The 1,073,031-nt window shown below is 41.1% G+C and overlaps 5 protein-coding genes and 2 long non-coding RNA genes across 18 annotated transcripts; 2 read left to right on the top strand and 5 right to left on the bottom strand.

Annotated features, from left to right (window-relative positions):
• Positions 1 to 35,764: 35,764 nt before the first annotated feature.
• INSIG1 (insulin induced gene 1) lies at positions 35,765 to 44,459 on the bottom strand. Its single transcript, XM_048951325.1, has 5 exons — positions 43,989 to 44,459; positions 42,392 to 42,516; positions 41,422 to 41,588; positions 40,881 to 40,980; positions 35,765 to 38,084 (listed from the first exon to the last, which is right to left on the bottom strand). Exons 1-5 carry the CDS (start codon positions 44,308 to 44,310, stop codon positions 38,055 to 38,057), a joined length of 744 nt encoding a protein of 247 aa, XP_048807282.1. The 5' UTR covers positions 44,311 to 44,459; the 3' UTR covers positions 35,765 to 38,054.
• A 7,921-nt stretch (positions 44,460 to 52,380) lies between these two features.
• On the top strand, positions 52,381 to 82,352 carry LOC125696286 (uncharacterized). 2 transcript variants are annotated; one of them, XR_007378265.1, is made up of 4 exons: positions 52,381 to 52,489; positions 53,632 to 53,772; positions 69,009 to 69,126; positions 76,474 to 82,352. It is a non-coding gene; the product is annotated as an uncharacterized LOC125696286 (long non-coding RNA). The 2 variants fall into 2 exon arrangements; XR_007378264.1 differs by lacking the exons at positions 52,381 to 52,489; positions 53,632 to 53,772 and having other exon boundaries at positions 61,044 to 69,126; positions 76,474 to 76,727; positions 77,457 to 82,352.
• Positions 82,353 to 149,786: 67,434 nt separating this feature from the next.
• Positions 149,787 to 153,900, bottom strand: HTR5A (5-hydroxytryptamine receptor 5A). The gene is made up of 2 exons (XM_048951031.1): positions 153,163 to 153,900; positions 149,787 to 152,603 (listed from the first exon to the last, which is right to left on the bottom strand). Exons 1-2 carry the CDS (start codon positions 153,898 to 153,900, stop codon positions 152,271 to 152,273), a joined length of 1,071 nt encoding a protein of 356 aa, XP_048806988.1. The 3' UTR covers positions 149,787 to 152,270.
• Positions 153,901 to 173,664: 19,764 nt separating this feature from the next.
• PAXIP1 (PAX interacting protein 1) lies at positions 173,665 to 207,410 on the top strand. Of its 2 annotated transcripts, none has more exons than XM_048951239.1 (21): positions 173,665 to 173,901; positions 177,107 to 177,241; positions 179,428 to 179,471; positions 183,988 to 184,051; positions 184,858 to 184,971; positions 187,988 to 188,632; positions 191,336 to 192,050; positions 192,743 to 192,837; positions 193,771 to 193,866; positions 194,370 to 194,507; positions 195,457 to 195,578; positions 196,147 to 196,331; positions 196,464 to 196,507; positions 198,313 to 198,380; positions 198,751 to 198,853; positions 201,121 to 201,289; positions 202,841 to 202,941; positions 204,092 to 204,226; positions 204,310 to 204,385; positions 204,905 to 204,969; positions 205,414 to 207,410. In XM_048951239.1, the coding sequence occupies exons 1-21, from the start codon at positions 173,815 to 173,817 to the stop codon at positions 205,423 to 205,425; spliced, it is 3,213 nt and encodes a 1,070-aa protein (XP_048807196.1). In that variant the 5' UTR covers positions 173,665 to 173,814; the 3' UTR covers positions 205,426 to 207,410. The 2 variants fall into 2 exon arrangements, with proteins under 2 accessions (XP_048807196.1, XP_048807194.1); XM_048951237.1 differs by lacking the exon at positions 173,665 to 173,901 and adding an exon at positions 174,240 to 174,345.
• A 22,266-nt stretch (positions 207,411 to 229,676) lies between these two features.
• Positions 229,677 to 719,372, bottom strand: DPP6 (dipeptidyl peptidase like 6). 9 transcript variants are annotated; one of them, XM_048951964.1, is made up of 28 exons: positions 718,918 to 719,106; positions 605,760 to 605,829; positions 460,237 to 460,321; positions 386,259 to 386,373; positions 379,591 to 379,689; positions 358,617 to 358,711; positions 355,865 to 355,939; positions 337,264 to 337,316; positions 324,784 to 324,865; positions 308,707 to 308,827; positions 279,684 to 279,838; positions 278,647 to 278,744; positions 274,145 to 274,268; positions 273,567 to 273,605; positions 267,769 to 267,876; positions 267,064 to 267,155; positions 265,551 to 265,598; positions 263,328 to 263,446; positions 247,611 to 247,658; positions 243,050 to 243,148; positions 240,680 to 240,749; positions 238,647 to 238,841; positions 237,769 to 237,823; positions 236,816 to 236,921; positions 236,089 to 236,147; positions 233,328 to 233,400; positions 233,155 to 233,228; positions 229,677 to 231,892 (listed from the first exon to the last, which is right to left on the bottom strand). In XM_048951964.1, exons 2-28 carry the CDS (start codon positions 605,810 to 605,812, stop codon positions 231,746 to 231,748), a joined length of 2,487 nt encoding a protein of 828 aa, XP_048807921.1. In that variant the 5' UTR covers positions 605,813 to 605,829; positions 718,918 to 719,106; the 3' UTR covers positions 229,677 to 231,745. The 9 variants fall into 9 exon arrangements, with proteins under 9 accessions (XP_048807921.1, XP_048807920.1, XP_048807913.1 ...); XM_048951963.1 differs by lacking the exons at positions 460,237 to 460,321; positions 605,760 to 605,829 and having other exon boundaries at positions 718,918 to 719,372; XM_048951956.1 differs by lacking the exons at positions 460,237 to 460,321; positions 605,760 to 605,829; positions 718,918 to 719,106 and adding an exon at positions 593,636 to 594,318.
• A 206,704-nt stretch (positions 719,373 to 926,076) lies between these two features.
• On the bottom strand, positions 926,077 to 983,730 carry LOC125696191 (uncharacterized). Its single transcript, XR_007378223.1, has 3 exons — positions 983,511 to 983,730; positions 957,484 to 957,596; positions 926,077 to 928,363 (listed from the first exon to the last, which is right to left on the bottom strand). It is a non-coding gene; the product is annotated as an uncharacterized LOC125696191 (long non-coding RNA).
• Positions 983,731 to 1,024,061: 40,331 nt separating this feature from the next.
• On the bottom strand, positions 1,024,062 to 1,070,497 carry ACTR3B (actin related protein 3B). 2 transcript variants are annotated; one of them, XM_048951521.1, is made up of 12 exons: positions 1,070,434 to 1,070,497; positions 1,042,958 to 1,043,013; positions 1,040,997 to 1,041,121; positions 1,039,863 to 1,039,973; positions 1,038,140 to 1,038,235; positions 1,037,882 to 1,037,989; positions 1,036,391 to 1,036,534; positions 1,035,670 to 1,035,843; positions 1,034,015 to 1,034,107; positions 1,026,075 to 1,026,200; positions 1,025,560 to 1,025,643; positions 1,024,062 to 1,025,018 (listed from the first exon to the last, which is right to left on the bottom strand). In XM_048951521.1, exons 3-12 carry the CDS (start codon positions 1,041,066 to 1,041,068, stop codon positions 1,024,923 to 1,024,925), a joined length of 1,104 nt encoding a protein of 367 aa, XP_048807478.1. In that variant the 5' UTR covers positions 1,041,069 to 1,041,121; positions 1,042,958 to 1,043,013; positions 1,070,434 to 1,070,497; the 3' UTR covers positions 1,024,062 to 1,024,922. The 2 variants fall into 2 exon arrangements, with proteins under 2 accessions (XP_048807478.1, XP_048807476.1); XM_048951519.1 differs by lacking the exon at positions 1,070,434 to 1,070,497 and adding an exon at positions 1,050,074 to 1,050,266.
• Between the last annotated feature and the right edge of the window lie 2,534 nt (positions 1,070,498 to 1,073,031).

The following is a 1,073,031-nucleotide window of genomic DNA, read 5'->3' as shown; positions in this document are numbered from 1 at the left end:
GTTAATCCGCGCAGACACAACAGCTCGTGTTGTGACGGCGGGACTTGGGCAACTCTACACCGAGCCGGGCTCGGCAGGGACCTGGGCTGCCCCACGCGGACTGGAATTCTTCGGACTGTTCCGGATTTACACCCCGGCGTGGGCCCGGCCGTCAGAAAGCCACCGCGCTAATGAACCGGGTGCTCGCCCCCAACTCCACCCGGCATCACGTCTGCTGCTGTCTCGAAGGCGATTTTCCAGCTGTTTCGGGAATATCGGCCCGCGGACACTCGCACACATACACACACGATTCGTTTTCTTTTTTCTTTTTTCTTTTTTCTTTTTTTTTTTTTTTTTTTCCCCCCGTGATTTCCAATGGAAAAAAAATTAATAATAAAGTTGCTGCAGGGGATTCTCTTCCCGTTTGGAAGGCAGGATTCAGGCTGGGTGCGGAGGTGGAGAATGCTCGTTCTCTTTCTGCTCCGTGGAAAAAGTTTCTCGGAAAGTCGGCCGAGAATTGCCCGTCGGGTCTCTCCCCGCCCGCTGCTGGGGCGGCCGGCACCGACCCCCCCCGGGAGCCCTCGGGGTCTGGCGGCTGCGGGCGGGGCAGAGGAGAGCGAGCGGCGCGAGGGGTGTGCGGTGTGCGGCCGTGTGTGTGCACGGGGGGGAGGAGATGGAGTGGGAGCCGTCGTTTCCTCCCTCCCTCCCTCCCTCCCTCCCTCCCTCCCTCCCTCCCCTCCCTCCCTCCCTCCCTCCCGCTCCCTCTCCTCTCCCTCCCTCTCCCTCTCCCTCTCCCTCCCTCTCCCTCTCCCTCTCCCTCTCCTCTCCCTCTCCCTCTCCCTCTCCCTCTCCCTCTCCCTCTCCTTCTCTCCTTCTCCTTCACCTTCTCCTTCTCCTTCTCCTTCTCCTTCTCCTTCTCCTTCTCCTTCTCCTTCTCCTTCTCCTTCTCCTTCTCCTCCTTCTCCTTCTCCTTCTCCTTCTCCTTCTCCTTCTCCTCCTCCTCCCTCCTCCTCCTCCTCCTCCTCCTCCTCCTCTCCTCTCCTCTCCTCTCCTCTCCTCTCCTCTCCTCTCCTCTCCTCTCCTCTCCTCTCCTCTCCTCTCCTCTCCTCTCCTCTCCTCTCCTCTCCTCTCCTCTCCTCTCCTCTCCTCTCCTCTCCTCTCCTCTCCTCTCCTCTCCTCTCCTCTCCTCTCTCTCCTCTTCCTCTCCTCTCCTCTTCCCTCCTTCCCCTTCTCATCCCATTCCCCTTCCCATTTCCCTTTCTATTCCCATTCCCACTTCCCTTTCTATTCCCATTCCCATCCCCATCTTCTCCATCCCATCCCTCTCCCATCTCCCCTCTCAGCAGCTCCATTCCCCCATTCCCCCATCGCCGTCCCACCCCGGCAGCGCTCCGCGGGGCGGCGCTGGGAGCGGTGGCGTTGCGGTGCCGCGGTGCCAGCTCAGCGATCAGAGAGGCTCTGCTCCGCTGCACCTCTCCCGGCTCACAATGCCGGGCCCTGCAAGTTTAAAAAAAAGAAAAAAAGAAAAAAAAGAAAAAAAAACCAAAACTCAGAAACTTCAAAGCCAGGTTGTGGGTCTGAAAAGGATGAATCCTGCCGGGGTGGGTCTGCCACGCCGGAGGGGTAGCAGGGAACACAACGGTTTTTGCCCTGAGCTGCACACCCTGAGGTGGGCACCTCCGTAATCGGTAGCTTTGTCCGCAGGGTTTATGTTGTCTGTCTGGGGCCGCTTCTCTAAACCGCTGTGTAAATTGAAAGCTCCCCCCCCCCCCCACCGCCTCCCACCCTTCCCAGCTCACTACCTTTTTTAATTAAAGCTTTTAACTCTCCGGTGTTTACTGTCTTATGTAAAGTATCTAAACAAACAGCTTCAGGAGAACACAAACACCAAAGGGAAGCTGGGCCCCCATTCTTACCCCTTTATTGTTCCCCCCCCCCCCCCAAAAAAAACCAAAACAAAACCAAAAAAAACCGTGCATCTCTCTGCATGTCATAGCTACAGTTCCAAAAGGAAATTGCTTTTATTTGTAAAGGAGGCTTTAAAAAGCAGTGACATGAAGGGGAAAAGCTCCTTAAGGAGGAAGGTCACGGGGTTAGGGGAGAGATTAAAGGAACGATCCCTCCACCTCACAGGCAGAGCAGTGTGGAGGCTGCTTGGCCCTGGGGGGGAGATGCTGGGGGCTGGCGTTGGACTCTGAGCCGTGCCGGGTCCCACACGGGCACCTCACAGCTGTCCAGGAAGGGAGAGGATGGTGGGAAATGATATTTCTTGTGTGCACCTCAAATCCGCCCCCCTCCCCCCCAGTGCTGAAGGAAATACCCCCATGATATCTGGGGAAGGGGAGGGCTGAGATCCCTCAGAGCTCTGAGGGATCCAGAGGATTATGGGATGCTCTGTGCCCGTGGAGATGGAGTCATGTAGGAGTCTGGCCCCGACCCTCCTATCAGTTCTCCTGCATCTAAGTGCCAACATTGGTGCCGCCCATGCTGCTGGGGCACTGCCAGCACAGGGAAGTGGCTGTGACATTTCCCCATCCATGGGTCTGTCCCAAAGCGGACACATGGCTGCAACCTCCAGCGCCAGGCAGCCATAGCTGTCCCATGCCCCACATTCACCCCCAGATCTTTCCCAGAGCTGCATCGATCGTGGCCCTTCAGAGCCCCCCGGGAGTCCCCTGGGGCCGAGTGACATTTGTGACATTTGTAACACAAGGAGCTGGAACGATCCAGCCTCAGCTTGGCACTTCCACTCCCCGTATCCTCCTCCGGAGTGAGGCAGCAGCGTTGTCCTTGATATTTGGAGAAGGGCTGCGTCGGGGAGGCTGCTCCTAAATATGTGCATTTAGATTGTCCGAGGGAATTGCTGACATTCGCCCGCTTTGTTTTCGGGCGCTATTAGTGTCACTCAGCACACCTCCATCTGCACGCTGGGCAGCCAATGCCCGGCTGTGCCCGCCAGAGGTGCTGCTCAGCGCTCATCCTGCAGATAAATAAATCCGCACCGTTCCTCACAGCCTGTGCCCTGAGAGCATCCTTCGTGCTCTCGGCTCACCTGCCAGGGAGCAACACGTCCTGTTCGTGTTACATCGTGTTTATGGACACTCATTGAACACCAGCCTCCTCGCTTCCCGGGCTGGGGAAAGGCTCTGTGTCCCGGTGCTGAGCCCCTGAGCTGGGAGCTCATCCTTCCTTCCTTTTCTGCATCGCTGCTTTTATATAAAACAGAACGACGGAGCATAAAGCCCGGCACACACAACTGGCTGGGAACTGACTGGGCGTCGTAGATACACACCGTGGTCATAAATATTCATGGAGGTACAGTCGGCTGCGGTGGGGGGCTCACGGCAATGTAAATAATGCTGTATATACTGAGCTGCTGCGAGCTGTGCTGTGCGTGGGAAGAGCGTGTCATCATGAAATCAATGTTATGAATCCGTTACAGTGCGAGGGGTGGCATGGCAGTGCCCAACAGTGGGAGCGTAGGGGTGCTGCTGGGCTGTGAGTGGGGACAGGGGAAGGGTGATCCCCCTCCCTGTGCCACCAGAGACGTGATGGAGAAATGTGGGTGCAGGTGGCAGAAATGAGAAGGAATGAGACAGAAATGTGTTTTGCTGGATGCTATGCAGTGTTAGATGTAGCGGTGGCCCTGGTTGACTATTTGGGGTGGGAGAGGGAAGACTTTCTGATAATGAATGGGTTTAGGTGGGAACTGATGCTGCACACAATGATGTCAAGCATCTCTTCAGAAGAATTATTTTTGTAAGTGCTTTCAGCTTTCTAAATGTCTGTGTGTCAGCCCGTGGTACTAACCAGCACTGCCAAAGCTCCTAGGGCATGCAACCTGATGGAGCTGTAGGTGTCCATGCTTTTGGATGTCCCTTCCAACTCAAACAACTCTATGATTCTGTGACGTGGATGTCTTGTGCTTTTCTCCTGGGTAAAGGAGGCTTCATGAAGCCAAGAAAAATTTCTGGGTTGAAATCCACCCCTTCCAACAGGCTTCCCAGCGTCTGTGTGTGAACCACCCAACCCTTCTCTTCACTGTCTGCAGTGGAGTGATGCCTCCCAGCCAAGCACTGCCCTTCCCAGCCCCATCTTTGCTGAGTCATGCTGGGAGCCCTGCAGCACAGCAGCCTCTGCCCCACAGCACTCCCCACGGTCAATGATCAAAGGTCTTTTGTAAAGTGGATAAAGTGGATCACAACTCATTCTCTTATTGTTCAAGAAAAAACTGATGGTGCTGCAAAAGAGTCTTCTTGTTTATGGGCCTTTCAGAAGTCCATAGGACGAGAAGTGCTGTGTGTACCTTAATGCAGAGACATAGCACAGGAGGTGGGGTTATACATGGATGTGACTGTGGGCATATTCCTAAAATTGTTCTCAGTCCATAGACTATTGCAAAGCAGTTCAGCATTTCACATTTTGACCCACAGTGCTGGAGGTATGAGTTCTGTTAGTGCTGCTCTACTCTGAATGGCATGAATATCATTCATGTTTTTGGACATATTTGCTTACAGCTTTCTCCTTGCAGGTTTGCCCCAGACAGATAATTAGCAATCCTTGCAGAACTTCTCCTTGTGCAGAGTCTGTGTTTGTGAGCTCAGGAGTATTGCAACCCATGGAACTCCATGCAGAGGCTGCTGGTTGAGCAGGAGGGCAAAAGAGATGCGTTGGCTGTGTTATCAGATGTGATGGGTGACCAAGTTTGTGGCCAGGCTGCTTTGTGAATAAGCGGGCTGGAGAGGTGAGAGTTAGGCTTCCACCACAGACCTCAGTGCAGACATGAACCTTCTGTGTCCCCATCCCCTGCTGCAGGACAGCATCCCCTGCCCACCACCAGCAAAACCAGACGGAGTGAGCAGGGGACACAGAGTGTCTGAGTTCTGCAAAAAAAGTCCTGAAAATGAACACTAAATATCCCTGCAGCACTGCCAGAGTCAGCTCAGTTATTTAGGCCATTGGTGCCTTTGGGAAGGCGGTGATGATGATGGCGGTGATGATTAGAGCGATGACGACAGTGATGATAATAATGATGATGAAGATGATTAGGGTGATGACGACAGTGATGATGACGATGACAGAGATGATGATGACAGTTGCTCATTGGAGAGGTCAATGGGATGTGCACAGTGTGACCTCTAAGTGCCACACTCAGCTCTGTGGACAACAGCATTTGTTTGCCTGCTTCTCATACTAGCAATCTGCGCACTACACAGAAACACCTTTAACATCTCTAAAAACACATTTTAGTGGCCTGGTACTTGACCTCACCATTATTTTCAATTAATTAGACTATCAGGCACTGTTTCTGTCCCAGAGGTTTGTGTGGCTGCACACCTGGTGCTGTACTGTGCACAGAGCAGTGTGGTTTGCTTGAGCTTTTCGGTGGGCTGACTAAACCATGCAGCTTAGCATTAATGTGGCCTATAAGTATTCTTCAATACGATGCAAATAAGTACAATCAGATGATTTTTACTGATTTATTTTTGCATCCTTTCCTATTCTGATTAATGGACTGGAAGGTGTGGGAGAGGAAAATAGCGAAGTGCAAAGGCCAGTGGTGTGTTGTGCTTCATGCAAATTTCCCTTTTGGAACTAATGACTGTGTCATGCAGAGGAAGGATCTGGAGCAAAAGTCTTGTGAGGAGCAGCTGAGGCAACTGGGATTGTTCAGTTTGGAGAAGAGGAGGCTGATCTCTCTGTACAGTTCCCTGAGACTGTGGTGAGGTGGAGGTGGGTCTCATCACCCAGGTAACAGCAATAGCATAGGAGGGAATGGCCCTAAATTGCCCCAGGGGAGGGTCAAGTTGGATATCAGGAAGAATTTATTCTCAGAAAGAGTGGTGATGCAGTGGCACCGGCTGCTCAGGGAGGTGGTGCAGACACTGTCCCTGGAGGTGTTCCAGAACTGTGGAGCTGTGGCACTGAGGGATGTGGTTTAGTGGATATGATGGAGATGAGTTGCAGTTGGAATAGGTGATCTTAGTGATTCTATGATTTCAAATGGCAAAATCTATGCCAAAAGAGGAAAAAAAAAAGATGTGTTTTGTGTGACATGTGGTTTGGGTAGGGCAGCACAGTGCTGCTGTGGGTTTCCTTGATCATTGTGCACATCAACAGAGGTGGGATCTATGAGTTCCCATGCCCTGATCTCCCATCATAGAGAAACAAAGTGACAGGGACTTTGCTCCAGCACAGTGGTTGATTTGAAAAATTATTTCAGGCAGGTAATTTATCAGTTTTAGTTACTCTTTAATCTCCCTGATAGGCATGGCATGGAGGAATCCTTTCCGAATGGGGGAGCTGGTTTGAAGAGACCCAAGAAGGCTGGGAGAGCTGGAGAGAGGCAGGGATGAATGGTGTAGTAGGATAGAGGGATGAAGAGAGTGGTGGAAAGAGGGATGCGGGGATGAAAGAAGGATTGGAAAGAGGGATAGAGGAAGGGTGTAGGATAGAGGGGTGGAAAGAGGAATACATGGAGTGATAGAGGGATGAAAGAAAGGATGTGAAGATGGAGAGAAAGATGGGTAGAGATGGAGGGAAGGATGGTGGGATGTAGGGGAGATAGAAAGATGGAGGAAAGGACGGAAGAAATAATGGAAAGAGGGATTGAGGAAGCATGGAGGGAAGCGACAGCTTTTTTTGCCATGCCACATAGCCTGGCCCTGCTCTGCATCCCGGTTCTGCTGCCCACAGCCAACACCTCCTTTTGTAACTTGACAAAACTCAAGGCTATTCTTTTGTTTCACAGACACCTGCCCAGATAAGAGCTCCTCCTGTCTTCATTTCCATAAACACAAGAACATATATTTTTTTCCTATTCAAGGCATTTGAATAATTTCCCTTCAGTCATAGATACATGCACGTTCTAGCTCAAGGTGTGTATTGCTTTTTATCCCGTAGGTATCATTCTGGTTTTATTACACATTAAGTTGAGTCCAAACTTCTGCTTGCTTGGGTACAAGGAAAAGCACTCCAGTTAATTCCCAACAATATAATGTGCTACTGGGAACCTGAGTTGTGTCTATAAGCTCCTAAGAAAATTAACCCAGGCTTTCCACTTGAGACTTGATTGGTTTTAAATCAAAATCACAAACCAACTATAGGCAGGTTAATGACAACTAGAAGAAAAAAATTGCACCGATGAGCCCAAAAGGCCCCAAGGTACATTAACCACAAGACTCATTTTTTCCAATCTTCAGCAATGCAAACTCTCAAGGAAAACCTTTCCAGTGCCTAAAATATACAATTCAAATAGGATTGCTTTCGTTCTTACTCATGGCACAAAAGAAATTTACACTGGCATCTTCCAAGGCAGAATAGCTTCAAATCTTTCATGTAAATTGCTGTAGCTGGAGGGTTGTAGACCTGCTCTGAGCAGCCAAAGCTATGAGAAACCTCAAAGACAGGCTGCTGTGTCTCGCCAAAGGAAAACACCCAGTTGCAATGATGCTGCTAGGGAGATTTGTGCTGGATCATGTGAGGAAGTGGCATATTTCCACCATGGAGTCAGTCACGTTTCTGCACAGCAAGGCACAGTGACTTGGGCTGCGTTGTTCATGTAGGAATGGATATGGACTTTCCCTTTTGGTTAAGACAAGAAAGGAGGTTCTGTTCCTTCCAGCATCCCAGGGGCTTCTTGCAAATTGCATGTCTTTACTCAAAGACAGAGATATGAGCTAGGTGCAAGGGATCAGAATCCTCTTTTTTATCCTTTCCATCAGTTGTTCCACCTGCTTGGGCACCCAAGGTATCCCCTAGGGCTCTCTGAGGAGCTGAGCATCCTCTCCCCCAGGTTTGGGCAGGCTTTGTCCCACAATACCCACTCCATGAGCCCTCAGCCAGGAGCCGGGTGCTGGAAATAGGCTTCTATTCAGGCAAATGTTTTGATCTGGGGATGATTTGCTGGTGCAGTGACACACTCCTACTTCTCCATGGCAATGGGATGGTCTGTAATCAACCAAATGTTTTCACATTCATTTTTCTAGCATGAGGAGAATGAACATGGAAATGATGGATGAAGTGATGGAAAGACCAGGAAAAGAAGGAAAAAACTCAACTTCCTTAACTCACCACCACTTCTAATGGGAGATGACAAGACAGCAGTGCCATAATTAAAACAGTGCCTCATCCAAGGCCAGGCTGATGGCTGGGTGGGGATTTTAATCCCAACATTAATTTACATAGGAGTCTGCTTGGAAAAACCCGTGGAGCACCTGAGCAATTTGGCTGGAAACAGGAATAGGTTTTCCCTCTCAGTTCAATCAGTTGGGTACAAACATCAAACTGGTAAATCCAAGTAAATGATTCCTGATAGTGGTGGGGCAGGAGACTGATGTCAGAACCTCTAAAGCATCTTATTTCTAATATGAAGCTCCAAAGCGACCCATCATGCCTTAACTCATTCCTTCCATGCCTTTTCTGTTGTTGTTTCCCAATAGCTTTCCCTCTGTGTTGAGAATTCTACAGAGAGACCTCATGTCCTTGTGACAGACACAGCCTGGCTTTGGGCTGCAGGCTTTTTTCTTTATCTTTATTTTTTTGGCAATTTCTCCATTGGCTGCCCGAGGCAGGAGAGTTTTGCTTCCCCAGGAAGAGGCCTTGCCAGGCGTGCTCCCCTGCCTCATACTGCTCTAATTACCAGCACAGGGACATGCAGGTGAGGAGGCACAAATGGGGTCAGTTCCTCCTGAAAAATAACCCTAAAACTAAAAAAAAATTATAGATCAGATCTGAAACCACCAGGCCAAGAGGTGGGAGGGCAGTGGGATGAGTGCAGCATGCCTGTTGCTGCTGGCCCTAGGGCAATACCTGAGCCCCAAAGTGGGATCAAGGGCACCGTGGGATATGGGCACGAGCTGGGGGCTGCTGCAGCTATCCAGGACCTGCCTGGATTAACAGGTGCATCCATTAACAGATGCACCCAGAAACAGCAAGGTAATGGCTCAGTTCACAGGTATGCTGACGTTCCCAGGAGAAGTGGGTGCTGGATGCCTCTACAGATTGTGTCCCCAGGAAGCTCTGCCCTGAGTTCTTCTCTTGCCTTACTTTACTTACCAAAACCAGGAAGGCTTCCTGTTCACAGAGTCGTACAACCATAGAGTTATAGAATCACAGAATCATAAAGGTTGAAAAAGACTACTAAGACCATCAAGTCCAACCCCAGCCCATCCCACCATGCCCACTGACCATGTCACTCAGAGCCAAATCTCCATGGCTCTTGAACACCTCCAGGGATGCTGGCTCCCCCAACTCCCTGGGCAGCCTGTGCCAGTGCTCTATCACTCTTTCTGAGAATAATGTTTTTCCTAAAATCCAACCAGATGAGAAAAGGATGCACTGAGTTTTGATTTCCAACCCTGCTGAGGGAGAAGAAATAAAGCAGATGAAAATGCAGTTGGGATGGCAGAACCAGCAGTGTTCCACTGGTCCATCACTGTTTGCTCAGGCCTGAGGGGATGATGCCCTGGTGCTTTCCTTCCAGGTCTCATAGCAAGGAGAAACTCTTCATTGCATTTATTTGGAGGAGTTAATAACTTCAGATGGGAAAGGACAGAGCAGGACACAGAAATTGGGAGATCACACGAGGTCACTTTGTCTTGACAGGCTGTGGCCAATTCCTGAGCTCTATCTTTATCCAAAGACCTAGAAACCGTGCCAGCATCATTGCCATGTGTAACCCTCTACAAAAAGCTCTCATTCTACTGCTGTTGGCTTAGTGAGGACGAACGCAGGTCCAGCCCCAGCTCCAGCAAGGTACAAACTGGAGCTTCTACAGGTATCTCCCTGCAGGATGCACTGCTGAAGGGAAGTAGGGGACAGGTCTCCTTGTCTTTTGCAGACAGGATCTGGGTTTTTGCTCTAGTTCCTGAGCATGACTGGCTGCTCCCATGCCCACTCCATCCCTGGTGGGATGCTCTCAGCAGGGTGATGGATGCTGAGTCAGGGCGGCCGATGGCATCTGTGACCTGAAAAGCAGCATGGCAACAACATGGGCACTTCCGTGGTGACAGATTTGAAGGATCCTGCATTGTCAGAGCTGAGCTGATGAGAATTAATTGCTGTCAGCGCGGGATCTAAGACCCAGCCTGGCTGCTGCTCCCAGCCTTCGCCATTTGAGCAGCCTGCACCCGCTCCGCCAAGTTGGCAAGTGCTCGGTGAACAGATGCTCGGGAAAATTGGATCATTTACAACGTGTTTACAAATACTTGCTGCTGGCCCACTTCCAAGTTTAACATCCTCAGCACTTGGAGAAAACACGCGGGTCTGTACCCAGCCGTGTCCTCCGGTGCTCGCTGGTGGGACTTGCGAGCTCTTGCCCTGTCCATGCGCACAGGGGGAGCAGTGTACCCTGTTCAGCCTGGATGGGACACAGAGGAGGGAGCAGATCTGATGCAGGACAAAGCTGCTGCCATGCAGTGTCACGGGGCTGCACGGCTGGAACTTCCCATGGGGAAAAAGAAGGGTGGGTATGGCTCAGACCAAAGAATGGGCGAGGAATTTGAGTGGATTTCTGGATGTCTATCCATATGCCAGCACCTCTGATGACAGCCAACTTGCAAATTCAACAGCAGCAGATTTGGGGAGCACAAAGACTTTGGCTTATAGCTGAAGTAGATACTGCTTAGGAAGACTGGTGATGGTAAAGGCAAAGGCTGCTGCTTTCTTCCCTGGATGTGTACAACTTCCTGAGCCAGAACAAGCACCTCTTAGATTAGGTCATCTCATGGTCAGTGATGCTGATAAAAGTAGATGTTGCATGGAGATGTGACAGGGGAGATTCAGGTTGGATGTCAGGAAGAGATTCTGCACCAGAGTGTGGTAGGCATGGAACAGGCTCCCCAGGGCAGTGTGCACAGCCCTGAGCTGCCAGAGATCAAGGGGTGTTTGGGCACCACTCTCAGACATAGGGTCTGGTTTTTGAGTGGTGCTGTGTGGAGCCAGAGTTTGGAGTCAATGATCCATAAGGGTCCCTTCAAATTGGGATATTTTATAATTCCGTGATTCTGGGTGTGCACATTTCGAATACTTCAAAATAAAACATCCCACTATGAGAGCAACTTTCTGATCCTTCTTTCTTCCAAAGGTCCATTCATTGAGTCCCCAAAATATTGCTCTGAAATGAAGAGCTAATGTGATTGAAGGGCTTTGGGGGTGATCACCACACCATGCCTCTGGCCCTACTGTTCACTTATAGCTGTTTGCTCCAGCTTTGCTTTCCATATGCTGAGTGAGCACGGCAGCCCCTGCTCCGGCAGAGCATCCTCCCAGATCTTACAATTCCTTCTTTAATACAGAAACAAGGGAAGAGGAAGGTATTTGGCTGTGCATCCCCTGCTGGCCTTTACACTGCTGTGGCAGCGACGGCAGAGGGAGCACGTGCTGCTGCCGGCTAGGCACGGAGTTTTTTACCTAGATGTGACTGTTAATTTTAATTTCCTAGCAGCAGCAGGTTAGCCTGGCCCCTCCACCCCCCGGTGATGTTTGCTGATTGGCACAGTGAGCCTGGAGCCATCGCAGCGGCAAGGAAGGGCTTTGCCTCATTGGTGTGAGATCAAATCCTGCAGCCTGGCTGCAGTTTGCTCCCAAGTCAGAGACTTGGAGATATCGATTGGGACTGGTGAAGAGATGCGTGCAGGAGAAAGAGCACAAGATTTGGGGATTTAAAAATGGTATAATTGGATTCCTGAATTAAATACAGCCAGCAGGAAGGCTGGCAGCAGCATTCATGTAGGGGCAAGATTTCTAAACCTTAGCTGCTTGCATGGGTAAGGTGGGACCATTGGGAACGTCTTCGCCGCTGTGCCCAAAGGAAAGCATAGATTCCACCTGTGTGGTGTTAGGATGGATTTTCCTGCAGCATCATAGCATAGGCCAGATTGGGACTGGATGCTCTTTAATTGAATCTTCTGTGGTTCTTCAATCCTCTTTCTGAAGGATGAGTGGTGGCTTGTGGTCTCCAAGGGTGCCTCATAGCTGCACTTGCAAATACGCTGCTTCCAGCCACTGAAAATTCGTATTTTTAAATATTTATAGCATTGTAAGTTATAATCCCTTTTGTCTCTTACATTACAACTTGGAGGCGCAGGCTTGCCATATGTCTCTCTACATCTAGATGTCACAAAACATATGCCCACACAGCATGGAGGCCAGCAGTTCTGTAGGATGATCCCTTCCCTCTATCTGTTCAGTGCTGGGTTCCGTGACACCGGTACATGAGATGCAGGGTGACGTCAGTACCGGAGATGCAGAGTGACATCGGTATTGGAGATGCATGGTCTCTTTGCTCTGAGTCCCAAGTTAGTATTCCCTTGGCTAGAAATGCAGCTACAAGTGGCACTGACCTGCCTCAGGGGGCTCACCTTAAACACAGAGCTTCAGGACAAGGTAGGGACCAACCTGGTACAACTCATACCCTAAAATCCCACTTTCTTCCCCAAGGCCCCAGGGATGAGCATCTTCAGCATCCCAGTCCACATCATGGGCTCTCCATAACATTATCCAACTACAGGTATAAACTATGAGCTGCTAAACTGCATGTTTGTTATCCTGTAAACATATTCGTCTTTTACATGCATTTAAATATTTGGAGAGACCTGGGAGTCCCAAAGCAACAACAAGCCCATGCTTTGCAAATCACTACTTGTAGTTTTCAGGTATGAAAGCCTCCCCAGAGGGTTCCCACTCCCCAGCTGCCTCTGGACAGCTGATGCTCTGGCTGTGTTTCCATGGAAACAGAAGATGGATGGGTGAAAAAAGGAGGGAAAAGTTCTCATACTCCCTCAGTGGCATTTCCCAGCTCAGAAAGTGGGTTTGCCCCAGGTGCTGAGGTGGTGACCAGACCTGCAGTGGCACATGACCCAATGTCCCATGGTGGAACATGACTCAGTGCCCCATGGTGGGTCACCTCTGCTGCCTGTTGCCTTCGGAAGACCAGCATGGGGCTAGAGGCTTTAATGGCATTTCTTGTGGTGGCTTTGCTACTTCAGAGTGGGCAATGTGGTTAAAGGGAAGAGGTTCCTAAAAGTTGGGGCAGGGCAGAGACTGTCTCTGGGCATGAGCTGTGATATTAAGGCACAGCCCAAGCACATAACGATGCTCCTTTCCCTCAACCTGCTGCTACAAAGCTTTATTAGCAAACACCCACAAAGGGTTTGTTGCCCTCAGCCCTCTCCCTGACATGAGGTCCCTCCCGGCAAGTGGGGCTGGTGCAGAGCTCCCAACCCAGATTGAGACATCAAACCCAAGGTGCACTGCAGCCGGCTCAAAGCAAACCCGAAATTACACGTGCTGCAGGGAGAGATGACAGCACTGCTATGAAGATCAAGGGTTTATGGAGATGGGGAGGCCAGATCTCTCGCTGGCATCCTGATAGATTATGTGACACATCAGGTGTCAGGGTATCTCCTATTCCTAAGAGGGGCGCATTTGCAGGGCTGACATGTCGGCCCAGGCAAGGAGCAAATCATTAAGTTACATCCCAGCACGAGACAGGCAGAGGCAGCTCACTGAGGTTTACATAGCCTCAGGTGAACTGTACGACAGGAAAATATACATTTGATGTGAGGTTAGGCATTCTGGAACATGAAATAATCATCAGGATGGCTGTTTATTATCGAGTTGGTTGAGAGGTGCTGTCATATAGTGCAGGATCCTGGCTCATGATGGTGACTTCTCAATATATATGACACACACGTCCATACGCACACACACACACATATATACACACACATACTGAAGGTATTAGCATTTAAACTGTAGTGTGTATGTATATATGCATTATATTTAGAGATATGGCTTTTAGGGACATGGTTATTAGGCATGGTGGTGATGGGTTGGTGGTTAGATTAGATTATCTTGGCTGTCTTTTCTTAATGATTCTATGATATATATATATATTTATACGTGCATAACCTGGGGCTTCTAAAAATTTATCCTTTGCTGTAGTTATTTGGATTCACAGAATAATAAAATCACAAAATGAATATGATGGGAAAGACCACTAAGTCCATCTAGTCCATCCATCAACCCCTTACCACGTCCACTAACAATGTCCTTCAGTGTAGCATTTACCTTTATAAGGGGATTCACCCATGCCTTTTCCATCCATGGTGGGTGGCTTTTGCATATTTGGGCTGTCTACCCCTACACCATTTCTCTTCTTCCATCTACAGACTTTTTCCTATGGGATAGGATAAGGAATTTTAAGGAGAAAATCCCATGAATTCCCAGCAAGACAAACATCTCAGCAAACATAACCTTGAGCTCTGTGCAGATCGGCAGGGTCATGGGGGAAGAATTAAGATCTCACTTCAACACGCTGATGATTACTGAGCCACGAGCTCTGTTCCCATCCACGGTACTGCAGCACATATGGTGAGCCCAGACACACGCTGCTCCGGCCCCGTGACATCCGGCAGCACAAGGGCACACGTCACACAGCAAATATCAGCTCTGATCTGGCTCCAGGGCTTTTTTTCCAGGTATTTTTCAGTGTGGGAAGGGTTTCTTTAAAGCTATGTCTTGAGTGAGATGAAAATAAAATTAACTCTAGGAGGGGATGAGCTGATTGCTGCGGAATAGCAAAAGGCTGGAGGTTTTTAGGTGATGCGGGGGATGGGCTGGCAGTAGGGTTGCCGTAGGATGCTGGGGATGGTAGGAGGGCACTTGTGTGCTGCTGGGCTGCAGAAACACCTCTAGAGTTGGGAGAAGTGATAACAGCCCCACTGCTCCCAGTGAATGACCACTGAATCAACGTGATGCCTTGGATCCTGTGTCTGTGGGATCATCGCCTGCCATGAAATCAAATGCATTCAGGAACTAATGCCCTCACCTCTACAATCTTGCAGATACTCTTCTTTAGGGGATGTTCAGCCAAACCGAGGCTGGGGAACAGCACAGTGCTGTAGCTGCTGCCAGCATGCAGACTTCACTATTGATATATTCAGCTTCCTCCTTCATGGAATCAGAGGATCTCAGAATATCCCGATTTGGAAGGGACACACAGGGATCGAGTCAAACTCCTTCATTATTGTAAGCCTAGTTATAATCATATAGAAGAAAGCAATACCATGGATTATATTTTCCCCTTCCTTTCTCCCTGTGAATGCCAGTGCCACGGGGTCTTCTGCCTCCTTGACCATGCCCAAAGAAAATCCCCTCAATTTGCTGGACAAGACCTATCTCCAGGACAACGGTCCTCATGCTGTGACCCTGAATTCATAGCCACTCTCCTCCACCAGCAGACAGGAGCTGCCTCCATTTCCACCCAGGAATCCACTTGTCTCCAGCTTGCGATGCTTTAAGCGTTTGTTTCCAAGTGAACAGGATTATAATCATTGCAAAGAAAAAACTTAAATAAATAACCATCTGAAATATTCCAGCAAACACACCCACTGCTCAGCTCCATTCTTCGTTTTTCAGAAGTGGATTTAATTCTGCAGTCTACCTGGATAAAATGAGTTGGCCCCAATTTCACTGTCAGAGCATTAGGAGGAGATTTCATTACTCTAATTTAGCATGAAAATACACTTAAATAGCATTTTCATTTTCCCCTTTTACAGTATTAAGTAACTGCAAGTATCTTTTCAAGAGCAATTGCCCACAGCTTTTTGCGCAAACACTCTCTTCACAAAAGTCTCATGATGATTTAGGAGAAGCAATAGGGGAAAAAATTGTTCCATTGGCAGAAGACAGGAGAAATCTGGTGTAATATCCACTACTGTCTTATTTATCCTGTGGCTAATTACAGCGATAATCTGTTTTATAAGGGAGGCATTTCAATGTCAAATTTCATACAAGAGATTAACTCAGTGAGAGGGAAGCAGCCATTTTAGGGAAGTGGTGTGATAGGACAAGGGGTTTCGCGCTAGGGGGGGAAGATTTAGATTGGATACAAGGAAAAGGATTACCCTTACCCTACAGGAAGGATAGTGAAGCACTGGTACAGTGGCACTCAAGGTTGGGCTGGATGGGATTCTGAGCACCTGATGGAGCTGTGGGTGTCTCTGTTCACTGCAGGGGAGTTGGACCAGATGCCCTTTAAGGGTCCATTCCAACTCAAATAATTCTGTGATTCCATGTTCACTGCCCATGTGGGACATCCCTGCTCCAGGCATGGGAAATCCAAGGGATAAGGAATTTGTGTTTTCAAGAGTCCAACTGAACAGAATTCCAGGAAAGACAAACTCTTGTGCAACCTCCCCTTGACAAGCCATCACTGCTCCATAGGGTGAGCGCCCTGCCCTCTCCTCCTTGCACAACGCACTGCTGTGGCTCATGAGTATCTCTGCTCTCCTCCTAAAAATAAAGCCCTGAGCACAAAGGATGAGCCTCCTGCCAGCAGTCTGGCACTGGGCAGAGCGTGGTGTTGACAAGCATGGAGAGTTTTGTCCTTGCAGGTCACACCCTTGAGGGCTGCAGACAGCACTGGGACATGGAACTCCCCATGCCACAACCCCTCCTCCTCAGTGTCCATGTCCCCATGGAGGTGACATGGGATAGAAGAACTACCACCCCAAAAGCCAGCACATAGGAATGTCCCAAGGACAAGACCTCTTGGAAAGGTAGCTCTTATCACTGTCAGCTCAACACATTAGTGAAAGGGCTGAAAGCATTTACAGGTAGTACACGATTTGTATCAGAAGTGTGTCAGTGGTCCCAGTCACCATTTGTCCCTTGTTATATCAGAGAAAAAACCTAAACCAATAGCAGACAACAACAACAAAATAGAGAGAGAGAGAGAGAGAGAGAGAAAGAGGAAGAAATGTCAAGATTTCTCTTTACTCTTGATCATCACACAAGCAAAGTATCACTAAAACACAGTTCCTTAGAGAGTCCCCTCTCAGCAGTCCTCTCCCTTTCTGTCCCACCTTATGTGGTTCCCAAGGCAAGGGCCTAAGAGCTTACATACAAAGCCCTAAAAGAGAGCAGCTTTGAGGCTGACTCCAGCTGTCAGGATTTCTGCCCTGTCTCAGAAAAAGAAAAGTAGAAAATCTGTCATAAAGTGCTTACAGGTTATCCTTATGGAGTTCAGGCATAAGCCGGGTGTGTTTATTAAGCCCATAGCCTGGCAGAGGGAAGGTGCCTGTATGAATTGCAATACAGTACACTTCAAAAGATTGGTTTGAAACTTTCCCTTGGCTTAGTGCGCTGTTGGATGCAGGGATAAAGCACCCTGTGCTTCTCATGGTGAGCTGCTGGTCACTGCAATGGGCACTGGGGAATAAGATGCTTTTGTGTCTGCATGTGATTGTCTCCATCCAGATCTGAATAGGTCATGGAATGGTTTGGATTGGAGGAAACCCTAAAGCTTATCCAGTGCCAACCTCAAGGCAGCTCTTCCTGGGCTCTGTAGCTGTGCTGATGGGACCAAGGCTGAAGTCAGCTGTTCGCATTTGAGTTCCTGGTGATCCCTGGTGTTCACCAATTATTCCCATGACCACATCCCATTCCGTGTAACCTTCTCCTCCTAGCAAGGAGCATTCCCAGCTCAGCAGCTCCACACTGGAAGCAGGGCCATGGCTCCAGAGCTGCCCCATTTCCCCCCCCCATATCCCTTCCCCATCCATACCCAGAGACACTGCTAGGAGGTCGAAGCCAGGAGCCAGCCTTTCCTAGCAGAAAAATCTCCTCGTTTATTTACGCTTTCTTCCTGCTGATCTCTGAAAACCATATGAAGTTATTTGCTTCAGCAACCTGACAGCAGCCCCCAGGCTAAACTTTTGATCCGCCAGTTTGCTGCCACCTTCACAAAGCGCGGCGGTGCTGAGGCAAGCGGCAGCCAGAGGAGGTGGCCCCATGCTGCTGCACGTCTCCCTGCCCTGAACATCTCCTCTGCAGCAAGGGATGCTTTACAGCACATGTCCCCATCCCACATCACAAGGCCTTTCAGAAATTCACAATGATTGCCCTAAAACTGATACAGCTGTTTCGGTATTTACACCTCTGGCACTGCTAATGCAAGGCACAGAGGGAAGGAGATCTCTTTAGGAGCCTGTGAGCTAAGGAGGCCCAGTGCTGGATAGCCCATATCTCCCATCCCATCTTCTGTGCACATGGATTGCCATGGCACTCATGTAGCTTCTACAAACAGGTGTAGTAAGAACACAAGCACAGGCTGAAGTGTACTGATAGGATAAAGAGTAAAGGCTGTAAGCAAAAAGAGTGCAGATGTAGATTAAACATTGGGAAGAAATTCTTCAGAGTGAGGGGAGGCACTGGTACAGGCTGCCCAAAGGAGCTGAGGGTCCATCCCTGGAGGTGCTCAAGGACAGGTTGGATGGAGCCCTGGGCAGTGTGGTCTGCTGGGAGGTGTCTCTGTCCATGGCAAGGATCTGATGGGCTTTGAGGTCCCTTCCAATCCAAACTGTGCTGTGATTCTATGCACCACACTCTTTGTACCATAAATGAGCAGTATGAACTGTCTAGCTGATATATATGTGAAACCACAGGTAGGATGCATACAGCGAAATAACAAAAAGCACATCAATTGTCCTGATGATATTGAGGGATGGCATCAGAGAGATAAAAGTTAAGGATCGTCTTCTACTCTGGACCAATTATCAGTCTCTCTTCATCGTATGGATCCTTACCAGCAGCTGGCTCCTGCCCACAACCTGCCTGAGGGAAATGTTTAAGAGCCCTGCAATCCAAGAGATGTGCAGGGAGCAGTGATGTATGTAGGAATAGAGCAGGAGATCATATAAAAATCCATGGCATTGAGGAACCTTGCCCACCATGGTTAAAAGCTCTTGTGTGTGAGGAAGATGTGAGTGTCTGTACTTTAGATACCATAGAACCATGGAACAGTTTGAGTTGGAAGAAACCTTCAAGATCATCCATTGCAATCACATGGAGGCTGCTCTTCCTGGGCTCTATAGCTGTGCTGGTGGGTCCGAGGCTGAAGTCCCATAACACTAGAGTCCTGCTTTTGGGTTGGGCTGTGGTATGTTTGACAGAAGTGAGCATTCTCACAGTCCCTCTGGAGAACTGTAAAACTGATTCTCCTGTCCAGAGCTATGCAAGAAAATCTGTAAATCAAGAAGTTACTCCAGGCAAGATTTAAAAAGCTCTAATTGCTTGTTGGATTTACGACAAAAGTGCCACGAGAGACAAACTGATTTCAGTACTTCACCAACATAATTGAGAAAAAAATTATTTTTCTTCCTGCAATAAGTCATCATCATTTAAGGTCTAGTGTTCAGACTTTTCCTATTAATATTGCAGCACTCTATGTGCTTATAACTGGTAACCAAAAGTCCTTGAAGATCAGAAAAGCATAAGGTTTTTGCACAGTGAGCTTAAAAAACAGCTGCAAATAGAGGTTATCATTTGGGATGTTGCTGTGAAGCACAATGGGAGGCAGCCCTGGCCATACCCTGTTCTCACCACCTTGCAATTTGGACTGAGGCTATTGAAAGCCAGTGGGTTTCAGGGGTTGGTCCAAAATGTTTTGTAAATGTCATTTTAATGCTCTGTACAGCTCCTACTGATGTGCATCAGCTCCTGTGGTTGGTTGGATGGAAGAGGAAGTTGAGGGGTGGAAGATGAAGGTGACGGATGGAAGAGAAGAGTGAAGGGTGGAGGGTGAAGGATGGAAGAGGAAGGTGAAGAGTGGAAGAGGAGGGTGAAGGATGGAAGAGGTGGGAGGTGGATGGGAGAGAAGTGCGAAGAGTGAAAGATGGAAGAGAAAGGTGGTAGAAGAGGAAGATGAAGGGTCAAATAGGAAGGTGTTGGATGGAACAGGAGAGTGGAGGGTGGAAGAAGAGGGGGTAGGGTAGAAGAGGTGAGTGATGGATGGAAGAGGTGGGTGATGGGTGGAAGGGGAAGGTGAAGAGAAGAAGAGGAAGGTGATGGATGGAAGGGGAAGATAAAGGGTGGAAGAAGAGGATGATGGGTGGAAGAGCAGCTGTCTCAGCTGCTTGTGGGCACACTGTTCTAGAAACACGAAAGAAGTCTTCATACCTCACAGCCGCAAAGCAAGATTTCCTGGTGGATACAAAATAATGCTGTAAGCCCAAACATGAAGAAAGTTTAGTTTGAAAGGCCAGAATCTCACAGGGCTCTGTTCCAAAGCTTCAAACAATTAAAGTATCTGGTGCTGGTTTACGGTAGCTGTAAGAATTCTGCACAGCGTAATGCTAACTGGGGGAATATTGACTTTCAGTATACTGGCAGCTTCCAATTTAAACTAGTATTTTGAATCAAGAATCTTAAAAGAGTTCTACTACCAGCTTTTATGATAATACTTCTCCCTGATGGTATGGTATATTTCCCCAAGTTGCCACTAGAAGTAAAACTAAGAATAAAAGCACTTTTTTAATCTTTGCACTTTATATTAAAAAATGACTCTCAATAAACAGCTTCCAGGATCACTTCTGACATTAAACATTGATTTCTATGTCTGTTATAAACCTCCAAGAATTGCCTCAGGCACTTGTAATAATCTAAGCATTAGATCGCAGCACTTTCACTATCTAATTATTACCTGCTTTAATACAAGCTGTACTTCAAAAATATTTGAAAAAAGAAAGAAAGAAAGAAATTATCTTAAAAACGATCCATCCCCCTGTAATTCCACTGCTGTCAGCCAAATACGGTGCCAACAAGGGGAGTGCAAGTCAGACCACCCAGAAACACAGCCTCCATGGAAAACCATTGTGATTTATACAGAAATGTCAGGATCTTCTTCTTTCTGAACAGGGAAAATCCTCTCCCCGTCTCCCTCATTTCCAGAACGAATAACAGCTGGCTTCACCCTGTCCTATTTACAAAACATGCCTTATTGCTGAACTTGAGGTTAATGTAGCAAAGTGTGCTGCATGAACCTCCCGTGCCCAAGGCTAGGTCCTGCTGGTTTTCATTTTAAAGCCATCATTTATTTTCACATTTGCTCCCAGTACACTGCTTTCCAGAGTTGAAAGCTGGGAACATTCTTCTCTGATTCAATTCAAGGAGGCTGGTGGGATGTACCCAGGTGTGGGGAGGACATGGAAGGCTTCTGACATGCTCTGTATTTAGGGTGCCAAGTGCAGCTGCTTCCATGATTCAAGTGCTTGGTTTGGCTTTACAGTTCCAGAAATTAAAGAAAAATGAAAGACTTGGGAAAGTAAATCATAGAATCAGAGAATTGCAGAGTGGTTTCTGTTGGAAGGGACAGCAGCACCCATCTGGATCCAACCCCTGACATGAGCAAGGACACCTTCCATCACACCAGACTTCCCAGGGGCCTTATCCAGCCTGGCCCTGCGCACCTCCAGGGATGGAGCATCCACAGTGTCTCTGGACAGCTTGTGCCAATGCAAAAATATTTGCATTACCATTAGCTGCACTCTGAGAGCTGCAGACCCCAGCGGCTGTGGGCCGTTTGCAATCCGGTTGATCTGATGAAACTGATACTTCTTCCCATAAACATTGCTTCATTTCAGTGCTTCGTAAGGAATGGTGGTAACATGAAACAGTGCTGTCAATAGAGTGGGAAGATTTCAAGCTCTCCTTAAGTACAGAACTGTGACAACCTGTGTGCTCCCAGTGCGTCACCGCACACTCTGCATGCAGTGCTCAACGGGATTTGCACGCTGTTTATTGGCAGCAGAATGCAATGTGATGATCAGAAAATGTCTCCTGGTGGAAGGCATCAGATTAAAGAGAGATGAAAGATTTAAGGAAGGTTTAAGAGAAATATTACAGAAAAATCGGAAGGTCATGATGGAGGAAAACCATCCTATTCCCACCCTACCTGCAGGGCTGCAATGCTATTACAAAGGAAATTGTGCTGCCCCTCGCTCTCATGGCTGTGCATTGGGAGTGGTGTAGGGGTCAGCAGTGCCACCTGTCCCACTGACTCTGGCTGCAGCAGGGTTTCTTGCATGGGAAAGAGGGAGAAGCATTATAAACCAGATTTTTGTCTCTTTGCACAAGGACAATTTGCAATAAAGCCTGTGGCTAACACAAAATGATTGCAGGCTTGCACCAGCACGAATGAGGTCAGAAACCAGCCTGTGGCAAACGGCACTGAGAAACCTGGCTGAGAAACAAGGAACGTGACATCCTCCAGCCCCTAAATGATGGCAGGACGATGACACCATGGCCTCCAGCATTGTGGGTCAGGCTGCTGAGCATCGCAGTGCAGGGACGGAGCGCACAGAGCCGCGCAGCGCTCGCCGGCACCGTGTGCTAATTACAGCCGTCTGCTCCACCAGCTCAGCTTCAACTGCTTGCAGAGCGTCTGCGGCCAGGTTGGGATTTCCTCAAATTGATTTGTAATTTGAGGTTACTCAATTAATTTTTTATTCTTTTTCTTTCTTTTTTTTTTATTTCTCTCCCGCTCACCCGTGTGCCGCGAGCGCTCGCTCCCCGTGCCCCGGCACAGCCGTATCTCCCACCCTCACCACACTCCAGGAGCACGTTTCAAAGAAGCAGCATGGAAGAAATTCAAACTTTTTCCTTTTCTGGGCCACACAAGCCTTGCCCAAGGCACTCTTCATAGAAAAATTAGGCTGCTGCACGATTCATCGGCGGGGTGCACAACTTAAATATAATTTTCTCTTGTCCCAGATACACAGTCCCAGCCTGATTCCCCCATCCCTTCTCCTGCAGTCAGCGGGGAGCAGCTCCAGGGTGGGGATTTCCCCCTCACCACAGGGTCTGACCTCCCCCCTGCTATGAATACCTGTGCTGGGGACATCCAAACTTTGGTTCTTCCTATCATTTCCCATTCGGTTCTGAACTATGGAGAGGTTTTCTTTGGCAGTGGGTGAGATGGGCTTCATGGAGAGCTGGACCCTCCTGCAAGGTGCTATGGACCCCTCGCTGCTGATGCCCAGCATTGGACATAGTTGTTCAACACCTCAATTTCTGTTGGTGAGGATATTCGGAGCACCACAACTCTCCAAACATTCCTTCCCCATACTGTTAGGACCCCAAACATTCCAAATAGCCCAGAAAATATACTGGGACACTGCCTGCCCACTCAGACATGGACCTGGAGGGTGCTTGTCATCTACACACTTCAGTGCCAACACATTGCTGATCCTGCAGGATTTTCATGGCAAAGGTGGATTTGGGAGTTTTTAACTCCTCATGGTTGTGGTACCCAAATACAAGATGCATTGCCTACAGAAGCAGGGAGGAGGAAAAGGCAAAAAGGAGGAGGAGGAGGAGGAGGTTTTTCCTAGCAGAGCCTTGAGATTTTAAATCAGAGCGACCTCACTGGCTTCAGAGAGTACCTTCTAATTTCCAAGCATATGCTCAAGAATATAATCAGGCTGGCAAATCTCTGCTGACAGCAATGCTGAGTGCCAGCTTCCCTCCACAAGCAACAAAGTGGGTCTCCAACAGCCCAGAACTCCACTGCCTCACTGCCTCAGTCCTGGAGATACATTTTGGAAGCAGAACTGGAAATCAAGGAGTGACAGCACAGCAACTGCCCCTATGGAAGGAGGTGGGGTCAGCTGCTACCCTAAGGGCCCAGTGATCCCAGTGCTCTTCTGAGCATGCAGCTGGAGGCCCAATGAATGAGGGTAGGTTTAGATTAGACATTAGGAAGAAATTCTTTACTCTCCAGGGGGGAGGCACTGGCACAAACTGCCCAGAGAAGCTCTGGGTTCATCTGGAGGAGGCTCAGACAAGGTTGGATGGGGCTTTGGGCAAACCATGGGTTGGAAGTGTAGTGAAAGAAAACCACAGTATCAATAAATCGCCAAGGTGGGTTTTGGAAAAGTCAAAGAAGTTCTACTCTCTGCAGAGATCCAGGGGTTAAGGACCACTTGTATGGAGCCAACGTTCACCTGGCTGGTTGGTCACAGTGAGGAGCATCCCCTGGATCTTGGAGGTTGGCATTGGCTGTGAGCTGAGGGAGCAGAGGGATGGAATGCTGGCAGCAGGACTGGGCAACTTTATGGGTTACACCTCAGTATGTCACAGCTCCACGGGTCACACATCTATGGACACCTCAGCAGCTCTGCTGCCTTCTGGAAGGGTGAACTTTGTATTCTTTTGACTTTGAGCTGTGCACCCCAGAGTGTCTGCAGGTTGGAATGGGTGCAGCACTGGTGGGATGCGTGCTGCATTGGAGAGGGCTCAGCATGGAGTTGCATGGGGTGGATGCTGCATTGCTGGTAGGTCTATGTAGCACTGCACGGCGTGGAAAGCTACACTGTTTGGTGAGGGTACAACATTGCATGGGGTGAGTGCAGTATTGGTGGGCTCAGTGCAACATTACTGGGGTGGCTCATGCTTTGCTGGCGTGGGTGCAGCATTGCTCAGGATGGATAGAGCATTGCTCAGGGTGGATGCAGCAAGGCTTATCTTGAGTACAACCCAGCTTTGTGCACCTGCAGCTGAGCCACCAACAGGTGCCAGCATGCAGTACAGCTGCTCTCCTGGGTGCTTTAGCAACATGTCCCCCATCCACTGCAACCCATGCACAGCAGCAGGGCACCACACATTCCCTACATACCCACTGCAGAGGGAAATGGAAGTTGCTTTTGTCTGGCAGGGGTCAGACAGAGCCGGTTTGTTCGATAAAGCTTTAACGCTCTCTGAACACGCAGAAAAGCTCAACCCCGGGGCCCTTTGACAATCTCCATTGTTTTGCAGCTAAAAAAAAAAAAAAAAAGAAAAGAAAAGAAAAAAAAAAAAGAAAGAAAGAAAGAAAGAAAGAAAAAAGGAAAAGGAAAAAAAGAAAGCAAAAAAGAAAGGCTGATTCGGTTTAAAACACCAAGTTCATGGCATTTCAAAGGGAGATGATACACGGCGTGTGGATTTGTGTGACACGGGGAGATAAAGCCGGGAATAAAGTGCCAGGCAGGGCGCTGCTCTCGGGGATGAGCCCGGTATGCTGCCATCTGACTCCTTTAAAAGGTTTCGTCTCTGCCATGAGCTGCACACCAACTCTTGGACAACGGGGGCAAAGTCTGAAAGAGGAGATGGTGTGGAAAGATGGGAGAGAGAGCGGTGCTTGGCCGTAATGCCCAACGTGCATGCCCGTGTGCGCGGTCCGCTCCATCCACATGCACCTCATTGCCTGCAAAACACACGGCAACGTGATGCACCAGTGGGCAAGCACGGCTGGGAACGGGAACCCTCAGAATGGTTTGTTTACACAACAAAATAACAACAGGAGTAAAATCACAGGTTTTATCGATAGAACGATAGGAGCCGGCGAGGAGATGGGTTGATGGGTTATTTCATTTCTTGAACGCGCCATCGCCAAAATAAATAACCCAGGGAGGACGGCAGCAGCCAGCGAGCTGCCCGTGGGTTTGGCTGCGTGCAGTTTCTCTTCGAAGGCTGCGGGCGTGCACCGTCCTCGGCACCCAGAGAGGTGAGCGAGGAGCGGTGGCTCCGTGCGCTCCGGGCAGCGCTGCGCGGCGGCGGCTCCGCTCGGCTGTGCTGCGCCCGAGGGGCGGGCGGTGTTTTGGGCGTCGGGAATACGCGGCTTCTTTTCTTCTTTTTATTTCCTTTGTTCTTTTTTTTTTTTTCTTTCCCCTTTCTTCTTCTTTTTTTCCCCCCTCTTTTTCCTTTTTTTTTTTTCTTTCCCTTTTTCCTCCTTTTTTAATTTTTTTTTTACCTTTTCCCTTTTTTTTTATTGCTTATTTCTTTTTCTTTTTTTTTTCTTTTTTTTCCCCTGTCTTTATTTTCTGCTTTTTTCCCCCCCGTTTTTCCTTTCCCCCTCCCTTTTTTTCTTCTTTCTCCCCTTTCCCCCCCCTTTTCCCCTTCCCCCTCTTTTTTTCCTATTTATTTTTTTCCTTCCTATTTTCTTTTTCCTTCCCTCTCCCCCCCCTTTTTTTCCCCTTTATTTTTTTTTTCATTCTTTCCTCTTATTTTTAATTATTTTCTTTCTCTTTTAACAAATCCGACTTCGGCCGGGATAAAACACCGAAAGCCCCCGCGGGAGAGACGGACGGACGCAGCCTTCGCGAACGCCTCTTGCCCCCTGGCGTCCCCTCACTGCAAGGACAGCCGGGGCCGGGGGGGCCCGAGAGATGCGGGATGTGAACGCGACTTTCGGCCGCCTCCGTTTCCCACTGCCTCTTTCCCCTCCAAAACTCAGCCAACAAAACCCCAAAGGGACACAAGAGACACCCTCCTCCTCCTCCTCGACAAAACGTGTTTCTCCTCCCCATCCTCAAAGCATCTTTTAAAAATGAAGCTCCTGCCTGCTTCCTCAAAGGGAGATGGGGAGCAAAGAAGGAAGGGAAAAAAAAAGACCAAAAAGAAAAAAAAAAAAAAAAAAAAAAAAAAAAGGAAAGAAAAGAGAGAAAAGCAATAAATTTAAATAGTTGGTTGCTAGGAAGGGATGGCGGAGACTGATTTGGCATTTCCATCCTGCTTTGCACGGTCTCGGTTTCAGCTGGCAGCGCAGGAGGTATGCGGCTGCCTCCATTAAATCTGTTCTCATTGCAGCCTGACAAGGTTTTAAGAAAGGTTCCTAATGACCGATGCGGGCTGGCACCTCGGCCGAGTTTTGTAATTAAACGTTACCGAGCAGCGGCAGGAACCGGGGATAAATGTCAGGGCTTATATTTTTCTTTCTTCTTCTTCTTTCTTTTTTTTTTTCTTACGATTTTCGGAGGAGAGGCGGCTGTGCCACAGGGAAACTGCCAAAATCATGTACGGGAGTACGGCAATAAAAATAACTCCCCCAGCGAGCCAAGCAAACGGCAGCTGCATAACACAGTGCTGAGCATCTCCCAAAGCCCCCAAATGCTGCAGTGAGTGACTGCGGTGAGGCACTCGTTAGCCAAAAAAATATAACTACATACATATATAAATATACACTAACTGGGGTGATAAATTCACTGTAGGGGGGGGGGAAATACAAAAGAAAGAAACAGGAAAAGAAAATGTCCCGGCTGCACACCGTGCGGGGGAAGGGAAGGCAGGCGGTGCCCGGCGGTACCCGGCTGTGCCCGTATCCCCCGGCCCGGCCCGCCTCGGGCCGCACACAGCCGCTCCTCCCGCTTCTTCTCACTCCCTCGTTTGTTTGATGGATTTTATTTCTGGTTGTCGTTTTTCTTTTGCTTCCTTTCTCTCTTTCTTTTTCTTTCCTTTTTCTTTCCTTTTTCTTTCCTTTTTCTTTCCTTTTTCTTTCTTTTCCTTCCTTCCTTCCTTCCTTCCTTCCTTCCTTCCTTCCTTCCTTCCTTCCTTCCTTCCTTCCTTCCTTCCTTCCTTCCTTCCTTCCTTCCTTCCTTCCTTCCTTCCTTCCTTCCTTCCTTCCTTCCTTCCTTCCTTCCTTCCTTCCTTCCTTCCTTCCTTCCTTCCTTCCTTCCTTCCTTCCTTCCTTCCTTCCTTCCTTCCTTCCTTCCTTCCTTCCTTCCTTCCTTCCTTCCTTCCTTCCTTCCTTTTCTCTCTTTCTCTCTCTTTCTCTCTCTCTCTTTTCCTTTCCCTTATTCCCTTCCTTCTTTCCATTTATTTTCCCTCTCCCTCCTTCCTTTTCTTCTCTCACTCTCTTCCTTTACCATTTTCTCTATTTTCTCTATTTTCTTTTTTTCCCCTTTTTGTTTCTATTTTCTCTACTTCTCCCTTCCCTTCCCTTCCCTTCCCTTCCCTTCCCTTCCCTTCCCTTCCCTTCCCTTCCCTTCCCTTCCCTTCCCTTCCCTTCCCTTCCCTTCCCTTCCCTTCCCTTCCCTTCCCTTCCCTTCCCTTCCCTTCCCTTCCCTTCCCTTCCCTTCCCTTCCCTTCCCTTCCCTTCCCTTCCCTTCCCTTCCCTTCCCTTCCCTTCCCTCCCGGATCAGAGCCGCTCCCACCTGCACTCCCTTCTCTGAGCCGCCCCCTATTGCCCAAGGTGCCACCATTACACGGGGCAGAAGGACGGCTCCATCCGATCCCACATTTCAACCATTTCATCAATCCATTCCATACGCCCAAAGTTTACCGGGGGGGTGGGGGGGGGGGGTGGTGTTCCAAACTGCGGACTTCGAAGTTAATTCTTCATATCCTGTCTCACAAATACTGAACTGCCCACCGCGATCCTGTGCCCTAACTTGCCTGCACAGCCGGGCGCGCTCTGCTCTCCCTGCGCCGATACAGCCCCGCTCCGCGCCTGCGGACGGCCGGGACGTGCCGATAGCAGCGGAACCCGGAGCGCGGAGCGCGGCCCCGCGGAGCAGGGCATCGCATTACCCGATTAGAGACGTGTTTATTTAAAGGACGGGATCGTTTACGGGGAGAGGTTTCCTCACGTCTGTTAGATGAAACGCGTTTACAGTAACTCCGGCGGTTATACAGTGCCGCCTCGTAGGGGAGGCTTTCATGAAACACGAATTGCAGAGTGAAAAAAGTTGTGGACACCCGCACGATGCAACCAGCCCCGGCCTCGGGCTGTTTGTCTATTTTATTTTATTTTATTTTATTTTATTTTATTTTATTTTATTTTATTTTATCTTATCTTATCTTATCTTATCTTATCTTATCTTATTTTTTAATCTTATTTTATCTTATTTTTATTTTACTGTACCTATTTTGCATTATCTTATTTTATTGTACTTCATTCCATTTCATTCCATTTCCTTATTCATTTCTTTATTCAATTTCTCTAATTTCTTTTTTTTACCGTTTTTTTAAAATCATTTTATTTACGTTTTTTTTTTTTACCCTTTCCTGTCTTTTTTTTTCTTTTTTCTTTTTTCTTTTTTCTTTTTTCTTTTTTCTTTTTTCTTTTTTCCTTTTTCTTTCTTTTTTCTTCTTTCATCTTTCTTCTTTCTTCTTTTTTCTTTTTCTCTTTTTTCTTTTTTTTCTTCTTTCTTTCTTTCTTTCTTTCTTTCTTTCTTTCTTTCTTTCTTTCTTTCTTTCTTTCTTTCTTTCTTTCTTTCTTTCCTTCTTTCCTTCTTTCCTTCTTTCCTTCTTTCCTTCTTTCCTTCTTTCCTTCTTTCCTTCTTTCCTTCTTTCCTTCTTTCCTTCTTTCCTTCTTCCTTTCCCATTTCATTTCTTCCTTTATGCCATTCTTATTACTCCTTTCCATCCAAGAACCACCCCCAGCCCAGGGCCGCTCGCTCCCATTGCCGCTCAGTAGGACAGAAGATGCGCACCCACATCCCCTTTCCCTCGGGGCCGCCCATGCGGAAGATCCGGCACAGCGGCCGCTGCCACCTCCGCGGGAGTGGAAGCTGCTCAGAGACAGGCCAGCGTCCTGCCCGGGGAGGCACAAAGTCCTTTAATTCCGTAGCAGGCTTAGTGTGGCTTGCAGATTTATTATTATTATCTTTTCATACACATTTTATTTTTACTTCCATTTTAATGTTTTAAAATTTTTAGTTGCATTCATTTTATTTCATTTTATTTAATCTCATCTCATTTCATTTTATGTCATAGTTTTATGGATGCTTTTCCTTAGCCTCCCCCTCAGGTTTTCTTCTTCTCCCTTCCTCCCTCTCCTTCTCCCTCTCCTTCTCCCTCTCCTCCCTCTCCTTCTCCCTTCCCTTCCCTTCCCTTCCCTTCCCTTCCCTTCCCTTCCCTTCCCTTCCCTTCCCTTCCCTTCCCTTCCCTTCCCTTCCCTTCCCTTCCCTTCCCTTCCCTTCCCTTCCCTTCCCTTCCCTTCCCTTCCCTTCCCTTCCCTCCCCTTCCCTTCAGCAGTGCCATGCACTCCCAGATATCCCAGCACAGAAATACCCAAATATTTCCTTGTATCCCCCCACAAAACACAGTTTCCCTCTGCAGAGCACACATCTGTCTTCTTTTTGGACCAACGAGGCTCAAGCAGAAAACAAATTTTCCTTTTTGCTTTGCCTATTAGATATAATTTAACATAGAACGCCTGTTATAATTACTGATTATACAAGGGGTCCCTTGTATTTCCAAGGTACTAACAGGATTATCTAACAAGGACAAGACTTCAAATGAAGCAGAAATATCGCAGAAAAATTCATTGCTCTGCATTTGGGACAGAGAAATGGGGTGAGTTTGGGGTGGGGGACAGAATGAGTGGGAGTTCATACTCAGTGCTGCTCCCCTATGTAAAACTGCCTTTATCACAAAAGAGCATTTACAAATTATCTGGGGGGAAAAAAAATAAAAAATAAAAAATAAAAACCCAACAAAACACACAGACGTACAAAAAAAAACCCAAACCAAACCAAAACAAAAAACAACCCACATAACAAAGATTGTTAAAGAAAGACCTTATGTTTTTCTTGCTTAGGAACACAGGGAGCAGGAATGTCCCCAAGCTGAGTCCCGACTTGCAGAGATGCTCTGTCTTCTGTGCATCCTTCCCTCCTTCCCTCCCATTTTTCCATTCTCCCATTCCTTCTGTCCATCGATCTTTGCAATTCATCCATTCATCCTTTCCATCCTTCCATTCTCTCCATCCCTTCTATCTGTCCATTCCCATCCCTTCTGTTCATCTATCCATCCTTTCCATCCATCCATCCATCCATCCATCCATCCATCCATCCATCCATCCATCCATCCATCCATCCATCCCCTTCATCCCTTTTGTCTTTCCACCCTTCCATTCCATCTGTCCATTCCTTCTCCCTATCCATCCCTTCCATCTCTCCATCCCTTTTTTCCTCCTAAAGCTCTCACGCTTTAGGCCTGACAGAAAGCAAATCCTTTTAATGAGTCAAATAATTTTGGACACAAGAAATTTCCCCCTCTCCTTTGTAATTAGAGCTGGCCGCATGTCTAAAATGATCTGCTTTCCAGGGGAAAACAATAATTGAATTGTTGGGAATCTCCTGAGCTTTGCTGGGCTCCAGGAAGGCTGCGAAGGAAGCTGAGCTGCTCTCTCGTTAGTGCTTGTGATGAGAGTGAGACACCCCAGAATTCAATTACGCGGCTCCTCCAGGAACCGCTATAATTATAACGTCAAGTTGTTTTTTAAAATTTCATAATTATGTTTCAGAATCCTTGCATGCATGTTTGGGACCCTGGTGGGGCTGGAGGTAGCCTCCCACTGCATGTCACCTGGTGCCTGGGTGCCCTTTGCCCCCAGCCTCATCCCTTGTGACCACATCATGGATATTGAGACCTTCTCTGTGTCACTGCCCTTTGCTGGACATCACTTCTGAGAGCTGTCAGAGCGTTCTGTGCCTGCACTAGGGCCACATCCCCATTGTAAGGTCTGTTCAGCCCTTCAGAATTCACTGCTGGCAGAACTGGTTCCCATGCATAGATGTTCTAGAGGGAAATTGGGAAGAATTGCATGCTCTGGTTCCCTTGTCCTGTGCCTAGCTGGATGCAGAGGTCGGCCCCAGGGCTGGGGGCACCTATGGCTGCATCGAGCTGGGAATACATCTGGCTGCTCCAAGATAGGCAAACATCTGGTTGCACTGAGATGGGCATATGCCTGGCTGCACTGACCTGTGTGTGGGTTTCTGGGGAAGAAACTGCTCCTGAGAGGGAGAGAGGAGGATGAAAGAAAGGGAAAGATAACCAGAGAGCAAGAAGACAAAAGCTCAGGGACATGATTTAGCAGAGGGTTGTTAGAGTTAGGGTAGTATGGTTCGGTTGCGGTTGGATATGATGATCTTTAAGGTCTTTTCCAACCTGAGCAATTCTATGATTCTAAGATCAAATGGAGGATAGGTGGAAGAACTGTTAGCTGTTTCTCCAAAGGAATTCATTCAGCTCCCTATGCTCAAGCAAAGAGCCACTGTGTCTCAGGCACAAAGCAGGTAGCAGATGTTCTGCACTCCCACCCCATGACCATGGCCAAGGTTACCCCAAGCAGGCAGAGCATAGGGATGAATCCCAGCAAGACTCATCAGAACCAAGACACCAAATTACCTTGTTTGACAGTACACCAAGCACTCAGCCCAGCTTCCCCTGACCTGGACCCACATGCAGGGGCTTTACAGGTCCACCTCATTGCTTGCTGAGGTGCAGGGGATGATGAGCACATCCCAGCCCTTGCAGGTCAGGGCCCGTATCATTGCTGTGGCACTGGGATTGCAGAGAGGAATATGCGATGAGTGCTGGCTGCAGGCTGGGAATAGGCTCATTTCTTGTTCTCTCAGACAAGCAATTAGAGTTGTCTCCTGAAGCAGTTCCCACCCAGCAAGGAGTTCCAAAATATGAAAATTCTTTCCTTTCATATTATTTTCCAGATGTTCACTCTTCGCTTCCCTTTATTAGTGCTTCCTTTGCCAGGGTGACTCATTTAACAATTAGTTTAAGCACTGACTGTAGCATCTGTTACAGATATTACCTGTGCCTCTAAGGCAAAGTTTCTTACCTTCATTTTTTACCCATCTCTCCTTTCCTTCCAGACCTTTAATAACATGTAAAAATATCTTTAAATTAATAGGAAACTGATTTCTCAACCAGGTCAACAGATGGCTCATTTGGACCTGCCTTCAATTAAGCAGGTGGAGCATGCCCAAGGAGCAGGCAGTCAAATGCAGCTGTTCTTTCCCCAAGTCCCATTGCAGATCTGGTGGGATCTCCCGCGTGATGCTGCTCACTCCATCAGCCTCATAGCTCAGTGCTCAGACTTCACTTACCTGGCTCCTGGTGGTGGGAGTGATGATGCAGGGATATTTGTACATTGCTGGCTTTGGGATACCCTGATATGGGGTGATGGTGGGACTCAAAACTTAATCCTCATACTATCTTGGACATCTCACATCCCATGTATAGCCTTCAGCTGCTGCTCTTAGAGGCCATGCGTCTCCTGCGCCAAATTTTCAGCTTCACTGGAATGCCTTCAATAACTTGGGGTGTGAAATATTATGGTAGATGTCTGTGTTTCTCGGCTGGGACCCATCAGGAGAATTACTACTCCACAGGTTGTATTTTTAAGTTTCCGTTGAGTAAGGACTAACTTGTACCATAGTAAAGGTCTCATCCCAGTTGAATAAAGGCAAAGTAAAAATGAAGCCAAGACTTCGGGATGTGCCGTGATGAAACAATAAATCTGATAAAAACAAAGGAAAGTCACAAGGACTGACTATCCTGTGAGATACCATCACTATCAGTAGTAGACCACTTGGACCCTTTTTCAACAACCATAATCAAACCAAAATATTTCAATATGTTAACAAATGTTCAAGTTGACCCAGACTTCCTGCTCTTGTTTTCACATAAAAAAGTAAGGGGCTGGAGTTGTTTTACTGCCTTCAGTGTCAGATCCACAGCCAGCTCTGATGGAGGACTTCAGTTGGCACTGGAAGACACAATCAGTAGAAGGAAGACCTCCTTTATCCTCAGGAAATTCTAGGTAAAAGGAACCTGTATGCCAGCCTGCAATGATGAGGAGCAATGTCAGCCCACAGAGCCTTGCACTATGGGTCTCCTCCAAGCTGTGAAGCAAGAGGTAGTTCAAAACCCTCCAGACACACTGCTGGCAGACAAGAAAGTTTGCTCCTCAAGGTGCAATACTTGTCTTGCTATCACAAAAGGAGTGACCTTTTCCAGTGATCCTGCTCCTAAATGACCTCAGCTCTTAATGCAACATCTTTGTGTCCATGCCCAAGGTTTGGGAATCTTCCCCTGTCCCCAGAGAGCCCTTGCTAAACCCTGCATACCCCAGAAATTCCTTCGTGACTGCAGGAAAGGCTGTAGGTACAGCTGGGCATGTCCCAGTTGGCTGCAGGCCTTTCTGCGTTACAGGATATATTGGCCCTGTCCAAGCTGTGGTTGTTTCAAGCCATCTGATCTATAGTTTTCATGTCCCTCTTGGCTAAGCTGTAATTCAAAATGCAGCCAGAAAAGCTGCCAGGCCTCTTGCCCTGAAGAACTGCATGGTCACATCCCAACAACATACATTTCTGCATGAACATCTCAGCAAACCATCACAGGCCTGTTTACAGGACGTGATGCTGTCTCCCTTCAAATCCAGTTCATCGTATTTTAATTCTGGAGCAACGACTTCAAGGGAACACGAAAAGGATGAAATTTTGTGCATTAGCATCCAGTTAACAGACATATACCACCCACAGACACATGCACATACATATGTATAATGTGTGTTTATAGATGTGTATATATATATATATTCTTTTAAATCAAAACCAACCCAGATAGACACTGGGAAGGGGAAGCCTGCCCTGCTCAGCCCCAAGTCATGCCAGACTGGCTCAGGAGAAACAGGGTAGGTGTGCTCAACTTCTGTATAAAAATACTTATTTGTAACAGGTGTTTTAGTTACTACAGGAAACACAGTAAGTTGGTGTAATTTCTATAGCACTCATCTGATGTTTAACATAATAACACTCCGAAACTTCCTAAATAGGCAGGGACAGCTTACTGCAAAAGAAAACATTTGCAGCTGGATGAAAACTTCATTGAGCAGAACTCATGTCAGCTCTGATCCTGGAGGACTTCTTGGGTAGTAATGTGGGATTTATAGAAATGATCCCATCTACTCTGAGTTCTCTTCAGAAGTTAGTAAGACTGGGCTAGCAGCACCATTACAGCCTACAGGCTTTCTTAACACGCAGTTATGCAATAAAACTGCAGTCCTTACCTCTGTTATTAATCTGTCATCATAATCTGCACTTACAGCCTCTGAAAATAGAACATCACAGTAAGATTCAGGGACAGGGAAAGGACTACAGTGCTGGTGTGGGGAAGCTCACATACTTCATCAGCCAAAGAAATCCCCACCACCTTTAGAAAACCATTCTGGGCTTTTAGCTGAAGGGCTGTGGTCACAAACACCTTTCAAGTTTCCAAGATCAGAGTCCTTAATGATCTCTGTTTCAGAGGCATGTTTTTGTTCAATTAGTCCAGCATGTAATGCTTTGTTCTCCAGAATTTTGGAGCTACTCTGATGTGCAGCAAGACTACTGAGACTTCATTTCATTATTCATCTCAATATGTTCCTGTTGCATTCAGAGAACAGTCTATGGGCCCTCCTGTGGCTAATTTAGCACCTGCAAATCCCCATGCTTTAAGCCAAAGGCTGAATAACCCACAGAATGAGTGCACAGAAACTATGCTACCCACAGGTCAAATCACACTTTCTGGGAAAACTAATATGGATTTTACTTCTCTTTTCTCTCCTTTAGGAACATCGTGACCCTCCCCATCTCAAGAGGAAGCCATGGGTGATGTCCTAGCTGTCCAAGATAAGGAGAACACCAGGTCTTTTTGTGTATCTTTTCATTCCTTCTAACAAAACCTGAGCAGAGTGAGGGAAAGCAATGCACCTGGAGGACTGGGGCCATCCTCAGCCTGGAGCTGTTAACCACTACTGAGCTGGCATGGAGCACACACTCAAGCTGAACAGAATACAGGCTGTCTGAGCCAACGCAGCTTAAGCAGCTCCTAGCTAAAAATGCTCAAGTTCAGCCAGCACTGCACTGAAGCAGATGAAGACAGATCACAAAGCCATTCAACTACTTCTACTAAGAACAGCAGCTTCTAGAAGCCCAAGATATACATTTAAGTACAGTAAAACTGAAGGCTTTTTGTTGAAGTTTGCAAGCTGCTATCATGTCTAATTCACACAGCATTTAGCAATTCATCACTGTAGATAACCAGGCACACCAGGAAGCAGTATGTTTACCCTACACTGTCTGTATTTTGTTTCAATTATGAACGTTGCTATCTTGGAAAACAATGGCAATAGTGTTCTCCTCCCCAAGTCACATAGCAGTAACACATACTTATGCCACTTTCTTGGCAAAATAGCAAGACTTGCTCTTAAACTTTATTAACCCAGGCTGGAAACCCTTCTAGAAGTTAATCTTCCTGTGTTCAGCTTAGAATTATTATTATTTTTTTTAAATACCACTGAGTATGCATGACTGAATATTAGTTATGCAACCATAACAACTGTCCTTTTCAAGAAAGATTCCTGCATAATGTGAATACAGAGAATCCAAGGCAAACATGACTTGATCATAAAACTTTAATAGTAAAAAAAGTGTAAAACCAAACATACTGCTGAAAACTTATTTGTAAGAATGAGAATTTAAGTGTTCAAATTCGGAATAGTGCAAATTTTCTTCACTCCCCTCTCGTCACTTCCAAACTTAAATCACTTTGGTTCAGATACTTAAAAGTATTGGCAAGAAATGAACTTCTGATTCACATTTTTTTTGGCTACGGTATTTGTAACACAGATTTAGCTTGTCTTTGCAAATAAATACTTTGTTTTCTATCAATTACATGCAAAGAGCACAGTCATCTTTACTTACATCTGGTTTTATAGTTTTGAAAAATGGTCTCTTAAGACTGTTACAAAACTGTCTTTCCAGCAGGCAGCATATTTCTTGATATCTGAGCTGACCCAGTCTCAATCCAAGGACCTGATCTCTTCAAGTGGTTCTACAAAAATGTGATTATTGGGGTTTTAAGTGTTTGAGGAAGGATAGAAGGATCTGATGCCAGTGAAAATTACTCTTAATTTACACCAAGCAAGATTAGAATTGGGGTCTGTTTTGTAATACGCCTTTGTACAAAACTCTTCCTATAAAAAAGCACAAGCAGCAGCTACAGCATTCCCTTTGAAGAGTGAGAACAGCCAGAATGCTGCTACCTTGACTCAACATCTTTTTGGATGGGCTGCTCTTTAACAGATGTCTCTATTTATATCTGAAGCCATGTAAGATTAGAAATGAACACAACACAATAATTGTAGAATACAAAAAGGCAAATGCATAAAAGTTTACAAGTACACCATAACCACAAAACTGGAGTATTTCTAAAAATTTGGGTTTGATGAAAAGTACAACAGAACTAGTTAAATAAATTATTGCTCCATTTGACTCCATGCAGCATTGAAATGAACTCAGAACCCTTTTCTCTTTAATCTGTCATAAGAAATGATCACTATTGAAGAGAATATGAGGCTCAGATTTTTACTGTACATTGCACTTCGATTTTAAGACCTAATACTTGCTATTTAGGTCCACTGTGGTCTAAGCTATCAAACAAATACATTGTGCTCACAGAACTAAGTATTAAGAAACACCAAATGTTTAATGTAGTGACGTAAGCACTTTTTTGTTGTTTTTGCTTTTTTTTTTTCTATACAAGGCAATCACAGATTGCAAGTTCCATAGGGTTGTGATAAAAATAAGCAGTGATCTCTTAAAAACTGAGTAAGTGAGCTGTTTGCTACTCTTCACACAGTATATATCACATTTTATATCACATTTTAGGCCTGCTTTTGTTTCCAAACGCTTCAGTCAAAGCCCTGACTCAAACACATGCAAGATCACACACAGCCTGGGAGGAAACTCCAGCCTCCCCAGGAGCTGGGGCACACGCTCAATGGCCACAAATACCTGCACCACACATAACTTTCAGTCACACCAGACATTTAAGGTACCTGAAGACTGACTTTGGTGAGACAATGAAACTTGAGCCTAATTTTAAGTTGGAATAATCACACACATTTAAGTTCTTACTAAATTAGGGCCAAAACTAAATATGCTCAAGTCTGCTTGCTTGTGAAGCAAGCAACCTTTCAGTCACAATTTCTTGTGAAAGTTCACCTTGGAATAAGATTGTCTCCAGTGTTCACCTATGATACAAGTAATTTATAAATTCAGAACCAGGTGACAGTCTTTCATCCCTCTGACTCCTCCAAAGACAAACTCAATGCAGCATTACAAGTAAGGGCATGATTCCTTCATAAGACTCCTAAAAGCATTAGTGCAATGCCTCTAATTGGTTTTGATCACTCTTACTTTTAAATAACCCTATATTTTTATAAGATTTGGATAAATACTATTCCTATTAAACCATACTTCTTCATTGTTAAGCACCATCGATCTACTTCCTTTGGGCACTGATACAGGAGCTTGTAATTAAATTTCAGTTTCAAGGCTTTGAAAATACGGCAGCTGCTTCAATAACTTACATTGGATTCTAATACTTGGAAAACTGCCACTTAGCCTGAACTCTTGTATTCAACTTGGTGTTAAACTCTTCCAGAGAACAGCCATATGCAAATGCTTATGCAGTAAATCAGGGTAAGATTTCAAGATAAGCAGTTAATTTCACTTGGCTATTCTAAGAGTGGATTAATAATTTTTTTTTTTCCCCCCACAAGTCATTTGTGCAGTGAGCCCATAAAGAGATTATTTTTTTGCTAAATAATCTTCAATTTAAAACAGGAACACATCTTCTTAATGTTGCTCTCACACTGGCACCACGCTCTCTCCTCCGAGGATTTAGTCATTGTGTGGTTTCTCTGGAATACCCTATGAATATAAAAAAAATAGCCAAAAGTATGTTAGATTTTAATACCACATGAGAACTTGACTATATTATGCAGTATTTTCTATGACTAAATAGTCAACTAGCTTCATTTAGGCTGACAGTGACCTAGCACACATGACTTCCTATAAGAGCCCAGTGAGGACATGCTCCTCAACTGAAGACAAAACAGAAGTCACTATGGTTCTGTTCAGTCTCAATTCATTCATCTGATAAAAATCAGTGGGACTGTATTAAGACTTCACTGGCAATCCTCCCCACCTCAATTTATTTTTCAGCAGGAAATGCACAGCACTTACTTACTAGACATTAGTTTCAATTTTAAGGGCTCTCCTTTAAACTGTCCTCAAAAGTTACGGGATTTTCCAAGCAAAGCCTGGTATCAGATAGACCTGCTCATTCCTTTTCCAGTATGAAATCCTGTAATAACATCAGTGTAAGACAACATTTAACCAGCTTTTACTTAAAGCTTATGGCAAGTTTTTCCTCATACTATTTCCAACACAGAAATAGCCATAAGTGTTGAACGGGTTCACAGTTCTGCAAGCTCAAGCACTAGCAAACAATAGTTACTCTTGAGGTGGGTGTTTTAAATACCACTCTAGTTTACAGGACACTAAGACTGATGGTTACAACTCAAGATGTTGCCTCATTACCAGAAATGTTTGCTTTTTTTTTTTTTAATATTGAAATACTTCAAACCACTGTCAGCACCATTCCAATTTCCCCAATTCAGCAAAAGACAGACAGGAGAAGCAAGGCAACTCTACTCCATTAAGATACTTTCCAAAGGTGCTGCTTCCTACTCTACATACACCCAGCACACTTCTGTTCTTTGATTCACAACAGTCAAATGCAGCCCAACAGCTCAGTGACTACAGTAGAATATATTTAAAGCGACCCTTCCTTCAGGTTTAGTTGGAAGTGGTAATACTGCACCTTCTTGCCACCCTTACAGTGGCATCAATCTGGTTTCCTCAGCTTTTAGGTCATTTCTATAGAAGGACCTAACAGACTGAGTTCTGCTTCTCTGTTTTGAAGTGGTATTCTCCAAGCTCCTACCACCATAACCATTCTCATGAAGTTGCTGGGCTTCCCAAACTTTTTCCAGATTAAGTAATGGTAACAAAACTCATGAGAAGATGCTTCCAGATAACCAAAATAGAATGCTTTGCCTTGCCAGCTTCCCTCCTTTGAAAGGAGGGTGACAAGTTGGACAGAGAAGCTGCAGGCAGAAGTCAGTCTGATTTCAACTACATTCAGTGAAATGCCAGGTGAACAAGGCAGGAATGAAGGAATAAAGGAAAAAAAGAAATCTTATGTGCTTGAATTTAGTTTCTTCTTCATTGAGACTCCCTTCTCTTCCCAGCCTAAAAAGCACAGCAACTGGAAACGCTGCATATACCATTACAATATACAGAATTATAGCACAGAGCTGACTGCAGAATTTTAAGACTGTGTGCAATAAGCAAGGACTAAATTTGCTTTTCACACCAGGTGACAAAGTTTATATTTTATTTATCAAATTCTACCTCCCCACCTGTACTTAGTCCTAAGGAAACAGAGCAAGACCAGATAGTGTGAACTGCTGTGATTTGAAAGAATATCAGAGTAAAAACTGAAGACTGTGGCTGGGGTCCTGGGAAATCTAACTTGGGATCAAGCCAGCAGGAAATAACTTTTAGAACAACACTATTAAGAACAGAAGTAGATGTCGTCCGTCTGTGTCCCCCTCCCCCCCCCCTTTTTTTTTATAGGAAACAGACTTTTGTACAAGAGGTAACTTAATTTAACGTAACTGAGAATCAATATCAGAGAAATTAAACAGTTAACATGGCTTTTCTTCCCCCCCCCACCTTGTCTGTAAATCAGTCCAGCTACAGCATCAAGTTCTGACTGGTCACTTTAGAGGTACGCTAGCATCTGTCTGTTGAGTTAGAAAGGTTAGACAGAAGGGATTCAAAGCCTGTTTAAGGCAAGGCAGGCAGCTTTAGACTAACTTATCTGTGGTTCAGTCCTAGAAAGTGGCTTCTCCCTTTACTAAACAAAGACTGGTATTTTAGTAAAGTCTATAAAGGCCGTTCCTTCAGTGGAAATTAAAGGCACCCAAGGCACAACAGCCTTTGAACCGGAATACTTGAATATTTTCCAGAATAAAGAAATCATGTAGCAAAAGAAACAAATAAGATCAACAAACTATTAATTATTTAACAACCAGGCTGAAAGCTGATGTACAATCAGGTTTACTGTTAAGTGCACTACAAGGGAATAATTAGTTAAGAATCTAGCAGGTAAGACCTACTTACACTGTATTATACCATTTGCGGAGTGATATTTGAACCACGTATAAAATGACCAGAAAGAGCATATTTAATTCCAGAGTGGTGGAATTTAATGCTTTATGAGGATATATTTCCTCCACAAAAGAAAAATGCTTTAGTGAATGTTTAATTAGAGCAAGCCCATCTGCCTCTCAGCTTTTTAGCTACCTTAGACATTATGTCAATTGCTAATAGAAAGGGAGTAGTTAAGATGCTGATCAGATCTGCTACACAGATGCAGTTCTTATTTAGGCTGCTGCTGGAAAAAAGTTTTCATATAGAAAGGTAATTCCTACTCTACTGGCAACACAGGTTATGTTTACATTTCAGCTCTTTTGAAGACACCTATTCATCTCTCAATCTGTGAGTCACACCCTTAGAGGCATAGTTTGTTCTTGGACTGTGAATGACAGAAGTTATTTGGACTGTTAAAGGAAATGCTAATTACACAATAATTACCATAGCCAGTTGGCGTCCTATGTTTCCTACAGTCACACCTCCTGAGAAAAATATACATGGAAGCCAAGAACGGATGTACAGAAAATCTGGGGATGTGTACCTAATAAACAAGAAGTAGTAAGTTAAAGACAAGGCATTATCATCTTCTTATGTACTGTTAACAAGATGCTATCAATTCTCCCCCCAGACACAGCAGAGAAACACAGGAGAAGAAATAGCAAGACCGAATTAAATCTGTTAACTTGAGAGTCTTAAAAAACAAAGTCCAGCATTTCTTTCACCTGAGAGCAAGTTAATGACAGACCAAGTCAGGAGAAGTTGAGTTGTTGAGATGTATGCTGAAATAACAGCTCAGTTTGAAAGTCACCTCCCTCCCCACTCAGTGTTCAATCTAATAATTTAGAACATGACAATTAACTGCTTTAGACATAGAAAACACTTCGTTATAAGAACACGCCAAGAATGTTAATAAGTAGCTTCCAATACATGCGCACTGATTTTTATTACAAGAGTTGAAATACTATTTTAAAGTGTAACTTACTGATAAACACCATTATATACAAGGAACTGGGTTATCAGAGTTGCTACAAATGCTATTGTAATTCCAAGTCCGAGGCCACTTCTTGAACGATCAAATGTCCACCAAAGACCCAGTGATAAGGCTGCAAGAGTCAGGGATAGCTGGACGTTGTTGGCAAAATCTAGTTTCTGGATAGAGATGTTAAGGACAATTCTTTCAAGTCTGCTAACATCCTACTCAAATGGAAAGCAAGTGTGATTTTACATTTCTAGATACACTACATTAAGAATCTAGTTCTCACACCTGCTGAGCAATTACTCCCCTTGTTGCCTTTATACTTGCTCAGTGTTACAGAAGCCAATGTGACTGGAGTGCATCTAAAGAATACACCATATAGTAATACATTTAACTTCCACGGATTTTCCTTTTTTATCTGAAGTAACCAAGCTACTCCTTCCTAATTTAAAGTTTTCTGCACAAGTCATAAGCATTCAACACACACACAAAAAAAACATTCTTACTGAATAACTTAGTGCATCTCCCACCCCTGGAGGCATTCAAGGCCAGGCTGGATGTGGCTCTGGGCAGTTTGGTCTGGTGGTTGGTGACCCTGCACGTAGCAGTGAGGTTAAAACTAGATGAGCATTGCGGTCCTTTTCCACCCAGGCCATTCTATGATGCTGTGATCTCACTAGTTACTTACATTAACTATTAAATACAGACAGCACACAGATTAACTCGTGTTGTTTTTACCTTGTTGCACTGAGTTACACCAGACACAGAATGATGTCTGGCCTTCTCCCATCCCAGAACCCCATAACTTCTTCAAAGTTAACAGTGGTGAAGTATTGTAGAGCAACCATTGCACTGTACTGCATGTTTCTGCAGTCCAAAGTTGCCCCCTGGCATTATCATTACCTTTGTAACTCCCTCAGGTGAGCTCAGGGCAATACAAACAACATGTCAAGCAACAAAAACTAGGTAAGGATACAGCACTTGCGTGATTAATGCCAACAAAAACTGCTATGCAGCGCATCACGCTCGCCCACTCTCTTTTGAACTTGTGTGGTTCCCCAAGGTGGCTGTCAATGCAGGGGTACAGCAGGCCAACAACAGCTGCAAGAGAAGCAAGACAATATATTAACCATTATACACTGATTATTTAAATACATTAAACATTAGCTTGTCAAATAAGTGTTTGGCTAAGCATTATTAGTAGTGACACAAGTAGTACAGTACTGTAAGCCTGGCAAAGAAAAGACAATTAACAACCCTTCATATACACTTCAGGAATGAAAAAATAAAAGCCTCAGACTTTATAAAGAGATGTTCCATTTAAACCCTTAGAGCAGAGATGTATGTAGTGCAATATTAAGGTATCTCACTTCAAGCTCTTTTTCTTCCATAAGCATGAATCATTTCTCACTGAGTAAACACTTGCCCTGCTCCAATAAAACAAAATCAAATAGCTTAATTACAGAGATGAATAGAATGTATCTTTACTGTTTGTGCAGGATATCTCCTTTTATTAATGTATTGCCTGTGAATCAGGCCCTGAATTACTATTTATGTAGACTAAGATGTTGCTTGGCAGAACTGCTTCCCTTTCTGCTGGGCTCTAACTCAGCCTATGATCCCAATCCATCCCACATGAGTTTTGGTATCTAACAGAAGCAGGGTGGAATCTCAGGAAGGAGCTGCCATCAGCCACAGCCTGTGACATATCTACCCACCCTCTTAGCCAGGCAGGGTTTTACCCTCAAATTGCCTTTTCAGTTGAGAAATGGTGGCAGAAGGAAGAAGAGAGGCTACCATGAGCTTAGTTGTATGTTTTAGAATAACAAAACTTGTCCCTGCTAGCAGCTCCATGTGTTGACAGAAGGCTCGAATGAGGCACCCAGTCTCATGTTATGTGTTTCCTCCACTCTGCTCCCCTCAATCTTTGATTCCTAAAAGAAACAGCTTCCCTGTGCAGGAGAATATGAGACATATAGTAGGGCATAAGGCAGTAGAGCTAATACTTCAAGTTTTGTTTCTTGATGCTAGTCACAGGACTTTCACCTTGAGATAGCAGCTAATAGCCAGAGCTTAATGCAAGCACGATAAGACTACTAGAAAACTATCTTATGACAATCTTTACTACACAGCTTATCACTCATGCAAGCATATCATTCATACTTTCAGCAGGGGCACAAACAGCACCACCAAAAGATAAACAAGGCACGCAAGGCTCGCTGAAGCACTTCTAGCGCCAAGATGACGGCGCTCTGACGCCCCGCGCTTCCACCCCAGCTCCCCGCACCCCGTCCCGGCTGCCCGCACACAACGCAGCCCCGCGCCCGCAGCCCCGCACGTGACTTCCTTGTTGTCGGCCCGGCCCGTGGCCTGTTGGCGGCGGCAGCCAATGAGAAGCGCCGTCCGCGCCTCACCAGTTCAGCAGCAGCCAATGGCGGCGCGAGGGGCGGTGGCGGGACGGGCGCGGGGAGCCCCGCGGCGGCTGCGGGCAGCGCGATCCGCGATCCGACCGAGGGGCGTCACGGAGAGCGGGATGGGGCGGGGGGTGTCGGGAGGGGTCGCATGGCACTCACCTGCCGCAGTCCCGCAGCACGGCGGCACCCACCAGGCGGAGGAGAAGAGCGTGGCGATGACCTCGTCGGGAAACAGCGTGACGTTGCGCTGGATCTGCAGCAGGTTCAGCACCAGCGCCATGAAGGCGCCCACCACGAAGAGCACGACGCTGCGCTGCACCAGGTGCTGCCTCCACGTCGTGCCGTCCCGCATCGCACGTCCCGCGCTGGGCGATGGGCTCCGCATGGCGCCCGCCTTGGGGGCCGCTTCCCCGGGCCGCGCCGCGTGCCGCGCACGGGCCGCGCAGGAGCAGCTCCAGGCGCCGCTCTCCAGCCGGGGCATCTGCCCGGCCGCGCTCCGGAGATAGCGGGGACGGCCGGCGGCGCAGGTGACGGCCGCAGAGCCGGGCTGCACCGCCCCCTCCCCGCTACCGCCTCTCACCTCAGCCCCTAAAGAAGGCGCAGGCCGCCACCGCGCTCGCCGCCCGCTCCCGGCGTAAGGTTTATAACCGCCGGCGGCCGCCGTCACGTCACCCGCCGCCAACCTACCGGCGGCAGCGCCTGGCCCGCCGGCGCTCCGCCCCTCCCCTCACGCCGCGCCGAGGGCGGGACCGGGTGCGAGCGCCGAGCGCGGGAGTCGCGCGCCGGCCCCGGCCGCCCGCCCAGCGCTGGGGTGAGGCGGCGCGGCCAATGGCGGGCGGGCGGCTGATATGACGTGCGGGACACACCACGCGCCCGCCCCCCCTCGCTCCCCTCCCGACCGCCCGCCGGGTGACGGCCGCAGCGCCGAGCGGCCAATGGAGGGCGGGGCGGGGCGAGAACGCGGGGAGTGTTGCTGGACGGGCTGTGGATCCGCGCTGCACCACCCAAACCCGAACCGGTGTCTGAGGTCACTGTCCCAGCACTCCCTGTGAGGAGCTGTGAGGCAAGGCTGTCTCTGCTCAGCCTGCTCCGCTCTGCGCCCAAGCAAACCCAGGGACATCTGCTGCTCCTCACACCCCTCGCCCTGCATACCCTTCACCATCTTGGACATGCTGTGACAGTTTTATGTCTGTCCATTGCAGCACGCAAAACAGCACACGGCGTGCGGTGGTGACTGATGGTGATGGTGGCAGTGGTTGTGGTCCTTGCAGGCTCGCCTGCACCTCCACGCTGGGTTGTCCCTCAGGAGGTGGCACCTGCCCCTGTGTGGTGTCTCCTGAAGGACAAAGGATGGGCACTCCTCTGTAGAATCCTAGAATCATTAAGGTTGGATAAGACCTCTAAGATCATCAAGTCCAACCATCATCCTATTCCCACCGTGCCCACTAAACCGTGGCCTTCAGTGCCACACCTCCACACGTCTAAAATGGCCGTGCAAGGAGATCCTGCCAAAGCCAGGGCGGATCATGCGCTCAAGGCCGTGGGGTGCCCAGGTGGCTCTGAGCATCTGTTACGTTTCCGCACTGAGAACTTGAACAGCTGCTGCCCCAGCAGTGCCAAAGCCTGGGCCAGGGTGCACCCAGCCCAGCACAGTGTCACTGAAATGCAGCTAAGTGCAGGTCCACCCTCTGCAGGGGTCTGGCTGAGCAGAGACAGTTGTCTAGATGCTCTACGTGATACCCTGTCTAGCACTAGAAAATGTCTGCTTAGCTGCACGGTTTCTTTTTTCAGATGTCATTTCTCCAGGACACATTGGGACTAGTGTGTTGGTACAGTAAGAATAACTGTGTTTCTTGTTTATTTAGCTGGCCTCACTGGAGCCAGCAGGGCTTCTTTTTCACACGAGGCATGTCCTGCTTGCAGTTGGAAAGAGCACAGGACCTGGTGCCTTCCTGAGCGATGACACTGAGGATTTAAGAATATCTTTGCAGTTGCTGTAGGAGCAAAGGGCGGAATGATGGTCTGCATTCAACTTGGTTGTACTTAATCAGTATGTTCAGTGTAACTAATGTCAGTAAAACATATGGAAAGAAACAGGTCTTCTGTATATAGTAAAGTGAAAAATCAACCTAGGATATAGTTATTCTTCTAATCTCTTATGAATTCCTGGTGGTGTGCAAAGAGTTAGGATAACTGAGCACACTGCATAGGGCAACTTTGGACTAGATACTTGACTTTGGGATGGATGAATTGTTAGTGTCACTGCTGGATGGGGCAGAAAAGCCAAATGTCTTGTTAATAGTGACCAGCTTTGAATAAGCCCAGATCTGCCTCCTGGATTTTACTGCTGGACTGTCATATATGTGTTCTGTGTACGTGGCATTGTAAATGTTCAGTTTCTATTTTTGTTTTATTGCAATAGTATATTGAAGCAGCTTTTTTCTTTTTCTTTTTTTTTTTTTTTTTTTATGAAGGGGAAGGTAAATGAAAATATCAATAAATAGAAAAAATCTTCCATTTCAAAGATGTCACTTTACTGTTCACTGCTTCTAGATTAACTGTAATGTTGATTAAGCAGTGACTGAAGAGCTGTCCTCTGCATAAACACTGCTGGTTTGGCTTTGTCATAGTGAAGTGGAACACATGGACGCTCTGCCACGTATGCCAACAAAATGTGGATGTGCCCATGAATTGAGAGTTTCTGTTTGCATCTTGGAAGAAGATGCCTTTTCCATCTCCCTGCCTCACCACGCATTCCGGTGTCAGAGTACATAGTTCTGCTTGTTTCTTATTCTTGTAAGTTACTCACATTGCAATTGTGTTTTGCATTGCACCACTCATTTCCTTTTCTTCATTTTTTTTCCCCCTGAACAAATGGTCATTAATTGCAGTAAATTTAAATGATTTTTTTTTTTTTAACTTTATTGTCAGCATTTTATGATTTCCTCTGCAGAAACATTTGATTTGTTCCAGGAAATCACATGCAGATACAGTGCTTCCCTTCACAGCAACCAGATACATGTTTTGAATTGACACAGGCAGTTTATCCACATTCCTGGACTGCTAAGCACTACTTTCAGCAACTCTGAGGACTAGAACTCATTCCCTGGGAAATTTTCTTTCCTGATGAATCTTCAAGATTTACCAGCAGGACTGCAGATCTGACATAAAACAACCCGTCTTTGTAAGAAATCTCTTTCTGGAGTTGACCTCAGGGAAACAAGCACTAAATCATCCTTGCTTGTGCTACATCTCTACTTCATTTGAAAATATAACTTTCTGTATTTCTGTATTCATTTTTCCCCCCTGAGCCCTACCTGTATCCTCAGTGCCTGTGCAGAGTTCAGATTCCCTTGTGTTGCATCTGTTGGTTTTCTCTCCTGAAAGAACCTGTTAAGCATTTTTTAATGCTGTGTTTTCCTTTCCTTGTGCCTATGTCTCCCTTCTCCTTCCCATAACATATTTTCTTACCTTTTTTTTTCTTGTATAACAGAATATGGTGGTGCCCTTTTTTTCCCTAGGCTTCTTTCAGTTGGCAGAGACCAACTTCTGATATGGTAAAACTTGTGGCAGTTTCTCTATGACCAATGGCAGCAATGTGAATGTTCACCAATTGAGAAATTGGCCTCAGTCATGTGTTTCCTGAAATCATCTGCTTAGAATAAAGGTTAAATGCCCCATCATATTCGTGTTGTTTTATACTCATTATGGTTTGGATTTCCTTTTAGAATCCTAAAAAGGGTTTGGCCTCAGAAAGCTTTGATTGCTGCCTGAAATTTTATGCTGAACAGTTATTTCTGGAAAGAAGTGCTCATGTGTCTCTGTGAGATTAATGACAGTTATTTTTATCTCATTCCTGAGCAAAGACAGCAGAATCTGCAAGTGCTCAGCATCACTACTCGTTACATAAATAATTTCACCTGTTCTTTCCTGCCTTCTGTATTAAACTTTGACATTCTGAAATGTGACAAAATGAGTTTCACAAAGGCTGTTTCCTGGGCCTCTTAGGCAGGAAACCTCATGTGGGATACTGGGGCGTTTTGCATTCCTCTCTATTCACACTGAGTCGAAAACTGAGCTGACTGCTGAGAGAAGGCAGTGGCAGAGAACCACAGAAATGATCAGTTTCCCTGCTGCTGAACAAGACCTAATACTGCTCTCCCTCTGCTTCACTAGAGACTTTGGAATTTTATTCACCTTTCAGGCTTTCTCCTATTGATAGAGAGAAAAGGGGCTTTCCCGGTCATAACCTAAACCTTAATCTCCTGTGTCTCCATAAGAGGATTTAGTGACGTGCTTTGTTTGATTCCTGATGCCAACTTTATGCACAATAGTTCAAAAAATCTCTTGTCATGAGTCGCAGTATATCAGACTGAATTCTTTGCTTTTGTTTTCAGTGCAGTGGTGTGAATTCTCTGGAGCCTTCACTGAAGCCTGTATGTTGCATGATGCTTCCTCGGAGATCACAGTACCATAGAAAGGTGGATGCAGAATTCTGTAGTGTGATTTTGTGAAGTTTTGTAAGTCCATAAGTTGTGCAGGATCTCATTAAAAGCTAAAAGGAGAAGTACAGAGAGTGATTACATGGTACAATAAGCAGTATGCAAAAAGGACAGGCTCCCAACAAAACAAGCCCTAGCCAGAACACTTCAGGCGTGTAAAACAAAGGGGTTAAAACAGAGTGTGTTGGTGGTTAGTATGTAATAATTTGAGTCATCCACAGTGAGTTGAATGTAAAAATGTTGCTGCTAGTCTATAATCTAGGGTGACAAACGGAAGTTGGAGTCTTAGCATGGAAATTAAACCCTAACAAAGCTATTTCTTTCTGCAGTTAATAATATCGTGCAGGGCATATGACAAATGAAGTTTTTTTCTGTTGTTTAGTTGCAGACAATTCTCTAGCTGCTTTCCTACCAAAGCAAAACAGAAAGAACAATTATATGGAGGCTGCAGTCTTCAAGTGTCTATAAATTCATGTAGCAGCTATCATATAATTAGCTAATCAGCATCCCACATACAGCTGTGGGGAGTGACTCACTCTCAATGAACCTCTGTCCTGACACAAAGACAGTGTCTTTGTCTCAGCTGCAACTTCATTCATTGCCATCATTCTGTGTAGTTCTGTAGCAGCTAGTTCAGTCAGTCCAGACTTCACATTCAAGACAGTGATTTGATCTAAACTTCATTAGGAAAAAAGTACTTTTTGTTGTTGTGTTGGCAACAAATTGCTTCTTTGATGACATTAGTAGGTTTGTGAGGTTGGCCAGCTTTTTATAATAGTAGTCCAAGTCATGGTAGTCTAAAATATAGGTGACATAAATAACATATGTGCCGCTAAAAAACTCAGCAAAGCAGAAGACACATCGTCTTTTCTATAGATTATTGTTGATGGAAACATTGCTTGCCTGCAGAAGAAACTGCAAAAGTACATTTCTATATCTGATGCTCATAAATCATCATGAAGGGGCTTCTCTGTACGTGGAGGGGCTGTCGTGGTCACTAGCTCAAATATTTTTCACTTCTTTAGTGGTTTGGATCTCATGCATTCCCTCATTGAATGAAATGATAATTTCCACAAAGTTTGTAATGTGAAATAAGTTCCCCTGACAGCCTTCTTCTTGTGGTACATATTTCCAGCACTTTTTATCCTTTCATAATAGAAATCTTCCCACTTTTGTCAAGTGCCTGGGGAAGATGCTTCTTGAATGCATATGATAGCTAGTAGGGTTACCATGAATCCACCACAAAGGAGCTACTCCCCCACTACATGTTTAATCCTTAAATTTCCTCATGGTACAGCAGGGGAGACGTGTAGTGACACTCTCTCCTGTAGTTATACAGTTGTAATGAGTAGTTACAGAGGAGAAGAAGGATCCTTGCAGCATCTTCATTTTCCAAACTCTTCTCAGTGTGTCAAACAGAATGACTGTTCTTCTCTGGGAGAACTAGCTGTAGCCTTGGTGTCTGATGAGATAGGTAAGACCTAAATCCGATGAGCTCTTTTCTGCTCTGCCTCTTCCTTGCCTGGCCATACTGTAGCAATAACTATAAATAGCAGAGCTGTAGCTACCAGGAATAGACTCAGTATCACACACCATGGTTACATCTCTCCATCTTTATTTTCCTTAAGCTCTTGGAACACAGTGGTTGGGAGTTCTAGAGCCATTGATATCATGTGGAAAACACTTTTGTCTAGAGCTCTCTATGTAGTATGGCTCTGCCCAATTCATATTGCTTAAAAAAAAATGCTTAGGGGCATAGGTAGTTCACTTGTAGGACTCCTTATAACTACCTGAAAGTGGTCAGAGGACCATTTTGAAAGTGTGACTATGTAGAGCTAATTTCACCATGAAGCACAAGCTATTGTTTGATTTGTTCTCCCATCACTTTGTAGACTCATATTCAGAGAACAGTCTCAGCTGTGAACAGACCATTGGGAAAAACTTTGCAGTATACACTACAGTAAGTGTGATGAAGCACTGGCACAGGCTGCCCAGAGAGGTGGTGGATGCCCTGTCCCTGGTGACACCCAAGGTCAGACTGGATGGGGCTCTGAGCACCTGATGGAGCTGTGGGTGTCCCTGTTCATTGCAGGGGAGTTGGACCAGATGGCCTTTAATGGTTCCATCCAACACAAATGATTCTGTGATACAGCCAGGAAAACCAGTGCACAGCAAAGATATCAGAAGGAGAACTTGTGTACACATGATTGCATGGTGTGATATGGAAATGTGGTGTCTACACTGCATCTTGATTAGCTGTCCAGACATTGCCACTTTCAGGCAAAATCTCAAGATTCCCATTTCATGATGACATCAGCAGTGCTCCTCATTGCAGTTCACTGTACTGAGGTGGTAGGAATTTTTGGATTGCCAAACTGAACTTTAAAGAAGCACCGCATGTGGGAGGCCTAAAACTTTCCCTGGGGCAATAGCTTAGAAATTGCTGAAGCCAGGATGTGCTGAAAAATGTGTTTCTTTAGAGCCAAACCCTTCAGCTTTTACTCATGAAGAAACACTTTAATTGTAATAATGAGATCAGGCCACTTGCATGTAAAATCAAAGGCATAATTATGAGCTAAGTTGGTTATATGCTAATATAGGTCTTGCTATTTTTCTATGGGTGATTCTTATACAACTGCTTCAAACACGCCATAGTACATTTTAATTTTTTTTACAGGTATTGCTAACAGAGTCATCTTAAATCAAATACTAGGTTAAGATTCTGCAAACTGCAGCTTGTTATTGGTCTGAGCTGCACGCTGCCAGCTTCACTTACTGTATTCTTCGGGCTTGCTGGATTTGAAAATCCAGGAGAGCAGACTGTGGTGTAGGAACATGCACTGTACTCACTCAGCCTGCTCAGAGCAACCCACTTCATAGAGGTGCCTCTGCTCAAGCCCACGTTCAGTTGCCTTCGCAGGCAGCGGAAGGAAATAGTTCTTTGATGGATCTCTGTCTGAGCAGGCCTGGGAGGTGCCTGCTTCTCTCTGACTGCAGCAAAAGCTTTTACTTTCTGCACCCAGAAGTAAATTCTAAAGTAGTCTAGATTGAAGCTTCGAGGTCAGAGAGCAGCTGTATGTTTATACCTTGCTATAATGCAGTACAGTCAGAAGGTCCAGCAACCACCCAGATTTCAGTCTGGTCAGGTTGGTTTGTGAGTTGCCTCACAGTGTCAGGGCTTGGTGGCATTAGTAAAGATGAGATTGATACCTTCATTGCAGAGGTTCAGAAATTGTGATTGCAAAAAGACCTCCTGACAAACAGGCATTAACTGCAATATCTGCAATGTTACTTGTTTCTTACGTCCCACATATGGTGAGGGAGAAACAAACAAGGAATTAAGAATGATACCTCAATCTGGGGAAACAGGAGACATAAGCACAAAATTTCTGAAGATAAAATGGTTTTATATTCCATCTTAGATGCTAAAATGGTTTTGCATCCATCTTAGAAGCTATCAGTCTTCTCATCAGCCAATCTTGGCATCTGTTGAACTGCATACGTATTTACTCTTCCCAGATTCACTAAAGGAATCTCAGTTAGAAAAATGAAGCAGGCATCTATCTCCTGCTTTTGAATTATTAGCACAAAGATTTGTTGTTACAAAGAGAACTTGCCCCTCTTTTTTAAGATTAGAAATTCTGCTGGCTTTGCTGTTTTGTGGTTAGCTGGTTGCTTGTGTCTGTGTGTGGAAATCTTTGTTCTCGTGGTGTTGTTTCTCTGGAATGCTATGAGCAGTTGTTTTTGTTTGCTCATACTTGGGTGGAGCTAACTATCTAATTGGGTAAATATTTGCAATGTTATGCTTGCATGCACAGAAGACAAAGAGGGCCTGATTCCTACTGACACAAATGGCCTTTTACACTGGCCTGGCAATGTAAAGGCCATAAAATTGATAACTATGAGCCCACTTCTTGTGGTCACACCATGTAAAGTGGATTTAATATAAATAATTGTCCTGCTCATATTTATTTCCCATTTCAGATGGACTGGTATTTTTTGGATGGGAGGCCTTCTGGTTACAGCCACAAAGGAGGAAACTGTTCCGTGCATTGACTTTGTGTTCAGAAGTGCACAACTTCTCCTAGCCTTAGTAGGACTTGGAGCTTGGCGCTGCTGAAAAGCAAGGCATGTGTTTACCAGCCTGTCTTCCCACATGTGAGTTTTCCACGAATGTTTCCCAAGTGAACGTTAAGGCCAGATAAATGAGTCCGAATACCTGAAGCTGCTTTGAAAATTAGAATTTGCTGGTGCTCATGAAAGGCATGATTATATAAGTGATAAATATGGTGTTTCAACCGTACCAGGTGTCTGCTACATGTGTTATTATAAGCAAATCTACAAAGTTCACTGTAAAGATCTAAGATCTACACACTTATGAAGAGATCACAGTGAACACTTAGGACTGATCTACTGTTAACAGATAATTGAGTCTTTCTTTGTACAGGCGTTAATAAAACTGCTTGTGACATAAGGAATAGTGAAACTGAGCTCCACAGCTGACGTGCTGTATAAACCTGACCTCGCTCAGCTTCTGCATAGCTGCAGCTATAAAAGCCTGGAGCTTACTACAAACTGATTTATCCTGCCTAGTCTTGAAAGAATTGCAAAGTCTCCAGGTGCCATTGCTTCATACATGCCTTATGGGGACAATACAAAATGTACTTAGTGCCTTTCTTTAGATCTAATAAAAAACTTTAATATATGAAGGTTTCATTTTATTAAAAATTCTTTTTCTTGTTTGAAATTCTTGCTCACTTATTTGCTTCAAGGTTCAGCTATTTATTCTTGTCTTTAAGAAATAAATAGGAATAATTTAGAGTTTGAACTCCACAGAGCCAAACTGTGATGCTTTTACACTGGATGATATCTTACTGGGTTCATTGTAATTATTCTGCAGAGTCCCTCAGGCTAAGTAAACTTCCCAGGCTGCTTTAAGACTTTTATCATCACACTGTAGCCATTCTTCCTTGTCCTTTACTGTAGGTCCTCAATTTTTGTCTGTCTTATAAAAAATGTGTTGAACCCCAGATTGTTCAAGCATTTATTGATGGAAAGTCTTCCTTACTGGTATCCATGCAGACTTATTCCTGTTGCCTGCCATTCCCCTGTTCCCAGTCTCTGTGTATGCATTCTGTAAAGCATCATGGGGTCTTAGGGACATGATTTAGTGGGCATGGTTGTAATGTATTGATGGTTGGATTTCATGATCTTAGTGGCCTTTTCCAACCTTGATGATTTTATGATTCTGTGATTCTATGACTTGAGACAGATAAAACAGGTTGTTTTGTTGCTTGCAGGTGTATCCTTTCTCTGATCTAGTTCACTTCTCCATACTCCAATGCTGCGTTGGTTGGGATAGGAGCTGCAGAGGACCCTGAAGTTCATTGTGCTGGAGAAGACTCCTCATAGAGCTGGAGCTGTTTTGTCTTCTGTGTTTGGTAAGAATGTCTCACTGTGTTAACCACCAAGCCATGTCACAAATGTGGTGCTGAATAGTTTCCTATGAGCTCACATCTTTCCACTGACAGTAAACACTAACTTTTCTGGCTTTTGGGATCTTTGTAAGCTCCTTTGTAGATACTTGTAAACACATGTTGAGTTTTTCCCTCAGTCAGGTATAAGTGGAATTTATAAAAAGGCACATATTTCTGTTTTATGATTGCTGCATTAATCCTGAACACATCTAGAACTTTATCACTGAGTTACCTTCATGCAGTTGTAAAACCAGGTTAAGATTAATCAGAATATTGAAAGTTGTGAGTAGGGAAGCAAATACCAGACAAGGCAGCAATATTTTTTCATTAAAAAAGGAGGCTAAAAATGATACCAGTTCTCTTCCCCCACGTGATACTTGTTGAAGTACAAATATATATAAACCATCTTCCTCGTGACTTTGAGATTAGTATTACTAATCCTGTTTCTCTGAAGTGTTTTTCCTGCTTCTTGTAAGCAAACAGACTGTAGCTATAGGACAGCAGCACCTAATCCTCACCTTCTGTCAGCCACCCACGGAAACGTGTTCCTTCTTCAGGTCTTACCTTTTCCCTGGGTGCTGCAATTAATCACGTTGGTGAGGTGCGTGTGAGTGGCCAATGACATTTCCCTCTGTCCTTCAAACTCTTATCCCATCATCACTGTGTTTTCTGAATATTTCTGTCTGTTTTTGCCAGCAGATTTGGGCATATCTTTCTAGCTCTGTTTATGTTTGTTTCATTGGCACTGCTGTGATTTCTCATCTGACCTGGGTGAGCAGAATTTGCCATGTTGTTTGGTTTTGGGGTATTACCAAAGACTCATTTAGTGGCAAAGGTGCTTTCAAGATATTGTGAAAAGAGTGTGTCCCTTTCTGCTTCAGCTCACCTATCTGCACCTGCCAAAGCTGAGTCTTGCCTATTTACAAGATAAACTTTGTCACGAGTATCTGATATTTGAACTGGCAGCAATCAGAAATGTCTGACTGCTCCATGACTTTCTCCATGAGCAAAAGTTAAATTTATACCTGAATTTTGTAGCACACGTTTAAAGTCCACAGCCTAATTTGCTGAGAGAGGTCATTAACTTTGTGTTGTATTAGGAAATACTCTTTACCAATTCATTTCAATGCAAAAGAAAACAAAACGGATTTGTTCCAAAAGATTCATTCATGAAAAAATTGAGTTGAATGAAAAAGGAAATGTACAGTATTTTTTTAAAAAATGTATCTGGTATGAGTGCTTCAGACTAGACTGTGCATTTTACAGATAGCTACTAATTGCACTGATCATTGAGATGTGTGATAAACACTGTAAGAGTTATTGGCATATCTGTAATGTTTCCTTCTGCATAATATATCTGCACTCTCCATAGAAATAATGCCTACTGCTGTTTCATGTTCAAGATGAAATATGTCCATCAATATATTTCCCAGGGGAAAAGAGAGAACAAGGGCAGGGAGAAGGTTGCTCTGCAAATACACTCCTTATGAGGAGCAAAGTTGCAGGGGAGCTTGTCTGTAGCTCTTCCCAAGCAGTGGAGCGTGTCATTGCTTTTGCAATAAACCTTTCTTCAGGAACAGATAGAAAACAACTGAAAAACAATTAAAAACTTAATTTGATGTAATACTGTCCATAAAACAACTTTACTCAAGACTTTTTGAAAGACTGCTGTTCAGTGTGAAAAAAGACTGCCAGAAGTCCAAGGAGAACAGAGAATATTTATGACAGGAGAAATACAATTCCACTTTTACCCTGGAGGAATGGCTTGGTGAGATGTAATGCTTAACCCAAGCGTGAGGAAAATAATTTGGACCTACAATCTAGGTAATGATGTTCAACAAAACTGTTACAAAGACTTCTTTACTGCCCAAATGATACCCAACAGAATGAATGGCTTGGGAGCCTGTGGTGACCTAACCCACAGCTGCAGAGTTGGTCAGTCCTATCTTTGGAAAAGCTTGGATCGGTACCGAGATATGAAATGTTTAGTTCACATTTTTTACACAGATTTGTTTCCTTTAGCAAAAATCTTGTTTGACTTATCTCGTGTTTTTCTTTACAACACCTAGCAACGTCAGGAACAACACTTTATGCTACACTGGATCTGTTTAGAACAGATCCACTGACTCAACTAGTCAGAGGAACAAAAGGCAAAATGTTGTTCTTTATTCCAATCTAACACATGTAAAAATCACCTTTCTGGGCCCACAGTCCCATATAGGTGTCAACACATGATTACAGAACAAAAGAAAATACAGCAAACCTTAATATGTATGCTTGGATTAGCTATCTAACAGTGCTGCTAGTGACCTAATCTGCTTCTAGCTGCATTTAATTTTTTTTTTCCCCCAAACTGCCTTAGCCATAGCTGTTTCAGACTGATTTCCTGATAGCTTTCCTCCTTTAGTAATGCCACTTGATACTTAGACTGTTGGGAAGACTGAAATGGGGAAGATGCAAAACTGGCTAAAATTCACTTTCCTCACAATGTGTCAAATTATGCTGGATATACTGTTCTTCTGTAACCCCATCACATAGCATCTCTTTGCTTTTTAAACCAGCAAACAATAACTCGTGCCTTAAACAAGCTACTTCATTATCTTTTTGTTCTTTTTCTTAATGAACTTTGGTTATCACTGGTACTCATTAAAACATTTTCCTTGCAGCTCAAAAACTGAATGGACACTTTGTAGTCAGTTGTCTATAATTCCACTATGGAAATCAATTCTCTGTTACCTATGCGTGGGTTGCCTGGGTTATGTATTAACCAGGCTGGGATGTGGTGACCTCTGTTTGCATACTATGTGAAAACTTGACTTCAGACCAGGAGGCTGCATTGACTGAAGTAGAGGGGTGCAGGAACATCTGTCACATCCATGGCTCCAGGCAGCAGGCTGCCTTCATCACAGAGCTTTGAGCTTCCATGTATTTCTGGCTGTTGGCTCCAGCAAAACGTCCTACTTTTTCACCATCAGCAGCAAACATGGGTTGCCTGAGCATTACTTGTATTTACTTTAAGTTGGTAGAAGATGGGGAGTTTAGGTCTTAATGCAGACTGTCAGTTCAAATGTTTAGATGTCATCAACTTTTAATGATTTTTACTCATGTATTGTCTCCGTATCTTGTACTGGAAATAGTGCAGTCAGCAGGAACATGTGATCAACCCTCTGTACTCAGCACTGGTGAGGCTGCATGTTGAGTGTTGGGTTCAGTTTTGGGCCCCTCACTACAAGAAGGCATTGAGGCCCTGGAGTGTGTCCAGAGAAGTGTATTGGAGCTGAGAGGGGACAGGAGCATAAGTCTGAGGGGGAGATGCTGGGGGAACTGGGATGATTCAGTCTGGAGAAGAGGAGGTTCAGCGGAGACCTTATTGCCTTCTATAGCTCCCTGAAAGGAGGTTGTGGTGAGGTGAGGGTTGGCCTCCACTCCCAGGTAACTGATAGGATGAGAGGGAGTGGCCATAAGTTGTGCCAGGAGAGGTTCAGGTTGGATATTAGAAAATATTTCTTTTCAGAAAGAGTGGTGATGCAGTGGCACAGGCTGCCCAGGGAGGTGATGGAGTCACTGTCCCTCGAGGTGTTCCAGAACCATGGAGATGTGGCACTGAGGGATATGGTCAGTGGGCATGGTTAGGATGGGCTGATGGCTGGACTAGATGATCTTAGAGCTCTTTTCCAACCTATGATTTTCTGATCTCCTCCATTTTCAGGAATATTTGTGCTAGCAGCTTTTTGAATTTCAGACTCCTCCAAATTCCTGTGCCTCTTTGGGAAGGCAGTGCTGTCTGCACCACTTGGGAGTGCTTGCTGCCTTGCAGAACCAAGTCCCAGGGGTTCAATCCTGTACACTTTGTGTCTTTGGCCATTGACCTCGATGTGACAATTTGAATCCCGAGGTCACAGAATTGTTTCTCCCATTGAATTACTGCTCCTGGCTTTTAGGATATTTCCCCATGCTCTTGCACATCCAAAAACTGTTTATTTCCCCATGTGTGCTTCTGGCAACCCATATTCCTAGATGACTTATTTTAGCAGGAGTCAGATGCTTACAACAGTGAGAGGTTCGTACTGGTTCTTTCTGGTTTAGAGAGCTGACACTAGTGTAATGAGGCAGCAGCAACAGCTCAAGCCCTGGCTGAGCTGGCTTCTGTCCTTCAGGAACCACCCCCCAGCAGTGTGTCCCCAAGGGGATGGAGTCCCACAGATGTGTGTCTGTGGACAGAACTGACCCCAAGGCTGGCCAGCAAGCACAGCCAGTGATGGGAGAGGAGAGCTGCTATGTTTAACTTAATGGTGGAGGAACAAGGATACACCTTTCACAGCTTAGTCTGGTACTGAATCACATTAAGGCATGCTTTCCTCTGTAGTTTTATCTTACTCAGCTAAAAGTTGTAAGGGTGTGACAGATCAGCAGAGGTCAGGTGAGACTGCATGGAAAGGGAGGAGTTGCTCTCGTTTAGGTGTTTTTCCCCCCTCCCCTCCCCCCATACCAAATAGACAGCACTTTTAATAGCTAGACTCACCTGTGCTTTTTTAATAATAGGTTGCTAGAGTGCTCAGCTTGTTCAGTAATTACAGCCAGCACCAAAGTCATAACGTGGAGCGTGGGGTGAGGTCTTAATGAATATCGTTGCTTGCCTCCAAGTACAGCTCTGTGCAGCTTCTGAGCGCATGGCTTCCTCTGGGATGTGCTGTTATCAGGTAGCACAGGGTGAGTATGTGGCAGCTGGGGACAGTAAGTGTTCAGGTGGCTCTATTGGATCATGGCAGTTGTGCAGGTTCAGGAAATCAGAACTCGATCTTTATTAGTCACTTTTAACATCTGAGAGCTCAGTGTGTTTCTGTATTGAAGCTGATATACCCAGCAACGTGCTGAGGCAGTGATTTTTATCACTCACAGGGAAAAAAAGCCGAGTACTGACTTAGCAACATCCAAACCTGCAGAACCTAAGCAATTTTTTTGTTTTTTTTACGATCCGAGGACAGTCTTGTTCTCACTTGGCACCAAATAGACACAGATGATGAGACTGTAACATATAACACACAGAAGAATTTCTTCTAGCTCTCTTCAACAGATTCTGACTTCTGCAACCTACAACAGTACGTTGTTTTCAAAGGTGGAGAAAGGGATAGAGCAAATTACTGGAAGGAAACCTATTGCATATGAAGCCATTTCTGCTCATAAAGTTGCTAAACCTCGGGTTGCCTGAAGTTTGGAAAGTGGAAGGGCAAACTGAAACCTCTGTTTGGTCTGGGCTGGCTGTGTTCTGCAGTCTGCATAGCGCCCACGTTCTCTGGACACCGTGAGTAGTTGCTTAAGATTAAAATCATAGACAGTGGCTGTTCCCAGGCTGTCCCACAGTCAGTAACCAATAATAAAAAATATTTAGTGAAAGAAAAAGTTCGGGTAAATGTTATTTGAGAATGTGAACAACAGGAAGGAAAAAAAGGTGGAAATTCAGAGGGAAAAATGACAAGCAATAGAAAATATGTATTTTTCAAGATCTACAGTGGAGTGAGAATGTTCCCTGGGGTGGAATACTATTTGGTTTTAAAAGTAGACTGAGTAGGAGGCTGGAAAATGCTATGCTAGAAAGGATCCCACGTTTTCATCTGTTGACCCACTAACCTTTTCTTTACAACATCTGTTATCAGGAGTGCTTTGCAAAGTTTTTGTTTGTTTTTCTTTTTTGTTTCATCAGAAATTGTTCTACACAGATCTGACTTGTCTGTTTTCCCAGCAGAGATATGCCAGGACATCCAGAGTCATAGGGATTACCCAATATTTGCCTGTGTTGGCAGTAAATACTGGCAGTAGGGAACTCCCTTTTTGGCCGTGTAGGTTGCTCTCGTCATATCTTCCAGTTTGAGAATTGCAGTAGAGGTAGAGAATAGCTACAGAGATCCAGAAAAAAGAACCCTGAGGCATTAAGTTCCACTCTTACACCAGTGTTAATCTGAAGTGGATCTCATTACATGGCTCTAATTTTAAAGAATTATACCTGAAATGGAAACATTAGAGATACTATGGATAGGCAGTGTGCTCTCTGCTCTGCTAAATGGATTTACTGTGCTAATTCTGATGGAATTTCACTTCAGCAGATAATCAGAATTACTGATAGAAGAGTTCAGAGTAAGTAGGAGAAAGTACAGCAGTTAATTACAGTGATGTTAAAAATAGATTATGTGGGAATGAGAATGCTTTCCAGTAGATGAAAGTGTGAAAGTCAGAACATGGTGCACAGCTTTTCACCTCCAAGTATAAAAGTCACCAAGAAATGTCCCATTGCCTCACCAAGGATGGGTGTTACCTACACGGAAGTGGCTGCTTTGCCATCAGAGTGGCTGCCTCCCAGCTGGTGATTCCTTCCAGAAAAAGACTCAGGAAACAATCCAGGAAAGCTTTCCCTCTATTTGGTGTATGCACTATGTAATTGGAAGGTTGTGATCACAAAAGCATAGAATCATAAAACGGTTTGTGTTGGAAGGGATCTCAACGATCATCCAGTTCCAACACCTGCCATGGGCAGAGTTGCCACCCACTGAACCAGAAATTAGATGAGGCTGCCCAGGCCCCATCCATCCTGGCCTTGAGCACCTGCAGGGATGGGGCATCCACAGCTTCTCCGGGCAGCTCTTGTACCAGCACCTCACTCTGTAGGTGCTGAATGTAGTCATATACCTACACAAAATAAGGAAGATGAACTCCTTGAAGGGGCTAATTTAGAACTGGCCTCCTGGTAATCTTTTAGCTGGAGTAACTACATAGATTGGAAGAGTTGAGAAAGGCATCGGGCTTTGTACTTCTGACTGTCATTGCAAAGCAGCCAGAAATAAAGAGTGGAACGAGAAGCGTTTAACTGCAATGTCTGAAGGCTTCAATTATCAATGAAGCTAACCTGATAGCTCTGGTGCTCCCGTGGTTCATGATGAGAGAATGAGGAACCTCCAGAGCCCTGGAACACTGTTCTGTGCCAATCTCAGAGCTGCCTTCAGCTCCGTGCTTGGTAATCTGTTAGCGATTCCAAAGCTGTTCTCCTTCTCTTTCTTAACACTTCAAAGGAGAAAGAATTCAGCATTTTCCCATTCTGTGCTGTGGCTGTGGCACAGACATATGTCTTGTACCTTGCAGCTAATGTGTACCTTGCACTGTCACAGGGTGCAAGAAAGATAAATACCCACTGATAACCATAGCATCTTCTTTTTTAAACCTCCTAAGTGCTCTGCTGACACAGTCCCACCTTTCACCTGCTTGGCTGCAAACACTCAGTCCCCCATATGTGCATGCATTGCCCCACCAGCCAGCAGCTGGTCCAGCCCCAGCTACCTTTTGTCTTTCTGTTTTAAATCTCAGTCTGTTTTTGAGGATGAAAAATTATCCTCTGCTTCAATTTCCTCTTGCTGGTGCTGGAATTAATTGTTAGTTGCATTCCTTGTGGGGAATGTAATGAAAATATGACTATAATATACTTATAGTGTGATTTGTGGTTACCAGTGGAAATATTTAATGATCTTTTTGTACACATGGAATAATTGCTTCTTCTGTATCACAATAATGGACTGCAATACAATTACACTCTTGTTCTTCTTCGTATAAGAAATAAGCACATGAGTGGAACAGAATCTGAAAAGCAGAATGCCCCTCATATCTCTCCAATATCCATCTGCTCACTGGAGATTCTGCACTCTTTTGAATAACACAGACTCTTATAATCAACGTGATTGTGCAGCTTTAAGATAAACAATTCATAAGATAGCTAAAGTTCATTTTCATAACAAAACTAGGCATTAAGGAGTCATTCCTGAGGCTTTCCCTAAAGGTAAAGGCTCAGAGGAATGCAATACATTGCAGATAAATCCTCCTCATATAAAGCAATATATCCTCAGTTGCACGGAGATGAGCAACACTCACTTTCTCTAACAAACTTCTGCTGTGAGCTGCCTCTGAACAAGGTGTTCCTGCCTTATGAGAGCTCATTGCCCATATGTTAAACCACAGACTTTTCATTTTTTCATTTGGCAGGAGAAGGAAGGGGTTAAAAGGCAAGGAGCAATCATGTGCTGGCTTTAGGAAAAAGCAAGTTGTGCAGAAAGTTGATGAGAAGTGAAAATCGCTGAGGAAGTGATTTTTTAGGGAAGGAAATGTGATGTTTGCAGACAGGAGCACTCAGTCTCCTTCTCCTGCTGTGGAGTGTGGGTGAGAGCAGTCCCATGGGCGGGCCTGGTAGGGCTGGAGATGTTATTCTGTGCCACAGAGATGGAAAAAGGATCAGAGAAAGGGTCCCAGGTGTAGAAAGGAAGGACGGAATGCGCCCCAATGTTGGATTCCTTGGCACAACATTTGCTAGTGCAACCCTACTGAGCTGCCAAGCACCATGACTTGCACGTATGTCACCCCTCTGGCACAATTACAGCTGTGTGACTCATTCTAAGGCATCCTCAGAGCAAGGATTGTGGAGAACACTTCTTCAATTTGGGGAATGGCTGAAGATAGAATGGAGTGCAGTTAGCACATCAATTAAAAAGCAGCTGGCAACACACAGTACAACAAACAGAGGGTAAGTTAAGCTGTCACCTTACAGTAAGCTGGTGGTCAGAGAGCCCTTTGATGCCAACCTTCCACCCTTTCAGCGTTTGGTGAGAGCGATGTATCAGCCATGAGGCGTTTGCACTGCCCTGCTGCTGGGACCCATCACTCTAACAGGTTTAGTGGCCGACATTTTTGTGTTGCTATGTTGCTGTGATGCATTGCTTTATGACTTTTAAGCTGCAGTTGTGCATTTCTTCATAAAATATTGACTTCAAGCCTGGGACAGTTCTCTTAAAACAGGAGATGTGGATGCTGCCTCAGCCTGCCTTGTGCCATTCAGCACTGGCTGGATCTGGGCAAGCAGGCAGTGCTGCAAACCAGGAGCAGCAGTGCTTTGTTCCCATCCCACGCTGGTACAAGTGACTATGTAGGTCAGTGAGCAGGGATGAATCATGTCATGTGGCCTGTACAAATGCAGAACCATGTTCTTTGTGTAGAGACACATGCGGATTCCTAGGGAGAGCTGCTGGGGGCTGGGGCTCACAGGGTGTTCTCCATCTAAGTGCATAGCATGAAGAGAGTTGCAGAATGGTTTGGTTGGATGGGACCTCAATGCCCATCCAGTGCCAACCCCTGTTTTGGGCAAGGCTGCCTCTCCACAGAATACATTGCCCAAAACCCCCTCTGGCCTAGCCTGATGTGTGGCCCTACGAGTCTCTTGCCAGGGGCAGATAGAAAGCAGGATCTGCTCCCAAACAACATAAGCACTCTTCTTAAGTGCTTTTTCCCTGTTAATTGCTTTATAACCAGTTATGATTACCCAGTAATGATTCCTGGGTCTAATGATAGGAAGTATTCATTAGCACATGGGCAAGGGAGCAGTTCCCCAGAGCACATGCATTTAGCAAAGGGGAATATTTGAGACTTGCAAGTTTCCAGAACAGGAAACTGAAATTTTAGGATCTAATACAGCAACCAATTCTCCATTACCATCAGCTGCCACAGTCTAGAGGAAGACACAGAGGGAATCAAGTATGCATAATGCAAACTCACATAATTATAACACTATCAACCTGACTTTAGCCACTTGGCTTGGAAACAATTGCCCCCAAATATTGGCCTTTGACTGTAGAAAAGAAATACTCTCGGGAGAAACTTTCATTTAGATAGCAAATTAGAGGCATAAATTAAAAAAGAAAAGCAAATCACTTAGAAAGTAGCTACCCCTGGTGTAATGCAACGAATATCAGCAAGCTCTGCTTCAGGGCTGAGAATGCTGTGTGCTAAATCAGCATCAAAATGGAGCATGGGGGGCTACTGTCGTGTTGATGGTTTTCCTAGAATGATCTAAGTCTAAAACCTCTGAAATTAACAGTCAAATAAACAGAAAAGGGCACAGAAGGTGCTTCCAATCTGTTCTTAAAACACAAAATCGAAGTCATGCCTTTAAGCACGCCCTTCCTCCCGTGTGATGCTGGCCAGACAGATGGACTTACACTGCACTTCCAGATCAATGCATTTAAAGAGTCCAAAATCAGGAGGTTTTACAAAAAAGTAGCCAGCCTCTGCCTGACCTCAACAACTAAGTGTTGTCCAGTTGTCTGTAGCTCAAGCATTGCGAGCACCTTTTCTAGTCCAAGTAACAGGAGGATGATTTGTGGGACTGCAGGCAATTATTCCAGTCTTCAGTTTCAAGATGCTGTTGACTTTTACCTCTGACACACTGGAAAGATTGAAGTGTTTCACAATAGCAGCGTCCCAGGAAAACATTTCTCAGTCAGACTGATGGGGACACCCATTCCAAGAGGAGAAGATGTTCAATTGTGTAAATGCAGAGAAAATGAGGAAAAGAAAGGTATTGTCTGCCATTATTATTAGCTGAAGACCCAGAAGAATTTCTGCAGATGGCAGATAGCATTGCCAGTTTCCAGAACCTAGTGGCTTTTCTTCAGATTTGTTTTGTCTTCGGGGAAACGTGCAACATTTAGCAATTAGATGTTGATCCAACTATGAAACAAGGTCAAGGGAATCTTTTACAGTATTACAGCTATTTTTTCTCCCTAACAAACTGATTTTAGAGAGTATGTCTGTGCGCCTTGTGCTGTGGCAACAGTGGGGGAAAAAGTTTATCACTGCAAAGTTCACAGCTTAAAATGCAGAAAAAGCCTTTACCAGATCCCAGAGAAATAGGGGATGTGGATAACGGTGGGGCTTCCCAGAGAGCCCAGGCAGTAGGGGAGAGGTGCTGCTCTTGCTTCATGAATTCCTAATAATTTCACTGGGATTCTGCAGATAAACTTCCTGCTTGAGTTCATCCTCCCAAAGACAGAAGGCTGCTGGTGGTGATACTCTGCAACTTAGGGATGTTTTTGTTACGCCTTACTCCTGCATGGTTTCATAGATTAGGCAGTACAGTCAGTGACTGAGAGCTCTTCTTTTACACTGCTACTTCATTTCATATAATCTCACTTAGAATCATAGAATCATGGAGTAGGAAAAGACCACTAAGATCACCCAGTCCAACCATCGACCCATCCCCACCATGCCACTAAACCACGTCCCTCAGTGCCACATCTCCATTGTTCTGGAGTACACCCAGGGTTGGGGACTCCACCACCTCCCTGGCAGCCTGTGCCACTGCATCACCACTCTTTGGCAGAATAAATTGTTCCTAATATCCAGCCTGGACCTCCCCTGAAGCAACTTGAGGCCATTACCTCTTGTCACACTCGACCATTCTTCTTTCCTTTGCACAACAATAATAATAGTAGTATAATGATAGTAATAATAATAATAATAAAAAATCCCATTTCCCTGCTGTCAAGAAGGATGCAAGACTTAAACATATGTCCACCACACTGCAATAAAAATTGATTTGAACTGAGCTGAAAGCCGATAAGTAATAAGGATTTGTTGGCTTGCATCGGTTTTTGTCTGACAGCAACAGAAGATAGCATCAAGCAGCATGTGCTGAAATACACTGTTACAAACTGCATTGGAGGAAAAATGAAGTGGTGGTCAGTGAGGGTGCACCTAGGACCCTGCAGATTGGGATGGGGCTGGGATGCCTGCAGGGCAGGGATGGAAAGGAAGGGTGGAAACGGAGAGAAACTGAGAGCTGAGGAGAAAGGTGAACTTCTGCCTACATCTCCAGCCTCCTGCCCACGCACTGGGAGCCCTGCAGAACCACAAGGCATGTTGGCATGGGCAAAGCCCAAGGATTTGAACCGAGGAACCATATTCTGTTGTCAGCAGCTTTTCTTTGGACTCAGGAACTCCGCAGTGAGTTTTGCAATCTGATTCTGCAGGGAGAAGCTCACTTTGGTAGGTCAGGGGTGGGCTCCTCAAGGGCCTGAAGATGTCACATCATGCCATGTCCAACACTGCTGAAGTCCACATCTGGATCAGGTTTTAGCTCCCACAGAAGATAAAAAAACAGTAAACGCTTTGAGCTCTGCAGTCACAGATTTCTTCCCCCCCTGTTACCACAACATAAGGCACATTTGCATGTTCTCTAAAACTAGGTATTTAGGAATTAGAGAGAAAAAAAAAACAAAATAGAAAGGAAAACCCCATGATCTCCCCAGTGCTGTGGTGATGTTCTGAGCCCAGCACATATGATAACAATGCATATCTTCCAGTCAACTTGTTCTCTCTCCCCGTGCCCACACTGCGTCCAAGGGGAATGTCCTGTATGTGGTGGATGAGTGCTCTATGGTCCCATATGTGTGCTGGATTGGGCTACATCTCATCTATGCAGCTGGATGGGAGCTGCATTTATGGAAGCTTCTCCATCCTCTTCCCACAGGAAGCAGGGACAACAGCTGTGGCAAAAGGGTAAAGCCATGTTAATCTTGGGTTTATGATTGCTTTTTATTTTCTGTTCTCTCTGCACACCAAAGCTCATAAAAATGCTATGGGAATCCGTGTATTATCTTGGAAATGGAGTGTTGGATCAACCCCTGAATTGTCTTATTGTGTTCAAGACCATGGCCAACAAACCAATGGCTTCCTCAGCGCTCAGCTGCTGTCATTCCTGTGATCACAGCCTGCATCATCCTGTCCTTGGATTTATCTCATTGCTCCCCAGCTGTGCTGTGTGTGGCTGTGTCCCATCACACTTGTTCTTTGTGGAGCAACCTCCTGGGAGCCTTCCTTATGTACATCTTGGGGAACCACCAGACTACCGCTGCCCAGAGGTAGACTTTCTGGTGGAACAGCGTAGAACAATACAATCACTAAATCATTAAGTCTGAAAAAGATCTCTAAGATTATCTAGTCCAACCATCAGCCCATTGCCACCATGCCCATTATCCATGTCCCTCAGTGCCACCACGTCCTTGGGCAGCATATTCTAGTGCATTACCACTCTTCCAGAGAAGAGTTTTTTCCTAATATCCAAATGGAACCTCCCCAGATGCAACTTAAGGCCATTACTTCTTATTCTAGTTTGTTGAACACTTTTTTTTTTTTTAAACACTTTAAAAACACTTCTGTGAAGATCTGAGTTATCTTTTGTGGTCTGTTGGAGCCCTCTGCCTTGGTTTTGCTCGTTCCCATGTTTGCTTCATTTTTGCAGTTGGACATACATCAGTTTATTAACAAACTCATATGGACAACTTAGCATTCAGGAGCTGATGTTGCTGATTCTTTCCTAATTTTTACAAAAGTAGCCAATGTGGTTTTGTAATCTTAAGCATCTGTTCCAGATGGCTTGGCTGGCTCAGTTAATACTATATTACAAATGTGTGTAGTGTTTTTTCTAATGTACAGAGACTTGATCAACTGGAGTCATGGCAAAAAATCTCAGCACAGAAATGCCTTAGGAGCATATTCTCTTTTAAAGCAAATGTAATATGGACTAATATTGATGAGACTGCTCTGTACCAATGAAGGTCAGGAGAAGGATTTTGTGCTGGCAGCAGTGATGCGCTCGGGAAGACAAGGAAGCTGTCAGACAAACTGTGTTCTAAAAGGTGCTGGTTACCAAGTGGAATTTCACCAGTTTGGGCAAGTGTTGGGCTGGGCTCCTCCAGGACACAGTCTTGCAGTGTGGCCCAAGTATTTTCTTTTTGCCTTTCCAGAGTGAAGTGTTTGGTTTTTTTTTTCTGGGTGAGTTCCCATTTCAGCTCTTAACAATTTCAAGTGGCACAAAGCAAAGTGTCAAATAAAACTGGAATGTTTCTGTGCGTCACAGTCCAAATTTTGAATAACAAACTCCAACACAAAAACCTTACCCCATCTCAGCATCCTCGCCCCAGCTCAACGTCCTCACCCCATCTCAGCATCCTCATCCAGACTCAGTATCCTCACCCCAGTGTGCCCACAGCCATCACTGCTCCCGCTGGGAGCTGGAAGCTGCTCCGTGCTGCCTGCTCATTTGTCCTATTCTCTGGGCTTGGCAGGTGGCATTTTTGCTCAGTGATTCATTCCCTGGCATATGCATTTATCTGGGCTGACATTTTAATCATGCAAATAAGGATCTCCTTAATGAAGAAAAAAATTAATTTCACAACTGTTGCTACAAACACAGTGACAGTCCTGCTAATGTCATTACATTCATAATACAATCAGTGGCTTTTCCATAATTACTATAAACTGGTGCACTTAGCAGCAGAGTAAAGGTTACACAAAGAGCTGCACGACTCCTCTTGTTCACTCTGGTTTTATCAAGAATGTTTGGCACTCCTCTTATGCCCCTTTGAAATCTTTTGGTTATCGCTGCCTCATTGCTTGTACTGCAGATGGCTTTGCCTTTGTCGGAGGCACAGACAAAATAAGTGGCACAGAGACAACTCCTCCATGACCTTTATTGCTCCTTGTCTTTCAGATCCCAGCGTGCAGAGTAAACAAGGTGACTCATTCTCTTCTGGTAAATAGCTGCCTCCCAAGGTTTTGCTGCTGACAGGATTTTTTGTTTTTTTAACTGCACCCAAAGAGCAGAGGGATGTGAGCTATGAACCACATAGGTAAACTCTGCCTCTGAGTCCTTATAGGCTCAGTAGCCATAAGGAGAAAAAGCATTTTATAGTCAAAAAGCAGTGAGGATAAATGATTTCCTAATGGGAAAGTGCCTTCTCTCTTCCCTTTTTCCTTAGAGATGCTGTGGGTGAGACCTTAATCCCAGAGACTGGAGGGATTGGAACCAATTGCAAACAGTGTCCATCAGCCTCAAGTGTTTTAGGGCTGGGATTTCACCTTCTTGTTTGAAAACTTATTCCAAAATCAAGCTATCGCTGTTAAGATTGGGGCCACTTTTCACAGACATTTGAGGTTGTTCCTTTAAGGTACAGTATCTAAAAGGGGGCAATAAGAAAGAAGGGGACAGACTCTTTAGCAGGGTCTGTTGTGGTAGGACAAGGGGAAATGGTTTCAAATTATTAAAAGGGAGACTTAGATTGGATATAAGGAAAATGTTTTTTATGAAAAGGGTGGTGAAACAGTGGAACAGGTTGCCCAGAGAGACTGTGGGTGTCCCATCCATGGAGACATTCAAGGTCAGGCTGGATGGTGTTCTGAGCACCTGGTGGAGCTGTAGGTGTGTCCCTGTTCATCGCAGGGGAGTTAGACTAGATGACCTTTAAAGGTTCCTTCCAACTCAAAAGATTCTATGACACTGTTTTATGACACTTCACATGGTAATGTCAGCCTTTCTCTTTCATTTTCACCAGAATGGGAAGAGTTCTCCTGGTGGCAGAAATGCAGGATATACATTGTTCATCTGGCAGAGCTGTCAGGGACTGCAAGTTTGCTGCAAGACCTTTGGAATTTCACAACAGCAAAAGAAAAGTAAGAGAAAACTAAGAGAAGGGAGAAAAAGCACAAAAGGAGGGAAAGAATGAGAGGATATTGCTGGGGAGGTTCTGCTTGTTGGTGGGAAATTTAGAAGCTCTTCCTGGACCACTTTGGCTATCTCTACACTTACTGAGGACATAATATATTTAATTGATGTACCTAAGTTGGAGAAGAGCTGGTGTAAATCATAGAATCATAGAATGATTGAGTTTGGAAAAGACCATTGAGATCGTCAGGTCCAACCACGGCCCACCACCCTGCCCACTAACCATATCCCTAAGATGTAGCATTGCAGCTGCATGGGACAGGTGGAACCTGCATCCTCAGCAGCAGCCCTTGCTGTATCTGACCATGGAGTTTGCATGAGCTTGGTAACAGCTCCATGGAAGAAAAATCCCTGTATGTGCCCATGCTGAGCATGTTCCATGTAGGTTTCTCCTGCTGGGAGAAGGAGCTGGGGCTGGATCACAAGGAGGACAGAAGGGGCTGTCAGGGATGTTCAGAACAGGAGGGAAAGATATTAGGCACTGAGAGGTGGCACTTGGTCGGTCAGCCAGGTGAGGGCATACAACCAGCAGCCATCTGCAGCCTGATGATGAATGCACGTGGGCCAACAGTTGTGCATTCATTGTTCATCTTGCTTGTAATGGACGCACTTTTTGTAAGAGGGAAAAATCTATAAAACACTGCTGTTCAGCACAGATGGTCACTGTCACTGCCTCACTGCCCTGAGAAGATGCATAAACCTGCACTTCAAAAAGATTTTTCCAGTGACACTGTAAAGGCTCAGAATCAGAGGTAAGGCCACAGTGCTGCCCTGCAAGATCTTTTTGTGTCTATCAAAGCGACACCCAAGCCAGGCTATGAAGCCTGTGTTAGTCCTCAGGGCATTTTCTTTGCCATGTTCCTATCCAAGGAACCTGCAGCCCTGGTGGGAGGTTGCACTCCATGTAATAACCAAATGAGTGCTTCGTTTGGCTTCCAAGAACTTGGAATATGCTGTGTCAGTGAGGGATCCCTTGGGGATCCTTTCCCATAGTTTCTTGCTGGTTTGTGAATTGATTTGGGGGTTTTGGGATCAGATATAGGAAACACAGCTGTAGCTTACAGCCCCATCAGCAGGGTCAGCTTCCCTGGCTGGAGGATAGGAGGCAGCAGGGAGAGCACCCATGCACAGAGCAGTGCTTTATGTGCAGTCCCCACAGCCACAGGCACGTTGTAAGCTTTGGGTCCTACCATGAACCACCAGATACAACTTCCTGTGGAGTCAGTGGGAATTCGCCAGCATGAGGAGCACAATGTGATGGAAACAGGAGACACTGCGAGTTCACAGGGGACTTGAATTAAAAGTTTGTTAGGACATAGTCTATATTAGTTAACCACATTCAGATAATCATTTTCCAGGCATTCAAGGCCAGGTTGGATGGGGCCCTGGGCAGCCTCATCTGGTACCAGATCTGGAGGTTGGTGGCCCTGCCTGTGGCAGGGGGTTGGAACTTGATGATCCTTGGGGTCCTTTCCAACTCAATCCATTCTATGATTCTATGATTCTAATCATGATCCAAGTACCTAGTAATTTCCATGACAGCAACGTGATCAATGTCTGGCACATGTTGGTATCCAGCCTTTGTGTTAGTAAGAAATCTGTGTCTGGGTTTCAAAAGCATGTTTCCAAACCTTTACTTGGAGTGGTCTGAATAGAAGTAAATGTGCTTCCATAGAGCACATTAAAAACATACAGAAGATGTTTATGTCCAAGCTTGAGCCGCTGGTCTCACTTCCAGGATCCCTGCTTACAAGCCCTGCTGTGTGCTCATGGCAGTGCTGGTCACAAGTGCAGCAAGCAGAGGTGAGTGATGTGGAGTTATTAACAGAACATTTGGCCTTGGGAATCGAAATCAGCGTGTGAGCAGTCAGAGCAGGGTCTGCTTCTGCCTCCCTCCCTCCCCTCCCTCCGCCTGCAAGGACAAGAAAGCTGTTAGCTGGTGCGTCACCTGCAGCCAATAAAAGTGACATTTCTTGGGCACATCACGCAGGGGAGGCTGAGATGTTTTGATCCATCTTAGGCAAGACTGATGGCAATTTAGAGATGTTTCTGTCTGTGCTGAGATGGCTGACGGACGGAAAAACTGCCAGTGAAGAAACAGCCTTGTACCAGGAGTTTTGCTGAAAGAGACAGAATCTGATTTTTAGTTAACTCGGCGTCAGAATGGAAAACCCAAATGCTTACTTGCAAGAGTTGTTGGGTTTTTTTTTGGTTTTTTTTGTTGATTTTTTTTTTTTAACGCACAGAATAATATTAGGAATTGATTTGAAACCTAGAGGACCTTCAGTCCATTGTCATTCTGACCTATCAGCTTTAAATCCAGATATTTATTGTTCTATAAATATGCAAAATATTGCTAATTCTAGCATTTGATGTAATTTAATATTTTAACACATCGATTAAATAAATGAAAAACAATATATATATTCTAGCTACAGACATTCCTGTGTCGTGTCAAACTGCTTGGAAAGCACAGCCATCCCAGTGCAGGCGCATGGGTCAGCAGCTGGCTGCAGCTTTGCATTCCCCATCCTCTCTTCTTGGTCTTTTTCCCTCTTCCAATCCTCCTCTGTGGATGGAAAACCAGCATTGTGAGCCTCTGAAATTCAAAGGAGACCTTAGAACTGGACAACCTCTCCCTTCTGGAGCCCACGCTGCCCAGGGTGCATTTCGTTTCATTCAGAAACAGTTCTGTGAGACTGCAGTAGCAAAGAGCCAACACTAGATAGCATTTCATGTTTGTTTTGAGGAAGAAAAGCCTTTTGTTCTCCTACTGTAGATTCAGAAAGAACTGAAGCATGTTTTAAATGTGATGAATTGTTAATATTTTCTGGTGATCTGTGCAATATCTCCTATATATTCAAAACAGCAGGCAACAAATCTCTCTTTTTCTATTGTTTTCTGTTGTTGTTGACATCACTGCATCTTTACAGAACCGAGCTGAGTTTATGAAGTGCCTCATGCCATTTTGCCTCTAGGTGCTGATGTAAGAGGCTTATGTTTGATCTTTGCGTAGGCATGTTCCTGATCCTATTAACATTGCATGTGAAATCCCCACCAGGCTGGGATCTAACCCCTTCTGTATGTAGGTACCACAAGCACTAACAGATAAGCAGTGAAGGAATAGTTCTCATGACATACAGGACAACAGAAAACAGGACATGGCATACACTGCCTCTCTGGGCAACCTGTTGCAGCTCTTCATACCTTTTTTTGTAAAATACTTCTTAAATCCAATCAAAATCTCCTCTCTTTCAGTTTGAAACCATTTCCCCTTGTGCTGTCACAACGGATCCTGCTCAGCAGTCTGTCCCAGACTGAAAGGCCACGATCAGGTCTTCCCAGAGTTAGGAGATTGAGGTTCTGCTGTCCTTAAAAGATGGAGCTTGAAGTTCCTTTTGTATGGGTTTGTACATTTCTCATCAGCCTTGCTGCCCCGGGACCTCATTTTTCAGAGTTGCTGTGGATATGTAGCACATTCACTGGACCCTGGGGGTGCTTTAGAACTGCCAAGAAACCATTGCTCTACCTGGTGCTCACACTGTGCGTGCAGGAAAACCACAGGGATGGGAGTGGAGCAACAGAGGAACCAGCTGCTCCCTGAGGAACAGCCAGCCCCAACTGATCTGCTGGGAGGGAGATTGCCTGCAGACCTTCATCTTAGTGGCCCTCCTCTGGACTTGTTCCAAGAGCTCAGCATCTTTCTTGTACTGGGGTCCCCAGGCCTGGACGCAGTACTCCAAAGAGCCAAGCAGAGGGGGACAATCACCTCCCTCTCCCTGCTGGCCAGCCCTTTTTTAATGCAGCCCAGATCTCAGTTGGCCTTCTGGGCTGCAAGCGCACACTGCTGGCTCTTGTCCAGCTTCTTGTCCACCAGGACCCTCAATTCCTTCTCTGCAGGGCTGCTGGCAAGGAGATCTTTGCCCAGTCTGCATAAACACCTGGGATTGCCCCGACCCAAGTGCAGCACCCTGCACTTGGCCTTATTGAACCTCATTAGGTTCACATGGGTCCGCTTCTCCAGCCTGTCTAGATCCCTCTGGATGGCTTCCCTTAAAATATACATTTTGTGTATTGCACACAAAGAGGTGCTTGATGCTCTCTGTGCTGTAACTCCTGAAATGCAGCATGCTGTAGAAAACAGCTTCAGTTTTGGACAAAGGATGCTCCCTTCCCTCCTTACAAAGCACCACAGAGTAACCCTGTGGCTGAAAGCAACACAGACTTGGAATTGATTCCTAAATATGCTTTTAGGGGTAGCAAAGCCACAGCCTCAGGATGAGCGATAGTAAAATGATTACTCTTAACTCAGAATCCGTTCAGATTTGGGATTGCTACAGAAAGGTGGACATTTGAGAGCTCTCTGTGCTGCTGTTTTACATCAGGTGTGTATGAAGTTGTCACACACAGCTGAGGAAATCTCTCACCTATTTGAGAGAGATGTTTTGTGCTATTTGTGTGAGCTGCAGTTTGCATGGTAGAGCAAAAAATGCAATTCTGATGATCACTTAGCCCCCTGGTCTATTTGTAGAGCAGGGTCTTCCCCTGTTGAATGCAACTACAGCCAGTATTACTTCTTGTGCTAAGCCTATATTGCACTGAACATGTTACCCTTTGGTTTTCACAGAATCATAAAATGATTAAGGTTGGATAAGACCTCTAGGATCATCTAATCCAACTATCAACCCCCTCCATCATGCCCACTGAACTCTGTGCCACATCTCCATGGGTCTGGAAGACTTCCAGGGATGGTGACCCCTCCACCCCCTGGGCAGCTGTGCCAGTGCATCACCACTCTTTCACAGAATAACTTTTCCTAACATCCAACCTGAACCTCCTAGAGGCCATTACCTCTCACCCTACCATAAAGCATATGGTATTGTAAACAAAACTTTATTGTTTTTCTTCTTCATTTTGCATTTAAGAAAACAAGGAGGAAAACATACAAAAGGGGGCAGCTGCTGAGGCAGACTTGAATTCCCCCCAAATACCCAAATGGCTCTGTAGCCAAGCATCCCTGCGCAGGCAGCCACACTGGGATCAGATGTCATTCATCTTTTACATCTTCTGCCTAAGGACAGAACTATAGGACAACTTTTTCTTCCAATTAAGGTCCCAAATTTGAAATTGCAAGTAATTTTTCCATCTCGTAGCACATTCTCAAGTAGAAGATGAAAATATCGGGGAAGGGGGAAAAATCTCCATTTTTCTTGGTCAAATGAAAACTTATTAACAAAAGGCTGTAAGTAAGGAGAAAGTTGTTTGGGCTACTTTGACATGTGTCTTTGCAGGATTTTATTTGCTGCAATTAGCTTTTACAGGCTTCTGACTTACTCATTCCTTTTGCTTCCTTATCACATTTATCACATTTAATAGACTCGAGGTAAAATAAGCTCACTTATTCGCTTATAGTAAAACCATAGCCGTACCCAAAGCTAAAGAAAATGGGAACATACTGCTGAACTGTAGGGGGTAATGTTGCTACACATACTCTGCCTGCCAGCTGCAAGAGGTAGATAAAGCTATTGGCTGTGTCATTATGTGACAAACTGGATCTCTGTGGAAAGAATAAGAGCGTACTGTTACTCCTAGCAGCCTCCTCCCTCCTTCCTTTCAGTGTCTCATTTGCAAACTGTGGCACTTTGTTTCTTCAGATCTTGCACCAATACCTGTGCACTTACCTTAGGAAAAGCAATGCTGGACTTCCAGATGTGACCCAGGCAATGCACAGAGTGCACTGAGTCCTGGCTCTCTCAAGGACAGCTTTCTCTAGTGGTCTCACAGCCTTGACTGCACTCTTACTACTGCAAAGCAAAGCGCAGTGATGGGTGCTGGAGCTCAGATTCTTCTCAGGAACACAAATACCTGTTCAGAGAGCTGTACGGGAAAGTAATGGTAATTGGCAATGGCAAAAAAGCCCTGGTGCAGTCTGTCTGATATGGCAGGCCCAGGATGCCCAGGAATTGGGTTTTCACCACCTCTTCATGCAGCATCTGACACACTGGGGCTCTTAGGTCTGATCACAGCATAGCTGATGTGGGCAAAATAAAGCTGCTCTTAAGGCAGACTGACTGACAGACTTGTCATGATGAAAGTACACGTATTTGAAATATTATGGCTGTGTTCTTGGAAACCCTAACTAGGATAAGCTATTTCCTTGAATTCATGGGGTAAAAATAGAACCTGCTTTCAGACAGTGGATTTGACAGCTGTGAGGATATAGTATAGGCGTCTCCAAAAGCATGATACAGTTTTTTGCTTTGTACACCAAATAATAATAGGATTTGTTGTGGAAAGAAGGGAGGACGAGATTTGAATTCCTAGGTACAAGGGGAAGAGCGTGGTGGGGGATTACAGCTCAGTGGAACTAACAAAAACCATCGGCCATGCTTCTCACTTCAAGCTACAACACTACTTTCTCATGTTCTGCATGGATCCAATGACTGTCACCTTGCTGCTCACTGGGGCTCCTTGAAAATCACAGAATCACAGAATCATGGAATGGCCAGGGGTGAAAAGGACCACAATGCTCATCCAGTTTCAATCCCCCTGCTGTGTGCAGGGTTGCCAACCACCAGACCAGGCTGCCCAGAGCCACATCCAGCCTGGCCTTGAATGCCTCCAGGGATGTGAAATGCGGTGCTGTTTTGCTGAGCCTGAAGTGCTTTGCCTTTCTTCGTGGACAAGTGTTTGAATAGATTCATAGAATGACTTGTGTTGGAGTGGACCTTAAAGATCATGTAGCTCCAACCCCTCACCATGGGCAGGTTACTCCCATGGCATACTCCCATTGCAGGCTGCAGAAACAGGTGGTGGCATTGCTTCTCACTCCTCAGAAAACCACCCAGAGATGATCCCATCCTTTGGTAGCTTGCTTGAGTGGCCAATCACCTTCCCCAAGAAAAAGCTGTGATGTGCATTTTAGTGGAAATGGTCTGCCCTTAACTTCCAGCCATCGGTTCTGATTTAGTCTGAGGGCTTCCTTCCTTTGAGGGTATTTGTGCTCTGGGTTCACATCACTTTGTAGGCTTTTCGATGACGTCGAACAGATGGAGCTTCTCAGTTCTTGTACTACTTAGGTATCTTACTCATTTCTCAAATCTTTCTCTGTTTGTTTTTTAAACTTCATGTCAAAAATGTTGCCAGTGAAAACTGCATTCAGTATTTTAGTTTTCGTACTCAGTCTCACCGTTGTTACATATATACAGGTAACAGCTCTCTGTTAATGTTACTTTTAATTTTCAGATGTCTTTTTCCATCTCCCTTTTCATGAGTATTTTTTTTCTACATTACAGAATCACAGAATGGCCAGGGTTGGAAGGGACCTCAAGGATCATGAATCTCCAACTCCCTGCCACATGCAGGGCCACCAACCTCCCCATTTAACACCAGACCAGGCTGCCCAAGGCCCCATCCAACCTGGCCTTGAACACCTCCAGGGACAGAGCATCCACAGCTCCCTGGGCAGCTGTTCCAGCACCTCACCACTCTCTCTGTAAAGAACTTCTCCATTGTTTAAGGAAAAACAGCATTGAGCTATTTACACATGGTAAGTTCTTAGATCTTTTCCAAGATGCAGATTTATAGGACAGAACCACCTACTCTTTAGATTTGCCCTCACAGCTGTGTTCCAATCCTTATGTATTTGGTTTTATTTATTTTTATTTATATAAACTTTGTTCTGTGTAAAAAGATAAAGCTTGCCAAGAAATCCTGACACATCTATATGGTACTGCAAGTGCTGCTGCATTCTTCTGACTTCTGCACCAACCATCCTTCTTGTCCCTCTTGATAATCAGATGATCCTCTGAATTTATGAACTGAGAAGTACTGGCAACAATCAGAGTGCTTTCCTAGAGAATATTTCTTTTTTTTTGTGAACTTACAAGTTGAGCTGACAGAGGTCAACTGAATGCACTGCAGTTGCCCTTTAAAATATTTGGCACCATCACATACTATGCTTTTACTAAAACTTTTCATTAAGAAAATGATACAGCATATTAAGTAGATTATAAACTATGTGTCTAATCTCAAAAAGTAAGTTAATCTTTTCAATTAGGAGTTATTAGCTAATTTTTGGGCTTTGTATACCTTTGCCCAAGACTTATAAATATATTTACAAAAAAAAAAAAAAATAGAGTTACAGTTACAAAATATTGGTGAAAAATATCCAGATGATAGAGTGATTGTTGGCATGGTGATAGCCTGGACATATCATTTATGTAGCATGGCCTTACTCAATATTTGGAACATAATAAAAGAAAATCTGTGATTTTAGTGTTGAAGTATGTACATCATGCTGACAAGACAATGGACTGGATCCTGGAGAAGATGGATTCCTGAAAACTGGAGAGAATTCATGGAGCCATTAGTGAATCTGTAGGTAATACAAGTGTTTCAAGTGAGACTCAGAAATTACGTAGGTGTCCAAATCCAAAACCGTGATTCTGACTGCCCTCCTCAGCATTTGGGTAAAGAGCATTTTTGTGTCTTCTAAAGTTGTTTACTATTTTACTTTAAACCTCGCTGTCCTGAGGTGAGAACAGGAGAATGACTGTTGGGCAAAGCATCACCCAGGCCTGTATCCCATCTCCAGTGCTGGCCAACAGCAAATGCCTGAGAGAGCAGGACAAGTGGTGATATTTCCCAAAAAACACCTTGCTATGACTCTGGACCTTCCTAAGCTGAAGGAGTGATTTTGTGCCAAATGACCTGTATGGGATTCTTCTGCCACACTTGTGTCTGCTGGCCCTTGGGAACGCCTGGTACCCACCTCATCCTCTGACCAACCCCAGCTTAATAACCTGCTGCACAAATAATGACCTTCTCATACCCTGCTGTCTGCTCATGCACACCCCTGCCGTGGGTTACCACTCATCACTGACCTCAGCCTGGACATGCAACATTGACTGCAACCCTCTGGCTACAACCACCCAACCAATTCTTTGTCTGCCTTGCACAAGTCCAGATAAACAACATCAGCTGCCCTTCCTTTGTCCACCAATGCCATCACTCCATCATAGAAGGCGTGTCAGAAGTGGGAACATCTAACATCAGCAGGATGGGGCTTTTCACAACATCTCTAAGCGATTCCTTTTGCAATGTGTCTGATAAAGGAACTAGCAGTTGTGCAACATCTTGCTGATTGATGAGCAGAGCAGAGCAGAACATGGAACATATCACATGGGGTGTTGCCCTTCTGTATCTTGTTTTATGATAAGGAACAATCTGCGTAGTTCTACAGAAAGCCAAACGTGCTTATCTTTGGGGTGATGCTCAAGGCTGTGCATCTTGAATCAGGTTCTGTGTCAGGTTCTGGATCTTGCTGCACAGATAGCTATGTATTCACGCAGAACATGCACAGAGTACAATTAATTTTCTTTTTTTATTTACTCATATCATTATCAAAATACCTCAGAACCTCTGTCAAAAACACAGAGTTTGTAGTTCTTGCTGCTGCATATACAGAGATGACGTAATTTGCCAGCAGCTTGTGGTTTCAGATTAAGAAGAACTGATATGCAGATGAGCAAATACAAAGAAACAGCTTTAGCAAATGCCTAGGTAAAACAGAGCCAGAGACTACTTACAAATGCTGCCCTCCTCCCCATGCAGAAGAACCCTCCACTCCACTTCATTTGCAGAGCCAGCTGAAGTTGCTAAGAAACAATGCTCTTACCCAGCATGTGCCTTGCTCAGAGCACCATCAGTGAGGACAAGGTGATGACAGCTTTGACATGCAATATTCGCAGCTGTGGTGCAGAAGGAATGCAGTGTTGACACCCAAGAGAGCTCGTGGCTCACCATGCTGGGATGAATCCTGGCCTGCCCACAGACCTGAAGCACATGGGAAGATGCTGTGCTCCCTTCTGCTTTCTTATTCCATGCTGCTGCAATGGCCACATCTCCCACTTGTAATGCTAAGACCTTCCCTTAAGGGTAGCACAAAACAACAAGTTCCTCTACACTCACTTCCATTCCCTTCTTGCCTTTCCGTTCCTCTGCTTCTCCAAAGAAAACTGCAAGTCTTCACATTCCTTCATGAGACATCAGTCACCCCATGGTGACTGATCATTAGGTGACCTCATCATTAGACTTTGTTTTCAATCTGTGCTGCCTCTGATCCAAGGCTGTAAGTTGATGTTAGACACCTGGAACTATGGTCAAGCAAGGAGCCTGGAGCTGCCAACCAAAAACAATGAATTTTATTACGGCGTGTGACCACTTACTGATGGTCCCCTCCAGCAAAGTCCTGTTTTTTTTTTCTTTCCCACCTGTATTTTGGGTTGATCCTAATGCTATCCTGAAGCCCCAAACCAATAGGCATTTGTCCTGGAAATGTCAGTGTTCAGTGTCTTTGCTCTCTGTAATAACTGTGACCTGTGCATAGCTCTGAAGTCAGATCTCCTCCCATAGGATGTAGAGAATCTTCACTTCATCCCTTGACAGGGTACCCAATGGTGGCAATCCCATAAATCCTTCCTTCATCCTCCAGGAAGGGACCCTACTGCCAAATGAAAAACCTGCGGTGAGGTGTCACATATGGGCGTCTCCATGGGAGTCGTAGCTCCTGTTTCTGTCAATAGATTCAATCAACAGAGCAATGTGTGTGCTGGCTTGCTTCAGAGTGGACTGCAATGCTCCCCAGAGCCCACTGACTCCAGACAGTGCTGACATGTAAGTTTAGGTGTCTTAATTTGCAGTGTGAATCATATCCACAGCAGCGCTTCTGCTGTGATCTTCTGGCCGTAGTTATTCATCCTCGCCCACCTGCTAGATAAAACAGCAGTGTTTTTGTAGATTTAAATATATGCTGGTAGATTCTCAGTTGTTTATTTTAAATAATACATTACATCCAGATCTGGAGCGATTCTAAGCTAGCAAGTATCCCTCTAAATCAAGTGGCACTTCCTGGATATCTTTAAACACCCAGAAGTGCCAGGCCATGACAGAAGATAAAGATAAGCTACAAACTTTTTCTGGTGAGCTGCAGCACTGTGGTCTCCAGCAGCTGAGCTTACCATGGGCTGACCCCTTTCTCATCATGATTTGCTCTTGTGCTTGTTCTTCATTAACATCTTTCGTAAACCTTTTGATTTGTTGAAAGCGATCATTTGTTTTCAGGCTGGGAGCACTGCTAGATGTGGCCAATAGTGGAGCAGTGCTTCAGAGCTCTTCTAACTTGCAAAGTCCAGATGATGGATGTAATCAGCAGCACCCCACAAGACTGTAGGGGTACTCAGGTGCCTTCCATCCACCTGAAAGGAACAGCTGGAATGAAGGGGCTATTTTAAATCAGGCCTTCCAATGCTCTTTGTTCTTCTTTCAGTGGTGCTGTTCTGCACAGGGCATGGCCAGTGAGCAGGGTAGGTGGCTGGACCAGACAGCTGGTGTAATACTGTATCTTTCATGGGCTGACAGTATTTTCACAGCCTTGCTGAAGGTGGAGGGAGATAGTTTGTCATTTCTGTGACTACTTCTGGAGCTGACGAGGAGATTAACCTGTAACAAAGCTTTGTTTTGATGGACCAATACTGTGGTTAAATAAATCTATTGCAAGTTGCTTGGGCTGATGAAGTTGCCTTGTGATTAGATTAACTGCTGATTAGATTTTGATGGGACCTGGAAAGAGTGTGAGTTGTAGGGTGCATTTTAAAAACACTGTGCAAGGAATTAATTCTCTGTTCTCACTCTTCTATTCTGTTCTATCCTAGCCCTTAATTCTCTATTCTTTGCTTTAAAAACCTGCCCTAATGACTGCATAGTGAATTGATTAACAGGCTAATGCTTATTCTTATTCACATAAAGAGTGGTACTGTGTTGGTTTTCTCAACATGAGGAGACAACCGCACCCTTGCAGGGTGTGTGTACAAGTCTTAAGGCATGCTTTACCTGCCAGGTGAGCCTGCAAACCTCATCTGACAGATAACAGCATCAGCAGTACCAGTGAAAAGAGACAAAATGGCCAAAGTACGAAGAAATGATGGGCACAAACATTCAGCAGCTCTGCGGTCTTGTGTGGGAGGAAATCTTCCAGAGGGCTGAAGCTGTGTGAGTGACATATACATGACACAAGCAGTCTTAAAATCAGCTTTTCTGGTCCAGAAGACCAGAGTGGCTGGGTTTGCTCTCAGAAAGTGTTGCTGCATTGTAGGAGTGGTTTCACATAGATGCATGGGAGGATGGACCTTGGGGAACACAGAAGCAGAGGCCAGCTGCAGCACTGAAATCTGATGCAGCAGTTAATAAATCAGTAACTTTCTCCACCAGTGACTAGAACACCAAGGTGGAGATAGGGCCAAGGCAGAGCTTTCCTACCCTCAATCCCACACCCTCTTCTGTTTCCCCTGCCTACATCAAAGGGAGCAAAACTTGGTTTCTCTCTAGCTCAGCCTGGCTCCATCCCTTGCAGCCTTGGCTGCATCCCAGCAGGACGAGCATTGCACTGTCTGCATAAGAACCAGAGGCTGGATGGAAGGCACGAGCGATTCCCTTTCATCAAATGATGAATGGTGGCTGTCACTGCCTCCATCGATAGCAGCTCTCTGTAGCTGTCAGACATGCACCATTTTGTAAACCTGATCGTGTTTACATTAGCAGTGTTTTATGAGCCTCATCACATTGCAATGTAAATATTTCTGCAGCAGCTGCTCCCTGAGGAGTGACGTGGTGGGTTGGTGGTGAACAAACACCAGCCACAGACTTCAGTACATGCACATCCTCCAGGAAGGAGCCAGAAAACACAAGTGCACCAGAAATTAGATGAAGAAGCTTGAAGTCTTTGGTAAGAAATTTCAGCCATCTCGAATGTTAGAATAGGCAGAGGTTTCATACTAGTCTATCTTTTCTCTTATGAAAATAGCACGTCACTTAGAAAAGGAGGCTGGCCATCTGGCTATGAGATTTTGTCTGAGACGCTTCACTTGCATGTTGATCATGAAGCACTGAGCTTGTGTCACCTGCTGTACAGGTATGACTATCCTGCTATGACATATTCGACTTCCACTGCAATTAGTTTTTGCACGCACCTCTCCTTTGGGTGTGACGGTGGGGTTTGTAATGGGGAGCAGCCTTGGTACAGACACTCTCTGGTGTCCTCTCCAGCACGATGCTGGCACACCAAGGGAAAAAGCAAAATGAGCATTCAGAGCAAATCCTAGTTTGGCCATCATGAGAAACGGAGCAAAACTCCAAGTCTAATATATAAAATTTTTATTTTCACTTTGTTTAAAGCATGAAAGCATAGCAATGATAGCTTTCTGAGTGGCAAAACCCCAGCTGGTATCTGAAACCTAATGGCTGTAATTCAGATGTAGATATTTCTCCTCAGAGATCAGAAAAAATCCTCTCCTAGCCATATAATATAAAGGGAGACAAATGATATTGTTTGCTGAGAGTCTGAACCAGGTCCATGGCATTACTCTGGGAGATCCTGACAACATGATGCACCATCTACAGAGACTATCCTACATGATGGTAGCAATTACATCAAATTGTCTCCCCAATCTAGACCCCAAACATAGTTTACTATTTTTTATTTTTTTTTATTTTTGCAAATGAAGAACAAAATGCTGTGTTAAAGATTATGTTTCCTATATTCCAACGAGAAATGATGTGAACATCTACCAAGCATAGGGTAAGTCTTGGTCTCCCTCTAGTGATGGACCTACCAACAGCAATGATCAACCCAGCTGCAGCCTCACACTTACATCCTTTGCCTCCATCACTGGCTTCATGATGTGGTTGGTGGCCAAGGGTAGCTCTAACCCTTCTCAAGACCAGCCAAAATCTCACAAAGATACTTCCTGATGTAGCATGTGTGATGATGGCTGATGATGCAACCTACAACGCAAGGCTCGATGCATTCTGGCTTACAACTGTGCTTATATTTTGTATGTGGATTGCTAATCTGTGCAGGACTAGGAGACGTGAGCTTGTACCTCCCATTGCTGGAGAGATGTCATGTAAGAAGCCCACCACTGCACCCCGTAGCACTTTCCACCTCACAGAAAGGCAAAGATAACCAAGATACACACAGAGGTGTGTGGCCCTTCAGCAAGACAAGGGGGCACAGCTAAACTACCAGTGCTCCTCCTCTCTGGACATACCCACCTCTGATAGTGACTGCTGGAGGAACTGAAGGTCCTGAAGTTGCCATGGAACCACCTGGGTAGGAGCCCCTGCAGACTGAACTGACATGGTGCATCTATGAGGCTCAGAGTACCCAGAGCATCTCTGGTGCTGGGTTGTGAAGTAGCTCAGCACACACCCCTGTGAAATCCATAAGGATGCAGTTGAAGACTTTGGGCCATGTGTTGCAGGCTAATTTCTTTGGTAACTGTGATCTGGTTGTGCAAGGGCTGCATGGGCTTGATGGTATCAGCCCTAATACCTACTAAATTCTAGAGCAAATCTTTTAGGGTTGTCTCTTCTAGTGCTTCCAATTTTCATTCAGAGCTTTGTTGTAGGATATGATTAAAATGAGAAAGTTTCTGGAGGTCTTGCTCTTTAGAGGGATAAGCAAGGGGAAGATGCTTTGAGCAATACATCAATATTGCCTAGAGTGATGATTTAAAAAATAAGCAAGTGATATTGTTTAAATGCATGATTTAATTTTCTCTCTATGTATTTTATTTATTAATTATTTTGGCTAAGGAATTTCCTAGTGGAAAAGTATCCATAAAGTTGGTAGTAACACCTGGATGCCCACCTTGACATGGATATGATCTTGCACTTAAACGACTTCAGGTCAGGAACAGAGAGAGAGTGCTGTATAATTGAAAGGGATGTTATCATTTGGAAAATTAACAAAATAAATGATGACATTTTTATGCACTAGTTCTTCTGTTTCCCTGCCATGCAACTGACTCACTATGGCAGTAACTTTTTTTTTTCTTCACTGCCTTTTCTTCTGTTGGGCTGCTAAGTGGGAGAACATTTGAAAACAAGCAATTCCTGAACTCTTAGTTTTTATATACTAAGATTTTGACATATTCAGACCTTTGTCATGGCTCTAAATAGACCTCAAATGCTACATCTTAAAATCCATTGGAATTGCTAAAGGCACTGATGGTACAAATTGATAAAAGCCCAGAGTTAAACGTCTCATTCATAAAGTCAAAATTATTCCAAGTAAAGACAGCACTCAGGACGTGTTTTAGGAGTTCATGAACTGAACGCTCATCTTTGTCGGATGGCCTACCACATTCCTTCCTCTTCATTTCTTCTGAAGAGAAGCAGATCAAAGGGGGTGTCCCATACCTCAAATTACCTCTTCTGTATCCAGTGGGCTGAAATACTGAAAGAAGAAAGGGTGTTATGGCAGACAGGATCCTCAGACAGAGGACGGTGCCTTCTTTACCAACCAAACTGCCTTAGCTGTAGTTATTCCAATAAGCTTCTTGTATGTGCCTTTAACTGCTCCTGGCTTTTACAGAAAGAACTGGAAAAGAAGTATTAGGTTTTACAAAGAGGGTCAAGCAGTTCTGCATCAGAATGACACCAAGGACTTTCTAGACCCTTCACGATGAGGCACATTAAGTATGGAGCAAGTGAAAAGGTGGTGAGGAACAATAAAGCTCTCAAGTAGATAGACATAATCCAGCAACCTCAAAGGTCACAGCTATGGGAGCACTGCTGTTGAGATATTGAGATGTGTGAGAGATTTGAACACGGGTCATTTGAGTTAGGAAAATGCCTGATGTTCTTGGGATGTGATTTTAAGCCTGAAAAACCCCTTTAACAACCATCCTGTTGAAACAAAGAATATTTTTCCTTACACAGCCTTGCTTTTGTACTTAAAGCTATTATCCTCAGAAATATCTCAATTTTGTATTGATCTATTTTCTGCCTAAATCTCCCAGATCCAGCAAAAGGGAGAAGAAAGCCTGGCTGATGCCCTCTTCTAGTACAGCTTCGCCAATCTTCAGAGCAAGATGGGAATGAAAATAGAGAAAACCCCAAGGACAACCCTGGGGGGTTGATTTGGTGCTGACCTAATGGCGCTGAACACAAGTGCTGATGAAAGAGGTGCTGGATCCAAATAAACCATTGGTGAAATGTAAAGGATGTGTGAGCACCCAGTACTTCATCACTGTTAGCACTGCAGTATGGAGGTGTGAGTGAAGGCCCACAGCCTTCTACTGAGCTATGAACACAGTCGTAAACAGGGACTCAACCTCCAGCTGCTGCAGTTGGGTCTTTCTGCCAGGAAAAGTCAGTGTGACTGTGGATGAGCCACTGAATGAAAGGCAGTTTTGGTGTTTGTGTGCTTGTTCAGATACTAACTCACTGCCATATATGCTCAGCAGAATTTTGAACTTCGAGTTCCTAAGAGGTATGTGAAACCTTCCCAAGCACATTAATTTATTCACATACTTTTTCTGAGTTTATTAGAGGAATTAAAGAGAAAGATGATACCATGGCCAGAAGGACCAAAGGGGAGGATGAAGCGGCTGATAATCCCATCAGGAGCATATTAGACATATTTCATTAACGGTCAGATAATTAAAGGGGAAGATGTGAGACACAAATTCAGTCCATGTTTGATCAGAAGCTATGAATTTTGCTCTTTGATCCTGATAAAAGGTAAAGAAAAACAGTTTAAGAAAAGAATGGAGGCATATCCCTATTAACATCAAATATGAGACCCCTGTTATGGTAAGGAAAGGAAGTGTAGATGGCAAAGATCAAAGGTGTATTCTGTAGAAACAAATGCTGTGTTACATAAACTTTGCTTTTTCAAAGTGGTGATTTCAGTTTTGCAGAATCCTTTTGAGAAACACACCAGAAAGTTTGGAATTTTTGTGGGCTAGAAACTGGTAGGGATTGAAAATAAAAATGCAAGAAGGTGCATTCTGGAAAGATGGTATTTGAAAAGATGGTCAGAAAATTGCTTTTTCTTCTACAGGAGCTTGGAGCTGCATAATAAAAATTCAAATACTGAAACTTTTTTTGCTTGAAAACCATGTAGCCAGTGGGGCAAACCTCCAGACATTTCACACCTTGACACTGCTGGCGGGCAGCTGCACTCTTGCAGACACACAGGGTTGGAGCCAGTCTTGTTTCCAGGCTGGGGTTAGGTCACTGACACGAAGCTCAGAGATGTGCAGCCCTGCAGCCCCACTGCAGCTGTACTGTGGGCAGTGGGCATTTGGTGCCAACTGCATCTATGCGCCCTGCAGAACACAAAATAAATGCTGTTTGTTGGTATGGACACCTTCTGTCTCTTGTTCAGGACTCCCACAACTTTCCATTGGTCTGTGCTGTCTTTATGTTATGTAAATGCCAATTCTGGCTTTTAGTAGTCTTTAGCTCAGAGCTACAACAAACTCACACTGATCTAATAATGAATTGCAAGCTTAATAATGTAAGAAACTAGGGGCTTAAGTCAGTCTCCAGAGTTTAATAAGGCTGCTAAATAAGAAAGTGTTATTTATGTATTACAGTGCTAATAGCTTAAAATGTTGGTGTGAACTGAATAGCAAGAAATTGAGCCAGCAAAGGTTTTTTCTGCTGTTATCAAATTGCTTGTGAAATTATTTTCCATACACAGAGGATGAAAGTATGGAGTGTAGATTTCTCTTATACTTCTGTAGCTCTATGGACTTCACAACAGTTGCTTTGGATTTTGTCATTCACACACGTTTGTTGATCCAGTTTGGTAGGTTGGGGAAGGTGGGGAAGGCTGGGAATGCTGGCTGCACTCTTGCTAATGCAGCATAGTGTGCAAGGTGCACTATTTGCTAGAAGGGAGCATTGCTGACTCATATTAAACTTGTGTCCATCACAACAACTACTTACTGTTCTGCAAGGCTGCTTTCCAGACTGCTCACACCAATGTTTTCATGGTAGAGTACTGGCTGGAGAAGTGATGAGTGACTATTTCAGATGATAAAGAACATCTGCTTCCATTTTATTTCTAGGTGAACACTTGACTGCCAAGAAGCTCAGATCTGAGCTTGAATCCAGACTTCTTACATGTTGCTTTCTTTCTTCAGTAGCTCTAACGCTGTGAGCAAGTAAGAAGAAGGATTAGAAGTTAAGGTTGAGAAGAGAGTTTGAAATTATGATGCAACACATGGTGAAAGTACTACCAAACAGATCTGCAAAGGTTTTTAAACAACACTTGTGATGCTTGAAAAATCTCTTGTAACAGAATTCATCATTCTTGGTGTGTTCCTGGGAGACAGACAGGTGAGAACTGAAATCAGCGTGTTCTGTGTCCAAAGAGAAACGCTACAGAAATAGAAAAGAGTAATAAGCAGTCATTTAAAATGTGCTGCTAAATCCTAAAGCATATTCCTCCACAGAGTAAGACAGAATGAAGCAGAAGTGAGGAGGTTTTAGACAGTCTGGCGACCTGCAGGAAAAAAATAAGAGGGGAATTAACCCAGCAGTCTCAAATTAAATACAGGTAATATGGCTGCCACAGGGACAGTGCCTACAACAAAACCAGAATATCCCAAGGGCTCCATTTTTCCAATTATCTTTGATATCTTTTTGGTACAGTAACTGCTTATACATTTCCACTAAGATGATCAGAGAGCTGGAGCACCTCTCCTATGAAGAAAAGTTGAGGGAACTGGGCTTGTTTAGCTTGGAGAAGAGAAGGCTCCAGGAAGACCTCATTGTGGCCTTCCAGTACTTGAAGTGAGAGCATAAACAGGAGGGGGAATGGCTGTTTAAGAGATAGCGACAGGACAAGGGGGAATGGTTTTAAACTAAGATAGGGGAGGTTGAGGTTAGATATTAGGAGGAAGTTTTTCACACAGGGTGGTGACGCACTGGCACAGGTTGCCCAAGGAGGCTGTGGATGCCCCATCCATGGAGGCATTCAAGGCCAGGCTGGATGTGGCTCTGGGCAGCCTGGTCTGGTAGTTGGTGACCCTGCACATAGCAGGGGTTGGAACTAGATGAGCATTGTGATCCCTTTCAACCCAAGTTGTTCTATGATTCTATGATTTCCGTAACATCTGTAATTCAGATCTGTCATTCAGCCTTAGCTACAGTAGGCAAAGCTGCTTCTTTTCGCAATAAAACTGATAAACTAGGTTTTACATAATGTTTTTTTGAGGTGAGAAGTTATGATGTAATATCTATTTTCCAGAATATCTACCAAATAGTCTGAAGTTGCATTGCAATAGATACAACAGGTAATCAACAGGTCCTCTGTAAAATGACATTAAGCCTCAGAGACAGAATATGTTGCAATTATAAAGCCAACACGCAGGCATCACTTTTCTCATCTGCATCATTAAAATTAAATTAGAAGCAACACATCAGACATAACAGATCATATTTTGTTTTGAATTATCTTAGTTCTTGGGGCTTAATCATCTCTAGAGAGAAAAAGTCTCAGACCCACCAAGCTTAATCATAGAGTCAGTCATAGAATGGCTTAATTTGGAGGGGATCTTCAGGATTGTCCATTTCTAGCCACTTGCTGTGGGCTGGTTGCCACCCACCAGCTCAGGTTGCCCAGGGCCCCATCCAACCTGGCCTTGTGGACCTCCAGGGATGAGGCACCCACAGCTCTCTGTGCAAAGGTGTCAGTATCTCACCACCCTCTAAGTAAAGAATTTCTTCCTAACATCTAACCTAAATCTCCCCTCTTTTAGTTTAAAGCCATTGCCCCTTGTCTTATCACTATCAGACCACATAAAATGTCGGTCCTCCTCCTGTTTGTAAGCTCTCTTCAAGTACTGGAAGGTGGCACTCGGGAGATACTTCTGGTCCAGGTCACTGACTGCACATCTAGGGTCATAACCCTGTGCTCTTTTCCTTCTACAGCAAAATCAGGTAATCTGTGATCTTGTAAAAGTAACAAGAATGGACACACATGCATTTCTCTTCATGAACTTGAAGTCATTGGCTACTCAACATGTGTGTGTTCATGCTTTAATATCAAGCAGCCTCCCTGTCCAAGCAGAGCACTCAAGAAACAGAAATGTCTGCTTTCTGAAAAATGCAATATCTTCAGTTGAAGAATTAAGAAAGCAGAGGATGATTTAGACCAATGTTCACTGGCTGTACAACTCATGGCTTGGCCCAGAAAGAACTTCAATTAAGGCTGATTGCAGAAGTTGAAATGGAGACAGTGAAAAAAAAAAAAACCAAAAAAAACCCACAAAAAAAAACAAGAGAACCAAAGGGAAATTAAAATGAAAATGAACCTCTAAGGGGCTAGATTAAATAACTGTGAAACCATTAAAGAGATAAAGGAATCTAGGAGAAGGCATTTACAAAAGAATTTGGGGAAACTGTTGGACCTGGATGTTCAATGGAGTGTCACAGCAGAGCCCCAAAAAGCATGAGGGTACATTGCACCTCAGCACCAAGCTGTGGATAAACACCCTGCCCTGGTTTATACCTGCCCTGAGCTGAAGGTGAACATCCAGGCACATATCTAAAAAACAAACTGAAAACATCCAAGTGCACAAATCATAAAATCGTAGAACCATTTGAATGGGAAGGCACCTTTGTAGGCCATCTAGTTTAACTCCCCTGCCCTGAACAGGGCATCTACAGCTTGATCAGGTACACAGCTGCTATGTGAAGAGGGGACTGCTCAAGAACCTGCACCCCTGTGACCCTCAGCCCCACCATGCAATTGCAGCCACACTTGATATGTCTTTGGGTCCTTTTCCCTTGGCCAGCAGGGTGTCCAGCTGGGGATGCAGGATACAGGGGCACAGAGGGATGGATGCTTACCCGGAGAAAGACTGACATGTTTGCAATAAGCTTTCATGATGTTTGCTTTATTCTTTTAATGGCAAGTTATGAGCCAGGACTTTGCAAGCACTCTTGATAACCACGGTGGTTTGACTGCACTGAGCCCAAGTACTTATCATACCATGTTGGTATGTTTAAAAAAATGCTTCCAAAACATTTTTTTTTTCAACTTTGAAATTCATCTTTACTAAAAGGCATCCAAAAATTAGAAGTTGATTATGTATATTTTTCATCATTAGAAATGATTTTGGAATATGGAGGAAAATGAAAAATAAATGAGTGTATAGACTTGATAAGACACCAGAGTGTGGGGCAATACAGGTTTGTTACAGATAAAACTTAAAGAAGTTATTTCATTGACAAAGACTTTTTCTGACTCCAGTTGTGTTCTTAATAAGGTGTTGTTTTCCAGTCCTCATTTTATTGGTCCCTCTCTGTTCACTTGTGCCATATTCATGCTTACGTAGCACTGCACTTCTGCTTTCCTTTCCTACTTTATGTCAGTCTGAAATTCTCTCCATCATTTTTATTGTGTACAGTAGACATAGGTTCTCCAGTTTGCCCTCCAGGTTCAAAGCATTGCTGAGATCAGAGCAATGTCCCGTTTTTTTTCCCTTTCTTGCAATCGGAAAATAAGAATTTTTTAGATTTGGGCTTTTTTAAAGAACTATTTGTCCTCTTGGTCCTTCCTTGGAAACAGGTGCTTGTGTCCTCTTGAACTTGATGCCAAAACATTTCCACTGATGGTCATGGAAATATTTATGAGCTGGTTGGAATGTCACCTCCATGCCAGCCATCTCCAGAAAGTGTCCAGCTCATGAGGATGATGAAGCACACTCAGACTGTACATTTTCACTTCCCTGGCTTTCATTCATCCTCTGAATCACGGAATCATAGAATGGTTTGGCTTGGAAGAGATCTTTAAGATCATCTAGTCCCAACCCTCTTGCTACAGGCAGGGTTGGAACACTTCTCTAGCTCACGTTGCTCACAGCCCCATCCAGCCTGGCTTTGAATGCCTCCAGAGAGGGCATATCCTCAACTTCTCCGGGCAACCTATCCAGTATCTCACCACCTTCACAGTAAATAATTTCTTCCTAATATCTAGTCTAAATCTACCTTCTTCCAGTTTAAAGCCATTCTTCCTCATCCTGTTACTGCATGCCTTTATAAGTTGTCCCTTCCCAGCTTTCCTGTAGCCCCCCTTCAGGTACTGGAAGGCCACTATGAGATCCCCCCAAAGCCTTCTCTTTGTGATGAAGAGCCCCAGCTCTAGCTGTATTGCGAGCCCCAGAACTGGACACTCCAGGTAGGGTTTCATGAGAGCAAAGTAAGTAGAGGGGCAGAATCATCTCCCTCAACCTGCTGTTGATGCTGGTACTTGATGCAACCCAGGATGGCCTTCTAGCCTCTGAGTGTATGTTGCCAGCTCATGTAGAGTCTTTCATCAACCAACACCCCCAAATCCTTCTCCTCCGGGCTACTCTCAGGCCTAGCCTGTATATGTGCTTGTGACTGCTACAACCCAGTTGCAGGATATTGCATTTGGCCTTGCTGAACTTCATGAGGTTGGAATGGCCCCACCTCTCAAGTCTTTTCAGGTTCCTTTGAATGGCATCCCTTCCTTCTAGCGTGGCAACTGCACCACTCAGTGTGGTGTCATCTGCAAACTTGCTGGGGGTGTGCTCCATCCCGCTTCTGTGTTGCCTACAAAGATGTTAAATAACACTGATCCCTGAGGAGTGCCACTTGTCACCAGACTCCACTTGGACACTGAGCCATTGACTGCAAAGCTCTGAGTGTGGCACTCCCAGTATCTGGGTGTTAACACCCAGCTGCCGCTGCTCAGTCATGAAGCAGCTCCTTCGTAGTGACTTGTGCTTCCCATTTTCCCTCTACCCAAAGTTCAACTCACCGTGGTGTTGTACTTCCTGCTTCACACTAGTCTTCAATCAAGCCAGGAATTATAGGTTTCAGCAGAGATATTTATGTCTGCTCCAGCTTTCTGAGAAGGCAGTGTTTTTTGTTCTCCTTCAGAGCTTTATGAGCCTTTCCTAACTGGTCTCTTACCACGCTAGTCACATTATTACACTGGAAGCTCTTTTCTCCATCCCACTGCACGGAGAAGCTGAGTCAAGGGAATTATTTGCACCAATCTTAGTATATAATTAAATTTAGAATTCCTATTTTTTGCAGCCCATCCAATAAATACTGTAACGTTCAAGTATTAATCTACCATTTGGTCTCAAGTATTTTATTAACTGAGCTTTATTGCTTGAAGTAAGAGGCTTAGCTCATGCACATAGGCTATTGTATGCAGGGCAAGAAGTCAGGGATGCTATCCTTCACAGGACAGTCATTGCATCCCCACAGATGTGCTCAGATGTTACAGGCGTGTTTTTAAGGCTTTGGCTCTTCTCAGTAGCTTCAAAGTGTCTGGACTCCCCTGGAACCCATGGCCCCTGTCCATCTGCCCTAGCTCCAACACATCTCCTGTTTCTGCATTGTTGTCTTCTCCTCCATTAACTTTCTTCAGATGGATAGCTCACATATCATTCATTAAGTTTTCTCTTACCTTTCTCCCATCCCACACTGTTCAGGGAACTGTCTGCCTTGCTATTCATCCTACATCAATAAATTCAGCACTGCTGTTTGACCTTTAAGACAACTCCTTTGTTAGTTACCATCGCCCTTTCGCATCCACGTCCTGCTGCACTGATAACAACCCAAGCACCTGACGAATGCAGTGTTGGCACGCTTCAGTTCACCGGTGAGGATTAAGCCATAATTTCTATGACGGTGCAAGATATGTAGGAATCAACACCTGCTGGAGTTGATTAACCTCTGGCACAAATGTGTAATCAATCACAGAAGCTGTAAGTGTAGGCCATTGCCATCATAGCAAGCCCTGTTTCCCAGCCTGGGGAGTCTGCCTTATCCTCTCCTGACTGTTTTGGGGTGAATGGTGAAAGAGTGGTCATCGATGCCATCTAACTATAGATAGTAGAATTGGGTGCTGTTGCTATTTTCTACTTCTTCCATTTAGTTCTCAGCAGTCAGATACGCAGAGCAATTACCTCATACATTGCTTATTCTGAAGGTTTAGGGCTCATTTGGCTCTCACTGCATCTATACTGCCATACAACCCTCTTTGCAGGAGAAAGTACCACAAAGAACAGCCAGCCAATAGGAAAAGCAGCTTAGGAAAGCTACAAAATGCCTGGAAAGCATTGGTTGTAATGCTCAAAGATGAATAAGCAGAAATAGGTTATTTTTCCAGTTTGCATCTCTAGGACTTCTGAATACCACTTATCCACCTCCTGCCAGTTATCTAAATTTTGCTAACTGGATCCTGACTAGCTCACCAGCTCATTTCCTTCTCTTTTCCCAAGACAGTGGACACAGCCCCAAGCTGCCAGAGGTCAAGGAGCATCTGGACACTGATCTCAGACACAGGGTATGATTTTTGGGTGGTGCTGAGTGGAGTCAGGAGTTGGACTCAATGATCCTTATGGGTCCCTTTCAACTTGGGATATTCTATGATTCTATCTTTATTTTTTTTTTGTCCCAAACAGGAAATGCACTTTAATTCTGTTTTTTTTTTTGTTTTTTTGTTTTTTTTTTTAATTAAAAATGTAAAGGTGAGGTAAATCAAGTCTTCAGCTACCAATGATGCAAACAGTTCCAAGCATCTCCAGGAAGGGTTCATGCTGGGCACCATCCTGGAGCAATGACCAGCTACTGCTTCATATTACAAGGGACACATCACATCAACAAACCTGAAGCAATTCCAGAAGTGTCAGCTCCTGGATTACTCTTTTCTGGTCATCTCCACAGCTATTTTGCTGCACAGGATGAGAGATGTTTTCATTAAAAGCACAAGTTTCCCCTCAGCCACTTGAGTTTTGGCTTGCTTGGTTGCCTTCAAGCATGAAAATTAAAGCTAAATTAGAAAAGCAACAGCCAGTGTAAATAGTCTCATGTCTCTAATTAAAGTTGTTTTGATCAATCTTCTGCTGAGCACTTGTTTTAAAACATTTCTGTCTTATTTTTAAAGATTAGAAAACATGACTTTTACAAGCCATGTGCTGCTGCAGACTGTATTTATGCTGTTTTGCTCCTCGTGGTTTTGCCCACACTGGCTTCTTGGGTATAATTAATGGAGCTGACTACCATGTAAGTGTAACTTAAATTCAGTGTCTCATTTCATGCAGAGAAAAGGAAATAATTATATAACAAGGGATAGCTAGCACCACAAATCTCATGCAGAGATTAGAGAAGAAGTAACGATGACCTGACTGTTCAATAGATGGCATTGGCCTGGAGCCATGTCAGCCTGCTTTCAGCCATACAAATGCAACGCTTGCATACAAGATCTTGTGCTTCTCTGTTGGCCAAAAAAAAAAAGTAGCTAAGCTTCTCCTTCAAGAGCCAACAGGACTGGAAGAGAAAGTGTAAAGCTAGACACACTGCATCAGCAATGCTTTCTTAATCATTGCCATCTAATTATTGGCAAGATGCAGTGCAGTTACCATATGTGATAACTTGGGGAAGCTATTTATGAATTCTTACTGATGTCACAGTGTTGCTACATCATTTTTTAAAATTCCCTCTCAAATGAGCTCCCAGTGTAGCTGCTGGCAATAATGTTTTGGACTCCCTGATGGGACACTGAGAGGTGCTGTGGCCATGTTAGCCAACAGCACTGATGGATTCTCATCCCTGCATGCCCCAGGAAGGCTCCCCAGTGATAAATGTTGACTGAGGGATAGAAAATTCTGCGTGAATATTCCTGATACCCAGAGACACCGCCACATCTTGGTGTCACAGTCTTCGATATCCCTGAATTTCCAGAGCTTCCCATCTTCCATTCCCTTCTCCAACACCACACCACCTCATCGTCCCCAGGGAACTGAGGGACTGGATGCAGCTTTTTGTCACCAAACACAGAGTTTTTCTCATCACGTCTCACTCCCAGAGTACATTTGCCCATCGCAATTCTAACGAGGGCTGGCACCTCTCTGTCATTGCTGGCGCCAGGCATTGTGCTGGCTCTGCTGATGTGATCCAGCATCCCTGAACCAGAGCTGTAGGCCAGTTCATTACTGCTTAATGCTCTCCCCAAACCTCTTACAGTGAGCAGTGTCTCTGCCCAGGGTGGAACTAATGTCATTTTTCATCCCTGTGAACACCGTTAGCAGCTGAGCAAAAAATGTCAGTTTTAATTACAACCCTTTTACACATATCTCTCCCATTTTAAATTGGAGACCATCATCACATGGGGCTCACGCGTTCCTGTTAAAGAAACAGCCATAACTCTTGCCAAGAGGAGTAAATCTCTCAGGAACACCTGCTTGTGCCTCTTCTCAAAGCAAATAACAGCGATCAATGACATTTAAAACATGAGATTTTTTTTTTAATCATTTCAACCTTGCTAAATAGATGCTCTAGTAAATCTGGCATTTCCCTCACATACTGCTCTGGTAATCCCTGTTTGCTTTTTATTTCCACATGTATTGGTGGAAATACACTGTGGTCTCTTGACGACCACAATGAACAAAACTGGCATGAAACTAACAAAGAGATTTCTCTGGAGAAAGCACTCTAATAGGCATTATCCAAATTCCATTTCTGCTCCTTAAAAGCCAACTGTGATGCAAGATTTCAGCTGCTTGTTTTTTCCTTGATCCTCTAGACAGCCATCCATTTACTTCTCAGCACTTGTTTCCATCTCTTAGAGTATACAATACTTCTCTTCTTCCTATTTACCTTTTGGTATTCCTTTGGGTGCCATCAGTTGGCAAAAATGGGCTGTGGAGGATCTCATCCTACGCTTCTTTGCTGCATCACTGAAGATGAGTTGCATGGGATGGCTGGTGGTGACACATTAACTGCTTTGTTCACTTGTTTGTCTTTATGCATCATCCAGCTTCTTTCTTTTGGACCTCTGACTACTCTAATTAGGAGAAAATGTAGTTAGATCAATCCTGACTGCTTTTGTGGTATCAGCTTTAACGTGGCCAACTGTACAGGTTAGTAGAAGAGGAAGGTGAGCTGTGATTCTCCCCTGCACTTCTCATGGCTTTTTAAGACTGTCTGGTGGTTACAGCATGGAAGATGAATATGGGATATTACACTCAAACACAGGCATTCCCGGTGCTGGGGATCAGGTTAGGTATAAATGCTTATACTATACACCAAAATTCAACACGAATGAAATATAAATGTCCCATTTTAATTGCTTTTAATAAATAACTTGTAAAAAGACACCATCTTCTTCCAGATTAACGTGATTTCTGAACATTTTGAAGCAGAAAGGAGTTGAGTTGGTCTGTGTAAAACAAATGCGCTGTTAGCCGATATCCTGAGATACCAAGCAGTGATTGTTTCTTTCTTCCATCAGAAAATAGATGAGGAAAATCTTTGTTAACCTGTGAAATGGGAAACATCCTGCTGGATACGCTGTGAGAAACAGCACAGTGAACCAGTGCAAAGTGGAGTCCCATTGGCTCAGTCTTGCTGGAGCCTGAGGGAGTAACCTGGGGAATATTCTATAAAGAGCTGATGGAAGAGTTTCTTTTTAAATTGAATGCTCATGGAGAGCAGAAAACCTGCTAGAATTTGGTTACAGCAGAGGTCTGAGAACAGAAGTAGTCTTCTCTCTTAGCTAATAGTTGCTGGGTCTGAAAATCTCCATCCTACTTGTCTGTTTCCCTTGGAATAAAGTTCAGCTTTACTGGCAGTTAAAGCCTCAGGAACCAGAAGCGTCATTGCAGTGGGCTATGGGGACCACAGCCAACCTCTGGCAATGCTTATGGAGCCTCAGGAGCCAGCTCAGTGCTGGTGGTGGCTATCTACGTCTGAGGGCAAAGTATTGCTTTCCCACTGAGAGGAAAATCTCACCCTGAAACCAAGTACGCTGTGATGGGGCCCCGCTAACAACTCACAATCATTTCTTCAAGGCAGAAAGTTCTCTTCCAGCATCACTTTCCCCGTTAATTGGATGACCTCTGCGACTCAGCACTGGGCTGCGATTCAGGAAAAGGTCAGGCCTTTTTCACTGCTGCTCTTCCCAATTAACTTTTTGGTGTACTCAGGCACAGGCTTCCTGCCCTTCAAGTGTGGAAGCTGCTCAGCATGCCATCGAGCTCGGAGGAGCGCGAGGGCTAAGTGATCCTCCTGGGAGGCACCTGACCTGACTGCTAACTCCAGTTTCACATGGTAGAACAAGAAACGTCCTCTATTTTCTGCCATAGAGATGGGGAAGAGCTGCAGTGGAGCAGCAATATGAGTTAATAGGGATTTTCTTTTATCAGCTGCAGCTTCATCTTTCCCCAGTCCCACTATCTGCTTGGCTGAATCCATGATGTAGGAGTCGCTGTGCTCTGTAGGACAAAGCCCTGCCTCCAATAGTGCCAGAATGTGCCAGCAGAGACATAACCATTTTGGATTGAAATCCTATAAATAATTGTGCAACTAGTCTGTATTGGTTTCCTATGCTACGCATAGGTGCTGCTTATCCCCACTCCTCCTTGGTCACGTTTCAGGAATTTCTGCAGATGAAAAAGACTTGCAGGTAACTGATTTCTTCTGAACTTGGGGGAAAAAAAAATGATTGCCAGAGAGGAGAAAATTGCATTGTGGACCTGTGCCAAGGTACAAGTGCAATGTGTGCTCAGATCATATCAAGTGCCTGCAAAGTCACATGGCAGAAAGCCTTTTAAATGCCAACAAGATGCGAATAAAACCCACTGAAGCGCAAAAAGTTTTGATTCAAGCTCACATTATCTCTTATACCAACAAATCAACTGTGGCACAAAGCTAAAAGGACTCTGGAAGCTCTGGTACTCATGCATCTAGCTCCTCTACAGCTCTCATGGAGATGCTCATCCTTACCTTGAGGGAAGGGAATCCTATGCCATGCTCATGGCTGAGTCACTTCCTGCTTTGAAGGTTTGCATGTTCCAAAGTGTTTAGTTGAAGTTTAGTTGATGCTGTACGTGCTGTACTTGAGGTGGAGCGCCATCTACAGAGATAGATGATAAGCCTCATTTCTAAGCATCTGCTCCATCTGGTTTAGCACCCTCCAAGACCAACACGTGGTCACTGAATGAGAATGGGTACAAACCCAGTTTTATTTTTTACCAAATTCACTCTATTTCCCATCGTCACTCCCTGGGCACCCTGAAGTCTCTTCAGTGCAGAAAAGGTGGATCAAAATTGTGATGTTGAATGACTGGGCAAGAGCAGCCAGGGCTGGAAATCCAAAGTAGGCATCCACTGTCCTGCAAGTGCTTCACTCTGCACCCCTGGGAGCCCCGTTGGGTGGCTTGGTGTTGCACTGTCAGCATCATGCCCAGGTTTGAGGTCATTCCCTTGCCGATTCCCTCAGGACTGTGATAGTGAAACATCTCCCTGCACAGATCAGCCTTCATCTGGAGATAAAAACCCAGCAAGGCTTTTGACACAATAAAAACATTAAGACATAACACTCTGCTAATCACCTGCTAAAATTCTGATTTCAAAAGCACCTCCTAATACGTGGGAATGTTGTAACCTTAAAGCCAGTGGGGATCCATAGCTAAAGATTGCTGTTATCAGTAGGGCATCTGTCATTGCTTAATTAAGATGCAAATCATAGCTGTCTCTACAGCAACATATTCTGCTTTCTGTGTCAATGAAATACAAACACAGCTGGACCTGCTCAATTGAACTAGGTAGACACTAAAGAGAAAATGTTGGGGCTGGCTACAGATGCTGGCACAGCACCCTGTGATTTAAAAAAAAAAAAGACCACCCAACCAAACAAACAAAAAAACCAAACCCAGAAGTGCTTAAAATGTCACTGTTAATCAAGGCAAAAAATATATAGGTGGGCTGGGCACTGTGTTTGACAGTGGTGGGGACAACCCTGCTCCTTGCTCCAGGCAATGCACATGGCTTACCTAGCTTGTAGGGGCCTAATTAATGGGGGAGGTAAATAATTATTTGAGCTACAAAGCTGCTTATGAAATGTGCCTTTAGGAAGGAAGCAAATCCTGCAGCAGATCAATCCTCAGTCCTTGGAGCTGGGCTAGTGGGAAATGCCAGCATCTGTGGCTGTGGTGCAGAAACTTGCTGGAAAAAGGGCTTTTCCTCACCACCAGCATTCACAATGCTCTTTTAAGACCCTAGTTTTTTCCTACCCATCTCTTGTCAAACCAGACCTGTTGCCTGCTTTTTGTTAGTAGTTTGAAGGTGTCAGCGCTGATAGCTGTGAGCCCAACTCATGACATAACCCCAGCACTCCTGCTGCTGCTGCTTCTTGCAGTTTGGATGCTCCCTTGCCTATCCTGCCTCGCTTTCTCTGCACCTAGTGGTAACAGCAACATCCTAGGGAGAAAGCCTATGTTGCTTCAGTGCTCTATGGGGAAACTGAGGCATGAGAGCGCTCATATTTGTGCTCAGTTGAGCAGCTTCTGCTGAAGGCAGAAACAAGGCAGTAGAGTCTGCATGCAACAGTGGTTGCTGACAGCCTGCCCGCCTCGGCAAGCCCCTGGGAGAACAGGCTCAGCTCATTGCTGGATGCAGGCTGCTGTGAGATCCTCTGCACTTCTGTCTGCTCCCCACTGCTCTCTGGCTGCTGCTGGGTCAAGGTAACTGCATTCTCCATTTAATGTCAGAAACCTGTTCCTGCAAATGCATAATTTGCAGGAACAATAATAATGAGATACAGTACACATGTATCAGCACGTGCTTTGAAGGTCTGTGGTGTTTTAACAATATGTGCAATTGCCTTCAGTGAAAGATTTTTGTTTGGAAATCCAGCATTTGCTTGTTTTGAGTTGTTTTGCTTTGCTTCATTTTTGCCACCAGCCCAGACTCATTATGCAGTCTCTGGAAGCTTCTGCTCTGGAGGAAGCCAGACTAAATCGCCCAATTTGCCCAGTTGCAGGTTGCCTTGGCATTCTTCTTCCAGGTCTTACTCTCAGCTTGGGACCTGATGAGCAGTTCCTACTTGTAACCAGTCCTTCCTCCTTGCTCTTGCTCTCCAATCCAAAATTCTGTAAGTCTGTTTCTAATTCATGGGCGATTCACCAGATATATCTGAACATGCACTGTTAGGGTTTGTTATGATGTCAGACAGTGAACAGATAACCACAGCTGCTCTTGGCATTGTAAAACATATCTAGTTCTATAAGCAGAGGGACCACTGTTTTTTCTTTCCCTACACAGCTACATTTTCCAAATGCAGACAGGAGAGAACAGCAGATTCAAAGGCAAATCTTGGTGCGCTGTGCCATTGGGCAGCGTTAGCGCAGAATCCAGTGAGCAAAATCCACAGAAGGAACCATGTCCATCTCCGGCACAAAAGCCCTTGCCAAAGAGCTGTTGGGCCAAACCCTGTGCTCCCAGCCTGGATGAAAACAATAGAAGGAAGCTCTAAGGAGAGAAGTGCTTCCACCGAGCTCCCTGGATGCGCCATGCTGCAGAAAGCACGTCCAAACCCACCCAAATGGCTGCTCCTTTCCTGGGCTGGAGTTCGGTGACAGTGGCACCCAGGGATGTCAGCGCTCACAATTTGCAGGTCACAGTGACTTACAGACCTGATTTGGGCAGGATTGGCTCGAAATCCTGTAGCAGCAGGAATCAGTCATCCCATCAGCTGCAGCACACAGCAGCCAGCTCGCTGCAAAGGGCTGCAGCTCCACTTATACCTGTGCCTTTCTCACATCGCTTCTCTGATTCCCTTTGCCATTCCAGCTGTTCCATACCATCTGCATGATCTCTGTCCAGACTACTAATGAGTGCCTTGTTAGAGCAATAATTGGCTTCTTATTTAGAAGACTCATAACAATTATGGCGGAAGTACATTATCAGCCATAGGGCATCATCTATTTTAAACTGCCGTACGCAGGGACCACGGTTTATGTGCTTTGATGTGATTTCTATTTCTTTTGTCAAAGCAATTATGTGCATTTGACTGTATACTGCTATTGTTGAAGCCTTTTATGCAAGAGTTAGCTGTACACGGAGCGATTTATAAATGGCAACTCAGAGAACAGGCAGCAGCACAATGGGACCAGCAATTGGGCTTAACCAGAAAGGGAACAGAATACAGGAATTCAATGTGCTCCTAGGAAATTATCTGCTTTCACTCTCATGATGGATTACGTTGTCAAGCAGTTGTATAATATTCAAGGAAATATCAATAACTTGCTGAGATTCTGTACTCCAAATGCCAGCAGTTCGACTTTGCAGCGTGCTGATGGAGTGCACGGCTGGATGATAACCAAGCTGGGGGTTTGAGAAATGCATGGGGTCAGGAATGATTTTCTGCTGCTCCCTGCATGGATCATTGCTTTCTGCAGTTATTTCAGTAGGTAACAGGAGCTCTGGCTTTGTAAACTCATGCAAAGTGTTTCTGTGAACTCATCTCCACCTGAATAACCCGGATGGTGCATGGTGCACAGGATGGTGCCATCAGCTCTCTTCTCTAACTCACTTGGTTAACAAAGCATCAGGAGCATTACAAACATTGACAGTTGTATCAAAGCAGAGCCACACCTGCTTTTGAAAAGGATGTGGGAAGGAGAGGATGGCGTTTCTGGGACATTTTTCTTCTTTAATTACAGTACACACGGTTTCCCAAAGTATTAGAAGATTGGCATGCCTTAGGTTTTGACTACTGAGATAAAAACTTACAGAAGTTACCTGATGGGAAGTGGCAAACATCAAATTTCTGGCAAGTTGGCAGCATGCGTGTCTAAAGAGGAAATGCCCCAAATGTGAGGGCTGCTCTGAAAGTAATGCCTCCTATTTTATGATGTTGGCTCATGACATAAAAGGTGAGTGTTGCTGGTATGGAAGTAGAGTCCAATCCTTCCCCACCAATATTCCATTCTGTTTTGTTGCTGTGTGACAAATGGCAGCAGAGGGGCAGTCTGACACAATGGTGTCTGACACAGATGTGCAAAGGAATGCCACTGATGCAGAAAAATGGAACCCATTGACATCAGCTGACATTGCCAAGTGAAAGACAAGCCATGTTCTGGATGGCCATGCAGATTTTTATGAGTGCAGTATGCAGGATCTTGTTCATTGCTGGTGGATATGCATAGCGAATGGTGGTGATTATGTTGAAAAATAGTATTTTGCAGTCAAGAATTTGTTCTATCAGATAGTATTGTGGTTCCCTTTTATCTGCTGCAGTTACCATGGAAACAAATAGGAGGCATTACTTTTGGAGCAACCCAGGTAATTACTGAATCTGAATTTTAGAATCCAGAACAAAAATTGCTTTGGGTTACATCTTCTGAGAGCAGTGTCTTCAGCTATTTTTCTTCCAATTCGCTTGTCTCATCCATGTACATCTTTAGATCAAAATTTAATGGTATTTACAGAACCTGCAACAATTTTTATTCCTACACAAGGAAGAACAAAGAACGAGGCTGACCTTTCAGTTAGGTGATGTTTCTTCGGTTTGCTGTCATCGCTGTCGCCATGACTTTGCTGCTCCTTGTGTTTTCTGTGCAAGGACACACACCTGGACAGCAGGAGCTCTGCACTTGCCAGTTTTTGCACACCTAGGACAATCTTCTGCAGTGGGTCCAGCATCCTCCATAGGCATTGGACTCCTGGTGTGTGCACTTTTACAGCAAAGCATTCTGGTTTCCAGGGAGACAAACATCAGCCCAAACCAGACAGTATCTCCCACTGGCAGGAGGGCAGGACATGAGTTGTCAGGGCTTATTCCAATCATCCCAGACAATCACAGCTGGGTTAAAACATCAGTTTGCAAGCATTTCAATTTCCACCAGAAAAAAAAATTGGCCCAAAGGGAAATTTTTGGGTGGGTCTTGTTTTGGACTCCGGGTGACATGGATGATTTACTGCCATCTACCTGGACAGTACTAGAAAGGGGCTCAGGGCTGAATGGGACCATCAGATACTGCTGTGTGACACTCCAATAAAATTAACGTGGGGAAATAATTAATTTACAAAGCTTTGGCTCACCAGTGAATCTCCCACTTGCAGTCCAGAACAAAAATGAATATCAGTTTCCTGTTTTCTTTTGTAAAACCTGCTTTAAGCCTCCAGTTCCCTTCTAATTTCTCAGAATCATTCAAACTTCATTACCTTCCCCATGGCACTGGGAACTGGAATTTCTCCATGCTTACTGCAATGCCGATTACCAATGCACATCCCCCTAAAAGTACCAACTGCATTCCCCTGAAAGCACCATTACTAGGAGCTGCTCATTTTGAAAGAACAAATGCTATATTAAAGGTAATTAAATTAAAATGGAACTTAATGTATAGAACTAGTGGTAGGAGAGATGAAGAATGGGTGCCTTGATTATATCTGATGGAGCATTTGGCAGCACATCCAAACTTTCACTTTTTCACTTGCTTAATATACTCCTGCCCAGTTAACAGCATAGGAAGCAGAATGTTGATTAGTTTCAGTGTATTTCAGCAAGCTTACGAGTGCAGTTTGTGCATGTGGTTTTGGTCTTGTTTTTCCTAAGAAAAGAGATTCTGACAGAATAATTTTTTTGTGTCCTCCTGGGAGCTAGGTTTGGCTCCTGAGTTCTGCACAGACAAAGTATGCGAGGTAACGGCCTTAAATTACACCAGGGGAGGCACAGGTTGGATATTAGGAAAAATTTCTTCTCAGAAAGAGTGGTAATGCGTTGGTACAGGCTGGCCAGGGAGGTGGTGGAGTCATCATCACTGCAGCTGTTCAAGAAGAAGGTTGATGTCATACTGAGTGACATGGCTTAGTGGGTATAGGGGAACTTCCATCTCATGACCTGAACTGATGATTGAGCACCTGGTGGCTGGCCTAGGAAGCACAGATGCAAGCAATTCACCCGCTTGACTGGAAGGAGTGGACACAGGATCCACCCCTCTCTGGGCTCACTCAAGAGCTTGCCTCAAGAGAGAGAACTGGGTGAAGACCGCTTCCTGAGATGGAGTGTTCTATAAACAGGGACCCTCATGGCCAGTTGGGTGAGTCAACTTCCCCCCCCCTCCCCTGTATATGGTTGTTGGTAATTCTAACGGTGCTTTACTTTGTATTGCAAAGAATGTAGTTAGAAACAATCTCACTGCTTCCAAAGACCAACGGTGAGCATGGTGGGGATGGGTTTGTAGTTTGACTAGATGATCTTAGTGGTCTTTTCCAGCCTTAATGATTCTATGATTCTTAGAACTTGGCTCTTTTCTTTCCCCTGAGTTAACATTTCCCCTGGGTATTGATTGTATACCTGGAAGAGACATTCCTATGTTAAGATCTCTTTGGCCAGGGAAGAGGATTTTTCTAGTCAAAAGGAAAAACAACTGCAGATAACTTCATCTACACTCCTTTTGAGAGCTTTTTGCCTGGTCCAACAGCAGATGAAGCTGCTTACCAAGATTTGGAGGAGGTAAAGCAGCTCTTGCTCAATGGGGATGGGCTCCAGGCAGGACCAGGGTGTGGAATCTTGGACCAGAGTGCCTAGCATCCAGCTCTGGGGTATCTGGTAATGCTTGGGATGCTGTCTTTAGTGCATCTCCCCAAAAGCAGCCTGATGAGGAGGTATTTTTAGGGCTGGTTCTGGCAGAAGGAGCTACGCACACTCTGTGTGCCTTGGCAGAATCCAGCCAGGATTCAGGAGTTTCCCAGTATTTGTACCACTTGTAACTATTCACAAATCAAAAGCCTTTTTGTAGGAAATAATATTCTCACCTCTGGGTCTTCAATTACTCTCCAATAATTTTCTCTACTCCTAGTGGTTAGGGAAAAAGACTTCGAAAGTGTTTCTGCTTTTTCCTCTTCCATTTGGATCTCATGAAATCTCAAAGCACAGAAGATTCCTCTCTGCTTCATTGCAAACAGCTTTACAACCTTGTGCATGTCCCACCCCGGTTAGTTATTTCTGGCAAGGCATTTCTGTTGTCTTTGCATGGTCCTCCAGAGGAGTTGTCCTGCTGAGTACGGTGCCAGGGTGCTGCTGTGTAACGAGATGAAACACATTTGGTCACTCATCTCCCTGTTTCTATGCTTTTGTGAAGATGAGGACACAGTTGCTGGACCACAACTGGACAATCACACAGTATCCATATGGGAAAGCATTGATGGTGGAAGTACCTTGCAGACCTCTGCATCTCCACGGAGTGCCCACCGCCTACCTGAGGCTGGGGAGTATGCCTGTGTTGTTAAGGCTGCATTTAGTTGTTCATTTACTCCAAACTTCATTTTTTCTGCTTTCCTGTATTAGAAGACAGAAAAAATGGTCTCTTTGCACCAGCTGTGAAAATTGTTGTCTCACTATCCAGTGACTTAGCAAATAAGACCGCTTAGAGTAACTTGTCCTCCTGGCGTGAATAGTTATCAAGTTACTATAAAACAGCATTGCTGTTGCTGTCTCCTGGGGATCCCCAGCCTCTGTAGGCATGATAATGACATGTTCCTTTTGCTTGCCTCTGGCACAGCATTGCATCCTCTGAACATCCTATTACTTCGGTGTTCCCTCAGGGAAGAAGGCAGCAGCTGCTCATCTCAGCTTGCCCAGGGAGCCTCCATGCTCCCAGGTGAGCTACTGAGGCCTAATAAATAAGATAGCAGCCTCCAGGGTCCTTATTTCGTTTCATTCCTCTGCTCCATTCTCTGATTTTGCTCCTTTTTCCTCTCCAGCCTTCGTAAAATTGTAGAATATCCCAAGTTGGAAGGGATCCGTAAGGATCATCAAGTCCCACTCCTGGGTCTACACAGCACCATCCAAAAATCAGACCATATGATCAGAGCATTGTCCAAACTCTCTTTGAACTCCGGCAGTTCAGGGCTGTGCCCACTACCCTGGGCAACCTGTTCTGTGCCCACAGTGACCTGACAGGATTGCAAACTCCTGTTCACAGCACAGACTGTTCAAATAGGTGCTGCAGGGTTCCATTTTTCTGTGACAGAGATCCAGAGAGGACTTCCTAATGTCTTGAAGATCATTTACTTTCCTTATGAGGAAAGGCATGTTGTGCTTTCTGTAAGTATGTTGAGATCCCTCATGAAAGGAGGTAGACTTCTTGCTGATATTCTTAATAAACAGGAACTTTCTTACGTGCTCCAATTCACAACAGTGTGTGCCAGTTCATTCTCCTGCCAACGTGACCTGGCCAGTTATACACCTTTCCTCTTTCCCACCTATCTTACACTTTTGCATATACAGGCAGCTATACCAGCAGCTCGTTTTTCCAGGCTGATCAAGCCCATCTCCTTCCATTTCCTTTTGATGGATGCCTCCCAGCTTCTCCAGTTATCCTAGTAAGCTTCAATGATCCCTTCTGGCTGAGCTGGCCTTTCACTTGACCATTTGCCATTACTGCTGGGGCAACTTGCAGATGAGGGATACCAATAATCATGTATAATACTTGTGCCACAGAGACCTTTCCCAATCCAAGGAATTGAATACCTGCCTCATCCTGGCCCTGAAATTATGTTTGTCATTTCCCAGCTGCATTATGCTGATCACTGTCCCATCACCTGGAACTTCTCAGTCATTTCCAGGTGATAAGCCATATGTTTATATCACAAGGCTGTGTGGATATTTAGTTCCCCTAAAAAAATTACATTGCATTTTGTACCAGTGAATTTCTTCTCTTTCCTCATATTGCAGTCCTCAGAATCATGTGCTGGTTCTGCTGTTATTTCACCCCACCTCTGTACTGACACTGCCTCTAAATTATGCCATCAGCAGATTTTGTCAGATATTTTCTGCGCCTAAGTAATTAATAAAAATGTTGGTCTCAAGGCTGATTCTTGAGGAAATCTATTAGTAATTTCCCTCCAGCCTGATCCTCAACCCTTGCAGTAGTATGTGTTTCCATCTCCACACCCACTCTGCAGTTCATCCATCTTCCACTCTCCCCATCTCAGCTGATCTCCCAGATGGTGTTTAATCAAATACTTTCTTCAAGCCAGCATGGATGAGCTCCACTGCACATCTATAAAATCAATTATGTCCCTGATCTTACTTTGAAATTTTCATAATGTTTGTTATATCATTTATCACCATTATACTCTTATTCCAAATCTGATCTGAAATTTCACCTGTTTTTATGTACAGGCATAAGAGTCTGCCATTTCACTCCTCATTTTCTGTCTGCTTTGTGTTTCCTGTTCTCCCATTAAATGAAGGCTTCCAAGAGAAGGGTAGGTGTGGCACTGAGGGATGTGGTTAATGATGGGTCAGCTGTTGGACTTGGTGACCTTAGTGATCTTTTCCAACCTTTATGATTCCTGGAAGGGCATGTGGAACTCAGAAAGGGTAGTGGGTCCTTCCAGCTGTGAGATGTGAAAATACTGAGTGCAATGTCTGCCTCCACTGCTGTGTTTCTGCTCTTATTTCTTATCTCCTTTTGGCCTACAGACAAAATCACTGCTACCTTACTGACACCAAAGCAGGAGGCAAGCACTTGTTTTGCAGTTTTGTGTCCATGCTTCTCATTATCTTGCATGACTGGCAATTTTTGCTTTTACCATTTGACTTCAGAGATAACATTTTTCTTCACTATCAGCTCTTTATGTCACTCCTTGCTCTCTCTTTCTGCTCATTTTCATTGCTGTTCCTGAGGTGTCAGGAGCTCTTTTCCACATGTATTTCTCCTGTCTGGTGGGACAGATTGTTGTCTCTCCTGCGCACAGGGCAAGGAGAACTTTCACCACATTTACGGGAAGGAATTCTTTCCACCTTTAATATACCAAAATGTGTTCTTGGAATAGTGCAGTCTTCTCTTGGTCTACCTTTCCATTTCATTTGATTGACCTATATTTAGAGGTGTTCAACACATTGTTTAAGTTTCTATATTATCAATGCCATCATATTCTTCCTTCGTTTCTTCCCTGTTTCTGTGTCACATTTCTGATTACTGTGCAACAGCTTCAGGTAATAACTCAATGCTATAAGGAATCTCACTCCTAGAGGATAAAATCTTATAATACCTTATCTTTTCTAGTTAATGTCTTGTAAAGGTAATTGAAACCAGGTTTTCTAACTTATATATTTAAATTTTTATGCTTTCATCTTAGGAGAAATACAAAATCTAGCTATTAGAAGTTATTTCTCAAAGTCCGATATTTTCAGCATTGATTCCCAACAACCCTGTGTATCCACAATAACTTCAGAGATATATCCATGTGTCTGGGTCGTCTTCCTTGGAGGAAGCGAGAAAGAAATGGGTGTCGATTCTTCAAATTTTGTTTAGATTTTGTTTGGCCTCTTTCTCTTTTAGTATGCTGAGATATTTGAGCAGTACTCCAAATACATGTTGCCCCTTTGAGAAAGGAGAGAACTTGGATCTGTTTTTATTGATCAGGTGGATCCTGTTGCCCATTTGAGCATCACGCTGTTCCAACAGAAACTGTCCTGGTTGCACCTCAGCAGTAATTTGCAGTGGTCATCCAGAACTGCCTCCAGCTTTTCCTTTACGATTCCTTAATTCCAGTTTAATGTAGGATTATCCCACTGATGTCATTTTCCTTTGCAAAGGAAGTTGCAGAGACAGTGGATTGTATTGGAGCGGTGACTGTTTGTCCAGAAAAATAGTGGTTGTTCAATCAACACTGCAGGATGAGATGGGACTTGGGTCACTAATGAAGATGCTGATATTCAAGTGTCTACATGTCAGCACTTTGTGAGCACTGTGGCTGAACTCCCATTATGGTCAACAGACCCTGGAAAGCTTTTTGTCTCCCACTATGGTGGACATCCAGGTGGGATTCGGGACACTACCAGAGATATCTAGAGGTTTTGGCAGTGCCTGGTCTCCAGTGAGAGGTGGACCTTTCATGTAAATCTGCACCGTTCGAATCTCACAAAAGACGGCACCGGGTGCTTGTATAAAACAGCTGAAATCCTTCTGTACCTGTGTTCAGCTGAATATCCCCTGAAAGCCTCCCAGATGTGAAGGTCTTTGATTTGCACTATGAATGGACCAGCAGCACATTGCATCTGGAGCTTAGCGTGAAGTTTCTGGTGGCACGTGTTGATTTTGATATGCTCTGGCTGAAGCACAGGTGGGAAAGCAACAGCAGTTACTCCCCAGGTGTCCTGAAGCTTTCTGGCCTTCCAGATCTCCACTGCAGGCAACGCTGGCAGGAGAACAAATGGGTATAAAATGACCACAAATGCATTTAACCTGGAAATGAATAGGAAGTTTATAATTATCAAACCATAATGTTCCCACAACGTTCCCGCAGGACCAGTGCCAAATGCTTTGGAGATAGATTAGTTTATTAAAGCAATCTGAAAACAAGGTTGCTATGATACTGAAGTAGGATCCTCACGGTGTGGGAAGGCTCTTTGTTTCTACAAAGTGTTTCTACAAAGTGGGATGTACAGGGATTGTAGGGCAGTCTGGGTCAAAGTTGTATCTTTGACTCAGAAAGGGTGAAAATGGTCTGGGATTCCTTGGTTTATCTGGTGAGATTAATTTTGTTTGGTAATTTCTCCTTGGGATTTTGAAAATTTGTCTGCTTTATGAATTAGAAAAAAAACCTTATCTGAGATGACAGCCAGTCTATGCTAGAGAAATTCAAATATTCACTTCATTTTAGATATAACCTCAAAGAAAAATAGTAGAATCATGGGTTTTGGAAAGGACCTTTAAGATCATCTAATTACAGGCAGGGACACCTCCCTCTCGACCAGGTTGCTCACAGCCCCATCCAGCCTGGCCTTGAATGCTTCCAGGGAGAGGCATCCACAGCCTGACTGGGCAACCAGGTCAGTGTCTCACCACCCTCACAGTAAGAAGTTTCTTCCTAATATCTAGTCTAAATCTACCCTTGTGCAGTTTAAAACCATTTCGCCTCATCCAGTCACTACCTGCCCTTATAAAATATCTCTCCCCAGCTTTCTGATGGGGGAACTGTGATATTGCAGTTCTTTCTCTGCATACAGAGTATCTTGCTGACAAAGCAGTAATTTGACTTGCATATCAATTGATACTTCTCTGCTCCACCAAGCAAAACATGCTATTGTATATTAAAAATGCATAAGTTAGGATGAGTTCCTTTTGCTGCTCACAGAACTTGCAAATGTTTCATGATCTCTCAGCAAAACTTGAGAATGCTTTGCTTCAAGTGGCTGCAGTGGAAAGGGCGTTTTGAAGGATGCCATCGTTGCTGTTGTCTTTGATTTTACTGTCTGAAAGTAGAGCTCGTTCAGATGAGCATGGAATTAAAGCTGAAAAAATGAACGTATATTCTTGAAAAGATTCTAGGAAAATATGACTTTTACTGCCAATGTAAAGATGTGAATAGAAAATGCTTCAGTAGCCTTTGCTATTCTTGTCCTTAAATGGATTTAACTACAGATTTCAATATTTCTTTCATGTCTTGTTCATTATATAGCTCTATGAGACCATTCCTTTCTGGTTTCTGTAGTATCATAGCCCACATCATCACAGCACCAGAGGAACTTGCAGATGTAAAAAGCATTAACTGTTAGTAACCTCTTCTCCTTGCAAAATTCTTAAGATGTAGCTGGCAATATTGTACCTGATGCTTCTGCAGTGGAATGCACCTGGCTTTTCTGTAAAAGTTAGTAGCAAAAGATAGTCAGTGCCTTTAGGATGAGTCCAGATAAACAGCAATCCTGCAGTTAGCACAGAAATGGACTTAATACCTTCTGATACGGAGATACTGACCAAAAATGAAAGTGTTCATTTTCTGCATTTATAAAGAAACTCTCAAAAATCAACTAAAAGTTATCAACATCTCAGAAAAGCAAAATCCAGTATCTCCTGCTTAACGTTGTTTGTTTGTTTGTTTTTGGTCAGAATCTCCTATTTCTGTAGTCTTTGTGGCTCAGTTCTGGCACTCCTTGAAGCTTAGGACCCATCTAGAAATTACAGCAGATGTGTTTTCAGAGACAACTTATGTTGGGCATCCCAAATACCTTGTCCAGCATCTCCTAGTGTGGCAGCACAAGTTATGGACCCTACCTTGGCTGGCAGGAATCCTGCCAGAGTGGCTCCTTTAGAAAGATACACGTGTGAATGGGTACTCTAGATGTAGTGGCTGAATCTACTGGAAGCAAGGAGGCATCACAGAAGGAGCTAAAATTACAGTAGTATGGGGAAAAAAAATAACCCATAGAAGTATACATAAAGATGTGCTAGTTGGAAAATGAAAGAGGGCAGGATAAAAAGTGATGGGAGGGCTTGTGAAAGGCATCAAAGTTAATGATAAATCCTTTTTGAAAAACTTGAAGACAGAAGGCCTATCAAAGAGTTGTAAAAATGTGCAGTGAAATGTGCACTCAGTCAAGGCCAGTGCAGAAAAGCTAAATTAAATTTTTTCATCTATGTTCACTTTCTATTATCTTGGAGGTCTCTTTTACATGGATCTCATCAGAGACTTCATCCCAATTTGAAATGCTGGTAGAAGAGTATTCTGAAGAAATCTGTAAAATGATGAATAGCAAACGCCCAGGACCCAGATAATGTTTGCCCAGAGAGGTGGTGGATGCCCCGTCCCTGGAGACACCCAAGGTCAGGCTAGATGGGGCTCTGAGCGCCTGGTGGAGCTGAAGGTGCCCCTGCTCATTGCAGGGAGTTGGGCTAGGTGGTATTCAGGGCCCTTCCAATTCAGATGACTCTGTGATTCTGTGATATTCAAGCAGGACCTGGGCAGGATGCCAAGAATGAAACAGATGAACAGCCACCAGAACTGTAGTCTCCTCTTGAAACGTATCTCATTATTAGAAAAGCGAGCGCTGATTAATTTAGTACCAATTGCTCCAAAGACGGTTGTGGAGGGCAATGCAGTCTTTAATCTGCATGATGAAGCTTAATAGAAATGCAGTTCCTTAAAGCCCCATGCCGGATGTGCCCTGAAGGGCAAGTACGTCACCTGCATGTCCCCTTCGGTGCCACCTGCAGACCACAGTCCTCATTCTAGTTGAAAAGAGCTCAGTTCTCTCAATGGTCTTGATACCAAGGGCTCCATGAAGCCTCTACCTGCCTGGCTCACCGTCTGCTTCCCTGTGCTGCATGCTGTGCCAGCATCCGCCTGGCACCATCCCTCCTCCCACTGCTCCTCACCTCGCACGTGGATGCTTTCCACCTCGGTGCCAGGGAAGCACTGAGCCAGGAGAAGTTCACTTCGTTTTGGGGCTGTAGCCAGCAGGAATACTTCTGTGAGATGTGTTTTAATTGGGAAGGGTAAACAAGCAACGGGGGGTGCGATCAGCATCAATATTTCCAAGGAAGTATTTTGAGGGGCTGAAAAATCATGTATTATATGCTGTAATAGAGATCCTTTAGAAAAATGTTGATTAGCTTTGGAGTATTAGCGAAGCAGAAAATTGGCTTGGAATATGATTGTTAGCAGCTACCTCGAGAGCTTTATCCATTTATATCACTGTGTTCTTTTCAAATGAGCCGAGGGATTAGCTTACACTGACAGACTGAGGACACATCAAATTCCATTTAAGAAGAAGCAGAGGAATTTTTTGGTGTCTTAAAAATGGCCTTTCTTATTAACTTGGCTGTTCCCAGTGCACAGTTTCCTGGAACTGCATATATATGGCTGTTCCCCACCACCACTTTTTCCCTCAGGAAAACATTATTTCTGTTTTACTGGAATGCTGTATTTAAGTGGTAGGATCTGCACATCCCCACCATGACTTAGACAGGACTTTTTTCACTCTGTATCCAGGGAACTGTGATGGGAAGACTGAGAGCTCCTTCTTCCTGTGCCATTCATTCTCATATAAGCTTTGACTCTTTGCTCTATGCCTAGTTTCTTTAAGAAATTGACGTTAGCTGTGCTTGCCTGTTTTAAAGGGAAACATAAAGTCTGTAACTTGATTTTTGGATTAAAATGCCTTGGTCAACTCAACCTTTCTCATGAAGACCAATGGCTCCACAGTGTGGCAGATACAACACAGTTCCTATGGGAATCCTCATCCCTTCCAGTGTGAGAAATCCCCAGCGATGCATGTGTTGAGGCAATTGGGATGACTGTGTTCTGGGAATTATGCTTGTGAGATTTTCTAGTGTGAATCCTGTTATCAAATCATCAGTCTACCCATAACTGTATAGAGCAGTTTTCACCAGCTGATAATTTAAAATACGTGGACCTGTTGGAGCACATCCAGAGGAGGGCTGCAAAAATGAGCCCAGGGATGGAAAACCTTTCCTACAAGGATAGGCTGAGAGAGCTGGGGCTGTGCAGCCTGGAAAAGGGAAGGCTCTGGGGAGACCTGAGAGCAGCCTGTCAGCATCTAAAGGGGCTGTAAGAAAGGAGGGGACAGACTCTTTAGCAGGGTCTGTGGTGAGGGGGGGGGGGGGAAGTGGTTTCAAACTAGAGAGGGGACATTTAGATTAGGTTGGTAAGAAAGCAGTTTTTTATGATAACGGCAGTGAAGCACTGGCACAAGTGGCCCAGAGAGGTGGTGGATGCCCCATCTCTGGAGACACTCAAGGTCAGACTGGACAGGGCTCTGAGCATCTGGTGGAGCTGTAGTTGTCCCTGTTCATTGCAGGGGAGTTGGACTGGGTGGTCTTTCAGGGTCTATTCCAACTCAAACAATGCTATGATTCCATTATGCAGTCCTATTTAAGGAACTGCTTAGCTGATTGCATCTCGGATGGCCATAAATACAAAACTGTATGCATCTCAAATGCTTTGCTGTCATTTTCCTCTCTGAATCTTCATTCCTTCTCAGGACCTGCCATATTCCTCTATTCTTCATCTGTGGGAAGCATAATTAAAATTCATTTGTTGACTCATTGACATTTTCCCCATTGACCTAGAAGTTTTAACAGCCAAGAGATGACAATATCTGTGTGCATGTGAAAAAGGCTGATCAGTAATCAGAGCAGTGCATAGAATATGCAAGTAACTTCTGAAAATAGCAGGGGGAGGCTCACTGTCTTTTCACATGGGCTGAATTGTAAACTTCATGTGGCTTGGTTTTGGGGATGCAAACAAAAAAATTGCCTTCTGAGAGAAGGGTAGCGCTTGTTATTGTAGTAGCTGGGTTAAACAAGACCAGTGTTGAGCTGTGCAGGTCTAGCAAGCCATTCTGTGTCATGGTATCTGTATCTGTACTATGTGTATCTTACAGAATTGTCAGTGCCTTGTCAGTGTTTCCCAGTGAAGGAACCTTCTTCAGAAAACTGAGTTGTGGCAAATGACAAAGAGCAAGGGGACTGGTGGCTTGCAATGTGCTATGACAGATGCATTTGCAGGAATTGATTAATATAGGAACACCCAAGGTGGTAACTTCCACCTGGAAGCAACTTTAAAATAATCAATCTGGGAGCCCTGTCAGATGGCCCAATAGACTTTAAGAGGGAGGAGAAGAGCACTTATGGAGTGCAGGAGAGGTTTGAGGAGATGATAATTACTCATCTGTGTTACGATATGTGAGGTCTGAACAGCTGGATTCAGGTCTAAGCATCCAAAAGCTGTAAGAAAAACTAAGCTGCAATCATCCCAGTTGCAGTTCTGTTTGCATATATCCACCTATTATAAACAGAAGCTTTTGTATCTAATTGGTAATATCTCACAGTCCATCTCTAAGCAAAATCAGAATTATTTTCCTATTTGCTTCTCTTTATGCTTATTTATACAGAATTTCATTTGCCATTCTGTTTCTCAGACACCTAGTGGCACAAAATGCTTTGGCAGTTCTTCACGGTTTACTCATAGCTGCTAGCCTGAATTTCTCATCCTAATTATTGACCTACGTTGCCTTTCTGAGATTTTATTGATTTTATTACATATATCCAAAGCAGTTCGGATGTGGCAGATCTGAAGAAGTAAAACAGGTCAATTAATCATCTATGCTGACCCAAAAGGAAAACAAAACATCTCAGCCATAAAGTCCTGCACCTGACCTCTGATGCTCTCTAGTTTTGTGCTTAAGTTTCAGTAGCTCTTGATGTGAGCAAGCTATCTGTGCTCGACACATGGATCTTAGCAAATAATATGAAGGAATATGAACTCTAGCTTGAACAGAAGTAAAAAATCTTTTCTTACACTTGAAATTGTTTCAACAAACTCTGTGTGCAGTTTTACTCCCAAAGGGGGGGGGGAATTAAAAAAAAAAAAAATAAATGTGTAGTCTATGTGATGGAGAATGCAGCCACATACTTGGGTCACCACTTGCTTTCCTGGCTGGTGGATTGCTGGAGCTACCTGAAAGCCCACTTGTAAGAAGAATAGTGTTTTCCATGTCAAGTCACTGGATGGGGATTGTGAAGAACTCATCAACAGCCCTGCATTTGACTTCCAGTTTGATTTTTTTGGACTGCAGTCTCTACCTGCCAACTGGGAATTGCCTTTGTGAAGTGCACATCAGGATCAGCTTCTGCATTGAATCTATGAGGAAACACGACAGGAAACAGCTGCAGGTGGCTTGGTCGGTCTGGATGGGTGATTTTTCCCATGGTCACCTCATCAGAACTGGATCCAATCCTGATAAAATAGAAATGATATAGTCAGACTGCTCCCTTTCCTCTTTTCTCTGGATATATTGCAACACATTTTTATTCTTGATGAACTGCATATCTTCCTTCTGCCTCCCCAGATGTGTTCATTTCCTACCTACAAATCTCTAGTTTTTCTTTTAGAAGAAAAATTGTGTTCCATAGGATTTTTTCCTTGCACATCTATCTTAATCTATAGCTGCCTACAACATGAACTATTCCTGCTGTACTTCTCTGAACTCTTAGATTGAATTCTGCTGTCTAATCATGGCTGTCCCAGTTCAATTGCTGTCTGCTACTCTGGCTGCATCTCTTGATTATTGCTGCACTGAGATCATGCATGATGTTTTTGCTTTTTCACCTAATGGTTGGGAAAAGCATTGTTTTCTCTTCTGTCAGGGCTTATATCCTGCTTAGCATTTGCCCATCACTCCTCTGTTCTAGGAAATATTATATGAATCTTCCTCTCCTGTGTAGTTTCTTCTGCCTGAGCACCAGAGATGTCTGAGTCACAACAGATCTATGATAAAATTTTTGGTTTCTCTGCTCTTCTCCTTTGTGGAATGTGTATTATTGCAGTTGATAAATACACACTCCTCTCCAGACACAAGCAGTTTGACATTTGAACAATGAAATGTGTTCCCTTGGTCATTTCCTAAACAATTTCCATGATGAAACTGTCAGCTCTTAGCCTCTGCTACCTCCAAGCCAATGGCAACCTTGTGCAATTTCTGCAAGGTAATATGTTTTGAAAAGCTTTCCTTTACTCTCCACCATTCAAACTTCTTCTGATCTGAATAGAGAACTGATGTTATTTCTCATCCACTGTCCTTACGTGCATAATGGCAGTTATTGCCAGGCCCTATTCCACCCCACTCACTCCAGCATCTCATGTTTCTGAGGTCCTTTGGGACTCTCTCTTCTGCTGCATAATCAGGGCACTCTGTATCCCTGAAGTCTGCCCCATCCCAGTGATTGATGTTTACTATGTACAGGCATAGGATGTGGGCAGAGTTTGGGCAATAGATCTAGAGATTGTAATCCCTACAAAGAGCAAAACCAGCCCAAGAGCTGTGGATCTGCACAGTCACCCACGCAGCACTATTAGTACTTCTCCACCAAGCAATGGCTGAGTCCTTTGAAAATGGTCTTAATTTTGTGTCCTCAAAGATCTTCTGCTATGGAGAACAATGATCCCTCTCTGAAAGAATACAGGCACAGAGGTATTTAATGTAGGGGCTGCATATGCCATGTACAGATGTGGGTCATAGGGCTTGAAGGAATTTCAAGAAAATACATCTTTCCCACTGCAGCGAAAATGCTTATGAATTCCTGGCATCCATCTCCAAAGGCTTCTAAAGGCAGAGGTTCCCCTTCAGGATGCATTGCCCTGGAGCATTGCTTTCGCCAGCTTCTTGCTCTGCCAGAGACAAGGAGAGCTGATTGTTATCTCCCTGGCATTCCAAGTTGCACTTGAAAATTGTTGCTGGTTTTGGACAGCCCTACATTTTGGAACAGTTTTGTGTGGTTTTCCAGTGCCTCTCCATAAGGTGTTGGGCTCAGCTGGTGTGCACGCTGCTCTGTTTCCCCACGGCTGAGTATTTCAGGCCACTTCATGGCACACAGATATTGAAGGTAGCACCCCAATGCTCCAGGGGATGTTTGGATCTTCCTGCAGCTCCTGCTCTGTGGGCTGCTGCCTGTCAAAAAAAAAAAAGCAAAAAAAAAAAAAAAAGCTTTATTTTCTCCTTCATCCCAGCTTGCCAGGAACTTCGTTGCACTTTCAAATCTGTCTCTGGAAACTCACTGGAGAAATGAGCAAATTCTGTGATCCTTCAAGTGTTGACAAAATAAAGGCTGCTGGGAAGATATCAGAGATTGTGTAACAACAAAAACCCAAAGACAATCAGGGAATCGTAGAACCATTAAGGTTGGAAAAGAACCACTAAGATAATCTAGTCCAACCATTGACCCATCACCACCTGTGTTCCCAGGTGCTGACTATGAGAGCTTTGGCAGCTGTCTGTTTCTTCAAAGGGTGAAAGATGCTGAACTCTGTGGAATTGCCTTCAGAAAGCCCAGTGACCAGCAGAGAAGATGAGTTGTGCTGTTATCTCAGCAGGGGCATCAACTGCATTGCTATAGAGATAATGAATGTGTCACGAACTGCAGGGCTAAGGCAGACAACTGTGCTCCTCTGCCATTTGAAGGTACCACTTCTCTCTGGTTTTCTCTCCCTGTCTGTTGCTTATTTAGTTTAATATTGTTGGACAGAGAGAGAGCACAGGGTGAGATGATGGAACTTCCTCACTGAGGAACTCTGTGAGATCCTCCCTAAAATTGCTTTCTCTTCCTAAGTGCCTGTGAGAAATGCATGGAGGTGACTTACCTCCTAATACTTCACTTTGTCTTGGTGCTGCAGGCACTGATAAAACCAGGAGGCAGATATATGATAGCAGCGCTTTTTCATTTGAGGATGTGCTGTGCTAATCAAAGTGCCTTTCCTGCAAGTAAATTTTGCCCTCTGTGATGTCACCAGTTTGCAAAGTGGTCAGCCATGCTAGGTGGAAAGTAAGGGGGACACAGGCAGGATTCACCACTGTGAATATGGGACTTCTCTTCCCTTTCTTTAAATAAAGGATCCAATCATCCATGCTGTGCTGCAGCTGTGGGCTGAAAGGTGCTGGCTGAGCAACTGCAACAAAAGGACCAAGGCCACTCTCAGCTAAGGGCCCAATGAGCTGGGAGGGAACAGAATTAGGACAGCTGACTTAAACTGTCTGAAAGGATATTCCAAGCCAAATGATATCATGTGGAAGGAGTTTAGAAGGGGGTGGGAGTTCATCTCTCTTTCTCTTCTTTTGCTTGGGGGATTAGCTGGGCATCATTTGGAGGTTGGTGTATGCATACACAGTCATAACCATTATCGTTTTCCTTTTCTCTATCTTAGTAAATAGTTTTATCTCAATCTGCAAGTTTTACTTTTTTCTTTCTGGTTCTCTCCCCCATTTCCAGTTCACTGGAAAGGGGGAGGAGTGAGTGGGAGACTGTGTGGTGCTTTGCCATCTGCTGGGTTAAGCCACTTTGAAAGGGACTATCAGCATGGTCATCACAGCCAGGTGGGTAAATGGAAGAGGTTGGATGGATATCCAAGGTCAGGCTGGTTGGGGCTCTGAGCACCCATTCAAGCTATAGCTGTCCCTGTTCACTGCAGAGAAGTTGGACTAGATGACCTTTAAAGGTCCCTTTCAACTCAAAGAATTCTGTGATTCTATGATAATCATTTATCAAAAGCGACTTATTCCAACTTGTTCTACATTTGAGTTACATAGAATTATAGAATCATAGAATGGCCTGAGTTGAAAAGGACCACAGTGCTCATCCAGTTCCAACCCCCTGCTGTGTGCAGGTCGCCAACCAGCAGACCAGGCTGCCCAGAGCCACATCCAGCCTGGTCTTGAATGCCTCCAGGGATGGGGCATCCACAGCCTCCTTGGGCAACCTGTTCCAATGCGTCACCACCCTGTGTGAAAAACTTCCTCCTAATATCTAACCTAAACCTCCCCTGTCTCAGTTTAAAACCATTCCCCCTTGTTCTATCACATTGCAGATGATTTACAAAAACAACAAAGAAAAAAACAACTCAATGCACTGAAGTTTATTTCTGTGCAGAAAATCTCAGGTTTATCTGTGATAAATTCCAATTCCAGAGATGCTCTACTTGCCTTATCTTGGCCTGTCTGCTGCAGAGCTGAGTGCAGCTCCGAACTCAACATAGGTGCTTATTTTCACAAAGGAAAACAGCCATCCTCATGGTTGGAGGATAACTGGCTATCTGGATCATGTTCACAGGAATGGGGATATCTCCCTTTATTATCCACTACTCCGGCACCGCTGAGTTTCCTTGTAGAGGGTTGCTAAGCCATGCAGCAGTGCCAAAGGGCGATCCATGTGGATGAATTCGGACACAGAGTCGAGGCATTTTTATAACTCACATCTTTTGTTTTTCTCCTCACAGAAGGAATTACCAGAATGGTGAGCAGCTGTGAATAAAATGAGAAATAATTGGGGAGTGGGTGGAAATCTCACAAAACAAATGGAGGCAAATTTTGAAGCAGAAGTGAGCCACGGGCGCTGCAGGGCTCTGCTCTGGAGCCCTCGTTTTCTGCTTTCTCCCTTCTTTGGGGGCTGGAATGAGTCCAAGTGGCAGAACAGCAAAGCAGAATGTCATTACTCGGTCTTGTATTTATTTGCCTCCTGCCACCAATTGCAGGAAACTGTAAACAGTGATTATGTTTTTCAGACATGTACGAAACTCGCACAGCAAGGTTTCAGCTCTTCATTTTATCATCTGTGAGAGGAACTGTTTACAGAAGTCACTGTGACCCAACACATTTCCTACCAGAGCTGAATGGAAAGTTTACCATTGACTTTAGGGCAGCAGAACTGAGCCAAGAAACACAAGTTTTGGGTACAATGCTTAACAGTGAATAAAGTTTCACTGATTTTGAAGTGACCTGGGTTAGAATGTAGGATGTTCTACTCTAGATCTAAACCATGCCTACTCAACGGATACATTTATTTTTGTTGTTCTTGTCAATTGCTTCTGTTGCTTAACCATTTATTTAATTGAAATGATATTTCCTTCTCTTATTCCTCTTTGTGGGCATAAAAAACTTGATGTTCCTGATGTTCCCTGATGTTCCCTGGGGCAGTTGATAGGGCAGTTTGAGGGGAATACAGTAAGCCAAAAGCAGGTCGTATGAAGGTAAAAAGTCCAAGAAGACCAGGTTTGGGATGCAAGGTATGGGATGTTCCTCAAGTGGTGTGACAGTGAGAGGGGTAGCACGGGCTGCCTGCTCTGTGTGTGGCTTGGCATCATGGAGAGCCCTTTCTGTGCTGGACAGCTTACAGGAACACAGGGTTATGAGCTTACCTTGCTTTTAAATCCTAACAAAGTGGGAATGAGGAAGAATTTGAAAACAAAACAAATAAACATAGAAAGACAGCAAAGTTTGACTTTATTCGACACATATTTTTGCTAGCCTGGAGCCTTAATAGCCCCCGCTGTGTTCAGTGGCCATTTCTCTATTTAGGTAAAATCTAAATAGCAGTGAGCTATTTAGTGGTGACTCATTACTATTGCCCTATTTTTCTAAGGCTGCCTTGTACTCATACACCTGAAGTCCTCCTTTCCTATATCATGTAAATATATAGCAATCTTGCTGGGAGCTTTGATAAGATCTTTGCAGAAGAGAGCTGGCTCTCTGAGCACAGCAGCAGCGGCTTTATGCACTGAAATGGCTCCTCTTTTATTTCTACTTATTCCTGGTAAACTGCAATCAAACTTTCATGGGGTTTTAGGGATAATTACTATTATTACTAGAAAGCACATCTGTCCCAGTGAAGGATTTGTCAGAGCTTAGTTAGATTCTTGGAACACTCCATGTTCTTAGAGGAATCTGAACTCACCAAAAAGAGTGAAGGAGCACAGGGCTGAGGGCAGAGTGGTTTGGGGTCAATGTCAGGATTTCAGGAAGTTTTCAATAGGATGTTTCTCTGTGATTTGTAAGAAAAGTGTACTATTGGAAAGGGAACGTGCTTTGGGGAGGGCTGTCAGATGAACCTGGTGCATCTGGTGCCATGAGGTTATGATTTTACAGGCAAGTAAAAACACTGCATGTAAGCTCTCTCTGGTCAACTGCACTACCTTGGGCCTTGTCAGTATGTCCTCAGACAGAGTTATCCTTAGCACTGGTAAAGAGTAAATGCCCAGTTTTCTGAGTGGATGGCAATTTTCACACCGCTCATGGACCTCGTGCTCAGAATCTGTGGGATCTGGTGTTCAAAAATGGCAGAATTGGTCAGGAAAAAAGGAGCATAGGATAAAGGGGCAGTGGTGGCTGATGCCAAACCACTGGTATTATGGGGTATGTCTCACCACTGAGTGCCTGGGCTGGTAAATTCGTCATCACTAAGAAGACAGCAAGTCATGCAGCAGAAAAGAGCATAAAAATATGCACAGAGAGATGAGTAGAGAACACTATTAAATTAAACAGAGAAGTCAAATAGGGAGGAGAGAACCAAGCCTTGTCCCCAGACCTACTGGGAGAGGATTTTGGCCCATGGGGAGTGGGAAAAGGTTTCTTTGCTACGCTTGGATGAACTTTCATCTCTTTCTTATTTATACTCAGCTCAAGATTTTCCCCTAAGCATAACAGGATTATGCCTCAGCCTTCATGTGATCCTACAAATCAACATTCAGTCCCACCTGGAGTAGCTGTAGGAAGGGTAGTGTGAGAGGCTATCTACATTTTTCAAAAGAAAGCAGGTAATTTTGGATACTAAATCCCATCCTGCATTCTTTCCACTGCAACTTGCAGTGCAGATGATCATAGATAAGTAACGAAATCAGTATTCTTCACTTGCTACTCAGCAAACCCATACACTATGAATTTTGGAACAAGAGCTTAGTGGCCAGTATGCCTTTGCTGACAATAAAAGTACTGAAAAATTCTGTATTATCTTGAAGTTTTGCCTTTCACCTTTGTGATTCCATTGATCCCAAGGCTGCTAAGGTATGAGTGGAAAAAATCCATCCAATTAATTCTTAAAAGGGCACTGAATATTCCCAGGCAGAAGCCAGCTCAACAAAGCCATGCCTGCAGTGCCATCAATACTGAAAACTTGTTTTGAGAGTGGATTTCTTTCCCCCATTAAAATACCAAGACATGACATTAAGTGCACATAGGAAATTAAAAGCATTGATGAGCTAACGGTTTTGCTGTGTGCCTTTGGTCCCTGACCTTTATTTCACTGCAATTTGGACATTCCAAACATGTATCTCTTATAAGGGATGGCACACAAATGATGATACATTCCTCAATATACATCACATAGTTCTAAAATCATGGTCCGTTGTAGTTGGTGAGGCCAATGAAACATTTAATAAGTGCAACTTTATTTTACTTTCTGGTTTCTTTACAAAGGAGCAGAGGATCAGTTCTTCTTGTTGAGGGACCAGAAATCAGGGGGTACCCTAAATTTGGAGATGGGTTTTCTTTTCCTATTTCCATCTGGCTTGTTCCCTTACCATGCTAATTCTAAAGCAAGAAAAATGCCGCAGAGGCAATGAAGTGAACATATGTGCATGGTTATAAAGTGGCTGATGTTATTGCCTTTCTCTTAACAGCTTTACATAGATTTTTTTGTAGTATTTGAAATACAGTGACTTAATTCACAGGAATGTTCATAGGCACAGAGCATTCTAGAATAGAGGTATAAATATTTAGAAATTGTTGGCTTAAATGGGTAAATGTAAGCATTTCCATGGGAAATCCAGTTTCTATGAGGACATGACTGGATAGGTTTCTCTGCCACTCAAGGACGAGGGCTAGGAGGATGAGGGCATCTTCCTGCAAGGGAGACAGGGCAGGAGGAGGACGGGGACTGACTCTAGTCTTGATCTTCCCAGGCAGCGTCCTATGAAATTGCTCTGCAGATACAGGACAGAAAGACTACATCAGTGCTTCACAGATTGCCCTCTCCATGAGCAACATATTTGGGTTTAGAAGCCCAGGATTGTCTTCTATAGCATAACCAATGTCCTGAAAACACTTGCCTTAAAGGACAGAGTGATCGTAAGGCTTCTTCCCACGTGATGAGAGAACCTGTTCTTCATTGACCTCAGTCCTCTGCACTGCTCCTATGGCATTGCACTGACCTTCTTTTGGGTGAAATCCAACATTCTTTCTGGGCTGAGGCCATCAGTAACCATCCAGAGCCATTCTAGCAGCAATGTGGCTATAGAGCACTGGAAAAAAGCTGTGCAGTGGACTGAGCTGCAATTCTGGGTAAGAAGTAGCTGCAAAATAATGTCAAATTGGTACGGTATCATTTGTGACACATTTCAATCTACAAACAGAAAAGGAGAGAAATTCTTCAAATAAACTATTTAATCAATTATTCATCCAGCTTTAATCTACTCAATCAATCAGAAGTCCTCCAGCACCACAGGGCATAAACAGGCTCATCTTTTTCATACAGAGGATAACTTCTGGTCAGTACCTTGCACCCGCATCCAACATCTGGGGCTGTGAGATGAACTCGTGCACTTGGCTGAAACAGTGCTTTTCTAAAGCACGTGTCAGTCATCCCATATCGAGGACAAAGCTATTTTCTCCTTTCTTATTGTATTTCTACACAGTTACAGCCTTAGACACGTCAGCACCTGTTGACAGATCTGCAATTTGGTAACACTAGCTTAACCTCCAGGGATGTGCCAGCACAGTCCAATTAAGCATGAAAGTGAGAGAAGAGGTTTCTCATTCTTACCTTTCTGCAAGTCCCAAATTATTCCTTGTGCTTAGGCTCTGCATTCAGGATCACCCTGAGCTCTTGTTTTGCAAGGAGTCTGTATATATTCTTCCCTATCACAGCAACCATGCACTGCTTCATCATTTGCAGTGTTATTCATGTCCCACAGTGAACTTTCCAGAGCTTACTGGAGAGCAGCAGTTCACAGTTGCTCCAGTTGGAAATATTTTCTGTTTTTCATTAGAGGCTGAACATAGAGGACTGAAGCCATCTCGGTTACCCCAATTCATGTAGCACGTTTGGTATGATAAATTACCTAAACTATCCCTACTATGGCTTATCTCCAAGGCTATGCCTGCTCCCTGTTGGGTTGGGCTCATGGAGTATTACACCTGCAAAGTGCATTTACTGTGAACAGTTCTACAGGGATGTATTTTATGCAGGCTTAGGAAAACCATGTCCCTGGAAAAGCCATTTTTGCTATGCTGCCCACAGGCAGAGTGCTACTGATGGGGCTGCAGAGGGTGCAATCATGGGCTGCCTGCAGGGACTGCGATGAAGGTATGACCAGGTTTTATTTTTGGTGCTGTACCTGGCATCATCAGGGCAGCTGCAGCAGCACAGGTCTGGAGGCAGCTTCTGCCTGCTCAGCCTTCTCTCCACGGAGCCCAGGGGCACGCTGTGATCCTGCTCTTTACCTGTGCATTAGCGTGGGTATTGCAGCTGTTTGTGACAACACAGCTTTAGCTGGAGATCCTCAGAGATATCCTGATTGTGCCCAGGCTCCACAGGTCTGACTCATTCTTGAGTCAATCAAGGGGACAGGAAGCTAATGGGCTCTCCTGAGCACAGCCATGGGTTTGTTGCTCATTGGGATGCTCATGAAGCAAGGTCAGTGGAGGAAAGCAGTCTGTGGCATTACTGATTTGTTTGAATGGGGACACTGGAACAGCCTTCCTATGGAACTGGTCATGGCACCAAGCTTGTTCAAGAAGCATCTGAACAATGCTCTTGGAGATGTGATCTGGTTTTTGGGTGATCCCATGTGGAGCCAGAGTTGAACTCCATGATCCTTATGTGTCCAACAATTCAGAATATTCCGTGATTCTATGATTCTAGGACTACCGTGCCTTATTATGCAGGGAAGTGTTTTGCAAGCTCCAAATTGCAAACAGGCAAACTAAAACAGAGGAAAGGCTGACTGGACATGGTGGCTGAAGCACAGAGGTGTGTCTTCATGACTGTAACCCTATTAGTGACAGATTGGCAGTGAATCAGATCAGTGCAGTCATGCCTATGAGCTGTCTCATAGTGCAGTCTGAGAGTTCAGTGCAGTCTGAGAGCTGCCAGCATAGCCCATGAGCTTGAGGCAAAAATCAGAGCTCAGAGTTTGGCTTGGACATTTTCTTACAGTTACTGCAAAAAGCACGAGGAATATGAGTTGGAGCTGTGCCACAGCTCAGTGGAGGTTTTCCACTCCCTTGGTGCCAGAAGCGCTGCTGCTCATGGTCTGCACAACTCCCAGGCCCTGACCAGAATTTCTTCATGGGCAACGTGGAAAAAATTGTATTTCAACTTGAACCCATTATTTCATTTGTAGTTGCACTTAAATGAAATCTTTGTTATAGAGACATGAAGAGCCTTGCCTACTGGTAACAGATGGAGTTAGCTTCTCCACTCCCTTTCACTGGTACAGATCAACAGTTAGTATATTAAAGTTGGTGAATTCACACCATACCAAACCAGTGCAAAGCAGAAGGCAATCACATTCCTGTATTCAAGTAACGTTGCATTTTGCCTTTCCTCTTATTGCAAACGCTATCCCACATCAAAGATACGTTTTCCCCTGCTTCTAAGCTCACTCAGTCATTTGAGATTTGCTTCTCACAACCAAAAAATTTATTAACCTCTTAGATTTTCAGATGCAGCATTTCAAGCTGTTCCTGAAAAATCAGAATTAAAGATCTTACAAAATATCTTGAATTTCTACTTTCTGTTGTTGCTTACCCTGCCAAATAAAATAGCAAAGCAAGATGTGATTCTCCACAGTAAATAGAGAAAAAAGTCATTGTTTGGTACATGATGTGTTCATAGCAACAAAGCCACCGCCTCCCTTTATTGCTCTTAAGCATTTCTAAAAAAAAATTAATTTTAGTGCAGCTTTCCCTTATCTAGAAACTAGATGAAAAGGAAAGGAGAGACAGATCACTAAGTGCAACAGTCAAAATAATGGGGAAAAGTATTAAACCAAAGAATGGCGTGTGTTGCAAGGAATCTCAAAGATCATCTACTTCCAACTCCATGCCATGGGCTGATTTCCACCTACCAGATCAGGCTGTCCAGGGCCCCATCCAGCCTGGCCTTGAGCACCTCCAGGGATGGGGCATCCCCAGCTTCTCTACATCTGGAGCAGGTTTTGTTAGAGTCATGTATGAGGTTTGGAGCCTGACTGATCTGCTGCAGCCAGCTGAGATTCAGCCATTGCTTTCAGCAGGTTCTTTTGGTGGCTCAGTCAGCAGATGCTCCCAGAGCATCCTTTCTCTTGGCCACTTTCTTGTCATGAGAAACACAGTGCAGCTGTCAGAGTGCCCAGGCAGTGTATCATTGCCTAAAAATCATGCAGCCTAAAGCATCAAAGGAAGCTGATCGCGGACACTCGCAGAATCACAGATTGGTTGAGGTTGGAAGGGATCTCTGGAGGTCCTCTGGTGTCTAACAGGGCCACTAGGGCAGGTTGTCCAAGGAATGAGGTCCAGCAGAGTAGTGGTGATTAAAAAAAATTCAGACATATTTTTCAGCCAAAGCTTAACTATAAGACCATAAAATCCATCTAACATTTACTGACCCTGACACACAAAGCAATGTCCTTTCTATCCTGTAGTTGTACTGAGAAGAAAATGACTACATTTTATCATTTGTACTTGGTGTTTTCATGCCAGTGCTGGCTTCTCTGAGGCCTCTTGGGGAAGCACAGTCCAGGCAAGACTTTGCTGGGAAGCTGCTCTGCATGTGGTGTGGTCTAAGTGGAGCATTCCCTTGGGAAGATGCAGAGGGTGAGGAGGGATGGGGAGAGAAAGGAAATCTGGGTAGAGATGGGGTGACTGGGGATTGAATCTTGGCTAACACTCCATGTTCCATAGCTGGCCCAACTCACTTAATAAAATAAAACCTTTAAGGGAAAGGGAGCCTTCTGCATGCCTTCAGAAAGGTCACCATTTTATGAAGAGGAACGAGCTGTACACATGTATTTGAAGGCTCCAATTCACAATATGTATTACAGGCTAAAAGACAGATCTGAGGGGGAAATCAGCTAGTGCTTCCAAAGAGATGTGAAGATCTGAGTGGTTACAGGACTCAAATGTATAACATCTAACATCATAACATCATAACTCTACAGATGTATTACAATGTATTTTGTTTTTGGAACTCGTTTTGGATTTGAAGCACATCCAGCTGTGCCCATGGTGGAAGGCACCCTGGGGTCTACACCTCGAGGCCCACAGCATCAGAGGTGGATGTTGCTGGTATGACAGAATCACAGAATCACAGAATCACCCGGGTTGGAAGGGACCCCAAGGATCATGTAGTTCCAACCCCCCTGCCTAGCAGGGCCACCAAACATACACATTCAGATCAGGTTGCCCAGGACCCCGTCCAACCTGGCCTTAAACACGTCCAAGGACGGGGCATCCACAACCTCCCTGGGCAGCCCGTTCCAGGGCCTAACCACTCTCCTAGTAAAGAACTTCCCCCTAACATCTAACCTAAATCTTCCCTCCTTCAACTTAAAACCATTTCCCCTAGTCCTGCTGTCAACAGATGGCAGCAAAGGGGCTGAATAATGCAATGGTTTCTGATATGGAAGTGCCCATGAAGCAAAAGAGTGGAACTGAATTCCTCCATGTGAAAAAAAATGGCACCCACTGACACTCATTGATACTTGCTGAACATTTATGGAGACCAAGCAGTGGATGTGAGCGCAGTGAGGAGGTGGGTGGTGTATTTCAGTAGGGGTGACAGTGACGTGAAAGGCAAGCCACGTTTCAGATGGCCATGCAGATTTTTACAAGTGTGACAAGCAGGCTTTTGTTCATTGCTGGTCAAAACGCACAGCTAATGGTGGTGACGATGTTTAAAAACAAAGGTTTGTAGCTGAGAATTTGTCATTATCTGTGAAAGAGCAAAACCCTCTGATGCAGCAGAACCGAGTTGCTCTAGGGATCCTCTGCCAGGGACTTCAAACACCCAGCAAATAAGCTGAAAACAAGAATTAGAGAACAGAGTTATCAAAAAGGATGATGCTGGCTTCTGCTTCATCTTTCTGAAAAGCCACAGGTGCAGACCTACAGCCCAGCACCTCACTCTTCCTATGTGGTTTAGAAGGGCCAGCAGCAGGCAGGATCCCATAAGGATCTCTGCAGGGCACAGGCAAGTGCTCAGTGGACTCAGGAAGAGAAAGTGTGGATGCTGCTCTCTGCTTTAGCTCTTTTCTTAAGGAGATAAGTGCTGCGTAATTCATGTCACTCTTGCACTTCAGCCATGCTTAGTTTTCAAAGGTACTGCATGTCTTTTATCTTTGTATTTTTAATAAAGAGTAAATGAAAAAAAAAAAAAAAGCAAAAAACACCCAATCCTTTCAGTCTCCGTCATTTTTATCTCCATTAGATGCATTACCTGATTACTTAACCCACATTCTCGGATTCATTTACTGTTATTTTCCCCCTGTTAGTCTAAAATCACTCAGTGACAACCCAGAAGATGAGCCCTAATCACCTCTCACAGTCCAGGCAGCTTAGTGATCTGTAGTTCAGATGAGATGGAACGAAATGGCCTTTTCATCTCCAGGTTTAGCACGAGCAACAGGCTCCTGCATGCTAGGATGATGATCTTCCACTACTGTGATGGTCTGTACCATCTCCATTCCCACTTTCCAGCTCCTCATGGACTTAGCAGCAGCTGAGCCCTATGAATGCAGAAACCAGAGATGGGTGGCATAGAGGTGCCATAGTTCAGGCAGATCCATGGGGGTTCCTCCCATCTCAGGCACCACAAAACTGCCTTGGGATTCATTGTACAGTGGGCAGAACCAGCACTCTTGGCTGAAACTGTTAGCAATTGCAATTTAAGGTCTGATTTTCACCAGCAGAAATCATTCTGTTTTCACCCCAGCTCCAGGCCTATGGCCATGGCCGTTACACCTCCTCCAGGGTGTTTTTGTGCCATTCAAGTGGTGCATGGGGAGGTACCAGTGCAAAGGCAATCTCCAGCCCTGGATTTGTGGCTGGGCATCAGCTGTGCGAGCGGCTGCGGTAGCTGAGCACACTGATTGCATGTCTGTAGGGGAAAATTCAAAGCTGTGAATCTCGTGCTTTTCATTTGGCTTCTTGTTCTACAAACGAAAAAGCCACAAAGTGGGAGAGGAACTAATCTGACTGCAAAAGTTGTTTCCCCTGATGGAAATATTATGCAGTAAAACATGCTTACCCGCTTTCCACAAACTCATCTTAACCATAACTCTTTCCCTCTGTCCTCTCGATGTGTTTATTTCTTATTCATCATTTCTTCAGAATCACTTCTCTGTTTGCTTGTCAGTCCTTCCACCCACCTTTACACTGCCTGTCCTGCCTATGATTAATTCCCTTTCATCCTTTTCTTTTTAGACTGAGCCTAATAAGACGTGGGATGGAGAAAACCTTCTGCTTCCCAGTGAAAAACTCCTCTTCCTCTCAGCCCTTGGGCTGCCAACAGTGGGGTGTTGAAGTTACAAAAACCCAGCTTGAAATGTATACACATGCTGAATTTCCTTGAAGATGTTTAATGATGCACAGAAGCATTCACGAGCCCATTCTATTAACTCCTCTGTAATTATTTTCTTGCAATTAAACACTTAAAAAAAAAAAAAAGACAGAAAAAGCAGGTAATCGCTACAAGTAAATGCATTTCTGGGAAGGGCTGAATAAGGAGTGGAAGTACCAGGCGTATTTCTGCTTCTGCAGTTTGTTTGTTCTTTGAATTCTTAGTTGTCACAAAATGCAGCAGTGAGTGAAAGGTTGTTTCCCATCTGTTCCTGGCTTCATGGTTCCTGCCTCGTGAGATCGTTTCCAGAAGAGCATTAGTTATACATTCCTACAGAGCAGTGCCAGTACTGTCTGCTAAAGCACGTACTGTGCAGCCACCGAGCGTTCACAGCCATGATGCCTCTTCTGTTTTCTTCACGCACTGAAGACATTCACCAAATATGATCACTGGTACTGCTAGGCAATAGTTGTCAGGCCTAAGCATCAGTTGATGAGTGAAACAGTCTTTGGAATGAGTGGTGACAACTGTAACTCAAAACCCTAACCCTGCATCCAGGTGGGTGCTAGAAGGTATAATTATTTATGGCAGCCGTTAGATGTCAGTGCAAAATAGTGACAGGAGCTGCTTTTTAAGCAGAGATCTACTCTTCCATACTTGGAGCAAGACGTGGGCTGTGATTAACAGAACGATGCACAGATGACTGGGGCTTTTTAGTTCTCTCCTTTTCTTCCAGTTTAGAGCTATAAGGGTTTTCGCAGCCTTTTCCTTGTGCAGAGCTGGTCAGAATAAATGTAATTCAGCATGGATATTAGGAAGAACTTCTTCTCAGAAAGAGTGGTGATGCAGTGGCACAGACTGCCCAGGGAGGTGGTGCAGTCACCATCCCTGGACAGTTCAAGAACTGTGGAGATGTGGCACTGAGGGACGTGGTCAGTGGGCATGGTAGGGGTGGGTTGGGCTTGGGGATCTTAGTGGTCTTTTCCAGCCTTAACAACTCTGTGATTCTACAATTCTGTGATGATAGTATATTCAGATCCCTGTGATATATGATGGCATGCAATACTACCTTTTGGATGTAGCTTCATTAATCCAGACCCACAGCTTGTGCTACGAGTAACAGGAAAGATGCAGGGCTGAAAAGCAGTTTTCAGAAGAAGAGCTGTTGTCAAAGCAATTTCACTGCCCATAGCTGCATTTCTGATCTCAAGACCCTGACGGGAGCATGAAAGAGTGATGCTGAGTATTTGGAACAACTTGAAAGCACGCTCCAAAAAAACATGAAGATCCTTGCAGAGCTGGTCCTGAAACTGGAGAGGCTGCACCTTTGGAGAAAAGCCCTTTCCTACTGCCAGTGTAACACAGCTGGCCAACTGTGGCCCAGCAGTTGGGCTGCTTATCACATTGGCTTTGCACTCAGTTGCAGTGGTATGTTTGATAGAAATGATGCAATTACAGAGTGGCTGAGGTTGGAGGTTAGAAAAGACCTTAAAGATCACTGAGCTCCAATCCCTTTGCCGTGGGCAAGACTGTCAAACACCGGATCGGTCTGCCCAGGGCCCCATCCAACCTGGCCTTGAGCACCTCCAGGGTTGGGACATTCACAGCTCTCTGAGCAGCCTGTGCCTGGGTCTCACTGCTCTCTAAGTAATTTCTTCCTAACATGTAACCTAAATCTCCCCTCCCTTAGTTTAAAGCCATTTTCCCTTGTCTTATCACTGTCAGACCATGTAAAAAGTTGGTCCCCCTCTAGCTCATAAGCTCCATGATAAAGCCATACTTCTAATATTAAATCACATCTTATGCTCTGGAAACGTGAAAACTTGATGGTCTCTCACTTCGTTCTCATAATGAAAAAAGAGAAGGCTCTTCTTCAAAAAATAAAGATATATGTTTATACATATACATATATATGTCTTCTGATACCCTTTTGCAAGGTGCTTGGGTCAGGAAGGGGCTCAGTGCCATTCAGAAAGGTGGAGGACCATGACAGGTGATGACACTGACAGTCTGCAAGGCCTCATGCTGCTGAGCAATGCTGTACTCTGCTTACAGCTGTATGGAGTGCTGCACACTCCATTGCATCTTTGCATCTTTGCAATATGCTTTTCATTTTACTAAAACATATTGTGAGGAATTTTAGTGGTTTAAAAATAGTCATCCTGATGAAATTTGTAATAAGAGCTGCATGTATTTCATCTGAATGCATTTCCTGCACAACTGAGCACATTGTGTACTTTCTGATAGAGCTACAAAATGTTTGGCTCTCAGTAAACACCTCTCTAAAAAAAAATGCAGAATTAACTGTTTGTTTAAGGAGGCCACAGCCAGCATCCAGATCTGCCCTTTCTGTGCATAACACTCAGAGTTTCTAAAACCCCAGAGCTTCAGAATCTGCTAAATGCAGATTAAAATTTAAGAAGACGAAATAGCTGCAATCAAAATTGATAAACATTTCTTGTTGTACACCAGTTAATTTTATAAACTGCTGTACTTGTGTTCAGTGACACTGGGTGAAGTGGCCCATTGTGAACCATGTGCTGAATAAATGATGGTCCTTGATTCAGAGTGTTTATGTGCTGCTGCTTTTGATTTTAAATCTCATTATTTTTAAGTCACTACTGCAGTTTTTGATTACTCAAGGTAATCACTCAATTTTAATTACTCAAGGTTGTGAATGGTGATAAATGTATCTGCAGGAGAACCCACCATTGGTAACACAGTTCCTTTTACTTCCCTCCCTCCCTGCCTCCCTCCCTTCTAGGATAGGATAGGATAGGATAGGATAGGATAGGATAGGATAGGATAGGATAGGATAGGATAGGATAGAGTAGTTGGGACCTATAAAGATCATCTAGTCCAACTAGTCCAACTTTCTGACCACCTCTGAGCATTTTTGCTCACTCAGTTCTTAAAATATAGCTTTTTTTGTGGAGTTTTTCCCAACCTATTCACTTTTCAGCTTCACCTATTGTTCACAAACCATTGTTACTCTTCACTAGAAATAGTTACGGGTTCAGGACATGTTTGGAGTTGCATTAAAAGGCTATTCAAATCCTCCAGCTTTTTCCTCCAGAAATTTCTTTTCTCTGTGTACTGACCAGGTCCCACATCCCTCATTGCTGCAGCCTGCGTTAGGTAAAGATGTTTTCCAACCTAAAACAGAGAGGAAGAAACTCCTTTAAGAGCAGCCTGTACACACACAGCACATCCTGGGGACAGCCACTAGGAGCTGGGGCTGCCTTCTGCCCACCTCCATGCAGCTGGAAGGGGATGGGGTCTTCATCACAGCCATATGGGTGATGACTTCTTCAGCAAGAGTTGGTGCTAACAGAATTTGTTTGGGGAAAAATAAAAATGAAGCAGTTCTACCTGATCAACTCTTCCAAGGTCTTAACAGGGGAAGGTTGCTGCCAGAATTCTAGAAGCTCTTGGCCAACTCTCTCATAGGGTTTGAATTTTGGGTGGTAATGTGCAGAGCCAGCAGTTGGACTCAATGATCTTTGTAGGTCCCTTCCAACTCGGGATATTCTGTGATTCTGTAACTATATAAACCCCCTGAATCTTCAAAAAACACATTAGCTGTACATTACATGTATTGCTTGTAGATGTATAGCTATTGAGAACTGGGTTGTAGGTGAGCGTGAAACCAAATCTTGACTGTTATCTGTGCAAAAATGGCAGAGTGTGGCAAACATTGCTTCTTCTGCAGTAGGCACATGTTGAGAGGGATTTTTGCATATTCTTTTGGGAACTTTACTCATGTATTCATGATTTTTCTCATAAGAAAAGCAGTCAGAACTAGCTTAAGTGTTATTATTTTTTAATCAGATATTTTCTTGCAGGACTGTCTAATATCCAAAGAATTGCCATGGGAAGTTGGTGTTGCTACAGCTATTATTTAAGTTACACAAGAAAATAATGCAGCATCACCCTAAATCTGTCCCTTTCCCATTTCTGCTCATGCAGTTGCTGTTTTTCCTTTGTCCCAGAGTAGCTGCAGTGTCTCAGGGCAGGAAGGCTGCCGAGCTCAGGGATAAGCCCAGGGAGGTTGCAATAGGGATGGTGGAAGGCTTGCTTTCCACTGGAGGAACGTCAAGGTCTCTGGCTGTGGCAGTGATTCCCATTTGCAGGAGGGAGACTTTTTATAAGACAGAATAAACCTTATTAGGAGTTAGAGGTTTAATCAGCACCTTTAATGTGAAGTGATGTTACAGACAATTAAGCAGGAGCTTGTACTCATAAAAGCAAATGTGAGATTACTCAGGAGTGCCAGCAGTCTGGGAGGAGATTTGCAGAGCACGGTATTGGAAGGAACATAAGTGGGTGACAATAAGCAGTGGAGGTAGCAAAGAAAGGTTTAATGCGCTCTGCAACCCCATGGGCATCGAGACTGGGGTTTGAGGCCAAGGGCTGGCTGAACAGGATGCAATGAAATTCTTCATGGTTGCTGGTTTGCTTCAGTTACCAGCAGAAAAGTGCTCTTGATATCCTTCTGCACAACCATAATGGCAGCAGGGATGGATGGCTGTGCCTCTCCTTTTGCTGTGCAGCTAGAATTCCTTGCAGGACCTCTAATTCGTATACTGCTAAAACAAAAAGAGGTGGTGGGGAAGACAGCAGAGTCAGATTGATTTTTTTAAGGAGAATTGTGAGCTAGTCAAGGCAGAGCACAAAATGGAAGGCGTCACAGACCTGAATGTGGCATGGAGATTTAAAGCCCAGAAACTGTGCCAAAGAGATAAAACCAGATCTCTGTCAAGAGGTGTCAGTTTTCCTGCAAACACAGAACAGTCAGACAGCACATCTACATGAATTAGAGCCCATCTGCAAATCTCTCATTTTGGAATAGTGAAGCAGCTCTGAAGAGTGGCCCAGAGCCTCCTATAGGAAATCTCCCATGACACAAGGGAAGGCAGTGATATACTGGCTGACCTGGAATTTGCTGACAGATGTGAAAGGCAGCACAAAAGGTGAAAATTCATCATCAGAAGGGTCCCAGTGTGAGCCAGAAGCTTGGCAATGCAGTGGGGTTGTTCACTGAGTGGTACAGGCATGGCATTTACAGCAGTTCTAAGGACTGAAGAAGACTTTAAGTATGAAAGAACCCAACTTTGAGTGAGAAAGGACCTCCGGCAATCAAAAGTTAGGTCAGGTTTCCTGCAGCCTCTCCCCATTCTCATTCAGGCAACATACGGCTTCACAAACTGTGATGGAAACACAGCAAGACAAGTTTCTTTCCACTTTCTTTGACTTTCTTAACAAAGCAATGGGTTGGGAGATCCCATACAGCTGGGTTTAATATGCATGAGGACAAAAGCGATCCTCAGCTGGCTCATGATATTACTGAGTCTCAGAAAAAGTCATAAATTCTACCTGCAATTACAGGGAAATTAGTGATTATGGGAAAAAAAATAAGGAAGGCTGTTCAGTTAACTGTAGAAACAGTGTAAAAAATTGGCAAGAAAAAAGGCTACTGTAACCTGAATACCAAGGATAAATTTGTTTAAAATTAAAATTAGTCCTTCAGTCTGAGAAACAAGGGCAATAAGCGGAAGAAGCTGATGTAGGACATTGAACATCACCTCTCCTTGTCTGGTTTCCATCTGGGCAGCTTAGCCAGAGTTTGGCAGAAAAATCTTATAATTATGTTTTGATGGCAATGGTGTGCCTGGATCATACGGATCACTTCTGAGTTCAGTCACAGATGGGACTGAGGTGCCACCACCACAAACAAGGTGACCAGTGGGCAAGATCATGAATCAAGGATCCTCAGTGGGTGGCCCCAGAGGCATTTCCATCTGGAATTGGGAGATGCTCCCCTACCCCAACACAAACACCACTGTGCTCAGTACAAGTTCTACCCCAGTGGTTCAGCCAAAAAGTGGTACTGGGGACAAACAGATGGCAGCAAAGGAAAAGTCTCTTTTTACGTTTCTTATCCTCTGACACAAACATATGGCTCCCTGGAGGCTTTAACAGGTTCATTTTTGTTTTTCTGCGTTAGGACTTAAGCATTGCAAGTGGAAATGAATCTGGAGGAAGGGGGGAATCTGTCTTCAGAGCAGAACAAAGCCTGTGGCACTTAGAGATGATGGCTCTCAGTCTGTGCATTGTCCCTGGCACATTTGGGGAGCTGACAGAGAAAGCATTACATGGCATGCCTATTGAATTTCAAATAAGTGTAAAGCATCTAGATCCCTCTCAATTTATTCATTGAAAATATCTTCTACCTTTTCTACATATTGAGCCTACTACAAATTCTGGTAATATCAGTGCTAGCTGGAAGTAACTATATTTGCCTGTTGGGTGCTTTGATGTGCAGGATTTGAATGCTTTGGAGGGGATTGAATAAGTGTCACAACATGAAAAAGCAGCACAGATACACCTGACAGAATCAACTGAGAGGAATGCAAATAGAAATTCTGATAGAGAAATAACAGTGACACCTGGAGAGTCATAGATACAGTAGGTAAAATCCAAAAGTGGGGAACTGAGCATGAGAAACCAACCTTCTTGTTTTAACTGATGAGACTGTTATTGCTTTGGTTGATTTCAGCTGTAATGAGTATTTTCAGCCCTTTTCAATTCATGCATATTTCTGTACATATTGAAAGACCACATGTACCTGTTTGTCTCCCTTGGGCTTGTTTCTTGCAACTGGACACACACAAACATTCACAGCTGAAAGCACCCTCCATCTTTTTATTGAATATAAGCTTGAAATTTGGCTTGCTTTCCACAATTAAGTTTTGCTCCTTTTAATGAATCCTTAATTCTCCTGAGAACATTTCAATTTGGAATCCCAAGGTTCAAACAGACATCCATCTGCAGAGCTCCAGACATGAATACCTGTAGCTGCTTTATATTATTTATACACGTCACTTACATGGGAGTTCTTTCTATTTGCCATGACGATCTTCAACTGAAGAACGCTGCATAGAAGCAGTAATGGGCATTACTTTCTATCTTGTTCTGAGGCTTATGCACTTTCCATGGCTATCAAGGCATCCCTCCTGTTAAAAAAAGGATTTAGCAAATAACTATGTGCTAAAAGAGCAATTTAGAAGAGATGAGATTCTGAACTGGCAGGATTATTCTGAGGCTTAAAAAGTATTATTTAAAACGTACTTGGTTAAAATGATGGATATTCAGTACTATGAAGCATCCCCCAGCAAATGTGATCCAAAGTTTTTGGGTTTTTTTTGTAAAAGCTTTTCACAATAGGCAGAGCCTGCCTCTGTATCTTCAGTTGCTTGTTTCAGATTGCCTGCAGACTGTGAACAAAGTGGCTACAGCATGTGAAAACCCACACACTCCTTACTACAGAGGATTTCAATCCTTTTCTGTCATGAGACAGCTGCTACTACGAGCAGTGCTGGACAAGAAATTACAGCCCTCAAGAAAGGAGTGGGATTTGAGGACAAGCTGAGTGAAATGTGCAGAGTGATCTCACTTTGACATACTTATCCAACTTCTGATTGTGTTGTGAGGACTGATGGGACTTGTCTGAGGGGCTGGTGCAAGTGCTGTGGGTTATCCTGTTACCCAGGGAGATGGTCTCAGACAGTCCCTCCTTTAGAGCCAAGGCTTCTTCTCACGCAACAGGCAAGCAGGGTGTGAGCAATACTGGCCCTTTCTACTCTGTACATTGGAGCTTGAGTACAGAAAAAGCCAACACTTAAAGAAAATGGTACTATCGTAGAATCATAGAATTGTTTGAGTTAGAAGGGACCCTTAAAGGTCACCTAGTCCAACACTACAATGAACAGGGATGTCTACAGGATGTCAGCCAAATAAACATCTGTATGTTCCACCAGATCAAGGCTTGTGCACAAAGAACTGAAGATACACAAGCAAGCCAGGATGAAAAGTCACAGCTTGCTGAAGAATAGAGATTTCCCAGTCAATGGAGCCAGGCAACAATCATGAAGGAGCACAACCTTTGTGAGATTGTTCTCAGCCAAACTGGCCATTCCTCTGCCCTCCTGCTGTGCAGAGCTGCTCATCCCAGTGCTCCCTGTGAGGAACCAGCTTGCAAAGAAAGGCTGCCCATCCTGTTCTCTAGGGACACAGGAGCTGAATGCTGCCAGTTTCAGCATGTTCTTAAGACACAGTATGCATTGTGTGGCCTCACGTGAAGGCAGCCCATGCAGAAGATGTTTCCCTCCTAGAGGGGAGGCATGGAAAAATGCTGGAGCCTTGTTCTGGGAGCAGAGCTGTGCACTGGCTTTGTGCTATTCTATTCCACACATTTCTCATCTCAAAAGGAGGCATAATAAACTTGTCTTAAAACAGACGAGCGTTTAGGAGAATGAGAAGGGGGAATTGCTTCTCTCCCTCCTCAGATAACAAATTTGATTGCTGATGTGAAAAAGTCTGTTTTGTAAAAGCAGAGCGCAGCTGAGAAACATCAGACATCTTGAAAGGCAGCAGATTTCTCTGAAGGGCCTCTTCTGCCTTTGTCAGCACTGGGGTTTGGACTGGAGACCCCAGCACTCTGCTCTGGTTGGTATTGCTTGGACATATGTTAAAATGGACTTGTTTAGTCATTTTATGTTTTATATTTTCACATAAGTCTGATAACATCGCAGTAACTGTTATGCCCCTGGAATTGTTGATGTGAGATGGGAATAATGGACACATGCTGTATTTTGTCACATCCCACCCACTGGCCACATCCTGAGCAGACAGGTCAAAGAACACAGGTGAGCTGGGCAAGAAGGGTCAGAAGACGCAGGGAGGAGCCTGGAGGAGAAGAAGGAAGGATGAGACTAGAGCAAGATGTGACATTTATCCTGCTGGTTTCTCTGTCACCATGCCTGTCCTAAAGGCAGCACCAAGGTCACAGGGTGCACCTTGCTGTATCTCTGTGGACAAACCGAGGTGCACGAATTCCTTCAAGGCACTGTGCTTTGTATCAACAGCAATCTCCCATATCTGCACTCAGTTCCTTTCTGTCCTCTGCAGACCTTTCCCTCTGAGGACAGCCAGCCCTAATTAATGCACTTCTGGCTTCTTCGCAGGGTTTTGCCATTTACCTAAAGCACTTCAGTGGTAGTCAGAAAGGTCAGATAAAAAAAGAAAAGAGTGAGGTTTTGCAATGTGTCTTAACTCCAGTATTGTTGCAAACTGTTACTGAGCCTGGCTGTGTGTTCAGGACCCTCTCTGTCTATGTGGTATCAGCTCAACTGCCCAACTTTGGGTGATGCAGACTAGCAGCCTACCTTAGGTGGCTCACATGAGTAGTCTTGGTGTTGCATAAATGTCTTGGTGTTATAATTTTAGTCCAACTAGCAACATTCTACATCTTACATTGTTGCTTACTGCTGCTTGATAGTTTCTGACCATGCTATTTGAGGAAGAAGAAATGTTTTTCATTAATAAGTATAACTTTAAGGAAAAGACAACTAAAACATACTCCAGACTATCATTCAGTCTATGGTTTTTCTGAGATGGGTTTTGAAATCCGAATGGATTCCAAAAAGCAAATGCAATGATTTGGAGGAAAAGCACAGCTCACCTGTTGTACTCAGAGGGATAGTGCAGGCGGTGCTCTGGAGTTGATGGTTCTCCTAATGGGAGAGCTCCTTTCTTGCTTCTACCAGTTTACTGGAACAGGAAAACAGTCATGGAAATATTGTTCAGAAAATAACTCATTGCTTAACTGCAGTAAGTGATCCTTTTGCAGAGATAAAGTAAAAATGAGAGACTTTTCAATATCCGATGTGTCAATTTTCATCAGTGCTTCCTAGGTGCAAGCTAAGAGCTATCGTGATCGTCTCATGCCTTAAGAAAAAGGGAAAATGCAACAGAAAATGCAGTGAAATAATTTTCTAGGCACTTTATTATTCTTAAAAATAATTAGAGGTCTCCACCTGGACCAATTTTTTGTAGGACAATGACATAAGAGATTGCTGCTGGATATTTCCAGGTAGCCCTGTGTATCTGTAAAATTCATGCTTTTTCAAGGAAGCTTTGGGAATATAGCACACGTTCATCTTAACTTTATTTCTCCTTTAAACAAAATGAATTATTTCAGATCAAAATACTTTCTTGCTCTCAAAAAAACTTCCAAGTGTGGCTTATGATTTCTTTTAAAGCATTTGCAATTTATTTAATAAGCAGTAAATAAGTGATGCATACCATCTTCATCTCTCTTCTGACAGAGCGACAACTTCTGCCAGCCTTCTAGACTCTCCCTGCATGGCAGATGAAGCCACCAGCCATATTCCCAGGCACATCCCAAGCAACTGGGCAGGTCCATCATCAAGGTGTGGGCCAGCAGTGGAGGATAACTATGGTTGCAGACCTCAAAGTATGATGTCTGGAAATTATTCCTTTCTTCCAAACATCCTCTTTATTATTTTATCTTTAGCTGCCTTCTAAAGGCCCTTATTTATTCACAGCCCCTCTTCTGCAAAGGTCATAAGGGACCAAACCTGTGGATGCCTGACTGGCATGGCTGGGACATGGCCATTGCAGCAGGAGAGGATATCCATAGAGCTGAGCACAGCCCAGCACTATGGAGCTCCAGGAGCATCTCAGATACATTCATAGGTTCCATTCCAGTATCAGGAGGTAATTACAGGGGAAAAAAGTGGTCCCTGTTACATTAGTGGATGGTTTCTATTTTTCTAAGTCAACTATTGAGCTAACATGCCAGTTTCCATCTGTAATCTAGACAGTGGCTGACTACCACAGAGGTACAGCTTAATGCAGCCCAACAGGCATCCTTTCGAGTGATTTATGGGGAGAGCAGCCAAGGCATAGTGATTAATTGGTCTAAGTGGAAAGAGAGCTGTAAACAAATCTCTTTGGCTCCTACTCAGCAAGAAGCACTCTCAGACTTCTTAGGGTTTTTTTAATTATTATTTTTAGATCATTTTCTTAATTAGAGCCAAATGGTAGCAGCAATCTGAACTCTGACATTCAGGTTTTAGATTAGGATTGATCACCTCTGTAACATTCCCACTAAGACGATGAACAATTTGTGCATCACTGAGGGTCTGCTCTGGCTCTGGCATTACATCTCTGGGGTAAGTAAGATCCTGGGATCTGCAGGTCTTCAATACCTCTATTCAAAAGGCCAAGCACTGTCCAAATCCAAACATCAGTGCAATGCAGGCTTCTCCTTTTGCCATTGAGAAGCCTGCAAGCCCTTTTGAATCCTGTAATGCCTCACTGTAGTATTCTCACAGCTTATCATCAGCCAGCAGGATCAAGCAAGTGGTTTATTGCAGGTTTATTTTGATTAGCAGGCTAGGAGTCCAAGGCTGCATTAATGTTAATGTGAGCATCTCATTGATTCAGGACTGTCATCTTTAAGCATGAGGAAGAGTGAGCATCAAAACCACTGGTATTTAAGAGAACTCAAATCCAAATACAAGCTGAAGCTGAAGAAACAATCTTCAGTCTCTAAGAGACTTCTGAGATCAATTAACAAGTTCCCCTCTTATTGTAATTTCTGTAGGATTCATCAGTATCCTCAGCCCTTATACCTGTCATGATCTGAATCTTAGAAAAAACAAATATTTGCCTCATGTAAGGGTAAAGTGCTTGGTTATCTCTTTCCACAATTAACCATCCTAACAAACCTTGGCTTTCTCTTAGGTGATACTACTTTATTTTGGTCCCTGTTGAGGAGGATCCCTATCATCAGACTGTCCACAAGAGAGCACCTATAGAAGTTTAGAGATTTTGGAGAAATTCAAGAAATTTATCTGTTTCCTCTTTAGGATGCTTTGAAAATAAAAGCATAACTGTTCAAATCCATCCAAGTTCTATATTTGCTTTGTTGTTATTTGAAAATCTAATAAGTGGGCTCATAGCAATTTCCTAGTGTTCCCGCTACCACTGCTTACGTTTTTGTTTCTACTCATTTAGCCTCAGAAACCAGTGAACCGTTCCGACAGCTCTGACTGCAATTTCTCATCTTCTTGTGTCAGAGCCTTCTGGGGTTTGCAGCCAGGAGCTGATTCCAAAGAAGACCAGCGCAGCACCGCATCAAGGATCTCACCGGTTTTCTACCATTTGCTGTGATCATATGGCAGGCCACCTGTCTGTGGGTGGGTGGGTGAGTGACCCCGCCAGGCCATCCGCCCATGGAGATTTTCATCCCATAAACTGGCATTTGCCCACTGTCCCCGAGGCTGCTTGGATGGATACAGACCAACTCCCACGTGTTTTCATCGAATCATGCCTCCAGGGCAAATCCTTGGCAACCTTCACAGACCCCTTTTCTATCCCAGCTCGCTCTTCTTTTTTCACTTTTGAAGGCATTTCAGCTAAGTAGGTTTGAAAAGAATGCACAGAACAACATGCAGAGTGATGACCCCAGAACAGCCTGTGGAGTAGGAGAAAAAAAAGATACAGAAATGTCTGAGCACAAGAGGTTTCCACCCTTCTACTCTCTTCTCAGCATGTACCTGTTGTAAATCCTTTTGTACCTGCATCATAGGAGCACCAAGATGCCCCAGCTGGCATCACAGCCCTTTTGCAGGAAGGATCGTACGACAAGTAGTGAAAGAGTAAATGAGATGGTGAATGTACAGAGATTAAAGACAACATCCACGCTGTCTTCTGTCTTCTTCAGGGCTCAGTGCAGCAGAGATGACAAGTCTTTGGAGGGATGAGGATGAGGGATGGAGCAGAAAAGAACGGTTCATGTGAACTTTGATGTCAGTAGAAGAATTGACAGGAAATCAATGTTACACGTGAGCCTTATTTGCACTGCCTATGGAGGGCAGAAAGGAGTAAGCCCTTGAGTACTTTCAGGATGAACACTTTTGACAGAAGACTGCAGGTTCTTGGAACTTCAACCAGCTCCATTGCCTCTAAACTCAAAAACGTGTGTAACAGCTGCAGTTGCCTGTTGAAACCACAGGAGCCATCACTTGAAAAAGCATCAATATTTTTGCCTTTGGACATCTAAGTTCTCACTTACAAAGAATGGCCAGTAGCCTTTATATTGCATAAAGCTCACCTGACAGAGTGCTTTCTCATGCCTGAGATGTTCTTGGTGTTATTCCTGGCTATCGGAGTTATCGCTCCCTTCAGGCAGCAGCACTGAGGTGCCACGAGACCCAAAAAACTGCTGGCAAAGAGGCCATGAAGCTTGGCTTTTCCCAGAAGTGCCAATCAAATGGCCAACTGGAGGAGATGTTTAAGTTGTAAGCAGAACTCTTCTCTCTTCATTAGCTTCCCTGTGGTGAGTTTGACATCCACATAATGCACCCACACACTACCAAACAGATTCCACGTAACTTGTGCTTTTTTTTTTTTCTTTCTGAAAGAATGAAAAGAAGGGAAAAAAGAGGCTTTTGTATCTTTTCTCCTTTAAATACTTGTGAGACGTGTAGCTACAAGAATTCTCCAGATGATCCCTGAAGGCAATAACAAAAAGGAGACAATAAACATTTTCACTCTGTTAAAAAAAATAGTTTTCATTAATTCCAAGAATACTGGAAGTCAGAGTACAAGATATATCCGTAGTTCCCACACACAGTCAGACACTGGAACAATAGATTTAATTGCAGTAGAGAGTATGAATGTGAATAAATAAAGTTATCTGTCATATTACAGTCAAAATGACTTGCTTGTCCCTGCAAGATTTTCAGTCCTGTTAGTCTAACGCTGAAGACTTAAAAAAACCCAAAACAACACAAATAAACACAACCACAAACAAAACTTTCATTCAGGTATTTTCAACAGGATTAGACTAAAACCAACCAATTCTAGCTCTGTAGTGATGAGCCACTGAAAATCAGAGTAGATTCCGCAGGTTACAGAACAGGAAATGAAGAATTCAGCTTTGCAAATGACTTGTTTTAGCAAGGATTGGCTTCGTTGCTCAGAATAGAGTTTGAAACACAGAAGATGCTTTGTTTTTTAGCCAGTTGCCCATCAAGGGGAGATGAGGCACTGGCACAGACTGCCTATGGGTGCCCCATCCCTGGACGTCCTCAAAGCCAGCCTGGATGGAGCTGTGAGCAACCTGGTCTGATGAAAAGTGTCCCTCCCATTGCAGGAGGTGGAACAGGATGAGCTTCAAGGTCCGTTCCTACCCAAACCATTCAGTTTTCTACAATTCAATTACATTTGAGAACATATGGACTACTACACAAAAACAGCGAGTTTGCAGATAGCAAACAGGGACCTTTAGTGGATTGTCCCATTGAAAGAGGATCGATGGTGGTCTCATCCAGAATTCCTCTGAATTGTGAAAGCTAAGGTGGCACAGAGAGGATAGAGTATGGCTGCCATCTTCGCTCCTGCCTTAGTGGTTCTCCTGGCCAGGTTACAGAGTATGTGATACATACTTATCACTGTATATAGGCACATATATATTCACTCCTTAAAAAACAGCTCAGGCCTCAGTGGACTGAACAGTGACAAATGCTGCATCCACATTTTAAAGAGGTTGGGCGTAATGCCAGAAATCATGGTCTGTTAGGGCTTATACCTTATCAAACATGCAAAATGATTGGTGTTATAATAAGAAGTAAATTACCAAAACAATTGGAAGGTCATGAGCTCCTAATTTCAGCTCAACAACATAGCTGCAGAAGTGAGCATCTGAATTTTGGCAACATCACTGAACATTCCAGTAAGACCTGTCCAAGCTGTGACTTAAAGAACCTGAGACACAAAGCACAGCAGTTAAAATATTTTCCTAAAATAAAACCACACGCGGAAGCCAGAAGGGTTAAACAATGGTAAAGGATAACCCTAGGTACCACAAGCTGCTGTAGTGGCTGCTGTCCTATTAGTTCCACAACACAGCTGTGGTGACAGATGTTGCCAGCTGCATGATTTGGAGACGTGGCCCATTTGAGGAGGACAAGTTCCTTTGGAAGTCTGAGAGGCCCCAGAGAAAGAAAAGCCAGGTTCACACGTGGTCAGCAATCATGGTACAGTGGCATAAATTGTTTTTCTCAGCCCACACACTAATTGTTCCTTTGGCCCGGGGGCCAAAACTGACCTTCTACACATCTCCTTTTTTAATGTGTGAGAAAAGAACCGAAAGAGAGAAGAGAATGGGGAAGAATCTCTACCAGACTCCTAGATTTGTCCAGTCATCAAAGAGAAAAAAAATGTAAATTAATTTTCTGTACTTCTCTGGGTTTTAAATTAATTTGTACTCCGGGTGAAATTAATCTCTCCTCCTTATAAAAGTCTTCATATTTAATGTTTAAATGTGAGCTGGTGTCTGTAGACTTCTTTCATATTCAGGGCAAAAACTTCTATTTTTAACAATACCTCACTCCTTTTGAATGGAGAGTTAGGCAACAAGATGCTCCAGAAAATACTGCTCAGTGATGGCCATGGTCTTCACCTTCTGGTCTTGTTTCTGAGCTGTCTATAGCAGCCTACCTACAGCCCTTTGTGCATAATGAAGAGCATTTTGTTCTGAGTGATCACAGCAATTGCCAAAACTTTTTGCTAATCACCTCTGGAAAAAGTTCATGAAATGTTTTATCTCTATAAATCACATCAATTTATGCAGCAGATAAACGCAACAAGCTAACAGAATGTTCCGAGTGAAAATCAGCTTCCCTTTGGCTTGCCTTTCCTTTTATCCTTGATCAGAGAGAGGCTTTTTATACTGAGAGAGATTTTTGTTCTTCATACGTTTGCACAAAGAGTCTTCCTAGACAGGAGAAAGAAAAACAAAATGAAACACTGTGTGTATCCGTTTGTGCAATGTATGTCTTGTAGGAAAATTATGCACTTGGGGTGATGTTTTCTGGTGCACGTGGGCTGATCACTGTGCCCAGAAAGGACACTTTCCTGGGTGTATTCAGACAGTGCTGTCTGCTTAGGTCAGTGGGTCTGATGTTGTTCAGAGAGCTGCTTTAAGAGTAGTAGAGAGGAAGAAAGGAAAGTATTTGCACAAAGCCAAGCATCCAAGTGCTAAACACCTTGAACACACTGCTCATTTCTCAGCATCCCACACAGCTGCAGCATACTTGTTGAAGGGCAGAGTGCACTTCGCTTTCAGCCTCAGTGCTGAGGCGTGGGTCATCAGGTTATTGGGGTGCTTCATTACCTTTCAGATAAAAGAAGCCTAAATATCTTGCCGTCTCCAAGGACCGCGTCTGGGAACAATAAAGGAGATATTGCTCTTTGGGAGGAAATTAAAACTAATCAGTCTCTGCTTGCCCTGCGCTACCACCTCCAGCAGATCTGAGAGCACTCAGCTCCTAACCTCACTGAGCTGAGCTGGGCACAGAGGAACTGCTCCAACATGGGGCTGTACTATGGGGCCCATCTTTCAGGAACTGCTCCATAGGTCACCATGGGTGGCAGTTTCCCCAGCCCTCCTGCCCCACAGCAGCCCCTCTCCATGGGCTGCAGCTCCAGCCAGAGTCCTGCTCCCATGGGGGATCTCCATGGGCCGTACCTCCTCTACTGCTGCACCATGGGGTCCTCCATGGCTGCACATAGAGATCTGCTCTGTATGGTGCCCATGGGTGCAGGGGAACAGTCTGCCCCTCCATGGCTCAGTTCTGCCCAGCACTGGGTCCCTTTCGGGGCATCTGGAGCTGTCTCTGATATGGGGCAGCTCCCCACTCCCAAAACCTTGCCATGTCATCCCTATACCACAGGGGGTGCGAGCCTCCCTGTGAGGGTATCCCAAAAGGAACAAATGCCACAGCAGTGCTAGCTTAGGTGCAGATGAGATATTTCATTTTGTTCCTGAAAGAAACAGGCTCCCTGCAGGTGGGTAACTGCTGCCTTGGAGACAGGTAGAAATACAGCGACAGCACAGAGGGTGGGAGCTGGTCTGAGAAGCAACAGTGGATCTGCTGTCAAATAGGTTTTGTTCAAGAGTTATTTGCTGTGTTCTGCATTCAAATACCAACTATGCTGGGGTCTCCAAAGGAATTTCAAGGTTTTGTGCTGTTTGTAACCTTGTCTGGAGGCCTAAACATTCACTTCAATAAGAAATAGCCTTGACTTTCATTTTGGTTGGCCACTATTAACACTGTATGAAATAGCCCAAAGGCATCAGCCAGGGTAATATGCTATGAATTCCCCTTAATGCCAACGTTTGTGCTGCTAAACAGTGGGAAGCAGAGCAGCGTGGCTATGCATTGCCTCTGCCTCCTCTTAAAAACTCTACAAAAATCTGAATCATTTTACACTGCAAACTTGCAGTTTCCTTCTCCACTCCCATTCTAGATATTAAGCAATCCCCTGTGCCAGTGCTGCCTCGCACTTCACATCTGCTGCTCCCCTCCTGTCTGTTTAATATTCACCCCAAGCATGAGCACCCTGCCTTAATGCACCTGCAGTCATTGGCAGTGGGTGAGCAGCTGAGGAGAGAGAAAAATTACAGCCCTGCACCTCCTGACACCGCGTGAGGGGCTCCATATGCTCTGTGCTCACTGGAAGATCTGAGACTGGCATTGCATCACAATTGTTCTTCCCACTTTTGAAAGCAAGTCTGCATCTAAAGCGTGGCACGACGCGACCATCAGCTTGGTGCAGGGCTCTGCTTTTCCCCTTTAAGACTGGTTGCATAGAGCATGGGGAATCTGTAGGGCAGGATAGAAGGCTCCGTGAGGGCATCATGGGGTGATTATATTAATTTTCATGAAAGTCTATGTGCTGCAAGCTCTTCTGGGGTGGAAATAGCTCTGTTTGTTCCAGACAGCCCATGTGTGAAAGGCTCACTGATGTCCAGAGCTTCTCTTCTTCCTCCCCCTCCCATCCCTCTGACCAACAGGTTACTTTGATGACAGAGATTTCCACCTTCCACAGCCAGCTCATGGACTGGGCAGGACATATGCCCAAGTGATACAGTAAGCATTCCATCTCCAACAAAGGGGCTGGAGAATTGTTATCCTGCAGTTAGGGGTGCAGGAATGTTCCCCTTCATTTCCAGAGCAAACCTCTCGGAGCTGCTCCCAGCCTCATGTGGGCATTGCAGAGCTGCTTCTCCCACTGATGGAGGTGCTGGTCCAGCTGAGGGACTACAGTGGTGACTGGGGGATGTGGAGAAAGGGCCCATCTGTCTCGCTTTTGGGATGGTTAGGGGAAGCCTTGGACATGCCCAGCATGGGAAGTTGCACTGAGGCTGCACAGCTGATTCTGGCTGCATGCAGGAGAAGCAGTGAGATCCAATGAACTGAAATTGCAGCCTCCCCTGCAGCAACCAGCTTAAAATCCATTCCTGGATGCAGACCATGCACAGGCAGTAAATACACCTATATGTTCTGAATAGATCAACCTGTTCAGCTCCTTCTGTACTGCCCCTGACCTACTTGCAGCCTCATTTTCCAGTACAAGTGAGGTCATATTTACACCTTTTCCAATCTATGAGCAATTAGCAAATATTGGGCAGTTTGAACCACACATTGATTTCTTCTTCACTTTTTCATGGAACTATTGAGTGTCACCAAGCCAGGTTCATTACCAAGGGATGAATACTTAATATCACCATTTGCAATGAACCACGTGTTGCAGTCTAAGAAAGACATCAACATGATTTATTTTAATTATATTTATTTCCTGTAATTTTTTATTCATTGAGTCCTTCATCAGCTATTCCACATTTTTGCCAAGGATCAATTTCCAGCTGTAAATCAGTAACAGCATTAGCCTCATGAATACTTGGCTCTCTCCATCTGCCCTTTTAAAGCACCGGCACAACTTCAGCTCTCATCCAAACCTCTGCACTCAGGTGTTAGTGAAAATAACAGCTATTTAAATAGCTCTTTGGCCACCTCCTTTAAAGCCAAGGCCTATTCTGGCAGGTTGGTGATGTTCGACGTACTGCAGTGGGGACATAGATCTTGCCAGAGGTGTTTTAACCCAGTGCTCCACATGGAGCATCTGTGGCAGCCACGTTATGATCCCTGTGAGTCTGCTACCTGTTCTGTGGGTACAGTAATGGATACAAGGGGAATACGGTGACGTGCCCCTCATGCACAAAGTAGCCCAAATCACTACTTTACAACAATCACTTTGACACTTTGTCAGTTGCACCACACTGCAGTGACTGCTGGAACTAATAGCCATTAATTACCTTTGTCAGCTGACATTTCCTTAATTGTCCACAACTTTGCTTCCGTGAACTCACCAGTTTGAGCTGTCAGCACCAGTTTAAAGGCTGCAGCTCTCAGGAAAAATCTTTAGGAAAAATCCAGGTGAGTTAATGGAAAGTGAAGTCACCTGGCTGTGTGGGATGGGTGCACATCCTAGTGTCACCTGCCTTCATTGAGGATTGTAGCAGGAAGGTGCTCAGCCAGCTGCTATTTAATTCAATGGAATTCTTTTATGTCCTTTCCCTAAAATACCCAGAAATGGGGCAGCGTGCTGCCTGGAGAGCTGCTGCTCCCTGGACCTTGACCAGAGGCACATTGAGCAGGCAGCACGCAGCACTGCATGGCTGCTGCATCCAGCAGCTCCATGCAGATGTTTGTCGAGCTGTCAGGGCACCAAGAGGGAAATGAATTAATCGGAGGTGCAGAAGGTTAGTTAAATCTTTTCTGGAAGTACTATACAGCCATTAAAATTGCATAGGAAAGTCAATAATAATGGGTAATAAAGTTCTTCTGAGAAATTAAATAGGAGCCCGATTTTTAATGCAGCTTGGCATTCAAAGCAGAGTGTTCCACATCCCAGTACATGATAAACATTTACTAATTAATCCCCACAAACCCTCAGCGAGGTAGATCTCTTCACACCACTGACTCTGTTTAATAAATGGGAACAAGAAGGTACAAGACACATCCTTTGAAGCTGGGGTTATGTATGTCTTTAAACATGGTCTGGGTCCCCAGGAGCCTGCTCAGCACATGTATCTGAACAGCTTTTTGTGAAAAGCCTCAGAGCTGGGATCAGAAGTCAAGGTTTCTTTATGCTCCTTCACATGCCCTGATCACAGCCACGTGTTTTGATGTGAATCTTCAGCACAGTCTCTGAAATACTGATATTTTTCTTGTGTTATCACATTACATTGCAGGAATGGTATTTAGAAGAAAAGCCAATGGACTTAAGCCTCAAGCTGTAGGAATTGGCCCACAATGAAGCCACTAATTATGTGCAGAACCAGAGGAACAAGACTCAGGACCAGCTGGAAGCTGCTATTTGCAGAAGATCAGTAAGGATTGTATGGGATGTGGGCTGTCACATAGATGTGGATGCAGATGTGGATGGAACACCTCTCCTATGAGGACAGGCTGAGAGAGCTGGGGCTGTGCAGCCTGGAGAAGGCTCTGGGGAGACCTGAGAGCGGCCTGTCTGTATCTAAAGGGGAGCTGTAAAAAAGAAGGGGACAGACCCTTTAGCAGGGTCTGTGGTGAGAGAACAAGGGGAAATGATTTTAAACAAATAGAGAAGAGATTTAGATTGGATATACGGAAGATTTTTACAATAAGGGTCGTGAAGCACTGGCACAGGGTGCCCAGAGATATGGAGGATTCCCCGGCTTGGAGACATTCAAGGACAGGCTGGACAGGGCTCTGAGCATCTGATAGAGCTGTAGGTGTCCCTGTTCATTGCAGGCAGTTTGATTACATGGCCTTTAAGGATCACTTCCAACTCAAACAATTTCATGATTCTGTGATAGTTTTAGAAGTCTATGGATTGTATTTTGGAGGAGTGTTGTTCAAAGCAAATAGTCTATCTTCTGCTTACAGGCTTTACTGAAAACTACTGTGTAGCTCCCACTACCTCAGCTGAATATGGCTGGATAAGGAAGTACTCTTCCAGCTCATTTCTGGATGAACAGCCCTTCACACAACAAAAGCACTTCAGTTCCCTTAAGTCTGCATTGGTGATGAGCTGTCCAGAGAAAGCAGTGTAACTTTTATACCTTCACAAGAATAGCAGCTCAAGAGTTTATCACAATTTTTGATACACCAGAGAGATCACTGCCTTACCTCATGTAATAAAGAACTGAAATAGTCTTTTACTAGCTGTGGGGAGGTTGGTCCCTGCTTAGTGCAGAGCAAGGACTATTTCAGGGAATTAGAAGATTGTTCCCATCCTGCCCATCTTCTTTAATTAATTAACATTAAAGCTATGGTTTTACAAGATAAGACACTGGGTAAAACTCCAATTCAGTTGAATTCATTGAGTTGTCCACTGCCTTCAGTGAGGGTAAGGTTTTACCTAGTATTTTGATCAGACTTTTATAAAGTAGTGTTGAAAAGGATCTCAAGGGCCACCTTATCTCTCCTCTTGCTTGGAGGCAGATCAGCTGCATCTGTGTCACTCCTGATGGATGTTTGGCCCTGAAAGGGCTGCAAGGCTTGGTAGCACCTTGAGCTCTGCTTCCATTTGTACCTGTCTCAAGATGTGAAAAGAAAAAGGGATTTTTTTTTTAACAATTCTAACAGGATTTTTGACTGGTTTAAAGAACCAGTGACAATTTTAACTTCTGATGTCTCATGATCCACTAAGGATAAGAACTAATCCTATCCATCACGAGGGAACTTTCCCATGATTAATAGACATTTTTCCCTTTCATCTCTTCTTCTTGAAAGATCTGACACCAAATCATGTCATTCCAGTTCCAATCTGATTTCAGTGGCTGCCCCTAAAGAAGTGATAGTTAAAAATAATGCTGTTTTTTATCTAGAGGCCTGTCAATCTTTCAGCAGCACCGTACAAAGTGCATAATTCTAATTCTAGTAGTGAAATGCCAACAACAGTGTGGGCAACAAGGGAAGGCATGGAGGCCACAGAGCAACCAGGCAGAATAACTGTCGAGGGGTAAAAGAATTATTCAAGTCTGGGCCTTACAGCAGAGCACATCTATGGGTTGGTTCTGCTTTCAGAATGAAACTGTGCCCATCATTAACTGCCTTGTGTCTGCAGTCCAGTGCCCGTGGAAATTAAATGGGGTCTTTGCTTTGACTCAAGTGAACCTGAATCACACTCATAAATAGAAATACATGGCTCCACATAGATGGGAAATCTGAAATACTCACCTTGTATCCCCTGCAACGACAGGAAACCTGCCGCACATCTGCTCAAAATACATCTGTGATTTAGAATGGCAAACACGGACACAGTTTAACATTCACAGCCCAGGAACGCCTGGGGTTTTGGAAAGTAAAAGTCTGAAGCAGATGCTTATCAGTTAGGCAATGAGACAGGTGGATTTCCCATGCATTATTTCTCATTCCAGTGTATACCATGCACTAAGCTTTCACAATAAATATTTTTTTAAAAAACCTGCTACAAGGAACAGAATAGCAAACAGCACGATCTGTTGTTGATGTGAAAAAGGGCATTGTGGTTGGGATTCTGCTTTTAACCCTTCAACGAGGACATTATCTCTCAAACACAAACACTTGACAATCTCTACCAGTGAAAGCTATGACAGTCTGTTCAACCAAGCCAGGAACATTAAGTTTCATCCATAGTCACCAACTGCCCTGACACTGAAGGCTCCCAGCTTTGCACATGGGACAAAGCTGATTAATGCTCCAGGAGACCAGCAGTGGGCCACACCAGAGTTTCAAATGGGAACCTTTCCCAGAAGCCATCACTGCCACCTCAATGTCCCGAGAGCATCACTGTGAAGGGAGGAGGAAAGCAGTGGGGCACTGAAGACAGAACTCTTTGCTGCTAGCCAGAGAAACCTTTGCATGCTGCTTCATGAAAAATAGCAACTGCATAGGAATGGGGACCATTGCTGGGACATAACTATGGGGAAGCATCCTTAGCATCACTGCAGTGTTTGTGGTTCTCAGCTTCCTCGGGAGTTTGTTAAGTTCCACTGAGAGCTGACAATAGCCTCGTGGGGCAGAGAAAGCTTCTCTTGCTCAGTGCTGTCTAAAGAATAGGTTCCGGAAGGCATTGTTGTAGTTTTTGTTGAAAGCAGTGTAAATGAGGGGATTAAAAAAGGAATTGGAATAGCCTAGCCATAGAAAAATACTCTTCCAAATGGGTGGGATGTCGCAGGAGCAGAGTGGGCTGATGAGCTCCGTGATGAAGAAGGGAATCCAGCAGAGCACAAAAACTCCAATGAGGATGCCCACCATGAGGGCAGCTCTCCTCTCCTTCTGCTCTCTCCACGTGTCTCCGTCTGTCTGGAACGTAACCGTGGCGTGCCGGACAGTGAAGACCATCTGTGGCTGCTGGGCAGCTTCCTTTATCTGCCAAAGACAAACACAAGTCACACTGTATGTGTCTCGGACGGCTGATCCTGCACAGTGGGTATGCAGCCAAGGCACGGGGAAATGCAAGCCATCTACGTCATGCTCAGGTTGGAGTGAGGCTGGGGCTGTGATCCTCTTGTGGGTGACCTGAGCCAATAGGGACATATGTGTGCATAGAATTGCTCACATATCACAAGAAGATTATTTCCCTGCTTATGATTGGATCAGCAAAAGAGGCACACAACCACAAGCCATGCACACAAGTCTTGCTTTCTCCAAACACATCAAGAGCTCTTAATAAGGAAGGTGGGACAGTTAAAATACTTCTCCTTTCCCCTTAAGAAACCTTTACAGTGCACAATCATCATTCTCAGGATCAACTGACACAACCCAGGAAGGTTTTGCATGGGTAAATGCAGACCCTTCTCAAATTCCATTTGCTCACCAGCTGATCCTCCCAGCTGTGTTGGGATCCCATTCCTTCACACCCTGGGTGCAGCTCAGCCCTGTTGCTCCTAAGAGCTCCCTAGAGCAAAATACAAGCCAGGTGACCTACCTCCAGGGCTTCTGGTGAGACGGGGGTGATGGAGTTGCTCTTCCGAGATCCGATGCGAAACTTGGCCGCCCTGTAGATCTTCCAGTAGACAAACAGCACCACACAGAGGGGCAGGTAGAAGGCCCCGAAGGTGGAGAAGATGGTGTAGGAAGGCTCCTGGCTTACCTGGCATTCCTCACTGTCCTCCGAGTAAGTCTCTCCCCAGCCAAAGAGCAGCGGGGCCAGGGAGATGAAGGCAGAGAGCGCCCAGATAAGCACGATCATGATGTTGGAGATTCGGCGCCGGGTGCGCAGCGTGTACTCCAGGTGCCGGGTGATGGACCAGTAGCGGTCGAGGGCGATGGCAGTGACGTTCCAGATGCTGGCAGTGCAGCACAGAACGTCAAAGGAGATCCACACTTGACAAAGCGAGCGACCCAGCCGCCACCGCCGCCCCGATAATTCGTGCACCAAGCTCAGGGGCATGACGAGGGCCGCCACCATCACGTCGGAGATGGCCATGGATGCCACCAGGTTGTGGGGCACCCGATGAAACGTGCGCACACGGAAGATGGTGGCCAGGACCAAGCCGTTCCACAGGAAAGTGGCCACCACCAGCATGGCCAGGAGAGTGAGGACAAGCACGCTGAAGACGGAGAGCTGCGCCCTGCCGCCCTCCAGCCCGCCGGATGACCCACTCCGGTTACTGGCATCCGGCGTCGCACCGCCGAGGCAGCTGATGTTGAGCTGGCGGTCCATGCCACTGCTCTGGGCGCCGGGACTCTTCGGTGCTCGGTGCTATCGCGAGCGCGCAGAGCCCCCGGCCGCCCCTCGCCGCTCCGCGCTGCCCTTCGCCGGGGTCTTCATCCCCGGGAGGAACAGCCGTGCGTCAGCAGCCGCAGGCTGACGGCAACCCCCCGGCCCCGCGCCCGCCCCGGCGGCGGCAGCGGCGGCGGCGGCGGCGGCGGCGGAGCGGCGGCTCCGCGGGCGCGGCAGCTCCGCGGCTCCCCCCGGCGGAGCGGATCAGGGCGGCGCGGAGCAGCGCGGAGCTGATCGGGGCGGCGCTGCCGACGGGCGCGGAGCGGCGGCGAAGGAGCCGGCGGCGGGCAGGTGAGTGCCCCGGGCCGGGTGCTTAGTCATGGCACGGCGCCGGTGTCGCCTCGCCATCGGAGCCGGGCGGCGCGGGTAGCCGAGCCGGGATGCGCGATGCGGGATGCGGTTTTGTCTCCGCCGGGGCCGCTGGGGGGTGGGGGTTCCCCGCGGTGGGGCGTAGGGTGGATAGCAAAGGGAGAAAGTTAGCGTGCGTGTTGCATTGTACACAGGTCCTTCTGAAAATCTGCTGGGGAATGTCATGGCAATGTTACAGCTTTCATATAATCTGTATGAACCACCAGCTGGTCGTTCTGCTTGTCTGTGTCGAGGGATTATTTCTTTGAGAACTTCTGCTCTGGCGTTTCCTAACTTGTTAGCAATTGGCGAGCCCTTCCTTAGCGGTAATCTCTCCCTTTGCTATTGCTATTGACTAGTGCATGGGCATTTCACCTGCCTGAGATGAGAAACGGGATTCTGGGCCTCGGAGCAGAAAGCAGAATAGGGATGCACCGAGCAGGTTTCTTGCGCACCAGCTCCATGCAGGATCCAGCCTGGGCAGCTCTCGGCAGGGCTGTGCCTGCGTGGGTACACTGCTGCTCCGGACTGCCCCACTGAGGGCTTCAAAGGGCTTCCAGGTAGGAGCTGCTGTCACCGGGCATGGGCACATGCCTGGGACATGAGCAGGTGCCAACACACAGCACCTGCTGCCTGCATTGGCAGGACAGCCCTGTGGGAAGAGTGTTAGGAAATGGGGGCAGTGGCACTTGCTGGTGAACTGCACTTTCAGAGAGTCGGGAGAGAAAACCCAAATGAAGGTGATGCTGTGAGGTGTACCCTGTGCGTGCTGTGCTGTGTGTTTAAAGGCAGCCTCACAGACAGCCCCTAAATGGGGTTGGGAATGCAGTGCAGGGAAAGCCCCGAGTCCAGTGAGAGTTCTGAAGGCGGTCACCTTGTTTTGGTGGAAGGGGGATCTGCCCATACAGATTCATGCTGTGTTGTGACATTTGTCCTCAGAGCCAGGAAAGAGGAGCTGGTCTGATTTAGTTGTTAGAAGGGATGTAACCTTAGGGATTGTAACATGATTTCTGAAGTATACTGCCATCTTCTTGGGGGAGAGATTGTTTTTTTGTCTTTCGTACACATGAATACTGACAATTTGGAATGGCTAGTTTCTGTACTTACGATTCAGAGGACAGATGAGGTTTGTGTGCTTTCATAAAAGCCTCCTGATTTAAAATTCCGGGTTTGCAAGGTGCCAGATGTCCTTGACTATCATTCAACTGATCAGAACACTTAGCAACTGCTGGCAGAGAGGTTTTTGTAGTGTGGGTCCTTCCTGGAGAATCAGATGAAGCCCATAATTCACAGAATTATCCACAAATTATAGAAAATATGTTGTTATTCTTTGCTTCAGGAACAAATACAAAAATTACATTTAAAGGGAAATGGAAATTAAAATGTATTAAATCTGAAGAAGTAAAACTACATTATGTTCTAATGACAAAATTATTCATGTTTTCATGATCTCACTTACTGAACTTTTAAAAATATGTATTAGCAGATTCTGGAGTTGAATGAGTTGGTTGAGTATTAATTGAAAATAGAAATTGGAGACAAATACATACAAATATATATGTATGTATAGAATTTATATAGAAATGCAGAATTCCTCACTTGGGATGGAAGAACCCTATGCTGCCCTTTGCAGCAGGACCTGGGTAGCTTCCTGGGTGAGAAATAGCAGCCTGCATCTGGGCAAAGGTGCTACGGAGAAGAGTGTAGCCCACAGGTCAGGGGATGTAATCATTCCAACTTCTTGGAATATTGTGTCCAGTTTGGTTTTCCTCTGTAAACAGTGCTGACAAACTGGAAGAAATCCAATGGAAGGTCATCACAATGATGAGTGGACTGGTTTCTGGTATATAAGGAGGGGGACAGTTGAGTTTTTCCACTCTAAAAAGAGAAGATAAAGGGAAGAATCTTAGTGCTGTCTCCAGCTGCTTTATGTGAGGGTGTAGAGAAGGGGGAGGCAAACTCTTCTTGGAGGTACATATGGGACAGAATGCATTAGATGCAAGTTGAAATATTAGATATTCCAATGAGAAATTAGGAAACAAATGTTCACCTGGACAGCGGACAAGATTTGAAATGAGTCCAGAGAGGCAGTGAAATCCCCATCCTTGGTTATATTCAAAATCCATCTGGACAAGACTGGGAGGACATTTGCACTTTGAAGAGGGCCATTCTTTAATGGGAGTTGGACTGAGTGTTCTCCAGTGGTCCTTCCCACCCTGGGGGATCCCACAGCTCTGATTCTGTAATCCTTAGGTAACGTGGCTTAACGTCCCAGATGCTGGAAAGTGACTGAATGTTGTTATTATTAAAGACCAATTGCTGTTTGCTTTAAGCACATTAATTTCCTCAGAATGTTGTTATTTATAATGTGAGTGAGGGTTTGGGATCTGTAGCAATTTGGTAGTGTTTGTGGAATAATCTCATCCATGAAACTCTTGAGAAAAAGATCTAGGCTGCAAAATCAGGATTGTGTCACAGCTTCACAGATGATGCTGGGGAATTAAAAGTGACACTGGTTCATTAGAATTAGTGGTTTCCCTCCAGTAGAGAGCATTAAATGCTGTTTGTAACCAGATACCATATCATAGAATCACAGAATGGCTTGGGATGGGATGGACCTGAAAAATCATCTAGTTCCAATCTCCCTGCTTTTGGCAGAGTTGCCAACCACTATGCCCAGAAACCCATCAAACCTGGCCTTGAATGCCTCTAGGGACGGGGCATCCAGAACTTCTCTGGGCAACCTGTGCTGGTTCACTCACAGTGCCAGTGAGTGAAGAATTTCTTCCTAACCCCTAACCTAAACCTCCCCTCTTCCAGTTTAAGTCCATTCCCCTTGACCTTATGCTATCTACTTGTGCAAAATTTGGTTCCCCTCGGGCTTGTAAGCTCCTTTCAAGTACTGGAAGATTTGTGCTGCAAAGCCTATTGCTATGTGAATGTCCAGCTAGTTCCTTCTTGTGGGGATGGGGTGAGTAGACTTATACTGTCAACCTGTACACGGATCTCTTGAACCTTTGCACTCAAAACAGGCAGAAAAGTGAAAGGAAATGACCCTGACAGGTGTTTTTTTCCTGAGCAAACCTGATGAATAAAGGAGAACTTAAGGCTATGGGGGAGGTGGTGCTGCTGGGTTGAGCTTTAAAGGAATATGTGTACTCAATTCATGTATACACCAGCACTGAAAGCTCTGCTCAGTTCCCAGCCATGCTGCTCAGTAAGTGTGCAGCCTGTCAGCACAATTTGTAAAACTCAGGTAGTCACCAATTAAATTTCATTTAACGTTCCACATTTCCAGCTTGCTCATTTTACACCCAGACATGCTTTCTGAACACACTAGCACACCACCCACTCCTTTCCTGTAAAGGCAAAACTTTCAAAACGTAAAATACCCCAAATGTGAGGCTGTTCTCACACCCTCACAGCCTATCCACACTTCTGATTATCACTCCAGTCTTTCCAAAACTAAGATCTTCAGGCATGTGTTGTGATAGACTTGTGATGCCCCACTTCTGGCTTGGTTTGGATTTCAGTGCCCTGTAGTGATAGGAAGGCAGTTTTGGGAGTGAGAGCAGGCTGTATTACTATTTTAATTGCCAAGAGTTGTTCTGGGTAGCTCTCTCTTTTGCTGAAGCTGTTTAGGAATGAGATATTTAGGGGAACACATTTACCCAAGCATTTGCAACGGTTAAGTGCCACAGCAACTGAAATATGAAGTCATTCTTTTTCTTCCAGTAAGCTGAAGTTACATTCTGCAGAGTGGAGCAGTTCCAGGCTGAGAAGCTGACAGGACACTTCAGGGTTGTAGAAGTACCCTGAGGTACTTCTCAGGGCAGGAAGAAGAAGGACCTCAGTGCTCCAATTCCCAGTGTCCCAGGGCCTGACCCCTTTGCTCAGTTGGGCTTTTCTGCTGCAGATGCTCAGGAAGAACACTGAAAAGTCTGATGCAGAAAATAGTAAATTGAAGTCCTTTTGTCTTTTTCTTTGTATGGCTGGAAAACTGTTCTGATTCAGCCTCTCATGGCAGGTTTAATTTATTTTAGGTCATGCAAGCCTTCCTTTAGGAATTATCACCATTTGTATGAGTTCAGTGACATATCTAAAGTTTAATTTTTGCAGTAAGAACAAAGCAGAACAAGAAAAGACTGTTAAAAGAACAGCCTCTATCAGGTGTACCTCTATCACCTTCACCTAAGTCATCTCATGTAGTCTGCTTGTATGTGTCTTGAGTTTGTTCGCGATCTATTACATGGGTAGCCTGAAGGGAGGATGGACACAGTATCCAAGATACCATGTTTTTCTCAGTAAGTGTTCTGATCATCAGGAGTGTTTACTAACCTTCTACCGAGTGTGCGTTAACTCCTGTTGGAATTCATAGTCACAGAAACATAGAATGGCCTAGGCCAGAAGGGACCTCAAAGATCACCAAGCTCTAACCCCTGCCACATGCAGGGCCACCAACCTCCACATTCAATACCAGACCAGGCTGCCCAGGGCCCCATCCAACCTGGCCTTGAACTCCTCCAGGGACGGGGCATCCACAGCCTCTCTGGGCAGCTGTTCCAGCACCTCACCACTCTCTCTGTAAAGAACTTCCCTCTATTTTAATACACATAATTAATATAATTAATCCTTGGCTTTTGCTTAGGAAAATAATCTGTATTCATAGTCAAAGATGGAGCAGAACTTCACAAATTCTTATGGGTAGCTCCGGCATCATTCACTGCCACCGTTAGGGTTGTACTCCATGTAAATAAATGAAATATAAATATTTTATCCCTCCTTTCGTACCTTCAGGGACAACATTAATCATCTGTGTAATTTCAGGGGAATCCGTGGAGTTGCTAAGTGTCAGATTGGCTTTAAGTCAAAGGTACTTTGCAGTGAGCAGTTGTGACAGCGATGCAATAACTCGGGGCCTGCCTCAGGGGCTGCTGCCCTCACAAGGCATCCACAGCTCTCATGTGTTGCTCTGTTGCTAGCAAATACTTAACACGTATATACACCTGCATCTGTAATATTCTGTTCCTGTGGTCAGTCCCTGGGAGCTGTGCCTCTCTCCTGCCTCTGATAGAGTTATTTTCTGCAGGTTGCGGATCACTGTTGAAAATTACCCGTATTTCTGATTATTTTTTTTTAAGTCTAAGAATGTCAAAGTATATTATGCTTCTAGGAGCACACAGTATCCTGTGGGTCTATCAATCTTCTAGAATAGCAGGTCTGTAGAAAAATAATAAGAAACTGTGTGTGAAGTCTAGGTAACTCCAACTTATTACATGAGCTCTGGCAATCAAAGCTGCCAGTGCAAACTCTCAGGGCTCTGCCAGGCTGACAGATGGCACGATGACAGGGAATGGATGGGTCTCTAGAACTCAATTATCATTGCAGTTCAGGCTTTTTTCCTTATGCCAAGTTGTGGAAGAGATTTGTTTATCCTGAGCGTTATGCATTTTGGCAGATAATTTGCATAGGTGTGAAGCTACAGAAAGGCTGTGATAGTGTTAGCCTGAACATGGCTTTTCCTGTTGTGTGCTGTTTTCCAGGCTACTTTCCTGCTTCCTTGAGAAAGATGGGTTTCTGAACATTTATGTAAGTAAATCTATCCATAGCCTGGAAATGTTCTTTCAGAACTCCAGAGACAAAATACCTTAAGATTCATTTGCAACAGTAAGAACAGAAATCACTCAAATAGGTTTCCAGAACAGCACTTTTTCAACTATTTTTTTCTAAATGCCTCCTTTCTTCCCTATTGTGTTTCACTTGACCCCTTGGCAGCATGTAGCCAAGCTCAGATCTTCCTTGATTTGATACCTTATCTCCAAACCATCATTATCTTTAGCATTCACGACTGATTTTGTTACCTTAACAACTTAGCTGCGTGTGCAAAAATGAAACCACAAAAGCCAGCCATCAAATAATATATTCAGTGGGCGATTCTCTCCTCTTTTTCCACCTTATAGCCCAATTTATTTATTTGCCACTGGTTTTTGCCTTCTCTCCTTTTCCTCTGAGCAGCCACATCCTTCTCACTTACACGGCATGGAAAGCATTGGTTGTTCAGATTTTCTCAGGATATTGCTGATGGCTGTCTCAGGTTCACATGCCTCTTCCTTCCAGCTGTGGAGTGCTTTCCTCCTCCTGATTTTTCACCACACTTATCACAGGCAAATAACAGCAAACCTTTCCAGCTATTTGAGCAGACCACAGTTTTTAAAGGACCTCGAATGTTAGTTTGGTTCCTTCTGCTTCAGCAGGCACCTGATGAGCAGTGTCTTATTGTTACAGCTGTAAAATTCTCCGAACCCACAGGATGGAAGCAATTGTATAAATGTGTCTCTATTTTTTTTTTCTTTGCAAGGATTTTTAACAGCAGCATCATTACTTTTGACAGCCAGTATTCATTGCTTTGACAGCAAAATGCTGTCAGATCCTTCTTAATTGCATGGCAATGTGTTTTATTACAAAATAGCTGATATTTTTGTTGTGGATGTCTGCTGGTCTGCTCTGTGCTGCAGAGGTGCTGAGCTGCAGCACCTACTGCTCAGCAGGTGTCAACAGTGGGTCTGATCTCAGCTACTAAAGGAGCCAAAAATGTGACTTCCCTACAGAATTTTAAAGCAAATTTAGTCCGAATCTTCCATTCTGGTGCCATGAAGTTCTTTCAGAGTCTTGTGCAATCACACTTCATAGGATGTCTTCATTAAAGAAGGTGTTACCATCTGCACAAAAGATGGTTCACAAATTACTTAAAAAGATGAGCCTTATTTTGGAAACAAATAAGTCTTGCTGTGTTTTGTAAAAGAACTTTTCATCTGCCCTGATACCTCTTCAGAGCCGGTGTCCTTCCTCCTCCACATACTTCTCTGTCTTTGCTTCACTTGTACTCTAATGCCTCTCCTTTATTTTGTTCCACATTGAGCACAAGAATAGTTAACATGGTCAGCTTTTAAACATCACTACTAGCAACTGACTTGGCATGTAGGTATAAATGACATTTTGTAATCACAACCACTAATTGAATAGAAAAAAGAAAACGGGGAAAAAAATAAAAACAGTTAAGATGTTGATGTTTTAGAGCCCAACACTCACATGTAACGGCTCTAATTGCTCAGCCCTGGCTCCCAGCACTGCCTCAGCCTCGCAGAGCTGCCCACACACGTGTGCTCCCCATCCCTCCTTCCTGGGCTGACCTCCAGCCACCAGAGCTCTGTCCTTGTGCCACTGTCCCTTCTGCAGCACAGCCAGTCTTGGTGGCTGTCTGTAGTGGAGTTATGGCTTGGTACACAGTGGGGAAGAGTCACAAAGACAAATGGTCTCTGCCACAGGTCATGTTCTCCATCTCCATAAGGCTTTCTTGCAGCTTTCCTGTTTTTATGACAGCTGTGATTCTAAGGATCCATAAATCCCAGTGTCCTTGCCTTAGACAATCCCTGCTGCCCAGTGAGAGGCATGCCCCATTAAACATTGCATTACAGCATCAAATTAATACCGAGTGGTACGGAAGATCATCATGGGTTTTGAAGAACCACAAGGAATTAATTAAGATGCTTCTTGCAAACAATGAATGATAAATATCAGCTGGACAGGTGAGCGTTAGTGCAAGGATTTGGCCTGTGTGAATAGAGTTAGCTATGAAGGTGTCTAGCATTCATTCTACAAATTTATTGCAGCTGTTTTCTGTGAGCATCAGCAAAATAGTTGAAGAAATAGATTTCCTTAACTGACCCATACATCTGGCAGTATCTCCTCCATTGATTTTGGGGAGAATTATTATTTTAAAATGAGTTAATAAAACTCAAATGTATAAATCCTATCCATCTAAATCCTCTGTAACACTTATAACATCTCAAGACCCCTATCCTTCACCCTTTCAGAATCAGGATAGACATGGGTGAGTTTGTGCTGTACAAAAAGCAAGACCAGTCTGTGAGACACATCCCACAGGCAATTAAGTTGGCCTATTAGGAAAAATCACCCTCTATAAATTGAGATGCAGCAAGTTATGACATATATGGGGCCCTGGGCAGCCTGGTTTAGCATTAAACGTGGAGGTTGGTGGCCCTGCATGTGGCAGGGGGGTTGGAGATTCATGATCCTTGAGGTCCCTACCAACCCTGGCCATTCTGTGATTCTGTGATTCTGTGATATGCTTCTGCTCTTGTCAGCTTAGTGTAAAGCGGGTTAGATTCGCTTTCTTATATTGCTGTCTTCCTTTCTTTGTACCGAAGCAGAACAGAAGAATCCACACCAAACCAGTGAGGGGAATGTAACCCTCTGATATTTACTGAGTTGTTTGTGAGCACGACTCCACACCTAAAGCAAGAGAGAGCTCTTCTGGGGAGGGTGTATCCTGTAATGGATCTCAATGTTTGCATTGATTAGGTCCCAGTTTGGTGATTTTATCATTTGGTCATTGTGAGCATGGTGTGAATCAAAATTATAAGCACATACATGCAAAGCATAACATATGTGGAGCACTGTTGTAGTTGAACCAGACAGCCGTTCGCTGCTTCCTTTCCAGTGGGATGGAGGAGGAAATTGGAAAAATGGTAGAACTCAGAGGTTAGGATATAGACAGTTTAATAGGATGGAAAAAAGAATGGAAAATAATAATAATAATAGTAACAATAAAAGAAGACAGACAACAAGCGATATACAACACAGTTTCTCACGACTCGCTGCCTGATGCCCAGCCAGTCTCCAAGCAGGAGCAGCCCCCAGGCCAGCTCTCTGCAGTGTTATTGCTCAGCATTACGCCTCATGGCATGGGACATGCCTTTGGCCAGTCTGGGCCAGCTGTCCTGGTTCTGTCCCCTCCAGGTGCACTCCCAGCTCCCTGCTGGAAGGGTAGCACAAGAATCAGGAAAGTGTTTGAGCCAGTGTAAGCGCCGCTCAGTAAGAACTTAAATATGGGTGCACAATCAAAATTGGTCTCATCCTAAATCCAAAACACAGCACCACACCACACCAGCTACTAGGAATAAAATTAACTCTGTCCTACCCAAAACCAGGACAAGTGTTAGCCATTGTAACATGCCCGCTGTCCCTCTTTATATGGACTTATTTCGGAACGCGTGCTCATTGAAGATGGTGTTTAATTTCATACGAGCACTTTAGTCCCACAAAATAAGCAGGATTTAAGAATATACTGAGAGCTAAGAAGGTGATTTCTGAATTTGACTCTGAGACAAAGCTTGGGAAAACTGTCACGAAGTACAGGAGGCAAAAAGATTACACTGCATAGAAATGAACTATGGAAAAATCCCTTCCCTTGTAGGCAAAAAGAAATCTATTCAAATTCCTCAGTAGGACTGTAAGCAGTGCAAAGGAAAAGACTACTACACATTTACAATAAGTTAAATCAACTGACGGCTATCCTTCCACAGAGAAAAATAATGTAATTGTAATTGCGAGCAGCAAAGTGGTTCAGCCTAATAGTTAAACATCAGTAAGCACCAGTAGTGTGTCTAATAAAATGCAGATCTCATTATCTGTTTGTTATGTGCATCGTGAGATAAGTGTTCGCGTTGAAAAGTATAAAAATTTGATTTAATTCACTGACATTTTGGATACAACAGGGTCAGGTCGGTCTTGTAACAAAGAACAGCTTGGGGCATATGGAAAGGAGTGTAATTGAAGATAAGGCTCTAGCAAGATGAGTGGAAAATGTAATAGAGTTCAAGGATACATTAAACAAATGTATCCTGGCCTTCGCACTGTAATCACCTACATGTGCTGTAAGGCAAACAGCGAATGTAATTGATACCCCGAGGAAGATCATTTCAGCTTTGGTGCCTTCTGCCTCATGTCACAGTTTCTGCCATTTGAAAGACTGAGAATTCAGACTTGGCAAGTTTTGGGTCCCTGAGGCTGCTCTAATTTATACAGGGAACTCAGCAAGCTCTAAATAAACCCTGAGAAGTTTGCAGCGGCTTCTTTAAACATTAAACCTGTGTCTGCTGCAGTGTCATAGACTTAAACTGACCAACACTGACCAGAATATGTCAGGAAAGGGAAAGATGGTCCTTTAGGAATATTTTTTGAGACCTAACGAGTTCAGGCTCTGGTATGCCAAAATCAAAAAGGGCAGATTCTTCTCACAGTAGCTTCCTGGGGAGTTCCATGTGATCATGTTATCTTGCACAGAGCATGGCAGTTATCCCTTTTCCCCAGTTTCTGGGCAGTTTTAACCATATCTGTCAGGGCTGTAGAGGAATCGGGGATATTCCAGAGGTGACAAACATCATTAGGTATGGAAGGAGCCATGCTGTGAACTTAATCCTTGCCAGTTCACAGAGGAATTGGGCCTTGAGACATGAATCCATTGGAGGCCTTCTTGGTGCAGAGAACTATTTGTTTGCACTCAGGGAGCTTCAGCATATCATAGAGCATATCTTTCAAATAGCCAAAACATTTTGGGATTCAAAGAGCCTTTATTTTCCTGAAAGCCTCCTGGAAGTGAAAAGGAGAGTTAGAGCCAGGGCTGGCCTGGAGTCCAAGCAATATGGCTGCATTTGCATTTAGCTCAGTGGGGAGAAGTCTTGCTCAGCGGGGAGAAGTCTTGACAGTGAGACCCATTTCCTTAGATTCCAGTTCCTGGCTATTACAGAGTAGCTGAGATTATTAAATTTTTTTGTTTGTTTGTTTTGTTTTGTATTGAAGAATGGCAGATAATTGGGGACCTAAGCAGTGCATGTGTTATTCCTAATGTTTTCCACTTGGCATACTAAAAAGACAGAGAGTCCTAGATATCAATCTCTAATTAATTAAGCTGGCAATGAGGTCATGTTAAAATTATTGATCAGCTAAGAACAGCAGTGTATTCTTCATCTCAGTGTCTTTGTATCAAGATTCTCTTGATACTCTTTTGGGAAGTTCCACTTTAACTAATTACTCAGGATATTCAGTTCACACAAGGACTATTTTTGATAAAACTTAAGGATAAAATATAATTAAATTTAATTAATCAGAAGAGCTGATGAGAAGAACTACTGGTCTCTTCTTCCAATCTCAGGATTATGTGAATGCACGGTTTTGTTTCAACTCTAAATGCTACCAGAAGGCCATCAGAACATATTTTTCAGAAATGTTGGTTCATTTCTTTTGAAAATACAGAAGTAATGAAAATCAGGTTCCCTCCACAGAAAATATCGTAGTAATGATCATAGAATCATTAAGTTTGTAAAAGGCCTCTAAGATCATCTAGACCAACCCATCCCCGCCATGTGTCTCGCTCCAATTTATTAGGAGGGAGATGAGGTTCTTTTAATATCTGTATACCCGGTGTGAGATTAAGAAACAACGGTTCATATGTTGTTCCATCCAGTTTATTACCAAACCTAATCAGGGAGACGGGGAAGGGAAGGAGGGCGATAGAAAAGATGGAAAAGAAGCAGGAGTTGCGTAAAGCAGGGAGAGTCACCAGCAGGATCCAGCAGTGTCCCGTTGCACGGCGTTTGAAGGTCCCAGGCAGACGCAGCAGGGGGACGGGGTGAGAAGCAGCGTGGCCGGCCTTGGGCAGCAGGCAGGTAGACGAGGAAGGCGAGGAGCCAATTCTTGAAGCAGCAACAGCGGTCAGGCAGCAGGCTCAGGAGAGTTCGACAGCATGCAAGAATCACCTCAATCTTCAGGAATCCCTCTACCCTCGTGGTTTTCAGTTCCTCTTTTATCCTCCTTGTTCTCCTGCCTAAGTGACCAGGATGGGCCTCGAGCAAGAGTCATTGAGTACCCTCTAAGATGGCCCATCATCCTGAGATAGGTCCACACAAAGGAGCACTTCACAGCTATTTAGCTGCAGTTCATCTCGCTCTCGTTGCCCCTGGCCTTGTCCATCTGTGTCCTTAAGACAGAGGTTTTCAGGTCCTTGCTCGGGACTTGTCTGGACTTGAACAAGTCCATCTGTATTCCCAACAAACTTTGAGACACAGACGTTGACAGAGTAATATCTTGCACCATGCCCGCTGACCGTGTCTCTCAGTGCCACATCTCCACACGGTGTTTCTTGAACACCTTCAGAGAAGTGGTGATGTCCCATCCTTGGAAACATTCAGGTCAGGAATTAACTTTCCATTAGTTTTAGCATGGATCCCAAGCCTATGTGTGAATTTCTCAGGCTTGTGTGACTAGTGCCCTCTGCCTCCCCCTCCATGAACCCCGAATTAATGCCTGCACCGTGCCAATGCTGAGGCACTAACTGAGTCAGGGAAATGACCTGCTGAAAAAAACAACCATTTCTATTAGGCTGTTCTCAGCAACATCAGTGTGGGCCATCCCTGGGGCACTGCAACTTCTGTGTGAGCACGATGCAGAAAAAGTGCAGAGGCATAAATAAGTGACTTAAAGTGACATTGATAAATAACATTGATTTAAATCAATGACATCGATGTAGGAATCGAGTGCACCCTCAGCAAGTTTGCTGATGACACCAAGCTGAGCGGTGTGGTCGACACGGTTGAAGGAAGGGATGCCATTCAGAGGGACCTCGAGAGGCTAGAAAGGTGGGCCCGGGTGAACCTGATGAGGTTCAACACGGCAAAGTGCAAAGTTTTGCACTTGGGCCGGAGGAATCCCAGGCATCCATACAGGCTGGAAGGAGCGGTCCTTGAAAGCAGCCCTGTGGAGAAGGACCTGGGGGTCCTGATAGATGAAAAACTGAACATGAGTCAACAGTGTGCTCTTGCGGCTCGGAGGGCAAATGGTATCCTTGGGTCCATCAAAAGAGGGGTGGCCAGCAGGGACAGGGAGGTGATTGTCCCCCTCTACTCTGCTCTTGTGAGGCCCCATCTGGAATACTGTGTCCAAGTGTGGAGCCCGCAGTACAAGAAAGACAGGGAGCTGTTGGAGAGGGTCCAGAGGAAAGCCATGAAGATGATCAGGGGACTGGAGCACCTCCCCTATGAGGACAGGCTGAGGGAGCTGGGCTTGTTCAGCCTGGAGAAAAGAAGGCTGCGGGGTGACCTCATGGCAGCCTTTCAGTACCTAAAGGGAGCCTACAAACAGGAGGGGAATCAACCCTTTGAAAGGGTTGATGCATTTAGGATGAGGGGAAATGGTTTTAAGTTGAGGGAGGGGAGATTTAGGTCAGACATCAGGGGGAAATTCTTTACCCAGAGAGTGGTGAGGTGCTGGAACAGCTGCCCAGAGAGGCTGTGGATGCCCCGTCCCTGGAGGAGTTCAAGGCCAGGTTGGATGGGGCCCTGGGCAGCCTGGTTTAGCATTAAATGTGGAGGTTGGTGGCCCTGCATGTGGCAGGGGGTTGGAGATTCATCATCCTTAAGGTCCCTTCCAACCCTGGCCATTCTGTGATTCTGTGATTCTGTGACTGGGACCAGGGGACATTTTGAAGCAGTTTAATTCAACTTAAGTGATATTGCAGGCTTCAAGCATGCCCTGTGTTGTGTGATGCTGTGTTACAGTGGGAGGGGAGACAAAAATTCCCACAGCTTGTTTTGATCTGAGAGCAGGAGTGACTTTAGACAAGTGTAACTGGTGCAATTACATTGCATACCACCCTGCTGGCAATGCAATGCTTTGATAAAGGCATACTCAGCTGCAGCTCAGGGTTATTTTTTTTATCTTTGCAACGTGACATGATACATCTCATTCAACTTTCCCCATGGACTAATATGCCAGATAATCTCCTTGCCAGGCAACAGAAAGCCATGTATATCCTTTAATATTGTCTCACCTCTGATTTTAAAAACGCCCTTACGTTACATGTGTTAACAAGAGCACTCTCCTCCCCTACCCATTCATGCACTGCAATAGTAAAGGCATACCTTATCACTTGCCATTTGCAAAACATTTTGTAACTATTCCATTAAAAAAAGAAAACTGTCAAGCAAGTGACAACACAGCCTCAGTGCAGCTCTGGAACTTGAGGAGAATCAAAAATAAAATGATCAGATCCAGATAAGCCTTTTAGGATTAGGTGTTGTAATACAGTTAAAAACAAAGTTTTTAATTATAAATCCTGTTTGCCTTTACAAGTAGTTCCACTGAAGTAAAGAGGCAACATGCATTTTTTAAGCTTAAGTGGAGCCCTCTGTGTGTTTTGTATGTTTTGGTTTAGATATAAAACCTGATTCTTATTCATGTTAAGAAATGTATATGGTGATAAGGCTGGAAGCCTGCTCTATATGACATTTCAAAACCTTTCCAGATACACTGAAACTAACAGCATTCTGTAAAAAAAAAAAAAAAAAAAAAAAGGGTAATTTGTGGAGATATATTTTCTTGGGAAAGTAACATCTAAAGAGCCAGCTGGTACCAAGTGAGTATGTATTATTGACGCAGGCCTGGGGAAAGCTTCTGCTCACTGGAGTAAAACAAATACACAATTTAATTTAAGCTCTGAATTTAATTCACTGCAAGAAAAAAAATCAAAATGTAGCTTTTTTTTCACAAGTAATTATGCTTCAGTATGATACTGTAGGTGAATATACATTTTTCATAATAATCATCAATACTCATTTGTGCAAGCAAATAATGCACTTATGTAAGCAAAGCCTAATTGCCTGCACAAACCTTGTCATATTGGTTGGCTTTTCCTATGTGCAAGCAACACTTATTGCAAAGGAAACGTGATTCTACAGCTTTTGTGAGAATATGATCATAAAGTTTTATGCACAGACCTGGCATTGTTAAGGCATTAGGCACTGTGCTTGGTGTTTTTAGATCATCGGTGTTCAGATCATTGTGGGCTCTGCAATGTGCAAAAACTCTACCAGTCTATCCACCGGAGTAATTAAGCTCAGGTATCAGTTTGTATTACAGCATTATTGGTCCCTGTGATTGGTTACTCCCATGGAATTACAGTGTTGTGAGGCATCAGAAGTCAATTGTACTTTAACAGAGTCCAATCTTGATGTTTCTTGGGTAGATCAAGGTTTTGCTATGAGCTAAGTGCCTCTGAAAAGGTTAAATTCCCTTGGATTGGTCTTATCCCTCTGTGCTGTGGTCAGACCTATGTTCATTCAACATTCAGCATATTCATTCAGTATTCAACAACAGCTGCTTGGCTTCACACACGAACACACCACCACATGGCTCAGCATCCCATGTTGTGTGATTCACACATGTCCAGCAATGTGACAGGGAGATCCTGCTAACCCTTCTGAATGAGGATGAAATGAATGGGTAGAATGAACACTGTTAGAGAAAAATACATCATTATGGATCCAAGAGAAACGTGAGAGCAGCTGCTGAATGTCCCCAGGTCCAACCAGTAGCGAGACCGAGATTTATTCTCATCAGCTACTTTTATCCCCATGCACCCCTACTCTCCCACTCCTGTTCCTCTCTAAACCTACACCTTGCTACAACTGAGCAGGCTAGCCTGTTGATTTGACTTAACTCTGTGTGCTGTCCAGTAAGCAGAACCTAAAGGTTAATTTTGTTAAATACAGGGGTTGTTTTCCATGTTTAATATCATATGTTGGCTTCTAAACTAGATCACAGATATGATGCAGAAACATGAATTATTCATTTTTGTTAGCAGTCAAATTATTAGAAATTAAATAACTTCTTGACAGACAATTCATTAAATACATAAAGAAGAAAAAAAGTGTTCATTAATTTTATTTTCCATGGACACATTATAGCCTTCCAGTACATAAAGGGGGCCTGAAAGAAAGCTGGAGAAAGACTCTACTGGGGAATACAGTGATAGGACAAGGGATAATGGCCTTAAGCTAAAAGAGGGGAGATACAGGCTAGATGTTAAGAAGAAATTCTTTATTTAAAGGGCTGGGAGGCTCTGGCACAGGCTGCCCAGAGAAGCTGTGGATATCCCATCCTTGGAGATGCTCAAGGCCAGTTTGGATGGGGCCATGGACAGCCTGATCTGGTTGGAGATGTCCCTGACCATGGTGGGGTTGGAACTGGATGATCTTAAGGTCCCTTCCAATCCAAACCATTCTATAATTCTAGAATTTTTAGTTGATAATTAAAGAGAATAATTTGTGCATTTCTACAGTAGTTATTTCTATAGTAGTTTTTTCTCTTGTGTATGATTGTCTTGAAGCCAGCAAAACTGTGGATAAAAATATATATATACTTACGTAGTATCACGGCTTAGATTATATTACTACTTAGATTCATATCACTGATGATAATACAGCACCTTATATAACCAGAAGTCCAGTACTGAGATTTACCGAACAACTTCTCAGCAGCCCCTAAAACTTTTAGATATCTAAAATAGAACATTCGGAGGATGCAGGCATCCAATGTCCATATCTATCTGTGCTTCAGTGGAAAAGTTCTTTTTAACTCATTTAGGAAGAGAAGGAAAGACTTGAATGTATGTCTCTCACATCCCAGATAAGGGCTTCACCTTTATTTTTGTTTTCTGGGATCAAATTTATAAAGCAGATTTATTTTTTTTAAGCTATTTTGATCAATTCTTAATCTCTGTTCCTACAGATGGAAATATTTTTGTTGCTGTTATTACAATTAGTCAAAATAACAATTCTGTTTAAGCCTGGCACCATTTAATGGGTATCATTTTGCAAAAAAAAAACCAAACAAACAAACAAAAAAAAACACCAACAAGATTTTGCAGCGAATTTCAGTGTTCTAACACCGTAGCATTGCTAGTGTCATAGAATCATACAATATCCCAAATTCAAAGGGTCCCACAAGAATCACCATCTCAACTCTTGGCTCCACACCAGACAATCCAAAACTCAAACTCTATGACTAAGAGTGTAATCCAAACCCTTCTTGAACTTTGAGAGTTTGGGAACCTGACCGCTGTCCCAGGGAGTCTGTTCCACAACCAACAACCCTCTGGTGAGGTCTGATATTTTGTAGAGAATTTTCAAATTAGTAGGATTTTAAATACCATGTTTACCTCATAGTCTTCGCATTTGATCAGTTGAACAAACAGAAGATCTAAAGGGACACAACCTGATGCTGAGATGAAGTTTTAGGAAAGGATTTTATTCTTACAAACCACATTCAAAGCACTGTTTGTTTGCCTTATGCCTCTTTACCAGTATTCAGTGCCTGATTGGAAATGTTTGCAATCTGATTGAAGAATCTGATGAAGAGCTAAAAATAATGTGGATATGGTTCCAAAGGATAGGAACACCAGGGGAACTCATTATAGTAACAAAGAAAATAGGCTGCGGAGAGGAATCACTTTGGTTTTCTTTGTGCAGAATGGGTAGATGCAACGGCATATAAAATTAGATATGAAGAAAGTACTCATGTGAAAAGGGGCAATTTAGCAATCACACTGAGAAGAAAATGAAGCCAAGTAATGAATGACATCATGAAGAGAAAATAATTCAGAGAAAAATATGAAACAAAAAACCTAAAACCAGATATATTTAAGCAAGAAAAGAGGTGAGAATTAGATGATTAGGGAGGCACCGAAATCCAAATGGAAAGAAAATTCAATAAGCAATGGTTTTAATGATAGCTGATAGATCAAAAAGAACACGGAAAAATATTTCTCTCTAAGTGAAAGGATTATTGTGGTCAAAGTGATTCCAATTTAGTGGGAAGAAGAAAATGGATCAAAAATAGAGTTGGAAAGAATGAAAATTACACGACAAAGAAAGTAAGGTCTGGATTTAGGGGTCCTGGATGGCATCTTTATTTAAAAGCAGAAAGTAGGAAGGTGTTCTTGAAAGACAGTCCAGGAAATACTTGGAGCATAAGAATAACAGGAGTCAGTTACTAGGGAAGATAAAAAGTGAGAATATGAATTGTTGTGTGGAGGAGACAGACTGAGACGCAAGACCAGATAGTTATTTCTACATTTTTTCTGTACTACAAAAGAAGTGTATTGTATAGAAGTGTAATGACTTTGCACCTTAGTTTGCACCGAAATATTAAATTGTAGTCAGGGAGCTAAAACAATAAAACCTACAAGGGTAAGGTCTCCTTCTTGAACAGGAAAAGAACTGGTTAGAGCAGACTTTAATAGGTTGGGTGTTTCTTCCTTGGCTGGAGTAGAAAGGGACAGACGTCATGGAGAAGAATCTGGGGCATGAGTTTTATGAGGAGGGGCTGAAGGAACTGGGATTGTTCAGTCTGGAGAAGAGGAAGCAGACAGCAGAGCTTATCGCTTTCTACAACTCTGAAAAGAGGTTGCGGCTGGGTGAGGTTGGCCTCATCTCACAGGTAGCAGCAGTAGGATTAGGTGTAATGGCTTTTAAGTTGTGTCAGGGGAGGTTTGGGTTGGATATCAGGAAGAATTTCTTCTCAGAAAGAGGGGTGATGCAGTGGCACAGGCTGCCCAGGGAGGTGGTGCGGTCACCGTCCCTGGAAGTTCAGAACATGGAGATGTGGCACTGAGGGACGTGGGCAGTGGGCATGGTGGCATGGGTTGATGGTTGGATGAGATGTTCCTAGAGGTCTTTTCCAACCTTAATGATTCTGTGATTCTACGTGAAGATTCAGGAGACCAGAAGAAAGGCAAATGAAGTATCTTCCTTGAAAAAGGAGAAGTCAGAAACTTGTATACTGTACATTTCACTTCAGCCGCTAGAAAAATAATGGATAAATAATAAATTACTTGTAAACAGATGATTAGTTTCTACTTGGTAAGGATAAATCGGGTTCAACAAATCTAATTTCACCTAAGAAAGGCCTTGTAGTTAGGAGAGCCAATAGCTGTCCAGTAGCCTTATTTCAGCAAAACTTTTGAGGGAAAAGGACTCATTTTGGTAACATTCAGTACGTTCATTAATAAGTTGGATGTTGGGATACATGCTGTGCCTATCGGATTTGCACAGACTCCCAGCTGGAAGGGCTGACAGGTAAATTCAGGGAAGGACTTGACTATGGAATGGATTTGACAAGTTGAAATAACGGCTTGGAGCTGGAAAGTGTTGTTATGCGGTGCATGCAGCGTGGCTGCAGCCAGGACTGCTCCGCCAAGAGGCCCCCGAATCCTGCCATCCTGCCTCTGGCAAAGCCAGCAGCGGGGAACGGCCGAACGCGTCTGAGTCTGAGCAGCCGCGGAGGTGAGCGGGAAGTGCCGGGCGGGGCCGAGGCGGTGGGGCGGGGTCCGGGCGGCAGAGGGGCGGGGCCGGAGGGCGCCGCTCTCCCCTCCCCTCCCCCCTCGCCGCGCCTGCTCGCTAATGGGCGGGTCCGGGTATCCCCGCTGCCCGCCTCTGTCGTTTCGGGAGGAACCATTGCTTTCCGCGCGTGGGGGGGGAGCCGGGCCCGGCTGCCGGCCCTTACTTCTTTTCGGAGACGGAGTGATGAGCGGAGATCGCAGCCGCTGAGCGGGAGCAGGGGTCGTTCCGCGGCAGCGGAGGTGGCAGTTCGGAGGGGGGAGCCGCTCGGGGCCGGCGGCTCTGCCCACCTCTCTCGTGCCACCCCCGCGTCCCGGAGCGGGATGGTGCGTCCCGCAGCGCGCGCCTTGCTCGCGCGGTTCGGCGGCACGGCGGGGGAGGGGACGGGGGGACCCGGGCCCCGCGGTTCTGCTTGGCGGGCAGCGGGAGGAGCGAGGCGGCGGAGAGACGCGCCGTGCGGGCGGCCGGCACCATGTCGGCGGACGAGGAAGAGCTGAAAGTCCCGGAGGAGATGTTCAAAGACGTCAAGTTCTTCACGGTGGGAGACATCGACCCGAAGGTACCGCCTCGGCCGCCCCTCGGGCTCCTTCCCGCCGCGCGCGTCCCCACACCCCCCGCTGGGGTGGGGGGGGGGCAGGGCGGGATCGTCCGCCTCCGCGCAAACGCTGCCCCGCGAGCCTCAGAGCGCGCAGAGCTGGAGGGGGAACGCGGCCGCGTCCTCTCAGGGGCCGCGCGGGGAGCGCCGCGGTAACCGCCGCTCCTTCGCCGCCCGCCCGCCATGGGAGCCGGGCGGCCGCGGCGCGCAGGCCCCGTGCAGCCTTGCGAGCGGAGGAGGGGCGGGAGAAGGGACTTCCTGTGAGAGACGGGGCCGGAGGCTGACCCCGGCTGCGGGAAGCGGGGCTGCTGCTCGTTGAGGCGCTGAGGAGAGGCTGAGGGCCGCGGGGCCCAGCCCCACACCGCGTCTGTCTGTCTGTCTATGTGTCTGTCTTGGTTCCTTTGCCAGGTGCGAGAGTTGGGTCTTTGTTCCGTGTAGGTCGGTGTCCTGGCATGCACTGAGCCTGAGGGGCAGTTCCAGGAGCACCGCTGACCTGTGAGATGGGTTCTGTAGGTTATGTGTGAACCGCAGCCTTGATATGCAGTCAGACCTTAACCTTAAACTATTTGGAAATGGTGTGGGGATAACAACTCAAATCCTGTGGCTGCAACAGCACTGTATGAAGAGGAGTGCAAAACGCAGCAAGATGCCTGTTACTGTAAAAATAACGGCCCCAAAGGCACGCTGCTAGGTTTGTGTTGACATAGCAGTATTGCCAGACAGGGAGTAAACAAGCAACCACTTGGGCAAGTTTTATTTTCACATAAAGTTTTATCCTTCGTAGCAATGTCATTGTTACAAGGCTTGATTTGCTCTGGATCAAGTATACAAAATGCTCATCTACCTGTGGTTGAGCTTCACATAGACTCCAAAGCTTAAAAAAGCTTCACATAGATTTATACTATACCATAGTACCATAATACTAGGTTGAATTTGAAAAGCAGTTCATTTCTTCATCCTTTGGGCACGAGCGCACTTAGATCAGCTTGTTTCCAAATGTTTTCACTGAAGACCAGTTACCTTAATAAATATTGAAACAGGCCTAGCACAAGTGAGCAACCTAATCAAAACAAATCCAAGAGTTAGAAAGGAAACATCATACAGTCGTGTGAAAGCTGCATACCCACTACCTGTTAAAGCATATGCGACATAAACTAGGATGGAAACAAAAGTCTGGAATCGTGCCTGACTGTTCTTTGGCAAATGAGGGAGAATTAGGCTGCTGGCACTCGAATTTGAATCCATTCCATTGGGATGTGCGCTTGGCTGTTCTCACCTTACAGGAGGTGATGACTAGATGTCAGTTATTATTGTTTTTTTAGGTGCCTTTATTGCTTTCGTAAATGTGTAAACCCAAACTGTCAAGCTTTGGTAACTTTGGTTAAAATCAGTATTTCATGCAGAAAGAAGGTGATGCAACGTAGCATGACGACTTTAAGCAGGGTATTTGGTGTCTGGTTATCTCTTATTTTAATAGTATTTTTTTAGTATCCATTGCCTTATTTCAGAGATTTAAACTCTCCTTTTGTTTCTTCTAACACAGCTTTTAGTGGGAATGATTTAAATTTTTCATGCCTGTAAAATTAAATTTCATTTAGTGGATTTAAGCTTGCACCTGAAGCACAGGATTTTTATAGTAACCATTTTAGGGCTTTTCAGGATTTTATTTGCTAGTTAAATGGGGATGTGTGTCCATCCGTCTGTCCCTCTGTACAGGGAAAAATGTCTGGGTCACTGCTTCTCTGTCACTGCTTTAGCTGAAGAAGTCACATGCTCTGGGAGGAGTTTTGAAGCTGACATAGGCTACCCTAGGAAAACTTTTCTTCATACTGCTTTAATGCTGTGAAATCATCATCTCTTCACCACGTTAGACTTACAGCCTGGTACTGGTGTAACTTCCTGCACCAGCAAACTCTTTGCATTGACTCTTTGTTACAAAACTAAAAGAAACAAAAGTCTTCTTACTTTATTAGCTGTAACTTTTTCCTCATGCTGTCAGATTTGGATGCTTGGCTTTGATTACAGTTTCTCCTCTCTTTAGCCTTCCCATAAATAGACAGTTGAAGGGAACATGTAACTCGCAGAGCTGTGCGATGGGCTGATCTGTGTCTGCTGTGGTGCTCATGCCAGTTTGGTTCTGAAAAACCATTACAAAGTCCAACTATTCATTTCCAAATAATATAAGGAAAAAGGAGGAGTGATCTTCATTGGCGTTTTAAGCATTTAAATTTTAGAACTCAGTTTTTTTGAATGCTTTTCTCCTATTCCCCTCCACACCCTCTGCCTTCTGCGTTACCTTTATGTTGAAGTGAGTCTTATTTCTTGACTCCCATTTTTTTATGAGCAGGGCTAGAGAGAATGGTGAAGTCTTAAACAGACATTTTCCATATTGGCCTTGCAAACAAGGAGTAAGATACACTTTGAGTTGTGAGGGCTTTTTGTGATCACTGAAGGCAGAGTAATGGAATTAAAAATTTCTGCTTTAGCTCTTTAAAGGAGTAACTTAGAGGGCATATGTCCTTCTGCTTTTTATTTTCTTTTATGTTTTTTCTTTGTTTTATCAAAATCATCTTTAGTCCTCCATCAATTCAATTCTCAATACAGCTCTTTGTTAGAACCTCCACTTCTCAGGACAGTGGTTATGACTTATTTTGCTTTTAGGGCCTTCTCATGTCCAAATGGTGTTGGGTTTTTTTCTTCTTTTTTTTTCTTTTTCCACCTGCTTTTCTGTAGCTTTCATAGCTACACATTGAGTTAGGTTGCTTTTCTTTTCTTTGTGCCAAGTGTATTCAGAGGCTTCTGAAGCTAACATATGGAAAATCAAATGCTGAGGAGAGAGAGTTCCTAGTCTGCCTAAGAAAAAAACAGTTCTTGAGGACTGTATGTTTTGGAAAAATGTTGAAACATTCCAAATTTCTGCCCCAGTCTGAAGTATTTTGGAAGTAAAACTTCAACTTGAATCATCAAAACGCAGCAGAGTCGCAAGCCTTAGGAAATCAGGACTTAAATGGGTTGCGTTTGCCAAAAAAAGAGTGCTATCTATTTCTACAGGGCAACCAAGAGAGAAAGTTGAACTCGTTCCCTTGATGTGCTGCAGTTCTTTCGTTACTGTTTTTCTCAAATGAAAGGTAATAATTTTTCACTTCTTTCCCTTCTCTTTTGGGTTTAGGTTATTCAGCTTCTGAAAGCTGGGAAAGCAAAGGAAGTCTCTTACAATGCGCTGGCCTCGCATATTATTTCAGAAGATGGAGACCATCCAGAGGTTGGAGAATCTCGTGAAGTTTTTGATCTCCCTGTGGTAAAGGTGGGTGACTCCTCCACTATATTGTCTGACATAGCTATTGGGTTATGGTAACAGAAAATACCAGTGTTTAGATGATGTCTGAATGAAACTTACCTTTGTCTTACCTTTTAGTCTCATTTCAGGTTTTTTTTCCTGAGTTGTGAACTTTTACAATTCTGTTCCCTCCTTTTCTTTTGTGGTTGTTCTGTATCTGGTGATCTGTTGATGGGTTTTCTTTTGTGTGTGTTCTCTTTCTGAAATTCTTCCTTCATTCATCTATCTGTGGGACGTTGCACTGTTCAATTTTACTTAGGAACTTTCCCGTCAGGAACATTTCCAATAAGTTTCTGGCAATGGAAAACCTCAGCATAAAGCTGTAGAGATTGAGATTGGTTTTTTCCTTGTTTGTTTTCAAACATGTACTTGGCAAGGTGCAGAATCACAGGATCATTAAGGTTGGAAAAGAGCACTAAGATAATTTAGTGCAACCATCAACCTGTCCCCGCCATACCACCAAACCACGTCCCTCAGTGCCACATCTGCCCTTTCCTTGGACACCTCCAGGGATTGTAACTCCACCACATCCCTGGGCAGCCTGTTCCAATGCATTATCCCTCTTTCAGAGAAGCAATTTTTTCTAATATCCAACCTGAATTTCTCTTGACAATGATTTTGTGGATTCTACATACGTGTATGGTGCTAATTTTCAACAAAATAAACTTTAGAAAGTTAGACTTCTTTCCCATATTAATTTTTTGAAGTCTTTGACTTTTTTCTTTCTTACAATGAAATTGTCAGTATTTTGTTACCCTCTTGCGATATGGGTTTCTTTTTCCAGTGAAAGTTTCCAGGCTTCATGTTTGAAAATGTGAGCTTGTTGTTCTGCAGTTCATGAGCAATGAGAACAAATAATTATTATTTCTCTGCCAGTGATTTTGGATTATTCTTTTCATATAGTTGCAAGCAGCAGTACTGAATTCTGGTGGCTTATAGAGTGAGAGTTCATCTGGCAGTGGAGAAGTACGAGTTGGCAAATTCCAAAAAATAAAGGGTGCTTAGCACAAGGCCTTATGGTTTTAGATGGGAGTAATAATTAATTTTAAGCTTAGTTCTTGTTTTTAGTTTCTGCCTTTCATGAAGTGTTTAGTGACATTGTTTCAGTCTTGAAAAACAAGAAGACTGCAGCCATTTTCATGGGATGGAAAGGCATCATTGTCCTAGCAGTACTTTCTGCTATTGGCTGCCTTTCAGTTAAATAATTTAATTTTCTTTTTAAGTACTACTGACTAAACTTTCTGTCATTTGCCAAACAGCAGGCCTCTCAGTGATGTTGCTTAGTTGGACCTGAAAACATTGCAGCATGTTCTGTAATCAGGAAGATTAGACTTCGTGTTAAGGGAATGAAACTTGGAGGCAAAGGTAGCTTGCTGCAGAAAGAAAAGGAATTGAGAGTAAAGAAGAGAAAAATTGGAGGGAGAGAAATCTCTCAATTTTTATTTATTTATTTATTTTGCAAACAGTAGAACTGGAAAAAACCAACAACCAACTTCTCTGTCTTTTTCTAAATGAGAGAGAACAGTACGAATAGGGACACCACAAACAGTTACAGTATGTGTGTGAGTAGATGTATACTGGGGGAGAGGAGAGCGTGGGGAGCAAAAAAGTCATATAAATGGGATGGTACTCCTTCCTTCTTCCTTACACTTTGTGTCAGGGCCACTGTCCTACATGGCCTCTATTTGCCGTTTCCTTCTCTCTCTTTGAGCCATTCTGTTGCTGTGTGCCATTGGTTAGGGTCTATCACCTGTGTGCTTAGCATCCAGCATTATGATGTGTGTATACACCCCTTTCTGTGTAAGGTTATGCTTCCCAACTCCTTGGTTAAAATGTAAGGTAGGGAATTGAGATTTTAGAACTGCGTGCATGAGTAAATACTGTAAATAGCATTCAAAGAATAATGGAATTAAAAGACAAAGGAGTCTTATTCCCATATTGCTGTATAATCTTTGAGAACTTTATCTATTAACTTACCAATCAGTCAGAACATTTTTTTGGTAAAGCCCTAAGTAAATGTCTGTGAAACACTTAAGCTTTAAAGCTGGGAGATGGCTATTGAAACTAGATACACTACAGAGTTGGTCACTAACTTGCACTTCACTCATGCAGTATGAGTTTGGTTTTTCCACCTCACAATTTTTGTTTTTCAGCCTTCCTGGGTGATCCTGTCTGTTCGCTGTGGAGCTCTCCTTCCGTATCCTTTAAGTTAAAATGTGATGAAATGCTGTAGGAAACATCTTAAATGCATTTCACATGCGTTGAGTGAATGAATATTGTTACATGTATGTACATCTTACATTTTTGAAATAACAGTGTATATTTTGCTTGTTAAGCAAAGTGTGCTTAGAGCTTCTTTGTCTTGCTTTACTTTTCCTCTCCCTTTGGCTATTGTGGATAAGTACTTAATAAGCACTTGCAGGAAATTTGTTATCAAATAGACCAAACATTTTAGCTTGATGTTGATCATTAACTGAGGATCTGGGAGCAATGCTGGAATGCCATAAGGGGACAAATGTTGGGTCAGTGGAATAGCCTATTTTTATGGCTTTTTCAAGAGCCAAAGTTAAGGAAGAAATAAACACACAATACCTCATGTTCATAGTCTTAGTAATAGTGCTTTGTTAACTTGTCATGATAACACTCCTATTATTGCTTAGCTTGACTCTGTCTTTTTTTGACTTTGTCTTTTGTTGTGGTTTATGTTGGCTAGATTTATGTTTCTTAACTTATTTGGAGCGTGTATTCTTGCATGTGGACAGTGCATTCTGTTTTATTATTTATTACTGTTTTATCTCTATTTATTTTCCTCTGTTTTTCTTTGGATCCTAGGAATGATGAGAATGACTGTTATTATAGGCTGAAATTCATGCTTTTTTTCTCAGCCCATTCATAATAGGGATTATGTTTATGCAAAGACTGAAGCAGAGCAGTACATTTCAGTACAGATACCAGCAGATGATTGCAATGAACAGCAGGACTAAGGAGGAAGGCTGTCAGGCATGAGATCTCATTTTGGAAGGATAGCAGGTGGTAGTGTTCATAATGGAGAACAAGAGGTGGTAGAAGCCAGAGTCCAGGTGTTCATATTAGAAATTTCAGGTCTTAATGTGCTTCAGCGATACAGAATTCCAATTTTATATCTCATATTTCAAAATAGGTGCCCTTGCATCTATTTGTGTGTCTGGGCTGTTTTGAAGATGCCTTGTATATCTTCTACCAGGAGAATTCAGTTCAGGGAGTGAGCTGTGGAAGGAAAAGAGAATAAAAAGACATGATATATTGAGGTACTTAAAGCTGTTTTGATTGTAATAATGAACATGTCAAATAGAATTCTCGAGTTAGTATGAAACGTTTGCTGTAGTCCTGGACTATCTTCTGATCTAAGGAGAATTTTTCTTTAGTGATTTCACTTCCGAAGGTAAATGATGCACCAAACGTGATGTGGCAAAACCCAAAATACTTCTATACTCAAATCAGCTGCTGTTGTGGCATCTAGGTTGGTGATTTTTTTTTTTTTTTTTTGTATTTTGTACTGGAAATAACGTGTTTATCAGCTTATCGTTATCAGGAAGGGAGTTTAGATCACACTGATGTAATGTGTAGGGCTGGTTGGAAAAAAGAAAGTGTAAAATAACTTGGAGTTAGTTATATTTTCAAAGTTGTGTAATAGAGCATTATATTGCTGGTGTTTTTCTCTCCCATAGAGAAGTTGACTGTTAGGCAATAGGTTTTCTGTCTGAAACCGTATGTTTTCAAAAGGATGCTTTAAGTTCTGATTTTATTACAAACCCAAAAGAGAAATCAACAGATAAAATGGACTGGTGCAGTCTATAACTAAATTGTAGCAAAAAGTGTGGGAATGTAGGCCTGAATGGCAATTGCTTAGGAAGTCTTTATTGTGGTTATATAAGAGCAGCCAAATGAAACGGCAGGTCTCAGGAGGATCGTATTCTTGAGTTGCATGGAAGAAAGCTTTGTACACCTGTCAGCAATAAATGTGTACTTGGACATTTACTTTTATTCCTTCTAGCCCTTAGAACCTGGTGTTTTTGGATTTTATTCAGAGCTCACTAAAATGGGTTGTTAAGTCTTAACATTGTTCTGTTTCAGTCTCTTTATGACTTCTACTGCTGTGGCATCCGGCCTTTCATCAGGGTTTTAGGTACTACAATAAGGAAAAAATGTTGTAGTTAATAGTAAACTTAACTTTTTTTTCCCAGTTGATTGGTTTGGATTTCTTTTTAGTTAAGGCTTTGAGATTCAACTTTTTTTGCCTTTATTTATATTTGTGTTGAAATACTCAATATACTGTATTTACTGAAGCAAGTCCTAGGAATACCTTTTGACAGTTAAATAAATGGATCTAGGAAGAGTCTTAAATATTTTGTTTACAGTCCCATTTTGGTGCTTGATAGGCTTTTGACTATATAAAAAAATTTTAATGCGGAATAAACACAGTAATTTTTCTTTTTCCTTATGAATACATTTTAACATTCTGCTGTGGAAGTTGTTTTCCACCAGAGGGGACTTCAGAAGGCAAGGTGTTCTGAGCACTACTAACTGATGTCAACAAAATCTGACTATCCTGCAGTCAGAAGGAAGGAACAAAAAAAAGGCATGTGGAAGCAGCCTTCCTGAAGGAGAAGATGAGAGTTCTGCGTGTGAAAAGCTACAGTTACGATACCAGAAAGGGGGTGGTGATTTCTTTCTGACTTTTCTCGATAGCAGCAAATGCAGTAGTGATGAAGAAGGTTGTTTTTGGTTGCTTTTTTTTTTTTTTTTTTTTGTGGTCTTGTGTATGTGTGATGAAAGGGAGTCAGAGCATTTCTGAATGTTTGTTGCTGAAGAAAAGAGATGTGAGCTTTGTCGCATCACTCTCGTTCTTTCAGAATGTTGTTCTACTGCTGCTAACTTATAAGACAGTGTATTTCACTCCTGTTCTTTAGAGAGTGCGAGCTGGGGTCAAACTGATGGACATCTTGGAAGTGATGTATTGAGCTGTTGCTGCTCTGTGTGCTAGGAGCAGATGCCAAAGCAAAGAGTGGACAACTGCACTGTTAAAAGATGCAGTACTGACTCTCTGCATTAGATGAAATACTGAGCAACACTGTGAAATTTAGGATGCTCCTTGGACTTGTATTTCTTGGAGTACTCTGGATAATGGCAGTAAATCTGCTCTTAAGTTTTAATGTACCCTAGGCTTTGTTGTCAGTTTTCTCTGTGTTGTCTCTTCTGTCTCAGAATTTTAACTATTGCTGTGCTTCAGCAGTAGGAGGAAAATAATTTTGTTTGATGACAAAAGTCTAGTTATTTACTTGCTCTGTGACACACTGCACGTTTGTTTTTGTAATCTGTTTTTCCAAAGAATTATGTATGTACTTTAAAACCATATAAAAGTGTGGAAAAGACAGGGAGGCCATAAAATCAGCCCATCATTTTTCCACATTGCTTCTGTCAAACCATTATCTCTCCTATTTCATGAGTCCTGACCCTCCCTCCCCCCCACCAAATGGAGACTTAATTCATAGTCTTCCCAGTCACCTTACAGCAGTGATGCAATGTATTGCTGAAGTTTAACTTCATTACCTGCCGCTTTATAGCCCCATGTTGATTTATTTGAGCCACTCTGACCAGGGAGAACAAACGACTTTTCATTTGGCAGCCTTTTATGGACTTGAAGATGTCTTCTTAACTTCTTAAGCCTATCAGTTCTGGTTCTTTCAGTTTCCTCTCATAAGTCTTATTTACTTGCTCTGTAAGAAGTTCTTGTTGCTGTTTTTGCTTGCTGTTCCATTTATCCATTTCTCTGATGCCTCTGAAAACAAATATACATTGCTGTCAGAGATCTTGTTGAGTGTTGAAAGTATGGTGGAAAACTTTACATTAATTTCAGGCTGTGTTTCTGTTTTTACATCCTAATGTGATGTTTTCTCTGTTTGTCAGTCACAGTGATGCCTGGATATATTTTTCCTTCAGAATCTGTTGCCTGGCTAACTTTCTGTCCTATTTTGTACCTTGGTATGGAAAAAATAGCTGTAGAAAAATCTGATACTTGCTTATACTGATCTGTCTGCTTCTGTTTTCAGATCATCTCTGTAGTACTTAGTTTGATTTGTTATTTTTCTTGATAGGAGTTGATATGCTTGCTGCTCAGCACCTTTTGTGGACTTGATAACCACGTTGTGTATTAGGAGAACATGTTTCTACTTTTCCAGTCTTTGAGAATTTGAAATGGCAGGATAGGTTCCAAAAGATGCCTTCAACCCCCCAAAAAACTGTTATTTTATGGAATTTATTGCACACTGTATTCATCCTGTTTTGTCTTTTGCTGACTGTAACAAAACTTTCTTTGGAATCTCACTTCTAAGTATGGAAGATAAGTATTCAATGATAATGGAAGAAAGCTCTGATAAACACTCAACTCCTGTGTGCTTTATTTCCTGAGCTGAGCATCTTAGGATAGAATTGAGGGGGCTGTTCTTGGGAATGTTTGTGATACTACCATAATTGGTCATAATGTTAAAGATGTCCTTATCCATTTTATGCCTTTCTTTCCTTTTTTTTCTTCTTTCTGCTATATGCAACTTGAATTGTAAACAAATCACATGCTTTTAAAAGTAAAGCTGGAGAGTACTATGCACATTGCTTTATTTCCTTCTAATATCCCTCAGGAAACTCATTTATTTACATCCTTGACAACTGCTATCCAGTGTTAATGGCTTCTCTCCAGAATCGTGTCAGACCTTTTTTGGAGTTACTGCCTGTCTCTCTCAGGTAAGAGGTGAACCATGTTTCAGTGTACAGAGTGTGTGTGATGCTTCAATTTTCAATGGAGATATCAGTATTTCTGTTGTAATGTGACTTCTTGTGTGCGTGTGTGAATTAGCACCTTAAAAAGGTTTTTCGCCTGGAAATAGTTTTCCACTGAAAACGAAGTAATGGGCATTTGAAACTGAACATTCAGTTAGTAATTGATCCTGTATTCAGTACTGTGATGATTCTAAAATGAAGAGTACAGTATAAAATCCTTGTTCCTATTTTTCTGTTCAGGCATTAGCACAAAATATTCAGGCAACCTGATACACGAGCTTTGCACTGGAAGCTTAATAAGGATGCCAGTGAGTAAATTAAGTGGAAGTGGCTTCAGTAGCCTGTGATCATACGCAGCTCTGTAGCTTAAACACACACGGCTTGTCAGAGCTGAACATCAGCGTTAGAAATAAACCTTTGTTTATGTAGGCTGTTAATTTGGGGTCTACTTGTTAATAAGCTTAAAAAATTCACCGAAGATAATGAATAAATCCTGTTTGCTTGATCACTAACGTTTACTTACTGTGAAAGGCGATATGCTAGCACTCTGTGTTAAAGAACTTCCTCCCCTGTACAGGCTAAAATGTTTGTTTAATGTCTTTTTCTATCACTTCTTTTCCTCTGTGATTTTCATGATACTTTGGTATTTAATAGAGACAGGTGGGTATACTAGCCAGATTTGTAAATGGGGATGGCAAGAATTGTACTGAAGTTCCTCAAGAAGAGGGCATCTGGTTACGCAGAGCTAAAAGGCTTCTTTACCTTCTTAGGTTTCATCTGAAGACCGAAATACGCTGTGGGCTTTGATTACTTTTTATGGTGGGAATTGCCAGCTGAACCTGAATAAGAAGTGTACTCACTTGATTGTGCCTGAGCCAAAAGGGGTAAGAGTTTATTACATGTACAGTTCTTCCTCTTGTTGCTCTCGTTCGCTTTTGAATAATGACAAATTTTACTTCACCCTGAAGTTAAGATCCTTCAGCTTGTGTGTCACACTTAAGCAGCTAAATTCAACGGTTATGCACTGCTGTTAATCAGTTGGTCTTTATTTTCTGCATGGTTTTAAGCCTCATTAATCTGAAATATGTCCAATTTCATACTGTCGTTGCTATCTCTGATTGAATAAATCGTATTATTCTTTATTTTGTTTGTCCTAATCTAATTTGACATATAATCATTAGTGATGATGACTTGTATATTTGTAGCTAAAATCAGTGGACAAAAAAAAAAGATACAAGTTGGAAAATTGAGTAAAATACCCTTAGATGTTATGCCCTGAAAAGAATACAGTGTGGAAAGAGGAACAGATTTCCCACTTTTTTGAAATACAACTCTCAAAGGCCCACAGCACTTTCCTCTTAAAAAGGACTAAGCAATATGCAGCATTCCTGCACAAGTTCTGATCGACAAAGTAGTTATGCTTCCAATCACTCCCTTGTAGGAAATGAAATGTTTTTATGCAGCTGGAGAAGCTGAATCAGAAAGATTAGGTAGCTGGCTAAAGGCAGTGCTGAGCCCATCAGAATAGCATTCTGTACTGCGATGGCTTTGGTTAGAATAGTTCTGCTGAAACTTTCTGAAGTGTTCAGATAATCGTCTTCCTGAAAAAGAAAGAACACTTGTAATTGATTTAGTGCATTTGTTCAGAGCCTAAAAATACTGAGAAGAAATTGAGGCTCACTTAACAAAAATGTGTTTGTAGATTTTTCTGGTTAACGTAGTGGATGAAGGGAGTTTTTACTGTAATTTTCTGCATTATATTTTTTATCCTTTAGTAACATGAGAACGTTTTCTTCATCGCTTTTAAAATTCTATTCTGATCAGTGAGAGAGGCTACGTGGGTTAGTTATTTGTGAGCAACTCTAAGATCTATATAATATCTCCTTACGTTAATATGTAATGCTTTGTCAAGTTAAATTTTACATAAATTTAATATATTATTGTTCCACCAAGAACTTTTTTAGTATTTCAAAGTTAATATAAACTATCTGAAGAGGAAAAACATGTAGCTATTGAGATGGCTTTTAACCTCTACATGCAATATGTAGGAAAGTGCTTTAGAAAAATCATGGGGTGACAGTGGGAGAAGGGAAAATAGCTTACACAGTATGGGTAATGCTTGCTTTTTTTCCCCCCTGTTTCGTTAAAACTCTTAAAAGAGCTTTTAGGGTTTATTTTCATAGAATCATAGAATGGCCTGAGTTGAAAAGGACCACAATGCTCATCCAGTTCCATCCCCCTGCTGTGTGCAGGGTCACCAACCAGCAGACCAGGCTGCCCAGAGCCACATCCAGCCTGGCCTTGAATGCCTGCAGGGATGGGGCATCCACAGCCTCCTTGGGCAACCTGTTCCAATGTGTCACCACCCTGTGTGAAAAACTTCCTCCTAATATCTAACCTAAACCTCCCCTGTCTCAGTTTAAAACCATTCCCCCTTGTTCTATCACTGTTCCTCCCCCCCTTCCCCAACATGTAAATGGTTTTTTACATTATTTTGGTCAAGTCAGAGACTTTTTTTCTTCTGTGGATGCTAAAAGGATATATTGAACAACATCTTAGTTGTCTTTTCCATTGCAGTAATATGGAATTCTTGATTAAAGAGCATTAGTAATTAAAATTCAATGGCAATGATATGCACTTAAGTGTTACCTTAAATCATAAGCCTTTTAGAATAAGGGCACTGTCTTAAATTTACCACTTGAACAGAAGAAAACACACTAACATTTCATATCTTTAGGACAACATAATTACCTTGCTTTGCTTCTGCAATGAATGAATAGAGGCAAACGTATGGGATGATTATTTAAAACACATCTAGGCCTGCTGCTCTGACATGCACTACAAGGGAAACTGCAGTAGCTGGTAATGAATAGTTTTGCCGCCAGTGAAAGCTTGAATGATTGCTTTGTCTAGACATGAGATGATAAAACAAGGTTCTTAATAATTCTCACCACAAAAAAAAAAATAGAACAAAAACTTCTATCTGCAAATAAATTGTTTCATCTGTAATCTCTTTATTGGGTATGAATGACAGTTTCATTGTAGGAAATAACTCTAGAGAATCATTAGATGAAATTAATTTCCTCTGTATGCCCTGATTGTTAATTTATGTTGTCTGACATATGAAGAAAATCCCAGTTTAATCATTTTTAAATATTAGATTCTGAAATCAGTTTCAAATCTCATACTAAACATTTTTTTTTCCACTATTTTGATATTTGTGAGAAGCTCCTATCAGAGAGAACTTTTGAACGCAGAGAAAATTCATTCCGTGTGTACACTGAGTTAGTTAAGAACATAATGGTGAAATCATAGGGAGGAATAAAACGTTCTACTTTGCCAAGTTCATAAACTTCCATTGAAATTTATTTAGCTAATACATGGACAGAAAAATAGCTTTCAAGATGAGGACCACATTACAGTTTGCAACTTCTGAGAAGGTGTATGAAAAGTAGCCTTCCTTTTTCTGACCTGTATACGTGTTAAAATTCATCCTTTCAAAGATTTGTGTCTACTTTATTGTGCCTTATCTCTCGTTCTGAGAAGAAATTTTTCCTAATATCTAACCTGAACCTCCTCTGGTGCAACTTAAGGCAGTTACCTCTTCTACTTAATGATGTTCTGCAGGTGGAGACTTGATCATCTGCATATTTGCATTCCTAGTCAACTATATTTTTTTGAGTTGGAAGCTGTGGTTAAGCTCAGTGTTCTATTTTGTTCTGTTGGTTCTGACAGAGAGCAATTTCTGTGATTGCTGTCTCTTGCAATCTGCCTTTCCATACTCTATCCCAGCCTCACCAAAAGTAACTTGTTTTTTTTTTTGGTTGTGTTTTTTTTTTTCTTTTTGTCTTTCAGTGAAATGTTCTCATCCTTTTATTTTTTCCTTTTTTTTCTTCCTAGGAGAAATATGAATGTGCTTGTAAGCATGACAGCATTAAAATTGTGACACCAGAGTGGGTATTGGATTCTATAGCTGATAAAGCTAAAAAAGAAGAGACTCCGTATCATCCTCGTTTAATTATATATGAGGAAGAAGAGGAGGAGGAGGAGGAAGAGGAGGAAGAAGCAGAAAATGAAGAGCAGGATTCTCAAAATGAAGCTAGTACTGATGAAAAGTTATCAAGCCCAGCATCTTCGCGAGAAGGATCACCTTTGGGTGATCAAGGCTTTTCACCAAAATCTACTACTGCTGATAAGGCAAAAGGGGAACTGATGTTTGATGATTCTTCAGATTCTTCTCCAGAAAAGCAGGAGAGGAATTTGAATTGGACACCAGCTGAAGTTCCGCAGGCATCCACAGCAAAGCGTAGATTGCCCCAAGGGAAAGACTCTGGGTTAATTAATTTGTGTGCCAATGTCCCACCAGTGCCAGGTAATATCTTGCCTCCAGACATGAGAGGCAACTTAATGGCTTCGGTACAAGGTGCCCAAAGTTCTGACCGACAGGAAATGATGGCTGCGTGGAGTCCAGCAGTGCGGACGTTGAGGAATATTACTAATAGTGCTGATATTCAGCAGATTAATAGACCATCAAATGTAGCACATGTAAGTGTTGGATTTCTTGTTTATAAGATACACGACTTGTTATTAAGAACTAACATTTCCAGGAACTTTCCTTTTATTGTTCTCTAATAGTACGAAGAATTAAATTTGTTACTTAGAAGTTGTTGCCAAATCAGTAACCTCCCCATAATAATTATCTTCATTCCTAGCAGGTTCACAGAAGTAAGAATATGTGTGGAAAAAGAGTTGAGAGCAAAGCTATGTTTAACTATGGCTTGGTTTAGAGTTTCCCAGTATTTCAGTATTGGGGAAAATAAAAGGTTCATTAATTTCAAATTATTTGCCTAGTTCAAAAACCCTGATTTCAAACCCTTTGAGCTTCTTATTCAGTGCAAGGAATTATTAGTGGTATAAACACATAGAAGTGTAAAATAGATTGTTCTTCCAGTAGGTTCAGTTCTAGACTGTTCTGCTGGGCATCATTAAGTTGTTACGCAGCATAGTCAGGATTATGATGCAGAAGTCCTAATTTACAACTTCTTTTGACACTCAGTTGAAATAATTGTAGCTTTTGTGTTGAAATTATTTTTAGAAGGGAAGAAAAAATGAGTGAGCATGCACTGAAATAACTTGCAGCATTGAAATCTTGTTTGTGGGAAGGGAATGTGGAAAAAGCAGGTGCTGCTAAATGTTAGGCATAGCTTTAATTATGCTGATGAATTAATATTGAGGTGTTTGTCTGAAAGTCAGCTTTCAAAGGTGCCTGAATAATATACAACCTTATAGGTGGTACTCAAAAAAAACACTAGAGGCATTCAGAAACATTGGTTCTTTGTTGCCTATATGAGAAGGAAGTGCTAGCTTCCTTGTAAGACTTAAATTCCTCCTCTCAGTGCCTTGAACTGTTGAAGGACTGAGATTTCTGGGTGAGGAATGAGCAGTTGCCAAAATTCTGGTAGGGTGGCCAGTGCTTTCACGTCTAAATACAACATTGTCTACAACATGGTCATTATACCATATAATATGCTGTTTTGTGGCCTAATATCAGAGTGTTTCTGCATAACTAGTACTGATGCAGATACAAGGCAGTTGGTGGTATTGTGATTTGGTTAGCCCTTGTTCTGTTCTGCAAGTCTGTAAGCTTGGAGATGGGCTGTGGTGTACAAGGACTGTTTTCAGGTACCGTGCTTGGCTGCTGTATGAATTAAGGAGCTAGCTCCAGTACTTGGAGGAAGTCTGTGCTTTTGAGAATTGTGAAACTGCCTCACAGGGGGCAGATCCTTCTGGTACCCCTGAATACTAGTTCTGCAGTTTTTCATAGAACTTCCCTTTGACTAGGTTAAGTAATCCTCCATCTAGGTTAAGTCTCCTTCCAGAACTTTGGGGGTGGCAGAGTGCAGGAACAAGCTACCTCTTTCTCTGAGATACTCAGATCCTACCTGAATGCTTTCCTATGCATCCTACTGTAGGGAACCTATCCTATGTTAGCATGGGCTTGGACTAGATCATCTCCAGAGGTTCCTTCTAGCCCCTACAGTTCTGTGATTCTGAGATATTCAGGGTCATGGATGGGTTTGGCATTACGGTGCACAGCCTTTGGAAGTTGAACCAGAGATTTCTAGTGAATGGCAAGATCCATAGCTACAGAACACCTTATTAATAAGGAGTTATGTGAATATAGCCCAAGTGGTTTCCTCCCTTCATTTTGACATATCTGTCCCAAAGCTCCTGTAATTTTGACTTTTGTGGTACTTCTTGTGGAGTTTCCTAATGCCAAACCACACAGAAATTCTTTCTGTATCTGTTAATTTTTACTTATTGAATACTTAGTGTCTGTGGTGCTGTCCAGAGCTTCGTGTGGTGGGTGGTGTGCTGGTAATCATAATTGTAATGTGTGCTATACCAACAACCTAACACTGCATGTGTGAAGCCTGAGGTGTTCTGGAGTGCACTGTAAAAGCACTTGAGTCATCTCTGCTAAAGAGTTGATATCTAGAGGGATAGGAGACTGTAGGAATGTAGTTTCCTATTGCTCTGATTTTTAATAGCAGACTTTAGTAAGAATTTGCCCAGTTTTGTCGTTGCTAACATTTCCTCTTGCTGACTTGTTTCCACTCTGTTAATTACAGATCTAAAAATGAAATTCCAATTTACTTCAGCACTTTGTATCGACTGAAAATCTTTTTTTTCCTCAAAAAAACTATGAGTGCTGAGAAAATCCATGTTTCTCTTTGTATTTTGGGACACATTTTTTTTTAAACGTAGCTGAATATTTCTGCACTGGATCAAGAGAACAAAGGCTTGCACTAAACTCCCATGTTTCAAACAGTGCTAATTAATGGCAGCTTTATTAATGATTTTGAAGTAAAAGAAGATCTATGGAGCTACACTTTGAACTTAATGGGCCAACGGGATTGTGAATTGAGTCCTACAGTTGGTTGAGTTGATGAGTGTAATTACTGATACCTAATTAACCGTCATAATGCATAGTATCAAGAATATGGGGATGGGTTTCAATCTTCAATTTTGCTGAAATGTGTTCTGTGTTTTATTAGGGGCAGAGTATAGATCCACATTTCTCTGTGTGTTAGTCCTATCTTTTCACTTTGAGAAAAGGATTTTTGTTTAGCTTAGTATGTATTTAAGATTATTTCCTTTTAAGAGAGCTTTTTCCCAGTCGTCGTTTAAATATTTTAAAAATTGAATGACAACAAAAAGATCACAAAACTAATCTTTGTTTTCTAGATATTGCAATCACTTTCAGCACCTACAAAAAGTTTAGAACAGCAAGTAAATCATAGCCAACAGGGACATCCAAACGCAGTGCTGTTTAGTCAAGTGAAACTAACACCAGAGACACATTTGTTGCAGCAGACACATCAAGCACAGCAGCAACAACAGCACCATCCTCTTTTACATCTTCAACCTCAGCAACTTATGCAGTTACAGCAGCAGCAGCAACCCCAGATCTCCCAGCAGTCTTTCCAGCAGCAACAGACTCATCAGTTCTCGCAACAGCAACAAGTTCATCAGCAGCACCAGTTTGCACAACAGCAGCTTCAGTTTCCTCAGCAGCAGTTACATGCTCAACAACAGCTACACCGTCCTCAGCAGCAGCTTCAGTTCCAACAGCAGCATGCTTTGCAACAGCAACTTCATCAGTTGCAGCAGCAGCAGCTACAGCAGCAACAGCTGCAGCAGCTTCAGCAGCAGAACCTTCAGCAACAGCAGCTACAGCATCAGCAGCAACAAATTCAGCAGCAGCAATTGCAACAGCAGCACTTACAGAGATTACACCAACAGCATCAGCAACAGCAAATGCAGAATCAGGCAACGCAGCACTTAACTCAGACATCCCAAGCACTACAGCATCAAGCTGTAACCCAGCAGCAGCACCATCAGCAGCAACAGACACAACTGCAGCAGCAGCCACTTTTTGGGCACGATCCATCAGTGGAGAGTTAGTAACATCACCTTCTGGTTCTGGAAAGAAATGGCTAATGGCATGATGGAATTTGGGTTAGAATATTTAAAAAAAAAAAAAAAAAAAAAAAAAAAAAGTAGCTCTGTGTTGCAGTATGGGATTGTAAGGCTTAAACTCTGTTTGTGGCTCAGGACCTGTTTTGGTAATTTTCATGCTAACATTTAAATTCTAACTAAGGATGTCCAGAAACCTGAAAAGCAAGAGAGTCCTGAAAACTTATTATTTTCTAATCTATGCTAGAGGCATGAAGTACATAAATTATGCTGTGAGAAGAACATGGGCCTGTGCATACTGTTCTTTCCTTTGAAAGAGGGGAGTGGGGAGGCTTTCAAAGAGGGTAACAACTGGAAAGATAGCTTGAATTTTGGAAATGCCAGCTCCAAACTAATGAGGAGTCAGTATCAGATAAAATTGTTACAGCTGGTTTTGAATTCTGCTCATGCCAGTGGAACTGAAAACTTTTTAATTGTTTTAGTTGATCATAGATCTGTGTATTTCTCTCAGCATCGATTTTTGCATCCTGCTTTTTATAAGACTTTCCTTCAGAGTTGAATATAGTTTCTAACTTGATAATAGTGAAGATTAAAGTAATGAATGTGTTCTGAGATGAACTCTGCAGACCTTTAAGTGTTTAATTTTCTGTTCTTTTATGTGCCAAACTATTCCAGTTCCAGAAGATTATTTCCTACTGGGTTGTGTCTTTGCAATTGCTGATTACCCAGAACAGATGTCTGATAAACAGCTGTTAGCAACCTGGAAACGGGTAAGATTCTGCTGTATTTCCAAAGAACTATTATAACCTTGCTCTCAGTAACTGAATTCTAGAACGAATAATTGGAAATATTTTGGCACTATGCACTTTTAAGTATCATTTGGTTTAATGTTTATGTTATAATTTAGATGAATATCAGCCTATTTCAGCAAACCAAAAAAAGTAAATGCTTTACACGCGGTGTCTGTCTGAATTGGGTTTTTACTCACAGCATTAGCTCAGTTAGAGCATTAACTGTTTCCCAGCTGTTCATACTTTTAATTAGACAGCTGTAGAGCAGCAAATGTAATATAGTATTGCACTCTAACTTAATTGAATACAATTTTTTTGCATATAATTTTGGCACTTAGTAAGCTGTGAGGTATCCACTTGGGTGAATAAGATGAAGGAATAGTGTTTCTATTTTTTGCCAACTTCTATTTTTCAGAAAAATCTGATTGTATCCTTTCCTAAATGAGAGGACTTTGATGTTCTTCAGAAACTTCTGATGGATTTTGTAGTTGAATTTTCCCAACAATTTTACATAATCAAGTAAGCTGTTGACATTTTTAACAGCACTTGTGTTTATTGCTGAGATAGAATTGAATGGTTTGTGAAAAATTGTAGAGTAGTTATAATGCAAAAATAAAAAATGAGGTTATTTTTGTTAATATATAATAATAATAATAATTATTATTATTATTTTGCATCTTAAAAAGTTAAATTTTTTATAGTTCATTGAAAAGGTACATATTTAATTTTATTTTCTCCTTTTTTTTTCCCCCCCAAAATTCTGAAACTAGTCAGCGAACTTTTTTGGGGGGGAGGGGTGACTCTTCAGTGAAATAGTTCAGTCTCCTAAACACTAGACTTCATTTCAGGCTGTTTGTTTCCTAGGGTAACTTTCAAACTGTTAGGTAACTTCTTGTTTTGTTGTTTTCCCAGATCATTCAGGCACATGGTGGGACTGTGGACCCTACACTTACAAGCAGGTGTACACATCTTCTGTGTGAAAGCCAAGTCAGTAACATGTATGCTCAGGTAAGCGAGTGAATAACATGTATTACTGAGTTAAAGCATGGCATGGATTGAAAGGAACTTTAAATTAATTCCAGCCCCTGTGCTGTGGGTAGGGTTGCCACCCACTAGATTAAGTTGCCCAGAATCCCACCCAACCTGGTCTTGAATGCCTCTGGGGATGGGGCATCCATAACCTCTCTGGACAACCTGAAATGCCTGCTTTTATTCCCTTAATGAAAAGGTAGGGGGGTTTCAGTATGTACTTCATGCTTTAAGTGTAAAATAAGTTTCCCATGGTACACTTTCTTTTTGTTTTTTCAATCATTTGTTGCTTGTAATGTGGCAGAGTTTAATAATGCATATGGTAGTTTATTTCTGAGAACACTGAGTAAGATCCTGTGAGAAACAGGGTCATGAAAACGCTCAGAACAACAGTCACTAAGATTGAAGATTTATATTGTAGAAGAAGAATAAAATAAAGATGTGTTTCAGTTTTTAAAATTTGTTCATGCATATCTTCATAGGCTTTGAGAGAAAGGAAGAGATGTATTACAGCACACTGGCTGAACTCAATTTTAAAGAAGAAGAAAATGGTACCACCTCATCGAGCCCTTCATTTTCCAGTGGCATTTCCACCAGGAGGAAAGCCATGCTCTCAGCATGTAAGAAGAAAAAGCTTTCCTTGTAATGAAGCAAGCATTCTTTAATGAGCTTTATGAAATTGTAGCTAGAAAGTGCTTAGTCAAAGCAAAATGCATGTTTCTTATGTCATACAACTACAAACTTATCATAATCTCAGTTTTATGTTAATATGGAGCATACTACCATGTGATTCAGAGTGCTTTGCACATCTTGCTGGACTCTGAGAGCTAAATATTTAGGAGTTATGTTTTGTATCCTCTTAGAAGGAGGAAAGGTGCAAATATAACATGAGTTATTCGTAATAACATGACAGGAATCCAGACCTCTTATGTCTTTAGTGACAGTGCATCCAACACTTTGTTTCTTTTACAACAAAACTGCAATTTTTCCTTTTTAAATAAAAGAATGGCAAAAATGAAAACTGGGCAAGAAAAGTGCGTAAAAAGTATATTAGGATATTATCTAATGATAACAAGGGTAAGAGAGAGAATTAAAATTTGCTTTGTATGATCAGCTGATACTGCTTATTCAGTTTCATGGCAGAGTAGAGCTGAGAGTTGAGGAGATTTTTTTCGAAGGGAAAGTAGGGTAAATAAGTAAAAAATTTTGTCTTCAACATTATAACAGCAGCAGGAGAAAGAGGTAAAATGTGTGAGAAGAAATCTGGACATGAGCTTTTTTTGTAGTAACGGTGTAGGAAAAATGTAGTAAATGACAAAAAGCTGACCAAGGTTATGAAAATAATTTTTCTTGAGTCGTAGCTAGTGCTAGAAGCCTGTAATTTTTACGTATAAGCAGATTGGTTTTTAACTGTATGCTACAAGCCATATTTTGAGTGCCTACATCCCATAGCTAAGGTGTATGTTGCATTAAAATGTTTAAAAAGTTACTAAAACGGAAATATTTTCAACAGGGATGTTTCATAAGTACCTTCTACTTTCAGTTATTTGTCTTTCTATCTGTACGTAGATAATCTCTGTGACAGGATTTGTCGATAGTGACAGAGATGACCTCAAACTAATGGCATACCTAGCAGGTGCCAAATACACAGGCTATCTATGTCGCAGCAACACAGTTCTCATCTGTAAAGAGTAAGTGCTTTATCTCCAAAGCCCTCGCATCCTCGGTTGCTTCTTGCCACTTGATGTGTTTCTAAATGTGAAGTACTCATTGCATCTCACTACGAATGTTTAATCATTTTCGTGGTTTGAAAGCATTAAACTTTGTGATGTTGCTTCTTGAAGGAAATCACTGCATGCTTCTATCTTAAATTTGGCCTGAAAACTGGCAAAAGAGAAATCATTTCTTGTGCTGGTTTAGATTATTTTTGCAAGTGATCTTGTAAACTGTTGTATTGTCAGTAAGTAAAATATATTGGGGCTGGGGGTGAGGATGGAATGATAGTTTTTAAAGTGCTGGAGAAGAGAAAACTGAGTTAAATCCAGTTCTGGCCTGATGGCATTTGGGGCAGAAATTCTTCTCTAATTAACATTGCTTGTTCCAGCATGTAGAGCAAAAGTATTTTTTGAGAGTGCCTACTCTATTACAATTAAAATTGATGATAGGCAAAGAAATAAATACTGATATAGAAGTTTATTAGTATAAATGCTATTTATCTGTTTTAATAAAACCTTTTTTCTTCGTCTCTGGAACAATAAGACCCAGTGGCTTGAAGTATGAGAAAGCCAAAGAATGGAGAATACCATGTGTAAATGCACAGTGGCTATGTGACATACTGCTGGGGAACTTTGAAGCTTTACGGCAGATACAGCACAGTCGATACACAGTGTTCAGTCTTCAAGATCCACTTTCTCCCAGTCAACATTTAGTTCTAAACCTGCTGGGTAAGTTTGCCAAAATTCTATGATCTGTAGCATTTGTTGATGTAAACGTGTTTAATCAAGAGAAGCATCTTTATTCCTGCCATAAGTAATTTTGTGATGGATTCACTTTCTGTGGTGTTCTTCATTTCATAGATGCTTGGAGAGTCCCATTAAAGGTATCACCAGAGCTTCTAATGGTACGTTGAGTTGTACAGCTGTTTTTGTTAGATTGCTGCATTGCGTTTGTAACATCTGAGCATGTGTGCATATGGTGTGAGGAAAGATGCCAGAAGAACCCACACAAACTATCCTGGTGGCACTTGCTTTTAGTTGTCTGTTTGCATAAATCTTAAAAATAATCTTTGGCAGAACTACGAAACTGCAGTGTATTATATAAAATTGCTACTTCAGAAATATTGTGGCCTGGTTCTTCATTCTTTGTTTTTACGTAAGGCCTTTAGAAGAGGCTTTGTATTTTGGAGTCAGGACCTAGCACAATCTGAAAACAGGCCACATAGGAATTTTTAAAGCAGAGCACCTGAAATCTCTAAGAACTTTGTTATAATCATTACTAAATTTTAAATAGGTTAGGTAATGCAAATTATGGGGTGGAAGTACTTTGTACCCTGTCTAAAAACTGAAGCTGTGGGCACGTGTACCTAATAATTCCAAAAAATACAATGTGATTTCAAAAAGCGAAAGTGTAAGAGACATTAAGGAAACTAAGAATGCACCATTAAAAATAAAGTTTTTTCATGGAGTGGACTCTGATGTATGTAAAATATGACAGGTATAAATTGCTGTCCACGCCACAGCTCTTCTAAACTGTTTACTTGCTCTGAACATGTGGAATACTGCTTTGGTTTTAGCCTTCTGAAAGTTTTCGTGCTGTAATTTCTTTCCATTTGAGATTTATGCTTGATAACTGTTTTCACTGTGCCTGTCTTGACGTAGGTAATTCCTAGTTTGAGCTAATGAGCTTTCAGTTCATTTGTACCACAAATGACTGTCAGATAACATTTCATATTACACAAAAATACTTCAACTCAGCCTTTGTATTCTGGATTGTGTACCGCAGTCCATTTGTGAAGTCTTCCAAAGACAGGTGCTTAATAATTGTAATAACTTAATTATTACCCAGACCCAATTTAAAATATTAGTACAACTTGTTGACTCATTACGTTTCAGCTTTAGAAGTAGCCACTACTTCTGTATCTCTTACTGTGACCTTAACTTCAAAACAGTCTTATACTTGCAGTCCCCTCTGAAGTGGTGCTGTAATCCATTAGGAATCTGTTGGGTTTTGTTTTTTGTTTTTGTTTTTTAAGTTTGTGAATTTAATGCTTTCTCCTTGAAGAGATTAACTTTCAGGTGTAGATTTGAAAGTTAAATGTTTGTCACGCTTTCTGTCAGTGAGAACTTTCAGGTTAGTTGTGCCAGGGAGAGTCTGAAAGCTGTTCTTCACTTCTTCAGGGCAAATTCTCTAGTGGCTAATTTAGATTTAATCTAGAGGAGACTGAAGTTTTTGTGAAATGACTGCCCAAGCATCTACTGGAGCTTCTTTTTCTCTAATCAGGGTACTTGAGTTTCTACAATGCAGTTGCCACTATTTTCTATTGACACAGAATTACTAAAAGGCTCCTGCAGTCTTCACCTATTTTACAAAGGAACAGGTTTTTTGGTCTCTTTCTCATTTAATTCTTTGAGTTTTCCAGTAATAACCATCCTCATTATCTAAATGGAACAACAAAAAAAATTGTTTTTTCTTTCTATTTTACTTAAATGGTTGTGTAACTTTGTGGAGAAGCTTTAGTTAATGCTCAGCTGTGCTCTTCAGCTTTGTAAGCAGTCAGTGCTTCACTACACACTTGATAGCCTGTCCTTCTCATCTCTGTGTTTGAAGTATAGTCTCAGAATACTGTTGTACAATTCTCCTGTTTCAGAACAGAAATTGAGTTCCCTGCTCAGTTCAGATGTAAACATATAGATGGTCTAATTTCAGGGTGTGAGGTTGCCTTTGAAACCAAAGCAAAATGAATCCAGTCTTCAGCCATCTTCCAAAAGAGCCAGGTAAGAACAATGAGTGCCAATAGTCCTTAATTTTCTTTGCCATGTAACTGTGAACTGCTTGTCATTCTGGTTCCATCCCGTGCCCCGCTAATCGAAATAACTAGCAGCATTTCTTGCATACTAGCTGTTCAAAAGGCAGAAATAGAATAATAGCTGAGGAGCAGAATAGTAAGAGAGCTGGAAGAGAACAGAATTAGGAGAAAATACTCTGTTCTCAGCATTATAATTTTTTTTATCTAGAAGATTGATCCTGCCTAATTCTTGTTTGTATTTTCATTCCTAAAAGTTGCAGGAGTGTGCTTGTCTCTTTTGGAAATAATACGACGTTGCACCCAAACTTACATTCTGCTGTATTTCATGTATTCTGTAGGATTGAAGACCTACCACCTCCTACTAAAAAGCTTACCCCAGAGTTGACGCCAATGGTGCTCTTCACAGGATTTGAACCTATGCAAGTTCAACAGTACATTAAGGTGACTTTTGCATCTTGCAAACTGTGTGGAAGCATTTGTGTTCTTCTTTTGTAAGACTTGATTAGCCTGTGTTTAGTGTGTAAAAACTGATACTTGCTGCAAGTGAGATTAGAATGTAGATTTATGTGAAATTTGTTTTGTTTGATAACTTTCCTGCTTAAGTTTACTTCATGCCTCTCTGCTACCTTTTTGTTCTCTATGGTTGTTTTAAAAGACAAGAGCCTTTCATGTTCTGTGGTGGGTTTTTTTATTTGTTCTGTTTGTTTGTTTTAAATCAGCAAACTTCACAACCAAACTTAGGTGAGCAAAGTAATGATTACTGTACAGGATAGGACCCAGACTTCTTCTCATATAACACCACATGCTTCAGAGGAAGTTGATGGCAGAGCTGATGGCACACTTATGATCATATGTTCCCATGTATTGTTCTGTTCTCATAAATTGCTCCCAAAGCTTAATGATGTAAAAATCCAATCATTCCTTGAACTGTAACGATCTCTAAGCATTAGTTCAAAAATAGTTTTTCATTTGTAATTTGTCATATGTTGGCTGAAATCTGAGACACAGAGGTGGTGGTTTTTTTTTTTTTTGTTTGTTTGTTTTTAACTACTGGCCCCAGTAGGGCATGAAATATCTTGCTGCTTTTACCAGCTCCAAATAATCAAGTAAGGACTAATTCTATGTTTTTCTATTCTATGTTTCTTAGAAATACGTGTCACTTAAGCACACCCCAAGTATCCTAGTTTCTTCTTGATTGTACCTAAAGTATTTTTCAGGTAGCTGGAATTTTGAGTTTTTTCCATTACACTGTTTTCATGTGAAGCTTGATAGAACATACTTTGGAACATAAATGATTTTTCAGTTATCCATCTCAACAAAGTTCCAGTGCCAACTCCCCATCCTGTCATGTTGGTACCAAGTTGTCTATATAAAGAAATTTCATTAGAGCTATGGCTCACAAATACACTGAATAAATTTTTGGCCTTAGGGCTTGTGATGTTGAAGCCAAATGTTGCAGTGATAATACCATTAAAAGTGTCAGTGTTTGAATACCTTCCTGAGGCTAGAGACCTCCCATCTTCTTGAACTGGAGAGTTAGTCTTTTTTTTTTTTCCTGTGCACCTAAATGGCTCCTTGAAGATCAGAATGCAAGTCTTGTAAGGTACTCACAGGCATGCAGTGTTTGAGGTGAGCATATATTATGAATGAAAACAACAGCTTTTGCATTTCAGAGTGTACAAGTTTAGTATTCACAGTGTGTTTTTGCATATCTCAAAGGAGTTTAGCAGTAGAGAGATGCAGTGTATTGGATAATACTTTTGTGTATCATCTTGATGCAAGCTGTCAAAATAAGCCAGTGCAGTACAGAAAAGCTTAAAACATTGTCCCTGTCTAACTTGTTTGTTACTATCAGAGCAGTACAGAGGGATGCCAGACTAATGCATGCAGTAAGCCTTCTTGCTTTGTTGATGTCTGATGACTGATGTAATACAAACGCTCCCGTATGTTAAATTTTAATGCCTAAAAATACTGTGGTTTTGTTGATTCTTTTTAAATTTGTACAAAATACTTGTGCTGTAAAAATCAAAAATCTGTGGTGCATGGATAGTGAAGCTGTCCAGATACTTTCAAATGTTGTAATTGTTTAAATTCTTATCAGAGGAAGCACTCTTTATAAATGATTCCTATGCTGAATGGTTGTTAGTGGTGTGTATCTTAGCTGAGATGTCAACTCTGAGGTAGTTTGGGTTTGGTAGTTCAAACTTAGGAAAAAATGATAGTTACTCAGTATCCTCTCAAATAGGTATGGAACTGATGTATGTAAAATATAGGTGGTTTTCATATAAAGAAATTTTGTCTTCTATGAATAATTGAGTAGCAAAATTAGGTTTACCAAAATTATGATGGATGTCATACATTTTGTGGATGAAAAGAGCAAAATTATTTCATTTTCTGCCTATAAAAAACCCCACAAAATTGACTTATATACAGAAATAATCAACAGATACAAAAGTAAAGTTTCAGCACATAGCTCTCATTCTAGCTAGATGTAATTAATGTCTGCAAATAGCTGGATCTTCCATGTCTGTAAATTCTATTCATTAATCACCCTTAGTAAATGAATTCCTGTAATACAGAAATCTCTTACGTTTGCTATTTCATGAAGAGCTCAGTTTTGTTTGATGGCAATGTTGTGATTCCATGTTCTGTTCGTTCCAATTTCTAAGGACTGTTCCATTCTGATTTGTTTTTATTATAACTTTCAGAAACTGTATATTCTTGGAGGTGAAGTAGCAGAATCTGCCCAGAAATGCACCCACCTAATTGCCAGTAAAGTGACCCGCACTGTCAAGTTCCTGACTGCAATTTCTGTAGTCAAGCACATAGTAACTCCAGAGTGGTTAGAAGAGTGTTTCAAATGCCAGAAGTTTGTTGGTAAGCTATGATGCTATCAGTTTATAATAAAAAACTTAAGGTTGTTTGATTTCAGTGTGTGAAGATGGCCTTCAGATTTAAAAAGTCCTTTCTTTGTGAGATTCTGAATTGTAATACCTCTTGAAGATTCTCTGTAGGCTTCCATTTTGAATGCAGAGGTTTTTAAGTTCGTAGCAAATCTGACCATCTTAGTTCATAACTCCCAGAGGATTACTTGCTAAGTTCAAACAGTTACACTAGCAAACAGTTCATATTTCACTTAAGGTAGAAGGTTATGTTGGTATTGTTAAAGCTGTCCCAGGACTGTTTTTATTAAGTTTTCTTACAATAGAACACTTTGTTACACTTAATTTTCATTTGATTTAATCTTTCCGTTAAGTGAAATATAAAAGAAGTTTGTGTTAGTGTGGTTAAAATAGTTGGATGTTGGCAAGTGATCTGTCTGTGATGCAGCTACTTACAGTTCTCACCTCTGAGTAGTTTTAAAGTCTTGGATGATTTTAATTTCATTAGTTCTAAAATAAAAGCTGTGAAGAAGTAAGGAATGGGTGGCGCTGTGTACAAGAATTCATTTAAATAATTAAAATCATTTAATTTAGTGCTGTAGCAGTGTTGTAATTATCAGCTTTCTTTTTACACTTTTTTTAGACAGCGGAAAAGAACAAAATAGTTTATTTGAAAAGGATGCTGGATCTGAGGAAAATCTTGAAGGCTGATTTGTTTTATTACTGTTTTGTGCTTTTCATGTAGTTTGTTTGGAAGGAGCAAGCGTATAACATTGCTGCCTCACAATCACCAACATTTAAGTCTGTGGATAATTAACCAATAAACCACAAAGATTTTGTTAATCTGAAGACAGCAACTCTTGATTCAGCATCAGTGAACTGAGAAATCAATCCACTTGAAAGCTATTAGAAAATAAATAAGGTCTGGGGGTTTACAAGGATGACTTAAATACTTGTCTACTGATATTTAGTAGGTTTGTGGAAAATGAGTTGCCTTTGCTTTTGTACTAAAATTACGATGGAAAATGTGGCAACTCTTTAGAAAAATTGCAGGTTGTCCCTGGGAAGACCAATTTTTTCTTACTGTAAAATTGTTTTTGCTCTTTGAACCAGATTGTTTTGAATTGAATCTCATTTTGAAATATGCTTAACATAACTTTTTGTGGAATGGTGAAGGTAAGATTGAAATCCCATCCCAAGCTTAAAAAAGGCAATTAAAAACAATCAGCTGAATAACAGGAAAAAGGGAAATAGAAAAAGGGAAATGGAAAGTTTTTTCTTTTAAGGCTGCATGAGGGCTTGAAGACAGTTTTTGGGCAAGTAGAAAAGGGGGCTGTGTAACTGTGTGTTGCTAGATAAACAAGTGTGAAACTGTTTCATTTTCCAAGTAATTGTGGGTCATCCTAATGAAGGGATACTATAATCACATTGAAATTACTGTGTTAGCATTTAGAGTCATTCAGCCACTAACGTTTTCTAATTGGCTTAGATGTTAGGCTATGATGATGTTACAGTCTTTCGTGTATTGTGTTTATTACTCTTTCAGATGAGCAGAACTTTGTGCTGAGGGATGCTGAAGCTGAGGTGCTTTTCTGCTTCAGTTTGGAAGAGTCCCTGAAGAGAGCACAAGTAGCTCCGCTGTTCAAGGTGGGCACTTTTAAGAACATTTAAATGCTGGGAGCTTTTCAGTTGAATTCTTTCAGCACTGAGACCACAGCTTTTGCAGTTCAGAACAGTAGGGCAGACAAGCACGTAACAGACATTTATATGTATTTTTATATATGTATAACAAATTATTTACATAGAGAGAGGTTTGACTTTATGCATGTTTCCTGCTTAAGTATTGATGGGATGGATCTGAGCCTTCTGAGTGACTGAATCCTGTGGATGGAGGGAAAAAAATAATCTGTTCAGGGTATAAAACAGTATTTGTTCCTCTTGAAATGCTACTTATGGAAGGGGCGATTTCTTTTTCTTTTTCCTCCAAATGCTCTAGTGGTTAAAGCACATCTCCAGAAAAATGAGTCATAATGGATGTACACTTCAGCCTGATTCTCCTTGAGGACTGCACTTAGCACCAGGTCCTTTGCTGGCATGGTGCAAGATGGTTTTTCTGCCTCTGACTGAAATTATACTGCTGTGCAGAGAGTTTTGAAGATTCAAGTTGCTAGTGATTCTTTACCCTAGCAGAATTAGAGTCTTTTTCTTGAGACAAACCACCTAAAAAGTGTATTTTCACAACCTGTAATGAATAAGCATCTGTTTTCTATTAAATCTGAATAGTACATTTCGGTCAGTTTTGCACTCCTAGCTGATAAACAAAGCTGATCTAGTTGGTGATCTGTATCACTCTGTATCACACAGGATGATTTTTGCTGGGGAGTAATGTATGTATTAATATTAAATAATATGTATATGTATAATATGTATTAATATTAAATAAATATTGTGATATTTATTTAAAAGATGAAAGCTTTAATTCGAATAAATCAGGTTTTTGGAGCCCCTTAGGCATACTTGTGCTTGAAGAAGCAAGGAGCGTTGTTCTTAGTAAATTGCAGTTGTTTCTTTTCTTTGTTTAAGAAGTGGTCATTTCAGGTTTGTCCCTCTAGGGAAAGCAGATGAGCAGTAATTAAAGACAACTCATCAGCTGTTGAATTTGTTGCTATAGGCCACTGTAAGCTGTTTACAAGCAGCCAATGATTGCATCAGAATTCATCCATAAAGAAACACGGCTATGTTTCAGACACAGGTTAACAAAATAACATTTCTTGTTACTCTTTTTTTCTCTTCTTAGGGGAAGTATTTTTATATTACACCTGGAATTTGTCCCAGTCTTTCTACCATGAAAGCTATTGTGGAATGCGCAGGAGGAAAAGTGTTATCTAAACAGCCTTCATTTCGAAAACTCATGGAGCATAAGCAGAACAAAGTGTGTACAGTGTTGCCTTCTGAAATTTACTGGTAATATCTTATTGTGTTACTCTGAGCTTACAGTTGCTTTCTTTGATTTAGAGTTTGCCGGAGATAATCTTGATTTCCTGTGAAAATGACCTTCACCTGTGTCGAGAGTATTTTGCTAGAGGCATAGGTATGTATGCACTGTCAATGTGATTTGAACAGCATGGGTGTAAAATAATAACAGTAAAAATCAATGCAAGTACAGATACCTGTTGAAGATGTCAGATACTGGGAGAGGGGTGCGTGGACGATCCTGCAGGTCATAGAGGAGTCTGACCCATCTCATTCCTAGGTGCTTCTAATAAGCTCTTTTCCGGCCAGGTCACCACAAATCTCTGCAAGTGTAGTCTTGAACTTGGGGCTGCATGATGCACGATTGTCAAGTTAAAGACCTGAGGTTTTTCTCTTTAGCTGTTTTTCAGCATGGAGCCTAGAAACATGACGTGTTTATCAGTGAAACCATACATTCTGAAGCTTGGTAGCATGAAGTGTGTGGCTAAAAGTAGGGCACTGGTAGTGATGGGGCCATATTCCCTTATTCCTTTGCATGAAGAGCAGAAAGGTACTGAATGGCTCCTCCTGATGTGCCTGCTGAAAGAGAAGTGTCATGGTAAGGGTGTAACTGTATACATGTTTTTGATATTTCCAGATGTCCACAATGCTGAATTTGTCCTCACTGGAGTACTTACCCAAACACTGGATTATGAGTCATATCCTTTTTGTGTGAAAGCTCTCAGCTGCTCAAGGAAAATGCTTAGAAGTTTTTCTTAATTAGGAACTAACTACTTAAAGTTTTTATAGGATGTGTAATGTTTACTTGATAAGAGCACAGCTTAGCGCCCAGACACCTGGTTTAAATTCCAACTGGGGTTACTTTTTGATAGCAGATAGTGGAGGTGGGATGCAGAGTTGTCAGAAAGTATCAATAGTAGAATAGTAGCAACAAGGGAAAATAAGTGTCAGTAAGGAAAGTACCTGCACAGGTGAATTGTAGTTGACAGAAATAGCTTCTACTAAGGCAGAGTATAAATTTTATTTGGTAAATGCATTGTAGGGCTGGGCAGGGTACTGCATCTTTATGGGTGTGCTTCATACTTGCAAAAGTTCTGTTTTACAGTCATTTCTTAAAAGTTGTTCTTTCTTAACAGACGTACATATAAATTTACTTGAAGGAATAGTAAAATGCCTTAGTGCTTCGGAGTCCTTGGAGCATTAAATCCAGCTATTCAGCCATTGTACAAAGTAACTAAAACTTCCTGTGGACACTGTTTTCCAGCTGTTTGCCTAGGGATGAAGAGCAGTTTAAAGCAGGGAAGCAAAAATAAACTGCATCATTTTTAGGATGTGTAATTTTATTATGAGGAAACATAATTTACTATGTTTTGTATTATACTCCCATTTTAAAAGATCCCACTTTAGGTATCACAATTAGCCAGTTTTTAAGCATTTTAACGTTAATGATGGTACTTCAGCCAAAAGTGTAACTTGGGTGTAAAAATAAAAGGGCTTGCTGTCTATTAAATTATGGATGTTGAAGATGAAAATGTTTTGTACTTTATTTTTATTTCTTATACTCTATTTTCTTTTATATTGATATTTTGCCCACATTTTAAATAAATGTACTTTTAAATGTTTTACTCTATATTTTAGTGGTGGTTCATTTTTTTTAATGCTGTGCAACAGTGGCACTCTGGTAAGAGTAAATTACTCAAATCTTTTTCCAAACGATGTAAAATTATTTTGAACTTATTTTTATTAGGTATGTTTTAATATATAAAAATCCCATTGCTTTAAAGGGGAAATTGTTAAAAATTTATAGATGTGTTTTTACTGAAGAAAAGAAAAAGCTTGAAGGAAGGAGAAAGCCTAACCCTACATAGTATGCTGTTGTGATAAGTTTTGTTTGTATAGTGAGTTTTACTAAATAAATATTAAAAACCAGTCTTCAAAATATATTCAGTTGTTCTTCCTGACTCACACACAGTTTTAATAAATGTGACTTTACATTTTTTTAGTTCAGATTCTGGTAGATGGAAATTGTCCTAAAAATGTTTATCAGCAAGCCATTAAACTCTAGTGGGAGAGTGCAGATATTCACTTGTCTGCGTGGTGTTGGATGCATCATGGCAGCTTGTGAACCATTTGGAAAATAATTCAAGGTGGAAGACAAAGCCTACTGAAAACAATGGCTTATCATGCTGTTTCTTCTAGTGTTTTGTATTTCTATGCAGAACTGTTTTACAGGGAAGGTTTTTCAGTCTCGTTAAAGAGAGGTAAGCAGCTTTTTTTAGCTTATGCAAAGCTGTCTGCAGAGAAGTTATTAATTTCAAATCTCCTTTGTGCTGTGGCATAGAATGTAAATCCACCTGATATTTGACCATTATTTCTGTTGCTTTTTTTTTTCCCCATGCCTCAGTTCAACAAGATGCTTAAGCAAATGGCAAATTCAAGCTGTAAGAACACAGTAAATTTCAAGACGAGTGAAGTCCCATAGAGGTCAGTACTGTGCTTGTTGCCTTGGTGCTGGCTCTGGGTTCCTCAGCTATTATGATTTATTCTTGTATTCACCATTTGTTTTTTAAGTAATGAGGAGTTACGTGATGTTAAGAGGAATTCCTGCCAGCCTGACCTTTGGTAAGGTGACAAAGTGTAGTAAATAGATTAAGGTGTTTTTAGATCACAGAATCATAGAATACCTCAAGTTGCAAGGGACCCATGAGGATCACTGATTCCAGCCTGTGGTTCCACACAAGACCACCCACAATCCAAGCCCTATTTCTGAGGGTGTTGTCCAAACTCCCCTTGAACTCTGGCAGCTTGGGGCAGTGACCACTGCCCTGGGCCCCCTATTGCAGAGCCTGATCACCCCCTGGTGAAGAACCTTCTCCCAATCCCCACCTGACCTTCCTCTGTTGCAGCTTTGTGTTGTTCTATCAAGTTCTGTCACTGTCAGCAGAGACCTGAGATCAGCACCTGCCCCTCCGCTTTATGGCAGTGCTGTAGGCTGCCATGAGGCCTTCCTCTCAGCCTCCTTCTCTCTGGGTTGAACAAAATAAACAACTTCAGAGGCTAAAATATGGTATGGGGTGGGAGAAAATAGTACTTTTCTCCAAATGCCATTCATTGCTTAGAACAGAGCTATGTGCTTTTTTTTTGTGAGTGCTGTTCAGTTGTCCATAATAAACTTCATTATGAGATTAAGGAAAAAAAAATTCCTAAATGTGGAGATCTGGAAGTTGATAGCATGTTTTTACACCTTTAAAACTAGTTTAAGAAAAAATAAAGGAGTTATTTTTTGGTTAATGGGCTTTCTTAATGGCTTAAATTGTTCAGGCACACAGACCTACCTGGTGTGCCTTCCCTTTACTATCAGTGGAGTGGCAGCATTGCTCTAAAACCTGACTTAAAGACGCCTGCACAGAGCACATCTCTTAGGAATTTAGCAAGCTTGTTTAGTTATCTATGCTTTCTAAAGAGCACTAAAAATAGACAAGATGAATCCTACCATAAAGATGTACTGCATACTTTTTTAGTGGAGAGAAAGGTACGCTTTTTTTCTTCAAATACATTTCAGAATGTGTAATATTGAACTAACCCAGATCTGTGCTATTCTCTGTATGGCTTCAGGCTTTCTTCATTATACTGGTTACCAGCACACAGAAAGTATCTTGTTGCCTTTTCCTTTAAAAAGCAGCTGTTGTAGCTTTTGAACTTTTCAAAATACTGTGATACATGAGAGCTTCTTACCTTGAATAAATACTTTTTACTTATCAAGGATTCAGTATATCTTTTGAATATCTTGCAAATGATGGATTGCCTTATGAAGTGTAGAACCCGATTTCAAAAAGCAACGTGTGTAGAGTAGGTGTCACTGTTTAATGGAATCAAACACAAGACAGGAATTTGTACCACCAAGGTCTAGAAGCTAACAAGACCTACTAAGACAAGTCTTGGCAGAGCAAAGCTGTTTATGGAGGGGAGGAGAGGGAGAAAGAAACCAGGTTCAAATGTGTTGGCAGTTTGTGTCCTGGCTGCTAGATTCAGTTATTCGTTTGGCTCTTGGTAATGGTTCTCACCTTTTTCAGGATTAACCTCCACGTTTTCTATAACCAAGCAGTGCTGAGGGTATGTTACACCTTTGCCAAAGACTGTTCTAGTTAAGAGAGGTGCGAATGCAATAGCGTCTGAAAGGTGAATTTCCTTTGTATGAGAACTATCCAAAATGCTGTCAGATATTGCATAGAGAAGCTTGAAGAAAAGCAAATGCAATCATCTAACAAATGAACCCTGTGGGAAGCATGAGTGGTAACGCATCTGTTTCATCATCAATGGAGACAGTGTGTTTATTTAGCCAACATACAAGTATGACTGATTTGATTAACCTTTCAATTAGAGTAGAAAACAGAACCTGCCAAGAAATAGTCTTTCAAGATCCACAGGAGCTGTCCAGAGCCAACTGGCTTGCACAGATGTTACTGTGTGTGTGTGATTAGCGGTAGGGAAAGGATTTGATGAAGTTTTCTGATACTAGATTGTTGTTATGAGCTTGCTTTTCTGTAGTGAAAGATTATAATACTTAAGTGTCCTATTTGATCCTGGCTCCTGTACTTCTCAGGAAGATAAAAAAAGCTTTCCCTTTGTTAATTAGTTGTCTGGAGAAATGTTATGTTCACATTATAAATTTTCTGGTAGAAAATCTGGCTTGATGTTTTAGTTATTTGAAGGTAAATAAATGTGAAATGTAATCTTGATAGCAGAACTGTTTCACTAGTAAAAGACTTAATGGTTGTTAGGAGGACTTGGTCTCCACTCATAGCCCTGCAACTTTCATGGCCGTTAGTTGTAAAGAACTGTAGAACAGAGTAGTGAAATTGAGGTTGGGAGACACCTCTGGAGGTGCAGTCAGGGTTTCTGTACCTCGAAGGATGGAGATTCCATGATTTCTGTTGTCACCCTATTTCTGTGTTTTGCCTCCTTCCATTTGATTAGATTCACCCATATTGGCCTTAAGGTTGATTCCTGGGAAGGATGCTCATTGCTGGCTGCTGCCTCCTATTGCTTGTTGCAGCACTTTGAGTCCAGTAATCCAACGAGTTACCTACTTTATCTGCCTACTTCTCACACTTGGACTGTGCTGACAGTATGAGAAACAGTATTGAAAACTGAACCTGAAACAGATGACAGCCTGTGTTCATCCTGTGTCTGTGCAGATTCAATTGAGGAAAAAGGTTCTGGGTACCTTGGCCTTCTTTGTGTCTTTCATCTCTAGGTCCCTAGCCATGTTAAGCTGCACACTTTCTTCTTTTACATTTCCTTTTTTACCACTGATGCTTTTACAGAAGCATTTCGTGCCACCTTTCACATCTCTGGATAGTTTCAACCCAGGATGAGCTACTCTTGAATAAAATATTAGCTGCACAGCTCAAGATGTGTAAAACATCTGAGCAGAACAGATGAGCACTGGGATGGATTGTTTAGCAAGGTTGCAGAACTTTAATCTTTGTGCAGCTGTACTATTAAAAATGCATCAAATATCTTCGAAGAGCAATTTAGTTAGTTTATCCTACCTCAAGGCAAAAGAGTAGACAAGAAGACAGGTCTGTTGATGTTTACTTTATGTTCAAAAATCACGTTGCTTTACAGAGTGCTCGGAGGTGAAGCTAATGTGTGTTTGGTGAGTTACCCTTTTTATGGATTAAGTTCAGAGAGCAGTATGCTGTGGGTGTGGTGAGGCAGAACTAAAGCACGGGTTAGCTAAATTCAAAGTTCTTGACAGCTAGTCAAAGCCCATTCCCTTGGACTTTTTTCTTCCTGCCCTGTGCTGCCTGCAGGAAAAGTTACGTAAACATCAAAGCAACAGAGCTGAGGAATGGCTGTAGAAGAAACAAGGAAAGATACAACCTGCAGGCTGACTGCACAGAGAGCAAACTTTACAAGTGACTCTAGTGTTTAAGAGGAGTACATTTTTGTAAAATCATTAATGGAATAGCAGTAATGAATGCGATTGTGTTAATAATGGTGTTGCACGTGCTATCTCTAGCTGCGGGGCTACCTCCAAAATGATTGTACTTGCTACAGTTCATTCTGCAGGAGCAGTGTAGGATATAGGCACTTCTTGTTGCTTAGTCTTCAGAATCTGATTTCATTGAAGGAAAGATACATTCTGGTTGTCTGAGCCTTAGTGGTACTGCGATGATGTGTAAGGTTGTGGAGTAACAGTTCTGACACAAGAAGCATCTACCCAACCCGCTGTGTTCTGATGGTCACAATACATCTGATGCCAGCACCCTTAGCTTGCTGTCTGTGCAGTCTCTTGGAAGTCACATCTTTGGAATGTGGTTTGATGAGGAGCAGGTTAAGCTATCTCTAGGTAAGCAGATTAGGAAAGTACCACTTCCTATTGCTTATAAGGCTGCTCCAGTATCTCCTGGAAATGCAGTGGGCCTATCTCTAGGGAAAGGCACGCTTGATGAGCTTCTTAGTGGGATGTAGGAGCTTTCCCTGGAGAAAGCCAGGGAGAGAGAGACTGTCTGAGCCCTTGGGAGACTCTCAAAGCTCTGCCAAGGGAATTCTAACTTACACTTGTGAAGAGTGAGCAAAGCTTGGGAAAACGTTCCTATCCTTAGCAGTATAGTAAATGTTATTGGTCCTTAGGCAGTGCTTTGTCAGAAGGCTACACAGCTGTGTCTGCTAGGGATAAAGCATGATAGTCGGGGGCACTCATGAGCAGACACAGCTTTCCATGTGCCTGCAAAGGGTATTTCCTCATAGCAAGGAGCTGGTGGAGTGAATCTGGAGGAAGCTATGGCGATGGCTGGAGCACCCCTTCTATGAAGAAAGGTGGAGGGAGTTGGCCTTCGTCAGCCTGAGGAGAGAAGGCTCCAGGGAGACTTCATTATAACTTTCCAGTGCTTAGAGCTTATAGGCATGAGGGAGAATGACTTTTTACTTGGTCTGATAGTGATAGGACCAGGGGAATGGTTTTAAACTAAACGAGGAGAGATTTAGGTTTGATATTAGGAGGAAATAGTTTATTTAGAGGGTAGTGAGGCAACTGTGCCCATAGCAGGGAGTTGGAACTGGATGATCTTCAAGATCTCTTCCAACCTGAGGCATTCTGTGAATAAATTCTGTGCCTGCTGCCTCTGATCAGTAACTCCTGCAGGTGCTGTTTGCAGCATGAACAGCAGCTCTCATTTCTGCCTGCTGTTTTCAGTTTTTCCATGCCTCAGGTGAGCATAGGGGTGTAGCATGGTTTAAGATAGGAAATAAAGTACTTTGCTCCCAAGCAAGTTACCAGGAGTTTCTGTGCAGCCTGGAGAAGCAACTCAAGGTGAGTCCCTGTGTGCTTGCAGCACAGAACACCTGTCAGCAGCAACTCTTTGACTCTATCTCCTGGTCAGCCATGACAAGAGGTTTTTTATTGCAGGCTCTATTTCTACTTCCATGGAGCAGACAATAAAATAAAGTCTACTTAGTAAAAATCAGTGTATCTATCTCTCAGTCTTGGAGGCGGGTTAAGTAGAAGAAAACAGCACAACAGAACGAGACTTTATACAGTATAAAGTATATTAGGGCTACATGAAACACCAAGCTCTGTTGGCTGGCAGATGAGTTAATGCAGCAAGTGTCCCAGTATGTTTTGTGATGGCCATGAGGACCGAGTCCCATTGTCAGCCCAGTGATGGAGAAGCCCAGCAATGCAGCAATCCCAACAATGGAACAACCCAGCGATGGAGAAGACCAGTGATGGAAAAGCACAGTAACGGAGCAGTTGAGAGCCTGGTGTAGGCACAGGGCTGCTGTTCTTGTTCCAGTGCTAATTACAAGATGCAAAGATAACCCCAAGTAAAGGTGGAGGCTTCACACTCATTCTTCCAGGCAGTGAATAAAAATATGCCCTCTCTCCAAAGATGATGTTGGGATTTGGTAAGGCTAGGAGCTTTAGGGAGCTGACATTATTAAATTATTCCATTTAAATTGGAGCATTTTGCAAGAAACTGTCAATTTTGTTGAAACTAGATTGGGGCTTTATGAGTAGGAAGGCAAAATGAATTATTAACATACCAAATAGTGAACTAATTGGAATGAAACTCATTGAGGAAACAAAGTTGGAGCAAGACATTTTATACCACTGCGTTCAGTCATGGGGTGTGGGGGTGAAATGGAAAGGGAATTCAAGTTCCTAGCTGTACAGCAGCACTGCTGGATTACTGCAGAAATGCTGCAGAATGCTTGCAGCTTACCTAAACCCTGAATAACCTAGGCTGATCTGCTTGTCAAATTCCTGCAATTTCTGGCTTTATTGCTTCTATGCCTGGTGCTGCTTTGCTTTACTTCTCTATGGCGAATATAGTGATAAATTACCAGTTAGCACGTGTTCCAGGGGCTTTGTTGTTATTTACTGCTTGCAGCTCCTTGATGCATCTCCTCCTGCACAGTCATTACCAGACCCTTGTGAAAGCAGGAGGTGATGACAGAAAGGGGCAAAGAGCATCATGGAGGAGGCTTCACACGCCTCGGTGCTGCTTCAGGATGCTGGGACTCATCACAGGCAGGAGAGAAGTGTTAGTTCCATGGACATGCAAGGAGAGGGATGCTCCTGCAGAAATGCCCCAACTATAAAGGCAGCACCGAATCACAGAATCACATTAGAAAAGGTTGGAAAGGCCAAAAAGAACATCCAGTCCAAATACCAACCCATGCCTGTGACTGCTCAAAACCATGTCATCCATGGATACAAGAGGGCTTTCCTTTAGGACAGTTGGAAACAAAGCACTTGGTGCGACCAGACCAAGCAGCAGAGCATTGCCTTGGAGCAGCTGCTCACACCACATTGTTTTGTTTGCTGATGTCCTTGGGCTCTGCCACCTGGCAGAATGCTGAGTTCCTGGTGCTCGCCTCCTGCTTTGCATTGGGATCAAACTGAAAGCTGGTGAGATGCAAGCTGGTTACAAACATGCTCATTAACAGAGATTTATTGCTTCCATATACACCATCACAACTTTAGATATGCCAGATGCTTGTTGGACGCAAGCGTCCCTGCTCTAAGAATGCAGTTATTTATATTTAAAGCTAACAAGCATTAAATATTGATATATCACTGTGTATTTAACAAGCTACCCAATCGTATGCCAAGTCTCCCAAAGACACAACTTTGTCTCTTGTGTTTTGCTCACCAGTTGTATGGTGGAACTGGCTGTGATCCTGATGCCCTGAAATGGGTGGCCCTAGTAGAATAGAAGGCCCTGGTGGTTCTGCCAACCCCAACCAGCCTGGATTCTGTGATACAACTCCTACAACTCCATTTGGAACTGGATGGTCCCTTCCAGCACAAGTCATCCTATTTTTCTGTGACTATGAACCCAGATTAGGAGTCCATGCAATTCCTACAAGGTGAGGGGTTGGCACTGCAGGTGAGGATACGAGTGCTGCTATGCTTTCTAGGTATCATGCCAAGAGAAAGGAGAGCTTTGGGTTTTTGACCCTGAGCATGGAGCTGTCACTGTTGGGCTGTGAGCTGTTCATAGCATGAAGGAAGCACAATTCACTGCTGTAACTTAGTTCTTCAGAAATAAAACCTGTTGTATCCTGGGTATTAAATGCCTAATCAAATCATGTTTACTGCTCAGCACTACACTGCTAATTTGCTTTGATTTAGAATTTAAAAAGATAATTGCAGATGTGTGTCTGCGTAGGTTTCTGTGAAAAGGCTTTCCTCTGTTTAATAAGCAGCCTATTAATATGGACTGCAGTAATTTGTCTTTTCTCTTCCAGTGTGATTGATTTGAATCCCTCCTTCAGAGGGGGAGATGGAGATGAGGAGCTGTGGTGTGCTCAGCCCCAAAGCTTGAGGTTCCCCTTGGGGGAACAGTGAGGATGCTCAAAAATCAGCATTGAAGACCACTGTGCATGGTCAGGTTCTGTGGAAGCAACTCAGCACGTGATTCAAGAAGGGAGTAAGGGGAAATCGCCAAGGGCATAACAGGAATATGTTCTTACCTTGCTCCTTGACCAGACCAAATCAAATGAGTAACAGGCCTGTTCTAGAATATGGCAGCACCTAGTGTGCCACAGAGGTTGTTGAGGAAGGTGTAAAGCACTGCTTCCATCTTCTAGAATCAGCTTCATAAAGTGTGAGGAAGAATGTATGGAAATTCATAGAGTCATAGAAAGGTTTGGGTTGGAAGGGACTTTAAATCCCATCCAGACCCAACCCCTGCATCATGGGCAGAGTTGCTGCCCACTGGATGAGGTTGCCCATGGTCCCATCCCACCTGGCCTCAAACACTTAGAACACAATTAGTTCATGGATTTTCTCCCTCTGATCCTGCTTGCAAAAAGACAGGAATTGGCTCTTGTGGTCTTCAGGAATGGGAATTTTGTCTAGAGATACAGTCCTTGTAATCATTAGGTAGTCATTAATCATTGCACTGAAGTGGCTTACAGTGACAAGCTGTTCTGGAATACTGAGCGAAAAACAACCCCTAAGGCATTGCAGGAGAAATCTCACCAACCCAGAGCTGTCTCCAGGGCTACTAATCACAGGCATGGAAGAGGGTGCTGAACTCCAGGTCCTCTGTACTAGCTGCAGGAGGGCTGCAGCCCACCTCATTGACCCACACCGAGCTCCTCCCACATCCAGTTTTACAGCAGCCTTTGCTGTCTCTGACATAGCTAGATAGACATTTAACAGCCTGGGCTGTGCAGTGCTGCAGCCAGCAAGGGCAATGCCCAGTCCCCAAGTGGCACAGCTTGTTCACCATCTGTATGGATTACATCTAAAAATTGAGATGCTTGTGCAGGGGGAGCAGCAAGTGAAGCAGATTTTGCATAGTGACAGGATGCGCTGCATGCATCCCATCAGTGCCTAATGCTGCATTTCTGAGGATGTGGAAAACTATATCTAATAATACACCTTATGTAAAATAAACAGTGCTCCTGTCTACGTCTTGTCACACGGCTCACACCTTAAAATATACAAGTGCAATGAAAAAACATTAGAAATGTTTCTATGACTCAATGCAGTAATAATTGCACCTTTTTTTTTTTTTTTTCATGAAGGTATTGCCTTGAATTCTGCAGTCATGTCAAGGCTTCTGTAAAGCATTACTCAAAGCTTGAAACAGCTTTTTTGCAACTAAGTGCTGATATCCACAAGGAATAGGGAGGGCCTCCTAATAGAGTACAGCCATGAAATGAAAACAGAAGAGAAGGAAAATAAAAGGAGTTGCAATAGAGAGCGGGGGTTACTCCAACAACAAAATAAACTTCCACAGCAATGAGCACCTCTGCTATGACAAAGAGGGAACCTTTCCCAGAGAGCTGATAGGAAAGTCAGGTTTTTGTCTTTTATAAGTTAGTTGTTTGTCCTGTGTGTGCTTGTACAATAAATAAGGGTACAAAGGTTAGGATTAGTAAGATTACAGCAACAGAAAGATAATCAAAATAAATGGAAACGCTCACCGGTGTTGTAGGCTTGCAGTAAATTCCAAAAACAGGGATCTCCAGAAAGAGATCCTCCTTCAGTTCCAGTCAGCCCTTAAATGGGGTCTAGGAGAGGTGCAGCCAGGCTCCACCCCTTCCTGGTAGCACAGGTGTATTGCCTTCACCTGTGCTCCCAGGGCTGACTCATTGCTTGCCTCAGGTGGTCAATCAGAGTTTCAGGCTGTGATCAGCAGTTCCCATACAGTGCCAAACCCCAGGCAATACCCTGAGACACTGCACCCCGGGGGCACCACGTTTGCTCGCTTTGATTCGAGTTTTGGGGACAGTTTTTGATTCCTTGAAACTTCTGGCTATCCAACTCCACGCCCAGCTGGCTTCTTCTTACGTAAAGAAATGCAAAAGCACGTTGTGTTGATGCAACCTGCGGGATAAACTGAAAGATGCTGCCTGCGGAGGATCTTATCCCTATCGGTCCTCGGCTCCGCTCCTCGCGGCCTCTGCTGCCATCTGCCGCCGCGCTGAGACCCAGTACGGGAGCGCTTCCATCGGCTGCCCATTCCAGCAGAGTTTTCCTGTTTAAACCCCGAGTGATGGCACTTTTAGGTAAAAACTAATGTCATCTCTCTGTTCACTGAGAGAAAGAGATGGTTTCTAGAGCAGAGATCAGCACACCTGCTTTCTGGGGACCTCCAATGTGTAACTCCACAGCTGTGCTGCATAGGACATCTCAGGACATAACTCTATGCAAGCAACTGCTTTCAACTTGTATCTCCTTAAAGGAGATGGTGCCCTAATGGCTGGAATTTGTCAGGGCTGGGAAAAGAAGGAGAACAGAAAGAAAAAATGACACATGCACCTGCACAGAATGCTTGATCTCTCCAGCAGTAAAGCCACACTCCAATTTCCCTTTCCTTCCTTTTCCCTTTCCTTCTTCCTCCTGTGATTTCCCTTCCCTTCCCTTCCCTTCCCTTCCCTTCCCTTCCCTTCCCTTCCCTTCCCTTCCCTTCCCTTCCCTCCCCATCATTGGGACATGCTCCCTGTATCCCCCCGAGGTGCCTCAGCCATCAGGGCTGTGTTTGTAAGGCTAAAAGCTGCCCATGTCCTGCATTGCATGCAGCTCCCCTATTGTAACAGCAGTGGTCAAAAGAGAAATCTATCTGCACAGCAAAGAGGGGGAGAGCAGTCGGCAGCCTCAGCCCACATGCTGAAAGAGAAATAGTGAGAGGCTGGGCAGCCTCAGGCTGCATATTTCAGAGCTGACAAGCTGGAAGACTTGGCTTCCTTCAAACCTGCCTGCTCTCCCCGGTGAGCAATGGTAATAGGATCGAGGCAGGGGATCAGACACGAAGGCAGGCTGAAGGTTACCGAGTGCTGGGCCCTGGAGAAGTGCTCTTTTTAAAGTCTGCCCAACACTTGGCAAGCGCATCTTAAAAAAACTTTACGTGACCTTGAAGGGATGGGACTGAAGGCACATCAATCTGTGGGAGGAGGAGACTTCTGGCTCTGCAAAGCTGCTGAGGGCAAAGCCTTTCAGCTTGGTGTTGCAGCTCTTGTCCCAAAGTTTTTTTATGGCTTTTATGAGTGTGCACTGTTTCACTCATCAGGAAAACACAGTAGATTTGGGATGGTTATTCCGCAAGGATCAGCTGACACAGAAGTGACAGTTTTAGTGTTAGAAAACTACTCTATAGGCAATGAATGTGGACAGCCAGAAGAACATGGCTGGGAAAGCTGGTGCTGCTTCCTGAGGGTTGTGGTGGGATCTCTTGCAGTGTCTGTCCTGTAGGTAAAACCTCTGAGCCTGATGCAATGTTCCCTCCCTATCTACACTTTTGTTGGGGAGATATGTGGTGGGATCAGTGTTTCAGAGAAGCTGAACTTACCTTGTATTATTTCATTGGGCTGCAGACCAAGCTGAACTTTGCTGAAGTGGTTGGTAACTATGCCTATGGCAGGAGATTGGAACTAAATGGTTTTTGAGGTCTCTTCCAACCCAAGCCACTCTACGATTCTATGAATGTTTCCCCTGGAATACTAATGCAGAGTGATAAAAGTTCATGGTGCAAAGCTCTTCAGTCACATTTTCTGACTATGTGCAATTTTGTTGCAGAGATTCAAGAAAATGACGTCCAAAAATCGGTGATAAATTTGTAGACTTTGAAGATTTAAGTGATGAGAATTGTATAATTTGATACGTATCCATTACTTGATTAAAATTGAGAAAAATAATTGAGAAAAATAATTCCAAGTGTCTCCTAAATCTAAAATGAGGTTTGCTTTCAAATGAAACATTTGGTGTGATTCAGTACCTAGCGAGGGTTGGTCTTCAATGCTGTGACAGCATCATACTCCCAAAGGTTCCATAAAAATGAACTGAAGCCAATCAAGGAGTTCGGTCTGCCAGCAGCCACCGGCTCCTGTGTGGGGGATTTTCAGCCATCAAGCCCTAATCCTTTCCTAAAAAGCAGCCATTGCCATTGGATGGTTGCTCTCTGTAGGCTTCATGAAGGTCTTTCTTCCTGTCGGAATGGTGTCCTGACTGTACTGGGAGATGTGTACAGTATAAAGTAAAGTTCTACCCTGTGGCATTTTCTTGTTACTGATGGGAAGAGTTTTGTCTAATGCTAGTACAGAGAAATGCCAGTTGCAGCTCAGTGAACATATGCTAAGTAAGCAATTTCATTAGCTAGTAGTCAGTCTACAGTATAATTTGATTAGTTTGATGTGCATCATTACCTCTTCTTTCATTTACAGGGGAATTATAAATTTCACTTGGATGCATATTTTTTCTCTACCTTTTCTATTCATAATCTCTCCTTGCTGTTTCTTTTTCCATTGCTGTTTCTCCCCAAGTGCAGGTGAGCTTTGAATTGATTCTTCCTCCCTTAGCTGCTGGATGAAGATTTCTTGAGCAGAGAGTGCTTGTGGCTGTCATGTGGTTGCTTCCTCCATACCAGGGCTTTTCTTACTGACGATGCTCATGGACTGTATCCATCCATTCACCAGTTCAACCAGCCATCCAGCTATTCACCAGCCCATCCATCCATCCATCCATCCATTCATCCATCCATCCATCCATCCACACACCCACCCCTCCACCCATTGCTTCCTCCATCTTCTCTACCCCCTTTCTCCAAGCCCCTGCTCACATCTCTTCATTCTTTTCATCCATTTTTTTCCCTTTGCCAGCCACTGAATGCTTCTGGGGGTTCCTTTCTAGGCTATGTGCTGCCTCATCTAATGTCAAACAGGATGAGATCTCCCACTGAGAAAGCAGAGACAGGTTGACTGGTGGTGTTTTACCTCTCCCCGAATCTGCTTTTGTTGGCTTTTTAAAGCCATTCATACACTGTTAGTATGAAATTGTGTTTGCCATAACTTATTTCTGGAGATTTTCTATTGTACTCTCTGTGCTGGCAATTAATTATTGAGGCAGCTTATTTACGGGCAGCGCTTACTTTCTTCTAGCAGCTCCAATGAGTTGTGAATAGCAACATTTTTTGTTGCTGGTGTTGAGAGGTGGATATATTCTCTTTCAGAGCAAGACTGTAATTTAAGCAGTAACTCAAAGAGAGTCAGCCTTGGTTATAAACAAGTCAGGAATTCAGCCTTTAAAATCACATGTATTGGCCAGTAACCTTGGGCTTGATTGTTTCTTTTTGTTTGTTTGTTTTCTTTTTTCAACTTTTGTTTATGCTTCACATAAAAGCAAAGCTTGTTCTCAGCTCTTCCCATGCTTCAGGGCTTTAATCTCAATAACTCTGGAGCATTTTGCTGGGCCATTAGCAACCTGGTGGATGTGGTTCCCTCTTCATCGCTCCCGTGAGGGATGCACATGCAGTGGCGCACTCAGTATCACCAGTTCATTTGCCTCCTTAATGCACGTGAAGAGCTTTGCAATTGAATGTGTCCAGATTCAGGACTGATCCTCCCACCTTTTTGTCAGCCCAGTCTACCTTTATTTATGCACAGATACTTAGAGAATCAAAGAATTATTAGAGGTTGGAAAGACCACTAAAATTATTAAGTCCAAACCCAACCCATCCCAACCATGCCCACTGACCATGTTCCCCAGTGCCACATCTCCATGGTTCTTGAACACCTCCAGGGACAGTGACTGCACCACCTCCCTGGCCAGCCTGTGCCACTTCATTAACACTCTCAGAAGGATTTTTCCCTAATATCCAACCTGGACCTCCTCTGGTGCAATTTAAGGCCAATATCTCTCATCCTATCTCTTCTCTCCTCCCCACCTCTCTCGTCAAAGGGTTTCCCTCTGACTGCAATGAACAAGCCAGGGTTACCCTGCACTTAACAGGAGATCTGCAACAGGAAGATGCTAAAACACTCTAGCAGTCAATTAGCTCAAATCCATCAAAGCCTGATTAAAATAAGCAGAAAGGTTTTTCCTTCCTCTGCAGCAGAAGAAACCCTCTTACACAGAAAGTGCTTCTCTTAATTACTACTCAGCAAATCCTCAGTGAGACAAAGACTCAGCATCGCAGCTTAATTCCTCTCTACTGTAATAACGCTTTCATTCCATAAGTGCACAAGGAAGATAATATGTGGGCTTTGGTTTTTCTTCTTTCATTTATATTGCAAACGTCCTTCATTCAGTAATGGAATTGCAGAAGATGTAGTCAGAACAATAAGAAGACATTGGTACAGCAACTAGAGATTGTGTACTGCCATGATCTTTGTGGGATGGGGGAGTTCGGGCTGAGATTGCAGATCCAACTGTAATCGTATTGGAATCCTATTGGAAAGTGCCATGGCTGGCAGCAGCATGTAGCAATAATAGCAGAGGTCATATATTAGATAAACAACTAATGCCTTATGGTGAAATTTGGGCAGGATTTGGTTCTGATCAGAAAGAAAGAGTCAGAGAGGTTCACTCAGAAGGTGCTAAGCCCCTGAAATGCTGGTGGGCACTCATGAAAAGATGCCAAGGGATTTTTAGGAGTCAGATGTGACCTTCAGCTGGGATTAGTGCAAGCAAGTGAAGGGAACATTGGAAGTGGCAGGAGGCAGAGTAGCAAGAAGCATAGAATCATTAAGGTTAGAAAAGAACACTAAGATCATCAAGTCCAGCTGCCAACCCATCACCACCATGCCCAACTAAGCATGTCCCAGGGCTGTCCTGTGCTTCCCTTCAGTCTCTTGGAGAATGCAAAGATTTGGAGGACATTTTCATGGCATTCCTCCAGCTGCCTGCTAGGCCATGAAGTAGCAGTTTGAAATGTGGTGCCGATGGGGTTTTCCAGATAACAGTCAGGCAAATCCAGTCCCCAAACAGAGAGATGGGGTAACATGAGCATCCTCAAAGTCCCAGCCTGGAGGTCAGCAGTCCCCTCTCCATACTGGTATTCTCTTCTCTTGCGTGAAGCAGAGTGGCTCCTAGGAGGCTGACTGTGTGGTGTTTGCTGAATTCAGCTCCATGAGTTACTTAGCCTTTCTGATAAAACAGAAACAAACAAACCACATTCTGCTGGCTGGAGCAATCAAAATGTTGGCTCCTGCATAAAGGAATGAGGACTGAAGTCTTCCCCACCATTCTGAAGTCCTTCTACACCCAGCTGTAGCCACATCCACCTATGTGTGATGGTCAGAATTGAGGACAGCCAGCACTGAATTTTGCACAGGGACACTGCTGGTGTGAAACCCACAGTCACAGCACCAATGCCATGGGAGATGCATGCTTGTGCCATAAAGGATTGCAAGGCAATGGCAGCCAGTATGGCCATGTAAGGCTGGGAATGATTCAGAAGGATAGAAACAACTGCTTGGTTGCTCTTCCATATCCTCACTAGCCCAGATCAAGAATAAGTTTCTGAAATGATTATCCTTCTGATCTCCACTCACCATGCTGGTTTTCATCAAGGAGAGGTCTCGGGGCACACATGGAACATGTCCCACATCCATTGCAAATAGAGATGCAAACACAAAATGCCTGCAGTGTTGCAAAGAGAAAACCCAGCTGTGGCTGTCAGCTCCTGTCTCAATGTCACAGGCTGAGATTTGTTCCAAGCACAGGCTCACCTTGAAACTCTCATGCAAATGAGAGAATTAACGGTGTGGAAAAAGCAAAGAGCATGAATGACCCTGTGATCTGTTTTATCCAGTTTTGTTCAGAGGCATTTTGGTTAGCCATGAATGTGACAAAGTTGATCTCATCCTCCAGGAGGGAGCAGGCTGCTGAAGCCTGATATTGGCTCCCCAGAGAGCTGCCCACACGCATCTCCTCCATGGTGCTGCTTTCAAACATTGAGGCTGCAAAGAGTTAATGGACTCATAGCTGAAATAATGTCTAATTGGCTTTCTCTGTGGACTCTCCTCTCCTCTCCTCTCCTCTCCTCTCCTCTCCTCTCCTCTCCTCTCCTCTCCTCTCCTCTCCTCTCCTCTCCTCTCCTCTCCTCTCCTCTCCTCTCCTCTCCTCTCCTCTCCTCTCCTCTCCTTTCCTTTTCCTCTTTTTCTTACTGCAGTCCTGCCGTTTGAAAAACACAGAGAGGAAGAAAATAAGCAGAGAAATAAGAACCCCATGGCAGCAGTTTTCATGTCTTTTCCTTTTCTCTCAGTTCTAGACATGGTATCTTTTCAACACTTAATTCTTCTAAATGCCTAATTATGTCTCATACAACACAGTGATTCAAGCTGTGAAACACTCTTTAGCTCCCAGAAGAGCACCTTCTTCCATTGCTTCCAAAGCTAGGCAAAGCTGTTTTGTTTGAGGGGGAGGATTGCCCCAAGTCTGAGCCTTAGCTCCCACTTGAACCTGAGCTGGCTGAGCTGTGCTTCCTGTCCCTAGGAAGATGTCCTTAAGGCCTCTTGGGCCACATCTTTGTGTTCCACCTCTTCAGGTTATTGGAAGGGCAGTGTGGAACAAGGAGAAGACACCAGTCATATATTTGGCTCTTGGCCTTGGAGAAGCAGGATGGCACAAGGGGCAGAGCCAGTCCCTGTGCAACATTTTGGGATCTCTTGTCTGCAGGAATGGAGGCATGAGCTGTTCAGAGCTTTGGGAGCAGAGAGATCCCACAGGGAACAAATCCAGGGCTGAAACAACACATAAGAAAAGGCAAAGCTGATATTCACCATTCTTCTCAACAACCTCTATGCACAGCTAAATGTCCCACTTCCTTATTTAACTGCTCCTGGGGGCTTCATCAGCCATTTGAGGGACTTTGTTCTTACATGAATTGATTCATTTCCACTTCTGGACTGTGATCTTCTGGGCCATGACACAACAGGACCAAGTTACTGTGGATCTTAACCTGGTGTTTATTCAAATGAAAGAATTGTGCTCAAATCCATGTCTATATATATATATTTCTTCTATTATTCCTACTCCTGAAGACAACATTTACATTGGGAAACTGTGCTAACAAAGCAAACAACTGCAGCCCGTTGGGACTGGAGTTGCCGAATGCAGCTCATCACAGCAGCAGGGACACTTACCCACATAACCCAGAACAACCAAGCTGTTAAACAAACATAATCCAACAGTAATGGATGGTTTTGGTATGCTTTAAGGAGCTGAGTGCTCATCTGCTCCAGCTGGCTGTGTGCAGGGAGGTGTTGGGCTGAGGACAGACAGGGGCTTGCCTCTTCTCCCTCCCTCTATATATTGTTGCAGTGAAGCTGCCAGGGGTGTATGGAGAAAAGCTGCTGTTTATATCACTCTGCAAAGTGAGAAAGTTACGCGATTTAAAAGCAGACATCCTCCATATGTTCATCTACTGATGAAAGCCTGGGAATTGCTTGTCTGTATTTTAGGAAGGACACCGTATTTCTAGCAGCAAGCCTTCCATGTTTATGTTTCCTTGATCACAGCTAGACCCCACGCATATGCACCGAATTTACTGAGCATTTGCAGTAAAGACAGTGCTGAGAATCCCCTGCTCAGAATTGTGAGATCTGAGCTACGTGGCAGGGAGAGCATGGGGCAGGTGCAACCAAACATACTGCTGATGTTTGTGCAGGTGATCAGTACTGAGGAGACGTGGGTTTATTATTCCATCGTAATGGAAAGAGCAGAGGTGCGATCACTTTTCTTTCCAGTGATTCTCCCTTGCTTCTGCTCAGCACTGCGGTCCTTGCTTATGGAACATCACAATGTGCAGCACTGCATCAGGAAGCCTTTCTCAAGGTATGTCCACTCATTTGGCACTGACTGAAGTGCCTCTCCTGCAGCTCACTGGGGCACAATACCACTGCTGTAGCCTTTGGGAACATCCACGATGCTCTTTGGTCTATGCTGGGGTGCCTACAACCATATGAATAGTCCTTTAAAGTAGCATGCTCAAAAGGTTTGTCTTTCTCTGTCAAAATGCTGCCTTTCTCTTGTAAACATTGTGCATCCTTTCTCAGTGTTATGATAACCTTCAGAGCCACCTTTGGAGAAAGAGTTAAAGCACCTCAGTGTCAATGGTTTGGCTGTGGAGATGTGAGCAGCGACTATTCCCACCCTGAATGTCCTCTTGTCCTGCTTTGTAGGTAAGTGAATCAGTCACTGGAAATGAGATCTGAAGACCAACATCCACTGGTCCAGTGGTACTGGATTTATCACGGCTGTATCAAGAGATCATTTCCAGAGCCTGTTTGAAGAAAACACCTGTTCCCAAAAGGCTTGGGAAACACTTCTACTGAGCAAAAATCCTCAAAAGGTTGATGAGCTTCACTGGTTCACAAATAGTTTGTTAGCTTAATAAAGGAGAAAAAAATCCTTCTGCAGTTCGTGCCTGAGCACCACTTACATCTCAATTATTCCCACGTGGCGTCACTGCGTGTGACATTATGAGCTAAGGCATCCTGCATGTCTTCCTCAGCACAGCCTTAAGAGCAATGTTCATCTCTAGTAATGTCATTTCTTTGGTCAACTCAGCAGCTCGCTGAGGTGATGCTCGCTGCCCTCATACTGGAGTGTCCGCTAACGAGGCCAAGTGTTTTATTCATTAAGGGCAGGGAAATCTGGAGCTTTATTCAAGAGGCCCTGGTGGGAAATTTGCATGAAAATTTCATGCTGCTCTCTTGCAGGAGCCCTGCCTGGCAGCAGGTGTCCTTCCCCGCTGGGCTGCCCTTCCGCCTGCTGCAGAGCTCTAATAGAGGTGGAACATGTAAAGCTTTTCTGTTTCCTTTTGTTTTGCTCCGTTTTGCAAAATTCATGGGGCCAGGAAGCTGTCATCTATTTAGAGAAATAGAGGGACCTTGGGGACCTGGGATGCCTTCAGACAGATCTGACCATGTTTAAACACCTACAGGATAGCAGGTTCCCAGTTCTCAAGCGATGGATTAAATCAAGATGGTCTAGTAGGTCTCTAGTGTCTGGAAACGAAAATAAATTTGGGTTTAATTTACAAAGTTTTGATCAAATCCTCAAATGGGATTTGCTGAAGTTCAACATTTTATCTAATCTTGTCCTGCTCGCTTCGTGTGTGAATCATTGCAGGACATGGTTAGTGGGCATGGTGATGATGTGCTGCTAATCAGACTAGATGACCTTCGTGCTCTTTTCCAACCTTAATGAACCTGGGGTTCCTGTGCTGCATTTCATGCTCAGGAAAAGTCCCCACGGACCCATGGAGACTTGCTTCCCTTTTCTGTTTCCTCATCAAGCTCTTCATGTGGCACCTTTGCTGTCTCATATAGTTCAGCTCAGCCTTCCATTTCAACAGTGGAAAAATGTATTGGCCCATAAATTAGGAATGGTCATAGAATCATTAAGGTTGGAAAGAGCAATAAGATCAGCTAGTGCAACCCACACCTGTGACTGCTCTAGAGCACGTCATTCACTGTAACACCTACCCTTTTCTTGAGCATCTCCAGAGACAGTGGCTCCACCACCTCCTGGGCAACCATGTGCATTATTGCTCTTTCTGAGAAGAAATTTCTCCTAATATCCAATCTGATCCTCCTCTGGTGTAACTTAAGGCCATTACTTTAAGAATCAGCAGAGCAGTGCATGATCATTGTGATGGAATCAGTGATTGTGATTGAAACTTGTCTTCAGCATGCAAATACCACTAGGAGATGGAGGGGAAGGCCATGATGGCTTCTTCATCACTGAGGGATGGCTTCAGATGATGGTTCATCAGTGGAGGGAAAATCAAACCAGCGGGCTTCATCATTTCAGCAAATGCAGCTTGTATCATGCATGAAATACAAAATTAAGAATATAACTTTTGGGATTGGCAGCAGCCCCTTAGAGTGAACACTGCAATGGAAACCCCTCCCAGGAATGCAGGGGTCCAGGAGTGGGAATGAGCACTGCCCTGGGCTGCCTGCACACCTCTGTGCATGGGGCACTGGGGCTGTTTCAGAGAGAGAAGAAATTTTTCCTCTTGCTTTTGGTGCTCCCAACTGCCCCAGGGACACAGCTAGCAACTGCACTGCTGCAGCTCTCGAGTAATGGATACCTCCTGAAATTGCACCTTGCAAGCTGCTGACTCGTTCCTGCAATGAGCTCCTGAATAATTGAAGCAATATTTGTGGGTTTAGCACTGAAGTACTAACAGCTGCGGTATGTTTTGATATTTATGAAGCCCAATAAATTATGGATTAGGCAGCGCAGCGAGCCCAGCTTGATACTTAGTGCTGCCAGAGTGCCAGTGCTGGTGGTGCGCAGTTCCCCCCGTTCTCTTCCATCGTGTAGCTGGGTAGGACTGGTGTCTATAACTGGGCTTCAAAGAGCTTACTCACAGGTTGAAGTTCCAATCCCAAGAGCTGGCAGTGTGTTTTGAATTGCTCCTCACTACACAGATTTTATAAAGATAAACTGAGGCTGTATTTCAGGTCCTGGGACATTGCAGAGGTGGAGATGTCCATTTCCTTGACAACGGAGGATGCAGAATTAATAGCAAGATTGAAGCTGGAAATAACATAGAACCCAATCTTGCTTTCAAAGTGTTCCATGGGTAAATATCAGCCACCTTCTCCAGGATGCCTCATGCAGCATACAAGCTTTTCTTTGTCATTTATGAGATTAAACTCCGTGCTCGGCTTTTTATCACCCAGGCAAATTTTGTTTCATGCATGAGAATGTTTTTGCTTTGCAAATGATCCAGACACAATCCAGATATCCCCCATCGGCACAGGCTGCACGCTGGGAAGGGATGGGAAGCAAGGAAATAACTGCTTGAAGCAGCAGATGGCATCCTACTCCTCAGAAGCTTTCCCATCTCTGTGGAAGTACAATAAATTCAGACTACAAGCGTGTGTGCTCTGGTCACAGTTGCACAAAGGGATTTGGTAGAAAACTGTAGGCTTGCTTAGTTTCTCAAAAATCATTTGTCTTTAATACTTTCTTTGCTTGCTTTCCCTCCCTGCTTGGATGAGAGGAGGTGCCATGTCTCGCTTCTCACCCTTGTGCTTGCTCCCATTGCTTTCAGAATGTTTTTTTCCCCTCTTTACCCAGAGAACCAGAGGTTGCAGATCGCTTTGGAGGAGTTCAGACTGAGGTTCTGTCTCTGTTGTACTTCTGCACAATGAGCTGCCTGAAGTCTGCCACTGCAGTAAGCGAGAAAAATTTCCCCTATCCCAAAAGCCTTGCAATTTATGCAACTGTGAGAATCACAGCAGCAAAACCAGAAGTCTGCTGGATCACAGGAAAATCCTGTGTGGTGGACAAGGCTTTAATGTAAGGTTTTCAGGGTTTCTGCCCACAACAAAATGTCTCTTAAAGAAGTGATGCCCTTTGCACAGAGCAGATAAAGATGAAAAATATGCACACACTGCTGGTTTAGGTTTCCACTCAAAGCTGGGATGTTGCTTGCTTCTTTCCCTCTCAAAAGCATAACTAGATTTCCTACCATGCTAACCAGATGTGTAACCCCCCTCTTTGGGGCTGAAATAGGTGGAGAATGCCAGAAGATAGCGAAGATCAAAACATTTCCACATGCACGCTTGCCTGGTAGCCCAAGGATGCAACATTACGACTAAAATGCAGGTGGAATGGTGTCAGGATTGGGATTCAAGCCTGAGGAATTGCTCCTATCCGTTTTCCAGGAGAAATATTACTTTGGAGATAGAGCGCAGCCAAAGTAATCTTCTTGTGGCAAGGGAAAGGGTGTTATAGAATCACACAGTGGTTTGGGTCAGAAGGCACCTCTGGGGGTCACCTGAGCAGGTTGGAGCAGCACATGGAGCACACCCAGAAGCCATCTGACTGTTTCTAAGGAAGAAGTCTGTATTTTCTGTTAGGTGGGGGACTTGGCTGACCACATCCAGCCCTCTGTGGTGCTTGGTGCTACAAGGACAACCACCAGTGCCATCCCTTGCCCATGCTGATTTCTGTGCTCAGCAGAGGCCTGTAGTAGACAACCCCAGCACAAAGTGATGGTCTTTCTATTGTTCTGTTGGCATTAAAAAGATTCTAAATTAAGAACTCCCCGTCTCCATTGGAGAGGTGAGAGGAGGACTGGATGAACCAATGCCCCATGGGATCTGACCCTACCCTCCCCACCTCCTGCATCTAATAGTCTTGCAAGGGGAGCCCAGGGAGGGCAGCAGCCCTATGTCCTCTCTACTGTGGCTGCTTTCTAAAGAGGAGGGGCAGAAATTCTCTTCCAAAATCTGGCAGCAGGAGAGCTCCTAGAAAAGGACAAAGCAACAAGCAGAACGCTGGCCAAGCATGAATTTTCTGTCAAAATAAAGAACTGAATCTGGTTGTGACTAATTGGGAGAACTAATCAAGCTTCTTTTTATATTTGTTTCCTCAGTATGCCAGGGGATGGCTGGGTTTGTTTTCAGATTGTAACCAGGCTGAATTGGGAAAAGAGAAAGGTGAAGAGGGAAGAAGATGCAGTCCCCTGAGCTCTGCTGGAAGCCTTCGAGCTGGAGCCTGAACAGGGAAAGGAAAATACAGATTGTTAAGTAGGTGGTGTGAGGCAATGATTAAGGAGTCTGTAACTAACATTGTGTGCATTTTTTTTTTTCTTTAATACATATATATATATGTTTTTTTTTGCCTTTTCTTATTCTTTATCAAATAGAAAGCAGGTATGAAGTCCAGGTAAGGAGAACTAAAAGTGAGGGCATTTATTCGGGGCAAACAGGAAAGAGTCCTCATCCCCACCCTCTTTGAGGCACACCTGGCAGATATTCTACAGCCCCAAGGAGGGCAGATGTGCCCTTGGACCATGCATGTAACACAGAAAGATCCAGTGACTTCACTGACATGCTGAGTGCACTTCAAAGGGACAACATAAGCCAGAGAGCAAAAGCCATAGGAGAGCACCTCTCCTGGTACCAGCACAGCCCCCTGTGGGCTCCAGCACCAATAACTTTCCCTTGGATTCCCACATTAGATGCTCATTTCTCCCCATGGGTAGCAGCAGCCTCCACCGGTCTTGCAGTAAGCATCCCATGCATCCTTTCTCCTTCACTCACGCTCTTCCTTCCCAAAATTCAGATGCAGCTTTGTCTTGGCATGAGTGTACGAACAGAACTCGGATGGGTTTGTTTGCTCCATGCCTGAACCCACAGACAATTACAATCATGGCTGACTGCCTAGCTTTGTTAATTAGCTGCCAGCAATGGCTCATTTTTCCCTCTGTGGTTTCCTCCTGAATTAGTAGGGCACTGCTCATTAGCTCTACCCTGCTTTGGGATGCTACAGTTGAACATGATGGCAGCCAGAAATGCCAGCTGAGGGTATGAGCTTGATTTGTTTGGACAATTAAAAAAATATTAGTTACATTTAGGTAATAAAGCCAAATATTAGCAAAGCTATTTTGTACGAGTGCAATCTGCCTGCCCTGTGCCACTACTAAAGCTTCTCGTTTCTGGGTTTGCTGGCAACAAAGATTAAAATGTCTACTATAGTTCATTGATGGCTTGGTATCTGCTAACAGGCTTGTTTTCATTCAGCTGACCTGCATCTGGAGTTTGGGTTCAATTCAACCAGGAACTGCACTTCCAGCCTCTCAACACTGACTTAAGTACTTTAAATAACAGAAGTAGCAACCGGGGTGGTAAAATAATGTTTTATTCCATGAATGAACAAACACTACCATGCCACATCCTAAAGTTCTTTCTACAAAAGATCGTGGACGGAGCAGATTGTTAACATTTCTCAGGTCAAGTTCATTTTGAGGCCACTGAGCCTGTTCAGTGTAGCAAAATCTGGACACGCAGCATTCTTATTGTCTATTTGGCATTCTGCCGGATAAAGCAGGTTTATACCGCAGTTCTTGTTCACACAATGGCGATGCACTGTAAATTAAAGAGGATAATCAAACCAAACTAAGTAACTTCTGTGGTTTATCAGTATATATATATTTTTTTATATATTTTTTTTTTATGATGGTCAAAGTACAACCAACATTCAAAGCTTAAAATAATGGCAACTAAAAAGACACGCTAAAGAACACCAATGGAGACATCATCATTGCTGTCAGGATGTGAGCTTACCCACAGTACTATGTAAAAAGTAGAAACCGGCATTGACATTCAAGCTGTCAAAACAAGAAAAGAAATTACATTAATTGTTATATTTCCAAGCCAGTACTCCTAAAGAGTCCTGATCAGCAAAGAAGAGTTATCGCATGCATGCTGAACACAAGACTAATATTGGGTCGGGGACCTGACAAATAACTGACTTACACTCCTTTATATACAACAAAATGAAATATACAGTATTAATACTGGCTGTACATTTGGTCAGAGTATTTTACAAGGAGAGACACTAGCCAAAATTCTTATCAGGTGGGAAAATGGCAATGGATGAGCGTTGATTTTCTTTCTGAGAGTTACAACATTTTCACAAGAAGTTTTAAAACTTGCTTTGCACCGCAATGTAGAAATGATATTTTAAAGGAAAAGATGTTCCTAATTTTTTTTTTTAAATCTAGTATGCCTGGCAAAGCTCATGCGAGCAGAAGAGAGAACCAAATGCTAATCATCGACCTGGAATAAAACTAAGCCACAGACAGCATGTGCAATAAAACTGAGCATACTGGTTCTGTTTAAATGGCCCTATGAGATGATCTGCAAAGTATCTGCCACAAATCCTTGCTGCCAAAACCTAACCGAGCCTTCTCCCAACAGGCTGCCAACCAGAAATAAAAAACAAAACAAAAGAAGTTATGACCATCACATATTTTTGTTCAGTACTGTAAACGTGTCTCAATGTTAAGCTGATTCAGGCTGTTTATGTGTGTATTTTTCAAGGCTGCCACAGAAAATGCTCGATCTTGTGAGTAAGGGTTATGCCAGGAACATAAGACTGAGGGTTCCCTTGTTGAGTGTAACAGATTTTCTAATGGCTGGTTACCCTGACCCTCATTGCTTCTCCAGACCTCTAAGGTCTAAAGAGGATTGGTTAATTCCTCATATAGTTTTCTCATCCAGAACAAGCTGAGAAGCTAATAAGGTAAGCATGAGACCAAATGAAAACAGAAGTAAAAGCTATAAAAAATTCAGAAATAATTACAGGAAAGTAAACATCAGTGTAACTATAGTGACACTTCATACAACTGAATTTGTATGTCCTTTAGCAATGCTAAACCTTCTAATCATGGGAAAGAGCAGGCAAATATGCATGAATCAGTGTCCTTTAAAATAACTGTGCTATAATCTTTTCTGTGTATTAGGTTAGATTTTCTTTGACAAAGTGTGATGCTAACTATAGGAACGTAATACAAATGATGGATGTCAGGGCTGCTGCTTGATTGCTTGAATGCAAAGGGACATCACATCTTCCAGTCCTCAAAGTGGTTTCATGGGGTGTTCCTTCAAATCCAACGTTTTGCCACTTTCACACCAGAAGTCACTTTGTGGCAAAGTAAAAGGAGAGAAAAAGGAAAAAAATGGAGAAAAGAAAAAGATGTTGGTCGTGATGAGTTAATTTCAGACAGCAGTTTCTGCTGAGTTCACCATGCTTAATGTTCTTCCATCTAGGAAGGAGTTGCTGTCAAGTAAAGCAGAGGAGCTGCTTTCAGTTGTCTTTAAATACATGCTAACAACATAACATCTCTTTCTTCAGGAAAATGATCCAGTTGCATATTGTTAGAGGGATCTGCCTTGTGCTTAGCACAGACACAAGGGGTTAATCATCGTCCTCCTCCTCTTTCAGTGGAGCTATTGGGAGTTTGTCCTGAACTTGGAAACACGATGCAAAGAAGTTGACAATGGAGTTGTACAAATGCTGCTCTAACGCTGGATTGCTGAAATAATGGCTTTCATCAGGGTAAATCTGCAAAGAAGCAAGGAAATACACAGTGAAAAGCTTGACGTGTTGGAACTGAGCACTCAGCCCATTGGTCGCCCTGTGTCTTCCCATGGATGCCACAAGGCCCAGGTTAATTCAGTGCACTGAGAGCACGCCTGAACCAAAAGGAACGTTTTTTGTAGGTGGGCATTGCATTTAATTTTGTTCTGAACAAGTTCAAGAGAAACAGAACCAAACCACCCAGTAAGAAGTCAGTAACCTCTGCACACGGTGAAGGAAAGCAAGAGTCATCACTGTTGGTCTAGAGTGGGGTACTGAGTGGAAGGCAATGTGCCTGCTGGACTGAATCCTTACAGGTAGGACTGAGGGCTCCCGCAGCTGCTCTGAGTGCTTCTATCCACAGTGTAAATCCTTGATCTCTCCCACTTGCTCCTCAATAAATCCTTAAGGAGCACCTACCCTATGGCTGCCTTCAAACTCCAAAGCACCAATACTTCTTCACTGGGAATGTGCACTGAACCCTTAGTCCTCTTAGCAGCCATCAAATCCCTTCCAGGCCCATAGCCCCAATGTCTGTGTTCCTACTGCCTTTGGAATCTGATGGAGCTCATGTGAAACTGCAGAAATGCAGCCAGAGGGAGCTGGTATTCAGTAGATGAAATGTTAGTAGGCTTTGGGCACTGCAATAAAACCATCTATACTTCAAGCTGCAGTCCCTGCCATGGTAGCTCTGACTGCTGGCACTCTCCTGGCTGTGGCTCTGTAGGTAGCAGAGAACAGGGACCATCTCTATTGTCTGTGGATGGGCTTCTTTTAGAAGCTGTTGCATCACTGGCACAGATACAGGCAGTTCAGCAAATCAGAGCTGTAACTCAGCAGAAAGAGGGGCTTTTCTGACCAGTGTGTGTCACACAGGGATGCCAGATCTGAGAAACATTTATCCCCCTAACTTTTCCAGCTGATTCAATTTAGAGCCCTTTGTATCTGTAATTCATCCTGATTTCAGCCTGCTGTTCCCACTGAAAGATAGCAGCCATCAACTCCTTAGAGACACTCCTTGCAAAATCTAATTTACTGTAATTCAATAACTGTCCAACAACTGTCCAAAGCAAAACAGTGATATCAAGTTAGCACATGAACACATGGGAACACATTATAAGCAGATTCTGTTTCTACTGCCAGGCTGTATTTGCAAGTGGCTTTTCGAAGCTTGTTTCGTAACAGCAGTTTGAGTTCAGACTGGGAAATAACTGTTCAAATATGAAAAAAGGAAACACATACTGTACCTGCAAGCTGTAATTAGCCTTTGCCTTAATTAGGTGTGTGATAAGGTCCGCAGTATGCTGAAAATGGATTTTTTCTGTAGAAACAGATTACAATCATTAAAGAGGCAAATTTAATTAAGAAAAATCAAAGCCATCTCAAATACATAACGAACTCAAGTGATGGGCTAACTTACCGTCAGCAGTAGCATGAATGATCAAAAATGTCTGTTCCTTCAGTAATGAGACTCTGTGTTCTAATCTGGTGATCTGTGAAGGTAGAGGTTGCAATAAGATTAAAACTCTTGCAAGAAATTAGCAATTCATATGGGGGGAGCAGAAGCACTTAATTCCATTTGGTGCTCCCTCACATGGATAACAAGCAGACACCAGCACAGCATATTCTCTCAGCCACTTGCATCACTCCAGAGGTAAAACAGACTTCCACTGCTCCTTCCACGCTCTGCACTAGCAGCAGGAAGAGGTCAGAGACCCTCATCTATTTTAATACTTTAATGTTCAGCAAAAGCCTCAACTGTAGAACACGTGGAAAAAGTCCAAGGGAATATTCCAAAGTGAATAAAATGCACTGACAAAAAGAAGCCTAACTGCACGTGCTAAAGCAGGTTCAGTGAGCTGCAGTAACTTTGGTACGGTTTGAAAGATGGCACTGATGAGCTTAGGTGGACCAAAGGAGGTTCTTAAGTATTTACTGCTGTGAATCTTTAGTCTCCAGCCAACTCCCAAATGCACAAAGGACCTACTAGTTGGAGTGACTGCAAATACTACAGCCTCTGTGGACTCAGCGAGTATTTACTAATTTTGCAAGAGCTGACTCTGATCATCCTGATATCCTTGAACTTAACTCTCATCCTCTCAGCCATGATATCCAAGTTTCTTGACAGTGCATGCATGTACCCTGCACTCTGTTCTCCTTCCTATTACCCTGATTGATGCTTCTTCAGTTGCACCTTGCCATGGGACAATACAGGCTTTTTGGGGTCTACACCTGGTCTCTATTGATATGATTTTGATAAACTTCACGGGTGGTTCACAGAATAGGAGCAATTCTTATTCCTTAAGCAATCTGTGGTCCAACTGCATAATGTAGATGTGTATCAGTTAGGAGCCGTGCCTGGAGGAGTGCAATGCCCTGCAGTGAGCTCAAGCTGTTGTCTAGCAGATAATCCCAAATCACAGGATCATAGAATGGTTCAGGTTGGAAAGCACCTTGAAGTCCATGCAGTTTCACCTGCCTGTCATGGGCAGGGACACCTCCCACTAGAGTAGGTTGTGCAAAACCCCATACAACCTGGTCCTTAACACCTTCAGGAATGGGGCACCCAGTTTCTCTGGGTAGCCTATGTCAGTGTCTCACTGCCCTCATTGTGAAGACTTTTTTCCTAACGCTCAATCTAAATCCACCCTCTTTCAGCTTAATGCAATTACCCCTTGTCCTATCACTACATGCCCTTATAAAGAGTTCCTCCCCAGCTTTCCTGTACGCCCCTTTAGGTACTGAAAGTTGCAATGAAGTCTCCCGAAAGCCTTCTCCTCTCCAGGCTGAACAACCCCAGCTCTCTCAGCCTATCCCCACTGGGGAGGTGCTCCAGCCCTCAGAGCATCCTTGTAGCCTCCTCTGGACCTTCTTAACAGAACCATGTCCTTCTTGTACTGAGGGCTCCAGAGCTGAATGCAAGCACAAAACAGGAGAGAATCACTGGTCTCCATTTGGACACAGAGCCACTGACTACAATTCTTTGAGTGCAACCATCCAGCCAATTCCTTATGCACTGGGTCCATCACAACTGTATCTCTCCAATTTAGAGACAAGGATGTAATGCAAAATGATGTCAAACGCTTTGTACAAGTCAGGCAGATTGTGTCAGTTGCTCTTCCCTTTTCCACCAACACTATCACCACATTGCAGAAAGCCAGCAAATTTGTCAGGCACAATTTGCCCTCAGAGAAGTCATGCTGGTTGTTCCCAGTCAACTCTGTTTTGGTGCATTAAAACAGTTTCGAGTAGGATCTGCTCCATGATCTTGCTGGCATAGAGGTGAGACTGACTGGCTTGTAGCTCCCCAAGTCTTTTTTCTCTTTATAAAAATGGGAGTTGTGTTTCCTCTTTTGGCCAGGATCTCCCTGTTCATCCATCCTTACCTCCTGGCATTTTTGCCTGACTTCCTTTTGTTGGGATGCTCCTGAGCTCCTGAGGAGGTGATCTTTGAGCATAAACCAGTTTGTTTGGCTCCACTTCCCTTCAGTGCTTTATCCTAGGTCACTCAACCAAGAAGAACCCTGAAGAGGCCCAAGTCTGCTCTTTGATAAGGCCAACTTTTCAACACACAAAGAACAAGTGGCAATTCAAAGTTCTAATTTCTATTAAATTTCTTATTTCAATATTTTTGCTTGCTTTCACTGCTACTGATCTGCCTTTAAATTCCTAAAAGAACAAAAAGAATTTAACATGAACTAGAGATCGTCCATGCAAAATCTGAGAGACAATGAACTCAGAATCTAGATAGCCATGAAAAAGCTTCCACTGCAAGGCTCAGGGAGCTATCTGCCTCACGAAAATGGGCCAAAATTTATGTCTTAGAGGGTAACAAAGTGATAAGATCATTGGGATGAACTTGGATGGAGGTTGTGACTATATGGCTACATCTGAGTTTCTAAGCCTCAGTTCTTTCAATAGGTTAAATTGAAATATCTATATTTACCCAATGTAGAGAGGTGGACATGAAGACTAATCAATAAAAAAAAAGAGTAACCATTATTACTTATGAAGATGACAAGGCTGTAAGTAGACTTAATGATACCTTTCTGCCTCTTAAGTACAGAGAGTTTTATTGGTCAGTCTGTTGCGTGTTCTTGTTCCTTTCCCAGGAGAGAACACAAGGAGGAAGAGTTAAAACCCCTTTCACATTTTATGAGATGCAGTGTCCATGCACTTACCTCATACACTCTGTTATCAATCCCATACAAACCCAAGTATCTTTCAGAAAATGCTGAAGCTTGAAAAGAAATAAAGAAAGCATTCAGTCATATTTGAGTACACTGGCACTTCTAAGCCAAATACTACAGATGCTAAAAAAGTGCTTATTTTCTACTAAAGCTTTAATAGATTTATTTCTAAAAGTTTTAGAAAATACAATCAGGATATGGACTATACCACAGGCTTTCATCATCACTATGTCTATCAGTAGCAGAAGAACTATTTTTTATTTACTTACTGCAACTGAGATACAAGAGGAGGAGTGTCACGTTTGTCCCTTTCGTAAGCAGCTGACTCCATCAACTACAAGCTCCTGTTGCTCTCAGGGATAACTGCAGTGTTTAATACCCCTGGCTTTCTGATTTCACTTAGTGCAAAGGGAAGTGGTGACCCTGAGAGGAAGGACCACTGTGTGCATGGGGTATCATCAGGAGAGAACCAGGGGGATCACCACCACAGGATGGGCACTGCATTGCAGCTCCCATGGAGGGATGTATCAGGCAAGAAGGAATAATGTTCAATACAGGTTGGTGGTAGAGGTTGGATGGTAAAAGTAGTTTATAGTCTTTACAGCTAGCTGAGAAAACTATCAGGATCTTGGGAAAGAAAGAGAAGAACACTGCGTAAGGGTAGGACAGACACATCATCTGCAGAGAGGCAGCCTGTGGGCTCCAGGATAATGTTTACCATAGAGTTTGAAGTCTGTCAGTGGGGAAAGAGCAGCTCCACATGCAAACACCTGGTTTTCTTCGCCAGCTGGAAGCATGTAAGTGCTCAGGTAGCCACCATAGTCCTAGAACACAAACAGGAGAGGGACATCAGCAGTCATGCAGTGACATATTGATGCTTTTGGGTATAGAACAGGGCACTAGAGACCTTGCAGGAGCTTCTTGGCAGTTACAGAGCCCTCAGCACCTGGTCCTGGAGAAGGAGGGTACAAGGGACCACAGCCATGGCTGAGGAGGAGCTCTGCACTTGCTGCACTCTCCTGAATCAGAAGGGTTGTGTGCCCCTGAGCCTGCCCCTTCTTAACGCACTACACGGCTGTAGGTCTGCTCTCCAAAATATCATCTCAGCACCTCCTTTTTTAAAATGGACATCATAATTTTGGTGTCTGCTGTCAGTTTGTTAACAATTCCCCACAGAGATGCTGCTGTAAGTGCAGCTCTCACCGCTCACTCTAAGCCCGTATCTCCCACAACAAACAGTTTCTACTCGCAGTCCCGTGCTCATTTCAAATTGTGTGTACTTTGCAATTGCTGTTTCCCAGCCGGGCACACGCTGGGATGTGAGTCAGCTCAGAGGTCAGAACTGCTGTTGAACATTTGTACAATTCGAGCCAGGTCTGCCCACACACCCACAGGCCTTAAGGGATGCAAGGAAAATGAAAGTTTGCAAGGGAAAAAGTAACTAATGTTGGCAGCATTTTTCTGGCAAGTTGTCACCTTCTGCACCCAGAAGTTAATTTACACACATTGACGAATGTACTGATAAAACAAAAGCTTTCATCAGCAGCATCTCTGAGCAAGAAGCAGCCTATGTCAAAAATAAATAATAACAAAAACCATAATCATTTAGCTCAGCTGCTTAACCTCATCAGCCAACCACAGCAGTGCAGAGGAATAAGAGCAAAAAGTTACCTTTCCAAACACACCAACTCGCATTTTATCGATGTAATGCTCTTTCAGCATTGTCCTAGAATATGAGGGGAGAAACTATGAATTAAAAACACTTTTCCCTTCGACACTGCAGAGCCCTGCCTCTGAAAGGCATAATAAAGCTGTTTCTATTGCACTACGCTGGTGGTGTTTTTAGTGTGATTGTGCTCAGAGTAAATCTAACAATATGACAGGACTTGATATTTAGGATTTCACACTTAAAAAAAAGTCTGTAAAAAAGTGTGAAGTTTTAAAGAGGCACATTTTCTCCCACTGCGAGTCCAGCGAAAAATTAATCTAGGAGCTGATATTCCAGCTTGTTTGCAGCTGTATGACTGTACAGAGCTAAAAATAAACAGGCTTTGAACATGTGACACAGATAAGTGTGCTCTAATTTAGCTCTTTAAGTTCGTTCTCCTCCATCTGCACAGGCTGGCACGAGCTCCCTCTCTCACATGCCATTGCTTGATCACAGCCACGGGATTACATTGTCCTTCCTTCCTGCTCTACCCTACATACCGCCGAAGGAAGCAGGACTAATGCCAGCCTTGGAGTAATTATTAGTAATTAATTAAGTTCACAGAATCATAGAATGGCTTGGGTTGGAGGCATCTTAAAGACCATGCAGCTCCAAGCCCCTGCCTTGAGAAGAGGCATTCTCACCATATCAGGCTGCCCAAAGTCCCATCCAACCTGGTGTGGAGCATCTCCAGGGATGGGACATCCACAACCTCTTTGGGCAGCCTGTGCCACTGCCTCCCCGCCCTCTGAGTAAAGAATTTCCTCCTAACATCTAATCTAAACCTCCCCTCTTTTAGTTTAAGTTCTTCAAGACGCTCTTCAAGAACAGTGTGATTCACCGGACAGCTTCCAGCTGGTCCTTCTCTTCCAAAAGGCCCAGCCTCCTCTTAACCTCGTGCAATAGTTTAGTGCCTTGGAAGCCGCTCCCACGGCCGTCAAACTTCAGCACGATGGCGTTGTGCAAGCTGACCATCACGCTCTCCCACGTCACCTCAAACCTCTCCGTTACGATCTGGTTGCCTGGCGTCCCATCCCTGAAACACAAACAGGCATCAGGAAAAGGAACAGTGCTTCAAGAAACAAAGGCAACATCACTAAATGGGAGCCCAAAGCTCTTCCCAGGGCTATGGGCTTGCTGTGGGAATGGGATGTGATGTGATGTAGAAGTCAGTGGAGTTTTCCTCACTAACACCTGGATCTACTTCTCTACCATCTCTGGCTCCAATCTGTCTCCGTTTCTCTACCACTCCCAAAGACAGGGTATTTCTGGTGGAGGATTTGCTGTAAGGAGCCTGGCTTAGCATGCTGCTAAGACACACTGGTTGAAACCTGCAGCTATTCATCCTCTCTTGCTTCAGTGGCAAGTGTTTAAGTTTCATCTACCACCCCAGTTCACCCAACGCAGATACCCCTCTCCCATCAGCTTCTTGGGTGGCTGCAGGTGGAGCTGTCAGTCATGTCTGTCACCTCCCACTGAGGCAAGTGAAGAAGGTAAGAACACTTCTAGAAGTGGTAAAACCAAGAGCACAGAAACGCCCAGGTTGACCCAAGGAAAGTGGAATACATGGGCAAGACTCCCTTCACAACCTTCTGCTCAGAATCTGCACAAGGGCACTGCCTCAAGAAATACTGAGCCACTTCTGGAAGACAGCCCAGAAAAAACAAGAGATGATGGTAATGAGAAATAATATTTTAGGTTGGGATTACTGTAGAGCTGCAGGCACTTCCCCCAATTCTTGTCTTTTCTGGGGGGTTCTTGGGAACATCACTCAACTCACTGCAGGTTTTTAACATGCATGTGTCTCCTATTCATTTGCATTTATTCAGGCAAGACCCAGGCACATTCAGCTTCAGAGACAGCCTAATCAAGTGCTGTTAGCTTGATGAGCACCAATCTTCCTCAAGCACTTATCTAATGAAGTACATTTTCTCTGCAGTATTTCTGTGATGTAGTGGCATGCTTATTGCAGTGTTTTCGTCCTTCATGGAAGGAAGTGCTGCATGGTTTTCAGGCACACAGCTACCTCTCTCACTCTTACGTGGGGCTTCTCTGCTGCAGGGCATCCCCTGGCAGGGAGCAAGTGATGCAGCAGGATGCAGCAGGCCAGGAAGGTGTCTCCAAGGTCAGTCAGTTCCCTCCCCAGGATTCTTCCAAATTTCCAGAAAAAACACAGCTCTGCATATTATTATTACTAAATGTTGCATAAAGAGATACCCATCTGCTATGGAGATACCCATCTCCAGGAAGAAATTCTACCTGCCTAATATAAATACAAAAATTGTACAGATCTTCCAAAGGTGCTAAGAAGGAAAGCAGGATGCTCCCCTTCTTACAGTGTCTCAGCAGGCATAGCTCCTGCTTTGGATGGAAACAAGTCTCTCCTTTGCCTGAGGCTTGCTGAAATACAAACCATGCAAACCCATGGAGAGCTGAGATCCTTGATGCTGGATCTCCTGCTTGCCCAGGTCAGCCACTCTCAGCCCTTCTCAAAGAAGCACTCAGCACACTCTGCTCAGTGGCACAGAGTTAGGGCCCTATTTCTCACTGAACCAGGTGTGCACCTTAATGCCAGGATAGAAAGACTATGTCCATCTTTTCTTTCTCCCAGTGTTTCTGCTCCCCAGATAACTGAATTGGGAGTTTATTTGCAACAACTGCAAAAAACCCTACAATGCATGTAGGACTCGACTAGGGAATCCTCCTGGGAAGTGAAATCCTTGGCCCAAACATATGAGAGAAGAAACCCATGTCCAACCTTGCCCTACTCTCATGTGAGGCATTTGGAAGGGAAATTGTGCCATATCTTGAAAGATGAAACTTCCACACTGCCATAATAATGTGAAGAGAAACAAAAGAAGAGTGAAAACTTACACCACTAAAAGCAAGGGATAGTGCGCCATGTCTGAAAACGTTGCTGGCTTTAGGATCTGCATTGGTAATTCTAGGCAAGAAAACAACAAATGACAGCGTGTCTTTAGTGTAGGAAAACCAACATAATGATAGTACATATTTCTGGTGTTTTGGCTACTTATGAACAGGAACAACACAGCATTTCATCAGACATGCTGGTAAATAACACCTTAGGAACACAGCTGCTGTCAATGAAAAGACCATATTATAGTAGCTGAGGTGACAAGAAATGTAAATTGAGAGAAGAGAGTGTGTTGTTCAGTCATGCATCCCTTTTACAGCATTCAATTAACATCTGGCAATAGCTATAATTTTCCTTCTCGGCAGCTGTATGAGTGACACAGCCAGAAATCAATACTTCAGGGCAGCAGAGGAGGGAGGAAAGAGACAAGGAGGATGATAATTTAAGACCCAATTAAGTGTGGTGTGTTGGGGGGGGAGAATGGGATCTTTTCTGCTGTAGTGGTGTGAAGACTGGTAGAGAAACATCTGCTTTAATCCTGATTTTCAGGGGCCCTAAATGGTACTCTAAAACAGCAGGTAACTGTGCTGAAGGCTGCACGGTATGGCTGGTTCCAAACCAACAAAAGTGGAAAATGTCCAAGGTCCCCAAGCATGGGGACTCTCACCACAGCTCCTTTAACTACTTTCGATGGCCTGGTATTGACAGCTGAATGCTCCCATCTGAATGCCATCCACATCAACGAGAGCACATTTATATTTAAAATGTTAACTACAATCCAGATTAGCAAAGGCCCGGCAATTAAATCGGTATTAGGAGCATTTTCAATAGATTAATACACACATTAGCTGCTTGGTTTAAGTAGATGGCTTTGCAATCATTGTCTGACACTCCACCTAATTAGTTATTCCATCTGAATGCTAATGGACTGCAAATTGGATCAATGGCCCAGGGACAGCCCAAAAGGCCATCACTTGACTTTAAATATAAATAAGCACCACTTGCAGAGTTCCCAGGGCTGTTCAGCCCAAGGCCACGGAGACATAGGGAGGACATGGAAACAGCCCACTTGTATTTATTACATATATTTGGTTAAATGGGCAGAATCCAGTGTCAGTGATACCTGCCGGTAAGACACTGAGCGTCAGCCTGAGTTATTCACCATCAGCTGACACCACCACAAGTGAGCTGGCTGATGGAGGGGATAGGTATCATCTTTTTGACTGTCTCCTTCTGCTGCATGTGAGGCTTACAAGTGTTATGTTATGCACCCCTAACACCGGCAAGCAGAACATTTTGGAGCCATTATTATCCTTTTCAAATGCCTTTCAGCCTTTGCTTCACACTTTTTTTTTTTTAAACACCTGCTAATGATTTAAATCAGTAACCTGCCATCAGTCACACCTCCCTGCCTTCATTTCATATGCCCTGAGAGGTGTGCTGCTTTTTGGCACGGGAAATGCCAAAATCCAAACGCGTCATTTGAATCCAGGATCTGTGTTTGTTTTAGAGTTACTGCCATACACACAAACTAGGGCTCTGGCGTGCAACATCACAACGCTGAATATGCGGATTTTCCATGTATTCCATCTGCTTACAACCAGAGCAGATGCTTATTAGGTTGGTCCAGGTGCAGCTCTAGAGGCAGGCAGAGAATGCCTACACTTTACCTATTTGCCACTAGGTTTTCTTTCCTTCTGTCCAGATACAGATTCACAGGGAAAAGAATTACACAAATGGTGCAAACAACGTGCCAGGCACTGACATAAACTGCTCCGTTTTTTTCTTTTCTTTACTCCAGATGAAATCTCTTTGCTTTTGTTGAAAAGCTTTTTTTTTTTTCTTTTTTTTTCTTTTTTTTTTCCAGCCCTGTCAAATGATACGGCTTTCTCAAAAGACTCCTGAATGACTCCAAGGGGCAGTCAGGTTCATTCACTGTGGTTCAATATCGTACAAATGAAAGGCAGTCCCAGCTGTAGCCAGCAAGCACATACACTATCCCACTTCACACCCATCTCAGATAATAAACCACTTGAGCTATGGCAAATGCCCCGAACAATGGGAGCACCACACTGTGTCAATTCTCAGAGAGGATTTTCATCTGCAAAGAAAACTGTCAAAGGAGAAAAGAAAAACTCAGCACCACCCAATCCAATCATTTTGCTTTTCTTTAGCTGCATTCTCATCCAATCCTGTCTCAGTAATAACTTCCTTGTGAAGCACATCCTAAGAGAGTGCTTTGCTAACTGTGTGAGTAAATCGAGAGCCAGAGTCATTTTTCCTCCTGCCAGTCTAGGCAAGATGACTGTATCATTCTGCAGCAATAGTTGTTAAAAAGAAAAATAAGATAGAGGAAAAGTGCTACTTACTGTAATCATCTATCTTGATTTCCATGTATTCTACTTTAGGCATTTGCCTGTCATTTACAGCCAGTTGCACATTTTCATTTACCTCCAGCTCAAAAATTTCTGAAAGAAGAAGGATTAAGATCAAAAAAACTTCCAATATTGCTTGTGAAAATGCAGATTAACATTTTATAGCCACCTTAATATCTGTAACACAGCTTTCCTAATGGGAGTGTGACCATCTGTGTTGAGACCTGGCTATGAGCCCCAGTCAGATGTCTACACGAAAATCTAAGGGTCAGATGAAGAGGCTCTCAAGTCTGTGGCCAAGCTCCGTATAACAAAACAGAGAAAGGGAGGAGACTTTAGAGTGCTTCAGGACAAGGTTGTGGTGCTACTCATGAGAAAGTCAATTGAAAGGAAAACCACGGGGAGAGAGATCACAGAAACATCAGGTCTGAGAGCAGTACCGGTTTGCAAACTTCTTTAGAGTTTGTTACTCTGCTTTTCAGTCCCACTGATGTTGGTGAGGCTGCTTGTACAGATAACAACGAACCACAAAGTCTGCTTTTCTCTAAGATAAAAAGCTTCTTTGGAATGTCCCTCTATCTTAAAAGCAATCACTTGTATCCTCTAACAGAGAAAGAGGAAGAAAAAGTTTACAACAGTTTCAGCAATTGTTTATTTTTCTTGTTTCTCTTATTCAAGAATTGTCTGGGATGGGAATAGAGGATTCCTTACTTCTTCCTTTAAGTCTCATAAAGGAATTAACCTTTATAGCTCACATCCTGGCCCTTGAGGACCTCTTAGAAAAAGTGACTACCTCTAGCAACAGAAAGAACAAGTCCTCCTCAGTTGGTAAGGAAATATGGCCCATCCTGAGGGAATATTTCCATGTGTGATGATGAGGCTCCTGAGCCCCATGGGGAGGGATTCCAAGATGGTGAGATCCTGGCTTTGGATTTCAGTCATGGGAACATGCTGCAGTGCTTGGCCCCTTGGTCTCGGGCCAGGATTGGACTGGGGGACCCAGAGCATCACTTCTGCACTGTGGGCCCAGAGAAGGCTTTGCACCAAATTATGAGTTTAGCTGATTGTACCTTCCCTTTAGAGACACACCAATAGACAGATGTGTAAGCCTAACTCTTCCAGTAATACTTAGCTGATGATCATGCTGTCATTGCCCACCTCTGCTGAAAAGGCAGGCACACCACAAAAACATGCCTTCCCACATCTTTCAGCAAGACCCTATTGGTTCCCAGACTATTTACCCTGCTTCTGAAAAGCCTGTCTCATCCCTATTGAAATCACATTCCCTACAAAACTGCCAAAGCAACAGCCTATTACATTTAGTTAAATATTAAGATTCTCATTTAATTACGGCACACACAAGTAGCTTTATCAGCAGAAAGGGGCCTGCCACGTAGGGGAATTTAGTCAAGCCATTTTATTTGTTCACATAATTGCATCTTTAGAAAGCCAAGACGACTATGGAGGAAATAAAAAGATTGGCATATCTCCTAAAGGACTTTCTTTTCTGCTTTAGGACCACAGGGAGATTGAGTCTGTAGAGTACAAATGGTCATTGCTTAATTAAATGTAAGCACACTATAATATTCGGAGCGACGCACTATTATCAGATTATCGCAGAATACAGAGGCAAACTCCCTCTATAGAGTAATGCGCTCATATTAAATGAGCAAATTCAGTAATGTGTGCAACTGTCAGTTGCTCTTTTTTCAGAAGAAGAAGAATGAGGGAGAAAGGGAAGCAAGGGAAATGCTAATCATATGCAGAAAATCATGAATTTCAGCAGGTGCTGTGTTCAGGGCACAACTAGATCAAGCTTTCTATGTAATACGCACTACTGAGTACCATCAGAATCAAACTAATTTCAGTATGTCTTGTGTTCCTTTTTTAAGACCTTCATTTCCTTTATTTTTTTTTCGTTTTACATAGCATTTATCGTTTTAATCTCCCAAAAGTTATTTGTAAAACTATTCAGGAGCCTGCAACACAGTTCATGAGAGCACAGTCCTGTATGCACTATTAGAGTCAGCCCTCTCCACGTCTACTGTAAAATGAAAGCATTGTTTTTAAGGAGAAAAACCACAAAGATAAAAATGGATGGAGAGCAGGAAGACATGGCAGCAGAAGGGACTGGATATTCTGAACTTGCACAGATGAGATCTGTGAATCCAGGCTCAGGCACCCAGGTAAGCTGCTACTCTGCCTTTCACTCCCACTGATGTTGGTGAGGCTGCTTGTACAGATAACAAAAAATCACAAAGTCTACCTTCCTTTAAGATAAAAAGCTTCTTTGGAATGTCCCTCTATCTTAAAAGCAATCACTTGCATTCTCTAACAGAGAAAGAGGAAGAAAAAAATGAACAACAGTCAAACAATTTTGCATAAATGACTTCTGAACAGCTCACAAGGCTTGAAGGTTGCCTCAATGGTAGCGTGTCAGCCATCAGCAAGGAGCCTGCCTAGCTGCAAGACAGCTCTAAAATCCCACTGCTACTACCCTGTGCAAAGACTGAGATACGAGCAGCCACTGGTGCAGAGAGATTAAAATGTTTGCAGTTTGCTATTTGCTGCCTGTTGTGACTCCGAAAAAAAAAGCAATTCTTGTATCTTTGTCAACCAGGACAATTACACATGCCAACTTTTGCTATTTATGGCAGAAGCATTTTCACAAGGGATAAAACCTGTTAAAAATAAAATAATAATCCCTGTGCATTTGGCTGTGCCTGGGCGACTTTGGGTATAGAGGCACTCCAGGCTTTTACCTGGAAATTTCAGAGCAGAGAGGAAACAGAGACATGAAGAAATGCTAGACCAATGCTAGTCATGTAAGCACTTGGCAGCAGACAGTCCAGTGGAGCAGCATATTGCTTTAACCTAACTTCTTCCAGAATGCTGCTAAGTTTTGTGCATGTATTTTTTTCTGCAAAGGAACATCTGAATTTGAACAGATTAATTGAAAATAATGGCAGGATAAATTAGAGTTAAGTGTACATACATCTCCTTAATTACCTCAGATGCTTCTGGCACTGCATGGAACACTATTGAGCACTTCTATTTTAACTGCAAAGATTACAGTGTGTCACAAATCTGGTTTTAAATGTGATTAAAAAAAAAATCAATCAGAATTTAGGGTTGCACTCTGTACTTGCTGTTCACAAGTCCAACTTTTCTAGGTGGGATCAGGGCTCAAAATGCGTGTTGCCAACAGGAACTGAGAAAACGAGCCATAAAATCACATATGACTCAGGGTAGATCTTATGTTTTCTTTCCTACACATCCTAGTGTCATAGGAATCCATCCTCTGACACTTTCCACCTTCAATGGGAAACAAAACAGCACAGATTTTCACAAAAAACATTTGATTTGGGGGTGAAACACTCTGTTTTGCTCTGTTCCTTTGAAGACACAGCAGCAGGGAGTTGTTCTAAGTGTGGCTAAGCTAAACTGATGGCTAATAAACTGCTACCAGCCCCACATAGAACTACAGGAATAAAGCAGGTGCTTATTATTTGTATTATGTCTGAAGGCCCTAATAGCAGGTTAAAGCTGGGCTAAATGCTACATTAAAGTGGTAGGAAAGGGTCTCTCATCAAAACAACAGGAGCAGATAAATGTTGGTTTCAGGTAAGACTGACTCATCTCCTGCTGTGAGGCTCATGGAGGCTCATAAGAAACAGAAGGGAAGACATCTGGGTGTCCCTGCCATGCTGACTTGGGGTAAAAAAAAAATGGACAAAAAAGAAGGGAGAAAAAGCAGGTCCAGAGGAGGGCCACTAAAATGATCAGAGGGATGGAGCACCTCTCCTGTGAAGAAAGATTGAGGGAACTGGGCTTGTTTAGCTTGGAGAAGAGAAGGCTCCAGGGAGATCTCATTGTGGCCTTCCAGTACTTGAAGGGAGCGTATAAAAGGGAGGGGGAATGGCTGTTTATGAGGGTGGATAGTGATAGGACAAGGGGGAATGGTCTTAAACTGAGACAGGGGAGGTTTAGGTTGGATATTAGGAAGAAGTTTTTCACACAGAGGTGGTGACGCACTGGCATAGGTTGCCCAAGGAGGCTGTGGATGCCCCATCCCTGCAGGCATTCAAGGCCAGGCTGGATGTGGCTCTGGGCAGCCTGGTCTGGTAGTTGGTGACCCTGCACACAGCAGGGGGTTGGAACTGGATGAGCATTGTGGTCCTTTTCAACCCAGGCCATTCTACAATTCTGAGATTCCATGTGAAATTTGAACTGTGCATTTTTTGGGAAGGCTGATAACAAATGACATTTGCAAATCATCATCCTCATACCCCCAAGTGCAATATTCCTAGAACAGCATTGTATTCAGAAGGATTTCAGAGATGTATCTACATCCATGGGAACCCAAACAGAGAATTTTAACTGCAGGCTGGAACATGGGAGAGTTAGAACTTAGGGTCTGGCCCCCTGAGAAGATCTGCCTTTAGATGGTGCCCTCACTCCCTCTTTTCATGAATATACCAAAGAGCAGCTAGACCTTACTGTCCTGCCTGGCTATACTTCACTGCAGAAACGCAAGGCATAAATCCAGTCTTACTCTGTGCATCGGTCGTGCTGTGAACAGTCACCATCGGAACCCGGGGACCTTGAAAAGAAGAAGGAAACAAGGTGGTTAAACAGCTACCCATGCACGCACATATCCCTGTGAACCAGGTTTTGAATTCCATGGAGCTGCAGCCTCCCGAGGATTGCTTTCCATGCAAGAGTAATCTACAAAGCAAATCATCCAGGTATTAGAAAGAATCTATGAATAAATGACAGTGTTGTAGACTTGAAGACATGCGAGGTTTCAAAGCTTTTTCCCAACGGACCACTAAATGCATCTTTCCCTAATTTGTAAACATTATAATTAGCACAAACACAATCAAATCACTTGCTTTTTAAATTATTCTAATGACACACAGACATCACAGCACAAAGTATTTATGTTTTATATGCCATGGATAACTGTTGCTGTTTTGTAAACTTTTTTTTTTTTTTAAAGAATTAAACACCAGATTTACTTCTACACTGGAAAAAAAAAAAACCCCACATTTGCTGTCTGAAAATGCAGCTTTTGGGTACCTGAAATCAGTGTTATAAAAAAGAGGATTATCATTGCTATGCAATCCACATGAGTGAAGAAAAGAACTCACTGTCACAGGATGTGACAGATTTTAGGATGCTGCAGGATGATGTAGCACAGTGGTCTGGGTTCAGCTTCTAGTTCAGGAAGACACCAAGGGGCTGACTGATAGAAAAATGAGGTGGTCACTGGAATCGGGTTCATTTTGTAGCTGGCCAGCTTCTTACCCTCCTTTTTCTTTTCAAGTATCATCTGCCTGCTGCTTTTGGAGACAGGACCAAAAGGAACTTTGGTCTGACCCAGTGCAGCCATTCTTTGGTTATACCATATTTGCTTACAACTTTTCTAATGGGATTGACTGCTCTGGAAGGAAGAAGACCCTCAAAGAGCTCAAAGCTAGGTCTTGTCTTTTTTTGTTTTCCTTTCCCATCAAGATGTAGCAAAGCTGTCTGTGTAGGGACAGCAGAAATTGAAGCTGGCTCTAAGAAAACTGTTGGAGAAAATGCTGTTAGAAATGCTGGTTCCTACTTTCTTGGGACGTTGACACTTTTATGTCCTGGGGAACCCTGCAGTTGGACTGGAGTTTTTTTTTTAATGAAAAAAGATAGGCCCTTTTACACTTCAAAATTAAGAGTTTTCAAAATTAAGCCTCTTTGGTATTGATAAAATTTATACTCCTTGGGATTCAGACCTCTTTAAGATGCCTTGAGTCGTTCAGCCTACAAACCATGACTGCTGCTCATGTGCACCAGCCACCTGGGTACTTCTTGCCAACAGAAACCTCTCACAATATGAGAGTGCGTCCCCAGAACTCTGAAAATGGCAACAAAAGTGGGTTGATGTGAGCACCCAAACCAGTTTGATAAGTTGCAGACAGGAAAAAAGGCTTCAGGGCGGTGTAAGGCCAATGGCTTTCCTAGTGCTGCCCAGTAACTATACCCCATTGAGTGAAATATGGCTTCAGAAGTATTTAATGTGGTCCTCACCTATACAGAAAAGAGAAACATCAAATTTTATTTACTGTTAAGCTGACCGATGCAGCAGGTCTGACATTGGTTTTGTAGCCACTGAGAAACGTCTTCTCTAACAGAGATTCTTTTATCTGCATCATCTTAAAATGCAGCCAAGTCAGTATAAATCACACAGAAAAATAGTGCTTTACTCACTGAGATTTAGCTGAATTTACCTTTCTACTACTGATACACATTGACATGCTGACCGTATTTATGTATAAATCTGCCCTGCTTTTTTTACTGCATTCCCAGAAGCCAGCCTGTTGGAAATGGAACAAACCTACTGAACAATTCATCGTGGGCACGATAAAATCATCAATGAAAACAAAAGAATTCCTCCCAAATTATTTCAATCAGAGCTAGAGCAGTCCTTTATTTAACAGAAAAATGCCTAAAAACAGGAAAGAGATAGAGAGAGAAACACAACACGTGTCATCATTTGATTTTCTAATACATTTTTCCTTTATTTTCCCCATGTTAGCACTGGGAAAGCAATCAGAAACTAAGAAAGAAAAAAGTCAATACGCAGTTTACAAAACCCATGTATTATACATTGTGTTTAGTTCTCTCTCACTACCTCACTATCATCTTCCCAAATAAATATTTTAAAGTGAAGTCTCATACAAAGATACTCAGTTTGAGTCAATGTCAAAGAAAGCATCTTAAACTATGCATTAATTTCCTTGAAAAAGTAGACTTCTGAGTTGCTCTATTTATCCTTTACAAGAAAAGAGGTAAAATGATAAAGACAGAAATGTACAGAATGCAGGATTGTGTGAAAGATTAGTCTCAGTACAAAATATTGCCAATGATGACATTCCAGTTAATCAATACATTTTGCTTGTGAATAATTTGAAAGTCATTAAGAAGAGGAATCACTCCCCCTTTTTTTTTCATCTTTAGGGATTGGTGGTAACTACCCATTTTAATGCCAACTTTTAAACTGCTACATCCCAGTTACACGCCATACTGTGTCTCCTCATATGTGTACACCAAGCATCTTACAACACGTGCATACTGAGTGCATAATGCCCAAGGAAGGAAACAAACTTGAAATTAGAAAGTGTATACTCCTTAGCCTTCCATACTTCATTTTTAAAACCCTTAATGGTGTGACAGTCCCATTACACATGCCATCTGCTAAATGCCAGCCACTATCATTTGCAGCTGTGCGAGTGAAACCTAATTTACTTGCTGGGAGCTGACAGCAGTGGCACAAGGCCACCCCTGCCCCACCACTCCTCAGTGCTCAGCCCTTCCAGATCTAGATGGAACCCTGAGCCTGGCACATTCTACTGCCCAATAATGCTGCACAAGGCTCCACTTACAGGAATTTACAATTCTTTTCAGCTAAAAATTTAAAAACTTTGACTTTTGTCATTATCTGTGTTAGAAAAAAATGTTACTATCATTATCTACGCTTGAAGTAAATTAAGCCGTATCGCTGTAATGACAAGGGCAAATACATCATCAAGGAGGTACTACTCCTTTCTGAATGTGCACAGAAAGTCTGTGCCTCAGTAATTTGGCAAGGAAAAGCATTGCCTATGGCTCATCATCAATTTTTAAGTGGTTCTTGCTATTATTTTCAAAAGAGTTCTGCTTGAACACTATCAGAAAGAAACAACTCTGTACATATTTAGGTAACCAGGTACAGATTTTCAGAATAAAAACTGAATTACAACTTTGAACAAAGCACTCAACTGACATTTGTTCTGCAATACTTTAAAGAGAATATTCTAAAGTATTCCTGATATTTTCATGGTCTAAATAGCTATATTATCAACACGAAGTAGTAATTATAAAAAGAATATTATGTAAAATTGCAAAAAAAAAAAAAGTAATCAAAATTATTTAAGTGTTTAGAAAGTGGAAAAAAGATGAATTGTCTAAATTGTCTTATTCTCCTCATTCATATTCTCAAAGGCTTCAGTATGGAAGATAATTTCAGACCAGAAGCTAAATTCAGTGTGTAAACAATGAAAATTCAAATACTCTCTGCCAGCACCAGCAGAGTATCTCTTAAACACTGATGAATGATTTAAAAGAGCAGCTGCAAGCAATGGGAGCTGAGTGGGTCTGGCTCTGCACGAGTGAGATAATTGGCAACAGCCATCTCTGTGTACAGATTCCAGATCTCTTTATTTGCTAATCCATGAATTATTTATATGTGCTGCATAAAGTTCATATGTTGGGGTGATAATATCACCCTAATAAATAAAGACATGGGGAATTCATTGAGCCACTGCTTATAATTAAAATATTTTCCCATCTACAATATTTTCCAGCTTATGCTAAAGACAGATGTTCGTGCTGCTTGCTTTGGCAACCTTATGGACACAAACATCAAACAGATTTGTGCTGCTATTCACCCTCCTCAAGGCATTTCATCTTTTAATCTAATCTTTACTTCCTCAAATGTAACTTGTCTTGTAAAATAATCAATACAGTCTTATTGTCAGGAAACATGAAGAACAGCACAAACTGCATGGAAGGTACAGCTGGTGTCTGCTCTGTCACTTCCGTGATAGATTTCATGCGTGCTTTGCGTACAGCAGAAACAAGGCTGATTCTGCTGAGACAGTTTCAGTTAGCTGTGTCTAGAGGGCAAATATGCAAGAGGTTAATTATATTGCACAAAATAGCTTTGATGAGTCTTTGAAAAGGTTGCTTGAGTGCCTAAGTGTGGTCAGGAGCAGGGTCAGTTCCATGGGCATCTATATATGCCTATCTATAGGCATACGGGATTGACACTAACCCACCCAACCTGCTCCATTACATTGTCCCTCCTGTGACCGCTGGGACACAGAAGGATACAGGACTGAAAAAGCTCTCCCTTGCTTCTCCAGGCAATAGCATGTTATAAAAATACTGATAAATGTCCTGTAAATATAGCTATATTTTCTTTGATGTAATTGCTGCTGGTACTTCACTCTTCCAAAAGAAGCTGTCCTCTAACTTCAGGCTCTGTTGGCTGTCACTCCAGTTTACACCTCTGTGGTTTTGTGCCCAAAAGCTGTTTTCTAGTAATCACAAGTATTCCCTCTGCAGTCGTAACAGTCACATCTCCCTAATGTCCTCATTCCATTGGATAAAATAGATTATTTTAGCTCCCTTTTGTAGTACAAATTCCTCCTATCCTTTAATCTAAGAGCATTTCACTTTCAGTTCATCCTTCCTAAACACAAATGACCAGGACTCCACTCCCTGCTGTAGAGGATGTCTTAAGCTGTATTAAGTCCTTAATACAGCAGAATTGCCAGTTGCTTGGTTCTTTGGAAAAATTTTTGCTTAATCCATCCCAAAAGTTCATCTGTCTTTTCCACGGCCACAGCTGGTAGGTGCTTTGAAGACATTCAGTGATGAGCACTGCATGCCCAGGCACCCATCCACTCTTAAAGCTTCAAGCATACGAGACAAAGTCATCACGTGCTTAATCCTGCTTTTTGTACTATCAATTTCCCCTTTCTAGGTCTGTAAGACAGCCAACTCCTCCAGTATTTCTTTCTGCCTTCTGATGATGCTTATCAGCTTTGTAGTCTAATTCCATTAGCTGAGTCCAGCTTTGGGTTCCCAGGCTGTCATGGAAAAATCTCTGTAAGGTCATTCCCAAGACCAGCTCCTAATGAACCTGCTGCTGATCCCCAATTAGCCTTATATTTCTCTTTATCTTAATCTACTGCCTTATTTCATTTAGGCAATCCTTGACCTTCCCTGACAATTCTTAAACTAATCCTCACCCTCTCCCTCTTAATTAATATCATCCAATGAGGCATCACATCCTGGCAGATGAGTGAAAACATGCTCTTCCTTTCATGAGATGGTGGCCAAGTTTTTCAAAAGACAATGTAACAACACATGTGGACGGTTTCAAGGTGTAATAAGGAAAGCCGATGATGTTCAATAAATGCTGCAGATACATTTACCCATTGTAGTGACTTAGAATCAGATAAAAAAAATGAAATGTGCTAGGAAAATTTGCTTGCTGACTCCCTGAACCTCATAGCGCACCATGAATGTGTATCTGCAGAGATGGAAAGATAGAACCACTCCAGCTCACACAGGGATCACTGTCTTGCCCAAAGGTACTAGTGTTTTGTCCTAGTTCAGATCTCCAGTCATAGGAATGAATCTGAACAGAGAGATTTCCATACCCAACTTCCTTTCTTTTCTCCAATTACTGCTGTATATCCTGACATTTCTAATTGAATCCCTCATTAATGTGACACCCGTCAATTCAATTTGAATTCAGATTTTCTCCAGTCTTTGAGATGAAAGTGCTGTCACTATGCTTTAAATATATTTAAGTCTCTTATAGGATTATTATATGCTAATCTGAAGAAAAATAACATACATAGAGGAATACTGCCTGTATTACCTGTCCACTTTGGAAAGCCTCTGGATATCTCAGGCTGCCCAGGAAGGCTGTGCACTCTATATCCTTGGAGGCTTCCAAGATCAAACTGGGTAAAGCCCTGAGCATACAGTTCTGGCTTCTGTTCTAACACTGCTTTGAACAGGAGATTGGACCAGAGATCTCCTCAGATGCTTTCTAATCTGAATTTTCCTATGATCTTGTGGTTCTGTGATTAACAAGTATACAAATAGCAGTACTATCACAATGGAGAGACTGCAACCATGTGCTCACCACATCTCCCAGAGCCGCATCCCTGGCAGAGCAGTAGAAGGGCAGGAAGAGCCTCACAGTCCCTGCCAGTCCTCCCAGCTGCTCTAATAGAGACGTTGATATATCCAAGGGAAAAGGGTATCTCCTCGCAACTGCATCATGAGAGGAAATATATTCTTAGCACTGCTTACAATCCACAAACCTCACTTCTTATTTTATTTGTATATTTTTAATACTGTATAATGTGATTTAGGTAACTTTAATTTATCCTTCTTCTAATTAATTTTTTTCTTGCATACATATGGCTTCCTAGGAAGTTAAGTAATAGTTAATATTTGATATTAACGCTTTACAAGAACAAAAACAACACTGCCTCTCATTGTCCCATTATTAAGCTATTATTCTCCTCCCGTGTGTTCTCAAGTTTTAATATATCCTCAAACGTACTGACTGCATTAATAAAGCCTTAAGTATCATGCAAACAGGAGACAAAAACAGCAATAAACCCTACAGCTGGTCCAGCTGACCAGCGAGGTGAAAGAAGCAGTTTTCCTTAAAGGAAGCTTTAAATCTTGCAGGATGGTAACATCTGTACAATCCACTACAGAGTAATGAGTTCAACCAGGGTTGCTCATATAGCTGGAAATGATGCACCCTTGTTTCAGCATGCAGGGTGCCTGAGTTGTGAAGCTCCATTATTCCCAGCATCAGAGGAAGCCTCTTGTCATGGACATTTATCTCCTATGAGTAGAGTTCAAATAAAAATTTGTACTGTATGGACTGACCAGATGACAGGAACCCTGGCTGTAAGCGGATGTTGGATCACCTGCTTCTGGACAACATCAGGCAGCTCACTTACAGTGAGAGTCAACATCTAAACAGGATCAAAGCAAAAAAGCAAAAAAAAGGTAATGCTTCGCAGAATGAAGTGATTTAAAAGGGCACAGGAATTTCATTCCCCCCCCTTTTTTTTTTTTCCATGCAAGGGAAATTACAGATGTTACTGTTCATTTTTTGTTAAATGTTCATGCATATTTCTTTTCACTTGCTCCCTGTCACTGAGTACACAGCTTCAAAGATGTTTAGCAATACAGTATTATATCAATTCCCAGCTTGTAGCAGCGGGGTTGGAACTATGTGATCTTAAAAGTCCTTTCCAACACAAACATTCTATGAGTCTATGATTCAACACATAAACGAACGGTCTACTAAAAGGAAGATGTAAGATGATGGGAACATCCAGAAAAGATACCATTGTAATTAATCTCAGACTAATATCTAGGTTGTAAAGAGCCAACAGAAAAGAAATTCTTTAAATTTTAAACTGCTAATAGTATCCTCTCTTTTCCCAGACGAAAAGCTCTTATGATAGCTCCTATTTGTGTAGAAAAGATTTTTCATGCCAGCCTGCTGTGTTAATACTGCAAAAGCGTTCAAGAGAGGGAGAGAATCCCCCGCTGTGCCTCACCCCTGGGACTCCTGACCCCTGTCCCATGCACAAAGGCACTGAGACACCAGAGCCAACCTTAGCTGCTAAGTGGGAACGGGAGTCAAGTGAATGCAAATGAGAATTATATAGTAATTATAATATAAATAGGGTCCGCAGATTAAGTCTGTGCATGCTTTCAAAGAGCAGAAACTAATTTAGGCTTCATAACCCTCAGGAAAAGTTCCAAGAGGTCACATTTTGCCTTGAAGCACTAATTACAACCTCCTGCTACTGGGTATACAAAAAGTCAAGCATCGCTGTAATCATCGCTGCATGGGAAACCACTCTGGTCACAGCAGATAACAGTCACCCAGTGACACAGTATGTGAGCAGCAGCCAGGATTGCCTCACAGGCATGGCCAATGTGCTCCTTGAATGACTGCAGTGTGGGAAACCCACACTTGTGCCATTGGGTCATACCCAGAAAAATGTAACCATGTTCCGCTCCTCCTAACAGTGCATCTAATGTGGGCTCTCTACCCCTAACCAAACACTCCAGAGTAAGCCAACAACATCTCAAATGATCCAGAAAATCAGCCATTCCATGACATGCAGGTAAGGCAATTCCCACCCACAATGCTTGTGCAGCCATCTAACAAAACAGTGTAACAGCTTCTAGAGCCGATTCCTGCATAAAAATAAATATACATACATCAACTGAATTAATATGAAGTTTTCATTCAGTTAGGACTGTGGACCCAGCTTGGAATGCATCTGCTTGTGATACAGGTGGGAAAAGCCCCAAACACGTATGGAGAATGGAGAGGCCGCTTTCAGGAGTAGCACTGATTTTCTCTTCAGACTTGGTGGACATAAAGCGTTACGGTCCTCTATGACTTACTGATGAAAATTACTACAAGGCGCTTATAAAGGGTCATTGCATTTAACAGCAAGACAAGCTGGGGCACAGAGAGGCATGATCAGTTGGGGATGCAGGTGAGAACCACTCCCTCAGAGCCTGGGAGTGATTGCTTCTAAAATTGGCTGTCAGAGGATGGCCATACTGAAGTGCTGCCAGATGGTTCACACTCCATTAGTAAAATCTGAGCATCAACCTTTTGTATTTGTTTAAACCCAAATGTGTTTCTTTATCCATAAGCTCTAAACTCAGTTAATGAAAGTCCTGTATCAGCATTAGTAGTTATTTCAGCACCTAATTAAGTCTCTTTAGCCTGCTTCAATGACATCAGTTATTACAATTCTTGCCAAAGCTCACTTGAAATGCCAAGTGCCGGCCTCCTTCGCAGGATCAATAGCACTTAGAAAGCTTTTACTTGAATTTCAGCAAACAGTGCTTCAGAGATGCTTTATCTTCACCATGATGAGCAGTTTTATGACGTTACTGGTTGACGGTCAACCCACACACTTCACAAATTTTGCCAAGCAGCAGGCTTGCCACATAACTAAGTTTAAACGAGCAATGAATGGAGGCATTTTTTCTCTGTACATTTAATGCTGGTTATCTGGAGAGGCTAAATAAGAGTTTTGTGTCTTTCTCTCACAAGAAGAAATCATTGAATGCCATGCTTGTCTCCAAAGACACTGAGTGATGAGGTGGCAAAGGTGGCGGCTGCTCTTGCAGCATCCTCTGCCATCACTGTGAGATTTAAGAGCATTCAGCACCTGAGAGGGCTGGGCCCTTGCTTATTAAGGCCTGTGATGTAATTACAGACCAGTTATTGAACTGCTGTTGAGATGAAACTGCATAGGGCTGTGAACTAACTGCGAAAGTGTGCATCCACACCTTGTTAACTCTTCACTCAGGTATGATTTCATAAACATTACTGATGAGAGTATGATAGGTCACATTTCTATGTGATGTGCAAGGCAACACATTAGCAACATGGCTTGTTTTTGTAGATGAAACACTGCTTTATGAACTTGCTCCGTGGAATGGCAGACCTTCCATGCTGATGTATAGTTCTCTAGTCATCTGCTTGAGATTACTATAAAGCATCCTCATCTCCTGTTTTTTCACTGATTTCAAGTGATGGTGGGTCTGGCCCATACAACACAGGTTAAAAGGTCTGATTAAATGAAGGAAATGAGAAAGATGTAGAAAAAGGCTCATTACCCTCCTGCCTGCAGGCATGAGCCAACCGCTTATTGTGGAGACTGGGCAGACACATCCCTGATGAGTATGTTATTGGAAAAATCCTGCAGACAGTAATTATGCACCTTCCACTGAAGAACACTGGCTGTGGAGCTAGACCTACTTCTAATCTGTTCCAGTAGCCAACGGTGCTTTCCCTGGGAGCGCTGCCTTGCAACATGGGAAAGGAAATGAGGGTTGTGATACTCAACTTGAGATGCGGCCATAGGCAAACCACTAATTCTTGCTCCCCGTTTGGTGAAAGCATGAAAATGATCGTATGGGGGAAGGTTGCAAAGGGACTTTTGTGTGTCTTTCCACAATTTAAATACAACTGTGACTGCTGCATTTATTTTACCAATGATAAAATTTATATTTCTTCCTCCCTGTATCTGAGAAATCTCAATATACAATCATCTTGAGACATTAAATATTAAGCTCTTCATGTTCAAAGTGACATAAATATATACAGTACTGCCAATAATGTCTCTGCACTGATCTCACGGCCTCTAATATAAATGGAGTAAGTGAAGCAAAATCTGATTTGATTCATGACTCAAGATGAAAGATGAATATCACAATCTTCTTTACCAATGCAAAAATAATTCAGATACCTTTATTCAGAAAGCAAGTCCCTCGCAGTAGAAGTATCTCTGCCTTTGTGATGAATATTCCAGAAAGAGGAGTTGTCTGCTAAAACTAGTATTTTTTGTGGATACCCATGATTAAAAATCATATATCCAAGATTTTATGAGGCTTTCAAGCCAAGTGCATTCCAAAAACTCAGCATTATAGAGTATTACAAAAGTGCAGATTAAACTGCTTATGTTGATAAGAAGACGGGTAAAACAAAATGTTATTTTGTTACCATGGAACTCATCGAACAATCGAAGAACTTTATCAGTTTAATTTAGCTTTTCTCTGGGACACATTCAAGCCTGGCTAAATCAACTGATAATCCCATGACAGAAGAAAATAATAGGAGTTTTTCCAAAACACACATCTTCAAAAAACCAAAGTCTTTATCCAGCCATGGCATCTAAGAAGATGTACAATACCAAAAACAACATACAGAATTATATATTTGCTCACAACTTCAGAAATATTTTTAAAAATCCCTGGACTGAACTATGCCAGTGGTGATGGTGCTAGACACTGGCATTTCAGCTGGCTGAGCTTATCTCATACTGCACAGCCCTTGGCTATGCAGCACACAAGTTTTCCCATTTTTCTGGCCTCCTCCAGGCTCCTTTAAAAGTTGTTCTCCCAGGAGTGCTGGGTTTTAGTAAAAAAATGACAATATTAAAAGAGTAATGAGGCATCAGAAAAGGTTGCTGAGAGAAGCTGTGGAAGCCCAAAAGATGGAGTTACTCAAGGCCAGGTTGGATGTGGCTCCGGTCAGCCTGATCTGGTGGGGGGGTCAACAGCCCATGGCAGAGGAATTGGAACTTTAATGTCCCTTCCAATCTAAGCCATCCTATGATTCCATGAATGCAGAAGAGATGCTAGTTAGCAGTCTATAACTGGATTTAGCATTGCACAGATCAAGGATGCGTCGATTTCTGAACCTTGGCCCTGACAAGTGTAAATACTAAGCTGATGCATTCTGCTAAAGAACTCTTCACTGTAAATCAATGATTGAATTGAATCTCTTTTTTAAACTTAGTCCCACCTACACAAAAATTTTCTGTGTGTGTGGAATCCTCCAGAAGTATAACATTTCAAACTTGTGCCATCTGCGGGGGCAGTAGCTTGTCTTGCAACCACATGAGAGGGCAGAAAAATCTATATTAGTAAAATGATTCCACAGCATGGTTTTAGATATGCCTGGAAGAAGGAGACCTATCCTCCGATAAATCCCTTCCCCATTTGTCATTTTGGGCATATTATTGAGCACAGCTCAGGTACAACATATCATTTTGGTCTACACTTGCAAAATTGCCTGCTCAGAAAGGTAGAAATGATTTCACTCCTGCTACCTGTGATTACTGATCTACAGCATCTAAGCCACACTACTGATATTACTAGAGAGGGCCTTCAAAGGAGGTGGTTAATACTGGAACATTATTAGGAGAGCCTATTTTGCTTTCTTCAAAGAGACAAACAGCTTCAGCACCAGTCGACCTGCACAACACTGGCAGTAAAGACTACCAGGCAAACACAGGTTCCAGCAGAGATACTCTTTGAAGAGCTCAACAGACTACAGCAGTGCTGAAGTGTCTTGAATCAGAGCACTCATACTATTTCTGGAAAAACAAGGGATGTGAGACGCGTAGGAAGAAAATAGTGTTCTCTGTTCTAAGATACACTGTTATTTCTTCTCAAACTGATAGGTGATTTTTCCCAATCTTGTCAATAAAAAGATGATACACAGCACAGTGGCAAAGGCACTTGTGTATCACCAGACCACGCCATGCATGAATAGTTTCCCCTCAGTCCTTCTTACAGTCCTCTCCCTTCTGTGTAACTACCAATTTTCTTTGTGTCATCCCTAAAAATGATTATTCCCTTCCTGAAAAGGCATGATTATGGAGAACCTTAATTAGCAGGCTGGTAGGTATTCCATGAACAACACACACCCCTATCATTTTCATCACATATTAAATGGCATTAATTGCAGTAATGTATGCATGTGCCAAAGATCTTCCTCACCATTCCTTTTGTCTCAAAGCTAGCAGGCATTAACCCTTCATTGGGAACCTCATGACTCTCTAATTACAGTGAGGATACAGCTGCCTGCGTGCAATAGCAGGGACTTGAACTCCAGGATCCAGAAAAACCCTTGTTAGTTCTGTGTGTTGAAGCCAAAATCTCAATGGCTTCAAACAGACTATTTAGAAGAACGAACACACTGGAACCAAACTGCTCCAGAGAGCGTTAGGGTACAAAGTAGCCTGCAACAAAAGTGGCTGCACATCCTTTCTTCCCCCATGAACGCAGTACTAACATTGAAGTTTTAATAGTGCTGGGGAGTGAGGGAAGGAGTCACTGAAGATGAGGAGCACCAATTTAAAATGGAAACACTAAAACAGCGCAGAGCTGATTACAGTGATAGTTTTGGTGAAGCTTTATTCTTGCTAAAGAGAAAGAGTTATCACCAAAAAATGGGCTTAAGGGCATTACTGGCTACGTGTCATTCAGCTTTGTACTTTATATGCCCAAACCTCACCAAATGAACAGGAATACTTTGCTTTCCAGAGCCGAAACTCAAGAATTCTTACCTTTTTCTCTACGTAATTGAATTTTACATCATATTCCAGAAAAGAAAACCCCATCCTCAATGAAATTTAAGTATAAAAGTGCCCAAAGCAGATTTTCCTCCTTTATTTCAGAGACTCATTGGCAGAAGCTGTGCCAGTTTATAAGAGGAGAGAGAAGGACAAGCCCATATTTTACGATGAAAAGGACAGTAGGAGTGACCTTGCTCCAGCACACATTGCTTTTTTGACAGTGTCTAGAGGAGATAATCTAAGAGCAGTCTGCAAAGCATCGCGTTTCCTTAGGTCCTACTACAGTAATTCAATCATGAGCATATAAAATTAGATGAGAAACAAGGTAACTAGCCTTCTGGGACTGAATGATTGCAACAGGGGTTGCCTACTGACAGTAAGCATTACACTGTTTTCCTGAAAGAGAGGTTACCTTTCATTATGGCATATTTTTCCCATTTCAGCCTGTGCCAGATAGCACTGCTGGACAGCAAAAATAAGAAATTTACATGCTGCATCTAAGGTACCAAAGCAGTGAGTAGAATTCCTGACCTTCGGGATCCACGAGCAGTGCCAGACCCTTTTTGTACTTTAGCTTGTTTTGCCTTTGAATAGCTGTTTCTCCTTTCCCCTTAAATGAAGTGCCCTTCATTTAAGCATCATAGAATACCTTATAAACACACTGATTAATCAATTCTTATAAAACTATTTTAAAGAGTTTAACATAAGTCACAGCTGCTTCTGCATCTCTAAACGCCTTGAAGTTTTCAACGAAAGATCACAAAGCGAGTTATTAAAGCAAGATAGAGTGAAACTGAAGTATGGAGGAGGTTAAGTCTCTAAATCAGCCCAGGAATTGTTTTCTAGACGTAGAAAACTTCATATAAATATTTGCCCATGAAACATACATTCAGACAAATGAGAAAATTTGATTTACTGGTTAGAGTAAAAACATGGGATAGCTATTTTCAGTAAGTCTGCTTTTCAGACAAAAGTGATGATTTCCCTCACCAGACCCACTGTAACATGATGGAAAGCACAGCAATGATAGCAGGGTAACAAATTCCCAGGTTACAGAAAGTGAGGACAAGCCTAAATGCAGCTGCCATAGATACAGAAACAAAGAAAAAAACGCTACTTACCCTTGGAAGACCTCAGATAAACAGGGATCCCCAGCAAGATACCCCTGCCTCCAATACCAACCCTTCAATGAGGTCTGGGAAAGGGTGGATCCTGGCTCCACCCCTTCTAGTCACTCAGCTGCACTGCATGCACCTGAGCTCCCCTGGGTTGGCCCTGCCTTCCCACCAGGTGCTTAATTACTGTTTCAAGACCTGTCTTAGCATTTCCACTACACTCACGTGAGCTACAACAGGTACTAAAGTTGGTTAACTTTGCTGTAGATGTGCACGTAGCAGATACTTGATGTTGAACTGATCCTGAATGAAATGTGTTGAGAAGAAACACTCCTGTAAACTGCTTGAAAGTAAGAAATTGACAAACCTCACACTCCCAGTTATGTAATGAAGTAATGACTTCACCAAGTTTAATGGACTGGTACTTTTATAAAATCATTGAAAAGGTAAACTTTCAGGATCTCTGTTTTCTTGCATAAGTGTATTTTGCAAAGTTAACTGAATGAAGACACTGACAGTAGCCCCACAGTACAAACCATGCTGTATTGGCATTGCACTGAGAGCAGAGTTTGACAATTTAGACTTGTATAATTAACATTCACACAAAATACATTCAGCAGATGTAAACAGATCTAACTCTAATAACCTGATAATAGAGTTACTGTTTGCAGCAGCTGAGGATCCATCCTACAGTTCATTATGGAACAACAGTATCTTGTGTACCTGGATTAATGTACATACTAATAAAACTCATTAATCTCTTTAGGTACCATTGCAAGGCTTTTGTAAATGAGATATAATGCAATACAAACACATCCCCCCACAACTGTTGATAAGACCCTTTAGAAACTTAATACTGTTATTCACAAGTGCTTCTAATTACAGCAAAACAATTATTTTGGTGAAAGGAAATGGACACTGTTCCTAGGAGCTACTGGCAATTTTCCTGAAATAAAAACAAGAAGAAAAACATACGGGTCTTTTGTTGTCAAGAGATAAACTTCATAAACGTAATAACATTCACTGCAGCACTGAGTATTTAGTGGGAAATGGCATTCCTCCACGTATGGCTGCCATGCCTATAGATTCACAGATTTGCAGGTGGTCTGTTAGGTTAATTAGGCCACTGCACCAAAGCTACTTCATTACACTGTATCACCAAGTGCTTTTTACTCTACCTATAAACGTCTCACAAAAGAAAGTCCATCTATACTTTTTGGTGTAAAGCGCATTTTAGAGTTAAGGTGTCAGGAACTTGTTCTCCATTGCCCATGGTTGATCCCACCTCTTCGGTTTCTCTCTCACAAATTTTCTAATGTTTTATCTCCACTTGTCTTATTTTAACTTAAGGATGCTTGGACTGGTTAAAGGGACTTACCTTTGACTTGAGTAGGAAGATGTGCACAGAAACAGGTTGCACACATCTGCCTTATCATTTAAAAACAACAGCAAACCAAAACACATAAAAGAAAAAACATTAAGAGTAAACTTTCAAAAGTGAAGTCATTCAGGTACTCACGGCCAGACTTTCAAAATTACCCGCAAGTACATTGGATATCTGAAGATCGCCATGTCTAAATCCTATCCTTAGGCACAACAACCACAAAACCAATTCCCACGTACCTTCACATGTCAGTAGGAAGTATTCCAGGTTGTGACTGAAAGATGCACTGAAATAGGTACAGTTTTCAATCAGATCACAAGACAGACACTGCCTGTTGAAGTTTCCATTTGTGCTTGCACTGGAAAAAAAGTTAATATAATTCTGTGAAGGTCACTGAGCAAATGTTATCTGGAAGCAACATTATTTGAATCTCACTTTACTATGGAGCAAGAACATAAATATAATGTGCCCAACATTAGCAAGAGACAAAGCATTTCCATTTGGCTGAGTTTAAATAGCAGTAATGGCTTTTTTTTTTGCTTGAATGGACAGTGTTTAAATGGATAATGATGTCTATCTCTGCAAGGTCAGGTGGGTATGTAGGATTGTGTAGTTTTTAAAATAAAATCACAGTTGCAATTCCACAAGAGGAAGCTATAATTTAGTCAATGAAAGCATGAAAGTAAAAAGGAGCAGTGTTTTCACACCAACTCATTTTATAGCAGGCAATAAAGACCTGGAACTGCTTTCTTGAAGTTTCTTACTGGTTGCCTCACTGGTTTGATTTGCTAGCAGCTCCCTTTGGGGCTGAAGGTATTTTCAGGAATTTAAATAGTTGTGTTATCATGTCCAAGTGGAAAAAAAAAACCACCGCTTTGCAGAGTCTGTTTTTGTTGAAGGTAATGTGGCCTGTGCATATGGTCAGAAAGGTTTTGTGGGAGTCTACTGTTGGTTGAAGAATGAATTACAGATCATTAGTAAATATTATTAAATACAATTTTGTACTGCTACAGCATTTTGCAACCTCACAGTGCTTCTTTCCAGTATTCCTGTGAGGCAGGTGACTGATTTTGCTGCCTTTTCAAGGTAGAAAGAGACGAAGCTGACAACTTGTTTAGGGCCACCGAAGACTCAACTGAGAAGCTCTGGGGATCTTGTTTAGGCTGAGATCATGTTTCTGGCTTTCAAATCATTCTGCTTAGAATCTATTAAATCAGATCCAAAATAGGAAACAAAGAACACCCAACAAAACCAGATTATCATTTGATACAAGCTGCCTTATCTCAACTGCTCGGTTAATGAACATAGGCCAAGGATGCTTCTGAGCTGACTCCTTTGGACAAGGACGAGAGAATCAAACTATCCAGAAAAGAAAATCAAATGCTTAAGGAGAGGCCAGTTTCATTGGGTAATGAATGTAAGGTTGAGGACATTCACATTTTGTGCACCTCTTTCCTCATAACCAGTGTGGGAAACGAAATTAGGGAGGCTTCTTGAGCAGCAGTACCTGGACTCAGTTGACTCTCTTTCCACCTTTCATTAGAAATTAACAGTTGATATGGCTTTTTTTTTTTTTTTTTTGCTTCACCTTTTTTCTTTAAGAAAATAAACACTGAGAGTTGAACTACTCTCAGAAAAGTGTGGAACAGGCATAGATGTTACAGAAGGAAAACATGACTGAATTGCAGATAATATGGTTTGCTCCAGTCTCTTTCCCATTGAGGAAAAAAAAAGGTATGAAGTCATGTCAGAAAGGGCAAATGTACTGAGAGTCCCTTATCAAACAATGCTATCACCAGTTCTGCCCTTCATTACAAACACTGAGAAAAATAAAGAAGAAAATAAAAGAAAATAATTATTGCCAAATGGTTATAATCTGAATTCGATTTTCCTCTTCTATAATCTATTTCTGCAATAATTCTTGATAGCTATACTACCTATAGCTGGCCATAAAATAACCTTTTGCTCACTGTGCTGTTCCTTGAGGACACTGAAGTCATCTGGAATTGCAAAAAAATAAATTAAAAAAAAAAAATCAAACAAAAACAACCCACAAACACCTGTAAACATAACATCCTGCTTTTCCTTTTCAATTTCCTGAACAGGTGAGGTGCTATTAAACTCTAATGAAAATTGCAGTCTGGAAGAATAGAAACAATTCATATGTGTGGTTTATGCAATTCTGGAATCTTCCACGCGTTAAGCAGCTCTGTTGGAAAGTTGTACGACAGGTTATCAATCGTCAGACTGATTTTAAATTTTCAAGAAAATGAGAAAATTGCTAAATTTCAGACATTTCCAGATGTCTGTCATTCCGCTCACTGTCATTACACTGCTCTGTGCCAGTGATACACTGCAAGGTGCTGCGATGCTATTAAGGACAATCAGATGAGTGACAGTTTCTACTGCAGTCTCTTATGTAATGACTCACGCTCAGTATGTGAAGTTAACAAGCTACAGACCTGTACAAATGCCGCCTTCTTGGCAAATCTTCTGTGCTGAGGAAATAACTTTAAAACAAACAACGACAACAACAAAAAAGACATATGAATTATTAGTAGGGTGTTTACAAGTATCACATATAACATCTTCATTCACAAAGTCATTTGACTGATTGCACAAAGTTTGGGACTTGGACTACTGATGATCAAAAAAGGATCAAGTGATGAAGGTTAACAACCTTTCCATTTTTTCATCAAGGTCTATGGTGCAAAATTACCTTTGAGCAAATTTTCTTATTCTCTGAAACCAGTTTTTAACTTTATTTTTATTCTTTTCCCAGTGAGCCAACCGGGATCTGATGCAAAATGCACTGAAATATCCTCTTCGAAAAAGGGAATCAAACTTTCAGGAAGGATAAGTGAAGAATGCTTCATTGCCCAATTTTTGTGCTGAGATTGTGGTCAAGGCTTTTTCTGCTTAAATACTGAACTCACTGATCTGCAGTGAGGCAGTTTCTGTTCACCTTGAACGTGCTGATGCTGCTGGTGGCCAACATGCGGGGTCCAGAATGATGCTCCACATACACTTCATGTCAATACTGAAACATCACAGGGGCAAATGCAGTGCCCATGTGGAGAACACATCAGATAGGACATTCAGCCCTGCTGATCTTTTTCCAATAAGCTGCACTTGCCTCATAGTATATTTTGATAGCTTAAGTTGTGCGTGGTATTTTCCACTTGAGTGGACTGTGAAAAAACAAGTAAGAGCTTTGCTGCGAGTTTGCTACTCCGCTCTGCTAAGTCACAATGACCATTTTCTCATAGTGAAGTTATTAGTGAGTGCATCCAACACCTTGAAGGAGCCTTATGCTGTGTTCTTAATGATCATTCAAAGGTCATCATATTACAGAGACATTAGTCAGATGTTTCAATGACCTTACAAAACCAAGTCAATCTTCTAACTAAGGCTTTGCATGCAAAGGATTCTATATGGCATTTTGAGTCCAGAAAAGCTTCCAAATATTTTCTTTCCATGTATTTTCAGAAAGTCTGTCTAATCTATTCTTAAAAAGAAAATACTACAGAATTTATTTTACAGGCATAAATGACAATGTGTGTGTGTGTCTGTGTGTGTGAGTGTGTATTCTAACTAAACACTATTCCTATAATGCAATGATATATCTAAAGGTCAATAAAGTACTCTATCTAAAATTGTGTAGGAGGTCAATGAAAATACTCTTCCTTGCTTCAGAGCTTAACATCTGAAGTTGCTGTAGGGGAAATGATTCCTCTATAGAAATTTATCCTGCATTTGACAGCCACAGAAAGAACGGGACAGAGAAAACAAATCTAAGACAAACTCTATGCAACACTGCAGGAGATTAAACCAAAGCAGAGACAAACAGAGGCTGCTGTCTTATCTCCATCTCCTGTGCTCAGACATTTCAGATGCATGTATTTCACTGTAACTAAACCAACAGCCCAGTGCTAAGCAGGGGATGACTGAATTGTCACACCAATATTTACTTACATTTTATGCCTCTTTTCATCATAGGCCAATATCTTTGTCACATCCCAGTCGCCAGACGTGATAGACTCCAAGTTATCGCTGCTGCTGTTGGGCTGCCAGAAATAGAAGAGAATTCAATGTCTTTATTCTTAAAAGAAGCTATCTAAGCAAAGCTTCTCTTTATGTTTCTGTTCTGATGAAGAAAGCTCTTTACACTCTGGTACCTGTTCAGGGCTACCAAGCACCTGCAATTTCCACCAGCTCCCCCCCCTTCCCATATTTCTGAGAATAGACAGTTATGGAAATAAATAACAGAGTCAAAATCGTCTTAACTATAACTCTTCTAGAGATAACAGGATAAATTCAGTATAGAACTGCTTCATATCCCTTCCTCTAATCTGGCGTATCCACAAGCTTCAGATTAATCCTTTATGGCAGTGCAGGGATTTACTTATTTACACTAAGAAGGCATTAAAAAACAAAATGAAACAAAGCAAAGCAAAGCAATGATACTGTCTGAAATGAGAAAGTTGGTAAACTTTTTTATCCTAAGTATCTCAGTCAGAAATTGGTATTATTTTATGCACAACCACTGAATACTTTCCTTTCTGCACAAGTCCAACGTTCTATCTTTGCACCACCTGGTCTCTCTGGTCTGAGCACAGATATTACTTTTACTGCTTCCTGCTGCAGGTGCACACAAGGCAGCAGCAGCGAGCCATTCACCTGTGATGATGACATGGCAACGTGGTAGAACTTCCCGCGTCCTCCCTGGGGATGGGCTCTCACAAAGAAAAACTTCCGACCTTCCTTGGAAAAAATCGGCTCTTCATTCTGTAAATGGCAGAATTAAGGATTATGTTACCACTAAATTGAGCCATGCTGCAGAACCCTGTGAGATTAATTTAGAGTGAAGCAGAGAATGGCCTTTAACAGCAACCCGAGGCAAGTGGAAAACCCAGTGAAAACTGGAGAACGTTTTGGAAATGACTGTGTCTGTGGTCTCGGGAAGCTGACACCTTCCAGCTGGGGGAAGACGGGGAGCTGAGCAGGAAGGAAGGGCCCTTGGGTGTAAAGTCAACTCCCATTTGCACAGCCAAAAGTGCATACATACAGCTGACTGCTCGCGGCCGCTGGCATCAGGCCTTCAGCAATGATGTGAAGCTTGTTGGCACAAGTATGTCAAACTTTGTTTACTCCACTGGAAGAACTGATCTGTTCCTGTCTTTGAGGAAACACAGCTAACAGCATACTAGAGCAGCTGTCACCTTTTCCTGCTCACTTACAGTTATTTATTTCACTGAAGTATTTATGAGGGGAAGGATATTCTTGCCAAACTGCCTTTGACACAGAGCTCCCAGGTGAAGGTGATGATTGACTTTTATTGGGTGACTGGAACATTCAACCTGGGATAGAAGTGACCCAGTGTGAGGAACTCAAACCACACATAAGGCAAGTGAGCAGTTCCTGGAAGAGTCTTTGTTTTCCTTTTTGTAGAGGAACTCCAAGGCACGTGGGACATCTCCAGTGCAAGAGATGGTTGAACAGCAGGTTACAAAGGAGGGCAGAAGGATGGCCATTAAGGCGGCACAGTAGCTCTGTACGAAGGGAATGGGCTGGTTGAAGCTCCTTTGCATGTTGAATAGATGGGACTAACACACGAGCTGAACCTCTGCTGAACTTTTCCTGGGGACCAGCTGAGCCCTGCCTGCACTGACCCATCTTTGTGGCTCCTTTGTGGCAACATGGTTGATAATGTTGAGCCTTTTCTGGTTCAACGTTTACCAAATCTCTGCTTTCTGCTTTGGCTCTACACTGAACCAGAACTTCACTGCACAGGCTGATGCAAATGCACATGGCAAATATAAGTGTTTTTATTTATCATGAAGTTCTTACTGTGTATTAATTTGCTACCATCTCTTCACTGATTAATTATTTTCCACTATTTCTTGGTTTTAACAACACTGTGCTTGGTGTTCAAACTGCTTGCTTTTCTTATTTTCTAGTGCTAAGAATTTCATTATATTTTAAAATATTCCCATTTACAGCTCATTGAATGAAATAATGGTATCATTTGTTTCTGACGTTGTACTGAAACTTGAAATATGAAACAACATTATTTCCAAATGTCTTGAACGACAGAAGAAAACTCCTTGAAAAACAACATGGGCAAATCTACTGCTTCACCAGAACAGAGATACATGCCAGAGATTTCACCCCATGTTTCTCTATCTGTGCCTCCTGCATTATATATTCCAGCAACATGTTTTTGCCAGTGAGAGCAGGCTTTGCACAGATTCATCCGAGGTTTGCTTAGATTTCATCACTTCATCAGGCTTTGTTTAAGGTTATGACAGAGACAGTGACTTATCCTGGATGGCAAACTGGGGGCTATCTGGAAGGGAGCTTGCCTTGAGCTGCAGCTGATACGATTTGTGTGGGTCAAACACCACCACACTGCAGCTCCACAGGAAGCATTTTCCAGCTGGTCCATCTGTGCTTCTTTGTGCAATATCCTCTCTGCTTCCTGCTCCTCCGGAGTACAGTGCTTAATGTGCTTTTGGAGAGATTCTTTGAAATCCTGCTTAAGTTTTGGTCTGCTGTGTGTTATTGATTGTGAATAATACTTCTTTGAGAACTTTTTCTGGTTTGCCTTCAATTTTAAAAAAGGAAAGCAGTCTATCAGAATCACCCAGTCCTCTGCAATCACTCCACTGATTGCTTTTCCCTTTCTCAGAAGTCTCCTACTTTGTCTTAATGATGCACCTTTGCCTGCCTTTGTAACATCAGATCACTTATGGGGTGGTTTCATGAAAAGCTTTTTGCACGGTGAAAGTCAGTCTTGCTTATAAGCTTCTGTGAGCTCTGCTTTTATTTTAAAGAACTTCATTTCATTCTGCCTATTAACGAGGTGCAAGAGAATCATTACTGGGCTACTCTGCTGGTGGAATTAAAACAAGGGAGCTGTAAAGGAAAAATGCTGTGAGATTTTCTACATCTCCACCTTTTGACAGAGCGTAAGTCTTCTCAAACAGAGGTGACCTGAAACACTAGGGGGACAGGAGGACTGCAAAGGCAAACAGAGCCCAAAGGAGCTGTTTTCAGGGGAGGTCAGGCAGCCCATGCAGGCACTTTTGGATGTGGTATGTCTATAAACTATTTTGTGGCAATCTCCTGGTTCCATTGACATCGTTGTCAAAACCCACAGCTTTGTGTAAAGGTGGAATTGCACCCTGATTTATAATTAAATTTATTCAGCACAATTTCACGATTAAATAAATAATCCAATTTAAATGCCATAAAGTTTATCTACGCCTGGTGCTGTAGAAAATTCTCCTTTGCTGTCTCCTTGTCTTTATATGGCCATCATAATCATTATATGGAAATGGCTTCTTTACAAAAACACAAACAAAACTTTTTACAGCTGTAATTGTTTCAGAGAATTTGTATATCTAAGCAAAGGTATGAAAGAAGGTGAGTTTGGCTTTTACACTCAGCAGAGAACTTGAAGGTACATAAATAAAAGCAGCAAAATCTTCCAAAATCACAGAATCACAGAATTGTAGGGGTTGGAAGGGACCTCCATAGATCATTGAGTCCAACCCCCCTGCCAAAGCAGGGTATCCCTAGGTATCTTTGGTGAACTTGTACCGATTCTTTTTCATCAAAAAGGCTTGAAATCCCTGGCTTGAAAATCATCTGATGAGGAGTTACAGGCATTTTATAGAAGACTATGTGTATTTCCCATCGCACTTTGAGTAATTAATCCTGTTTTTTAGCTACAATGAAAGCAATATTGCTATTGGCCTGTGTTGGAGAGAGGTCTCCAAAGTTTTGGGGTAGAATTCATTCACGCACTGAAGCCCATAATGGAACACAGGACCATTTACCATGACCTTCCCTATTTAGATTATTGAATGTCACGGAGTTACCAAAGAGTTACAGTGAAAAGAAAAAAAGAATAAAAAATAAAATCCACGAGTTATGTGCCCTAAGTCAACAGTCCCAGCACTTCAGACAGCTGACAAAAAGTCAACTACATTACCCTTGGAGATTTGCTCATGCCCATTTTTAGTATCTTCTGTTATTTCACTGTTTTTCTCTCCCCCAGTCAAGTGTGAAGTCTGTCTCTATTCTAGGAAGATCTAGGAAGGTAAACTTGAAGTAAAAGGTAAAGTCACCGTACGGTTTTTAAATGATGTGCCTGGAGTACTGTGAAGTAGTATTTTAAGGAATGATGCAAACATCTATATTCTTTGATTTAGGTATGTTTGGGCTAATTCTCAGTTGGTCTGGCCAATGGAACACGCTGATGTCTTCTTCAGGTTGGGCTGAATCATGCTCAAGGTCCATTGACAATGCCCACACTGCTGGCAGAACCTGCTGACTACAGCACTGAATTGCATCCTTGGCCCATATGTATATTGAAATATATCAACCAAGGACTCTTCCTTCTGAGCTGAGTCACACTTCTGGTCTCCTTCAGAGGCTGCCGAATGTGTGATTCATCTTCTTCTTAAAGAGTTGACATTTTCACATTATTCTCATACTCCGACACCCATGGCATGAAAATTACTTTTCAATTTTTTAGACTAATGTGCCACAGAGTAAAAAGTAAATACAGAAAATGCAATTATTCCAGTAACCATATGCTCAGTCAAAACTGGATTTTAAGTCATTTTCTTGTTAGAAATATAGGTGAAAAAGCTCTGTATTTCTTCAGACTCTTAAAAAGCTTTTGAAGAACAATCTCAAAAGCATCCACAGATGCTAGAGTTATCTTCGTTCAGTAATGAAATGCTTGACTCAATTGGTTATAATAAACATACTTTTCTGACCTCAGATTAGGTATATGATGTTTGCAGTAATACAAACTAATTCCTTGGAATAGGCAGGTTAGAAATTGGCAATTCTTTTAACAGTTATTCAGGACAAAACACCATTATTAATGTTTGTACGTTTAATAGGTAAACGACTAAGAAGCATAGCAGTGTAAAGCACAAGTTCTTCTAATACACTGCTCTGGGTTTCAGGAGAATGGAGGATCCAGTTAATAGCAAGGAAAGGACTAAAATTCTTCTCAGATTTATAAAATAAAATAACTCTTTGAAATATATATTTTTTTTTAATTAACAAAAGATACAAAATACGGTCAATTTATTTTTCTCATGACTTGTCTTTGAAGATTTTGTTATCTATTTAAGCTAACACAGGTGGTGTAAACACAAAGAATACTTTGGCAGCATTTTCATTCTACACCTGAGTACAGCAAAAGATTACTTGGAATACTTGGAGCACAAAATCTATTTCCTCTGTAAAATCAATTTTAATCTGGATCAGACTGGAAGACAGACACTGGAACAGAGAAAAACACTGCTCTTGCTGTGAACTGATGTATGGCTGTTTCTATAGGTTCTTGAACCCTTTGAGCAAGCTGCTACAAAAATGGGATATACTTTAAATCCGAAAATACAAAGCAAGTTCTTTTTGTGACATGCTCCTCCCTGTCTGGCATTCACATATTCCATGAAAACAGTTCTTTGTTGTGGCTGAGATCGTATCAGCAGCATCTCTCTAAAGAACAGCTTAATCAAATCTGAGATCCCTTCATAAACTACCTGCTGGGGAAGTGTTACACATGACCTAGAGATTTACATGCTGAAAATCAACGGTATATAAATCTATAAGCAGGTGTTAAAAAAAATCTGAAAAAAAAGAAAAATTCCATTAATAAAAAATCTTTTGGGGTTTTAAATTTACTATATATATACATACCTATTGAATTTATAGGGATTTACTTTCATCTTAGTGTTATTTCATTTGAAGGATGGCAGCACCTATCACTATACAAAGCAGTAGTATGAGACAAAAGTGAGAGCATCAGAAGAATTATGTGAAATGAATGTGAGTTAAAACAGGATATTACACTCCACCACACAGTTTTTCCTCATTTTGGGATTCATGTAAGCCAGCAGTGTTTCAGCTGCCCTACAGACAATTTAATTCCATTTTTCACCTTTTTTACATTTCTGCTAACAGCTGCAGAGTAACAGATAATTTTGTCAGATTTAGCTTAAATGACTTGAAATCCTATCTACATGATTTTGATTGGAAATGGACATAGGCTCTTTTAATTAAATGCTGTTTTCAGCCGTAGACTTCTTTCCAGTCTAGAAGACCAGAAAACAACCACCACAGTGCTTCAAATAACTGTCAGTCTCAGAGCAGGATTTGAAGGACTACCTCTGAGGTTGCTCCACGAATGGGTGGATTACCATTAACATCAGCTTTTCGTCTCTTAAACCTCAGTAAATCTTAGGCTGAGAACTCTGTGCACACTAGAGAAGGTGACAGCTGAAGCACATGATGCCTTCTTATTACTGGGGAACTGTTTTATATAACACAAACCATGGCATCTTATCTTTCTTATTTCTGGAAATCAGTTTTTTCCCCTTGGTAGGACAAGAAAAAAAGAAAAAAAAAACTTGCCAAAAGTTTGACCAGAAAGAGAAGATCACCATTACCTGTCTGTGCAGCCAACCTTCACTTTCATCTTCGTGTTTCTAAAACAAAGCAAGATCATTAAAGAAACATTCCTGGCATGTATTACATGTTTCTTATCAGCGCAAAGCTGTAGTTGGACTGAATCTGAAAAGTTGTGCAGAAGAACAAAAATGCACAAGTCACATTATTCCCCAAAGAAACAGAATTTGTCAGTAACAAACAAAGGTTGAAACAAAGGTTTTAAGAAAAGACTCTGTACTATGCTCTGTGCATAGCATATCTAAAGCATAGAGACAGATACGCTCCACTGCATATCTATCTCTCTTCTCTGCTACAGATATTTCTACTACAGAAATATCCTTGTTGGTTTAAAAGATGGGATGAGGTAATAGTTATGCATACATTTACATTAGTATATCTACTGGAGGTATTAATTAACTACAAGTAACTACATAATTTATAATATATTAGTAACATTGTTTATATTCTCTGTCTGGCTAAATAAATATGCACCAGTGGACATGTCCCCAGGTGAGATGGCTGGAACACTTTCTCCTCAGGTGCAGGTGGCCAAGGACCTCCAGGCTCTTCTCCCTACCTTGGTGCAGACGCCCGTGGTCGCATCGCACAGCGTCAGGATGGAGAAGTTCTGGGCCCTGTTCAGCCAGTTCACTGCCACCTTGGTGCTGGTAGCCCACTTTACCATGGTGATGTAATAGTCCCTGAAAACACAGAGGTTTCTGGTTATTAAAATGGCGAATCTGGATGTTTCTGGGCCTCCTTATGTATGGATTTCAACCCCTGACAATGACATTTTTAGGGCTGTGCAGGTGTTTTATCTGCCACTTCTGAAAGTCATTTTCAAAGATCCACAGGCAGAGATAAAGAACTTTTCAAGCTATTTAGTCTTCCAAGAAGGACTGAAATGCCTAGAGCTACAAATTAATGCACCGAGGGAAAAGAAATTGCAAACATTTGCCACTCTCAAACCCATCATCACCAACAGTAGGGTTCTTTATGCTTATGAAGAGTTAACAATGTCCCTGATACACAACACCATATGTATTGAATCAGAAGAACAAGAGCAGGACGGACATGGTTTAGAAAGGTGCCAAAAAGGAGTCAGTAGAGATGTGAAACTTTACATCACCAAAAATATCATCCCATACTCTCTTGGCCATTCTCTGTGGTTGGACATATACAGGTTCTAGTAATATCCACAGTAAATCACCACTGTTGGCTGCACAGTCCTGTAAGCAATATCTTGCCCAAGAAAACATAGCAAAATTGAGCAATATGCAATATTGACCAATGCAATCCACTTAGGCTGGAGTGGGCTTTAAAATCCAGGGTCACAAATAAATATCCTGATGGTCACCTTCCAAGAGCTGCTCACAGATGTGCACTTCTGCACTACTCCATTTTCAGGGTAAAGCTCTTGCTGGGCTGACAAAGCTTTAGTATACCAATGGGCTGTGCAGACCAAAGACACCCTTAACAACTTCTCACAGCACACAGTCTATAAAAATTTATTAGTTCATTTGTTTGCTATAAAATATGTATAAGGAATTGTTGCTCCCTTTGGAATTAATGTGCTGTGTCACTGGAGAGTACTTTGCGTTCTGGCAAGCACTCCTGCATATACTGAAGATAAAGGGCAAAAGCAACAAAGACACGCTTCTCTAGCAAAATAACAAGTTGGGAATTGATTTTGTAGTTTTCTGAAACATTTAGTGCCTGAATTCGGCTGGGGATAAATAACAAAAGACCTCAGCAACAGCATCCACCACACTGGGAGGAAAGATACTTCCAGGTGAGAAAACAGCAGTCTGAAAATTCAGTGCTTGAAATAAAATCGTAATTTTACGCTCTATCAGCAAGAGAGCATAGGCCCTAAGAAGGAAAGAAAGGCATTGATGCAAAATTAAACTGTAAAACCACCTCTTCTTCCTCTTCACAATGAACTGAGCAGATTCAGTCACCCTGAAAAGGAAGGTGAATTCAGTACATGTCGTGGCTCAGCGTATTTTTTTTTTCATAAATCCAATTCAAAGTTAGAAACACATATATTAAATTTCTTTGTCATTGCTTGAACACAGGAGCCACAGTTCTTGCTCAGGAACTTTAAATTATTATTTTAAGTTATGTATATATCTTCTCTATCACCCTGGAGATGGCATGGAGACCCAATTTCTGTCTGTAGCCTCTGTGAAGCCTGCAGACACCCAGCAAGCAGACAACAGCACGTACTTGTAGAGTACTTGTTATTCTAGTCTCAGAGTCTTTAATTTACTTCTCCTTACATCTCTTCTGTAGGACAACTAAATTTTATGTCTCCCATTTTGTAGAGGAAAAGGAGACAATAAGGTGTGATTCATCTCAGCTAATTGTAAACATCTGCACTTTGAGAGCTGCCCTTGTTGGGCAGCCAATGGAGGGGAGTGGGGCATTTCTCAGGCTCTGTCTGACCCAGTCAGGATTTTATAGGAGCTGAGGGAAGGAGAATGTATTTCTTATGTCTTCTGCACTCAGGGGAGTGCTTCATCTGCCATCTGAGATGCCAGTGTGATTTGAGAAATACATTGGACTGCAGTCTGGTTCCCATCACCTGCTGATGTAGCAGTTCACTGTTGCGGGTCCAATGCCTTTCATCAAAATTAAAGTGCCATTTAGACATTAAGCAGTAAACCTTTTTTTTTTTTTTTCTGTTTTTCTGCAACTTTTTTTCCTTTCATTCACTTTCTTCTCACAGCAAAGCATGGAATTGCAGAAAATTTGGCAAAAAGACTTTGAAATGATATTCTATTGCTTCCAAATATGCTTCCTATCATCAACTTATTTTTTTTCCTGACAAACATTCCGATTCTGTGGAACATTTTTGATTTCCTTTAATTCTAAAGCAAAACAAATGGAGTATTATCTCCTCTTTATTTTCAATTGTATTAACTGTACCAAAACACTTTGCTCCAGATACAAAGAACACCCAGACTCGCTGCTTTGTCCATGTGTGAATACACTGTGCATGCTAAAATACTCCAGATCCTTATCCTTATCATCATCATTCTCCCCTGAATTTCTGATGCTCTTTTCTGTAACTGTCTGTACGGTGCACCCCTCATGTCTCTTCATGAAACATTATCACATTAATCACCTCATTCTGGAAAACATATGCATAATTAAAATGTATTCCTCTTTCTTCAGCAGCACTAATAATGTGCTCCGGGGATGGAAATCACCATGGTTTGGATGAAATTTAAAGCACTAATTGATCATGACATTTTGCATCATTTTACAATACTGATTGAAACCCAGTAAATTACAGCCACCCATAGCCACATAGCACTAATTTATTAGTGACGCGGAGCCTGCAGCCTTCAACTCATTACTGTAATTAAAACACTTCTGAGTATACCTATGAACAAAAAAATGACGTTGTCCAGGAGCAGCAATTCTGGTGCTGTGATTTGGGTACTGTGAGCTGGGAATGCAGCCTGCAGACCTGAAGCTGTTGGTTTGAAAGGCAAACACGGCAATGCCCATTTGATTTGTTTACAGGTCATACAACTGCTGTTGCATAATTGGATTTGAATTGAAGCCATTCAAAATGATTCAGTGAAAACCTGTTCTGAGGTTGACATTAATTTCCTAACAGGAAGAAAGGTAACTTCCTCCATAAGTGATTGCACTGGTTTAGCATCCTTTCATCAGATGACTACACAGCGTGTGCACAACAAGGCAGAGACCTTATGTACCTATCATTTATAGGACTAGAGGTAATGGCCTTAAATTGCACCAGGAGAGGTTTGAGTTGGATAATAGGAAAAATTTATTCTCAAGAGCAGCCAGGCATTGGCACAGGCTGCCCGGGGAGGTGGTGGAGTCACCATCCCTGGAGGTGCTCAAGAAACATGCAGATGTGGCACTGAGGAACGTGGTCAGTGGCCATGCTGGGGGTGGCTGATGATCTTAGTGGCCTTTTTCAAACTTAATGGCTCTATGATTCTATGATCATGCATAATGGGGGCACCTTTCCCTGCCTTCACAGTGGGCCTGCTCCATTAAATCTGTGCTATACCTATATGTCTGTTGGCACTGGGACTGCCCATCCAGCAGCCTAATTTAGCAATCAGTCAAGAAAGATGAAGTGTGATTGGGTGCTGTTACTTGAGTAAGTGATATGCTGGGAATGAAAACCTTGTTGCATCATGTCTGACATGCACAGAAAGCATCATGGTGCTGGGCAGAGGGGTCACTGCAGGTACCAGAAGTAGAAGCAGAATTCTTCTGCAGGATGTCATGCTGTAAAGCTATTTCAAGGGTGTACAGCAAAGCTGCTGAAATCCAGAAATGGCTCTAATCCCCAAGCTTTGCAAGGAAGTGTGCCAGGCATCGACTAAAGCTGCTTCTTTCCCAAAGGCAGGCTGGAACAACGTGATGCACCTTTCAAGTGCTCACAGACTACAGACGTAGCACCACTTTTGGCCATAGGCTGAAGTTCAAGCCAAATTTCCAGCTCTTGCTGAATGCAAACAGGTCAGAGCACTTGCTTAGATAGAAATGTGTGGCTAAGTGCTTGGCTGAACTGCAGGCCAACTTCTCAAATATACTTACCCTGAAAGCAGCAAAGAGTTTTACTTTCTATTTTTTTAATGAAGACGGGGCAATGTATTTGCAGAATGCCCTTCTGATTTCATTCCCATGCTTGACTCACAAAGCAGTGAACTCATGATTTCTGTATTCATGTTTGTGCTTCATGGTGTCCCATACAGTACACAGACAAGTGTCCCTATTCAATGCCAATGACTAGATGTGAAATGAAAATGTTGTTACGGATTTTGCAACATCCTGCTCAGTGCTCTAAAAATAAGCCTACTCTGAAGTTACACTGGGTCACAGTGATTTTGAGTAAAAAATGAACAGTGCTCAAGAAAAACATGGAAGAAGAAAAAATATATGAAAACTTTTAACTAGATTTACCCAAAGTGAAACTTGACAGTAGTGGCAGGAAAAGTTACTGTAAAATGACCTCAAAAAAGTCAGGGTCTGATATAAAGCCCTAACAGAATCAGATTGGGCATACCAGTACAAGGAAGCACATACCTCAGTCTCTGATCATCTGGGGGAATCATCTCTAGATCATGGGTAGGTCCATTCAGACCAATCACATGCAAAGAAATAGTTGGATTTTCCATTCCAGCCTGGATTTCAAAATAAAATGAAGTAAAAATAGAGTAATTACTACAACTTACACAACACAGAATGGTTTTGATTTATGATGTGCCCACGGACTGTAAAATGTGCTCTCCTGGTTAAGGTTATGGATGGGTACCGCAGTCATTCATGGGGAAGGCACAACTAATGTGGTTTATCACAGAGGTGTGGAAAGCTCATTAGGCAGAATCAAGGGGAAATTCTACATAGCACATCTCTATCTTTTGTAGAAGATGTTGTTTTACATGGTGACTAGAACTAATTTTTTCTTTTCTTTTTATAAGACAGACTATTGGGATAATGGTAAATGTTGTAATACATGGATTTATTCCTTCATTGTAGGAAACCTACTGAGTCAGCTACTTTCCATAAAACCTGCATATATGTATCTCTCCTATTTGATTATGGCTCAGTTAGGACCCATCTGTGAGTTCTGAGGAACTCAGTACACAAAGCAAGAAATGGCAAGAGACGACAGTGCTGCAGAGTACACGTCCTGGAAACTGCAGAGAAATCCAAACAACAAATTTTCCTTCTTGTTTCTTTTCTCAGAAGTGCCATGAACCCAAATGTTTTAAGGACTGCTGTAAGCTTTTAGATATTGTCAACTCCTATCTAGAACACAAGCACAATTGCAGGCACAAAGCAAGAACTGAAACATTTTATTTTCATTACATTAGGAATGAATAATACTTTGATCAGAAAACTGCAATTTTAATAATACAGCTAAAGAAAAATACAGACTTAATTCACTGGGGAGCAGCTGACTTTTCTTTAGATCTGTTTATTTTCATTGCTTATGAGTATGTCCAATCATACTGTCTCCTATCTGAGCCTACCAAGAAAAAATAAAAACAACATGAGTTTGCTGTTTGTTTGTTTGTTTTTAACAGAACAACAGAACTGCTTGTTTTATTTTCCCTTACCTTTGGATAATGGTATGTTTTAACAGTAGGGTAAAGACTGCCAGTGTATACTGGGATCTCCATGGCGGGGACTCTGGAAGCATTAATTGTTGCATATGCTAACCTGGTGCCATCAGGAGACCACCAATGAGCAATATGAGTCTTCAAGATCTCCTCTAATTAAAAAAAAAGAAAGGAAAAGAGGGAGAGAGGGAAAAAAAAAGACTATTAGATGTGAATTGCTAGTTAGCAATAAATGAAAACCATGTAGATACGAAAATCCCAGTCTAATCACAGCACAGGGAGAATGTCACAGGAATATCAATTAAAAATGCTCATTAAATTATGCTGTATACACAAATGAACACGATTGATTACAATTACTCAGAATATATCAGTTATTAAGCATAATTACGTTGCTCAAGAAATATCAACTTATTCATACTAGTACACACACTCATGATAGAATACAAAGCCTGACTGCTCCTGCCCTGTGTCTTGTGCTCACGTATATGAACATAAGCAATTTGACAGTAGCAAAAGCTGGGCTCCTTTGGGAATACTGCACTGATTTACTTCTCCATAAAGAGTTCACAAAGTCATGCTTGACTTATATCAGTGGATTCAAGCAGCCTTCGTACTTAGGTTAAAGCACATCACCTGAAATTTGAATCTTCCTAATCTCTGCTGCCAGCTGGGAATTAACAGAAATGGTGATTTTCTGTAAGTTAAGCAATATTGGAGTTTTGTAACACTTAGTGAGACACCAGGCTTAGAGGTTGCCATCTTGAATATTATCCCTGCTTCATTTTTAAAAACATTTTTGCAAAGCAATGTTTCATACGCAGCCAGGGTCAGACGTGTGGCTGTTAGTGACAAAATGCTTGGAGAGATGACGATGTAAGTATGTCAGAGCTCAAGTATGTAAGTGGAAAGCAAGACTGCAGATATGTACACAGATCAGGAGAACTCCTTGAGAGTAGCCCTGCGGAGAGGAGCTTAGAGGTCCTGGTCGATGCAAACCTTAACATGAGCCAGCAGTGCGAGCCTGGAGCCCAGAAGGCCAATGGTATCCTGGGCTGCATCAGAAAAGGGGTGGCAGTAGGGAGAGGGAAGGGATTGCTCTCCTCTGCTCTGATAAGGCACCAGCTGGAATAGTGCACCCAGGCCTGGGGTTCCCAGCACTGGAAAGATGTTAGGAGTTGGCACAGGCTGCCCAGAGGGGTTTCAGATGCCCCAACCTTGGAGGTGTCCAAGGCCAGATTAGATGGGGCCCTGGACAACCTGAGCTAGTATTTCATCCAGTGGCTGGCAACACCCACCCGTGGCAGGGTGATGGTCCTCGAGATCCCTTCCAACCCAAGCCATTCTATGATTCTATGATGAATGGATGATTGCAATCCGAAGAAATTATTTTGAAGTCTGGCAGAACCTAATTCTCATTAAACATCAATTCAAAGACCTTTTAATTGCTAATACTTTCTCTTATCATTTAATATGCTTCATTGCAAAGATGACTTCAACTTAGATAGCCAGAAAAGCTATAAATTCACTCTGCCCAAAGTGTCTTCAACTACCAACAAGTGGAAGACACTAACTTGGCTTTCTAAACCTACCATTTTGCAAAAGGCAATATCGTAATTCATTTTCATTTAAAGGCTTAATATCATAAAAGTCATTCCTGTTCAAACTGGAACAGAAGGGCTTGCATACGCTGTACAGATTGATGGGCAGGAAGACAGATGCCATTACTTTAATGTGAGAATGAAGACTTAAACAGGCTTCAGAGTGTTTCTGAACTTTCACCACTGATACTCAACTACTGAGATCAAGCAGCTCCACCCGCTGTTGTTATTGTGGTCGTTCAAAAAATGAATGAGAATCTTTAGAGTTTGGACCCACCATGTTAGTATAACACTCTGTGATGACTCTTTGTTTCAACCAAAATGCCCACTTGGTCTGAAGAGTAGGAATTCACCAGATAGTGTATTTCAAAGGAAAAAATCTTGCATCTATCCTTGGAGAACAGATGGGCCATGAGACATGTCAGAGATCAAACGGAGTAACCTTTGTTACTCCAGACTTGGATTTGTCTTGAGAAAGTGCTCAAGATAACACTAGGAAAAGTGCAAGGGAAAATCACTCTCAAGAGCTATGCTTCTACAAGTAACAAACTACTTAATCAGTACATAATGGGAATATCTATGAGAAGCTTCAGGAAGATGTCTTGAAAGTTGCAAATATCACATGGGAAAGTGTATCTCTGGCAGATTTCTTTTGCTGCATTGTCCCGCCTATTATTTAAAAGATGCTGCTCTTGACTTTTTATTGCTACATCATTAAAGACATAATTAAAAGTATAAATGAAGAGGAAAAATGGATGGCAGATGAATCTTTGGCATTTTAACATTAATTAACAAACTTTTTCTCAGGGACCTCAGACTTAAGGAAGCAGTTCTACTGAAGGCCACATGCCAAAAAAGGTTTCAGTGCCAAAAAAAGATTTTGTGTTCCTTTGTTAATCAGATTTAATGGCGTGTGTGAACCTTTGCCTTGATAGAAAGTCGGGACCCTGCCATTATTAGAGAGATCAGTTAGTTTTAGCAAACCAGAGAGCGTTCTATTGAAATACAAAATGTACTTCTGCCAGAAAGTTTCAGCTGAAAGCAGACTAATTTGCAGTAGTTTGCAGACTACATATTTTTGAGGACGCTTAATTCTTTGCACTTGTATTTACCACACAGTCTGAAAATCAGCTGCATATAGTACATCTCCTAGTTAAAAATTTATAGTAATAATTGGTCAAAACCGGCTCTCTTCCTCAAGGCTTGCATCACTAGTTGCTATACGATGCAGGCATGCTGTGAGTGAGGGGTGGAGATTCCTCAGTCAGTTGCCAGTTCCTCTGTGCTACACAGCTGTGCATGTCCAGGTTCATACACAGCACCTGAAGCAAGTCAATGCTTACTCCATGTTACCTCATTCATCCTCAAACCATTCAGAGACAGCTGGCCTGTAAGTGGTGAATCCTTGGACACCACATACTAGTCAGCTTGTGATCTAGAGAAATGCAGAAACACAATCAAACAGTTCAACTTGAGGAATGTCTGGCTGCAGCTGAAGAAGGTGGCAGTCCAAATGGGTTAAAAGTTGCAGCACATACCTTTGGTATTGAAATTTGAAGAGCATCTAGAGAGGATTGGGCTGTTCATGTCAGGGATGGCATCCCTATAGAAGAACATGTTCCCTGATAGATGCTTTCTTGCTCATCTTCAGAATGAGCAAGAGGAACAGTCCATTGCTACGTTTCTTGGCTGGCAAGTAGCAACTCTATGATCATTGTGGTCCTTTTCAACCCAAGACATTCTATGATTCGATGATTCTATGATTTAGGTTCACATGATATCTATCCCTCTGTACTCAGCTCTGGTGAGGCCACAACTCAAGAACTGTCTGAAGTTTCAGTTTTGGGCCTCTCACTACAAGAAGACACAGAGACTCTGAAGTGTGTCCAGAGAAGGGCAGCGAAGTTGTGAGGAGTCTGGAACATAAGTCTGATGGGGAGAGGCTGAGGGAACTGGGATTGATTAGTCTGGAGAAGAGGACGTTCAGGGAAGACCTTACTGCTCTCTACAGCTCCCTAAAAGGAGACTGTGGTGAGGTGGGGGTTGGCATCTTCTCCTGCATAACTAGTGATAGGACTAGAGGGAATGACCTCAAGTTGCACCAGGGGAGATTCAGATTGGATAGTAGGAAAAGTTTCATCTCTGAATGAGTGGTCAGGCATTGGAATAGGCTGCCCAGGGAGGTGGTGGAGTCACCAACCCTGGAGGTGTTCAAGGAACGTTTGGATGCTGTGTTGATGGATATGATTTAGTGAGAACTATTGGCGATCAGTGGATGGTTGGTCTGGGTGACCTTGGGGGTCTTTTCCAACCTTGGAGATTCTATGATTCTAACTAGCCCAGAAAGTGTATAAAAGGGAAGGAAGCATCTGCCTGCTTGAAGATTTGAAGTTATGTCAACAGTTCTTGTTAAGACCAATGAAACTGGAGACTTGTATGTTGTTTCAGGTAATACATTTCTCAAAGAAGGGCCTTGAGCATCAGGGCTTTATCTCTGGAACCTCAGTGGTAACCAGCAGATTCTGGATAAAACCTGTTTTGTGAACAACATTTGGAAATCCAAATAGGTGGTTATACTGTTATATAACATAATCTGCCACTGAGATATTGATACAGATATTTACATAACAAATCTGCTTCTCAGGCTTGTATAGAGTTCTCAGTTAGATGAGCTCTTTGTTACTAAGTGCACATCAATGCTATTGTCACAGGGGCCAATAAATGTACTTTTTCAAGCATTTCTAAAAATCTATTTCCACATTCTCTGTCAGTCCTGAGTCATACTATTGATTAATGCCATTCTGTTAAGTTCTGGCTGTTAGTGAAAGAATGAAGCTTTTACCAACGGCTGAGTGGGAAATCCATTGGCATAACAGGAGGTTCTTCCAATTTACGAAGACATTATGAATGATTTGCAGTTTGCAAGTGTGAGCTAAATGAAATGGAGACTTGCAAAAGGCAAGGACGCTTGGCCAGCCCAGTCCTCTGACAGATCTGTCATTTCCATAAAATGAATAAATGCAGAGTCAGAAGAAAAACTGGAGTAATAAAGGAATAGTTTTCAAGTGGAAAATGCATTTGTTTTCTGTTGTCATGGTCAACAGAAACTGAGATTATTAGCTGTATAATTTACCCACTGAGGCTATAGCTATCATAAGCATCAACAGTTCAGTTTCCATGGAAGACAAGAACAGCTGCAGTAAGTACCTAGATCAAATACTTTCCTTTGGCTGCCCACATGCTTCTGTTTTGTAAGGCAGAACCTCACCAATGTGAGCCTCTCCACAACAATCCTCTGGATGCATTCATGCACACCTGTCCACATTATCACCTCCATCGAAAGTATGGTAGTAGGTCTGCTCATACAATCCCTGCAGTGTCATAGAAAGCCCTTCTAGAAGGGCGAGCAAGTTGGTGCAAGGCTGGTCCTAATGCCTCTTCAACAATTGACTGCTAACATCTCCCAGTATCCAGGAAAAGAAACGTATAATGAAAACAAAGAAACAAACCTTGTCTCTTCAAAGAAAAAATGCCTCCCTCATAGATCTGTGCTACAGGCAAACAAGAGATCTTTGGGATATCTAAGTGGTTGTCCACTCTTGGTAAAGCCCCTTTTGTTAGACAGACAAGCTGTGGCTAAAAACTGCAGTGTCATTAATTTCCAAAAAGAAACCTCAGTTACTGGGGAGGTGTCCTTGGAGACTAAGCAGAAAGGCTTTTTAACTGCACCTGGAAAACAGAGACTGCATTTCTAGAGGTCAAAAGAAGGGTAGAGGCATTTAAGATACTTTACTTATTAAATAAATCAATTTCTTTCAAATAATTAAAATCCGCTTCTTGTTCCAAACATTGCACATTTTTGGGAATCAACACAATATTCTTAACGTTGTACGTTGTCTTTGTGACAAAAAAGATGAAAAATAGTTTGATTCTGCTGCAAGCAAATGTGTACACAAGCAGACACAAACACGTTCAAGCATATCTAGTTTGATGTCAATAGGCCCACTAATTCCAGAGAATTTTAATTTTTACTTAAAGGACTAGACAAGGTTTTGTCTTACAGAGGGAACATACCCGTGTTTGTAACTCATTGCTGATGGTTTAAAGCACAGTGACTCCAGCAAGCAGAATCAATGGTTTTGTTTGTGCAATTTGGAGTAGATGATGCTCAGATTGTTAAGCATTTGGTGTGCTGATGGCATTTTAGTCTTTTTTTAAAAAGCTGTTAATAAGAAGGAATCTTAAGCAAAATGAAATTAAAGTCTAACATAAAGGCCAAGGCTTATGCTGGGGAAAAAGCTCAAAGGAATTTGTCAGTAGGAAGCATCAAAAGAAGATGAGAGGAAGAGAGATCAGAGAAGCAAAAGGGGGTCTAGGAAAGGAGAACAAAAAGACTTCTGAGATAGCAAAACCCCAAGGGTTCCCAGAGAAACATCAAATAAATACAAATGCTTATTTGACAGCTAGCATCTGTTTTAAAATCAATTACTAGATCATCTCAAATCACCAACCACCTGCCAAATCGATTACTATTGTATAGTTTGAAAGCTAGTATTTTTGCCTAGTTAGGGGAAACACTTTGCTCGTATTGGCCTTCACTGACGTGTTTCAGGGAGGCTTTCAAGGACCACCTTGCCATCTTTCATACACGTGCAAAGTATATTTTCTCTCAGTTGGTGTAATGTAGAACCAAAGAATCATAGAATTGTCTGAGTTGAAGGGGACCCTTAAAGGCCATCTGATACAACGAACAAGGACACCTACAGCTCCATCAGGTGCTCAGAGCCCCATCCAGCCTGACCTTGAATATATCTAAGGATGGGGCATCCACTTCTCTCTGTGCAATCTGCTTCGGTGCTTCACCACACTTATTGTAAAAAAAAAATTCCTTACATCCAGTGTAAATCTCCCCTCTTTCAGTTTGAAACCATTTTCCAATGTCCTATCACAACAGACCTTGCTAAAGACTTCCTAAAGACTCTGTTCCTTCTGTCTTAGAGGCCCCGTGTAGCTCTACATTGCCTTCCATTAATCGGTATAAAATGAGAGTAAAAGTAGTTAAATGTATGAAAATCGCTTTCTTATATAATTCTGCTTTACATTAGTTTTATATCCAATCTACATTTTCCTATGTTGACATATTTTGATGCTTATGTCAGCAATACCCCTGCAGTACTCCTGATTTCAATGGAACGAATCTTTTCAAGCTGCATAATTGCGTCAGGTGAAAAAAACATTTTTCAGGATCACTAAAGAATTCTGTGCCATTTGGAAAAAGGTAGAGACACTAAAAAAATAAATAGATGAGCAAGGAAAAAGAGAGAATACTCCATTCTCAGCCAGATCCCATGATTCCTGTATGCCAACAATGAATGTTCTCAAGGTGTTTTGTCACTGTAACAGAGATCCTTAAGGAAAACTGAGTGCAATGCTCAACCCAATGACTCCAAATTCCTTCTCAAAACACACAGCCTCTTCTTCTGTGAGCAGCAAGCTTATGAAGAATAAAATATTACTTGCTTCTGAGGGATTTGAAGACATGCTTTAAAGAATGTATTTTAAACACAAAATCCTTGATCCAAAAGCAATCACCACCTGATGGCAGCAGCATCACACAGTCGAGGTGCTCCCATGTGTTCAGCAGCTGAGAGAACGTGGCAGCCCCTCATGTCAGGGAAAGGAGCCCATGCATAGGGAAGGTGTGGGCTGTGAGTGTCATTAGTTTCCCCTTAGTCATGCAGTTTAATTGCTTGAACACATGTTGTTTTCTGCTCATGCAGTCTTGCAGCCCCATGTTCCTTTCAGAAGAACATCATGGTGAGATGCCAGCATTTTCCCCTGGTTAGTTAGGCAGCATCCCAATGTAAGATGCTATCTGCCTTCAAGGACTTGCTGTGCTGCAGATGAAGCATGGAACAAGTACTGGCCTTTCATTTTTAAGCAAACAGAAAGGAAGCTGTAGGACATACAGAGCTCTCAGTTGTGCACTTCGAAGATGGAGCACAGGGAGTTCTGAGGGTTTGGCTTGTGCTTTCTGCCTCTGTGTCTGAAAGACGAGGCCTGAAGAGAAACTCATTTCTTAAGCTGGGCACTGAGGACAATGCCATACGACCCTCCAGTCTAGCCACTTCTCCTATGTGGGTCCCAGGGCTACTGCACATCCTGAACCAGACTCGAGCTTGACCAACATGTCAACCTCACCAAATCTGAAGACAAATAGGCCGTGGTTCACAAACTACTGTGCACACAGAAAGTGCCAGTACAGTGTCACCTTCGGATGCTCTCTGAGGCCCTGAAAGAATAACATGGGGATGAAGAGCAAACAGCACCCAGTAGAGCCAGGGTGACTATAGCAGAGAAAGCCCTGCCTGACAGCCTGGCCAAATTCTGATCACATTAATCCAGGCTTCTTAGCACAGCAATTCACCAGCAATCCCCTCCTGAACAGGGAGGGTGTTGAGCTGTTGGAGTGGATTTAGAGGAGGGCCATGAAGATGATCAAAGGGCTGGAGCACTCATCATATGGAGAAAGGTTGAGAGAGCTGAGCTTGCTTAGCTGGAGAAGAGAAGGCTCTGGGGAAATCTTATTGCAGCCTTCTAGTAGTTGAAGGGAGCTTATAAGCAGGAAAGGGATTGACTTTTTAGACTGTATGGAAGTGACAGGACAAGAGGGAGTAGATTTAAACCTAAACAAGGGGAGATTCAGATTAGGTGTTAGGAAGAAATATTTTACTGAGAGGGCAGCACTGGCACAGGCTGCCCAGAGAGCTGTGGGTGCCCCATCTCTGCAGGTGCTCAATTCCAGCTTGGATGGGGCCCTGGGCAGCCTGAGCTGGTGGGTGGCAACCAGCCCACAGCAGGGGCTTGGAACTGGCTGACTGCTAAGGTCCTCTCCAATGTAAGCTGTTCTATGATTCTGTATGATTTCTGAGGACAAACTTTAGGACATCTTTCCCCAAGGAGTGTGATTAAGACCAGCTCAGGGCAGGAGGCTGCTGACAGACTGAATAGGCTTTCTGAGGCTGCTCTTCTCAGCCACACCAAAAGTACCAGTTTCATGCTGCTGCTTTGTTCTTTTTTTTTTTTTTTTTTTCTTTTTTTTTTTTTTCCCCAGACCATTGATTCTTCTAATTTGTTGTGTTTTCTTCACCAAAAAATCCTGTAGTTGCTATATGAGTCAGGGCACTGGGGTGTTGTTAACAATGTTATTGACAAGAAGTTGCCAGATCTTTGCTGTCTGAGTGTTACAAAACACCAGAGGTATGGATTACAGATCTGGCTCTGCTCTTTGGTAGCGCTCTACGGCTCCTACCAGAGTGCATAAAGGTCAAGTGCAATAAGTAAGAAATCATGAAAGTTTAAAGTCCTCCTCATTCATACGAATGGATTTGTTGAAAAAATAAAAAAAAAGTCAGAAAGTCCAAAAAAGAAAATAAAAACCCAAAAAACAAGCAACCCACCAAACAAAACAGATACACACAAGTGATGCCATCATTAGCAACCCTCAGCTGTTTGCTTTCAAAACCACGAAGGATTCCTGCTCACAATAGCTCCTTATAGTTAGCAGGTTTCCTGGTATCAGTGAGTCCCAGACACCTGTAAAAGCCTCTCGATCCATTCTGTCTATGCTGGCATGCAGACATTTCATGGAAGCAGGCAAATCTGTAATTCATCAGGATGCCCAGTGATAATGAAAACGGGGACTGAATTAAGAAAGTAGAAGCATTACTTAGAGATCACATAGTCAGATATTCCTAACACTCACTCCAAAGAGCAAACGCATCTCAAAAAGCTCTCTGCAGTATGCCATTAATGCATGATAATGATGTATGTTTCCATCACTTGGTGTAGGCATACCCCCCAGTCTTTATCAGCTCACCATGAAAGCTTGTTAGCTAGAGGCTCTAAAGCTGTAGTAAAACCTGTAGTAACTTTTGCTGGCAAAAGTCTTCTGGGTCATTCGCACTGCAGCTCATTGCTGAGGGTAGATGTTCATTGCAAGGTCGCATCATAGCTTCTCAACTTCTAAGGGGTTTGACAAGACAGAATTCCTGTTGCCCAATTGACGTGATGCAGTGAGGCTCCTTACTGTCAAGTCTTGTTTTTTTTTTTTCTCCCTGCCACTTAGCAGGCTGCTATGGCTGGAAATACAATTTGCTTATCTGTGCAATGCAGTGAGACAAATCAAGGCTTTCATTATACGCTGAATATTGCTCTATTCAAACCTGCTCAAGCAGCTTTCACTGCACCTTTCTTTTAAATTAAAAGTAACATATTCTTACCAGCTAATCTGTGGGCTTATGACAGCAGGAAGATGGACAGCCAACACTGACACAAGGGATCAATTTCAATAGCTACAGACATATCAAGAAAGTTAGTGATCACAAAACCCTCTGAATCTATCAAAAATTCATTAGATGATTGCAATAGTTCAAGAACACAAGTGTCCCAAAGCAATCTCTTTTAACTTTTCATAAAGAAATACACTAGAAAGGAAGACTGAAGAACCTGACATTGCTATTAAAGAACTTGATTCTTCAGCCTCATGAATGCCTATCAGCACCTGCACCAGTCATCTTTCATGTGAATTAACTGCATGATTTATTCACTGTAAGCAGCACCTGCTAATCACCTAACACGAGTGCTAATAAACCTTTAGTACTGCAGCATAAGGCTCTACGGTCTAAAACAGGGACTGTACCACATGAACTGCATTTAGTTTAGCTTCAATTTTTTTACCCAATGTAAACTGCTACCAACATTGAAAAGCCATTAAAAACCCACTCAGAGTTTATGTTGCCCTGCTATGGCAAGATTCCCAGAGGTTTCAACCTGAACAGTGATTCAGGAACTGGCTAACTGAAAGACTTAGCTGAACAGTGACTCAGAGGATGAATCTGATTTTACTGTGCTGTATAATTAGAGGAACTACTGAGATCAATAGAATTACCCAAGAATAATCAAAATGAGAGCAGGATAAAAACGGAAGCAGAATTAGCTTATAGCATTATTTCAGTAAAAAGCACTCTTATTAAATAACAGAAACATTTATTATTAATAAAGGTAATGGCATATAATAAAGTTATACCACAGATGGATCAGAGTGGTCTGACTGTGTTTGTCAGTGGTGGCATTTGCATGTGCAAGCAGGAAACACCAAAAAATACTATTGAAGAGCGAGAACCAGAGTGACAAACCCTTTTCATTTACTATGCACAAGTCCCAACATCATCAGTTGTAAAATCACACAAAACAGTTGATACGCACTTGAATAAGGAAAATGTGCTGATTTTTATTATCCTTTGCTAAAACAGTGTATGTAATCATCTCAATCATATGTAGCAGAAACTGCAGAAAACACAAATTGTTGAATAACCAGTGAAACTATTTGTGGTTGTGAAGGCACCATGAGGACGAGAACAGGTTGGTTTTGACCACACTCAGTGTGTGTATGCAAGAATCCTGGCACTGTAATCTCCTAGACCATGTAGCCCCCATCTCCAAAGCCTTTTGTGGGCACCCACAAGCCTGGCCCTTCATGATGCTGTCAAAATCAGAAATCACTTGGATGTATTGCTGTGTGATGGTGTTGTGCATGTAGCAAGCAGTAAGAAGACTGAAGAAAAAAAATAGAAAGGAAAGAAAAGAATGGGGTAGGGAGGCTGAGAAACAGTATGACCCTCTTCCACTTGAGGAGAAGGCATTAACAAATTTTGTTAATTGTTGTTTGTCTGTGAACTTACTGTAAGTTCTGTTCCTCCTACATACAAGCCTTGAGGGATCACCACTATTGAATCAGATAAGCAAACAGAAGAAACAAATATACCTGCATGACAGCATCAACTCATTGAGAGCTCTTTCATCTCTACAATGAGAAAATACAACTTTATCTCAGTCATTCTGAACTGAAGACTACTATGCAGTAATTTTAAACCCATTCAACTACCACACAGTAGTAAAGAAAAACTTACATATAGGCCTTCCTTAGACCTCTTGGAATTAGTCCACTTCTCTGTAGGCAGCTGCAGATCTACTGTTAAGTCCAGGCAATACACAGAAGACAGTTGCAGCTGCTGTGGGCACAGGTGATGGTCCCAGCATAGAGCCTGGGGAGAGGGCACTGAGCCTGTGTGACTGTCATCAATACTTGCAGCCCAGAAACTCCCATAGGTGACTGAGGAAGTAAACAAAACCCAAGGTTTTGTGTATGTCCAGAAATTGGCCAAAAAGCATTAAGGGATGGCCAAAAGTACTGAAGGATGTCTTACTCACAACACAGTGCCTGGTGGCCTTTCTTGATCCTTCCTATGATCACCTATCACTTATCACTGCAGCTTCAGGTAGGAGCTTTGTGGACCAAGAGCCAGCCATCCTGTACACTCAGCACCGCCGTGCCAGCAGAGCAGTGTCTAAAGCAACCCTACAGGATGGTTTTGTAGAAGTTATTTGAAAGAAAAACAGGACCTCATTATTAAGTCCAACACACAGGACAGCCAAGTGGGCAACGACGTCCAGCTCATCTCATCCACTGTGCTGGGCTCAGTGATGAAGTCCGAGTAACTGCCTTACTCATTCAAACTGGGATTTTCCAATGGAGATAAATGTATGAAACATATTCTAGGAAATTTCAAAGGTGTTTTGCTATATTTCCTATTACAGGCACTATGCCTACATATTTTCATATTTACTAACGTTTTTATTTTTGAATTTATGAAAAAATTAATTTCCTTAGAGAGTCTAAAGTTTGGGTCTCTAACAACTGCTGGTTTTACTTTAAAGCTACAATAATTTGTCTTCTAATGAGAATTGTAATTGGATAGTGACTTAAACACCAGATGAGGTTCATACTGGCAGTGAAATTACAGAGGTTAGTTCTTTTTTTTTCTTTTTATTGTATTGATTTGATTTTTTCTATTGCCTCTGATATCCTGCCTCTCATAGCTATACAGTGATTTCATTATTTTCAAATTTTTAGTTTTGACATAAGCCCATCCATACCAGTACATACCAAAATGCATACAGAAATACACATATGAACACACACGCAGCTATGCATAAGAAATGTAACAGTAAAAACAAATTGCCTACATAATTGGATCTAAAAATGGTAGAAAATAAGTTATTTAAAACAATGCCATAGAAAGGCAATTAAGAATTTTAAGAAGCAAAAAACCAACCTGATTAATTAACTGCAAATTATAAGTATTACTTTGAACTGCTTTGTACAGAATAGTATCAAATTACTAATTATCCCTGCCCGCTTTGTTCAAAGATCATGAATGTGCATTTTAATTTACACTGGAGTAAGCTAAGTATAGTGAGAGCCAGCGTGTAGAATTCTGCAGAAATCACTTGGGACGAAGGGAAATTCCCCCATTACCATACAAATGACATGCACAGAGTTACAAATGACACGCATCACATCCAGCTCCTATTGTTCCTTAGGATGTAGCAGATAAATACCAGAAATTATAAGAAAGCCTGTAACCTAAAGGATAATAAACGTAACCCATACCCCACAAATCACCATCTACCAAAGGTAATTTTGTCTGCTGTTTTTCACTGATTAAGGGTGACTCTGAAAAAAATACCCTCCCCCCTTTCTCTCTTTATCTGTTGCAATGGCAGGTTAGAGGTTCTGTTTTTATCTACCTAAGAGCTCGTGATATCTAACGTAGACTAATCTTCATTTCCAAAGCCCTTCACAGCCACCTTTACCCTTAAACACTTCCTATTTAGTATCAAGGACAGTTCCCACATAAAAATGACTCATTATAGAAGCTGCTTTGCCAGTATATTTCGACCGTGACATTCACAATGTTAGCAGTGCTGCCGTGCAGAGATTGCAGCTGACCAATATCCTCACTACTCCTTGCAGCCATCTGGGAATGGGACAGTTTCTGTGGGGTGTTTGCTTAGCTCTAGGCACAGCAAGGCAAGCAACTTAGCAAGTACTTTCTCATGGCCAGGTTCTAAAACATATATTCTGTAATGTCTTAAAACATTTGAATGGCAAACATCATCAGACTGCAAAGAAATTACCATCATCCTTGCGGAGTAGGATAAGAACTGCTGAGCTGTACTCCTTGGCCCTCTGTTTATCTCATAAAACACTTATTTTATAAATCATGTTATTCCTGGACAATTTGGATGCCAATTTTAACGTTTATTATCCTCTTCTTTCTCAGGCTTTGTTGGATGTCTTTCATCTGCTCCCTGTGATTTTCCCCCAGAAGATTCAGCAGCTCAGGGCTGGCTGACTGTCCCCTTCCACTGATGGCTTATGGCTATGGTGTTTCCAAAGGTGGGAACACTGACCCACTCCATGGGGACAGGTACAAGCGTGTGGGAATATCCATCACAGACCAAGGCTGTGATTTACTCCTTGGGCACCCTCAGAGTGATCATTCCCTCCAACTCCTGCAGATAACAAGCTTCAGAGTATACATTTATGTTATCAGCACATCAGATGGAAGGTTTCATCTTCACAAGGCTTATCAGTACTCTGCTAATACATGAAAAAAAGCATAGTTACATCACGGGACAGACCTCAATTATTTTTCAGTTTGAAGAGCATTTCTTGGAAGGGGGCTAACAGGAAGTTTGGTTTCTATTTTGCAGATCTCCATTTCCTAAGTGGAAAAGGGAGCACGATATACTGCAATGAAAACAACCGCCTGGTTGCCTAATTGCCTGTAAATTATCTCTCTGTGCCTTGTGTGCTCAGAGAGTTGGCTCAGTGCAATTTTAAGTCCAAAATGATAGGTGGTGTAAATATTTAGAGATAAATACTAAGGATCCATTTTTTTTCCATTGTAATTTGAAGAAATGTAGCAGTGCTGTGCTTGCCCGCTAAGGATTTATGTGTTCAGAGGAGCCAAATTCACTCAGTTTATACCTGTGAATTCACAACATGATTCGCTATTTTCCAATTGAAACAAAAAATAGACACTTACTCAGGAAAACTGTGCAGCCAAACAACTGCTTTATTCTTTCTTTCCTTTTTCAAGTGGCCAGCACATTGCATGCTGCTTCCACTCGGCAACCTATAAACTTAAATTGAGGTTAAGTCATACAGGAGAATTGACTCCTCAGGCATATTTTGTTTGCTATGCGGTACACAAAGGGCTAATTTCTCCTCCAAATCCTTCTCAGTTGCACTTTCAGATGCATACTTTCTGCAAGAGGAGAAGTCCAAATCAATCTAAGGACTGAGATGGCCAGGAGCAATCTGTAGATGCCCGAGGAACGTTACTTTGCTGGAATCAAAGCCAAATGCTTTGTGATCTCCTGTTTACTGATAAGCACTGCCGTGGACTTGCATTTGTAATGTCTGTTCTGTCTAAGCAAACAGTTCATTCAGGAGATCATCAGTTCTTGGATGGGAACAGAAAGGTTGGTTGGCTGGTTTAAGATGCTTAACTAGGAGTAATAATTGGGCTTTCAGCAACCAACCAACCATCACACTGCCACTACTACCTGGAGACCCTGCTTCAGACCACGCAATTTGTTATTTGCCACCTCACCTCCTTCTCAGGATCTCCTATAGGCCCAGGTACATTCTCCAAGTTAGAAGCCCAGAGGCATTGCTTCTTCTATGCCACACACTCTCCACACTTCCTGAAGCTTCCTTTCAGGCTGAGGTGCCAGTCAGAAGTGTTGTGCTGCACAATCTCCTCATTAAAAATAATCCTGGCCTTCTGTAATGAGTAGATCATGTACTACAACACTTCCAAGTGGTAGCTCACACCAGAAGAAGATTGCTATTATGTCTGCCTTTCTGTCAAACGACTCCCACCACTCATCTGGCACCACATGCTCTCTGGTAATGGAACCAGAAAAACACCATGAAAGTTCTCTCTTCTTCTCACTTTCAGAATTGTTTTTCTTTCTTGCATCATTTTGGAGCTCACTAAAGTGGAAACAGATTCCTTCAGGTTGTCACCCCTGATACAATCTGGGGATTTACAGACCTTTGAAAACCCTGCAGCAGCTTTGTGCCAAGCCTCTGCAGTGCAGTACAACCCTGAAGAACTTCAGGACACAGCTCTCCATCCTGTCCTGTTCTCAAGGTTTCAAGACTGCTTGTGATACACCAGAACAACACATAACAAGCTCTAAGTTAGGATGGGTCAGTTCAATAATCAAATGAACTTTAATTTTTCTAATGAGGTATTGAATCTTTTAAGTAATCTCTGTGCACACAGTCTAAAGTAGAGACTGGGAAATCAAAACAAATGCAATAAATACAGTGATCTCCAGATAATTCCTAATGAGTAAGATTTATTTCACTGTCTGTTTTCAGACTGTTGCCTTCAATTTTAGAAGTACAATAGTTTGAAAACATAATGTTTTGCTTTTAGGAGCTGTTTTCCTTCAGTTCAGTTTCTGACCACTTTCTCAAATCTTTAATCTGCCTACCTTGAATGCCTCCTTTAAAAAACTGCTTTTGATCTACTTTGATTCAGTAGCAACTGATGCTGATTTTTCCCCCCCCCCCCGCTATTGTCGTTAAATCAAATACAAGGCAATGACTCAATTTCAAAGGAAAGCAAAACTAATGTAGGAGGCAAATGCTTGTGAGTCATACGAGTAGAAAGGGAAGGCCTGAAGTGATTTGTTCCTATATTTGGGGTGATTTGAGAGTCAGGTGCGAGGCTGTCATCCCCTCTACGGTGCAGAACAGAAGTAGTAACACAGCAGAGCTGGGGCAGCTTAAACAATATGCATTTGTCTTCCTGTTCATAGGATGCCCCCTGGGTTGGAAAGCCTCCTCCCCATGCTGAAATCCTCAGGGCTCACCTGACCTTCCTGCTGATGACCCCCTCCAGATGCTTCTCTCCAACTCCACCTTGTCACCATACCTGCCCAGGACCAGGCAGAGAACAACCAGATCTGGGTTTTTGTGACAGCTACACCATGCCTTTCATTTGACATCCAGGGCCCAAGGTGAGGCTCTCACCTCAGCTTTGTGTCCTAATTTCTCTGAGCTCATCTAAAATCAGGTCAATAACTGTGCCTCAGTTTGCCTGATTCCAGAAAGATGATAATAACTCAAGTTCTACCAGAATATAATGAGAAGTTTTATTAATTGATGATTGTAAAAGGCATTAAGATCAAGACAGAATAATTGCCTCTGTGAAGGTCATAATTAGATGTACCAAAAAATACATCAGAGCATTCTCTGCAATGCTTATCTCATTTTATCCTTGTACTTCAGCTACAAGGAGTGTGGGCGCTAAGAGCTGTGCTTATAAGCACTTTGCTACACTGACACCCGAACACACACATGCAAGTGATGTTGAACAAAAGAGAAATAGAGAAAGGGTCACATGGCACCAAAATAGAAGAAAGACATCTTGCAGTGAAGCACCTCTGGGCAAAGACACGTGTCAGGGTAGTCCTACCAGGATATCCAGGTATGGATAGGTTAGATATTAGGAGAAATTTCTTCTCAAAAAGAGAGATAATGCAGTGGCACAGGCTGCCCAGGGAGGAGCTGGAGTCCCATGGAGGTGTTCCAGAACTGTGGAGATGTGGCACTGAGGGATGTGGTCAGTGAGCACAGTGGGGGTGGGCTTACAGCTGGACTTGATGATCTCCATGGTCTTTTCCAACCTTAACGATTCTAAGATTCTATGTGCTGGCTCTCCCTGCCTGCATGTCAGCTCAGGGTCAACACTAATCTGATCCAGGCAGGGATTGTGAAAAGCTCATCCGACTCAGGCTGTGAAACCATGCCCTTGGATCCTAATAACATCTACAGTGACCAGTTGTTGTGCCAGGGAGAATTAAAATCAAAAGTTGGAGGGGGGGGCGGGGTAAGAATAAGCTGACACACATTCATGAATCCCAAATCCTGCTTTAGGGAGAACTGGAAGACTTTGCATTTTAAAAATTATTATTTATCTCTCTAGCACATTCTAAAAAGTTCTCCATGAGACACTAAGGGCCATATTTATGAACGTGATAGCACTGGGAACTATCCCAGGATTATTAAAAGGATTTGAGAAAAAATCAAAATGCGTGTAGAAACTTTGGAGAAATTTTCAAAAAGACATGCAATGTAATGATGGATTTTTATGTTCACAGAGACTTCTAAAAGAACTCATTTTAAACATTTTTCTTTAATCTTTAAAGCTCTTTTCTGCACTCTGCTCGCTTTTTATTTTCCACTGAATATTTGATGCAACAGTTGTAGTTCTGAATTAAAGTTCAGGTTAAAAAAAACCACCCAAACAACCCACCAAAGAACCAACCATACACACTAATCAAAAGCAAAAATGGCATTTCATCTCGCATTGCTTCTCCTTTTGAATCAGGATGCTATTTGCATACTACATCTTCTCAGCAAATCATGCAGATTTGTGAGTGCAGCACTCTAACCACATCATCTCCATGAGAAAGCTCTGGATACTCACATCACATGGAGGCAATGTAACTTCCACTTTCCTGCAAAGGGCTAAGGAGATGAGTTTTGCCCAATTTCCTCCTTCATTACATCTTACATGATTTTTTTTTATTATTATAATTTTTTTTTTGCAGGTGACAATTACAGTCCTTTGAGTTTCTGCTTTCCATTTCCTCTATAAATTTAATAGAGTATTGTTGGGTTTATTTTTCAAATAAACTCTGAAACATTTCCAAGGAGATTAAGCCCTGTTATATAAGGGCTTTTCTTTTAGCTAATGCAATATTGTATGCTTCTCTATTCTCTAATGAAGTTTGGAAGCCCACTCTGCACTTATTCCTTTTTATCAACACATGTTCCCATGCCCTTCTGCATTAACTCCTTCCCTGCGAGACAGATCCTCCTTCCTCCAATCCTTGTTGCTCTTATTACACCAACAGAATCAGAGAAGAAGAAAAAAAGAAGAAAATAAATAAATTGATCAAAAACCAGCATAAGAATAATGCAAGGAGCACAAAGAAGAAAGAAACAGGAGTATTTACTTAGGGAAAAGAACTGTAAAACATTCAGCCTGGAAGGGGATTACAGATGCATAAGAAAATATGATCTACGAGAGATTTAACAGCTATACTGAGCAATACCTTTATAAGCCACAGTGCAAAGTTAACTTATAATCCTCATTTTGAATGTTTGTTACAACTTCTTTTTAAAATATGTACGTAGGTAGACTGAACCTGAAGTATGATATAAACCTTTTATTAAAGGTTAAAAATTGTTAATACATCTCAGACTGGAATGTAACTACTAGCAGATCCCAGCAGAAAGGTGTCATTCTCTGTTCCCAAGCATTGTAGATTTAAGGCTTAAATGGCTACATTCAAAAATGCAATGCTGTAAAATTAAGTAGAAACACTCAAAAAAATCCAAGCAAAATCTTGGAGTAATACTCAGAAGTTTAAGGAACATGGTTAGAGGTATCAATTTCTGCTCAATCATACAATTTTCCTAGAATCTAAAATGTAAGTTAGAGTGCTATGCATGCTAAATGAGATTGAAATGCTTGAATTTCACATCCACTTCTCTGACCCGCCTGTTCCCTACATGAATTAAGAGAAATTTTTTGTTAATAGACTGGAATTCAAGTACACTGAGTGGCAGTAGTTGCCCTTTGCTGTGCCATCAGCACCAGGTGAGCCAGAAAGATGTTTTTGTGGGGTAACTTACACCCAGCTGTGCAACAGTCAAGGAATCCTAGCTATGTCACAGAAAATGCTACTTCAGAACCATGCAATGCCTCCACACTCATTAAAAGCTCAAAAATCCTTTAAAGGTGAGAGTTTTTCAAAACTGACAGCCAAATTATTCCTTTATAAGCAGCATTTTAAATAATTGTAAATAAATAATAATATTTAGCTCTTAGCAGCAGTTCATGGGGCTGCTCTGTTTGATGTCACTCAAAACAGCAGACCAAACTTTTCTTGTGTAGATACGACGGGTAAGAACTTCATGTTCTTAAAGCTTCTGAAGGTTGGGGAATGGGGCACAACAAATTTTCAGTAATTGTCACAAAAAAAAGTCTCAGCAAAACTGCCTGGCATGCAAACAACAGCTGGCCAAGATGGCAGCACAAGCTGGCTGAAAGCTGGATCACTCAGCACCAGGAGCAGTGGTTTGGTGGGCACTGTGGTGATGGGCTGATGGTTGGACTTGATGATCCTGGAGTCTTCAATCTTAATGATTCTGTGATTCTAAGTCTTCCTGTGCTACTGTAAGGAACCTGCTCTAGCAAGTGGGGTTGGGTTTGCTTATCTCTAGAGGTCCCTTCCAAGCCCAGTGAGTCATACAGCGCCTGTAGGCAGCCACTTAACACCAGCACACACCAGTCAAGGTGAACCTGGTCACTTGTATTTTGCTACTTTCTTAAGAGGATCTTTACAATTTTTTGCTTTTCCTCCTCTTTTTCTCTTGCTAATCATGATCACTCAGCGACATAAACTAATAGAGAGCACAATATAATCCCTGGATGCTTTATCTTCTTGTAACTATGGTATGCCAATCACTATAAAGACCTGCCCTTGCTCTTCAGTTCTCCTGATGCAGGTATATCTGCTTCCTCTGGTGATTGGTATGAACACAATGGTCACCACTGGGCTTAATCTGCAAAATGTTGCACTGTAACATCCATGTCCTCACGTGCAAGAGGCCCCTGATATCTGCCCGAAGGAGAGCTGGCAGCCTGAAACACACCTAAAACTGTTCAGTTTTCTCAATGGTAGCACCCAAGTGTGTTGGCTATCATTTCTCACGTAGCATCGAGCACATAGATAGCAATGCTGGAGATTGCTTTCCAAGCACAAAGATTTAAGCTCCTGCCTGTTCTGCCAGAGGAAACAGCTGAGCTCAGCTCTGTGGGGCACTGTTCAGTCTAATCCTCCTCACATGAGTTCACCCTTTCATCCTCGGGTCGCTGCCTCCCTGCTTGCAGACCCGCTCCAACCTGTGGCTGCTTCCAGCTCACATTAGAAGCAGGCCTTGCAGTTTTTTTAAAAAGCACGCTTCATTTCATCGATTTCATTTCCCCATTAGAAGAGCTGATGGATGGGAATTATGAGCAGATGACCAACTGCTGTCATTATTTCTGATATTCTTTTGATTTTGCTACATTTATGCAACAATGGATAGGTCAAGCCTCTAGTGAGGCTCACATTTCTCGGCAGAATTTTCATTCTCTTCATGTAGCTTTCACTTTTTCTAATTTAGACAGAGTACATTTATTTTTGCTTTTTACATTTTTTTTTTCTTCTGGCACATACTCCTTATTCAGGCCAAAGATCAGTGAGATAAAGAGATAGCTATTTAAACTTCTTACAGGTTTTCCACTGGCCCCTGAACTTCCATAAGCAAGAATTCTTCCACTGTGGTGGATCGAGTGCATCAAGAAGGAAAAAAAAAAACAGCCAAAAAACACACAGAAATTTACTTTTTAGGTCAAATTGGTGGAATTATGTACTAATAAAATTTCTAAAGCAATCCTTCAGTTTCGGCCGTACTTATTTCTGCCATTTTAATCACTTCGTGAATGCAGCACTTTAAGATCTGTAGAGCCTTTAAGGCTGGAAAAGACTTCTAAGATCATCTAGGCCAACCATCAGTCCAACATCACCATACCACTGACCACGTCCCTCAGTGCCACATATAAATATATAAATGTTTCTTGATCACCTCCTGGGGTGATGACTCCACCACCTCCCTGGGCAGCTAAGATTGTTTTCTTTAAGATAAGTTTTTAAACAACAACAAAAACAACATCATAGAGATTATTGAGAGAAGAAAACCACTGATTTCCCTTAGGGAATTAATGAGGTAAATGTAAATTTGCCATGATAAAGAGCTCACAGTAACTCTGTGAATCTAAGAGCCACAATGTGTACAAAAAAAAAAAAAAACAAGCTCTCAAAATTGGGAGAGTTCTTAAGTGCTGTGTAACATTCAGACTTTTTCTAGGAATAATGACAATTCAAGCTTTTTTTTTTTTGCAACTCTGATAGTGGTCACAGAGCATGAACATTACAGCACAGCCATAGTGAAGATTGGCATCACTACTGTGAGCTTCCACGCAATTAATCCAGACTTCAGACTTAGCACAGCATATGTCAAAATATATTCTGCAATATTTAAACTGCAGAAATTATAGATTAGTTCCTCAAAATGAGAGTATAATCTGAAAACGGGGACAAAGTATTTCTCCTAAGGCTACTGTAAATGGCTCTGATGCATATAAACAGAACTCACATACAAGTAGAAGCTCCTAACAGTTGTGTTGTACAACCCAATACATGTCTTAGATATATTTGACTCAGTGATGCAGAATTTGCTGGATATCTGTAAGAACAGATCTGTAAATACCAGGTGCTACTTTCATACTGATCTGCATATTTCAGTTGTCAGTTTTTCATTTCCATTCACATACTCAAGCAAGGCAGTAGCTAATCAGGTTTAATTTGGCTGCAAACTGGGTAGCTTTTTTCTCTCGCATAAGATGAATAAGAGACAAATACGTGCTCGACAAAGCAACAGTAAAATAGCAGAACAGAAAGGAGATTCTACTACAACAGCTGGGTTAAATTTTGTGGGAAGCTTCAAATCTCAACTAAATCTGCAGAGATCAGAAGACTCACTATGGATTTAAACTACTGTAACCAAACTGCTCTCACATGTTCCATGTAGACTGCAAATCTAGCTCAGGAAGAGATTCATATTAATTTCATGATTACTTTAATCACACTCAAGGAGACCTGTTGCAACTCGAAAGAATGATTAAGATTAAAATACTGGCAACCACAGCATATGACACTTTCTTCTTGCTATATACATATAGAAATCATCTAATAATAAAAGCCTAGCCAAAATAAACAATTAAATAAAAAAGAAAAAAAAAATCAGAACAACAATGAATGAATTGCAAGGCATTGCATGGAACTGGAAGAAGCTACCTGAAATATTATGAAGGTGGATCTGATTTATTGGAAATCTCCACTCTGACAATGACTAGACTGGCATTAGATACAGGAGGACAGTAACTCATTGTAGAAAGGACAATTCTCTTTTCCCTTATTGGCTGGAGGTGAGCTCACACCAAGGTACTGCCTTCAGCATTCTATCACCCATAGCCATCAAGCAGGATGTGTTGAAGGGAAAAATCTACGCTCAGCTTAGCGACAGACTTTGTGGGCTCTAAATTTCAGTAAAGCATGCAACACATGATCATGGTGCCAAGAGAAGTCTGGGGGCTCAAAGCTCTTCCCGAAAAAACAGCATGTTAAATAGGGCATCTGAGAAGGGAAAGCACATGCTTCTTCAGTGCAAGCACCAACAGTCTCACTCCCTGACACCCTGGACTTGGAGCATTGGCAGCTACTGACTGACAGGCGAAATCAGGACAGCCACCTGGCTTCCTTCCACTGCACCAAGGAGATCACTGACCTCAGTAAATAATATTCTGTTTTCCTCCCAAAAGTCATCCTGAAGCCAGAATGATGGTGATCCAAAAATTAGAGGATGACAGGTGTTGGGTTTGGCTGGCAATCTCCTTCTAAACAACCTTCTGCAGAAAGGGAAGGTTAAAGCCTGGGCTAGAGCTGGCATGGCTTATTGCAGTGAGGCAATGGATTTTGAAGCCTGTCCAGAGAACGGCACATTTAAAAGTTTTCAGGAGCATGCTGACTTCTAGGCAGGCGTTCTCAATGTGCATTGTAAATGGTTCAATTTTCTCTGACCTTAACCAACTGAGAAGGGCCAGGAGCCCATCCCCAGTGATGCAAGCCACGTGAAAGGGAAACTCCACCAATACTAGAAGATCATGGAACTTCTACTAAGCCTTTCATTGTATGGCCAGCTGAAATTTAAGCCTTTTGCCTTCTTTTTAAACATAGATAAGGCAAAACATTGCTGCGTACAGCTGACCTTCTTTGAAATAACTGTAAATAATTCTGTTACAAACACATGGCTGAGGTGTAAAGCTGCCCTTCATTTTTATTTGCCCACAACAGAAAAGGACAGATCATGCAAATTAGCATGCAAATAAACGTACACTAAAAAAAAAAAAAAAAGTCACATTTTCAATGCTAAAGCTAAAGAATGGCCAACTGGGAACTGCATGGATGAAGTGTTATGCAACAGCTGCATGCACTTAATAGGCAATGCTGAACGATGCACAACATGCAGAAAGAAACTTTCTATTTTAATATAGCGATGTCACTGAAACAACAACTGGGTCTCCTGCCCTACCTGAAGAGGCACAGAGCCAAGGGTAAAAATTCCACGTCTTCCTCATAAGCCATAAATATAATCTGCACATTCCTGAGGAAAACTCAAGGATTTTTGGACTTAGGGTACACTGTGAAGGCATCTCCAAGTGCTCTTTGTTATCCTTTGCTCCATAATGGAAAAAATGCAGAGCTACACATTTACCCACTTCCATGGAAAACATTACTTGACTGAAAATACGTTAACTGTTAAAAATAAACAGATGAGAATTGCCATTCACTGCCCTACTGGTTCTTCATGTGCAGCGTCCAAGAGGAGTCACAGAATCAAGGAGGCTTAAAAAGACCATTAAGATCATCCAGTTCAACTATGAACCATCACCACCGTGCCCAATAAACCATATCCTTATGCACCACAGCTACATGTCTCTTGCAAACCTCCATGGATAGTGACTCCACCACTTCCTTGAGCAGTCATCTGCTTCATTAACAGTCCTATCCAGGAGGGCCCTTTTGACTGTCTGGAGTCCTGCCTTGAGCATCCTTCTGGCGAGAGATCACTCTATCCAGGAGATCTTAAAGCGTTCAGTGATGACTCAGCCTAACTTTTACCTCCCCGTAAGCCTTGGAGCAGTTAATTACTGGGAAAGGCTGAACCTACACAGTGAGATGTTACACTACCTCATCTCTTCTGATGACACCAAACAGGAATTTTTGTAGTTACTAGCATTCAGCCTAATTATGAATGCCCCTTCCCAATCTGTCCAATCATCAGTTACTGTTTTCAAGCACTAAAGGTTTAGAGTTCTCACATTATACAATGAAGAATCAAGCAAACAGATGAATTAGGCAGAGGGCAATGCTTCAGCAGACATATCTAGCATTTACCCAGCGTTAAGGCCATTTCCAGACTTCCAGGATTAATGCTTCTGACCAGAAGAAATATATCTACTTCAGTTGCTTGAAATACTATAAGCATAAAAGATACTGCTCAAGAGAAATGCTATTTGTTTTGGCAGCTGTTACCAGGCGCTGCACCTCTGAGACCAGCCATACAGGTTCTAAATATACACTCTGATTTTTCTGAGATGCTGATTAAATTATGGAAAAGATTTTTCTTTATTACTGCATTCTCTTTTCTCTCTTTGCAAAGTCTAGGAAAGGAACAGAAGCACTATTAGCGTGAAATCAGCCAGCAGCTTTGGCTCTGTCATTCCCATAAGCACAAGGGGAGTTTCAGGGAAGTGCAAGGGAGGGGAAATTGGAAGTCTTTTACTAGATCTTGCAGCAAAAAATTCTGCAGTTTCATTGTCTTAATGATGATGACATCCTGGCCTCCCCCACCAGGTGTCACTACAAAGTCATTTAAGAGGATCTGTTGGTGATAAAGCAAGATGCGGGTGGAATGAAGATTAATAAGGCATGCGACTCAGAGCTGGAAAAAGAGTCTCTTCTCACTCCTCCTCTCGCTCCCCAGCCAAAAATAAAGCAGAGCAACACCACTGTGCATTAAGCTCAACAGAGCAGAGTATCAATTTTAGATGTCGGATACGTATAACTCATATTGCATAAGAGTTTTAAATGAGAGCCACGTGAGCCATTCAGATGTGCTCCTCCAGCGTGAGACTGAGGAGACCAGATGAGATGTCACAGCTACCAGGTCAGTACTGGTCTGGAAAAGGGTCCTTGCTTTGTGGTAATCTTCAGGGACTTGCAGAACAAACCCTTACCACGACAGGGAAAGGAGGTGAGGGATTAACTTGTGCGTAACTCTTCCTTTTACAAGCAAAGTCCCTAAACCACAAACAAAACAAGTCCTTCAGATCAGGTTGCAAAATGGTTTATATGGTACTGCTTTTATGTCTAAGGGCACAAGAAATAAGCAGCACCCTCCGTTTCGCAGTCTGCACACAGGATCAGCTCATCTGTGGGTAAAAATCCATCCTCCCCCTCCCACCCATGGAAGGAACACATGGAACGTGCCTGCTGCTCCACTCCCCTGTGACTTCCATGCAGCAGAATGCAACATCAGAGTCGTGTCTGTGAATGCAAACTTGCTGAAAAGAGGTCAAACCAGGACTTCAGAGCAGAGCAGCCAGGGAAGGTCCTTGTCCTGCCCAGCAGAGCCATGTACATGGAGCCTGAAACAGGCTCAGGCAGGGTTCAGCGCTCCCCAGGATTCAGCCAGAAGTGAAAAACCCTCTTTGTGCATGCTATCCGTTTAAATGCTGAGCTGGTTTCAGCCACAGCACTTTAAGTTCTCTCTTATGGGATCTCACAATATTTTAGCACAGGCATCTATCAGGCAAAACTCTGAAAATGTTAAGTCAGTCTACATGCAAACACTGTCAATGCTTATTTCAGTAATAAAAGCCATGTTTAATCTATGCTTTCATGTTTCAGTAATCTATGTATCAATCTACAGCCTTCCAGCTAAATATACTAAGTAGATTAAGCTCTGATTGATTCAAAATGTTTTTCACTATATTATCAAAAGTCTACAGATCAGCATAAATACCATGAGGAATTTTTTTTTTCCCCTTTGGCAGATTTACAAAAGCAGAGCTTAACTTGAATTGAAATGAACTCCTGCATTTTTACAGGGCAAAAAAAGCCTGTCAAACCTCCTCTAGCTCTGCTTTACTTCCAGACCCGGTAAAGACCTGTGATTAATAGCACAGAGCATCTATTCTGTTGTGCCAAAAGCAACACTGTTATGAAGAGGAGTGTTTCCCCTGTACCCACCATTTATCTCGGCCATTGGGAGACACCCCAAAGACTGTTGCATTGCTGGGGCTGCAATCTGCCCACGGTGCAGGCAGCTCTACAAAATGGGGGAGTAGGAGTGTTGGTGATACGCTTTTAAAGATGACAGTAAAAATACTGCAAGTGGCTTCCTCAAGACTGAAAATACCAACATTTTTATTTCTGTAATGTATGCAGGAAAAGTGATAAGCAGGTCACGAACCCGCCAGGTGCTCCAGTGAAGCTCAGCTGCCATTGCTGGCAGTGGTGAACTTCAGCAACAAAAAGAGCATAGAGCAACATGCCCAACTCGCTGTGATCTTGTTTCAGCGGCTCTTTGCAGACTATCTGCTGGAGGTGGCCGCACAGATGGAACAAGATCCCTACATATGCTCAGCATCCACCCCGGGAGCTTGCTGAGACAGTAGTGGTGCAAGCAGACGTGGGTTTGAGCATCCCAGCTCAACTAGTAAGGTGGAGGAGACATTTCCAAACATCACTAGGAATGGAGGGAGGTGAAAAGTAGCTCTGGGATGGTAAATTTTGATCCTAGCTCAGATTTCAAGAAACTCCACTCAGCTGAATTTGAATTTAAAGATTCTGGTTCTTTCCCCCACCCTTCAAAGATGAAGCACCCAAGAAAAGGGGAGAATTTGGTTAAATAAAGTTGCTGGTAACTGTGTAACAGCAGAGCGTCCCAGCTGCTGGAAGGGTAATGCTTCAGCCTTTCTAATGTTAATGCCTGAACTCTCACAGACTCCTTACCCACTCACCACTCTGCCATATCCAATTCATTCTGGGATCGTTCTCCATCCATCAATGCATTCAGAGAACTGACACTTGGATGCTGCAAACCCATCTGATCCTGCCTCCCCACAGCTTGTTCACACATCTGCCTCAGTACTGATCCTACATCCAGCTTCACCTCCAAGTGATGTAGAGCAAGGGAAGGAGCTCAGCTTACAAGAGCCACCTTTGGATTTGAGTGGCACTCTATCACCTGAAAACATGTATTTCAGATTTTCCTAGGGGTCCCTCTTTATCTTGCTTGATAAGTAAAAGAAGTTTTCATTTTAACATCAGCCCTATGTTCTTGGGCTCAAAGTGACATTTCCAAAGGGATGTTATAACCCAATTTCTGTTAAAATGTACTCCAAGTGAACAACAAGATCAGAGGTCTTATTGCATACACAGTACTCAGAAAGGTTACAGAACCTGGCTTGGTATATCCACAGACTGTATTTGGTTCCTTTATCATCCCAGTATATTAATATACAGTTAACGAGTAAGTTCATTATAAAGGACAAATCTGAAAGTCAATGTCTGCCAAGAAATTGCCCGAGCAATCCAGTAATTGAATAAAAACACATGTCAGCAAAACACAAGTGTCACCACGGGCTTCGAGCTCACTATTGTGACAAACTTCTCCTGTCAGCATGCTGCTGCGTGCAAGGCTCTATCAGAAGACCTTGTGTACCAAGTGATGTTTTGCAGCAAAAGACAGCTACCAACACGCACACTTGACCTACAGAGTCAAACCAGCCTGTCCAGTTCTGTTCTGTCCTGTTCGCAACTTCTTAGCCACTCCTCTGGTTACAAAGAACTTCACAAGGGGAATATTTGCTCGTCAGTGTTCTGCAGTGCAACATAAACATGAACTTAAACACCAAAAGTAATCCAAACGGGTATCAGATTCCTACCAATGTGTTCGATGAGTTTGGGGCCATGCCCGCTGCCCTGGGCAGCCCGTTCCATGCTCCCCACACTCTGGGGCACAATCTTTCCCTCACCCCCAGCTGCCCCTCCCCTGACAGCGCCATGATATTCCTTCAGGCCCCGTGGTTGCCCCTCTGCTCCCTGTGAGAAGCTGCAGCTGCCATGAGCCCTCCCCTCAGCCTGCTCTGCCCCCAGTGAATCCTGGGCTCTCAGCCACTCTTCATATATCTTCCCCTCTGGACCCTTCCAGCAATGACCCTCTGCCCCACCAGGTCCATTTTCAAGGGAAGGAACCCAATTACTGAGAGAACCTGGCTTTCAGAAAATTGTCAGCTGTCAAGAGCTGAGTAGCTTCTAAGGCATGCATAGAGCTGTGGCAAACAACCGATCAAGTAAAATTGTCTCCTAGCTTCTTCCCTTAAAATAGAAGCAAGTTCCCCTCCATGTTTCTGTCCTTTCCAGTGACTTGAAAACTGTCACATCTCTGAGTGATTGCAGGTGCCACTAAATAATGAACCAGCTCTGTTCATTAATGCTTCGTGATTTATTACTTTTGGACTAAGGGAAAGAAAAACAGCCTGAACAACAAAACAGGATTCTGACATCACTTGACATTATTTCCAGTCCAGCACTTCAGACAACTGTTAGAACAGCAAATTTTTAGCAAATGTCCACCAGTCCCCAGAAATGTAGCAATGAACACCTAATTTCAGACAGTTCTGCCAAGAGTGTAGAGTGTAAAAAACTCATAACTAACTGCCATCCTAGATGTTGTGTCCTACCTTCATATAGCCAGTCGCTGAGCCCATTGAAAATAACACCTTCTTTTCCTGAGGAGACCACTCGAATGGCTTGTTTCCCCACATGGGCACAGTAATAGATGTTATTCTCAAAGATAAAAATCTGATTTGAAAGGAAAAAGAAAAAGAGAAGAGCATTAAGCAGTGGCTCCATTTTAAGACATTGCATTTAACTTTTACAATAATTGGTAATAAAGGAAAAAAAAAATAATCACATATCACATTTTTATAGCATTTTCATCCAAAAAAGATTTTCACAGCTTGCTTCCAATGTCATCAACTACTGGAAATATGCTAATTTATAGCAAACTAAGCCCTGGTCCTCCAACACAAGCTTTATTTTTCTTGGTCCTGTCCTCATTTCAGAAATTGAAGAGTGCCATGAGAAGGCACGAAATGAGGTACACTACCTCTCCAGATTTTGAAGAAGTGCTTCAGGACACAGAGTTGATGGCGACTAAACTGATTACTGGAAAATGCTTCTTGCATATTTCCATTAAGACTTACTGCTACCAGATCATTTTTGGGAATCAGACTGTTCATTTAGGTGTTTAAGAGATGATGAGTGAGCCAAACTTTAGCCAGCCATTTAAATATACATATCTCTCTATATATTTATATATATTGGTCTATGGCATCATCTGGTTAGGTGCTTAAATGTCACCATTGACACAGAGATCCTCTCCTTCCTCCCCTCAAAGTGAACCACAGCCTAGTCTTATTTGGAAAAAATTTCTGAGATCCACTCAGGCTGCAGAGATGTACTGAACAGAGTACCAGGCAATCCATACAGACTAAAAGACAAAACTGTTAATAGAGTTCAGCAGACATTTACAGATGAGTTTATAGAAGGTTGGGCTATTGGAACAAATCTTAGGTATCTATAGCACAATACGAGAATGCAATTTCTCATGCTGCACTCATGAAAGGATAGAATTGAGAAAAAGTATTTGCTTTCAGCTTCTGTTTCACGTCCTACTGTGGTATGTGTTTCAACTAAAGATGAGCTGGAAAGATACCAGAAGAAAGTATAGGACCTAATGTAGTTTTGACAGTTGTTACAGCAAGTTTACCTAAGGATGAAAAGTCTGACTGCAACTGGAACTTGCTTTTTGCCCTTCTAGTCTACAAGGGCTTCTAAACTAAGGAGAGGCCATTAATATGTTTTTGAAAGAAAAAAAATACACTGTGGAAGATTCATTCCTGCCTGCATTTTCAGTAAGCAGAGAATCCAGACTGAAGACCCCTAGTAGGGAATTCAATGTGTTAGCTAGCTTGTACATGGGAGGGCTGCCAAAACATAAGGAAAAAAAACAAAATTAAAAAAAAAAAAAATAATCAGGAAAATCACTGTGGACAAAATATGAGGTTGTTTTTCAAAGCCTATAGGGAAAAAAAAAAAAGAATAGAAACTGATGAATATTATTAGCAGTATGGGGTGGCAATGGGGATAAAAACAGTGCTGGGACACAATAGCCTTAGTGTTGTGGACCATTCTTCTCTGCACCTCCTCCTGACACAGCCAAGGCTCTGCACTCCCTGCTGTGTATCTTCAATTTGCACAACAGACACCCTGTATTGTCCACAATCCATTGGTGGCATTTGTTGGTAAAAGGGAAGACTGGTCAGACTGGGACCTGAGAAACCTGTTCTCAGCAATGCACAATGCCCTAAAGGATGCTATCCCCAAACTGCAGGACAATCCCAAATCTCTACATCAACACGTGCGATGGGTGTTTGGGCAACCTCTTATGCAACAGGTGCACAGCCAGGTGGAGTTATTCAAGTGATGCAGCCCATTTCTTGCCCGGCTTCTCCCAGCAAATGAAGGCTTTGCAATATTTTGTACTGTCTTAAATGTTAAATGAGTCTACAGGAAAAATAAATAAGGCAGAATGACAATCTGCCTCTGCCCTGTGCTTTGTAAAGCACTGCAATGTTTTCTGTCTTCACTGTTTTGTCTTTCAAAGCATCACTGCACTAGTCAGGCTGCATAGCGTATCTGGTAGCTGCAATGGAAAATAATAAAGTGCACTGACTTCAAACCATCTCCCGTGTAATTCAGAGCCAAACTGCAGCACCTCATAGAGAATTTAAAATTATCCTCCTAACTACAGTGCCTTGTACCCTAAAAATGTCAAGCATAATCAAGATAAAAAAATAACTGAAGCAGCAGACGGAAGATTTCTATGTAATGTATCTTATAAATTAAGAAAAAGCTTTTGAAATTCCGTTATTCATCAAAAAGAGATGTCTCTGGATTACTTCACTTTCTGGTCTACAGATATTAGATTTTTTTTTTTTTTTTAACCTCTTCATAATATTTTCTACTGTTTACATTTTGTGACATCAAAGTAGCGCTTCCTATCAAGCAATCAGAATCCTTTGAGCTCATTAGAGAATAATAAATCTGTGCAATTAAAAAAAATCCATGGACATCATTTCCACATTATTTTATGCTTACTTTATGTAGCAATCTTAAATAATAAAAGAAAGGACAACAGAAGGGGTCAAGCTGAGTTTTGTGTGCCTTCCTGTACAGAAGATGAAGAGCATAATAATTTTCATGTGCCTTCTCTTCTGGTGTGTGTATTTGAGAACGATTTTATCCCCAAGATCCTTGCAATGTCTATGCCTTTTCTGATGGACAGCACATGATATCCAGCACTGAGTGCAACAAATGGCATGGGAAATAAAGCTGGGCAATGTCAGGGGGAGATCCCCACGTTGAGCACTGTGCAGGTTTGTTATTACATTTTACATTTACATTTATGTTATTACACTGTGCCCATTAAATGTTATTACATTTCACAGCCTCCAAAAAATAAGATATTTTGAAAGAAGTAAGAAGAACACAAACATCCACACATCGATTGAAGAAACCGTAACCGTTAACCCTGTAAAATACACAAGTCATAAGCTAAACAAGATGAAAGCATGAGACAGAAAAGAGGTAAAAAAAAAAAAAATGTATTTTTTGCCTTCAATTTTTCTTTTCCAAGTATCACAGAAACCAACAACCTGATCTGAATGTGTATGTTTGGTGGCCCTGCTAGGCAGGGGGGTTGGAACTACATGATCCTTGGGGTCCCTTCCAACCCGGGTGATTCTGTGATTCTGTAAAACCTAAAAGAATGCTGTTTGAAAATGGATAAAAAGACTTCCTCCTATTGAAATCAGAATTAGCGTGACTCTCTGGGGTGTAATGGCAGACTCCCTTCTCTTCCTTCTGGATGTTATAATAGGGCTCAAGAAATGAAATATTTCTTCACAGTGATAACTAGAGGGCCCTGGGGGACTGAGATAAAGACTTTTTTTAAAAAAACTTACTTGCTCACTCTCAGGATAATAAACCCATGGGGATTTTGCTGTTGCCCTTGTGGGGCTCAGGATATCACCCAGCATTTTCAGCATAAGCCACTATGCCCTCAGCCTCAGGTATCAACACATCACTAGTTCCTGTGAACCGGGAAGAAATCTCTGCCTGATCACAATTTGTACTAGAACTGATTACTGCAAGCCATTAGTTTTACAAAACTAATATTAAAGAAGAAAGTACTATGCAGTTTGGACCACATGCCTAAGATGGAAGGAGATCTTTTAGTCAAAGATTAGGCGTTTATCCAGTAAAATAAATGTATACTAAGCTAATGCAAAGTAAACTCAATCATCTTACAACACACAAGATCCATCACAATGCTGACTAATCCATGTCAAACTTCATTTGCAACTATTTAAAGGCTGACTATTCTGAACTGAAAGATACTATACTTTCTTTTACAGTTATTTCACTCCCCCTTCCTTACAGCCAAACAGGTGAGAACTTCTCATTTCCTCAAAGACCATGGGAAAATAAATTAACACACATTAATCTGTGCTTTTCATGCTTTGATTTACTCTCCAAATTTCAGGAAGAATTCCGAGTTCTCTTGCCAACTAAATGAATGACATCTTTAAAATTTAGCATCACCAAATATGAAGTTAATGTCTGGATGCTTATTACCTTACACATTGGAGAAGTGTGAATACTTCCTACATGCCAGAGGGCAGCCTTCCCACTGCAAGGTCAGCCCACAGGAGACTAGTTAACATGAAAAGTTTGTCTATTTAGCATTGAGAGTTTGGTGAATAAGACCCAGCCTCATGTATAGACAGGCACAAAAGGTTTGAACATGTATTAAATTCCAAGTCAGCCCAATTGCAGTCTGAAAGAGCAACGGTCTCAAAATAGAAGCCTCAATTAATAGTGGAACACAGCTTTAAATCAACATCTACTTTCTCCTCATCTAACATAATGCACTCCATTTTCTTCCATTTTTTAATATTAAAGCCTTATTTCATTTTTATTGTGATTTTTGCAGCTGTTGGTTTTTTCCATTTACAGAAGTCTTCAAATAAGCTGGCAAGCCAGTTTACCTGAGGGAGTATTCTAGCAGAATAAATGAAATAGCAGATTCATTTTAGAATTCTGTCTCTCAGAAACACATTTAATTTTGCAAAATCAGTAAAGATATCTATGTAAAAGTAATTATCCATGGACTTCTCTGTTCTAGATGCTGAACAAATGCACAGAAAAAGATCATCCCTACCCCAACAGCATATTTTCGTAGACTGGTAAGCCTAGAATGGAGATAATAGTCTTCACTGAACATGTGGAGGAAAAAAAAAAAAAAAGAAAAGAAAAGAAAAGCAGGGACACTGAAGACAAGACTCACAGGTACCCAGAGCCATTTTAAGCCCCTCACAGCGTCTAAAACATTCTGTAGTATCATGCAGAATGCAGGAGAAACCTCTACTGTCCTGGAAAAGCATCTAGAGCCCACATATATTCAATACTATTCATCTGAATTGCTCTAGAAACCTATGTATATGAAGACAAATGCAGTTTTTAGTGTCACATAAGTGCACCAGCAAAACCATGAGTCACATTTGAGCTGCCTGAGCTCTATTCCAATGCATGAACCATAAGATCATCCGTGCTATAATTATAATTTTACATCAGGTAGACTATTATAAGCTTGTGAAGACTGAGAGACAAAAGATCCCAATTGCTCCTTGTCCTGTAATGAACTGCATGTCATACTGATCAAATTACTTGCAGAGCCACGGTCAGCTTCAACATGATACTGAACTCATAATGTTCCCTTCTGCACAGGCGGAGCCACAGCTGCTACAAAATTCCTTTTGCTGAAATAACAAAGAAAAATGGCTCTTTACGTATCTTGCTCTGTGTATATGCCAATGCATGCAGGTTGGCATCAATCCTACCTCACCTTGGTGGTGACCTTCTGTCAGTGTGTGGCTCCAAAGGCGTGAGCCAAACTGTCCTAGATACCAATGAAGAATTGCCTAACTCTATGGACTGCTCATTCTCTGGCAGCTTTTACGGCTTTCAGGTTGCTTCCATGTCCAAATAAGTCAATCAAAGCAGTCTATACAGTTTAGGTATCTACTGCTTCTACCGACCATAGACAGCCAAAAGTAAGTATCAGGTATCTTCATCTACTCAAGATATGGTCCACTAGCTCTCTGTTACTTGCAGTCCTAATCATGTCCAAGTCACACTGTTTCTCCTTCACATGGTTTCCTCTACTTAAATGCCAGTCACATCACTTCTTAAGAAGCAGGCACTGATTTCTTCAAACAAGCCTAACATGAATCTATGTGGGTAAATGAAGGTGATCACTTGAGGCAGATTTCTGTGTGGCTAGTCAATCCTTCAATAGAACTGGACCACCAAATTCCCTCAAACGAGGATTCTACCACCTGAAACCACTCTAGGCACAATTTAAGGTTCTTACTCCTTTACATCAACTAATTCTTCAGCCAGGTGTACATATGAAAAGTCCTACAGTGCCATCAAGGGCATTTTAAACTTCTTCATGTAAGGTGCTCTGTTAATTTTTAAAAGCTTCCATTTATTTTTTGGGTGAATACAGCCAGATAAAATTTCATGTTTTGAACTGAACTAAATATTAACTACCTTACACTTGCACGGTGTTACACATCACACAGGTCTGAAATCCAGGTCTGAAAACAAGACAGCTTTAGCCTCTTGATGCGTCCAGGAAGAAAATATCACCTCTTTGTTTATATACTAAATAACTGGCTGCGGGCAGTAACAAAGCCACAGCGTGCAAGCAGTATCATGGAGCTGTCAGGTCATGGACACAAGTAATTTGGAGCATTATCAAGCTCCTGAAAATGCGCACCCAGGGAGATCTCTCCCTCCATCTCAGTTTCTACGCTCCCTCTACTTCCATTCAAATATTTTGAAGATGGCCCCTCTCAAACCAGTTCTGTTTTGCCATTGCCATGTGACATCCGGAAGCTGAGGACTGTGAAAATGAAACACTGTCAAGAGAAAGATTCCCTTGCTGCTTCCCTCAACTCGTCCTTACTACACAGAATTAGCATGCCCATCTGTGTCCACGCAGCATCTTGAATCAGATATGATCATCATGTTCTCACTTTGGGATATCATGGAAATCTGACAAGCACTGCACTGAAAAGGTCTTGGCATTTTGCAATGATAATTCTTACACCAACTCATGCAGAAAAATGCATGATCAATGCAAAAATCAAATGCAAAAATCTAAAGCTTGTTACTGATTGATTATGCATTATTCAATGAATGATGATTATCTGAATGTGAAAAAATGCATAAATGGAAGCTAGTTGAACATCAAAGTTCATATTTATCATAAGTGTTGTTCTTAATGCATATGATATGATTACACCAACTCATCAGTTCTTCAAAAAAAGAGTAATAAAAGCATAAACTGTTCCTCAACAGTAAGCTTATATAAAAAGAGAGAGTATTTTAATTAGACTTCTAACACCAGCTATTTAAACAGAAAAGCTTGATAGCAATTGGGATAAAAATAGTGAGTCAAAACATTTTTATTCTCCTGCATCACAGAGTTCAATTTTGCAGGTTTGGAAAGAGACATACAGCAATGATGATGGAGAAGTGAAAGAAAGTTTTTAAAGTTGATTCTTTTTTCACAAAACCAAAATGCCATCATTAAGATTGACAATGAATGAATGAAACTATTCTATTTAATCAACATATTGCAGAGAAAGAAATTCTGATAAATTATTGACAGGGAAGGCTACAGGTTCAATTTTTCATTTAAGGGTTTAGCTTTGCTGTAATTCAAAGTAAGAAGATAACTGATTCCCAGGGCAAGGATTTAGAGGACACGCTTTCTGAACGTATGCACCACACAGATAACGTTTACTTTGGACAAGGGTAAAATGTACTTATCTTCTTCCTAGAAGAGGCCAAAGGTGGCACTTACAGAGTGAAGCGAGGACTATTCCAGTATTAGAAATATTCTGCAGGAAGGCTTTCAAGACTGAGAAGCTGAAAACAGCTGAGAAGACCACTAAGACCAGAGAATACAGTAGTACAGATTGACACCCATAAGAACAGTGCTGGTTCATAGACATTTCAGGAGCAGTATTTTTGACTCAGAGATCAAAGGCTCCGTGTCTAATACAAGTAGTGTAAGAGAGTAACTGAATGGAGATTTGTGTTATTAAAAAAACAAACAAACAAAAAAAACAACAACAAAAAAAGGAAATGCAATCAGTTACGCAAAGGAAAACCACCAGAATTACTGCAACAGAAAACTGCTGCACATAGTTGCTTTGATTACACATTTAGCAAAGGAAGTGCAGAGAGTTACCACCCGTGAACTGTGCAAAACTCCCTTGTAAAATAAGCGTTAAGACCCTAATTCTGCTGTCATTGCCCACAACCAGCAAAGAGACTAAGAAGTCAGAGGGATGTTTTTCCATTCCTCACGTCCTCAGACAAAGTATTTTTTATTTCTGCAGGCAGTGACTAGGTCCCAGCTGTCCCAAGGGCAACCAGGAGATGTAACAGCTTGCACAAGGGTGTAAAGGCTTTGCTTCTTCAGCCTCTAGAGCTATTCTGTTGTCACCGGAGGATCCTGTGAACAGCATTCTGTAGACCTTTTCCACTAGAGATACTAAGGTATCCTTTGGAAAGAAGAAGAGTTTGTAAGATCCTGTAGTTCTTATGGTCTCTAGAGCTACTCTAAGCTGGCGTGCTAAATGAAGTCCCATTCAACAAACTATGGGAGCAATGAGTGAATCACATTTCATTTTTTTTCTTTTTAAACTGGACACGGATTTTTGTCTCAATTCTTTCAGCTTAAGTTCTTAACTACATTAATATTCTTCTCAGGTTTCTACAAGCCTCTTCACGTTTTCGACACTGCATCATTACAAACACCATCTATTTCCATTTATATTTCGTGAGCACGCTAGTCAATAACATGTAGAGATTCTAATTACACCTAGAATCTGCTAGAGTCTGGCCAAATGAGCAATTATAGCTTGGAAGATTAAAATAGATGTTTTAAGAAAAATATGCTGCCCTATTTTCTGTTCTTCGGGGAAGAAAGAGCATTTATTTCACACTGACAAAGAGAACCATGTCCGCTTGGAATTCTTTGCCCTGGATTCTAATGGGGTTATTTTAATTTATGACTGCCTTGTTGTATTAAAGTATGTATCAGTAAATGTACCATTCGGTATGGAACTCAGATTCTGCTTTTAAGTTCTCCTTGATGGATTATCTTGTATTCTGTAAACTAATACCACTGATGGTTATGTGGGGCATTGCTATAAATTAGATTATTTAATAAGAGATGATACAGCGTATAATTTTAACTATTTTACTCTGTTATAGAATGACTATCTGGCTGAGAGCAGCACACGAATTACTTGTCAGCATAAAGAAAACTTGCAACTGGGTTCCTCCAAGAACACAACATCCTTACACAGTGAGCAATGCAGTGCAATATGCTTCTTCCATACAATGTTTAGTATGGTATAAAACCCATCAGCATTTATTCCAGGAGCTGAGCAGCAAGTACCAGAAGGCCTAACGGAACTGTGCTAAAGGCTTTTTCATGCCTCAAACAAATGCCTGGGGAAGGTGAGATCACCAGTGCAAACAAAGGTGAGCTGCTCCACAGTGCAAGTAGATTAGGCAGTGCAAACTAAGAGACTGCTTCTGCTGTCCTGAAGTATAGCATTTAAACATACTGTTACTTATGACTGCTTCTTTATAAAACAAAAGGAAACTTATAACTTCAGTGGATTGCATCTACAAATCACAGCCAGCAGGATGCCAGAAACACTAATGCTCTGACTCAAGCAAAGTAAAGGAACATCAACATTTCAGATAGCAAGGAGGGAACTGTTTTCAGTGGAACGGACCCTAATGTGTTTTACTATCAAATTTTGTGCCTTTGTGACACTGCAGTAGCATAGAATGAGCTACAGTAACATAATAGAAGAGAACTCGGTACTTGTACTATAGTGCATCAAGATGGTGAATTGCTCTGTGACTAAAAAAAAAAAAAAGCAGCAGCAAAATACTCTAAGTTAGCATAGCAGATCCATCAATATGTGCATTTTTGTTAGCTATATCCTTGTATGTATGTGTGTGCCCACAATAATTAATGTTTTAATCCTGTAAATTCACTGGGAAGGAGGACTGTATGTTGTCATCTTCATATTGTAATTAAAACAGAAAACACAGTAATGGCTATGAAGTCATGGAAGAAGTCTGTGGCAGTGGCAACCTCCAGGGGAAATGCCCTCAGTACTAAGTCACTGTATGGCTCTCACATTTAGATGGAAAAAAAAGTAGATTTTTCTTTGATTCATTGGTAGAACTTCTATGGCAAATCATCTATTTATTCTTTTTCTTTCAGATACTTCACATCCACCAAGTGGCTGATATGTTATCTAAAGTACCCATAACTTCTTCCAGTAATGACTACTGAAGCATCTTCTCTCGACACTGGTGAAAATACAGCACTGAGAATGTTGAAATGGAAAGGGACAGCAGAGCTCACAGTGAGGATGCAAAACATTCCCTTCATGAATGAGGACCGCATGTTAAACTTACTGATGTCAGAGAAAGCAAGAAGCACGTGTAGTAATGAAAAATAATACACCACATGATCAAAGAGCAAAGCATCAAAAGGAAAAAAAACCAAACCAACACAACACCTTTTCAGTGATATCCACTATGAAAAAAAAAAAAGGGAAAGGGAATTTCCAACTGTAGCAACTTGCCCCCATATTTAGAATATACACATATCTGACTGCAGATTTCATAAAGATTTTGACACTGGGAAAGGGGATGAAGCGAAGGTTTTCTGAAATTCTTGCTTTTCCCAGAATTCAGGAACTATGCATAAAGCTGTCCTCTAACTGTGAATCGGGCAGACGCAGGGATTAGAAAGGAAGGAACATTTTCTTCCTTGCAGCTGAGATAACCAAGCCAAAATTATTACATATAGCAGACCACAGTTAAATATTGATTCAGATACCATTGTAAAAATAAAAAGTGAGAGAAGTCCAGCTTAAAAACAACACTGTAAAAAAACTGTGAAATAACAGTTGAAACAAATAGACCCGCAGCAGTTATTAGTTCAAAGGCTCAACTAGATTAGAAAAACAACAGATGACTCAGTACCTCCCATAGAAATCCTCCTCACTTGTGATCTGTGCAGATATTCTGCCAAGCACTAAGCTGGCATGAATTCATGCAGGGAACAACCTGCTAATTAAAGGAGTCAGGCCACTTCAGTTCCAGGTGCCATCACTTAACCTGCATTTTGCATCTAGATATCCTAGGGAACAAGACATTGTGCTAGGTGTTGAAGTTTCTTGATAACAAAAGGCAAAGCTGATTCATTGTGACCCTGTATGGCAGGACCTATCATTCGATGTTTTATATACAAATGAACTCCAGTATTTCTCTAAACGGCACTGCTTTGTTTTTTTCTTCTTTCTTTCCTTTTTGACAGCAATACTTATAACAACAACCTCTTTAACCATCATTAGCATTCACTGTTTGAGGGCACCTGGCAAAGACCTAAGGTGGCAGAGGCTGAAAGATTTGTTCCTCTTTTTCTTTGACATTTGCATTTTAGTGAAATGGAGATTTCTTACTGCACCTGCTGTGATACCTAAGTTTTACTGCTTTAGAACAAATTATACACTTGATTGCTGCACAATCTGCAAGCATAAAAGGTAGTTCCTGCTTCAGAGGAGTCGACATCAGAAGATTTATTGGCTCTGAATGCCAGAGGAACCCATTTTGACCATACTCTGAGTTCACCATAAATGCAAGGGCATACAAAAAAATCCTGCAATTAAATGCAATTATGATCCTCTTCCTGCACATCTTAGGAAGTATAAAAAGACAGTGGAAACAGCAAAAGATTGAACACCCAGGAGAACCTCAAACATGTTTTTCTTTGCTGAAAGATAAATACTGGGATACGAGAGATTTTTGGAGTTGTAGCTCCTGCCTCTAAAGCTATGAAGAACTGCTATCCCCCACATCTGATGTGTCACTGATCATTTGTCTCCATCAGACTGTTACAGGGAATTATAGGAAGGAAAACAGCATCACAGCAGAAAGTCTTCTGCCTCTGACAGTTGGAGTGTAACCATTTCCATGAACGGTACTGTAGCGTTGGCAATGCAGGTAAACACTCACTGTGCACTGTTAGAATAGTCCTACTGCTTGTGCCATCCTTATGACAACAGTGCCCATGTACACCCCCAGCTTGTCCTTGAGGCAAACATTCTGAACTTAGATGTGCTCATTTTGGAGTAACTTAGACAAAAGCATCCTGAAAACCTCAGGGTTTGGGATTCTTTGCACACTTCAGCTACAGACATGCACTAGAAGGTCTTGCTCCCAAAGCATTTCCTGCCTTCAGGCAAACCAGCAAAGGAAATTTCTGCACTGTGTTGATTTTTTTGTGGATAAATAGAGAACCCAAGTCTGTCTTTCTCACACGTTCTATGAGAACTGATTTCAGACTGATAGCAACTCTAATATGCATAGACAGTACTGAGGGAAATACAGTATGGAAACCTTGTGTGACCCCTCTGCATGTATGCAGAAACTCATTCTAAAAATGTAAAAATGCAAAGCTATAAAGCATGAAAGCATTAAAATAATCCAGTAAGATCAATCAACAAAAGCTCTTTGCTTATCTTTTTTTTTTCTTTTTTTTTTTTTTCCCTGGTGGTATTGAAACTCCAAAAGGAGAAAAGTATGATTTCTGTTGGGTCACAAATATCAAGATAAGAGAAGAAATCCAAGATAAGCATACATGGAACAGGGCAAGGGAGGAGCACAACATGTTTTTTGCAGTCTTATCACGACATCAAGATCCTTATAGTGCTGCAAAGTATCATGCTTTGATGCTGCTTGAGAGAAATACAGCATACACACTGAAAATCACCTAGGAACGTGCTGAAGGTCATGGGATTGATGCCATTGCATACTGAGGGCTTTGGACTGTTGATTGTACCTTGTTAACAATGAATTTTTTTTCCAATACCTTGAATAGACAATTTCATGCACAAAAAATTGCACTGCTGCTTAAATTTAACTGTGCTTTTCACTCTGCAAAGGCATAAATGATGTTTAATGTGGTGGGACAAAAGAGAAGAAGCAGCCCATTAATAAGTGCCATACTTAGAGAATGTTTGAACTGAAGTTGGTGGCTCCCCTTCCATACTCAGAAGGTCAGTACAGGTAAAGGCACGATCCTTCCATCAACCTTGTCAGACTTCTATTTTTTTAAGACATGGGCTGAAAGCTGAGAAAGACAAAAGCAATTTTTTGAGATGCCAGAAGTGAGGGCTTTTCTGCATTTTGATTTCCTGACATTGATTTTCTCAGTTCCAATATCTGCTGCTATTTATGTAGATCTGTCAGAACGTATGGCATTCTGCAGGCTATTGAGAAGTCAAGAACCATGCTCTGGTGAGTTTATAATCCAAAAATTGGCATATAATTTAATGAGTAAAGACAAAAGAAAACAAGATAAATAGAAAATTGCTCCTGGGAAAATTCCACTGTTTATTCTAAACTGAAAAGAATGCAAATTATTCAGATTGTTCAGTTGCAGATCTGTTTTCATGAATCATTAGGCAAGCAAGCAAGAACGAGGTCAGACACGGTGACCAAAAGTTCTCCTTGGAAGGATGAAACAACGGAAATAAAAAGCTGCAGGGCTAAACTCTCCCAGCCTTCCTCCCCTTTGCAACAGCAAAGAAGGAATCAAGAGATTTTGACAGGAAAGTATTCTGTTTTCTGAAAACTGGGATATCTTCAAGGTGATGAAAATCCATCCAACCCTTGCTCCCGTCTTTCCTGGGACTCAACGTGTTTTGTTCTGACTGAAGGAGTCAACACATAGGTGGAAATAACACCTTGGGAACTCTCTCTCCTCTTACAACACAACCCAGCAAACATTTACACTTGAAAGACTGCTGCTTTTCTTTGCATTAGCACTCTATGCTGTCCCTGCAGAAGGAGAAATTAACTTCACTTGGAATTATATTCAGAGTAACCCAATCAGTCTCGAAATATAGAAGACTGAGTATTTATATTCTCTTTATCTCATTTGTAATGCTTGCAGTTTTGTTTTTTTTTCTTTAAAGAGAAGCTTCTTTGGCAATCCTCTGCTGATAATTGGCTGTGAGTAGATTAGATGTGCGTGTGAAAGCCACCTTATTTTATAAACTACACTCATAGTTTTATTTCAGGGTGAATAACTGGTGAGGAAAAGATCAAAAGGCATACATGTTAACGTGGTAACACTTAAAACTACTAATTAGGGTCTCTTCTCCATTCTGATTGGCAAAGCAGGAATAGGGAATGCTGCTGAATGATAGGCCAACAGATATACATATTTAGAAGCCTGAAACAGAAACATCCAGAAGAAACCCACAGTTGCACAATGTTTCCAGACTCGTAGGAGTGCTTCAGATTACTTTAAAAAAGACTGCATGTAGCCCAAAGAAGGGATATTTACCAAACTTTATGTATTAGGGAATTGAGATAATACCGTATTCTTAATAAAAAATGGTGGAGAGTGAGATCAGTTATTTCAGTATAAGAAGATGAAGCTGGGAGTTAAAAAACTTTATTTTTCTGAACTATATAGATAATATTTTCTTTTATATATAGAATCATAGAATGGTTTGGACTGGAAGAGACATGTAATTCATCCATTTGGATATATTTTCTTTCTGTACAGAAAGATTCCTTTGATAGAGGAGTCAACAGAGTAAGTAGATTGGTTGTCTTATCTTCGGCATGAAAAAAGTGAAATCTTCTTTCTAAGATGAAAATCAAGTATATCCACTCAGCTTGGTAGAACTAACATAAACATGAATCAGTGTTGTGCTGTGACTGGAGGCACTGAAGCACATAAGTTCACAGCAAAAGTACACTAAAAAAAAAAAAGGGAGCTGCCCTTATGAACTTGAAAAAACTAGTAAAACAGCTCAGGACTGTCTTTCCATTAGCAGAGATAGCTTTTATTATATTATGTGTATGTTTATGTTGTGAAGCTCAGTTTCTTGGACTTAAAGCAAGAAAACAGTAAAAAACAAAAAACAACTCTCTGGATGCTTAACATCATGCGTTATCAGCTGATCATACATTATCAGTAACCAGCAGCCCAAAGATACGAACTTGCTGGTGTTCACAAATGAGTATGAGAGTTTGGTCAAATATCAAATCCCAATCTCTTGTGAATTAGCACAAACTGCTCAACAGGGATCTGTCAGGCAGCAGAAGAAGGAAGGTAAAATGGCACATATTAGAGGACAAAACTTGGGTATGTATGTGTGTGAGATGAGGAAAAATAAGCTTGTGAGAAGTCAATATGCAGAGATGCAAAAATTGCCTCATCTATTCCTGTGAGATTTGAGGTCAATAACTCACTTCAACCTCATTTTCTTGATGGAGAAAGGGAGAGACACCTTCTTGTTCCTGCACCTGTTCTTTTTCTTCCAACATGGTTTAGAGACTTGCAGTGACAACTGTTGTTTCTTAAGTCACAACTTTGAAAATAACATAGCTAAGGACACAAATAAAGAAATCCCTGAAAAAAAGCACTGGGAAGAGGAGAAATATACTAGATTCTTTAGCTGTTCTAAAGCTCCTATTTGTTTTTACTTTTGGGGGGGAATAAGAATACTTCTTATTGGATTTATATCAGGAAACGAAGCATAGGAATGTAGCCAGCTGTGAAAAATAGGCAAACCCAAAGATAACAGTAGCCGAGAGAAAGAAAACAAATTGGAGATTTCAGAACTGCTACATCAGGCTTCATGAAATACAAAAGATATCTGACAATTTGTGTTTTTTTTGGCTTTTTTTTTTTTTTTAAAGGCATACTCTGAAAACTTCCTTCAACACCGCAATGCGATGGAAAGTACAGCAATGATAGCACAGTAGCAAGGCCCTGTGCTGCAGCAAATGAGGAGTTGCTCAAATACAACATCAACGGGCTCAGAAATAAAGGTAAGATGCAGCTTACCCTTGGAAAGCCTCAGGTACACAGGGACCTCCAGCAAGACACCCTCACCTCTGCTGCCAACCCTTAAATGAGGTCTGGGAAGGGATGGAGCCAGGATCCACCCCTTCTGGTCACTCCAGTGCACTGCACACACCTGAGCTCCCTGGGTCGGCCCAGCCTTCAACCAGATGCTCAATCACTGGTTCAAGCCATGACTTAGCATTTCTGTTACAAACACAATTCTACTTCAGTCTATTCTGCAGACAATTACAGAGCAAATTAAGAGCACACCTGTTCTAGATTTGAAATATTCCTAGTGCCAAGTTTGCACATCTGGAGACATCCTTGTGAAGCAGTGATATACTCACTAGCTCCTATGTTCTATTATAAATCTGTCCTGTGCCCAACAATAGGAGAAGCAAGTGCTTCCTCTCAAAGGATTTTCATAAAATCTTCTTTATTTGCATTTTTAGACACAATTACTTTGCTGCACATTTATACACTTGGCAATTATATAAATAATTTACATGATAAAACAACTCCACAAAGATAACAGTAGCTACCACATGGGTTTTGGGAATCTAGTCATGAGCTGATTATTCTCTTTATTTCAAATCAATAGCACTATAGTGTCTAAATTCATTTGCACACTTGTTCTTTTTCTTACCAGCTGTTGCCCTTTTGGACCCCAACCAGCATACTGAAGCTTTGCATTGCTGACCTCAGGGGGATACAAATTCTGGGGATCCCTGCAAAAGAAAAAAACAAAATTTCAACTTCAGGAATGTCCTCGTGTAAGCTGGTGCACGCTCTCCTTTGGAAATCCACCATGTTTCATTAGGCATCTTTCAGCCAGAGTCATCTCACATTTTGTGCCCAAATTCAGCATATGTCTTATCATATGATAAGAACTATACCAGTACCAAGCACTGGTAAGATCAAACTTTTACCTGACAAGCTATGTTTTCCATTAATATGATGTTAAAAACATTAGTTTTACCATTGATTTCCCTAAGCCTTAAGAATTAGTCAAGGGATGGTAAACACAGTAATTGTATACACTGATGGTATCTAATAAGGATAAACAATAATCACGTATTTGAAACATAATGCCACAAGAAAAAATATAATTTCTTCTTCATCATCTCACAGCTTTCCTGCCTAATAATTTTCCTTTGTACATGATGGCAAGCATGTTTTGCAGCTGTATAACAACTGATATGAAGTCTGGCTTTGAAGGCAAAATCTCCTGCTAATACAAAAAATCTCTATCTTTTAGAAAATAAAATACTTTTCCTGTTCTTTCATCTATTACCTTTATTTTGTAGCTGAACAACAGTGAGATGTAGCAAATGCAATATAGAAAAAGGAATGGTTTTTTTTTTTTCCCCGTAAATGTCAGAGTAGCATAATGTCATTTCATCATATCACAGAAGGCAAAACTTCCAGTATATTGATGGTATTTATACTCAGTAAAAATAAGTACATTTTATATTCTGAAGTCACATTACTAAAACTGTGTATTGTAATGTTCAACAAATAAATGCACTAAAAAAGTCAGTATACAGTACGTCTCATTAGCAGAATTCTAACATGGCAATCTGAGGCTAACATTGCCCAAAAATGAGAAAAGAGCCAAAGCCTGCCTAGCCTCCTAGCAAAAGACTGCTCTGCAGCATTTGTTACTTAAATAAAGGCAATTTTTTACGGATTAAATTTTCAAAACAGAACAAAACTGAAAGCAATAATTAGACACTAACAAAATTCTTTTCGTTGCCTGGACTATGAGCAATGCAGTGCCATGGCTATGTTCCAGTTCTGCCTATGCAGAACAGATCTCCCATGGCTGTACCTTCCCATTGCACCATGGATGCATGTCCAATAGCACCAGCAACAGGAGAACTTAGGAATGCATTTTACAGTCTTTCAAATGGGAAAAGTGTTTTTCCTGTGTGCTCCAGTTTAAAGCCAACTACAATCAGAGTAGACCCTAAATGAGATGAGATACCGATGTACACAGAGTCCATTTCCATAACGGATCTGGTTGGAATAGCAACTTTTGCACTGCTGCTAGAGAGTGGTTATAAACTATAACCCACATTGTCTCTGTGAAGAGGCCCTTGGAGCTGACTGAACAATGAAGTGCTCATGATGACAGGTCTGATGTAGAAGTGGAGAGATGAGTGGTTTGTTGAGGCACTGACCCTTCAAGTCAATGTGCATCACCCAGATGGCTTCTGGTTCTACTGGCAAAGTGTCACTCAGCACTGATGCTGGTGGGATATAATTACGCCTTTTCTTGTGATGATTTTCAATTATAAGTAAGTCTTTGTGGGCAGCTTGAAGTCACTTTTGTAAGATAAATGACTGTCATACTGAACTCCTACTAATAACAGCCAGAAAAGTCCCATTCCCACAAGAGGAACAGCCTTACAAGTTCTGTATCTTTTCAGGTTTGTATGCATCAGCTACTTAAACTTCAAGTCAGCTGTTCCTGTTAAGACTCAATTTCTTTGGTTAGCTACTTTGATTATCCCAACAGACAGTAATATCTGAATGCAGGAGAGAGAAAACTAGTGAATCAAATAAAAACCTCTCATGGGAGAAAAACAGTCATTTACTATTTGACAAATAAATTATCTATTTGTTGGTGGTTTGTTTGCTTGCTTGTTTTCACCTACAGTAAGAAGAGGAGCAAGATACTATAAACAGCATAAATAGAGAGGGAAATATCATCGCCAAACAAACAGATAAGACAAATTGTAAGAATTGAAACCTGTAATGCTTCAAATAACTCAGGTGGAGCTCAGCGACAGACATACCAATTACATTCTGTAAATCAGACCAGAGCCCAGACAAGTCCCATCATGATGCTCACTGCATCATGCTCTAGAAGAGGAAGACTCTAATGCAATGAGAAAAGCTGTATAAACTGGCTTTGGTGGCTGATAAGGTGAAAGACAAGGCAGAAGGTAAAAGCCCTCCATTTGGTTTACCAGGAAAAAGCTCTGCTGCAGACATGAAAAGCAGACATTTTCCCTTTCTCTGAGGAAAAATATCATTACATCTGTCGAATTAGTTCCTACGCTGCTCAGAATGGCTGGTAAATTTCTCTTGTAGCCTAATCTTGCTTATTTGCAGCTTGATAAATGTGCAGATAGAAAGGCTGACTGATGGAATTGCATATTGTGTGAAGGTGCCTGATTTACAAATTGAGCTACACTAAACTTCCTCTACATCGAATGCTCTTACACATTCAGTGTATAAGAGCAGGCATGCTGAAGTCATGATGTAGACCACTGCAGGGAGGTATTAGCTAGGAAGCTATCCTTGTACTCTGAACTATTCTTTTCCACCATGGGATAATAAAAGCAGTTTAAGATCCTAGTTTCCTGCAGAAATGCTCCTGACAATTGGACATGTTCTTCTAGTTCTCTTCTCTTAGAAAGAAGAGAATCCTCTTCCCAAGAGAACCACTATTCACTCCTTGCGGAAAACTTGAGCATCCCACCAAAAGGCCTGAGAAGACATCCCTCTTTGTCAGCCATGATCTAGAAGGCTTTGGAGAAACTGGAACATCACGTGCTCTGTATTAGCAGTGACCAGGTGAGACCAGACTGTCTGTAAGCCTTAAAATGGCATAAAGTTAAGCTCACCTACTGGTAAACTCTACCATGAAAGAGTAGATTCCTACATGCTTACATGAGCTACATGGGTGCTTAAACATGAAATCCCTCCATGGGCAGCCCCAAACAACTCCATTACAAATCCACTCCATCAGCTACAGCAGGAGTACTTGCCTACACAGCCTCTATAGTGGGATGGCCATAGCCTGTTACCGCTCCCTCCAGGGAAGCTGTTCATGATCCACAAACTGAAACACACATTTGGAGAGCAGAAAATCAAGCTGTTGCATTGCCTACTACATCAAACACACCTCAGCTTATCTCATCCTATTCTGGACATTCTCCTTGTTATTCTCCTTCTTAATGAAGCCTGAAGGGTCTCAGACCAAATGCACACCAAAAAGTCAGGGGCACTCGCCCATTGTCCAAGCACTGCATACGTGGAGTCTCATGATGGCCTAACCAGCCACCTCCTTCTGGGAGCTATATTACTACTGAAAAGCAATGGCTTTTCACAGCTACAGCCTTCCTCTAAAACATTCTGCTTAAAATTCTTCTATATATATGTTCTTGAATCAATCACAATTACAGGGCAACACAGCCTCTCCGAAGAGCCAATGCTTCTCACAGACTCTCATCATTAGGTCTTGTTTGGACCCAAGCCTTCCCCTGTGAGCTCATTTGTGCCTTGGAAATGGGTTGTTCTGAAGTCAGCCTGTATATCTACTATTACAGGTTCACATGAAGAAATAGGTTCACTGCATCTTTACACCACTTTCAGTGTTTCCTTGTGGAAAAGCACTCTATTTTTTCCCAGCCAAAGTAATGGCAAGGCAAGGGCTTGTTAAAGGGTTGCTCTTATTTATTTCATCTCTTAAGATGATTGATTTTAAAGCCTGGGAAAGAAGGGAAAAGTAACATTGTTTTAGGCCAGACAGAGGATGGAGTGGGTGCTGTATAAACTCTTCCACATTCAGATGACATTGTCTGGAACAGAGGCTGTTAAGCTGTTCCAGGAACAGGAATTATTTCAGCACAATGTTCACAAAAGATTATTGAACTAGTAAACAGAGAAATTTACTCATTTCTTTAAATGAGTACTCATTTCTCAAAAAGTCTTAACAAGAAACGTTCCTGAATGTAATTAGCATGCCATCTACCAAGTCATTTTTTTCCTTGTAATTCAGATCAAAACATCTATGTAGAATAACAAATCAAACAGTCATATCAGCTTGCCTGTTTTTGACCTTAAGCAATACTGTGATTAATGAAGAACTGGTTTTAAAGAGATTGCATTCTTTAAGCTGAATTTTTTCAGTCTGTGTGTTCCCTCTTTTTCCTGTTCTGAAGAGCATTTTCCCTCACCAGCACTGAGTCTTGCTCTGAGCACAACCATGACAAATGGTACTATAACAATGGCTTCAAAAGCAGCTTAAAACAAAATAAAATGTCCCAATAACTCAGTCAGAAGCTCCTTGGATTTCAAGAATTCTTCAAGGAAAATATTCTAGAGAACCAGACTGAAGAAGACTGGAAGTTAAAAAAATCACTCAAAATCTGGGCTATGGTATGGATGTTCTTCCTTGGTACTGCTTGAATAATGTTTCAGCTTGATTTCCAATACAGAACAACAGTATTTGCATGGAATTTCTTTGCATACACTGCTGATGTGAACAAAAATGCAACGATTTCCACCGAACAGCACTGCCATATGTCTAAATATATGTGAGCTAAATATATGAGCTGGAGTGAGTTCCTGAGAAAAACTCTGAGCCCTCTTGGTTAACTGTGACATAACTTCAGAGAATAAAGAAAGCATTTGAAAACTGCACTGTCATAGGAAAATAAGTTGAAGAAAAAATAGGGAAGGCAGGAATACTCTTCCAGTTATTTTCATCAAACCATCACTGAATATCTTGATAGACAACAGCCATAAGCACATCAGCTCAGCTCACTGTAAATTTTTTTTCATGGTTAGCTATTAAAAAAAAAAAAAAGCTATCCATCCTAATTATCTGTCTTAGCACTAGAAGTTGGTGTCTTCACATTGACTTTTAATAGCATAAAACCAGACAGCAGCTTAAATAGATTTCTTTTTCTCTGCGAAGAGGAAGAGAAAAAACAGCAAAAAGAAGAAATTTGGAAAGGTTATAAAGAACTGGAAACTTCATATTTAAGAACTGTTGGTGAATTAAAAAAAGAAGTAGACTCGAGGATATTTGCAAAAAGAAATTAAAGGGAGTAGAACACATGTTCATAAATGAACAAAGAACCATAGATTCTCCAACCAGAGGTTGGAGAAAGAGAGGAAGACTTCCAAGAAGCAAGAATGCCATTTCTCATGGAGCAAGAAGGCATTCTTAAATAATTAAATGACTTGTTTACTTCAGTATTCACCAAGGAGAAAAGGAGACAGGTGTCATTAAGAAAATTGCTTCCCAGGAGATACACAGTCTTACAGAGACTCTCAGCAAGAGGAAAACACAATACAGATGGGAATCAAAGACTTACCAGAACAGATAATCAAGAAATTAAACTATGAGAAAATGCAACTAAAGGAATCATCCTGGAATTCTAACACAAGTGCTTTAACAGATGGAAAAAGCTCTTCCATGCATGTAGGTTTATCCACTATTAAAGATTTAATGCATGTAGGCACAGATATTCTTTTTTTTTTTTTTTACAGCACTTTTCAGTGAATTGAAGTTGGAAGAAGCAATAGAAGCAATCTGAATCAACTAACTTCAAACACTGATCCACATCTTATCATTTAACAAGTCTTAAAACAGCTTAGCTCACCCAGCGTTTTGTCCAGGATGAAGGAATTCCATGGAGTTAGAGCATACAAGATGAAAAGCAAGGGAATCTAAAACATATTTGGCTCTGATTTAGCAATCTAGTCAGATACAGCAGAGAATAGGAGCTGAGAGATCTGTCTAATTATAGCCTGCCATTGTTTGTAAAGCACCCGTGTATGTAATTTTTGGTACTAGACTTGTGAAATATTGTACAGTACAATATCACTTTAAAAATCAACCACACGCCATAAAGGGAGCCACAAACTTCCTCTGGGAATTAAATAAACTTAAGGCATTGGCTTGTATTTCCAGTGAAGATCTAATCCAATCTAATCTAATCCATGCTGGAGGACAGCAAACCACTCATCGAAATCTCTAGGCTTACCCGAGCACACAAAGAATGGAAATGGCCCTTAGATGTTGGTAACAACGTTCTTAAAATTATGATATTTTCACATTCCAAACATTTCCAAATCCAGCTGAGTTTCTCACTAGTGAAGCCTGGTTTCTGTATTGAGTGACCCTGCACAATTTATTTAAGAATAGAATTTAATAGGAATCCTACTTCCATTTTCAGGGAATGCTGCCTCAGATAAATATTATGGCAGACTTTGTTTCAAATCCTTCTTCTTTATTCCTCTTTTTTGGTTTTCCAATGAACAATAAACTGTTGACCTTTTCTCTAATATCAGGAAGTTGGACTTTTCCCTGCCAAACTGCTAACATGTGCACCTAACTATTAATTACTCAAGATTTTATTTCTTTTTCCTTCAGTTTCTCCAGCCATTACTCTCATTCTTAATACCAAATCCTCCCATCAGGGGACTGCTCCTTTTTATTATCGCTATGTATGGTTTCTAAGGTGTCCACCCACATCACAACTAACTCTGGAAAAGAGAAGCATGTGGTAAAGAATTGCTTTGCCTACACAGAGGAGGAACATTTCAAATTAAAAATGCTGAGCAGTGACCAACATGGGCGAACAAATGGCAAATTCCCAGTGGAAATGATATGGTTTTGAGCTGCTGAAGTGATTTTCCTCCCACTGGCACAGGCTACAACAGTCTTCAACGCTGAGCTGCTCTCGACCTGCCACCACTTGGAAGTGAGTGATGTTCAAATAAAGGCTTTGCTTAATGAAATGCTGGAGCTTTCTTATTAAAAAGGTACAAAACGAATTTCCAAGCAAGAAGCACATGTATTTAACTGCTGTTCAAGGACTGTCCTTCAGTGTCTAATTCATATGATTAAAAAAGCAAGGAACCCAACTGATCCATCAGGACTTGAGCCAAATTCCAGTAAATTCAAAGATTCCTATTTGCTCCAGCGGATTTAAGGTCAGGCTCCACAATCAAAACACCAATATAACTTGTCCAGTCTTCTGTTGTCAAAAACAATGGGATAAGCATATCTGATCATGAGTATGTTGTTATTCATAGCCTGGCACAAGAATCACCACACAATGAAGCAAAGGTTCCTGGATTTGCCATAGAAAGCTCTTCAAAAAATGATACAAACAATGGACTGTAATTGGAAAACAGAGAGTAAGGAGGAGATGCAACATTAGCAGATTATTCACAAACTGCATAAAGCATTTGCTTTTGAGTTGTTTTAAAAAAATTTGTAGTATTATTTGTTTTCACATATCTCTTATAAGAGCTAGTTTCAATCCCCTATGTCATTGTTAGGGGAAGAATGCACCTCATACAGTAAAATCTAATTAGCTGAAAACAGACTCTATTAATTACCATGCTTTTTTATCTTAAAATAAAATATGGGCTCTAGTACAAATTTATAAAAGTTAAAGAGTGAAATCGTGCAGCACTTCTACAGTAATTACTGCGTATCACCACTGTGGGGTAAGCAATATTTCTCTCCCTGCTTCGCAGATGGAGACACAGAAGCACAGGAAGACTCTTGTTGTGCAATGATATTGGAATGCTAAAAGGAAGGGGCATTATAGAACAAAACAGACTTGGTCATACTGGAAGTTGTCTCCGGCATGGCCAGTTCTCTGAATGGTTTTCTATCTTTTCCTATAAATAGGAAAATAAGAGCACGTGTGAGGAAAATTTGGCCGCCTTTCAAAATGCTTAACAGTACTGTATAAATTCTTATTAAACTTTCTTGAATGGGCCTTAATTTCTTCCCTGGCTATAGCTTGTATAAAAGGATTGGACAGGAACATTAGTGAGAGCTCTGCAGAAATCTGCAGCCATTGCTTTGAAAATGGGCTGAGTTCTTCCTCCTGTTACAGCTTGGGTGATCTCCAGTGCACATTTCCTACTGCACTCATGGGACTTCTCTTCAAGTTAATGGAAATTCAGTGTGGGGAGCAGTGCAATAATTTACAGTGCTTTAAAGTGTACATGGGAAGAGCTGAACCAAACTCTACAATTGCTCCTATGATGCATTCATCACATTCTTCTGATAATGCGATACAAATTTGGGAAGGAGTGCAAATCATTGTGGTGATGGGTTAATAGTTGGACTAGATGATCTTAGTAGTCTTATCCAACCTTAATGGAGTTTATGATTCTAATTAATCCTTTGCAGAAGTAGCTATTCACAATTTCCTCCTCCACGTATAAAATCACTGAGGAGTGGGAATAACTGCAAACGTCTCTTTGATCCCTATAAGCAGATATGCAGGCTCCCATTGGTGTGCACTGTCTGGATGTGCTAACATTGTACTGAGACTTCATTTGAGGGGTCAGTTCTAATCCCTGCCACTCAGCACAGCTGTGCTCAGTGGGCAATGGTAAGTGCAGAATGAGCTGAGGGCTAGGAGGTCTAAGGAAATGCACAAGTTTTATGCTGGTCTCTGTGTTGAGAAATGCAAACACAACATACGTGTTTTTTTCATTTTTTTTTCTTCTCTCTCCCCCTTTTTTTTTTTTTTTTTTTTAATTGTATTACTTTTGGCTGCATCCAGAAGTTAAATACAGAGGTACCCTGAGGGATACAAAGCTAGCTCTTGCCTAGAACCTGCAGTGCCAGATCAAGTTGTAGTGGGAAGTGACCTTAATACTGGTAAGGGAAATCCTGAAGCAGGGTTAGGGGAACAGTCCAATGAGCCAAACAAGAAAACTCTGAACAAACCAAGCCTTTTCCCTAGTCCAGCACAGGTTGTGAATGACTAGTACCATCCACTACTACTGGACTTTGTAGGACCACTGTATGTAAAACCCACAGGAGCATAAAATAATTTTTGGTTGCTGGATTTCACAAGCATGTTGCTGGCTTGTGCCTACATCATATTAGGTAACATATTTGTTTCCTAAGTTACTTGAAATAATATGAAATAGTTTCTATTATTTATCTCTGCTCTTTCCCTGCACCTCACATGTGAGCTGCCTATTGCATATTTAAGCGTGGGGATGCAATGGCAATAACTATAAACTACAACTCAACAGCAATTACAATGCAGCAAGTACAAGTTTGGGGTTATGAGAGGAGCTTTGCAAAAGGGTTTATCAAGCAGACAGCTGTAAGCAGTTATCAGCGGGTATCTAAGCCAGACAGAAACAGAGGGGATGATACATCTCGCCTGTGCCAGGGAGGATGAAAATAGAGAAGAGCCTTGTTCCACTAGATGGCACCCGGGGCCAGCATCACATTTTTGAGCGAGCAGTAAAAGGAAAACCGGTGCCATGCAGGGAAGCAGAAATGAACCTAACTCCTCTCCGTGCCCCGAGTCCTCTGCAAATAAAATGGGAATGCAGATCTTGGCTTGTTCTCCCTGTGAAATATGAAAACCTCAGGCCACAATAAACAAACAAACAAATCCAGAAGCACAAGCTGTACGAGTTTCTAACTGAATCTATGAATTTGTGAGAAGGCTGGGATTACAAAAAACAACACTAACAACAACAGCAACAACAACAACAAACAACCATATATAATAGAATCACAGAATCATAAAGTTGGAAAAGACCTCCAAGATCATCAAGTTCAATCATCAACACATTCCCACCATGACCACTAACCAATGTCCCTCAGCACCACATCTCCATGATTCCTGAACACCTCTAAGCATGATGACTCCAGCACTTCCCTAGGCAACCTGTGCCAGTACTTCACCAAATCCACACAGAATCCCTGCAGGTTTATTTGCTCCCTCTTCTACCCCAGCCTTTTTTTTATTTTCAGGTAAGATCCTCAGTGTACATGTCACTGGCATATACTAGTTGTCTGTAGAGAGCTAAACTGTGCTACTCCTCCTTATATGAGGAGTTCTTCACTTCCACAGCAACTCTTATAGGAAAATGTTACAGTCCCACACCCTTTATATCCACATATGAGATGAGGATGTACTCAGATCGGCCATCACACTTACAGAACACTCAGACACAGCCTGAATCTGGAGAGTCTGCAGAACATGGAAGAATTAGAAATTTCCCTTTATAAAGCAACTTCGGCTTACAGATTAATTTCAGGTTATTTTAAAAGTGATGTTTAAGATTAGATTAATTCACCTCCTTAATAGTTAGCCTCAGCAGAGATACACCTTCTGTTATCAGCCAGAGGAGGTCAAGGATGCTTGCCTGGATTATGAATTTTGTTGTCACTGGAGAACCTGAGGCATCAAACTAAACTGCACTTTGTGCTTTGTCAGTGCATTGGGTCCTGACCTAATGCTCTTCACTCCCACCCATCCATCAGACAATGTCCCTGTATTAAATATGATATATGCACTGAAGACGTTTTCATGTCTTCATCCGACAGAGGCTCTACTTCCCTTGTAGGAGTTGATCACCTGCTACATCATCTCCACTCATTACACCTGCCCTCTCTCTTTTGTAGAATCCTAAAATATATCTAGGATTTGTCCAGATGAGTGATAAAAGCCCATGTTTCATGCAAATGCTAGTAAGCCATGCATCTCAATTCTATCCTGTGCTACAATCATATAGAAGATTAATGCAATTGTTACTATGTGATGTTTGCAATGGCTGCATGCATATCTACAGCCCAAACTGCTTTCTAAACCACACCTTTCGCAACATAAAACACTGAAATCCTTCCACCTCTCTTCCTGCCTGCTCCAACACTGCTTCATGCAAGGCTCTATAATCCACATCCCTGCAGGTTTCCAAAACTCAACCAGTTGAAATTCTGAGCAACCTGCTTTGAACTGGATGTTGGACTTCATGAGATCCTTTCCAACCTGAATTGCATGGTGATTCTATGATCGCCCTGTGTATAGAACTGGTGCACTTTTTAAAACTTCACAGGTTTTGTCAGCTATTAGAAGGATCCAAAGCATCTGCTACCAGTGTAGCCATCATGTATAGAAATGAAAATCCAGTGAATAAGCAAAGTGAATACTGAAATTATATTTCAGCACGGTTATATTGCTACTTTTTATCATTCCCACACAGCTATCACCAGTGCAATACTTAAAACACACAATCTGGCATCAGATTCACAGCTTTTAGCCCTGTATTCACTGACAGTGATTTGAGGAATTTAGTTTATGCATTTCCATGGATGCTACAGAAATATCACTTTGAAATGCCAGGAATCATTATATGCCTATATGTGTCACGTTGATATGATGGAATCCCACTCCTAACCACTTGGGTTAGTCCTTAAATAACAAGGACAAGAAAAAAACACACAAACAAAACAGGTATATTTTAAGGGATAATCAGATAGGAACTATGGGATAAACTCTAGCCAAATAAGAGGTGAGCTGCAGGGAGGTGGCGGTTATCTACAATGCCATGGAAATAGAGATGATTAAGAGGGATTTTAAAAACTGCCTCTGATCAATGATGAAGAAGGATCTCCTCAAGCTAGCTGATACCTATGTTAGTCATACTCAACCAACTTGATCAGCTTGTATAACAAAACGATCAGCCTGGTGGATGAGAAGGGAGCTGTGAATATTATCTTCCTTGACTTCAGTAAGGCCTTTGACACTGTACCCCATAAAACCCATAGTGAGAAGATGTTGAAGTGTGGGCTGGATGAGCAGACAGTGAGGTGGATCAAAAACTGGCTAAACTGCCCAGCCCAGAGTAGTGGTCAGTGGCACAAAGTCTAGTTAGAGGCCAGAAATGCATGGAGTACCCCAGGGATCACTGTTGGGTCCGGTCCTGTTTGACATCTTCATTCCTTATCTGGATGATGGGATAGTGTGACCACTCAGTAGAAATTCAGAAATGCTTTGTAAAGCCTACTGTTCGTCTGCACACTCTCTGAAAAGACATACCGAAAAACCCAAAGGCTTATGACTTTGGTGTAACTTTGAGTGCAGTGGGATCCTGTGAACACACAGTGGCTCTATTTGCTCTCTGCTGCGATGCTAGTGAGAAAATTTGTGTACAGGGAATCTTCTGAGAGATGTAAACTGAAGGGCGATGCCTCAGTTGTGGCTAAATTTAAGGAAGTGACATCCTTGGATAGATCCTCCAACAGTGCTTTGGTGAGTGGCCAGCCATGGCTCCCAGTCAGATGCCAACACATCTACGTTCTGGCCAAAACCTTGACAACCAGAATATGAAATTCATGCAGTCTGATGTTCCAGGGAGGATGAGTACTTCTGCTTCCAGACTATGTCATCTTTTGTACAACACACAGCACCACAGCTGCTGCAGCTCAATGCCAAACCTCTGCAAAGGGCTGTCATAGGGAAACCACTGGGCATGATACACATTATTTTGCAGAATTCTTAATGGATGAATTTTAATATGAAAACATCGAATAATTGCTTACCCGTGAGGAATTTTGCTGAGGACATAATGTGCCGCATACGAATGCCGATACATCTACAAAATGAAATCAAGAAATAGAAGAGAAAAAAAAAAACAAACAGATTAGTAATTGTCAACTCTATTAATGGGGCTCTTTTCCTGAAAATAGACAAATAAATAAATACAGGAAACCCATCATTCATGGCTGGGGAGCAGTTATTCAACGTCTGCAGTAGAAAAGAACAATGCGTTCATTCACCTAATACTGCTGTGTGTTCTTTCTGTCTTGCACTTCATTACAGTTTGGCAAATGGTATACATCCAGATGCTCAGTGTCGTTACCATGACTACCGGGTCTCTGATTGAACTGGGGGCACATGCTCTCCGTGCAGGCTAAATATAGAACAGTCATTAATGAGGACACCTTGGTCAGCTGGAGACAATCTCTCATTATAACTAAACACAACAGGGACATAATGTGTGTTTCGCTTCTTTAGTCCTGCGTTAATAAAACTGGGAGTGACAGTGGGTGATCTCTGAGCAGGTTGTGGGACCGCAGTCAGCCAGCAAATGAAAGCTTATTGACTCTGGACACAGAACTGACCTCACGTTTGCTTGGCCTGCTAAGATGCTAAGCTGCATCTTCATATCAATTTACACTCTCCAGGCTTCGGGGAGGAGCTCATCAGTTTGTACGGCACCATCTCAGTAGGGAGAGTTTATTACTTATTTCATAAGTGGCAAATAATGACACCAGAGTCAAGGTCGGTGCTTTAAGAATTAGTACAGTATTTTTCTCTAGTGAAGACAATTTTATTTATTTAATTTTATTTATTTATTTTACTTATGCTAAGAAACCATGAGATGTTCTGGATGGTGCTGTAAGCCTCAGCAGCGATCATCCCAGGCACACTGCATCGCAGACAAGTGTGCAGGACTTCCTATAACTCTCATGCACAGTGGTATCTATTTCTGGGGAGCTTAACAGAGAGGCAGAGAAACACCTGGTATATCATTCTGTAGATATTAAAGCCAACTTCTCTGCTACGATTTAAATCTTTACATTACTGCATAACCCCTCCTGGAAAATAAAATGATACATAAAAATCTACCACAGACTGTAGAAGTGGCAACAGAGACTGACACCAGAGTGATGTGAATCCTTCTCAGCAATTCATTCATTTCCTTACAAGGATCAAGTTTCATCCCAAAATCAAATCCTTTTTTTAGGCATGCTGATACATAAAGTCACTCCTAACAAGGTCAGTCTCTGACGCGCTGGTATCAGGGAAGATCTAGGAGCACAGATGAATTCACTGCAAGATAGCATTGATTTTAGTACACATCCTTTTCAGATTCACCTGTTGCAGATAGCATCAAATAAATTGCCATTATCTCATCTACAGCTAATCACACCAAAGCCAAACAGCTCCTGAAGCTTATACTACTGAAAATGGAGACCTCAGTGATGCCTGTGGCCTTAGGTTTCATTTCAGCCTTGGTGAAATTCTACAACTACTACAATTCCTTAAAGAGAATGCACTGGAGGTGTAGATTTGTCTGTAGAACTAGAAAACATGATTTAGAGGGAATTGGTTTAGTGGGCGCAGTGGTGAGGAGTCAACAATTGGACTAGATGATTTTAGTGGTCTTTTCCAATCCTAATGACTCTATGAAAGCCATAAAGGGTCAAATGATGAAATACTGGTATGATCTGCACGTTTTTTTGCCAAGTTTAAAATAGTTTTATAGGTATGACAAGATACATTTGTGTTCATTGCTTTCCTGATGTGCAACAGTATGTTGCCAATAAATACTGATAACATACAGTAACCTGGCAGTAGGATGAAGAAAACAGTATAAACATATAAAAAGTGGGCTGGGCAAGGAGAACCAGAAGTCAGCTTCCAAAATAAGTATGAACAGAAAGCTTCAGGACAAAATGGAGAAATGTGGCAGGCCAGAGGGAAAAGAAACAGCCAGGGAATTTGTGAGAAGGTCATTTGCTGATGTTCCCACTTGTGGTATAGAGTCCCCACAGCCATGCTGGAGGGCTTAAAGCTGTCTCAGAGCCATTAATGCAGATCAAGGTAAAAGATTTATTACTTAGAACCAGGAGGAACTCCATGTCTTGGATGTCCTTCTAAAAACTGAAATAGATGCTTTCCTCTTAAGATACACAAACCTAATGGAATTATTTTAACTTTTTTTCAGATGATGACTATATCTGCTTAATATCTCAACTAAAATATCTGCTAAGTTCAATTATTCATTTATCAGTAAGAGAATCCCACGCTAGGGAAAAGCGTAGGATCAGCATCCCTCTGAAAACCAAAGTCTCAGCGACTGGGTAGCTCTTGAAAGTTCTTATTTATTTCATATAACTTGTCTGGTTTTGAGGTTTAACCAACAAAAATAGCAGTGTTAACTCTTTACATTCTTCCTGTCTATTAAGGGGTGAGGTACGAGTTCACTGCACTGATTTGACTATCTTAGCCCTAATTTTGGCTGCGTCCCAGAAGCACACAGCTCCTCTCAGTAGAGGGGCACATTCAAAGGCAGCAGAGTTTCTGGCAGTGTTTTGCTCTGTGCCAAGTTGTTCCGCCAGCATAAGTCAGAATAGGTTTGAGATTGCTCTAAAGGGCTCTAGGTATTATAAAAACTGGGTCACAAAAAGTTCTATGCCAGCGGTGATCAGTGAGTACTGTAGAGAAGTCATTATACTAAAACCACAGTGCCAGAAGCACTCTCCCACTGGGTGTCTCAGCCCAGGTCACAGCACACATCTTGCCTACTTTCAAGTCTACATTACCTGCTGCAACATGTGCATGTTTTTACTGAAATCACAAGGGGTCTAAGAGATGGCTCTGTTTTCCTCTCTCAAATGCAGAAAAGTGCAGGACTGATTATATATGAAAACATTTTTTGTTGTGAAGCCACTGACCTCCTTCTTATACAATCAGCAAAAGAAACCTGGACCTGACCATAAGACAGTGGGAATGCAAATGTTGCAGCACGTACAGCAGCAGAGTGGAGTCCTCTTTTTTCCTCACCACCAAATTCCAAAACAACACATAAACTGTGGGTCCTGCAAGCAACAGAAACAAACTGGAAGACGTAATTTCTGTTGTACATCACAGCAAAGTATGATGTGGATGGTAATGGCTCCTTGAAATCCCCTGTATGTTCTCCAAGGATACAGATTCTAGTCCAGCAGAGCTTATTCAACAGAAAGTAGAAATTATTTAATACAATGGATTTAGACTCTTTCATTCACTGTGACTGTTCATTCAAATTGTAATTAATAGCTCTTGCTCATGTCCCGAAATGACTGCAGCAGCACTTGATGTAAGCCCAAAAAGACAGAGAAGGCTCTGTTACCCCTCACATCTCACCTGCTTTGTCACATGGCACAGCCTAGACACAGGGTCTTTACCTTCATTAACTTCTTTTTAAAAGTTTGACATTTTCATCACCATTTCCAACCTGGCACAGCCTGCGCAACTATAAAGCATTTGGGAAAGTTTTTAGGTGGAAATTTGGGATTATTATATATATGTATATATATATATATATATTTAAAGAAGTAAACTGTGAAATCTATTTCCATCATACGAAAAGGATATGCTATCTGATGAGGACATTCCACCAGCATCAGAAAAAGAGGAAGAGTTTAGTTTACACTTCCATCTTCTGTGCTGGTTTCTGTCATACACTGTGGGCTGATGCTCTGCTAGCAACAGCAATCTGCATTCATTGAAAGGCTTTTCTTTATGTCTGCATGACAAGGTGCTGAATCAATGCAAACAGGAGACACGTGCAGGCATGAAAAGGCCTGCTCACAAAGATGGTTAGAGGCAAAGAAGGGGAGACTCAGATGAAAATTCCCCACGTCAGCCCAACTATTCCATCTTACAACACGTTGCTCTATCAAAACAATTAATTTAGGGTCTCCTCTCTCAGCATATTGAAGAGTTTGCTGATAAAGCTCAGAGGGACCGGTTGTCATGATCTCATGATTATTAGTTACGTGATAAATACAGAAACAAAACATGTTTTCCATCCTTTTTCATCCATAGAGCCAACTGGTTTTTCATGTCCTACTACTGCTCAGCTCAAATTATTACCTAGAAAACTCACAAAATGTATAATTAAGATTTTTAAAGGGAACAGTCACAGAGCAGGCTAGAAATATAAAGTGTATTATAATGCAGTTCAAAGGATTAATATCAAATTTCTAGTAATTTGTGTTTTCTTCGTGTTTTGAAATCAAATATTGCATCCAAAATGTCATCACAGCACCCTTAAAAATTATCTCAAGTCATCAGAAATGATACTGTACAACAGTTGCCTGAAGTGTGAGCACAGCAAGAAAACATTTTAACATAATTCATCATAAATCCCTCAGTAGTTATAGGGGTAAAAGGAACCACTTTTCATTCTGTAACAATAAAGTATATCTCCAAGTAATAGATCCCCTCAGGACGCTTAACTGACCCAAATTGTCCTTACAATCTATTCCCTTTCATGAACTGCAGCAAGACGTAAGTGGCTGGCGAAATGGGAACCGCCAGATCCATTAGAAGAGTTTCCTACAAGACATCTCTCAGAAGACATTTGCTGTAAGTAGATTATGCAGTCCTTTTTCCTACTTGTCCTATGAGCAGGAAATCCCCCAAATGCACATATGGGAATCAGCCCAGTTGAATAATCCCAACTATGTGACACAGCTGTGTACTACACCTTTCTAAACTGCTCTGGAACCCTATAAACCTGCAATTCATGCTGTGATGCAAGTTATACAGGTGAAAGCAGGTTTGGCATTTGTCCCTTAATATTTATGCTGTATTTCTTCATGGCATTCTGTGGAGAATTGAAGGATGTCACTTACTTGCTCTGAGAATTCTCTGTAATTTTGATGGAAGTTAACATTAAAGATTGAATTTGCGCTTAGTGAGTCACCCTTTGCCTTCATAAAAATCCTTCATGATGCCACTGGTTTTGTTGGGTCTGAGCAGTCTGAAAACTGATGGACCCATCTGTTCTGTTAAGAAGAAATCTTTCATTTCCCCTAATAGGTTGGACTTGCCCTCCAAATGGCTGAAAAGAAAAACCAAGCCCTACAGCTGAGCACTAACTTCTCAGCAATGATTTGTTCAAGTTACAATCTTTCAGAAATACATTCAGGTGAAATTACATTTCTCTTGATTCTCCCATGTATTTGTGATTCAGAGCACAAAGGGCTCCCTCTTGTTAAGTCATAGCTTGTGGGCAGGGAGGTAACAGCCTTTTCTTTTTCTTTTTTTCTCCTGGTGGAGACAGATTGGTCATCATTATTCTCTCTGTTAATAGGCACTCCACAATAACCAACTTTGAATTAGGCTCTGAAAAACCACAGTACCTATTCCTTTTGTGTCACTATCATGAAAAAAAAAATCATAAATCCACACCTGTATTTTGTACCCTAGACCTGATTATTTGTCAGAACCAAACAACTCAATAAAGCCATATAATTTGAGATCTTTTCAACATTCTCACCTTCCAAATTCATCGTGACACTGACCTACTTTGGTTTTGTCTGAAACAGCAAACTCTCTTATATTGTATTAGACTGTATTATCCCTTTATACTTTATCCCTTCCCAAGCAACGTACCTCTAGCACTCACAAGCTGCGTGCCAGCCTGTTAATACAGTCTTCCAAGGAGCACTGCCCATTTCACTTTGTGCCTCAAATAAATTAGGGATACCATGATGAAATGGCATCCTCAAGTGTTTCCTGCGCATCAGTTCAGCTGCCAGCCAAACGACCCACAGCTGTTCCCAACACCTGATTTAGAATGCTCTTACCCCTTCCCAACACCCCATCCAGATGATCAGCCCCACATGCAGTGTGGTCACAGCTGTGGGAACTGCCCATTGTCAGCATTGTGCCACACCAGGGAGGTCTGAGGAACTTGGGTAAGAGCACAGACAGGGGAAATAGGTCTAGGAAGGAAGGGCATTTAGAAGAATGGGTCTCTGGGGTCAATAGGCATACAGAGCATTTGGCAGATGGTTGCCTTTGCTATAATTGTCTCTCTTCCACAGAAACTAAAAGCACCAAGATCTATACCTGGTGAATGCAGGCATTATAGTGGAGAAAAGGTATGGAAATCCTTTCTGTTGGGAGGATCTCAATGCAGCAGCTTATTTGTGCTTGTATAAAATGATGCTGCCCACACCTAGCAACCCATGTCTCAAGGAGAACTAAGCAGTCAAAGTTTCATCTCTGTGACATCACTGTGAACAAGGCACTGCTCCACTGCTACTCAATGACATATAAAATCAAGAAGCAGCAATTAGGTATCTCCAGAACTAGAAAGAAATTTTAGCAGTTGCTTTGGAAGAAGAGAATGACATCGTCTGCATAAGGGATGGAGAGTGAAAGAACAGGAGAGATCATCAGGAAAAACGTTTGCATGGCTCTATTTTTTAAAATCTTTCAGTGATTCATTCAGTTTTCTCTGAGGCTGCAGATTAAATCATTTCAACATGAGTTTGAAGGAGCCTAAGGCTGTAAGTTTGTCCTTGCTGTGTGCAGGATGATTGGAGCAGCTCTGCAGCCGTGTGGTACTGTGGATGGCCAGCACTCCTGCCACCCATGCCAGAAAGGCTTCCCTGGAGCAGAAGTGATCTCACATCAAAATGACATCAGGAAGGGATAGCGTATTCATGCCACAGGGTCTAGTTTTTCAGAAGCATTTGTCACCCAAACTCAAGCCATTTATAACAGTGTTATGTTCTGCAGGCAACATGTGCAGTTAACACGTAAATCTCTCCCACAGATGCATGGGGTGTGTGTGTTGGGACTAGCTAATTTTCCAGCTCTTGGCCCAAAGCTCTCTGAACCAGCTAAACCAAAGAATTGCTGCTTCACAAATAGTATCATCTCCAGCGTGCAAGATAATCACAAAGTATGATGGCTGCATCCACTTCAGAAATAGATGGACTGCAGTGCTGTAGGTTAATGCTGCTGCTTCACACTCTACAAACTGATTATCTCTCTGTTATTTCATAATAATAATTCTTGATTAAAAGATATCCATCTGAATTACATGTATAAGAGCTTTATTCTGATGATGATGCCAAAAAGGAATTTTGATGCCAGCTTTAGTATTTATGCTTCTGTGACATGGTAGAGATAAAGTAAATGCTCTTTTTGTTACAAATACAGCTCCAGAATCAACTTAGGCTCCAGGTATTAACATACAACTCATGTGCCAGATCTCGCCCCTAGGAGAACGTTAATCCAATCTGCCAACTGCTGCTGCACTCTAATACAGCTCTGCCCTGCCAAGCAATTACAAAAACCTCCTTTTGCTCCCAAGCCACCTGTCCCTCACAGTGCTTTACTGGCACCAGCAGCACAAGCAGCCTCTTGCAGTCACTGGCTTAAAGGATGACTGCTCCATTTTCTACTGGTAAACAAAATGGCAGCTACAAAACACTCCACAGTGTTTTTTGCACCAGCGTTGTGCACTTGTTGCTGCTCTGCACCAGGATATCAGGGAGCATTTCCAATCAATTTTTAAGAACTATGTGAATAATGAACTCATTTTGTTTTTGATCTTTTTAAAAACTTCTATCTATATTCACACAACATGGTTCCTTCTCCTGCTTTACAATATGTTAGTGAAAGACTGGATGCACGTTCTCCAAACACTGCACTTGCTTATTCTGAAGTCCTGTTCAGAAACTTGGAAGTGAGAATAAAATTACTGAGAACAAAGTTAGTACATTGATTATGACATACTATACAATAATTCCATCTAAGGAAAAGAATAAAGGGAAAAACAAATAACTTGGCATTATTACCTAATAAGTGTAAGAGTACAAAAGTAGCCTACAACCACATAAAATTTTTAGAAGGAAACAATTTTCCAAAACTGAAGAAACATAAATCCTTCAAGTCTGTACAGTGCCCCACAAACCTGCAACTGTGCTCCTCTTGAAATATCACTGGTCATAATACTGATCAGCACTAGGTTAGACCTAGAGTCTATTCAATTTGCTGCCTTGTCTTTGAAAGTAGCTCAGTGCAGGTTCAGAAAGAAGACTGTAACTAGCATACATGTGGTCATCCTTCCCTATAACATTTCCTCAAGCTCTTGGCAGCTTGGAGCTGCTGTTTTCACAGCTGTCTTCCTTGAGGGCTGTCTTTGACATTGAATTTTCTAGTCATATGCTTTTGCACCTACAACCTCATGTAGCAACACCCTCTTCCAGACAACTGCTCCAAAAGCATGGTTGGGGTGTGGTTCCTCTAATCATCCTCTGGTGTTCATTTTAGCCTACACCCTTCAGAAGCCTACATCCTAGCCTTCAGGCCTACATCCTACAGAAGAGTACTTCCAAAGGCAGCCCAGGGAAGCTAATGAAGCTGGAGAGTTTGTGTTGTTCACATCTATATTTACATCACTGACTCTCATCTTTATTGACTTTGGAGGTGCAAGTTGGGGGGCCGAAGGACAGTATGGTAAATCAATGCTTATAAGGAAACATTAGATACTGTCTTCTTTAAATGAAACATTTCTTGAGTTGGGCAGGCTGAATGTGGGGAGTCTCTAAAAAACTTCTCTCTGTGGTGTATACAATCCAAATTATGCAGCTTTGTAGCAATTACATGAAAACCAAGCCAGGAAAATGGGCTGCGTATTTAATATATCTAATTAATTTATTCACTTTTCAATAATTCAATTTAGGTATCGAGCATCCCATGTTCTTTTATTAAAATTTTCTCCTAGCATATCAAAATTTCTTTCTTACTCTAGCAATTGTGAGGGTGAATACTACAAAGAAGTTAGCACTTTCTCTGAAAGCTTTCATGACATTAATCAGCTCGGGACAGTCTTAGAAGACTCAAAGAAAGGAATCCAAGACAAGAAAGATTTGACCTTCAAATGTCGCTAGAGAGCAGAAGGGAATGAGCACTGAAGTGGTTGTGAAAGGAGAACAAAAAGCATTGAGATATATGCCAGGAACTTTGGTCCAAAAAAGCTCTCTCTTTTAAGCAAAAGATTCGTTTTCCAGTTCCATATGAGATCAGAAGACTCTGAGCTGTATCTGGATGCATGCGTAGGTTTAATTCACCAAAGGCAACATTTCTATTTTCTGAGATAAGGAAAATAAACTGGTATCACGTAAGAGACCTCTAGCAGCAGGGTATTTTGTGTGTCATCCTTGGCATCTGCAGACATCTTCAGAGGGGTCAATGGATGGTGGCAATGGTGGGTTGATGGGTATCCCTTCAGAAAGTGAGGGAAGAGGCAGAAAGAAGTACAGAGCATCTCCAGTTCCTTGTGTGCTGCGCATCTGTTCACAGCAAACGCTCGACCGGTACTTTTCCACACCTGCACACAAAAGTCTGAGGATTCTTGAACTTAAAGACTTAAAAAGCCCTAGAATTCACTTCCATTTCTAGGAAAATGCTGTTCTTACTCTTTTTTTTTTTTTTTTTTTTTTTAATTCTTTATTTTTTTCTTTCATGTCGAGGGTAGAAGAAAAACGCATAGAAATTCCCTGTTCCAAATCTGGGTCGTTAGCTGCCCAAGGAGGAATTATAATGATAGGTTTTAACATGGCTCCGATATAAAACGGAGTTCTGCAGGCAGTTAAAGAGATAAAAGGCACTTGTTCAGCATAAACACAAAGCTGGATTGAGGCATGTAACAGCTAAAAAGGAAAACATCTCCATCAGGAGATTTGCATTTCTGAATATAGAGACTTCACTGGGGTGCCATGCATAGCAAAATCTGGTTTTCCAGAAGAGGGCACTAAATATATTTTCATTGATCTAAAATAAATAAATAAGAGAGATCAGAAATTAGAAGAAATAGATCATAAACTCCTGCAGGCCGGGACTGCTTCCTATGTCCTTGCACAGACATCAGAATTAAATTATTCCTGATTTTTGAATTCTAATGCCATTTTCCCATTTTGTATCCTATTCCTAACCTATCTTCTTCCTTAACATTTTAAAACAGCTATCTATAATTATCACAATGCAGTGTAAGTTGGATTCATCCCTTAAAACTTAGGAAGCAAAATTATGCTACAAATAGGAACTCACCCTTCTCTAATTCTAAAGCTCCTAGATGTTGCAGGGAACCTAGCTCTTTATTAAGATCTATTTTTTCAGTAAGTTTTATGTAGCTGTATCTATTTCATTCCTGATAAAGCATGGAAGGCTCCCCCATCTTTCACTCCGATGGTTTCCAATACAAGCACAAGAAAGAAAACGGCAGTCATATATCTGCAGTCTATCTGAGTTTGACTATCTAGGAGACCTTGTACACTTATGTTATCTGTGTTTTATTCAAAAATAAATTTCAGGCTATTTTTAAGGTGCTTTGTGAATTTTGTTAGAACATTATTCTCTGCTAGTCCGTCTGTTCAAGTTAGATCATCTATACACTCAGAATAGACTAGACAACTAGAATGAAAAATGTAAGATTGTTCCAACACAGAAAAAGGTTGTTTTTTTATTGTGTTGTTTTGCCTTGATTTTTTTTGCCTTGATTTTTTAAAATTTTCCCTTATCTGCTTGATGAAAATCTCATTTACCAAAGAAAATATTTAGAGAGGAAGACTGCTGATAGCTGATAGCGACACATAACACGCCTATGTACTCTTGCATGACAGGATAATTATTTCAGATTTTTGATATTTTTCTGTTCTTCCCTGGAACAGTGCACTTGCTTTCCAGTTCACTGACATGCATCTGTGTCTGAATAAATGTAGGATACAATTTGTTGGCCTCTGCTACATGAGCATCACTTAGTTTGAGGTATTATTTTGTACTCAGTCACATCTGCGCAATTTGTATTGAAGTCTGCCATCATAAATCACGAGGCTTAAAAGTCAGTCCTAACTCCATGCGTTTGTTAGAAGAGAAGCAGTAGTTTAATCCTTTGTTTCTAGTAGGAAGTAGTTAAAGCTCCGATGGCATGATCAAAGATCAAAGGATCATTAAAGCTGGCAACACTACTAAGATGTGTCCAGTTGTCAATCCATGGAACAGCTGAAGCCACCACACTGAGATTTTAACGCTCTCCATTCCTTGCAGTCAGTATTTTGTGGTCATAATCCCATTAAACAACACTAGCTAGAATAGACTCAGTAAGAAACCAATATTTAGTGCAATTTTACTGAAACCACTGCTAAACAGGGGGCATATATTAGAAAAACTGGAATGTGGGGGCTGGGGATTGTACTGGGAGGTTTGTCTGTCATTTATGACAAACACACCACATCATATTTTATGAATGTATTAAGATGATCATTTCATATACCCCACAAGTAACCATAGTGGCTACTCGTGAGAAGCACAAAACCCCACCTTCTACCTTCAAAATTGAGATGATTCTGATCCTACAGTATCTCCTGAGGATGATGCAGAGAGAACCAGTCCTACAGTTAAGTGAAAACATTCTTTCCCTGGATAATAAGCACAAGAGGCCTCCATCCACTCATTTTTCTTTTTACAATGACAAGTTCTTAATTCCTCTTGTCCCTACTGTGTAAGGAACTCAACTACCAGAAGGTCCTTGCAATTCATGTAGGACTGCCCAGCCCCTATCTACCTCCTTATTTTAGCTGTGTTTCTTTTCTTGACTTTTCTCGGCTATACCATGTCAAAGCAGAAGGATTGTTTTTAAGAGCAAAGAACCATTCCTTGGGGTCCCTTCCAACCCGGGTGATTCTGTGATTCTGTGATTTAGGCCTCAGAAAGGAACACATTTTCTGCTGGAGCTTTGTAGGGATTTGAAATGAACCACAAGTTTCCTCCAAAACTAATAAGAAAGAAGCTTGACCATTCTTCTTCCCCTGTGTTAGTCCAAAACTGGTGCTGACCACTACTAACATGAAATGTTGGTTACTCTGTGGTTTCTCCTGAAAGAAGATGCAGGATTAAAGCTCTCACTAATTGGCATTCCATCATTCTTTGCCTGCATCCAAAAGTTTCTATTCCACGCACACCAAATAAGAGAAGTTGCAGAGTAATCACTGCAGGAAGAACAAATAATCTCACCACGTGATGATATGTTTACTCAATTACAATGTGTATCCACCCTCCTATGGTGAGAATTTATAATTTTTGAAGCATGTGCAGCAGAGAAAAACAAAAGATTTGTGATTGCAATCGCTCAGCAGTCAAAGACACAAATGAGGACACCTGAGCAGACACTGTTTGCACAACTCTCCAATAGTTCTAAAAATCCATAAATCCCTCCAGAGCTGTGTGGCAAACCTCCCAGTCCCTTTCTGCTATGGAAGACAATAAAATACTAATTAGGCTGAACCAATTGCTGATAGCAACACACAACAGAAGAACTTGATACATCGGTATGTTTGACAGAGATATTGCTACCTGAACACAGGCATCCCCAGGAAAGTGTCCCAGTTATTCAGGTTTTATTTCCAGCTGTGGTTTATTTAATCCAAGGTGATTGCGCAGCACAGTGTTTTGGGTGAGCTGCACACATCCAGGTCTGACAGTGCAGAAAAGTAAATGGAAATGGAGAAATGATCTTCAGTCAACCTTCTGCAATGCCTTTGAAAATGTTCTTTTGTCTATCCTGTTGCTATTCAGCCCACACTGAAAACGACAGTTTAGGGAATTTATTCGTGGTGGTTTTGAGATTTGAAAAGATAAGGAGTCTTTCACAAAGGGTATTTTAAGAAGAACAGATTCATAATTAAAAGAAATGACAACACACTCTCCATTTAACATAAATGAATGCTTCCAAATTTTCTCAAACAGCTGCTGCTTAAGCTTCAAATCCAAACTAAACCATCACCCAGAAAATTAACCTCAGTTGTGTTCTTGAGACTTTCTTGTTAATACAACACTTCTAGACACACAACTCTTAGCTTTTGTTATGTAAATGAAGCTGGAGCACTTCTTATCATGGTCACTACAAACAGGACAAAAAATGCACTGTTAGACAAGGATATTTGCTGTACTGATCTTGGCTTCTGAAGTAATGTGACTCAAAACAGGACAGAATTACAGAGCTGTAGGGTTTGGAAGAAACGTCTAGAGATCACCCAGTCCAACCCCTGCTAAAGCGGTTCCATGCACAGGAAAGTCTCCAGAGAGGTCCTGGATATCTCCGGAGAAGGAGGAGACTCTGCAACCTCTCTGGAAAGCCTGTTCCAGCACTCTGTCACTCTCACAGTAAATAGCTTCTTCCCTGTGTTAGTATGGAACTTCCTATTTTCCAGTTTCTGCCCACTGCCCCTTGTTCTACTGTGATGAGATCCCCTCTCAGCCTTTCCTCTGCACAGCCCCAGGTCTCTCAGCCTTTCCTGATAACGGAGATGCTCCAGGTCCTTAACCATTTTTGCATCCCTCCACTGGACTCTATTCCAGAGTGCTCCTGGTGTGGCCTCACCAGGGCAGAGTAGAGGGGAAGGATCACCTTCCTCCATCTGCTGGCTGCATCGCTTGATGTACCCTAATATACCATTGGCCTTCTTAGCCACAAGGGCGCACTGCTGGCTCATGGCCAGCCTGCCGCTCACCAGGACACCCAGGTCCTTCTTCACAGAGCTCCTTTCCAGCAGGTCAGCCCCTAACCTGTACAGGTGTATGTGGTTATTCCTCCCCAGGTGCTGGACTCTACACTTTCAGGTCTGGCTCTCCAGGATCACCTGGCGAAAACTCCACATTGGCATGCTCATAAAAATGGCATGCTTTCAGAAGTTGTGAGCATTTAATTGAAATATTAAATAATATCTGAAAGGTATTAGTAATATTTATTCTATAGGAATCAGCTGAAGATATCATTTTTATGAAAGGACTGAAGGTTTAGCAAATCATAATAGGTTCAATGAGTCCAGTAGTTCCACTAATTCACTAAGAACTTATTGACCACAGCCCTCCAGTGAATCAAAAAAAGATACTTTGCCTGAAGATGTGCACAAGAATACACATGCACAGATTGAACAATAGAAGAACATTTTAACTAATAAAAGTTTTACATTTCTAGGACTGATTTTTTTCCTTCTTTTTATGTAAGAACAGCAGCAACAGATTTTATGCTACTAATGGCAAACATTCTCTCGAGTAAACAGAGTTACAGCGCATTAAGCTTGGAAATGCCAATGACTCGGGAAACTAGATTTAGCCACCAGCCTTCGATAATGTTCAGCACCTCCAGTATATTGTGCAGCTTTGCAATTGAGAAGGAGCCTTTTGGTTTATGAGCAACAAAGATTCAACGCTGCATGTATATGAAAAAAGAGTATAAAAATGAAAATTATAAGCTTTTCTAATCAAAACTCTCTGAAAACTTAGTTTACACAGTTATCAAAAATGTTATAAACTGCTAAAACAGCTGACTTGATTTTAGGGAGCTACTCTAACTGCTCACTTTACCTAGTACAAACACTGTACACTATCACTGCTTCTGAAAACGAAGTTGGGTTGGAATGGTAAATAAATTTGAATTACATTTATTGCCACAGAAGGAAAACAAGTGTAAACAGATCTATTTCTAGTACTGGTAAACGTTTCAATTAAGTAATAAATTTTCAGAGCTAAAATATTAGTATTACTGTTGATAACTATGACAGTATCTAATTTTCGGAGGCATATTTATCATAATAATAGTGCTCACCTAACTCAAAGGATGTTTGGAGAAGTCATTAATATTTATGCCTATTAGTGTTTTGGAAATAACAAGTATTATATTATTTTAATTTTTACATGCTTAATTAAAGCAATGATGAGGCTGTAATTGGAGTGACAACCACAAAGCCTGCTCATTCTACATAACAACCACATTTGGACAAATAATAAAAAATATAACAGCTATAATAATATCCTGCATTTGAAAAATAACTGTTTTTTAGTCCTTCATTTACTCAGTACAAAATCTAGGGTTTGAGATAGGTCTTCTGAGGTCTCCTTGGTGTCACCTCTCTCAGCTCCTCTGCCTTCTCTCATCCTTCAGTTGTTCTTCCAAAACCCATCCAAATTCTCCATCCAAGCAAAGCCCTCTTTAATGAAGCAAAATTCAGTTATGTCTTAAATCCTCAGCAGGATACTTGCCTGAATCTCTGCCTAAAGGACCAACCAAAAAGCAACACCATCAATCAAGTCATCGTGTAAGTCATCGTGGCACCCATGGCAACAGGCAGGATGGAAGGAAATACGAAGCTCATCACAGAAACTATTCTAAGAAAAATGCAGTTGGACCTTCTTTAATTATAATGATGATTAATTCTTTGCAGCTTTCAGCATTATAAAAATGCATTCCTTTAACTTGAAAATAGGTAATAGCGTCTGTTGTATCAGCTATGAAAGTCTTGAAGCCCTAATTGTTGTTGTTCAGAAGACTTAGCAATTTGCTGTGAATTAATCAGCCAGGATTTCTTGTACGTAATTGCTCTCAACGACTTTGCACACAGTAACAGACTGGTAAATTGGAAAAGAAGAATGAACAGCTTTAAGAAGAATGTTGGCCACTTTAATTCCTCTCCTGCACTCTGACGACTGCTATTCATAACAAAGCCAATTAAATATTCTCTATTTAAAGTCTCACCATGTCACTCCAGAAAATCACTTTTCTTCTCGTTTACTTTTCTCTGCTACTTTTATCACCATTACACAACACACAAATCACACTACCACAGAAATCTACTCAAGCACACGCCTGGTGGCTTTCTCCTGGCACCAGGTTCCAGCTAGTACAGCTGTGGCCCACTCTAATAGGATGCTATGGCTTCTAATCATATCTCTAATAGGATGCTATGGCCCAATTTACTTATGTGGAATTACTGAGCAATGTGGGTGCAGACCCCCTATGTATTTTGGCAAATGACAATTTGAAATCAGTTTCCCCATGGGTGCATTTATTCCCCAGTTCTTCCCCAGAATTTTACCCTGTGGTTTCATTTGCAGCCTGCAGCTTGTTTTAGTGTAAGGAAACAAGAACAAGACAACGATTTGTCTTGTTTTAAAGACAAAGAAGCCTGGCATCTTCCCCTATGATCTTTCAAAAGAAATCTGTGGTCAGGGTGGGAAAAGCTCCCTATTAGTACAAGGCTTAGGCAGAATACTGCTGCCTGAAAGACTGAAGTTCCAGAAATAGAAACAATGGAAAAATGAGCTGAGCAGCCTGGCTGGCCACAGTGCACCCACAGCAGCCCTACAGCTATGTGCTGAGCAACCTCCTCATACCAGGGCTGCTCTGAAAGTAATGCTTCCTACTTTACGATGTTGGCACATGATGTCACAGACAGATGCTGATGGTATGGCAGTAAAGTCTGAACACGCTTGACAGTATTCCATTACATTTTGTTGCTGGGTGACAGATGGCAGCAGAAGGGAGGTCTGACACAATTGTGTCTGACATGGAAGTGCCTATGAAGCAAAGATGTGGAACCAAATTCCTCCATGTGGAAAAAATGGCACCCACTGACATTCATCAATGCTTGCTGAACATTTATGGAGACCAAACAGTGGATGTCAGCACAGTGAGGTGGTGAGTGGTACATTTCAGCAGTGGTAACAGCAGTGTGAAAGAAGAGCCATGTTCCAGTCAGCCATGAACAGCTGTCCCAACACAAAATGAAGAGCATCTCGATCAGCTGATCAATACGGACTGGGTGGTGACTATGTTGAAGAAGAGTGTTTTGCAGCTGAGAATTTGCTCTATCAAACACTGTTATTGTACTCTTGGCAGCTGTTGTAGTTCCCATGGAAATAAACAGCAACTTATGTATTATGTATATTAAGATATCACGCATTCATGTAGATGCAGTAAATGTGTAAAAATAATTACAGTATCCCATCACCACTATTTCTATCACAAATCCAAAAGGAAACATCATACAAGCCTCTACAAAGAAACCTAACTCTATCCCAGACAAAAACATGGCACACTTATACTCACAAGCATACAAAAGGTAGCACACAGTCCTTGTAAGTAGAGAAAAATAAAGCAATATTTTCAGACATCTATTAAAAAAAAACCATACACAATAGGCTCAAGAAGTTTCTTTTTGAAAGTATTTGTAGAATTAAACTTCAAAGAAATGTCCTTTGACAACATATTTCCTGAAATTTCCTTCTGACTTTGCAACAAGGACAACTGCCCAAGGCTTTGCTAATCAATTTCTTGTGCTGTTGAAAACAGCTTAATGTGAATTTTGGCCAAGAATGTATTTTGAAACATAGAAAATGTGAAAAGCTTGATCACTATTATATAGCCACTGTCTGCATATCAAGACAGAAGAGGGATGAGTAAATAATTTAGCAGTGATTGCAACTTTAATAAATACAAATAACTACCCAATATGGCTTACTAACCCTCTATAAGTACACTTCTTCACAAGCATGGATCTTAAAGCGGGAAAAAAAAGAAAGATTTTCTCATTTAGTTTTGTTTCAGAAAAGTGTTTTGGGAATTCTTGCTATCAGAAACTCACATATGAACCCCTGAGGAATTTTCTGTGTTTTTGCACATAGTACACATCTAGTCACATCCTGAAATCTTCCCAAACTTTCCCTTTCCACCTTGGGCTTTCCTTTCCCAAGGAAGGGTTTATGAGTTATTCTTGAATTTTACATTACAGTTTTATTTGACCTTTTCCTAGCAGCAGGCATTGTTCTCCAAACCATTACACTACTGTGAGTCAGGAATAACCCCAATGATGACAGCAGAGAAATCAGATGGGCAACAGGATGACAAACTCTACTACCCAAGGACCCACAAATTTCCTTTGGTTAGCAGCTCAAACCAGATTTATTGTATGGAAAAGGACTTGCAGTTGCTGGTGAATGAATTATTTTCATTTTGAGGAATTGGTGCATTCCTAAATTATGGAAACAGAATGTATGGGGCTTACAGTTTATCCAAGTGATACAACATAGCCATCATTCAAATTCTTTCAGATCTTACACCAGCAGTATTTTAAAAGAAAATAAATATTATTCATGCCTAAGAACTGCTTTCCTTGCGCCTGGTGCTTTAGTTATTTAAAAATGACTCATTATACTTTTCTCTTTTGAAGTTTGGTAGAAAAGAATTACCCTAATCTAAAACTCAGAAGTAACCCAATGGTGATTTCTTACAAATGATTTATACCAAAACCTCCGAAGAAAAGGATTTATAATGGAAGTGATAGCTCAGCCCTAACTGCAGTACTGGGAACAGTGACACGATAATTAATGCATTATTTCAGTTGTGGGAGACACTGACAGTTGCTTTTTGTTCTTGGGAAGAAATTTATAGCGTGACTGAAAAAAAAATTACACAGAAGAGGAATAGAAATCCTTGTAGCAAAGACATGTCCTTACAACTCTCCTCCCAGAGCTTATAAAATTCGGGCAATGACAGTGTTTCCTCCGTGCTGTAATTTATACCTTTCTCCTCTACTAGATGGCAGTGTGACATGCTTTCAGAATATCCAAGTGAGAGGTTTTCTTTCTTTGTTTCATTAGAAGCAATTAATTTAAAATACCATTTTACTGGCATAGATTTGTGAAAAAAAAAAAAAAAAAATCTGGAAAAGAAAAAAAAAGTGAGGCTACCAGTGACTTTGTGCTCCAAAATCACATCTATTTACTTACTGGTTCAACATCAAAAGCAAAAAGTGCATATTCCCGGTCAGGTGACACTTCATATCGAACGGCCTTCAAGGAAACCTAGAAAATAAACCAGACATTGAAATTATTTTTTTTATTTTCAATTTTTGAGCTGTCCTTATATAGATGAAGATTACTGCCAGACTAAGCATCTTGAAAAACATTTTGTATCTCTTTAAAGCAAACAAACAACAACAAAAAAAAACACCAGAAAATTTATGCAGGCAAATGTATGTTTCCGTAAGAGAAAAGATAACCACACTACAACACAGACCAGACAGCTTCCTCAGGAAAGTTCTCCTTCCAAATCCATTGCACAGAGGTTGGTGGACAGCAGGTAGAGGAAAAAATGTGGTAAACAACTTAATTCCCTCATTCCCTGCAGTCACTGGCCGCAGTGCTGGAGGTAGCAAGCAGTAAATACCCATCAGAACAAATTAATAGTAAGAAGACACCACTGCCTATCCCAGTATTCCACTGAGGAATCCTAATGCCGTTTTCCCCAGTCAAGAAAGTTTTTGGTATAGTGTGGTGATTCAGTTTTCCTTGTGCATCCTGATCTGAACTCTGTAAAAAGCTGCACTGTGAGTCTTGCTAACGAGAATAGATGCCAGAATATCTCGGACTTGTCATGAATTCTCCCTGCTGCACTTCTCTTTTGTGTAGTGCAGACATCCCTTCTCCTTTCCACTGTGCTTCACAACATACAGTGCCAATACACACGGCACCAGAGAGAGTTGCTGCCAATACAACACTCATCCACTGTCTTTTAAAGCTCTTAAATCCTGTCCCCTCACCTAATAAACTGGCTTCAAGTCATTGAGATATTCTCTGGTAGCAGAATGGGAGGAGGAAGTTGGACTTAAGGGAAATGTACAGCATCCCATGAAAAGAGACCCAGCATCAGCAGAGTGGAAGGGGCATGAGGTGGGAAAACAGCAGCGAGGACCAACGGGCCACTGTGGTTCAGCACGTCTTGTTTGCTGATATATTACTGACACAGAGAAAGGAAAACACTCCAAGGCAGCAGAAGTTATTCTGACCTGAGGCTGGCAAGGAAGAGGACAAATACAATGTGACAGAAAGAGGTATTACAGCAGCTCTTACTAGAACTTTTGGGATGAATGCGGAGGTGATGTTGTGCAGATTTGTTTGTCTAGAGGACAGAGGAGCAGGGGTAGAGCAGGCAGCAGGAAAGCTGTAACACTGAAGAGTAGGGTTATCTTGTAACACTGCACTTTTCTTGTGATTGGTAAAAATTAAAAATGAGAGGAATAAAAGAGAGAAGAAATAGAATTAGCCCGACTACAGCAGACCTTCTTGTTAGTGGAGTGAACCCATGGAGAAAAGGCAATACATAACAGAAGAATCACCATTACATCAAACTGGAGAAAGTCAGAGATCAACAGATCCTGGTTCTAGTCAGCATATTGCACTGATTCGTTTTATCTAGGATGGGTATATTTTACAACATTCATCTGTGCTGCCCTACTGGCCCTAGGTTACTGACACTTCATGTCGTGGTCTGTTAGGTTGACAAAAAAATGAAAGAAAAAAAGAACAGAACAGCAGAAGAAAGGGGTTATACTCTGTTTAAAGAAAAAGAAAGAAAAAAAAAAAAGATTGCTTGCATGGTGTAGCAAAAGTTAAATGGCAGGATGTGAAGTTTAAGGTTGAGTCCTGCAGTAATAATTCAGTGATGAATTCCTTGTCTCATTAAAATAAAATACTGTACTCTAGCCTACACTCTAACTCTACTCTATATGAGTCATGTACTCAGGTTTACTGCATAATAAGCTCAACCTAGAATCCAGTGTTAAAATTTTCTTGTTCATTTAGTTCTATTTTTTGAGACCAAGTCAAGTCTGCAGTTTTCTGGAGACCTTGGGTCATTGATAGTCTGTTAGCTATTCTGTACTTCTGGACTTTTGCAATGATATTACACAAAAACCAAACCAAACCAAACAATGAACAAACCTCCAATCTGACTAAAATTGGAAGGAAGTGATGCAATTTTACCAGAACAACATGATTTATATCTCACAGCTGGAACAAACATAAGAATATTTAACCTCAGGAATTCGTTTTTTAAAGGATATTTTGCAAACACTCTGACATTTAATCTTCTAGCACAAAGCTGACTTCATCTGCTACACAAAAATGATGCTTCCTTTTTATAAATGATGCACTGTTTTAACTGTGAATTTATTTTATTTCCATTCATTTTCATAAGAGTCTACTAAATTCTTTCCCCAGTAATTTCTTGGGGTTTCTGCCATATGCAACCCATTACTACTCATCATCGCTACTCATTAACAACACTGAAATCACATTACAAACATTAGGCAAGAAAAATCAGTAAATCCACAAGTTAAAAAATAAGCATTTAAATGGAGTAATGTGGAGAATGCTACCAACAGACAGTAAATAGAATCAATTGTTTTTTTTCTATTAAGCATGCAAAGACCAGAATTATGTAGCTTCCAATTATATGTCATATGCAAGACTAACTTCAAATATCTATATGATACTTTCCTGTAGTATAAAAGAAACTGAGCTTGCAGTATAATAATGAAAACTGGAGCTGAATTTCAAATTATTGGCTGCTGCTTAGCTCACAGCATTACCAGCGTATTGTTTCTCCTTGACAACGCAGAGTTGAAACCCAAGTCATTCTCTGTTTTTCTGATCCAACTGCAAGAAAACTGAAATTATGCTCATTATAGAAAATACTTACAATTTTTTTGTTTTCTATTAATACTGTTGAATTGTTAGTTTCAACATTCCTCAGAATCACTGTGCCATTCTGGTTTCGATAAATGAATTCATTATCTGCAAGGAGAAAAAGAAAATATCATTAAGGAAGTCTGATATTGTCTGTCTGTGTGGAACCCAACAATGCACTTGATTCAAAAGGACTGCTGGGAGCCTTCCTGTAAAGAGCATAGATTTTCTAATTCAGCCACTGCTTTAACATTAAGGTGGCTTGGAGGATAGCCATCAAACTGTTTGTCATATTGTCATATTATTAGTGTAGAAAAACAAGGTCAGAAAACATTCCTTGCACTGAAAGGTTTCCAAGATCCTTAATATATATTACATCAGATGCCTGGAAAGTCCCTGAAGGCTAAAGGCAACTTACTTTTTGACACAGCATATTTTTGAAGCTACTTTTGTACAGATCTTCTGACTCTGCTGCTTGTCCTAATACCAGAAGGAGATTCATGGGAAGAAATGTCTATTTTCACATGCAACATGACAAACCACCTTACTCTTGTTGCACTTTGGGACTACCTCAGCACCCAGGATGTCTGCACAAGGCCAAGAATCCTGCAGCAGGAGTAGCTCAGGCAGTCTCCAGCTCTCAAGAGCTCAAAACCTACTACAGAAAGGCTGGGATGGGCATGTGAAAGAGACTCCAAATGAGAGTTGGGTGGCAGGTCGAAGGTTCAGGATGAAAAAACATTACAACAATAGGGGGCAGTGATCTTGTCAGATGTCATAAACTGAAGTTCATGTCTGATATGTGCTTGCATGCACTGCCCCACAGATAAAAGATGAAACCGAAGTCACAAGCATGTTGTCATGAAAGGATTCAGCAGTTCTTCCAGACACAGAAGTAGGGTTACTGCTTTTTTAGCAACCTAGCTAAACTAACATAGAGAACTGATGGGTCCTACCCAACATCTGCCTTTGGCTTCAAGTAGGGAAACCATCCCTCGCTGTGTCTGCCTCAGGGTGATGTCATGGTGCATCCCACAAGTCTTAGGGACAGATGAATGATTAAACATAACCCATGGGTTGTCCAGAGATGAGTCAAAGGTGGCATGTTCCTTCCTTACCCATATGTCAGACTTCTTATCAATTTCAAACTCATGATGACCAGTCATTATCCATCTCTGTAAACTACTTTGTATGTGCAGATGTAAAGTTTCTGCACAGTACTTATTCATAAGAAAACAGTCACCACCTACACATCACTGGTTTACAACAACAACAACAACAACAACAAAAAGAAAAAATCTATTTTGCGAATAAGGTGAAGCAAATTCTTTGGGGGCAAAGTCCTGATTGTATTTTCAATCTGTAAATGTACTGACGGAAGAACTAGGACAGACATCCAAAAAGTTGTAAGCATGGAGAACATAAGTACGCAATGCTAATTTCCTGCCTCTTCCAAAATAAATATTAGGAGGCATTAAATGATGCCACCCAGTGACAGGTTCAACACAAATACAAGGGATTATTTCTTCACACAGAAGGTAATCAAGTGGTGGACATTGTGGTCCCAGAGTAAAGCAGTTGTCAGGAATTAGAAAAATGGATGAAAAATCCAGGAAAGATTATAAGCCTTGAGGGGAGAAACTTTTTGTAAAGTCCCTGAATCTCAGAATCATAGAATTGCTTGGGTTGGAAAAGACCTTAAAGATCATCAAGTCCAACCACAACCCAACCATACTACGCTAACTCTACCAACCCTTGCTAAATCATGTCCCTGAGCACCACATCCAAATGGTTTTTAAACACATCCAGGGATGGTGACTCAACCACCTCCCTGGGGAGCCTATTCCAGTGCTTAACAACCCTTTCTGAAAAGAAGATTTTCCTAATATCCAACCTAAACTTACCCTGGTGCAAATTAAGGCCATTTCCCCTCAACCTGGCACCAGTGAGAAGAGACCAACCCCCTCTCGCTGTAAGCACCTTTCAGGTATTGGAAGAGAGCAGTAAGGTCTGCCCTCAGCCTCCTTTTCCCCAAACTAAACAGCCCCAGTTCCTTCAGTCTCTCCTCATAGGGCACATTCTCCAAGCCCTTCAACCAGCCTTGCAGCCTTTCTTTGGACCTGCTCCAGCACCTCAATGTCCTTTCTGTACGGAAGTGCCCAAAACTGAACACAGTACTGGAGATGAAGCCTCAAAAGTGCTGAGTACAGGGGCAGAATTACTTCCCTAATCCTGCTCACCACAACTCCTGATACAAGCCAGGATGCCACTGGCCTTCTTGGCCACCTGGGCACATATTCAGCTGATTGTCCGTCAGTACACCAAGGTCCCTTTCCATCAGGCAGCTTTCCAGCCACTCCTCCCCAAGCCTGTAGGATTGCCTGGGGTTACTGTGAGCAAAATGCAGGACCTGACACTTGGCCCTATTGAAACTCCTACAGTTTGCCTTGGCCCATCGATCCAGTCTGTCCAGGTCCCTCTGTAGTGCCCTTCTCCCGTCAGGCAGATCAACACTGCCTCCCAACTTGGTGTTGTCTGCAAACTTACTGAGAGTGCACTCAATCCCCTCATCAAGATCGTTAATGAAGATGTTAAATAGAAGCTGTCCTAGTACTGAGCTCTGGGGGGCACCGCTCATGACCGGCAGCCACCTGGATTTAACTCCATTGAATGAGAGATTTGTGGTGACCAGAAGCATATTCCAAATTACTGCCATGAGAAATGATGTACTCTTAAAAATCTTTCCTAAGCATCTGCTTGTGTCCCCAGCCAGACACCAGCACAGATGATGTCTGGGGTCTGATCCAGCACTGCTTATTTACAACTTCAACTTCCAGCTTCTGTGATAGGTCATGAAGAAAAACTTTTGTGCCAACAATTTTTTGCAGTATTTCAATAAAATATATTAATACACTCTACGTATATTTCTCGTTTATACACGTATTCTTAGGCCATTAAGGCTGAAGCATCATTTGTTAAGAGAGGAAAACATATAGTCCAAATTTGTATTCTCAGGTATCCTTGAAAAATGGAATAACTAAGCTCATTATCAAGCATTCTGAGAAAGATTACCGTTTTAATAATCATCCTATGTCAGCAACAGCAGTTGTTTTCCAATTACATTTTAAATTCTAGGTAGGAAAAAAGCTCATTTTAAATACAGCCAGTAAAGCATCTGGATAATTGTAATACTGTCAGAATACCTCTTAATTGCAGGAAAACCTGGCCATGAATGCTTGCCCTCAGCTCTAAGTTCAAGACACAAGAGAAGCATCTTGTTAAGCCAATGAGTCAGTGGCCTGTTAATACCTTGTGATTTTTTCTTGAGCATCACTTGATCTGATGGAAATTACATTACTGCTCCCAGTTACGTCGCTACCACACTTCTATTCCTCCCTAAGATCCTGCTTGGAGATACTGCAAAAAGTAACACTTCCATAATGTGTGAAACTTCAAGATCATTACATGGAAGCTACTATAGAGTTGGAATCAGGAAGTGAAAGGCCTTTTTGTTATTTCTTAAAGTGTAATGAGCTTAAAATCAGCCACTAATCTGCTGCACATACTTCTGATACGAATAGGGAAGAAGAAATGAAGCAGTGCAGATTTGTTAGGGCAGTAAATCTTGCTGTTATATTCAATATGAGCCATCAACGCAGTGTCTGAATTAATGAACAGAAAAATCACTCTGCTTAAAAGAGGAACAAATTGCTCTGCATTATACTCCAAGCAAAACACTGTGAGGTTTAGCTGGTCTGTAAGTTGCACTATCTTATCTTATTATCAATTAACAATATTCTTGGAATATTGTCTTGAAATGTGTGATTTGTTCCACTGAAGAAGCATTTATTTATATGGAACATATCTCAATCAAAGACAAAAAGCAATGCAGTAATCTCTGTCAGTAATGAATTCTGTCCAGCAAGCTGATGAGTATTTGCAGCCTGATTTATAGCTGTCGCCATAGCTGACAAAGGTCATCGGCGCATCTCATTTTTTATACCTGCTTTTCTTTGGGGCTGGTGTTCAATGTAAATGATGCTGAAAATCTTAACTTTCAGGCATAAAGCCATTTATTCCATTAGATAATTGATTTCTTCAACAGCAGAGGTCATGCCACTGGCTCCCCCTCCTCTCTTAACTTCCAGGAACCTGTTTGCCTGGTAGAATCCAGACTTTAGGCACAACATACAGTCACACTTGCAAAAGTGACCGATTACAGAAAGTAGTGATTATTTGAAATAATGAAGCAGCCTTGCTGCTATGCAGTCAGTGTGAGCTTCAGCAATTTCTCTCTTTCTTTTTTCTTTTTTCTTTTTTTTTTTTTTTCTTTGCAATGGTAAATGGAACAAATGCAAGTAGGAAGCTCCAGACTGATGACGAATTTGCAGTGTCAGAGTTTCCCAGACTCTTCGCAGACAGCTTTCTTAAATTTGGGCAGGTAAAGTGAATGCAGAGAAAACAAACTAAATGCCAGGAGCTCCTGCCCCATGCAATTGTTGAACTTGTGCTGCCTCCTCTCATTTAGGGTAAAACAAGATAAAAACACTGGCATTAATGGCCTCAGTTGTGTCAGGGAAGGTTGAGATTGGACATTAGTAAGAACTCCTTCATGGAGATGTGGCCATGCATTGGAACAGTCTGCCTAGGAGAGGGCGGAATCCCCATCTCTGGAAGTATTTGAAATGTGTGGACGTGACATTAAGGAATATTTAGAGATGAGACTTGTGAAATCTAGTTGATAACTGGAATTGATGATCTTGAAGGTGTTTTCCAACCTAGATGATTCCATGATTCTATTGTTTTTTTTTTAAGGGAAGAATGTATTAGGTCTCCAATTTTGAAGGCTGTTTTTGCTTTTCCAGGCATGAAAAGCTCTTCATTCCTTCCTAGGGTTTTCCTATTCAGAAAAGCAGAGGGACTCTGGGAGCCTGCACACTGGTGCTGCTACATTGCCAGACCTGCAAGTGCCAGCTGCAATACAGGAGAAAGATCACAAGGCCCTCAACTTGTCAGCTCTACAAGCCAAGGTAGCCTAAACAGCCACCTATACACTGGAACATCATCAAGAGAGCAAGAAGGTATTTATTATTTCCCAAAACATAAAAAAAAAAGAGTATCAAAATTCATGGACAAACATTTACTGACTAATAAACTGGCAGATATTGAAGGAAATGGGCAGGATAATTATTTATCACTTGTAATCCAGTGCTTCTGTTGTCACAAAATCACAGAATATGTGAATGACAGAATCCATAGATGACTAAAATGGGTCAGGCTCAAGTCCAATGTAGCATCAGCTACTGCCATGATTAGAAACCCAAAGCTGGACTGCAGGATTACTTGGCTGATCCAGGTCTCCTATTCACATGGTCCAAACTGAGCACCAGACAGACAGCTCATCACAACAGACAGAAGGTCAAGGGACAATTTTACCTCCAAAAGGATGAGTTTCACTTCTGGCAGATGCAAGGAAGTTGAAGGAATTACATCTAGCTACAGATTTGCACTGCTCAAGTATATATGGCTATGGCTGTACAGCTTCTGCATTGAGACTCTGTAAGGACACATTTTCTGAGGAGAGAGACTGGTTTGTAAGGTAAAAGAATGGCAGACGTGCTTTTGAGGATAATTTTCATTATTTGTCAGAGAGCCTGAAAAGCAGAAATAATTCACTGATAAAAAATAGGGGGGGATAAGATAAGTATTTAATTCCAGTTCTGATAAAATACTCCTAAAGAAACTGCAACTTTTTTATCAGATTACTCGAGAAAGAAAAACGGGGAAAAAAAAAATCACATGCATCAACTTAGAAGGATCAGTTGGTGAAAGGCAGAAGGTAATATCAGGGTTGTTAGGAGACTCTAGTCATTCAGAGCCACAGATTCAGAGGAAAAGGCAACTTCTCAATTGTTTCAAGCATTGTAGATTTGGACATGAAAGATAACCAAGCGTGTCTCAGTCTGATGAAAGTCAGCATCAGGGAAATTACTGTTCTCAGCCTCTAAGATGAAGGGAGACTGGCGAATAAGGAAAACCTAAATCTTACAATTATTCTAAGCCATTTCAGAGAGATTAGCCTCTAGACAGCAGTGTGACCAGTAGGGCTGGAAACAAATTACACAGGGTCCAGAGGGCAGAGGGCAGGGATGAGGCAGCACTGCATTGGCCATCCGCATGGCTGTCACCATCATGGGGCAGCCCAGAATGGACCACGAGCTTTCAGTCATTTCTCACCTCTGCTGCTGTAGCAAGAGACTTTGCAATCCTTTCTAGTGGGACTGGAAAAGCTGAAAGAATCCTCAGAATTTTGCAAGTGGAAACACTATTCCACCTGGGGAGGCCAGCTGCTGCAGCTGGAAATGAGAGAAGAGCCCACTGTTTTCACCCTTTAACAGGAAGAAAGCACACAATAGGGTAGGATGGTGTTACAGACTGAGCTGGTGTTTTCAAACTGGCAGAAGTGTGTACTATAATCATATTCATTCATAAAAACATGTGAGGATGAGGAAGTGGAATTTAAATTATTTAAATAAATAAATATATAATAGAAAAGATAGAAGGGGAGGGGAGGGAAGGGAAAAGAAAGGAGGAAGGAGATGGGAAGGGGAAGGGAATAGGAAGGGGAGGGGAAGGGGAAAGGGAAGGGTAAAAGGAAGGGGAAGAAAAAAGGGGAAGAAAAGAGAAAAAAAAAAAAAAGAGAGAAAAGAAAAAAAACAAGGGAAAGGAAGGGAAAGGAAAGAAAAAGGAAATCCCACAACCGTCACCCCAGTACACACACACACTGGGGCCAAAGAGAAGTTTCTGGATGGAGAAAGTAAATCCAGACTACCCACAGCAGGCCTGCAGCATGCAGGAAGAAAATACCAGCTTGTAGTGATGCCTGACATTTGTAGGACCAAGGGTGGCTGCCAGTTTATGTTGAAATTCAGAAGGTTACTGTGGGAACAGCATCACAATAAAAGCAGGCACCCAGAAGCAGGCAGGGCAGTGGTGGGTGCTTGCTGCTTGGACTGCCACATTCCCACCCACAAATTCACCCGCAAGAGGATGAAGCAGCCGGTAAGTGCCAGGCAAAGCAAAAGGTTTATATCATCCAAACACTCCATGTGGGTACCTGGCATGAAAGGTAAGCTGTAAGAGGCTTAGGATTTCCTGGAAAAAAAGTGTTTTCTGTGTGACAAGTGAGAGCAGATAGGGCAAGTGGAGGTTGAACAGGTTGCTGAGCATTGCACCAAGGCCCTAAAAACATTTAATCCTGCCAGATGTAGCCAGCTACGTTCAGAGATCGATGTTCAGAGAGCCAGTGTGGTATGTTCCTTTCAAATAAACAGGCAGCAAATGCTGGGGTCATGCATGCTTCTTAACTGCTATAAAATCAAACTGCAGAGACTATAATGCAAAATAAAGGCAGTCAACCCCCCAGCAGAAGCCTACTTAGGTGTCCAGATAAACACAGTCCTAAATTCAGGTAGAAAAGAAGAATGTTATGATGACTCATTTAATACTATGACCTGTTGCTCTTCCAAGATACACTGTAGTGCCTCTATTTGTTATTTATCATAGGTACTCATAACTGGATCAAAATCCACTCCCCCAAGCACAAAGCAAGCCCATTTCTGTATTGAGCTGCTTACCAAAGAGAAAATGCAGAAGCACTTCCCATCCCCAGATGTTACAATAAACTGACTTTGGGAGAGCAGACACAGAGAGAGAGAGAGAGAGAGTGTATAGCATATGTGGTGATTATTAGGAATATTGGGAAGAATTTCTTCTCAGGAGTGGTGATGCAGTGGCACAGGCTGCACAGGGAGGTGGTGGAATCACCATCCCTGGAGGTGTGGCACAGAGGGACATGGTTAGTGCTATGGGATGAGTTGACTGTTGGACTACATGATCTTACTGGTCTTTTTCAAACTTACAGATTCTACGATTCAGTGGTTCTACGAATGGCAATGAAACCCCATCTCCATACCCTTGTTATGAGGATGGCCCTTAATACACCTTGGCACTTGCAACACAACACAGCCCTTCATAACCAGCCTGCTTTATTATGTCTTCCATCCACCTGCCCTCCACCAGCAGCTCCTGTTTGTTCAGCCTTGCTGAACCTCAGTGCAGAAATAAGTTACAATCTGTTGTATATTGTGATGCTGATGCAAGGGTGCAACAAGGGATGGAGAACAGCTTGCCTCTAACAACATCACTACAGCCTTTAATTCCAGGAGACAACAGAAATCCCATTTTTATCTTCCTGGCATGATGGATCATTATTCTTTTATTGTTTCCAGCATTTTATTTTTTTTAACGTGAGAAGTAGAAATAGGAACTTGAAATAGGTGATTTACCATAATTAAGCTAAATATGCTGTGTAACACACTGCACTGGTACATTAAGTAAGTACAACATGAAAGAATGTGTTTTATTATGCAAGAAATGGTTTTAATTGCTTATCACTTCAATACAGCTGTAGTTGGTGTAGCAATATAGTGCTCTGGCAGTAGTAGCCAGTAAAATAAAACACAATTATAACTCAGATAAATTCCCAAATCAAGGTGCATCTCTAGCAGGCTTGTAAATCATTTGTCAAAAGCTCAAAGAAGGCTGAGCCTTGGGAAAACTTAAGACTATAGAAATCCATAACACCAACCTGTTTCTCTTTTTTTTTTTTTCCTGTCTAATCTCAAATATATCACAACTCAACTCAAAGAAAGCTTATTCACTCTCATTGAAAGAATGCTGAGGAACCAAACCATAGGCCCAATCTGCACATCTTTGAAATTCCAGTCCCAAATATTAAACCAGCTACAATTCTGCAGCTCATTTGTGAGACTGAACTTCACTTCAAAGGCCCCAGTCTGGGAACTCTGTAGGCACACATCACAGCTCAGTGGCATAGATGTGAAAAGCTGAAGTGCATATGAGAAACAGAATGCATTTCAACTTCAAAAAGATTCTCTTCCCAGCTTCCATAACGCATGCATGGAAAAAGGAGAGAGAGACTGCCATTAAGAAAAAAAATGAATGAGAAATCCTCTAGAGTAAATGCATTTTGATTCCAGCCAGGGCAAATTATGTCGTCCCCGCCCCCCATCTAGTTCAACCATCAACCCGTCACCACAACCATGTTCACTAAACCAGATCTCAGTTCCACAAACCAGCACAGATCAAATGCAATTTAACTCCAAGCAACTAATTCCGAGGAAACAGATCCAGAACACCTTTACTCACACATTGTATAGGTTTCATAATCTCACTATGCATCAAAACAACAAAACAAAGTGCAGGCAATTGGCAGCATACAGAACATCCCAGCTTGTGCGGTGGCCAAAACGGGTGATATGCAGGCATTGAGTTTATCTGGAGTATGAGACCTCAAGAGCAACTGCTACTGTAGCTGCCAGCTGATGTGACAGCTGTCACCACCTCCTTGCTGGCACCTTTGCTCCAAGCACCCTTTAGAGCCGCAGCATCCCTTGCTGATCCCTCACTTCTTGGCCAACAGCAACCACTCTTATCTGCCTCATTTAGGTTGCCCTCACAGATGGGAGCATATAACCCTGTGTGTTACAAATGAATGGAATAAGCCATCTGACATTAAGAAAAAAAAAAGAAAAAGGAATCTATGAATAAATTTTCATTAGAATGTGAACTCACAGCTTGCTTTCTTAATTCCTCCATGCATTTCCTTGGATTCTTCTCTCTCCCCTGGCCCAATTACACTCCTTAGTGGCCAGAACAGAAAGAACACACAGAGTGGTTGTTTTTTTTTCTTCCTGTTACTATTATTATGCTCAGTGTTCTGACATTTCAATACCAGCTGAATGAGATCTTTGTGTATTAATAAGCATATTCACTACGTATACAGATCCCATTTACACCTCCTTATTCTGGATGGATGCTGAAGTCCAAGAACAGAAGGAGCGTGGCAGAGCTGTAGCCATTGCTTTGACTCCAGACCTCTGAAAATCAAGGAAAGACACTAAACCCAATGCCCTGCTCATTTTGGTTACTGCGTGATGGTCACAAGAGGGCACTGCATTACAAAGCTGATGTAAATGATTTCCGTAGATGCAAAAGGCTGTTAATGAATGTTTGGGTATGGTGTTGGCTGCAAATCCAGCAAGGAGCAGCACCTGAAGCCGAACAGACACTCAACTCAAAGGGACAGTTACTGAGAAGAGCAGTTTTTAATTAAACTGCTTTCAAATGAATTCCCAATGAGGAAATTAAATTCGTATCAGCCATGTATAAAGGCTTTCCCTGGACATCTCAAACCTGTTTGTCCACAGTAATTGGCCCAGCTCCCTGGACTGGCAGCCCAACATGAATCACAGAAGTGACACATCAGATTTCTTGTTCCACATTATTCTTGTTCTTATTCCTGTTCTCACCAAGGAACAAGTGTTGTGCAGTGCTCCTACCCTTAACTCCATCAGTCTTGAATCAGCAGTGTTTTGCAGCTAGGAGGGCAAGCTGATACAGACACTGAAACAGAAAAGATGAACACCTACACATCCATTTAAATTCAATGGATTAAATATGATTATACCAAAAGAAGAACTGGTCCTTTCCTGAATCCTAGACAATATTTTGTCTAAAAGTGTCTTTTCAGTGGGCCCTCAATGTGTTAATAACTCTCAGCAGATAGCTTTCAAACCAAACAATATCTTCTGTTCTTATTCAATGAAAAAACTGTCACCTCTTCATGTTTTTCCTTATTTTCTCAATTCTTACATCATTTCTATGCCATTCAGGGCAATCCTGCCTTTAACATGCATTTAAATGCTTCTCTTGTAGACTTTATGCTTCTTTGGACAGTGCCTATTCCCGCAACAATCTATCCCTTCTGGATAGAGCAATCAAAACACAGTGTTTTGATTAAGATGATAGTGTCCCTCAAACTGGTAAAAACATGCTATATTCAATATTGTTCTCTCCTGAATGTCATTCAATATTGTTTCCCTCAAAAAAATGATTGCAACAGAAAATTGATTATAAATCCTCTCCTGTTCTTCATACCCAGATCCATTTTGGATGGCAATTCTGTGTCCATTAAAAAAACAACAACAACAGAATCACAGAATCACCAGGGTTGGTAAAGATCTCCAAGATCATCTAGTGCAACCATTCACCTACCACCAATCATTTCAAAAAATTAAAACCAATTTTTAAGAAAAAGTTAGGAATACTACAATTGTTGGTATATAATTCTTCTTGTAAAACTATCTCCCCATACAAGACATTAAAAAAAGGGAAAGAAACAAAGACTAAAGGTGTGACTGGCATTCCCTGCTCCTGAACCCTGGAAACATGGTTATCCTAACTAAAATTAAGGCAAAGACCTGTAACATGTATGAGGGCTGTAAATAATAAGCTATGCTGATTATTAATTTAATAGGAGAATAGGACTGATAGTAAGCATTTACTAGGGTGGTAAAAAATTTAACTACATGAAATCTTTCTGGACACGTTTTCCAGGTTGAATTGGTGGATATTATACGTTTGTCCAAGCCTTGCTGACCTGAACAAACCCACATTTCTTCTCATCTCAGAAGAAAATGCTATGGTATATAGCAAGTGTACAACAAGGCCAACACTTCCAAGCAGCACCTGGACTGACTTGCTCTGCCTGAATGACCACACACTGAACATAGCTTCAGCAAGCCCAAAGTGTCTGTAAACTGCTGGGTTTATCACTCCAGCAACATGCAGTTGATTTTTCACAAGGTCCAGTGCATGCCAAAATAAATACCATTTAGGCAGCAGATCCAAACTTTTGCCCTTCATGGACAAATTGCTTTTGAGCTGAAGCTGATTTTTCCCTTCTTGGCACGAGCTTTTGAAACTCCTCACTGTTTTACTAGTCTTTGCATACTTTTACCATCCATTCCATTGTAAGCTGCCTTCCCCAGAAGGTGAGTGAGCTTTGAAGCCAACTGTCCTTATTTGGTGACTTACTGCAAACCTTAAGCACTGACAAATCACATACAAGACTGAAGCTGGGCCTTGAGGTGAAGTAGCAACACGAAAGCTTGGCACCATGCTCTGCTGGCAGGGCTGTGAAGGAGAGCTCCCTGCCCAGCCGTACTCAAATCTGGTAACACATTCAGCTCTTGCCATCAACCAAGCGTTTATTCTAGGAAATAGCTTCCTACTCTCTTCTTCCTTGCCTTTTATTTTCCTTCTTTCATTTCTATACCTTTGTTGGCTTACCTTGATTTCTTCTCTCTCCACTAAGTATGATATTAGAAGTGCCTTTTAAGAGGTGCTATAACCAGAGATTATTTCACAGCATGCAACAACTGTCTCAGAGGATCATCTTATTTTCTACCAGAGAGTCTTCTTCCTTGTTACTGACAATGAAGAGTTGCCAGCCAAATAACTAATACAAAGCTCTGAGACACATGCTGAAAGCCATGGTAGGTATATTTATTCCATGTTTTTACAGTTTTGTAGTCCCTCAGCGTGCTATAATTTGGCACAAGATCACAAATATCTATCACAGTGGAAAAGATTCTGCCTTTTCTTTAGGGTCAAACAAATTGAATGACCTGCAGCTCTTGGTACTTCTGTGCAATTCTTGTGTGTAGCCATGATCCTATTGTCTCGAAAATGAAGAATTAGAGATGGAAAGCATTCAAGAAACAAGGGTGACCCAGAATACTGATCTAAGGGCCAACAAGCAAAGCAAATGAGAACAAACTCCAAAGTGAGGAAAAGGAGACGGTTCTTCACGCAGCAGCCTAAGAAACCCCTTGATGAAGCATACAGGGATGCAGGAGGAACTGGAGGACACTTGGAAGTGATTTGGAAGAGAAATACACTTGGGCTTATCTCATAATAATAATAATAATAATGGATCTGATATTCCTCTGAGCTAAACAGTGCATAAATCTCACATCCCTGTGCATACACTTATTGCCACTGACAGAAACAGAATTTGGGGTTGGGCAAAACTTTGGTCTCTTCTGTTCTCAACTGAATTTTCACTGATGTGAGATTTGTATAGCTAAATTTTAAAACATAATTCTATTCCCTTGATCAATGATAATTATTTCACTCTGCATTTCTTTTAATGAATTATATATATAAGCCTGGTGTTATTTCTTCTAAGAATAAAAAAAGTACTGCTTCTTATAGAGTCAACAGCTTAATGCAGTCATGAGATCCAAACTCACTAGAGGCTTTCTTTCTTAGAGAAGTAAATCTTTGCATGTTGAAATTTCAATTACAAATATCTGATATAAATTTAATCACCACAATTTAATACAGCATTTCCCATCTCTAATTTGTGAAGTTATTGTTTCAGGGTATGTATTTATTTCATGTTCATTAAAAGGGGGCAAGTAGAAGAATACATACTACCCTAATTATCCTTTATAAGTACTCCATGTTCAACAAGCATCTAAGAGCAGTGGAGTGTGCTCATGGAAAGATCCTGAGTCAGGATAACGTGCTTTACTTGAAGTCAATACCTGCACCAAGGAATCAGACACAAAGAGCAACGCAATAAATGAAAAACTGCCTTGAGAAAGAGAAAAAAAGGAACCTTTTTGTCTCCTACAGAATATAGGGCTCAAAAGCTGGACTCTGTGGGTAGATTCCAGATCTCTGGAAATCAATGCTGAAGATGCAAGCTGTTTGTTGTTATCAGGATCAACTGTTTAACAAGAGGCTCAAACACAGGGAAGGGCTCTCCTTTCTTATCAGCCCTCTCTCTCTTGTGGTTATCCTGCAATGATGCAACTCATTTCTTTCCTCTTTTTTTTTTTCTAGATGCTCATCTCCTCAAGTCTCTATCCCAAAACATTTGCATTCTTACATCAGCATGATTACTAGGAAAACCCTCAGCAAATCCATGCAAACTCCCATTCTTGATCTTCCTTATCCGAAGCTCAAAACTGAATTCCCCACCTGTCTACTCAGATTTTCTCAGCAGTGCTGGATCTAAATGGAACACATTTCTTACATCCCCCCAAGGCAACCCTAATCAAGGCAAGGCACTGACAGATGCCTGGGTGAGGGAGATGATATTAGGAAGAACATTCCTCTCTGAAGGAGTTCATGGGCACTGGCACAGGCTGCCCAGGGAGGTGGTGGGGTCACTGTCCTTGGAGATGTTCCAGAACAGTGGAGATGTGGCACCATAGGACATGGTCAGTGGTCATGGTAGGAATGGGTTGGTGGTTGAAGATGATCTTAGTGGTCAATTTCAAATTTAACGATTCTATGATATCACCATCACCTGGGAGCTGTGTACAGGCTGCCTTACTTTTCTCCCTTCTCTTTCCCTTTTGTGCTAGAGACATCTAAAGGGACAAAGGAAAAAAAAAAAAAAAAGGAACAAAGCACCTTTATTTTACCTTTACTTTGCTACAACACCAACCACTTTCGCAGGCTTGTCGAAGGAAATTGCCATCACAGCAGTTTTCCTTCATCAGGGGCTGGGGCAGCTGGGAGCTTGGTGCCTGCTTTACAGGTATAAGCCATGGAAGCACATTTATCAGTGTCACACTGGACCCGCAGCTCTTCACCTGGAATTTTAACTAACACAAACCAGAAAAACACCTAATCCAGTTAAATCCCTGCAAAACCAGTGTGTCTCCTTTGGCAGTGAGTTCTGATTTCAAACCATTCTGAATAAGATGAAAAACCAGATCCTTTTTTAATTTGTCTCAAACTGTTAGCACACAGGCAGAGCTGGCATTTCTTTTCCTTCAGCCAGAGAAACACTGCTGATGCGAGCTGCATCTTCTAAAGTCCCCCAGCAGCTCCCTGTGGAAGAATGATGGAAGAATGATGCTTCTTCCCTATCTTTCCCTATCTTCCTATCTGCTGTTCTCTTTTTTTTTTTTTTTTTTTTTTTTTTTAAATCAAAATTCTCCCCCCTGTGAACTGGGTCCAGCTGCAGGAAGCACTGAAGTTTGCATATTTCTATCAGCCACCAGCCATGCAAAGCCCTGGTGCAGCATAAATCATGACAACGGGGGTGGCTTCCACCCAATCTCCGTGGATTTCTACCTCAAATCTGCAAACAAATTGAACACACACCAGAGCCCAAATGCTCCTGGTTCTCACACCTGTTGCAGCATCAAATTATTCCCCACAGATGCTCCTTGCTGGCAGACACCATCGTGGCAGGAAGCACCGCCTCGCTGCTGAGGTATTTTGAGAGAGAAGCACTAATTTGAGTGGAGCCAGGCATGAAAGGAAAACTGGAAATCTCTTTTTGCAAATGGATATAAAAAGTCTAGGAAGCGCTTGCTGATCCAACATGTGAAAGTGTGAGTGTTATATTGCTTGTGGGGAAGCCTATTTTTCCCTACTCTTTGAAAAATTATATCAATGAAAACAGAATTAGGCAGTTATGTAGAGTGGGCGTTAGCAGAGCTCTGACAAGAAGGAAAGTGAAGTGAAGAACATCTCCTGCATCCATCTTTTCCTCTTTAGCAGTTCCCTATAAAGTTACCCAAGCAAATGAATGCCTTTTCCAGCTAATTGTTTTAGACTATTAAGGCATTCTTATACAGGATAGGGCTCTTCTCATCATTTTCACAACCCCAGCCTCTGCTCCTCCTTGCACACCCCATTAATACATGGGGTTCTCCCTCATCCTCACTGCAGCCAAACCTTCTCCATCACTTGCTCCCTTACATCTCACTCCTCAAAGGTGACCTTCACACCACCAGTCCTGTCCATTTGTTGGCCTCTTCACTCAATCTGGTGTTATGCACAGCCATAACAAACACAAAGCTATTATGCTGAACATCTGAGATCGCTTTTCTTTTTTTTCTTTTTAAAATATTTTTTACATATTTTTACAGGCTGCCCAGAGAAACTGTGGGTTCCCCACCCCTGGAGGTGCTCAAGGCCAGGTTGGATGGGGCCCTGGGCAGCCTGATCTGGTGGGTGGCAACCAGCCCACAGCAAGGGGTTGGAACTGGATGGTCTTGAAGGCCCTTTCCAACCCAAGCTATTCTGTGATTCTATGATTTGATGATTTTTGCATAGGGGTGTTTAGGTTTTCATTAGGTAAAGCCATGTTTTGGTATTTCAAGAGGACTTTTGGCGCAGAGGTGCTGATGCTGAAAACCAGTGACACCCAAGGGAATGGTTGAGGAAACTGGTTACCTATGGAGTCTATCAACCTGAAAATTTTGACCTCCTCAAGACATCAAACTACTCAAAAACAAGCAAAAATCAAATTGACCATTACTGTGTCACTTCTGCTTTTATAGTGTGTGATATTTTTCACTATCAGGACTTTCCCCATTCTCAGCCTGCCAGCCACACATGCCCCACAGCACCCTAGTGCTTCAGTGAAGCTGGGCACAGCCACCCTTCTAAAGGCAAGTACAGAGCTGCTTCCCAGCTTGTTCCTGCAGACTGTATTAATTTTTAAGAGAGCTAAATTGATTTCTCATTTCATTCTCTCTAGCAGCAATGAACAAAATAGCTACATGGCAGAAATGCTCTCCTTCACGGTCTATAATAGTATGTTAAAAAGCCATTAATTCCAGGGTTTCTTGTCTTTAGCAAATAGGTTACTGTCACTGCTAAACTTAGGGAAGTGCCTAGCAGCAGCAAGGCAGGGAGCAAGGCAAACTCCCTCAGTGCTCTCAGAGTAGAGCATCTATTGAAAACCCTGAAGATGACGATCCAGAATGGGCTGTAAAATCAAAACTATGGATCAAGACATTTAACCTGCTCTGCTCTTCTTGTCTACTGGAGTAGTCTTGACAGAGCATGAACCTTAATCTGTTCTGTTTTAGCAACACAGGATGTCACTTCGTGAGGATATTCAGATTACAAATAGCACATGGAAACTTCCACTGCCACCAAAACAACCTCAAAGGTCACTGTGTGCCTACTTAACTGTTTCATACATTCACAAACCAAAGAAAAAGTCGTTCTAAACGTCATTCCTGACTAAATCTCCATGTAAGGGTGTGCTAACAGAATAGCCTCCTTCAGTCTTTCCCCCAGGTTTTCCTCTGGTCTACATGGCGTTTTCCTTCAGTGTCATGTCTCTGTGCCAGCACAAGGTCATCTGTATGGTTTCTCTGTGCTGTGGAGCTCAAAGATCAATGAAATCTTCAATGCCACGAACCACTGTGCTGTGCTCCAGGTAGCTTCTTGTATATTTCAGAAAATATTTCAAGAGTGACCAAAAAGCCAGAACATCCACACAAATATCACAAAAACAAATTGCCATGAGGTGGGAAATACGATGTTCAGCACACCAGAATTGGGAGTGTGATAAGTTTTCTTTGAGCCGTTAAGTTCAGTAAACCCATTCTCTCAAACCATTTCAACACACCATTAAAAATAATTGAAAGTAACTATTTAGTATCTCTGTTGAGCACAATGGGCAATGAAGCAAGTATTCCAAAAGAGTAACCTGGCTTTCTTTATGCTTCTTCCAAATTTACACTAACCAGTGAGCAGTTCACATTGATTTAACACAAGATAAGAGCTGGGGTGAGTGTGTGCCCCCAACTTGCAGCACCTGTGTTCAAGAGCACCTACAAACACCACACAAGACTGGAAATTGTTCACCTGGTGATCAAGGCTTTCCTTCTACTCCAGTCCATCTTTGCTAAGGAAAAGGCTCTGAGTTTGGTGACTCAGAAGTGCTTAAGATCACAGAGGAGCAGCCTGGAGAAGCCTATGCCCCAGCTAACCATGCTACAGCTCTAACAATGCTATGCTATTCTTCAGGGCTCTCAAAGCAGCATCTCAACACAACCCTTTTTCACAGTGAATAATATTTGCACTTATGAAGTTCTTAATATCTATGCAAAGCAAACTATAAATAATTCATTTATTCCACATGCATCTGCACCATTTGAAATGCATCAGTGCTTTTATCAATACAGTGGGACGAATTTACACTGCGCAGAATAGACTTGGGGGCATTTGGGCTCTCCATGAACTGTTGATTTGAGCATTATTATTAAAGGTAAACTGAAATAAATTACCTCAGTTACTGCAAGACATTTTTTTCAGCTTGGTAAATAAAACTTATTAGTTCTAGGTCATTAAATTAAATATTAGACTTAAAAAGAGCTTTGAGAGCTTATAATGCTCTCAAAAACATGCAGTAAAACATATGTGTCTCATTATCAAAGATAAAAGAAATGCTGTATTATATTTGGTTCTTAGTTATTAGTGCATTTTTCAAGAGGACTGATGCAAAGGCCCCGTTGCCATTCTCAGACACGAGCCAGGCACACAGACACTGTGGCTCCAGCTGAGGGGGCAGGTTTCCAAACAAGTAAATCATTTCCAAAAATGCCATTTAGAGCCTCTTGCTAAGCAATCTACTGTTCTCCTTCACATTAGAATAAATAATGTTTTCCCAGTTTTGCAGCTGCAGCAATTGGGCAGGGAGCAAAGATAGCAACGTTTGTCCTTCAGATGCCTGAGGGCATCCTTCAGCATCCCATGCCCCTTGCTGACCAATGTATTTTCATTTCATGCTTTATTCTGTTGTTTGGCTACAACATCTCTGCAAGGACTATCTCACCATGCTGAGCCAGTGTTTGGCACAAAGAAGATGCACTCTCAGTTGGATCCTGCAGCCTCCAAAGCACAGCCCCAAATCCTGACAGCAGTCACCACAACATACACTCTGTCTTGTACGACATCCACAGCAAGGCTGGAAATACAAGTAATGATAGCAGGCTGCATCCAATCAGTTGGGTGTACCCAGTGAATTCCAAGCTCCCATGACACTGGGGTTGGAACCTGGTGATCTTTAAGGTCCCGTAAGCTCCATGAGCCATTCTAAAATTCAATTGTATTATTATTTACAATACAATATTAATTGTAATAACCAATACTGCAATGGAAGCATAGTTATGTCAGATTTGAGACCAGTTCTCTCTTTTTTTTTTTTTAGCTCATTTGAAATCGGAGAAATGACAGTGCTATTGATCTGACACTCATTATTTCTACTTGCCCACCACGAATCAAAAAAATCCCTAAACATCAGCACATCCCATCAATTTCAGCAAGTTTTCAGAATAATTTAACGTGTCATCCTGTAAATAAATACTTTTCTGGGAAAGGAAGGAAACATAGATTTAAAGAGCTGAGAGAACTGAATTTTGCAGATGTCTGAGTGATGGTGGTACTGCGCAACATTGAATCATAGGAGGAGAAGGAAAACAAGGATAGAACACAGGTATCTATTTTTTTTTTGTTCAGATTCTCCACAAAACGTTGCTAGAATCACTCATTTTGTGGCACTTAAATAGGCAATTTTTCTGCTAAGCCATTTCAGCGCTCTTGCTGTACGGAGCTTTACTAGTCTGCTGTAGGCATTCTTTCATTTGCACTTAAACTGAGAATATGACACCAATGGGAAAGTGTGCTTAGGAATCAGGCTACTGCACTTTCATCTGGCTTATCAGAATTCTTGATCTAGATTTCACCACTTAGCCAGCTAGAGAGAACTGTGAAAAGCAACTATAACACAGGCAAGAAATTAATGTTGCAAAACAGCTATGGGTCCTTGGATAAAGGACTGCAGATTGCAGTCTTGTCTTCAAACACCAAATTACTTTTGTATACAGAATATTTATGGATTTACAAATAAATTTTCTAGTTATATTAAAATCAATATCAGTGGTATTAATAGCAAAGCAACAACACAAGTCCTTCAAAGATATCTAGGCAGTTTTGCTCAATACAACTTTATATTCTCTTCAACAGAAACAATATTTTAGTAACATCAGGGCAGGCAAAACTCACTGGAGTTAGAGTGCATGAGAGAAGGGAAATGGATTCAAATACATGTTAGGACTGGACTTTTAATGAAAGTGCATATGACATCAATATGTGAATGTAACTTGAAAAATACCTTTTATCAACAAAATAACACATGATTAGAGAGGAGAGGTTATACACAGCCCCATGGCAGTGTTCCATTCTCTCTGTTCCTGTAGAAGTTTCGTTCATTATAATTCCCTCATAGTCTATCAAATAACTAAAAAAAAGTAGCAGCAAACATCTCAATAAAAGCAGCTCTTCCTTTATTAGGACCATTAGGATGAGGGTGACTTGGGAATATGCTCATTCAACACAATCCTTCAGCACTCTCTCTTCTTTATGGGTATTATAAATGCTCCAAATGGGCGTAGTAGACAAGGAAAGCCAAACACAAGGAAGGAATTGATCCTGTTCCCTTATTAAATTCAAAGGAAAGACTAATAACTTCAGAGATAAAAGGAACCGGACTGGAACCTACATGAATGGCACACAATGGATCAGCTTATTCTTGCCGAAGCTTCTTCAGTTTGCAACTTCCAGCAGGAGCTGGATTCTTCGTCCCCTAAAGAGTTCAATTCCAGCAAGCACTACGTGTATTAATTCCAGCATTACTTGGTTTTCCTCTGACTAGAAAACACACAGCAGCATAAGACAAAAAGAGTACATGGTGTGTGTGCAAGTACCAGACCGGCTGCTGCTGGGCCACTGTTTTCCAGTTGCTTAGCAACACTTCACCTCCCTGCTGGAAAAGAGGTGTTTTGATGAGGGAATATAAAGAAAATGATTTGTTTATGGTGAAATAATGATTTTAACCACTTCTTCTAACCATCACCTATTGAATCCTAGGAGCTCTTAGGGACAAAGGCTGCAGCTGTCAATGCCTAGCTATGAGTCCACTGGAGATCTTCAAATGAAAAATGGGAAGAACACAGGGCAGTAGTTTTTGCATATGCGTATCTATAAACTGGGAGGAAAACTGGAATAGGAATTTGAGGACTGCATTTTTGGGGAACCTATTTTAGCTACCACTGTTGAATAGAAGGTTAGACAGATGACTGAGGCCCCTTCCAACCTCAACCACTATGTGATTCTATGATACATACGTGATTCTGTAATTTCAGGAGCAAAGAAGAGAATGGGGCAAACAAAAGAGGAAATACAAAGAGAGATCAGGGGACAAACTGGAGAATTATTTGTACCTCACTCACCAGTTATCCACTTAGCCTCTGGGTCATGAATTTTGAAATCAGCACTGAAGAGATCTTCCACTGTTATCTTCTTCTTCTGAGATAAGCTGTTATCTTCAACTGTAACACATTCAAAAACAGTTATTAATTCTACTTTGAAATGTATCTGAAAGTATAGTAAGTGAGTAATGCCGTATGATATTGCATTCAGAAATGGTCCGCATTAAGCTTTCTATCACTCATAAACCCCTTCGTATTTTTAATGCAGCAAAGAACCATTCAATAGTTCACAAACAGAAATCTCTTAGCTATTTATGTCTGGAATATCTCTGAGCTATCAGAGACCACTAAAAATTAACTCTGAACGATGGTTTGTTCCGCCAAAAGGTGTGTCAGTACAGATCACTTTCACCAAATTAAAAGAGAGACTCCAGTGCTCTTTTTTATTATTATTTTTTTTAAAGTCTGATTGACATTTCAATTACACTGCTTAATTTGATTTCCAGTGTACCAAGACGTATTAAGACAAGTTCTTCTGCATAATTTTATGAAAATAATAGGTCAGAGGAACTTCAGGAAACTGTCGCAGTTAGTTTCCACCATGGCGTAAGGTTCTATCATAGGGCACCCATGGATATTATGCAGAGTGAAGCAGGATGTCAGGGAACAGCTTGTTCAGGTGCTGCTTTCCAAATGCCACCTTGAAAGCATAAGAAAAGGCACAAATGAAACTGTGCTGGAGCTTTGGGAAAGGACAGGGTGGTAAGCTCTTACCATTCCTTCTTTCTCTGCAGCATCAGACTACATTAGCTGCCGAAGGTCTTACAGACTCTAGGGAAATCAACTCTTTATATGGGCAGTGATAGGACAAGAGGGAATAGTGGGGGAGGTTTAGATTAGAAGAAATTTATATTTGATAAGGGTAAATTTTTCACTGACAGGGCAGTAAGGCACTGGTACAAGCTGCCCAGAGTTTGTGGATGCCTCAACATAGAGGTGCTCAAGGCCAAGTTGGATGGGGCAGCCTCATTTGGTGCCTGATCTACTGGTTGGCAACTTTGCCTGTGGCAGGGGGCTGGAAGTGGATGATCTTTGAGATCCCTTTGAACCCAAGACATTCTATAATTCTATAGGTACTATGTTAACCTCAGTCATAGAGCTGGAGAAAAAAATAATACAAAATTTGATTAACCAGTGATCTTTTGGTGAAAAATTCAGATCTACTGACTTTTCGTCTAACACAGGGGCAAGTTGGAATGCTAATTAAGGATGCATGCTTCATTTCTCTGGCCCCAGCAGAAAGACAGCAGACAAAAGTACACTTTCAGGCTCTGAAGTTGTCCACCCTGTCCTGACTATCATACCCGAGGATAGCTTAGAGCATCTCAGCAAGTTGGTGGATACCACACTGCTGCAGAGTTATTGGAACTTCCTCAAGTCAGGGAAGCAGAGAATCAAGCATGTTGCCCACCACCTCTTTCGCCCTCGGATGTCTTCAGCCTCAGACCCATATGGCAGATGCCAACCAGGGCCTGCACAGCAGTGGTGCACACAACACAAGGACAGATGATTTGAGTGCCAGGTTAGAAACCCAGCAACCAAACAGCACACCTGCATGCTGAGAGAATTCGGTGAAAACAATGAATTTTTTTACTTCTGATTCAGTTTCAAAAGTGTGATGGGAAACGTGCTCTGGTCAGATTTTTTGGGTTCATCTATCAACACATCCTTTAAGTTAATGCACCCAAAAGGACATGGGCTGAACTGATGAAACCTCATTCATCAGGACACAAATGTAACAAGGATCCAAAACTCCAAAAAGCTCAGAACAAAACAGAAAAGGTCAGACCTCCTTGCCTGTTTTCCCTCTGTGATACCAATGCTGTTTTTTCCAAGCTTTCTTTTGGTTTCAGCAATGTTCTGAGACTGTCTGATGGATCAGGCAATCTCAGCCACCTTTCCTTCCATCAGCCCTGGGGCTCAGCTACAGGTCACTGTCCTGGGATACTCTGCACTGCAAGCTGACAGGTATGTCTTGCTTTGCAAATGTCCATCTCTTGGCAGCCCTGATCCAGCACTTCAGAAACTCCCACCCCACCTTGCTTTCCTGCTCAGTGCTTGGGCAGACCTGAGCCCTGTTCCACCCCAACAGAGCTCCCTGTATCACAGTGGATAAGCTTTAAAATACATGTTTTTGTTGGAAATTAATGTTTCTGTGTAATACTTATGAATTAAAAAAATGACACTTTTTCACATCTGGTTTCACATTGGATATTTACCTGCTCTTGCTAAGCAGCAAAAGCCATACAAAATTAAGTCCTTCTTAGCCTCGCTCTTCATAGAATGGAATTGCAGAATGACCTTGGTTGAAAAGGACCTCAAAGATCATCTAATTTCAACTCCCCCTGCCATGGGCAAGGCTGCCAACCACTACACCAGGCTGCCAGAGTCACATCCAACCTGGCCCTAATGTATCCATGGATGGGGTCTACAACCTCTCTGCGCAACCTGTTCCAGTAGAACAATATTAAAAAAAAAAACCAAACAACAAAATACCAACAGTATTTTCCTAAGCATAATGCCTAATGATATTTTGGTATAGATTTGTTAATCAAAACTTCTGTAATTTTGGGCCTTCTCTTCAGCTTTGATACGTGTGTGTGCACATGCATGTCTATAAACATTTGCACATGCTAATACAAATACACACATAATTGTTAGGATGAGACCCATACAGACGCCATATGCTGCAAGAAGTGAGCAACTGTCAATTAGGAAAGCTTCCATCCCACACTTTTATCACTTATATGAATAGCCTCACATTTTTCTAAGGTGGGTGGAATGGCAGGTCTCACACACACACAGCCTTTGGCATAGGCAACTGCATTATTAAATGCAAGCTTTCATCAGTTACTGCTTCTTTTAAGAATACTGTTCTAAAATATCAGAAGATATACAAATCATAAAACTGTTCAAGTTTTATTAGGATTTTATAATCCTAAGAATCCTCAGAATTAGCTAGCAGTACCGCACTCCCATTTTAAGCCAGCTGAATGCAAACAGTGCTCTTTCCAGTTTATGAGATAATCCTGAAGCAGGGTGAGTCCTGCCTCCCAGAAACCTTAACCAGTAGGGATTTCAGCCTTTCTGAAGCTGAATCCACAGCTGGAAGGTTTGAATTGATTTTACAGAAGAATCTTGCAGATATATATGAATCCTTTTTTTTCCCCCTAAATCATTAAATATCTTAATCAGCATCTGCTCTGCTAAACAAGCCTTGTCTGTTCCCCATTCTAACATTCACTCTTGCTTTTGCATGAGGCTGCTCTGATGTTCACATTATGGGCAAATGCCATCCTGATGATACCAGCTGGTGATCCAGCTAACCACTTTTCTTTGTCTGAGCATGGACTGCAAGCCTGTATATTGACTATATCCCAGGCCTGCTCTAAATTACTCTCTGTATGCACTGAATGATGCTCAGCATGTTTTAGAGCATCTCTGCATGACACGTGTTGGTGTTGTACTGTAAAACCAGCCTTCAAACCAAAAGGACATACTAAAAGAGCAATGGTTTCCCAGCCAGGGAGAAGGCCAAGATAGGTACAAGCATGAAATGCAGAGATAAAATGCAAATTATATTTGTACTAGCACAGTAGTGTCAGATTAGACTCCAATATTACCATCAGAAGAAAGACTTAAGTGTGAAGCATCCTCAAGAATTTCACTCTGCTCACGCCAGGCTGCACTATCCACTTGAGAGATGCAGAGAAGAGGATTTTTTTCCAACATCACTTTCACTGTTGGCAGCAGCTCCCAACATCCACAAATCTGCTATGCCTCCTTACTTCCATGTTCTGTCCTTCCCTTGGCTAACAGCTAAAATATCCATCACTGTATTTTCTGGAAACCCAAAGATAAACATTTCTCCATCCAATGAACTATTCTAGGGCAGGTAGATGCAGATTCTGCATCTCCTTTTGGACAGGCTTCTTTATCTTCCTCTCTCCTACCTTTCTGGTAGGAAGTGCTATCTGCAGTCAGCACTAGCAGTGACTGTGCTTGTGATGTTTGCCAAGCCAGCCTCAATGTCTCACTTAGCAGTGCCTGTGAAATGAGCCACTTGTTAACCCTGTGCCATCGCATGTCCTTATAACAAGCACCAGGGCCAGTGGCCCAAGGAAGACTGATTTCAGCTGCTGCCAAGCCACAGCAGCAACCTAAGCTATCAGATTTTACCCTTGGCAGAGCCTCACCATGAAGCAGTCTGTATCCATAATAAAAACAGAAGCAGTACTGAGCTCAGGGTTTTGTATTTGCATGCAGGGGACAGTTCAGAAACACCAACAAGGAATAAACCAACCCAAATTCCATTCTGCTATATCAGAAATCCCCAAAAATGTGGTTTGAAGTTTTGGCATATAAATTCACTTGGCACTTTGATCAGTTTTAAACAGAGACATTTTCAAAGGTGCTGCTTGGAACTCTTGCTAAATATGTGCTAATTAATATCTGGGTGATTTATTTCTATACACGTGTATACACAGAAATACAAAATGTCTGTGTATGTGCACATACCAAGAACACATAAATACACATGACTTTTACTTAGTTCTCAGTGCATGCACTTCACATTCCCAGTTCACATCATCTAAAATAGAAGCTAATCATAATAACTCAGAGTTACTTTTTCTTTTTTTTTTTTCCTAAGAGAACATTAACAACACGGCCTCAATGCTCAGTACACCTTTTCTGTATCACCACTTACCTGGACAATAGCACTGTAGTATCTACAGTCCAAACAGTCATTAATGGATATATAAAATACATAAATGTAAATCATGAGTCACCTCCTCTATGGAGGAAGAGGAGTAACGCTCAGGAGAAGTCCTAAATGAGGTCTATGGCAGAGGCCAGAACTGAAACCAGAGCTCCTAATCCTCATTAGATACTATTCTAACTGTCTGTACAGACATTCTTATTACAGGTGCTCACGTGGAAGGAATGACTTGTGACTCAGACTGTACTTAAGGTATTTGTGCTGTTCCCCACGTATCCACCTACATGGGATCTTGCTCTTTATGGAAGCTGTACCTGTGCTCTCATCTGTGCAGTGAGAGCCACTGAGAGCATCACGAAGTCCACAGGTAAGGGTTTAGGAATCTGTGCTTCAGCATGCATTTTTGAAAAGACAGGGATTCAACTTCCATAAAGTAGGAGGTAACGTTTCCGTAACTAATGGGTACCATTTATCACAGCAAGTAAGTGTTGCCCGATGTGAATACAGACCACAGGCCATGCCTTAAAATGCCTCAGAGATGAACTGCATGACCCAAAGGTGTTAATCTGAACTCTAGCAAAAGCAATTTAAAGAATGATTCTTAATTATGTTTAACCTTAATTAATTTAATCACTTAATTACTCTAGTGTGACCATGCGCTGCTTATGTTTACATTAACAAATTCTGGATAGCATGAAATAAACTGAACGTAGCATATCGTTAAGTAATCAAAAGGACACCTCAGTGATTGTTTCACTCATTTTCCAGTTAATTATGTGAAGTCCTGTGTTTCTCTGTTTGTCTCTCTCTCCTCTTACAGGACTATTGGATAAGAATGGTGTCAGGGAAGATGGGCCAGAACTGCATGTCAGTTCACATGCCACGAGTTCCTAGACATTTCTGCCTTGCAGTTCCCATCTCAATTTTCCTCTTAACCACCTTGATCTCTTCCATTTCCTGTAGTTTAATTTCTCCCTTGCTGCCTTTCATCTATTCCATCTGTGCTTGCATGTACTCATCCAACGAGGAGACCCTTTTCTTCTCCTACACACCCCTCTACAGGTGATCAACCTTATTCTATGTTTTGTAGCTCCTAACCCTTTCCAACACTGTGTTCTATGCTTTTCATCTCATTCATCTGTCCTTTTATATTTAGATTGCAAGCTTCTCAGAGCAGCAAAAGCACATTACTTCTGCTTAAGTCATAGAAATTTCAAGAGCTGTATAATACATAATAATCAATAATCATAATGATATCACATTAAGATTCAAAACTACAACCTCAACAGCTACTACAAGAGAAGTAATTCGTAAAGATTCCATGTACAGAACCGTGCTGAAGCTCCGTAACAAGATTAACTTAAAGAATTTCTTATAGGGAAGTTACTAATTATCTGCTGGAGTTATCTAGCATATACCTATCTGGAGTTGCTTTGTAAAGCTGAAACACCATGGTCTGATATGAAAGCCAGTGCAGTGAAAGGATTTAGGTGCCTACACATAGGTATTCAATGCCATGGTAGATGCTCCTAGGTATGCAGTGAATTGCTGGTTGCAGCTCCATGTGGGCATGGACTTCAGGAAGTGCCATGTCCTAACTGAGTGCCCCACATCAATGTCTCAGGTGCCCTCTACCTCTAAAACAACACTTGCAATCTGTGCTGAGGGAACCAAGTTTCTCATGCTGGTACCTTCAGCTCAGCAGTGGTCTTGATCTTTGAGTCAAAATGTAAAACTCTAAACCAATCTGTTTACAAATGGTATTGAACTCAGCATCTCACCAAGCTAAAGAACTCCAAGGATGATTCCTTAGATGCTGACTTTGCAGTCAGCTTGCAGTCCTTTTACTCTTGGAAGTGTAAAATTATAGAAGAAAACAGAATGAAAATGAGTTAAAGGTGATAAATACCTGGTGTCAGGAGTATAACAGAGGTGACAATCAGGGAGCAGATAACGAGAATAACAAGTAAGGCAATTGCAATTCCTTTCCAGTTTCTTTGTGGAGGATTACTCCCCACCAGCTCCTAGAAACATTAAAGGAAAGCAAATGTTTAGAAAAGGCACTGAAAGACAGAAACAAACTGCAGAAAGTGAAGAGCAAAGTATTCCTGCACAACCACAGCACGTGGCCATGGTCAGGCAAGCAGGTAAGCCAAGTACAGTTCATGATGTTGTAATACGTTGTGGTGTCAATATAATTCCTTCTAAAATCAGATGATGTGATAAACAAGTGCACTGTGCCCACAGGATGCTCAGGCATCGCCTGCCTACACAGATCTTGCTTACCAAAGGCCCATTTCCTACCTACCCTTATTAGGTCTGAACGAAGAGCTTTCCATTAACTTTCAGATGACTTTTAAAATAAGATACTAGGGAGGAATACAGGGAGATAAATAATTCACAGGGGCACATAGGGAGATAAAAATCCATGAGGATATCTCCATGGTGACCTTTTTTGCCTTCTGAGAAAACATCACATCCACTTAAACCACCTCTCCTTCATTCCTATGTTGTTAGGTCTAAGGACATGAAGACAGGTATCATGTCTAGCACACCCATTGTATTTACTCTCATCTTTTGCTGGATTTTCCCTTATCATTGCACACTGAAAGTGAATTCATTCATGCATGAAGCAGCTACAGTACGAAGCATCCATGCTCTCCACTTTCCTAGAAAGCTGACTTCCCTCCAGAGATCAGACCTCAGAGCCTGAACAACTCTAAAAGCTCAGCCTTCATGCTGACCTCTCTAATTGTCATGGTTTCTTGGTTTGTCATCAGTATGCTGATAGGTCCATAGGTCCCTTTGCCCACTTGTCAGGGAACCCAGCTGAACCAGGCTGAACCGTGACACTAATTTAGGATTCTTGCTTCATTTCCTAAATTATGAGGTATAATTTAATGATTTTCTAATACAAACATCCTGGTACCTGTTCAGAGCCTTTTCTTGCTCCCCTCCCTCTCCCCAAGGAACACAAAAAGCCTGTAATAGAGTAAGGGCTTCTGTGATCCAGAAAGCTTATTTTCAACTTGTTTAGCAACCTCTTCCCTCCTTGCTTTTTTCTCAAGTGTACTTGGCTTTTTATTTGAAATGCAAAGTAATTAGAAGGAACAAATTTATAGAGGAATCTGAAAAGTAGGTCAGGGTCCTTGAGAAACATAATTTTGCCACCAAGCAAACAGAATGTAAATACTTGCATTTTTATAGCATCTTCATCCTAGGTACCTTTACAAATATTAATCTCATCTTAGGACAGAACACCTTTACTGGGCAAGTATTTTGGACTCCATTTCAGAGTGCAAATAAACCCAGGAAAAAAATCCAGGTGTTGTTATAAAGGGGCAGAAATATTCTTCTTTCCACAGCAGGGCACGGAGTGACACAAGAAGATGATGGGAGAAATGGGGAAATGCAGCTGAAAAACCACAGTGCTTCTGTACAGCCACTGCAACCCCTGTCTGTGTCTGAAGGACATGCAGAGGGAAGTGCAGGCAGCTCTACAGGACTGATGGAAACACTCCCTGGAAAGAAACTAACCAGCTCCCCAAATGTAAGTTTTAAAGTTGAGAGAACTACTTCATGGGTTTGAATGAGACCTACAGACCCAGATCTACAAACCACAAAGTTTCCCCATTCATACATGTTCTCAAGCTTTCGATGCATTGATACTTCATTTAATCTGTTATCATATCAAAACTCCATTAATTCTTTAGTCATTATATCAATAGTGGAGCAAAAGCACAGCAACTAAAACTGGGAACTTCTAACACATCCTGAAAACTATTCACCAACAAAACTTTGGGGTTTAATACGCTGCAACGAAGCAGAAGGAATGTTTCCATTTTGCTTTCAAAACATCATCAGAAATTTTTCCCAAATAAAAAGCAAAGACGAGATAAATGACATTTCAAATGAAGGCAAACAGCTTTACTGGGGACAGGCCTGGACAGCAGCTTTGTTATTCTCAGTCACTTGCAGTCTCTTCCAATGGAATCACTTACAGGACATCAGAACACAATGCCATACAAACCAGCACCCATGTCTTGGGTCTTTCCTAGCTTTATTTCTCTTGATTCACAGAATCATAGAAAGACCAATAGGATCATCTAGTCCAACCATCAACCCATGCCTGTGACCACTTCAGCACAGTGCCACACCTCCACATTTCCTGAACACCTTGAGGGATGGTAACACCCCCACACACTGGGCAGCCTGTTCCAATGCATCATCACTCTTTCTGAGAATAATTTTTTCCAAATATCCAACCTGAACTTCCCCAGTGCAGCTTCAGGCCATTACCTCTTGTCATTTCAAAATATTCCAAAGGGATACTGTGACCACCTTTCACCTCCAAGATGTTACAGCCTTACTGTTCCCTAGCTCCCCATGTCTTTGGCTACAGGCTCCCATCCCTTAAAAAGGAGCACCTGCAAGCATACATCAGCTGTTGCTCAGGTAAGCTTCTGTGTGGGTTCCAGAAGCCAGGAATGTGTTTAATTAAGCCCTAGGCAGCCAAGGATTTAAGCAGATGAGAAGCACTCCTGAAGTGGCATCTCAAAGGGTTTGTTTCCAATGTGCAGCACAAAGGTCTAATTTGCCCATTACTGAAAGATTCTATATCCAAACTCAACAGTGAACTGCAGCTGTTAATTCTGAAGTTATTACTTTGTCTTCAATGCTGAAATCTGAGTATAAACCAAGTACACATAGTTTCTGCCCCAACAAAACAACCTACCTAAAACAGGATAGGAGATGTCAAAACAAAGCCAATCATCTATGTGAATCACCTGCCCTCTGCTTCTTAGGAAGAATTCACACAAAGCCTGTATGACCTCTGCAAGGAGGGAGTCTGTCAGCCTCTTTTTTCTCCTTCTTCCCTTATCCATTTCCACCCTCTTCTATCTCTTACATAAAACCTTAATTCCTTCTGGATTAGGGAAGTAAAACAGAAGTTACCACAGCTTTTAAAGTAAGCACCCACCATTGATGCTGCGTATTACAAACTGTAAATGTTATCACTCTCATCTTCATTTATGATTGAAAAATAACACTACCCACCTGTGAACCTGACTTTGAAGCCATAAATCCAGACAGATACAGTATTTTAAGACTCTAAAATATGGATTTGTGGTGACATATTTTCCTCCCTGTGAAAGAATCACTGCACTGACATGTTAGGGATGAAGGCAGGACGTGTTCTGATCCAAGATGCTGTCAACAAAATTATTTCTGGCATAGTTATTTGAAACCTGCCAAAAGTCTGCCTGCGTGGTGGCATTATTACAATAATAGCTTTCTGAGACAAGAATTCAGTCATCTTTGTTTTCAATAGCTATGTCAATGCTGTTCAATGAAAGAAGGACACTGCAGACATCATAGAATGAAAGAATCAGAGAATCACAGACTGGCTTGGGTTGAAAGGCACCTCAAAGATCACGAATCTCCAACCCCCCTCGCACATGCAGGGCTACCAACCTCCACATCTAATGCTAGACCAGGCTGCCCAGGGCCCCATCCAACCTGGCCTTGAACACCTCCAAGGATGGGGCATCCACAGCCTCTCTGGGCAGCCTGTGCCAGCACCTCACCACTCTCTCTGTAAAGAACTTCCCCCTGATATCCAAGCTAAATCTTCCCTCCTTCAACTTAAAACCATTTTCCTTTGTCCTGCCATTACCTACTCTTTTAACGGATTGACATTGCTTGGCAAGCACTGGTATTACCAAATAATGCTATACATCTTGGGCCAAAATCCCTAAAGTATCAAGAGCACCATAGAGGGCAGGTCATGGTGGCCTTTGAGTACTTTTCTACATGGAGTTGTCATTTCTGTCCTTAAAAAAAAGTAACTGAAAGTATGTGCTATCAGGTGTCATGCACCTACAGACCATTCAGAATACATAAAGTGATCTACATCTGCTGGAAATCTCAGTGGCATTGCTACATTTGCAGACAGGAGACTGAGTTCTCAGTTATGCCAGTGTAACTCAGAAAGGATACAATAAAATAAAATAAAAAGTAATTCTATGAAACAAAAGCCTGCCTAAGAACTTTACAGGCTTGGGGAAGGTTGGATGGGATTTATAGAAAACCTTTTGCATGGTTACCATGCCTGCCATTCTTGCAAGTGCTTTTGCAAGCTCTGCCTCTTGAACTTTCGATTTGCTTCCCTATTTTAACTAAATAACCCGAGCACAGCCCAAAATGCTACACTCAAACAGAGTAAAGAAAGAAATCTTGTTGTCACACAGTTAATTCAGGTGTGTTCTACCTACTATTTGTGCTTCATTATTCTGGATTATAACTTTTCCCTGAAGACACAGCATGGTGAGTACAACGTATGTGGCAAGCCAGCCCCCAAATTTCCAAGCACAGCCCAGAATAAATACACTGTTCAGGAAATAAACACTTTTGTCCCTGGCAATAACTCCTATGACCTTCAATGGAAAAATAATCTTGTCATTAATTAGCTCTTCATAACACAAAATTGCTGCAGATTTGACTGCTGAATAATACTACAAATAAGATGAAGAGTCTTTAGTCCGTATCAATAGATTATTAACCTTGCCTTGCAAAAACAAAATAGTAATTGCAGTGGTAACGGCAGCAAACTGTTAGCATAGAAGCGTTTACAGTGGGAGGTTTCCTGTTGTATTGCTGATTGATAACATACTCCCTCATGTCTGCGTCCTCTGCTGCTCTCCTGCCTTGAATTTAGGATGGAGGCTCTTCCTGGGCAGGAATAATTTTTGGTACCCTGCCTGGCAGATCGCAGACCTCAATCACTAAAGAACTTAGAGCACATCATAATACAGGTAAACAATAATAAGCAAATAACTGCATCTTTATCTCTGAATTCAAGCCAAATTGCTTTTGCTGGGGCTTTTTATTTCCTTTCCTCTCCTTCTCTACAGCAAACTCCACTGTTAAGATGCTAAAGGTGACATTTCAGAGACCTCAGTGAGAGGAAGAAAAACCCGGTCTGCTTTTACAAATGAGGCATGGCATGCATGTGGGCTTTCCTGCACAAGTCAACAGAATGATTAAGGGGGGTGAAAAATGACAACTGTTATGCCTTTCTTCACATTCCACTGATAAAGCTAAACACAGTGTTACTTCTAAAATTACCAAAAAAGTCTGTAAAAAAATCTAAATACAGTAGTATCTGGAATTCCTAGCTGTGCAGTTCCTGTAGAAATGGATATTTAATAACTTCCCATCATTTTTTATGAGTACTGTGATGAAATGATTTTGGATTCCCTCCAAACCTAACAGCACTGGAAGATTAATTTAGCATCTTTCAATCCTGAACTGGCATCTCACATGACTTTTGTACTCAAGCATAGTAATCACATCACAACACTCTCTTAGCATCTTACCATGCACAGATAAACAGATATTGCACAGATATGCACAAATATTACTACTCTAAGTATTCCCAATTTTCCCTAGTGCTTAGGGACAGGGACAAAGAGGTATTTCCAAAGTAAATTAGATTAGAAACCGTGAACTCTGAATCATAGAATCACAGAACGGTGTGGGTTGGAAGGGACCTTAAAGATCACCCACTTCCAACCCCCTGTCATGGGCTGGCTGCTCCCCACAAGATCAGGCTGTCCAGGGTCCCATCCAACCCGGCCTTGAGCACCTCCAGGGATGGAGCATCCACAGCTTCTCTCGGCAGTCTACGCCACTGCCTCACTGCCCTCTGATTAAGCAATGTTTTTCCTGGCATATAATCTAACTTTTCCCTCTTTTAGCTTAAAACCATTCCTCCTTGTCCTATCACTAACAGACAATGTAATAAGTCAGTTCCCTCCTGCTTACAGGCTTCCTTCAAGCACTGGAAAGCCATAATGTTGCCCTCCCAAAGCTTTCTCTTCTCCATGCTGAACAAGTCTAACTCTCTCAAACCTCTGCAATCCTGCCAGGAGCTCTTTCTCTAGGTGAGTTAACATCCAGCTTTGAACAAAGCTGGGATTGTTGCATGAAGCACAGCTCCAGCCAAGGACATGGCCATCTTCTGTGTGAAGCCTAGGAAAAAGGAGATGGCCATGGCTGCACGCATGCATGGCACACAACGTATGTCATTTGAGACACGTTCACTCAAGAATTGGGATGATTCTGCTTTAATACATTCTTATTAATCATCTTCATTCTCCAACTTCAGCTTGATTCACTCATCCACCATGTCCTAGATCCTTTTACAGCTCCTGGCACAGTGGGACTGCCAGTGCTCACAGGGGCACATAACTGCTACTGTAATTCAAAGCATAATTAAAGATTTATTCCCAATAGCAACAGACTTGATAAAATCAACAGCTTTTCTTTGACTTCATTTCACTGTTTGATATAAGTACTTATGTTCTGCTACTAAAACTGAACCAAACTATTTGCTAGGGTGAAATACCTGCTACGGCATCACCTCAAATTGGTTTGATGCTTAGGATTCTATTTCATAAGAATCTGTTGTTTCCATCAGATCCATGAAAAGACTTGGAAAGCCCAAATGCTGCAGATTATAATAGATATAAGACCCCATGTGCCACAGAGCTTACTTAACTTCAGTTTCGCCACCATAAAGCACTGAACACCTGGCTCCATCCAACCCAATCCAACCCAACATGCACACAAACCTCCAAACAGCTCATTCCCATACAAAGAACATCTGCAAAAGATGATGCTGCTAAGGCATGCTAGGATGCCGCTTTTCCACCTTATTTCTTGAACAATTAGTTTCAAGGAATGGGAAAATAAACCTCTCTGCAAGATTTGAAAGCTTTGAGAAACTCCCCTTTACTTCTCCCAGTTCCAAACAAATCACAGAATCACAGAATTATTAAGGTTGGAAAAGACCACTGAAATCAAGTTCAGCTGTCAAAACATCATATGGGTATCAAATGCCATGATGCTAATACTTGCTAACAGACAGTAACAGTTTTTAGAGAAACTCTATTTCAGAAAAATAGAATGTAACATTCAATTTCTGACTCTGAATACCAAGAAAGGATTTGTGATAAGGGAAGTGGTGAGGTGTTTAATCTCCCTGGGCAGAAAAACAGCATAAGAAATTGTTTAATATTTTACTAAATCCTAGACACTTTTTTTTTTTTTTTTTCCTATAATCCATTTTGTAAATAATTTGTTTGTAAGTGCTTCAGGAAAGAAAACATGAAGTGAACAAAATGTAATTCTTCAGTAATTTGTTTGGGAACAATGTGAGAATTGGCCATTAAGACAGCAGAGTTTTGTGGTCACCAAGCTGTGAGGGCAGCTGGGGCAGGAACACCAAAGCAATGGGAACAGCCGGGGGGAAGAAAATGGGTTTATCATTTCATTTTGCACTCTCCTGAGGTGTCCATCAAATTCAAGATGCAGAAATTGCACTGCGTGCTAAGAAAATAAAAACAACCTTGCAAGGTTACTTGGAAGCAAACCTGTGACAGTCTACCTATAATATGGATGCATGTGTGAATTAAAATAGGCAGGGACAATGGAAGGGTAGATTGGCCCACGTTGGCCAAAACATATGTGACTCTCATTAACAGTCAAAGCTTCATGCATATATGGGCAAATAAATAAAATAATTACAAACAAACAAACAAAAAAACAAAAAACAACCCCAAACCAACAAATACCAACCAAAAGAAAAAAGAATAAACATCCAGAAAGAAGAGAAGCACCTCAGTGCAACTGTTCATGCCACCTGCTGTCTTCAAGCAGAGGTTTAAATAAATCAGCTGCTTTTTAAGAGATCAAAACACCATCCTTTCATCATCACTTCCACTTCTGGAGGATGGTGGATTTTAGATGAGGTCCCTGGCCAACATCGTGTTGCAAGGTGATGGCTCCCAAAAGCCCTGCAGATGTGGGTGTGTTTGGTCAAAGCTGGTCAGACATAGGACCAACCTCTCATGTCCCATAATGGTGATGGGACAGGGACAGGGGTGAACGGACGGCGTGAGGTGACACCGCAGTGACAGCTCAGAACTCTTCTGGGGAAAAAAAAACATTTGATGAAAGCCCATAATAATGATACCTAAGCTTCCCTGGTGAGACGCAAAGCAAAATTCTTTTACTTACTGAACAAAGAAAAATGTCCAAACTTACAGGCAGCTGATGATAACATCTGATGGGCACACACTAAAACACTCAAACTTTAGTGAAGGAAATCACACATTTCTGTCCTACTGAGATATGCATTATACATAAAAGTCAAGTTCAGCAAATATATATAATAAATACACATCTCCCTTAAATAAGTCTGCAGTATCTCACAAGAAATAAACATTCCTTCCTGTTTTAAACCAGAACATATCCTTATTGAGGTTGACAACATTTTTAGTAGCATGCTGGAGTCCTTTCATGTTTTCCATATAGCATAAATTAATCACATTATGATGCCACATTCCTCAAGTGTCTGAATATCCTATAAAAATTAAAATATAGTGCAGGACATATATAAACTGCCAAGTCCAGATTTATTCTCAGTGCTAAAATTCAGATTATTTTTAGACTTTTTTAACAGAACTTTTATTTCAAGCCAAACCATCTTATCCACTGTAGAAGACCACTCTATCACATCACCTTTCCTAAATGCTCAGGCATACCTCAAATATTCTCAAATCAGAAGCCATTTCATGCATATCCTGATCTGATGGCCAGGAAGGCTTTTTTAAAAGAAGCCATAATTCGCCCTGGTTCTTGTCCAGTCCTTGCTTAGGAAAACTGCAGTTTGATGGATTATGGCTCTTCGAGGGTACTTGGGCTTTCAGCATGAAATGCCAGAGGACTGGCTCAGCACCAAGGGCTGCTGTCAGGCAAAGTGACACCAAGGTCTCTAGAGGTTTGTGAGTCTTAATGCTTCATCTATTTTAATTGATTTCTATTTTTACCAAGGCTCTCACAGCCCATTACAAGAAAACTTTGTTGTCATTTATTTTCATTTTCAAAACTTTCTGGGTGGCAGTAAACAAAACCAACAAACAGTAAGTCATCTTTTTCTTGGGAGAGCAAAGTGCCAACTTTCACAGCTTTACTTCCCATATAATGCTGCATTAGCAATGAAGTCTCCCCATATTGAGGCAAAGAGCTCACTGAGTACCTTGGTCTTCTCTATGCCTGCTGAAGCCAGCTCTCCTTTCTCTTTTATTAGAGGAGGTACATCCTCCTTTGTCTGATTCCAAATCCCTAAAACCAACCGATTACAGTATTTTTCACCCAGACCTACTTCTCAAGGGTCATTGCCATCCAGCAGCAAAGCAATTGCATTATCTTGATGATTTTCAATCTCCCTGCACAATTCATGCTAGCACCTTAACAGCACTGAACATGTAGTAGAGTTTTAAAGGACAGAAAAATCGCCCAAGCAAGCACAATGACCTTTGAGTGGATTTTCATTGCATCCACGCAAAAGTGCTTCAGAAAGAGATAAGGGAGAAGGTGAGTGCCTAAGAAGCAAGGAGTTTATTCTCTGCATCTCACCAGTCCCTTATTCCCCAGAAGAAGGATTTCCTTTCTGATCTTTAGAGATCGGAACAGGTTCAACAGTGAGAGAGCCATCTCCATATTGCTCCAAATTGCTGAGGATCTTCAGAACAACTTCTGATTAAATATCTCAAGAAGGTCCTCTATCTTCTCTGAAAGAGTGTGCTGGAAGGGGCTGCCCAGGGATGTGGTAGAGTCAATGTCTCTGGAGCTGCTCAAGAACTAGATGTTGTACTGAGGGGCATGGTTTAGTGTGGAAATATTGGCAACAGATGGACAGTTGGACCGGAAGACCTTGGAGGTCTTTTCTAACCTATGATTCTATGATCTTCATCTCCTTGCCCACTGCACTCACCTTGTGAGATTTAAGGACATCTTAAACACAAGCTATGGTACCAAAAACCCTTCCAATATGAATTTCCTCACCAACTACCCCAGCCAGCCCTCTCAGAACACCCTCTATGAGACTGTCAGTGTGAAACCAACCTCTCCTTACACCCTGCACAGGCCAATGTCCTCACTGATGTTCAGATCCTTAATTCTCTGTGGCTTTACCAGGAGTCAGGCATGGAAACGCTCCCAAGGATGTGAGTCGTGGTGCCTTTTTTCTCCTTCTCTGTGTTCAAAGATAAAACTCCTCTATCACTAACAATGGACTTTAGAAGTGATCAGATATGTAGCAGGAGGAGAAAACAAATGTTGGGGGCTGAGGCTGTGCTATTTTTAAAGAGAGATGAAAATTAATATAGGCAGCATCTTACTTACTGCCTGAAAAAAATATGTCCAGAGAAGAATGGGAACTCTACCAATTAACATACTCTCTACATATGCATCTCTTCAGTATCCAAAGTTACATCATTTTTCTTTGACACATACCATAAGGGAATGACAAAGTTAATGTACTGTATGTAGGTGCATTTTTAAAAATCAATTTAAAGGAATTCTGTCTGCTGCAAATTAGGCTCTGGCACTGGGGAAAACCATCAAACTCAAATTAACAAAAGGAACAAAAGAATTTAATTTAAAACTACAGTCTAATTGTACTGTCACTGTGGTGCACACACAAATACCAGCAAGGCGCATTTTTTGCATTTTATGATTACAAGAAAGCTATTATCAGTGAAAGATAACACTGAATCATAATTAAAAGCAGGACTCTCCTTCCTACTGGCCTGCACAGCTCAACATTTTCTGCAATACAATATAAAGTCATTATGGCTCAAAATCCCATTTATCAGCTCTCCTCACGTTCATCAGATCATGATCCCTCTAACTCCAGCTGCATACTCTTCTGTATACTCTGAAAAAGAAGGATTTGGCTTCTGAACTCCTGGTTTCCTATTCAGCAAAACGTTAGATGGCTTTGGTACAGCTGGACTCACATCTGCACAAAAGACCTCAATCAAAGTTTCAAGCTCATGCTAATATTGACTAACAGTTCCTCTAACTCCATGGTATTGCCTCCATAATGGTACTGCTGGAAACTGGGTCCCACAAGTTATCATAGAATCGTAGAACGCCTTAGGGTGGAAGGGAACTCAAAGATCATAGAGTCACAACCCTCAGCCAGAGGCAGGGACACCACCCACCAGATCCGGCAGCCCAGGGCCCCATCCAACATGGCTTTCAACACCTCCAGGGGAATTACGCACGTGGGCTCTTCATCGCCCTTTCTTTGACTTGCAGATTATGATCTCTTCTTCCCCTTACAATGACTATATACAGAGAATCCACTTTACGTGGTGAAGACACCAGCAGCATAGTGACCTTCATACTCAGTTACAACAAGAACACATCCTCCATGTTACACAGCACCATACAGTGTTTCCCAAAATTATCATGTCACAGACCTCATCCTTTTCTCATGTAACATTTGCTGTCACTAAATTCAGGAACAGAAAGCTGGCACCAAGGGCACTGAGATTTTGTGAAAAGTTCTGTGTCAAAGAAGTGACGAAAGGATGTGACAGCTGATCTGTGCTCCACACACTGGCTATTGTGCTGGCTGCCATCAAGCAGCAGCAGGACAGGCGGGTCATATGAGCTGGCCTTATTTTCCTTCCCCTTCATTGACATAAATGCCTCTGCATTTATCAGCAGTTCCTCTGGTCCATTGCTACCTCCCATCTTGTTGACGTAAAGAATCTCAGTTATTTAATGATGGGACAAATATTCAGCCGTTAGCAAATAAGGCCTTGAGGAAGAGAGAACGTGGCTGTTTTGCTGCTGGCATTTTACTCTCCTCCAGTGCTCCCCACACTGCTGACCCAGTCCTGCTCTGCCTTGTCTGTCCTTTCATAGGGTTTTTCTATCTCTTTCCAGCCAACCTCCACCTGTTAACAAATGAAGCAGTGTAACTACAGCCTTTTTGTCAGATCAGCCTGCTACATAGCATTTACTCCCTCCTCTCACAGCTGGTCTGAGCTACTAATGAAGGGAGCGCCAAGAGTTAGCCTTTTGGTTGCCAGGATAGAATACAATATCAAAGCTTATTACTTCACATAAAAAAGAAATAAAACGGAAAAAAAAAATACCATGGTACCATAACATTTCACCCTACAGACCCTCCTACTTAAGCTTTGCACAAGAAGCCAGTTCTCTTTTATTCATTAGTTTTCATTTCAAAGGAAATGAGAGACAAACTGTCCTTTAGCGAGCTGAGTGGAGCTGGACTTTTGTTCCCCTGATGGAACACACAGCCAAGGGCATGGCTGCAGCCCCTTCCAGGGGCAGAAGCAGTGGGAGCTCAGCACTACAGCTTCTTCTCCCATATGGCGAGAGACTCTGGCTGCTGTGAATAATTAATGAAAAATATTCCTGATCAGAGGAGCAAAAGCAGCAGAGGAACTGCAGAAGTAAAAGCCAGTGGCTTTCTTTTCCCTTGCCTTCCCTTCCCTTCTTTTCCCCCCTTTCTCCTTTCCTTTTCTTCCTTTTCTCTATTTTTTCCTCTTTTCCTCCCTTCCTCCCCTTTTTTTTTCTTTTCTTTAATTTCACCCCATTTCAGCTCACAGTGGAAAATTACACTCTTAAAGCTGAAGGCACACCCCACTGCCTTTCGTGCTCCTGCCAGCATTTCATCACAGTAGTTGGCAGTGGGATGCATCTGATATATCTGCCTGGGACCCCCGTGTCCCCAGTCTTCTCACTGGACACCTTGAACTACACTGCTTTTGAAGCATAGATCAAGTGCTGCAATACCTGCCCTCACACTCCTGGGACTCAAATGAGCTCATTTAAAACCAGGACTTATGGCAGTGACTGAAGCAGACATGCCCTCATTTACTTTTCAGTAGGAGGAGAAAGGAGGAGAAAAAAAGCTATGTGTTTTATGACTCCTCGTTAGCAAGAAATATCTTAAGGCTTTGCTTTAGTGCCCAAAGCGTTTTTGTTGTCCAAGAATTAAAGAAGACACTGCTTAATAAAGTCAGTATTCTGACTTTATAAAATGTTGCTATCATGGCCTCATAATGAAAAATGGAAAAGACAATTATTTTATGCTCTGTGAAAGATGCTATGACTCACATCAATAACATATCCCACTTTTCCCTTAATTTCCTTCCTAATTTCCTTTTTTTTTTTTTTTTTTTTTTTTTTCCTGTCTTTGACAGTATTCAGCATCCTCCACTGTGAGAGAGAAAAACTCTACTGGGGAAACTGGGGAATAGGCAAAAGTGCTGGCATCTGCTTGCTTCAGTAACATATGTATAGATTTTATATATATATTAGGTTTTATATAGACAAATACATGTATATGTATGCAAGGAGTAAGTGGAGTTCTACTTTTTCTCTGTGGTCTGGTAATGTAATTCCAGCAATGCTGGGAGTTCAGGAACAAGTGCCACTTGAGGCGATGTGCTTGGCACGAGCTCTGTGGCCACACAGCACATCCCCTTTGCAGGCTGAAGATAAAAAGTGTAAAATAATCAATCTTCCAAGGTCTTATCAAGCCCCCACGTAACAGACTGTAACACACAGTCATTTTCTAGAACAACAAAATTGTGTCTGGCACAGATGGAAAAGACAGCTTGAGGCTTGCATCAAATATCTTTGTGAAATTACAGGAGGCACTTCAACTTTGTAGTGCAACTTTTCATGAGGAATGAGGATGTGGGACTCATTGTCCCCCACAGGAATAAAAGATGTCTTGTCATAATCCTCATCCTTTGACAACAAGGCTTCTGAACCCACATGCCCACTACAGACAAGTCCACGAAACCTCTGCACTTGCATTCACATGGACTGCCCAAGGCCCTCCACGCTTTACATGCCTCACAATCACAAGGCAATTGATTTCCCATTTGTCTTAAGAATTCAAATTCCTAAAGGAGAAAATGCTTCTCTCAGAGAAAGACCTACACAGGAAAGCCTAGATGAAAGAAATGTTAGAAAAAACTTTATTTGTACAGAGTCTTCCATGCATATAAAAATTCAAGATCCTGATTCGGCAACACTGCTGTCACAGGTGGGAGAAGGATCAGGAGTGACAATGTTTGACCTGCCCAACGATGGGATTGTGCTTGGAATCAGCCTGGAAAAATGCTTGCTATGTCCATTAGGGATGGCATTTAAATTAGTCTAGATGGCACGCACTTCTTCTCATGCAACATTTAAGCTATGAGCTCAGTGTTGCGGAAATGGGGCAGACAGTTCTTCAGAATTCTAAGTGTCATGCATGTGGGCTGCAGAGAGTTTAAAAAACAGATACATAAGAGAAACGTGAGCATTAAGAAAATGAAAAGTCAGTAATTCCCAAAAAAGTCAAGAATGACTATTATAATTGTTTCTGTTTGTCTGCTTTTCTTACATTAAATAACTGCACAATGTGCCTTGGGGCGCTGTTGCTTTCTTCATCTAAAGACCATTTTAATACTGCTTAACACAAGCAGCTCCTCAAACCAGTAACTATATTTATTACCTCACTAAATCCTTTCGGTAGCAATTAAAAAACAGTACTGGCAGTTAATGCACACTACTGCTCCTTCCTGGTAGGATGCTCTCCTCCATCCACAGGGGAAAAAAAAAGGGGGGGATGGGCAATGATTTCCTCATATGCCCTTCAGGACTTCTCAGTTATGGGATGCCTTTCTATATTTGGGGACCATTTAAACTTGTGTTCTTGTTCCATGGTTCTCTGCAGGATGCAGAGCTTAAGCATTTCCTAGATATTCTTGCGTATAATTTACTAAAATAAACACCATCCCTGCAGGGAAAGACCCAAAGCACAACATATGTATCCATTACAGGGGCACCATTTTCCTTCTGGAGGATGTCTGCCCTATGCACAAGCCCGTGCATCACCACTTATCACCCAATACTGCTCACAATGCAAGGAGCTGAGCCTAACTGAACAGTGTCATAATTTCTAAACAAATCTGATCCTTAATCAGCACAATGATAGAATATCACGGGGTGATAAGATAGAATATTATGCTGGTGACTCAAGAGCATAAATTATATTTGATACAAACAGCATATTAGGCATCTCATAACACATCCTCAACGTGGCTGAATACATCCTGTGCTTTCCTGCTTCTCAGTCATCCTCGTAAGAAGAGAAGTGCAAAATCAAAAAACAAAAACGAAACCATCCTGCTATAGCACACTTCAGAAGATGAAAAACAAAGAGGTGTTTACAAGGTTGAGTCAGAAAAACAGAAAATCAAATTAAGTTTTGGTGTGATTGATACTGTAAGTTTAACTACTCCATTATACAAGGCAAAATGATGAAACAGTAATATGTTTTAGCTTGCATCTCAAGGGTGCTTATAAATAGTTAAACAACTACACAGAATTCATCAGTTTTTAGTGAAAAATTAAATTTCAACATTGCTATCTATAATATAATGACTTAACAAGTCAGGGTATAATTAATCTTGATATTAACTGCATACCCTAGTGGTCTGTGATTTATTAAGGGTTATTCATCTAACTTCTTGTAGGGGTATTACTTCATGTATATACAATCTAATAACTTCCTTTGCAGTAACAAGTGTTACTTCATAACAGTGAAATTAACATTTCTGGAAAAAAAAACATTCATCAATTGATCATATTCTGTTTTCACTTCCCTAATGGACTGGGAGAGTGATTAAAAATTAAAGCTGAAATACAGATCTTCATGCTGACTGCCTTTTTTGTTCTTCAGACCATGCTTCGCTTATTTCAAAATCACATTACATGCCTATAGTTTGACATACTTATAGCCCTCTTAAATGCACATCTATTCTGTGAGAAAAAAACATACCATATTGCTTTCACGGTACAGGCTCACCAAGAGGTTTAAATATTTCAACAAGCAGCTCAACTAACAAGATTCCTCCAGACCATGCTGTAACACATCACGGTCTGCAAACATCAGATCTACAAAACAACATAAAACTAAGTTATCTTCCTCCCCGTAAGGAACTCTAGCTACTGCAAGGCAGTGGTTACTATCCAGTGAGAGCAGCTGCCAAAGAAACAGCCCCTGAGATAGTCAGACAGGTACTTGTGTCTGAGGAATGTTCCCAGATTGAGCTAAATGGGAAAGCTCTGCACACACTCCCAGAGAGGTAAGGGGATGATTGGATAAATTGGCAATTACCAGATGAGAGGCTACAGCTTCTAAATACGATGGCACTGCCATTGAATGGGATGGGGAAGAGATATGGGCAACAGATGTCCACAGCAAATATATACATAATAAATAACGGAGAACTGACCAGGAGTGTCAACCACTGTGCTAGTACCTAGATGTTCAGTTTATCAGCAGACTCAACAGCAGTTGCTAAAAGTTCCAATTATAACTATGACCTCCCTGTGATAGAGACTGTCCAAGCATGACCGAAAGAGAGCTTCATTATAAGAAGCAATGTTGACCTCAAAGCTTCTGCTAAGCAAGTCACTGTTGACAACTTGAAGTGTTTTAATATCATTAGTGTATCTCCGAGGCAGTCAGCAGCTGAAAACCCTGACATTCCCTAACACTGTTAAAGCTCCTTCCATAACCTTGTTGTAGGGAAATGCATTCAGAGCCTCTGTCTACCACTACGTATTGACATAGTGTCAGAAAGCCAATTTGTTGATACGAATCAAATTCATGTGAATCTGGATGTATTTCAAGAAAGGCTGTCTTTCCTTTACCAAATTCCATCTCAAGATACCCCCTGGAACAGATTCACACTTAAAATTGCAGTAATCCAGCCATGGTAAAAACAAACAAAACAGTAAACAACAATTTCCACCAGATGTTTACCGGCTCAAATAAGATTGTTGCTTAGGGGTGAGAGATATCTCCGCTGCAGCAGGCTATGAGCTACCATATGGATGCAAAAGTTCAGAGCCACCAGCAGCATGAAAGCTGTATTTCTGGAGAGCAAGTCCTATGAGGAGCAGCTGAGTGCTACCCAACATTTCTAGAAAAGGCAGACATCTAACATGGCAGTGCAATGATAATACTCATTTATAATCAAATCAAAATTAATTCAGGCTTTTTTTCTTTCTTTTTTTTCTTCTTTTTTTTTTTTCTTTTTTTCTTTCAGGGATAATTTGGGGCAGAGAGAAAGTTTTGGGGAAAGAGAAGAAGGCTAGAGTTTGCAAATGTTCTTCTACCTGGTGGTACCTTGCAAACCCTAAACAGAAACAGCACAACTGGATCTCTCTCTTTCTTCTAAACCAGGTTCTAATAAGCCTGTATATTAAAATATGTTAATTTTACTCCACTGTGCTCAAAAGGTCATTTTCAATTGCCTGTTGGTTCAATAAAGAACATTGGTGTTCAGCACTTGCAAAAACACTCCTTTTTAAATAGACGCTTTCAGGCAGGTTTAGGTTACCCTGAATAGTCAACATCTGCAGATCCCCAGCAGGATTACATAGTCCTCCAGGGCAAGCTTCTATGTTGTCATACGTGCTGCATGCTGTGCTAACTGGAATCCTCACTGTAAAGACAGGCCTACAGTAACTGAACACAGCCTAATCTAGGTAATGGGACTTGGTTGCCCATGCCTCAACAAGTCCTTGACATGGCTTTGACTTTGCTATCAGCAAAACAAACCAATGTCAAGGGAAAGTCTTGAGTTTGATCCAAGAGCATCAGGTAGACAACCTGGTCTGAAGTAAAAAAAGAAGAAACTTTTCATATCCACGTCATACTGAGTGCACACTGTTCCCTCATGATTCTGGGATGAATGCTTTTCCAGAATAAATGCGGACTTTATTCCTAGAACAATCCATTAAATTCTTAAAGAAATGACAAAAATCTTGGAGATAAAAAAAAAAACAACAAAACAAGCTTTGTACTTCTCAGATACTGAATAGCCAGAACCCATACAGAACTGTTGAAGATCTGCCAACATTTTCAATGATTTTCAAAGTCGTAGTATTTTTACTTGCTTCAGAACTGCTGATATCTGCAAGCATGTCCTTCTAAATAATTTATTGGCATTTCTACATAAATTAGATACTTAAAGGTGAAGATGCCATGAACCTTGTGGAGGCTGAGTGCTCACTACATGGACTATAATCCATCAACCCAACAGATAGATTTCCAAACTGGCTCAAACCTCAGCAGGCTCACTGCTTGGAAGGAGTTCAAGGACTCCAGAGACTGCAGTATGTTGTTGAAATGTCACTTGTAGTAAAAGCACATTCTACACAGAAATAAATCACTGTGAAATAAGGTATAAAACTCAGATACTTATAAATTCTTCATTTAAATCACATGTTAGTTACTGCTTACAGAAATGAGCAATGCAAACAAAAACGTCTAGTTCAGCTAAAGACTATTATAAAGCACAGGATAGTTTATAAGGACGAGCCATTAACCAGAACACATATCTACATAAAGTTTAAACTCTGTTCCCCTCTTCCCTCCCCTCCAAAAAAAGATGTTTTTTCATACCTGAAACTCAAACTATGTGGCAAGCCCAAAAAATGAATAAAATAAATGGATGAGTATCAATTAAACCGGGAAATTTTCAATTGTAACAGAATTTGGAGATTGTTTTGGCATTCTATTCCTGTTTGTCCATGACAATAGATTAAAAATGTCTCGTTTCCCATTCCTGTTCAGTTACCACCAGAAAAAAAGTGTACTTGCTGCAAACTGTGAGTTTTTCCTTGCTCCATTCCTTTCAGTATTTGTTTCTGATTCTGAAAAATCAGCTCTTAGCACTACCAGATTACAGTCCTGAGGCCAAATGCAAAATAAAGGATCGTCTTCCTTCTGAGAAGAGATGCAGTAAATTATTTAATCAGAATTCAGTCACCATGGAGATTTAAATGATGCCTGACTTTCTACCTTGCTACTTGCCATTCCTAACATTGCCACCTGCTTAAGATGAGACACCCAGAGGAAATGAGGTTCTGCTCTCATATTTACAAACACCATTACTTTATCTTAATGACTAACATGCCCTGTTTAATAAAACCCTGGCAGCAACTTTATTACATCCTGCACTACTAATGATTTGGTAGTCACCTAATGCATTAATCCTGATTCATGGCTCACCTGGAATATTTATATAGCACAAAATGCTTAAGTGAAGGTCAGTTGCATACAAAGCCTCCAAGAACAAAAACAATCTCCTGTTACTTCTAAAAAGTAAGTTTTGTTATTTCAGTTTAATAAAGGAAGTGCAAACTGTGATAAGATCAAACAGAATGCAGTATATCACAGCTACAGCTAAGACAAACAAAACTCAGAAAACACAGCATAGCAAAACAGAAGATGCCCCACTTCTTACTTGCAGTAAATTACAATACCATTTTATGACCAGCTTGATTATGAGCTGGTAGTTCAAACACCTATTTCACTAAAATACACCACAATGGAAGTGTTTAGGGCTCTTAAACAATTTTTTAGAGAACTTCATAAATCAAAATAGCTCATCCAGTGGTACTTCACACACAGTTCTACGTGGTAGTTCAGACACGCAGTTCGATAATTGGATGTGTAATTAAAAGAAGAGTGAAAGGAAAATCTTCTCAACTGCCATTGTGCTCTCAGCAGGACATCACGCTTCCCACCACCCCTATGCATCTCATTCTCTTCACCCATTCCAGAGACTGTCAATAATTCTACACAGACGTGCCTGGTCTGCTCCTTTTCCCAGCAACATATACCTCACTGCAAACTGAGATCTATTGACTACTGTAGTGCTCTGCATCCACCCTGAATTAGAAGCATCTCAGTCCCAATTTAAAAATTCTTTGAGATGTATAAGCCCCAAAACAGATAGGAAATATCAGCCCTGCCTCCAGCAGCACTCATTTTATGCACTATTTCTGCACGTGGCATGTGGTTTCCTTCTGGAGCACTTCATCATGGGTTGCATGATGCTGTTGAGGCAGAAAGTTAGCTGTGAAATCTGGGGTTGGGGCGGAAGAATCTTGCACAGCTTGTCTTCTCTACATTTTGCCCTCTTTGCAGCTGTTTTTCGTTCCCTGGGCTCTGTGTAATGGGATGAATTACAGAACAGAAGGAACTGTTTAATCAATAATGTGTTTAATTGCTAAAAATTATTCCACAGCCACAAACTCACAGTCAAGAGACCACACTATTACTGAAGATGCATTATGAGGCCAAGGGAAAGAAAGAGTTTGGAGTGTCATTATCCAAACAATAATAAAATAATCCATAACATTGAAAATATGACCCAGTGAGAGCATAAGAACATAAAACAGCGCTGCCCCTAAAATGGAATCATATTGCTTTACAGATAATTCCACATAATGTGGTATAAAATGGCCGGCTGTATTTGCAGTTTAAGGTATGCAGACATTTATTATGTGCAGCCAGAATTTACTCTATCGCATCATGAATTCAAGGAAAAATGCAGTTTCCACCAGACTGAATTGCACCAACTGACCAGTGCACGTTGGGAAGAACACAGTGCATTGCTCCCAAGGGAAGGATCTATCTAGAAACATACGTGAGACCTTGAACATCTAGATTTTAGACATTGAGTCATACAGCAATGATTAAAATGAACTCACTGCTGTTCTGGTATTTTGTATGCAATGCTTCCTTGAACACTTACTCACTTTGTGATGAAGATATATGTAAACAGCTCAGGAAAATAATCTGCCTCAGCACTTCCATTATAATTAAACACAGTCACATGTTGGCAAAAGTAATGACCACCATCTGCTCGGATCCGCGGCTAGTGTGTCCTTCACCACAAATCACAAACCTCCACATGTTCAGCCAAACACCCATCCCCAGCTGATTCTCCTAAGTACCATATGAATCATCTGAATATGCAGTGTTTGTAACAGATGAGCGCTAATGCATTTGGCCTCTAAAAATGCCAGTCTGGTTTGGGATGCTTTAATGCTAATAATATTAAATACCTTTTAAAATATGTACTAAACAACTGAGGTTGCAAAGTGAGGTCTCAGGAATTAGAAAAAGCCAAAATTTACAATGCCTCTTTAGGTTCTAAGCATTTGGATGCCACATCATGCCCCAGCATCGTTTTGCCTATGGCCTTATCTCATTTATTTTGCCAAGTTTCTTTCACACTGTGGGTATGCTCAGTGCAGCTCTTTCCCTAATTAATTTCATCCTGTATAAATTTCACACTTTTTTACTTCTCAACAATCCTTGCAGTATGGACACAGTCTGTGGCATTCTCCAAAGCCTCAGAGTGTTGTTCACATAAGGAACTTGTCTTCCTAATATATTTTTTTAAGAAACTGAGAACTGCTATCCTTTTTTTACAAATTCAGAATCAACACTCAGACAGATGAATGTCCAAATCTGCTTCTAATTAGGGACACTTAACGTAACATTCACAATGCCCTTCTCAACATCACAACAAATCTTCAAGACAGCGACTCATTTTACTACACAACCCTGGCTTAATCTCTAAAGCAGTAAAACCCAGGAACTGAACAGAATAGGCCATCGAGTTCAAAAAAGTATGAATGACCATGTGGCCCAGAGCAGGGTCACAAAGATGATCAGAAGGCTGGAGCAACTCCCCTACAAAGACAGGCTGAGGGAGCTGGGCTTGTTCATCCTGGAGAAGAGAAGGCTGTGGGGTGACCTCACTGCAGCCTTCCAGTATCTAAAGAGAGCTTGCAAATAGGAGGAGTTGACTCTTCACAAGGGCAGATAACAGCAGGACAAGAGGAAATGGTTTTAAGTTGAGGGAGGGAAGATTTAGGTTGGATGTCAGGGGGAAATTCTTTACAGAGAGAGTGGTGAGGTGCTGGAACAGCTGCCCAGAGAGGCTGTGGATGCTCCATCCATGGAGGTGTTCAAGACCAGGTTGGATGGGGCCCTGGGCAGCCTGGTCTAGTATCAGATCTGAAGGTTGGTGGCCCTGCATTCAGCAGGGGGTTGGAGATTCATGATCCTTGAGGTCCCTTCCAATCCAAGCCATTCTGTGATTCTACAATTCTATGAATTAAGGACCATACAAGGATAACTGTATATACACCAGAGACATACTGTATTTGCATGGAGCTTGACTCTGATGATAATTTACAGGCAACTTCTAAATGGACACAAGTGATGAAAGGGAGTATCTATCTCATGTTCCTTCTTCTTTTCTCCCTTTTTTCCCTTTTTTTTTTTTTTTTTTTGGTAGGTCTTTGTGGACAGAGAAACATTTCTTGGTAGATCTTTCATGCATAGCAAAGGTAAAGTGTAATGGTGGCAAGTTTCAACATGGGAAATTCTGATTAGATCTAATGAAAAAAAAATCTTCACAATAGGACTGATAAAGCATGGGAATATGGGCCAGTCAGACTGTGCAATCTCCAGCCATGAAGAGTTTTAAATCTGGACTGGATGAGGCCACCAGCAACCTGATGTAGTGTGTCCTGCCCCTGCCTGGCACAGGCTTGGGCTAGGAAATTCCAGCCTAAGGTTTTCTGTTCTTATGTGATGTCTCCACACAGCTTATGCTGCTCAGGAAGATGCAGAGGCTTTTCCCCACCACACCATGGACATGTTCATCCTTAAAAATGAGAAGGACTCTTATGAAGCATGTTCCCTATCCACTTAATTTCAAAGATCCTGGTTACACAGTCACATTCATACATGGTAGGTTATTTATGCAAAATCCTTTCTAGGTGTCCCCTTGACTGAGTAAGCATCACAAAAAATGCTTATTCCTATTGAGATGTCACAGCTTGGCTGAGGTAATTAGATCATAATTATTGAAAACAGAAGTGAGCTATATTCTGCCTGACATTAGTAAATTCAAGGGAATGAAATACCTAGTTCCAAATTACAGTATCATTCATCTAGGCTTTTGATAGTTCTGAAAGACAGATGGTCTAGAAAATGGTTGCAATCATAATATGAATACAGTTTAGCTCCTAAGACATATAAAAACAGTAATATTTGGAGAAATATAATCACAGAATCACAGAATATCCTGAGTTGGAAGGGACCTTTAGGATCATCAAGTCTAACTCCTGACTCCATACAGGAATATCTAACATTAGCAACCTCCAAAAGTGAATGGGGCCTTCTGATTGGGTGGGTTTAGTGAAATACATTGGTAAAAATTCAGAGCACATTTCCTTCAGATATTCTTTACTTTCCAAGAGTAGCTTCCCCAAAGAAGCATGACCACAATTAACTGATTTATTATTATTAATAATGAATACATCAAGCTCAGACTCTCTGATGCCTGCTTAAAATAAGTCCCGTATGAGGTATCTTCTGGGGTATGGAAAACATAAGACCAACTTGTGTATCAGTAAATGGTGTTGAAAAGCTACCTCTTGTTGACTAAACAATGCCTATGATCTGATTCTGAGGCTAAAAGTACAGCTGCTCCTCAAAACAGGGTGGTCATGTTTGGATGGGTCATTTGGAACACTGTACCTCGAATTCTGCCTCTGGCTTTGCTGGCTGCTGGGGGCAGGGGAAAGGCAGATCTCCAGCCAGGGCTCAGGTGTGCATCCAGCCCTGCTATTTAACCCTACATTCACATATGTGCTGCAGGGAGGATGTGGATGAACATGTCTGCAAGATACATTTGCCATTCACAATAATAATGCTGACCTCATGTGTAGTCACGTATCTACTAAGGCTTTGTGCACTGTATACAATACAAAACATGGTTCTTCACATTCTTCAGCTGTTAACTGGATTTATGAACCAGCATCTCACGCAATAAATAATCAATAATAATTTATTGCATCTCATGCAATAAATAATAATAATAATAAAAAAATTAGTGCTCAAAGCAAGAATTCTGTACCATCTTCATTTTAAAAGAGAGGAGCTTCTGGAAGCACATACTACCTCAGAAAAAGTAAAACAAAGTAGTTTAATCCTGGCATGATTAATTATCCCCTTCATCTCATGAAATATTTCAGTTGTTCTGTATGTCATGGCCTGATCCTGTAGCCCTTTCTCTTCTAAGTTACAGTGTTTTTATCAAGGGGAAGAACAGCTGCAGGATTTGGTCCTGACCTCCACCCAATATTCTCCTCAACACACAACGCTGCATTCCGCCTGCTCAGAATTGCCAAGTCAGGAGATGGCATAGTGAAATGTAATACTGCTTTGGCAAATAAGGTTAAGTTACATTACTTCAGTTTTTCATTTGAAGAAAGCAGAGACTTTCTTTCTCCTGGACTTATTGGATTCAGCCTGTCACACACACCTAGAGCACAAGGGGCTGGGATGCATGGCGTCTGCGGAAGCATCCACCTGGCACATGCAGGTGGGATTGATCTGCTCATTCTGTAGATGTAATTGCAGTTGCACAGAAATTCTACTAAAACCAGTTATTTGACTGTAAATAAGATGACTAATTGCAAAAGATAGTTGCACATAAATTCCAGACTGCCATGTATGGCACAATGCTAACTGTCACATAAAAGAAAATGACATATTCTCATAACTCATTTTTCCATTTTTCCTAATTAAACGCAAAATATTTCATTATTCCAACAGCTCATATCAGTGAAAACGAAGGCTATTTCAGTTTAACTACCAAATGCAGCATGTTTCCCTGACTGTTAGTACATTGTGCAACAGAAGTCCTGAGCAGATGATTTTAGGAGAGGATCTGACCATGCCAAACATTGAGACCCCCACAGAAACTCCTAACTCAGACTCACTCACCATGCTTGTCAAAAGTCCTGTACAGACTTCTGCAGTGGTGCTATAGGTCCCAAAGTAATGACTGAAGGATTAGGTGATGTTGTTTTTTTAATTTATTTTATTTTTCTCTCAATGCTCTCTAAGTAAATAATCACAAACACTTCAAACAACACCACATTTTGTAAAATAATCATAGAATCACAGGATCATTAAGGTTGGAAAAGACCTCTATGGTCATCTAGCTCAGCCATCATCCCATGTCCACCTTGCCCACTGACCGCATCCCTCAGTGCCATATCTCACATTTCTTGAACACCTCCAGGGACGGTGACTCCACCACCTCCCAGGGCAGCCTGTGCCACTGCATCACCACTCTTTCTGACAAGAAATTCTTCCTAACATCCAACCTGAACCTCCCCTGGCAAAACTTCAGGCCATCCCCTCTCATCCTGTTATTATTACCTGGGAGAAGAGGCTAAACCCCACCTCATCAAGATCTCCCTTCATGCAGTTGTAGAGCATGGTGAGGTCTCTCTGAGCCTCCTCTTCTCCACACTGAACAACCCCAGCTCCCTCAGCCGCTCCCCATCAGACTTGTGCTCCAGACCCCTCACAGCTCCACTGCCCTTCTCTGGACACGCTCCTGGGCCTCAGTGTCTTTCATGTAGTGAGGAGCCCAAACTGAACACTGATAAAGATACTGCAAGTCAATGGTTTGTTAGTGATCTTTAATTGTCTCTGACTTATTCGTAGCCTTTTGCTAAAACCAACCAGCCTCAAGTTGCACAGGACTTATCTGGCAGAGGAAGATAAACCCAGACCTTTTGTGTCCCGAAGACACAAAATAATATATATATGTATACACACACACTCTTAATACTGAAAAAAAAGACTAACGGAAATTATGTATCCTTTGTTCTTATTTCAAAGCAATGAAACAAAAAATTCCTTTAAAATAAAATTATAGCATCAAAGAATCATGAAGGTTGGAAAGATCACTAAGATCATCTAGTTCAACCCACACCTGTGAGCACTCAAAACCATGACACCGAGTGCCACATTCACCCTTTTATTAAAAACCTTCAGGGATGGTGACTCCACCACTTCCCTAGGTCACCTATTCTTAGCATAAGACGTTCTTAGCATATTCTTAGTGCAAGATGTTCTGGTAGACACAACATAAAAAAATAACAATCCTACAACACCAGTAGACTGAAAGTCTAGCACAGAACGGATGTGTTTTAGTAGTAGAGTGGGAATTTGTAGTCAGTGCCTTTACCTGTATACATACGAGTTCTGCCACTCTGTGACAGACAACAGGATGCAAAATATTTCATTTTATTAATTGCTTAACATAAATGAAACAGCACAGCTTTTCCCATGTGGAAAAAGTAAGAGGGGAAAGAAAAGCACGCCAACATCAATAAAACATAATTTAAAGTGCAACATTTCTCAGCACTGGACATGAAAGAAATCCAATAAGAATGCTGTTGGTCAAACACCATTAGCTTGTCCTGACTGTAAGTCCTTCTTTATGCATGAGGATTTTGAAGTCTAATGAGTATGCACACAGCATCCCCACTGATTCACCGCCACAGGGAAGAGATTTGGCTGGGATTTCATCCAAAAATCTGCTAACAAAATAGCAAAATACAGGTATGGGAAAAGCTGTGCTGTGCACTAGGATTCAGACATCCCTCTGTAACAGAGCTATCCCATATGACTGTGGCTGTTTTCACTGCCTTGCTGCATGTGAACCCTCTCTAAAGCACACTTCTGACACTTTCCCATTAGGAATCATAGAATCATTAAGATTGGAAAAGATCACTACGATCATCTAGTCTAACCATCAAACAATCACCACAATATCCATTAAACCACAACCCTCAGTGCCACGTCTCCACATTTCTTGAACACCTCCCAGGATGGTGACTCCCCTGGGCAGCCTGTTCCAATGCATCACCACTCTTTTTGAAAAGAAATTTTTCCTAATATCTAACCTGAAATTCTCCCAGACCCAAGGAAAATACTCTGCAAGGGCTATTCCTTGTAAATCTCATGTACTGAGCTTCTCTGCTCTGCAAAGAAGACTCATAATGCCCAGACACCGTGGCCAAGAAAATAAGAACAAAACAGGAGCAGAAGCACCATTCTTCACCTTTTTTTGATAGCTGTGCACTGTCAATTCCTCAGTAATCAGGGAACAGGAGACAGACTCACACATACATCAAATTACCAGATTACTCCAAAAGCCATGAATATTTTCAAATAGAAAATCTAAAATGTATCATTATATTTCTAGATTACATGTTGCCAGTACATCCATTTCAAGGTTGTTTTTTTTTGTTGTTGTTGTTGTTCATTTGCCTGCTTGCTTTGAGGTGTACATCTAGTCATGTGCTTCCTGGAGTTCTTCAGTTAAGAGAAATACCAAATACTGAGAAAACTGTGATAAAATCTGTGCCTGACAGCTCCTTCTTCCTCTCATGTTTTGCAGGAGAAAGCCTGGTGAGGCCCTGAACTGCTGCTGCCAGAGCTCACTTAAACCTTGCGGAGATGCTGGAAGATGTACAGTGAGTGTCATCAGTGAGACAGAAAGCTGCGGTGTTTGCAGTAGCTGTATGTGGCCTGGATCTGAATGCAAAGGGTCAGGAACACAGACAACAGAGAACTGGTCAGGAACAGGCCACATAGACTGGTGAGAATATGAAATTTTACTCCCATTTCAGCTGAAAAATGGCATCTTTGTGAGCATATCTCAGCCTAGCAATGCATTCCTCAACACCAGAGACAAAATTTGGGATCGTTCGCCCATCTACTATGTGCAGGCACAGTAACCATCTTGAGACACTGGCTACCCTCAGAAATTCTGAAGTCAGAGCCAGTCTTTTCAGCAAAAAGATTCTCATCTCCTTTCATTTCCTGTGGTTTAAGGACTATCAGAACTGATAGCAGAACTGATAGGGCTACAGGACACAAACTTTAGATGTTATTTAAATATATCAGTTCAGTGGAAAACATGAGTAAGTCACAGCAACAACGTAAGCAGCTCTATCAGCCAGAAACATTTTATGCTTAAACCTTGAATTCTCTAGAGAAATCTTCAGGCTCAAAGAAGCAGAAAACTGCCGTATAATTCATCTTCATAATCCTGATGTGTGATTTTTATCACTGACATACTACTGCACTCCTGGCTTTTATTATATTTCAACTCTTGTTAGAGGTGTCCATTGGCCTTGTTGAGATATAATGCCATAAAATCACCTCTTCCTGTTTATTCTTTCTGTTGTCAGGATAGGATTCAATGGCACTGCCTCAGTGGAAGCTAAAAGCCGGACTTTGCATTTGTTCCAGCAATGCCAATCTATTACAATAGCACTGATTTCAGTGACAGTGTATGAAGTTAAATCTGGAGAGATCCATCTTTGGCACTGCAGGCCCTTCTCAACAGATAGCTGGAAACAAAGAGGGTGACCTGAAATAAGGCAGCTGTGCATTTCCCTTTTTTATACTATTCTGCAGATATCTGGTACTGACCACTGCCCAAGACAAGGCACTGGACCAGACAGATCCTCTGCCTGCCCTCTTAAGGTCATTCTTGTGTTTCTTTCGTAAAAAAATGCCCATTATTGCACTAAGCCTTCTTACTTAGTCAGTAGAATTATGCTTCAGAATCCATTTATTTACTCACATAAAATATTTTGATTCTCTTGTTTAAATGAATATTAGAAATAATGTACTGTTTAATACATTTTAAAAATCACCCAGCATTGACCAAACCATTTAATCTAACACAGTTAATTTGGAGTCAATATTATAATTAATTCCCTCCTTTATCTGTCTTTTGAAATAGCATAACAACATTGCATCAGTTCAGCCCCATGGGATTGCGTGGAACACTGCTACTTGAGTCCTACTTTCCCCTAGTAAGAAAGATTGATCAGCAAGGATTCTTGCTGTAAGGAATGCTCTATAGGAGCAGATCATGTCCAAAGGAAAAAAAAAGAAAAAAAAAAAGTTGTACAATGGCATTCATCTGATCTGATGTTCGACTGCATCTTTAAATCAGGCTAAGCTTTGCTTTAGGTTAGTCCTTAGGACTTGTCCTCCCCGCGTCTGTGTGGAATGCTGACATAGTCCCATGCTCATTGTGCTGGAAGGAGGCTCAGGATATGGACACTAATAGGAGAAACATCACACTCCTGCTGGCCCATATGAAGGAAGGGCTCAACCAGTGGTGCATAGCCACTCCGGTGCACAGTAGTGGTCACCCATGTCTCCAGTTGTACCACAGCAACCAGACACAGCCTCCCTCCCCCCACATGCTTACGAAGAAAAAAACCTCAGATTTACAAGACAGTGCCAGCAAGTACAGCAGGCCTACTAGAAGAACATGTAGTCACCAAGTCTGTCTCGTCTGCTAATGACCCAGAAGCTGAAGGGTTACCAAAAATCATGTGTACATTTAATAGATTTTCCCAACTACCGGTCAACCAGACGTGCGGCCAGAGGGAAGAGACATGGCAGAGAGATCCCAAACGCAGCCCACATCACAAAAAGACCAATAGCTACAGAAGTGAACACCTATCTGCAGAGAGATACTCAGCAAACGTAGGACTCCCTATAACAATCACTGCAAATATGTTACAGCTCATTATTTTTAAAATCTTTTCCAAAGAAGCATTTCCATTACCTGTCTCCCTCTTAACAGAGTGGCTTTGCTGTCCCACAGGGCCTCTGCAGATCAATGGAAAGCAGGACACGTTGGAGAAAGCTGATTCCCACCTTCCTATTCTCAGCCACCAGTTGGTTGACCATGATGCCAACCAGCATGTAAGCAAGTGATCAAGAAAGAGGTCAGAAGGCTCTAAATAAAGTAGTTAGAAACTCTATGCCTCCATAGAGAGATCAGAAGGATTTAATGATTTAAAACTTCCTTTCCAGGGTCTTTCAATTCCCATGACTTATTTAGTTTAATAAGAGCTGTGAGTATGCAGATTTACTCACCAGTATTGGCAAGCTCTTGGTATTTCCTTAATGATCCTATTTCTTCAGCTGTGGGATTATTAGAGTATTTCTTGGAAAAATAACCAAATAAAAGCCTTTAGCCCTTCACGGTGCAGGAAAACATGTTTTAAATGGCTCCTCAGTGACTCAGTGTTGTTCAAGATAACAGTTTTAAATTTCCTTAGTTTTCTTGGGCAGTTATCATGAACTTGTTGAGAACTCAAGTCATGATTCCTAAAAACTTGAAGTCAACACCTCTGCAAGGTTAAAGCCTTTCTCTTGCTTCATCCTACAGTAATCACGCACCGGTACCTGAAGCACTGAGGGTAGGCACTGCTCTGTTAGATGGGAATCACAAAAAATGCTAAGAAGTGAAAATAAAAAATAAGTGCAAAACTAGCAGATCCTGGGAGGGCTACTGTGATATACTGGTGTGCTGAACATGGTGCAAGGGACCGTGTTCAATCCATCTTTTGCCACAAGACATTTCTCCAATCCAGCCTATCAGCTGCAGTTCGTATGAGTCCTTTGGAAATGGTAACACACTTCCCAGAAGCACAAGCAGGACAAGGGCAAAATAAGTTTGTATCCAAATAACTTTCAGATTGTCTCTCCCCTATACTGCCTTTATAAGACCCCGTCTGGAGCACTGCATCCAGGCCTGGGACCCCCAGACCAAGGAGGATGTGGAGTCATTGGAGCCAGTCCAGAGGACGGCCACAAAGATGCTCAGAGGGCTGGAGCACCTCTCCTGTGAAGAAAGGTTGAGGGAGCTGAGCTTGTTTAGCTTGAAGAAGAGAAGGCTGCAGGTAGACCTCATTGAGGCCTTACATTACTTAAGCAGAAGGGAAAACTGCCTTTTTACATGATCTGATAGCAACAGGACAAGGAGGAATGCCTTTAAACTAAAAGAGGGAAGATTTACGTTACACGTTAGGAACAATTTCTTTACTCAGAGGGCAGTGAGACACTGAAACAAGTTAACTCAGAGAAGGCATGGATGCTACATCTCTGGAGGTGCACAAGGCCAGGTTGGATAGTGTCCGGGGGTTGGAACAGGGTAATCTTTAGGGTCCCTTCCAACTGAAATCATTCTATGATTCTATGATGTGGAGGCTTTGTGCTTAACATTGTGCTGCTGGCCAAGTCACACTCTCTTAATGCAAAAGACCAGCAGGAGTGACAAAATCACAATAGATCCCCAGTTAATACAGTTTGCTTCACTGCTTGTTGCTATATCTACACTGACAAAAGCCAACCGTGGGCTGGCACTGGGGAGCTGCTATGAAACTGGTCTTCATTAGGAAACAGACTCCCTTCCACCAGAAATTCCTGCTTGCATAGCACAGACATCTCTGCCAACATTTCCATCCTCCTTTAACAGATGCCCCTGTTACACATTTGCTTCTGCAGGTTTACTCATCAAAACAGCCCAAAGAAAAGTCTATGTGACTCGACTGTTAATCATTTTGTGTAATAAGAAAGAAAAACAAAACGATAACAAAAACTTCCACATTGTATTAATTTAACAATTTTTGGCAATTGCTGCTGCTATCCAGCTGAATTTAACAGCACAACAAGTTGTAGCAATACTGACAAATACACAGCATGCTAGTTATGAGAGTGTTAAAAACAATGACAACACGAACCCAAGCTCTCTCGGAAAATTACTGGGAATCTCATGGCTTTTTCATAACTAAGATCTCCCTTGTGTCTTACCAGCTCTAAATTTAAGATGCGCAGCAGCAGGCAGCAACAGCAGCAGGCAAAGACAGTTCTTCCCATGCCAGCCCCACCAACCTCAAGGAAGATGCACAGGAAGCAGAGAACAGTTAAGCCAGTTATCAGAACATGCCGTTTCAATGCAGAGCATCACTGCTACATTTTTTCCTGTAATTAATTTACACTTAGTTACCGAAATGTTGAGGGAACTGTGAGAAGAAAACTAGTGCCAGAATGGAGTTCTGGCTATCGTACTTGGCTATTAACATTCCTGAGATCAAAAGGAATCAAATTAAAAGCTGTAAACAACTAAAAAATACAAATATTTGACAAGAGTTTTTCTTTGAGCCACGTTTTAAATTCAGTTCCCACTCAATTGGGAAAGCCAAGCACAGGTAAGCCTGGATATAAGTAAAAAGCTATTTCACAATAATGATTTGGTATAAGAAAAATCTCTATGCTTAAAATAAAAAAAGAGAGCTTTGAGCCTTCCTGAACATACATCCATGCAGATCTCCCTGTGGTCATTTTTGGACATCTGGTCCTTCTAGTTTGCTTTCTGAACAAAATACAACATTTTCATCACTCCACATTTCTCTTTGGCCTATTTGCACTGCGTGTGATGACAAAATACAGGGGTTGGGAGCTCTGCATCCTTGTGACTGGATGCCCAGATGTACAGAGAAACAGCATATGCTTTGTCTTGTGCTAAAGAAAGAAGCTAGCAACATGCAAAAGGTAACTGGCCATCTTCCCACTGGGAAAGAGAAAGAAAGAAAATGCAGAATAAGGTAGCAGACATCTTTGTTTTCATGCTTCAGCTTTCAAGGTTCATCTGGGAAAACGAAAATGCAGCCAGTGGTTCACTTGAAGAAATACTTCCTTACACTTGAAAAAATATTCAAAAATATATGAACAAATGCATTAAATGTTACACTACCGAGGCACTGAAACTAACCCTTCTGCTGGGAACATGCTCATTTTGATGAAACAGTTAGAAAAGTTGTTTTATATTCAGTAGATCTGGATGTGAGGAAGACATTGGGCAACAGCAACAGATATACCTGGTGACCAAGGCCAACAACTCAGAAGTAGGTCAGGAAAATTTACTTTAGCAGTTCCAGAGCTGAGAACTGAAGTTGGCCCATGTGTCCCAGGTGAGTCTCTTTTTTCTCCACATAGCCAATTCCCTTTCCTAGTCCAATAAATATTTAATTGTTTATACAGCTGTAACAAGACTGAGAGAAACCCAGCCCAGAGCATCCAGCTGCTGAATGGCTGGCATGTTCCTTGTGGAGGTGGGAGAATGGCAAATAATGTAATTTCTGTGCAGTTTGCTCTTCTAGGCTCTACTTTTTTTTTTTTTTTTAAACCAGAATATTCATCACTTCTTCTTTTTTTAGTTTTTTTTTTTTGTTGTTTTTGCTTTTTGTTTTTGTTTTTGTTTTTTTTCCAATTAGATCCAAGAAAAAGAGTATGACTTCAAAAAGGAAAAAAAAAGGCAGAGGGAAAGAATTGTTTTTGTCAGACAGAATATTCCTGCCTGTTCACAATCACAAGTAAAATGTGTGGCACATCTTTGAGCCTTCTGCAGTCTCTCCAAACTGGTGAGATTCTCCTCATTTCTCCTATTTGGGAAGAAGACCCAGATGGTCCCTCCCTGCTGAGGACATTTCACAGCAGGCTCTGCACTCAGCCCAGCTGGGTTTGGCAGCACCACATTGTCCTTTCCAATGTAACCCAAGGTTAGTACAAGCGATGGGTTTGATCTCCGATTATCAAATCTTAACAAAAGGAACAAACCTAAGACCAAATAAAAAAAAAAAAGTTTAAACACAGAAAAACTTAGTGATGAACTCTGTTTTATCCAAGACTTCTAGGCAGGTTGCTCCTTCTTCACCCCAGTTGAGATAAGGCACTTTCTTACTCCTCTCCTTTTCACCTCACTTGCCTTTTTCAAATCTAGCCCAAGCTCACCCTTCTCAACCTGGTTAAATCTCCTCTCCAGAGCGTCCAAGGTGGCTATAAAAGCAGATGGCTCTACACTGTCTGATGTCCCTTGAAATACCAACCAGGAGGTGTGACACTACAGCTAACAGTTTTCTCTCCTATCCTCCTTCCCATTCTTGGCTATTTCGTTGTTAGCAAATTACATACTCAATGAAATCACTGCAATACCTAATCAACACATTGCATATATTATGTACTGCAATGTTTCTCCTGTCGTTCTCATCCATCAGTGAGCCACAAGCTGAAACAGCATAATTGCAGATAGTATGTTGTTTTCAGAAGTTGCTGAATACATTGAATTTAAAAGAGGATCTATGAAAGTTGAATGATTCCCAGGTCTACTGCAATGCTAAGTACCAGTTGCCCATTGCTAACTCAGCCATTTCAGCAATGAATGAATTTGGATATAGCACGAAATAGGAACTAAGTAGAGAGTTCCTACATGGAAGAAATTAAACAGTGATCTGTACAGACTCTACGTCTGCACCATGTGATGAAAAACTGTCTTATCTTGTGTGACAGCAAAAGGCAACGGACAAGGGCAACATTTATTGACCCAGCCATAGCTGTGACACAATTATCAGCAAGATGGTTCCAGCGAAAATGCGTGTGACAGACCATACTTCATTAGTCTGAAGTCTGTTTTACAAAGTGAGAGCAAAGTGCCCTGACTGAACAGATGCACTGCAGTAGCTGATTCATTTAATCTTATTTCAGTTGCAACAAACACAGTCATCTTTATGAGATAATACATTAATGAAACAGCCTCTACACAAGTACTGGTCCAAAGATAAAATAAGTGTATTTTTTCCAGATTTGTATTTCAAATAGATTTCCATGCAATAACTTTATTCAGCAGTAGGTGTATGACTGGGAGGGTAGGTGGATGTAGCGTTTAAGCTGATGTATATTCAAGACATCACAAAGAAGCATTTAAAATGCTATTTTAGCTTTAATCTTAGATACCTGACCCTGCAATAAGTTATTTTTTCTAACCTAGGACATCAGGTTATGAAGCTGCAGCTGAAATAACGATACAGAGGACAGCAGGAAACCTTTGCTAAAGACAAGCAATCTAAATACCTTTAAATTGTATGTGTGATGGAAAATCAAGGCAACTTTTCCTTGCCTCCTGCATTCTTACATGAAGCAGGCACAGGCCTGTAAAATTTCCAAAATGATTCTGAACTTGACTCTTTTTGGAGTATATTGCACACAAGCCAAGACAGACTACAGTGTTTTTTAAATTTCAAAGCTAGTAACTTCTTTCCAACTCCAAGTGTAGAACCATTTTTCATTTTTGCCTTGGAACTGCTGTAGAAATACAATAATGACCATTTGCACAGCAGTATGGATGTCACTGTCTGGGGAATGGAAGGAGCAGGACCAGATTCACAGTCCTACGGCCTTCCCATAAACTGCAGATGCATCTGGACAGCACGGGAAAACAAGAGAGCATACAGTCTTCAGTGGAAGAAAAAACACTTCATCTGGTATTTTCAAAATGCCAAAAGGAAATTAGCAACTAATGAAGTTGCAATTTGATAATCCCAGCTAAACAGGAACATTGAAACAGCGCGCCAAGAGAACTGCCATCCTTCCTGGCTCCGGCTCTTGCCTGGGGTAGCTCAGAGCATCTCCAGGGAAGTCTGAGCTGGTTTACATCAGCAGAGAATCTGAATATTATTAACATTTCCCTTCAGATGTTTCCTCCATTTTTAACATTATCTGTGTGCTTCAAAGGAAAGAAAAATCAGGCAACAGCCAAGCATCCTGTATTCTGCAACCTGGTGATGTGAAACCTAATATAAGACATGATCTGAATTAGGAAACCTGTCATTCACCCTGACTTGTCATAGATCACAGCTCCTTTACAGGCTTAAAACAGCTGAAAGAAATGTACTTCCACGTTATGCTGAACAGACCTCCATCAGTGAAAACCAGTCAGTGCTTTTGGGACTCTGGCTCCTGCAGGGAGTGGGCAGTGGAAGGGAGCCAGCTGGCACCGATGGAGCATGCTGCTGCTGTGAAGATAGCAAGGTTCCACCTGTCTTATCCTTAGGATTTGTGAGGATGCCCATTGTTTCTGCCAGCATTTGTTCAACTTATCCCACCAGGTTCTCTTGTTATGCCATTTGTTTTTAATGGGTGGTTCGAGCAAATGATTATCCCACAAAATATTTGAGTCAAAGGAACAGCAGATGAGAAGCCTAGGACAATTAGGAGCAAAAGGATACTTGGGTGTGAGCACCAAAAGATAAGCAAGCTTGTCTCAGATCTTCACACCTCCTTCTTCTTGCAACAGCAGAGGCAAATTGTTCTGCATTTTCTTAGAAGTCTATGGGATTTAGTCCTACCTAGCTTCTTGCTTTAGAATAGCATAAAACTTGCTTAGACTGTTCTTTCCTCCCCTCCCCTTTCCTTTCCCTTCCCTTTTTCCCTTTCCCTTTTCTTTGTTTTGAAGATAATCTGTTTGCTGCAGATTTTCAGCCTGTGTTGATTAATTTAGCAGTTAAGCCTCCTTTTGTTTTTCTTCTGAATTTTAAAGATGTGGACTGGATAGCCATGAATCAACGATGTTATCATGATTGTTTTTTATTCTAAGCAGTAGCCCATTGCTGATTTCCAGCACAGAATCACCAGTCAGTTTGATACAGTTCAGCTTTAATAGACTGAATCATTGCCTGCTTTGCTCTCTTACATAAAAGAAGAATCAGCCTCAGTAATCAGAGCTAAATCCCAACACTAGGAGGAAGAAAAAGCCAAGCAGCCCTCTCCTTCCTGGTGCCAAGAACCCCACATGTCCACTGAATAAAGACAGCACTGTTAAATGCCTCTAGCCTGCACCCAATAACCAAAGATCTCTTAATCTGCTCAAATATTTTACCAGCTCTTTGATGCCGACCATCAGAAGGAAGGCACACTTCCCCCCTGTTCTTTTACTATGGAGTGCTCTCTGAAACAACCATAGGAAATCTTACCTAACAGTTTCAGTCAGTTCGAATTTTATACCTTTTCTAATCCAAAAACTTTTAGGTCCAGGTTATTCCATGAGACACTTGTGTTTTTTTCATCTGATTTGATAAACTTCTTTTACTGATTATTTGAGATGGTAAAAAATGGCAGCTCTACCTTGCTCTCAAATCTACCTCTTTCCATCACTCTCTCTAATAGTTTTACCTCTAAATGACAGTTCTGCTGCATTTCAGCTACTTTGATATGATGGTGCTCACCTCCAAATGACAGGCAGTGTCAATTTGCATTATCAGCCTGGTGCACCACATTCTGTAGCAGAAGAAGCTTTGTGACTGTATTTCTCACACACGTTTCCAACTACCACCCTACTACTGCATAACATCCCAACCTTCAGGAGCAGGGCATGGGGAAGGACATAACCCACGCTGGGCTGATAAGGAAGCACCAATGCTCAATGGGATGGCCAGTTTGTAACGAAGGCATGTGTACTCAGAAGCCTTGCTCACTAGTTTCTGAAATCACTCACATGCAGCATTCAGAAAAAGAAAGGAAATGAAAGCTGTCTGTTTCAAAAATGTTGACAAGATGTTAGTGAAGGGACAATGTCAGCAGGACTTTGTTCCAGACATGAAAAGCTCAGCTGCTGCTGGCAAGGTGATTTGCTGGCATTCAGGAAGACGCACTAAGTTCTGCTCCTGGCCTGGGGGGGTCTTTTAAGTATTTTTATCACAGCCAGTTGTCATAAAATCTTAAGGAGAACCAGCCAGAATTCAGGCTTTGGTTGTGAGCTACAAGGAATTGACACCAGGCATAAAAAATGCAAATAAATCGAGTCCTATTTGCAGAGAAGCTGTAGGTTGGATTAACAGCACTGGCACATAACAAGCTGACATGAGAGCACTGATTCAAAAAACAAATAAACAAAAAAACCCCCCACAAAAACAGAAGCACAATCTCTGCCCTCTGAATAGGCAAATATCTGAATAGGCTTTTCATTTGCCCAGAGAAGCAATGCATGCTCCATTCCTGGAGGTGCTCAAGGCCAGGATGGATACGGCTCTGGGCAGCCTGATCTGCTGGTGGGCAACTAACCCATGATAGGGGCTGGAATTGCATGATCTTTGAAATCCCTTCCAAGTTAACCCATTCTATGATAACCATTCTAACCATTCTAACCCATTTCTAACCCCATTCTAACCCATCTGTCAAAGGAAATATCAGTATTTTGGCTTTCCATAATTACTCCAATCTGTAGAATGCCTAAAACAGAGATGCAATCATGTAACTGTTTCTGAGATGCAAGTAAATGTCAGGGAAGACAGAAGAATTTCTTAAACATTCAATGGCCAAAACCATTTAGGCATCTATCTGCTGAATATCAACGGACTGAGCAGCTCCTGAAGAGTACAACTAAGTGGGCAGATTTTAGATATGATCAAGTAACAAAGAAAAGGCCGCAGAGAAATACAGCTGTGAAAAATCAAAATGTTTTTAAAGCATGTTGAGCTCACCTCCTGGTTTCCACAGTAAAAGGAATGAGAGGTTCCTTCTCATCCTAAAAAGAGAACACACACCATAGCCTGAAAATCTGCCACTAAGGATCCATCACTATGCACTTCCAAAGTTTGTACATATCAGACAGGTTTCTCCATTGCACCATTGCTATAGAAGGCTCCAGTAAAAACTGAGTTAAGATTAAATAACATAAATATTTTTTCAATTTCTCCATAGAGGAACAAATTCTACTCTGCCTTTATTTATATGGCAGCATAAATCTTCACAGAGCCATATGCAGACGACGTAGTAGCTCATGTTATGAGATCATTTGGTAACTGACCATTAGTGCTACAATCTTTGGGCATCTTAGGGCAGAGCTAAGGGCCTAATTCAGGACTTCACGTTTTGGAGACATAGCTGAATGCTTCTACAGTTTTCCTGTCTGTGTGTAAGCAGAGTATGACTGTACATATCCACCAGGCCAAAATCCATTCATCCTCACTCCAAAGAGAAAGGGGATCACATCGAGGAAGTTGTTTTGATATCCTTCCTCTTGCCCTATAAACAGAAAAGCCTACCTCAACTTTTCATCTCTTATCCTCATGCGAGAGAAACTTTAGCAAAGAGATTCCAGTAGTTCTGTTGTAGACATCTAAACACCATGTTTCATCCAAATACGACTGGCAAGATTTGAAGATGTGATTGTCTTTTATAAGGCAACTGATACAATTTTGGCTGAAATAGAGGCAGGAAACGTCAGTCTTCGTACAGACTGGGACCTGCTGTTCTGAGCTTTGTTTAGTTATGTTAATCAGCTAAGAACTTGAGAGAAGGGCATCCGGAAGGGTAACCACGGGGAGAGGTGATAAGGCTCATTTCCTTATCAGTTGGACAGTAGGTGGAATAGAAAGAGTTTATCAAAAAGAAAGGCTTAGTAAAAGCTGTAATGCAATATTCAAAATGATTCAGTTGTGCCTATATTTGTAACATCCAGCAAAGTTGTGCATTTTAACTCAAACTTCCTCCCTCGAAGGAGTTTTGCACATCTCTCTTGAGAACAAGGCTCAGCCAAACACAGATAAAGCAGTTCCCCACAAGAAGTGCTGTCCTCTGAGGACTAGATTTTCTGTTCATTTCCAATTAAAAATACAGAATTATTGTGGTGCAAAATCACTGTTTGTTTTCACTTGCTTAACTCCAAGAGGGTGTTTGGTACATCAGAGAAAGCATATTACACTCCAAGGCTCCCATGTGCAGAACTCACTGGTGATGTGGCTGTCAAGAACAGTTTTCTGTGATGGCTTTAGAGATATTTTGGCAGCTTTTGCATTTGTTATTTTGTACAACCTGATTGCATCATGGTTCCGACAATCAGTTGGGGGAGGTTTGGAAGAACTGCTTAGAGGACTGAAGGGAGAGGATCAGGATGTGTTATTCTTCCAGTGGAACATAAAAAGCATCTTGCTGTATGAAGGTGGTGGAGGCAGGCTACACGTGATCAGAGCAAATGCAGTGATACATCACGAGCATGGGGCATTTTGAGTGGTAGCTCACTGTGCGGTGCTGAGAGTTTGGGTCTGTGTGCTTTCTATGTGGAATGCTCTGTAGATTGCCCTTATGGTCTTGGACATGGCACAAAGTTTTCCTGGTATAGGAATATTCTTAGAACAATCTGATGGAGAACAGCTAATGAATTTGTGCTAAAAGGGAGGAAAGGAGTTACCACCTGACAGAGCAGAGAATTACAGGTCTTACTCCTTTCAATCACATTAGTAAGTGGGTATATACTTGCTACTATCCCTACTTAAAATTCACCCTGTGTGTCCAGCTCTGATTTTATGTTGCTTTACAGAACCCGTGAGCTATTAAAGTCCATTTGCTCTGGGGATTTCATTATGTGAATATTTCAAAATGCATTTGTCAATGAACAGCAGAATCGCCGGTCTGCTCTTGGGGGTCAGTTCACACTGAATGTTTGTTGCGTTTCTACTGACAGCTAAATGACAATCCAGTGCAAGCAGAACTATCTGAAGTAATAGGAAACAAACCTATTTCTATGCTAATGTGTTTGAAATGCTATGCTTCTCTGATAATATCATCGTGTTGGAATCTATAAAATATCTATATAAGATCTGTTCTGTTGCTGTGTTAATAAACAAAAATTCATTATTCTAATTTTGCCCTTCATTCTCTGTAACCTTTGCAGAAAGAAAAAAAAAAAAAAGCTTGTAAATATCATCGATGATAAATTAGCAGAGAGAGCTAGACATATTTACATGGACATAGCCTTCATATCAGCACACTAATTACTGCAGGCAAATTTAGATTTCTCTTTAATCAGATTTTACAGGTAATTAGCAGTTAACTAAGATTAATTACAATTCATTTTATGTTAATGACATCTTTTGGTCACAGAAAGTTTACACAGTATTTTATTTGCCAGATGTGAAAGCTAATTCTTGCACAGACATATCAAGGTTATGCAAATACGTTTTTAGTTTATCACACAGCTCTTACTTGCCCTAAAAACATCGATTTGTATTGTGGGGCTATAGAGAACCATGCAAGATCTCCAGAAAGCCATTCAAAACTCTCATAAACCTCAAGAGGTTCCACCCAAGCAGACTTCAGCATTGTTCATTTGCAGTCAAAGAATTTATCAGATGGGTTAACTTTAGTATATTCAGGGTAAGGCCATACTTCTGTTTGCATGTCATGCTTCCCTGCAGCTAGATTTATGCAATTCTGCAGCCTTTCTTGCAATCCATCCCCCACTGCTAATGAATCCTTTGGCTACTGATGAGCTGCATGGCACTGTGGGGATTGGATCTGCCACACTTTCAGAGGAGATCAGCTAGCTAGTGGGCTCTCCAACTGCAGCTTAGCACTGCAGACCCTTCAGTCAAGGAATACCACAGCCACAGAGAAACAAGATTTTGAGATACACATCCCAGGAAATCCTGGGCGCACTGCCTAGGAGTTGCCTCCAGGATAGAATGGGGATCTCACGGAGCAACAAAGCAAGCTTGGAGAACTGTGGTTGTATCTGGTTCTGAGAAATATCACAGAAAGTGGAAGCAATTACTTTGCACCTTTGAAAAGGCTGTAACTATTGACCAGGAATCAGAGATTTTCTTGCCTCAGTTCCTACTTTGCTGGATCCATCATTCTGGTTTGCTTTCCTGTCTCTTGTCACATACGGGATAGCCTCATAAGGCCAGAGACTGACTCCAGTGATCTAGCTGGCTAAGCCACATTCTTATCCAAAGCTTAATCTCAAATTAAATCAGCCACTCATTTCTGTCCTCTACCAGATCACACTACAGAGATGGAGACCCCAGAGAATCATAGAACTAACAAGGTTGGAAAATACCTCCAAGATCATCCAGTCTAAGCATTCACCCACCATCAATATTTCCCCACTAAAACACGTCTGTCAGTACAATATGTAAGCATTTCTTGAACATCTCCAGGACGGTGATCCACCACCTCTCTGGACAGCCTGTTCCAGAGCTGACTGCTCTTTTGGAGAGGAAATGTTTCCTAACATCCAACTTCTCCTGGCACAACCTGAGGCCATTCTCTCTAGTTCTATTGCTAGTTATGCAGGAGAAGAGGCTGACTCGCACTTTGCCATAACCTCATTTCAGGGAGCTGTAGAAAGCAATCAGGAGACCCCTGCACCTCTCCCCCTCCCCTTTGCCATCTTACCACATGCCCTTCTGAAACCAGAGAAGTATCAGGACTTAATTCTTAGCCTCCAATTCCTGGAAGCAGAATATCTGAAATATCTGAATATTTTGGGTATACTTCACCTATTCAGAAGGTGTTTCAAATAAAAGATATAAGAGCAGCTAAAAGACAGCATCAACAAACAGCTCCCAGGAGAGCCACGCTGCCTCTGTGTAAATGGGAAGGCCTCCCTGGTCAGAGATCTCTGAGAAAGTGAAGGTCCTTCATAGAGCACTGATGGTACAGTTTCTCTCAGGCTCGATCTCATTCAGATCCCAACACACAGTGCTTCTGTTTTGGCCACCATTACGCCTTCGTAGTTATGGAAAGCAAGATTTGGGTAGAAGCAACACTGAATATGGGGACACAGCATCATGGTCAGACAGAGGAGGGAGGGGCAGGGAAACACTGAGCTGCTCTCCCCTCCCGAATCATGATATGTGCATAAATCTGGTCCTTGCACCTCACTGATGGCTGTTAATACTCCTGCCTAAATCTAAAAGGCTTACAAGTCATAATATAACCTCACATAAGAAAAAATGACGTGACAAATCAGTACAAAAAGTCCTTCCCCATTGACCTCTTCTCATCTACCTCTAGAAAATCAAAACAAGAAACAAACATCAGTGTATCAGCCAAAAATGAAAAAGTAGACATAAATTTGCCATGACTATTAAACATCGAGCTGTGGAGCACACTGAAAGCACTTAGCCAGAACGAGGAAACAAATCTGACAGAGAGGTGAATAACTGGCAGTATTTCATCACACACTTGAAGAAGGGAAGCAGAAACACACATAAAGTGTGTTCTCTGCAGTTACAGAAATCACAGAATGCATTCCAGATCTAAAAAGCAGAGTTTGAGGAATTATAGGGGCTCCATTATGACAACACAGAAAAATCTTTTTCCTCATATCAGTTTCCTTCTGCTCAAGCAGAAAGTCTCTTGCAAACATTTGCCCCAGATGCAAACTGAAATGCTGACAGCCCGTCAGAGTGGAAAGGCTGCTTAGCTAGCCTTTGTTGCAGTACGGCAACTAAAAGACAAAACCCACTGGCACCCTATTTTTGATTTCTCAAGATGAGTCACTTTAGGGTGAGATAATTTAACAATGCCCTGCACTGATAATCTGCTTTCATCTAGTCATTTCAATGCATTCTGTAAAACTTGGCGAAGTTTAATCTGCAGTACCTCCATGAACTAAAAGCTACTGGGTTCTTAGAGGAAAAAAGTGAGAGAAGGCCCAGGGTCAATAAGAGATTTCACCAGAGTTACACTAATAGTGATAACACTGGAAACAAGAACAGGAAGTCTGACAGTTTGATTTTCATACAGTTAATACCGGAAGAATATTCTTTCTGTATCTGTGTTGTGGAGGTGATCTGATCTCCTAATAAAACTGATAAAATTTGGAAAAAAATATGAAAATTAATTCCGCCTGCACATCATTCCATCTTTGCATTTTCACAGAATCAGAATCTTTAGAGTTGGAAGGGAACCTTAAAGGTCATCTAGTCCAACTCACCTACAATGAACAGGGACATCTACAGATAGGTAATTTTCCTGATTGGAACCTCTTGCTTACCAATCTCTAGATAAATAAAGATGAAAAATCACCATCACCATCTGGAACCAGAGCAGTCGCCCAAGTCCATGCAGAACCATGCAGCAACCATTTGACTGTGAGGTCTGTGAATAGCCCACAAGCTGGGGGTCCCACAAAGCTAGGTCAGACAGGTGTGATCAAGCACTACACAGCTCTGTGTCCATCTTGGAATAACATTCTTCTTCTCCCATTTAAGTGTGTGTAGAGGAGCGACTTTTCCCTTCCAGCACTCCTGTGCTTTTGTTTTTATTTAATCCCTTAGTATTAGGAGGGTACTTCTTTTCCTGTCCCTTTATCACACAACACAGTGATCCATGCAGCAGTATAGGGGTGAGCCAAGCGATGAGTAAACGTACCATCTCCACTCAAGAAAGCTGAGCTGTTGAGGCCAATATAGAAGGATCCATTGCCATTATTTCCACATGATTTCCCCTCGAGGACACAGACAGACCTGACATAATGTTTTTAATGGCCCCAATTATTCGGTCCCTTGAATCCTACTCTACAGGCCCTATTCCAATGTTCCTGCTGCTGCTGAGCAGCAATTATGCTATCATACTGTGGTTTCAAAGGAACTTTTTTTCACTGAATTTGCTGCAAGTGAGAAACTAAAGTAACAAGACTAGCAAAATGAAGTTGGGGCCTGTGATCAAATCAGTATGTTTGCACAGCATCTTGCACCAGCCCTGCTCAGGGCCTTTGAACATTACAGCACCATTAATATCAATGTTCCCTACAGACAGCAAGTTCATTAAATTCACTCAGGAAGTGAAGTAAGTTCAGTAGACAATGGAGAGACCAGAAGACCAATTAAATGAGACCTTATACATCATTCATGGAGGCTTCCACCAGAACTCAACAGAACAGTTTTGCTTCAAGAAGTTAAGCAAATCATTTATCAAGAGGAAATTAAAAATGAGACAACTTTCAATACTTACATATAACCAAGTAATTAAAAGTATTCTTGCAGGCTATATGGTACTTCAAAAGCTGAGGATACAGAACCAACTTTACCTCAAACAGCTAATGTACTTATACTACAGAATCTTTAAAATAAATAAGAATTCCTATAAGCAAGTTATATCTTTCTCCACAGAGGATTTCTTAATTCTTTTCCCTTTCAATATTCCTCCTTAACTACTTTTTGTTAAATTCTTTATTCTCTAAGATCTGAGATGTTTCAGTTTGTATTTCTCTAAATTGAATGCTGAAGCATATCAGGTCTGGCTCTTATCTGCTCTGCAGGCTTCTTATCTTCCGTCCAGTCCAGAGTGTAAATACTCTCCACAGCCACATTCCATTTTCTTTCACTGACTTAAATTGTGCCCTTATGATGCAATATTCAAATTCTTTCCCGGTATCTCCTTTGACAGAAATGCCTTCAGGAGCAGTCAAATTAATTTAGCTATTTCTCCTCTATTCTGACTCACCTGTCTCTATTATGAATCACTATATAACACCGCGTTAAGCTCTATACTTAGAATATGGTGTAAATATAGGAGGATTTGGAATACATTTCAATAACCAACTCATATCACCTATCAATATGAGGAATGAATCTGCAAATACATAGCTATCTATAAGGAGGAGTAAAATCCTGATTTTGCCTGTAAATTAGATGAGTAGAAAAGCAAGTGTGCAGTAGCTGTAAGAATCTAAGTCTGAATTACGTTCTGGAAGATATTGAGGATTCTCATCTTCCAGATGAATGTAATGGAGGTGCAACTTAAAATAATAAAACCACAGAATCATTAAGGTTGAAAAAGACCATCTAGTCCAATCATCAATGCATCAGCACCATACCACAAAAAAGACTTATTACACAGTAACTTGGATCATTGACTGTGGTGCTTGGCAGACTGCTGAGCCTTAATGACAATGCTAATCCACACCTCACCACCAGGCTTTTCACAAAATAGAAACAAAAAAGTAACACAGATTTCCATGCAGATACACAAGAACATGCACACATATACACACGTACAAACACAGAGAAAAACATCACCAAGATTCAAAGTTGAAGCTAGTTTTTTTTTTTCTCTATGCAATCCCACACAAGGAGATTTGTGATTTTGCTTTTTAAGAATGCATTACTTTCAAATAAGGTGTGAAGACAGTGATGTATGGAAATAGCCAGAACATTCACAGAAGTGAACGCTCACATTCATTAACTTGTATTAAAAACATTTACAAGAATACATCAAGTGCTTGACTCCTGATATTTTTGTGAGTTTTCAATGTATTCAGAAGCAGCTAAAAATCCCTACAGTGCTTTTTTAAGGCTACTACTCTCTGCAGGTAACTGCTTTAGCTGCTGTTTTCATGTAGCATAATCCTTAATGAAGACAGAACTGTCCATCGCATAACTTTTCTCTTATGATATAGTTCACTTTATAAACTTTCTTGATTCAGCATTTGGAATTAGTGCCAGTCCAACTTTCTGCAATCATTAATGAAAATATCAGGCTGGAATTTCCTTCCTCAGCAAGAATACACAGCAGGAAACTCTATGCAGCATGACTGAAAGTGATTAATAAGATTTCCTTAAAATAGGACACTGACAAAATTCTGTTAGCACTTTCAAACTCCAGTCAAGTAAAATCAATCTGCACAAAGCAACAAAGAGAACCTCAGGTTCTATATTAAGGATCAGAGTGATGCTCCCGCTGAGTGGGTCCCCTGTTTCCAGGTGTCACTAACACTTCTAACCTCAGAGAGATGCATATGTTCCCCACAGACAACTACCAGAAACACAGAGCAAGTGGAACTCTTTGATAGCAGAACATTTCAGAATAAAGAGCTGCCCCTTAGAGAGCAGACAGGATTCAATAAGAAATCCTGGCCCTACACGCACTAGTTTAAATCACTTAAACTGAATTAATACTTCAAATAATTTAGTAAGATCATTTGCTTCAACAAAAGTAGATACTGTAGGCTCACCAAAGGATTACTGCACTACATTTAGATTCTTAGGCCATCTGGATCATTTTGGTATGGATTTAATAATGAAAGGTAAGGACTAAACTGGGGTCAGAGATGTGCCCCCATTAATCTGCTTCCTGGAAAGGGAGCCTGTGTGTATTAATCTTTGTATATTAAGGTGAACAGTACTGTCATATAAGGTTATCAGGTGTGCTCTTGTTTGCCGTCAGTAAACTGGGATGAAATTTGATCCTTCCTAAATGCTGTTTTGCTTGATCAAGAGGTTTAATTCAGCAACTGGCAGTGACAAATGAAAACAGATTTAGTGAGAGATGGCTTTGGATAATCACAGATTCCTTTGCAGAAGAATAAAACAACAGCAGTTACAATTGAGAGCACTGCAAACAAGGAAGAAAAAAGGACTCATATAATATATGCTGGGGGGAAAGAAACAACAACAGAGATGCACAGTATCATCCTCACACACACCTAAGCACAGCCCCTTGCCTGGGGCCAGCACCTCAGCAACAGAATCCCACAGCACCACGGCAAGATCTTTTCTCTGCAATTGAAGAACAGCTTACAAAGAGCCCTCACACCCGGACAGAACCGTTAAACAAGAAATAAAGAAGCGGAAGAACACTGAAAATAGATGTCTCAGCTGTATAAAAGATACAGCAAAGTCCTGAGAACAAGTTTAAACAGCATTAACAAAACCCTCCACGCAGAAAATACAAACAAACCAGTGTATAACAGGTAGGCAGTAGGGAATTATATCTAGTATATCTGTAGTGCTGCATGTAAGGTACACACGTTTGTATACGGATACTTCAGGCACACACAATCCTGGCTCTTCACTGACATTTTAATTTTTACCTCTACACTTTATTTATGCTTCCTTCTGTGAAACAAATGCTTAAAATGGTTGCTTCCATTTCCATTATCCTTTCTCATCTTCTGCCTGATGCTTCTGTTGCAAGGTGGCCATGATAAACAGACAGTCTATGAAAATACTATATTCTGTATTGTGACATGTATTATAATGTCTTTCAGTGTCTAATTACAATTTTCAGTAAAGGGAGATCTGGGGATATTGTCAGTAGCCTGGACTCACTGCAGCTGCAATAAGGAGATGCAAAGTAGATTTCCTGCAGCCCTCCAAAAAAGAACAAAAACCTGGAATTCCTGGTCTTTCAAACATTAAAATAATGAAGAAAATGCAAATATTGATGTACCTATGCAGAAAATAAATGGTCTTTTACACTGAGTTTACGCAAACATTTAAAATATGGTTTGCCTTTCCTGCAGTAGATCATTTCCTTTGGGTTGCAGACAACAGGGAAATCTCATATGTAAGAATGCAGATCCTTCTAGCTCAAAAGGGATGTGGGATTTTAAAGCTTTGCTGCTGAGAATTTTATGGTTCTCTCTTCGGCACTTTATGTATAAAGGAGAGTTACAGAAAACAAAACATTTTTTTAAATGGGAAGTTATAGCATTGATAAACCAACAGCCAGCTAAATGTTAAGGTCTGATCCGTCATTATTACCTGAGTAATTCTTAATTAAAATATACCTCTTCTAGATTTAATGGACCCACATACACAAGTCAGGTGTGCAGGATTTGTCCATATATATCATACAACCAGTAACATAAAGATTCGAGGAAGTCATAACCACAATATCAACTTATACTTTATTCATTACAGATACATAATTAATATGTTTATGCAACTAGAAATGGAAAGAAGTCCAAAAGATATGGGTGAGAAGGAGGGCACAGGGGAGCTTTATGCTTAGTAAATGCATTGGTCTACAACTTAAATCATGTATATTTTTAACAAATCTTGAAAAATTAATCTTCCTGATGACACTGAAAAAGCTGGGAGTTCTTTAACTGCGTTTGGCAGAAATCACAAGTATTGCCATGCATACAGAGAACACGTATCCTCACTCCACCAAGCTTGATGGTAGCAATTCATTCTGATAACAACATTTCTTGTTGAAGGAAATAACATTTTTAATTGGAATTATGCCACACCTGGTATTAATCTTTGTTGTATTGTACCTAGCAGCAGCTTCTCACCCCTCTTTTCTCTCAGTACCTCCTGCTTCTGCCATCTCTTCCACCTGTTCATGTTGCCTTTCAGACAACGGCCCTTTGGGAGCTGGGTTTACTATTATTTGTGTTCATGCAGAGCACAATACAGCTCAAATTGTTTCTGGCCTTTGGGTAGTATTTCAGTGTTTTATTATTGCATATTAATATGGACATCTGTGTAGGATGAGAGTATCCTGGGTGCACTACAGAAATCAACAGAAACACAGATCCTCCCCTGTACCACATACGACTTTCAATTACACTTTGGCAGCCACCTTCCTGTGGGTATATAGAAACGTGGGTATACATGAACCATAGAGGAGCACCAGTGCCATTTGCAATAGTCTTTGCTCAGAGGCACATTTCTGCCATGCAGAGTCTCTGTGAAGACCATTCAGTACTGCATGAGCACAAACCCCCAGCCTGGCTGAAGCCAGCTACATGAAAACGGTCTGGGGCCACGAACTCTTCTGATGAGATAATCTGAGATTATCAACTTGCTGACTGTGGGCTGTGGGGAAATCCTGAATCTCTAGAAGCAAAGAGAATGGCACATTGACTTCTGCATACTCATTTGAAGGTCAAAGTCACCCTCTTCTAGGCAGTAAAACTTGGCCACAAGTTATAACTTTGTCATGTGGATGATAGAAGCAATGCTGATGTCTCAATAAAATTAGGTATTAAGAGAAACAAAAAGCTGTAATTGACTTAAAAAAAATGCATTGAAGCATGGAGTATTCAAGAGCCTATGACAAAAATAAAAATAAAAAGTAAAAAAAATAATCTAACAACAAGCCCTGGAAAAAATCTGTTACGAGAATGTGAGGCAGCGAGCAGACTGATAGAAGGAAACAAAGAAAATTATGTGAATTAAAGGAAGTTAAACGTTACCCCTGAGATGCTCAAGTGGCTATTATCTGTTTAGGGATTCCTGATTTGTCAGGCTTTAAGGCTGTTTCCCTATTCAGCGCTTCACTGGAATGAAAGCCATTACTTAAGTTAATACAGTACCAATCAGACAAAACCACACATACACACAGTTCCAACTGGAAGGCACTACCCTGTCTGGCACCCTTCAAGCAAACTGTGTTCTTTCAGGCTGAGATTTACAAAGCTGTTGAGCTCTTACTGCATGAGTCTTCTCGCTGATGCATCCGAGACAGAAAATTTTTCAGCTTCACACCCCATTTGTGCCAATAGATGCTATTCTCTGGGGAATTACTACAGGCACCCAAGACTGAGAGCCTACTTCCCAAGTTGCAGTATTCCTGTCACTAACCACAAGGAATTCTGAAGTTCTTTGGTTGCAGGACAAGTGGTAAAATCTACAGGAATACGGACGATTACAGCCAAACAGAACAACTTCAACAATGTTTTGCTTAGGACTTCAATCTTCACCTCCTAGACACTTCTTATACATTAATATTAGTTACATTTTGTAATGTAAAATAATTAAAATTTTTTAGTGCATAATTCTTAATGGCCAGCAGAATCAGGGAGGTGACTGCTATCTTCTACTCTGCACTTGTGAGGTCCCATCTGGAGCACTGCATCCAAACCTGGGGCCTCCAGCACAAGAAGGATGCGGAACTCTTGGAGCGGGTCCAGAGGAGGGCCACAAAGATGCTCAGAGGGCTGGAGCACCTCTCCTATGAAGACTGACTGAGAGCTAGGCTTGTCCTTCAAGGAGGACAGGAGGCGGACTGACTTTTTACATTGTCTGATAGCGGTAGGACAAGGGGGAAATGGTTTTAATCAAAAAGAAGGGAGATTTAGGTTAGATGTTAGGTTTTTTTATTTTTTATTTTTTATTTTTTTTACTCAGAAGGTGGTGAGACATTGGCACAGGCTGCCCAGAGAGCTGTGGATGTCCCATCCCTGGAGATGCTCAAGGCCAGGCTGGATGGAGCCCTGAGCAGCCTGACGTAATGGTTGGCAACCCCACAGCAGAGAGGGCTGGATTAGGTGATCTTTAAGGTCCCTTCCATCCTAAGTAATTCTATGATTCTGTGAATTTCTGTTTCTCAGTATCTACCTATGTACAGTTCATTGATTATGGTAGATCTGAAGGATACCACTGCTGAAAAGGGAGCATCATAGCTTTTCCACTGCACTCAAAATCATCAAGAAGCTTTCAGCTGTGGTCTGGACAGTCACAGCTTAAGTAACAAAAGTGGCCAAGGAAAAGGAAACAACCCAGTGAGTCGCTCAGCCAGCTGACAGGCCAACTACACAACACAAATGCCAAGTTCATTCTGTCTTTTTTCTAAGAAGAAGAATTTGAGATTTCTTTTTTTCCTACGTATCCACTAATTTTCATATTCGGACTCAATACTTTTGAATTCACTGCCCAGTCTGTCAAAGTTTTATGAAATCTGTTACCAGACTCCACAGTTACCAGCAAAGGTGAGCAGAAAGGTGAAGACATGGACAAAAAGTATGACTGGACAGATCCTTTCAAATCAAGTCTAGGAGTACTTTTGTCAATTAACAACTATTGGTCCGAATATGCAAAGACTTTGTCCTACATACTGAATGTATGTACTTTACAAAACGTGTAGTTTTAAGCATGAGCTAATCTTGCAAATAGCTTTCTTTTGATGTTAGTCATATTCCAATCTGTCGATCTGAATGAGTCTGGAATTTATTTGCTCATTCTCACTGTACTATTTTTTTTTCTTCATTTCCTGTTGCGTTCCTGAATTAAAAATAGTTCTGAAATTATGATCTTTGAAATAAGAGTAGCATCATTTTCATGATACTGCCTAGTTCCATGTGAGCAACTGAGACATTTCTCCTACATAAATTACAGTGAGGAAGCATGTTTTCTTGTTTTTTGGTTTTTTTTCCCCCCAATTATCACAATGCTTTGCTGAGCCATACAAAATAACTCCTCCTATCATCTTTACAAAATGTAAAAAAATTCCTCTTTTCAGGGGACTGCATAAAATAGCTCCTGGCTTTTGTTAGCTCACAACCCTTTAGCCTATTTCGCCTGCACTGTCTTGAGCGAACACATCTTAGATCATATGTGTGATGTTTTGCTCCTGACAAATATAAAAGATAAAAATCACTCTGTGTACCAGAAACTTGAACACGGAAAGAAAACCTACCAGTAATTATCTCAGGTTGACAAAACACTTTCTGTACATATCGAGCAGCTTTTTTCCATTTCTATGGAAGTTGAAATTGTGTCTATACATATTTTGCCAAGAAGCTTATCTTTAAAATTTAAGTCATTCATAAGTATATATAATTATTAGCTAGGATGACATATACAGAACTTGCTATGAAACAGTATAGTTGAGAGATACTGAAGAGAAGACAGGAAAGGCAAGTTATATAAAATCTTTAAAAGATTGTTAGCTGAAACGGCGTGCTAAGAAACCAAACATTGCTGAAATATTGTGATCTGCACGACTGCATGGAAGGCAAATAACATCAGATATTAGAAAGCACTGCAAGACACTTGGAAGAAATGAAAGGGATAACAGAAGGATTCTTGTTCCCAAATCTTAGATGTCACAGATTATTTTAAATGTCAAAGAATATCCTGCTTGCTTCTCTCTGGCACTCCAGAAACATGCAGGTCTTAACTCTACTATACATGTCAGCTGCCAACCCTCTGCAAGCACACTGGACAATGCAAGGTGTGAAAATGGCTCTACGGAGTTAGGCTTAAATAATTAAATGTCATTCATAATGCTGGCGGAAAAAAAATCACACCTGAAATTTGCAAGGACAATGAATAACTTGAGGTAATGAGTGCTTAGGCCAAAATCACATTGCTCAAAACATCAAGCTTTGTCTTAAGGTCGAAGTTTAAACACGTCTGACGTATTATCTGTCAATGGAGCCAAGTTACAGCTCCCAGAAATAAGGAAGGATTTATAGAATTATTAATTATCAGTTATTCAATTTCCAGCCTAGTTCCTACTAGAACAATCTTACAAAACTTTCTACTTATCTGTGTCTGTAGGCCCTGTCTTCTAATTACTTACCTAGAAAACTATGGATGTGATTTCTCTGCAATTTAAATATACTGTAGATCCGTAAAACAGATCATACAATTTAATAAGGGCTCCAATGACTACTGACAGCCCTGCTTATGAACCATCAGTAAAACTTTTCAACATTAAGCCTGGTCTGGTACAGTACAGATGTTAAGACAAGTTTTTAATGCATAACGGTGTTTTCAGGTTCATCATCCAAAGCGGCCGAAATGAGTGATGACTGTTTCATACCATTTGAAATAGAATACAATTGATCTTTCATCAGTGGTGTATGCACAAGCCACTGCAAGACTGTTCTATAGGAACTTCCAACTTCCTATTGTTAATTCAAGCAAATTCATGCTTGTGCAACAATGACTTCTCCTGCACAAGGCTGTTCAGCCAAACGTACCTACCTAGGTTCACCCAAGAGCCATTTTTCTGTTTACAGGTTTCACACTAAAGAACAGATATTTTCTAATACTAATATAATGCCAAACAAGCAGAAAGGGCTCCTTAAAATGATCTGAACTATGCGTACACACAAAAAAATTTGCAAAATGTCATTATAATAGAAGACAGTCATCAAGCATAGCTAGAAGTCTGATTACCAAAATACATGTCATGTCTTTGATGTACCTAAGCTAAAAATGGGAGGCTGAGAAGTATTTCCTTAGAATTATACAGGGAAGGACTCGTAATGGTTGCAGAAGAGAAAACTGCTTCCAAGGCACTAATTCCTGTGTATTTTCCAATATATACACAACAACACAATAACTGCAGATATAGAGTTTGCAGAAATCAAGAGTTTATCTCCTTTTTCTCAGGAGTAGATACTGCCCACGGAGAGAATGTCTCCTAAATTCACTCTCGTGAAGTGTTTGAGGAGAACATATGAAAGCAATGCAGCTACAAACAGGCCAGACAGTAGCATATGGAGTAGCAGCAGATGTGCAATTTGAGACTTTTGGAATAGCTGCTAGAATTCAGGCATGCTTCAAGCAAAACTGAGCCCAGAATTCTTTGCTAACAGACATTTGTAAGTTGATTGCAAGCATTTTTCCAGATTGATATGACTGGCATACTGTACTCAGGAGTGAAGCAAGAAGGAATGTTCATCAGATCTGTGCTGAACGAAGGTTAAAATACATCTTGATTTCAACTAGCTCTGCATCTATAAACTCCGGAATCCTCCCTTTTCATTTATTTTCACAATATGTCTTAGATATCACCTCTTTTTGAATAACTTGTACAGTAAATGAAAAATCTGGCTTATGGCTATATTCTGAAAAAAAAAAAGTCATCTAGAGAGGATTGCTAAGGAATAGAATTTTGCTAAAATATCATTGATCCACGGACTTCACTGAACATAAATTACGTGAGTTTTTAGCAAGTATGGTAAGTTCCTAGGAAAAGGAACAATAAGTCGCAGCAGAAATCATATCAAAAAAGATAGGAGTGTTTCTAGTAGTAGAGGTTAGCAGCCACAAACACCACTTACTTTGTATTTACGCTTTGAATAATTCTAGAATTTCAGAAGCCAAGTGTGCAGTTACTAGTTATATTATGTTACCTTCCTATTACTAAATAGTAAACTTCATTCTCAGAATTACAAACATATTTTCTTTGCTTTGATTTTACATAGTTTGGTTTTAAGATTTGGAGAATGTTACAACTGGAGCATTTATACCGACAGGTTATAACTGCAATTATCATAGAATCACCCAGGTTGGAAAAGACCTACAAGATCATCCAGTCCAACCTATCATCAATAGTTCTCATATCATGCTCTCTTTAACAAAGCAGTCCCAACAATGAAGCCATGTTTAATTTAATATGGGCTAGACAGCATCTGTTCACTTGCACAAGGAATGGGCCATTCACACGAATAGATAATCCACCAAGAGGTGAAGGGTCCAGTTCTTTCAGTGGACAGATCTGCACAAGGGCTCAAGAGCTGAAGAAATATGGATGCTTCCTACTGTTGCCACAAGCTTTTTCCATAAATTTCTCCAAGGAGATGTCCTACCACAATAATGATGGATGCCATTTCTATTCAGCTGGGGAATAGGTTCTCCACCCAGCCCTACAAAAACAGCTGAAACCTCAGAGGAAATTGAATATGCAAATACATTGGTCATTAACTTCAGTATTAAACAGAGCTTTGTAGTGCACACCATAATTCAATTTCTGGTGAAATCTCATTTTCACATGTTTCCTTTGCCTTATAGAAATATACTGGGATGATATTCCAGTTCTGCTGATTTAGCAGGTATAAGTGGTTGATTTATTATCACTTTGTCTACAGAAGAACAAACAGCAATCTCACAGATACCACAAAAGCCACTGGTGCAGCAGCACATGGGGTCTGGTCACACTCTTTCAGAAGCCTTACTTCTCGTACAAATAAACCTTGAAGTGTGGTACATAAAGAAGTGCGCTTTCAAGCTATGGAACCACAGAATTCGAGTCATCTCTCACAGATGGGCTTACACAATTGCACTTCATGTGAAAACCCCGACACTCCTAAGCACACATTTAGAGCAAAGTATTAGCAATTTAGTGACATTCTCGTCATGAATTAGCCTTAGTTGTAACAAGGATTCATCCCCATATACATCTAGCATTTAACATCTTATAGGGATTCCCTACCATTTCATTCGTGTTTTGAGATTTTTTTTTCCCAATAATAACTACAGTAAGAAACTGCAACACTACAGAAGCACAATTCAAAACAGATTTTCAGAAGAGAGTTCAGTACTTATATAGCACAAAGAGAGCATACTTAGAGAGGAGGAATAATGAAATCACTTGGTTCAAATTCCCCTCTGCATTGTGGTGCCAGAACTACTGCAGGCAATAAGCAATGCAGGCTCTCTTTTGTGCCACTGTTCAGCTGGCCTTGTTGAGCTGGATGTAGAACTTTGCTGTGAATGCAGAAATGGGAGAAGAGATTCTCTTTGTGTATTCTTCCCCTTGCAGAATCCCTTTCAGAAAATACTGATTTTCAAAAGTCACACATATTTAGATGAATGCATCATTCATTTTAGACTTTCCTATATGCTGCAATGTGCATGATATGTAATCATGCATGTTGGGAGCCTTAACAAATCCTAGAAAGAAAGTCACTTTTCTATTGTCTTCCCATTTCTTTCCATGTTGCTGTTTTTGCACATTCTCTTGTTTTGCACTTTGATCTTCTTCCCCTACATAAATGCAACCTCCTGCTAGCCAAATTTTGCCTTCTCCAAATGAAAAACGAAAATAAGAGACCTCCTTTTACCATTTTTCAATTTAAACTGCCTGATCTTCACAGCAGTGTCTGATAAGACACAACAAGGTTTTGATCTCTGACGCTTACAGCAGCATAAATAACACCAAAAATTCATTCTGTGTAATTTAAATGCTACTCAGTGCATGTCAGAGAGATACCTTTGTAGGTTGCCTCAAGATTTCTGATGTTCAGAATCAGGTCAATGAAATTTTGCATTCAAGGTTAATAAGAAAAATCCTGCATACTCATGTTGTACACTACCAAAAAACAATAAATACTGCCAAGTCCTAATGTTAGCACATCACATACAAGGCTGCTCTTAATAAAGCTAACAGCCCATAGGTATGACAAGAACTTCACAGAGTTCAAGCATTAAGTACTGCATTTTTCTGAGCCTACTTTCACAACAATTTGCAACACAGCTTATGACTTGAAAGGCACTCAGCGCTGCCCTAAGTCTGCTCCACTAAAGTCATCCATGTCTCCTACCCATCATGAAGTCTGCCACCAGCTCAGGCAGGATAGAGCCAAATGCTTTTGAAAATCTCACCCTTATTCAACAGTAACAGACAAAATCTACCTCAAAAAATGGCTAAAGTTCACAAGCAAGCATTAAGCTGGGAAATGTCAGATATAAGCCTCAACATCCACAAGCTGTAATTCAGTCCCTCATGCATATGCATCGTGCTAGAGTCTGATTGCATACCCTACATGCCTTCAGCTGCCTCACTCACTGCACCAAGGGGCTGGTGCTCACACATAACGAGGCTTCTTCAATATTTCACTTGATCCTCACCACTGTGTGCATGGCCTTATTGGCAGCACACAATCCCAACCTGCTTTAAAGGCAGTTATCAGTTTTCTCATAGCTGCTCCTACGGAGCTCATTATTAGAACACAGGACTGCTTCAGATACTCATCACTTCCTTTCCACAGCACCTCTGCATGGTGAAGAGGATATTATCCCCTTGCACAGATGGGGAGCCAACTCAATGATCAAGGTCAAATATTTTGCTAATTTAGGGTTTCCAATTTCAGATGCCTAAGTTCAGATAATTTTCAGACTAATTATCGTACACGCACATTGTTAGAGCATAGCTCTGCAATTCAGAAAAAAGAAAAAAATCAGATTCAGAATTCTACTGAGCAGTTGAACATGGCAAAAAAATAAAAGGGACAGATAAGAACAGGTGGACCTATGAAAAAAAAAACAACAGCTAAGCATTCCAGCATCCATATAAACACACAAGGTAGTTAAGGACCCAATGATAGCACTTTAACCTCTTCTGCCACCTGACCATCCTTCTCTTTCAGAGAAGGTATCTTCTGAGACCTTCAACTACTGGAGCCCTAGACAGTAAACTCCCTAGTATTACAATCAAAAATCACCCATAGCTTAGCCATAGTCCACCCATAATTAAAAATAAACAAACAGATAACCTGAAATACTAAAGACTGCTTTTCTGAAAACTTTTATATTAGACAGTTCGGCTATTTTTTCAAGTCTCCTATTATTTAACTGAAGTATTATTTGGTTGTTTCTTTGGACAGGAGAAGTATCTTTAAGGCGGGTCTGTATGTACATTTACACATGCATGGTTATATGCATTGCTTGATAATACACAGATCCAATGAAAACAGAAACAATATTTTGGGCACTGCTCCATATTGTGAACCTTTACAAAGTAGTCTAAGATAACCAAAAATAGATGGGTGTAGGTAATAAACATCCATTTAGAATTGAACTGTAAAGCCAATGAAAGACAACCATTTGGAATCCGTAGAGATGAAGCACTACCTTACTAAATTGGAAAGTATTTCTTGATAGTACAGTTTATGGCAGTCAACCAATTTATGGCAGCCAACGCTAGAGCCACAAGAAATAGGAAAGTCCACCTGAAGCATTTCAGGATAGAAGCTGTCTTTAGTTTGAGATACAGAATTGCCAGAAAGACATCAAGGAAACAGAGGATGGTGAGTATTTTTTAGTACTGATTTTTCCTTTTATCTTTTTGACACAAATCAGTACGCATCCTGAAATTCCTCTCGCTTCAGGAACAAATAAACACATCAAATTTTAAACCACCTGCAGTGGAAGTGAACTGTTCTTTACTCTAGAGATGAGGCATTTTTCAAGAACACTGTGCGAATCTGCTTTTTCTTTCCCAAGTCAATTATTTCTTTAACCATCAGGAGTTCAGTGAGAAAATAATGGCTCTCAAAGAGGAGAGACACTGCCCAGGATTTCTCTGGAAGCACCTTAGCCTTAAGGTAGTTATTTCTTGCTCTCAGGTTCACAGTTTAATGAATGCCAACATACAGAAGGATTCATTTGATGATTTCCATGGTGGCTTTACATTCACCATTATTGGAATGTGTTTTAGGAGCCCTTTCTTTAAACAGTTATCAAACCTCCAGGCCTTCGGACACCCAGCGTCGTCTGATCTTATTCAAAAGAGCAGAGACACGAGCAACTGAATGACTAAAACACTGTTAACAGTTTAAAAATCACTGAGCAATATAGGACATATCTATTCCTTGTAACAAACTGCCTGGAGCCAGGCTGACCCTGGCCAATAATCCCAACAGCAAAGAACAGCACTGCATCACATGCTCTTGCAGGTTGAAACTCAAGAGTGATTTCATGCTCTTATTAAGCTTCCTTTTCTGCCAAATGTGGGAAATGCAGTTTACCCACAGTGCTGAGATATCAGGAGGAATATTTTAAAAAGCAATTTGAAGACACAGAGCACAAAGAAAACACAAAGTATTATTTTGTGACTATTTACGAGATGAAAGAAATAGTTTAGCACCATGCATCTTTCTGTAAGGGAGCTCTGTTTAAACAGCATAAGCCTATAATTATTTTTCTTCACATTTGATAGTATTAATAAATATTTTAGAACATATTCTGTCCTGAGAGCTTGCAGTACCTGTCACGTTCAAATTAAAACATAAAAGAACACAAATATTCTATGATTAAAATGGTAACTTAGTTCCATTTTTTATACCATGGCTCCAAAAAAAAAAAACCAAAACAAAAACGAGACTCAACAGGATTGCATGGTTCTCTAAAGCCTGAGCAACTGCTGCCTTTGCATTCTTAATACTGACCAGCAGTCCTCCCTTGGATTCCTGAAATTAAATGCCATCATTGGACTATACAGCATTTCAAATGTGTTTCTTCCTATTTCGCTACCTTTTTTCAGCTGCTTTCAAAATAAAAGAGAGGGAAAATAAATGGCTAGCAAGTGCAGGAAGCGTTTAAGAAGCACTCTTTTTAATACACAAGAAAAGCGACCCTTCAAAGCCCATGCATAAGCACCTCCATAATTGGATGGATTTTCAAGAGCTCTGAGCATGCAGCAGTCCCCACTGAGACCAGCTCCTGGATGCTCGACAATTTATCACAACTCAACAGTTTCCCCTCAGGGTGTTATTTACAACTGTGTGGTAAACAGGAAGCTACAACATTTGAGACTGTCATTTTCGGCTGGACTTGTACACCGACGTCTATCAAGCTCCCCTGAAACATCCCCAAGTATTTCCACATGTCTTTTCCCCTGGTTTTTTTTTTTAAAGAAACAGGCCTAACTTAAACAGTCACTGCACACTTAGGACTCAAATGTCAGGACTGTACCGTGCTGCTAAATGTTACATGAACTAATGATTAATTTAGTCTTTTTTCTCATTGGGGTTTTACTTGTTTGTCAGTAAAAGACAGTAGATGATTGCCTGGCCAAAATATGCATTACATCCAGTTCTCTACTATCACCGAGCGGTAGGCAGCAGTTTAATTTACCAGCAATAATTTATTGCGTAGAATCAAAATTCTGCAAGCAACCTCTTCTCATCTGTTAATTTCAGCATCTCCTACAGCTATTTGATTTCCTTCCTGGCCTTTCGTGTTAACTGGTCACCTCCTGCCAGATCCCAGCTAGCACAGCAAGGCTCTGCAGCTTGCTCAGTGCTAATATAGAGGAGACTTCAGTGCCATCCACATCCATCTGCCCCTGTGGTGGCGTAGGTGACAGCAAATGCTGCATTATTAGTCTGCTGGCTTAAACAAATAGCTTGGCTTAATATGCATTTTTGTGTATTCTCTTCCCTCGCTGGACATGAAAGAAAATGGAATCTAACAATGGGTAATATTAGCAAGGACAATTAGAGCAAACGAGTACATCAATGCCACGCTTTTTCCAAGCAAAGGTTTCCACTTGGTTGATTTATTCTTGAGTTAGTTGTAATATCTGTGATGATAAAGAATATTAAAAAAGCTGTTCAACAGTCTTTTGGCTTGGAGCCACGGACTAATCTTCATTTGGTAATTGAAGGCTCATAAGATGGAAATAAACTCTATGGAAACTGTCAAGTCAATGAAAAGTAATGAAGTATAAACATCTGAGTGTCACCTAAATTCAGTCTCCTTACAACAACTGTCATCTCTTGTTTTATCATCAGTTGCAGCAATAAAACTAAATAAAAGTTATGCATTGCACCTGACAAGCAGTCAACCACATGTAAAAGCAGAGAGCACATTGTGAATGGCTTAAAGCAAAAAGCAAATTAACTCCTTTTTCCTCACAAAAACCATTTCTCCTTGACTGACAAAAAGCATTTACTCAAGAAATGGGCCAGTCAAAGAAAAATACATATAGTTCAGTAGATATGAGAGGGCGTGCTTCTGGCAACCCCTAAGTATTTGCAACCAAAAATATCAGAATCTGGATAGAACAGAATGAAGCATGATATGGAACACCATATGAAAGTTTATCATTGTTCCCTACAAAGGGACTCCCCAGGGAAAGAACACACTCATGCAGCATGCATTATGGTCTCATTAAGTGCTTTCCCAGACCTCCAGAACATATATTCTTCTCTGCAGTACTAAGCAGAACTCCTGTATTACAGCTGATGGTGCTGCAGCAACTTTGTTGGAGAAAGAATTCTTACTCAAACTTTGTTTTTACAGGTCAAGAGAAGGATCATAAAGAAGCTGTTTGAGAAACAAAAGCAAAGAGAAACAAGTTCTTGTTTCAGTGAGAGGACTCGAAGTAGTCTGAACATCTAGCATCCCACTAGGATCTATTTTAGATCATATTTTTAGCCTCAAGTACATGTTATTTCTCAGGTGTATTTTACGGACTGTTGAGTTAAAGACTTTCTATCTTTGCGTGCCAAAAACAGTATTTCCAGAATGTATTAGTACAGGAGTCAGCCAAGCTCTCTTTTCTTCAGTAAAGCAAGATAAGGAAGGGCTTTCCAATCCCACAGTTTTTGGGATATTAATTGGGAACTGAAAATAACTCTTCTTGTGTCACAAATCAGAACAAAACATTTCAATTTTCAGGTGTTTAAACCCACAAGAACAACAACAACAAAAAAGTAAGGAAGCATATTCTGGCTGCAGAAAATGTTTAGAACAATGAGCTTTCTTTGGTAATTCTCCATCTTCTCATATATGAGTTTACATCCTTTTTGACTGCCCAGGTTGATGCAGATACTCAAAATTTTTTAGTGTAGTTATTTAATTTTTTAAGCAAATTTACATTTGTGGTCCAACCATATTCAGTGCGGAGATTTGAAAGGTCTCTCACAATATTTAGAGTTAGGAGGTTCCGTGGAAATAGCTCTTCCTGGATGGACTACCTTTTACCACAAAAAACCAATACACCATAATTTCAAACACCTCTAACGTACAGAAAGGCCCTGTAGACTTGAACACTGAAGACTTTAAATCTGGGCTCAGGCTATGACACAGGCTGTGTGCTATCGATCACTGCAGTCTTTCTGGAACTCACACTGAAAAGCTAAAAAAAATTGCTCTCTTCTGGCATGAGAGGCAGTAGAACAATTGATTTACCGACCCAACCAGGTGCTAACTGATTGCCAAATAAGTTCTTAAATTTATAAGAAACTACAGGAATTTCTAGGAACCTACAGAAATGTCTAAGAAAAATACCAGCTATCATAGTGGCAGGAGACCTACAGTCCTGGTCTGCATGAGCATTCCAATCACTTCCCACCTCCAGGTCAGGAGAAGACTTGTGTGAACAGTATTTTGCCACATGCAAGAGGATGTGAGCTAACAGATGCTCCAATAAATCTTCTGAAGCAACTGATGAAGAGATCTGGTCCTGCAACCTTGGTCCAGAGTGCAACCATGGCCTCATTTATGTTGCGGTCCTAAGCTCAAAGTGCATTTCTGTAAGAGAAATTTGACTTCTTACAGAAATATTTTGCCCAGTAGCGTGAGAAACATGCAGAGAAGAGACACATAAAATATTCAGTTCTTTCTATGATAAAAGCCACATGAAAATGGAACAGGCTGTTTGGAATAAAATTGCTAGTTACAACTTCTTTGCATTTGCAGGTTTAAAGCCTCAGTTTGCTACAGGATACTGGGCAGTGTACCTAAGGGATATGCCCATCCTGAACTCTTTTGGCAGCCCTTTTATTCCTTTCTCTGCATGAAACTCCAGGGCCAAGACAAAAGTCGTGCACGGACTGGAGTCCAGTCTGCCTAATAAATACTGTTCCTTTTTGGTTGGCCTCCTCCCCTTACCAAGTATTTAAGGTGGAGGGAGAAGCACAGACAGTGGTATAGACCGAGAGAGGAGAAGAGCATGCTTAGATTCACTGCTACATCAATTTTAGAGGGCTGAGAACAGGATGAAATCAGCAACCCCAGGATAAAGAAAAGGGCAGTCTCTTTACTTAATATCAACCTTAAAATCTCAAAGATGTTGTAGGTAAAAAGGTAAATTTTCTTGGGTAAATAAACGGTAACTCCTTAATTTTTCCTGTTCCTTACATTCCCAAACTGTCCTTTGATTTACCCGCACAGTTTAAATTTGAGTGTCAGAATAAAACACGTAATCACAATATGATTTGCAACAGCAATGTCAAGCATCAATATAATCCATGTAAAGCCATATACTACACCTTACAAGGGACAGAACCCAGAAAAGAATTCAATTTTATGTAACTGAATGCTCCGCAGATTAATTTCACCAAGATTAATCTTAAAAAGTCATTACATTCAATAGATCAGTATTTTCAGCAGTGTTTGTAAATGGACTTTTACGTCAGACATACTGGGATATCAAAATATGAAAAAGAAGGCTGCTACTATTGTTAGATTCTACTAAACTATGAAGTGTCTGGATTGCTTCAGTAACAGAAACGTGGTTTAAATACAAATTTCCCATAACACAGTATCATAGAATGGCCAGGGCTGGAAGGAACCTCAAGGATCATCAAGCTCCAAGTCTCCTGCCACATGCAGGGCTGCCAACCTTCACATTTAATACAAGACCAGGTTGTCCAGGGCCCCATCCAACCTGGCCTTGAACACCTCCAGCCCCTCTGGGCAGCCTGTTCCTGCACCTCACCACTCTCTTGGTAAAGAACTTCCCTCTGATATCCAACCCAAATGTCCCCTCCTTCAACTTAAAACCATTTCCTCTTGTCCTGCTATTACCAACACTTTCAAAGAATTGGCTCCCCTCCTGTTTAGAGGCTCCCTTTAGGTTCTGGAAGGCTGCAATGAGGTCACCCCGCAGCAAACAGAAGGAGAAAATAATACTGACAACACTTAGGGCAGAAATTGAAATTTAACAAATATTTTAAAAATTGCTCCCACCTTGAGCAATTCCTGTAATCCGATGCCCCAGTGTCTCAAAATAATAAAGAACCTGAAGTTTTTGCTTACTACCTCCCTCAGGTTATGTCATCTCCAATGCAGTTAAGTTTTATACAGCTAGTAAATTACCTGTCTCTTCCTTCTCTCATTTTAATACGGGTTAATTGGCCACAACTTTTCCCTCTAAGTCCTTGAGTTTCTCTCTACAAGGAGTCACAAAATGCTGCATATACATTTAAAATTAACCTGTTTGCTCCTGGTCACAAAAATAGAAAGATCATAATGCGAGGTTATCAGTGTATTCAAGATTGGTTACAACTTAATGTAATGTGCATCAAATCCTACAGGTATATGAAGGTGAAACAGCATTCCCCTTTAAACTCTGCATGAAAAAGGTTGGTTGATGTGTAATTAAGCTAAATTAAAGACCCAAAACATACATCAAATAATATGCCACTGTATACATTCACCCCTCCCTTCCCTTCCCCCCTCAAATTAAATGTTTATTATGGTATCTCTTGGACAAGCTAAATTAGCAATAAGTTAATGTCTAAGTTGTGGATTCACTTCTGGAAATAATACACTACAACTAAGCCTTAAATAGCTGCTACAAACGTAAGTGAAGGTAATGGAGTCAAAAACTGCAGACTAATTGCTTCCGTTGAAGGCTTATTATCTCTCCAATTTCAAGCTCAGCAGCAGTTCAGCAGTAATACAAGCTACTTTTGTCAAGGCACTGTCAGCCTTCAGATGAAATTCACTTTTAGTTCTGTCTCTGTTAGTTTTATAAATAACAAAAACAGCCATTTGCTTTCCAGGCTGACAAAAGTAAGGAGGTAAGCAGAAGGGTTAATGAAAAACAAAACACAATATAACAACCAACAGTTGAGTCCTGAGACACAGAGAGTGCCTCGTTTTCTCTCCAGCCTTCCCTACCACAGCTGCTGGAGGAACCTGGAGACATGGCCAAGATGCAGGGCTGTTGAACACGAGAAGACCTCAAAATGGAGTCCTTGTTATGTGGCTGTGACCAGCCTTTACCCAGCAGGCTAGGACAAATCCCACTCTGAGATATGTTCTATCTGCAGTTTCCACCTGCAGTTCTGATCACAAAACCGTATCTCATACTACTAATAGCCATACTCTGCCAGACCGATGCCATGCATCATCCAGCACACAGGTTCTCTCTCACAAAAGCTTTACCTCTGCAGCAGCAAGGGCACTGTCAGGACACCCTGCTTCACCCATGGCTTATAGGCTTCAGCCTTGGCTCACAGCTTCAACCTGATTTTTGAGGAAGAGATCAAAGCCCACAGACCTTGAACTTCACCCTACTTCTCTCGCCCTTCTGCCTTCCTCTTCTGAAAGGTTTTGTTCTTATCCTCAACCACACATATCTCTGGCTTATCATTATCCCTTTACTCACTTTCCCATTTCATCTCTATGGGCTCCTAATTATACCACAGTATTCCTACTGAAGAAAAAAAACAAATTACTCCTTCTCGGAAAAGGTCTTTCTGCATTATGCAAGAGAGAGCTGATAGATCTGTACCTTACCTCAAAGTTGAAAACTGCTTCAAGTTCCCAAAATCTTAGAATCAGATGCAATCCCAAAATTCTTTGTATTTTCTCTCTTTCATTTACAAGTCTGCTTATAACTATTCAAAGTCCTGATAGGATGTACTTTTATTCTTGATCTCATCCTACTGAAATTCTTATTCATATCTGATGCTTCAGAATGAGTTTTAACTTTCAGGACTTCTCCTATGACTCTAAATATCAACGAGCTCATCTGTAATGGAAATGCTAAATCAGGGCTTGAATTGATTGAGCACCTGGTGGGAAGGCAGGGCGTACCCAGGGCAATGCACCTGAATGACCAGAAGGGTGGAGCCAGGACTCCCCACTTGCTGCAGCCTAGCACCTTCCTGCTCTGCTGTTATTTCTATGCTTTCCATCACGTTGTAGCATCTCCCTAACATCTCAAGTACTCACTTGTGCAGCCTGAGCTATACAATATCTCAGAACCTCACATCAGGAGATTGTGCTTTTCCTTTTGGTGTAAGATAACAGCAAACAGAAGCTGCTGACTGTCATCATGGCCCTAAGTCTAACACACCTGCTCAGAGCCATAAGGGAAGTCTGCAGCACAACAAGCACTAAATCCCATGCTCTGACCACTGTACCATCCCTCACAGCCACCTCCACATTCAGACTTGGCTCTTTCATCAGAAATTGATATTAACTCAGCCTTCCATTCTTGATCACTTTCCAATATAGTTCCCTCTCCAAAGTTATGTTCTAGAAAGGCTTTGAAAACTTGCCGAAAGTGCTCCCCTCCTTTCTCTCACTTTTGCAATCTGCTTCTCCCTATCTGAAGCAGCCCAGATTCACCCTTCTCCAAATCTATTTCACCTACTTAGATCTCACTTTAGAATCAGATGGAAGGACAGAAGACAGTATGAAAAAAAAAGAAAAATAGAAAGGATCAAAGACCAAAAGACTGGAATACAAAGCATACAGAATGAAGTACATACATAATAAATACTATTGTACTTTCCATCATTTAACAAAAACTACCCTTTTCTCACATCATCATCCAAAGTGACCACGATTCATAAGAATGTAATGCACTATAAAGTCATAAGGAAGCTGTATTAAAGGCATAAAAACTGAAAGCAAGTAAAAACATTGTTCATAAAATAACTGTAGCAAAGAATAACACTGATAATGGTCCACAACTGAACTGAGGCATGGAATGTTCTACAGTAAGAATTGGAAAAAAAAAAAAAAAAAAAAAAAAAAAAGTTTTTTCTTGTTGAGTTCAATCCCAGTCTCTAAGCTCTAGATAAATGAAACAACTTCAGAGAAAAAATTCTTCTGTCTTGACTGACAAGCAAAAGAAAGACTTAATAAGAAAGACTGCAACATAAGATATCATAGAACCACAGAATCATTTGATTTGGTAAGGACCCTTAAAGGTCATCTAGTTCAACTCCCCTGCAATAAACAGGGACATCTCTATGTCAGAAATTGAGAGAGCAGCACTCAACCAGTACTGACCCAAACACAAGTGGCTGAACAAATCCTACGGGCAATCTCCACTTGATCTCTCACACTGTAGCCACAGTTCAAAGTTTACACAATCTCAAGCATCCAAGGGAATGCTTCAATCCTCTGCTCACCATACCTACAGCTCAACACAAATCAATCTTGATGCATCCCAGGCCTTCCAGAAGAACTTCCATTTCAGGACTGAACACAAAAAAAGCTCTTACAGCCTCCTCCTTCTGAGATTCCACCATTATGCCAAACATGTCCCTTTCCATCTCTGTCTCCTTCTCCTTATTTCTCATTTGCCTGTGTTCCTCACAGAAAATTATCAGCTTGAAAAGACTGCCAATATGATGCAATTTCATGTTCTTGAATACAGGGTTCTCAGGAGCACAATTACGGAAATTTAATCTCTTGAGAAATAGAGCAGATATCATTAACAGAATGAAATACAAATGATCTCTAAAACTTCCTGAAGAAAACCTCTCTTGAATCTACAGTAAGATACGTAATTTACAAAATTGTTATCAGGAAACAACGGTATTGTTTCCTATCAACAAAATTATGTCTTAAAAAAATTATGCACTTCAACATCTAATACTAAACACTTCCATTTAACATCTCATACCAAACACTTCCATTAAAACAAACAAACAAAGAAAGCCCAACAACTTGGTTTTCCATGCAAGTCATGAGTTAGGTTTCTACTCTTTCTTTCCACTTTGCCAAATACCTTGTACAAGTGGACACTGCTCTGTGATTTGTGCACAGCTATAATAGTCAAAGCAAGAATACTGCAGCTAATCAGCAAGAAAGACCGATTCTCATGAGCAGAGACTCACCTTTGGGATACGACAGCTTTCAATTCTAGCCAAGAATGCAGGAATTTTGCTATCACAAGTCATTGAGATAATATGCTAAATTAGCTCATCTCCTTGGAGATTCACTCCCACCTGTTCAACAGCCCCAGGCCAAGCTCTTTCCTGCCCACTGTTGAATCTAGGTGGCACAGAGGTATGTCACAGTGCTCCTCAATTATTCTCCATGGATTTTATGCCACTGAGGTGCTGCAGTGGGGACTGTGACTGTGCCAACTAATAGCACCATAAATCAGAGCTCTCTTGTAATGCTTTTGGGGCTTGGTTTGCTTCTGAACACAAGCGTAGAACACAATATCTCAAACCCTTAATAAAACATATAGGATTCACCACTGGCTCTTTTTGGTTTAGCATATGCTGGAGATGCTACTGAAAAATGGAAGGGCAAAGTCTCTTCCCTATTTCAACAGATAAAATTCAGTTATAACATGCACCCAAACCTACGCTACAGCCTGCTTACAAAGTGGAGAGATCCTGCACTCTTTGGAGATGATTTCACATGATGTAAGGAGGCTTTAAATTCACAGAGAATCAGGATTGTTGCAGCCTTTCAATAAAGCCTGAACGAACCAAGACATTGGGCACCCAGATACACTGATTTGTTGGACAGACCTCAGATGAGTAAAGCAGATCCGAATCATAGAATGTCCTGGGTGGAAAAGGACCACAGTGATCATCTGGTTTCAACCCCCCTGCTATGCGCAGGGTCACACCAATCACCAGACCAGGCTGCCCAGAGCCACATCCAGCCTGGACTTGAATGCCTCCAGGGATGGGGCATCCACAACTTAAGTCTGAAATGACTTAAGTAATGCCTCACTGGCTTCCCTTTGGATGAAGCTAAATGAGAAGGCGCTGTTCAATCAGTAACTGACACCCACACTGGCTTAGAACTGGCTTGAAATAACTCCCTCTTGAAGATCTGTATAACACAAGCTTTTGGACCTCAGTAGCACTTCTCTCACCCTCATGGTTCCGCACAACTTCCTAATGTAAGCACAAACATATCTTTGAGTTTAATCTACTCTGGGAATGAAATGGCAGCACAGGACTTAGATCCCAATGGTTGGAGCTTTTTATGACCTTGAAGGAAGACAATGGCACACATAGGGATTGGACTGCCTTGGCTACCACAATTCCAGAATGACCTAAATTATATCTATCTATGGAAAAAGCCTGCACAGTGTACACTTCTTGTCCTATTTGGACAGGTTTTAGCATAGTATATTGGATACTCCAACTGTACTCACTTTGCAACGTACTAGAGGCTATTTCTGTGAAGTACAGAGTGGCAGGAGAACATTAGGAGCATGAAATATTCATCTCTCCATCCTCTTATCCCTGAGCCTGGTCTAGGTTTTCCAAGGCAAATATGTTCTCTCTCTATTTGAAAACATCTATCATTTGGATTTTCATCTGTTCTGTAAAGTTTAAAATTGATTATCTTAATGACAGTTAATAGCCAGAACTGTTCTATTGATCTGATGCTTCTCCTCCACAGAGCCCACTTCAATAACGGGCAGTCATTGAGCTATTTTGTCTCCTTACTTAATATTTGGCCTTGTACACAGAGTTGCATGCAAACAATCATCAACAGTCTGGGACATGAGCATATTTGGAGCAGGATATTGCTCCCTCCAAGTCTAGGACAGTTCTCTTCTATGTAGGAAAAGAAATGGGAACAGTCATTTATTCTGAGTGTTATTAACCAATCATCCCTTGAATACGTTTTTTTTATAAAAGGTGAATACACCATTGAAAGAAGGCCAGCTAACAGTTCCCAAGACTAAGACCAAGATTCATCAGTCCTCTCCAGCATGATCCTAAGACTATTAGTGCCTGCAGGGTTTTCTAGGGACTTCTGAGCACTTGGTAGAGCAGAAAGCCAAATGTAATCACTCACAATGCACTGCATCCATCTCCAACCATCTGAACAAGAAAACCTCAGCTGTGGCAAAAACATCAAAACACACAGAGGTGGCTGCATCCAACTTACGTCGAGCAAACAATCCTAATATGACTGCAGGAGACCCAATTACACGTCTTACAGGATGTTTTCTGCTTGTGATGCCCAAATGACTTAAAGTTCAGCGCCATGAAATTGAGCGGTATGGAGATAAATGATTAAAAAGCCAAACAGTTTAAATGGTTTGCAGGCAGGCAGTGTTGCTTATCAGGAGGAAACTACAGAAATGCTTTCAACTAACAAAGGGAAGAAAAGGATGCTTATTCCCTGGCTTCAAGCAGGTTACACAGTGCATTGCTTACCTCCACATCCTAATAATCTTTTAACTATCTCTATATTTGCAAATCTCAGAGCAGAGCCTTCATTTCTGCATGAACGCATGGCTCCAAATTAAATTTTAACTTATGCCCACAGCCCTTCTGCAGATGTTCAGATGTTCTTTAAACCTTCCCCACCCTGTTCCTATAGCATCTTTTTGCACTCAGTTTCTGCTTGGGTTAACATGGTAGGACACAACCAATGTGTCATTTGCCTGCCTTTGTATCCCAAGGATGTCACAGCGAGGGATACTGAAAAGGGATGGTCACAATTCCTCTATGACAGCAGCAGCTGCTTCTGAAGCCTCAGTCCTCTACAGACCAGCAGTTTGTGTTCAATTTTCTCTCAGCAACATTTTTCAATTTCTTGACCATTTTTATGCAAGAAAAGAACCTTGGCAATCCTTGAAACACAGAAGCTAATTTTCAGCTGGAAATAGAATTTGGATAGAGCCTTTTTTCAGTTATGAACTATTTCAAATAAAGTAAAGGTTCAGATCTGCGCTTGGTGTTAGAAGATAAAAGTGCACAGAAATCAATGGACACAGATTAGATTCAACATCCCACTGCAAAGCCCGTTTTACTAATAACATACTTTGAAAAGGAGAAAAAAATATAGGAGCGAGCAAAGTTGCTTGTAGACCCAAACATTAATATTCATCAATATCATTGATATTTATATATGCCTGATAGCTCTATTTCATGCTCATGCTGGGGCAGAGCTGAGAGAGTATGTACTTTCACACTATTTAAGAATACCATATGGATATAATTGCAACTCAATCACGTATAGAATACATTCAGTCAGCATTCTGAGTAATACTAGAGACCCATTCTGGGCATTTTGTACTTCACAGACGAAGAGTGAAGCAGCAAAGCAGTAGGAAGTCAGTAGTAAGATGGCATTTGGCAGGTAACACCACCTGCAATAAAAGCTGTGCTCCTTTATAAAGGGCAACCAACCCATGCTCCTTGAGTTACCAAACTTGACACTTTTACACAGTTTGAAGAAGCCTTCTTTGTTCAGCAGAGGCTGCCGTGCATCTCTCCCTCCCAGAAACAGCCAGATTGACTGCAAGGAGCAGCACATAGAAACACAGATCAGTATTCCAGAAGCTGTAGAGCATGGCAAAGATGAGATCAGTTCGTGCCATTGTTTCTTCACCCTCCATACCAAAGTTGTTTTCCCCTTGGTTCAACAGAATCTTTAAGTCTGCCTTGGCCATCAGTGAAATTTCACCATGCCAATGGAGAATTTATGATGCTGTTTGTGGTGTGAGGGTGCCCTAGGAATTCCCACGCTTTTCCTTTTGTTATTTCCCTAAAAAGATCAAGTCCAAAAACCACATACATATATAACCGATGTGCGAGGCTCTCAGCCCACAAAGTCAGGAGGAACTATTTTAAGAATTAATTTGCGCCCTGAGAGATCTGTTTAAATTATCCTCCTGTGCTGCCCTAACCAAAGATGAGAGCAGAGAACTTCCAGTGTTTGGGGAAGGACGAAGGGGGACGCGGATGCTCTGAGCACCCACAGGCAGTGGGAGGACACTGGGACTCCAGTGCAGCTTTGCTGTCCCTTGTGTCACCACCTCTAACCATATCTGCCATTTACAGCTGAGGATGTGTCACTTTTTTTTTTTCCCTGCTATTTCCTTTTTTTTTTTTTTTTTTTTTGACAGGGAAAGTTTAGACTTCAAGCTGTTTGGATTACATGCCATTAAATAGGAGTGCTCTCAAAAAAACTCAGCCCCAAGCAAACAGGCAAGGCGGAGGAAATTAAGTCTTTAACTTTGCTATCCCTATCGAAACACAAAGAGCACTGAATATAAGCCAGAAAAAGGACTAAAGGACTTCAGTTCAGATACGGTGTCAGCACTGCAGTTTTCCATCAGGTCCATGGGAGCTGTACCTTCTTATGGCCCTCCAACACTGACTGCATGCTGTACCCCGGGGCATCTCTCCAAGAAAACATCACCCCCCAAAAATCTCTGGAAGTGCTGCACAAAGTCAAGAGCCAAACCCCAGTTTTGCACTCTTCCATCCACCTGCAGAGTGACCACAACCCTCCTGCAGCAAGAAGGGGCCTCTGTCCCAGCACTCTGCCCCACACATGCACATAGGGACTGAGATATGGAGCAAAGCTCTGCAGCCCAAAGGAAGAGGTGCAGTCAGATAAAAATAGCACAATTCACCCCCCCTCCCCCCACCCAACCCTCCAAGCCTCCACGCACACCGACAGCAGACCTTGAGCTCAGATGCACAGCACTTTCCTCCTGCCACTGACTGGTGACTCAGTTGACAATTTCAGGAACGCACGCCAAAATAAAATCAAAATCAAAAATCACACAAGAAACACAGAGCTACGCAACACAGATCTATATTTGTTTGAAATCGAGGAAAAGAAGCATTACCTGATCCTGCTGCTGGGCTTGTTTCCCTGATGCATTTTGCTCCTTGGCTGTAGTCATGCTCACCTATTTGTGCCCACCGCAGTGGCAAACAGGATTGGAATGTATGTATGTGTGTGTGTGTGAGAGTGCGAGCTGGTCTGTGTGTGCTCAGACATACACACACACGCACAGTGGAGGGATGAGTAACTAGTCCATCACTTAATCACCAGCTGAGAAATTTCCCACCCCCGCAAAATAAAAAAAATAATAATAATAATAAAAAATTAAAAAAGCAAAAAAAAAAAAAAAAAAAAAAAAAAAAAGAAAATAAATAAAAATAGAAAATAATAGCAATAAAAAAAAACCCTCTAGTCTAGCTGCCTTCCCCCTTGAGCGTCTAAAAATCAAAAGCAGCAGCAGAAAGAGAGAGAGAGAAAAGGATGCTGTGGGGGGCTCCTTCAATTAGCAACAGCCTCTGCAATCGTCACAGAAACAATGATAACTGCTTGGCAACCGGAGACGGGCAGCCGGGAGGCAGAGCCGCGCTCCGCGCTCCGCACCTCCCCGCCGGCAGCCCCCGCGCTGCGCATGCCCCGCCGCCCCCGCGTCGTCCTGCGCGGAGAGCGGCGCTGCGGGAAGCCGGTGGGATGCTGAGAGCGGAGGTGCTCCCAGCCCCCTCTGCGAGTCCATAGTGGGATGGGGTCACTTCGGAAGTCTCTTCTTGCCGCCCTCACGCACGGAGTGTTTTCTGTTCTGCGCTCCCCAGCGCAGCAGAGCTCTTCTCACAAATAGACCTTCCCAACCCCTCCCGCCTGGCTGTCGTACCCGAGGCACACTTAGGTATTACCTCTGCCCACGCAACAACTTGGAGCGATGCGAAGGATGCTGTAAACGGGACAGGGACTGATGCGGTCCCACGCTCACCTCCACACCGGGTGCTCCGATGCTGCCGTGGTGCTGCTTTCCATCCCCGCACCCCCTGCATCCAGCCCTGCTCTGTGCTGCAGGACAAAGCTCAGTGTCCTCTTAGGAGTGATACTGGGATCTGTGCTGAGTCTGCAAATCACCAGCTAAGGAATATCAGGTTATTTATCCAGCAAGCGATTACGCCTCATTTGACCCCTAATGTTATATTGCTGGTAATGCTACCAGGTTGCATTAACCATGAATTCCACTGGATGTAATCCATGGCTTTGCTGGATGCCATCACTCCTTACACTCGGGATGAATTTGATGCTCAGCTGAGCTTTGCTAGAGCTCAGCTTCCAGCCACCACTAAGTATTCCTGTGTTTCCACTATCATATAGCACGCCAGTTCATGGAAACCATGACACAAAAAGTCTGCAACGTGTAATTGTGCTGGTAGGAAAGTGGACAACTTCACCTGGTCCCAGCTGCCAGCATCCAGGAACAGCTCATTAGAGGAGTGAATAGCACCTCTCGAGCAAGAAGCAGTAATTTACACTTAAATCTAACAGCTTGTGCCAAGCTCTTGCTGGGCTGTACTATGACGCAGCCCCAGCTTACACTGCAGTTTCATCTCTTTAGTCCCGGTAGTTTTAGTCACAATACACTGTAGATGTTTTTAGTGAGGTTATTTCCACTCAGGTATTTTTCCCCAGTTGTATGAATAGAATTGCTTTCAAGAGCAGCACAAGTAGATTGGTTTGAGTTTTTCAGTTGCTTTGGTCTGTTTTCCCACCTGTTGCGGGCAGTAATGGAGTTCTCGCTTTACTCCACACTTTTGCTATCTTTCTTCCCAAGAGGAATTCAAACAAAACAAAATTGTTTGGGTTTTGCACTTCCTCACTGTATGTCCTGGATATCTCTGCAGAATGGATCTTCTCACTGCATGAATCATTCTCTGTGTCCCTGACCCTCACTTAAACTACACTTTTACTGAAAAGATGTATAACTCTTTCTGTCTGTTAGCCACTGTCAGCCCTTGCACACCCTCTCCATGCAAATTCAATTCTTTTGCAGCCAGCAATGTAAGCTAGTTTTCACTAGCTCTGCAAATGGCCAGACCTACATTTTAAGGATTTTTGTGTTTTTTTTTTTTTTTCCTTGTTGTTGGGCACATAGCAAGTTAATTGTGCTAATTAGTCCAGCAGTTAGCTATACAAACGCATATGGCTTAACCTCATTACATAGGTGCATTACGACTGAGTGTTCCCACTGCACATCCAAATGTTTCGGCACATTTATTCCAATGTTACTGAAGCTCACTGGTCTCTCTGCATGGTGGTACCTCTCTGCTTTCCCTGTACAGAGGGTCTGATCCCTTCAGATGGCCACGAGTCATCTGCTGAGGTTGGCAGATCCCGATTCTCATCCTGTAATAGGGGAAGATTAATCTTTCATAAGATTCAGCCAAACAAAAAAGTTAGTACCCTACCACACAGTGTGGAGGTCACACTGCATGACCTCATCCTGCTGATGTGTGAGCAGATTACTCCATGCCTGTTAATGAAGGCTAGATATTAAGAAAAATTTCTTGTCATAAAGATTGATAATGCAGTGGCACAGGCTGCCCAGAGAGGTGGTGGAGTCATCCTCTCTAGAGGTGTTCAAGAACTGTAGAGATGTGGCATTGAGGAACAGTGGTCAGTGGGCATGGTAGGGATGGGCTGATGGTTGGACTAGATGATGGTGGTGTTTTCCAGCCTTAAAGTTTCTTGATTCTATGTTCCAAATGCCAGCTACAGTCACTCAAACAGCATCCCCATTCAACATCAGTCAGCTGCTCCAGCACTGTGGAAGGACAAACATTTCCCTCCCACCAGAAGAGGAACCTTTGACAGGTGGAAGGACCTGTTCTCAACTCTCCTGAGACCAGCAGGAACAGAACTGTGCTATGGGAGCATTCTCAGAACGCTCCCAGGAATTCTCGCAGGCCATCTTCATCACCCTCACCATCACTACCACAACCATTATGCCCTCTCATGCTCCAAGACTGTTGTGAGCCTTGTACGTTGCAAATGGAACATAATGCTGGTTCTTAGAGACAAACCAAACTAAAACTTTTAAAGTAATTGCTATGTGCTCCCATGCACTCTTGGTAGCTAAAACACAATAAGGATTGTGTCTGACCACCCATTACAGCAAAGTATGCTAGGGAAAGCAGCAGTTTGTTATTTTCTCCCCCAAATGGTTCAGATCAGTTTATTTAGGCCATCTTTGATCCACAAGTGGATGTTTCTGCTAACCATGAATGCAGAGCAGCCCCTTTGCAGAAGCAGGGATGGGAGTTGGTGCAGAGCATTCCCATCTCCTATGTGTTACAGAGGGCAGATCCAAGAGCAGCCTGTGCTCGCAGGGAGTCCACCAGCTGCACACATCTGTTGGAGGGAATAGAGACTGAGCAAAGACATTAATAAGCCTGCTACAGCAGCAGGTAGAGTTATTGGATGCAGAGCCCTTCTGCTCCTTTGAAACCTAGGGTTCTGGCTATATCACTCCAGGTTATTAATTCCCCCCTCATTACCACATCAAGGAAGTTGAAGCCAGTGGGCAGAATGGGTAGAAGTGAATCCTACTTGATTAACTAGACCTTCCTACAGCCTGCTAATGTTCTCCCCTCTCCAGACGAGGACCAGGTCCCAGATGAAGAGCTACATATCTGAACTTTTTAGTGGAGCTAACCCATTAGTACCTGCAGTGCTGTAATATGCTGCCTCCAGCAGAACACACCACATGATCTGCTTTTGTACATCCAGCCCCTCTGAGCTCCACACTCAGCACAGACCACTTCCCATTGGTTTGCTTTCAGCCCAGGGAGGACACACAGCCCAGGAAAGCACTCCGGCAATCTGTGGCAATACAAAAACATACTCCTAGGTAGGTTACAAAGGAAAAGTCCTAAAAGCTCTAGTTTTCAGGATACAGTATTTTGGAGGTAGCAGATGTTAGTGAGACAACTCAGTGAGAGAGACAGACTGCCAGCACAGACACCCACAGGGAGAAGGTGAGAGGAGCATGTAGAAATGTTGTAGGCATGGATTTTTAACATTCAGACATTTGAAAGGTGATTGATGTAGCTTGGGTCAACACAAATCCACAGAATACAAGGTGAACTGAGCTCAGCAGAAAACAGTGCTGCTTTCCAGCAGGGAGACAGCAGGATGGGGACATGAGCTCTCAGCAGTTCCTGCAGTAACTATCTGGAAAAAAGGTCCATGCCATTCATGAAAGCCAACTGTATCTTGAGCTGCATCAAAAGACACGTGGTCAGCAGGTCGAGGGAGGTGACCCTCTCCTTTCTTCTGCACTGTGAGACCTCACCTGGAGTAACTGCGTCCAGATGTGGAGTCCTCAGCACAGGAGAGACATGGACCTGTTGGAGCGCATCCAGAGGAGGGCCACAGAAATGATCCAAGGGATGGAACAACTCCCCTGTGAGGACAGGCTGGGAGAACTGGGTCTGTAAAGCCTGAAGAGGAGAAGGCTCTGGGGAGACCTGAGGGTGGCCTTTCTGTATTTAAAGGGGGCTGTAGGAAAGAAGGGGACAGACTCTTAAGCAGGGTTTGTTGTGAGAGGGCAAGGGGAAATGGTTTCAGACTCGAGGGGAGATTTAGACTGGATGTAAGGAAAAAGTTTTTTATGATAGGGACAGTGGAGCACTGGCACAGGCTGCCCAGAGAAGTGGTGGATTCTGCATCCCTGGAGATACTCAAGGTCAGGCTGGAAGGGGCTCTGAGCACCTGATGGAGCTGTAGGTTCAACTGCAAGGGAGTTGGACTTGATGAACTCTAAAGATCCCTTTCAAATTAAATGATTCTATGTTCTTCTTAAGAGCATGGCTAGAGAAATCCAATTAATCTCCAAGTCTGAGTTTATAAATTTGCAGCTTCCTTATTCTCCCACAGCTCCAACTTTTCTAGAGGATGTCAAAGAGTGGGGAATGAGAGGATGGTTCTGTACAATGCAGTCGATCCATAGTGTTATTATGGTTCTGCAGATGTGCCAAGCCACGCTGGTGACCAACTATTTGCAGTCCCAGTGAAAAAATATTGCCGACCAAAAAAGCAATGGCATATCCCCTATAGATCCTGCTGGAGATTAAGGTAAAACCATGGGAGGGTTGCATGGTTAAAAAAAACTCTCTGTATAGGATTTTATGCTTTTAGAGGCAATCTCAGAATTGTTAAGATTGGAAAAGATCTCTAAGATCATCTAGTCCAACCATTAGCCTACTGCCCACGTCCCTCAGTGCCACATCTCCACCGTTCTGGAACATCCCCAGGGACGGTGACTCCACCACCTCCGTGGGCAGCCTGTGCCACTGCATCACCACTCCTTCTGAGAAGAAATCTTTCCTAATATCCAACCTGAACCTGCTGCAACTTAAAGCCAATAACTCTCATCCTATCAGAAAAGCAGCAAGATATACTAACTGTTCATTCTGGAAGTCTCTGCTTTGTGTTTGTCTGAATAAGCTTCAGAGAAGGAGGTCTGAATTTTGTTTTGAAAGCACAGTTTGTTGATCTCTGCCACCCCTCTCATGTTGTCTCCAACATGTTTGTTCTACAAAAGAAGAATGACAAGTGAGTCTTTATGTCCAGGTGAATCTTTAAAGACTCCACTGAGTGGCTTAGGGACCCATTCAGATGATTTCCAATATTTCAAAGGTTTTCTGAGTGTGTTAGAGGCAATAAAAGACTACAAACACAGTTACAGATAAAAATACACCACATTTCCATTATCCATGACCAAGATCATTAAGAAAGCAATTTGATGTGGTATTCTCCCTTAACAGATCAAAACCAGTTTATCTAGTCATTGCCATCAATTAGACACATCAATGAATATCTGTTCCTACAAGGAGAGCACTTAAAAATGTTTCTACAAGCTTGAAAACTAGTTACCTGAGACAGTCTTCCTCTATTTGCAGCAGAAGACACAGAGACAAGGGGCATGGTAAGAACAACTCATGGGTCTATGGAACAGTCCCACGGTGTTGCCTCTACCTGTGCATTATAGGAGCTTCTCTCAGATGCATTTATTTTTTTATTTGAACATGGAAGTGTGGTTTAAATTAATTATAACAGGTTTATCTGCTGCACAGTATTCTGCTGTTTTCTGTTTCTTGCTGCTGCAGCAAGTTCCAGGATCTCTCAGTTCATGGTAAACAAATGAGACAGTGCTAGGAGGCAAGCTGTGAAGAAGTCTGCTCACTTGTGTGCAGCTTAGAGCTGTTTTGCATGGCACTTCCCTGCCTAAATTGGAGCATATCTCTGGGGAGCACGACCAGTACCTCTGCCCTACTCACTTCTGCATTATGTCTCCACTTTGCTTATCCCAAAGATCAAGCAGGTGTACCTAATGTCAGACTTTTCTACTTCAGTTGTTCAACAACGTTATTTCTGACCATACGTGGTCAATACGTATTTTTGAGCCAGCACATATATTTTAATACACCATTACAACTCCAAAGGCACATCATTCGCAGTACCATATTGGTTCAGCACTGTTACTGCTGCAAGGAATACGGACAGTATTGCTGGTTTTTCCCTTCCCCTCTCTCTGGTCCTGCTGGTGTGACCTTGGCAGCTGTAATGAACAGATGCCTCTTCCTTGCTTGTTTATCTGTGCAAGAGACTTCTGAGGTCTCAGCTTCTGTGCCAGCTGTGAGTTGTCTCTAAATTGTTTTTTCAGACTTTTCCTCCTCACAGTCTGTTCCCCGTGATCTCAGGGACTGATTTTCCATTTCCCCCTCTCCTGTTATTATTTGGGTGTAGCTGAGTCCCTTCCTCATTGCTTCAACATAAGTGCTTTTTGGCTGTTGTTTTGGAAGGGAGTGGGAGGATTTGTTTCTCTGCTCCCCATTTATATACATATATATCTATATATTACTCAATTTTGTCAAATAGCCACAATCTATATTTCATAACTAAAACATTCAAGTCAGGGAAACAGTAGATGTAGCACTGAGGAACATCATCAGTGGGCATGGTGATGATGGGCTAATGGTTGAATTAGATGATTTCAGTGGTCTTTTCCAACCTCAGTGATACTATGAAATGAAAAAGAAACCACTAGAGAAAACAGAGAATACAAAAGAATGTCCCCCAAGTTACCTGCAAAAAGACAGTCCACATTTCTAAACAGCTACAAACATATTATTCTATTTAGCAGACTACAGGTTGGAAAAGGGAGAGTCCTGTCTTCATTTTTAGCTACAATAATGATTTATAGGGTGTATAAATGAACTGCATATAAGATGATGACTGGTTTAAATGTAAATGTTGTGAAAGACGTCTTATGTAAGCACGTACAATTGCCTGAGAGATCCTTGTACATAAAAGCCAAAGCTGGAGCAAGTGGCTTTTTAAACATTTGCTTTATGAAGCACAATTTTCTTTGCAATGGTTGTTATTTTTCATTTAAGTTTCCATCAGCTTTAAACAAAAAGAAAAGGAAGAAAAAAAATACTTGAACTTACAACATGATCTGTATACTTTCAGTAATGGAATTCTGCAAAACATTGATGCTGTTAAGGAGATGGATGCATATAATATACATTCATTTCAGAAGTGTGGTATTTCATAGCTTCATAGAACGGCTTAGGTTGGAAGGGACCTTAAAGATCACTGAGCTCCATTCCCAAGCTGCAGGCTGGCTGCCACCCACCAGATCAGAGCCCAGGGTCCTATCCAACCTTACACTGATCATCTCCAGGGATGGGGCATCCACAGCTTCTCTGGGCAGCAGTGCTGGGGCTTCATCGCTCCTTCACTGAAGATTTTTTTCCTAACATCTAACCTAAATAACTCCTCCTTTAGTTTAAAGCCATTCCCTCCTTGTCCTGTCACTATCAGACTGTGCAAAAAGTCAGTCCTCCTCCTTCTTACAAGCTCCCTTCAAGTACTGGAAGGCCACAATGAGGTCTCCTCAGAACCTTCTCCAAGCTAAACAAGCCCAGCTCCCAGCCTATCCCCACAGGAGAGGTGCTCCAGCCCTCTGAGCATCCCTATGGCCCTCCTCTGGACCTGCTCCAGCAGCTCATGGTAGCTTCTCACAAATGTTCCTGAACAGCACCAAGAGGGTCAAAGACACGAGATGTGGCAACTGCAGCAGTATTTTCACTTAGGTGTGTATTTGCTGCCTCTCTGAAATGCTCCCTGTAGCTGGATGGCTTCCAGCACCCTTATTTGCTGGTAGGAACTGTGATGGCTACAAGCATTTATACATTGCCTTGATCGTATTTCAAGTGTTTCTAGATTTATTGGGATGAAACTTGTTCTGGTAAACATAGCACCCTGTGCTCACCCTTCGGAACTGAATGTCTCGCATGGTGCACATGCCAAAGGAGAGGATGGATAACAACATATATATATACCAGTATTCTGAAAGCCAACAGAAACACTCTGGGGAAAGCAGGCCACCTGGAAATGCCTACCCAGAATCCTGAACACAGAGGTAAGTTATGTCTTTATCACAAGGCTGAGGAAAAAAAGAGAAGGAAGAGGATGTTGTTGACTTACTGCTGGTACAGCCCCAGTAGTCCACTTGTTTTGAGGCAAACAGAAACCAGAGCAGTCCCTGCTCTGCTTTTTAGAAATTGACCAGCAGTTTCAATGTGCCACTTGGAACACCTTTGAGAAGCTTCATTTTCAGTGGATGAGAGCTGCCTTATGTAAACAGCGCTGTGCCCCTGCTTAACTGCCTCAGTGGGCTGCTCTTCAGTTCTGAGAATGCTCCGTGAAATCAGGCTCCCATCTCACCTGAAGCCAGATGACGCAAAAAAGAAAGTGGAAAATTTTCCACACCATGTACAATGTACAGCGTACAACACAGCTGCTGAATGCAGCTTTATGTAGCATAACTAAGCCAAGTATAGTAGCAGCAATGTCCTGCTCCCAACCATCTATTTGCCTTGCAAGTAACATAAGAAAATACATGCATGAAGGATGCACAGATCTATATATAATTTTCATTTTACTGAGAACTTGAGAACAGTTGAGCTCTGAGCACAGAATAAGACCACTAAAAGGGGATAAGGCATACTTTACCCATCATTGATAATGTTCATTAATTTGCAGAGACAGAGCAGGTATTCAGCTTTGCTGAATAACCCTGGCCAGGTAATGGCCCTTCAGGCACTCATGCACTGCTGGAGCTAATGCAAAATCTAGGAGCTAGAAAAAAAATGATGCAAGAATGCACATTTTACCCCCTGAAGATATATATTTCTTAAGAATCCATGCAAGTATGAAATCTGAGCTTGACAGTGAGAAAGTATCACAGCCAAGACCATGTACCTGTCACAAATAATTAATGCAGATCCCCTTCACATACCTCACAGATCTTTGTAATTACACATATATGATATGCCCACCATATTTATTTTAATACAAATCAGATACATCACCTTTGCAAGTACCACAAGCAATTGCCTAAACACATTGCAGTACAATAACAATACCAAACAAAGATATAAAAACTGAGTTCATTCTAGCTTCCAGGCATCAGCAAGGTCTTACATTAACCCAACCTATGGTCTAGTTGCAAGAGAGCAAAAGGAATTAAAAATCTGTTGCCTAAATGTCAGCAGTAGTAAGCAATAGCAAATCATAGAATCATTAAGGTTGAAAAAGACCACTAAGATCATCAAGTCCAACCACTGACCCGTTATCACATCACATGCTTGGTTGTGTACAGGCTTTGCTATAATCAGTATCTTCTGGAAAGCTCTGGGTCTGCATTTAGCTCAACCTGCAAAACATTTACAACTGCGATTGCATGAGGAGAGCTTATGAAGTCTCACCTCCATACAGGAACTCATATCGCAAAAGAGAAGATGCAACACCCATCACTGCACGCTCTGTAGAGCAGACCAGTCTTTTTAAATAAGATGAGGACATACCTGAGAACACTATAAGCACTTTATTGCAAATATTACCCAAAGACAGTCTTTTGGATGCATTTTCTAGGGATAATAAGGCAGCCTAAGGCCTATATTTACTCACTGAATCAGCAGTCTTTTCATTTCTCTTGTTCTCCTCCACAGATCAAGACTTCTGTCGCTGTAGGAAGTGGCTGCTGAGGAGGACATTTAGAGACTAAAAGAGCCCAGAATAGTGGAAATAGAAGTTGGCCAGTGGAAAAAAATCAATTCCATCTGTCTTAAAAAGTAATCCAGAACACTGAATTGCTGGTTTAACTAGCAATTTCACCTCATGTTGTAGTTTTGTGATATCAGAACAAGTAACAGCTTCTCCAAAAGGAGAAATACAAGAAGAAAGCATAATAGATTGATGGGAAAAGTACACACATTCATGTTTGCCAGTAAATCCGAGCTGCAGGAAAGGAAGGTGATTGTAAAAAGCTTTAATGGACAGGATGCCTCACTAATACTTTGCCTGATCGCTCTGCCTTTTCCAGTAGTCAAGGAAAAGTCAAACTAATAGAAAATCCTAACCAACTTATCAAGCTATTAACTATGTCCAGAAGTGAAGTCAAGAGGCAAGCTTTCCAAAACAAATTAATCTATTTTCAGAAGAGCTTATTCCCTTTATAGATACCAGAAACAGGCTGTATGTGATTGAAAATTACACCAGTAGCAGTATAGTCAGTTACAGTCTAGAAAGGAAGCTTTAATTCAGTATTTTCTTGAACCTGATTCCACTTCAGTTGTATTGACAGCAGAACAACATGGTCATGATGCAGTAGTTACCTTTTAGACATAAGGCTGCTGGCTTATCCTTGTGGTAATGATAGAAAGAAAACAAATAATTTATTTGCAGTCCATCTAGCATTACATTTTCATGTTTTCTTATCAACTGACCCATCAGGATGACACTGTTCATAATAATAATAATAAAAAACCTCTTTCATATATCTTTGCTAAATAAACTCTGCACTATCATTTCCTTTACCACAGCCATAATCTTTAACAGTGCCATTACAGTATTCCAAGTAGTTACGTTAAATATACCTTTCTAAAGATTTAATTTTATCCCTATTAAGAGTATGCCTTGTTAAACTTAACAGAAGTGGAGATAAACAGAGATGGTAGAATAAATCCTTCTCAAACACAAATGCCTTTGCTGAAGGAGCCCATCCTAGGTAACAGAACCCTTCCTCACTATGACCTTCCTTGCATGAGGAAGAAGGGGTAGTTGATTGACCTGGGAGGAATCTTTTTCAAGAAACAAAAGTTGTAAGTATCTTCATCAGATTTTACACTGTAAATGAGGCTTGAATTTCTATAATCAAAGACACTTGATTGCTTTAAAAGACTGGTACAGCTTCCATCCTGGCACAGACCTATGCATCTTCTTCTGCCAGGCACTAAAGCTCCTTGACATTACTCTACTTCTGTAAAGTGGATGTAAGTGGCACTGTAAGTGGCTGAAAGTGCAAGGCACATCAATTTTAAAACCTCCTTACACAGTCAGGGAAGTGCAATGCAGGCAGTATAAATGAAAATCCATTTATGTGAGCTGAAGTCAAATCTGAAAAGCTTCTATTCATGAAATAATCCCATGACACATGGACATACAATCAATACAGTCAGCAGCTATAGTCAGGGAATTCACTGGAATGACAATGTAAGAAAAATAATCTTTTCTTTATATGTGTATACATATTTATTTATTTATTACATGTTTGTATTTCAGCCGCACCCAGGAGCTGAACAACCCAGGGTTCTCCTGTGCTTTGGGATGGAGATGCTTCCAATAGAATTTACCTTGCTGAAAATAACTTACAGACTCAAGAAGAATATTCTGCCTGCCATATGCCCGGCACATGGCTGTTTACTCCTCAACAGCATCTTTGCTATTACTGAATTTTTCTGGCTAAGGTTTGATGCACCCTCCACCAAACCACACTGTGTTTCTACCTGTGGTTCTGGCCACTACTGGGTCCAGGACCTGAGATTTACCTGTATCTGACCCTGCAGCTCAGCATTATAGAAATGCAAAGCTGTAGTTTGTGTAAAGAATCAGAGCATAATGTAAAACACAGCACTTTATTCCTTTTGAGCAATGCACATCTGAACTGCCATTAATGAATGAGAATTTTGGTCCATCCACAGTGGGACATCATGGCATATTTACAGTCCAGAATCCATTACAGCTAATATTGCACTATTTACACCCATCTGGCATAAATCTAATATTGTTGTGATGGCTTTTCCATTTAATGTACTCTAGGAATGCTTTGCAAGCCAGTATCAATTATGTTTGGAAATAAACTGATGCTTTGGGTTAAACAAAATGAAAACATCCTTCCTCTGAGAAATGCAGTACTTTGTATCTGCAGCTATTTCAAGTGAATCTTATGTTTTATTCAATTAAGTACCACTGAAGATGACAATGATTCAGAAAATATTAAATGAAAATATTGATTCTGCACTAATAAAGTCGAATGAGCGAGGGACTCCTACCAATAACATGATCACAACACATCAAACTCACCTACAGCTTCAAAATAGCTCCTTAATTTTGCAGTAATTATTTAAAGATATTTTCAACTCAGAGAAGATTTTTTTCCTTGTATCCAACCTGAACCTGCCCTAGTGCCACTTAAGGCTGTTACCTCTCATCCTATCACTTACCTGGAAGCAGAGACTGACCCCCAACTCACTACAACCTCCTCTCAGGCAACTGCAGACAGCACTGAGTTCTCCCCTGAGCCTCCTCTTCTCTAGACTGAGCAACCCCAGCTCCCTCAGCTGCTCCCCATCATATTTGTGCTCCAGCCTCCTCACAGCTCCTTTGCCCTTCTCTGGACAAACATTTTTCATTCCATCCAAAGCACAGCTCTTGAAATGCCAGTTTCCCTTACAGATCTGGAGTCTTTCCAGCAGCATTCTTTATAATTACATTGATTATTAGCATCAATTTCCATTTCACTCTTCACCTCAGAAGAACAACAAATGTCTGCCAGCATTTACAAGGTATTCCAACAACAATTACTTTACCCACTGTGGAAACATAGACAATGTTTGGCTGAGGCAGGGCAGTTCCTCCCAGACTACATGATCCCCTAATGACAAGAGAGCCATCAGCTAAAGAATAGCACCAGCCAGCTTTTTCCAGGATTAGCTTGAACTACTGAGCCTTCACTCAGGTTCAAAACACACCTGCAAACCTAAGAGTGAAGACATGCATAATAAAAAGAATAGCTCATAGGTGCATGTTTGAAGAGGTTGTTAGAAGATCTAACTCCTCCAAATGGGAGAAGGGAGGGATGGAAGAGTAGAACACAGCTATGGCTCCATCCTCATATAACAGCACAACCAGTTCAGGGCAGCAAGATCCTAAACTTTTAAGAAAAACTCCAAAAACATCCAAGGTAGACAACAGGCAATGGAGCCTCCATACACCTTTTACCCCATACCAGAGACCCAGACAGACACCCTCCATAAAGCCAGACAGCCCGTCTTCCATTTGCCTCAGCAACAATCTTGAGGAAACAATGATGCATCAGTCTTCCTAAACGTCCTCCCACAGCGAGCCATGTGAGAAGCCTGAATTTCATTAAAAAGAGCAAACCATCAGTTTCTGCCCTTCATGAAACAAGGGAAAAACCAGACTACATTAACCAAAACCTCAAAACCCAGAAAAGAAATAAAGAGGCCAGAAAATATATTCCTTTAAACATAAAAAAGTCTGTACTCTTTTTTTTATTATTATTTTTTTTCATGGATTATTACTTCTTGAACATTCAGGTCTGACAGCACAGCTACTCATCCACCCAGACATTTAGCCAAGTTGGCAATACTTAGCTCTAACGACTTCAAAGCCTGAGGAAGCACAGAAACATTTCATGCATCAGATCTATTTAAGAACATATACAAAGCACTGCTCACAAGCCGTAAGAGAAACAATATTGTCCCAGCAATAAAACCATGGAATGGAAAGAAATCACAGATATATTGCCCATTTTCAAATTTCACATTTAAAATAAAACACAGTGAAAAGTGAACAAGATTTTGGTCATGCAGCTTTCATTGGAGAAAATGTAAAGATAAAAATAAGATAGCAATTTAACAGAGGATAATGAAATTATTCATTTTCTCCCTCTGCTTGAAGAAGCCCCTGGCCAAAAATGAAATCGAGCTGCTTTTCAACATGTAAAATTGTTGTGGGTTCTTTTTACCTCTGCTTACATCCTTATGTTTTTTTAATGTTATCTACTATCCAGTAGCACTAACTGTTGTGAGTGCATTCATCTGACAAATATGAAAATAAAATTGCCTAACAGGGATCCTGCAAGTCCAGCAACTTTACTGGTGAAGGCAGTTTTGAATGAAGGATGTCTGTACCAAAAGGCAAGATAAAAACACAGAAGACACTGCATTGCATCAAGATGAGTTGAGCACAAGCTTATGGTAATGACAGCCCGAATCAGCCACAGAATAAATGTAACCTGCTTCAAGGCACACACTTTCTAATATTAAGAGTCATTAATGTTCTTACAATACCTTTTTTTTGTTTTAAATGTACTTCTAAATGTTACCATGACAATTGTGAATGCTTTTTATTCATGTAATCACAGCAGTATGGAAGATACCTGACCAGAAAGTACAAGAGGGTGAATTAACTGGGTAGACAGCCGAATTAATTTTCAGAAAGTATAAGAAAACAGGAAGAATGCTTTGCTTTTGTCTTCATACTAATTGTTAAAATTTGTCTTGTAAAGTTTGAGACTCCTTCCTTAAATGTTTTACTGCTAATCAAAGCAATACCACTATGCTTAGTTTTCATACAAGTTTCCAGATTCTTCCCAAACACAGAACTCTTCTCTCAGCAGCTTCTCATGGCAGTGAGTTTCATGTGTGATAACGACATCATGGTGTTTGATTGGAACACAAACAGTGAAAATGTGAGGAGGGTGCAGTGAAGTGAGGGCTGGATTCTTGGTGGGACACTGGGCTCCATGGGTTGGATGTGACCCAGAGGCTGACAGCTGCCCAGTCCCATGTCTTGGTCTGATGTTCTCTCTGTGGGCTCCTTTACAAAAATAACACCAGCAGTTATCAATTTCTCTGTGTTAGAATTGTTCAAGCCTCACAATATACTCATCAGGCATCTCTGAGCACAGCCCTGAATGCAGCGTTCCCAATGAAACTGCAGAGCTTACTTATATAATTATATTTATATAATTACATTATAATTACCCTCTGTATTATCCTCTATCCCATTTTTTATACATTTTAACATCTTGTTTGCATTTTGTTAATTCCCTTTTCTCTGAACCCTGCTAAGCTCCTGGCCTCACTGATGTACTGTGGTGATGTAGCTCCAGAGGTGCACTGTCACCCAAGCAATTACTGTTGTCCATTATCAACTAATTTCCATTGTCTATAAAAAAAATCCAAGGTGACACTCTTCCTCTGCAGCTTTTGGCTGATCACCCCAAAGAGTATGCCATTAATAATTACTAGTTAAATACTAAAACAGATGAATTGCAAACACATTAGCAGCACTTCCACTATGAAGATTACACTAGAGGAGGAGATTATCACAGTGGCAGATCCCTGAAGGCTGAGCACTTGCAATTCCTATTTGCATTCCTGGAGAGTGAATGCAAGAGGGTTGTTTTGACACAGTAGAGTAACAACACAAAGAATTGCAATGGAGGCATGCATGGAAAGCAGACTCCCTCCACACTGTAAAACAGATCCTACATTGTCATGGTCTTAGTTCCAAATGCTATGAATAAAAACCTTACCTTCAAGAAACATTACAGCTTTATCTTTCTTCAAAAGAAGAGAAAATGCAAGGGGAAATAAGGCACTTAGCCAAAAAGCAGCAAAAGAGAGGGCCATCCCTCTAGGGCTACCCTGGGATGTGGCAGGGTTCATGCAACACCTTTATCAGTTAGAAAGAGGAGATGAGCAGAACATCACACCCAGGACCGGCTGCTGCCCATTGCTGTTGTTTCATCTCCAAATAAGCATGGGAACCCTTCTTAGGGAAGGAGTTCAGCACCGAGAAAAGTTGGAATTACAACATCCTATTTCCTATTTTTATCCTTCAGCTTTTGTTAAATATTTTGCTACATCATCACATCCAGTACTGCTTGAGACAGTGTGGTTTGCCATCCTTACTACTTACAAGGGCAATCATAACCACAGACAGAGCTGAGCTCCTTGAATATGGAACTGTGTCTCAAACGCAACTTCTGTCAATGGCAAACATAAGATTTTGCATGGATTAAAGCTTATCATGCATTGTGTTGAAAGGCTCTTCACAGTTCTATCCCTTATTGAACCTGACCTGTAACATGAAGCACATGAAGGACAACATTTTTTCCCTTCACCTCCACAATATTTTTAAGTCTACTACTCAAAACAAGGCATACATTGCATAAAGATTTGTAAGAGCCCTCCAAATGCTTGTAGATACTATTTAATGTATGCTTACTCTCAGTTTTCTTTTATCTCCCAGCAATGTTACTGATACTATTTATTCTTCCTAGCTATTTTTTAATCATTTTCAGGCGATAATGTGTGTTTATTAAGTAGATCAATATTTTGCAAGCTATGCTTTCAGGAAAGCCAGATAAATTATAGACTTTGCTTGACATTTGTCTCCCTGTGCAATAACACGTCTCAGAAACTCAAGTAAATTTACAAGCTAAGAACTCCCTTTTCCTGAGTCCAAGCAAACAATCCTCTATCATTGCTGGCAGAAACAAAATGTATTTCTCCCTTATCAGTTATATTGTTGTCAATGAACTGCATAAACACTGAATTCTTTTTTCACGCACTGCTTGTGCACAGAGACTGCATTAGCCCCTCTTTCTCTGGTCCTGTTGAGCCACTCCATCCTTGGAGATAGATCAGGAAACCTCTGCCAAAGCTTTCATCTCCACCTGTTGCTTCTGTCTGAGTGCTGAGATGAAACTCGTTTGGACCCAGTGCATCATCAACTTCTAACAGCTCCTAATCGCCAAACTATCTGCTCTGGCATAACCATAAAACCTTTTAGCATTCTGTGTTATCCCTGGGAAAACATATTTCTAGCCTCTGATGTAACCTTCAGTTTTTTCTCTTAATACCAATGGCAAAGACCTCATGCAGCTCTTTGCGATGACAGCCTCATCTATCATACCCTACTCGTGCCTCTTAACACCTATTTCACTCTGCACTGCTGCGCTGTTTCTGTGATATTTAAGGACATTGCTCCTGTTTATCTCTGTTCCAGTTACTGGTTACCCAGCCCAGCTTAATTTTTGTACGCCATTTTCTTATCTCACAGAAGATTTTTTGTGTGATTTTTTTTTTTCTCATAACATAGCTATGACAAACTGCACTGGGCAACAGACCTGAACATTTTTTTGGAAAAAAGGAAAGCAATAATCACAGATTCCCTCACTATCTTTATACATATGGAAGCACACATACATTTAAAAAAATATTGTTGGATATATTGCTGTTTACATTGATAATTTTAATTATTCAGGCCTCCAGCACATTGGGATGCTCGCAAAGGGAATGAGAGGAAATGATCTGAAACAAAAACCTGTGAGTCTTTACATCCAAATCTCTGAGCAGATGACATGTCTGATCACTGTGTTTGTCTGTTTGCAGAAGGGGACTGAAAGGCTGACAGGAAGGAACCTGATCTCAGCAGACTCATAGGGCCAGGTTGTCATTCATGTCAAGCTTCCTGCTGCATTACTCTTGCACACAGTGATGCGAGAGGGAGCTAAAATAAATGAAAATAAGGATGATGATGACACCTGTTATCTCCAAGGCCATCTTTCCAACAATTCAGCTTTTCCCTGGTGTATATTTTCCATATACTGTGCAGACCTTTCTAAGCCCCAGGCTATACTATCCGTCACAAGTGATCAGCTCAAATGCTCAATTGACTCCTTCAGCTTCCCCATTCTTAACTGAAGTTTTTCATAATTTTGCCCTTTTGTTCTATGTTTTCTCAGTTGAAACCTGTATCTGTAGGCAGCTCCATCCCTTGGGTTAAGCAGCCTATCCAGGCTCTCTGAATCTTGTCTCACAAAGCAGCTTTTCCTTCATCTTCTATACTCAAATATTAAAGCACACAGGTCATCAGCAACCAGCAGAGAAGAGAAATTCCCACGTCCCACTTGTATTTAATGTCTTCTTGAAGAGCCCAAAGTAGTGCTCCGCTTTCAGGGAGCAATATCCCATTGCAAACCTAGGTCTATTTTCCTTGTAATGGGCTTCTGACTGTCTTTTTTCCCCAGATTTTTATAAGCATATCTTCCTCCTCTACTTCACTCAAACATATTAACTCGTATTATTTAGAGATTAAATTAACTCCATTACTTGTGACTGTTCGTCACCTCCATATGCCTTTGTAGTCTTTACCTTCCTGCCTATTACTCACAGTTCCTCCCTTTATAGCTTTGCACACATGCACAAGTTCATTAACAGTTTACTCCCTCATCAGAATCATTAAACAAAGATGCTAAATGAGACCTGACCTAACACAGACAGCTGCAATGAGCAATTCCTTATAAAAAGAGTCTTTGCCATTTATCAAAAGCTTTGTGCTAACTTTCAGTGCTCTCTGAACTGTTTTCACACTGAGGCAGTTTCTTCAAGTTTTCAAATTTAGACTTGCCGCATTATTTCATAGAATTATAGAATTGTAGAATGGCTTGGGGTTGGAAGAGACCTCAAAGATCATTTAATTCCAGTCCTCCTGTCATGGGCCCCCTGAGACACATTGGTGAAGGAGGTCCATCCCACAAACCAAAGAGTTCTTCACAACATTAAACTGATCTCTGCAGATGCTCCTTCCAAATCGATAGGAAAAGCTCAATACATCTGCAGAGTCAGCAAGGGCATTCACCACCAGCAGCCATCCTCTCTCGTCCATCTCTCTGGAACCGAGGAGGTGATGTGTAGGGTACACAGCTCTGGGCTGTAGGAGGGTGTGAGTCAATTGGAGAGAATCCAGTCACAGATTTCCAAAAATACATTGAATCTGAGGAAAAATTTGAAAGAACTCGGATCATCTAATTTATAGAGGCAGAGAAGATGTAACCTCTCTCAGGAACTGCATGGATATAATTAGACTACGCCTTTGGACAAAAGAATGAACTAGATGACCTTTAGAGATCCTTTCCACTCTTGTTTTCTCTGAAGCTTTGATTGCATAGATCGCCTGCCAAATGTCCCTTACAGAAAGCTGCCTCTACAACCAAAAGCTCTGCAGCCCTAAGCTTTGGATTTCAGCCCCAAAATGTGCCCATGCCTGCCTTGGCCTTTCCTGTCCTTGGACCCTGTTGCCCAGGCAGAGGATGCTCATTCCCCCACCAAACGTGCATCATTTGTTTGTGACATCTACATCACACAAGGGGAACACTTCTGGAAGTCACGTCTGGTAGAAAAGGTCTGAGTGACACACCAAGAACAGGGAACAGTTTTCAAGAAATGTGGAGATGTGGCACTGAAGGACATGATTAATGGGCATAGTGGGGATGGGCTGATGGGTGGACTATATGATCTTAGATGTCTTCCCCAAATTTAATGATTCCATGACTCTAAGGTCTGTTTCTGCTAATAGAGAAAAAAAAATAATCCCTAATTATCTTTCTTTCACAAATAAAGCTATGCATCATTCTCCACTCTGTTATCACACTGCAAGCCAGATCCCACAGACTCTTCCTTGCCATGTTCCCAGCATGTGGATGAAGAAACATCTACCATGCTGCATCTACCCCCATCTCTAAAGCAGTTGCTTTTTATGTTCTCTTGGATTTCTGAATTTGCACAGTCTATTTACAAACATAAATGCTTTAACTATAATACGTCTGACATGTCACAATAATGCCCACGAGCCTCAGATCAAATCTGCTGCTTAATTACTTTGCACTCAGAGAACATGTTTTTTTGCTCTTCTTGGAGCAATGCTTCTAATTCCATTTGGGATCTCTGCTGCCCTTTCCATCTCCTCCTCTGCCTTTCCAAGGATGTCCATTGCTTCTTTTTCTCAGGTACAGCCTTGTCTGTGTGGGCTGCATACAGCCGTACAGATCTTATTTGGGAAGAGTTGTCAGCACAGGCATTTGGGGGGATTTGGTTTTAATCAGATGCTTTTTGTAACTTTATGTAGCTCTTCTATTTGATCATCCAAAGAGAGGAAATACCAATGTTTGCTTTACAGATCTCTGCTCAAGAGCAAGTTGTGCTATCCAGCCTAGGGAAGAGATGTACCTCTTGGTGAAACAAGCACAAAGAACCTTTTATTTGATCACAGAGATTCATCTAATCCCTTCACTTTATCCCTCTGCTCATTTACCTACAAATCGTTCTCTCCCCATCCTCCAGCTACAGCCTTTCATCTCCTCACAGCTCTCCTCCTGCCATGGCTCTTTGCTGAACCTCATCCCCAGGCATTCCCAGGCCACCTCATCCTTACACTTCACTTTTTCCCCAGCAGTTCAGCTCCTGCCCACCTGGAGAGCCCATTACTTCCTCCACTTCCTGCCCCTGGAAAGATAACAAGGATTTCAGCTTGCTACACAAACGTACATCCTGACACACGCTGCTGGCTGGTAATGACAGTATAGCTGCCTGCCACCACCAAAAGACAGAGGAGCATATACGCATAAAGAAACAAACAGAGCAATGTATTTTGCTGCTTCCTTTCCCACCTGCAACCAGGCTTGTTCAGCTCTGAGAGCCAGAGGGGCACCAGTAAAGGAGTCTGGATTTGCAATTACTGTTGCAGTGTCAGGTCTCATCCTGACTGTCACTGCTCCCCTATGCAAAAGCAGGGTTTGAGCAGCTCTGCCATCTACACTGCCCATTCATTCATGATGCTGAGGTCAATGGAGAGCAGGCCCTATGAAGTCAGGCTGGGCACTGCCTGTAAATGTTCAACCCCCTGCCAGAACCTACCTACATAAAAATCACCCTTAGTATCCAAATCACCATAGTATCCATACTATGATCACTGGCCTTGCCCCAGGCTATGTCTGTATCACATGTAAGTAACGTTTTCTGGAGTTGTTGTCTGGTTCTTATTAAAGGCTTGTAAATCTACATACAGCAATCTAAGAAGCAAAATGTGCCATCTGTATGCAATTCTACGTGGCTGCAAACCTGGCTCTTCTGCCCACCAGGCAGCACTCGGATGAAATGCTGTGAGCAATGCTCTGAGCAATAAGGCAGTAAATGAAGAGGCAGAGAATGGATTATCCAGTCCTCATTGTTCAGTACCCGAAACCTATTTGCTGGATTTTATTTTTTCCCCAGGAAAAATACTCCACTCTGTAAATCTCTGTAAGTTAAAGGAAATGAAACAAATAAAAGAACAAAACAAAGCCTTGAATATAGTGTGGCAATATCTTAGGTGAAATCATTTTGCAGAGCCTTTCAGAAATGAAGAAGAGGATTATAATGGATTATTCTACTACAAGCTCTTGATGTTTTGTGTAAAAGCTCTATTTTTTTTTCCGAGGAGATGTTTAATGCCAACTGCTGAAAATCTATAAAACTGATAGTACTTATAGGCTTTATGTGCTGCCTTGAAGGTGTGAGTGAAATTGCATGCAGAGGATAGACATTCAGCAGCAGTAGAATTCCTAACAGAAGAAACAGTATTAAAGTATTCCTATTCTGACTCTTACACTACAAATCCCAAGTGAAATCTTACTTTAATGGTTATGAAACTTGTGCAATAACCAAGCCAAAAGAAAGAGGATTATAAAGTAGAGGAAGAAAAATGCTGCTGTACCACTGAAGTGTCAATCATATCAAACAGTGGACTACACACAGAAGTATTCAACCCTGCAAATCCTGGAAAATATCATTACCCCTTGGAAAACTTCATTATCCCTTCGATCTGTCCAATATCTTTGCCTAGGGTGATCACCTATAGAGCGTAAGACTTTCCAACTGTACTGAAAGATACATTCACATCCAGAAATACAAACAGGGAAATGAAAGTACAGAAGGTTTTGCATTAACGGGAAAAGAAATCTCTTCTCCCCACCAGTAACTGAAAGTCTTTGTTTAAATGAAACCGTGCAATGCACCAAAAACTCTCCATGTTTGTGACACCTTCTACCCAAACCCAATCCTTGGGTCTCTCCATAGTCTGGAGCAAAAATGAGCCACACAGTGCATCTTCTGTTTTCCAAGGCAGCCTAAATGATCATTTAAAACAACATCCAGCTGATGCTAAGTGGTCAGAGCCTTTAAACACCCAGGGAACCACCGTTTTGCATGTAAAATAGCAAGAAACACAGCACCTGCTTTCTTTGTAACATCAGCTTGAGTGCTCTTCATTTAAAATCTCATCAGCATAATCATCTCTCTCAGAGAGAGAAATGTTGTGCCCAGTAATGACTTACGGGCACTAGAAGCCATTATCTTTGCTTCATTGTGACTGCAGTTGTCACTACATCAATTGCACAGACTGATTAAGTTATTCACATTATTAAGGTGCAACAGTCAACAATACAAACGATGCTCTTCAGATCCCAACAAAACCTCTCTTATGGATTCTATGCAAGTACTTGTCCTGTGAGGGGATAGAAGTAGTTTCCTGAGTTTGGGTTCTACATAAAAACTAAACATATGAACGGAGCAAAGAAAAATGTTACTTATAATCCTAAATATCATACCGTTCCCCAAAGTGACAAGATCAATATTGCAACTTGGCTCTTGCAACTGTGACAGATGGTGCTGTTAAAACACTGAGCACATCTTCTCAGAGAAAAAAAATCATAAGCGAGGACAATCTGTGTTGTCCTCATCCAGTTTGCATTTTATGTTACTAACAAACAGGAGAAAAAAAGTAGAAAACTTTTTGTAGTAGTTTTGCATTTCTCTTTCAAACATAACAAAACACTTAAAAGGACTGTTACATCTCTTTTGAAATAGGGAAGCGAGGGATGCTCGCAGCAACCTAAAGTCTGTCAGAAAAGAGTTTTCATTTTCTTCCCAACTGTGCTTTGCACTAATTTTACCAGGGCTCTTTCATTTTTAATAGATGCCTGTGCAAGAACTGATGAGGTTGGAAAGATTACTGACGTCTTTGCGAGCACTCTCTGCTGAGAACCTTTTGCAAAACGCACCTGAGGACAGCTTGGCTAAGAGTCAGTTATCTCTTGATCCTCTAGATATTCCAAATGAAGATTAGCTGAGATACTGAGGGTCAGCAATCACAAAGCTCATTCTGCTCCTCAAGATGAAAAAGCCGAGGCTGAAAGTCATCTTCAAGTACTTTGCCAACTGAGATTATTCACTGACAGAAAGGCTCCCATTCTTCTACCTATCAAGATGTCCAATTTGTTTTAATTACTTCCACTCATCCCCACCACCAGAGCTTAATTCTCCACTGCGAGTTTTTAGGAGGTGCAGCAATTGGCTCTATTTATTTATTTTCTAATTTAGATTACAGTGTTTAGAAGAAGAGGCATCAGAGAATAAATCAGGAGGAACTGTTTGTATTAATCATCATTTTGTGGAAGGTTTTCTGTGTAAATTTAGGCTTGACACTTTCATTTCTCACATACTTTTAAAATGATAACTTCTCAAAGCAAATTCTGTTCAATATGATCTCTTGCACTTCCAAGCAATTTGAGGCAGGTAGGTGACACAGAAATCATTTCTCTCTCTGCCCTCCCTCCATCCTGCCCCCTTTTTTTTTCCTCAAGGAGAATTAGCTGGAAAAGTAAGACATTTCCTTTCAAAAATCTTTGTATTGAAAACTGTTTATCTTCTGCAAGAAATTTCTACTCAGATCTTTGAGGCAAACTTTATGCAGAACTTTGACAATTAGTATCAGAAAATAAAAGTATTCATAGCATTACAGAACGGTTTGGATTAGAAGGAACCCTTAAGATCCTCTAATTCCAGCCCCTTGCTACAGGCAGGGACACCTCCCTCTACACCAGACTGCTCACAGCCCCATCCAGCCTGGCCTTGAATGCTTCCGGGGAGGAGACATCCACAGCCTCGCTGGACAATCTGTTCCAGTGTGTCAACACCCTCATGGTAAAGTATTCTTTTCTACTTATATCTGGCTCTCAGATGCAGCAGTCCCTGCTTTGTAGCTGTCTTCATTGCCCACTTTCTGTTGCTGAGGGCAAAGCCACTGTGTGTGCTTACAGTGAACATATTTTATATTGCCTCGTGGCTATGTACACCAGCAGCAGAGTGCAGTAACTAACTTCGGAGAAGTATAAAATCATAGAATCATTAAGGCTGGAAAAGACATCTATGATCATAAAGCCCAAGTACAACCCATCTCCACCATGCCCACCTGTCCCTCAGTGCCATCTCCACGGTTCTTGAACACCCCCAGGGACGGTGACTCCTCTACCTCCCAGGGCAGCCTATTCCAATGCCTTACCTCTCCAAGAAGAAATTCTTCCTAATATTCAACCTGGACCTCCCCTGGCACAACATGAGGCCATTCTCCCTCATCCTAATGCTGTAACCTGGAGATGAGACTTACCCCCACCACAAACTCCTTTCAGGAAGTTGCAGAGAGCGGTAAGGTCCCCCCTGAGTCTCCTCCAAACTAAAAAAAATCCCTTTCCCTGAAACTGGCCTTCTTCATCACAGCATGGTGTTTTGCCAGCCTTATGATGTTCATTTTCTCACCTCAAGTCAAGACAGCTCCACCAGAAGGCTTTAATATTGCCAGTGTGACCTAAGTGCAGTGTTTGTACAGATGAAGTTTATGGTAGGCAGGAGTAGGACGGCACACTGAAATAAATATTCTGCCATAGCATCTAGTGCAGATGCAGTTCTGTCAACACAGAGGCATCTCATAGATGCACTACTTCTGAAGCAACTGTCATAAGTAAGTGCATCTGATGCACTTACTTTCAGAAGCAACTGTAATATTATATGGAGGGTAGGTATGTATTACAATGTATGGTATAAGGTATCTTTATCTGTTTTTCTGTTAAGTTCACTGCTTCTACAGAAGAAGTGTTGCTTTACCAATGCTCCCAAAGGTAAAACGTGTTTAGGCAAGGCCACAGTCTAGATGTTGAGTTTTGAACACACAAACCACACAAAACCACTTCCCATCCCAAGGGTATGTACACTGTAGGGAGGTGAGCATCCTTACCAACTTTTGGAGGACAGTTTTTGTCTAGTTGCTTTGTATTTGAACTGCCAAGTGCTGCAAGCCCAGACAATTTAATTTACTATACACAGTTATTGTAGGTTTCTCTCTGTGACTCTATGAGTCAGTCCACTTATTCAGATTACTGCTGGATTGCACTGTCTCTGTGTTAAGGACAAGGGTGGAAGAATGGTGGCTAATCTTAGCCAGTGGGGAACTTCTGATGATGGAGCATGTTAAGGTGGTTTATTTTTGCCTGCAGTCTAAATCAAATGACGTATGCAGTTATTAATGAAAATTAATACTGGTAGAAGACAATTGGGAAGTGAGGTAAAGGAAGTAAAAAGGTGCTTTGGAAGAATCATGTCAGGTGGTTACAAGGAGAGATATATACTTATAGGGAACAAATAATTGTTGTTTAGATGTTGACAGGTAAGGCTAAGGAAAAGAAATAATAATAAATCCAAGTAATTTAATGGTAAAAATGCTACTGTGCTCCAGTGCTGCTGTGCACAATATAGTCAATCCTGATGGCCACATCTGGGAACAAATCAAATGTCTAACAGATCAGAATTTATCTTGTATCTATACATTTCTATTTTTGCTGAATTAAAAAAAAAAAAAGACAGAAAACCGAGAAAGATAGAACAGAGATTTTTAATGCTAAGAATAGATTGTAGAACAAGAATAAGCAAAAAATAGCTAAGGGAAAGTGAGAAAAGAATTACAAAAAGCTCAGTATTACACAAGCATTGCCTTCTGTAATTACAGGTGACTATGTCAACAAGTCATAGCAGCCACATTTTAAACACATTAACCTTGAAGTCAGATTCTGCTAGAAGCAGCAGAAATAGTGCTCTTGTTAAAATCCTTTCACTTGTCTAGGTAAATAGAGGGGAAAAGAACAGAACCAGAGCAGATGGGTGAGGGAGGTCAGAGACCTCCACCACTATCCAGTGGAGAAAAAGCTCTGCAGTGCCAGCAGTGATTTCCCTCCTCTTTGAGTGGTTTAAAGACTTCAACTATAGGGGATGGAATGTCTTGATAGGATAGGAGAGATGGAAGGGGCTTTCAAAGTCCAACTGCCTGACGACTTCAGGGCTAACCAAAAGCATAAGCGTATTAATAAGAATGTTAACCAAATGCCTCTTGAACAACAGCAGGTATGAGGCATCAGCCACCTCTCTAGGAAGCCTGTCTCAAGTGTCTGAACACCCTCACGCTAAAGAAATTTTTGCTGATGCTTAGTCTGAATATCTCCTGGTGCAGCTTTGTTGTCTTTCCCACACATTCTGTTGGAGTACGTTCAGAGAAGGTCAACCAAGTTGGTGAGGGGTCTGGAACAAGTCTTATGAGGAGGGCTGAGGGAACTGGGATTACTTAGTCTGGAGGCCATGGGAGACTTGTTACTCTCCACAGCTACCTGAAGCAAGGTTGTGGCAAGGTGAGGGTTGGTCTCTTCTCCCATGTAACTAGAAATAGGATGAGAGGGAATGGCCTCAAGTTGCATCAGCAAAGATTCAGGTTGGATGTTAGGAAAAACTTCTCTGAGTGTTCAGGTGTTAGAACGGGCTGCCCAGAGAGGTAATGTAGTCACAGTCCCTAGAGGTGTTCAAGAAATGTTTTGATGTTGTACTGAGGGATGTGGTTTAGAAGGAAATACTGGAAGGTGGATGGTTGGACTGGAGGAGATCTTGGAGATCTTGTCCAACCTTGGTGATTCTATGATTCTGCCATCAGTTCCCAGTGAGAAGACAGCTCCTTCTCTTTTCCCAGCTAGCAGAACGTATGAGATCAGGCCATATTCAGGCAAAACGACAAATGAAAGTGTTGTTCACACCTATGCATGCTTGTACTTTACAGGTCTACTGCAGATTACTGCTGAAGAAGGGCTGTTGGAGAGATGAGGATGAATTAACCAGAGCTACAAAGATGAGCAATAATCCAGTTCTTGCTGCATTGGACATATGAAGCCAAGAGGAAAGTTTGTTAGCAGTACCATGATGGTGGAAAAGGGGCAATCAAAAAGAATGAGAAGCTAAATGATTTAGTCAGAGAGCAGAGAAGCTAAACAGATTTCATTTATCTTTCCTTTTGGAAAGTGAAGGGGAAATAACCATCCCAAAGTGACATTTTACAGGCATTGAAACAGAGGCACTTGCAAAAACAGACGTATGGAGAAGAGAGGTGAAAAAATAGTTCAATAAATTAAAATGCAATAAATCACTCAGGCTGGCTGTATCTCTCCAAGAGTGGAGAAGAAATGAAGGTGAGACTGTTGAAAACATACATTTTAGTATGAAAGCCTTTGTACTGCAGCTCCAAAGCAGCAGGGCACAGCCAAAGTAATGCCTGTCTATTAAAAAGAACACCGAAGAGTGAGAGAGGGCTGGGAGCTCTGTGTTACACAGTCTTGCCCCAAAAACAAGGAAGGGTGGAGAGGTCACTGAGAGTAAAGGATGGGAAAAATCAATTCACAGCTTATTTTAAGAAGGCAGATATGGCCAAACCCACAAACCACTGTAGTATTTGGCAGAGCAATTGAGCCAAATAAGATGAGAAGGGGAAGCTGGGGGTCAAGCCACTAAATGCTTTACTTTTTCTCTGAACAGACATCACAGAAAAGCTGAAGAGGCAGTGGCGGACTTCCAAAAAGCCCTTCCAAAACACACTGTCCCTCAGGATGATATTTGGGAAATAACCCAGGGATGGAGAGGAATAGGCTTCTGTCACTGCTCACTTGGGAAAGAAAGCACAATATTAGATGTGTTTTTTTTTTTTTCTTGGCACAGTGTAGGATGATGGCAATGAGCCCTAAAAAGAAAGGGACTCGACTGACTGAAGCCATCCACACCTGAGCTCCCTGTGCAGCTTTCAAGTCCACAGCTCTCTGCCAATACAGTCAATGGGAGGCCTGGGGGAACCTGAGTCAGCAACCACACCATTTTCTCTTCTATAAAGAGAGCTGGAGTGACTGAGACAAATATACACACAGACAGGACTTTTGCTGGAATTTAGAATTCAGAGAGAGAAATCCCACACAAACTGACAACGCTCCTTTTAAGGTAGTTCTGAGCTTTTGTAATTTGTTTTTCCATTGCAAATACGTTCAAATCTATATAGACCATGCTGTTCTTACAGACCACATTAGCAGCACAACAGCATCCTCACTGTAGCTGTCCCCTGCTACGGAGGAATGTCATGTGAAGGTAATGGACTGACTGTTTAAAGGGACACAAGATGAGGACCAAATGTTCCTGAGCTCCTCAGTGCAGGATTAGCTCACTGCAGGAGTTTATCCTCCTCACCTCCTTACAGAAGAGCAGCAAGCAGGCTCGGCAGGGAAGAAGGACCAAAAGTGCCAGACTGCTAGAGTGCTTTCCTAGAGAGCTGTAATCTGCTCAGCCAGGGATGAAGCTCCAGGGGGACAGCAGAACCTTCTAACCTACTTTCAGATAGAAATTAAAATGCAGCAGCTGTTTCCCTGTGGAAGGCAGTGCTGTGAGCCAGCTCTTCACTCCATAGCTGAATCCTCCAGAGCAGGGGAAGGGACCGGCTTCTCTTGCAGAGGTCAGCCTGGCTCATAAGTTACCGAGCCTTCAGGCAAGCTGGTCAGCAGGCCACAAGAATCTTATTTACTTAAAGAATTAAAAAACATAAAAAAACCCAAAACAGAACAGAATGAGGATTTTCTCTGATTTACTCTTGGTTCCATCTGAAAAATCCTTTTTTTTTTCTGACCTTGTTTTCTTAAGATGGCCACAATCCTACCAACACAATAAATGTCCCACTGACCTCACTGTACATGATGAGGCTCTTTAACTGACAGAGGAAACCGAGGGACAGGGTCAGGCACCAGAACACCCTGCAGACACTAAACCATATCCAACACTGTCAAACCTCAAAGCAGACCGCACATCACAGCAACTATCTCAAATGTTTCCGTAGACATTTATCAGCTTCTTCTCCATCTCTAAACTTAGGATTCAGCCAAAGTAAGAAGGCAATAAGATTTTGAGACATGACTGCCTTGATATAGCTTCTCTCCTTAATTTGTAGGCAAACAATCCCTGCACTCCATTGGATTCTGGCTGCCACAACTATTAGATCAGCTAAATAGCTTGAAGGGGTCAGGCCAAACTCACAGATTAATTTAAATGGTAATCCAGGGCCTGTTTAACTTGAGGAGTGAAAATCATGAATCGCTTTCAGCAGTTTCAGTCCATCACTTTGGACCACCAAGATCAAGTACTCAGCTGGGACTTCAGGATGTGCAGCCTACATACTTCAGCAATGCAGAGCCACCCCTCACCTTCCCTGTGCTCTTAGGCATAGAATTATAGAATCAGAGAATTGAGTTGGAAGGGACCCTTAATGGTCACCTGGTCCAACTTCTCCGCAATGAACAGGGACACCTACAGCTCCATCAGGTGCTCAGAGCCCCATCCAGCCCGACCTTGAATGCCTCCAGGGATGGGGAATCTATCTCTCTGGGCAACCTGTGCCAGTGCCTCATCATACTTATTGTAAAAAAACTTCTCCCTTACATCCAACCTAAATCTGCCCTTTTTTAGCTTAAAACCATTTCCCCTAATCTGCTAAAGTGGAAGGACAACTGGACTGCTTTCTTTGTGCCTGGGGAATTCTCTGGTTGCCCCATATGCAATTATTTTGGGCCACATTTGCAATCCTCACGCCTTAGAAATTTGTACATAGGCACTGAGGATCAAGGGAATGGGAACTTCCAATACTTCTAATCTGCAATCAAGTCTGACTCACAGAAATCTATTTACAAAATCAAATACATTTCTCACACAAACACATACACAGTAATTTGCAAAACCTCAAACTGCTTGACGTTTGAAGCTAAGCTCAGTTCTACCAGTGCCAGGAGGAGTTTAGTCATACCAAGCATTGTGTGAGTGTATTTATAGGCAAGCATAAACAACTATGATTTATGATATGGTTATCATAAATGGGTATTTTTTCTTTTTTTTCACTCGGTATGCAGCTTCTAGGCATACCTTTTTATATATTGCAAAGATTGCTGTACTTTAATAGTTGACATTTTTTTATCATTCTTGCAACGATCCCAAAGCAATCTAAACCAACAAGAATGTCTCATATCACCACAACTCCTTGCAATTATTTCCATTTCAGTTCCTGGGGAAGCTAACAAGTGACCTGTGTAGAATGATATAACAGCAAAACTTGGATCAGAAATTTGGAGCTTTGGCTCTGAACTCTGATCTTACCATTAATTATAATGGCTCTCAAAACATTTCAACAATTTTTACTCATGTGGACAGAAAGGGGGAAAAATGCCCACAACATAAGAAATTGTAGTTTTTAACTAGTTCTCTTCTAATTATCCAGAGAAAGCTCCAGTGGGCAGGGGGACAAGCTTAAGAGACCCAGATTCATTTGTATTTTTTCACAATTACTGTGAGCAAACATGGATCAGTTTCCTTCCTGAACTACGAGTTAATGGCACTGCCTTGTTCAGCAAGCGTGTTGTTGGATTAACCCATCATGATAGACACATTGCTGCAGGTTATTAAGAACCACTGAACATCTGCACGCTAGGCCCAAGCTAAAATTATTCTTTGCCATAGTTGAAGTTATCTTGATTTATCAAAAACTATTTCTTGAAGCTTTTCCTCTGCAGAGCTCTTTCCTCAGCTCTGCAGATCTGCACTTATTCTGAAGTGAAATGATTGTATCCCACCAGCTCTTTTGAGCAGGGTAATTGGCAATTACTTATTTTTGACATATGAAGGAAATCTAGTAAAGCATAATTCAAATTCTGTTACCAGTGATGAACTCCTTTTGCTTAACAGTGCTCATCTCTGCATCCAATATCCCTGGCAGTTTTAATTCAAATCTCAGAAGTATTATGTGCAGCACATTGTTTCTTATCTGCAAGTTCCACGCTACAGAAATTCTTTTGTTGCATAACCTTGAATCCTTTTCCTATACTTTTTGAAACTCTGCTGGTTGAAGAGAAAACAGAACTGATTTTTATCTTCAGCCTATTTAGTTTCATGGCTGAAAGTTGCTATAACAAAGTGCATTCATTATCTCCTGCTCTTGTTATAAACAAATAGATCTAGCCATGCAAATTGCCAAACAGCAGCTAATCTTACTAAGATGATTTTTAATGAGTACGAACAAAAGTGCCCACAGATATGCCTGGTGAAGCTCTACCTAGAAACCAGAGTAATAGACTCATTACAAAAAGATTACACATTAGATATGCTGCTCCCTTAGTGAGCAAAATACGTGAGTGCAGATTAGCTGTGCACATTTAGAAAAAATAATTTTGCCAATGGCAAATAATACTTTGGGCCATTTGATGTAATGGATATGCAGCACATTATTGCATCTTAGCTGCGTCCAAGCCATGATGGATTATCCCAAGTATTAAATCATGCAGTGGCTGAATAACACCCATTAGTGGGTATTTCACTTTTGTAAAACCAAAGTTGATTTGAAGACTGTGTTAACTCCAGACAAAAAATTAAAATGAAGCCCATCTCTGATTAGTAAAAGAGTTTGCCTTATTTCTGAAGAAATTACAAAAACGATTTGAAAATACTGGAGGTTACATTGAATGGTTTGGGATTTTTCCCATGTTTCTTCAACTACAATTCTTAAAAGAAAGAAACATGGAAATCCAAATGACATTTAAAGGGGAAGTTTGGTACGTAAGCATAGAAAACTGTTCCTCCCAAAACTAGCTGAAGACAGGTAAGAAAACAAAGTGAAGACTTTGTCCGCAGTGCGATATGTAAAGAGGTATTTCCACTCCACAGAAATATCTGCCAAACTTTTAGAAGTGCATGCAGATGAAAATAACCTAATTTATTACAAAATAAAGTACCACTTTTCTGACATTACTGTTTATTGAGAGTATATGTACAATTTAATTATGTGGTGCTTGAAGTTATTGACCTGGTAGTTAAAACACCTGTTTTAAAAGTTCACTCAGTTATAAAGTATTGGGTTTTGTCATGATGTCAATCTTAAAGCTTACCGTTATCAGTGCAATAGAAAAGAAGCCATTCCTAATTAGATCTTCTTAATGTGATACTGTTCACACTGTTCACTATAGATTGCTTTTCTCTTTTCCTGCTATTTCTAAATGAGTTAGGTGAAGTTTCAAGCAGAGCTTGATTTCTACTGGCAAAGACACAGAGCCACTGCACAAAGGGTTTACAGAAACCTCCTTAGGCAGCTTTGTTGGATCAACTCAGTGTTAAGTTTCAGTACCATTAGCATTCAAGCCTGAAGCTTCCACTCTGATAGGTTTTGAAAGATTTGCAATATTCCACAAACCTGTGCAGAGTCTGAAAATTTTTCTTTAATGAACACAGACTGCACTACAGAGTCCATCTCTAAATCACATCCCTTATCACCATGTCCATATATCCCTTAACTAGCTCCAGGCATGGAGATTCCACCATCAGTCTGAGCAGCCCAATGCTTGACTACTCTCTCCATGAAGAAATTCTTCCCAATGCTCAACCTAAATCTCTCCTGGTACAACATGAGGCCATTGCCTCGCATTCTATCACTTACCACCAGAGGAAAGAGACCAACACCTCATCACTGCATTCTCCTTTCAGGTAGTTGTTGGTAGAGATAAGTTCTCTCCTTACGTTCATAAACCTCTTTTTTTCTTGTCCCCTCACCAGCTTCATTGCTCTTGTAACTTCGTATGTGCTCGAGTTACTTCATATCCTTCTAGTACTGGGGAAGCTGAAACTGAAGGTTTACTTGAGGTGAGGTATCACCAACACCTTACCAAGTAAAAGGGCACAGTGGCTTCCCTAATCCTGCTGCCCACACCATTCCTGATACAAACAAGGATGCCACTGGCCTTCTCGGCCACTGGAGCACATTGCTGGCTCCAGCAATGGACAGCCAAGGCACATGCCAACTGCTCAGACCAGAGCACGGGGGTAATGCTGTCAGTTCATACACCTCCTACCCATCTGGTATGAACAATGCACTTCCAGCAGCAACTGGAAAGAACCAGCTTTCCTAATGCCACTTAAATGAAGGCCTAACGGATTCGAAACAGATGTGAGACAAAACATGAACAGATTTTTTTCATTTAGATAGCTTTGCTCAGACTCAAATGCACAGACATACAAAAAGGATTAAATGTAGACCCAAACTCACTTCTGCCATGATCAGACACAAAAGCCAGTTTACTAAACACTGGCTTTGGGCAGGAGCCTTCCTTTACCAGTCCAGAATTAATAAGCACCTGTTTTTGCCTCATTAATGCTTATGTACCTCTAAATCAATGACACCATGATTTCCTCTCCTTAGCTTTCTGAGATCGATTTTTTCCTATAAAATCCACCTCTACTCTTTCATTTTTTAAAGTAAAAGCGTAGTGAAAAACTTTGCAGAGAGTTTTGTTATCATTTTTTCTTTCTGCATGGAAACTCCTGCTTTGCTGTCACACTGCAGACATACCACACATGGTGGGAACCAGGACCTGGAGGGAAGCTGCTGGCAAGTGGAGATCTATCACTTATCTACCAACACATAATAAAGTGAACTTAAATTCAGATTTCTACTGCATCTTCCGCATCATATTTGAACAGGTTGACCATTTAAAAATGGATATCATGATATAGAGGCCCTGCAGAGCAGTGCAACTGAAGACAAACTTCAACAAAAGCAAAGCACCACAGATTGATTTATCTGCTTTAGGTGAGCCAATCCACTGGAGCCCTCTAGCTTGCCCCACGTCGTTCAAATAGAAGTATTGATTAAACTGCAGCAGAAGCTGCTGTGCAAACACATCCTGGTGGTGTCCCAGCCTGTGAGAAAATTTGGAAGGGTTAAATGTGAAAACAGCATCTCTGTGCAGTTGCTAGGAGACGATGTCCTGCTGGTGGCATCACGCAACAGCCTGTGACAGCCTGTTCCAACCCAGCAGTCATCTGGTGAGTCACCGGTTGTGTGTACCATCACTGAGCATGGAGGCAACAGCTCCCACCCCACAAGGAAGTGCTTTCCATAGTAATTCAGCCCTTTCATGTCTTGTCTTGGATGAATGCATTTTATTAAATAAATAAGTTATCTAGTGTGGCTTGCAGCAGGCCTCAGTAAGCACTACAGAACAGAGCAAAGCTATAGAGATCAGCTTTTCTTATTAAAAAGGAGTAGAACTGATGCAGCTCTCATGGCTGGCTGAAGGAAACCTGCTTGGAATGTGAACGTTGGACCAAGCTGACTGGCAGCTGCTGGCATTTCTGGGCCAAAAATCATGAAATCAAAAAGCACAAAGGAATGCCAAGCAATACAGGAAGCCATAAAAACAAGTAACATATGGATTATTAATAGCAGTGCCTGGGCAATGTTAGAAAAAAAAAACAACTACAACCTTTTGAGATAGACTTCAATGTGAACACAGTTGTGGCTGGTCAGTAGAAGATGCACTGCCAGTTAGTTAGTCCTGTTAACTTGGAAATATTTGCTGCAGCATTAAAGTCCAGCTGAATGGCTGCAGGTTGTACTGCACCTAATGAAGCTGCCAGGAAAAAAGACGTTGAAGGAGGAGCTTAAAAAAATAAAATCACAATGTTTGTGACTGAAAGGAACGCACCATGAATCTCTGTATTTCGTCTCCGCTGTGCTTTAACACATTTGACAAACCACTTCTCTGTGCAGCTCTGTTCATCTGCATGACAAGGATATTGATGTTTCTTCTCACTTTCTTTGTCTGACCTTTTTAGATTATAAATTCTGCAGGGCCAGGACATTTCTTTATCATTAATATAATGTGCCAGAGCATTAAAAGCATTAATGGATTATATCTTCACTGCATTTCTTCTAATACTAAACACTAATAATAATCTCCTTTTTGGAAATGGAGAATCGGACACAGCTCAAATTAACTGATGTACCCAAGGTCATATAAGAAGACTGTAGCTGAGTCAAGGCACAGACTTGAAGTTTTGTCCTATACATCACAGAAAAATCATAGAAAACCATTGTGGAGGAATCTGAGAGAGGGTATCCTACTAGACACCTTACTGTCCTTCTAGAAAAATAACTAAGCACATTCTAGGTCATTCTGGAAAGATGATGCCCATGGTATCCCAAAAGATTTCCAAAAAATGGGATGTCCACAGTGCTGAAAGATGACCTTATCCTATGTTTGCTTAACTCTACTACTATTTACTAATGTCTGGTCTCAGTAATGCATTTCTGAAGCTGTACCCTTTGCCTGCCACCCTTTCACTGGTGCACCACAAAGCACTATTGAGTCTGATGCCTCCCTAGGCTGGACAAAACCATCTTTCCTGCCTCTACTGGCACAACCATTGCCACCATCTTGGTGGCCTCCTCTGGACTCACTCCACTGCTTTGATATCTTCCTTTTATAAGGACCTCCAAGTCAGACACAATACTTCACGTGAAGTCTCACAAGTGGTGAACAGATGGGAATGACTCTCCTCTGAAGAACTGTACAGGAAATGAAGACCATGGGGGAAAAAAAATCCATCCAGCATAACTAGGGCAATTTGTTGGATAATTAATCAACATTATTTTCATGAGAAACTGTGTTTTCAACACAATGAAAATGTTGTCAAGAGTTTTATCTCCTCTTTTAAAGCAAATGTGAATGTCAATACCAAATTCCTATAATAATTAAAGAACAGCTGGTTTACATAATGACAGTTAGGCTGCTTTATGTATGAGTGACTCGAACTACCCCGCAATACCCAGGTGATTTATATTACAGCCACTGGTTCTGTTGGTTCCAATAGAGAAAACAACACAGCATCACATAATTCTGTCAAGGAAAAGAAGGGAATATGCAGCTCAAGAGCTGCTTCTCCCTTGAGGCATTACAGTGGCAATTATAAATACATATTTTGGTTTCTACTTCAGAATATACTTAAATGTTTTGCTTCCTCACACACAAAACCAAAACAAGAAAAAAATTTAAGCACTTCTTCCTTAATAGAACAAGATAAATATGCTATCAGAGTATTTCTTTCTTAATAGTTTTGGCTCAAAATGATGCTTCCATTGCCAAATTACGTCAATAGGATTAGGCCCATTATGTCTCTCATGGTTCTGTTCTTCAGAGTTTATCTTCAATAAAATGTATTTAAAGTATATTTACCTGTCTCTGACGGGTGGTGTGAAGATAAATTCAGAAGTATTTCCATAGCACACTGAAAATATATTGGAAATTTTCAAAGCCATCTAGAGGATTTTGATGTACCATTCCCATTAATGTCACTGGGAAGTATATATCAGAAATTTGAGCTGTAAAGCACAGCAATAGATGAAGAATAATGAGGAACACAAAATTTAAGTATGACATGTAAGAAGATATACCTAAATTAGTTTTCCACATAGACATTTTTTATTAATAATTTTTATGTCCTTATATGGACCATAGGAAATGAAATCAGTAAAATGTGAATTACTTTTTCTAATTACCCTGTTAAAAAATAATCAAATTATTGTTGCAGATCAAATCTTATGATTGCCTCATTAATATTCTCTCTTCTCTTCAGGATGACCACGCTAATTTCTTGTTTTCATTAAATTAGAGGATTCTAGAACCAACCATAGAAATTGGTCTAATCAGTTGGTCTAATCTCCTTAACAATGACAGCAGACTGTATTTGGATGACTCTTCAATTTAAATCTTGATGGGATAACACTTCTAAAAAGATTAGATTTGTTCTTTTGAAAAGTCAGCCTGCTGTACCATGCTTTAAAATCAATTGGAGTTAAAATTTGTTTCGCACGAAGGAAAGCAGAGAAGAAAGAAGCAGCTAATGGCGGGGGGGGGGGGGGGGGAGAGTTTGCATAGGTTTCAATGTAGAAAGTGCGTGGGACAAGAAAGTTATACTTGGTGTAGGCTCTATTGAGTGATTCACCGGGGCAAGTATACAATGACCTTACTTCTTGAAGCAACAGTAATAGCTACAGAAATGCTTTCCTAACCACACACTGCCCACTGGTCCTGACTTTTCAGAGCTGCACAGCTCTCCCCATCATTCGTCCACTACTGTCATTCTACAATTGACCTACCTGAAATTTTAATTTAAAAAGCAAATGGATAGTTGCAATTGATTCTGTAAAACATCTCATTTCACATCAGCCTATTTAATCAGGAATCAAGCAAAGCAAAACATAAACCAGAAAACCTCTGAAGGGTCCAACACTATAATCCACATCCTGGCCTACAATAAATGACTTTTCAAACCTATTATGTGATGAGGACTAGTACACAATAGTCATTACTATTAAAGGACAGCAGTTGACAGAGTACAACTAAGTAAATCAAGTCCTTTATCTAACTTGCACCTCTGCATCACGTCTGGGTACATCAACTGTCCTAAATCTCCAAGAGCAGCTTAGACAGCTCTCTACTCCTCTTCTATTGACACACTCACATGCATATTCTCAAGAGGGACCAAAAGAGAACAGAAGGGGAAAAGCTTCTCTATGAGGATGCAATGCTGACCCCTCTCTGTTAAGAACACATAAAATCTTTGTTAGGACTCACAGCGTGGTTATATTCTACGTACCCCTGGATCTAAACCAGATTATCTCCTACAACTTCTCCCAACTACAGTACCTCCACACTCCATTCAATCTCAGCATAAACCTGCAGCTCTTGACATACAACCATATTTTCAGGGGGGGGAAAAAAAAAAAAAAGAAAAAAGGAGTACAGAGTAACATCAGACTGTAAGTGAAGCAAACAGACAATTCCAGTTGGGGAGTACCTCATGCCAAGTCTTCATCCATATAAGAAGACCACTTTTATTAAAACAGACATCCTTATTTGTGTAATCCACTGCCGTTTGAAATGAATATATTGTAGGCTATTAGTAAGGATCAATTAATATAGAAACAAGGTTCCCATTATATCAAGAAATAATTGAATTGTGGTATATTTTACTAAGTGCTTATATTCTAATTCAAAAAGTTTATGAAAGCCTGGATTTCCTCCAAAGCTGTTCATCCATCTGCACTCTCAATTCAAGAGAGATGAACAATTACGCTCTGATGATTTTTAACCAATGGATCCTCTGGAAATTCAGAAAAGCTCTAACATTTTAAGGTGAAGATGAAACAATCTTTAAAAAGAGGAAAAAACATTATTTATATATTTCACAAAAGTAGAAACAATCTGTTGCAGTTTGTTCAGGCGCATGTACCTCTAATCCTCTGAACACATATGCTCAAATGATTATGGTCTCATGATAAGAAAATTAGCCTCAGATGTTTGTGGCCCTTCAGATCCTGTGTATCCTTCTGGTGGAGAAGTGGGGATGTTGCTCTCCCTTTTTTCTGTTCTGTATATTTTTCAGTGGAAGGGAATTTAGGGAATCAGTTTAGATAAAGGCCACATTCACACATAAGCACTCAGATTATTATCAGTTGTTTTGTCTGGATAACGACTATAAATTCCATTTGTTCATACTGCAAATTTCAGAAGCCCAAAGTGTAATTTGGGTAATACATTGAAGCTTCCAGGTTAGATATTTAGGCTTTCATTGCTTTAATAAATTTGTCAACAGTACCAATTCTACATCGACATACGCAGCAATCACTCAGCAGCAATGTATTTTCAATGAGTTAGATGATAGCATCACAGTATGAATTGTCTTCAGATTTGTGAAGTAAAACAGGAAAAACAATGAGGTGAAGTGTACTAGCTCTTAATGTAGAACTACTGAATATATAATTCAGCATTTTACTGCTGGCATTATCTATGTAATGGGTTAGTGCACAAAATAGCCTACGAAATGCATTAGCAAACAAAAGCTATATAAAGACTCCTAGAACCAAAAGACGACTTATGAATAATTCATATTTCCATGCATTAGGACTCATCCAGATGAAAAACACAAAGTGCACTTAAATTGTCCCAAAGTAAATTCATAAATTATCTGAATAATTGTATACATTATCAATGCAATATTTCAGTAATTTTGAAGGATAAAGTTGCTTTCTCCGATGACTTTGAAGACAATTCGCAAGCTGGCTCATTTTATGCTGACAGTAATTGTTGTACAGCTGCCTGATTTAGGCAGAGAAAAAAAACAACAGGATGCACTGTGCAAATTACAACTAGAGAAATTCTGCTGGGCTACCTTTTGTGGTATCCCTTTTCTTTTTGACTCATTGACAGGAACAGTGCCAGCTTTTCAATTACCTTTCCAGAATAGACACTATTTTATTGGTAACTGTACTCAGGCAAAGCAAAATAAAATTACTTTTGATTTACGTAGTATTTAACATTAGATAAAGTAAACAAACATATATTCCATTAACTTAACATGGGAGATTTGAAGATTGCACTACAATTACAAGATTGCACTATAGTAGATGTCATATATTTCATGCTCAGAAATACAAAAGTTTTCACAAAGTTACAGAATGTATCAATTCTCAATGATGCATTGATTCATGACTGTACATGTTTTTGGTCCATTATTATTAATGAAATAATAAGAAACTACATGCCTGAGACTGCAAACACACAAACAGAAAACGTTTCATGTGTTCACAGCATTGGCTGTACACAGTGAATTTCAGAGCTGGTTTTCACTTCCACACTGAAACCCACCACTGCATTACCACCGGATAAACTAAGATTCAGTGGCCACAATTCATAGCACTGTTTCTGTGGTTTCTAAATGTTGCCAAGAAACCTCCAAGCAAAAGTTGTTCTGCAACAGTTCACAGCTGAATGACAGAGATATCAAGCCATCAACGTAAATGGAGGGTAATGGGGTGGACAACTGTAATCACCTGGTTTTAGCCTTACTGTGGATGTCACACACACTCTAGAAACATATATCAAGTGTCCCTACTTACGTTTACATAGCTGTTAGCTCTTGGAGAAAGTGGGTGTGAAGCATGACCCAAGGTTTGAATGGGGGGCAAAATTCTGGCATTTGTGTTTAAGTGATGAGCATTCAGCTAGTGTACAGCAAAGACAAAGAGGTGATGCATGACACACATCTTCCCACAAGCCTACAGAACTGCAATGCACTGCTGTACTTTTATGTAATCACTGTTGAACACAAATGTTTCATCAGGAAATATTGCCATTATCCTCAACTTCTTCTCTTCCTCAGGATTACAGCTGACTAATTACAGCAAAGTAATTTTGAATCAATTAAAACATTTCTCAATGCTTGTCATTTGACTGAGAGCAAGCTTCTTGACGAAGTAATGAGGAAAGGCATATACTAATCAGCCATTAACAGATAGGATGCTTAAACATCAATTCATCTTGCTCCAGAAAAGATTCTGTTCATCTTAATTTAGTGCCGCGGGCTCACAGGTTGAAAGCTGCTCAAAATGGTGTCTGTATCTCTATTCATCCAAGTTTCAGAGAGCACATTTTCTTTTGACAGCAAAATTAGATATTAGGAGGACATTTTTTACTCCAAGTCTGGTGAGGCCCAGGCCCAGGCTGCCCAGAGCTGCAAATTCCCCATCCCTGGAGATGCTCAAGGTCAGGTTGGATGAGGCTCTGGTCAGCCTGATCCAGTAGAGGTCAATCAGCCCATGGCAGGCAGAGGGAAACGAGTGATTTTTAAGATCCTTTCCAACCCAAGCCATTCTGTGATTCTATGACTTCTAATCTGTAGTCTTCAGGGAGTGGTATGTGATCTACATACCTTGTGATCAAAGGGTGGAACAAGCAGTACATCTAAGTTACCATGTAGAGAATCTACAAAACAATTTCCACATTAAATATTTGAACAAAATTTGTTTTGAGCAACAACCAAGTCTGGATTATTTTCAGAGCATAATCTTTGCCCTGATGGAGCATGGTACAAACTGATTCTGTTCCACCTGCTCCGAGCATTTGTAATTTGGTGAATCACCTCTGGTTTTGGCAAAGGATGGAGAACTGAGCACAGAGAGGAAGAGATCTGTGCACTCTCTGGATGTGGCCACTAGAAAGCAGAACGTGTAGAATGAGAAGATGAATGCTCTGTGCCGTTTCCAGCTGTATCTCATACTACAGTTTCTCACTATTCAGATAACAGGCATGGCTCTACTTTTTTTTTTCTCTTCTTTTTTTACCTAACATATCTAACACCTTCTTGCAGAGAATCCGCTGCAGAGAAAATGAACAATTTACAAATTATTAACAAAACCCTACCATCACTGCTCTTGCTTCTGACTGTGGACCCTGCAGAGCACCATCACATTCTCAAAAACGTAGGAAATGTGACTCAAAGAATTTCTCTTTTCAATCTGATTCTAAAACCTGTTTTTCTAAGGAAACAAAGCAAATGTGACCATGCTGCATGTGTGTCTGTCTCGCCTTTCTCCCTTTTGAGCTTGGGGCTTCACTTAAAAAATTTGACAAAGAAGTAAAGTTTAACAAACGCAGAGCTCCCATAAGTTCTATGGAAATGGACAGCCTGATAGAGAACACAGACAAGAGTTGACAACCATACAGAAAGAAACAATCAAGGATGAGCACAACGATCTTAGACTCATAGAATCAGTACAGTTGGAAAAGATCTCTGAGGTCATCTAGTCCAACCACCAATCCAACCCCATGCTGACTAAACCATATCCTTTATTGCCACATTTCCACAGGGAACACCTCCAGGGACAGTTACTCCACCACCCAGGGCAGCCTATGCCACTGCATCACCACTCTTTCTGACAAGAAATTCTTCCTAATACCCAACCTGAACCTCCCCTGGCACAACTTCAGGCCATTCCCTCTCATCCTATCTCTGTTACCTGGGAGCAGAGGCCAACCCTCACCTCATCACAACCTCCTTTCAGAGAGCTGTATGATAACATCTTCCCTGAGACTCCACTTCTCCAGATTGAAAAACCCCAGCTCCTTCAGCCACTCCTCATAAGACTTGTGCTCCAGACCCTTCAGAGCTCCACTGCCCTTCTCAGGACATCCTCTGTGGCCTCAATATCTTTCTTGGACCGAGAGAACAGGCACTGGAGAATCAGTCCCAGAGACCATCCACAGCAGTCAAGTCTCAGAAATTTCATCAGCAATAGAAATACAGCTTTTAAAAAAAACTTCATTTTCACACGGCTGCTCAGATACACAAAACTGCGTTAGGAAGATCCGTAATATTCCGTTGCAAATAAAATATGCACTTAACCTTTACAGAAGACATTTAATTTGCCTTCACTTTTTCTTTGTCGGTGAATCAGACTTCTAGTTAGCAGATCAGTTTTACAAATTACATAACCTGAGCAATTGCTTGGTACTTATTATAGAGTGCAGGAAACAAGTCACAGCTAGAGTAACTCTACAATATTTCAGTGAGATAATCAGCTGAGGGCTTTTATTTTTGTGACAAGTGCAGGATTCAGAAGGTAGTGGGATACTCTATGTTTGTAAAAATAAAGGCAGAATGCTAACTACAGGATATCAGTTCAAAGTAAAATACATTTTTAATTCTATGGTCAGGCTGGGGGTTCCCCAGCTAGTATTTACAGATACTCGGTAGTATCAGTAGATATAAATATCGTACATAAGCAAGTCAGAAGATTATGATGAATCCTAGAAGGCTTTTTTTCTTAAAAGCTCCATTTCTATTATTTTTATTAGTCATGCTATTATTAGAATTACTGCTCACTGCAGTGAATTTTCACTCCTCTATCAGCCACCCAGGTGGAAATAATAGCAAGCAGATGGTCTATTCCCTTTGGTATCCAAAGCTATTACAGAAATTTCTTTCGCCACAGTTCCTGAAATCCTGGTATCTTTCACGTCCTTGTAGAAAAGTTAGCCCCACCACACACAGCCATTCAACAGAGAATGTGCAGGATCTCCTGACATTATCATAACATTTTGGTCACCCAACAAGAAAAAGTGAGATCATTAGAACAGTCAAATTTTGCTTTGAGGCAGAGATTATTCAACGGTGCTTCACTGTCGTTGATCAATGCACAAACCCAATCCTATACTTCTCTATCCGAACACTTCTCCCTCCACCACAGATATTATCTGTCAAGAACGCTTGTGGGGTGTTAAAACATGATTGTAAGTATTTTTTTACACATTAGAATCAATTTGCAATTTAAACCTCAAAGCATCAGTGACAAAGGAGGACCTGGCTGTTCCCCTTGGCAGGGACAGCCCTTCTCACCTGCATCCCACAAAGCCAGAAGTGCACAATGCAACATATCCCAGGGAAGAGAACAGCAGCTTCTGTATGAAATTGTTGCACACTCCAGACAGCCCATCAGCCTCAGAATACATGCCTGGTGCAAGCAATCCCTAGCAATATTTTAAAGGTGCTTTTAAAGGGACCTACAGTCCACTGGTCTGCAAAAAAGGTCTGAAATTCTAAGACCATGCAAGGAAGTGGTGATGCCTGAAATACAATTCTAAACCAAATATGCTGAGAATTGGCTCAAACTAGCAACTACCTACTTTTCTTAATGATTAAGTTTTGCAAGAGCAAAACTAGGCAGAACTGCAACTCTGAAGGCAGCTGTCAGAAAAATGAAGCCTCAATGTGGATTTCAGTGAGACTGTAACTGAAGCAGGAGTTCTAAAATATTTATAGGACATTCAAAATTCACAAGTTATAGGACATCCAACCAATCTCATTGTCAAGCTCCCTGTAGAGCCAGCAGAGCATGCCTTCCATTTCATATATACACAGCAGATCTTTTATGAAAACGATTGAAGAATGAGGACTATAAATAATAACAATCATAATAAAGAGTTATTTTCTCCCTGCAGAAAAGGTATATATTTACCACAAGTGCTTAATAACACTCTTATCCAAATGCTATCTCATCTTCTACCCCAGCACCCAGAATCCCAAGCAGCTTCCCTTTATCTTTTCATCTTGATTTCCCTTGAACCTGGCTCAAGATCACGATGGAGAACAACTGGTCCTTTTTGATCCTAGTGATAAGAGTGGCTTGCACCTCCCAAGGACATGCAGCCTTAGGTCTGAAGCAGAATCCTGATGCTTTAGAGTGATATCTTCATAAGCACTTTGTGTGTATGGAGGAAGGTGCTGGCCCCTGAGCAAATGGAGTGCAGGGGTTCAAACCTACTGTGAAGAGCTTTGTAAGATCAGAACAATGATTTTTCTCTCCTGTAAGCAAAAAGCCTTCACCTGGATCACCTTCTCTTCCTTGTGAAGCTGAATTCTACCATACGCACAAAAGTCAGACAGCATTTCTTGGGATCAGGTCTCTGCTCACTTCAAGACCTGTGTCCCTGGTTATGAAGCTTTTTGTCCTCTCGTTCTGTGTCAGTCTACTGGCAATCCTGGCTGTCTAGGTCTACGGCCCTGCATATTTCTGGGCCATCTTGTGGCACTTTATTTGATAGATGACTTCATGCTGCTACAGTGTACCAACTGTGCATTGATATTGGGGCTGAGAAATACGCAGTGTAAAGAGAAAGAGGCATAGAGCAAGAGCTCCTATTATACAGCCGCACTGATCAGTGCAGGTGGGTATCCTTTACAGCCTTCTCATGGGCTGGTGGTTTCCACACTTCAATCATTCCTTCACAACGTGCACATTTCCACTTCAAAGCCTCAGCAGTATTGAAGAGAGGTTTTTCCAACCTATGCAGAGTTCATTTAAGTTAAGAGAGGTTCATCTTCCCCAAGTTTGTACTACTGGAAGGGCTTTATCTCCACTGTTCAAAGTTCTCCCTAAACACCTTTTGGTAAAGAGATATACCTCTTGTTCCTGAGAATGACTACTGCTCATGTACGTGCCCACACACAGAGCCATGCTTAACCTGACTGTGGCATACGTGGTGTTTGCACGCCTATGCATATGTAAAAGCACAGAATACAAAGATGTGAGGAATTTGCTTCTGAATTCTTTTGAATCCTGCTGTATAGCAAGAATTATCTATGTCAAACTGCTATTTGGTTTTTGAGCATGCCATTTCTTGGCCTTCTCTTCCATTTCTCTTGCCATGTGTTGATTTTGTGGGGGTAAAAGGAATTCTTTTGTGAGCAGTGGGCTCACAAATGAGGGGATTTTGCTGTTTATGTAAAGCTCTTCTGCAGAAAGCATCCTTCAGCAAGGGCTGGGCTGAGTCCCAGGCAGGCTGGGACTTCAGCTGAACTCCACTGCAAGGAGTCCAGTGGAGGGATTATGGCTGGTAAGTAAATAATGGACTTTGATACTATTTTGAGCCATGTACGAAAATTATCTGAGCGTACCAGGAGCTTATAAAATAAAAAAGCCTCTCACCAGGCACTTCAGAGATGTGGGAAAAAGAGACCTGTGAGACTTAAGAATTCAGTGAAAACCTATCTGCTAGTTAGGAGAGGAATCCTTAGATGACTGAGCCAAATGCTAAGTAATGCTGATGAATGGCACGAAGACTGAGCTAAGTGCAGTCTTATCATGTAATCTTAAGTCTTTCTGTAGTCCTATACATATTACTCATGGAAAGATAATGCAAGGAACACAAAGTAAGATATCCAGAATCACGGAACAATACATGAAGGAGCTTAACCTAGACAAGTAATGACTGTAAGTTTCAGCTGTGCTGTTTAGTTATATTAATAGGAAAAAAAAAAAAAAGATTTTTAGAAAATATTGGAAGCAAGGAGATTTGGAAGAAGTGGACTGAAGTTTTCTATGGGAAGAAGTCAGAAATCCAGCCAAGTTCCAAATCAGTGAATAAACATATCGATTAACTTAAAGCAAAATTACTTGATATTAGCAGTGAAGATTTTTGTTCGCCATGCCTTTATTAAAATAATTTAATAATACCATGATCAATTGCCTTAGAGATTTTAAGATAACTCTGTACAAGTTACATGGTAACGAAAGACTGGTTCTGTACCACAGTGGTGTTCCTTGGCACGGAACCTGCTTTACCTTAGCAGATGGCCTGAAACCTCTTCTGAATCTTAAAACATACCTTTGAGCTGAAGGAAAATGTGGAAAGTTTTCTCTCCAGTTGGGTTAGCTACCTGCTACTGCTCTCTTAAGCAATAATTCAGTTTGGATTTTAACAAATTCTCTTCCTCATACGTTTATTTTCTTTATTACTCATTGTTCGCATAGCCATGCGCTCATTTAGTATGTGTTACTGTAATGCATAAATCTGCCACATCATCTCTGCATTGCCTTTTACTGAGCACTGAAAGTTTAAAGTAGAATTGTATTTAGAGTTGTAATGCTCAGTTCTTTCGAAAAAAAATCTCTTATTTTGAATCTCTTGGTTCCAATTTCCCATCTAGAATCAACACAGCACTCTATCTCTGCATTATCTTAAATGCTAGAACATACTTAAATAGTGCAAAATAGAAATAGCTGCTGAAAATCCTGGCATAGGTATTGTGCCTCTTTGTTTCCTCTGTGGCACTTCTCCCCAGGAGGTGCAGTGCTGCCCCAGACTATTCTTGGTGCCTGACCTTGAGTTCTTGGGAGTTGCTGTGCCAACTTGCCCTGCGTGATGGGTTGTAAAAGCTCCGCACTGATGTTCCTGGTGATGTTCTGACCTGTACAAACTACACCACAAAGAATCACCTGGGCTGTGAGGCAGACAGTTGCTACTGAATCACAGAATCATAGCATCATAAAATGGCTTCGGTTGGGAGGGACCTCAAAGATCATCCAATTCCAAACCCCTACCACAGGCAGCCCAAGGTTCCATCCAGCCTGGTCTTGAATGCTCAGGGCTGGGGCATCCACAACCTCCTTGGGCAGCCTGTGCCAGTGCCTCAACACACACTAAGTGAACAACTCCCCCCTGATATCTAAATTTCCCCTCCTTTAGTTTAAAACCATTCTGCCTTGTCCTGTCACTATCTGCTCTTGTACAAAGATTTCCCTCCTGCTTATGAGCTCCCCTCAAGCACTAGAAGGGTGCAGTAAGGTATCTCCAGGACCTTCTCTTCTCCAAGATAAAAATGAGTCCTCCAAGCTAAAGTGAGCGCACCTCCCTCAGTCTGTCTCCATAGGAGAGGTGCTACAGCTCTCTGAGAATATTCATGGCTCTCCTCTGGACCAACTCCAACACCTCCATGCACTGAGGACCCTGGACTTGGACTTAGCACTCCAGATGGGGCTTCATGAGGGCAGAGCAGATGAGGACAAGCACCACCCTGACCTGCTCCCACCCCTCATTTGACACAGCTAGAACTCCTCTAATTCTGGGAGAGATACACGGTTTTTCTGAGAAATCATGTCTGCAAGATGAGGGTGCAGATGCCTGCCCTCCTCTGAGGGTTGTCTGACAATAACTGCTTGTGGTGTCCTGTGAAATTTCTAAATACCATGAAAGGGCTGAGCAATCATCACTGCTGTAGGTAGGATGAACAGATCACCTTCTCTGGATCTGTATCAGAGCACTGCACAGATACCAATTCTTCTCCTACTAAATCATTAGCCTTCCTGTTCAAGCACCACTGGTGCAAACAGGAGACAAGAAACTATTCTTTTTTTTTCCCATCAAGCTAAAATATAATATAGCCTGCAGAGCAATTAGATGAGATGCAATAATAGGCTTACAAAGGCACGCGCTTACTGCAGAGGCTGCTATTCATCCTCACTACATAGCACAAAAATTAGAAACCACATCTCATATTGTTTACCCTCCTCAGATCCTGAGAAATTCAAAAACCCGCTGGATCCTGCAAGTTAATGATGGAAAACAACCCCAAACAATCAGATCATTCAGACTACCTCTTTACCGATGCAAGACTGATCTCCTAAATCAATACTTCAGTGTTTCCTCTAGGTCAGTTTAAAATTTTCATATAATGGTAAAGGGATTTAGCTGCATCCCCTGGGAACTATTCTGTCACTGAAGAGATTTTACGAGCAGGAAGCTTTGCTTTATATTCAGCATGCGTTTTGCCATTTAAAATTTAATTCCTTAAATGTAAATTAAACCCCGTCTTGTTATGACAAATATTTTCTCTTTTTCCTCATGTTTACAACTTTCATAAATATGCAGACTGCCATCAACCTGCCTCTACATTACTCATCATTAAATCAAAGCATTTCATACATAGTTGAACATTCTTTCAAACACTAATTGTTCCAATCCTTTGATCATTTCCTCTCCCTCCACTTATAATCCTCTGAAACAGCACTGAAGGCAACAAATGCATTCTGAGCAGACAGCTAGACTGACAGGGCAAGGCAAATACGATTTCTGAGTTTGATAAAGATGGAAGAAAGGGCAATGAGATCTCTTCAAAATAATTTTATAAACATATTACCACAGAGCAGGATGGCAAAGTCATTTTCACCTTGTGCTGGCATGCAGGGGGCTGATAAGAATTGAGGTGCAGAGAGGCTGAGGAAGGATCACAGGTGCAGTTTGAACACTGCAGAGGGTATCACAGAATCCTTAAGGTTAGAAAAGACCTCTAAGATCATCTAGTCCAACCACCAACCCATCCCCAATATTGCCCACTGACCACATCCCTCAGTGCCACATCTCCATGGTTCTGAAACACCTCCAGAGATGGTGACTGCACCACCTCCCAGGGCAGCTTGTGCCACTGCATCACCACTCTTTTAGAGAAGAGATTGTTGCTAATATCCAACCCAGATCTCCCCTGGCACTTCAGGCAATTACCTCTCATCCTATCACTGTTACCTGGAGCACAGGCTGATCTCGACCTTTCCATAGCCTCCTTTCAGAGAGCTGTAGAGAGCAATGAGGTCTCCCCTGAGCCTCCTCTTCTCCAAACTGAACAACCCCAGTTCTCTCTGCTGCTTCCCATCACATTTGTGCTCCAGACCCTTCACAGTTCCATTGCCCTTCACTGGACACACTCCAGGGCCTCAATATATCTCTTGTAATGAGAGGCCCAACACTGAACACAGTTCTCGAGGTGAAGCCTCATCAATGCAAGTACATCTTCCATGGGCTGCAGCCAGCCCTGCAGTTCTCATGGTGAGGAGCCAGCAGTGAATGGCATTCCCCTGAGTGCTCAGTGACAGGGAGGCAGGAGCAGACTCAGAGCCCCGCAGCCCCAGTGACAAAAGAAAGAGCTTGAGAGCTTTTAATAATGAAGTGCATAGCGTTTCTCTCTCTGCAAAACCCCCCAGGAACCGTCTCTGGCTACTCAAACACAGTTCCAAAGCTAGAGATCAGAACAGATCAGTGGTTTTAGGCTGCTTATAAGAAGACATGTTAAAAATAATACCAGATCACAAAATCACAGAACCATAGAATCACAGAATGTCTGAGATCAGAAGGCATCTCTGGATCCATATGTTCCCACCCTTCCCCATCAGGACCACTCAGAGCTGAGTGCCCAGGCCCATACCAAGGCAGCTTTTGGACATCTCTTCACCACCTATCCAAGCAGAAAGGTTTATACACAGGCATGAGGCAATGGAACATGCTGCTCAGAGAGGTCGTGGATACCCCAACTCTGCAGGCATTCAAGGCCAGGTGGGATTTGGCCCTGGGCAACCAGACCTGGTAACTGGCAAACCTGCCCACAGCAGGGGGGCAGGAGCTCCATGTTCTTTAAGATCCCTTCCAACCTAAACAATGCTATGATCCTATGAGGGTCTGCCATTGAAGCTGAGAGCTGGTCTGACTGATCTTGAAACAAAGCGCTGACCTTGCCAAAAGAATAGTGATGACCTCTTTTTGGGTGGAGGTCCACAGCTTCTGTCAAAGTTGTACCTGGTACTCAGATACTGAGACCTAATTTAGGTCATTGCCCAGATTTAGTGCCATACACAAGATTGCTAAAGCAGACTACATAGGCTTTGAACCTACAGGGAACCACAAATGTGCTTAATGGATGCTTTATATGCAACTCCACCACAAAATCAAGTCCATAATCTGAAACAGTAAAAACAGACACACCTATAAACCTAAAACACATGTTCTGAGGGAAGCATGAAGCCTAAGGAGAATAGACTTGGAAACAAAGACCTCTATCATACATAGTCTCTAAAGTTTTTGCACATCAGCTTGTGTAACACCAAAATGGCTAAACCAATTAGTTATAAATCCACAAAATCTAGTTCATATTTTAGAGGTACAAAGTTGTTGAAAAAGAATCCATAAAGAATTTATGACTCATCACAAATCCTGTGATTTGAGGGGAGACATCCACGTGTCTTTCAGAAACCATCTCAGCTTCACTTTATTAGTTCAGTGCTTTAAAAATAAGCTGACTTTATCATAAATAATATATACCGTAACTATTGCATTTTCTGAGCAAACAACTGATTCTGGCAGAGCTGACAGGGAACATGACTGAAGCCAAGCATTGGATATCTCTGTGTCACATCTTTGCAGTATCTCTGCAAAGAACAAAGTGCCAAAGAACTTAATTCCACCCTAATGTAGCTCTTAGTCACAGTCATCCAACAGCATCCTTACAGCCCCAAGAGGGACTGCTCTTCAGTAAGAGAAGGAACATTCTCCCTAATCACTAGCTATACATAGCTCGAAACTACAGATAATTTTGAGGAGAGAAAAAAAACAAAAACATCTACTCATTGTCAATCAAGTTATTATTTGAAAGATTCTTAGTTTTCAGAAAAAGTTCCACAGAGGCAATAAATGCAGTGAAATGCAGGAAACAGCCACAAACCTTTTTCACTCCAGTAGTCCAGCAACAGCTTGCTCTAAGCATTATGGGGAAGCAAAAACAGTATAAAAGAAAGACTTCAAGAAATGCACATTACAATATTTCGTTTAGCTCAAATCCCAGCTTCACATCAGATGATCCTAAATACTACCATAGTGTTGACCTTCCAGGTAGGAGTCTGGCCATATTCCCAAAGGGAAAACCAAGTGTAAAGCTTCTTTGCTCATGAGGGATCAGCTCTGGATAAGGCCAAAGTCAAGATGTGAATACCACCTTGGGATAAATCTATGTACCTTCCACTGAGTCACTGCCTCTCTTTATTTCTAGAGAATTGGTATCTACGGGTTGAAGCTTTACTATTCTTATTTTAGCTCAGATATTCCCATACGTTAAATCAATAGAGACATTCAGAACAAACAGATACTTTGCATGATAGAGAACTTCTGATAGCAAAAATAGCTTTCCCAGACAGATGAGACTATCAACATATCAACAAAGAATTTTTTTCTCCCCTTCTTCCCGCCTCAGCCTCTGAGGCTGACTGAATTAAGCCCCCGAAATGCGCACTACCAGGTCTCCATCCACCTCCCTCATATCAAAATGCCCTCTTGGGCTTTCTAACCACACAAGGGGTGCCTGCTGGCATCACTCACCTCCAGCTGCTGTCCTTTTCTCTGGGCAGAAAATAGGAAAGGCATTTCCTTTTTACCAGTAATCAAGAACTAATCAGTGATCAAAAATTAATACTGACTTCAGAAGAATACAGGAGACTCCCTTCTTCCTTGTAGGTTTTAGAGCAGAACAGAGTCAACACACTAAAATGTTTTCCCTCTTGCCTCACACATGATTTATTTAGAAGCCAATAATAATAAAAGGAAATCGTAACAGGAGAAGAATTGCCATAAATAGGACAATGGCGTGTCTGGGGCAAGGTCAGAATGGATCCAGGAGTTGCTCAGTGAGTGAGATGACAACATAATTTTTCTCTGTTTATCGACCTGTGGTATAAGTGTCCAAAATGCATTGGAGAGGAAGGAAGTAGCCATCTTCCTGACCAGTCTTCCACCATATGATGTGCTCAGCCTAGGCTGGAGACCACTTTTATTTTCATCATAGGATGCGAGTGGTGGGCAGTAGGTGATCATCGTCCCTGAAGATATAAACCAATAAGTGGAAGCAAAAAAATTGTTTTGTTTACTGTCACCAGAAATTACTACTTTTATGGCTTTTACTGACCAAATTTGTGTAACTCTGCAAAATTCTGCATTTGCAGAGGCATTCTGAGCTATTTGCACTATTTCTCTAATGTGTATGTGTTTTTTTTTTATTATTTTATTTTTTGCCACAAGGACACTGTTCCATTAATTCTGTACCGTCTCTAAATGCAGCAATTATCCACCAAACAGATACTCTGCACCACACTTCAATGATACTCTCACCTTCCCATCCCCCAGCACTGTTGCTGGGCAAAGGAGGAGAAGTCACCGTTACCCTGTAAGGAGGCAGGGTCAAGAAAAGTCCCTGGTATAATCTCAGCAATTCTTAAAATTATAATAAAAAAGCAGTAATAGGCAATTATAGGCAAGCATTTGTTGAATGCGTTATTTGCCATTAGATTATACACAGTAGTTTGAATGAGCATATCCTATAAAACTTTCAGGTTAGATATTCAATTTATCACAGAGTGCACGCCAGATTAACCAGCTGTGGAGTTCCTTAGGTGCCAGGTTGGAGCAGGTTCATGTTTCCCTGCTTTCATAAAGTATTTCTTATATCGAAGACACATTAGTCCTTGGGTAACAAATGCTTGCCTTTCACCTGGAGAAGACAGACTGTAACGGGAGTTGAATAGGAGTGCCTATGCATGTACATTTATCTATGTGTTTCTTGATAGAGAGATGCCATTGGCTGCAAAATGGAATGGGCTGCTCATTGCTCAGAATTTTGAGGAAGTTGCAGCCATTAAGAGTCGCATCGCATCCTGGGCCCTGTTGTCCCATGAAACCCATGGGACCTCCACACTGCTCTAGGTGACAGGGAGGTATCATGTGAACAGTGTTAGCATCGGGATGATGGCAGGATGATCTGCCTCACCAGGCTCTCTAAGGGCATCCAAAACCATTGGTCACAACTGATTCAGCCTGCTGGCAATCTGTTCTCAGGCAGAGAAGTGCCCTAAATCCTGCTAGCAAAGTTGCATTTTCAATTCTTTAAATGGGAGCAAATGTAGCTTCTTCATAAAATGCTACTTCTGCTGACTGTAAATAAGTGGGCTGCTCCAAAAGTAATGCCTCCTATTTTATTACGTTGGGCCACAATGTCAGAGGTGGTGGCACAGTAGTAGAGGTTGAACCCTCCCACCAATATTGGCACATTTTGTTGCTCTGTGACAGATGGTTGCAGAGGGGGCAGCCTGACAGAATGACATCTGACATGAAAATGTGTATGAAACAAATGTGTGGCACTGAATTCCTCCGTGTAGAAAAAATGGCATCCTTCGACACTCATCAACACCTGCTGAGTGTTTATGGAGACCAAACAGTGGATATGAGCACAGTGAGGTGGTGGGTAGTGCATTTCAGCAGTGGAGACAGCGATTATGTCACCTCTGCTGGAGCAGACTTCATGAGCACAGCTTGCCAGCTCCTGTTCGTCTCTGTCAAAAATGTACAGCTAATGGTGGTGACTATATTGAAAAATGGTGTTTAATAGCTGAGAATTTACTCTATCAAATAGTATTATTGTGCTCTTTATAGCTGTTGTAGTTTCCATGGAAATTCATAGGAGGCATTACTTTTGTAGCAACCTACATAAATTACATTTCAGTTTCTCACCAATAACTACTTCTGGGAAGACAAAAAAAAGTTCAGTTTTCCCCTTTTTGCTGCTTCGATAGAAAGGTAAAAAGTTAGATCTGGCTTGAGATCTTACTCTCTTAAGCTCCTCAAGCTTCCAGTAGCGGTATATGGATCCTTCAACTTAATGAACTGCAAGATTCTAACAAGAAGGTCAACAAATCCTGTTGTTTATTTTTAAATGAATTAAAGGCCAAGTACTGGCTTCCTGTCATTGTTTTACTAATGCTTAGAAGCTCAGTCCCTAGTAACTAAACACATGTTGATGTAATCCATATAGTTACTTATAGACAGAGGAAAGGGAGAATGAGCTGAGCTCATAAGAGGTAAATAATACCAATTGCTCATACTGTCCCTGAAAAGAGCCAAATTCCACTGGTGTCCTCCCCTCTTCTTCACAATTTAAAAATAATTTAAGTCAATTCACAACACATTGCACCTCATTTAAATAAGCAGAATATTTGAAACTACGTAACTGCAAGCAGTGTAGCCAAGTCCCTGTGTCACATGGCTTGTTATATTAGATGCATCCACCCAGAAGACCCTCAGCATCTAGTTCTTGACCTATTGAAGGTGATGGAGTTTTGCCAATGACTTCAAGCAGACCAGGATTTCACTCTAGATACTTTGGATCTTGTAACTCATAAGGAAAATGCTGACTGGAAACGATAACATAAATTATATGCAGCATGCTGTCACTGCTAACAGTGACTACAAACAGCCATTAGCACAGCATCAGCAAGACTGACTTCAGAACAGGTACACAGCATGTTTTATCATGAAATGGGAACCACAGATAAAAAGTGATTTACAAAAGTGTGAAGACTTTAAACAAAGTTTTAAATGCCCATTTTTATTTCCTTGCTGACTCTTTCCCTTTCGCTTTACGTTGCTAGAGTATGTGAACTGGAGATTGATATTTTGAGAGCATTATTACATCTGTAAAATTCTTTTTTTAGAAATGCTGACCCTCTGCTAAGAGGTTGTGATGTCATCCCTGGTAGGACTGTAGTTCAAGCCAAAACTCAAAGTTAATAAACAAGCAGCCTTTCCTATATATTCTTACAACCTCCAAATGTCCGAACTTGCTAAGACAGCTGAAGCATGCCAAGCTGCACTTTCCCCCTAAGGACATTTCCCTGGCATTTCTTTCATGGGATCCTAGATAAGACAGGTGACTGAGGTGAGTACAGAGCCCACCAGAAGACCACCCTTAGACTCCAGATCTGTGCATGCTAAGTTTCAATAGCTTAGTTGTTGTTTTTGGGTTTTTTTTTTGTTTTGTTTTGTTTTTTTTTTAAAGCCATATTGGCTTGCAAAATCCTAATGTAAAAGCAGAAGCAGCATTGTAAAGAATGTTTACAATTTCATTCATCCTACCTTTTAATCTAAGGTTACAAACGCTTTCAGACTGGTTTATAAACCTCAGTTTGAACAATTAAATCAAGTAATTTAAGTCTTGGTCACCGAGACTTGTAAGAATGACTGAAGTCTATAATCTAGTTTACACTTAACAGCTTTACCACACTTGGAAGCCCAATAATGACCCTAGGGAATGAGCAGTGATAGATCACTTACACATGTAGTGAATTAAATAGTCCCTATTTGGAATCGAAACATCTGGTATTAATAGTTGTACGTAATTGGTAGCACTGCAAAAGTTATGAAAGGGGCAATACACAGCAATACCTGTACAATCCATATTTCTGAAGATTTAGAGTTTGTTTTTCCAACAGAAAAGACAAATCTCAAATAACTAAAACCTGCTTAAGGAATATAACACCTGTCTTTCCAGGGAAGTCCTCTGCAGTGCTAACTGTCAAGCCCAAGCACAGTCAAACCTAAGATTAATCCACTTGTGTTTGTAATTAACCTCAATCATCCTCAGTAGCAACACACATTACACACCCAGCAAAAGTGTCAGCGATCCCCCAAAAAGAACAATTGAATATTTTCAGTGTCATATAATGGAAAGTAATAAATGACTGATCCACATTTGCATGCAGTTGTTTGACATCTAAGAGTTTTCCTCGTTCATCTGCCCGAACACTTTCCAGGTGAATCCTTGTAGTATCTCTAGGCACAACCCATGGGTCTGGAGGGGCCTACCCAGGCACAGGGTAGGTGACTTGAAAGGGACACAAGAGTGTCCCTGGGTAAATCCATCCCCAAATGGAGAGACCAGGAGTGACATAAATCACTGTCGCTCCTCCTGGGTGGCTGCTCACCTGAGAATGAAGGATTCCCAGTGATGGAAACTGGACCCAGCAGAAACAGTAGAGTTGGAAGATGCTGCATCAAAACGTCTCCTTTCGCTTCCCTTCCTCCACTGACTAATCATAAAACCATAAAACAGTAGGAGAGAAGAAAGCAAAGGAAGGACCACAATCCCAGAAATCCTGACCCGTCTCTTGCCCTGTGCCAAGAGTAAACAGCTTCCCTTGCCCAATTCCCACCTCTATAACTTGAATTTTTGTGGGTCTCTTGTCCTTGCACCTCTCAGCCCACCATTCCTACCTGCCAGCACTAACCAGATCAGCATCAGGCAGGTCCCCACTGCTCAAGCCACAGGAGGGCTTCTCCGGCTGCGTTCCAGCAGGTGCCCATGGACTCGCTCCCCAACCACTCTGAGGGTCTACCGAAGACATTTGGCCTCTTCCCTCCTTCCCACTCTTCTTCCACTCGGTGCCTGCTGCAGAAGAAATACACCCTTGGAACTGGAGGGGGTGGAGGCTAATGGATGGACTTGGGTGCCTGTTAGTCTTTTAAGAGCTATTATAGGCAGCGGTAGAGAAGCCATCAAGAATCCCTGAGTAGTGTGCTTCCTTCCTAAATCCATCTCTGCTCACTCAAGTCTTGTGCCATCAGCTTTTACTATTTGCACGTGTCCTCGAGGACACTACAGGCAGAGCCCCTACAGACTATTCTGACAAAGTATAACCCAGAAGCATCAAGAAGGAAAGGCAAGGAAGCAACAACACTCTCCAAAAAAGTTTACAGTTGACCATATTGCTCACTAATGAAGATGCTGTGGAGAACAAATGGAATGTGTGGGGCCACAACAGCTGGAACTTGCATTCAGATCCTGCTCCTCAGCAATGAAATCACAGGCCATTGCCACCTGAGCAAGGGTGAAAGCATTTTTATCTAGAAGTCAGGATTAGAAGACTGGATAGGCACTCTGTTAATTGGTTGAAAGCATGTCAGCTTTGCTGCTTTTGGGGCTGAGGAAGGCACAGTAAGGCTACAAATATTCTATTTTAAAAGCTATTTGAAACTGCATTATTTTTATATTCCAGCCTCTATGGTTACAAACACAAATTGTCTAAAGCAATGCTTATGAAGAAATGCCTTTAAAAAGCAATGAGACAGAGAAATTTCTTCGGAATCAGTGCTTTTTATACCAATTTTCAGCCCAGAATACACAAATTATGAATCAGAGAAGTAACATTTCCTGATGGAAATAGCTTCAGTTCGAGGAGCTGCTCCTGAAGAGCGAGAATTGCTTTAACTCACAACCATAAGCACTTTTCAGAGTAAATTATAGGGATTTTTAACAGGCATATTTACTCCAAACATCCCCTTCAAACACTTGAGATGAAAGATCATAGCAGATTTTTATAACCATCACAATCTATTGGGCCAAAAATCCATAAAGAAATGGAGCTTAAATACTTACAGATAAGATGGATCACAATGTGGTGTGAGTAAATGTGTGCTCTAAACATTTCCTAAATCAAGGTTTACACCAGGAGTTCCGTGTCTTTGAAGTAGCCAGTATATATTTTTATATCAATTTTCATTGCTTTAGGGTTTTATAACTAACAAAACTTGGCACAGTGATCCCTTGGAATACGGCACAAGCATTAGCCAAATAGCTCTATCATTAACAAACACTACTAATGAGCTCTCAAGACTTCTCAGTGCTAAAGTTAAGTATGATATCCTTCAATCCTCGTGATAGCCCAGCATGCCCATTAAATATTGCAATCAGTAACCTTTTTCATAATGACTACTGGGAGATTATTTATTTATTTATTTTTAGGTAAATGAACTCCCAGTCAAATACAGAAGGATTGTTTATTGTTGCTGCTAATTTGTTTTCCTCATTTTTCCAATAGATTTGACTTTCTGTCCTTCATTAGCTAAGTTGGATGTACCTTCTGAAGGGTTTTGCTCCCAGCCATTCCACCAGCAGGGGTGGACAGCTGTTGAATGCTTCAGATCTGTCAGTCAGTGATAGACACCAGTGCTTTGGAGATCCATGTGAAACACAGGCCAGATCAAAAATCAACTGAAAATAGGGAGGCTTCTTACAGCAATCAAAGATTGCTGGAGAAACAGCAAAGTTTCCCTGACTCCAGCTGAAGGACATTCCATGTTGTGCGAAGATTGACACCTTTTGAGCAGCGCTACCTCTGAATGTATATAATATTTCAAAAAATATCTTGAAAGCCTTTTGTGTCCAATTTTTATGAATACCTTTTTAAAAGGGGAGTAGATAATTAACAGGATGAGTCAGATCCTTGAGCAGACATAAATCATCGTAGCTCCACTGGTTTCAATTTGTACTGCCCGTGAAAAAGGCTCTCTACACCTTTTTGTAATCACAGAGCGAATTCATCATCCCCAAATAATTAAGGATTTAATTTAATTATCTGTTAATCTCTTCATTTTATGACTGTATTCTAAAGGATGGCAAGAACTACAGAGAGCTATTGCAAAGGATGTTAATGATAAGTACAGGGCAAATCATCATTTTGATATAGCCATAAATATTGAGGAAGTTAATGCCGAGAGTTAAGTGGAGGAAGGGAGCATGTGCCATATCACAGACATATAACCTCCTACATAAATATATTATGGCTTATTATAAATGCACACACTGCACAATAAAAATAAAAAGACCTAGCTTTTATTTTAATCCCAACCGTAAAAGCCCTCTTCCAGATTTTGACATATTTCTATCCAGAATAACTTCAAGTGGGAAAAAGAAACAGCAGCATTCAAAACTGACATTTGCTTCTACAGAAATTTAATTTTGAACTATATTACCCTGAAATATCAGGTACCAAGCTGATGAAATAAGGAAAAGTACTTTAGGGAGAAGAGCAGAAAATGTGTCAATTAAAGGATGCTTAATAGCCTGGAGTTTAATAGCTGTTAGAAACAGGAGGTAAAGGACAAAGCGTTCAGCTGCACAACAAAATACACAACTGTACGCAAATAAAATCTTTCTATCCAAGAAGGACATTTTGTCCCTTAAAACTAAACTGCTTCCTGAGCCCATTTAAGAACCGTGCCTTGTGGTAATTATCTCATGTCACTTCCTATGATATAATACCTCCTTATGCTTAATGGATATGTTTTAATTTCTAAGGAAACTGTGCCTGGTTGCACAAATGAAACTTGCATGATGATTAAAATATAATTTTCACTCAGGCAATAACATTTGTCAATAAACAAAACCATAAATAGAGACATTACTTCTATTTCAAGACAGTCCTTAAAATGCAGAAAACCTCCACAACTCTACGTGCAGACTACAAATTGCTGCATACCACAGAGATCACTGCCTTCTCATCACGGATGGAATTTCATATAAAAGCTGCTTTAAAATACTCAAATCAATGCTACCAGGAAGCAAGTCAACAGAATTTCACATTGTGGATAATTCCCTCTCTTTAACTGCTAAATGCAAGACAATGTATGCAACTTCATCAGCTGATACCAGAGTCCTGAATTCTGAAAGCATCCAGGCAAATCTGTTGGAGCCTGTTGAAATGAACAGTGTTTGCTACTTAATTATCAGTGGGAAGAACCGACGCCAAACTTGTCATGAAAGCCTTCAAAGTTTGTGAGACACCAGAGGGATGCCTGCTTCACTTGTTGCACAAAATTAACTTTGTGTTTGGTAAAGAACGATCTGTTCCATTTCTCTGAGGTCTTATTTCTAACCTCTAGGACATGCAGATGTTTAAAAAGTAAATATGCCTTTCAATTATTATGTTATTCATTTGACCATCATACCGGACTTCAACGGAACGTGGACTTTAAGCACATTCCATATAGCTCAGCTTCACAATTTCATTTATCTCAGTTAAATTACAGCTTCAGGGGACGAGAGCTTTTTTCCTATGCACCCCCCCCCCCCTTTTTTCTTTTTTATTCACCCACCTATAAATGGCATTTTCAATGTTACTGAGGAAATCGGTTTATCTGAGCTTTCCCAAGGGTTTCTAAATGTACAAGTGTTGCTGCTTCAAATTCTCCATAACTTTTCTCAGAACTCATATTAACCTGAATGCTTAACACTTCTAAAGAGAAATATACAAAGATGCAACTCATCTGCAAAACCATAAAAATACAGTCAAAGCTGTACTGACAAGTCTGACCAAACAGCATGCATGCAGCAGGACAGCTTGCCCGCAAACACCATTATCTGCTTGTAATTTATGTTTCCCCATAGCAATCTTTCTAATAGACTAATGCATATTTTTCACTCACCCTCCATAATTTTTTAAATCTCTTCACTCTGGACAATTTGGATTTGTTCATCTCTGTTGTCTGTAGATCAAATATGTATCCTACGTGGCTGTAAGTATTTCTATAACCAGTCGGGTGCCTAAAACAGTACAGTGATGAATAGTCTTGAAAACAGAGGCACTCCCTGGCTTTTAATGCTGCTTCCAATAACCACACAGTTCACAGCTCAGCATAAAGTAACCAATAGCCGAACATGACATTAAAAAAAAATAAAATCCCTCCTTTGAGATCATAGAGGGAGAAGGCTTGATCCATCCAATACTTGATTTAGGTCAGTGAAAAAAGAGATGCTATTATGTCAGCCATCCAAGTTTAAGACGACTCGTAAGCTGACAGCCGTGGCACTTTAAAGCACTGTCATGATGAATCTTTACAATAGGATTGTCTTAATCCTATATTTAAGGAAATAAAAAGAAAGCTATTTAAAATATATGGAAATTATATGATATTACAAAACTGCAATCATAGGATATTACAGAGCAGTTGGCAATATGCTCCGACGTAATGGTGCTGAGAAACACATCGTGTGGTGTTTTCTAATTTATTTTTGTAGCTTCCTAACGATATAAGGCTTATATAGTTGTGTGAACGTGCACATCAGTCATTCTATCCAAATGATTTTTAACCCTTTCTCCCTTAAAAAAATAAAATGCCATTATGTAAGTTAGCAATCTCGAAGATGCTAGATTTTGAAAATCAATAGATGATACAATGGATTGAACAAATTCTTCTAAGGGAAATGAAGCCATGAGAGAATCCACAACAAATCCCAGAAGTGGAAAAATTTGATCTCAGCTCATGCTTACAGGGCTGCTGAAAGAAAGGAGCCATCTGGTTTTACTGTTCATACCACTGGCTTTATGTTCCCTTTTATAATTTTGTAACTTCAGGAAAAGAAAAAGTAAACAGAATTTGTGTGAAACATATCTCACTATTAAGATATAAAAATAGAGATCTGCATATCAAGTCCTGGAGAAAGTAACATTTCTTAGAGAACTATGATTTCTTATAGGCTGTTACAACTTCAAAGTTGACCTCCCCATCACATTAAGTCATCTCTACAGATGTGGCTACACAGAGGATATTCTTCATAAGTGTGACCTGGAACCAAAAGTCAGGTAGCATAACAACTGGGGTGTGCAGAAGTCATACAACAGATATTCTGAAATAGTTTTGCTTCAAGTACTCAGTACACATTGTGTGTGTACCCTATGCCCACGAAGAAAGGGTTACCACTATATTCTCATGTGAATTTTATTACTTTACATGTCACTTTCGTAGATACTTGGTGTTTAGTTCTTTATCTTTGTGTTGCAGCATTAGAGAAAAGTTATCCTCCCCTCCCAAAATACTGTGTGGTGTACTCTTGATCAAATTACACTACACATAAGGGCGCATTTTCTATTGCTGGCCAGTACTAATGCAGCCTCTATCAAACTGGGACTCTTTCTCATCAAGAAAAGATCTACACTGAAGTGCTGCAGGTCTGAAGCTATAAGCTTCTACTTGTGCAGCGTTTCTTTACTTATATTGTATAGCAAAATCATTATGGGGATGTGCATTTACCAGTAAATTCAGGACCTGACCCATGCTTTCCAGCAGCCACAAGAGGCTTCACCAAACGTACAGCTTCACTTCAAACATGCATACTAAGACTGGTTGACATAAGAGCAGATCAGTACTGTTTTCAGAGAAGACAAACTGCTCCTAGACACCTATGTGATCATTTTGCTTTCAGACTGTCAAAGTCCTAATGTTGTTACATTTGGAGCATTCTCATTAACAGAATCTCATCTGTTTAATAAAGAATAAAAGTGAGTCATGTCTTGGTTTTATAGTTTGTTATTTTCCATATCTCCTTATGTTTCCTATAAGCATTTCATTCCTCCCCTCAGGAATCAGCTTCTGAATTACCTAACGCTATTCCAAACTTTAAGTTTTCAGATCTGCCTTTCAGGTATTTTGAGAACACAGTTAATCTGCCTGCCATTGAAAAGAGTTATGAATATTTCAAACTCCTTAGTCTGAAATATTGTTAGGTTTGTTTATGGTTAGCTAGATTCAAGAGAATACCTAGAAACTTTTCTTGATGTCATGTGGTCCTAACAACTGAGGCATTAAATGCCTGCTGTTAAGCTAAACGCTGGCAAATGATGGCATAGGAACGAATGCACTAACTGTAGGTGCAGTTCAGGTTATAGTTGTATGACTTCTGCACATAGATGTGCATAGATGTGTCTCTAAAGAGAACGAGGCTGACAGCTCCATTCTAACACGTAAGAGCTGGGCCAGGGGAGAAAAGCAGCAAGATACTATCTTCTTTACGCACCACTAGACACTTGAAGCTGAAGTATCATACTAGACTCCAGCAGTATATAAAAGAAAATGCAATCATTCCTTAGACAGTTTCCTCAAAGAACAACAAGAACCTGCCTTACGTTTATTTATTCTCAAAAGGTTGACAAAAACTTCTGACATTACATACTGTAATGAGTGCAATTGCTCAGGACATCCCTTTTGCTTGATTTGCTCAGGGCATGTAAATAACATTGCATGTCCAGGCCAAGGTCAATCTGAACATGGCTCTATCTTGTGGCTTTCTTCTTCATGGCTCCATTGTTTTGGTTACAAGCCAGAAAAAAAATTTTACTTCTGAACTACATACATCTACTTCAAAATGCTTCCACACCAATTTATGGTCTTATTTCAAGTGCTTTTTATGGTCTTCCCCCATTGTAATCTGCTGAAAAGTGGATTTCAGCACATTTTTTACCATGATAAAATCCTAATTCATAAATAAACTAGAGTAGTTCATTCATTACTCTGACATCTTTTCCCTAAGTGTAAAAAGTGTGAAACTGTGGCTTAGTTACTCAAAGTTGCACATTGTGAACTGATTTCCATTCTGCAGGGGTTGCAGGAAAGAAGCCTTGAAAGCTGCACGTGCCCTGGGTGGAACAAAGCCCTCCACTACAGCCTACCATCACCACTAACTGATGTGAAACACCATTTGTTATACACTTTAAACTTTTTTCAAGCAGTGCCTTCATTAAACCCTGGTACGCAGATTGTACTCCAGTAGGAGGCATTTAATAGGATCTCCTTCCCTGCATTACATATGTTCTGCATTGTGTTTGCTTGAACTTAACAGGTTTGAGAGGAAAAAGCAACACTCACTTGTTACTCTGTGCCATCCTTAAGAAGACCAGAGAGTCTTTCTTCTCTTTACAATTACTCTTCAGACAAATAAAAACTGCCGCTATTACCTTCAGAGGAAAGGCATTGAACAATATCTGATTTTACACTATGTCAATTAATCTTCCATCCACAGTGCAATATGAATTCTCAGATCTGATCATACGTTCTTATAAAGGTAGTTTGAATTTATATCCTTTATTAGGTGTGCATTTCTACGCTGTGTTTACAGCATGCTGCTCTTTGTGGGAGAGTTTTTCTTTTCACTTTATGTTGTTCTCTGACATTGATCGGTGATACAACACTGTGCCTTGCAGTTTTCTGCTTTTCTTTATACATCCTGTGTAGATATAGATTGTTAGGAACAGTAACGGGCTTTTGTCCTGGTATTACTTCCATCAGAACTGCTTAACCAGCTAAAGTAAATTAGTCCATGACCATGGAAAGCAAAGGTTTATAAAATGAAACTTCAGCAAAGTAGATTTAAAGAAAATACACAACAAGTTATTTTCTACCCTAATGAAAATGAGATATGCTTGAAATAACCAAAAAATGAATTACAAAAATGCAGAAATATAAAGCAATTAGGACAAACAGAGATCTAATGACTTGAAAAGACGCTAGACCTGAAGGCAGGAAACGACAGGTACAAACAGAGGTCATGCAACTGTCCCCTCTAGGTGCTCCCACCTTGTTTAAAGGGCAAACCCTACTCAGAAAACAGTCACTGTCTCTGTTCAGTGAGTCTTTATTCAAAATCTGCACCAAGGTGATCAGTTAATGTTAATCCAGAGGGCATTTTGTGTGATCAGCCATTAGTGATGCAATCAACTCATATCATGGCCATCTACTGCTAACATATTTTAGTCATTATGAAGATGGATAACTTTTAGCTGCTCATTTGATGTAAGAAGCTCCTTAACCCACTCCTATAATCATCTTGACTCTGTTCAGTGTAATTATTGCCCAGATGATAAGGGAGACTAAAGAGAGGGGCAGACAGAAATATGTTCCCAAGTGCCTTAACTATTTCAGATCTTAATTCTTCAAACTTGCTATTCATACTAAAAATATTAGCTTAACCATCATGGATGGGACTCATTTGGCAAAATGCAGATGTCTGCCATGTAGAGGTCTTCATGTGAGCTAGTCTTCCTGGACTCCTTCTGATGGAGTTGATGGAGAGCAAATCAGCAGTCACTGTACCTTACACTATGCATCTAAACCTGGTCAGAAGAGACATGACCAGCAAGTACTGATATTGTTCTTTCAATTATGAACGGAGCAAGAGTGACTAGATTAGGTTTCCATCTCTCCTAGACTGATTAAACCTAATTCTACTTAATTCACAAGCCTTCTGAGCAATATTTCACCCCTGACAACATCCAGTGTTGCAATCATTACACTTTTTCTTTTTTTGCACTGAAGAGAACAGGGTTTATGCATGCATCTAGATGCACATGTGCACGTGAGCTCAGGAGGTGCATAAGTGCACATAGGGCTGGATATAACAGATACTGATATTCCCCAGGGAAGTACAATTCTTCGTTCTAGTTACTAGAAGAGCAGAAATGATGGCAGGTTCCCTCTGTCACTACACCTCCTAGCAATTGCCCAGCAAATAAGTTAGTAGTTGGTGAGAGCATTCATGGCACTTTCTAAATGTTTAATAGTTTATTACTCCCTTGAAACATCTGGTGTAAATCACTTCTGGAAACAGAGCTCTGGACTACAGGGAGTATTAGTTATTACAGCATTTGGATCAGGTAATTCCCATGATAAATTTTACAACAATTTAGATGGGCATTGGTCACAGAACCTGGTGAGAGACAATTTTATTATAGGAAAAGGACACCTTTCTCCTTCCAATGGAAAAGAATATTTACATATATATATATAGTTATTATATTAATTGTATATATATACAACTAAAATGCAGATTTTTCACAACATAGTCACTGCAAAGAAAGAAGGAGCACTGCATATCTGCATATTTCAGAAGTGAAAAGCTGGGTTCCCACTGGTCCTTCAGACACACAATGAAAAAGGGAACATTTTTTCAGAGTTGTTATCTGCAGATTTGGCAAATGTCTCTTTATGAGCTTAAGTAATGCATTATATGTACCAGTAAATGCAGTATTTAGTAGCATTACAATCCGTACTGTAGATGCCTGCAGGCTCCCTGATGATTCCCAGTGGTATTGTTGGTGTTTAAAGGGATGCAGGGAAAAAAAGAAAAAAAAAAGAGAAAAGACTACATTAAAACACAGAATCATAGAATCAAGGAGTCATTGACATTGGAAAAGATCAGTAAAATCACTTCCAACCACCCACCCATCTCCACCATGCCCACTAACCTCATTCTTCAGTGCCATCTGTAACATGCAGAAATATGCAAGAAGGCTACATTTCTTGAAACAATCAGGAAATCTGAGCATACCAAAGAGCCAGCACAAGCTATCATACAGGGAACCAATTTTCACTGAGTTACTGAACATCAGCCTTCTTTCCATACTGAATGTATGAATAAAGGCATCCCAAACTACCAGCTGTCACTGGAACATCGTCTGCAGTAACAGTGCCTGCTCTGAAACACAGTAACACAGTCAGAAGGTCAGGCTTTGCCCCCACATAAGGGCAGTCTGATTGAACATGAAGATCAGCTATATATGGTACCACACAGACAATTTTATAGCCATGTCATTTTCCCTAATTAAACCTCCAGATTCTGTTTAGGTGCTTCTCTGTAATGTTGTTCTTTGCTTATATATTCTTACAATGCCAAGCTATGAAAGATTGTATGGGTCATATAATCTTGTCATTGTTCTGCTCTCACATTAACATACTGATTCCAAACAGCATGGAACAAAAACATGTCATGACTGAAGTGCTGTAGTCAGATGTGAGGCTTTACAGGCATTTTAGAGATTAGCAGTGTGGCTAATTATTATTTCCTCTAAGTACCTCAATCTGGCTAAAGAAAAGCATCACACAAAACTGAATGATTAGCCTTTGGCAAACTGCCTCGGTTGGTTTTTTTGTTTGTTTGTTTAAGAACAGGCTTGTACAATTTGAGAAATTAAATGAGTCCCTTTAAAAAAAAAAAAAAAAACATAGGAAAGTTGATAACTTTCCCCTCTTAATTGTTATGAACTGAATAAGGCCTAAAAGCATCCAGTAGAAATACATTGGTTGTTCTTCCATTTGAGTTACTGCAGGATTCCTTGTTCCTCTGTGGCCTTTTAAAATATATGGAATGATAGAGAATGGCGTAAGAAAACACACACTTCCTTTTTTTGGTCTGTTTCTGTTCCCTTAAGTCACAGTGACAGAATGTCAAAGTGGTGCCTGCGCCAACGAGTTTCTCAGCAGGGACATATTCATCAGTGGTGATATTTGCTGCATGAAATTCCTCTGGATGAGTTTGTACCAATAAGGCACGGTGTCAACTGGAAAGGACACAAAACTGAATCACTGCCAGCTATACCACAAATGCAGTCATCCTTCCCATTGGATGCAAACCACTATGGAGAAAACTGAGGCCAATGCCACTCTCACATTTGACAGCCCAGAGCCATGGGAAGCTGGACATTAGGTGCAAGAGGCTCCTGGTGCACAGCTTTTGAAAGAGGAGCTCATTGCTCAGACAGAGCATATCATTGTGCCTCTTTTTCAGTTCACCTCTCACATCTGTGGGGCCTCTATTCTGGAATAAGCATTTACCAGAATCGCTTTTCTGCTTCACAATAGAAGCCAGTTGGACTGAACCCCATCTTTGGAGAGTATATCTGTGCAGGCCATTCTGAGCAGGGGAGCAGCATCCAACAGACTTTTTGTCTCACAAATGTCACTTGGAGAATTTTGTTGCATTAGCTGGATAGCCAAGTGTCTGATTTACACTGAACTGAATATTTTGACAGCATTTTTCACTGCAATAATTAAAGTAGCAGGAGATAGAGACCAAAATCATGCTCACTTGAAGAATTAAGGTACCAAGAAATAAAGGCCTAGAATCAAGATGGTCTCATCCAGAAAGTTCAGTCTCCATAGCAAGGCCATAGACCAATGGTTCTAGCACTGAAAGTGTCAAAACACATGTACAAAAGCCAGAGCCATACTTGGCAAAAATGTAACTCACACTGAGGAGCACAGAAAATTCAGTCTAGGAGAGGAGACAGAGAGGAGAAATTTATGAGGAGGGATGGAAGACAAGCCTGCAGCTGAAAGATACAGGATAAGAAAGATCATCTTAAAGTGCATCTGAGTAGATTGAAAGCCAGAGAAAAAAGAAACAGAGAATCTCAAAGAAAGAGTGATAAAGCAGCCTGGTGAGAAGGATACCAATAAGCAGAAGCTACAGGAGGGGGAGGCTGCTGAAAGGCAAAGAGAGATGCCAAGAGGAAAGATACCCAGCCCTGACAAAGTGAGGACAGACAGAAAGAAATGTTGATATCTGGGACAGAGCAGCTCCCAAAATAGAACACAATCTTCTCCCCTATTTAGAGTAGGAAACGGCAAATCCTCTTTTAACAACTTCCACCATTTCTTCTTTCCCTTCTTTCTGCTGCCTCCATCAAAACCTTCAACTGCTTGAAGACACGTTAGGCAAATTAAACAATATGCCAATACCCATGTGAATAAAAACCATCATCTGTGTGAGAAGTAACGCACACTTTAAAACTGCATTCACCTGCACACTGCTGTCAGCTTTTCCATGCAATCAGAGCTATCTCATTTGGGTTGAAGTGTTTGGGAAGGTCAGAGTTCAAAGAGCAACCCATTATCTTGAGAGGCCTGTTTGGGAAGAATTCTGTCTTCTTTGCCAAGACAGGTGATTTTTCTGAACTGATTTCTAAAAGGAATAAACCTTTAAGATATTCAATTACACTTTTGCATCCAGGTGTGGAATCCTTAGTACAGGAGAGACGTGGACCTGTTGGAGCACATTCAGAGGATGGCCACAAAAATATCCAAGGGATGGAACAGCTCCCGTGAGGACAGGCTGAGAGAGCTGGGGTTGTGCAGCCTGGAGAGGAGAAGGCTTTGGGGAGACCTGAGAGCAGCCTTTCAGTATGTAAAAAAGGGCTGTAAGAAAGGAGGGGACAGACTCTGAAGCAGGGTCTCTTGTGATAAGACAAGAGGAAATGGTTGCAAACTAAAGGAGGGAAGATTTAGACTGGATATAAGATTATTATTATTATTGTTATTTTTAATAATAGGGGCTGTGAGGCACTGGCACAGGTTTTTCAGAGAGGTGGTGGATGCTCCATCCCTGTATACACTCAAGGTCAGGCTGGACAGGACTCTGAGCACCTGATGGAGTTGTAGGTGTTTCCATTTGTTCATTGCAGGGGAGTTGGACCAGATGGCCTTTAAAAAGTCCCCTCAAACCATTCTACGATGATTCCGAACAGTCTGAGTTTTTGAAAATTGGATAACTCATTTGAGGAAGGTTACCACTGAAAGAAGCTCTCCAGACCCCAGATGAATGGGCTTGGCTACAAGGTAGCAAATTCCACCAAATTCATGCCATTATCATTAATGATGCTACTTTTCCAATTCCGGAGAACACAGGATGGCCCATGGCTCAGGAGAACCAGCAGTGAGATTATCTGAAAAGTTACTGGGTCTGTCAGAACAGTCAAGATGCTAAAAATAACAGTGTTTTATTCACATGGATAAATTTACTTAATTTCAACTCCCTTCATGGTGTTCAGCTACCAGCAAAAGGCTGGGATTCGCCCTCCTCCATGGACGTGCCCCATTGTCTTCACTCATTCACACCTGCTTCAGAAAGACCCCAGTGAGAAGGCATGGCTGAGGGGAAACTGAGGCACAGGGAACTACAGACAGAGGATGACAACAAGAGTGCAGAAGAATGATTCAGAATCCTTTCAGAACTGATTCTATGAGCACAAATTTAAAAACAGGTAATCTTTTCTACCCACGTGGATTTACCCTCTTGTTTCCTGAGGCTTTCCTCTACAGGTGTTCACTGCTCATATATAACTGATGAATGAGTTGGAAGTTGGATACATTTAGTAACTGATCTTTCAATTCACTTTTGGAATGTGTATAAACACATCTCATGTCAACCAGCTCACTGCCCTGTCAGTTACTTACGTATTTCACCTGACCACCCAATAAGGCCAAATACTTCAAACTATTTGCCACGGTGACAGAAAGAATTTGAGACCTCATTAGACATGCCAGACTACCATTTACCAGTCATACATCTTAAACATCCACTGTAGCTACCTCAGTTGATATCCCTCCCTTCTTGTTATCAACTGGGATTTTCCTCCCAGTTGATATAAAGCTCTTCCAACATTACTTGGTAGGTCTGGACATGCAAAAGAAGCTGGGAGATCTGCTTCTAGTTTGTTTTTATCTTGTTTGTATTTTGTTTTTAAACTAACACTTTTGCTGTAAGATGCTTTCCATGGTCATTAGGACTCTGCAGAATTAGGAGCAGCAGCAAATCTGTTGGGTTTGCGATTTCCAGGGTAAGTTCAGAGAAGATGCATTATAACCTTCCAGTGAGTTTTGCACAAAACAACTCCAGAAGATATTTACAGCAGAACTGAAGAAGACATTATACAGCAGTAGATACACCGTAATCCAGATACTTTGCAGCTTGATGATTTCAGCAGAGGAGAACAAAATTGTTTCAGTAAATATAATAAAATCTCTTACAATATCAAGTAATAATGAAGCAATTACTAAAGGCCATGACTGTAATTAAATAGCATGATTTATTTTATTGCCAGTGTCTCATTTTCTATTCAATTAGATGCAAACTTGGCCAAACTAACAGCCACCCTTATTTCTATATTAGAAATAATAGTAAAATACGTATAGAAACTTTGTTAGCCAAATTAGTCTGTTATTCACACAGTCCATGAAATTTGCAACTTTTCACACAAATATAACTATTGCACAACAACCTTCTCTGCAACAAGGTTAAAAGTAATTTTCAACACTTGCCTTGTATTTCTAGCTATATTTATTCTTTTTTTTTTTCAGTGCATGATTACTTTTCAGAATCCTACTTACTTGTCAAGTCCTCTAAGTTACATTTTCTTAATGAATCCCATATAGTACTGAAAATACATAGCAAAATCAGACTAATTTTTTTTCCACTTGCCTTTTTTTTTTTATTAAATGTTGAGATGGGGACTGTTTTCCATCTGACAAGGTATGAATACTGATTATTAGACTTTACTTCTTTATCATCCCTTACTTCTAGCGATTGTATTTCTGTTACTGCTGTTCAGGCTCCACCTCTAACTGCCATCTCTGTGCCTCTTTCTCTTTTTCCATTAAGCTTTACTTGCAGACATAATGGAGCTTTGCCCTTTGCTGCAAAGGTAATTTCTGGACATGAATTCACGTCCTAAGCTTCCCACTGAAGGCTGATAAGAAGTCAAAAAAATTTCCTATGCAGAAGAGCCTTAGTTATAATGGAAAATAACAAGAGAATCTGCATAATAAATTAATCTATTCTAAAACAGAAGTTTACAGCATTGCTTCTAATGTACAGACTGTCGTGGCTGGATCTCCATAGGAAAGATAGATGTGGCACCAGGAGACACGGTTAGTGGGCATGGTGGTAATGGGTCAACGGTTGGACATGATTATCTCAGCAGCCTCCACCAACATTAATCACTCTATGATTTTGCAATCTAAGTCCTGTACAGGAACCTGAACACTGGGCGTACAGTGGCACTGATAGCTAAGTGCATAAATTTAGTTCCTTCATCTTAGAATGAAAACTACTTGTTCCCTGTCTGGCCGCATGGGTAAAAGGGATTTATCTTCATATCTTCTCTATTCAAGCTGTTCAATTTGAGCCAGGTGTTTAACAAACTGACTGCAGTAGGGATTGGAATCCATCTCTCTCACCTGCCTGGTATGCACCTGAGCCCATAGACGATAAACCAGCAAACACAAGCATTAAGATGTGACTTCCTTCATATTTGAGCTCTGATTAAGGAAGAAAGGACTGTGCCTCACATCCCACAAACATGGCAAAAGGTGGCTACAAAAAGTTGGGGATGAAAGAAGAAGAAGCGAAGCAGCACTTCTGGCTTTAGACAGCAGATAAGTCAGTCCTGTAGGCTAGACAGAGCCAACGAACTCTACAGTGTGAGATACATAAACCACATAGCTCCAGACTGTCAAGGCTTCCCCTGCTCTGCCCAAGCCCAGCAGCAAGACTTCAGAGGGCCCTCTCAGACAGCTGTGCCTGCAACAGTTGGAAGTTATGATGCTTTACATTTCAGACTTGGGAGCTTACCCCAGTCTTCCTCGAGAATTGAGCCCGGAACTACTCACAAGTGGAATGGATGCCAAGTGAGGACCAAGTACCTTCTCTGAACAAACAGTTCCTTGCTTACTTGAACAGACAGCACTTTGGGTACTCAGCGAGCACAGAGATTTCCTACAGTCACTACAGATCAAACTGCCTAGGATCATGGTCCTGAGCAAACTTGTTACTTGCATCACGGCCCTGTGCTCTTTTTCCTGAAATACAATCTACTTATAATCTTACTGTTCAAAATATTTTCCAGATGGTCTCTCTGCATTAAAATAATGAAATTCAGTGTACCCAGAAATGCTGCAACCCTGAGATCCCAGGGAACTGTCAGCAGGGGAAAAAGAAAGTCAGCAGAGATCATAGAGTAAGAGAGCCAAAGATGTGAGACTATGAGAGGAGAGAGATAAGGAGGGAGCACCTGCAGGCAGGAGGAGGGCAGCCTTGCAGTTCTTGGGTTATCGTTCTCTGACTTGTCAGGGTGATCTTAATCAATTTCATCATTTATTTTATGAAATAAAGATATACCTCAATAGACTTTGTGTGCGTGAGGCATAGGGACTGAGCAGCCCCCAAACGCTGTGATACCCATACCCATCCAGACCAGACTGAGTGACTGCTGCAGATTGAGTGGCATTACATGGGTTTTAGTTACATCAAGTATTAGAACTCTTACAGCTATTACTCTAATCTATAGAAAAACTGCTATTTCAAACGTTTACTTCACTTAAACCAAAGTCTTTGAACCACTGCTTCTCAGCTAAACTGTGCAGACCTTCACAAACATCCATTAACTTGGGAAAAAGGGGAAGATGGCAAAGCTGAATTCCCCTCTGCTTTTCAACATCCACCTTGAGCAACAGGTTAAAACCAGTGCTGCAGGATCCAGAACAACTCAAGAATTGAAGTTTAGCAACTTCCAGCAAATTCCAGTGTGTTACCCTTCCATTTGTATCTGCATTGCAAATCATATTTACCAAGTGCTTCGAGTTTCTCTTTGGAAGAAGCTATTAATCTGACATAGGATTTTGCAGTATTTGGGCATTCAAGTTTCCACGTAGTTCTGACCTTCCTATTATTCTTCCTTTAGGAGATTTATACAGCATCCCTTCTTTGGAAAGATTATTAATTAGCATGCCAATAGGAAAAATGAAATTGCCTGCCATTTCCTATGTAAATGCTTCCCCATCTGTTCTGTTCTCATTTGCTCGGCACACATTCTTCCAAAGGTAGTTTCAGTTTTTATACTGCTCTTTGAAAATAGGACATTCTTTGTTGTGCAACTTAAATCTGTTAAATTGTGTTGCATTATGAAACGTGGCTCTATTCAAGTAACAAAGTTTCGTGCAGTCTTTCACAAGCGGATGCAATTTCTTCTAGTAAAGTTGGAGGCTGGCCTGTCCTTAGTATCTATGAATTCTGTCTAAATAATCAAGTTTTGATATTTTTGTCTCTAAATCTGCTGCCAATAACAATAATAAATTAAACAAAGGGGAAAAAGAAAACCCTGTCATTACTAATTAGAAACATCTTATAGCAGGACAGAAGTCTAGTGAGCTCAACTGAAGTTTCCATCTTGGGACAGTAATGCCATCCACAGCTATCTCTGCTTCACTTTGTAAAGATAATCATGTTCATACAGGTATAAAATAGGTATAAAATAATCTTATAGAAAGCAAAAAAAAAAAAAAAAGAAAAAAAAGTTAAGGATGATGTTCAGAACCCATTTTTAAAGGGTTGTTTTAGTAAATACACACACACACACTTTTTTTTTTTTTAAAGTGGCAGCTTCAACCATTCCTCAAAATTGCTTCAAGTAGGATTTGCTCCATGATCTTCCCAAGAACAGCACTGTGTCAAGGTGGAATGAGGTATATGGTGAGGACATAGATGTGAGATAAGCCCAGGTCCTGATAAAGTCTATCACCCATTTGCACAGGAGCAAAACAGTTGCTCTGACAATGAAGGTTGTGATGCAAAGAACACAGATGATTTTATCCCTGTGTGGAAAGGTGCCAACACCTTTTTTGAATCTGAGACTGCAATTTTCAGAATTGTATATTCAGATGTCCTTTGAAAAGCAGACATATTTCAGGGCCATGGCAAATGAGGAGCCAACCTAAGGACTGCAATAACCATTCTATTTAAAAGAAATAATTTTCAACTGAAACATTATCATAACTGTTTGTTAGTAGAGGGATCAGGATTTTAACTAGCTGATAGTTTTTCATTTTCCACTTGCAAATTATTAGTCTGATCCACACAATACGTTGCAGAAAGGTTCTGTGCTGTACCTTTGCTTTGGGTTTCCTCTTTTTTGAAAACTGTTCTCTCTTCATTTGTGCTCAACAAACTTTGGGACCACATTTCCCATTTATCTTCTGAATGTGTAATTTTAAAAAATAATTAGAAAAATACAGTTGACTTATTCATTAAAATAACACAGTAACATAAAAGAGACATACGCTGTTGTGGTTCTCCAACTGGGTGCCAGATGGCAATGCTAAGATTCAGACATACTCTGAGTTAGAGTGAGTTGGGAATACAGCATTTAAATAACTTTTTCTTTGCATGAAGAAAAACTATTTCCAGAATTTATTTTTTAATTTTTTATTTCTTTTCAATAAACCTTCACTACAGAAGACTAAATTTTGTTTTGGCAAAATGAATGCAAACATCTTCCTCCAGGTTAACTGCAGCCTGGTATGTGCTCATCCTGAGCTGCTGATAAACTGTACTTATCATATCTCAGCCCCCCTTTCCATTACAGACCTGGTTCTCATGTCAGTCTTGGCTGTGGTTGATGTGACCATAAGATCCCTCTAGAGTCACACACTGTGCACCAAGGAAGTACCCAGGTACAGGATGAAGCCTGGGGCCTCTGAACAGTACCTTCACTAATGCATCTGAATGGAATCAATGCAGCTATTATCATACACTACAGCAACCTGAAAGAAAACCGGCTTAAGGACACTGAAATATCTCCCTTCAGCCAAAAAATGTTTTGTAGGTCAAATCATTGATAGCAGAGATTCTGATTTACCCAGAAAGGTGTACATCACTGTGAAGAGAATGAGAAGGTTTTCCAATGTTTGTCTCTCCAGATAATGCCTTCCCGGCTGAAAAATTGCATAAATGGCAGAGTTTGATCCAGAAATGGGTGAAATTAAAACCATGACCTCGTTGTTCTTTATGAACTTAAATCTTACACAAAATAGGTACTTGAAAAGCACAAAGTGTATGAAATATGCACAAACCATAAAATATTTAAAAAACAGAAAATGAAACATAATTAAGTTTACATTATGACTGAGATTTCTCACAGACCCTACGCCCCTCAGCCAGCCAGCTTACCTTGTCTAGTATGTGGCTAAATTGGATAGCATGATAGTAAGTAGCCTAACTCAAATTTAAGTTTCCTAAATTACTGGACAAAGTAGTGGACTTGAACTGTTTTGTCATTACAGCCCAGAATGATCTTTTCATTTCCTAATAACAGACCAATGACCTCAAGGTTCACAGCCTGTTGCAGAATTCATGCACTGCTCTGATTGCCTTTCTCCTGCAAACATCTGTATTCACTCATAGGTAACATTCTCCTGTTCAAGACCTCATTCAAGCTTCCGTATAACTTCTTGCAAGGTCTGGTTTTCCACCCTGAAGAAAAAAGCTCTGTCAGCTCCCCATATGCAAACAATGGCGTGCCAAGTTTCTTCTCTGCACATTTACAATAAATGAACTTTCTGCTGCTACTTGTTACAATTCTCAGCAGTTTGCTAAGAAGCTCAACTCTCCTAGAGTGTTTAACCACTGCCATTTTCTCTTCTCCCCTCTACAACAGTTACTTTGAAGAAGAGCATCACAGAGTCTTGGTGAACTAGTAAACATTTCAAAAAGAGGCTCTGTATTTAAACTTCAGTCTCCCCACCAAAAGCAACACTTGAAACTTCATAGAATCATCACAGAATCATAGAATGGCTTGGGTTGGAAAGGTCCTCAAAGATCATCTAGTTCCAACCCCTGTCACTGGCAGGCTTGCCAGTTGCTTGATCAAGCACTAGTCCTTCAGTGAGGGGCTTCCTATTTAAACCTTCATGTATCACACTCACTCAACCCTACCTCACATTTCTCTCCATCAAAGCAAAGAAGAAAAGGCTTAGATCCTACAGTGCATGAATTATGTTTTCATAACACACTGATCAGAAATCGAGTCTGCATTTCTGGCACAATTTTGTTCTATGCATCCTTGATTTCCTCAAGTTCTCTATTTGCAGAATGAAGGAAGTCTGCGCACTTCCAAGCTGGCTGCAGACACAAAACACCACTGTGTTCACACTCAACATGACTGTGAACACGTGTTCAGTATGCACAGATGCACTGTGTTGGGGCACTACCCAAAAAGTTCCACTTTCCACCTCCAAATGCATGAACATTCAGTAGCTTTGGGCTCTGAAATCCTCTGTGCTATAAAGCAGTCTACTTTCAGCAGCTTGGTGTCAATACATAAAACAGTGAGACAGAGTTACCAAACTTCCTTTACTCTTATGTAAATAGAAACCAATTAGTCCTATTTGTCAAAGAACAAAAAACACAAGGAAATCTCAGATGTGCAGACAGACTCTCCAGAATATCTCCAGAATCACAGCAATGGCAATCACAATGCATCACTGCTGCGATCCAACCTGTTCAGCTCTGGTGAGATACAAGAGTAGCCCTGGAGGGAGAGATCAAATCTGTTCTGCTGCTGCGTCAGAATAAAGATATTATATGGCGTTATGTATCACCTGTTCTGCTCACTTTTTCCCTGAGTGGATACAGCAAAACATTCCAAGATAACGGGGTGGTTCAGTTTCACCTTTCCTTCATAACTCCACAGCGGCTTTGCAGAAGTAGGGAGTAAATCTGAATTCTGAATATTTTTAGATACATAAAAAGATAGCACCATGTAGTGGTTAATAAAAATGAGCATTTTGAACCTTATAGTTAAGTTTATGGTTGACTTTTTCTCTTCTCTTATCAAGCATCTGCATTTGGAGCAAAAGGCTGCACTTCCAGATGGGCACAGCTCAAGCACCACTGTGACTTCTACTCAAATGGCCTCAGGAACATATGTAAAAGAAATCAAAGGCCATTCAGACCTACACTGGAGACTTGAACAGCAAAATTGCAGACCTGAAAACTTCACCCGAATTAATGAATGCTTTCCATATAAGGGCATTTTTCAACAAGCTTAAGTGGATGGTTTGGCCACAGACGAGGTCAATTATCTTTAACTCACACATTACAGCAGCAGGTTGAAGAAACCAAGAAGATTGCCTTCTGCATGAAAAGTACAAGAGAGATTTGTTCATTAGCCACTGAATCTGTCCGATACTCCATAACAGAGCATTTCCTTGCTCCTTACATTCTTTAAGAGGCAAAGATTCTATTATTTAGCAGGCTGGTAGTTCTGCAGACAAGCTACTCATCCAAAAAATGCAATTACTTACAGAAGGGATAATTACCAATCCTGACAATTTTGGTCAGAGCCCTTTCTGGAAGCAGAACCCATGGACTAGCTATCATAAATGTCTACAGGAGAATCGCCAAGTTGGAAAAGATCTCTAAAATCATCTAGTCCTACTGTCCACCTACCACCAATATTCCCTTGCCATTAACTACTACCATTCAAAAATAAATAAACAATCACGCAGAGAAAGAGAGGAAAACAAAGGGGTGAAGAATGAACTGACCTCCCAAAGGCAGAGGCTGCAGGGGAAATGCCTTCTGCAACTCAAACTTCAGAGTCCTTTGAACCCCTTCTTGAAAAGAATGACAAACTGCATTCTGAGCATGCCTTTCACTCACGTCATTCTTGACAACTGCTTGGTAAATCTAGAGCTCAGTGTATTCCCTCAGAACTTCCCTTAGTTGCCACTAGATGTAGTCTTAACAGGTTGCTGAAAGTGTCAGTAAAAACAAGAGGAAAATGTAGTTTAGTGATGTTAAACAAATTAAAACTAGAAAGGATCTGAGAAAGACAGATTCTTTCTTCACTGTTTTAATATATATATTTTTTGTTAATTAACCATGGCTTGAAAATCATCTTGCTATTCATTCACTTCTCTCCAGGCAAAGCTGAACATGCAAGAGAGGCAGTGGATGGTGCAGAGCATAGCAGAAAACCAGTTACCACTTGCTAGGACAATGTAAGGGCCAAGTTGCACTGTAGTCAGTAACTCTCCATCATTCAGAGACATTTTTATAGCTAGAAAAATAGATCCAAAACAAGCCAAGCTACCCACTGTGACAAAACTAAGTTGAAACATGGGTAGCTCATTCTTATGCTTACATCTGTTACTTCCACTGGAGTCTGATCAGTACTTACTACTCTACCAAACAGGGCAGGAATAATGCTTTTCTGTCACATAACCCTAGGCAGAGTTGTGATTAGCAGTGTCTTCAGGATGCTGTCACATTCATTTCATTAACATGAAATAACAGTGCATCTTTCATTTGGAAGTGATGTTTCTTGCCTCAAGGGCTGTGAAGAAAACCTGAAATGTGTGAGCTTTTTGCTTAGCCAAGCAAAAAGCACTGAATTCCTCCTCCATGTATAGATGGCTGTGGAACAGCAGAGGAGCAGAGGGAAGAACAGCATCTCTTCTGGTGTCATCAACAGATTCTCAGCTATGATCTTTAAATAAACCCTGAACTGGGACAATCACTCATTAACTGTTTTCCTTTTGATGATTTTTACTTGAATACAGCAAATATAATTACCAAACAGTACCCAAACCTCTTCCAGTTTTTTCCTTTTCACCAAATGATCTATTTATTTTCAAATTTATTTATTTATTGTCAAAACTCACAGCTTCCACTACAATGACCTCCAGCACTATAAAGAACTCTGAATGCCAAGCCCCCTGCAATGCTAAAAATCAAAAAGGTAACAAATATTACACAACATTTAGGGTAGGATTGGGCTGGCAGACCAGTGCCTTAGTGGGGCCTGTGAGCCACATCTCTGAGGTCCCACTTCAGGCCATGAAGATGCAGTCAATGCAGCTAATGGAGTTTTGGGCACAGTTCAACTGATGAGGCATCTGCGTGTGATCTGAACTCTCCTGACTCCACTCATTTCATCAATTCCCTCCACTACCACAGGAGCTCAGCTGGCTGACTCACGTTAGGGGTCTTACAGTTTAGATCCCATCATTCAGGATAATTTCAGTTGCCAAAACACAGGCAATGGTGCCATGCAAACAAACCACAAGGTACCAGAAGGGTCCCTGACGCCTTGTTTTCCTGATATCCTATTCTATTCACTGAGACTGTTTAAATATTTTATGACATTCCTGATGCAAATATGAAAGTAGTAAAAACCTTGTTTGCTATTTATTTTTTTGCTTTACTATTTTTCAGTGCTCTTGGAGCAGTGGCCAAATGTTCTTTGCCAAGGTGAGGTAAAATCCAAACTTCCCTCAAAATTTTTGTTTGCTTTCACTGTGAAGCTGATTCCAGGGGAGGTCAACAGCAGAATTCACTGACTGGGGCAACAGCAAGGCATGTTGTTGTATTATTTTCTGGTACATTGGTTTGGGATTTGTACTATGCATTGCACTGTTTGCATTTTGTGTATCATCCGTGTAGTTTTGCTTGTATGAGATATAGAATTTTTATTATATAAAGCACTTTGTAAGTGATTTCCAAACTATCACCTGAAGCACATAACTCATTTGCCAGGCAATACTATGTGTTTTACAGTAAAAATATCAGAATCTGTCGGATTACAGTTTGCTGACAGGGATCTTTCAGCGACACACAGTTGTCAAAGATCCTCAGCTTTTGAAACTAGTCCTTTCCTAATCCTTACAGGAGAGAAAAAAAACACATCAAAATTCCTTGCTATTTCCTCACAAAATTGAGGAAAATAAGCTTTCTTAAAGATCTGGGTATCTATAAATACTGTTCTAAGTCAGAATTAGGTAATATGGTAATCACAGTGGTCAAGGATAATTTGTATAATGAAAGGTCACTGACTGACAGAACAGCCCTATCGAAGCACTGTAAGGAAAAGTATTTAGAGGTACAGATCTCACAGAACGATGAGGTTTTTATGTTCTGTTGTTTTAATCAAACTCCAGGTAATGCTCTAGTCAGATGCTGTTGTTCTTGAAACACTTGTTGATTATACAGATTTTATCTGGTTCAAACGACATTTCTGCCATCTCTCTGCTTTGTCTGGAGACATGCACAAGACTCGCCACTGCGTCACATGCAGATACACAACTCACAATCTTGAGCGTCTTGAAGCACATCATAGAATGGCTTGGATTAGAAGGGACCTCACAGATCATGAAGCTCCAAACTCCCTGCAGTAGGCAGGGCTGCCAGCCTCCATATCTAATTCTAGACCAGGCTGCCCAGAACCACAACCAACCTGGCCTTGAACAGCACCATGGAAGGGGCAACCACACCTCTCTGAGCATCCTTTACAATAGCATATTCAGTCATAGAAGTCATATTCAGTTCTAGAAGAAACAGCATAGTCAGTTACTATGTTTTTAGGTACACCCCGCTTTAACAGAGCTTGTTACTTCTGAAAAACAGACCTGCACTATCTTCCATTAAGCCTCAGAACCAGACCTTATTTTAGAAACTACTTGTTCTTATCTGTGCCTTGCGTTTTTGGCTTAATCAAGGGTTTCAAGATCAAGTACACTCATGAATAAAAAGACATCTCTTTCTTTCTAGTAATACTGGAAGGAAAAGTAAACACATAAAAATGAAAGAGAATGTAAGTTTCCCAGCAAAGAGGTTGATTTAACATTTACAGTCCAATTTCAGTGCCTGCTGCCTGTGTATTATTTTATTCTCCTGAGCAGTGCCTTATTTCTTGTGTAAGACTTCCAGACTAAGAAGCACATCCTGAATGGAAGTGGGCAGCAAACTCAAACCTCTGGTAAATGATAGGATCCTCGCTGAGTTCTACCTTATTACTGCTCTACAAACATAGCACTGTACCAGCCAATACACAGGAAATAACCTCAGCTGAAACCAGAACAGGAATATAGAAGATGGTGGCATCTCCTAAATCAGCAGTTATGTCGCAAAAATATATCCCATCTCTAGCAGCTCAAACAGCACGCATGGCTTTGGTTTGTTTCAGAGCTATAAGTCTGAAGAAGAACCCAGAAGAAAGTGCTATAGGATTTGTCAAAATAAAAAACACAAAAACACAGCCATGACCTTCAGAGTAGTGCTTTTGTACACAGTAAGAAACAAGACCGTGGAGCCCAAGAAGAAGAAATATCACTCAAAAGCAGTCAACTAGCTTCCACTTACTACAAGATTTTTTTTTATACATACTAAAGGACCAGAAATGTTACCAAAGTATTTTGTAAAACTATTATTCCCATTCAGTTTAATTATATGCCTAATATAATTGAGAAAAGTAGCTGTCTAGTTCTGGACTGTATGTGAAATACATTGGCTTTGTATGAGAAATTGTTAAATGATACTGATTTTTACCAAACCTCTCAGATATGTAAAATACTCTGAATGTAATTAGTAACTTAGATAATTTTTCTGTAAAGAAAGCTCAGTTCACATGCCAAAAGAATTAAGCTAAGTGTCTAACAGCTGAAAAGCAACTGAATCAAAATAGAGACAGTACAAACAAAAGGCTTGGTAGGAGATTATTTTTCCTTACGGTTCAATTGAGTTGGCAGCTCCTTATGAGTAGACAACTGAAATAACAGCTACTTCTTTTCAATCTCAGCCCTGATGAACAGCAATATTAGTTCCTTTTGGGATTTCAAGATTACTGTGAACAGACAGGTTGAGGACCTGAGGCTGTGATACAGCAAAGAGGTTCTGGTTCCGTGGTCTTCAACCAGCAGGAAATGTTCTCCAACCTGCCACGCTGTGAGCTGGGGTGTTTAGTTAGCAGCATGTGAGAAGCTTTTGAAAGTGAAAACTGATTCCTTCACATCTGGAAAATGCCTGGCACACTCCAGGGAACTACACAGTGATGCTGAAGTTACTGCAAAGGACAGTACGTTCCCTCCTCTCCTTTCTTCTACTGCACCAACAGAGAGTTGCCAATTCACTAATAGGATGCTGATCCTTACATCATGGCAATGTCACTTGTGCTGCTGCACCTTTTCCTGGGGTGGGGAGCAAAGTTTCTTCTAATAATAATACACTTCTAAACAGGAACAGGAGGTGGCCATTGTGTCAGATTCACTAGTTAGAACTGAGATAATTAATGAACTCAAATATCAGAGCTGGAAATCTCTCTTCAACTGATGAAGAAGCTCTCCACATTTCTTTAACCCTTATGGGATTGGGAAGCTGTTCACAGAGCCATAGCTCCTCTGCAGTTACCTAAATGTGGCTTCTGAGTCACAGACAGGGAAAAATGCTCAGAGACACAGGTGGGTACAGAGGGGTGCACACAGGGCTAGAACTCCCACAGCACATCCAGAAAATCTGTACCTGGTTACCGGGAGGAGGGAGAGAGGCTTGTTTAGAACACCTTTGTATAAAAAGATTGTACATCTTTTGCCCCATCCACATCATCACATGAAACACAGACATGGTCATATTTAGTTCAATCACAGAACAGAAACATCTATTAAGCATTTATTTCTCTAAAATATTACTGCTTAAATGACAGCAAAGGACTTAGACTCTATCTGTATTTTTCCTCTCAGTATGTTTTTAAATACCCGCCTTTATTAGGATTTAATGCAAGTTTAAAGAACTTTGCAAACTGAAATTCAAACACAATATTCCTTTCTGACCGTAAGGTCTGTAAATATGATTATATTCATGCTGAATCTTACGGTTTGCTATACAGCATGGGGGGGGCAACAGCTGTCACACTGTTTGGGACTTACAAAACAAGTTGACTTTGAGGTTATTTCTCATATACATAATTGGATCTAGAGCATTTCCTCTTATCTTTGAATAAACCCTCTGTACACTTCCAGGACCATTTGCATCTGTGCGCTGTGAAATGGATTTGATGCTTACATACCATTTTCGATGGAAAATCTCATGTCCTACTTTTCAGACATTTCTACAGGAGTGTAAAAAGAACATTCAGAGAATGCCTAAAGTCAACAGGATTAAGGACTGTCAAGAGTATTGCTTAGAAGGTATAAATCCTATCTATGTGCTGAAGATTTTACTGTACTTTCACGAGGATATTTGCACTGGCAGCTGGGGATGTCTCTAGGGCTTAGCCTTTTTCTCTCTTTAATGATAGCTAGGGAGTAAAATAAGTGCCAGTTGGGATAAGAAATTGAGCCCTTGCCTCCCCAGCTCTCTACTGCCAGTTTAACTGAATTCATTGCATAACCTTTAATCTGACATCCTTTATATGCACACTGCATTATTTTACTAACTCTTTACTTATCAGTGTGTACAAGCGCTGATGACTCGAACACCAGCACGATTACACCTCATGCTGCTCCCTGGGGAAGCCACCATGGAGCAGGGAAATCTGTGACTTGCAAAACATGGAGGCAGGCAGGGAACTTGGCTTCTGGGGATAGATGAAACAAAGGAGGCAACAGGCACAAGAAGAGCAAAGAAGTGTAGCACGTACAGAGGAAGAGTAAGCCCATAGTAAGCACAGCAGTGTAGGAGAAACAGGGAGAAACTAGGGAAAGATAGAAGAGATGCAAAAGTGAAGAGCAGCGAGGTGGTAAACAGAAGAACTGTCAGGCACAATTCGTGCTTTGACAAATTCCACACTGGCTTGAGTGCAGCACAAGCATATGAAGCAGATGATGCAGTTCACGCCCAAATTAAATTACAATCTGCACTTAGTTCACACACAAACACATCTGACATCAGCATGGGAAGTATCTCCTGCTCTTTGGTACTCCACAGCCTAACAAGAGCACGTAAGGAATTAGGACTCTCACTGAGATCAGCTAGAAAATAAAATAACAGACTACTCCTTTCAGCCACCAATGAATAAAAATATCTGGGAAAAAAAAAAAACCTCAAAAAATGAGAGCTCAGGAAAAGAGCTTTTCCAGGGTAAGTAGTTCTTAAAAAAAAAAAAAAAGTGCTATTGCACTCTTTGTATCTGTTGTAGCTTCCATGGAAATAGATCGGAGGCATTACTTCCCACGTATTAATGTGAAACAGGTCAATTGTAATTCTTACAATTTACTCAGTATTGAACAGCAATTTTCTACAGTAGATTGCGTATTGAATGTTTCTACCTCCATCCAGAAGGCCAGTTTCCTTGATGATGAGGAGTAATGCACCAGACAGTTACCAGATTGATGGAGCTATTAGGGGATGGAATAATAAGGAAGGATTGCATTGACTGGGCACCATTCAGGCTCTGAAAGAGTTTATAAAGTAGTACTGTGTTGTGGAAGAGCAGGAAAAGAAATACCAGAAGTGCAAATCTCTGCAGAATGAATTATTAGGAATAATAATATATATATTAGAAGAATATATTAGCAGAATATATTAGGAAGAATTTGGGGGAAGGAGGAGCTCATAAGCTTGCCAGTGCTTATGTCCAAATCAGAGAAAACATGAAAAGTCATTAAGAGAAATTCCAAGTCACAGAGTCCAATTCTTCAGGGCTGGGACCACCTGTCTGTCCTGTGCTTGTACAGAACCAAGCTCAATGAAGTCTTCATTAGAAAAAAAAAGAAAAAAGAAAAAGAAAAAAAAAGAATAACACTGTTTTAGTTGAAGGGAATTAAGGGGATGTATTTTGAGAATGTAGGTAAGTGGGCAATCACTTTGACTACTTTATTAAAGTAATATGCCCATGCATTATTTTTTCAGTCAGCCAAGACTGTTCTGTTCTAGAAACATCTGCATATAACCAAAGTCCAAACCCTGTGATTCCACAGTTACAAATTCAAATGGAGTAAATCCATTCTGGTAGACAAGTCAACTACAGATGCTGACACAGCGGGAGAAGAGTTTTGCAGAGCTCTGTATGTCATGCTGCAGTATGGCAGAGCAACCACACATATCTAGAAAGCAGATAGAAATACTGAGAAGCTCGGTATTCAGAACACCACGCAGAAGACCAGATACGGAGCAGGAGAAGATACATCTTCCTCTCAGCAGCTGCTCAGGGATGGCCCTGGTTCCTCTGCTTCACACACACACACACAAAAAAAGCACTTCATGCTTAAAATAGGTTGTCTGCACACGGTGAAGCCAGGCATTCATGTATTGCCTCCTGGACACACTTGCTTTTCCTATTCTGATATTCCAGTCATGTTATTGCAAGAAATACGGTAAGTCAGATTTTCTGCCGGTGCAAGTGAAGTTTTGTGCATTTTAGTTTCACATTCTTCGCACCTTTTAAGTTGAAGTAGACAAAATAATAAGCTATCAGCAATGGCAGGATTAAAACGGTGCATCATCATGCTCTCAATGTAATTATTTCATCAGACAGAGGGAGGCTAACTGAGCTGAAAGGTGTGCAGTGCATGAAGATGAGCTTATCACACAGTATTTCTATCACAATTTTACCCACATAAGTATCTGTTGGATGAGTTTCTAAGCCATCTTATCTGAAGTGGAACCTGATGTGGCTTGACATTTTTGCCTGCTGTTTGTTTCTCTTCCAGCAGGAATTCTTGCTTGGAATAATGACTCAGAATCCTTATGGGTCCCTTCCAACTCAGAACACTCTATGACTCTACACCAAGATTTTTATGAAATGTATTCCCTCATCACAGAACTACAAAGCTTGAAACATGGCTCTCTATATTAAGTATCAGCCATGATCTGTGTTTAGATACAGGCTCTTTTTATTGAGTTCACAGTCTAATCAGAAAGCAAATCCACCAGTTTATATCAGTGCTGCAACTATTTCAGCACCTTTAACTTAAAGTGTTACCAAAATATGGTCTAGAGGCGTCCTCTACAACGAGTGACACAACCTTAGTAACCAAACAAATTAATTTTCTTTTTTAAAAATCACTGCTCATATTTTAGAGGCACAAACCATTCACCTTGTCTAAAACACAATAAGTTTGTGTTAGAACTAATAATAACTTGCAAATCTGAACAAAGAAAACTCTTTTCCTCCTCTACCTTTCCTTTAGCTTTCACCTCTTAGTTTCTAATGGAAGGTATGACGGCAAGACTTGAACAGAAATAAATACATCACTGTGACCAAAGTGTCTCCAATTTGATGGGTATATTTTTTTTGACTAGGTGCAGATGGGGGAAAAAATGCTAACGCCTGCATTTATTTTGATCAATAGCACCAAGAAACCTTAGAAAATCCTTCCCTAATCTGCGCCTGCCCTTGAAAGAAGAAAATGCAATAAAGGAGGAAACACTTTCCTCTTTGAAGGAGCCATGAAATAATGTCTTTCATGACTCGTTCCACCAAAGGAGATTGTGACCTCAGTATCTCAGAGCCTGTTTTGGATATTTCAGATTACTTATTTCCTAATATGTAATGCAGATTTGGTCTACAAATATCTCCAAGACCCAAAAGTTTTAGTTAAAAAAAAAGCCCCAGAGCACCAAAATATGAAGGCTTTGTTTGTTTGTTTTCCTTCATTTGTTTTATAGTTTTGCTTATTTCTGGAAATAGGAATCTAAAAACTTAGCTGTGCACACTGAAGACAACCAAACATCTTTAAGTACCAAAATATAGATATTAAATCATGGCTAGTATTCAGCAAAATTACAGCACAAGTTTAACACAAACAGCTTAAATAATGTGGATTTCATGGGATGAAAGCCCACTTTCAGAAATGAGCAGTTTCCTTAATTAGATTTAAAATTACAAAGGTATGTTATAATCACATGTTATACCAAGCTCAAAATTGGCTTGGGAAAGACAGTATCAGAATTTGTGTGCTTATTGTCATAAATAACAACATGGAATACTTCCTGCAAGCTAAGAACTTCATCTGAACCATGGTGAGCATTCAGTACATCAGCAAATCAATCAGTGATACTAACAGAAGGCCCTTTTATAATGAGGCTTTATGGAGATTTCTGTTTAGTGATTTATATCTCAGTATCAAATTGTGACAAAAGCTCAGAGTTAAGACCCAGGCTTTAATGTATAAATAACTAAGGCTATTTCTCACAGCTACGCTTAAGTTCAGAAGAAATGATTGAGTGCATGACCCAAATCCATAGAGGCTGTTTTCTGTACTCTCAATCATTTGTCCTTCAAAGATATTAAATTTTATTTGTTAAAGTTTACTAGGGAGAGAATGAAAGGCCCTAATTTATTTCCACATTTTCAAGCTCGTATTTAACTTTCCAGAACATAATACAATTTCTGAAACGGAACGTATTTCAATTGAATCAGAATTTGCACCACACGAAGATCTATGTTGTATTATGGCTTTTTTTTCCTCTTACAAACAGAACTGTTAGAAGGCAATATTCCACAAACAGAATTAGTTTTATTTCTTTAAGATGTCTTTAAAAAAAAAAAAACCCTCGCTTTCTCCAAGGTTAGTCAATACTATAGCCTGCAGCTTGAAAGAAAACAAAGTCAGAGATAATTTCTTGCTTAATTTACAGATACAGTAAAACATTTCTGATCTGAAACAACTTTGGTTACTAACAATTTGGCTGTTTCACAGTATGCTAAATGTACCAGGTAACAATGATATATCTCTTCCAGAAAAATCTATAAGATTTAAGATGTTTTATCAATATTTTGCTATTTGTCTTTCTCCCTGACAATTACTAATAGTATATAATCTACTAAGAGCATAAATATGCTATAACATTCTTCAGATTTATCCTTGTAGCTCCCTTATATGCATACAAAGAAATAAAGAATGACTTCCACCCCTATTCTGAGTATAAAGCTGGATAAAATACTGCCTGTGACCTGAACACATTTCATCAGCCACAACCTGAGAGCGCTGATCATTCTCCAACACTCCTCACATGTCCTACTACAAAGGACAGATATCCAGCCAAAGACTGGGGAAAAAAGCAGCAAACCTCTACTGTCTCAGCACAAAACTGCCCTGCATCCAGGCTTAGCAAACACGAGTGCTCAGATCTGAGCATCTATTTTGCTGGTCTTCAAATATAACTTTTGTTACGTACTGTTATTTCCAAATTTCAAGCTGGCTGCATTTCTTTTTTTCTGCTCTCTTTGGCACAATTCTCACTTTAGTAAAGTCACCAGAATTGTTATCACTGATGTTACTAGGATCACGTTTCCATCCAGCACCTCTTGGTACCACGTGGCAAAATATCATCTCAAAACCTCAGTGTAAACCACCATCATTAAATAATTTCAGTCAATTTTAGTGCTAGGTGTAAAACTTTGTACTAAGCTATAGCAGTGTATCTAAATACTGCCTGTATTATAACACACAGTGGTTGCACTGTGGTCATCAGGAATCAAAAACTGTAGGTTTGCTGTATATTGAGTCTGAGATGCTGTCTGAGAACAAGCAGCAAAGAGTAAGCGAGGAGGAGCCTGACTTCTTTGCCAGAACACGTCTGAATAACTGCAAGGTGACCTAGACTAACAAAGAGTGGTAAGTGGAAGCTGCCTTGCTCAACGACTTGCTCTTACACAACATCCCTGATGATTCTAAGAATTCCTGAGTGGTGGACAATGAAAACAGCTGCCAAGTTTATCCAAGTACTACTGAGGAATATTGCCATTTCACAGTAGTTCACAATATATCACATCTGCCAGTTTTAACCATTCAGCAGTCTTTATCCTGCTACAGGAATATCGCAATTCATACATGATAAATCCACACGGTCTATTTTTACCACCTTATTATCCTCTATGGGATTATTAACAGGCAGGTCCTTTTCCCCTTGGGCTGTCAGTATGAGGTTGACTGGTCTACTACAGCCTCAAGAGTCTTCTTCCTTGTGGCTCACTCCCCAAGCATGCATGGACAATGCTAATTAATATAATTATTTTGAACTTGTTCATCTTTCACATGTTCCTAATAGTAGCTAGTTCCTATAGTACCTTTTCTTAACATCTTTTAGAGCACGTAACCTGCGGCAAGTTATTTTGTGTCTCAACTCAGTTTCCTCCCCTTCCAAATGCTTGTGCTATTCCTTGTGCTATTCCTTTGTCTTCCTAAGCTCCTTTTTCAAACAGTCCAACCTCTGAGAGCTGAACCTTGTGTAACTTGTTCCCCATGCTAAAAAAATTAAAATAAAAAAAAATCATCACTTTGCATGATTTTCCCCACGTTGCTAGCAGTTTGCCGGGTGCACATAGACCTGTAACCACAGAAATACATTCCACAAATCTGCCCCACAAGATTACACACATATATGGCAAAGAAAATTCAACTGATTTAATAAACTGGTCCAAAACAAGTTTCTTTGTTTCCCCTCCCCCCCCCCCCCCCCCCCCAGCAGGCAATCTCTATGCAGTTGCCAAATCCTTTGCAAGTCAAAAACATTACGAGTGAAAACCACAAGGAATGCACTGAAGAAGCTATAATTTGTGGCTTTCACAACTCATCCTTTACTTCAGTAATACAATTTAATATTATAGCAGGGAACAAACATAGAAGTCAAGTAGAATAGTATTTGGTGGAGAAGTAAAACAGAAAGAGTAAAAGAAAAACAGGCAATCTAATTGTTAGGCTATGCACTGAAGTCCTGTCCTACCTTTTCTCTATTCAGCTTCTATGGCTGTTGTCAATACAGCCATGTATAATTGCCAGTCTACTTGTTCGTTTGATCAAATCAGCAGTAATTTAGCCTGATTTCCAGGCAGCTGGAGGAATTTGGGCCCAGCTCTCCCATACACTGCTGTGGCAGCTGCATTTCATGGCTTACTGCAGCACACCTGCGGTAGGAATGCAGTCAGCCTGCTGCAGCACTAAAAAATACCATATTATGATGTGCTATTTGTAGCTGAGTTTGAACATCTTAATTACAAAGGAACTGGAATGAGAGATGTCACTGGACACAAAAAGAATGCTGTCATTTCAAATGTGAAGAACTCATTCCAAACTCTCAACATGGTGGCTTTCACAGTACCAGTATTACAGTATTACACTTAATATAAGGAAATCATCCCAGAATAGAAATTCAAATTTCACTGAGACAAAACATGAAAAATAACAGAACATGAATCATCTATGCAAAACCAACCTGATAATGGTTCAAAGGAGGAGTCTGTAGTAACTATGAACACCAAAGGTTGGTTCATTTCAACTGCTCCCCAGTCACAGAATTATTAAGGCTGGACGAGATCTCTAAGACCATCCAGCTGAACCATCAACCCAGCCCCAGCACACCCACTAACGACATTCCCCACTGCCACATGAGTCCTTTTCTTGACTACCTCCAGGTTTAGTAACTGCAAAACTTTCCTGGCCAGCTTGCTCCAATGCCTCACCACTCCGAGCAGAAATTTTTCCTAATATCCAATATGAACTTTGCCCAGTGCAATGTAAGGCCATTATCTCTCAACCTATCACTGGTATCTGGAAGAAGAGGCCAACCCCCCAGCTTGCTATAACCTCATTTCAGTAACACTGCAGGAAACAACAGCCTGATGTCAGTACTCTTTACCTTGCTTGGCCAATTCACATATTAACACGCTTTCAAGACTGCTTTTCCTCCACAGTGTTTTACTCAGACCAACAATAAATCCTTAAACACACAAAAGTAACAATCAGTTCAAAGAACAAATAACTGAGCTTCAATTTTCAAGCCAAAATATCCTGGGTAACAACTTTAAAAAAGAGGGGGGGGAGGGGATGGAACACCTGTAATTATTTTATGCAGCACGCATACAAAAGACCCTGAGGCAATTATTAATGAAAAAAAAGAAAATTAAAATGGCCAGAGTTCATTTCCCATGAAAAGCTCCCCTTCCCCTGAGATTCCAGTCAATTGCACCTCGCAGCCTATAGTATGAACTTTAATAACAGAGCCACTGGGGATTTCAACCCATTTGATCAGTTTAATAGAAAAAGTGATATGACACCTGTTTGTAATCACAGGGGCTTCCTTATGTAAGTCACTCATTCCATGAGACAGGCATGACCCCAGGCACTGTTCCAGTTTGTGTGGGACACCAGCACTACTACTGCTTATTCAGAGCCCGATCATCCATGAGACTTCACATCTCTGATTCTCAATGCATTCATTGCCATTAAACTTCCAGAAGAAACCCTCTACTGCTGCAACACAGTGGAAAGCATAGCAGTAATAGCTGAGTAGCAAGGTCCAGCAAGCAAGGCTTTGCTCAAATACAAGAGCTGTAGGCACAGAAACAAAAGAAAGAAGCTGCTTACCTTTAGAAGGCCTCAGATAGGCAGGGATCTCCAGCAAGACAGCCTTGCCTCCACAGCCAACCCTTAAATGAAGTCTGAGAAGGGATCCTGGCTCCACCACTTCCAGTCACTCAGGTGCACTGCACGCAGCTGAGCTTCCCTGGCCCTGCCTTCCCACCAGGTGCTCAATCACTGCTTCAAGCCCTGATTTAGCATTTCTGTTACAGCTGCACAAATACAGACTGTACACTTTCTGCTCCTCTATGCATTTCCAAAACACAAGACTTGAGCATAAATCTGAGAGAGAGCAGCTGAAGCCTGACTTAATGTTAATTATTTATCACCCCAAACTAAGTATCTGTAATGACAGTTCTTTGAACTCTACATCCTATGCAACATATGTAATTGTAACTGGCTTACAGAAGGAGGGCAGAAGAAGAAAGGTAGGTCTGAGCTCAGCAGAATGAAAACTGTCAAGTTACTAAGGTCTGTTTAAACAGAAATTAACCCAGCAGTTGCTATTCAAGAGCAGCTATTCCAAGTTACCTGATGTGTACACAGTCTTATTACTAATAAAATATCTCTCAATAAGAGCCTCTCACTTTGACAGTGTGCACACCATATCCACAAGGCAAAGGGCAGAAAAGTCAACAGAGATGTCCGCAGGTCTGATTAGACCTTAAAGACCCAAGAACAGAAGTCCAGACTGAGACCATTAATACCTGAACACCTTCTCCTTTATGCTGGTGTGCCATCCCTGATTATACTGACAAGAGCTTGCTGATGTAACGTATTCATGCAAGGTTGTCTGCACCTTTTAGCTGACAGGAAACTAAACTGATTCTGCCATTTCTTCTTTTCGTTTTTCCATCAATTTTTCACCAGTGTATGGTGGAATTTAAAAGAGTGACAAACTCATTTTGTATTTGTGTTGAAAACCTGATCAGCTGCAGTTTTGTTCACACACCACTACTGTCTAAATAGATTTGCCAGAGACTCAAATCCAGCTTGGGTGAGTAATGTACATTTTGAATGACCTTATACACTGCCAATCTTGAACAGCTACATTTTGTCTGATTTGAAAAAACTGCTATAAAGAGTTTACAGCCACAATTGTGACTTCTGGTTTCCCAGAGTGTTTTCTCAACAGCAAACATCATCATGATTAAAAGCTGGTAATTGTAAGGGGGAGAAATACTTTGAAACAATTTTATTTCCCTAATAGAGTTGAGGAAACACAACTGTATTAATCCTCAGTCTTATACCACAAGCACAGCCTCCTCTTTTTCCCAGCACATTTCTGAAACCATGAATAATACAGATCAATATTCATACAGAGTTTATCTCTAAATATTTCTACTTTTAATGTCAGTTACCCTGCCTGCTACAGATAGATAACTTTCTGACTGTTTTTTTTACAGCTCTTTCATCTCATCTTGCATGCTGACTTGGTCCCTACCTGCCTTTCAATTCCATCTTTATTTCTTTATTGCTTTTTTATTCTTTAAATGTAACCTTCAAAGCTGAGCTCTTTGTTTGTCTTAGCATCTTAGATTCACGTAGAAAGCAGTCAAAGTTTTAGAAGCCTATTTCACAGTCTCAACAGAGCTATTTGGAAATTTTCAGACATTTTCCTGAGAAAATTTTAATTTACTTTCATATTGCCCTCCATATATTGACAAACAGCCCCCAGTGATACCTGCTCTAAGAAAGGCTTAGGAATAAATGATGGCTTTATGAAGAATGAAAAACCTGATGGTAAGGACAATCATTAAGGCCATGACTTATCTTCCAGTAGCTTAACTGACCAGCAATCCCAACTCCCATGGTGGGAAATTCACTGCCAGTCTGATGGGCTGGGATGACCCAGCAACTCACATCCTAATAACCATGCTCAAACGAGAGACTTACATCACATTACTGTAGAAAACACAAGGCAACTTCTAGGCTTTCAGGCACAGAAAAACATACAACTTTAAGGTGAGCTCAATACAAAGCACTCTCTTGCAGGCTTCGCCTTGTACCTGCTCATGGGTGAAGCAATAAACGTCATGATGAACATGACAGATGAACCCAGGTTCTCTGTAGACTGGCCTGTGGGTAGAGATTTTAACACACAGGTCGTGATCTGGTAATGCCCAATAATTTAAGCCAGTTATTTAGTTCCAGTTCTTTGGTATTTGGCTGCCTTGCAGTTTGCAACTTATTTACTCTCCCTTTGATGAAGGGAAACCATATTATTTACCCTTTACAGGGTGGAAACCAAGGCAGCAATAAATGAAGTGTATTGCACTGACCAACAGTTACTTTAAAAAAAAACAACACACAGAAGTTGAGCACAAGGATGAATCTACTCGTAAGAGATTTCACTAGTACTTGTCAGCTCCCCCAGAGTATATCTCCTCACTTACATAAAGGAGAAGCATTTGAGCTGTAAGTCCCTTCTTGCAGGAAGAAGTCCTTAGCACAGCATGCTTTCAAGGCTCAGAACTTCCTCCCTCTCCTTGTTCATCTCAACTGGATGCCCTTCCAGCAGGAGCTCTGGAAGAGCCCTTATTGTGCACAATTGGTGGAAGGAGAGCAGAAATCTTACGCAGGACAGACATGCAAGGGGATAATGATTTTGTGTAGTTTTGATTTATGAACTAGTTGAGGTTATGTATGTATGATTATTTAATGTCACTGGCTGGTTGAGCAAATTTGTTACCTAATTCTGAGAGCTTAATGGTGCTGAATGGTCATTATGTTACTGTAGGCTTAATTGGTTGCTGGGTGGTCTATAGTTTTAATAGTTTTAGTATGGATGGAAGCTTTTTAGTGTTATGAAAGGAAATGGTTTATTGTTTCCCTTTTTTACGCATACTGTTTCAGCACTGACTATAAAATATGTCAGAACACGCTCTGAAATCTTCCCACAGTCTTTTTTGTTAGTGGTCATTTCATTTCCTTTAACTGTTCAGAAATATTCCAGCTCTGCCTAGGCATATTAAAAAAAAAAAAAAAAAAGGAATTTTGAATGTATTCATGTCATCAGAGCCTTTTACCATTTATATTTGGCTGGTAAAATTCGCACTGAACTGACTTAACAGAAAGGAGTATCAGTCCAGCCAACACTCTGCTCTCAATGGGTCCTAGGGTATATTCAGTACAAGTGAGGTGATGTGCCTGATGGGTTGACAACTATTTGATTTCTAATTTCCACATTTCTATTTAAGTGTGTGACTCAAACCTGTAATAATTCCACGATGACCCATGTCTCTGTGACATTTAAGGGACAGTCACTCCGACTGTGAATTATGTCAGAATAAATTGAGCTATTCGATTTATTCTACATCCAGGACTTCTTTACATAAATCCTGAGCTAATCTCCTTTTTGTCAGAAATTAGACCTGCAACTACGTGCCTGGAGAACATCAGTTTTTGCAGCAGTGGAAACTGGCTATTTGGAAGAAATCTTTTAGATGCAGAAAATACCTTCAAGAATATTTCTCTGTCAAAAATGAAAGCACAAGTGCATCTGATGCAGCATCCCTGCGGCTGATGATCACTGGTCCCCCATTTCTCAGAAACATCACCAGGTGACTTGCAGCAACTATAAAGAAGACTCATGTAGATGCGGATAATCAACTTCTTACCTGGTGAGTCATTATAGGAAATATGAGCTATTTTGTAACCCAGCACTTCTCTTATCACAGCCGTGACAATGATCATAGAATCACAGCATCACCAAGGTTGGAAAAGACTCACAGGATCACTCAGTCCAACCATCTACCCATCACCAATAGTTTTCACTAAACCCTCAACACAACGTCCAAATGTTCCTTGAACACCTCCAGGGTCAGTGACTCCACCACCTCCCTGGGCAGCCCATTCCTGTGCCTAAGATTGATGATAAGATTGCATAAGAAGTCCTCCAACCACTGCAGTGCTCAGAACAGTGTGGTGCCTCCTCTTCAGCTCTCCTCAAGGGATGGGCAATGCGAGTGCTCAAAAGCTCAGGTACTGTCACCATCTTTCCCAAGGCTGGCCTCTGCAGCACAGCAGGGATGACCAGGATGTGCACAGCTGAGAAGCTCAGTTTCTCTAAGAACCAAACCTCTTTGCAAACATCTCTATATTGGTTTTACACTGATCTACACCACTGCTCTTCCCCTCAGAAGGTCTCAGTTTGACGTGTGGCTCCTTATTAGCTAAAAGTCTTGTAAAAAAAACTTGAGCTAATACTGATGCTTTTTATTTTTGTGTGTGTCTCTTCATCTATTATTACACAACAATTACTATTAAGTATTCACCACTACTGCATTTGAAAGAAATCACTTTGCTACTGTAGATATCTTCTAAATTATCTGCTTCTCAGCGTAAGCCACTCATAACAGCAAAAAAAGTGCCAATGAATCTCAGTTCTGCCCCACTGAGGCTTCTTGGAAAGCACTGAAGTAGTTAATTTATATGGCCCTGCTAAAAATCAAAGTGCTTTAAACAAGAACATGATATAAACTCTCCTAAATGTAGGTATTTAATTGACTCTTACAAATTCCATTGCCCGCTCAGCTGGGATAAGTAATTATTTTTGATGGACGAGTAAAATGTCATTAGTATTTCCATCCTGCTAAAGCTGTAAGATTAGTCTTTGTGGCTGAGCTGATAAACTTCCATGGCAGTTCTGCAAGGCTGAATGAATAAATAAATGTACACTTTTAAAACTACAAACAGAGTCTAGCTTGATACCTACAACCACAACCCTTACAAGCAAAAGATATGAACCCTACAGAAATAGAGGCAACTACCTAGCTCAAAAGCTTGCTTGGTCTCTGCTATTTAATAAGGATCAGACATTTTCGGAAATGATACACAGGCATCCAGAAGCTGAAAAACATACCATGAGTAAACACATCAGGTCACATGTGCTGTGTACCTAACCCTAACTTCATTCCCATATGAATTTTGACCGCCATGAATCAGGCCTCCTTAAGATATGCCTCCACAACATATGTTATCTCCTGAAACACCTCTCCAACTTTTTCCTCAGTGAAGTATTCACTGCTCCAGGCGCCCAAACCCTAGTCCAGTCCACACACGTGGATATGGGATTCACTTGAACCATGTGCTACAGTGCATGAAAGGCTGATGAGAACAGACAGCAGAGGTCACTGGCAAGATGACTTCAGGAGAAATGTTTGAAGACTGCATTAGCCTTCCTAACTCTTCAAGACAAAGTCTCTTCAAAGGAAATCTTTGGTTTGAGGAATAAGCACCAGTTCTTAGGTTTACCCTGAGACATGAAAGAGAAGGAGTGTTACATTAGGGACAGCACAAAATAGTGGGGAGAACTGATGTCAGATGCCTGGATTTGATTACAGCAGGTGTACGTGCCGCTGTTGAGACACATCCTCCTGCAGCCTCCCACCATGCAGAAACCTGTTCTGTGCCTCAAACATTCCTACATCCTTCACTAGCATGGAGGAAAAATTAAATAAATGGTACAACCACTTCTGTGTTTACTGCATCACTGTGAAATATCATTTGCATGGCAAGGCAAGATGGGAGTCGTAATGCCTTTCCCCCCAGCTTTCTTATCCCTCCCACTGACATCCTACTCCACATTCCTTCTGTAAGGACTTGGTTTATGTTTCCTTACTGGAAAGATCACTTTTACTGCCAAAAAAATTTTTGCTGCATTTTAAGCTGAGTCTTATGCTCAAACCCACTCAACAAGTGTATGCTGGGGCACTGTTTAATAGCTAAATAAATGTACAGCCTGAAAGTAACTGACAAAAATATTCGTGACACATTCATCAGATGCAGCAAAGAATGAGAAGAAAATCTGCTTAGCAAAAAGGCTGGTCAGGATATGGCAGAACAGCACAGGTATTAACTAGATTATTTGGAAAGTATTTAAAACATCAAATGTGAAACATAATATTTGGGGAGAATATTTTAACAGTGTTTTTTAGCAGCTCCAACTTGAATGTACAGCAAAAAGAAAATAAAGCTGATCATCATCTTGTCACTAATAATTCTCTCTCTGTAACATCATCACACTGTAGCTTCTTACCCACTACAATACTATCCTACTAACTTAGAAACAAGCAGTGTCACGTGCTCACAAATCAATGTCCTAGCAGATAAAGCACAATATGGAGCACTAATGCTCAAAGGAGGAAATGAACCTTTCCTTTGCAGCCAGAAGGAATCTGGTTTCACATTTCCCTCTGGAGTGATACTTTGCTACTCCTAAAGCAGTGGAACAAACACAGAAACAGGCACAGAACCATCAGGGTTTTTCTGAAGGGCAAAAACTACTATTGTTTGTGCAGGCTTTCAAAGAGTGTTAGGCATGTGAACGGCTGCTGTGCTTCTAAGAAATCTCTCTTAAAACATTTTAAATCACTGTAAAGCATTATGAAGGGTTACACTGTCATTTAAAAGGAAGGTTTGTGAGGGACAGTGTAAATGCCACACATTAAATACATAGAAAAGAGGACCTAGGTATCTGTTAGGTTACTGGGTGACTAAAAAATAAAGGCACTGTTAAACAAAATGCAAGTTTCTTTGGTTTCTTCCTACCCAGAAATAAATCTGTGTTTGCATCACATCATAGATGCAACCCAAACAAGTGTGAATAAGTTCCAGCCTGCCTTTGAAAGCATATGTTCTCTCCCATCTTCATTGCATTTCCTAGAGCCATTAACTTTCATATTCCTTTCACCTTGTGAGTTCTCCAAACAACCACTCACACCCACATCTTTATTTTGACTCATCAAGGCAAAAACTCATTCAACCATATCTGACCCCAGGAATTTATCAGCTGGTAGAAGGCTGCAATTCAAGTCATGCTCATATGAACACAGCAGTATTTTATCTGACATCTTTTTCAGCAATCTATGCAAATGTATACATTGCTCTTTGGCTATCTTTTTTTTTTTTTTTTAACTTCACTGCAACCAAATACAGGAAACTATTACAGTGGCATCAAATGGCATGAACATATACAATCTAATAAATGTGCTGGAATCAGAAGCGTTCTGTCAACACTCAGTGCAAAAATTTTATGATGAAAACAACACTTCATCTATCACCAGAAACACATTCCTCTAAAGACACCAGTGCTTGGACTGGCTGATGGGCAGCCCTCCAAGCTTTGGCAAAGCACTGGAAAAAGAGACTATCAGTTCACCAGAACCATAAATCTAGAATGTCCAGTTTTTAAACCACTGACAAATTATCTCCGCAAAGGGACTAAATTTCTCAAATAGCGTTACTGCCCAAGGTCTGGTGTTGCAACTGGAAGAACCATAAGAAGAACCTCAAAATACTTGTTTGTTTTATGATATATTTCCAATTGTACCATGAGGAAGGAAAACAATACTAGAAAGCATCAAAGCACACAAATGATGGCAGGGGAAGGGAATTTAGCATGTTAAGTGTAGGGTCTCTCTCTTGCAGTGACATCCCTGTGAATGTATCCATCAGTGGAACCAGGATTAATGCCAATAACTGGCTCTAATAACAAGTAAAGACAGAAGGGCCAACAAGGTAAGGACAGTAAATGAGATTGGAAGGGAATAACAGCAAGATTTTCCCAAGTGACTGTCAAATATCTTAAAACAAACCCTCATGGGTGATTGAGTACAGAAACGGCTGTCAAGAGACTAATCATGGAATGTGATGCACTAAAGAGAAACAGTTCTATAGTCTACCTGAACAACAATGGATTTGGGGTGATTGGCACTCAGGAAGGACAGCCTGAGGTACAATAAATGGATCCAAGAAAATACCAGCTTAGTGCTCAGAAGTAGTCACAGATGTAAATCAAATGCTGAGAAATGCTTAGGAAAGAAATGGTGAACAAAACAGAAAAATAAATGACCACTATGTATTTATTTGAGTTATCCTCATCTTGAAGATGGTGTGCAGTTCCCTTGTAGCTCCCTGTCTCTAAATGGGCGTACAGACAGCATGAAGTCAAAAGCAAGAGGAGGTGACTGAAGTCAGGGATTGGCTTCCATATGAGGAATAGCCATACAAACTCAGACTCTTCAACCTAGAAAGGAATAAGAAGATAGGGGTCTATTAAAATGTGTGGAAAGGAGAAGGTTGGCAGGGAATGCTTGTTCATTCTATCTCCCAGTGCCATAACTATGCAATATCTGATAAAAACAGGTTGCCTAACAGGTTCCATGGATTCAAAGGTATTCATAGAAGAAAGTTTCATTTAGAATTACTAAATGCATGGAGAGCTCTGGCTCATGAAACTGCTGGAGGCTACAAAGGCATTTTGGGGGCCATCTAGAAGTATGCTTCTGAATCATGAATTTCATGATTAGTTATCAAAACAATCAAACAAGAAAAATCCATGTTAAGTAGCCAATGTATATTTTTTTAATGTTTGGTTACTCAGCCACTGAGATAAAATACACCGTGATCATATCTTGTAGAGAATCTAGATACTGAATCTTTTTGTACTCAGTCTGCAAAGATGAATACATTGCAATCAAGGTCGATCTGCAAACAGTTTGAAAGTAGACGAAAGGGCCAAGTTAATTGCATGCATTTCCTTAAGTTGAACTCGGCTCATTGAATCACCTCACTGAATACCACGGTACAGCATTCTCTATTTCCTGTTACTTTATTGCAGAAACTCAAACAGTCTGATGTACCGTTCTGATCATCCAGAAGACAGGCTGTTGGTAGATTTATTCATGTATTTACTTATTTATTCCTGCAGGAGAATAACCTGTTAGTTATATTCTAACGCTTTTAACTCAATTCATGCTTTATACTCGTTTTGGATTGCCACAGCAATCAACAGGTAATTCCAGAAGGATCCACATATGCATGACACATCCATGTGTTTCTTAAAATATCTGTTAGATCATGCTTAAGCTGTGAAAACCTGCCTTTCCAGCAGAAAGCACTCAGAGTTTTTATATCTTGCAGTATAACTGTGGTAACTCTCACTAGATTTATAAATCCAAGAATATTAAATCAGCAGCATCCTCGTTTACTTGTTTTTATTTTAGGATTTTGCTAGACACTGAATCACTGGAAAAATTATTTGCCTACTACACAAGAGTTACAGATCTCTGAAGGCATTCCAGGTCAGGCTGGATGTGGCTCTGGGCAGCCTGGTCTGGTGGTTGGTGACTTTGCACATAGCAGGGGGGTTCAAACTAGACAATGTTTGAGGTCCATTTCAATCCAGGCCATTCTATGATCTCTTTAATTCTGTTTACTGGAATTCACGGGGGAAACATTTTCTGTTTAGTTTTTACTCTGCTAGCCAAACAGTAAAACGGGACCTTTTCCAGTGAAGGAATCACTGGAGTACCCTGAAAGATTTCTCTGACTCATCCTCCTACTCCTGTGTTCCCATCTCAGCATAAAACACTGTGAGATATTCTGTCTTTAGCCAAAACTGGGAAAAGTTTAAAATAATGATTACCTCTGAAAGCAAACCTTTCAGAAAGTATCCTTAGGGTAGGGATGGTGTGCTTTGATGATAGAGAATGATGTTGATCAATGTAGGATCAATCGCTTGTATAGTTTAAAGAATCAGAATTTAGGTTAGCTGTTAGGAAGAAATTCTTTACTTAGAGAGTGGTGAGGCACTGGTACAAGTTGTGTAGAGAGCAGTGGAAGCCCCATCCTTGGAGTTATCCAAGGCCAAGATGAATGGGGCTCTGGGCAACCTAAGCTGGTGGTTGACAGCCCTGCCCATGGCAGGGGGTTCTAACTGGGTGATCTCTGCAGTCTCTTCCAACCTAAGCTATTCTATGATTTTGTGATAATTCACTGAGGATGCCACACACAGTGACTGACTCCACATGACCTTATCAGTACTGCATACACAAGTCTTGTTTCTGCACCTCTCTTCCAAGACAGCTCAAAACTCTTCTGAAGCACACAACACTGATTCTCATTTTCCCCCCAGTACATAGCATCCACTTTACATAAAATCGACAGAAACATACTGCTGAAGAAAGCCCAGGGGACTACCAAGTCCCTTCCCACACACAGACAGTTTCCCAACTACCAATGACAGATGTTTGTCTACTCTGTTCTGAATTCTTCCCTTCAGAAAAAATGCCTTCCATAATCGTGAACTTTCCCCTAAAATCTAAGCAAAATCTCTTTGTTGCAAATTAAGATTTCCCAGAGGAAACCTTTATCATTAAAAAGCAAACAAACAAACAAAGAAACCTTTTGCATAACTAAGACCGTTAGAATTATTTCTCTCTCCATTTTCTCTCTTTTTTTTTTTTCCTTCTCAAATCCTTCTGAGTTCACTTGGACTCTTTCCATTTTCCATATACTTCCCTCAAAATATTAGGGCTAATAGTCAATTTCAAGCTTCTCCAATACCAAATAGAGCAGAATAATTACCTCCTATAACTGAATACCACATATCTATCAATACATCCTGGTATGAGCTCTACTACTTCTGCAACTGCATGCATTTTGGATTTATATTTAACTTGTCATCCAATATATATAAGCCACAAAAACCCTTTTCTGCAGAGAGCTGCTTAGCCAATTATTTCCCTTTTTGTCGCAGTGTCATATGGCGTTCCTTCCTAACTACAATATTTAGTATTTGTTTTTATTGAATTTTATCTTATTGATTTCACACTGTCACTCAAATTTATCACAAACATCTGAAGTTCTAAGCTTGTCCTCTTCAAGAGTGCTTGCAATTATCAGTTTCGCAAGCTTTAATTGTATTCCTTCTTCCATTATCCAAAATGCTTACATAACAGTTATGTAGTTATAGTGCACTCTCCCTCCTCCTCATATTCATGCATCAGCATTTGTAAAAAGACTGCAAGCATAAGGAAATCTATAGTATTATATAATCACTGCAAATAAGAGCTTTTCTTTCAAACAAACAAACAAACAAACACAGAAAATTCCCCAGTTCAGAATTTGACTGATTCAAAGACAGGAAGCACTCCGTTCAGAAGTACTTCTAAAAGAAATGGCTGAACAGGATCCTTTGTAGTTTAAGAGTGCTCTTTACACTCTGGCACACCACTCCCAGGGGAAACAAGCAATTAAGCAGGGCACTTTCAAAGTCATAAATTCCAGACCAGCACTAACATTAAGTCCTGTTCTGCTTGGTAGCCAAACATCTGCATCAATGCAAATGAAAATGAGCTATCCAGCACAAGCAAACTGCCCATATAGATTGAATTATGAGCTTATATCTCAATCATTCAATGAAGTATGCTTAAAGAAGTGGTAGTTTATTTCTGATGTGCCTACTTTATTTTAACCCAGGACAATAACTCCTCACTCTTCCAATAGATATTTTCAGTTATCTGTGAAGAGAAATCACCATGTGCAAAATAGGTGTACTCATCAAATCAGTTCAGAAACAGTGGGTTTTCATTTCAAAGAAGAGTCAGGAAACGTGATGCGACCTGACAAAATTTTGAACTTTCACTTCAAAATATTACCAGGTGAATGTTCTGAATGTTTTTTTTCCTGAAGCTACTTAGCAGACTCAAATTCTACATCTTCTCTAATCAGAGACACAGACATCATCGTTGGATTCAAAACACCGTATCAGGCATGAAGTGAACATGATCTACCTCTTTACATCCCTTTAATGCATCTATGGTCTCATTAGATTCATGAAGTATTTATCTACACGCATCCCCAGAAGTAAGCGCTATTATTACCCTTTCACCACAATGAACACAAAGTCCAATAGACAAATAACTGCCCATCCATTCAGTAGAGCTCAGGATAGCGAGTCCCTGAACTGGTCAATCCCAGATCTGACCACAAGCCAGATAAGGAATATATTTTTGGGTGTAACTTCACATGAACACCCCATCCTGATTCAGCAAGCAGGCCTTGCACTGTCACAGCATACTTGAGCATCACTGGCAACATCGGCCCCAGCAGCTCCTATCGGCTGTACAGGCTTTTCTTGTGCTCACAGGTTTATCCATTGGCAGTTATTTCCTCCCAACTCTCAGCTGTTATTTCTTGCATGTTATCTCTGGATTAGGATCACAGGAAAAGTGCAGTAAGTCCTGATACTGCTAACTTAGCACAGCTTTGTTTGGAGTTACTCAAACAGCAGCAAAACTCAGCACACATTCCTGAGGCGGTAAAAGAGAATAATTCTAAAGTGTATCTATTATTCAAAAAATAGGCTTGAATAATTTGAATTTACACATTATTTTCCACTTTGAAAATCTCAATTTGTACAGTATGACACCTTAGGAAATTTAACTCAATTCTGACATATAATTTCACTTCAAAGACTGCAGCATCAGCATGGTGGAAAAACAGAAGTATTAAGAAAAAATGACTTTTGCAGTTGTCATTTGTCCTAACAAAGAAAACGGCTCACGATCCAGGTTTGGTCTAAAGGTCCTGCGATATTGGTGCTGTTCTGCATTCTTTTTGCCAAACTTCACGACATTAACTAGCTTCATATCTCTTCCCAACTCAATGATCAAAGTAAGTCATTTTGTCCAAGGTTCATGCTTGTCCAAAACTACGCTTGTTTAGGGTATGGCTGAGGCAGGAGGTGTAAATACCTGAAAAGTAAGCAACATGCAAAAAGGCAAAACCAACAAGTCACAGAGGAAGAAGATGCTGTGAGTCAGAACAGAGGCAAATAAGGGGCAAATTCGGTTTTGATTCAGTGATGTCAGTTACACCTTCAACATCACACGGAACAGAAAAGACAGAGAAGCAATGCCAATGAATCCACCTGAGCAGGAAGCAGTGAAAATCCACCAAGCCTCCAGCCCGTTCTGCTCCTTCCCTGCTCTCCACAAGACCTCAAACCTGCTCTGCTCAGCCTCATTCATGCTGAATTCCCTCCTCTCTGGAAGACAGCTCTCTGCTGATGGCAACAGCTGCTCGGTGAGCAAAATACAAGCAAGTTTTTCACCTTCTTCTCACAGATGTTACGCCATCTTTATCCAGCGTTACATGCTGCTCTGAGCCTTACCTGGTATGTCTTCCAGAGGCACCAGCAGCCTTGCTCATTCATAAGTAGAAAGAGTTTGCATGCTGGTTGGAGTCTTAGGCTATTATTATTGGCTTTAAATATTGCTGACCGTCGCAGCACATCAGAGTGTGAGCACCCACCCCAGCCTGCCTACCTGTTCCACTGGAGCTGCCTCCTCTACAAAGAAGTCTTCCATTGCTGCAGCTGCTCACGTCTGTGCGAGGAACCGGGGCGAGGGGCGGGGATGGGGGTGGAGGGGAATCCTGGAAACTGGCACAACCTAGATACACAGACTGGCAGAGCAACCAATGTTTAAAAAAAATCTTAATTAATTACACAGAATCCTGCAAAATTCTGAACTACTGAGCTGACTTCTTTTTTTTTAAGCGCTCATTACTCTGATGAGGCAGAAGGTACTTTCAAAGGCTTTTTTCTCTCTGCAGAGAAGCAAGCAAGGATGGAAGCCATCCTTTGAGGAAGATACACCACCAACAGTCAGCAATGCCTTGGCGAGAAGTTCAAACAACCCCTGAATGTGCTTTCTAGCAGTGATGGCAAATAAAAAGGCTCAGTTATTTAACCATTTCAGTGCTACGGTGGCTTTAGAAGAGTTGGGGAAAGCATGTGTCCATTCAGAGCAATGGCAGATAGGAAAAGCAGGATAGAGGCACCCTGAAAGAGTACACTGAATAGCTACAGGCTTTGCAAAGGATGATCTCATGTCAACAGTTCTGGCCCTGCAGAAGTCACATGAATTTGAGCAGCTCCAAAGAGAAAATTCCTGCCAGGACAACAGGTCAGGCACTGCCCTGCCTCCATCTGCAAAACCATAGCAGGCTGCACCCACGTGGCTGGGAAGCACCTTCTCCATGGCCTTACTGGCAGAATCCCATGCTGATTCATATAGGCCAAGATCAGACCTGCAGACATGGGTTAGAACAACTCTCCAGTCAATGCCTAGCCATGCAATGAAAAACTAGAGGTTTTCACAATCCACGTGGGAAGTGTGTAAAATAACCCAAGCAGCTGTAAAAAGCAGAAGAGGATTCCTAAGGTAATAAAAATATGTTCCCCGAAGAGCAAGGACTGGGAAAAAAAAATTATTAATTGAAAAGTAAGTGATGTGGGATGGAAAGCTGATGAAGGGGAAGTGCATTTAAGATCTTCACAGAAACAAAATGAGCTGGAATCTTTTTCAAGTTATCACATCACAGCACTCATCCTAGCAGTCATATAAGATTTTTTTTTTCTAATGTTAGTAGAGGAAATTGACTTTCAGACTTCAAGAAACCCCACAGTGAACTCCCTACAAGTTCCCTCAGGAATGTTTTTTTAAAAACTATGACAGTATAACCAGACACACAAAAAAAGAACCCTGTTGAGTTCATTACTAATGAAATGACCTTAAAAATCTATATTGCATCAAATGTTCTATGCACTAAAATACCACAGAAAAAAACAATATGTTATTATTTTATTCAATATTATCAAAAGCTGTCATTTTTATGGAACAACCCAGAGGTATAGGAAAGCATATTGCCATGAAAAATCAGCATTTGGTATTAAAACTGGGACTGTTTAGTTTGGGGAAAAGGAGGCTGAGGGGAGACCTTACTGCTCTCTTCCAATACCTGAAAGGTGCTTACAGCGAGAGCGGGGTTGGTCTCTTCTCACTGGTGACCGAATGAGGGGAAACGGCCCCATGTTGCACCAGGGTAAGTTTAGGTTGGATATCAGGAAACACTTATTTTCAGAAAGGGTTGTTAAGCACTGGAATAGGCTCCCCAGGGGGGTGGTTGAGTCACCATCCCTGGATGTGTTTAGAATCCGTTTGGATGTAGTGCTCAGGGACGTGATTTAGCAGAGGGTTGTTATAGTTAGGGTAGTACGGTTGGGCCATGGTTGGACTTGATGATGTTTAAGATCTTCATTGAATCTGAATTCTGCTTGAAATAAGAGTATTTTATAGAAAATTGTTTAGTCCTGACTACAAAATTTCCCCAGTTCATTATAAATATCTCCTGACAAGTATTTGCACTGCCAGGCTATGTCTTCCTGCCTCATTTTGAAACCTTCTCCTATCCTCACCTTTGTTTACCAGACACTGCTTACCCCTTTTGCAAGCAGATCAGAATGACACAATAAAGCTGTGAGCACTTTACCACACTGAACATCTCAAACTCAACCACCCTCTCAGCAAGGCGTATTTTTACTTCCTTTCTCCCACACCAGAGGTTTTCTCTGAATCCTCTTCACTGCACTGAATGGTCTTCTTGAAACAGAGATACTAGTCACTCGTGTAGATTTTAAATAAGGTTCCCAACAAGTCCAAACCTATCATAACTTCCTTCTTCTTACTGAAGGCTTCAGTGCACATGAATATGTTTGTATATCTGAATGCACAGGGAGCTTGTCCTTTACTTGATACCGAGAACCAAACCTTGCAAGACCAAGAACACTACATTTCCTCTGAAAATTAAATTGGATTGTGATACAGTCATTGACCACACTTGCAGTTCCCTGAGTGCCATGCAGGGTGGTGGTCCAGAGCCAGGCAACTCTCAGATGTTACATTACCAAACAAACAATGTCCCTGGGGGAATAAGGGCTGTAACTGATGAAACTTGATCCTGAGGAGATCATCATCTCAGCCTTTCCTCATCAGAGTTCTAGAAACTCCATCTTCTAATTTATTATAATGATTACGATTACTAATTTTCACTTTTCTCCCATCCTGACTTCGTATTTTCGTGTTTATAATCCCTTCTGCTCTAAGTATTTAAAATTCTCCTTTCACTTTTTCTTTAAAATGTGTATGTTTGAAAAGAAAAATCATAGTTTTCTTTCTATATTGTGGAGTCAGGTCATTTGGAGGAATGTTCCTGATAAGAATACACAGTGAAAGTTCAGCTTGCTATAATTAGGGTGTCTGAAAATTTCCTCAGCTTCAGTTCCTTCAATGGTTGTTGGGAATTGTGGATTCAACTGATATTCAACAACAACAGTAAGACTCTCTCAAAGTTGTTGGCTGGACTTTCTGTTTAGACATTGTCTTCTCTGATTTCTCTGTGAAATGATAAACAACTCCAGCCTTGCTTGAAGAAATTGCAAACTCTGGCCAACCTTAGAGAAGTCTAATCTTAAGAACGTACAGCCAGGACAGCTCAATCTTCCTGTGGTCCTACTCTGCACAGGTCAAATGATGGCCAAACTGTGTGTCTCACAGGCTGTCAAACATCTTGGCATGCATTCAGGAAATAAAAGCAGTAGTCTCTTTGTTATCCTGAACATAATTAGCAGTACAGGGTGATGAAAAGATGCTGGTAGCTTGAAACACTCTTGATTTTGCCCAACCTATAGCATGGAAAGGAAGAACATTTCCATTCCTCTTCTGAGCAATACTTCTTACTTTGCTTCCTTTTCCCAAATATTTGGATGAAAAATTTTATAATCATTTATTCTGAAAAAAATATCCTCAGTGATTGCTGATCTCTGCATTATAAACAGAGAATTTAGGATGGAGGACTATTTTTTAAAAATCCAAATAGCACAGCTCAGTTTTATTCCTTCTTTGATACCGTTCTTTTTTTATGTTGCTACAGTATGTGTGCACAATGTGAAAGGGAGGTTGCTATGGAAACTACTCATTATTTTTCAATAGTAGGCTAGCTACTTAAAAAAAAAAAAAACCTACATCTTTTTAATCCTTGGAGAGCCCTAATTTATCCCATACACAGACTTTCCCTCTTGACAGTTCCTTTAATATTCACTGCACTGCAGAGCACATTAATCTGAACATGTCTAACAAATCCACAACTTCTGAAATCAACTTTCCAGCAAAGTTGGATTCTAAAGAAAGTTTTGTGGGTTTTTTTTTTGGCTTGGCTTTTCCCTGCTTAAATTTCTCTGGCCAGCAAAACCAGAAGCAGATCTATGTAAGAGTCTCACTGATTAGAGAGTCACAAATAAATAAATGGATCCCTTACCTAAAATAAATGACAAGAGGGTTGACAGTGGTCAGAAGTGTTAGCCTGGAATTCGAGGTTAACTTCTTAAAGCACCACAGGATTCCCCACCCAACACAAATGATGTGCTTGGTCTCCTCTTCAGCCAAAGATACACAGAGCCTTTCCTATGTAACAGACTGAAGGTACTACTGATTCCCTCAAGCAAACCACATCACTACAGTTGGTGATAGCAGCCATGGAATTTTCCAGAAACCCAGACTGTCACCATGTTGCACTTCTTACTGTCTCTCTGCTCACACATCAAATTATTCCTTTGTTTTTCTTTAAAGAACCAAACGAAGTAACCATTAGTTATGAACCTTTTCCAAACCCCTCTCATTCTACACTATTAGATAAAGTATGACCTTGTTGTTTGCCATTCCAGTTTAAGAACGTCAGCTTTTGCCTATAAAGGGCTCCTAATAGGGACTAATCTCTCCCAGCTAAAATTGTAATCCCCAGAAGAATCTGACTTTTCCAAAATACTCATGCACTCCCCACGAGTCTGACTATCATCACATTACTGCAGAGTTCAGCTGTTTCAATGAAGTCAGTGACAGAACTCATCCAACAGCATCCACTTACCAACCAGATGAATCCTTTGCAGTTTAATAAAAGTAGGATTGATCTCACACGCTCATAGATTGTCATCTTAAGTACTTCAGAAATTACATTTTCTTTGTGTCATTGTGACTCCCTTTTTTTCACTGTGATGTTTTCTTCCTTAGGAGTTGTACCCTGTGATCCTTATGGGTCCCTTCCAACTTGGAATATTCTATGATTCTGTATAACTTTGCACACGTCATATGTGAAATCACATGTAAACCTAATCTCAATTCAGCCACAGATGACAGCAGCTACAGGTACAGATCCAGAACTAAGTATTCCTATACATAATCAACTTTCCTTCTGACAGTTTTAAAAGGAATCAGTGTTCTTATTTATGCCCTATGAGCTCTTATGCTCTGCCATTTAATCCAATTATGATTAAAAAAGGAAAACTCAGGAAAACTTCAGTGTTTTTTATATTTCAAAACATTTTTCTATTACTGTATGGCTCACGAGCATTATATTTCAGCATTAGATATCATAAGTAGCTCAGTCTCAGTAATGTTCCACACACACTTTGAAAAGTGTAAAACTTCAAATGCTTTACTGTCAGGTAAAAGGCAACCAACAGACTTCACACTGTCTCTAACCGTTCTGTCTTGTATTTAACCAGGGCAGGATGAAAAAGACAATTTGTTCCTCTTCTCAGTAATTGAAACTTATTCCTCCAAGTTTTTGTCCTTTTCCCAACCTCAGCTCAAAGAAAAAAAAAAAGAAAAAAATTCCCCACACTTCTTTCTGTATTGCAGTTTTGCTTTGCTGAACTCTGCTGTTATTTTAATGCTTACAAACAGACAGAATACGGCCTGCAATGATTTTCAAAAAATGGATTTATGAAACTTAAAACATGGTCCTCAAAGCTGCAAATGTATAGAACATAGATCATATATCAAAATGTATAGATCATAGAACAGCTCGGGTTGGAAAAGACCTCAAAGATTATCAAGTGCAACTGCAACCCAACCATACTACCCTAACTCTAACAGCCCACTGCTAAATCACGTCCCTGAGCACCCTAACAACTGAAATGAACTGAAGCATCAATAGTATGTTGGAGGTAGAAACCCAGAAATAACTACAAGAAATTTGCAAACAGATTTAAGAAACAAAGCTTAAGAAGAAACTGAGAACAGCTCAACTTGCCAAATGGGGAGGTAGGGGGATAAGAATTGATATGCCGACATCTTTAGAATTTCTCCTTCCCAGGTTCAGTAACTCTTTCCTGAGCCTTATTTCTCTGAACTGAAAGAACTTCTACTCAGCATACCCTGCCCTCTGCTGACTAAATGCCACTACTGCTATCTGTGCACACATTTGTTTTTTTGCCTACTTACACATACACTGCAATGACAAATGCAAGCAAAAGGCCATTCAGTAGCAAGCTCTAGATTTTGTTCATTCTCTTGTACAACCTCCATCAACAACACTGCTCTGAAACTTGTCACAATGGCACAATCAGAAATGTAAGCCTGATAATGGGAAGACTGTGAAATCAAGGTTTGTACATGATCCCTCGCATTAGCCTTTTTTCAGACCTTTTATTCAACAGCAATATTTAAAGCCATTTGCTAGATTACTTTCTCAACTAATTATAAGGTTAGCACAAAATGTATTTCTATCGGAATCATATCAACAGTATATGACGCCCTTCCATAGTGCAAAAATCTACCTTGTTATAACAAATATCCCTTCAACAACGCTAAGAATCAAAATCCCAGGCACATATAAAACCAGGCACATGTTCTTCCTCTTAATTTGAAAACTGAGTAGCTACCAGAATTTTCAGTACTATGAATCTTTTTTTCTGCAGATTGTTACAAGGCAACAAAGCCTGACACAGGGCTCGTCATGCTAGGATACATCTGGATGGGCAGTAGAAAAGCCAAGGAGAAGAACACAAAGCCCAGCTTTCACCCACGCCATGACCTGCTGGTTACTGACTGGGATCTGCATTGTGGAGGGGGAGGTGAGTGCCAAGTTGTGGAGAACTTCTGAATACAGGTTCCAGGTGACCCACAGAGCACTGGGCTGGGACGAAAAGGCTATGAAGATGGTGAAAGCTATGAAGATTTAAAAAAGATTTAAAATGGCATAGTGGCCAAATCCTGTCATCACTTCCCTGACCAGGACATACACCATACCTGTATGGCCACATGATTACACACAATTAAAGCAAAACTAGAACTAGCTCAGGAAAGGAAGAAAGGTAAGTTTTACCTTGTGCCACAAATCCCTTCTGTTCCCAGCTTAGCACCGGGACTGGAAGTTAACTCATCATTCAGATTGCTCCTCATGGCCATGACAGACCCCAGAAATAAAAGACTCCTAGCCCTCCTCCCCCCACCCTGGCACATGTATGGGTTAGGGAGAGAAAGGCATTACAGCTCAGCAGTGCCTCCTTGCTCCCCAGCTCTACCACATAAGCCAGACAGACTGCTTCTCTGCCCTCAGAGGATTCAGTGTGAAATGGAGACACCTATAGAGATCCAAATCCACCACAGCAGCACGAATCTACCTGCTCCTGCTCCAAGGATAGCTCTGGACAGCCTAAGGCAAAGAATGTGCAATATGCCAGAGCATGGCCATCGTAATAAATAAAGTGAATGCAAAGCAGCCACCCTCCCACCCTCCCCTTTCCCCCAAAAAGCAGTAAGAACAACAGAGCTTGAAGCACAATCAGGAAAATAATCACCAATCTAAGATATGTTTTATGCCTTGCTACTTTCTCACAGTCACAGGGCTACTGCTAATTAGAAGATACAATTCTCAGACAAAAGTGTGATTTTCAAGTTGATAGTGTCCTTAGAAAAGCTTTTGTGGCTCTCATTGCTATTCACAGCATTGCCAGTTGCTCTTGCTTACCCCAACACGGCAAAGCTCTTATGGGTGCTATTCTAAGCACGAGCTAAAACCAGCATGTTGCAATGATGGATACATGTTCCAGGTATATGTGGACACCTAGACTCTCAAAATAAATCAGTGTGACACCGAAGGGGCTCAGATCTGCTATGGAGCTGGAGAGATGTCATCAAGTAACAGGTGCCAGAGTATTAGCAGATGTGGGGTATACATTACTACAAGCACAGAGCAGTGGAGAGAAGCCAGAGCATGCTGCCAACCAAGTAGCCTTTAATATAAGCTTGAGCAATTGAGTTCAGTGTAGCTTTCTACATAAAGATGCCATAGCAGGAGCACAAATCATCCTTCCTAGCCAGGGAGATAGGCTCTGTCACCATTAAATGCCTTGTGAATAATGAAACATCAGGAGGCAACTCAAAAAGCAATCTTCTAAAATATTTTATGCGTCGCACCGATCTCCTAAATGTTAGGACCCAAATTGTACAGTAAAAGGGATAAAACAGCCCATGTAGACAGTAGTATAGGCCCTGAATTTGCAGTTGTCAGAGGCTGCAAAAACCTCATCTGTTCATGTAATCTGCTACAGCAGACAGCAGTGCTGTCTTGAAGAAAGGCTTCTGCTGCTGCAAGGATCATCAAATTGCTGATTTACTGAAGACATACTGAATGGCTTGGAGACACAGAGCACGTTCCTGTGCTGCTGACAATGTTGAGCTCTGTTCTTTGTTCTAAAGTACTGAAAAAGGAGGGGGAAACATGAAGAGAGAGTTTACTTGCAACTGTCTTATCACCAGTTCTGTCATTTGCTTTCTATTCTTGTTTTGCCTCGTCTGCTCCTGCCACAAATTTTCTGGCTGTGCTTGTAAGGCCTTTTACCTGTACATTGGCACCCAAGGGATGTAAGCCATGCACAGGGCTTACCTTCTGTCGCAGGGTTTCTGGAGGGCACAACCGGAGCGTTTGATGGAACACTATGATCTTCATTCCACTGACACATTCTGTTCACACTATTTTAATTGTGTTTTAGTGGTGTATAGCCAAGAAAAGGAGTGAATTTCAGGGCAGAAGGCAGACAGCTTTTTCCTTTCATTCCAGTCTCCGATACCAGGCATGGTTTTAGATCACCACACAGCCTGAAAAATGCATTACAATGCACAAGCATGCCAGCTTGGTAGCAAAGCCATTTGGATACAAAGCAATGGCACAGATCTATTCATTTCTTCTTTGCTTACTCTCTCTTTCTCAGTGTGTCTTTCCCCTCTTTTATCTTCCTTTCTTTTTCTTGAAACGCAGAGAACTTCTTTAACAGTTTGAAACCTATTCTGAGTTTTACACAATTCTCACCTGGGAGGCAAAAATCAAAATTTGGTCTGTATCAATCAGGAGAATCACAGAATGGCTTAGGTTGTAGAAAACCTTAAAGATCATCTAGGTCCAGGCCCTTGCCACAGACAGGGTTGCCCCCACCAAATCAGCACCTGTAGGGATGGGGCATCCACAACCTCTCTGAGCAGCTTGTGCCAATGCCTCACTGCTCTCTGAGTGAACAATTTCTTCCTAATATCCAATCTCAATCTTCCTTCATTTAATTTAAAGCCTTTCCCCTGCTCGTGGTTTCTCTCTCTGCTGCAGCATAAAATGTCAAAGCTTTTCTTCTTACTGCTATAATACATATAATAATACACTTCTTGCTTTGAATATTTTGGTATACTGGTATTGCTCTGCTTGGACACAAGCAGCCCCAGCTTCTCTCAGTTTGCTTAAGTGGTAGTTTAAATTGCAGGGGAAAACCCTGCTGCTCAATAAATTTGGATAGGATACAGGGGGAACTACTTCACTGTGTTCCAAAAAAATAAGAATTAGCCCACTTATGTCTCAAAAAGCAATGGAATACAGGCCAACCAGTTCATAGGTGGGAACGCAGGAGTGATGACTGTATTGTAAGGGTGGGAGGGCAGTGAAGTGGAATATCAGGGCTTGGGTGTGCAGGAACAGCAAAGCAATGAGTATTTTCTCCTCTTTTTACAAAAGGCCTGTATATCTTTTCCTTACCAGCAGTAGACTGCTGAACTGTAAAGCTCATTGCCCCAGGATGTTTATATGTTTTTATACAAACATTCTAGTGAGACAACCTCAGGCACAGTAATGTTCTTAGCCACAGGCTGCCAGAGGGACACGCAAGGGAGCCACATAGGGAGCTTGTTCTCATAATATCTTTTCTCTAGGCAACCACTATTGACAATTGTCAAAGAGATGGAAAACTAAACTATTTTGACCTTTGGTCTGATCCAGTCTGTCTGTTCTTCAGCTTTCTGCTACATTTTAGAGCAGCATTTCTTTGGTAACGCCAGGGTTTTTTTAGCAGCACAGTGCCTGAAAGTATAAAAGCAAATTATAAAGGGCCTTAAGAAGACTTAGAATTGTTTAATCTTCTGATTATCCTCAGCAAATCTCAGTCTGTGGAAGCTCAGGTTTACAGGTGCTGGGTGTCAGCAGTATTGATGCTGCACATCTTCCATTTCAGTGTTTAACTGCTATATTCCTCCCTGTTGTTGCATTGCTCAACTGAAAGACATTTGCTCCAACTGTTCCATGCAGCAGCAATAGAGGAATCAACCTACACTTTGCTCTGGTCCCTCCCCTCAGCCTGTGTTTGGGGTCTGTGCAATAGGAAAGCCCACTCATGTCCTGCCATATGACACGCCGTTGCGAAATTCAGATCACATGTTAGTGTTCCACATGTCTCCATTGCATGTTTCCAGCTGCAACAAGCAAGCAGAAAAGGGAAGGTTTTGGCAAAGCTCAGCCATGCTTAACATTCACTCCCAGGAGGGGAAGAAAGCTGTGCAGGACTGCACCAGGTGAAAAAAACAGGTATGCACTGCTGAAACTGCAAAACAAGCTCTGTGTCCCACTACCACCAGCTGATCAACATTGAGTCCAATTCTTCTGTGGAGAGTTCCATTGACTCAACCACTTAAAAGGAGGAAGTTCCCCACTACACAAATTGGTCTGCAAATCAGCAGTTGAGAACAACAGAATAACATCAAAGCACAGACAAGACATAATTCCATTAATAGTGTCTTAAATGCACCAGCTACAATCTAGGCTCCACTGAAACCGATCTCCCCTATGGCCCTCTCACAGAATGGGACTTAATGTCTACAGATAAAGATTACAGTGCACATGGCCAGCTGGTTTGTTTTAAGCTGCAATCCACTGTTTTCATCATGATCAACCCTTGTGGCTAGTCATGAGCAATTTCTGCTCCATGGCCCATAGCCCATCCCAAATTAGTGCACACAGCTCTCGGAGGCATGCAGAAGGGTTTGCTCTGTGAACAGACAGACTTAATAAGATTCTAGATATGAAACAAGTTATTTCAGGGATACCCGTGGTTTACATAATTTAAAGTGAAACTGGACAAACACAAGAATGTGTTGAGGAAAAAACCCTGCTCTGGAAGGACTGGAGATATCCTCCTTGGTTTCACCTCTCTTCTCATCACTTTAACTGTGTTAAGAACTTAATAGGAAACCACTGTGTCCAGTGGAATAAACTTAGGGCTATGCTATGAAGGCTTAAGTACATTTGAAAAGCATCAAAGTAAACCAGGAAAACCATATGGAGCTGCAAGTGCTGAGGACCTTCAGATATCCTTGGTGAAGCATCAGTTTTCTGCAAATCACCTTCTCCTGTTGCTACTGTGAAGAATTCAAGAATCTACAAATTTCAATTTGAGCAATCTCAAATCTCTCCATGTTATTTTATCACGTGCTTTCCTACTCTCTAAATAGAGACATTTGCCACTCCTTCTGCATCAGCAGTTGTTCCTACTGAAAGTTTATCTGCCTGCATTTCCAGTCTATTCCCTTTGTCCATTTGCCACTACTATCGTATTTTCCATCTGTTTTCTTTTCTTTCAGAATGCTGTTGAGTTTCACCATATACTTACAGAGTATTTTTGGGAAGAAAACTGGCAGTTCTTTTCCTTATTCATTCTTCACTCCCTTTTTCTTTCTTTTATTCTTAAATTTCATTTGGGATCTGCACACACAAGCCACGAGTCCACTGTTTTGGTGCCCAAAGTGCAGAAAGCCAGGTCACCTCCACAGAAATACTTAAATTCCAAAGCTCTGCAAATCTCACTTCTCTCATGTAACCAAACTTACATGTAAGCAAACCATTCTTATCGTTTGCAACAGGCTTTATCACAGTTTTAAAGAACAATTCATTCTAAAACCTTTGCTTCCTGACAGACACACACTGCCAGAGGAGAGCCTGTTTATTCAAACTTCAATAATATCATTGCACAGAATTTCCATTCGGATCATTCCAATAGGCAATAAACAGGCAATGTGCTAACTCCTAGGCAGCAAGAATTAACTTTAATTTAATAAAAAGTGATATAAATCTGTGAGAAATAAATTAAGAAATACTGTATATCTTCATAACCATTAATAGGAGACTGCAGCACACACTCTGTTCTAGCAAGTTCAGGTCCCTGGAGCAGTTCAGTTCCAGCAGCAGGTTCAGCAAGGTCAGCCAAGCAAACACAAAATTTTTGTATCTGACAGCCATAAGGAGCCCACAGTGAGGTTTGAACTGCCACAACTAAACTCCTAATAGGCAGCCAGTCAAAATAGCCTCTTATTAGACATGACTGCACCTACAGGAGTTGCTATTCAATCTCCACAGCTGCAGTAATTCCATTATAAACCCTTGTAGAAGCAAGAAAAGGCTTTTTTGTGACATTAAATGGCAAAGATAGGTAAAGAAGCAAGAAATGGAAGGGGCATTAGCACAGAGCTGTACTTACAAAGCACAAGTTTCTTCCCCTACCATATATCTTGATTGATAGAAAATTGTCCAGCCTCCTAGAAGAGGATCAACGCCTGAAAGCTGAAGCTAAACAAATACAGACAAATTCACATGAAAAAATGAAGCACAGTGATTAACCACTGTATAACTTAAACACCTGGATGTATTCTTTGTCACTGAGGTGTATTTGCAAAAACTTTCTCTGTGCATACTCAGCCCATGGCTAATGTAAGGTAGTTTGGATACATCAGGCAAGCAAGCAAGCTGCTCTTGTCTACATTAAACGTGCACTCCTGAGATAATGCAGCAAACTCCTGTTCTTCTGACATATGACCTGAGGATGTTTGGGGGAACTTTCAGTGCAACAAGTTCTTTGCTGGTTTAGAAGCCACACTCCAAACTGCAGTTTCATTCAACACAGCAGGATCAGACTCAGCGAATGTAAGTATGGCAAATAGGAAATACATCTACTTTATTTCTCCAAGTAGTTCAGAACTGTTCATTTGAGCATACAACACAACACCAAATTCTGCTCTGACGTCCATTCCATCACTTAGTGTTTCTGAATGCCAACTACAAGATACCTACAGGCCTTGAACAAAAGTGAACTTTTTATTCCAGTAAGATTTCTCAATAGCCTCAGGAACCTCACCCTTAGGAAGCTTTCTTGAGAACAGACCACAGTTCAGCCTTGTAGTCAAGTCTACATAAATACTTTTCCCAAAGACATTTACATTTTGAGTACACACGGAAATATTTTCTCATTCATAAATCTGCCTCTGTTTCATTTAATTTTCCTCAAAACACAGGAAAACTACTCCTTTCCAGGTACATGAAGTTTCATCTGCCTATAAGAATTTGGAAGCATATTTTTTGTCATATAAAGCAGTAAAAAGAAGAAATCCTGTGGTGCTGCATTTCTCTCTTAGCAGGAGGACTATGGTTTTCCATTAAATGCCAATGAACATGTCTTCCTGTTGACTCCTCCAGGATCTAAAACCCTATGGATCTCTGTTTTATTAAAAGTCTGAAAATCTTCCAAGTTTACATCAGCTCTGAAGTTCTGCCTAAAGTAACTCAGATGCGATATCCTACAGAGCAGCAAGATGAACAGGAGGCAGATTTCAATTAGCCTTTCTCAGGAATAAACCCAATGAAAACACAAAATGCAGACGTCTTTTGAAATGCTACAATAGAAATAAAATGCCTGCAATAACAACTAAAGTAATATAACATTATAGCAGAGCATGTATGAGATCAAGAATGATTATGAAAAAAATAGTTGTGCTTTATGTTTTGGGGGACACTGTTTCTTTCAGCTCAATTGTTTATTTTCCACTGTTGAGACTCCTGGAATTTTATCCTTGAATATCTATAAATAAACCCAAAACAATCTTGCCAGTTTTATGAGAACTGAAATTAAATTGCTTAAAAAAATAAGAAAAAATACATTTCATTTGGAAAATAGCTAAGTTTATCTAACTATCCCAGCACGAACCACATCCTCTCTGTGCCAAGTCCAGTAGAGAATCAACAGAAACATAGGTTCTACCAAAAATAATTTATTAATACATGATATAGAGACAGGCAGATGCATATAAACAGGGAACATATAGTAGAGATGTGTCAGAGTCAGTTCACCTAATTTCCTAATGAGAAAGTTGATATAATTTCCTAATTAGTCAGGTAGAAGTTACCATACTATATACTTTGCTATCAGAAAGTCGCTTTATTTCCAAGGCGTCCTGACAGCTATGATACAATAGACAATAGAAGAACCTATTTCCCAACTGTGAATGATTCAAAGAGAGAATTAAAACATATTCTCTTTTATTTTTCCTTTAATCCAGCGATCTCTAGTAACATTCTCTTGCTTCTGATCCAACGATAAACGACTGGGGGACTACATTTGCTGTCACACAATGTTTTTCTGCTTGTTTTTTTAAGGTGACATTGCTTTAGTAGACTACCAGGATGTAACAGAGACAATGTTGCTTGCTCCTGCACAACCCAAGGCAACCCAAGTGAGAGGAAAGGGTTCAAATCTGAAGGGCTCACACATTTAAAATCTGTCTACCCACAGAACCTAGCAGTTACCACAATAGAAGACACTCCTTTTTCCCACAGGTTTTGCTTTAAAACCAAGTATGGCACAATATTCAGGTCTACATTGAATTCACGAGGTCTGATGTAACCTTAACTTACCCTTCTTGTCCTTAAGCACACAGGGACCTCCAACTCAAAGACCTTTCACTCATGAGGGAATCAGAAAGCCAAAGAAAGGTATCTCAGGGCCCACACTGACACACACAGCCAAAAAGAAAAAACATGCAGTACACGAAGCACTGAGATAAAGGGACAGTTTCATGATGAATCAAGTGGACTGACACCCTGAACACACAATGATTTCCCTCTCATAAAGCCAGATCCTGTGATGCTGAGTTCTGCTAAGTGACAGCTACAGCATTTCTTCCTTTCCGAATGGCCACCTTGAGGACTTCAGATACCTGTAGAAATGCTGAGGATCAGCACTGTCACGGAGGTAAAGAAACTTGTGCCTTGGGCTGCCATTAAAACAGTCTCCTCATCAAGATATTCTGTATACATCAATATATGTTCCTCAATTTTCTGTCTGTAGAACAGCAATACACCCTTCCTCATGTTCAGCAGCTGACCTATGGAAACAAGTTCACTAAGATGTGAGACACATCCAAAATCTGTGACAGTAAATACTAAAAAAGAACCCATGAGGAAATGAATCATAGAATCACTGAATCACTCAGGTTGGAAAAGACCTTAAGGTCCCTCGAGTCCAACCATGACCTAACCATACTACCCTAACTAACAACCCTCTGCTAAATCATGTCCCTGAGCACCACATCCAAACGGATTTCAAACACATCCAGGGATGGTGACTCAACCACCGCTCTGGGGAGCCTATTCCAGTGCTTAACAACCCTTTCTGAAAAGAAGGTCTTCCTGATATCCAGCCTAAACTTACCCTGGTGCAACTTCAGGCCATTTCCCCTCGGTCCTGTCACCTGTCACCAGTGAGAACAGACCAACTCCTTCCCGCTGTAAGCACCTTTCAGGTATTTGAAGAGAGCAGCCTCCTTTTCCCCAGACTAAATAGCCCCAGTTCCTTCAGTCTCTCCTCATAGGGCACATTCTCCAAGCCCTTCAACCAGCCTTGCAGCCCTTCTTTGGACCTGCTCCATCACCTCAATGTTCTTTCTGTACTGAGGTGCAACAGCATCTTAAGAGAGTGCACAGATTAAAGCCTAGGGCCACACACTAAAAACAACAGGAAACAGAATATTGACGAGTTTTTCATCAACTCCCTGTGAACATGAGAAAAGGGGTCCTGTGCAAAGAAACAGAATGACATGGAATTATTAAATTAAAGACTAACAGAAGGCACAAAGGAAAACTAGAGTAACAAGTACAAGACAGAAGTGAATGAGAGGATTCACCAGTAACTTAAGGCTGTCATTACCTGCATTTTTGAGGGCCTGACATGGTGATGATTTCTCTAATGTGTTTGTAATACCATGCAGAGATATCCAAAGGAGCTCTGAACCACCTATACCAGTGTAGCTGTGTGAGTAATCAGTAGATAAATCAGTTCTGACTAATATGAATGAGCAGCAGATAACAGCTGGCACTGCACCAATGCAACACAGCACTTGCTGCAACGTTAGTTCTTCACCCAAAGTTCTGCATTGTGCATTGTGCCTTCTACACGTATTCCTGATGTGAGGCAAGCTCTTCCCTTGGGAACACATGGCCCTGTGGGGGCACTGATTCAGAGCCACTCTGTGTTTCATGGCATGTGAAATTCCAGCTCAAATAACCACGGAAATCCTGAGTGTTTGACATATACTAGCACTTTCAAACAGTATAAGCTGTACTGCTTGCTCTTTGTTTACTGTCTTGAGAAGTACAAAAAAAGGCAGGAGTTTCAGGGCTTCACAGTTCGTACATTTTGTTGAGTGAATCATTTCTATCACAATGTCTTTTAGCCCACGGCTTAGAAAAACCATCAAGAATAGAAAGCACAAGTAAGATTATAGTGCATAATAAGAATGCTCCATCTTCACAGCAGAGCAGAAACAACATTAGATGGCTTTTATTGCATAACCAAAATCTTCCAGAAAATCTGTCCAGTACTTTTAAAAGCTTCTAAAAAACTAAGTGCCATACGGCAATAGAAGCCAGCTGTCTAATTGCTGGCCCTTGTGTTTGCTGATTTATCTTAGATTGGTTTGGACTAGAAGGGATCATAGAGATGATCTTGTTCCAACCACCCTGCTATGGGCAAGGATAGCTCTCACTAAACAAGGTTGCTCAAAGCCCCATCCAGCCTGGCCTTGAACACTTCCAGGGAGGTGACATCCACAACCTTACTTATTTGCAGCACATACAGAATCACAGAATCACTCAGGTTGGAAAAGCCTTAAACATCATCAAGTCCAACCACAACCCAACCGTACTACCCTAACTCTAACAACCTTCTGCTAAATCATGTCCCTGAGCACCACATCCAAACGGATTTTAAACACATCCAGGGATGGTGACTCAACCACCCCCATGGGGAGCCTATTCCAGTGCTTAACAACCCTTTCTGTAAAGAAGGTTTTCCTGATATCCAGCCTGAACTTACCCTGGTGCAACTTAAGGCCATTTCCCCTCGTCCTGTCAGCTGTCACCAGTGAGAAGGTCCCTTTCCATCAGGCAGCTTTCACTTCCTTTGGCTTACACTTTCCTTTTGCTGCTGGGATAACTGGAGATCACCCATTCCCACAACACACCCACTGTCCTGTTAAGCCAAACCACTTCTTCACCTTACAATAAGTTGTCATCTGCATCCCTGGCCTCTAACTGCATGGATACAGCATCACCATCTCTCCCTCTTCAGTCATTTCAGAAAGTACTGCTTCTGCTGTTTCCCTCCTGCATGGCCCAGAAAGGGAGCAGGACCTTCTATCAGTGCTGGAATAATTGGCAAGAAATTTGCTGTATTAGAGTAGACTTGTTACACTAAGTATCTTCACACCTACGACTCTCATCATTTTATTTGAAAAAGTGGCTATATTCGTTTTAAACAAGCCTGTGTCACAGGTCAAGTTTAAAAAGTGCTCAGAGCCAGATGCAATGAAGGTCAGGGTTCCTTACAAGTCAGCCACTGTCATCACTACATTGTCAATATTTTGAGCCCACTGTAACCTTGAAAACATCAGTGTTAGGGAAAGAAGCTTAATGGGAATAGCCTGGTGTGTGTGGTACCACTTTCTTGTCCATTTTTCAGGCCTACCAGCTGCTGAGGAGCAGAGCCTTACATCCGAGAGCTATTCCTACTGAGTCACGTGGACGTGCTTGCCTCCCTTCCCCTCAGCTTCCTTTCCAGTTCACTTATCTCTCTTATGTTCACTGAGGTCAAGACAGAGCAGAGCCCTATAGAGGCTTCTGCCTTCATTACTGAGACAGATGAAGTTACCATGGACTAGGCTAACACGAGAAGGACTCTGGTAGACTACACAGAAAAGCTAGAGCAAAGAACTTCAGAGGAACAAGAACGCACAAATTTACAACAATGAGAGAAAGATAACCAGTCTAAATTATACTTGTCCACGCAGATCATCTGCAACTAAAAGCCATGTAAGATATACTATAAATAGTGCAGTGACAGATATTTTAAGAGTAGATCTTGAAAAGTAAAAATGTTTGGCTTGCTGGGGAGGTAGCTAGAATTCCATAAATATACCTGGCAAACCTATGCAGCAGTTCAGGGATTCGTTAACAAGCTTGACCAAGTAACTTTAAAAATGGAATCAGCCCTGGATAACACATTTTACTGCAGTATTTTTTCACAAATATTCTGTGTAATAATAACCTTTAACCCTTCACAAGATTATCCTAAAAGATATTTAGCCCGCATGATTAAAACTGAAGTTTCTGTCACCCAAATGGAGGAAAGGATTTCTCCACTGGTTCTATGGGAAAATACAATGGATTTTGTTGTAAAACAGGATAGCATGGTTTTTTCAGCTTCCAAAAACAAGCATACCATATAAACAGAGTTATTGAGATCCATCGTAAAGCCAGATATGACTTACCTTTGCCTAGTCTTACTGGAAGGCTCTTCCAACACTTCAAGGCTCAAGATCTTAGAAATCTCTAATTTCCAGTCTAAATGAATTTACGGCCAGATTACAGCCATCTGTTCTTATTCCAATACTATCCTTCATCTTAAAAAATTGTACTTTCCCTCTGGCAAAGGGCCCATTGACCTGAATAAATGAGAAGCAATGATTATTGAAGCTGAGGAAGAAAAATGCTGGGAATGCTTGGATCTGACAATGAAAGTTTCTCCTAGACAAATATTCTCTGGATGGAGAGGAGAGGTTCTTAATTTCCACCATTAGCAGCAAAGGGAAGAGACCAAGTCATCGAAAATTCTGATCTCCTGCTTTGATTAAGAGGATCCTTTAATTAAAAACAAACAAACTAACTAAAATGACTACAAAAAAAAAAAACAACCAAACCTAGCAACTGTTTGCCTCTTAGCAAGCACAGTCATTTCCGCTTGGGTTCTTTGAAGATTATGTCACTGCTATAAGGAATAAGTTTTGGGCTGTACCTTGCTGAAGAGCTCCAAGATCCCTTGGGAACAAAGTAAGCAATAACTATGGCAGTATTTATTCTAAGTCTTCCTCAGAAGGTTTAGCCACAAACTCTCAGCCAGGAATAAACAATTCAATTAAGAGTAGCAGCCACGTTTCCTCATTGTATCTTAGAAATTCTGAGCATCCAAAAAGATGTTAAAAGGCTGAGCTTCCAGTCTGCAGCCCATTCTCACTTTAGTAAGCCTCTGCCTATTATTCATGCAGGCAACAGGAGCAGAAAAAAATAAAATAAAAGTAGCAACATTGTTTGGAAAGTCATGGCCAGCATGTGTGAAAGGGGGAAGAAGGGGAGAGGAAAGGCAGCCCCTAATGCCCAACATTTATTTTGCAATGAGTCCATCAATCATTCCTCTTCTGTTTGCAGAAATGCCTTGAACAGAACACAATGGCCCTGCAACGGGTCATCACTCACAAGCATTTGATGAAAGTGGATTCAGTTTTTGCTTTATGACACAGCGTGCTAGAAGAGATGAGTTTTCTGGAGGAGATACAGATAGTACATGTAAAACTGATCTGCTGTTCTTTTCCAGTGCTGTCCAAGGCAGTGGGGTAAAGAAAAACAGAGAGTGGGGCTGCTGCCAAAATCAACTACACAGCTCTCATTATCACTGCTAGAGACTTTGATGCTTCTAACAATTCATCTACGTGGCACTGTGGCAAACTGGGAAAATCTTTGTTACATGTATGCTATCATTTATTAAGTTACTTTAAACATAAAGCCTTGTATTTCATTATTGTATCCTGCTGTTCGTATCTATCTCAGCAATCTCACCTTCCAACAATGCTCAGCAAACCTTTCATAAAGGCACTCAAAGCCCACTGATTGAGTCGTCTCACAGAAGCCTTGCTAATAACGTGCATTCAGAGTGCTTTTAATCATGTTGTAGAGTCAGGAAATTCTCATCTGTTGAACTCTACTGGAACACAGAGAAATTCTACGGCTCATCACCAATCAAAACCAGGTGAAAGGAATGCAGAACACTACTTTCAAATTAAATTACAGCTTTTTGGGTTGGACTGGCACAGTCGTCTTTAGCAAAATAGGAGCCTTCTGTGGAACTTCCAGAGCAAATTCAAACCTCTGATTCACACTGCTGCTCTCTGCATTTCATACTAAGTTGCACACTTAAAAAGCTGACTATGGCATTCTCACATGTCTTTCCACTCCACTTGCGTTGTGCTATCTGCCAGAAGCCCGCTTTCAGAAGAACTTCAGCTTAGAACAGACAGGAACACAGTTGTAACTCAAGGGATTTCACATATAGGTTTTCATGGTGAGATTAACTTGTTCTTAACCTTCTGTTTTTCTCTTTAGTGCTGGGGAGAATTTCTTTCTTGCTCCTCCCAAGAGAGAGCCATACAAAGTTGGACAATCTCTATAAGCATCCTGGTGTCTGTGGAAGACTGAAAGTCCTTCATAATCCAACAAGAGACAAGAGGGCTGATTTCTTCCCCTCTCCCCCTTCTCTAAAACCAGGTTTGCCCTTCCACCTGGAGAGGAACAGTTTATTGGGAAGCACATCATTTGCTATTGACTGAATTGTGGAAACAAAACAACACCCACAGAAATAATCCTTTTGGCCACACTTACACAACCTCTGAGTTTGCATCCTGTGAATGTGCTGAGCAACTTTCCTTTGCCATTCACAGGAAGAGAATTTCAACCCACACTGAGCTCCAATGCTTACTGACAGTGAATCTTTCTTTCTGTAACCATTCTTACCAGAAACCTGATCCAACCTCTTGCCATGAGAACTCCATTCTTGCAAACCAACATTGATAGACCGACACAGAGTCTATCAGAAAGACTGAATGCAAAAAGAAAGCGGTATAGAAAATGTGCTTTTCAATTACAGTGGAGCAGCCATACTTAATGGTGTAGGGTCAGGAAAGATGAAAACACAGTGTGAAAAGACACGTATCTACAATCATGTCACACAGTGTAGCAATGCAGACTGCACTGAATGGTGATACCATGGGAAGCTCCCATCCATATGTGAAGGCCTGAGGATATAAGGAGATTCTCTCTGAGTCCTTTTCCAAATGAATGCATCAACCCACATGCCTTAACTCACGCTTCTGTACAACCCTGTGATACAAGCACTATTCATCTAGGTAGAAGCAATACAAAAAGAGACATATTCTGATGTAGAAAGTGGGGACTGTTTTATAAGTGCTAGAATATGCTCTAAGTTTATTATCTACCATGCAAATATGTCACAATGAAAATTATGAGATTGCAGCTGTAACATTACATAATTGGTCACTAATTAAAAGCTTACAGAATACCAACCTAAAGACAAAGAACTGCAAAAGGAAATAGGATGAGAACGATACATGACTAGCTTTTGTCAAATATTTTGCAGTATATTCTAAATACAAGAGCAAATAACAAGAAAGAAAAAGTTATTATAGAAGAAAAATGTGGGAGCAATGGCTTCCAATGTCCTCTTTCTGGAGAAATCAGAATACTTCAGTAATGGCAGGACAAGGGTGGGAAAGACATTTCAGGAAAACAAACCTATGAGACAAAGAATCCTTTCACCCAGGCAACGGAGCACCTGCCCTCCTGTATGGAGTCAGTTCCTAGCTTAGGCTAAGTAGGATCAAAAGGAAAATGGAATATTTTATCTCAGCCACAAAAAAGAAATTTAGCAAAAAAAGTTTTAAGTAAAATTTCTTTTTTCCATACAAGGTAAGTCCTGATTCTGAACTGTAAACCAGATCTGTGCATAGCTTTCCTTTTTCTCCTTTCCCTCCCTTGTCTGGTTTTCATCCTTTTGCTGTTTTCTCTTGCTTTTGGAGTCTGTCTCACTGTTTCCCCCAGTGGCAAATTAAACAGAGGACACTGCCTGAAAATTCACATTCAGACTCTTCATCAGTGTATCACTGCAGTATCTGCTTTTGGGCAAGGAATTTATCTCAGTAAAGTTGTAACATGCTACAGGAGACAGAACAGCCCAGATAACACACACACAAGACAGAGGGTCTTTCACAACAGGAATAAAGAAACCTTAGAGATGGCTACTATAAATAACATTCTTCTACCCATCTTCCTTTCCATACTTTTTCCTGAGCAGCCTTTCCAACCAGCCCACAGACATGACTTTTAACCCAGACAACTCTTCTATCTATCTATCAAGAGCCCAACGTGCATGTTGATACTCCCCCAGGGCTAACCTTGCCACTTCATCACATTAGCTTACATTTCCATCTCTGACATGTTTTCCGTCAACCAACATCTGCTTTCTTTTATATGACACACAGCAGTTTAGCAGCCAAAGCACAACAGTATGATAACTGCTCATCCAGTATCATGTATCTTCTTATTATCTGCCACATTATCCTTATTTAATTGCATGCACTTTGGCTCAATCTGACATTTTCAAAACTACAGATGCTTATTAGCTTTTCTTAGCTAAAAGAAAAATGTGTATTATAGTGATTATCAGCTTCTGGAATTGCTTGTGAGACATTGTAATGAGAAAGACCTCTAGCTCACCGTAAACAAGCAAAATCAGGCCTGGATTGTTTATTCGCAATGTGGCCACAAATGTTGCCACTGTCAGAATTAATGACCACACTGCTAATTTTTAATAATCTCATGTTACTATGGGTTCTTTTCAGCCCAAAGCTTTAGATCAGAAGCAGTAATTATTTAATTCTTCACTACCACAAAGAAGACATGAATGAAGTCACGACCTTGGTTTCTTTATAGTATCCAACAGACGCAGTTCCTGCCCCACAGGGATACAGAACTATCTGAAATTCATTCAGCAGTCAGACCTAAGAATGGTAAGATCTCCCTAATAGCCATTCCAATGATTCATGCCACCTCAAACAGAAAGTTTAGGAATGTACTCAGAGATCAGTGAAATCTATTCCTTAAACAAGCCTCTTCCAAGTATGCAGAACTCAAACACAGAGAGCAAACAAGGCAGGCAAAATAGATTGTGCTCCTGTGATCCAAAACATTGGTTATGTCAGTCCTTATTAATTAGTCTTGTTTGCAATGAATCACTGTATGTGTTTTGACAAGTGCTATTTGTGCTACAGTTCACAGTAGAAGGAAGCAGCTATTCAGCATCCCCACCTTATTAGAGGCACCATTGTGAAACACTGCAATAACTCCAGTGTTTTCTGTAGATGCCCCCTCAGTATCTGGAATTACATATGCTAAAATAAAATAAAATCATGTAAAACAAAGAGACTGTCTGTGTCAATAAACTACTTGCATTCATTACGCCTAACATCAAGACCAGTAAAAGTGGAAATCTTTGCTTTGCTATAAACCATTTGTGTATCTATGGCAACAGCATTGTTGATTTCTACAGCAATTCTATCAACACTGTGATAGATGTCTTTTGTATACCACCTTTATTTTTCTGGCATCTAAAAGAAATAGGAAAAACAAAACCAAAGACAAACCACATTTTATATAGATTACCCAGAAACATGAGGAAGGATTTAGCAATAAATGACAAACAAATAAAGGATTCTACAGTCCCATGAAGCATAATCCCATGAACAATCTGTGCAAATCTCAGAGCTGTGTATGCAGTAAACTTATCTTAGGTCAATCACTTTCTTATGCAAGGGGTCAAGCACTACTTAAAGCAGATGTCAATATCCTCTTTTCTCTCTGCTCAAGGCTCCTTGTGTTCCTCTGGAGTATGAGATAACTTGACTCGCCTGCCCCAGGAAGAGTCCAGGAGAGACAAACAGCAAATGAGACTTGCATTTTGCAGTGCTAGAGGGCAGGTCAGTACAAAGCAGCTGGAGAGGAGTCATCTGAGCCTGTGCTGGGAGATCATCTTTTGGCACCAGAACAGAGATAAGGTTGCCCAGCAGACACCTGATAAACAGGGAATAAGAACTGGCTCACAGCATCCTGGCAGTGCAAACAAAACTGAGTTCTACTTCTGTGATGATGAACGGGCCAAGGGAGGGCTAGGGTGGAGGAGAGAGGAAATGCTGAGCTGTGCTTACAGTTCTTACAATTTCTGTTGCTGTTAAGGCACTGGGGAGTCTTGGGAGTAAGTGGGAAGAGCTGCAGACCCTAGAGCCACATCCCATACCATCCTACTAAAAGTAGCTATCAGATTGCTCGTCTACCCTGGCACAGATACCAATGTCTGTTCTGCTACTGACAACAGTCCACACTATTTCTTTTTCCAGAAGCTGGCCTTACAGACATAGGTCCTTTTTTTACTCCACAGTAGCCAGAGGCACTGCAGAACACTTGAGTTCATCTCTACAGACACAGCTCTACACAGCTAGGCTCTGCAAACCACTGGTTATACCCTTGAGAAGGGCAAACAAGCAGTAACAGGCCTCCTGCTGCTGCCCATATGCTGGGCATTATTACCTCTGCCAGAATGGCAGGAAAGCAGCAGGCATAGGGATCCTGCAGAAACCTGCTGCTGGCTTCACTCACCAAGTGTCTTCAGATCTACAGCTTGGAGACTGCAGTAACATCTGTAATTGCTCAGTCGCTGTGGGTTTCTTTTCTCCTCTAAATAAAATACTACAGCTACTTTCTTTCATGGAAAACTGGAGCTCGTTTCAATGAAAAAATAACAAACACAGACATACTTTTGTCATAAACACAATAAAATTAATGACTGTGGCATAAATAGAACTAAGGTTACTGGGCATCTCCCCCTGCAGCTTTCCCATTTCATTTGTCTCTGCATGTCCAAGATAGCAAGCTTGGAAAGAAATCTGCATTTGCTTTTGAGGTCTGCCTAGAATGAAATCTATTTGAAATGCTGGAGCTCATGATTTTGACAAATCTAGAAGGAACACCCTCATACCCCTGCCCAAGTATTACATAGTGAAAGTATTAAGATACTCCCATCCTTCCTTTTGGATGCTTTATATCATCTTTCTGTCAAAGAAAGCTTCCAAAACCTGGAACAGCTAGAAGAAAATATCAGAGATGTGAAATGTCTCATGAAAGCTCCTAATGATGGCTAGACACAAAACAGACTTAGATGTGCAAGACTTTGCAATTAGTGTGACACCTGTAAGGACATCTTTAGTGATAACTGAAACTATTTCTTAAAGACCGTAAAGCCCAGGATCAGAAATTGCAACGGCTCACAGGGCTGAACCACAGCAAGCTGTCAGTGCTGCTGAGCTGAGACACACCGTCTCTGAGGCAACATGTCATCTCAGTCTCAGATTTTCCAACTGCAAAGTGAAGATAATAACGTTAAATCCAGTTTCAAAAGGCACAGAGACAACACTTGGTAGAATAGTCTACGTAATAGCAGAGCTACACTAGCAAGCACCCTGCTTAGAGGAAAATAATTTACACTATGCAAGCACTAAGCAATTTGAAAATATGCTCAATGGAAATCTGCAAAGACTTCTCAGCAGAGATTCACAATATTGGCCTTTTTTAACACTACCACACATATTTGATTGTCTTTGCTTTAACCTACCACTTGCAACATGTGCCACTATCTCCCTCTTCTCATCTCTGTCTGGATCCACTTAGTTCCAGGGAACTTGCTATGTTACTCTTTGCTGTCATCTTTGGTAAGACATTCAAGCGCTATTTTAGCAAACTGAAGTATGGAAGATCTCTAACCTGAAGTGCTAAAAAGATGAGAAATAAACGTTGAACAGAGGAAATGAAAGTTTCTAAATGCTCTGCAGGTGGAACAGTTGTGGAGAGCTCTATATCTACTATCTAAATTTGGACTGCATCATGAACCAGTTTCAAAACAAACCGGATTTACAAACTTGTATCATCTACATGTACTGCATGTAAAGTACACAGATACACAGCTGAATATAAACACAAGAGTGTTTCAGAAAAGGCTGTTTTTCATTTTCCTTTACAAGAAAAGAGCCAAGCATTTCCATAGAAAAAAAAAGATTTGTTTCTCCCTTCTTTCCCCTATACTTCAATTTGGGACCACTACTAAATTATTGCTAAATTGCTACTTCAATTCGAGACCGTTGCTAAATCATTTTTTTTTCTGAGCTTTGAAAACAAGCATTGCTCCCTGATGGTGAAAGAGAGAGTTGCTAATTTTTCAGCAAGTCAATCAAACCTAAAGAAACCAATGAGGAATTTAAAGTAACTCTACCGTGTAGGTATGACTCTACCGTGTAGGTAAGGAAGTGATTGGTTGGTACTGTAGTATGAAAGCAAAGAGATGCCAAGAGCTCTGTAGGAACAGTGAGTGTAGTCAAGAGACACTGCCACCCCTCGGTCATGTAATGAAAATGCGCGTACATCACTGCAGCGTCCTGGGAATCGTTCCACTAATAATGCAAAAATCCCAGTAAAATCAACTTGAAGTTAGTGACTCTTCAAGGAAGAATTATTTGAAAGATGACTAGCATAAATTTATTACCCCACACGAATTTAAATGTTTTCATTTAAAGGTAAAAAATCTTCTGACTCCCAAAGAGTGTTTTTAAAGCTTGGATGAACACCCTAAGAACTACAACTGTTCTTGCCTTCTCTGAAAAAAAAACAAACATACAAAGGAATGGAGAGCAGCACACATTTTTGGCTCTTTTCACCTCATACCTTGGAAAGCCGTTTGGAAAACCACACCAGCTGCTCTGACTCTGAGCTCAGTGTCTTTATGCTGTGTTTGTCCCAATTTCTATTAACTCAAGAGAAATAACGTGAGCTATGCACTCTAAATGAGGCATCCCAACTTACTGAACAGTTCACTACTATCAGATAAATGATTCAACCTGTTGACACAATTAGTCAAGAATACTTCAAAATACATTATCTCTGACCTTTTTTTTTTTAGTGCACGCATCATCTTTGTCATCACAGCTAGCAAAGCTTGCAGTAGCTTTGCCTAATTTAACGCTAGTAACAAATATCGTAGCATGGTTTAATTATAAATATAGCTAACCTGTAAAATATAAATATCATATAACTTCCAAATCAGTGTCTACTAATGACTGAAAAGATATGTGATAAGCTTCCACGCAAATTAAAAAACACAAACAAACAAGCCAAAAAGCCCATACACACACACACACACACACACACACACACTTTTAAGGCTTATAACAATTTCTCTGTGGGGGAGTAGGTTGTAATTTTTATTAATTTCAAAAGATGAGCTTACAAAATGCCAGAAGGGCCCAACTTCATTTCCTTTGGAAAGACAAATCTTAGCCCTTCAAATCTTAATGGCTGCTGGTAATTGAGTTTAGCATTAAAATAAAAAGAAAAAAGCACCACATAAAGGCAGAACAAGGGACTCTTGCAGACTTAAACAACAGTGGTTTCTGTAAATAAACACAGTAGCTCACATCTATGGACAAGACTTATGGGTACCATTCAAACTATTTTAGAACAATGGTACGATTCCTGCAGTCCAGTCAAACTTTCCATTAAATCAAATCTCTCATCTCTTTGGGAAAGACAAAAACGCCTGTTGTCTGCTACTCGGCACTCAGACTTTCTGAAACACTGTCCTTGACACACATTTTCAGAAAGCAATACCTCTTTATATTAGACAAATAATGAATGGAAAATTAACACTTTCAATTACATGCATCAGCAAGTCTGACATACCAAGTTACAATTTTTTACACTAATAGCTGTAATACTCTCTTTCTCAGACTCATTCCATTAACAACTGATATTTGATATACTTAATCCTTAATTTATGCTAGCAGGAAACACAGTTTTACTGAAGCATTTCAAAATTATCACTGTTTATATCAGAATGGAAAAGCTTCTCAATGTGAATCAGTCTGAATAACCCATCTGAAAATTAGTAAAGTGTAATATATGATCAAATGTAGCTTTAAGCAAATGCAAGAAATTAAATTATTCAAAATTGAGTAATAGAAAGAATATCCACACTAATATGTTGTTCAGTAGGTTCAGCTGTTTTTATTTATGGTTTAATCTCCATTAAATCCAGTGGGAGTTTTGGCTAAGTAACTGACAGGTAAGAAAGCAGCATATGGGTTTTTATAGATGAAAGTTTTATGTTCCAGTGGAGAGTTTCATATTCTTAACACCTAACTTATCATACAAAATTTAATTCAAAAAGAACTTTCGTAATCATCATTTTATAGTCAGCGCCCTATAAAATAGATCGATATTCTGTGTGAGAGAAAAGTGCTGAATTTCATATGTACTTGATTAATGCATTATTATCATCCCAATAATTAAAAGGAGCAGAGTTATACACAATCAGCATGATACATCTTACTCAGCACCTCCTGGCAGTTGCCTGAAAAAATTAAACTCATTAATCACTGTGTTGCCAAAGAAGCTTGGAAAAAATGAAAAAGCTTTATTTTATGGGAACAAAATCTCAAGTCAACTTCTAGGATAAAATTCTTTCCACAGTATAATGTGGAACACATGAAGCTCATCAATGTAGAAGGCAAATAACGTTACCAAAATGCTTAACATTCTGGTACTACGTTACCATAGTAGGTTTTACATAGTCTTCAGAGACATCCCTCTTACCTAAATAAAGGTAGTGAAAAAGTACATCTATAGCTAAACAAAATAAAAATAATATCATAATTTCATCTACTGTTGTTGCAGTAATTAACTTCAGTATCAATACTGCCAGGATTTGCCATCAAAGCCAGCCAGGAAATGTTTTTTGTTGTTGGATTTTGTTTGTTTGTTTGTTTTGGGGGCGAGTTATTCATACAGGGCCTATGTAGTTCACCACTGATAACCTGGTTTTCTAATCAGACTAATGTTTAACTTTTGAAAAGCACAATTCTTAACACAGTTTTTGTTTATATGTCAGGTCCACTGTATATTTTTTCTCATACCTATGATTTGAAATACTGTAAAATCTAATGAAAATACTAAAGAATGATGTTGGCTTATACACTGCCATATTCCATACTGCAAAAACTAAGTTTTCATACCCACCTTCATGGTGCTGTAAAGTGAAGTTAGCATATGTCATACAATGAATATTTTTTATATTTATGTTTATCTTATATCACATTGTATTATTATAATTATCTTGTATGTATAATTACTGTTTCCTCTTTAATCACATGTAGGTTTTGTCTAGTATTTTTCCACCAGTGGTATTTTCAATAGACAAAATGCTTACTAACAGTACTGTGACCTTCAAGGCAAGATCTTATCTTTCGCACTGCATAAGGTTTTTGTTGGTGCTTAAACAAAGAGTACTGAATGCTGCACACACATTTCAGTGTGGAAAGTTGTCATCAGTAACACATAAAACAATCTCAGTCCTCTTCTGACTATTAATCACGCAACGTTAAGAACAGAGCAATGCAGTTCTCTGTTGTTTTGTTATTTTCAAGTGTGGCCAAGCAACAAAACTTTCTGCATTTCTAAGCTCTGAGTCGTTCTACTAAAGCAATCTTTAAGGATCAACAACGTGAATGTGCTATTATTATTTTTGTGTAAAACTGAAATCTGAAATTCAACCACCATAGAAAGAAACTTCCCATGCCATCTTGTTAAACCCTCTCCCATGATAAGCAACATCACATGCTCCTAGTACCCTGCACAAAGTGACTGCCTCTTTGCACTTCTCCCACAGTCCTTCCACAGTACCTGCCTTGCATTTCCCTTTCCCTTGGAGATTTCATGTTCGGTGAAACATGTAAACATGTTCGGTGTTTTACACCTGTCTGCTTCTTCAAGGGAAGAAGAAAATCCTGCTTGCTGCCACCGGGAGCGGGAGAGAAACCCTACTCTCTGCCGTGACCACACAGATGCCAGACCCAGCAGGTTCAGGACCACGGACAGCTCCCTCGCGGCGTGACCGGTCGAATTCAGCACTACGGGGCAGCTCCGTCGCGTTCAGCACCACGGACAGCCCCGTTCCCTGTCCCTTCCTTGCCCGTGTTTTCCTACGGGGAGCCCCGTTCCTGCAGCACACACTAAGGCCATGTCCACTCGCTTTGTCCCCTCTGCATCCTTCCGACCCAAAAGAACACCCAAGCCTAAGCTGCCCAAATTCTGCTGCACGGGAGTACTTTTGAACTGCCCAACCTGATCTACTGAACTTTCTCGGACATGTTGTCCCCTTAAAATGTAATCCGCAAGAGTTTCTCACATGTTTGTATGTCACTCCAAATCTGTTTCTGACCATCTTTTTTGCATTTCATGGTGGGGAACTCCTAGACAAGCACTTATCCCTGTACAGATCATATTACACAACAGTGCTCTCCAGTCACCTCCAAACCCATAGAGGGGAAAAAAAAAAAAAGAAAGAAAAAAAAAAAAAGAGGGGAAAAGAAAAAAAAAGGAAAAGCAACTCCCCACTCTCCTTTTACTCTGGTAGTAGTTTAATACTATTGTTCTAAATATTATTTGGGAGCCTGTCAGCAAAAATCACTCGCACATGCTAAACTGCATCCTTTCCTTCTCGGCTCAGCGCTTCTGGTGATCAGAGATGCAGGTCCAGACATCTGCTGTCTCCAAACTCAGGAAAGCAAAATTAAAACAGTCAAATAATGAGGAAAATGTGTCTGAGCCCAGCCCTGGCGGCAACACTCAGCTGGCTCACAGCGACACCTAGAGCCCAGCTTGTTGCCAGGAAGGACCCCACATCTCCTGCCACTCTGAGAAGGGCCACGATGGGTTCCCGTGCCCTGAAAATGACAGGTTTCACGCAGCCAGGGCCATGAAACAGTAGTGCCAAAAATATCACCAGTTAATGGCTAAATGCATTTTCCTATTACTTTCAGTGCTATCAGAGCAGCAATCATCCCTATGTGGTTAAGGCGTACCAGTCTTTTCACTGGTAAAAGTGCACTTGCTCTTCAGAGCACAAAAGTTTTAACAAAGGGGTGGGAAAGTGGTCAGACACTTAATGGACAAACCATGGAAGTTTCCCTTCAAGCACAGTTCTCTCCTCCCAGTGAGCCGCGGGTGCTACTTCAGCTTGAGGCAGTGCCTTTCCAGGGAATGCTTACACAGCCAGAGCTGGAGCTTGCCACAAAGTCCTGCTCATACAAGAAGAATTTGCAACCAATACAAACATTATTCCCAACTGTGGACATCTGCATCTCCTTCTGTGTGCTTCCATAGTGGCAAAACACCCCAAACATTTTCTGCAAACCTACCACCACATGAGCTACACCAGCTTTGGGGAGCCACCTGGAGTGACTGACGCCCGCACTTCCCCGCTCCCTAGAACCCCTTTACCCTCAGGGGAGAACTAGGTGCAACCGACCGGAGCAAGTTTAACTCCATCAGGCACAGCAGTGGCCTGAATGAGTCACTTGTTACTAAGGCAATATGCAGATGCACCCTTTGAAGTCTTTGCTCTTGAGGCAGAGCTGGAGGTGAAAGTGCACAGCCGAAGTTTGCTTCTTCCTCCGGGGGCTCATGTGGGGGCAGAGACAAGGGAAAGGGGAGAGCTCCAGAGATGGATAGGAAGGGGTTAAAAAGTTTCCCCGAAGCTAGGCTGCTGGAGGCGGGGGTAGGCTGATGGGAAAGGAGGGAGGGAGGGAGGAAGGAAGGAACTAGGTAGACTTCTGTCCTAGGAGAGTGATAAAGGGTAAAAAATGGAATAAATACTTAAAAAAAAAAAAAGGGGGGGGGGGGGGGGGGAAGGAAGAAAAAACAGGAAAGGAAAGAAGGAAAGTGTCAGCTTGCTGGGAAGGAGATGGCCGGAACTCGCTCTCACTGTTTTCAAATGCGCTGACCTCGTGGCCCCCAGCCCCACTTCGCACAAGGAAAAAGGGAACGGGGCAGCACAGGGAGGGTGAGCCCTGCTCTCGCCCCGTCCCATTCCATTCTCGGCACTTCAGGGGAAGAAGAGAAGCACAAAGACCGGCTTGGGAGAGAGGACACCTCAGCAAACCTAAAGGGGCACACACACACACACCCGATGGGGACACCCGAAACCGAACGGAGCCGACCGCGAGCGACTTGACGCTTACATCCTCCTCCTCGCAGTCACTTCGCGGCTGGTACTGGAAGCGGGGCCGGCTGCCTTCCTGTTGCAATGGACGTGGGGTCTTGCCGGCAGAGCCATCCTCCTCGCTGCACTGGGCGCCCAGGAGGTGACTGGCTTCGGGGGGGACGGGGAAGGAGCGGGAGGTGTTGATCTTCCCACTGAAGCGTTGGTATAGCGAAGCCATGAAGTCAATCCGCGGGAAGCGAGGGGGAGGGAGGGAAAGAGAGCCGCTTCTCCCTCTTTCTCTTCTTTTCCCCCTCCTCTCTTCCTTTTTGGCTACAGCATGCTACACGCAGGGGAGGCTCAGTCCCACATCGGTGGTAGAGAGAGTGCGGGCTCCTCCTTGGTGCCCGGAGAGATCGGGGGGATTGGGAGAGCAGGCAGAGGGGGAGCGCCGGGGGGGAGAGGAGAGAAATGAATAACAAAACGCAGTCGAGCCGAAACACCACAGGCCACGGGAATGCTGCACCATCCAGTGTTAGGAAAAAGAAAGAAAAGAAAGAAAAAAAAAAGAAAGAAAGAAAAAAAAAAGAGAGAGAGAGACAGAAAACCAAAACACTTCCAGACGTAACCCCGATAATGGCGCCTGAGTGGATCAGCGTTAAATATGCTTTGGGGGTGTGCGTGTGTGTTTGCAAAAGGAGGGGGGAAAAAAAAAAACCCACGGGAGGGGGGGCTGGCTGAATGGCTGGCTGTCAGCGGCTCCCCGGGCTCGGGTGGCAGAGCAGTCGCCTCCGAGGTCGCATACCAACAGTGTGCAAAGCGAGAGGCAGAGTGACAGCGTGTGTGAGACGAGTGGAAGAGGCTGGGAAGCCTCATTCAAAGCACGTTGTTCGGGGGAGGGAGGGCTCTTCTACAGACAGCTCCTTTTCGGCACCTGCCTTTTATTCTTCCTCTTTTTTTTTTTTTTTTTCTTTCCCGGGGAAACAACTTTAAAAAAAAAAAAAAAAAAAAAAGAGGGGGGGAGGGAGTGGAGAAGAAAAAAAGAGAAAACAACAGACACACCTGATGGTGAGGGAAAAGGAAAGGTGGGGAAGGTAAAGGGTGGGGAGGAGGGACCAGCAGCTGGAGGGAGCCGGGAGCACGGAGCCGCCGCTCGCAGGGAAAGGAGCAAGAGAAAGGAGAGCTAAGGCGCCTCGGTGCCCTCCCCTGCCCCGGGTCCGCCTCAAAGCCGTGCCCACAGGTCTCCGCCACCGGTCCCTTTCCCTTCGTCTCCTCTTTTTCCCCTGCCTCTGCACGGTGATTGGGAAAGGGAGGCTGCGAGTTTTTGGACGTTATTTTTGCCGCTTTAAAAAAAAAAAAAAAAAAAAATCCGGTAAATCTTATCTCCTACTATTTTTGTATTAATTCATTTATTTTTTGCTGCATTAAAACGTGCTTCAGCGCCCCTCTGTGGATATCTGCCCAAAGTGGCTCCCGGTAGGAGCGGCCGGAGATAAACAAGCGGTCCCGGCACCGGGGGCAGCCGGGCTGGGTTGAACTGCAGCTGGGACCGGGCGGGGGTCCGCCCGCAGCACGCCCCGGCCCCATCGCCATCCCTTTTGTCTCGGTCCGTGCACACTCAGGGCGGAGAGCAGCGGCCGCTCATCAACGCTCCCGAAGGAGAAAATGGTCGCGGGCTCGGATGGGCAGCGGGAAGTGGGCTGGAGGTGTCCAGCCGCTCCCCTGTATAGGGACACACGGGGACTATCCTTGTTGCTCCAGCATTAGGCTCCGGGGTTTCCATAGCAACAGATGCTTAGGTTGAAAGGAAAGTGGCAAGTGGCAGAGTTGCTGTCCCCTCTTCTTCTCCCACAGCAAAACCTTCCTCTTTGACCTCTGGGTTTGCCAGCGATATTCCCTTCCTCTTACGGGAAGCACATCTAGCGTAAGCTAGATCTTGCCCATTCCCATCCACTGATGTGAACAGTTCACATCAGTGAACTGTTTTGATTATACTTCAGCAAGCAGACTTGATGGGCTAAGATGTTTCTAACACTATCCTTACTTAAAGTTCTAGCTACTAAGAAAATATAATCTTTGAAATATACAATTTCTTCCATCATCTTACAATCGAACCACAACCAAGTAGATCCTACGTACAATATTCTGAAGTGTAGCTACCCCCACCCTCCCAATGATTTCAACAACTGTCTGATCAAAAATCTCTTTATATCCAAACAGTTTCATCTGCTGCTTTTTATTCGTGTCTTCAAAGTCAGAGATGAAAAGTCTTAACATTTAGATGAAAAGAGAGCCTTATCTCAGAGAGAGAAAACACAAACAAATGCTCTGTCCCCTTTCCGACGGAACTTGAAAGGAGGAATCATTTTGATCTTCAGAACTGAGATCCTGACATTTAATTAAAAAATGAGATGAACACACAATGCTCTGAAGTTCTAGCTTCTATGTCATAGCAACATGCATCCCAACAGAGGTAACTTTCCACTTGGCCCCTTCTTAGTTATGTTTCTGCTGCAAACTGACTACACACTAACACAAATACAGACAGAAATTTCCACTAAAGTTTATCTTGAACTGCATTAACAGTGGCTTTTTGACTATTTAAAATTGGTGACAGCTGGGAAAAAAAAAAAAAAAAGGAATAAGAGAAACAAATTAAAAGAAATAATATATTTTTAATTTTGAGGAAAAGTAGGACACGAGGGAATAATCAAAGAAAGCCACAAAAAGGCACTAAAGCACCAGGCAGAAAAACACCAAAGATTAAATGTCTGAATTAGAAGGTCTCAAAAAAAGCACAGAAAGAAAGGAGAACATTCTGCTCAAACCATGAAGGATCAGTTTAGCTCCAAATGCACTCTGCTTGTGCTTTTAATTCCTAAGATTCAAGATTTCACATAATCAGGTTTGTCTAGTCATGCACACACATATTGTGCATGTATGTGTATCCACAACTCATGGGAAAATTGTATTAAGGGAACATAAAACTGCAATGTCAAATACTTTAAAAGCTCAGTGAAAAACCACCATCCAAATGATCCTCATCCACCAAAAGCCCTGATCATGCAGCTTTGGGCTGTGATTCATTTGCCCTGAAATAAATAATCACAGCTATTTAAAGGTCTTCCCGATTCCAGCTCTCTTCTCCATGATAGACCACGGACAGCAGAAGCAAAGTCATGGCATGATAAGGTTCCCATTGGGAACTGCATCCCACGTTCCTGTAGCCCTGCGACAGTGAGTGACCCCACACAGAAGGGCTGAGCGAACAGTGAGACACAGAAATATCTTGAATAACCAACTCCCTGCAACAGGATCCGCCAGAACTGGTCTGCCAGAGACATTATCGAAAGCAGGAGGATTACTCTGAGTCATAGGGGACCAGATGATTTCATTAGGGACTGTGGAACCTGCTTGTGCACAAGCTATCTCAGGATGTAGCTCGTCCCCTATGAGCATGTATTGTGGTATTTGTCCACCTCTTGGGGGAGGACACAGCCTAGCATTCCTGAGTCACAGCTCTGTGCTGGAAGCCCTGTGCTCTGCTTGCAATTCCATGGTTAATTTGCTGTTTACCTGTGCAAAACCTGGAGCCCAGAGTCCTCCACAATGCCCTGGTTGTGTGACCAGACATTGTCTTAGAGTGTGCGCAGCGGCAAAGCATGGCAGACAGCATGATGCTAAAAAGAAAGCAAACACAACACAGAAGCACGGAGATAGAATGGTAAATGGCAATGAATTATCACTATATTAATAACTGTGGCTTCCTCACAGCAGAAAGTGAGTTTTAAGCACAGAGCAACTTGCATAGTGAAACACATTTAAAGAGGTGAAGTAGTTCAGAAATGCAAACCTAAGATCTGCATCCTTAAACAAGCATCTTACATGTAATAAAATCCTTTCCTTAGCTCCTGCAAACAGATAGAAATCTGTTCCCAAGACAGAAATCAAGGCATTTCAAAACCAACAGTGTTCTCAAGTGCCTCTTAGTTGTATATTTAATTCAGTATACAGAGTTCTGCAAGGAGGTTTCATTCCTAACTAGTGACATTTCCATCAAAATAAAGTGTGTTAGCTTAAGATATTTTCCTGGCAGTGGCAAAATAACTGTTTTACTGACATTTCTAAAGCACGCAGATAAAAATGACACTTTGTTTTTCCACCTTGTATAAATAAACAGCATCCCCACATTTGAGCAATGTTATTGAAGCACTTGCAAACACAGGTCAAACCCAGACCCTTCTGCCTTTAAAACTAGACATAAAAGATTTATTTTTGGACAAGACATCTCAGAACAGCACTGGCAAAGAAGCAATCGAGCAGTACATCTCTCGGATATATATTTGTTAAATTATGTCAGAGAATTCAGTGTTTGTGAGCAGTTATTCATGTTCCATTCTTCTGTTTTGACTAAGCGATTTATGTTTGCTTAAACTCTGAACTTGTCATTTAAATAACAGCACATTTGCTGCACAAAGAACTAAGCGTATTTCTGGTTTATATGGCAAGAGAAATGTGAGCAGCTGCTTAACAGAAAATTATTAACAGAAATTAATTTTTCCAATAGCTTAAGTACAGTTTTTATTATTTAAAATATGAGATTATCCTTTTTCAATTAACTTTTAAAGGAATGTTAGAAGGGTCTGATTATCTTTTCATATCTCTCCAGGAAGCTCCAAATTATTATTTGCTCTTGCAGTGACCACAGTTATCAGTACAGTTAATAGATATTTATTAACACAAGTGTAACACCCCTCTGAATTTTTTTATAATAGCAACTTTCAGGCACTACAGAAACAACACTTTAACACCTATTACTATTGTTAGCCAAGATAAACACTTCCAACTCCTGAATCTCTACTGGCCTCAGGCTTATGCCATCTATACATCTGTTGTCTGTTGTCATCTAAAGCCAGACACAAACCAAACCAGAACAGAAAGTCTCTTTGCTGTGACAAAATGCATCAATACAGCAGTCCCTGAGGATACACTTGATCGCTCATTTTGATCTAATGCTTGTGCTGGTGGAAGCATATAATTTTGTCAAGATAAGTGACAGTAGGGCTGCTGAAGACTGAGGGACATTATATACTGTGGAATTAGTATGCTGACTTAGTATGCTTACTTGCTTATATTGTTATTTGTGCCAGTAGCCTCTTGAAGTGAATTCTGTAGAAATGCAGCATTGGACAGCAAGTGAACCTGAGACATAAAAATGTGAACTTCTCTGGCATCACAGAGATTATTCTAAAAATTAATCCTCCTGTCCTTACAATTATAAGAAAGCAAAACAAAACAACCTAAAAACAAAAACAAAAAAAGCAACCCACCACCACCAACAACAACCCAACACCTAAACAAACACACAAGGCAGTTTGCCAGAGCAGAAAAAGGTAAGTGCTGGAAAAGCTTGCTTTCTGGGCATTTTGAGAATAACTCAGGGAGCAGATGAAGGCTCCTTCTGAGATAAGAAAACATTGATACTCAAGCACTGGGAATAATAGGCAAGATGGCTTAAAGGACACAAGGTTTTGGGAAGAAAACAGAGTAGAACAGGAAGAAAAGGCTGGTCAGGTAAAGAGACGGATCGAGGGTGAGCAGCGAAGAAAGAAAAGTGGAAGTACCAAGAAAAGGCATGAACACAGTAACATACCAAGGGGGATGAGAGAGAAAGGAGAGGATGACCACTGGAGTCAAAGAATAAGAGAAGAAATGGACCACAGCCGGCAGAGTTGCAAAGCACCAAGACGTCTGGAAAACTGAGATACGGGCTGCAGTGCTACAAGGTTAACTGGAACCATGTAATGAGAGGATTTTCAGAAGGGTTACCCTCTCAAGAGGATGCTTCCAACACCTGGAGGATGAACATTCTGCTCTGCAGCCAGAAGAGAGGTGATCTGATCCATCAGAATTCTTACTGCTCGCCTAGGCCTCACTGAATGAAACCAAGAACACACAGTTGAATATCAGCACGTTCTTCCTGGTGGTGTGAGCACGACTGTTCCCAAAGGAAATGGGTGAAAGTCCTAATGCTGAGAACATTTATAAATAGCCTGTACAAGGCATTAGAAAATGTGCTGTAAGGAATTATCCTGCCAGTTGGCAAAAGAATAGACCATATGACTGAACAGGTCTCTCGCATCCCTAGTTTTTATGATTTTGCAGGTGGTGCAGGGAAAGAAAAGGAAGAAAAAGAGATACAGAAGGGAGTGCTCAGGAACAACAGTTATGCTTTGCTGGCAGCAGGCATGAACAAGTAAAAGGTTCAGATGCACACATTTGAACAGCTGTACCGCACAGCGAGGTCTTGCCCATCACTAGACCTAATACTGCAACAAACATAAAGAGTAATTTGCACTGAAGACTTTCTTTTCTTAATGAATATTCTGTCTGTTGAAGCTTTGTCTGAGAAAAATTAGGATGAGATCCCAATTTCATGTCTTCAAGACAAGCCAGGAAGTTAAGCACTAAAGTTACAGATAAATACATTTTCCTTTGGGTGCCAAGAGCTGTTGGCAGCCAGGCAAGACTCAGCTAATGTTGCTGCACTGGTCACCATACACATTCTTCTCTGCTTTGCAACATGCCAGTATTTGATGTTTGAATCAGATATGCCATGACAACTACCAGCTTGCTTGATTAATACTGTCTCTCAAAGAGGCTATCAGTAAGAAAAGGAAATAAATTCAGTGTTAGAAAGGCAAAGAAGGCTGTTGAAAGCCTATCAAAATAACAACCATTTTGCACAAGTATCCCCTGGCGCTTCAATCACCTACTTCATATGGACTCTATACTGAGACGAGATAATGCTCAGCTACACATGTGAGGGAGATACACAAGTTTCCTGCTCCACCTTATATCCACGTACTGCATCCTCAATTGCTCACGTTGAGAGGAGCTGACAACATTCCTCTCTAATTCAGCACTATAAAAAGGAGTAGCAGACAGATACAGAATTTCTTTACCTTGGAGGAATTCTGTATTTCCACTTGAGCATTCAAAATCATAGAGGAACAGAAGAGATTTAACCAGTCAGCATTTCAAATACATGCCAGGACTTCTAAAGGAACAGACAAGACAAAAAGGTTTCATTTAAGGACCTCATCTTTACAATATAGATTTCCTTTAAGCAGAACTGTTACTCTTCGGACTAGCTGTCACTAAATTGACTGCTTTCTGGCTGGTTAGAAAAGAACAAGAACATAGACTGAATAAAAGCCCCGGGGGATGTAATGACACAATTTTAGGTTTTAGACTCTCGGAGCTAAAGGAAAGAACCCAGAGAGAAATATGAATACACAGAGAAGCAAGCATATGGAGAGAGATGGACATCACAGTCTAGCTACCAAGATAACAAAATATTCTTCCAATCCTATGTTTTCACCCTGGCCTATCAAGCATAAAGTTTTTTCCTCTAGTGTGACACAAAGTCACAGGTTGAAATATTCTCCATTTACAGTGTTGTACAAAGAGCACTGAAAACTCCATTCTGTGAGCATGTTGGGTGGTTTCTGGGAATAAATTCTGGATTGCACATCTTGAAATCTTCAGTTAAATTCAGTCCAGTTCCTATTTCCCTTCGGAATTGCATTCAGAGAAGAGCTTGTGTTCTCAGGGCAGTTTTCAGTGTACACAACTGCCTCCATAGGTATTTCATGATGTATTTGGACTGAACAGGAAAGCATCTAACGAGCCTGAGTCATCTGAAGCTAAATGGTCTGTAAGCAGGGACTTCATGGAACACTGTTTTGGATTTGCTGTTTAACGTCCCTTGAAACCACCTTAAAAATAAATAATTCCTTTTCAAATTTCACTCTAATTTACATTGGTTGATGTTTGTGATACTTCACTATTTGTATGTTCTTTCCTACCCATTCGTCTTCATAAACTGATTAGGACAAAAACGTTACTAGTTCATTTACGTTTTTCTAATTGAAAATATTCCAGTCATCCAATTCATCTGTCTGTCACTGTGATGCAGTGCCTAAATCAACTGAGGCTCTCTTGAAGGTTTAGTAATGCTTTAAGTCCACTGCCATTAGGTTACAGAAAATATAAAGGATTATCAATAGCTGTCCAAACACTGTATTCAGTTTTCAAGAGGTGGGTGGCACAATGACAAGAGTGGAATACTAACAGGACGTGAATAAAATACATTCTTGCTGATTTAACACAGGTTTATGTTGTGTAGTATCAACAGACAAGATAGTACCCAAAGAGAGGTTTTCATTTTAGACACCTTTTGGGATGTGCTTTAATTTAACTCATCAACATATGTGCTTCCCACTAACCTTACCACAGCTTTCAAAGTACATCAAACAGACACTGAGGTCAGCTTTGCAAAGGTATTTATTAACTCGAGGTACTGGAATACAATGGAATTACTGAAATCAGATAAATGATGGCATAATCAATACAAGCCACTGCTTTGGACAATTCCAGTGGACATTCACATTCATCTTCATGTATTTTCTGCACGTAGCTAAATTTAGGGGCATTTGATTGTTAGTTGTTAGTAAAGCCAGTGTAGATCTTATTAGCTTGCTAAGTAATGCTAGAAACAAGTAAACCCTTGAATCATGGCATGTGTGCTTTTAGTACTTCCTAACTTAGACATGGATCGATACATATATTTATTTGCATGTGCCAAGGAATCATAAAAGCATGCCAAGTGCACCAAATTAAAGCAGGTATGGTGTTCAATAATTTTACTGCAACGACAAAAGCAATTCAGTACTCTGCTAATCGAGAAAATACAGACTGCTTCATAATGATCTGAGCATAACTGTGGCAAAGGCAATCCTGTAAAATTTTGACTGCAACTGATATTTTCAGAAGTCTGAAAGAAGTCTGATTTGCTTTTCAATTCAAAAAAAAATCTAAAATGCTCTTCAAGTTATGCAAGAATACAGCAGCATTCAGAGCCTCTTGTTCCTCTCCACAAAGCAGACAAGCAGCAACAAGGCAGCTAAAAATGTCGCATCAGAGCTCCATAAAACAACCTTTGAGCCCATCACAATTTCTGCAGCGATGACATCAACAAGACTTCAGCAACACAGCACTGCAATCTTTAAGTGCACCAGAACTGAAAGCAATCGTTGAACAGAAAAAAGAAAAAGAGAAAAAAGAAAAAAAAAAAAGAAGAAGAAGCCACTGTGACTTAAGGCAGTAACAACTTCTGTTGGAAGTCCACTTGTTTGGTACACCTACAGGAACCTCCATCAGCAACATGCAGACAGAAACAGCAGCATCATTCATTTGCCATTTAAGGCTCTCCATAATCATAGAACGGTTGGACGAGTCCAACCATCGTGAAATTCTTCCTCATCAGCGCATATTCAATGATCTCAAATAAATAACCACACTAAAACCTCCTTCAATTTCATGAGACTGGGCAAAGCTTACCAATCTTCTGTGTGAATTGTTTATTCTAGCCATAATTCACCAACCTGAACATATCTTTGCTCATCTAGTAACTCAGTAAAACAGAATTCACTATTGATTCTGGGGATAATAAACTCCTTGAAAATACCCTTTACTGAGAAAAGAGAGCTTCCATCCAAAGGAACAAATTCTTACACTGGTATTTGCTTGGTATTTTTGGAAGCAGATGACACCTCCAAACAATTAGTGTGGCCTACTTGTGTCATCTGCACACATACAAGACCATCAGCACAGAGCACAAGTTGCAGCACATGATGACAAAGGCAGGCAACAACTTGTCAGAGGTGGAAACATTTGGTGGAAAACAGAGATGATGTATCCAGAAAGTGGGACAGTCACCCCAAAGAAGGCCAAAACTGTTTGGGCTGGAATATGCGACGTCATATTGTACATATAAAAATTTAAACGAGCTGGGATTTTACTGTCAAAGGCATCTTCCTCACCTTGAAAAACTCAGTGTTTTGTGTTAAAAATGAAAGAAAATATACAGAATGAGCTCAAATCTTTGCAATTTGCTGGTCTTTTAAGCCCAAGATAGTGTTACTTTTAGAACACTCATCAAGACCTATTTCTAAATAAACGACCAACAATTTCATCCTTGGCCTGCTTTTCCCAGGAAGCTGTAGAGAAGCAACGCTTTTTCTGTAATGCACCTGTGCCTACAGTTTACTGTACAGGGCCAAGAAGCATTCTAATGGCTGACTCCACTGGGATTCTTGCTCCAAGCCCCAGCTCCCCATAGAATCAGAGTCATTAAGGTTGGAAAGACCAATAAGATCATCTAGTCAACCTATATTTGTGACTGCTCTGGAACACATCCCTCACTGTGACTATCTATTGTTTTCTTGAGCCCCAACAGGGACAGTACTACGCCACCTCCCTGGGCAGCCTGTTCCAAATGCATTACCACTATTTCTGACAATAAATCTTCTGTAATATGCAACCATGTGCCACAAGCACTTTGAGACAGGCAATTCCCTAGCCAGGCCACCTAGTTTAACAGGCATGAGAAGCCACATGTTCTTCCACCTCACAAGCCTCACATGTGCCCCCAAATGTTTTAAAGTAGGTTTGTGGGTCAGTTGCAATGCAGGCTGCCAATACATCCCAGCTCAGAGCTGCAACCACAGTGAGAGAGGTCTGATGGCATTTCTCCACTTATTTTAGGAGCAGCCTAAGGCAAGTTTACAAAGCAATCTCTCATATGCTCTTCTATAACTGTTACTGGTAGTGCCTTTTATATATATATATATATAATCCTTATATCTTCACAGTGTGACTTCTAAACTGACAGTGGGCCTTTAAGATGAGATCACAGCCATTATTGCAAATAAGCTCCATCATGCATTATTTTTGTCTATTATCTACTTTAGATTAGAAATAGACATCATCTCTTTATATCCCTTTGGAGACTCACTGCTCTCAGACCCTGCCCTCTGCTGTTGTTTGACTTGTTTCTCATGTGAACACAATGCAGTCTGTTGCGTGCAAGACAGCCCAGATGGTACACTTCAAATGATGTGAATCTTCTATGGGAAGAGAGAGTGAAGAGGAAAAGAATGAAGTGAGGAAAGAACAGAGCATAACATACCAGTGATTTCTACTTTTAATATCAAGTATCTCAGAGAGAGGGTAAAAAGAGAAATAACCATTTTACTTAAAAATTAAATTACATTTTTCTTAATAATAGGATGAGAATATAATTTAAAAAATAAAAGCCTGGGTCACTTTCAACTCCCTAAAAATAAAACTGTGTTGTTTACAGTGGTTGTCAAGCGTGCTGTCTGAGTTTGATGCAGAAAACACACCAGTCCTGGTGGAAACTGCAGTGGTAAATAAGGAGCTGTGCCATCCTGCTAAGCCACAGCATTAGCAGAGACTGCACAAAGCAGCTCTGGGGCAGAGGGAGCACTCCCACCGCCACCTGTCTGTGCCCTCTGCCCTGCACACACCATTATAGTTGACATGAGAGCAAGCATCTTGATCTGTTTTCACTTAAGGCCCTTAAAGTGGAGACAACATCCATTAGGCCTACAGTAAACTTCTGAAATAAAACTCCTTGTTGGTGCTTTACCTTTGAGGACCAGTGGAGTTAAATGATTTGCTCATGCAAGTCTATACCAGGGGCACGAGAGTGCACAGACTTCATGCTACAGCCATTTATTGTATGAGGTAATGGTTCTCTTTTCTCTGAGCGCTAAGAAATCTAAGAAATTAAAAGAAGCATCAGGAGAGAGATGCTGGTTGCTAATTGTGGAAGCAATGGGCCCCAAACCTGCGCCATTCATCTGGTCCAGCACTGTGCCTGCTTAAAATACATAGCTAGTGGAAAAAAAGAAGAAAAAAAAAAAACTGGAATAATAGAAATTCAGAACAAAGCTAGTAAAACTTGACTGAGAGAGAGCATGCCTCCTCAGTCATTACAACAGATGTCACTGTTGGTGAGGAGAGCTCAAGTAATTTGTGTGGTTCGCAATGCTGATGCCTCTTAAAACACACGCAACTGCAGCCCTGAGAAAAAGCCCCAGCATGCTGGTTCCTCCTTCTGTAGGGCACTCAACATTATTTATTCCAGCACAACTGACAGAAAAGCCAGAGTTACTGCAGGTAAGGCGAATGCTTTATGCCCTACACAAAATCATCTGACAATCCAAGGAAAACTTTCCTGAGCCCCCTGCGCAGTTTCCAGTGTCATTAATTGGATTCAGTAGGAGCTTTACCTGAAAAAGGAGTGCAGGCTGTGATAATACCGGGCCGGGTCAGCCCAAAACATTAAAATGAATCGTAACCCTGAAATAAAGCATTAGGAAAAAAATCGTAAATACAGATCAGCATCGCCACTTGAGGGTGCTGCAGTAGTTCTTAAATATTAACTCAAGGATGTGCTACCGGGCAGGTGCTGTGCACTGAGTTACACAACAATCATCCACTTAATTACTTCCATGCAGGCACTTAGAAAATGCAGAGCTAAATTCACACAAAATGTAGGGTGTGGAACAGGAGATCTCACTCTAAAATTGAAGTCCTAAAAGTTTCCTGGCTAAAGTGATAGAGTTATCCTTAAAGAGAGTTGGAAAAAGCAAATTTAAGCAGAACAAGAGAACCTTCAATTACACAAGCACATGCTTTTCTAACTTCAAAAAAAATTCATTATGAATACGAATTCTCAGCTCTGTACACACATTTTCCTTTAATGTAGCAGAAAAGAATGTTTTCCAATGCATACCAATTGATTTTGCTATAAACTATTACAGGATCATAGGCTTTTTGAATAGTCTTCACTACAGGAAACGTACAGAACTAGTCTCTGTGGGAAATATATTGAATAGCCAGTAAAACACAAAGAGATACCAAAATACAATAGATAATGACTCAAAAAAAGCCACAGCAATCTAAAATGGAGAGTCTGAGTCAAACATTACTTAGGAGTCCTCCTGTTTTTTATTACTGTCCTTTTATCAGAAGAGCCATTTGCTCATGAGGATTTACAAACATGGGAGAAAAAAAAGAAGAGATAATAATGAAGTTGAAAGAGACTTATGAAATCCCTCTATTGGTGAAATATTTGTGAAATATGAAAGCACAGAGTCTGCACATAAAATGTGCTCTGGTTTGGAAAGCACATCCCTTCATCGGAGCCTTATTAGACACTGTAGAGAGCTGGTCAGGAACTATTTGATGATACCCTTGGAAAATGCTGAACAATTGAAGTTAAAACTGCTGCTGGAAAAAGGGCTGATTCAAAACAAAATTCCTAGTTCAAAAACATTCACAGAGGGGGGATTTATTACTTAGGGTTAGAAGATATAAGTGCAGAATTTCAAATGGAAAATAACACTGATTCATTTCTAGAAATGACTTTGAAATGCCAATGAAGGATAGCAAAATAAAGAAGCTAAAATAAATAACAAAAAACTGTTTCACTTGACACAAACTGATTTTATTGTGTCTTGCAGACATTCCCAAGATTGATTACCTATCCCAACTGCAGCTGCAAAGTTCCTGAAGTCTTGAAACCTGAGTCCCATTCAGGTCTAATCTCTCCATTGGGTATCAGCTAGAATGTGTTTGGATGAAAAGAAAATGATGGCTACCTGCAGCTTGGTCTAGAAATCAAAGTGTTGCAATCAGCAAAAAGAGTAAGAATGACCTGGTGCAGGAGTGAACCAGGACCAGGAAAGTACTAGGAATAGCATTACAGAACGAGAGCTACAGCCTCAGTCTTCTTCCATGTATTCTCCTTTGGTTACTGCTCAACAAGTCAATTCCCTCTGCCCCCCAGATCCAAAGCATGCCTCTCCGAGGGCGGTACCCAAATAGATAAGGAATGGTCTCCATTTTAAAAGAGGATTGCTCTACTCTCAATTAACATCTTTACCCACTGCATCCTCAGTACCTCATGCCTTGCTTTCACAGCAAAGGAAAACAAAGCAATAAAATGCAGGAGAATGCATCATGGAGAGGTATGCAAGAGCCAGAAATTCATTTTGCAAATGATGTGCTTCACTACACACTTCCTTGGCCTTAGCCTGCTAATACACTGGAGTATTTTGGCCCCTGTATTGTAGCAGTCAGCATCAAGAAAGAAAAAAAAAAAGAGAGAGAGAGAGAGAAAGATTGAGAGAAAGCAACTGCAGAAGCTTTACAGGAACAGCAACAAACCCTAAACTTATGTAGCAAAACATTGTTTTACTAGGGCATCTAAAATTAGAGGCAATATGTCAATATTCCCCTTCTTTATTGTGTTAGAAATAGGCAGACAGTCTTGACTTTAAATGTGTTTTTTTTTGTATAGCCTATTCATTCCTACAATGTATTGTTCAACTAGCTATTTTTAAACTGTACTTTGCAGACAGTGCCCTGATTATTCCTCTGGGAAGGGTAACCTTTTAAATATCTCTATAAACGCCTTTACCCATAATTAACATTAGCACAAGACTTACCTACTTGCCTATAGCAAGATCATAAACGTCAGATAAACTTCTCCAATGAATAAATACATGAGTAAATATATATATATACATACATACACACATGTATTATTTTTTTTTTTAATTTTTTTTCCCCTCTCCAAGTTAGAGAACTGCTGTGAGGACTTTTATAAAGGCAAAAATAGCAGAAGGTAGAATACCATCTTGGCCTCATTTAAAGCAAGAGTTGATCTCACACTGGTTTATACAGAGCTCCAGCCTGGCCTAAACACAAAAGAAGAATCAGCAACCAGGTCACAAGGAAGTGATTTGGCTGTTGGTTGTGCAGACTCTTGATTACAGACTCTCATCTACACAATGAATGAAATTATGCCGTCGGCCAAGTGACGTATTTGGCTCCTATAAACTTCAATCTGACCAGGATTAAATTTTGGACAAGCTACTTTGATTCTGTTTAAGTTACCCGGGGAGTAAAATACATGCAGACCAATCTCCATTTACCCCATAGGGGGCTGTGAAGATTAATGGTAGGAAGGCACCCAGATGCCAAGGACAGACATTTGTCCTGGTTACGTCTACATGTGAAAAATGATCAGTCTTCTGCACTGCAGAAGATGGTCTCAGTTACTTTAAGATACACATTCAAGATAAAGAGTTGTGAAATCAAAAACCAGAAGAGTTGAAACTATTAACAACTAACAAGTGACAAAAACATATTTCAGTGGGAAAAGGTCAGCATTAGAAGTGTGAGAAATTCTTTTACATTAGAATAGCTAATATCATTTTCTCGTAAGTCATGCATTTCCATAACTCCATTCTTTCTTTCAGTCATCTTATTTAGCAAGGATTTATGTCTTGATGGAAATAGCACTACAGAAAAGGCACATTTATTATGTCTGCCACAGCAGAATCTTTTCTATTAGATAAGTGTTAGGAGCACTTAATTTTTTTCAATAAATAATCTTATTATTTATTGCACACTCAAGTCTTATGTTTCATTCAGTTCCATTATACTCTAACTTGCTGGATAACTTTTCTAATTTTCCTTCTGTAAATAACTGGTAGCACAGCAGACGCCTGGAAGCACTCATGACAAATAACGAATGCCTGACACGTATTAAACCAACGTGGTTTTCTATGCACAAATGCTTTTCTAACATTCAAACCTTCACGTTGAAATATTCCATTCCAAAGAGTACGTGATTGCTTTGTGTCAGTGTACACAGGAGAGTCTGACAGCTGTGTAAACACTGAATTATGGCCTCCTGCAGCACACCCCAAACTTCTGCACAGAAGGATAGCAAATGTCCCAAAGCACCCACACTCCTACAAGCTACAGCATTTTCTGCATGGATCTACTCTATTTCTGTGCATCTTGTACAACAAGGGGACAACAAAGTGACTGTGTTATTTCTGCTCCATATTCTCCCTCCATGGCTCCACTAGAAGAGCAGGAATGCAACTCCTGTTGAGCTAATTAGCACAGGCAATTAGTAAGAGATTGTTAATGTCTCACCAAAACAGAAATAGAAAAAGATAAATAATTCCTCCCTTAAGATCTAAACCAGAAGAATAATTAACAGCTGGAGGGGAGGGGAAGCAAGAAGCCAGAAGGCACACATGACAGAACTGCAGTAAGCTACCCAGTTTTCGCAGGAAAACGTGTGTTTGTACACAGTGCTCTTTACTCAAGCGTGTGTTCTACATCAACAAAGTCCTCTGCTCAATACTTTCCTGTTTCTAGGTTTACTGGAGAGTTGAGAAAGCATGGAATGATTTGCACCCATTTCTTAAAATCACCCTACCAAGTCAGTGACAATCTTTCTGTCAGCAGCACTGAGCAAAGAGGAGTTGTGCAAGAAAGGGTAATTTATGAAGACCAGAATGGAAATAATGCACGTGCTGTGACTATTTATTTATTTAGATTTAAAATGATTAACAAATTTGCCTCTCTGTGGCTCTCAATGCCCTAACATCATTAAATACTCAACACAATTTCAACAGCTTTCAAGTAATCTGTTTCATAGAAACCCAGTCAGCCAGCCACTTGCTTCAGTGCAGGAGGAAGAAAAACTTAAGTCAGGTTCTTTAAATACAGGCTATTTCAGATCTGTGATTAGGAAGATAATGCAGATTCTTGGAGAAGAGACTGTAGTTGACTTCACTTTTAATTGGCACACAGGTCAGGTTTTCTGCTTATCTTAGCTCAATGTTTCAAGCGTGATCCTTGCAGTGAACCAACTCCAGGCAGACAGATCACAACTGGCATCCTTTGTACCACCCAGTGGAGTTCCTGGGCTGGCCATGCCAAACAAATGATTCCCTCTGAAACAACTGAAACACCAACATTGTCCAAAGGCGATTAGATATAAATACCTCCCTTTCAAAGCACAGGTAACACCTCTGTTAGTTCATCTGTCTGCTTGCTCACTGTACTCTCATGTTCTCTGCATTGCCACAGATAAAACCCAGCCAGCTCACTTTTACCCACACCCAGATTTGAGTGCAGAGAGAAGCTGACTACCAGCACTCCGGATTCACTTTGAAAATGACTGCAAGTGTGTCAGTGCTTATCTACACGTACTTATGCACACATTCATAAAACACTGGCATGACATGGCTGGAGTTTAAGTGCAGACAGGAGAAACACAAGGCTTCTGCCTGTGATGGTCCAAAGCTGGAAGTCAGGCTTGATGCAAAATTCATTCATAACAAAGGCAATCTTTGCATAGTTCTAAAGGATATTAAGACACCAGCTAGTGAAAGAAGAAGGACACTCTTGCAAAACCAGAAAATTAACCCCAGGCAGGTACTGGCTACAGAAGTGGAACATTTATGAGACACTATGTTCATTTCTGGAATTATTTACACCAGAAACATGATTTCTCAAATATATTTGTACAGAAAGAATAAGCACACCATGCTGCTTAAATGAGTATTTCACTCTCCTGATGCACTCCGAATTTTACCCATGACACACTTGCCTGTACATGTCTGTCATGACTGGCACAAATGGGTATCAGATATTTCAAAGCTTCACCAGTCATTTCATTAGCATACCACACTGCAGTAAAATATATGGCATATTACAGCTACAAAATACATTTTAATCTTTCAGAAACCTGCTTCTTGATGACCTATAAAAGAGAGGCTCAGAATAGTATTTCATTGCTCAGCTTCCCCGCCCTTATATATGCAAGCTGAGAAATGAGTCTGAATGAACTGACCATCTGCAGTAGGCAAATTTCTTCTACCTATTTGAAAAGCAAATATGCACCTAAAAAGCAATAGCCTATGATATATGCCAAAAGAGCAGAAGGATCCTGAAGCTAGGTGGCCTACTGATATATCAATGAATTAAACATGATCAGTGCTGCAAACTTGTACTAAGGGGCACTGTTCTGTCCCAGCTGGAATTACACTGCTTTCCCTTTAGGAAAGCAATGCAGAATACTAATGTGTTAAGAGGGATGCATGGAAGCAACTTTTGATAGCATTCACTTTACTCATTTCCTTGATGCAGACTTCCTCCTTATTTCTTACTGTCTCAAATTAGAGTAGCAACCTTCGCCTCCTTGGATTAGCACAGCGACTTATCACAGACATTTCATACCCACTGTTGCCATGATTAATTGAAATAGATTTGTCCCTTCTGTTTCATGTTAAGCTTCAGAGGTCAGTATGTACTAATTTAAGCTTCAGACAATCCTACTGGCATTGATTGGATCATGCATGGTACAAATGTAGCTTCATTTGCAGTTCTGTTTCCTGAAGCATTCCATGCACCTTTACATAGATCTCTGGTGATGTTCTAACAGGTACATAGCACTGAAAGTCATTCACAGCAGATGGTATTTTGCACTGTTGCTAGACTGTACTTGCCAGACACACAACAAATCACTGGCCTAAAAGCAGATAACAAGGGCAAAAATTAGGTAGTTTTGTAGAGCAGCAGAACTAGTGAAGAACAGTTTTCTGTAGAGATGTGTCTAATGACAAGATTCTCTAGCTTCTAGTAGCCTATCAGTTTCAACTGAAGCTTGTCCTGCAGATGAGACATTTCACAATTCCTTCTGTATAAGGTCTTTAGTGCTTGATAAGACAAAAATAAAAAATAAAAATAAAATCACACTGCAGTCTTTCTTCAAGGAGCTATGAATTGCATCTTTGCTCAACAGATTCCTATTTCCGAAGAAAACTTACAATATGGACCTCTATCCTCAGATGGCTTCGGAATGAGTCAGTTGGTTTTGACATTATTAGAATAGGGGGAATACACATAAGCACAATTGTACATGTCTATTTCCTTTGGAAATAGGAAGAAAAAGTAAGGGGAGAGAAAGCAAAAGTTGAGATCTTCAGCAAGGGGAAGTAAGCAAGCTTAAAACTTAGGAGCTCTGAAGGCACACTGGAAGGGCATCCTTCTCTCTACTGCCTACAGCAAGCCCAAGTTCCTCCCTAAGCCACCAGAACTGAATGCCTACAGCAAGGTGATCTAAATAATACTTGAGGTGGCAAATTTGGAAAGAAAAACTTCTGTGAACCTAGTAGCTCCCAAAAACACTCTACTCAATGAAGCCAGCAAGTTTGCTTTGAAGCATGATTGATGAGTTTTGATTGTCTCTGGATATGAGACATTGTATGACCTGCCCCTCAAGAGCTGTGTGGTAAAGCTCATTCTGAAGGACTTCAGGGAAAGTCCACTATGGTGAAGCATAGCTGACACAAAATTTCAAAAGTACAGACCTTTTGTGAGACTTTCTGACAGGGATCTGACACACCTTCATACACACATGTGAAGATTAAGATGTGGTGGTGGGTACTCTGTTTCAGCAAAAGGAGAATGCTACTTTTAGGCAAAGCAATTGCTACTTACATCAATTCAACATGCACAAAGCAAACAGTATATTACATATGGAAAAGCCATTGCTATTCCTGCACCTGTCACTACTGGAAGGCTGCCTAGCCCCACAACTCCAATTTTATTTCTACTAATGCTCCATCCCAAACTCAGCTGCAGCCAGTAGAGTTCCGTGCTAACATCAGCAGGGTAACTGGTAAGCAAGGACTGTTGCTATTTCCTGAAATATCTCAACATCTTGTCAAATACATGAACACAAGTAGGGAAACATCAACAGAGGTGGTGTTAAAAAGTATAAAAGAAAGAAAAAAAAAAAAAAAAAAAAAAAGAGGTTTATTTATTTTAGCACTGTTGGAGCAGAAACCCCCAACAACGATCAGAGTCTCAGTATGGAAGACAGCACAAATATGCAGTGGATGTTAATTCTAGCTCTGAAGAGCTTACAGTCTTCAGAAGGTAAGAAAAGCAACAGAGAGAACTAACACGAAGCCAGCAAAATCAGTCACAAAACTACAAGTAAAACTCTGTAATTCCCAATATCACTATGTCCTCTGCCCAGTTGGCCGCATTAGCTGCTAATCAAAGGAGTTTGACATTTTGGACACATTGAACATTCTGTAAGATCTCTGCAAGCTAAGCTGTGAGAAGCCCCAAGCAGAAAGCAAGCAGAATCACATCTCCAGAAACCAAAGTGATCAGCTTATTCTGCTGTGACTCTCCATGAATCTGCGGTAGGTTATTGCTCCTTAGTCCTTTACTTCTCTTTCACTGTCTTTTTTTTTCCCCCAAGTAGGTCACCTCATCTCCTGAAGTATGAAGCCGTAAGACTATGAAAACATAAAGGAGATTTATTTCCCTCTCTGTGTGTGATCTTCTTCACTGAAAGAAGTATGGGAATGACTACAAGGCTCATCATCAACTTCCAAGAACAGACAAATGCCTTTGTTATGCTTTTGTGGCATATCTTAAACACAGGCAGGATGAAACCCGCACCAGAGACAAAAGAACTCTTGCCATTAAGTTGCCCACTAAAACATCTGAATGTGGTCAAAAGGTGGTGAATAGTAAGACATTAATTTCATTTGAGAATTTTAATTCACTGGACTTAACATCAGGTCATCATTGTTTATTCTTTCTCCCTGTCTCAGATTTCTCCTTGCTCTTAAAAACACATTTATATTAAATTTATGGTTTACAAGCATCACAATTGAGAGCTCCTCACTAACATCTTAAAGGCTCTTAGTCACAATTTTTCACATATGATGCCTGATTATATTATAAGAAGTTGTTCCAGAGGAAGAAAATTCCTAACAAGTGAAAATGACAAAAATTTGACTCCTGCACATGCCTAAAACACAACCTTTGAAGGAAAAAAAAAAAAGCCTTTAAAAAAAAGTACTGTTGCTTTTCATTTATTATTTATTACCAATTATTATTATGTCTTCTGCTTTTTTCCTTTGTACTAACTCCATAGGTCTCAGTTTACACCATTAAAGGTGATGCCATTCAAAACAGATGCTTGTTCTTTAGAAATTTCTCCACATAATGCATGGCAAGATTGAAGAAACAGAATAAAACAGGGTTGCTTGCACTCAGACTGACTGCATAGCATTTAAAGTAAGGGAAAAGCTTAATAAGCCTATCAAGAGATAGATGCTGATTCTATACAGCACACACATGCTCAGATATGCAGATAAACAGAGTGCTCAACAGTCACGACCCTCATTCACAAGTGGCCATTTAAATAAACGTACAGTAATACCAGTGTTTCAATGCTATACAATATGCTTCTGACAACAGACTATATAGACTATAAAATATAAATCTAAATCCTTAAGGAATTCATTCTATAATTCTATATTCCTGATTTCTCTGAAAATAGTCTCCTCCTAGTAAGTAAGAAACAAAATGCTGTGAAATAGGAAGATCGCCCTAAAAAGTTAATGAACAAATTAAGACATTAAGAATCTGAAACTTTTACGATGTTGCTAATTCCGTTTTTCTCTAACACTAAAAGCCTACGAACTCCCTTACCAAAAGTATCAAAAATTTTGGATCCAGCATATTTCCTAGGAATTAACCATGCTACTACTGACTCCACTACCACCAAATACCTTCCATATCTTCATCTACGGACTCCTCTGCATGGGTACATTTTTCAACCAAATCCAGCCCTGCTTTCAGGGCATTCTTTATCATTGCTTTTGAGAAAATAGAGAACAAAACATTGAAAGCAAGAAAGCTCTTGGGATAACAAATCAATGACATCTGCAAGATGAATCAGGCATCTAGCTAAACTAAGATCTGACTCAAAGGAAATAGATTAGTGAGGGGTCTGCTGACCTGGAGCTTTGATCAGACCCTCAAGAAATTTTAAGCTGTTAAAAACATTTGTTATTAATGCCACATGACACAAATATGCAAATGTCATAATCTGGCCCGTTAATTTGGTGGTTTACAACCACTAATGAGTGGTTTTTCTACACTCTGAAAAAATTGGTGAAAAACAGCATTTACATTAGAGTAGCTGATAACACAGTACTGATACCAGGAATCCTATTCATGTTCTTACTTTATTATTTCATTAATTGGAAAAAAGGACTCATTCTTGTTTTGATTATATCAAGAATTGGAAAAGAGGTCTCTTCTCAGGGTTAGGAGAAAAGGTTAAGATTCCAGATGGGATTCATTTGACTAGAAGTAAATATCTGCAACTGAACAAGTCACTCCATTCAGAGTCAGTGGATAGCAACCAACTATAGTTAATAACACCAAGGACATTATTGCAATGATGTTAGCATCACCTCCTGCTGAAGTAGATACCTAAAAAGGCTGGGTACATCACTCCCGTAAGGCACCTTGATTTTCAAGGAAGCTCTGGCTTCCTAACTCTAGATGCAGATGTCTGTAGTGTAGACAAGTGAAGTCAAACAACACCAAACAAACTCTGTCTCAAAAAGTGACAGCCCTATGCCCTTGGTAACTGCCACTTCAGGTTGCTCACTTGTCTAGAGCCATTGGAAACACAGTATTTGAAGAACCAGATTTTTCACACAATTCAGCAGCTGCAACATACATTCCATCTACCCAGGAAAACCACAAGCAGGATCACTAAGAAAGAACACACTGAACAACTACTAAACTTTGATAAGACTTCATTTGACCTACAAGAGGAGTGAGCTTAATAGTGCTCCATCCATTAGCACTGCAGGCCAAGGCTGGTCAATAAAGGCTTTACGATGAAAGAATAACAACCACAGTAGGCATAATTTTTAGTGTTCTTTTAGACAATGACTAAATCAATACCAAGCACCAGCCTCAGAGTTTCCAGATAGAAACATGGTTAAGTCTTCCTTCTTCATATAGCTTCACTAACAGCATGCAGTAAAACATTCAAGCAGGCACAGAGGCCCTGCATTTCAATATAACAGAGAAGATTTTCCACTTCCAAATTGTCCTCTACAGTGCAAACAGGATGGATAGGTTAGTGTAAAGTATTCTACCTAAATACAGATTTCCTTCTGCACAATGCAATGTTTCTTTTGCAATATTTAGATGAATGCACAGTTATAAAACTCAGTACACCACAAATGCCTATTTTCAACACGTATCTTCATTGATTTCACACACACACACCAAAAAGCAATCACAAAAGGATCTCAAGCCAACAGTTTGCACTGGATTTTTTTTCTATAAACCAACTACAGAGTCCACTTTTAACTCAGTACTTTCTTAGTACTTGAACTGTATGGATAGAGATTTCTTTCATACCAACAAAAACCTACAGTGTACATTTATAGCTAAGATCTAGTTAAATAGGCTCCTTTTGTAATTAGCAGCCATGTTAGGTACTGGATTATCTCCTAACCTATGTCATACAGAAAAGAGTTCTTTGTAAGCCTCCACCGGAACACTCAATAGGTCACCAAAAACCTCTGTAGGGCAGCTGGGGTGACCAGGTCAAATGTAAGGTGACTACCCTGCACATGACTACATTTAATGAGTGCAATTCTGAATTCATCCTGCCCTGTGCCTGTCTGTGTCCCGAGTGGACAATAATACTATCCAATCTCACGAAAATACTATGAAGAAAAAGGTATTAAAGGCTGTTTCATGTGGCTATTACAGCAGCGTGGCCACAGATGAACAAGGCAGTGCTGAGAAAGCGTAGCCCCAAATAATCAGACATTTGGACAGCCTCCTGGGGAGAATTCAGGTAAATGAGGGGAGACTTGCAGCTTTAAGAAAGAAGGAAGCCACCACAGTGTTCAAAATAAAGGGAATGCTTTGGGTTTCACCTAAACTGAACCTAATCAGAACACTCTGCCCAACACTGACTTAACACAATTTCATGTAAGCCAGCATTAAAGCAAACCAAGTGTTGTTTCTTAACTGCGCGCATTAGCACTTCTGTAGTATGTATGAAAGCACCATGAAGCCACCACAAACACATAACAATACCAACAACTCACTCTTAAACATCTGCAAATCCTCTAGTTACAAGGAGGTCTGGTCCCAGTCCTATATCTGACTTGAGAGCATGAATGCTTTCTCCCATTAACTCACTTCTGAAACTGCTAGGCACAGGCCAATTGACTTCAGGGCTGTGAAAACTGCAAGGATCCTTAAAGAAAAATTACGACTTTGGTATGTGTGAAATGACTTGTCAGGGAATGCAAAAGGAAAGCAAACAAAGCTAGTCCCAGCCACAAAGGTGATGGAAAAGACAGAGTAAGACCACAGTTAGTGTTTTTCCCCTGAAAAAAAGCTGATTTCTAGTTTAATGCTCTTTCAGTAGATTAAGCTAATATGGAAAAAGCAATGAAGAGTGTCTGTATCCCAAAGCAGGTGCATGCACAGGCAAGCATCAAGGTAAAACACCCACTGGCAGGCCACTAAAAAATACTGTTTGATAGCATCTGCTACACTCAGCATCAAGCAAGTGGAGAAACCAAAATGAAATCTACAGTGACAGATAGATGTGGATACTTTCAGATGTGGATGTGTCCCCATGCATCACACCCTGATGAAAGAAGAGAGCTGTGAATTTAGGCTGCAGCTGGAAGAGCACACATTCTATGGGGTCACAGAGCAAGACAAAAATCATGCATACTTGAAAAGCAAGATGCACAAGATGGGGGGGGCTGGGAGTGAGAGGAAGAAGCCAGATGTGTGATTTTATACTCGGTTTGTGAGATTTCTCCAAACACAAACCAATGCTCAGCCAGCTGGTTTGTATTTTCATTGCATTTCCTACAGGCAGAAAACAGTGTCTGCTCACAAACTTCATTCATATTCTCCCTGTGTAAATGTTGTTTTTCAGCACAGCTATGATGGGCTTAATTTCACCTTTATTTCTTTAGAGGGTAAAGAATTACTGAAAAACTAAAAAAATACATTTCTTCTGCTTTGCCTTCAGACTGCAAATGACAGCAACATTCTGTGAAGAAACTGGTAATGCTGCAGTGATTTTTATCACTAGCACTTGTATCTCTTGGATATTAATGCACATTTGGAAAATTCTATAGTACCTCATTATTTATAAAATTTAACTGGCTTGAAAACTCTGCAAAGAGATGAATACCTCTCTATCAGGAGCTGAGCTCATTCCTTGTCTTACCCTGTAGTTTACATAAATGGACCTCTAAGATTCAGCTTGGAAAAGTGATGCATGCATTGCAGGCTGAACAGATCTATGCTTGCTATGTAATCAGCATCTACTTCATTATGACAGAAATACAGCTTTACTCCTGCACTCCAACGCAGAGTAAACAAATGAATGCATCATCTGTAACATCCTTCTCTCTGCATCATCACATATCACAGTTATGCTTGATTTTGGAATAAGCTGATACACACTGTTGTATATTAGAATTCAGACAGATCTTTAACTGGAGAAATAACAAAATGCAGTAAGGATCAGAATTAACTTTTGGAGAGAATAAGAAAATACACCAATTTGACTTAGGGAAATTTTGCATAGATGGAAGCTCTGCAGGAATGGATTCGATATTAAACTGACCTTAAACCAAATACGAGACAACAACATCATGCTTTTGTCAAGCACAAATACTAGGCTGCGACTATTGGAAAGAAAAAAAAAAAAAGAATTTACAATATACTTCCAATCCCAACTGCTTTTTAACAGCCAGTTATTGAGGATGTGGCAAAAGCTGCTGTGCCTGTGGTGGGCAAAGCAGATACTACCAGATACTCTTGGGAATGTACAACAGGGAAGGTCTTTATAAGTACAGGCAAGTGCTGCAGTATCAGTGAGGAATACTGCAAAACCGATCTCATTACAGTCAAACAAATGTGCCCCAAGAGTGACTGAGGTAGAGCTGGTCTTGGCTTGGAGCCAGGCAAATGAGCTAGATAAAGCCTAGTGATCTCTTTTAGCCCTATTTTTCCGTTTTGTTCTCGTCCATAGATTTTGTTTGGTGTTGTGTTGTTTTGGTTTTTTTTTTTTCATTTAGTTGCTTATTTCATTTTGCTTGTGGATGAACAAGAAAGAATACCCATAGTTTGGCTTTCAAGTTCTCTTGGGAGACTGCAGGGATGAAATGTAAAGGAAAATCTCACTGCTCTGTGGAAATTGTGTTTTGTAACAATACAAGTCTGCAAAAAACTTCTGAGCCTCAAAATGACCATATGCCAAAGCAAGTATCTTTAGGATGTTTGTAAATACAATACAAACATCTCTCAGTTGAGTATTCTCTGATTCTGTTCTTACTTCAGCAGGCAATACTGCTGATTTCAACAGTATTGTTCCTCCTGTTTTTCCACTATATTAAATAAGAACAGACCCATCCCTAAAGTAATAAAATGGATTTGGGATTTAAGATTTTAATGTTCTGGACATTTTTATTTTTTTTTTTTTTTTTTTTCAATTTACTACTGTCCTCCAACTTTCATTCATGCCTACAAAATGTTCATTTCACGGCAGTGGCACAAATGTATTTGTTTAAGACACTGCTTCTTTCCACAAGCACATAAAGATAGATGAAGCCCTGCAGAACCCTGCAGCTGGGGCTAGATTGATCTGTAACTCAGTCCCACAATTCTTAAATGCAGGCAACGTGAAAAACTCTTCAGCAAGCTGCTGAATGCAGGGGACTGTTTAAAAATCATAGAAGTGACTGAGTAGATTTATCTCCTAAGAAAATGCTCACACACTGAGACAACGTTCCTCAAAAGGCTGTATTTATCAGTCAGTTGCTGTGACTGCATCCTCTGGTGAGTTGCAATAGTAAGTATATAGGCGTAACAAACATCAACATCTGAGCTGTTTCTAGGCCTCATTCCACCTCTACAGACAAAATCCTTAATGATGTTCTCTACATCTCTATGCGGTAACGTATGTAAGGTATGTAATACTCTACAGATGGGATGAGATCTGAAGAAACGCTCACCTGAGTGTTATCCTACCAAATATTCTAACAACCTGCAAGATGAACTAAACTGATAATGCCCCAAAATTACATTCTACTAAAATTAGACATAATGATAAAATAGAAGAGATCTCCAGCTCCGTCATGAGCACCTAAGTGGGAACTTCTGTGGCACAAACTTCATTTTTGCAGACATAAAAGTTCTCCACCTTCTGGATGTTAAATTAGGATGTTGAAGATTTGACCAGAAAAATCATGAATGAAACCTGGCATCTGTACATCTCAGAGTACTCCCTCCTGAAGAAGACAAAATAAGGGCATACCTATTCAATATCATGAATACTGGACTGCCAAAGACAGCACTGCTGAGAATCTCTCTCCTTGAGCACCTCCAAGAGTAAAAGTCCTGGTATCCAAAAAGTTATCTCTGAACGCATTTGTAAGCTATTTTCCTCATTTGTCTTTTATAGAACAGGAATTTGTCTTTTATGAACTCAGGAAGAGTTCATTCTAATTCATAATCAAAATATAATATAGGTCCCCTGAAAATACATTGTTTAACCATGACAGATAACAGGTACTGGCAAACTGTGGAGAATATCAAATTGTGTCATTATTAATTTATTAGTTTTTTTTTTTGGTTGGCTGAACTCTTTCATGAAACAGAGGAAAGCTACATCCTCTCTGTCAAGCATGAATACATATAGCAGAAGAGTTTTTCAGGTGGAAAGGAGTTTCATTCCTTTCACTGCAAAGGAACTCTACCTGCCAAACTACACTTCTAATGCCTTACTAATAAATTAGTCATTACTGAGACATTTATTGTAAATAAACAGACAAACAAACAAGAATTTCTGATTTCTACAGTTGATGTAAGTGAAAGATCCTAGGAAAGAATTAAAAAGAAAATGCCTAGAAAAGAAGTAAGGCCATAAAACCTAGCATTTGGAAACCAATCTCAGCTCCAGAACTGGGGTTGACTGAGGATGCCACTGACACTTGCATGGATCATCAATCAAGATACAAACTGCAAAGGAAATGCTCATCTTCTCCTCCCTATGAAAGAATTCCTGCTGTTCCTCACCTCTTGCATGGCTGATGAAAGGCCATTTCAAGAGAACTGTTCCCCTGATTGTGCAGACTGTGCACAACTGAGAAGATATCTAATCAGCAAGACACAAGAGAAATCTTAAGGATCACCCTGCCTCAAATTTATAGCAATTCTCCAGGTCAGGTGTCAAATCCTCTGGCAATTAGCAGAATAAATTGGTTTGTTAATCACTTTGGAGGAACAAGCACCTAATTAATGGGGTGGTGTTGTGCATGCATGACTAAAGATATTCACATAATCACACAGCTAAAATGACCTTGTTTTGAATGACAGATCTACACAAAACAGCCTGCAGCAAGAGAATGCTGTTGACACATGGCCAACAAGTAAATCTGTTTAAGTACACAAGAACTATATGTTGCCTTAAGCATCATAAGTGGATCTGTGTGTACAGCTAAACCACAGCTTTGAAATAATTTCAAAGTAATAGTTACAAGAAGCTATTCAGAAAAGAATGTTTAAAAAGTGTTTAAAAGTGACAAGACAGTTTTGGTGGCATCAGTCAGAAGCTCATACCCCTTCTAGTGCATAAAAAACTGGGAAAACCTGTGCAGAACTAAAATTAGGAGAGAAAAACTATGGGTATAACAACCAATTAACTAAAATTGCCCACTGGTGAGGTATGAGAACTAGAGTTCTCCTTAAAATCACTCCACCATTTGCTTTAGGTAGGAGTTCAACATTTAATTGCATTACTTGTGACCTGAATGCAGGGCTCAGGGTATGCTCAAATTTTTCCAACAAACAGACCTGGAGCGTGTCCCTAGTTCAGAGCAGAACATTATGATCAGTGGATCACAGCCTCTTAACCGTGTATTGGTCTCAAAAATACTTTTCAGTATAACCACCACCACCAACAACAACAGGACAGGAACAAACAGGAACAAGCCTATGCAAAAGAAAAAAAAAAAGAAAAAGAATCCTTCAAGATTTCTTCAGGAGTCCCATACAAGCAGAGAGCAGAAAAGTGGTCTCTTCCCTGAAAGCATCCCAGTTTTATGCAAGGTAAGTGACAATGCACTCTGCAGGTAAAGTCTGCCTGCCAAAATAGACCAGAAACTCTGCTTGCTTCCCTATACACTTGTGCTATAAGGTAGCTCTGATTAGATTATCAGCTATCTATTTTGGGCCACTAAGTCTATGATTATTTCCATAATCTGAAATAGCACATCATCAGAAATAATTTTGTAAACTCATGTTGACATTACAGAAACTCAGATTGCTGTTCAATCAATATTTTGAGCATTAAAATAATTCCTAGGAGTCCTTGTGTTTATCTACCATATCAGTCACAGACTGTAGTATTTGCAAAACTGAGGGAAAGTATCAAGTCTATTTGATTAGTCAGAAGAGGCTGCTCTGAATTTCTGATGAGTTTCTCTGACTTAAATGAATTTAGATAACAGTTGCACTTAACAATCTTACTGCATTTTTTAATGAGTCCAAGGAAAATCCTCTAGGATGTGTCCACAGGACCAACATTCTTTAGCCTATGTAGGAGTAGATATTTCAAAAGCTTTTCAAAGAATTAGAAAGTTGTTTGGAAATGACTTTCCTTACGACATGCATTTAATTTCATTATGACAGCAGCTTGCCCTTAACATATTCCAGCTGTGAGTTAATTCAATGATTTTAATCTCCACCTCTGTTTTAAGGTTAAAAATCCTAACTACAGACATTCATCTATGAGGATTCTTACCTTGGACAAGCAGCTCAGATAATCTCATTTGACTAACCCCATCATACCAAGCTTGAGAGTGAAAGCAGTGCACGGTGGTGTCTCTGTGGTGAAAGAAGCTATCAGGAAAAGGGTCAGGAGAGAACTACTGCAGAGCAAACATCCACAAAAGGAAAAGCCAAAGTTCTTTCCCCTTCTTATCAGTGCACAGGTAGCAAAATGTAGGCATCTGCTCACAGCCTGACAATCCACCCTCAGCAGTCCTCACTGGCCCAGCACCCTTCCCCATGAAGAAGGAAAAAGCAGACAACAACAGCAAGCAAAAGTACAGAAGGCAGAAACAACTACTTTAAACACATGCTACGGAAATGTTAAAACCAAATTCAGTTTACAAAATAGCCCAACACTGCACTAGATCTGTTTTGTTAATCTGGTGGAAAAGAACTAATTTCCACACATTCATCTGAGTATCTCACCCAGAAACACGTGGCTCAAGACACATAATATTAGCACAGTATTAGTGCAGTATCTGTATCTTCTCAACTACACTGAGCACCAGAGTGGAAAGTGCCTCACCATCAAATTACTTCTCAGCCACTATGATTAACTGACTCACTGATGTTGACATTAGAGAAAAACGGCGTACAAAACAATTACCACATTTCAAATGGTTCATCACACATTGATTTTCCAACCCCAAACTTTAAAGTTGTTTTCTTTCTGACCTTCCACAGAAAAGAACAAAACAGAAAACGGGCACATCAAGGATCACCTTCTGCAGCACACTGGTCCTTCCAAGTACTTTCTCAGATTCTTTGAAGTCCAATTCCAATGGCTGAAATATGTACATATGTTATATTTACATAACATATGGCCTAGAAAACAAGTGAAAGAGCGAGAACACAAGCAGACTCCTTTCACATCTAAGCATAGTTTCCAAAGTTCATTGAGGAGTTCTTCTCAGATGTGTACATTTGCGTTTACTTTTTTCACGGATTGGGCCATAGAACACACATAGAACATAGGTTTTTTGATCCAATCTGACAGGGACATCAGTTCTAAGGCAACATGATGGCCAAACCAGGAATATTTCATAAAAATTGCATCTCTTCTAAGCAATAGCAAATGGTACAATGGATAAAGCCAACAAAAGGCAACAGCTGTCCCACTACTGCAAGTTGAGTATTTTGCCAGAAATGTAGTCACAGTATTTTGCAAAATAAGTCTCAGAGTACAGAGTCTAACATTGGACTCCTGTATTAGTAAGTCTTCCAAACCCCTTCAAAACTAACAGCTGTAGTACAAGGAAAGGAAGGACTAGGCAGTTCTGGCTCTGCACCCTTACACATTCACGAAAAGACTGATTTTTGTCTTCATGTATACATATAGACACAAATCCTTGAGAAAGCCGTAACGGTGAGCAACACGTTACAAATATAAAGAGGAATGCATGCTGCTAATATTTATTTTAATATATTTTCCAAAGCTATCTCAGCACATTTTTAAAAGGCCCATTTTATAAATGGGGAAGGCAGCTTAAAGCCTAAAGCCACAAATGTAATCCTAACATGATAAGCCATAAAAATGTTAATGAATAAATCTTGTGAAGGACAGAGGAAAATACATTCAATAGTGTGATAGTATCTGTGATGTTCCAATGCCAGATCACAAGTTAACAAAATCAGACCTTGTAAAGGGGTGATGGATCAAGTCTAGATCATTGTATATTATACTGAATAGAAAGCAAGTTGTGTTTTTTAAAAACAAAAGGAAAGAAGAAAACGTAACTTTAAGAAGTCTGGAGGACACCTCAATTGTGATGAGTTGTGAAAGTTCCTTAGCTGACTTTAAACAGATAAGGAAAATCTCCATTGCTAGACATAATGCTAGGGACATTCTGATATTGTATCTCTTGCTTCTTTATTTCTTCACTACATACTAGTTCTTTTATTATTAAATCACCTCATCAAGTAGATTCTCAGCAATCTGACATCTACATGAATCCACTATGCAAGCGTAGAGCAGCTGAATTAAGACAGCATTTGCAATTCATTCCATTGCTTGACTTCAAAAGCCTTAACCTGTTGATAGGGTGAAGAAGGGCATCTTCTTTCAAACCATTATTTGTAGCTCTCATTCAAAAAAGAGTTAGTAAGTTTAGCAAGAGGCCTGACCTGAACTATTGCAATCAAGTGAAACATTTTGCAAAAGTTTAAAACTGAGAAGATAATGAAGCCTTAAGAAAAAAATTGCTAATAACTGGTTATCCTCTGCAAGCATTCCTTGTGGTCAATCTCCTAGGGGAAAAAAAAAAGATAAATCCTGTTAATGTTCAAGTGTGAAAACAATACTGATGGACTTGCCATTATCCTCTGCAGCAAGCTGAGGTATGTTATGTGTAACCTATTTTAAGAGGAGAATAAACTAGATACATTTGAATGCAAATCCACTTTTTTTTTTACGCAAACTGTTAAATAGACCTTGTTTTGTTTTGTTTTGAATGCTTGTTGCAACTAAAACTGCACAAGTGTTAGCTTCTAAATATTAATGAGCAGAGGTAAGAAGAATTCCAAAACCTCACATTTCCCTTCTCAGACCTCTGCTCAGTAACACAGTAGATTTGGTTGGCAGGCTCACAGAATCAGATCAAATCTCCTACCTACACTGCATAAAGCATTGTCCCAGTAGTAACCCACTCTGCTGGTCTGATTTCAGTACAGAAGTACAGACAATTTAAGGCTGTACCAGCAGGCTCACGGTGAGATCAGGTCCAGATTGTCTTCCACAGCAACCCTGAAAGCCTGCATGTGTGCTAGGGAAGCTAACAGAAACGTGGGCATATGCCAAAACCCAAATTAGATCCAGTTTGTCTTGCTGGAAGATCTGGTAGTCCACAGATGAGTGAAAATTATTTTGGAGCCATAGCTACTTTCTCCAGGGAACACAGATAGGTCTGTTTGTTCCCACAGATCTGTACCACCCTCAAGCTGTAATATAATTTGAAAAGCTTGAACAGAAAGAGAACTGGACAAGAGGACGTCTGGACTACAATAATGCGTAAAAAAGCAAAAATAACTTTGTTTACAGTGTTTCTCAACAATTTTAGGCAATTCTAACAGAAGTTCAGAAAGAAATTAAAAGAAACAAGGCAGAAAATATTATTCTCCATACCACTTTGCAAGCTTTCAAATGTCTGAGTTCTTGTTTAGCTAAGTTTGCGAGGGTCTAAAAAGCGTAAGAGTACAGACAGCAAAGTGCTGCTCCTGGCAAGTGTATGATCTGTCAGAAAGTCATGGAGTCTGATTTCCCCATAAGGCAGCAACATTTCTTCTGTTTGCACATGCAAATTTCAATTGCAAAATGCATCATTTTTGCGAAAACCGATATTGCTTTTTGGCAAGGCATACATAAAATACAGGTACAATATAGGTATTGCTGTATGCACTCTAATAGCAGGCCTCTTCTGGAAGGAGCAGAATTTCTCCATCACCAAGAAGCCAATGAATCTAGCTTGAACACTTCTTTTTACTCCTGCCAGATGTTCTCAAAGAGCATGAAAGGTAGATGGGTTTAAATCCAGACTCAAGTTCTCCATAGTCTGAAGCAGATCAGAACATTATTAGTAGTTATGGAATGATACGACTCAGTCTGAATTAATATTTACTTAATTTGAATTAACACTTCCTTGTATATCAAGGATAATGTAGACAAAACATCACTTTCTGCCCAACTGTACTTTTTTATATTTTGCTAATGCTGTACCTAATACAGTATATAATAACCTGGAATTAATGAGAAGATACTCGAGGAGCTATTATCTTTTTCAAATTGCCGGTTGCAATTACATTTTAGAACTCTCCTAAAGATTTATTATGTTTCTGTGAAGTGTAGTTGTCATGTGGGGACTTTCATACTGGGTAAGAATTTTGAAAATATTATAAAATAGAAGTTTTTCTTCCCTCTGTGTATGCATGCTTGTATTTTGCTTTTACTTTACTCAGTCCAATTTACTAAGATATTACTATTCATTTTACTTCCAAGTAGCAAGCAGAAGCATCAATGAACATGCAATAAAAACATTCTCCAAAAAGCCAGGATTGCAAGTTTTGAAGAGCTGTAAGTCCAGTGCTATACTTTTCCAAATACTGCATCTAGCTAAGAATCACATGGTTTAAAAATTATTCACTTACACTGTTTTAATTTGCTTTTTGCTTTTGAAATGATCAAGATTTCTATTTGCGACCTCCTTTATAAGCATTATAGACTGAAAGTGCCTTTAAAAATATTGTAAATGAATAGACAATCTTCAATAAACATGACTTCATGATTGTGACTGAAAAATGGGAGAAAGTTTACCATGAACTTAAGCAGCATGAACAGACTTTGTTGACCATAAAGTACAAAGGTAATAATTGCCTCAACATCAGAGCACAAATATAACAAATATAGGGGGGTTGGAACTCAATGATCCTTGGGGTCTCTTCCAACCCAAGCCATTCTATGATTCTATGACAGCCAAGGCATAAACAAATATACATGTTTAATTTCATATTAATCTTCTTTCTATCTAGCATGTGTAAACCTATGTATAAACCACAAAGTAGTTTAGTCTACTGCCTCTGCAGTAGTTAAAAGATGTTGAATTTGTGATTTCTCTTCCATTCCTACCTGCAACAAGCTAAAGCCACCAAGTTCTTATTAAGGATTCTTAGTAAGATTGGGTGTGTGGAGAGAGTGCTTTTTAAATATATGTCTTGGACAAGGATTAAAAAATGGGAGATTTTGGAGAGATGTTGAAGGGCCTAAATTGCTTTTACAATCCTTTCTTCTGTATGCTGGCTAAAAGCTCCTTGAAGTTGAGGTGCTGATTTTATCATGTGTTTTCAGTACCACAACAAAATAGCAAGGTAAACTGAAAATTTGCCTGGCCTAAGGTATATTTATATTTATTTTTTTTACCTGACAGAGACGGTTTACCACCTGGCTCTACATGATGAAACTCAGAGCTATAACCAATAACTATTTAATTCAAAAGACATAAAAAGGCCTAGAAGCATGAAGGAGATCCCAAGGCTCCCCACCCAAAGATAAACATTTTAACCAGCTGGTACGTTACTCATGTGGTATCTCTTGGCCTATGAATCCCAAATTTCTTCCACTCCAGCATTTTAAAGAACAAAGGGAAATTGATTTGCTATATGTGGGAAGCAACACATAGGTCTGAAACACCCTCAGGCCCCTCAGAAGAGTCTCACATTTTATATATGTGAAAAATAACCACAATGTCCTGAGAAAAAAAGAACATATTTTCTCTATAAATTTCTCTACTATTAAACTGAAGGAGCAAACATGTTTTCCAGTAAGATTCGATGGAAGCCTGGTGAGCACACAGTGGCAGTACCTATTGGAACAGCCTTACTGGGAGTTGAATGCTCTTCCTCCTGACAGGCACAGACAGGAGACTGGCATCTTGAAAAACAGGGACAAACCTCAGACTGCAAAGACAAGCTGCCCACAGTTTTGGCAAACCAGGATTAAAATGATACTAAAGTCATGTAGGCATCCTTAGTTCTACGCTCTATCTGAGCCAAGGACTGTTCTTCTAGATTCACTTTCTTGACACTTCACCTTCAACCAGCTGAATCTTGGTTTTGCGTTGAACTCTCATTCCCCAGAATAAATATGTCACTATCACACTTTATCCCACAGTCTATGCATACGAAGGAGAATTAAAGAGTCAGGTTAATACAGAATTATTACTCAGGAGCCTTATGTAGAAAGTATACAGACATTGTGAAAACTTGTGAGATAGTCAACAGCAGAAGAATAGAAAGATGAATATCCAGAAAACAAAGATATGTAATAATGCATAACAATCTCAATGAATTAGTTTACTCTAGAAATTAAGTTTTCAATTCTCTCACACACTGTAGAATCATTTGTCTACAGCGTTGGCCTAACAACTATGAAACCAGGAGAGAACAAAGCAGATCTTGAAAGAAGTTTTGTGAAAGTACAAGGCAATCAGCATGTTTGTACATTCAATAACACACAGCATTTTTGCAAGCAATTCTCCTAGTAAAAAGTGAGTTCAGTTTTAAAAACTGGAAAGAAGAAACTAAGGCAGATAGATGAAGATTCAAATTTCTGATTGGCAACTGGAAAAAAACAATTTTCTACATAAAATCTTTGTGTAGGAAAGAAAAAAAAAAGATTAATCTATATTAAGAGCTAGCTATCAGGAACAAGAATGAGATCTTTTACAACTGCACTGCAGAAAAAATTGAAATCCTCTTGGGAGAGATTTGCCAGGAATACAGCCTCAAACCACCTACTCTAATGACTTCCTAGTAAGTACCAACATTCAAGGAAAAAGCAAAAAAAAAAAAAAAAAAAAAAAAAAAAAAGCCTGGAGAGAAATACCCTTCTTCATGTAGGCAGAACAAGGAAACAGAACAGAACAGTTGGTTGTTACTGACCAACTATTGCTGAGCAACACAGTGTTGAGCGGCCACAGTAATTAGGGCTTTACTGCAATCAGCTTGTAACTCGTAGGTATTAAAGCCTGAAATCAGAGGATAAATGCTTGGGATATTTGATTCTATTATATAGGAGAAATACTTGAATTGCAGCTGATTTTTGAGAAAGAGTTGTAAACAGCAAAGGCAAATGATCTGAAAGAGGAAAGCTTGTAACAGTAACAAGACGGAATAAGTACTGAAAACCAAGGTAAAAAGGAAACATGAAGCAAAACAGACATACAGGCTTTATACAGGAACATAAAGGATAAGGAAGGAAAGAAAAAAAAAAAAGCAGTCTTTATGTAAGGTATGCTGGAAAACATTTTGTTTTCCCACTATGACAATCACTGTGAGAAGAAAGAGTGCAATGCAAGCAGTGATTGAACACACAGCAATTTCCAATGAAAGGGAGCTCCACAACGTGACTTTAGCAAATCCAAAGGCTATCAATGTGCACACAGGAGAAAACTGCCAAGAACTCAGTGGTGGCAGGTATATTATTAGGTCAATGACCAATTCTGCTCCAGCACGACTGAGCAGCCAGCTGCAACGTTATCCGTACAACCCTGACAAGGCAGTAATAGCAGACCATAATGCTCGTGAGCAGGAGCTGATGAAAGACAATAAAGCCACTTTGAGGCCAGCAAGCAAATGCAAGATGTTGATAAAACAAGACAAAAACGAGAGATAAAGCTCACAGCAGCCAACATGAAGGAGAAACAACCACTGCTGGGAAGCACAAGTTACAGATTTAACCCCAGTACAACACAAGGAAATCCTTGTGACACAGGAGGCAGCACAGTCAACAGGCTTTATACTACATCACAATCAATGTATTTCAAGACTAAACCACAGCAAGCTAGAGCTAGAAGCAGAGTACCCCTTGCAGACCAGAGGGCCAGCGAAATTTCCTAGAATTATAGAACCATTTGAGTTGGAAAGGATCTTCAAAGGCCATGTAGTTCAACCCCTCTGCAATGACCAGCTTCCTCAGGTGCTCAGAGTCCTGTCCAGCCTGACCCTGAATGTCTCCAAGAACAGAAAATCCACCACATCTCTGGGCAATGCATTCCAGTGTTTCACTACACTAACTGTAAGATCTTTTTCCTTATATGAAGTTTAATCTCTCGTATTTCATTTTGAAACCGTTTCCCCTCGTTCTACCACAGGAGACACTGCTACCGTCCAGCCCCTTCTTTCTCATAGCTTTTCTTTAGACACTGAAAAGCCACTGTCATGACAGTCTTTAAAAAAGATCAGGGAAATGAAGAGAATTTCTGCACTCATTCAAATGACCACAGAACTGGTGAGCAACAGTAAAATAAAATAAAATAAAAAAATCATTTATGAAGACAGGGGACTGTCTTTAACTTGAACCACTTTATACAGAACCAAATGGGGAGGTGTCTGCTCACAGGTTACTGATCTGGTTTCTCTAATGCGGGGTATTTGGAGATGTTTAATGTAGTCTGTTGAAACAAAGAGTATCTGTTGTGCTAGATTCCGACAGGGAATTAAAGAAGATGCCACCAGAGCTGTGGTGAAACACAGAAGCACTGTGATGCTAGTTCTTCCTGTTTACCCATGGAGGAAGGCAGAACCAATTATCCTTTGCATTATTAGGATAAAGAGTCAGGACTCTGCTTGATCTCTTCAGAAGAGGCAACTGCAGTCTAACAGACAAATGACCACTCAGAAAAACAGCTAAAGAATTCCAAAGCCAGGAGGCATCCTACTGAAGTAAAGAAGCCAAGAACCAAAAGCCATCACAAACAGATGACCTGGATTGCTTCCAGCTCTGGAACAGCCACACAAAGGAAACAACATAAGCTGCAGCAGAAAATATACCATACTAGACAGTGATGAGACTTGCGAAGGGAAAGTGGTTGAGGAGATAATTAAGGAGTAAAGCCAGAGAAATGCATCAGAAGACATTTATCTTTGTTGTTTAGACAACAACAAAGTACTCTACAACACCAGTATTAACAGCAAATGAGCAATCAGCATTTAGCAGAGCACAAGGCACACGAAATCCAAATGGTTTGTTATGAACAGTCACATCCAAAAAATTTACTACAAATTACAACAAACTACTTACCACAAACTACTACAAACTAGCAACCATTGGCCCCAGTAAGTCAGCAAATGATGCCACAGAAGTCACAAGAATTACATAGGTCACTGCATGGGATGGCAGGGTGGGGCATAGGTAGTGTAGGATAAGTTTAGAGGAGGAGCAGAAACTTGGTCTGTTCATCTACAGACTATCAGTCAAAACTGCTCCATCAGGGTAAAAAAAACCTCCTTTAACCTAAGGCTTCTTTACTCTCAGGGCTCCAAAGACTTCTCACGTTATTTCCCAGCATGCGAAATGATTTTCACTCATGCAAACTGAGACCAAATTGCAACTCCTCTGTTGTGGCAGAGGGTTACTCCTCTTGCCCAGGGTGTTAATGACTGCCTCAAGCACAAAGCATATGAGAGGCAGGCTCAAAATGATAATGAGTTAAGTGATCAGCCAAAGGTATTAAATGCTAACATGATCCAGATGCACTGGATTAGCTTATTTTTGATAGACATGCACACTATTAAATATTAATACAACGTCTTAATATGTGAAATTCTCTCAATTTGTTTTGCATGCATTGATTTTCTGGAAATCTGAAAATATCAGCAAGGTTCAGTTGGCAGCAGTCTATTCTCTGGGGTTTATAACTATGCTTAGTTTCCAGGCAAGAGCTGGCATTTTCTGTAACATTATAAAAAGAAATTGGAAAAAAAAAAAAAAACACAACAACAAAACAACCCAGAACTTCAAGTGTGGCATCACATCCACACTGATTTTTTCTTGCCTAGAATGAAATTATTTATCGTCTCTTCACATTACTTGGAAGTACAGCACCTTCATCTTCGCAGCTTTCGTGCCCTGGAACAACTGTCTGAGCATTGCTACCTCTCTGTGTTTCCACAAACTCAACTCCTTCAAAGAGTCATGGCTGGGCCTCTTCTACTCCTGTTGCTGCCAGAACATCCACAGGGCTTTGTTGAGCCAACAGCTAATCTATTAAAAACTTAAATGCGCACATCCCATTGCATCACCTTCTGCTCCATCTGTGCGTTTCATTCACCTTTTGTCTTTCACTGTCAATCAGGAATCTCTTGTGCAACATGTTAATGTGGCTACCACAGCGAGTCCTTCTTCCCTGAGCAAAGCCCATGGATGCTCCTGGAATATGAATAATCACATCAAACCATCGATCCTCAGACCTCTCCAGGGTGTATTACTCTGCAGCTCCTGTTTCAGCCTTCGCCATTACTTATGATTAAAAGTCCCAACTCCGTTATTTAACTCTGTGAAGCATGCAGTTTGTATGAGGCAGTGCACAATTCAAGCCAAATCTCACAACTTGAAACACTTTGTGATACCAAAAAGAAAAGAGAGCCTCATAATTAATTCTGATTCCAAGCCCCAAAATGACATAGTTTAAAGCCATCTTAAATATACTCTTCACAGTGGGAAACAGAATAAACCAGCACAATAAACTAAATATGATCAACCCAGTTATTACCTCCTATTAGACAAGTGCTTAAAGGGATGAAAAGCATTGGTATTTTAATGCCCACGGGGCATTACTGAGACATTACCACAGAATCATCATAGAATGGCTTGGGTTGGAAGGGACCTCAAAGATCATCTATTTCCAACCCCTTCCACAGGCAGAGTTGATAACCACTAGAGACAAAGCACCAGTTCAGGGTGCCCAAGGCCCCATCCAATCTGGTCTTGAACACCTCTAGGGATGGGACATCCACAGCCTCTCTGGGCAGCAGTGCCAGTGTCTCACCATCCTCTCTGAAAACCCTCCTTCCTTCAGTTTAAAGCTATTTCCTGTCACCCTACGACTACCCATGTAAAAAGTTGATTTGCCTCCTTGGGAATGGCTCTGCTCTACTTTCAGCTTAATCCTAGGGGAAAGGAAAAGGAAAAAGGAAAAAGGAAAAAAAGCCTCTCATTTATCCTAAGGGCATTAGGTGATCAATCTAATTGATGTGCAGGTGATATATTAAATCTCAGGACTTCTGCTTCAGTGGTCTTCAGATCTCTCATGGAAGAGCATCAGTAAGAAATATGAGGAACGCTGTCAGGCAGTCCTTCCCTTAATAATAAAAGACTGTGCACATACACTAATTGCTGTGTGCTAAGCCAGTGTCTGATGACAGTGTCAGAAGGGCGAAGGGGAGGGGAATCCGAGCAAAGGATCCATCAAGCAAATAAACGACCTGCCGACTTCACATTGCCTAGTTTGGCATCCAAATCACCTCCTGCTTGAGGTTTAGAGCATCAGGCTCTGAGCAGCGGGTGATTTAAGCCTTCTCCTCAGAAATAGGGCCAGCACCCGCTTTCCTATTTCTCTATGTTCCTCAAGACCACCCATCTTCCACAAACCCAAAGCAGGCTATCAAACCGACCATAGATTTAGGTTGCTGCCAAGCCTACTGTAAATCACACCGGCTTCCAGCAAAATAACCCATCTGAGACCGTGAAGGAATGCATTGTCTCAAGTCAACATGAGACAATCAGCAATACTTGATCGATAGTTTACATTTGAAAGCATTCTTTTGGACACTGCCAGAAGCTGTTTGCTTTCGAATGGAAAGGCCCAGGAACGTTTCCTGGCTGAAGAGTGGTCTGGGAGCAAGCATTTTCAGCTTGTCACAGGAGGTTAGGAGATGATACCACTGTATCCTGTGATGGTAAGATGCAAGCTGGCGTATCCTTGCTTCCTCTTGTCCGGCTGATTTAAATTTGCAAGGCCTGGAAGACAGGAACAAGAGTTCCTGCTGAGATCCCTGAAGCCAGAAGCTGACACTTCAAAGAGAACACGTGTGTTCATCATGGTAGTTAACTGACCATCACTCCTTAGACAGCCCACCAGTACCAAAGGTCAGCACTCCCTGAGATCAACTGCTTTGCTATGTTTGAGTATCTGTATTTCTATCTGTCTTTATTTCCCAACTGTCTATCTTATCTCTTTATTTTCTTTTACTCTTTCAACTCATTGCCTAACGTTGTCTTAGAACTTTTGGCATAGAAATAACTCTTGTGCCAAAGTACTCTTGCCTGAAATACTTATTAATTGCTATTAGCGAATTAGCCAAATTCACCTCCAAATAGTGTTAGTTGTTAGAAAGCTCTCAATAAATTAATGTGTATTATTCCTCTAAGTCTTGGATGACTCCACCACAGTAGTGACCCCTGCTAACTAGGAGGCACAATTCAAGAGACGGAAAGATTCACCTCCCTCGAAACACACTGTGTGAGACAAGACAAACCCCTCTGACTCCACATAGTGTGTAGTTTCATTTATGTCATGTTTAAACATCTCAATATTGAGCTATGAATAAACAAAGCAGCTCTACACAAGGGATGGGAAAAGGGGAAAGAGGAATCAAAGTGTCTTTAGCTCTCCTCCCAAAGCACAAATTTGGAGGAGCAGGAGGGAAAGATGCTCATGAGGTGGAAAAAAACTCATCTGAACCTATTGCCCATGATCTGATTAAATCAATATTGTTATGATGGTTTGGTAGTTTGATTTTTTTAATGACAGCTTTCTAGTGGCAGCGATATCCAAACTAAAGGCCAAAGTGCAGCTTAAATTCATGCTATAAATGGGGTTTCCACTATGATGTCTCAAAATGCCCAAGCAGCAATTTATTCCCGCTGTCTAATTTGTTAGTCTGTGCAATTCACAAGGAGTCTATTGTTTTACACTAATAAGTGGATTGTTCCTATCAAGCTGCAGTTTCTTATCTTGTTAATCAATGCAATTCACGCTGACTCTTCACAGGGGTCAGCCATAACCAGAAAGTGGATTATTATCTATCAGCAAAGTCTCAGCTCTTGATTACTGACCTCATTATTCCATTCAGCACATTTAACTCGAAGGATAGAGTAACTTCACAGAACTACAGTAAACCAAGTTCAGAACATTTGTGTTATAAAACCCCAGGCATGCTGGACTTGGATATCTGTGTGCTAATAAGCCCTGAAATCTATTACAGGAGCCTTTGCTCAGTTGTACTTTATTAGCTATGGCTGATGAATGAATGGAGCATAGATGAATAGTCCCTTACAATAGTCCTAATTTAGAGGAATCTAGATAGCTTCTATTCCCAGCTTGCCTAAAAATGTCATGCAGTTCAGAGTCACAACTTCATTTTTATTGGCACTATTATTTTACAGTTGCAGAGGTAAAACCAAGTCAGTCACAATGTGGCCAATCTGCACTAAAAAAAAGATAACCAATAAAACTGAAAATATTGCACCGCCTCCTCAGCATAGACTTTGTTTTGCATGCTCTTGGAGCAAAATACAGCTGTAAAAGTCATTTTCATATTCAGTTGCAACCCTTGTGAGTACCTCCTAACCCAAACCCAGACTTCCATTATTAACAATAAATTTACATATCTTTGAAATTGACCGGGGAAATGATATAGAGATTTTAAGATGGGAGCGTAAGACTGTGCAAATCAAATGTTTGCTTCTTTCTTAATGCACTTTTTTTAGAAGGTATCTTTCACAACAGCAAAAACTTTTAACACCAACAAATCCATTTCCTAAGGAGACAAAATGGGTCTACTGCATTTTTTTTTCAGATATTCCTTTTCATACAAAGATCATGAAATCCAACCCCAGAGCAACATACTTCAGGAAAACATCTGTATGGATTAACACTGAACATCTCTTCTATATTGTATGCTCTAGAGAACAAAAAAGGCTTCTGCTAGATCCCTATTGGAAGCTTCTTGAAGGAGTAAGGTGTCAGGTAAGCAGCAGTATTAACAGCTTGCTCCCTGGCTTGCAAGAGGCACAGGGAGTGACAGCTTACAAAAGGTAAGGTTTGTCTTAACATTTGAAAGATTTAAAGTGATATGTGCAGTTTTTCTTACTGCTTAGGGGTCCATCATTTCAAAGCAGTACCCCAAATGAGACTGATCCTTGTGCTGACAGTCACTGGCACAAAACTTTGCACTTAAGCTGTCGGAGAATCACTGCAGAATTGAACACCGATGTAACTGTTAGGGTTTCTAATTTTTACCACAGCCATACCTACAAGGTCTCACCAAGCTCGTGATTCTATTGAGATCTTACAGAAAAGAATGAGAAACTGCCTCTTCTTCCTGAACAGTTTTCTTATGCGTAACTGTATGTGGGCCAATATCAATATGCATTCTATTATCTGCATTGATGCAAAGTCCTGAGGCAATAAATACTACTACTTCAGACCATTCCTATTTCTCCACCACTGCAGGGGAACGGGGATATAGAGGCTAACAACGATGTCGTGTTTTTTCCCCCTCAAAGTGACAGTGTAAATCGGGGTGCTCCAACCTTTTCAGGGCTGGTGACCAAATGTCAAGCTTAAGCCCCCTTCCTTGCAGTGCATGAGCTCACATGGTGCATGCAGGGGAATGGGGCAGTGCTTGGCTACTGGGATTCACAGATGCACTAGAATGAAACAAAGGCAGCAGGACAGAAATTGCCCTCCACATTACTGGAAGCAGCTGTTAGAACTGGAAATCAGGCTCAAAATTCATTCCCATTCAGTCTTATCCTAGGATCAGCTCTGATCTTGCTGCATTTGCTGCAGCACATGTTGTCAGCAAGACTGCAGAACATGTCACGTGTTGGTTTAAATTAAAAAAGAATGCTGTTGTTTCTGATGGGGACACCCCAGCAACTGCCTCAATTTCACTTAACATCCACAAGTTTGATTTCCAAGCTCCTTTCGTTTGTTGTCCCTATAAAGGTGATGCTACATATGATAGTACTCAAAACTAACACTGTTAACATTAGCAACATCTTCCGCTTCCAGAAAATCTCTGCAAGGACTGGTGAAAGCTGAAATGCTAAAAATTCTGTGAAAAAGAAGCAATTCACTGTTTTAGCAGTAAGCCAGTTGCAATCCTAGCAGAGATTTTCTTATCGTAATTAGATGAAGAAGTGGATCAGGTACAGTACAGTAATGCAAAGAAAGAACAGTTTATCTTCCCTCTGATCCAAAACCTGAGCAGGAGGTGGTTTATCCACAGTTCAGTGCTCAGTGTCTCCTAACCAACAAAGGGCACGAGGATAACCGTATAGTTTTCCAGACACCCTGGAAAACAGAAACGATTGTAGAAACAAATAAGTTGGGAGCTTTTGGCTGTTCACAGGAACATTTGCAGTCCTTCTTGGACTCCCCCTATTGCATGCTGATATTTTCTGCACTCCAGCTCTAGCCACCTCTGTCTCTCACTTCTTCTGTTTCAGATTTCACTTCACACCTGCCTCACTGCTTTCCTTTTAGCCAATTCCCAGCTGAGCAAGCAGAACCACAGTAAAACATCCCAGCAGCCATTATGGAAGTGCACTGTCCTCCTCTGTGTGCATAACACAAGCATTAAGAGTGTCTAAAATATGAATTGTGGACTCCTGACCTATTCCCTACAAATCTAACTCCCATAGACCACGTGGGTTTTGGGTAAGAGCTGCATGTTCTTTCTCTACAAAGCATCTAAGATGCCAGGGTAGTCTCCTTGGTTACTTGGTAATAAACATGATTTCGTTATTACTTGCTAATAAATGAAACTGATAATAATGAAGTTCTTCCCCAGAGACAAAATATCTGTTAAATCTACTAGGGGGGAAAAAAAAAAAAAGAAAAAAGGAAAAAAAAAAGATCAACCTCATTTTTAATATCTCCTTGTGTACAGGAAGACCTCCTTAATCAGCATGAAGCTTAAATGTGGTACTTGCTTAGCAGGAACACCTACAGAGGAACTGATGCTCAGCAAATTGTTTGAGATGGCCCTCTACTCTGGATAATTTTCCAAGAGATTACTCCATCATGCCTGAGGCTGAGAAGGAGAGCATTATAGGTACTAACAGGTACCTACATCCTCTTCATTACAAGCTGTGACATTCAGATCAATTTTCACACTGCATCACATCTCACTTAAAACTGCACTTGGGTTTCAAAGCCAACTCATTTCAGTATTCAGCTACATGGGGATATTAGCCAGCTACGAAAGAAAGAAATATCTGGCCACAGGTAAGTTAATGTTGCCCCACTGCATTAACTCTAATCTGGAATAAAATAAATTTTTTTCAGAAAAAAGATATTTATTCTGAAATGTAGAGCTGTGGAACAACAAGAGTATAATTAATCTTTTGCTTATTTTGCCTTTCATTTGAGAAAACAGAAGTTCTGGTAGCACTATTACCCTGTACTGCTAATGACTAACTGATGTGTTTTAGCATTCACCTTGTCTGGTTCCAAGGCATCTTCACTATTCACAAATATTGCAGGTCCTGTTTTTTTTTTTCCTTCTTGTGTTGAACTCCTTGTTTTATACGTGAAACACTCAGGAAATTGCAGGGTATCTATAGGTTCCACACCACACTACTCTTCACCGTACATACAGCATGAGATAGCCAGAACTGAGTCTGCATATATCACCACTTCTAATTTTGCCTTGCAAGCACAACTCGTAGTTCATTAAATAAATAAAAGTGCAGTTAAAAACAAATCTTTTTACCCACAAAGTTCCCTTCTCCCTTCATCAAGCCATCATTAGGCTCATCTAACACTACATCAACACTAAATGGAAGGGTTCTTTGTCCAAGCTCTTTGCTATGTGCTCCTTATTGACTTTAACGTCTTTCTCTGGCTCAGTGAATCAGATCAGCTCATTCAACCAGCAAATCCAGCAAAGGAGAAATAAGATTCGGTTTCTGCTCATTAATGAGCTGATCTCACTGGACATGAGATTAATAATGAGCAAAATAAAATACAGGTATGACAGCAGAGAGTGTAAGCATGGGAGATGGTTTTAGACTCACTTGTACTATAAAACACTGTGTTGAGCATGCAGCCATTCAAACTGCTCCTCAGGGACTGAAAACTTCACATGTGGGATGGAGGAGAGATGAAGTGAGAAGAACAGGAATGCACTGGGATGGGCCTCTAATAAAGAAGCAGCTGATCATTTGGGTATGGCACTCTCACCCTTGCCATTCCCTGTGCTGCGTCAAACACAAAATCAATACTTCAGGCAGTAATCTGAAGCAAAGACCATCAGGTTCTTCTGAAGGGAATGAGAACACCTTACGAGGGTATAAAAAACAGTAATTGAGGACAATGCAAAAAACATGTGCATGATAAAGCTGCTACTGCTTAGCACTCTTAGTAGGAACATCTTGCTGAGGAGATACAGTTCATACAGTGATCAGTTTTTACCTTGTTAAAAAAACCCAACACTTTCACATCTGGATATTGAAAAGTGGGAGGTCATAATGAAATAATGATAATGAAAGACAGAGGAGCCACCTCTCAACTTAAAATAGATACCTGGTAGATACCTGCTCACTTCATTTTATTTTCGGCCACACAAGATTTCAAATAGGCCTTGGCTAAGTGCTTGCTATCCATAAAGGAAAACCAAGACACTGAAGCAAATCACTCTGGAGAATGAAATACTTATTAAGGATTACTTAAAAAAGAAATACTTATTAATACTTGTTAAGGATGGGAATTATCTGATCAAATGTAGACAATGCAAACTTCTGAGCTAGCCTTCTCAACTCCCTTGACAGCCAACAGCATATGAGGCAGCATTCATCTCCTAATACAGATATCTAAAATAGGTCAGAAGAATTGTGCCCTAAACGTGCCAATTTCTTTTCACTGACTATATAGGAAGCCCAGAATAACAAACACAAAAGGAGACATTCACACTGTAGATGCCTAGATGAACCAAGTGAAATTAGTATCTCTACTACTGTCTGTATTATCACATCATATCACATCACATACTGTAGTGTGGCACATGTTGGCTCCATCATCTTTCCATGCCAACTGCAAATAATTGAGGGTATTGGAAGGATTCAGATACATTTTCATGGACATGGATACTTTTGTTCTTATCATTTTCTATGGAGATGTTTGTTGTTTACTAGTTAAAGATGACAAAGAAAATGTGAATTGAGATGATATTCCTAGAAAAGCTGTTTTTGCACTTGCTATAGCCCCTCTATGCTGCCTTACCTGGCAGATCACTCTTGAACCAAACTGTTCCTGTCTGGAGGAACAACCACGATAACTTAGCACATGCTAGATTTGCCTATGTGCTTAGCTTCAAGCCTCATAATCCCACTGAACTCATTTCAGATCACTCACAGATTTCAAATTGAGCACGCATCAGTGTCTGTAACACTCAGTCCAAAAAAGCACAGTCCTGAATTTAAGACCCTGGATTAGGGTTTGGGTTTTGATAGGTTATATGTCTCTTGCTCCAGTCATTTCTTTCCTTGGCAACTTAGCTTCCCTGTTAATGAATGGAAATGAATTAATTTACTCTCATTTTTAAAGCAGTTTTATCCCCAGGGACAAGAAACATCACAGAAATTAATATGCCTTTAAGAATGCATCTTTTCCGTTTCACTAAATGGTGTAAAATTAATTGTATCCAGTTAGAAGAAATGCATTTCTTCTAAACTAAATCTAAACTAAATTCCTCGCAGGAAGGATTTAAATGATTTTCAAAACTTGTTAGTCTGGTGACCTTTTGCTCACACAGCACATTTCAAAGTTGTTTCTAACATGTAATCAGCATAATGTAAGAACTCATATTAAAAAGGAATGAAGTTGAAAGAGATGTCTGAATTGCTGAAACCATAAAGGGAAGCTTGATGACCTTTTAGTCACTTCTGATGTAAAAAGAAACTCCAGATTTATGTTTCTCCCAAAAATGGGCAGTTTTTAATGAACACAGTACAAGGTTTGAGGAGTCTGGTTCAATGAAAATATGGAAATAAGTTGTCACTGACCCTGCTGGGGACAGGCTTTTATTAGAGAAGCACAGTGTCATGCCCTCAGGAGACCTGTGCCAGAGGACTCCAGGAATCGTTCTCTAATTTATATTTGAGATGACAGGCAGGAATTTCTGCACCACACTCTGCACAGAACCACCTGCTTCAACCACATCTGGATCTGACATCGGCTCTCTGCGCTCTTCCATCTTCCAGCACTCAACACAACAAGAGTAACTGCATTTGACATCTCTAAGCTCTTTCACTCAAGTGGTATCTGAACAGCGAGCAGATTAAAATGACTCTAGGACAGCATCTTCAGGTCAAAGCATTATTTAATCAGACCCCTAGAAGGAACAAAGTACATAGAGCAAAAGAGGGAAGTAGTAAAAAGAAATCCTGAGACTTACTCACTTTTATTTTCATTATTTCATCTTTTTCTTAGTACTGACATTCCTCTTGGTTTAGCTAACTAATTGCAGCTTGAAGCAGTCCTTGCTTCCAGTACACCCTTTGAACATTGCTCTTATGAATTTGCCCGTCCTTGCTTATACAAATCTGTCCAGCCTCTTCTACCACACTGAAACATCCTTCCTTCCTGGGTCAACCATAGAGCTTATGTTGTTGTAGGTATCTCCTTTACATCAGATTCCTTTGTAAGTAAGTTACCCTACATCAATTTATAATTTCAGTAAGCTAAGAAACAGCACTACTGACATTTCCCAGTTAGCAGACACATCTTTAAAGCTAGTGCTGTATTAAGCCACCTTAATGTATTAAGGTGGAACAATCCAGTACTCATCCTTCCCCCTTTCTGCTGGATCTGCTAGTCTGCCAGACTCTTAAGGCTGCTTTATACCTTTATACCTATAAACACTTTCTAACTTGCAAAAAGAAAATGATACCAGTTCTTTCCCCATATTTAACTTGTTCGGCAAAACACTTTGAAGTACAGTTCCAAAACAAAAAACAAAACAAAACAAAAAAAGGAAATAGTTGCAGATCTCTGGCAAATCACAGTAAATACTGTGATGGTGAAATAAAATAAATCAGAAGGATCTTTCTCTGAGCAGAGAACATTTCTTTCTCTGAGTAATGTCCAAAGCTTGAAAATGCAAATGCAAATATATAAATAAAAACATAATCAATCTTTTGTTCACTTAAATATTGGAACACACTCAAAATTCCCTTTTTTTTTTTTTTTTTTCCTCCCTGGAGAACCTTCCTTCACTCAGATGGAGTACACAAACAATGACAACGAGAGCAATGTCAGGGTGTTGCAACTTTCTCTTCTGCTTTTTCAGCTCTTATTTGCTCTAGGAAACTTGGACTGGCAGTCCTGAGTGCCCTGGTCTCCCATTCACAGTAGCAGCTCTGTAAACTTTGGTGAGGATGCTATGCCTTAATAACCTCTTAGGGCACTGTATTTCTGCTTTCCAAGTCCCAAGGGTCTCATTAGAGAATCTGCTAAATCAGGCTCATACAGTCTGTCATTAATTGTGGGATTTAATTAGTCTAAATTTCTGCTGATTCTCATTTAGGTAAGACTGAAGCTTGCTGAGTGGTTGCTGTTATGCTGTGCTTATCTTTTCCTCTGTCTTCTAAGTTTGTTTTTTGTTGTATGGTTTGATTTTACAGTACATCAAGGTCAAGGAATAAACACTCCTAGAGCAAAACCACACCTCAAGATGCAGTCATACTAGGAACATAGATAGATACTGAGTAATAATAAAACAGATTTAGTAGCAACACTAGAACATATCACAGAATCACAGAATTGCAAGGGTTGGAAGAGACTCAAGATCGAGTCCAACTCCCCTGTCAAAAGAGGTACCCTGCAATAGGTCACACAAGTATCCAGATGGGTCTCGAATGTCTTGAACTACAGAAAAAAGACACCACAGCCTCTCTGGGCAACCTGTTCCAGTGCTCCATCATACTTACCATTATGAAGTTCTTCAGCACATTAGTACCTTCCTATGTAAAAGTTGCAGGCCATTGTTCCTTGTACACTATCACAACACACCACTGAGAAGAGCCTGACATCATCCATTTGCCTCACACCTCCATTTAGATATTTATAAACATTTATCAGATTCCTCCTCCTCCTCCCCAGGCTGAACAGATCCAGGTTCATCAGCCCCTCCTCATTCAGGAGATGCTCCAGACACTTAAACACCTTTGTGACCCACCACTGGACTCTATCCAGAAGATCCTTTTGGTGAACTGGGGAGCCCAGAACTGGACACAGTAGTCTAAAAGTGGCTTCACCAAGGCAAAGTAGAGGGGGAGGATCACCCCCCCATGACCTGTCAGCCATGCTCTTTTTAATACAACTGAGGACACCCTTGGCTTCTTGGCCACAAGGGCACACTGCTGGCTCACGTCCAACCAGTGGACACCCATGTCCTTCTACTGCACACATCTGAACAGCCAGTGTTAGTATGGTACAATCAAATGAAATTATGATAAGGGAAAAAATGGTGTTCTTGTATTGAGACTCTCTGAAATGCAGCTATGGGAGATGTTTTTTTTACATTTGCAAACTGCTTTAAAAACAGAAACATACACCAGAAGACCCCCAAACCCATATCATCACTGAGAATACATCCAGTGAATCTGATACTTTGGAAATTACATATGCACTGGTGAGTTGCTGATCAAGCTTGTAGGTTTCTTAACTACATCACACTGGATGGATACTTGATAAAACACACTCCAGATATTTCTCTCGTTAGAATTTCTGTGATGTTATCTGTAGTAATAGCATGGCACAATCCAAGTACTGGTAAAAAAAAAAAGAGAATTCCCTCAGAGCTCTGCTACTGTAGCTGAATGTCTCACATCCCACCAGGGGACAGGGTCTTGCCATTACCAGCTCCTACTTCAGTACTTCACACACCACTACAGATCTGAGAAACCCTGTGAAAAGCTTTTTCTATTCTTATTCTAAACACAGCAAAAGAGTGATTACTCTTTGCCAAAAGGAAAAGACTGCAGCTGGTAAGGAAATTAAATTTACTCAAGATCTTCCAGTAATGCATTATAGCATAAATGATGGAGGGATAACAATCAAGACATGCATAAAAATGTCTCAGAGAGTGCTTTCAAAGTTCAGGGCTTTATCTAAAGGAGTAAAAATCTATCTAGTAACCATGTTTAGGCATTTTTTTTCCCATTTGGATGGGTTAATAAAAATGAAACGTATTAACTGCACAAATACAAAACTTGCTTTCTTAATTTATCACTCAGCTTTTTGAAACCCAATTAATGCTAGATCTTCCATCACTTCTTCCTTTTTAATTAAAGATTATAATCCCATAGACCAAGTCTTTGAGGGCAGCTCATATTTTGTTTTCTCCAGTGCAACTTACCCTTTACTGGGTCTAATTTCCCAAAAGTGCAGAGTCCCTCACCAAGAATCATTAAAATGTTACTTAACACTGGAAAAATAAATGCCTCCTCAAAAGATAATTTCTCCTGTAATTCTTGTTATCGACCTCACTATAGTGAAAAAAAAAGTTGTTTATCAGAACATAAAAGGAATAATCCCTCTCTTTCACTCTCTCTCTTTGGTTTTTGTTTTTTTTTTTTAAACCTTGATATGTTTGTCATTAGAATTTCAACTGTACCTTCATTAAAAAGCTCAACAGAAAATCCAAGTTACTTGGCTGTCTGTAGAGTCAAACAGATTTAAACTAAAAAAAAAAATTTTTTAAATGCTTATTGCTAACTGAATACTAGGTCTAATGTAGAGTAGTAGAATACAAACAGATATTCTAAGATCTGTGTAATTTGCTCAGAATTTTTCACCCTCTCTAAAATTGCTTTCAAGCACCTGGAATACATTGCTAAGCGCTACGAAGAAACTGTCCTATTTAACATATTAGAATTCAATTGGCTTCAGAGAAAAATGCATTTGTGAAGTATTTATGTACACAGAAGCATAACATTAACTGCGCTGTGGAGATGTTATCATTTACAGTCACTAAGTGCCTCAACTACAAATTAGAGCATAATTAATTTTAAATAGTCCTGTACTAAAACACAAAAGAAAGTAGATTAAGGGAAAAGCTTTAATAGATCCCATGGTAGAATTTTCTTTCTAGGACTGACACAATTGTTTGATCAATTTACTTTACAATGAAATATGGAACCAGGCTGTAGGGGAGAGCTGACCTTACACAATACAGGGCCTTCAGTGAGATTTAGGAACATGGATCTGCATTATTCCTAGATATGCCTGTGTCCCATCTCAAGGCCCTATATTACCTCCATCTGTACTGTCTTGCTTGCTGCCTTCCCCTTCCAACAGTAAATCCCCACTCCCTGCCATGCCTCAGATTCTCCATCTGTGATATTTCTGTACTTCCCTTGACAAAGTGTTCAAGTTTCAACAGTCGTAAGTCCACAGAAAAAGCAGCACATAGTGCAGCAGAAAGCACATGTGCTCTTCAGTTCAGCACTACTCATGGAGCAACAGGATCACCAAATCACAGAATCACAGAATGGCCAGGGTTGGAAGGGACCTCAAGGATCATGAATCTCCAACCCCCTGCCACATGCAGGGCCATCAACCTCCACGTTTAATGCTAAACCAGGCTGCCCAGGGCCCCATCCAACCTGGCCTTGAACACCTCCAAGGATGGGGCATCCACAACCTCTCTGGGCAGCTGTTCCAGTACCTCACCACTCTCTGGTTAAGAATTTCCCCCTGATGTCTGACCTAAATCTCCCCTCCCTCAACTTGAAACCATTTCCCCTCATCCTACACATATCTACCTTTTCAAAGAGTTGATTCCCCTCCTGTTTGTAGGCTTCCTTTAGGTATTGAAAGGCTGCCATGAGGTCACCCCGCAGCCTTCTTTTCTCCATGCTGAACAAGCCCAGCTCCCTCAGCCTGTCCTCATAGGGGAGGTGCTCCAGTCCCCTGATGCCTCAAGCCAGATGCTTTGCCATTGTTACTGCTATGCCTCCTCTCATGCACAACTGAAGTCATTAGCTTCTCTTTCACAGGGTTGCAAGTAATCAAAAATCATATGATAGCTGCTTTAGGGAAAGAGTCGGAAGACAAGCAGTTGTGGCAGAGCCCCAGACCCTGAAGCTGGACCAATGCAGATCCTAAGATGCACTGCATCACCGTTGGGTAAAACCTGCTATGGTATCCCACAAATACTCATGCCTCACTGTCCAACGAGTTCCAGAAGCAAGTTACTTGAGCAACTCAGCATTTACAGATTCAAAGCTTTGGCTTCAGATGAGGAAAATGAAGTCTGGCCAGAGTCTAACTGAATTTCAAATTTAATTCTTTCTTGTAGAATTTATTTTACATTATTTATGATGTACACCTCCTTTCTAAGATGTTCTTTACACATTTGTATAGAAACCCATTGCAAACTTGCAATTACAATCAAGAGATGATACTTTAAATGAAAAGAGTCATATTCCTTTTAAATGAAAATAATCATATTCCTTTCAAGTTCTTATGATTTGTTTTTCTCTGCTTGCTTACTAAGATACTAAAGAAAGTTTATGTTAGGTTATTAACTTTACAGGTTTTACGATTTCTCAGCATACTCAAATAAATTTAGTGGTACGAAGGAAGTGTTTTCTGTGCTATTCCAATGATACTATTCAGGTGACTTTAAAACAATACTCATTCATATTAAAAGTTTTTAAGTGCCCAGGTAAATTCTTGCAGTTAATAATTTAGTTGTTTTACATATTTAAAGATGTTTTTCTTTAATTAAGAAAAAAACAACAACATTCTTTTGAGATTTGTTTGTTTGTTAAAAAGAAGCTTTTATGACCCATCCCCAGTCTTATTTACTACATGCATTGGAAGGTGTACTTATAGTGGTAGAACAGTATGAATTTCATGGCAGTATTTAGGTGTTGCATGATTTCCCCAGTGATCCCTTTTCAATCACCATTCCCCCAAGAAATGCTTATCTGTGACTACAATAAAGTACATCAACAGCAACTTGCTGTTAACATTTTTCACTTCCTAATTAAGACAGACTTCCTGTAGCAATAGCTGCATGTTTAAAAAATGCAAAAAAAAAAAAAAAAAAAAAAAAAAAAATCAGTCTCTGTAAAGTATTCTGCTATTTTTGCAGGAAATTAAAAAGGACAAAAAAAATTAAAAATAGCCTTAATAAGTGATAAACAACTTAAACTGAAAGAAGGGATTACAACCCAATGCTCCAGCTGCCTGTAAAAAGCTGCCATCAGTAAACTACTTTCTGCAAACAGGTCCTGGTACAGTCTGTACTAAAATGAACAGAATGATTATATCATCTAGACCAATATTAATTCTGAAGAGAAATTGTGACTTTTGAATTATTAAGGAAGACTGTAATTGAAGTTTTCACTGTACCCATATCCTGAAGCCATATAAACGTCACAAAAAGACTGAGCATTTTGGCTTTGATTTAGAACAATTCTTAACCAACCAATCCAACTACTTCTTTTTTTTTAAAGCTAAGCATATGCCTAGTGTTCCCTGGCAAATCAGGCCTTAAACTCCACCCTCACTTTATGCATCTGTGATTACCATGTTTCTAAACAGAATCTAGGGTCATAAATTCCCAGGAAAAGATTTAGAGACCTCAACAGAATGTTTTGTCTGCAATGAGGGTAAAGTAGTACAAATTTATGCAAAAAGTGAATTTATATTCCATTTGCTGTACTGTGCCAACTCCCCAAGCAAACATTTGGTGCCCTTGTTCATTATAACTTTACACACTTCCCAAGTGCACTGCCTAACAGCAAACTGTTTTCTTGATAAGGACATGTTTATATTGAGATTCTCAGAGAAACTGCATGTAAATTTACTTTGTAGATGGATGAATTATGCCACATTAAATTCCTGAGAGGACAGTCCCACATGGAATTAAAAAAAGCTTTAATTTAATTTAGTTTAATCCACTTCATGAGTAAAATAAATAAAATTAAATGAAGGCTACTTTAATTCTGGGCAAGAATTCAGAATTGGCTTAAATAGCCAACTGACATCTAATTAGTTAATTAAGATAGACTTTGCTGAGGACCCCCACATGAATAAGCTTTGACAGTGTCCAAACAAAAAATAGGAGGAGGTGGTCTTGTTTAAAGGTTCTCTCTGGTCTGTAATACATCAGCATGACAGAAAGCAGAGTATTACCACTATGTTTCCAAACTGGTTGTTGAGTGGCTAATTGTGCCCACATTTTAAGAGATGTCTTCCTCACGAGGGGCAGGATATGATCTCTTCTTTCCAGTGCCAAGGGAATAGCACAAAGGTTCATCAAAGGGCGGGGGGGGGGAGGGTGGGAGGGAGGGCAGGTTGAGTATTAGGAAAAGGCACTTCACTGAGCAGGTGGTTGGTACAAGAAGCATTTGAACAACATTCTCAGAGATACGATTGTCCTTTGTGGAGCTAGGAGTTGGATTGGGTTATTCTTGGGGTCCCTTGCAATTCAGGATATTACATGATTTCACACCATTCTAATGGTATTTCTAAAGCATGCCTCTGAGCACTGCTTTGTACAAAGGTTTGTATCACAGTCACCTGATAGTTTCAGCTGAATCCCTGTGTGCTGGCACAGTGTTGTGAGCTATACCCCAATGCCAGTAGAGGCACTCATCAACCCAGTGCAGAGCAAAACATCCCTCAGCGCCCAGTCTCCGCACGGCGCGGCACCGTTCAGCACCACGGACAGCGCCTGCTCCACCAGCAGCTCAGCGCTCTCGGAGCCCAACCTCCGCTGGTTCCACTTCCAAACGTCCACCAAAGAACGATCGAACTCAAGCCTTGAGTTATTCCTCCCTTCTGTAACTAACGCTGGACGAGGAATTCTAACAACATTCCTTCTGGATGTGGAAACACCTTCCCAGTGTGTTCTGCTGCAAGTTAAATCTACTTGGAATTAAGTAGCTTTACTCTAATTTCTAAAGGTGCAATGCATGTGTGTATGGTGAACACAAACATTATTTCTTGATAAAAACAGTGAGCAAACGGCAGAGTGTTGACACTTTCGTGTAACTGCTGTGCTGGCCTTAAAATGGTGAAGACAGTAGTAAAACAGTGTGCAGAATCAGTGCTTTTCTAGATCGTCTATCATCCGAAGATGTCCAAATGCCTTAAAAGTAGCTCTTCAGCAAGCCTTACAGCACTTCTGTGTGACAGAGAAACATTAAATTGCCCATTTTCCAAATTGGTAAAAATAGATACAATTAAGTCAATTAGAGTTTTCTTAAATATTTTTCCCACCAAATTATAGCTACAACAGTGTAAATTCCTAGCAGAAATATTTTTCAAAGAAACAGTAAGACTTTTTCTTCCAAACAGCATCATACTGCATCCACATAAGCTGCATTCTGAACTGAGATACCACATCTACTCTTGGTGATGCCTCAGAATGCTCTAGCCTCCAAAACAGCCAGAATAGATACTTCTGTACGCTTGGCTGGCAGGAGAGTAAGGGGGAACAAAGTGTACTTGGAAAGGAGAAAGAACATAATCAAGCCAGTTCAGAGACAGATAGAAAACACAGATAAAGAAAGACGTGGCAAAAAGAAAAAAAGAAATTGAATACCTGATTCCAATATTACATTTCCCTTTCTGTACCATGAAATGGCCATCCCAATATTAAGTTTGTTCAAGTCTGCAATCTAAGACAGCATCACCTGCAGCTGCTGTTTTGGCACCAGCATCAGAACTTCACCTTTAGATAGATTCAAAAGATCAACATACTGCGAGCTTCCATCACTAATAAAATTATTTTTAAAAATCTTTAAAAAAATCCAAGCTCTCAAATAAAGCAATTTTTTGGTATAAGCTGCCCTATAATGGCTTGAAGCTTAATTGCTTTAACTTTTAGTAATGAATAATAGCCACCTATAAAGCCATCTGATTAGAGAGCACAGATTCCATTTGTTATAATTTAAAATCTTGTTCAATGTCTCTCACTTCATTTGTCATTTGGTTCAAAAATGCAGAGTCATTTATGAGAGTGATAATCAGGGTCATTTATAGGATCACTCCATCCTATTCACAGCTCTACAAGTATCTACTGTGCAGCGCCAGAGCAGGCTAGGTGAAAAGGGAACAGTTTATTTGCAACAAAAACATTCTTCTCCTTATCTGGGTCAGTTTGCTAATAACCAGGATTTTCTGTCATTACAACACAGAAGACTGCAGATAGCATGGCTAGCCAGGCACAGTTTTTATGTACTGCAGCTTTGAGATGAAGCACCGATTTTGTTTTAAAAAAGGCTCAGCACATCATTCTGAATAGAAGTTGGCAATCAAACTCCATGACAATTTTGTCTACAAAAATATTCAACTGTCTCCCCGGTTGCTAAATCCAGCACTCCAGATTCGATATTTATCAACTATGTTTTGCAACAATATATAACGAAGTACTCCCAGCAACATTGCTGAGTTAAAAAATAATAATAAACAGGAACACCTCAATGTAAAATCCAAATTTTCTCTTGGGGAAGTTCAGAGATTGTCTGCCTCTCTTCTTCATCAAAGCAGAGTTAAGATTATTACCTAGTAATGCACCATAACCCCGCAAAGGTAAGGAGAGACAAACTATGAGGAGGAGATGACTCTCTTTCCACAGTACACTTGTAGTGAGTCAAGGCCTGAAGGAAACGAGGGCAGGGTGAAAGCTAAATCTTCCATGCTAGGAACAAAATCAACCAGTTTAGGACTGCAGTTAAAACCTTTGCTAGTGATGCTTTCACAGTTATTTTAGACAATAATACAGAAACATGCAGTACATGCAAGGAGCAAAGATGCTTTAAGTGAAAAAACAAATAGCCCTTTGCAAATTCGCTCCAAAGAATTCATGCTTCAGCTCATCCTGCCACCAGCTAAAACACTTCGTAAGACTTTTAAGACAAACTTTGAGGTTTCTGCTTTGGAGGAAAGAGCAGGAAACTACAAGGCAACGTTATATGCGTAGCTCTTTTCCAAGTCAGTTTGGACCATTCTTGCAGATTACTGGTAGTTACCATGAGACATTAAGATCTCGTTGCACAAAGTCACACTTCTGAGAGGACACCCCACACTACCAGCCATGCATACCTGTTATGTATTAAGGATTACCTTAGTGATAGCATCTCTCTGGGAGCTGTTTGTCTAAAGCGAACAAAAATCTCAGCAAATTTGACAAGGCAAACAGGTACAGAATACACTGTACTTAGAACAAACGAACAGAGGTGGGACTGTGATCATGTGCAAGCTTAAATGCAGCTGGATATTTCAACAGCTCTGATATTCCTACACATGCAGGTTTGGGGTGATATTAGACTAGTCATGGGAATGTGGTACTCAAAGCAGCTGCCTGACCCAGATTCACTCCCAGTGGCTGACTACATGAATACAGGATGAATAGTGTCCAGTTTCACTTTTGGCAACATTTTTTCTTGGAGTTGGAGTTTGATGATCTTTAAGGTCTCTTCCAATTTAAGCCTCTTGAATGAAATGACACAACTGCATATGAAGTGCACAGAGAACTAAGATTGAAGTCGGTGGAACTGAAATTGGAGTCAATTTCAATACCCAATCACCACATGCAGCTAGACTTGTTTGAAAGCTTTGTCCACGAAGGAGTCTATTTGAAACCACTCCATAGTTGAAGCCAAGAACTTCAGTACTTGTCAACGTACTCAGTAATGAATGATTTTGAAAGTACATTTTTACAGAGATATTCACAACTGCAAAGGAGTAATTGTATTCTTAAGGGGAAAGCTGTAATGTCTCCTCTGAAATTATCTCAGATCCATCAGGGTGTCAAGACAAAGGAAACTACACAAAGCCATTGTAAACCTCAGACAGCAGATGTTTTTCCTTCTAAAGGCAGAGAAACAAAACACCTCTTAATATAATATGTTCCTATCCTGCAGACAGTTCCAGAGTCAATCCTTTTCATTTTATTTATGCAAATGACCTGACATAAGTCAATTTATGCTTGAAATATCATGCTGGATATTAAAGGAGTTGTTCATGGAGAGAGCCGTCTTGCACAACAGAATGGCTGTGATGGCAAAGAATGAATTAAGCATTAATACCTCATGTCTAAATAAGCTTTTTCAATCACCTCAATTTACAGTGTATTTCTGATGGTATTGATAGGTTGTAGACTAATGGGAAAGTCATGTATTAAAAGGCAAAACTAAGGTGACAAAAGGAAATAAAATCTCCATTTAGCAGAAAAAAAATAATAATTTTAATATTTGTTTTCCTTCCCAAGCAGTATAAACAAGGACTGGTGAAACTTCCCAGTAAACAAAATATCAGTTCCTATCAACCATCTTACTAAAACTGAAATAATTAATTTTTCACATACTACTTATACAACAAAAAAAGCAAACAACCATCAAAGATTACAAGCCAGGGATTTTTTTCTAGATATCTGATTTTGGCAGAGGTCTAATTCCTTGTTTTCTGAACAAAGCATTATCAAAATCATTACATTCTTCTATGAGGTTAATAGCACAAATGCAGAAAGCTTTAATAGTTGCTCTGAAATTTCTGTCTAGATTACACTATCAGAATTTTCTCATCAACTGAAATATTACCAGTTCATTAGTACATAGGATGTTGTTTGATCCAGTGAAAAAAAATTAATTGCTCTTCACCAATTGTGACAAATGTTGCTTAGATTCATAATAAAACCCAGATTCAGACATGAATAGAAGTAGCTATCCTGTGTGTCTTTTGAAATTTAGAATAAACCTGTTCTACAACTGTAGTTTAACTACCACTATATAGATTTACAGGCTCCTGTAATCTCTCACTGAACACCACATCTTCAGCAGATCAGTGACATCCTTATTATTTAATATAATGTAAAATATAGACAAGCAGTCCAACTTAGAAGAGCAACACCCCAGTTTTTACACTATTCTAGTATGCATGTATATCATGGGAACTTATGGCAAGCCAAAATCTGTATGAAGCTGAAGACAGCAGAATGGCCACAACTCAGCATGGCTTCTTATGGGCATTACCCTCATTAGCTTTTACATATATTTTTTTGTTTTAAATTTCATTTTTTTTAATGACCAGATCAGACAAAGTACCCACTGGCTAAATGTCACACTCTTATAGTCACAAGCAAAGGCCTTATACTTTCCATTTTATCACAGTTGTTTTACACACACTGTGGCCCCCAGCCACAGTTAAGAAATTTTTTAAGCCTTTCAATCCCATGCAGCTCTGGCAGGCAAACGAAGCAGCAATACTGAAACGTTACCACACTGCAATTAAAATGGACATCAAGGGCAACATACACTGGAAGATGAAAATCTTGTAGACGATGGGGCTCCAGTGACACGTTCATATAAAAGATTTACTATTCAGATTAACACACTGAATTGTGATGAGACACTTTGTATTTCATTACCATAGGTTAGTCCTTCCTCTCGTTCATAGTCAAATCTCTAGACTTGCTTTTTTTCCCCATGGCAGGACACATTTGCATTAACAACTTCTTAACTTGCGCCGTATCATAGCAATGTGGCATAGACTTCTCAGTTGGATTGTATGACACATCATTCCACTCCAGCACAGCATACACAGATCCACATCAGTATTCTTTTGCTTTTCATTCCAGACTGCCCTCGTTATAGCTGAGAATTGTTAGTGCCTTTGTTTTGTCTCATCATAAAGCTGTTTCTCTACTGAATCATCAATATCATTTTTACCTCCTCTCACACCTTCAGCATACTTTCCTACTGTGTGCAAACAAAATTTATAACCAACAATACCACCACCTTAGGACTTTGACTAACATCAATTTTCTCTGCCTCATGCTTTCCTGTCCTCGTATGGACACACACACATCATTTCAATGATGCTGCAGAATCCTGAATGGACTTTCTTGCTGATAGTGCTTTGTCTTACCTCATATCACAAAGCAGACCTCAGCACTTCCCCCTCACCTTTGTGGTGTCTTAATTCTTAAGACTAATAGCATTTACAACTAACCTCTCCAAAACTACTGCCCTATATACCACAGAACTGATACAGTTTGCTAGCATCCCTACAGAGAGACTGCTAAGAATGGAAAAACAGTAAAGCTGACATGGGAGTTAATTAATTAAGAACTAAAGAATAGGAATATAATGAAGGTTAGCCTGTATGGCTTTCTGGAAAACAGGCCTTTTCAAACAAGCTTGATTTCATTTCTTGATGAGATCACAGATTTCACTGATACAGCTAATGCTCTGGGTGTAATAGACTTAGATATCTGCAGATGCATGCAACTGTTTTAAGACATTCTATGATTGAATTCTGATAGTTTCCAGCCCCCATACTAAAATCTTTTCCAGCTATGCCTTTCACCAGCGTGGCTGCTATCACATGGTTGGAAAGGTCAAGATGTGTGGCCTCCACTGTCATATTACACATAACCTACCCCAACACACAGACACTTGCTGGTAACAAGCAATGAATTCTTAAGTAGGCAGGAAATGAATGCAACAAGTCCCAAGGAAAGACTTTATGGAAGAGGATGGTCTTTGTCAGCAAGACCCCAGCATGCTTTTGCCTTCTCACTCTCATTCTCTCATCATTCATTGCAAACTTCTGAACACAAAGATCTGGGTGTTGAAGTGTCCTGGCCAAGATGATTCAGAGCAGCTATGCTGGAAAAGTGATGTCAACTATTAAGACTGCATGTCAACATTTGGGTTGGTTTTTTTTTGTTTTTGGGGTTTTTTTGTTTGTTTGTTTTGTTGTTTTTTGTTTTTTTTTTTTTCTTTTTTAACTGTCATAAAGAACGAGTTTTCAGACAGATTCTTCGTATTTTCTGTAAGTCAGTTACTGATGTAGGGTAGTCTTTTGCTTCAGGATCTTGTCTACTTTGGCACTCAAACTTTAGAAGCTTATTATCTAGCTTTACTTGTATGGTATATATCTGAAAATATATGTGACTAGCCACAGTATAGTTTCTTCTTGACTTAGCAGGAAAAGGAATTACACACATGCACATACATCATGTACGTGATGTGCTAGTGTATTTTTGCTATTAATGGTCTCAGAAAAATTGAATCTTATGCCTGTACAGAATCATAAAATCATAAAGGTTGGAAAAGACTGCTGCGATCATCTAGTCCAGCTATCAACCAACCACCACCTCCACAACTACTAAACCAAGCCATTCAGTGCCACAACCGCTCTCTTCTTGAACACCTCCAGGTATACAGGTATATGCCAACAGTATAGAACATATGCAGTATACTAGAGGTGCCTATTATATAATTTCTATCAGAGCTCAAGCTTTGTGGGCTTGACACCACAGTACATCCCTCAGATATATTGATGGGAAAAATGTTCTTCGTCAACAGTGAACAACACTACTTCCAATCTAACTTCCCACATTTTTCCTCATGTTTACATTTGTATTTCAGCAATACCTCAGTACTTCTGTTACAAGTCTCTATATGTTTAGTCACATGAGAGAAAAAGTGACTTACAATGAGAAGCTCCAGAAGCAGAAAGCACAAGAGGTGAAACAGCTGAGTGGATGTAACAGCGTGACACATTTACAAGGCAGAGGAGAAATAACTGTTTTCACTGAACAGACAGTACATTTGCTTATTACACTCAGCTTTTGTGATCTGATGGACTCTACAGGCCTCAAGCAACATTCCTCCTCATATACCAAAGACAAAAATGCTGTGCTATGATTTTTTTCAGAAAGACAGAAACTAGACTCAGTATCCCCCAGTCCAGCATTTCCTATGCACTGCAAGTTCTCCATGTGCCTGTGCATGAATTCTCCAATTGCAGCATCCTTTGCATACGGACTCTGCCCACAAGCAGAGACTGCATGCATCCTGACTACACATTTAACTCGCTCTTTATTTCACTCCAGGAAAGCAGAGTTTAGCATCTGTGTTTCACACACAGCAATTCGCTTTCATGCTGCTTTCCAGGCAACGTTGCTAGCTCCCTGTAAAAGACAATGACAAAGAGCCCACTCCGGACAGGGCCTGTCCCACAGACACAACGCACACTTAAAACACATCTCAAACCAGAACTCTCCTCCAGCTCTTTCTCAGCTGGCCTTCTACTTTCAGCTCCTGCACGCAACATTTGTCACAGAACAAAAACATTCTTCAGAAAGACTGAATTCTGCCCTCTGGTATTTCTGAGCTGGAAAAATAAAACACACACGCAAACTTTTTTAATTCCAGTTACAAGGCCACTTGGGCACTAAAGCATTCCTGCCAAGCGATGTGTGATGTGGACTCTATCAGTCACCTCCAGAGAGCACTTGTGCAGTGTGACCACAAACTGCTTCCCAGCAATTACTCACACAGCTCGGGCTCTCCTCCTCCTCCAGCACGCAAAGGTTAGCAAGCAGGCAGTGTACGTTAGCATCCATCAATAACTATCAATTTAGGATAGATTCAAGCTGTGGCTGAAGATTGAAAGCTTCCCCATAACCAAATGCAAATTGCCCAAAGCCTTCCGGTCTTTCCATTGTTCTGCTTTTCTTTAGTCTCATCAATTTATGACATGTCTTCTTTAATATAGCAGGAAACAGAACTCAGAACAGCACCACAACCATCTTTCACTGTTCTGCAGATTAGCCCACTTTGTCTCAATGTTTTCTGTGATGTCACTCTTAACACGCAATGCTTCATAAGGTTAAAAGAAAAAAACAAAAAACAAACACAAACATTAAATACAAGAGGACTCTCCAGAAAACAGAGATTTGGTTGTACAGCTACAACTGCACAGAAAAGACAGGGTCTCTTCAGTGGAAACCAATGCAGCCACTCCTTGAAAATACTGTAAGATAATTTTGTGCCACTGAATTCAGCAGAAGTGGTGACAATCCTCCTCATGTATTTGATCTCTCCCTAAAAAATGCATGCTTTTTATTCTCGTTTTAACCCATCCAGAGGCCTGGAAGCTAACACAATTCTCACTGATGCTCTGTTACACCATGGAAAGCTGCTTCCTAGTACAGAGTGGGATTATTTTCTACTCTTCATTTGATAAATAATAACTCCTCATATCTACAATGGGACTATATCCCATTTCACGTGCTTTAGTGAATAGATGAATAGAGCACCTCTGAGTTCCCATAATTTTGAGCTTTCTTGCAAGGCTTTGGAGCATCAAGATTATTTTCTCCTATACTGAGTCAGAAATTTTTCTTTTACTGCTGATGCAGGCATAATGAACTCTTACTAATATTACAGAGAAATCCAAAAAGCCATTACATTTTATGAAAAATGTCTGCAATTTGTGCTTACAGCCAGCATCAAAGTTAAACACATGGTTAGGTGAGGGTTAGGGACAAATGCATGCATAATTTATGAAAGCAAACAGCCATTACTGGTAGTTCCATAGAATAAATAGTCCTTGGTAGACATAGTGCGTTTGAAGTATGCACATATTCACACTAGCAACGTGGAGCCAAAATGGTATTTATGGTGTACTCACAATCCACTCAATTCTTTACCAATTGAACCTGCCAGTGCAATACAGTGTGATATTCTGTTTCAGTTACTGGCAAGAGATACACTGCTTCAAACAGAGCGCCTGATAACTGGAGAGTGCAGAAGAGCTGATGACTGCACAGAGTCCACTAGGGATCTCGTTATGCCAATCTAATTAACCTGCAAAATGCTCAGCTAGCACTGTGCTCTGGACTTGCACACAGATGGAAAATGGGCTGTTCAACTACTGTGTGTGTGCAAGACAGACTTCTCATAACTCCCAAGTCATCAGAAACATTTAAGCATATGCTTACCGTTAACGTTAAACAGGTGCTCAAGTACGCTGCTGAACAGGGAACATAACAAGGAGCCTTTGGAGTATGTGCTTTTTGCTTTATTGCTGCTGTATACATACAGTTCTAATTCATTTATTTGGCTGCCCTCAGATACCACCAACAGCCTCCTACCTGCACCCCTCTTAAAATCTGAATAAGAAAACAGTGGAGATGCTCTCTTCATATAAACAAAACATAACTGTAAAACCCACGATCCTGGAATCCAAAAACAAGAAATGACATTTCATTTTTTGACTTTGATTCATACAAGAATGTCCAAGTCCAAACTAATACTACCTTCCCCAATAAAGTTCTTAACAAATTGTAAATCTAGATGTATATGGTTAAGGTAAATGGAAATAAAGGCACAGAGAATAACATAATCATCAGACACCATTGTATGAGTTTTCCTTCCCTGTAAACAAAAGTGAACAAAACAAATCAAGAAACAAACAAAAAGCCCTCACAAATAGTGAGATAAGGAAAGGTGCTGTCGTATTGATATGAAGTACAATTAATTTCTGCTCTTCCCAAAGCAATTCACATATCCTTCATGTGGACCACAGATATAATTTTAATGTAGTCAGTAAACTCAGAGCTCATGAGTAGTAACATTCCTGCATTACAATAATTTGCTTTACAAATGAGACATTCCTAAGAGGTACTTTCAGCCCCCTCAAAGCTGGATGAGAAGGCATATTTTTCACATCCTCGTAGACAAATGAAAAGAGCAATATAAGCTTTTTTGTAGGTTGCTTTAGTTATATACTGGAGAAGGACTACTCAATATTTACAGAAAACGTGCCAAGCTATCATTTCAATTTTTCTCCGTGGTTTTAATAACTTCACTCCTATATCATAAACAAATAGAAAGGTTTAATTTTCAGAATGTTTCCCAGTTCATCATAGTCAGTGAAAACCTAAACAAAAGTGCAGGCACGCAGCATGCCCTATGAAGCATCTCATGGGGAAACTTACGGGGTTCTCCATGGGGGACAACATAAAAAATGAGATAAAGAAAACCCTCAGAATGCTTTCCTCAACCTGCAGCATCCTTTGGGATAACTACCTTGCTCACCCTTTGTACTCTGTGCATCTTTATCACTCCCTTTGCCTTTGATTGTTATTTTTTCCCCTCTCCAGTACATTTCAGTTTACAACCTTTAAAAAAAGGTATTGAAAAACCCTAGTGACACAGAACACGGTGAGGTTTTGTGTTGAGATTCAGGTCTGAAGGCACTTGAATCTCAAACAAATTTCTTATTCAGTTCAGCACAGGTAGTAAACCCATTAAGTTCAGCAAAAGTTGTGCTTGAGTAAGTGCTGAATAATGACTACAGAATGAGGCCATCTAATGCGTGGCTGGAATTCATGCCAAGCCTAACCATCTCCACACACACCTGAGTTCACAAAATCTTCTAGCCAGTATTCTCTGTAGCTCCAGAGTGATATTCCACAATGCTCACCACTCTGCTTACCTGACAGTGCTTCATTTGGGCATGCAATAGCCAACAGTGCAGCTAATCCTACTGCCTCAAACAGCCAGTTCTCTCAAACATGCTTTGGTTGGACATTCGGATGTGTCTCAGAGCAACCTCTAAAGCCATTACTATGGTGGAAATAGTTCATATTTGTTAATAAAGACACCACCAAAGAGGCCTTATCACAGACAAAATCCTGAACTGATCACTGGACGTGCAATGGGTGTGCGATTCTTCTAACATTCCTTGTAAGAGTACAGACTGTGAACGACCTATGTACAATGGAGGGCAGAATTCAGATTCAGTAAGACATATAGTAATTATCCTCTCCACTGCTGCTGTTTCCAGGCTTTAATTTGACAATGAAGAAGAGAATACCATTGGACATACAGTTCTTACAGCAAACATTCTATTCTTGGAAATCACCTGCAAGACATAATTTTCTTCTCAATGCACAGCATAAGCATTACAGGTGCCCCACAAATTTCCAGGACCTTAATGATACCAAAAAGACAATTACTGCAAAAGCAGAAATGTAACATAACCTTGATAATCCATTCAAGGGCACATGGGACTCGGCAAATGCAGACTTTACAGAATCACAGAATTGTAGGGGTTGGAAGGGACCTCCAGAGATCATCGAGTCCAACCCCCCTGCCAAAGCAGGTTCCCTACAGTAGGTCGCACAGGTAGGCATCCAGGCAGGTCTTGAACATCTCCAGAGAAGGAGACTCCACCACCTCCCAGGGCAGCCTGTTCCAGTGCTCCGTCACCTCACTGTAAAGAAGTTCTTGCACACATTTGTGCAGAACCTCCTATGCTGCAGTTTCCAGCCATTTCCCCTTGTCCTGTCTCCACTCACCACTGAAAAGAGTCCGGCCTCGCCATTCTGCCCCCCACACCTTAGATATTTATAGACCTGGATCAGGTCCCCTCTCAGTCTCCTTTTCTCAAGGCTGAACAGACCCAGTTCACTCAGCCTTTCCTCATAGGAGAGATGCTCCAGGCCCTTCACCATCTTTGTGGCCCTCCGCTGGACTCTTTCCAAGAGATCCCTGTCTTTTTTGTACTGGGGAGCCCAGAACTGGACTTTACTTAGTACAATGTCCTTAAGACAGTAGCAAACCCACAGCATTTACAGATATACACATACTATAGCTGGGAACCAGTTATCAATGCATTGTCAGCATTGAAACTCTAATTATTTATATTTATTCTGTAAATTAGTTGGTTTTATTACTATTAATTATTTTATTCCCAACTGCAGCCTTTTTAAAATGACCAACATAGGAATCTACTGAACGCAATGCTCTATTGGGAGAGAATACCAAGGTTCCTAACTTACAGTATTATGCATTGGTGGATTACACAGGATTTACAGTACATGAAACAATTTAATAAATAGGCTTTGCTTGTTAATCTCACGTGAGTCAATGTTTAGTACAACAGCGTTCAACAACACACGTGCAAACAAACCCATCTAGAAAAACGACTGAATGTATTGAGTTTATGATGACATTAATCCATTTGGATTAAGTTCTCTTAAAGCCAGAGGTAGATTATAATGTTCTAAAGGACCTCTATAAACACGCAAGCCATACAACAAGCAATTCCCACAGCAAGATGGCTGAGATGGAGCTCCTTTGCTGCTGTACATGGGCTGCTGCACTGGGAGACCCAACACACTTCCACACAAGCATGCTGAGATTTGGAAAGAATAAAGCCCCAAACTTTAAGTTCACGTATCCCCAGATCCCACTGCAGATGGCTGGCAAGCCCTGGTGCAGAGCAGTGCTTGTCTTACATAACAGCAAAGACCCAACTGCATGTGTAAAGCCATTTGAGATGCTCTGAAATATCTATGACAATGCTTCAGCAACAGACTCAAGCCTCAGATACCAGCAGGGTAGATGTTTATGGCTCAGCCAGTACCCTCATCTTTTATAGTGCCAATGGAGAGAAATTGGCACTTGAGTAAAATTCCTCTGGTCCATTTGACACAACCACACGAAGATGGATGAATCATGCCCCAGACTCTACTGACTAATGCAATTATAAAGGGTGTCTAGGCTGATTACATTAGATACAGATGTCTTAGATGTATTGAATAAACCAACATTTAGTCAGAGGAATCCTATTTCCATCTTGTTCTAATGAAGAACCTCAAGAGCCTGAGAAACTACTGCACTCCCACAGAGATTGTTCCAGCAGTTAATCGCCTTCTCTATAAAAATGGGGCACTTTATTTTTCTAGTCCAAAATGTTCTGACTTCAACTTCCAGCTTTTGAGTCTTGTTCTGCCTTTCTCAGCTACATTAAATAGCCTGTTGCTATTAGAGTTCTAATACCAGTTAGAGTCATGCCCCTGCAGGATTCTTTACGATTTTTTAGCATGACCTTCCCCTTCATGTAGTTAAACCAATACCACTTGAGTGCAAAGTTCTGTGAAGAAATGCAACCTGTGGGATATACAGGAACGATGGTTGGTGCAAGGGAACATGAGGTGAATTATCTGGCATTTACAGACTCATTCCATAGCCAGGCTCTCTCCCTCCATTCCTTGCACAATGATGTATCTAAAGGCACACTCTGCATTAGGAGGGCTACATTCAGATCCCACTAGATATTTCCTCTTGGAGCTCTCTGCCATCCATTTAAAATGTGCCAACACTCTTAATTTCCATCAGATACTGACATGACATTTGAACATTCATAGTACATCTCTCAGCTTTTCCACTGGGCACAATGCAGCAATCTCAGTAACTCTTTTGGACTGTGCCCTCCACTGCATGTATCATCCCAACAAAAGAGGATGATTTTTCTCCTTTATGCTTGACCCAGAAAGAATACCAGACTGCTACAGACCTCAAAACATAACCTATCTCACACAAAGCAGCACAGCCAAATATCTTCTGCTGCAATTCTTGCTGTTGTTTAGCAGTTTCATTTCTACCTGACTTAAAACTTCACTTGGAGTCATGATAGCTCACCAGGGAACTGCTACAGTTCCTTGTTTTCAGCTCTGGAGGCCCCTTTTTCAGCCAAGATAGCAGACAGTTGATGGATAGTACACAAAATCTGGACAGCATTTGGTTTCTAACTCAAGTGGGATCTGAAGCAGAGGGAAGGAAAGAGTAGCAGGTAGACTGTGCTGGAACAGAAACTCCACCACTTACTTCAGGTGGGAGTTTCAAGAAAGATTAATCTCCGTGCAGCTTCTTTACCCCATGGTAAACCAGCTGCATTCTTGGCTGAGAAGCATTACACCATGTATGTTTCAGTGTGAAGTGATTGATCACTGCAAGCAATAAACCTCAGATAAAATACAGCAAATAAGGAAAGTTACAACGGGACATTGAACTCTTTTATTTATGGTTTTAATATGAATTTACTGCACTGCAGAGGCACCATGAAAACAAAAAGGGCAGGAGGAAAGCTGGATTTTCTGTTAGGCAGCACCAGTGTCCAGGAAGACACAGAAGGAACACACCAAGGACGGCAGCATAGCTCCATCTTCGTGCCACTTGTACCCTTGAAGTCTCTGATGCTTCAGGGATGCCAGCAGAGATTATGGGTGAAAACAGTCACCATGGGGCTTGCTTTTATTTGTTTTTATATAACCACTCAAGCTGCAGCTATCAGAGTCAGGATTTAAATGGCCAAACAAAACATAGAAGAATCTGGAGATTTAGATAAGTCTTCCCAATGAACCAAAGCAGTCTCTTCTGCCTCATTCTTTTTTTTTTTTCCCAACAAAGGAATAAAAGCAGCACATTCATCAGAGTTTCTGTTGGTAGTTTTCAATCATTAGGGCAGATGTTGCCTAGATTGAAATTCAGAACGAGTTTCATAGCCACATCCTTCTAACAGATAGCTGGCTACAGCAGAGTACTTGCTGCTCTGTCAACTAAAGACGCCAAAATAACAGCATGATCACATACAACAGATTAAATTTTGCATCACAAGACCCTATGAACTTCCACTGAGCTCATTTTCTCTGCTCACCAACATGCCTACAGTCAAAGGTAGTCGTTCCTCTTTATCTTCACTGTAGCTCTACCATTTTGTTCTTTGGCTCTGCATCAGCGTTGTACATAAGAGGAGAATATGACACTATGTTAAAGGTCTTTAAAAAGCTCTTCTTAATGGATTTTCTTGCAAATGCATTAAAAAAAAAGAAAAAAGAAGAAAAAAAAAAACTGTGTGCATGATGGATTATGACAGATAATCCTGGGGGAGACAAAGGCAAGAGTAGAATAAAACAAGTGCAAGTGCAGTTGGTATTATCATCCTTTAAATGACAACTGAATATGTGGAGGAATAACAGGAATATTTTAACAAAATAAATTACATAGCTGCACCTCCAGTTAGGATCACATGTAAGTGCATTAAATTAATCTCCAAAAGTGATGCACTTTTTTCTCCAAACCCTACTTGTTGCATATTAACTTGAAAGGGACTGTGAAAAACTCATGGGATATGTTGGTTGTTAGTGTAGGAAACCACCGTGTATTACTCACTCCCTACAGTATTTAATTAGAATTAAGAGAAATCTCATTGTAAGAGGGTGAACTATTTCGGTAAGCTACATTCCCTTGGCTCAAGTGATGAATGGGAAATAGTGCAGTAAAACAAAAGTAGGCACCTTTCCAGGTATGCATTGTTGTCTAAAAAGCCAAAACAAAGCTCTGATGAAATATTGTCACCAGGATAAAAACATTTATCTCAGTGTCACAAGACTGGCTTGGTTTTTGCTGGTCTAATTAGGTAATGAAGAAATCACAGGTGTAGTAACTTCATGAGCTATCACTGCACTTTAAAAGGGCCCAGTGGGTGGCCAGGGAGCAGCATGCCACATTACTGCTTGGTGTTACATCATTTTAAAAATGGAATAGCTCAGTTTAAGGAAGATTTCTAAAGAGAAGAAAATCAATACATAGTTAGAAGCTTGTCAAGATTCTAAGCAACAGCAAACTGCCAAACAGACAAAAAAAATAAATAAAAAGAAGAAAACAGGAATGGGCTTTGAATCTTCAATGATTTCTCAAGTTCTGATAGGCAATAGAGCAGTGCACAGCACAGAGCAGCCCCTGGGACTCCATACACATCCCTCCCCTACCTTCAGTGACTGCCATGTGCCTAGGAGAGGACACTCCCAACAGCAGGCTTAGACTTGACTGTGCCAGGGCTCTAACACTAGTTGTAACAAAGTGATAAATAGATAAAACAAAATATACTACTGTTTAATTTTTTTTTTAAATAAAACTTAATAAAAAGAGCAATGAAAGTACTAATCTTTACTTGCTAGAACTTTCATTGAAAGTACACCTGAGATTTGAGGATTAGTTCTTATCTTGAAGCTTGAAACCTTGCCAAATATTTTAAAGCTGAAATATTTACCTAAATCTAAGTCTTGTTAAATGAACTGCAGATCCAGTCACAACTACAGACCAGACCAGCATAGAAACCAGCTGTGTTTCAGGTGGCCCATAAAAAACATAGGCACGAATTAAAGAAATCATCTGTGTCAGTGTAACAGCTTCCCTGTCTCCAGATTTCATTGACAGTGCCCTTAAAAAGAGTTCTACAAAGGAAAACCTGCACTCAGGTCAGGGAAACCACCCTGTATCACACAGTATGAAAGAGATAATTGTGACATAGCAGCCTGGCAGCTGGATCCTGCCTTATTTGAACCAAAGGTAAAAACTATGGTCTCTGGAAGAAGGTTTTGTGCTGTGGACAGCCCCCAGCACACAGCTCTGCGTGCAGATCAATCATCCCTGCCTGTGCTCATCTCACAGAGGGGTGTGGATGCGGATCCATTTTGCTGACCAAAAACCCCAGCAGAAGCAGCACTGGGGAATCCCTGCCTGCTCACCATGCCTGACTTCAGAGACCAGCAAGGAAATGTGCGTGAGGGTTTTATCAATTACACAGGACACTGCCTATGTAAATTAGGTGAATCCTGTACTTTAAACACACAGTGCCATCTCAAGTGGTTAATTATTTCTTCTTAGTGGCATTGTACATCATCATCACCAACTACAATGACCTCTAGGATCAGCAACTTAAGCAAATAATGACCTCTGTTTCCCCATGTTACAAAAGTTGCAGCACCAGAAGCACTGCAATATTTCCAGGCATTTAAGAAGCATAATGAAAGGAATACGATACAATCACTCTGTGCAATTCTCCTAGAAAAACGTTTGCAGAAGTTCCCATTCAGTTCCCTTAGTTGAATTCACAGGTCATATAGCATTGCACCTTCCTCTTAAAAACGAATGCTAGAGAAAGCAGCATTATTGGATTTGGAAAAGGAGGCATATCCTCAAAAAGCCAGCAAAGCATTTTATAATTAAAGGATGGAGAATACTTTGGCCACCTCTTGAACACGTCAACCCAAAGCACAGGAGAGACAGATACAACCATTTGTATGACACACATCTCCCCTCAAACGGTGGGCAAAATCCAAGCACTTCTCTTGACAGAAGGAGGGGACAGGAGACCAACAGGTCCCCTCCACATCGAGGAAGTAGCTTTGGCAGTAAAGTGCCCTGCAGACAACCTACACCTCTGCTAACCCCCAGCTGTTGGAGCATACAGAGCACACCGCACCCCTGGTATCCCCAGCAGGTCAAGCTGGCGGGCAAAACACACCAATATATTTCCATCAGCACAAGATGGCAACCAGCACTTCCTCCGAGAGAGCAGCTGGCTTTTTATTGGTATTATTACTATCTTTTTTCCCCCCACCTCAAGGGAGGGAGCTGATTTAAAAGCATCCCGAGCAGGTTTCTTAAAAACCAACACCACAGTAAGCATTACCAATACTAATGCCAAATGAAACACGAAGCAAACCGCCCCCCACTTCCACATCCCCCAACACGCACACACACCACAGATATCAACTTATCGAAGTTGGCCATGCCAGAGTGTGGTACCGACCCACAGCCCCCTCTGCACCACAGCCCCTCCTAAGGAGGGACATCACCGCAGCCCCCCCCCCGAGCACCCCCCCCCCCAAGCAGTGGGCGCTGAGCAGAGATAGCCCCTCGCTGGATTCCTCCCCCCCCAACACAAAGGGGCCCCGCAACGACCGTGCAGAGGGCTGTGGGGGGTGTGGGAGCACCGAGCACGAGCAGGGACCCCACCGCTTACTTACAGTCATTGGAGGCGGCGGCAGCAGCCACTTACCATCATGTTCCCCTGCATTTTAGCGGTTTGAAACATTGCCTTTTCCTTCATTTTTGCTCTATGTGTGTATGTGCGTGCGCTGCTCTCCCAGAGTTACTTAATCCAGCGGCTGGATCACTTTAGCGAAGAATCAGCGTGCACTTGCGATGGCTTTTTAGTGTGGAGTGGAGGGAACTACGAGTAGCAGAGGGGGAGGATGCTGGCGTGCTTTTTCCCTTCCCCACCCTTTCATAAATTTTTCCTTGCCCGTTCCCCCCACCAAAAAATAAATGAATAAAACAGCTCCTATCGGATGGGAAGGAAGGAAGGATTGGGGGACAGCCAGGCTCAGATCCGCCTCTCCCCCCCCCAGCTTCAGCTCTTGCCCTGTGGGTGCCGGTGGGGCGGGCAGGAGAGAGCCGCACGCCCGCCCCTCGCTGTGGCCATGCCCGGGAGTGGGGGAGGGTCCCACCGAGCCCTCCACACCCCCGTTAAGATCCCGCTCGCAGACTGGAGGGGAGAAAATGATAAATAAAAAAGGAGACGGGTAAAGGGCGGAGGTGGGGGGAAGGAGCTGATGCTTTTTCTCACTTCCTTGGTCGTGCCCGGCTCGCTGCTTTCCCGACAGGTGCCCACGCGTTTTACAAACAGGAACCGGGGATGGGGTTGTAGAGGGGGAAGGAGGGGACCGGGGGATCGGAGCCGCTTCTCACAGCATTAACTGTTCAGCGGCTAAGGCCAAGCCACGGCTGATGCAGGGAGGGTGGGGAATGGAAGCACCGCGGGTTATAGCGGGGATAGCACTCCGCGTTCCTAAGACTGCGGCCCGGCCCCTCTGCAACTCCCTGCCCGGAGCCCCCCGGCGCAGTGTGGGGCTGGGGCGTTCCCGGCGAGCTGCCCCCGAGGCTGTACACGGGGCTGGAAAAGGCTACTAAGATGATTATCGGATCTTCGACCCATCACCACCGTGCCCAGTAAAAGATGTCCCTCAGTGCCACGGCTCCATGCTTCTTTAATACCTCTCCAGGGACAGGAACTCCATCACTTCCCTCGACAGCCTGCTCCAGTGCCTTACCACTCTTTCAGAGAAGAAATGCACGTGGAAGGATACAGCCCCCATGTTTGCAACCAAGCCTTGACCACACCCTTTATTCCTATTCAGTTTTCCTGTTGTTTTTCACCCATATGACCCCCTGTCCCCCCCCCAAGCTGCCCTGCTCAGCGGCCACTGGAAGATGTTCCCTTCCTGCCACCAATGTGGGAATAAGACTCTCAGTGTGGCTTTCCAGAGACAGCCATGCCACTCATCCCAAAGGCTCACACCTCAGCAGGTTCCTCAGTCAGGAACGTTCCTTCCTGAAGAGTTATTTTCTCTCTCCTTTTATTACATGTGTACAATTTGTTCAGAAATAATGATTGTCAGCTGCAGGAGAATTAGATGTCACAGAATGGCTTGGATTGTAAGGGACCTCAAGGATCATCAACATCCAACCCACCTGCCCCAGGCAGGACTGCCAACCTCCATATCTAATACTAGACAAGGCCAGAATGCCCATCGATTTCATGTGGGATGGACACAGCTGCTTATGAACTTGCACGCTCCAAAGAGAAGAAAAAAACTCTGACAAGGGAGGAAGTGATGTGCTTAAATAGCTGAGAAAGAAAACCAAGAACAAAAAGCAGAAGAAGCCAGAAACTCTCTTGTCATCCAAGGTTTAACCAAGACAAAGGCTGGAGTAAAAGCTCCACTTCTATTCATGGAGACTTTTGTTGTGCTCATCTGTAGTGCCTACAACTCCGGTCCTACACAGCATGTAACACTGTTTTCTCATGGGCAATGGTCATCCATTGGAAACAGAAAACCTGGGGATCAACCTGTGTGAGTTCTTCTGCAATAATGTCACCCTGCACTTGCAAGTCTCTATTATCTTCTCTGTTATCTTTATTTCAGAATTGCATACACCTGACACTGTGCATCTTGAGTAAGAAGCTCTTCATTTTGTTTCCCAAATTCTTGTCTCTTGTTTTCTTTTCTTCAATTTTTCTTTTATCAAGCAGCTCCTGTTGCATCTCAGTATTTTACCCTCAGGTGTTTTAATTATGTATGAATGCAGAACATTTGTTACCCACTTCACAGTTAGCAGTCCCATTTGCCTCTTGCTTTACTTTATATATCAATACAATTACTTACCATATATTGAACTCTGGCAATAGCATCTTTTGGATGTTTTCCCCTCAGCTTTGGCATGATGCAGTTACTGGGTTTGCCTGACTGTTTTCATTTAAATTACTCATTGTTGGCAAAACCACGGCAATTGCCTTGATTAAAATAACTTTGTTTAAAGTCAAGACTTCAAGCAAAAGGCTTAGTTTCACCTTTGACGCCATTCCGTTGCTGAGGAGTTTTTTTTTATTGTTATTATTATTATTAAACACCAACCAAGGTGTTTAATGCAGGAAGGACCTGAGATTTCTTCCACATTTCTGTAGGGAACATTTTTGACTTCTAATGATGCAGAAAGATAACCAATCACCCTACAACCAAAGACAATAATGGCTTATGGCGCTAAACTGTTTGCTGGTGGTCATCCTGAAATGAAGGCCAAAAATCCACCCCAGAGAACCTCAATATAAAACTAAAATGTTTCTTAAACACGTCAAGCTTTCTATTAGTGGACAACAGTCAGAATTCATGATTTCTGCATTTGTTGGTTTAAACTCAATGTACCTCCTTTGTCAGTAGAGTTACTTCTGATACAAACATATGGAAGTTCAGCTCAGACTCAGCTGGATCTCAACCTCAAGATCTTAAGTGAAATGACTGTACACTTATATATATGTATATGATACCAATGTATTTGCCAATCTATTTCTATCTAAGGTACATATTGGGACAAAAACCCTTGGGCTTCTTTTTATACCTGATCCAGGAATTTCCTCTGTATCTCAGGTACTTTGACAAAAACAAAATGCCATCTTCATGTGCCAACATTTCTATAGGTTATTTTGAGGAAATCTACTTTTCTTACCTCTATCACCGAATGCAATACATGAAAAAAAAAAAACTGCCTTATAGAAATTTTTTTCTTTGTAGGTTTCAGCACTCTGATGCAGACTTTCTTTATCTGAAAGGGAACACAGCCTACAATGCTTACATCCTATTGACAGTACTTTATTTAAAACCATGATAAGAGAGTGGGAGAATTTATTTTATCAAAGAAAACCCATTCATTGTATTTGATGCTGGCTCCCCTTCTCACTAGCCAAAACAAGTCTGGGAACAGTCCTTCTGAATAGAAGAATTAATTTCACACAATATTAGCTGGCTGCATAGCACACACTTTCTTTTATTCAGTATTTTTAAAGAAGTATTTTAAGGATATAAGACCGCAGAAAAATACAACAGCTGTTGAACTGAAAGTCCTTTCTGAGACTATCAGGACTTCACCATTTCTCCCTAAACTACGGTTACTTTTTCTTCTCCCCAATAAAAAACTTTATGTAATTTCAAAATATAACAAACAGCATTTTCTTCTCAGACCCATTTGTAAGAATTCAATCTCCTTCCTTTCAGCCTATCCATCAAGTCTGTGCTCAGGATTCTCTTCAGTCTCGTTTTGAGACTATGCTTTCTAAGATAATTCAAAGTCATGTTACAGCTCCACCAGTTCTTCCTGTCCCTTACATCCCAGCAGACTCAGGACACAGCACTGTGCATATTTATTCATTTTTTGGGGCCAGTCAGTTCAATTGAGCTCTAGGAAAGTCTATTTGCACTTTCTGCCACGCACCAATTTGCCATCAGAACACATTATGCAGAACTTGAAATTTTTACCTACTGTTAAATCTAAAATAACTCTAGAATTTCAGATAACCAACTTAGACACCGACAAGCTCTGAGCTAGTGTATTGTCACAGAAATGCTGAGAGGGAACCCAACCCAAATGCCTGTGATCAGAGGATCACTCTGGCTGGATCACTCTGACCTCCCAATCACCTTCTCAAGTAGGGTCATCTCTGATGTTAGCCCAGGTTGTTGAGGGCTTTATCAAGTCATATCTTGAAATCCTCCAGAAATGGCAACTGTACAGCCTCACTGGGCAACCCATTCCAATTGACTGTCCTCATGTGAAAGAAAAAACAGTGCTTATACTCCATCTGAACCTCTGTTGTTTCAGCATTGGCCTGTTGCCTCTCATCCTCCTGCCCTGCCTAACTGGGGAGAATCTGGTTCCACCTTCTTGATAACCTCCCTAATGGACTGGAAAGCTGCTTTCATGTTCCTCCAAACCCATCTCTTCATCATGCTGAACAAATCTGGCTCCCTCGGCCTCTCCTCAAGGGCTAAGACCCTCAGACTCCAACCACCTCAGTGTCTCTGCTGAACTTGCTCCAATTTGTCTGTCTTTTACTGAGAGCCCAGATCTGGACCAAGCGTCAAGGAAAGGAGATAATCACCAAACAAAACATCACCTGTAGTACTTGATTTGCTACTGATTAAAGCATACAAAGGAATGGGATTGCTGATACCTTAAGTAAAATGACTGAGTGTAAAACACTTGCAAACCTAATGGAAGCCAGGGACAGAATAGTAAATAGTTCAATAATGGTCCACACTAGTGGAGAGAGAATTACAGCAAGAAACCTCTTCTTTTCTTACTAAAGTGGACCATTTTTGAGCATTCTGCTAGCCAAGACATGCAGCATGTCTACTCTGAAAAACTTGTACTCAAACTATGCTGGAACCTTGCCCATGTATTTAAACAAAAACATGAGGACAGCTGTAGTGATTGCTCCTTCTTGCAAAGAAAATACATTAGAGAGACAGATAAAGCAATTATAATGTTAAATAAAGATTAAAAAAGTACTTCTGAGAATCCCTAATTCTTCAAGAAATTAGAATAATGACAGAACAGCTGCTGCTAAAAAGACAACATTCCCTACTTCTCACTGCATGAAGGTACTTAAGCCATCTCTGCTAACCCAAACAGGAGAGAAATAGCTGAAAATGGAGAAATTAAGTTATCTCAGACATTCTGAGGAAAAACGAATGCGATGGGAACCACTGAATTTCCAAATGATTTGTGGTGCTACTGCCAAAATTGTGCCAGATGGTGACATTCTCCACCCCTCCCCATGACCTCCACTTTACCTCTCTGGTTGAGGCCATTCACTTCTCCTTGTAGAAGCACAGCCTCATCCACTGAGATGCAGAACTAAGCAACTTCACGTCCCTGGGGACTTTGCAACAACATACCTGAAAAATGTTGCATTTGAGAAAAACTCACCAATGTGTTCCTATTACAGCAGTAAGAATGAATTTTCTCAAGGTATAGCTGGACAGTTTAGTTGGCATGTATTAACTCCATTCTGGGGGAAACAGTGATATTATTCAGACACTAAATGACCATGCACTAGTTTGACATCTAGCTCTTAGAAAGCAAGGTAATTCATTAGATTCACCAGGGATGTGACTTGAGACGCATCACCTCCAGACAGCTACCTGGAATGCAGTCAACTCCCCACTATCTGCAAGTGAATTATTCAGCTGCAAACAGACCATAACATTGCTACAAAGATCTCCAGCTTGTATTCCTGTAGTCCATGATAAACCACAGAGCTTACAGGCTCACATGGAGCGCTGCTTTCATGCTGTTACGCTGCCATCTCAAATACAGACAAGACCTTGGAGTGCAATTCATAAAATGGTATGAGATGGGAGATCTCACACTATGATCCACTGCACTAATGGATGTATAGAGTTACTTGCCCACACGTCCCAGATTATAACTTTATTAGTAGTAGAACTTAAGAATATTTCTCGGATTTTGAACTGAATACCATTCTTTGGTGCTGTCTAATATCTACATGCCTCAGACCTCTAGGAAGTACGCCTGTGGCATTAATACAGCACATAGAAAATGAAAGAGACTCAAATGAGTACATATGGACATATATGCCCATATGAAGCACATGAGGTTTCTTGCTAGGAGAGTGTATAGACCACACACTATACGTACAGCACAGCCTGGGCATAAGGCAACATGGACAGCTGCAGGCTAGGACAGTAGGATCCAGGACGGCTACTAAAAACTGTAATTCCCCTTTGAAGCTTCTCTTTCTTCACATTTCCAGCTTCTAAACTCCATGAATAAAAGCTAAAAATACACAGAATTCAAATAATTACTTTTTCATGAATGAAATCGACTGTTGAAGTTGCCAAGGGATTCAGAGAAGGAGGAAATGTATTCAGAATATAATTTCTTCATAATGAAATGGCCTATGAAATTTAAATATATGTGAATGCTAGGAAAATCTAGGCAGAATCATTAGACACATTAGTAACAATGAGAAAACATTAACATGAAGCAGTCTGAGATCTTGCTTTCCAGGCATATACTGCTTCTGGTTAAACAGAGATAGTACGTTTAACACTTTAAAAACCACAAGTTCCGTAGTAGAAATGATGTGCACCATATTCATATATTTTAGCAAGTATTTTCAGTATTAAATGGACTTTGAATTTCCAGTTAGACTTCATGAATTTCACTGTGTAAGCAACTGATCACACCGCTAAACTAAGAGTACGCTGTGCTACTCAGTTCTCCCAGAATAAGAAGGTGCTTCAAAGTTTAAAATATATACTAAATACATGGAAGGGTAACTAAGGCACACTTTGCTGAAAGCAATGTGTGCACTAAGATTTCTCATTAACACTGAATTGAAAACATTGACAGACTTGTGTTAAAAAGTAAAATTTTGTCATGCAATGGATTTCACCCTCTGGAGCGATTTTAATTTCACTGCCATTTTGACAGTTACATACTGTAATGAAAATTAAGTTGAGGATGCAAAAAGCATGAGCCCCTTCATTCAAGTGTTTACTGCTGACAGTGATTGCAGCCGAACTGGAAAGATATCAAAACCACAGTTCCTGCAAGACAAGAGAATCTCACATAATGTCAAGAAAATGCCAAGTCTTAAGATTCAAGCAAGTTCATCTCAATGAAACCCCCCCCAACGGCAAGGGACTTAGAACTAGATGATCTTTAAGTCCCTGCCAACCCAACCCAAGCCATTCTATGATTCCATTCTATGAAATGAATGGAAGTCCTGCAGTTGAATCTCACAGCTATGACCAGGTTCCAACCATAAAATTTCCTTGAACATGGAACACCATAAGTCAAGCTCACTATCAGTTAAATAATAATAATAATAATAAAATGAATAATAATAAAAAACAGTACAGTTCCCAATTTACCCAAGAATGAACATTCTTTTTAATAAATGACCTACTGACAGGTTATTGCTCAGAAGGCATCCTAGCTTTGGTATATGTTAAGAACAACAATGCTGCAGTCTTGTAGAGAAGACTTCTTATTTTTGTAAGTATCAGTACATTTCTATTTCTTTCATGAAACAGTATAGGATCTTATAGGTAGATAATTTAATGCTTGCCAACTCCCATTAATTTCTAGCTAAACTTTCTAGCCTGGGAGACATACTAAAACATTGTAATTTCAAATCAGGTGAGCCTATGTTTTGATTAGAGAGCCAATTTTTTTTCTTCCATTGTGATACAGATGATTAAATTTCTCTGCTAATTATCTGTATCACCTCATAACACTCCGTGCCTGATAAAAATATTTCAACAAAATAAAACTGCATCTAATTGCATTACTCCTTTTATGTGATGAGAGGTTGATATAAGCCTGTCAATTCAGTCTGAGTTCTCTTCACCTTGAGGATAATATTAGTGCATCCTACTGTTGGATGATATTCCTACCACATCTGCAGATATTTTTTTTGCTCTACTATTCAGTGGACTTTCAGTGGATTTTTACAATAGATGGCCGACTCTTGCAATAGAGGCACTGTAACACAATTTATTCTTCCTAGGTAAGCGAGGATGAAATTCTCAATTATTTCAGATTAGGTATGTAAATCCTAATATAATCCTAAAATAAGGGATACAATCCTACAAACAATGTCTACTTTCTGTTAATAAGCACAAGTTGCTAGGTTGGCATTGAAGTCAAGGACTTAGTTAATCTGTTCTGCTGATCACCTAACTGGTATTATTTGAGTCTGTAAATGTGTGGCATTTTATTACATTTCCAAAATGCTTGAGCAAACAGGGCCCTGACTTCTATTCAGTAATATAATAAATACATATATAAATACACAATTACTTTTTTTCCCCCCAGTATAATAGTAAGATGGATCCAGACTAAGAGATTGTCTCCAAATGCCCAAATCTTTCAGCACGGTCAATCTAATTGCTTTGGTAAGTTTTCAGCCTCAAGTCAGGGTACTTTGAAGGCAAATGATAACTAACATCATCACTTTATCTTCAATTAAAGATTGAGTGCTGCCTGCTATGGAACCAACACTTTAAACAGTTAAAGCAATGGGAGCTTTAGAGACTCTCTTTTTTTTTCTTGATGAGTTTACCAGCTGGGGAAGCACCACCAAAGTGCAAGCCTGCCTTAGCCATCATTTTCATTATGAGATATGGTCATAAGCTTCATTTTACTGGACACTAAAATAAATACATCTTCTCAGTTCGCTTCCTAATGCATGCTATCATTTAAATTAGGGGAAACAGTAAGTAAGGAAAAAAGAGATAATTGAAATAAATGAATGCCCATAAAGCACAAACACTGGAAGTTTCATTAGAAAAAAATTTTAAAAAGAAAAAATTATGACATCCTTGTTTTACAAAGACATGCTGATATGAAACAAGCTAAATTCACTAACTGTGAGAAGTCTCACAAATTTCAACTGTCAGAAACTTATCCAGAGAAGGTAAGTGGGAGCTTTATTGGCTCTCAGTCAACTTAGGTAGATACAATGTGTATAAAGAAATAACCAACCTTACCAAGTATTGTAGAGAAAGGAAGGAGAAAAAAAAAAGTGTCCCACTCAATGTTCTGTCCCACCCTCTCTGTAATTACCCCAGAGGAACTATGACCCAGGCAGCCCAACCACCTTCCAGGAGACCAACTTCCACACAAGAATGCTGAAGTTTCAACCATCCCTTCAGAGGAAAGGACTTCGTGCTTGGTGCGTGCTGACAGAAGATGGCATACAGTGGGATCTGATCACACATCCTTGCCCTGACAGCTCTTTCATACCTGGCACATGAGAGCACTATTTCAAACAGCTTTTTGTGTGCTATAGCCTCTAGCAAGCACATTTGCTTGCTGATCCCCACATCAAGAAGGCTGTGAAGACAGTTTCCCAAAGCAGCAGTGAGCAAGAGGTCTTGGCCAAGGTTGTTGGCAGAAGAAGACTTTGAGCTGTGAGCTCAGTACACAAGCAAAGGCCATGGCAAGGATGTGATGAAAAGCAGGAGGCTTGACTAGCATGCCATATGAAGGCTCTTGTGATTGCAATGGGCTTTCATTATCTATTTTGTTTTCTATGTCAGTCTTAGTTGTATTGTTGTTTTCTTTTCCTGAGGAATAGAGCTCAGTTGTTGGTGTGGCTAGAAGATATTTACGTATAATTTTTTGGCATAGCAAAATATAATTAGAAAATGTAAATATAACTTAACTCCATTAGTACACTGAACAATAAAAAGATCGCAACACAGGCTACTCTGTATCTCCAATAACTCATCATCCAAATTATACAGCACATCTACATTAGACCATCCTTTTCAACAAAATTAATCTTTCCTTGTCGTGGCTGAAAAACAAAACCGATTTATTAAATATCAGCACACAGCATAAATGACACTATGAATTTTGCAAGGGAAAACATTTTGTAATAGAGCTGATTAAAATCTTAACTTACAGAAAAGAATATATTTTTACGGTGAAATTTTCTGTAAGCCAGAATTCTAACTGAGTAACTTGGTTTTGAAATGCAGCTATTTTGCATCAGGGGAGTTCATATCCCACTGAATCCTTCCTATAGATCTGGCTCCTTAGATAAATGAATAATGTGACTTGTGAAGAAAAATCTTTACTAGAAACAAGGATGTGAAAATTTGATGCATGATTATAAGACAGCAAAAATCTTTTCTCTTCCACCTCTCTAAATACAACCTAAATATACAAGAGAAGAAATATTCTCAAAAGAAAACATGAATGTTTTTGTGGAAAGGAAATTCTGGCCATGAAAACCTTTACTTAGCAAGCTGCAAAAATTCCATCTTAAAATTATTTAGTTTGAAAATATTTGATTATGTATTTATTAAGCCACTGTTTTCCAGAGAAGCTGAGTCCTGTATGCCGTAGAGTCAGGAAAACATTACCCTGGTATTCACAAGGAAACACACAGGGCAAAAGGAATTAAGGCCAGTGGAAGATGTGGAGGCCTAAACCAGGACGTGAGTGGAACTTACACAGAATCACTGAATGGCTGAGGTGTAAATATCCTTTCAGAAATTTATAAATATTGGTAAGTTCCCATTCCCCCCTGAGCCTCCTCTTCTCCAGGCTGCACAGTCCCAGCTCTCAGCCTCTGCTCATAGGAAAGTTGCTCCAGTCTCTTCATCATCCCTGTGAACTTGTGTTGGACATTTTCCAGTACATCCATAGCTCTGTTCAGGTTTGAATCTGACTGCATGTTTGAATATAAAACTGAAATCATGGAAATTGCTGCTCTGCTCTCACAGTACTATGTAAGACTAGGGCCCCAAAGTCTTCTAGGTTCTCACATCTTCTCCACACAAATCTTCCAAGTCAGACACATGCAGATACCCTGAAGAGCCAAGGAGAGGAAGAACGTGGAAGTTTATATGACGAAAATGACCTTACTTTCTCATCATTTTACTGAGGCATAAAAGATATCTTCCTTCATCTGCTGCTGCAGTTAGAAGTGGTTTGAAATCCTAACCTTAGGGAGACACTTTTTTCCTCTCCTGTCTTCTATTCACTTCCACATAAATGCCTGCTGCCTCTTTGAAATTCAAGTGTTCGCTGTTTTCCCAGAATGCAGAGAAAACAAGTTCTGAAATGACAACAGGTCTTAAGAATCTGGGCCAAAGTCAGAGTGGAAAAATTGATTTAAATCCAGATGCTGGATGAAATTTGCAATTACTGTTGTTATGTAGTCATGCTCTCTCTTAAAATCACTGCCATTTTCTCTAATTAAAAAAAAAAAAAAAAAAAAGTGAGTGCTTTCTGGTACAAGAGAAGGAACTATTCCCTAATCAGCTGCAATATCAAGCCTATTTACGCCACTGTTCTAATACTACTTCTCTCTCTGTAAATAACATGAAATCAGAGCTGCTTGTGAGATAAGAGTTCTTTTAAGTTTGGGATCAGAATATAGATTTTGGTGATTCTCTCTTTTTTTTTTCCTGGCATTCCTTGGTCTGCTCTTGCCTGTACAATAAATACTCCATTTTCAGATGAATATGGTTCTGTGTCATCTATGAAATGTATAAATTAGATGTTAGCAGTTGCCATGGAATGCAAGAGAAATTATTTCCCTTCCTTTATAACTCCCACAGCTGCATTCCAATGCCATGGCTATTGTTTATGAAAATAAAAATGGAAGACTACTCAATGAGTTAATGCTCTAGCTGTGTAATACCTACAGAACTAAATTTAGAGCCTGGCTCTCATCCAAGTAAAATGGACATAGGCATTTCCTCTCCTTTCATGTGCATTACAAAACAGAAGTGGCTTTATATCATATATGATACACGCTACACAACCCCCCGACCTTTTCTATGCAGTGTGCTCATGAGCCAGGTCCCCTTCTCTTCAGTATGTGCCCACCTACTCCCAAGATATTTTGAATGACTTATCTTTGAAAATTATCATGCTTTTATATTTTCTTTCATTTTCCCAAATTTTTCCATCACTTTTCTGCCTTGTCTATCAAAAGTATGTTTAGTGAGCTGTTGCAAGGCTTGAGCTAACAACAAAGACCTTCACGTCATTATCTACCAAATAAATATTACAAGGGGACATTATAACAAAGAGAACATCTGCATGTTGCTCCACAGACAGCATAGTTCTAGACTCTAAAGTGAAAGGAACTAAAACACTGTAACATGTTTATGAATAGAGAAGCAATTAAGTAATAACACGCAAGTTTGCAAATCTTATTAATTACTCAGGATCGATGCAGCATAAAAAAGATGGTTCAATGAACATGTCTCATGCCTCCTAATATCACTCCATGGCCTCAGGCAGGACATAGACTAATTCTTGAAACATCTGTAAATGGATAAGTGACTTCAACAAGGCTGACTGCCAGGGAGCAGCTGAAGAAGAGCTGCTCCAAAGGCAGAATAAGCCAGGAGCTGAGGGAGATGGGGCATTGTCCCACAGCACCTGAACAGGGCCAGGGTGGTGACAGGTGACCTCCACAAGTCACAAATCGTGACAAAACCACAAATGGTGTGTCAGGTTCTAATCCATTCTGAGAGCTCCAGTAGAAGACTGGTCTGGAGATACTCTACTAATGCTGCAGATTCAGGGGTGTAACCAGGGTGGGCAGTCCACGCCAGGACAGCAGGAGACAGCAGTGGGCTCTGAGACAACCCAGCACAGGCAAATTTAAATGATGCTTGAACTTAAACGGTGCTGTTGGGCCATGGGCCAAGGTCCAAAATGAGGCTGTTCAGGGCAATTAAGGTTAATTAGTTTATTGACAGCACTGATATTAAGGCCAAAAACCTTTGAGGATCCAGATCTCAGCTTCTCTGCATGTCAGTCCATGGAAAAAAAAAAAATCAGATTCTATTCCAGGATTATCCTTAGAAAAGCATCATAAAAATTAATCAGACACCATAATTACAGGGGACCTTCTGCCTGCCTTAGACAGGCAACTGGTCTGATGAATAGCTTGGACTTACAGGTGGAAAGCTATAAATAAGAGATGTTGACATAAAAGCTAGAAAGCTTCCCCTGTGAAAAGCTAGAAAGCTCCCCCTCTTTGTCCTGCTACACAGCATCAACACAATTTGTGGTCCACACTCTGCAAGCCTGAGAACAGAAACCCATGCAACAGTCACAACAAACATTCAGAGGACTGCTTTCCCTGTCCCAGCAACAAAGCCACATTGCTTCCATTGCCTTTTAGGCCATGCACAATCAAACATGGTAGTGTTCAGGATTTATCCCAACAACATCAGTTACAGGCCAAAAGTTAAATTAACAGTCTACTGTCAATAAAAGAATTTCCCCCACAATAACACAACTGTTCAGCTCTTACCAACATGCTTTGTTCTTGCTTGTTTATTAAGAGGAAAGAACGTGACCCAAACATTCCCAAAATATGAAATTTCAGGGCATGTGGGATTCAGGACATTCAGCGTGGGATCTCCTCACAGCTTTACATTAATTGCTGGGAGAACTACCAACCTTTGACTTCACCTACAGAGACTCAGAAATCCAAGGCTGATGAGGTTTTCCACCTTTGCTGGTCAGAGCAATTCGTGGGTTCTCCATTGCATCAAACATCCTCTTAGTCCAACCTACCTGGCATTCAAATATTAAAAGTCTTCCTCCCAAACATAAGCAGCTGCACTCTCTCCTGCCTGCCATGGATGTGCTTGCCCCTGACATGAGCTATAGAGCCATGGGCACATTAATTTATCATATGCCTTTCACCACTGATCATTTGTTGCTTACCCCATTTTACTACGGACTTTAGCTCCAAAATGGATGGTGAAATAAATGGACAAATAAATCAGGCAGCCAGGAATATCTCCATTTCTATTACCTGATGCTCCATGATATGTCATCTTCCTCCTGCTCTCCAAATTTAGTCTTGACTGGTGGGCAGCACCAGATAATATTCAATCTCCATGCCTCTTTCAGGATAGCCATATATAAAACTATAATGACAAATAAGCAACCTGCCGGCTCTGCAAAATTATAATGCTATTGAAAGGAGCTTCATATGTCTGGAAAAGGTACATTTCACTACTGACTGGGAATCTGAGAAACTCTGCCTATAGTGTGGCACATACTGGTGAACAGGAAGCAGAGCATGCTTTGGGGTTATTTGTAGTGCCCTGATATTTACACTGCTATATTTGGGAGCCCAGGAGCCTGTCACTCACCAATAAGTATGGAGGAGACATCTCAGAAAAGTAAGCTCTGTGCTTCATCATCTTGTCAAGTTGAGGGCTTTCTACCTCACAGAAAATGCAGATCCTGACTCTGGCAACTGTGGGGAAACCAAGAAAACTACTGGGTTCTCTGGCTTCATTTTGATTTCATGATTTTTCACCATAACATTCCACAAGGACATGGACACAACTTCATAGCAAAAATATCAGAGCTTTTCCAGCAGCTCTCAGCATGGCCTTCTGGTTCATACACCTGTTGAGTGCTCCAAGAGCTGGAGGAGAGCAGCAAAGGGAACCTATAAATTGTCATCAGCTGCTTGTAACATATTGGCACTGCCACAGATAGCAACATCAGTGCCCTACTGTGCTGAATGGTGTTTCTTCAATACAGAAGAAATCTGGACACAGGGTCAGAACAAAGATCTTCTGAGCACTGTCCAGTCAGCCATTTTTTTTCTTTTTATAATTAATTTATGTTTGACATAACATTCATGGTAGTAAAACAAAACCCCGGCAGACCAAAAAATGACGAACAAGGTCAGAAATTCAAAGTGGCATGATGAGGCCAATAAACTTTCATTACAAGCCCATCCAAAAGAATAAAACAACAAATGAGAAATGACATTAAAAATGAGAAATCCTCAGCCAGAATGAGTGAGCACAACTCTGTTCAGGACAGACAATTTATACTGATTTACATTAGATGAGCATCTGGCCTCATATACCTTGTGATTCGTTGCAGGGAAAATTAGCTTTCTTGGGTATGGCATCATAACTCTGGGATATCACCACTGTGGAGCTGATCCCAAAATACAGCCCGTTGAAGACATGTATTTGCTACTACTTTTAAAAGCTACAAGACAAATAAGACCCCAAATCCCACTACACAATTAGGAATCGGATGCAGCATAGTCTCATGCCTTGGCTGTGAGTGGCTCCATCCATACTAAAGTGTTCAGTAAATACAGGACAGGCAGCAGGACTGGCAGAGAAAGAGCAGGAGCTGCAGCCCCTTGGGTGCCATTTACTGGCTGTGACTACAGCTTGCTGGAGACCCCAGCCCTTGCTGGAAACAAGCTGTCAGAGGGAAAAGAGAGGATCTGTTCATGCAGATGGCTCCTGTCAATCAGTTGTTAGTTTATTCTCAATGTTCAGAATTATTCCCACTGCAGAAAGTTTTCATGCAAAGGAAGAGTATTCAAAGATAGCACTCTATGCAGTCATTTTTAAGAGAAACAACTCTTAACAAAAAAGCATCTCACACAAAAGTGTCCAATGAAAGATGACACAGAAAATTACACACTCTTGAGGTAGAAATGGGTATGTGTTACATCACGTAATGTAAAACCACCTTGGGAATAACAAGCACATAACGTCTCTGGATGGTCATAAAGTCAGCCATGTAATTCTGCAATCCAGTAGAGGGCAAACTTAGTCTGTATTTTCTCAAAATGCACCTAAAACTGTCAGCAGCAGGTTTTCAGTCTTGTTTGTCTTTCATTTGACAACCTATCAAAATACATAGTTACCTACAGCACCAGAACTTACAAGATGAAACCGCATCAATTGTACCTACCATTCAGTGGGTCTTCAGCCAAATTGGTATTTATTATGAAGTCAACAAACCAACGAGGAACAATATACATTTTGAAATATTTTCCATTATTGTACTGTTTTAAGCCATTAATTCCAATACATAATTAATGAGTAATTATCAAACTGTGTTCTGGAGATTGCTCACTTCTGTAACAAAGAAATGAAGAACAGCCTCACTACTCCTATTAAAAATGTATCAGCACACCTGCTTCAAGGAATGCTGCTTTATTTTAGCTGTAGAAATGAAACACCCTCTTGCAACTTTAGGTTCTGCTGCATATTGAGGAAATCAAGGATTTGTTTCTTATTTTTTGGTTTCTTTCTTTTTTTTTGGGGGGGGGGGGGGGGGGGGAATTCTTTCTGAAAGAATCTCTCGTGTCTAGAATAAAATTACACTGCTGTTAATGGCCATGCACAGTGAGCACAGCAAGTCTTGCATGCTCCTGGCCAGATGAATTCAGTAGTCCAATTCCTGTTTTTAAAAGAATGATTCATGTGCATGTCCTCCTCACAGAAATGAAGGCTTCCAACCATCTGACAGACAGCCAAAAAGTTTGGAACCAGCTCAAACAACTCTCCTTATGACTAGTAAAGTTAGCACCATGTTGTTCCTGGTCCTATTGGAAACCTCAAAGAGATTGATGAGCCCCACCACCTTGCTACAAGCTTATGCCCACAAGAAATAGCATGAGGACAGTATCAGTCACAGAGACCAAAGGAAGAAGGGATGCTGCTCACTCTTTCTGTCACCCAGTACACTTTTGAGCAAGAGATACAGAGGCCAAGACAACTAATAATTCCTTACACAGGAACTTTTTATAGCGGTAGAGCCAAAAAAAAATGTACAAAAAAACCTAAGCAACAACAGTAGGGACCATATGTATGTGACAGTAGATCCTCAGGAAGGATCAACTGACCTTACTCCATGGCTCAAGACACTTGAACTTGCAAATCTGCCACTGGTTGATGGGTAACCTTGAGTAAAAGATCTTTACCATTGCTAACATGAGGCAAAACCATGATCTTTTTTAAAGCGCTTAGATGAAAAGCATCATCATGTCTGAGTATTGTCAGTATCAAATATCAGTACTAACTGTGAGCAGTTTTGGGCATTACAGCCTTCCTCTTGAAAAAAGCTGAGCAATCTGATGGACCAGAAAAGTGTTTATGTGCATGCTTTGGCCTACTGGGACTATTCCCATACTAAAAGTTCAGTACATGATTAAATATCTGACTGATCTGATACTTAGTGTGCTCAGTAGAATCCAGCTTCGTAGTGATTCTTGAGGAACCATCAATGCTATCCTCGCTTGGGAGATCCTTAGTTAGTCCAAGACCCAAGGGAGCCAACAATGGGATGCACATGTATAAATACGTACAAACACACTATTTACATTCAAATTCCCCTAGAGTACAGTTAATCAGGTTTGTGTAGGAAAGTACACCTGACAAGACTATTTCAACAGGAACAAACCAAAACATCTAGTTTCAGCTGTAAATGTCCTTTCAGCAAATCCATTTCAGCACCAGCCCAGCTGGTGCTCCTCCTAGCTCTAAATGAGCCATCCACCACTAATTAACCTCTCACATCACTGATCTTGTCAGGGATGCCAACCTGTCTCTCTGAATCTGCCACCCACTCCATCAGCATCTTAAACTGGCACCTCTAAGACCAATGTCCTCTTCTTTCCCCCCAGCCATTAGCAGCTGTGTGCACACAGTGCCTTGCCTCATGTCTCAGACAGAACAGACATGCTTCACTCACGTTTCACTTCATGTAGGCAGATTACAAAAGATGCAGCTCTAAGAGATGCAGCATTCGGTACTAAACCACTGGTGAATGCAGGTCTCAGCGTCATAAAAGGAAAGAACCAAGAAAAGGCCCTGTACAGGCAGTGGACACTGTCAGACAAACATCCTCTCAGGCCTACCGAGAGAAGGGCCAATCCTGAAACTTTCCAGTTAAGAGCACAGGAAACATTGGTCAGAGTTAAGATCCTCAGTGCCAGAAGTTGTACATCCAGTACAGCCAGTGGTGTGTTTCTTATGAAGAGAATTTAATTCCTCTAGTAATGTGAATTCCTAGAGACAATAGCCATTAAATAGTGCTAGTGGCTAGCTTTTATGCAACATCAAAGAGAAGAATATTTTTAATTTCATTTATGCACCATAAGATACCTTATGGAGCAGAAGAGAGATTCTTCTTTTTTTCTTTTCTTTTCTTTTTTTTTTTTTTTTGAGTCTGCTTAATCCTTCCCATCTCTCAAAACACTCAAGACAAGCATCTCAAACATGTTACACATATGTAGTTTGTGTCTGTGTGAAAAATTTGGCAAAGGAGCACATCCTGAGGAGCTAAGAACCTGTTTAATAATAGCTCCAGTTAGAAAAGACCCCAAAGTAGTAACATCAAAGAGCTTCTCAGAGGGACACGTGAAAGTTTTCTGTGAAGACCATCAACTCCATAATCACTGCAGCCTTTTCTGGCAATTAGCAGCAAAGCTGGCCTTCCCGCAGACATTCTATCAGCCCATCACCGGTGAACAGGACTCCTCATCAGACACCACACACCAAAGAACACCAAAGAACTGCTACACCATATCCTCTCTAGCCATCAGGATTCCACTGGCAAGCCCAAGAATAGCATTTCTCTAGGAATATCCATCTTATTTCTGATGTTGTATGAGATGAAATGGTCATCACAGCAGCAGCTCCCCAAAGTGCCACAGTAGCAAATAAGGGTGGTACAACCTGAGAACAGAGGAAGGGATGACAGGAGCCGAGACACAACCCTAACACACCGTTTTTATAGTCACTTTTCAAAAGTGACTTTTCCAGCATTAAGGGTCTAGGTATATTTCACTGTCAAGGATCTTAACATTTTAATACATTTATTTCATTTATGTACTTCAGAGCCACACTTGACAGCACAACGCTTTGCAAGAAGGCAAGCATGAGATGAATAAGACAGCGATTATAGTGAACTCTGGCTGTGAATTTAATTCTTGTTTGACACAGTCACACTCACTGAAAAGTCTGTGCCAGAGCTGCATGTTTAAGCAGGGCACTAAATCAATATTTACCATAATTTTGAAAGATATCTGAGCACAGCCTGAGAGCCAAGGAAACACTTGATGCATAGCCATCAATGAAATACAGGGCTCTCCAGCCTTCCAGATAATGAACTGCTCACAGAGCACTGGGTGACAAAGAAAGCTAAATCCACATTATCAATACCCAGAGCTGGGTAGTGCTGTTTCAGTCTTCCATGCCATGGTCTTTTCCAACTTTAAAGATTCTATGACTCTATGGAAGTAAGGAGAGAGGCTTCATTATGAGTTTATTGCCAGAACTAGGATGCTCTGGAAAAGTGCCAAACTCAATTTCTCATCAACACCAAACTCTGAAGGAAAAAGAAAAAAGCCCATTTCATTACAGAAAAGTTCTAATCACACCAGAGCATTTTAATTAAGCACTAAATACAAATATAACACAATGAATGGCAATGTGAACAGTGTTTTGACTGACAGTGTCACAGGTAAAACAAAACTAATCAAAACGGTAAAAATATTTCATATGTTTAAATGAAACAGCTGACATGATTCATTTACATTTTTCCTCTACTTAAAATTGTATCAAAGCTGAAACCAATTTGCCCCTTCAAAATGTGTCTACTTTGATTAAGATGAATTTCCTCATAGCTGTTAAATTTAAAATGTTTTTGATCATCTCTAATGAAGAGACCTCCTAAAGCCTAGAAACTGCTTGGAACAGAATAGAGAAGTATGTTAGATGAGAAACAGATATTTGAATAGATGCTAAACATGTGAAACAGCCATTTGATGATAGCATGCATCAGGAACACAATAAGAGAAAGGAATAACAGATGATAACAGGAATTTTTGTGAAATGTGTATGACTTCTTAACTAGCTTCAGAACAACCTGATGTCCCACCCCTGAAACATCACACTTTCTTTTCTACAGACCTCTTCCATTAGTGATACCCATGAATGTCACTTTTCTTCTTCTAAAGAGAAGAGTGTGAGAGCGTATAAGTGCAGGTGTATGCGATAGAGAAACTGTATTACATCTTTAGCTCTTATGCCCTGAAACACAGTGTGATGACTACAACAACAAATAATGAAGCTTTCACAATGCATGAAGATGGGGTAGAATGATTAAATACTCCGCCAAAGAGATAAGTGGTGTCTAAATGCACGGGTCCCTTCACTGTTCCCTTTGTGTCTACCCTAGATAAACTAAAAAAGAAAAAAGAAACCAGTGGCCTGCGAACGTGCCTGGGAAAAGAAAGCAACAGCCACAAGAGGCAAAAAATGCCACAGTGTTGATGCAGATAGTGAGAGAAAGCAATGTGTAAGCTTCCTACAGTACAGAACAGTGTTTTTTTATGCTTGAAACAAACTCTAAAACTTCCATCTCATCTTCTCCAAGTATCAATTCCCATTTTTGGTGCAGATTTGCTGCAGATCATTTCTCTTTTATTGAACTTTGGATAGAAATGTCTCTATTATTATCAAATATTTGTAGGGCCACAATACCAGTACAGGTGAAACAAATTCAGACGAGACCAGGTGCTGAGAACTATGAAGACAATGACACCGACACAGAGTCTGTTCCAGGAAGAGACAAGCTTGGCTCGTTCAGACTAGTAAAACAAAAGCTCAGAGGGGATAGGACTGCTGCCTATAAATACGTCAAGGAATAAAGCAAGAGAAGAAAGAGAGCTATTTAAGCTAAAGGACAACACTGGCACAAGAACAAATGGATATAAACTGTCCATGAACAAACTGGGACTGAAAATTAGAAGAATGTTTCAAAGCAATAGAGAATTGAAGCTCTTGAACAATGTCCCAGAGGAAGTAATGGTAGCAAATGACCTAATTTGTTCTAAGATGGATCAGTTTATTTGTTTGAAAGAGATTGTCTGGCAGAGGGTGGCCATGGAGGGGGCAGGCCTTAACCCCAAATGTCCTGTATAGACCTATGTTCCTAGGTAAACTGAAGTGTTACTTTCTCATTAAATGGTATATTAGGGTTTCTATATCCAGAAGGCCTTTTTTTTTTTTTTTTTCTGGGTGACTCCATCATGCAGTGGCACTGACAGACAAGCTAATTCCCAAACACCAAGAAAAGTTCCCTGCACTGAGCAGTTACATTTTAAGACACACAAACGACACAGCTCATTAGCAGAAAGTGGTATGGTGCTCAGATGCCCAGAAAGAATGAAATTGAGCTTGAAGACAAAGATAATTGAAGAGCACCACCCATGTGAAAGTGCTTGGCCTTCTGTAAGGGAAGAGCATCAAGGCTTTTCTTACAAGTTCTAATCTTAACATCTCCTCTTGCTTCATTTTTTATACACCAAGCTATCAGCAGATGAAATTGATGGATACTTGTGAAGTAAGGTGGTTCGTAAATTTCTGAGAGACGGAGATAAGCGGTACTTTGGAAGACAGGAGCTCTTCTTGATTACTCATTTTTGCCTGTTCATCACTTCCAGCTAGCTCAGAAGAAAGCTCTTCTCCTGCCTCTCTCTTTGGTGACATCTCCATTAGGTCGCTAGCCACATCCCTAGCTGCAGTCCTCAGCCTCAATAAGCAGTGATGCCTCAGTAAAGATGCATGTAGAAAGGCACAAATAGACCTATTCCATTAACTTCTCATCCCACCTACTAACAGGTGCTTATATCTTCTCTATTTTAAGGAATGCAAACGCACTACTGTAACTTGATATACTACTTCAAAAAACATATGTCCAATGAACTGAAATGTCTAATTTCCCAGTCTCCTTTACAACCTAAGGCATTTTCAATGTTAGGCAGGTCTACTGATACATCTTGGAAAGAAGGACTCTGCTCTTTCACACGTTCTGAAACACACAGTGCAGTCTTTCCCTTGGGGAAGGTTCTTCCTTCAAAGTATACATGTGAAGGATATAATCTTTCTTTTAGCCAACTGCCTACACCTAATGAAAAAGATAACCATCAATTTTAAAAGCACCACTAAACATCCCGTATCATCCTGGATCATTTGGAGAACAACCCCATCCTGATCTCAGAAAGGGATGGAACCTATTAAGACCTCACTATGAAGGTGACCTGGAGAAAAAGACTGATTTCCTTCTGTGCCTGTCAGAGTCCAGTAGTCAGTCCCAATCCTGTTAACCTTCCTTTGGGCACACAATGCCTTGACATCCTGTTCACTCACCAAATCAAACACTGTCTTAAGAATCAATCCACAGTGGTACACAAAGTTATGCAAAATACACAACTCAGGAATGCTTGGTTCGTTACCAGTTTGCATGCTTGTGTCTATGCAAGCAGACAAAATTAGCCACGGGATGACCTCCTGTCCTGAGGCCATGCAGCATGATCACATGCATGCAAGTCTGAAGTCCTTTGCTCCTTCAAAACAGGGAGCATATGCTGACAAGTCACCGTGAAGGTCTTTAGCCTCTGCTACAGTTGGAGCTGTGCCTGAACACTTCTGGGAATAGTGACAGATGAAAGTTGTGCCAACGGCTGTGTTAACAACCTAACAGCAAGAACAACCACATGCAGTTGTCAGGCCCTGGCCTGGCCCTGTTCAGTTCACTACCATCGACACCCTTGATACATCTGGAGTTTGCAGGGATTAAACGAGGTCTCTGTAGTCATATAGTGCCTTGGCAACAGAATGGGTAAGATTGACAATGATATTACAGCAATTCTATTTTATTGGAAAATCCCTCAGAAGACAAGGGAAATAGTTTCAATCTTTAAAGAGCCCGTTAAAGAGACTCACATCAGCTTCAGTAGACTTGTATTAAGCTCTACAGGCTCACAGACAGAGAAAGAAATGCCATGGGTCAGAAGCTGGTTAAAAATAAAACACTAAGAACACATGGCACATTTCAACATGGTGACAACAGGAAGAAGTTTTTGCCTTCAAGCATCTTTGTGGTCTCATCTGGACCCACTCAAACAGTTCCATATATATATATTATCGTGCCATATATATATATATATATATATATATTATCATGACTATTATCTTGTTTTTCCTCTTCCTTTTCTAGCTTAGTGAATAGTTTTCAACTCAACCCATGAACTCTGCTTTGTTGGTAGTTTTGTTTTTTTCTCTCCCCCAACCCACTGGGAGGGACAGAGGAGTGAGCAAACGACAGTGTGATGCTTAACTACCAGCTGGGTTAAACCACAGCATCACCACACTGCTTTTGACACAGCCCAGGACACGGTCAACATTCTGGACCAGTTTAAAAAAGAGACAAAGTTTCCAGAACCAAGCTCCAACTACTTCAAATATACACACACAAACAGATCAAATAGCTCAAAAGGCATACGGGATATATTTTCAATGTTATTGGTCACTGCAACTTCAAACAGCTACATTTAGATAATGCAAAAAAAGGATAAGTTGCTCTTCCACCTATTTTCAAGTAACATGGTGAATGAAATAGACAAAGTAGAGTTGCTATGCTAGGAACTGACCTGATCTACAAGTTCAACAATGCCAGGAGCCAAAAGACAGTAATACTCAAGACTGAAATTCTGATAAGAACTCACAAAAACATCAGAAACCAATTGCAGAAATTTGGAAGTGAAAACCAAAGAAATTAAAATTTCATTTTGATTCAAGTACTTGGACAATCTTTGATGTTTTGCTTTGGTGGGTATCAGACAAACTTCTTTGACGCAATTCTGCTCATCCAGAAACATCTTTTTTTCCTGGAACACAGTTGGAAGGTTACATCTTGAAATGCAACCCAAACATTGATTTTCCTGCTCACAATAACAAATCCCCCTTTTGGCAAAAAAAAAAAAAGGAAATGATTTATCTTTTGTTTTCATTAGGACCATGCCATAACCTCTCCTCCCTCTCTATGCATGGTACTGGACAATGGAGACACAGCAGCCAGCGTGCTCCTAGATTCCTGTGTTTTCCTTCAGTCTATTTACCTGCTGTTTCCACTTTCCAAATCAGGATCCCTTTCTGGCTAGTGCATTCATCCTGCAAGGTATCAAACACACCTTCTGCAAGAGATGCTCCACCAGCACCACAGTGCTGTAGAATCCAAAGTACGTAAAAAGGAAAGGATCATATGCTGCAGCCTGAAATCCATCTTACGATGGCTCAGACTAGTTATGAGGGCTAATGGAGGAAATGAGATATATGCCAACAACACCCTGAACCCAGGCGTCAATGTCAGATATTATTGACAGCAGAGAGAAAAGGTCATTTTCTGCAGTTCCATCTCAGCTGGTGATGAGCAACCCTGGAGAGGTTTTTCTCATCCTGAATCCAGTCCGTTTAGTGAACAGTTCACCCACAGAAGAAGTTTCTCTTCAATCAGAAGAAATGATTTGGCCCCCAGGCAAGCAACTGCATCAGAAAAACAACAGGATGCTTCAGTGTGTTCACCCTGCACGTTTTTGTTAACCACACAAAATGTTAATCTTTGTTTAAAGCTCAACTATGTGTCCACTTCCCTATTTTAATGTTTAACGTTTCTTTAACCCACAGTATTGGAGCATTAAGAAAAAAAATCAACACAAACAGCAAAAATTCCTAATGGACTCACTTTGCTGACAAAATGTCTTCTTGACGCAAGGTTTTGTTTTATCTTCATTTAAATGGCATCAATTTCCTTTTCTTTTTGGTAGCTAGAGGGGTGCTGAGGGAGCTCTTCGACATGACTGCCAAGATATCACAGCAGATGAGTTTGCCTGGTTATGTCCTCCCTGTGGAAGTCTGAATCCCACAGAAAGCATGTACAAAAAAATGATTCCAGATGGATGATTTTCTCCTATAACAACATTTTAAGTAATCAAAACAGCCAAAAAAAGAAGACGGATTCTAATTACTTTTACACAAATACTGTGTTTTTTCCTCTATGTATCTTGAATCTGACTGCAATTTTAAATTGATTTAAAGACAAGAGTTGCTGCAGTTTGCATAGAAAAAGCTTTCTTCCCCATCACTGTTTAGCTGCAGCTGTCGTTTCACCAGTCTTTCTTCAGAGTTTCACTATCCCTTTCTGTGCATTGTTTTGCAGCCTGATTCAGTTTTTTGACACCCACTATTTTCTCCATCTCTTGAAATGCTGTGCACCTCATTCAGGTCTCTTCACATCCATTCTTCTACTATTAATAGAAATGAATTTTCCTTAAGCTGTCTTTTGAATACATAGACTGTCACAGCACAAAGTAGGTTTGCACTTGTAATGTCAGTGTCGCCTGTCTTACTCCGTATTTTTACATTTTTTTGCCCCTCCACCATTTCAAAGGAATAAATTAACAAATCAAGGAATAAATTTCCATAAATTAATATGGAAAGCATAAAGTAGTGGAACTTTCTTGCAGACAGGGGTTAAAGGTGTCCAATTCAGCAGGTAAACATGCCGATTCCCAATCATGTTCATGCATTAAATACAGCCTCATGTCTGTACGTTACAGACTGGTGGCACACAACAGACAGTAATGGTGCTATCGAAGCTCTTAGGGCCCTGTATGAGAACTCTCAACACAAGAGAGTCTTTTATTCTTCCTGAAAAGCTGATCCTTTAAACTACTGTAGTAAAAGGAAGAATGGAACAAGGCAAAACTGAAATTTTAACTTTTGCATATTCAGACCAATGCTAATTAAGGCAAATTATAAAAGAGATGCTGCTAGGGATCTCAAGTCTAAATGTATTTGTGTCTAACTGTAACTACCAAAAAAGATGAGAGAGTTGATGCTGAGTTTTAATGAATGGACTTCTTTCTCAGAGTGAGACACCTGGCGTTGTGTACACAGAGCTTTTCGAAAAGCATTCATGGCAACCCAAATTTGGATCAACCTCACCTGATTTGGGGTCTTGTTATAACAGCCAATCTCTGAGAGTTGCATAATCCTTTTGCTGCTCTATATAGGCAGCCAGTGGAGTGAGCAGAGCACAGTGCTGTTTCAGTAATCCGTGCTGGTGAGGAGGCTTAAAGTTACAATCTGAAGTAGATTTGTTTTGTGTTGGATTTTTGGTTGTTTCTTTCCTGGACAAAAAACCATAATTCTTTTCAAGGTCAGACAAAATATGCTGCAATACTATAACTGGGAAGCAATAAAGGCATTTAGTGTATTATCAAGCCATCAAGCCTGCATTGTTTCTGGCAAACATGGCACACAGCTCCCCAGAGACGGGAATGTATGCATTTTCTTCTTCCTCTAAATGTGTGAGTCTCAAAGATTGCTATGCACCACTGATAGCTGGAATAACATTTATGAAGGAAGAGTCAAAATTAAAACTCTTTCATCTGTAGTAAACCACCACCACGTCACACAATCATGTAGTGGTACAGATTAGAAACTTAGTTATCTTACAAAGCATAGATCTATTTCAGTGTTTTCTTAATATAGCTTTAACATTACATCTTACCTGTGGATTTCATTGCATTTTCTTGCATCATATGTTGTAACCAATCCAAAGAATTTTGAAAGGTAATTAAAACAACACTAACCTAAATCCTGTGCTAAAGCTACTTGGGTTTTACTATTTAAAAAAAAACTGGGCAGAAGATTATCCTATAAACAGGATTGTAAAGAGACAGATCCCATTCCTTGGAGGCCCCCTAGAAGCAAGACAACTTTTCAAAGCATTTAAATGAGAGAAGTAAATTCCTGAACTGGAAAATGTGTTAAAATAAATCCTACCTGTTTAATGCTCTGTAGCTTTTCATGCATAAAATGCATTTGCAAAAGGAGTTGATATCGTATTTGTAACTTTCCAAAGTTTATACAAGCAATCACCATAGTTTTTGATAGAACTTGAAAGAAAAGATTGATTTCTTGTTTCTACTTTCTAAAAAGATCTATACATGCACACCTGTGCTCAGCACCACTCATGCTTGAATCTACACCTGAAAGGCTGCCATCAGCTCTGATGCTGAGAGGTTTAGCTTCCACTGAATTAAAGGGAGTGTGGAGGAGCCCTGGGTTCACCACCAATACAAACTCACAAAAGGTTCCTGGTCCAGCCCATCCATGACATGCAACTAGGTTATTAAAAGTGACAGGAAAATAAAGCTCACGTTTATCTTAACACACTGATTCTTGCTCACATCACTAATGCAGAGATGCTACCTTCCAAAACGTTTGTCAGAATGGAGCCTTAGACTTTGTGCCTACATACATTAACAATGGCATGGAGAGGACAAGGAGAAATTCCTTTGGAGTAACTCATATGAGAAAAATGCTCCCACACCAGCCCAGGCAGTGGGCATCCCTCTCTGACCTGCTCCACCTGCCTTTGCACTATGGAACGATTGTGTGCCAAAGCAAGCAGAGACATGTGCAGGATCTGGACATGGTGTCATATGACATAGAAGAGATGGAAACAGATGGTAGAAATGCAAAAGTAGATCTCTTGAGTCAAAACAATCCGAGCTTAAGCCAGGCTCAGACTGTTGTCACCAAAGGCGACATTTTCTCACTATGTCGCATGATGAATGCTTAGCTATACCAAGCCTACCCTGTCGCAGTGATACAGTCAGGAGCCTGGTGTCTGAATTTTTGCTTTTTTGTTTCGTTATTTTTTTAATGACACAGAGGTTCAGGGATGTGAGTGATAGCTGTGTACTAGAAATAGAAACAGAAATAATGATATTAAATTAGAATTGGTCCACTACAGATGGTTCTGCTGTTATAAAAGCTGACTGCTCTCAAATCAGCATTTGTTTACACATAAATTTAGAACACCATAATAAATTAGCACCCTCCCAACAAAAATGCACTCATCTAAGTGGTTCCTCTCTCCCCAGTGAATAATAGAAGGAAGAAAATGGTATTTTCCCTTCAAGGCATTCACAGCACACATTCAGCAGCAGAACAAACAGGGGAAGCAATGTAGATGCTTCCCAAACAACTTCCAAGTGCCAGTATTCACTCTGCACAAAGGCCTTGGATAAGGTCATAAGTTTGCAAATACCAGTTGGGAGTAAAACATGGTGTAATCAGCCTCCCAAATCTAAAACACATGCAGCTACATATTAAATAAAGTGGTTAAGCTTAAAGCTGATGTAAAAAAAAAAAGCAAGAAAGAAGAGAAGAAGACGTTAATGGATCTTGAGGAAAGAAAATGATATTTATAATAAAATAAAAACCATGATTGAAAATGAGAAGCTTCAGCACACTGACCAGGAAAGTGATTTGGAACTGGGAGATTAAGGATTTTTATTGTGAGAAAAAAAAAAATAAATCCCTAAATCTGTTAGTCCAATATGCAGCTGAAATGAAGGTGGCAAACAGAATGTGTGGTTGCTAGGGGAATGTAACATAAATCAAAATCACTATTATAATTGCTAGACACTGTAAGAAACTGATAAGACCTCTCTGGATATAATATATCTAGCCTTGGTTATCATATCGAGGAAAGCTCCCATGCTTTTTCAAAGAATGAAATGCAGAGGAAAACAAAGTGAATACAAAACTTGCAAAATCTAAATTACAAACTACAAGCAGATTTTGGATGAAAAACTCAAACAGCAAAAGACAACAGCTGACAGATGTGAGTCGGAAAGTTGGGTATTATTCATCAAAAAATTCTACTGAGGCTAGTCAGCCTCAAAGTTTGGTTATTTATTAAATTTTCACTTCTTGAATATCAATGAACTACACGAACAACTCCTACCCATCCTTGTATTTTATCCATCATCTCTCCAAGGTCAGCATAGAAGCTGTATAAAATTCTGAATCCATCCTGGTTGAAAGTAACTCAGTTCAGGAGCTAGTCACAACTCATTAGTAAACATTCCAAGTGAAACACAGTCTTACACATATTTGGCCACAAGCCTATTGCCTCAGTCCAATCTCCCTTCCAGCAGATGCCTACTGTCTTGAACAAAGAACATCTTACTGCCTCCATTACCAATTGCAGGCGGAGCTAGGGAGACTTCCTTACCTCCCACGAATAACATGAAGATGAAAGCATGAAGATCCTCTCTCTACAATGAAGCCACTAATTTTCATGAAGTTTGTTGAGCCTTTCATCAGATCTGGTTGACATTTGCCTAATTTGAACTAAGAAACTACTGAGGAGAAACGGGAGAAGCAAGCTTATGCTCGCACACGCATTGTGGCCACCTAACATCTCATTTCCCCATGAAACCGTAAGGAAGATTTTTCTATCTGAAAATTCCCTTGAGCAACCGTTTCCACTCAGACAGTAACAAAGAAGACAAGTTCCCAACATATACGCTACAGTAACTATGCTCAGTCAACACAGAATCCACCAACTCTGAGATCTGAATTAACATGCAGACCAGCATTACAAAACCCAGTCTCTTCTGCAATTTCAATTCATCAGTTCAAGCAGGAATGAACACGCTTTTTTTTTTTTCTCTCTAGATGGTTGGAAGCGACAAAGCAATTTAACAGCCTATGTTCTTCTAAAAAATTATCATGCTTTTTCTTTCCTGGGTGACTTCTGCTTCCCATGCTGACTGGCCTAATGCTGCTAAGAGTTATGGATTTATATTGCTCTTATTTTGTGACTTTATTTTTAAATTGCATTTTGACACATAATCTATCATGGGTCTACTCATGGGTCTTTAAGGAAGAAGTTCTGCCCATGTGCTTCCAACATCTAAGTAACAGAATGACAAACCTGAAAAGATACTGAACACTAAACAAGGATCCTTTGGGATGTCCATGCTCATTTTCAATCCTTTGAAAGGGTCTTAAGTCCTCTGGACAGGCCAACAAATACTTACTGACTTTTAAGGGCAAGCAAAACACCTCAGGAGAGGTTTTGTTCTGAATTTCAGTCCTAGTTTGGAACCATGTAAAGAAATCCAAAATCTGTGCACACTTGTAAGAAAATATTGTTCTCTTCATCAAGGCATCACTGATATTGACATCTCCCTGCTCCTTATGCATCCAGAAGCACTAAGCTTGACAGTGAGACTTGTCTCCTGAAAGAAAAAAGGGGAAAGGGCCATGCGTCTGAGTGCTAAAAGGCTAACCAGTGTCAAGGACCATTCATGGGTACAAGTGCTGAGAGCTTTATAATGTTAAATCGTTATCCACCACAGGCCTCTGCCAGTTAGCACTCTCCCCGTCAGCTCCTGGGTGTAGACTGGAAATTAACACAGGTGCTGATCCCTTGGCAAAAAGCAATTTGCATGCTTTTGGGGAGTTTCCAAGAGGTTAGCAATTGTGGCAAGCAATTTATGCCAGATGGCTTGAACATCTGAGAACTGTCCGAGGCACATTTAATCTACTGGAGTCAAGGCAGCCCATTAATCTACAGGAACAGAACTGTGCAGACCATTAGGCATAGGGACATTGTGTACCCTAAATCTGCTGTCTCTCCAGAAGGACCAGGCATTACAGAAGAGACTATATAGGGAAGCAGTGGTAGAGAAGGGCACACTGTGTCTCCACAAGCACATCATTGCTTGTACCTCCCTGCTTGGGAACACCAAGGACAATTAACTCAATCCCACTAACAATCCAAATGTTATTGTGGCAGATTATCAAGTAGTAATATGAAAAGTGCTGTGACAAGAGGAAGGCAACAAGTTGTACTGCAATGGCAAAGGGCTTCTAGTCAGCTACCAAACATACAGGTTTCAGGCCGTGCCAGGTAATTCAGTTCCCGCTTCTGTTGGCAGAAAACTAATGGACTTGGTCTAGATGAGAGCATTTGAGGTGACTGCCACTGTCTTCCCTAGCCCACCAAAGTAGACCTTCCGTGTGGACAGAGAATCAGACATGAATCCACACTTCTCCAGAGGATCAGCTGAAATCTGTTCTGTGCCATCAGGTGGATGCTTTCCCCATGGTGGGTATCCAGCTGGAGACAGTGCACAATAAGCACATGCAAATCTCTTGGCAGTCAGCTGTATAAGACCTCCCCTAACAAGCTGTTTTCAGCTTCTACATTAGGGTTCAAAGCATATGCACAACTGCAAAACAGTCTGATTGCTCCAAGCTACATCTTAGGTTATTTCTGAGCCCAGCAGCCACTACCAGAGACACACAGGTCATCCCTGTCATCCCCCAGGAACAGCTTTTAGAATCAAAAATACATCCAATAAAGACAAGTGGGGCTCCTACCACCCTTATCCATACAGTACCTACTGAAAGCAGACAGCAGTGTCTCCTCAAAATCAGGGATCTGCAAGCCTTCTTCCCCTTTCTTTCTTTGACCGTTCAAGAAAGTGAGCAAAGCATTCTGACTCTGACTCCACACTTTAGATATCGGTTGTTCAATCTGGGGGACCTCTCAGATCATTATGAACATCATCTAGTACAATCCGAAGAAAACCTCACTGCAATGCAAAGCAGGTCTGTGACAGGTATCTTCTCAAAAGATATTTGCCCTTTTGTCTGCAATGCCACTTTTTCCTCTGGTTCATCTCTATATTTCTTCCTTAATTGCAGAGGCTGTAAGGTGAGCTTTGGGAAATATACTGTCATTATTTAAAGATATCCCTGCTGTAACAAACGGCTTTCACGCTTCTGATTGCTAATTACAAGCAAACACTTTGATAGCTGTGGAAATCAGTTCACTCTCCTCCTACCTTTCAGGGCATTGCGTCAAACTTGTCACTATGTATGAAGGCACATCTTAATCCAGTTTGATCAAAACCAACAATGAATATGCTAAGAATAGACTGATGCAACTGAGCCTATGAAAGCTGAAATCATTTGCTTACTATTTGGGACTCTATTTTTATTTGAATTAATGAGTACAGTGCCATAAATACCTATATACCTCGAATTCTGTATTATGTGGGAAGCGCATCTGGGTTGCCAGGGTTGGGAAAGGAGCATTTTTGTTTTTTGCTGCCGTGACATTTCCATACTAACTCCAGGCCCCAGCCAAGACCCCATAGGAATGGCTTTCTCTCCCTGCTAACATGATTTTTGCTGCTGACTACTCAGGCTTAGAGGCATGTTACAGAGACTGTCAAAATCCAGGAATTGTAACCTGCTTTATTAACTGTATTAGACCTATTGCTGATAACAAATGATCAAGAGAGCAGAACTGACCCAATGAGCAAAATGGAGCACTGCTGTTGAAAGATTCACTGTAAGAAAACACACTTCCATTATTTAATTTGAATATTATTTAAACCATGCAATTGAGTGGTGTGTATTTAGAAGCCTGTCTTTTAGCTGGAATATGTTCTCTCGCCAAATATTGCTATAAATACGCTGTGCTGTATAATGTTTTTTATCTGATGGTGCATTCAGCTCCCTGGTTGTTACTGGTTTTGCATCTTCAGTTCAAATATGCTTTCCATCATCAATAATAAAAGTTTATTACTATTATTTTAATGTTTCTTGCATCTGCTTTTTTTTTGTTTTTTGTTTTTTTTGTTGTTGTTGTTGTTTTGTTTTGTTTTTTCCTTCCTGCAGAGGGAGATGTGCAGCTACATACATACTGAAACTGTTTTCTCAGAAGTGAAGTTCAGCACAAAGGAACTGCACAGGCTGAGAACCAAAGCAGGAGATGGATGGAGAGCTGCAAAGTCCCCAAGCAGCAGCTCTTGCTGTGGTGGGACTTATTTATTTATTTATTCGAAGTGCACCAACAGACTACTGCCTCATTCCTCAGTCTCAGCAGTTTTGGGATCCATATGTTCTTCACTGAGGTCTGGCGGAAGACTTCCACTGGAACAGATTTCCATCAGGAAAAGCCAGATTGTGGAAGCCAGCTCTGTTTACAAAGTGATCCTGACTTCGACAAAAATTTGGAGGAAAGAAATTCGGAGTTTTAATCTGCTCATCCAATTAAATCACAAGGGATGAAAAATCTGTACGTTACTCTGTTAGACTTCTGTGCATGGTGGGGGAATAGTTTCCTTCCATTCACATCTGTGTGCTTTGAGCAAGAGCCCTGCTAGAGAAAAAAAATTAGGATAGGTCAACAGTCAAGTGATGAGTGATGTCCCTGAAGGGTCAGCACTGGGACCAGTGCTCTTCGATATCTTCATCAATGACTGACAGTGGGATCAAGCTCCATTTGAAAGTGTCTGTTTACGATGGAGCAGTGCCAACATTTCTGCTGGTGTGCACAAGCACATTTCCACCAATCCCAGAAGCACTGACACAAGCAAAGAATTTGGCTACAAGTACATCTTGGGCAAACAAAAAATGGTAAAGGTGAGTACTACCGTTACTAGGGACCACTGGGCTGCCAGCATGGAGCGGAACTATCCTATCCATGTGAATCTGAGCACAGAGAGAAGCAAAGTCTTCACCTCAGACCAGAACCTAGCATCAAATCAAGCAGACTTCAGCAGTACTCTGCCCATTACTTACATTTTGTAACACCAATCTTCATATCTCCTGATTTTCTTGTACAAGCTGTACAATGCCAGTTAATTGCCTGTCCGACGCAGTCTCCTTAGCATATAAAATCTCCCCGTGTCTTCTTTTTTTCACCCCCTTCTGTAGTGCACCATGAAAGGAACTTTGAAATAGAATTACGGAAGCGAGTGGTAACCAAATAGGTCACAATTTGAGCCTTTTTGGACAGAGAGGGACAGGATGAAATTGATGACAAGGTGAATGCTTTCCTCTCATGAAAGGGAGATTTTTAAGACATTAAAGAAATTAATTCCACAATGAAAGTACTTTATTACATATATATACGCACACATATACACACACGTTATGTGAATTTTTGAAAAGTGATATTCAGCTACCTAACTTTACTAAATAAATGACCTAACTAAATAACCTACCAAATAAATGACTTTCTTCTCCTTTGAGAGGCTAAACCCTGTCTGGGAAAGGTCTCTCTCAGGGTGAGAACCCAAACCCCTCTGGTACCAAGACAGCAGTCAATGAGTTCTATACTGACGGTATGTTACATGGACAATATATAACTACTAGTGATTGGCAAAGATCTGAGTTAAAGAGCTGAAGAGAGTAAAGATAAGCATAGATAGGCATGGATTCTCATCTTGGAAATAAGCAAAGCTTCCACAGAAGAATGCTAAGTGTATCAGTACTCACCAAACTGCAGCCACAGAATATTCAGGCTCCATCCAGCCTGACCCTGAGTGCCTCCAGGGATGGTGCATCCACCACCTCTCTAGGCAACCTGTAAACTAGCAGCAAACTATTGCTGGTCATCAACTTATGAGTGAAGCTGTTGCTTAAATAAAGATGATGAACATCAAAGGTACATCACCGTAACCCACTTGTTCTTTCTCAACAGAGCATGTTATTAATTACTAAACAGTGTGGTTTTCCTACTCTGCTATGCTTCTGATTTTTATCTGAAGAAAGAGAAGGATTTACAGAAGCACTGTGACTGGTTAGACACCAAGACTGTTTAATGGCTTATATCACCTTTCTAAAAATCTAAAATTCATTTCAAGCCACAAGAAAGCAGGAAGATACATGTCAGCTTATGGAAAATTACACATGCATGTATTCTGAAATCCTGAAATGTCCCGTTTTTCCTTCAAGTAATGAAGGAAATGGTAAAAAAAATTAAAAAAAATAAAAAAGATGCTACAAAGAGCACAAAATGTCAAAATCTCATGATCAAAATATTTTAAGGAGTGACAGAGCGCCTGAATTATTATTAGTGCATGTCTGAGTCCAAGTAAAGAAAAACCTATGCTTGAAGGAGTAGGACTCAAAGCTTCACTCAAGACAGGCATCTCTGCTACCTCACCAGTAAACAGGGCCAATGAAGTGAGCTCATCTTTGAAAAGATGTCAAGGACATTCAGCAGAAAAAAAAACACCAAACTAAATAACATAACTTAAAACATGTGGGTGACTACACAGTCCTCTAATCCTCTACTCCAGCAAGGAAAAAGCGAAGGAGGGAGATTCTTCATGACTTTTGTTCAGGGCCTTGAACACATGAAGTAATTACACATCATGGAGGTGTTTTGCTCAACAGAAGCCAACTGAAGGAACTGGGATTTTTCATATATTGTGGTCATGGCATGCAGAAAGACATCAAATCTAATGCGAGAAAGCAGAACATGCCACAAAGTCTCTTTTGCAGAACTGGAAACTTGAGAATAATGATCAATCAGTGGTACTCTATATTCATCATCCAAAACAATTGATTATATGCACCTTTCTGAGAATTAAATACCTCAGAGTAAAATTCTGACATCTATTGAGCAGGAGCTTGCTGAAAACCAGCCCCAAACCTCCTGAAATTGCTCAGCACCAGCCCACATGAAAGGCTTAGAAATGAGATGTTCTGAATTCTGAACTTCTCCTTCCCTCAGGGCTGCATAGGAAACTCCCATCCACTTGGGATTCATACTGCACACTTCTCCCCTGGACACATCAGTTTTTATTTTTCCCTAGAGAGAAAGAGAAAGCTGGTGCCTTATTTTTTAAAGCATGTCTGAAAAAAAGAGCAACAAGAAAAACTGAGTCTCATCTCTGTTTTAGACATGTTCTTAACCTCTTTTCCAGTTCAATCCCTCAGCGATTTAGGTTGACATTTAGATATATTCTTCTTCCTAGATCCCCACTGTCCTTGTGTAGAAGGCCTTATGTACCTCAGTCCTACCAGACCCGGTGCTTATAAATTTCTAAGTACTGCTGAATTCACACAACTCATTCATGGTACAACTTATTTATTTCTACAGGCAGTGAAGCCGATAGCACTTGAGGATCCTGCCTTCAAAATCTCATCTCAGCACTATGGTACTGCATCTTCCCATTTTGCACATGGTCCCCTATTCTGAGTACATGAAAATAATAGTTATAAGTGTCATTCATTTATGTGAGCCAATTTAAAAATAATTCAAGGGGCAAAATTAATCAGGACAACAACATGTCCCTGAAACCATGCTCTAAGTGTTTTGCTTCCAAAGAAATAGATAGATAGGAGCAAGGGACTACTCACAAATCTGTTGTTTCTGATGGCAGTGGATAATCCCAACTTAAATAATTCAGAAACAATTTTGAAGGGTTACAGTTCTTGATGTATCCAGAAAGCTAACTTCTGAAATCAAAACAATCTAATACCTACATTTCCAGAGATACCTGCACATTAGATAAAAGCTGCAATGGCCAGTAGCCTTAAACTGCCTGAGTGTGAACACCTTCCTTCTGCCAGCAAGAAGGAAAAATAATTGAGCTGTTGATTTATTAATGTGATATGCTGAGCCCTGGAATAATTTCTTCTGCTCTCTCACAGACTGCAGAGAAGAATATCCAGGGAGGGCCATATAAGCTTCAAAATTACAAGTGTTTCAGGGGTGCATGACCAACATAGAGGCCTTCTGTCATGGTGTAACTGCATCAGCAGGCAAAAGAAGAGCCACTGTTGTCATATATTTCTACTTCACTAAGAACTTTCACGTGGTTCCCCACAGCATCCTTCTCTGTAAACTGGAAAGAGAACAGGCTGAGAGAGCTGGGGCTGTTCAGCTTGGAGAAGAGATACATCCCACAATGTAATCCCATCTCCCATGTAATGGCCATTGCTCATGAGAAGACAACAAAATGTTATCTTTTTATATGTACGTAACTAAATATCTTCAAAAACCCATTGCCATCGTTTCCCAGTTCCACTGTCCATAAAACCAGACTAACGCTAACTTAATGTAACTCAAGTCAATCTAACAACGATCAATAGCGATCTGAAGAAAATATCATCAGAGATTGTGAGGAGCTGAAACATTACAGCAAGCAAGTCCACAGAAATGTCCTAGCTGATAACTGCCTCTTCCTTCACTCCCAGTCTCCTATTCTGAGGATAATGCCAGTAAAACACAGTTTACTATATTCCAGGAGAGTTTTTAAAATAACTTTTCTTGTGCTCATACTTTCCCCCACGAAAGGATATTTCCCCTGCTGACTTTTACAGATTACACTGTCACTTCACTACAGAGCTATTTCTAAACAGAAGAATGTACCCTCTTTAAGAAGCAGAACTGGAGAAGAAAATTTCACTGTCATTACCCAAAGCTACTGAGCAGAGAAGGAGACTAAAAAGAGCTATCTTTCCCAAAAAAGCAATCTTCCAAATGTTTTCTTACCTAAATGTCACAATAATTTGGAATTGATTTGCTGAATACGAACAAACCAGGCTAAGATGCTATTATAATATCATTATTACAACAAGAGCTGTTAGCAGTACTGACAGTCTGGTTTTCCCTTAGGTATGTGCTGGATTGTCCAGCGAGTTTATGGCAACCTGATTAAAGGAGAGAAGTCACTATGCTGGCACTAAACACATGTTAGAGTCTTGGCCCTAATTCTGAACACTCAGACATCTTTACTTTTTAGAACTATGGGAGAGGGATCCCTCTGTGCCAAAAAAAGGAAAAAGAAAAAAAGAAAAAAGCATCAACAGAAAGCAGTGTATTTTTTAACACAAGCTAGCATTATTGATTAAATATATTTTGAGAAACATTTATAAAATAAGCCACGGCCTGGCACACAGCTGACCAGCTGATGTTTGTACTGTGTGCGCAAGGCTCCCAAAGGACCTTGCAGTCAAAGAAACCGACGTTGATATCACACTGAGAATTACAGGCAAAGCATGATTTAACCTTGCCTGCTTTATCTGCATCTGCCTTCCCCTCCACATAGAGATTCATAAATCTTCTGCGCACTGATATCAGATTTTTTGCAGCCCTAATTCCCTTGGTTCAAAAGGATTGGCTTGGGTAGTCCAACCTTTCAAAAAACAAAAATAAATAAAAATCTATCCTATTTCCCAATTCACACAGGCATTCTTTCTTGCTCCAAACAGGCTCTCAGCAACATCAAGATTGAAGCATACACATCAACCTAAGCCCCCTGCCACATTCACTCTGATCCAAATAACCCAAACTTTTCCAAAACTCCAATTCTTTGAAAATAAATCAATCATTTTGATCCGAGATCTTGTTATAGATAAAGTGACTTGAGGTACGCTGATCACACCGTAGTACTCAGCCCTTCATCCTGACTCAAAAGAAACTGCCTGGACCTTAGGAAATAGCAGGCAAGAATTTAATACTAGAATTATTTCCATCCTTTCTTATGCATACAGACAACACATAATAAAGTGGACAAGGCTACAAGTGACACACAATTTGAGACTAAGATAGCCAAGTTACTTATGCGAGGTACTTACAGAAGTACCAGGTATCTAAATTCCTGCTATTGTCAACAAAGACCTAGAAAAAAAGTTCATGGAATACAAGAAGGAAATGAAAGAGCAACTGTCCCACAGTGAGCTTACAGCAGGCTTCCCCACACAGACCATGCAGTTTTGACTATAATCACAGTTTAGGGAGTGATTAGCTGTATTCAGCTAAGTGAAGATAGCAAAATCACTTGAGATATCCCAAGACCTCCAAGATGTATTGCAGACACAACACAAGACCTGCTGGAAATTCACACCCTCATGGTACAGCATCCGGAAGGATAGTTGGCACATCTTGTGTAGCATCAGCAGAGCAAAATCCTGCCCCTAGATTACATTTGAACTGAAATTCCACACACAAACATTGGTGTAGTTGTTGTAACCTTCACCCGTTCGCTTTTCCTGGGAGACCGCAGCTTGGCCAATTACCGAGGTGACACCAATATGGTGAACAGCAAAATGGCGCTTTAATGGAACGAACACGTGCTTATATATGGAGGGGGAGGTCCTAACGCGTTACAACCCGAAGATGGCGCAAGCGCCTAATACAACATTTCCCCCTTCCCATGCCAAGAAAAGCCTTGCCCCGTTACAATACGCGATATGCTAAACCTGAACAACATATATCTTAGAATTTATCCCGCATCCTACAATATTCCAATTGCGTGTTGCAGCGCTAAATGATGGACAGTGGCCCTTATTATAAATTTGTCAATTTCACTCCCAGCTCAAGAAGGATGTCTCTGCCCAGTATAGATCCTGGAATCGGGGCTAGGGTAGGGGTAATGAAAACAGTCTTCTCTATAGAGCCATCTCTGCCTATGATTGAAAGCTCCACTCCTGCATCAGCCACTTTGGTAGGTACCTCACCCCCCACCCCGGCAAGCTTTTTCCATGTAAGAGTCGCAGGCCACTGCCGAGCCCAATCATTTTCCGCGATAACAGTAATGTCCGCACCAGAGTCCAATAAAGCTGTAAAAAACACCGTTCGGGGCCCCGACACTGGGAGCTCCAAATCAAATGTCATCATGACCTTAGTTAATGGTCGCTCGCCTAAGTCCATGGCTAATGCGGCTGTAGGCATGGCATCCGCGGCCCAGTTCAGGGAAACGGGAAGGAGCCCTGGGCCATTGGCACCCTCCCTCTCCCGTTTCCCTGCAGCATAACCTTGAACTTTCGACATTGGTGCACAACATGTCCGGGCCTGTCGCATAGTTGACACCTCTTCTCCTGACTCTGCAACCCGCCCTGGCCCACTCTCTTGGGACACTGTGCTTTACAGTGACCGCGCAGTCCACATTTAAAACAAGGGCCTTTATCCTTTTCTTCCCCAACCCGAGCAGCTGCCATCACCGCTGTCCTAACCGCCGAGCTAACCGAAGCAGCCATCCCTTGCATGGCCGTCACTAAACCCTCATTGGTTAGAGGTGCAACCTTCTGGTGATCTAATACATACTTGATGAGTTCTCCTGGGGTATTCAAGCTCCCTGGTGCTGCCCTGATAATTTGCTGAACATCCAGCAGCGATTTTTGTTTAAGGCAATCTATGACGACCAGAGGTTGAACCTCCTTGGGGAGGTCGGATCCTTCCACTGCGCGAATCAAACGATTCGCAAAGTCGGAAAATGACTCAGAGGGCCCCTGTTTGATATCTGTCCATGGAAACACAGGCTCTGCGACCCTAGCCACCGTTCGCAAGGCCTGAAGAGCTGCGGTTGTAAGGGCTGCCAACTCCCTTGCTCTAAGTGCTGTTGCTTGGCCCTCTGGGGACCCTACCATACCCTCCGCTAGGCCCTGGAGACGCGCAAGATTAGTCCTGTCATTCCTGCCCTGGCCATTCGCTGGATGGCGGTGGTCACGAGTGGCAGTGGCCACCACAACCTGAAGCAGCCTATTCCACTCATCATACCACAGGGTGTATTGTACAGGTTCAAGGATGACACGCATAAGATTGACCACATCATACGGCAGGAGGCTAGAAGCCATAAGAGCTTCTACTGCCGACATGGTCACAGGAGAGCACAGACCTTTACTTTTAACCAAATCCGCAAGGCGAGTAATTGCCTTGGAGTCCAGAGGGGTCCAAGCTGGACCCTCTGTTTTTACTACTACAGGGAGGGCAAATGCCGTAGTTGTCGGATCGTAAGCAGTTCGTAAATCCTCCCTCGCCCTAGCCCAGTCAGTGAGTGTAGGTGGGGCCCATGAGGCAGTCACTGCAGGATCCCGCCCTCCCTGGGTGAATCCCGAGGCTGCTCGCACCGGGACTCCACACCCACATCCTTCACAAGACGGAGTGGAACATTCCAGCCCCTTTTGGCAGCGGCCGCGGCAACAAACAGAGTCAGGCAGCCAGGAAGCACCGTCCCCGCTCTCACATTTCACCAGCCGCGCCGTACCCTCTCTGGCCAGCTCGCCCTCCCCCACTGCCCTCTTAACAGGTGTACAACAAGCTATGTTACATTCCTTCGCACCTCCCTCCCCCCCCCCCCCAATCCCTGAAGGGTTTCAACGAAGGATATAAACCCTGAGCTGGATAAGGAGGCGGGGATGAAGCCTCTCCGTCCTTGCGGTCCGACGATCCCTGCTGAACTTCCTCCCTTCTTGGTGTCGAAGCCGCCGCCTCGGGTGGGGCTGCGGGGACCGGCCCCGACTTGCCCTCCAGCAAACCTGCAGCAGAGACAAGACCTCCCCCCGTCCCCAGCCCTAACAGCTCCCTAGCTCGATCACTCGCCATTTTCTCCTCCCTCGCCATCTTAAACGCCCCCCAAATCAATCCCCACACCTTGAACTCTGCCGCCTTTTGGGTAGTCATTGCCCTCTTAGAGAGCGCGGCAGTGAACCCATCCCAATTAGCGGGATCGTATAAGTCAGAGGGAGATGCCAATAAGCCCTCCCCCTCCAGCAGCGAAAGAACCGCCGCAACCTCCTTCTTCGAAGGAACACGTCTTGCACAATAGGTTTTACATACGCGAAGAATCACCTTGATAACGGCTTCCATCGCCCCAGGCTAAGCGCGCGTCTAGCCTTCACCGGGCGCTTCCCCGAGCTTCTCGGGGGATCCTGGCTCTTTTTCCCGAGCCTCCCGCCTGACAAGGAGTAATGCGCACTCCTCCCCGTCCCCGGGCTTCCACTACTCCGCGGGTTTTATAACGTACCCGCTCCGCAGTGGGATCCTGCGCCGCTGGCAGAACAGCTGACTCACCCCCAGAAATCACGTCGGGGTCACCATTTGTTGTAACCTTCACCCGTTCGCTTTTCCTGGGAGACCGCAGCTTGGCCAATTACCGAGGTGACACCAATATGGTGAACAGCAAAATGGCGCTTTAATGGAACGAACACGTGCTTATATATGGAGGGGGAGGTCCTAACGCGTTACAACCCGAAGATGGCGCAAGCGCCTAATACAACATGTAGTAATCCATAAATGGAGTCCTATCCTTCAAAGATAACCTTACATTAACTGTCCAGTTAGAACAAAACACTGCAGTTTTGGAGGACTCGTGTAAATATCCCTGCATCCTTCTGATGGTATTTTTCCACCCTTTAATGGAACATATCTGTAGCAATATCAGATATACACTTGAGTATTATTTTACTTTTATTTTTATATTTCTTTAGTAAATGAAATCGGACAATACAGGAAATTTCATGCTTGGCATGAAATGCTCTTACAGTGATACTTAGGAGAGCTGTTACAGCACAGCTAACCATCTAGACAAAAGATGAACATTCCTTCTCATTTATACAACAGAAAAAAGCTGCCTTTTCAGTGATGCAACAACATATCCTTCCCAATCATCAAATAAATCCCCTTTTTTTATGGCAAACACAGTAACACTGACAAGCATATGCAGACTGGCTTCCATGCACCTCAAGGAGCAGCAGATTCCTTTTGTACAATACAAGATAAATCAGTGTCCTTGCTTTGATAATGTTTACATGCAATCATCGTACTTTAGTGTTTGGGTGCATCTGACTGCTTCAGCCTCTGCAAAGGATGGCAGTCGTCGTTGGTGTGAACAGCATTACAGTCTTTGTTAACTCGCTAAGACTGTGAACAAAGATGGTAAGACTCCTTTGTGATTTGCTAGATTTCCCCTAACTCTTCACAATGTCTGTTTCCAAATCATTAGAATATATAAGGAAGTGTCAGCTTTAGCTAAAATTTTGATTTTTTTTTCTTCTGGATGATCTCTACATCAAAACTCAAATGTAATAAATACAAGAAAGTGAGAAAAAAGGAGTTTTTAAGAAATAGTAAGATATTTGTGATGTCTCTACAAACTATATTTTAAATGCATGGAAGACCCATTTTTCTGCAATCATTAAAAACTTAAGCACTAGAAAATCCAGTTTTCCCTTACTGCGTCCTTCAATCAACTTCACACAGACTTGAAAAGCTTTAGGAGCAATTCTTCCAACAGCACACAAGAAATTTAGATATGTTTCTTCTGCTGACATCACCAATATTTAGATATAGACCTCCCTCCTGCAGTTACAATAAATGAACAAGCAAACAAATAAAATCTTGTCTCTTTCAGCTATCCTACATCAGCTGTAAACTGGAATTTTTCAGATGCAAAATGTATGCTGTAAAAAATAATGAAGCTATAGAAGGAGAGTACCTGAGAAAGGCCATTGGAGGTGACTTAAAGCTATATTTGACAGCAAAATATTGTATCTGAGGTATTTTGATCATCATACTATGATGGCGCTCAGCATTGATTACTTTCCATTAAAGTAATAAAAAAGCACTGAAGTTTTCTATTGGCTTGAGAAGGGGGAAGGGAGGAAAGGAGCCCAAATACTTGAAACACTGCCATGAATTTGAGGTTCCTAAACCAGTTTCTTTCCTCTCTCCATTCTTGGCTAACATTTTTACATGCTCTGCAATGACTACACGTGGCTCCAAATTTTAAGTGCAAGTTCTGAGCCATGGCTCAAAATACCTTCCCCATAGCTCACACTGTAGTGATCAAAAACCATCATTACCTTTTCAGAATAATATGTAAAGCTATCTGTGTTTCAGCCTGAGTCAGTCCTTCAGCATCCATGAGCTGGATAGATCACATCAGCTCTGCATTCAGGCCTGTTAACAATGTGAAGGTCCTTTATCTACAACACTCATAAAATGGTGAAGAAAAAGCTTCAAATTGTTATTACTACTTAAAGGAAATATATCAAGCTTTATTCACAAAAACTAAATTAATTTATTTGTGAAGTGGAATATTCAGAGTCCTCCTTGCTATGAAAAATCAGTAGGTGCACAGGAGATACAGGAAGGAAGCAAGAATAAACCCCAAGTAAAGGAGTGGAAGATGCTCTGCAGCCTTTGGGATTATCAAGATAACTCAAGTGATTAATGTGGAAACAAATAAGAAAATATGGAGATACAGAGCACACACAGAGAACCTGGGAAATCCAGGGGCAGCCCTGAGCTCAGTGGAAGATTCATAACAATAACAATTGTCTACACTTCCAGTGACTGAAAAACTTTGGCAGCCTCTCTGCTGGCAGACTAACTGTGCCACAGGGGGTCAAACGAGAGAACAGGAAGCACAGTATGTCAAGCAAAATGTGTTACAGTGCATGCTTTCATTGAGCTCCAGATACAACCATGATAACAAGCCTCATGACAATCAATGGGATCACACACAGAAATCAGTGCTGAAGAACAAGAATAAAACATCTGGAATAAAGTCCTTAGTTTGAGAGATAACCCTAAACCAGAGAGCAAATTTTAAAATGGATGTTCTTTGATGCAGGAAACAGTACTGTGCTTTCTGGATGCAAAGCCTCTAGTAAAATTGAATCCCAATAAGCAACCAGTGCTCCTAGGGAGTACACAATAGAAGGAACACTGAAGCAGGTCCCTGCAGCTGGACTTAACCTGAATGTGTTTCGTTTGAAAACCATCTGATCTTCGACTTCAGAGAACAGTTAAAGGAGTGGAAAAGGCTCCATGTGAGGTCGCTATCTAGCAAAATCTTACCTGAATAAGAAAACCAACGCTAAAAAGCTGCAAGTACAAGGATGTTGGGATGCTAAAGGGAAGTCCAAGAAGAGTCAAAAGCCTTAAAGCATAAATACATCAAGGTGGGGGGAGATGAGGAAGCGTATTATGTATCTGCTGCCTTGAGTAGCAGTAAATTAGCAGCTGTCTGCACACATCTGTCTGCCATAATTTACATCTCCTCCTAGAATTCCAATTTGAGATACCATCTGCAAATAAGCAAGCTATGTGACCTCGAAAGTTGATGTTCTGCTCCTTTTCAAGTTGCAGGCAGAGATAGGAGGAGACCAGCACCTGGCACATTCATTAGTCCCCAAACTTCCCTCTGGGGCTCTCACTGATGACGAGCCTTGCCCCTGCTGCAGCATATTTCATAATGTCCACTTGAAGTCATAACACCTAGAAAGTGCTGTATATGCTGTTTCTCCATACCCCACCATTTCATAATTTTAACAAGCTTCTCTTCAGATTTTAAACACAATGACATAAGGTGAACAGACAGAATGGGAATTCCACTCAGTGGGTCACAAAGTTGTTATCCTCCACCAAAGAGCTGGCAGATCATGCAAAGGAAATGCTCATTCATATTTTTGGCAACCCTGCTCATGGCAGGGGGTTGGAACTGGATGATCTTTGAGGTCCCTTCCAACCCAAGACATTCTGTGATTCTATGATTTTTTGCCAAAAGAAAAAAGGGAAAAACAAACAAACAAACAAACAAAAACTACCACAAAACGTGGGCATAAAGCTTTTAACCCAGTCTTGGTATGGAGCAGTTAGCACTGACTCCTTTGATTTCATTGTAGACACACAAGACCACTCCTATACAAGACTGTTAAATGCAGCCTGGCACATGTTTTCTTGATGACAGCAGTGTTTGGTCTCGAAAATCAACTAGAATCTATAATAAGGTGACCATACAAAAAATATGAAGCTAAAAACATTTGGTCAACAACCTAGCGGAAGTCAGGGCTTAATCCACAAATTGAGACATTTCCCTTGAACACTATCAAAAGCCTTTACACCAAACTTTGGCAGCACCATGAATTACAAATTAGACCTTCCTGTACCTAGGTAAAAGCATGCTTCTTTCTCAGAGCTGGCTGATATTCAAACCAGTTTAGTTTGATGACCAGCCCATTGGTCTTGGTACTGCAAATTAACAGCACCATTTTGACACAGTTTCTAGCTATCCATATACCTGAAAACATGATATCACACTAAGATTTTGCTTGAAGTTTCAAGTAACCAGTTCTAGTCAATAAAAAGTTAATACAAAATTGGTTTACAGTTATGTGACATTGGCACTTACACATTTGCCCTGTCCTACACCAGTTAAAAAGCCATTGCAGATTCCAGTTATAGCAGTCACAGCTCTGGCTGCTTTTTCAGAACACCAACTGTTAGTTAATTTTGTTAGCATAAACACCCAATAAAATTTTATGGTGTGTTCAGCTCTCATTAAAGATGAAAAACAGCAGCAGAGAGCAGCACCCACAAATAAACCTGGTGCAGGATAGCTCTGGTGTCACCGATCCCCGGAGCTCATTCAGATTCAGAGCTTGAGGCTGCTTGTGCCAAAGAGCACTGAAGAGATGGAGATCAAAACCCCCCACACTGCTGGAAGCCCCTCAAGCTCTGCACAGCCCTGCCATAATGCTTCTGGCAAGCATTTGTTGGTGAAAGGACCATCCTTCTCCAGATCCTTTCTGATGGTCTCTCCAGACCCTTAAAACAACAGCTGTTCAAGGTTAATTATACTCTTGCAGGTGCACACTTGCACAACACTACAACCAACCCTGCTCCTTTTACTCCCCATCACAAAAACAAAACAAAACAAAACAAACAAAAACAAGAGAAGTAATAGCAACGTTTAGTGCTGCAGGGACTCTTTCACAGGTTCAATCCCACCATTGCATTCTCTCCAGTTGGGGGAAATGTCACTCCTACCAGTAAATTTTTGATCCGCAGCCAATTTATAAAGTCAGTCTGGTCATCTCCCTTGGCCTTCATATCCTTCAGAGGAACACTTGGAGACTTACACTGAATTTTTCACCACCCCCCTGGCAAAATTTTCTGTTAATGGAAACTTTACAGGACAGCTGACTCTAGGATGGTCCAAGGAAGCTCTCCAAGGAATATCTCCGGAATTACTGACAAAATCATCAGGTGTACAGGAAGAACTGCAGACAAAGCAGATTTCACCGTTTGAAATAATGAGAGTTACAATCAAGAATTTCCCTCAGTCAATACTCATAAAATCCTTAATGCTTTGTTGCTTTAAAGTTTTAGAAGTTTCTGAAGTCTTTCCATTTACACCAACAGAAGCAGAAGATGTCTCAGTAACTCAGCACTTCCACCACACACTGTCAACTGAAATCTTACAGTTTACAAAAAAGAGAATGTGACAAAAACAGTTTCAAACACTTCCCCTGAAGTTCCCCAGCATTTTTTTTTTTCTTGATTTTCACACATTTCTCAGTTTTGTCAGGCTTTGCCTTCTGTTGCTGCTTTGTGAGAAATCCCCCACAAAAGATAAAGTAGTTGGAAGACCTCTGAAAACTGATAAAGCGTTGAATCAACACTACACAGTTCAACCCCACTGAAAAACAAATGCTACTCCAGGAGCAGCCAAACCAACTCCTAGAATCCTAGTGGGAAAGTCTACAGATTTCCTAAGTCAACATATTTCTCCCTCTCAACTGACCCTGGCTTTCCCCTGCCAACACCTACAGCGGGCAAAGGGCTAACATATTTTGTAGGGAGGGATATGCTTGTGGGATGCCACCAGCACATGCATTAATTGGCTCCTCAGTGGACAATGGCCAGTTTTGCCTTCTTTTTCCATATCAGAGAAACTCATTGTCAGGCTATCTTCTCTAACTCTTTTCGCTGAACTTAAGACCATTATTATGCTAAGTTTGTAAAGTTTGGTAGGTTATGCCCAGCATCTTAATTCACTCTCTGTGTAATTAAGGTGATTCTCCCCTTCTCGAAGATTTTTGCCTCTACTGTTAACTTAAATTCTAAGGTGACTGAAGGAAAAACTGTTTCTGTCTCCATAGGGTTAAAGCACCCAGCAGGATTAACTCCTGATCTTAGCTGGGGCTCTTATGCAATGCTATATTGGACTAGTCTAAAGACTGGTGTTCTGAGATGAAAATATGACTTCTTAAGGAACTGCCCTTTATGGAGAGCTGGATTTTGGAGACAGCTGACTGGTCATTCTATAAAACCCGAGCAACCATACCAGGCAACCATACTTTAATCCTTATCAGATGCAGAAGTCAACTTTGCATTCCAGTAGAGTATTAGATTGGACAAATCATAAATATTCTCCATAGTTGTGCTCATACATGATAACTTGCCACACACAGTAAAAACCAGTGTGCAAGTAAAATGTGGAAGAACTTGTTTCCACTTCAGCAGTAACACACAGGAGCTACAACAGCTTCCTTATCTGTATTCTCTGCATCCAGAAGTGCTAAGACACTACAGCTTTACTGCTTGCAAAATTTGGAGGTATTGATTCTCCACAATTAAAGCAAAATAAGTAAGTAGTAATTCAACTGAAATAAGTGAATTTCACATAGGGGCAAACGTTCATATAAAAGACAATTACATTCATCATGTGTAGAGGTGATGTCTTATTAAAGAACAGTTTAAAGAATAAGCTACTATAAAAAACAAACTCTTTCATATCATGTTTAAAGGGCATTACTGACATTTGACCACAACTGTACAAGCACTATGCTGCACCTTTAGATCAGGGCCACTCCTTGCAAATATCCTGTTTCGTAGGAACACCCCAAATCTACCATTTCTTTTTCTTACAGGTCAACATTGCTTTTCAAAATAATGGGAGAGAAAGCAGGGGTACAATCTGTACTTCCAGTTCAGCTTAGCTTGACATACTTCACTTTTACCAAGAATTTAAATTACTTCATTGAGTTGTTTTCCTATCTACTTTCTCACATACTGAAATTGATAATGAGTAAAATTGTCTCTCCTTTAAAAGAAAAAAACCCACAAAACTAAGAACAAAACAAAACCTCCATCCAAGTGATTTTCTGCTATCCTCAGGCATTCATTAGTGCTGATTAAAAATCACGTTATGGTTATTCAGGCAGATGTCCCAACCTCAATACTTTCATTCAATGAGCTTTTTTAAGGTGTAGGCATACTTTAAGCCAAGAGAGGAAGAGTGACTGCTTAGCATCTGTGATAGCATAAAATGTACCCTTTAAGACACAGCTAGAACAGACATGATGGAAATACACACTAGTTGTTCAGTTTTAACACTGTGTTGTTTCTTTTTACCATACAGTCTGAGTGATTCCTATCACTCCTGTTGGGAGAAGAAAAAAACACACATCTCCTACCCACCCACTGGGATCTGAATCAGGAATAAGTTAAAGCCTAGATCCATGAAAAGCTGTAAATGTCTAACAAAACATCACTGCCATGTAGGTAGCAAAATGAAAGCATTATCCTCAGAAGACACGCAGGCTCTTTCAGTACTCATTGCTGACATGTAGCTGGGGCTGTATTTGTTTATTGATGTACACCAAAGAAGTTGCACCCATATCTGATGGGACAACAGGAGACCTGACACAGAAGATGCACTCTGTGTCCAAGACAGCTCCACACAAAACAGCTTCCACAGATACATTCATTCAAAGGTACAGTCAGAGGGAAGTCAGAAGAGACGGAATCAGCAGCAGCAGCGTAATGCCAACCAACAATCTACAGATGAGGCTGCTGCAGGAAGCTGGGGGATTCTAACCTTACCCTGCAGATTGTACATAGCAGCTAACAGTCTGGCTGAATGCATTTTTGTACAAAGCAAAGAGATGGTGCATCCTTCTGTCCCCAGGAGGCATTGAGGCTTTCCATCTCCATCCCCTCTCTGGAGAACAAGCATTGGCCCATTTTCAGGAGGGCAGAGCATTCCTGCTGTGAAGCAGTCAGTCTCCTGATACCTACTGCAAAGGATAGGAGCTCGTAAGGCTCTGAATCCCCATCATCACTTAAAATGACACCAGATCCACAAATCCTGCTAGCTGGGATATCTCCTTGCTCACTGTACACAGACAGGCACCAACCCAGAAATTACTCCTTTCTAAAGAAAGAAATGACACCCAACGTTTTCTTTAGATTTGCCTCCCTCAAGATAGATGAAATTCGGTGTCTCAATTGGTAAATAATCTTATAGAAGAAGTGAAATTTGAGACAACTTCTGTGCCCCTCATTGGCTGGCACAGGGCTCCTCACTGCTGAATGAAAGCCAAGAGCCAGGAACTGCACTGTGCAGTGTTGAAGTGCCTGAACCCCCATATGGAGCTAGACCTCCTTAATTCCTTCAAGAAACCTGTCAAAAGGAGATAACTGGGAACTGACCCCCAAAGTTCTAAATAAGAGAACCATCTTTCCAGAAAATGCTTCTTCCTTAGAGATTAAGCCTCCTCCTAGCCCACACAAGAGGAGCGTCTGGCTTTGTGTAGACTCTCAGCAATGTAAGGCTCACTACCCCAGGCACCCAAACATGACAGAAACGTTCCCACAACAAAGCTTTTCATTATAGCATTGGGGCGAATCCATTTGCCTTCCTCCCACAAATTGTCTTAGGAAAGGCAAGGGGATTAGTCATAAGCAGGAAAAAAGAGCATTGGAAGCCGTATTTACACAAACTATTCCTCACTATAGGTCTCCAATCAACAAATTGCGATCTCTCAGTAGCAATCACAGATGGCTTAGAGATAGCTCTTGGTTAGAAACAGTTAAATGTGTTATATGGAAATGCCTATAAATATATATTTTAGTAGGCATGCATTACTACAATTTGGAATTATAGTCAGTTATTTACTTAAGGTCCTTAATAGTATCCCTCTTTTTATAATGTTGCCTCTGCTGCCCATTGCATCCGTGCAAAGCTGTAAATCTTGCAGAGGGAAGTTGGAGTCTGAGTTTATTGCCTAGTGAGACGAAAAATCAGCAAAGCCAGGAAGAGTGACCTTCCCCGGTGACTTGGCAATTGCTGCCCCTCAGATGACACACAGTGCCAATGTATTTTGGAGGGGAGAAGAGAAAAAACAACCAAAAAAACCCCACCTTATGTCATGAATAGAGAAAATAATGACAGAGCAATGTTTGCCTTGCAATGGCTTTCCAGCCCATAGCATTGGCACAACCCAATCCCTCTTATATATATATCCCAGCTCTCACATCGCTGCTGCTCTCCTACCAACAACTTTCACTTCTGAAAGTTTATTCTGCACTCATTCCTTTATTCCCTTCTCTCTCAATCTTCGAACAGTCTTCAGTGTATTTATACCCAAGTACTGAGTGAGCTAATGTGAAAGTGCAAGTAAAGGAGGTAAGGGCAGATTTCCCCTTGCCTCTTCTCCTGCTCAGCTATCAAATAGTTATTCTTCTCTATTAAGCAATCAACTTCCATGCCACTTGTAGAAAGTCAATGTTTGCAACACTTTTATTCTGTCAGTTTTGATTAAAACTGGCCAATGAGTTAAGAAGTTAGGAGATCAGGAAGGTCAGAAAAGTTCTGTTTGGTTGTTAATATCTGGTTTTCTGGGGGAAAAATAACATCTCACAAGCATTTCCATGCTTCAGAAGTCAGCGTCACAAAACACTCCTTCATTCTGCCTCTTTTCTAGTCTACTACATTGGGGTTTTTTTGTTTTGTTTTTCAGCTCTGTTTTATACAGTTCCATTTCTGAACTCTTCCTGGAATCAGTCGTGCATGGAGCTTTCTATGTTTTAATTAAAAACCTGAAACCATCAATCACGTCAGTCTTCTGACTTGAAAAAATATGTTTATTTCCAATGGAAAAACATACATTCCCTACAGCACCTGAAAATAACATGAGGACGCCTTCAAAACAATGACAAACGTATCAATTATCATGTGCTAAGAATATAACCATTTAAGCCCCATCTCTTCCTTGTGCATTAAAGCATTAGGTTAGCAGCTTGATAAAATGAATTATTACTGATACTCAATAACATTTGCTGTTCAACCCAAAACTCAAACAAAACCAAGATGTACAAAGAAGGGAGGCTCAGCTTTGAAATTACAGGCGAGATCCACAGAGGACCTCCAATTTCAGGCTCCCTGATTATGCAAAGTGCTCATGAATGGGTTTAACTTGAAATATATGATTAGTCATGGAGCTAAGTAAACAATTTCAGCAGACTCATCTGAACTATCTGCATACTTCCACAGCCCTCATCACACAGCATCTTTTAGTACTCCTGCAGATGCATGATTAATGGGCTTAATCCTTAAAAAAATCAGATTGATAAAAGGAGCAATGACCAAATTCATTCTACAGGAGATGTATGATATAAATCTGTGTGGCTAAGTCTGCAAACCTGCAGAACCAGGTACGCACTGACTAGGCACAAAGTTGCCAACCAGGTGAGCAGCAGCACTGGCATTTCAAACAGTAACATGACATCAAGCCTAGAAGATGGAACATGAACTCCGTGTGAAGTGATAAAATAAAAGAAGCTCACTGCACCATTTCCAGCAACCCATAAATTTTGCATTTCTTTAAGGCGCATCCCATTAGCCAACAGAGAAACATGCCTCGTGACAAAATGCAGTTTTTGAGATCCTTGGAGAAAAACAGGTAAATGAATAAATAAATAATACCCCATGAAACAGAACTACAAACACCAAAACACGCTTTGAAGAGTTGCAGAAGCAGCACCAACAGAAATGCCTACAAGAAGGCACAAACCCACACAACTCCCATTTAACAGCATAACACTGTCATATAGATAAATGCAAGGGCCATGTTCGTTAGTACCAGAAAAAACAACAGTGCAAATCTGACTGAAATCAGGTGTGAGGACCCAATTACATCTTGGTCGCATTCAGCTGAGTTCACAATCAGGTGCTTTATCCCAGCTCTTCATTTTTTCCAGCTGCCTAGCTAGGCAAACACACCGTGGCAAGAAGTGAACACAGCAGCTCTACCTGATCTGACACAACGCACCAGCACCAATCTCTATCTTCAAAGCATTTTAACCCGTTTGAAGCAGGAGCGCAAGTTCGGAGCGTTCCAGCACTTGGGACCGCATCTTTAGTCCCTATAAACCCGGTCATCATCTCCTCGAGCCACAACACCGAAGGGGTGCCAAGAAAGAAGGCTGAAGTTGGCAAAGTGCTGGGATGGAGGGAAGAGCAGGGGGTTGTCGCCCCGGTTTGGGGGGGAAACGCTCCCGGATACATGTTTAGGGACGAAAGAAAGGGGAGTCCGGGCAGCCCCGCTTACCTTGGGCCCCTTGCCGCTGGAGCAGCGCACGTTGTTGGACACCCCGGCCGTCTGGTTCATGCTGAGGCCGGGCAGGAAAGTTGTGCCGGGAGGGGTCGGAGAAGGCGGGCTGCCCCCGCAGCGGAACTTCGCCCCCGGGCTCGGGGCTGTGCGCGCCGGCTGCGCACCCGGCTTCCCCGCTTCGAAGCAAACCCTAAAACAACCCGCGGCCGCCGGCTCCGCTTCCTCCCCCGCCCTCCAAAGCAGAGGCGAGGCGAGCCCGGTCTGCCCGCCCCCCACGCTCCGGGGCCGCCGCGGCAGCGGGGAAGGAGGGGGGGAGGGAACGGCACCGCACGGTTCGGTTCGGCCCCGCTCCCCGGGGCGCGCTGTCCCGCAGCCCGGCCTCACCCAGCGCTCCCTCGCCGCAGCGCTCTCACTTCTCCGCCGTTTTTTTTTAATCCCCCCTCCCTTCCTCCAGCTTGGGAAATCGCGTTAAAAACCGCCAAGCCTTCCACTTGAGCTCGGTTCTTTCTTTTTTCTTTTCTGACCCCCCTCCTCCTCCAGTGCTTGGGGCAGTTAGAGCAGCTGTCTCCGGTGAAATGAAAGGGTGGCTGTGATGCGATGGAGAGATGTTTATTTACTCATAAGCCTCGGGATTTAGGTCTTAATATAATTTATATAATTCTTCTTCCAGGTACACCAGACAGAAATGGGGGCTATATGACCTGCCCCACTTTGCTGATGAGAAATGATTTGAAGTAAAACAAACAAAAAAACAAAACACAAAACAAAACAAAGCTAAATCCACAGCATGAATCATGACCAGATCCTAGAAACACAGAATGGACACGTAAGGACCATCAAGTCCAGCTGTCTGCAGGCTCTGTTTCCCCTCCTCCATTTAGCCCATGAGGGTGAGTGCTGCCTCCTCTGTCCTTGCAACAAAAACTTGCGTGAAAATCTGTTTGCAAAGTAAGGAAAAGCAGAGGAACAACAGAACAGAGTATAAGGAACCCTACCTCTGACTAAGAAAATCTGCCTAGCTATAATCATACACAGTTCATCTTATCAAACTGTGTAGTTATGGGTTTTTTTCCCCCCTTAGGATTTGACCTATCCAAAGAGATCAGTGAAGGCATTGCTATATGCTTTCGTAACACACTTTGAAGCCTTTAGATAAATGTTTCCCAGGTGTTGCTTCTGTCAGGGAAGCACTTGGGCTTTACAGCAGTGCCTCAGAGAATCAAGCGGTTGGGTTGCCAGAGCCAACACCACTTGGGAGAAGCCCAGCTCCTCCATTTATGAGGGATACATACACCACTACATGCTTCACTGGCTAAATTTGCATGCTGTGTGGCTAGGAGAGACCATCACGGAAGCTGACTTCAGAAGAAAGTGTAGTTAAAAGGTAAACTTGGTTGAAGCCACGAACCTTCAAGCTCTGGTATAGGAGAGAAGCCCCAGGGCCTCAGCATGTTGTCAACGTGCTCCCCCTTCAGCAGCAGGGCATGCAGTTTGGAGAACAGCAGATACTCAGTGTCTGGTTTGCTAAAATAAATGGGTCCCTCCCCAGAGAGAAACCACCTCTTCAGAGCAGGCTTCCTTTCCAAATTGCTCTTGTATTGTAGTGACAACGCTCTGCTCCTTGGTCTCTCAGTATCTGCTCCCCTCGCTTTATATCCCTCTGGTGGCTTTTACTTCTTGTTCCAGTTAGTAGTTGAAGTTTACTGCTCTGACTGCTTCCTTCAGTGGCTTTTCTGTCTTCCTAACCAAGATGTTATAAATCCAATTATAGACTTTAAGTTGCATATTTGATGGGCCCTGCTGACATTGTAGCCTCTCAGTAGTTTCTGCACTGAGACATGCAGTCATCCCCAGACTATTTGTAGTTGTACAAGGATGTGCAATGCTTTCCAAAATCAGAGATGGGCAAGAAAAAATGCCCGAAGAGATACATGGCAAAGCCTTATGACCACTGCATGCAACAGGTGAAAAATCTATTCTTTTGTCTTGCCTTCCAAGCCAAATTTTTCAGGGAAATAAAGGAAATACATATCTGTATATGTATATATAGGTGTATATGTGTGTATTTATCTGTTCCAGCTTATACCTTGCACAACAAACACTTTGTGTTACAAACTGATGGTGGGAGCTTCAGTCCAGGCTGTTTTAGCTCAGTTATGTCCTGAAGGAAACAAGGATATGAAAGATATCACCCCACTACCCTTCCCAAGCAGTAACCTCCTCTTCCCTCCACAGCCGGACTAGCAAAGCAGACAGAACTGTTTTCACTGTAGGGTACATTTTGTCTTATGCTCTGACAAGAATGAGCCAGGGAAAGCCTTCTGCTCTGTCTCATTTTTCCATTTAATGCCTGCACATGGTTCCACTTGCAGAAGTCCCCATTCTCTCCTAAAACCAAGACAGCACTGTACTTATAGCTTCCATTTGGGTTAGTAGCAAGAAAAGATTTGTTTTCAGAGCAGTTGATGTTTATTTACACTTGAAAAAACACTACTTAATGCATAGTGGAAGTTAAGCCTTTGAAATCTGTGAGAAGTTGTTTCAACTGCAAGTTCTGCCCGTTCCTACATATATCATCTTGGAGAAAAAAAAAATACGGCCACCATCTTCTGCCATCAGTGCCCTTTCTTCCCTGGGGAGGCCCCCATCTCTGCCCACACACTTGTGGCTCCCTGCAAGCAGGATATACCTATCCTACAGGTTCCAGCATCATTTGCCCGTTGCTTCAGCTAAGGCCCCCAAGTACTGTAGAAAAACAAATGTGAAATCATTAAAGGCTGTTCTCTATGCAAAAGTGTCTTTTATACATCTAAAAAAGAACAGATAATACCACAAACAGCGCAAAGTTTTAAAGTGCATATGAGAAGAGTGAGTGTTTTATAGATTAGTATTTGTAGACTGTTCAGTGAAGTGTGAAGGAACAACAATATGCTGTCATATAAGCTCCAGCATATAAGCATCCTTTGGCATTTTACACTTTGAAAAGGATTATACATAAGCTGAGCTGAGAAGAGTATTAAGAAGGAATCTCAGTCATACTTTTTGGGAGCACTTCGTAAAGAGAGTTAATCTGTCTTTGGAGCTGAGCAAGAGCTATACAAAATGGATACAGGGAAATACACACAATAATGACTTAATAAAAAAAAAAACAGCCAAAATTATGTCATAGAATTAAAGAATTTTAATGTGTTGAGAGTTCTTCAAATTCTTTAGATTCATATTTCAGAGATGAAGCCTACAAAATAAAAATAAGAGCTTTCCAGATTTATCCTTTCTCCAAAAATTGAGACTTTTGGAGAAACATCCAGTATCACAAATCTCACCATTAAACTGGGTGACTGCTGACCATTAAATGCAACCAGTTTCAAATTCCAGTTCAGACTGAGATAAGGCTGTATCTAAAATACACTCTCATTTATAAGTTATTTTTGTGAGTCCATTTTGATCTAAATTTGGGCTGTCTGGTGTGTGGTATCACTGCTCTGTGAACTTCAGGAGCGCTCAGGCTTTCACAATAACATGGCAAAGATACAATACTTCCTATTTCCTTCTCTGACATTTGCAACTGGAAGCTCCTCAAGGCAGACTAACACTTAATACCACTGCAGTTTTTGACATCACTTGTGACGTAACCAGAAGGCCACATCTATTTTGTATGAACTCGCACACAAAAGTCAAAGGGTTGCAGAGAACACGAAGAGTCACCTGGGCAGAGAAATGCGATTAAAAGCGTGGCTTAAGGAAAATACTTAGAAAGATGAGCAGTAAACATGCAGTGAATGCAGAGGAGAGCACAGGAGATGAGAAGGATGTGAAAATTGAGACCACGGAGTGCTAAGGAACACAGTTCTAAAAATCAATGCAAAGATGGATCAGGAATGAATGCAAAAAGCACAGCATGGGGAGGCTATAATTAGATGATTTAGTCATAGCCAGAAGCCTGACTGAGCTTTTTGAATCCACTGAAGTGGACACAGTTAATGCAGAGTTTGGCTTGATTGTTAGAGTTCTTCCCATGACAGCAGCTCAGAGGAGGCTCAAAACGTCTTTTAGTCCCTATTAAGGCAATACAGATAAAAACCTACCACTGCACACAGGTGACTCTTACCCCATGGAAAGAAATATACATTCAGACAAGGCTGAGCATCCCCTGCAGCAGTTGCACTTCTGGGAGCCCTGATGTGGGCTCAGCAAAACGCTGGAGAGAGGGAATAACCCCCAGCAGTGCTTGGTTCTATTCTGTCCAATCATGCCCTGCAGTGATATCACAAGCAAGCAGTCTCCAAGCTCACTTTCCTCTTACTGCAGCCAGCAGTGAAGGAACACAGTGATGGGAAAAATAAGTAATACTGAAGCAAACATTAAATCACCCCTAAACAGTGCCCAGCTATGTGGAAATCCAGGCTTTGTGAATAGGAAGGGATTATAGAATCACAGAATGGCCAGGGTTGGAAGGGACCTCAAGGATCACGAATCTCCAATCCCCCTGCCACATGCAGGGCCACCAACCTCCACGTTTAATGCTAAACCAGGCTGCCCAGGGCCCCATCCAACCTGGCCTTGAACACCTCCAAGGACGGGGCATCCACAACCTCTCTGGGCAGCTGTTCCAGTACCTCACCACTCTCTGGGTAAAGAATTTCCCCCTGATGTCCGACCTAAATCTCCCCTCCTTCAACTTAAAACCATTTCCCCTCGTCCTACACATATCAACCTTTTCAAAGAGTTGATTCCCCTCCTGTTTGTAGGCTCCCTTTAGGTATTGAAAGGCTGCCATGAGGTCACCCCGCAGCCTTCTTTTCTCCAGGCTGAACAAGCCCAGCTCCCTCAGCCTGTCCTCATAGGGGAGGACTGATTTAATGTTTGCTTCAGTATTCATAGAATTCATAAAATCACTAAGATTGGAAAAGACCACTAAGGTCATCTTGTCCATCTGTTGACCCACCCTCACCATGCCTAACCCATGCTCCTCAGTGCAACATCTCCATGCTTCTTGAACACCTCCAGGGACAATGACTACTTTCCTGTGTAGCATGTGCCAATGCTTCATCACTCTTTCTGAGCAAATATTTTTCCAAATATCCAATCCGTGGTGTTCAAGGATGCATCCAAATTCCCCAAAACCTTGATCATGAACAGTCTTCTCTCAGCAGACTAACAGGACACATTCACGCTGACTGTAACTTCAGGTAAATGTCAAGCTGATGCTGCCAGCACAGCACTCAACTTGATACGTTATTCTTCCCTCTAAAAGTACCGACTTCACACAACCAGAGCTAGCTCACAGCATCCCCACAGTTCCTTGAAGGCTGCATAGGTTGTAAATCCATTCCTGAAAGAAGTTGACCCAGTGAGAATCTGAGAAGTCAGAATGTGAGAGCCACAGATCTACACTTTTTTGGTATCATTCTCTCCTAGAGCACTCACAACAGTTCTCATGGTAACCAAGCCTGTCCCATCTCCTCAGTTACATTTCCCAGTTCTTCTTTCCTCTGTCCCATCGTTCCCCAAAGACACAATGGCAAAAGGGTGCTTATAAAACAAATAATTAACAGAACAGCAGCTGGGCTCCTCAGCTTACCCACAGTATTGTCCCACCTTTCCCTGCCTACTCAATTTGCCAGTGTAATTCAGAGGGAAGCAGTAGCTTGAGCCTAAGCATGGCATCTAGTATCCAAGCTGCATGACCTCTGGAGCAAAGACAGTGGCCTAGATTTGATATGATAAAAGGCTTCAATGTAACTGAAACACTCAGTTAGAAAACAGTTAATCTCAATTTTGTTTTTGTGGCTCTGACAGGCTCCTAAATTCAGTGAACTCAAGGGGTACCCAGAAAGCCCACATCTCCTATGAACCAGTCCAGCAAAGAAACCAGGGCTCATGTTACTAAATAGCACATACCCAGGATGGATGAACCTCATCTACAGAGTGCTGTTAAGAGCATTTTCATAGTACGTCTGTTTTCTGTCTCCTTCTGACTGCACTCTATTTTACATTACACAGCTGCTGGGTAAGCAGTCCTTTGGCCCGATACGTTAACACTCCCAGGTGGATGCACCCTAACTATTAGGAATGTTTTAAGAATGACATTATTAAGTAATAATTTACTCATCTCATTTAGTCTATGAGGTCTCCTTATGGAGGTATGTTATTTCTCAGTACCACTCTAGCTCTCACTCTAATTTATTTGTACTTAATGACCTTTCAAAGTCATCCCTCCACATAACTCTCCGGCTTAAGAATATAGATGGGATATTAAATCACATTGTGATATATCATGTTACAAAAATCTTGCATATTTCATACAGATTATAAACATAAGAAAGATCATCCAAAAAAACCCTACCATCAAATGTTTTTCAGGCTACGTGATGACTATTAATTTAATAAATGAATGGGAAATTTTCATTCAAATCTCACCTTTGCAGAAGAAGCACGCTGTGTAAAGCGGTTAAGAGTGATATGCATGCATTGAAAATGAATAGTGTTAATCTGGCTAAAGCACTACCCAGTTGCACTTGCTGCAAATGGGTAGGAGAGGGATTTCTGCAATGATGCCGTAATCCACAAGCCAGTGCAATACTTTGGCCATGCACATGGATGGCACATTCAAAGAGCAGCTCTGATTCTTGCACATATCACTACTTAGATATTTTGAAACTTCAAGTCACCTTTGACAACTATTACAAAAATCCACAAAACTGAAAAAAAAATAATGGTAGCAGGAATTCCAGTCCATTTATCTGGACTTCTCAGTTGCACTTCATCTCTCATGTTCTTCACTAGTAATCATTCAGAGATGAAGTAGCTGACACAGTATAGTGGCTGCAGTGTCTCTGTGAATCCTGAGCATCAGAGAAGGATAAGGAGATTTGTGTCCACCAAATCAGAATTTTTGTAAGATTGAACAGTCTTCCCATATCATCACATTAAGATTTTCCAGCCAAAAATATTAAGGTCCTGCCCACTCCCTATAAAAATGATTTGTAGTGAGAGTGAGAGAAAATCTATTGAGGTGAAAATGCAGTATTTTTCCAAGGGTCAGTTTTGATAAAAAATTCCCAAGCAGCCTTAGTTTCCATTTTTGTTCTCTGTGAACTGCTTTTTAGCGTGAAGAATGTGCAGTATGCACAATATCCTCAGGACAAGCAAAGCATTTGCCTAGATGTAAAAGGAATAGGAAAAAAAGAAAAAGAAAGAGAAGAAAAGGGGTAAAAAGATGCTTTAAGCCAAGATTCTTGAAAAGAGATGAGTTACTGTGAATGCTTCAGTTACTGGATGACCAGCCTGAAAGACCTTCCTCTTTTTCATAGAGCGTGGAAGCATGAGCTTCTACTCCATAAAAGCAGGTGCCTTTAACATAACTGTAATTAAACTCCTCCAAGTCAAATAGCTGCTTCTGTTGCATTTTAAGTCTTTATTTGGGCAACTTGCAGTGGAAATTAGAGTAGAGGACAAGCAAAATATGACCCATCAGCTGGTAGCATGCACCTCCTGTTTGTGAAATATATATTACCTATACCACAGCAGCCACCTCCATCTGGGCTGTCCCTTCTGATCCAAAGGGGCTTTACCTTTCCTTTCTCCTTCTGTTTTTGATTTTGAAGAGAATGTTCAGAAATGAAATTACCATTAATCCCTTCTAAGCCTGCATAATTTGCTGTAAAACTGTCATGTGAAAGTTTGTAGATTTTCTAGAATCAGTACTAGAAACCCTCTGTTAAGTCAACATGAAGATTATCTGGGAGCTACTTCCAAGACACTCTATTAAAAGTTCAAAACTTTACAAGAAGAGAAAAAGCAATTAAAAGTTGAAGCTCCAGTACTGGAAAACAATAATAGGATGTACAGAAACACAAATAACCTGGTGAAGCTTACATTAACCAAAGCTGCACAGAGACATTTAGACAGTACTACCTTTGCACGGTGTCTTTCCTAAGCAATGGAGGCTTTGTCATCTCAGTTTGGTACAGCTGTGACCGATGTGAGGTGAGCCTGTGTGGAAAATCCGTTGTCCCTCATTCTATTGCTGTGGGACGACCCAACCCGGTGGCTTCAGCTTTGGGCTGAAGCCCTAAGTTAAGGTTCTGTCCTCGCTGACACCGCCACAAGATCTAAAGAAGTAAAAAAGCCTAAAAACATTTTTCTAGAGAACACTGTAGCAGGCCTTTAAAAACCACACAACACTGAATTATCAAACTATCACATCGTGCTTGCAGATATTGCGATATTGCCCAGGAATCTCTCTCCCATCTTAAGTACTATTTCTTAAGTATTCTACCTTGCACTTTTGGTATAAAGTTACATTGTCTTACACATAATTTACCTTATAATTAACCCCCACACAGACAACATCTACAAAGCAGCAAGAAAAAAGTTATTGCTTACCCCTGAGGCTTGAAAAGGAAAACAATAACAGGAAGAACTCAGACAGGAGTTGCATATTGGCAACCATCAGTGAAACACTAAAGATTTAGCTAACATTAACTCTCTGCTTTGCAAAACAAGTCCATTTGGTGAAGAATAGTGATGACTGCTGCAACAGAAAATTCAGGAGTAAATGAGATGTATTAATTTTGTACAGAAAGAAGAAGCTTAAACAGTTCTCCCTTTCCCCTTCAACAGTGATCTATAGCTCAGTATAGGCAGCTCTAAAAGTTCACAGCTAGTTTCGGAATAGTTCAGGCATTGCTTGTGGAGGCAAGGCTTAGCTATACATCCTATGGATATAACACTCTATGCACCTTATGACTCCTATGTTCCCAATGAAGCCTGGTTTTAGCTGTGCATTAATTATGGTTTGAAGTTTGATGTAACAGAGCTGTAATCACATTCTCATCTCAGCCTCAGATCCCATCCCTCAGATTCATCTGACCAGTAGCTTGAACCTGAATCCCTCCTCCTCAGCCCTTCAGCTAAACTTACCATATCATCCCAATGCTTCCCACCTGTGGTCAGAAATCTCCTATGGAACATCTAACTCAACCAGGAACAGGTGTGTTGGCTGGCTCCAGCCTGTGGCCCTCTAAAAATCTGAGGTTGTAATAAGTCCTCTGATTGTTTATGCCTCAGGCACAAAATGTCAGTGCAGTAAGGTGACATCTTCTAGCACTCTGGGCTGCATCAGAGCTAATGGTTTCTGGTAAGCCTACAGCCAAGGCCTATCAGACATCTAAGGCAAAGTACTTTTGTAGAAGTACTCCCAAAGGACAAAACCTGAAAACAAAGCTGGTAACGTGCCCTACCTAGCAGGGCATTTCAATCTCCAAGTCTACTACAGTTTAGCTGGTTTAGTTGCTTTAAATGTTTGTGAGTTTTTGTTGTTGTTTGTTTTTTGTTGTTAGGATTTAGAGTGGTGGTTGTTGTTTAAGCAGGCTGTACTGTCTCGCCAGGTGTAGTCACCTGGCATTGCAGTATGGGAACAACTTTTATTTGCCTGGAAAAAAAATAAATATAAAAAAAAAAAGCAGTGCAACCCACAGCACATACATTCGTAAGAATTCATAAGCAATGAGAGAAAACTTTCGAGACAACAGATTATCCCTGTGTTGTGGGTGTCAAATGAAGCATCCATTGCTGTAGCAGTTACCAGATGAATTAAAGGCTTTGCTGTGCAAGCATTTGCCTTTTTTAAGTTTTCCTTCCCCTCCTGCATACTGTTTCTGGTGTCTTAATCAAAACATTTACAGAAATAAATTCTTCTGTATGGGCTTTTAGATAAATTGCAAATCTTATAGGAAAACAGAGAAAACTTGACAAGAACGCTCTTGGCTTAAATGGATCAATGCTTAACAGAGAGCTGCTTTGAACCATAGAGTCTGTCTAGGCTCTCCCCCCACACACCTCGTGTAAGAGATAAATGAAGCATAGTTTGCACTCTAATGCTCTATAGGAAGTCAGAAGAATTCACCGCAGTGTGATGAAAAAGCTTGCAATATGGATACTACCTAATTAATATTAAGGGGATGCTGTCCAGTCTTTTAAACTAAAAAGTAAGTGTAGCTTGTGTACTTAAAGTTGTAAAACCTCATAAGGAATGTGGTCTCTATTAATTACAGCCTGCTGGGAAGGGGAGGGGGACATTAAGTCAATGCTTTTAGTGATGAATTATTCAAAATGAAAAGGAATAAAAACAATTGACAGCAGCATTAGAGGCAAGCCCTACATATTAACCTTGCACTACACATTGGTGGTTCTATAGCAACGCATGCATACTCCTAATTTGTCAAATAGATTAAGCCACTGGGGTGCTCTTGCTGACATGTTACGTTTAGAATTAATCAGTGCAGGACTGATGAGGAGATACGTTATAAAGATGGTTGAAACAAGTGTAAAATTCTCATTTTCTTTTTTAAGAGTTAGGCAGAAATGACACTCAGCACTAAGGACTACAAGTACACACTTATTTGGAGCAAAAGAACTATATTCTAATTCTTGTTCTAAAATCACCGTGACCAATGTTACAATCTTTTGAAGAAAATATTTTGATAAAACATATACACGTAGAAATAACGTAAAGAAGAGATCAGGATTTCTATGTATTTCAGATGCAATCTAAAGAATATGGGTAGCATTCACAGACAGCATAAGTTTCAGGCTCCAAGACTATAAAAAGTGACACAGTACATAACATTTCTTCAGTGTTATCATCAGTAACAAAACTGCTTTAACAACATTTTGAAGTATTGGCTGCAATAGATAGAAACCCCTACCCACTCGACATTGCAGGCAACACCAAGGTCTTAAAAACAGACATCTTAAATAAACTCTAGAAATCATCCATCAAACTCATTATATATAAAATAAATACTGGTGGAAAAAAAGTGAATCCTACTGAAACAAAGCTGCTACATGAGTCTAACTATAAATTATCTTCTATTTTTTTCTCCATTTTCTCTCCACAGATGATTTTTAGCCTTCAAAAAAATAGTATATGTTTTTCAGGCTAATAAAATGTCTTCAAATTCCCTCACACACCAAGCTGCACAATCAACAATTAGTAGATGAAAAATGTGAAGAATATCATAGGAAAAAGCCTCATGAGCATAAAAGTAATGAAGACCAACATCTTAGGAATTGAGCTTTCTCATCTCCGAAATAGGACAAGCCTCAGCTGAAACATTTGTTCCAGTCGGCATGTTTGTAACAGCTGTCCTCAATTTAGGTTCTCTAGTAAGGGTTGGCTGCAGACTGTAGCCCTTTCCTTGGTGAGGATTTGCTGTAGTCTCCATCCCTCTTTTCCCAGGCTATTTTCACATCTTGCGTAATAACTCTGAGGTTCCTGATTTTCCATCCAATCTGATTTTAAACGGCCGCTACCTTCAAAAGTTTTTAGGGCATGTTTATGTACAGAGACATGCACACAAGCATGCGTGCATATAAATATATATATAAAGAGAGAGAGAGAGAGAGAGAGAATGTATGAATATATACAGTGCAGATATAAGTGTAGATACATTAAATTGAGATGAAGGATCAAGTACTTCTTTTGTCAATTTCTCATTTATTCTCAAGATGCAAATTCCTAATGGATGATAATGGTGTTGATATGGATTTATTGCGAGACTTGCAGTGGGTGACTTTAAGTGACTTTAAGTAATATTATAATATTACTTCTTCTAAGCCTGATGAAGTCCAACCCAATCTGACCTCCAGTGGCTAATTGAAATCTTTGCTCGCTCTCAGCCTTAGTTTTGGAGTTGCAGAGAGGGTAGGAAATTCAAATTGCCATTCATCTTCTGCTTGTTTATATGCTTCATATTAAAAAAAATTAATTGTTCAGACATTAAAACTAATCACTTTCAGCCGTTACCTGACTGTTCAAGTATGTTGTTTGGTATTTCTGTGAACTCAGTTTGACTGAATTGGACAGAATGTGGCAATTGAAAGGGTAGATCTTAATGCTGTAAATGTTTATTGAAGTACATAAAAGCAACTTAAGCTTACAGAGCAGTCTGATTTTAGGTCAAATTATGTAGTCAGAAATTAGGATGCTAAGACTTAAACAGAGAAATAGAAAGAATGAGTAGAAGATGTAGCCACTCCTTATCATAGATATATCTGTGTCAGCATAAAAATTGGAATTCAAGAGGTTTTTCTTGCTGGATTTGTGCTCTTGTCTTAAAAAGATGTAGATAGAAATACTGTTTGCATGTCTAATTGCAGTGGCTTTGCGTTCTCCTCCACTCTGATAAGAAGATGACACCATCTTAATGAAGTTCAGCAGGCTTGTTTTAATAAGGTCCTAGAAGTGGCAAACTAGAATTTTCTCCCCTCTAATTCTGTTTTCCTCGTGATTTTGAACTGGTTTGCCCTAATATTTTTTTTTAGCTTTTTTCTAATGGATAGATTTGCCTGACATCTGATTCTGCCCATTTGATAGAAACTTCGATCACCATCACATCTAATGTCTCCTTGTAATTTTTGATTTATTTATACTCAAATATGCTATTTTCCACAGTCTGAGAATGGAGACTATCAGGTCCAGAGAAAGCCCCAACACTCCTTGTCTTCTCATCTCATACTTGACATGAGGTATTTTGAACATTGAAACTCCCAATGCACGTGAAATTTTCTGTGAGGGGACAGTGAGAATAACTGCCTGGAGAACATGGAAGAGATCAGCTTTGTCCATATCTGACTCCCTAGGCACATCAATTGAGGCAAAAAAAATATGCATCAGAAACTGATTTCTTCAAAATTGTCTACAGCTGGTAGAGTGGTTGCCATCTTTCCATAATAACCGATTTCTAAAAGCACTTCACCAGGATCTGGCGGACCAAGGGTTGGCTGTCTTATATCATGGATAATCTGGGGCACATTTTCTGACCAAAAACTAATGGTGAACCTGAGGTGTGTGGGAGCTTTCTTTTTGGGTAGAAAGCTCTGGGTGGCACTCTCACTTGCTCTTGTAGCTTCTGCTTTGGCTTTTTGCACAAAGATCCTACAGACCAAAGAACATAACTTCTGTGTCTTTTGGTTTAGGAACCCAGGTGCAGAAAGAGAGAAGTACGAGGCCACTAGCTTGCTTGGCTGGTAAAAGTTTTGATGTGCTCAGAGGCGATTCTGGTGTCTTGTGGCTGCTGAATTATCCAGCACAGGGTATGTGTGATACATAAGCCTTGTCACTACTGCAGTAAATCCTTTGTAAGGCAGTATTGACCACTGCTGTGCTTCTCCAGGAAAGAACAGAGCTCAATCCGGCAATGAAGAAGGTAACGCATTAAGCACCTGACCTACAGAGAGAGCAGGATTTAAGAAATACGTCCATCTGCTGCATCTCCTCTGCTCTTTCAGACGCTTTCCTACTCTAGCTGTGAAATCCCTTCTAAGGCATTTGTTTTCCCCAGGCATTTCATGGGATAACAAGTTGATGGAAAACCAATTAGAAGTCCAAGAGCCAAGTGTTCAAACCCTCCACGGACCTAGTGGTCCAAACATGCTACCAGGCTGCTCCCACCTCGCAGGAGGACATCTCTGGCAGAACTAGAAATTGGACCTGGCCCAGCACTCTCCACCATGAGGACTGAGAGGAAGCTTGTTTTGGCAGAAGGAATTAGTGTCAGAGGTAGTAGATTCTGTCTCAAGACAGTGATTTTGGTGAAAAATACATCAGTATAGGACCACATTTGTTGGACTCCATCTCATCAGTATTTAGTGCTGATATAAAGAATCCTACTAATACAGAGCTGATGCGATCAATATATAGTCTTAATCCTTCCCTAAGATTCACACGAACATGTATGTGCTGACAGCTATAACTATACTTTGTTGGTAAAGTTAATATAACTGTTTTTTTGGTCATCTTTCTGTCACAGTGTAGCTCTGCTTGATTAAAGTGGCATTCATGCCCATAACATACAAGGATGATAATTACGTTTTACAGGTTATTAGTGTCTATGCTAAAAATAACAGTAGAGAAAGCAGGAAATGTGTTACATTGCAAATCTCTTTCCTGCTCCACATGTTACAAGTTGGCACATAATGTACTTTATTCCTAATTAAAAAATGGCAGGGCTTTTTTTTGCAGTGCTTCGTTATCCATTTGCAAAGAGGCATGGCCCCATCAGCCTTGTGATGAGATGCCACCAAATAAAATGATTATGGCAAAAAGCAATCTAGGGAGAAGCTATTATCTGGTTTTCTACAAAAAACTGTTTCTAGGCTTATTAGCTTGAATTACATAGTAGAAATTGAACTTAGGAAAGTTCATGCTATCCATTTTACAGCCTAACTGAAGGGCATTAAAGCTCCTTTAGAGAGATCAGAGCTAGTAGGCCAAGATCTTGAAGCACACAGTTTCTCAGCTGACTATAGTAAAAGGAGCTGTGCAGTTATAATAAAAAGAGTTACGTGGAAGTCATGGTGAAGTTTATTTCTCATCAAATTTGGTTAAAAAAAGAACAGCAAGTCTGAAAAGAGTCCTGCATATAATTGCAAGTGCCTTTACAAGCTGCTTATTTACAAGAACAACAGTAGCCCTTGCATGTGTAAATCTTGCCATAAAGAAATTGTACTATACACAATTTGACTGCACAGTGGTAAGCCTCCATATTCATAAATATGCATTAGGGCCAGGCTTCAGGTTAGAGAAATCTAATCCTGAAATGTCTTACTGAGCTCTGCAAAATTGTAAACTTTTGTTACCCAGACATTGCTTTGAAGTATTTTGACTGAATATGTACCTGGGGGTTCGCATGGGAATAGAACAAGAGGAAAATTTGTCCTGTTGGAATGATCCTACAGGAAGCACGGCTGCTATTGCAGTCATATTAGAAGGAATTGCTGTGACAATTTATTCTGAGGATTTAGGAAGTGCAGTAGAATTCTGATATCACGACCATCCAATATCAGCAGGTACTGAGATTTGAACAAAATTTAGAAAGTAATGCATCAATTCATTCAAGTTAGAACAGAAAAAGATTCAATCACAGGTACCTAGGCAGGAGTATTCATTTTCAAGGTATTCAGACAGGGATTAAAAAAAAAAAAAAAAAAATAGAAGGGGGACAGAATGCAGACAGAGAAGGTGATAGGAATATTTTGAGTCATTTTACCAGTTTGAGATTGAAACGTGATAGCAAAATAAACCAACCTACATGTGGAAGGATGTAGCACACAGAGCAACCTTAAGAAACAAGAAGAGTTATTCCTTCTTCCTTCATGGAATTCTGCTGGTTTATACCACAGTACTTGTTTTACCTTGGCTACTTTCTTCAGTCTCCTGTTTAGATCTGTGATTCAAAACTCTGGCATCCACCACCTCTCTGGGCAACCAGTATCTGTGCCTCACAGCTCTTATCATAAGACTTCTTCCTCATATCCTGTCTAAATCTCTCCTCTTTTAGTTTGCAACCATTTCCAATTGTCCTATCACGAGGGATCCTGCTAAAGAGTCCGTCCACTTCTTTCCTGCAGCCTCCCTGCAGAGGCTGTATCTAAAGATACAGAAAAGCCACTCTCAGGTCTCCCCCCAACCTTCACTTCTCCAGGCTCACCAGCCCCAGCTCTCTCAGCCTGTCCTTGTAGGAGAAGAATTCCATCTCTTGGATCATTTTTTGTGGTCCTCCTCTACATGCACTCCAACAGTCCACATCTTTCCTGTGCAGAGGACTCCACATCTGGATGTAGCACTCCAAGTGAGGTCTCACCAGCACAAAGGAGAGGGGAAGAATCACAGCAGCCGTGGACACAGAAACAAAGGAAAAAACCTGCTTGCCCTTGGAAGGCCTCAGGTAGGGAGGGATCCCCAGCAAGATACCCTTGCCTCCGCTGCCAACCCTTATATGAAGTCTAGGAAGGGCTGGATCCTGGCTCCACCCTTTCTGGTCACTCAGGTGCAGTGCATGCAGCTGAGCTCCCCTGGGTTGGCCCTGCCTTCCCACCAGGTGCTCAATCACTCCTTCAAGCCCTGACTTAGCATTTCCACTACAAACAGAAAGGCATGTGATCTCAAACCTCCCCAAGAAGTTTGAAGGAGACTCAAAAGGAGAAGGTTATTCATCCAGAAGAGCTGACAGAGCAAAGGAGATTGAGAGAAGGAATTTCATGTCTCAGATTACTCTGTCATTGGTCACAGTTCTGGATGTTGCTAGTTAAATCATAATTCTGGGCACGTGTGAAAGAAAGGCTCATTTCTTGTGCAGAAAGGTCTTCCACACAGAATATGCAGAGGACATGGAGGAGACAGTGCCCTAATCCTGAAAATCACCTTCATAAGAGGACATTTTGGAGGCCATTCCTTGTCTGTAACAGCTCATGTAGTGACAGTACTATATTATCAAGAGTACCACAACAGCAGTAAGTCAAAATACTTCATCCTATGAAGTGCTTTCGCTGATACTAACCTTGAGGTTGACATTAGATTTACAGTTCAATTCCCTTGGGTAATGATGCTGATTACATCCATGCTAAAAGAGTGAGTTCTATTCCGTCCCCTCTGTAGTAACACTTCAGTCAGGGCTGTCACAGGGAAAGCCTGTGACAAGTCCCTGAATAACTTTAGACATTCAGTAGCTAAAGGATAGAAGTCTCTTCACTGCTCCAGAGCAACTGACAGCTGAAGAAAGATGGTCAACTAAATTTTCTCATTTCCACACCACACCCTAGGATAGAGTGATTAAGCTGATTTATAGGGTTGGGATACCCAACAGCTTTTGTCTCCAGAATAATATCTACACAGCAGATATTCAACCCCATAATAAAATGAAACAGCCATCCTTCCATAGACAGTTATTACACACATGTAAAGAGAGGTATCCTAAATTGTCAATTTAAGTTACATTCACCTTTCACATGTGACTTGAGTTAAAAAACTGGGGCTCCGAATGAATGAATTTGCTAGACAGACAATATGGGGGTCATCTGGCTAGTAGTAGGTAACTCCAGTGGAACTGTGTAACTCTGAGGTAGACAGAGATTAAGACAGAATTAAGATTCAATCTCGGGGCTAAGATTTAGCTTTAGCACATACATGATGCTGTGAACTAGAGTGTAGTAGTATATACTAGTACATAGTATATGTACTATGAATGCACTATTTAGCATATACAATAAACAAGCCAGGCACCGAACCTTGGTCTTCAGTCCATATGACCCTGACTGAGCTATGTGAACTTGCTTAGGTCTCACTCCTTCTAGAGAAGACTGACCCCTGCACACTGTGTAGGACCTAGGTCTGGGGTTTTTGAAAGACTGTTTATGGGGAAAGGAGAAAGCAGCCTCCAAGCCATTGTCCTTGGAGAATACTGTCTTGGAACTGTTCTAAATTGTATGCAAGTGAAAGAGACAGTTAGAAACATCTATGGTAGAGCCAAGGAGACTGCCAGTGACCAAGTAGAGTGGAAAAATCAGCAGTCTGTTTGCACCCCTTATATGGGAAGTGTTGAAGCTATTGAAATGGATCCTGAAGAGGATCACGAAGATGATCAGAGCACTGGAGCACCTCTTCTATGACGAAAGATTGAGGGAGTTGGGATTGTTCAGTTTGAGGAAGAGAAGGTGAGACCTCATTACAATCTTCCAATATTTGAAAGGAGCTTACAAGCAGGAGTGGGACCAACCTCTTACGCAGGTAGATAATGATAGGAAAAGGGAGAATGGGTTTAAACTGGAAGAGAGGAGGTTTAGATTAGATGTTAGGAAACTGATCTTCACTCAGATGATGATGAGGCACTAGCACAGGCTGCCCAGAGAAGTTGTGCCCCATTCCTGGGGTGTTCAATGCCAAGTTGAGTGGGATCCTGGGCAGCCTGATCTAGTGGTTGGCAACCCTGCAGTTGGAACTAGATCATCTTTGAAGGTCCCTTCTGACCCAAGCCATTCTTTGGTTCTGTGGACTATTTGTCAGTAGCTATGAAACCTGAGATGCTGTAGTTAGGATATAAACTTAATCTGGGAGGTTACTGGATTGAGTGATTTCAGTGACTTTCTACAGAACACTCATTGTTTTAAGTGTTTAAGTTTCTTCTCCTATTGGATCTTAATGACTTATTCTGAGAAAAACATGGTGGCGTCTGAAATAACACAGCTATCAATGCAAACTCACAGTACTTCTCCTCAAATGCTTTGGCTGTCTGTATTTTAGGAGAGCCAGACAGCTTTCCCTGGGAACAGCCAACTATCACCATATGCTGTGTGGGTTCCCTGTTTCCGCTCCTCAAAGGATCTGACAGCTTGGCCTGGCCAGGAAAACAAAACAACGTACTTTACACACACAAAAAGAGGTTTTGAATATTTTGTTCAGGGTAGGAATAATTTAAAAAAAAAAAAAAAAAAAAAATAGGTCTTAAAAAGGAAAATACAACAGAGGAATTCTAGAGTTGCTTAAAATCTTAGATATTGGTGAATCCATTTTCCCCACTTTAGTTAGTGGAATTTCTCCCTTGGTTTCTACCCAGCTACAAAGGAGATTTGGCTACTGAGATATTGGCTTTTACAAAGAAACATGCTTAATCCCTTTCATTTAAGATTCAACCTTTCTGGACTGGAAATCTGCTTCTGACTAGCCATTTTCTAATGAAGAATATTTTTTTCCTGCTGTTCTGTAATGCTGAACACATTAAATTACAGTAGGGTTTTTTTGGGGGCACCACTCTCCTTCCTTAAAAAAAAAAAAAAAAGCTGTTAACTCCCACCAACTGATGCACATATCACCACAGGCATGATCCCACAACCCTTGTGCAAGCATCCTCTCAGTGACATCAATGAAAGCAGTACATGTGGAGAACCAAAAAGCTGTACCTTTTAATATCTGTATTACTAATATGAGAATTAGTGCTCTGGGTTTTATTAGACATCTTCATTCCTTTTAACTGCATCATCTGCTCTCCCAGAGGATATCATTCAGTTAGTTACTTGGCTGACATCAAAGCTGTTCTGAAAGTAGGGAGTTTTTAAGTACTGAATCTACAATGCCAACACTTCACTGAATTCCTGCTCTTCTGAAAAATGTATGCCTAAGATAAAAACACATGCACTGAGTGCAGTTGCCTTTTTTTTTTTTTTAAAAAAAAAAAAACAAACTTGGGTTGCAATGCCAGAGCTTCAGAACTGGATCAGCTGAAACTGTGCTGTTTGAGGAAGAACATGGAAATTATTTCTAGGGCCAGAAATAAGCCCACTCTCTGGTGTCAGCTTGAAATAAAAACCTGTTGGGAATTGAAGAGGTTCTAACTAGAGCCACCACAAGTACCTCTCCACTGTATTTCTTGGACCAAGATCCAGAATCCCACCCCGTGGTCACTCTATATTCAATCAGCCCCATTTATGCCCAGATCCTAGTTACTCCACAGCAGCTTACTCAAGCTCAGGGTCAAAAGGGAGCAAAATTAGCCTGAATGTTTTTATCTTTACTTCATCCACCCCAGCAGGATGGAGTTACCAGGGTTTTGCTGCTATTTGGAATATTCCAATCTATCAGGACTCTAGAGGATGGAGGTAACTACGGTGTCACAGTTAGTGATAAGCAACAGTTATAAACATTTCCACCATTAATAACAAGTATGAGCTAAGTAACACACAAATGCTTCTTCAACCACACATTCAGCATAGTATAATAATGTATAGATGTTCACAAAGCAGGTTACATACAATCTGATAAAGGATTAGAAATTTTATTTCTCCAATAAGCATATCACTCATGGTATTCTCTTCACCTTCTAAATTAAAATATTTAGGAAAATGAGTTCATTAGAAGTCTCTTAAAGTAAGTTTGTAATGTATTTTGCCTTGCATTTTTCTAAATACAATAAGGTACATCAAGGCTCCTGCACATACGATGTGCTAATGAATTCTCCTTTCATAATGTCTACATTAACAGATTGTTGTCCATATATCAGCAGCACTGAATTGGCCTTGTTCAGTCTATATAAAAATGTATGCATCTACTTTATGTATTCAAGACATGTTGAAGGGAATGATTTAAGTAGAGTGACTTTCATTTTGGAGAACAGGCAAGGTCTATGGAAAACAGACATCTAATTTTCTTATGAAGTTACAGCTGAGCTGCCTGGGGTTTCTCTTGCAATTTTGCCATCATGAAGTTGCATTAGAATTTGTTTTGCCAGGCAGTGTTCCTACAGCTCCAGTGAAGTTGATTTATGACCAATCAACTTCTACATGTTATAGCAGAAATATTAGCTAAGCTTCTTCAGTACATATCCACTCTCAGGCTTTCTGGTTTAGAACAAATTGATTTACTCTACAGTCTTACTTGGAGCAGGGTCTCTATTCACACTTTGCTACCCTTATCACACATAATCTAAAACCAAGAAGAAAAGACCTGTGCAGAAGTTCTAAGCACAAGGTATCTTGTCTAAAACTGAAGAAAAATGGTTAATTGGTTCCACAGTGTGAGTAAAGCTTACAACAAAAGAAATCCTTTTTTATTACTTTTTCCAGGAATCTGCATTTGCTATCTTTGTTTTGAGATCTTGTTGTGTGGCACCTGTAGCATTCTTCAGTTACCTTTACCTACAGGTGCAGCTTTCAGGTGCAGTAATTGTAAGGCTAATGAAAGAAATCAGACCATGACAGACAAGAGCAGAAAAAAAAAAAATAATTTGCCAGCATTTGGCACAGAGAACAGGGAGAACAAGCAGCATAAGGGAAGCTGCAGATAGACATACCTTCATGGATTTCCATCTGCTTCTGATGATGCCTAATTGACAGAGCTCCACTCCCAAGTAGGGGAAGGAGGAGACAAAATGAGATAAAACCAGGTGGAGAAGGCTCAGCTGCTATTCATTTCAATAATTATTGTCTCCCAGCATTAAGCTTTTCTATCTGTTGTTCTAGTAACAACTGTTGAAGATGTAAGAACACTGAAATCCAAGCTTTATCGTCTCACATTTCCCCAGCAATACACAGCTACTGTCTTTATAAGGTAGAATGGTAATTGGTAAAGCTGGGATAAGTGGTTTCCTAGGACACTAGGCAGGTTTGCACTGCTGTTTTGGCAAAAATAATGCCAGAAAGAGCATCAGCTCTTCACACCTTTCCTCTGGATCCAATGGCACTACACAGATTTTCTAGTCTTCGTGGACAAGGGCCCAAGGACAAACAAATGGAAAACCTGTAATTTCCATTGGGAAACTTTTTCCACAACAGTTATACAGCCACACCGATATAAAACACAATCATTTTTAAATCCTGCGAGTTCTGTTTTGTGTCTGTGTATTGCACATTGGCCCTTCCACAACAAGGATCTGAGCTGATACTAATCTCTTCCATGAGCTAGATGAGTGACTCTAAATGTCAACTGTGCTGCACCTCAAGGTGAGAGACTCTGATGCCTGTTGAGCCTTTTGTATCTATTGCACAGCGTACAAGCTGTACACTTGTTCAGCATTGTCTAAATGGATATATGAACCCTTGACTGTATGGCAACTCATTTTCTGCAATATGATTCAGGAACAGCTGATGTGCCTCCTCCTCCACTTCGACCAGGACCATCTCAACCCACTGCAACTCAGCTAGCACACTGGTGTCTGCAATCTGTACATTCATGCTATGTTAGCTCATGAGTCAATATGCACAGGTCACTCCAAATGTAATGCCTCCTCTTTATATCCATGAAAACTACAGTAGATACAAAGAGCACAATAACATTATTGCTAGTAGAGCAAATTCTCAGCTACAAAATACTATTTTTCAACATAGTCATCACCGTTAGCCAACTAGCATGGATAGACTCATTGAGACACGCTTCATTTCGTAACAGAATCACAGAATTGTAGGGGTTGTGCACTGCCATCTGAAATGTGGCTTATCCTTCTCACTGTCACCACTGCTGAAACTGACCACTCACTGTGCTCACATCCACTGTTTGATTTCCATAAACATTCATCAAGCATCAATGGTTGCAATTTTTCCCACATGGAGGAATTCAGTTCCACACCTCTGCTTCACAGGCACTTGCATGTACCATTGTATCAGAGTGTCCCTCTGCTGCCATCTGTCACATGGCAACAAAACATAATGGAATACTGGCCAGCAGATTCAGCCTCTACAACCATACCATCAACTCCTACTGTTGACACTGTGGGTAAACATCACAAAATAGGAGGCACTGCTTTTGGAGCAGCTCTCATAGCTCATTCATTTGCAATTTGGATGAATAAAGTAATTTTCGCTATGGCTAAGAAATTAAGCCCACTATCTTCAATTCTAGCTTTCTGGAAAAATCAAAGTATAGCCACAAAATCATCATCTTCACAACAGAAAGAGTAAAGATTAAAAGAGGGAGACTGAAAGTTGATGCTGTGAATTAACGGCATACAAATGTTTTATTCAGAAGACTTCCAGCAGCAGCACTGGAGGAGAAGCACGCTGCTCCTGCACAGGTGTTTAAAGATTATCCAGCATTTGGGCTGTGTCGACTCCATGTGAATAGCCATTGAAAGTGTTTTGTCTTTGATATATTAGAAGTAAAACTACCTGATCCAATGGTCTATAGCAACTTAAGGAAGTTAGCAGTAAGCCCTGAAAGAAGTGAATTCCAACTTAAGGGATCATTGCATTAACAATCCTTCTTACTTCAAAGAAGCTCTAAGATAAGTATTATAAAATCACGTATGTTGTACTTACTAGTTCCTGATGTTCTATTACTACGCCATTTGTATATTCAGAGTCTTCAGCACAGTATACCCCTGCACCTGTGGAGACCTTTAGATGTAGCTTTAGCCCACTTACACACATTGAGATTATACACTAAAGTTTCCCTGTCCGTCATGCATTAGTTATCTGAGCTTTTACCTACAGAGCCCCCACTTCTACAGATTTACTAAGCAAAGGGTATACTTTCCAGATGATAATTTACTTGTGGTGAAGTACTTAACTGTCTTATCTTAGTGGAGCACAGCTATTTTAGGACAGTTAGTAATTTTGTGGTTCAGCACTGTTGAGCTCTACACGCCCTTCATCTTTAATACATGGATTTTGCAATGCAAAGTGAAATTACTAAATAGGCCAGAGAGCAAGTGAATGTTCTGAGATCACAAGATAATAGTCCTTGCCCATTTCATCCATAAAAATCACCTCCAGAGATCTCAAGCTTAGACATTTTCCAGAGAAAATAAAGAATAAATAAATCAATTTTTAAGTACTTTTGAGGCACCTGGCATTCATTTTCTAAGAAAAAAAAAAAAAAAACAGACTGTTAAATCACATAACATACTCTGATATCTTTTAAAAAGAAGGAATGTATAATTCACAGAGCTAGAATTCAGATCTGAAACAAGATTTGCAGACAAGGAAAGTTACATTTATAAATCAAGCATTATTGCTCCGTACACCCCTTTCTCCCCCTGGTTCCCTATTGAAATTAAGAAATACAAGATCACTACAGCTTTCTGATCAGCATGGCTAAGTTAGTTGGCTGAGTGGCACGATGTGGAATCATGCTACATTAGAATATGGATCCTGAGAATCTATCTCAGCATTGGTCAAGTCCTGAAAACAGTGTCTACTCCACAGTGGACAGGTAGACCATCAACTTCCTCACATCTGTTCAAATTCTTTTCTCCCTTAGTTTAAAACTTTCCTGGTATCCAAACCACAGGAATTTCTTGGAGATGTTTCAGAAGCTTCAGACAGAACCATCTGAAAGACAAACTACAAGCCATCATGTGTTTATATTTGTTCATCTATTACCTTACTGATCTTCCTAATCAAGTCATATACCCACCATGTGTTTATCTTTTTCCATCAGTTTTACTTTTCACAGAGTACTGTCTGTTTCTCAGTGCATTTGGTAAATTGGTTAAATGTATTGCACTCAAATGCAGATAAAATGTGTTTGCATGTATGTGTGTATATATTTATTTCTAAAACGGAAGCAATGCCAGCATGGTTAAAGGACAGGATAAAGAAAGCAACAAACAAACAAAACAGTTTAAGCAGCTGAGTCCAAACATTTCTAGAAAAAGGGACACCCTTCAGAAATCTGCTAGGGTACTTTAAGGAATCTGCAATCATAGTACATTTTTCTCTGTCTTGGAGTTGAAGTAAAAAGACCTTAGATGGCAAATTGTTCACCTGAAATGAGGGAAGGTTGTACAGCTATTGACTAGATCAGAGAAACAGTTTCACTAAGAAAGTCTGTAGAAAGAGCAGAGTTCAGCACTGTGCAGGAATTCTTCCATCCACAGGGGACCCCAAGCCTCTCCAACCTTTGTGCTCCCAGGAGCTTGCAGCTTCCCTTTCCATCTGAAATATTGCTAAAGCTTGCCATCTGGTCTGGCATTGCCCTATGGTGATGTTATAGAATCATAAAGGCTGGAAAGACCACCAAGATTATGTAGTCCAACCACCAACCCATGCCTGTGACCACTTTAGACCACATCCCTTAGTGCCACATCTGTGTTTCTTGAACACCTTCAGGATTGGTGACTCCACCACCTACCTGGGCAGCCTGTGCCAATACTTCACTACTCTTTCTGAGACATTTTTCCTAATATCTAAACCTGAACTTCCTCTGGTACAACAAGGCCATTACCTCTCATTCTATCACTGTTACCAGGGAGAAGAGACCAACACCCACCCCTTTCACTACCACCTCTCAGGAAGCTGTAGAGAGGGATAAGGTCTCCTCTGAGCCTCCTCTTCTTCAGAAGAAAAATCCAGCCACAGGAGCCATCCCTTCTTCTCCAGCTACATGAGAACTGGCAAGTGTGAGCCCTGGCAGCTTTAAGAGTTGAAAGCTCTTACTGTTAGACTCCTCAGCTCTGGAAAGAAAGTGCCTTTAACAAAAACAGAAATCACGCCCTTCCTATTCAATATGAGCATGAAATTGTTGCATGATTAAAGTAACCTGCCAGCATGAAGTCCAGAGGGAATTTGCAGCTTCCTCCATAGCTGATTTTCAAATACAAATACTTTAAAAAGCAGTAATGTTGCTGTGTAACACTCAGATGATTTACAGTCTGAGTGACAAACACCTTGGGATTTAAAAAGTAATCTCTTACATTTCAATTTTTTCCACATCCCTCAGAAACTTCATGCACCACAGCTTAAGAGGTGGTACTAGCACCTGTGAAGGATATTCTGATGAAATGGCTACTGCAAACAAGTGTATTAACACAGCAGGTAAAATAGAGTGAACATAGCAAGATGCAAAACGACCCACTCAGCATTACCATATATATTTGCCCAGAGTAGAGCAACGTGTAAATAATATATAAGGAATGACTCCTTATAGCATCCTAGGGGAGGAACAGTGGTTACAACAGATCATCTTAATAGGACATAATGTCTAGCAGGTCTTGGAAAATTACTGCTGTAGAACTACCATACTCTGAAGATGTGCTTGCCTCTGATCCAACTTCTAGAGCTGTTTGGGTCACCCATAATATGCCTTTTGTGCAGTACTTATCTACAACTGTCTCATCTGATTTTTCACAGAAGCATCAAATTCCATTCAACACCAAAGCTCTCCCACTTGGAAAGTGTTCCTTCAGCTACCACCCTGTTTACCTTGCATGTAAGGAGAATTTAGCAAAATTGTGATCTGCTGTCTCCAGTGACCAGCAATAGAACCCAAGGAAATGGCATCGAGCTGTGACAAGGGAGTTTCAGACTGGATAGCAGGTAAAGATTTTTCACTGTAGGGTACTGGGCACAGGAACAGGATACCCAGGCCAGTGGTCATGGCACTGAGCTTGCCACAATTCAAGGAGCATTTGGATAGCGCTCTCAGACATCTGGGCTGATTTTTAGGTGGTATTGTGCGGAGCCAGAAGTTGTACTGAATGATCCTGATGGGTTTTTATAACTCAGGATAGTCTATGATGTGACTGGGATGCTGAGGGGAACAATGGAGAGTACATGAATGATTATTGCCAGCACCAGGTATGGAGAACTGGGGTTGTCATTCATTGCTTATGCACATGACCAGGAGAAAAACAAAACAAAACAGAAAAAAAAGGAAACAAAGACAGTTGGAGGACTGCTACTATTGGAGACAGTAGGCCATAAAACATTGAAAAAGACTGAGAAATAGTATCAGAAGCAGCCTAAGTGTTATGGAGGACGGGGAGGGAACAGAAACCTAATCACCTGGTAGAAAGCCAAGGTTGTCAGAGAATGCTCAGAGCCCATAAAATTGGGTAAAGAGCCAGCTAGAAAGATGGCTGGAGGAATATAAACTTGGGATTTATTGCTGTCATCAGCATTCTTAGATACTTGAAAGAAGGAAACCAGGGCTATCATAACATTATTAGGGAAGCATGAGGTACTGTCCTGGCTGTGATGCATAATGGCTTGGACCACTTGATTAGGAAAAACTCATTGTCTTCAGTAAAGTGAAGACAACTTTACCGAAGTGGTTTTTTTTGTTTTTTTTTTTTTTTTCTTCCTCTGAACCTCAGATGTATTTGGATATTGAAAGTGTGCATCACATTTTGAAAAGAGAGCTGTGAAAGAAGGTGAGGCAGCCAACAGCTGGGAATGCAGAATTTAATCAATGGAGAAAGCAGGTGAGAATAAAGAGCAAGCAAAATACCTGAAAGTCAGAGAGAGAAAAACAAGGGAGAACAAAGAGGAAAAGACAAAAAACATCTTGAAGAGGGAAAGATGGAGGAGCCTGGAGTTGTTTGCCAATTTGCCCCAATTCACCAATGTGGGTTTCAGTTCAGGAACTGAAATCAGACCTAAAAGAGCACAGGCAGATGTTTGCAGGAAATTCCTCCAAGGAATCTCCTCACTGTGAGGACATGAGATGATGTTTTGGGAGGAATCAAATGGAAGACAGAAGGGAACAAAGCACAAAGGACAGTGAGCAGATGAGAGAGAAGGTAACGGTGATTGAGCCAAAACTTTGTCCTCCACAGAGGAAAAGTGCCTGAAGCCACTCATTAGTAATGCAGACTATATAGTATGGAAAGTAACTGAGAGGGAGTTATAATCACCATAGAATCATAAATGACAAAACACACTCCTCCCGTGATCACATTAGCAGTTGAATCACTCAGCATCTCCATTAGCCCATACTGGGAGGAAAAAGAGAATGATTTTTTTTTTTTTAATTAAAAAAAAAAGCAATTCTTCTGAACAAGCATGAAAATCACAAACATCCCAGAAGAAAGATCCCGCACAGAACTCAATGCAGGTTAGTTGTACATCATTTTGTGTTAAGCATTGGACTTATTGTTGAGGGACCAACTTGTTGCTATTTTATATTTCCCAGTGGAATGATGTTTCTACACTGATTCCTTTCTCTTGACAGCTCTAGTAATATTCTAGATGCGAAAGGTAATAGCTTGTAAATTCTACTCAGAAAAAAACCCGTGCCTTTAGTTTAACATTCTGGAGAAGATATTTTTCTTCCATACAGACGTGTCTTTGTACTCACGTGTCTCTGTGTGGCACAGGCAACTGCAGAGGAAGGGGATATGAGAGCTTCCTTTTCTTTTCACAAGCAACAGAAAACATTTTGAGGTAGATGTCTGGGGAATTAAGCAAACAAGAACAGCCACCTGCTCTAGATCTTCTTGCAGCTGTGCAGCTGAAATCATGGTCTCTGTTTTTTTGCTCTCGTTGACAAACTAAGAACAGAAACGTCTTCATTTTTGTCTTATCTACCAAGCAAAGCCAGTGGCATTTTCTTCTCTGTGGCTGGCCCATGAAAACCTTAACAGTCTTAAGCCCTTTAGCCCTTATAATATTTTCAATTGCACACACGTAACGGGACTGGGGGAGAAAGATTCTTTCTATTTCTACAGCACCTGCAGGGATACAAAGGATGACATTTAGCATGAACAATTCCTATGACAATCCACAAATTTTACAAAGAGTGAAGAGATGGAGGGAATCAAGCCTGGAACCTAAAGCAAGCAACCTGCCTTACCCCCTGCTTCAGTCCTAGAAGAGATGCAATCAAGCTCAGTGGTTAGAGCCCACCTGTAATGTGAGCTATATTGTCTGTAATTCTACAAAGTGATGGAAAGTACAGCAATAACAGTGAAATGACACAATCCTCAGCTACAGCAAGTGAGAACAAGCCAAACACAACAGCCACAGAAACAAAGGAAGAAAAAACTGCTTACCTGTAAAAGGCGCAGGTAGGCAGGAATCTCTGGAAAAATACTCTCACCTCCACTGCCAACTCTTAAATGAGGTCTAGAAAGGGGTGGATCCTAGCTCCGGCCCTTCTGGTCACTCAGGTGCATTGCATGCAGCTGAGCTCCCTTGAGTTGGCCCTGTCTTCCCACCAGGTGCTCAATCAATGCTTCAGGTCATGACTTAGCATTTCTGCTACAATTGCCTAACAACATTTTCCAGCTTTTCTTCTTCTATGTGCCAATCCTTCATCACTGAAGGATGAAGTTGTTGTCCAGCATCTCTGTGTTTTCCCCTGGGGTATTATTTAGTTAGCACTGAAGTATCAATAGCCTGCATACACACATTAAAACAGGAGGACCAGGGAGATACTGGAGGGTACTGTGCTGTTTGGGCTTCAATTTCTGATTGCAGCAGCCCTCTGCAAACAGTAAAACACTATTCTTGCATCTCTGGTTTATGACCAACCAGGTAGGTATAGCAGCAGGTAATATCACCAAGTTTACAAGAACAAAGAATTTCACACAGTATGTATATATATATATATATATATATATATATATATATATATATATATGTATATACTATATGGTATAAAATAATTGGGACTAATTCTGCTTTTACAAGAGCCTAAACAAGTAACTGCAGAGGAGTTAGAATGAAAAAATGTCAGTGTTTAAATTCCATATACTCTCCTGTCTGAACTGCTCCTATGAGCCTCTTCCTCCATGCTCCCAGGCCTCGTCAGCCTCCAAGTTTTCACAGCCACCTGTTTTATGCTATTAAATTAAATGCTAATTTCCCTGAGGTCAACAGTGACTTCCTCTTTGTCTTTACAGCTTCCAGCATAATGGGACGCAGGCTCAATAAAGCTTTAAAGACACCACATAATGCAAAGTGCATATCAGTAGCAGTATCACATTTTTCAGTCTCCCTCTTGAGTAATTATTCAGTAAGAAAAAAGACAGGAAGAATAACTTGAAAGCCAGAAGGGATTCTGTGTGAACAACTTGTTAGATCTCGGTGTAATTTAAGTCCAGGGGATGGCTTTATATTAATTTATTTCAGGTTCAACAGCTTTGGTTGGACCAGAACTATTTTTTTTTTTTTTTTTGGGGGGGGGGGGGGAGGGGGAGGGGAATTTTCTTCTGATCAAAGGTTGCTTCTCTGTGCCTTTTGTACCTACTGTAAGTATTAGCAAGAACAAGCAGAAGCAAAGCCCTTCTGCAATCCAGAAGTACAGCAATTCTAAGTCAATCAGTTGTCAAAGAGCACATCTGCAAGGACAACATTAGGTGAGTGTGAGTGCAAACTACAGCAGTGAGTGAAAAATAAGCTAGTGAAAAATTCTAATATCAGTTTTCAGTGCGTACCAATGGGTCTGAATTTGTTCAAGAAGCACTGCATTGCAAATCAACATCAGACATATGGACTTCCTCGGGGGCTGTACAACACGTACCCATGTGCTTCTACAGACTTCTGCTGCCCCTGTATGACACTGGGGAATCACACTTGCAAGGCATGGGGCAGCAGCAGCACACAGACCTACAGATATGTGCACAAACCCTTCTGCTGTATAACGTGTAGCTTTCAGGTAAAAATGCACACTGGCAATAAGCGTCAAGTAGTGAATGGACACACACACACAAAAACCTGCAAAACAGAATGAGATTTTAGAAGAAAATCTGGGTGATCCACAGGCCATGTAGCCAGTAGGAGAAATAACAGATGGGCGAAGATAATCTTGGATTGGAGGATGAACACTGAAAATACAATGGAGTTACTTAAAATGAACTTGCAATCTGAAATGGTCCCCTCCAGAGCAATACAACCCCCTGTACTCTAACAGGGATTTAAGTCAGAAGCCATAAGAACCAATTCTTCCTGTAAGAGGGAGTAACAGAAAAAAACAAGAAATAGATCTTACTGATCCAGAGAAAGCATCTTGATCTTTTTAGAGTAATGCAATATGATATTAATATATAAAATAGACTGAATCACGGTTACTTGAGTCAGCAGTGGTCTAAATAGGTGTGAAATGAAGATCTGGGATATTCACATCACTGATCTGGGAAGCAACTACAGTTTCTGGAATCAAGCCACATTATCCAGTGTAGGGAATGTCCCAGGAAAGAGGCTCTTTGCACAGGCAGCGAGAAAACGAAGCGAGGGGCAATGGGCAGTGTGAGTAGCTGCTTCTTGGCTTTGTTGTAAGCTGTGTGTTTGCCTTGCTGCTTTTTTATCTTGCACTGCGTAAAGCGCACTCCCTGGAGAAATCAGGATTTACCCAGCAAGCTGAAGGAGCTCAGCTATTCAAGCTGCCTAATTACCAACTACGTCACAGCGGCTCATCTCAGCCCCCACGCGCAGGGATTATGCACCATGAGACCGCTAAATCTGGGTTCACTTTGAACATTTCACGGATAGCTACTAATCACAGGCACTCTGTTCTGAGCGAGATAGTTGGCAGGGTCACATCTAATCTGGGAAATCAGTGCATCCTGCGCAGTGCAGTCCTCCCTGGGTAAACACAGGACTTGTGGGTGAAGGCAGATAACCTGCATTTCCCCTGCTTGCTGGTGGCAGGTTTGTTTAAATCAGAGAATGTATTGTGCATAGAAACTCTGATGATCTGGGAGCGAATGGTAGGAGCGACAGGCCAGTGACCGGGTGGCACTGTAAGTTGAAGGCTTTGAATTTCATTCATTTAAATTCCCTTTCCAAGCAAGAGGAATGAGGCTTGCTGCCTGGAATTTTACTGCTGAAAGCAATCATTCAGTGTTGATCTTATTGTTGAAAATACGAATCTGCCAACTTCTGAGGATTTGATGCTGAAGAATGGCAGCAACTGATTCTGTGCAAGTTCCCCAGAAGGCGCAAATTCTCTTTTTGATTACATCGTTGCAGTACTTCCTGACTGAAAGCACAAAGCACCTTTCCTGGAATGTTAGTTACAGGATTTTTGGCTCTCTGTAGCCTCTCCAAATTATACTTTGCTACCTCCCCATCTCTCCCAGGAAACAAGTAATGAAAACAGCTGGAAAAAAAAAAACAAATTTCTGACCAAAAATGTGTTCTCAGATTTGAAATTTAATTTGGAGTCACGTAGAAGACATAAAGTCTGTGGTCTGTTTGCTTGTTTGGTTTAGTTCAGTTTTGTTTGGTTTGTTTAGTTTTCCCCTTAACACACAACAGTTTCAAATAATGTGCTAGTCCTTTATGAAATATGTTTTTCTTGAAAAGGTCAAGTAATTTTCACTAATCAACAATTACTTGTTTTCATTTTGTTACTTTAAATTGTATACTGGATTACACATTGTATTTTAAAAGCCAAAGCACTAACATAGGAAAATATTTGAGCATGTAGGAAAAATTATTCTATGTACATAATGAAAGTTGTCACTGAATAATAGATTCTTAAGCAAAAGGTGTTTTTTTTGTTTTTTTTTTTTTTACAAACCATCATGATAATATGAATTTCATGTCATGCCCATTACTTGATTCCCAAGTACATTACTGGCCAGTTCCAAACTGGCATCTTTGGCATCACTTTGTGTCGCATTTGACATTCTATAAAGTTTACGCAGTGAAAGAATCATGAATTCTGCTTGTTTCCAAAGGCAACATCCATCTTCATGTGTTGGGAACAGACACAATGAGCAAGAGCCTGCTCCAGCACTCAAAATACTCAAGGCAGAGGAGAAAAGGTTCAATTTGTTCTCTACTCAGCTAGTTTATAAAGCGTTTAACAAATCTCTTAGGGACTCAATTTCAAAAGAAATTAAGCATTGCTTCCTTTCCATGGCATCCATGCATACGAGGTGCCTAAAATGCTTTCAAGATTCAGGCCACAGCCTCTTCTTGCCTTATTCCCTGTTCCATGTGACACGTCTCTCCCCACAGGCTGGTAAGAGGACAACTGAGCTAACACCACTGATGCCTGGGCATTGCAGCAGTGTGATCTGTGCACACTTCTTCACATTCAGCCTCACTGAAAGTGTGAGCGGTGTCTGGGTTAAAACCTGGTCTTCTCAGTATCTCAGAAAAAAAATAAATAAATATATACATATATATATTTATATGTTTATGTTCCTCATCAACAGAGCAGTCCAGACAACGTTAAATATGCTGGATGTTGAACAGCCACCTTGCTGCAGAGCAGTAGCAAGTAGCTGATGCATCCATTGTGTCTGCACTCATGATTTCTTCTCCTGCAGAAGCCCATTGAGCAGTGCTCCACGAGCATCTCATTCAATGATTATCAAGCAGCAATATGAAATTTCCATCCTTGAAGATACTTGAAATACAGTAAGGCATGGCCCCATGATGAAGTCTCTTCTGGGATAAATTATTCCATGATTCTGTTTGCATTTTGAAGGCTTCTTGATCACCTCCTCACCTCTTGCTTTGACATTTTTTTAAAGAAGACCTTTATTCAAAGTCAGGTTTGATTTAATTTAATTTGACTGCTTTTATTAAGCATTCAAACATTAAGAAGACTCCTCACACAAGCATTTTGTTTTGGATCAAGTACAAGATTTTATTTAATGTGACATGAATTATTTGTTACTTTCCCATTCACAAAGGCTTTGGCTTTCAACTGAGTGAAATCTTCTCCTCTTTCCCACTGCTCCCTGTCCCATTTTTCTTTTTGGCCAATGAACTGAAAAAACAGATATTTTGCACAGATGTTTTAGTGCATCAAGAAGAAATGCCAAAAAGAGACTAAATTCTGCAAGTTTACATGGTTCTTTCACTCAAGAAGCTCTCTTGATTAACCTGATACCTCAATACATCTAACCTTGGCATTTCTTAAGGACCTGACACAGCTCTCCTGTACATCCCAGGGACTCACTGATGGATTTCTGACAGATCAGAGTCCTCTTTGTCTGCAGTGGTATTTCGGTGATGAGAAAGACCATTTGTGACTCAGTGCACTTTCCTTAGGCCACCTGACCATCCTGCAGATAGAGATCAGACTCCCCTTGACTTCAACAGTACAGTTTTACAGCCATAAACTGGTTGGAGAAAGGACCACAACAGCAGTATTTTTGCAGCCAGCCCAGGGATTCCCAAAGCTGTCACAAACTGACAAGAAAGCCTGGCAGGTTTCAAACAGGCATTTACCAACTCTGTGGCTTTTATCTCATTGTGAATACAAGAAAGAAACTTGGTGAGGTATGAAGCTCTGTAGGTGTAGGTCCTCTGTGCTCTAATAGATGTTCTCAATTTCCTAAGAAGAATATAAGCAAGACAGTGATGTAATTTACATCTCCAGTGACACAAAAGCTGCAATAGAAGATGCCCTGCAAGAGTGAGTATGTTTGGGTATATGGATAAGAGGTATTAGCTGATATGATATGCAAGCTTGTCTGGGTATATTTAGATCTTGAGGCTCTCATTCAGCAAAGCTGTTAATAAGGTGTCTTAACATCATGCTCCTGAGTAATTCTTCTGAATTACATAAGGAGCTGTCTCCTAGAGCTTGTTGAACACATAGCTTACATGAGCAGTGGTTGCACTAGATGATCTTAAGGGTCTTTTCCAACCTGAATGATTCTATGATCTTTGGTCTACGTTAAGGATCTTAATTAGAAAAGCACTTATTCAAGAGGTTCGTAGCTGAGCTGAGTGCGTGGTGGAAATCAGCCTATGAATCTACACCACCTTGTAGACAGACTTTAGGTTTAGATGTCCAGGTTTAGCTGTCTTGGGTAGAAGAGCGATACTTTTTGTCTTCAGAAACTTCTCTCAAGTTAATTAAAATAGCCTGAGGAGAGATATTTTCTGTGTACCAGCCCAGTAATTGCATTAGTGTCTTCCTGCATGCGCAATCTGAATGATTTTTCTCAATGTGATTTGAGGGTTTCACAAGCCTTGCTCTGAAAGCAGTGCCTCCTATTTTATTATGTCAGCCCATGATGTCAGAGATGAGTGTTGGTGTTATGACAGTAGAGGATGAACCTTCCCACCAGTATTCAGTTACATTTTATTGCCATGTGACAGATGGCAGCAGAGGAGCAGTCTGACAAAATGGCATCTGACATGGAAGTGCCTATGAAGCAAAGGTATGGAAACTGCTCATAGGATTAAAACGTTTGTGTGCTTTCAGAAGACAACAGATAAAGTTCTTCTGGGGCATCTTTACCTTACAGAAGATGAGAGGCAGCATAACTCCAGTGTCAAACATCAGGACATAAATGGACTGAGATTTATCAGTTATAACAGCACCTATGTAATTGCTTGAATTTCCATAAAATGGGCCCAGAGGAACTGCAAAATCACACTGCAAAGTCAACACTGACATTAGATAATAAAACAAGTATTCTGTACCAAGCTGCAATAAAATAATTTTACATTTATCATCCCACTTAATTGTAATGAGTCTAAAACTAATGAGCCTTACCTCTAAACTCCATTTAAGACAATAGTTAATTGCCTCATTTTAATAAATGTTGGCAGAATGGTGAGTATAACAATGACTGAACGCTCAATTACTACCTAGGCTAGAAAATGAAGATATAGTGTATTAATGATACAAGCAATCTGCAAAGCAATTATGATCTTGGAGGTAGAATAGGCAACTCTTAAAAATAGGATAATAAATGAACTTTCTGATCAAACATAAACTAAAAAGAGCTTTCAGAAGCAAGAAAGCTCATTGCCTGGGATTTTAGTTTGATTCATTTCTTCTTCCCCTCCTCTCTATCTGTGACGTGTTCAAAACCTGTCAAAAATAGTGTCAGGGGAACACAAGATCGACGAGTAAAGAGCAATACATTCATGCTGAACAGCTAGTGCTGTAAAGAAAGGATGTATTAAATGTGTTAGAGAGCTTAGCACTACTGCAGCACCAGTAAAGGAAAAGGATACACAGCAGACCTGGAAATTGAGGGTCAGAAATGAAGAGAGATGCAGTTGCTGAAAAAGCCCATGGGAAGGCAATGAACAAAATAAAACCTTGCTATACAAATGTTTTACACCTCAGAAACAGCTGTGTACTTCTAACTCTACAAAACTGGTGTGTGGAGATCCTGGTTCAATGACTGTGCTTCTAAATCACTGCTCTGCAAATGTCTTGCTGTCCCCAGTTTTTGTCTACCTGCATAGCAAGCTCTCTAGAGCAGAGCACACCTCTTTGTCAGTGATGTGTAACAATAGCTGTTGGTTCTTCAGGACATGGATGTGACTGCACCAAGGGCACCTCAGATGGAGGACCCTTCCCCAGCACGTTTCTCCTCAGTATTTCAAAATTATCTATGCCTGTGGGCAATGCTGTCCTCAGATGGCAGGGGGAGGTCATGGCACGGAGGGCACTAAGAATTGTTGGAGGGCACTGTATTTCTTCTCTATTACTCTTACCTGTGTATATTCTTTCTCAGAAACAATGCTATTGATTAATTATAAAAATGTTTACATGCATGGCATCAGGCACTGCGGAGCAAGTCTCATTTTTATACAATTTCTCCTTCATTCAAATCTTTGAGATGCATAATATTAGGATTCATCTCTATTTTGCCCTATTAAGAGAAATAAGGTTCTTCCAAAAGCATAATGATGGTTACTAGAGAAGGCCTTTAACGAATATGTTGTACAGAAACACTGTTCTATCTCTTCCTTTGATTTACAAATGATTTTATTCCCCAGCAGTGCAGACAACGTCCTGTTTGCATTCATTAGCAAAGCTGCTGCCTGAAGTCAGGACATCTTCTGATCTATTTTCTCTTTCTTTGACAAATCTCTTTTCTTGGCAGTTCGCAGCAGCAAATTTCCATTTTTGCATTTGCCTTTTTTGTTTTCTTGTTCCATGACTGATTGTTCTCTGTTTATCTATATTTAATCACATTCACTATTTGATATTGCTTCAGAGTCCAATTTCAAAGTCCATTATCATTTGTCGCTCTTTTGTGTAATTTACAAACCAGAAAACCTTTATTTCTCTGCTATTATACTCATTGTTAATATAAACAATAACAAAGCTCACATCCCACATCTGACTTCTGCAGAGTCTCTCATGATCGTTAATTTTTTTTTAAGAGATGGTTTCTAGAATTAGCTTAATTTTAAGCACTGCACTAATATCTCATGGCTCTATGATTCTGCCTTTCAGATGTTATTTTAATTGGAAACCAAGGAATTGGGTTAAAAGCTTTATGAATATCCTACCCAGTGTCATGCTCAGCTTCATTGCAGAAGCCTTTACACTGACAGTAAAACTCACCATGTTCTAACAAGCCAGTGGAGCATAACTCTTTTATGAAATCACATGGGTTTTTTCCTATGTATAGCTGCACCACATGCTTTGTGTCCTTCAGAAACGGATCCATCCTTTAAGCCAGTTCTATTCGGAGGTGACAGGGCCTTGTTTTCAGGTGGCACAAAGCTTTGGGGATTTCGTGTAGGATCAAAGGTGCAGCCTAAGCAGAGCGTGAAAGTCCTGGCAATCCTGGCAATGGCTGTGATTGCCTGCCCTTTTTATTTTTATTTTTATTTTTATTTTTATTTTTATTTTTATTTTTATTTTTATTTTTATTTTTATTTTTATTTTTATTTTTATTAGCATGGCTGCACACTGGAACTGCTTTTCTGAACAAATATTTTCAAGATGAGACTTTTCCCATTGCTTTACCTTCTCTGTTTTCTGAATCAGTGAGGGTATACATATCTAGATTAGAGCAGGGTGCTGTCCTTAACTGATCCTTGAAGCAATTTCTATTCAGCTGACTTTGACACCTGTTGAGCAAGGTGGGTGCGTGCTTTGACACTCCTGTAATCTTTTAATTTGAGAACTCACTTGGAAACAAAGCTTTTTCATCAGTAATTGCCTAAATCTTGTACATAGGAAGTTCTGTACTGACATGCTGTAAGGTTGACAGAGCACTGGAACAGGTGGCCCAGAGATGTAGTGGAGTCTCCTTTAAGGAGATATTCAAGAGTCGCCTGGATGCCTACCTGTGCAACCCATTGTAGGGTACCTGTTTCAGTAGAGGGGTTGGACTCCATGATCTCTTTAGGTTCATTCCATCTCCCACAGTTCTGTGATTCTGTGATTCTTGCCTGGTGAACTGACACACACAGGCACAGAGTTTGAGTGAGGCATGATTACTAAAGTACCAACTAACAACCTGCTTTCAGTGCTTATAACTTCACTGAACATCAGTTACCTGAATGCTGTAAGTTGGAATTTCTCCTGTGTAGCAGGGAGGTTCTTTTTAGGCTTTTAAAATATGGAGGAATCTTCATGCTGAACAAAACTTTCATTAGAAGTTCATAACAGAGACTGCAAAATCTGTCAGTCAGGAGGTATAGATTGACAGCAAGAATCTCTCATTACTTTAAACACTTGTAGTTACTGAAAGACACAAGAAGAGGCCTTAAATCCCTAAATAATTACAACTTCTGATGCTTTTTTCTTAAAACATCTTAATTTTTTTTAAAGCCCTGCTCTATCACCTATTATATCCCACCATACTTGTATCTCCAAATGTTTATAGGATATCAGTCAAGAATGAATTTCAGCCATGATTTTTCTTTTCCTAAAGGAGGGGTAGAAATTTTTGATATACAGAGCAGTGAGCAAAAATTGGGCAGCTATATCTGGAGGTGAAGTAGCCCTATCAATCTTATTAGCTGCTTTAACATCTCTGAAGATGGGAATTGATTCTTCGGCTCGTCTGTGTGGAGGGGAAGGTGAAGTGACTGAATGGGAATGGGTAACTTGGAAAAACCTTACAGTTTACAACTCTATAAAGAAAGTCCATTGTACAAAACGGTCTACTTAACAGAAAGGTGTAAAATCTTGAAAAGGGAAAGTAAAAGTCTCATGTTCGAGACATATTCTGCTTCACCTGATCTCTCCCAGCTCATACTGCAGAATTCAGTCTTATGCAGTCTATTTTATAGATAGAAATACCTAGATGGCTTCCCCATGCTCATAACAGGTCACCATCCAGAATCTTACATTCGTGCCCAGAAGAAAGGGATGATGTAAGGTGAGATATGGGAGCAACCCAGACTCAAAGATATGGAAGAGACAGATGTCACTTTAACCATTCTAAGAAGCTGAGTTAGCCTGGCTGTAAGCTGAGTCTTCTCCCCGTTTGACTCTCAGAAAGTATTCTATTTCAGAGGTTTTGACAACTTCCCAAGATGAGCTGCTGCAGTCAGCACTTTGTCCTAGAAAGGACAACAGTTAAACTGAATTTTGAAAGGGTTGAGAATTAACAAGAATCAATTTCTCAAACACTCATGGTACTTTATATTTCTGACAAAAGAACAGAATGCTGAATACATTGCTTAAGCCAGGCTAACGTCGCTCATAAATAGTAGTTGTTCTAAGGAAATAATCATAATCATGTCTCTGGCAACACATCTCTTGGAGTTTGCTTCAACCACGGTAGGATAAGAGATCATGGAAGCCTCTAAGGACTAAAAAACTTAAGAAAGAAAGAAAGAAAAAAGAATCTATCTATATATATATATATATATACTTCCACATAAATAGACTTTTTGTATTTCCAGAACAAAAATTTCAAAAAAGAAGGAGTCAGTTTTCTTTCCAAAGGACATGCTAAAAAGCATAGGCACAGGGTTGTCAGCTCTTCACTTTTTGCAGTGAAAGGTGATTTATCATGCAAGCAGCCTGAAATACACTTCTGGAGGCTATGTACTGCCACTTATTTTGGATGGTAGAAAGAATGATGTCATGAGCAACCATGAGAAAGAATGAAAGAATGAGTGCAACTACATTTTATTTCCCAAACTACTGCAGTGTTTCCCAGTGGTACTGGTAGGTGAGATAGCTGTAAGGTTCTGTCTCAACATCTTCAGGAGATTACTGTTCATTAGTACTAGTAGAGCAGTTTAGAGGCTGACAGCAGAACTGGAGGTTGAATGTCCAGGTGTTGATGGGCATTTATCCTAATTGTATTGTTATATTCCCCAAGCTATGTGACTTGACAAGACCATGAAAATGAGAGGGATCGTGCAAAATATCATCGTCATGCCTCCAGTCACTCCAGTGAAACACCTCCAAAATGGATTGGTAATCAGAGGCCCTGCTCTTAGAGCCTCATCTTGGCAGATCCAGCTCCCATGTTTGCTTTTAGAAACAAAGATTCATTTCCCCAACAAGGCTGAAAGCAATAAGGACTGAATTAGTCTCCAGATCAGCTGTGTTAATCCCTGTATAAAATTAAACTAAGTACCTCCAAAGAGGCTGTGATGTTATGCTGCCATGGATGTCAACTGAATTTCTAGATATATTTCAGAAGTGGAAGGTTTTGGCCTTTGCTCTGCTTTAACTCTTTCCCACACATTTCAGTCATCTGGATTTATTTATTTAGCGCTACTCAGGGCAGAGCCAAAATCTAACAAACTCATTTCCTCTATAGAGAGAAGGGCAATAGCTGCTCACTTTGTGGATGGTCAGAAAGCTGATCAAAATATTTTACAATGGCCAGAAGTTAGAAATATTAGATTACTGATTTTTAGTAAGTTATAATTCTAACTCACATCTTCTAGAACAAGGGCTGAAAGAGCAAGTAACATGCAGTACTCTGTATCACACAGTATCACTGTAATGAAAATATCCTCAGTGTTTACATTTTGGGGAAATGTTTTCTATTTCACATCATTTATATTGATTTTTACATTTGCAAAAAAGTGTGTTTGAGATTACACATAGTGCAAGCCATACATTTCTCCTGCTTTCATCGAGTGCCTTGTAATCGTTTTTAGAGAAAAGTGTTACTATATTCATCCTCTCTCACCTTTGTTATTGCATTGCTTCAGGGCCTCTTGCTCTCACCGCAGACTTTGCTGTGTACTTCAGCTCTCCAGATATAATTTTGCAGCATGAGAGATCTTTCTTCAATTTTCCTAGTTTCTTTCTTGCTTGATCTGTGGTTCGTTTCCTAAGATCTAAGTTAATTAGTCTTTGATCTTTTCTTCTTCCCACACAAACCACGTTTCTCTGATTTTAAAAACTAGTTTTGCTTCCAGAGCTGATCATAAGGGGCTACATGGAATGTGCAAACATCCCCATGGGAGGTGGGGAGAGCAAAGGGACCCTTCAGCCCTCAGATCAGGGCTGAGCTATAACGCTGCCCATGTCCCAAGTGGTACCTACCTGATCAGCAGAAATTTTGCTGCGTTCCTACGCACACACTGTGCTGGCTGTGCTAGATGTTGTGAGTTTCTGAATATCCACAAAAGCTTCATTAAACTCTGGCCAACCATTGCAAGTTCTGCTCCAGTCTATACTGAACTGACTTCAATATCTTTTTGACAGATGTTCACAGCCAGGCCAGCTAAGCCAGGCCACAGCCAGCTTTCGTGATTGTTTGGTTTCAGTCTTAATACCCTCCTCAGGCAGATTCAGAAGTAGGAGGGGAGCAGCAGAGATGAGATATGACATTACTAAGCAGAGTTCAGACAGTTGCCCAAGATAAAGCAAGCAATATTAGATAGATGCTTCCACACTCATTCCTGAATCATTTTGATAAGATTTTTTACCCAAAGAAGGGATGTTACCATAAGGACTAACAGAGTTATTGCCTGACCTTGAAACTTGTTTCACATAGCAGCTGGATGAGAGTATGGAAGAGGAAAAAGCTACTAATAGGATCTTCAGGGGAAAAACCCACAAGCCCAGGACAGACGTGTTGCATTCAATCAACACAGCCTGTGAGCCAAATTATGGTGCTAGCTTCAATGAGCTTAAGAGACAGAGGAAAAGTACAGAGGCTCAAGTGCATGACAGTTTGCAGGATTTCACTGTATGATACAGATAATTACAATTGCCCTTATGCTCAGCCACTTAACTGTAATTAATTCATAAAATAATTATCACAGTGCTACTCTAGTCAGATTTCACATTGAACTTCAATAGACAGTTCTCTGCTGCTGAATACTAAGAGCTAAAAACAATCAATATGAAATAACGACTGCCATAAATACTGGATGGGCCCGACTCACCTTACATAAGGGAAAGACTGGAAACAGAAAAAAGGATTGCTTCAGCACTGAGGAAGTATTGATTGAACACGGGGTGGTGAAGGGCTGTACTGAAGATGTGTCCTCCCTTCTTTGGATGAAAGATCTTCTGATCTTCTCTTTGGGCTTTACGTGCTGTGTGCTGTCAAGAGGTCCAACTTTCAGCTCATAATCTGAATGCTGGCTGCTCACAGCATGGGGAGACATTTGTTTTTTGTGGCTGCTTTAGTGTGTGTGGACAGATCTCTGTTGAGACCAATTATTTCACAGTGTGCAGACCTGCAAAGAGGAGAGTGCTCTCACTTCTCATGCCCACCGCCACTGGTGCAGCCCAGGCACAGGGCATGTGGAAACCACAGTGCACCATGTGCAAACTCATCTTCTGCCCAGACATTTTGTGTTCAAGGATGAGATTTTCCACACAAATATCTCTTACGGCTTCACAAAGCACCCATATGCCATGTAGTACCTCTTCATAAAAGATAACCATCAGATATCCCGTGTGCAGGTGACAGAATGATAAGCCATGCCTTGTGTCTCCACGTAACATACCTGCTGGTGAGAGCTGGGTGGAGATCCAAAATGAATGGAGCGTGCCTTTTTATCTTAAAGCTGCAGAAGATCACAAGACTCTTTCTCAGCCCATCAGTCAGGTGTAGATTTAGTCAAGCATCTTCCCTTTCTCCAAAGCCTTTTGGGAACAGACAGCACAGAAGTGAATGGAGAACCTTAAGGCAGAAACCCACCTCTTCTTGCTCTCCTATATGAAATCAAACTGTTTATTTCTAATCCCTTGATTCATTAATCAAGCAGTTGCTAGTTTAATTGCTTTCAGTAGTTAATCTGAAGTAGGACTTTCCTTTAAAACTTGGTTTCATTGCAAGTCTTCGTGAGACATTTGAGGTTTTTGGAACTCCAGGTCTTCTGCACCAAGAAAACCCTTATTTATCTTCAAGCTCATGGGCTCTTTTCAAATAATCCTAAAAGAGATATGTGAATCACCATTCTTTTTTTTCTATAAAAATGCCATTAATTCTAAACAACATATCAATCTTTCATATCAGTGTTTTATAATTCTTTATTATAGCTTATATTTTTGTGTGTTGTAGAGAGGATCACGAGTCTCAGAATCCTTATATAACTCATAAAGAACTTGGAAAGAGTAGTATCATGCTTTGTACACTGAGATTGTATTTATTGCCCTGCATTTCTTAGACAGGAAGGCACAGATAAACAATACTTAATATTTCCTCAATTTCATGTTTGAGCACTTGGATTAGTACAGTCTAGCTCTGGAAATCTGGGGCTCTTTAATCTATTAATTCAGTCCTAAATCTCCTCTGTAGGTACTTCATTTTGAGGTGTTTTTTTCCAATTTTGCAGCTGTAAAGAGTGATTTTGGTGTAGAAGTCTTCCAAAGCTGTGGTGAACTGTGAAGCAAGTTACACTTTTCTGTAAAACAGCTACTACTTTACTGTCTAGTCAAGGGTAGTTTATGGGCATAATAAGAGCAATTTCTCAATGTATTTTTCTCAGCTTTTGTTGCCTGTAATAAAAAGTTAAAATAGAATGAATAAAATATTGCAATAAGCCTTTGTAAATAAATCTTTCAAAAAACTATTAGAAGGCACTATTGAAAGAACAGAACTGCACACTAATTTTTGAATTATACATATGTGACAAATCATAGCAAAGTGACCATCTTCTGCAGTGAATGCTGACTTAATTCCCTGTGGGTTTGGACCTGCTGCCTGTTATCCCCTGGAGATCTCCTGCCTTCAAATAACCTTACTGCTTTAATCATTCCTAAGCATAAAGCCTGGAGCTCATTATCTCTGTCCAGGTATATTTTAGACCTGTTGCTTTCTGACAGTCTGTACAAAAATGCAGGTCTCGGGGGCATGTTCTTTGGCAACTGCTGTTGGAGGGGAACATCTTCTTTATATGGGCTGCACCCATGAGTACTGCACTTGTGTTATTAATGCTCTGGTATCCAGACCTCAAAATGACACCTACTTGGCTGTGCAAAATGTAAATCCAGCTTTACAGGATGGGTGCCTGGGGGCTGTGCTCCCACAGCAGCTGTAACTGGGTGAAGCCAGTGGGAAATGGCAGTTCTACCTACCAGCTCCCTGGTAGATGTCTGCAGGTGGAATTTCTAATGGGAACCAACTCTCCCCTGCTCTACTGGGAGCTGGATGTGTTCAGCTGGAGACAGCCTGAAGTGAGATCAGGTGATTGATAACTCAAAGAACTCTGCAGACCCTCAAGGGAGCTTAGGGTAAACTGCTTAAAGGGGGTCACCTGCCTTGGGTCCCCTCCGCTTGCAAATCCTCTGGGAGCACCACAAGCAGGCAAAGTGCCTGAGGACATCAGACTCACTCTCTGCATTTTTTCTTCCCATTCCTTGCCAGAGAAGAGAGCTTGAGCAGAGGGGAAAGCAGAGGAGAATTCCCCTGAATTTCCCAGTTCCGTGCCCCTGCTGCCTTTTGCCCTGCAGCAAAGGCTGCCCTTTGCTCAGCACTACAGCCATATGTCCAAGGGTAAGGGTAGGAGCAGGCTGTCCCTGGGCAGCTGGCCAGGTGACCAGATGGCCACACAAAGGCACTAAAGACTGTGAATCAACCACGGATTCAGAGGGCACAAGTCAAACAAGAGCATTTATTGGTCTGTTCAGCCTATACTCAGCCATCTGTGTTAACAAAGGAATGTCACTGTGATCCCCATCTAAGGGGCTTCTCCTTCTATCTGAAAGGAGAAATGCGTCCCATTCTGTGCTGTTCAGAAATAAGAGGCTCTCCTGTTCCTGAAATAGTAGTCTCTAAGGGAAACATCTTCTATTTCAGCATAGTGCGTTGTTTGTTTTCTTCTAAAAGCAATTAAATCAGACCAGACCATCACCTCCAGGGAGCTGGTGAAGTCACTGTCCCTGGAGGTGAACAAAAAATGTGTGATATGGTTCTTGGGGACATGGGTTTGTGGGCGTGGTGCTGGTAGGTTTATGGCTGGATTAGATTCAGAAGTCTTTTCCAACCTTAATGATTCTATGATTCTATGAAATCACTCTGAAGAACTTTAGATGTATCAGAGTCGCAGAAACACCAAGGTTGGAAAAGACCTACAAGATCATCCAGTCCAACCATCCACCTATCACCAAAAGTTCTTACTAAACCACGTCCCTCAATACAACATCCAAACTTTCCTTGAACACTTCCAGGGTTGGTGACTCCGCCACCTCCACAGGCAACCCATTCCAGTGCCTGACCACTCCTTCAAAGAAGGAACAGCAAAGCATTTATCAAAGTTCTTGACACTGACAAAGCCTGACAAAGAGCAGCAAATCCCTCTCTTGCAGGAATGGTTTGAAGGAGGGAAATACCCACTGATGTAAAAAAAAATCTGTGCAATGAGACCAGCACTGACTCCCATTAAGACTGATGATGACTCGCCTCTTATTTAAACAAGAAGCACTGAGTGCCTGGGAAGCCATCAGCAAGATTTTGCCTTCTCCTCTGTGTTTTTGTGGCCACTGGGCTACAAAGGTGCTAAATTCTGCTGTAGAGAATTTTTACTTCACAGGATAATTCACTGATCACTCATGAGAAATGAGTCCTTTTTGCTTCAGTGTGGTCAAATTTTCTTCTAAATTTGTTGTTTAAATTGGGGAAATTTCATTAAGATCCTTTCAGTAGAGAAAGCTATTTCCCATTTAATAGTGTTTTACTATTATCCTAATTCCAATTCTGCATTAGTCATACCCTGATTGTTTTAAAGGAAACTGGTATTTTGCTGGTATCTTACTACCTTCTTTTTCTGTTGTTTTCTCAGACTTCTTTTTGGAACCAATATTTGAGAATTTACAAGAGATAAATTAATATATTTTAAGATGCATAGCCAAAAGTAGCACTCACAGTTTCAGAAGAGTTTCAGTAATAAACCTGCCTAATTCCCAAGTATAAAGGAGGCTACAAAAATGATCCAAGGGATGGAACATCAATCCTGTGAGGACAGGCTGAGAGAGCTGAGGCTGTGCAGCCTGGAGAAGAGAAAGCTGTAGGGAGAGCTGATAGCAGCCTTTCAGTATCTAAAGGGGCTAAAAAAAGGGGGGGGGGGGGACAGACTCTAGCAGGGTCTGTGGTGGTAGAACAAGGGGAAATGGTTTCAAACCAGAGAGGGGAGATTTAGATTGAATATAAGGAGGAAGGAAATTATAATTATTATTATTTATTAATATTATAATTATGATAAGGGTAGTGAGACATCAACACAGGTTGCAGGATGAGGGCATCCATCCAAGGTCAGGCTGAATGGGGTGCTTCTGAGCATCTGATGAAGCTGTAGGTGTCCCTGTCTATTGCTGGGGAGTTGGACTAGATGACCTTTAAGGGTCCCTTCCAACAAACTGTTCTATGATTCTATGATTGTCTTCCAATAAATACTATCAATTTATAATTATTATGGGAACAGCAGTCTGAAGGAAAATGTTTCTTATCACCCCTCTAAACATTTATAGTATTAGAAAGTCTGGTGCTTAAACACATCATTAACTGTCCGTAGACAATTATTACAGTTTTGTTGCCAGACAGACACAGAAAAATGACGAAGGTCCTGGTCAAACTTCTGCTGTAATGCAACACTAATGCAGCACTTCCACGCGTTACCATCACTTGGAGATGAGCTGAATAGTTGGTGCTCAAACACCACCACAGATATACTTATTCCGTTGGGGACACATTCCCATAGCCCAGGATTGGTGCTCCAGATAAATCCTTTTACCAGTTAGACGGCAGGCAGTTCGCTAGCTGCAAAGCAGGTCATTGGTGTGTTTAAACCCATGGAGATGCCAATGCTGTGCTAGTAAGGCATTTCATGGGTGGGATCTCTTTCCCTTTGAAGCTGGGGAAGAGATTTGGCCCTGGGTTAAGCAGAATCGGCAGCTGCTCAGCTGTGGGATGCACAAAAAATTCCCACATAAATGGGGACCTACAATGGCCAAAAATGCAGGACCCCATGGTTAATGCTGAAGGAGGGAAACTGTCAAAATAATCTCATTTAGAAACACAAGGTGCCAAATCATTTGCTGTCTTGTTTCTTCATTTACAGTTTATAAAGGAAAACAAATGTCTCCATCAGGGCCTGTGCATAAGCACTGCCAACTCACTTGCTGTGTAAGCTTGGAGGAATCTGTCATCTCCTATGGACACTGATGTTTGAATCCTGGAGAGCAAGGACAAGAGCACAAATGGATCAGCAGTTCAAAACCACATGCCTTTGATTTACACAGAAGCTGGAGCAGAGCATGCAGCTCTAGGGGTTGCCCCAAGTCATAGAGGAGACAATGACTGAGACTCAACAACACTGCAGACTTCTGGTCAGCCTATGCCAGGAAATCTTCCACATTTTGGCTCTCCGAACAGCACCAGGTGGCTTGGCTGATCAAGCTTGGCCACTGATACAGGAAAGGAGCAGTGATGGCTCTGGGCCTTGGCTGGAAATGGAGAGCACCTTTTGCAGGATTCTGGCTCCTATAAGCTCCTCCACACTTCAGCCTTCCAAAGACAGCCAGCATGTGGCTGTCAGACCTTTAACAACCATCATACAGCAAGTGTAGGCCTAAATCCCACAGTACATTTTTATTCTGTGGGGAGAAAATAGGGAATGAATACCATGATATTTTTTCCACTGGCACTCTTTTCTTGTCAATTTATAGAAACATTATAGGAGGGGAGGGGTATGAGGCTAATGAATTTCATCCTGTTCAGTCATAAAGATTTATATCTGTGCCTCAGAGCTAATATTGACCAATCAAATGGCTTCCCAAATCCTTCCCATTCCATAAAATTTAATCATACCCTCATGACAGCTCAGGTATGAAATAACTTTTGATTTACTACTGTAGCAAAGTGATCAGTATTTTATGCTGATTTTTAACCATATTTCACACTGGAGAGTTGTTACATTAGAAAGCAGTAAAACAGTGCGTATCACACAATGATATCATACTTAGGCCCCAAACAGAATATCAAGGGATTATTGAATTTGTATCTAAAGAGGATATTTGTTAAATGTGTGGCCACTATAATTGGGAAACGTGTGTTATTTTCAGAAGTTTATTCTGCTAACACGTAGTTGGTGTTATTATGACCTTTTTGACTTTTATGCTATAAATTATGTTGTTCCATGTATTATTTTGCAACAACCATGTGGAAGGCTGAATATTGAGATGCGATTCCACTTTTGACTGTGGATATTACTGGAAGTTGCAGAGGATGTTGGTGTGGGTTGGCTTAGATGTATTTTTATCCTATCAGCAGAGCTAAGGTTGTAAAAATACATATTTAATTTTTTGTTTTAATTTTTTTTTTTTTTTTTTTTTTTTTTTTTTTTTGATAGTTCACCTTGTTTAAAAAATTGTTTCCTGTGCTAGGATTTAAAAACTGATGAAGTCAGCACTGGGAAGTTCTCTAGAAAGATCTCTAGATATGGCCTCTGGCTTAACAAGCAAGCTACAAGCACACAGTGTAATTTCCCTGAAGAATAAACATGATACTCGTAATCCCATCACCTGAAAATTCAAAGAGAAATCCTTTTCTAAAATATATGTGTACATGTATATGTGTTATATGATGCATTTGCTCTGGGGAGTTCTAATGGAGATATTCAGGGGAAAAGGTGATGGTATGTAGTTCAGCAACATTGCCACCACACCACTGCAACTCCAGTAACCTAATTTCCCTTTCATTACCCATGGAGTGGTATCTGAAAGATAGGCCTTGTGATACAGAGCCACATCAGAGCAGTTCTTGAAGGACTGCAACCTGTGGGAAACTCGCATAAGATCAGTTTGGGATGGGCAGCATCCCACGGGAGTGACACGACTTGGAAATACCACCTATGGTGTGCCTTTTTGTGCTATTGTTTTAGGTGTCTGAAATTTCACCTGTGATGATGTCTTCTATGAGGTGCACCCCAGAAGTGGGAGGTTTGATAAAAGGGTTGCATTTCATGCCAATATTCATTCTAGGCTGCTAGATACAAGACAGTTGCTATCAAAAGAAGACAAGTCCTTTGCAGACAGTCCTCAGTAATTTTTATCTTAAGAATTGCATTAACTACTCAAAGCTCTTGCAGGTAAGAATTTATCCATGTAACAGGTCGCAAATAAGGTTCACTTCAATTTTATGTGAGTTTCTGGGACCAGAAATTGATTGAGATCTCTCTTCCCAGCTCATTTCTGCTCTATACGAGAATGTATGAACACTCAAAAGGAAGATAATTTCCACCTGCAAATATCAAACCACTTTAAGGCCAGAACAACTAAAATAAGCAAGCTTATCGCAAGTCACAGTAGCCAGACTTAGGAAAAGAAGTCCAAATAAGGCAGAAAACTCTAGACAATGCAAACATTCAAAACACCTGTTCATAGACTGGCAATTCAAAATCCAAGGGTATACTTCCCAGGCTTTCAAACAACTATTTTTAATGTATTTACTTGATCATCACTGCTACATTTCAGGATTTACTTCACTGCATTGCTTTGAGCTGTGCTTTTCCAGTCATATGTTCAGGGTCTAAGTAACGTATTTTCACATCTCATTTTCAGCAGCTATTCAAAAAAAGAAAACCTACAAGTTTTTTTCGCCGATCACTTACAGACCTGGCATGAAGAAAATAGACGCACATATGCATACATTTATTATTTTATGATCACAGTTATTACTGGGTCTAAATTCCTGGGATGAAAAAGAAAGAAAAGGATTCTTGGATCATCAGGGAAAAGCTTGGGAACAGAGAGAGTTGACAATGGACTTCAGCAGCTTGCTACTCTCAGAATGGCTGCTGATTATGAGCTCACAAACTTGAGGCTTGTGGGAGCTCATCCATGAAGGGGGAATGTAAAACCTGCTTTTATGAGTTTTAGAACACTCATAACTTTATTAAGCTCCCCCTTCTGCTAGGAAAAGAAGTTTAATTGACCTTCAAGGATGAGGAATTATGTTTATTCCGAAGTGATTCATTTTTCTCTCCCATTGAAAGGATTCTTTTACTTTGTCTTTTCTTAAGACTCTATGAGCTGTTAGCATGGCACTGAAAAGAAGGAAGAAGAAAGCTGTCACCAAAGCCCTGACAAACCACTATTTTTTAAATTCTCCTTCCTCTCCACAGGTTTACACTAAGCCAATTTTTCCAGTGGTATGAAGGGATTAAGCTCTCCATTTGACTTTGACAGATAGTGAAAGCTAGGAACATCGTAAACATTTCACCATGACAAGCTCTATAATTAAAAACAAGTATTGCAAAATTAGAGGGTTTCAAGCATCAAGCAGCTTCAAATTATTTGTGAACATTCAGTTTTTAGAAATACTACCTTATGACAACCACAGCTCTTGTTAAGCTAGTGAGACGATCAGAAGATGAGGTCTGACCAACATGTCATTCTGGAAGGTTTTGTATCTTGAGCACATACCTGTACATTGTGCAATAAAAGATTCCCCAGAAGTCATGTTGATTTGATGGCTCTCTGCATGAGTTTCCCATATCCCAGAATTTATCTGTCAATTTTAAACAACAGTTTATGAAACGACACTTGAAGGGTTTCCTTCCTCTGGCTGAAGGTGGACTTCCAGGAGGGGGAGTAAATTTGGACAACAATTTAAATGAACAGTTTCTTTGTGTTTAAAATGTCTTTTCTTACGAATAATATTTTATTTCTGCATTTTTAATGTAAACCACTAACATTTGGAAATAAGTTCTCTGTTACAGTCAAGACCTTATAATGCCTTACATAAGCAGCAAGAAGAGACAACCTGTCTACAGAAGGACCTAGGGGCACTATCATGGACCAAAACATCTTGGTGCTGATGAAGCTGAGAAAAAATCCTGGAAGGAGAAGTTAACTCTGTTCCTAAATTTTCTATTATTTACCAGAAGACTTTAGATTACACACAGCGTAGCCTGATGCCAAATATCTCTGAGAAAACTGGAGTTCAGAAGTGATAAGCAGACATCACAGAAGGGTAGGTGCTGGAAGGCAGCAGTCCAACCCCTTGCTAAAGCAATTACCTACAGTAGGTCACGCAGGAAAACATCCAGGTGGGTGTTGAGTACTCCAAAGAATAACAAAGTTCTTCCTCATGGAAATTTCTTGCCTTCTAGTTTGTGTCCTGCTGCTAAAATGGTAAGGAAATGAATGGACAGTAAGTGGAGTGCAAAACACTGAAGCAAAGACAGAATTTACTAAAAACCTTGTAGCCAAAGACGGGGATGTTATATAATCACCGTCTCCTGGTTTCTTGGCTCCCTTTCTAGTTAACTAGCTTGTTTTGTCCCAGAGATTCAATTTCCTGTATACACAGTTTGTCTCATCACATTCACTTTCTTTTTAGTGGTGATAGAAAAGCCAAAAAAGCTTTTTTTTTTTTTTTTTTATTTTTATTTTTTAAGTTAGTCTAAGTCAGAGATTTAGAGTTCAATTCAAAACACTTGTCTTGGCAGCAGAAGAAATTGTGCAGAGTTTTGATTCAGTGGTTGTAAGGACCATATGTAGCTATCAAATTGTCATCTGGTTACTTCCTCTAGCAGCAGTTACTACTGAGAAAAGCAGACTTACCGGCCAAGACCTTTCTTAGAGTTTGGTACAGCTCATCAGCTCTTGCAAGCATTCTTTTCTGGATCAGGCTGGTCCCTGGCTCTCATTAGTTAACATAGACTCAGATGCGTTCAAATGTCACCTGTAATTCCTACAGCTAAGTTATTTCTAACATCCCAAAAATGAGCATAACAATTCCTGTCACCACATTCCTACTCTATGGAATAAGACCAGCATTTTATAAGATGTGCCTGAGAAAAGAATTTGTTCACAGTTTCATTCCCAGGGGTTTCTTTGGGATTTTCATAGACTTGTGGTGGTCTCCTCTGTCTTCAGCACTGGCCAACACAAAAAGCAGCCAGCTACATATATACTCTCCTATTAAGCCAAGATGTTCAAGAACTTCTATGGCTTCTCTGCTATATAATATAGGGTAGGTTCCACCTAAGCCAACGTTACATATTTACAATCTACAAATGAGAGAACCTGCCAAAGTGTTTTCCTCAGTTTGTGGAAAGAAACGCTTTAAAGTCATGTTTGTAGATGTATTTACAATGAGATTAACTGCATCTTAAATTCCCTAAAAATTCATGGAGTTCCCAATGATCACACAAGGAAGATCTCACCCAAGGAGATTGACAATTTCATAAGTCTATATTTTATATATATGGATTCTGGAACATTAATTAATCTTGTAACAATGAAACAGTAACGATGTCAACAAGCAAAGAACCCACAACTTAAGTTTTTTGGATTGCCACTTTTTTCTCTATAATGCACGGTGAAAATATTTCCTTTTTAAAATAATTTATTTTAGTCTAGAAATTCAGATGTATCCTGACCTATTGATACAACTGAAACGTTGCCAGTAGAATGCTTCTTGTATGATTAATAAAGAAAACAGAATTTGCTTTGATGTTTCTTTAGAATGTTTACTCTGCACTGTAAGGTGAAATGTGTTAACAGCATTAAGAAAAGAAAATGGAGGTTGCATTTGCAGGATCTAAATACCATCCCACCCTTGATGTTACAGTCTATTGGGATTTGAATAATATACTGGTATCTAACCTCTGTAAACGGATTGAATTTAAATTACTTGTACAAAAGATTCAAGGACATCACTTTTGTCCTTACTGCTATTCCCTCTTGCCCAACTGGTGTACAGAAGGTTAAGAAAACATTCCTACTTTTGAGATTGATTGAAACTATTTCCTAGAGGACAACACAATATTATAAGCAGAACTCTGAGATGATAGAGGAGAATGTGGAATAACAAGAACAACTTGCAAACTCATGCCAGTTTTTCCACTGCATAACATAAATGGCTCCTCAATTAGACAATTTGCTGTAGTATATAAATTGGCTTTATGGGTTCAGATATGTATTAATCTCAGTTTTCAGCATCTGTTTTCTGCACAGAAACTTGTCAACAGAGAGTTTGATAGCAAAAAATTCACTGGAATCATATCCAAAGGTAACACTCATATGGGAATCAAGTTTTCTGAACAGTACCTGGATGGTGATGGAAGTCTGGGTTAAAGAACTCTAACAAGTGCATCTCTGTCTGGATCATGTGAGAATCTCCAAGGATCAGTTCTTACATTACTTATTCTCTAGTAATGCATGAACACTACAACAAATGAATGGCACATAGCCATTGGCTTTCTTAAAATGCAAACATCTCCTATTTCAGTAGAAGAGTACGTAACAGAACAAAAGCCCCTTATGAGCTTTTCCAAATCTGCAAACCATGTTCCTACTGTCTATTTATGAGTATCTTACCTACATACAATTTGATCAATTTTTCAGTTGTTGACTCCATGAGGCAGTTACATTCTCCACCCACAGTATTAATCAACATGTTAAAATGTAAAAAATTGTTTATGCACAGCAATGTAGGACTGGGGACAGTCCAGAATTGCCAGCTATTGGACTCTGCACTGAGTGGCAAAAAGCTTTGTGTGAAAGGTGGTCAAGGAGGGCAGTCCGTCCCTTTGTCTCCAGTTAGTCCGTTGACTGAACTTTGGCCACTGAGTCATCACTGCAGCTGGGGATACAAATACATAGGGTATGCACACAGCTGCAGCCCTGATTTCCCACTGCACCACAGCCATTGCTGCAGGGCAAACATAAGTGTCTGCCCAGGACTTTTGTCTAGTCAACAAGCTAGAATAGTCCAGCTTCAGTGCAAATTTGGTTGTGCTGCCTCTTTCCAATAAGAAGGTAGCAAGCTTTCTCCCACCTCAGGTGCTCTGCTTGGAGACTAAAGATACATCAGGTAAATTCAAGTTTCAGTTCTGTCATTATCTGTGAATGGCCAGACCCCACTTTTAGCACAGCAGCTCCTGCAGAAGCAGATGCACAACTCTGCCCTCATCCCCATGCTGTAATACTGGCTGCTCAACAAACATTAAATAATCTCAGAGAAAATCCTCCTACACCCCCAGGAATTTTCCAAATGAGTGAAACATCACCAGGGCTGGATTCTGGCTGTATACTGACAAAGGCAGATAGTTCAGAGATAGTATGAATCTTTCCACAGCCAAAAGATAGCAAGAAGTGCTGTCTTGCTATGGTCATGCCAATCCTGCAAATTAACGCACTCATGTAAGTGCTCCAGATGGAGTAAGCTTCAGTATTTCTACCAATAGCACAATTCATGATTCTTGCACAGAGAAGCCCAAGGCTCTGCAGAGCCTCTCTACATAAACCTGAGCTAATTACACATTCCTGTATTGCTGCTTTCAGCGGACTCCAGGGACAGAGCTACACGTTTCAAGGCATGAAGTTCTGGGAAAGGCATTGGGTAGATGACACAAGTTTTACAAAGCCAGTCTCAAAAACCACTAGTCAGAACACTTTCGTTCATCCGATGTGTTCACAATGCTTTACAGACGACAGAGATATTTCAGATAGGGATATAACAAGAAAACTCTAACCAGGAAGTAACACCATGAGGAAGAGACGAAGGATAAGTTCAACACAGAAAAGTGCAAAGTTTTGCACGTGGGCCAGAGGAATCCCAGGCATCTGTAAAGGCTGGAAGGAGCGGTCCTTGAAAGCAGCCCTGTGGAGAAGGACCTGGGGGCCCTGATAGATGAAAAAGTTAATATGAGCCAACAGTGTGCTCTTGCGGCACGGAGGGCAAATGGTATCCTGGGGTCCATCAGCAGAGGGGTGGCCAGCAGGGACAGGGAGGTGATTGTCCCCCTCTACTCTGCTCTTGTGAGGCCCCATCTGGAATACTGTGTCCAAGTGTGGAGCCCGTAGTACAAGAAAGACAGGGAGCTGTTGGAGAGGGTCCAGAGGAGAGCCACGAAGATGATGCTCCAGGGGACTGGAGCACCTCCCCTATGAGGACAGGCTGAGGGAGAGCTGGGCTTGTTCAGCCTGGAGAAAAGAAGGCTGCGGGGTGACCTCATGGCAGCCTTTCAGTACCTAAAGGGAGCCTACAGAAGGGAGGGGAATCAACGCTTCAAAAGGGTTGATGCACGTAGGATGAGGGGAAATGGTTTTAAGTTGAGGGAGGGAAGATTTAGGTCGGACATCAGGGGGAAATTCTTTACCCAGAGAGTGGTGAGATGCTGGAACAGCTGCCCAGAGAGGTTGTGGATGCCCCGTCCCTGGAGGTGTTCAAGGCCAGGTTGGATGGGGCCCTGGGCAGCCTGGTTTAGCATTAAACGTGGAGGTTGGTGGCCCTGCATGTAGAAGGGGGTTGGAGATTTGTGATCCTTGAGGTCCCTTCCAACCCTGGCCATTCTGTGATTATACTTATTTAATCTTACTTCGTTTTCATTTAGCTGTTCCTCTTCCTTCTCTCTTTTGTATCTCCCTTATTTTATTCCACATATGAAGTTTTCACACATCTCTCCTAGACAGGGCTGTTTGTACCAACAGTTTATTGGCATTATTGCTTCACAGTATTAAGAGCTCCTTTACATCATGAAATTTTAATAAAGTGAAACATTAATTCTAGTGAAAAAAAAAATATGCAGGGAAAATGAATTGATCAGGACTGTCTGATAATCAATTTCCTCTGGTAAGCATACAAAATAATTATTCATCCAGACTCTTTAATTTGTTGTTTAATTTGCCTCCTCTGCTCATGCATTTTATAGACAATTCATCAAAATTTCCAAGCTACCACCAGAAATAAAATGGTATCTTCACAACAACACTGCATTCATATAGAGTTTGATTATTATCTGTAAAACATATATTAAAGTACTCCCCTTCTGAAAAATGTTCTTCAAAATCTTTAACCATGTCCACAAAATAAAGATTTCTCAGGCTGAGAGCATTCAATACTAACAGATTTTTAAAAACGACAGCATTAGTCAAATGAAGTAGTGGCTGTTTGGAAACAATGTCATGGTCTCTTTTGTAATGGGTGATTAAAATTTAGTGGTGGCACCAGCAAACAGAGGTTGATGATATCTGTGATCTGACCTCTGGTCATCATGCGACTGCCTTGGGAATCCCTCCCGAGAAAATAAACTAAAAACAAATCAATACCAATATCATTTTAATTATTAAACACCGGTTGATAGCAGAAGCATGTTAATTATTGAACCTTCAGAAAATGTTTGTGTCAGATCTGACGGTCTTGGTAAGGAATATGGTTCCTTATACCATCTGGCATTATATAATGCATAGAAGTATTATCATAGGTTTCAAACTAAAAGAGGGAAGACTTAGACGGGTTATAAGGAAGCTTTTTATAACAAGGGTGATGAAGTACTGGAACAGGTTGCCTAGAGGTGTGGTGGATGCCACCCATCATTCTTTGTTCATTGACATTCAAGTCAGGCTGGACTCTGGGCAGCCTGATCGAGCTGTAGAGGTTCACTGCACAGGAGTTGGACCAGATGGCCTTTAGGGATCCCTTCCAACTCAAACAGTTCTACAATACTATGGCCATCCGTGCCCCAGAGACCTTGCACATGTGGCGGAAGACCAGAGATAAAGCTAGTTCTAACTAAATGCAGATGCCCAAAGCAGGAGTACAGGCTGCAACATCCATTACAGTCATCAGTGAAGCAAGTGTAGATTTTAAAGTGCAAGTAATCTAAAAGGTCTAACTAAAATTACATGAGGGACATCCTAACAGTGTATATCCATTAATAGTACATTACAGTTTCCATTAACTGTAAGAGCGACTGGCTCAGATGGTAGCTTACACCCTGCAGACACCCCAAGCTAAGCAAGATGATCCTGAAGCAGATACAAGCCCAATGGAGCTACTGAGATGGCTGCAAGTCTTATCCCAGCACATCACAGAGAGAAGCCATGAGTTCCCTTGTTCATCATTGCAGCAGTTCCTAAAGAAAGCAGCAATTACAGTTAAAAGTAATTGCTACCTCTGCCGTACTGTCCAGGAAGATTAAGACATTTTCTGAATGGCTCATAATAAATGCCCAGGGGGATGACAGAGAATCAGTCTCAAAATCTGCGCTCAGACAGTAATGCTGGTTCCAGCTCTTCTTGGCTGGAAGTCAAAAGCCCCCTACCACACTCAGCCCTGAGGCAAAGTCCTGCCGAGGGTACCAGCCAGAGTGACACCCCAACAAAGCACCAAGCCTGGTACATCCCTCTGTAATGGAAAAATAGATGAATGACCCTGTACATCAGCCATCCTGACTGGAGAAAGGGATGTGTGGGGCTGCTTGCTTGCTTTTCTTAAAGAGCAATGCAATAATTACTCAAATAACACTTCTGGACTGCCTGGCCCCCAAGGAGCACTTCTGTACTATGAAAATAGAGTACAGAGAGAAAGCTGTGGAAAGTGACTCAAGCTAATAAATTCCTGCTGGGGGGAAGGAATTGGGCATTTGGCTCTGGGCATGCTGAGTTCGTGTTCAAGATTGATTGCTCCATTGATCCCCATACCAGGGAGCTTACTTATTTCCCTTCTGGCAAACATTAACTTTCTTTGCTTTCCTGTTACATTTGCTAATCCTAGAGGGAAATATTTTGCTGACTACAACCACATTTTTCATGCTAAGTTATACCACTTCCGTACAGATCTGGCTCTGCAAAATGATAAGTCCCCTCTGCCTTCTCCAAAAAGAAGTTGTGACGCAGGGAAGCTCTAAGATCTTCCACCTTCATGCTCATTGCAAATGAATTAAGGAAAATGAGCTATCCAGTTGGTGAACTTGCTAAGCAAATATCATTGCTCATGAGAAAAGCAGAAGTGGATGAACAAGTGGTTACTTTCATCTGAGAGAACAATTTGGAACTGAATATGCTATTTGACAACTGCTCAATGAGCTTGAAAATGTTAAACATAGATGGCTAAGAAGGGCATTTAAGCTTTTCCAAGGACTCTGCTCTTTAGTCAGCACCAGCACCTCTCACAGCATATTTAGTTAGATATATTTTCTAGCAGCTTCTTTCACAGCTATAACGTGATGGAAAGTACAGCAGTGAGAGCAGAGTAGCACAATCCTCAGCTACAGCAAATGAGAACAAGCCCAAATACAGCAGCCATAAACACAGAAAAAAAGAAAGAAACCAGAGAGCAAACCATAGTGTTTCCATAACATTTCTCTGACTGGTCACCGAGTACGATGAAGTTTGCAGACCAGTGTGGCCAAGTTAAGAGTGGATTAACACACTAGAGAGGTGCTAGAACTGACAGTAAAGCGGAGTAGCATTCTCTTAATCAGATGTAAATCCTATAGTTCTTCATAGCATAAGTAGTGCCATTAGGTTGTTAGAGTGAGAACCCGGCCTGAGCTTTCTGCTTTATTATTTAGTTTCTGAATGGGAAAAATCAATAAGAAAAAAATATTTATAACAGTCAAACTTGAAATTACAAAGACAACTTTGAATGGGATTTTTAGATGTATGTATATTCCCTATATATATATATATACACACACACACACCAAAGAAAATAGTAAGAGAAGGTCATCAACTTGTCTGCGTCCAGACAGCTTCAAAAAGATGTTGTGTTACTAGCAAAAAATATTTGATGCTATTTGATATTTCTCTAAATATTTTATTTAAAAATAAAGAATTTAGGGGTAAGGAAGAAAGAAAGAAAGAGAGAAATAGAGACTGGAAGAAAGAAAGAGAATGAAAGAAAAGCCAGCCAGTATGAGCAGGGTAAAATAAATGCTCTTTTGAAAAAGTATCAGGACAATTATTGATCTGTAACTTTGTTTTAAGGGTTGTTTTTTTTATTGTTTATTACTGGATTATTATTATTTTTAAGTTTGACCCATGGTTATGGCACAGATCATACTTAAATAATTTTGGCAAGATAATATTTGTGGCAAAGCAGCTGGTCGAGCTTCTCAAAACGTGCCCTTGTGTTTCAGTTTACCAATGAACACATGGGGTTCACCAAGGATAAATGAACAGAGGGCTCTGATGTTCAGATAGAAAAAAAAAAAAAAAAGATCTCCCTGCATGTACACCCCTGGGTGCCACTGAGAAAGACAACAAAACACTGCCAAGGACTTATGAACATTGCTGGTTTTGGAAGCATACAGGCAGCAGCTGCAAGCCTCCTAAATTATGTATGAGCAGTACAAGAACTTTCTCATTTGTAGCAGATGGAACCTTTAAAGGTCAACTCTCTCCTGAATCATCATCACCAAAACGTGTTTGCATGACTTCTTCATGATGACCTGTAAGGTGGAGATGCTAGGCCCTTGTAGTACTTATAGGTGACGTGACAAGTTTTCTCCTAATGCCTAACAGGAATTTCTTGTTACAATCTAATGTTGTGTTTGTTTATTTGTTTTTTTCTTCCCACATGCAAGGAACAGGGTGAGCAGTTTGTCCCCTTACTGCTTACTGTAAATTTTTTGCACTTCTGAAGGCTGTTACTGTCTCGCTGCTTTGACCAAAAAACTCCAGTTAACTCCTCAAAAATTCTAGAAGTGGTTCAACTTGTTGTTTGAGTTCCCTGGACAGAATGCAGTGGTAGAGCTGAATCTGTACTATTTCTGCAGTGTGTAGAAGATTGCTTGTGACACCACTCTTAGCCGTCCTAACACGATGACTATTTCCACAACCACATTTGCATTTGTGCTGGGGCCTACTCCTATCTCCAAAATATTACCACAGCACTGCTGCCCACCCCAGTACTCCTTAAGCAGTGATTTTGTGCTACCGATTGCCTCCACTCAAGTGGAACCAGTCTTTACTGAGCTACTGCAGCGGATGTATTTTATGAGTAAGTAATCTCCAGTAGCATCCCTTTGTGCATCGTACAGCCAAAAGTCCTTAGCACAAACTCTTGAAAGATGCACATTTGGGACTTTAGGGATTTTTTTTTTTTTTTTTAGTACTTAGTACTGTGACATGCTGAAATGACATTAGAAATTCACTAAAGTTACAACACCATCAACATCTGGGCACTGATATTTCCTCCAGACCATTTTCTCCATTTCAGAGCATGCAGGTGACTTTGACTTTGCAGCAGGGTCACGCATATGAAGTCTGTGGTGGATTACTTTAGTACCTTAGTTACCTCCACTGAGAAAGGGAGGACTGAACATGTTATCAGTCAGGTCTGCAATATAGGTTGCTTGCAACTAACCCATAGGGAGACCTAGGTATGTATTATCCTGAAATGAAACATTACTCACATTACATGTTACAGACAAAGCTGCCATCCCACTTGCTTGGGTGGACCTGGAGATACATTGCTCTGACACTTCAGTCACTAGAACTTCCCAGTTGCATTCATAAACACAGAAATTCAGAGATAATACGTCATCATCAACAACACAAAGTAAAGAAGTGATTTAAGTCTGATGGACTTTTACCAACTGAAAGTAAACAAGACTTTTGAAAAAAGATAAAACGCAATCCTTGTGGAACGATAAAAGTAATTCAGAAGTCACTTAGCCCTCTTAAATTTCAGTAGTAGTACAGATGAGTTTCCTCAGTTAAAGTGCTGTATAATCAATGAATATTAAGATGCTATAATTTCAAAATAAACAAGAGAGTTTGGCAAAGCAGATTCTGATAACAAAAAGAGTATAGATAGAAAGCTCACCCATATCCTGGGCTCACTTACAAAACTCCAGGAGAGGTGATCTCCAGATGAGATCCTTCCCCACTGGTAGCCAGCTCTTAAATAGGTCTAGGAGGGGTGCAGTCAGACTCCACCCTTCTGGCAGCACAGGTGAATTGCCTTCACCTGTGCTCCCCTGGCTGATTCATTGCTCGCCTCAGGTGATCAATCAGAGGTTCAGGCCGTGACTCAGCAGTTCCCATACAAGTGCTCATGCCTGTTGGCTGCTTTCCTATAAAACCACTTTAATCTCCTGAACAGCAGCATGCATGTTCCTGCACTCACATCACACACCAGGCTCCATGGGAGGAAGGGCAAAACCTTCTCCATTTCAAAGCTACTCTTAACCAGGATGTATCAGACTGTGCAAACCACCTGGGGGCTTTCCATCTATGATCAGTTGCTAGTAGGAAGCCAGTGCTCCTCTGATTCACGTACTCACACTTCAGAAAGGTTTTTGCCCAGCCCTGCCTGCAATCCACATGTCAATGGATGGTAGGATTAGGCTCCACTTAGTAATACTTTCTCTTATAGTTATACCTAGGAGATCTTGTTATGAATCAGATCTGCAAATACGTATCTTGCAGCTTAACACAGACATGTTGCTTTAAAAAACCAGTATTTCAGGTGTAAATGCTAAGTCAGTCATACGTGACCTCTAAGGCATTACCAAAGGAACAGCAATGAAGCATCATTGCGTTGCTATAGCAAACCAGCCAGGTCAGTGCAGAGGTGACTTATTCACACAGGTCTGTGCATTTCAGTTCACACAGTTCCTAACAAGACAGATAATATCATCACACTGGAGATCACTCTAAGTTAAAAAAGAAAAAAGAAAAAAAGAAAAAAGAAAAAAATTATAAAATTAGAAGTGGAGCTCTGAAAATCAAATCTGAATAATAATTATATAACAAGGTAGATTTGGGATGTATTCAAAGCTCGTAGAGAGAAAATAGGCAACAACAACTGACTTACTTTGCAAGAACAGGCAGGCTTTAGACTCAAAAGCTCTTTACTGGGTCAGAAATAAGTACACCAAACTTCAAAGGTGAGTGTGAGCTGAGAACAAAGGCATGAATTTAACTAGATTCTCTTAATCACTTAGAAAAAATAGTAGTGTTTGGTACCTTTGGGATGGAAGAAAGAATATTACAAAGCGAAAGGTGACACAGCAATATCTTCTACTGGAATGAGGTAGAGTTACAGAACAGAGAGGGAGAATTTATAGTTTATGGAATATGGATGGTTTAGTTGAGAAGCGAGATGTTGCGTGGCGATGAAAGGGAAGAATTATAACATGCCATAAATGCTTGTCTCTGTCGATGCTATGATTTTTTTTTCTTGAGAAATGTTTTTTGATTGTCATCTTTGGAAAGTATTTTGTAGCTTTCTCTTGAGGAGAGAAGACTAAGAGTGGAAATGGTGTGACTGTGTTACAAAAATTTTCTTCTACTAATAATTGAGTAGTTTTGTCCTTTTGCTTTGCCTATTCAAGTCCTTTCTGATTCACGGGGAGCTGTTTAATTTCATCCATAAAATTTCTGAGGGCATTGTGAAGCGGGTGAAGGAAATTACATTCTGGGAGAAGAAAATGTAGAATTCAGGGATGATAAGGTGCTGTTATATGGGGATATTTTTAAGATTGGGAACATGCTGACAGTTCTCATCTATGTTATTCAGGCATAACATGACTCCACCTTGTACATGTTGTGTGGCATTTTGCTTTTACTAATACGTTCAGTGATCTGAGTGCAGCTAAAGGCTTGTGAAGCAAGTTTCCAAGAAAATTTCAAAGTCAGTTTCATATTTTACTGACTTCTTTGAATGTTTTTACTGGCAAGAAGCTTCTTTAGACTGTTGAGATACTCATCAACACAGACATGGCAGCAATGAAAACTTAACAGCCCATTGTAGCGTCTTTGATATATTTTGAACAACTGCTGGTTTTGTACAGCTAGGTGTGCTGACCTGCACGTTTTTATATAGTGTAGGCTTTCAATTTCCATTTTTTATGCTGACATGATTTCTTGGACTTTGGTACTGCTAGAGCAGAGTTCAGGAGATAGTTTCATGGGGGACTAAAGTATTGGTTTCTATGATAGATTCTCTATGAGTTAATCCAAGTTTTCAGTTCAGCCAGTTAAAGATGCCATCTGTGTTTTCTCAGGTAAAATGCTGACTAAAGTTGGCTTCAAACTCTTAGGTGTTGAATGATGAAGCTGTCAGAGTGGAGTCACTTCAGGGCCTATAGTTGTTCACGTGGTCTGAAGGATTGTGTTGGTATTGACTGTGAAAAAGATCAACTTGGCAATATATTTGGGTCAGCCCAAAGCTTGATCTTTTTCTGACAGGTCCTCAGTGAATTCTGTAGGCTTGCAGGACAGACTGGTCTTGGTGCATGTCCTTTGGGACAAGGTTGATAGCAGCAAGGTGATTTCAGCTGTATCATCAACTTAATTTAACTTTGAGGCTGAGTGCATTTATTTTTAGCTGGAAGAAGGGCATATTTACCTAAAAGCTCTGCTAGTTTGTCTAGCGACGACAATAAACACAGAAAATTATTTTACCTTTCTCCACAAACCCTCCTTCCTTTAGTCAAGATCCAAAGATAATTCAGTATTTCTACAATATTGCAAAGGAGTGCCCTTCTCGCATGCTGTAGGAGCTGTCTGCTGTGGCCACAGCCTGGACCAGGATCCCTGAGCACTGCTTGGCCACACAAGGCAAGAGACACCTTAGAGGTGGTGGTCTCATCTCACCAGTCCCAGTTCAGCCACCACTGGTGCTGCATCTCCAATCACACTCAGGAGCTGTTGCTTCTCCTGTTTTTCTGTTTTTGTGTCTCCACCCAGCTCCTCCATGTTCCTGCAATGAGTGCATTTGAAGATGCTGTTAAGAAAACAAAAAGAGTTTAATCTAAAGCCCATTACAAATTACTGCATGCAAGCCAAGGGCACTGATTAAATATATCAAGAGGAGTGAGAGTGTGGATTTTTGGCAGCCATGTAATGAACTGTGATTAACAGTGCAGTCACTGCTCACAGAAGAATTATAGACTGGGGAAGGAAAAGAAAATGGAACTTTTGATAGCAAAGTAATTATTTAGATTCCACTATTTAGAGTGCTTAGGCAGACATAAAGGGGAAGCAGAGAACGAAAGGGGGAAAATGATGCAGGTGGAGGTGAATAACAAGAAAAGTGAGAGGCATGTCCACCAGCAATCGCTGGCACCTACCCAAGCACAATCAGACCATTAGGACATGAAGACAAAGAGAAAAGATGAGCTTTAGAAATAGCATGAGCCCTGAGTTATAGCAGTATTACAGAGAAATACAGGAATTGTTTTAGGGAGTGAGTAAAATATGTATAAATCAAGAAACTGGTGCTGGGAAGAGGACAAAAACTTGAAAGTAGAGAAACATTACACAGCATTGAAAGGCACAGGCAGAAAATAAAGTAAAACTGTGGGCAAGATTGCACTGTAATAAAGAGGAAAGAAACTATCTGGTATTATGATAGCTGAAGCATTAGGAAAAAGAAAAGAGCTGAATCCCGAATGCAAAAGCACTTAGGAAAATTGAGGATCTGATTAACACAGTGTTGCAACTTTTCTTTGAAATGGGAGGGAAACGCTGAATATTGAAAAACATATAGTTAGAGAGAGGTAGAAGTCCATGGCTATGGATTCTCGATCACAGTCAAGGGCAAAGCAGGGCTAGGAAGGGAAAAAAGCAAAAATTATACGCAACGACAACAGGGTTTTGTGCTACGTACTAAGCAGGAAATTACAGACAAAAATGCAGCTCTAGGAAAAACAGCAGCTGTACAACACAATGTGGTGATGAAACAATGCTTGTAACAACAAAAAGTCACTTGTGAGGAGAAATTGTATCCACAAAAACAAAGATGAAAATAAAGGGATGAACAATGTGGAAACAATTGAAGGTAGAAATATTTGGGTTAGAGAAAGGGTAACAATGGCACAGAACTCAGTGACAAATCACAAGCACAGCTTTCACAGTGTTTCCTTGCAGTTTGTATAAAAGAATTGCTTACAGCAGATGTTCTTCCCTGTACCTCTGTGAAGGCATGGATTTCTTTTAAGCCTGTTATTATTATTATTGCTGACATTATAGGAGGCTTAATGTCCTCAGCCATGGGTCATGCCTCCATCTGTGCTACAGACTGTACAAACAATCAGGGCAACTTTATGATTTATGGCCAGGCATGAGGAATAAAAGTTGATCAGCAGGTGAGGGAACATGTTCTGATAAATTCACAGTTCATTCAACAGTGCATTTCTTAGAAGCACAGTCACAGAATCCTTAAGTTTGGAAAAGACCACTAGGATCACCTAGCCCAACTACCAACCCACCACACCACCATGGCTGCTAAACCACATCCTCAGTAGCACATCTCCATGTTTCTTGAAATATTCTTGAAAAAAAGTCTGTGGTATGGACACTACAGTAGTTAGGTCTACATTTGGTACAACTACTGGACTGTTGAGTAAGGTATTTGTGTAGTATTTTCTTACATAGACCAACAGTTCCTGATGAGCGGAGATCCCATACAACTTACAGTTTCAAAGGGCTATGGATTGCTACTGAAATAAAGGACCTCATACCAGTTGTTTTTTGTGTTTTTTTTTTTTTAACTTAATGTTCACTCAGTGATATCTACAGAGGAAAACTAGTACGAAGCCACGAAAACTACTGCGCATTTAAAATATTTCTCAATGTAGCATTTAAGATCCTATCAAAACATCTTCAAAAGATTATATCCAACTTGCAAACAAGAAGCTAGATCAAGAAGCTAGATGACCTGATAGCAAAAACATACCAGAGTTCACAACATAATCATTAATTAAAGAGTCTGGGCAAGGATAGAGAAGGAATTTGAACAAGACAGTGGGCTGTACTCACAAAATTCTGCAGCATTCAAAGGCAGCACCTTTCTTCAGCAGAGAGTAAAGAAGATGAAGGACAGTGTGGGAGAAAATCTTAACACTGTATTAGGACTTGGCACTACTTTGGGCAAAAAGGGAGAAGCACAGAAGCAAAAACAACTGTTTTAGTCAAGGGGAGCAAGTAGATAACCCAGAAGGAGAGAGGTATGATGAGGAAGTAGACCAGAGATTTTGTTGATGTATCTTACAGTTCAATCTTTAACTTGTTTCCAAAACTTTAAGTATATGTAACTTAAGTAAAGATGACTTCTTTTCTTACATCTTGAATAGAACTACTACTGTATTAACACTTAATATAACTCACGAGAAGCCCTTAATTTCCTAAAAAACAGCAAATCTTTACATTGGGATGCCACCTTATCAAATACATCTTGTCAATACATATAAAGCACTCAGTCGTCAAGAAAGCAGGCTCCCATCTTCTCCAGAAGACAAAGAGCACGTCTCTGAGGAGCAGCACCAATCCCCGAAGTGAACAGAACTGAGGGGGATACCTCACTCCTTACATACTGAGTTCCAGAACACAGTCAATTCTCTCTGACACTGGTATAATTCATCTGGCCTCTCAAGCTCTTTCTGGCTTCAGGAAATTGCAGAATTTTTACAAAAAGTGAAATACAGATGTTATGTCACATTGAACCAGGTTAGGGAGAGCCTGAAATTAGTCTGTTGTCTTAACATTGAGTTTCACAATGTTAAAAATGTTTCCTGAGAGCTTTCGTTTTGATGGCTCGAGCTTATCATAAATGACTGGAAAAGGTTAAAAGTGCACTGCCAGACAAAGTCTTCACTAACAGAATAGCAATAGTCTGTTATTAGTGCCAAGGAACACAATTACTGCTCTTCCAACTTAAGACTTCTGCAACTTCTAACACCACACCCCTGCAGTGAGGCATTCAGATAAATCATTGCCATAGAGTTCCAGACAGTGCTCAGTACCCGACATGTAATCAAAGAAGAGGAAGCAGTCCATGTATTGCACTTAGGCCACGTTATCAGTTAGGAGACAGCTGTGACCACTGGGCACATTTAATTCTGTTCCACAGGTTGCTCATTCTTCAGAACTTCACAGCTAATGACAGACACAGAGGTGACTGGGACTCCATAAGACCAGCAGTTTCTATGCAAAAAGCACAAAGCATATTTTCAAGTAGGAAAACTGATAATCCTTTGGATTTAGTTAGTTAGGTTTGCAACATCATTTCAACACCACGACTCCCTGCCCCCCTAACTACAAGTTAAATTAGTGTTTTGACCTAATTTTCCTTAATAAATAGCTTTGCTTACACAAGAGCAATCTTGGTTTAAAAAAAAAAAAAAAGTTAGTGGAGGTTAAGGTCATGATATTCAGAGAAAAAGTGAGTTCAGAGGCTAATTTTAAGGGAAAAGGCAAAGTGTGAAGGAGGGTCTGTAAGTGAATTGCAATCCAACTTAAGAGCATTTTAACGAAAGGGAAGAAATAGTTGTGTACTGCTGCTAGTGTGCCAGCTTTTCATCTGATAGAAGAATTTGGTGAGTGTGTCTGTTCATTTCTTTGTTGTTTTTGTACTTGTCATCTCTGACCCAGATTCTCTGTATCAGCCCATGGATTCAGCTAAGTAAAGGCATCTGTAGCTAAGCGAGTTGCTGCAAGTTTCCTTTAGACTCATTGGATATCTAGCCAGTGGGAATAGAAGTGGGAGAAAATCATTGTTCTGAAATAGATAACTACAATAGATCAGAGGGCCTCCACTTTTAGCATAAGATTTTCTTTCCATTGACAACAAAGCATCCCACAGACGAAGATCTTCTTGAGAAGTATGCACGGGGAGAGCTATTTCAATTCTTCTGTGATACTACTTAGATCTTACAAAGTCATTTTTTCTCATGTGCCCTTCTTGTCTGGAGTCACCTCAAGTCAATAACAAAGAAAAAAAAAAAAAAAAGGAGATGAGAAACTGCAATCCCCAATGCAGATTTGCATGGGAAAGCCAGCTCCCTAAGGCAGACCAGCATGACCCGAGAGTAGTGAGTTTTCTTTAAAAGTAGAAAGTTGAAGCTTCTGGAGCTGTAAGTCAAAATTTCACTTCCAGGTCAGACATTCTTTCTTTCCTGCATTTGTGGACTCCAGAAAAACATGTCGTTGTGGCTGGGGAAAGAACTCAACAGGCCTCAGCATTCAGCCTGTCTTCAGAAGAGTTCCAAGCATTCATATATAGTAATAAGCATGAAAAACTAACACCAGTTCCACAATATTTTACATTATTCATGCTTCTTATCATCCATTCCACTTTGTACATTCATTTTTCACTTGCAGAGTGGAAAACTGAGCTTTGTTTTTTTATGCCCATTTAGCACACCAGGTTCTGTAGGACAGATGTCCCATGAAATGAAAGCAGAGCTCTTGCCATGCTTGGTTTGACCAGGACTCAGTCCGGAAGAAGAAAATCAACCCAGCTGTGTGCTTTGGGGCATGCTGGAGTTAAGCACATATATATTCACATAATCTGCACCTACTGCTGCTACATTCAAAAGCTTAATGCTTACCTCCTGTTCCTTGTTAATGTGGAAGACTTACTCCATTTCCAGCTGTCTCTCTCCACAGAGGATTCACTGCAGGTGTCTCGTAATTTAAGAACATAGGACTTGTTAATTTGAGTTAACTTAGGGGAGGCCAGAGCAACTGTGTCTTCCAATATTACTGCTGCATTGAGGAGGTGTGCCACCTAGCTGTGCACTGGATGAAGATACAAGTTGTATGGGTCCTGGCAGACTGTCTTGGCCACTATATCACACATAGATCTCCTACATAGCAAGGAAAATACTCAACTGCTCAATCAAAACTATAAGGGGAGCAGCATGAACAGCATCTGTGCTGTCCAACACGGGCTGTGGGAGAACATAAGCATGCAGCTGTTTCGTAGTCGCTGCCACTGCCATTAAGCTGTCCAGTTTACCCCCTTTTTTTGGTACATTTTATATTTCAGTGCACATGGGTTTTTTGTTTTGTTTCCAGATTGCAAAGAGCCAGCATTGTTTTTGCAGAGATTTCTGCACCTTTTTCATTTAGTCAGCTTTATGCTTCCAGATGCCCATTTCCTGCCTATGAACAAGCCAAGCAGGCCACTTCAAAATCAACAATGGCAGCTTAAGAATAATTGCATATTTCTAAGAGATGTACACAGGGTTAATCACAAGCTGACATCCCTCAATGGACACTACTCTGGAGGCTGCTTGGATTTCACATCTCCTGCTTGCAGAAGGTCACCAGAGTCTTGGCACAAAGCTAAAGCAGTGTTTGCACTGGGAACTTCTGTTTTTGACCCAGTGGTCCCTATGCTAAACCAAGTGCTAAGTCCACCATCTCTTCTTCCTCATCTCTAAAGTCATCTCTTGTCTTCCACTTTAAGAACTGTGAGACCCATAGGTGATGCAGGATTCTCTAAGCTGGCACGTGGCATTTGTTATTCCATAATGAAATTGCAAGCCCACCCTCTCCTCCAAAAGGCCTTCTCAGCCTCACTTTGAAATTTTGTCATTTACATATCCAAAAAAGTGCAAGAGTCCCCAAAGGAAATATATTTGTGTTACCAAATGTGGATGTTAACAATTTTCTCACGAGGCTTTGAAGATTTGTTACAGTCTCAGTTAGCAAGCGCTGACACATAATTAGAGTAAAAAACAATTAAATGAAAACTCAGCTGCTTTACATGAACTGATTTCCCAGTTTTACAATAGTTGTGCATTCGGGCCATAGCATCCCACGTGAGACCGAAAGGAGAAATAGCAGTAGGAATCACAAAATGAAAGACAAAATTTACATCTAAGATGGTGAAACCACAGTACAATCTGCTTAAGAAACTAATGGCACTATTTCTGAAATATTCTCCATCTGCTAGGTGTGTTGGTGCTTACAGTGTGCCAAGCAGAGCATGACAACTGGTTAACAAGGGAATCAGAGCTGGAACTCAAGCCCTGGGGAAGTTTCTTTTTTTTTTTTTTAGTGCTTGTAGTCTAAAATCTGTTTATCTGAACATCTGCTTCATTAAGAGATATTGTGAAGCTTTTCACAGCAACAACAAAGAGCTTCAGAAAGCATTTTGTATCTTTTTTCCCATGCCCATGTTCCAAACCCCATTCAGAACTTCTTCACTACCAATCTATGTCTCAATATGTGCTGTTGGCTCTCACTGTGTTACCCAATGAACAACGGCAATATTGTGCTCCAAGGAAGCATTATAGAAAGCAGACTGATGATTTCTGACTGTTTATAAAGTAACAAGCAATTTTACTGTTGTTTCTGTTGTTGTGAGAGACCTTTGACTGGAAGAAAGGGAAGATTTGCAAATAATCTGCAATTAACGAGATATTGTCAATGCCCTTGCTCAGAATCAAGTTGAAAAGGCTGAATTACAGACATGGTCGTGGAATTTTGTGCTCCACTGAAGAGCATCTGCAAGAGAGGCAGAATTTTAAGCCATCCCTCAATCAGGACTGGAAGTTCTACTTTTTCAATATTTCCCCCTTCCTCAGAGTCTTTGCTATTTCACAGATTCCTAGAAAAACTTGTATTGCACATCCCCCTTTGAGCTAGGCCTGCTAGCTTTGTACTCCTTACTTGTTATTCCAATCATTTTTCTTACTAATCTTGCTTATTGCTTAATTTGCCTTTGATTTTCTACTTGATGACCTCCTGCTCCATCCTTATATTGTGAAGCCTAGCCAATGATTGCAGTACTTTTAGGACAATACCATGGATCCTCAGTCTTTACACTGCTAGATTACTCAGTAACATTTTAATATAATATCCGGAGCAGCCAAAGTTGATTGCAGTCAAGGCTGCCCTCCCAAGAAAAAATAGAAATTTCCTAAGAAATCTCTAGGATTATCCAACAGAAGAGTGAACAGAGTGAACCAGACCCTGCAAAAAACAAGCACGCATGTTGGCAAAACAACACCCCAGATTTCATCTCCCTGTCATTATGCAGCACCTAACACACTGGGAGCCTGAATTTACGGCTGCGGTTTTTAAACGGTACAGAAGTACAAACATTCATCTAGACAGAAATGTAGATTTCAATGGTATTATTCACATATATTTAGAGGAGGAAGTCACAGAATCACAGAATTGTAGGGGTTGCTTATCTTTCAGCAGACATGACTTGCTGGAGTAAGATGAGTGAATGTTGCACTTTGCAGACCGATCATAAAAGAAAAGCAAGACATATCTTTAGCCAGCATTTACCAGCAACTTTTCCTTTAATAATACTTGGCAGAAACTCAGTTAGCCTCCCCATACTTTGGCACAGTTTGTGCTGTGATCTGCCAGACAGCCAAAAATTAAGTGGATACAGTGGTGTGGATACAGCCCCAATGTTTTCAAAACAGTGAGTACCAAGGGCAGTGAAGAGCCATTAATAAAAAATTAATAATTAATCAGCTGTGTTCCTACACAGTCATGGAGAAATGCTTGTGGCAGCGTTCAGCAATGCACTGATGAAGACAAGACATGAAAGAGCATCAGCCATTCCCTCATGCTTGCCTATCTCCCTTTGCTTTTTGTCAGAATCCTGCAACTAGGCAGAAGATAAAAATCAGGCAGCAGAGCTTAATAACAAGTCATCTAGCTATGAGAGCCAGATATTCAACTTGTTTATGCTCAAGAACTCTTCTGATAGTGATATGAGACAATGAGACAGATTGCTACAAATGAGAACCCAGACTGAAAGAAGACTGAGTCCCTCAAAATTTATTTAAAAATATATCAAAATTACTTACACTCCAAACTTGAAATTTCCCAACAAGTATTTTTGCGACCTGGAACTCAGTGCAATTTTCCAAATCTTCCTTATTAACAATAGATTTTTAAATAGTTTTTCCAGTTTTTGCCTGAGTCTGTCCTTTTCAACACCCACTTTCCATAATCTGTATATTTAACAAGCTGTAAAAAATGTATTCAGTGACACATTGGTCTACAGAAAAGGTCTCTCTAGCTGTGAACAAGTATCACCCATTCTATCAGTAGACATACTAGAGAACAAAATCCCCAATGCTTAAAGCAGCTTATCAGACAGCAAAGCTTTTTTTTTTTCCTCCCAATCAGAATTTTACGATAGTATTTGTTTTCTTGCCTACCGCTGCTTTTCACATCACAACTCAAATGAAACTATCTAAGCACTTAGTCCTTCCATCACCCCCTGCAAGGACATGAACAGGAAAGTCAATTGCAGAGCTTTGGATTTTTCCAGTGGCTTCACAAAATCTCACAAATGCTTTGCTAGCCTGTCTATCTCACGGAGATGTTCTGCTCCAGTGCCCATTCCTGCAGCGGAGCCAAATGCAGCAGAAGGCAAAATAGAGAGTAGAAAATAAGAGAAGAGAGTAGAGTATAGCATGAATAACAGTAAGAGCTTCCAAGCAGGAAATACTCCTAATTCATGGGATACTGCGCAAAGACTGGTGGAATTTAAACGTGGGTAGGATGTGAATGTAGATAGGAAAGACATGTCTGCAGGTGTTATATATTACTCTTCTTTCTGAAAGGTCCTTTTCCCAGAGCCCTGTAGGAGTAACTCCTACAAGTAATAGACATAAAAACATAAAACAATTTGAGTTGGCAGGGACCCTTAAAGGCCATCCCATGCAATGAACAGGGACACCTACAGCTCCATCAGGTGCTCAGAGCCCCTTATAGCCTGACCTTGAATATCTCCATGGATGGGGCATCCACCAGTTCTCTGGGCAAACTGTTCCAGTACCTCATCACACTTAGTGTAAGAAACCATTTTTTCCTTTACATCCAGTCAAAATTTCCCATCTTTTAGTTTGCAGCAATTTTCTCTTGTCATATCACACAGACCCTGCTTTCTTACAGTTCCCCTTTAGATACTGAAAGCAATCTCTTGGGTCTCCCTGAAGTCTTTTCTTCTCCACTCTGATCAGCCCCAGCTCTCAGCTTGTCAAGACCCCTTGCCTGAGGCAAGGCTGATATGTGAGGTCCCAGTGAGCAAAGAAGCCATGATGCTGTGTTACAGCCAAGGACAGCAAGATTATATCCTTTAATAAATTCTCATTAGCTAGAAATTTTCATCCATATCCTCATATCTTTGTTCCCAAAAATATCATTTGCTTTCATATACATGTCTTCTCTCTTCTACTGCATGGTCTGGCAAACAAGAAAAACATCTTTTAATGTGTCCTGAGAGTGACAGTACAGCTGCAAAGTCACTTGCAGAGGCCAGTGGTCTGGGGTGATGGCCAGGAGCCCCCTGGTGATACATCTGTATCACCTGTATCACCTCACAGCAGTCACTGCTAAGGCAGGAAAGTGCCCAGCTGGGTTTTTGTGGAGTTGATGCATCTAGCTGACAGGCAAAGCCAGCCTGTGGAGGGACTGCAGCTGGAGCAGCACTAGAGGAAAAGGAAGACATGAGATCCATGCTGGCAGCAGAATGCAGTAGGCAGGACTCCAACTGGCCATTTGCATTGCAAGGCTTCCTGAGCAAGAAAGGCAGCTTTGCATTTGCATGGACATCTGCTCTCTCTGTCCAAGGCCATAGGCATTTAATGAGCAATCTTCCTGAGTGGATATAGGTAAATATTTTTGTCACTAGGCTACAATTTTTCCAAAAGGAACTCTACAAAATAAGACCCATTCATAATGTCCTAATTTTCTCTATTTGTCCATGCTTTGTATCAACATAAGCATTGTTGCATGGCAGTCCAGCAATTTGTTCCTAGATATGACTTCAGGGTTTAAGTGGGGAAAAAAAAAAACAACAAACAGTCTCCTAAACCTATTATGGAAAGAATTGTTAACAGATATGACAAAAAGGAGCTGAAAAAAAAAAAAGAGAAATTAGTATTATTGATCCTGGAAGTTGTTCTTGGGATATACAGGAGCTGCTCTTTTGTTTCATATTGACAATCAAGCAAACAAAACTAAACGCAAAGCAGGAAAATCTGGGCATTTCATTCATTACCTTCAACAAAATATGTATATTGCCTAGAGGTACACTTGCCAAAAAGACTTCATTTCTCCTGATTTTTTCCTCTAACCTCATTCTTAGATAATCCAAATGTCAACAATTACTTGGTATTTGCTGAAGTGGTTGCAGGCTCAGTGTAATCACTGTGCTATGATGCATCACACACTGTAGCATAAGCCTTCTCAGCTGCAACACAATGGTGAGAATAATAAGTAATGGAAACCTGTTCACTGATGGACCTTTTAGTCATAGGATCATTATTAAGTTTGGAAATGACTACTTAGGTCTTCTAGTCCAACTAACAGCTCATCCTCACCATGCCCAATAATCATGTCCCTCAGTGCCATATCTACTCGTTTCTGGAACACCTCCTAGGATGATGACTCCAACAGCTCCCTGGACAGCCTGTTCCTATGCATTACCACTCTTTCTGAGAAGGATTTTTTCCTAATATCCAGTCTGAATCTTCCCTGGCACGACTTGAAACCATTACCTCTCATCCTATCAAATTGGTCTGGCTCTAGTCCCTTTAAGAAGGTAGGACAGTGTTTACCTTTGAGATTTGTGTTACTGGAAAAGTAGAATAACACTAGAAACCGCAAAATAACTTCTATTTGAGAAGATACTGACCTTAGCTAGCAATCCTCTTTTTAAGGCAGCACAATGTATCCTATTCAGAAATAAAATACTTTGTCCAGGATGAAATCCAAATTGCTTACCCTGCTCTTGAAGGATGTTTTAATCATTTCTGATTAAAAAATAAATATATTAAAATATGTCAGAGGGACTCAGTTTAAATAGAGGAATTATGTGCTTCAACTCATCTGTCCTCAAAAGCCCAAAAGACCATGGGAAGGAAAAAGCCAATATCCAATTGCAATAAGGACACAGCCAGAAAGGATCAATTTTAACCTAGAAAATTCTGAGCAAAAGCAAGAAACTAAGGCAAACTCCCTGGTATACAGAGAACACTGTGCACATCTTTTATCTTCTAACAGCCAAATAATACTGTATTCTGCTCCATGGGTTCTGAAGGTACTGTCTCCAGAAACAAAACTGGCACTAGCTATATACTTAGAAATAAAATACACAGAAAGGTATAACAGAGTTGTAAGTTGGAGGAAGCTGGTATGCAGAGCACCCTTAACAATAAGGACATGTAAGCTTTACAACAATTACAATTCTTCCCCTCCCAGCCTTCAAGCTGGAAGTATGGAAAGGGTACAAACTTACCATTCTGACAAAAAAAAACAAACAAAAGAAAAGGCACATCCTAAGCTGTGCAGTAAGGACAGGCTAGGGAAATAGTTGTGTGTTGTCTTAATCATATCACTGGCTCTTGCACAGTTCCCTACAACAAAACATTTGTGCTGTGACCATGCTAGTCCACATGGACAGTTTTGGCTCATTCTGGTAAATGTGGAACTGATATGACACTGAAAAACAAAACTAGAAAACAATTCCAAAGTCCCCATCCACCAAAATATTTTGAGTTGGACAAGACAAAGTACCATAAATACTCTAAATAGTCACATAACAGTAAGGGAATGAATTAAATGGCCCAGTAATCCACTCTGTCTGTAATCTTTGTAACTATGAGATATGTGACAGAAGGTTTCTAGAGCCAATAATATTCATAGACAATGTATCTTTCATCAGAATAGAAAGATAAAAAGGTGAAAGGTGTGCTAAACAAAAAAAAAACAACAAACCAATAGCTGCATTTACAAATCCATTCGTTCCAAATTTTTTTCCCAAGCATTTGGGTAAAAGTTACTCATGAGAAAAGGCTTTAAGAAATGTCTCAGGCAATGGAGAAACATGAAAAGCACTTTGCTGCTTCACTGAAATGCTTAACATAAAAGAAATTTAAACGTGATCATTTTTCAGCTGAACCGTTTTCGACTTTGTAATGAATAAAAATTTGGGTAAAGAAGAAGAAAGTCACTATATAAGAAAGTACTGCAATCAGAAACCTCGTATTCTGATGTAGTAGCCAAGGGCACTGGAAAGGCATATTTTTTGCAGCCTATGGCTACATTTCCCATTTATGTTAAGTTTGCTTGGCAAAACAAACAAACAAAAAAATGAAAGATGAGAACAAGTTATGTCATAAAGCATTTCCCTTGCTGGTAATGCCTGCGGGCTTAGATACCCAGATATGTTTGCTTACAAAAGTTACATGGTGTGTTCACTGGTGCAACCTGAATGCTGACTCATGCTTAGGAAGAACTGCATATCACATCTTTCAATAAAAAATAAGGATCCAGTCAGTTTAAGTCTCTCAGAGCTTTCATAGAATATACCAAATTGGAAGGGACCTGTAAAGACCATCGAGTGCAATTCTTAGTTGTTTCTTAATGACATCACACAAGGTCTAGATCTGGAGAGGATGGTTCCCCCAGCCCCAATGGCAGCAGCAATGAAGACAGACTGGTCCTCTAGGACTTGGCCCCTCTCTTCTTCCTACATCTCCTTTTGTTCTTGCAGTAGCGTTCTGGTGTGAATCTAGCCCAACTCCATGCCCAAAATGGCCCAGAATGGCAAAGAAGCCTGACTACCCTGACCCTGACTACCTTCACTCTGAAGATAAGACTTCAGTAGTTAGTAACTACTTGCTCCTTACAGACTCATCACTGAACTGCTCAGAAAAGTCAGAAACTAGGCACTGTAACAAATGTCAGCTTAGTCATGTTTCATTTCTTCTACTTAACAGGCCTGAGCATTATTTTTCTTACAATGAGGTAATTAAGAACATCTGTCATGTATTTGACTTCTAAGGTTATAGTCATTTGGTGAGACATTAAATGAAAACTGAAGTGATTCAGTGTTGTTGAATGAATATAATATTAATCCTCACTCAGCCTTTAATGAAACAAGCACATTCACTCACGTACACTCTTGCTCCCCCTGCTTGATTTTTCAAAATCTTTTCCTTACGCCAGTAGTTATTTTAATACAATAACAGCAGAATGCTTCTGCCTCTTTATAATACAGCTGCACAATCATTCCTTATCACCAACTTGCAAAGAAGGGACTTTTGTTTCCCAGAAAAACAATGTACTTCTCAATCAAGGCAGCCTGTTGTTAGTTATAGGTACAACACATAAGGAAAGGCTTCATGAAAAGTATCTGTGAGGTCTGTTTTCCACCCTTAGACCTAGAAATGAAATAGATCCCACATATCAGGTCAGGCTGGGTTTATGGGAAGCAATATTATTCAAGTGAACTGGGAGTCCATGATGCTTCTTTGCCAAAGACAAACACCAGAGAGGAGTATCAGGTCAGCAGCAATTCATTTGATGAAATCTATCAAAAAGATTGTCAGAAAACCATTTTCCTCACACTTCTATCCATTAAGGGAGAGCTGCATTTTTTCTTACTTCTCTGTCCCCTGTAATTTGCTATTACATTCTCTGAAAATTCCTCATGGGTTCATAAACTACAAACCACTAATAGTGCCATAGAATCATAGAACTTAGGACCTTAAAGATCATCAAGCTCCAGCACCCCTGCCGTGGGCAAGATTGCCTCCTATCAGTCCTGTCCAGGGCCCCTTCTAACATGACCTTGAACACCTCCCAGGGATGGGGCATGCACAGCTTCTCTGGGCAGCCTGATGTCACCTTGCCATCAAGATTACATTAAGGGCTTCAGTAACAATGCACCTCTTAAAATTCAGTGGCAACCTGCTGCCCATAGACCCTGGCAAATCAAAAGATTGTGTCTCCAGGATCAGAGAAAAGTGAAAAAATAGACTTGTTTTTCTTAAGTAGACATAAATCTGTACAGATCTCTTCACCTCCAGGGAATGGCTCTAGATTAAAAAGTTGAAATATATGCATTAAAAGCTAAAAAATCTTCGAGTAAACAAATAAGAATCTTCCATCCACCAAAGATGGATTCAGTCAGCTAAATGTAGCTATCTATCTGCACCTGAATGTCTTGAGCCACTCTAGTGCCGCAAAGGCAGCCTTTGCTGAGCCTCCTTCAAAATCAGGCGCCTACTTAGGATCGTTAATAGCACTTATCTGTAGGTGCCCATTTCTCTCATTGATTTAAAGGAAGCCCAGGATGACGCTGTGGGTGTCTAAAGCAATGCGAGATTAGATCTACTTGAAGTGAGTGGACACAACAAGGGTCAAAAAGCAGCTCCTTGTCCCACCCAAAGCAGTGTGTCATCCCCCAATCCTGCACAGAATTGAAGGCAACCAGGGGAGCGTTGCCGCATATTCCTCACCTGTAGAGTACATTCATGATTCATTCTTAGCTCAGTTATCTGCACAACACAATCTGCCCCCGGGCATAAACAAACAGGCTTGTCTCATTGGAGAACAATGGGAATGACAAATGCACACAAAGCCAAACCATCAGTCTGTCAACAGCCCTTCTGTAACAGTGTCAACATTTTAAGTATTCACCTTGGCTCCATTACAGAACATGTGCCTTTTTCTTTGTTATCTCAAACAAAACCAAACTAACTACATTTTTTTCATTTCCCAAAAATACTCTGTGGATTCAGGTGGTAAGTTTACTGCTTGTGTACAAATTGAAACAAACAGTTTGATATCCTCAGAAATAGTCCTGCATGGCTCCCGAGGCTATTGCTCAAAATACAACTGGATTAAAAAGAAAACCAAGCAGGAACATTCCCAAAGCGTGGGACTGCTGCTGAAGTTATTCTTAAACCCACAGGGCAGCAGAGATAGTCAGCCTATCAGGAATTATCCAGGGCTGTTGTTCTTCTCTCAGTTTGCACATCACAGCCAAATCCGTGCTGTTAGGTAGATGTTAGCTACTAATAGTTACTAATAACAAAGAGCTCAGCTGCAGCATTTAGCAGATAGTGCAAAGCAAGGGTCTCTTGAAGCTCTGTCCTCCAGCAGACGAGACAGACAGCTGACGTGACAAGGGCAAGAAAGCTGAATTAGTGCGCTGAGGGATGGGTTGTGCTGACTGCTCATCTTTCTTTTAACCAATTTTCCTATTTAACCAAAAGATCTCAAATGCAGCATAACAGGCTGCCTACTTGCTAGTGACATGCCATAAGAACTTCTCAGGCTCTTGGGTTAGCCCTGGAGGAATGAGAGACCTCTGAAAGGCTGTAGTGTCCTTCCTTCTCTTTCTGGGCAATCTTCTACATCCTCTGGGCTCTGATCCAGACCAACTGGAGATCAGTGTACAACTGTTCAACCAGTTTCTGCAAAAGGATCAAACAGCCAGGAAGGGAAGTCCACCCCCATCCCCATTATAGCCACCAAGTGATGTTATAGTAAACAAATGCTGGGTGCTTGCAAAGAGAAATACATGGGAGAAATTGCAATGCATCTGAGCAACTCACAGCCTATTCTTTATCTTACCTAAAGTAGAAATTAAGCATCGTTCTTGAAGTATTTTAAAGAGTGGAGAGCATTTGTTAGTGAAGTCACTGTCCAGCAGATAGTGGATCCTACAGAACCAAACCTGCTCTGTGCAAAGAGGCATGGTTAGGAGTGCCATCCGTATAGAACCTCAACAATTGCTGAGTCTGGCAGATGAGATATGGCCTGCTTCTTTTCTACCCATCTCCAGCTTATGCAGCCTATCCTCTAGTCTTTTTTACACCTACGAGAATAATGCAGCTTGTTAGGAAAATGAAATCTGTTGTACATTTTGTGTGTTGGATAAATTAACAGTCATGAGTCAGAGCAAAGTGTGGGACAGGTAAATCTGATAGAAGATGAAGTATGAAATGACTTTTTAGGAGCAGACATTTGTGTACCTGACCCACATAGAGAGAAAAGACATAAACAGTACTGCAGAGGTTTGTATGTACCAAATGGAAAAATTTTTATCTGCTGCTCTTGTTTATGATTTAAGCCCTTCAGTGCTCCACTCACGTGGCTGCATAAGAGTAACGGGGCCAGAGCTTCCACTAAGGCTCAGATTAGCTAGCTTTCCTTCCCTTGGCATCCTCTCCCATACCTAAAATCACAAGATTAGGACCTCAAAGTAAATGCTGGTTGCCTCAGGCATTTGAGAACCTATCTCAACAACTCTCCTGCCACTGGTCAGAAGGACCATGCAGTGCATCATGGCATGCAAAATCCAGTAGGATCTGTCCAGTCACAAGACACAGAAACAAAAGGCTGTTTTGTGGCTTTGGCTATGATTCTTTAATTAATCTACATACAATAACAGCAAAGGCTACTTTAATGATATAACGCAATAGAATGCACAGCAATGACAGCAGGGTAGCAAAGTCCTAGGCTGCAGCAAGTAAAGATATGCTCAAAAGCTGCAGCTGTGGATACAGAAACAAGGGGAAAAAAATCTGCTTACCCTTAGAAAGTCTCCACTAGGCAGATATTTCTAGCAAGACGCCCTTGCCTCCACTGCCAACCCTTAAATGAGGTCTAGAAAGGGGTGAATTCTCACTCCACCCCTTCTGGTTACTCAGGTGCATGCAGCTGAGCTCCCTTGGGTCGGCCCTGCCTTCCCACCAGGTGCTCAATCACTGCTTCAAGCCCTGACTTAGCATTTCACTACAATTACATTTAGCTATATTCAAATATATTTGCGATTAAACTGTATAACAGCAGTACTGGAGGTTGCAATCATTACATACTTTTCAGGTACAAAACTACTTCTCTATTTCTTTTCATAGCCCCTTGCACAGCACACATACATCCCTGTCTTCCTGGCATGGGCAAGGCATTTCTAAGTGGAACAAGAGCCAACTGGGAACCACAGGGCAGAATGCTTTAATTTACATTATTCAGTTGATCAGTGATGTAACTAGAACTGCTGTATGGATTTGTGGAATATTGCCTAGCTTTTGCCTGCATCCCTGGCTTGATTTCATGTGAGAAGGAGAGTGTGCAACAGCAGCAAAGTTGACTTATTTGTCAGAAACTTCTTAATAAAATTCAGAAAAGTTGTAACATATACAACAGGGAAGTACACTTGTATGTCAGATTCTGTTTGAAATTGGCCATATAGTGTATGAACTATACAGTGCAGCTATAAATTTCAAACATATACCTATGAGTGATTTTGAAGAAGTCATAGATCACTATGGAAGTTGCAAAGGGATCATTCTAACTTAACTGACTTGGGACCCCTCCTTGGCAATGTCAGTAGTGTGCTTTCCTTGCTTTTCAATGTAAAAAGACAGTTCTGCCTTCTATAGTCGGTGAAGGTAGTGCCCAAAATGTGATGGATGAGAATTAACTAGCTCATGGCAGTCGGATAACATAACACTTATTGATTTGACCTAAAAAAAAGACAAAGTGTATTAAACTTCAAAATAATGCTAAATAAGGATGGGCTTCACCAAATTAAATAATAGAATCATAGAATCACCAAGGTTGGAAAAGACCTAAAAGATCACCCAGTCCAACCGTCCACCTACCCCCAATAGCTCCCACTAAACCATGTCCCTCAACACAACATCCAGTCTTTCCTTGAACACCCCCAGGGTCGGTGATTCCACCACCTCCCTGGGCAGTCCATTCCAGTGCCTGACCACCCTTTCTGAAAAGTAATACTTCCTCATGTCCAGCCTGAATCTCCCCTGCCGTAGCTTGAAACCATTCCCCCTGGTCCTATCACTAATGACACGAGAGAAGAGGCCGACCCCCAGCTCACTACAACCTCCCTTCAGGAAGTTATAGAGAGCAATAAGGTCTCCCCTGAGCCTCCTCTTCTCCAGGCTGAACATTCCCAGCTCCTTCAGCCTCTCCTCATATGGCCTGTGTTCCAGACCCCTCACCAGCTTTGTTGCCCTCCTTTGAACACGTTCCATTCTTGGCCACCTGGGCACACTGTCGGCTCATGTTCAGCAGAGCATCAATCAATACCCCCAGGTCCATTTCCTCTACACAGTCCTCCAGCCACACCGCCCCAAGCCTGTAGCGTCACCTGGGGTTGTTGTGGCCGAAGTGCAGGACCCGGCCCTTGGCCTTGTTGAAACTCATCCCATTGGCTCCAGCCCAGCTCTCCAGCCTGTCCAGATCCCTCTGTAGGGCCTCGCTACCCCCAGGCAGAAAAACACTAGAAATAGAAAACACAACCTAGTAGCTCTCTAGTTGTAGAATAGTTAAAAGACATTGGCTTCTGGAAACCATCAGCTGTCAGTAGTGATATTCCCTTGGCTAGTTTGATCTCCAGCCAAGCTGGCTGGCTCGGTGATGTAGGAGTCATCATAAAACTCCTGCCCAGTTCAGAGAACTCACTTCCATCTGTACACAACTTCTATTGTGTTGTGTCCCTTTCGTTGCAGTATATTAGGGCTAACAACATGTTGGATGCGTGACACACCAAGAGCAAAGTTTCAGTTGTACTGTCCCGCCTGGAGAAGTGAAGGGGACCTTGCAGCCCCAGGTGAGTAGGGACTGCCCCTTGCAATGGCAGCCTGAAATTGCCTTTGCCTAGGAAATTTCTCAGTTGTACTGAGAAATCATGTTACCCCTTTGCCATCCATATTTATCCGTGATTCAGTTAGACAGGACCTTACTCCATATACTGGCTTCCCTCACTCAACCACACAGTTATTCTCAGATTATAACATTCACTATTGTTTTCTTTTTAACAGGCAGAATGTAACTGAAATTTTCATGGCCAGTGCCCCTGTTACAAGTTAGTTTTGCAGGTGGGATTGTGCTATTTCCCATCTTTACTTTTGCAGTACTTCTGTTAAAAAATATCTACACTTCAATTTCACACATTTAGGTGAAAAGTCCTAATGAATAATACATTTAAAAATGATTTTTACTTCAGTCTATTTTACTTAAAAATAGATGTGATGTTAGATATTAGTCTTTACTGACAGGATATAACTGTCCTACTCTGTCCTAATCTTTTGAAGTCAGATATGTGGGGAGTTTCTGATGGAATCAGAGCACTGATAATTACATAAGAGATTGTTTTCAAATGTTTTATTGCATTACTAATGTAAAAACGATGAGCAAATGCAGACTAATCTGAGAAGACATATGCAAAATACATGGTTTTCCACTGCCTGAAGTTAGATTTTCTTCTGCTGGCACTCTTATCCACCTTTTTAGCATATGAAAAATCTGCATTTTGGAAAGCTATGTTGTGAATCTCATTGAAAAAAAGTAATAATTCACAGACAGTTGTTCATCACCAATGGAAAAGTCAAGCTGAAGGGCACAGCCATCAAACACCAACTCATTAACTGGAAGTGCAGGAGGCTAGGAAGATCTTAGAAGCACTTTTTTTTTTTTTATTTTAACCATGGCATTTAGGTTACTACATTATATCTACTAATGACAGAAAATGACAGGAATGTAAAAGAAATTGAAGCATTCACTCTCATTCATTCCAGACCTTGTTAAATGACCGCGATGATGTCAGCATCTGTCTTCTGCAGGAACATTTCAAAGATTACCACTGTATAAGGAGGCTCTACCCAGCTGTCAGACAATGTCATCCTCCCTCTTCAAGCAGTTCCACTTCCTTACTCATGCATATAACTTTGGTTGACTACGGAAAGTTCTCTCCTTCTTGGGGTGACCATGAGATAGAAACCAGACAATCAGCCTGGATCATTTACCATCTGCAGAGCATTTGAATTGCAACTGTGTTGTCTGCTTTTATAGGATCATGTAGGTCAGATATTTAAAGATATTTATAGAGAGGTAAGAGAGGTACTTATCAGCATTTTCTAAATCACTTAGCACACTTAGAAATGAAAGAAAATTAGTCATCAAGGTGCTTTGTACACTCTATTCAATGCCATCATGTCAAAACACCTTTTAATAGCCAAACTGCATTTTGTCTTTGACATAGGAAAAAACAAAACAATAAAATAAAAAAATACATATATACTTTGTCTATGTGAGAAAAGGATAGCTCAGAGGTTATTTAAAATAACCAAGGCTTCTTGGTTCTGAATAGCTCTGCATATCAGGAGGAGGTAAACGGAGGGCAAACTTTTCATAGAAAGTTTTCCTTTAAAAAAGGAGCTAAACCTTTCAAGTTTCTCCAACCTTATAATCACACCAGGCAATAGATGTGGTCCTCCTTAGTCTCTTCCATGAAACTTTGCACTTCATTCATCTCATATGTCATCTCACTCACTTCCATTGCAGACCTTTTTCTGTGGAGGACAATTCTGTAATACAGCACAGCTGTTCCATTTCCTACTTTCCAATTTAAAAAAAAAAAAAAAAAAGAAAAAAAAGACAAGCCTCTCCTGGAACCACATCACAGACAAAACATAATAATTAGGAATAAAAAGGCCGTTGCCATTAGAAGCACCACCAGAACATCCTCCCCATCACATCCTTCCTATCACATAATAACCATTTTTCTTTGTGGTTTCCTCCCAGCAGCAAAACTATGGTTTAAAAGGGAAGATAAGTCTTTCCTGACACCTGAGATGACTAGAGATTATGGCTAAGTAAGAGATTAATAGGACATAAACATAATGTGCATGGAAAGTAGGTTAATTAAGTTTTTATTTGCTTTCTGTAATCAGCGATTTTGGATTAAAACTTTCTCTGGGGAAAAAAAAAAAAAAAAGGATTAAGAGGAGCATGTTATTTTTGCACTACTGAAACTATTAAGAAAAATAGTCACTGATTGTAATCAGCCCAATGAGATCTGTTCAATTCATGCTTGCCCTAACCACCACCAATAATGGCCAGTGTGACTGCTAAAGACAAGCAGCACTCATCTTGTGAAATTCTCTTCTATGGATTTTTATGAAACTTCTGCTTTTCTCTCTCACAAACTAGACACTACATACATTTCCTGCAACAATACGATGAAAAGAAAAAAAGGAAAGAGGAAAAATAAAATGAATAGATTCAAGCAAACTCACTGTGCCATTCCAGATAAACAAGCTTAAATGTAACATGTAGATGAGTCCTACTGAGACTTGCTTCCAGGTGATTAGCAATGATACAAAATCCTATAATCCTAAGCATGACAGGGAAGGGTGTAAATGATAGAGAGTTTGTGCTCAGTTCCTCTTCAGGGCTTCATTTCTACCTTTTGACTTTGCTGGTTCCTCCTCTGATGCAACCTACAGATCTGGGTATGCAAAGAGCAAAGCATGTAATCAAATCCATTATGTATTATTTGTTGGCAGCCTTTAAAGATGACTTAGCTTTCCTTGCCAGACATTTCCTAATTATTTTTCTACTGCTTTAAGGAGAGGCTGTGTTCTGCTTGTTTAGACTTTATTTTTTTTTTTTCCAGGCTGCACACACTTTGGCTTTTTAGACTGATATTTATCACTCTGTGTTTATCTTTTAAAAATAATCCATTCCCAATCCTTGTAGCTACTAATTCTTTCATCTTTTTTTTCCCCTTTGCTTCACTTGCCGTGTAATGCTACATGGTTTATATTCATTATTGTGTTATTATTTGCCTCAAATAATTCAAGCAGCAGTGCAAAACATATTTTTGACAGTTGAACAAAGGAAAGATGATAATCCAAGGAGCCTATCTGTAGAAAGTGCTATTAAACAAGAACAAGACTGTCTGTGCAATCTATCCTACCTGAAGATGCATGGTAAAAACTGGATATTATCACACTGATGAAGCCATCAGCAATGGGGAGTCATGGACTAGGTTGCTTTATCTGCTTATCAACTAGTTGGAAACTGCTACATTTCTGCTCTGGGCTCTGAAAAATAAAGATGAAGTCAGTGCAAATGCAGTGAATCCAACTGAAGAGAGACATCCCCACAGACTACAGGCTCACTGGGGCTGGATAATATCCCTGGAGCTCATTAAACGCAACTTTTACGCAATGGAGTTCATTAAACAAGCTTTGATTAACAGTAGAGTGGGTTGTGCGTACACAGTTCTCTTGTGTTCCAATACTTGACCACTCTCATGGTAACAAAAAGAAAAAAAAAGTGTTTTCTAACATTAAAATGGTATTTCATTTATTTCAATTTGTGAATATTGCCTCTTGTCCTGACACCGGGGCCACTGAGAATAATCTGGCTTCATCATCCACATTCTCTCCCTTCAGGTATAAACATTAAAGAAATGCTCCTCAGTCTCTTCATCACCAGGATAAGCAGTTTCAGCTCTTTCAGACTTTTCTCATGCTATTTCTCACCCTTCACTGTAGGTCACGCATAATAAAAAAAAAAAAAAAAAAAAAAAAATCATGCTTTGATGAACTGCATTACAGAAGTGTGAAATCAGGCCAGAAATGAGTTAAGCCTCATTCCTAATAGGAAAGACCCAGGGAAACACCAGTAATACAAGACAAATATGTTCTTTTGGACTATTTTGCTGAGAAGATAGATTAGTGGGTGCTGGAAAAGCCACAGATTCTATCTGAACATAGATGAAGCATTTCAAGAGCTGGATAATTACCTAAAGTGGTCAGCTATTGCATTTTTCTGTTTCCCACTGGAATGAAAAGTAAGCATGTATTCACTGCCAATTGGAACAGTAATCAATAGGTAATGGAGAAGTAATTTGTCTGATGGCATCTACTGGATGCCAGTCCTTCAGCACCTCTATTAATAAATGCCATGTATCCATGCCAAGACACCTGAGATGACATTGAGCTTTGAAGTCATAGTACTGACTATGAAATATTTCTAAGATGACATCTCAATCAGTCTCTATTGCCAGTTTTCATATGAGATTCCAGGTCAGATTTGCCTCTCATTTCCATTAGCTATACTTCACAGCAACTCCACTGGCTCCTGGAATTAATGTTGCTGAAGACAAGAGCTTAGCTGGTGTTTAAGTAACAGAGGTAAGTTTAATGTCTCTCACATTACTAGCAAGACTCTCAGGGTGAACAAGCATCTCTCTGTTGAAAGTAAATAACTCATCCTGAAAAAAATCAACATAGCTAGAACAATGTTCTTCAGAATGGACTGATCCTTAAAGTAGTTCATTCACTTTTTACATATAAGATAGGGGTCTGTTTTCCAGCCTGGATTCCGTTTAAACCACATGCATCTTCCAAGTGCAAAGTGATCTGGTCCAGTGGCAGTTCTGCAGTACTGCTGCCTCCAAAATCTCTCTCAAAACGCACAGATATACATCATGCCTATAAAGGGCTGAATATATTTTCATAACTCCAGTGAAGACTGATACTACAAGCTCACAGTGTAGACAAATGAGTGTGTTAAACTGCATGTGACAGCACCCATTAACAGACTGTTAGACAGCAAAATGTGATGCAATTCAAAGTGAAGTGAGCAGATATAGCACGTGTACCAGCGCATCTCCAGGGTCTCCAAGGAACTCTACTTCTATTCTATTTTGATTTGAAAATCAATTAGCTAATATGAATTCAGAAAAGCAAGAGAACTGCTAACTAGAGCTTTCCAAGAAACATTCTAACATGACCACCCTGGAGCTGAAAGCACAGGACATTTGCTTTGGTAGCCCTGAAGCTGAGAGGACCTGGACACATGCAGCAAAGTAATTTACTTATTTTCCACACACAGAAACATCATGTTTGTTTCTGAACAAGTGCTCCCTTATTCCAGAATAGTTTCATAACTGTTTTGAGATCGGATATAAAGAATATTAAAAGACCTTTAGTTGACAACTAATATATAACATAACTTGAGCTTTTTGAGTGAGCCAAGCACCTACAATAAAATGTCCATTCTTTCAGTTCAGTGAAACTTCTCTTTCATCAATGAGTGCAGGCACTGCACATTCCTGAAGATAAGACTACTTTTATTTCGTGCATATATTGTCAGCTGTCAACTCATTAAATTCCATGAGAAATGGAAAAGAATTGGGAAGTACTGACATTTGCCTAAGTCCTGCACCCAAGCCTCCAAGCAATGCTGGTGTTGTTCCCATCTGCTTGTTTACTTAAACAGGGAGCGGACTTTCACTCAATTTGGTAATAAGGAAAAAGAAAGAAAGGAGTTGCAGTGGAAGTGCAAGACAGCAGCATGAAAGTGAAGATCCCTGCAGATTCATATACATAATTTCCTGAACAGTTTTTTTTTTCCTGCTGGGGGACAAAAAAAAAAAAAAAAAAAAAAGGAAGATTTTAGAAACATTGAAGTTTTGTTTCCATGCTTCACAAATAAACTCTTCAATTTCTTACGTGAGGCATTTCACTTCAACAGCTTTCAAAATGAAGCTTTTAAGGTTTCATTTTGAAGCTACGCTTTCCACTCAAAAATAGATCTAAATTTAAAGATCAGAAGAAAAACAGAAGGCTTTTACAGCCTACTCAAATGAAGCAAAACATTTCAACACAAGTATGATGATTACAGTATAAATATGACAGATGCTCTGAAAGTAATGCCTCCTGTTTTATTATGTTTGTCCATGACAGAGGCAAATATTGGTGGTATGGCAGTATTTTGTTGCCATGCAACAGATAACAGCAGAGGGGCTGTTCAACAAAATGGTATCTAACTTGGCTTGGATTGAGGCTCTTCCAAGCTGAGCCATTCTAAGAGTCTATGACATGAAAGTGTAATAAAGCAAAAATGTGGAATTGAATTCCTCCATGCAGAAGAAATAGTACTTACTGACACTCATCAATACTTGCTGAATGTCTATAGAGATTAAACTGTGGATTTTAGCACAATGAGGCTGTGGATGGTACATTTCAGCAGTGATAACAGTGGGTCATCTCCACTAGTGCAGATTTTTATGAGCATGGTACGCAGGCTCTTGTCCATTGCTGGCAGAAGTGCATAGCTAATGGTGGTGACTGTGTCGGAAAAAAAATAAATAGTTGTGTAGCTGAGTAGTTGTTCTATCAAACAGCGTTATTGTGCCCATCGTATCTATTTGTAGTTACTGTAGAAAAATAAATATGAGGCATTCTTTCAGAGCAACATACACAGATTAACTTAGCCCCACTAAAAAACAATGAATCAAAAAAAGTAAACGAGGCTGTAGAAAAAGGTTTCCCTTTCCTTTTACTGGAAGGACCTAGATTGCTCAGGTTTTCAGTATGAAGGCATGGGAGCAACACCTCCCAGAACTAAGGTCATTCGAAAGCTGTTGTGTACAGTTTTGATTTCTACATAACACCTAGGGAGGCTTGCTGTTCCCAGGGGAGTAGAAAGCATTTTTGAAAGTGCCCTTTTTCCATCTTCATTTGCTTTAAAGCTCTTACAAGCATTTAAAATGCCTTTTTGAAGCTAAGAAAGAAGGTTGAGTTTGCATAGTGAGAAGGATTTACGTCAAGATTATCCCAGCCAACTCATCTGTAACCTGTTTCTTCGAGTAACCAAAAGATGGTGAATGCTAGTTTTGTAATTTCTTGTGTACCATTATCATAGGAATTGTTACAAGTCACTACATGCTAATCTAGTGGAATTTTTTTCTTTCCATTAAAAAAAAAAAAAAAAAAAAAAAAAAAAAAAAAAAAAGGAAGTACTCCAAGAAAGTGAATTCCTCACTTTCTGTTTTAACCATAAAGTTACAAGCAAGTAACCATATTTTGTTTGCCTGATTCCTTTCCACTCAAAAATGAAGAAATACATACTATCCTTTGTTAGGCATGTTTGTATATATTTAAAGCTTAAGGACTAGAAAGGAAGTGCATTTCTGACAAGGGCTGATCCCACTCAGCAATACAATATCCTGGTACATGAGGGCTTTTCCAAACAACTGTCTTGGGTGCTAACCAGACCTAAGATAAAGAGACAGGGAATTGATTTTCCAAGAACAGAGCAAAACAGATTGAACTACCTGCAAATTATTTAGATGCAATGAGCATTTTTATTGTCTCAGAAGGATTCAGATTTTAACATACTGGCAGTGAAACATGATAGCTGTACAAACAAAATATCCACAACTGTAAGAACATATCTACTTATGGCAAATGTCCATTGAGCCTTTTGCCTTTAGTATTACCTCAGCTGATGTTTAGTACATCGATTTATTACCCACTCAGAAAGCATTTTTGGCAACTTCCTCTTCTGTTGTCATCACATTATCCCTAAAACAGGAAAGCATCACTAAGAGTTGAAGTGCTTCAAAGAGGCACGTTATGACACGTTTTCACAAACTATAGACATCTAAGTAACTCATGTATTTAACTGCAACTAAGCAGAAAAGATATAGAAAAGTTTAGCAAGTTGGAGGAATTTCTCCCTTGCCTCACTTCGAAGAGAATGAATCCTGCACTGACAGATCCTATGAGAGCAGAAATGAAAAATGGGGAAGTGAAGACATTCTGTTCTTCTTTGGTCTTGTAGTTTCAGATGTTTGAAATATGATAGAGAACACAATATCATAAGCATATTGGATGACAGCCTTCCCACCAGCTGAATATAACTGAGTGGAGCATGTGATGTTGCACAGGAGATGGAACAAGAAGAATGCAACAACAAAAGGTAAAGAATATAAGTTCCTAGACTTATGTACAGAAATGCCAGATTTTGTTTCTTTATTCCTACTGTCACCTGTGGTTCTAATTCCCATATCTGTTTATACTGTGAGCTCTCCTCACTGGTGTGCACAATTGAACACAGACAAGCAAGAAGAGGTGGTGATCCTGCTCTAGGAATGCACTAACTGCAGTACTTCTGTGAGCACTGGAGTCTCACTTCCCATATTACCTTGCATACACTTGACTTGTACAAGACCTGACACAGATTTACATGGGGTTAGAGCATTGAAAAGGTCTGTCCTGTTTCCTCCCTTTCCCACATATCTTCAGTTTGGGATCTCTAATACCTAATAGAATGGAAGTTCAGATTGCAGACTTTATCTTACATGGGATAATTAAAGACCTCAGCTTGGTGCCCATTTCCACAAAATCTTTTCTAACTTCCTTATTCTTGCTATTTGTCACCTTTTATGAATTTAACTGAAACTGGGAAATGGATCACAAATTATTATGCACAGACACAGTTGTACGCCTTGTTATGAATCAGGAGAGCAATCTAAATAACAATAAGAAATAATAATAACAAATAAGAATCAGAGGAAGAATCCAAAGAAGAAAGTTTTCAGAGCAAGGAAAATTGGAAGAAGAAAGCAATCACAGTGATGTGAGACTCCTGTCACAACCCAATCAAATTGCAAAACAGTAGAGTAATACTGTTGGCTTGGTAAATCTGATAAATCCAAACTTGTTCTCTGTGACTAGGAGAAAGGATTGTAAAGAAAAATCAGACTTCAATTCTTGTTCCACTTAGGCGACGCGGATTATAAATAAGAGATGTATATTTTGCTAACTGCCTTGAAGATGCTTGGAGATTTTCCAAGTTTTCCAAGATTTTCCAAGAAGTCACAGAATCATAAAGAAAAGACCACTAAGATCATCTAGTCCAACCATCAACCCACCACACCACACTCACTAATCATGTCCCTTAGTGCCATATCTCCAGTTCTTGAACACCTCCTGAGAGGGTAACTCCACCACTTCCTAGGAAAACAATTGCTTAATATATGAATGAAGGACGTATAACATGAAATTCTTCTTAAGAAAACTAAGATTATAAACTCCAATATCCATAAAACCACACATAACCACCTCAAGAAGTTAAAAAAGCAAAAAAAGTCACATAATCGAAATGGCAATGAAAAAAAAAAGAAAAAAAAAAAAATCACAAAGTTCTTCCAAGCTTAGAGACTGAGCTGAGACATCCAGGAGTATTATGGATGCAAATAGTTTGAATAGGTCAGCAAAGTTCTTGTAGCAGTTGGACAGACCAATGCAATGGAAAAGGTGTTACAACAAAGGTAGGATGATAGAAAGCCTGGCATAACAGAAAGAAGCTATAAAGGAAGAAGATTGCTCACCTATATCAGAAGGTTCCAGGTTCACAGGGAAAGCGCCACCAAAGAGGGATCTGCAGAGAGAGATCCTTCCCCAGTAGCAGTCAGCCCTTAAATGAGGTCTAAGAGAGGTGCAGCCAGGCTCCACCATCTTCCAGTCACACAGCTCAATTGCCTTCACCTGTGCTTTCAGGGCTGACCGGATCCTTTCCCTTAATCAGTGATTCAGGCCGTGACTCAACAGTTCCCATACAGTCTTGAACAAGAAAACAGGCCTTGCATAGTACTGCCCTGAATGGCAACCTTTACACAGAAGAAGTTTTTGATCTTGCTATAGAAGAACACGATGACAAAATTTCAAAAGAAGTAGGACGTGAGAGAAAGCAGCACTGCAGCCTACATTACAAAAGGCATCAAGTACATTTCTAATGAACTGTGAACGAGTTGCTCCCTCAAATTTGTCATCATCGTTGCAATAATAATTCAGTTGTCCCACAATAGTTAGGATTCCTAGAGAAAGCATGAGTTCAGTGTGAATTATGATGACCAATGTGGAGCTCTCTGTGATAACAAGAAGTAACTCTAGCATGGAGAGGAGTGCATTCTTCTGAGGATTGCATAAATGTCAACTGTTCTGTCTACAAGCAAAGTCATAAGAACTTTTTTTTTAATTTGTAAGATCACAAAATAGTATTCTAAGAGGTGCAAAGAGATGTCCTATTTTATAATTGAAAATTTAAAAAATAATACATCACTGAAAGAAAATTCTGGTCCAGGAAAATGCCTGGTTAGCAGTGATATGGTCAAACTGAGAGCTGGAGTTTAAATTGGGTTAACAGACAGACACATCTGAACCTTCACCTGTTGCAGCTCATGCTGTGAAGCTGCTCTAATTATCAGATAATACTTCACCAGTTAGTCAAGAAAAATCTCTAGCCTGATCCAAAAATTCAGCGTTTATCTAAAAAGATGAACTCACAGATCATTTTTCTCCCAGGATCTGTAGTTACTCCCATTTACACCCACTGAAAGATTCCCACTGACTCACTGGCAGCAAAATAAAATGGGAATAAGAGCTCAGATTTAAAATGCCCATCATCTGTGAAGCTATGACTGTGACTGTTGGGCTGGAAGTTTCCTTTGCACACAGAGACAGTGGCTGGAGGGAAGCCAGAAAGAAGTCCTATCACCCAGCACCTTCAGATAGTGGTATTGCCACAGTGATTTACTGCTTGCAATCTGTAACAAGTGGAACTGGACACTAATTCTCAATTAACTTCATTTCCTCAATGTCACAGCAAAGGAAAGGAAGAAAGGGGAGGCTGGCAAAGGAATCAGTTAAAGAAGAAGAGCTCTTCTTAGGAAATACAAGAATAATTTATATTTTCCAATGATTACTTCCAATGATTATTTCCAGATTACTTTCCAGATTACTTCCAGAAAGAAGTACTTCCTTGTGAATCAATATTTAATGATACTAGCATTTCCAAACTGCATGTTTATTTTTCATAGAAACCATGAAAAAATCTCCAGAACTTTTAATCACTTCTCAGCAGAACCACACTTTAAAGCACAGGCTTGTTACATTTTGAAGAGTAAATACATGTTAAGACATTGACATTTCCCTCTGTACAGAAATTCCCTGATGCACATAGTTCTGCTTTGAAACATTTCTGCCCCTTGTTCCTCTACTCTTGCAAATGAAAATGAAAATGTGGACTCAACTTCTGCTTTTGTCATTGCTTCGTGTGATAAAATCAAACAGAGGAAACAAATAAACATATTTTATATCCAAAAAAGTTCACTTTACATTTCCTCTAACACACTCGCACAAAATCTGCTGCATGCCTACATGGAGTCATTCATGCAATACCTCAAAGGGAGGTAAATTTGATGTGGGAACTTTCAAGTGTTATTTTCAAAGTCAATCTCTGTTTTTTTTTTCGTGAAGGTACAGGCAAAAAATAAAAATCAGGGCGCTCTGATTCTTCACAACAAACCTCTGCAAAGACTTTTGCAGTGCATCTCTGCACTTAAGAATTCCCTGCCACCATGATAGGTTTATGCAGGTTTATGCTGTACTTTTTTCTAGTCTAGTGAAGCATATAATTTCAAGTGCGTCAGTAATCTTGCCGCCTAAATGAAGCTCATGCTAGAGTGTTTCTGAGAGCAGAATCAAGTGCTGAACATCTAGCAAAACAAAGTTCCAAGCAACATTAAGAGTATGCCTTACTTTCTTCCTGAGTAACTGCTCTGAGTTTTATGAGTTAGGAGATATACATTTTTTCTGGCAGCTACTCTCTCTTAGCAATCTCCTTCTCTTGAGAGTATGAAGAACTTGCACTTCAAAGGGATTCAAGCAGTTTAGATTATACCAAAGAGATCCATATGCCATATAGACCCTTTTTTATTTCTCTTGGCAGTTTGTCATGTAAAGCAGCCTTCATTTGGGTATTAGAATCGAGATAAGTTGTCCATGGAAAAGTTCAGACCTAGGGAGGACCTCTGCAATTTCATCTGGTCCAACCTCCTGCCCAAATGAAGCCTGCTTCAATTGAATGGAGTTGTTTATGGTCTAGTCCAGGTAGGTTTTGAATATCTTGAAGGATGGATAGTCTACAGCTCTCTCAGTCTCTGTACTAGTGTCTGGCCTAATGGAAATTTGTCTTCATGTTTCAGGTTGTGGCTATCCTAGGGCTTTTGCAATGAACTCAGTTCATCCAGTTAGCATCTTCCTTGCACTGGAAACTCGTACTCTGGGGATGGTACATTCATCCCCACCAGAAATTTAAAATGCTCAAAGAAATCATTCTCTGTCTTGCTTCCTTCCCTCACAGCCCCTGGTGGGCTAACACAAAGCTGTCTCACTGGTTATACCCATACACAATGCTTTCTTTCCATCTCACTGTCTGCAGTGTGCTTACATCTGAGCTCAGCCACCGAGCAGAAAAGTATCCCAAATTACCCAACATTTACTGTGTTGTGAGAACAGGCACAGAGCGAAAGGTGAGATGCTCTTGTGTAGCCATACTTTTCACCATACAATCATGGCCTCCTGATAAAAGGGGTGATCATTAGCTTTATCTACACAGAACCAGGTTTATCAAATTTCTGCTTTTCAAGGATTGGAGTGAAAATGAGCAGTTCCAAGCAGCAGCTGTTATATCTGTTCATACAGCTATTTCCAGTATCTTCAGGTCTGGACGTGGCTGAGTTATTGAAAAAAAAATAAAGAAGAAAACAAAGATATGAAATATCCTTCAAGCTCCATTTCAGAGAATGATTTCAAACACTCTGAACACAAATAGACTCTTTCTGAATTAATTCCTTATATTAATTTCTTCATATGAAAGATGCTCATGAAATGCTTGGATTTGTTCTGGGTTTTTTAAAACTATGATTTGTCTGCCAGTTCACTTTTCCAGAAATATATGGATTCAAAATAGCTTTGAAAAAATTAGATGATGGCCCACAACCTGATGAGTACAGCTGACTGCACATAAACAGCAAGATGTGAATGATTTACTTATGAATAGTAAGCTGAATAAGTGACCAATCTGTTTTCTGGGTGGAAGTAGTCATCCAGCAGGGAGGACAGGTCCTGAGATAAACCCCAAAAGTTCAGGTTTGGAGTACTAAGTCTTCAAAAGGGCCCACCTGAAATCAGTAGAAAGCCTTGATGTCTGCATCCTACCAGCCACACTATCAGCTTCCCTACACTTCTCTTAGAGCTAATCTCTTCTACTGCCCTACACAGATATCCTGGTTTCAGACAAAACAAAATTAATAGCACACCAATGTCTTGGCTGTCACTAACTGATGGAAGCACACCAGAACCAGGCCAGGCCACTCAGTGTGGAAGAGCTGCTGCCTTTTTAGTGTGGCTGGGTTGGATGGAGTAGAGCCAGGATGGTTGGCCTGAATTAGGCCCACAGTAATTCCACACCCTGTAATAACATGCAGAAGGCCATAACGCTGTGGGGAGCTGGGCTGGGAACAGCTGCTGCTCAGGGGTTGCTGGGCTAGGTTGGTAGGGGGTGAGACCTTGCATTGCTTTTGGGATGTCAGTCAGCAAGTAATTGCATTGTGTCCATACTGAGTGTTATCACTGCATTTTTATTTTGATTTTCCTGGGAGAATAAATCAATCTCCGTCCGTTGCCAAACTCCCTGATCTTCCAGGGAGGCACTTCTCATGAAGAAGAGGCAAAAAAATACAGAAGATGGACTTCAGATCTGTTCTCAGGTGGCAAGGTTAGTACATTTCTTAAACAACATAAATTTCCTTTCCTCTCAAGGACAATGGAACTTCAGAACACAGCAAACAAATTATTTTCAAATTTTTAAACGTGTGTAAATTTTATTTTCAATTGTGTGTAAATTTTAGCTAGAAATGTATCCCACAAAGCAATAAAGTGCTCTGTGTGAAATCTAGGCTATAGGAGAGAGAAGTATTCTCTTTACAAATAAAAAAAAAATCACATGATCGTGTGAAATATTCTTTGTCAGCTTTTTAAAAAAGGGTGCAGTGCTCTCTTTTATTATCAGCAGGGACATCTTGACTGCCGTTACTTGACAGGTCTGATAGAGGCTTGTCGATTCCATCTTCCAATTCCTTGAGGACCCTGGAATGAATCTCGTTGGGCCCAGGGGCATGCGCCAGGCTCCTCGCATGGCTTCAGGCTTGATCTTCTTCTATGATGAGAAAGACTTTGTCCCCTCAGTGCCTGATGGTGAAAACTGGTCACCTCAGTGTGAGGGATGAGTCCAGGTGACTCTACTGGGAGCCCTGACACTTCTCTTCATTTGATAGGTGTCTCATCCAGCCCTGGAACTAGCACAAGAGAAGGCTCCAGAAGCCCAGGCACTGGGGCCTGTAATTAAGGACACGTGCAAGTCAAGGGGAGGGCCCTTCACTCCACACCTGACACCTCACTGGCAGGCGCAACGCTGGATGCAAGAGCGGTGATCTCTCTCCATGCCCCCCATCCCTTTTGCACACTTTCCTCCTAAAGTTGCAGAGACAAGTTTTCCCAAAAGTTGTTACGGAACTCAAGGACTACTTTCGTCTCCCATAAAACTGGACAACTTACGTAAATATACGTGTGAGAGGGCCAACGCTCACGGGATAGCTATTCTACATAAATTTCCCATTAAAGTTGATGTTTATCTATGGACCGCGAGTGTTCTTTCACCTTCAGCCATGCCAGAGGAATTCAAAATCTCACTCATACCCAAACGCCAAACCCGATTTCTACATTACACACCAGAGAAAAATCTACAGTTTACTACTGAAGAAACAGAGGGAACAGACGAACAACTAGAGTTGGTTTAATCAGAGAAAAAGAAAGGCCTGTGCACTAACGGAGAGCTTAAAACGTGGACAGGAACGAAGGGGAAGGTACAGCAAATTAGGAAAAACAGGAAAAGGAGGTAATATCTGAAAGGTGGGTGGGGGCGGTGGGGGCGGCAGCCCGTGGTGACGTTCCCCGAGCAACGGGCTGTGTGACATCACAAGGCAACAGGCTGTGACAGCTCAGCCCTCACTGCGCTGGCTCAGTCTGGCTCGTTCCTGACCCTGCTGAGCAGCTCTGCGAGGCTTGGAGGTCGAGCAAGGTTTTGGCTGTGCTGTGCTGGGTCGCGCCTGGGGCTGATTGCAGCATCTCAGCGCCTGACCCCGCAGTATCGCATCCGTTTCCCTGGCCCTGCCTAGTGCAGGCAGCCAGGGCCCTACAGAGCGCACCCGCAGCAGCGGAGGTGAGTGGTGAGGGGGCACCGGTGTTCCTCAGGGCAGCCACGACGGCAGTATCGTGGGCTTGGTAGGGCTTCCTGCTGAGGGAATGCTGAGGACATTCACACGCTGGCACAGCGAGTGACTGTGATCTCTCTTCCTCCTGCAGAGTGCAACACCACCGCTGCAGCTCCGGTGAAGGAGGACAGCTTGACATCGTCAGTTCTCCCAGCCTGCTGCAGCGAGAAAACCATGGCCGCAGAAGAGGCATGGACATGTCCCGTCTGCCGCGATGAGCAACGGGACGTTGCACGTGTCATCCCGTGCAACCATACGTTCTGCCTCGGCTGCATCCACCGGTGGGCGAGACAGAGAGACAGCTGCCCACTGTGCAGGACGGCCATGCGGACCATCCAGGTCTCTGTGCGGGGAGACAACGAGTACGTGGAGTGCATCGTCTCCCCGCCCGCAGTGCCGGCGCCCGTTGGCTTCGGCACCACCACCGGCCCCAGCGGCACTGCGGCATCTCCTCCACCCTCTGCACCACCGGCCCCTGGGCCCATGGCCGCGGAGCCTGAGAGAGTGGGCGGCCTCCTGCCAGAAGTCTGGGCAGCACTTTTCCGGGAGAGAAGAAACATCCTCGACCCCGTGCTGCCCTGGCTGGAGCAGGAATTACGCCGCAACGGGGAGCTGCCGTGGTGGAAGATCAACTGGTGGAAGAGCATGATCCTGGCATTCCTGTGCCAGGCGGGGCCAGACCGGGACATCCTGGTGCAGTGCACAGAGCACGCCCTGGGGCCCAGCGCTGCACCGCTCATCGACGCTCTCGTCGCCACCATTGAGAGCCGGTGCAGCCAAGAGGCCCGGAGGCTGCTGGGTCTCGAAGACCCCAGCGCTGCCCAGGAGGAGGAGGACGGCTCCGTGGCCCCGTCCACTCCCACTGGCTCCTCACAGGGGACCGTTGCCCCCAGCGCCACGCCTTCCTGCAGCTGCGCGTGTCCCGACACCGAAGAGCTCCCCGGCACTTCCAACGGGGCCCTCGGCGGGGGTCCTGCGGAGCCGGGTCCTGAGGCAGCCGGTCCCGCTGACCAGGGCCGCAACCGCGGTCCCTCCACTCGCAGCCGGGGCAGGAAGTGCTCAGCTGGAAGGTCCCGGCGCCCCACAAAGAGGAGGGCCAGCAGCACCCAACGCGCTTCTCCGCCCGGCAAGAGGCGGCCCCCCCGGCGCCTCTAGCGGGGCTCACCTTATTTCCAATAAAAGATAAAAACCTAGATGCACGCGTTGTTCCTAGTGTCCTTCTTTCAAGATGGTTCCCCCTTCATGCACACGCCCCACCCGCGCTGTGCCACACGAGAGCCAGTGCTCTCAGCGCCCGGTGTGCATGTGCCACCATTAACCCTTCTCCTGGGCCCTGTGCAGGGCGTGAGCTGCCGAGTCACAGCAAGCAGGATCCTCTGAGCGGCAGTGAAGGCAGCCAAAGCACCGGCACGTAGAGGTCTTGTCCATAAAAGCCTGTCTATGCACTCACGAGGAACGCCTGTTAGATCCCAGTTCACGCGGCTTGCTTAATTGCAGCGCGTTTCACACTGCCACAGTCTTATCTCCAGATCTGTACCCGTGATGGGGACAGCAGGCCCACAGGCCCACCAGCCCAGAAAGTTGGGCAAAGGGGGAAAAGGAACAAACGGAATGAGAGGGGAAAAGCAGTGGCAGCGGTCTGAGGAAGAAAACAAACTTAGTTTACCAGTTATAACAGTGAACATACAAGTCAGTGGGGATTGGACCTAACACATCAAACAAATAAGTTTCAGAAGACCCGTGTTCTTTCTCTGACCCGCCAGGGACCAAAGAGAACTGCTCCCGTAACTTCCAGTCAGGTTTATCTTTCCCACTGACTGGAAAACAGAAACGGAACAGCAAAGTCTTCTGGGAGCTGTCGTACGTGTCTGAGACAGGTAAGCAGAACTGTTGACAGAACTGCAGCGTTAACTTTTTAACTCCCACAGCACTACGCGACGTCATCGTGTGGAATACCGAGAACAAAAACCATGGGATCACGACACACACACATGATAAACTGTGCAATACTGCTGCTAACCACACGGACAGGGGTCACGAGTAGGGGCTAGCAGTCACTGTCCTTCTTAATAAGCTGTTTAAAAAAGGGTGCAGTGCTCTCTTTTCTTATCAGCAGGAACATCTTGACTGCCATTACTTGACAGGTCTGATAGAGGCTTGTCAATTCCATCTTTCAATTCCCTGAGGATTCTGGAATGAATTGCATTGGGCCCAGGGGCATGCACCAGGCTCCTCGCATGGCCTCAGGCTTGATCTTCTTCTATGATGAGAAAGACTTTGTCCCCTCAGTGCCTGATGGTGAAAACTGGTCACCTCAGTGTGAGGGATGAGTCCAGGTGACTCTACTGGGAGCCCTGACACTTCTCTTCATTTGATAGGTGTCTCATCCAGCCCTGGAACTAGCACAAGAGTAGGCGCCAGAAGCCCAGGCACTGGGGCCTGTAATTAAGGACACGTGCAAGTCAAGGGGAGGGCCCTTCACTCCACACCTGACACCTCACTGGCAGGCGCGACGCTGGATGCAAGAGCGGTGATCTCTCTCCATGCCACCCATCCCTTTTGCACACTTTCCTCCTAAAGTTGCAAAAACAAGTTTTCCCAAAAGTTGTTACGGAACTCAAGGACTACTTTCGTCTCCCATAAAACAGCACAACTTACGTAAATATACTTGTGAGAGGGCCAACGCTCACGGGATAGCTATTCTACATAAATTTCCCATTAAAGTTGATGTTTATCTATGGACCGCGAGTGTTCTTTCACCTTCAGCCATGCCAGAGGAATTCAAAATCTCACTCATACCCAAACGCCAAACCCGATTTCTACATTACACACCAGAGAAAAATCTACAGTTTACTACTGAAGAAACAGAGGGAACAGACGAACAACTAGAGTTGGTTTAATCAGAGAAAAAGAAAGGCCTGTGCACTAACGGAGAGCTTAAAACGTGGACAGGAACGAAGGGGAAGGTACAGCAAATTAGGAAAAACAGGAAAAGGAGGTAATATCTGAAAGGTGGGTGGGGGCGGTGGGGGCGGCAGCCCGTGGTGACGTTCCCCGAGCAACGGGCTGTGTGACATCACAAGGCAACAGGCTGTGACAGCTCAGCCCTCACTGCGCTGGCTCAGTCTGGCTCGTTCCTGACCCTGCTGAGCAGCTCTGCGAGGCTTGGAGGTCGAGCAAGGTTTTGGCTGTGCTGTGCTGGGTCGCGCCTGGGGCTGCTTGCAGCATCTCAGCGCCTGACCCCGCAGTATCGCATCCGTTTCCCTGGCCCTGCCTAGTGCAGGCAGCCAGGGCCCTACAGAGCGCACCCGCAGCAGCGGAGGTGAGTGGTGAGGGGGCACCGGTGTTCCTCAGGGCAGCCACGACGGCAGTATCGTGGGCTTGGTAGGGCTTCCTGCTGAGGGAATGCTGAGGACATTCACACGCTGGCACAGCGAGTGACTGTGATCTCTCTTCCTCCTGCAGAGTGCAACACCACCGCTGCAGCTCCGGTGAAGGAGGACAGCTTGACATCGTCAGTTCTCCCAGCCTGCTGCAGCGAGAAAACCATGGCCGCAGAAGAGGCATGGACATGTCCCGTCTGCCGCGATGAGCAACGGGACGTTGCACGTGTCATCCCGTGCAACCATACGTTCTGCCTCGGCTGCATCCACCGGTGGGCGAGACAGAGAGACAGCTGCCCACTGTGCAGGACGGCCATGCGGACCATCCAGGTCTCTGTGCGGGGAGACAACGAGTACGTGGAGTGCATCGTCTCCCCGCCCGCAGTGCCGGCGCCCGTTGGCTTCGGCACCACCACCGGCCCCAGCGGCACTGCGGCATCTCCTCCACCCTCTGCACCACCGGCCCCTGGGCCCATGGCCGCGGAGCCTGAGAGAGTGGGCGGCCTCCTGCCAGAAGTCTGGGCAGCACTTTTCCGGGAGAGAAGAAACATCCTCGACCCCGTGCTGCCCTGGCTGGAGCAGGAATTACGCCGCAACGGGGAGCTGCCGTGGTGGAAGATCAACTGGTGGAAGAGCATGATCCTGGCATTCCTGTGCCAGGCGGGGCCAGACCGGGACATCCTGGTGCAGTGCACAGAGCACGCCCTGGGGCCCAGCGCTGCACCGCTCATCGACGCTCTCGTCGCCACCATTGAGAGCCGGTGCAGCCAAGAGGCCCGGAGGCTGCTGGGTCTCGAAGACCCCAGCGCTGCCCAGGAGGAGGAGGACGGCTCCGTGGCCCCGTCCACTCCCACTGGCTCCTCACAGGGGACCGTTGCCCCCAGCGCCGCGCCTTCCTGCAGCTGCGCGTGTCCCGACACCGAAGAGCTCCCCGGCACTTCCAACGGGGCCCTCGGCGGGGGTCCTGCGGAGCCGGGTCCTGAGGCAGCCGGTCCCGCTGACCAGGGCCGCAGCCGCGGTCCCTCCACTCGCAGCCGGGGCAGGAAGCGCTCAGCTGGAAGGTCCCGGCGCCCCACAAAGAGGAGGGCCAGCAGCGCCCAACGCGCTTCTCCGCCCGGCAAGAGGCGGCCCCCCCGGCGCCTCTAGCGGGGCTCACCTTATTTCCAATAAAAGATAAAAACCTAGATGCACGCGTTGTTCCTAGTGTCCTTCTTTCAAGATGGTTCCCCCTTCATGCACACGCCCCACCCGCGCTGTGCCACACGAGAGCCAGTGCTCTCAGCGCCCGGTGTGCATGTGCCACCATTAACCCTTCTCCTGGGCCCTGTGCAGGGCGTGAGCTGCCGAGTCACAGCAAGCAGGATCCTCTGAGCGGCAGTGAAGGCAGCCAAAGCACCGGCACGTAGAGGTCTTGTCCATAAAAGCCTGTCTATGCACTCACGAGGAACGCCTGTTAGATCCCAGTTCACGCGGCTTGCTTAATTGCAGCGCGTTTCACACTGCCACAGTCTTATCTCCAGATCTGTACCCGTGATGGGGACAGCAGGCCCACAGGCCCACCAGCCCAGAAAGTTGGGCAAAGGGGGAAAAGGAACAAACGGAATGAGAGGGGAAAAGCAGTGGCAGCGGTCTGAGGAAGAAAACAAACTTAGTTTACCAGTTATAACAGTGAACATACAAGTCAGTGGGGATTGGACCTAACACATCAAACAAATAAGTTTCAGAAGACCCGTGTTCTTTCTCTGACCCGCCAGGGACCAAAGAGAACTGCTCCCGTAACTTCCAGTCAGGTTTATCTTTCCCACTGACTGGAAAACAGAAACGGAACAGCAAAGTCTTCTGGGAGCTGTCGTACGTGTCTGAGACAGGTAAGCAGAACTGTTGACAGAACTGCAGCGTTAACTTTTTAACTCCCACAGCACTACGCGACGTCATCGTGTGGAATACCGAGAACAAAAACCATGGGATCACGACACACACACATGATAAACTGTGCAATACTGCTGCTAACCACACGGACAGGGGTCACGAGTAGGGGCTAGCAGTCACTGTCCTTCTTAATAAGCTGTTTAAAAAAGGGTGCAGTGCTCTCTTTTCTTATCAGCAGGAACATCTTGACTGCCATTACTTGACAGGTCTGATAGAGGCTTGTCAATTCCATCTTTCAATTCCCTGAGGATTCTGGAATGAATTGCATTGGGCCCAGGGGCATGCACCAGGCTCCTCGCATGGCCTCAGGCTTGATCTTCTTCTATGATGAGAAAGACTTTGTCCCCTCAGTGCCTGATGGTGAAAACTGGTCACCTCAGTGTGAGGGATGAGTCCAGGTGACTCTACTGGGAGCCCTGACACTTCTCTTCATTTGATAGGTGTCTCATCCAGCCCTGGAACTAGCACAAGAGTAGGCGCCAGAAGCCCAGGCACTGGGGCCTGTAATTAAGGACACGTGCAAGTCAAGGGGAGGGCCCTTCACTCCACACCTGACACCTCACTGGCAGGCGCGATGCTGGATGCAAGAGCGGTGATCTCTCTCCATGCCACCCATCCCTTTTGCACACTTTCCTCCTAAAGTTGCAAAAACAAGTTTTCCCAAAAGTTGTTACGGAACTCAAGGACTACTTTCGTCTCCCATAAAACAGCACAACTTACGTAAATATACTTGTGAGAGGGCCAACGCTCACGGGATAGCTATTCTACATAAATTTCCCATTAAAGTTGATGTTTATCTATGGACCGCGAGTGTTCTTTCACCTTCAGCCATGCCAGAGGAATTCAAAATCTCACTCATACCCAAACGCCAAACCCGATTTCTACATTACACACCAGAGAAAAATCTACAGTTTACTACTGAAGAAACAGAGGGAACAGACGAACAACTAGAGTTGGTTTAATCAGAGAAAAAGAAAGGCCTGTGCACTAACGGAGAGCTTAAAACGTGGACAGGAACGAAGGGGAAGGTACAGCAAATTAGGAAAAACAGGAAAAGGAGGTAATATCTGAAAGGTGGGTGGGGGCGGTGGGGGCGGCAGCCCGTGGTGACGTTCCCCGAGCAACGGGCTGTGTGACATCACAAGGCAACAGGCTGTGACAGCTCAGCCCTCACTGCGCTGGCTCAGTCTGGCTCGTTCCTGACCCTGCTGAGCAGCTCTGCGAGGCTTGGAGGTCGAGCAAGGTTTTGGCTGTGCTGTGCTGGGTCGCGCCTGGGGCTGCTTGCAGCATCTCAGCGCCTGACCCCGCAGTATCGCATCCGTTTCCCTGGCCCTGCCTAGTGCAGGCAGCCAGGGCCCTACAGAGCGCACCCGCAGCAGCGGAGGTGAGTGGTGAGGGGGCACCGGTGTTCCTCAGGGCAGCCACGACGGCAGTATCGTGGGCTTGGTAGGGCTTCCTGCTGAGGGAATGCTGAGGACATTCACACGCTGGCACAGCGAGTGACTGTGATCTCTCTTCCTCCTGCAGAGTGCAACACCACCGCTGCAGCTCCGGTGAAGGAGGACAGCTTGACATCGTCAGTTCTCCCAGCCTGCTGCAGCGAGAAAACCATGGCCGCAGAAGAGGCATGGACATGTCCCGTCTGCCGCGATGAGCAACGGGACGTTGCACGTGTCATCCCGTGCAACCATACGTTCTGCCTCGGCTGCATCCACCGGTGGGCGAGACAGAGAGACAGCTGCCCACTGTGCAGGACGGCCATGCGGACCATCCAGGTCTCTGTGCGGGGAGACAACGAGTACGTGGAGTGCATCGTCTCCCCGCCCGCAGTGCCGGCGCCCGTTGGCTTCGGCACCACCACCGGCCCCAGCGGCACTGCGGCATCTCCTCCACCCTCTGCACCACCGGCCCCTGGGCCCATGGCCGCAGAGCCTGAGAGAGTGGGCGGCCTCCTGCCAGAAGTCTGGGCAGCACTTTTCCGGGAGAGAAGAAACATCCTCGACCCCGTGCTGCCCTGGCTGGAGCAGGAATTACGCCGCAACGGGGAGCTGCCGTGGTGGAAGATCAACTGGTGGAAGAGCATGATCCTGGCATTCCTGTGCCAGGCGGGGCCAGACCGGGACATCCTGGTGCAGTGCACAGAGCACGCCCTGGGGCCCAGCGCTGCACCGCTCATCGACGCTCTCGTCGCCACCATTGAGAGCCGGTGCAGCCAAGAGGCCCGGAGGCTGCTGGGTCTCGAAGACCCCAGCGCTGCCCAGGAGGAGGAGGACGGCTCCGTGGCCCCGTCCACTCCCACTGGCTCCTCACAGGGGACCGTTGCCCCCAGCGCCGCGCCTTCCTGCAGCTGCGCGTGTCCCGACACTGAAGAGCTCCCCGGCACTTCCAACGGGGCCCTCGGCGGGGGTCCTGCGGAGCCGGGTCCTGAGGCAGCCGGTCCCGCTGACCAGGGCCGCAGCCGCGGTCCCTCCACTCGCAGCCGGGGCAGGAAGCGCTCAGCTGGAAGGTCCCGGCGCCCCACAAAGAGGAGGGCCAGCAGCGCCCAACGCGCTTCTCCACCCGGCAAGAGGCGGCCCCCCCGGCGCCTCTAGCGGGGCTCACCTTATTTCCAATAAAAGATAAAAACCTAGATGCACGCGTTGTTCCTAGTGTCCTTCTTTCAAGATGGTTCCCCCTTCATGCACACGCCCCACCCGCGCTGTGCCACACGAGAGCCAGTGCTCTCAGCGCCCGGTGTGCATGTGCCACCATTAACCCTTCTCCTGGGCCCTGTGCAGGGCGTGAGCTGCCGAGTCACAGCAAGCAGGATCCTCTGAGCGGCAGTGAAGGCAGCCAAAGCACCGGCACGTAGAGGTCTTGTCCATAAAAGCCTGTCTATGCACTCACGAGGAACGCCTGTTAGATCCCAGTTCACGCGGCTTGCTTAATTGCAGCGCGTTTCACACTGCCACAGTCTTATCTCCAGATCTGTACCCGTGATGGGGACAGCAGGCCCACAGGCCCACCAGCCCAGAAAGTTGGGCAAAGGGGGAAAAGGAACAAAAGGAATGAGAGGGGAAAAGCAGTGGCAGCGGTCTGAGGAAGTCTGAGCAAGAAAACAAACTTAGTTTACTCATTAGTTTACCCACACTTTGCCATGCGAGAGCCAATGCTCTCAGCACCCGATGTCCTGGAAATTTGAGAAGGCTCAGTGCTGCACATTCCTTCAGATGTTGCTCCAGTGCCCGTAGAACCAAAAAATTTGTTTACCCATTGGTATTCTTTATAATCAAAGACTATTAGGATGTTATAATCAGGAAATAAACAAGAGAGTTAGGCAAAGTAGACTGTGATAACAAAAGAGAATAAACGGAAGGCTTACCCTTATCCTGGGCTCACCCAGAAAACACGACCAGAGGCGATCTTTTGAAGAGATCCTTCCTCATTGGTAGCCAGCTCTTAAATAGGTTCTAGGAGGGGTGCAGTCAGGCTCCACCCCTTCCGGCAGCACAGCTGAATTGCTTTCAGCTGTGCTCCCCTGGCTGACTCAGTGCTCACCTCAGGTGATCAATCAGAGGTTCAGGCCCTGACTCAGCAGTTCCCATACATATTCCCTGATCTCCCCTCCTTTATTCAGCCAGAGAATGAACATGGTATCTCCTGTAGAAATTCTGAGAAACAGTAACAGTAAGGATAACCAACAAGCAATAATCAACCAGCATTTACCACGAGAGGCACAGGGCTAGGAACTGGAATAGTTTCAGCTATATTTTCCCTCCAGTGATTAAAGGCATGAATCATTCACTGACGTTTTCTTGGCCCATAGCTCACCTATGATATGTATTTCACAGAGAAGTCACAGAGATTAATCTTTTAGCATTAATAAACCCCCCCATGTGGAGGTTATGGGATTAGTTTTGGAGTCCTTTTATGATAAAGCTCCAAATGTGTGTGGAGGAGCATTGGGAGTTTATGTGTAAGTACATTTCTTCTCGCAGGCCAGGCCATTAATATGTATGTGTTTAAATACAGAGTTAACAGCCCATTTTTTAACCATATGCCTTGGAACCCTTTAGACAACAGTTCAAGGGAATTGCTGTACAACACCTGCACAACCACAGTAGTATGATTAACCTTGCCCTTGACTTTTCTAAATCTATTCTTCTTGCACAATGCAGGGATTACTGAAAAGCTATTTGCACAGGCAGTTGGGATTGTGTATCAACACACAGGTAAAATGATGTGGATCAGAAAAGCAAAGAGTGATACCCTCCCAAAAGAAGGAGTAAACGCATCAAATAACATGCATGTTGTGACCTGCATTCATCACCTCTGGGCTTTCCAAGTGGCTTGGATCCAGTATCAAAATAGCCTAAAATTTTTAATGCATCAGATCCAGAGGTTTCTCTCACTTCTGATTGCACACTGCATGGCTTTTTATAATTTCTGTTATATAAGGCAGTTCTTGCTGGCCAGCTCATCCATTCTGCCCCTCAGTTAAGATCACTCTGGGTCCTTCTGTGCAGCTGTGCAATGTGCAGCTTACTGCCAATTTACAGAACACCCATCCTCCTCCCTTGATGACCCAGGAATACAGAAGTGAAGTGTCTTAATGGTAGTATCGCATGGCCTCATGCCATGCATTTTTAATTTCTAAAATTGTCCTTGTTAGAATTTCAATGTTCTGAGAACAAATGTAAAACACTGGGAAAAAAAATGGATGAAAACATCTTTCCTAAGAAAAAACTATCATCCAATTCATAGTGCATCACACCAATCAATTACTGACATTTTCTCTGGCAACTAACATGGTTTCGTTACCACAGTGTCCAAATATCTGCTAATCATTGAGGATTTTTGGCTGCATATCACCCTAGAGATATAGTAGTGTGAAATATAAAGACTCGAGCTATTGATGGTTGATGAAAATGTTCATAAGCAATGCAAGCTCTCAGCGTGCGTGCTCAGATCTTGGAAAGCCTCAAGAGGATTATGAACTGCCACCATATCAGGATTTATGTTTGCCATATGTCAATATCCAGTCTTTAGGCATAAAAGACTTGGTTTGTTTGTCAACTGCCAGTAGGAAAGCTTTGTTTCTTATATCTCCGATCCTCAGTCTGCAGAAGACTACATCTTATCACTATTAAATGGTTAACAGTTCTGTAAAGGCTCCCTTCGACTATCTGCTACTCCAAGAGCACTCTTGCTGAGACTTAGGAAGACTATCTGCTAAACTCTCCTTTTCCTCTTTCCTTTGTTTGCTAACAGATATCAGGCCACCATTTCCAATCTTACCCTTCCATCCAGAATCAGAAAAAATGTACTGTTTTTCTGAGCTTAATGAGAAATGCCTGAGGTGAACAGTGCTTTATTTTTCAGAGGAAGAAACTGAACAAAAGATGTATCCAGTCTTGTCCAGGGCTGAGCTTTAACACAGACATTTTGATCTCCATTTGCTGCTATTTCCATTGCTCCATTTCCTGCTGTGGTGTTATCACGGTCCATTATCTTTTGCTATTCTCTTCTTTCTGCAGAGCACAACAAACGTGATGTGCTGATTCAGAAGAGAGTCATGGGTTTACTCTGGCAGCTTTCATGAAAAGAAATTAGGTTGGTACCTCAGGTCCTGATAAGACTCTTATCTCTGATAATGCCAAAATTCTTCGGACTACTCATCTCATGTGTCTTCAAAGTATCTGTATGAGCAACGTGAGGCTGACACAAATCTCATTTTCTTCAAGTGCACTCATTAGTAACATGGAGACTGACCAGAGCTGTATCACATGCTCTTGTGGTTCCATTAGGATTTGTGGAGATTTGATCAATAACTTCACAACTCTTAGGACTTGCAAACAGAAGAAAAAACTGTATATAATCCCTTAAAGATTGCAATTAGGCAAAAACAGAATTATGTTAATAAGCCAAAAGTATTTAATATTAATTGAGTAGCAATGACTTCTGCCTGAGGACTGGGGATGGCCTACATTAATCACCAAGAATTTCAAAGCAGGTGATAGATCCTAAAAGGAGTGAAGTAGGCAGCAGCTGGCAACAGGATCTGTTTGGCAGCTCATCTCCTTTTTAGCACAGAGCTGTGGGATGTTTTGTCTTAGTTTCCACTGAGCTTAATGTTCAGAAGTTTGCGGTGCTCAGAAGCTCTAAGTGAAGCCTTATTTTTAGAAGACACCTGCAGCAAGCAACCAAGGGAATGCTTTTGACTATCTGGAGGCTTTGTGTAGGTCAGAGGGTCTCAATTCCTTTCATATGTTTGAATTCATGTCTCCAAATAAAAACATCTCGACACTTATTGCATCTCATCACCATTCAGCATGTCTACCTTGGCTTTTTCTTTTGCAATATAAAGATGAAAAGGCATACAATACAGGAATTGTCCCTGTGATCTTCAGATGAAGAATTAATTATCTAAGTTTCATAACTTCATTTGATGATTCTGCTAATTAATTTGCTGCAGATATGGCACCCTTAACAGAAACACTTCAAACCAGAGATGCTGAGAAAAGAGCAATACAGAGTGGAAAGCAGAAATGCTAGACCTGGTATCTGACTTCCCTTTTATTTAGTCACCAATAAAGAACAGAGATGAAGACAACCACAGTTATTTGCTATACCACATATAATTGTCATACAGTTGGAAAGAACCTTGAAAGATCATCTGATTCAACTCCCCTGCGATGAACACCTGCAGCTCCATCAGGAGCCCCATCCAGCCTGACCTTGAATGTCTCCAAGGATAGGACAACCACCACTTTTCTGGGCAGCAAGTTCCAGAGCCTTGCCACTTGTACTGAAAAAAAAAATAAAAAAAAATCCAATTTATATCCAATCTATATCTCTCACCTTCTAGTTTGCCACTATTTCCCCTTGTCCTGTCATAACATATCCTGCTATAGAGCCTGTCTCCTCCTCTCTTACAGTGTTCCATCCCTTGGATCAATTTTATGAACTCCACAGCCCCTTTCTGGAGTTGGTCAGAGGTTATGCACCTGCTCCCACTCCTTAGGCCTGTCTTCTGTCTTTTATGCCTGAGATCAAGTCGTTTTCTTCTCTCACTTTTTTGATTCCCAGTGGGCACTTGGAGCTACATGAAGAATATCCATTAGCCCAGAATACAAATGCAGAGAGAGGGAATATTTCCAAAAAACAGGTTAGCAGTCCCTGCTGTAGTTCTCTAGCCAGCTCATTCCTCACCTGTTATACTTACTGTGGTCAAGCCTGTTTGAGCTGACTGATTTGATCCCATATGCCACGTATTAAAACAGAAACAGACCTGCAGCTCTTGGCACTCCCTTCTGCCTGCAGTCACTTCTCCCACTCCAGTTCTGCCACCAAACAGATAACAGCAATGACAGGCAGGTTCAGTGCATAACACTCTTCTTAGTTTTGGAACTCACTTTTTAGAGAAAATAATAAGAGTCTGGAAAGCACAGGAAGTATCTTAGAAGATAATTGACATTCTCCAGGTAAGCAAAATGTTTGATTTTAAGCGTAGGACACATAGTAACTATCCTGACCTGCATCTTCAACCTCTTACCTTTACTGCTGTTAGGTAGGGAGCAGAAAGAAGCATATCACTTTTAATCTCCCTGGTGTAATAAAAAAAATAAATCAAGGCTCTCACTCACATTTCACAGGGGATAGCAGAACTTGAGGCTCTCCAAGTGCCTCTTCACAGCAGTATGTAAACTGACCTCACAGCTATCCTTGAAATACAACTCACAGCCTCTGGATGAATGTAAATCATCACCAACTGCAGAATTTGTATGATTGCCATGAACTTCAGCAGTCCTGGCTTAACTACCTACAAACCTGAAGAAGTGGTTACACAACTGAATATTGCCATCAAAAGTGATGGTCCTATTCCTTTTCCTGTCTAGGGCCACGCATTCATGGGGAGCTGCTCTGCATGAAGCCCCATTATTTGTTTGGCTGCATTGGTACTGGGGCATGGCGCACAGTTGACACAGAAAACACTGCAGACTCAGGTTGTATTAATCTAGCTATTAGATTGCATTCTTTATTTTATAGTTTTAGAAGCCAAAACCAAATCATTCTTTTTTTTTGTCTGAAGAAGCTGTCTTCCTGGGATGTGTATTTTGGGCAATCTCCAGGGCCAGTGCATACAGGGCTTTTGCTTATTATTGTCAAAAACACAGAGAAACAGTTATAGGGTTTTTTTTTAAAAATGAAACAATAATCTTCCAGATGAAAATCAAAACAAAATCACTCAAAATCCTGTAGAGACTTCATTTTGCTCAGCTTCAAAAGTGCAATATAAAAAGAAATCACTGTTGCCAGAAAAAACAAACAACATGTATTAAGCCTTTTTATCACCAAGTGGAATGTTTTACTAACTGTGAAATCACATTTTCTAGGATGAACTGTCTCAATACACTTTTGAAATATTCCAGTAATGCTCAGGGGCCACTTGAGAGAGGAATTCTGTCACGGCTGTAGGCAGAAGGTCAGCTGTAGGCTGCCTGGAGGTCAGTATGTGACACGTGGCTTCATCCACAAGCATGCAAGCAATGGAATCAAATATGGTTGCCTATCCTTCAGTTCAAACAATCCAGCTTTTCAAAACAGGGCTTTGGTTTTTAAGGGGAGGTAATTATCTCTTAACTTCTGGGGAAACTCATGGGGAGGTAATGGGACTGCTCCACAAATACCAAACGTATTCAAAAAGGAAAGGAGATCTCCCACTAAGTTTTTCACCTATTAAGGCACACTTACTTCATCCTCTTAACCATCCCATGAAGGATAGTTGTCTACTTTAAAGTCAGTTGAGATAGGAAGAAAAACTTCAGTTTGGATGGATAACTGTAAAAAGATAGAAGAACATAAACCAACACCAAATTCTCAAGAGTAGAAAGAAAGCAGTAGCTGTAGCAACACCTGCATACCTGTTCCAGCCTTTTGTTTTGGGCCATTTCCTGACACAAAAATAACAGAAAGTGCAATTTAGTTGGTTTCAGTTTTTTTATAGTGAGTGTACAGAGATAACAACAAAGGGTGACTGAGTGTGGACATGTGTTTTCTTTTGAAGTGTGGAGAACAACAGCGTTCAAAGTGCATGTTGAGTTGTTCGTGCCTGTGAAGAACCTTCCAGTAATTAGAAAGTGTAAATGCTATTTAAATACTTATAAGTTCCTTGGGACTTGGGCTTTGGTGTCCTACTTTGCAGCAAATAGATACAAAATTGTTTTACTGCTCCTATTAAATATTATTTGTGTGGTATTCAAGAAAAAGGAAAGCTAAAACAATTAAAGCAGAGTTTCATTGCATGACATGCTTTAGGGCCAAGCAGTTCAGAGTTCTTGACACAAAAAGCATGGAGTTTACTAAGTAAATAGACACATATAACTAATATTTATTTCCTTTTTGTTTTCCATATTCTGTGAAGCAACGAAACCATTTTCCCCCATATATCTGCACAAACCAAAAGGTATAATTCTCTGACTCTTTTGTATGTCGAGAACACGGTTTTGGGGGTGTCTGGAACTATTTCTGTATTTTCTGCACCTGTTGAATTCAGTGCATTATTTCTGCAGAAATAACAATACAATGAAAAGTGTCAGGAATGTTGCAGGGCTTCAGTATGGTGCTCATGCAACAAGAACCAAAGAATATGAGTATGAATCAACTCTAATCTCATGAGGATATACCACAAAAGTTTTAACCAACTTTCCTCACTGTTTTGGACAACTTGAGATGCAGTCATCTTCCAAATTACTGGCTGTGTGACTAAGAAGCAGAGCAGCAGGTCCCAGGAATCTGACAGCAGTACAAGCAAACCTACATTCCATTCTCTATTTGCTGCATTATAAAAGCAGGACCAACTTTGCCTTTCTCTGGAAACATAAATAAACCTAAATCTCAGGTCTTTACAACAGAGCTAAAGGGCAGATGATACTGAGCTGCAATAGTGTAGTATGATATATGCTACAGCACGAGACACGATGCAGATATTGGATTGTACCATAATAATTTGTGAAGAATCTGCTAAACCATATCAACAAAAGCAGTAGATCTCCGTAGGTTTCTGCCTTATGGCCCCGACAAGTTGTCTTCTCACTGAATCTACAAAGTGACTTTCAATACACAAGTTCAGAATGTTTTACTAATAACCAACAGACTGTAAGCCAGAAAGAAAGCTTTCCAGGCATTTTACAAGCACATCATGGTGAAGGAGAATGAGCTGTCTGGGGAGTATATGAATCAAGCACTGGATGTCTTCAAGAACAACTTTGACGGGAATAACACAGATGAAGTTTGTCCTGCATTGGGAGGCAAATATATTGGCTGACCTTTTGAAGGCCTTCTCAAGACTCCAATGCTACGACTTTGAGAAATCAAATGACTTCTTTCAGTGATTCCTCCTGGGATTTTAGGACAGACCTAACCACACAATTTCCTAGCAGAAAATTGTAAGTCATATATCTTCCTTTCACTCTGCAGTTACACTAAAACTGCAGCACAAAATTTGCACTGTCCCTTTAACATTGCTACTTCTGAGAGACTTTATCACCACCCCAACAGCATTTCTATTAATTATTTGCTTCTTTGTGCTCTGTAACGTTGCCTTTCATAATCAAATTACAAACATTCTATTACAATTTATTACTGGAGAAGAGTTTTGCTGAAAGAAACTCTTACAAATGCAAAAAGCATTTAGTTGTGATATTACTTTAGAAATAATCAAACAGAACTGAGAAGTTCATTAGAGAGAGAGAGAGATCTGCCTTCAGCACTTCTCATCTTGTGGCCTTTCTAGCATCCTTCAGTCTGCCATTGGCAAATTTAATTCAGCCCAATAGTCCCACATGCTCTTCACAATCAATTTTTTCCCCCCACCTCTTTGCTTCTCTCAACTCTGTGCATTTTTCCATTACTTTCTCTTCTGCACCCCATTAAAAATACATAAATACCATCATCTCCATTCTGATGGAAGCAGACAGAAGCCACTGAGCTCCCACCTCTCAGTCCATATGTAACCAGAGATGGATTTTTTTCAAAACTGCAGGGAACACAAGTCCGTTTGGATGTGCTGAAATTCTGAGCCATTTATTTGAACACGATCCACATGAAGAACAGCAGGACAAATTCAATCTGCGTGGCATCTCAGTACTGTGACTTTCATGCAGGCAGTGATTATCATGATAACCTTTTTCATACAAGTGCAGAAGCGCTTGAAACAGAGAGTACCTTGAAATAGAATGTGCCACTTCAAATAAAGAAGTGAATCAGAAACTTCAGTAGGTAGTAAAACTATTTCAAAGGCAGCAACAATTTACAGAAAAAAAATCAATTTGTGGATGTGGATTGGAAGGAGGTGAATCTTTTTGGAGAAGTAACTTTCTTTAGCCCTTACCCACAGAAAGCTAGTGAGTCACATACAAAGGATCAAATTCAGCTCTCCTTAAAGTATGTTAAGTCATACTTGAAGAGTGTAGACCCTTTGATAAATGAGAAGGGAGAACTGGTTCCAACAGACATGGAGAAGGCTGAGGTACTCGACATGTTCTTTACCTCATTCTTCACTGGTAGCTAAGATTCCCACATCTCTCATGTCTCTGAACCTCTAGGCAGGAGTGTGGGGAGCAAAATGCCTCCTACTGTATGAGTAGAGCAAATCTGAGATCGCCTCATGAGACTGAATGTTCTTATGGAGCCAGACAACACACGTTTGATGGTCCTTGAGAAACTGGCTGATACGGTTGCCAAGACACTCTCCATCATATTTGAAAAATAATGGCTGTCAGGTGAATTCCCTGATGACTGGGAAAAGGTAAACATTACTTCTATTTTCAAGAAACCATAGTTCTACAAGTTAGTGAGACTCACATATATGCCTGGAAAGATCAGAGTGGGTCCTCCTGGAAGAGATGTCAAAGCACACGTTAGACAAGGAGGTGATTCAAGCTAGTAGTATAACTTTACCAAGGGAATACAGTACCTGAGTAGTCTGGTGGCCTCCTATGATGGAGTGATGCATCAGTGGACAAAATAAGGGCAACTAATAACATTTATCTAGACCTGCGAAACGCCTTTGACTGACATATCTCGCCTCTGAATTGGAGAGATATGGATTTTAAGGCTTGTCAACTTGGTGGATAAAGAGCTGGTTGGGTGGTCACAGCCAGAGGGTTGTAGATGATGGCTCTTTATCCAGGTGGAAGTTGGTCATGAGTGGTACACCTCTTCAATAAAGAAAGACTGGAGGAGTTAGGCTTGTTCAGCTTGGAGAAAAAAAGATTCTAGAGGGACCTCACTGTGGCCTTCCAGTACTTGAGGGGAACCTGTAAGCAGGAAGGGGACCAACTTCTTACACAGTCTGATAGTGACAGGACAAGGGGCAATGGTTTTGTACTAAAACAGTTGAGACTTCAGTTAGAAATAAGGAAGAAAGTATTTACTCAGAGACAGTAGAACAGACTGCCCAGATAAGCCGTGGATGCTCCATCCCTGGAGATATTCAAGTCCAGATTAGATGGGGCCCTAGGCAGCCAAATCTGGTAGGTGGCAACCCTAATCATGATGGGAGTTGGAACTAGATGATCCTTAAAGGTCCCTTTCAACAAAGCCACTTGATGATTCTATTATTCTATACTACAACAAGAGACTGATAAACAGGCAGTGTTAAGAACTACATAGGAATACAATTAAAAGAATATTGAAGACGAAGTTTAAAATATCACTACCTTATGTCAGTGGCATGGTCAAATGGAAATGAAAACAAAGCCATATTTTATGAAATAAATATATTTTGGTAGTTAAAAGACAGAATTGGTATATCTGTTACATGGCAGATTATATCCAGAACAACATAATTCCCTAGTGTACTTGCATATACTTGAAGGTTTAAGCACTTCAGATTTGACTGAGGAGACTGACAATGTAGACTAAATTCAACTTTGGAGTAACTATAATTAAGTCTCCAAAATGTTATGAAATTGCATCAAGAGTTAACAGTATTATGGTAGAGCAAATAATTTTATCATTCCTACTTACACATGGCTTGTTTTCCATAAACATGTAACAAGCACTAAAACTTATGTATACAAGGTATAAAAGTGTTAAAGTTTCAATGTGACTTTTTATTTAAATGCAAAGTAAGTTAAAATTTAGTTTAAAATGCCTTCAGGTTAGTCAATAGCAGGGAAGGAATATAATATGCCAAAATATGAAGTTACTCTTACAGTGCAGATTTCATTGTTTGACACTGATGCCTAAAGCAATAGCAAATTCATATCTCTGTAAAATATTTTTATATTAAAAATTGCTACTTATCCCACTACAGTCATTACTTTTCTAGCTGTGCGTGAATTTTTTTTTAATGGAGGATTTCATAAAATCATGGAAAAGTATCATTTCTAGAAATAAAAGACAGATTAGATATTTCTCTGTTCTTCAAACTCACCAAGAGATAGATTGTACTTCATTGAAAAATTCTACAACAGAGACAGAAATTCATAGAATCACCACGGTTGAAAAATACCTCCAAGCTCATCCAGTCCAACCATTCATCTACCATAACCACCTACCACCCTACTGAGTCACGTCCCTCAGTACACCTATTTTCTTCAACACTTCCAGAGAGAGTAACTCAACCACCAACCTGGGCAGCCCATTCCAGCTTCTGATGACTCTCTAGGAGAAGAAATTCTTCCAAACATTCAACCTGAATCTCCCCAGCACAACTTGAGGCCATTCCCTTTCATCCTATCACTTGTTAGACAGAAGAGGCTGATCTCTACTTTCACCAAAATCTCCTTTCTGGCAGCTGTAGAGAGCAATAAGGTCGCCTCTGAGCCTCCTCTTCTCCAGACTAAACAATCCCAGCTCCCTCAGCCTTTCCTCATAAAACTTGTACTCCAGAAACCTCATCAGCTTTGTTGCCCTTCTCTGAACACATTCCAGGGCCTAGATGTCTTTCCTGTACAGAGGGCCCAAAACTGAACACAGTACTCAAGGCGCAGCCTCATCAGTACTAAATACAGAGGGATGATCTCTTCCCTACTTCTGCTGGATGCACTATGTCCTATATAAGCCAGCACACCACTGGCCTTCTTGGCCACCTGGGCACACTGCTGGCCCACGTTCAGCCAAGTGTCAACAAACACCTCCAGGACCATTTCTTCCACACAGTCCTTCAGCCACTCTGCATCAAGCCTGTAGCATTGCCTGGGGTTGTTGTAGGACCTGGCACTTGTCTTGTTCAATTCAATTTTATTTTCTCTGAATCCTCACAGTGTAGGAACCTCACTTCAGCAGAACATCTACTAAGATGAGTACTAAACCAACTTCATCTACTCCCTTATTCCCACCAATTTACCCAGTAAAAATTTTAGCTGACAACTAAACTGTTTGACATATTTTTGGCTTTGAACACTACAAAAAGGTCGTGCTTCCACAAAACTAAACAGATTCTGCACCCAGAAAGCTTATGCCTACGCCTCCACTCAAATGCGTTCAGTAAGGCCAGGGAGGGCTGCATGAATTCTGCTTCGAAGAAATAAGCAATTAGGAAGAAAATAAATCTGCCTTTCTTCCTTCTGGGGTCCCCATTAAATTTTTACTATTTTTCTTTTAAATGCACCTCCCACAGAGGAACCCATCTAACCAAACCAGCCTATAAAATAATAAATAAAAAATAACAGAAGGAATCTACTCTTTATCTTTAGTCCAATTTCCAAAGTGAACTTGAATACGTTATTTTTACCCCAGCAGTCTAGAATTTGTTTCTCATTGTATTGATTAGACAGAATTTGATGAAAGGCACTTGCAGGCACTGGATATATTTTACATCTTTGTCATTGGTTCATCTTTCACTAACAAGTTTGGAGTGTTCTCCTTATCTTTTATTTCCAGAATGCGATAAAAAGCTGCATATTAACCACTTCTCTTCCTGCACTGGAAAAAGTTATCACTTTGATGCACAGAGATCTTTTGCAATACAGTTTTTGGCAGCATAAATTAGACAGGAGTAACTCTCTGTTTTTCCTTAAGTAGTTACACACTTTGGTTTGGGATTTGATATTCTGTTGTTTAGATCCCCTCTTGAATGCTCTGGATAGAGCCTTAATTCTGTGCTGCATACATTTATTTTCTGTAGGTTTCAGTCAGTCATACTGCAAAGGAGAGGCTGCTCTTAGGGGTCAATACACTCAAAATGAAACAAAGAAAGTCTTTCCAAAGAAAATTATTTTTTTAACAGAAATAATGTAAGAAATGTTTAAGAAAAATCTGACTTCTAAATGCATGCTTAGGTAAAAAGTATCCCCACTTTCACACGCCTTTTTCTTCATTGATGAATTTGAAACGAATGTGAATTCTAGGAACAAAACTGGAATTGCACTAAAAAGTAGAAAGTGCTTCCAGCACTAGTGCAGATCACACCATCCCAGGTACAAGAACTTACAAAGCAATGGAGAAAAATATTCAAAGCATGTGGCATTTGGAGGTATGTAATTATAAGGAAACCTCCAAGACAAAGACATCCTGACATCCTGACATCTGACAGAGACCCTTCTAGGCTAACACTGAGCCATCCCAAAGATCTTCACTCAAAAGTGTCACTTCTCAGCTTCTTGGGCCTGGAGCCCGGAAAACATAAATACATATTTAATATCACCACCAGCTTGGAACAGCATATATAGGGCTGAAGACAGTGCTGGGTTGAGCAAGCAGAAGGGGAACAGCTCTCCTCACTGACAAAAAGGTCCCAGAGTTGGGCCAGGCTCTTGCTGCCATGACAAGGGGACAGAGAAAGCTCAAAACATGGAATCCAACAACATACTCCTTATGGAAGTGGACAACGCACCTTTCCCCTCTGATGAGCCTTTAGCACATCAAACTGAAGCGATAGCTTTACAAAAAGCAAAGAGAATTCAGGGGCAGAGGTTGGAAAACCGCCCCACTGTGAACACAGCTGTCATTAGAGTATGACACTGATGAGATCATGGCAACCACTGGCTTTCATCTGCAGATGAAAGATGAGAGATAGACACTCATAACATTCCAGAAGATTGCTTACTCTGAATGGTAAAACAAACATTATTTTTCTTTTTTAGAAAATAAGAAATTAAAACAGAGTTCGGAAGCAAAGAAGAAAATATTCATCACATCAAATAATTAAAGAGCCTGAAATCACATCAAGAACAAAGAGGGAATTCAAGCAGGGAAATTTTACATTCAGAATAGTAAACAAAAGGCTGCGATTCTAATTCTTATAGACAGTCACCTGCCACTGGGCCACGTACAAGAAAGCAAATCAGCTTTTACACATTTGGCCAGTAAATGATACAAGCTATGTAGTGATGTGATTTAAGCTGAATGTAAACCAAGACAGTGAGACTGGGAATCACTTAAGGCAGCGAGTTCAAGCATTGCCATTTTAACACAAATTAGCTCAGCTCACATCTTACAGAGAAGAAGTAAAAATTAATTAACTTCTGTTTTGTTGGACAAACTTACCGTTTAATTTAAGATACCAGGCTGTAATTACCAGCCTTCACTCTGGAGATCAGTGTTGGAGCTAACATGCCTGTGAGAGACATCTTTCATTTATTTAGCTACTGCTATCTGAGTACGTTGCAATCTGTCTGTACGAGACTTCTTTGCCCTCACAGCTCCCCTGCGTGCAGACAAATGCTGTTACTTCTGTTTTCCAGCTGGGACATGAGTGTTGATGCCTACTTCAATGACAGAGTGCAGCACTGCAGGCCTGAACGCCACTAAAAAATTGTCTGCAGGCTGAAACTCAGAGTCCTGCCAGCTAGAGCACTCATGCAACAGGAAAGCCTAAGTCCAGCCCTCCTCTGATATGACCAGGTCCTTTCTCCCAGGGCTCTCAAACCTAAGGCAGTTCTCCCAGAAGTCAATGCAACAGATCTTTGCACTCTGGCTGGTCAAGAAAGGTTGGAAGAGAGCTCTTTTTCTTCCTGAATCCTCACACTACAGAGCCATATTGTAATTAATTATGAAAAGAAAATTATAGTGGCTTTCCATAAATTAGCAGTTTTCCCTTACTTCTGGCTTTCCTTAGCCAGTGTGTGTCTAATCATGTTATCCTAATGATTATTTCAAGTAGTTTTTACGGGTGTAACGAAGTACATATTGCTATCTTTATTTATAGCTGATATGGACACAGAGAACCATCATGTAGTCTGACTCCATCTGCCATAACACAGGCCAGGTAGTGCATCCAAAACTTTCTATACACGTTTGCATTAAAGGTGCAGGTGTCATGGAGGTGATGGAGTCATCATTCCCAGAGGTGTTCAGGAAGCATGGAGATGTGGCACAGAGGGACATGATTAGTAGGCACAATGGGGCTGAGTTGGTGGTCAGATTATATGATCTTAGTGGTCTTTTCCAATCTTAATGATTCTGTGATTACCTGTTTAAAGGATGTCTCTTGCATCTCACTGTCACTTCAAACTCTGTGCACCTCTGTTGGGAAATAACAGTGTTTGCAGTGTGGGTTTACTCTTAGCCTACAGGGTCCACAAAACACTCTTTCCCACATAGAAGATTTGGCAGAAACTGGCACTGTATTGGGGAATGCAGGCAGCTCATTTACCAGCTTGAAAATGCGATGCTCACCTTCTTAACACCTCACAGAGAAACAGTATGTTCAGCTTATATAAATAAAAAAAGACACTGCAAAATGAACAATACAGAGAAAGCTTCTTGAAAAAATACTTCTGATATGATTCAGAAAGCAAACACTCAAATGCTCAGTCATAGCTTTGGCATCTTGTTCTGTATTTAAGGTACAGTCTCTCTTGACAGCTTCACCTATACTGCTTTTCTCTAGCTAAGTTTGCTCGCGCTCAGCTCTTAAAGTTGTGGTACATTAACTACAAAGTGCAGTACTCAGACATGGAGCTGTGCCTGAACACGTCTCCATTCTGCTCCAGCCTTCTATGCACAAGCAGTGCAAACTGATACAGAACAGCAACGCTGAGATTTAGGAGCCTCAGTACCACCTCATATGGTGACATTTGAGAACAGAGAGAAAATAGAGATCCTCAGTTGCCTGGAGGAGTTTGTCATTGCATTCCCTAATGCTATTTACAGGAAATTAACTTTGCTCTCCTCTGCATCTATACCTACCTTTCCTCCAGAGGTAGATTCCAGGGAGAGATAATCTTCATTTCCTTTGCACAAAACAAAAGAAGAACTCAAGCTGCAAACCCAGTTACAGAAAATCTAGTCAAGGATGTGGGATGTAGTTCTTCATTGGAGAAAATGTATTTATAATTAAAACAGCCACTGCATATTTCTCAAGTGCCAATTTCAGAATATTAGCACATACTGTGCTCAAAAAGTGGCAGAAAATAAGGCACAATGTGAGTACATAGGAACCACACAGGATGCTGGAGAACATCTACAGAAAAAAAAGTACATGGAATTAAAAGCATAAATTCTCTTCTTAAATTCTTTAAGACTGTTTGTAAACCTCATATTCATATCTTTATGGTCAAAGTAAAGGTTGTTTGCCATGCCTTTTTTAATCTTTTCTGCTCAGAACAGTACCGCAAATAAATATCTATTGTGCCAGTGTGTTGCTAAATTATTCATGATTTAAACTCATAAACTGGCAAGAATCTTCCTGACTTTACACGCTCTCTTAAAGAGATGTGTTATCACTGGTGATTTTCATGTGTTCTTATTTGTCTGTCAGTACCAAGCAGAGTTGGAACACAGGAGAAAAACTGACAATCTTAGATATTAAATTTCACTCTATTTTTCTTTATTAATGAACAAAAAATATTAGCTAGATGTAAATGCAAACAGCTTGGATGGTTTTAAAACTTGCAAAATTGAAGGGCTGATGATTAAACCAGAACAAAGCAGCATCATCTTGTCTCACTATAGACACAGAGATATTTAAGAGCCCAACAGTGAGTGTACTCCTCCTCAGCTGAATCCTATTCAGATGCATAACAGTTGGTTCTCTCCTGCCCAGCAGAGCTTGCACTTAAGGTGGGAGACCAGGAAATAAGGGAATCAAGTGGCAGTGCCTTGTTGTGAGGGATAATAAAATAAATGCACGTGTCAGAAAGAGTCACCTTCCCATGCTGCGCTCCAGAGGTCTGATGGGAGCTTGCTGTAGAAGTTAAATTGGATCAATAGGCATGAAAGTGATGGTTCATCTCATGTCAGAAGGACACAGTGATGTTCTCTCTGAATCATTCCATTACAAATTAAGTTCTGCTTACAAGAAAAGAGTTCTGAGTTCTTGTTTATTTGGCTTTAGCAAATGACTGCTATAATCCAGCCTGAATAACAAAGGCAAACTGGACCATCCTCTCAGAAACCTTAGCAGAAGTTTCAATCTGTTAATGCTGTCAGCAGTATGAGAAATGCCAAGAGTTAAACTGAGTTATTTCTGTCAAAAGAAATAAGAGGTAATGAAAGGTCTCTACATATTAAAAGGAAGAAAACTAAAGGAGGCAAGGCCAGTGTGGACTGGGAGCAGACTAGAGCCTTGGACAAAACATGAAATGAGCATTAAGTTTCTCATTTTAAATGTAAAGAGAAAGATGTAAGATTGTTAAACTCAGGCAATCAGGAGAATGGAGCAAAGAAAAAGAGTATAGTCATGTTCCAAATATAAACCAAGTCTAGGGATATCAATACACTCAGGACTGAGAAATCTCCAATTCAAAATATTCAAGAAAAAAAAAACCCACACAAAATCCAACTCTGGAAGCCAGAACTATAAAAAAAGCTAGCGAGATTGAAATAGGCAGCCCCACATGACAGGGAGAGGGTAGAATTCAGCATGTAAATGGTGACTGTGAACCAGGGACTTCTCAGATGAGGTACTTTCAATGGTGGTACAGAAGGATTGATTTTTATTTTTTTTCCACAGGAATCAGGGAACCCTCATCTTCCATGCTTCACTGCACAGCTTCTCTGTTGTCTAGAGCAGCAAACACAGCTTGGAAAATTTGTTGTACAATGAATGAGCTCCTCTCAGCCTGAAGTCATCTATCTTATTTTTATCTAGCTTGGTTTAACAAAATAGAAGTGAGGATCCATTCCGAATAGCTTGAGTGGAAGAGTAGGTATAAATCACAGACAGACAACTAAATGCAGTGCTGGAACAGGGACTTAACCCATCTCTACGTTCAGGCTTAGAACGAGTTGTAATTTTTTTTTAATTATTTTATTATTTTTTTTTCAGGCTGCAAATCCTTAGGGACCAAATCAGTCATACAGAGATCACTTGTACTCAGTTTGTTTGGCTTGTGCCCAAGCAGCTCAGTCCCACTGGTTCCTCAGATGAGGTTTGTGGGACTCAGGAAGCCTGAGGTACATCAGGATAGCACATCCCTGCAAACTTTGTAGAGCCTTCACCACAGCATGAACAGGGAAAATGCAGACAGGTCTCTGAGACACTAAAAGAGTCACCAAAGCACTGTGGTTGAGAAAGAATGAGACACTGTTCTGCAAAGCCTGTGAAATAAATGAGATGCCATTTTGAGATTCTTAGACTGGGGGATTTCATTCATGTAGGTATCACGATTCACTTATTGCAGAAATAAAGCCCTTGTTCCCAATATTATGGCCTAGAAGCTGTGTTCCTAGAAGTGCTTCACAATACCTATAGCAGATTAGGGGGCACACAAGCTCTCACTTCTGCTAGCATCCTTTGTGTGATCATTCCCGTGTTCCTAAGTGTAACCTAAATACATTCACTGGCAATGCAAAAAAAGGTACATAACGAGATTCCAGTTAGAGTGCAAGAACCCTGGAAACTCACAATGAGGAGTGAAGAGCCCAAAAGACCCTGGCACAGTAAACTGTAACTTCTAAAAACTGAATGGAAGGATTACCTCACTTTTTACAGAGAGCATAATCACAACCACAGAAGTTAGCTGGGGGCACTGCAGTTGGATCACTTTCAAACTTAAGTTTCTCTTTTAAGCATGCAGAAAAGCTGCTGCAACTGAAGATTAAGAAAGATAAACCAAGCATACTTATGCTAAAGACAGATTAGAAATATCTATTCTATCCAGTAGTAAATACTTTCCCTATCAGTTCACTCTGGCTTAAAGTTACAGGTGCAGGAAACAGATAACATCAAAATGGGATTGAGGGAATTGACCCCAAGTTTTACCCAGAAAAGGAAGCAATAAAAAAAAGTTGTTAGCATCAGTAGATTCTGCTCAGATTGGCTGTTCTGTTCACAGAGATTGCTTCTGACAGGTTCTTAACAACACCAGGCAAAGTATTCTCACAGGTTGGCCAACAGCTGTATACGGAAAAAAAGAACAGAACTCACCCAGCTGGTGAAGGGGCTCTCTAACTACACAGCACTCCTGAGGAAGCACCCAAGTCCAAGAAATGCTTTCCTTTCAGTGGCTGATCCTTATATGAGCCCAGGGTGCCTCCACCCTGGGTCCTCCCCTTCTGGTCACATGGGGTGTGCAGATGAAAACAATTTACCTGAGCTCCCTGGGTCAGCCACATTCCTTCACCAGGTGCTCAATCACCACTTGAAGCTGTTTCCCTACATAGGTTATATTTTTGATTGTGAAAAATATAGTGAAAACAGCATGGTCACATAAAATTTATGATGTTTCTTAGTCTGAAGTATAGACTGGTCTAGTGGGAAAGTGGGACAGAAAGAAAGGTAGCTTGTATTTGTCTCTTTTACAAAAAAAACAATGGACACTGGAGTATCTGAGGATACTGATATCTGATGACTTGCAGGGCCAAAAGTTGTCTAACATTTTAGTAAACCAAAGCCCTCCTTCAGAAGATCTTATGCAGTAAGCACTGCTACTGACAACAACAAACACTTCCAATAAGAGCACATGTATTCTCACGTAGTGGTCTCAAGTTGTGCCAGGGAAGTTAAGATGCGATATCAAGAAAAATTTCTTCATGGAAAGGATGGTCAGGCATTGCAACAGACTGCCCAAAGAAATGGTGGAGTTGGCATCCCTGCCTGTATTTAAGAGATGTGTAGATGTACTGCTTAGGGACACGTTTAGTGGTGGACTTAGTGGTCAGGTAGATGGTTAGACTTGATCTTAAGGGTCTATTCCAAAATAAATGGTTCTCTGCGATTCTAAGGACTCACAGAAAAAGAGCTAATAAATTTGGACCATCTTCCAGTCTCTACCTGCTTTTTAGCAAGCCTCATCCCTTGGGGAATTTGAAGAAGTCTTCATGACACAAGTGCTTAGAGGCAGAACAAACCAGAACTGGCACTGGAGCATTTGCAGCTTTCAGAGAGAAGAAAAGAGCCACACCTTCGGGTAATGCAAAACAGAGCAGAAAAAGATACACAATTATATATGGAAACGGAAGGAGATGATACTGTCTTAACTAAGAAATATTTAATAACATTTTTTGGCACAGTAGAATGGATGCAGGATTTTAGAAAGATGATTTTGTTTGAGTTAGAAAGAATCTGAAGTTTGATACTTATCCCACTTTGTAGTAACTGCAAATCAACTTCTAGTTAATAAAACTCTGCAAACTAGACATTACTTGTGCATGGGCATGGTTCCAGAAGAGCAGTTTACTTCAAGCCTTCCTCTTTGACTGAAGTGCTGCAAAGAATCTGCTTTGCAGCTTTGATGACAAGTGCTGTCTGTGCTGTCATTAACAGTAAAATGTATTCTTTGAAGGTTATTAGAAGGCTACTTTGCTGTTAGAGATAACTCAGGTTTTGGCTGCAAATGCCCCTCTGAGACAACTTATAGTAGACAGAAGGTGTCTCTCAGTTTCCAGTAGAGATGCCATTCTGTCTGAGGTTTTTAGTGGTTTTTAAATATACAAATCTGACTCGGGGTGCAAAACACCCAGGCACTCTCCTGGAAGCTCATGTCTTCCATGCTGGCTCCCAGGTGGTCCATTTGAGCCTGAATGTGGAAAAACTGCTAAAATAAAGTCTTCCTACCATCCTGAAGAGGTCCTACACTTATGGAAATTGAGTGGTCCCAAGCTCTTTGGCTTTTCAGATGACTGGATATGCAGTTGTACAGAAATGCAATCATTATCCACCCATGGAACCTTCTTCCACCTTGCTGAATATCTGGGAACCAGGCATTACAACAAAACCAGCAGCAATAGATGGAATCTTCCTGGCATTGCCACACACCCGTTAATTCTACATAATGCTTTCAAGACATAAAAAGCATTGGACACTGCTATTTTAGATGAATTAACTGACTCAAGAAGTGCAAAATGGATTTCTTATATCACATACCAGCAAAGGGATGGTTCCCTGAATAGAACATGGTGACCTTGACTCCCAGACTTCTGCCGTAGCCAATGGATCATTTCTGTGGTCATTGCTAGAAGGTCGTGTGCAGTTCTACAAAGATGACAACAGAACACATATATGGCCAACACATAGAAACAGGAGAAAAACAGCACCAGAACTCATTGTCCAACAGGCTTTCCTTAAGGAGACTATTACAGATAATACTGCTTTCCTCCCTAGCCAGTGAGGTCACAGAGCAACGTTCAGCGCAAGCTAGCTACAATTGCATGCTTCTGTATGGAGTATTTATACCAAAGTCAGTTGTAAGCTTGGAGTTAATACTCCATGATCTTTCAGTAAGAAATCTGATCACGTCTCTGGTACAGTATTCCCCCATTAAACCCAAAAAACATATGAAAAAGTGGTTTTCCTGTCTGCAGAAAGCAGAGTATTGTGTTATTGAAGAAGGTGACATTCCAAAAAGCTGCAAAGTCATCAGGAAAATCATGCCTACATTCTTCAGATAAATGCAAGAATTAGAATGTGTTAGAGGAGAAGCAGAAGTGCCCAGGGCTCCCTAGCTTTATAATCTGCCAAGGAGAAACTTTATCAATAATTTATCAAAAGAGGAACAGTTAGCCAAACAGTATTTCTCACATGTACAGAGCACTTAGTGGGAATAAACACACCGCAGTGAGAGGCCTCAACCTGTATGCATGGCTGCTCATGGGAGAAATGTCATTAAAGGCCACAGCACTGTCAATATCTGAAGCAAAGGGAGAGTTTCAAAAGATTTTGCATCTCAGCTGTGAATTAGGTGGGGAGCTGCACAAGGTGCTCTGGGCAGACAAATCCACTCCCTGTCCTCCCTTAGCTGTTGACAGTTTGGAAGATGGGGTGCAGCCTTGGAGAAGATTTCTGCATCACCATTTTTCCTGCAAATGTGGAGAAACTGAAACCTGAGTGGACATGTTCCATTTAGTGGTTCATAAACAGAGGCTGTGCAAGCTCCATTCCTACATTTCATAATAAGCTCTCAACTACTTCCTGTACTATCTCCATGAAGAGCAGCTATGTTGCACTCTTGCCAGAAGATTAAGAAGTCACTGCTACAGATTTGGTGATCACTTGTATTCCTGTATTAGAACCCCAAGCCTTGTCTGTGGTGCATAGATATCAGCATCTGTACAAAGTCAGCAGAGTCTTATCCAATCCCCTCAGCAGACGTGTCAACCTTAGGGTTAGGAGTTTACCTCTGCTCTGAGTTAAAAGAATGCAAAACAAACAAACAAGCAAACAAATAAACAAAAAGTCATTCTAGTCTCTGAAACTTAGTGTTTGGTGAGACATTGATTTCTTGGTCTACCACAGACTTCCTAGATGTCCTTGGGTAGCTGCCCCATGCCAGCCAGGAGCTGTTCCAGCTATGGGGATGCACGGCAGCTGTACTGGGCAGAAAAGTGCTGCTCTTGATTGGTGCCACACAGGGCTTTGTGCTAGCCACACTGAAGGATGGTACAATAAGAATTGAAAATAAAAATCTCATATGATTGCTGTCTCCCTATCACCTGCTATACAAGCAATCAAAAACACCCAGCAGAACTATCCAGCATGGGAAGTATTTTCACTGCTTTGACAAGGGGAGGGCAACGCAGGTATTAATGCCTTAGACAAGGAAACAGGAGAATTTGAGGAGGTGGTGTAGGCCAGCACACCCCAAATTAGCATTCTGAATGGCTCCCAAGAGAAGGGAAGGAGGAAACAGAGTCAGTACTAGGGGACAGAGAAGGGCAGAGGATCAGATCCCAAGGAATAAATAAAGAAACAGCAAGAATACAAAAAGGACTGCCGGTTCTCAAGGGCAGCAGCAGCTAGCTTGGATCAGATCTATCAATTTGGGAACACTCTGAAATTAGATCAGGTCATAGAAAGCCATCTCCTTCTTCCTAGCATGAAATGGAAATTCTGCATTGGCATTACCATTAAATTTGTATTTAGCTTTGTCTGCTCCAGAGGATGGGTGCTTACTACTAAACTTCATAAGTCACTGCCCTTTGGAGACAAACACTGAATAACTTGTGGAAACTGCAGCTCACTGCCTCCCTCTTTTGTAGCAGAATCAAAGAAGTACCTGACCTGAGTAGGTGTTAAATCTCTCACTGTACGTGTCGCTTTCAGTAGGAATTTCCTGGGATCTGCTGTGAAACAGAGCTATGTGCTGTGAACTGGAAGACAGCAGAAATGTTGTCTAACAGTGATCCAGCAGTTTATATGGTGGGAAGGAAGTGCCATAGGCAGGAACCAGCACTACATTTCCATCCTCATTTTCCTGAATGCTAAAAGGTATGTCTCAACCATAGAGAAAAAAGAAAAAAAAAAAAAAGAAAAAAAAATAGACTAGCATGTTATTCTCCTAGAAACTAATTATTTATGCACACTGGCTAGCTGGTGACTAACAAGCATCTCCTGCGGAGATCACTATGACCTTCTATTCAGATTCTAGCAGTCAATTAGGTTGTTTTACAGATGCTCTAAGCTCAAAATATAAACAAAACCTTGTTGTCTTTTCTTTGTTTTCATTGCTCTGAAGGTGGGCCAAGGAGGGAGAGCTCTGGGGAACAAACCCTTGCCCTAGTGTGACTAACAGGGCATGAGTGATGACACTGGCAGAGCAAGGGAGAGCAAATCTCCTGTTTCTGAGGCCTCAGACAGGTGTAACAGTTCTTTGCAGCACATCGCAGAAGGGATGGCCCTATTCCACATGAAAATAATCCTTTTAACTGCAAATATCATGAGATACTTCTTTAAATGTGCCATCAGGCCCTGAAAACAACTACTGTAAATCAAAATCATGAGCTTGGTTTTGACTGTCTTTAGTAGCTGCCTGTGGAACAAAGAACAAAAGGGGAGGTTTGGGAGGATTTCAACTGTAGCTCACTGATCTGAGCTCACAAAAGAATTCTCAATATCTATTCCTTTAAGTGATATTTATAGGCTTAGTAAAGGCTGAACTAATTCAGTTGTTGATTGCTTATAAATATCCTAGTACTATGTGGGGAGTTGATAAATTAGATTTTGAATTTATTTTTTTTTACTAAGATGGATGCATTTAGGAGAGCCCTGTTATTAAATGGAGGAAGAAAGTAACCTTTAATTTGCAGGTATCTGTCAAGAGGCTATTTGGAATGCTAAATCATTCCTGTTGATCTCTAAATGAAATTGCATTTCCTTTTCATATTACATTATTCAGATAACTGATAACTTTACTGTCGAACTGCATAGATAAATGCTGCATCCAAATTAACACAATCTATGGCAAAGGCCATCAGGATGACCAGACCTAATCTCTGTGTAAGAAGGTGGAGACCTATTGAATTCTAATAACCAGGGCTGTGTTTCTGACCTACGGAGTCATGAAGATTTAGTGAGTTATGGTAGCAAGCTGCTTGTAAGCCTCAGTCATTGGATTAAAGACCAAAGGTCTTCTTAGAATTGATGGAATGTGAAATGTCTTAGTAACTGTAGAATTCATGCTTGACCCACAGTTTATATTCTGTACTTCGCATGCTACTCCTTCCCCACAACAGATACGTAAAACAGAGAATCTCTTTCAACTGCTTATCTACCTTCCTGCAACTGATGCATTGCCTTCTCCCAGCTCTTTTGGAACATCCTCACAGGGCAGCATCCTCCAGGACATATTCTGCTGGGTGACAAGTCTGGGGTGAAAGGATTGTCAATTACTTCCAAAGCTATCAGATCTAAGAATCAGTCAGATTCTGCTCCAACACTACTGACGTAAATATATATATATACCCACAGCAGAGGGCAGTGAAGAACAGTTCCTACAGAGATCATGTCCCCACCTAGGACACACCCCCATTCCTCCTTACCATAGGAGGGCTCCTAGATGGAGGAGTTCAGTTCCTGCGATTGCAAGCAGCCCAAACTGCGTCATCTCCAAAACAGTTTGTCCCTTGTACGATGACCTCTTCCAGAGCCTCGTCCCTCTGCTGGTTACAAATTTCTAGCTCAAGTGTGTCCCTCGCTAGTCTGTGTTTGCCTGTTCTTTCACCTGTATTATTAATGTTTCCTTCTTTTGTGCTGAGTGTATCTTGCACAATTACATTTGCTAACCTGACTTTCTCTGTCACGTATTTTGATGTCAGTACTCATACACTACCTCTTTTGGTAGACTATAAGGGTCATACTCTACTAGTTTCTTTTTGTAAATAGCCTCACTTGCTCCTGTCCACTGTACTTCCCTGCTCTTGTTGGCCTGTGATCCATCTCACTTGAATGAGGTTGACCAGAATATTGCATTTACAGATACAATTTCTGATGCATGACCAGTGCCTTACATATTGGCATCACTATTTGTTTACCTGGATGTGCTGCTCCCAGTACAGCCTGCTACAGTATCTGCCTTTACATAGCTGTCACATCTGTTACTCCTAGCCACCTACTAAAGGAAGGCATTTCTTTCTTATTTCCTTTTTTGTCTATTGACCAATCCAAGAATCATCCATAATTTCTCTGCGACTGACACAGCTCCTTTTGGTGCAACTGCTAAAACCTCCTGATTGGTCACTTCCTTATTCACCTTACAACTCTTGCACTGCTCCCCGTATTTTCTGATTTTACTGATAGTTTCCCTCAAGGCTCTGCCTCAAACTTTTGATTTTCTAAACAAGGAAAATCCCAGAGACGCAATTTCATATCAAAGGGAGATATCAGGCAGCATGAAGCCCTCTCATCATTAAATCTGTGTTGTTCTTTCTATTTTCTGCTCACCTCCCTCTCTTCAATTTTTCCCTGCCTTAACACTGATTCTAAAACACTTGCAGCAATTAGTCAGATTATAGGCATTTTGTTGTGTTTGCCACTTTTTCTGCTTCGTTTAAATGCCAATTGTGCATTCTCCAACAGTTGTAGCGTACACTTATAAAACTGCAACTGTGAATTTAATTTCACTCTCTTGGCTTTTGGTATTGCAGGACAGTCATTCTCCAGCCTCTCTGAACAAAGCACACCAATTACTTTGTGATCATTACTGCTTTACATCTAGCAGTGTCTTTTTGTTCACACAGACATCCTCACTGACCAATAGACCTTCGCTTCCAGTTTCAGCCTCAACTTCAATTTTCTAAAAAAAGAATAATTGAACAATTGGCTTATGACTTACACTTGGTTTATCCTTAAAGACTATAAAAGCCATCTTCTTCCCTTGGTCACACACCAAACTTGAGATTAAAGGGAAAGTTCTGTAGGAAAAGCCTCGTGGTTATTGGAGTACAGGCAAGAAAGGAAGATAGCCAAAAAAACTTAGTAAGGCAGAGCTGCATTTATATGCAGTCCTCCCTTGCTATGAACTGTCCTGTTTTATGGATGAAGGATGTACTAGAGACGTAGGATTTCATTACCTTTTCTTTGATATATCAGCACATTCAATGTTACAACCCTCCCACCTGTCTTCTTTAGTTTATTGTCTACCCTTACTTTTCAGTAGTGCTAAGCACTATCTAAACTGAGCTCCTCACAACAGATACCTGCCGTTTCAGAGGTCCACAAAGTGCTGCACCTGTAAGGCTGTCTGAGTAAGCTATAAGGAAGCAATAAACATGACTGGAGTGCAATTATATTTGCTAACCTGAAAACTGCCATCTTAAGTCAGGAAAGTCCAATAAGTAGAAAAAGGGTAGGCTGCAACTAGAAAATCTTTTCTTTTCACACTGCCGTACCCCTGCAACCTTCTACTGATGCTTCACCTCTCCAAGCATCCCTTTCCTCTCCTACCATTCATTCACTTATCTGTTTAGACTGCTAGATCTCTGGGGTCAGAAGATTTTTCTTTCACTTCATTTTGGTGTCTGATCCTGCTCGCAATACAAAAATAATACCAATCCCCTCAGGTTATGATTCTATTTTAATGCTCCACTCCCTCTTGGAAACTAAACTCTTCTTTCTTGCAGTGGGTGTTTTCATGAGCAGATGAAATTCTAGGGAGTATGAGCCTTCTTCTCTGTGCACAAGGTGTGGGTATGCTCAAGGAGCAGGGTTGCCAAGGAGCAAGGTGGTTGGCCTCTTCGTGAGCCGAATACAAAGCTCTATTTGAAGTGAACCTCAGGAGAGCAAGGACACGTTTTTCAGTCTTTAAAGGGCTATGCCACAAAGAACAACACTCATTTATTTCTGCATTGTGCCAGAGGTTTTACAGTAGAACAGATTTTTCCTCATTCTTTTATGAGCAGGTACTCACGTCACTGTCCTATATTGCTTAAGTACTTTCTGCCTGCTACTAACTTCCCTTGGCTGTGGCTGCTCTCTCCCATAGTGTCAATATGAACACCACAACATGCTGCACATGTCCCAGGTGATGAGAAGGTACATCTATGCTGCTGTTTCTTAGTTCATCCTCCAGCAGTTTTTGGAGTCCTGTAATATATTGGAATTCCTTCACAAAGTATTACTGCAAATAATATTCAGTGAATCATAGAGTCATTCAAGTTGGATTCACTAAGATCACCGAGTTGACTCACCCTCACCATACCCACTGACCATGTTCTCCATGCCACATCTCCACGGTTCTTGAACACCTCCAGGGATGGTGACCCCACCCTTGGGCAGATTGTGCCAATGCATCACCACTCCTTCTGAAAAGAAATTCTTCTTAGCGTGCAACCTGATATGTTGGGTCTTCAATGAGTCAAAAACTCAGCATGAGTGAAATGGGAAAAGGAATAAGGAAACTGTCCTTATTTTTATTTTGTTACGTATACCAAGCATCACAACATCTGCTTAGAAAGCAATTCCCAAGAAAGCATTTTTTCCCAGAAGCTTTCACACTTCCTTGACTGAAAGGGGAGTCAAAATACATTAACTTGCATTGTACTGCCCATATCTGTGGTCTTAGCTCCCCAGCCACATCTTCATATTTGAGATATGTAGCAGCTTTCCTGCCTTCTCCTTGCAGAGCAATCCACCTCATAGCTATCTTTCCTTTCCCTGGCGGACAGTCACAGACAAGTCTGAAGAGGCAAACAACCAAGGAAAATACAAGCAATCCTCTATGGAGTTGGTTCAAGTCTAACTGAGCTAGAATCCTCAAATGCACTGAATGCTGAGAAATTCTCCCCATTGCAGTAGTCCTGCATAACCAACTATGAACACTTGGAGTGTCAAATGGTTCTATTGGCTCTAAACAGGTTTGTCCAATGCAGTGAGATCAGCCATAGAGATCACATGACATTTTCACCATTTTCACCACTGCAAAAGCACATTTTCAGATACAGCAGGATATAGAGATTGTATTTTCAAAGGCAAAAAAGTTTTCCTTCTTCCCAACTTCTTCCCAATTTCTTTCCAATAGATCACTGAGAATTCTCCAATATTAAATTTCTGGGGCTGATTTCTGCCATAGACGCGTAAGATTCCTCAAAAGTCATTAGCAGGTTTAAAGCCCTGACCTGCAGAGCTGAGCACTGATCTATATCTCTTAAACTCAAAGCTGAACTTCAGCAGCTGCATTAGACTCTTATCCTCACAGACAATAGGGATGCATAAAATACACTTTGAAGGCACCTGCAAGTTCTCCTGAAGCCAACTATCTGAGGACAAGGATTTGGCCTCTCAGTATTTTGTGGATTTCCATGCTCAGACCAGTCAATTACAACACTCTGACATTTCGTACAATATTCCCTTTCCAGATGTCTTTTAGGATTTTTCCAACAGGCTTTGGTGCCCAGCAGGAGCTATAACTGGAGCAATTCTTTGGCATTTTAAATTCAAGCAGTCGCGACACTTAGTGCAGCAACCCTTCTGAAGTCGATCACGTAGTGCTCCCCTCATCCGAGCAGCACTGACAGAATAAGTTTGCTTTGGCAAATTTTTGCTTTTAATAATACTGATTGATGAAGGTTGAACTGAAACTGAACTCAGCCTATAATCCTTCATATTCCTTCATATCCTTCTATATTCCTTCATATATCCATATGAATATTCATAGTTCATATATCCACATGAATATTCCATATTCCTCCATATTCCTTCTATATCCTTCATAATCCCCCCCCCCCCCCCCAAAAAAAAAAAAAGAGATAAAAAAGGAAATAAGCCATGAGCTTCATGACTCAGAACAATTCTGTATCAGTGTATAACAGGGGTTTTACCCAGTTGAAATATTTCTTTACAAGATCACTGACCTTTTTCAAGCAGTAATTTCCTGCTTCAAAATAGAGAAACACATAGCCACTGCATGGCCAGGGATGCTGCTGTGGGGAGCAGGTGTGTTGGTAAACTCTGCAGATACAAGCATACAGATGAACCTCTTTTTTAGAGCCAGTACTCCTGGAAAAAAAAAAAAAAAAATTTTATATATATATATATATATATATATATATATATATATATATATATTTTTTTAGATTTATGTGCAGGCTGTTGTCTAAAACAGCAAAGGTCTTTGTTATCATATACAAAATACCTGCCAGCCTAGTGCAGATGTTATCTGAGAGATCTTTGGTGATCTAAGACAAATGAGCCCTCAGGACCATAAATTAGAACAGCCTTACCAGTGTTCTTGGTTATATCATGTGGATCCACGTGGCCACAGCAGGATTTGGACACCATCGATTGCCCTCTGCTCCTGAGTAGTCATCTTGGCTGCCACAGGGAAAGGGCTGCCAAAATGAGCCGTGCTCTTCTGTAGAAGTTTCCCATCAGGGAAAGTTCTTCAGTGCTCTCAGAAAATGGCACACAAAGAAAAGAAAAAAAATAATGGGCCAGCTTGACCAGTGCAGAACATCTCACAGTACAGTATCCACTTTTGCTTACCAACATTACTAATAACAATATACATTTTTGAAATATGATTTAAACACTTCTTTTAACAAAATAAATTCCTACAGAGCAATTTGTGGGCATGAATGCCCATGCTTTGGGCAACATTTCTATTCATCTCATACCTCAATGCCCAGCTATGTTTCTATCAGTCTGGCACAAGCTGGAGTGATGCAAGGTTTAGCCAAGGGAGCAACTCATTCCTGCTCCACCTATTTGCAGCCCAGAGACATTAAAGAATTCCAAGCTGGGATTCTCCTGTATCTCATGCTGTGATTTTTGCTACTCAGTGAAGATGAAGAACTACCATAGTGAGTAGGCGAATGGCTGTAAACTGTAATTGTCAATCAAGGCACTGCTTTTTTTCCTTTCAATCAGATGGCTCTGGTTCATTCAGCAACACAGGTATCTTCAGCTTTGGAAAACTTTTCAACTGGGCCAAGCAAATGAAAACTGTAAATAGTCCCAGTACTCATCTGCATGCTGCCTTCCCACTGCAGAGGCATTGAGGTCTGCACACAAAATGGGATATGAACTGGGCAGCACAGAACCACCACACCAGTTTTAGTGAACACAGTAGTTGAAGTGAAAGGAAAATGCTGTGCTTTGGTCATGCTCAGTGTGGAACAAACACAGTAAAGCCTCCAGCGTAAAGACTTCAATAGGACTCAAGCCTTGGAGAAAAGCAGAATGAGCGCTGCTATTTAGAGCAACTGGTGGAAGGACTGTGTTCATTGGCAAGGATTAAACTCATGGCAATCAATGACTTCTACCTCTTCACCTGTCCTTTTCCAGTATCTGATGAATTCTGGTTTTCTAATCTCACTATAAAATTACACAATTTAAACATCCATTTGAAGTAATTCTATTCTAGACAATTTCAGAGCACTAAATTCTGCTTGATTACTTTTTTCCTTGTTACATTCATCATTACAGCTATAGTGTGTTATTTGTTTTAGATGAAAGGCAAAAAGAGGTACATAAATCTTTTAGCAATACCTTGTAACTAGCAACCTCTTTGTTTAGAAAGGCAGATTGGTGCAGATGTATTTAGCCCTCTCCAAACATGACGGAATAACACTGAATATTAGATCTCGGCTGTTTCTGTTTGTTCCAAATATTTAATTAAGCTGCCAGACAAGTTTATTTTTAATGCTGGGAAATACTATCTCCACTTAATGGAATTAATGTAAATTAATGCATTTAAATTATCTACAAATCTTTAATGGAGTTTGTAATATGTATTTAGGTAGATACACAACTTTAATATCAACTAACTCCTGCTTGCTATTTTAATTTCATGGAGCACTAAGATAATAATCTCTGGCATAACATAAGAAATTAAGTCAGGATTTATTAAAAGCCTCATTTAACATTAATAGACATACAGGGACCATTGACCTCTGGTCATTGTTGTACTCTTAAGGCAGAGCACAAAAATACACCTTAAAAATGCATTTTCCAGTACCATAAGAGTAAAGAGAGAAGTGGTACTTCAGAATTATTGGTCAACCTAAATGGCAAAATGGTTGAGTAAAAGAACTAAAACACACTGAGCACTCTCAGGAAGTACAGTCCAGCCACCAATCTCAGGCCTTCCACCCAGCAGTGAAATTCTGACATCCTTGCTCCTAGTGATCTCCAGACTGGTCTAGGCTTAGAGGGGAGTTCTGCACCCTCGTGTAACACCACATCTCATGCTAGAAGAAACTGCAGACAGCTGATTTCTGCACCAGCCCATTAGAAGTCTTCCCAGATGCAGACAGAAAGAAATAATAAAATCACTGAGCTCAGAAGAGCTTTTTATTTTTAGCAAATGGAAGGTATCATTTCAAAGCCTTCTGCTTCAACCCCATCCTCATACTGTCTACCATCTTGCTGCTTCCCTCCATGTCCCTCTCAGAGGCTTGTTAGCACAAACGTTGAGCTTCAGACAGTAGTTCCTTTCAAAAGGCAAGTTGCCTTTTTAATGACTCCTTAACACTGGTAATTATTCTGCTCACAACTAGATGACAAGCTATTGGGTCTAGAGCCAGTAACAGTATGTTACCTCATTAAAACCTCACTCAGATTTTTGAGCAGTACAGAGAGAACCATCATCTGTTTCTTCCACAGTCTGTAACTTCACCGCAATAATCAGGCTAAGCTACAAAACAAAACGTTACCCCAACCATTCATCTGACAAATGCAAGCCCTCTGAGCTAGCAAATCCTTTCCAGTAAGAGTCACAGCACTCAGACCTACCTGATGCAAAGAACACAAAGGCAACTTTTGTCTTCAAGAACATCACGGGAAGGTTGAAGTGTAGACTCATGAAATAAACAGCTGGCCGTTATAACGATGATTTGCACACCCAGCAAGCACATTCAGAATAAGATTAACTATTTGGAGCCAACTATTTGGAGGAGTTTTTAACCTCTTTTTCTAAGGATATAGAGGTTTTGTGGATGTGAGTGAGAGAGGCTGCAACAGTATTTCAGTGGCCACAGTAGTGATAGGTTGATAGTTGGACTAGATGACTTCAGTAGTCTTTTCCCACCACGATGATTCTATAACTGTGTGACTGTCCAGCTGTGATGAGGCCACATTCAACTCAAGCAGAAGTCTCACAGATGTTGCATGAAAATTGGCTAACAAGAAATGCTTGCAAAGCAGTAAAAGATGCATTATGAACACACTTCATTAGACAGTAGACAGCCAACAACAAATTACAACCTAGAAGAAAACAGTCTACATTAACTGTGCACAAAGATCAATGCATCTTTAAAAAGGAGGCCTAAGCACCCACCATCCCTGTTGCTTTTAGCATGAAGTACTTTGCTTTACAAAACCTGGAAAATTTTATTTTTAAGAAGTATGGTGATGCACTGAAACAGGCTGCCCTGTGAAGGGGAGGAGTCACTGTCCCTGGAGGTGTTCCAGAACCATGGAGATGTAGCACTGAGGGATGTGGTCAGTGGGCATAGTAGAGATGGCTGGACTAGACGATCTTAGAGTCTTTTCCAACTTTAATGATCATATATTGGGAATGGTAACTTCACTTGGTAGTTTAACAGAACCTCTCAGAAACTGAAATTGTGTCATTCTTTTTTAAGACTTAATTTCTGAGAATGATAATTTTAAGTGAAGTGCATTTCATGATATCATCAGCAAAAACAAAAAACAAATCTCAACCTTTCAACTCTAAGGATTATTCTTTCCAGAAATTTTTTTTTTTCTTAAAATGAGAACCTCTCTCCTTCTGACAGATGGTCTTGCTGATTAGAACCATAGAACTGAGTTGGAAGGAACCCTTAAAGGCCACCTAATCCAACTCTCCTGCAGTGAGAAGGGACATCTACAGCTAGATCAGGTTGCTCAGAGCCTGATTCATCTTGACCTTGAACATCTCCAGGGATGGGGCAGGGACAAATACTTGACTGTCCTGAACTAAGCACCCACAAGGTACAGAAGGAACCCATCCAGTGAACACAACTCTAAAATCAGCAGAAGAGTTGTATACGTCTATATTGAATTCCACCATGTCTGTCTACCCTGAGCATTCAGTATACCGTTGTAGAAAACTCACTGGCTCTCAGCAGGTTTAAGTGCCACCACAATTAAAGCGAAATAAGTTTTCAACTAAAACACACTCTCAAAATTTTCTTTCACTTAGACAAAAGACAGAATTTGGGGTAAAACATTACAACGTGCTCTGTATTTTATATGCTGGTTATTTAAGCACTCTTTCAACTCTGTTGGAGTCAATTTCCCAGTTCCACTACAGGAAGAGACTACATAAATATCATAATTTTTTTAAACAGTGCTGTCAAGTTAACCATAGCTATTCTATTAAAAATATATATAGATCTCTCTCTAAGCAAGAGCTCGAAAGATTAATCACCAGCCTAATTTCAATACGAAATGATTTTCCCTCTTCTTGATACAGAGAGTAAGCCAAATGCTCTTTGATACAGGGCAGCATCAGCTGGATATGTACAGACAACACCACAATCCATTTGGCAAAATATTAGCTTTGACAGTAGAGCATGTTTTACGCACGCTAAGCACGATTTCTTCCACCTTGCAGAGTGTTAGACCAGAAAATCTTGATATGCCTGAGCCTGCTAGAAGTTGTGCAGTGTTTTTAGAAATCATTATGTTTGTTAGAGAACATCAGCAGGAAGATGATGTTGAATAATTATTTAAGCAGGTGATTATGCAAAATATTATTACCAAACAATTTGTGTCACTTCAGAGAAACCTGAAACTCATTTCCATTAGTGAGAATCTGATTCTGCTACTATCATTGGGATCAAGCAATAAGTAGAGCTAAGATAAATGCTTGAGTCACTGTATAAAATCAATTTTGCATCAATAAATTTTGTATTTACATTCCTACATAACATCATAACAGCATTACCTGCAAAAATGCTCATGATTTTAAGGGATCATCAGAGAGCAGTTTAGTGACATCACATCTATTTATCCTACATAGTCATTCCAAAGGAGATCAATTATGAATCTTGTAGTCTTATAATTGCTAATTGATATCAGTTAATTATGTCTTGAGATATACTGATGGAAACATGCAAAGCACTGTCTACAGAGCTGCTCTGCTCTGGATTGAAACCAAAGAGTGAAGGCTAAATAAAAAAAAAAAAGTATTTTGTGTAAATACAGCAAATGTTTGTAACAGACTGGAAGACTGGATAATGAATCTGCACAATTTAGCAAATTGAATTCTTTACACTGATTTCTGAGCTGGACAGTGACACCTCACCCATAGTTGTTTAAGTGAGCAGCTTCATTTGGCGTTTTAAACGGTCAATCTCAGGCAGTTGACCTGGTCTACACCAAATACCCCAAGTAGTTGAGCTGAGCTACTTCCCTGCACTGTGGATAGCAGCTGATCACATCTCAAGACAAATCTTTGACTCATAAGTTACTAGAACTATGCTTTGTTTTCTTCCTACCAGAATCTGTTGTATTTGAGGAGCTTTGTCAGTGTTCACACGACCAGTACAATAAGAGATGAATCAATCTCATTTCACATCTGAAAAATATGGAGAATAACAGCAGAGCATCTCACATGAGGCTCTCATTATAGTCACTGGAGAGAAATAGACATTTCTGGGTTGTCAGCCAAGCAACCTTTTGAGATGTATGCTTCAGGAGGAGGTGATCTGTACCATAGATCTCAGTGATTCTGACTAAATCGCTATTGATTTAGTCATGCTGTGTTCAGTGGGCTTATTGACCAGCTCATACAAGTGTCTGCATTGTAGATGTTTAGATTTACTCTGTAGGAATAAAATTAGTTTCCTAAACATAGGTTCCATGCAAATTAACCACGGGTATCTGGGAAATCCAATTGTGTTTTTCAGGCAAGATGCAGGATCTACAGGGGTCTCGTCTCCAGCCCCACTCCTGAGTTGAGGACCATTAGACATCTCCAGTGGTCCCAGGTCTGTGTACAACTGAACTTACCCACACTACATGCAGGAAAAAAAAAATAGGTGACCTCAAGAGATGAGCAGATATCTCCACACCATCTTTAGTGGTGGCAGCAGTAAGATAATGACACTGAACATGTGTCCAGGAAAAGGAGTTCTCCTACCTCACCAAGCTTCTCAGAGAATTCCATGCTCACCGAGTCCCACACTCCGCTATTGCGGTTATCACATCACATAGTTTGTCACATAAACTTTCTGAGTTCTACTTTAAGATTTGGCATGCTGCTTTACCCTTGTTAAATTAATTGAGAGGCAGTTTTGTTTATTGGAGTAATCCATTCTAGATTCGTTAATGTAAAACTTCCAGTGATTTTCAGTTCTTCCACCCCTAATCTTTGGACAAAGCTGTTCTTCCTGTTTGTGTACCTGCAACAACTTTCACAGTATTTCTGGAAGCCCACAACAGGAAAGTCTGACTTTTCCCCAGAAGAGAAAAAGAGGAGAAAACATTTATTTTTTCAGCCTGAAAACATGAACATTTTCCTAATTTTTATTTAAAAACACTATTTAGCTAATCTTATACATCTCTGTTCAGTACACAGATAAAAAGCAACTATTTTAAAAAGTGCAAAACATTTTTCTTCTCTAATGCTTGTTAGAGGCTATTAAAATTCATCCTTCTCTCATCTAGTTCAGTGTTACGTATGCATCCAGTGTCATAGAATCACAGAATGGCCTGGGTTGAAAAGGACCACAGTGCTCATCCAGTTCCAACCCCCTGCTGTGTGCAGGGTCACCAACCAGCAGACCAGGCTGCCCAGAGCCACATCCAGCCTGGCCTTGAATGCCTCCAGGGATGGGGCATCCACAGCCTCCTTGGGCAACCTGTTCCAGTGTGTCACCACCCTCTGTGTGAAAAACCTCCTCCTAATATCTAACCTAAACCTCCCCTGTCTCAGTTTAAAAACACTCCCCTTGTCCTATCACTGTCCACCCTTGTAAACAGCTCTTGGTTAGTAGCTCCATTGTCCTACAATCCCAAAGGAGATAGTTCACTTTCAAAAATCAGCCAGAACTTTCTCAGATTTTTAATAAAGTCTCCTGTAGTGAGTCAGGAACTTTTGTCTTTTTCTCTCTATGCTTTTCTTTATCTTTCCCAACAGTTTTGAAACTGTTTTGAAACATTAGGACACCAGTCTTGCTGAAAGGCACACAAAGGCACACTACAGGTAAGGAAGCACATAAACTCGAACATGATATCAAATAAAGTACTGGAGACAGGAAGAATACATTTTTAAAAGAGAGAAACCAAGTACCCAAGACAGGAGTCGTTGACTGCTGAACACTTGCCTGCTCTGATTATTCTGTGAAGTGCATACTCGCAGTATAATCTTCTATTTACGTATGATAGTAAAGGAACTATTACTTTCAAAGCTAAATGCATTAGTGAGCAGCAAGCAGCGTGGGCTGAACATTGATCTCTGTGTTGTGAAGGCATTTTTGAAATACAAAAGTAACATTATCAACCTGTGAAAGATATTTTAGGAGACTGGAAACCATAAAATACCTAGTTCTGCTTCACAAATCATACAGAATTCATGAATTGTCATGTTAGGACCCCAACAAGTGGCGATGTTTGGACTGTTACAACCTTTATACTGCTTATCCTGCTTGAAAGTATAGAAAAAAAAAAAAAAAGCCATAAAAATACTCACCCTCCAATAAAGCCTCATTTCCATGGGTTCTGCCTAAAGTCCAGAGGAAAACAAACAAACAAACAAAAAAAACACCCCAACATCTATTCACTGATTCTAGTGGATTTAGATTAAGTCATTCATCCAGTCATGTAGAAAATATTACAAAACTGTTTTGTTCAAGTTTTGACAAATGGACAAGTTACAGATCAATGTTTTATGCTGCATCAGTTACTCTGGCAGTAGAGTGCAAAACAAAAGCATTAATCTCGTTGACTGTCAGAACAGGAGGTTTGCCCAAAAAGTGCTTATTCTCTTCACAGAGAAAAGATAGTTCAGGTTCTTGCTGAGACAGTATTGATCTATGATGCAAAAAACATTCAAGTTCCAGTACCTCCAATCTGACACAAGACACTACTACTAGAATCAACAAACATTGTTATGAGTGCAAACTAAAACCTAGAGAAAACAGAAACATGTTGTAAAAGAAATCATTCAGAATGAGCTGAAGATTTGGGATAGCAAGGACCATCTATACAGCAGTCACCCATCATCTGCATAGCAAGTAGTCAAACACACTTATCCAGGAGGTCCGCTAAGTAAATCACAATGTTCAGAGCACACATCTTTGCTCTCTAAATTCCTTGAACAAAAGAGGTAAGGAACCTAGGTGTAGCCGAATCCACTGCTACTCCCAGTCTTTGTCTACTGCTTATACCTAAGGGCACAATCAACCTAATATATAAATGTTAGCAAGGCTAGCCAAGCTTAAGCAAACTATCAATCACTTACTAAAATCCTGTACCTGCAAGGCATCTCTCTCCATCAAAGTTTAAGAGATTTTTACAGCAGACACAACCTCAAAAGGTATTCCTTTCCCAAAGCGAAATCCCATCACACAGTCAACTACCATCCAGAAGAACTCCAGGGGCAGTGGGCTGCTCACTATTTATGGGTTAAGATGGTTGACTCAAAGTCATAGATTTGGCACGTGCTCAGCTGACTCCCTACTGCTGAACCAGGTGTCTGCTATCAGCTCTCTCAGCACCCAATTGAGACATTATACTGGTGATTATCAGTCCTAATGAGACAATGAGTGTTATCCGTACTGTGCTCTGCCCAAGCAAGGCCTCCGGTGCTCTTTTCTTCATGTAGGTCTCAGAAGCACTCACAAACCTGCCAAGCATCATTCAAAAAACAGTAGAAATTTACACAGAGCTTTCAGTGAACGTTTTCAAAGTTCCAAACTTGCAACAAAACCAGGAACATGTTTCTTCAGGTTTGAGTTTCAGGCTGCAAGTTTCATAGCTGTTTTTCTGCCTGATAAATGCCTTTTTGAATGGTAGAGCTCCTTCTGAAAGCATGAAAGGTGTTCCTCCTTGAAAAATGTCATCTGTGTGAGATAGGCATCCCTGTGATCAATTTTTCATGCTGGTCTTTTTTTTCTTCTGTCTTATGGGATTCTAAGTTTCAGATGATGACCTCCTAAAGTTGTTGCACATTTTATTTTAGCTGAGCTATCATTAAAAATAACATCTTCATCATAGCTCCTGGATAAATCATATTATTTGATGCAGGTCTTTTTTTTCTTTCTCTATTTAAAGAAAGTAGTATCAAGATGTCTTTCACAGCAAAGTTTTCCTCAAAGAGATAGACATGTTGACCAGACCTGGCACACTAGCTCTTAGGAATCATGGACAAATTGCATAAACTAATTTAGTGCTAACTTGTATGATTGTCAAAAGGAGTTAAACTTGCGACATTCAGGTTCAAATGTAGATCTCCATCATTTCTGCTGGCTTGTAATGATCAGCAGCTCATGTTAGAGCTAAGAGGTCACATAAACCTATATCCAGCTGATAAAATGATGGCAGAAACAAAAAATATTGCAATCATTCTTTTAAAATTATTACAATTATTAGTTGTAGCTCTTGATTTTCCTACGATGTTTCCAGCTTAGTAAAATCCGAAATGTAACAAAAAATCTCAGAAAAGATCTGTTTCTCAGAAGTTTCTGATGTTGTTTCTTGAGGACAATAACATAGACATCGCTTGTATAAAATCAGTTATAAGCAGAAAAAGAAATCACATCGTATTTCAATAAGGAAGCCTTAGAAGGTTGACTAGAATTAGCTATGAGACTGCATTTTCCCTGTTACATTCACACAAAAAAATGTAGGAGGCTCCAATCCAACATAGAACAAGGATCTCTGGGATGCTCCTCTTTAAATCACTGTAGTATCTAGAGCTCATACCTCTTCCCAGAAGATTCCCATGAAGAATAGTTCTGCTTATTAAAATAAGCACACACTGAGGTTGTCCAAGAGCTATGCAATTGATTCTGGGGCTATGACTATTGTTATCCTACAGGCTGGCAGAATACATTTATCCCAGGACTTCTGTTTATAGAAGACAAAAAATCAAACCTTTAGATGTTTCTTTGCATGACACGGTAATTATCTACACTCCATAGATGTTCCATTGTTTAAAAAAATACCATGGTAGTTTGTTCTTTAATGGTCAGGTGGCTTTCTTATGTCTATAAGAAATAGACATACTTAAAATTAGGTAGGTTTAGTAACAATTAATAATTCATCACACACTCCAATAACTACTTTTTATCCTTCATGAGAACTTCATGGAGTGAATGCCCAAAGCCTAGCAACCAAGGCTGCTCAGTGTATTTGCTTAGAGTCTTGAATCTGTTCAAGCTGGAGCTACATTCACAGAGCCCAGTGTAATGTTCTCAAAGCCTCTGCAGTCTATAGTGAGACTGTCTGCACAGCTTTATGAGACAAATCCCACCTGGCTTTTTGAACAGTGAAGTTCACTGAACTTTGAAAGTGCCTGCAGCACTGGGCTGCACCATCAGATGCTGGGGTTTGCCCAGCTATGCTCATAAGACCCATCTGTGATACCTGAGCATTAGAGCTCTCCTTTTACAAACAAGCCTAGAGGCAGAATTGAAAACTGTGATCAATATACACACAAAATGAAAGAAGGAAAAAAAAAAAAACAACCCAGCAGGTCAAATAAATTGTTTGTTAAACATTATTCACACTACATCTCGTGGAAGCAAGTGAGTTCATTGCAAAGTCTGATGTTCCAGTGTTGCTACAGATTAATGGTTTTCAGCTCTTTTTTTCCTATTTGCATATATTTCCCAGGAACTCCTGGACAGCAAAATTAGCCTGAGGTTTTTTTTTCCTAATTACTTCTCGAGGATCCCTAAGAAATAAGAACAGCCCCTTTTTGCCCCCTGCCCTCAACCTCCCTCCAAGGAACCACAGACCATAAGTTGAAAACAAACCTACATGAATTTTTCTTTTTCTTTATGCATGCCCTCCCATTTTTGAAGCGTTCTCCAAATGTACTGAAAAACAGTCAAGAATCACAGAGTCATAGAATGGCCTGGGTTGAGAAGGATCACAATGATCATCTAGTTTCAAACCCCGTCCACACACAGGGTCACCAACCACCAGACGAGGCTGCCCAGAAAAAAGCAAGCTCTTAAAGTAACATCCTGGGGCTCATAAAGTTTGAATACTGTGCACCAAGGTCAGAAATATCCCATTTATTAAGATTTTCTTTCAACATTTAATAGCCCGAAGCTGTTCCTTTTTAATTTTTCAAATACCTGATGTTTGGACAATTTTTTTCTCTCATTCCTATTTTCGATTAACCCATGTACTCTGAAGACTGAACTTCAAATATTTGGGTATTATCTGGAATAGTCCAGCTTCTACCAACAGATCTACACTATCCAAATCACGACCCAGAAACTCTGTTTTGTTCTCTGATTTGTAAATCTAACAAAGAGCAGAACTCTATTGTCAGCACACCTCATGAACTGGTCAGGACAGTAAATTTGTGTTTGCTTGTGTTGTTAACCTCACTCTCACATTTCCCAACATATCTCATGAAAGATGAGGGCCAATACAACGTGAGTAGAGGCAGTGAGGCTTCTAGTGACGAGCAGCACTTTCAGCCATTCCCCTGCGCTTTCTAAAGTTTTATTGATTCTAGAGGTATCTTTCACCAACTGCACAACTTGAAACATCAGATCAGAGTGTCACATTGGATTATTTCTCTCTGAAGCACAGTCCAGCTTGGATTCTGAAATAAGGAATATCCTGATGCCACCAAGTTCTTTAAAGTCCCTATTTGGATGGTACAAATTGTACAAGCATTATTCCTCATACAGCTGCCAATGGACCTGTCCCAGTGTACTGTACAAAAGTAAATGCTAACAAAGCTTTTAGTACTGTTCAGCCAGAAAAAGTAATTATCCCAGATAAGCTGGAGCTTTTGATTTTGTGACAAGTCCAACATCCTGCTTTAGAGACCTTGCAAGTCTTTTTACTGCAAACCTTATAAGTGAGAGCCATAGTGCTGAAGCCTCCCTCAACATCGAAAGCTCAAAACCCAGCCATATGTACTTCCCTAGGAGCTTCCCTCTGCCACTCAAAGCAGCAGTCTCTCCTGCCAGCAGCATGGATACAAGGAGAGAAAATATCTGTCTCAGAGAAATATTTCCATAATGCCTTAATGCCTCTTTTTCAGACAAATTGTTTAACTTGTATGGAAGTAGAGAAGGCACTAAAAAACTGGGGAACTGTCAAAAAGGTGAGGGGAGGGGAGGGGAGGGGAAGGGAGGGAAGGGAAGGGAAGGGAAGGGAAAGGGAAAGGGAAAGGGAAAGGGAAAGGGAAAGGAAAAGGAAAAGGAAAAGGAAAAGGAAAAGGAAAAGGAAAAGGAAAAGGAAAAGGAAAAGGAAAAGGAAAAGGAAAAGGAAAAGGAAAAGGAAAAGGAAAAGGAAAGCTCTAGGGGCCAATTTAAACCCTAACAGATATTTCTAAAGCTCTGACTTCTTTATTGGAAAAGTCTGGCCATCCCAAATCAATTTTGATGGCTATATGATATTCAAGCTAGACAGTAACAACCAACCTTGGCAATTGGCACAAAATTAAAATAGCAAAGAAGTAGGTGATGTGTTCAAGTAGGAGAGCAGGAATGACTGGGAAAGAACAGAGAATGAGATACGTAATTAAAGGTGGCTTTTATCTCCATTCGAGTCAAAATCACTCTGGATAAATTTAGTTTCATGTGTCCAAGTAAATCAATAGCAAGAGGAATAAGTCAACATTTGAGAAGAAAAAGTGATGTTTTTATGCTAAACAATGTAATAAAAACAAAGCAATCCTGTTTCTCACTTCTTCCACGCAGTTACTAAGCTGAATTGTCTCCAAAAATAAAACTTGTCAGTGGCTCAAAAAGGCATCACTTGGAGCCTGGTAATGTCAGCTTCTGCTCTAAAAAGTGGGTTTGCTTTAATGCCAGTGTGTGATTCTGTGTTTATTACTTCTCCATGGTTTCCAACTGAAATGGACTCAGGTATTGAGTCATTGTCGTATGTGGCTACTCCAGTCTCAAAGAAACTTTTGAAGGAGACAAAAGAAAAACAGAAAAAACAGCGTGCAGCCAGTGTGGCCACAAACCATTCTACAGACTTACATGAGTTCTTTTCACTTCCATAATCCTTCCTGTGGTAGTTCAAGAGAGGTTACACAGTCCTCGCATGAGCCAACATGGTATTCTAGAGACCAGATAAATTTAAATATCATTCTTGCTGGAGAACTTATTTTTCAAAGCCAAACATCCTCATTGCAAAATACCATGTGGTGCTGGATGGCTTTGGTCTATCCCTTGGAGTCCCATAGGGGCCAGGGAGTGTTGAGCAAGGTGGCCTGGCTGTGGAAAATCACATTCATCTCACATGCAAGCAAATACAAAAGCTTCCAGTTTCTTGCTTCCAGCCATGCAGGTATGCATGTTTAAAATTTTGTACCTTGTATTCATGTTTCCCTTTCTTTTTCCCCTTTTCATCTCCCTTTCCTCCTGGAATTCGTTATGGATCACATCCCACATCACAGCCTGGTTCCTAAATATTTTGCCAGTGGCAAAACTTCATACATCTATATGTTGCTTCCACACTCACTGCCTACAGTGTTTCTGAAATGAGTTGCAATGAGATATCAGCAAGAAGGGGTCCATGATGAAAAGTACAAGGAGAACACAGGTGAGCACAGGATGGTGCAGAAGCAGTTGAGGTGCCAAGGAGGAGAAAAGGGTGATAAATTTAGTATAGATCCAGCCTGGTCAATGCTTTAATATCCATATCCTACATCAGAGATTGAGTATTGCTCAGAGCCCATCAGCCAGCCACAATGTGCCAATATTCGTCTTGAGCAAGCACTACTTTGTGGGTTATCAGGGACTGATCCTGAACTCTGATTCTGGTCTCAGTTTTCCAGTGCCAAACTCTTGGCGTTGTAGGAGACCTTGTCTTTCCTTTTTGAGGGGAAAACACTGCTCCCCTAGAAAAGGGAACAGACAGAGATTTTAGCAAGTCACTGACAGGCTTGTAAGATTTGCATGGAACTACAAAATGACGGTTCAAAATCTGATGGGCTGCACAAACAGCCTCTGGTTTATGTGATCTACAAGACAAGTCTACTCTGCAAAGTAAAAGTACCATTTCATTTCAGATCATAGATTATTTTGTGTGGGCAGGACTTTAGCTGCAAATCTGAAGTAATTTTGCAGCAAAGGAAAACAGTTTGTAGCCTTAACTATTTTCAAAACCATTGTAGAGACAGGAAAGATACTCCAATGGTAATCGGTGCAAAGAATGCAATGAACCATTCATTGTCTGTTTGCTGTGCAATTGTCTTGGCTACGACAGTAATAAAGTGCCTTTGTCACTAAAAGAAAGCGATCTTACTGAAATAAAAATAGGAAGCCAGAAATCTGTGGATAAGAAGGTACCATTCTTTTACACCATTTTCAGATATGCACTCCAAACTCTTTTCTTGAGTGATATACATTACAATTTAAATGATTCATATACTGGCTTACTCCAGTGTTTGCTCAAGCTGTATTTTCATTTTTAATTTAAATACTAAAAAAACTTACTGGCAAATGTACTGATAGTGGGTAGGCAGAGAGTACAGTCAAGATTTTGGAAGCTGTTGCCAAATCACAGCTTCTATAAAACATATTAGTAGTGGAAGAGTGAAGCTATTTCCTCACCACCACCATAAATGCAGGATTACATTCATGCCATGATTTCAGAAGGAACTTGATTAAAGCATTAAGTCCCAAACCAATATATATTCTTCAATAAATCTTCTCAGCACGGTTCAGTCACTGTTTGTTATTTATATGTAAAGCATTTCCATGGTAATCTGAGACAACTTACCTACTTTTGTTTTTGGCTTCTGTATGATAGATGAAAAAAACAAATTAATCTCTTGCAACAAAAGTATTATCAATACTTTTCTGAATATTAATGGACTTAGCAAGGTGCAATTTGGCAGATCTGTCATGGTACAGATATCAAATGCAAATATTTCCAGTAAGCTGTCATTCAGACACTTGTGCTTGCTCACATAACTTGTATTTTGAGTCAATAATTTTCCTAAGTTAATAGGAACAGATGATATTCCTATGTATCATTTAAACATAAGTACTTGGTTTTTTTTAACAAAAAATATTTTGTGAATAGAGCTTTATTTTCAGTCAATATATAACATTCCCTCACAACTACTTAAACATAAGAAGCACATTCCACATTCGTTAGGTGCTCTCAGCCCATGGGTCTGGTGTTTATGAATGTTGTATTTCACGTTTATCTCAGTAACACACAAGTATGTGTACTGCTCTATGTTGATGAGATTCTCCAAAGCCCGTAAACCCCTACCAAAGTTATTTTCTACCACATCTGCAGAGGAGCTGCGTGACAGAAATAATAATCTTTTGCTGTTCGATTATATTCACACTACCAACATAACTCTCCTGACTGGATCAATTAGAGAAAGTACTGCCAGTGAACCATCCTACGAATGTGGAATGTTTACAGCTTAATAACTTTTTCTTCCTCTGAAAGAGGCTGTGGTGTTTTGCAGTGCACCTATTAAAGAAAGCAAAAACAAACCAACAAATATATTCCTTGCAAATGCTCTGAGATCAGCTGCTTCACCAGAAGACTTTACAAAACGTGGTCCACTCTCTCCTTGAAAGCTTTTCAAGCTACCTCAATCAAGAGCACATTTCTGGCTGTGGGTTTGCTCCAATTTCCCAGGCCCATAACCCTGAACCTAAGCTGTAACTACTGAATTTCTATCAGGCATTTATAAATGTAACATATCTTTTAACTGTTAAGCATTATAAAACAGCTATACCCTGAGCTTTGACTTCACATACAAAAACAAGACAGAATGGGCATATTAACCATGTTCATGCCAAATCTTCTCCCTAGATTTGACCATTCTTCTACTTCCCTGTTAAGTACACAGCCTAATCCCTGTGTCTAAGAGACACCCTCCTCCATTGCTCTGAGCAGAGTGTAATATAAGGAGACATATTAGGGAGTCCTGCAACTCTTTCCTAGGTAGATTACCACCAGCTCCTAAAATGAAGTGTGAGAAATGCAATACCCTCTTTTATTGACTAAAACGTCAGTCAACCCATGGAGCAAAATAAGTTTGGTTCAGAGCATTCTTCTTCCTTTATACCAATAAGTAGTGTGTAGGGAAAATAGTTGCACTCATTTTTTGCAGGGTGAAGCCATTTTCATAAGATAGCTCTGTGGCCTGCTACCCTGCAGAGTGGAAATCATTTAAAGACAGATTATTCAAAACTAAACACGTTCCTGACGAATGAACACAGCTTCATTCTATCCCCATTATGGTCAGTGAAATCTCATTACAGACTGTGATAATGGAAGCAGAAAGTCATCAGCTCTTATCCAAATCCCTCTTGAGTCAATAACTCAGGATTTCCATGAACTTCAGGAGTATGGACAAAAAGTGTCACTACTGCAGCCACACAATTATTGTGTTCATGGTTAAACTTAACCACTTTTAAATGTACAGAAACTCTTACGAATGTTCTTTGCCAAAGCAATGATGAGATTTATGTTTGGGAGAGCAAGAAGAGTTCCTGCTCTCCATAATTACACCACTTTAGCAAAGTGTTGACAACAGCACATGGCTTGACTGTCTCTTTATGTCTTCTTGTTAGATAGTTACAGATCTTAAGGTCAGCAGGGACCACCTGACCCTCTAGCAGAACAAAAGTCATTCCGTTCCATCTGGTTGCTCTTCTGCATATTCCAATAATTAGTGTCTGACTAAAGCCTGCCTTCCAGAGAGGCATCCAGTCTTAATTTGAAGGCTGCGGGAGAAAGCAAAGCCACATCTGTTAATTTGTGAAATGTTTTGCTTTCTTCACTCCCCATTTTCTAGTCTGCCTACTGGTTGGCCATGAGGGCAGCTCTTGCTGGAGTGCCAGTGCTGTTTGCAAAAAAAAATAAATAAATAAAAAAAAGCCCAGCAATATCTACCCATACTGGAAATTCTATGTTATAGGAGTTTTTAAGTGAAAGTGACAGCTGTGTCTTTCAGAAGCTTTTATCACTCCCTAGCCTCCAAGACCATATCCTGCCTAAAAACTTCCTGGCTTTACAAGGGTTACATCTACCCATCCTCCCCATTCTGAAAGGGCATGAAACAAACCAGTCCTGAATTAACAGCATTGTTAAAAGAAACATTTAGTGTACTATGGATCCAGTGCATAGTAAGTGGGAGTTTAGTTGAAATTTACAAAAAACAAAAACAAAAAACCATCTGCCTGAAATGACGTCTGGCCACCTGGCTTAGAGACAGTTAAAGTTCAAAAAATTTACTGAGGAGCAAAACCAGCAGTTAGAATGGGAAAATGCCAGAATATGAAGTTAGGCACTGCCTGCATTGCTTTGCCTTCTATTTCTTATGCTCCAGTGTCAAGTGCTTGGTTTTGTTACAGGTGGCTAAGACCAAGCTGGATCTCCTAGCTGAACTGACCTGGTGTCCAAGGGGTGAAGGAATTCAATTTTTTTATCTATTCAAACTAAGACAGTAGCAGAAAAGTGTTCTCCATACCTATTCCTTGCAATGAACATCAAAGGACCTGAACAGCTAGATCACAACAAATTGAGAATGCCTGAAGACATTGTCAAGGGAGAGAGATGATCTAGTAAATGCAAGAGGGAAAAAATATAAAGGGGCTTATTTTATTTTAACTTGTATTTGCAAGAAGGTTTTGCATTACTTAGACTACATTCTTCTTCAACCTTCTCTGGGACTCCTCATTCCAGAAAAAATCATTGAGCTAGGCATAATATCAAAATATCAGACTTTGCATCAGAAGGATAAATTCTGGCAAGAGGGGTTTGCAAAGAAGTGACATTGACTTTTCAGGACATATAAAAAGAACACAAAAGAATTTAGAAAAGTTGTGTCCATATATCAGCAAAGACCAGGAAAAACCAATCAAGATTTCTGGCTTTGAAATAATAAATAATCCCTCAGCCTGGCTAGTTCACAACTTACCTTTGTTCCATAAAAATTATTCGGTTGAGGAACATGGTGAGAGTGTGAAAATTTCTTGAGCTCAAAACCTAAGTACTCCTTTCTCTGTTATGATATTGGCCTGAAGCCTGATTGCAAAATGATAAATCTAGAGTAAGTAACAAGTCTGGGTGTTTATATATGCCTATGTACAAAGGGAACAGGGAAGGATGAGAGAAGAAAAATATAGGAACAGTAAGAAAAGGAAAACAAAATAAATAAATAGTCATGCAGAGCCAGTTTCTCAGCTAGGGTAAATCACTGTTTCTCTATTAAGGTCAATACATCTAGACAATTTTTATGCTTAATATAATAGCCTTTTGCTTTATCCGTGGTAGACCAATTTCATTTAAGCCTGTGCCAATTACTCTCAAAACTGTCTGTAGGCAGAAGATATCACACTCACTCCACAAGGCTTCCCTAGTATAGACATTTTTGAAATAGCATCATTTCATCCAGGCTGAAGCAGATCAGTGTATTTTTGACCAAGGAAGTTAATACAACCCCCAGTCAAAATGTGGCTTGTGAAAGGGCCCTAACACAAAGCAATGGAGCAAGATTTCTGCTGAAGGCAATCTCATATTTTTTCTCCTGCTAAATTGGTTCCTGCAGCTGTAAATTACACGTGAAGGTCTTGCAAACAACCTGCTGCTTCACATTTTCAAGCCAGACTACTTTTTCCTCTCTGTATGGCATTTTACCCTATGGGATGCTGTCTCAAACTTGAGAGGCTGTAGGTGCTTTCAGGAGGAATATAATAGATATTTAAATAACTTTAAATATCTTTCATTATCATCAGTACGCTATAATATCACTGGAATATCTGAAATTAAGTGGGATAGCTTAAATGCCTGAAGTTCTGTTACAGATGGATGTAAAGTCTTCAGGAGGCACTCATGGAGAAGATGAAAGGTATTGCCTTCTACATGAAGCAGGAGCTCAGGTACTGAGCTTTAGTATGAGACTCGATGGGGAGGGTGACTTCTTGGGGTCTGTATAAGAGGAGGAAGTAGTGATTTAGAGTGGGTTGATATAAGGGTGAGAGCATGTTGTCAAACAGGATGTGAATGAGGATGAAACATTTGTGTAGGCAGCTCAAAGAAGTTACATTACACACCCTGAATTTTATACAATTTCATGGGACCAGATGTCCAAAATTATTTTGTGTCCAATTATTTTATGTCAATTATTTTGTGTCAAAATACTTGACCAATTTCATTACAGTCCACTTTCTACAGCCATTGAAAAGCCACAGATCATAAGAGGTAACCAGTGACTGTAGAAAGAAAACCTTCATTTCATCTTCAAAAGCAATCAAAACAACAAGCTAGTCACTCTCACTCCAGCTCCTGAGAAAAATGTGGAACCATTCCTCAATACAAGTGAAAGAAGATGACTGGAACTAGTCAGATGGATCAGAGATGGATCATGCCTGATTCATCCAATTGCCTTCTATGATAAAACAGATGGATTTGTGGACAAGGTGAGAGGAGTAGATGCCATTTGCCTCAGATGGTTTTCAATACCATCTCCCACCATATTCTTGTAGTCAAGTTAGAACGTTAGGGTCTGAATGGGTAGTCAACCAGCTGGATAAAAACCTGGTTGGATGATTGAGTATCATAGTTAATGGGTTATATTTCATCTGGTGGCCAGAAGTCAGTGGGTTACTGCCTGAGGCTATTTCAGGGGACATCCTATCCTAATTGAAACTTGGAGCCGCAGTAACTCTTCTGTTAAACTGGTTGAGATTTTTGCACATGCACTTAATCACACACAAACACACTGATCTTTGAATGACACTTTTACCCAGACATCGATAATGAAACATCTGTTATAATGGGATGAACTCAGGAGACATTCCAGCTTCCATTAAACTGAATGAATACTTCAGTGTCTGTGCTGAGATGTTCTTGGAAATAAAGCATGTTCTACATGAAATTGTTCACAGAACTGAACCTGATATTTGTTTTGTTGTGTTTATGTCATGAGAGCTCCCTATCAGGAAAAGATGTACATTGTGAGTATCTACATAATGGGTGCTCTCCAAAAGGATCATTACAGGCTGTACAATAAATAGCATTCATTTAACTCCTTTTGTGAATATACAAAGTTTAGAGACAAACAGAGAAAGTAAATTAAAGCACAGAAAACCACTGCATCCAAATGAGTTTGTGAAACCAGCAGGAAAAAAAAATCCAACCACAAGATAATGGGAGAGTATCTTGTAGTGAAGTTCCCCAGCTCAGCAAACTCTTAAAGTATATCCTCAATGGAAAAAAGGACTCAGTATGCTCCTACACACTTTGCAAAGTGAGGGCTACAAGATGTATTCTAAAAGGGTCACAGTGTGAGATGTTAAAAATCTCACTGTGCCAATCTGACATTTCCCGATTTGATAACAAGGAGCCCCTCAGCTCATCTGCTGAGACCCCAAACCAGGAGGCCATGTTGAGTCTGTTTTACCCACCCTGAGCAGGCTTTCTGGGGAACCAGTTTCTCCAGCAACTGTCTTCATTTGTTCTTGGTTCAGTATCCAATTTCACATTTGCTATTATAAAAGACGTGCAGCTGGACCAACTGTTTCAGACCACTCCATGTCCATCACTTCTCTTCACATTATTTATCACTCCCCACTGTTATTGTCATCACTAATCTTTATCAGAAAGATTGTTATGCTTTCTTTCAAAGCATTGACAGAGCTGTTAAACAGCAGTCTTCACTAGCATTTCACTTGCCTAGTAATGATCCTCAATTTACAGGAATGTTTTGAGTTCTGCTCATTAGGAGCTTTTAATCAATTCAATGTACCTGTGTTGATTTTCTATTTTTCTATATGGAACTAAGGCAAATGTTTTAGGAAAGTCTGAATCCATTAAACTGATAGCATTTCCCTTGTCAACACAGCTTGTAAAGCTATCAAGTACAGTTAGCCTCTTTAGTTTGACAAGATCTATTGCCCATGATCCTAGGTAGATTAGCATTAATTGCATTACTGTCTTTTAATTCTTTATCAGCCAAATCCCAGATTGAACATTCCATTATCCACTCTGGGATCAGTGTCATGTTGAAAGAGTTGTAATTATCCAGTTCTTCCTATTTATCCTTCAAAAATGTTGGCATATCCACCTTCCTGCAAATTCCTGGCCTTGCTATCAGTCAGTTTTAACAAATCAGAGAGTAACATAAATAAAATAAATTCCTGGGGGAAAATTATCCACCTCTGTACTTTAATGATGCTTTAACTTTTAGAACTGCCTTAGCAGATGCAAGAAACATGAGAGCACATGTATGTGCAGTAAGATGAATAAGACTCCTCCAGCAAGAGAGCAAGCAACTGAGTACCAGCAACCCCAGCAGTCTGCCTGCTCGAGGTCCCATGTACAAGAATGTCCCAGCAGAGTCCAGAGCTGCCACTGGTACCAGGGTTCTCCACAGAAAGAGCCTTTCTCAACATGGGCCAACTTCTATGATCAGTTTGATATATAAAGAACAATGTTTGAGCTCCTGAGAAAGGCACATCTTACACGTCCTCTGGAAAATCTAGCTGATATGGAAATGTCTGATGATTCTCTTAAATCCAGGTTGTGTAATTTGGGATTACTGCAGGATGAGGCAGACAAATCTCTGTAGGACTACTCAGGAAGCGAAAAGTCTGTCATTCCCCAAGGGAAGCAGTTTGTATCTGGCACGGTTTTCTTACCAGGTGATAAACAGGGTGGCACCAGGCACTGGAGTTTTATCAGTAATCATGCTAAGAATCATTTCTTTTGTGGTGTTTTTGTTTTTGGTTATTTCTTGCTTGCTTTGCATTTAGTTTATTTGGTTTATTTATGTATTAGCACCATGTGAGACACATAGTCTTTTTTGTTGTTGTTTTTGTGGTTGGATTGTTTTTTTTTTTGAAACAGTCTGTCAATCAACAAGAAAATCAAAGGAATACTAATCCCTTTTCTCCACCACACCAATTCCTAATTCTTCAGGAGCAAATCTTCAAAAAGAACTGAAAGCCAAACACTATCAAAGATGAGGCCAATGGGGTGTTTGAAGTTTTAATTACATTACTACTGAATCAGTCACCTACTAAATTTATCTCCCTGAAGTAAGAGCAAGATTGTTTGAAAACCACAGGATAGATAATAAATACTTAGCATGACAGTATGAATTAGAAAAATGTAAATGGTTTGATTTACACTTTTTAATAAAAGATCACATTAAAAGAAACGAATCTTTTTGAAAGTCTCATAATTTGTTTTGTTATTTACTAAACACAGAGTTGACAAATCATTAATTCTCTTGGCCCTGCACAGATTGCATTTGGTTGCATCCAACCAATTATTTCTAAACTTGGAAAGGTATCTGTGTTTGGCACTAATTTAAATTAAGAGAAGAGGTACAGGCAGATATACCAGATATTGCTTTGCCATGAGATGCAGCCTATCCATTCCCACAGCACTTGGGAGGAACAGGATAGTACATAAAGCACCTTTGCCAGAGGCTGATCAGTGAAGGATTGCTTGAGGTGTTTCCAACAGAACCCTTCTCCCAAATTCCAGACTTCCCATATTCCTCAGCACTGGAGGTGTTTAAGGTCAGGTTGGATGGTGACCTGGGCAATCTGATCTAGTACACGATCTAATGGCTGGCAGCCCTACCTGTGGCAGGGGGTTGGAACATGATGATCCCTGAGGTCCCTTACAACCCAAGCCATTCTATAATCCTATGAAATCAGCTCAGTGGACTTCTTGTCTGTAAAATATAACAGAAACAACAACTTTGGATAAAGTTTTCAGTGATATATGTGTTGTTTTCTTGCTGTTGTCATTTTCTTTTGTTTGTGGTGTGTTGTGGTTTTTTTTTTTTAATATAATTCACAAAGGTTTAGGAAATATTGAAGTATGAGATGACTTTGCAGTGAAAAATGATGCATTCAGAAAATGTCAAAGCAGAATGTTTGCTACCCTCAAAGTACCTCCTGAGATGTGCAGGGGGTGGCCATGTGTGATAGGAAGACACAGGGTGGCTTAGAGCATTTTATTTGCTTTGAGTGAAATGCTGTTGAAACTGATAGATTCCTGTTGATCTTATTTTTCTTCTCCATTTGGGTAAAACCACCATTTATTTTTTTTTTTAAACAGAAATCACAGTACTAGGAAATTTGAAGTGGCCCCATCACTCATCTTTTCTGATGGTATATAGGGCCCTCAGAGCAAATCCAGGAGTTTTAATGCTTCATCTATGGTTTTGCTTTGGCTTTCAACTGCTGTTAGCCTAAGTACCCTGCAGACAAGGTACTGAAGAGGGATATGTAACATATACTGAATGCTTTGCATTAAAAAAAGGGCTCACATCTTTTGCAATGCAGCATTTTCTAATAATATACTGAAATTGCCTCGTCCTGGAGCATAGATGCCAACATTCACAGAATCACGGAAGAAGATTCCTGCACAACTAGCTGCTATAACCCTGAGCACAAATCCCAACCATGTGTGCAAGCTCATTTTGTCCACGGAAATATTCATGCAGTTTATGAATACACACACACACTACATTCCTGAGGCTTCTTAGCAGCACTAAGCATCTTCCTATTGTTTTCTTGTGTCCTTAGGTAAGAATTACTAAATAGGCGCTTCATTTAACTGTAACTGAAAGCGGATATGAAAGTAATAGGTAACAGCAATTTAAAGTAAGAAATTCAAAGCATCTCCATTAAAGCATCACCATAAGCATCAGAGCAATGGTTATGAAACAAAAGCGCAGCACTTCCCTTCTTAGCTGTTCCTTTGTGAGAAAGGAAATGGATCAGGGAAAAGACAGAAAATCTATATCTATTTTTTTCTAAATGGCCTATTACATCTGACTAACACCTCCATATCATACTATCAATTTTATAGCTTAGCCTATTGGATTCACATAAATTTTAGATCTGGTTTTACTCGCTGAAGACAACTCATTGTGGGCAGAAACCTGGTGAGGCCATATGGAGGCTATTTTCTTGTCCTTCCTGCTCATACTCTTCTGCACGTGTTTAGATATACAGCTCACTTGCAAATGAATTTGACTGCTTCTTTACTAGGATTTGATTTGCTCAAATATAGCAGAGAGTGGGATCAGCTGTGGTTCTTCAGAACTCTGCTGTGAAAAGAGGGTGGAGAAGGAAGTATCAGGTATCAAGAGCATTAGCAAGGATTGGGAACTCAGTCCACCAGCCCCACCGTGTTGGGGCACTGTGGCAGGATTTGTGGTTTGGGCATGGGGAGGAAGGCTGTGTGCTGCAGGAGTTCCTGGGCAGCACATCATTGACGTGGCTCTCCAACAGTCACCAAACTGCGACAGACTCAGGGGATCTTCAGCTGCCGAATGAGAAGTGCTTTCAAATGACTGAAAGAACTCAGCATTCAGTTCCAAAAACTAACTCTTCATACTCCAGATCTATTGAGATAAGAATGAAAAGCAAAATCCTGTCAGAAACTGGATTGTGCTCTCAGATACCCTCTCAGTGGCAAGACAGGGTCTATTTTTGGTGTAAACAAATTGCTGCACATACTTCACATGGTTTTAGAAACAAGCACTTTGGCCTCATTGACAGCTTGGAAGCACCCTCTTCACCTCAGAAGTAAAGATATCATGGGGCAGCATTAGTCACTTTTTCTGCTGCAATGATCTTAAAATAAATCCCATTAATAGAAACCTGTATGACATTTCACTGTGACAGATTTTGATGCAGAAAAGGAAGAGAAACAGGAATGTGGGCTACCCCAAAGCTGTTTCTCACACATAAGTTGCAGTGAGATTTGCAACTGGAAAACACTGTGATAGCAGAGCCCTTGATTCACTTCCCCCCCAAAAGACTCTCTAAACCATCACATTAAGAACCTCATGCTGACTTAAGTACAAGAAAATGCGAATTCTTCCCTCTGTGGAACAACACAAATAGTTCTGTTTGAGTTCTGCTAGGAGATACAAAATAGCAGTATTGGCTTGGGGGAGACATCATGAAGAATGTTCTAAAACATAACTCTATTTTTAAAGGTACAGCTGTGCTCTTTTTGCTTGCAAATACACTCCTACTAACAAATTCTGTCATGTTGGGAACTGATAACTCCATAGTGCCCCATATTGATTCTGATAGAGAGTAAGAAAACATACCTACCACCATTCTGAAGTAAAGAAACCAAGCCATGGAAGAGCAAAATTTCAGAATCCTTGACATCTTTGGTCACCTTTCTTATTTCTTATCAATATGGTCCCAAAAAAACACCTTAAGTACTAATGAAGTCTGTGAGAGTAAAATGTAGAGTTGTACCCTGAGTCCACAGACAAGCTCTGAAACTCCTGGGCAGCCTGTAGCTGTCTTGCTGCATAATCTTCCTGTGTAACCTCTTTTCATATTCCCATCCTGTAGGTTTGATTGCATGTTTTGAAGGTTGGCTCCCATGTAATACAACTTCTACTGCATCCAGAAATCAACAGAGTTTGAGAAAGAAATGCAAGAAGCTTCCAGAGCCTCCACCTATGTCCCATCCCAGCCTTGCTGTCACCACCAGCTCTCTTCCTCTTGATGACATCTAAACACAAAAACTAAATCGTCTCAAGTTACAACCTTTACCTCCATCACCATTCCTCTACTGGAAACATAATTATGGGAAAAATACATACGTATCTGAGCAAGAATTTAAGATGGTCTCTAGAATGAGTCTCAGACTTACACAGAGACAAACAGAATTGAAAACAGGCCTGTGAAAGCAAATTGAGGAAGAAACATTTTCTAGTAGGATCTGGTGAAGAACAACAGCAATACAACGGAAAGGACAGAAAGAACCAGCCACCGTAAGGGTATTGGTGAAGTGGCACCTTGCCGTCTGGCAGGCTGGCTGTGTCATAGAAAAGTACCACAGCAAAGAATATGTCTGTGACAGGCCAAGGAGGTCACTGGAAGGTTCAGGAAAGTTCACGGTGGTCATTTTCACTGGAGTTTCAGCAGAATAGGTGATCTCCATGGAAACATCCAAATCTTGTCAAATTTGGAAGAAAAAATGTCCATTGGTATTTTCAGACCATCTCAGAAGGATAATTAGGCTCATTAACTATTCCCTTGTACATCCAACCTGAGTTCTAAGTAGTACACTGGTAAATAAAATGCCCTCTGACTCTAACTGGCTTGACTCCAGCTAAGCTCTGCTATTCACCCCGAAATTGTGGCTTGTCCTTAAAGCCTGCTGGTCTCTAGTACTCCCCACACACTAGCTGACACGGCTCAATTTATGAATATTTTATTATCCTTAGAAACCAGGTAATAGGTTTCAGGTTTATACACTGGCATTTCCCTGTTGGAATAAGTCTTAACTAACCCTCTGCCCAAAAGCAGAAATACCCCATCAAACTAAACGGGGACCATCATTTCCCTGGAATACTCCACACAAATAGTGCTGGTCTGATCCTGCTGAGTCAACTTGCAGTTCTTTTTCTTGCTGCACAAGAACGAGAGGCCTTAGCTGAGGCTCAGTTCCCTCAGGATCCATGAACCTGTAATTAATGCCTTGCTCCCAGGTCTATTTTCAGTTGTTAATGCTGCAAGTGGTTCTTTAGTCTTATCTGCCCATTTAATTACACTACAACAACATCCTGAGAAGTAATCTTTTTCCTAGAATATTACTTCCAATTTACTTGCTGTAATTTGGGAACAGGTCTCACCAGCACAATTTTGCTAGGTGTGTTACCCTGATAATAACACCAGCAGCCATTGAAGCTGCCAGTTTCTGTGGTGCCCTCAAGGGTGTCTGGCTCTCTGTCAGATATTCACAGTTGCAACAATTTTCCAGGGATGCACATAGCAAACTGAAGCCACTCATTCCAGGCAGCTACATATGTTGAGTTTTCAATCGTAAGATTTGAAGTACATTTATTTTATATTTCCACAAAAGTTGTGCTCCAATGCTGCTTCCAAAACATAGTGTAATAGCCATCTTTCACACAGTCCCATGCCTCGGACTTGCTTGCCAATTTCCTGTTAGAAAAAGTTAATGCCCTGATACTGCCAGGTTTAATGTTTTGACACTACTTCATCAACCACTGCCCTTGAAACAGCAAAAAGGAATATTCAGAGCAGAAAAAAAAAGATAATCAGGGAAAAAAAGATTTAGAAAGGTATGGCTCACATTCACTAAGACATCACTCAACGTTTGTCTTTATGCTCAAAGGAATCTGTGTTACAATTTATATCGTTCCAAAGCAGATGTCTAAGTAATCACATATATCATCCTCTAAATTGCCCCTCATTGTTAACTGACTGAAAAAGGAGATAAAGTAAGACAAAAAACGTCCTGCCTTCGTAAGGATTAGCTCAGGTATTTAGATTAATTCCACTCCATTCCTGTTTAAATTAAACAGGTTCCAATGCTTCCCTCACATTCACAGATATAATATATCTGCGGGTGGAATCAATTCTCCTTTGCAGATACCCACTGGCAGCTTAAACAGCCATGAGACATTGGACAGCCATTTGATACCTGACAAAGGTGACTATAACATACAAATTTAGATTCACTTCCCTGTCCTTCTTCCCTATCTCTGTGTCAGAAATACGGGAATATAGAATACTGATGGGGACATAGCTATAGTTAACAGTGTGTTAAAGGCATATATTTACATTATCTATAAGAGATTGCCACTAGCAAAAGCATGTGAGAAAATTATACTGAGCAAGTGTCCTTTATTCAAAGTAGAGCTTCCCCAGCACACATTAACATTCAAGCCTGGTCTTTGTTGTGTGTTCAAATGGTGTATTAGCACCAGTGTGCAGCAGGAATAAGGAACCCTGTGTGTTAGGTGAATCTTTCACATGCCTGTCAGTACATCTTTTCACATCCTTTTATCAGAATGGGGTTCTTCCTGTGATCTGTCAATAATAAGCAAGCTAGCTTTTATCTTTTTTTTTTTTTTCCCCCAGAGGATTGTTTGTTGGAAATCAAGTTAGACTGAAATACAAATTGTGAGACTCAGCATCTATTTCTAGACTATTTTCACTGTCTGTGTTCACGTAAGGGCTCCAGTTCACCATGTTCTTTGTCTTCAGCCAGTTCCATCCACATGACATATGAAATTGCTTTTTTTATGCTTAAAAATACTTGGAAGATACTGTCATATTCATTTCTTTTATAGGCTCCAAGCATCTCCTTAACCTTGGGTGAAAAGCTGAAGTATTCCTTCAGAAGAACTGTTGTTTTTCTGCCTTAAAATAATTAGACTCATAAATAAAGAACTGTGCCCTGGCAATCAGATAGTGTTTCTCTATATGCAAACCCAGGAAACAAACGAAGGCCTCTGTGGCCTTCATGACTCTGTCTGTTGTACAGTTGTTTATAAAAATGAGGCTGAGGAGGCACTGCGTTCCTCCATCTATGATTTTTCATCCATAGTAAGTGATTTATCTGACCTATCCTGGAGATCTTCTTTATCATCAGGTGAAGCACGTCATGATCAATAGTGTGATTCTTCTCAAGCTAAACTGACGTTTAAAATAGGGCAGGTGAGACTCTCCCTAAAAACACCTATTTCTTTCCCTTGATTAACACCTAAAGTTAGGTGAGCACCTGAAGTGACACCTGAAGTTAGGTGAAATCAATCCTAGGAAAGAAAGCAAAATAGTATTTTGGGAAAACTAAACACAGCGGTTCAGAGCCTGAATGAGGTATAAAACACAGTCTCAACTTCTATTTGTTGTGATATTTCTGTTCCATTGAACCTATAGTCCACAGAACTCATGAAGAAAACCAGGCATTCAGAGCTTTATATTTCTGTTGAAAGGCTGGTGGAAGCACAGGCTCTAAAACTGTCTTTCTGCATCATAAAGAACCAATAAAAGGCACAAACTTGTTTTTTTCTCATTTTAGCATTGCAATTCACCATAAAAGGGAAAATCTTCCAACAGTGTAGATAGCATCCAGAGTTCATAACATCACTCACTCGCTGTGAGACTTAACAGAACAGTGTCATCTTCTCTAACACTTTATGGCAACAAAAGAGAACTCATGAAAGAGAACTCATGGAGAAATAACTAAATCCTAATGAAATTACAAAAGACTGCAAATAAAACTTCCAACAAGAACCACATTGTTCCTACCCTAAACACTCTTAATGAGGTTTGCACAATTATACTCTTACTTCTTAAGGCTTTGTTCCCAAATTAAGATCTTAGCAAGTGGGATATGTAATTTACTGATCTACAGCTGATCAAATATTTGTCATCTGACAGCCCAGGGAAATAGAGTGGGAATTCCAAATATGTGTTTTACTTCTGTTTTTGGCTCTCTTTTATGCTCCATTGAGTGGCAAAGCCTACAACAAGGGCTGACAGTGCTGAGAGCTGGTTACCAAGATAAATAATGAAGAATGAAGAAGCCACTAGACAAACACACTCAGAAAATATGTCATTAAATATCTTCATGGGTTTCTATTCAGTTGAGTTCTTGCAATTAGTATGATGCTGTCTCTAATTTATAATCAAAAAACAGTGTTAGTGCAGCCTAGTGAGGGAACTTGTCCCTGCACAGTCAGAATGAGGAGCAGAGGTAAATTCTTGTGCTGCATCATTTTTTGTATTGTTTTTGGGTTATGGAATTTTACTTATTTTCTTTTATTCCAACAAAAAGTTACAGCCTTCAGGAGAAAGATAATCTTTTCCCTCAGCTGCTATCCCTTACTTCCATGATAGCTTTCTCTTGCCATGGGTTTTGCCTCAATGGCATCGGCATTGCTTTAGTCCTTGATAATTTTTCACCTAATATGAGCATTTTCACAATGCAATAACAAAAATGAAGTTCAGGAAGCATGAGTCTACATCCGCTTCATCTGCACCAGTTTCATAGCTTTGTAGCACAGAGCCAATGGTCTCTGATGATTCACTTCTTGCATTTATGAACTAGAGACGTGGCTTTCTCTTCTGGGAAAACTACTCCATTCCTGTCACCTAACTGTTTTTCCCCTAAAAACACTTGCAATTTTGTTGCGTACATCCATGCAAATATAACAGGGAATATGACATGTAAATGGAATTAATATATTACCTTCTCCTATTGCAGGATGAGTTTAATTTGATGTCACTTTTTTTCTTGCTCTGAAGATTCTTCCTAGTACTACTGAATCCAAAAAATGAAGGAAAAAATGTAGAATACATGTATGCTGGTGTGTACTGAAGATTCCCCACAGCTGTACCTGAGAAGCATGAAGTGACAGCAAGACACAAGATGATAGTTTATCTGCAAAAAAAAATCTTTCTGGTCTGTTTTTTTATAGCTTTACAATGCTATATGGTACAAGTACCAAAGGTTGTGGCTGATTTGCAGTTGGAGGGTGAGTAGTTGTTCAGATCTCCTCTCTCATCCTACAGCCCCCGTGCAGGTAGGAGATGTCTGAGACTGACAAATAATCTGATCGACATGAATTAGATAGCAATATCTTTCACAGAATCATAGATTCATAGAATCACCAAGGTTGGAAAAGACCTTTGAGATCATCCGGTCCAACCATCCACCCGTCACCAATAGTTCTCACTAATCCATGTCCCTCAACACAACGTCTAAACATTCCTTGAACACCTCCAGGGTCGGTGACTCCACCACCTCCCTGGGCAGTCCATTCCAGCACCTGACCACTCTTTCAGAAAAGTAGTATTTCCTAACATCCAACCTGAATCTCCCCTGGTGCAGCTTGAGGCCATTGCCTCCTATCACTAGTTACACGAGAGAAGAGGACAACCATCACCTCACTACAACCTCCCTTCAGGCAGTTACAGAGAGCAGTAAGGTCTCCCCTGAGCCCCCTCTACTCCAGACTAAACAGTACATTCCCAACTCATGAGCTTTCCAAGCAAAGTTGCTCATGAACTAAGATTTATGAAAAGAGTGATTGCATTCCAGAATGCGGAGAATTTCCCATTTCTCAAGCTATCCTTCGCTCCACTGTTCAAGGCTGCTATAAATGGGTTTGAACTTCAGCTTCCCTGAGTCAATCTGCTAAAACTGTGATTTCATTGAATTCAGTGAAAGGGGAATTATATCACAGATTTCAATTAACAGCAGTAGTTTATTGGAGCAAACAGTGAGATGAAAAGCAAACCATACATTTATACTGAGCAATGCACTGGATCTGGTTCAAATTTGCACAGTGAAAGCTGTATGTTTTAACAGACTAAAATGCACTTAGATTCACTCCTTACAGGAGCAACAAAAATCCACCACAGCAGGGCTAAACTCCGAATACGGCTTCAGAAAAAAATGAGAGAGCTTATTAGGAAACTAAAACATGCAGCTAAAGGAATTAAATCCTTTTACACTATATAGACTACCTTAGGATGCCAAATGGAAGTACAGCACCTGTGACTATCATGCATTAGAATAGTTTGAGAAAGGATAAAAGAAAACCTGTGATGACACAGCAAAGAAAAAGATATCAGAATTAAGAAAGCATCACTCAAGATACTGAAAGTCTACCCAAATTTAATTTAATAAAAATAGCAATAGTGAAGTATCACAAACTCTGTTTAAAATACACCAAAATGAAATAGTCAGGTGAACAGTCTGAGAAGCAATTATCTGAAAAATTAAAACAATATTTTATTCTCCCTACACACTGCAAGAAAAAAAGCTTGCCTGAAGATTCTGTAGTGCCACTGATGACACCAGTAAACAAGGAGCAGCTGAATGGTAAAGAGCTGATGCATGCTGAGAGCTTCAGCACTGCTACTGGACATCTCCTTGTGAACTCAGAGATGTGGATAAATGACCTCTCCACTCCTCCCTGCTGCACAGCACAGCTCTGAATTAGTTACTGTTTGGGCATGCTTGACATCCAGGTCCAGCCAGATTGTTTCTGCTTGTATTGATTCATCAAATCAAGAGACACAAAGTCACTGTATGAAAATTCAAACACAAATATTTTTAGTTTGGCTGTAGGAAAGACAAAGCATTTCTCTGGGTTTGTCCTCCACTGAGCTGTGTCTTCTCTGCAGCAGTGACAACCATAGCTGCTTCTCACTGCAGCACAGATCATTCACAGAACAAAAATCCACGTTACTTTAAGGAAGGCAGCCATACTGAGTACATACAGAGTAGCCAAAGAAGTAATAAAGACTGCTGCTGTGGAGGACTACAAACGTGCCCACAAAGCAGCACACACTGCTGTCTGAGAGAAAAATGAATCCTTACAGTCCTATTTGTTCCTTCTGCAAGCCAAAGCACTGTCTTGTGGAAATGTATTACACAATGCTGAGAAGTAGAAATCTCTAGAGCACTGGACTCTGTGCAATGTTACTTTATCTTTGGAAAATCCTACTTGCTGCACATCAATGCTTTCAACAAAAATGTATCTGACAAATGGAACCACAGCCAGAAACTCCTTCTGGTTTTGGTTTTCCACATACAGTCACATAAATATTTGGAGCTTCTGCTAGTGACCACACATCTCTTGATTTGATAAATCAATGTAATCAGAAACAGTATATTGAGTCTTGCATATCAGATACACCAAAACAGTCAACACATCCAAAATTCACCAGTTATTTTACAGTGAAAGGGCTCCTTTAATTCTCACTAAGTCTCTTAGCCACATTCTTTTATAAAGCCTGATATTGAAATGATTGATAATGAAACAGAGGTAGAAAATATTATCGTCAATATTTCTACATGGAGAGTGCTAAAGTATTGTAATGTTGGGCAGCTGCTGAGACTGACTGACAGACTTATCACCCTGGTATGAATGTAGCAACTTCATTTTTAACTCCACAGTTAAAAGCACAGGGTTTGTACAGAAGACCATCCCTCTATCATCACTGGGATGTGAGGCACATCTGACTTAGAGAAAAATTCTTGCAAGGAGCACTTTCCTGTAGTTCCATGCAGAAGGAAAATAATTCCTTGTTTCTGCACCTATATCTCCTAAGTGGAGCTGACATCACTGTACAGCAGAGATGTGTCTTTTTTTTCATCACTCTCGTGATCAAAACATTAGCAGGTGACAGCTCTTGAGCAGCACCCCATGTAGTACTGGTGCTTTATATGGACCACAGCCTGACTCCACAGCTTTCTTTGGTGACAACATTATTATTTGATATAAGTACCTGAGTTTTTGCATGATGGAAATTAGTGGTACAATCTTTAGATCTGCACTTCACAGCGGACTGAGAGAACTCATGCCCACCAACCTGTTCCTATTTTTAAGCATTCCTATGACAGGTATGTAGTGGAAAATCACTTAGTATGCAAAAGTATTTGCTTAGCTTCAGGGTCCCCAATTAATGCTATCTCAGAAAACTGAGAAAAATAATTTAGAGTTAATATATATTCTTTCTAGCAAATAAAAATATATGTACACTGTTTAAGTAAAGAAAACAATTTTTTCTGTGGGACAAACTAAGATAGTTTCCTTCAACTAGACTATGTTAGCTCAGAAAAAAAAAAAAAAAGTGAATGCTCATTTGAAATCAGTAAAAAAAAATTCTGTTTTCTCCTTTCAGGTGTTTTTGTTTGTTTTTATTGGAGAAACTTTTCTTGTACTATATATAAACAACTGGTTTTCTTTTTCTGGATATAGTTCTACACCATCTTTCATAGAGACTAGAGGCAAAAACCAGATTTACCACTAAGATCTCTCTCTTAAAGCAACCATGAATATATTGTTCCAGTCAGCATTCACCAAGAGAATGAATTCTTTTTTGTAGGATCATACCTCCAACAATAGTTCTGGAAACACAACCCAGATGTTACCTGCCTATCAAACAAGATTTGTTCTTATACTAATACATGAGCCCTCTGGATCTGATATCAGCCACAATATATTTTTGTTAGTCGCACTAGAAATTATCTGAATCCTCAATAAACAGATGTCCTTTAAATGCTTGTGAATAGACTTGAACAATAGGTGGACTATGGTCAATTTCTTCTAAGTTAAGATACGGTCTTTTCTCTTGTGTAAGAAACCATTACCTTCCTCTGTATGACTGCAATGAGTGCTTTCTGTCTTTGCTGCCCAAACTATTTGACCTCAGCTTAAAACAGTGAGGCACTGGCACATCTTGCCCAGAGAGGTGGTGGATGTCCCATCCCTGGAGACCCTCAAGATCAGGCTGGATGGGGCTCTGAACTCCTGATGGAGCTGCATGTGTCCCTGTTCACTGCAGGAGATCTGGACTAGATGACATTTAAAGGTCTCTTCCAGCTCAAATAATTCAATGCTAAACCAATCACAGACAACTATGTCAGAACCACTCTCAGCATTTCACTGTCTGCAGTGTAACATCAGCATTCACACAGCACTTTGTATGCCAGCTGCTACTTGTAAGGGTCTCTTCAAAGCTTTGGTCCTTGCTCGGATTTACTCCCAAATCCACAAAGGCAGTGTAGTAAATAATTCCATCAAAATTAATGAGTGTCAGATATCAATATGTACAATTCATACCAATAAAGACTTGGGTTTTGGCCCACACACTGTTGTCATTCAGAGTAAGGAATATGTCCCTGGATTAATTTTATTTAACGAGACTGAAATTAAGGTTGTTTTATGATAAAAGTTAAACACTATTCATCATTAGAAATCACTAGTCCAAAATAAATCTGGTAAGAAGCTGATCTCTTCTAAAGGCTGGAAGTTCCCAGAGGCAGAATAATTAAATTTTCCAAAATACTTATCATAATGATGTTTTGTCCTGAGAGCTATCCTCTCGGGACCAATTATGACTCATCCTAAAGCCAGAAGCAAAAATGTTTTTCAGTAAATCCTGTTGGAATGAGTACCAGCTGCTCCACACAATAAAGTAGCACTTTTCCCATTTTTGAACATTTTAGCAAAGTTATTAAAAGATGCTCTTAGTCATTTTTCAGCTTTCTGCACAAAGTGATTGAAGGTTGTGCCTAGCAATTAGAGAATGGATATGCAAAAGTATTCTCAAGGTGAGGCAATTGAGGCATGGGAGATTGTTTAATAAGAACATAAGAATATGTGGTTTGCTACAGACAAATTAATATTTTTCTGCACTTTCTGACTGAAAGAAGCAGCAGATTAGAAAAATAGAACAGAACAACAGAAAGAAATCAAAGGATCCAGTTCTGATTATTCTAGCCATGGTTATGAGCTGTAGCTCATACATATATTTCCCATGAATCTGAGGCCCATGTTCTGAAAACCACCAGGGTGTGTCTGTGTGGACCTGACATCCACATCCTCCTTCATACTACTGCAAGACAACTGGAGCTAAATGCCATCAGACTAGACCAGAAATCCCCTTATATTTATGATGATCTACAAATGAATCATATAGTACTATAGTAAGTAACAGACTGAAGGCATCACAGTCTGGCATGTACTGTATTTAGATTAAAGAAGAGCTGCCTTGACATGTCCTGGGTGACTGGCTTGGTTCTCATCGCATTTACTCCACCCAGATAGCTTGGAAAAGAGCAGGGCAATGTAGTAGCCACAGGTCTCCAACATTCAATTGTTTCTTTCCATAATAAAATACACAACTCATTATTAACTTGAATATGTTCAAGAACAAGCATTAAGCAAGCTAATTTCACAGAGAAGTGAGAAGCTTCAAATCCTTTATCAGTCTACATCCAGTCCGTCATCCAGTCTCAATGGCAGGTTTAGTTGTTAGATGATTCTGTTTAATTTACAACACAAGTTTAGGGACAAGAGTAATTTCATGGCTAATAGTCTTCCCGTGAGTAGAGAAAACACTTTCAACTGTCAAGAGTTATTACAAGAAATGTTTTCCCAGCCAAAAATTACCTTAGCTTTTTATTCATTGTGACAGATCTCCTCTCTCTATCAGTAAAACTTTTACTGCAGAGAAAAAGATATTGGTGGGCAATTTCTCTTGTGATACTATTCACAAGGGAAGGATTTATCCATCAGCTTGTATTGTGAACATCATCAGCCAATCAGCAATAAAAGGTAAATCGATTACATGAGCCAAACAGATCAATACAAGATGGAGCAATTAATTTTGCTAAAGAAATTTTACAGGATATCATCTGCCTAACAAGGAGCAAACACAATGACATCAGTGTTTTCCTGGGGCTAGAAAGACCAGCTATAAGAAATAATTGCAAGTAATTACAAACATCAGATTTCAGAGTTTACAATGATTAAAGCATTCCAAAGATTGATCGCTCCTGTTAAAAGCCATTTTTTCAACAACCAAAGATTACTATGAGCAGGAAGAAGGAAAAATATCCCATTTCCATTACCCAAAATTCAAGCCACACAGTTGAGAATCATTATTTTGAGTTGACAGAATGCATTCATCTGAGAGAAGCTCTGCTCAGACTTTATCAAGTCTGTTATCAAAGCCATTTCTATCCCTGCAGAGCTCCAACCACCATATCACAAATATTCTCACCTGGCTTCAGTTGTTCCTGTCCAGCCTGGAAATCTTAATATCAGAGGTTTTCCTCATGGGAAAAGGCTTCTGCTCAAATTATCAGCTGCGGAATCGAGGTCTGTGAGGAGCTGAATGTTTTTTTTACACCAGGTGTCAGGTATAGGCTTGCCTCTGAAAGGCAGCAATGGCTAAACTTCTCAAGCACACACAGCTGCAGCAACTGCATGACAGAGTGTCCATATGAATTTATTCACCTTAATTTGTCAAGTAAACTGCATGATAAACTGACAGCCTATTCTTCCAGAGCAGTATCTGTTTATTTAACTTCCCATAAATTGCTCAAACATTTCTAAGCGACTGGTCTGTTCACAATGCTATCTGCATTGGGTCAGCACAGGATTACATGCAGACAGCGTTCTGGTAACTTTGGATATAAAACATAGCATAAACTGCTGAAGAGGGGCAGCTCAAGCTAAAACAATTTTGTCATCAGCCCTGGAGGCCTCTATCCCATTTGGGACAAATCTGAAATACAGCTTCCTTTCCCTCTTCGCTATTCCCTCGATGCCCTTAAAAGATCATTTGAGTTCTCCTCTACCCAAGAAAGGGCTAAAGAAAAGCTGGAGTGGCCTAAAAAGGGGCAGTTTTAATAACAGTAGATATGCAGCTCAAAGGTTGGAAAGCTTCAGAGTGTGACTGATAAGCAATTAAATACAACACTAATGAGCAGTCTGCCTGCTGTCCATCAGAGAATTAATGAAGGTCTACATGGGATACATGTGGTATTTGTAGGGAAAAGGATGAGCAGAGTGAGAAAATACTCTAATACAAGATTTAAAGACATACACTGTGAATACTATGCATGGTTAAGACTGAAGCTAGTGTATGTGCTAGGAGTATGGGTAAAGTAGTTAAGCAATAAAAACAGGCACAACAGATGCTTAATGAAAACTGTTGAGGTAATTTTCTCATTACTAAATGATGTATAAGGGTTTGGTCAAATATACAAAATGAGGAAATGCAGCTTGGGTTCTTTGAGATTGGTGCTAGGGGGACTCTTTACTGAGGATCTCTTTACACAGGTTTTGATCCTGATTTTGCTTACGCTGGTATTACACTGTCATTTTGGCTTCTGATCTACACTTGGTGATTGAGAAAAGAAGCAGTCTTGGTGCAGAACCACGGGTATTTCTAGGTGTGGATCTGTGGCTTTGTCAATAAGAGGGATAACTGCAGGAAGCCCAGGAACTCAGTGGAACAGAAAAGAAAAGCAAGCTGGATAATAAAGAGTAGTAGAGGGCTCTCATGTGCATTGGAGCGTTCCCGCTGTGCTAAAAAGGACTAATGTGTCCCTGGTGTTTGTCAGTGACTTGGTGAAGAAATGGCTGCACAAACAAGCAGGCAAGCAGGAAACCTGTAAGGAGACTGTTGGGGCAAGAGTGTATGCAGCTGACAGTGATAAATCCAAAGAAAACACAAAAAAGAAAAAGCCCATTAAAGCAGCACAAGAAGATGAAAAGGGAAATTAGCCAGGCACCAAAGAGCCTTCCATTAGAGTGAAATTTGGTGTTAACGACCACTACTTACCGTCATCATATGGCCTTAATGAATAATCTGTCTTTGCCAAAGCCTGCTGTCCCTACTGCAAACCACCAAGTTTGATGTCCTTTTAATGCTCCATGTGTTTCATTTGTAACAATCCAATTAACAATCAGGCTTTAATAGCTCTAATCGTCAACTGCTGTTAATATGGTTTCTGTACTGTGGAATATTCCAGTTTGCTAAACTATATTTTGCACTATCCTGATTTTCATCTCAAAGATCTGCTCATGCTGTGCAGCTTCCTGAGGGGAAAGAACTGTTGAAGACAAGGATAATATATTTGCAGGAAAAGCAATGTCACTGAGCAGGTGATTTTTTCTTATAGAGCCAATTCTTAGCAGCAAAGAGCATTTTAAGCACACAAAGCATGTGATACAGGGGGTGCAAGAGCCTATGGGCTGATGATCAGCTTTTGGATCTACTCTGAAAGGAAGACATGGTATGTGTTGATGTATTTGCTGGTATCCTGGCAGAGGAGCACACACTGCTGGGATATTGCAGCTGAACACCACAGTCCTTCACCCACCCCACCAGTCCATGTGCTGCAAACAACCCAAATCAGTGAAAAGTCACTGCCCCAGGTACAGAGTGGACTCAAGTGTGCACAAGTCTAAACGAACCAAACTAAGAGGATCACTGTCTTTTTGTGAGCCTGGTGCTTCACTTAGGTTAACGTGCACTGAGCTGTACAGGGTTTGTCTTTGTACCCAGTGCCATGCAGAAGGTTTGCTGCACTGGGGTAATGCTGCTCTGCAGACAGGGGATAAATATGAAGTAGACCTGGAGCAGGGAGGTGATATCCTGAGGCTGTAATTTCTCCATTGCCTCCATGTATTAGCTTGTGTTAACACTATGAGAGTGGTTAAGGTACGGTCATTAATATGACACTCGTAGTTTTATCATTTTGAAGTGCATTACTTCATCTGAAATTGCTTAACATGATCTTCCAGAAATAGTGAATGCAAAACAGCCACGTATACATAGGGAATTTTGATATCGTTTAAAAAAAAAAAGTGATAGGGAAGACAGTTGGTTCATGTGGGGAGCAATCTAGAAAGTCTGACTATTTACATTCTGGCTGCTGAAATGACAGCATAACAAAATTCCAACTGCTATGAATCTTCTACACAGTTGCAGTCTCTTTGGGGATTTACAATGTGTGGCCAATGCAAAGGACAAAATTATAACTTGATGACAACATGGATTGACTTCCTACCCACTAACAGCCCCCTTTGGGTGTACTTTGAGGTCTGCAATAAGTAGGGAGTAGTGAACAGTTTTAAAGTGTCCTTAGTATGACCTCATTATCTCCTTTGATTCGAATCCTATTCAGGACAGCAGTCTCTCAACTTTATCTTTTAATCCCTTTGTATATTTTGGATATTGCTGTCTTCTTAGAAACCACACATGCATATAGCGTATGTATATATATACGTAGTATATGTATACAATGGCAAAGGTTTAGCTGTGTTGTACCCTTGGTGGTGTAAGCATTAACAGGAATTTTTGTAATGTCCAGTTACAGAAGCTGGAAGAACAGATCAGTCCAACAACAGCTTCTTTTTCATCTTCCTTGTTGATCTGCTTTCCCTGATTTTCTGCATAGATTGGTGACATATTTCTACACTGCGTAGCAAAGAACAGCAAGCAACCTGAGAAAAATAAACAGACTTTCTATTTATTATTAAAGAATAAATACTGTTTTTCTGCAGTGGGTTATTTTTGTCTTTGCATAAACAAAGACAGAAAGAATATCTAGTAAATCTGAGATTCAGGAAGTATGCAACTAGATTAAACATAAAAGATACTGCATAGGAACTGAAACACAAAATGGAAGTTGTCTGCCTGTTATTGCCACTGTTTACTGCACTTATCTCAATTTAAGTGTTAACCTAACAAAGAAAAAAAAAAACAAAAACAAAATGACAGCTATCATCTGTTCTGGGTCTTGTTTAAAATGGTCTGAATTAACCCCTGTATTTTCACAGCTCCAGAGAAATCATGATAGCTGTACATTTTATAGATGTAATTAAAGCAGGAATATCTGAAACCTAAGTCATCTCTTAAAAAAAAGCAAAACTACAGGGCTGGTGAGCAGTGAACCTAAAACAACTCATAGAGACAATGTAATATGTCTGCCCCCAGCTCACTAAGACCTTCATTCAGGTATCCAATGAATGAGAGCCCTCTAGAAAACATCTGGGATTCTGGAAAGTATGTGAAGTTTTTCTATTGTATGAAAGGGCAAGATGGTTTTTCTTAAGACCAGCAGTTTTGTCATAATGACAGAACTGATTTTTCAGAAGAAAGAAGAGCTTGTGGAAAAGCACAGATTAACAGCTGCACTTTGACAAGATCAAACAATCTAATAAAATTAAATCACTTAACAGGATCAAAATAATGTCCAGAAAACCAGGCCCTACTCGATAAGCATGTTGTAGCCAATAAAAGTTTATGTGGAAACATAATCCTCAGAGCTACTAAAAACTAATTTAACCCAGAAGAGTTAACAGGACACTGAAATTAACCTTCTTTATCACATAAACTGACAAAATTGATGAATAAAATGAAACATCCTTTAACATCAGTTATATTTCAAAGTTTTTATGATAGGTCCCAATGCTGACATTGAATTTCCAGGCTGTAAAATGCTGATCATCTACAACTGAGTAGAAATCAGACACCAGCCCAAAGACAGTAAGATATATAAATGATTATTACATATTTCCCCCATAATATTACTGAGAGTTTTTACTGCTATTCTGGGACTTGTACCTGAACCAGCATATCAGGAAGTATTCCTTGGTCAAGATTGAGGCATGTAATTGATTGGATCCTTTAGTGCTTGGTGGATGGAGAGATAGAAAGTACTCTTCTGCATTTAATGCAGTGACTTTATAGGAGGCTTCATCCCTCCTAACATTACATGTCTGTAATGTGAGCACTTATATGTGAGCTGTATAATCACTGGAAAGAAATAAGCTCATCTGGGAGTTTCATCTGGCTGTTGTCTGCTTTTAGGAGATGAGTCACGCCTTAGCTGTGCCTACTTGTCTCCACTGGTATTAAGGAAACCAAGGTCAATAGGTCAAATGAATATTGGATAAGACAGTGTGATCACCCTTGTTAAGTACACAAAAATAGTAATGTCAAAAAAAATTACTGTTTCTTTAAATTATATTTCCCTTCCTTTTACCCTCGCTTCCTGTCAAAAACAGCTCTCTAGGGATGCTGCGCTGTTACTGGAGAAATTTTAATTCAGAGGTTGGCTCCATGTAGAAGAAATGTAATGCTATTCACAAAAGACCAGTGTTCATTCACAGCTTTGGTGTTACCCATGTCACAGCCCAAAACTCTGCTTCAAGTTTTTGGGTTTGATTGATCAAAGTGTGATTTATAGACTAATAATACAGTATTGGACAGGAGGTAATTGCTTTAAATTGCACCAAGGGAGCTTCAGGCTGGAGATGAGAGAAAATTTCTTCTCAGAAGGAGTGGTGAGGCATTGGCACAGGCTGCCCTGGGAGGTGGTAGAGTCACCATCCCTGGAGGTGTTCAGAAGCATGGAAAAGTGCCACTGAGGGACGTGGCTTGGTAGGTATGGTGGGGATGATTTGATGGTTGGATTAGATGATCTTAATGGTCTTTCCCAACCTTAATGATTCTATGATTCTATGATTTCCTGTAATATGCATAATAATTGTTGATGCCAGCTGACTAGAAGATGTAGGAGAAGATAGGAAAATTTAGAAAAGCTGGTTCCAAATCCTTGAAAGTACAGACTGCTCTCTGCAAAGGGTTTTGGATACAATAGCTCAAAGTTGTCAGCATTGTGTTACTATTAAAATACATTTTTTTTCCTGTAAAAGTACATAAGTAGCTGATTTATGATAGTACACTTACAGACAGCATAATAGTGGCTAGGTGATTTCACTGTTGGCAGTGACAAACTATGCAAAATTCCAGTTGTGTCAGTATTTCTGAATTAAGTACAAGGATAATTTGATCCCAGCTCTATGCCAGGTAATGCTCTCTCAGTTGCTATATTCTATAGCCTTTTATATATCCATCAAATGTATGTTAATCTTCACTACAATAAATAATTGTGGCTGAAATAGCTAGTCTACTGAGAATGTTTACTGATTTATAGTCTGTACTTGTCCATACTATGGATTTAAACCGTTCCATCTATCGCTATAGCTGCTCTACTGCAGTTCCATTTGTGTAAGGCTCTTTGTGGTAATCAACCACAATTTGCAGGAATAATATCTTTACTTGCCTTCCATCAGGAGTGATTTTTGCTTGTGTAAATGGGAGCTTTGGTTGTCACAACAAGATTTGTAATTGTGCCCTTATATCACTGGCAGAAAATGAGGAAATCCAGGATTTATGCAGAACTACAATATGAACAATTCCTTTTAGTGTCTTAGTTGCTCATCAATAAGTAGATGTGAGAATATATAGTAATATCCTGGAGTTTTCAAGAAATAAGTACATTAGAAAATCTTCTACCTTGTTGAAGAAATTCTTTACTTTGGAAGAAATTCTTGACTATGAGAGGGATGAGTCACTGGAACGGATTGTGCAGAGAAATTTTGGATGCCCTATCCCTGGAAGTGTTAAGGCCATTCTGGATGGGGTTTTGGGACAGTTTTAATTAAAAAATAATCAGCATACTAAAAATGTATTAATCAGAACTAAGATAGTAGAGTTATTCAGAGTAGGAAGAGGAAAAATGACACACCATGAAACAGCTTATCAGTTTCCCTTTGGAAAAGTTATTTTTGAGAGCTCCTACTCCTCTTTTCCTTTCACTCACAAAGCTTCTTCATCTTTCTATCTAAATTGCTCTTTATATCCCCTAGATTAAATGTAAACCACATTCCTGCACATATTGTATTATTCCCTTCAGACAGCTATTCTAGGTATGTTCAAGCCTGTGTTTATGTGGAAGATAGATAAATATTAAGATGCTATATTATATACATTGAGATAAATGGGTAGATATATTTAAAGATCTCCTCTTCATATTTCTCATACTCTGTTTAATTCTAGCTGGTAAAAGGAGGCTTCACATTTAGGTTGTGATTCAAAGTCAATTAAACTCAATGAAAAGCTCGTGCTGACTTCAACAGACATTAGATCATGTTCACAAAGAGGATAATAGACCTTTCAGCAGAGGAAGTGAAAGTGTAATAATACACTGGCTCAGTGTATAACCATGCTTTCATCTAACAGCTAGCCCCAGAGTCTGCAATAGTCCACTGGCTTCTTACAGATAAAAGATATCGTTTTTGGCTTAGGTAATAAAGTTTTGCTCTTTTGATACTGAAGTTCATGGATTCACTTACCACCAATAGCCATGATGGCTGAAGGGAGGAAGTCATAGCAGAGTATTGAGGCAGCTGAAAAATTAAGTGAATATTTTGGCTTTTAGAAGCATTTGTTTAAAAAGAATAGTATTTAACAGAACAATCTAGTTCCTGAGTTACTGAATTATGTGTTCTTCCTCCTCTAAATCCAGCCTCAAAGATGCTAAAACCTTGACTTTTACTGGCATTATATGTAACTGCTACATATCTCTTTAAGCTTTATTGGTAGAAGCAGATTGTTGAGTATTGATAATCATGATATCAAAATCCATGTGTAACTCTGGTTATTGTAGAAGCTGTATCTATACTACTAAAATAATAATTAAAAAAGGTACGAGGCACTGACTCCCAGCCTTTGAATTGGTTTTAAATGCCAGCAAGCAGAGTCCTTCCAAGAGCAAATTTGGCCAACATATCTCACAATGTTTGTGGGCAGTTTGTCATTCCTAGTAGCTTGCTTTGGAGAGAAAGAGAATTTGGCAATTACTGACATGGCTTGTTTGGTGCCACTTGAACTTAGTGCTGTTCCCAGGCATGTTTAATTCCTTAGAATAGTTGCAGCTGAACACTCTATCTACTGGCATCTTCACCTAGCAATCATTTCAGAGTAAGATTCCTGCTGTAGATGTCTGTTACAAGTGGTATTACTGCATTTTGAAGAGTGGCCAGCTATGCTGGAATGAAGAATATTATAACTCTTTGTCTATATTTCTATTGGAGGAAATACATAGATAAACAGAGACTCCTGAGGAGGTTTTGACCAAGGGAATTAGTTAGATGAAAATATTGGAGGGGGAAAAAAAGATAACAAAGCTTTGTGTAAGAACATCTCCACTAAATTGATGTATTTTCAACAGACAGGCATTTTTGGTTTGTAATGTAAGTAGAATTTGAAAAGAAAAAAAGTAGTTTGCTCCAGATTCAGCTGCTGATGACATTTTATTGGTGTTGTACAAGGACTTTTTGAGTCATTGTGCAGAGATTTTTCAGCTCCTACCTCGGCGGAACATTGATTGCAAAAAGGAAATATCCACAGAGAAGAGAGCAAAGAATAACTATCTTACATCTGTGGAAGGCCCTTTTTGTATTTCCTCACTCAAAGAAATAGAAATAGTATAACTGAAGGACATGAAATTAATTTCAAGACTCTTTCAAAACCTTCATAGTGCCTGTTAACTTGAGCTAATCAAGTTTGGCAATCTTTCATCTGCTAAGATAGTTCACACATATCCACTTAAATGTTCGTTACAGGAAAGATAAATGGGAGTTCTTGTCAAGAAATGTTTCTTATTGTTGGACTCTTGTGCATACTTGTTTCTGTAATAAGTGTAAAAAAATTCCCAACCTGTCATCTCCTTCACTTTGCTCTCTTTGAAGCTCCACTTGTAATAGTTTCCAAGGCTGTAATATGCTATTCCTTCCGCTGAGTTCTGCATTTGTGCTTTCATTCCTATGTTGGTCTTTGTAGGAATGCATTTCTTACTTAGTCTTAGCAATTATCTGTTATATTATCTATCATATATATATTATATAATAATAATAATATCTATTATATATATATATATTATATAATCTATTATATTATTATATCTATAATTATCAGCATGTTTACTGCCAAAATTACTAAGAGATAACTAAGAACTTCTGTTCAAAACAGTATATCCATTTACTCTGATGTGTAGCTAAAATACAGTAGGCTGAAAAATGAAGATAATGTTCACGTATTATCAAGCCAGTATGTATCTACTTTAGTTCTCAAGTGGACAATCACATTAGAACTTTATAACAAGTATATGAAATACCTGGGATCCTCCAGAAAGAACTCTGAGGAAAAACTCACAGATACTCATTTTAATTATAAATGCTTTTTTAAATCTGATCCATGCAGAAGGCATGTAGTCTTTAAAGTCATAATGATTTTGATTCAGTCTTCTAGGGATAGCTTCTCTTTCTTTTTCTGACCTGGCAAATAAATACATCATAGCATAATAACTCATAACCATAGTATTATTGTAACGGTGACATGATATTATAGCTAATCACAGTATTGTAACTAGAAATATGCAAAATGATTGATATTGCCATTGTGATGTTGATTTAGCATCACTGACTCATACAAAAAAAAAAAAAACAATCTGACAATACAGCATCCTATTGCCATATACACAGTTTTACCATCTTTTCTCACAGTTACTGCGTGGTTGGGATTTCAGCTCACTTGAGACGTCCACAGAAAATGACTCATCCTAATATCTTCATTTTTGAAGAGTAATATCAAAAGAGTTGATCAAAAAGGAGCAGGCAGTTTTTGTAAGCTTTGTGATAATGGTTAAAACCACATTCTCCAGAGAGATGAGACTTTGTTGAAGCTGCTGTTTAAGGACAGGAATGGCTAACCAAGGTAAATCAGGAAGTACAAAGGAGAAGAATAGCTAAGTACTACTTGAATCAAATTATTTTATGTTGTAAGCACTGCAGTATTTAGAGAAAATCAGCACTTCCAGTGTCTGCTGCGCCAGTCTGGCAAGGGGCCATTAAACTGATTTGATGCCCACATCTGGGACATATGAAATGCCTTTGACTCCTCCAAAAACAAACAAAGCTATGGATGCTCACATCATAATGGGAACAGGAAGTTATCATTCTCATTTTTCAGTTTGATACTGTAGGAATGTGCATTTCATAATAAAAATTTCTTCTTCCTTCTCTCACTATAACAAGCTGCATTTGCAGACTTGTATAAGCTACAAATTCATACTCTCCTTTTGAAACACGTGCAGCGTAAAAGCATTTTTGACTTTGTTGAATTCTGAATAATCATGAAATGATAATAATTTATTATGATTAACCACCATAAACTATCAAAAACAAAAAGCACTATGAACATTTCTCTCCTATGAAAATTTGGCTGTTCCTGTTCTTACGACCATGAAGCAAGAAAAGAACAGAAACAGGACAAACCTTTAAAAAAACATTGACAGAAATGTTTTTTCAGTCACCTCCTCCTACTATAACAGAGTCCTTCTGGAATATACAACAATAGCTTATGAGATACTATTGTAATAAAAAGAAAACTAATGAACAGAAGATACGGAATTCATGGATTACTAAACAAGAATATGTAATTAATATTGACCAAATTATAATTACAATGCCTTTCACAAGACCACAGGCAGAGCATTTCTTTCTGTATTACGTTTTAAAAGTAATTTGGTGTATATTCTTCTAATAGCAAATATAAGGAAAATCAACAACAACAAAACAAAACAAGCTGAAGTGTGAGAAGAATGCTTTGAAAACAAAAAGAATAAATTATCATTTAATTATTCAATACAATTCAAAGCAATGGAACCATTATTAGTGTTTCCATTAGCACGCAGCATGTCTTCATTCAGATTAGATTTATCACTGCTAGTGAGGGGCTGTCTCTGTCTAAAAGTTACTCTGTGCTTGAATGGATCTTACAAGAACAGGATCAGCTCAGTTTCTGAGAAACTGAAAGAAAACTCAAGTCTACTTTGAAGCAACCAAGTTAATAAAGACCTGCAAATCAAGGAGTTCAACACGGTAGTCTCAAGAGGACAGGATAACTGAGGTATTACCTGCTCCACAGATGCTCAGGTTTATTAGCCTTCCCACCCTGAGGCTGAACTGATCTGGTGTGATACAGACAGATGACGCCAGCCAGGCAGGTACTGATGGAGACCTATAAGGGATGGAGCTTTTATAGCACCTGTAAACTGGAGCAATAATTTGAAGCAGCAAAAAATATTCTGGAAGCTTCCTCATTTCCCTTAAGTGCATTGAAGTTGCAGAATGAGGCTTAACTCATGTAGTTTAGAAAAATATGACATCAACTTGTCAACAGGACAAGAGGTAATGGCTGATATGACAAGAATTAATGACTTTAAGTTGCACCAGGAGAGATTCAAGTTAGAGGTTAGGAAAAACTTCTTCCAGAAGGAGTGGTAATGCATTGGAACAGCCTGCCTGGGCATGTGGTAGAGTCCCAGTTCCTAACCTTCTGTAAGAACTCTGGAGGGACTGAGAACTCTGTAAGAACTCTGGAGATGTGGCACTGAGGGACATGATTCAGTGGGCATGGTGGGAATAATTTGATGGTTGGAGTAAATGATCTTAGCAGTCTTTTCCAACCTTACTGATTCTATGTTCTACGATTCTATGAACTAGAACTTATTGTGGATGTTTCCTGTCTTGGTGCCTGGGCAGTGGTTTGGACAGTGCCTGTAATTGAGTCCAACGGAAGAGGGAAAAAATAGTAGTTTAGGAGGATTTGTTAAGCTTGATTGCAAGCCATACCGAACAAACCTTCAGACGGAAGGTTTGAGCCTTCAGATGGAAAATGAGTCTACAAAACATCGGATGAATCTCTCAGACCAGAAGTACAATATGGATTTGCCTTTTCTGATTATCAGTTCTATACTGTGGAAAACAGGTATTGCCAAATTTTTGTGATTTCTTCCACATGCAGCAGATATGCAAAGGTATTTATAGGCAGCTGTGGACTCCGGGACAAACATACACTGTAGATGCTACGCTCCAGTCTAAGGGAAATTATTGTTGTTCTCAACAGTACCAAAGCATCAAATAAAAATTAATTCATGATTGAACAGATTCAGCTTGAATATTGATGAAATGTCAGTCATAGCAAATTTATTTGAACAATGCCCAAGATAAGGAGCCTATAAAAAACTGTCCATGGTTGATTTAGTTACCACTGAATACAATTAGATCCCCAGCCTGTTGCAATAAGATGATCAAGGCAGCTGATGCTTGATTTACTTTGTTATGTGATAGGAAACATATCTGGGTTGTGTTTGTTCTCCTTTTGTTTTGTTTGTTTTTAAAGTACTGAAAAGCACAACACTCAATCATTTATGCCTTTATATATATATATAATTGTCATAGTCTATTCTATTTTACAGCTATTAATCCATAATCTTTGCAGCTCATCTGCCACCTTGTGGCCCCATTGCAGACTTGTCCTGGAGCTAAAAAGGAAGAATGAATTGTTTAGCAAAACCTTTGCATTTCCTGTGCTCTTGCCTACCTTGCAAATACAGCAATTATTTTTAGCCTGATCAGCTTTTCATTCTGCAGTGTGAAAAATTAGAAATCCAAAGATGAAACTACTCTTCCAGCAGGCCATGCCTCTAAACTACTAGTATAAGTTGGTCTATGAGCAATGTATGCGTGCAGTATATACTTACAAGAAAATAAGATCATTTACATGTATTAAATCATATACATGATGTTGAGAATATCTGTACACCATAATGTGCAACATATACATGCAAGGAATTATAGAAATTGAGGCTGAAAAAACAATGTGAACTCACATAGACACTCTTCTGCAAAACTAGATCAGCTGTTACTGATTATTCCTAAGCTTTTCAGAAAAATCTCAAATAATACAGATTGCTCAAGCTCAGCACTAAACTATTTTAGTGCTATCTTACTTCTAGAAAGCTGCTCTTCATAGCTAAGATAAACCATGGGACTAACCCCCATCACTCTGCCCTGTCCAATCTGGATGTTATGAATAGTTTATTCTTTCCTTTCACATACACATAAAACATTAATGAAAAGTGATTGCATTTCAAACTGTTTCCCTAATATTAACTGACTCTGATGTGGATAAATGGTAAGTATTTACATTAAAATCATCAAGACCTGAATTATTCACAGATAAGAAGGGATTATGCCTATCCAATTTAAACTTCGTTGGAGGTTTGATTTCTGAAGGGCCTGTCTGCAAAAATAGCACTCATAAGTATAGTTAAAAAAAACAAGGAAACTATAAACTGGGGTAACTGAAATACCTGGTTGTTCTGAAAATTTAAGCCCTGATATTTTAAAGAATGAATTGGTATTTTTATCTCATGGTGATAAAAGTTTTAATGAAAGAAGGTTCCAAGTGTTTGATCTTGCTGTCATGAGGTCTTCCATAATTAGTATCAGTACCCCTTCCTAAAAAGAAAAAAAAAAAAAAAAAGCAGCTGGTTCTTTTGTGTTTCTGCTCCGTTTTAAAGCAAAGCTGCTATTCCACCTGCTGCAGCAGAATGCATTTAGAGAGCTGAAATGCATGGTCTACGTGCTACTGCTGTTGTGTGAGCTTTCATGATTACTGCTCAAAGACAAATAATATCCACGCATCAAAAAGATTCTACAGAATACACTAAATTGAGGTATGTGTAAAGAGCACGCACTTTTACAGCTCATTCTATGCCTACTAAAGCCACTAATGTACATTTTTAGTATCAAAGACGTCTCTTAACCTGATCTGGTTACTTTTTATATAAAATGTCACCTGAAGTACATTTTCTTTGGCTTAACAGACAGAAGTAAAATGTGCAGCAATGCACACCAAGAAGTTGAAATAACGTGGCACCTATAATAATTCTTGCTTTGAAATGTCTGTCCTGTGACCAGCTCTCTCAGGGGCAGCTATTAAATATGCTCTCTACTATCTGTGGTGTTGCCTATAGACTTTTTCTCCAGTATTTTAATCCACACCAGCTTTTATGCACACACCATAAGAAAGGCTAACACAAGTTCCTCAGTTATCAGTAAAAACTACAGTATTGACCCCTTGCCCACAAGGTTTTCAGTCTCTCATGGCAACTCTCTCTCAGGCAAATTTGTGCTTTACTCATGCCAGCCTAGAGTAAGTTAAGCTGACGTGAGACCTGACAGTTCGCTAGCACCATTCCTGATGCTTGTGATGGCAGAAATAAATCCCAGCTTCTTTTAATGCCATATCGTAGAATCGCAGAATGGTTTATGTTCAAAGGGGTCAAGACCATCTAGTTCTAATCCCTTGCCGTGGAACCTCTGAGTAGATCAGGTTGCCCAGGATCCCATCCAACCCAGCTATGAGCACCTCCGTGGAGGGGGACAACCACACTCCTTGACCAAGAATCTTTCCCTCATCTTTTCTGTTGCTTCCTTTATGTACTGGAAACTCAGCTTTCAGCCTGTCTCTATAGGGGATGTGCTCCTCTGAGCATCCTCATGGACCTTCTCTGGATTCACTCCAAAAGGGCAACGTCTTTTTTATGTTGGGGGCCACAGAGCTGGTAATGGAAACTGAAAGATCTTTTGTGAGGCTTACAAGGGAGGGGTTCAGGTCACAGCAGCAGTTCAATTCAAGGCTTAAAAAGTAGCATAAGCTCTGGTAGGTGCATGGGCAGCAATACAGAGGAAGCCGAGAGGGTATTTCTCGTGAGAAGCAGTCTCCAGTGTGTTACAGGAAAAGATGCACATTGGCTCCTTTGTGAGCAAGCCGTAGTGTGAGTGTGCCTCAGAGGGCTCAGAGCATCAACACCCAAATGAGGCACAGAAATGTCAGAGCATAGATAAAGACATCTTCCTTCTCACCACTGAAGAAGTGAGGATGAAGAGCTCAAAATCAGTAACATCAAACAGGAAAAATAATAGTGTAAACAGGTTGAGTAACAATCAAACTCTTACCAAGGATGTCTAAGAAGGGAGATGCAAGAGAAAGTCAAATAAGGTAGGCAGAGAAGAGAATAAATGAAGGAAAATAAGAGGAAGGGAAAATAAATTCTGCAAGTTAGAAAGCATCCCTGTAGAGCACCTGATGGAATCACAGCTTGGTCTCATTTGCTACTGCTTCTTCAAGTTTCTCACTTACGCATGTATATAAGACCATCTGCATACATTATTTTCTATTTCAGAACTATCCCAAGGAGTTCTCTTGAATAATACATTCTTATCCACACCAATATTTTAAAACAAAGCACTTACACATTATTTGTTCCAATGTGTCTGCAGCATAAATTGTGCTTCAGCAGAGTGTTTCAGTATGAATTGCATCTGAAATAGAAAATTGCTTATTCTGCATTTTCCCACACTCCAATTCAAAGCAACCCAATGTACCAGTTGTAATGGATTTTTAAACACTTTTATCATCAAAGAATATTTCCAAGGTGGAAAAGCCAGTACGTGGAACATGAACGAACCCTCCTCATAACATTTCCCAAAAGTGTGGCTGTGTACTGTGCAAAATACGATGCCAGAAGCACACACCTTGTAATCGTATTTTCCTTATATTTGTGATGAATCAACTGTTCAGCTTAAAAATAGAACAGATTCTTTAAGTACTGTAACTAGGCAGAACGTGATTCTTTTCATGCCTTTCTCAGCACAGCTTTCCTCTCTGGCATTTATAGAAAAACCCAAACAAAACTCTTGAGACAGCAGAGCATTCCTAATGAAATAAAGGATTTTTATTTTCTGTTTAAGAGCTTGAAGATAGTTACTTCTCAGACCCAGAAATAGCTAAGAGCATCCCTCAAGTCCCAAGTTCAATCTGTTCTAATTTTCATTATGTGTCAAACAACGATTAATTATTTGCTTAGTTACCTGGCACAGACACAGCTTCCTCAGTTCTTACTGTAAGAGCCACTAAAAGAATCTTTTATGCCCACATTGATGACTTTTCTGTATGCAAGAGTACTGAAGAAAAGCCATGTTGTTACTGTGGAGATGTCTTGCCTCTGGGAAGCTCTTGCAAGAAGACCATTTACCATATGCCCTAATTTGTCCAGGCAGAGTGAGGTATGAATGGCTTTGTGGTTGTCAGGAATGAGAGTTTGATTTGTTGTGTTTTTCTGAACATCCCTCTAGGTAATGAAAGATTTATATGAATTCTATTAAGAACGTGGATTCCATACCACGGGTTTTTCTTTTAATAAGAATTGATTTGCAAGGCCCCAAGACACTCCATTGTTAAGGGATAGTAAAAAAAATGTATTTGATGTGTTCCTTATTGGCGGCATCCTAAGAAAAGTTTCCTGAATCTGTTACTGTCATAAAATACCCAATCCATTAGTAAAACAACCAAAGGTATACCCATTTTCAGGTCTAAGTTCCCCACCGTAGGGCACTGTTATGAAAATCTTACTAGGTAGAAGAGAAGTCCTCATTTTGAGTGCATGTTTAGCAATAAAAGGTAAATTTCTGGTAAATTACCAGAAAGCATCACTACCTGCAGAGAATACAGGTAAATGTCACCGCCCATTTGTTAGATTAAAAAGGGGAAGGAGGATTAAACAGGTTTCTAATATTCCTAAGCAGCAATTGCAGATGCAGGTAATTGCAGAACTGAACATGCCCAAAGCTGTCCTAGAGAGGTAAGAATTTCTGAGTTCTTCAGCAGCATTTCATCTCTGTAGTAATAACTGTTGTAATAGTTTTAGGGACCAGGAGAGAATTTTATAGCAAATACAAGCTGTAAGCTGAATTTCTGATCTTTGCCACTGTGACCTGAAAGCAAGAGTTTCATGCATTGAAACAACACACATATCATGACACACATCTCTTTCAGTCTTGCCTCTACACGGGACAGACAGAAGGCCTAATTTTACCCTCATTTACATTCAACCCTCCTATCAGGAACATATTTCTGCAGCACCTCCTACCTTGTTGTATAGTGTAGGCACACTACAAAGAATCATAGAATCAATATCATGAGAATGGAGAACAAGTAATGATACAAGGTTAGTAGATAGGTAGGTGGGCACTGCTCCAATTCCTTTTTTAATAAGAATTACAGTTGTTTTTTTTAAATAACAACTGATGTAATTGGTATTTTCTGTATTTTCTGTAGTAGCTAGTTATGCTGGTGGGGAGGATTGAATTTGCCATGTGTTTGACTGATAGGTGTGAAGATGTTATCACCCCATTCTGCTCTATCAGAAGTCAAGGAGAAATCTCAAGTACTTACATCTTTCTGATAGTCTTTGGGGTCTTTCTGGATCTAGTATTTGTACTCAGACATTGGAAAGTATTTAAAAAAGAGCACAGTGAGGCTCCACTCCGTTTGCACAGAAGATAACATGAATATGACTGATGTTTTGCCCTTACCCAGATATTTTCCTGAGCATGGACTGTTTCGAACAAGGTTGTCAAAGCTTAGCTCTGTAAGCTTTCTGAACAATCAGAACTTCATAGATTATGTACAGCATGTCAGAGCAGAGTACATCTCTAATGCATCATTTCACATTTCCTCTGCTTGCACAGCACTTGTTCAGAAATTTCTGTTATTATGTGAAGCTTTATCAAGGAATCATAGAAAGCAAGACTCTTAGACACAACTGGAAGCACTTTGGCTGTTCCTGATATAAGTGTACTTTTTGTACCTTTCCTGATGTAAGTGTATCTTTTGTTAAAGAAATCCGGCAGTGATGATTCTCCCCTCAAAGACTTGATCTCTATCTAAGAGCTTTGGGAGAAAACTCAGTGCTGAGAAAGAAAACAAATAATTAAAAGAAACTTAAATGTTGGGTAAAGAACCTCATTTAAAAGGATGTACTCCCCTGTAACATATTCATTTTGATTAAAAAATAAACATTAACTGAAATAAATAAATTAAAATAGAACACAAAATGTCTCTGTAGTTGTAACCAAACAGGGAAATGGAAACAAATGTATTCATAACAAGGATGCAATTGGGGATGGCTCATTTTCTAAAACCTTTTTTTCCATAATCACAGCTGCATGAAATATGCAGGCAGAAGCCCAGTGCTGTTCTCAGAAAACAATTTATTTCTTGCTAGGACAATAAATTATGTTCACTGCTACTTTGGAAAAAAAGCTCTGAAGAGAAAAGGAAGACATTACATATTCCAGAGATCTCAGCCTGTTGATTCTGACTGCACCGGGTGTTGCGCTCATTTACGTCTTTGCATCTTTATTGCACCTTTAATACACACTGACATGATGTGGCAGTCAAAATTTAACTACTCCCTGAATTTGCTCTAAAATTTCTCTCTCTCCCCACATGCATGCTTGGAGCTGCATGTGTGCATGTTAGTGTGGGCATACACGTGTACTTTTACATGTAAGTGCTATTTCTGCTGAAAGAAACTTGCTAGCATGAACATCTCAATTATCTGTTTTTATGTTCAAGTGGCAATAAAACACATTCATATAATCTGATGCCTTTGCTTTCTATAGTACCTTCAGGAATTTCCCTTTGGAATTTCATTGATGTTAGCAGAGGCTGAATGCTTAAGCATCTCCTTTATGTAAAGATTTACTCCCGAGGCATATTTGAAAATCTCAGTTTGACTTATTTTGACTAATTTTGAAATTTAACAATTTGAAAATTGTTAATGGCATGCCACCATTATTAACACATCACTTGGCCACTCCACCATGAAGGAAGGAGTCGCTGTCCCATGAGGTGTTCAAGAAATGCGTAGATGTGGTACTTAGCAACATGGTTTAGTGGACGGGGTTGGTGGTAAGTGGTTTGTTGGATTAGATGATCTTAGAGTTCTTTTCCAACCTTAACATTCTGTGATTCCGTGATTTCCCAATAATCTGGACAATATAGGGTCTGTTCATTGCTGATCAGCATGCACATGTAAGAGAAAAAACATTGCAAAATCTTTAGAGCTTCAACATACAACATAGTAATCACATTTTAAAAAAAAAAAAAAAAAGTCTTTTTTTTCAATTGATAACCTGCCAGATTTTGTATTATAACAAGGCTACATATGCCTTGGGACATGCTGCGCAGTAATGACCTCACAAATTTGTGATTAAAAATAACCACGTGTTGAATTTTCTGATGGTGCTTCTGGTAAGGGTAGAGTGAGGTAAAAGGCAATCTCTGTCAGGAACTTCTTTTATTAACTTCTTTTCTCACATTACACACAAAAAGAACACAGAATTGGAACTAGGTTATCTGTAAGGTCTTTTACAACCCAAGCCATTCTTTGATCCTGTGATACTGTCTAAAAAAATATTAAAGTTATTGCTGCAATAACATAATAAAAAAAATCGTGATTTGTAGCATTTATATTTCTACCTTGCCTATACATATGCACATTACAGAGGAGAATTACAGTAAAACTTGTCCACATCATACTAATGAAAAAAAAAATGTGGGGAAACAGGTTGGTTAAGAGATGGGAAGCCTGAGAGTTGCTGTTAGAGAAGATAGGGTGGAGGGAAGATTTCAGCTGATCTTATAAAGTAAAAGGAGGAAATAAATAGAGAAAAACAAAATAACGGATGTTTAGAACAGATAAAAGAAACAGAGAAAGCAAATGTGGGACAGGGTGTGAGAAGTTTCAAGGATAAAAGAAAATGGGAATGAGTAAGAATGTGGGCAAGAAGCAGCTTTGCCAAACACATAGTTTAAAAAGAAATGGACATACATTTTTAGCCTCCGTGACCCTTCTGGAAAAGCCACAAGAATGGTGATGTTTCCATCCCTATCTTTAAAACACTTTTACCTACTTTTTCCACCCCACCACAAAGAAATTCATCCCAAACACCTTCAATCCTATGAAAAAACTGCCCACAGAAATTGTGAGTCATTAATAAGGGAGATCACTAGTGATGTCTGATAACTGCTTGTTTTTCCAGCTCTATAATACTGCCTGAAATCTGGGACCATCCCTCCTGTTCTCTGTGAACAAAATAACCATAGTTTGGGTAAAATGCTAATTTAGCATAATGATCACAGAGAATAGCTGCACATTAATTCACTCCAATAATGTGCTTGGGAAGCCTGACAGCACTGTCAAATGACAGAAAAGTGGAATGTCTGCCAGGAGAAAGCATTTTATGTATGGCTGTTATGTTATTGCACATGGTGAGCAGTCTCAAACCAATGAAACAAGACAGTCAAATTCCAGATTAAACACTCCCTTTCTACCAAGAAAATACCTTTGTCTGGAGCCACGCTGATTTTTTTTTCTGAAAATGCTTGATGTGATTCAGGTCATGATTAGCTAAAGCATCGATCATTCAGCTCAGGTGTGCTTTCTCACCTTGGACTGTGCTGTGATCATTACAATCATGTATTCAGAAACCATTAAAAACCCTATTCCAGTAAGGGAAGAGATCACAGAACAGCAGTGAGATACAGCATCACTATCTGTTGAGGAAGTATGAACGAATGGAAAACATGAAAGCTGCTGAGTATGTAAGATGTGAATTTGAAGGTTCTGCTATTTAATCTTATTTTTGGCATTTGCTTCCATTTGTTTCCCACATTCAGGATAGTCTTGTCTGTCTTTTGTCAAGGAAAGCCAAACCTAGATGAAAATTACAGTTCTTTTACCTGAAAAAATAACTTTCCACTACCACTGCACCTAGCTCCCATCAGTGCATGAAGAGGCATTGGTGCTCATAGACCTCAGCAGCTGTTTGTATTATATAATTATATATATTGTTAGATATATATATTATATAATTATATATATAATGTGTATATATATATATATATTATGTATTATATAATCCATATAATCTATATTATATAGATTTATTTCTGTGATTATTCAAGTCCTTCTTCTAAGATCCCATTTGATCACTGACAACTGCCCCTTTTGGAACATACTGTTCCTGTTCTCTCCATGCCATCTGCCCAACTTGATTAGTGTTTACCTGAAAGCACAGATGGATTATAAAATACATGCTAAAGTACTAAATAGTACATAATAAGCAACTGGCTCTGAAAACAATTTAAACCATGAATAAGCACGAGATAGGTTTTTTTTATGTTTTTTTTTCAAGATTAACAGCTGTGTCCCACTCAAGTAAAGAAAAACTGGAGTGATGCCAGTCTGGAAATGGGAACTCCCTGGTTATCTCTCCCAGCCATGTCTGCCACCTATCCTCACAGTGAGATGAGTTCACAGCTGTTCTTCAGTACTCAAAGCTGCCCCACGGCATCGTCGTAGTGACAAAGTAAACTAATTTCTACAGTACACTGTGCTCTCCTAGCAAAAGTGAACAGACCCAATAATCTGTGCTTTTGTCACCCTAAGAGTAAGCTATAGCTCACTCAGACTGAATGAAAACTCAAGAATTTTCTTCCGACTTGCAAGCTAGAGAATGAGTGTCCATATAAAACTTTCCCACCGGCAGCTATGCTATAGTTTCTGGAGCTGTCAGATGCTATTAGCAAACATAAAACCACAAGAGACAGAGTCCTAACAAGAGCCAAGATGATGTCTGGACATAATCCTGTAAATATTGATTACATGGGACCTTCCAATGAGATATAGGTAGTGAAGAGTGTTATCTCCGCCAACTTTAGACATCTATATTATAGACATAAAACAGTAAAGCTGAACTGTACTCCCTTAGCTACTGTCCTAACAGACGGAGAGAAAAATGTTGCAGCTGATTTATTTTGGATGCATATCTTAGGAAGAAAGAAGAAATCATACCCTGTATTATGTTCACAACACTTGTCTGGGTAACTTCAGTCAATCCACATTGCAGTTTCTACACTGAGTCACACTGTATTTCTCATGGCTAAATTACACACAGACATAGTAATTTCTATCCTATGCCTCAAATATCCCCTTTCCTCAGTTGTCAACTTGGGAATGGAAGGAGAAAAAAAATAAGGTAAAAAATGCACATCACTGTAGGCAGAATGTTTCTTGAAGAAGAATTAATAATCTGTATGAATTATAGAACATAAGAATGAGCTACTATAAATTCATCCGAGATATCATTTAAGACATAGCAGGTAGCAAAATAGCTTCACCCCAGATTCTCATCTTACTTCAATAATCTTTAATGCAAACACCACCTTGTGCAATCACTTTCTTCCAAGGCTGGCTTCTGGCTTGAGGTATCAAGTTATATTTATACAAGAAAGGAAAGCTAAAGAAAACAAGATCAAAAAGGATTTATGGAACTGGGCAAGCTCTGCTATTTAAAAGCATTCTGCTGGAAGGGACTCAACATTCCCAATGTTTATGGCAGATCACTGAAGTTGGATCTTCTTTATTTGACTTTCATAAGGCACTCAGACCCTCCAGGGTAAGCCCTTAGACAGATGCATTTTACCTGGGTGGTATCTCCAATGGAAAACTGCTGCATCTAACCAGCCACAGCAGGCCTGGATCCTCCAGAATTTTGCCATGAGTACACTGTCCTGTCAGAGAAGCATTGAACAACTCAAAAGCTGAACTGCACTCTGGCTGCCACTCCTAAAATATTCATAAATCAAATGTTTGTTATGTATGGGGAGAAGGAACCAAAACATTGTCACATTAAATCTAATTACACTCAAACAAGAACACAGAAGCATGCAGTTTTCAAGAACTGAATTCTCACAGACCAATGAACATTGTCCCACGTTATTTTCTCTTCTCAGGAGAAAAGGTTGAGCATCCATTTGATTGACAGACATCCTCACAAGAACAGTACAGAAATAAGGAAACATGAGCAGATAGTGTTATATTTTAAAGTCATACCTAAAAATGTAGGCATTGAAATGCACTTGAAAGATAGAGAGATGAGTCAGATATTCAGCAATTACACTGCACTTAAAGTGAGTAAGCAGGCTGCTGCTGGGAGGTCATGCGAGATCACTTTGTCAAGCAGTGTAAAATGATGCAGTTGCCTCGAATCAACTCTTTGAAAGGGTAGATAACAGCAGGACAATGGGAAATGGTTTTAAGTTGAGGGTGGGAAGATTTAGGTTGGATGTCAGGGGGAAATTCTTTACAGAGAGAGTGATGAGGTGCTGGAACAGCTGCCCAGAGAGGCTGTGGATGCCCCGTCCCTGGAGGTGTTCAAGGCCAGGTTGGATGGGGCCCTGGGCAGCCTGGTCTGGTATTGAATGTGGAAGTTGGTGGCCCTGTATGTGCGTGGGGGTTGGAGATTCATGACCTTGAGGTCCCTTCCAACCCTGGCCATTCTGTGATTCTGTGTCTTTCTTCAGAGTTGCTCTATGAAACACAGCACTTAGTAATTTAAAGGTGAAATGAAGAATAAGGTGAAGAGTTTTAGGAAGAAAAGCCTGCATATGTACATTTGACTCCTTTTGCAATGCCATGGACAAAAAAAGGATGAAAGGCTTTTTGTGTGTGCTCCAGCTCTGCTGAAGGGTGAATAGGGATTCTGAGGGACTTGTGCAGGATCTTTGCACAGCAGTAAGGCTTGACTGCACGCACTGAGGTTTGATTCTGGCAACCACTGCTAAGCAAAGTAGCCCGGATGATGAAGGTGCCCCAGTTTCTGCACTGCAGCCCTGATACTGGTATATATCTTTTATACCAAGATATTCAGCACATGCAAAGTCTAGCCTGGTATTTCCATATGTGAAGTGTATTTGGCCAACATCTTATCTCACCATTTTTCCTGTCTTTTAAACATTCCCAACATGTGACATGAGTGCAAGAGATCAAGTGCCTCCTGATACACTGGATGTCTGAAAAACAGCTTGGTTAACAAATCTCTTACAACTTTGACGTGAGGTACCACTCACAGTGCATATGCGCCATACCTGTTTTGGCTTGTTCCCTGATCCAGCTGTAGATTTGTGGACCTCTGTCCAGTATTTGTTCTGGACAAAAACTTTTTGCGGTCTCCAGGTATCTTCTCCTTCGTGCAGTGCATTTGCTTTTAAGAAATGGCAGCACACAGGACCTTGGCACTGTTTTGCTTGGAACAGTACGTGTACACAATGCAGCAATGGCCCTTGCACAAAGAGATAAGGATGTGATACTGACTGATAAGAGAAAGAGATGTCTAGAGTGAAAGTTACAGTCTAGCACAGCTTAGCATGTTGAAACATCACTAACTTTAAGCTGAATAAATAGGGGGATTAAAAAGCACCACCAGACAACCCTCCAGTACACTCTTTGTGGCTGCAGCAAAAGCACTTGATAGCATTTGCTCTTCAATGGGATCCAAAACTCTTTGGAATCCTTTAAAAAAAAAATACAATCAACAGAAAACAAAGCTGCACTTTCAATTAACGAGGACAATTACTTCTAATTGTAAAGCTCATACATTTTTCAAAAGAAGAGAGATAATTTTGCCTTAATTGCTAGATGCCTTGAATAGGCAATTAAAAACACATTATATTTGGACCCGCTGATAACAAGAACCAAATTCCTGTCCTGAACTGATTACAATCGCAAATGTGCCTCTATTTTTACTTTAAAACCAGCAAAGGGGCTCCCTTTCCTGGTTCCTCCATTATTGTCGCCACAGATATCAACATTTCCATTACAAACAGCTGATATTCAGGGGGACTCAGCTAACTGTTTCTCCAGGCAGAACTCTGCCATTGCTCAGCTCAGGAGAGCTGACTGTGTTGCTTTAACAAACACTGGACTGCTCCCCTTAGCCGTGCAGCAGCTGTATGCTGCACTGCAGGGCTGACCCAAGGGTGGGGGTACTGTCCTGATGCCCTTTAGACACACCTAAAGTAAGTAGTCGACATGACACACAGAGGAATTAAAAAACAAAGCAAGTAATCTTCTTTTTCTAGTTAGGACTGTACTCAGGAAAGCACAAAGCGCATGTTAATCATGGTTTATCATGCAAATAAACTTATTTCATCAAGCCAGCTTTACTCAAACATGCCTGGAGCTAAGGCAGCAGTGTGCTGATTGAAGTAAGACTGATCAGGTGCTTACAGGTAAATACATCCAAGTACCTGACTGATTTGAGTTTTTTTCTTGAAATCACTTGTGGAATCCTAATTTATTAGGATTTAGTCTTTATTGATTTCTTGCCAAGAAAATTTATAGAGCTACAGAACCCATAACCTTCATACAGAGGTTTTTGTAGAACTAATAGAAGAGTGAAAGACAGAAAGGGTCCTTGTGCTGATGGATGAGACAGACAGGTAACTCCAGCTCCTGCCTGTCTCTCAGATAGCTCATTTAGCTTTCCAGAAGAGGATTAGTGATGTGGACTCTAGAAATGCTCGCCAGTCAGCCATTACCTAGGGAAGAGAAGGAAATCTAAATTGTTCATAGGAAGTTATTGTGAGAGCTGTGAAAAGAGACCATGGTGGGAAGGTTGAGAGAGCTCCAGGGTTTCCCCCAGAGCCTCTGACCAATCAGATGAAAGTACTGCTATGTAATGGTTAATATGAGTCTTTACAGATATAAAGAATATTGCTTTTCAAGTCCGTTTGTATAGACCTGTCTTTTAAACAATTTATTTCTATGATGCACAAGACAGACTTCAAACTAGTGGAAAGAACAGAATGAATGGGGCTCTGAGCAACCTGCTTTAGCAGATGACCCTGCTCATCACAGTGGAGTTGGACAAGACGAACTTTAAAGGTCCTTTCCAACTCAAGCCATTCTACAATTCCATACAAATGAGAGCTTTGATAGTAAAAAACCTCCAATTTCTTCATTTACCAAAGACCTGAACTTTGGTTTTATTTGTTAGATGGCTTTCAAGGCATTGTGTACTTTTTTGATGACTGTCTCCATTATACCTATCTGGCAGCACTCCTTTGTGCTCTCAATGGATTCCTGAAGAACTCTGCTCATTTTGGACTTCCCAACATCCAATCTAAATGTCCCCTAGTGCCATAAATAACAAAATCATGTCCCTTAAGTCTCAAGCAATTATTCCTGGCAAAGCAACTAACATGCAGAGGCATCCTAGTGTTTTTCTGGTGATCTTGACTTAAGTGTTGAACTCAAGCATTGAGTAAAAACCATTATGAATGAGGTATGTAAATGAGGGGAAGTGATATTACTCAGAAGGCCCTCTACAGCATTTATGCATTTATGTTTTGTGTACATGTCATTTCTTATCATTTGCTGTATAAATAAACAAGAAAAATGTTGTGTGTAGATGTTGTGTGGAAATTTTTTACTTGAGGGTATACATACACTGGCAAAGGCTATCTGGAAAAGCTGTGGATGCTCCTTCCCTGGAGGTGTTCAAGGCCAGGCTGGTCAGGACCTTGGGCAGCCTGATCTGGTAGGTGGCAATCCTGTCCACTGGAGGGGGTTGGAACATAATGGTCTTTAAGGTCCCTTCCAACCCAAGCCATTCTATGATCATATGATAAGACAGTAGTTACAGCACACGTGGATGAGAATTCAGACACACAGCATATCAGTAAAACTGGTTGGGAGCTCCTTTTTAAAAGCTTCAATCTTCCCAAAAGATAAAGGTTCAAGAGTAGATATTTGAAGGAGTCAGTTTCTCTGATGTTTTTTATCAGAGTAATTTTATATTATCACTCAGCTGGAAAACAGAAACATGCATGAGAAACAACAAAATATGTGAACTCAGGCATGGTCAGATCAACCAAACAGAACTGCCCTGGAGGACAAATCTATGGCTTGGAAGGCAATGAAGTTACATTTTGAGTACCTCTCAGAGTCTGTGTCAAAGTCTAATGGTCTGTCACATTCAACATTATTTACACTTTTGTAAATTACGATTTCATTTTAAACAGAACTTTTCCATTTAAAAAGAATAAATATCAAAGTCAGAGCTTACCTAAGCCTTGTTTCAATTCTACATTCCATTCTCCTTTGGTAAATAAATAATTTATCTTCTGCCCAATTGACACTGGCACAGGCAGTAAAGTATTTCTAATATACATTTACATGTTAACATTCTTTTTGAGAAGTGCTGTGGTCATAATTGTGATTTAATATCAAATCAATGAATTGAGGAAAGCTTCAGATATGTTTGAGACTGAAAGAAGTGGTACTCCAGAAATGACAGCCATTGCAGAAAAGCTGAATGGGCCCCACGAGATGATAGTCTGCAAGGAGAAAAGCTGAGGGTTTCCCATCTCAGAACTGTGCTTTATGGGGGATATACTTGAGGAAAAGATCCACCAAAGCATGGCAGCAGTTGATGACAAATGTGACTGAGGCCACCAAAGACTGGAGCAGTGAATCAACGAGTTGACTCCTGCACCATGTAATGTGGAAAATTATTATATAGACCAGGTCTACTATATACCCGAGGAAGAACCAATGTGGTTCATGCATCTTTTCTTAGAGGTCTGGAAGAAGTCAGCAAAAAATGAAGAGAATATTATTGAGTCAATACACCCTACTTAAGATTTTTAAAAGTTTTGGATAGAATTGCTTCTCAAAAGCTTTAAGAGAATGTAGGTCAGATAAGATAAACTCCTTACAGAACAATATGCACTTAGAATTAAGGAAACAAGAAGTATAGCAGATAACTCAGAATGAAGAAAAGTTGCCATAGAAGCCCTCAAGGACCTGTCCCGGAGTTTGTTATACTCAGCACATTCATAAGTGGTGTGGAAATGGGAGAAAATAACAGAGTTATTCAGAATTGTCAGTTCTGTGTTGATTTCAAAGACTCACAAAAGGACCTCACAATGCTGAGTGACAGCGTTATAAGATTGTAATTGAATTTAAATACTGATGAGTACGAAGTAATGCATTTAGGGGGGAAAAAAAAACAACAACAAAAAAGCAAGACTATAACCACACATTCAAAATTATAGACTATAGGAATTATAGAGAGGGAAGAAAAGGGTATAGCTTGGCACTGAACAAGTAAGAAAAATTGCAAATAATTATTTGCAATTGTATGTCTTACTGCCCAGAAATAGACAGCCTGAAGTAAAATAATCAGAAAGACAAATTAATAAAATTAATAGAAATTATTTTTCATACAATTCGTAATTAAATTGTGGAACTCGTTCCCAAAGGAACTTGTGGAGACAAATGTAAAATTTGCATGGCAGTATCATGAACAAATATCATGTTCCTCAATCATGAACAAAAAATGTCCTGCTTGTCAGTAGAGATTCACCACATGGCTTTAACCATATCATTAAGCAATAATAAACAAACACAATCACATGATGGATTCAAACTGCAGAGTCCATCCAATCACAGAGTTCAAATTCTTAAATCATATGAAGAACAAGTTAGGCATTTCTGTTTAGTTTAGTTCTGAAGGAGAAAAAAATAGAAGAGTTACGTGAAGAACATCATTTAGTCTTAAGAGAACACATTGCAAGGCAAACATGAACTGTAAGTTCAGCTGCCTTTGATCAAAGCTTCTATTCATTTGCAGTTTATTGTATAGCATGAAGCTGCCCACTCTGGTTCTATTCTTTTTTAAAATGCTTGGCACAGTAAAATAGAAGATTAATCATACGCAATATTTATTCATTAGGTAAGTATTGAGAGACTGAATCAAATAGATTACTTTGCATAAGCATTTCTCATAAAATATGAGTTGGCATCATATTTAATAAAAATCACAAACAAGTGGAGAATGATTGCCCTGAATGCAAAAGCAATATAAAATAAACACCTTCATAAGCAGTAGTTTCACCACTTATCTCCAAAAGCTATTCATATATACAATCCATTTATAACAGTAGACTAGATCTGGTTTTTTGCATTTTACAATTATTATTCCCTCAAGAGGAAGACAATATACAACTTTATGGTAACTTTTCTTTTACTTTATATTGCACATAAATTATTGTCAGGTCATGGGGAGCAGAATAAGCTTTGTTTTCTTCCTATTCCTCCTCTATTTATTTTACTTTCTTCTTATTTTGAGAAAAAAATATTGTTTGCTATAAGAGCATTTCTTTCCACATTGAAGTATAATAACTATTTTTGGAAGAACAGTAATCTATGGATTTATTACTGTCCATTAAGAGACCAGTCATTGCTTTGTAAGTGCAGAAAATCAACTACATTGCAGAAACAGAGGAGCATTGAAAAAGAAGGGGGGAAAGAAATTGAGATAGGAGTACTAAATTTGTTGAAACAAAACAGAGGTTCATCATAATATCTTTCTCAGTAAAGGTGAAAGCCGGGGGGGCATGAGAATACTCGGTCACTTGCAGCCACCACACAAAGCTGCCCAGAGCCAGCACAGCAATGGAGAAGGGCTGCTTCAATACACATCCCAAAATTCACAACTACAGAAGTAAAATCTGACATAGCCAATGTCCTAGTTCCCTGTTACATCCCTCCAAACAAGAGAGTCGTGCTTCACACTGAGACATATGGCACTGATGTCAGCATCCAATGCTATCTGGCCAGACAATGCGAACTGTTATTTATGCTTGGCAATTTGAATCTAGGATGCCAACACTCTAGAGTGCTGTACAAAGCATTTCTTAATATAGTAACTTCAGTATTAAAACCAAGGACTTCCTTAATAATTCATCATTTTCTGGTGCAATCTATGCTAACTGTGTTCTTTGTATTCTTTATTCTGTAGTAGTTAAAATGCTTTTAAAAGATTGAGTATAACGATGTATTTTTGGGGTAATGTATTCTAGGAAGAACTCTAGAAAATTTAACAGTAAGGGTAAATGAGCAGAAAATTCTGGATTTTTAATAATTCACTTTCTATCATGATTAATCTATGCTGTGTGGTTTTCACCCTAGCTCCTGTAGACAATTTGTGAACATAGCAAATGTCAAGGGTTTAGCTCTGTGTTTCCGTTTGTGTTTCTAGAGAACAGTTCAAGGCGCCTAAAAGCTGGGACTGGCAGCTCTTGAGCTGTAAATCCAAATTCAAGCTAAGGCAAGAAGATAATCAATGCAAACTTTCCTGGGCATCTCCATCAATCATCAATCACAGAGTAGATTCTCACCAAACAAAGTCTGCAGAGTTACTCTGATGATTTACACTTATTGTTAGACAGAAGTTCAGGACTTCTGCTTTCCAAGTGAACAAGATTCTCTCAAAAGAGACAAGCAGGAAATACTGCATTTCTTCTACAGAAGAGGCTCTAAGATTGCTTTTTGCCCACCTTGTTGTGCCACCTGTATTTCACTGCCCTATCAACAATCATTTTCTCTTTTTCCTTTGGCCTACTGTCATATCCTCCCCTCTTAAGGCTACCTACATACATACAACATCATGAACTGTATTAGCTAAAAGAGAAAATTCTATCATTTGAATTAAAATGAGGAAAAATATCATGGAGTTTATCTTATTTGGCAGAATTACTGCTTGAATCCATCACATTGTCCGCAGCAGTAAGCTATAGTCCAGAGCCTTAGGAGATGGCTTGATTAGTATTTGATTACCCGGCACACTGATGCTGTGATAAGAGACACAGTATGCTCTTGATTTCTACCCAAATTGTGCTATGTCAGATATATGGCCTTGACTAATACAGATACCAAAAAAACTGGGATGAATGCTACTGAAAGTGATGATGATGATATCTTGACCATCATAAGCCAGAATAAGTCAGTCGTGCACTGTAGTTTGAAACATAGTATTCTTTCCTCCCCAAAATTTCAGAGTCACGGTGCTAGGTAAAATATAATTTTGCATATTTTTACAGGTATTTCCACTTGCAGAAGGCTTTTTATGAAGTGCCTAGATTTTAGGGGAAAACTGTCTGCATTGCAACAAGATAATGGAGAGTCAGATTTAAAATATTCATAACTGCTTTGAATATTCCATACAAATGTTTTTCTTCTTCTGCCTTAGGAGCCAAGCTCTGCAGGGTAATCTGTCAAACATGAACCCCATAAGGTATATATGGACAAAAAATGTATGTGCCAAAACATTGGTCAAACAAAGCAGCACTATCAGTGATTAATTTGATCTGTTGCACTATGTTGATGGAAAATATGTTGAGGAGGGCAGAAGCAGTATGAAGAAAAGCAAACTCTGCATTCCCGAGCCACAGATGCAAGAACAAAAGCAAGGTGATATTACTTCTTTTTTTTTTTCCCTGGGCACAACACTTAGTGACAGTGCTGAGATTAACAACCTCCCTCTCAAAACGTGTGGCCGGCCTTTGCACTCAGAATAACACTTTATGACTTCATTCCCTGGTAGGCCTTGATAAGGCTTCTGCGGAATTTTTGATGCAGAACATCATCATGCTGCTGTGGTATTGACTGATTCACAGCAAAATGGGCAGGAGGTGCTCACATAGGCTTCAAATTCCCTGCTTGGGTTTGCAAATAGCTCCCCTCAGTAAGATTTATGTTACTGAGATGGGAGGAAGTGAAACAAAGTTCACATGGATTTTAGAGATGTAATTTCATCTCCTAACTACTTTGTATGTTTTCAAATGTGTACAAAATGCATGTTATTTTTATCCATTCACATCATTCTTTAAAAATGCTGTGTTACCAGGGATTTCTAAATGATTATGGGAGAAGGCTAATCCTCCTACTTTTCATAGCACAGCTGTCAGATTTCTCAGGCTGTGCACAACATATTTTTGGATCATTTTTAATTGACACCTGTGAGAGCACTGTAGGGATGGTAATTGAAACTGCTTCTAGCCAGTATACCCCATGGAGTACCCTAGGTCCTTCAAGAATAAAGTTGCATTTGCTCCCTTAAGCTAGTAGTATCATCCAGGAAAGAGGATAAAAGCAAGTGAGAATTTGGACAGAAATGAAGGTGGAGATTGCAGAAGACCAAGTTCAGTTGTAGGATTCTTGTCCCACTGAAAGCTGAATGACAGCTATCATGCTAAGGCATCTACAGCAACAACACGTGGCATAAATACTGAGGGAACAATACTGCCCTTTTGAATAAAAGTTTTAGGACACTTTAATTACTGAACCAGTTTCTTCCAGATTGAATTTTGGTTTTCTTTTGATTGCAAATTGATCTATGTTCCCAATTCTCTTATTTTTTTAAGAGCTCACACTACAATATAGTAAAGATGAAAGTGCAAATACTGTTCATCACAGTAGAACATAAACAGGACTTAAGTTAATTTCCTATATTAGTCATGTATTATTTTCCACACCGTACTGATTACCAGTAGTTACATCCTCAGGCTCGTAGAAAAAGAGATGGCAAAATGTTCCTAAATCTCACGAATAACTTGGCATGTGAAAAGAACCCAGCTGGTAATGCATCTCTGACCTAGAGGTGGGGAGCAACACCATAGTCTGCTACTTCTGCTGCAGAAAATACCAGGACACCCCATTCTGACTGTTTCCGTAGGTTTTGATAAAATGCCACTGGAAAAAAAAAAAAAGCCACCAAAAATTTCCATTATCCTTTTAGATTTGAACTTTTCTGCAAAATGGCTCCAAGTCAGTGTTTAACTATGCGCATATGTTGTACAAGACAAAAAATACTTCAATTAAAACCAAAATTATACATATTTTTCCAAATTTCCTACAAATAAAGGTGTGTTCTTCCTGGCCACAAAACTAGCCAGCAGGGTGGTGACTATGGTTAACACATCTCTGAACTAATGCTAGTAAATTGTGCATCTTTGCATAGTGAATTAATAAAATTCCTCCCTTGGCAAAATGGGCAGTAACGAAAGGATGAAGAGCACAACTGCAAACTGCAGAATAATCATACTGTAATAGAAACATAGAATGGTTTGGGATGGAAGGGATGCTCAAAGGTCGACTTGTCCAACCCCTTGCCCTGGGTAGAGAAACACCCCACCAGAACACATTGCCTCATCCAACTAGGCCTTGAGCACCTCCAGGAATGAGGCATCCACAACTTCTTTGGGTAGCTAGTGCCAGCGTACCACCACCACAAGATATTTCTCCCTTATATGCAATTCAAATTAACCATCTTTCTGTTTAAAGCCCGTTGCCTGTCATACTGTAATTGCAAATCCTGATCAAAAGTCTTTCTCCATCTTTCTTGTTGCCTTCATATGTTGAAAGGGCACAGCAAGGTCTCAGCTGCCTAAAATCTGGGATTTCACTGGTTATGCAGCTACTCTACAGAAAGCATATAGAGTTTCTAGAGAATTACACTGTAAACAAATATAAGTTAATTTGTTTTGAAAACATTTTAAAAATGAAACATACAGAATAAATTTAAGTACAGAGCTCCCCCTTTGCAACTCTGAACCAATCAAATCCTTAAGAAAGCACCATCTTTACTTTGAGCATTACAGCTCAAGGAATACATGAACCAGAGGGAGCAGAATAACAGTGAAAAACAGGAGCTCTTGAAGACAAAATTCATAAGAAAAGCATGGGGCCAATTCAGTTTGGGAGAAGGAGACTGAGACAACAAACTTAAACATCATAAAAGATACATACAGAAAATAGACAAATGAACCATTTTTCACGTCTGGCTTATGTTACATTAATGGATGTTTAGATACTGGGAAAACTCACTAACTGTATGGATATTGAAAGCCTAGAATAAGCAGTATGGAGGAGGGCGTAGACTGCCATAGGTAGAGTCTACTACAAGCACAGCAGATAAACTTCATCTACACCAGAGCAAAAATAACCATTGGTGTCAGATTTATTAAGCACATACCCTTTGTTTCCCAGCAGATGGACTTCATATTTCAGATTTAAAACAAATAGAGCAAATAATTTTAATCTTCAAGTGACTAGCCTTCTTTATGTAACATTCTAAGAGTTGCTCAGGAGTTTTTAATAAATCAATACATGTGAAATTTCTTAAGATAACCTCAAAGATGAGGGTGGATTTGGAGCATAGATGAGAGGAAGTAGGACAAAGGCAAATTAAAACAAGAACAAGAAGAGAGTAGATCAAGTTCCGTTTGATTCATGATAGAAATCCAAGACAGCTTTTTTGGGGTTCACATTAAGTGCATCTAACTACAAAAATTCACCTCTTCTGATGCACAGACTCGAAAAAGGTACCACTTACACCCTTGTCATCCATCTATTGTTAGAACCATAGAAACCTTAGATTTGGAAGGGATCTCTGAAGGCCATCTTGTCCAACTCCCCTGCAATTCTTTCCCAATCAAATTCCTTACAGGACAAGAGAAATATCACATGTGAAGAGAAAAGAGCCTCAGTATCACATCTCCATCTAGTGGAATTCACAATCTTTCTGATGCATAGTCTGATCACTGATCTCCATGAGAAGAATGCTGCTACACTACAGCAGGGCACAGAATTGGAAACAAGACTACTATTTTAACAAGAGATTCAATCTGCATCCAAAATAGATTATATACTTTCTAATGTAAGTTTCTTCAAGGCCAAATTTGCCCAGAGAAGCTATGGGTGCCCCATCTCTGGAGGTGTTCAAGGTCAGGTTGGATGGGGCATGGGCATATTCATCTGGTGGGTAGCAATCAGCTCATGGCAGGGGTTTGGAGCTTAATGACCTTTCAAGTCCCTTCTAACCTAAATCATTCTATAATTCTATGAAATGAAGACAACTGGCTGCTGCAGCTATTTTGGGTTGTCTGATGAGGCATCTTTTTCAGTCTACTTTTCATATGTATCAGACTATTTCAGGGTACAAATCTTATGCAGTTTCATTTCTCTTTCTTAAATGAAGGAGAACCCCATCATATTCTTTCATCATGTCAATATTGATATCATCCTGGTCCATTGATTTTCTGGTTACTCGTGCAGTACAATCTAGACCTCCTTCCACTTGATGCCCTAATCTGTCAGACCCTGCTCTTTCTGTGAACTTTTAATCCTTAAAACCTTCTTTCCCTCCTAATACCTGTGCAAAGATAATTGGCCTTAATAACTCACAAGCCCCTTCACAGTTCCCTTCATGTGGGTCTGTGTCAGGATTCACAGATACTCTCTAAGGTTCCCATTTGTACAACTGCTACAGGTATACATGATCAGGCAGCTGCCAGCACACCCAGGCACTCACAGAAAATGTCATCAGATGAGGCTGAAGTCACATTATTTCCCACTCTCCTCCTGACTAATGAGCCACACAGAAAATGTATGTGCTTTTAGTGACATGATGAATACGGAGCTATTATTTTACAAATAAGAATACACCTGCACCCATTATTAAAGAGTTCATGCAAACTGTTGGGAAGAAATTGAGAGAAGGTTGTACAATATATGTCATTAAAAGCATTCACCATGCATTCTGCTGACTAGCAATCACATTTGAATCAGGAACAACACTGTGTCTTTGAAACTAGTCATACAAGACTGCACTTAGTATTGTGCATTACTGCTATCCTCATGATTCACATCTGCTCCTTTGCTAAATACTGCTGAACGGAAATTCAGGTTTCAGCCTACAGTACCCACATAAGGCACACATTTCTCACAGGCTTCCATTGTAGTCAGTAAGAGCAAAACTCACTTCACTGACTCCAACCCAGTTGAATAAGGGACTTCCAATGCCTAACGATTAAGAGACTTTTGGATCCAGTTTGAGATTACAGCACATGAAGGTCTGTAACCATCCCTCCCAGGCAACAAGATCAGGTGAAACACCTTGCTTTTATAAAGCAATAAGAAGGTATGATGAATCCCATGTTGAGTTATGTTATCCTGGAGATTAGCTCTGCCATACCCTTCTGCTGAAAGCACAGTTTACTTAAGCATGTATTAAACTGAAATAATTAATAAATCAATTAATTAATAATGCAGGCTTCCTTGCTTTTAAATATTGATGTTTATTGTTTATTTATATAGACATCAGCTGAAGTAAAACCCAGGCAGCAACTAAGGCACACTGAATCCTGCTTTCTAAAAACAGAAAGTAATCTTCAAACCTAAGCAAAAAATGCTTCTAATTTTCACTCTGCTTTACAGCTTCCCCTTTAGAAGGCTTACTCATTCTCAAGAATATTTATACAAGATCATAACTTGTTGAAAGAAATTCCCTTAATAATTTGCTAGCATATAACCATTCATTAAAATGCACATTTTTTGCTGTAGTGTTCAGAAAATTTCAACAGAAATAAGGCAGAGTGGTAGGAGCATGCACTTAAGCCTGACTGTTTGTTAGCCTGAATCATTTGCACCCAGTCTGGTAAGTGACTGCTTTTGCAACCACAGCTACCCACATGTTGGAGAACTCATAATTTCCAAGGACTGTAATTCTGCACAGCCCCAAATTTGACCTATACTAAATTGAGAATGCTGGGCTCTCATACTGACACTTGCTAACCTTTTAAGATACCGATACTGCAACTTGACCATCTTTAAATGTGTATGCATGGGTGAGTTCTGTACTATTTCTTATAACTGAAAAAGAACCAATTAGAACATTAGAACCAAAAGAACATTATGTTCAGTATAGATCATATGCTCATCCCTGAAAGCTTCTTCTCAAGAATGGTCTCTGCCACATCGCTATCTGATGCAGAATTGTTTTTCATATTAGAAGGTACATGTGTTAAAAGTTCTTGGAGGCCATAATTGCATCAGAGGAGCTGCTGATACTTCGGTTCATTTGCATTCCTCTGAATACCAAAGAAAGAATTGCTCTCCTACTAATTATTTTACTTTAAATTCCTAATAAATCAAAAGATCAGAGAATTCTGGCTCACCTAATATCCAATTAATTATAGTCATTAAAAGATTAGACATTTACACATGAAAATAACCTGTACAGTCAGCATTAAAACTAAAATATATGCAGCCTATATCTATCATTATGCTGTATGAAGTAAAGGGCTAAGCTTTCCAACTTGGACTGTGCAAATGCAAGAATACATTACAAACTGAGAAATAAGTACACATTTATTGACATCCAATCTGGAATTTGCCAAGTCAAAATTCTTTGTGGTTACTAACTTTGACTGGGACATTGGCATTACAGCTGTCTCATTTTTAGAGGTTTCACTGAAAAATTAAAATATTCTTCAGCAGATTTTGTTCGTATGAGTGTAGACTACCTGCTGGCTATTCTACAGTAAAAACGTTTCTCTTTTTACACTCCAGGAAAATAATCCTTCCAGGAGACAGACACGTTTCCAGCAAATGCTTCTGGTTTTGAAAAACTGCAGTTTTCCAAATTGCTACCCCACTTTTCTGAAGATCACCTGCATAATCCAAGATAAGATGAGATGCTCTCGGTCCTAGATTTCTTATGAAGTACTTTTCATTATGGGAAAGAAAATGGTCTGTGTAAAGTTCCTGGCTCTCATGAGTTTCACGAAGAGAAGACTGGGGATGATAGGAAATCCTATCTTGTAGCAGAGAATGGTGATGTTACAGTGAAATAAAAACAAATTAAAAAAACACAGCACCCACCATTAGGACTTGTCTGGCAGTCAATTTGGGGCAGTCTTTTTTTTCAGTGCTCTGATTTACTGCTGAAAGAGTGCATTTTTTCTGTTTTCATCACAAGCTTGAAAGCACCAAAACAATGAAAATTTGGTTTTAAAACATACAAGTTCTTCCTTTTAGCACAGGTAAGGAACAGCCAATACAGTGCTTAGACACTGATATTTTAAGGAAAAACTCGTTTACAAAGAGCAGTCCCTCATGAAAGGTAAGCCTTAGTAAACACATCTGATGAGAAAAACAAATATTTGTGCATTTTCAAAAGCAAATGTTTAGTAATGAAATTCTGAGCATGTTTCTTACATGGTTTCCCAAAAGAGGTCATAGGCCTTAAGCTCTATTAAAGATATTTCTGAAATCACAGTGAACAAGATGGATATCAGATTCCAGGCACACCTGTGATTTTGCATAAAATTTTCGCAAATGCTAAAACTACTAATTTCAAACAATGTTTTGTTTTGTTTTTAAACGCCTTCCCCATCTGTAAAATACAAGTAATAACTGTTATATTACTTCAAGGGAAATTGTAGGTTAGCTCAGATTTAAGAACAATCTGAAAATTGAAACATTATGCCAGAGCTGAGTGTTGGTTTTATTACGCTTTAAAAACATTTATCACCCACTACATTTCCCAGAGAACTGCATCTACAGCACTTGACTATATGTTCAGAAAATATTTTCTTGCACCAGACAGCTTTGGCTGGAGACCTGCCATATAAGACAAAAAAATCTGCCCATCTTGCAAGTGAAAGAAGAAGCACCATTCACATCAAGGACTCCAGGAATCTCATTTGTTTCAGACTCAGTTTCGAAGTACTGTAAGCAATTAACTTTGACAGATTTTTAAATTTTTATTATTTTAACATTAAAGGCATAAAAACACAATTGGGAAGCACCTTTGAAGAGCTTTAATCCATACTGATGCCAACTTATTCTTTATGAGACTGTAAACAATAGCCATGCCAAACATGCTCATATGTCCATGAGTTAAATTCAGAAACACTACTGAACCGTTTAGAGGAAAGGTGAAGACATCAAACTATTTACCAATGGTTTCAGCTGTTCTACTTTGCTGTCCAAGTCCTTTTTATTTTCTAGGGAGCACCACACATGAGTAGTAGTACATAAACCCAACCACTTTACTGCAACTCTCATAAATAAACATCAACAACCATGGAAGCAAATGATAATTTGAAATGATTGATCACCAGTCAAGACGAGAATCCAATGTGGACAATCCAGTCAGGAGGAAAATTGAGGGAATTCTTGCAAACATATAATAATGCAATAGTTTCTCATTGTGCTGTAGGACAACCAGGGTGCACATTTACATCTTTTACAATAGCCTTAGTAATATCAAAACTTCTGCTAATAGTCTGATTAAAGGGAAATTCCCTAGCAATTAGTAATTTCTGTCTCCTATGACTTCAAAAACCACCAGAAAGTCTGTCTTCAAACACTTCATCATAATAGCTCTCATGTTCAGAGACTTCTCATCACTGAAGTTTCCTCTGACATGAAGATTTCACTGAATTTGTAAGTTCAGGCTTTGAATAGTGATTAAGTCACCAAACAACTTAGAAAATTTTCAGTTTTGAAAGGAAGAATTTTTTCTCCAAGCTTTTTATTCAATATGGAATTTTTAGAGGAAATTATAGAGTATGTGTGTGTTAAGCATATTCCAGCATTAATGGCACAATATTTTTCTTGTGTGCTTTACTTTATGGTGTTAGTTTTACAACCAGTGGGAATCTAAGCATCAAGCCAACATGCTGCTCTCTTAGTCCACACCTTAAGTGGCCAGCAGGAGAAAACAATGAAGAAGAGAAAAGCTCATGGCATGAGATAATGAGTAATTCAATAAAGGGAGGGGAAAAAAAAAAGCAAACTTACATGGAACCAAAGAAAGAAAATCATTCTCTACTTTCCATTAGCAAGTGATGCTCAACCATTTGTTGGGAAGTTAACCTCAATATGCATATCAGCCCATTCCTTGACCTTTCTTCTTATGGCTAGAAATAGATGAGATCAGTAATACAGAGTCTGCTTTGATTTACAACCAAGGAACCCATGTTACAATATGTGGCTGTAAGGAAGACAAGCATCTGAAGATCTTTTCCTAATGAAAGGGGCCTTGCTAATCGAATGCTTTTCAGTAGTACTACAATCAGAATTAGGGAATATATTTTTATCACTTTTTTTTAAATTTCCATATTAATCTACTGCCTTTAGAAATGTGGATACGTTTAGCTAATACTCATCATGACACTGCACACATTGTTCTCTTTTTATATCAGAACACACAATGACACTAACAAATACTTACATATATCCAAAAGCACAGGTCAACATTCATCCTGATTCAAAAACTCATATGATATGGCTTTTCAGCTACCAAGTATGGAAAGCCACACTAGCATCACAAATAAACAAGGTCCTGGACTTGGAAAAACAAAATCACTTCCTACTGCACAGTTTCTGCAAGATGAATAAACCTTTATTATCCTTGTTATTGGTTGTTACAAAGTTGTAACTGACTTGAATTTCATAATCTAGGCTATTAATTATACTCAAGAGAAAGCGGAATCTAGATCATTATCTGCTTTTCAATGTCTCAGCTCTGAATTGCCAACAAGATAGATCACATTTAACAAGTTTGAAATTGGGTATTTAGAGTCTTAAGTAAGAGGACAAATTTTGTTATCCTGAGTTCCTGAATGTTCCCTGATGGATTTGTAGCTTTGGACAGTTACCAGATACTGGCCTTCTGTTGCAATTCGATGAGCTTCAGCAAAACTCCTCTCAGAAGTCAAGGCATTTCTGCTACAGCTTCTCCAACGAAACATGTCCAGAGGGGTTTTACTATGGAGCTCCGTATATTTTAGGGTAGATCCATGTGGCTCCTGCTTGATGTGCTAAACCTGTGCCATGCTACCGCAGCTGTACCTCTACCATACTGCTTACATTTTGCAATTCATAGTTAACTTCTGTAATAAGATGACTCTTGTGCTTAGGTCCTCTGCAGACTGGACACGTAGGTATTGTAAAGGAAGCCCTTGTGCACCTGACTGTACTAATTCCATGCATTTCTTATCACCGTTTTATTCTCCTTTGTGTTCGTAAATCAATCAGTTGGATGTTCCACTGGAACTGGAGTAATGCAGGCAGCTTCACTACAGCCCAACATGCACGGCTGTTTCAGAGGAACAGTTTCATAGCTGTATCTCCTGTAATGAAGGAAAATGAGTCTCCGAAGTCTCTGCAGATCACTTAGGGCAATAACAACACTTAGCAGTTACAGCCCCTGATCTACTAACCATTATCTTAATTGAAATAGAAGAGTTTGATTCTTCTTTCCTCACTTAACTGCTCCCTCGGCATCACTAGCGTTATGAGCAGCAGAGTCCCAGAGGGCACACAGTGACAAGGCTGAGCCTTAAGAACTCATCTGTTTCCAAAAAAACTATCTCCAGAGTCTGTTTACAGCGAATCTAGATCACACCAAAGACAGTTGCATGCCAGCACAGAAGCAAGACCCTTTCATTGAATCCGCACTCTGTGAAAGAATAAACTCAAAGCTGCCCCTCTGTTGTTTCCAAGTACAATGCTGCAGGTCAGCCAAGTTCAGGAAGAAATTATTTGTTTTTTCAGTACCACTCAAAGAAAATAACCACACACTCCTAACCAGAAGGGACACTGGTTGTCCCAGCATCATGCCCAGGAGAACAATCCTTCCTCCCTCCCAGAGTCTGGAGCTCAATGATCCATAAGGCCTCTTCCAACCTAAACAGCTATTCCAAGACATTTTACGATTTTATGATTGTATGACTGTCTTGTTCTGACCAGATTCAGAGAGAATGTGATCAAGGAGTGAGCTCAGAGTCTAATTCAGCAAGTGGCTTACATTAATCCACTTACTCCCACTAATAAAAAGACAAGATTAAGACACTGAAGTAGCAAGAAAGAGTCTTTTAAATGGCTTTGACATCTGGGGACCCGTTCATTTCCATTGACCCTGATGTGACAAATTAAGACAGTTTACAGACTGCACAAAGATCATTATGGAATACATGATTTCTTCCAAGTTTAAAAGCCGTATTGGCAGTCACAAGAAATGACATCTTGAATGTCTGTCTATAATTTTCCTATCATGCACAGCACTGCATTTGAATTACTTTAACATTTTATGAACGTTTACAAAGTTCCTTCATCTGACAAATAAAAAATGTAATGGGAATAACAGACAAGTGATACAAAAGCACTGTAAAAAAAGAAAGAAAATATATTTAATAGCTTTGCAAAATACATTGAGGAAAAGACAGTGAGTCCTCTATATAGGCACTTAATATTGCCCGAAAATAAAATAACCACAAGTGAACTGCATTTAAATCTTTCTGAAGAAAGCTGTGAAATATACAATGAATCTGGGAAATTCTACTCCTGAGTACCTTAAAGCCTTTCAGATATAATCCCTAAATTTTCTTTGCAGAAGATTATAAATTCTCCCAATAGAATCCAAAATAAAAACCCTTGTCTCTCAGTTTCTCCTCTTCCTTGTTAATCAAGGGATAAGAACTGGTTTAAAAGAGCTCCTCTGAAAAGCTAAAATTTTCCACATACTGACCTACTTCTAACTTTGTTTTCATCTGTAAACAGCATCTATGCTCCCTCTTCTGAAGAATTTCCTTTGGTGTATTTCCAGAATAACATTGCAAGAGACACATAGGGTATTATCACATAATGAATGAGCACCGAAGCTGCTGAGTTTACCTCTAAAGCTGTCTCTCCATGCTTTCCAGGGACACTGGCAGCATTCAGATTTTACTTTGCACTCCAGAGGAAGCCTTGAATAGAATTAACTTAATAAAAGAGATTTTACCTTGGGTGCAACCCAGGAGTCTTAGCATTTCTTTCAAGGTTATTAGGTACTCACGAATAGGCAACAAATAAAGCATTTACCCAAATGGCCTACATGAACTAGAAGAGCTGCTGTGTTGTCATTTGATTCTGTTTTCTTTAGTAAAGATGAAGAGTATATGAAGAAGTATATTTTCAAACTGGGCTTTGAATAGAAATGCAGAAATGTAGAAGAGCAGAAAAGGGTATGAGCATGAATCCTCCTTTGCTTCTCATTGCAAACAGTACAAGCTTATATTCTCTGGACACAGCTGGGAAAAAGGAGGAAAGAGTTTATGTGGCAAGTCAAATACTCAAAGTAGGCTCAATCACCAACATATTCAGCACATCTCAGTTCAGTCAGTAGGGCAGATGTATACGAGGGCTGGTCCAAATATAGTTGTCAGTAATTCAACTGCTTGTAAGAGTTTCCATCCTCTGGAAGACTGAGAGCTCAGAAAGAAAAACTGCTCTATTTGGGTGCAGTAAATACTCCATTTTTATAGTTTTTTAATTATTTTTTTTTAAATAAAGTGCTGACAGACTCAAACCCGCCTTCCTGGAGACGTCCACAGCAGCTTATCTGGTTATATGCCCTATATCCCAAAATTATTGGGATAATAAACTAATCGTAAAATCCAGATGCTGTCATTTTTAGAAATAATTTGGGTCTTTAATTCTAAGAACCCAAGCAGTTCTTTTGAGTTCCAAGCACTTTCATTCAGTAAGACATGGTCTTGACTTAATCACATTGAAACACTGTTCACAAGCAGTTTGAGCAATTGCTATAAACTGTTGGCAATTTCAACAGTGCAATGCAAACTGACTGAACTCTTACAAGCAAATGTCAGGAGGGAATACAAAAAAAAAACATTTATTTACAAAACTCCTCAATATTTTCTTGAAAATTCTCAAATTAACAACATCAGCTTTCATGAAATCCGAAGCTTTATTTTCAACAAATCTGTATAACTATGAGGGGAATTTATATCCCAGCCCTAATTTTTTGGAATCTGCAAAAAAGTGATCATATATGAATAAGTATTTTAAACACATCAGAAGTAAGGAATATTCATGGTCTGAACCCTTTCCCTTCAACATAGTCTGAGAAAAATCTTTTGGGACATCGATTACCATTGTTGTGTGGTTTTTTTTAATCAACAATAAGCTGAGGTTTGTAGCATGGCATGGTTTGCTCCCATGGCAGCTGGAAACAGCTGTGCAGAAAACGTGAAGATGTTTGGAAGTTTTATTAACTGAATGATTTAGACTCTGGTACATATTCAGTATTGGTTGTATCAGCATTTTCCTCCAAACCTGCACAGTATTGGCAGACTGGTTAGCACATAGCTGTCCCTACATCAAAAAGAAGCAATTCTCGGGAGGTGTTTTGTTGATGTTTTTTCTTTTTTAAGGGTTTGAAGTTCTCTCCAGATTACTAGATTTCATCCCCTCAGTTCACAGTATTTAATTGCTCTGCTAGCATGTACTCAGTTATTTAACCCTAGCCCTTACCTATTGAATGGTGTAGCTTACCATGAATAGACTACAGATAAACTGGTTCAATAATGCAACAGGAGTCATTGGCTTAGTAATAGGAGTCAAGATGATGTTGATCACCCCCTGTGTTAGAAGCCAAGCTTTATAGAGATAAAAGAGAGCAATAAAAGCCAGTTGCAGCAAGGTACAAAGCAGGAAGGATTGGCCAGTCAATTTTTAAAGATATGAGCATCTCCCAACTGAACTGAAGGAAGTTCAGGACAGGTTCTACTACCTATGAATGGTTTTCACCTGGAGCTAGATAAAGCCAAGAAGGAAGCTGCAAAAGCCAAAGAAGAGATAACAGAAAGGAAATATTTTATCAAATTAAACTTGAATACTCTTAACACTGAAATAAATGCTGTATCATTAGTTGACTGCCCTTGCAGGGTGGTTATTCTCTCTCAGACCAGAATGGTAGGGGGTTAATTCTCCCTCTCATATATTTCCCTATACTTAACACATTAAAAATGTGACAGTGCTATAGTTTCAAGGATACTAGAGAAGTATAGAGGAAGGTGACTGTTATTAGACGAGCTAATGTAGTCAGAAAAATCTTGAAAGCTTTTGATCATCTGTTACATACCTATGGGGCAATGGGTTTCAATGTTATATGAGACAAGAAAAACAACAAGGCTAGCAGCTTTGATCTTACAAATAATCACAAAGCCCCACCAGTAGTTCTTAAGCAGCAGCCAAGAGCAGAGGTGCAAAGAGGAGGAATTCGCTTGCAAGGAGGCAGCGTTTGCCATGAGAAAATTCCTGCCCATGGAGTCTCCTGGTTTTCACCACGTCTTGGTTTTCTATGCTGCTTAGAGCATGATTTGTAGAAAGTTAAGAAAGTTTCCTAAAATAGTTCTGGAGGCTGCTACAAGGAAAGCCAAAGGCCACTTGTGTCAGAGGTTTGTGTTAGCTGTGTGAAGAAGTCTACCTCACTGACCCCTCCTTTGTAGAACACTGAAGTTTGTGCAAGTGTTCTCCAGCAATAAATAAATAAATACATACATAAAAAGAAAACACTTTCTTCAGGGTTGTTATTGTCCAACACCTCAGCAGAGGCAGAACTGCTGTGCCTTACTTTGAAAATGCCATCAAAAATCCAAAGATGACTATTCAAATTCATTGTTCATCCCAGCAGAATGCCCTCAAGCCTGAAGCATTCCTGGCACCTCAGCACAGGGAGCAGCAAAACAGCAGCAAAACAATTCAACCTATGAGAAAATGATCCTCTCAAGCAACTGTTTTGAAAAAGTTTAGCAGGGAAAATCCCTTTTGACTTTTTCTGCTTTTTGTTAGAAGTACCTCCAAGCTGAGCACCATGGGTAACTGGTTCTGGGGCTACAAGAGGCCATCCTCCAGGGCTCTTCATAGCTCTGGCTTTACTTCCACATCCATCAGTTCCAAAGGCAAGTCCTGCATGTACTAAAGTCTCCTGTAATGCCACTTGTACCTCCATCCATCGCTGCCTCACATTCCCCAAACCCTCAGTCGCCTTAAAGGGAAAACTGCAGGAAAAAAACCCTATGCCCCAAACTCTGAGTCAGACTTAGATTATTTACATCTGTTGCCTTCTCATCTGAAACAGAGTCCTATCCCAATTGTAGCTCCATGTATATGGACACATGTTATTTTTCTTCTTCTCTGAAGAGGATGGAATAATTTTTAGATTCACAGCAGCAAAAATGCCAAGTGATATGTTTGTTAGGAGAATGCTGTCTAATTTCTGAGGAAAGGTTTGACTTTAACAGACCAGGGCAGTTTTATATAACTACCATCTAACACCAACAAGATTTCTACAATAATTATGCTCTTCCCAACTCCAATTTCCAAGAATTGTACCCACAGCAATTCTTTATCAATTTATATATGATATCTGCTGGAATTTCCTTTACATCAGCATCACATACCTAATTATCTAAGTAATCTCATTATATAAAGCTTCTGAACAATCAGGATCTAAAATAAATAGATCAAATAAAAAGAGACTGTAGTATTTCATTTGGCTTTACTGAACTCAGTTCACTTTTATGAGACTCACTTTTTAATCTATCACTGTTACCCACCCATTTTATTACTGATTTTTTTTTTTTTTTTTTTTTTTTTTTTTTTTTTTTTTGAGTTTAGAAATAACTCACATTGTGTAACTCCCATCATTTCTCTGACATAAGTGCTGAGAGTACTTCTGGAGATGTTCTTCTGGTAGTCAGCTAAAATTAGATGACTTTATCATCAATGATTTTGGAGAGACATGGAGAGATGTCATTTCCAATGCTGACATTTTGGTTTACAAGAGGCATCTGGGATATTAACTGACACTTCCTAGTCCTTGCACAACAGCAGATAACATCCTCCCTGTCATAATCATGCTCCACATTACCATGGGGACACCCAGTGCCTGTAGTAAGCCCAAATCAAGCTGCTAGAAGGCACACAGACAAGTGCCCTATCCTGGTTATTTGGGTATGTGTTCACCAGTAAGTGACAGCTAAAAGATTTTACTGTGAAAATATTTACTGTTGTTGCAATACCAGATGAGTGATGAGAGAACACATAGAAACATAAACAGAATTTTACCTCTAGAGAGACAAATATGCTTTCTGATGTTGGCTTAAGGACTTAAGGGTCTGTGAGTAAGGGACTGCTCACTGCTCAGGCATCCAGTCCATCCCTAAGCTTAGAAGAACAAAAGCTGAAGGCTGAAATGAGATGAGAGGTCCCAAGGAAATATCTCCTTCCAAAGAAAACAGTTCATAGCACCACTGCAAGATTGACTATATTTTGCAAAGCATGTCCTAGACTCTGAACTTTTTTGCAGTAATATTTGCAGAAAACAGAATTGGGACAAGAGAAGGAAGTACTGTGCTGTTTGTGTCCCTCACTATAAATCAAGATACTGATATGTTTTTCATTCTTTAATGGTTGTTTACTGAGTCCCTTCTAAAAAGAAATTAATCCCAATATCTGGAGAAAAACAAGAAAAGACAACAGCCCAGTAAAATCCATAGCCATTTTCGAGGCCCACACTGATCTATCAAGATTTTCAGGATTTGTTCTTGCTATAAAATGGGGAGGAGAGGGAAAGAGACTTCTGCAGGGCCAAGTGAGCTTTGAGGCTGGTTGTACTCTAGGAAAGGCAGAAGCAGTCATGAAGGAGACAGTTTGACCCCCTGTTTGTATTTTGGCACTCTGCATGCTTTCTGTCTTCACTGCTAAGGAAGGAGATCAGTATCTCCTTGACTTTTCTATTACAGCTACTGTTGATTGCAGGCAGTTGTCTCTCACTTAAAATTCCTATTTCAAAGGACATGCTGAGTTTCTAGTCTGGAGTTGCTCTATGCTCATCAGTATCAGCAAACCCAAATATTTTCAGAGAAAAGAACGTGAAGGTTAGGTGGGATGTGCAACTTCTCCTTCCTCCCTCATCACCAAACCTTTCACATAAGGCCTCAAACATACCAATATAGTGATGCTTTTTGTAAGATGAGGTCTCTTAGCAGAAGGGAGCCAGGTGTATTACAACAGAGATAGAAAAGTTGTTAGGCCTGATTTATTTCCACCTCTGGAGCACTACCAGTAAAAGCAGAAGACTTAGGAAGAAAATATATTGCTTAGGTCTCCTTGTTATACCTAGATAAGAGACAATAAGGAAAGACAGCAGTACAAAAAGCACGAATTTGAATGCAAATTAACCTTGCCCCAGGGAAGGCAAGATAACAGCTGATAACACAGCCTCTGTGAGCTCATATGAAGGACCATTAGCTGTGAGCTATATAGGTCCAGCAGCCCTGTCAGAAGTAAGACTGGGGCTCAGGGGAGGATGTAATTAGAAAGATCAGCGTGCTCTAACATTGGTCTATGGAGTGTTCAGCATTAACAGATGGTTCTTTCAGATCGTTTCCTACTCTGCCAAAATTATAGTTTCAGCTCTGTTATTTTAGTCATTCCCTCCCAAAAGAGCAGACACCAACAGAAGGCTTTGTTAGCCTGATCTACTGACAACCGTTTCTCCCTCACAATTACATACACACAGGCTCAGAAAGTCAGCCCACTCATCACAGGGAGCCTCACAACCTTCTAACAGGCAGAACCTCATATAGTCTGAATCCTTCAGTGCACCTATCATTTTGATCAGCAGCACTGTAGCATCATCTATGCATCTATGTGGAGGAGACAAGCTGAAACGTTCATCCTCATTCTCTGAAACAAAATGGATAGGACAGATCCCAACATATAGCTTAAGAAAGGATACAAACTCCTTACCTGAAGGGAAAATATAATGCACGGGAAAGTCATTGCAGGAAAAGGGGTAATTCTGTCTGAGGGGAATAAAATGAACTCAGAAAAATGCAGGAAAACTTGAACAGAGCAGCTTTGTACTAATGATTTCAATCACCTGTGTAGAATATACAAAACTCATGCGCAGACTGCAGAACAAACATAAAAAACAGTATAATAATAATAATAAAATGAAATTTTTAAAAACTGCCATTGATTCTGTGGAATAAAACAGGTCTGCAATTTTCATCTCAACATTTCATTGAATTAGGTCAGTTACAAGATCTGGATTAAGTGTTAAGAAGTGGAAGAAAAAAATACTGCCACAAAAATATTGCAGCAGTAGTCCAGAAACTTTTTGGAACACCATGGCATACACTGAACACAGAGAATATCACCAGAACATATAATGCCTTAGATCTAGAAAGTTGCCTCTTTGATCTAGGGAAAGTTGCATTGATAAGGGGATAGAAGTATCAGTGAGATCTGGTTTGAGAATCAGGATCTGTACTGACATCTTCTGGATTAATGACAAGGAGAGACTCCCTGTGCTTTCAGGAAACCTTTCTGAGGAAGCCATGGGCATCTTTGCACTCTTTGCACAAAGATGTTTGGTAGAATTGGTAGAATGCAGAAAATATTTGTCTTCAGTTCAGTATGAAAGAGAAATTTCTCTATGCCTTTTAATTTTAATAAAGCTGGTACATTCAAAACACAGAGCAGCCTTTTTGCTTTTAAGCAGCTCAGGAAAGAGTTGCTGTAGAATGCTTTTTCCCCCCTACATGCCATATACTGCGCTTATAAATAAATAGCTACAGAATGCTCCTGTAGTGCAGGAGAAATGGATGAAGTTCCTCTTGACCCTACAAGAGGTAGGGACCAGCATAACCAGAAGATGCTGGTTTGTTTCCTATTTCCTGCAGGTGAGGGGAACAACCATGAATAATCCAGGCAATAAATAAGAAAGCAAACTTCACAGGGCTGCACTGCACAGTGCTCCCACAATGGTACAGATGCACCAAGAAGAAAATTGTTTTGGAAGATGATGGTTGAAGGAGCCCTTTCCAGTGATGAGAAGCATGGAGTTGCTTCTCATGACTCTCAGCATGGTAACTGTGTCTTATCCACATGCCTTCATTCCTCAGCATTGCTGAATAATATTTTAATAAAAATAAAACCAGCAAAAATCTCAAAATCCCAAGATGAAGCAGAGAAGCTTCATGTAAAAAGTACTGAGACAAAAGATAATCATTCAAAGCTTCAGTTCTTCAGAAACTGAGACCTCTTAGCTTCCGTACATGAGCTGCACAGTAACTCCCAACCTTCACCTGATCCCATTTAACTTCTGCAGCATTTTCCTCCAATAGTAAATGAAGTGCTTGCCCTCCAGAGTTACTCAGAAATCAAAGGCAAGCTGCTGAGAAAAGCCATTGTGTTTTACTGAGGTTGTACAGCTGGCAGCTTGCAGTCTTCCCAGGAACAGATACGTGAAACTTTAAAGTACTTTGCAAGTGCAAGGCGCTGCTTCATGCACTCTGATTGCAGCTCCCCTTTTCCAAGTTCAGCACAAAGGGATACAATATCACCTCCATGTGCATGAGTGGTGCAACATGAGCCACTATTAGGTATTGTCCTCTGATGCAATTGCTTAGAGCTTGTACCCGAGCCTTACTCCTCATACCAGCACTTACTTTCTCCATCAGTTTTTAATATGCCCTTCTTGGCCCTATTTTGCAATCTGAATTCAGAAATAACATCAGACAAAACCCTTCACAAAGTCTTTCTTTAAATTAAGAAGGGAAAAGATTAGGGTGAAGCAGATTGGCAGAGGTCCTTAAAGCCATTTATCCTGTACCCCAGAAGCTGCTAGATAGGGATGAGAAAACCTCTGCTGTTCATTGTTTAATCAACATGAGGCTAAAACAAAGCCATTAATTTCATTAGCAGGAATCACGGAGGGGCTGGTGGATAAAATAAAATGGGATGCATTTTTCAGTTAATTCCAGACTTAAATCCCAACACAAGATTTCTGGCTTATTGCTTCACCCTACACACAGGCCAGTGGGGTGAGATGGTGGCCAGCTTTGTAAATCCTTCAATGGAAATGCACTTCTCTGAATTGCCAAGACTTGGCTTTGGTTTGCACTTCACTAATGATGTAAGAGAGAGCAAACAAAGTAGGACACGTAGATTCAGACCGGTGGAGCTCCAGATTTTTTTAAAGTAATCATTAAGCTCTTAAATATTAATCTTATTTTACAAAATATATTTCATGTGCAATAGTCCTGCATGACTAGATAGCACCAAAAGAAGAATATGAGAAAGCCATAAGTTCCCACAAGCAGGAAAGTACCCAAACATGGCCTCTAAAAGAAAATACGTCAGGCACCTCACAATGGTTCCATATGGCTGACAAAAGAAGTAAGGTCCTGAAATAAAAGTGGGAAAACTTCTAGGAAGAGCATAAATGGAGTAACATCTTTTAAAATGTCAATCTCTCTGTCCATCGACCAACTTGACTAGATAGGTACCGTCACTGCTTTCAGGAGGGAGAAGTAATCAGCACAGAAGTCACAGACAACGTTTCTTCTTCTGTAATTTAGTCCCATGGCTTCCCTGGGGGAAAGCACGGTTCAGTTCAAGCCTGCTCTTGTTTTTCTAGTAAATGAAATACAGGATGAGTGTTCAGTATTCTTTATATTTGCAGTCATTAGCCTTTTAAATTAGAGGAGGGAGTACTTGAAAGGACACACTCTCAAGTACTTTTTCTGCAAGTTCAACTCGGTTTTCTTTTTCTCTTCATAGTTTGGAACAGCTTCGTTTTCCTACCAAATGCATCTTCTACCATTTGTCAAACACTAATTCCCCGCGCCCCTTATGTTACTAATTATGCTTAAAATTAACATGCGAGTAAACAGCTAGTACCTCGTTTGTGCATCTGCATCATCAGAGATGACAGGAAAAGAAATGTTATGTCAAGTCCCAATCCTCAGAGCGCATCTCTCAGAGCACAATGGTAAAATCAGTGATGTTTTGAGCCCTGCTATTCCACATGGATAAGTATAAACAATACCAGATCTTCAAGGCAGTAACCACCACTCCTCAGACAAAAGGATGGCAACAAAGACATAGTGTGAAGAAATCCACAAAAAACTACCAAAAACTCTGTTTGGCATTTGTTTCTCCTAAAAATTCCTTACCCTCTGACTGATACATAAAGTGAAAAGTACCTGCTTCCAGCCAAGCAATCACTGGGGAAATAGTAGTTTGAAATACTGTAGGAAAGAGAGGAGGTTTAAACTGCATCAGGAAAAATAGGCCATCATAACCTTTTGTGCAGTATAGCTCTTGACCTGGAGCCGTATGAGAACAGGAAACAATTTCATGTCTATACAACACACTAATGGCCTCTCCCCTACTCTATATGGCATTTTTCTATTTGCTGAAATACAGAAGCTGAACGTGCTTCAGAGTATCAAGTATCAAGGTTTGTTACCACTTTCTCAGATTTAAATACTGGACAAAGGCCCAAACAGAAAAATAGAGCCCTGGGTCTTATTGCCTTCCTAAATAATTTACACAGCTATAAATCTTGTGTAAAATATCAGTCTGCTATAAAACTGCAAGTTCTAGTCTTGCTGTCTTGTGTTGGGCATAGAGAAGTCTCATTGGCATCAAACCCTCCAATATTTGGAAAGCCACATTTTTTGAGAGAAAATCACTTTTGATCAGCAAAAAAAGGGATTGTTCATCCCTAAAGAACCATCTGGAAGTGACAAGACCTAGGCAAATGCCTAACTCCCCTACACTTACATGGAGGACACAGATAGACATGCTGCTCTTTATCAGCAAGGCACTTATTTTTAGACAGGCGAGGCTCACAGGGAAGGTCCCAGAGCTTGTGTCACTGCTGATGTCTGGAATATGAAGCACTCAAATAGAAACCTGACCTTGAGGTCTCCTTTTCCCCTTTGATAATTATTTCCTCTCACTAAGTCTAAGAGGAGCTGTGGCAACGGCTGTCATTACATGCGTGGAGGAAGCATACTAATACAATTGAAATTCTAATGACTCCAGTTTCCAAGCAGGTACTTTCTGCCAGTGAGCATTGGAAAAAAAAAAAAAAAAAAAAAAAACAAACAAAAAAAAACCACACCAGAGCTACTCTTTCCTATCTCTGCCCACTCACAGGAGAGACCATGAGCTATTTCAGCCCCTCAGACAGCACTGCTATCCTTATTACACCTTTGGTTTTATTAGGAAGACATATGGGAGGCATTTCTCACCACAGACGACGGTGAGAGAATTAAGGCCATGAGTAACATATTTCTAATCAGAGAGTTATTTTAATTCTCCAATTTCTGGGACCAATTCCATCCACCTTCCATTTTTTACCTCCTACCACTGATATATTCTCATTTCTGGGACTTATGCACAGGGTAAAACAGTGAAGCAGTGGCTTACAGTAGTGACATTTCTGGAAGAAATAACCTTTTACTAGCAAAGTGGTAGAGATATGACCTACAGTAAATGCCTCTTTGTATTTCTAAATTTTTCAGTAAGCTGAAGGCAGGTAACAGGAGAGGGAGAAGGATGAAAAGGGCTCCATACTTTAAATGAAAAAGCTTTTCCCATTTTGAATTAAATCGACTGTTTTCCTTAAGCTTTGACATTCACAGGTTCAGCTGTTTCCCAAAGTAAATTTCACATCAGATCCCTCTCACTCCTTCTGCAGTATCTGTGGATTGTAACATCAGAAGAACCCGATTATAATATCAGCTCTTACCTCTTATATTACCCTGCCACAGAATGTCTTGCCTTTATTGCAAATACTCCTGCACCAAACCGAATGACTAGTGTTTGCCTAAAGCTTATCCCTTCACTATTTCATATTATTTCTAAGTAAATACAGCCCATCCAGAAAAACTCTAAGAGCTGTTCTATATAAAAACAGCCCACCAAACCATTTCTCCAGGCTTATATTTCCAGTTAGTTTATGCCGGTTTTGTGACATGGAGCCATTTCCTTCAGTTCAGAAGGTGGCTTAATGTCTGTCTGCTACCTGAGTGGTAACTCCATCTCTAATTAGAAAGTACTACTTCCACTAATCTACATGTCTGGGAAATGAACTGTTTATAATATCTCCTCTATGCAAGACAGATTAGAAAGATTTTGGCAATGGTTCTGTCATTTCCAGCAGCTCACATCAGTGGCTGCAGGTAGAAAATGTTTACATTTGTGCAGCTGAGTGCCTGAAGAGATAAACTCTGCCCTCGTTCCACCAGGATGACAAGGACATGAAAGTGTTGTTAAACAATGTGGCAAGGCTGGGATTTGAACCTGTTTCTGCCAAAATGCACACTGACATCCTCCTCTCCTTCCGGAAAGGTAAAGCATACACATTGCTGCATCCTCATTTCTATGCTAAGTGCAGAACCATCACAAGTGTCTGAAACACAACCACTTTCATTGTTGCTCTTGGAATCTAAGTGCCACATTAGCGTTTATAATTTCTATATCAAGACACGATTTTCTGAAAGTTCCAGTAATGTTGAAGAGGGGATGAAAGCAACAAGAAAAGCAGCTGCCCCAAAATCATGTTGTTACGCAACTCAATTACATAATAGAGCTAGAGGATGATAGCATTCAGACTACTTCAAAATTTGTAAGAGTCTGGGGTCCCTGAGTCAGTAAGCAGAGATGGAGAGAAGTGGTCCAAATGAGGTTGTGGTTCTTGGGAAGAGACAGTAGTCCCAACAGACTGGCACAGAGAGCATCTCCATGAAGGTGGTGCTACAGGAAAGCAAAGTCAAAGGCAGAAGGAAATAGGACTCTAAATTAGGTTTCTGGAAGAAAACTTGACTTTACCACCTAGTAAAAGCAACAGGGAAGTTAAGGTAACCAACTCTGAAGAGCAAAAGGAACCAAACACTTGAAGATATGTTGTGTACATCAACTCAACATGATAGAAGACTGCTTGACTTTCCATCTCAAGAGAGAGCTGAGTAAAGGCTGAATAACATACTGAATGTTGCAAAAAAAAAAAAGCCCCCCCAAAAAAGCCCAAATTATGAAGGGTGATACAGGAACTTCTGAGCAAGACCATTTGCTCCAGAGAAGGATGCAGCAAACGGTATCCTGAGACTGTAATCCCAGTCCCATCTCCAATATCCAATGGAAATATCAGATGGCAGAGGTCACCCAGGTCCCCAGCATCATGAATTCTGCATGCACTGTTTCGTATTAAACAGATCAAACAGGCACTATCAGGAAAAAAGACATATAAATGGCCGGCCTCCAGCTCTACTGAAAAGGAAATCATGCTACTCCTCTGCAGATCCCCAGAAGGGAGTTGTCATTCTGTTTGCTAAATTAATCATTCAAACTTGAAAGTAAGCAAAGTAATTAAGTATCATTTTCAAGATTCATTGTGATACGCCAATAAAGATACCGCAAAACCACTCAGTCCAGGTGACTGTTAATATTTCTTCATACTCATAGTCCAGAAGACACCAGTTATTTCCAATTCATTTAACACAAGCTACAGAGATGTCTCTTTGCTTACAAGGTTGGATACTTCCTTGCTTCCTTCCTACAGGCTTTGCATTGCAATCATATAACTGCACTGCAGTATGACTGGGCAAATGCAATGCTCACATGTTGTGAGCTTTGCTAAGACCCCCTTCCCAAGCATCACAGAAACTATTCATTGAAGGTCAACATTTACACTGAATTTCACTTTTAGTCTAGAGGCTAATGTCTCTATTAATTTTTTTTTTTTATCCAGTAGAAGCAGTCTTTGCAATTTGATAAATGTCCCACTACAGGGCTCTCAACAGCACATTACAGTGAAGAATCTGATATTGAAACAAGGCAGAAACAAGAGAAAAACCAATCAAGCTCTTTCTATGGTCTATGCTGTGAAAAGCATTCCTACAGGGAACAGCAGCATACCTCTGAAATATAAACGTACTATAAATTCTCACTACGTTAATCATTTAAGGAGTCAGTAAGCCAGGTCTTCAAACCTAATAATCATGGAAATTCCAGGAACTATAGGAAGTCAGAGCCATACACAGTAATCACAACACTTCCACAAGTGATAGCTACAATTCCACACAGATCAGCCTCTCTTCCCATCTAAGGCAGCTTTTCCTGCCCTACCACAGTATGCCACCCAAGGCAGCAAACTTGGATACAGAGCTGGACACAAATCTCTAATAAATGAATGAAAGCACTTTGCTCCATCTGTATGGAAACAATATCAGACTATAAAAACATTACTTATGAAAAACTCTTCTCCAGTTGAACAAAACAACTCTGAAAATTTGTGTCCTCTGTCATCTCCCAGACAGAAAGTTGACACCACAAGATAAAATGTGATGGAGCTGTAATGCAAGCTCTGTCTGTTCACTTCACACAAGTTTTCATTTCTATTTAAGATGGGACAGTAGTGGAGAAAGAATCCAGCACAGGATAGGAAGAACTTCCTACCAAGGGAAAAGTGTTTTCTTCATGATCCCTAAATCATTTTGAAGTTACTACATACACATAAGAAATCTTGATCCTACTCATAGTCTTTCTCTCTGCTGTAACAAAAAGTTTCAAAACCATTAGCTATCAAAAGTGCCAATTACACCTACCTCTTATATAGCAGCACATTATTTTCCACGTGGTAACTATTTTATACTGCCTTAAGTTTAACTAATAGATGTAGTTGATCCACTAATTCAATCTGGCCAAAAATGGCGCTTTCATATTTCACTTTAAGTTCAACAGCTTGTGACAGAACAGCTGCAATATATTTCTGCCTTTGCATGAGCTTTTCTTCTGGAAAGAGAATTAGTTTGCAGGGTTCTCTTCTCCATCGAATGGAAACTGTTCTTTCAGAATATTTGATTAAAAAAGAAAAAAAAAGCCAGTAAATCAGCTCAGAAATCTTAACAGTTCTTTTACTGTCTTTTTCATTGCCCTCACTTATATCAGTCTTACCCCAGCTGCCCTGCACACATCTCCTCTGTTCTCTAGCTTGCCTCCACTACGTTACAAACAGATCCAAATTTCAGTATGGGTAAAAAGGCAAGCTGGAGTGACACACAGCAAGCCCCAGTCTTGCCCAAAGCGGCCCATAAATCCCATTTCTACTATTTCTCCAACTGAATGCATGCATTCTTTTCAACTAGATCAAGTACAGATCTCCCACATTTTTCTTTCAAGGCCCTACATCAGTCTGCCTACAATGTGATCTCTTCCTTTGTGCTGCTTCCTTTATGCTCACTCCAGCCAGCTTTCATCCCCACAGATTTCTGATTAATTTCTGCTGCCTCACCACACCAAATCCATTCAAGCTGCTTCTACGTTCAGAGCAACTTCTTGCCCCACAGATACACCCGTGAACTTACTAGCGCTTTCTTTTCCTCATCCTTTTTCTTTGTCATATGGAATTTACTAATTTCTCTGTCTTTGCCATGCCTAAACTGATCTTGATTCTGACAGGAGGATTTGAAGACATGGACAGGTTCCTAGACTTCCTGTCTCTGAATAGGCAGCTCACAAGCAGTAGCAAGTTAGTCTGACTTGCAGAGGGAGAAACAAAGCTAAATTATTCCCCTCACATTTGAGCCAGACTTGGAACGTGTTAGCTGACTTTGAGATGGGTTCTCACCATCACCTTCCAGTTAATCTGTATGTTTTCCACATCTCTGTGGTAGGGCATAAGTTTTACTGCAGACATAGGAGTAACAATAGTGAAAAATCAGAAATGAATGTGAGGCCTTGGTACCATAAATGTCTTGAAGCAAATGTACTGTAGCACAGAAAAAGCGGCTCTTTGGGATGACTACAATAACGCTGCATTGAAGTTACTAAACTCTTTACAAGAAAACGTCCATCATTTTAATTTCCACATATTGCAACTGATTATTCTCACCTTGTTAGCATTATCTGTATTGTTATTCTGTTGCGAAATATTGTTCTGGTAAACATCTATGGGAGGAGTGGCTGACACACCAGAAGGCTGTGCTGCCATTCAATGAGACCTGGATACACTGGAGAGTCAGACAGAGGAACCTGATGAGGTTTAGCAAGAGCAAGTGCAGAGTCTTGCACCTGGGGAGGAACAATTGATTCTTTTGGAGGGCCATGAAGATACTCAGAGGGCTGGAGCACCTCTCCTACAAAGACAGGCTGAGGGAGCTGGGCATTTTCAGCCTGTAGAAGAGAAGGCTGCAAGGAGATCTTACTGCAGCCTTTTTTACCAGGGTAGATAGTGATAGGACAAGGAGGAATGGTTTTAGTCTCAAGCAGGGAAGGTTTAGATTGGATGTCAGGGGGAATTTCTTTACCAAGAGAGTGGTGAGATGCTGGCACAGGCTGCCTAAAGATCTGTCCCTGGAGGTGTTCAAGGATAGGTTGGATGGGGTGCAGGGCAGCCTGGTCTTGTATCAGATCTGGAGGTTGGTTGCCCTGCCTGCCCCAAGGGGTTGGAACTTGATGATTCTTAGGGTCCCTTCCAACCCAAGCCATTCTGTGATTGCACAGTCTTCTCCTGGCCACTGTAAGTTGCCAGCCTGTTGCCAGTTAAAAATATATAAATGCAACACCCTCAGCCAACAACCACCATCCTTCAGGTCTTAATCTTCTTGAAAGCCATCAGCTTCAGATTATATTTCTGACATCAAAAACTGGGCTGGTCTCCTGTGTTTCTTATTGCTTTTGATAGCACTACCCTTGTCTTCTGAAGTTTCTAACGGTTCCATAGTTTAATTAAAAGCCAGTAAAAATGAATCGTTAGAGTACCGGGGAGTCATCCCTACCTGAATAGTTACAGCATCCAGGCTCTTTCCTGTATTCAAGGAGGGAGGCAATGCTGATAAGCTCCCACGCAGCTATACTGCCTGGCTGTTATTAATCCATTTTCAACCACGTACTTAATCGTCTCATACATTCTTCCCCACAATTGTCATTTCATTTGTTTTCTTTACAAAAATAAAAATCCCACCTGAAAAAAATCTCCCACCCAACAAAAAGTCAAAAAGTGTCTTTCTACTCACATTTTACTGTGTTAATATCCTAAGCTGTATAATCAGATTAAAATGTTTTTTTTTAAATGGATCATGCTAAAACCAGACTTACATTGTTACAAAGAGAGTAAAAAAAAAAAAAAAAAAAAAAAGAATTGAGTAAAAGGAGTGAAAACACTTTCAAAGGATTGGCTGAACTCTATTAGTAATGGTGGCAGGGAAAATACTTGATCATGGATGCTGAGTAATGGCTCTGCAACTACATTCTTCCTACCACTTACTTATTTTCACTTTTTTTTTTTTTTTAAAGAGAGAGACCCTAAAGTTGGGAGTCAAGACTGAGATGCTGTTTTGATTAATGCTGCTCATTCATAGAAAAGTGACCTTCCTCCAAAAGTCTTTTCCAACCTTAATGATTCTATGATATCTTCATATCTGTCCCTTTCAATCACTGATAACGTATGACAAGGAATTAGGAAACATGCTCTAGAACAGAGTCTAGTCCTGGGTTGGGGGATGTAATAGGACTCAGGCCAGATGATTCCTACCATCTCCCATCTACCATCTCCTACCATCTTTCCTTTGCGGATGGCTTGGCAAAGCTGACCAGCAAGTTCAGCTCAGCTTGTGTTTTCATGTATTGAACTATTCAATGTTTTAAACAAACTGCATGGCCTCAACCTTTTATGTACTGAGAGCTCCATTAGCTAAAGCAGTCAGTGACCCTTCACATTACCTACTAGCTTGCAGGTGTGGTTTTTGTCAGAGGTTTCTTACTTTAAGTGCTCACTAACAGGCATTGATTACATTCCTCTACTGTTCCTATACACTGATATGTTACTTTAGTTTTTAAATGCAGATGAAAATGTATTTTTGCAATGTGCATTTGTTTGCTGTAAACCCACACATACCAGGGTAGAAAATGGCAAAGGTTTTTGTCCAGTTTTACATTCACACTTAACATTAAGCAAGTTCCTGATTTCATGAGTATAGCAATGCCATCAAGACTATTCCCATACCTGCATAACATGTATGATTTACCTCTTTTTTTTTTCTTTTTTTTTTTAATGCATGCATGCATGCAACACTGATGTAACCAGATAAAGCATCATAAGGTTTTCTCAATACATGTTCTTCTTGCTGCCAAAGGTCACTCTGTCTGGAGATCACCTTCAAGGAAACTGCATCTGACGTACATGAGAGTAAGAGACATTTTTGCTTGAGTGAAGACAGACTTAAAATTTTTCAGGAGGTGCAGACCACTCCAGTTTTATAGTATTTGTTTTTATGTGAAACATAAAAGGTGGCAAGCTATTTAGAAAAGGATTAGATACATTATATATTCTGTCCAATATTTTCCACGTTTATTTTGGAATTCAGCTGCCATTCATTTATCCAGAACCTAGAATCAGGAATTGATTGGAAGAAGAGTTTTACTTCTTGAAGTAGTGTTTTATTTGAAATAAGTTGTGATTTGTTATAGAATCATAGAATCGCTCAGGTTGGAAAAGACCTTAAGATCATCAAATCCAACCGCAACCAAACCACGCTAGCCTAACAACCCCCCCACTAAATCACATCCCTGAGCACCACATCTAAATGGTTTTTAATCACACCCAAGGATGGTGACTCAACCACCTCCTTGGGACCCTATTTTGTAATTATCTCATTTAATACAGTACTCAGAACAGGGGACTCTGACAAACCTACAGGCTACGTTCCAGCTGAGGATCTGTGGCACCTTAAGGAGTGTTCCAAAGGAACACTCAGGCAAGCACAGGTCAAAGACATTCAGTGACAAATGCTGCACATTACATAGAATCACAGAGTAGCTTAGGTTGGAGCAGACCTTAAAGATCTACTGGTTCCAAGCTCTAGAACTCTTCCAAGACAACTTTTTCCTAACCTGAAAGTATGTCATCTTAGCCTGCATCTCGCTTTCTGTGGGTTATGCTGATTACTTCTTGATCACCTCTTAGAGATGAAATTCATACTCCCTATTTTCACATTTCCCAGGCCTCTCTTTCTATAGTTCATCTTCCACGGTCTCTTAGATTGCTCATTGTTTTCATAGCTCAGCAAAATATGTTTGTAACACTCCAGCTGAGATCTAACCACCTCTGACCACAATGTGCATGAATTATTTAAAGACTTTGCAAATAAGGATTTCCATATTCATTTCCAAACCTAATACATGGGTTTGCAACAGTGTGTGACAGTAAACCAAGGGTGATACAGATTTAACAAGAAGGTAATGATACTTAACATTACAAACTCTTTACTTTTTCAGAAGTGCTAATACCTGGTGAACAGAACTTTTCCTCTGGGATTTGACATATTAGTTTTCTTTAAACATTGCAATTTTGACATACAAAAATAATCCAATATTTGCAATTTTCTTGTTACAAGTTTCCAAAGGTTTCCTTGAATGTGCAAAGACTGTTGAGAGGCCTTATCTTTCATCACCCTCTGCATCCCCTACGTCATCCCATGTAGGAGAAGCAATTCTGCTGCAAGCACAAAACATACATGCTGCTTATCTATTCCCACTCCCTCTGACTCTGCCAGAATTACGAAAAAGGCCAGACTCTCTGTTGGGATCAGTGCTGTCTCTCTCATTTAGGCTTCCACTGGAGACTGCTAATGCGCAATGTTTTGCTCCCATAATTAGCTTAGTCAGGGAACATGAAATGAAGTCATACTTCTAGTTGACCAATAAAATGAAATCTGTAACTATTCCAGTGCTGAAACACCTCGTTGGGAGATCTGGAAGTTCTGTGCTTCCCTTGCATCCTTACATCTTGCTAGTTCGTGGTTTCTGAAGTTTGAATTGAAACCTCCCATCTTGCTGATGTAAAACGGATGCCAAGGATCCCCAGTACAAATCTTTCAGTTATTGTTCAACTGTTCATAGCCAATCACCTGCTTTTCTGGTAGGTTATGATGCATAAGAAAAGCAATTAGGTGCAATTTGTGGTGCAGTTTTACAAAGCTATCTTTGTGATGACAAAAACAGGAATGCAATTTGGGAAGTATATGAAATAAACCTAGGGCAATGAGAAAGGTGAGTCAGACGGCAAAGAAAGTAAGTGGCAATATAATGTACTTGACAAGCAGAAATATCAAAGCTAATAATGTGCAGCTGCGCGAGGCACAGGAAGCTATGTTTGATTCTGAATCATTTATAAGAAGCTATTCAATTGCTTGTCACCACATTAGCATACTTAAATAGTTTTAATCTGATTTCACTCTGATTAAAATTGCTGACAAGGATGGAAAATAATGATGAACAGAATCAAGCAGAACAAATAGCATGACTGTAAATGGGCTTATGGATGCATTAGCAAAGGCAGCATACCTAATACAACAGCAGAACCAGAAGCCAAGGGAAAGATTCAGGAGGCAAAACTACAAGAAGGATGTGCGTAACAAAGGCATTTATCCTTTCCCAATTTATTTCATTCTTTGAATTAGATCATAGCTTTAGCAGATGTGGAAGGGGGCGTCACTGAAAAGGCAAAACTTGAGAGATTAATTCTCTAGCAATATTGCTGAGAGGGCTCTGAGAGACCCTTTAGGTCTGAGATGTATAGGGTTAGCCGGGACATGGTATTATAGAATGGCCTGAGTTGGAAGAAACCTCAAAAGACCATCCAGTTCCAATCCCCCTGCTGCACATATCTCTAGTTCTGCCAGAAAAATAACTGAAGCAAAGCAACAAGATCTCAGAGACACCAGGAGCTCAAAAATTCATGAAACACTTTCGAAAATGTGTTTTCCCTTAAGAATTCTCCATGATCTTACATCTTGGAAAACAGGGTGGCATTTTAATTGATAAGTAGGAATCACAGCAAGTAAAGCTCTAAAGAAAAGCAACTGTGGCTTTTGGAGAAATTAAAAGACCTGGTATGCATCTCCTTTGCCTGTCTGCCCCTAAATAATTCCAACAATGGGTAATTCCAGTTCTTAAGGAGAGTAGTAGTGATAAATTCACTTCCACATTAAGAAACAGCTGATATCATGCAGAATAGTCCTCGCAGTATAGAGGAAGTTTGACACTATTTCCCACCATTTGCAGAAAGCTATTTTAAGCTTTCTTTGAGGTTTCTGCATTCCCACGTGGTTGAGTTTGCAACAAGAGCAGCTGCTGTTTCTGGAATCCAGGAATCACAGACCACAGCAGAACTGCTTTCCTGAAGAGCCCCCTTTTCTTCAGGTACTGCTGCCCTGGGTGCTGTATGCTTGCCATATGAAGATGTCTGTTCCAGGAACTCTTCCATATGGCCATTTCTATACATATGTATTATTTTAAATCATTAAGCACCCCAGAACATTGTAGCATATCCATATTAAAAGCTCACAGAGGCTTTGCATCATTAAGTCATCAAAATATATTTGCAAATTCAGTTTTTTCCAGTATTATCTCAATATTGGTCTTTTTTTGAGAGATATGGAAATTAATCCCATGGACTAAGCTTCCAGCTAACACCTATAAGACCATTCTTCCTCTCCTCCTTGAGGTCTACGAACCCTCAGAATATTGGAGCAATCAGAATATCTTTGCTTGTTCTCAACCAGGGATAAGGCCATCCACTGCCTCTCTGGGCAACCTGTGCAGTGTCTCACTAATTTGGATGTCTGCCTTTTTAAACCACAGGAAGGTACAGTAATGCTCAGTGGGAAGGCAAAACAAGGAAAGATAAACCAATTGATACGTAAACAGAGATGGAAGAAATACAAAAAGAGAATCCCCTTATTCTTGCAGCTCTATCTCCCTTAGTGTCTTTCTGACAGAAGTCTTTTCCATTTAAAATGACAGAAGGAAATACATCACTGAGAACCAGAGATGACAATTGCAAACTGTAAGTGTGCTCATTAGAAATTGCCACAACAAATTTTGATGTCTTTCTTGCATGGAGACCTTTCAGAAGAAAAAAGAAAAAAAAAAAAAAAAGGAATAAAAAAAAAGATGCCCTGGAGGTTTTTTTGTTTTTTTTGAAACCTGGAATATTGCAGTAAAATAAAATGCAGTACAAGGCTATATAAAATTTATGGGGCACCTTTTATGAGAACATCCCAAGGGGCTTCACATAATAGCGATAAAACAGTAAAAGACACCACAGCACAGATTTAATTTTTAAAATGGCAGAATATATATTGATGATTTACTATCATTACTCTTGATTGAAGGTCTAAGATCACTCATAAAATGGTTCTGCATAAAGTTAATTCAGGTGAAAGGCATTTAATTTTAATAAAGTTAATTGGTTGATTAAAATAATACCAGAAGGAAAAAATAAATAAAGGAAGAAAGAAAAAGAAAGCAAATATTATGTATTTCAACTAGGAATGGTTTCTGAATTATAGAATCATGAATGCTGGAAAAGGCCACTAAGGATATCAAGTCCAATCATCAGATCTTCACTATCATACCAGAAAAGCACATCACTCAGACATTATCAGCCACTGTAAGTCCTTCAGTGTTCTCTCAGATTACTCAGGTCTCTCTCGAGCCTACGAAAGGACAACTGAGCATCTAACATCTGAGCAATGCATTTTGCTCCTGTTGAAGTGTGCACCCTTGTACAATTTAACCTGTCCAAAATATCACTACTCTTGCTGATTTGTGAACAAGTTCAAGAACCTTGGCTAAGAAAGGCAAGAAAAGCAATGGAAGGTGCATAATCTATGATTAACAGCATCAGAAATGTCTTGGATCACTCGTAGGTCTCTTCACTGGTATTCCTGTAAATTACTGTTACCTATCTCTCTGCATCACCCATAACTCCTCACATATTATAAGTTGACTCTAGCTGTGCAGCCCAGAGCTTCTCCGCGTTCCCAGAAGAGCAGCAGTTTTCTGCTGAATCTGGATTTAAGTACTTTTAAATGAGAACTAACATCAGTACACCAGGAGCAAGACTGAACTGCAATTTCTGCAAGAGTTGTTTGGAGAAAGATAAGCCAAGCACAACGCAACACACAATTAATAGGCTGAATATGTTATGAGCTGACCTCAGGGAATAAAAAGTCAAAGAACAGTATCTGTTCTCTAGCTCTTTGATATAGAAAAGAGGTCAAAGCTAGAAAAAAAAAAACCACTGAAGTAAGAACATCAAGTCAGATGGGACAGGAACAATTAAATGCATTAACAGTTGTGAAAGCTCAGCAACTGTATTTATCTGCTTCTGTACACTTAATTAACACTGAAGTCAGCACCTGACCACGCACTTAAGAGAACGTACCAAGGGATCTGTAAGTAAGCAGGGTCTTACTGTACCAGATAATTATACTAGGTAACCATCTGGGCTAATTCTGTCAGCAAACTGTCCATGGGAGGTTAATTTGAAGAAATGGAGGTTTTGCTTTGTTCTAAACTCCAAAGTCCTCCATTCATCTCATCTCTCCCCTGGAAACGAGCTGAAGGGCAAATGCAAGAAAGTGTTCAGGAACCACAAACTCTGATCTTGAAGGGGATGTAATTTGCCATGGATAAAATCCATATTTACCTGAGAACTTTCCAGCAGCTTTTAAGATCAACACAGAACATATCCGACATCCTTGAATTTGACACAAGTATCTGAGAAGACAAGAGATGCATTCAGCAGAGCATCTACTGAAACCACTGCAGTTTTAACCAGGAGGGATGACAGTAACAGTGTTTCTACCTGAACACCTCTGCTATATAGACCACTTTGCATGGGGTCAAAAGCATCCCAACAGCTGGGCATACCCACTAGCCTGGAGAAGACCTCTTATAGCCATAATTAACAATATATGGGAAACAGGACCATGAGAGGGTGTTTTTCCCTCCTCAGTAAAGTAATTCACAGTAACATTTTCACTCTGTTCACATCTTCTGGCTACCTCTGTACTGTGTTGGAAAAGGAACACAAAGACCTACACTCACAGCCATCATTCCAATGTAGCAGAAATGCGTCCCTAGCCTGGAAAGCACTGTAACAACAAAGTAAGCAACTGGATTCTTCCTCTCCTCTTCCACGCTGCCCACGTTAGGGCAACGAAACTGGTGAGAGATCTGGAACACAAGTCTTATGAGGAGCGGCTGAGGGAGCTGGGATTGTTCAGTCTGGAGAAGAGGAGGCTCAGGGGAGACCTCATTGCACTCTACAGTCTCCTGAAGGGAGGTTCTGGTGAAGAGGGATTTGGCCTCTTCTCCCAGGCAACGAGCAGGACACGGGGTAATGGCCTCAAGTTGTACCAGAGGAGGTTTAGATTAGACATAAGGAAGAACTTTTTCTCTCAGAGAGTGGTCAGGCACTGGAATGGCTGCCCAGAGAGGTGGTGGAGTCGCCGTCCCTGGCAGTGTTCAAGAGGCGTCTGGATGACGTGCTGCGTGATATGGTTTAGTGCTAGTGGTGGCAATGGTGATGAGGAGACGGTTGGACTAGATGATCTTGTAGGTCGTTTCCAACCTTGTGATTCTATGATTCTATGATACATGATCTTTAGGAAATAGCATGAGGCGATACATCTTGTCAGATGTAGATTGGAAATAGTTCCACAGAATGGCAGAAAGTCAACACAGCCAAGCCTGGGGTGTTATCTCTCCAAATCTCTGGGTGGAGTTATACAATGTCAAATAAAAAAAAACCTTCTGATCCCATAAATTTTTGTGTAATCACTAATGAAAGGAGAGTTCAATCCTTACAGTCACTGAAATCCTTATGAAGGCTACAAAGGCTTTACAGAGTGCTCTGTAACAACTAAGGACATACGTTAGTCAGGCCAACAGGTGATAGCCTAGCCATAATAGGGCTTGTCAGCAGGATATTATCTAGCAGACTTAATAGTTCAGACTTATCTAAAAAGCTGTAAATGAACAAAATCTGTATGTTTTACAAAAATCGGTAAGTAATCAGAGCCCTGCAGTACCAAAATGATAAGCTCAGAGATAAAGCACAGGAGAAAGCTCCTTAATGCTTAATCCTCAACTCTCAAGCAAGCCAAGCATAAAATCCTTTAATCAAATCTAATAACCCGGCATAATCTTTAAAATAATGACTGCAAGGAATAACCCATCCCTGCATTCATTAAATCCTGAGACTTTAAAAAATGGATTTTCTTTAACAGCAGTGTTAAAGGTATTCTCATATGTTGCATTATTCATAACTTCCCACAAGTAATAACAAATATTAAAACACAAAAACATTTGATTACACATTCCTATTGTACTCAAGTCTGCATTCTTAACTTTAATACAGCTACATTCTCAGTACAAAGCAAGATATGCGTAACAATACCAAGCACTGAAACTTGATGCTTTTGTCCTGACAATATCATCCCAGATATTAGAATTATTTATTGCTCATGAGAGCAATTAGAAACAAGCTTCTCTCTTTTTTCCTCATTTCCTTGTAAGCAGGTTAGCTGCCAGTGTTTGAAGGTTTCCAGTTCAGCTGTATTAGATAATCTACAGCAGCATTTCTTTCAAGGAAACTCTATCTACAAATGTTTTAGAGAACACAAACATACTGCTTCATGGAAGGATTTAGTGCCATTGAACATATCAAGCTCTTTTTTAAACATAAGTCATTTCAGAGTCTAACAGAACACTCCCCTGGCACACTAACAGGTTTACCAATCTTGCATCATTCACTTGTGTTGTTTGCAATTCACTGCCACCCATTCACTCCTCTCTGAATGTCCAAAGAGTTTAATTTTCATCTTACATTCACATACATGATCATTCATACATAAGCATATAGTCACTCCTTATTAATGCTCTCATTTTTTTTTATATCATACCCCCATTCTGTCAAAATTAAATTATGATCTGCATCAGCATATTTACAGTGGTTCTTATCTCTGTATCCTCTCCATCATGCACATCACTAACCAAAACAATGGGCAGAGCCAAACTCAGAGCAGACCCCCAAAAAACCTCACTGACAATATCCTACTTTTTAATATGAAATCTTAGTATTCACTACATTGTTCTCAGAATACTGATCAGTCTACAGTCATTTCCTCTAGACCATTACTCATTACCACCCATGCACCTGCTGGGTATTAGTCTGCAACGCTCAGAAGAAAAATATTAGGGGCTGGTAGAACTGCCCTTAATTGACTAAATCTTTGCATATCCCTGAAGATTTGAAAACTTCCTCTGCTGCATTCCTCTCCTGCTCTAACTTGGCTTCTCACTCCTTTGGGCACTGATATTCATAGTGCTATCCATCCAATTACAAATGAAGAACAAAACAGAATAAAGGATCCATTGCTTCAGGTTTTTCCAAACCTATGTATTAAGTATCAAACTATGTATTAAGATCATAACAAATGCACCTTGCCATATCTTCTTTCTTTTTATCTTGGCCTTTTTGATTTGGTCTGAGAGATCTTGCAATGTCTTTGTTCTACTTTTTAGCAGTCCAACCCAGTTTCTGCTTTCTCTATACTTTCTTCCTGTGTTTGAAGTCAATAAAAAGCTCGTAATGTAGCCAAACTCATATCTTACTGACTTCTTATCTCTACTCTACAATGAGAGAGCCTTATTAATATTCTCCTTTAAGGAATTGCCAGCATTCTTATATTCCCTACTACATTAGGCTTGCCTCCCAGGCAAGACCTACATATTTGTTGAAGTCTTCCCACTTGAAATTCATTGTTACTGTTTTGCTATGTGCTGTTCAAGTCCTATAGATCATGAACTTATCATTTCCTGAACATTCTTACCTAACCCACCACTTGACTAGACAACGCTCAGCAACTTGTTTAGATTGATCAGCATCTAATGAAAGATCATCCTACTTTAGAAAAGTACATCAGCAGTGCATTCACAGAATGTTTCAAGCAAGATATAGCTAAAATTTATTTTCCTTGTAACAAAAGTGATAAACAACAACCTGCATTATGAATTTTAGCTCCTTCTGATTATTCTTCACAATTCACAGGATCACCAAGGTTGGAAAAAGACCACCAAGATCATCTATTCATCTATCCACATACCATCAGTATTTCCCCACTAAACCATGTCTTTTCTGTGTTATGGTGGTTGTTATCTGGTGCTATGACTTCTTGTAGAACAATCCTGTCTGGTTTTTATGCCCATCCAGGTAATCACTGTCTATGCTACCTCTGGGAAAAATCAAAGATTTCCTCCAACCTCAATTTTGCTCATAATCCTGTAGACAATCACTCTTAGCTAAGGAAAACTGAGGTCTCCTGGTATGGAGGCATGTGTTTATTTCCAAGATGCAAATTACAGCTTCCTGGACACTGATCCTAGATTGAGTGGGTAACAGCACCAGCTGTGCCCTTGTTTCCCTCATCCTTACCTCTCTCCAGCAGCCATATGATCACCCTGACCTGCAGTACAGAAATGTTTAATAAATAGAATAGAAGCTCTGCAATACAGGAGACCTGAATGGATCACTGAAATTGAAAGCTGTCTGCACATGGCTGATCTCAGCAGATCAACTGATTTTAGCACTCAGGGTAAGCATCAGCTGCTGAAGGAGACAGGATGATCTTAGCAGCTGGAGTATGAAAGGACGTAAGATAGACAAAGGTTAAAAAAAAAAAAAAAAAAAGTATTTGCTCTAAGAACATTCAGCTTTGGACTGGAAGAAGCCCTGGGCAGTCCCATATATAATATGATTTTTGGAGATACTTAAATCTCAAAGACATTTAAAAATCTGGGCTTCATTTCCTTTACAAGTCATCTGCAGCTTTGAAAAACATTACTGTGATGCACCAAAATGCTGAAGGCAGGCATGCAAGGTCCTCATGGATTTTAAGGACAACAACAGCAGAATTTCACTCACTGCTTTCATTATATCCCTGCAGAAGGTTTCTTTACAAGGCAGTTGATTGAAGCAAGCATCACCTAGTTTTTCATCAAGTGAATACACTGTATTCCACAAAAATTAATACAGAACATCAACAAAGATGGAAATGCAAGTCTAGAGCACTGTGTATTACTTATTTTAAGAACTGCAGGAAGAAGGAAACAAAATGAAGAGACAAATTTAAGGACTCTTTCCTCTGAAGATGGGGTCATAAAAGACTTTCTTATTAAAAAACAGACAGGTTATAACTATTACAAAGCAAGTCCATAAGATCTACTGGGGTGGATTTAACACTACTGACGTCATCGTATATTCAGATATACATATATTTAGTAGCAAAAGAAACAGTTATGCAGATCCATGGAGAAAGTTCTGGAATAAATAGATATAAGCTTCTGCAAGCAAAATTAGGAAGCAAATGTAACAAAGATGTGTCTGATGTTATCCACAAAGGATGGAAAGCAGGAAGCAATGCCAGCAACACAGCAACAAGCAGGAATACAGTGAGATGTGTTTTAAACACAGAAAAGATTTCTTCAGCTCTACTCTTAAGAGATCTTCACACCAACTTTTGACTTATTGAAAGATATCGAACTCTTTTCCCAGAAGCAGCAAAGAGAGAACAATACTGCAGGTTGCTTACTGGACTATGTGTTCCCATAGTGAAATAGATGGTATATTTTCTTCATTGATCTAAGTAGGATTTTTGAATAACATTTCCTAGTTTTCCCTGGAGTTGCAGCTTCAAAATGGAAACCAATCAATGAACACCCCCCAAAAAAAAAGAAACTTAGCACAAACCTCCAGTGAGGATTTTGCAAATGTGCGAGTACTTCATCACAATGGAGATTCAGCTTGGGTGCTGTCAGTAATGGCACAACCACTTCCAAGAGCAGATAATGACCTGAAACAAACTGTAAAAGTGTATGCAAACACATTAGGAAGTTTAAACTGAATCTGCAAGTCTGTAAGATGAAGAAGAAACAAATCACTCAAGAAGCAGCACTGAAAATAGAATATGCATGCTGGTTGATTCTCTTCTGTCTATCAAAATACTAACACTGTTGTCGGGGATAGTTTTCAGAGATGAACAAACTGTTTGCTGTGATGATGGGAAGAAGTACCCATCAGACAGAAGTACCCAAGTACCAGACTGAATACAAGCATAAGAAAACCTAGATTAATAGAGGCATTGAGAAATTCCCAGCACACCAAAGGAACAGAGATGCTGAAAACAAAGCATTTCCAAAGAATAAAGAATACCATTTCCACAGTTTTAAAGAAAAAGGTGAGAACTTGGCAAATGGACAGCGTCAGAAAAAGCTATGCTCCAGTAAGAATCTTTTTCAATCACAGCCAATAATCAGAGTCGAAGACAAGAACCTGTAAGGATATCTAGCTTTTAGGAGTCCTCAGAATTTGAGAGAAACAAGTGAAAAGACAAGTAACTATCCTTTCAAAAGTAATAGGCAAGATAATCCCTACTCTGACAAGCTAGACACCCCATTACCACAGAGGATTGCAATAGTTGGAAAGACTTTACTCCCTCCCAAGAGAATGAAACACTTTAGAGTTGCATGAAAGACAACTAGAAGGTTGTGCCAGTTATTGGATTAATAACAGCTTATTTAGTTTAATAACATTTTAATTAGAAAATTGGGTTCAAAAGGCAGAGAAAATAAAGAGCAAAAGAGTTCCCTAGGAACAAAAATCTTTCTTTTTCCATGATTTCTATATGATGTGCTTTCTGCAATAGTCCACACTCGAGTAGAGCAGAACAGCACTAAGCACAGCCAGAATACATTGCTTGTAAGCAAGCGTTTTATTGCCTTATTTCCATACCAAATTTCATTTATTTATATAAAATTATCTATACTAGTCAGAAGTAAAGGCAAGACACATTTTTTTTCTGCCACTTTGAGTATCACACAATAACCATGGTCATTAAACTGTGCAAAAAAATATATATATAGATACCTGTGATTGCAGTGTTATTTCATAGCAAAGTTCTGCACTAGCTGCATACTGCTCCTATAGTCCGAGTCATCCTCTTTAGTCCTCCATGGCAAGAAAGAGTTACATTTACATCATTTCTTATTACTGTTGTAAGCACAGTTTTGAGATAAGATTCATATTAGCTATTTTCTGCTCTTGGTGCATCATTTGTCAAGGAAATGAGGAATAAGAATTTCAGTGCCTAATGTGCTCTGTGAATTATAGGACTGCATCAGGATTATACTTCAGCTTTTCTAATAGTTGGTAGTTCTCTTTCATACCTTTCTCTGCACACATCTGCTTGCGTGCTGACTTATAAGTAGCCTTCATTTCAGTTCTCTAGTGGGACTCTTCAATTCTAGATCTGATCAGGTTGTGACATTTTAAAGTATAGCACAGTCATAAGCCAGTTAGGCTCAATTCATTCTGGGGAACTTGGCTGATCCCAAGTGAGGGCCTTACTATGTGTGTTGACCATTTGCAGTGTTTCAAGGAGAGTGGGTTGTCAAGAGTGCAGGATTTTTGTTGTTGAGTGTTTGTTTGTTTTTTTTAAACATGTGTGCCCTTTTGTTCTTGTGTGTGCACTACAAGGGTAATTACAAGGTCATGAGTACACCAGTGTAAATGTATCTGGGTATGGAGAGTATTGATTATCCACATAGAAACGGCTAAAGATTTCTGTGCTTTCATTGCCTTAGTCTTTACTGGCAATGCCTTCTCTCAGTCTTCTCACATCCCTGTGCTTAGAGTCTGGGTGATGAAGTACTAGTCATGGTAGTAGAGCTAGTTAGTGACTACTATATCCAACGACCAAGCAAGATCCAAAGGTGCTGGTTGATGTCATTACCAAAGTTCTGCCTCTCATCTTTGAGAGGTCTTGAAGGTTCCTGATGACTTGAAAAAGGCAAGTGCTACATGAACTGTCAGTAACTGCAAGAAAGATGTTTGGGAAATGACAAGCCAGATTCTCCCTGGTCCTAAGAAAGATATGCAGCATATTCCACTTGAAACCAGGTCAGATATGTGCAGGACAAGAGAGTGATTGAAAAGAGCTACAACAGATTTGCCGAGAAAAAGTCATGTCTGACAAACCTGACTGCATTCTACAAGATACAAGAAAGGACAAGAAAATAAGTAGTATGTGTTGCACCTTGATTTAGCAAAGATTTTGTCAGCATGCCCCTTAGTATTCTTATAAACAAGCTGGTAAGATGTGGACCAGATGGACTGTCCTAAAGGCAAGTGGATGACTACCTAAATTGCTAAACACAGGGAATTAGAGGTTGGTCTTCAAAAGCACAATACTCATGGTATTAATCGAGGTTTGGAGCCAGTAGTTTTTAAATGTTGTATTAACTACCTGACCAATAGCAAGGGCTGCAATCAGCAGTTTTGCAAATTATACCAAAAGGGGAAGAAACCAATACTCTAGAGAGCAAGGCTGTTGTTTGAGACAACTTAATAGAGGGGAGAAATGAGCTAGCAAAAATATCCAGAAGTTCAGCAAATACAAAGTGTACACAGTGAGGAATGGCTTGCACTGTGGACACAAGCTAGAGTTTAACCAGATGGAAAGGATCTCAAATCTCTACAGGTGAGGACCCACGGGTTCTGGTGGACAGACAGTTGAACTCAAGTGAGCAGAGAGTCTTTACAGCAAATAAAAGCAAATGCACAGACAGTAAGTCAAAAGAAGTGAATATTTTTTCTCTGTTTGGCACTTGTAAAACAGCATATGGAGTATTGTATCCCACTTGATCCTCTTATACAGAAGAATGGCACAAACATACCAGAGTTAGCACAGCAGATGGCCACTGTGATGCTCCAGGGACTGGAGCACGTAAAGAGGCTGAAAAGGCTGGTTTGGCTCAGCCTGCAAAGAGAGAGGATCTAGGGGAATCTTGTTACTGCTTTTAACTACTCAGTAGTGAGGGAGTGGGTATTATAGGGAGAAGACAGAATCAAACTTGCCTCAGAGGTGCACAGCAACAGAACAAAGGGTGGAAGATGCCAGTTGCCACAAGAAAAAAATCCTAGCAGATATAAAGAAAAAGTTTTTCTCCACAAGGGTTATTTCCATCCTTGGAGATGCTCAAAATAAAAACTATACATAGTCCTGAGCAACAGTAAATTTTGCCCTCCTCAAAGTAGGGGCCTGGACTGGAAATCTCCAGAGGTCCCTTCCAATCTAACTCACTCTGTGACTTCTGGATTTAACAGAAAACAAGTTCCATATTATTCCCTTTCTTCTCTTTTTCCTCACTCTCACAAGGTTATTTGTGTTGCTGTTTCAAACACTCTCCAGCACACCCTCCTCAGGGAGCCTTTTCCCACTTATTTAAACTTTCTGAAGTACTCTAATTCTGCCAATAATTGCATTCTACCTTTATATTAGGTATGGAAAGGGGCACGTTGTTGAATATTAAAAATGAAGTCACTGACAATGTACATTATAGCAACAGGGAAGCTTGAAGTGGAATTAATGACTGATGAATTGAGAAAAGGGTAATGAGTTCCCTGTAGCCTTCACTGTGCTGCCCACATTCCATTATCTGCTAAAATCACTTCCTTTAAAAATCTAGATTAAAATGTCCGAGCTGAAACTAATGAAAACATCTTAATCAACACAGCAGTGTGAAATGGTTTGAAAATGTCTCTGAATGGCAACAAACAGCAGTCTTAGATACAGACATGCTGACAGCTGTTGATGGAGGATGAGAATTCTTTTCTGTAATTAATTCCTCACATGGGGGCCAAATCCAGGAATGTATTTCCACTTCTTCTTAACACTAGGTATATTTTAACTTTTCAAATTAGATATTCCAAAACATTCACATCAAAAGATAAGCATCCTTTTTTTTGCTGGCTCCCATCATAAACTCACAGCCCGAATTCCAATGGTAACTGCGCAAAGCTTCTGAACACATTTGTGCAACTTTATGGCCTTTAGTCAAACTCCCAAGTTCCCACGAGCCTTCCAACAGCCATCTCCCACACAGACAATATTAAAGAGGAGGAAAAATGGGCAAGATCCTATCCTGCTCCAAGACGCTTCTTGCATACAAAATCCACTCCCAAATGTATCATAGGGAATTTTTCTAATAAGACATATTGCTATTATGTTTCACAGTCATCATTTTAAAACAGCAGGGTGTCTCTGGAGCTCCACAGGACTGCACAGTTGGACTTAAAACATTGCCTGAATTCTCAGGGAACAGACATTTACTGAAGAGGAGAGAAGGTTAAGCATTACCAGTATCTATGAGCCTTTGCTCAGAAATAAATGCTCATTTGTTGCTTTCATTCATTCTTTTCATTGCTGCGTGTTGGATTAATTTAGATCATTGCCCGCTTCCTGAGACAGACTCGTTTTCACAAATGAAATTTGTATCTCTGGACACAGATGAAAAAATTAATTTTTTCCATCTCCCTCAAGCAACTAACTCCAGAAAAACAGTTTGTAACACAAGAGGAAAAGACAGGCTGCATTAGTTGCACCACGGCACATCTGACTCCAGAACTGGACATGGCTTATGGCACGTGCAGGACACGCTGCAGTTTAATGGCACCTGTCCTTGCAAACGTGTCCTCACCTTATTCCTACAGCAGTGGAACCACTGCATCAGCTCACAGCCCTGGCAAGGACTCTCATGTCCCTGAGAGAAAACTGTTGCTTCTCCTTCCTGTCTTTTCAGAGCTATGTTGCAAATAAGTTGGGTGTCAGGAGTAAGTTCTTTACTGTAACAGTGGTGAGGTGCTGACACAGGCTGCCCAGAGAGGCTATGGAAGCCCCGTCCCTGGAAGGCACCCTGGGCAGCCTGGTCTACTATTAAATGCACAGGTTGGTAGCCCTGCCTGTGGCAGGGGAGTTGGAGCTTCATGATCCTTGAGATTCCTTCCAACCCGGACCATTCTGTGATTCTGTGTGAAGAAGAGCATGAAGGGACAATTGTGCAGAAATTAATTTACCAGAGTATTTGCTGCTCTGATTATCCCCTTTAAATTCTCTTGCAAGAACAGCTGCCAAGGATCTGCTCCTGCAGGTAAACCCTAATTTATGGGTATTGATGTTGCCCATCAGCACATCATTGCAAGACACATAGCACCATAGATTTTGTTCTCATACAAAACAATCTCATATCCATTTAAAAAACTTAATGTGTAGTCTGCCTTCTTCCACAAAGGTGAGATCCCTACTTCGTATTTCAGCCAGCTTTCTGGAACAGACTCTTGAAGGTTCTAATTCACCTGACCTATTGACCAAGAGGAGCACAGACTTGCTGGGTTCAGCTGTGGGTGACTAGATCACACACATCTATCTAGAGCAGAACGGTATGAGGTCACCCTTAAATACACAGTAAAGTGAACTCAGGAAGAATGATATCAGCCCTACATTAAGTTTTTCTGATGCTGAACAGATGGAGCAGACCCTCCTCTGGGGTTATCCAAGGTAATTCTTTGCTAACTTCTGGGAAACTGTACTGCAGAGCATCATTACTTTCATGAATTAAAAATCTGCTTCTTTGACACAGTTACATTGGAAGAAGCTTTTCTGTAGCCCACTTTAACTCAGAACTTCACAAGCACAACAAAGAACTCAAAATGAAAAAAAAATATTCTGTGAAAAAGGCTGCATTCCAGCTCTCTGCTGCCACCGTTCAACAACATGGATTTCCAGTTTCATAGTGAAAAAGACAACAACATGCATTACTATTTCAAGTACCAATGGGATGTAGGCTTTCAAAAAAACTGATGTTCGCTGCATTCTATAGCTACTGTTGTATGCATCCACTTACAAAATATAACCCAGATTCCATTTACAAAGCTATTAAAAGATATGTTTGTACTGAGAGCTCCTGAAGAGTTTTAGAAGGTTTTATATTTATAGTCTTTGTTTAAGATTTAGTTTCAATTTCTGCTCTAAAGTCCGGGGCTAGAATATTACATTTGAGCTTTAAAAAAAAAACAAAAACAAAACTACCAACTTGTTCCCTCTCAGTTTGATAAGTTAGTCTTAGCACCCAACTTAGGAACCCATTCTCAAGAAATGAATAGTCACAGCAGTGCCACAATACTTTAAAGCAAAGAAGTAATATTTTATGACTCGAGGTAAAACAGAGGTTAGAATACACTTTAATATTCTTATTTCCCAGCTGGATTGAGGCAAGCTAGCTGCCTTCATGAAAAATCAGCAATTCCCATATCACCCCTAGTATTTGCTGGCCTTTTCTTCCAGGTTTCAGAATAATGTAACAACAACAAAGCACCATAATGGGAAAGTGAATCTGCTTATTGTCCAGAGAGAGGAAGAAACTCAATAATTCCCTGAACCCTGCCCCTACTACCAAAATGCTTTCTTGGAGTGTGCTGTGTTCTTCTAAAGAAGGGAAGGCTTATTAGACTGTACACAAGCCCTTGGTTATTTCTCACTGAAGAAGCTTGTTTCATCACAGATATCACAACCCCAGCATACTCAGAAGCAACAAACATTGTATGCTACAGAACAGAGGTCAAATGAAACACTGACATGTCTCGATGTTGTAACAGACCACTTTTCTCACTGGATTCCATTTAAATCCTTACATTCCTGAAACCCTGAAGCTTACAAAATCTTTCAGCAAAAGAAACTTATCTCTCGATAGTGGAAGCAACACAAGCTGAGAGTAGCAGGAATACCTTGCTATAGGAACTTCAGGATACTGCTGCCCACAGAGCACATTTATCAGGTCTGCAGAAGTCTCATTCACCAGAAGAAATACACTTGTAGCAATCCCCCTCCTCTCTTTTCCCATGTGCCTTAGAAAAGTTTCTCGGAGGATCTGCTCCATGACCTTGCCAGGCACAGCAATGAGACTGATTGACTTACAGTTCCTCATGTTCTCCTATTCTTTCTTTGTAAAAATGTAAAAAAAAAAAAAATTCTTGTTTTCTGTCAGTGACCATTTCATTGTACTTCCCAGCTTCCCAAATACATTGGATAGTGATTTAGCATCTTCATCAGCCAAAAGCGTTCAAGTCCAACACATAGAAATGCAGCACAAGGGATGGGGACAACTGTCTTACTGTACAACTACCTACATTCATCAGATACTGAAAATCCAGGAACGTAGAAGCCAGTCCTTTCTGTTTTCACAGACAGCATTCTCAGGTGGATACGCATCAGTATTTCATTTTCAGCTCCACACAACAGCTACCACTCCACCTCACTCTCTACCAGTACACAAACTCTTCCAAATCTCTTTTGTGGTTTCATCATTCAAAAAGTCAGTACCCAAATCAAGGTAAGCATGCACCAAAAGATGTCCAGTAACTGCAGAAGTCATGAGGGAACACTATTCACATAACCAGAATCTCTTTCGAAAGATAAATAAGTTCTCTCCGAGTGCCTACAAGCCTGGATTTTTCTCTTTAATCATTTCCAAGAAGCAAAGTGTTCTTGCAATTTACAGAGTTTACACAGTAATGCAGTCATGCTTCCTAATCCTATGGGAACACACTTCTAAGATAAGTTTCTATATTACAAGGGTAGATACTTTAATACTTTATGAAGTTCTATTTCTCATTGTTTGCATAGAGTGAAACTGTCATAGAAGAAGAATAAACCTTGTTTTCTGTATCTTCTGACAAATGAAGATGGTTTTAGTTCAGGCCCAAGAACAGTGGATACTGACAGTGTACGTGTAAATCAGAGAGTGTGTATTGAGTGTTACTGACACCTTACACTAAAAGACAAGAAGGGAATTTTGTAGACAATCCTTCATCCATTCCAGGAGGTAAGATCACCATCAGTTTTCAGAAGATTTGGATAATAGGTTCTGATGCAATCATTTCTCAAATGTTGGTTTGAGACAAAGCAGAGTCATGCAGTCACTGCCTTAATAAATCCTTCTAACATCTAACTGCTCCAACAGTTTTGGTGAAAGTTTGAAAACAGAAACTGAAGTCTTAAATGCATTCAGTCCTCAAAAGTTTTCTGAAGAGAAGTTGCAGAGCAACTTTGACCATGAGTTTGATAAGAAAGTTAGAGAATTCCTCTAAATGCAAACTGTTAAAAATGGTCTTACAAACTAAGGACAAAATTTAGTGCATGCACTCAGCTTGAGAAAGGATAATGCAACCATACAACAAAATGCCACAGGAAACAAAGACTTCTGTTCCCTTGGTCACAGAGCTTATAGGTTGTTTTGTTGTGATTTTTTTTTTTTTTTTTTTTAAACTTGCCTGGTCTTATTTCTGCAACTCATCTTTCCATTCCCAGTCTCAGCATTAGCCCATTAACTCTTACTGAACTCATTAGTTAACATTAGTAATATTTACAGCTTATAGGCTAGAACACAAGGAGACCAGAAAGTTCTTGCAGTTCAATGAATTAAAATATTAAGGAAAAACGGCTTAGAAGACTCTTCCAGGGGCTGCTGGTGCCAATGGAAGAAGTATCAGCCAGCTTCAAAAGCTTCTGTGGGAGCCTAGGGGATTTTCATTACAGCTTCAGAAAATAAACGAGATTTAAGGAAGGATAAGTATCACAATTAGCACAGAAGATAACAATTCAAAAAGGGGTAGAATGCTGCATGAAATGAAGAAGCATGCCAGAAGCAAGAGAAAGATAAAAAGAGAAAGTTGCGAGGTAGGAGGCAATGTTGGCAGGCTCAGAACAATGCAGCGGCTCTCAATAGCAGGCAAGTGAGGAAAAAATGAAATTAAAAAAAAAAAAAGCATCAAATTGAGAAATTGAGACAAAGCAGATCAGCAAAGAGAGCAACACAAGTACTGTCATATTACTCATAAATTACTCATAAGAAACAGTGCATAAACACCAAAAATCATCACTTGATCTTACAAACATGCAGCAGTCACTAGTTCCCTAGGAAAGGTGTATTGAAACCAATCAAATTGTTTTGCCTAAGGCCATTTTTTCCCTCAGATTTGTGTATACTTCATTCTGCTTTTCCATATCTCATTTTTCAACTTTGCCAAGACTTACATGGTCTACTGATTTCTTCATTGCAGACATAAAACTCAACTTGACTACAAAGGGGATTAAGGTGGCCACTGATTTAGTAGAGCAGATGTAAGTCACTGTTGACACATTCACACAGAGTCAGTGAGAGAACAGAACCACAACATCATACAGCAAAGTTGTATCAAAAGCAAATATACAGAGCTGCAGTATCAACTGAGAGTCGGAGGAATGATCCGTCAGTCAAAATGTTAGCTCCCGTGGAAAATAATGGCATCTGTGCAATCAAAAGCTTCACCAGGAAGATGTCATTCTTCACCATCTTCCTTCCCCTCCCCCCTCACCTCAAAAAAAGAATTACTTCTCCCTTCTTCCAACATGTAACACAATGGAAAGCACAGCAATGACAAGAGTAGCAAGGTCTTAGGCTGCAGTAAGTAAGGATTTACTCAAATGCAACAGCTGTGGGCACAGAAATACGAAAGAAGCTGCTTTCCTTCAGAAGACTTCAGGTTTGCAGGGATCTCCAGTGAAATACCCTTACCTCCACTGCCAACCCTTAAATGAGGTCTGGGAAGGGGTGGATTCTGGCTTCACCTTCCTGGTCACTCAGTTGCATTGCATGCAGCTGAGCTCCCCTGTGTTGGCTGTGCCTTCCCACCAGGTGCTCCATCACTGGTTCAAGCCCTGACTTAGCATTTCCACTACAACATCCTATATATACACTGAAGTAAAAAAGAAAACTTTTCATCTTTACACAGCTTCAGTGGGCAAGATGCTGTTCTGTACAGCACCCTGATAAACATGGGAATCACTTGAGCAACATATACTCAATGATTTAATGAGCAATGTTTTAAGAACAGTTATTTTTGATCCATGTGTAACTGGATTTGGGATTTAGCTCACTGACCATAAATAGAATATGTTCATCTATTCCTTTAAGGCATAACATAAAATACTTCTTAAGCCATGGTCTACATTGACAGAATCTCACTTGTTCATACTATTGCACCTCCTTACTGCACCACAAGATCTGAGTTTAAGACAATCATTAATAAAAACATGACAAGAGTTTAAGAGTTCAGCCGTTCTTAATATACAATGAAAACAAAGGTCTGAGCACATTAACTTAGCAAAGTTCTGGCAGAAAATGTAACACTGGTCATTTGCTTAATCTAACAGTCAGTAGTGAAGGATACATATATTCAGGGAGCAGTCTTGCTCATGCCTATGGTAACAAGGTCTTCCAAATGTTAAGTTTAGTTAATTAAACAATCTGTCATATGATGCTCCCAGTCAAAGCCCTTCACATCTAAAGGTTTAACTGGATTGAGAAGAGCCCAATTCCATTTTTCACATTAATGAAATGAAGACTAGATTGCCACTAGGCTAACCCATGTAATAACTCAGACCTCAATATCTGGCTTTGTTTCTGTCACTGTTTCATTCAAAAAAATCATGAGGAAACCTAAAGTAAGATGAGAATCCAAACCTATGTAACAACTCATTGCTTTCCTCATCTGTTCAATAGCAAACCAAATGGACACTTAAAAGAAAAATGAGATAAAAAAAAATCTAAAATGCCAGACTGTACAGGAAGTGAAGCACTTGGGCACAGCAGTAGTTGCAACAAATATGAGACAGCGTTGCTGTTATTTAACACATTTGACTGTTAAAAACATTGAAGCAATCATCTAAAAGGACACTGTACTCAATGCAGTTGAATAGAGGGAAATCGTTTCAAGATCATGCATCTCCTGACCCTTGTCTTGTAAGGTACTAAAATACAAGTGCTCTGTAACCTCAATTTGAATTGCTTCCAAGGTAGAGGGATTTCTGATGGTGATGAACAGACTTCCCAGACTGCATTCAGCATGATGTGGCTTCTGTTCTCTGTCACTAACCCTGCTTTCAGAGTTTATCATCTGCAACCTGAAGGCACTTTTGTCCAGGTTTATCTTTAGGTCACCTCTTGCAAGGATGATCTCAGCCTTTATGATCTCAGCCTTGTAAGATCTCAGGAATTTACTCAACTTCCTTTTCATAAAGATTTGTTTCCCCTGAGAGCTCCATATCACTGTCTATTGTCTTCCCATGGGATCGCCTGGCAAATTGGACAGTGTTAAAAGAGATCCCACTGTTCCCCAGTTTCCTCTAAGGTTCTAGTCAACCTTGACATAGGCAAGACACCCAACATACACTTAAATCTTGCACAACTAGTAGTTCCACTTTGAAATTAATGTCCCATTCTAGTGTGCATAAAGAAAATCAAGGAGTAGAGGTATGAAGATGTTGTGGCATTGTTTTACTGACAAATACATAGCATGTTTTACGGGATTTGCACAAGGAACACACTTGGTTGTTCTCTTCCTCTTCCTTATCTTTACTGAAATTATCTAACACTCTATTTTTCTCTTCAGTATCAGCCTTTTGATTTGTAATACTTGTGCCTGATTGCACTGTTAATGCACCCATGTTCATAGATTTGTCAAAAATGAAGACAACTGTATTTCATTGTCTCCTAGGCAGCTTTGTATCCAGCTGCTATCATCTACCTAAAAATATTGCACTGGCATCAGCAACTTAGTTCTTATTCCTAACATCACATTCCCACTGTCAGAAGCATCTCCTCATTAATAGTCTGCACCTGACACAAGCAGGTACACTGTGATTACTGTCACGTCCATTCTTTTTGGCACAGAAAGCTGATAATAGCATTCACCAATTTTGACTTCGCAAGGGTTTTAGGCTCTTGAGCTTTTTCTTATCAGAAAAATCTGTAACAATGTCCCAATCATCAGTCCTGTGGAAACTAAAGCAGGAAAATCAGTGTTTCCCATGCAACAGTTCCAAAGGAAAATTAAAATTCACTAATGTCAAAAACCCTTGATGTCCAAACCTCTTGACAACTTTCTCTGTACCCAGCAGTACGTACCCAATATGGAATGCAGTGCACAGAACCCATTGTCTGTTTCTTCAGCTCAAATTAAAACTGTTTTGTTCCCATTACATGATGCAAATAGCGTGTGCAGAAAACCACTGGAGCACAACTCCTCAGACAAGAAAAGGCCTTTTTCCTTTGCAGTGTTTAAACTGAAATCAGAGGCTGTAAGTACTACAGACAACTTGCGTACCTCTTTGTAACATTTTTCCCCAAGTTTTTCTAATTAGTATGTAATGGTTTTCTAATTAGTATGTGATTGACTTGCTGATAGGAATATACAGTGGATTTTCTAACCTGCATCTGCATTCTTGAAATAAATGCTTGTGTGGAATCCTATATTTCACTCCACAACATCTTTAATTGATATCTCCTTGTAAATGCTGTATTCAAAATTAATCTGTGACTTTCTGCAACTTCACAGGGCTGCTCAAGATTAGAAGTACTGCATTTGGCAATGGTTAACACAAGTCACTTTAAGAAGACTTTCTCTTTTAGTACAATAAACCCATGTTTACTCTTTCCAGTGCTAACAGCTAGCTTCTGAATTGAAGGCAGTGAAAAGTAAATACAAGCTCCATGTAACATGATAGCAGAGAACAGCTCAGTTGATGCTAGGTGGCCGAATCCTGAGACTTCCATGTGGGATATCATTCTGCCAGACAGCCCCTCCGCTGCCAGCTGTCACACAGCAACAAAATGCAATGGAGTATTGGTGGGAAGGTTCAACCCCTACTGCCACACCACGAACACCTGCCTCCAATGTCACAGATACATCTTTTCCAAATGATAAAACAGTACGTTAAATTGTTGGAAATATATTATTTTCCTCTATTAACTCTTGAAGCCTTGAATATACCAAAATACCTCCAAAAATTGCTTGTAGTTTGTGCTTCAAAGGGAAATAATCCACTTGTCTGATTATCTGCCAGGCAGCAGTGCAACTTAAAGTGCTTGTAGATGTAAAAGGTTACTGCAATCAAATAAATAGCTGGGACTTTGAAAATCCAACCTCATTTGGGGCTGCTAATTCTAATTTTAATACGTCTTCTATTCAACGGAAAACAAGAATAAATATTTGCTTCCAACCAGGTGCTTCATTGCCATACTGTGTAATGCAGCAGAAAGCAAGACCAAAGAGTCATCCTTTGATCTGAAAGTTTTTGTAACCAGTTTTTAGACACATGCCTACCAATGGACTTTAAAAGAAAAATAGGAAATTCATTTTCTGGCTTTGAGAGTAACATATCCATACAGATAATTATGTAATGGTTTCCTCTTCATCATAGCAACCCAAAATTTCAAGGTACTGTCTTAGAAGTGGAATAGACTTATCTGGGATGCACTGAAGTTTATGACACCAGATTCACTGAAAACAAGTACAAAAATAAGATCAATTATTTAAGCAGAATCATAATTTATATTAATGTCTGAGAAAAAAAAGAAAAAAGGAAAATATGGGAAAGAATTGTGATATACATTGGCTTAGCTTCTTAAGGAAAAAAGCTCTTACCCTGAATCAGTCATTTCCTCTGGAGAGAGGAGGAAAACAGGGCTTCTAGGACTATTCCAAGCACTGATCAGTCATCATAAATCTAAATCTTTTTTGTTCAGTGACTCAGTATGACAAATGCACAGATCTCCAGGATTTCCTATGCTGTTTTTCTCACCTTTTTTTGAAACATGTAATTTATTACACCTTTTCCTACCTCTAACACAGCAACCAAAAGAATAATTCTCTTCTAAGATGGATTTGGAAAACGGATTCTGCTAAGGCTAAACTTCTGTTAAAACTGTCAGTGGAACAGGTATGGATTATTTTTTAGTAAGTTTAAGAAAACAAACAATGAAATATGTAAAAAGTGACAACATACACCATTTCAACAAATAAACTTGAGGCTTCCAGTGAGTGTTTCCTTGAACACTGTCTAAAGTAAAGCTTCTATCCCGGACCTGACTTTCTCCCCATGACAGCGATCTGGCAACAAACAGCTCATTTTTCCCAAAAAGAATCATAGAATCACAAGGTTGGAAACGACCTATAAGATCATCTAGTCCAACCGTCTCCAGATGTCACAGTGTGCTTTTCAGAATGCAGATCAGATCAGGCTCCCTGAGTACAAGGCTCTTCCCAAACTCTCTGTCTTGAATAGGATGCTTGACTGGATGTGCATTAACAAAGTAACCCCACTTTTCAGCTGGGTTTTTGAGTAACTTCCACTCCCAGTACAAATTGAATCTACCCTAGCTTTTAAATGCAATGTTTATGGCATGCTAGGTCCAGAAATTAACTATCCATGTAATAGTAGAACTATTTTTTCTTGTAAGGTACAGTTCAAAATGAGAAAAATCTTCCAAGATTTTGAAAACACTGCATTGAGACAGAGCATCTGTAGAAAACCCAATTTACAGACAATGAAAGAGCCCCTCTGTTATTTGATGGGCTCCATTTTGTGGATTTAATTTAATTCTCTTGCTGAAGCCAAAAGCAATGTGTGTGTAGAGCACTTGAAGCCGTTGCAGTGGCTGTGCTAACGCCCCTCTCAAACAAATAACTCAATTTTTTCTGTACTCTGAATTGTCACAACTTAATTATATATTTGTGCTTATTTCTATGTTCTATATATTACTAAATCCAGAATGCTATTAGAAATGCTTAGAAATAGGAGTGAGACAGATCTACAGGTGACAGAAGCTTTGCCAAAAGATCACTATCATGAAACCTGTTTCATTTTCATTCAAAATATGTTGGTAATTTTCTTCCCAGGCTTATAGGGAGATTACAGATTCCTGAAAAACGGAATATCTGTGACATGAACATAACAGTATAATCTCTAGATGCTTGCTGTATTGTCCTAGTGATTCTCTGTCAGAATTAGAACTAAGCTCACTCTTCCTCTTTTAAAAAAAAAAAAAAAAAAAAAAAAAAAAAAAAAAGAAGTTCAGAGTTGTGGGTTTTTTTTTTAAATCATCACCCACATCACTGAAAGATATCATTTAGTCTTCTGTGGTCTTTACACTGAAAGATAATCAACATCTTTTGCTCCTAGGAAATTGCCCTGAGGGTTTTCAGTACAGCCTGGCAGACTCAGACAGAAGACAGCAGAAAGATTATTTCACTCAAATAATGAAATTCCAATTTTATACTATAATGAGATTAAGCAAGGTAACTTTACAGGCTAAGTAATGGGTATGTAAAGCTGCATTATGAAAAACATTGGACTACTACTTTATTACTCAATTATATATTAATATGGAATTAAAAGGCAACACAGTGTGATTTTATTTCTAACTGCGTCTGTTTGCCTTTTTTCCCCTCCCAAATAACCAACCACTGAGTCTTGTTGTAAGACATTTTCTTTATAAAGTCTGCATCACCGTGCCAAGAGGAAACCTTACAAATTCAGCACTCAACAGGGCTGATCAGAAGTGTGTAATAACAGCCTTATACCGGAAAATTGAGCTCAAAGTGTTCTCTTAGGATAATTTCAAACTTTAAATGAAAAGCTCAAATCACTGTGAATTAAAAGGAAAGAGGGAAAAAGAGATTGCAAAGTACGTCCAAAAATACAGCTTCTAGCACAGTCCAGCAATTTTTAGTGGGAGTCTTCATTCTTCCCAGCTGGGATGCAGAGATCCAAGCTAAGGGCAAAATAGTATTACTTGCACCAGAAAAATCTGGCCTTAAGCAAAATCTATTGCAATATACAGCTGTAGAGGGACTCAGCATCAGATCCTCTGAGCTGTCTTTCCTAATGGACAGGCAGCCAATTGCCAAATGTAACTTACTGAGGCCACCAGCTAACAAACAACCATAAATGTAGTAGTACTGATGGATGCAGAAAAAAAGTGTTCTCAGTGATGCTCATATAAATTCACATATAGACATATTCTGCTTTTATTTGGTGTTAAAACAGGCACATGTGAACTGGTGTAAAGGTTGCCAAAGCACTGTGGACCAGCCACTCTCTCTGCACACAATCACCATCTGCATGAGTGTGAATCCACAATACACACAGCAGAAGCGGAGGGACAAAAGCAAACCAATCTGTTTTGTTATCATATGGGAAAAGAATGGCATCACTCCAGCCTTGTGCCTTTAATTAAATGTATTTCCTCCCTGGAAGAGCCTTGTGAGACAGATATCTAATTTCCTTAGGATTCCCAAAGAGACAGCAGTCATAAAACCCTTGTTTCAGCATCCTGTGCACAGCACAATGTTGGGCAGAAAGGATGCCAAACTGCCCCCAAGTTGGAGCTGGGAAGCAAGCAAGCGACCTGTGCCTCCCCCACATCTGACAGTTGAACAACCAAAAGAGGCAGGTATTGATTGCAAACAAAATTCAATTTCCAGCTTCTGAACAGCCCTTAATAATAATAATAATAAATAAATAAAAACAAAAAAAAACAAAAAACAGAGCAAAACTGAATGCATCTTCATGGCACTGTTTCTGGTCATTAACAGCTAAAAAGAGAAATATTACAGGTAAAACTATAGCCAATGAATTGGTAACCTTCTTCCCTTCACTTGAATTAAGGCAGAGCCTCACTGCAGGGCAGTTGGTGCACTAGTCCCAGGCTGTTAATGGGCAGCCAGGAGGTGGCTCCCACAGTTACAACTGATGGGGAACATTGGAGGTAGTTTGCTGGAGTTTAGTCTCAGAAGGAGTGGTGGGGCATTGGAACAGGGAAGTGGTGGAGTCGCTGTCCCTGGAAGTGTTCAAGAAATGTGGAGATGTGTCACTGAGGGGTATGACAAGTGAGCGTGGACTGACATGGTTCTGTGAAACACAAACACAGAACTGGGGAACAGGAGTCCTTTTCAAGCAGCACACAGAGCAGAGGAGGAGCTGACCCCATGTGTAAAAGTACCTGAGTCCAAGATACAAATGAACCAGTGAGAGTCATCAGGACAGGTAGTAGCTGCTCACTATAAACCAAAGTCACTACTGTGTTGAATTCTTTGTTCCAATTTCTGATTTACACATTACTAAAATGCTACACTGTCAGCTGTAAAGCACTGGCTAAGGACATTCTCATATAGACATTTTGTCATGAAGATATTCAGAATACATTATATCTTAACCTGTCTTATCCATAAAACCTGTGTGTTCCGGTTGCATCGTACCAGAGCCACGGGTCTCATTGCCCCCACACTTCCCCACAACTTTGCAGATGACAAGCTCAAACGCACAAGATGAGATCCACCCCTGCTATTTTCTTATCAAGTCAGCGAGAGAATTAAACAGTAGTAAGGGGAAGCTCTTGCATTAATCTTCCCACAGAAAAGTTCCTATTCTGGAGATATGTTCCCATGTTATCAATATCCTTGTGAGATAAACCATGCTGGGATCCACGTCTGTCAGGAAAACAAATTGCAATAGCAAAGAATTTGATAATAAGTGCAGTGTCACAGAATCACAGAATCACAGAATCACCCGGGTTGGAAGGGACCCCAAGGATCATGTAGTTCCAACCCCCCTGCCTAGCAGGGCCACCAAACATACATATTCAGATCAGGTTGCCCAGGACCCCGTCCAACCTGGCCTTAAACACGTCCAAGGACGGGGCATCTACAACCTCCCTGGGCAGCCCGTTCCAGGGCCTAACCACTCTCCTAGTAAAGAACTTCCCCCTAACATCCAACCTAAATCTTCCCTCCTTCAACTTAAAACCATTTCCCCTAGTCCTGCTGTTGTCAGCCCTTTTGAAGAGTTTACTCCCCTCCTGGGTGTAGGTTCCCTTCAGGTATTGATAGGCTGCCATGAGGTCACCCCGCAGCCTTCTCTTCTCCAGGCTGAACAAGCCCAACTCCCTCAGCCTGTCCTCATAGGGGAGGTGCTCCAGCCCCCTGATCATCTTAGTCGCCCTCCTCTGGACCCTTTCCAAAATCTCAATGTCTTTCTTGTACTGAGGGCTCCACACCTGAACACAGTACTCCAGGTGGGGCCTCACAAGAGCCGAGTAGAGAGGGACAATCACCTCCCTGTCCCTGCTGGCCACCCCTCTCCTGATGGAGCCCAGGATCCCAGTGTCATAGCCTCCAGCCTTAAAAATGAAGTCACGTGCTGTAATATTTACCTAGAAGCAATGTGCTACAGCTCCCTTCATGCTAAATAATAAGAATTAATCAAGTCATGTACAAGGAAAGGACGTGGCATCACCTGTGAGCTGTTCTGCCCTCTGTAGCTGACACACCTTTTGTCCATTTCTGTAAAAGGGCAAGATTTTAGAGCAGGCAAAGTATCTCTAAGTTAACAACAACAACTCAACACAAGCAATATTCATCTCCACATGTGAATGGTAAACAGGAAAAAAGAATATCCAAGTTTAGTGTTTGGCCAGAAACCAAGCATTGGGTTAGTAAACTGTATTCTCCCAACATCAAATTAGAAGCCAGAAAGGCAATGAATTATTGGATACATCTCTTTGTTTTTAATTTATGTTGCACCTCACACTAAGGTCTCTGTAGAAGCCTGATAACAACGAAACCAAAACCTATTGGTAGCTGATAGCAGAGCTTTGCTAACATAAACAAGGTCTATGTTGCCCAGCATCATCTGTCAACAGGCTGTTATCAGCCTGAGATCTGCTGTGAGTGCAATCCCCAACTCTGCTTTTTGATAATAGCAGAATGAAGGAGAAGAGAAGGCAGCAGAGTCAAAGTCATGCAATCTCAAAACAAGGCCTCATAGCTCTGGCTTTTTCCATTTGTCTGAGCAATTCAGTGCCAGACTGGGCAGTAGCCATGCAAGCCCTTCTTTCACATAACACCAGCATACACTAACTAATAACTAATACTAACTACATTATTACTAACTAATAAACACTAACTACACTAATAGTTCAATTGAAAACAAGAATATTGTGTTTTGTGTTGACACAACCCTCCTGATAATTATGGCAGGTACATAGGACGTGGTAAGGAGAGAGGCCCAAGTTCTCTCTCAGGTTCCTCTAGATGCACACAGCTAAGAGGGGTTGGGTCCATTTGAAAGCAGGCAGTCAAAACAATCCATCTGACTGGTGAAGGAGGAGCAGGCATTTTCAATGGGAGACAAATGGAGACTGAGCCACAGGACTGAAAAGGAGCTGGGAACATCTCACATGGATGAACTACAGTAGAGCACATCCATAATGGAGCTCATTTACTTGCTTTTTTCTTCACAGAAGTGTACCCGAAGAGACACCCTTGCAAAGGGGACACAGGGACTGGGGAAAAAAGGATAAGATTTATCATCAACCTACAGCAGAAGTCCCTGGGGAATAAACTTGAGTCGATGATTGAACTCTCACCCTTTGTGAGGCACCATTATCCACAGAGGTGAGAGCATCCTTCAGTGCTCTTTTGCCTTTGAAATGTTCTTAGTAACATAATTTTTATAGCAGATTTCATAACGTAATATGGATCAAAGTCAAGTATAGCAGGGAACAAGCCATAGAGGGGATCAGTTGCACTATGCCTCTCATTATCTGATGGTAAAAAGTTAATAATTCACAACTCTCTACTCCTCATTTCTGTCTCTTCCCAGGAGCTTTGTGATTCTCCATTAGCTCCTTAACAATCACTGAATTAATATTCCTCCTACTTTGCTTGAAGTAAACCCTTTATTAAATTTAGATGCTTGATATTCATCTTGCGTGATCCTATTAATGGGTGCAGTACTTCCTCTGGCAAGAGGTCTGGACAGCTTTGCAGAGGTTAGCTGTACCTGTGCCTTTCTCTCTCTCTCCCTCTCTCTCTCTCTCTCTCTCTCTCTCTCTCTCTCTCTCTCTCTCTCTCTCTCTCACACACACACACACACACACACTTGAAAAATGGGAAAGTCTGCAGCATCCAAGGGTGCTTTTGTTCATAATTAGTCCGTAGGTAGTTATCCTTCAGCTGTGTGTGTCAGATTGCATCAAGCAGTCGGTTCACCTGGTTAGTCTTGGCTGGAAGAGCTAGAAATAAATCTTAACACTGCAAAATATTTAGAGAAGAATGTGGTGGTGTTGGGGATTTTGTTACTGGTTTTTTTCCAATATAACATTCTTGGCACATCCAGAAGATGTCAGCATCAATACCAACATGGCTGGTCATAACAGTGATTGTTTCTAAAGTGAAGGCTGTACTTTAATCTCTGTATAAACCTAGATTTCTAATACATTAGACCTTAGCATCCCACTGCTCTTGTACAGAACCAAAACCGCAGAAGCCACCACACTCAGCCTGAGCAAGGAGCAAGAAGGATACTCACTGTAAAGACACAAAAAAAGGGAATAAGCAGACCACAGCTGCACATGCACCTCATTGGAGGTTTGGTGCGTTCCAGCTGACTTCCCAGTTCTGACAGCTTAGCAGGGACAGTCTTGCCCTGGATATTGGAAGACCTGGTCAAACACATCAAATTAGAGGGGCTTGTGGATTTCACTGAATAATAGTCTCACTATCAGACTTGGATACACGCAAGAAAAATTCTCACTCTTTCCCCTCATTTTTGACCAACATGTAGATCCCCACATAAACCTAGTCTCTCACTACTTAATGTTCCCCAGGTTTTGTTTTTGGGTGCTTTTTTTATGTAAGCTAAATAAGAGGGCTGCTCCAAAAGAAACGCCTCTTATTTATGATCTTGACCCATGACATCAGAGATGGATGGCAGTCCCATATATATTATGTTACATTTTGTTGCCATGTAACAGATGGCAGCAGAGGGGCAGTCTGACAAAAAGGCATTACCTATGAAGCAGAGGGGTGAGACTGAATTCCTCCATGTGGGAGAAATTGCATCCATTGATATTCATTGACATTTGACGAATGTTTATGGAGACCAAAAAGTGGATGTGAGTACAGCAAGGCAGTGGGTGGTGCATTTCAGCAGTGGCAACACAGATATGAAAGACAAGCAGTGTTCTGGACAGTCATTCACATCTGTCACACCACCGAATGAAGAGCATCCTGGTCAGCTCATCCGTGTGAGTCCACTAATGGCAGTAACTATGTTGAAAAATAGTATTTAGCAGCTGAGAATTCATCAAAAAGTGTGACTGTGCTCTTTGTATCTGTTGTAGGTCCCACGACAATAAATAAAATACATTGCCTTTGGAGCAACCTACTTTCATATAAGCTTGAGTGAGGAAAGATACGATTGTATGGATGGACTGCTGCAAAACAAGAAGTAGCCAGTAGTAAAAGTCCCACCTCTTATTGCACACTTCAGTTCTACAGCCTTTAGAGGAGCAAGACTTGTTTTTCAACATTTCTTGCAAGTGAACAGCAATTTTCCCACAGACAAATCTGCTCAGGTCATCAGCCTCTCCTTTCATCCCACCCTTTACAAGGAGAAATGAAACATTAACAAGGCCCTGAATGTTGGAACACTTCTTCTCAACACATCTTTCAAATCTTTGGCTCTTCTTCAGCTAGGATCACACCAGCATACAGGGGAGGAAAAAAAAAGTTGTTAGATCTGCCCTACAGAAAAACCGATGGAAGAAAGAGAGCAACAAAGAAGAAAAGTGTAAGCCATGTCCATGGTTAGGCATAACAAATCAGCAGTTGCATCCAAGTCTCATATTTAGAGAGCTCACCCATGCTGCCTTTGGATCACAGCACATGCCATCCTCAAATGTCTCTTTTCTTTCTCTTTTAGCTTGTATTCACCTTGACCCATATCTGCATTCTGACAGAACAGCAACTTGTTTTTTTCCCCCCTCTGTACTACAAGAAAGGGAAAAAAAAAAATCCAGAGAACTGGGTCCCAAAGAAACATACTTTCTATGTACACCCAGTGGCTAAGATTTTACACTACTACGTGAGAAAGCATCTGCCAGTTGTGCAGGGATGCCTTGGATCCTCTCAAGTAAAAAGCTGTTTCAGTGGAAAAACACATTGGTCTGATTAAAAAAACAAAAACAGCTTCAGAGACCGCAATCGCAAGCTACCAGCTCACAAAGAAGCAGAGATCCAAACATCTTTCTGCTTTTTCCATCGATTTCTAGGACAGTGATGTCATCATGTTAAATTACAGTTCAGGATTGGTGTGTGTGTTAAGATTTAACAGAAGTTATTATTTGTTCCAGTGTACTGCTCATTAAGCAGTATACAACATATAATTAACTAGGGCCCCAAAGCATGTACTTTAAACAATTTCCATTCAGCAAAGCACTTACATGTGTGCTAGATATGTGTTCAGCTTAAGCAGAAGTGTAAGTCCTTCTGTGAATTGGGAAAAGTGTGGGACAGCTTTCACAGTTGCCATCAACTCTATTGGGTAGGCCACCACCAGGATAAGAAACCATACTTCTTTGCTAATGTTTTCAGAAATACTGACACAGATCAGAAGCTCAGAGCAGTTTTTAGAGTGACTGAGTTCTGGTAGTCAGTTGGAAAGACCTCCAGACACCAAGTCATCCCACCTGAAGGTTTCCAAGTAAGGTAGGACAAATCTGTCTTCCTGTGTTATTCTTGGAGGAGCCCACACACCTACTTCAAATTAAACAGATTGGGTTTATCTGACCAAAGGTAGATGTTTCTATCCAAAACACTGTCTGTATGCACTTAATGAAGACACCCATGTTGCAGTCTAACATGCCCCAGAACAGACAACCAAGCTGAGGCCAGACATGCCCTAAACATACCTACTTTTACAACATGTAGCCAATGCTGACTAGCCTAGGTGCAGATAGAGGGCCTGAAACAGCCCCTAAAGACAGGAAGTAAGCACCGTTAAGGGCACCATGTGTTGTCATGGCTGGCCCCCAGTTGCCATCAAAGGAGAGCACAGATCTGAAATTCCTCTGTGAACCGCTGTGAATCATGGAATCTTAGAGAGCAAGATCCCTTGTGAAGCCCACACAGCAGACACTCAGCAATATCCAAGGTGAACTTCTGCCTGTCCTATAACTTCTTAACAGCTCAGGTGGGTGCAGCAGATCCCCTTCTAATTTCTGGATAAAACAAGAAACAAAAGCAGTTTGTAAAGGCCAGACATTTAGAAACCTAATGGGTTTTCTTTGTGAACCTGGGTAGATAAGTTCCACTGCTCCCACCTCCAGCTGAGATCAAGAATGGATCATTTCAGAGCAGAGTGATGAGTCTCTCCAGAATGATTCAGTTAGAGAAAGAAACTGAAGCTGTACAGCCTGAGCTGCAGCAGTATGAGCCTCCCTATAATCCATTATGGCTGTGCAAAATGTAATATAAGGTGCTCTAATTCCATTTACTCATAATCGTAAAAGTGTTTGAGATGTGTCTAATGAACCATTTAAAAGATAGCATTTTACAAGGATGACTTGTAGTAAAAAAAACCCAAAAATTAATGTCACATAAAGGAGGTGGTTTTGTTGCTTTATAGTTGCTGTTCTGTCTTCACTGAATAATTTCTTCTGAGCTCTTCCCAATGAATCACAGAGCAGGAGTAATATTGTCATTTGTCATTTTTTATCTGCAGATGCCATTCTGTTCACTGTAGCTCTACCCAGAGAATCTGCACAGCTTCTGATGAATTACATTTAGCAAAACACACGAAATTATTTTGCATTTAACTAACACTCAGAGTAGCACCACTGACACATCAACTCCTACACACTGCAAACACACGAACGTTTTACTCTTCCAAAAATGGAGGCAGAAAGTGCCAGAGAAACATACAGATAAATAAATTGATCATGAACCAATCTGCCACGGTGCTGAGATCAGCTAGTTTGCTGGGTGAAAAGTGACTGCCACCTTTTGTCTTTACCATGAGTTCAGCTGCCATCATCACAGAGCACCTGAGCATCTTGGAGCACGTTACTGGTCTGACCCCAAAGTGAGAAGTGTGGGATTTTCCTTATTCATTTGCTTTATGCTGCCTTGGATCTCACGTTGCTATAATGAAGAGCCCCCTTACAGGTGCAGATCTCTCTGCTCCCTCCTCCTTCTGGAGAGGATTTAGCTGCTAACCCCTAACGCATTTAGGCCACCCATTACACCAAAGTTCTCTGTTTTACCAGAACACTGGGGATGACTCATACAATACCTTGAATTGGAAGGGACCTTGAAGACCATCCATTTTCCAGCCTCACGCCGTGGGCTGGTTGCCACCCACCAAGTCAGGCTGTCAAGGACCCCTTCCCAGCCTGACCTTGAGCACCTCCAGGGTTGGGGCACCCACAGCTTCTCTGGAAATCAATGTTATATGATTTAAGAATTCAGACAGAAAGCAGTTAAGCTTTTCATTTGTCACTAACATCAGAAAAACAATCCCACAAGACGTATTGAAATCTGTCCCCCTACAGGACATCAAAGCATCCAGGAAATTTTCAGAAATCCTCTATCTCGACATCAAAAGTCTACGGAAAGAGGCAGCACTGCCACTGATGTACGTTAAGAGCAGCACAGACTCCCAAAAGATGCCTTTGCCACGTCTATTCAACTTTCTGCACTTACAGAAGTACTTGGGGGGAAAAATAAAAAGAAGAAAAGAAAACATTGTAAGAGAAGGAAGCAAAAAGAATCTGAGCAGCACCGTGCAGTTGCATATTTCCTAAAATGCCCTTGTGAAGACCTGTGTTGGTGTTTTTTGCACATCCAGGGGGGGAAAAAAAGGAACTAAGTAAATGTCTCACCTCCACTGCCTTTTTTAGACCATTGTGAGACGGGTTAGTTTTATCCTACTGATGATGTGTTGTTGCACTAGTAATCCTGCTAGCACTGCTAATAGTCTGAGATCAGCTCTAAATGCAGCCAGTGAAGGAGAAAACTAAAACCCTCTGAAACTAAAACCCTCTTAATTCAGCCAATTCAGTGAGTGTAAACATTCCTTGGTTTACAGAGATGAAGAGGTTCCTAGCACACAAGTCACTACTCATTCTAGCATATTAAGAGGCAATTTCTCATCTGGAGCTGCATACTGTAAATTCATAGCAGATTACAGAGGATGGCCATGTTCTACCACAGAAAACAGTGCTGGGTTGAAGTGAAATTTTGGCAATCCTCTCCCAGTGTCAAAGAATATACTTTGGGAAAAGGTAAAAGAAGGAATTCTCAGTATAAGTACCCACCTCTTAAATGCAAATTCATCAAAGAAATCAACTCCTTTCTTAACATTTTTGTGGGGAAAAAAAAATTCCCTGTTTCCATCACCACCTCCAAAGATGTTACTGACTCCAAGTTAAGGATTTGCCTCCAGTATAAAATGAGAGCACTTGTACACCATAGACACTCCCACTCTAGAGTAACATAGCCCTTCTTTACAGCTTGGCATTTTAATCAGCTTAAACCACTCTGGGAAAACAGTAGAAAACAAATGAATATGGGCAGAGATCTGAATGGAACAAACACCAACACCTTCCCTTCCCCTGTACACGTTACCTGCTCTGCCCCAGCTGTATATTTCCACCCTCACACCAAAAGAATAAACTTAATAAGGTCTCATTATTTCACCAATAGCATTACCAGCACAGAGTGGATTTAGGTAAATCAAATGATGCTCCTGGGTTCTCTGGACATTGCTTGACACACTGTTACACCTGGGGTGAGACCTTAGATACACCAGATATAGCCACAGAAGATAACTGGTACGACTCTGAGGTCAAACAGAGTGCTTTACATCACTCAAGGTGGGCTTTGATCCTTTATCTGAGAGAGACAAACTCACATTCAGGGAAATCCGCTGCCCTCAGCCCATTAACAGACCAAGCAGAAATGCTTCACAAGCACGGCTAGGGCAGCAGATTGACAGCATACATTTCAACAAAGATTTTGACTAGATAGACTCTATGCACTGTAAGCTACAAAAACAAGAAAAAGCAGCAGGGAAGATTTCCATTCTTCCTATTTCACTGTTACCTCTTCTTCTGTCAGTTCAGCTCATAAGGTTTTCTACATTCCATGCAGCAAGAACAGCCATAAATCCCAGGTTTCTGACTCCCACACCTTACACAAAACCTTTGCATTTATCTCACCTGTTTGCCAACCTGCTGCACCACACGTCTGGCTGCTGCATCCACACTTCCAGGAGCCATTCCATCTTCACACAGTGAAGATTGTGCTACACAATTCAAGCTAAATGAAATGAAGAAACTTTCATTCCAAAACCAGAGTTATCACCATCTGACTGGAGCACATAGCTGTAATCCAAGCACAGACCACAGGTAGCATTACAGCCTGGTGTGAGCAGCAAGAGGCTTCAGCTGGGGGATTGAAAGGAAGGCTAGCACACAGCTTGCACTTATTTCCAATCAAACTAAATGGCTGCAGGTGTCTTTGACTCCTGCAGATGTAGAACATGCAACAGAAAATTGAGTGATATAATACAATCTGGGTTTAAGTCCTGAAAGTTTGTATTTTCCTTTATTTCCTGTGAAATTACAACTGTAACAGTTCATGTTAGCAAAAGTATGTTTCTGGGCAAACGGTCCCTGCATAAAATTTCTGGAAGCCAACAGAAACAAAAGTTAGACTTCAAATCTGCAAGGTTTTTTGTGAAAACAGGAGAAATAAACCTTTGTGGAAAAATCCCACAAGAAACCACCCAGTAGGGGAAAATTTTCAGCTGTGTTTCTTTACACATTTCTCTTTATTATTATTATCAGTCTTGAAAAACTCAATACTCTGTCAGAAATATGAACGGTATTCTGAGCTTTACCCCTTCATTGGTAATGTACAATCTTTGAGGAATACAGGACAGTAGGGGCTGGAAAGGTTTAATGACATCTGATAATTTATTCCCTTCCCTCTGTGCGTGTTTGATTAGTTTAACTTACACACCTCACTATCACAATGTGAACAAAGCAGCATTTCCAAAAGAAACACGTGATCCTCCAGTCATTAAATATGTCAGCTTCATGTTTGATAGGACAAGAAGTGGTAGCCTTGAACTGCACAAGGGGAGATTCAGGTTGAATACTGGGAAAAATTTCTTCTCAGAAAGAGTAGCAATGTGTTGGCACAGGCTGCCCAGGGAGGTGGTGGAGTTACCATCCTTAGGTGTGTTCCAGAACTGTGGAGACGTGGCACTGAGGGATGTGGTCAGTGGGCACGGAGGGGATGGATTGGGTTGGATAATCCTGGTGGTCTTTCCAGCCTTAATGATGCTATGATTCTCTGATATGTTCCTGGGGGATCATCAGAAACCAAACTGAGCTCAGCAACCTCAAGAAGGAAACTCCACACCTGTGTCCACTCCACTCAATTGGGTGAAAACCTACACAGCTGTAAACCCATATGGAACAGACAGGACAAGTTCAAGATGTTTACATGGGAATTTTACCTTCAGCTGTAAGCTAAATCTCATCTGAGAGAATATGTCCTGCCAACACATGGTGTTGTGTTTTCTCACACGTTTTCAATGCCATTCTACATTTTTAATGCAAGCACTAATGTTTCTAACATATTACCTTCCAAATGTTTCAGCACAACATGCTTTATAGGAACTAATTAATCACACAGTAAAAACTAATTGCAACTTACATACTGTTGTGAACGGAGTTGTGCAACATAAAAGCAATCAGCCAGCAATTAAAATGCTAATATGGGGCTGAGCCTCATAGAAGAGTTTGCCAAAATGTAGTGCAGTACAGTGCTTCCCGGAGACTTCTGAGCAGATTGCATTTAGTTAGTAGATATTCATTCTATCAAATTTAAACATCTCATCATGCTGGGGGAAGGTTCCCACCATGATACATTACATACATCCAGTACTAGAAATGGTGGTTCAGTATCTGCCTAACATGAGACATTTTCCTCTTTTTATCTGATTTTTCTGTTCACATGATAGTGATTAACAAACTCTTCACAGAATCACAGAATCACCCGGGTTGGAAGGGACCCCAAGGATCATGTAGTTCCAACCCCCCTGCCTAGCAGGGCCACCAAACATACACATTCAGATCAGGTTGCCCAGGACCCCGTCCAACCTGGCCTTAAACACGTCCAAGGACGGGGCATCCACAACCTCCCTGGGCAGCCCGTTCCAGGGCCTAACCACTCTCCTAGTAAAGAACTTCCCCCTAACATCCAACCTAAATCTTCCCTCCTTCAACTTGGATCCTCTCTTAGCAAGTCAGAAAGGAGCAGTATATAACGTATGCTCTTTCCATGCACAGATGCCTTGGATTTCTTTTTATTGCTTTTAACTGCAAGTTCTGAAGATCACCCCTGATAAATCAATGTAGGTGGACTCCCAGCGTGGTCATGATCATCATCAAATCTTCTTTTGTTTTTAACCACAGGAACTGCTTTTCATAGACTCACAAGTGCAGTGTTGTGAATTGCATGAAACAATTGCATTTTGAATGGGCTTTCCTCCCTCACATCCAAATTTTTCATTACAGTCCTAATACTAAGACAATTGAAACACATTAATTAATTCAATTGGGGAATTATTAATTTTCCACATCATCAGCCTTGGAAAAATTACCAGTGATCCTGGAAGAAAGCCCTCAGGAAGATGAAGAGATGCAGACTGCCCTGTATCCAGGTCTAGTGTCAGTAACATAAGAATTCCCTTTCCCTGAGGACAAGAAATGTCTCATCAAGATCTGATCCTGGGAAGATATTGAATTATTCTTTAGCAATCTTAATTTATTGCAGGTTTGCCTCTATGTTGGTCCAGTTAGTATTGACAGCAACAATAGAAAAACACAGACACCAAGCCTACACTTTGACATCCACCAATGTATAGGTTGACTGGGCCATCCTCATTTCCATGTACTTTATTTATCCTGCAATAGGATGGATTCCAGTCCAAGCTCCAGTTTTACAAGCAACTGGATCTTCAGTACACATGCATAGTGTAAAGGGAGAAATGGCCATATAAAGCTCTAAGAATTGGAAGTTAGTTGATGTGACAAATACATCAAATAAATGAGGTTTGTTAGTATCTGCTGAAATTTTGCCCCATAGTGTTTCTATACATGTTTATGAGAAGATAGAAGCACTCGCATTATCTATTTTTCATCAGGCATAATTAGCCACTCTACACATCTAAAACATAAATGTACTAATTTAAAATGTCAGTAAGTTAAAGCAAAGCTGAGACATGAACTGGGTATGATAAAAAATGTTGCTGTAATACCTTACAACACAAAGCCCCACTATTCTCCTCTGATGCCCTGGGATAAATACTATAACAGGACTGAAGAACTCATTTCATTGCACCCTGGGAAGGGATTGGGCTCAAACTGCTCTGGGAGCCTTGGAAAGAAAATATTTTGATGGCCTCGTAATATTTAGCTTTCTCTCAAAGCTTTGGGATAAATTGGATTCTGAGCATACCTGAAGTTCTGCTGTCATATTATTGCACCTGTGTGTGCCACAAAACATCTCCAAGAGCAGTGGAGGCAGAAAGTTCTCCATTGATTAAAAGTGTCCTACACTGAAAGGTAATTTACAAGGAAAGAACAAAAGCAACCATGTAATCAGAACAGATATGTATTTTCCGAAATCATGCTTTCTTTAGTTTTATTCTCATATAAATATCTTTATAGTGTGAAGAGAGAGAAAAAGGAAAGACTTCTGTGGCTGGCAAAAGAGGTTAGGATATGAGCTTGCTTTTTGTGAAGTATGTGAAAAAGGAGTGCAGTAATGCCAAAAAGCAAAAATAGGAAAATACACTTTTTTCTTCAAAAAAAAAAAAGGGTAAGATGAGGAACCCTTCATACCATGTTTATGATTGTGAGACTGAGCAGTAACTATTCATTTCCTCTGGAGCAAGCTCCAAGTAAGAAAATAATTCAGGAAAATCCTCATGACTATTCCATAGCATGAAAGAAATACAGAATGTCTCGGATTGGAAGGGACCTTAAAGATCATCCAGTTTCAACCCCCTGCTGTGGACTGGTTGTCACCCACCCAACCAGGCTGCCCAGGACCCCATGCAATCTGGTCTTGAGCAACTCCAGGGGTGAGGCATACGCAGCTTCTCTGGGCAGCTGTGTCAGTGCCTCACCACTCTCAGTGTAAAAATTTTCTTCCTAATATCCATCCTAAATCTCCCTTCTTTTAGTTTAAAACTATCCTCCTTTGTCTTTTCACTATCAGAGCATATAAAAAGCCACTCTCCCCCTTGCTTTAAAACTCTCTTTAATACTGGAAGGAGGTAATGAAGTCTTCCCAGAGCCTTCTCTTCTTCAGGTTCCCTCAGCTTGTCTTTGTAAGAGAGATGCTTCAGCTCTCTGAGCATCTTCATGGCTTCCTCTGGACCCACTCCAACAGCTCATCTTTCTTCTGCTGGGTGCCCCAGGCCTGGATGTAGTATTCCAGACAGAGCCTTATGACGACAGAGGAGAACAATCACCCTTTTGATCTGCTGCCACCCCTCTTTTGATGCAACCCAGGATACCGCTGGCCTTTTGGGCTGCAAGCACCCACTGCTGGTTTATGTCAAATTTTCAGTCCCCAAGGACTGCTTTCAAGGAGTTCTTCTCCCAGGCTATACTCATATCTGGGATTGTTCCACCCAACTGCAACATTTTGCCCTTGGCCTTGTTGAACCTCATAGGATTATCATGGGCTCACTTTTCAAGCTTGAAAAAAATCTTAGTTCTGAGATGGCACTGGATAATTGGCTATTGACTTTAGGAGTCACTCTAATACTGGGGCTGGTGGCAATCATTGCAGGAGAGAACAGCCCAATGTCTTCCTCAGAGACTTTCCCACATAGAGGGCTCATCTACAATATGTTGGCCCCTGTCTTAAAGTGCACAGCAAAATACTTACCATGACAAGAGTCAGGTACAATCCACAACACAAAGCCTTTGGAATGCAGATGTCTTCATGGCCACTTCTCACTGGTAATAAACTGGCTCTGCTCTTCAGCCAAAGCAAAGGAAGGGAGCTGCTGGCATCAATCACAAATTCCAATTTTTGAAAGAGAAACAAACTGAAATGGGAAAAATACCTTCATGAGGAATGAAAAACCTGATCGGTGAGTTTGGAATTTGTGCATTGTAGAAACAGCAGTTTCCCAGAACTCCTTTCTTCTCAGATGGATTACAAAAACAGAAAGAAGTTACACAAAAGGAAACTTGGGCACCCAGAACAGTTAGATCTTCACACTTAGATCTTCTCCTGTCATAACACCCCAAATGTGGGGCACTGTAGCACTGCCCACCAATTTCTTTTTTTTTCAAGTAGCACTGATGAGGCAAGTGGAATTCACTGATACCAGAGCTCAAAGACTGTGGCATCAGTATATAAAGTATATATCAGTATATTCAAGTCACCCACAGAGATCTAAGCAGTGGCCAGAAACCTGCTAAAAGAGAAGGACAGAGCTGTGGGTACAGCAGTCATAGGAAGGGGCTTCAGAGTAGGAAGATAAAAAAGGAGGAAGAGGGGGAAACAGTAAACCCCAGCACTTCAAAGGATTAGCATCATGAGAGATTAACCTCCAGTGGCATTTCTGCAGAGCAGATAGCATTCTTCTGAGAGGTGAGCAATCCCCAGTTCCCAGTAACAACCAATAAATCACTCAGAAATCACCATAAAGAGAAAAAGGAAATTTAAAAAAAAAAAAAAAGGTTAAACAAGAAGAAAAGCAAAGGATGTTCACTACAAATGAATCACTAAGCTTTCTGGAAAAGAGAAAAAGTAGGGATAAACAGAGCAAAACAAAGAGGGAGAGGAGGAATACTGAAGGCATGAGAGAAGAAAATGCTAAGACAGTATGCAGCTCTCTTCATCAACTTAGATTGCCTTGTAAGAAGGAAAAGAGGAAGGGGCATAACAAAAAAAAACAGGTCAGGGAAAAATGGAGGTGGGAAATATGCTATTTGAAAGAGAAATACCTAAGGATTATGACCCTTCTGCAACAGAATAGTGGGAGAAGTGTAAATAGGAAAAGGAATGAAAGGAGCAGGAAAGAGGAGGTGCCCAGAAAGCAGTGCAAAAGCTTTTCTCAGGAAAGTGTTTAAAATAATTGTATTGAATAGCTTGTCGTGGGCATCTGAGAGCTCCTCACAGCTGGGCAATAGGTGTGGGAATTGCTTTTACCCCTGTTATTAAGTGCTGCTGTATAGAACAAGTTTTCAGAAACCAGGAAAAGGTGTTCTGATTGAAGCTGCTGATTGCTGAGGATCCATCTGGGCTCTGGTAACAGTCTTGTTGCTTCTGTCTCTTCTTTACAACATCCTATCATACTCCAAATATATAGGAGAGGTGAAGGCAGGGGAGCACAAAGCAAGCATGTCCTTTGTGTATGGAAGTAGTCAAGAAAATGAAGCTAAAGGAGAGAGAGAAAGAGCTGAGGTCCCTGTGGAGGGTATTGACTTTGCACAAAAATAATAGGCAAAGTCAGAGAGGTGAGATTTGATGAGGACAGAGACATCAGGTCAGCAAGATGAAGGCTGTAATTGAATATGGTGAGGTGGTAGCAGAGGTAATTAGGGCTCAGTAAGCTCCAAAGGGCACAAATTAAATGAGGATAAAACAGAAGTTAAAACACAAAGACAGTGCACTGGGTTTCTTTGCCAACGGCAATCTGGCTGATGAAGATCAATTAATTGAATTCAAAGAGCTGTGATGAGCCAGGCCTCCTGGGAAAACACAGTTTGGTTGTAAAGAGGAGGAATAAAGCTGGCAAGAGAACACTGGGTGGTGCTTTAGAAAAGTAATTTGGGCTCAAAAGAAGATAAGAGGCAGATGCCATGAAAGGAGAAATTATGTGCAGGTAGTGTATGAAAGGGGCAAGTCTAAAATGTTCAAGAGAAGGATCAGAGAGCAGGAAAACTGAAGAGAGAAAAGCATTACCAACTGTGAGAAGAATGAGGAATACCAACTAATTTGTGCTGCCAACCAAATGGAGAGATGGATAGGCAGAAATCCTAGCACCTCTCCTCTACTCAGTGGCCAACAAGTCTTCTCAATGAAGAATTATTTTGGGGGAGCTGCTCTCCATTCAACCTTGTATTCCATTGCTTTTCTCTTCTCTTTGCACTGAAGTCATGATCCGTGCTATAACTACTAGTCATCCTCCCTGTTAAAATAGGAAAAATTCCAGCTGGAAAAAACTACTGGTGATTTTCAGGATTTTCTCCCAATTGGTTCTATGGGGCAAGGCCTCAAGGTCTTGCTTTGTAGTCAGAACTTTTTCCTGCTCCTAGACATTTCTCAGCCCTTCTCAGGCACATGGTGACCTGAGAAAACTAGATGCAGGTCTTCTCCACTGCATGGCTGCCAGTGGGGCTCTCAGGTTGGTGCTGGGGAGACTCCCTGTTGATCCCTTCAGACAAACCTAATTGGGTTCTCTGATGCTCTCAGAAGGCATTAGGCTTTGTAGGGGCTTTTCTTCCACCTCCCCTGTCTTTGAAGCCCACATGATACTCTTTGTCAGAGCACATTCTGAGTGCAGATAAATTTTAGGTGGATCAAACATATGAGCATGGTGGACCAGAAAGTAAAAAGTGTCATAAATAGATCTGCCCATTCTCATACAGTGAGTCTATTGCTTCCACCTGCATGTCAGCCTTACAACTCTCAGTGACTTCAGGGGCTCAATAAACTCTGCATCACTTGGGACTGACAGGAAATGTCTCTTTCCTTCTTTTCTTTTGAAGGCCTGATAGAGGTTATATGCCAAATGCAGAAATTAATTTACCAACAGAACAAAATTTGCCAAAGATGATGGAGACCTTTCCTTTCACTTTAAGGTTCTTGAAAGAACACAGATTGTATTTGTTTTAAAACCAGCTATGTAATGTCATGAGCCGCTATTCCACTGTGGGACTGTAGATAATACTGATAAAAGAATAATTTTCCACTTGAACAGTTTGTATCCTGAGCAGTGCAACAGAAGGACAACTGTGAGGACAAATGGGCCTCTATATGTGTTATCTTGAAAAAGAGAACATTTAATATTATGTATTTGCCTCACCTGCATAACAGTTATTGCTGCACCTGACCACCTCCATAAAGCACACTTAGATATGCTGATTGAGAGCTTTATTATCTGTATCCGTAACTGATGTTCGTATTATTATTACTTAATATTTGAGTCAAATGAGCTGATCATAGGATAAAAACAGCATGGCCATGAACAGTTCATCTATTATTCACATCCTAGTAATATGAAGGTAGTCAAGAGAGGTGAAGTTCCCACTAGGCTGGGAGCTGTACACATACAGAGCCTTCAAATTCTGCCAAAAGAATTCTGAAAAGCAGGAATTCTAGGAATTCTTTCCTCCTCTTTTTCCTCCACCTTCCCTTCCCTTCCCTTCCCTTCCCTTCCCTTCCCTTCCCTTCCCTTCCCTTCCCTTCCCTTCCCTTCCCTTCCCTTCCCTTCCCTTCCCTTCCCTTCCCTTCCCTTCCCTTCCCTTCCCTATACACAGTGAATAATCTATAGATTGCATCTCTTTTTTCTTCTCAAAAATTCATCTAGGTTTCCAGTATTAGTTTGATTAGACTGTACGTGTCCAAGTCATCCCATTTGATATTCCCAAAAGAAAGGAAAAAAGTGCTCCATATTTTCTGTCTGATTGCTTTTCATTTCACACTTCTTTGTTTTAATTACATTTTAAGATTAAATACAGGAATTGTGGTTAGTTGCACTTATTGGTTGTTGTACAGATTTAAGGGTCATAGGAAAAGGAAAGGAAAAAAGGCAACTACCACCTAATCGTTTTGTATAGCTCCTATACCATGAGCAATCAAGTGCTGAAAAAGTTCTAATAGAAATCTGGTTTGATTGTGATTAAAGGAAGAATTTGCGGAATTAATTCCTCAGCTCAAACGTTTGGACTTTTAATTTTCTTACTTATATTGAGTCTTAAAAAGCTGATTCAGCAAAGCTTTCCTGATCTCACCAATTGCAACCAAGTACAGAATGGATGGCTTAGATTTAAAAGTATCAGTGTGTTGCAGAAACTGGCCAAGTGCATCCTAGACAGCTCAACAGAGAGATGGTGGGGAGGAAGGGGACACATTATGGATTTTGTGATTATTTTCATTACAGCAGTAAAAATCTTGCTTGGCTAGACTTCAGGCTATTTTCTGAAATTAATAAATAACAAAAACAAAGCTTTCCAGGCCCTAGCGCTTCCTTACTTCAAAAATATTTAATTAATATGATTGTTAATTATTTAAGAGCAATTCTTTTTATTTATTCTTATTCTCAACAGCACTGAGAAATATTTGCACACGATAAATATGGCACCAGCCATCTCCTAGTTGCCTTTTTGTTTCCTCTCTGATAATGGCTTCAAGAAAGATGCCCTTCTAGAAATACAAGTTCCAGCAAACCATGCAGGAAAAGGACTCCCAGTGCTTTGACATCAATCCTAGTTTTTAACCACATCTAGAAGTCATTGATTGGTTATTTTAGTATGCCCTAGCTTAGATTTTCAGCAGAGAGCAATCAAGGAGAAAATCTACTTTTTCTCCATAACCTTAGTATATACTACTCAACTGCAGTGAGAACACTCTTCTGTAGTTTCTGTGCTATGCATTTAAAACAAAAAGTAGTGCTTAAATAAATGGACTCAAGCTAATTAAATCAATAGATTGAGCAAATTACTTTTCCAAGCTAAGTTTTATTAAGCATTATTTTACTTTATTTGGAGTCTATTACCACGATAAGGAATTAGATAAAGTAGTGAGCTGAGCACAAAGCACAAAGTCTCCTGGGAATTTCTTTTTCTGGTTCCCAGTATGCTAGTACTAAGCCTGTAGTTCAATTAAGCACTTTACCTCTTCTTCTTGACCTAAACTAATATGAAGCTAGATCACTTATGATGCGCATTGCATTCAGCCTTTTATTTATACAAGAATTGGTGGAAATAAACAAAACAGATCATTAATAGCTGGTTATATTAAGACTAAGTTGCAACATATGTACAGCATATTACCTTAACTCGCCAAAATGAATGACTGTTCAACTCTTTCCTGCTCTCTGTCTCAAGCTAGAAGTACAGATTAAACTCATATTTCCTATAGCTCCTACTCAAGAGGGTCATGGATGATTCTAACAGAGAGAAAGAGACTACCATTCCAGAGATGGCTGACCAAGTGGAAATGCACATTCCACACTTGTAGAGGAGAGCAGAGCTATCAGGCACCAACTCTACATCTTTGTATAGCTCATTAGCATAGATCATCTGCTTCTGACCATGGTAGACACCACTGAAGGTGAGGAGGATATATCAACTGATATATCAACTGATGTTGTCAACCTGGTCGTGCACCACACCCTTATCTCAAAGTTGGAGAAGTATGGATTTGCAGGCCAAACTATCCAGTGGATAAAGAATTGATTGGATGGTCATAGCCAGAGAGTTGCCAGTGGCTTTATGTTCAGGTAGAGGTCACTCACATATGGTGTCCCCCAGGAGTCCATCCTGAGACCAGTACACTTTAACATCTTTACCAGTGACACAGATGGTGGGATTGGGTGCACCTTCAACAAGTCTGCAGATGGCACTAAATGATTCAGAAGGAGTCAACAATGGACACTCTGCAAGACTTTTGGTGGGCAGCCAAATATGAGTAGAAGGAATTTCGTGAGGGTGATATGTATTTCCTTTGCAATTACCTGTTCACAATAACTTCTGTGAATTTATCAGCAATGCATTTCTTCTCAGAAGATAAAAGAGGAAAAAATAGACTGCCATCATAGATGATTATTTTCTTGGTTTAAAGTAAGGAACCACATAACTTTTTATCTCATTTTTCTCAGCCCTAAATCCTGCTTAAGATATTGGGTTTTGTAATCAAGCGGTATGGATGCATGCAGCAAACCTGTATTTTAGATCCTCTTTAATCTGCATGCATTCACCTTGCAAAGAATTGCCCACTACTCAAGAGCAGGAGCCAGGCAAGCTGTCCACTTGCAAGGCTGATACTGAATGGCTGACAATTCTGTTAGCCACTGAATGGCTGACAGTTCTGTCCCTGCTTCCTCTGCCAACCAGTGCCAGCTGTTCACAGAAATGAAATGATCACCTTGTCAGCATCATCTCTTGTTGCAGTACTTACTGAGCAACTCAAGATACGACAGGCTTTTAGCTCATCTACTGAACATATGGTAGCTGCTGTATTTATTTATTTTGGATCCTCTCAAATGCAGGAGGTGTGAAAAAGAAAATGGAAGTCCTGTGGAAAACCTCCTCATAGCCAAAAAATAGTGGTAGCACCATCCTCTTTGGCACAGGAGCCTAGCAAGAGTTCTGGGAAGGGTTGATGGTTTAGGAGTTGGCTGAAAACTGCCCAGCAGTGAAAGAAAGAGCATTTCCCAAAAGTAGAAGAAGGATGAAAATTAACTTGAAATGGGCAGATGGAGCTCTGAATTTAATAAACCAGTAGTAGGAGCAATATTTAAACATGAATGTGCTGAGTTATAACTCTGGGGTATGTAATAAAGAGTGGGGGTAGGTGGATTTAGTACCAAGACAGGATGCTGATGTCTCACAAGATACTTTATTGAGGAAAGTTGGGAATTTAAACTGTTTCTGTGAATGCTGTGACTTCTGGGCTGGTGACAGAAAAATAAAACAGGCACATCAGCACTTAGGAAAGGAACACAAAAATCTTGACATCCCTTTTGCAAAAAAAAAATTATAAACTCCCTTGTAAAATTCTTTCCTGGAATGGGAGGCAGGAAGACAGGTAGCAATGAAAAGGGGAGTTTTCTGAGGTAACTATGACTATATAAGAGTTAATTTCCTACCCAGCTGCAGAAAAATAACTCTGCAACATGAGGAAGGAAATTGGTCGACCATCCAGAAGTACTAACCCATCCTTAAATCTTCTCTGTTCATTTCTGTATGTTCTGAACAGCGGTATATGAAATATCTCATGTAAATAAAGTGTAAGTACTTCACTGAAATAGTCTCTAACTTCAGTTACTGACACTCATAATATGTGGAGATGAGCTTGACAGAAATTCAGATCATTCAACCCTCTCCTGCAGTATGCCTTTGGGCACCCCTGCAGTTATCACCATCCAATTCTGGCTGTTTTCCTACCAATAATTAAAATGCAATCTAAGAAATAATGGGAAATTGCTACTTCTGGATACTTTCATGATAGCTGAGTATCAGCTCCCTTGCTCTGAGCCATAGGATCCTTCAAACTGATGTTATACCTGAGAAAGATTTGGAAACAGGTCTGCAGGCACAGGGAGGGTGCACAGCTTGCAGCACAATCATACTATAGTGGACAGGTTTTTCTTTCTACTTGATGATGGTCAGAGTTTCCCCTGATGTTTGTCAGGTCCGCGACCATTTTGCTGGTTGCTCAGACCAAATGTACCCATGTCATCCTGTGCCACTGTCCCAAGGAGCAACTTCTGCTTGAAGCACTGGAGATAATGGCTAGAACTTAAACATTGTTTGGGTTATGGACTATAAGGTAGCTGGGACAGAGCACAGCATAGCATTGACCTCAGAAATGGGGAGTTTTGCTAACTCCTAGATGTACTCCCTCCATTCAAGCTGGGTGTGACTGAGACTCACAAAATCAGAGGGGTTGGGAGGGATCTCAAGAAACCATTGACTTCAATCCCATGCTGAAGCAGGTACCATACAATAGGTCACATAGGTAGGCATCCTACTGTGTCTTGAATACCTCTATAAAAGGAGACTACATAACCTCTCCAGGCAACCTGTTCTAGTGATCCATCACCCCTAGTAAAGTTCTTCTGCTTGTTAGTACAGAAGTTCTTATGTTCAAGTTTTAGGCCATTATTCCTTGTCCTGTTGCTACACACCTCTGAAAAGAGCCTGGTCTCATCCATTTGCCTCGCACCTCCGTTTTGATGTTTATAAACATTTTGAGTCTTTTTTTTTCCCAGGCTGAACAGACCCAAGTTATTTAGTCTTTCTTCATATGAGAGATGTTCCAGCCCTTTCATCTCTGTGGCCCAAAATGACTTCCCTGGAGGAGAGATAGGGCCTAGGCTGAGGGAGGGCATCTCAGTTGCAGTCAAGCATGAAGAAGTGAAGGTTGAGTTTAGCCTCAACTGATATGCAGACTTTCTTGAAGAATAAATAAAATGGCTGGAAACCCCTTACACACAACATCCTTTTATATTAAATGACATCTCTTCCTTTTCATCTGTGTTTACATTGCTCTAATGTCAGACTGTCACAGAGACAAACTGCACATTTGGTTATTAAATTTTCTCCATAAATTCTGCCATATAATCCCTATTATTACCTGTGCTTGACTTCTATGTAGTCCATTAGCGTCTCCCAGCTACGAGCTGCCCAGGGAGACCAGAAAACTCAGTGCACACCAGCTTGGGGAGGGTGGAGGAGATGCCTTCTTCTCCCATGGCTCCCTCACACAGCATCCATGGCCTTACTCTGACTCCCTTCCTGCTGCTCTTTATGTGCTTGGTCACTCCACCGAATCCATGTTTTGTGCCAGCATTTCCTTCCCTGAATTTCTTCTCATTTCATTTTTCTCTCTGTCCTATTTTCCAGTTTCACCAGTTTGCTGTCTCAGAAGTTTCTGAACCATCAAATACCACTACCTTCAGGGACAAGAAGCAGCTTCTTTACAAAGGCATGTCAGGCATGGCACAGAATTACAGGGGATCCAGCTGTGTTCCTCCCATGATCTCCTCCATTGTTATTCAGCACAACTCTTTGCATGGAAACCAAGTGCAAACATCTGCCCTAATCCAGAGATTTTTCAAGTTTCATCAGCTCTAAGAACTTTAAAATTCCATATTAATCTCAGAGCATGAACTTACTTAACACATGATTAAGAAACCAAAAGGAAACTGCTGTAGCAAGCATTTTTGTTTTCCACTAACGCCCCTATGTAGAAAAAATTGATAAGATGTCAAGTTTTTCCTATAACCAATTTATCTTCCCTGCACAGTTAATAGTACAATCATCTTGACTAACTAATCCACAGCCCTAAAGCAAAAACTATCCCTTACTTTAGTATTTGCTTTTAAACCAAATTATATTAAAATTCAGCAAGACATGATATGCAGTCCAATATCCTACAGTAATGTAATTCCAGTCCATGTGGCTATCAATCCCATAAATAGTCTGTCCATACAAACCAGCACAATTTATAGCAAGTTTTGTAGTGTTTACAGTAATGGAAAGAATAAACACTCTTGGCTTTAAACAATTGATTAGCCGAGCATCAAGCATTCTCTGGCCAAAATTCCATTTGCTTTAGTATATCAGATTTGTTATATGATCAATTCTGACTTTCTCTGAAACACCAGCAGGTGTCTTCTAGAGCTTTTCAAGAGAATTCTGTGCCAAAGTGGACTTACTGGTGAAACATAATTCCTAGAAAGACAAACAGGACCACCTTCACTCTTACAGAATGGGACATCAATGTCTCGCTATTCCTAGAGAGCCACTCAATCCAGTCGAGTCTTTGTTTCTAGACCTGCTGATGACCTCCAACTCTGGACTATTTCTGAAGATAGGACATTTTACCACTGTGGCAGACTGGCCTACAAAGGGGTTTTCACTGACCCCATTCCAAAGAAAACATCAGATTTTCTCATCTAAATCTAGAGCATGGCTACTGATTTCAGCACCACGATCTATGCTTGTGAAGGTAAGAGAATAAACCTCAAAATAAAGAAGTGTATACTTATAGCAGAGCTGTAGACAGCTGACAGTAAAGAGTTCATGTTGTTTGCTTGTTCTTTTGTTCTCTATTTTTACCATGCAACCTTTACTGACTGTGTCAAACACAGGCATGGATCAGCTTTTGGTCTGACCTCACCAAAGTTACTCTCACCTTCATTCAGTCCAGTTAATGCCTGAGCTGGGAATAGTTGAGATACAAGCTGAGGAAATGAGAAATCACCAACCCATCCTCCCAGAGCTGTCCATCAGTGAAAATTTCTCTATAAATATTAAAGTCTAGAAAAGTTATGTCAACTTCATATGACATTCTAACACTGGGAATTGTCAAGTGGTCACAATGACAGGAATGTTATCAGTGAATCCCGCAGGAGATGCTACCTGTATTGACGCCCTCATGAGCCTAGTAGCCGAAAAAATACTGGTACACAGTGCCTGTAGCAGCTCAATAGGCCAGGCAAGCAGAGTTTAATGTCAACCTGTCTATATAGTGTAACCTTTTTCATTTTTACTATTTTTTCAATCACTTGTTTCAATGTGATGGGCACCATGACAGCCCAGAGCAATACACTTCACAAGTTAAGTATTCATCAAATTCATTCAGCCTTCAGGTTGAGAATTTCTGTCTCTGAGTTTCTCACTGTCCCATATTCTTGAATTACGGAGAAGGACTTGCAATCATTTCATCAACAGGGCAGGCTACTGCTGGTTTCATTTTATAGGCTGGAGAAGCCCCAGAGGTGCTTCAAGGTTACCCATGGGAATAATAGCACTCAGATCTGTACTGATATTAGAGGGACGATCACAGACGTTTCTCCTAGACCTAAAACTCTTCAAATAATAACCTACTTTCTTTTCTCTTTATAGGCTGTTTCTTACAGCCTCTGATTCTTTACCTAAAGGCAATAACTCCTCATAAAACTCCTAGTTGAAATTGCATTTGTTACTGTACTTTGCATTTTTTTTCCATGTCTATCTACCTGATTTTTTGACTGGAGCTTTACTCTTACCACAGCTTTGCAATTAGTTTGCACCACCGTTTTCCATTCCCATTGCATTGTTCTTTTTATTTACTACGCCTTTCAGTCTTCCCACCTGATCTGGTATTGTTTGTCTGAAAAATGCCTGCTCAATTGTTTATCTGATAACATAACAGCCTTAACTTTCTGAGAAGCTGAGAACACAGCTCTGCTCAGTTCCAGAGCGCTGCTGTGATTCAGTGAGCCTCAAATCAGATGCAAGGTGTAGATATGATGTGGGTAGGATAACCCAAGCAATAGTCTTCCAATCTCACCTTGCCTTAGGAGCGCAAGAGGTTTTGACACCTCATGAAGCACAAGAACTCTGCTAGGTACCTGTGTCCCTAGCCCCCTGATCAGCACTTACCAGTGCAAATTAATGGGGCTGATGCCACACAAACCCTGGTCTGTAAGGGTGTCCCAAAGGAGGACAAGCATCAAGCCCTGCACTTGGGAAGAAGCAGCCCCAGGAACCAGCACATGCTGGGGACACTCAGCTAGAGAGAAACTTGGCAGAAAAAAAATCTGAGTAACCTGACAGACACCAAGTTGAACACGAACCAGCCATGTGCCCTTACTGCTGGAAGTTCAGTGGTGTTCTGGGATGCTTTAAGAGGAGTATTGCCAGCAGAGGATGGTGCAGTGCTGAATCAGGATTGCTGAAATGTTGCTTGAATAGGGTGTGAACATTCTGGTTCTGCTCAGCAGCCATCCAAATAGCCTTCCTGCACTACAACTCTAGCATTAAATCTTGCCCTTCTGCAATCTTGTGCTAGCACTGGCTATAGCAAAACTTAGTACAAGCAAGGCTTCCTGGCACTGGCAGGAGCAGATGTAGTTTTGCAAATAAAATGTATTTGCAATTCCAGTCACTGCAAACAAGTCAAAGGTCGGCTCTCACCTCTGCTATCTACCCAACCTAACACAACCTCTCTCCCCAGAAGATGTCTCAGATAGATTTCTCCTTATAAGTATGCAGTTTCTGTACCAGATCTGCCCTTTGGTCGTGCATTTCTGGATATGCACGATGGATATGTAATGCCAGAAGGGGACATTATGATCTGTGAGTATGACAGCACCATAACATCGGGTGTAACATTTCACCAGGTAATTCCTGCATAACTTCTGCTTGCACTGAACATAACTTACCTAGAAAATCCAGCATTGCTAGAGAAACTGCAAGATTGTTAGTGCATTATTGTCTGAGCTGTTAGCCCATAAAGTTACTTTGCATTGTTACCCTAAATATGCCAATTCAAAGTTCCAGACACCAGGTCTCACTGTGCCTTTACTGTTTTTCTAAACTCAGGTAATTTTGAAAAATGTTTGTAAGTATTACAGCAGCAATTACAGCATTGTGCAGTAATTCAGACTCCAGAATCAGTTCAGACAAAGGGACATGCAGCAAACAGGTCTAAGAGAACTTTCCTTCCTTTACTTAATTTTCCCCTGGCTGCACATCTGGGGCTCCCATTACCTCTCAGCACACTGTCATATTGCACAGCCATGGCGCCATGTTTATTGACCACAGCCTCCCATCCTGTCAATGGCTTCCAGGAGGCAGTTCCATATCCTGTAAGCATTGCACAGCTCCACTTCCCAGAAGCATACGCTGGCAATTGGTTGCATTAGAAGTACTTGCTACTTAAATCATTCCAGGATGTATAACTGCCCTTACCATTACTCACCATTGCCGGTTATTGCTCCAGCCTTGCTAGTAATGAGCTGGTCTATTCTTTTAGGTCAGCAACAAATGCATTGCACAGAGCAGCACTCAGTGTTTGACCTCAAGCAAATCCTCCAGTAAATCTACCCACTGAGATCTCGTGGTAAGTCATCTTTTTAAGACACCTCGTATTTATTGTGAGGTTTAATTAACGGCCTAAATTCATGTAACTCCTCAGGGCAGCTGTATCAAGAGTTGCTTTGTAATCAGACATTTCAAGAGAGAAATATCTACACCATAAACATCAATACAATTTTAATCCAAAGCCAAAACAACAACAGCACACAGCTATCTGCGTCTACATCCACACATCTATAAACACACAGAGCATGTGCATTTGCAGGCCGTGTCGGTATGCAATTCTCACCCATGTACCTGTGCAGATGTATTACACCAACACATCATGAGTAGAGCAGCACCCTGATTAGAACTTGAGAGGACAGATAGCTGAAACCTGTCACCTGGGTTGTGAGCAGCTCGCAATCCATCAGGTGGTGTTACATGATATCCTGCATTACTAAAGGAATGGTCAGCACCAGAGCTGGCAGAACAGAGCCTTTAACAATCCATAAATCTGCAGTCAAGTCTGGGGCTCTGCCTGGGATGATTACTTGGACAACTTATCAATACTTTCTAGAAAATACCACAATTTCAGGGTCATGATTCATACTAAGGATGTGTTCATACTCAGTTTACAAAAGGTCATTCATGTTATAGATGTGACTGCTGAGTGCAGTGAGCATCAAGAGCCCCTGGGTGACTTTTACAATTTCCTTCTGGAGACCAAAATCCCATCGCAGGCTTTGGCAAGATAAAACTCCACAGGCTGAGATGAGGTGCCATCCCATCAAATCTGCACCCGTGTCTCAATTTTACACGCTGTGGTGACAACCTTTTTTAGGCAGAGTCACATGAATAATTCAAAAGTGCATTGATGGGTCAAGAACACGATGCTGTGTGAGTTTTTGTAGATTTTAATAAAAGTTCTGCTCCTAAATAATCCAGCTGCCTCTTGTTGAACAGCAAGATCCTCTATTCCTGCAGAGGTTCTGTCTTGGTTATTGCTGATGCAGTGCCAGTGAATATGGTGGGGGAAACAAATGGCTGATCTGTTTATTTTGATGACTTCATTCAATGCATCTGTATAGAAAGATACAGAGAATTACTGTGTGATTATGTATTCTTTGGCATTAATATCAGTAGCTGAAATGAAATATTGGGCTATTATGAAGTGTGAATGAGCTTTTAATGTGATAAAGAGGTTAAGATTTCAGCAGTGGTTTGGTTTTCTTGTCTTTCCTCTTCAGCATACCAGATGGTGCATCACCGGGCTTTTATTGCTTCTTTATCAATTTTATTAAGCAGAAGATTTGATTGATCTTATTTTGCCTGAGAAAAAAATCAATTCAAATAATATAACTTAAAGAGCAGTACCCTACCTTAAAGAAAAAGAACCTAATGAATATTTTAAAATGTCAAAGGCTGGGGTGGTGAGAGGGGCTCTGAAATGCACCCTTACAAGCATATCATCAAGTGACATGGCCAGCAGGAGAAGGAAGAAAGACATCTTCATCAGAACACAGGAGAAGGGCAGGAGAACACTGGAGATTCAGCTGAGAGCAGTCACCCAGGTGCACTAAGCCTGCAGAACTGGCAGGGCATATACACCTGTGAGTTATAAGAACTGTTCTGAGAGACAGTTCTTATAGTTACTGACATCCAGAGAGCGTTCAGCTCACCCTTCTTTTTCACAGAGTTGAACAGAGCTGGCTCAATTGACTGGATCTTCATGGATTGAAATGGGAGCTCAGGCACCTGGCTCACATGCAGACATCACAATCCAAGAGTTTTGCTTTCCCTAAATTGAGCACAAGCTGAATTCCAACAGTAGTTTCTGAAATTAGGACTATTATACATGTTTTTCTAAAGATGAATGCTTTTTCCATCTCATACTGGAGTACAGTCAAGGCAGATTTCTGTAAAATCGACATCCTAAAAGAGGGGAGATAAACGCCCTCAGACTGATGCACAGAGCTTTCCTGCTGTATGAAAGGGACACAACATCACTGCATGGCAGCAGCAACATCAACCCTAAAGCCAACAGTGGGATTCATGAACAGCTAGATCAACCTCACTTGTTGCTGGGAGCATCCATCGGGGTGTTTTCATGCTTCAATCCCTGTCAGGGTGGTGCCATCAGGCTGCAGCTCTGTGGATGGAATAGTTTTTTCCACACTCTAACAGGCAGAGGTCTGCCGATAGCACTGTTGGAGCACATATCCCCTCTGTAGCCATGTGCATCCCAGGCCATTTGAAACACCACCCCAAAGCCTCAGCTTCCTGATAAGAAAGAGTGCTTCAGAGTTAAGGCTAAAGCAGGAAATCAAAAAGGAGCTCCGCTCACTCCCCTCAGACCAAATGGGACAGGGAATAACGCAAATAAAACAGTTTGTGAAGAGGAGAGAGAAAATGCTGATGAAGAGAGTGTGGGTGAACATCATGAATCCCATTAAACCTCTATCTTGTGCAGCAGATTGCTGCAGGCGGGAATTTCTAATGTACTGTCTAACTTGCTGTAAAGTCTTATCACATATAAAACTGCAGTAATCATAATGCCAAGGAATGAGACAATGACAAATGAAAAAGCTTTCAGAAGTTAATGTTCACAACACACTGCCAGCAAAATGCACAATTTATTTAATTAGTAAAATGCCATGAGATAGTGTGCAATTCTGCATTCAGAGAGACTGTGAGTAAATATGCAAGAGTGTTATAATACAATGAGATGGCTACATTAAAGATTGAAATATATGTGGCTGGTGAGATGTAGACACTGCACATTAAAATAAACACATTGCATCATAAATTCAGCACACTTGACATTATAACGGGCAATGAAAGCTACGTCACCTATGAAAGCAGATGCACTTCTTTTGGAACCGTGGCACCAATGGCTGCAGGCTGATGTAGACTTTCTGAGCCTCTGGTCTTGCTGTTTGAGTAGTCCACAGCCACAAGTACAGCCAATGGGCTAAGAGCTAGTAGGTCTTTGTTTGGGCAGAGGGAGTCAATCACTTCTTGCTGTAGTGTCAGTTCTCCCATCACAGCTCAGTTCCTTTTTCTTGTCTCTTCACTTTACTCCACACCTCAGTTTAAACAGCAAACTCCACACTCTAAACCACACTCATACCATCCTCAGTCTTTCCCATGCAGTTTTCCACCTTCTTCCCCTCCTGTTTGGGGACTAAGGCATAGCTTGGGCTGCTCCTGGTGGAGGTATGACCCAGGTTGCAGTGTCCATCAGCCACCAGGAGCAGCACCTTAATGGTCCAAGCCAGGAAAGCTCAGATACTCCAAGCTCCTACTTTTGTGGCCACAGACTCTTTCTATCACCTTTCAAGTTACTAAAAGTATTCTTAAAACAACACTGAGTTCACTAGAAGCCCTGAGAAGCATCCTCAGCAATCATGATCTACTTGAGATACAGTGAGGCTAGTGGGTAATTTATTCTGCTCTCCTGTGCTAACAAAGAAAGTACAACTGCTCTGGTTGTGTTGGGCCCAATTTACCACAGAGGGTTCATTACAAGGTTGATTGCATGATGAAAAGATCACGATGGCAGGCTGCAGTGCAGCAGCCGTTCCCATCAGTTGAGGTCAATGTGCATATTTTGGAGTTTTCTCTTGCAATTTTCACATGTGGCACTGAATATTTTAGTATTCATGGGACCCAATATGGTTTACAGAATGTCTATATCCAGCAGAGCATACATTCTGCTCTATAAGCAGTAATTTTGATTTAACATTGCCAGTGTCTCTTCCTAAATCAGTTTTGATGCCTCCAATTCCATATCATCATATTCCTGTTTCAGCAAGTGTTGGTGTGATTCACAGTGAGCAACGTGGTTCATCAAATAATCTATTCCCTTACCTCGGTAATTATTTTTAATGGGTGATTTATCCTTTTATGAGTAAAACAGATTAAATGCACAGCACAGCGTATTTCAGTCTGTGGTACATATCTGCTGCTTTAAGGATGTGGATGTGAGTTTCTACATCTTTCTCAGTTCCAGGATTGACTGGTGCATCACAAAATGTCACTTCATTTGGAGACAAACGGAAATAATCCAAGCAGAACCATTTTTATTGATAAAGTGGAGCTGCAAAATATCAGGGTCACTTATCATTTTGTACGTGGAGGACAGGCAATGAAGTCTTTATTGGAAAATTCTCTATGACAGGAAAGCTCTTAATCTTGTCAGAGATAACACAGCCACAGTAATGCATTGCTTGATATTTATAATAGCTACAGTAGATAGCCCCAACCAAACATGCTGTTTCAGCAGTTCACAAGGCTTAAATGACTTTATGTCAAATGCCTTTGAAGATTCCATTTCTCTTTATCTTCTTTGCCAGGAAAATCTGGTATCCAAGCATTTCTTATGTGACTATTGCAAATTCTCAGCCCCAAGGTGGTGCACAAAAGGTGTGTGTCATACTGATCACAAAGGTTTTGCTAGGACTCCTGCAGCTTCATAAGCTTCTTCTGAGTGACACGATAGCCCACATCTTCAAAATAGTAAATGGGATTCCTTGTAATAGCCAAAATGCTACCAGAGATGTTCATACCACTTGCTTTTAAAGATGAGTTACCCTTTGTTTTCTAAGCAGTCTAAGCTTTTGCACTGTTCCAGAAAGCTTATCTTTTTTGTTGTCATATCAGCATCTCTTTGGGAAAAAGTAAGCATGGTCAGTGAGTTGTGAGGACCATCCCAGCCAGGTGACAACCCCAGCAGCAGGGCAGGGACTGTCCCTCTAAATAAAGCCATAATTTGTGTAGTACTTAATGCACTGACATTCAACTATATTACAATAGTGAAGTGACGTTATATTTTAGTCACTGAACTAAAGGAGTAAAGGAGTTTAAGCCAACCTTCTCTGACAGATATTTGTTTATAATTTGTTAATAATCTCCAATGCTGTCAGTTCTACATCCTTCTCAGTAAATCTATTCAGTGTTTCATTACTACTATTCTTGTTGTTGTTATGCTGATTTTAAATCCTCCCTGTTGCAAACAAGAGGATGTTTCTCATCCTATTCCCGAGAGTCATGGAAAATAATTCCTCTGTGTATTTGAAGAGCATCACTCCTCTTTAATCTTTTCAACTTCAGGCTGTTTTCGCAATCTTTCCAGGTTATCTTTTCTATTCATTTATGGCAAGATTCAGGTCTCAATTAAAGGAACCTATACGTAAGTCACTACCTCTAGTCACAAATGCCAGGTGTCCAAGTACCTGGCTTAATTCATGGAATCATAGCATCATTAAAGTTAGGAAGACCACTAAGACCACCTAGTCCAACAAGCAACTAATGCCTGTGACCGCTCTATTTAGCTGATAGAGAATCCATCAACAGATTCCATCAGCAGTCCAAGAGATGAATCAATTCACAGCAAAACAAACTCGACTGACTATTTTGCCAACCTTTTCATCAGCTATGAGAGCTCAAACATCTGCTTCACCTATAGACACATACATTGTAGCCCCACAAGCTTTGGTATCTAAGCCAGATAATAAATAATTCTCCATATAGTTTTTATTTCTCACACTGAAGCAGAAGACTCCGTCTAGCTCCAAGATTCAGCTCTTTGATTAACATGCTAAACACTTGGCTGTGCAGCTTCAGAACTGAGTCCTGATCAGATGAACGTGCATCAGTCTGGTGCTGATCACAGGATCCTATATTCTTCTTATCCTGCCTCCTGCAAATGAGTGCTTAAATACACAGTCTGCAGGTGCAGTTGTGATGAATGCTGTCACAGTTTTCTCTATCACAGAGCTTCCTCTGGCTGCTGCCAGTTTGCCCATAGCTCCTGGCAGCTGTGTCCACAACGAGAGAAGTGAAAGTCAGAGCATGTTACCAGGCAGAGCATTTCCGCAGGACAAGATTGGAAGTGACCTCAGCAGCAATTGCCACTTGGAGCATCTTTAACTGCAGGTAAGAAATGCTGTTTTCAACTTGTTTTCTTACAGAACAAAATGATTGATAGGATAAGAGGTAATGGCTTTAAGCTGTGCCAGGGGAGGTTCAGGATGGATCTTAGGAAAAATTTCTTGTCAGAAAGAGTGGCAATGCACTGACACAGGCTTCCAGGGAGGTGGTGGACTCACCATCCCTGGAGGTGTTCAAGAACCATGGAGATGTGGCACTGAGGGACATTGTTTAGTGGTATGGTGCTGGTAGGTTGGTGTTTGGACTAAATGTTCGAAGTGGTCACAGAAATGACATTTTGTCCTGCCCAGAACTAACCCTAAGGAAAAGGGTTCATGGCAACAGTGAAGCTACATAGCCTTCCCTGCAGGAAGGCAGGGACATGCCCTATCCCTGCCTTCAGAAGTCTGCTTCTGGCACAGACACACCTGGCTGGGACATCCCAGGTGGCCTCCTGGGGACACCACTCATCACCAGTCTCCATCTGAACACAGAGCCACTGACCACAGCCTTTGGCTGTGACCTTCCAACCACCCCATTATCCACTGAATAGTCCATCGCTCCAATCTACATTTCTCCAATCTGGAGATAAGGACATGGTGCAGGACCATGTCAAAGGCCTCGCAGAAATCCACACAGACAACAAAAGTCACCCCTCCTTTGTCCACCCAAGCTGTCACTACCGTAGATCAAGGTGTTAAGGAGCAAGCTATCCTGTAATCAAGCATGCTTCTGGCTACAAAACACCACTTGCATACAGATCTGCTGGCATCAGATACTGAAAAGATTTTTTCAAACAGTTTAGTTCTTTGCCTTTGCACCTCATGTTTTCAGCCTTTCTTCAGCTCCTAAAGCTGGCTCATTAACATTGATTCCTAAGTTTGCTTATAAAGGAGGTTGGGATCCTGCAAGCAGAGCACGTTGTTTCCATTCCCTGACTGCTGACAACAACTTCACATCTGAACAGCTCTCCTGTAAGCCAGGCTGGTGTCAAACCTAGAGCACTCACCTAAGCAAGCGGCCCTTTGGATCTAAAATCCATGTCCATACATGAAGCCAGCACACAGCAGCTGCTCAGCATCTCCTGCAGCAAGAATTCTTCTCAAGGGAAGTGCAAAGATTCCCCTACTGAGACAACCAAACTTCTCCTTGAAATCGGAGAAGCAAAATCAGCATAAAATCTGTTTCTTACACAAAAAGCCATAACTTTAAATGTCATTTTAAAGTTTGGAAAAGAACAGTTATGACAGCAATTTCAATATCATCAGTCTGTTTAACAATGGGAAAAACAGGGCTGAAGAAGTAGATGTGTTAGACGAAGAGCTCCCTCTAGCTAACGAGATAGCATTCAAAAGCACAGAAAGCATTGCAGTACGTGTATACACAGTATGAAAGTTCACTTCTCATCATCCCACTCGTTAGAGGATAGCAATAAATACAAATAAGCTGTAGGGCAATGTTAGCAATTACATCAACACTCAATACTGTTACGTCAAGCCACATAATGCAGCCTGTGTTTCTAGGTCTTCTATTTAGGTTCATCAGGAGGATGTGGTTAAGCAGAAATTGTTCAATTACACCTGAAATGCTGCAGTTTTATGCAGGTGCTGAAGCACCTCTTCAAATTCATCTAGCAGCACTAGCTGGAGGATTGTTTAAATTGTCAGAAAGCATTCCCCAAAAAACCAGCATGCTGAAAGCAGAGGTAACACACAGCTACTTACCAGCCAAGAAAGAGGCAAACACTCCTTCAGCAAAATAAATTGCCGGGAACTTAATGAGACTGATGTCTGTGCTCACTGTAGTCATGCTAATTAATTCAAAAAAGGTTGGTTTCACCTATTTTAAATCCCCCTTGAATGATGTCAAGTCAGCACATACCCCTGGTCCATGAGCTGTACTTCTGACTGGCCTGCTGCCTTGTCACTGGCTGAGGTGGGGGACAGGTCTTGAAGCAGCTCCCATGCTGGGGGTGGAGAACCTCCTCCTTCTTCTGCATGGCAGAGCAGAGACAGCACCATGTGAGGCCATGGTTGTTGGGGTCTGTAGCGCCATAAACTTACATCCAAACTGTGCCAGGATTCATTGAATAGCAGAATAATAAAATGGGTTATGTCAAAAGGAACCTTAAGAATCATCCAGTTCCAACTCCATGCTGTGGGCTGGTTGCCTCCCATCAGATCAGACTGCCCAGTGCCCCATCCAACCTGACCTTGAGCACCTCCAGGGATGGGACATCCACAGCCTCTCTGGGCAGCAGTGCCAGTGCCTCATCACCTTCTGAGAAAGGAGTTTCCTCCTAACATCTAACTTAAATCTCCTCTCTTTTGATTTAAAGCCATTACTATCAGACTTTGTACACAGTCAGTCCCACTCCTGTTTATAAGCTCCCTTCAAGTACCAGAAAGCCACAACGAGTTCTCTCCAGAACTTTCTCTTCTCCAAACTGAATAATCCCAAATCCTTCAGTCTCTGCCAATTTCCACCCTTTGCTGAGTATCTCCAGATATAGACACTTCTTCAGAAGCCATCATGTTTGTTCTTGATTTAGAATCATAGCATCATTAAGGTTGGAAAAGACCACTATCATCACCAAGTCCAATCATTGGCCTACCCCCACAACGCCCCATGTCCTTTCAGTGCCACACCTCCACGGTTCTTGATCACCTCCAGGGATGGTGATGCCAGAACTCCCCTGAGCAACATGTTTCAAGAGTGATAACACTCTTTCTGAGAAGTTTTTCCTAATATCCAACCTGCACTAGGTGCCATGAAGAAAGAACTGATAAACAAAGAAGTATAAATGGGGCTTAGGGTCAAATAATGTCCACTTTAAGCAGGACCTGCATCTTGTTTCTCCCTATCCCCTCTCCAGATTCAATTCAGCATTTCTCTTCATTAGGGCAACACTTAACCAGGTGATTAGAATCACCATAAGACTTTAGCTTGTATCTTAGTACAACTTTTCCTGAGAAATAAATCCCCATAAGACTAGCTTATATCTCTGTGTAACTTTCCTTGAGTCCTACCTAAAGACAAGAAATTCAGGATCAGAAAAGTTAAATATATCAATCATCCCAAGGTACACCAAACCATTTAATTTTAGTTAAAATTCAGATTCTGTATGTATGCACAGTACTCCAACTTGAGCTTGCATGTTTCCCTAGGATGAAATCCTGGTTAAATACCTAATTCTAGCCAAGGAGATTTGTATGTGCACAGTAGCTGTTGGGTTTCAAAGATTAACTGCAAAGAAGCTTCCCTCATCTAAACTTAATTAACGTGCACTCTTATCAGGGTTTATAAAATTGCTGAGAAATCACAAGCATGGTATGGAACATTTCTAGAGCTATAAAGCTCTAGGATTTTCTTTCTGATAGACATAAAAGATAAAAATTTGTGTTCCTATTACTCTCTAACAGTCTAATAAACTGCAAATATCTGATTTCCTATTAAAGGCCAGAAGCCAAGAATTCAAACAGAAACATCTTCTATCACTGTGCTCTGTACATAAAGTAATGTACAGATGCAATAAGAAAGTTAATTGGCTTCTTGTTGCTTGGAGTGCATGTGGAAGAAAATTAAAAGAACCAAATTGCTATATCTAATTAGAAATTCTGTGGAACAACATTGTAGAGATGGATTGTCAGCTTCCTCAGGCATTTCCTACTCACGTCAGTCAAATTTATGCATCTCCTTTCCAATTAGTATCTTAATTGCCTTCCCATAACTAACAAACAAGTGCTGGCTGTCAGTTTACTTTAATTCACGCAGTCGCAGGGTTGCTAACACTCATCTCCCAGTGAGCAGGTGTCCTACTGGGCAAATCACAGCATTGCACTGCTACATGGAGAAATTCTGTTATGAAATTAAATCTGCAACAAACATCTGCTAGGAGACCATGGTAATTCTGGTTAGAGGAGAAGAGGAGGAAGTGGAGGACAGATAAAATGTTTTGTAAACAATATGGCTGTTGTGAAATGTTCGGATGGGCTGTCATCAGTATCTCTACTCTTAGCTTCATTTAGCAATTTGTGCTAATTTGTCCCCCTCTACTCCACCCTTGTAAGGATCCATCTGGAGTACTGCAACCTGGCCTGGGGCACCCAGTAACAGCAAGGATGCAGAGCTGTTGGAGCGGGTCCAGAGGAGGCCGTGAAGATGCTCAGAGAGCTGGAGCACCTCTGCTACGAAGAAAGGCAGAGGAAACTGAGCTAAACTAGAAAAGAGAAAGCTCCTAGATGTTAAGAAGAAATTATTTGCTCAGAGAGTGCTGAGACACTGGCACTGCTGCCCAGAGAATGTGGGTGCCCCATTCCTGGAAGTGCTCAAAGCCAGGATGGATGGGGCCCAGAGACCTGGTGTTTGTAGCCCTGCCCATGGCAAGGCCTTGGAACTGGATAATCTTTAAGGACTCTCCCGACCTAAGCTGTTCTATGATTCTATGATCCTTCACAGGCAGCAGAGGGAAGAACTCAGAATCTTCTCTCCTACATTATCAAGATCTCCAAGAATACCAAATCCTCCAACTTTACCACCTCCCCTAAATTGTGCTCTCCTGCAGCTGGTAGAAATAGAAGATGAGGAACAACCAGCATTCCCAGGCCCAGCTTAACTCACTGCTGAACACTATATTGTGTATTTGATCAAATCTCTTACCATGAGACAGCAAAGACTGCACACTGTCAGATGGAATCATTACCAAGAGGTAGGTATCCTCTGAAGACTGATAAGAGACACATTTGCACCATATGAAGGGTATATCCAAATGTCAGCATCTCTCCAGCAGAATCCCAATCAGCCTGAAAGCTCTCCTCTGCTGATTCACTCTCACATGTGAAACCAAGAAGGTAAATCTTGGGCTGCCTCCATGCTTCCGTTGTGTGCCCTAGTTAAATCTCAAGAAAGAGCACTGGGGTGAATGCTGGGGAGAATTTGCTGCACAGTAGCTAAAAATCTTCTCCTTGCAGGCTAACTGCTGATCCAGTTCTCTTCTGATTCCACAGATAATAGCTGAAGATGAAGGCTTACATCAGTTAAAACATCGTGCAATGAAGCTTGGATTTCTTTTAATTTACAAGAGTAATAGTAGGAGCTTTACTCTGCAAGAAGGATTTTAAAATGACCAGAAAGCAGGAGTGGACAGATAAATGGTCACTGATCAAAATGGTGGTGATGAATGGTAATTGGAAAATTTTTCATACAATACTTTCATCAGAATTGAGAAAATGAAAGGTTCTTAAATGATTATTCAAGTTAAGAACGACAACAACAAATAAACGATATGTCAGTTTTCTAAGACCATGTGAACTTTTAGCAACCTCCCTAGTGAAAACTACAGAGCAATAAAAATACTTTCCTTACAGACCCCATGGGATAAATGATCGTATCTTTTCCCATGTCATAAACCTGCAGAGAAACTCATGCTTCTGCTTAGAATTATCATAAGAACTGTGGTAGTCAATAGGATAAAATATAATACTAAGATAAACCTAGTAATCTCCAAAAGAAGATGCATATGATAGAATTTCACCCAATTGCTATGCATATGTAATGTCAAGATCCTTCCCAATTGAGGAAGAAAGAGATAATTCACTCCCTGTACGCTGGTGTCCTAAAAACTTTGCTCTGAAGCTGCTAACAAATAACACAACAAATGAACATTATTCAAGAACTTTCACCCGTGAAACATTGGTCTGTTAAAGCTGCCAACACCCCGAAGTGTTGGTATGCTTTCAGAAAATGCCATTGTTATGGCACATACAAAATCCATGTGACAGACAGTCCAGATGATGAAAAAGGTACTGTCCTGGATAGCATCAACACTGATTGCAATAACCAACGTTTGAGCTGTAGGTGTTGCTCCTGTCAGTCAGACAGAAATTGAGTCGCTGCACTTCCCCTGGTGCATTCACAGAGAAAATTGTCCTGCAATGAACTCAAAAGCCCTGTGAGTTGCTCAGCACTGTTGATCTCTTACTGCAACACTGTACACCCTCCGGATACCAGTTCTATTAAGACACAGTGTGGGTAGTCCAGCAAATCATCCATCTGTAAACAATTGAATTAGAAGCCTGTCCTCAGAGCAATATGCTCATACAACGGCAGCCCACAGCAAGTGAATACAGGGAAACTCCATTCTGGGTTAGGAGAGAAACCTCTGATACCTCACCACTGTTTTCATCACAGTCACAGACTTTTTGAATGCCAATCATGTACCCATCCTCGTGGATCTTCCATCTGTGAAAGGGCCATAAAAACATTTAGTTGCCTTGCACAAATCCTGATTTACAAACAGAAAACCTGTGATGTGGAATCTATTGTTCCCTTCTACAATTACACATTTTTAATCATGGTGTGACTTGAAGCAGCAGATATAACAGTACAAATAGGTAACAGCACGTGGCCTTTTCTTCCTTCAGACTCATCTTAAAAAGAGTTAACCTACCTTACTTGTTTGAATCACATCATTGTTATGAGGCACTCGAGGTGTGCCTCAAAACTTGGAGCTGACTTACAGCACTCTGATGTCAATGGCAATTGCTGTTGTTCACTACAGGACATAAATGGATCATACAGGTAACAGCAAACGAGAAGAAACATGGCTGAAACAACAGGACTCTTGCCAGTAATCTTTGGCGCAAGAAAAATAGCTGGATATTGTACAGCTGAATAGCTTTTATGACAGACAACCACTGAATAATATCAAATATCATAAGGCAACTGAGAACAAGGAATGAAGGAACTGTGTTCATTTTTATAGCGACAATGAAAACATGACTGAGAATCAGGAAAATATTGAAATTTTCAGAAGAAGCGTTAGCAAATATCTTTTTGTTAGGGACTAGATATAGTAGCCTAAGGTTCTGACACAGATCTGAGTTCCTGGAAAGAAATCTCTTCTCAGCTAAGTTCAGCTGTGCATCTTGATCTAACTTGTTGAAAGAAAATAGATGGTGCTCTCCTGCTACCACAGAATCATTCGTCTGACCTAATTTAGACTCTATGAATTGCTCTTACAGATATATACCTCTCTCCTTGCATTTAAAGGGAGCCCAAAGTGATGAGCTTGGATTAGTTAGATATCTGGTACTGAGAACCCTTAAAATCTTCAAAAATAGTGCCCTGTCTCAGTATTATGGTTCCAATTTCTTAGCACACAACCATGATTTACTTGTATCCACTAGCACACAAATATCAAGAATACCAAACACGTGAAAGCTGCCACCTTCAGAAGGCTGCCAAGTAACAAGTTCTCCATCCTAGACTGCTTTCCAAGTAGATCTGCTTGCATTTAGCTTCACTCCACTGCTCTTCACAAGGACTGCCCACTGAAAAAGTGGAGACAGGGCAAGACCAAAAAAGAGTGAGAAAGAGAGATATTTTGAGCAAGAGAAGCAAGTGCAGACCAGGCATACCAGTTTGCCCTATGTTAGCCTTCCTAGTTAGCTTCCACCCTTCTCATGATTATATGAGGGATCATCTATATTGAAGAAAATTAGTATCTGCTGCTACTTAGTGCTGTGACTGCCTGGTAGCATGCTGAATATTTCTCTGACACAGGCAGTAGAATTGGTCAAAATATCAGATTAATTGGAATTTTGCCCACAAAAGCTAAAACCAAGTAATTTTTAGATTTCTCATTGAAATAAAAACTTATTCACAAGGAAATTTGACGAAAATAAAACATCTATGTTAACAGAGCAGGAACTAAGCCCAGTGACTACAAAGGAGGTTCAGGTTCTGTTTGTTTGAGCTTCTCTCCAGTAAACCCTCAGGGAGGACATGGTCCAAGGCCTCAATGTTTTCTATAGTGAGGGGACCAAAACTGAACACAACACTTGAGGTGTGTGAACACAGTACTCGAGGTTTGTCTCTTTTTTAATTTTATTTACTTTTTGTTTGAACTAATTGATCACAGTTTAGCTGCCAGTTCTGCTGATCCAAAAATCCTCCTCCTTGGGATTGATGCTGCTTGGGTATGGCATTGGGAATCCAACCCACTGGATGCATTCAGAAGAGACCTCAGTGATCTCAGTGGGATACTGACCTGCCTGGAGCAGATAGAGAGCAGCTACAAAGAGGCAGATCTGCTTCCACCTGACTTATTATTCAAGCGTAAAAGTTTAATGCGCCTATCTGAACAATTAAAGCGTGTTCTCTGGAGCATAGTTGTCTTCTTGCTTCTGAAGAGACAATGGCTCATGAATTAGCAAGCACTACGGGCAGTATCCCAACATGGATTTATTCATGAGCTGCTTATTTCTTTGTACACACCTATGAGGAAGAAACAGCTTTAGTAATACACATCACCAAAAGATTTTAAGAAAATTAGGAACCATGTAGAAAATTCATTGGGTTTCTAAGATAAATCTTCTCAAAGATGGAAGGCCAGTATTTTTAAGGGTGGCTGATTCTACTCTGATACAGTTTTTATAGGATTTGTGCAGTCTTGTTAAAAAACATCTGTGGTGCAAATCATGACTGGAAGAAGCATGACCTTCCTTTGGGAAAGAACTGAGCTTGCTTTGCCGCAGTGTCCTTAGTAACTACCTTTTTGGACATTCATATCAACACATCCTGACTTCTTAATCTGTTATATGACTACAGTTACCCCCAGAAGAAGAAAAGGGAGTTAATTTCACAGCTACCTTTGGTTACTAAGGCCATGTACTCATGGCCAGTCTGTAATTCACAGCACAGAAGATTTGAATTATCATTCTGTGAAAGATTTGCTTTTTCCTTTGGTTTTGAGGAAAATTATGCCATTACAAAACTTTTATTTCTCTGGCATTGGCAATTTATCCAGTGTTATTCTGCTGCTACGCAAATTATCATGGCAAATTTACAATTCCATCAATTTTTATGCATTTGGGAATGCGTTGGTTCAAAAGACTGCATCTTGCCAAATACTGATAATTGTATTCCTTCTTTCAAAGAAATTACTAACAAAAGAGATTATTTCTAGCAGAGTTACCCCAAAAAAGTCTTTTTCCTTCTTTTGAAAAGTACTATTTTGTCATAGTCAATCTTCGTGTAAATTGATCACCTCACTGAAACATATACACAAGATTCTTAGATCCAAGACAGAAGAAAACTGAGAGGAAAACACAGGGAATACACCATGCAGACATGAGAGGAGAAAACAGAATTTTGACTACAATTTCAAAGCAACTTCTACTAAAGAAAAAAGTCTTGTGAGCCTTAGTGCTGATGCAAGGTGCATAGCAGGCTATTTCCAGCTGCTAGGTCTGATTTGTGGCAATACTCCAGAACAAATTGTTCAATATATAATTCTATCAAGTCATCCAGAAAACTGAAGAAGTCAAGCTGGTTTCTTTTTCCTTCTTGAGTGTTGCCATCAGGAGGAAAACTTCTCAGACAAATTAGATGCTAGATATATCTCTGTAATCGTAGAGCCTTATGGAGACAGGATGATAAGTCATGCAAAATAGTGACACAAAAGGATTAAGAAAATAAAGATTTACTGATGAAAAGTTGCAGAACCTATGACCCCACAATGTGGAAAGTTAAGAGTATAAACTGACTTGTGTACTTACATATTTACAACATACACCCTTAAATATTACTGACCTTAAGAACTGCTACAGTGGTTTTGAAATTGACACCTTTTCAAAACACATTGGAGAGTTCATCATTGTTATCTGACAGCTTATAATACAGTTTCCTCCATGGTAGAACCAATTATAGCAGAAGTATTCTTCTTACACACAAAACAATTGACAACATTTACATCTTACACACAACTGACACACAATTGACAACAGCATAACAAAGACCTAGAGCCTTAAGAAAACAAAATAGCCCAGTATTGAAAATATTTTTCACCACTCTGACACTGAAAATACACAAATTTTATTTATGCTGGTAAATTAAATGGTGTCAGGAAACATTCCCAGGCATCAGAGTACTATCAACTACATGTTTAATCACAAGCATGACCTAGAGCACCATTCTGGCCACAGCCATCATCACTGAGCCAACTAATGTCAGAGCACAGCTCAGGAATTAGTACAATCCAGAGACCATCCTAAAAGGTAGTTTGCATGTGCTCGCTTTATCAGGAAGCCAGGAGAGTTGAGTAAGAACAGGCTGCACCATGCAAGTAGGCCTCAATGCCAGAAAATGATTTTGAGCATGTTTAATTTACAAGCATTTCTATCACTCAGAACAGACGTGGGATGCAAGCTGTTGCATTCCAAAGTTAATAAAAGGTTCTATATTATCCTTGAAGAGAGTCATCCAAGTTCTCAGAAAATTACATGAGATTTGTTTACTTTTAATTTGGTAAAAGGAAGCCTAAGATCTCCATTTGGGGATCCAATCAACAGCTCAATGCTGTTCTGCTATTACAAAGATGATCCTTAGTTATACTCTCATTCATTTCATGTTCATTACAACTAAGTATCTGCAGTTCTTTAGAACAATGTAGACCGCAAAGGTAGTTGTCATCAGGTAAAAACATCTTCAGATATACTCATGCAGACTCCCATCTCCATTGCACAGAAATGGAGGGTCTAGAATACTTTCCTGAGATGTTTCTTATCATCTTCAAGGGTGTTTTATTGATTTCACTTTGTGGATACTCAAATTTAAGAGTTGCATACTCCAGATATGAGCCATTCTGACGAGTCACTGCATAATAAAGTCCAGGTGAGGGAGGAAAACAAGCATATTATAACACAAAAACATTACATTTTGATTATCCTGTAACAACATTTCCCATAAAAGGTCACTAACTCCTTAAAGCCAGCAAATTGTAAACTGTGTACTCAAGAAATAGATGTTATGGAAAAGCAGTTCATAATCCTCCTAATAATCTTTGGCATTGGGGCACATTCAGTATAATTATAGACTGTGGCAGAGTAATTTGAAAACTTTATTCCACAGAGCCATAATTACATCCTGGCTATAATCCTTTAATAGCCAATATCATTTAATGCATAATAGACATACAATATGACTAGATGAACAGACGTCCTAAAACATTCTACAAGCAAGCCACAGTAAAAGCAGAAGTATACATAGTGATGCAGGCTACTAAACAAGATACACAATTAATAAGCAACAGAATACACAGCCTAGAAACATTAGAACTTCTGCTCTCATTTGTGTATTTGCTGCAACAACAGCTGGTTTTCTAAAGTACCCTGCTGGATGAATAAATTGAAATTACTGAAAGAAATCTGTCATGACTTGCCACTCACGTCAATCCACAATCAAGCAAAGGGTAGAAACAGACTTACAGCTATTCTTTGAAAAGACATTGTAAGGACTTACCCTCCAGTAAGTGCTGACCCAGTCCAAAATGCAATGAAGCCACAACAGACCATCCATCCAGCTGCAGATGAGGAGCATTTATCTGGTCACCTCTCATTCTCCATGTTTACATTGTCTAAATTTTATCTGTGTCACAGAAAATAAAAGCAAATGAAGCAGGGAGATTTGTTTAAACTGCTTATTTGTGCCTAAGAGAATATACAGTGTATGGGACCAGAAAGGAAAAGATTAAAAGAAAACATGATTTTGAGCCTAGTTGTTTGTCTCAGGAAAGCAACACAGTGTTCAAGAATCTCTATAAAATCTAAAGTGACCCTGAAGCACATAATCAGATGCTCCGGAGAAAAGACAGGATTCAGGACATTTCTAGTTCTTCTAGTACCTCACCAGGGGCTGGTGCTGTCTCTGCTCACTAAGCTAACATCAAGTCACCCTACACAACTGAAGGTTGAGACAAATGCAGCTTTTTTTAGTCCAACTACACTGATCTTTTTTTATTAATACACTATACACGTGATAGGTCACCACTTGAAGAGCATAATGGAGATGCCCATGATTGCAAAGGCATCACAAATTAGGACACTTGGTGAGCATCAAATTGCCCATTGCTTTGTTTTTTCCAGTCTACACCAGTTCATTTTGTTTCTCTTGCAGTCAAAGGGTCAAATATCACTCATTACAGATAGCACTGCCTTCCTTGTACCAATTACAGAAGAAGATAAAATAAGGGGGAAATTCCTTCGTGTTAGCATAATGCAGTGTTTGTTGAGAAAAGTAAGATCTTTAATTTTAGAATGGCCATGGAAAGATCAGACAGGCTCCTGAGACTATGAGCAAAACAGCAGCAAACTTCAAACTAGACAAAGGTAAGAAACAATGACTAATACTACAATCCAGTTATATTCATCAGCTGAATTCACAAGAACTTAGAAAGAAATAGATGTAGAGAAGCAGGAGAAGAGACAGTTCTCCCTCCTCTTCTGAATTCCACCAGACAGAGAGTTGAAAAGCAATCCAAATTGTCATAATTTAGCTTGACCTCTCCTTCCAATAGGTGAAGGCAGCAGACTTTCTTAGGCTGGCTCCACAGCCTTTCATCTACCTGGCAGGAGACTGCTATGAGACACAAACGTCACCTGAACTGCACTGCATGGAGGCAGAGTGGAAGCAATTTTTTTCTTGAACAATGTGATAAGCGTTGGTGCACGTGAGAAGGCCACAGCCACCCAGGAGCTCCGTGCCGAACGCTGTGAGAACACAGCATGGCAGCTGTTAGACATGCAGTGTTTCTCGAGGCACATCAAATTTGATACACTAACACCCCCTTACCTCCAACATGAATAAGCTGCAGCTTACAGGAGTTGCTTTAAAACATCCTTCCGGAGTCACCAATTTTCATGGGTATGGTGCAGTGAATTGTCATCCTTTGTCATTAGTGAGCATGCTCCCTCACCACCTGGAGCATCTGCAGTGCCCAGACATTAAAACCAAGGCCAGGGTGAGATTCTTTTCCTCTTACCTTGAGCAACTGAGAATTAGATGCAACATTTGTGCTAGACACCATAGCCTTCTATAGTCAACAGAGAGGGGGAAGCACTACCAAAGGCAGTGACTTGTTTTAGGTGCACATACTAGGATAAGATTATTTGCCCCCCACAGTGATCACATCAGACATCTGCACCTACCTTCTGATAGTTCTATCAAGGCAGACAATTGCTAAGGGATACCTTCCTAAGAGGCAGTCCCTTAGGAAAAGATCAGAAAAGAAGAAAAGCTTACAAAAATGAAGTGTCTTACCCCTAACGATGCAACAGTCAAGACTGGCAGTGGGAGATGGCAGTAAGAAACGGCCAGTGCTCTAGAAAATGGCAGGATCAGAAATCCCAACAGGATGAACATCATAGCTGAAGCAACAAGAACAAAAGAAACCACAGAAGCAAGCTGTGAATACAGGCAATTCTTTGTCATCTTCTGCAATGTACAACTGTTCATGAACTACAATGTCCAACTTTGTCATCTTCTGCAATGTACAACTGTTCATGAACTACAACGTCCAACTTGTTGTGTGGGATAGAAAATTCAAATGTTAAAAACTACATGTACATTCATGTGCTGCTTTCCCTCAGAGTGTATTTCTTTACCTCTTGAAGAGGCGCTTACTAAAGTCCAGTGTATGAAAATGAGATATCTGGCTATTTCTTTACCATAGTTTTATCTAAGCTTTCATTCACTCTAACTGCTCTAGCTGTTCACTCTAGCTGCTATATGGATGTCTTAACATTATTCCATGAGCTACTCAATTAAGCAGAAGGTTGCATATCTCTGTTCAGTATCCCTGGTGGTTTTAAGTCAGCTTTACACTTGTTCCATCTCCAATGCTTATTTGGCACAACAGAAATTTTTCCAGATGAGAAGGAACCTACTTATCACAAAGAATGAATTATTTACAGAGAGACTGGTATTCCAGTTTGTGTCGAGACTTCACTAATTGTAGTTTATTGAAAGTATCGCATTGAACACAAGCACAACACTCTTCAGGTTCATAAGAGTCTTGAGAGCTTCTAAATACTACTAAAAAAGGAAAAATTCTGGGGATTGTCAGCAAGAAGCAACACCTTCCACTTCTACGGTATTGACTCAAATCAAGGTTAAATCAAAGCTAAAATAAATCATTTGGTAATTGGTTGCTGGGGATAGGTGAACCCCTTTCCTAACAGGTGCGTGGTATCATAAACTCTCCAAGTCAGAAGTCCCAGTTACAACTAGGCAGAACAGACTGAACCTCCTGCTGCACTTCAGCTTACCTGTGTTCAGTCTCCATGCACATCGTATCACCTCACAGAAGAGTTCTGTGATTATCAGAGCTTGCTCCAGAGACCAAGCAGGACCACAACCCCTTCAACAGCAGCATTCCATCACAGCAATTCAGATACTGTTTAAATCCCAGCTTAGGCCACACGGAGCTCACAGATAAATGATTTTTCACATGCCAGATTCAAACGCTGAAATTCAGAGTGCAGTGGCAGATGAAATCAAATAGCCTGTCAAATGTAACACCTGGTTGAGCTACTTCTAAATGTCAACTTCTTTTACTCTAAAGAGCTGTATGAGCTTTCACATAGTTAAATCCAAAATTACACTGCTGAATACTGTCATACCAACACCACCTCACCACTTTCAAGTAGATAAAAACAGGCATTTTTCCATCCAAGCATACTGTTTTCTACTGCAAATATATACAGACTTGTCTTAGCAGGATGGGTAACAGATCCACCAGCCTCACCAGGCTCCAGAAATTTGCCCTAAAGCTCTGGGTATTAGTAGAACACACCTTACAAAATCAAGCTTTGTAGAAGTACTAATAAGTGCTGGTGCATGTGACTGAAGGCAAAAGAGGTATCTGTCCCTCTGGGTCTGTCTCAGGTTCAATTCCTTCCTGTCCAAAAGCAATCATGCCCAACACATGCGTTCCTTCTCAAGTGAGTGCCCAGAGCAACAGGTTAAGGGAGCAACTTCCAACTCTGTTTTCAGAGAGTAGTGTGGGTCCTCATTAACTGTTGGCAAGAAATCCACAGAGTTAACTGAAAAAGCAAGCTGACCTGCCAACAATTCAGTAAAAAGGATCTAAGAACTCATTTTCAGTTTTTCCTCTGACATCTCATCCAGACTTCTTTTTCTGCCTAGCGGTGGTTTTAATGTCATGTAGTCCTTCACACGATAGGTAGATCAGCCTTCCACAAAGTTGAAGAGGAGGGTAACTCAGCTTCAGAACGCTCAAACATCCTATATTAGTATTTTACTATTAGTGGTGTGAGCCTTTGGTTTTCTTCATTCACACCAAAACTTGCTCTTTGAAACTTCTTTCCCCACGAAAAAAAAAGGGATACTCACATCTTCCATTGGAGCTGTTGAACAAAATTACAGCTAACTCTAAGGAAACTCTATGCCTCACTAAAACTGGCAACTGGTAACCATTCCATATTCCCAGCATGCTTTATTTTGTAGCACCAAGTGTCACAGCGCAGAGTGCATGCATAAGTCTGAATGCACAAGGCTTCCTCTAAAGCCTGACTCCTGCCACATCACGCTCATTGTTCTGGATTCTGCTGCGTACACCAGAAACCTAAAAAGCTGGCAATGCAGTGACAAACTTCTATTTTGCAGTCTTCACAATCCAACATCATTTTGAGACTAGCTGAGTGCTCAGTCCTAATGGATCTTGATTTCATTTTGAAGGGTATTTTTGAAGCATACTATTCTCAGGATCATCTCTTCTCCCTGCGTTAACAGCCTCTCCGTTTCTGATAAAATAACATGTCAGAACTCTTCTGGCTTATACCCACGTTTCCCTGTTTCTCAAGCTGCTGCTTAAAAATGACATGAAGGTGGAAGAACTAAAAAAAAAAAAAAAAAAAAAACCCAACTCATTCAGTTCAGGGCTGCATAGGAATACTTGTCCAGCGTTTAAAATGCTTTCCTAGTGATTTATTCTCAACAAACCTGAACATTTTTAAAGTCTGTACCTCATAATATATTGCAGCAGGACTCAACAAAAATACTTTAACGCAGACAAGGTGACGTTACGCTGGAACAAGCTGAAACACTGCACGTTATGTTGGATTTCCTATTTTGTTCTTAGTGGATGGCTTGAGCGAAGTAAGCTTCAACGTGTCTATTCTGAGCTGAATTTCAAGTTCTAACACATTCAGAAACAGGTTAGAGTCACAGAGTCCCCCTTTAACATCTAATGCATTGGTTGGTCTAATGCTGGTTAAAAACAAATTGACGTGTATTGCAAAATCCTTACTGAGCTACGTAAACTGTTTCAAGAGCAAACGTGGAAAACCTCTGTTGCCACAGAACAAATAAATATCAGCATGAAAAGAAAAATGATATCCTACCCTATCAATGACTGAAATCATGGGCACACAAGAACATGTACCCATGCAATGCATGTGAGTCCCGGAAAAGGTTGCCCAGAGATGCTGAGGATTCTCCATTTAGAGATTACTGAGTGAAACTTCACTGACCCTGGACAACTAGACCTAACTTCAGGGTGACCCTCGTACAGAGCAAGAGTCTGAACCAGAGATTCCCAGAGATCCTTTTCAACTTGAGTTTTACTATGATGCTACATACGGTGATCTACAAATGGAAAGGTAACAGAATCACAGAATCACAGAATCACAGAATCACAGAATCACAGAATCACAGAATCACAGAATCACAGAATCACAGAATCACAGAATCACAGAATCACAGAATCACAGAATCACAGAATCACAGAATCACAGAATCACAGAATCACAGAATCACAGAATCACAGAATCACAGAATCACAGAATCACAGAATCACAGAATCACAGAATCACAGAATCACAGAATCACCCGGGTTGGAAGGGACCCCAAGGATCATGTAGTTCCAACCCCCCTGCCTAGCAGGGCCACCAAACATACACATTTAGATCAGGTTGCCCAGGACCCCGTCCAACCTGGCCTTCAACACGTCCAAGGACGGGGCATCCACAACCTCCCTGGGCAGCCCGTTCCAGGGCCTAACCACTCTCCTAGTAAAGAACTTCCCCCTAACATCCAACCTAAATCTTCCCTCCTTCAACTTAAAACCATTTCCCCTCGTCCTGCTGTTGTCAGCCCTTTTGAAGAGTTTACTCCCCTCCTGGGTGTAGGTTCCCTTCAGGTATTGATAGGCTGCAATGAGGTCACCCCGCAGCCTTCTTTTCTCCAGGCTGAACAAGCCCAACTCCCTCAGCCTGTCCTCATAGGGGAGGTGCTCCAGCCCCCTGATCATCTTAGTCGCCCTCCTCTGGACCCTTTCCAAAATCTCAATGTCTTTATGTCTCAATGTAACCTTGGGAGATAACAGAAAGGAGTATGCAAATCAAAACTACCACAGACTTTCATAAAGATGTTAACAGCGTTTATTTCACTGGTGCAAGGCCCGTGTGTCACCCACCACTCAGCAACATCAAAACAAAACATCTTCTATAAAACAGTTTCAGAAAATCCAAAACAAAGTAACAGTGGCTATAATAAACTTCATACAGTACTGTAAATCGCTTAATTTGTGTCATTCAAACAAGAATAAATCAATTGCTAGCATACATGGCTTTTATTTTTTTCCCCAAAAACAAAACATACCAGCACAACTCCAATACATGCCTCACACCTGGAAATGCGTAACATCGCTCCATGACATTGATAGCTGTTCGTGCTTAGAATTCGTCATCAATTCACCCTACTGATATCATAAAATACAAAATGATATGAAAAAAACCTTACATTTACAAAGTATAGTCCCAATCCTGCAATCTAATCTGCTTGGGCAGGTACCTGCCACCATTTTAACCCCCTGAAGGCAATGTGGTATTTAGTGCTCCATTGCTAAAGATTTGATTGCAGAATTAGGGCAAAAGTGGGAAAGGTTTAAATCTTTCCCCAAGCAGTAAAACCCTGCTTCATTCTTCTAGATTCAGTTTCAGTAGTATTTGCACAACCTCCTAAACAGAGAATTACCTACTGCCAATTACCTCACATTTAGGAAGAAAGAAGGATAGACTTTAAAGCAGTCTGCAGAGAAATGGCTTTCACTGAAATGACTTGGGGCTGTAAGCTGTGCTGTAGCACACGGCGGTGATCCAAATGCTTCCAAGAGATAGCCACATCTTCTTTCAGTATTTACAGTACCTGCTGCCTTCCTCTGCCTGACACGAGCTTCTTCACGAGTAAGAAATCACAGACCTTGTTTCCATTTGATAAGCATTATGACATGACTCCAAACACAGGATTATGACGACAAATGCTAGGGCCATATTCTTCATAGTCTTTTTTTGTGTGACATACTTGGAAGAACTCCGGCTATGAAAACATAAAACAAATCCTCTCAAAACCATACGAATACATAAAGCAGAAAAGCAGACAAGTAAAATAATGCTTTCTTTTTTAATAAAACTAAAATTTTTTAAGATGCGAAAACAATCAGTGAAAGCCTGTATGGACAATAGAGTTGGTTAAAAAAAAACAAAAACAACATAAGAAATCTCACTTTGAAAACAAGAATTGTTCCTGCTTTCCTCCATTTGATTCTCTCTCACGTCAAAGAACGTTTGTTTAGATCCTATACTCCTGAAATCCTGACTAATCCCAAGTGCTAACTTCAAGAATAAAGGGTCTATGCTACAGCTATCATATAAATTTCATTTATGTCACATCATATCTTCACTCAAGTAAAGCTTCCACTTGCTCTATACAAATTTTGCTGAGACGGACGTTGTGATAGGATTGCAGAATGTGACAAAGTTCAGGATGTCACAAAAGGTTTGAAAGCAGTACTCAGAACAAACATAGCCAGCAGACAATGTGAAAAGAAAGATTCAGAATAGTTTTCATGAACACTTACTGTTGAAGCCAGCATGGAACCACCGAACCAAACCGCATAACGCTGCATATGGTGTGTTATCACTTGAACTTCAACTGGCTTGGGCTAAGAAAAACAGTTCATCATTAGTTTACATTTCCTTCTAAACTCAAAGTGTCTAGAAGTCTTCACCCCTCCATTCATATCACTATCTCATAACTACTCAGAACACTGTATTTCCTAGGAGATCGAATCATATAATAATTCCTGACCAGTAGGCTGAAGGACACAGCAGTTAAATTCCTTTTGTCTACTGCTGAGATCACTTCTCTCCCAGTAAGAGATATCAGAAAAGTCCATACACATTGCTCACAGTAACTTCAAAGCTCCTGTAAAGATACGTCATATGCTGCCAAGCTACCAAGAGATCTGATAATACATACGTTCACACACTCTATTCATACTACAGCACTGTGTTTTCACTTGTGAGGTGAAAGCTCTGACCTTCATTTTTTCTACTATTCTCATAATCAACCCTACTTGAAATTCTTACTTACTTTTATCCGACCGCCACTGAGTTCCTCACTAAGCCTCAATCTCGCATCCACAACTCTTTTCAAATCCCTTTGCAGTCGCCGTCCAAAGTCCCTGAACATTGTGGATCCTCCTGAGAGCACCACATTCTGTGGAGAAAGTAAAAATACACTCTCTAAATCCATCTTCAAAGCAAGTTTCCCAAATTGAATTAGGAAGCTGACAAGCTACACAAGGCACCTTAATGTTGCTCAGTTTCCACAGCACATCCACAACTCCTTATGTTCACCCTTTTTCCTTAAATAGTAGCTTTGTGTAGAATATACTACCACAAAAGAGAAGGATTACATTAAAATAATGAGCAAGTATCTATACATGCACTGGAGCAGAAAGATGACACTGTCAAAAAGTCTCAGAGATGCTGATAACTTACTTAATTATCAGTGCTAAAACTGCATGGCTCTAGCCTGGTCATGTTAGTACCATTCCATAGTACCATAGGCTGGAAAGTTATCTAGAACTCACTTTTAAAAAGAGATAGACTCCTAAACACAGTCACCAGCAAATCCAATGATTCAAAGATGTATCAAAAAAAGACAATAGTCCTGAGAAAAGTACAGTGCCTTCCACTTTTCTCTACTTGCTTGTCTAGTGATAGTTCTCAAACAGAACTAAAAGCCTTGTTCCCTGGATTTGTGCTTTCATTCTAAACACAGGTTCTAAAACATCACATCCTTAACGCTCCTGATAATATCTCAGGGCTCCAGAACAATGCAGAAGTCATTTCAACGGGGCAGGGGACCTGGGATTGATTTCAAAACAGGGACACTGGAAAATAACAATGGTGGCAACAAGAATGGACTTCATAATCAAAAAGAAATGAACTCTATGTGTGCCCCGCAGTGCCTGCATGTGGCACTGCAAACCAAATTAGTGCTTACTAAAACCACATGTATACCTGAGTCACATTGGCAAGGAACTTTGCTGAGATCAAGAGTTTTACACTGGGCAAATGGTTATCTGTTCATAATAGCTTTTGACACTGCAGATTGTGCACATAAAGAAAGAATCCCTGAACCACTGCTCACAGCCACAAAACTTGCATACAGACCTGAAGTGCAAAAGTATTCAAGCTTTCAGGCTGCAGAAGTAACTGTTTGGAGTTTAAGCACCACAGTACAAGCTGCAAACAAAATTTTCTTTGCTAACGGAGAAGAAAGCTGTTTGCTTATTTATGAAAAATAATGAGATAAGTAACCATATACCTAAAGTAGGATCCAGAAACCACACCTGGTCCTAAAATTAACTTGCCCCCTTCATATACAAGAGCTCCCTCTGCTTTCAAGAACATATCTTACCCTGATTCCAAGTGGTTACACACTCTGTAAGAGGAAACTGCTAATGGGGAAGAAAAAAGGGAAAAAAGACAACGACTAACTTGAGTGATGAAACAGCAATTAAAAAATTGTCATCGGGAAATATTACCTGGAGATAACGAAGTTGGCAAAGAGAGCGAAAGCAATAATTCTATTCAAAACAAATTAAACTTTCAGTATACATCACAAAGTGGACAGTGATATCACTAAGAGATTTCAGAATACTCTTGAGAATATTTGTAGGAATACATCTTAGACCACCTTATGCAACTGCAGTTAGTGGTAACACTAGGAGAATCTCTTATCATTCCAGGGATACGAGCTAGAATGTCACACCTCCCTGAGATTACGATTATTTAAGTAATTCTACATGCTAAAATAAAATCAGAAAGAATAGAAACATTAGAGTATACTGCTTGAAAAGATGCATCATCTCATCACACCTGGAAAAGTCAAGTTAAACAGTAAGCGGGATACAAGTACGTATCACCAACTACCATCATAACATGATTCTACACAGTTACAGTTCCCTTGCTCCCTGTAGCTCTTGGCAGCACTGGGCCAAATCCGTGCTAAATCTTTTGTAAAGGACTGCTGACAACATCTGGGCTTCAACAAGTCACCGCCACTCAGCAGGTCAATCTTCTATAAGGAGGGCAGAATACAGGCCTCACAACCGAAGCAGAATCCACACACATTCCTCACCCTCTGAACACCCTTCAGAAACAGAACAGTGAAGGTGGCAAAAAACGGTTGGGATTAAAACAAACAAACAGCCAATACCTTCTCTAAAATTACTGAGTGTTACACGGTAACTCCAGTAACAACTGGAATGAGAAAGATAAACAGCAAGGAAGGCTACGCATGTCTGTGGAGAAAGCTTACTGGTGGTGTTTGGGATTCCAGCCTGCCTGGGATTTCTCTGGCCTCTCACAAAAAGAGATCAAGAGAGTTAGGATTCAAGTATCTGTTGCCAGCTGCTTCCTTTAAATGAGACTTCTTCTGACCTATGTGCTTAAACACACTTCAGCTGGTTTAACAGTTCTAGGCAGAGCACAGGTTTCACAGCTGACACTGATCACACCTCCTGATGGAAAGCAGCTCCAGTTTTTGCTTTTATAGCTACCTGGCTGAAAGTTACATTGGCTTGAAAGAATATATTTTCTTACAAGAGAGAGTTGAAGATCTTCCATACTCTTGAATAAGACAACCACAAGTAGTAAATAACAAAGCAACCCAATTCTGGGAGGAATCTGGGGGTCAATGCCATGCGCCTTAGAGGGCTGGCAGGAAACTTCTTACTTCCCATCCATTCCCTTCACTTCCATTATGAGCTCTAGGATATTGAATTTCATTCCATGCCACCTCTGATCCTATATCTGTGTAGTACAATGCTACAAAGATACAAAACAAAACCAACCCACTTACAATAACAGAAATCTTTATCTAAGTAAAGCTTATCTAAAAGCTGCACACTTTTGCTAATTTAGTTAAAACACTTACCAAGACTGTATGGAAAGTGTAAGAAATATTCATCTCAAACAACAAATATTATCCCCACAAATAAGAAATGTATTGCAAAAAATTATTTCTGGAATAAAATTTTGTTTTAGTCACGAAGAAACAATTTGTGTTTCTTTAAATTCATGATACTTGGTGTCTATTTTACTATTTGAGAATGGTCCTTGCTGTTTCACTGAAACACTTCTGCACTCAGACAAAAAAGAAACCATAAGTCAGCCACTGTTAAACTAGCTAGCACACTAATGTTACAAACCTAATTAGCAGTGGATAAGAAGGTAGGAGGTTTCCTCTCAGCACTCCTGTGCTACACTAATAATGTGAATCACTTGGGGCTTCAATTTTAAGTCGCAAGAATGCCTTTGCTTTCCCCATGACTTACATCAGTGCCAACAGGATGCAGAACTAATGGCCTGGCAAGCTCTCCAGCCTTAACTCACCTGCAGAGCCTGCCTACTCTGCACTTAGCAATTAATAGCAAGCTTTGCCATTTTGCTGAAGCACGCTTAAGCAAAAGTCAGTTGAATCCTTGCTAGCTTCTGCTCGAGGACACCTACAATTTCAGTGAAAGAGATAAGGAAAGAGTTGACAGGGCAAACGAGCCAGAACCCACTGGATGGTGTTTCTGCCTGCAGCTCACAGCTGCAAAGCAGTCTAACAGCGCCATCTACACACCACACGGTGTATGTGAGGCTGCTTTCACACTAAAAGTATTTTAAGTTAGAAGTGACATTAGGGAGACATTTGCTATAGTTTTAGTCTTTTGCATTTCAAACCTCTCCGGGATTCAGTGATGGTTCATTGCAAACTGGGTACCCAACAGTTTGACTTTCTAAGAGAACACAAGTACAATAAGCCTACTGCAAACATCAACTGCAGCAGTACTTTCAAATTCTCTACTGCTCACATTAGCTGCACATCCAGCTAAAAGTCATCTTCTCAATGGAAAAGAAGCAGTCTCCTTAAAATTCACTGAAAGCCAAAATAATCCATCTACAACAGACGTCCACATTCACCAATACACCACAGTCCCCAACTCATGTGATATGACCAGCTGGAAAAACTAGCTTAAAAAAAATTAAAGAGGCCAAGGATGTGAGAACTCGATCCACCCTGAATATTTAAACTTGGTTGATTAGAATCTTTCAGAAAGATTTCTGAAACCAGCTGAATGCTCTGTCAGACATCACTTTTACCTTAAACCACATATTTGTGCCAAAAACACTGCAGAAAATGGAAATGAGTTGAAAGAAATCAATCATAGAGACATGCAAGTGTAAGGTTGTTGGTCATATCCCACTGGCAGAAGGCACAGGTTTCAGAACTGTTGATACTGTTCTCATCAACTGTTACTGTCAGAACTCTGGAAGTATCTGGGGAGAAACTCTGGATGAGAAAAAAAGGAAGATGAAACAGCAAGAAATAAGAATGACAATTTCTGAACCCGATACAAAAATATAAAGAACATTATAACTTACTAGAATATCAAGCAGTCTTCAGTACTTTGAAAAGTCCTTCATTCACTTGTAAAAGTTATTACAACTATATCCACTAGCCAACTGATATGTCTGGCTATTCTGTTTTGACACTGAGGTAAAGTGTCATAAGATACACCCTAACTGACACAAAATTGGGACAAGTTTCAAGGTCATACAGAGTGTTTCCAACTTAGAGAGGTTTTTAAATAACAGTACTGAAACCATGCAACATTATCATTCCTTGTAAATATACAACAGAGCAGATATTTCATGCTGATTTCAAGCTGGATGTGCATTAATAACAGTGTTTAGTAATATGCTCAGAGTAACCTAAAAGCAGTGGGAAATATCACCTTCTACTTCCACATCACGCTACTGCTCTCTGCATTCCTGTGATATGTCATGTATTCACATAACTGTGATGAAAATAAGGAAAGAGGAAAAAGAGGAACAATATTCTAGGGAAAACTGGAGCTAAAGAACGTGACAGAGAATACCTCTGTAAACAGACATGGAGGTATTGGATGGAGAGCTGGACATTAGCCAGCAATGAACCCAAGAACCCAACTATATCCTGGGCTGTGTCAAAAGAAGTGCAGCCAGCAGAGCAAGGGAGGAGACTCTCCCCCTCTGTTCTGCTCCTTTGAGAAGGCTCTGGGGAGACATCACTGCAGTGCCTAAGGGGGGCTACAGGAAAGCTGGGGAGGGATTTTATCAAGGAGTGCAGTGATAAGTCAAAAGCTGATAGTTTTAAATTAGAAGTTGGTAAGACTTATATTAGATAATAGGAATAAATTATTTACTACTAGAGTGGAGAAGCACTGGCACAGGCTGCTCAGAGCAGCTGCGGATGCCCCATCCTTCGTGGTGCTTGAGGCCGAGTTGGATGGGTTCCTGGGCAACTGGGTTTGGTGGGAGGTGTCCCAACAAAGGGTTGGAATTAGGTGATCGTTCAGGTCTCTTTCAACTCAAACCGTTCTATGTTTCTGTTATAACTCTCCAAAATAACAGAGCTGTATAAACAAACTATACCTTTCTGCCCAAAGAACACCAAAGGTAACGTGATGCACTTTAACAGCCTCACCAAGCCCTAAGGAAGCACGATCACATTACCTGCTTCATGCAGAATGTTTCATTTTCCAGTGGAATTCAGCATACAGGAATAAGCAACATAACCAGGATACCAGACTACTTCAGTCCTACGGTAAGCTCAAAAAATTACTCCTCCATCACCTAAGCACTCAGTTTAATTTAATTCTACTTTATGTTGTTTCTGGTTTATTTAAAAAATAAATACATAGTTTATCCTATTTCTTCAAATTCCAGCGCAAGTCTCTGGTTCCAAACTTGACAGCTTAGCACTCCTTCATTATTTTATCAGAAAGAATCTCACTCCATGCAATCTGGAACTCTCAACCCCATTAGATACAGTCAGGGAAGACAGAGAATATAAATCAGTGTTTCCAAGCAATCACATCAAGGTGTAATCACTATCAGAATTAAAAACAAAGTACATTGTTGCTAACCTTTACACAATTAAAAAAAATTTGTGAATTTATCTTCTGCAATTTGTAGAAGAATGCTTGCATATAGGCAACACATAAGGCAACACAACCGGCCTCATAAGAGAACTGCTAATAAGATCAGGAAACAGGAATACCAGGAATAAAACTACAAAAACAAACACCATAGAACATCAGAAGATGGGTTACAGAACAATTCTTCAAAGGCTACAAAACACATATAACCTGCAACAGGGTATTTTAGGATATATTCTGGAGGAACATTGGTGAAACATTGGGCTCTATCAAAAGAGGAGTGGGCAGCAGGGAAAGGGAGGTGATTGTCCCCCTCCACTCTGCTCTTGTGAGGCCCCATCTGCAGTACTGTGTCCAGGTGTAGAGCCCCCAATACAAGAAAGACAGGGAGCTGTTGGAGAGGGTCCAGAGGAGAGCCACGAAGATGATCAGGGGACTGGAGCACCTCCCCTATGAGGACAGGCTGAGGGAGCTGGGCTTGTTCAGCATGGAGAAAAGAAGGCTGCGGGGTGACCTCATGGCAGCCTTTCAGTACCTAAAGGGAGCCTACAAACAGGAGGGGAATCAACTCTTGGAAAGGGTAGATAACTGCAGGACAAGGGGAAATGGTTTTAAGTTGAGGGAGGGAAGATTTAGGTTGGATGTCAGGGAGAAGTTCTTTACAGAGAGAGTGGTGAGGTGCTGGAACAGCTGCCCAGAGAGGCTGTGGATGCCCCATCCCTGGAGGTGTTGAAGGCCAGGTTGGATGGGGCCCTGGGCAGCCTGGTCTGGTATTAAATGGGGAGTTTGGCAGCCCTGCATGTGGCAGGGGGTTGGAGATTCATCATCCTTGAGGTCCCTTCCAACCCTGGCCATTCTGTGTGATTCTGTGAAACACCCAACATGTATCCAATGCAAGCCTGGCACTTCAGCACAGTAGCAAGAACAGGAGATATTTGCCTCTATGAAAACTTCGGTCTTGCAGAAAGAAAAAGGACAAAGGAGAGCCAGACATTAAGAGTTACCAAAACTTTTTGCAGCAATGCTAAGCTTGAAGTCATTGTAGCCATCTACTACAAAAGTCACTCTGTACAGAAATTTGTTAAGTAATAGAACCTCCCCTTTTAACCTGCACTGCAGATTTGCTCTAGGTTACTATGTTTCATTCTAGATTACAGAATATGTTATCTAAATAACTAAAATATGCTACAAAATGTTAATAGACACAAACTGTTCTAGGATATATTTAGTTACAACTTAATTGTTCCTGAGAAAATGCCAACTCTTGTAGAGGAGATTCTCGAGATTCTAACAGAACAAAACCACAGCCTTTCACATGAACAAGGCTATTTCTTCATGTTACTTCTTATGCTGTTAATCAAAAATGAAAAAAAAAAAAAAAAAAAATAGGGCACTGCTGCTGCTACACAAACAGAAACAACTAGGAAGCATAGAATGTGCTGCCAATGCAGAAAGAGAGTTTGCCATATGCTATGCCTGTCAATACCTTCTTTTTCAGTTCTTAATGAACCACTGACTGAAAGAACTCTCTGGACTATATGCTCTAAACAAGTTTAAACAGTCTTAATTATTGTCTTCTAAAGGATTAAGTTTTCATGTACTTCAACATGAGGTTCAACATCTGGCTAAAACTGCAGTAAACACACTGAGACTACAGGAAAAAAAAAATCCACATGGGGAAGAGACCATGAGACAACCCTTAAAAATGGGCAAAATCCAAAAAATCCCACCATAAGAATTTATATTACAAATATCAAATATCAATAGTTTCTTGGGAACAATACTTACCTGCATGCCAAGCCACTGCTAATCACCATCTTTTGTTTAAAATTAAAAGATCAGGTATTCCTCACTCAGAAAAACTGACCCTTGTTTTATCTTAAACTTTATTTCTATTCAAAAGTTCACATTCCTCACAGTAGGGGAAATCACAGCTACGTGTACCATACACAAATGCATCATAATGTTATAGATATCTTTATATCTTTATATATATCTTTATGTAGATATCTTTATAGATTCAGTTAATCTTAGAACACAAAGGCCATACCTTATATAATGGACGCCGGACATCGATGGGACAGTTCTGTATAACTTCATCAACTACATCCGAAATGGATTCCATAAAATCAGGATTAGCAAACTAGAATGAAATAGAACAGACATGGTGTGTTTCCTTCCAAAAAAGGAAAAGGCAGAAGTGAGACTGTAGAGACAATTTGTAACAGTAGTTTTAAAAGAAAGATAAAAAAAGGGAAATAAAAGTCAGTATCACTCCTGCTGACCAAGTATTTTACCCTATAACAAGCCCACTTTTGTACAAGGGAAATAAGAAACGCTCTTTTCTACAGGCAAACTCAGCTTCTCCTCCTTGGTCATAAGTCCACCGTTCAAAATTTATGCACTAGAAGCCCACTGCTGCACGTGACATGATTTTAGAGTACATTCTGTCAGACAGAGATAAACCAAAAACAGAATAAGATTGTAAGATGGTTTTACCAAAGACAGCTTTACCTAGCTAACTCAAAACCTGTTAAAGTTAGGAGTTAATGAAGTCCAGAGAGAAATTCTTCTTGGAAGCGGTACCTATCATCTGCTGTGCTTCTCTTGTATAGAAAGGTAGTGTTTTCAAAGCAGAGCCAAGACATTAATTCTTCATTAAGTAATAAAAAAAAGGAAGATTGTCCTTTATCCTATTCCTCACAGTCTTTATAGGGCCTAGGGAAAAGGAAAATATTAAAACCATGTCTGACATGGGATTCAATGCTCCTCTGTAAGATCATGTGGGTAAACAGTGGGGAGGAGAAGCTACTTAGCCTGGAGGTTTAATGGTGATGTAAGATTAGACACCTAGAAATTGATAACAGATTAAGGTTGGAATTTAGACTAAAGGCAAAGGAATGAAATTTCAAACAATCTTCCAATAGGAAGAGGATAGACAGAATGAAACTTTAGTGTCAATATAGACCCTGATTAAGTTTTTATACTTTATTACAGACTCAGTTGCCTGAAATAAGCTGAATGGAGCATAAAATAACAGACAGGACATACTCTGCTATGCAGAATCAAATTTTAATGTTTCAATCTTCTCCCAGGATCTTACAACATCCTGAAGTTCACTCAAATTGAACTACCAAAAAAAAAAAAAAATCAGACAGACCAGGCACTGTAAATGTCTCCCAAAACTGTTACTTGTTACCAGCACAGATTTCAACAGACTTCCCTCAGGGAAAAAAAGTAGCATCCATAAAATGGCATCAACAGAAAGCAACAACAAAAGTCAAGATTTCAAACAGTAGCTATTGAGTAATTCCATGCAGAGCATAGCCCAAACACATTGGTAACATAACTAAAAACACGATTATTAAAGCGTGCTGATTTACACCAGTGCTTACAGAAAGAGAACAAGTACTATATAAAATCTGAAGGTTCTAACTTGTTCTTCTGAACTTTAGCTTGCCTTTAAAGAAAGAAAATGAGACGTTATAAACATAGCAAGAGATACAAGAAAAAAATCACCCAGTGCACTCACACTGCTCTGTGCTTGAGCTACCCGAGACTGTACAAGGCTTGCAGTTAGGAGACCTACTGAGAGCTTACTTCCACTTGATGGCGCACTCGCATCAAAAACAACAGTAAATCCCTCCCCCTCTACTTATACAGTAAAGCTTCTGTAACTTAATACTGTTAGCATTTAACGCTTACCTCAGGATGAAAGAAAATTTCAGGTCCAAGGAACCTTTCATAACCAACGTCTATAACAAATTTGGTTTTGTTGATTGCATTGATGCCAGTATACTGTTTGATCCATTTTCGTGGATCCCCATCATACTTAGCAAATTCTTTCACTATGTCAGGGCAAATATAACAATATTTCTCCTGTTAAGAGATATCAAGCATAAAAAAATACCAAAATAATTATTTTATTATTGACTTAAAGTATGTTCCAATGAGAAAAATAAAATCATGTATGAATTCTTACAGATTTGGGTACAAATATCTCTTGGACAGCCCAATAACTACTGAAGCCTCAACCATTCAAGACAACGCACGCGCTTAACTCTTCAATAAAATTCCACACTGACTCATGTAGATTACAGAAAAGTTCAATAGTGAGCTCTCTTTGCAAGATCAGATCCATGAAAATCAACCTACAGACATTACATATTCATCAAACCAAAAAACAAATCTTAAACAAATCTTGAGCCCTACATGCTAATTCAATCTGCAAAGCATATTCAACTCTACCAAGGAGTCTAATGTGACGATTTTCTTCCTCTTTCTCCTTACACTGCACTTGATTGGATATGCCAGCAGAAGCTTGTGTAATTACTGGCATTTTTAAGTGAACACAAGCAACTTGCTAAAGCAAAAAAAGAACATTTGCTCAAAGTATTTAGGTATTAGGAGACAAAGAAGGGTGTACCTTTATGGCTTTTGCTGTCTCCAGAGATTGTTCAGGAGGAATTCCCACTTCCCTCTCCCTCAGGAGTTGTTGAATAAAGTAAGTAATATCCCTACCTGCAATAGGAATATGTTTGATGCAACTTCCAATTACGTAGCCTTCTGCCTATGTGGGAGGAGGAGGGAAAACAAGAAGATGATCTTTAGACAAGTCATACTGTGCAAAACATCAAGAATCAACAGCAAAGTTATCTTTCTTTTATACAACAGCTTGCTTTCGTTTTTAATTGAAAGTAAAATATTGAAACAGTGAAGTGTTAAGATGTGCAAGCAGCCCCTGCAAAGTGGATATTATTTTTAAAAGAGCTTGATTACAACTTATAAACAGATACTGCTGATCTAATTGAAAAACATAAGCAGCAGACAAAAAAAAATCTTGCACATTAGAAGATAGACAAAGTCTGATCAGATGTAATCTTTCATTTTTTAGGCATAATCTGAAAAACAAATAGAATATGAAAAGACTGCCCACGTCCTGTTTCAAAATGAAAAATGAACAGGAAAAAGTATAAAATTATTAAAAAGCTCAAATAAAAAACAACAACAAAAAAATCAAATGAAGACATATCTAACAATAAGTGCAATGAAAAATAGAAATCTTTGTAGCATTTTTTTCCAGGATGCATTGATTGAAAGCAGTCGTACTGCTGAACCAACATTATTTCTTTTCTTGCTTTTTACATGCTTCAGAGCTTCATATAGTAAATGTATGTAAAAAATATGGTTCTTTTTCTACCATTAGAAGACAATACTGATACAGCCAGATTAATACCAAAATGCAAGAAATTATAGGGAGTCAGATGTTCATTCCTAAAATAACTGATCATTCAAGCATACTATATGCTTCAGAAGTACACTGTCATCAATAAAATATATGTTAGTATGCACGAATAACTGTATATTTTTAACATCCTTCAAGAAATAAGCCATTTGAAATCAGCCATGTATATGAACATCCCTTTGTACCAGCCTGCAGTTGCTTCCACAGAGTTCACTAACTTCTAAAACAGAGACAACAGCTACGTAGCATAAATAAAATACAAGATATAAAAAAGTTTGTATGTATGACAAGAAGTAACGTAAGCATGCAGGAGATTTAACAGTGATATACATTAATATTGAACAGAGCTGAAGCATCACAATAATGCAAGACAAGGATTTACATTGAAGCAGCCTTTAAAAGATGCCCTAGTGGTTCCTCACCGCAGCTTTGCAATAGTCTGGACAGCTAAAATTAATCTCATAAATAAAGTCACATAAGTAAATACATATTTTGCAAAGCTGCTGTAAGGGAGGAAATCCCAAACAACCAAGTAACTATAAAATTTTTTACTATAAAATTTTTTGCTTTGTTTACACTGTTTACTTTGACAGTTTTTATTTTAATATATAGAAAACAGAATCTGTACTTGTCTAAACAACCAGTATTTTAGAAATGCACCCTCCTACATACCACAGGAATTACATGGGTCACTCCATCACCACTATCAATGACAATTCCAGTCAAAGTACGTTCTCCAACCTGTCGTGATGTCCAAGAGGCAGCTAAGGCCAACACTGCCTGTATGAGAAACAGTTTCTATTTAGGCAGAATGTGCTGATTTACGATCTTAGAAAGCAATCATTTCAAGCATTTTAGACATAGGCATATGGAAGATAATATACACTGCAGCTGCACTGTACTTTAGAAGTATATAATCACTGTGATCACCTGAACAGCAATGTAAAGTCCTGGTATGTTAAATGACTCAAACATGATTTCTGCAAGATACTCTCTGTTTTCAGGTGTGTTCAGGGGAGGTTCTGTCTGGAAAAAAACAAAAACAAAAACAACTCCTCAGAGTCCTAACAGTTAACGCAGTGATTAGCTCAGTAGAGTAATAATCAAACTTCTAGAGTTCTTAATGCATTCCTAAATCTCACACAAGCTCCAATTCTAAAAATAAAGAATTCACACAATCTGGGGAGAGTGGCAAGAAGGTTATCTTCTGCAACATGTTCGATTTGAATTAAATTCTCAAAGCAAAGGAACAATGATGTTACAACAAAAGATGTTTCCTATCATACTGTATCATTGCCACTACAAGGAACGAGATTATTTCAACACCCAAGTGTTCAGAAAGAATGAGAGTAATGTGTTAGAGTGGCCCAGCTGATTTCAGAAGGACTAGTCATAGGAAAAAACCACAATGCTCAATGCTTAAACACAAAGGTGAAAAGCTTAGTAAGATATACTAGGAGCAGACAACCTCTGAAAATTCTTCATGTCCCACACAGTCCTACCTGGAAAAGGACTGAATTTTAGTGAAAACAACCAGAAATATTTTGAAGGATTCCAAGTAAGCAAAGGCCTCTTCTTACACGAGTGTATAGCACCATCAATCACATTCATACCATTGCTTTTACACGCACTCTTACTCAATTTGTGCAAATCATTTAGCATTTAGAAATGAACAAGTTTCAAGCTATTGGCACCATCCATTCAGTTAGACTCAAAATGGCACTGGGTTTTGAAGACATATAGAAGTCTGCCAGTGCAGTGCTGACTTTTTAGGCTTTTGGTGCACATAACAGAATGCAGAACTATTAGAGAACGTGGCAGGAGTCAGCCTTCAGATGTCTTCTGTGCTCAGTGCACTGTGATATTTGTCTGGTACTACAAAATGCTGGGGATGTGGAACGGGTATAGGTGGCCTGCAATCAGTTCCAGTCAGATCTTGAAAGATAACAGAGGGTGGGTGGTGTTTTTGTGTAACATCTCCAACATGAGATGCCTAAGGAAGTTGTGGAGTCCTCCTCCCTGGAGTTGTGTGGACATGGCACTAAGGAACATGGTGAGTCAGGCTGATTACTTAGAGATCTCAAAGATCTTTTCCAACCTAGACAATTGTGTGATTTTAAGTCACGTTCAGAGTAGAATTAACCAAAAGCCCCTTGCATGAAAAATCTGGAGATAAACCAGACATAAGGACACATGAATAAAGGATATAAAAATAGTCTATTGCAAACTGCTTGCTAAGAACTAGTTACCTAATTTGATCTTCAAGAAAATTTTTCATACGTTTGTCCTTTACCACTAACATATGGTGCTCTACTAAGCAAGAATATCCCCTACTGCAAAATCAGCCAAGAATTTCACACAGAATTCAGTTTAAACAAAGCAATTGAAGCTTTGCAAAAACAAAATCCAACCCGTCAGCAGCCTGCATCACAAACTGAACAGAATTTGGTTGCAATGCAGTTTCACAGATTTATTTTTCTCCACTTGATGAAGAAATACTGAGAGAAAAATCCTCTAACGGAGCTTGGAATTTGTATGTTGGAAGCTTGAACTTAGAATATTATGTACTTTTGCTCTTACATAAATACTCTCCAAATAACGTGCGGTTTTCATCTCAGAAAGTGTTTTCTCTTTCTCAGTCTCAATAACTCACCATTAAAAAATAGTGATCCTCAGGTTCAGCTCGTAGGTATTTAAAAATGACCTGCTCCATGAATCTCTCCATGAGGTCCCAGTCTTCAACAATACCATGTCTTATAGGCCACTGAAACAAGAAATGTCAACCTTTGATATTATAAGAGAATAAGCACACCCAAAAATAGAAACAGTGAAAGCACCCAAATCCTTACATCTCCTGCAAGAATTGAAACCTCTCATCTCATTGTCACACCATCAAATCCTCTATTCTCACTTTAATTTAGAATTACTATTTCCAGTTATCACATATTTCCATGTATTTCCAATTGCAATTCTGGGTTGCAGGACTGCAAGCCAGAGAGCATTCTTTGTTCTTAAATCTTGCTGTTATTTTCTTGCAGCTCCATATTTTAATCTCTTTTTGTATCAGTTTAATCATTTATAAAGTTGAGAATCATACTTCTCTTCAATATGTCTTCCAATCTGTAAGAAGTAAAGAACATACAGGCAATACATTTTTCAGCATAAATTATCACAGGGATATGTTTACATTTTGTTCAGTGTTAGGAACACAGATGACATTTAAGTAATACAGTAGGATGTATAAAATATGATTTTTTCCACATAATTCAGATGCTGTTAACATCTTGTAAGTACAATAAGTCCCTTACTAGGGTATGGAAAATATGATTCACACAGAAGCCACGCTGAAGTCAGCTCTTCACAAAACAATTGTGACAATCCATGAAACAGAAGTATCCAATATGTTCACCAATTCATGAGCCACGTTAGAAAGATATATTGTTAACAAGAATTTAAACATTCAGCATTATGTGACTACTTTAATAGCTAATAATGTTGAACACTGACCGACTGCACTGATTCAGTGGATATTTACAGAGGTCATCAAACACCAACACAGGGCAGCACTAGTAAAACAGGCACTTAAGCAAGGTTTAAAAAAAATAAAAATAAAAATATCAACAAACCAAAAGCATGTAGTTGTAGAAAATATGTATTTTCATTGCTTTTTAACAATGCAAATGTGTTTCTTTAAGTAGCTATCAAAAAGACACAGAACGATACACAATAGCAATAAAAATATGAAAATTTGAGAAGCTTTCAGAAAAAGCATTCACTATTTTCTTACCTTTGTAGCATAGGTAGGTTTATCTATGGCTTCATCTCCTATGAAAAAGTCCAGATCATCAACACCTTTCATTACCCTCCTCTGAGCCTGGTCACCTACTTTGGCTGATTCGCGGATCGCAATACCTTCAGATAGAATCCAAACAAATTGAAGTCAAATTAAAATAGCTAAATACACAGGAATTCATTTATTTGGAGCCTTTCCTAGAAATAAAAACTGAAATGTAGAAATCATAGTTGTCAGAAAGCAGAAATTATACCTACTGACAAGGCAAGAGAGCAGAATTCATTTCTGATGCTCTCTCAGGAAGGATTTCGGTCACCAATCTCCCATTAAAGTAATAGATAGCTCAGAGCCCATCTTTAAAATGCATTCTGATATGTGCTACAGCAGTCATTTAACTTGCATGAGCAATGTTCCACCAAGAGGTACTCTGTCAGTAAGCAATGTTTCTGAGTTTCAACTCAAAATTAAGGAAAAGGGCACAAGAAAAACTACGTACTTCTGAAGTAAGTATTGGAGTGATTATCCTGATTGGTGAGAATGAGGAAGCACGGAGGGGCTAAATCAATTTGCAGTGGTACAGAGACATCTTTGAAGAGTCATGATTCCCATTATCAGGCTGTTATTCTCACTAAACTTATTAGGTGATGGCTGCCATAGGCAAGGAGACAGCAGAAGAAAAAAAAAAACAACACATCTGGGGCAAGTTATAAATAAAAAGGGTCTGAAATGATGTAAAATACTGCTTATCTATCTGCAGGTTGTTTGTTTGTTTGTTTTTTAAATACATCATCATCAGGCTCTCAATAACATACAGTAGAAAATGCACAGCAGAGAGGCATCATTCACAAAAGCACTGAGCAGCATCAGGACCACAAATCACAGACAAGCAAACAGCTCTTTTGGAAACACATTCCAGTCTCCACACGTTATCTCAGTTCTATAAAGCAAGGTTTATAAAAAATTCATAGGAAACACTTGCTATCCCACTTCTTTAACTAAGATGTTAAGATTTTTACAAGTGCTATTGGCTTGAATTATTGCTTACAATGGTTATAGACTATAACCAGTACTGCAACTGCACCTGGTCAAGAACATGTTCCCCTCCACCTCTTTGGCCCCAATGACCATGATTATTTTCTTATCTTTATACCTCCTATTACAAGTAGTCACGGCAGAATGGATGCTTTAATAAGGAGTGAATTGATGATGTTCCCAAAAAGTAAAGGTAGCATTTATTGCAATTGGAGATAACCACGACATAATAAAGGCCATTATGGAGTTAAACAGGTAGTCAGTGCTACAATCTGCACACATACTTAGTATTTGAGACAAACTAAGGTTACAATTAAAAACACTGGAAAACATATAACATTTTAAATTAAACAATTTTAATGTGGAAAAACAAGAAGAGGAAATCTGCTCACCAAAACCATGTTAAATGGGTACAAACATTTTACTGGGTAAATATATACCTTGGATGAACATTACCTAACAGGAACAATCTTTCTGACCATTAAAGTGCCTGCAGCCCTAGACAGATGTAAGCAAGGCAGAGACCACCTGCACTTCAGTACTTAATTTGGTGGGAAGCCTCACCCAGATTATCCAGGCAGTAATAACCATGGTGTCAGATAGACTGGAGGTGAGTTGCATTCTGTCTACTCAGGAGTCCTAGCAAAAAAATAATGACTGTAAAAAGGAAATAGAATTGAAGTCCTCTTCATTCATCATGGCAACCAGGAGGTGATTTAATAAGCACCAGGCCCAGCAAACTGCAAACAAGTTCTGTTGAACTATACTCCAGCCAATGATGCCAACACAAATAATGTTGCTTCCCAGATGGACGAGAGACTATGAAGGCCGAGCTGGGAGCTAGAAAGCAAGTCATTTGCTTGTCATAGTGCTCAGTAACAGTGGTGTACCCTAAAAATTGGAGGGACAAAAAATTTACTCACATGATGGAATAATGAACTGAGGTTCTGTATTCCCTGCATAGCCAAGTTTGGTATACCTGGAGAAAGAAGGATCACAAGGTCATTATGTGCACATACACATTAAGGAAAAAAAAAAAACCCACTCCGCTTCTCACACTGAAGGCCAAATAAGCAATACCACATCTATATTTTCTAGGTTATGCTTTCAAGTGTAAACCTGCTGAGAAGAAAACTCAGAAGTGGTAAATATTTTAGATGCTATTTATTTTTCAGGCACTTTCAGCTTTTCAGAGTGGAATTTCAGAATGCTGAAACCTGTACACTCAGCTCTTATTTCCACTTACTCACCAGCTATGGCAAAAGCTGGGGTAGGCCACATTCCACTGATAAAAGATGCAGATCTTACCTTTCCAAGAGCTACCATACCCCAAGATGCCATAAGATGCTGTAAATTTGGTTAATGTTGTCCAACAGGAAAAAAAAAAAAACCATCAAATGGTACAAAGCATTGACTGTTTGTCTCGATATACAATATTGAGACATGTATATATATTTATCAACTAAAATACCAAGACAGAAAAGAAATAAGTAACTTGGGCAGGAAATCAAAAAGGGAATGTCCACACAAAACCTAATACCTGTGCATGATGTTTCCTGGCTCCAAGCTAGCTCAGGTTTTTAGCAACTATAAATCATTAACATCCCAGAATCTCTTAAAATACACAAATACATTCAGACGGAGTTTAAAGATCAGTTATAATTGAATGACTTTAAACTGAACTTTTTCTCTGATATTGTCATACTACAGTACTGGATTATGAGGGAAATCAGCATTAATCACATTCAGTTTTTCCATGAAAACCCAAAGGCAGAACATTGTTAAACAAGACCAATCACAAAATTACAGCTTATTCAGGATCTCTGTCTACAGTTTGCTGTCAACATTTGCAAATGATACCCCTAAAACAGAAGGTGGTTTCTTCATTAACAGCTTAAACAGAAAATGCCCCTTTATGGAGTATTTGGTATAAAAATACTCATTGAGAGTCAGTCTGCCTGAATAAAGAAATTAAAACTGAATTAGCAATGACCTTGGAATTTAAATATTGTATTTTCAACAACTCTTCAAAGCTATAGCTTCAATAGACTTCAAGGAATCTTTTAAAAGATTTTTCCCCAAGGCTAAAAAGACAAGGGCTGTGTTATGAGGGCAAGGGTTTGTTGTATTTTTAATCATCATTAGACTGAAAGCATATGCCTGTATAGTCCAGAATGTTTGTACATACTTTCTATGGCTCTGAAAAATATAATCAGGGTATTAAATTAGACTGATTTGTAAAGAAGGCCATTACTAGCAAGAATTCTTTTTATGATAATTACTGCTTGGTTTCTCCACATTTTAGAATGAAGCCCATCTTGGGAATACAGTTAAAATGTAACAAACAACAAAGCAGGCATTACACTGGGACTTGGGATGCATTACAGGATACTCACTTTTCATTTGTCCCTCTGAAACTGGTTTTGCTTGCATGCACATAATGGCAGCCAACGAAACCCTTTTTGGACTCAGAAGTCCTAGGTCTAAGGCTGAGAAACAGCAAGACAGGCAGAAGCCTCAGGAAAGCAGTACTCATTGCTCAGTCCTCTGAGATCCACTGATAAAATAGTCACTGTACACACATAAGCATAGAAATACGTATATATACTTGTAATACAATTTCTATGTGTGTATAATGAAAAGTAAAAGGTTCCTGAAATACAGCCAGAACTTTCTTCCTAAGCTAAGCTGTGGCCCTGAGTTCAGTTTGCCATCTCTTCTCCCTCCAAACACTTGCCAAACTCAAATTCAATCACGGTATTGAACAGAAAACAGCCTTGAAGAGTCCATTTGGGATATCAGTGTATCATGGCATTACCTTACCACTCAACCAGGAATCAGATGCCAGTGCTAGGATAACTTACAAAGGTACCAAAAGCTGATAGCTCAGCGTCTTACTGATTTGTTTTGTCATTAGCTGAAGCTGATCACTTGGTATCTGACTGATTGATTTTATCATTACCTGAACTTCTCTGCTTCAGTTAAAACAACAGGATGAGCCTATTTTTTAGTATGAGTGAAAATAGTTCTGTGGAAGATAACATCTGGAAAGGTTTCTCCTGTACGCCATTCATCCATGCAGGATAAACACTAGAACTTTGTCAAAAAGTCATCTTTCGGTTCAACATTGAAAGAAATGAAAAGATGTACATTAATGAACAACAACAATGAAAAAACAGAATCCCTTTTTAGGACCAAACAAGGTACAGACAGTTTCCTGTGGCATATCTCAGATGTTTTGACAAAACCAAATGAAAGGGAAACTCAAACCACTGAGAAAGACAAAAGAAACGAGGCAGGTGTCTTCCCTTCCTTGCCCAGCAGCCCACTCACCCAGAGCACAGCACACGTGGCCACAGCCTTCTCTTTTGCCCAGCAGGACCTGGGCACACTCCATCTTCCAGGGCAGTACCCAAGAGTGCATTGGAGTGGTTGGGTGACCCACTTTCAGGACCTGCTACAGACATTGTTTGCTTTTATACAAAGCACTTGAATATTCATCAACCTTGAAGGTCTGGACGTAAATAGTTAGGGAGGTTACCTGGTCTCCAGCTCTTTTTCCAATGAATATTTAAGGGTCTGAAACATGTTTTTTCTTTCTCCTGGGCTACAGCCTAGCAGACTAATGGTAATGCAACATCTCATGATCTGTAAATTACAGAGAAGGCTTTAGGGAACGTGTAGATAATCAGTATTCCAATGTCATTAAAAGTAGCAGATTTATTGCTAGAGAGATAGGAACATACCGGAAACTCTATAGAATGTAGCATATTGAAGATTGCATGAAAGATTAGTAGAAATGTGATCCAGTAGATGAAGGCTGTATTATGAAAGGGAATTTGAAGGAACTACTCATAAAAAATAAATAAAACAGCTAAAAGTTGTGTTGTTGAAGCAAGCATATTTAGGTATTTTTACTATTGTTCTCTACCATATACTACTTTTCCCAGGTGACCCGTTAGTACACCGCTCAGCTTGGTCAGTTTTTGCATGAAGAACAGTAAGTCCTGCTTCTTCTGAGGCCCTACCATGAAAAGACAAAATGAAACCCAAAGAAAAATGCAGTGTGCATGAAGACGATTGCACAGATGTACAAATGGACCAAACTTGAAAGCAGATATGGAACCCTCAGTCACTTTTAGGGGAATATATTCTGGAAATTTCTTACTAAAGCATAAGAACACAGTTGAAGCATACAAGGCTACTCAGGCAGTTGCCTTATCTATTTCAAAGCAGAAGTCACTCAGCAAGCAAGCAGAAAAGCAAAGCCCAGGTGAGAACATGAAAGACAGGGAGGAACCTTTCCTCAGGAAGTGTAGGGATAGGACAAGGGGTAATGATTTTAACCTGAATGGGGGTGGATTTAGATTAGATATTAGGAAAAATTCTTCACAATGAGGCCAGATCATGGCATAGCTGCCCAGAGAGCTGCGGGTGCCCCAACCCTGGGGGTGCTCAAGGCTGGATGAGCCTAAGGGCTCCTGGCCTGGCAAAAGGTGTCCTTGCCCGTGGCTGGGGGCTGGAACTGGATGAGCTTTAAGGTCCTTCTAACCCGAACCATTACGTAATTCTACAATTCTAAGTTTGAGCGTTTTTAAATTTCCTTTGTTTCTTTTAGGATTGAGACCAAGAAGCAATGTATTAGATCCACAAATGAGCTCTGAAGAGACAGAACTACTGAGAATACCAGAAGGCCTTAAGAAAGACCTGTAAACAAACAAACATAAAATAATCACCTCTGTAATGAGAAAGCTTCCTCTGATGGATGATGCTAAAACGTAGCAGTTTTCACTGTTACAACACCTGTGATGACATACTGCCAAAAACAGACTGCGTATCATTATTACAAATAGGCCTGAGAAACTCCTAACGTAAGGTCCTCATAAAGATGTGAAAATGCACTTTTGGAATGAAGGAGGATGTGAGAAGGGAATGGGAACGAAGAAAGAAAGAATGCAGTAGAAAATAATAATAATAATAATAATAATAAAATATTATGTCTGCACTACGTACAGAGAAGCACCACCAACCACTATACTAATAAACTGCAAATTAGAGCCATAGCTTTGGGAGAGACAAGTAGGACCAGGACTGAAGCCTGTGATTATAAACAACAGCTAATTAACCCATGCTCCTTACACTCAGAACAGCAATTAGAAACTTAGCTGTGCACGACTGGTGTAAAGAATAGAGATAATACTACTTGCATGGAACAACTCGTTTCACATCAGAAATACAATAGCAAGAAGAAATGCAAGACAGCCAAGTTAAATGGCAAAAGCAACGACAACAACAACCCCTTAAGTTTCAAGACAAGTTGAGCTCACTTCTCCCAAAAATCAAGTATTTACTTCTAAGCTGATCAGTAACACTTGGCCAAAGTAAGCTTTCCTTACTAAAATAAAAAACACTTGAATAAAATACACCCAAAATAGAAGCATTCCTCAATGCCTGAAGATGAAGAGCAGTATTTTAAGCCACCTCCACTTTGCACACCCACCTACTGGAGTGCTGATGTCCCACAGCTAAATGCCAATTAATAAAAACAGCCATGAAGTTTAAAGCCACTTGGAACAACACCAGAGAGGCCTGGTAGTCCGAAGGCCCTAAAAATAGCATGCCCTTCTCCACAAAAGGACTGGCAGCAACACGAAAGCTGATCACTAGAAAAAACCTCACTCAAAGAAAATGAAGACGTAGTGCATCAAAACTGAAGCAGGATGGTTCACTTGCAAATGCTAATGGAAAAAGAGCAGTCACATCAAATAACTGCTACTGCTTTCTGCAAAAATGTCATGAACTGTTCATTCTCGATTCATAAAGACAAAGTCAGCTACCTAACAGAGGAAAAAAAATGTCAATGTGTCCTGCTACGAGGATATGTTTCTCACCAAAGCTCTGTACCTATTTTCACACACCCATTGCTGCTTTTCTGCCAAAATCCAGCACTGCTCAGGACTGAGGCCTACCAATGCAAATGACAACTTTAATCCAGGCTTCATATGCACAAAAAACAGAAGGAGTATTTTCATAAACTTAAATCTACTTAGATGAACACAAATCTGTGCTGAGACAAGGCTCCTCATTCAGTACCAGAGATATAAAATACATTTTTCTTCTTATGTATGAAATATTTCACTGTGTATCTGCACACACCTTTCCATTTCCGTTATGCTCTTCCGAGTTTTTCATCTGAAAGCCTTTTCATGAATCATTTGAATGAATTGTTCCAAGCGTGTAACCCAAAGTAGATTCATTCTAACAATAAGAAGATTTTCAACCCACACAGAAGAAAATTCCAGAGACTGTATCAGTGAGTCAAGCTACTTCTGGCTGCTTGGATCAGAATCTTATGTCTTCTTGTTCTGCAAGATTACTTACTTCAGATAAAGTCCCGTCAGCAGAGACACCACATCGTCTCATACATACTAAGATAGTTTGGAGGCATGGAAATGACAAGTCCACTTGTGGGCGGCCTGAACTCTTTCTGAAACAAGCTATCGTACCTGCATACACACAAATTCCAATAGTTTTTGCAGTGTAACCACTGAACAGATTTCAGAAATTGTACTGCAATTATCATTTCTCTGAAAGCATACAGCAGGTTATTTTTTGTCCTTATTTATTTCGTACAACTGTTGGCCAGTAACATCCACTGCTTATGCAACAATGGAATCACTTCACAAACTGAAAGCAAAGGAGTGCTCCTGCAAGAGACAGACAAATTTTGTGCATTTTCTGGATTTTGCAGTTGATGCTGCAGCTTTTGTAAAGGACCCACCTAGCGTCGCCCTTTCCCCAAGAAAAGCTCTCCAATTCTGTGAATTAACATTCCTGTAACACCAAAGTTCCTTGCAGAACAGGTACTTAAAATCTCTTCATTGGAATATTCCAATGGAGTATCTAATGGACAGGCACAACTACATACAAGATGGAACCCATTCTCTATTCTACTCCCAGAACTTTCAGCTGTGGACTCCACTGAGAAGACTGAACTGATTTTAGGTATTATAAGCAGAAACAGCACAAGAGACTTGGGAAAGTTTTGTCACAGCTTAATAAACTTTAAAACATGAAATGCTTTTTCTGAAGAAACTGAACCCATCAACACAATGGGTTGCTCTGGTTACCTATCACTTCTTTTTTAAATTATCTTTCTTTTCTTTTGGTCTTAATACGATGGCTCAGTTTTGGGAATTTTAAAGGGAAATTTCCAGGCATTACCTAAACCAAAATAGTGCAACCAATTCCCTGCAGAAGGAAGGGCTATTCTTGCAATAAATAAACGAAATTGATGACCCTAAAGCACAGCCTGACATGTGAAGTTATCAGCTGAACTCATGCACCAGTGTCTCTTCTCCTCCTGAGAACTTTCCATCACTGCCAGGCCAAAGAAACGAGCTCAGTGCATCTCCAGCATCTCCATCACAGCTCCCTGACACCTCCTGCTCCAGAGGCACAGCAGCAGCACCAATGGACCCATCAGAAGCTGACAGTCCTCACTTGTCAGACAGGTAGGAAAGAACTGTTCCTCTGCAAAGTGAAAATCCCAGCACAGCCTCTGCTGTTCAGATTAACTCCTTGGAGTGACAAGGAGTCACAAAACTCGTGGTACAGCTAAACATCGAATAAATCAGAATAAGTTACAGAGCTGTGCTTGCCCAGGCAGAGTAAGTACAGATCTTTCTCCTCGCAGCAGTTTCAAACGTCATCCCCCACGTTTAGCATTTAAGTCCTTGGATCGTGGTAAGTCAGGGAACAGAAAAGAGGAGAAACGGGCGCGTTGGGACACAGCACCCCGGGCCGACACGGCCTGCCGGGCACAGGAGGAAAAGCAGCGGGCACAGCGGCCTGCCCAGCAGCAGCAGGGCCCACAGGCCAGCAAAGGGACGGGGACACACGGCAGAGACCGGGCTGGCTCCGGACGCAGGGGAAGGGACAACGCGCTGCGGCACGGCGGGTCTCCCACCACGCGCGCATACACACACACGTCGCCAAGAAGGCTGTCAGCACCGGTCCCCCCCGCTCCCCGCACTCACCCGGTGCCTCCGTCTATCACGCAGGGCGGCAGGTAGCTCGCCATGCTGGGGAGCCGGCCCTACGCCGCACCCAGGCCGCCGCCGGCTCCCCCCGGACCGGCCCGGCGCGGCTTCACTGCATGAGCGCTGGAGAGGCGGCGGACACCATGCAGCCGCCTGTCAGCACCGCCCCTGGGGCGCATGCGCCGCCCGCCGGCACCACGTGACGCGACCTCCGCCCGCCTTCGCCGTTCTAGGGCGGCCATCTTAAGAGGGGGCGGCGAGCCTGCGAGGACGGCAGGTCGGGGAGTTACAGGAGAGGCTTTCTTTTTGCCCGTTGCCACAGCCTCCAGAACACAGTGAATAAACTTGTCGAGCAATGTTTATGTCAGCAGGGGCATCACAGAATCGTAGGGATTCGAAGGGACCTGGAGATCTTGCAGAGTGAGCCCCTGCTAAAGCAGTTCCCTACAACAGGTTGTACAGGAGAGAGTCCCGACAGGTCTTGAATATCTCCAGCAAAGGAGAACTCTCCACAATCTTTCTGGGCAGCCTGTTCCAGTGCTCTGTCCCTCTGAGAAGTGCTTCCATGTGTTTGCCTAGAACTTACAGTGTGTCAGTTTCTGCCTGTTGCCCCTTGTTCTATTGCTGCACACCACCAAGAAGTGTCTCCCCCCCTCATCAATTTGACTCCTGCGCTTTAACTATTTATTAACAGTGACGAGATCGCTTCTCAGCCTTTTCCAAATTGAATAGCCCCAGGTCTCTCAGCCTTTCCTTATAAGGGAGATGCTCCAGGCCCTCATTCATCTTTGTATCCCTTTGCTGGACTGTCTCCAGCAGTTCCCTGTCTTTCTTGAGCTTGAGAAGGCAGAACTGGACACAGTGCTACAGCTGTGGCCTCACCAGGACAGAGTAGATGGGGAGGCTCACCTTCCTCCACCTGCTGGCCACACTGCTTGCTGTGCCTGCACAGCCCTCTGGCTTGTCATCCCAGCTTCATATCATCAGCAAACTTGCTGAGTGTGGCTCTATCCCTTCATCCAGATCACTGATGAACAATATGGCACTGAATAAGACTCAGACCAGCACTGACCCCTGAGGAACGCCACTAGTTGCAGACTCTGTACCATTGATCACAACCCTCTGAGGGGTACTCTGTCACCCAACGAGTACACGCTAACAAAATATACATTCATCAGGTTAACAAACTTCTTTTAAACCTCACATGGCCACAAAGGATGCAGCAGAGTAAGGGAAGGAGGAGAAAGAAAGAGTTCACCACACCCCAGCAAGCACTGCAGATGCTACCCTCAGAGCAAGGCTCACTTCACGAGTCACGTCTCAGTGGTGGTAGGTTTTGCCCCACCAGCATTTAACCACTCACTTGTGAAAACACAAATTGTGTTCCTCTGGGTGCAGGTGGCTGCGGCACAGCCCGCATATCCTCTGAGTTGGCCACAAGCAGACCCAGAATACCAAATTAATACCCGAGTCTCAAAGCTTTTGAGAAAAAAATAATAAGCTGCAACAAACATCACCTGCAAAGTTGTTGACATCCTATTTACATATACGATAATGATTTCTCATACGTGACTCAGCCATGGTCATACTGTGAGTGCGTGGTAGCACCAGAAATAGGCCTTGCAGATGCTTTGGCCCGAGTGCTAACCACAGGGACACATTTGTTAGCCGTGGGGGTGTCAGTTTTTATTACCTTCTCCCAGTCGAGCATTGCTGTGCAGAAGCTCATGCAGAAACAGGCTTTATATGAAACCATGAAAATGTATCCCCTGGTCCTCAGAAATGACATCTTTGGTGCAATAACTATAGACTGTTGCAGATGCCTGTGGGGTTTGTTCAGCCATTTACCCCACACCGAGCTCATTCACTCAACATGTTTGCTCACACCAGTCCCCATAGAAATTTTGGAAGATAGAGCATGGTGGAAGCCAGCCCAATTTGTGTGTTAGAAAGGCTCCCTTATCAGTGTGCTGAGATAGCTGGAAAGGCAGACTCCAATAAGCACGCTCAAGGATTGGAGATTCAAGGTGGATGGGAATCATCTGCTTCCTCTTTAAGATAGTCAACTCTGAATGACACATTAAAGGCACGCACTGCTTTGGGATCCAGGGGGAAAGGGGAAAAAAAGAAAGAAAGAAGAATTCTTTGATTTCCTTGGCCAAAATTTCCCCTCTTGCATGCTGTCGCACAATATGCTATGCTTAGAGAATACACACTCATATGCTACATGGGCACATTTCTGTAACATTTCTTACCATTCTCGAGTTCCCTTTCCACCCCTACACCCCCCAGCTGCAATGGCTGAGAACAAAGTTTCATCTGGAAAAGGAGATATTGTCACAGTTCACATATAGCCTGCAGGCTGCATGTAGAAATTCAATTTGCAAACAGCTGCAGAGGTTTGAAACACTTGTGCCCTGCCCTTTTCTTCTCAAGATGTTTATTGCCATCCCTGGGGCATTGATTACTACCCCCTGGCTCTCCCAGCTGTTTGTCGGAGTGCTCCCCAACCCACTTCAAGCAGAATCAGCTGAGATAGTTCAAACAGTTTAAGTTGGTGCTGTGTACTAACTTACTCACTTATGCCTGAAGAGGATTAGGGAGCATTCAAATTACTTTGTTAACAGAGAGGAAGGGATGGGATTGGATCAATTACTGTAATGTTTTTAGCTGTTCCAGCTAGATCCAGAAGAAATCTGCCCATAATCAAGTAGCATAGAGAACCTGGAATAAAACTTTAGCCAGGAAACTACTATAGCTAGATACTCCACTCTGTGCTGGTAAGGCCTCACCTTAAGTCCTCAGTACAGGAGAGCCATGGACCTGTTGGAGTGTATCCAGAGGAGATCCACAGAAATTATTCAAAGGACTGAACACCTCTCCTACAAGGACAGGCTGAGAGAGCTAGGGCTGTTCAGCCTGGAGAAGAGAAGGCTCCAAGGTGACCTGATAGCAGCCTTTCAGTATCTAAAGAGGAGCTACGGGAAAGAAGGGGACAGACTCTTCAGTAGTGTCTGTGGTGACAGAACAAGGGGAAATGGTTTCAAGCTTAAAGAGGGTAGATTTAGGTTGGATGTAAGGAAAAAGTCTTTTGCAGTGAGGGTGGTGAAGCACTGGAACAGGATGCCCAGAGATGTGTTGATGCCTCATCCTTGGAGACTTTCAAGATGAGGCTCAGTCAGGCCGTGGGCAACTTGATCTAGCCATGGGATCCCTGTTCAATGCAGGGGAGTTGGACTACATGACCTTTAAATGTCCCTTCCAATTCTAAGGATTCTCTGATAATATACATCAGTTGGTGGTCTTACCCAGCAGCAATGAGAAATGATGTAAAAACACTTATACATCCAGGTGATACATTGGAACTCTAATAGCTAGCAATTATTTAAATGAAAATAATGGTGAATAGTTCCTCAGGTAGAAGAAGAAGTAAAAGACACCCATCTATGCAGCTCAGCAAATGATAGATTCTTCTTCAGCGTTTGAAGGACATCTTGGCTTCTCCCTCATTATTGGAGAAGTTATGTTATTATTTCTACTTTTGTGCTTTCAGCCAATGTGGATCATGACATCCTTTCACCTTTTGTACAGTGCAGACCACAAAAGTCCAACAAGTTTAAGCTATACTGAAAGGAAAACGACTTCCAAGAAGGTTAGGTAGTCTCAATTTGAATATCTGTAGAGCCTACCATAAGTTACATGATTAAAGCTCTGCTGTTTCACATTGCTTTGTCTACACCCCTTTTCACCGCAGTATCCACATGCCTTTGAGGAATGTAGTAAGTGATGTGGGTAGTATCTGCCATTCTTTCATTTTAGTCTCAAAGGGAGAACTGTGTAGGCAGCAGAGGGTTGGGTTTTATTTTCAGTTTTTTATTTTGAAGTGTTGATGCCACTGTATGTTTACAATAAAGAAGGTAATCCAAAGAAGTAGATGCTGGAGTTCTGATAACTCTTAACTCCTGTGAGACTTTTTCAACAGCAACAGAGCAGAAAAACTTCTTAGATAACTGAAACAGTGAGTGTGAGCTCAGCTAAGAAAGGTCAGTATGGAAGAGAAGAGTGATGCTGGTGCATTTGAACCAGCCTCCTAAGATGAACTGCACTTTGTGTTCTAGATTATGCATCTCAAAAGGTGATGGTGTCATACTTAGATATATCACACTGATATTTCGGAGCATTAGGAATGGGAGACCAGCTTCAGTTACATATGCAATCTGCCAGAAGGAGACGGGTTCCTAAACCAAATGGATTCAGAAGCTCAGAGTCCAGGGGATGCCACCAAATTAACTAGCAAGTAAACCAATTGCCTTTGCCTAGCCTCAAATAAATGAGGCTCCAAATAAGATTTCCTTTGCTTACATAACCTCTCCCCCTGCTTGGCATCAGCTTCAGCCAGCTCTTTTTCATTGCTGATCTATAAAAGTATTAGGCTAACTTGGTGGTATCAATAAAAACAAAGATCTTTTGAAGGGCTATACTGCTGGCGCTTAAGTTTGTATTGCCCAAGCAGCTTTCTTTCAGGCTGTATGTTTGTGATGAATTCTAGTTAAAGGGATAGAGTGAGCATATTTTACTTCCATCGCTGCTTTCTTTAGAGGAAACCTTCACAGAGGCACCAAGAACTTTCTCCTGCACCTCTGCCTTCTTGCAGAGAGTCCTGTAGTATCTCGAATCAAGAAATATGAGGGTAAGAGAGCAGTACTGGCACGTGTCCTGAAGTTTCTGTTCTATCCACCATCCATCACCCTCCATCCAAAATAATTTGAGCTATGTATTTTTAAAAAAACACTTTCAAATCTAATGCTTCAATCTGTAGATAAATGGCTGGTCAGCACTGTTTCTCTAAACCTTGATTTCTGGCAAGTAGTGGAAATCTGTTACTAGGTCTTATACTGTGAATTGTTTTTGAGTTAGTACTACACCCTCTGATTTTTTCATCTGACAAGCCAAAAACTGTGCTTACATATTGGTCACAAATACATGATTGCAGTCTTCCCTTGTTTTCTAAGTGGTAAAAATGATGGCAACATTAAAAAAGACTCTCTTCAGAAGCTCAGAAAGTAACAGTGTGAAAGACAGGTCTTTAATCCCCTGATCACCTCTAACATGAGACGAGTTTAAGGGCAGCTGCTACACAGTTGTCATCTTATAATCACTAGCAAAGGTCACCAAGTATTGGTGTTCACACACTAGAAATCACAGAAGTATTACTCAGTCACTGGGAAGTAAATTGCTGGAGAATCTAGGCTTTTCCCTGTGACACAGCCAAAGATAAAGAAAAAAAGAAAAGGGGGGGGGGGGGGGGGGGGGAAGCAGCAACACAGGGCAAACTATTCTCACAAAGATACATCTGGAGAGCACACATTAACCTATTCTATTTCTTTGTTTCTATAGACCTTTAAACAGCTACTTCTAAGACCACTCTGAGCAGACTCCATCTGTAATTTAAAGCACAGGAATAATCATGCTGAAAACAATTATCCATGCTCCTAAACTTATATATCATTTATATAAGTGCAAACTGGGGCCTAAACAAGCTTTACTTCCTACCAAACTGTTGACTTAAGATATCATGGCAGAAAAATCACAAGCTGCTTATGCAAACAGAATAAAAACTACTTGCTGTCTTTATAGTGGGGACTTCTGTTATGAGAAAGTTAAAAGACAGTCCATGGTTTGGTTGAAAGGCAACAGAGTTGTACATCTTCTATAGAAAATGTGACATCTCTGAAAGTCTTTTCTATCTGTGTATCCCCCTGTTGTGTGATCCTTTAATTGCCTTATAAATATATGAGGGAACATTGCCATTTCTAGCACTGCCTGCTCAAAAGAGGCTTTTATAGAATCATAGAATCATAGAATCACTAAGGTTGGAAAAGACCTAAAAGATCACCCAGTCCAACCGTTCACCTATTCCCAATAGCTCCTACTAAACCATGTCCCTCAACGCAACATCCAGTCTTTCCTTGAACACCCCCAGGCTCGGTGATTCCACCACCTCCCTGGGCAGTCCATTCCAGTGCCTGACCACCCTTTCTGAAAAGTAATACTTCCTCATGTCCAGCCTGAATTTCCCCTGGCGTAGCTTGAAACCATTCCCCCTGGTCCTATCCCTAATGACACGAGAGAAGAGGCCGACCCCCAGCTCACTACAACCTCCCTTCAGGAAGTTATAGAGAGCAATAAGGTCTCCCCTGAGCCTCCTCTTCTCCAGGCTGAACATTCCCAGCTCCTTCAGCCTCTCCTCATATGGCCTGTGTTCCAGACCCCTCACCAGCTTCGTTGCCCTTCTTTGAACACGTTCCAGGGCCTCAATATCTTTCTTGCAGTGAGGGGCCCAAAACTGGACACAGTACTCGAGGTGCGGCCTCACGAGTGCTGAATATAGGGGAACAATCACCTCTCTGCTCCTGCTTGCAACACTGTTTCTGATGCAAGCCAGGATGCCATTGGCCTTCTTGGCCACCTGGGCACACTGTCGGCTCATGTTCAGCCGAGCATCAATCAATACCCCCAGGTCCATTTCCTCTACGCAGTCCTCCAGCCACACCGCCCCAAGCCTGTAGCGTCGCCTGGGGTTGTTGTGGCCGAAGTGCAGGACCCGGCATTTGGCCTTGTTGAAACTCATTCCATTGGCTCCAGCCCAGCTCTCCAGCCTGTCCAGATCCCTCTGTAGGGCCTCGCTACCCCCAGGCAGATCCACACTTCCAGCCAATTTAGTGTCATCTGCGAATTTACTGAGGGTGCACTCGATGCCCTCATCGAGGTCATCAATAAAGATATTGAAGAGGACAGGCCCCAGCACCGACCCCTGCGGAACACCACTCACGACCGGTCGCCAGCTGGATTTGACTCCATTCACCACCACTCTCTGTGCCCGGCCCTCCAGCCAGCTCCTTACCCAGCCAAGAGTGTACCCATCCAAGCCTCTGGCTGCCAGCTTCTGCAGGAGAATGCTGTGGGAGACAGTGTCAAAGGCTATGCCCCAGGTAGAATCTTTCCATGCTTCTCATGTTTCTGGAACATCATGTTTCTGCTTTTTTTTTTTACTTTTTTTTTTTTTTTTTCTGTGTGACAGGATTGAACAGAATCAGAACCCAATATTCCCACTGAGATTGCATCACCAGTCACAGTATGAACAACTGCTTCCTATCCTCTTCTTTGTATAAGCCACTCTGGACTGGCTGTTGATGTATGTTTTCTTAAATAGTGCCCAATGACTCTCTACCTCTCTTTCCTGAGTGGATACTGTTAATTTAGATCTACTCAAAACATTCTGGATTCTATCTAATCTATTTTGTGTTTGTACCATATTCATCACCATGGTAGCTGAATGCCATAGTGTCCTTGAGGTAGAGGCTATGCAAAGCTTATTTTAAACCGCTCCAATTCTTTGCCTTTTAAATTGAGTTCTAACAATTTCAGCTTACTTCAGCTGAGAAATTACCCTTCTGCTCTTCATAAATAACAGTCTGAAATTTGAAACGAATCCAGCACGACCTGGGACTCTCTTTTAGCTGGGAATATCCACCACAGTAACTCTGACAACTATGTTAATAATACCCTTTTATTTAGTTACTTCTCTTACTCTAAGAGAAATGTTGTGAAAGAACATTCATAATTAATGAAAGCAATAGTTCTTCAAACTCAAGCAAAGCAAGCAGTCTTCTAGTAAGCTCTCATGCTCACTCTCACATCTTTTAACACTCTTATCTACCTTGAAATCTGATTATCATTAATGATAAAGCTCTGACTACAAATGTATGTACAAATACAATATATATGTATAGCATAACTGCATTACCTGTTTTTAAAACACAACACAAATATTTTGTTCCATATACTCAATGCTGTATACTTTATGATGTTATAGGGAAGGTCTGAACTACTCCTTCCTCAACAATGCTGCTGATACATTTACAAATTGCAAATTTAAGGGGAAAAAAAGAACGCCCATATTGAACATGGAAATAGTGTAAGGTCAACTGTATGTTTCTAGTTTTTATATCAATTTTAGTATTTGTTTTCAAATTCCTTGTTTGAGTATTCAATGTGGCATTCAAAGGGAAAAAAAGCTCACCAATAGTCGCTACCCTCACTTTTTAAGCACACTGCACAACTTCAATCAAGACTGAAGAAATGGTAGAAGCTTCAAAGATTTAAAAATCACGAGCAGATGTATGAAGAAAAATCACTAAGAAGCTAATGGTGAAAGGTCAGAATTGCCCTCACAGATAGAGAGATTACAGCATCAGCACAGCTAGATCATTAACAACAAAGTCACATGGCAGACATCTTCCAAAGTGTCGATATCTAAAGGACTGTGGGCTTAACCTGTCTGAAGCTGTTACAGAAGGGAGTCAGAACAGCACAGAACAAGGAACGAGTGATGAATTTGCCTTCCTTGGCACACGTACGGCCACACAAATCTTTATCTTCTTTGCAACAGATGCCTTACAGCCAGTTCTAAAAATGGTGACTCAGGATGTTTAGATGAACGCGCACACACAGAAGATGGATTAACATTCTTCCGGAGGTACTCCAGAATGCAAACAACAGCCCAGCTCCACACTGTATAAAATCACCCCACTGCAAGAAGTGCATCAATTCAGAGGTGATTACACAGATTTGTGCAAAACCTCCTATCCAGTGGTTTCCACCCTTAAAAGTGACTACAGATTCAACTAACCTACTGGCTTGGAAACTGTACATCCTGTCTTCTGTTACCGAATAGAATATTTTCTCCCATTACTGTCTGAACCATTAAAACGTCAGTCACATAACTTTTATGCAATGTAGGAAGGCTGCTCTGAAAGCAGTGCCTCCTATTTTATGATGTTGGCCCACACATCAGAGGTGGATGTTGCTGGTATGGCAGAGCGGCTGAACCTTCCCACCAAAATTCCATTACATTTTGTTGCAGTGCGACAGATGGCAGCAGAGGGGCGGTCTGACATGGAAGTGGGCATGAAGCAAAGGTGTGTCATCGAATTCCTCCATGCAGACAAAGTGGCATCCATTGACATTCATCAATCCTTGCTGAAAGTTTATGGAGACCAAACAGTGCATGTGAGAAAAGTGAGACGGTGGATGGTGTGTTTCTGCAGTGGCAACAATGTCATGAAAGACAAGCTATGTTTTAGGTAGCCATGTAGATTTGTACGAATGTAGCATGCAGACTTTTGTTCATCACTGGTGAAAAAGAATAGCTAACAGTAGGCCTATGTTGAAAAACAGTATTTTGTAGCTGACAATTTGATCTGTCAAACAGTGTTATTGTGCTTTTTGTATCTATTGTACCTTCTATGGAAGTTAATAAGAGACACTATTTTCAGAGCAATCTAGATAGTTTTTAATCAAATCTCAGATACACTCAAGTTTTGTGGTTTGGTAAGTTTCCCACAATATTTTGTTCATAAAGCATAGATCTGTTTGTTACAACAACAGCATATGATACCTCATCTGAGGCCCAGGATAGTTGTTTGTAATTCAGAAGTGATTTCTTCATTACGACCATGAAGCAAACGAGATTGCCATGGTCTGATGAGAGCCAATCTCAACATCTTCCTGCCCAGCCTACCTCTGCAGATATATCAGCTAGACTAGTTTGGACAGGCAGATCAGTTTGTTGTTTGTTTTGTTGTTGTTGTTGTTTTTAAAATACATCAAATGAATCAACACATCAACAAAGCAGCAACATATTTTTCCAGTTACTAAATGTATTTGTTAATCAGCCAAACCAGAGATACCAAAGAGCCTGTCTGTGGAAACAAAGCCTTTGGTTCACCAAGTCACCACAAGAACTGTCACACACAACACAAACATCATTTTGATCTAATCAGGGTTTACAAAGACATTTATTGTAGCCCTACATAGCTGTCCAAAATCGTGGAGATCCAAAGTACGTGTGACAGGATCAACCCCAGAGACACAAAATGGGGTCAGACCAAGCCTTGCCTTAGGAGCAAGGCAGTAGTCAGTCTCAAGCACTGTTAAAAGCAGCGTGCCATTCCTCATCTCCAGAATTCCTGGTATTTATATCAAATATCTTTCCAAGTCTTTCCAAACAACTTTCCCAGGCAGCAGAATTGTTTTTTAAAAAAAGGCTTTGGGAGAAAATCTTGTGCATGCTTCAGGTTGCAACAAGTCACCCACCAGAAGGGCTGTGAGGCTGCTGCTGGCACACAGTACTTGGAGGTGGAAATCCAGCCTTCCACAAAAGCCAGGGGCTAATTCTCTTCAGTAACATTAAAATACCAGCACATTCTTTCTGCCAAGGGAGGAATGGGTTGTTTCCTCCAACAAAGACTATCCCACAAAAAGATTCACAAAAACTGAGCCAGACTCGATTTCTACTTCAAGTAAATATATTTGGGGGGAGGGAGGGTGAGGGGCATTTGCTGATGAAATTGATGAAGAATCCCAAAAATCTCTACTTGGACTTAACTCACAGCAAGTACTCTTCTTTCACTCTGCAGTAAAACTGCAGATTATGAGATGTTGTGTTTACTTGCATTTCTCAGGTCATGCATCTAAAGCTGCCACCTACTGCAGAGCACTCAGACTTATGGTAGTTCTGCTGCCAGATGCTCACTGATTTACACTTTTTTGCTTCTGTTCTTCAAGCACCAGAAAGATTCATGCCTTCCATATTTTTCTAAGTTGTTCAGGCCCAGTTGACATCAAAACTTAACATTTGTCTACATGAGATATGAGAGAAAACCCATCTTCCCAGATGAGTGTTTTCATCGTCAGCTATAAGAAAAAACATAATTTTCTCAAATACGCTTCATTGTTTCTTCTCCCTCAGTTCTTGTGTCTCCATTAATGCTTCCCTGCACTTAACCCCACTTTTATTTTCCTTGGCTGCAACACATATTAACTAACAAAGTTGGGCTTTTCCATAAGTAATAGAATTTTGCTAATGAATTACAACATGTTTTGATACTAATACTGTATAAAGCCAAAACCCCACACTTCAAGTCTCCTCTATCTCAACTTCACCATCTGTGAAAACAAAGACTTTCAAACTCACAGCCCTTTGGTTTCACACAATACCTCCATGTGCACCAGGGAACAACAGGTCTGTTCTGCACCTGGAGAAAACTGCAAACAATTGCAAACTGCTCTTGATCTCTGCATCTGAACAACTGGTAGCAGTGGCAGTGCAGCAATGTGGATTGGGCTGCAGGTGATTAACCACGTGGGTGGCACATCTCAGGATCTCTTCACTCTGCTTGTTGCCCAAGCAAAGCAGATCAAAGTTAAATGTACTCAGCCATGCCAGAAGCAGACCCTCAGCTGAAGCAGACATACACGTCCACTCCACTGTTGTGTGCGTTCTGCATACCAAACCTCCTCCTGCCTATATTCCTACTCTGATAAGTTAAGGCTTGTAGCAACTCTTTAGAGCAGCTAAGGATGAAGCTCTTCTTGGGAACTTGTGTGGGTGCTATGCCTTGTTTCAGTTAAGGGTTGTTCCTTTTTTTCCCTTCATAAATTCAGCTATCATTACAGTAGCTGAGACTACCACATGATGGAGTTGAAAATAAGAAAGGCTATCAGTAGGTGCAAGCAGTGATGTGAAGACGCAGTATTAATCATCTCAAGCTCTGACAACAAGAAAGTGGATATCACACACAGACAACACAGGCAGATGCAATCAAGCAGCTGCATCCTTTACAATAGAACAAGTTTTCCATCTTATCTACTTATTGCAGACCCACAATTATTTTTCCACTCAGCCAGGCACTATAGCTCCCTCAGGAAAGGTATGGAATTGGCATGAAAAAAAAAATAGGAAAGTAAAATGTTTCTTACTGTTTGAAAAATGTATCTGCTTCACAGCTTCAGGGATGAAACATGAGATTAATGTAACTCAGGAGCTCAGAGTTAGAGAGGATGGGGCAATTGCTTAAAGATCACCCAGCAGTCACATCCACCCAGCCACTGCCTCAACACTTTGTAAACACGTACTTACAAAGTAATGGCTCCTTTCCCTGCCCCCAGCCAGCCCTCCTGGAATGATAAATTAATAAATAAGTAAACAGGGGACTTGTATCTAACACAAGTCAATTTTAAAATAAATAAGTGAACAAATAAAAAGCATGCCTAAGTTTATAGCCAGAAGGCCAGAGCCTTCCCACTAGCTTTATGAGCAAATCCTGACTTTAGCCAATTTAGGGATATCCTCGAATAGTGATTCAAACTACTTGCTATCATGTCAAGTAGCTATCACAAGAACTAAACTAAACTAAATTTTAAAAAGTAGAAAAAAATAAATCAGCTGTGACAGCACTTTGGAATACAGACTTACCAGAGCTCTCGAACAGAAGAAATACGATGAGCCCTTAGCATTGTCTCAAAAGTGCTGTGAAACTTTTGTACTTCCTGCAAAGCTCCCTGGAAAAAAACAAACACCTCATCACCTTAGTATATGTTCACTCCCATTTTTTAAAAAGAGGAAAAGAAAGACCTGGGGAACTGCAAGCCAGTGAGCTTTATGATTGCACATGGAAGATTGTGGAACAGAGCCTTCTGAAAGCTGAGTGCGACGAGGAGGTGATGTGACACAGTAGCACAGCTTCACCAAAGGCAGATCACGCCTGATCAATCCCATGGCCTTCTATGAGGGAATGATGGCATCAGTGGAGAGAGGAAGGGCAATTGATGTCATCTACCTGGACTTGTGTGGGACCTTTGACATGATCCAGCACCACATCCTTATCTCTACATTGGAGAGATGTGGATTTGACAGCTGGATAATGGATAATGAGTTGGTTGGATGGCCAAAGGGTTGTGGTCAGTGGCTCTATGTCCAGGTGGCAGCTGGTCTGAGACCAGCAGGTTTTAACAGTCAGTCACAAGACAGTGGGATTGAGTGCCCACAGCAAGTTTGCAGATCACACCATGATGAGTTGATGTGATAGAAGGAAGAGAGATGCCATTACCTCTCGACCCATCACTGCTACCCAGGAGAAGTAGGCTGGAAGTAGGAGGTGAGGGAGCAGCAGGGACTGCTTCAGCAGGCTTGAGGCACTAAAGGAATACATCCTTCACCAGGACTGGGCATTCCTAGGGTCTCCTGTGAGGATGGATGGATGGTTCCCCTGCCCTCTCTCAGCAGTGCTTCACTTGACAAACTTGTCTGTTTGTGGGTGTCTGATTCATTGTAATGGAGATCCACCACTGAACTACACTCACTGTTTTCCAGCAGGGACATTTCCTGCTAAGGGGTGTGTTTCAGGCAAACACTGCCAGCATTTCCTCCAGTGAATTAGCCTTTGGGATTTTATGTCTCTGACTTTGTCTTAAGGCACTAAACAGCTTCTCACCTAAAGCAAAACTGCAAGCAGGCATGCTGTTGCCTGCAGATTTCACACAGCCTCCAGCACAATCACAGAACCTGTGAGCTGCTCGGGTATATTTAGAATCCCATATTGTCATTACTTTCATCCTACAAAAGGGAGGATAAAAATCAAAGAAGAATGGAAGCAGAGGATAAATGCACAGCTGGAGAATGTCAGCAGTCACCTCAGCAGTGGCTGGGCCTGATGCACCTGTTGTTTAACAGAAAGGGAGCAGATAACCCAGAGAAAAGAAAATCAAAGTTAATTCCTACTGCTGTAGTCAACACACACTGTGTACAGTAGTCCATCTAGTCATACAAAGGTCAATGCATAAGTCATGTGTCAGCAGAGATGCTTGTAATTAACGATTTAAATCACAGTTGTTGGCTAATTAGCTTGGACTGTGAAATGTGATATTTTTCCCAAGACAGGATCCCAAGAGAAAGAGGAAAATATCAAAGATGCAGACAAAGTTGGAGCTCTGCCTCCAAAAGCTTCTTCCACAATCACTCAAACTTATCAGGGCTGCTTCCTCTTGGTTCACCAGGCCCCTAATTTATGTCTATTAAAACATTTGCAGAGCTGCTTGCAAGCTAGCTGACCTATTTGTCTTCCTTTTCACTATTCCTAAGACTCCTCATCTATCTAGCTTTGTTTAATTCCTCAGAGGCACCTAATTTCTCGAGAAGTTGGAGGTCACTTGCTCATACACACTTTTAATTATAATAATGGATAAAATTACCCAGATAATAATATTTTTTGCCTCCACTCTACCTTTTCATTTAATCTAGTGGGGACTATATTAGTAAAAATTTCATTTATCAGGATTTTTGTTTGCCAAGAGCAAGAAGGAAAGGGGAGTAGAGATCAAATTCTGGGTATTTTATTTAGTTGTTCAAGTAACTATTAGGTTCACTTTGGTAGGGTAGGGAAATACTGCAGTCAGCTGATGACTCCAGAGAACGGGGTGAAAAGAGCTCTGCTGGGTCACAATAACTCCATGGCCATCTAATTAAAAACTTAATGATGTTATCCTTAAATTCAGAAAAGGGGAAAAAAAAAAAGCAATTAGAAAAAAAACCAACCTACCACCAATGTTAGTGATGTTACATTCAATTAGAAGCTGATCTTGGACCGCAGCAACAGTAAGATTCACTGGCAACTGCAATGGTCTTTTAGAAATACAGCAGCCTTTGTGAATCCCGTGACCTTTATGAATGGCCATAAGTCCTCAGACACCCTGCTCTTGTTGCATGGAATCCTTGTAATTGCTTTTATTATGGATGGTGACTTGTGAAATGCCACATGAACACGGAGAGCCTCCCAGAAATCTGCAGACATAGCTCCCACAAGTTTATTACACCTCCACAGATCCAAAGAATCATTAGGGTTGGAAAAGACCTCAAAGACCATCACATCCAACCATCAGCCCAGCCCCACACCAGCTAACCGTGTCTCTCAGGGCCATGGTCACATTTCTTGAAAACTTCCAGGCATGGTGACTCCACCACCTCCCTGGGCAGTCTGTTCCGATGCATTACCACACTGACTTACACCATCTTCTTTGTTAGGGACCATCTGTTTAGTAAGTCCAGCCTAGTGCTTGCTTGCACATCTTTGGGAGGCATCATGACATCTCTTACTGCAGTTGCTACCCTGAGCAAAATCATTTTCGTTGAAACTCTGGTGGTGTCAGGGGATTTGTACAGAAACTATTTTAGGCCTACTGCAATTCCCTGGCAAATTAAAGGGTAGAAGTTACCCTGCTTTGGGCCAGACACAGAAAACATTCTATATCACCTTCAGATGGCCTAGCAACAGGGTGTTTCCTTCTGGGCACTTCACTTTGTGCTTTTGAATGTTAAGCTTTGTTTTGAGACAGTAAATTTCACAGAGAAGAATTCCACCTTTCAGATCCCAACCATAGAACAGTGCGAAGAGGCAGCATGAACCTACTGCCCAGAGAGGAGCCACGTCTTGCTGCAGCAGCCTGAATCTGTATAATTTTGAAGCATAAGGCAACTGCAGCCTTAGTCTCCACACTGAAAATCTTAAATCACTCAGATTTGTTGTAGTGAAGTGCTTCATTATCAGTCAGGGTTTAAATATCACTTAATCCACTGCTGCACTGCTTATTAAAAATTAAGGTAGCAGAAGAAGTGACCATGTTTTTATGATCTACATAACCAGAGACAGTACTTCGGTACTTCAGAAAACCCCATTTGCAGATAAAGAATGCTGTCACTTACTTTCTCCTCCATGAACAACTACTACCAGATCGCAGATCTCTGAGCAAGTTTATTACAAATATGAACCACCAGAAAATTCAGGCCGTGACTGCTTACGTGAATGCACAAATCATATGGCTGATGTAAAATCTTATGTTTTATATATATTTAGAATTCACTTTCATTCATAATATACTTGAATGCTCACTAACAAATACGCAACCTCAATAAACACTTCTATCAGCATCTTACTGTCATTTGCAGAAAAACAAGTATTAAAATAGGTATGAACAAGAGCAAAGTGAATACGTTTAAAAAATAGAGAAATGCTGCTTATCTCTAAGTGTTTTTTTTTCACTAGTGCCTGAATGCAGTGAATACAGGAAATCAGAATACAGGGTGGTGTTCCCAAGCTGCAGGGCTATTTTATGCTGCCCTAATGTAATATAACCTTAGATGTCTATTCAGCTTTACATAGAGTATGAAAAGGTTTCCATCCTAGGGGAGCTTCACAATTCTAAAGCCAAAAGAGCAAACTCTTGTACTCCAATCCACTAGTGAGCCAACAAGAACATTTTTTTAATGTTTCCTTTCAGCTACGGCCTTTGTCATTCAGATATTTTAGTATAATTAAGTTCAAGATGCATAAAAAACCTTTTTGCACAAGACAATTGTCAGACTGAAATCACTAACTGATAATGTCTGCAAAATTTACAAAAAATCCTTCCTCCTTTTCCTTCCATCAGAAGGACTCCAGAAGAGAGTCCTCGAGGACCCTTGTTTACCACCAGCCTGTATTCTCTGACAGAAAAACTATGGATCAGTGAACTCTCAGCTGAATCTGCTCTGTGCCACTCCTATGTCCATCTTCCATCCTCATGACAGAACCACGAGCATGCCAAACAAACATGGACAAAGCACGCTGTCTTTGCAACACTCCACATGTGCAATTACCTCCTGAGAGTTACTGCAAGTTGCTTTACACAGAGAATCTCTGAGGTGAATGAAATCTGTGTCACATGGAAATGGCTTCCCATAGCACCACAATTCTGAACAGCTTCTGACAACACCAGTGCAAGGCTATCTTTGATACATACCCTGGTCACGGATGTCCCATTTAAACAGATGCAAGAAACTTCTGTACAAGTCAAACCCAACAAGTTTGGGACAGGTCACAAGCAAACCAACTTGTGACTCTTCTAGCTGCTGTGTGGAAACAAAGATTACAGAATCAGAGAAGCACTGACTACAGGAAGTCCCAAAGGTCATCTGAACCAACCTCCTTCTCAAACCCAGACTATCGCCAACTCTAGAACAAGTCAGTCATAGCTTTATCTGGCTGATGCTTGAAAATCTCAAAGGATCAAGCTTCCACATCTTCAAATAATATATTTCAGTGCTGTATTTCAGGACCCTTCTGGACTGAAGCAGTTGAGTGTGACAGCCATTTCCCTCAGTGCAGCACTGCAGCACCACACGCATGCTTTCTGAAGGTGCATTTTCACTGAACACAATGAAAATACTGGAGTATCAGCCCCAGTACCAAGCCTGGGGCTCTCATCTATTACCAGTCACCAGCTGGGCACTGGCCTACTGATTACTGTTCATCACATCTTGAAATCCAGGCAATTTTCAACTAATGTAACATTCTGCTCATCAAACCATTACTTTCTCAGCTTCCGGATAAGGATGCTATGTTGTCAAACCTTACTAAAGATGAGATATATTACATTCATCAGTCTTCCCTCATCTTTGTAGCCAGTTATTTAACCATATATCTGCCAATCAGGTTGGTCAAGCGTGATTTACTGTTGGTAAATAAATCCATGTTCATTCATCCTTGTCATTCCCTGTCATTGTGTTCTTGTGTGTTTGGAAATGAATTCCAAGAGTATATGCCCTGTGAAAAGTATATTAAGCTTCAGTTGCAGTGGCAAAACTAACATCATATAACATCTAAATACGTTCAACAGACATTCAGGTACTGGGATTTTGTCTGCATTGCAAGCACAGCCACAGAAGCAGACTGGCATTACTGACCAAGCTCTTGCTGGGGCTTGTAGACACAGTGATGTAAGACTGCAACAGTGGATCTGTCATCCATACTAAAGGCAGCCAGATACACCCCAGTTTTTTCTAATAGATTTATTTCAAAGATGATTCAGATAAAGTTGTCGATATCTCTTGAGTAAGTTCACCATCAAGCCCCACTTTCAAGACAGTAGCCAACAAATGAGGCATTCCCTGAATACGGTCTGGAGAGTCATTACTGAGGTAAGTGTGGTCTAGCTTAAACAAAGGTTTATAGCCTTCTATAAAAACATACCTTTTCCTATTACTACCACCATAAGTTCTGACAGCTGTTATCTCTCTACTTATATTTTATGCTTCTTAATTCTAACATATGATGGCACTTTGCTTCCCAATATCCAATTGACATTCTTTTGATGTATCTTTTGGGCTGGTGCCTAAGCACATTTGCAAATAGTTTAGTGCTCAATTTAGGGCTGAATATATTCCCAGAATTCCTTTGGCAATCAATTATTTATTACTTACAAGTGTTAAGATCAAAAAGAAAAGAAATAGATGTATATTTCACGCTGACAGGAGGTCCGCGGGGATTACAGAAAACAGAAACTTTAATGCTAAATTTGTGTAAAAAGGGTAAAATGGGGATTCCCTTGTCAGTTCTTAAAAAATTAAAAAAAAAAAAAAAAAAGAAGAAGAAGAAAATGGCCTGGATTATTCACGTATTCTTCTTGGGCTTTATCTCATGGTTTGAAATGCACATTAGAATTGTACCATTAGTTCTCTGTACCACAGGGGCAAGGTCTGGTTTGCTTTCATTAAGGAGTACCAGTCGGCTTGGGCTCACTGTCAGCTACCTGGATACCTTTTAGCAGCATATCCAGAATGGTATACATAGCTAATTAATTAACCTTCTAATTCATTTCTATTGATAAGCCTAGGATTTGCATTAATTTTCCAGCAATAACATACCACTGGTATGGCTTCTTTGTCACATTTGTAAGACTTGAAGCTTGTAACAGCAACAACATTTAAGTAAAGGAGAACTTGCAAGAGCAGAATTTTAAAAGATCATCCATACTTCATAAACAGCTTAGCAGAAATGGAGAGCATTTTATCAAACATGTTTGGCTGGGGCAGAATAGTATTATTCTGATCTGTGGGGTATAAGCAGTGATGGGGGATCTCAGGGGTCAGAGCTAGAGAACTCAGAACCAAACTCTCTCTGCAGTCACCACTGACTACTCATCTGTCTCTATAAACTGCATGCTCCTCTCCTTGTATTTATATAAAAATAATAAGTTTTTAATTTATTGCTAACTTCAACTGTGACCCAGATCAGGTGCCAAATAAAGACAGCTTTTGTATAAGCAAGAAATAGCCCTCGCCAGATCACCAATACAAAACCAGTCCTTATCTGTGTGGCTAACTGCTACATAAGGGATATCTGGCAGTTTCACAGTGAGCCAGCACAGATTATTCAAAGAGGACGGAAGCAGCAGCAGGAAAAGAGCAACCTGGTGCAAACAAACAAAGAGGAATTCAAACTCAGCAATACAAGCTGATAAAAGGCAACCTCCAGAAATAAGAAGTCTACTCATGAGTATATGTGAAAGGCTGCACAGACCAAGTTTATTTATGGTGTAGCTCTGCAAGCCGAAATGTAAAGCAGAATATCCAGCAACCAGCTCTGAAACTTTACAACGGATGCCAGAATTTAGTAATGTTCCGGGTTGTTTTTTCATGGCCAGCAGCCCATCCACCAATGGACTCAATTCTTTCCTCTTTTTTTTCCCCCAGGTTGTACAGCAAATCTATCACCTTCTCTAAAGCCATTGAAATTATAACACCCTTGTAATTTAACCTGCTTATTTGTCATGCAAACAGATAAATTATACTACTGTAAAACTGAGATGCATTTACAGAAAGTGGCAGCTCTCCAGGTAAAAAGAATCAGCCATCTGCTCTCAGAAAATCTAATAAAGCCCAGTGACAGATCACTTCAGTTATTGAGAGAAACTTGGAACAGTGGGGCAGAAATCAGCCACATGAAACTGGAGGAGTCACACAACAGACAGGTTGTGCATAATCTGAAAGGCAGTCCATCATTTGCTTTGCCACCTGCAGATTCAACATCCACCTGAAGGCAGAACTTTCAAAATGGTTATTGTTGTTATCAGTATTAGCTGAGACTTATTTAGGACTCTGAGGTGGTCTTTAGTTCATCAGCCTTTTGGGCGTTGAGCATAACTAGACAAAGGAGTAAATGAGGCAGACCGAAAAAATGAGACCTTTCTGTTTTGTCTTTCAGAGTGACTCTTCTGTTTAAGTGAGTTTTCAGATACCAACTTGTCACATTTGGAGCAAAGGTGTTCTAGAGGTTAACGAGCAAAGCAACAGCTGACTTCACTAAAGAGTTTAATTCAACTATACAAACTGTTTTCAACCTAGAAGATCCGTTTGGAGCTGGTTTGTGCTGGAATGTCACCCACACAAATCTTGCAAGGAACACTAAGTGACAATACACCAAAAATAATGAAGCTCATGTTGGAACAAAATCTCTGTAATTGAAAAAAAAACACTGCTTCAAGGAAGAAACATTTAAATTCCAGTTTCTAATTTAGCTATTACCTAATTAAATATAAAAACTTGATGTATTTGAACCTTTTTGCAAACATCCTCACACAGTCTACATTTCTTGTCACCACACTGGTTTGCTTTGTGCTTCTCCCCATTGTTTTGCTCTTACCTCAGGCCTTGTTCCAGGATGGGGTGTTAAGTCTCTGGGCTGTCTCTGTATTGCAGACCAACTGGCAATTTAAGGTTAGGACTTTGTGTCTTAAAAAAAAATTAACTAATGTTTATATAAACAGTCGACTCAGGTCTCTACAGCCCCAGGGCATTCATGCAAGTCCTTCCTTCCCCAGAACCCAACCCAGCTTCCTTCTGTTGGCTGAAATTAGTAATGACGAATGGATAAATAAGCAAATACAAAAAATAATAATAATAATATTAAAAGATCATTCTGCTTGAGGCTGCAACTCCGCTTTAAATGCCTTCCTCTCTAGCACCATCATTTTCTCTCTCAACCGTGAATGTCTTAAACACGTGCAGGGGAAAACCTCTCACTGTGGAAGATGTTCAAAATATAGACTGCGAAAGAGGAATTTTCTCCACAATGTGCACTTTGTGCAGACAGACATGCACACCCCTAGAGCCTGATCTTTCTGCTATTAGAAAAGTCATTGCTCTTGCTGCTGAATTGCTACATAAACAGTGCCTATGGCTCAAGGGGCACCCTGAGGCTCCCCACATGCCAAACAAAGGAAGACTAATTTTCTGCCTGTAGAAACAGGAGTGCTGGGGCATAGAGTCCCTGGATAGAATGATCTACTTATAGCCATACTGCATTAAGGAGGATTCTGTCTTAAGGAGGATTCTTCTTTGTAGTAGAAAAACAGAATAAGGTGCAGGTAGGATACTGTATTCCTGGTGCTCCCTATTGCTCAGGAATGCTGCAGAGAAATAAAAAAGAATGTAAACAGAACAAAACAAAGCAGAAACAGAGAGTCGATTCTTATCTATCTTTGATGAAGCCAACGGTAGAGAGTCTTCTTGCTTACCCATGTTAATGTTTTTCTCTAAAGGAACAAGGTAAACACAGAGATTACTGTACACATAGAAAACCAAAAAAGGCAAATGGATGAGAAATACATTGGCAAGTTTGAAAAAAAATACTGAATTTGATAAGATGCCAACGGTGCTGACTGCTGAAGTGCAGGGACTTTGGTAGACAAAGATCTGTGTAGGGCGTGGGGTTGGTTAAAGGTTGAAATATGTATAGTTGCCAAAACCTCACTTTCTATCTGCCAAGAAAAGTAACTGTACTGATAAATAAATGTAAAAAGCAAAAATGTGATTCTTTATTAAGGCAGAGCACTGTCAGAGCAAGTACCAGTTTTCCAAATTAATAATGCCAGCCTCAGTGTATTCAGCACATGAATGCAAAGGTAACGTAAGAGAGGTGGTTATTGCAACCTGCCTATCAAGATGACCACTTATTTGCTTTACACATTTCTGTTATGTACTAAACATATCAGGCCAATAAATATCTGGTTTTTTTTACTGCTCTGGTGAGTTCAACGTTTTTAGCCTCTCTTTCTGGAATCTTTGTCACTTGATCTCTACTCAGCTGTGATACTTCATCTTGCATTAGATTGTAATACCAAAACTGTGTTCACCCACGCAGAGTTCCCATAGGACCCTACCAGGATACAGACAGTGATTAGTGATGAGGTAGGAGTGGGTTTCAGTCAACTGACATTTATGTGTATTTTATGTTTCTGAATTCAAACAGCAATCGCTTTTTTAAATTAGTGCAATGGCTTTAATTAGAGAACAGCAACAAAGAGGCTATAATTAAAAAAAAAATCAAATCACATGGTTGATGCAATGAGTGGTGTCTTTGTCATAACACACAGAGTCTGCTCTACTGTCGGGTTAGGTTCAATCATCAGTCAGCTTCAAGGGCAATCACTTCTAATTAAGAAACCTTTTAAATACTTCCAGGGAACACAGTCCAGACCTCTGTGGTACTGTAAGAACAGTCAGGCACACAATTCTTAAGGTTGTCTGACCTTCAAAACTGCATTTCATGCTGTGTGTCCCCATGGAGCCATCCAAGTCTTTCTTACCTTTTTGAGGGACGTGGTGGGGATGCCGTGATGGTTGGACTAGATGATAGTAGTCTTTTCCAACCTTACTGATTTAATACTAAAGAGCTAATCACCTTTGCTTTCGATAATTTTACATGTATTTATACCCAGAGAATAAGAAAGCCTACAACAGCTGTCCAAAAGAGTACTTACTTCTTGTGATTTAATGAGACATTGGACACTGAGAACCTGATGCTGAAGGTACTGTTTTGAATGAGATTAAATGTGCCTGTCTTTGTGGAAGTAAGTGGCATTCAGCTAAAAACCTTGAACTAGGTGGCAACAACAGGGTGTTTTGAATTAGAAGGAGTGATTCGGGGGCTGAAAGAAGGTTGAAAAAGTAAACAAAGCCTACGCCTTCCATATGAGGTTAGGTTTTTCTGATTCGTGGTAGATTCAATCTCACTCCAGCAGAGACTTTTTATGCAGACAAACTTCACCTCTTTGAAGAAACAAAGAACTCCACCGGTGGTTTCTCCTCCAATCTGTAAGAACGTGCAGTATCACTGATAACCTCCCTCATCCCAAAGGGATGGTATCACTGCTGCCCTTTGATATGCAGATGCAGGGAGTGGGACTGCTATACTTATCCCTGCTGGCTAGCACCGAGTCTATGGAAAACACAAACAGGT

This window comes from Lagopus muta, chromosome 7 (genome assembly GCF_023343835.1).
Source record: "Lagopus muta isolate bLagMut1 chromosome 7, bLagMut1 primary, whole genome shotgun sequence".
NCBI lineage: Eukaryota > Metazoa > Chordata > Aves > Galliformes > Phasianidae > Lagopus > Lagopus muta.
The sequence above is the reverse complement of the archived record's forward strand: the minus strand, read 5'-3'. Positions and strand labels throughout refer to the sequence as shown.

What these genes read in the sequence shown, in the direction of transcription:
- INSIG1 (XM_048951325.1), bottom strand. Translation starts at nt 44,310, where the DNA reads ATGCCCCGGCTGGAGAGCGGCGCCTGGAGCTGCTCCTGCGCGGCCCGT. An exon ending in GCATTAATCACGCAAGTGCT is followed by an intron (nt 41,589 to 42,391) that starts GTATCCTTACCT and finishes ATCTCTATCCAG; the next exon opens with AAACTAGATTTTGCCAACAA. An exon ending in GTATATAATGGTGTTTATCA is followed by an intron (nt 40,981 to 41,421) that starts GTAAGTTACACT and finishes CTTGTTTATTAG; the next exon opens with GTACACATCCCCAGATTTTC.
- PAXIP1 (XM_048951239.1), top strand. Translation starts at nt 173,815, where the DNA reads ATGTCGGCGGACGAGGAAGAGCTGAAAGTCCCGGAGGAGATGTTCAAA. An exon ending in AAGTTCAACAGTACATTAAG is followed by an intron (nt 198,854 to 201,120) that starts GTGACTTTTGCA and finishes TATAACTTTCAG; the next exon opens with AAACTGTATATTCTTGGAGG. An exon ending in CAAATGCCAGAAGTTTGTTG is followed by an intron (nt 201,290 to 202,840) that starts GTAAGCTATGAT and finishes TTACTCTTTCAG; the next exon opens with ATGAGCAGAACTTTGTGCTG.
- DPP6 (XM_048951956.1), bottom strand. Translation starts at nt 593,836, where the DNA reads ATGGCTTCGCTATACCAACGCTTCAGTGGGAAGATCAACACCTCCCGC. An exon ending in TTGCTTTTGATGTTGAACCA is followed by an intron (nt 337,317 to 355,864) that starts GTAAGTAAATAG and finishes TTCATTTTGTAG; the next exon opens with ATGTATCGGCATTCGTATGC. An exon ending in TTGATAACAGAGTGTATGAG is followed by an intron (nt 233,401 to 236,088) that starts GTAAGTGCATGG and finishes CTACCTTCACAG; the next exon opens with ATCACCAGATTAGAACACAG.
- HTR5A (XM_048951031.1), bottom strand. Translation starts at nt 153,900, where the DNA reads ATGGACCGCCAGCTCAACATCAGCTGCCTCGGCGGTGCGACGCCGGAT. An exon ending in TCTCACCAGAAGCCCTGGAG is followed by an intron (nt 152,604 to 153,162) that starts GTAGGTCACCTG and finishes TGTCTTTGGCAG; the next exon opens with ATAAAGGAAGCTGCCCAGCA.
- ACTR3B (XM_048951519.1), bottom strand. Translation starts at nt 1,050,117, where the DNA reads ATGGCGAGCTACCTGCCGCCCTGCGTGATAGACGGAGGCACCGG. An exon ending in TCAGTTCATTATTCCATCAT is followed by an intron (nt 1,041,122 to 1,042,957) that starts GTGAGTAAATTT and finishes TTCTATCTGAAG; the next exon opens with GTATTGCGATCCGCGAATCA. An exon ending in AACCTACCTATGCTACAAAG is followed by an intron (nt 1,039,974 to 1,040,996) that starts GTAAGAAAATAG and finishes TTCTTGTTTCAG; the next exon opens with TGGCCTATAAGACATGGTAT.